Source organism: Schistocerca americana, chromosome 8, assembly GCF_021461395.2.
Source record: "Schistocerca americana isolate TAMUIC-IGC-003095 chromosome 8, iqSchAmer2.1, whole genome shotgun sequence".
NCBI lineage: Eukaryota > Metazoa > Arthropoda > Insecta > Orthoptera > Acrididae > Schistocerca > Schistocerca americana.
The window spans coordinates 295,019,621-296,093,308 of record NC_060126.1 but is presented as its reverse complement, the minus strand read 5'-3'; the positions used below and the strand labels follow the sequence as shown (position 1 = coordinate 296,093,308).

General features: G+C 42.7%; 1 protein-coding gene and 1 non-coding gene across 2 annotated transcripts; both read right to left on the bottom strand.

The window, feature by feature from the left end:
• Nucleotides 1-122,928: 122,928 nt before the first annotated feature.
• Nucleotides 122,929-795,318, bottom strand: LOC124545780 (cyclic nucleotide-gated cation channel alpha-3-like; the record flags this gene model as incomplete). The annotated part of the gene is made up of 18 exons (XM_047124727.1): nt 795,243-795,318; nt 786,293-786,591; nt 697,799-698,165; nt 665,886-666,049; nt 587,464-587,616; nt 568,440-568,570; nt 531,055-531,060; nt 470,055-470,135; nt 445,848-445,906; nt 370,624-370,774; nt 307,505-307,610; nt 276,029-276,183; nt 217,897-217,980; nt 204,189-204,314; nt 196,182-196,370; nt 145,279-145,445; nt 131,724-131,734; nt 122,929-123,144 (listed from the first exon to the last, which is right to left on the bottom strand). Coding segments are annotated over exons 1-18 (2,541 nt in total), but the record flags the coding sequence as incomplete, so codon positions are not given.
• On the bottom strand, nt 608,523-608,597 carry Trnas-cga. The gene has a single exon. It is a non-coding gene; the product is annotated as a tRNA-Ser (tRNA).
• Nucleotides 795,319-1,073,688: the final 278,370 nt, after the last annotated feature.

The following is a 1,073,688-nucleotide window of genomic DNA, read 5'->3' as shown; positions in this document are numbered from 1 at the left end:
GGTATAGCGAGCGAATTATTATAGCGGCGAAATACGGAATGTTGGTTCGCCAGCCATTTTACTGCGGAATCTGAGTTAGATGAAACTGTACAATGGTGCAAGACTCTGCATCAAAGAACTGTAGAATAACATCATCGAAGCATGGCAAAGAAAAAGGACGGAAAATATTTATACAGCGAATACCATTAATATCGGTTGGACTGTTCTTCAGTTTAAGGGGATTGCAATTTACAGTACAGTTGGCTTACAGTATGACCATGAACAAAGAGCAGGACCAAACATTTCGATATTGCAGCGTTAGCTCAAAGGAATTATGCTTTTCAAACGTCCATTTGTACGTCGTGTGCTCATGAGTTGGATCACAACAAAATTTGTTCATTTATAGTCCAAACAATAAATCTAAAATTATAGCGTATAGGCAAGTGTTGTGAAAAAATAAAAATATATAAATACAATTTTTTGTTAACTGTAGTAACTTTTAATTGTGTCCTGTGCTACTTACATAATTATATTTTATTGCCTCGTTGTTAACTAATTTGGTATACACTATATACATCGTACGTTCAATGGAATATACGTTTGCATATATCTGAAAGCGAGGCTGGTTCTCACACATTCAACCGTGCGAGATACTCTGACCCTGGCAACTCCAGGTATTGCAGTTAGTTATTGGAATAAAAATATTGAGGGGTAGTATACTTCAACCAACAGTAGAGGTGGGAGTGAAGGTAGGAAGACGTGTCAAGCAAAATTATTTGATAACAACCCATACTGGTACCAAATACGTAGTTTTAGGTGTCGCTAGACGTGTTGGTGACATTCGCGATTACGTTTCATCCCTAGAGTTGGGGGTAGGGAGCGGGGTCAAAAAGACAGTTACGTACCAGCATATATCTTTGTAACGTCTGAGTGGATTTCTAAGATAATTGGTTCAAGTATCACTTGCTACCTGGAAAAAATTTATAGTGACTGTAAGAGCTCCCTAGCACCTCCAGAGTTGGGGCTTGGGAGCAGAGTCGCAAAGGAGTTAATAGCAGCATATAACTCCGTAACGCCTGAAGGGTTTTCTATTATAACTGGTACAAGTGTCACTTGCTATCTGTAAATGCTTACCGTGATAGCAAAAGCCCCCTAGCACTACTGTGACTGAGGGTTATCGAATAAAAGGCATGACAAAATTGTGCGGTGGACCCAGGCTCACTGTTGAAAAACTGATGCTAGGCGTGGCCGGAGCGGCAGTTGAGAATGACAAGTCAGAAGGAGAAGATGAACTGATTCCACATATTACCATCATTCTCATCGACGTGCCATTTCGTTTCGCCGGCCTCTGTGACCGACCGGTTCTAGGCGCTTCAGTTCGGAACCGCGCTGCTGCTACGGTCGCAGGTTCGAATCCTCCTTCGGGCATGGATGTGTGTGATGTCCTTAGGTTAGTTAGGTTTAAATAGTTCTAAGTCTAGGGGACTGATGACCTCAGATGCTAAGTCCCATAGTGCTTGGAGCCATCTGAACCATAAGTATTACTAAGATAAGACAAATTGGGGCTAGTACGGAGAAATATAGATAGTCGTTTTTCCATCGCTCGAACATGAGTAGTCGAGGCGCAGGGTACCCTCCACCACGCACCACACCGTGGATAATGGAGTATGTACACAGAAGTAGATCTAGAGTTATATGTTTTATGGTAAAGAGTTTGTTTCTTTTTGCGGGAGACGGCAATTTTGTACAACCCGAAGCACTTGAATAAACTTTTCAAATTTAATTTAGTACCCAAAAATGCCTGTTTTTCATTTATTTTGTACATGAAAATGTGTATGCTCTGATACGTGTTTACTTTGAAAGAAAAAGAGGCATTGTAACACATATAGGGCACCGCTAGTTAAAAATAGGAAGACGTTAAAATATCATTCAATAATTATTAACGAAATCTGCCATTTGTTAGTAAATATTGAATTAAATAAAAGTAATAAAAAATTCCTACCAGTGAGATTTGAACCATGGAGTTTTCGACACTCTCAGCTGCGGCAGCTGTTAATAAGCTTGAAATGTTTTGTAGTTAACAGCGGTCGGATGTCTTCTAATTGTCAAAGACGATTTTTTGTTTTGTTTTTGAGAATTGGGTCGTAGTGCTAAAGAAAATTGATTTTCGGGCGTAAGGATCAATAGAACAGAAGATAGCCTATTCTTATGGTCCCCTTGTAAGACATTCCTTCGGCCAAAGAAAAGAATAGAGTAAGGTTAAAAATTTCGTCGACCTAGTGGTCGTTAGAGAGTGCGAACTCAGCTGATCAAGATTTGGAAGAAAATCGGGCGTGGTCTGTTCTCTTGTCTCCTTTTGATATTTATCTAAAACTGTTAAAGGAAACTGAGTGTGTATGACCATATTCCTTCTGAAGAAAAGAACAATGTTTTCTACTTCAAAAACCGATTCAAAAATATAGTGTGTTCTTGCAACTGTACTTTTCCGTCAGGTACATTGCAAAACACAAGAACGAATGTACCTTTAGCATGACATATCACTATCAATGCCATGCCTCTATGAAACTTGTACCATATATAGGAAGACCTGCTACGTTGTGATTCAGAAGGTAACTGAAAGAAATACGCAATAAGACGAACAGAAATGACACTCTTACTCGAAAACAACGGTCACACTGAAGTCACAGCAATTCGTGATGGTACCCCGGACATTACAAACGGCGAGTCAAGTTTCTTAATGGGGTATGCGGTCACCACGGGTGGCATGAAGTCTCTGCAACGTGCTTCCATGCTGGTCGCAAAGTTGGTAAGGAGCTTTCGTGTTAGGGCGCACCGTTCTCCCACCGGCGCGGTTGACGACTTGGTTCAAAGTCTCTAAGCACTATGGGACTTAACATCTTAGGATATCAGTCCCCTAGAACTTAGAACTACTTAAACCTAACCAACCTAAGGACATCACACATATCCATGCCCGAGGCAAGATTCGAACCTGCGACCGTAACAGCAGCGCGGTTCCAGACTGAAGCGCCTAGAACCGCTCTGCCACAGCGGCCGGCGGTTGACGACCTCTGCATGGTTGTGGACGCAGCACTATGCAACCTCCTGCACCTGTGCTGTTTCATGTGGTCACGTAATTGTCATCCGTAAACGTGAAGTCAGGGCAACCCGTCAAGACGCAGATGCGAAACGAGTGATTGTCATAGTAACGCTGACCGGTGAGTCCACCGCATTCAATGATTTGGAGATCAGTACACCCACGCAGCACTATGCCTCACCACACCACAACACTCGGACAATCTGAACGATCGTGTTCGAGTGTACTGGACATGTATTAAGTGTACTGGGTAAAATCGTCATCCTAAAATACTACACAAAATATACTGACTTACCAGATGGAAATCTCTCTTATACGCTACAGAACCAATATATGTTTCCATGTTAACATCCTTCCATTTTTGTTCTTGTTACGTGAATATTATCGTTATAAAACCTTCCGTTCATAAACGCATTCTGTCCATCTAATAGAAAAATAACGTGTTTTTAAATGACTGCCGATAGTTCACGCGTATAGTTTGCATTAGTTCTTAAGAGGACTTATTTCACAGTAAGTTTGGCAAGTGTTATGGTCTGCTTTGTTTTAAGGCTCTTCTGCTTACGTCAGGGTCGGCCACGGCACGCCAAACCACAGGCGAGCCAGATGTGCGGGTAACTCGACTTTGCTCGGGCCTTCTCAGAAGTGAGAAGTGATCGCTATAGCGCGACATTTCACCTAGTACTGCGGGGGAGGGGGGGGGGCCTCATTTTTCGATCGGCACGTCTCTCTTCACTTCGGAAGAATCGTGGCGACTGCGTTGTTTAGTCTTCGCTATTTGTCTGTGGTACCAAGACGTTCACAGCTACAGTGGCTCTTTGCATAGAAAGAGACAGTCTAGCGATCTATCGCCAGAAATCTTTAAAAATGGATGGGAATGATTGAAGAGACGGATGAGAATTCTCAATATGTATTACACATTGCATAATCAACAGGTACCGCAAATTTTCTGTGAAATAACATTACAATGCCATGCAGAAAGAATTTGAAGATTTACTTAGTTACTTACATGATGAATGAATGAAAGAGTAAAAAATTATAACGATCGACAGACGAGATTCATTGTTCTGCACATCAAGAAATACTTTGTGCTAAATTTGTAGGCATGTAACACGTGGAGAGCTTGCTGGTAACAATAATAAAATTTCTGAAGTCACTCACATTATTTCCCTGTCAATTGAAACAGTTCCTGATGGGACTGAACGAAAAGTGTGGAGTCTATATACAGGGTGAGTCACCTAACGTTACCGCTGGATATATTTCGTAAACCACATCAAATACTGACGAATCGATTCCACAGACCGAACGTGAGGAGAGGGGCTAGTGTAATTGGTTAATACAAACCATACAAAAATGCACGGAAGTATGTTTTTTAACACAAACCTACGTTTTTTTAAATGGAACCACGTTAGTTTTGTTAGCACATCTGAACATATAAACAAATACATAATCAGTGCCTTTGTTGCATTGTAAAATGTTAATTACATCCGGAGATATTGTAACCTAAAGTTGACGCTTGAAACCTCCGACCGTGGCCCGTGTTTGTTACAACACGCAACTGCATCGTCACCGCTTTCACTCGTTTCATGTGTCGCTACATCAGCAATTACATGGTGACAACTTTAATCATCGAGTGCAATTCTGTCAATGGGCATTAACAGAGAATACGTTGCAGTTCTACCTGTTTACCGAAGAAGCGGGTTTCATAAACCACGGGGCAGTGAATCTACGGAACATGCATTACTGGTCCGTGGACAATCCTCGCTGGCTCAGACAGGTAGAGCGATAGCGACCGTGGACTGTAAATGTATGGTGCGGAATCATTGGCGACCACCTCATTGGTCCTCACTTCATTGCAGGGGCCCAAACAGCTGCAACATACATTGCGTTTCTGCAGAATGATCTGCCAACGTTGCTCGAAAATGTCCCACTGGATACGTGTCGACGTATGTGGTATCAGCATGATGGTGCACCTGCACATTCCGCAATTAACACTAGGCTGACCCTTGACAGGATGTTCGACGGGCGTTTCATAGGACGTGGAGGACGCACAAATTGACCAGCCCGTTCTCCTGATCTTACACCTCTGGACTTCTTTCTGTTTGGTACGTTAAAGGAGAACGTGTACCGTGATGTGCCTACAACCCCAGAGGATATGAAACAACGTATTGTGGCAGCCTGCGGCGACATTACACCAGATGTACTGCGGCGTGTACGACATTCATTACGCCAGAGATTGCAATTGTGTGCAGCAAATGATGGCCACCACATTGAACATCTATTGGCCTGACATGTCGGGACACACTCTATTCCACTCCGTAATTGAAAACAGAAACCACGTGTGTACGTGTACCTCACCCCTCATGGTAATGTACATGTGCGTCAGTGAAAAAGACCAATAAAAAGGTGTTAGCATGTGGACGTAATGTGCTGTTCCAGTCTCTTCTGTACCTAAGGTCCATCACCGTTCCCTTTGGATCCCTACGTAATTCGGTGCTCTCCGATACACACGATCGAACAGCGGAGGAATGGTACTCAAGCGTCAACTTTAGGTTACAATATCTCCGGATGTAGTTAACATTTTACAATGCAACAAACGGCACTGATTATGTATTTGTTTATATGTTCAGAAGTGCTAACAAAACTAACAGGGTTCCATTTAAAAAAACGTAGGTTTGTGTTAAAAAACATACTTCCGTGCATTTTTGTATGGTTTGTATTAACCAATTACACTAGCCCCTCTCCTCAAGTTCGGTCTGTGGAATCGATTCGTCAGTATTTGATGTGGTTTAAGAAATATATCCAGCGGTAATGTTAGGTGACTCACCCTGTATATTACTGCGAAGTACGTTGGTGAAGGTGAGGGGCATGCAAGAAACGATTTTTCGACGTAACTCGATATTGTTGAATTTATGAAGGAGAAAGGCGTGCAGGAATGAAATTAGAACATTCAGAGTGTACGGCCCATCTCTCATTTTAAGTGGACCTGAATCCACATTGCCCACAGTAAGACTCCTGGTTTGATGCGGATGCATTTAAAAAGAAAATCGTATTGTAAAAACAACAAATTCTGACAAACAGTGTCCATTTCCGTAAACTGACTGGTGTTAAAGAAAACGCGTAGTTTTACGAATTCATTGTGGCCTTGAAACAATCTACCAATCTCAAGAACAGTTGTCTAAACGTTTCGAGTACACTCCCAGTCCTATAGACTACCTGTTTTCAAACTGATTTCGAGACCATTTGCAATTTCAGTTGAAAGTGCCCCTGTGCATGTGCAGATCTAATTGATTAATGTGCAGTCTAATTCCCATTTTAAAGAAACGTCCTTTTGTGTTCAGACTGTCCAGGATGTCTAAATTGGTTTCCTCAGGTAGAGTTTCCACGTCTCTATAATACTGTTGCAAAGTGTTACAATATTTAGATCAAAATGTGTTTGTGAAACACCTTCTTTCGATTATGAAATTAAGTAAGTCACTATTACGTGGCAACCTGAATGCAAAAATCTGTGGAATTGTCTGCGTCTGTACATATGCCGACTGTCTGTATCAGATCAAAACTATGTCTTCAGCATGCCAAATACAACTAAATTTGTTTCGTTTGTGATCTGTGTTGTTGAGAAATATGAAACCTAGTCGTATGCGATGCGACTGCATTGTCATTTAAGTTCAGCGCGTTTTTGTTCCGTTCTTTTTATCCCTCATCTCAAAGTCAGATGGCATGGCATGGTGGTGGGGGAAATTTGCAGCGAGGCAGAGCGCTATGGCGGGTCAACGGAGCACAGCTGACAAGTCGAATCCTTGTCCTCCCCTGACTAAAGCTTTTGTCCAGGACTTTAGTACTACATTCACATTCAAACGAATATTCACTACATTCAGTAAGTCCAATACCGGCACTAGTCTTGTAGATTTGAGCAAGTCTGTGTTAATTCCGTCTGATGTGTGGCTTTTCTATTTTTCATACGGATAATTTATAAAATATTTTTTCTATACATTTGAGAAACGATCAAAGTTGCAAATTTAGTTTTTCTTTTCTTGATGACTAGTTTCAGGTCAGGTCCCATATTCAAAATCATCCAGATAGCAAAAATGGTCAGCCAGTAGCTGAGTTACGTAACTCAATATTGTACACCTCAGTACAAAGAGCCAGGTCGATCTGTGACAGCGAGAGCTTGCCGCGTGAGTTTGCACATCTGCGGGGAACCTTCCGAAAGAACGGCTACGCAGAGACACAAATAAGACACGCCTTGCGTGCAGACAAGAGGCGGGAGGAGAAACCAGAAGAAGACGAAGCAAAACATGTGGCGTTTCTGCCTTTTGCTGGACCGCCAACAGCCAAGATCGCAAAAATATTAAAGAAACACGAAATAACGACCATCTTTCGTGCACCGAAAAAAGTGAAAGATATACTTGGCTCAACCAAAGGCCAGCTGGGGTTGCAGACGCCGGGCATTTACAGTATTGAGTGCGAATGTGGATGGAATATATCGGGCAGACACAACGATGTATCTCCCAGCGCTGTACTGAACACACCAGGAACGTACGACTAGGACAGACAAATAAGTCTGTGGCAGCAGAACATAGCATTACCGAGGGACACACCTTCAAATTCGCAAAAAGAAGAATCTGGGACTCGATCATCAAAGAGGCAGTGGAGATACGTCTATTTGAAGGCAGCGGCGTCCGCAGACAGATTGGATAGCCACCGGGTCTCGACGCCGGTCCCCGCCGCTGCAGCCTCCCCCCCCCCCTCCCCCGCCCACCACCATCACTACCGACGCCCGACGCCGTACCCCCTTCCGGAGGAACGAGATTGGCCGGCCTACAGTAGCGGACGAGAGCCAAGCAGCTATATAGATATGCAGAACACAGCATCCCGACAAGCCGTCTTCCTCAATGCTGAGGAGGACCCAGAGGACGAACCCAAACTTTTTGCCCCCGAGGACGTGGCAAGAGTAATCAGGTCCCTCCCTACAAAATAGGCGCCAGGGCACGACAGTGTCACAAACCAGTTGGTCAAAAAACTCCCACCCACAGCGATCACACACCTCGCGAACGTCCTCAACGAGATTACTCATTCCCGCGAGTTCCCAGCTTGCTGGAAACATGCGGAAGTGGTCGCGATACACAAACCAGGAAAAGACCCTCTATTCCCGCAGCACTACAGGCCGATTAGCCTCTTGCCAACACTCAGCAAGATCTATGAGCGCCTCCTGCTAAAACCCATACAAGAACATATTACCAGAGAGCAAATTCTGCCGGATTTCCAATTTGGATTCCGGCAGAACCACTCTGCCCCACAACAGGTCATGAGAATGGTTGAAGCAGCCACAGAGGGCTTCAACCACAGAGGCTACTGCGGGATAGCGCTACCAGTCGTAGCCAAAGCCTTTGATTCAGTATGGCATAGAGGGCTACTCTACAAGTTGTACTCACAAGGGTTTCCAGGGAGCATAGTTCAGCTAATCAGGAGCTACCTCACGAATAGGACTTTCTCCGTCAAAGTAGAAACTGCCACCTCCACCAGAAGGCGTATTCGTGCCGGGGTGCCTCAGGGATCGGTCCTGGGGCCCGTACTGTACAGCTTGTACACTGCGGACACTCCAACGGCCCCCCTGGTGCACACCGCGCAGTACACAGACGACACAGCCTTCTACACGAGAAATGCGAACAAGGACCTGGTCATTCGTAGGCTACAAAGGGTTTTAGACGACACAGAAACCTGGGCCCGTCGCTGGCGCATCACCATCAATTCGGAGAAGACGCAGGCAATGCTGATTACCCGCAGGCTCGGAAGGCGCGATCCTCCTCAACGTCCCCCCCTCCACCTCCACCTAAATGGAACCCAACTCCCCTGGCGCAGAACCGCCAAGTACCTTGGCGTAACCTTGGACTCTCGTCTTACGTGGAAACCCCACATAGACGAGGTCCACAGGAAGGTCTGCGCCAGAATGTCCATCCCATACCCTACCCTGAACACAACCAGCTCCCTTCCATGCCCAGTAGCAGTAAATGTATACCAGGCCCTGATCCGGCCAGTAATGGAGTATGTGTGCCCTGTCTGGGGATATGCGGCAAAGCAGCACCTGGACAAACTCCAGAGGCTGCAAAACCGCGCCCTCAGAAGGGCACTGCATCTATCTCTCGGATTCCCCACAGACGACCTGCACGCCGCAGCCGAAATCCCACTCCTGAGAGAGCGTTTCCAGGATCTGGCAAGGGCCTTCTATGAAGGTACTTCCAGATCCGGAAATGCACTCATCCACTCCCTAGGTCAGTATGACATGTTCCGCGATAAACACAAGCGCCCTATAACGATCTTCGATGATTAAGTCGAAGAGAAAATCCCAATACCCAATCCCTAATCCAGTTCCTTCCCATGTATCACCAATCATCTCGCCTACCTCAGGCAAGTACCAGACACACTCACAACAATTCATCACATATCACAGACACCAAAAATATATAGAAAAATCACACACACATGTACACAGGGGAGTAAAAGCCAAAAGGCTACAAACTCCCCCTCACACTTCCCCAAAGAGGGGAAAGTATTAGATGAAAGCAGCAGCAGCATCCCGACAAAGACGCAGGCAATGCTGATTACCTGCAGGCTCGGAAGGCGCGAACCTCCTCAACGTCCCCCCCCCCCCCCCTTCACCTTCACCTAAATGGAACCCAACTCCCCTGGCGTAGAACCGCCAAGTACCTTGGTGTAACCTTGGACTCTCGTCTTACGTGGAAACCCCACATAGACGAGGCCCACAGGAAGGTCTGCGCCAGAATGTCCATCCTATACCCTATCCTGAACTCAACCAGCTCCCTTCCCTGCCCAGTAGCAGTAAATGTATACCAGGCCCTGATCCGGGCAGTAATGGAGTATGCGTGCCCTGTCTGGGGATACGCGGCAAAGCAGCACCTGGACAAACTCCAGAGGCTGCAGAACCGCGCCCTTAGGAGGGCACTGCATTTACCCCTTGGATTCCCCACAGACGATCTGCACGCCGCAGTCGAAATCCCACTCCTGAGAGAGCGTTTCCAAGATCTGGCAAGGGCCTTCTATGAGGGTTCTTCCAGATCGGGAAACGCCCTCATCCACTCTCTAGGTCGGTATGATATGTCCCGCGACAAGCACAAGCACCCTATGACGATCTTCGACGATTAAGTCGAAGAGGAAATCCCAATACCAAATCTCAAATCCAGCTCCTTGCCCATATAACACCAAACATCTCGCCAACCCCAGGCAAATACCAGACACACACAGAACAGTCATCACATATCACAGAAACCAAAAAAGTACAGGAAAAATCATACACACACGTACACAGTGGACTAAAAGCCGAAAGGCTACAAACTCCCCCTCACACTTCCCCAAAGAGGGGAAAGTAAAAGATGAGAGCAGCAGCATCCCGACACACACAGAAGGCAAAGGGTGCGAAGACCGAACAAGACACAGCCGCCCCATCAAACCACACAGAGAGACAAAACAGGGCAACACACACAGACAAAACTTGGGTAAAACCAAGGTCTGACACACCAAGGGCAACATATGCAGAAGTGGTCTCTCCACCAAAGAGCCACGAAAACGTCGAGAAATCAGCGCAAGCCCTGTCACCACAACACGAGACACAAACGCAAGAACAAGACCGGGAAAAACTCAACAACGACCAGGTCCACCAAAACAGAGGAAGTTATAGGGAACCTCACACACACTCCACCCCCTCGGATCAATCGTTAGGTGTTATGGTCCAGACCATGAACCTCGTCATGGAAATGATGAAGGAATTCAGGGAGGCCCAAAGCAGAACACTCAGATCCTCGTTGCCCTTCAGGCAACAGTCCAGCAGTCACTCACCTCTGCGACTTCCTCAGTAGTCACAAAACCCCGTCATGCATAGACGACCAAATATCCAAGGCCTGTCAATGTGCGTCTTTAATGTAGACGGCATTGTTAATCAAGAGGTCGAGCTTAGAGAACTCATGAAGGAGTTCTCCATCGGTTCTAGGCGCTACAGTCTGGAACCGCGCGACCGCTACAGTCGCAGGTTCGAATCCTGCCTCGGGCATGGATGTGTGTGATGTCCTTAGGTTATTTAGGTTTAAGTAGTTCTAAGTTCTAGGGGACTGATGACCTGAGAAGTTAAGTCCCATAGTGCTCAGAGCCACTTCAACCATTTTATATTCTCCATCGACATACGCATGATGGGGGATACCCACCTAAAACCGGGAATAAAAGCGACAGTTCCCAACTATGTTAGCTACAGTAAAGACAGGCCAACCCAAGGCGGAGGAGTGGCCATGTACATAAAAAGAGGGATCCCCCACCACCAGGTATTCATACCAGCCACCAGTAAAATCGAAGCAGTGGCCGTGGAAGTAACCACTGCCACCGGACCCCTAACAATCGTTGCAATCTACCGACCCCCACAAGACGAGATAGACGAGGGAGACATAGCTGCTTTAGGGCAAATTGAAGGCAAGCTTATAATAGGGGGCGACGTCAATGCCAAGCGCCCCGATTGGAACTCTAGAGTAACCTCCAGAGCAGGCGCCAAACTGCAACGACTAGCGCGAGACCACCACTTCGAATCATGGGGGCCGGTCGAGCCCACACATTTTCCAGAAAATGGAGGTAGGCCCGACGTGTTAGACATAGCCCTCACTAGGAGGATCGAGTGGTTTGTGGCCGCAAAGACAATCAACAGAATGTCCTCCGATCACAACCCAGTGATTCTAGAGGTCGATGTGGAAGAATGAGTAGCACTCCCACGGTACCAGACGTCCTACAAACAGACTGACTGGGAGCTATACCGACAAACTGTCGCCTGTGATATCGCTCGCGCTCCGCCACCTACAGCCGAAACAGTAGAACAAGCGTTACAAAACTTGACAGGAACCATTTTGCAGGCAGCGGAAGATGTCACTCGCCCACAAAGGGATGGCCCGCCCCCGCAAGGACAACTCCCGGAATATCTACTAGCCCAAATCTGTCATAAGAACAGAGTGGCAAAAGAGTGGAAGATCACCAGAAATCAGGCCACCAGGAGGCTGCTTACCCGTCTACAGAGAGAGTTGAAGGTAGCGCTCAATGAGCACCGAAACCAGCAATGGCAAAACCGCCTCACAGCCCTCAAAGTAGACGATCACACACTATGGCAAGCAACCAAACAATTTACGAAAAGAAGCGCTAGGCTGCCGCCTCTGCACGGCGAGAGGGGTCTGGCCTAAGCCATGCTGGAAAGGCCAACGCCCTCGCCGACACCTTCGAGAAGCAGTTTCAAGCGGCAGAACCCCAGGATGACGAGCATGAAGAGGTAGTCCGTAGTCAACTGGCTGTCTTCCTCAACGCTGAGGAAGACCCAGTGGACGAACCCCCACTTTTCGCCCCCAAAGATATGGCAAAAGTAATTAGGTCCCTCCCTACAAAAAAGGCGCCAGGATACGACAGTGTCACCAACCAGCTAGTTAAAAACCTCCCGCCCTCGGCTATCGAACACCTCACGAACGTCTTCAAAGAGATTACTCGTACTTGCGATTTCCCAGCTTACTGGAAACACGCAGAAGTGGTCGCGATACACAAAGCAGGGAAAGACCATTTATTCCCGCAGCACTACAGGCCGATTAGCCTCTTACCAGCTCTCAGGAAGATTTATGAGCGCCTCCTGCTTATTCCCATACGAGACCACATCACCAGTGAGCGACTTTTGCTGGATTCCAATTCGGATTCCGACAGAAGCACTCGGCCCCACAACAGATCATGAGACTAGTGGAAGCAGTCACAGAAGGCTTCAACCACAGAGGCTACTGCGCGATAGTGCTATTTGATGTAGCCAAAGCCTTCGACTCAGTATGGCATAAAGGGCTACTATACAAGTTATACACACAAGGGTTCTCCGGGAGCATAGTCACGTTAATCCGAAGCTGTCTCACGAATAGAACCTTCTCTGTCAAGGTAGAAACAGTCACCTCCATCAAAAGGCGTATTCGTGCTGGTGTGCCATAGTACAGTCTAGGCTGTACACTGCGGACACTCCAACAGCCCCCCCCCCCCCCCCCCCCCCCCGCCTGGTGCACACGGCGCAGTACGATGACGACACCGCCTTTTACACTCGTAATGCGAATAAGGACTTGGTCATTCGTAGGCTACAAAGGTTTTCAGATAACACAGAAACCTGGGCCCGTCGCTGGCGCATCACCATCAATCCTGAAAAGACACAGGGTACGTTGATCACCCAGAGACTCGGGAGACGCAGACCCCCTCAACGCCCCCCCTCCCCCCCTCCCTTCACCTGCACCTATATGGATCCCAACTACCCTGGTGCAGATCCGTCAAGTATCTCGGCGTAACCTTGGACTCGAGACTAACATGGAAACCCCAGATGGACGGGATCCACAGGAAGGTCTGCGCCAGAATGTCCATCCTACACCCAATCCTCAACACAACCAGCTCCCTCCCCTGCTCTATAGGACTAAATGTCTATCAGGCCCTCATACGGCCAGTAATGGAGTATGCGTGCCCTGTCTGGGGATACGCAGCAAAGCAGCATCTGGACAAACTCCAGAGGCTGCAAAACTGCGCCCTCAGGAGGGCACTGCACCTGCCCCTTGGATTACCCACTGATGATCTGCACGCCGCTCCCGAAATCCCACTCCTCAAAGAAAGATTCCAAGATCTGGAAAGGGCTTTCTACGAGAGCTCTTCCAGATCTGGAAATAACCTCATTCACTCCTTAGGTCGGTATGACATGTCCCGCGACAAGCACAAACGCCCTATGACGATCTTCGACGACTAAGTCGAATAGAACATCCTTACATCCAAATCCTAATCCCCTTCCCACCCCCAAAATAACAATCATGTCGCCTACCTCAGGCAAGTACCAGACACATACAGAACATTCATCACATTTCACAGACATAAAAAAAATCACAGATAAATTCACACACACAAGTACACAGAGGAGTAAAAGCCGAAAGGCTACAAACTCCCCCACACGCTGCCCCAAAGAGTGGAAGGTATTAGATGAGAGCGAGCGAGCAGCATCCCGACACTTCGCCAGTAGATGATGGGTACGAAACTCATTGAAACGTTGCGACAAGACGACGCCACCACTCGGCTGATAACCCAAGAAGAATTCATCAAAGGAAGATATTGCTCGTATGGGGTGGTCTGATCGCTCTCCTGATTTGAATCTCCTAGAACATATCGAGGATGCCCTGAGGAGACGGGTTGCATGAAATAAGCATCCACAAACCATTCTGCAAGACTTGCGAGCAGCTCTGCAGGAAGAATGGGTGTTATTGCCTGAAAATGAGATTGATGAAATCGTGCACCGCACGCCCCGCCGTTGTTAGGTCTTTATTGGTGCCAGAGGGTGTCACACACACATTAACCAGTTGTCGTGATGTGTGTGCAAATTCGATAAATCGGATAAAACGAAGAACGTTTTTGCCTATCCTTATGAATATTGCACTTGTTTACGTTCCGTGTCCTTTACATTTTTTTCTGCTTTACTGTCACGTATTGGTACAGTTTTGTGGCAAAATAGAGGCAATCGTGCAGAATTTACATTTATTGCACAATTTTGGACACCAGTATAATTTGTACGACACGTTTGGGTACGTAATTCCATTGATAAGTGCGTTTTTCGTGTGATGCGCCACTTATTTGTGATGCTTCCGATGTGTAAGGTGCTATAATGTTCTGTCGTTTTCAGGTTTCCTCGTGGTCCACTGAAGACTGCAGAACAGTGAAGCACCTCACACAGCCCCTGCAGTGGCTGTATCTTCTAGAAGCAACGGGAGACTGCCTTCGTTGTAGGAAAATTCTGCCGATGCTTTCTCATCCTTCGGTAAAACTAGTGGTGTGCCTGGGTCTAGCAGCTCGCACCATCTTGGCTTGCTTTTAAGTTGCAGCTTTCTTTCACCGTTAGGGTCTGAAACTTTGCAATGCCCTCTGCAGAAGGTCTGCATTTGAACCCATTCCCGATTGCAGACTGACAATATGGAGCAGCACGCACCGAGCTTCATCAGGGGTACCCCCTTCCCCTGGATAGGTGGAGTACTAGTAAGAGCCCCCTACTTTGCCTCCGTGTCTTCTTTGGAATGGTGTGAGGTTGGTTTCTCTTTCTCTTCTTGTCCTCTGGATTCCCTTCTCACTTCTTTGTTTTCTTCTTAGCTGCCTGGGTGACAGACAACTGTGGAGGCCCAGCGCCTGTCGTGACTTCTATTAGGCTTCTTGCCTAGTTGATACGTAGGTTAAGCAGCCTACACTGCTGTTCCTACAGCATCCTATGTATTCTTCTTCCATCTCTTTCTTGAATTGTTGTCTGGTTGTCACTTCTTCTTCTTTTGCTGCTGATGAGTGGTCGCTACTCGCGCAGCAGGTCCGGCCAGCGTGTGGTCGGTCGCCAGTGGATTTGATGTCCAAGTCCCCTGACGAGTTGGTTGTCGGCTTCACTCGTTGCTGCGTAAAAACTTGCTGCTGCTTGCCGGAAGCGCTGTTTAAACGGCGGTATTCCGGCAAGTTCGTGCAATTGCCTAGTTGGGAAATCGCGTGGCAGGTGCAGTGCGAGCCTGAGGGCTTTGTTCTGCACGGTCTGGAGCATCTTCACTGAGGTGTCGGCTGCGTTTCCCCAGACAACGGCAGCGTACTCCAAAACTGGCCTGATTAGTGTTAGATAGAGTGTTCTGCCGCAGTCTGGAGGTAATGTCGACTCTGGGTTCAGCCGCGGGTACAGCAGGCGCTTCCTGGACAGCGCCTTTGCCCGCACCTCCCGAATATGCGCCTTCCCTGTCAGGCATCGAGGTATCGACCTGTACGTGACCATGGCATGGGGCCACCCATGATCTGCACTGGCCTGACGTCCGCTGGCACCTTCTTCCGCGTGAAAATCACCGCCTGGCTCTTGCCTGCGTTGAATTTGAGCCGCCATTTGGTGGCCCATGCTCCGAGCTCGTCGCAGGCGAGCTGGTGTGATGGTCAGTACTGCCTCAGCAACTCTCTGCAGCGTGTCGGCAAGGTGCGAGACCTTTTCGATTGCTGCAGAGAGTGTGGAGACGGCTGCAAATAACCGATATTCTTGCACAGCGGTTGCTGTGTTTCGGCCGGATGCAGCTGTGTTGCGGGCAGCGGCTGGGGTGTTTCCACTCCTGCCATTTCCAGACAAAGTGGCGTCTTCATTACGCGCCTTCCTCCTGGGGGGAGGGGGGGAGTGTCGGCGCGTGCGTCGTCAGGGGTGCCCTCTCGGACACGTTTGCTGGCAGGACCACGTGGTTGCCGGCCTCCTGACCGCCTGGGCGCGGACCGCCGTGGGAGCGGTCGCCAGCCTTCTTTGTTGTTTGCCCACGTTGGCGAGCAACTGCAGCTTTGATTACCTCGCAGCCGCGATAACTCGCCACGTGTGGGCTGCCAGTTAGCACACTTGGGAGTGTGCGACCTCGGAAGTGTGCAAACTCTGCTTGCATTGGCGCCAGCGCGCTTCACGCAGCCGGCCGCGGTGGCCGTGCGGTTCTAGGCGCTTCAGTCCGGAACCGCGGGACTGCTACGGTCGCAGGTTCGAATCCTGCCTCGGGCGTGGATGTGTGTGATGTCCTTAGGTTAGTGAGGTTTAAGTAGTTCTAAGTTCTAGGGGACTGATGACCTAAGATGTTAAGTCCCATAGTGCTCAGAGCCATTTGAACCATTTGAAACACTTCACGCATCTCTCGGGGAAGGAGCAGTGGCGAGTCATGCGTCCCATCCCCTGCAGCGGAAGCATTGCACCAGGCCCCTCTTCTGTTTCAGCTTCTCAACTGTGACCTTGGTGTTGGCCACTCGCTGCAGCTGGTAGAGCCGCCTGTTTTCTGGTCTGTAGGTGGCGATCACCAGCAGAGAAGGCGACTCCTTGTGTGTGACGTCAGACTTTACTCTCGTCACTTTGCGCACACTGAAGTCCAGTTGCGCCAGTTCTTCTTTTATGTGATGTGGCTCAGCCGCCTTGGTGAAACTCTTAATCTTCAGTTGTATGGAGCAGCGATAGCGCAAAGCCACACTTCTTTTGATCCCGCTGCCTGGCCACTGTTTCTCGTAGTATAGATGCTTGTACTGTGTTATAAAGAAGGGCGCATTCAGTGTTCTAAATAACCGTGAGATTGTTGCTGGCTTCGGACATTTGCGCTGCGTTTACGTCGCGTTTCAGATAATGAAGAATTAGATTACTTTACGCGATATATTTCACAGTCGTATTCGGAATGGGAACACTAGGTCTTTATTCAATTTTTCGACTTCTTTAGAACACGTATCCATTTACAGTTTAATCATCCAAGGTTTCAAGTAGCTTATCTCAATATTCTTCCACTCGTAAGACAATGCTTCAGAAATTGATATTGAGATTTGGTAATTTTTTTTGTCTGTCATAGCCGGTGAGAATGTAAAGCATACGATCTGCTGGGTTTATCCGTAAAGAATGATATTCTGAAGATGAAATTTGGTCATTATACTGCATACGAGTACAGTTGAGATTTTACGAACTTATTATCCTCCTTCGCGGTCTTCGTAGAATGAAGCTTTCCATGTGTTCCATACTTCCACACATCTTCACTCAAGAATGACGCTGTCGAAATGTACCCCACACTTTTTAATTGTAAATGAAACTGGTAGAAGCACCCTGAATTAAGTAATGCCCACATATTAGGTAAGAATGTTTAGCTATACAGGTAAGTCTACGTCGCTGGGGAACTTTGAGACAAGTGCAAGTGGAGATAGAGTCATTCACTTGCAATGTCGAAGTTATATTTATGGTACACAGTTTATTTACATACACATTTGGCAGACTTACGAAGTCTGCATTGAGGCTCCTAATTTCAGTTTTATCTTGGTTAACTATGGTGAACCCCGCTTTATTCCGTTGCATTTTGAGGAAGCGCTTCCTTCTCCGAAATTTCCGTCATCACAGTCAGATTGCGTTCACTTACACGTGGACCAGATTTAAAATAAAGGGGTAACATTTCAGGGAATAAAACCGGGGTCATAATCTCATATGAACTCCAGATTCTAATTAAATAAAGGAGAGTAGATTTTCAACTTTAGACGATGAATTGGCATGATTACCTTATTTAACATATCTGAAAGTAAAGGTTCAACAGGCCTTAGCACTTAAAGGTGGCTGATGTAAGTAAAAGTCATGGACGGCAGCTCGAGCCTATGTGTTACTGTCCTACAAAGGATCGTGTTGAGCAGCAACAGCTGGGCTGCATACTCACAAATTAGTTTTGAGCAAGGCAGCTCGATCTGAAGTTTATTTTTCGTCCCACGTAGAGGGACTTGGTGACTTGGATAAGATTGACTTGGATAAGATTCTAGATTTCCAAGAAAATTTACTACTACTAGCCTTAGCATTGTTAAACTTCCTAAGATATTTATCAAGGGTTTCTAGCAAACTGGCATGCCATAGAAAGGTGTGGCATGATTAATGATATAATAATGTTCTCTTTCTTTAGTTTTTTGTCCTGTTTTGTTAGGTTCTAAAAATGAAACCTTAAAATTTAGTGTGTAACTTAGAATTTTATTCAGTAGTCATCGACATTTATATAGTTATGCAAACAGAGAAACACACTGTGTGCAAATGACTGACAATGTATATACAAAAGTTACAAAGCTGGCAAAGTTACAATTACTCGCTACCATTTGCGACTACATTAATTGCTGTGAGGGAAAATACTATTCTAGCTATGGTGTGATCTAAGCATCTGATTTAATTAGGCACCAGCAAATTGTGTGTCTACGCCAAGCATGTACTATTAGCTGAACAGATTATTTAATGCTTGATTAGGAACAAATTCTATTTCAGCGCATCAGAAATCAGTATCCCAAAAGCGTTTGCGCAGCTGTAAAAACGTTTATAATCTTAGCAGCTGAAAGCTACAAAACTGCAGAGAAGCTGCATTTAAATGAAGCAGTTTAATGATTTAGAAATAAAGGTTCAGTACATTATCGTAAAACCACACTGAATTCTGCTTTCCCGACGTTGCTAAATATAGTTGCAATACTTTAAACAGATCCCAAGAGACACTGTCTATCAGGATGCTGTAGGTGTACTGGATCAATATGCACTTTCTATGTGCGATTATGGGCGCCTTTCATGTTATACTTCGCCGTATCGCAGAAAAACGTTATTTACTTTAATGAACACCAGTAAAAACTCTGAAGCGCTGATCAGATACGCCATAACGAAAATGGGCCTTAAGGGGTAATTTCGAAGTGGCGTACCAAGCGTTAGTTCTTTGGAATTCTCTGTCATGTCGGCAGACATCGCAAGATCTTTCTGTTATCGAAAGGTAACAGTTATGTCGGTCAGCGTTGGCACTGAAACAAAGAATTAGAGATAAATGATTATTCTTGGAAATTCCTAAACTACATACAAGTAAGATATTGAAGTTGTTAGGATGTTGTTTCAATACTTGTACAACTACTATTGTGATACCTCTGAGTAATAGATACGAAAGGAGTCTAACTAGGATCAGCTATGAAAAAATCAGATAAATTTCTGTAGCTGCAGGATGGACTGCACAAACCTTGTGCCACTGACACTTTCCCTCACCTGTTCCCACACTCATCGTTTAACCTTCACCAACTCATTCAAGTTACTGCTTTAGTACTACGAAACATTAATATTTCTCGTCAACACAAATACGCTTAGAAGCGCAATAGCCTAAAAAAGAGAAAAGTTTAATTGTGAGCTGTTCCAAACTACCTATCATACCAGTGTTCAACAATATAGTATGACACAGCAGATAGCGTTTTATTAAAGATTGTGAGGAAAATTGCTGAAATAACGAGTGGATTAAGAGAGATTTAAATTAATGGAAGCAATTAAGACACTGTTTTTAATGTTTTTGTATTCTAATGGGAAAACAGCTTTTCATGTAACTTTTTCCACAGTTTTCATCTAACATGTACACTGCTAAATGTAAAACTTAGAAACCATCTTATCAGTAAACAGTATTTCTATTGTGGCGTGTTTCACTTAGAAGGTTTCAAAAATATTTCATTTCAAATCTTCTATGCATAAAGCTTCCACATAACTTTTCTAATTTTTTAATGATAAAGTCTAACTTCAAGGAGAGGCTAAAGGGTGGAAAACAGATGGGTTTCTCATATTTTATAAACACATTTTATGGATGCACAGTTATCGTCGACAACTTGATGATGTGTGCTTCGATTTCATGTACTTGTTATGCTAAGTAAGTGTAGGAAGTGGGAATGAAATGCCAAGTCTAGCTCATTAACCGTCTTTCAGTATTCATTGGCGCCCACGATCACTAAACCGCTTGAATAAGTAGATTATCATAAATGTGAACTATTTGTAAACATTTTAATACGAGTGGATGGGCAACCTTAAACTGTTTTATGCATCTTCGTTATTACATTTCGCTCCTTCTACGTCACTCATGCTTATTTCACTTTCACTCACTTGGTAATATTCCTCATATTTATCCCAATAAGAGTTAACAGTTGGTATTAGACATACCGGACTGTGGCCTTTTTTATTTTGTTTCTGAATGCTTCATAATGCAGTCTTTTTTTGAGTTTTGATGTCGCTGGAGTCTTACATAAACTTATCAATATAAGTATGGGCTCTGAAAACCAAGAGAGTCGAAGAAGGTAGGGGGTGATGGCATTCGAACTCAGGTATAAAGAGCAGCTCGTAAACAATAGTAGTTCACAGCCTAGTTGGGGTCCAGGCAGCGTGTACATATAACAGGAAATCTCACAGCTCCTGAAGAATACGATTGACTCGGTCGTCGAAGTATTGTGCAAAAAATGGAAACAGTTAAACCGTGTAGCCGAAAGAAACACACTTAGTCAATTGTGTCGAGAAAATCTGAGAGATTACAGCATCATTCTCTTCTTCGTTGAACAAATCAGCGTCCATGCAATATTTCATAACACTTAAAAACGCTTTTCGTGATACATACAGTCTACGTTCTATACTCTCTCTACTATGGCCGTCATTTGCTGCCCAAATAGCAAAGCTCACTGACTACTTTTAATGTCTCATATCTTAGGCTTATTCCTTCAGCATCGCATGTTCCATTAGCCTTGCTTTACTTTCGTTGATGCTCGTATTGTATCTTCTTCTCAGGGCATGATCCAATGAATTCATCTGCTCTTCCAAGTCATTTGCTGTCTCTGACAGAATTTCAATGTCATAGGCAAATCCCAAAATGTTTATTTCTTGTCCCTGAACATTAGTGCCTTCTTCAGATTTGTCGTTGGTGTCTTTCATTGCTTGCTCAACATATACAATGAATAAAATTGAGGATAGCTTACAACCCTGTGTCGTTCCGTTCTCAACCATTGTTCCCATTTCATGTCCATCGACTCTTAAAAAGCGTCTTCTAACAAAAATTCTATGACGATCTGGTAGTTTCCTTGTTTAGACATTGTTACAGTCAGTGAAATAAAGTCTGTATACCGAAATAAGCAAATAATCCGTAATAACGGACGGACCTATCGAAACTTTTTACCTAACTGCAACGTGGTGGATGATGCAGACAACAGGGTTGAGTAGCGACGCCCCAGGGCGATTTAGACGCACTTGATTACTTGCGCTGTTGTAAGGCGACGTTCAGAGAATCAAGCTACGATAAAGAAGCTAGTTATCGTGCTATATAGTGTACCAATGTACTAATGGTATCGTTAAGTGAAATGTGTTAGTAAAATGATGGGAATCGATCTTCGCCTAGTTTTAGCAGTCATAGTAGAATTCTCCTCAAGTTATTTCCTCAGACTGTGGAAAACGGAAATGAGAAAGGCCTGATGAGGAACTGAAACCAGATTTTGTTGATACGACACGACGTTTGGTTTCTTTTGTTTATGAAGTAATTCAGACTGTACTGTAACGCTTGCCGTTGCGCTATTCAAGACAAATAGGTGACAAATAGCACAAGGGTAGGGTTAATTACACGATGAAACCAGCGTGAAACATCTATCAGACCGAAGGAAAAATATTTTTCAAAACTTATGACTGCTTTCTGTATGGTTCTTTTAAAATTCGTACGGCGCGGTGGTTAACCGATGCGTAAAAGATCCTTGAAACTGAAAATCAAAATTTCTGCATTTATAACTAGGTCTTTTGTTTTAGTATTATGTCGTTTGACAAAAAAATTAAACGCAAACTGAAGAAGGCTTATCATTTTACGATGCTAGTGACGGTGAGGTGCAAATAAACAGACGGATTCCTTTCACTAAGAGAATTTTGCTTTGTTTTTAGGATATTCCAAATTTTGGAGCTTCTTTAACACGTCAATAACGGCTGTACGACTCTGCATTAATTTTTTGCGTCTGACATTCGAAGGCGTGTTCTAATTTTTTATTGGTCCATTATAGGTATTTCCTAGCATTTATCTCCTTTTCGCTGGTTCGACAGCTGACATGGTCACCTAATGTGAATATTATAAGAAATAAATTTCCACCATGCAGTTCGGTTAAAGAAAGCACTTTATTCGTATCAATACCCATTCGTGAGGTTTAGCTCATTTTCAGCTCAACATACAACTAGCAACGCATCAAAATAAAACGGATTTAAAAAGTATAAAATGCAGGCGCACTGGTAACTAAACAGGTACATACCTAGAGATCGAATCTGGCCAGTAGTGCTAAATAAATTACGTGTTTTAGCCAAACAAATGGCGTCTTTCTTTGAATTTAGCAAAGCTGTCGTCCCCATACAAGAGAATTCAATCAATTAATTATATAGATTTGGTAAAAGTACATCTTGTTTTGCCGTTTGACAAGGGAATGAAAGCTGTCGCAAATTTACATACCACTTTTTTGGATAAAATTAATTTTATTGTAAATATGTAGAGCGGTGATTGCGTAACGCTTTTGATAGATTATCAATCGCGACATTTCCTAAGGAGTGGTAATATAATTTATGAGAGCAACTATATTGATAAAATGTACAGTTTGCACCGAGGATCAGACAATTCTTATCAAAGATGGGAAGCACCTACGTTAAACACCTTGTCTACACTAACATTCATCTTAAACTGCCGGAAAAGAATCGCAACACCAAAAAATAACTTATGCAGAGTAATGAAATTTCGGAAATACATTTGTGTAGGTAACAAATTTAAGTGATTAACATTGCAAGATCATTGGTTAATGTAAGCGTAAAATACGTCATTTCAAATATGAAATACTGGTAAAATAATAACTGGTATAGCTTCCAGAATGTTGAATGCAGGCATCCAAACGCGGCTGATATGTGTAGTACTGATACCGGATGTCAGTTGTAAGTAGGCTGTTTATGTTTTTATGTTGGTAACGCCTCGTAGCGCTCTGAATGAAAATCACTGTGTGCAGTCTGTGGCTGGTTGGAATTGTGATATTCGCTATTGTGGTGTTGGGCAGTTGGCTGTTAACAGCGCGTAGCGTTGCGCAGTTGGAGGTGAGCCGCCAGCAGTGGTGGATGTGGGGAGAGAGATGGCGGAGTTTTGAGAGAGGATGATCTGGACGTGTGTCGATCAGAGACAGTAAATTTGTAAGACTGGATGTCATGAACTGCTATATATATTATGACTTTTGAACACTATTAAGGTAAATACATTGTTTGTTCTCTATCAAAATCTTTCATTTGCTAACTATGCCCATCAGTAGTTAGTGCCTTCAGTAGTTTCAATCTTTTATTTAGCTGGCAGTAGTGGCGCTCGCTGTATTGCAGTAGCTCGAGTAACGCAGATTTTTGTGAGGTAAATGATTTGTGAAAGGTATAGTTTAATGTTAGTCAGGGCCATTCTTTTGTAGGGATTATTGAAAGTCAGATTGCGTTGCGCTAAAAATATTGTGTGTCAGTTTAGTGTTGATCAGAATAGGTAATGAGCGAAATGTCTGAGTACGTTCAGTTCTGCTCATCTGTTTGAAAATCAAATAATGTAAGAGGTTTATCAGCATAGAAATTCATTAATTTTTCTAAGGGGACGTTTCACAGTCTGCAGGATGGAGTTCCATGCCAGTCTGTCAATAGAGGAACTGTTAGTGCTGGAGGTGGATGACGCTGGAATTGTCGTCTGACAGTGTCCCATATGTGCTCGATTTGGGGCAGATCTGGGATCGAGCAGGCCAAGGCAACATGTCTGCACTCTGTAGGACATGTTGGGTTGCAACAGTAGTGTGTGGGCGAGCGCTGTTCTGTTGTAAAACAGCTCCTCGAATGTTGTTCATGAACGGCAGCGCCATAGATCACAGTACCACACTGACGTGCAAATTTGCAGTCAGGGTGCTTGGGATAACCACGAGAGTAGTCCCGCTTTCATACGAAATTGTACCTCATACCACACCTCTGTGTATATGTCCAGTTTGTCTAGAACGCAGACAGATGGGTTGCAGGCCATCAACTGGCCTCCTTCTAACAAACCGAGGTAAAAACAATTTTCAGCACAAAACAAAACAGACCTCCACCCTGCCCTCCAATGAGCTCTCGCTGGATATCACAGAAGTCTCAAATGGCAGTGGTTTGGGGTCAGTGGAATGCACGCTGCAGGTCGTCTGGCTCGGAGCTGTTTTTAAAGTCACTGATATGTAATAGTTCGTTGTGTCACTGTGGTGCTAACTGCTATTCAGATTCCTTCTGCAGATGCAGTACGAGGTGTCACAGCTATACGCCGAACACGACGGACTTTCCTATCGGCAGTGTGACGCGGCTGGTCGGAGCCCGGTCCTTTGATGGCCGTATATTGTCGTGACCACCGCTGCCAGCAATCTTATAGGTGTCGCCTCATCTTATTATCAAAATTTGCTGTTATGAAAATAAACGAGGGTGTAATGAGTTGTCCGAAACGTGTTATTATGTGTATTTTTGTAAAATGTTGTAGAGACTGTTGTCCGAAAATATCTGAGCAGCAGGATCCGGTAAAAGCCAGAGAGTTTACTACGAACGGACGACAGCAGAGTTGCGGCTTGCGGCAAAGATAACATCTACGGCACAGCTGGCCACCGTAAGACGCCAACGACAGCCGCAAAGACAAACCAGCTATTGTTAAAAGGGAGAATTAGCGTGCTATGTCTGCTTTCCGTAAATCGCTCTTGGTTTGTCCCATGACAAATTTAGTTAGTCGTTGTCGGTTGGAAATCAGACTAAGATCAGTTCGAATCGGGTTGACACTCGGGAGTGTGAGTCAACTGCTACAGTCGTTTTAGGAGAATTCCGTGAGATTGTCATCGGCTAATTTGAAATATATTCATGCTGATCTCTGATAAACTTGATTCCATCTAGTGAGTCGAAAAGCGTCAAGTGATAGATATCTGTGGAAACTTAATATTTTGTCTGAGGAAGCAGTTGTGGCTAGTATATATTGTAGGTTAGGGTTGGTTTCTCGTGTTTGGTGATTTTAAGCCAAAACAGTTACTGTACGAAGCGTATCTCGAAAGCCACTTGTTTGTAGGCGATCCGTATCTCGGTTGGACTGGACATTTTCCATTTTGTTGTGGGGGGTAAGTGACGTTATCACGTGGCGTCTTTATTTGAATTTGTAGGTGGAGAAAGCACGCACTAAGGAAATAGTACCTCTCCGTTCTTATATTAGGGGATTTGGAGGAAAGCAAGTACTTAGGAAATAGTGACTTTGCGATACTGTATAAGGGCTTATTTTGCGACTTTAGTGTGGACCTCGATGTATTTTAGTTACTGTTTGGAAATCTGTATGTAGATACATGAGTTGTATTACCTTTGTAATGAGGAGAACGGGTATCCTACTGTTCTATGTGATATTACGAGAACCAACCTAAGTTAGCAGGGGATTTGAACGCCCGGTCTCAAATTCAGTAGCTTTTGCTATAAAACTGTAAACGACAAAGCGAGAACCATTGTTATTGAGGGCACGTTAATTCTCTCCTATAGTACGAGTCCTGAGTTTTCAATAATTTGAATAGCACTGAGTTCGCGGAAAGTTAACGCTAAAAGGTGGGTTTGGTTTTGTGTTTATTTTGAAGTTCAAGCAGTTTTCTTTCTATTACTTTTCCACTGAATCAAAGCATACTTGTACGTGTACATGAAAGAAAACAGTCAATAGAGACACAAGTCTCTGTTGTGAAAATAAAAATAGTGTCCCAAGTGTCATTTGCCCCGTATGAAATATTCAAGGATATTTTAAAAGACAAGTTCAGTTTTATAGCAAACGAATAATTTGTAAATATCGTAAAGTGCAATGGTAAAGGAAAGTGTGGTGTCACCGCCAGACACCACGCTTGCTAGGTGGTAGCGCTTAAATCGGCCGCGGCGCGTTAGTATACGTCGGACCCGCGTGTCGCCACTGTCAGCGATTGCAGACCGAGCGCCGCCACTCGGCAGGTCTAGTCTAGAGAGACTCCCTAGCACTCGCCCCAGTTGTACAGCTGACTTTGCTAGCGATGGTTCATTGTCTTCATCCGTTCTCATTAGCCGAGACGACAGTTTAGCTTAGCCTTCAGCTACGTCATTTGCTACGACCTAGCAAGGCGCCATATTCAGTTATTATAATCTGAACAGATAATATTGTGAATCATGTACAGTCAAGAGCGACGTTCATCATTAATGGATTAAAGTTATGTATCAAACTAACTACGTCCGCTTTCTGAATTCTAATTCCTTGTCAAGTTCCAGACCTCACGTCAGTATAGTTCTTCCCTCCTCACGCCAGGCTGCGTGAGCTAAAACGCGTGCATTTCGGCCTCCTCTAGTAACACGATGTTGGTTCTTCTGCCAACACAACAGAAAGTAAACGATTTAACTGAGAAAAGTGGACAACGTTATAGTAAACAAAGATATTAATTCCCAAAGAAATAGGAATGTTAGTTCAGATTTGTTAAGTTGCAAACAGAGGAATTATTTCACATTTCTTAATTTAAAAAGAAGAGAGATTACCTCTACGATTTTATTTAAAGAAAAAGATGATTAATTTTTGAAAAAAAGCCAATTTAATGACTCCTCAGAGGGGGAGAATTTTAAAACAAATTAATATGTTGGTATTAAACTTATACAAAGATATTGTAGTGGCATGCCTGATACGTATAGAAGTTATCTCTGATTAATATCGTCAAGTAAACAAGACAGTAAATTACACGTCTGAAAGAGCGACGTAAAATAAATATTATTTAAAAGCGCAGACAACCACTCTGCAATTAGCTGATTCTGCGAATTTGATTATGGCTTTGAAATTGAAAGATATTTATACGTCGGTTCGTAAATATTTTTATAAACGAGTTGAACATTTCTGTAAAGCCATTGCTTAGCGAGGTGCGTTGTCACATAATAGAGTTACACGCTGGAAGATTTGATTTGTGGCTGTGATCGGTGAGGTTGAGTATCTGATTTTCTATCAACGTATAATATTGTGCATAGCATTTTCCATTGAAGCTGAGATCGTCTTTGGTGGTTGTTATTCGTACGAACATTGTAAATCTTTTGATAGATGCGATATTAATATCATTATTATCATATTACAGAAGCTTCCACTAGCCCGTCAAACCACAAAGAGTGTATGTGGCATTTCTGTAGTGCACAACATTATCGTAGTGGTACGTAGTGTGGGCAATATCGAGAGAATTTCAGCCTCCACGTAAAACTGTCTACGTTGAGATCTGGAATCGATATTCTCGATATAGAAGTTTACGCCCTCTGGTTATCTCAGGCATCTTCCTACCCGTGAGGTCGAGTGCAGTACTTCCACAATAGAACTATCATAGCAGATTCATGTGTCATGCTTGTTGAGTACAACTGAGCGAAAGTAAGGTCTTGATTTTTGCTGTGCGATGTTTCTCTCCCTTCGGTATCACTGTGCCTCTGTAATGTGTAATTGTGTCGTCGTGTCTACGAGGGAGGTCCTGTCCGCAGGTTGGCGAAGTATACGTTCATGACCGTTACAGCGTGTGTTTAAAGCAAACCTGATTTGCATCCTCATAATGACGCTACTAGGGCAACTCTTTGCAACTGGCGCGAAATTTGAATATACATCATGTTCCAAACGTAGGAACACGGCCACTAAGCTCAGTTTATGCCTCACAACATCTAGATGTAGCGATTTTTCTTCCGTCAGTGTGTTTAGAAAATATAATACGTAAATATCGCGACAGCTTTAATTTACTTTCAAAAGCGGAAAAATGTATTGCAATGAAACCAATTCGAAGTGACTCGTAAGTTAGCAGACTGTTATCTGCTTTCAGACCTTACAACAATTAGCCGCCTAGCTATGGTCACGTTGTCAGTTTGACAACATACCTAACTATTCCACTCGCCGTTGTGTGATAGAAGCCGCCTTTCTAACAGAGGCGCTAATTCAGCTCACCACGAGGTTGCGAAAGAATGAGCTCATACGGACGCGGCCCCGATGCTTAATGTATCAAGAAACTATCCAATTATACAGCTTGCGTATTTTAAAGACTTGATTGAAACCTAATGAAACAACAAGTTTACTGTTACCAGTCACCGTTTATTAATGTCCACAATGCTCTCAAAAGGTTTATATCTCCATCATTACGGGATATTTATATGTGATGATAAAGTGTGTATTGTGATACGATTTCTGGATAGTCTGTGACAGTGTCTAGTGGGAAAACAAAACACTTAGTTTTTGCGGAGGTCATTGAAAATGAAAACAGAAAGGCGTAAGTAAGCGCAAGGTGAAGATTAATATTCTTGGACATCTCGACTGAATTAATGAGAACAGGCTGACAAAACAAATCTTCCTGTATTTCTGTGTAACGGTATCGAAAATAGCAAGGATTACAATCTGAAAAGATATGGAAAGAAACGACATCAAAGAATCAGAAAAAAACAGAAAGAAGTCTTTTATAAAATACTAAATTTAGAAAACCTTTAAGCCAGAAGAAATAATGAAAAAACATCATTAACAGAAGAACGGAAAGACAGCACGAGGAAAAGATGAAAGAGTAATGCAAAACCAGGAAAAGCAAAGGAAGAATAGGAATTGGAGTTGTTACCTGATCCTATCTGACAAATACGGAAAAACAAAATAAAAAAAATAATCCTTCCAACATCGTAGACTAAACAAAAATAATGAAATATCAGGACAAATGAGGAAAAGGAAAGGTAAATGTACATTAAATGGAGGACAGGTTGTGATTTCTTCAGCGGTTCTCTTGATACTTAAAATGTACACATGAGTTACTTTAGTTACGATTGGGGGTCCGCCATTTATAATTGATCAACGTCTGTAATGGCGAAGTATGGCTGGGCACACGTGGAGTTTTTTTAGCCTAGCAGAGAAACTGCGTCTGGCCGGGGGCCAGGGAAGTCCTTACACATGGGCTGTAAGTTAAGGTGGACGCCGGGAGAAGTTTATGGCAGCAGGGAACGAAGCCTCGGCCAAGAATCAGGACCGCTCTCTGCTGCTACCAGCTAACGCCCAGCAGACCTTCGCACGGAGAATGCCGTAAGCAAAGCTCTCGTGCTTCATGTTACTGATCATTGCTCAGAGTATTTATAAATTACTGTACAATTTCATTAGGCTGTACTTTTACCGAAAATTTACGTAAATGCATTTTAATATAGAGTTACTATATTTCGATAGCCGTACAAACGCTGGAATGGAGACCGGAAACCTTCCTCGTAAGACGAAATATTAATTCCGCAAATAATGCGTGCACGAAATGAAAAAGGCAGAAGAAACTGGCGCCCACACTGTTTATGTGTACTTTGTAGGTGTTTTTCATGCTGTCCTCTAATGAACTAAATTCGAGTGTATAGAATATCTCACCAGTTTTGTGACTGTATTGAAGAGCTTCTGGGAAATGAAAAACAGCATGTCATTCATAACGGAAAGAAATATTCAGAAGTTAAACTATCTTCGGGTCTGCACAAAGGCAGTGTTATCGAGTTTTGCTGTTTAAAGTAAATGTAAATGACCAAATGGATAACGATTTAGGCTGACATGGGGCGCCGGCCGGGGTGGCCGAGCGGTTCTAGGCGATACAGGCTGGAACCGCGCGACCGCTACGGTCGCAGGTTCGAATCCTGCCTCGGGTATGAATGTGTGTGATGTCCTTAGTTTAGTTAGGTTTAAGTAGTTCTAAGTTCTGGGAGCTGATGACCTCAGCAGTTAAGTCCCATAGTGCTCAGAGCCATTTTTTTGACATGAGGATTTTCGCGGATGATGCTGGTCTATAAGCAGAAGTCGCAACGCTAGAAAATTGTTGCTACACCCACGAAGATCTGCAGAGGTTCGACGTTTGGTGCACTGAATGGTAATTGACCCTCAGCATAAACAAATGTAACATATTGCGCGAACAAAGGTATAAAAATCCTATATTGTATGATTACGTGGTTTCAGATCAGTAACTGGAAGTAGTTACGTCCGTGCAATATCTAGGTGTACACTAATAAGCCATAACATTATGACCACTTCCCATCGCGACGTTGGATGGCGCCTAGTGGCGTTGCGGGCACGTGACGCGGTTACAAAAGAATGTAAGCGGAGCAGGCACGGACGGGGGATCACACTAGGATAAATATGGCCTGAAAACGGGGAAGTCCATTGGGATAAGCGAGTTTGACAAAGGGAAGATTATTATTAGGCAGAGCCTGTGAGCGAGTATCTCGAAAATGCCGAAGCCGGTCGAATGTTCACGTGCTAGTGTCGTGAACATCTATGGGACGAGGTAGAAGGACAGTGAAACTATAACTATGCGCTAAATAGTTGGACTCTTCGCAGAACATGGGGTTCGGAGGCTTGTTTGCTCGGTAAAGTAGGATAGATGGTGATCTGTGGCATCTCTGCCGAAAGAGCACAATTGGCTGGTGCATGCACAAGTGTTTCGGAGCACACCATTCATCGTACATTGTCGAACGTGGACTTCTGCAGCAGACCACCTATAGTTGCTCATATGTTGGCCGAACGACATTGTCAGTTACGATTTCAGTGGGCATGGGACAATCGGAATCGACCGTCGATGAAACTAGTCGGCTCTTCGGGTAAACCGCATGTTTGCTACAATAGGTCGATGGCCGTCTTCATAAACGCCGTCATCGAGGTGAACGGCGGCTCGAAACGTGCCACGCCCCACGGACGCAGGCTAGTGGGAGCAGTATTAAGCTATGGGGGATATTCTCCTCCGTTAGTATGGGAACTGTGGCAATAATCGAAGACTCGCTGATAGCTGCGAACCACCTGCATTCCTTCATGCGTAATGTTTCCCCCGACGGCAATTTCATCTTTCAGCAGCGTAATTGTACATATCTCGGAGCCAGAACCATGTTTTAGTGGTTTGAAGAGCATTATAGGGAACTCACGTTGATGTCTCGGCGGCAAAATTATTCCGATTTATATTCTATGGAACCAATCTGGGTCGGTATCGATCGCCATCACAGCGCACGCAATCAGCGGCCCGTTATTTACGCGAATTACAAACCGGTTCCTAGACGTCTAATGCCACATACCTCCAAAAACCTACCAACTACATGTCGCATTCCTGATATGCAGAATCGGTGATGTATTTCGTTTCAAAGACTGACAAACAATCTATTATGCTGATGGTCATAATGTTTTGGCTCATCAATGTATGTGTACGAAGCGATTTAAAGCGAAACAACCAAGTAAAACCGATGGCAGCTAAGGCCAGACTGAAGTTCATTGTTGGTTTCCAGAATGAAATTTTCACTCTGCAGCGGAATGTGGGCTGATATGAATCTTCCTGGCAGATTAAAACTGTGTGCCGGATTGAGACTCGAACTCGGGACCTTTGCCTTTCGCGGGCAAGTGCTCTACCAACTGAGCTGCCCAAGCAGGACTCACGACCCGTCCTCACAGCTTTACTTCCGCCAGTACCTCGTCCCTTACGTTCCTAATTCTTGAAACATCCCCCAGGCTGTGGCTAAGCCATGTCTCCGCAAATATCCTTTCTTCCAGGAGTGCTAGTTCTGCTAGGTTCGTAGGAGCGCTTCTGTTACGTTTGGAACGTAGGAGACGAGGTACTGGCGGAAGTAAAGCTGTGAGGGTGGGGCGTGAGTCGTGCTTGGGTAGTTCAGTTGGTAGAGCACTTGCCCGCGAAAGGCAAAGGCTCCGAGTTCGAGTCTCGGTCGGGCACAGAGTTTTAATCTGCCAGGAAGTTTCATTGTTGGTGTCCCTGGGTGCATTACGTGTTCCCACCTCTCATCATACTAGGGTACGTCCTGCGTTGCTCAAAATGGTCAATTTCGTTGTCCACGTAGTGTGGAGAGGCATAATGTTGCTTGGGCGTAATGACCTCCAAATCCTTCATCACGGGACTCTCATCGGCCTATGTTATTGTAACACTGTACGCGTCCCCATGAGCGTTTATTCAACGGATCATTCGGTCCTGACTTAGTTATTATGGATCACAATGCGCCACTGCACCAAACTCCACAGGTGGAGGGGCTCTTGGAACGAGAGTATATTCGGCAGATAGACATGCTTGCCCGTATTCCCACTGAAATCCTTTCGAGCACTAGCGGGATGCATTGGGAAGCACGTGCACTTGCAGCAACGATCATCCATCAGTTGTAAACCTCGCTGGTGGAGGATTGAAACTTCCTACCACAAGCACTCCTTACATACCTTGCGTCCAGCATAGGTGTACGTTGCAGGGCACTGATTGTCGTCCATGGGGATCACACACCCTATTACGAACGATGTCTCACATTTTGTAATGTCCAGGGGACCATCATAAATAGCGACGACTTAACTGTAATTATTGTCTCTAAATAAAAGTGTGATTTATGTTCGTCTAATTGCATATTTCTTTCAGTTGCCATGTGCACTGGACTGGACTGCGCTACACTATAGTAGTTCTTTCTATGTATGGTCCATGTTTCACCGAACTACGTTACTTGACAGTGACAAATAATGTGAAGGTTACCTTCGTTTTACACACTAGTGTTATTTCGTAGTACAGCAGCGTTTGTGATTTACGGTTGCTGTAAATAATTGAAACAGCTTCGACATTAGTTTTCTCTTTTAACAAGAGTGTACATTATCTGTTTTTGCTAAGTAAAAGCTATTGTCGAATTTGTTAGTGACCATAACCTCAAAAATTTTATACGAAGTTTCTCTGTCATAAAAAAGAAGTCACACCGGCTCTTTATCGATTTAATTCTTAAAGGAACCCTGATGACACTTGTAATATAACAGATCAATAAATTAAATATTTACTGGTCTGTAAAATATTGCACCAGCCACAGTGGCATCAAAGATAGCGTCCAGTCATTCATGGACGAGACTGGAGCTGAAGTTGAGGGCAGCAAAGTAAAATCAGAAATGCTTAACTCTTTTTTAAATGTTGCTTTATAGAGAAAGACCCAGCAGCATTTGCCCAGTTTAATTCCCGCTCCACTCAAAAGATGAGCGTAATGGATATTAGTGTCGGTGACAATGAGAAATAGTTGAACTGAACAAAGCTCCAGGACCTGAGGCAATCTCTATCAGATGCTGTTTTTCGGCTGAGTTAGCACCTCATTTAATTACAACTGTGCCCAGTGGTGGCAAGAAAGACCGGGTGACACCCGTTTACAAGAAAGGAAGTCGACGCGGTCCACAAAACAATCGTTCAGTGTCCTTCACATCCATTTGTGGTAGAATCTTAGAACTTAGTCTGAGCACAAACGAAAAGAGCTACCTCGATCAGAAGGATCTTCTCCATGCCAACCAGCGTGGATTCGGAAAACATCGATCACATGGAAACCAACTCGCACTTTTTCGGATGACATCACAAAAGCCATGGATGAAGGCAGTGATGTGTATGAAGTGCTTCCTGACTTCCGAAAGTCTTTTGACTCAGTAACACACGTACGCTTATTACCGAAAGTACTATCATATGGGATATCAAGCGAAATTTTTCACTAGATTGAAGATTTGTTGGAGGGGTGGACACAGAATTTTATCTTCAATGGAGTGGCAGCAATAGATGTAGAGGTAATTTCACATGTGTTCGGGGAATTGTGTTGGGACAATGGTTGTTCGTGCTGTGTAATGATCACGTTTCAGACATCATCATTAACACCAGACATTTCGGAGGTGATGCAGTTATACACACCGAAGAGCAAAGAAACTGGTACACCTGCCTAATATTGTGTAGGACCACCGCGACGGCGCAGAAGTGCCGCGGCACGACGTGGTATAGACTCGACTAATGTCTAAAGTAGTGCTGGAGGGAACTGACACCATGAATCCTACAGAGCTGTCCAGAAATCCGAAAGAGTACGAGGGGGTGGAGATCTCTTCTGAACAGCACGTTGCAAGGCATCCCAGATATGCTCAATAATGTTCATGTCTGGGGAGTTTGGTGGCCAGCGAAAGTGTTTGAACGCAGAAGAGTGTTTCTAGAGCCACTTTGTAGCAATTCTGGACGTGTGGGGTGTCGCATTGTCCTGCTGGAATTGTCCAAGTTTGTCGGAATGCACAATGGACATCAATATATGCAGGTGATCAGACAGGATGTTTTCGTACGTGTCACGTATCAGAGTCGTATCTAGACGTATCAGGGATCCCAAATGACTCCAACCGCGCACGCCCCACACCATTACAGAGCTCCCGCCACCTGCTGACATACATCGTCCATGGATTCATGAGGCAGTCTCCATAATGGCAGACGTTCATCCGCTCGATACAATTTGCAACGAGACTCGTCCGATCAGGCAACATGTTTCTAATCATCAACTATCGATTGTCGGTAATGACGGGCTCAGACGAGGAGTACAACCTTTGTGTCATGCAGTCATCAAGGGTTCACGAGTGGGCCTTCGGCTCCGAGAGCCCATATCGATGATATTTCATTGAATGGTTCGTAAGCTGACACTTGTTGATGGCACAGCATTGAAATTTGCACCAGTTTGCGGAAGGGTGCACTTCTGTGATGTTGAGCGATTCTTTTCGTTCGTCGTTAGTCCCGTTCTTGCAGGATCTTCTTTCGGCCGCAGCAATGTCGGAGGTCTGATGTTTTACTGGATTTCTGATATTCACGGTACACTCGTGAAATAGTCGTACGGGAAAGTCCGCACTTCATGACTACCTCGGAGATGCTGTGTCCCATTGCTCGGGCGCCGGCTATAACACCACGTTCAAACTCACTTAAATCTTGGTAAACTGCCATTTTAGCAGCAGTAACCGGTCTAACAACTTTGCCATACACTTGTCTTATATAGGCGTTGCCGACAGCAGTGCCGTCTTCTGCCTGTTTACATATCTCTGTATTTGAATACGCATGCATATATCGGTGTCTTTGGCGCTTCAATGTATAATGAAATACTGACTGCTAGAAATCTGCACAAATATTCAGCCAGAGATTGATAAGATTTTGAACTTTCTTTGAGTGTTGCAAAATTTAAAATTATATCCTTAAAAAAACGAAAAAAACGTAGTATCCAAAATCTACAATATAAATGAGTCACAACTGAAATAGGTCAGCTCATATATCAGGGAATAACATATTGTAGGGATAGGAACTAGAACGACCATATAGGCCCACTCAAATGTAAAGCAAGTGGCAGGAGGTGGTTCACTGTTAGAATATTACGGAAATGCTGTCAACAAGGAGACTGCATACAAAACACTCTTGTGACCAGTCTGCCAATATTGCTCATGTGAGTGAGGTCTGTACTGAATAGGACTAACAGGGGTAATGGAAGTATACAAAGAAGGGCAGGATAAAATGTCACAGGTTTATTTGACCCACGGGGGAGCGTCACGGAAATGATGAAAAAACTTGCACTCTTGCAGATAGACGAAAACTGTCGTGTGAAAATGTATTTAGGAAGTTCCTAGAACCATTTTACGCGAATCTTGGAATACGAGGGGGGACCCAAAAAGAACCGGAATTTCTTTCTAGAAAGCATATACATTATTGTTTTCAAATACAACCTTAATCTCCTTCGAAGTACTCTCCATTAGCATTAATACACTTGTCCAAACGTTCATTCCAGTGTTCGAAGCACCTTTTAAATTCGTCCTCTTTGATACCTGCTAGCACTTTCATGACATTGCGTTTTACGTCTTCCACATCCGCAAAACGCTTCCCTCTCAAGTCTCTTTTCATCCTCGGGGTTAGGAAGGAGTCCGAGGGTGTTAAATCCGGCGAATAGGGCGCGTGGGTTAAGGTAGTCGTCTTCGTTGAGGCCAAAAACTGGCGAACGCTGAGAGCTGTGTGCGCGGGAGCGTTGTCGTGATACAGGAGCCACACGCCAAAATCCCACAAAACCGTACGTTTTCGCGACAAACTTCTGCGAAGCCGTTTCATAACCTCCAAATAGAATTGTTGGTTTACTGTCTGGTTTTCAGGGACAAATTCAGAATGTACGATCCCATTGATTAAAAAAAAATACAGAAAAAACAGATCAACATCGTTTTCACATTCGATTTCACTTGTCGAGCTTTTTCTGGTCGAGGTGAGCCAGATGACTTACATTGTGATGACTGTTGTTTACTTTCTGGATCGTACCCATAGCACCATGACTCATCACCTGTAATGATTTTGTTGAAAAAAATGTGGATCATATTTGAACGCGTCCTTCATTTCGAGACAGGCTTGAATGTGACGATCCCTTTGATCTCCTGTAAGAAGCTTCGGCACGAATTTTGCTGCCACTCTTTGGATCCCCAAATCGATGGTCAAGATGCGCTGAATTGAGCTCCAGGACAACCCAGACAAGTTCTCGAGTTGGTCGATTGTCCTGCGTCGATTTTCACTGATAAGATCACGGCTTTTGTTGATGTTGTCTTCGCTTCGAGTAGTTGAAGGTCGACCGGAACGGGGCTGATCTTCAACCACCATTTCTCCCCTTTTAAACCGAGAAAACCATTCGTACACTTGCGTTTTACTAAGAGCATGGTCTTTGCAGACTGTCTGAATTATCGTAACAGTTTCTGCTGCGTTCTTGCCGAGTAAGAAACAAAACTTCACTGCCACACGTTGTTCGTAAGAACTAGCCATTTCCTCGTGTCACGTCTGCACTGTACGCACACTCAAAGAACTGCCAAAGAAACCACACTTCTCACTATTGGATGATGCCGCGTGGCAGAATGACTCAGCAGAGCTCCTACTACAACCCTCTGGCGGCGCAACCTGCTACCACAAGTATACGATGTGCAGCATTACGATTCCGGTTACTTTTGGGTCCCCCCTCGTGTACTACCATCCTCTACTGATCAGTCCCATAAAAATCACGATTATGAGATTAGACTAATTACAGGTTGCATATAGACAATTAATCAATAATACTTCCGACACTCTGTATTTGGATGGAACGAGAAAATGCCGTAGTAACTGGTACTGCTCTTGACAGTCGTTTGCAGATTATACAGGGTATAAAAAAATAAAATTGTCCCAGAAAATAATTCTTGCACCTTAAGATAGGCAACCCAGCTAACATCCACCACCTTCGGTGCACTATGTAAGTTAAGCTGCCTATATTAAGGAGCATGAAATATTTCGCTTTTTTTAAGAGAGGCAACCCAACTGACATCCTCCACCCTGGGTACAAGCATGTACGTTGGGTGGCCTATCTTATGGTTCATGAAATAGTTCGTCCACCTTAGGATAGGCAACACAATTTATTTACGTGAACCAAGGGTGAGGGACGAAAGCTGGGTTGCCTATATTTAGGTGCGCTGTAAATGTACACTATTGGCCATTAAAAGTACTACACCACGAAGATGACGTGCTACAGACGCGAAATTTAAGCGACAGGAAGAAGATGCTGTGATACGCAAATCATCAGCTTTTCAGAGCATTCACACAAGGGTGGCGCCTGTGGCGACACCTACAACGTGCTGACATGAGGAAAGTTTCCAACCGATTTCTCATACACAAACAGTAGTTGACCGGCGTTACCTGGTGAAACGTTTTTGTGATGAGTCGTGTAAGGAGGAGAAATGCGTACCATCACGTTTCCGACTTTGATAAAGGTCGGATTGTAGCCTATCGCGATTGCGGTTTATCGTATCGCGACATTGCTGTTCGCGTTGGTCGAGATCCAATGACTGTTAGCAGAATATGGAATCGGTGGGTTCAGGAGGGTAATACGGAACGCCGTGCTTGATGCCAATAGCCTCGTATCACTAGCAGTCAAGATGACAGGCATCTTATCCGCATGGCTGTAACGGATCGTGCAGCCACGTCTCGATACCTGAGTCAACAGATGGGGACAGCAATCATCTGCACGAACAGTTCAAAAACGTTTTCAGCAGCATGGACTATCAGCTCGGAGACCATGGCTGCGGTTACCTTTGACGCTGCATCACAGACAGGAGCGCCTGCGATGGTGTACTCAACGGCGAACCTGGGTGCACGAATGGCAAAACGTCATTTTTTCGGATGAATCCAGGTTCTGTTTACAGCATCTTGATGGTCGTAAGCGTGTTTAGAGACATCGCGGTGAACGCACATTTGAAGCGTGTATTCGTCATCGCCGTACTGGCGTATCACTTGGCGTGATGGTATGGGGTGCCATTGGTTACCCGTCTCGGTCACCTCTTGTTCACATTGACGATACTTTGAACAGTGGACGTTACATTTCAGATGTGTTACGACCCGTGGCTCCAACCTTTATTCGATCCCTGCGAAACCCTACATTTCAGAAGGATAATGCACGACCGCATGTTGCAGGTCCTGTACGGGCCTTTCTGGATACAGAACATTCTCCAGATCTCCCACCAATTGAAAGCGTCTGGTCAATGGTGGCCGAGCAACTGGCTCGTCACAATACGCCAGGAACTACTCTTGATGAACTGTGGTATCATGTTGAAGCTGCATGGGCAGCTGTACCTGTGCACGCCATCCAAGCTCTGTTTGACTCAATGCCCAGGCGTATCAAGGCCGTTATTACGGCCAGAGGTGGTTGTTCTTGAACTGATTTCTCAGGATGTATGCACTCAAATTGTATGAAAATGTAATCACGTGTCAGTTCTAGTATAATATATTTGTCCAAAGAATAACCGTTTATCATCTGCATTTCTTCTTGGTGTAGCAATTTTAATGGCCAGTAGTGCATTTTAAGAGAGGTAACCAACTGACGTCCTCCACCCTGGGTGCAAGTATATACGTTGGGTTGCCTGTCTTATGGAGCATGAAATAGTTCGTCCACCTTAGGATAGGCAACACAATTTATTTTTTGGGTTGCCTATATTTAGGTGCACTGTAAATGTAGATGTTTCTTAGGGGTGACTAATGTTTTGGCCGGTTTGTTTATGCTCTCTTTTTGCTGGCGACGCTCAAGTGGTGGAGAGTAGCGCAGCTAGGACCCTGGCACTCACCTGGTGAGCCCGCCGTCGAGGCAGCCGGGGGGCGCGCCGCCCGAGTCGAGGCTGGAGCTGCGCAGGAAGCCGGCGGCGGCCACGGTGCGCTCCAGCTCGGCCAGCTTCTGGCGCTCGTTCAGGATCTTGAGCTTCTTGACGAAGGGCAGGCCCGAGTACTCGGGCGACAGGTCGTCTATCGACGTGTAGAACTTTGTCTCTCGCTGTTGGATTTGCAGCAGGGTCGGCTTCGCAGGGCGTCTGCTGGGACAGGGCGCACTGCTGTAGGCCCAGCCACCTCAAGACTCATCACGCGCTCTTTTAACTACGGGGAGCACTGCCGTCTACTACAGGTACCACCTCTCCCGAATGTACCCCTTATGGAACGGCGCAATAGGGCGGTAACTCACGAGGGGAACGCTGCAAGTGCCATATGCACATTTCCCAGAAACTTGGCTCAATGGAAGAAGGGTGCTAATAATCGAACTCTGTATCGGACATATCAACTGTTTCTGAGGAAATGACGTTCGATGTTTTCGACGTAGGTTAAACGTCTTTTAGCGTGCAACAAGTTCATCGAAAGTGCTGCCACAGTGGTTAGTGTTGCGTCATTACACTTCTGTTCGAAATCTACTTACTGTTTTATTTAATTTTATTTTATTTCATTCACTTATCTACTCATGTCCGTGAAGGGTAGCTGGGCGAATACTTCTTGTCAATTTACAGGACACAAGGGCTTTATAGTAATTATAAAACTGCAACTGTGTTTCACAATAACTGGCACACATTTATTATACGGGTGTAAATTTTAAGCTGACAAACTAGAATAACTCGAAAAATAAGCTTCATACGAAAAAAATGAGTAGAATCCATAGTCGATTATTTTCGAGGGGGACATCTGCTGGTGCTAAAATTAGCCCCCCACTCCCGCCTCCTGGGGGTGGGGCGGGAGGCAACCTTAAAATTTCAAATGGAAAGCTCAATTTTTTATTGCAGAATCAGATTCTACATAAGAAATTACGTACATTTTGTCTTAAACATTTAATTTGATTCTTGGTAGTTGGCGCTGTAATTCAAGAAAATCCACGTTCTCAATTTTGTGTGGAAAATGTTAATATATAAACTCGACAGAGGATAGAGTTTTACAAATGTTGACCCCACCCTATGGGGAGAGAGGGAGAGTTTTAATTTTAGCTAATCAAAATTCACGAAGTAAATAAGTATTTTTTATTTATGCGTAACCATTTTCCACCCAAAAATAAGAGCATGGTTTTTCTTGAATTACAGCGCCAACTAACAAGAGTCATAACAAATGTTTAAGACAAAATGTACGTAGTTGTTTATGTAGAATCTGATTGTTCAATTAAAGATGGGGGTTTCCATTTGAAATTTTAAAGTTGCCTCCCGCCCCACCCCCAGGGAGCTGGGGTGGTGGGCTAATTTTAGCATCAGCAGATGTTCCCCTCGAAAATAATCAACTTTGGAATGCACACATTTTTTCGTGTGAAGCTTATTTTTCGAGTTATTCTGGTTTGCAAATTTAAAATTTACACCCTGTATAATATATGCGGATGCGGGATTTTCAAGGGTTACAATCTCTTTGAACTCTCATAGTCTTATATTTCATTCTTGTATTATTTATTGTATTAATATCTTATATTTTATTCTTCAGGAAGATTTGCTGTGTTTCCTTGGACGATACCAACCGCTGAAACATTCGTAACATAGATATATCGAACACTACTCGTGGCAGGCCATGCGTAACAGATAATTTTTCTGATACCAGGCGCTTGTGTAGTAAGAAACACTATAGGAGTTTCAATGTAAAGAATTTAAAATAATTTTCCTTTTCATTTACGTTTTTGGTTTAGTTCAGTCACCAGACATACAATTAGTAGACAATATTATTTCAACATACACTGCAAAACATTCGTGTAGTAATCTAAAAAAAAGTAAAAAAAAAATTAAAACAATAATCGGGTTTCGGATACGGGCCGCAAAAAACGGGAAGCAAGATCGCTAGATACTGTGAGAGCGGTTCAGATGAACACACTAACTGCTAAAACGCACATAAAGTACCTCTAAAATTTTAACCACCCTTTTTTCAAAGATGATCGAGTAACTACGGATAAGCCAAAGTTTGTGGAAAATCGGCTTACGGGACTTGCCACGTTCTTCTCGTCAATAAATAAGGTAACAAGAGCGCACGTGCAATTAATTAACTTCACAGACGGTATGGAAGTGAACTCACTACTTCTCGGCTTCTTGACAAAGTCTTTCAGGGTAGCAGACTTAACTGTGGATTTTCTTCTTTGGACTTCCGCCAACATTTATTCAGTTAACATTGACACTGAGCTATAAACGTGATAAGTTATGCAAACTACCCTCCTCCGTAGCTGAGCTCACTAACGCACGCCTGTCAGATGGCGCTCGACTCGGAAGTATGCTGGTTCGAATCGTAGTGTTGGAAAATTTTCACTGGCAATATTTTGTCGGCGGTGGGAGGAGGTGTGGTGACGTTAAGTTCCTGATCAACAGTCTTTGCGTCAATGTCCTGGATTATATTCTAGACCTCTCCACAGTGTCTCATGATGTGAGTGCATGTGACGCTATTGACTGGGATCCGTTCGTCGGATGGAGACGTTAAGATCAGCGGCAACCATGGCGCTATTCGAGATGAGTAGGTTAGGTGTCTGCACCCGGTTTGGCCGCTTCCCTTCCCTTCCCATCAAACATAACAACACAAACCGTTCAACACATTCTATACTCACGACAGTCATCCATACGATCCAAACACGTCGCATGACCGTTCATAATAGGTCAGAAAAAGGCAATGGTGAGCTACATCTACTAGGTACTTGCGTAGAATGACGATGCAGGATTCTTCTCATTCCCAGAGTGCGAGACTACTTCGTCTGTTGACATGTTTGATTCCAAGGCGTACCAGGGAGCAGGTACAGATTCAGATAGTAAATTAACAATGGTAACGTCTGTCCTGAAGTTTAAGAGAATTCTCAGGAAGAATTGAGGTACAGTGAAGTCACTGAAGTATTGGGGGTTCGTAAAGTGAGTTCTGAGATCTCTAAATCTGAACATCCTGCGTTAGTAAATACCACTACACGTAGTTCGATTGAGAAAGAATCGACATTGCTAAAAACGGTGTTCAAAGAAGGCTGACAGTTGAAGAAACGTGTTTAAAAGAACAAGTACTTCAAGGATGAAAGAATGAAATGCGAACAAGAATTACATAACAGAGAGGAATGTTGCAGCATAGATAACCGACGAACGAAATCATTAGGAAGTGAAAGAACGCTCAAGTGAAATGGCTGCAAGGAAAAAGTGAGGAAATCGAAAAGGAAATGGCCGTCGGAAGGACAGTTTACTATACTGAAATCTCAAAACTTGTGGAGGATTTGAAAGGGAAGTTGGTAACATTATCCATGCGGAAGGAATTCCTGTGTTAAAATCGGAAGAGAAAGCAATTAGGTCAAAACTGTCTCTGGAAGCTATGTATGCCCATTCTATATATCTGCTATCTGATGACGGGTTATCCCGAAACAAATAATATTAAAGTCATTCATTCACCAGTAGATGATGTTCTATTAAGTGACCTTTTCAGCGTTTGTGCACTGGTGTTCCGAGGTCAAAGGAGCACACTGGAGCTTTCTTACGAGTGGAAGGAACTGCCTGCTGACATGATTAAAAAAAGAAGTGAGTGTCGATTTTAAACATATAATGGATACAGTACTGGAGTAAGATATGCGACTGAAGACATGTGATGAATAAAAGATTAGGGATACATAACATTCCTTCAGAATTTTTCAAGTCATTAGAGAAAGTGCAATTTAATTATTTTTCTAGTTAAGATGTTGAATCTATTAGAATGGAGATATACCATGTGACTTTTGGAAAAGCATTATCCAAACAAACCAGAAATAGCAAGGATGTTAAAACCGCTAAAACTATTGTACAATCGGTGTAACAGCTCATGAACAGAAATTACTGACTAGAACAGTATACAGAAGACAAGAAAAGGAAATTAAGGATTTGTTAGATGATGGTCAGTATGGTTTTGAGAAAGGTGAAGGCACCAGAGATGCAATAATGATGTTGCACTTAATAATGGAAATTAGACTAAACAAAAATGAAGGCACCTTCATTCGCTCTGCCGGTTAAGAAAAAGTGTTCGACAATCTAAAGTGATGCAAGAATTTCGAAATCCTCAGAAAAACAGGTATATGCTAAAACGAAAGACGAATGACATGCAATATGTCGCAGAACCAAGAGTGAAAAACACAAAAGGAAAATGAGGAGAAAGGAGCTCCAGTTAGGAAACGCTTTCAAACAACATATTCAGTAAGCAGTGAAGGTAAATAAAAGAGTTGCATAAGTGGGGTTAAAATTCATGGTGAATGGATATCAATAAGTTCACGAATGACATTGCTATCCTCTGTGAAAGTGAGAAAGAATTATAGGACCTGTTGAATAAAGTGAGCACAGAAAATGAACTGAGAGTAAACTGAAGAAGGACGAATGTATTCAGAAGTAGTAGAAATGATACTAGTTAAAAAGGTACTAAAATTGAGTGTCACATAACAGATGAAGTACAGGAATGCACCTCCCTTGGAATAAAATGATACACAACGGGGTAAGGAAGATGGATGTAAGAAGAAGACTAACACAGGTAAAGAGAGTAAACCCTATCATAAAAAATCTTCTAAAATCAAACATAGTAATCTGAAACATAGGCCTTGAGGTAGAAATTTTTAAGAATGTATGTCTGGAGCACATGGCTGTTTGCAAGTGAACCATTAACATGACTGTGTGAAAAACGGAAAGATGACAACGGAAACATTTGGGGTATGACGTTGCGGAAGTATGAAGAGAGTTAAGTGTTATGGAAAGGAATGAGGTGGTTCGCCGTGGAATCGGCAAGGAAAGGAATGTGTGGAAAACATTAATTAGAAAAAAAGGGACTGGATGATAGTGCGTGTATTAGAGTATTGGGGAAAAACTTGTATGCTACTAGAGGAAGATATAGAGAACAGAAAATGAAGGGAAAGATAATGATAGGAAAGTATACAACATCGAACAAGTGACAAGACTGATGAGATGCCCCCGAACTCTCTGCAAAAAATGCGTAATACGTATATTTGTATTTTTATCAATATAGTCTTTGTTTATCAGAGGCAATATGAAAAGGCATGGCTCCGAGTTATGAGGCACTGATGCCTCACGAAGAAGCCCAACAGTTGACACAGTGAATATTTCTGATGACGTGTCAACATCACCAACGATGACTGTAGTTGTTGTGACTACTTAAGGAGGGTATCACAGCAGTGGTGGAAAGTTTTATTCTTGTGTAAACCTCGAAATGTTGAGTATAGTATTACAATTGACGCGGTTAGTTCGAACTCTTTCAGACGTCAAGCCACAAATGGCCTCATACAAGGAATCTGTGGCAAGCCTCTGAAATCGTGTCACGACCGAATGCTGGACGTCAGTATCGGTTAGAGCCATCTACCGCTGTAGGTAGGACAGAAGAGCATACCGTATTTCTAAGCCGTAGCATCCCAACAATTCTCGTGGGACCGTTCTCACTACAGCCCACGTGAGTCTCCCAGCGATTTCCATCTCCATATCCCATTGAAGAAAGACAGAAAGGAAATTAAAATTTAAAGCGCTGTTGACGTCGAGGTGATTAGGGGCAGACCTCAGGCCTGAATTCGACTACTCTGGCTAAGAAAACCATCTGCGGACTTTTAAAAGTAACCATTCCAAACTGCTATACGGAGGTCGGGTCAACACTAAATCGGGGTATCAGTGACTAGTATCTAGCACCTTAACCACTGCTCCACATCGCTTGTTCATTAAAGAAGCTTTTAAATGATACTCAACCAGTCTGGACGTCCAGTGGGAAGATACGAGGTTGCTACAATGGGTCATTGGTAGTATAGCGTATCCTGGATTTCGTCTACACATCAAAAAAACACTCGGACATGTAGAGTGAGCAGCTTTTAAAACTAAAGATATTTCATTGGCATTCCATAGAGTGTCAGCACAACAGCATGTGGATTAAAATTTGTGACAACAGCTCTTGTTGCCTTACTTTCGAATCAGTCTCGTAATTGGCAAGTGCACTATTCCATTCAAATGTCTGAAAAATTCGTCTGTGTTCATGTTTAACATCGTCATGTTCCTACCATCTATTACACAAAATAGGGAACTGCTGGAAGGATTAGTGCTTAAGAATACCGTTTTTAAGGTGAAAAGAAAATTTTAGTGAAGCCATAGTGATTGTACGTGGTGACCAGAAAATTATTCTCTCTTACACAGACGGAAGTCAGTAATTTCGAGCAAAAAGTGACTAATTACCTATTTCAAGGAATGTAATTTTCTGGACTATAGAGGAACTTGAGCATATTTGCAAATCGTTTCATAACGTTTATTCCTCCTCTCACAATGAGGAAGAAATTCTACTCATTTCTGAATGTGAATCAATGACCTGATTTTCATTGGAAATTTGCATTTAATGTTTTACTTCACAAGACATTTAGGCAATTGTACCAGACGCTTAAATATGGTCGACGTTCTGCTATTAGGTAGCAAATTAACTGATGCCGAGAATGCTGAGTATTAGATGAGTAGATCGGATAGGCAATGACGAAGTTTTGAATCGACTCGGGAAGAAAAGAGCTTCGTGACAGAAGTTGACTTAAAGACGAGGTAGGTTTGGTAGGCTATATCCTGAGGCATCAAGGAATTGTTACTTGGAAGGGTGTCTAGAGGGTTAAAACTGTAGAGACCGAACAGCAGTCGACTACAGCAAACAGCATCAAAAGGATTTGGGATGGAATAACTGTGCACATACGTAGAGACTTGTAGAGAGTAGACTAGATTGGGAAACTGTATTAAGTCAGTTTTCGGAGCGGAGACCACAACAACAATTTACGAATCAGAGGCCACAACAACAACAAACCGGATAAGCGTTATACTGACGTTTTTAACACTTTGATGAAAACATTTTGATTGCACCACGAAATAATTCATAAAACATTTGAGAATGAGATCTGAAATCTTCGAACTGGCTGCGTAGTTGAAGAAGTATATCGTAATAGCATCTGTGGAAAGCCCAACCACTGTCATCCTGAAACGTTTCGTCTATGGACTCTCAAAAGCATCATTATGATGGACAAAACTTTGATCCACGTCTTCAGGCGTACAGTATATCTGACCGTTCATCAATGTATGACATTGATGTAACGCTAATCTTTCCCGTAGTACACTTGAGGACGCTAATGGGCCTACACATACACCATCTCTGGGGAAGATTAACCACCTTTTGCTGAAATGCATTAGTTCTCATTTTTCGTGGTTCTCTAATTATTAGTCTTTGCTTCTGAGGAGAACCTGCTTCGAAACGACGGCTTGTCAGTTGTCACGTTAAAATTTTAATACGCTTTCTGATGAGGAGTCGGAGTAGTTTAACACAGTTTAAAAAGTTGTCTAAATTGTATAAAAATTCGTATTTGAACAACGGATTTAAAAGCAAAAGACGATAGTCATAACTTGTTGCGATATCGGAGCTATTGATCTTTCCAGCAATTTATATGGGGATGTTTCTCCCGAAAAAATTACCAATGAGATGTATGGAATTCCATAAACTCACAATATGAAAACTGTTATTGTTTCAAGCTGCAACCGTCCTTGTGGCGGTAGTTTTCATGTCGATAGCTGTCTCTTCTGTAGCTGTAGAGCCATGAAGCAAATTATTACAGAAATGGAGCTACTTTATTTAAAATGTATGCTAACATGACATGTTTTTGGAGATATGAAAGTTGGAAAATAAATAAAAGGAATGCGTCGAAACGTTTAATACGGAACTGCGTAAAACAAGTTATTGTTGGCATAGGAGATATCTGCGAAACATACTTTATTTTACGCGCAGTGCGTGTCCTCTGTCGCGTCTCTATTTGCAACATTTTGCACCGTGTATACAACAGAACTCGTGATTGGAAGTCGAGTTGACATCACAGTGGACAAACAAAATCTCATTACGAAGGACTTCGCTGCTAATCCCAATCACAGACCCGAGGACTGGCAAACGTGCCGCTGGCTGTATTAGAAGCGCTTTCAGCTCGAGTTCACAGAAAGCACGCTCTACGCTTTTCACAGCGGACGGACCTTTGTAATGTGGCGATTTATTGCGGATTAAAACTTTATAGTTCGCTAAGCGCAGAGCACGTACACAAGAGGCCAGTAACAGATAGCTTAATCTATTGTCGCTATAGTCGTGTTACATACAGGAAGTGCAATGAATATGAATGTAGCTTTGCAAGCACGCTGCGTTATGGAGCTGGTGCCAAATCTAATTGCTCGATATGCTAGAAAGCTGGATGCAACTATTTTAGAAAGCATTTCAATATTCACACCATTCAGATTTCAGCATTGACATCATTTACATGTTATCTGAGGGCGTCTGTTTTAGACTGTTCATAAGTGCCAGTAAATTGATTAATAATACAACACCCATCTGGCATTCAGAGGATGTTTATAGTGAGAGTGATGAAAGATAACACCCAGGAGAACTCGCAGAAACGAGCTTGATTTGTGTTATATCGTAGTCTCTTAATGGATGTACGAACGATATAAATAATGATGAAACGTGGTGAATCGATTAAACTGAAATGTATCACTAAGTTCAAGTGTAAATAAATGCATGTTGAGGCATTTGCAGCTGTCTTGATCAAGAAGATGAAGCGAATGATACACAGAGTAGGAAACACCGGCTGCAAACAGAACAGTGTTTTCTCATAGAGAAACGCGAAAAACACTTATAAAAATGTCAATCTTTGCTTTACTTATAGGTAAACAATCACAATAATTCGAAATGCAACAGTAAATACCAGCGGGACGGTGCGATAGACGGTCATACTGCATAATAATGACTTACTACTATCTGCGAAATATGAGATGTATATCAGAAAAGTAATGGAAAGATTTTCAGTCTTCTATCTTTTAAGAAAAAAAAAATTTTTCTTATTCTTCAGAGTAAACTTCTATGCAACGTTTTGTGTAGTTTTCAGAAGAGCAACGTTATCATATGCATATGCATGGTTCAGAAAGGAAAAAATTCAACTTTCGCTAATGACCGTTATTCGCTTCTACACTAATGGCCATTAAAATTGCTACACCAAGAAGAAATGCAGATGATAAATGGGTATTCACTGGACAAATATATTATATTAGAACTGACATGTGATTACATTTTCACGCAATTTGGGTGCAAAGACCCTGAGAAATCAGTACCCAGAACAACCACCTCTGGCCGTAATAACAGCCTTGATACGCCTGGGCATTGAGTGAAACAGAGCTTGGATGGCGTGTACAGGTACAGCTGCCCATGCAGCTTCAACACGATACCAATCAAGAGTAGTGACTGGCGCATTGTGGCGAGCCAGTTGCTCGGCCACCATTGACCAGACGTTTCCAGTTGGTGAGAGATCTGGAGAATGTGCTGGCCAGGGCAGCAGTCGAACATTTTCTGTATCCAGAAAGGCCCGTACAGGACCTGCAACATGCGGTCGTGCATTATCCTGTTGAAATGTAGGGTTTCGCAGGGATCGAATGAAGGGTAGAGCCACGGGTCGTAACACATCTGAAATGTAACGTCCACTGTTCAAAGTACCGTCAATGTGAACAAGAGATGACCGAGACGTGTAACCAATGGCACCCCATACCATCACGCCAAGTGATACGCCAGTATGGCGATGACGAATACACGCTTCCAATGTGCGTTCACCGCGATGTCTCCAAACACGGATACGACCATCATGATGCTGTAAACAGAACCTGGATTCATCCGAAGCAATGACGTTTTGCCATTCGTGCACCCAGGTTCGTCATTGAGTACACCATCGCAGGCGCTTTGTCTGTGATGCAGCGTCAAGGGTAACCTCAGCTATGGTCTCCGAGCTGATAGTCCATGCTGCTGCAAACGTTTTTATTCTTCAGAGTAAACTTCTATGCAACGTTTTGTGTAGTTTTCAGAAGAGCAACGTTATCATATGCATATGCATGGTTCAGAAAGGAATTTTAAAAAGTTTTAATAGCTTTCACATAAAAAAATCGGAGGCATTACTTTTCAGCACGCCCTAGTATAATGGAAGTTCGAGTTTTAAATTCCTGTCATCTCGACTGCTAGTGAGACGATGCCGTTGGGATCCAGCACGGCGTTCCGTATTACCCTCCTGAACCCACCGATTCCATATTCTGCTAACAGTCATTGGATCTCGACCAACGCGAACAGCAATGTCGCGATACGATAAACCGCAATCGCGATAGGCTACAATCCGACCTTTATCAAAGTCGGAAACGTGATGGTACGCATTGCTCCTCCTTACACGAGGAACCGCAACAACGTTTCACCAGGCAACGCCGGTCAACTGCTATTTGTGTATGAGAAATCGGTTGGAAACTTTTCTCGTGTCAGCACGTTGTAGGTGTAGCCACCGGCTCCAACCTTGTGTGAATGCTCTGAATAGCTAATCATTTGCATATCACAGCATCTTCTTCGTGTCGGTTAAATTTCATGTCTGTAACACGTCACCTTCGTGGTTTAGCAATTGTAATGGCCAGTAGTGTAGTATTATTAGATTACAAGCGTCTACCTTTTGCAACTTCTTCAAAAAATAAAAATGAAAACGAATTCAGTTGACGACAAGGCGCGTTCATTTCTTAATCAATGAGCACCTTTAAGGTGTGATACAGTACTGTACTGAAGGAAAGAAGGGTAATACTGAAACGCACATTCCTTTTTTTCGTTCGAAGAGCGTTACAGCCTGAGTAATTGTAGGGACAGAATGCTCACTGAAATCCACTTAGGAACGATTAGCGGCGCACGTAACACTGTAGGATTTCAGCGTGTGGTACACTGATTTCCTATTTATATAGCAATGCATTTAGTAGCTGAAGAGAATCCAGCAGGTGCTCACTACAATTTCCGTATTCGGAACAGCAGGGAAAAGAGCAGAGAATTATGTGTATTACGATAGAGTCTTCAGTAAAGCCTCCGCATTTTTATGTGAACATTCTTACAGCTATTTAAATAAAATAAATGTTCTTAACATTCTTCGGCTTTAATCTTCATGTCTACATATTTGCAGCCCTCTGCCGCTAGACGGCTCCGATTTATAGTGTGTAATATGGCGGTGTGTAACGTCACTATGTCGGTACTTGAGAAACAATGTACTCTCATTGAGTTTCTAATTTGAGATCGATTCTCATCGACCATCCTTCATACAGTCTCGACTTGGCCCCATCCGATTTTCATCTGTTTCCAAAAGTCAAAGAACATCTTGGACGGCTTCACTTTGATAGTGATGAGGCTGTGCAAGCAGAGGTGAGTTTGTAGCTCCGTCAACAAACATTCTACAATAACGGTATCAGCAAACTGGTCTCTCGCTGGGAGAAATCTGTTCGTCACCACGGTGACTATGTTGAGAAATAGACACGAAGCCTAAAAGTGTAGAATGTTAATAACGATTGTTTATTTTAAAAAGTTTTAATAGCTTTCACATAAAAAAATCGGAGGCATTACTTTTCAGCACGCCCTAGTATAATGGAAGTTCGAGTTTTAAATTCTCTTTGTAGCCGATGCGATGCCACTATGTTTTGAGGACATCACAGCCACGATTATCGTTACTACGCACTGTGTGTCGTAAGAAGAAATGCACGAGAATAGATTGACGTTCTTGGTGCGGGAGAAATAAGGAAAGTCTGTTACAAGATATACTCATGGGTTATGAAGAGAGCGAATTACATATATGAACTACCACAGAATTTAAAATGATGAATCTCTGTAGAGTTGTCTAAATTGTCACAGAAAGAGTAGGAAAATGGTAGTGTGACAGTTATGGAAAGACGCGTTGGCATAACTGTTTAGAAAATACACTCCTGGAAATTGAAATAAGAACACCGTGAATTCATTGTCCCAGGAAGGGGAAACTTTATTGACACATTGCTGGGGTCAGATACATCACATGATCACACTGACAGAACCACAGGCACATACACACAGGCAACAGAGCATGCACAATGTCGGCCCTAGTACAGTGTATATCCACCTTTCGCAGCAATGCAGGCTGCTATTCTCCCATGGAGACGATCGTAGAGATGCTGGATGTAGTCCTGTGGAACGTCTTGCCATCCCATTTCCACCTGGCGCCTCAGTTGGACCAGCGTTCGTGCTGGACGTGCAGACCGCGTGACACGACGCTTCATCCAGTCCCAAACATGCTCAATGGAAGACAGATCCGGAGATCTTGCTGGCCAGGGTAGTTGACTTACACCTTCTAGAGCACGTTGGGTGGCACGGGATACATGCGGACGTGCATTGTCCTGTTGGAACAGCAAGTTCCCTTGCCGGTCTAGGAATGGTAGAACGATGGGTTCGATGACGGTTTGGATGTACCGTGCACTATTCAGTGTCCCCTCGACGATCACCAGTGGTGTACGGCCAGTGTAGGAGATCGCTCCCCACACCATGATGCCGGGTGTTGGCCCTGTGTGCCTCGGTCGTATGCAGTCCTGATTGTGGCGCTCACCTGCACGGCGCCAAACACGCATACGACCATCATTGGCACCAAGGCAGAAGCGACTCTCATCGCTGAAGACGACACGTCTCCATTCGTCCCTCCATTCACGCCTGTCGCGACACCACTGGAGGCGGGCTGCACGATGTTGGGGCGTGAGCGGAAGACGGCCTAACGGTGTGCGGGACCGTAGCCCAGCTTCATGGAGACGGTTGCGAATGGTCCTCGCCGATACCCCAGGAGCAACAGTGTCCCTAATTTGCTGGGAAGTGGCGGTGCGGTCCCCTACGGCACTGCGTAGGATCCTACGGTCTTGGCGTGCATCCGTGCGTCGCTGCGGTCCGGTCCCAGGTCGACGGGCACGTGCACCTTCCGCTGACCACTGGCGACAACATCGATGTACTGTGGAGACCTCACGCCCCACGTGTTGAGCAATTCGGCGGTACGTCCACCCGGCCTCCCGCACGCCCACTATACGCCCTCGCTCAAAGTCCGTCAACTGCACATACGGTTCACGTCCACACTGTCGCGTCATGCTACCAGTGTTAAAGACTGCGATGGAGCTCCGTTTGCCACGGCCAACTGGCTGACACTGACGGCGGCGGTGCACAAATGCTGCGCAGCTAGCGCCATTCGACGGCCAACACCGCGGTTCCTGGTGTGTCCGCTGTGCCGTGCGTGTGATCATTGCTTGTACAGCCCTCTCGCAGTGTCCGGAGCAAGTATGGTGGGTCTGACACACCGGTGTCAATGTGTTCTTTTTTCCATTTCCAGGAGTGTACTATGTATCTACCAGCCAGTTAGCGCTGTTGCTGTGTCTATAAAAGAATGTTCTTTCTTGTGGAACTTGCGGAGAAAATGCTATGCAGCCCGTGATAAATTCGCCTTCTGTCATGGAAACTTTATTAGAATTAAATTATTTTATTGTATTTTTCAGCCTCTGTTCGCACAATGGTGTCATAGCCGGATTCGACTATTCAGAAAGCCAGCATCAGATGATACTAATAGCGCCTAAATAAAGTGTGTCCAGCGGAGGAGACACTGAGGCACAGGTATCAGGCCAAGTCGTCTCTTCAGATGAGTCCCGGTTATGTATACAGGGAGGTGATACAAGACATCGGATAGCTATATGCATATATACAGATGACGGTAGCATCGCGTAACAGGATTAAAAGAGCAGTGCATTGGCGAAACTTTCATTTGTAGTCAGGTGATTCATGTGAAAAGGTTTCCGAAGTCATTACAACCTCACGACGGAAATTAACAGATTTTGAACGCGGAATGTACTTGGAGCTAGACGCATAAATCATTCCATTTCGGAATTCGTTATGGAATTCAATGTTCCAAGATCCACAGTGTCAACTGTCACGAATACCCAATTTCAGGCCCTACCTCTCACCACGGACAAGGCAGTGGCCTACGGCCTTCACCTAACCACCAATAGAAACGGCGTTTGCGTAGAGGTGTCAATGCTAACAGACAAGCAACTCTGCGTAAATAACCGCAGACATCATTGTGGGACGTGCGGCGAACGTATCTGTTAGGATAATGTGTCGAATTTTGGCGTTAATGGGCTATGGCAACAGACGGCCGACGCAAGTGCCTTTCCTAACAGTATATCGCCTGCAGCGCCTCTTCTGTGCGCGTGCCTATATAGATTGGATCCTAGACGACTGGAAAACTGTGGCCTGATCATATGAGTTCTGATTTCAGTTGTAAGAACTAATGGTAGTATTTGAGTGTGGTGCAAAACCCACGAAGCCATACATCCAATTTGTCGACAAGACGCCAAGCAGGCTGGTGGTGGCTCCATAATGGCGCGGATGGTGTGTACTGTGTTTACATTGAAGGAACTGGTTCTTCTGTTACTAGCCTGGACATGGCTATTTTCGGCTGTTTGGGGACCGTTTTGAGCCATTCATGGTCTTCATATTCCCAAACAGCGATGGAATTTTATGGATGACAATGCATCATGTCACCGGACCACAGCTGTTCGCGATTGGTTCGAAGAACATTCTGGACAGTTTGAGAGAATTACTTGGCCATCCAGACCGATTGACATCCAAGCGAATAGTACACATTATGCCATTTTGAAGTTTTCTGCATGCCGCCGTCATCGTATTGCTATTTTAATGAGTAGCAGTGTATTGTAAGATGGCCAGCGACCCTGAGAAGATGGTATGCGCACGTTGCTCTTTTTGGTCAATAATACAGACAAATTTTTAATGTTAATCTATGTAATAAATTTACGCAATCCATGGAAAGAAAATATTGATTACTGACTGATTGTCGAAGGAACTGTTTGTATAATGCCATAGCTTATAGATCATGTTACTATTGCGCAAATGCTAACAAATGAAGAATAGTCATTATCTGTAATCAGATTTCAATAGACTATCATTCTTGAAGTAAATGGTTGTAGCTCCGTCATCAGATGCTACTTATGACGGAGCTACGACCACTTCTTTGAATTATGAAACAAGTTGAGAACCTATTCTTCACCTGTAGCATGCTGCAAGTTCGTATACTTTTATACTATTAAAAGTCATCGAAAAGAAATATTATGAAATTAACTGTCTTATTTAACGTGAACCTGCCCACAGTTGTAACTACTTATGACTGTAGGGGAAGCAAACGTAAACCTCAGCATCCAGAGAGTACCATTTGAGTTGTTGTTGGTGTGAGCAGCTATTCTTTGCCTGCTGAATTGCAGAAGAGTCCAATAAAAATATTTGTCTCTCTGTAAAGTGTCCTACTTTCTGTACTGCTTTGTAAGAAAAAAAAATTTTAATTTTATTTTATTTATGCTCTGTCTTGGTGCTCTCCGTGAGTGTTATTCAATCAAGAATTTATTCATGAAGAAGACAGTCAGTCACAAATACTTTTAAGAAGCCTTACTGCAACAACCGATTTCGGGACATGATACCCATCTTTATATGGCTGCACTAGTAGCGTATCGAAATCGACTACTGTGTATCGTCTGTTCTGGAACTGCAGATGAATAATTTAGCAGTTACCGTCGCTTTATTTGCTGTGTGCATGACTTGTATAATATAGAGAAATATGTTTTCAACTTTTACACACTGTCTTATTTTTCTGTATTATACAATCAGCCGCACAGCGTATAAAGAGGAGTTAACTACTCAATCATTCTTGTGAAGTATCAGAGCAGACGGCATGCTTTTGACAATTATTATAATGTAATAAAGCAAGGGTTGCCATCTGAATATGCACATAGCGGACCGAAATAGGCCGTGGCTATTTCTTTAAACAAAGCTGAGTTCTCCGTCAAAAAGCTTTCAAAGAATTTTATTTTTACGAAACGTTTTTAAAGAATTTACTACAAAACAAATATTGTGTTGTAAGGTAACACTTTTTCGCGTAGGCTTTGTTGTGGTGAGGATTAGCGAGTTTCTGTTGCAATCTGCGTGTATATTTCCGTAACATAGACATATCTTCTCATCACAGAGAAGAATTTGAAATATCAGTTTATGTTTTATTTTATAAGCAATTAAAATATGAATTAAGGCCGTGGAAGTTAATTTTTGTTTTCAACGACGGTAAATAATTCCTGTTGTTCGCTGTTGAGAAAATTATCTGACAAAAGGACGGGAATGCCAACTCGCCGTCACCGATGAAAACTTGAAAGAGAGAGAAGAGAATTGGTGACAGTTTAATTAAACGGCATCCGTGATATTATAAAAATGTATAACGCTCTTTGATTTAGAGGTATAACAACGAATAGGACTTCTGTGATTGCAAAAAAGAGAGAGGTACATTAAAAATGGTTCGAGACGAGAGAGAGAGAGAGAGAGAGAGAGAGAGAGAGAAGCTGTTATTTTGTGGGAGACTATCATATAGTCTGTGTTGGTAACAGAAACACATTCGCTTATTTACCAGAGTGCACAAAATTTTGAAAAATTTCGTTACGTAGGAATGAGTACTAGACTTTGGATATGCTGAGAAAGTGGAGATAATTATTTCGAGCCGGAACACGACACTGTACTTACGTGGGACCAGTTTCGACTCTCCTTTTCAGATAGGAGCGTAGCGACGGCTTTTTTAAGTAATGAAAAAGCCACCTTAATAAGATTTCAGATTTGACTGGAAATCTAGGCAATTTTTTTGGCAATGGTGGTAAAATGTACGTATGCAGTTATAGTAAAGAGAGTACTAGTTTGGTGGTTTCTGTTAAAACAGACATCCGAAAGCTTTTCGGCTTTTTTGCAGAAGTGGTTGCCGGTCTGTGTGTGACGATGGGGGAGCAATCAGTTTCAGTCTTGAATTAATGTTGTTTTTGTTTACTATTTCTAGAGAACACATAATTTTTCTTTTCAGTTGTCCCATAGATACAACAAGACAGAGAGAGAGAGAGAGAGAGAGAGAAATGTCTCGTGACAAGGTTTCATGGTCACGATTCGTTTCAAGATGGAACACTACGTACTATAAAACTCGCTATGTTTACGATAGAGGATTATTACCCATTGATATCCCGGCGACCGATTTAAAACAGTATATCGCTGTTCACTTTCGAAGCCCGACTGGTGTGGTTGCTAGTGTGCAGTTTCTACGTTTCAGTGTTTCGTTTGCTCCATACCTACGAAGTCCGATGTTGTCACGATAATCAAACCTTCGGATACCAGCAAACGAAAATTCAGGTAAATGAGAAATTATAAACCGAACGCGAGGGAACACGTTAGAGTGAACGTGATAGGGCACTGACAGCAGACGCCTTCAGATAAGCGGCAGCGAGCACTGGCTACGGCAGACGTGGGGTCGGTCTTACTTGACAGGCACGGCTGGTGTAGTGTTGGAGGCGGCAGCGGCTGCGGCTGCGACGCACGTGGGCGGCGGTTGCGGGTCTGCTTCCGCCCCTGGGGGCGGCGGCCGCCCCACGGACGCTGGCGGGGGCGACGCCATCTCCACCGACGGCCTCCACGCGTCGTTTTCTTTGGCGATTCCTGGCACTGCTGGGACGGGCAGCTGGTCGTCGTCTACGTCCTGCGGGAACAGCGCGGCCACGCTACGTTTCAGTACAAACAAGTAAAATGGTACAAGGTGTTCGCAGTTCTCCGGAAAATAGGTGCAAGCTATAGGAAAAAGACTACAAGAGGGAAAATACAGGGTGGGCTCAAAAAATACGGTGAATGAATCTTTCTAGCTGCAACTGCAGAAGGGACAATCAATTGAAGTAATCTGTCCGATAGCTCGATCCGTTGAGACATGCAGCGTTAAGTCAGCTTCCAGAGATGCTATAGTAAGACCGTGTCTATCGCACATCATGGGTTTCGAACAACACGCGAAAATTCCTCTTCAAGTTGGGAAAAGTGTTTAAAAAAACTCACGAAATGTTGAGATTGGTGAATGGAGAAAAGGCTGTAACTCTGAAAGCTTTTTAAAAGTGACATGAGCGATTTAAAAGCGGAAATGAATCGGGACGTACATTAACTTGAAAAACAGAAGAAAATGTGCAAAAGTGACAAAAATCGTTCGATCAAAGACACAAATAACTACTCGACAGCTTACCGAAGAACTTAGCATCTCCTACGGGTCTGTGCAAAGCACTTTAACCGATAATTTGCAAATGAGACGAGATTGTACGAAAATTGTTCCCATGAGCAGAAGGAAAATCTTCTGTTAGTTTGCACGGAGTTGAAGGATCGTCTTCGTTCGTATCTAAAATTGTAACTGCGGTGAAACTTGGGTCAGCGGGGATGACTCTGAGACGAAAATTCAGAGTTCTCATTGGAAAACCACTGAATCTCTTCACCCTAAAATGGCACGTTATTTAAACTAGAGTATCACAGTCACGCTCATTGGTTTTTTACAATGTTGAGTGCGTAGTGCCATCAGAGTTAGTTCCAAGGGGAACAACTGAAATTGCCTAATCTTACGCGGTTGTACTGCAATATTTGCGAAAAGAAGAAGAAAGCGAGCAGAAAAATGGTCCAATGGCTTCCTTCTTCATCAAGGCAATGCACCCATCCACGCCTCTTTTGATCCGTGACTTTTTGCCTGGAAAAAGTGTTCCTGTCAACATCCTCCTTACCAGATTTAGCACCATGCGACTTATGGCTCTTCCCAACATTTAAAATCGTGCTTAAAGGAAAACGTTTTGATAATATTCCTTATATTGAGAGGCTCACCACAGAACAGCTGAACACCCTTCCAAAACAAGCTTTCCAGAAATGGTTCCAGTCATATATTCAACGTTGCGATAGGGGCACTGGTAGCCAAGGACAGTGGTTCGAAAAAGATTAAATCTAATACCATGTAAGCTTATAACTTTGTTTCCAATAAAACTATTCGCCGTTTTTTATCACACCTCGTAAGAATAGAATTTTGGAAATTTGTGGTGAGGTCTTAAGGGACCAAACTGCTGAGGTCATCGGTCCCTAAGCGTACTCACTACTTAATCTATCTTACGCTAACTTATGCTAAGGACAACACACACACACATGCCCGAGGGAGGACTCGAACCTCCGACGGGGGGAGCCGCACGGACCGTGAAAAGACGCCCTAGACCACGCGGCGTAAGAATAGAAGACCAAAGAGGAAGTAAGGGGAATAAGACAAGGGAGCAGCCTTTCGCCCCTTCTCTTCAATATGTACATCGAAGAAAACTGAAATAAAAGACAGGTTTAGTAGTGGGATTAGAATTCATGGCAAAAATTTATCAATAACATTAACTGATAACATTGGTATCCTGAGTATAAGTGACGTTTTGAATGGGATGAACGGTCCCTTGAGGACACACTTTTGACTAAGAGCAAACCATAAGACGACGAAGGTAATGAGAAATAGCAGAAACGAGGTTCGTGATAAATTTAACGTCAGAACTGTGGACCAAGAAGTGGACGAAGTAAAGGAATTCTGCTACCTCGGAAGCACAATTACACGTGAAGGATGAAACAAGGACATAGCAAATAAACTAGAACAGGAAAAAGGATATTTCTGGCCCAAAAAGTCTGCTGGTGTCAATAAACGACCTTCATTTGAGTAAGAAATTTATGGGATTGTATGTATGAGATACAGCATTGTATGGAACTGATTCATGGACTGAGTGAAAACTGGAAAAAGGAGTCGAAGTATTTGAGATGTGATGCTTTGGAAGGATTTTCAAAATTAGGTGGCCTGATAAGAAATGAAGGGTTCTCCTCAGAACTGGCGAGGAGAGGAACATGTGTGAAACAATGGCTGCAAGAAGGCACAGGATGACAGGACACGTGTTAAGAAATGAGATAATAACTTCCAATGATAAACGAGGACGTTCATTGTACGTGCTATTTGACTCAAATGGCTCAAATGGCTCTTGGTTGCTTGGTTGGTTGGTTTGGGGGAAGAGACCAAACAGCGAGGTCATCGGTCTCATCGGATTAGGGAAGGACGGAGAAGGAAGTCGGCCGTGCCCTTTCAAAGGAACCATCCCGGCATTTGCCTGGAGTGATTTAGGGAAATCACGGAAAACCTAAATCAGGATGGCCGGACGCGGGATTGAACCGTCGTCCTCCCGAATGCGAGTCCAGTGTGCTAGCCACTGCGCCACCTCGCTCGGTCAAATGGCTCTGAGCACTATGGGACTCAACATCTGAGGTCATCAGTCCCCTAGAACTTAGAACTACTTAAACCTAACTAACCTAAGGACATCACACACATACATACCCAAGGCAGGATTCGAACCTGCTATTTCAGATGAAGAGGTTGGTGTAGGAGAGGATTGCGCTGTGGGCCACATGAAACAAGTCAGAAGACGGATGAAATCGGAAAAAAGCAAGTGTAACACAACAATTAAACACACAAACTAAAACCTTTTTCTTGTCAATCGTCAAAATGGCGTAATGTTCAAAGTTTCTCAGCTTGACTGCGTATAATATTTCTCATAATTTCCGGTTTTCCTCCAGGGTAAAGTTTTTGATTTAATATTAATTAATTGGAACATACTTGATAAGCCAGAACATAAAGACCACTACCCACCGCCACGTCGGGTGCCGCCTGACGACATTGTGGGCACGTGACGCTGTAACAAAAGTATGTAAGCGGAGCAGACATGTACAGGGGATCACCCTAGTGAAGATACGGGATGCAGAAGGCGAAATACATTGGGATAAGCGACTTTGAAAAGGGTAGGTTATTATTATGCAGAGCCTGTGAACGACTATCTCGAAAACGGCTAAGCTGGTCCAATGTTAATGTGGTAGCGTCGTGAGCATCTACGGAAAGAGGTAGCACGACTGTGAACCTACCACTACGCGCTAAATGGTTGGACATCCACAACTCTCCACAGAACGTGGGGTACGGAGGCTTCTCTACTCGGTAAAGTAGGATAGGTGGTGATTTGTGCCATCTCTGCCGAAAGAGCACAAAGCTGGTGGGCGCACAACTGTTTCTTAGCACGCCCTTCACTGTACATTGTTGAATTCATCGTACATTGTTGAACATGGAGCTCCGCAGCATGCCACCCAACATGTTGACTAAACGACATCGTCAATTACGATTGCAGTGGACACGTGACCATCGGAATTCGACCATCAATGAATGGACAAGTCTCGGCTCTTCGCGTAAATCACATTTTTGCTACACTAGGGCGATTGTCACCCCCACACACGCTGTCATCGAAGTGATCGGCGGCTGGAAACATGGAGCGCGACACGAACGCAGGCTGGTGGAAGCAGTATTACGCTACGGGAGACATTCTTCTGCGCTTGCGTGGGACTTGTGGTAGTAATTGAGCACACAGTGACAGCTGCGAACCATCTACATCCCTTCATGTTTGATGTCATCTTTCAGCTGTATAACTGTTCGTGACTCAGAGCCAGAGCGATGCACGCAGAATCAGTGATGTATTTCGTTCCAAAGACGGACAAACAAGCTATTAAGAAGGTGGTCATAATGTTTTGGGTCATCAGTGTAAATGTTAATAATCTGACTTTTAATGAGAGTAGCCGGCCGGAGTGGCCGAGCGGTTATAGGCGCTACAGTCTGGAACCGCACGACCGCTACGGTCGCAGGCTCGAATCCTGCCTCGGGCATGGATGTGTGTGATGTCCTTAGGTTAGTTAGGTTTAAGTAGTTCTAAGTTCTAGGGGACTTCTGACCACAGCAGTTGAGTCCCATAGTGCTCAGAGCCATTTGAACCATTAATGAGAGTACAGTATACACAGGTCAGTCATAAAATAATACCTTCTGATTTAACCCGAACTCTAATAGGATAAAGAGAACATACACACTTCAGTCAATAAGTAATGCCTCCTAATTTTTTTTATTTTTGTCAATACGTTCCAGTACAACTATATTGGTCGAAAAACACGAGATTGACGACTAATTTATGACTTTTCAATATAATCTCTACCCATTTCCACAAGTTTGGTCCATCATTTAACAAGGACATGTAATCCAGCGTGGTATAACAGACGGTCCCGCCTCCTTGGTACCTAAGTTGCACAAGCCTTTGGGTATCCCAGCTGAATGATCGTCATCACATCACCTTTTCCGAGGACGGTAATGTGACGCAAATAATTTGCAGTCGCTCGGCTGTCACCAAGAACGACGTCGTCGACTCTGTGAATGTTGTATGGAGACACTGCAGTGCCGCGCGGAGTGGCCACGCGGTTTGAGGCGTCACGTCACGGACTGCGTGGCCACTCCCGGCACATAAGTGGCAAGGTTAAGCTGCATACAATCGAATATGCAGATATGGGGTACAGAAAAGCCTTCGTGTGTGGCTAACTGAACACATAAATAAAGTTTGTTAGTGAAAATTTTGGATTTGGCGGTATCCGCAAAGCTTCTTCTACAATCCATCGCAGTAGGAAGTTTCTGTGTCAATACATTCAGTGCTGCAGTCAACTGCAAAATGCACGACATCTATATTCGTATTAGACAGTGTTCCGTGATAGAATTCTTGAATACAGAAGGTGGAACGCCCATCTGCATTCAGGAGAGAGTGAAGAATGTCTATGCCGATGCAAAAGTGGATATCAGCACTATTAGACGATAGATTCGTCACTGTAATCAAGCTGAAGGACAAACACCGTTGGCTGACAAAAAGTGGTGACTGCAGTGCCTTAAAAATGTTTAAATGTGTGTGAATTCCTAAGGGACCACAATGCTTAAGTCATCAGTCCCTAGACTTACACACTACTTGTGTTTTGTAAATAATCTTCTTTATAAATTGATAGCATTTTCTCAGTAGCTTACCAATGAACTAAAGTCTGCTTGCCCTGCGATAGTTGTGTAGTATAGCGTATCGATACCACCTCACGAACATTGCTACGTTGGCAATGGAATAGCAAGTTTCCATGCGATACCATTAGTGGTAGCACGCGATCTGGTGGACCCAATGGTGCGCGCCTGCTGAACCATGCCTCCAGCGCTCTGAACTACAAGCGCCAAGATGTATGACGGCCGGCGGTAGCCACACCCCACCTGCACTTGGAGCCTCATCATAATGACACCATCGTTCATGATTAGTACAGCGACCCCCATCCCAGTAGCTATCGTATGAGCTGGACTGTAATTCTCGCTGCATTATTTGTAATGACTCTTTGTATGCTTGGAGAAATACAAGTTAAGTAAATCTTCTATTTGTTGTGCTAAGTTGTTTGCTAATTATTTCTTCTCCTGTCCAGTTTTCTTATGACGTCAGTTATCGCACCACTCTGTAGCCCACCTCTCCTTAGCACTGTGTATGAAGCCGTACACAACAGGTCCCATTTCATATTCCTACATATTGTATACCAGTGTATTTGTACGAGTTGCCTGACTTTAGTTGTGACTCGTTGGTATTGTACTCACAGGACACGTATTTTTGTCGTTTTATGAAGTGCAAAATTCGACATTCCCGAACAGTTAAAGCAAGTCGCAAATCTTTGCACCAGTTTGAATTATTATGAAGGTGTGTTCACCTTTCTCAGGAAGTACTTTATTACAGACAACTGTACCTTATGCAAAAAGTTAATCTTTCCAGAATGAAATTTTCACTCTGTCGGGGTATACGTGCTGATATGAAACTTCCTGGTAGATTAAAACTTTGTGCCGTACCGAGACTCGAAGTAGAGAGCTTTGTCTTTCGCGGGCAAGTACTTTAATGACTGGGCTACCCAAGCACTACTCAGCATCCATAATCACAGCTTTATTCCACCATTACCTCGTCTCCTACCTTCTTCAAACTTCACAGAAGTGAGTTGGTAGAGCATTTGCCAGCGAATGCCAAAAGTTCCGAATTCGAGTCTCGTTACGGCACACAGTTTTAATCTGCCAGGAAGTTTCAAAGCTAATGTTTTTTGTGATGTCATTAATATACAACATGATGAACTACGGCCCAGTACAGTTCCTTGGGGCAGGCCTGAAGTTACTCCTACGTCTGTAGATAATTACCCCATTTTTCCGTTCTTTATTAGTGTGTGTATGTTGATGGTCAGTAAACACTGAAGTGATTAGATACGTCCAGCTGGATATAAGGCAAATGTCAAAAGAAAATGCTCTTTACTACCCATGCGGAAGAAAAGATGTCGAACTTGTTTAAGAGATTTAGTGGATTACAGAAAGCTGTGCTTCGCGTTACATTGTTATTCAAATAAATAATGTCATTCATATAGTGTTGAAATCACGGAGTGTTGACAACCTGCTGACGAGGGAATTGTCTCTCTGAACGCGTAGTTGGATTAAGTTAATTTAAAGTGGCCGTTTGCTACCAAATATTACTGACAAAATGGAATAAACGCTACACTACGTCCGAAAAATGAGTAATTATTAAACGAGAAGACACATATGTCATTCGAACCATTACGGCTGTCTCTTTCTCCTTGATGTTACTGTGCAAGTTAATTAATGTCCGTTACGGCGAGGCGTAACAGTCAGACGCACGGTACTGCTTAGTCGCACATGATAAATGAAATGAGACACTTCAGCTACTACAAAGAATAAACGAGAAAATAAAAATTATAGTGCAGTACATTATATTCAGTACTGCATGTCTCCCACAAATGACTGAAGTAATTAAAGGACAACATCCACCTCTATCACGGAGTGCTCCGCACACAAATACGAAAAATAAAAGTCGAAGAAACACAACTGAGAACGACACATTCTGAGTTCCAAATCTGTTGCCAAATTTGTCGTCTCTGTCAGGAAATGTAACTGATCTAGATTCCGTTATGCCTAACATGCAATTACATGAAGAAAGAAATTTGTATTTTGAACGCTGAGTCTGGTGCTCTACACTGTACCTGTTTTAACACGCTGCACAAGCTCCGTTTCTACATGCATAGAACGACTCGTTTCGAGAATTTAGTCTCATTATGAAGTAAAAATATTTACATTGGTGTTTATGTAATATTTGTGTGTGCGTGTGTGTGTTGCTTTGTCTATCTTGCCTTGCAGTCACATTTTTATGGGTTTACTGCAATCGGAAATTTGTAAAAAATATATCTTTAATTTATTTACTTCTAAAATTAGGAAATAATGTTTTTGCCTGTTTGCTTACAGGTACATTGTCCACGTCCTTATGCAGAAATCCACACAATGCGAACCATCATTCACATTGTCTGTTTATGTGAAATCGAAGCGGAGTACAGGCAAAGTTGTAACACACAAAACACCGACATAAATATTTGCATTTGATAGTGAGAATACGAGTAAATTTTTGGAACGCATCGTGCTATGCGTGAAAAAACATAACTGATTCAGTGTTTTATCGATTAAAGCTCGATATTTGTAACTTGCAAAAGCACAGATATAAAGCACTTTTGGTGGTGCTGAACGTGTCACAGGATCCGGAAAGTCATCGGGAATTTATGCGTCTGTAGGTTATTTATACATTCATATAACTTCAAAATGGACTTAGAAGGGTCAGTACGTATTTTTGTGCTAATATTCGTTTAGTCCGCAGCTCGTGGTCGTGCGGTAACGTTCTCGCTTCCCACGCCCGGGTTCCCGGGTTCGATTCCCGGCGGGTCAAGGATTTTATCTGCCTCGTGATGACTGGCTGTTGTGTGATGTCTGTAGGTTAGTTAGGTTTAATTAATTCTAAGTTCTAGGGGACTGATGACCATATATATTTAGTCCCATAGTGCTCAGAGCCATTTGAACCAATTTGAATGTTCGTTTAAAGCTGTGCTATGAGCAGTGAAGTTTTCTACGTTTCTATCGCAAATTATGCGTTTAGCACAGATAAGACACAGTTTTATTAGACGATCGCGATTCACAGTAAGACATTTCAGCGACCCGAGACACTGTCTGAATGGTGCGAGACATATTGAAGCCCATCACGTCGTAAAAAGAAAAACAAGGTACTCACACAACGCCGTGCATTTCTACTTTTTTTATCATCATTTGATGGCTCTCTCATAAGATCCCAGCGTCGCCAAGTAAATTAAAATTACTGCTAATTTCATATTTCAATGTGTTCCTTTACTTAAGATGGCTGTTATCACTGTTTTGAATATCGTAGGAAATGCATGACACACTGCTGTATTGTAAATTCGTATTTATTCCGACGATTTCGGCCTTTGATCGTCATCCAGCAACCACACCACCGTGAAATAAAGAGAACAAACTTAAAAACTTACATAGTCTAAAGCACGTGTAATAAACCATTCGTAATTTGGTACTTACGAAAAAAACCATAAAGATTTCACCTGTCATACATCATGCAACATGAGGTTGTATTGTATTGTATTGTATGTTAACCGGGGGCCTAGAAACGACGGAAAGGCTCCGTCCCCGCCGCAGCTGCAGTGGTCCCCAACCCCACGACGACTACCGCAGTCCTCTTCACTCCTCCGCCACCCCACACCGAACCCAGGGTTATTGTGCGGTTCGGTCCCCGGTGGACCCCCCAGGGAACGTCTCACACCAGACGAGTGTAATCCCTATGTTTGCGTGTAGAATGATGATGGCCGGCCGATGTGGCCGAGCGGATCTAGGCGCTTCAGTCTGGAACCGCGCGACCGCTACGGTTGCAGGTTCGAATCCTGCCTCGGGCATGGATGTGTGTCATGTACTTAGGTTAGTTAGGTTCAAGTAGTTCTAAGTTCTAGGGGACTGATGACCTCAGATGTTAAGTCCCATAGCGCTCAGAGCCATTTGAACCATTTTTGAGTTATGATGGTATATGCTTACGTGGAGAACTTGTTTGCGCAGCAATGGCCGACTTAGTGTAGCTGAGTCAGAATAAGGGGAACTATATAGTTAAAGGCTACCCGGCCATTGACCTTCTTCTGTGCGAATGCGCACGCTTTGTCCGAACTCTTACGGGAGTCGTCAGCTTAGTCTGGCTCGAGTAATGAGTGAATGGGCAAATATCTATTAGGAACACGACGAATGTAGGTTGTGGATAGTTGGGAATGTGGGTCTCACGGGAAGTGTGCAAGGGATAAGTCCCTGCAGTCGCACTATCCTCTGTGTCCTCAGTGGCTCAGATGGATAGAACGTCTGCCATGTAAGCAGGAGATCGAGGGTTCAAGTCCCGGTCGGGGCACACATTTCCAGCTGTCCCCATTGATGCATATGAACAACACTAGTCTGCAGCGAAGGGTTTCGATTTAATTATCATTTCATTCTAGAGAAGCTGCACGCTCATTAATGCTATCTGTTCTTTCGGGAACAGATACCTTCATATTCAAGGTTGGAGGAGGTTTTTCAGAGGACTGGAGACTCTCGATCGAGGGTGCGATAAAAATCGGACCAAGTTAATTAAAAATCAATTTTGTCAGTATCGGAAGGAGACAAAAGCAGTATTTTCTAGACAGAGAACGCCATTATTTACGCGTAAACGCGAATCGAACGTGCAAAGCTCTACAAGGCGATTGCTACATTACTATTACTACTATTCGTTACACTGTAAGAGGAGAAACTAGTCGGTAAATGGACGCAGAAGAAGAAGCGCAAGAGTTGAACACAACCGGAGAAGAAAGAAGAGAGTCAAGGGGGGGGGGGGAGACTTTAGAAGATTCATGGCATAAAACGACGAAAGGAAGAAGATACCGAAGACAAGTATAAAGTTTTAGAACCGGCACCAGCCAGGTCACAACAGCGCTATCACATCATAGCTCATTCATGCATCAAAACGAACAATTCATGTGACCATTGTGGGCTGAAAGAGAGAGAGAGAGTGAATTTTATAGTACTAAGGCATTTCGAGTGGACGAGGACTGACTACGTTCTGCCCACCAAACTGTGAAATATTTTACTTCAAACTGTATTTTATTAGTGTGAGAGCCAATTTTCCACTCATTAATACTGAGAACAGTAATAAGCGGACTGCTTGCTAGTTAAATCGTCAAGCATTCCTTCATTGTTGAATGTGAAAATTCCGTGTTCGTAATATTAATCCAATATAACGCGTCCCGTAGGTCTCGAAACAGTCAGTTTCAATTTACAGTGTGTTTTGCTATGCAACAGCACGGCGTAGCTACAGTAATGTTTTATTTTCAGTTTTGGGGAATATTTTGGAAATCGACGAAACGGTCTTTGCCATTTTAGCAGCTGCTCTACGATTATCCTGGAGCAGAGCATCGACTCCAGACAGTAAGCTGCTGTCATCACCAGGTAGACAGTATCTGAGGTCACGTCTCTGAATTCAGATATCAACACCCGCCGCTGTTTGTGTTTGTGGGTCACACAAAAGCAAATCTATTTACCTAATATTCGACTAAAGAGTACTATACAGTAAAACAGTGTTCGTATTCCCTAAGGTAATTAGAAAAATTCCAGGGTTTAAAATACAGTAGTTGCGAAACGTAACATACTTTGCGCTCAATCTTCAGCTACTTCAGATTAAAATAACCTCCTGAGGTGGTTTATTTCTTCTTCTATAAAAGTACTGGTCAGTTTTACAAATCGTTTAATTCCTGTTGCAGTTTATATTGCTACATACTTCCATCCCAAACAGTAGTTAGCATTTATTATTACGACCGATCTCAATTCTTACGACAGAAATCTGTTAATGCACTTCAACAGTTGTATACTTTGTTCGTTTACTCTGGGGATAACATCTCGATAAAGCATACTGACATTACTTTGTCCCCACTTTTGGTTGCTAACATTACATATCAATAACCAACACTACAGCAGCACTTATGAAAGTTGTAAATTTATATCTATTTACATAATTCGTTGTATGTACTAGTTGTAAGTGTGACTGACGCAGGGCGAGTGTGTCGCATGCATCACTTCAGTCAAGTGTAAGGAGAAAAGCAAGTTGCCAAATACTTGCAGATGTACATTTGCTCAGGTTTGGAAGCTTTCTGCACATGACTGATTTTGACAGAATCAGAGCTCCACCTCAAGTAATATTTAGTCAGCCAGTTGCTGTGGAACATGTATCCTGTGCTGAGTTGTTACATGTTTGTGAGATGTATATGTCGTTGATTACAGTGGGAGCATATTGTAAAGCGCATCAACCATTTACAAGCTCCAGGAAATTTTATAAAATGGTCTTAATCCGACTCGTAGTAGTTAATCACTCAGCAACTTGAGAAGAGAGACAGAGAGAGAGAGGGCCGTTCTACTTTCAGTAGCAAAAAACAAACTAACGGTTATGATTTTGAGTGCAACCAAAGCAAATATTTATTGTACCACACCAAAGAAACTATATGGCAAATATATACCCATGGCAGTTATCACATCTATCGAATTAAAATCACAATAAAATTTACATAAAAACACTGGCCAACATGGAGATATTTAAGTATACATACGTAGGTATATATCTTTTGTGTGATGTAATTAAGTAGTTATAAACAGATATAAGACGCCTTATATGTCCAACACAATGTCCTTGGAAACCATAAAGTTCATCGTTTCTTTATTTTTCTTTCTTTACCTTTGCTTGCGCCGTTTTTGCCGCGGATACGCAGGGTCGGCATGGTTAATCGGATGTGGCAATGTTAGTTGAAGGGGTGGCCGGATGCCCTTCCTGCCGCCACCCCGTACCCCCCCCGCGAAGGAATTAGTGTACCCCAACTGTCTGTGACTAGTGTAATCCATGGAATAGTGCGAAAGTGTTCAGATGTGTGCGAGCCTGTAACTGAGGCGGGACGTGGGGACCAGCCCGGTATTCACCTAGGGGGATGTGGAAAACCGCATAAAAACCACACCCAGGCTGGCCAGCACACGGGCCCTCGTCGTTAATCCGCCCGACGGATTCGATCGGGGGCTGGCGCCCCTACCCGAGTCCACGAAGCAGCACGTTAGCGCGCTCGGCTAACCTGGCGGGTATAAAGTTCATCGTGTCTATTGTATGATAAATATTTTTTTACAATCATGGAAAAATATAGCCCATTAGGTAATCCATTAAGATACATCATTCGAGAAAACATGAAATATAATCTAAGTCAAGGTTGAATAAAGAGCATGTATCCCACATTACCTGGACCCAAGGTGTCTAGTGACACTCAACTCAAGATTTGTACAATTATTAAGAAATGGAATGTAGAATTGTGAAAATTTATGTTATGTGCATAGCATAATACCAGCAGGCTCAGTAAAAATATGTCAAGTCATACTACATTAAAATACGTCATTATCTATGCAGAAACAATACAATCAGCTACGTGGTCTAGGGGAGCCGGCACGGTAGCTCAGCGTGTTCGGTCAGAGGGTTACGTGCTTTCTGTAATAAAAAAACTGAATTACTCGATTAACAACGAACTTCAATGGATGTTTTACGACGTCCGCCCTGAGCAGATGCAACGATCAAAAGCGAACAAAATGAGATTAAAAAAAAAAGGGGTAGCGTCTTTGATTCATAATCGAGACGTCTTCGGTCCCGGGTTCGATCCCCGCCACTGCCTAAAATTTGATAAATAATCAGCATTGGCGGCCGAAGACTTCCGGCATAAGAAGTCAGCCTCATTCTGCCAACGGCCTTGTCATAGAGGGCGGAGGAGCGGATAGAGGTTCAGGGCACTCTCTTGTCCTAGGGGTGTGAAATTGCCCCTAAAGGCGGAAGAATCAACAATGATCAACGACATGAGGATGCAGAAGGCAATGGAAACCACTGCATTAAAGACACGTAACGTGTATCCACAGGACATGTGGCCTGTAATTGAAGAAGTGTCATGATGATCTCTCCATTGGCAAAAGATTCCGGAATAGTCCCCCATTCGGATCTCCGGGAGGGGACTGCCAAGGAGGAGGTTACCATGAGAAAAAGATTGAATAATCTACGAAAGGATAACGTTCTACGAGTCGGGGCGTGGAATGTCAGAAGCTTGTTCGTGGTAGGGAAACTAGAAAATCTGAAAAGGGAAATGCAAAGGCTCAATCTAGATATAGTAGGGGTCAGTGAAGTGAAGTGGAAGGAAGACAAGGATTTCTGGTCAGATAATATCAACAGCAGCAGAAAATGGTATAACAGGGGTAGGGTTCGTTATGAATAGGAAGGTAGGGCAGAGGGTATGTTACTGTGAACAGTTCAGTGACCGGGTTGTTCTAATCAGAATCGACAGCAGACCAACACCGACAACGATAGTTCAGGTATACATGCCGACGTCGCGAGCTGAAGATGAACAGATAGAGAAAGTGTATGAGGATATTGAAAGGGTAATGCAGTATGTAAAGGGGGACGAAAATCTAATAGTCATGGGCGACTGGAATGCAGTTGTAGGGGAAGGAGTAGAAGAAAAGGTTACAGGAGAATATGCGCTTGGGACAAGGAATGAAAGAGGAGAAAGATTAATTGAGTTCTGTTACAAGTTTCAGCTAGTAATAGCGAATACTCTGTTCAAGAATCACAAGAGGAGGAGGTATACTTGGAAAAGGCAGGGAGATACGGGAAGATTTAAATTAGATTACATCATGATCAGACAGAGATTCCGAAATCAGATACTGGATTGTAAGGCGTCCCCAGAAGCAGATATAGACTTAGTTCACAATATAGTGGTGATGAAGAGTAGGCTAAAGTTCAAGACATTAGTCAGGAAGAATCAATACGCAAAGAAGTGGGATACCGACGTACTAAGGAATGACGACATACGTTTGAAGTTCTCTAACGCTGTAGATACAGCAATAAGGAATAGCGCAGTAGGCAGTGCAGTTGAAGAGGAATGGACATCTCTAAAGAGGGCCATCACAGAAGTTGGGAAGGAAAACATAGGTACAAAGAAGGTAGCTGCGAAGAAACCATGGGCAACAGAAGAAACACTTCAGTTGATTGATGAAAGGAGGAAGTACAAACAAACATGTTCCGGGAAAATCAGGAATACAGAAATACAAGTCGTTGAGGAATGAAATAAATAGGAAATGCAGGGAAGCTAAGACGAAATGGCTGCAGGAAAAATGTGAAGACACCGAAAAAGATATGATTGTCGGAAGAACAGGCTCAGCATACAGGAAAGTCAAAACAACCTTTGGTGACATTAAAAGCAACGGTGGTAACATTAAGAGTGCAACGGGAATTCCACTGTTAAATGCAGAGGAGAGAGCAGATTGGTGGAAAGAATACATTGAAAGCCTCTATGAGGGTGAAGATTTGTCTGATGTGATAGAAGAAGAAACAGGAGACGATTTAGAAGAGATAGGGGATCCAGTATTAGAATCGGAATTTAAAAGAGCTTTGGAGGACTTACGGCCAAATAAGGCAGAAGGGGTAGATAACATTCCATCAGAATTTCTAAAATCATTGGGGGAAGTGGCAACAAAACGACTATTCACGTTGGTGTGTAGAATATATGAGTCTGGCGATATACCATCTGACTTTTGGAAAAGCATCATCCACACAATTCTGAAGACGGCAAGAGCTGACAAGTGCGAGAATTATCGCACAATCAGCTTAACAGCTCATGCATCGAAGCTGCTTACAAGAATAATATACAGAAGAATGGAAAAGAAAATTGAGAATGCGCTAGGTGACATCAGTTTGGCTTTAGGAAATGTAAAGGGACGAGAGCGGCAATTCTGACGTTACGGCTAATAATGGAAGCAAGACTAAAGAAAAATCAGGACACTTTCATAGGATTTGTCGACCTGGAAAAAGCGTTCGACAATATAAAGTGGTGCAAGCTGTTCGAGATTCTGAAAAAAGTAGGGGTAAGCTATAGGGAGAGACGGGTCATATATAATATGTACAACAACCAAGAGGGAATAATAAGAGTGGACGATCAAGAACGAAGTGCTCGTATTAAGAAGGGGGTAAGACAAGGCTGTAGCCTCTCGCCCCTACTCTTCAATCTGTACATCGAGGAAGCAATGATGGAAATAAAAGAAAGGTTCAGGAGTGGAATTAAAATACAAGGTGAAAGGATATCAATGATACGATTCGCTGATGACATTGCTATCCTGAGTGAAAGTGAAGAAGAATTAAATGATCTGCTGAACGGAATGAACATTCTAATGAGTACACAGTATGGTTTGAGAGTAAAGCGGAGAAAGACGAAGGTAATGAGAAGTAGTAGAAATGAGAACAGCGAGAAACTTAACATCAGGATTGATGGTCACGAAGTCAATGAAGTTAAGGAATTCTGCTACCTAGGCAGTAAAATAACCAATGACGGACGGAGCAAGGAGGACATCAAAAGCAGACTCGCTATGGCAAAAAAGGCATTTCTGGCCGAGAGAAGTCTACTAATATCAAATACCGGCCTTAATTTGAGGAAGAAATTTCTGAGGATGTACGTCTGGAGTACAGCATTGTATGGTAGTGAAACATGGACTGTGGGAAAACCGTAACAGAAGAGAATCGAAGCATTTGAGATGTGGTGCTATAGACGAATGTTGAAAATTAGGTGGACTGATAAGGTAGGGAATGAGGAGGTTCTACGCAGAATCGGAGAGGAAAGGAATATGTGGAAAACACTGATAAGGAGAAGGGACAGGATGATAGGACATCTGCTAAGACATGAGGGAATGACTTCCATGGTACTAGAGGGAGCTGTAGAGGGCAAAAACTGTAGAGGAAGACAGAGATTGGAATACGTCAAGCAAATAACTGAGGACATAGGTTGCAAGTTCTACTCTGAGATGAAGAGGTTAGCACAGGAAAGGAATTCATGGCGGGCCGCATCAAACCAGTCAGTAGAACTGATGACCACACACACACACACACACACACACACACACACACACACAAAAAAAACAAATAAAATAATGATAAAAAGAGCATAGGCTCGTTTCATTAATTAGAGCCACTATGTGCATAGATGCATTAGGAGAGATGAGGTTAGCCGGCCGGTGTGGCCGTGCGGTTCTAGGCGCTACAGTCTGGAACTGAGCGACCGCTACGGTCGCAGGTTCGAATCTTGCCTCGGGCATGGATCTGTGTGATGTTCTTAGGTTAGTTAGGTTTAATTCGTTCTACGTTCTAGGCGACTAATGACCTCAGAAGTTAAGTCGCATAGTGCTCAGAGCCTGAGATGAGGTTAATGAACAGTACGACGTACAGATTGAGAATGTCTCTACCAACGAATTTGAAGTGTACACTCTCATTCCTGAATGTTTATCCCTGTTGTTTCTGCACTAATCACTCATATAGTTGCGAGATTCATACTAACTGATCCCGTAATGGAAAGATAGTTATGTTTCATACTACATGACAAAATAAAACAATGTTCTACTTAAAAAAATTATAACTTGTTGTAGTAACTCTTCGAAAAAAATCTAAATGAATTACGTTCATAAGTCTGCGGAAAGCATAACGTTCCTTGCGTTTACCTATATAAATAAATATTCCTTTCACTTATTATTTTGTGAGTTACCATGAAAAACATTATATGAAACAGCCTTTGCAAAAACAGACTGTCTTATGGGATAACAGCAATCAGTGATTTTATAATGTTACTTAAAATCCGTCTTGATTGCAAATTTTTTAATTTTTTTTATTATTCATATGAATAATTAAAAAAATTTGCAATCAAGACGGATTTTAAGTAACATTATAAAATCACTGATTGCTGTTTTCCCATAAGACATTATGTCTGTTTGCAATATGAATAATAAAAAAAAATTGCAATCAAGACGGATTTTAAGTAACATTATAAAATCACTGATTGCTGTTATCCCATAAGACATTATGTCTGTTTTTGCAAATATGAATAATAAAAAAAAATTGCAATCAAGACGGATTTTAAGTAACATTATAAGAAACAGCCTTTAACTGAGTGCCAACTGGATGTGCTCTTCTGCGAGTCTTCCAGTTTCTACCTTCTTGCTATCTAGTGGTCAGCGCTTAGTCATATTTTCTGACTACCAATTGAAAAGAGTAGGACATAGACAACAGCCTTCTGTTCCTAAACGAGTCCCGGTGGTACTTTCTCCTTTTACCCTCAGTGCCTGTTTCTGATTTAAATATAACACGCACATAAGTCGTTCGTATTTCCCTCATTATAGTTGTAAGCGTGTTTCAACCCGTATTGTCTATTGCCTTTAAGGTATCTATACATGCTTGAATCTCTTTCCTTCTCAATAAACCTCTCTCCCAGAATTAGTAAGACTCGCAGTGTGCCTATGTTCTACGTAGAGGCTGATAATTAATGCTTTGTTAAGGTTGTATTCCGTACCAGGAACTGAGACTAGATCCCCGTGTTCCTAGTTTGCTATAGGGCCATGCGAGCAGATTCAGACTTTGTACTTACCAAAGCTCCCTCCCTTCCGTGTCGTGCCACCGCTTTACTTAGGTACCTAAATAAAGATAAATTATTTCGGCTGATAACTGTATAATATTAGGTCGCCAGCCTCTCGTTGCGGGCCTAGGATAATTCACTAAGTCTGACACATACGGTCCTGCTCACTGCTTATTCCCTGAAGAAGCAGGATCCGTTCAAAAGTTCGGCGAACTATAGAGATGTTAATGCCGTAAAAAGCACAACAACAAAGGTAATCAAAGAACATCTCTTCGTACACCCACATTTGGCACACACAAAAGTAACTGAACACGGTGGAATGCAGCGACAACAAAAAAGTCCTGAAAAATCTTTGAAGAAATAAAAGACTAACTGCTAATAATGACACGTCAATATAAATTGAAAGTTAACCTTTTTTATAAGATTTCAATTTAAAATTAGACTGTTGTTGTTGTTGTGGTCTTCAGTCCTGAGACTGATTTGATGCAGCTCTCCATGCTACTCTATCCTGTGCAAACTTTTTCATCTCACAGTACCTACTGCAACCTACATCCTTCTGCATCTGCTTGGTGTATTCATCTCTTGGTCTGCCTCTACGATTTTTACCCTCCACGCTGCCCTCCAATACTAAATTGGTGATCCCTTGATGCCTCAGAACATGTTCTACCAACCGATCCCTTCTTCTAGACAAGTTGTGCCACAACCTTCTCTTCTCCCCAGTCCTATTCAACACCTCCTCATTAGTTATGTGATCTACCCACCTAATCTTCAGCATTCTTCTGTAGCACCAAATTTCGAAAGCTTCTATTCTCTTCTTGTCTAAACTATTTATCGTACATGTTTCACTTCCATACATGGCTACACTCCATACAAATACTTTCAGAAACGACTTCCTAACACTTAAATCTATACTCGATGTTAACAAATTTCTCTTCTTCAGAAACGCTTTCCTTCCCATTGCCAGTCTACATTTTATATCCTGTATATTTTGCTCCCCAAATGGCAAAACTCCTATACTACTTTAAGTGTCTCATTTCCTAATCTAATTCCCTCAACATCACCCGACTTAATTCGAGTACATTCCATTATCCTCGTTTTGCTTTTGTTGATGTTCATCGCATATCCTTCCTTCAAGACACTATCCACTGCGTTCAACTGCTCTTCCAAGTCCTTTGCTGTCTCTGACAGAATTACAATGTCATCGGTGAACCTCAAAGTTTTTATTTCTTCTGTATGGATTTTAATACCTACTCCGAATTTTTCTTTTGTTTCCTTCACTGCTTGCTCAATACACAGATTGAATAACATTGGGGAGAGGCTACAACCCTGTCTCACTCCCTTCCAAACCACTGCTTCCCTTTCATGCCCCTCGATTCTTATAACTGCCATTTGGTTTCTATACAAATTGTAAATAGCCTTTCGCTCCCTATATTTTACCCCTGCCACCTTCAGAATTTGAAAGAGAGTATTCCAGTCAACATTATCAAAAGCTTTCTCTAAGTCTACAAATGCTAGAATCGTAGGTTTGCCTTTCCTTAATCTAGCTTCTAAGATAAGCCGTAGGGTCAGTATTGCCTCAAGTGTTCCAGTATTTCTACGGAATCCAAACTGATCTTCCCCGAGGTCCGCTTCTACCAGTTTTTCCATTCGTCTGTAAAGAATTCGCTTTAGTATTTTGCAGCCGTGACTTATTAAACTGATAGTTCGATAATTTTCACATCTATCAACACCTGTTTTCTTTGGGATTGGAATTATTATATTCTTCTTGAAGTCTGAGGGTATTTCGCCTGTCTCATACATCTTGCTCACCACATGGTAGAGTTTTGTCAGGACTGGCTCTCCCAAGGCCGTCAGTAGTTCTAATGGAATGTTGTCTACTTCCGGGGCCTTTGTTTCGACTCAGGTCTTTCAGTGCTCTGTCAAACTCTTCACACAGTATCATATCTCCCTTCTCATCGTCCTCTTCCATTTCCATAATATATACCTCAAGTACATCGCCCTTGTATAGACCCTCTATATACTCCTTACACCTTTTTACTTTCCCTTCTTTGCTTAGAACTGGGTTTCCATCTGAGCTCTTGATATTCATATAAGTGGTTCTCTTATCTCCAAAGGTCTCTTTAATTTTCCTGTAGGCAGTATCTATCTTACCCCTAGTGAGATAAGCCTCTACATCCTTACATTTGTCCTCTAGCTATCCCTGCTTAGCCATTTTGCACTTCCTTTCGATCTCATTTTTGAGAAGTTTGTATTCCTTTTTGCCTGCTTCATTTACTGCATTTTTATATTTTCTCCTTTCATCAATTAAATTCAATATTTCTTCTGTTACCCAAGGATTTCTACTAGCCCTCGTCTTTTTACCTACTTGATCCTCTGCTGACTTCACTACTTCATCCCTCAGAGCTACCCATTCTTCTTCTACTGTATTTCTTTCCCCCGTTCCTGCCATTTGTTTCCTTACTCTCTCCCTGAAACTCTGTACAACCTCTTGTTTAGTCAGTTTATCCAGGTCCCATCTCCTTAAATTCCCACCTTTTTGCAGTTTCTTCAGGTTTAATCTACTGTTCATAACCAATAGATTGTGGTCAGAGTCCACATCTGCCCCTGGAAATGTCTTACAATTTAAAACCTGGTTCCTAAATCTCTGTCTTACCATTATATAATCTATCTGATACCTTCTAGTATCTCCAGGATTCTTCCATGTATACAACCTTCTTTTATGATTCTTGAACCAAGTGTTAGCTATGATTAAGTTGTGCTCTGTGCAAAATTCTACCAGGCGGCTTCCTCTTTCATTTCTTAGCCCCAATCCATATTCACCTACTACGTTTCCTTCTCTCCCTTTTCCTACTACCGAATTCCAGTCACCCATGACTATTAAATTTTCGTCTCCCTTCACTATCTGGATAATTTCTTTTATTTCATCATACATTTCTTCAATTTTTTCGTCATCTGCAGAGCTAGTTGGCATATAAACTTGTACTACTGTAGTAGGCGTGGGCTTCTTGTCTGTCTTGGCCACAATAATGCGTTCACTATGCTGTTTGTAGTAGCTTTCCCGCATTCCTATTTTTTTATTCATTATTAAACCTACTCCTGCATTACCCCTATTTGACTTTGTATTTATAACCCTGTATTCGCCTGACCAAAAGTCTTGTTCCTTCTACTACCGAACTTCACTAATTCCCACTATATCTAACTTTAACCTATCCATTTCCCTTTTTAAATTTTCTAACCTACCTGCCCGATTAAGGGATCTGACATTCCACGCTCCGATCCGTAGAACGCCAGTTTTCTTTGTCGTGATAACGACGTCCTCTTGAGTAGTCCACGCCCGGAGATCCGAATGGGGGACTATTTTACCTCCGGAATAATTTTCCCAAGAGGATGTCATCATCATTTAAGCATACAGTAGAGCTGCATGCCCTCAGGAAAAATTACGGCTGTAGTTTTCCCTTGCTTTCAACCGTTCGCAGTACCAGCACAGCAAGGCCGTTTTGGTTAGTGTTACGAGGTCAGATCAGTCAATCATCCAGACTGTTGCCCCTGAAATTACTGAAAAGGCTGCTGCCGCTCTTCAGGAACCACGCGTTTGTCTGGCCTCTCAACAGATACCCCTCCGTTGTGGTTGCACCTACGGTACGGCTATCTGTATCGCTGAAGCACGCAAGCCTCCCCACCAACGGCAAGGTCCATGGTTCATGGGGGGATTAGACTATTAGCAATTCCTGGCTCCAAGTAGTTGCGAAGACGTTGATAAGTCTCAGTAACACTCTTAATAACTCGCAGCTCTCCTTGATGCCAGCCACAGAAAGTGAACACTACAGGTCCAACTCTGTTACCTACAACTCGTAAACCAACTACGAGTTCCCTTTCGCTCCTACCTTGAATTGCGCATACCGTGTCTCTACGCTTTCCACCATTCCACATAGATCCTTCACCCTCTTCCATCGTGCAGTGTCCCCACTGCTTCTTTCATATCTGTCGGCGGACTTCGCGCTCACCAGTCCACCCCTGGGTGGTCAACATCAACGTTACACCCACTGACGCCTCACCCTTCCCGCTCTCGTACTCCGATATCCATTTTTGATTTCTTTTCTATTTCATCTTATTTTAGTCATTAGTCTTCTGACGGGTTTGATGCTATCCGCCAATAATACCTCTCCTGTGGCATCCTTTTCACCTCAGAGTAGCACTTACAACCTATGCCTTCAATTATTTGTTGGATGTATTCTAATGTCTGTTTTCCTCTACACTTTTTACCTACTATAGCTCCCTCTAATATGATGGAACTTTTTCTGTTCTGTCTTAACAGCTGTTGTACCATTCTATCTTCTGTCCTTGTCAATGCTTTTCATATGTTCTTTTTCTCGCAGATTCTCCGGAGAATCTCTTCATTCCTTACCTTACGACTCCACCTGAATTTCAAGTCTTCTGTAGCACCAGATCTCAGATTCCACGACTCTCTTCTTTTCCGATTTCCCACAGTCCATATTTCACTACCGTCCGCAGCTTGTGGTCTTGCGGTAGCGTTCTCGCTTCCCGAGCTCGGGGTCGATTCCCGGCGGGGTCAGGGATTTTCTCTGCTTCGTGATGACTGGGTGTTGTGTGTTCTTCATCATCATTTCAGCATCATTGACTAGCAAGTCAAGGAAGTGGCGTCAACTAAAAAGGACTTGCAATACGGCGGCCGAACTTCCCCGCATGCGACCTCCCGGCCAACAATGCCATACGATCATTTCATTTTTTTCATTTCACTACCATACAACGCGGTGCTCCAAATATACATTCTCAGAAATTTCTTCTTCAAATTAGGGCATAGATTTGGTATCGGTAGACTTGTCTTGGCCAGGAATGCCCTTTTTCCAGTGACAGCATGCTTTTGATGTCCCTCTTGCTCCGTCAGCTATGGATTATACTTTGCTGCCTATGCAGCAGAATTCGTTAACTTTATCTACTTCGTGATCACCAAACCTAATGTTAAGTTTATTGATGTTATCATTTCTGTTACTTCTAATTACTTCCGTCTTTCTTCGATGTACTCTCAATCCATATCCTGTACTTGTTAGAGTGTACATTCTGTTCGGCAGATTCTGTCATTCTGCTTCATTTTCACTGAGGGTGGCCAATTCAGCAGCGAATCTTCACCCTAAACTTTAATACCACTCTTGAAACTTTCTTTTGTTTCCATCATTGCTTGTTCGATGTATAGACTGAGCGCTTGTCGTGAAAGGCTACATTCCTGTGTTACGCACTTTTTAATCCAACCGCTTCGTTCTTGGTCTTGCACTCTCATCGTTCTCCCTTGGCTCTTCTACATATTGTATATTATTCATCTTTGCCTATAGTTTATCCCTATTTTTCTCAGAATTTAGAACATCTTGCTCCACTTGACATTATCAAACGCTTTACCCAGGTCAAAAAATCTTACCAATGTTTCTCGATTTTTCTTTAGTCTTGCTTCCGTTGTCAACCGCAATGTCAGAATTGCTTCTCTGGAGCCTTTATCTTTCCTAAAGCCTAACTGATCTTCATGCAACAAATCCTCACTTTCCTTTCCATTCTTCTATATATTACTCTCGTCAGCAGCTCGGATGCATGAGCTACTATGTTGATTGTGCAATAATTGTCCCACTTGTCGACTCCTGAAGTTTGGAATTGTGTAGATGAGGCGGATGTCTGATGGTATATCGCCATACTCAAGCATTCCACACACCAAGGTGTACTGAAGTCGTTCTGCTGCCACTTCACCCAGTGATTTTAGGAATTCTCATGGAATGTAATCAATCCCTTCCGCCTTATTTCATCTTAAGTCTTCGAAATCTCTTTTAAATTCTGAGGTTAATGCAGGATCCCCTCTCTCTTCTATAACGACTGGTGTTTCTATCAAGTCGTCAGACAAGTCTTCTCTATCATGGAGGCCACCAACACATTCTTTCCACCTATCCGCTCTCTCCTCTGCGTTTAACAGTGGAATTCTCAATGCACTGTTAATGTTTCTACCCTTGATTTTAATTTCACTGAGGGCCTATTTGACCTTTTTATACTCTGAGGTAGTCCTTCAGACAATCATTTCCTTTTGCATTTCTTCACATTTTTCACACAGGCATTTCTCCTTATCTTCACTGCACTTCCTGTTTATTTCATTCCTAAGTGACTTGCATTTTTGTATTCCTGCATTTTCCTGAACATTTTTATACTGCCTTTTTTGGTCGGTCAGCTGAAGTATTTCATCAGTTACCCACGGTTTCTTCGCAGCTGCCTTCTTTGTACCTTTTTTTCATTAGGCGTCTCTTAAGCACTCACAGAAGATTGCTCACACTGGATAACCGGCTTCCCACTGTCCTTCTGCCTTGCTTGCTCCTCCCTTGTGAATTTTCTGCTGTAACTGTCATCCAGAAAACACAACTGTTGTCTTTAACAAGACAGTAACACTTTGCAGCTACCGACCTACATGCGTTTGGAGTTTCGAAATAGGCTTAGAGTACCCGCCTCGGTATTTAATGTGCAACGAACTGACTTCTCTAACGTCCTGGTGAACGCCAAGAAGCGACCCTGCTTGCGCATATGATACGTAGACCTATACCTCAACGCCGTGTACTCGATCGGAGTGCGCTCCAGCGGCAGTTGTCACCTGTTTCTATCTTAGTATGTTTACGAAAAGGATGGGCATAAAATTCTTATGTTAGATCTATGAAGACGCACATATGCTCTTTAAAACGCATATGCTAGGCGTGTTGTTGCATTTGTAGTATGCATAAATGAAATCCTCAATATTCCTGAACATGTTATAAGGCAAAAAGGAAAGTTTTGTGATCAGTATGTACGGACATAAGCATATAAAAGTCCCTGTTCATATAGTGCGATCCAAATTTTCAACAGTGTTCTATATAAGATAAAAATTATTTTATAATTCTTATTTTGCAATTAAAGACTAAGGCTTTTGACACTGGTTCTATCCAGTACGAGAGCCTTTAGGACATGTGAAATACAAGCGATTGGCTACGTAATACCGTGAGGAGAATTTAACAGAGCAGTGAAAGGCCCCGGGAGTAGACGACAAATGGTTCAAATGGCTCTGAGCACTATGGGACTTAACATCCATGGCCATCAGTCCCCTAGAACTTAGAACTACTTAAACCTAACTAACCTAAGGACATCACACACATCCATGTCCGAGGCAGGATTCGAACCTGCGACCGTAGCAGTCGCGCGGTTCCGGACTGAGCGCCTAGAACCGCGAGACCAAGTAGATGACATTCCGTTCGACATACTGATAGCCTTGGGAGAGCCAGAAGTGACAAAACTCTTCCATCTGCTGTGTAAGATATGTGAGACAGGCGAGATACCCACAGACTTCAAGAATAATGACATAATTTCAAAACCAAAGAAAGCAGATGCTGACAAGCGTGAATATTACCGAACTATCAGTTTAATAAGCCATGGTTGCAAAATACTAGCACGATTTCTTTACATAAGAATGGAAAGACTTGGTGCAACTGACCTCGGGTAAGATCGGTCTGGATTTCGCAGAAGTCTAGGAACACAATAGGGAATACTCACCCTAGACGTATCTTAGAAGATAGGTTAAGGAAAGGCAAACCTATGTATATAGCTTTTGTAGACTTAGAGAAAGCTTTTGACAAAGTTGCCTGGAGTACTCTCTTTGGAATTCTGAAGGTATCAGGGGTAAAATACAGGGAGCTAAAGGCTACTTACGACTTGTATAGAAACCAATTGCCAGTTATAAGAGTCGAGGGGCACGAAAGAAAAGCAGCGACTGAGAAGAGAGTGAGACAGGGTTGTACCTATCCCCGATGTCATTCAATCTGTACATTGAGCAAGCAGTAAAGGAAACCAAAGAAAAAATTGGAGTAGGAATTAGAGTTCAGGGAGAAGAAATAAATACTTTTAAGATTTTCCGATGACATTGTAATTCTGTCAGAGGCAACAAAGGACTGGGAAGAGCTGCTGGACGGAATGGGGAATGTCTTGAAGGGTGTATATAAGTTGGTCACCAACAAAAGCAAAACATGGATAATGGAATGTAGTCGAATTAAATCACGTGATGCTGAAGGAATAGGATGAAGAATCTAGACATTTCAAGTAGTAGATGAGTTCGGATATTTGGGCAGCAAAATAGCTTATGACGGCCGAAGTAGAGGGGATGTAAAATGCAGACTAGCAATGACAAAAAAGTGGTTCTGAATAAGAGAAATTTGATAATATCTAATATAGATTTAAATGTTATGAAGTCATTTCTGAAAGTACTTGTATGGAGTGTAGCCATGTATGGAAGTGAAACATCGACGATAAGCAGTTTAGACAAGAAGATAATGATAGTTTTTGAATTGTGATACTGCGTAAGAATGCTGAAGGTTGGATGGGGGGGATGATATAGCTAGTGAGGAGTTACTTAATAGAACTGAGGAGAAAGAAATTTGTGGCACAACTCACTGGAAGATAGGACACGTTCTTAGACATCAAGGGATCTCCAATTTAGCACTGAAGGGAAGTGTGGGGGTTAAAAATCGTAGAGGGAGACCAAGATATGAATGCAGTGAGCAGATTCAGAAGCATGTAAGTTGCAGAAGTGATTCGGAGATGAAGAAATTTGCAAGGCATAGAGTAGCATGGAGAGCTGCAGCAAACCAGTCTTCTGACTGAGGACCACTGCAACAAAAAACAAGAAGATGCAAAATATCTTACTACAAGTAATGCGAACTCTCTTAGAGAGAAAGCACTTATATTTACATAACATCGAATATAATAAAATATACTTCTATTAAATTAGAAATTAAATCTCAGAACCTGAAAGAAAATGAGAAGGTGAGTAAAAAAAGAAAACTTGGATTCAGTGAGACGCGAACCAAATACACATCAACCTTCACTGAGCAGCTGTGCATCGGGTATTCGTTACGCTTCGTTGAAGTTGCCTTGCTTATTATTACCTTCTGAACGTATTAATCGTTATTTATAACAAATCGTACCAAGAACAACGTGTTTTTGTAGGATCTTCAATTTGCCTTTGTTTTGAAACGGCGTACTTTTATAACACGCAATTCAAAATTCTAAAATTCTTTAGTACAACTTTTCCCGTTAATTTGCTTAAACAAATAGTTCCAATAAACGACGATTTTTCGAGAGATCAATTTTCTTGTGGTTTGAAATGATATATAGTCATACGACGTAGTTTATAACTTAAAACCCGCAAAGTACGGGCCTTGACTGAAAGCCAGTATGGGTTTCCCGACTCTATACGACGTTCATGTGACGTAGTTGGCGTTCATCCACCTGAATAGCCTATGTTCAAACAACGTTCACAGTGTCTGTGATGTTTGATATTGCTCTACACGTTCAGAAAGACTCCCCAATGTGCGTTTCCCATTCTGTGACGTCAGAATCTCAGCACGCCCAACGTTGACGTTCGAATGAGTGGTCGTGTAACGACGGCTTTAAGTAGGGTAACCTACAGTTCAAAAGACTTGGTGCTTTACATGACGCCATTTGGACCTCACACGCTATATCGAAAACGAAAGGAGCTGACCAGCGACTTTTATGATCGTTCAGTCCCAATACTTGAGGCGAACAGGACGGTCAGAATAATAGCACACACCTCAAGTAGAAAGAACAGGATATTACGATTTTTCTTTACTTTTACGTTAACCTCAAAGTTACGTTATTTACAAATATGGGAAGTTGTGTACTCATGTAGGCTGTGCTATAGATAAGGAAGAGATTAGGAAGTATTGATTTTTTAAAAAATTCTACTATTAAGCGATTGTAGTTGTTTTTCTATTCTGCGATCGGCCGTCACAATATCTGCCATTTCGACTTTCTCATGACGATTAAAACGATGGACTGTGTTACGATCTTCCGCGGTGAAACAATTTCGGAAGACCGAATTCAGTATTTCGGCCTTCTCTCTGTTAGCTTCCGCTTCGGTGTCAGTATAGTCAGTGAGCGAGTGAATAGATGATTTTGACCCACTTACTGATTTCACATACGACCAAAACCTCTTAGGGTCTTTCTCAGATCGGTTGCCAAAGTTTTACTTTCAAAGTCACTGAACGCTTCTCTCATTGCTCTTCTTACTCTCATTTTGACTTCGTTCAGTTTTTGTTAGCTAGGTTTTTACTTTTCTTTAATATGAGATGAAGTTCTCTTTGTTTACATAGCAGTTTTATAACACGGCTATTAAACCATGGTGGGTCCTTCGCATCCCTTGCGACCTTACTCGCAACATATTTGTCTAGGGCATATTGCTCGATTCCTTTGAATTTATTCCATTTGTGTTCTACATTTTCTTTCTCAACACCAAATATTTGATATTGATTTCTCAGATACTCTGAAATTTGTATACTGTCACTCTTGCTAAGCAAAAATATCTTATTATCTTTCTTAAGATTCTTTGTAAGAGCCGTTGTAATTTATGCTATCACAGCCTAATGATCACTAACACCTTCCTCCACTTAACTGCTTCGATAAATTTAGGTCCGTTTTCTGTCAGGTCTAAGATGTTACTCTCACGATTTGGTTCTCTAACTATCCGCTTAAAGTAATTTTGGGACGAGACGTCCAGAACAATGTCACACAAATCTCTGTCTCTGACACCAGTTTTGATAGATGACGCCCCCCTATTACAACGGCATGATCAGGAAAATTACTAACGATGTTCTGAAAGTTCTGTCTAAAGCGCCCTACTACTAGAAGTTCTGACCCAGGCGATCAATGGAAGCATCCGATTATCATTTTTGACCGATCTTTGATATTTAACTCCACCCAGAATTATTCACAATCGGAATCCGTGTTAACCTCGCTAGATTTTATTGAATTCTTTGCTGCAATAAACATGCCTCCATCATTGGCGACTAACCTTTCCTTACGATACATATTCCAACCTGAACTCAGGATTTCGTTGACATTAGCGTCTGGTTTCAAGAACCTTTAAGTTCCTAATAGTACCTGTGGATTATAACCTTCAGTAAGGAATACTAATTGTGCGACCTTTCCTTAGATACCCCTGCAGTTTACTAAAATCGTATTAACTTTTCCATCTCCGTCTCTGATCAGTGACGACGAAAGTTTTCTGAGGACATTGTGGCTAATTAGGCAAATCGTCTTTGATCCTGAGAGGGGCGTCTCTAACTTTAAAAAGCCGCGTGTACACCTCACACGTACTCCACTACCCTAGTAGCCGATTCCTGCATGTAGTGCACCCCCGACCTATTAAGGGGAACACTAAAATTCTAGTCCGCAGCTCGTGGTCGTGCGGTAGCGTTCTCGCTTCCCACGCCCGGGTTCCCGGGTTCGATTCCCGGCGGGGTCAGGGATTTTCTCTGCCTCGTGATGACTGGGTGTTGTGTGATGTCCTTAGGTTAGTTACGTTTAAGTAGTTCTAAGTTCTAGGGGACTGATGATCATAGATGTTAAGTCCCATAGTGCTCAGAGCCATTTGAACCAACCTAAAATTCTATATCCGATAGCGGACGTCGAGAAATTTGCATCCGATACCGTCGCAGAGTCGTCCGAGCCTCTAGTTTCGACTTTCCACTCTGCTCCAAACCAGAGTACCACGACCAACCCTTGGTACGATGCTACAACAGACAGCTTAGCCTGTACCTCGCGCGCGATGTTAGTTGCCTTCGCCAAATCGGCCATCCGCCCAAAGGAGGCTAGGATGCCCTCAGAACCCCAGTAGCAGACGTCATTCATGCCGACATGTGCCACTACATGCATCCAGTTGCACCCAGTGCGCTCTATAGGCGCCGGCAGCGCCGCTTCCACATCACGGATGAAACCCCGGCAAACATACCAGGTGCACACTGGCGTTCTTCCCTCCTTGCCTGCTACCTCCCTGAGGCGTTCCATCTCCCGCCTAATATTGGAGTTCCCAACGATAAGCGTACCCACCCTCCACAATTCTCCGGACTGGGCAGCAAAGTCGGCCTCTGGCCCGACAGGAGAGGCATCCCGTGCTGGCTCAGAGTATTGTCATCAACGCTGGGTAGCACCTCGTACCCGTTATTAAGGCGTAGGGAGCCAGCCGCGCGACCTGCTCGCTCTTTCGCCTGCCGTCCAGTGATAGGTGAACCCACCACGAGTGAGGGCAGACCGGTCACACGTTGCGTATCAGAAGATGCAGCGACACCTTGATCACCAGGGAATTCCAATGGGTCCAGAGATGTCGCAGGTCTCGTCCCCAGCGTCCCAGTGTCACCGCAGCTTTGAGCATTAGTCCATTAGCGAGAAGAATATCGTCTATAGCCAACGCTGATACCACCTGTTTAAGGACAGCAGACACTTCTCCTTGTGTCCGCTCACAAAAATAACAGTCCCTAGCCATATCGCAGTGAGTAAAAATAGATGTAATATCTCAAATGGCGCTACTGAGTTTGGAATGTGCGCAAAATATAACAAACAGAAACGCTGAAAACTACTCTGCAGATTTCTCACTATGCCTTGAGACGACAAGCTCTTAAGTAGAAATAATTTTCTCTTTTGAAGTGGATGTATTAATAGTTACCTGTTTCTAGAAACTCTGCTTACCCGAAAGCTACTGCACGAGATAAAAGTGCAAACTAGAATGCACTTATCCAAACTAAATGGTGTGTACCAGCACGAGATTTAAACTTAGTGGCGTGACATTAGGAAGCCACTTTACACACGGATGTGCCCCAAGATACACGTAAACACAAAAACTTACAGTAATTTGCTAACCACTACTCTACACAGAAAAATACACAAGTATAGTTCACTTCTTTGCAGATGCACATGAAAAAAGAACAGAAACCATTATAAATTACTGTATATCAGACAATTGCTGCTTTGCTACAGCTGCTGGTGCATCTGCTCTGCTCGGCGTCTGCAGGTACACATGCCGCTTCAAAACAACCGAGCAATGACTTCCTGCGATGCTCTTGGCAGGATAGTTTCTCTGTCGAAGTTACGCGCTTCGAGGCGTCCTGGTTGGCTAGCGCCCGCTAATTAGGACGGCCGCGGTTCGCGAAGCGAGACTCGGCCGGGTGCAGTGGCGGACATGCGGTCCGGGCAATGACGGAGACTCGATCGGCCGCAGTGTCAGAGTGAAGACAGCGCACGGAGCACCGCGAGTAGTCAGTCGGCGCTTGGTGTACTGCGGAGACGCACGTGTTGACATTCCGGAGCCTGGGTCTGGCGGCGAGCGGAAGTGGAGTGCGGAAGCACTCACTGGTCAACTTAGGCCCTGTTTAAGAGTCGTGTCTATCTCGAATCCTGAGGAGAGCGCGGGAGTTTACCCTGGCCCCCATGTTAACCGCGAGCTCCTGGACTAACTTAAAAGCCGGCCGGTGTGGCCAAGCGGTTAAAGGCGCTTCAGTCTGCAACCGCCCGACCGCTACGGTCGCAGGTTCGAATCCTGCCTCGGGCATGGATGTGTGTGATGTCCTTAGGTTAGTTAGGTTTAAGTAGTTCTAATTTCTAGGGGACTGATGACCTTAGATATTAAGTCCCTTAGTGCTCAGAGCCATTTGAACCATTTGAACCATTTGAACTAACTTTTTAAAAAAATGGTTCAAATGGCTCTGAGCACTATGGGACTTAACTTCTGAGGTCATCAGTCCCCTACAACTTAGAACTACTTAAACCTAACTAACCTAAGGACATCACACACATCCATGCCCGAGGCAGGATTCGAACCTGCGACCGTAGCGGTCGCACGGTTCCAGGCTGTAGCGTCTAGAACCGACTGGCCACCCCGGCCGGCTAACTTTAAATGATGAGCCATTTTGTGGTGGAACTTTCCGATGTGATTGGTCCGTGTAGCCACTTTGATTTTCGCTAGTCATTCCTTAAACCACTTGAACGTGGGTCTGAAATACTTGGTATTGCAAGTCCATGTAACTGCGCTGTGCCTTGGTTCCGTTGCATTTACCTTGAATTACAAGTGTGGCCGGTATTCGGATATTCCTTTTTTTTTATTATTATTGTTGGTGTGTTAAGTGGTCAATTTTATGAATCGAAGTTTATTCTCTGTATAAAACTACCGCCGCTAATTTAAATTGGAATTGCAAACTTGTTCCTTGTTGGCAAATATAGCCGGTCTCTGTGGCCGTGCGGTTCTAGGCAATTCAGTCCGGAACCGCGCTGCTGCTACCGTCTCAGGTTCGAGTCCTGCCTCGGGCATGGACGTGTGTGATGTCCTTAGGTTAGTTAGGTTTATGTAGTTCTAAATCTAGGGAACGGATGACCTCAGATGTTAAGTCCCATAATGCTTAGAGCCATTTGATCCACTTGGCAACTATAATAGTAAAAATTTTGCGCCGTCAAACGGTGCTTTGGTATTTAAGAATGTGTGCGGATTGTCTGGTCACTATCAGCATGAGCTAGTGCGCTTTATAAATTTGCAAAGTGGAAATTTCATATCATTGGAGATTGTTACTGAACTATTGCTTTAATAGTAACTGCGACTGTCACACTATAATGTTTAACAGCTCTTCCTGAATTTGGCGCTACCCAGTGGATGGCTGTTGGTTTTTGTGAACTGTGTATTAATACTGGGTTTGGCCGGCCGCGGTGGTCTCGCGGTTCTAGGCGCTCAGTCCGGAACCGCGTGACTGCTACGGTCGCAGGTTCGAATCCTGTCTCGGGCACGGATGTGTGTCATGTCCTTAGGTTAGTTAGGTTTAAGTAGTTCTAAGTTCTAGGGGACTGATGGCCACAGATGTTAAGTCCCATAGTACTCAGAGCCATGTGAACCATGTGAATACTGGGTTTGTGTGTTCTAGAAGCCGTTATTGGTGTGCGCAGGCCCTCCTGCCTGTTGTTGTCACTTGAGCTCTCGAGCACGGAATTCAGACGCGCGGCCGGTGTGAACGCCAAACGTTGAGAATGTTCTGACTGCTGTGTAGATCTTTCAGGCTAACATCACATTTCCGAATGTTTCCTATAATAGTTAATTCACGTATTTATGAGATCTTGCTATTTGAGTATTTCTGAAACCTCATAGCTTTTACAAATTGTTATTTTTCATAATCACGAGGCCTGATAATTGAATTATTTTAAGGTTATATTTGTGTAAAGTATTTTTTTATTAATTTATAGTTGGGGCCGTAAGGCTATTTTTTCTTTACAATTTTTTTGAATTATTCTCATTGCTTCTATACAAATAAATAATCGGCATAGGTCACCGCAATTTGTAAATACTAATTAATCATTGTGTTGTTACCAGTGCTCTCTTTTAATTAAAGTGATGAAAATAAATGGTTGTATCCTCAAATGGGGTCAGCATTCCACTCCAGCTGCCCATGTGTCCTGCTTACCAATCCTACACCTTACCAACAACAACATGTTGAGGATCCTTCGAAAACTGGTCGGTGTTGGTAAAAAGCAATAAAATGACGAAAAATGTAGTACTGGTGGTTGAAAATGGGCTTCAGTTAAAGACGTTTGTTTGCAAAAGGAGTGTTCTAGAAGCAGTAGTTCGTAAACTGTCTTGTATACCTTATATTCAGTTGAGACTAAGTTGCCTTTCAGTTCTTTTGCAAGTGTGTCAGTCTTTTCTCTACGTTTGCACCAAGTCTTGTGATTGGTAGTCTGTTTTACCAGATGATCAATGAGTTTCGCATATTTATTCGCATTTGCGTGTTTCATGCTTAATTTGTAAATTAACGACAATGACAGATAACTGCTGAGAGAGAGAGATAGAGAGAGAGAGAGAGAGAGAGAGAGAGAGAGAGATGGTTCAAATGGCTCTGAGCACTATGGTCATCAGTCCCCTAGAACTTAGAACTACTTAAACCTAACTAACCTAAGGACATCACACAACATCCAGTCATCACGAGGCAGAGAAAATCCCTGACCCCACCGGGAATCGAACCCGAGAGAGAGAGAGAGAGAGAGAGAGAGAGAGAGAGAGAGAGAGAGAGAAAGAGAGAGAGAGAGACATCTTATATGTACCTAACATCAAATATCACAGAACATACCTCTATTCAATTAATAAGAAAGTCCTAGAGCTTTATAGGAACACGAAGGTAAAAAAAAAGTTAGATCCAGCAGGATGCGAACCAGCTCCTTAGATACTTTTGCAAGTCTTAGCTCCATGCTTTGTAACCATTACGCCACAATGAAGTCCGCCCCCGGTAGCTAATCGGTCAGCGCGACATAATGTCAATCCTAAGGGCCCGGGTTCGATTCCAGGTTGGGTCGGAGATTTTCTCCGCTCAGGGACTGGGTGTTGTGTTGTCCTAATCATCCTCATTTCATCCCCATCGACGCGCAAGTCGCCGAAGTGGCGTCAACTCGAAAGACTTGCACCCGGCGAACGGTCTACCAGACGGGAGGCCCCAGCCACACAACCTTTACATTTTACCGCAATGAAGCAGTGGTTGCTCGCCCTGTATACGGTAACTTAGACCTCATTGAAGTCCTTAACCGTCTCTACATCATTTCGTGACGTTTAATTGTAATAAATCGTACCAAGAGCGATATGTTTTTGTTAATCGAATATAGTGTTTCCACATCTACATCCATACTCCGCAAGCCACCTGACGGTGCGTGGCGGAGGGTACTTTGAGTACCTCTATCGGTCCTCCCTTCTATTGCAGTCTGGTATTGTTCGTGGAAAGAAGGATTGTCGGTATGCCTCTGTGTGGGCTCTAATCTCTCTGATTTTATTCTCACGGTCTTTTCGCGAGATATACGTAGGAGGGAGCAATATACTGCTTGACTCCTCGGTGAAGGTGTGTTCTCGAAACTTCAACAAAAGCCCGTACCGAGCTACTGAGCATCTCTCTTGCATAGTCTTCCACTGGAGTTTATCTATCATCTCCGTCACGCTTTCGCGATTACTAAATGATCCTGTAAAGAAGCGCGCTGCTCTCCGTTGGATCTTCTCTATCTCTTCTATCAACCCTATCTGGTACAGATCCCACACCGGTGAGCAGTATTCAAGCAGTGGGCGAACAAGTGTACTGTAACCTACTTCCTTTGTTTTCGGATTGCATTTCCTTAGGGTTCTTCCAATGAATCTCAGTCTGGCATCTGATTTACCGACGATTAATTTTATATGGTCATTCCATTTTAAATCACTCCTAATGCATATTCCCAGAAAATTTATGGAATTAACTGCTTCCAGTTGCTGACCCGCTATAGTGTAGCTAAATGATAAAGGACCTTTCTTTCTATGTATTCGCAGCACATTACACTTGTCTACATTGAGATTCGATTGCCATTCCTGGCACCATGCTTCAATTCGTTGCAGATCCTCCTGCATTTCAGTACAATTTTGCATTGTTACAACCTCTCGATATACTACAGCATCATCCGCAAAAAGCCTCAGTGAACTTCCGATGTTATCCAAAAGGTCATTTATGTATATTGTGAACAGCAACGGTCCTACGACACTCCCCTGCGGCACACCTGAAATCACCCTTACTTCGGAAGACTTCTCTCCATTGAGAATGACATGCTGAGTTCTGTAATCTAGGAACTCTTCAACCCAATCACACAATTGGTCTGATAGTCTCCCGAGAGCACTGCATCGAACGCTAACTAAAGTGCAGTTCCTGCGGTCTTCGATAGCTGCATGTGCCGCTGAAAACGTCACGTTGGCACCAAGTCTTGTGAACTGTAGGTTGCCCATTTAGGTAAACCGGCATTCCGGCTTCCCAGGGATGCGGCGCAATGTTCACCGTCTCTTATCTTTCTCTGGAGACCATTATCTAGAGATATATTTTCCTAGCAACCAAGGTACCCGGTTTCCCACATTGCCCCTTCAACGTAAGAACGACCGGTATGGAGTTTAAAGCCTCACTAAATGAGCCGTCACAACTCCCTTCCTGCCTTGTGTCACTGGATGAGAGTTGGTGGCCAGTATAGCGAGGGCAGGAGGCTACCTACCTTGTGGCGCGCAGGCGAGGAGGGCGTGTCGGTAGGCGTGGCCCCCGGCACCAGGTCGGATTCGGCGGCGGCGTCTCCACCCTCGGCGGCGGTGCGGTCGAGCGCCGCGGGGGCGGACACGGCGCTCGCGTCGCTGCTCTCGTCCTCGCGGGACCCCGAGGACGAGACGATGGCCGCGCGCTTCAGGATCGTCCACGACGGCTGCTTCTTCACCAGCCCCGGCCGCGGGAGTTCGCCTGCTGCAAGGGACACTGCGTTATGGCCGGACAGTGTACGCTTACCGGACTAAGCGTGTCACCCCCTTAAAGAAACACACTGTTCGCTATGGAGCGCTGTAGATAATGTATGAAGTTGCCCTGCACAAACACCGACCAACCGACCGGCCGACCGACCAACCGACCGACAAATTGGACTTGTGTACGCGGTTTGGCAGACCGATAAGCTTGTCGGGCGGTGGTCGGGCGGGCAGGAACATCTTCTACCGACACCCCCCTCCCCACCCCTCACCCCCTCACCCACTGCACACACACTCCACTCTGCCAATAAATTGTGCCAACTGTAGCGCTGTCAGGACAACCGCCCGATAAAAGGTCGGCTTTTGTCACTATGCGAGGCATCATACACAGTTCTAATATATACATGACAAGGTGCGAGGCGGACGAAACTTTGACAGAGTTTCTGGAGAAATGCAGAGTTGCAGATGTTTGTTGGACACTCCATGCGAGGAGCTTAGCAATACAGATGCAAGAAATGAAGCACTTTTTCTTATTTTTTAACAAATCCATAATTTTTCGTCAGGCCCATACAGAGAAGTTTCTCTTTTTAGGTTTTATTTCCGATACTTGTTGGAAATGAAATCCAAAAACCGACTTATCGACAGTAAATGGACGTTAATCCATAAAACATACTTACTTCATCGTTATAAGTGTTAAAAAATTCTAGCAAATATCCAGGGCGTCTGCTATGAAGAGCAAAGTGTGGGGATATTTTTTTCACATGTGTAACAGTTGCTAAATGCTTCTTTTCCTCTGTATGTGTTGTACTATTTATTAGATCATGTGTGCCCACACCATGTGTAGTTGAAGTGAGATTCTTAAACTTATAGCTCCACCTTAATGCTATATAGAGAAATAAATTAATAACGTCTACACACACGTCTTTTGTTTTATTTATTTCACTTTACCATTATGTATTATCTCAGTCAACTATAAATCACACTGCAGGTTTCAGGAATGATTATTGTTAATATTTGTGGGGATACAGCAGCACTGAATTTGAGGTTCTCTTGACTTCTGCCACTGGATAGAAATCACAGTGTAGCTAGCAACGATCCCTCACAGCTTACAGCCTCTCTCATGAGCGTACTCTTTTTCGTTAAGAATGCTTTGGTGATATTCGGCAGCTCCTTAAGGCATGATTCATCCATTCTTGGATAATTACGGAAATCATCGGATCCCAGTAACAGAAGGTGGTGAATTTCTTTCCTTACATAAGCCACTTCTTTGTCCACAGCTATTTTTGTTTCGCCCTATTACCTCTAAAGCAGCCAAAGAAAAGTCCCGATTTTGTTTCTGTGTAAAACCAGGCAGGGTCTCTAGAACACAGACTCAATGAACTTCAGACAAACAAATAACAAGAAAAGGGTGGCGCCGTAATCGCTGAGTGCAGTCGGTCGGGACGTTAGCAAGATAACTTTGTGCCTGTGTAGGGGCCTTAACTGGTACCAGACTGTCACGTGATCGTCGATTGCTGACTAAGCTCGTGGTAGAAGTTTATATGTGATCGGCAGAGATAATCCTAACTTAATGACCATCTGTCATTCACGCCAAAAGCAAGATGTCATTAAAACTCTAGCTGCTACAGACTGAAGAATATTAACACCGGAACATACACAAGACGAACCAAAACATCTGAAGCAGTTTTTCAAGAAGAATTGCTATACAGAAAAGGAAGTAGAGCTCTGCGCTAAAATAACAGTACACCGAGGGACAAGGATAAGAAACAATAACGCAAGAACACAGTTTATCTCCCCCTTATTTAAACAAGTAATTTAACAGATCGGTAAGAATTTACTGTAGAAACGTGACTTCCGACTGGTTTTTAAACTAATAAAACTTATATGTCAGACCACCATACTTGTAAAGGATAAATGACCTCCTCTGTCGGCAAGCAGTGTACAAGTACGTATGTTAACGTCTATATTGGAACTCTAAAGAGAAGCGTGAAAATATATCCGAAGAAATATGAAAGTCTTTACCTAATAAAAAATAAAAAGCTCAGATGTAGCACCGTATTTAGTCCAGTCAGGAAATCATGAAGTTTCTCGACACCAAAATTTTATCTACAAAGACAACGTGTTATCCCCGGAATTATAGAGAAGTGATTGAAAAACATAGACGTGGGAACAGTATTTAGAGAAAAAAAGAAGATACAAAACTTAGAAACGTCTGGACAGCAGCTGTACTGAATTGTTAGGTAAGTTGCATCTTTGACACATGAAAGTTCGATCGTTAAGGCGACTTATGACAGCGATTATCTTTGCCGATCACGCGCGGACTTCTACCACGCCCCTTTCGTAGTTTTGCTGCCTCTCTCCTACGTCTCTCTCGTCAGCCGACAAGCCTCCAGGGAACCAGAAGCATGTCTGAAGATGTTCAACGCAGCTTCGGGAACGAAAACATTTCTTTGACCAAGACCGTTCAACCCGAAGGATTCACTAGTAACTGAGACAACCGGCTGTAAAAGTCTTCACATCTCATTTGGAACGTAAGATTCATAGCTATATTTACAAATCACATCCTGACATAATTTGCTATAAAACCTCAGCAAACAAGCGGCACAACCTGTTCGGATTGAACTCATTCTGCTCATTTAATAAATGTTGAAGCTTTTTCCTTTTCTGCAAATATTTAACTGCAGTGTGACTTACTTTTATGCTGTCGCTAATCTCTTTTACGGATTCGTTGGTCTCCATTAAATGTTCAGATAATGTTACACGGTTAGAAATTGGATAGCAATGTTCGATACACTGTAGATGGAACAATCTACCTGGCTGGACTATATACACTGCCTAACAAAATTAAATAAATAAATATATAATTAAAGCATCCTGAAGGGGAGGGACAGACGAAATGAAAGTACACAGATTGAGAGAGCATGTGATGTTATCACACTGACGAAAATCGAGTCAAATTTTCAATGAAGTGGGCAGTATGAACCCAATTACCAGCAAAACGTTGCAGCCCCCTCTGCCTTGGATGGATGCGCTCATTCAGTTGAGAACGATGTCATAAAGTCGCTGTATCCTCTCTCCTGAGACAAGCCGGTCCACAAGTGTTGTAACTGGTCCGTGATATCCTGGTTAACGGCACTGGGATGGAGTTGATATCCGATCTAGTCCCATATTGGAAACACATCTGGGAATGTAGTCGGACAAGGGAGCACATTAACAATATACAGACCACAGAGAAACGTACCATACGTGGACGAGCACGACACTACTGTATGAGAGATGACACGAGACGTCCGTGATATACTGCTGTGCCGTCAGTGTTCCATCAATCAGTACGAGCCTTGACCCGAAGTCATATACGATGATACCCACACCACGTCACCGCTATGCCCCTCCAAAATGGACTGTGCCACAGGGTCGCCACCACACACGTCGATGACGGTCTTCTGGGGTAGTGTACCACAGCGATTCTTCGCTGAACACAATGCGGCTCAATTCATCAACACTCCATTATTTCTGTTCACGGCTTCACTCTAAAAGCAGCATTTTGTGTTGAGCCTTCGCATGGAACGGTAATTCTCCGAGTAATGGTGTGGAATCACACAGAATGTTGCAGGAAGTCTATTACATGTTCTAGGATGACAGGCGCAGATATTTAGGGGCTACTATGCGCTTTCCCACAATACGGTGAGTCAGTCTTGTGGTGGTCACACGTTGTCGACCATACTCGCCTGGTAAAAGAAACACTAAGGCACTGTGGAGCCATTGAAAAGTGTGCGTCTAAATTTTCATACGAATTTTTCTTTTTTTGGATGTCTGGGGTGGCATTCGTAAGGTTTGCATTGCTTACACGTTTTAGACAAGCGGACGCAGCCTCGGAAGAGAAGCAGCGCTGCACAGAGATGAGTTACAGATGATACTTGCTTTGGGAAGATGTGCACGAAATTCATCTGTTGATCATGAATAAAGGAGGAGAGACAGACAGTTGAGCTTTGGTCTTAGATCTGAACAGTCAAGTTTTGGTTTCGTAGCAGCAGGCAGCAAACAAGGGAGGTTTTTGACAATTATATTACGAATCGTGGTCAGGCAGATAGTCCGAAATCAAATACTGGATTATAAGGCTTATCCAGGAGTAGATATAGACTCAAATCACAACGTAGTAGTGTGAAGGGTAGGCTGAAGTTTAAGAGATTGGTCAGGAAGAATCAATACGCAAAGAAGTGTGATACAGAATTACTAAGGCATGGTGAGATATGTTGGAAGTTCTCTAAGGCTGTAGATACAGCAATAAAGAATAGTCCAGTAGATAGTAGAGTTGAAGACAATCACAGAAGTAGGAAAGGAAAAAATATATGCAAAGAAGGTATTTGCGAAGAAACCGTGGGTAACAGAAGAAATATTTCAGCTGATCGATGAAAGAAGGCAGTACCAAAATGTTCATGGAAATTCAAGAATACAGAAATACAAGTTGCTGAGAAATGCAATAAACAGGAAGTGCAGGGAAGCTAAGACGAAATGGTTGCATGAAAAATGTGAAGAAATCGAAAAAGAAATGCTTCTCGGAAGGACTGACTCAGCATATAGGGAAGTCAAAACGATCGTCGGTGAAATTAAAAGTAAGGGTGGTAACATTAAAGGTATATCATGTATTCCACTGTTAAATTCAGAGGAGAGACTGGGTAGGTGGAAAGATCATGTGATAGAAGAAGAAACAGGAGTGGATCTACAAGAGATATGGGATCCAGTGTCGAATCAGAATTTAAGAGAGCTTTGGAGGACTTAAGATCAAATAAGACTAACATTCCATCAGGATTTCTAAAATAATTGGGAGAAGTGACAACAACACGACTACACTTTGGTTTAGAGAATGTATGAGTCAGGCGACATACCATCTGACTTTTGGAAAAATATCATCCACACAATTCGGAAGACTGCAGGAGCTGACAAGTGCGAGAATCATCGCACATTCAGTTTAACAGCTCAGTCATCTAAGTTTCTGAGAAGAATAACATAAAGAAGAATGGGAAAGAAAAATGAAGATGTGTTAGATGACGATCAGTTTGGCCTTAGGAAAGGTAAAGGCACCAGAGAGGCAATTGTGACGATGCGGTTGGTAATAGAGGCAAGAGTAAAGAAAAATCAAGACGCGTTCATAGGATTGGTCGATCTGGAAAAGGCGTTCAACGGTCTAAAACGGTGCAGGGTGTTCAAAATTCTGAGAAGAATAGGGGTAAGCTGTGGGGACAGACGGGTAGTACACGAAGGTTGCCCAGAAAGTAATGCACTGCATTTTCTTTCTCAGCGAAAACAATGCTACGAGTATTAAATGTTACGTATGTATTATCTGAAGTCTCCTTAGTGAGCGCGCCAAGTTTCCGTCACTTCCGACAGATGGCGCAGCAGTAGAACAGTTTTAAAATGGCATCTGTAGGTGCTGTACGTTTCAAGCAATGTACCGCCATCGAATTTCTCACTGGAGAGAAAGGAACTGTTGGGAATATTTACAAACGCTTATGCAAAGTCTACGGAGCATCTGCTGTCGACAGAAGTGCAGTTAGTTGCTGGGCACGGGAGGTGAGGTCATGAGAAGGCGGTTCGGTGTAGCTCCAGTATTTGCAGCGGTGTCGGTGAGAACATTCACGGCTGTCACACCAGACATGTTGCATCGAGCTGATGTTATTCGCAAGGATAGACGCATTACGACGCGGCAGTTGGCGCTACATCTGTCAATCAGCAAAGGAAGTGTTGATGCAATAATCCGCACTCTTGAATATTCAAAACTGTGTGCAAGATGGGTCCCACAGTGTCTAAAGGTGGGTCACAAATAGTGCAGAAAGAACATTTGTCTTCATTTGTTGCAACGTTTTGAAGCTGAGTGGGTGGATTTCTTGTCCCTGATTGTTACAGGTGATGAAGCCTTGGTTCACCGTTTTGAGTCTGAAACAAAACGACAGTCAATCGAATGACGCCATTCTCACTCCCCACAGAAGAAAAAAATCAAAGCAAGTGCTTCCGGCGGTGAGGTCATAATCACTGTGTCCTGAGACGGTGAGGGTGTGACTCTCATTTATGTGATGCCAAGAGACGGTGCCATTAATACAGAACCATATGCCAACACATTAGCAAAACACAAGATGCGGTTCTGGCGGCTTTGGCGCCACAGTAGCCGAGGAGATGTTTTGCTGCAACTCGATAATGCTCGGCCCCACACAAATCTGAGGACTGCTGAACACATCGAAAATAACAGGATTGGACAGTGTTTCCCCATCCACCCTACACCCCTGACCTAGCCCCCGTTGGACTTCCACCTGTTTGGGCCATTAAAGGATGCTATTCGTGAAAGAAATTTTGAGGACAATGAGGAGGTGATTCACACAGTGAAGCACTAGCTCCGCCACCAGAACAAGGATTGGTGCTGACAGGGCATACACTTACTTGTTTCGGGCTGGAGGAGGGCCATAGAATGGGATGATGATGATGATGTTTGGTTTGTGGGGCACTCAACTCTAAGATTATCAGCACTCGTACAAAGTCCCAATCTTTACACAATCCACGAATGATGATGAAATGATGAGGACAACACAAACACCCAGTCCCTGGGCAAGGAAAATCCTCAAACCGGTCGGGACTCGAACCCAGGATCCTGTGATCCAGAGACAGCAACGCTAGCCACTAGATCACGAGCTGCGGATCAAGGAACGGGATAGAGAGTACGTGAAAAAATAGGGTGTGGTAGATAAAACACGATATTTTCGTGTGTGTAATTGTCATTACGTTCAATAAAGAACTGTTGAAGAAAAAATTTGTGGTGCATTACTTTCTGGTCAACCCTCATACAATATGTACAAGAGCCAAGAGGGAATAATAAGGGTGGACGACCAAGAATGAAGAGCTCTCAATAAAAAGGGTGTAGGACAAAAAATTCAAATGGCTCTGAGCACTTTCGGACTTAACATCTGATGTCATCAGTCCCCTAGAACTTAGAACTACCTAAACCTAACTAACCTAAGGACATCACATACATCTATGCCCGAGGCAGGATTCGAACTTGCGACCATAGCAGTCGCGCGGTTCCGGATTGGAGCGCCCAGAACCGCTCGGTCACAGCGGCCGGCTGGACGAGGAAAAGGATGTAGTCTTTCCCCCCTACTCTTCAATCTGTACGTCGAAGAAGCAATGATGGAAATAAAAGAAAGGTCCAGGAGTGGAATAAAATTCAAGGCGAAAGGATATCAGTGATAAGATTCACTGATGACACCGTTATCCTGAGTGAAAGTGAAGAAGAATTACATGATCTGCTGAATGGGATGACCAATCTAATGAGTACAGAATATGGACTGACAGTAAATTGAAGAAGAAAGTAAAGAGAATGATGAGGATGGTGATGTTTGGTTTGTCGGGCGCCAAACTGCGCAGTTATCAGCGCCTGTTCAAATTTCGAACCTTTGCTCAGTCTAATCTCGACACTTTTGTGAATGATGATGAAATGATGAGGACAACACAAACACCCAGTCATCTCGAGGCAGATGAAAATCCCTGACCCTGCCGGAAAGCAAAAGGAAATAGCAGAAATGAGAACGGCGAGCCGGCCGGAGTGGCCGTGCGGTTCTAGGCGCTACAGTCTGGAGCCGAGCGACCGCTACGGTCGCAGGTTCGAATCCTGCCTCGGGCATGGATGTGTGTGATGTCCTTAGGTTAGTCAGGTTTAATTAGTTCTAAGTTCTAAGCGACTGATGACCTCAGAAGTTAAGTCGCATAGTGCTCAGAGCCAAGAACGGCGAGAAACTTAGCATCAGGCTGATTGCCACAAAGTAGTTGAAGTTGTCCCCTGTGGTGCATTGTGTCCACTGCAGTGGACGGCTGTTATTGGTAACTTTTACCTTCACTGTGACTGTATTTTGAAGTCTCCAATGCGTGCACTCCACTCCAGTGGATGCTGTCCACCTGGTGCTACCATCTTTAGGGTGGTAGCGGAACTATTAGAGCGTTTGTTTGCGTAAATACAACACAAGTGACAAGATGGCGTCTTCGAAGCGTGGCCGTGTACCAGCGTGTAGTATTTCAGCGAAAGACTTCTATGGGCATTCAAGATGCAGGGTAAGAAAATTCTTAATGAATCTAGACTGATACTGCTCCATTTCTAAATAATCAAAGATCGCCAAAACATATTTTTACGATCACTATGAAGGAAAAGGTATCTATCCACCGCACTGTGCATCATGCGATAATGGCATTGGTCGTGTGCTGTCCTACTACGTGACGTAGTAACTCAGCACAGTGGAACATTTATTTGGTTTCTTATTTTACAGTTTTTAGTATAGTTTCTTAGTTCAGCATAGATCTTATAATTTATGGTACATGAAGTACTATAATTAGTCCCGAAATTTCGAATTACAGGAAGTAATCGAAGAGTTGCTATGTCATTCAGAGTGCACACTAGCAGACGAAACTGACGATGAAGTCATCGAGAAACGTAATTGCAGAAACAAGTTCAAGTTCTGACGACAATGGTTTTGATTCTGCGGACAGTGAGAATGAAATTCCATGTGATGCTGCAAGTTCCTAATCAGTGAAAAGAATATGGCTCTCAAAATACAAATGGCAGCAGATGGACAGTAATTCTGTTCCACTACCAAACTTTACAGGTGTGGAAAAAATAAATATAATTGGAGAGAGTCCTATTGATTTGTTCACAGAAATAATTTGTGACGAAATTTTGGAACACACTTTGTTTCAAACTAATCTGTATGCTCTTCAGTATGGCAAATTGAATCTTGGACTGACTGTTGCTGAAGTGAAAACAGTTCTAGGTGTGAACATAGTGATGACATATATCAAATACCCTCAAACCCGATCATACTGGTCATCAGATGAAGGACTACGGATGAATTTAGTAGCCAACTCTTTAACAGTCAATTGATGTGATAACATACTGCGTTTTCTTCGTTCTGTGGATAATACAGCAGTGGATCAAACCAACACAGATCGTCTGTACAAAATCCGTCCATTTCTGGAGTGTCTGCCAAAAGAACTTTCTCCATGCTGCAGAGGCTGAATAGCATAAGTGTATTGATGAGCAGATCACACTTTTCAAGGGTCATAGCAATATGAAACAGTATGCTGCTAACAATACGAAGAAATGGGGACTGAAAGTCTTGGTGAGAACTGGTTCTTCTAGTTATGACTACCGTTTTGAAGTATACCAATGTGGATCTTTTGAATGCATTACGGGAACAGCAGTGATCAATGTCTTGTAAATAATTACTATTAAAAACAGTCTTGATCAGGATTTATTTAACAAGGTGACCGGTTTCGACCACCACTGTGGTCATCTTCAGACCATTGAGTAGGAACCCCTTTCTGTTGGAGAATCACAACACCTTGTTAAATAAATCGTGATCAAGACTGTTTTTAATAGTAATTATTTACAATGTGGATCTGGTGGGAGGGAGCCAGTCAGTGAGTTTGAAGTTTGTGCTGATGTGATTCTACGACTTTGTGATGGTATGAAGTACAAGAACCACAAAGGATTTTTCGACAACTTATTTGCAAGTCTCGCACTACTTCAGGAGCTAAAAAAAGTGTCATTTGGGGCACTGGGACACCCCGAGTAAACCGGCTTCGACGTTCTCCGTGAGTACTTCCTTCAGAGAAAGACATGAGAAAGGGCGCACGAGGGGACTATGCATTTGTCGTGTGTAAAGAGGGCATAACCATAATAAAATGGTTTTACAATAAATGTGTGCATATTGCTTCTACCTGTGCTTTTGCACAGCCCAAATCATAATTTCAGCTCTGGAGCAAGAAGGAGAACAAGATCATCAGAGTACCTCAACCATTCAGGGAGGTGTATATATCATGGGCGAGTGTCTAGGATTATATCCAAATCATCGACGAAACAGGCGGTGATACCTGCATGTCTGTTTTCATTTCACTTATGTGGCTATTGTGAACTCTTGGTTGCTGTATAGACAGGCAAGAACTGACATCTGCCCCCTTGATTTCAAGGCGTCGGTGGCACGATCCCAATAAACCTGGGAAAATACAGAGGAGAGAAAGACCTGTTTCTACTCCAAGGTCCCGGAAAAAGAGGCCAGTTTGTAGGGCAGCAGATAATTGAGGACGTAGGTTGCAAGTGCTGAGATGAAGAGGTTGGCACAGTAGAGGAATTCCTGGCGGGCCGCATCAAACCAGACAGAAGACAGATGACTCAAAAAAAATTACGGATTAATGGAAGATTTAAAGTGGAGAGAAAAATAACTGGTTTTTACATTGGTAAAATTATACTCTATGGGAAGAATGGATTAGAGGTAATGATTAAATTTATTTTATTTGCGATAGCGGTTTGATAATGCAGCATTCTGGGTTCGTCAGACATCCAGATGAGGAATATTTTTGGTTTTCATTTTTTGTTAGGGTTTATCGATCATTGTGAGAGAAATGGATTTAAGATTAGATTTTGGAATTTTGTTCAAGGGAAATTTAATTTTTGTAATTCTTGGATTATAGTTACGTGATTTCAGAGAAACCTGAACTGTTACTGAAGTTTCGTTATCTGAATGTTCTTAAGTAAAATGATATGTAACTGCTATTGTGTTCATTTATCCCAAAGTCAATGTCCACAACACAAGTCATTTAATTTTCGGTTTAGTTTAAAACATTTTCAAAAATTATGAACCAAGAATGACAGCAATATTTCTAGAGACCGCATTGCACCTTTGCCTACGTCAGTAGTTTGATTTTACAGTTCTGTTACTGAGACGGGCTGTAGCTACGAAAGCAATTTGCACGGCGTTATTCAGGGCGACCCACATAAGCGAAATAGTGTGGAAAACAGATTCTTTCTTTAACTAAATTTCACAGGGACCAACTTTAGTTTCAAAGCAATCAGTTTTTCATCGAAGATCATTGTCCGATTTTGTGAGAACAGTAAGTTTCAGATAGTTTACGATTTTTTTCCATTTCTCGCATTTAGATTCCTCTATCCATTCTCGCAGGTGAATTTTGTCACCGACAGTTACGGTTAAGCACCCTGTCAGCTTGCAGGTCTGGTATTGCACAATCCAAAACAAGAAGCCTAATCTTTAGCGTCTAACAGACAATTTAACATTAAAAACGCAGTCAACATTGCTGATCCATTTTAACTAAAATTTTAATAGATAAATTTCACTGTTCTACCTGTTACAGAGAATTACAAATTAATCATTTACACACTCCCCTTACGGGAGCTGTAGCGCTGGTTCAGCAGAGACTCACCGGGTGGTGCGGCCGCAACGGTGGCAGCGTGAACCACAGTCGGGGGCGGCGGCTGCGCTTGCGGGGGCGGTGGGGGCGTGTGCGGCGGCGTGTGCGCGGGCGCGTGCACCAGCGTCTTGAGCTTGTCGCGCAGCAGTAGTGAGCCGCCGCGCGACGGCGCCGAGCTGGTGGCGGAGGGGGGCGGCGACAGCGCCTCCGTGGGCGAGCACGGCCCGCACGGGACCGCCTCCGCGTCGCTGTGCCGGTCGCTCGACGCCGTCGACGACGCCGCGCTGGGCTGCGCATCCGGTAGCAACGGTGTACTCGTGCGTAGGCGTCTGCAGGGGTGTGCGTTTGTGCGGATACGCTTTGTGCGCTAAGTTTCAGTACCGGTCCGGATGGAAGGATAATGATAAACAAGGTCTGTGGTGACGCCTCTATCGGACAATATACGAATTAATTTCGAATAGTTGTAGATGTAGCGCCTCTAGCGGGAGATAATAGAAACTGAAATGGATAAAAGAAAGGTAGTACTATCGATTGTACGTGGTGTATCGCGGTTCATTTCCGAGCCTGTAGCGATTTTCCAAGCTGGTTGGGACGTAACAGCATGTCTTATATGGAAAGATTTTTTCTTGGCAAGCACCGAAAGCAACAAGAGCTACAACATCGAAAACATTATTATTAGCACGGCCTAAATCTCTATGCACGTGCTCCTCCGTATCGTGTCGCACATACTCTATTGATCAAAAGTACCTTGACGCTTATTACTGCACATCAGCATGGTCTGTCTCCACCTTTCGCCTTTATGACGGCTTGAGCTCTGCTGGGGAGACATCTGAATTACGTAAATTGAAAGCGGAGAGTGGAAAAAGGAAAGATATATGTCAATTGCATCGGGACGTTACCGGGATTCGAACCCAGGATCTCCTGCTTCCTTTTCCTGTTTTCTTTGGTTTTTTTCTTTTCTTTTTCTTTTTTACAGTGTTCTGCCACTTTTTTTAAATGTGGGATTCGAACTCACAGTTCCTTTCGAAAATCAGAGCTTAGACGTGGCGCCTTAGGCAGTTTCCTTCCTTTTCTCATTTTCTTTTTTATTCTTTCAATTTTTCGTTTTTTTTAAGTTTTTTCTGCAACAGAAGACTTGAAATAAGTAATAAATGATCACTTCTTGAAATAAAGGATAATGTCTTCCTTTAGTGATAAACTTAAACGCCTTCTTCTTCTGTAAAAAGTTTCAGCTATAATGATAAAGCAAATATTCTCAATGAATATATGAAATAGCTAAAACCATAGACTACTCTATGAAATGAAGGAACGTCTTCTCGATGTCTGTTCGCTCGGAGCTTACTTTAAATTCTTTTATTCTCAGTACTTAGTTCAAGATTTTGCTGTAATGGTGTCTCAAATATTCCCGTACTTCGAAGGGTAGTACAGGTCAGGTTTGATTTTTGTACTTTCAACATTGCAGCAAAGTCAGAAATCGTGATAATCAAATATATAAGAAACTATCAGCCTCCATTTCGGTAATGAAACCAACCTTTACGTAGGTTACAGCCCAAATAATTGAGTCTTTTTCAGAAGATATACCTGAATCTATAATTTGTCTAAGAGGACATGGTCTAGAAATTAGGCTGTTTTAGTTTTATTTCTAGACCATACCCTCTTAGACAAATTAAAGATTCAGTTATATCTTCTGAAGAAGGCTCAATTATTTGGGCTGAAACCTAGGTAAAGATTGGTTTCATTACTGCAATCGAAGCTGATAGTTTCTTATATATTTGATTTTAAAATGTTCATATTCAATACAATAGCAGTAGTCCACGAAACTCGCTGTCCGATTTTGAATGATGTAACCAATGGTGTGGCTTAGCATCCAGATCGCAGCGTTGTATTTTGTTCGGGAGTAGCGCAACCTCTGTGGCCACAGAAGTTCTGTCCTTCCAATGTGTCTTTCGATGGAGCGATCGGTGATTGCCAGTCTCCTGGATAAAGGATCAGTAATTTGTTTAGCAGTCCCACAGGTGAGTCGGCGAATCAAAGTGTCCACAAATCCACAGGTAGTACAGGTAGGAGATGTGGAGATTGTTATTAGTAGGTATTCTATCATTGGCCTCCATGTACCAGGTGCATCTGACAGCACTAGGCGGGATGTCAGTGAAGATATTCCTCCAGATAATGTTCCACTTGTAATGTTGCCATTTATGGTTCAAAAGGTTCCAATGGCTCTGAGCACTGTGAGACTTAACATCTGAGGTCATCAGTCCCCTAGAACTAAGAACTACTTAAACCTAACTAACCTAAAGACATCACACACACCCATGCCCGAGGCAGCATTCGAACCTGCGACTGAAGCGGTCGCGCGGTTACAGACTGAAGCGCCTAGAATCGCTCGGTCACACCAGCCGGCCTGCTATTTATGTTCCACCGGTTGCCTTCAAGCAATTTTTGTCAGAAGTCGCAAACTACCTTGTTCGCCAGACCGGTGGAACTTGAAAGGGAAGAACGGTCTTTATATGTGTAACTGAACTCTAAACAATACTCTCCACGTATGGAAACATTCGAGGAATTACAAAGGGAAGCGCAAGCCGATTTAGGCTCCATCAGTTTAATAAGATACTGGTTTTGTTTTTCTTTAGGGGTCTCAAGAGACTTCCTGAAGGAAACTTTCTAGGCATTTGCTTTAACCATTGCGCCGCCTGGACACAATTTTATCGCAACTGCTCGTACTATCTCTGCACGCCTGTCGGCCGACCCACATTCCCACCAAGAGCCAGCTATCCGCTGTCGCTATTCATGTACTCCGTGCTAACTACTTTGAGATTCCCGCAGGAGGTCGGATGTAACAGTGCTTTCCCACTGAAGGTAGTTTATTCGTTGCCCATCGAGGCGATGCAATTAAAAGAATGTGTAATGTTTGTTTTTTTCTTATACGTGCGAAAGAACAGAGACCACGCACTCATTCATATAAAGGTATCTGAATGTCTGGGGGGACTGACAACCTATTCTCCCTGAAGAGCCGAAACCAGAGAAGGTAGTGTTGTTGAACGCTGGAATCTGGAGTGAAACAGATGTTCTGACTCTTCCGGAAAGTAATCTATTGTGTTCTGGTCGGGACTCTGGACAAGTCAGTCGATTTCCGAAATACTATTGTCCTCAGAGGTTCTGCTTTATGGCAGGGTGCCCTGTCCTGCAGATGCAATTAACCATCGTCTTCGAACTGTTCCTTCATTCTATACAGTATACAATGCTATGAACTGTGTTGATATCCTTCCGCATTAAGCGTTTTGTTAAGCGGAATAAGGCAACAACACCCAAAACACGAAAACCAATCTCATACCGTAACACAAAATTTTCCGCACTTCACTTTTAGTGCTACACATGACCTCAGATGTCAAGTCCCATAGTGCTCAGAGCCATTTGAACCATTTGATGCCTCTTCCAGGGGAACCACCTTTGAACTTTCGACAAAAGATTTTGTTGCAGCATCTTTAAGGCACCACTCAGTACCTTCTCTTAGAATCAACAGTTTAATTTAACGATACGGCAAGAATAGAATAAGATAGAAAATTTTATAATGATAGTCAATAACATCCACTAATCGAATATACTGTGCTCGGAGAATGGTGCGCGCATTCGCCGTACTGAAATGGACTGCACGATGCAATCGGAAACCCGAATACTCTGTGCTGCGCTGTGCGGGTTTATATAACCTCAGGCAGTGAAGCGCAGATAGCAAAGCGACGAAGTCCTTCGAGGCAGTTAGAAGTGTTTGTGGATGAGAAAGGGATGGACAGAGCGTAGTGGAATGTTCGCTGTGCTTGTAGATGAGGCAGACAGAGAGAGAGAGAGAGAGAGAGAGAGAGAGAGGGAGAGAGAGACAGAGGAAGCATCAGCACGGTCGCTGCGAGCGTGTGTAGGGGCGAGTATGAGTCGCCACATACCTACTCGTACAAGCTAAATTCTTCTGTTTGATATAAAACCAACGCTGATGTGATATTTATAAGACTTGTTTTTCTCGGCGTGTTGCAAAACTTTATGTGCTTTGTTCTTTAGGTTGACATTATTTTCACGGAGCCCTTCTTGTGGAGCCACAGGACTCAGTGGACGCTTTCAGAACCGTTGCTCTACAAAAGCGATGTTGCTGTTGCAGGGGAAATAAAATGCAAATGTAATTCCGTGACAAACCAGGAAGATCACCATGTCAAGATCTGTAGCTCTTGTAGATATCATACATCTCCCGTCTCCATGGTGCATTCCAGCCAATATTGATAGCGTCACTGTGTCTCGAATAGGCAGTAATAATAACTTAAATAATAATACTATGGATTGCATGTACCCGCAAGGATAGCCCAGAGCGCAAACGCGCTGCTTCCTAGACTCGGGTAGGTGCGCCGGCCCCGGATCGAATCCGCCCGGCGGATTAACGACGGCGGCCGGTGTGCGGTTTCCCACATCCTACTAGATGAATACCGGGCTGGTCCCCACGTCCCGCCTGAGTTACACGACTCGCCGACATTTGAAACACATTCGCACTATTTCACGATTTACACTAGACGCAGACAGCGGGGGTACACTGATTCCGTCCCGGGGGATACGGGGTGGCGGCAGGAAGGGCATCCGGCCACCCCTTAACTTAACTATGCCAAATCGGTACTTAACCCTGTCGAACCTGCGCCCAATGCTGGATAAAGGCAGTAGCAAAAGAAGAAGATTATCGATTGAATGTAACGCAAAAGTAGACGATAATCATAATATTAACGCTTTCCCTTGACTTTTAAGCACACAATTATTGTTATTGCTGGCATACACGGATGCACCGTCGAATATTGGAATCAGTTCGGCTTTTATCGGCAGTCGTAAGACTTGAACGGATCTGATTAAAGGACATGGGCATGTATTACGTATCGACAGTATGCAATGAAAACTTCGTAACTCCATTTCTTTATAAATTTTGCAGTGAAGCAAAAACGGTTCTTAAAATATAATACAAAGCGATACAGACAGTTGCTACAAATGTAACTATGTAGTGTAAATATAGTTATTGACGGACAAGAGAAATCCATGAAACTTCCTGCCAGATTAAAACTGTGTGCCAGACCGAGACTCGAACTCGGGACCTTTACCATTCGCTGGAAGAGCAGTGCTATTTCTTCGGCATAAAAGGTGCCGTGTTCTCTCCTTTTGTTGGTTCCGGATACGAAGGTATATGGCGGTGCTCTTCAGTACGGACTTGTCGCACACGTTAAGAACAGGGTAAGTTTCGAATGTCTTCTATTTTTTGGCCGTTTGGCCGAGGACTGTGCCGTAAGGTCGGAGAGTAAGGGAGACGAAATCTGCTGGAAATGCAAATGCTAGCTCCAACACGCGCACATTTTGCATTCCCAGTTTAGTGCGTTCAAGCGTTACCACATCCACATTTCCGTCAGAGTGGCAGAATCTGTAACCTCCCGTCGAGCGTCTGAGAAGTTTGTCTCAGGCCTTATCGACAGTGGGCTTAAGATACATAACGCTGGAGACGATAGACAAGTGGATACCCAGCAGCTCTTCCGGACCAACACGTATCACGTCTCATTAATATCTCTGTACTTCATGGGCCTTGGGTCTAGAGTATGTTGCGTCAAACTGCAGATTGTTCCTGGCTTTCCAATAAGAAAGAGCCATCGGTTGTCAAGAACATTAGCAAGATACACAACACTAACGTGGCGTAGCGGTAAAGAAGAATAGACCCGGAAACGCGACTCGGAGCGGCCGGGACGTACGGCACCGTTCCACAGCCAAAGGCCGAATGTGTACCATTTGGTTATCGGTGCACGTCTCGCAACCCGACCCAAACTTCCATACGTCGTCAACCATGTGTCTTCTACAGCCTGTACTCGTACATCCATTATGTATATTCTGTACAGGGGAGACATTTTACTTGAAAGTGGATTGCCTGATGTCGCCAGATAAGTATGATATTGCAGTGCCTGTGCTATTCCGAATTACGATGCAAGTTCCTTCGGACATACATTCACGTTATACTATCTTCTCGCTAGATTAGTGACATTTCTAAAAATTCTTTTAAACTTTTTAATTCCCAGAGTGCTATTCTTCTTTATTTAGATGTGCCTGAAGATGCAACTCTAGCGTTGTATGACCTACAGTACTATTACAGGATCATACAAGAACTGTATGTGGTTTATTTTTCATGAATGCGTGCCTTCGGCTGCGGATGCCTTATTTGCACCGAGCGAGGTGGCGCAGTGGTTAGACACTGGACTCGCATTCGGGAGGACGACGGTTCAATCCCGCGTCCGACCATCCTGATTTAGGTTTTCCGTGATTTCCCTAAATCGCTCCAGGCAAATGCCGGGATGGTTCCTTTCAAAGGGCACGGCCGACTTCCTTCCCCGTCCTTCCCTAATCCGATGAGACCGATGACCTCGCTGTCTGGTCTCCTTCCCCAAACCAACCAACCAACCTTATTGGCAAAGTTTGTAAGTAGGCTGTTTAGGTTTTTATGTTGGTAACGCCACGTAGCGCTCTGTATGAAAATCACTGACTGTGCTCTATGCAGTCTGTGGCTGGTTTGCATTGTTGGTATTTTTGGCTATTGTAGCGTTGGGCAGTTGGATGTGAACAACGCGTAGCGTTGCGCAGTTGGAGCTGAACCGCCAGCAGTGGTGGATGTGGGGAGAGAGATGGCAGAATTTTGAGAGTGGACGATCTGGACGTGTATCCGTCAGAAAAACGCACGCTGTATTGCAGTAGTTCGAGTAACGAAGATTTTTGTGAGGTAAGTGATTCATGAAAGGTATAGGTTATTGTTAGTCAGGGCCATTCTTTTGTTGGAATTATTGAAAGTCAGGAAGCGTTGCGCTAAAAATGTTGTTTGTCAGTTTACTGTTGATCAGAATAGGTAAAGAGAGAAATGTCTGAGTAGGTTCAGTTTTGTTCAGCTGTTTGAAAATCAAATAACTTAAGAGGTTTACCAGCATTGTCACTCTTGATTTTTCAAAGAGACGTTTCAAGTTTGCTGTTACGTCAGTATTATTGTGGAACCGCTACTTCCTTTCATCTTCACCGACCACAATGGCATTTTCCTGGAGAATAAACGTCCCTACCGCAAGGCTAGAATCATGTGAGTGTGGTTTGACGAGCATGATAGTGCTCTGACGTTGTTGTTTCGGCCAACAAATTAGTCAGATTTGGAACACCTCTGGGAGACTATCGGGCGCCATTTCAGTTCACATCATCATTTTCATCATCATTGACTCGCAAGTCGCCGACGTGTGGTCACCTAAAAAGGACTTCCAATACGGCGGCCGAACTTCCCAAAATGGGGCCTCCCGGCCAACGATGCCATACGATCATTTTTTACATTTACGGTAAATGCGTCACCTGTGCGTTAACATCTTGTGCCACATAGCTGTAGGGACCTACCAAGGACTTGTCACATCCACGTCACTTTGAATCGCTGCTGTATTACAGTCCAAAGATCGACCAGCCCACTATTGAACAGATCATAATGTTTTGGCTCATCGACGAATGAGACATCTCCCACATTAGAAGATACCGAAGCACGTCAAGAGAAAGTAATGAAAGTCTTCGAAATCCATTGCAGATAACGTAAACAATAAAGGTAGCTGAGGAGAAAACTAATACGAAAATAGCCTATGTACTTTATTGTATCAGAGTGTAATTGGTTATTGACAGATGACTTCGGCAGACCACGAGGCAGACGGCGGTTGCGCAGCTTACCTGCCGACCAGCGTGCTTGAGCGAGGCGAGCCGTGTGAGGATGGAGCTGCCGGCGGCGACTCTGCGAGGAGCCGCAGAGTCCTCCTCAGAGGAGGGGCCAGAGTGCAGCCGCGAGTCGTCCGCCGTCGTCGGGGGCGACAGGCTGGACCTGCGGAAAGCCGAGCAGCTGCTCACACGGGCCGGCACACATCACGAGTACTGACCCCTGGAGGTATCGGCCAAGCTCACACGTACTTAACTATCGTAACAGGCATTACGGATTCATGCCGTAGTCTGATGTATAACTGACACCACTCGAAGTTACTGAATTGTCCGATACCAAATTTTGAGAACTCTTCGATACACGTTTTCCTGTGGTCTTTAACAATGCTTTTTTCTGAAATAAAAAAAGTAATATTGCATTCCAGAATATTAATTGCTAGGTGGCTGATGAATGATTCTTTTGGATCTTCAGTCTTCTGATAGTCTGCCGTGGCCAGTGACAAATGTCTCTCCACTGCCGCCTTTCTCATTTCAGAAGCCAGTTTTATCCGAAGTCATCAGTAATTTCTCGGATATATTCCAAATTGAGTTTTCTCCTACAATTTTGCCCGCTATGGTAGCCTCTCGGACCGCGCCAATAGCTCAACGCAGAAGATGCCATCGCTGATGTTACCAGAAAGAAATTCGTGTGGTACTTAACCATGTGACTGGTGAGGACGAAGGGAGTGCGGCCTCACCAAATGGGTCACCTGTGAACCTAGAGGTTGATGAACACCTCCAGAAGACGCCGAACCTGAGGGTCGCTGATTCGATTACGGGACGAAGCACTCCGCACCACGCCATAGCCACTTGTCAATAAAGCAACGAGCGAATTCACAAGGAGAAGATCGCGCCGCCGCCGCAGTGGTTCACGGGTAGGGTTTTGTATGGAAGAATATGTCGTCTGGCGCTCCGTTGCAACATGAGCGTCGCCGTTATCAGCAGTCATTGGAATCTGTACGCACAATCTCGCGCCGCACCGCTGCCGCGAGGAATTGATTGAGTGAAGACACACTGTATTAATCTGTTTGCTTAAAGGGTCTCATGTGTCAATAAATGACTGATAGTGGAACCACCAATGTTTCACTCACACAAGGAAGGAACCCAATCCACCGCCAACAATGTGTTGCATTTCCTCCCGCCCTAACTGACAAAATAATGACCTTTGCTCCCGCCTCTCACTGACGCTCAGTAACGACCGGCTACATTACCAAATGGTGACATATGTAGTAAAACTGATTATTACGTTGTGTACAAAAATATGGAACCACAAAAACACAACACATTACCAGACCAAATACGGTGTAGGAAAACCGTTGACATTTAAAACTGTTTCCAGTCTTCACAGAATGGATAAATACAGGTCCCGTATGGTTTTCGACGCAGTCTTATGCCAAACTTCCGGAAAATGGTGTTGAGTTCAGTCGTGCGACGTCTACTATGTTGTGTCCATGTACTACTCTGAGAACAGAATGTCTGTTGGCGAGACTAGAAGAACTATGGAACGAAGACGCAAGAAACGGAAATCTTACACGTATTACAGATAGGCAACTAATCAGCTGCCACCGGACATTACCTCACCTGTGACCATAAAACGATATACATGATACCAGCATGGTGGGGCAGGAACGAACGTATGGGACAGTGTAATAGAGAAGGCAGTACGTGTAACAGAGGCTGGTAATTTTATAAGTAGGGATAGAAAATAGTTCAAATGGCTCTAAGCACTATGGGACTTAACATCTGGGGTCATCAATCTCCTAGACTTAGAACTACTTAAACCTAACTAACCTAAGCACATCGCACACATCCATGCCCGAGGCAGGATTGAAGCGCCTAGAACCTCTCGGCCACAGCAGCCGGCTTAGTAGGGATAGAGGCTTTAGCTTCAGCATTCAACCCCAACCTCATTTTCCTTCAATCACGCTTGTCCCATGGATTCATGCTCATTACGAAGCTTTAGAGTGAAGAGTTTTATCTTACGTCATTTCCCCTACTTAAAGGTTTTTACCTTTTGGCAGAAAGTTTGTGTTCGGTACGCATTTCTGTTGTCTACTGTATTATTTGGCAGCGCCGGGAAATAACTATTATGGTGAAGCGCAGGTTGTAACGTTCAAAGGGTGGTTGGACTCCATATAGAGAACAACGAAATCTGCGATTGTCACCTGCCTTAGTTTACTTTCTGTAACTGAGCCTCATGTTAATGATTTTTTAGTTCTTTTGGTTTTTCTTAATGCTAAAATACTTATTTATAATGATTTTCTAGGTTCCTTCTTTGTTTATAAAATAATTCTTGACGAGTGGTTCGTTCTTTAGTGTTTCTGTCTAGTTTTATTTTTATGATTAGTGTTTATTCTTACATTGATTTCAGTTTAATTTTAATAACATTCTGAATGCGTGTTTTTAGTAATTACTGGGAGACGTTCAGTATATTTATCTTTCCTATGGTCAGTCATAACCTCATACTGCGTGTTGAGGACTGTGTGCACTGACTAAACGTTATGCCGATATTCCGTCTAGAGTGAACAAATCACCATCTGACGGTGACGCTTAATTCCGCTCTGTGAGGTTCCGTTTACCTCTAATGTCAATCAAACTACAAAACAAACAATGTGCACAACGGTGACGTTACTAAGACCAATTAAGAAAGCCAGAGAACCCAGTTTTATTCAAAGATACGTTATTTCAACGGAATATGGATCCATTCTTTGCAACTAACATGCTGGTGCACTTCAGATTATGATAAAAACTTTATTTCGGTTTTAGCAATGCTTAATATGCAAATTAACCCTTTTAAGAAGAATTGAAGGGAAAGGAGACAACGATAGTCAAATGTTTTGAGTACTGGAGAGCAGGATCCAAGAATCTGATCGGCGTTACGATCTACAGGAAAGGAGGTACTGTTTTCATGAAAATGGCGACGACCGTTAGAGTCCACTAAAAATTTGAACGGCTCCTTCTTCTTCAAAGAGGCGCCTTGGCATGGAAGACATCCGCCCTGAATCCTGTAGGCATCAAATCAGGTTTTATTCGCTTTCTATATCGGAGCAGACGGAATTTGATCACTGCCCATCTCAGCAGTTGGTAGGAAACACATCTTTTGACGTCGGAAGCTTAAGCCGGTATTCCACGACACACAAGTCAGATGTACACGGCCTGCCAACTAGCGGCAGAAAGGGTGAAGCTGCGATTTCAGCAGACTGTTTATACGTCGTGGAGAAATAGGAACCGTTCTATTTCGCCGAGAATCCGCTCGTGCACAGTAGAACTGTACGTCAGTATGTGCAGAGCGCAGCATTTCGAGCGGGCCTTCTGCTTGTTATTGTTTTCACGCGTGGTCAGTAGACGGGAAATAAGTCAGCTCTTAAGGACTCTTTTAGCTATTGCGAGAGATATTAAAAAAATGTCAATGAGTAAAATATGGTAATAAAACAAATGAAAATTCTTTTTTTGTATTGCTGTTGAGAAAAGTATGTCTAACCATAGCTTCTTTGTGTAGAAATGATATGAAACAAAGAAAGTACAAGCGTGCTTATTGAGGCATACAGCAAGGAAAAAGATCTGTACGGTGCTATAGATACGGTGTACCGTAATAAGGTACGTCTACAAATGTTTAATTCTAAAATTATATTTTAATTTAATGTGCATATAGTTTTAGTTTCTATATGTGTTCGTATCACTTTAACTGGGAAAAATAACGCGTGTGATTTATTTGATTGCATCATTTGTGTTATTTCAGTGTGCTAGAAAGAAGTTGAGAGGATAGAAACAAAACTTAGATCAGTTGTGCCAGCCGCGACCAGTCATGACTGTAAAAGCCAGTCTGTATCTTTGCTGTTGCACTATTGTGATATAGCTTCCCTCAATACTGTGTCATCAGTGCGGTTCCCGTTAGCTACGGCCGACAAGGAACACCCATTTTGCGCTGATAACCACGCACTTGAGCGCCCCACAAACCAAATTAACGTCCATTCTGACGAACTTCCTATATTCCTATGCATCTTCGGGCCTCAGCCCCTTGATTAACAGGGAGTATATGTCCCTGCCTTCGTCCCTTCTGCCCAGCCAGGGTCGAACCGACTTGCTAGTGCTATCGTTACTTCGTTTTCCCGCCCTTCTCCTAAAGACTAAGGCGGACACTGTCACGGCAATTGTTGCGTAGATAATTGCATCCTCAGTATCTAAAATTCTGTGAAAAATATAAACATAGATAATCATTTTCTTGCATCAGCATGACGTAAAACGAAAACTTTTGGCGATAATTCTGTATAATAATAACGTAACTTCATTATAGGTGCAGAATGTAAACAATAACTGCTTAAAAATACGAAACTATGTCCATCAGAAGTGTCGATACGAGTGGATACCAGCTACATAAAAGTGGCAACTTTCACACTCAGCGAGTTAACCGACGTAAAAAAACCTGTCCTTCCAAATATGTACCACTGATGTGCTAGGATGTTAGGTGTATCGCGTAACATAGCTAAAGAAAAAGTTTGCAGTTCCAGACTTGTGCGCTTGTGGCGCTGGTGCTGACTTGTATACGATGGGTGTGTCGTGTAATATTGGCTTCACCGAGGTGCACTCATTCCGATTTCCTAGGCCATGTCAACGACACTTACTCTTCGAAAATCAGCGGTCGTAGTTAGTGATGCGTTCGAAAGGTCCCAGCAAATGTCATATTCGGCTACTAAGCATCTACCGCATAGAGTCCAGTTACAGTTTTGCTGTTTATTATCCTGGCCAGAGACGCGCAATGGCACCGGCGGTGGATTGCGATCATATTAATGTGAGAAAACAACTGCTCTGTGCATTGTTTCAGCTTGCTGGATGCTGAAAGCAACCATCTGAATCGCCTTGAGGTAAGAAGACATTGCAACCACCTTTGCTTTGTCACCTCGACCGCCCTCTCATGGGTTCAGTGCTGTGTTTAATTTCAAATCATTACCCCGCAGATAGAATTTAGCCTCTGATATAACGGTTCGTCGTCAACCAGTTTGTTACTATCTCCTGTTTAGTAGTTTACAAGTAATATTTATCTTTCTTTAAGTACCTGTCAATATTTTTCGTGTCATTTTCTGAAGTGGTTTCTTTATTGTATTTGTACAGGATTAGTACAAAAGATTGAAGCGATTTCACAGCTCTACAATAACTTTATTATCTGAGATATTTTCACAATGCTTTGCACACACATACAAAAACTCAAAAAGGTTTTTAAGGCATTCACAAATGTTCGATATGTGCCCCTTTAGTGATTCGGCAGACATCAAGCCGATAATCAAGTTCCTCCCACACTCGGCGCAGCATGTCCCCATCAATCGTTGATGCGAGCTCGCAGTTCTGGCACGTTTCTTGGTAGAGGAGGTTTAAACACTGAATCTTTCACATAACCCCACAGAAAGAAATCGCATGGGGTTAAGTCGGGAGAGCGTGGAGGCCATGACATGAATTGTGATCATGATCTCCACCACGACCGATCCATCGGTTTTCCAATCTCATGTTTAAGAAATGCCGAACATCATGATGGAAGTGCGGTGGAGCACCATCCTGTTGAAAGATGAAGTCAGCACTGTCGGTCTCCAGTTGTGGCATGAGCCAATTTTCCAGCATGTCCAGATACACGTGTCCTGTAACGTTTTTTTCGCAGAAGAAAAAGGGGCCGTAAACTTTAAACCGTTAGATTGCACGAAACGCGTTAACTTTTGGTGAATTGCGAATTTGCTGCACGAATGCGTGAGGATTCTCTACCGCCCAGATTCGCACATTGTGTCTGTTCACTTCACCATTAAGAAAAAATATTGCTTCAGCACTGAAAACAAGTTTCGCACTGAACGCATCCTCTTCCATGAGCTGTTGCATCCGCGCCGAAAATTCAAAGCGTTTGACTTTGTCATCGGGTGTCAGGGCTTGTAGCAATTGTAAACGGTAAGGCTCCTACTTTAGCCTTTTCCGTAAGATTTTCCAAACCGTCGGCTGTGGTACGTTTAGCTCCCTGCTTGCTTTATTCGTCGACTTCCGCGGGCTACGCGTGTAACTTGCCCGCACGCGTTCAACCTTTTCTTCGCTCACTGGAGGCCGACCCGTTGATTTCCCCTTACAGAGGCATCCAGAAGCTTTAAACTGTGCATACCATCGCCGAATGGAGTTAGCAGTTGGTGGATCTTTGTTGAACTTCGTCCTGAAGTGTCGTTGCACTGTTATGACTGACTGATGTGAGTGCATTTCAAGCACGACATACGCTTTCTCGGCTCCTGTCGCCTGGCGGCAGAAACCTGAAGTGCGGCTTCAGCCGAACAAAACTTTATGAGTTTTCTACGTATCTGTAGTGTGTCGTGACCATATGTCAATGAATGGAGCTACAGTGAATTTATGAAATCGCTTCAATCGTTTGTAATAGCCCTGTACTTTGTAAGCACTCACTGTTCTTGCCAATGTGTGAATTCCTGATTTTAAATATATGAACGTGTGTTGCAGCCATTTCACACTGTTTCGTGATATATTATGAGAATACGACAACATATTTAGACGTTCTCATGGATATACCACACATGGAGCCTAATAAGAGCCCGCAATTGTTAAAGGGCTTTAAGTGAAAGAGAACATGCTCACGGTCTCTATGCGGATCTATCATGTACTTCAGATGGCCTTTGAAACGCATATTATGACGAACAGACATGCCATAGTGGCCAATTCCCTCCGTAAGTATCAGTACTTACAGTGGGACTCACTTTAATACAACAGGGACTTAAATACGCTAGCGTCTTACATACAGATAAAGTCGTTACACCGACAAATTTGCTATCAGCACTGCTGCTTTTAGAGAATCATGTGATCAACAGTATCAACACTTACTTGAAGTACCAGATGATGAACTGTATTGCAGAACTACACCGCCGTAACAAGAAAATCGCCACAGTGTAGGTAAAGGGGCATCATGTTACCAAGAGCAATGAAATTGCCGATCCTTTTTGTAAAACTGTCATCCACCATGAGGCAAAGAGGTACGGACAAACTCCTTACACAGACCTTGTGCAAGACGTGTGGCAGCAGGTGAGAGCCTCGTTGAAGAGTAAGGGGTGTTTATCCTGAAGTCTGGGGGAAGACATTATGCCGATATGATATCAAGCATCCCTGCACGACCGTGGTACTAGCTTGGTATGTACCACAGAAAGTCCCTGGTCACCAATTTGTGCCTCCGCTTGCACTACCGGTGTTTCCGAGTGAACTTCCACCGATTACAGCTGATCTCTAACCCCCACAACAATGTAAAGAGGAGGAGAACATCGAACACTTCATTTTCGGCCGCCCACTGCGATACCACGCGACAACTGTGATGCTTAGTGATTCGTGGACAACAATTTCCACTAGAATGGAGACGCTACGCACAATACAGGACGTGTCACTGTATAAACGTATATATAATTAAAACACAGACGTATTACAGACACTGGCTGCGAGAGGGCTTTGATTTAAATCAAAGGGGAATTGTAAACTTGTGCCGGACCGGGAGTCTCTTGCTTACTAGGTAGATACGCTGTTCTCTGCGCCATGTGGACACAGTGGTCATCGCACTTACACGAACTACTCTAGCACGCCTCTAGTCGGACCCGAAGTTTCAACTTATCCGCACCCTACTAACGTAGTGCCCCTAGCCCATTAACCTCATTAATCGCGGGTGTTTCGCCAATTTTTGTAAGCGATCGAGCCTGGTTCACATGCAAAAAGAGCAGATAATTGGCAGTCATCGCCTTAATTATATATATATATATATATATATATATATATATATATATATATATATATATATGTGTGGTGTCTGTTCTTTCGGAGGCCGGCCGGAGTGGCCGAGCGGTTCTAGGCGCTAGAGTCTGGAACCGCGCGATCGCTACGGTCGCAGGTTCGAATCCTGCCTCGGGCATGGATGTGTGTGATGTCCTTAGGTTAGTTAGGTTTAAGTAGTTCTAAGTTCTAGGGGACTGATGACCACAGCAGTTAAGTCCCATAGTGCTCAGAGCCATTTGAACCACATTTTTCTGTTCTTTCGGAGATGTCAGAAGGAACAATCATATATATATATATATATATATATATATATATATATATATATATATATATGTGTGTGTGTGTGCGCGTGTACGTTTTTGTTCTTAATTTGTAGCATGTCTCGAATCAAAGGCTGGCTTAGTGGAGGTTGCCACCTGCTGTGTCTTGTTGCTTGTCATATCACTCCTGAGAGAAGATAGATAGCTCTCGCACTGCATTATATTTATTTAATGTATCGCATCGCAAATCATATCGCGTGACTGAGAAGCATACCTGATACAGCACAAGGCGGAGCCTCTCCTGTTTCTTCTCTTAAACCATAGGTCATCCGCACCAGCAAGATTACAGTTTAGGCTTACCGTGCTGGGAAACTGACAACTACTCCACCCATGCTACAAATCGTTATGACAGGATCAAAAGAAATAACTTTGGTTTTTAACGAAATTATGAAATAACAAGATGGTGACTGAGTTTGACAAGGAAACATCATCAACCTGACCACGTATTTTAAGGGAAAAGAAAAGCATGCTTGCAGAGACATCAGCCTCAGCAATCGATCCCACTCGCAAATCTGGACCGTTATTCTGATAGCATACAATTATGACCTTCTGGACATACATTAAAACATGTGTAAACACCAGTTGTGACTTGCTCTGCCCCGCTGCAGCTGATTAACGAGTGACTGCGACGTAGTGCACAGTGGAGTGCATAAGACGTTTGAAAAAGGCTGTTGTAGCATTGGTAACATACTTCGCTTGTCGTGTCAAAGTGCGCGGTTTCTAACTTGTAGGTGGTGCCAGAGATCTTTCTTTGAACAATTTTATGTTGCAATTTACAAAAGGAGTGTAAATGAGTGAAACTTATGAGTATTTCATTAAAGAAGTTGTGTGGTGCTGTTTAATTAGCAACATCGCTACCGTGCGTTGTCTGCTTTCCATTTTGAAGCTGACTCTGTTGAAGTGACGTGCATTTGCAGGAGATGCGGTATTCCTCAGCGTAAATGACAAGATTAATTTGTATATCTAAAATCATTAACTAGATTTCATCATAATTCTTAATTTGCTAAGGTTTATACATTAAGGCAGCATAATATTAACGAGAATATTGGTAAAATAATATTGAACCAAGCAATGTGTCCCAAAAATGTTGCGGCAAACATTGGGAGGAAGGGGGGGGGGGGGTTGTAGAGGATGTTCTAAGGAACAAATCGATGGTAGGAACCTATGTCCAGAAAGTCATCCAATGACGCTACAGAGCGTCGAAGTTGTAGACGTGAGCGCCTGCCACCAGACCACACCTTCAGCAGCAAACATGACTTTGTACGCTGACGGATCGTAGTCGGAGCATGTCGCAATAATGTTTGTTATTGAGTGATCGTGACTGAGTGGCAAGATCGCCGTTGGAGAAGATAGAGCTAGCTGCTGCGTAGAAAGCATTGGAGATTTTAGAGGATTCCAAGAGAAAAGTAAATTGTGGATGGAACCCCTGTTTGAAGCCTTCATCCACTGAGGCAGCAGAGCACCACATTCATAGGAGACAACGCTTTTCTACGCGGCAGCTACCTTCGTCTTTTACACTGGTAATCTTGACAATCAGTCACTATCACGAAAAAGCAAACCACACTGCAAGACGCTCCGCCGACAATCTGTCAGCGTGCAGAATCACGTTTGCTGCAGAAAGGGTGGTCTATTGGCAGGCGCTGGCAGCTCTAAATTCGACGCTGTGTCGCGCCGTTGGATGTATCCGGAGACGGATTCCTATTCTGCGTCCATCTTTATAATCCCTCGAAGTTCGTCGCAACACTTCAGGGGCACCCTGTATATGTTTGAGGCTGAAATATTATGTACTCATATTATTGACCTATCTTTCACGTAAATTAACATGTGTTTTATAGCCAGATTTAAAAAAATTGTTTGACAGATATGTCCATCTCCTCTTTCCTCGTATTCAAAAACCACGAATAGGAGCGCTCTGGTTGTCAGTCCACTGTACAGTACTTCGCGGTCAGGAAGCAACCATCTCGTTGCTACAAATGAGCTCTTTGCGTTATGAGATTAAGTGGCTTACGTTATGGCTGTACTGCTCGCCAGATGCTGCTACCTGTGCTGAGAGTCGGCGTTCCAGCCCGTATGAAATATTAATCATTCGTTTTCAAGAAAACTATTGCAGGAAAAAAACTGATTTTTTCCTCATCGTTCAGTGTGATACGTTCGCTTCGTAGGGGACTGAATTTCTTTTCTTTATATGGCATACTTACTGTGCTGCGTAAAATTAACTAAAACATTGCGCGAAATTTCAAAGATTTTCCAGAGGTAAAAACGCATTGCGTAAATTTTGCGCGCAGTTGATTTTAGCTGATACATTGCAGTGGCCCCCTACGACTGGGGCTGGCGGTTCCTCTGTTTTCTCCTGATACCACGATCGTACACTGTTTAGGATCGTTATATCACGAGAAAGCCGAAGAACTGCCAGCACCAGCCACATGGGGCCAAAAATTCTGAACATGGCTTCTACATAATCCGAAACCGGTCAATAAACAGTCTCGACTGTTCATTTTAACTTAAATATATCATTTCGTTCTTGAATTATCCGGTTTTATATCCGACGGACGGTGGCCCACGACGCGGCCATTCATGTTCTTGAGCATCACAATCATGTGGTCATATCAATAATATCTCATAAGCGATTCAAGATACGGAAAAGAGGTTTTCTGCAACTGATAGCACGTCATGAAGCACATACGTTGTATGATAAATAGGCGAAAGGTTTTTTTCTTTGCAGAGATATGGAAGTAACTCGTTGTGAGCTGTGAGAAATCGATGAATTAGGACGCATTCAGAGGTCCATGGTACTGCAGGAAAATCCAAGCAGCGTCTGTATACAAGTCCACCTGGGGAGTGGCCTAGTGGGATGTATTCACAGGCCGACAGCAGCGAAAGGGTCAAGCGGTTTCAGTGGATCGGAGTGAGTGACACACGACAGGTGCGTAGTTTAAAAGTGATACATTCAAAAGCACATAACTGCGTGCTATCAGAATTATGGGTAAAATTTTCGAGCGGGATCGATTTATGGGACTGATAACTTGCATTTGTGCTTCTTTCTGTTTAAAATATGAGGCCACGTTGGTGACGTATCCTTGCGAGAGTAACATGACTCATTTGCCTTCAGCGGAGCAGTGAGCAACGGAAGCGACTACGCACCCGCGGCTGCAGGCGGAGGGCGCCGAAGCCGGCGCGGCGACCGCGGCTGCAGCGGCGGCGGCGGCGGCAGCGCCGGCCGTGGCGGTGGCGGCGGCGGCGGTGGCGGAGGCGGCGGCGGGGGCGGCGGTGGCGGCGCGCTCCTCCTTCTGCTTGAGCAGCTTGAGGCGCTGCAGCAGCGGTAGGCCGGCGCCCAGCACCTCGTGCTCGCGCTCGGGGGTGGCCGGCCGGTCCCGCTCGCCGGGGGCGGGCGCCGGCGGCGGCGACGGCGGCGACGCGGGCAGCAGCTTGCGCTCCTCGCGCTCCTGCTTCTCCTTGAGCATGCGCAGTCGCTGCAGCAGCGGCAGGCCCGCGCCCAGCTTCTCAGACGGCGACATGGGCTGCGCGCCCGGCAGCAGGCTGGCGCCCTGCAAGTACGCTTCACTCAGGGCGCCTGCTGGAGGTCTGAGTCCCCTCTCTGTGTGTGCTGCCCCACCGTCGGGGAATACCAACAAAACAATTAATTAGACTAAAGAACATGACACACTCGAGGCCACAAATTAATTCAGGAATTTTAATAACTAATGACTGGGATGTTGTTGTTGTTGTGGTCTTCGGTTCCGAGACTGGTTTGATGCAGCTCTCGATGCTACTCTATCCTATGCAAGCTGCTTCATCTCCCAGAACCTACTGCAACCTACATCCTTCTGAATATGCTTAGTGTATTCATTTCTTGGTCTCCCTTTACGAATTTTACCCTCAACGCCGCCCTCCAATACTAAATTGGTGATCCCTTGCTGCCTCAGAACATGTCCTACCAACCGATCCCTTCTTCTAGTCAAGTTGTGCCACAAACTCCGCCCCAATTCTGCTCAATACCTCCTCATTAGTCATGTGATCTACCCATCTAATCTTCACCGAGCGAGGTGGCGCAGTGGTTAGACACTGGACTCGCATTCGGGAGGACGACGGTTCAATCCCGCGTCCGGCCATCCTGATTTAGGTTTTCCGTGATTTCTCTAAATCGCTCCAGGCAAATGCTGGGATGGTTCCTTTCAAAGGGCACGGCCGACTTCCTTCCCCATCCTTCCCTAATCCGATGAGACCGATGACCTCGCTGTCTGGTCTCCTTCCCCAAATAGCCCAGCCCAGCCTATCTAATCTTCAGCATTCTTTTATAGCACCACATTTCGAAAGCTTCTATTCTCTTCTTGTCTAAACTATTTATCGTCCATGTTTCACTTCCATACGTGGCTACACTCCATACAAATACTTTCAGAAACGACTTCCTCCTACTTAAATCTATACTCGATGTTAACAAATTCCTCTTCTTCAGAAACGCTTTCTTTGCCATTGCCAGTCTACATTTTATATCCTCTCTAGTTCGACCATCATCAGTTATTTTGCTCCCCAAATAGCAAAACTCCTTCCCTAATCTAATATCCTGAGCATGACTGGGATAAATGACCAGTATTTATTCGCATAAGGGGCCAGTAAATCACTATTTTTTCATTTATTAACTGAGTATCCGGCGTTGCCCTGATATGTAATTATTTCCATTCTCTTAGTCCATCCCCTTCTTCCTCTTCTCTCTATTCTTCTCCTCAGCCCCTCTCTGTCCATCTCTTCCTCGTCCTTCTCTTTGTCCACGTCCTCCAATACCCACTCTCTCTGTCGATCTCCTCCTGCCACGCTCTCTGTCCACCTGTTACTCAAATGGTTCACATGGCTCTGAGCACTATGGGACTTAACATCTGTGGTCATCAGTCCCCTAGAATTTAGAACTACTTAAACCTAACTAACCTAAAGACATCACACACATCCATGCCCGAGGGAGGATTCGAACCTGCGACCATAGCGGTCACGCGGTTCCAAACTGAAGCTCCTAGAACCGCTGGGCCACCCCGGCCGGCCCACCTGCTACTCCCCCTATCCGTTCCTATCTCCTCGTCCCTCTTTATCTGTCCCTCTGCTCTTCTTCCCATTCTCTATCCATCTCCTCTCCCTCTCACTGTCTATCTATTCCTTCCCCTCATGTTTTCTGAGCTGCATGACGTACAGCGATATAATTTTATAGGAACGAGGGTTGCCCAGAAAGCAATCCACAGCTTTTTTCTTCAACAATTCTTTATTAAACGTAATGACAATTGCACACACGAAAGGATCTTGCTCTATCTACACACCCTATTTGTTCACGTGATATACATCCATTTCTATGGCCTTCCTCCTACGAGAAATAATGGTGTGTACCTCCTATCGGTACCAGTCCTTGACCTGGTGGCGAAGCCAGTGCTTCACTGCGTGACTCATCTCCTCATCGTCCTCAAAATGTCTTATACGAATGGCATTTTGTAATGGCTCAAAGAAGTGGAAGTCCGAGAGAGCTAGGTCGGTTATATCAGGTATGACAGTTGCTCCGACCGCTAGAAATCGTGGAGCCTCGCCGAACCACCTTCTGACGACCTGACACACCTCGTCCAGCGACTACTTCGGTCGACAGAAGACGCTCCATAGACTCTGAAAAAGCGTTCGTCAATATTTACTACAGTTTCTTTCTGTGCAGTGAGAAATTCAATGACGGCACGTTGCTTGTAACGTACATCACCTTCAGACGCAATCCTGAAACTGTCCTGCAGCTGCACTATGTGTCGGAAGTGACAGAAACTTGGTGCGCTCTCTCAGGTGACTTCAAATAATACATACGTAACGGTTCGCATTCGTAGCATTGTTTTCGGCTGAGAAAGAAATGAAATGCATTACTTTCTAGGCAACCCTCGTGCATTTAGAAGCATGTGAGAATAGTCTGCTAAATGTGTCGCGAATAGACTTAGTAGCAAAGAAACAATAAACGTAAACGTAATGATATAATGCCTGATTCGACAGTTTTACTAAGTGAACAGCGAAAATGCAGTAAGCAATAAACTTTTTTCCTTTCATCATTATGTAGGGATGTAGCGAGAAGTAATTTCGCAAAGGTTTGGAATTATGTGTAAAGTTTACTGCTAGTCACTAAGTGCTCTCGTTCCCATAAACTAGAGGATAAAGTCTGGATATTCACGCCTCGTGGCCGACACTTCTTTTTCAATCCCACTGCTATCTCTGGGATAGGTAGGTCGTTCTTACACCCACAGCAATTCTTTCCGGACAGTAAATGATATGTCTACTATGTTTGGTTGAAATCTGTTCAGTGGTTTCGGAGGAGATGTGGAACATACATATACAAATTTGTATCAGATATATGAGTATTTTGTTATTTTTCATGATCCGATATTGATGAAATACACGGCACGCCAAACTATGCTCAAGTTACTAGCGAAAACCTCATGAGAATTCGTTCAGTAATTTTGGAGATAGTGTGTTCGAACACAGATAAGCAAACAGATTTATTATTGGTATAGGTTTAGTTTTGTGTCACAGTTCTATATAATCTTTGATGGTGACTAGTTACGAACGCTTGCGCTCATTCTCAAAGCACTCGATATATCATAAGGTTCAAAATACATAAATTTTTTTCAGGCACTTCCTATGATCACAGTGGTGCAACAGATTGGTTGTGACATACCTGCATGTCTGATATTTGACTGTAACATAATTCCAACTGAACATTCGAAAGATTGGTTCATACATGATTTCAACGCAACAAATGTGATTAAAACTTTATGGGCGCCTTCAGTTGTTTGTTATATGTGCGCTGTCGTCATACCACAGTACTGCTACGTATCTGCTTACAGCATATCGTTCCTTACACATCTTATTTACATTGCCCAGTAAGTTTTACAACGCGCCTTTGTGTCACAGTTGTAGATAGTGTCGGAAGTTCCAAGCGTCTTTTCGCGGATGATGCTGTAGTATACAGAGAAGTTGCAGCATTATAAAATTTCAGAGAAATGCAGGAAGATCTGCAGTGGATAGGCACTTGGTGCAGGGAGTGGCAACTGACCCTTAACATAGACAAATGTAATGTATTGCGAACACGTAGAAAGAAGGATCCTTTATTGTATGATTATATGATAGCAGAACAAACACTGGTAGCAGTTACATCTGTAAAATATCTGGGAGTATGCATAGGGAACGATTTGAAGTGGAATGATCATATAAAATTAATTGTTGGTAAGGCGGGTGCCAGGTTGAGATTCATTGGGAGAGTCCTTAGAAAAAGTAGTCCATCAACAAAGGAGGTGGCTTACAAAACACTTGTTCGACCTATACTTGAGTATTGCTCATCAGTGTGGGAACCGTACCTGGTTGGTTTGACAGAGGAGCGGCGAGTTCGTCACAGGGTTATTTGCTAAGCGTGATAGCGTTACGGAGATGTTTAGCAAACTCAAGTGCCAGACTCTGCAAGAGAGGTGCTATGCATCGCTGTGTAGCTTGCTGTTCAGGTTTCGAGAGGGTGCGTTTCTGGATGAGGTATCGAATATATTGCTTCCCCCTACTTATACCTCCCGAGGAGATCACGAATGTAAAATTAGAGAGATTCGAGCGCGCACGGAGGCTTCCCGGCAGTCGTTGTTCCCGTGAACCATACGCGACTGGAACAGGAAATGGAAGTAAAGACAGTGGCACGTAAAGTGCCCTCCGCCACACACCGTTGGGTGGCTTGCGGAGTATAAATGTAGATGTGGATGTAGACGCGGGATAGGCATAGACAGGCTCAGCCCCACATGGTCCAACAGTTTATGTGCCACGTCAGAACAGTGTTCCCGAGTGTTGAAACCTCGAAAATTTAGGTGTTATTGCCGAGTCTGAACAAGCAAGCTGTTTAAGCACTTTATTGCTCCCTCCTTGCGACAACTTAATTAATAAATATTATATTGATAGTTTGAAAGTATAACCGTAGTCAAACATAGGAGTCATCCATGCTGCTGCTCAGGTAAGCTCAACAACGGCTGTAGAATCATTTCACAGAGGACCTCTCTCACTTGTCTTCGTTTTCTCGTGTATTTCAGCACTTAATGTCAAACATTTTCCTCTGTTGACCGAACAGCATTGATTACTAGAATAACCTCTCCAATTTTAACTATATTATGTCACTCAATGGTTTGAGTTGACTTCATATAAATGTTATTGTCGATTCACGCGTTTTAGATACACCACAATGCCAAACACATGAGACAACAGAAAAAGAGAAAAATAAGCCAAGAAGTGAGAGTGTAGCTGAGTCTTTTCGACTACAACCTGTAATGCTGTGATCACTGCCAGACAGCATGTCGCTCACATGCCAAAGCCACATGAGGAAATGGCCTGGCCACATCGCATCCGTCGGAGACAGACGACCAAAGGCTTAGGACCGCCATGGCATCCACGCAGCTGGTATTGTATGTCAGGAGAGAGTATTTTCTTGACGCCAAGCGTGCGGTGTTCTTGCTCTGATATGTATGGAAGCGGTCGCGGACTCAAACACACGTTGTCGGACCGGAAATAAGAAGACGTTAGCAGATGCAAGGGCGCTGTAGAGAAATACACGAATCCAGAGGGCACGGCACGCCAATTTTTAACTGACGACGTGTAGTTTGCCGGGAAAAGGAAAGTTGACACTCATCTGTTGTCTTCCTACAATGAGAACTGCCCTAGAGGGACATTTGTTATCGAGATGGGAAAGGAGACAATTCCTGATGAAACTCTAGAGAGCACCCATCACTTGGAGGTGCCACTACAGGAACATTTGTGATGGCTCTTGGTCATCACTGCTGTTAGTGCCGCATACCCAACTTGGGCCGTTGCAGAAAAACACTCATTTTGCAACGCCGACACCACACTGCCCCCGGGGGATACGGTTAACAGATCCCGGAGAACCATCAATTTCGCCTGGCCGTCGTCTGGTAAATGATTTGCAATACAGCACTCAGATCGAACTCTGCCTGACAGTTCCGTTTGTCACTTAGCAAACATTATCAAAACCTTGTTAACGATCCCGTGAATCTACAAACTGATTATGGACAAATTATTATTTTTCCTTTTAATAATGATATGTAAATGTTATTTGTATAGCGGAGGTCCTATAGATTTTTTTAGAGTATTAAATATCTGTGAGAAATCTCCTTACGTTGTTGTGACCGACGCTCCGAATTCTTTTAATTGCTAAGCAAATGCAGCGTTTATGTACAAAAAATGGTTCAAATGGCTCTGAGCACTATGGGACGTAACTTCTGAGGTCATCAGTCCCCTAGAACTTAGAACTACTTAAACCTAACTAACCTAAGGACGTCACACACATCCATGCTCGAGGCAGGATTCGAACCTGCGACCGTAGCGGTCGCGCGGTTCCAGACTGTAGCGCCTAGAACCGCTCGGCCACCCCGGCCGACGTTTATGTAAAGTTTAAGACAGTGTAATTACTGAAAGCCAAAAATCGACCCCTACTAACCTTTACCATCAAAGAAAGAATAACCTGTTGACTTCAGAACGTCAAAAGGTGAGTAATGATTGTCAAACACCAATGATGGCATTTCATTCAAATCCTTCCGGGTGTAAGACAAGTACGACAAATATGTATATCAATATTTTGGCTGCTATTGCAGCAGCCTTCATCAGGATGTCTATTGTGGCTTGTGGTTACTATTTTATTTTTCTTCTTCTTTTCCCTGCGCTTTCGTTCCTCATCAGCGCAGTGTCAGTATGGTTATGAATAGACATGGCATGTGTAATTTAAGGGATGACCGGATGTCCTTCCTGCTGCCACCCCCTTATCCCTGTACCGAAATATTTTTGCCTTAACTGTCTGTGTGTAGTGTTATTCATGTAGAAGTGTGTAAAAGTTTTCTAAATGCTTGCTAATCGGCAGAACTTGGGTACCAGCCTGGCATTCACCTAGTTGGATGTTAGAAACCGCCTAAAACTACATCCGGCTCGCCGGCACATCGAACCTCGTCGTTAATTCGCCAGGCGAATTCGATCCAGGGCCACGCAAATCACCATCATGGAACGGCGCTTTAGCACGCACGGCTGTCGGGGTGGGTCGGTTGATGCTTTACATTTTATTATTTGAAAATGACTGGATATTTTGGAATGCTATATTTTTATTGGATGACAGCTTCAAAGAGGGATATAAGACGCTATTGTTGGGGAATTTGATGTTAATTCTGATTCATTATTGTTTCCGAATCCGGTGGTAGCTGCCGTTGTGTCGTGGTGCTGGTTACGAAGTGGTGGCGCTGCCTGGGACATGTGAGTGGTTCCTAGAGTACTGGATCTGAGTGGCACGTAGCCAGCAGATTCCTCACGATCACGTGGGCGAGCACTTGCTGATTGCGTGGCCGTAGGAGAATGGTCCTGCCATGCAGATAATGAAACGTGGACTCTATACAGCTTCGTCATTTTGTAGCGGCACTAATGGGCCGGCGATTATTGGAGTGCACTTAGAAATAGAGTTCCTCTTTAGCTGTCGATTGTCTACGTTTCCTACGGAAATGCTGCATAGCTGAGATGCGCCGAGAATTAGCACAGCGACTGAGTGTGACTGTGTATAATCAAAATTTAAGTGATACCCGAATACTGGATGTTATTAAAGGTCAGTAAATATGAGCGAATGAATAGTTGACGAATAACGCTCGTATTCAGTCAGTAGCTAAAATCGCACTGACGAAAGTGATAACTGATTACAATGGTCAGCTTTGTTTATCACTGACAAAGCAACTTCAGTCCAGCTACGCGGAGGTCTCTCGTGAGTAAATCGAGCAAATGAACTAATAGGATTCATTATAGTTGCTAATGTTAACTGAGCTGACCGATGGAAGAAGGACTCGCGAAGCGTAGTGGTAAGTGAAGCGCAGTGCACATACGTGCACTAATTCGCAGCCTGCGTACAAGTAAGTGCGAGCGCATGATACCTGCGTGGCCTAGGACAGCACTCACTCATACGTGTCATTAGGCGAGGCAGCATCGGCCATTTTAGGCGACGTCCATAAAGCTTTGAGAAATTCATTCACGCTCGCTCTCTGGCACATCGCAGCCACTCTCATAGATCACGAACCCGCCTGGCTCTAATGTCGCCTGTTGCCTCTAGAGTGGTGTTTACATCGCGCGGTGTGGCAGCTACTCTAGCACGTTCGGCCTGTCGGTTTGCGGTTACTGGCAACCATGACTGCGTGAGCCTGCGGCCCTTCTCGCCGTTCATATTGAACGACTGTTTTGCTGCTCGAACTGTCCACGGGTATACTGCCGGTTCATTGTGTCCAACGGGCACAATATTTCGGCGATCAAAAGACGAGAATACCACCGAACTCTTTAGGCATGTCTTAACCTCAACGTATTTTCTGTTTAATGGGGAATACTAAGAGCAAACGGAGGGAGTTGCAATGGGCAGCCCACTCTCGCCAGTGGTCGTGAATTTGTACATGGAGCACTTCGAGGAGGAAGCCTTGGCGTCATCCAATTGAGAACCTACTTGTTTCTTCCGTTATGTCGATGACACGTTTTGTCATCTGGCCCCATAGTAGGGACAAGCTCCTGGATTTCCTTACACACCTAAACTCCATACATCCAAACACCAAATTCAAGACGGAGACCGAAGCAGAAGGAAGATTACCATTCCTGGACGTCATGGTCAAGAGAAGAGCTGATGGTACCAAAATGGTTCAAATGGCTCTGAACACTATGGGACTTAACTGCTGTGGTCATCAGTCGCCTACAACTTAGAACTAATTAAACCTAACTAACCTAAAGACATCACACACATCCATGCCCGAGGCAGGATTCGAACCTGCGACCGTAGCGGTAGCGCGGCTTCAGACTGTAGCGCCTAGAACCGCTCGGCCACTCCGGCCGGCGCTGATGGTACCAAATGGCTCTGAGCACTATGGGACTCAACATCTTAGGTCATAAGTCCCCTAGAACTTAGAACTACTTAAACCTAACTAACCTAAGGACATCGCACACACCCATTCCCGAGGCAGGATTCGAACCTGCGACCGTAGCAGTCCCGCGGTTCCAGACTGCAGCGCCAGAACCGCACGGCCACCGTGGCCGGCGCTGATGGTACCCTGAGCCGTGGTGTGTACAGGAAGAAAACGCACACTGATCTGTACCTGCATGCAGACAGCTGCCACCACCCTTCTTAGAGGAATGGAGTACTAAAAACACTAGTACACAGGGCGCGCAGCATCTCAGACGCAGAGAATCTGCCCCAGGAATTGGAACACCTCAAAACCGTGTTTCGAAAAAACGGGTACTCGGAATGGCAGATTATACACGCTCTCCGTGCCACCACCACAGCACAACCTGTGGAGACGGATGAAGTCACGGAAGAAGAGGTAGCCACTGCCTTTATTCCGTACAATGACGCACTATCGGGGATAATCGACCGTATATTAAAGAAACACCGAGTTAAAACCGTCTTTTGCCCGCCCAATAAAACACGGGTATTAATGGGAAGTGAAAGATGACCTCGGTTTGAGGAAGTCCGGCATGTACCAAATTCCCTGTGAGTGTGGGAAGAGTTATATCGGACAGACAGTACGCACCATCGAAGATCGTTACCGAGAACATCAAAGGCACACTCGACTGAAATATCCAAATAAGTCGGCGGTAGCAGAGCACTGTTTGTCCGAGAAACACGAGATGGATTATGAGCGTACCAAGCCCTGGTTCAGAGGTCTAAATATTGGGACAGCGTTATAAGGGAGGCTATCGAAATTCGCATCAGGGAAGATCTTATCAAACGAGATTGCGGCTAAAATCTCAGCAAGACTTGGGACCCGGCATTGAATGTAATTAAGAAGACTCTCAGCAAAGAAGTACGAACTGGCGACCAGGTCGGACGTAGCAAGTGCATCGACGCTACGACAGATTCCGACGCCCACGTCTTCGCGATCGCCGGCACGCGGGCGCGGACGGCGGAGAGAGCGGCCCGCGGGGGGAGGGGATATAAATCGGCCGCCCCCCCTCAGGAGCTCAGTTCGTCAGCGCACCTGACGATGGCGACATGTCAGATCGCTGAAATATTGTGCCTATTGGATACTATGAACCGGCAGTATACTCGTGGCCTGTTCGAGCAACAAATACGCCGGGACAAACAGAAGAATCACGACTGTTCTGCTGTCTCGACATCGTTCCTAATTTTATACGAATGAGTGAGTAGTTGCAGAGATAAAACGGACTGATTTAAATTTTATGGAAGCAGCGCACTTACCTGCATGTTCCACCATCGCCGATTCAGAATGCTGACCGAATCACACGTATCACTCAGGCTCCGAAATACAGGTGTTAATGGAGCGTACCTTCCGAGGATGACAAACCAGTCCACAATCGAAGCTAGGCTCGTGTGCTCTTGTTATATGAAGTTCATTCACGAAGTCTCTAGAGGAACCGTGGATGTTTCTTATTTTCTTATTGCATAAAAGATAGGATTGAATATCCTTCAGGATAAAATTTTGCCCAATCTGATACTGATCCTTGGTAGTATGGTAGTCAAGCTATTTACCATTGCGTTTCTTTCTGGGTGATCTTGACCTTGTTACTAGTTGCCATAGTTTTCTTTACGATATCCTAGCTATAGACTTTTCTGTTAAAAGTGGTCAATTTTGTGCTTCATCATAGTGGCTGTGTATGTCAGTGGTTCAGTGTGCTTTCCTTGTTAGTGTATGAATCGCGTATGATGTGGTCCCGCACCGAAGAGGAATTATTTGAAATGGGCTCCGGCCGCGAAACCCTAAGCTCTTATTTTACCTCTAATGACGGTTTATAAATAATGGGGAAACGTGTGTGCTGTGATAATATTTTGAACTGGAATGCGCCTACGAGAGGAAAAATAATAACAATTGACAACGTAAGAATTTCTTGATATGAACACCATTTTTGTGCCCAGAAGCAAATACGGACAAGGGCCAGTATACGTCACAACAAAAGGAACCTTCTGTCGCGGCCGTCATAGAGTTTCTGTGATGGTGGTTGTAGATTCTTTAAGTACGTTTGGATATTTAATCCTGTGACCGGAGTTTCAAGGAAATCTGTAGTGTGTGACCACGCTATTAGCCGCCCAACGCGTTGCTGCTGCGTTGTAGCGGGAACACGCTGGTGGGTGTGGCGGAAAGAGTACTGCCGCTGCTTAGAAGAATATCCGTGACAGGAATGCGGCAGCGAGTGTGGTGTGCGTTGTGACTTGCTGTGCAGCAGTGGAGAGACGCACCATTGTAACAACATTTTCTTGAATGTAATAACGCCAGTAGAGCAACTGTGACTGACTTTGTGAGGATCGGGCAATATAAATAAAATATACAGTCTTATATTTCAGTGCACTGATTCTTCTAGAGTAATATCAGTTAACTTCAACATTTTCCTGAACGGTAAGCCCGCATCTCGTGGTCGTGCGGTAGCGTTCTCGCTTCCCACGCCCGGGTTCCCGGGTTCGATTCCCGGCGGGTCAGGGATTTTCTCTGTCTCGTGATGGCTGGGTGTTGTGTGCTGTCCTTAGGTTAGTTAGGTTTAAGTAGTTCTAAGTTCTAGGGGACTGATGACCATAGATGTTAAGTCCCATAGTGCTCAGAGCCATTTTGAACCTGAACGGTAAGTGCTGTATCAGTCGTTTAATTGTATATGAAACTACTGAAATACGTTTTTGTCACGATAAACGTTTCATCTCGTTCAGTTAAAACATCAGGAAGGAGGGCGTTTCTCGTCTGTTCATTATCTGCAATGTGGATGTGAAGCACGTATCAGTAGAAATTTGTTCTTTTGCGTTCCTGGTACACACAAATAACGCCACACCATCATTTCATTACATTGACAAATGCACCGATCGGAGATGGTAGGTATATTTAAGGTAATATTTTTAGCCTCCATGAGTCATCATCTGAACGAAATCTAGCAAATTACTATTAAACTGGACGAGTGCCAGAAGGGGTTGCGCTCTGAATTTTCCGTAAAACCTTTATATATATAATTTCGTGTGGCCCAGCGGCCTGGTCGAAGTCTTTCTATTGGGAACGACTTCGGCGACTTCCGTGTATCCTTTATCCAAATGGGGGAAGGGGGCCTACAGTGTAAAGTGGAATTCGAACCACGTTTTGTTTCCGACGACACCTGATACCGCTGACAGGTGAAAGTTGGATTAATACGAAGACTGAAAAATGAGTGGTTCGACCGAGGTTCAATTCCACTACCTGTCAGTGTCCAATAACGCGCTTTACTTCTAGACCAGGGCCGGCCAAACGCTGCACAGTGTGCAGACGTGCGGAAGTGTTGCACATGTGCGCACGTGTGCGACAGCGAGCGACAGCGATATCTGTTATTAGACATGTGACCTAAATGAACGGCGGCGGCTTCACTTCCCTGTGGTACAAGCAAGAGCGCAACATATCCAGTCTCGTTTACCCCTGGTGACCGTAACCTTAACAGAGAAGTACTGAGAAATGGCAAGTACTGTGAAAAAGCTAAGGACGGCAGATCTATGTTCTCAGTCGTTTAAAAATGACTGGGAACTGCAATTCTTTTTCGTTGGTGAAAACTCACAGTGTTTGCTGTGCCGCCGAATAATAGGCTTCCAGCGTAAGTTTTCAATTGGAAGACATTACAATACATATCACAAAGACGAGTGTAGTGTACTCAACAGAGAAGAACGGCAAGCAAAATTAAATGTCCTTCAGAAAATGGATGAGACACATCAACTCGATTTTACTGTACGTCAAAGTAACTGATACTTCTTGAACTCTTAGTTTCTTGTGTTACATTTACGTCTGTTTTACTGTACGCTATACAATGTACTGTTTTCAATTTTCCAGAATGACAACCACACTAAATCTTCACTGCGAGCAAATTTTAAAATCGCATTAAGAATTGCACAATCTGGGAAACGCTTTTACGAAGGGGACTTTGTGAAAGGGTGTCTGATTGATGCTGCCGAACTTGAGTGTCCCACGAACGTTAGCAGGTTTCAAGAAATCAGTCTATCCAAACAAACAGTGACAAGACGTATCAGTGCTATGGCCGGCGATCTGCACAGGCAGCTAATAAATAAGGCTAAATACTTTGTTGTTTCTCTGTTGCGCTCGATGAAGCAACAGATCTTACAGATTCAGCCCAGGTTGTGATATACATATGAGGTGTCGATAACACACTTTGTGTAACAGAGGAGCGACATCTGTGTGTGTAGAAACATGCACTACATGAACGCTGACGGCTGCGGCGTGCACGCTGTGACCCGGAAGTTGCACACGTGCAGGAGCACCGCACGCGTGCAGAATTTCTGGCCGGCCCTGCTTTAGACCAACAGAACCGACTGTGTAATGATAGTTCATCTATATATATCGATGAGATAGTTTGCGAATGTCAAAATATTTGGCACTATATGGCTATATCATTTGATTGCGTTGACTTAGAAACTTAAAGTGCAAACGCATCGTGTAGCTCGGTATTTGACATGAATTTCAACTTGATACCTTTACCCGTCCCTGAGAAAGAGGGATGTTAACAGATGGACAGACAGATAGACGGACAGGCTGACGACAAATGTCAAAAAACCATTTTTATGTGGTATAATTACAAAGTAACAATTTTCGGATTTTGTCTCTTATATATACTGTGAAATCTTTCGTCTTGTCCAATTTTATGATTCTAGGTCAGCGGGAATTTCCATACGGCTTCATACGAATAAGTTTGTGAGAATCGGAATATGCAAGTATCCGTATCTTTTGATTGCACTGACTTACAAGTTTATAGTTTTTACAACGCAAGGGGCCGCAGACATTAGTTCCTAACATAAATATCAGCGTGGTACCTCTACCCGTCCCTGTGACAGACTGACCGACAGACAGGTAAGTGCTACTATAGGGCAAATGACTCTGTGTTTGTACAAGGGAAAATGTTTACATGCAGATGTTTTTTCTTGTTCAACTTTTTATTTATTGTCTATCCAACCTTTGGGCATCATGGTTTTACCTAAGAAGTTTGGGCCTTCTATTTACTTCACTATGTTGCTTATCACATTTTAACGTTTATATGCAGTTGTTTGTTGCTAAAACTAACATGGGAGACCATAAACGGTGAACAATGAAACCCAACTAGGCCGCCAATGAAATGCACTGATAATATATTAGGAAGTGTTGAAAAGTAATGCTTCAGAGTTTTTGATTTTGTTTTCAATAGCGTTTGAGGTGTTACATGTCATGAATATTAGTGAATCGATTTCTCCACTTCTCTGATGCAACGGCTCAGAATGTAGCGTGGAATACGTCAGTGTGTGAGAATTATCGAGCTGTAACCCAGCTTCGAAGAGTTAATGCCCGCGTGAAGCACACTCCTCTTCAGCATAACAATGTCAGATCATACGAGAGCGCTGAAACATCTCCAACAATCCCAGCCTAGGGGTCACTGGTATCGATCATCCTCCATTCAGTCCCTTCGAGGACTTCACTTTGATAGCCATTAAACGGTGCTAGCAGATGGAGTAGCCGCGCGGATTCGCCGCGCGGTCTCAGGCGCCTTGTCACGGTCCTTGAGGCTCCCTCCGTCGGAGATTCGAGTCCTCCCTCGGGCATGGGTGTATGTGTTGTCCAAAGCGCAAGTTAGTTTAAGTCAGATTAAGTAGTGTGTAAGGTTAAAGACCGGTGATCTAAGCAGTTTGGTCCCTTAAGATTTCACCAAAAATTTACAAATTTTACAGAGGGAGTTGTGGCTCTGTCAAGGAAGTCAAACATTCTAAAGCGACGGTATCAACAGACAGGTATCTACTTGGGAGACATGTGTTCGTCGCCAGGATGACTATGTTGAGAAATAAATACACTGGCGGAAAAAGTCGGTACACCAGGAAAGAGATGTGCGACATAAACGAAAGTTGGTAGGCGTGGTCTACACCTGAAAGATGACGTCCAATAAAATTTCTCGCCAGTAGAATAAGAGTGACGTTATTAGTTCCAGTGAGGGGATGGAAATCAGGTTTGATTTGAATACACGCTGTAACGGTTGTGGGCGTTTCCTATCTTTGAGATTAGACGTGGTGTGTTTATGTTAGTCGCGATTGCGTTTAAGGCGACAAAGACGCCAGTAGCAACACCTCACTGAGTTTGAACGAGGTAGTGCAACAGGGCTACGACAATCCGCATCGGTGATATCAGGAAGACTTGGCAGAAATGTAGCCACTGTACAGGATTTCTGGCAGCGCTGGTCACGAGAATGTTCGGTCAAAAGGAGACCGGGCACCGGACAACCATGTAGCACTACCGAGACGGAAGATAATTGTGTTCGGCGTATGGATCTGGTCCATTGTACTGCATCTGAAGCAGAAATTTGAGCAGCAGCTGGCACCACAATGACACAACGAATTGTTACAAATAGGTTACTTCAAGGACAGCTCCGAACCAGACGCTCCGTAGCGTCAATTCCACTAATTCCAAACCACCGCCATTTGCGACTAAGGTGATATCACGCGAGAACTCATTGGAGGGCAGGCTGAAGGCCTTTTGTGCTTTCTGATGAAAACTGGTTCTACCTCGGTACCAGTAATGGCCACATGTTGAATAAAAGGAGGCCAGTTGAGGGCCCGCAACCAGTCTGTCGTGTGCTAGACACACTGAACCAACAGTTGAAGTTATCATCTGGGGTGCGACTTCGTATGACAGTAGGCGCACTATCGTGGTTATCCCACACACCTTGACTGCAAATCTATACGTCATTCTGGTGATTCGTCCTGTTGTGCTGCCATTCGCGAACAGCTTTTCAAGGAGTGTTTTCCGACAGGATAACCCTCGCCCACACACCGTTGTTGTAACACAACGTGCTTTACAGAACGTCGACATGTTGCGTTGCCCTCCTCAATCACGAGATCTGTCTCAAGTGGAGCACATCTGAGGCATCATCGGACGACAACTCCAACATCATCCACAAACAGTATTAACCGCCCCCCATAATGACCGACCAAGTGGAACAGGTATTCAACTCTGTCGTACAAACTGACATCCGGCACGTGTACAACACAATGCACGCGAGTCTAAATGCTTACATTCAACATTCTGGAGGTTCTACCAGTTATCAGTGTAGCATCATTTCACATTTGCAATGGCTTATCTAGTACTTACATTAATCTTTGCTCCTGCAATATTAATCATTTAAACATGTTATTTAAACAAATGTAGTCCCGAAATTTCACTGCTCTAAAGTAATTATTTTTTTGGTGTTGTGATTTTTTTGCCTTGAGTTTATACAGGGTGGTCCATTGATTGTGACCGGGCCAAATATCTCACAAAATAAGCGTCAAACGAAAAAACTACAAAGAACGAAACTTGTCTAGCTTGAAGGGGGAAACCAGATGGCGGTATGGTTTGGCCCGCAAGATGGCGCTGCCATAGGTCAAACGGATATTAACTGCGTTTTTTAAAATAGGAACCCCCATCTTTATTACATATGCGTGTAGTGTTACTTTAAATCCGTCTTGATTGCAAAATTTTTTTTATTATTCATATGACCGGTTTCGGTTCATTCAGAACCATCTTCAGATCTGTAAAAATAATTATACTAATTTACCATTTCACGAAAGCAAATCTTTTTCATCCTATCTAATCAACATCAAATGTACCAGAACGTACCTGATATTTAAGTTACAGGAGTAACCCGTCCAATTCAGCAACTCTCACATGCTACGGCACATAAAATTGGTTGGCAGAGTGCACGTCATTTATATTAATTATAACACTATTACCGTCAGGTGGCGTCTGGTACATTTGTTACATTCCATTTGCACATACTGTATTCAGTAGATCTTTTTTATATTAAAAATATTTAATTAAAATATGTAGATGTCAAAGCCAAAATCTGTACTTGTCAGGATTAAAAAAACAGTAAAATTATCATTTTTATACGATCTAAAAGGCATAGGGCGATTTATATATCTATGGTGCTGGTGTGAACTTGTTTTCTTCTACGGTCTGCTTCCGTGGTTCCCGCCACTTTGGTGTTGTGCCGCGGTCCGCTCAGTCGTCTGCTGTCCATCCCCGCGGGCAAGAGGGCCTCACAGGAGGGCCCCGTCAACGACGCCAGGCGCTGCACGCGTCCTCCGGCCCCTCCTCCGCGCACCATCTCTCATCCCTCGGCCCGGACCTCCACACGCAACAGTTGTCATCTTAGTAGGTCGTCATAAATGCTAAAATAGGCGTTATGATTGAATTCGCTTTGTTCGTTGAGGATTAAATCCGGATCTTTATTTTTGTGGGTGTATATTTCGATCTCTTCTAGAATGTTAAGAAACCGTCCCTTGTGAGCTCTATGCAGGATGTCTAAGTTGTTTTCAATATTCGTGACTGAGTGCTTTGTCGCAGTCATATGCGCCCCAAAAGCAGACCGTAGAAGAAAACAAGTTCACACCAGCACCATAGATATATAAATCGCCCTATGCCTTTTAGATCGTATAAAAATGATAATTTTACTGTTTTTTTAATCCTGACAAGTACAGATTTTGGCTTTGACATCTACATATTTTAATTAAATATTTTTAATATAAAAAAGATCTACTGAATACAGTATGTGCAAATGGAATGTAACAAATGTACCAGACGCCACCTGACGGTAATAGTGTTATAATTAATATAAATGACGTGCACTCTGCCAACCAATTTTATGTGACGTAGCATGTGAGAGTTGCTGAATTGGACGGGCTACTCCTGTAACTTAAATATCAGGTACGTTCTGGTACATTTGATGTTGATTAGATAGGATGAAAAAGATTTGCTTTCGTGAAATAGTAAATTAGTATAATTATTTTTACAGATCTGAAGGTGGTTCTGAATGAACCGAAACCGGTCATATGAATAATAAAAAAAAATTTGCAATGAAGACGGATTTAAAGTAACATTATAAAATCACTGATTGCTGTTATCCCATAAGACATTATGTCTGTTTTTGCAAAATATTCGTGTAGTACATAAAGAAATATGAATGTTTAAAAAAAATGGTTCAAATGGCTCTGAGCACGATGGGACTTAACATCTACGGTCATCAGTCCCCTAGAACTTAGAACTATTTAAACCTAACTAACCTAAGGACAGCACACAACAACCAGCCATCACGAGGCAGAGAAAATCCCTGACCCCGCCGGGAATCGAACCCGGGAACCCGGGCGTGGGAAGCGAGAACGCTACCGCACGACCACGAGATGCGGGCTGAATGTTTTAGTTGGACGACTTTTTTTTCCCTTTGTGATAGATGGCGCTGTAATAGTCACAATCGTATAAGTACGTGATATCACGTAACTTTCCGCCAGTGCGGACGGTATTTGCCACGTGATACATTACCCGTGTTAAAATGGACCGTTTACCAACTGCGGAAAAGGTCGATATCGTGTTTATGTATGGCTATTGTGATCAAAATGCCCAACTGGCGTGTGGTATGCATGCTACTCGGTATCCTGGACGACATCATCCAAGTTTCCGGACCGTTCGCCGCATAGTTACGTTTTATAAGGGAACAGGAAGTGTTCAGCCACGTGTGAAACGTCAACCACGACCTGCAACAAATGATGCCCAATTAGGTGTTTTAGCTGCTGTCGCGGCTAATCCGCACATCAATAGCAGACAATTTGCGCGAGAATCGGGAATCTCAAAAAAGTCGGTGTTGGGAATGCTACATCAACATCGATTACATCCGTACCATATTTGTATGCACCAGGAATTGCATAGCGACGACTTTGAACGTCGTGTACAGTTCTGCCACTGGGCACAAGAGAAATTACGGGACGATGACAGATTTTTTGCACGCTTTCTATTTAGCGACGAAGCGTCATTCACCGACAGCGGTAACGTAAACCGGCATAATATGCAGTATTGGGCAACGGGAAATCCACGATGGCTGCTATAAGTGGAACATCAGCGACCTTGGCGGGTTAATGTATGGTGCGGCATTATGGGGGAAAGGATAATTGGCCCTCATTTTATCGATGGCAATCTAAATGGTGCAATGTATGCTGATTTCCTACGTAATGTTCTACCGATGTTACTACAAGATGTTTCACTGCATGACAGAATGGCGATGTACTTCCAACATGATGGATGTCCGGCACATAGGTCGCGTGCGGTTGAAGCGGTATTGAATAGCATATTTCATGATAGGTGGATTGGTCGTCGAAGCACCATACCACGGCCCGCACGTTCACCGGATCTGACGTCCCCGGATTTATTTCTGTGGGGAAAGGTGAAGGATATTTGCTATCGTGATCCACCGACAACGCCTGACAACATGCGTCGGCGCATTGTCAATGAATGTGCGAACAGTACTGAAGGCGAACTACTCGCTGTTGAGAGGACTGTCGCCAAATGCATTGAGGTTGACGGACATAATTTTCAGCATTTATTGCATTAATGTGGTATTCACAGGTAATCACGCTGTAAGAGCATGCGTTCTCAGAAATGATAAGTTCAACGAAGGTACATGTATAACATTGGAACAACCGAAATAAAATGTTCAAACGTATCTACGTTCTGTATTTTAATTTTAAAAAACCTACCTGTTACCAACTGTTCGTCTACAGTTGTGAGCCATATGTTTATTACAGCGCCATGTATGACAAAGCGAAAAAAGTAGTCCAACTAAAACATTCATATTTCTTTACGTACTACACGAATATGTAATAAAAATGGGGTTTTAAAAAATGCAGTTCATATCCTTTTCACCTCTGGTAGCGCCATCTAAAGGGCCAACCGTAGCGCCATCTGGTATCCCCCTTCAAGCTAGACATGTTATGTTCTTTGTAGTTTTTTCGTTTCACGCTTATTTCGTGAGATATTTGGCCCGGTCACGATCAATGGACCATCCTGTATAGACACGAGGGGTAAAGTTGTAGAATGTTAATGAAGTTTGTTTTATTTGTAAAGTTTTCACTTAAGGGGAGTACGCATGGCGGAATTGGTCAAAAAGTGACATTTTCGGATTATTATCTGTTATTAATATTTGATCTCTCCTGAGTAATTTGATGCATTATTTGTCGAAAAATTCCAATTCAAAGTGTAGTTTTTATCATTTCAAAGTTAATAGTGCTTGTGTAAAATAATCCGGTCGTTCTGTACTGACTTGCCTAAGTGTCTCTATCTCTTGAACTATTCAATCTAGAATGCTGTGGTTTTGAGCTATTTATTCCTTGAAATAATATTAATGTTCATGTTAAGAGGTTGGATGCACTGTGTAAACAGAAATGGCGGTATAGCACGTGCATTTATCAGATGGAAAGACTCCAAATGGTAAAGGATGCCTTACAGACAAAAACATTGATGAACTCCAGCATTATTATGGAATGGCAATAAGAAACAATACACATGACCTACAAGGGATGAAACGAGCAGTGTGGGCTACATTCTTCCACAAATCTTCCACTGATGATACACGTAGCTATACAAAGTCTTTGTCCACCTGGTGCTGATTCATGGTGCAAGTACCGCAAAGCTCAGGCAGCGGGTAGCGAGGAACATAAAAATGGTTCAAATGGCTCTGAGCACTATGGGACTCAACTGCTGAGGTCATTAGTCCCCTAGAACTTAGAACTAGTTAAACCTAACTAACCTAAGGACATCACAAACATCCATGCCCGAGGCAGGATTCGAACCTGCGACCGTAGCGGAACAATTTAGGCACAAAAATACCATACCATCTGCAGTGATGGAAGCTATTAAACCAATATATAGAGAATTAGCTCATCCTGACCTTCTTTCCAAATGTCTCCATGGTCGAACACAAAACCTGAATGAGTCTTTCAATAATATAATTTGGACCCGCATACCAAAAAATGTCTTTGTAGGAAGGAAAACTCTATGCTTGGGTGTTTGTGATGCTGTGCTAACGTTTAGTGGTGGTATAAAGCGAAGAATTGGGGTACTAGAGGAACTTGGTATCACTCCAGGTGCCAACACACTGCAAGCCTTTCAGCGAATGGATCAACTTAGGATCATGAAAGCCCAGCGTGCAGCAGAGGTAATGAGTAAAGAAGCAAGAGGCAGGAAAAGAAGGAAGCTTCTAGCTTTGCAGGATAGTCAAGAACAGGATCCAGATAATGCTGATTATGGGCCTGGCTGTTTCTAGAAGCTGGCATGCCTCCATGTGCAAGTTAATATCAAATAAAATGTTTGAACTTGATTTGCCGGCCGGCCGGAGTGGCCGAGCGGTTCTAGGCGCTACAGTCTGGGGCCGCGCGACCGCTACGGTCGCAGGTTCGAATACTGCCTCGGGCATGGATGTGTGTGATGTACTTAGGTTAGTTAGGTTTAAGTAGTTCTAAGTTCTAGGGGACTGATGACCTCGGCAGTTAAGTCCCATAGTGCTCAGAGCCATTTGAAGCTTTTTTTTTTTTTGATTTGCCGGAAATGACATTTTTAAAGTTAATTGACCCATTATCTCAGGAACTATTACAGATACATATCTCTACTTTTACACTATGTTACCATTTAGTATACTGCAGCTACTGAACCTCCCAAAACATCTCTACCTCTAACGGTTTTTAACTAACGGAAGAAAAAGTGGACTTTTAAATGAAAGTATTGAACAATATTTTTTAAATATCATAACTAGCTAATTATTTCTCTGTACATTTTCATTCTGGTTGAGCAATGAGAAAAAGAGTGATACTATACATCCCAAAAATTTCAGATCTCTATCTGTGACAGGTTCTGAGATAATGGGTCGTCAATATTGCAGATTTAACACCGTGGGTGTAGGACGTACGTACTCTGAAACGTCCCCTTAGAAAAATTAATGAATTACTGTGCTGGTAAACCCCTTACGTTATTTGATTTTCAAACAGCTGAGCAAAACTGAACGTACTCAGAAATTTCCCACTTTACTTATTCTAATCATCAATAAAATGACACACAATATTTTTAGCGCAACGCAATCTGACCTTAAAAAATCCCTACAGAAGAATGGCCATGACTGACAATAACCTATACCTTTCATGAATCACTTACCTCACAAAAATCTTCGGTACTCGAACTACTGCAATACAGCGAGCGCCTATACTGGCAGCTAAGTAAAAGATTCTAACTACTGAAGCCACTAACTACTGGTAGGCATAGTTAGCAAATGAAAGATTTTGATGGAGAACAAAAAATGTATTTACCTTAATAGTTTACCTTAATAGTGTTCAAAAATGACATCCGGTCTTACAAATTTCGTTTTTCTGACGAACACACGTCAAGATTGACCACTCTCAAAATTCTGCCATCTCTCTTCCCACATCCACCACTGCTGGCGGCTCACCTCCCAACTGCGCAACGCTACGTGCTGTTCACATCCAACTGCCCAACACTACAATAGAGAATATTTCAACAATGCCAACCAGCCACAGACTGCACACAGCACAGATAGTGATTTTCATATAGAGCGCTACGTGGTGTCACCAACATAAAAACCTAAACAGCCTACTTAACAACTCCCCTTAACAATTTAGTAGTGTTAATTTTCGGCACGCCCTCGTATTTCTGCGAGCCAGTAGTACAGAACATGCAAGGCCGCGAGGCAGGAGTGAGTGGGGGAGATGGTCTGCTGCCCAGCCGCCCAACTCCCCCCTCCCCCCCCCCAAACCCCCCCCCGGCTGACGCGGCGCGCCGCACTTGCCTGCGGGTGGTTGTCGGCAGCCGGCCGGCCGATGTCGTCGGCCTCGTCGCTGCGGACGCGCGACATGCGGCGCAGCACGCCCTTGCCGGAGCCGTGGCGCTCGCTGGGCGCCGGCCCCCCGTCCGGGTTCAGCGGCTGCAGCTCCAGCGACTCGTCGTTCGTCCTGCAGCGCACAGCGAACACGTCACCACCACACAGCGCCAGAGGGAGCACACGTTAGTCCGCCAGCAGTTGTACACTACTGGACGTTAAAATTGCTACACCAAGAAGAAATGCAGATGATAAACGGGTATTCATTGGACAAATATGTTATACTAGAACTGACATGTGATAACATTTTCAAGCAATTTGGGTGCATAGATCCTGAGAAATCAGTACCCAGAACAACCACATCTGGCTGTAATAACGGCCTTGATACGCCTGGGCATCGAGTCAAACAGAGCTTGGATGGCGTGTTCAGGTACAACTGCCCATGCAGCTTCAACACGACACCACTGTTCATCAGGAGTAGTGACTGGCGTATTGTGACGAGCCAGTTGCTCAGCCACCATTGACCAGACGTTTTCAATTGGTGAGAGATCTGGAGAATGTGCTGGCCAGGGCTGCAGTCGAACATTTTCTGTATCCAGAAAGGCCCGTACATGACCTGCAACATGCGGTCGTGAATTATCCTGCTGAAATGTAGGGTTTCGCAGGGATCGAATGAAGGGCAGAGCCTCGGGTCGTAACACATCTGAAATGTAACGTCCACTATTCAAAGTGCCGTCAATGCGAACAACAGGTGACAGAGACGTGTAACCAATGGCACCCCATACCATCACGCCGGGTGATACGCCAGCATGGCGATGACGATTACACGCTTCCAATGTCCATTCACCGCGATGTCGCCAAACATGGATGCGACCATCATGATGCTGTAAACAAAACCTGGATTCATACGAAAAAATGACGTTTTGCCATTCGTGCACCCAGGTTCGTCGTTGAGTACACCATCGCAGGCGCTCCTGTCTGTAATGCAGCGTCAGGGGTAACCGCAGCCATGGTCTCCGAGCTGACAGTCCATGCAGCTGCAAACGTCGTCGAACTGTTCCTGCAGATGGTTGTTGTCTTGCGAACGTCCCATCTGTTGACTCAGGGATCGAGACGTAGCTGCACTATCCGTTACAGCCATGCGGATAAGATGCCTGTCATCTCGACTGCTAGTGATACGAGGCCGTTGGGATCCAGCACGGTGTTCCGTGTTACCTTCCTGAACCCACCGATTCCATATTCTGCTAACAGTCATTGGATCTCGACCAACGCGAGTAGCAATGTCGCGATACGATAAACCGCAATCGCGATAGGCTACAATCCGACCTTTATCAAAGTCGGAAACGTGATGGTACGCATTTCTCCTCCTTACATGAGACATCAAAACAACGTTGCACCAGGAAACGTCGGTCAACTGCTGTTTGTGTATGAGAAATCGGTTGGAAACTTTCCTGATGTCAGCACGTTGTAGGTGTCGCCACCGGCGCCAACCTTGTGTGAATGCTCTGAAAAGATAATCATTTGCATATCACAGCATCTTCTTCCTTTCGGTTAAATTTCGTGTCTGTAACACGTCACCATCGTGGTGTAGCAATTTTAATGGCCAGTAGTGTAGTACAACCTAAGCTGTCTAAGAGATTTTTCTGTCTTTCGTCCACATGCAGTTAGTGTTATCTAGTTGCAATGCCTGTGCCGTAATGACATCTAAATACGAGGGTCGTCCACAAAGTATGTCCCATTTCTATTTCTATCCGCGGCAGTGCTACGATGGCAGTTTCGAGAATGCGCGGCAGTTATTCTGACTGAAGGAGAAGAATGGCTCTGAGCACTATCAGGCTCAACATCTGAGGTCACCAGTACCCTAGAACTTGGAACTACTTAAACCTAACTAACCTAAGGACATCACACACATCCATGCCCGAGGCAGGATTCGAACCTGCGACCGTAGCGGTCGCCCGGTTCCGGACTGAGGCGCCTAGAACCGCTCAGCCACCGCGGTCTGCCTCAAGGAGAAGACATGTACGCTATTTTCAGATCGCTGTTGCCGACTTGTGCTTTGTAGTGCTTCTCCATAATGTCGGCCGTAATTGAAAATGATGCCGCGTGTGAAATCAGATCTGTGATTCGTTTTCTAAACGCAAAGAAACTTAAATCAAAGGAAATTCATCGGCAAATCTTCGAGGTTTATTGACAAAATGCTATGAGTGATTCAATGGTTAGAAGATGGGTCAGACTGTTCAATGAACATGATCAAGTGCACGATGAAGAACGAAGTGGACCCCCGTCTGTGGTTACTGATGAACTGGTTGACACAATGAAGACAAGATTACGCACAACCGTAAGTTCACACTTAGTGCCCTTGCTATGGAAATTCCGCAAATCTCACGATCACTAATTCATGAAATTGTTACTGAAAAACTGAAATTTCGAAAACTTTGCTCAAGTTGGGTACCAAAAATTCTTACTGAACAACACAAAAAACAACGGATGGGCAGTGCACTTCAGTTTTTGACACACTACAATGAAGAAGACGATTGTTTTCTTTCTCGGATAGTCACGGGGGATGAAACTTGGGTATCGTACGGCAGTCCCGAAACAAAACGGCAGTCAATGGAATGGAGGCACACATCATCCCTAACGAAGGTTAAACCTAAGGAAATCTTAACGCCTTGAAAAGTCATGTTCACCGTTTTTTGGGACAGAAAAGGCATTTTGCTGATTGATTTCTTACCACGAGGCCAAACAATCAATGCACACGGTTACTACGAGACCATTAAGAAATTGCGCCGCGCAATACAGAACAAGCGCCGAGGATTACTGTCAAAAGGTGTTGCTTTTTTCCACGATAATTCCCGACCTCACACGGCGAATGTGACCAAACAACTCATACGGTAATTTCACTGGGACACGTTTGATCATCCTCCGTGCAGCCCGGACCTCGCTCCTTGCTACTTTCATTTCTCCTTACACCTAAAATCTGTCCTTGGTGGTCAACACTTCAACGATGATGACGAGCTGAAAGAACATGTTACCACATGGTTGAATACACAGGCAGTAACATTCTATGAAGAAGGCATACAAAAACTTGTGTCACGCTATGACAAGTGTCTGCAAAATTTCAGAAGCTATGTAGGAAAGTAGTTTAACAGTTTTAGATTTTTGTACAATGAATATTTTTCCTGTGTCTGTACATGTTTGTTTTATATACCGTAACCAAACGGAACTTACTTTGTGGACGTACCTCGTATCTTTGAGAAGTTCCCTTTATGCAACGCAACACGCTTAAACGATACAAAGGTGGAGTGTTTACGTTTTTAGCGCAGCTCATGCGGGAATAATAGCTTCAATCAAAACCAACAGGAAACCTGGAACGAATTTGAGTCACCGATGATGGGAGAAAAATTGTAGTCACTCGATTTTCTGATGGTCTACTTCATTAACGTGTTTCGGGTAAACTCATCGTCAAGGCTACCTGCAGAAAGGTTACAAAAGTCATGAAGAATGCAGCTTTTCTTGAAATAACTACCAAATAATAAAACTGACAAAAGTGTGGAAAAACATAATATAAATCAACAAACCAAGGGACGTAGGGGGGGGGGGGGAGGGTTCATAAACACCACAGTATGGCGTCATGTACAAATAACAAACTTCCGAATACAACTGAGTAACAAAATATGACGTTATGTATGAAGTAACAAACATAGCAATCAGATGGCGTGAATAGTAGCACAAGGTAGTGCTGAAAGTGTTCGACACGCCAAATACAGAGGAAAAAATACTTAAAAAAAAAGAATATTAAATAGGGCCCTAAAATACATCGTTACTACATATCAAAGACAAGAGTAATACAATAAACAAAATTTAAACATGGCTGAAGCAGCAACTGTTGAAAATCTTTACGGTAAATGATAACATCCCAACAGTTGCAGGATAAAGATTTATTGAAATCCTTGACCACGGTTTCGGTATATCTAAATATACCTTGATCAGAAGCAAAAATACACTAAAATCACATCCTGCAGTGGAGATGCATAAAACAACCGTGCCAAAGCGCGTCATCAGTAGTTAAAATTAAAATATCACCTCTATCTGTACAGCATAGTTATGAAGAGCTGGTCGATGTGAACACGGCATATTATCAGTACTTAGGCTAGACACCGACGACGCGCTTTAGCACGGTTATTTTATGCATATCCACTGCAGGATGTGATTTTAGTGTATTTTTGCTTCTGGTGAAGGTATATTTAAATATACCGAAACCGTGATCAAGGATTTCAATAAATGTTTATCCTGCAACTGTTTGGCTATTATTATTTACCGTGAAAAAAAATAGAATAAAACTAAAAACTAAATGCAAGCTGAGGACTAGGGTCGGGGTGGGGGTTGGGTGGGGTGGGGGGGGGGGGGTATGGGGGTAAGCAGATGAAAGCTAGGTGGTTCTCGATATGACAAGTACTTTAATGTACGATGCAGTTATGAGGAAAAATGTATCACAATTCTAGCATTAAGCTGTATTTAATAAATGTGCTGTTTTTATACGTTAAAGGAATGCAGTTTATGAAAAGTCCTCGTATTATTAATTATTAATAGCTACGGTGTCAAGATTTATTCAGCTGATTAAGTAACTTTGTTTTTTGCAATACTCTGAACCGCAAACGAGCTAATGTATCCAAGTGAAAGAACAACGGGCCGAACCTCTAATCAGAATGTTTCTACGTGGGTGCAAAGTGGCGGAGGAGACACGAGAGTATGCATCCTTGCAAGACGAAAGCTGCAGGTAACCAGTGTTAGTGGTTACGACACGAGGCTACTGAGGCAACAGCAGGGATACGACGCCGCCGGTGCACCTGAAGACTATCACCCACGCAGCATCGGCTTGAGGCCCAAGCAACACAAGCAGCCGCTGTGGGCGCCAAGCTGGGAGAGGCGTCCCTAGTGCAAAATATGTACACAGGGTGTATGATAATCAGTAACCAAAACAGTCCATTCCTGCGTTCACTAGACTTATTTTTAAAGATCTTACAATCGTCAGGCATTGTTGAACGATCCGATATGAGTTAGTCCAGCTCGCAACATCTGGAGCCACAATAGACTGGTGTTGGAGTCTGAGATAAAGCTATCTGTCATTACCTGTGTTGCGTAAAGAAACAGGTCAATTCCGGAAAACTACACATGTAGATGCCCGCCCGGTTGGCCGTGCGGTCTAGCGCACGGCTTTCCAGGCGGGAAGGAGCGCCTGGTCCCCGGCACGAATCCGCCCTGCGGATTTGTGGCGAGGTCCGGTGTACCGGCCAGTCTGTGGATGGTTTTTAGGCGGTTTTCCATCTGCCTCGGCGAATGCGGGCTGGTTCCCCTTATTCCGCCCCAGTTACACTATGTCGGCGATTGCTGCGGAAACAAGTTCTCCACGTACGCGTACACCACCATTACTCTACCACGCAAACATAGGGGTTACACTCGTCTGGTGTGAGACGTTCCCTGGGGGGTGGGGGGGGGGGGGGGGGTGTCCACCGGAGGCCGAACCGCACAATAACCCTGGGTTCGGTGTGGGGCGGCGGAGAGGTGAAGTGGACTGCGGTAGTCGTCGTGGGGTTGTGGACCACTGCGGCAGCGGCGGGGACGGAGCCTCTCCGTCGTTTCTAGGTCCCGCACAATAACCCTGGGTTCGGTGTGGGGCGGCGGAGAGGTGAAGTGGACTGCGGTAGTCGTCGTGGGGTTGTGGACCACTGCGGCAGCGGCGGGGATGGAGCCTCTCCGTCGTTTCTAGGTCCCGCACAATAACCCTGGGTTCGGTGTGGGGCGGCGGAGAGGTGAAGTGCACTGCGGTAGTCGTCGTGGGGTTGTGGACCACTGCGGCAGCGGCGGGGACGGAGCCTCTCCGTCGTTTCTAGGTCCCCGGTTAACATACGATACGCATGTAGATTCAAAGAATATCTGGAGCGCGTCAGTAACTGCTCAACGAAATCTAGAGTGTGTATTATATAGCTGTCTTCGCTTAAAATTTATTGGAACATTTATTTGCTAACATGTTCTCCATTGCCATTGCTATCTTCACAAATTCGACTCATTTACGAACCTACTTACCACTGACTTAGTGAGGAACAATTATAGCACAAGTATGGAGCCTGTTGGAGCCGGCTTACCGAAATCAGTATCACAAAGACTTCAAATAGTGAGTTTAAAACTTCGACAGTGAACTCTTACAGTGTCACGTTACAGCCGAATCTGAGGGCAAGAGGGCCGACCCATAGGAACCGAAAGCAATAGCGGTTGCAGTCCGACTTATTATATCCTCTTCGGAGGGCCGTCAAACGTCATATTGTTTCCAAGGTAGTAGTGTGGTATCAACATTCGATACCACCCTCGTTAGGGGTTGCAGATATCGACCGCGGTCCGTAGTAGACATCGTTGAACCTGCGAGTCGCGACTAGCGCCGCTAGCGCCCCTCCGCGGCTTGTGACAAGTATCTAGCGAGCTCTCGTCCAGTCTTGCTCGGGACGTCAACTAGGAATGTAGCATAGCCTTCAGCTGATAGGAAGCCACCTCTAACAAGGCGCTTAGTAACGTATGGCATAAGTAATGCCTCTCTAGATATGTTTGTAATTATATGTATGCAGCATATGTATGCAGCCTGTAACATAAGTTAAGTACAATATATTATTTTTTACCAACGACTACTAATTACTTCAGTCGTTGCAGATACAGACTATGCAGCCAGCTCCTTACCGACTTCACTGCCAAATCTGCAATATATGTTTCTATTTAGCATTGTCCACCTGTCATCATAACAACTGACGACGAGAACCATAACAAGTAGAATCTCTTCATTTCATCTACTTTGTGGTCCCCATTTTGGAAGTTCGGGCCTCAGCGCATCGGTAAACTCACCTCTAATACTCCTCATTACTTTTGTCATTACTTGTCTTTGGCTTACTCTCACTCCATAGTAATACCAAGCATACCTGCCTAATAAGAAGAAGATCAGGGTGAAGCCCCGGCCGTGGCACAAATTTTAATTCATATCTTCGGCTTCCATCATTATCAGACTCAAATTTATCGAGGAAAATTTAATTATATTAATCCATAGTGTTTGCTCATTAGAGGTTTTATTCAGTTATTCATCACATTCACTACGGATAGCAGTACTATCGGCGAATCTTATGACTGACGCCTTTCACCCTGTATTTTAATTTTACTTCTGAACCTCTCTTCATTTCTGGAGTGCCCTGTAAGATGATGATACATGACGTAGGTTAGAAGAATGTCACGATATTTGTGAAAGATGCAGTTTTCGACAGTGCTACAAATGAGCTTAATAAATATCGCAAATTCTAATTGGCTCGAGGGATATAATTTCTCAAAGGAGAGTATAATCGTGTTCTCAACCACCCCACTGCAAGATTTCACTTAGATTTCAGAAGAATTTGAGTTTTGTTGCTAATATGTCGAAGAAAATGTTTAAGGGTAGTCAACACGGTATATTGGTATAACAGATTGAAACACGTATGTTGTGTGGCGGCGATGGCGAGGCATTGCAGAGTCTCTGACCAGAGAGCTATTTATCGTGGCTAGTCTGCGCTTGACCGCGCGAGAGTTGCGAGCGGTAGTCTGTCGTTAGCAGTAGGCCAGTGCAGTCTGTGATGTAGTCTGTCGGTAGTAGCAGCCCAGTGCAGTTGTCTGTTGCACTCTGTCGGTAGCAGTAGCGCAGTTCAGTTGCGAATGGCAGTCTGTTAGCACTAGTAGTCGAGTACGGTCGCGAGCGGGACGCAGTCGCAGGCATCGACATGGGTCTCTCTGGTCAAGATGCTGAATGAGGTATATTGTTAATTAAGGTAACCAAGCTGCATTACGCACATCAGATAATGTAAAGTTTATTCATTGTAATTAATTTTCAACAAGTGCCCCAATAATAATTTTGATTTCAAAGCAAATTTTAATAAAAGAACCATTTAATTGAACGAACGATCTCGTTCCATTTCCTTTAAAGAAAAGTTTAAGTTAAATTTCAAAAATAAAAAAAAAATAATACTTGCAATGCATTTCCTCCAAGCCGTGGCCAACAATAAGAGCAGAACTTTGACATGCAGTTTCGAATGAGGTAAAATTAATTATGATTTTTTGCACAGGGCCAAAGACCGATATTTCGGTTTAATTGGGTTTACATTGTCACTGAAGTCTCATTAGCATTGAATTGTTTTTCATTATTTTCGTGAGAGCTTACACTTTGAGTCAGATTGCGATTCTCATTTTTATTGTCATTAAATTTAATTGCTAGGGAGGTTACACTTGGCTCTGCTCCCATTTATTATTTATTAAGTCTTACAAATTTCGGTGGGGAGGTTACACTTGGCGACACCCAGTCCAGGATCGTATTTCGTTGAGAATCTTTTGAAAAACAGTCAGATATCTGCTCTTACTTGCTTAGATATAATTAGGATTTGGCGCAACGCTTTTACTAATATTGTGACTTTCTTTCTACAGGTCAACGGCAATTCGTTGCTCTGTTGTATTTGTGTGTTGTTTTTGCATTGTGCTTATTTGTTTTGTGAATAATTGTGACTATTGCAAAAATGCCGCGAAAGATTGTGAATAGTGTATCGCGAGGTATTATGAATGAAATTACCGACTCAAACAACTTTACCGATAGGACTTGTGACACGCAGTGTAATGATGACAATCCTGCGTTCACTGACAATCAGTGCATTCCAACCAATAATGATGACTTTTACCTTAATAATGAACAAACGAACTCAATTGTCTCTTCTGTTAATTTGACGACAATTGATGACGCGGAGCGGTCTATTGTAATGAGCGCTGCCGAGCCTAACACAACCGGTTTGGAAAATTCAAGTAACATACAGACAATTTTTCGAATGAAAATGGTCAGTGTAGTGAAAGTACGACGGATTTATTTAATTCCGAAACAGGGACTGACAGTGTATATTTGACTGGCGAACCTTTTTGTAAATCTCAGAATAACCAAATGGTTACAGTAAGCGAGAGAATTCCAGATCCACCACTAAACAGCACAGAGAGTATAAACGCTAACTTTGGCTTTGAACAAATTATGGCAAGATTGCTACAACAACAAAGTGAGAATCTCAAACAACAACTTAGTGAACAGAACAAACAACAACTTAATGAAATTAATAAAAAACTAGACAACAATGATGAAAATTTCAAACAACTTAGTGAACAGAACAGACAGTTAAATGAAAAATTAGACAACAATTCCAGGCAGCTTAGTGAACAAATTAGAGCCGTTGCCGCGCAGTGTCATGACACTAAGGAACAGTTACGCGAAGAAATTGAGGCTTGTTCAAAGAAAAATAGCGAAGAAATTAGGTCTGTTGCGCAAGAATTAAGGGAAATGCAAACAGCCGCAACAGAAACACTTAGAGCGGAAATTAGTACAGTCGCTAAACAATGCTCTGAAAAAGCTACACAATTACGCGACGAGTTTAAAACAATGACAGCAGAACTTTCGCGCACAATGGATGAAAAGATAGACGCGAAATTCGAGCAACAGAACTCTCAAATTAACGAACGTCTTAGTCTTCACATACAAAACAGTGATACGCGTTTCCGCAAATTTATTCAGGATCAAAATAAAGTCAAACGTCAAGTCATGGAAACAATCACTGCACAGAGACAAGAAGACAAACGTAAAATGTTTGCAAAGGCAAAAACATATGTAGACAACAATATTGCTACAGTGTCGGACAAAATTAATACTATCGAACAGTCGAACACAGAATTACGTGACGAAATTTCTGATCTTAAATCAAAAACAGATACACACACAGTAGATTTTCAAACAGTGACCGACAGACTCGAACTATTAGAACTAACACAGGATTCCGATGTCGTCAAAGCTGACGTTAAAAAACTGAACGAAACTACACGTAAATTGCAAAAACAGATTAATGCCACTGACACTAAAACCGATGATCAGGTAAAAATACTGACTGAGAAATGTGATGAACTGGCCAGTCGTTTTGACGTCATTGAAAGTAATAATGACAGCAAATCAGACGATACTTCACCGGTTTCACTTAATCAAACACCTGAATTTCAAAATCTACAGCAGACAATTAATGAGATCGATTCATCTAATAACACCTTGCATAGAAAATTGTCAAGTTTACAGCAAGAGGTAGCAGAGATAGAAAGTATTTCAGTTAATAGCACATCACAGCAGACGCCACTTTGCGAACATCTGTCAGACTCGCGCAACGCGTATAATTTGGGTAATCTACAGAGAGTACGGGACTTAGATTCCGAACAACCACAGTTCAATAGATTCTCTTACAATCGTGAACCTGTTCTATCACACAGAGACGATAATTTTGATTACAAACATTTTCTGTCAGTGAGAAAGTTTAAAGTGTTTAAAAACGACAGAACACAGATTCACCCACTGGATTGGATACAACAGTTTAGCTTTGCTTTTCCACCGACTTGGCCCGTAACACACAAACTTGAATTTATTTGCAGCTTTTTGGAAGGCGAACCGGCAACTCGTATGAGACCGATCGCGAGGCAATGTTACTCGGTAGAAGAATTTCAGAATGCCTTTCTGTCAGCGTACTGGTCGAAGACGACACAGCGCGGAATTAAAGATCAATTAATTAGTTTACCAAATTATGAAAACACAAATTTTCCCAATGTGACGCAATTTTTTGAGCACATGGTCCAACAAAACCAGTACCTAAGTGAACCGTACAGTGAATCTGCACTTATACAATTATGCATTTCCAAATTACCACGGTCATTACGAGTGTCACTTCTAACGGGCCAGCAAAAAGAAAACATTTCAGCATTTAGAGATCTTTTACAGCTCTTGGAAGTACAACAATCTGATTATTCTTTTGTAAACAAAAACTTTTCATATAATAACCAAGGCCAACAAACTTACAGTAATTACGATCAGTCACGTAATTTCAATAGTAGGGGTAATAGACGTTTTAGGAATGACAACCACCAGAACTTTGATAGCAGACCCAATTTCTAATTATCAATATCGTCAAAATCATCAGCAACAGGAACCACATTTTGGTAACAATAGAAGTTTTCCACCGCAACAGCATGAAAGTCAACCGGTTAGCATACGTAACCAACAATGTAATGCACAAGGTCAACCAGGCTTTAATGTTCCGCCGCGTGCACGTATAGTCCCAGATCCAACAAATAGTAATGCACGGCAGCAAGGAAACAACTATGTACAGAGAAGACAGTATTTCAATTCCTATCGCAATGCACCGTATAGGAATGACTATCACGACAGACGTAGAAACGATGAGCACAATTATCAGCGTACATATAATAACAGTCGGTCTTACCAACAGCAAAATCATTCGCAAGAACATATTCTCATGAATGAACCCGACAGTAGGTACCATCCAGAACGTAATACGTCTGAAGAAGTAATAGTACTGTTCAAATAGTAGAAATGCCACAACATCCTCCTGATAATAATAACACGTCAGATAGAATCTGACTAGATACTGTACAAGCCGCATCTTCCAGTAATACAAGCACTAACTTTGACACGCAAAATGTTGTTCACGAAAATGTTATTACTTTTGACGACATCAGAGACACTCTCTTGCAGGAAAGACCATTTTTTCAGAAAACTATTTCACATCCTGCCATCGAAATTAAAATTGGTTCATCGAAATTTTCAGCAGTAATTGATTCCGGATCACCTATGTCAGTAATAAATGAAGAAACTTTTAACGAGTGTAACAAAGAGAATACCTATCCGACATTACCTTTAGGCAAAACAAAAGTGAAAGGAGCAGTATCGAGTAAAGGAGTAGACGTTAAATTACAGACGCATTTATCATTTTGTATTGCAGGTCATACTTTTCACTCAAATTTTTGGATGGTTCCTTTATTGACAACAGACGTTATTTTAGGTACGAATTTTCTGGTACAACACGACGCAGTTATCGATTTTCAGAATTCCTATTTAATGTTGAAGGATGAAAATATACAACTTGCTATAGAATTTCAACACTCACTATCTGCGGAAGAACAAACAATTAATTGCACAGAGGTCATTTCTGTATCACGTAACATAGACTGTAATTCCACATTGTTCACAGATACGTACGTGCATAACTATAATACTCCAGACGAAACTGACTACGACGTAATGCAGATGATTTCCGATAAGGTTAAACAAAGCAGTGCAAATACAGACGACGAACGCACGCAACTACGCAAAATTCTTTTACAGCAAGCTCCAGTTTTCGACAACATTCCTGGTACTATGTCCGGCTTTATGTATGAATTTCAAGTCAAACAGCACGACACATTTAAAGCTAAGCATTATCCTATTCCATATATTCATAGAGAACAAGTTAAAAAAGAATTGCAGGATATGCTTGACCAAGGAATTATAGAACCGGCAGTTAGTCCGTACATAAACCCGCTACATATTGTTAAGAAAAAAGATGGCTCACTTCGCCTTGTACTTGATTCACGTCACATTAGTGACATTATTATTAATGAATCAGATCGACCACAGACACTAGAGGAACTTCTACAGAAATTTCACGGTACTGCTATTTATTCTACACTTGATTTGAAATCGGGATTTTGGCAAATTCAACTTCATCCGAATTGCAGAAAGTACACAGCTTTTCTTTGTTTTGGCGACTGTTATCAATTTTGCAAATTACCATTCGGCTTAACTATTTCTTCAGCAGCTTTTATTCGCGGTTTGAACACAATACTTCCGACAGAAATAAAAGACAGACTTACGACGTACGTAGACGATATTTTTATTGCAGAAGCTAACTGGTCTGAACACAATGTGATTTTAGAACAACTGTTGCAAACTTTTCATGCACAAGGACTCACAGTTAACCTCAGTAAATCGCACTTTGGCAAAACTTCTATAAAATTTCTTGGACACGTAATTTCAGCAGAAGGCATTGCGCCTGATCCGGAAAAACTTCAAGCTCTACGTGACATTACTATTCCTACAACGAAGAAGCAATTACGCAGTTTTTTGGGCCTAATTAACTTTTTTCGTAAATTTATTCATCACTCCGCTTTAGACACGCCTAGATTATGCCAATTAACAGGTAAAAACAGTATTTGGTCTTGGGATAAGCAAGCACATTCTGAATTCGTGAACCTGAAACATGCTTTGTTGAATGCACCACTTTTATCGCACCCAGACCTTACCAGAAATTTTTCCATTGCCACCGACAGTTCCAACACCGCTTTAGGCGTACACATTTTCCAGGAAATTGAAGAAGATGGTTCAACAGTAATTAAAAACATCGCATTTGCAAGCCGCATTCTGTCACCTGCTGAGCGAAATTATTCTATTACAGAACTTGAAACATTATGTGTTGTTTGGGCTTTTACGAGATTTCGGCATTTTCTTTATGGCAGACATACCACCGTTTACACAGATCACAGAGCGATACAATTTTTACTTTCGGCTAAATTTACTCACGACAGACTAAACAGATGGAAACTTTATTTGCAGGAATTTAATTTTACGATTGTTCACATTCCCGGCACACAAAATGTTATAGCAGACGCACTATCGCGTTCTCTCAGCAACAATCAGCAAGACGTAGCAACCAACTTCTGCAAAGCAAATTTCAGCGTTATGTACATTCAGCAAGTTGCATTTGAAAATTTTATTTCATCGTCATTACAGGACATAGCACAAGAACAAAGTAAAGACAATGTGTGGAAAGAAATTAAACACCTTTGGCAAGATAAGAGTAATGTTACGATTAGAAACCATTACACTGTACGCAATGACATTCTGTTTCGCCGCTCTCATCCTGACAGCAACAACTGGTTATTATGCATTCCTGACGAACTGGTTAACAAATTAATCTGGTACACTCATTTAAGTTACGCACATTACGGAGCAAGAAAATGTTTTCTTATACTGAGTCAGAACTGTTATTTTACCAACATGGAGAAACTTATACGACGAGTTTTAGCGTCATGTAAAATTTGCCAGAAAGCTAAGTCAGACACCACTTCACATATTCCTCCTTTATATCCCATTGTACCTGTTAAATTAAGACATATGGCCGCAATAGACATTTTTGGTCCAATTCCGAGAACTAATAGAGGTTATTGCTACATCTTTGTCGCTGTTGAACTCACTTCAAAATTTGTTACTTTCACTCCGTTACGCAAAGCTACTGCTAAAACTGTTTCGAAAGCATTTGTAAAACATTTTCTATTTCATGTAGGGCATGTGATGAGAGTAATTTCAGATAATGGATCACAATTTCGTTCTGCTGTATGGACACGGATGTTACGAGCTAGAAACATTTCTCCGATCTATATATCCAAGTACCACGCTTCTTCGAACCCTTGTGAACGATTAATGAAAGAAATTGGTAAACTGTGTAGAATATATTGCCACAAAAGACATATTGATTGGGACACACACATATTCTCATTCCAAGATGTAATTAATTCCATTCCAAATGAATCCACTATGCTATCTCCGTCTGTTATATTGAAAAACGTTGAACCACCAAACAAAATTAAAGAATTAGTAAACTTCCCTACCTGTCGTCGACTAAGACACCACGAAATAATTGATATTGCGCTGAACAACATCAAACGTGCCGCAGAGCGCTGGAGAAGACAACAAAAACAGGTTTGTACGCGCCGAGACTTTCACATTGGACAGAAGATATTAGTACGAACACACTATTTATCCAGCAAATTAAAAGGTAAGTGCAGTAAATTTGAACTTCTATACGCAGGTCCATATCGGATTCGCAGCATCCCTCACCCCAATGTTGTACACGTCGAAACTATGAGAACCAGAAAATCGAAAGGCAATCACCATATCTCAAACATTAAACCGTTTATTGAATGAAACCACTTTATGATGTAACATGCTATGATGCCATTTACTAATCTTTATGACCACTTATGCAATTATATTCACATGACTAATTACTGATGATTATCGTATTTTTTCTTGGCAAGTGCCCGGCAAGGTAAGGTTAGCAGGTCGCTTTTCTTGTCGTCATATATCAGACTGTGCACATTTTTTTCCTGAGACACTTACGTATTTTATGACTAATTATGCAATGTTATCTAATGACATGTTAATTTCATTACATTTTTTCTCCATTAAAGGCTTTAATTGTCGCCTCTATTAACTACACTACATACAAGCTGAACACAACGAACATCACATTTTGTCTTTCTTAAGTATGTACGATTGTTTTCATGTTTTGTTTGTATGCACTGTGCAATAGTTAAGGTATAACACACACCAGTTGACTTTGACATTTTTTGCCCTATGATATCTCAACATCGTGACTGTTTTACATTTTTCTTTTTGCTGCTGCATTGTGATATTCTCTGTACATTTTTGCCTTTGAACACTGTCTATGCTTTTGACATATTACGTTTTCTGTCATGTTATGCTGTATGCTTAATTGTGCCACCATTAACCAGTCATTATTTAGTGGGTATATGATTTAAATGCAAGGCATTAATCTTTGTTCATCAATTTCAGAAAGACATGATGCGTAAAGGAAATAAATTAAACAGAAATGGGAATTTCAACTACGGAATAGACAAAAGAAGATACAAACACCTTATGAGGAAGAGTAAATGGATCAGAATTAACAAGCATTAACAAGAATATACTACACACATCGTAGAATAGCAGTCTTAATTAATTTTTTCTTTCAGAATACAGGGTGATTGATGCAGGCTCTCAGACAGAACTACACACCTTAGTTTTAGTGATGAAATATGCTAGAAATAAGGAATAGTTGTATAATGAGTAATGAAGTGATTTTTTTGCAGATGATAATGAATACTGATGAAGAGTAATGATGAAGAATATGCTGCTATGAATAATGAAGTTTTTCTTTGCAGGTGATGGTGATAATGGAGTTATGATGATATGGATAATGAAGTTTTCTTTGCAGATGAGGATAATGTTGAAGTTATGTTTATGCTATGTAGTTATTTAAGTATTTGTTGCAGTTCGTTTTGACAGCAGGTGTTATATTGCATAGTATAATGACTGGAGGTTTTGGAAAGGACAGCTATGGAACACATTTATTATACACATTTCACTACCTGTTAATTCGAAGTTCACTACTTTTCAGCATAGTATGCGTTTCTTCTTTCAGCTCAATAATCCATTTTGTATTTTTTTTCAGGAGAAGCTTTTCATGATACTTACTAAACTTGTTACTTATTATACCTGTTCTAGTACTTGCAATTTTATTTTTTACCCATTTGTGTCTATAATTTACAAATTTGATCACATATACTGCCTTGTGTCACAACCTTGCTACAGCTGACTCATGACGAATGACGTTACACATTTTTCATTTACAGGAACAACCTAGAAGCATTTTTTTTTCTTTTTTCTCTTCTTGCTTTCCCTTATAATTACCCAAAGCAATGCATTGCTAACTATCTAGCACAGAAACAAAAAAAAATGTATTACCAGTCCCAAATAATGTTACTAGTTTAGGAGAATTCTGAATAATACTGATCAGCTTTGAATAGTATGTCACTTCAGTAATGACTTCTTAATGATACAAAAAAAAATATAATAATGCTTTGTACCTGGCTAATAACTGCCACTGTTTATTGTAATGAGACTACTTATAATGCCCATGATTATTAATGCTATGATTGTAATTAACTGATTTTTAATAATGACTTCTTAATGATCTGAATAATACTGAATGATGAACAATGTTTTATACTATTCAATACTTTCTGGCCACTGAGTGCCAATAATTAATGTCACTAAATGAATTATGTTATTAATTATGCCATTAATTAGCTCCTGTTTTCAATTATGACTTTTCATGTTTTGGTAAATGGCCAATGAGTGCCAATAATTTGTATCACTCAATGTATTATGTTAATGCTAGGCCAATAATTGACTCTCCTTTTCAATGAAGACTTCTGATGAACATTATTCTGTCATACTAAATATGCTTTGTAACTGGCCAAGGACTGCCACTGTTTATTGTAATACGATTACCCATGATGCCAATAATTTAATTTTATGAACATTATTCTGTAATACTACATACTTGGTACAGAAATGTTCAATAACTGGGCTATGAATGCCGCAAACTACTACTGTAATTCTCAATGAAGCCTATTATGTGACTTAATGTCCTTCACCTTATGAGCTAACTACCCTGAATTACTGCAATATCCATTTGTCCTGTCCATCCTCATGATCATGGAGCACTATATTTGGTTTTTGCACTAATTCTACGTTGGTGTGCCTTGTAAGAGCATGGTATTGACACGACATGCTGTCCACCAACGTGAGCGATGAAGACGTTATTATGGTCCCACTGTTTGGTGTACCTGATGTACTGCCAAAATGATAACAGGAAATATTACTACGACATTTCAGTGTCTTGGATACACTGATAAATACTTCTGGGAAAAGAACTGCAAATTGTCTCACTTGGTGTTGTACTTCTGTGGAAAGATATGGACTTTTAGTGCAGCTTCGTGCAACCTAAGTGCTACAACCATGATGCAATCCTTCCTATTCCTTCCCTAATTCTTGTAAAATGAAAAAGTCATATACAGTACGTGTGTATTTTTGCCGTTTATTAATACGTTTTGTGATTTGCTGATGTATTCTCAACTTCACTTCATGTACACTTATGTCAGTTGTCAAAATGATTTTTTACCTTTGCGTTTATTTGTTATGAAAATGTTCAAAAGTTTTTCAGTGCACTTACATTATGTGTTAATATGTTTTCTACTGAACTTCAGTGCTTGTGCACTTTTCTCATTTTTCAATATGATTTGTACTCATTCTGTATGTTCAATACTTCAGTGCATATGCACTTATGTCATTTGTTACTCATTGTATATACATTTCGTCATTTGCTAATATGTTCTGAACTGCAGTGCATGAGCACTCATATCACTTGTCAACATGATTTTTTTTTTTTTGCCATTCTATTTATTTGTTCTGAAAATGCTAAAGAATTTTTTCAGTGCGTGTGCACGTTATTATCCATCAAATAATTTGTATATACATTTTCCTGATCTGCGAATATGTTTTGTACTCATATCTTGTCTTTGTCTGAAATGTTTTGTACTCGGTGCATGTACACAACATTTAATTCATGTACTACATCTAAATATTCTGTAAATTGTAGAAGCTGATTAATTAAAGAAAAAATTTTGCCGCGCTTGGCAAGTCCAAATGACTCACCATCGCTGCCAAATTTTTGCCCCCCCCCCCCAGTGGAGGGTTATGAAACACGTATGTTGTGTGGCGGCGATGGCGAGGCATTGCAGAGTCTCTGACCAGAGAGCTATTTATCGTGGCTAGTCTGCGCTTGACCGCGCGAGAGTTGCGAGCAGTAGTCTGTCGTTAGCAGTAGGCCAGTGCAGTCTGTGATGTAGTCTGTCGGTAGCAGTAGGCCAGTGCAGTCTGTGATGTAGTCTGTCGGTAGTAGCAGCCCAGTGCAGTTGTCTGTTGCACTCTGTCGGTAGCAGTAGCGCAGTTCAGTTGCGAATGGCAGTCTGTTAGCACTAGTAGTCGAGTACGGTCGCGAGCGGGACGCAGTCGCAGGCATCGACATGGGTCTCTCTGGTCAAGATGCTGAATGAGGTATATTGTTAATTAAGGTAACCAAGCTGCATTACGCACATCAGATAATGTAAAGTTTATTCATTGTAATTAATTTTCAACAAGTGCCCCAATAATAATTTTGATTTCAAAGCAAATTTTAATAAAAGAACCATTTAATTGAACGAACGATCTCGTTCCATTTCCTTTAAAGAAAAGTTTCAGTTAAATTTCAAAAATAAAAAAAAATAATACTTGCAATGCATTTCCTCCAAGCCGTGGCCAACAATAAGAGCAGAACTTTGACATGCAGTTTCGAATGAGGTAAGAAATTAATTATGATTTTTTGCACAGGGCTAAAGACCGATATTTCGGTTTAATTAAGTTTACATTGTCACTGAAGTCTCATTAGCATTGAATTGTTTTTCATTATTTTCGTGAGAGCTTACACCTTGAGTCAGATTGCGATTCTCATTTTTATTGTCATTAAATTTAATTGCTAGGGAGGTTACACTTGGCTCTGGCTCCCATTTATTATTTATTAAGTCTTACAAATTTCGGTGGGGAGGTTACAAGATATAAATTAACCCCTTGTAGTGGTGGATAAGCGCTCTCTGGTAGAGAGAAAAGGACCGTGAAGGTGGTGATGACGCTGTAATTATTCAAACCAGTGGATCCATTTGTCTGCAATCGGATCTACGTTCACTATGAGGAAAAGGGAAGATTAATGTTTAATGTTTCGTCGACAACGAGGGCATGCTCAGATTGTGTCAAGGATGGGGATGGAAATAGTCTGTTACCTTTGAAAGCGTTTGCTCTAGCGATTTGGGGGAATCACTGAAAACCTAAGTCTCGATTGTCGCAAGCAGATTTGAAACGCCGCTTTCCGGAATGCGAGTCCAGTGTGCTAACTATTGCACCACCGCGATCGGTAAATACTCTGTACTGCATATCCCGGCCGCTGTGTCCGAGCCGTTCCAGGCGCTTGAGTCCGAAACCGCGCTGCTGCTACGGTCGCAGGTCCGAATCCTGCCTCGGGCATGGATATGTGTGATGTCCTTAAGTTAGTTAGGTTTAAGTAGTTCCAAGGCAAGGGACTGATGACCTCAGATGGTAAGGCCCATACTACTCAGAGCCATTTGAACCGTTTTTTGGATATGACTGTCCACCAGGCCATCCCAGGGGGGGGGGGGGGGGGTGGACATATGGGGGTGGACATATCACTCATCACATGGAACCACATACGTATCCACCAGCGGAAATGCAGCATAAACGGCAGCTGGCACAGTACTCATAGGAAATACGTGCAGTGGCACTGGTGGTCCTAACATGACGCTGCCAAAACGCGAACACTGACACTGCTGTGTCGTTCCCTTTAGCACAATACTCTGACTTGTCCCAGGAACGCACTTAATGAACAGATATCGGCGATTACTCTCCAGGCAAAACAATGACCTCATTACTTTTGGGTCCATTCGAAGTGGGTACGAGATCTCATTCAGCGAATCTTTTGTGCAAGAGGAATTTGTCCAGCAGTCACAGAGCTTACTGAATAGTATTGACAGATCCAACACGCAGACGATCGGAACTTAGGAATAGGTGGTTCAAAAGTTGACAGGATAAGGATCTAAAGCATGGACGCAAAAGACAAAAATAAATAAAGTTGGTACACATGTACAACTGTTGTCGAAAGTGGTGTTCTGGTTATCAAAAGCAACAATTTCTGGACAGTAATGAACAGTTCCTGAAACGTTAACAAGGCATCAACTGGCGCGAGAAGAGAAATCGACGTCAGTCAATGGATGAGAAAGGGGAAGAAAGAAATAACGGAGTGGTGATAGTGTACATCACTGTAAGCCATGTGCCAGAGTGCATTCGAAACGAGCAGCTAAGGAATCAGCTAATGCGTCTCTTTAGTTAATCGGTTGATCACGACCACCTGGCTCATAGTATTCCCTCTTCCTTGATTAACTTCATCAACGCGTGTAGAAACTCATGTCGGAACTTTCACGTACTCGAACGTGTTTTAAGAATATACACATTGTACAGGCTGATCCCGTGATGATGTTACAAAGTTTCAGGGATGATTAAGGGTAAATGTACACATTTGTGGTAAGGGATCCTGGTCAGAAAACGACCGAGACGAAAATTATAAGCGAAATTCGTCTCTGAAGTGGATCTCTTCTATTGAAAGCTGTTTGCTTTCCACATTTTGAGAGGAGGCAGTATGAGGCAAAACAAGAAAAATGTTCAGTAGAAATTTTTTTTTTGTTTCGCTCCATACTACCTCCTTCCAAAATATTGAAGGCAAAGAGTTTTCATTAGCAGGAGTCCGCCGTCAGAGACGTCAAAACGATTTTCGCTTGTAACTTTTGCCTCGGTCGTTTCCGAACTATGGTCCCTTACCTAAACTGATCACTTACCCTTCTCCTTTGTCCCTGAATGTAAGTAACGTTACCATGTAGTCATCCTGTTTTTCCCATTGTTAGCAGTCAACAGAAGTTGGAACATTTGACATACCACGTTAGGCTTGATTTCATTTGATTTAAGCAAGGAGACAGAACAATAGCGATCTTAGCTTGCTGTTGCCACATCGAAATTGAGTTTATTGTACTGTTTCTCTCGCTGTCATTCTAGTAAAACCAGCCAATACTCTTAGTGAGTAGTAGGAAAAGCCTTACTAGTCCTTTATTAGACTCCAATTAATGACGCCAACATTTTGTGTCTCTTGGTCTACAAAGCCCCACAGCGGAAGGTTCGCGAATGGGTTCTCGGAACATCTTATGACGCCCCTATAAACTGGAGCACCTCGCGTTAATCGAGGCACCTGGCAGCATTCGTAAGAGCTAACATGGTCTGAGGGGAGGTATGTGATCCGGTGACTGGTGCGAAGCTTCTATACTGATAAGTTGTGTACAGGTTAAATACCACCAGATTTAAGTTGACTTTTTGTCGGTCTTCCCTTTCAAAAAATTATCGTGTGAAACTATTTCAGCATTGAGCAAATACAGGTTTTAGTTTCAGTGAGTTCATTTTTTCCGTCGAACAATAGGTAAGAGTTGAATGACAATACGCCGGCTACTTTTTATTCAACCGCCGATCGGTCTCTCAATGGAAATTCACAGTTATAATCAATAATGTTTTATTTGCAACATTTAACTACGCCTTCCAACTACTTCTCTACATAGTCGCCGCCCCGATTTACACATTTGTTGTATAATGATAGGCTACAAACTTCCCAGATTCTCGCTGCAGAAGACAGCCGCCTGTGATTTTCGCAATGTCCCTACGCTGCACTGCGAAAATACTAATGGGCAGCGGTTCATGTGAGCGGAGAGATGAAAATCAGAGGGAGCGAAGTCCGGACTGTATGGTCGGTGATTAAATACTTCCCGTAGAAAACGTAGCAGCTTCATCTTCGTTGTCGCTGCAATGTGTGGTGGAGAATTATCATGAAGAAGGAAACTTAAGACAGTTACGTTACGTGAACTGGATGAAATAACGCGATCCTTCACAGCAGGCACTTCACACTTGGAAGGAGACACAATTTTCTAGACATATTTACTAGCGCACTGTGTACTCAGAGCTGAAAGGTGCCACGTGGCGCGTTAGATAGCCATAGTAGAGACACTGCGCAACACATCTGCGCAAGGCTTCACCGGATTTTCACTTTGGTTTTAATTTCTCGACCGATCGGATGTTGCAAAAAATTACCCTCATGTATAATGTTCGGGATTATGATCACTACACTCGTGGAAGAGTATATACCTTAACAGTACACATTCACGTTCAGGTAGCTGTTCGTCGTTCAAATGGTTCAAATGGCTCTGAGCTCTATGGGACTCAACTGCTGAGGTCATTAGTCCCCTAGAACTTAGAACTAGTTAAACCTAACTAACCTAAGGACATCACAAACACCCATGCCCGAGGCAGGATTCGAACCTGCGACCGTAGCGGTCTTGCGGTTCCAGACTGCAGCGCCTTTAACCGAACGGCCACTTCGGCCGGCGCTGTTCGTCGTGTGCAGTACGTTCATCATATTGTGGTTCTGCTTGTCGCTGTAACTAATGGTGATTTCTCCTTAGTATGTTACTTACACTGAACCTTAACATTATATTTAAATGGGTTTGCCGATGTTTGTATTCTTTTATTGTAATTATACGTTAACTTCTTCTGTTAACACTGCTGTGATAAATACCTTTTAACGTTTGTCCGGTATGTTACTGTAGCTTAATTGTTTTCGAATGTGTTTCAGCTTATTGGTTGTGTCACGATGTAATTTGTGATGGACTTTTATAAACTGGTGGGTGTGGAGTGTGATTGTTGTTGTTGTCTACACGGGTTCGACACAGCTCTCCACCCTAGTCTATCCTGTGCCAGTCTCATCATCTCTGCGTAACTGCCACAACCTACGTCCATACGAGCTGCTTACTGTAATCAGGCCGTGCTTTTCATTGCGACCGCAAGGCACGTGGTCGACTTCACTGCAAGCTAGCGTTACCTCTGGCAACGCACACTGCACCGATTAGGCTAGTCGCCAGCTGGAGCGAGACCACTACCAATTCGAGCGGCCTACAACAATGGTCGCCACGATAACAGGAACTATGTTCCGGTTGGCTATAACCTGGAGCAAATAGCGCACAGTTTAGGATATAAACCGCGTTCCGCGTCTTAACCTGGAGTTCCAGCTGCATCCAGATGAGCATTTTTATAGCAACTCTAATGCCAACTAGCATCGACCACTTCGCAGCAGAAATCATTATGCACACCTATGACGAATCTGACGGAAAATAAGCTGCCCAACGACATGGCAAGAAATCGCTACGAATCGCCGTCTACACCGAGAAGAACACAGTTGTAGTGAACAATTCACACTTTGTGTCTGAATGAAGCAATGGCGCAGGCTACGTCGTACAACGACCACATGAGAGTTGAGTTTTTGTGTTACTGAATAAATCTGTGTTTTGGATACAGACAATCGTACTTATTTTAGTATTTTGCAAAAACAGACATAATCTCTGATGGGATACCGCAATCATTGGTTATACAATGTTGCTTATAATCCGTCTTGATTGCAAAAATGTTTATTCGCATGACCGGTTTCGGTTCCTCTAGAACCACCTTCACATCTGAAACGATAATGATACTAATTTCCTATTTCACAAATGCAAACCTCTTTCATCCTATTTGATTAACATCAACTGTACCAGAACGTACCTACAATTTCGGTTACAAGAATGACCCTTCTACTCACAGCAACCTTCACATGCTGCGTCACATAAAATTGGTTGGCAGAATGCACGTCATTTATACTAATTATAAAACTATTACCAAAAGGTGGCGTCTGATACATTTGTTACATTACATATACACATACTGTATTAAGTAGATTTTTGTACTTTACTTTTATCTCTAAAAATACTTAATTAAAATCAATGGACGTCAAGGTTACAATCTGTACTTGTCAAAATTAAAATACACAATGACAAGTACAGATTTTAACCTTGACGTCTATAGATTTTAATAAAGTATTTTTATAGATAAAAGTAAATTATAAAAATCTACTTAATACAGTATGTGCATATGTAATGTAACAAATGTTTCAGAAGGCACCTGTCGGTAATAGTTTTATAATTAATATAAATGACGTGCATTCTCCCAACTACACTCCTGGAAATTGAAATAAGAACACCGTGAATTCATTGTCCCAGGAAGGGGAAACTTTATTGACACACTCCTGGGGTCAGATACATCACATGATCACACTGACAGAACCACAGGCACATGGACACAGGCAACAGAGCATGCACAATGTCGGCACTAGTACAGTGTATATCCACCTTTCGCAGCAATGCAGGCTGCTATTCTCCCATGTTTACGATCGTAGAGATGCTGGATGTAGTCCTGTGGAACGGCTTGCCATGCCATTTCCACCTGGCGCCTCAGTTGGACCAGCGTTCGTGCTGGACGTGCAGACCGCGTGAGACGACGCTTCATCCAGTCCCAAACATGCTCAATGGGGGACAGATCCGGAGATCTTGCCGGCCAGGGTAGTTGACTTACACCTTCTAGAGCACGTTGGGTGGCACGGGATACATGCGGACGTGCATTGTCCTGTTGGAACAGCAAGTTCTCTTGCCGGTCTAGGAATGGTAGAACGATGGGTTCGATGACGGTTTGGATGTACCGTGCACTATTCAGTGTCCCCTCGACGATCACCAGTGGTGTACGGCCAGTGTAGGAGATCGCTCCCCACACCATGATGCCGGGTGTTGGCCCTGTGTGCCTCGGTCGTATGCAGTCCTGATTGTGGCGCTCACCTGCACGGCGCCAAACACGCATACGACCATCATTGGCACCAAGGCAGAAGCGACTCTCATCGCTGAAGACGACACGTCTCCATTCGTCCCTCCATTCACGCCTGTCGCGACACCACTGGAGGCGGGCTGCACGATGTTGGGGCGTGAGCGGAAGACGGCGTAACGGTGTGCGGGACCGTAGCCCAGCTTCATGGAGACGGTTGCGAATGGTCCTCGCCGATACCCCAGGAGCAACAGTGTCCCTAATTTGCTGGGAAGTGGCGGTGCGGTCCCCTACGGCACTGCGTAGGATCCTACGGTCTTGGCGTGCATCCGTGCGTCGCTGCGGTCCGGTCCCAGGTCGACGGGCACGTGCACCTTCCGCCGACCACTGGCGTCAACATCGATGTACTGTGGAGACCTCACGCCCCACGTGTTGAGCAATTCGGCGGTACGTCCACCCGGCCTACCGCATGCCCACTATACGCCCTCGCTCAAAGTCCGTCAACTGCACATACGGTTCACGTCCACGCTGTCGCGGCATGCTACCAGTGTTAAAGACTGCGATGGAGCTCCGTAAGCCACGGCAAAGTGGCTGACACTGACGGCGGCGGTGCACAAATGCTGCGCAGCTAGCGCCATTCGACGGCCAACACCGCGGTTCCTGGTGTGTCCGCTGTGCCGTGCGTGTGATCATTGCTTGTACAGCCCTCTCGCAGTGTCCGGAGCAAGTATGGTGGGTCTGACACACCGGTGTCAATGTGTTCTTTTTTCCATTTCCAGGAGTGTAATTTTATTTGACGCAGCATGTGACGGTTGCTGTGTGTGGACGGGTTACTCTTGTAACCGAAATTGCAGGTACGTTCTGGTACATTTGATGTTGATCGGATAGGATGAAAGAGGTTTACATTAGTGAAATAGTAAATTAGAATTATTATCGTTTCAGATGTGAAGATGGTTCTAGAGGAACCGAAACTAGTCATGTGAATAAACATTTTTGCGATCAAGACGGATTATAAGTAACATCTTATTTCAGTAATTGTAATATTTATGTGCATGAGTGCCTGCTACAGTTTGTTGGTGGTTGCGCACCTATTGGTATAGATATATCAGCAGCACCTCGTAGGTAATTGTCTGTCTACAGCATTGACATTAGTCACGTTCATTCGCGAAAAAGTTACAACAATCTCTCTCTAAAGTTTTTACCCTCAAAACTTCCTTCAGTTATCAAATTTACAATTCCTTGATGCCTCATGATGGGTCATATCAACCAATACCTTCCTTTAGTCAAGCTCTGCCGTAAACTACCTTTTTTGAAACTGGATTCAGTATCTCCTGAATAGTTATTCGATCTACCCTTCTAATTTAAAGAAGCCTTCTATATCACTGCATTTCAAAAACTTCTGTTCTCCTCGTCTCCTTACCGCTTATAGCTCACATTTCGCTTTCATACAAGGCTATACTACGGACAAATACTTTCAAAAAGACTTCCTAACAATTACACAGGGGTTGCACAGAAATACACGCATGAACATAAATGCAGATGCTAACCAAGCCTGCAGTTTGATCGTGAATGGTACCTGTGCAATGTCCTCAATATGTTGCAACTGAAAATCGTGTTCAGAACAGAGTTCTGTGTAGTTGTGAATGCGCTGTGTCGCAGCTTCGTGAACTGGAATGTGGGCGTATTGTTGGTGCTCGTATGGTCGGTGCTTCCGTGACCGAGTTAGTCGAAGTGTTTGCTATTTCAAGAGGTACTGAATCGAAGATTGATACCACATTCAGGTAAAGCGGAAAAATATCATCCGTTAAGACACATCGCGGACAAAAGTGTTTTGAATGATCGAGACAGGTGACTGAAGAGGTCTGTCACGGAAAACAAGAGAACAAGAACTGCAAAACTCATTACAGATCTGAATGTCGCACTCGCGAAGTCTGTTAGCACCAAAACAACGGAGAGAGAATCCCCTAAGAAGGAAATTTCAGAGCGTGCTGGAGCTCCATCAGTGATGCAAATGCCACTAGCGGCAAACGTGGTGGCGAAGCTATAAAACCTGTAGAGCAATGGAAGAATATCGTTTGGTCTCAAGAGTCTTGCTTCACACTGTTTCCTACTTCTGGCCAAGTTTACGTCCCAAAAGTGAAACATGACGAGCATTCGGTGATGATTTGAACTGCCATATCGTGGCATTCCATGTGCCCTATGGGTACTCTGCAAGATCGAATTTCGTATTACTGCCAAGTATTGTGTGATTATTTGGCGCATCGGATCCTTCACATGGTTTAGTGTTTGCTCCTCAATGGTTAATGATGTGTTCGAAGATGACAGAGATTTTCTTCAGTGCACGCATCATGGACGACAGGTTTCGTGAGTACGAGGATGAACTGTCGCATCTCTCCTGCGACCGCAGTCACCAGTTCTCAATATCGTTTAGCCTTTGTGGTTCACTGTGGAGAGAAGGGTGAATAATCGCTATCCATCTCCATCGTCGTTACCTGAACTTGACATTATTTTTCAGGAAGAATGTATAACATTCCCATAAAAACCACATAAGACCTGTATTGACGTCATTCTGAGCAGCGGTTCCTTTTTTTACAGTGTTTTGAAACGGGGTGTATCACTATACGAGGGTGAGTCAAATGTCTCTGAGCACTATGGGACTTAACTGCTGTGGTCAACTGTCCCCTAGAACATAGAACTACTTAAACCTAACTAACCTAAGGACATCACACACATCCATGCCCGAGGCAGGATTCGAACCTGCGATAGTAGCGGTCGCACTGCTCCAGACCGCCTAGAACCGCTCGGCCCTTCCGGCCGGTGAGGGTGAGTCAAACGAAAACCATAAATATTTTTTAAACATTATTTATTGCGCAGAAGTGGTACAAAGCTGTATCAATTTTCAACATAATCTCTGCCACGCTCAATGAAAATCCTCCAGCGCTTACAAAGTGCATAAAAACTTTTAGAAAAAATTCTTTTGGTAGTCCGCGCAACCACTCATGCACCGCGTGGCGTGCCCCTTCATCAGAACGGAACTTCTTTCCTCCCATCACGTCTTTGAGTGGTCCAAACACATGGAAATTACTGGGAACAAGGTCTGGTGAGTATGGTGGATGAGGAAGACAATCACAATGCAGGTCTGTGATTTTTGCAACTGTTACACGGGTAATGTGGGGCCTTGCATTGCCATGTTGCAAAAGGACACCTGCTGACAGCAACCCACACCGCTTTGATTTGATTGCAGGCCGCAGATGATTTTTTGGGAGATCTGTGTTTGATGCACTGGTGACAGTGATCCCTCTAGGCATGTAATGCTCCAAAATGACGCCTTTTTTGTCCCAGCTTAACTTTCCCTGCTGATGGTTCTGTTCGAAATTTCTTTGGTTTTGGTGATGAGGAATGGCGCCATTCCTTGCTCGCTCTCTTCGTTTCCGGTTGGTGGAAGTGAACCCAGGTTTCGTCCGCAGTAACGATTCTTGCAAGGAACCCATCACCTTCTCGTTCAAAGCTGCGAAGAACTTCTTTACAAGCATCAACACGTCGTTGTCTCATTTCAGGAGTCAGCTGCCGTGGCACCCATCTTGCAGACACTTTGTGAAACTGGAGCACATCATGCACAATGTGGTGTGCTGACCCATGTATAATCTGTAAACATGGTGCAGTCTCGTTCAGTGTCGCTCGGCGGTTTTCTTTCACTATGGCTTCAACTGCTGCAATGTTCTGTGGAGTCTCAACCCGTTGTGCCTGACCTGGACGAGGAACATCTTTAACTGAAGTCACACCATTTGCGAACTTCCTAATCCAATCGTAGACTTACTGCAGTGACAAACATGCATCACAGTACTGAACCTTCATTCGTTGATGAATTTCAATAGGCTTCACACCTTCACTACGCAAAAACCGAATAACAGAACGCTGTTCTTCCCTGGTGCAAGTCGCAAGTGGGACGGCCATCTTTCTTTATACTGATACTGCGACAGTATGTGTGCATCTGCACTATGCTGCCACCTACAGGCCATTCTGTACGCTGTTTGTAGCACGCTTACCAATTTCCAGGATAACGGCGCAAAATTTCAATTTGTTATTACAAATTTAAGGTTTTCATTTGACTCATCCTCGTAACTATCTTAATCCACTTTCATTTCATGACCCTTGTTTTACTTTTCTTGATGATCATGTTATAACCTCTTTTCAAGACACTACCCAGTCTCTTTTAGGTGCTTTGCCGTCTCCGATAGAATTACAATGTCCTCGATAAAATTAAAAGTTTCCATTTCTTCTCCGTGAACGTTAATTTCGTCTGCTAATTTTTCTTTGGTTTCCTTCACAGTTTGCTCATTGTACATGGGGGGCAGACTGCATCCCTAGGAAATGCCATCTGTAGCTAAACGATGCGGGCCTCCCCCCCGCGTTTTGCGAGGTATAGTTAGGTAGGACGAAGTTGGGGGCAGTGTCTGGGTAAGAGCAGCTCAGAGTTTAGCCTCCTCACGCTGGTGTTAATTAAGGTAATGGACGCGCAGCGGATAACCGGCATTACGTGGTAAACCGGGGCAGCACCGCCTAGTTAATCCGTAATGCCAAGGGCAGGCCTCCACCAGTTCGGGGGACGGGGGGCATAAATACTTATTCAGTTGTAGCTGTATCCAGGTAACTCTCCTCTGGCAAAGTTCCGTCCGCTTTCTCTCGGTCTTGTCTTTCTGAAATCACTTTTCAGTAATATATGTGAAAGAAACTTAGGATCTCTTAGATGCAAATTAGTGTTTAGGAAAGTAAAAGGCACCTGACAGTTCCTGACGTTGCACTTGATAACGGAAGCGAGACTTAGGAAAAATCGAGAAATCTTCATAGCAATTGTCAATCTAGATAAAGAATTCGATTATATAACATACTGGAAGCTGTTCCAAATTCTAAAGACAGCAGTTGTAAGCTTTAGGAAAGACCGCTAATACACAAAATGTATGAGAACCAATTAAGGAAACAATAAGAATTTAAGACCAAGAACGAAATGTATGCGGCAGCTATTCAGACTTTCTCCCCCACTATACGGTCTGTACATCGAAGAAGCAATCAAGAAAATAAAAGATAGGTTCAGGAGTAGGATTAACATTAAGAGTGAAAGAGTGTCAAAGATAAGATTCGCTGATGACATTGCTGTCCTCAGTGAAAGGCAGAAAGAATAACAGTGCATAATGAATGTAATAAACATGTTAGTGAACACAGAATATGTATTAACATTAAAATAAGGAAGATGAAAGTAATGAGGAGTAGCAGAAATGAGATCAGTAAGGTACTTAACATCAAAACTGAGGACAAAGAAGTCGTTGAATGAAGGAATCCTGCTGCCTTAGAAAGAAAACAACGTACGACGGACGTAGCAAGAAGAACATATAAAGCAGCCCAGAGAAGGTAAAGGGAGGGTTCTTGGGGAAAAGAAATCTTCTACAAATATTTTATTTAATGTCCGCCCCCGGTAGCTGAGTGGTCAGCGCGACAGAATGTCAATCCTAAGGGCCCGGGTTCGATTCCTGGCTGGGACGGAGATTTTCTCCACTCAGGGACTGGGTGTTGTGTTTTCCTGATATCATCATTTCATCCTCATCGACGCGCATGTCACCGAAGTGGCGTCAAATCGAAAAACTTGCACCAGGTGAACGGTCTACCCGACTGGAGGCCCTAGTCACACGACATTTTTTATTTTATTTAATTTGAAGAAGAAATTTTTAAGAATGTATGTTTGGAGCACATCATTGAATGGACTTGGGGAAACCGAAAACGAATAGTTTGAAAAAAGTAATTTTCAGTATCACAGTTGACTGGGACACACGGAGGGGCTGATCCAACCGTATACTTGAAAAGGTTTTTCTTATCATTCGCGGACACTGCCACATTTCCTTCGCAGAGTGTGAGATTCGTGCGTTAAGTGTATCCGATACGTATAAATGACTGTGCTGGGAGTGTGTGTAGTGTGGTGTCATGTTCGCGTTGTAGGATGATAAGACGAGATGGTGTCGGAACACAGTCGAGCCCTCTCAAAAGGCACGATGACCACCCCCGAGCTTAACTTCCCAGCCGACGGCGGAATCACCATCAACAGTGTGGCGGAAAGCCTGGTGGCAGGGAACTTAATGCCACGACCCTTCCTTCCCTTTGCCGGAAAGGTGAAGGGAATGCAGGCAACAGCACGCGGTGTCAGCAACCCTTAAGCCATCCAAGGACCGGTCACACGTTTCTTAACTTCGGTGATCTGAATGGAACCAATGTATTCAACGTGGAAAGGACGTTGGCGAAGGGTTTGAGATGTGGTGCTGTAGAGGCATGTTGAAAATTCAGAGGACTGATAGGATAAGAAATGAGGTTCTCCGCAGAATCGGCGAGGAAAGAAGTATACGAAAACACTGACAAGAAAGAGAGAGACAGGGTGGTACGCCACGTGTTAAGACACCAGGCAATAACTTTCATGGTACTAGAGACAGCTGCAGATCGTAACAACTGTAGGACAAGACAAAGATTGCAAAACATCCAACAAATAACTGAGGATGTTGCCTGTCGGTGCTAGTCTGAGGTGAAGAGGTGGGCGCAGGAAAGGAAGTCGTAGCGTGTCGCGTTTTCTACCAGTCTGAACACTTATGGAAAAAGGAGTAAATTCCTTTGTTATATCGACAGAACGAACCGTGGAGAATAGTTTCAGAACTAACGAAGTACTTTTTCCTGATGCCAATACCATAAAAGGGGATGGCAAGGATGGTCCGGATACAACCTGAAGCTACTACAAAAAATAACGAAATACCTACATCTGGAATTTTATTAATTTTGCACAATACACGTTGATTCTGCTGCCACTACCGATGTCATTTTATGCAACCCGCAATATTATATCTGACATTCAAAAACCATTATGGAGATATTCATTACAGGTTACTATTGCTACAGAAAAAATTAACAGAACCTTCCTGCAGTAAATTTAATATAGTTAAATTTTATACAGGGATACCTTTTTTATTTATTCAAGATAAACGTAGAAGAGTGACCTTAAAACGCACCCCCACTCTCATATTCAGCCCCCACTGGTCAAGATTTGTAGTACGTAGTTCTCGGGACTTCTTCCTGCCACTGTACAAAAATTTGGGACTGCATGAATTATTTCCCACATAAGACCTTTTTTGGTCTTCACAGACGGTCCTTATTACGCCAAGGGATTAGTCGAGCACTTATAAACTATGAAGCTGACGTTTTGTAAATTTTATCTAACAATATTGTGAATTTTAACAGCATTTTTGTATTCGTCAGGTCCTCTAACTATGAAACTACAGTGCTTGTAAGGATTAAGTCTGGCTCGAATTGCCAACGTAATTAGTTTTAGCGTAACATTTAGAAAGTCGTTTTTGTTTCATTACCTTTATGAGCACGTTTAAATGAATGATATAAGCGAAATAGCCGACAATGCTGGTGGCGTAACAGCCCAATCAGTAGAGGCCAAAAAAGATCGAATATTGGGGATAGGTCGTGTAGTCGCAAATTTTTGTACAGTGGTAAGAGGAAGTGCAACAAACAACATAGTAGAAGTCCTGAGTGGTGAGGGATGTATGTGAGGGGTGAAGGTGCGTATGAAGGTCAATTTTGTACGTTTTCATTGAATAAATCGGAAACCATGGCCTCCAGCGAAAACATATCCCGATATAAAATTTAGCTACATTAAATTTCCTACAAAAGGGTGCTGTTCGTTTTTTCTACACGGCTAATAGCATGCGCGTAGCGAATGAGAGAACATGAAAGTCGCGGGTGTAGTTTTGAAGACCAGATATAACACTGGGTGTTGCATAAAACGATATCAGTAGAGGCACTTGACTCACCCTGTATACTCTAGGCTATACGAAGGTAAGATTTTAAAAGTATATTTTGACTGGACTTTGGGTTCAAGCGCCTACCTTCAGTTGACAATATATTGATAAGTGTGCCGCACTCAGTCACCTCCATGACCAACTTATAACTTCAACTTAGCACTATCCCTTCTCCACATTAACTAAAAAGGAATAAGATGTGGTCAAATATAACTTCCAGTAGATCACGAAAACATTTAGAGATGACAAACAACAATAGATAGGACCACGTGGGACTTTAAATCTGGCTTTTTCAAAGTAACCACGCCGGTATTCCTCTGGGGTACATCAGGGAAACCACGGCAAACGTAAATCGTGACGTCTGGAAGGGGATTTGTGCTTTATCCTACTTAATGAGATTGCAGTGCCTTAAACCGCAGCACTATATCGCTCGACTAAGGAAATACGTTAACTGGATTTTTTTTCTACGTGTACTGGTGTCACAAGCAAACCCTTCTCTTAAATTGCCTACACTGCAAGGTTCAATAGAGCTCACTTCCTGGATAATGTGCGCATGGTGACTGTCAAGTTAGCAGTGCTCTCCCAGGGAGAACAAGAATGAAAGAAGATTAGAATTTAACGTCCCGTCGACAGCATGATCATTGCTATCGGAGGATAAGCTCGGATTAAGAAAGAAGATGAAAGAAACCAGCTGTCCCTCTTTCAAAGGAACCATCCTGGGATTTTCCCGGAACGATTTAGTTAAAGCACGGAAAGCCTACATCTAGATGGTCGCAACCATCGTCCTCCCGAATGCGAGTCTAGTGTGCTAATCACCGCACCAGCTAGCTCGGTCGTGCTCTTTGGGTTTGTGTCTCGTTGAACAAGAACAAAGGCCTCTGAGATTTTTCTACGAACTTATAATGTTTGTGCCAGACAGTTGCAAAGCAGTGTCGTCAGAGGACTGCACCCCAAAGACGTACATAGAAGCAGTACTTACCCCTGTTTAGGCTGTTTCAAAGCTATTTGCCTAATGTAAGCAGTTGTTTGACTTACACACACACGTATTTTGACGTAATAAACGGACTAAAGGAATCTTAACGGAAAAGATAATAAAAACATCCAGGAGACATCTTGTTAATACCGGTTAAACGGCCTCTAGACATTTATAATGGCCCGAATTCGGCGATGAACAGACTTCACCAGTTTCTTATCGTATGCTGTACCCAGCTTCAGCCACTCATTGGTGTGCAGTTTCTAAAAATGGTTCAAATGGCTCTGAGCACTATGGGACTCAACTGCTGAGGTCATTAGTCCCCTAGAACTTAGAACTAGTTAAACCTAACTAACCTAAGGACATCACACACATCCATGCCCGAGGCAGGATTCGAACCTGCGACCGTAGCGGTCTCGCGGTTCCAGACTGCAGCGCCAGAACCGCGCGGCCACTTCGGCCGGCTTGTGCAGTTTCAATCAGCGCATTTCTCCTGGCGGTACGCAACGGTAAGCAGTAGGTGCATCTTTTTTTCTTTAGAGCACAATGCAGCATAAACATCCCGGTAGATGGCACTGTCTTCGGAATGAAATTTTCAGTTTTATTCCTTATAAGTTGCCATCACACTTTCCTTGGTTCACATTCAGGTGTCGGGAACAGAAAGTTGCACCCTGCTCGGATGCAATTTCAGTGATTCTTGTTCTGTGGTGTTTTCACTGTCAGAAAAAGGTGTCTGGGAGCTGTTCAGTTTTCAGTCAATGGCAGGAGCGAACCGACTCAAGAGTTTTATGGACAAATTTTACATAACTTCACGTAAAAGTTCTAGGGATCCACAAACTTAACCAGTGACTCTAGAACTTCAGATTCTTAAAATTGTTAGAATTTTAAGTACTCGCCAGATTGAATCTAGCTTTCGCACCGTTTCAGCAGTGTAGCAAGACAACACTCATCCATGACTTTCATGAGGCAAACGAAGACAGTAGAATAAGTGAAACAGATCACTGACTCTGTGGGAGTCTTCTGAGCCAAATAATGTCATGTGAGTTTGTTCATGATTTGGGTCTTATGTGTGATGCTCTGCAATAACTTAGATCTACAACAGAGAAACATTGACTTGTACAATGCGCACAGGAGGATAATGAACGCAGTTCAATTTTCTGAAGGAAAAATTTAACATCCCGGACCATATTACTGTATATTGCTTCAAAGCATGGAGATTATGAAGTACAAAACGACTGAACACATAAATGGAAAACACAGTTCACCTGTTTTTTACAAACGTCTTAAAGAAGCTGCTGGAAAGCGTCTGCTTCAAGGAGATACCGTTGACTTGTCTAAATCGCGCGGGTTTTAGGTTCCAAATATTGATCAGAAAATACTGGGAAGCACCTGACATATGTTGAAATCGAATTTAGGAAGTTTAGTGCACAAATTTTGCTTAAATGAAAGAGAAGCAGTTTGTTGTGCGCGTGAATATCTTCGGGAAAATAAGTTCCCAGAGATACAATTTCCTCTGACGCGCGCATTGCGCATAATTGCAACATCGTCCAGCGAATGTGAAAGGGCTTGCTCTCAAATTAATTCTATAGCTACATGTAGGTCACACATGCTTGGACGGACAATTTCTGCATCGCTGTTTTTCAGGATGGTAGGATAGTCTCACTAAGTTCAAACCAAAAACATACGTAGATTCATGGCTTCTCCGAGGTCATCTTTCTGCAGTTGATAGCAAAAGGAAGAAGCGGTCTAGAAACGATGAGTGTACATGGAAGGATATGTTAAAATTGTGGAAGTCGCTGGAATAACTTCTTCTCTGTTAGTACCGGCACCATTTTTTTCCAGAGAAAAGCACCGGATCCCGAAGATCAACCAGTCTTCGAGAATGTTGATTCCAAATAGTTTCAGACACTTTCGATGAGATTAAGATCTGGTGATTTAGTGCTCGTGATTGTTCATCAGGCAGCAATGGTATGCGTGCAGCCGTATGAAAAGTGCTGTTACCATTGTGGTAAACTGGAATGTCCGCAGAACACTCGTCACGGAGCTGTAAAAGAAAGGGTAACACGTTGTCTGCCGAGAATGCCGGACTAAAAGTCCTAGTTAATGCTGTATTACTCTGAACGAGCAGGCGTAAGTCAGCCCACGGAACACGTAGGAGCACAAAACACGTACCCCGGTAGCTACAGTCCAGCATCTGTGTGGTTTGTCCCACTGAAAACATACAACCTTATTTGCCGTTGTAACAATGGCCTTTTGCGAGGTACCCGATTGGAAACGGCTATTGCAACCAATTCTGCTCGCAACGGTGGCTCGTGAACTGGTGGAGATAGACTTGCATGCAATGGCGCAGCAGTTGCTGTCGGGCTTGAAATCGATACTCATCTCCGATCCCTATGATCGAGAAATTTTTTAAAAACACTATTCTCATGCCTTGTTACTTTGTTGACAGTGGTACACCATCCCTTGTAGACACGCTCAACAGTTCGCATTGGTACATCAACAAATCGGAGACTTCTTTCACAGGGCAGTCTCAAACACGATAATTCCCTTCTGCCTTACTGTCACATCTCGACGTCGACTAGTGCGCGCGCGCACACACATACATACACCCACACGCACACACACACACACACACACACACACACACACACACAAAATGTTTCAAATGGCTCTGAGCACGATGGGAGTCTGAGGTCAGTAGTCCCCTAGAACTTAGAACTACACTCATCCATGCCCGAGGCAGGATTTGAACCTGCGACCGTAGCAGTCGCGCGGTTCCAGACTGAAGCGCCTAGAACCGCTCGGCCACCACACACACCCACACACATACACACAGACACACACACACACACACACACACACACAAATGTTTCAAATGGCTCTGAGCACTATGGGACTTAACAACTGAAGTCATCAGTCCCCTACACTTAGAACTACTTAAACCTAACTAACCTAAGGACATCATACACATCCATGCCCCTAGAACCGCTCTTCCGTTTGGTACAGCTCTCCACGGCAAACAGTGTCCTTCTTGGTGCCTAATGTTTTATCCGCCGAAACTTCGTTTCGAAGAACATACCACTCGTTTCTGTCCACATCTATATCTATATTCAGCAGTTTTCTAGAATTAACAGTATACAGCTGTCAAATACTTGAAATAAAGCATTGTAAACCACAAGCGGTACCAACAAAGATTTATTCCTCTACCGTTTTCGGTTCACAAAACCATTGTCATTGGAGGGCTGTAACTACACATTAAACACAATGTAGGATACAGACAAATGCAGAACCCCTCCCCTCCCCCCACCCTCCACCCGCTAGGGACGATGGTTTTGTGAATCAAAACCAGTAGAGGAATAAAGTTGTGTTGGTAAAGCTGGTGGTTCACAATGCATTATTTCAAGACTCCATAAGTGTGTGACTGTGGGTATTGCGTCAACACCTTTCATGCCTTTTTTTACCTCCTCCTTTCGGAAATTTTTCACCGAAAGAAAACTTCCGAATGAATTCGACTCTCTCTGATTTACAGTCGTGGCCATTTCCAAACGGGAAAAAATATGCTATCTCCTTTGAATATGCGTTCTCGTAGTTATAACGGCAGAGTTATGGACGATGCACATTTCCTACTTTGTAGCGTCTTTCAGAAAAATTTATGAGGAACTCTGTGATGATCTTAAGTTTGTTGAACGAACTCATGACGAACCGTACTGTTCTTCTCTATCCTGTCTGTTAAATGGACGAAGTATTGAGGTATATCGACTAGGAAGTCCAAAATCCTGTTAGAAAGCTGAGCCGATATCATCTCGTAGTCTCTTTGTTTGGGGGTGGTGCAGACTAACAGGGAATGCCAAGTTAAGGAGCGGTGCAATAACCTCGGCGCTGCTATCCGTTTCTTTCAGGATCTCATGAACGAAAACAACAGGCTGCGTTCCACAAGATCGTTGTTTGCTGTAACCGTATTGATTCCTACAGGTAAGGCTTCCCTCTCCAAAGAAGTTATGGCGAATATCATCCATTACATCTGTCTGAACACTCTCCTTAAAAACGAGAATGACCTGCGACTTTATCTAATCTTTAGGAATGCTTCATAGTTTCAGCCACCTACGAGAAACTGCTACTAGTAAACGGACAAGTACTTTCGCATGCATAATCTGCATTCCGAATTGCGGAATGCGTGTGAAAATCTGCTCTTAAGAATATTCCATCCGTTGACTAAATGGTTAGCACAGCCTTTTAGCTTAGACGTTTTGTTCCTAGGGCTGCTCTAGCCAACTGAAAAAATATTTTTTACTTACAGGAACCATATACACTGTTTTGGGGAGATAATTCAGCCCTGTAACAAGATCTAATATAAGAGTTTTTGTACTGGCCTCTGTTTTCATGTAGAAATGGTTTTTTTTTATGCTTGTGGCAGCCTATGTACAACGCTGATCTACAACAAGACTTCCAAAGGCAACGTGGAAAGAAATCTTCTATTCAGAAAGGAATCAAAGAAAATCAATAACATGGGAGTAACGAAACGTAAAGAATTATACCCAAGAAAACATTTCGTTTCCAATTTCCTGCTGTACTTTGCCTCGGGAACCTTCGTTCGTAGGAATCAGCAGTAGCCGGACAACATTGTGGTAACCCATTTGCCTTGAAAATGCTTCTTCAGTTTGCGACATGTCGTGTTGGAACCGTTCTCCATGTCTGTTGTTAACGGCGCCAAGTTTATCCGCGGAGAAATCTCAACGGTCATTCTCAAATGTACTTTAAGTTACATTCTACATCCCATACTGTGGTATGGTCTCAGTATCGGTTGGATAGCGAGAGTTCTCTGCACGATAGTTACCCAAAAAGTTTGTGCTGACAACTGTGAAAGACAGCAATGCTGTTTTTTCGACATCATTCAATACATCAAGGAAATTTATGGAATATTCCGTCGGTACTTCGAAGAATACAGACATATTAAAAACCAGTTTACTGTGGAACGTCTATGCTGTGTATTTCCATTTTTAACCAAGGAAATGTTAATCGGTCACTAATTCCCTAGTTTACGATGCTATAAATATTATTTTTTTTATTTTGGCTTCACTGATCCTTGGAAACCTTTTTCGCAAGTACATCAACTCATCAATCAGGAACAAAGGAAAGTTGTCCCACTGTGGAGAATTACTGCTTTCATATTAACGTCGTTGGACTCTATGAACCAGCGCAATCTTCACACAGATATTATGGCCAAGAGACTCCATAACGGTCTCGTCATCACAACAAAACACTACGTCATCTTCCACGGACAAATATTCAGAAAAAACAGCACTTCTATGACGATAAACAGTCACTTTCGTGATGGGAAGAAAAACTGTCATCGCTGAAATTCAAATGGCAAGAAACATAGTTTCATTCTGCGCAGAGTTATGAACCTAGGGTCATGAGTGCTAATTCGCTGGACGTATTTCAATTATTTTTCTACAGTAAAACATTTCATCTAAGCCACAGAATAACTGATAAGCACCGTTTCAATATTTTTTAGCAATTAAACATGTCAGCTAAGCCACAGAAAAACTGATAAACATCGTTTCAATTATTTTTCAACAGTTAAACTTTACAGCTAAGCCACAGAAGAACTGAGAAGCATCATTTACAAGAGTATCCATATGTAGGGGACAACGTAGAGGGCACACGAGAATGCGTTTCTGTCATCTATAAACCGTTCCAGTTTATTGTGTTGCACGTGCCGTTGCAAATCGATGCACGTGAATGCCGGTCGCGCGACAGACAGCCAAAAACAGATTCCATCTGCGAATTCAGCACATACGACTTCTCAAAGTCTCCATTCAAATCCTTCGTAACAAAAATGTTGTTGAGTAACGTTTTTAATTGTAAAGGTTCGGTGTTATGTTAATGTAGTTGCGAGACAATTATGATCATTCCTTGCAAAGTGTGTGTGTCGAGCAGAGATTTGCATTTTTTGTGAATCGAAGTGCTGGTTGAAGAGAACTGTCAGAGGAGAATGGACCAGAGAGACTGTCGTGTGAAATGCGTATCGAATGATCGGATGTTCTGGTAGTGGAGTACGGCGGAGCAGCCGAGGAACGTGCGGTCTGACTGTGTAGTTCGACACCTGGGGCCTGGCTGTGTTACGAGTGTCCGGTTGATGTTTGGACAGGAGAATCCTCTTTCTGTCGCGCGACCGCCATTCACGTGCATCGATTTGCAACGGCACGTGCAACACAATAAACAGGAACGGTTTATAGATGACAGAAACGCATTCTCTACGAACATAATAGCTCCAGTTTTAAAGTACGAACCATGAGCATACATGGGAGTTGATTTTAAATGGCCCCAATGAATGTTAAACGATGACTTAATGTGTTACTTTCGTAGGAAGATAATGGATATATTTTTATTTTTCTCTTGGGAGTCAAAAACTGTTTTACTTTGACGCCGGATAGGGCCAAAGCCTAGTAAGTTCCATAAATCGGGCGTTCACAGAATTAACTGCAATGGCTGCGACATTTACTATAATTCTCAAAATAAAACAGCTTTTGGTTCTCATATTACTGAAAGACATACGGTTCAGGACATTGTTCAAAGGATAGAAATATTGCATTATGCTCCAAAGGGAAGACAACTTGATTTGCTCGAAGGATTAGAGATTTATTGCAGTATGAAGAAGACCCCTGATAGGGTTTGGAACGAAAAGAAGAGTTCATGCAGAATTATTTTTTCAGTATCTAAGATGAAATGTTTGGTGTGCGTACTGTAAGACCTTCGGTGCACACACCATCAGATTATTTGACTTGTAGCTCTAGCGAAGTAGGCGAGTGTCAGCAATATGTCTCGTGGTCTTATCGTGGCGTGTTTATCTTCTGCCGTTAGGTCAGACGATAGAAATGCCACTTGCACGCTTAGAGTAGCAGATTGACGGTGACCAACTTTAAACAGAACTTGATTAATTTTCACGCACATTTATTAAAATAATAACAAGCATAAAAATAACGTAACTTTGTTCTGGATACTATTTACAATTGACAATCTGAAGTTCCTTTGGTCTTGGTACGTTAATCTTATTCTCACATATTTCTGATACTTGACAAAGTGTCTATTCATTTATCTTCATGGCTATGTACAGGAATATGATAACTTATTAGTCGCAGACTGAAACTTGACTACAGACGAATGCAGACTAATGCAGACAGGTGCAGATAAATGCAGACTAATGCAGACTGACTAATTGGAGGTCTGTACACTCGTTATAATGCCTTGCGCGTTCAGGTATCACTCCGCGAGTGTGATCAGCGAGGAGAAAAGGTTCTACGCTAGCAGCAATCTCATTGGCTGCGTTATATATTAATACGCGGATCGGCGGAAGCAGAATTTGGTCCGTCTCTATGACAGCGCCATCTCGTAGTGCGGAAACGGACGAGCGGTGCGCCTGCGCTGTTGTGCTTAGCGGGGCGCGCTCTAGTGTGAAAGTTGTGTACGCGCTGACTACGTGGAAGTATGTACACAACAAAATGTCATAGAGAATTTAGTAGCTGCTAATCCTGCGACCGCACATCTTCCGGCCTGGGCTGTGAAAACACCGCCGCCATTTGCACATTTTGTTGCCCTATCGAAATTCCTCCTGCACCAGGCGAGGTGGCGCTCCATCACCATCAGCTGTCGCTTCATCGCCACGAACATTGTCACCTTTCGTTGTAAACTCACGTAGTCTCTGCTGTTTGTAGCCTCATGACTATCTGAGTGTTCTATTTTTGTTTGTATCTACATTTCATTAATGACGATTTGGTCTCTAGTCGTTTATTGTAATCAATTCCTTGTGTTATTACGTTAGGTATAAGTGAAACATTACCTGCACGTGTAGTCGTCATTACACGTAAGATAAAATTTATTATTTACTGTCTCAGTCTTTGTAAATGCAAGCGCTCCCTCTCCAGCCGTCAGGCTGTTCGGCTAGCAGGATTTTCCTGTTATTTTACAACCTGTGCATATTTTATGAAGAAGAATATTTCATACGCCACGCAGGATCATTTATCTGTAAGCCAGAATACGGTATTTTTCTCTCGTTTCGTGATTATTGAACATTTAGCTTTATTTATAAAATTACTACGGACTTGATTTGCATGTTTACAGGTACGGAAAAGCTGACAATTTTTGGAACGTTTGTATTTGCTGTTCTCACTATAATACCAGCTATACAATTGGATATAATGAGCTTTTGATGTATTTTTCATTCATGCAACTGGGTATTTCCCTTCATTATTACTGACATCTTGCGAGATTACGGTATATTATTCGTATTTTTGGCACTACGCTGTACTTTGATGTTTTGTTTTTTTATCATTTGACTCTCACGTATGATCGATATTTTACACAGGATACGTTTCCAGTTAGCTATATAAGGCAGCTTCCCTGTCTTATAATTTTTAACTTCGTTCGCCTATTATTTTTGAAGTTTTAAAATTGTTTGGCTTTAGATATATTCTTCTAGGATTTTATTCTTCGATTATTTACAGTTACGTAGGATTTGCCTAGATGTTGCCAGTTGACGATGTAATACAGCATCCCTGCCTTGTAATTTGATCTTCATTCCATTGTTACTTTTATAATTTTGAAATTCGCTTTCTTGTAGATAAAAGCCATTTAAAATTTCTGATCTAAAATTATTTCGTCAGGTCTGCTGCTCAGCTTGCTCACGGTGATGTTTTTAAACTATGTACTGTCATGATCGTGGTATTTGCGAATGCATATCATTGCATAACTACAGCTAATGATGCTTTCCAATGCATATTCACTGCCTTTTTTATATATTTAACTATATTTTATATCGTTAGCATTAACATATTTTGGACCTGCCAAGTTTTCGCTTTTCCTATTGCAAGTGGCTATCCATTACATTTAATACAATGCTTTTATATTCTGCTTGACTGCACAAAATTTTCTTAGATCACTTTGCTATATTTGTTTAAAGATCTGAATATGGTTGTAAGAGAGCAACTGAAACTAGTTGTCATACTTTAATTGTAATACGAAAATTGTGATCCAGACGTTCAAAGATTTTACGCAAAATTTTATTTTTATTTTTATAACTCTTTATATTTTATAGTAGCTTTATATTTTTGTATTTCTAGATTTCTGCTGTGCTATAAGCGTGGTGTAATATTCAATAAAATGATTTTGAAAGTCCTAGTAGACTGCATCTGCTTGGTTGTTCTGAGCTACGGACTTCATTTTTATGGGCGATAATGTACTTCAGCATTGAACACGTGGAGGAGCTCTTAAAACGAGAGGTTATTCGACGAATGTTCATTCCCCTGACTTAAATCCCACCGGGCACTTGCGGGATGCCTTGTGGAGGCGTTTTGAAGCAGGCCCACCATTCGGCAGTTGCCAACAGCACTGGTGGAGGAATGGAAGTCGTTACCAGCCTTGTATCCAGCATGGGGGCACGTTGGAGAGCATACATTGCCATCTGTATTGATCACACAACCTGAGCTACGGCGCCTTTGAGTTAGTAGACTGTTCTGTCTGGCGCCACTGTCTCAGGTGCAGTATCGACTCACCCTCTTGCGGCCCCATTGGCAATACCTACGAGGAAGAGTTGGTATTTGTGGGTTGTATCCTTGCCGGCCGGTGTGGCCGTGCGGTTCTAAGCGCGTCAGTTTGGAACCGCGTGACCGCTACGGGCGCAGGTTCGAATCCTGCCTCGGGCATGGATGTGTGTGATGTCCTTAGGTTAGTTAGGTTTAAGTAGTTCTAAGTTCTAGGGGACTGATGACCTCTGCAGTTAAGTCCCATAGTGCTCAGAGCCATTTGAACCATTTTTTTGGTTGTATCCTTAGAAGGTGTTTGCTTGCCGATATATATATACGGGGTTTTCTGGCCCGAGAGAGGGAGGCACGAAGTTTGGGGATTGGCGCTAGCGTCGCGACAAGGGGTGGTCACGAGATCCGAGCGGCCGAAGCCACGAGCTGCGCAAGAAGGGCCTGCGTAGAGCGAGGATACAGGAGTGCTTCACCGGCGTCAGCGTCGACTACAAGCAGCAGGCCGACATCCCGTCAATTGGTCGGCAACATTCGTGTCGGACGACCGCAATGGAACTGCTTGCTGATAAAGGGAAGTAACATTCTGTAATCCTAATGGTGATTTGTGTCATTGCCTACCTGCCTCCTCATTATTTTCTGGTTTGTACCCGGCCCTCAGAGTTTTACTCAGTCGGCTCTTTGGTCGTAAATATAGGCAGTAGTATTGTACTAAGACACTAGTTGTCGTTTGAAAATTTGTCCCTCTATTATATGACCTTTCCTTTCTGGTTTGTATCCGATCGTTATTGTTCTAATTAATCAGCTCTTGGTCGTAAATACCGCCAGAACAACTGTACTAAGGCACAGGTTGCCGTTAATCAAAGAGGGACCTTGTGGTTAGATTTAGCTGTTAACTACTTCAATTCTTCGATTGTAATTGCATTTCTCAGTCATTAGTTATAATCTGAACAACCTGTTGTACTAAGCTGTTAGTTTCTGTGTTTGAAAGACCGGGTCATTATTGCTGTACTTTAACTGGATCTTGTGGTTCCGCCGAATGATTTCTCTTGCGATAAGTGTACACAATTAATGTTTTAAGACGTTTCTTCAGAGCGGTTTTAATAACTGACAATCAGTTTAACTTTGAAAATATTGACAGCCAACTGTCACCAGGGCCTTAGTCAAAACAAAATTGTCAGAAGCGACTGGTTGGGATCCAGTCGCACCTTGGTTGCCGATCGAAATTAAGAGGTTGATTGCTTTCAAGTAAGCATTATCATTGTCATATTGTTTGCTACTCTGTTTCACCTTTAAACACAGGTGCGCATCTTAACCCCAATCCATTCGACATACAGCTTTCAAATTAAAGGTTAACTCATCTGTTCTGAGTAATTGAATCAATCTTGTCATCAATGGTGCATATATAGTTTTCATGTGTTTCAGAAGGGCTTTTAATAAGATAGATTATGTCCAGCGCGATAGTAAACGCCGCTATTTCACCTGATATCGAGCGGGCTGCAGGTCCGACCGTCTTGTAATCACTGTCACGTTGTTTGCTGTTTTGAAATGCAGCATTTCAGAATTCTTTTGCGAAGATTAACGTCAAAAGATTTTTCCAAAATTGTTCATTTTTGTTAAAGAAAATTTTTATGGTTTAATGCTTCGATTATACACGTTGTGTGAAAAGGAAGTTATATTGGTGGGTCCTCCCATCCACGTTTTCCTTAGTTCCAGTAAGTACCACGTATCGCAACCTATTAAGAACCATGTCGTGCCTTCTCAAATATCCAGAAGACCATCTACCTTAGTGTAATTATTGCCTTTGAGTGAAAGTGACATTTCTGTTCGTCTCGTTGCGTATTTATGTCAGTTAACTTCCGTACTACACTGTAGCAGTTCTTTCTATGTATAGTGCAAGTTTCATAGAACAATGTTACTTGCTAGTGACACAACGTGTCAAAGTTAGTTACGGCCTTAAGTTTCGTGCTCCAGTGTACCATGCGTACCCTTTTACATGACAGTTTTAAGAGTTTGTGGTGGTACACTACTGGCCATTAAAATTGCCACACCACGAAGATGACGTGCTACAGACGCGAAATTTAAACGACAGGAAGCAGATTCTTTGATATGCAAATGATTAGCTTTTCATAGCATTCACACAAGGTTGGCGCCGGTGGTGACACCTACAACTTGCTGACATGAGGGAAGTTTCTAACCGATTTCTCATACACAAACAGCAGTTGACCGGCGTTGCCTGGCGAAACGTTGTTGTGATGCCTCGTGTAGGGAGGAGAAATGAATAACATCAAGTTTGCGACCTTCATAAAGGTCGGATTGTAGCCTGTCGCGATTACGGCATATCGTATCGCGACATTGCTGCTCGCGTTGGTCGAGATCCAATGACTGTTAGCAGCATATGGAATCGCTGGGTTCAGGAGGATAATACGGAACGCCGTGCTGGATCCCTACGGCTTCGTATCACTAGCAGTCGATATGACAGGCATTTTATCCGCATGGCTGTAACGGATCGTGCAGCCACGTCTTGATCCCTGAGTCAACAGATGGGGACAAACAATTCGACGACGTTTGCAGTAGCATGGACTATCAGCTCGGAGACCATGGCTGTGGATACCCTTGACGCTGCATCACAGACAGGAGCGCCTGCGATGGTGTACTCAACGACGAATCTGGGTGCACGAATGGCAAAACGCCATTTTTTCGGATGTATCCAGGTTCTGTTTACAGCATCATGATGGTCGCATCCGTGTTTGGCGACATCGCGGTGAACGCACATTGGAAGCGTGTATTCGTGATCGCCATACTGGCGTATCACTCGGCGTGATGATATGGGGTGCCATTGGTTACACGTCTCGGTCACCTCTTGTGCGCACTGATGGCATTCTGAACAGTGGACGTTACATTTCAGATGTGTTACGACCCGTGGCTCTACCCTTCATTCGATCCCTGCGAAATCCTACATTTCAGCAGGATAATGCACGACCGCATGTTGTAGGTCCTGTACGGGCCTTTCTGGATACAGAAAATGTTCGACTGCTGCCCTGGCCAGCACATTCTCCAGATCTCTCACCAACTGAAAACGTCTGGTCAATGGTGGCCGGACAACTGGCTCGTCACAATAAGCCAGTCACTACTCTTGATGAACTGTGGTATTGTGTTGAACCTGCATGGGCAGCTGTGCCTATAAAAGCCATCCAAGTTCTGTCTGACTAATGCCCAGGCGTATGAAAGCCGTTATTACGGCCAGAGGTGGTTGTTCTGGGTACTGATTTCTCAGGATCTGTGCAACCCAAATTGCCTGTAAATGTAATCACATGTCTGTTCTAGTATAATATACTTGTCCAATGAATAACCGTTTATCATCTGCATTTATTCTTGGTGTCGCAATTTCGATGGCCAGTAGTGTAGTTGGGAAGGGGGGGGGGGTATGTTTTGTTTAAGAAACTGTCAATCAATCTTATCAGTCCATTGAGCGGCAACCGTTACCATATGCGTTGTGTGCACCGCTTTTGTTTTAGTTGTGTGTTGACAAATCTTTTTTTCAAATGAGTGAAGGAACTAATCCTGCTCCATCACGTAGTTAGAGTATGAGGCGATCCCAATGACTATATGCCACTGCTTTTGCAAAATCACGGAACACGGGTGTAGGCTGGCAACACTCTGGTGGATTAACTTATAGTTAGTTTACTCCCGCGAGCGAATGCCACGGTAAGGTGTGAGCACTACAACCACTGCAGGGAGAGGATGAAGGTTTTGCTTGATTACAAAAAGTAGTTTCTAAGGAACTGTACTAAATACAAATGGTAGCTTAACTCGTAAAGCTTTTTAAGGATACACTTCTAAATGTGCTCTGGAAGTATCTGAGTTCTCTCTCTCTTTCTCTCTTTACAGGTAGCGTAATTTAGGACTGTCGCTGTCACAATGACGTCTATGCAGGAGAAAGCGCTATGTGTCGTGTGGTTTCAGGAAACACGGTCGCCTATTCGAGTGCAGTAACAGTTCTTTATTGCCTGTGGTCTACATTCGTATGATGTGAAGAGCATCAAAGCGTGGCGTGAAAAATTTAAAAATCCTGGCGACAAGGGAAGAAGCAGCAGACCTGGAGTGAGTGACGACATCACTGATTCCGTGCGTGCAGCATTTCAGCACAATCCGAGGAAATCGATGGGTCATATTTTTAGGGGAACAGGCATATCTCAGAGTACCGCGATGAAGATTTTCGACAAATGGCTACATTTCCATGCATACAAAGTGCAATATCTGCAAGTTTTGTAGGTAGATGATATGCTCAGAGGTGCTGAGTGTGTTAGGAACATCCTGAAAACGTCGCAGTCCAGGATTACAGTCATGAAGTCTGTTAGGGTATCGAACCTGAAACGGTAAAAACGGAATCTTCATAGAATCACTTTGTTGTCTGTCCATCTGTTAAGACCCCTTTTTATAACGCACGGAGAGGGGTATCCGAATTAAAATTGGGTCCAATACTAATATGTATGGTCCTTGGTGTAGTAACTAACTGAAGCTGCTAACTGAATGGTCGTATGTGTGAGAAATTTTGATACTCGCAAACTCACTCACCAAAAACTGAAGATCAGCTATCTATAAACAATTCAGGCAGTGTGGTATCGCAGTAAGGAGCGTGTCTAGAAACAGAGAGATCGCGGGATGGAATCTCGATTGGATCATGGATTTTTCAGCCTTCGTTTTAACCAAGGCTTCTTCTCTCAACGATGTGAGGGATCGACAGAAACAACCAGTGCTTCGGATTCCACATTAAGCAGTAGGTTCCCTTTCGCCAGGTTAGGGACACGCAAGTAGCCGAAGTAGCGTTCAGAAGAAAGACTTGGACCTGGCCACTGAGACACACGAAAATTTTCTATGTGCATAATTAGGCATGTACGGAACACCCAGACTGCAATTCCTACTCGCACTTGTCGGGTTCTTTTTCTTCTTTTCTCCAATAAAGTGACGTTTCACACTCTCGGAAACTAAACAAGCAATATGTAATTGCGGGGGTGAGGGGGGGGGGGGGGGGGGGCAGCAGTCGCGAATCCTCCCGAAACCAGGTAGGTAAGCAGGTAACAGGACCGAATCCTCCCAAACTAACACATTGTATGTTGTATTATAGACAATAATATGATTATCTCTGCCATGTTCCTTATCTCCTTCCCCTACCCCTCCCATGTTTTAAACAAAAAATATTGATTCACTTATGCACGCTTTGCACGTGACCTTGGACGAGACTTAGTAGCTGGCGCTGTGCCGGCTGGACTTTATCTCAGTAACATAAAAGATAAAACTTTTAAACATACAATACAAGTAAAAAAGTTTACATCTTCTATTGTAACTTCATATGCTTTGCTTTGCCTGTTTGGAGTATTCATATCGTTTAGAACTGCTATCTGCTTCAAGCGGGGGGATTCGGTCCCATAGTTTTTGAGACTCTTGCGGGCTTGGGAGGATTCGGTACCATTTTTCAGAAAGCAGGAAGATTCGGGGCTGCGCCCAATTGGGGCGGGGGGCAGAAAATGCACATATCATGGTACAGAAGGTAAGAGGCAACCAGAAAATGAATGTGTGCTGTGGCTTCATGCATCACAGTTGTAGAAATTTCAGCGATGGGAAGCGTTTGAGGAAGATGGCTCACCGCCGCAATGGGGTTACGTGTTCGCCAGTTATTGGATGAAACCTTTCCAGGTAGGTGGCCTAGTAGAGACGGTTCAACATCGTGGCTACGGTGTTTACCTGACATAACCTCTCTTGACCTTTTTGTGGTGTCATGTTAGAGTGTTCAGCTGATCGGCTCCTGGCCTGTAGGCTCTTAAGTCACGAATACGAGATGCTGACGCGACGGAATAGAGGAAAGTTTGGCAAAGACATGGGGAGAAATTGAGTCTCACCTAGACGTTCCACGGGCAATAAGTGAGCGAACGTTAAAAAAAAGCAAGCATTTGCAACAAAGGCACAGCTGTAGCTAGAGTGGTTCCTTAGAAACAATTTTTTGTGCCCAGGGAGAACTAAATGCTCAGGCTGTACAGTCGTGGACAAAACGAGCGAGACCCCTCGCCTTTTCGTTATGCTGAACCGCACAGGTTTAAAGTCTGCTACACAGTATAACAGGCAAGGCGACGAAGTGCTACCAACATACTATACACAGGCGTGAAATTGACGAACTATCCAAACTTTGTCAGACTGTTTTCAATCATATGTAAGACTTTATACGAGGGTTGGAACTTAAATAGTGGCAACTATTTATTCACAACCTATACAAAAGAGTTACATGTTTGCACCTGTTACTGTTCTTCAAAGTAGTTTCCAGCGTTGTGTAGAACCCGTTGCCGTTACTCGCTAATAACAGTATTTTGTTATTTCGATAAACATCCCGAATGATTGTCACATAAGCGGTGACATAAAGGTAGAAAATTCATATTTTAGAGTCTAGAAAGCACTATGCAACAGAAACTGCAGATCATTTTGCCATTTTCTTTGCGAAATCACCGGCTTATTCATGTCTGTGGTAATAATGGGGGCTATTTGCCTGGGTTGTCTGCTAGCGTAGTGAAAGGTGTTTGCTGCTGCAAGGGCGGTCTGGTTTGTTTTCGGTTTTAATCTCGATGGAGACAGATAGACTATCAGTAAAGCAATTTTAAAAAATTCTCGCGCCCCCAATACGTTTTATTGCTAAATTTATTCTGTACTGGTGCTCTGTGGATGTCCATATGAAACTCTTGTAGAATTTCTTACTTGTTACTGCCTTCCTTTTTCCGCTTCTCTCAACAATTGAATTGACTTACGTGTGGCACTGAATGATTTTTAACTGAATTTCGTTATGAATCTTCAGGCATTGCTAAATTTGCACACTTTCATGGTAGGTCAGCAACGGTAATCCACTATGACTGGTCTGAAAGTGCGCGTAATATTTTGCTAATTCGTAACGATCTGGGGTACTTTGTCTTACTAGAACAGTTGTGTTATCTCGATAAGCTGAAATTCATTTTTATTAGTACAGTTCATACTAATTAGTGTTCCTTCTTTCATTTATATCTTATATTTAAGTGTTGTGTTTAACACACTAATCAGCATTTACATAGTCTTACACATGATTGAAAACAGTCTGACGAAGTTCTGATACAAAATTGTTAAGGCTTTCGTGGCCACTTGTTGACAAACTGCCTATTGGCTTCTGTCTCGGGTTCTTCGGCCGACGCTCATCTAATGATTTTTCTGACGTTACGCCAGCAGGAGTGGCTTGTATTGTCAAAGCTTCACCCTCCATTGCCGGTGGTGAACTGGAGCCGAGCTCGCGGGCGCAGACTATATGTACCTGGCGCGCCAACGTCCGAGGGCTTCTCCGCGGTCATTTCTGATAGTTTGTCAATTTCACGCCTGTGCACAGTATGCTGGTAACACTTCGTCGCCTTGCCTGTTATGATGTGTAGGTGACTTGAAAGCTGTGCGGATCAGCATAACGAAAAGGCGAGGGGTCTTGCTCGTTTTGTCCTCGACTGTACATTGGTGGCTGGACTGAAGGGTCATAGCGTGCTGGCAACATTCTGTTTGCTGCGCCGTCTACTGGAGCGTGCAGTGCAGGCAGGGTGCGGCGCGGGACACGCGGCTACTGACTGACCTGTGGCCCCTGCGGCTCTTGCGCAGCGCGTTCTTGAGCCCCTTGACGTCGGAGCGCAGGCGGTCCACGATGCGCTTGCCGGCGCTGTCGTCGCCCGCCTCGCCGCCGCCGTGCTCGCCGTGCCGGCCGTGGCCGCTGCCGTGGCCAGCCGCAGTCTTGGGCTTGTTCATGTTGCGCGCCTCCATCAACCTGCCGACATCCGTCACACACCCGTAAAGCGCAGCCGCAGGCGGCGCGTCACATCTCCTTATCACCACGCAGCAGTCTTACACAGGAGTAGTTTCCACTAAACTAAGAAGAAGGGCGGAAATTAGGGACCCGCTGGTACTGAGGTCATTACAACTGGAGCAAAAGTCAGTGCTGTGGGAAAGAATCTGATACAGGCTCACCGAAGAAAACATCGCGGCACCCATCTAAAGCTGTTTAGTGGAACCTCCCAACCGGAAGACGCTATCAGATGCTCATACGACGAGCTACAGCTCGGAGGCGGAAAATACGGGGTGTTTCAAGTACGGTACAAGTGTTATCTGCGGAAATCAGAACCCCAGATGCAGACCCCGATCGCTACCCATCTCTCGGATCACATTAGCCGAGTGGTCTGGCGAATTTCTGCTGCTGCTTTCATTTGCTTTAGTAGGAGTCTGTGCGCATTTCTGAGAGATTAATCCACCAACACACGAGTCACAACGCCTAAATGAATTAACAATTTCCTGTGATTTCAATCCTACCAGCAACCACCCGACTGAAACTTCCTGGCAGATTAAAACTGTGTGCTGGACCGAGACTCGAACTCGGGACATTTGCCTTTCGCGGGAAAGTGCTGTACCAAACGAGCTACCCAAACACGACTCACGCCCCGTCCTGACAGCCTTACTTCTGCCAGTACCTCGCCTCCTACCATCCAAACTTTACAGAAGCTCTCCTGAGAACCTTGCAGAATTAGCACTCCTGAAAGAAAGGATATTGCAGAGACATGGCTTAGCCACAGCCTTGGGGATGTTTCCAGAATGAGATTTTCACTCTGCAGCGGAGTGTATGCTGATATGAAACATCCTGGCTGATTAAATCTGTGTGCCGGACCGAGACTCGAACTCGGGACAGTGGCCTTTCGCGGGTAAGTGATAGAGCACTCGCCCGCGAAAGGCAGTTTAGAAAAGGGACGGAAGTTATGTGTCAGGTTTGCTGGAAGTCGGTAAGTGCCCACATTCACAAACAAATATTGGATGAATAAATTGCGGATATCAGCTCATCGTCACTTACGCTAACTCAAGACATATACACAGTTTCTAACTGTAATACTTGTCTTATTGTGCTAAACTTTTAACATAAAGATATGCCGTCGCTATTATGGCAGCATGATAACATTTTAAATTTTTCAATTTGGCCAGTACGTACGCGAAATATTGAAAACTGCATCAGGAAGACGCTAGATAGACAACTTAAAACTGGAAGTGGGTTCAAGGCTCCAGGATTGTCGCTTTGTACTATAGCTACCGCTCAAACTTGTGTGGATTTACTCGGCTAAACCGATACGCCACCTCCTACACTGAACGCACAGTCTACTGTAGCATCGTGGCCTGTCTTCAGGGATATCGGTCCCCATGCGACGAGGAGGAGGAGGACAGCACTTGTGTCGTATATGAAACATCCTACTTTTCACCGCCAGCGTTAGTCGTGGACAGAGAAGAGAGGCAACTTTTTGACCACCAGTTTAACTTGCAGGAGGAGAGTGGATTGTTCTTCCCTCTTTTTGGTCACTAATAACAATAGTCCTCTTGTTGTGAAACTTTATTATTTACGCATTTTGGGGATAGCCCATCTGCAGAATATCAAATGAAAGAACTTAACAGAGAGTATAGTGTTATGAGAAACATCAGTGGGCGTTCTGTATTTTCTTTTATCTCGTATTCTGAAGGTGGGCTATGCCCGAAACACGTAAATAAATATTTTTTATAACAACTGAACTGTTGATACTGATGCCTAAAAAGAGGTGATGAAGATGGTCTCAATATTTACGATCATCAGAACTTATGATATTGTCCCATATTAAAATTCAGAACCTTTTGCGTTATCTCATAAGATGGCGTCTTGTGACACTGTTGCTAATTAGCGCTCCTTGTGACGGGAGCTTCAGAATTGGTATCCACTGGGTGCTATTCGAGGGATGCAGTCATACGTTGACAGTGGGTTTCATCCTCTGCTTTGCCTCACTCATTATCCATAACAACACAAAGCGGCACTTGAACTTCGCAGTCTCTCGTCAAACAGACATACACTGAAGACACAAGTCTCATACTTTGCAAATGAAAGGTGCCACTGAACGTGGAGCACTGAAGTTATTCTGAGGGAGCTCCCAGACAACAATGCCATAGACAGTGCCTTTGAGGGTATACCTAAATCACGATTAGCTGCACGAGTCTCCCAGCCAACAATGACATATACCGTTAACTTTGAGAAGATGCCTGTATCACGATTAGTTGGCTGGATCTCCAAACCAGTGCCATTTCACGTTAACTTTAAAGGGACACCAGCATCATGATTAGCTGCATGAGTCTCCCAGTCAACAATGCCACATGACGTTAACGTCGAGGAAATTCCTGACCGGCAAGTAGTTGGACGATTAGCCGAGACAACAATGCCACATGACGTTAAGTTTGACGGGATGTCAAAATCTCGGTTAGTTAATGGATCTCAAAGCCAGCAGTGCCATACGAGGTTAACTTCGAAGAAACAACTAAATCACTATTAGTTGGTTGGGTCTCCAAGCCAACAATGCCACACGTCATAAAAATTGAGAGAATGGCTAAATCATTATTAATTGGATGGTAATTTGACCTCCTCTCCTCCCTTACAATCACTGTCACACGCTCTGGTCACGTCGGCATGTCACTAGTGGAATGGAGCAACTGCTTTCGCTCTGATGATGACAGTAACTGATGGCAAGGGGCATACCAAAGAACTGAAACTACGATGGTCACTTCTTTTTGATGTTCTGTCGAGACTCAACTACAGCTCATCGAAGTGGGCTGAAAGAGGGTTTTCGGTTCGCATTGACATATTCCCATGTGCATTGAATAGGGTAGGGACAGGTAAACTCGTGGTCGGTCAAAAGCACTCAGCTCTGTTGATTTCATCAAGTCTCAGGATTGGTAACTTTGTATATTGTCTGGTTGTATGTACATCCGCATTCTCTAGGTGAAGGAACAGGAGGAAGGAAGGACGATTAGGATTGAATATTCCTTTCATGGCGAAGGCATTAGAGATGAAGTATAAGCTTGGATGGTGACTGACTGGGGGAGGAAATTGGCCTTGGTCTTTTCAATGTTGCCATCTTGATATTTACTCTAAGCGATTTAGGGAATCCATGGAAGAAATAAACGGGGTTAGTACCGCTATTCTCTGGAAAGTGAGTCCAGCGTCACTACTACTATTTGGAAGACAAAGAATTGAAAACGATCTGCATCAGCTTTGTACAGTTCCCCGGTATTTTAGTCTCAAAATACGAATGTAAAAGTAAGTATATACGGAACTTAATCTTTAGCTGAAACTAATGTCTTACAGAACGCATGTCGCATTTGGAAAGGAAACGTCTTCATTCACGCATACTCTTTAATGACCACACACGTAAACCTCCTTTTAAATCTACCTCCGGGCTTTAAGTGTGACAATGGTGGAATTCTGATATATCTGCTTGTCCAGAACCATGTTAATTTAAAATACAGTGTCCGACCCTTTTGACATGTGTTAAAGCACACTGTTTTGCAGGGTACCTCTTGGTAATGACTTTAAGCCTGAAACTGCAATAGTGAAAATAAATAGTTTATGAAATCAATGACGACTACGATGTCTTTTAATCGCTGTAGAAGTTATTTACTTGCACAACATTCAATAGAGGGCTCACCAAATAATTATTCAAATTTTATGCAAAGCTGTGTTACCATCAGCATAAATTACTCAGTTATGCAGCTAGCTGTGATGCATGAAATGAGATACACCTACATAGCTAGCATATACCTAAATAATTTTTTTTAAACAGGTTACAAAAGTGCTTTTACTCCATATTACCATACATCGGTTGGGTTTTAGCTTGGGAATAAAAATCGAATGCTGCACTCACTACGTGTCAAACTTACATGATTCCCTCTGGTTTGGTTTCAACCCCAGGAATTCTCGGCTCCAAGCTGATACTGGTGGCTGGTGCTCGCATTATGCTACTATTCCTATATGTACTTCTACTGCTGCTACTCTAGTTTGATTGCAACAGAATACGGCCCCCGGTTTTCAAGGAATACGTGGTATTTGGAAACACTATATGTATGGCATTACGCATGATCCGGGTTGATGCGTCCGAAGTGCCCCATGACAGTTGACCCACGGCCGCGGATGTTGCCGTTGCCTCCGGCTGAAGCGCTGAAAGTCACTCGAACATTGTTAGAACTAACACACAGTACAGTGAAACAACTGAACACACTTTCTTATCCGCCACAATCCTATTTATATAGTAAGTAAAGCTGTCAGCAACTGAAGGTTGTTTCGCACACCACTGCGCTTTACTATCTATGGACTTGTTGGTGTTGGGAGGCCATTGATTTTCTCCCCTGAAATGAGTAACCTGGGCATTTAAAATTAACATCGACTACGAATCATAGTGCGACTTGAGGTTTTTCGTGTACCGTTGTTATAGGTTAAAAGACTGAAAAGTGCGTGTAAATACCGTAGGACCGACCGACGATTAGACTCCCGATTTCCCCCCCTTGAACCACCTATCCACCTATCCACGCCCTATGCGTAAACATTAATTTTGTTTTATGTTTGATATTTTATTTTTATTGCGTTAATGCCGGACCATAATGTCAGGTCTGGACTGGTAAGCCTGGTAGATGAAAACAGCTAAGCTACAGGTAGGTTTGGCAATTGAGAGGAAAAAGATGTGTGACGAAATAGTTCACGGGTGAACGGCTGGGCGTCAGTGAACGATGGGGTCAATATTTCGACAAGTGAGCACGTTGCCATAATCAGGTGCGCTGAAGAATTAATTGCCTAGGAGCTGATGGGGGGCTTATATCTCCTCTCCCGTCACTGCCCCTGCAGCCTGGCATTCTGTACGCGGTCCACGTCCAGGCACACCTTTGTGTCCAGGATCTCTTAACCCCCTCCCACCTCCCCCCCTCCCCAAATATCTTGGGTCAGATACCGCATAGAATGCCAGGTTGGAGAGGATGGGGAGAGGGGGGGGGGTGGAGATATATAATTCCTGCAACAGTCCATCAGTTCCGCAGCACACGTGATGATGGTAAGACGGTCGCTTGTCGAAATATTGTGCCCAATGGACACTGACTCTGGCTGTTGCATGTGAACTATTTCGTCATCAGTTAGGCCTAGAGAAGATGGAGAATGACAACACAATAGGACCTATATGGTTCCACTCTGCGATCTTCATACATGTGCCTCGCTGTAGCGACTGAGTTTTCTGTACATGCGATAAACACCACAAAGCGTATGCCCCGAGTAAGGCTCGCATGGTCCATTTTTAACCGCTCTCCACATGTGTAAGAAGGAACTGTGCACATAATATAAGGCATCAGGCGTTAGCGTCCTTTGTCGTCCCTGGAAAAATCTGTATTCTTGCGCCACATCATATTCCATTTCAAACTTCTGGAATACTCGAAGTTACGCCCCCTCTGCTTGGACGCCACCTCTGCTTGGACTTCCTTCACGTATAGTGTTCAGCGATCGGTCACCCAAGGGTACCAGAAGTATCCTAAGGAACACTGCTGCAGAGGACTCGAAATATCGAGCGCTCTACAAATTTGAAGATGAATATCACACGGCGTAACAATTAAGAAAATTTAATGAGCAATGTACGCATGATGGTCTTTATCATAACTATTTCGATCCAGTCGCCAGGCATCCATCTGACAATGCATTAGCTGGTATTTATTGAGCATGTCATCGTCAGCAGCAGTGTGGATCATATCTAGATCTTCTCTAAGAAGCCAATAAGAATTCTCTATTTGTCGTTTTGCTCAATTATTGCAAAGGAATACTAGTAGCGGAATGACAGGGGTAGTCCTTAGGGCATCCGAAGGTGGTACGAAATTACACCTCTCCTCAGGCCACTGATAGAAGAGACGATCAGCACAAAAAACTTGTTGCAATGGTAATGGCGGAAAAGGAGATTCCACTACGGTACTTTTCACCAAACCAAGTGGCGTTTTATGTGCAACTGGACTTGCACGGTTTTATTCTCACTTGGTATCTAATTAATTCTAGCTAAATTAGTCAAGCTTGAATATTTATCTATTTCTTCTAGGCATTCGCGGACCCTACTACAATAGCTTGTGTGATACACCCACCCATATGACCCCAATATACACTCCTGGAAATGGAAAAAAGAACACATTGACACCGGTGTGTCAGACCCACCATACTTGCTCCGGACACTGCGAGAGGGCTGTACAAGCAATGATCACATGCACGGCACAGCGGACACACCAGGAACCGCGGTGTTGGCCGTCGAATGGCGCTAGCTGCGCAGCATTTGTGCACCGCCGCCGTCAGTGTCAGGCAGTTTGCCGTGGCATACGGAGCTCCATCGCAGTCTTTAACACTGGTAGCATGCCGCGACAGCGTGGACGTGAACCGTATGTGCAGTTGACGGACTTTGAGCGAGGGCGTATAGTGGGCATGCGGGAGGCCGGGTGGACGTACCGCCGAATTGCTCAATACGTGGGGTGTGAGGTCTCCACAGTACATCGATGTTGTCGCCAGTGGTCGGCGGAAGGTGCACGTACCCGTCGACCTGGGACCGGACCGCAGCGACGCACGGATGCACGCCAAGACCGTAGGATCCTACGCAGTGCCGTAGGGGACCGCACCCCCACTTCCCAGCAAATTAGGGACACTGTTGCTCCTGGGGTATCGGCGAGGACCATTCGCAACCGTCTCCATGAAGCTGGGCAACGGTCCCGCACACCGTTACGCCGTCTTCCGCTCACGCCCCAACATCGTGCAACCCGCCTCCAGTGGTGTCGCGACAGGCGTGAATGGAGGGACGAATGGAGACGTGTCGTCTTCAGCGATGAGAGTCGCTTCTGCCTTGGTGCCAATGATGGTCGTATGCGTGTTTGGCGCCATGCAGGTGAGCGCCACAATCAGGACTGCATACGACCGAGGCACACAGGGCCAACACCCGGCATCATGGTGTGGGGAGCGATCTCCTACACTGGCCGTACACCACTGGTGATCGTCGAGGGGACACTGAATAGTGCACAGTACATCCAAACCGTCATCGAACCCATCGTTCTACCATTCCTAGACCGGCAAGGGAACTTGCTGTTCCAACAGGACAATGCACGTCCGCATGTATCCCGTGCCACCCAACGTGCTCTAGAAGGTGTAAGTCAACTACCCTGGCCAGCAAGATCTCCGGATCTGTCCCCCATTGAGCATGTTTGGGACTGGATGAAGCGTCGTCTCACGCGGTCTGCACGTCCAGCACGAACGCTGGTCCAACTGAGGCGCCAGGTGGAAATGGCATGGCAAGCCGTTCCACAGGACTACATCCAGCATCTCTACGATCGTCTCCATGGGAGAATAGCAGCCTGCATTGCTGCGAAAGGTGGATATACACTGTACTAGTGCCGACATTGTGCATGCTCTGTTGCCTGTGCCTATGTGCCTGTGGTTCTGTCAGTGTGATCATGTGATGTATCTGACCCCAGGAATGTGTCAATAAAGTTTCCCCTTCCTGGGACAATGAATTCACGGTGTTCTTATTTCAATTTCCAGGAGTGTAGTTGGAAACACTAGACTTGAACCACTAAACAGTAATATTAAGAACTTCAACTATTTTTTTGCTTTTATCATTGTTGCTGAAGATAAGAATCTCTAGCGGACCTAAAACAAAGAAAGAGTGAAAATTGATACATAATGAAAATGGAATAAAGCGTCATCCAGTGACGGAGCAAAGAAAAGGACAGGCTAATGAGCTGTTAAGAGACTTACCTCTTCCTGCCGAGGTTCTGCAGGATCTCCTGCGCCTCCGGGTAGTCCTTCATGGCGGCCAGCACGTCCTCCCGCGACAGGCTGAACAACTCCGAGTAGCCCACCGAGCGCACGTCCGCCGTCCGCCTGCGACAGAAGAACCAGCTTCGTGACTACAGGCGCGTCAAATGGTTCAAATGGGTCTGAGCACTATCGGACTTAACATACGAGGTCATCAGTCCCCTAGAACTTAGAACTACTTAAACCTAACTAAACGAAGGACTTCACACACATCCACGCCCGAGGCAGGATTCGAACCTGTGACCGTAGCGGTCGTACGGTTACAGACTGTAACGCATAGAACCGCTCGGGCACTCCGGCCGGAACAGGCGCGTCGCCGCTGTAAACCTATCGTTAAGAAATACGGACAAATCTGCCGGTTGTCTAACGTGCAACTCTCTTCAATGCATAACTAGTTACGAGAGTTGGAACTTTAATAGTGGCAGCTGTTTATTTACAGCCCGTACAAAATAGATACGTAAGTTTTACTTACCTTCAAAGTAGCACCGCTGGGCAGCTAATTCCGTCAGACGCATAATGACTAGAACATTTCTTGTATAGCCACTCCAAATGGTCCTGGAGATTCTGATTTTTGCTGAAATTTGAGGTAGCACATATTCGACATCACTTACGAATACCCATTACCCCAGAGACAAACTGCTCAGTGGTTAAAATTCTGGGCTCTCAAACTGGAGGACATGGCTCAAATTTCCCATTTTAGCATCTACGTTTAAGTTTTTCGCTATGCACAGAAATCGCTCAAACCGACTATAAATCTTGTCTCTTTGAAAAGACGTAGGCTAGATTTACTTTTCTACCCTTCCCTTATCCGAGTTTGTGCGCTGTTCCTAATGACGTCGTCACCGTCAGAAAGTTAGGCCCCTATTTCACACCCTTCATCCCGAGGTGTTGTGATATTCACTCAGTGGCTCTGCATTAGTCTGTTGCTAATACTGCGAAGTTCACTAGGGTCATGGTGAAACGTAAGATTAATACTATCTAGGTGCTCGATGAAGTTCTTATGATTTAAAGTACAGGTGACTTCAAGTGAAGGATTAATTTCTGCATAGTAAAAACATTTGTCTTTCCTAAGTTCGGAACAATGAAAGGCGAAGAGTGCTGTGCAGAGATATAAGTGACAACTGTGCTTTCACTTGAACCACCATGGTTCGCATCAGTGATCGTTTTCCTTTTTTAGCTGTTATATACGTAGCTGGCAGGCTCATGAAATGAATGTGACAAAAGTGCTATCGTAAAAAGACTTGCAATCGATGGATTTAGTTGGCGTAATACGGCCGCTACGTCGTAATGCCAGGCAGTATCTTTTGATGGTCGTAAAGTTTCCGATGCCGAGCGCATAAAGGCGGCTCACATTAACATCGCTGGGACAGACTTCCACCGAAGACGCGCGCCCCGAGTTGTTAGTGTCCCTGCTGCTGTGACCTCGCCCCTCTCACTGGCTGACCTACTTCGTAAATAGGCCACTGCTGGCGAGCCAGGGTGCCTTTCGCTATCTCCTCGCATCAGCGAATGTAAGAAAACTTTCTTAAATACCCGAACACATTAACTCCCAGACTGATTCTGAAGAAATACTAGAATTAATGAGTATAAATGTTCTAGCGTTGGTACTACGTCGACGAATTGTGTAATCTTTATAAATACACGCCACCCAACTCTCTAGTTATGTACCATACGATTGGCAGCGAACTATTTAAGAGAACCCAGTGATGTTTCTGTCCCTTTCCACCTCCTCACACATTCAGGAGATTATGTTGCCCTGCAGCTGCCTACGTAATTCCTGTTCTCAGATATCTGTACAGGAGAAACATACAGTATCAGCTGGCGTCCAGTAATGCACGCCATCGACAGCTACACGATGGTCACCGGTTGAAACACGAAATAAGAGATGGAGGGACACGGTACAGCACACGTTCAGGCTGTCGGTGTCATGCGTAGCCAGACTGAACAATTTAACTTGAGACCGTTATTATACAATTTAATGTCGTACATGTCGCAAAAACTTATGATGAAGGGTGAACCAAAGAACTTGGAAGCCCTATACAGCCAAAGTTGCACAACAGAAACAAATACTTGATTTCAGTAGAGCAACTTGTCCACTGCACTACAGATCTGTTTGTGATCGTGTTTCCAAGTTACTGCTATATTAGCAACTATTTGTGAACAGTAACCAAGAGAGCCATGGAAATGAAACACCTCGGCGCATCACAACGAGACTGCCAAGCCAGAAGAACAAAGTGAGCGACGGTTACAAAACATTTTCGTGCAAACATCAGTCCAGCTTCCAAAGTGATATCGCCTCATATTAAGTTTTCTCTTCTTGCACAGGATGACCAGAGGATTTACGAAAAGACTATGTAACATCAGTATGACCTTACTGTAAAGTTGTTTTTGTATTGCCATTTAGCCTGAAGATGAGTTATACCCTCGAAACACATCACTAAAAAATAAATAAGTAATACAGTAGTTGACAAAGTTTGTGACTGGTAGCGGTAATTAAAAAAAACAACCTTTACATATTTCTTGAGACAGTCGCGGTCGAAAAATAGTCCAAATGGCTTCAAATTCTTGTTTATTTAGGTTTGTGAGAGACTGCGCCGGGGTCACACAATTATTGTTTACAGTCTGCTGTGGAATCTACTGGGTTTCAATCAGAACAAAAGTATGTTATTGTTATTATTTGTGAGGAGTCGGCTTCAAATAGGGTCTCCTATCGATTTAATATTACTTTCGTTTTCGTTTTTGGAAATAAAGTCACACTATTGTCACTACAGTCGGACGCTGGAGATTTCGATTGGGTTCAAACAGCACTCTGAACAGCCAAGTTCATTGCACAAATGTTATTGGCCAGAAACCTTTTCCTCGCAGATCCTACTTTCCGACAGGACACATTGTCGCGCTGATAAAATTATCATCTCCGAACTGTTCTCCTATTGTCTGCAGCAAACAATGCTGGAATGTTTGTTCATATCCTTCCGCATTTGGCATTTTCTTGAGCGCAATAAGGGAACTATACTCTGACCAAATACACACCCATACCTTATCACTATCATCTCCATACTTCATTGACGGAGACAACGTCCACTACCCAAAATCGGTTGTCTGCAGTCATCCTCTGTCCCGTGACGATGCTCGTCACAACATCTCAAGCTTCGCCTAGCTGTGATGACACAAATGGGTGAGTGGCTTGTGAGGAGCTGTTTCACCGTTGTACCACATTCTGTTCAACTCCCTACGCGTACTCATTGTGTTAGATGGACAGTTGGCGGCACTTTGGAATTCAGAAATGATTCGTCACCCTAATGGGTAGTCCAGATGCAAAAGCCGCTAACTGCATGATAAGCGAATCTGAAATAATTGCGAAAAACTCGTCTCAGACAAGCTATTAAAGTTAAGGAGTACATTTCTTTTGCAAAAACAAGCAAAATTGCTGGGTATAAATGGCTGAAATCTTCGATTATGTTATATGCGCTATAATCTTAAGTGAAATATTGACTTAGCGGTTTTTTCACCCGATTTATGGAGTTAGCAGGTTTTGAAAACGCATCGAACCAATTGCGAAACTAACATTCGGTTGCAAAATCAGATATTCGGTGATCATAGGAATAACAGGAGGATGGAATGTAGCTATAGCGAATGTAAACGAAATTATGTTTTATTTCAAGGAGAAGTCTGACATTGTGGTTCCGGCTGGTTTGAAGTCTGAAAATCCTACAAAATTGGCATACAAAACAAAAAAAAGGTGACATTATTTTATGAGGAAAAACTGACTCATTTCACATCAAAAAGAGAAAGGAAATGAATGTTCATCATTAGCGTACTTTTTATTTCTTTAAATAATCCATCGTGCTTCCGACATCAAATATATTGTAGAAAGCAAAATAAGCTCCAAATTGCATCTTACCAAAACATCGACAAAATTTTAGATTTTGCTTCTTAGTTACAACAGCGACAAGAAATCTAAAAAATGAAATTGACTGAAAACTGCTTTTAAATGACACTGACCTCACACTGTCCATCGGCTCAATATCGCTTCCGGCTTCTTCCTCGTCCTGAGGTTTGGCAGCAGCAAGAGCTAATCTAGGAGTGCCTTCCTGCATGTGTAACACCTCGGTGTGGAATTTGAGTTTGTCGTTGGTCACTGAGTTTTCACCAAAGTGGAGTTCCAAAAGGTTTTTGACGTCCCTGGGTTTGGATTTTGAAAGTTCAACACCTATTATGATTAGTTTCGGGCCGTTTCCTTTGCTGAAATTTTTTTCTCTATTTTGGATGCTCTTCCCCTCTCCAGCTTCAGTATTGAACACTGATGCTCACAAATTAAGGATAATTGTGACATTACACAAAACTGGCGCTAATAGCATAGGCACGTAGGGAACATACACGACACAGATCTGTAAGTCCACTGTATTGGTGATAAGTTGAGAAAACCGTCCCGAAACAAAAAAAAAAAAAAAAAAAAAAAAAAAGGGTTCAAATGGCTCTGAGCACTATGGGACTCAACTGCTGAGGTCATTAGTCCCCTAGAACTTAGAACTAGTTAAACCTAACTAACCCAAGGACATCACAAACATCCATGCCCGAGGCAGGATTCGAAACCTGCGACCGTAGCGGTCTTGCGGTTCCAGACTGCAGCGCCTTTAACCGCACGGCCACTTCGGCCGGCCCGTCCCGAAACACATGTGCTACAAAACGCCACTGCTTCCTGCGCATGGACCCTGACATCAATATGGGATATGATCACCATATACACGTACATAGGCCGCACAACGGGTTGGCATACTCTGGATCAGGTGGTCGAGCAGCTGCTTGGATATAGCCTCTCATTCTTGTACCAGTGATTGTCGGAGCTCCTGAAGTGTCGTAGGGGTTTGAAGACGTGCAGCGATACGTCGACCAAGAGCATACCAGTCGTGCTCGATGGGGTTTAGGTCTGGAGAACAGGTAGGCCACTCTATTGACCTGATATCTTCTGTTTCAAGGTACTCCTCCACGATGGCAGCTCGGTGGGGCCGTGCGTTATCATCCATCAGGAGGAAGGTGGGAACCACTGCACACACGAAAATGAGGACATACTGGTGCAAAATGACGTCCCGATACACCTGACCTGTTACAGTTCCTCTGTCAAACCACGAGCTTCATACAGGTCCCTTTCAAGGACATTAACGGGTTGGTATCTGGTTCTCGGTTCACGCCAGATGAAAACCCGGTGAGAATCACTTTTCAGACTATACATGGACTCGTCCATGAACGTAACCTGGGACCACTGTTCCAATGACCATGTACTGTGTTCTTGACTCCAGGCTTTACGGGCTCTCCTGTGACCAGGGATCAGTGGAATGGACCTTGCAGGTCTCCGGGCGAATAAACCATATCTGTTCAGTCGTCTGTGTGTCTGGAGACAACTGTTCCAGTGGCTGCGGTAAGGTCCCGAGCGAGGCTATCTGCAGTACTCCGTGGCCGTCTGCGGGCACTGACGATGAGCTATCGGACTTCTTGTGGTTTTGTACACTGTGGACGTCCCGTACTGTAGCGCCTGGACACGTTTCCTGTCTGCTAGAATCGTTGCCATAATCTTGAGATCACACTTTTTGGCACACGGAGAGCCCGCGCTACGGCGACCTGTTGTGTTTGACCAGCCTCCAGTCGTCCTAGTATTCTACCGCTCATAACGTCATCAATATGTGTTCTTTGAGCCATTTTCAACACACAGTCACCATTATCACGTCTGCAAACGTCTTCACACTTACTCGGTGCACCGTACTCTGACATGCAGCAACACACCTCTGAGTATGTGGACTGCTGCCAGCACCACCGTGCGACGACCGCAGGTCAAACGCACCGCATGGTCATGCCCCGAGATGATTTAAACCCGCAAACCGCCCACCAGAGCGTTGTTTCACCATGTATCAGCATTATCCTTAATTTATGAGCATGAGTGTAGAAGGGCTCTGTACGAACTAGACAAATCTCTTTGTTTTTGCTTCTCGTTAAATGACTTTTTTGCTTTCTGGAAATGCCAGTTACTAATCAATTTCACTATACCTTCCGTGTATGTCATAACAATTAATGGTAACTCAGTTTTCATTGCATAACATTGCATTAATAAAGCTTTTCATGTTCTTGTCTTTCTGTTTTAGGAATATTTATTTTGCACTGAGCAGGATGCCACTTCCTTATCTGGGAGGAACCGCCGCTCTCTGTCTCGTTCTGGTCATTTTAAACTATTACTACGGGTTCGACCTCTTGCAGAATACCTATTATTTCAATTACTACCACTTTGTTTGTACCATCTTCTACATTTAAACTGTCCACAAAATCACTCTGTGGCTTCAAAACACCCACGCAAATATGTTAACATACACCCTAGTGATCAGGTGAACTGTGCTTCCCGGCGTATGTTTCGACTATTCATGGGTAGCGAGAGCATCAGTGCTACGTGCGCCAACCTAACTCTGAATAAGAAAGATATCGCTTCCAGTCCCAACAAACTGAAATATAGCTTTGAATGTCTAGACTGGAAAGTCTGATGTCAGTTGGCGTGATTTGCATCCGGACATAGAACGGCGACTGACATGCCTGTTGGACTTGGTGGGTTTTGCAAACGTTGGACATTTAGCGGGCTTTGCACAAGAAGAGAACGTGCATTTAGCGGCTTTTGCAACTGAACAATATTTTCTACAGCCATTTTCAACGGTTTAGCATGGGTTTTGCACCCTGAAACCTATTACATCGTGTAGGCGCAGAAAAAATCTATACGGCGGTGTGTTCGTCTCAGAATCGACAAAAAATGCATTTAGCGGCTCTTGCATCTGAGCTATTCATTTCACGCGATGTTTAAAAACCACCTCTAAAATGCTCTATGGTCCACATCTGTCAGTACATGAAGTCTGTATGGCCTTTATGACGACCCATGGACTAGATCAGGGGAACTATAAGTTCTTAAATATTCTTCCACGATATTAAGCAATTATATTTGTCACACGTAAAAGAAACTCTACTGGAAGTCAAGGAATAATGCGATTATAAAGAAAAACTATTATCTGTAACTTAATTGTTAGTATTATCTTTGTTGTTTTTGGCATAGGCGTGAAACAAAAAGCGCCAGATTCTCTGTTGCTTTGTCTTGTTTGGATAGGATGCCATTGTGCGCAATCTACATAATAAAGTGTGTACATATTTTATTATTTGAGCAGTGAGCTCAAATATATGTCTAATGTATTGCTGTTGTTAATTTCACAGTAAACTGCACCACGTATTCCATTTGCTTGTACCGTCATTTTTAAAAGAATTTCAGAATCTGCGCCGGAAACAAGTTGAACATCGCTGGACGGCGGCAATTGGCCACCATTAAGTGGCAATTCCAAATTATCGTAATTATTGTCCCGTTCTTTCCACAGGCGACGCTGGAGATCGGCGATATTATTTCTTTCATTCATGATCTATAGGAAACTAAAATTTTCAAAGCACTTCACGATTTATTCAGACGATTTATGTTACTTGCAATAAGACACAGACTTGGCCGGCACTAAGACGTAATTACCAGGTGTTCCGGTATGAAATGAGCGCTTTTTGTGAAAATGAAACACTAATTTTGAATTGAAAAGTAAAAACATTTTATTCAAAGTACTGACCATTGCTTTCTATACATTTTGACCACCGTTCTGGCAATTTTTTGACACCACGCCAATAGAAATGTTCGTCTTTTGAAGCAGACCAATCAGACACCCAATTTTCGACTTCTTCGTAGGAATCGAAGTGTTCCTCAGCCAATGCGTGTCCCATTGATGAAAACAAATGATTGTCGGAAGGGGACAAGTCTGGTGAATAAGGTGGGTGCGGTAGCAGCTCCCAGCCAAGTGTTTTGATTGTATCCTGAACCAGTTTTATTTTGTGTGCAAGTGCATTGTCGTGTCAAAAAATTACTTTGCCATGTCTTCTCGCCCATTCTGGTCTTTTTTCGATCAATGCATAGTTCAAATTGATCATTTGTTGTCTGTAGCGATTAGTATTCACAATTTCACCGGGTTTTAGAAGCTCATGATACACCACACCTTTCCGATCCCACAAAACACAGAGCATTATCTTCTTGCCGAATCGATGTGGTTTTGTAGTCGATGTTGATGGTTGTCCGGATTAACCCACGATTTTTCCCGTTTAGGATTCCTAAAATAAATCCATTTTTCATCGCCAGTGACAATTGGATGCGAAGTTGATTTTCTTTCATGTCCTTGAAGCAAAATTTGACAAATGGTTTTTCGGTTTTCCATCTGTCTTTCATTCAATTCATGTGGCACCCATTTTCCACGCTTTAGGATATTTCCCATAGCTTTCAAAGGGTCAGAAATTGTTTGTTGTGCAACATTTAGCATTGTTGCCATTTTCTTCTGACTCAAAGTATCATCTTCATCCAATATTGCTTGCAATTCGGCGTCTTCGAACTCTTTTGGTGGTCTTCCACGTTCTTCATTGCTCACATCGAAATCATTATTTCTGAACCGTTGAAACCATCTTTTGCATGTTACTTCTGAAAGAGCATGGTCACCATATGCCTCGACAAGCATTCGATGCGACTCGGCAGCACTTTTTTTCAAATGAAAACGAAAAATTAATGCTTTCCGCAAATCATCACTTTCTGGTACAAAATTCGACATTGTTAACACGATGAAAACATATGATGTTGTTTGTTCCATGTCTTGATGTATACTAAATATCTTTGACAGATGTCATACCAAACAAACAAACAAAAAAAAAAGGGCTCGTTCACAACAAATGTTCCCTATCGACACATTTGTATCTTAACGCTCGTTTCATACCGGTACACCTGGTAAATCACAGGTAGGTCCTTACGTGTTGAAAACGGTGAAACACTTTTTTGTTTGTGCATATAGCCTACAATGATTAACTGTTTTGAGTACGGATTCGTCTGAGTAACTTCAATAATTATACGGAATCCGAAGATACATTTTTGTGTCTGTAAAATCTAAGAACGATCCGTGCCTTCTCATATCTTTACAGTGAAACCAAAACCAAGGTAAAAATAGAAACAACATATATATAAAATAAAATAAAGAAACTCCACATTCACATTCCATTCAATAACACACACATTAACAGGTTATATATACACACTACGCCTTGGTTCAGCTGTAGTTGGTCCTTCACGTTTCACCTCACCAACAATCGACTTGGTTTTAGAAGTGTTGAAATGTCCCTGATGGATTTGTTACTCAGATGACATCCGGTGACTAGTCCACGTTCAAAGTCACAGAACTCTCGTGACAGTCCCATCTTGCTGTTACTGCTTCTGTACTGACAGCAAAATACTCCCCGCCTCCTTTTTCACCGGCGAGTCCACCTCTTGTGACCTCTGGTTGTCATTTCCGCATCATATATGTTCATCTTATATATTGGTTAAAATGGCTCTGAGCACTATGGGACTTAATATCTGTGGTCATCAGTCCCCTAGAACTTAGAACTACTTAAACCTAACTAACCTAACGACATCACACACATCGATGACCGAGGCAGGATTCGAACCTGCGACCGTAGCGGTCACGCGGTTCCAGACTGAAGCGCCTAGAACCGCACGGCCACCACAGCCGGCCTAGGATTATTTAGGTTAAGTAGTATGTAAGCTTAGGGACTGATGACCTTAGCATTTAAGGCCGGCCATCTTATATATTCCTTTCAAGACCCTCTCCATTGCTTTCAACTACTCTTTCAAGTCCTTTGCTGTCTCTGACGGAATTATGATGTCGTCGCAAAGTTCAAAATTTTTTTTCTTCTCTTTGAACGTTAATTCTGTCTCCAAAGTTTTCTTTGATATCCTTTGCTGCTTGCTCAATGTCCAGACTGAATAGGAATGAACGTGATACAATTTCGTTGAAGGAAGGCTTTTCCCTTGCAGCGGACTGAAAAAGTAAGTGAAAGGACACGAACGAGAAGTTTTATTTCAAGACATTCAGAATTTCACTCCTGCGCCGCCTTACTAGCACCGTTCGGGAAGATGCATTACGTAAAAATATCATGCCCAAGACCTCTTCCACACTTTCTTCCGTCGTGTTTCAGAATGCACTGTGTACGTCATATCCACCACTGGTTAGCAAGTAACGTTAAAATGTTCTAGAAGATTCATTTCTCTTTTGTTGGGGAATAGAAGCTCTAAATGCAGATTGGTCTGACAGCCGCAGCAGCAGCAGCAGCACACTTCAGCTACCACACACCGTTTCCTTCAACATTCAATATTGGAACACGTAGCAATTGTAAAGGGGTGGGGACTAATGCGGCGGCCGCGCGAGATTAGCCGAGCGGTCTAGGGCGCTGCAGTCATGGACTGTGCGGCTGATCCCGGCGGAGGTTCGAGTCCTCCCTCGGGCATGGGTGTGTGTGTTTGTCCTTAGGATAATTTAGGTTAAGTAGTGTGTAAGATTAGGAACTGATGACCTCAGCAGTTAGCCGGCCGGAGTGGCCGAGTGGTTCTAGGCGCTGCAGTCTGGAACCGCGTGGCTGCTACGGTCGCAGGTTCGAATCCTGCCTGGCATGGATGTGTGTGATGTCCTTAGGTTAGTTAGGTTTAAGTAGTTCTAAGTTCTAGGGGACTGGTGGCCTCAGCAGTTAAGTCCCATAGTGCTCAGAGCCATTTGAACCATTTTTGAAACTTAGCAGTTAAGTCCCACAAGATTTCACTCACATTTGAACATTTTGAACTAATGCGGCTGGAGACAGTTTGTTTACATCTTCTTTGTACTTGCTACTGCTCCATGCTGTAAAGTAATGAGCGCTTTTACTGTACATGTAGTGTGTACCAAGCGAGGTGGTGCAGTGGTTAGTACACTGGACTCGCATTTGGGAGGATGACTGTTCAAACCCGCACCCGGCCATCCAGATACAGGTTTTCCTTGATTTCCCTAATTCACTTCAGGCAAACGCCGGGATGTTTCCTTTGAACGGGCACGGCCGATTTCCTTCCCTAATCCGATGGGACAGATGACCTCGCTGTTTGGCCCTCTCCCCAGACTCAACCAATCAATCAACCAGGCATACTGTATAGTTACAGTTGTCGGGAAAGTTTATCCACCAAAACCCGATGTTACTTCCCATAGTCCAGAGTTAAATTAGAAACATGAAAGAATAAGATACTCATGAAGTTTGCCAGAAGCACGTGAGGTTAGTATTGCCCAGCACCCACTTGTAAAACATACGCTAATGAGCTGAAACATTAGGATCACCGACAAGAGCAGAAGTGAATGGCGTCTGGTTGCGTTGCGGGTGGAGCCGACGAGATAAATGGGTCCTGTATCGTACGTCACAGCAACTGACGCTACAGGTTTCTGAGTTGTTGCGATGTCTCCAGTGGGAGCGAGGTTTACTATTTCACACCAGTTTAATCCTTTGTAGCTGACCGTTTAACTATATTCACACTCACGCTAACATACGAAACAATCAAGGACTGCATTGGGTACCTGGCGACGCGAGCAAAGCAACTAGTGTGACGTCACAAGTTCGATGCGGGGCCTGTGCTTCCTGTGGGTCCTGGTTGCCGACACGTGATGTAGTTGAGAAATTACGTAAGTGAAGCAAAGACGAGATGAATAGGGAATTATTCTAGAGACGGTACAGGGAAATCCACTGACTTAAGCAACTTTGAAAACGGGCACACTGTTATGGCGCAAAGCCTGGGAATGAGCTTCTTGGAACGGCAAAGCTGTTCGTCTGTTACCGTGCTGTTGTCCTACTATGGAACGTGGTTGAAAGACAGTGAAACCACAAGTAAGTCACAAGCTGTTGACGTCTGCATCTCATTACAGAAGGTAGAAGCCAGCAAGCAATGTAAAGCAGGGAAGGTGGTCATCTGTGACACATATTAACGACATAGGCAATAGCTCTCAAATGTGCCCCAAGTGGACCGAAAAAATGCTTACATAAAATGTTTCTAAGTAAAGCATATAATTTATAAATGAGCTGTTTGGTATCATTAAAAACTGTGGTGTAGGAAGAAGCACAGTATGCAATATCAGGCGGCACCTTAGACGTCGACAGTTCGACAACCCACTCCGGAGACGGCGTATAGCCCAGTGACTGCCGCTCCAAGAAGCTGCAACAGTGGCGCCGTCAGAGAAGTGATGCGCGCTGACGCCACAGCGGAGGGGGCGTTCCAAGTTAGCTCGACTACCGAGAAGACCGCCTTCTACTCGTGTACTTCGCGCCTCATCGTCTGCTTCTAACGAGTACATACCAACCCGACTTCAGTGAACCTTCAAGTGGGTCAGGAACTGTTCACTACGCAGTCTTAGCTTCTGGAATAGTAGTTGAACATCCGGATCTGCTGCCTGAGCTGATTTGTACAAAGTTGCGTATTCGCCACAAAGATGTGTGTTCTTGCCAATTATCGTTATCAGTGTTTTCAGAGTTCACCTCGTTCTACTCTCGTAGTGTTTCCGTCAGTGCACTACAAACATTTGAGGGTGGCGACTAGTAAAATCTCCTGTGACTGTATCAAAAGTGCGATAAAACAGATAGCGCCGAGGATGGGTTTCTTAGCAAAAGTTTTTTCTCAGCGGTTATATTACGAAGAATTTCGTTAAACAACTGTATTCAACTGTAGAATAGCAACCAGTCATATTTTTTAATGAGAAAAGGTTGAAAAATAAAGTGTGGGCAAAACTAGGTAGATTTTCTGTACAGTCCATCAATTTGTTGTTATACTTGAACCATGAGGAGAGGCTATTATGAGGTTTGTCATAAGTGCAATTGGATGAGGAAAAGTTTCTGATACTGCGCCCTTCATGAAAGCTGAAAGTCAATAATTTACTTAATTTTTCTATCGATAGTATCTTTGTGGGTTGTCTTTCCAATTTTTTGGAAGACTTTTGTGGCCTATGATGATTAGTTTCCGTCTTTCTGGATATGTAACAACAATATCAAACTCTGGTGGTCGACTCCTTAAAATAATATTACGTCTATTATTTATTTATATATTTGCTATCTGGCAATCAGACACATAACGACTGTAGATAACTCCACTACACAAGAGTAATCAACCTTTTAAGACACTCAGAAATAAAATACTCTCTACACGAAAAGTAATCAAATCAATCATAAAAATGGGTAAATATTCCGATTTTTGTACATTTAAGTGAGATACTGATTTTCTGTTTTGTTTTAGAAAACTTCACTAAATTTTCCAAGTCCAAGTGCAGGTTCGCATTTAGTAAATGGTCATGAGAACATGGAGTAAATGTGTTGTGGAAAACATTAAAAAAATCTCATACTTAGCGCATGTTGAACTTCATGACACCTTACCAAGTAGTGACGCGGGATACATGTCATAAATATAAGTGATTCGTTTACCTGCTTACGTGTGACGAATATCTGAGGGAAAACCATACATGGAATAAATGATTAGAATTACAAATGAATCAGAGAAGACAACACAGAAATGCAAGATCCAGAATTAATTTGGCACTAAGATGTAACCCTCTACAACAAACATTAAGTACTTTCGATGTGGATGTTTCGAACAAATTGATAATGCCTGTAGTCAGCAGCTGCAAGTAGTACAATGGGCTGGCAGTTTAAGCAAAGTAGTACTTCATCCACAGCCCTTAATGACGTCGTCACTTGTAATTTTGTTTGAAGAAAAAGTACTTACTTGTTGAGACCGTCGAGGTTCAGGATCCCAATCTCACCGAAGAAGTCCCCCGCTTTCATCGTGGTTAGCACCCTCCCGGTCTCGCTGTAAGGACAAAAAATGATTGCATGAAATATAATATCAGTTCTGTTTCCAGAATGACATATTTCTTTCTTGCAAATATTATTATTTTTTAAGACAACTTTCCGCTTCGTAATCAGTCCTATGCTAATACAAAGAAGCAGAATACGACTTCACAGCAGAACAACTAAGGCGAGAAGCTAAGAAGCTACTGATCTCTCCTTTAAACAGAGACAAGTGCTGTCCGCTGTGTCTTGGTGCACGAACAAAGCGGTAGGAGGAATGTTTACCAGACGTGTATATTGTAACATCAGGAACATGCAGTGGACAAATAGTGAAATCTAGCAAGGAAGGAAACAGTTTAACGTCCCGTCGACGTTGAGATGATGAAGAACAAACTGGTGTTGGACGAAGAGGCCTAAATAAGCTGACATGACCTTGCTGAAGAATGGTATTCGCCGGAAGTGAAGTGGGGGAACCAATACGGATAGTGTGTTGTGTTGCAAACCTCCAGGATTGTAGTGTTCCTATACTTATATTTATGGTCAGTCCTTATATTTATATTTGTATCTATATCATGATTAATAATCAGCACTGGTGGATGAAGACTTCTGGCATAAAAAGTCACCCTCATTCTGCCAACGGCCTATAGTCAAAGAGGGCAAAGGAGCGGACGGAGGTTCAGGGCACTCGCTTTTCCTTGGGAGGGTTCAAATGGCTCTGAGCACTACGAGACTTAACATCTGAGGTCATCAGTCCCCTAGAACTTAGAACTACTTAAACTTAACCAACCTAAGGACATCACACATATCCATGAGCGAGGCAGGATTCGAACTTGCGACCGTAGCAATCACGCGGTTCCGTACTGAAGCGCCTAGAACGGCACGGCCACCGGGGCAGTCACTTGGGTGGGAAACTGCTCCTAAAAGCAGAAGAATCAGCAATAATCAACGGCACGAGGATACAGAAGGCAATGTAAACCACGCCATTAAAGACAAATAATGCGTATCCAGAGGACATGTGGCCTGAAACTGAAAAAGGTTCATGATGATTTCTCCAGTGGAAAATTTTCCGGAATAGTTTCCCATTAGGACCTCTAGGAGGGGACTGCCAAGTGCGAGGTGACGACGAGAAAAAGACTGAACAACCAACGAAAGCATAACGTCCTAGGAATCAGGCGTGGAACGTCAGAAACGTGGAATGTCAGAAGCTTGTACGTGGTAGGGAAGAAGGAAAATCTGAAAATGGAAATGCAAAGGCTCTGTCTAGATACAGTAGCGCTCAGTGAAATGTTATTTTTCTTTCGGTTTATATCACCGTGCAAGTAGATGGATTTGCAAACAGTTTGGGAGATTTTGGAGTGTTTGTTGTAGAGAAAACTGCGTGTGGAACTATCGGGCTTTGTGAAGAACTCTGCGTGGCGTGTTCAGTATGCATGTACAGAACATTTTTTGGCGAGAATCTTCCTTTGAAGAATCCACTGAAAAGGACCGAGTGTGAAACTCATTTCGTAGCAGAGTATTGACTGTATTAATCTCGTAATATTTCGGTTTGGGCTTTGTACATTTCTCGCTGCCTTGCATGTGCTATAAACTGCATGAAATAGTAGTAGATGTGCTATCGACGTAAATGTGGGCTTGTTGACACCATTACTAAAAGACAATAAAAAAACATTAGTATCGGGAAGCGGACATTTTCAATGAAGGAAGGAAGCATCCACTTTTGCCCGTTATTACCAGAGATTTACAGGTTTATTTTCTTACCTGAGTTACTCGGACTATGCAATCGTAAGTATGGACGATGGTTTTCTTCAACGCTGCTTTTAACATCGTCTACATAGTACCTACGGATGCACAGCAACGAATTGCGGGTGAATGCTGTACTGAGGTAGGTGTACATTAATTAGCAGATTGCTTCACTCAGTGCTAGCGAATTTTTTAACACCGCTCCGCCGCAAACTCACTCAGTACTCCATTCTGAAATAATGATTGAATATACTCTGGGTAATATGTGTGCTATTAGTTCTGATGCCTCAAGAAATATACATAATAATTGCTAACTTTAATACTTACTATGTTAAACCTTTAATGTAAGGTATGTAGGTACCACTTAATGAGTAGATTAGGAGAGCATTTCGAAATTTTAAATTTGGTCGAAAATTGTATGAAATACTGAAAAATCACAGTTTTGTTGCCCCTGGAAGTGGAAGCTGTTAGGCAGACAACTGGTCACTGGGATCTTTCGCCTGCTCCGCGTTATAGGCGTAATAGTAATGTAGATTACCAGATGTTACCCGCAGATGCACTCACCTATAAGTAGCTTTCTTATGTTAGGTGAAGATGTGTAGTTAAGCTATTGAAGGTGCAGTAATGTCAGCTGATCTCGCGTATCTACATGTTTGACGTAAGCATAGCTTTTGATGTGCTCCCCTCTCTCCCCAGCCCTCAATCCCCCCCGCCCCCGCAACTATCCCAACACACGACGAGCCGTGCTTCCGTGCGTGCGATGGGGCGCGAGTAGGAGCGCGCGTGCGCGTCCATGTGCCGTTCTACTGAGGTTGCTATACATTATATGACGTGTACACAAAGAGACAGTTTAGACATAGAGGCGGTTGTTGCACGTTATTTAGCACTCCCTGCGGTGCCACGCTGTACTATTATGCGCCGTATTTTCGAAGTCACTGTTTACCAGTGACTAAAGTGAGGAAGTACCACGGCAAGCAGCTAATGTTTGCATTAAAGTACAATTCGATCACGTTACGTCCATCGCTCGCCGTGTGGTGCGATCTTTGTTTTGACCGCCACATTTACGTAAGAAGTGTTACTGATTCGATCGCAGCCAGATATATGTGACAAGCAATACTGCTGCAGCTTCATTTGCAGCAATTTAACCTGTGCTTTTATGTTCCTACCTAACCACACCCACGGGAATCGCGACATATTCGAAAGAAAATCGTCGAAGATTTGTGACTAGAAAGTATAGAAATGTGACTGCTGGTTGTTTCACTTGCAGCAATTTCATCTTTCGGTTTTTCATCAGACTGAAGTTACGAAACTGAAGAAACTCATTCCTAATATAGCATGCTGGCACACGTAAATAGCATCGAATAAAGCAGAATATACTTCTGTTACACGAAATAGAAAGTCTCAGATTGTGTTGCGTGAAGATGAAAAAAAAAAAAGAAAAAAGAAAATCAACGTACCAGGACGCGAACGTACTTTGTTCGACCTCATACCTCCACGTGTCCAGCCGCATAACCACAGCGATCGCATAAAATTTCGAACATTACTACCGTTCGTGTTAGAATCCTCTACAGATTTTGACACTCGCTGTGTTTGTAACTGTCGTTTTATTACAACAGATCGTACCTAGGCTGACGTGTATGTGACAAGTCTCCAATGCGCCTTTGCCTTGAAACGTCATATTGGTACAAAAAGAAAGTGTTAGGTCGATTTCATTTTTTTCCCTTCCTAAAGTAGACCATATTCTTTCTCAGGGTCGAAGCTTATTCCATACAAAATTCCTCCGAAATCGGTTTAGCGGTTTGGTCGTGAAAACGTAACAGACATACTTCTCCATTTAATAGTATAGGTACGGGAGTAAGGTTAAAACACGTAGGGCAGTGTATAAGCACTGTGTACATCACGTTGAATCGTATTACGTAGAAAATTCATAAATATTATAAATTTTAAAACTAAAAGAGCAAATTTTTGTCTCTGATCTGCGTAAATTTCTTCAGAAACACACATCAATAAATGTTTTGCATCACCTCAGTTCCGAGAGTTCCGGAAACTCTACAGAAAACTGGAATAGAGACCAACATAGACATCATTTCCGCCCTTTTTTATTGCTCATGAAAACCACACATTGCATGTTGTACCAGCATACAGCCAGAACCTCCGAGATGGTGGTCCAAATTGTTGTACACACCGGTACCTCTAATACCCACTAGCAAGTCCTCTTGCATTGATGCATGCTTGTATTCGTCGTGGCATACTATCCATAAGTTCATTATGGCACTGTTGGTCCCGATTGTCCCACTCCCCAACGGCGATTCAGCGTAGATCCCTCAGAGTGGTTGGTGCGTAACGTCGTCCATGAACAGCCCTTTTCAATCTGTCCTAGACATGTTCCACAGGGTTGGAGAACACGCTGGCCAATAGTCGAGCGATGTTATCCTGAAGGACGTCATTCACAAGATGTGCACAATGGGGACACGAATTGTCATCAATGAAGACGGAATGCCCCGCCAATTTGCTGCCGAGATGGTTGCACTATCGGTCAGGGGATGGCACGTATCGTACGGCCGTTACGGCGCCTTCCATGACCACCAACGGCGTACGTCGGACATACATAATGCCACCCCAAAACAGCAGGGAACCTCCAACTTGCTGCACTCGTAGGACAGTGTGTCTAAGGCGTTCAGCCTAACCAGGTTGCCTCCAAACACGTCTCCGACGATTGTCTGGTTGAAGGCATATGCGACACTCATCGGTGAAGAAAGTGTGATGCCAGTCCTAACCGGTATATTCGGCATGCTGTTGGGCCCATCTGTACCGCGCTGTACGGTGTCGCGGCTGCAAAGGTGGACCTCGCCAGGGACGTCGGGAGTGAATTTGAGCATCATGCAGCCTATTGTACACAGTTTGTGTCGAAACACGACGTCCTGTGGCTGCATGAAAAGCGCCATCATGGTGCCATTGCTGTCAGGGTTCCTCCAATCCGTAATCCGTAGCGGCTATCCTCTTCAGCAGTAGCGCTTGGGCGGCCTGAGCGAGGCATGTCATCGACAGTTCCTGTCTCTCTGTATCTCCTCTACGTCCGAACAACATCGCTTTGGTTCACTCCGAGACGCCTAGACACTTACCTTGTTGAGAGTCCTTCCTGGCACAAAGTAACAATGCGGTCGCGATCGAACTGACATGGTTCAACTACAGGCAACACGAGCCATGTACCTCCTTGCTGGTGGAATGACAGGAACTGATCGGCTGTCGGACCCCCTCCGTCTCAAAAAAAAAAAAAAAAAAAGTAGTTTCAAATGGCTCTGAGCACTATGGGACTTAACATCTGAGGTCATTAGCCCCTAGAACTTAGAACTACTTAAACCTAACTAACCTAAGGACATCACACACATCCATGCTCGAGCCAGGATTTGAGACCGCGACCATAGCGGTCACGCGGTTCCAGACTGACGCGCCTAGAACCGTTCGGCCATACCGGCAGGCTCCCCTCCGTCTAATAGACGTTGCTCATGCATGGTTGTGTACATCTTTGGGCGGGTTTAGTGACATCTGTGAACAGTCAAAGCGACTGTGTCTGTGATACAATATCCACAGTGAACTTCTGTCTTCAGGAGTTCTTTGAACAGGGGTGAAGCAAAACTTTTTTTGATGTTTGTAAATAAATGTACCAGTATTGTACTACACACTTTCCAAAGCAGCCTATATTCTTTCTCAGGGTTCAATGTATATCTATACGGAAACAACGTAATACGACGAATCCTCTCAAAAGTAAGAGCGAGGGGTGTCCCTTGACAGATTTCCGATTTCAGGCTAACGCCAACGATTAGCGACTGTGGCTTCCTTAATTTAGTTACTCAACAATATGTGGTTTGTTGAATATGAGGTAGTACACATGCGAACTTGTGTGATAACCAATTTCCGAATTTCTTTTAGAAGTAATGCCTAACGTTTGGGTAGAGTATAGATGCCCGCACAAAGATAATAAAACTAAAATTTTATTCTATCTTGTTTCAAGCGGGTACCCTTTAAAAATATTATCTGTAAGTGGTTCTCTAAAGTTGGCTTACACACCAGCACAAAAAGAACTTCCATGTATTTAAGTTGACGTGAATATTTGTATTTATTATTTTACCCTAGGTTTCGTAATTTCCTTACGGACTATCATGTCCCATGTCCCAATGGTTTGGTTTTCGAAAAACGTCGGAGAGTTGTTCTATTTGCGTAACTTTTGCTACAATGTTGACTCTCCATTGTATTCTACGAGCAAGTGCTGGAAAGTGATGCCTCTGCAGTTTTCATCTGAAAATTCTTACAGCTTTTGAAACAAGGCCAATGTTATTAACATTCTACAGCATTATTCAATATGTCTTCATATTTATTTCTGAATATTGTCACCCCGGAAAGTAACACATTTCTCCCGTCAAGAGACGAGTTTGTCGAACCGTTACTGTAGGATGTCTGAATTTTTTGACGGAGCCAAAACCTACCTCTACTTTCACCGCTTCATCACTCTCAGAGTAACGTTTTCGAAGGTCATCTTTTAGTTCCGAAACATATCAAAATCGGATGGTGCCACATCGGAGCTGTGTGGAGGCTGATCGATGACGGTGAAACCAAGGCGTCGGATTACTGAAGAAGTGTCAGCGCACGCGTGTGGTCTGACGTTGTCATGGCGAAGGAGAGGGTACTCTGTGCGCGGACGAACTCTTCGAATTCGAAACCCGATTGAGGCACGCTGTTTCTCACGCACCAACATCTTACACGCTAGGATTCGGAGCCACCTAGTCACGTAAAGATGAAGAATGAAGATGTAGAATGTTAATAACTTCTTTAATTTAGAATTATTTAAGAGTTTACATATAGAAATTCGGAGACATTACTTTTCTGTGCGTCCTCGTAGATCTTTGCTTGCACATTATGAAACAAAAAATTAATTATTGTTTAACATGGTTGGCTTAAAAAAAGATGTTCCATCGCATATTTCACCCTCTTAGGGACTGATTTTATTTAATTTTATATATTTTCTTCCTAAAGTAGCCTATGATCGTTCTCAGGGTTTAATTTACCTCCATCCCAATCTGATGGTTATGGGTTCAGCGATTTGGTCGTGAAAACGTAACGCAGACAGGGGTACATTAACTGAATTTCCCAACGGCGCTCTGCAGAACGTGATAATAATATTAATACGGAAAACAGTCCATAACGTTCTGCAAAATTATATTTATTTGCTCACGAACCAGCTTTCCGGCTTCTCAGGCCGTCTCCGGGTGACAACTGTATGTCGCAAACACAGAAATACATGATATGCGACTTACATAGATATTATTTGTACATGAGAAACGAAAGTGACAAAGTTTCTACACAGGAAAACACTGCAATAATTACATTAACGAATAACGGTAGTATAAACAAAGTTTTATGTGGAGATACATTTGACAAATAATGAGAAATATGACGAATTTACATTTTATATCTGGTATTTGTAAAGTAACTTAAATTAAGAAAAGGAGAAATGGAAACTGAGTCTGATCAAAAAATGGCTCTGAGCACTATGGGACTTAACATCTATGGTCATCAGTCCCCTAGATCTCAGAACTACTTAAACCTAACTAACCTAAGGACAGCACACAACACCCAGTCATCACGAGGCAGAGAAATGAGTCTGATCATTTAATACTAGACTGGCATTCCGTGCCATGTATTTGTTAAATTTCAGTATTTCCAGCAGGATCACCTTTCTGCTTTTCTTGACAGATTGTTGTACTTCACATTCTACGTCATATGGATGGTTTTCTGCTAAGAGATGGCAGCAAATGTCGAATCCTTCTCCCATGTTCTCGTAGCCTAACAGTCACAGCTGTGCCTAGTTGAGTAACATACTCTTTCTCATACAGCTTGCACTTGATTTTATATACACCACTCTGTCTCAGTGGTTGCAGTTTGCTTTAACTATTGAATAAAAATCTTGGTATGTTGCTGGTATCATAAAATGCACACCTGCAGTTGTGGGACTTAAACGTTTTTCCAAAATTGACTGAAATGTTGCCAAAGTTTGGAATTTTGAACCAGGCTTTGTAATTACTGAGCGACTATTGTTGACCATCGTACAAAAGTGAAGTAATTTTCTCCGTTTTCTTTTTTCGGTGAATATTATCACTCAGGACAGAGCTATAGCCACTACTGTAAGCGATTTGTTTGATAGCTTGTAGTTCTGCCTGAAAAGCTGATTCGGATAATGGAATAGATAAGAGACGATGTACCATTGAATGGAAAGCTGCATGTCCGTGGCTGTATGGACGCTGGGAGCTTGCAGGATTACGGTATGAGTAGCTCTGTTTTTTATGCAAATCCTAAATACGTATCTTCTTCAACTGATATCTATAAGGTCCAAGAAATTTACAGATGAGTCTCCCAGAGAGAATTACTCCTGAAATTTAAAATATTGACTTGGACGTAAGGATTAAGCAAGTCGAGGAATGTATAAGCACTGTGTTCACCACCTCGTATTACGTAGAACGTATCAACCAATAAAAGATTTTTTATATACTATTTTTTATTTTATAGGTCTGTCTTGATTACATGAACTTTCACATTTCACTATTACCAGTTTCTGCTACTGCCATCTTCAGATGGGTATAACCAAAAAAGTTCAATTTGCTGAAGTTAAATCTATAGAAGGCCTGGTGCTACGCAACAAAAATAAAAGGTATTTCTATGAGTAACAGCCATGCATACGAGCCATACGTACGATGAAATATTCTGATGTAGGTATCAACGTCACATTATACATGCAGGTGCGTGGTAAGTGCTCGTGATGATCTGGATGCGTGTAATATTTATATAAATAACTCAGGCCAGAAGAGGTTACTATAGCTGTCGCACATGTGTACTCAGTAAATTTAATGTTTAAAATGCAGTATGCATAGTCATTAATTAAAAGGACTTCACGTGGTAATATAAGCGTCAGACAATAAAACATGTACTGACATATAGTATATGAAATTAGATCCAGACTTAAAATCCATATAAAAAGCGCAAATAGTAATAATGGGAAACTCGTAGCCTGGCAAAGTAAGATACACAATTGTGTAAAAACCAATATTAAAAAAGTTTAAAAATAAAATCACATCTATAAATAGAAATTTTTCATCGTGTAAAACAATTAACCATAACCGTAATCGTAAGCGTTAGGTAATTAGCGCTCCCTACCGAGGAATCCCCAGTACAGTCACAAATTTCGTTTGATAACCGATTTGATCGCATTTTCGATAAAAAGCGTTCATGTGCTACCGAGTCGAAAGTTTTTCGTAAGTCACGAAATATTGCATCCCTCTGAGCGGCTCCATCCGTCGCTTTCCGGGTTTCAGGTGACAAGTTCGCGATTTTGGTTTTATTTGAATTTTTCGGAATTTCTGTTCCAGACAACTCATTACACTTAAGCTAAGAATATATTCTAAGATGTTCTACAAGAGATGGATGTCAGTGAAACGTTTTGTGTATCACGTCTGCTATCCTTCTGACAGAAGAGGATAACCTGGGCACCTACCAGTCACTAGGCCCAGTTGTTTATTCGAGGGATCTGCAGTCTGTTACAGTTGAAAAAGAAACTTAATTCAGCTGTGAATTCTATATGGAACTAGGTTGGCGCCCGCTGTTTCACTCGCTTTTCTTTTCTATGCCATTCTGACAAAGTCGATTTGTTGTTGTGGCTGTTAAATAGCTTACTTTGATTTAGTTGACGGAGTGCATCACCTAAATTTTCACGCTAATAAAGACCATAGAAGTATGAACTTTTCCGATGTACTTCTGAACAAAACGCGATTACGTCAGCTGGAGTCGGAGGTTTTTGTTAATCCTGTCTTTCGTGTTCTTGTGGTGATAATTCCCTTAACACATGTTTCTACATTTCTAACAGATAAGTCAGATCCCAGCTGTCATAGATTTAGCACTAAAATGTTTTAATATAACGAAATCCTTTCATAAAAGTTTTCATCCGTATTTCACCCCCTTAGGTGCTGTATCTCTAGAAACACTAAACCATGTGTTCTCTTATTTCTAACGAGAAGCCAAATACGAATATTCATAGATTTACCTTAAAAACGCTTTCATAATGAAACATTTCCCTAAAGGCTTTCATCCGCCATTTCACACCTTAGGTGTTGAATTTCGGAAAATCCCTTCTAAGTATAAGTTCAACACCCTGTAAAAATTTGAAGTTTCTGTCCTTAACAGTTTCGGCTGGGTGACGATGAGTCAGCGAGAAAGTCAGCATGATTACTCGTATTTTCGTACAAAGAGATTATGAATTCGAACGGATACAGAGGACATTTTCAATTTCATGGATTTCAGCTGTTTCTCAGCGCTACTTACACTACTGTCTATATCATCTACGCTGGTACGAGAATTAAACTGTTGCAGCACTTAGGGGTTATTCATTACAAAGAAACATTTGGAAACGAGTTCAGCATTTCTGGTACTGCTTTGCTACCTTCCATTTCGGTTCCTGTGTTATCCACGAGAGTCTGGACACGGTTGAGTTAGCGACGAATGTGAGATATACATATGAGTCGTGCCTTGGATATGAATCGACATTGCCGGCGTGCCAGAGCCAATATAGAGGACTGTTATTGGAAGAAATTCCGGCCGCGTTCGAGTAGAGGATATAACAGTCGGCTGGGACTTCCCACGAGAGCCAGTTCTCGGAGAAAATCAGATGTGCACTCTAGTGAGCAACTATGTGGAATCTAGAGGCTAGGGGTAATGAATTACTGACAGAGACGACGTTTATTCCCGTGTAATTACACTCATGTTCAGAAAATAACAGAACACCTTGAACGACTAGAGATAAGACTTTCAATATTCATTAGGCATGTACATTAGTATATTCTGCCGTTACGATAACATTTCAGTTCAACACGTGTCCTGTTGCATAGTAGTTTGTCATGAGCCCTAATAACTTGTAGCATGCTTGATGGCATCGATACCTACAAGGGGTGAATGGCGTCCTGAGGTAAAGCCATGCAATGCAGCATTCACCTGGTTGCAAAGTACGTCTGTGGTGGTAGGTATTGGGTCACAGCACTCCACCCGTCGTTCCATCATACCTCACCCATTTTCGATTGGTGACAGGTCTGGTCATCAGACAGACCAGACCAGAAGGCTGACATCCTGTGACACCAAGAAGGCACGCGCTCTTGCAGCGACACCTGGTCGGGCGTTATTTTGCTGAAAAATGGTATCTGGGGTGTCGCGCAGAAAGGATTGAGCTACGGGTCGTAGGATGTCATTCACGTAGGTCACACTGGTCGCAGTGCCCTGGCCACGCACCAGCTGTGATTTGTGGTTGTACCCAATAGCACCCACACACCATAAGGCCTTGAGATGGCACTGTATGTCTTGTGCGAATGCAACATCTGTGATGCTGGTCCCACTGTCTGTGGCGAACCAAAATGCGGCCATGATTTTCAAACAAAGAGAACCTGCATTCATCCGAAAACACTATCTGCTGCTATATCTGTCCAAGTGACGTCATTCCATACACCACTGCCGTCTAGCACGTTTCTAAACAGTCGTCAAATGTAGGCGGAGAAGTGGATGACGCGTACGTAACCGACGCCATAAGAAATAGCGACACACTGTCACCAAATGGTTCAAATGGCTCTGAGCTCTATGAGACTTAACATCTGAGGTCATCAGTCCCCTAGAACTTGGAACTGCTTAAACCTAACTAACCTGAGGACATCACACACATCCATGCCCGAGGCAGGATTTGAACCTGCGATCGTAGCGATCGCGCGGTTCCAGACTGAAGCTCGTAGAACCGCTCGGCCACAACGGCCAGCGGACTGTCACCCCTGATATTGTATGATGTGTTATACTGTTCCACCGTTGCGCCAGAGGCGAGAAGGAGGCAGATATGTCCTACAATGCCATTCGGATGAGGTGTCGATTTTCTCAGGGGGTGGTGTGGGTGGTGCGACCTGCCAATAATGACCCTTTTTCAAGCTCACTGATTTGATGGTACGCTTCGCGCACACGTCTGCTGGTCGTGCGGTAGCGTTCTCGCTTCCCACGCCCGGGTTCCCGGGTTCGATTCCCGGCGGGGTCAGGGATTTTCTCTGCCTCGTGATGGCTGGGTGTTGTGTGCTGTCCTTAGGTTAGTTAGGTTTAAGTAGTTCTAAGTTCTAGGGGACTGATGACCATAGATGTTAAGTCCCATAGTGCTCAGAGCCATTTGAACCACACGTCTGCAAGGCTTCCTGCGCGTCTGCTCAGGTCGCATTGATTCATTACCTTCTGTGTACAGCGACAACGAGAGCCTCAGGTACAGTTTACCGGTAGCCAGTCTTGAGCCGCGATATCGATGTTGATCTTGAACCCGCGCATTATACACGTCGATGCCATCACGCCTGGAACAAGTTAGCAGGCCCATGTCGGACTCTGTGCCTGACAGACACATGCAAAACTGAGGTGACAGAAACGCTAATCGTTTCTGCAGAACATACTGATGTACATGTCCTGCGACTATGAACGTCATGTCTCTAATTGTTCAAGATGTCCTGTTTTTTTCTGAACATGCGTGTGTTACAAATGTGGCGAGAAATATACTTGTCTGAAACGCTACACTTACGATCTTTAGTGTTCATCATGTTCCCGTGCGAAATACTGTTGTGAGTGAGACGAGGATAAGCCGACATCGAAATATCTGTATTAAGAGTAATGGGGAGATACCAAAAGACAGCACACGTTCAGCAATTTGTTTTTAAAATTACTTTTTAGCGTGTGTAATAGGACAGATACATAGGAAGAATAATCAAAATAGTAGTAGTAGAAGTCAATTTTGAAAAGAAATTACGCATCTCGTGCTATTACAGTTTAAAACAAAAAATTTTAAACCCGTACACAGCCAATGATGACAAAGATGGTAGTAGACGGTGACCGTGAAGATGAGTCATTTCGACGTTTTCTTGAATAAATATAGGGAAACCACGGAAAATCTAAATAGAAATGGCAGGACGAGTCTTAGATTCTCAATCCTCGCGGAAACAAGGGCAGTGGGTAAGAATTGCGCACTTTGTTCTGTTTATTCCTGGTGTCCACCATCATTTAGGCATTGTCTGCTAAGAAGCTGTTTTTAATGCATGATTCCGCCCAAACCTCAGCTGCGCCGACCAGCTCTTTCCACTGTTAACTTTGCTGAAGCAGGATTTCGGAACAAACGAAAGACCTCAACTGTGTTTATAGACCTAATAACAGATAATGAGATTGTGTGGAGGCAAGGGATAATATTCCAACTTTTAAGAGTCATGTGATGTTTTAAAATTGCAAAACCTCATCAACGATATGTTACACAACAAAAGTTTTCATGACCCAGTGGGAAATATGACGAGCCCTCTAACGAAGTTTAATAATGGTCTTCCACTCCGATCAGTGCTAGCCCTTGTTCTGCTTTCCCCCTGTATAGCAGACTTGTCCAAGACAACATCAAGGGAATTTGGCTATGCTGACAATTGGGCTCTTGATGCGAGTCACAAAGACAAAGGAGTTACTGCGTCTATCTTGACGGAAGACCTACAAATTGTTGACAGATAACTTCCATAACTGGAGGTTACAACCAAATGCTGCAAAAACAGAGAAAACTAGTTTCCACCCTAACAACAAGCTGGCAAACACGGAAATGAATGTATATTTTGAAGTGAAACAGCTGTGGTACAACAGAAGTCCACGTTATCTAGAGGTCACTCTTGACTGACGCTCAGCGTTAAACAGCACTTGCGGAGAACTGCAGCTGAGATGAAGAATCAACATCTTGCAGAAAAGTTGCGTACGACATGGGGTTTGTTAGGTCGAACACAAAGGAGACGCTAAGAACGTCTGCTCTAGGAAAGACTACCCTATGGCAGAATACTGCGCTGTAGTCTGTATCGACAGCCCATACACTAGACTAAACGTCATGCAGTCCAAGCAGACTGTGTGCAACAGCACAGGGAGAATCAGAAAGACAGACATTTTGGCTACCTGTGTTAAGCCATACACTTTTCTCATTTTTGCGAATAGAAACTGCTCTCAAGCGGGAGCTTGCAAAAAATTGCCCGGGAATCCTTATCTTCCCACACGTGAGGACATTCCTGCACTCAGTGAACACAGACTACCTCATCCACCTCTGCAAGGTGCAACGGAGTAACAATAACATACCGATAGCCAGAAATATGAGTGAAAAATCCTAACCCGGAGCAACTTAAAATCCCATCCATCTCGTCCAGACCACAAGGTTTTGAAGAGCACCGAAGCATCTGGTCTGCGCTCGACAAAATAACCACTATAGTGTGTCGATCTACGAGCAGGGATTAGAAACGTACCTAGCTATTATTTTGCTGCAGAATGACAAAATATTCAGCATATCGCAATTGCTTGCTTAAAACTATGATTTCTGGCGATCTGGAGGAGTTCCTGGTGGCAATAAAGACATCAGTTGAATATGTTCTGCAGTTCGATATTTGTCTGACATTCTCTGCTTTGTAAATACTGTAAAGTTAATTAATGTATAATAATGAACATTTTATGTATTTTAAATAGTAGTATATGTATCGTTAAAGAAAAAAGTTCCTTCGTGTGACGTGATAATAGCCATACGCCAAATACATAAATAAATAAATAAAAATGCAAAAAGATAATACTATACTTTACATCCACTATTCGCCATCATTCACTATACATAATACATGCCGGCCGGTGTGGCCGAGCGGTTCTAGGCGCTACAGGCTGGAACCGCGCGACCTCTACGATCGCAGGTTCGATTCCTGCCTCGGGCATGGATGTGTGTGATGTCCTTACGTTAGTTAGGTTTAAGTAGTTCTACGTTCTAGGGGACTGATGAGCTCAGACGTTAAGTCCCATAGTGCTCCGAGCCATTTGAACCATCTGAACATAATACACGCACTTTATCATCTGGACCATGACGATGGTGTCTGATTTTCATTTTCTGTGTCGCAACTTCCTATCTGCTTGTCCGAGAAAAGTAAAATGGGTTCCCCCTGTAGTTAATGAAATAACGTTCTCAGAAAGAGAATTATATGAGACTGTTAACAAGTGGATGGCATTTTTGTAGTTTTTCCTGGTGAAAAGAAACATTATGTTGCGAAAATTACGCAGGTGTTTTATTATTACGTACTTGTGTTCCTTCTTTACTAAACCCCTAAGCTGTGCTGTTTAAGGAGTGTATTGCCTAACAGTACTTTTTAATTATATTTTCCAGTAAATATGTTTTAGCAATCTGTGTAATAGCAGGCGGAAGGCGAATGCTACTACATTCTTACCTTCCTGAAATAAGGAAAGTCATCATGCCGCTCCAATCTTAGAATTTTTTAACGTCACCCGTCTTCTGAATGACTTGATGTGGCTCGCAACGAATTTCACTCCTGTCCTAACCTATGTACCTAGTTGTTTGCCGGACGTATTCCAGTCTCTGTCTTTCACTACAGTTTTTATCTTGTACAGCCCACTCTAGTACTTTGGAAGTCTTTCCCTGACATATTAATAGATGTCCTACGATACCAGCCTGCCCCTTCTTCTTGTAAATATTTTCCATACATTTCTTTCCTCGTCGATTCTGCGGAGCCGTTTACATAATTTTCAACATTCTCCTCTTGCACCACATCTCATATTCTTTGATTCACTTCTGGTTTTCCCATTCTTCATATTTTACTACCTTATAATGCAGTGTATTCAGACGTACATTCTCAGAAGTTTCTCCCTCAAATTAATGTCTATGTTCGATACTAGTAGACTCCTCTCGGCCAGATATTCACTTTGTGCCAGTGCTAGTCTGCGTTCTCCTTGTTCCGCCCATCACAGGTTACTTTGGTGCCTAGGTGGCAGAATTCCTTAACTTTACCTGCTTCGTCATCCCAATTCTAATGATAACTTTCTCGCTGTTCAGATTTCGGCTACTTATCATTACTTTCGTTCTTCTGGTTTGGCTGTTCATTTCATTCAACAGATCCTGTAATTGGTCTTCACTTTCTCTGAAGATAGCAATGTCATCGTTGAATCTTATCACTGATATCCTTTCTCCTTGAATTTTAATCCCGCTGTTGATCCTTTCTTTTCTCTTCGATATATGGGTTCAAAAGTAGGCGTGAAACACTTTTTTTAATCCGAGCACTTCGTTCTTGGTCTTCTAGCCTTATTGTTTGTTTTTGGTTATTGTACAATTTCGTATTGCCCCTCTTTCCCTATAGCTTATCCCTACCTTTCTCAGAATTTCGAAAATCTTGTACCATTTTATATTGTCGAGTATTTGTTGTGTTATCCAGGGGTATTTCGTAGTTACTTTACTAGTATCTGTGTTTTATTGCCAACTTCTGTGACTGCCCGTTTTAGAGAGGGCCATTCAACTTCAACTGAACTGGTTACTGGGCTACTGGTTATCATACACTCTATGGCGTCAGAGCCTCATAGCCTGGCTTCATTCCTTAGTACTTCCATCTACCGCTTCGCTGCTCACTGATTGTTCCCGACTAGTCTCTTAAACTTCAGCTTACTCTTCATCATCATTGCAGTGTGATCCCAGTCTATACCTGCTCTTGGGTACGTCTTACAAACTAATTTCAGATTTCGGAATCTTTCCCTGACCATGATATAGTCTAACTGGAGTCTTCCAGTTACCTGGCCTTTTTCCAAGTATTTGTCCTCCGCTTGTGATTTTTCAGCAGAGTATTCACTGTTACCAGCTGAAATTTATTTCAGACCTCAATTACTTTTTCTCCTCTCTCAATCTTGCTAACGAGCCCATACCGCTGAATAACTGTTTCTTCTACTCCTTCTCCTACAACCGCATTCCATGCCCCCATGACTATTACGTGTTCATCTCCCCTCACACATTGAATTACCTTTTCAGTATCCTCATGTACTTTCTCAACTTTTTCATCTTCTCCTATCACTGAACTGGCCACAGTTACTCAGTCTCTGACCTACCTTCCGATTCATAACGACTCCTGTTCCCATTGTACTATTTTCTGGATCTGTTGACATGACCTTACCAGAAATCCTTGTCTTCTCTCCACTTAACTTCACTGAACCTCACTGTATCTAGAATAAGTCTTTGCATTTCTCTTTTCAAATTTTCTGGCTCCCGTACCACATTCAAACATGTGACATTCCACGTCTCACTCTTAGAACGCTACAATTTCGTCCGTTATTCATTGTTTTTCTCGTGGTCACCTCATCCTTGGTAGCCCGCTACCGGAGATTCGGATGGGGAACTGATCTGCAACAACCGTTTGCTAATGGAGAGATCATTTCAGGCAACATGATCTGTGGATACACGTGTCTTCAATGCAGTGGGTTCCATTGCCTTCTTCATCCTATGCCGCTGATTATTGCTAATTCGTCCGCCTTTTAGGAACAGTTCCTACCCCAAGGGCAAGACAGTGCCGTGAACATCTGTCCGCTTCTCGATCCTCTTTGACAAGGTCTTTGGTAGAACGAGGGTGACTTACCATGCTGCAAGTCTTCTGTCGCCATTGTTGATGATTTTTGTTCAAATTGTAATCACTTGCAAGGTTTGAAGCCTGGACACACGACATGTTTATTACGAGAGAAAACGCAACCCCTAGACAACTGTGTCAGGAACGCATTAAATGTATGAGACTTGGAGTTTGTCATACTGATACCCATATAATTCATGATTCATGCACTCTTTTCACAGACTGAAACATTCTATTCAGAGTCCTCTGTATATGGAGCGTAGGAGTAACTCCAAAGCTCTCAATAACTACTATCTTGTACCCGGACACTCAACTTTTCTAAGGCCCCGGAGAAGACTATATAGCGAAAGTTTACTAAGAATCTTGGAATCATGGTATCTTTCCAGAATGAGATTTTCACTCTGCAGCGGAGTGTGCGCTGATATGAAACTTCCTGGCAGATTAAAACTGTGTGCCCGACCGAGACTCGAACTCGGGACCTTTGCAAAGGTCCCGAGTTCGAGTCTCGGTCGGGCACACAGTTTTAATCTGCCAGGAAGTTTCATGGTATCTTTGTTTGAAAAAATTCGGGGGTCAGAAATAGTGTTCTAATGAGACAGCTATTAATATATTGACTGACGACTCAATAAAACTTATGTCGGTGATATATCAACAGTGATGATTTTATATCACTTACCCAAGGCATTATATTTTATTTCTCATTACATCAAGACGCGACATGTTAGATACTTAACGTTTTAAGGGATCTGAGTATTTATAGTTCACTTGTTATTTCAGATGAAGCGAAGAAAATGTTATATAGGGTATGGATATAATATGAATGACACAGCTGACCAGTTGCACGCCAAAAGTTTGTTCAAACCTGTTTCCAGGTTGTTCTGATTTGAACCTGTCTTCTTCAGTAGAAATAATAACACATGTCACATACTGCGTGAAAAGAGAAACCAAGTCATAGGACTTAGTCAACTGTTGACTAAGTCGTATGGAATTGCCATAGCATTTAAATGTTGATTAAGTCTTAGGACTTCGCTTCTGTTTTCACGCAGTATGTGACACGTGCTATTACTTCTTCTGAAGAAGACAAGTTTATAGCTATCAAAACCTAGATGAAGGCTTGAATAAACTTTTGAAGTGAAAGTGGTTGCCTGTGTAATTCTCATTGTATTAATAATTCTACAGTTGCTAACTGCTGCCATGATCAAGATTTGGTACAAACTAATTCTAGCCTGCAGTGAACATCTGGGGGTTTGTACATAGTACTGATTATAGGTCAGTACTGTCCGCAGCTCGGGGTCTAGTGGCTACTATTTCTGCCTGTGGAACGCGGAGTCCCGGGTTCGATTCCCTCCCGGGTCGGGGATTTTCTCCACCCTGGCAATCGGTGTTTGTGTTGTTCTCATCATTTCATCATCATTCGGGAAAGCGGCGGGACTGGACTGTGCACAGATTCGGAATTTTCATGGGCGCTAATAACCCCACAGTTGACCCCCAACAAACCAAATATCATCAGAGGTCAGTACTGATAATATTACGCACAAGTTACCGAAAATATACGATTTATTTATTACAATACAACTCAGGACTACGTTATCCCATTATCAAATTTTGTAAAACAAGGAAACACAAATCATGGCTTCGTATTGTCACGCATATGTAAATCTGTCCAAATTATCTTCTCGTGTCACATACCTTGAAGTTAACATGTTTTTAGGCAACGTCAAAAGTAAAAAGCAAGCGGCAAACATGCGTTGTCAAACATATATAACTTCCTTGTACACCTCACGTTGGATCGCAACACTCTCACCAAGCTCGGCTTTTAGTTCTCAGTCTCCTGAATGGCTCGATGCTGCCCGCCACGAAATCCTCTCCTGTGCCAACCTCTTTATCTCACTTGCAACTTACGTCCGCAATTACACTGAATAGCCAAAGAAACTGGTACACCTGCCTAATATCGCGTAGGGCCTCAGCGAGCACGAAGAAATGCCGCAACACGACGTGGCATGGACTCGACTAATGTCCAAAGTAGTGCTGGAGGGAATTGACACCATGAATCCTGCAGAGCTGTCCAATCAACCGTATGAGTACGACGGGGTGGACATCTCTTCTGAACAGCACGCTGCAAGCCATCCCAGATATGCTCAATAATGTTCATGTCTGTGGTGTTTGGTGCCCAGCAGAAGTGTTTAAACTCCGAAGAGTGTTCCTGGAGCCACTCTGTAGCACTTCCGGACGTGCGGGATGGCTCATTGTCCTGCTGAAATTGCCCAAGTCCATTGAAATGCACAAAGGACGTGAATGGATGCAGTTGATCAGACAGGATACTTACGTACGTGTCACCTGTCAGAGTTGTATCCAGACCTATCAGGGATCCCATAACACTCCAACTGCACAGGCTTCACACCATTACAGAGCCTCCACCAGCTTGAACCGGCCACTGGTGACATGCAGGGTCCATAGATTCATGAGGTTGTCTCCATACCTGTACACGTCCATCCGCTCGATAAAATTTGAAACGAGACTCATCCGATCAGGCAACATGTTTCCAGCCATCAAGAGCCCAATGTCGATGTTAACGGGCCGAAGCGAGGCGTAAAGCTTTGTGTTGTGCAGTCATCAAGAGTACACGAGTAGGCCTTCGGCTCCGAAAGCCCATATCGATGATGTATCGTTGAATGGTTCGCACTGTGACACTTGTTTAATATAAATGTGTGACTAGGGCCGCCCGTCGGGTAGACCGTTCGCTGGGTGCAAGTCTTTCGATTTGACGCCACTTCGGCGACTTGCGATTCGATGGGGATGAAATGATGATGGTTATGACAACACAACACCCAGTCCCTGTGGGGAGAAAATCTCAGCTACCGGGAGCAGACTGTCACTTGTTAATGGCCCAGCATTGAAATCTTCAGAAATTTGCGGAAGGGTTGCTCTTCTGTCACGTTGAACGTTTCTCCTCAGTCGTCGTTGGTCCCGTTCTTGCGGTGTCTTTTTCCGGCCGCAGCGTTGTCGGAGATTTGATGTTTTACCGGACTCCTGATATTCACGGTAACCTCTTTAAATGGACGTACGGAAAAATCTCCACTTCATCGCTATCTCGGAGATGCTCTGTGTCATCGCTTGTGCGTTAACTGTAACACCACGCTCACACTCACTTAAATCTTGATAACCTGCCATTGCTGTAGCAGTAACCGATCTAACAACTGCGCCAGACACTTATTATCTTATACAGGCGTTGCCGACTGCAGCTCCGTATTCTGGCTGTTTACATATCTGTGTATTTGAATATGCATGCCTAAACCAGTTTCTTTGGCGCTTCAGTGTATTTGCTGGATGTATTGCAGTCTCTGTTTTCCTCTACAATTTTACCCATGGAAGTTATTCTGTGATGTCTTAACTAATGTCCTGCTATTCTGTCCTTTTACTCAGAGTTTTTCGTATATTCCTTTCCTTGTCGATTCTCCGGAGAATTTCCTCTTTTATTACCTTATTCGTCCATCTAATTTTCAACACTCTTCTGTAGCACCACCTGTCAAATGCTTCGATGCTCGTGTTTTCCCTCAGTCCATGTTTCACTATCGTACAATGGTATGCTCCAACCGTGCATTCTGAGAAATTTCTTTCTCAAATTAAGGCCTATGTTTGATAGTAGTAGACTTCTGTAATACTAGGTAAAGTCAACTGCTCTCACCTAATAAGGATTGCACTATCTTGTCAAGAATGTATCTTAATCCCATCTCCACCTCTCCCCCACGCCCTCTCCCAATGCAGCTGCTGTCTGCAGCAAAATACTGCGCTGCAGTGTTAGCATCCACTGACAATAACCGACAAGAAATATTAAACTTAAAGACCACTAAGAAGATTAAGTTGGTAACTGCTTCTCACGAGGACGTCGCTGAAGTGGGACCAGAAATGCTTCTTCGATACTTGTGTCTTTTCATTCAATACGTTGACACATTGACATCTGGTTCTCTAAATTGCGGCTCCTTTTGTGCTAAATAGGTGTCCTATTCCTTAGTACTGATCAATGAGGTTTCCCAGCAGATAACCTTATGAGAAATTAACAGTGATGAGAGAATCATATATCGAAACTACCGGTTTGTGCTACGAAGACAAAGGTATAACGACCTTTGTCTTCTAGGTGCAACAGTGCCTACTGTCTGTACCTCCGGAAGCCATTTTGTTCGTAATCAAAGAACTAGTGTGGCAATAGGGCAATAGTCATCAATATCAAGCGCCAAATGAAGCGTAGGTTTCCACGTGTCGTGTTGTTTATTCACTACATTTTCTTCTAGTGAAGATTCGCAGGCAGTTCTGCAACTACAACGGAGATTAGCAAAGGACACAAATACGACATTTGATAGGTGGACGAAAAATGACAATGACCTGAAAAACTGAGTTAATGTCTTTTTTACACCAGCCAGGCGAGTGAAACTGCACGTTGTTTCTCACGAAGGAAAGTGAGTCCTTTTTGGACATTAATTCCTCTTCACACAGATACGTTCTCTGTCCCTATTGAAAACCCTCAAGTTTAGCGATGGAAATTTAAGAGCTCCCTGTAACGTTTACCCTGTGTTTGTGAGTACGAAGCAAATGGGTGATCAAATAATAAGAGAGCATTTTCTGTAAACTTACGAGTGCTGAACAAGGAAAGGGATGCTGCTCACTACTAAATGTAATTGTAATTATGTGCATGCTAGCCACTATGAAATTTGGGTCACAGTCAGCTTGCACAATACTGAAAATAATGAGGTATATGTTGCTTGGTAACAGCGTCTAAGCTTATTAATCACGTGTCTTTCATTGACAGACTGCAAATCTTTCAACTGACCGCCTCTCTGTCGACTTGCGCGTCACTAATGTACCGGAGTTATCTGTCTGGGAAAAGGGACGTACAGTATAACGTGGAGTCGGAACTACATCTCGACCTGTCGACTCATCACATCATAGAGGAGTGAAGGCTCGGGTAAAGGAAGCACTGATCCCGGAAACATCGGTCCTGCGTACCTAAGGAATGTTGCCTAAAAAAAATAGCTCTGAACACTATGCGACTTAACATCTGTGGTCAACAGTCCCCTAGAACTTAGAACTACTTAAATCTAACTAACCTAAGGACATCACACACATCCATGCCCGAGGCAGGATTTCGAACCTGCGACTGTAGCGGTCTCGCGGTTCCAGACTGAAGCGCCTAGAACCACTCGGCCACTCCGACCGGCAATGTTGCCTCAGCTGTCCGACTGAATTTGTAAGTTTCTTCCAGAAAGGTCACAGGTCGGAGTCATCGAGTAAAACAGAAGTAATATCTGGCGTTCCTCAAAGAAGTGTTACAGGTCCACTGCTGCTCCTGATCAGCAGAAATGACTCAGAGCCTAATCTCCAGATGTCAGACACTCAGATCAGTACCAGACGGTGTATATCTATAGTGTGTCAACCACAACTTCGTTTTCGTTCGTACTATGTGCTGTAGTCCAGCAGAACGGGCGTAAACGTTAATTAAAAGTAACACCAGAACTACTGAGCACAGGAAAAATATAACTGTGAGTAAGTCACACGTATAGCTTCCGAGGCGAAGTTGTTAGAGCGTCAGATCGTCGTTCCAAGGGTTCTGTGTTCGTAACCGAATGAAGACAATTTTTTTTTTACTATATTATACGTGAAAGTGTTATATTGCACTATTAATATTTCCGCAAGTGTGATACAATTGTTTCTTTATTCATACTCCATAGGTTTGCTACTTTCAACTTACGAAGCGAAAACAGATTGCCAGAAGAACAATGCTACAAACTCCCAAAACTTCTTTTACATGTCAGGAAAATGTTTCCCATATAACAGTTTCACGCGTAAACAGTTAAAACAGATTGTCACCGGGGGGTTTGAATGGTCAGGAAAATGGTCTCCCATATAACAGTTTCACGCGTATAACAGTTAAATGAAATTGTCGCCAGCGGGGTTTGAAAGCGGGACCTTTGGTACGACGACCTCACCCTCAACCAGGTTTCTTTTGTCGTGGGCCTATCTCCTCATCTACGTAAGATTAATTCCTAAAAATAAAAGAAACAAAAATCGAATCTATCCTGCTGGGCACCGCCGTTTTAAATCTACCTCAAAAAAAAAAAAAAAAAAAAAAAGCTATCCCTCTTCAGGCGTTGACCCTAACTATTGTCAAAAATTATCTAAAGGGATGGGTTCCACGTGTCTACAATTTGTTGTTTATTTGTTTTTTTATTTTTATGTAATTACACGATTATGTTTAGTAAAAACAGGTATGTTGGAATGAAAATGTTATAAAACAATATGTTACAATAAAAATGTGATTCAAAGTATAAAGAAAAATAGCTTTGTATATTGCTTACTCTACTTCAGCGAAAAGAATATTTCTCCAAGAAATGTTGGAAGTGAAGTTTTTTTGCTTACTGCCTCTAGCATTTTCTGTTTCCGTCAGTACCGTCTACAATATCTACAACAAACTCATGCAGCATTGCTAATGTCTCAATGAGTGCAGCTTTCCTCGAACCAACTAAACGCTTTCCTCTGTCACTGCTTGCAATTCAGGTCATTCTGTGTTCAGTGAGATGCTAAGCCGTACATTACAACTAGTCTGGCACCATCTAGCTAGCGGGGGGGAGGGGAGTGGGAGGGTTGCGAAATGGAGAGGTCGCGACGCTTACCACTATGCCACCAAACTGGCTAACTCAACCACGCGAGATCTACAAAAATTATCGCTCAATGATGCGCCTTTCCTGTGATCCGCAGTTCTGATGTTACTTTTAATTACGGTTTACGCATGTTCTACTGGAGACAGCACATAGCACGAACTAAATCGGTCTTTTGGTTGATACTCTATCTGAGTGGCATCTGGAAGTTTCGGTGTTAGACTGTTTGCAGGCGATGCTGTAATTTACAGTCTTGTAAGTCATCAGATGATCAAAACTAATTACACAATAATTCACACAAGATACCTGTATGGTGCAAAAAGTGGCCATTGACTCTAAATAAGTCATCCATGTGAGCTCTAAAAAAAAAAAAATCAACTAAATTTGGATTACACGGTAAATCACACGAGTCTTAAGGCTGCAAATTCAACTAAATAGACAGCGATGATAATTACGAATAAGTGAAACTGGAACGATTGTAAGTAGGCTGTTTAGGTTCTTTTATTGGTAACGCCATCTCTGTATAAAAATCACTGGCTGTGCTGTGTGCAGTCTGTGTCTAGTTTGCATTGTTGTCTGCCATTGTAGTGCTGGGCAGCGGCAGCTGGATGTGAACTGCGCGTAGCGTTGCGCAGTTGGAGGTGAGCCGCCAGCAGTGGTGGATGTGGGGAGAGAGATGGCAGAGTTTTGTAATTTGTCATGAACTGCTAGATATATTATGACTATTAAGGTAAATACATTGTTTGTTCTCTATTAATATCTTTCATTTGCTAACTATCCCTATCAGTAGTTAGCCGGCCGAAGTGGCCGTGCGGTTAAAGGCGCTGCAGTCTGGAACCGCAAGACCGCTACGGTCGCAGGTTCGAATCCTGCCTCTGGCATGGATGTTTGTGATGTCCTTAGGTTAGTTAGGTTTAACTAGTTCTAAGTTCTAGGGGACTAATGACCTCAGCAGTTGAGTCCCATAGTGCTCAGAGCCATTTTTGAACCTATCAGTAGTTAGTGCCTTCCTTAGTTTGAATCTTTTATTTAGCTGGCAGTAGTGGCGCTCGCTGTATTGCAGTAGTTCGAGTAATGAAGATTTTTGTGAGGTAAGTGATTTCTGAAAGGTATAGTTTAATGTTACTCAGGGACATTCTTTTGCAGGGATCTTTGATAGTCAGATTGCGTTGCGCTAAAAATATTGTGTGTCAGGTTAAGCACAGTCCTGTATAATTTTTCTAAGGGGACGTTTCACGATTACATAGATGATGTTTTGAGGAAAGCAAACTAAACACTGTGACCTATTGGCAGAACACTTAAAAGAGTGATACCGGTCCAGTAAATGGGCTTCTTTCTCCACGCCCGTCCGCGCTCTTCTGGAGTACCGCTGTGCGGTGAGGGATCCGAATCAAATGGGATTGACGGAGGAAATCGGAAAAAGTTTAGAGAAGGGCAGCTCGTTTAGCGCTATCCCGTAATAGGGGAAAGAGTGACACGGACATGATGTGTCGTTTGGGATGATAATTATTAAAAGAAAGGCACTTCTAGTTGCGGCAGAATCTTCTCATGATATTTCAATCAGCAAATATCTCTTCCGATTCCGAAAATATGCTGTTTGCACCTACCTACATAGGGAGAAATGATCATCATTCTAAAACAATAGAAATAAGTGATGGCAAAGAAAAAAATTAAGTGTTTATTTTAGCTACGCGCTGTCCGAGAGTGGACGGTAAAAAAATAGCTTTAAGGTGTTTCGATTAAGCCTTTACCAGGTACTTAATTGTGAATTTCAGAGTAATAATGTAACAGTCTACATGCAGATGTAGAGTAAAAATTTCTGTGGTCCACTGGCATTCGATCACATGATCTCTCGGTTTCTGGCAGGCGCTTTACCGCCGGGGGAAGACTGCACTTACCGTATCTGCAGCATTGCCACTGCGTGCCGCCGCGTTGATAAAGGTTTGCATGATTAATGATGGGAAGTGAACACGACGAATCAAGACTCGGATGTGGATAGCCAGTAACGTTGCTCTTCCGTAGTTTCCTATAATTAGTTTTAAAAAAGGATAGCTGGAATTTGCTCCACTCTGCTCAGTTATTAGATACCACGCTAACCAGCACGTCGAAAGAGCGCCCGCTTATAAATGATAAATAGCGAAACGTATACGATCTAAAAGTGATTGTAAACCTCCATGGTACTGGTTTCACTCGCTGTATTGTTATTTAATTCACTCGCATTTATGCTGAGAAATTAGGTCCCAACTTAATCACGACCTCGTAAATCTTGAAATAATGTCCAACTGTCGATAACAACCAAGATTATAAATTTCACTGCTGCTCGTTTTAGTCTCTGCAATTTAATCTGTGCTGTAGGATCCCAACCTCACCACAGCCACGGAAGTCGTGACATATTCTGAGAAAACAGCCGAATATTTGTAATGACCAAAATCATAAGGCTGAGCGATTCCCATTGGCTACCATACCCTATCACCCGAATGGTTAAGACCAACGATAACGATTTGGTAAGAGCAGTGTAACGTCTCTTAGAAAAAGACATATTATGTAATAAAGAGAAAACATTGTGTGTCATGTTTTGTTCTTGTATAAAATTATGTACTGTTTTTTATTTATTTTAGATAATATCTGTGTCGGCGAGTACTGAAACCGCCACAGACGATACTTATTAAATATCAAACAAAGATGAGAATGGGTGACTAGTATAAATAGTTAAAAACGAACATTAATTTCTCTGTCGTCTTCTTGGAGTTACATGAGTAGGCGAGTACTGAAACCGCCACAGACGATACTTATTAAATATCAAACAAAGATGAGAATGGGTGACTAGTATAAATAGTTAAAAACGAACATTAATTTCTCTGTCGTCTTCTTGGAGTTACATGAGTAGGATACCTTGTGACGTTATATTGTACGCTAGCGTAGCATTCTTTTGTCAAGATTGTAAGAGGGACGCCATTAGACATAGCCTTGGAAAGGTGTGTAATTAATTAAATTGTTTAAATGTTTTGAATAGAGTTACTTAGTGAAACCTTGCATTATGATTTGTAATAAGCTTGCCTGGAATTTTATCCCATCCCTTTAAGACATTTTCAGTTATTTAAATATTATTCGTGGTGCAGAGCTGCGCTACGAACGAACGAGCCGCTGCCGCGGCGCATTCAAATTGCATTAAATGAAATCTATCATACCTCAAAGAAGCGTTCAGGTAATAGTGAAGTAAAATTATTTCTTTCAGCTTTCGGAATTGCAGAGCAGAGCAGCAGATTTTATGATGTGTTTTACAGGTTGACACGGGCTGCTGATAATATATTACTAACAGTGCAAAAAGATGGCTCAAATGGCTCTGAGCACTATGGGACTCAACTGCTGTGGTTATCAGTCCCCTAGAACTTAGAACTACTTAAACCTAACTAACCTAAGGACATCACACACATCCATGCCCGAGGCAGGATTCGAACCTGCTACCGTAGCAGTCGCACGGTTCCGGACTGCGCGCCTAGAACCGCGAGACCACCGCGGCCGGCTGCAAAAAGATTATTTACCTTCATAACATAAAAGAAATCTTGCTGTGCGTAGTTCTGGTCTGGCAACCTTATAGTAAAAACATCTTTTTTCTCTGATAATAGTCTCATGTTCTCGTGTTAGTCGTGGTACTTATTGGTGTTTTACTGTTAACAAAAATCCACTGCAAAATTTTGACGTTGAACAATCATTGCGTACTGTAACATCAGTATTGATAACGAAGTAATTTTCATTAACCTTTTCAATAACTATAAAAGTAAGGAAGATATGTTGAACTTTATAGTGAGTTACAGTAAGTAATAGAAAGCCAGATCCAGAAGAATAAGAACATAATATATTTTGTTTTGTTGAAAATTAATGATCCAAAGAAAGTCATAGCACAGCATCACTAAAAGGTATTTCGGGGCTCTTTTCGTACTGACATATTTTATTTCATATATTAGTTGTTACGCGAGTAATAGTAAAACAAAGCAAATAATAATAGAGTAAGCGAAAGCAGCATGAAAAGGAAAAATTGTGAACTCCGTAATTGCACTTTTGCTACACCAGGGCTGACATGTCACGTTAATAGTTACCAATTGGTTACACGGGGTTAAATGTCCAACTGTTTTTGCCTGCAATAATTGTTGACTCGTAACAGGTATCTGTATTCTCTTTCCACGTAGACGAATAATGGGCCAGTACACAAGAAACAAAAAACCACATACATTTGCATTTTCATTGCTCACGCAAATAAAATCACGGACTTTGTTTTTTACATGGAATTATGCTTGTCTCACACTAGAATGGATCTGTATGAAACAGTTCAATGATACCTCTTCTATAACTCTTACAAGTAATTACCGAGTAAAAATAGACTGAATATGGAGATTTTTGTTGCGGTTGTTGTGGCGATTTGTATAACGCGCCGATCGGACGGTTATGCCAGTTTTCACGGAAACTAGGGCTGCCGAGACAAGCGATACGTGATGTCTCTGTCACTCGCAATGCAAAATGGAATAAATGTCCACGCTACACACCGTTAAAACGGCAGCTTCGGCAGCACAAAAATACCGATATTTAATGGATCTTATCGCACCTGCAAATGAGTTATGTCGTCGAATTTGTTTCATATAGTCACAATACATTACTAAATTAGAAAAAATAAACCAATTACTATTTGGATCTAAGTGATTAACGAAACTGCGAGATCACGTTCGTATTTGTTTTACTAGTCACTGTGCACTATTCGCCTACGTGAAATCACAAATGTCTTCAACGAGTCAAACAATACCTCACTGTGTAACAGCAATGTTCACTGACAGCGCTACGAAAGCGAAGTTAGTGAACACGGTTTTCCGAATGTCCGTCACCATAGAAGACAGTGAGTATTCTGGAATTGGATTAGAGAACAGGTGCCATCATAATTAATTTAGAAGTAGGTACCTTCACTGTAGTGAAGAAGCTTAAACCAATAGTTTAAGAGAGCAATTTGCGTACCGCTCACACTCAGAAACGAGTCCCGGTACGATCAAGTAGTTATATGAGATGGTAGCCCTCTATCCCCCATTAATGAAGAAGGTTGCGGTTTTTACCTGAAGGACGTGCTTTTGATGATATAATGGCTGGAGAGTTTCCCCCTCTAGAAATTACTAGACAATTTCAGAACATTCGAGAGTATTCATTCGAGAAAATTCCAGAACTTTCGAGAGTATTCGAGAAAATTCCAGAACATTCCAGACTGTTCCGAAATGTTACACAATGATCCAGGACGTTTCAGAATCTTCGGAAATATTCTAGAACATTCAGGAAGATTTCAGAGTGTTGGGAAACATCACAGAACATCCTAGATCTTTTGGAACATTCTAGAACACCCTCGATTGTTTGGAATATTTTGGAACATTATGAACCATTCGAAGCCTTCTTGGTATGTTCTGGATTGGGGTATATGGAGCAAGCCCCTTCTTGGGTTCGAGGGTCAGTTTCTTATCAGTGACAAAGGGAGGAATCTAAAAAGTAGGCCGGCCGACGTGGCCGTGCGGTTAAAGGCGCTGCAGTCTGGAACCGCAAGACCGCTACGGTTGCAGGTTCGAATCCTGCCTCGGGCATGGATGTTTGTGATGTCCTTAGGTTAGTTAGGTTTAACTAGTTCTAAGTTCTAAGGGACTAATGACCTCAGCAGTTGAGTCCCATAGTGCTCAGAGCCATTTGAACCATTTTTCTAAAAAGTAGTGCAGTGAGTGAATAAAAACAAACTACGATGTCTGAGTAGTCAAAGTGATATAATGACTGAATATAAATCGAAAATAAAGTGTGTAAAGTGTACTTAGTGTATTTTTTTAAAATAAAAGTTGGTACGATATATTTTTAGACAATGCCCATACGTAAAGGAGGAGAATTGGCAGTTATGAAGCTGACGGTGAAAACAAAAGGAACAGCGAAAAGCAGAGAAACCGAACGAAGTGAATGGATGGAAGAATCAATACTGGCGACACAATCTTATAACAAAAGACTGCAAACTCACGCTAGTGATGAAAACATCACGGGCGAGGACAAGTAAACAGTACAACCTAACATATGAAGCATGCCACTACGACTCGACGAAAGAATATAACAAACACAAACACACCGTACTCGGAAAAATTGATAACATCTGCCAATTTTGCAACGCGAAAAAATTCAGTAGAGAAACACCACTACTCTGTTGCATGAATGTAAAAATTCGACTGCCATTAGTGACAGCATCTCCGCAGTAATTTTTGCATTAAATGACCAGGGAAACTCCAGAATCAAAACCATTTCTTCAGAATATGAAAGCGCACAACGCCTGCTTCCAAATCGCTTCTTTTTGGTGTCGCTTCGTTCAACACTGAGAAGAAATCGATTATATTTTTTCCATCTGAGGACAAATCAATCTTAACATGGGCTCTTTACTACCACCACCCAACGAATACGAAAAATTTCTGCAAGTATATTTCATTGGAAATGTAGAAGCACAAATTGATTGACGATGCATCAGTGGATTGAGACGAGAAGTAGGCCGAGATTTACAAACGATCGTATACGAATACAATCAACTGATTCACATACCCAAAATAGCACTAGACCAAATGATCTCTGTTGACTATATATATATGAAAAATGTTGTTTAAAAATGAGTATTGTAAATGGTTATGTTTTCAGTGAAAAATTTTTACCTCTTATATTTTAGCAAGTATTGCGAATAATTAGGATATGTTTTCAATAATTTTTTTTGCCCACTGTACTTTAGAGTTTATCCTTTTATTCCAACCACAGCACAAAGTCATATCACCTCCTTCAGCAAAGCCCGGTACCACGGTTACTAAAACTATACAACTGTCGCGTCCGTGTGTTCGAACACACAAATCTCTAAAACTACTAGACAAATTTTCGTGACTTTTCCGCAAGTAAATTGAGTGTTGCTTGGAGCTACGTACGTCTAGGCTCTTTATCATCAAAATCGGATCACGGGAAAGAAAATATCGCAACTTAAATTATTACTAGTCTGCTAAGTTTAGTAATTCGAATGTTCATCAATGACAGAGTAGTACACCTAAGAACCAATAGGTAGCGCTGTCAGTTTCGTTGTACACCAAAGTACCTACAGATGTCGTTGCCACCGTTTTTTTCCCCCCCCCCAAGGACAGTTTTCGGACAGAATTAAGCGCCACATTCTTATCTTTACGAATACAAACTAGCATCGAATTTATTTGGCTAGGATATATATATATATATATATATATATATATTTCTCTTTGTGTGTTAAAAAACTAATGAAATTACTTTTCTGCTTCCGATAGGTTTCGTATTTGACTTCTTGGCAAGAGAAAGCGAATTTACTGACGAAGTGATCCAATAAAGGCTCATTCATACCAGGCCAATAAAAAAGCCAAGGAACGATAGCCAACCGCTTCGTTGCTAGATATTTTCTCAGTGTGCACGGGCGGCAAATCGAAGCCCATTGAAGTTCGATTAGCTGGCGGTGACATCAAAGCGTTAGCGATTGGTTGGCGTTGGAACCCTTCTGCTATTGTGGACGCCGGTTCGGATGTTCATTGGTTCAGTAGCGATTTACTGTGTCTCTTTTCACAATAGTCACATGTCACGCTTAATTTACTGAAATACGACACCAGAAAGTCTGGGGTTTACAATTTAAAGAGCGAAAGCGCTCAATAAAACATACTGAGTGCGACTTGTGGCTGTCCTGAGAAACTTAATTTCAAGGGTGATGTTTCCCCTGCATGCAATTCCTGCTTTCACTAAGGGTGTGTTTATTGTGTTTACATATACTGAGTATGGAGTGAAATATGGAGAGTGCATTATAGCTGCTAGACCTTTATCGTGATGGGAATATATATGGGCACGTGCGAATTGCGATTATGAAACGAAATCGAAAAGATTAGATGCTTGGAAGTAAGTAAGTAATCAGTTAGAAGGAAATGTGGAAGATGTGGAAAAGGTCTTTACTGACATCTTTTTGCCACGAACGACAAAGAGAAACAAACAAAACTGGCAGTGACTATTAATCTTTCTGCTGCAGGTACAGCTCTCTTAAGAGAGGTGTTATCTTTGGAAATTTTAGGGCATATACAATTCAATAACAATTCCAAATCTGTAGCTTTCATTCGGAAAAGAAATATAAAATAGTTCATTTTCCAGTTTCAAGGTCAGACATTAATTTCGTCCCACCGCACTGCTCCCTACTTTTTAAAAGAGAGATCGTACACCAGTGTCGTTTTTTCTTCTTCTTCTTCTTCTTGCTCTTCTTCTAAAGCTCAGCTTTTTGCAGCAAAATAAATGCTGCAGATGCAGAGACTGCTAATTCCTCTTCTTCGCTTATAATATCGGCCGGTGAAACATTAATTAGAAGTTACTTTACAACAATAAAAAAGTGGAGTAGCGTCAAGTTATCAGAATCAACTGCGCCCCCCCCCCCCCCCCCGGGCGAATCCCATGAACCCCTGGCCCTTCGCTTTGTGAGGATGAAGAGCCAATGCGTTGGCGACAAACGTTCCGCAGAATCCAGTCTCCATTGTTCCTTGACCTACTGTCTACTGGCCATAATGGCGCCATTTGTACCGACTGAGGCACGGAATCGTAGAAAGCGATGATGATATGAGAAGACCCTTCTTAAAATTTCGTTGCGAAGCACTTGCATGTATCTCGTCACTTAATAAAGGTAAGTCTGCCGGTCCAGACTGAATACCATTTACGTTCCTTTCGGAGTATGCTGACGAAGTAGCTCCGTTTTAAGTGATCACATACTCATACAACCGCTCCCTCAACGAAAGATCTGTACCTAATGACTGAAAAGTTGCACAGGCCATACCAATGCACGAGAACGGAAATATAAGTAGTTCATTAAATTATGAACACATATTATTGACATCTGTATTTGGAACATACACTGCATACGAAAATTACGAGCTATCTCGAAACACCAGCACGAATTCAGAAAATGAAGTTATTGTGATACACAATTGGTTCTTTCTCTGTACGCCCATCTTTTCAGAGACGTTTGCGGGACTCGGCTGTTCGATACAGGATGGCAACCACCTTTCAGCAGTCTAGTTTGCAAACCTATTTTATTTGGCTATCAATTTCGGTGATTTACTACGCCATCTTCAGGCCCATGACCGACGTATAGGAAGATTCCACCTCGGTTCTGATCAAAATAGGGGCCGGCCAGCAATACTGGTATTAGTAGATTTCTGCTTGCTATAGCGATACTTTCAACCATCGTCTGCCGACTGGTTCTTTGTTTACACGAAATAATTAGTGCTATCGAGTGTCGATTTCAAGTTGATTCAATGTCTGCAGAATTTTAGAATTCTTTTGACACCATTCCTCAGAAAGCGGCTTCCAATAAAATCGCTTGCTTAATGGAGTATTGTCTCAGTTAAGCCATTGGATTCGCAATCAGGAAAGTCACGGTTCTTAGTAGTTGGCAGCAAGTCATAGAGTGAGTCAAAACTGATTCTAGAATTCCCCAAATAAGTATTATATGGCCTCTGTTCTTCTTAGTCTAGCTGACAATTCAATGTAGATGTTAGTCTGTGCCGCCCTCACAAAGTGTTTACAGAAGATGCTGTCGTTTATCATCTAGTAAATCATCAGAAATAAAAGCGAACTGCATAATGATGTAGACAAGATATCTTCATATATTTTGAAAATTGCCAACTGCCCCTAAACAAAGTCTGACTTTTTCGACAGGAGTACTAAACAAAGTCCAATATATTACGGTTACACGATAACCTGCACTAAATTAAAGGTTTTCGATTTAACAGAATACATAGGGATTACGAATACGAATACTTTGAATGGAACCATTTTACAGAAAATGTTGTGAAAAAGACGAACCAAACACTGTGTTTTATTGGCGGAACGCTTAGAAATGCAACAAATATACTAAAGAGACTGCCTATACTATGTTTATCTACACTCTTCTGGAGTACTGTTGAGCCATATGGGATCATTACCAACTACATCTACATCGGTACTCTGCAAATTACAGTTAAGTGCCTGGCAGAGGGTCCACCTTCACACTAATTCTGGCTTATTCCACTCTCGAACAGGGCGCGGGAAAAACGAACACGATGCGAACTATGATTTACGTAATTTTATTACGACGATTATTTCTCTCTTTGTAGGGAAGCGATACTGTCGCATTCGGGAGAGAAATTTGGTGACTGAAATGTAGTAAGAAGATAACACCACAAGGAGAAACGCCTTTGTGTTAATAATGTCGACCCCAAGCCCTGTATCATGTCCATGTCACTCCCTCCCCTATTTCTACAGCTTTAAACTTTCTCTACGTGGTTCGTGAACCCTGTCTGACAAGGATCCCACACCGCGCAGCACGCAGCAGTACTCCAAAAGAATACCGACAGACGCATTGTAGGCAGTTTCATTACTAGATCTGTTGCACCTTCTGAGTGTTTTGCCAATAAGACACATTCCTTGGTTCGCCTTCCCCACAATATATTCTATGCGCTTCTTCCCAATTTAAGTTTTTCGTGATTGCAATTTCTAGGTATTTAGTTGCGGCCTTTAGATTTTATTGGTTTATCGAGTAACTTAAATTTAACTGGTTCCCTTTACCAGTCAAGTGGATCGCCTAACACTTTTCATCATTTAGGGTCAACTGTCAATTTTCGCACCAAAGAGATCTTATCTAAATCGCTTTGCAATTGGTTTTGATCTTCTGTTGACATTACCAGAAAAACAGCAGCACTTGCAAACAACCGAAACGGCTACTCAAATTGTCTCCTACATCATTTATATGGATAAGAAGCAGCACAGGGCCTATAACACTACGTTGGGGAACACAAGAGAGACGTTTCCTAAATTCGTGTTGACTATGTATCAATACACTGTTCTTTTCGAGGACATTCATAATCTTCGAGCTCAAAATATTTTCCAAAATTTTGCTGCATGTCTATATTAATGATATGGGCCTGTGATTTAGTCGATTACTCCTATTGCCTTTCTTGGTGTGACCTATGCAACTTTCCAGTCTTTCGGTACGGATCTTCCGTAGAGCGAGCGGTTGTATATGATTGTTAAGTAAGGAGCTACTCCGTCAGTATACTATAAAAGGAACTAAGTGGTATACAGTCTGGAGCAGAAGACTTGCTTTTATTTATTTAAGTTGCTTCCCTACTCCGAGTGATTGAAAAATGTCAAAGAACGCCAGTTTTATGTTATTGTGTGACAGGGGAGATAGTGTCACGGGTAAGACACACGAGACAGGATGCCAATGATGAAAACAAAGAGCTTTTCTTTGCAGTGAAATCTTTCCATGAAACGTTAATCAGCAACATTTTCTTTCGAATACAAAAATACTTTTTGACTTCCAGCAACATAGGGAGGAATGACCATCGTAATAAAATAGAAATCAGAGCTTAAATTGGAGGATTTAGGTCTTGATTCTTCCCATATGCTGTTTCATATCAGAACGGCCGAGAAATAGTCTGAAAGATATTCTTTGAATCCTCTGCCAATTACTTCAGAGTGAATTACGAAGTGTACATCGGTGTCCGAAATTAAAGCAACAAACCGAAATTTTGCAGGGTCGCGTTTATTTTGTCACGGAACAGTATTGTCAGGTGATAGTAAAGTAGAAATAATATAAAACATACAGAACGTAAAGAAAGGCAGCATGCATAGTGACAGACAAAAACGTTCTTCTTTTTTTTTCAATTTAACAGATTTACACGCACATTCCGACAACTGGGCACCTCTGGCAGCGATAAAAGCCTGACATAAGGCGGGACATGCTGTCAATGACGTTATCAGTCTCATGTTGAGCCAATAATGCCCATTCTTCCTGCAGCACTGCTCGCTACTCTTGGAGAGTAGTTGGTGGATGCTGACGTGATGCAAATGGCTCTGAGCACTATGGGACTTAACATCAGTGGTCATCAGTCCCCTAGAACTTAGAACTACTTAAACCTAACTAACCTAAGGACATCACACACATCCATGCCCGAGGCAGGATTCGAACCTGCGACCGTAGCTCCGGACTGAGCGCCTAGAACCGCGACACCACCGCGGCCGGCAGACGTGATGCAACCCGTTGAAACGTCCCCTTTGAACAATTATACAAGACTGTCCTTAAACTGACACACAATATTTTGTTAGCGCAACGCAATCTGACTTTCAAAATTCCCTACAAAAGAATGGCCCTGACTAACATTAAACTATACCTTTCACAAATCACTTACCTCACAAAAATCTTCGCTGCTCAAGCTACTGCAATACAGCGAGCGCCACTACTGCCAGCTAAATAAAAAATTCAAACTATGGAAGGCACTAACTACTGATAGGGATAGTTAGCAAATGAAAGATATTAATAGAGAACAAACAATGTATTTACCTTGATATCATCATATATAAATATAGCAGTTCATGACAAATTTCAAAACTCCGCCATCTCTCTCCCTACATCCACCACTGCTGGCGGCTCACCTCCAACTGCGCAACGCTACGCGCTGTTCACAGCCAGCTGCCTAACACTACAATGGCGAGTATTACAACAATGCAAAGCAGCCACAGACTCCACACAGCACAGCCAGTGATTTTCATATTGAGCGCTACGTAACGTTGCCAATAAGAAAACATAAACAGCCTACTTACATAGAGAAAACATAAACAGCCTACTTACATAGTGCCAATAAGAAAACATAAACAGCCTACTTACATAGAGAAAACATAAACAGCCTACTTACATAGAGAAAACATAAACAGCCTACTTACACCGTGCCCCTAGTGCGTCCCTGACTTTGTGTATGGGACTCAAAACGGGGGAGCCAGCAGGTCACGTCATGCGTGCAATATCTTCTGCTGCCAAGAAAACATCAACCACGCGTGTACCACGAGTTCGAGCATCACTGTCCATCAGTACGAAGTCTGGGCCCACAGCATTCCTCAGCAACCGCGCTTGAGGTCCCAAGATCTCGTCACGGTACCTGACAGCAATTAAACCTTGCCTATTTAACAGTACAATTTCATGAAGAGGGGTCCGTGTGATCAAGAGGATCGCTGCCCGCACCATTAGGGTTCATCCTCGATATCAGTCTCTTTCCATAGTGGTTGGGTCCCGAAATAGTGTTCCACGTTCCCTACTCATGCGAATCCGTCGAGAATCATTCTCCAGACCAAATCGGCACTCATCTGTGAAAAGGACACTGGTTCACTGTTTGACCGTCCAGGTCACATGTTGACGGCCATTCTAGACGTTCCCTTCTGTGAAGACGTGTCAGAGGTTCATGTACATCAGGTGTCTGACAATAATGGCCATTCTGCCAAAGCCATATGTACACAGTTTGCCTCGCCACAACACGTCTACTGGATGCTACGAGGTCAGATGCCAGTTGCCGTACAGTACTAGGGCGATACCGTCTTGCACTTACAGCCAAATAACTCTTCACTCTTTCTGACGTGGTCGTGCCCGCAGTGGTCTTCGGGATACAGTTTCGATCTCTATAAACTGTCGCCACATCCAATAAACAATAGAACGATTCACACAAAGCTATCGGGCCACATCAGTTTGCGACTGTTCTGCTTCCATTCTTCCCATGCCCTCCACTGCAGAGAACCTGGTAGGCGTCTTCTCTGTGCCACACTGCACCGTCTGTAGATGTGGGACTACCCGACAAACGCTCTCCCGTTTGATAAGTGCCCTGACGTCACCGTTGGTGTTGTTGTCCGTTTACCAGAATGCCATATTCCGTGCAGCAGACGATCGTACGGACATCCGATGACAGTTTTTGTGATTATATCGTGAATTAGATACAGGACGCGGAAATAGTGTTTTGTTGATTTAGCTTTGGACTCCAGTATAGATATAGATGTATATGTAGGTGTAATTGTTTGAAGTGATACAGTAAAGCACTTGATGCTAAATATCTCGACGACAAGGATTACGTAGTATAAAATATAAAGAGTATGCACACAGCACATCAAAACATCTGACGAAAGCCAATGGAAATCAGAATTCAGTTCGTATGATGGACGATAACTAACACATGCGGAGCAACTCGCGGTAAACGAAAGAAACTTAATAAAATGTCGTAGAACGGTTTAATAACGACTGTTAAATTACTCGTACTTTGAGAAACTTGTTATAGAAATACTTTTGAACGTAAACTGACACTACCATACAGTAAGGTGGTTTAATTACTTACATGCGATCAGTGTCTTGATAAAATAGGAACGGTTTCACTTAGTCAAACGGTTTCACTTAGTCACAGCTTCGATTGAAAACGTTAAAACACAGTGAGAGATTCAATAAAATTTTGAAGTGACATGCACAGAGTTTTGTGTTGAATTCAGGCATCTGTAGCTTCGTTGGCTGTGCTGTACTATTTATGGGGTGCAGAGTGGGTCAACTTGGCTTCAACCTGACGCTATCTGTCTTCATAAATAGGCCGATTCCCGCTGGTAAACGGATAAAGAAACTCACGTGGGTGACAAGTTACGGTGTTCCGCGTGGGTAAAAATGAAAGATATCTAAAAAGGTAAACGAAAGTGCGTCTAATAGTACTTCATTGACTAGCTATTCCGGAGGGTAATAGGACGAATTTAGCAGTACATTGTTGAGAGGTATAGTTAGTACAAGTGGAATGTACTCAAAACGATCAGAAGACTGCAGAAGAATTTGCACTGCTATTCTGTCCATATGCGGCTTCGTATTGTAGAAGATTACCAAACCCTCAACTGTATGACCAAAGGTCCTATGTAGTGCTGAGTTCTTAGTTTATAATGTATTAATTCTAGAACTCGTGCTAATTCTCGAAATACATCAGCGATTTATGACGATATATGTTCCACAAAACCAGGAGAACACCTCCAGTCACACCTGCTTCCACCACTGAACCTCCAGGTACCTACAGCCGCATCAGCGTGCAAGGTTACTGTTACCATCATTACTGTAACCAACATTACTGTTCACGATATTAAAGTAATCAATATTATTTAATTTAACTGTACTACAAGAGTTTTGTTTCTGTAAAACTCTGGTCCGATGTAAGAGAGGATCTAAAGATAAATATCTTATTATGTACAACAAACAAATGAACAGTAAATACATAAAATAAAATAAAAAGTAAATATTGTATAAGAAACTAATTTATTACTCAACTAGTGATTTTATTAAAATAATAATAATGATGTATCTCTATTTCCTATAGTTACATACAAACGGTAGATATTAAAAGACCAGTAGACTAATTTTTGATCAAAGCTCGCTTCAAACACGATGATTCTGAACTGCGAACCGTCTTTTCCTACAGATTCAGCAACCCAGGAAACAGCTAGTATGAATGCGGCAACCTTACCTTGCAACTCAAATTTCAGAATAAATTTATAATGCAACAGTAAAAATTTTAATTTAAGATGCCTCTCATAGTTTCACAACGTCCTCCAACTGCAATTTTAATCAGAGACGTATGTGAACAATTCTTCGTTACGGCAGTTTACTATCTGTGTTTTCAATGAAATACAAGTTTCAAGAAATTTATGGTCTACCAAAAAGCTTACTAGTACTCCCCGCGAAATATGAAACGTATTTTTTAATTACTTATATATAAATTTACTTGCAGCTCTCCATGCTACTCTATCCTGTGCAAGCTTCTTCATCTCCCAGTACCTACTGCAACCTACATCCTTCTGAATCTGCTTAGTGTATTCATCTCTTGGTCTCCCTCTACGATTTTTACCCTCCACGCTGCCCTCCAATGCTAAATTTGTGATCCCTTGATGCCTCAAAACATGTCCTACCAACCGATCCCTTCTTCTAGTCAAGTTGTGCCACAAACTTCTCTTCTCCCCAATCCTATTCAATGCCTCCTCATTAGTTACATGATCTACCCACCTTATCTTCAGCATTCTTCTGTAGCACCACATTTCGAAAGCTTCTATTCTCTTCTTGTCCAAACTGGTTATCGTCCATGTTTCACTTCCATACATGGCTACACTCCATACAAATACTTTCAGAAACGACTTCCTGACACTTAAATCTATACTCGATGTAAACAAATTTCTCTTCTTCAGAAACGATTTCCTTGCCATTGCCAGTCTACATTTTATATCCTCTCTACTTTGACCATCATCAGTTATTTTGCTCCCCAAATAGCAAAACTCCTTTACTACTTTAAGTGTCTCGTTTCCTAATCTAATCCCCTCAGCATCAGTAATCTAATATAACCGTTATCTTCTTATTAAAAAATAAATAAAATTGTAGTTATTCACCTTGAAACAAGGAACTATATGATGAAGGAAACACGTGCTGTAAAATAATTTTTAAATTTTATTGTCTACTCATTTGTCGCGGATGTGTGTGGCGTAGTTTAGATTGTGTCGCTTTAATCAAGCGTTATACTTTTCCTTAGTTATCTGGAGAAACTATCTATTCTAAGGCGTTTACTTAGAACAATATGTTTAAGCCATTTCATGATGTCAATGCACATTCAGTATGATTTGCACAAACAGGGACCATCAAGGAAATGAGTTTACTTTTTTGCGAAAAAGATGATGAGTTGTCTCAAGAGCTGTAGTGGGAAAAATAGAAAACGTCGCTATGGTTATGGTATAAGAGGAGAAAGATAAACATTATAGAAAGCGGTGGGAAGTCCGTGGAGAGACAGTGAAATGGCTGAAAGCTCGGCGGTCAGGCAGAATTTAACTTTTTATGAATGGTGCTTTTAGTGGCTGTCGTTGGCGGCTTGTTTGCAATTTATGACGTTCCATAAAACCAATAAAAGTTCGGTCAACGAACGCATTCGGCGTCGGCACCGAGGCAAGGTAACAGCTCCGTATTTACGGAGGTCTCTCTGCCGTGTTTAGTGCTCCCCAAACACTGCTTCCGACAAACCTGTAGCGACGGTCCGAGTTTAATTAACTAGCTGTTGCGAAAATGATGAATTGCGGTTGATTACAGGACACAGCTGCACTGTCTGCGAGGCACAATGAACTGCTGATGGCGACGGCATTGTGTTCTTGCTCAGGCTCCTCTTATGAAAATTGTATGCCGCTGAATGAAGCCTTCTCCAGTGAATACAATTGTCAGCCACTGTAAGCGAAAACCGGATTCCGTACGCTACTGACAAAATACAAATACACCTCTCCCCCAGCCTGCGCCACTCCCATGCCGTTAAATTTGTAAATGAGTGAAGTATTAGCTCATCGAAGACGAGACTGTTTATCATATCTGACTTTTTTGTATCCACTGAAGATTATTAATATATTGACAGAAGGCAGGCTTTTAAAACATCGTCTTCTGGTTTACTACTCCTAACAGTTTGTTTCTTCCATCTAGAAATCATGTGTACTTAGGAAATAGCCGGAAGTTGAGCTCAAAATGGTTCAAATGGCTCTGAGCACTATGGGACTTAACATTTGTGGTCATCAGTCCCCTAGAACTTAGAACTACTTAAACCTAACTAACCTAAGGACATCACACACATCCATGCCCGAGGCAGGATTCGAACCTGCGACCGTAGCAGTCGAAGTTAAGCTGACTATGTCGCTACATCCACTTACTCTTACATCTTGTTCTAGTTATCCGAGGTTTCTGTGCACTACGACATAGTCAGTAAACGCTATAAAGCCCCCCCTTGCGTTCCAAGTACTTATAAGTTTATGAGTATATTTCGATCTAAAGAAACCATTAGTAGTTTTCATTTCGTATATGCTACGGACTGACTTTTTAAATGCCGACTGTTATTTATTACCTGATCTCCAAAGATTTCTATTGTTCCAGGTACTGGCAAACAGGTGCTTCAAGGTCTCCATCAATAATGAGATAACCTTTCTTGTTTCGGTCTAGTTTCTTATGAAGTTCTTCATAGAATACTTAAGTTTCTGCTTCCCTATTCTATTCAAGGGCACATACCTATATTATTATGAGTTAGCCTCTTTCTATTTTTAGCCTTACTGACACTATTCTTTCGTTTCTGTAGGTATAGCAGTTTGTTGTTAATTATTATTGCTTCGCTCTAGTTGTTCGACTCACTCCACAGTGGACCATTACGTAATCATCAAAATCTTTTTGTCCCTTTTGGTTTCTTTCTCGTTTCGGTTAGTACAGCCGTACGGAGGTTTCGGGTCGTTAACTCTTTGTTTTGTTGTTGCTCTTTTTATGCCAGTCCTAGAACATTTCAAGCTCCTGTTTTTATCCTGTCCAAGCTTGCATATGGTATGCCCTTGTATTGCTTTGATTGTTCCCTTTGAGATCCGTCCGGCTTTCTTTTGTGGAAATAGTGTTTGCGTTCCAGTTTCCCCTATAAAGCTTCAGCCAGTCAAGTAGTTGTTTGATGTGGGTAGCGGGCATTTCGTGTACGAGCTGGTCTGTGAACGCCGAGTTTGATTTCTTTCCCCTTTTATGGCCATACGGAAAGTTGTTTACAGTCGGCCGGTGTGGCAGAGCGGTTCTAGGCGCTTCAGTCTGGAACCACGCGACCGCTACGGTTGAATCCTGCCTCGGGCATGGATGTGTGTGATGTCCTTAGGTTAATTAGGTTTAAGTAGTTCTAAGTTCTAGGGTACTGATGACCTCAGATATTAAGTCCCATAGTGCTCAGAGCCATGTTTTTGGTTACAGGTCCAATTTTTGCCTCTAGATGGGCCTGATGGCGGGCCGAAACCTGTCGCACTTGAATTTGTCGCACTTGAATAAAGAGATTTAAACACACGTATACTGACCAACAGTTGTCTTACTCTCCATCTTAAATAGAAGATAGGTAAACGCACGTTCTTTGGAGAGAGATTGAAAGAAGGTAACGCCACGAGTAGGCAACAAACTGTTCTCCATGCCTCGCCACTGATCTTGAAGGCCGGAGGCTTGCGCGCTTTCTAAAACAGATAGATGGCGGTCTGTGGCAGATCTGACAACAGAGTACAGTGTTGAAGTAGGCACAAGTGTTTCAGAACACACCGTTCAGCGTACACTGTTGAACTTGGTGACTGGCAGCACTAACCCTACGTGCTTCCATGTTGACCCAATGACATCGTCAGTTACGACTGCAGTTGGCGTAGTATGGAGAAGCAAGCAGGAGGAGGAGGACGAGATTACTGTTTAACGTCCCGTCGACAACGAGGTGATTAGAGACGGAGCACAAGCTCAGATTAGGGAAGGAAATCGGCCATGCCCTTTCTAAGGAACCATCCCGGCATTTGCCTGAAGCGATTTAGGGAAATCACGGAAAACCTAAATCAGGATGGCCGGACGCGGGATTGAACCGTCGTTCTCCGGAATGCGAGTCCACTGTGCTAACCACTGCGCCACCTCGCTCGGTTAAGCAAGCAGGGACTGGTGTGTAGAGCAAAGTACTGATTTTCCCAGACCCGCGGACAAGGTCGAACAGAGATTAGAATGTCGTAAGCTGCTAACAAAGAGCTGCACAATTTAATTATTTAAAAATAAATGTTTGCATATTATTTTAAAACTTACTCCAATTATGTAAGTGTATGAAAAGGTTAAATACTGTGAGTCTCAACAACTTTCGCCTATTAGTTACTTTAAAAAGCAGAGTTTTGTAAAATTTTAATGGTGCGTAATACTAAAGTTAGATAGTTCTACTTTTGTAATTGGAAGCAGTTTATCGTAAGAACAAATGGTAGAAGTTTCCGAGAAACTACCTCTTTTACTTTTTGAATTATTCACCTTTGTCAAAATTTTAGAAGCACATAATATTAAAGCTGGAGAGCTCTACTTCAGAAATTAGGTTCGTTTTATCAGTTTATCACAAAAATATACAGACATAAAAAAAAGTTTTGCATCGACTTGGCTCCGAGAGTTCCGAAACCTGTACAGAAAATTGGAATAGAGATGAACATAAAAATCATTTCTGTCCTTTTTATTGCTCATGGAAACCACACCTAGCATGTTGTAACACCATACAGCGAGACCTTCAGAGGTGGTGGTCCAGATTGCTGTACACACCGGCACCTCTAATACCCAGTAGCACGTCCTCTTCTATTGATGCATGCCTGTATTCGTCGTGGCATACTATCCACAAGTTCATCAAGGCACTCCTCAACGGCGATTCGGTGTAGGTCCCTCAGAACGGTTGGCCGGGTCACATGGTCCATAAACAGCCCTTTTCAATCGATCCCAGGCATATTCGATAGGATTCATGTCTGGAGAACATGCTGGCCTCGCTAGTCGAGCGATATCATTATCCTGAAGGAAGTCATTCACAAGATGTGCACGGTGGGGGCGCGAATGTCGTCCATGAAGACGAATACGTTGCCAATATGCTGCCAATATGTTTGCACTATCGGTCAGAGGACAGCATTCACGTATCGTACAGCCGTTACGGCGCCTTCCGTGACCAACAGCGGCGTACGTCGGTTCCACATAACGCCACCCCAAAACAGCAGGGAACCTTAATCTTGCTGCACTCGCTGGACAGTGTGTCTAACCGGGTTGCCTCCAAACACGTCTCCGACGATTGTCTGGTTGAAGGCATATGCGAGACTCATCGGTGAAGAGAGCGTGATGCCAATTCTGAGCGATGCATTCGGCATGTTGTTGGGCCCATCTGTGCTTCGCTGTGCGGGGTCGTGGTTGCAAAGGTGGACCTCACCATGGACGTCGGGAGTGAAGTTGCGCATCATGCTTCGTATTGCGCACAATTTGTGTCCTAACTCGACGTCCTGCGGCTGCACGAAAAGTATTGTTCAACACGGTGGCGTTGCTGTCAGGGTTCCTCCGTGCCATAATCCGTAGGTAGCGGTCATCCACTGCAGTAGTGGCCCTTGGGCGGCGTGAGCGAGGGATGTCATCGAGAGGTCCTGTCTCTCTGTGTCTCCTCCTTGTCCTAACAACATCGCTTTGGTTCACTCCTAGACGTCTGGACGCTTCCCTTGTTGGGAGCCCTTCCTGGCATAAATTAACAATGCGGACGCGATTGAACTGCGGCATTGACCGTCTAGACATGGTTGAACTACAGACAACACGAGCCGTGTACCTCCTTCCTGGTGGAATGACTGGAAGTGATCCGCTGTTGGACCCCCTCCGTCTAATAGGCGCTGCTCATGCATGGTTGATCTATGGGCGAGTTTAGTGACATCTCTGAACAGTCAAATGGTCTGTGTCTGTGATACAATATACACAGGCAACGTCTATCTTCAGGAGCTCTGGGAACCGGGGTGATGCATAACTTGTTTAGATGTGTATATGGTAGAAATTTTCAAGGAACTACCTCATCTACTTTTTGGATTATTAAGAAATAAATCTATTTTTCATACCTAAATTTTGTAAATCGGTTTAGATTAACTAATATTTTTTTTATTAAGATACAAACCCCAAAAAGACAGCACTATGTTTTCTATACACGTAATAATGAAACTGTGCTAAATTTCGAGACAATATTGCAACTTTACAAAGGTACGGAAATGAAAACTCACAGCTCAGAGGTCACGATCTACCCTCGGTACCTATTGAGAAATTCTGGAATTCAAAATTAAAGAGTGACTTGACTAAGCTTTTTATAGAACATAAATAAAGTACAGATTTACTTTGGAGAAAATTGAGATCGTTATCAGCCTTCAATTGACAATAATGCAAATAATAACTACGCTCTGTTGCCGACACTGGACGCGTTTTACAGCAGGCGTTCTGTTTCGCGGTCAGCATCGAGCATATATAAAGATTGTTGTGTTTGTAGTAAAGATGGTTAATGGATCGTTCTCACTCATATGGAATGTGCTATGCTCAGCTACAGAATGTGCAGTGTTTTTATCCGCTACAGTGGCCGCTTAAGCCTCGGATGACTGACATTACTGTGTTTCAGACATATGATATATCGCGTATTTCTTGTGAAACTGTGTAAAGGTGAACTTGCATGGACGAATGATTTGCATGGAAGACCCGTGTTTCGCCTGAATGTTCTATTTTATGTGCAACCCGCTACATCATAGAAAACAACGTGGCAAGTGCCTGAGATTATTCCCCATTTTCAAGAACTTTTCGTAATTGGGAAAAAGACTAGAAATCTTCTCTGGACTGTGTCGAGCGCTGAGTATGTTAAGATAAGCTTTTAATGATTTTCAAAACTGGTAGCTGTGCTCGAGAAATTTAGACACAATATACTGATCAGTTAAACGACAGTAGACTTTTATTTACCATCGTGGTTCATAACTCCTCTGCATTGTATTTCGTCTGGGCGAGTTAAATTATGGACCTGTGGACTGAAGATTACTCAGCAGCCTATTCTCCATCACTTTCTGGCTGTTCGCACTAATAATTTTCAGGCCCTTATAAGACGTTGCGGTGTCCGAAAGTCGCCCAAGACTGCCAAACATTTCAAGTTGTAACTTAAAGAACAAACGACTGTAAATTTTACCGGCCCCTCCACAACAGGATCACTGAGACTTCACCATTGAGGAATGCAAACGTGCCACCTGCACGAATGAAACACTTTTCTTACTACGCCATGTCGGTGGTCCTGTGCGGGTACGCCGGTATCCAAGCGAACCACTGCTCGAAACATGCACTGTGGCGCCGGAAGCAGGCCGTTGGGACGCTATTGTACTACAAAGAATTTCGGGTGAGCTTCTAAGGAGCGTGTGATGATTACCGAAGAGAACATCATAGTTGAGCATTACATGTGTATTATTGCGGAACATCTCATCCCTTCGAACTTGATGTGTTCCCCATAGGCGATGGCATCTTCCAGCATGATAACTATCGTGTGGTTTGAGGATCATTACAGAGAAATTAAGACTGACCAGTGCCCGATGGATCACTTGTGGGAAACTGTCGGATTCTAGCTTCGCGACCAGGGACCACTGGCCTGTAATTTACGTGAACTGTGTGATCTCTGTGTTTACTTCTTCAGCCAACTACTTTCGAATCCTGCTAAGGACTTATCGAATCGACGCAAGGAGAATTCGCAGCCATACTGCGTTTCAAAACGGACCGACCACCATTCTATTAAGCGGGAATTCAATATGAACTGAATACCGAAGAAAAAAGTAAGCCTCCTATCCCTAGTGCACGAAGTATTGATTAAAATTATCCTGCACCGTTTAGAAAAAGAGTTAGTTTTGATCAGGCAAATGATGAAGAGGCGTTAGAAGTGAATATGCCACAATGCACCAGCCTCTAATCGTGTACGAACAAACAAATCGGAGCAATGAATATAAATTACCACTTAATCTGTGATTCAAAGATTTCGAGAAAGCCTTTGACCAAATTTCAACCAAATTTGTCCTGAAAGCCATTGAGAACAAGTCATCTCTGTGAGGAATGTATACATCAGTGAACAGATTCCTCGAGAGTTCATTGTGATAGTGAGGAATCAAAACTGAATGATGGGGCGAGCCAGGAACTCTGCTCAACCACCCTAGAAGTAGTTTTCATATCCTCAAACTGGGAAAACGAAGAAGGAATGGGTATTAATGGAACGTATCTAAACAAAATTTTTCTCTGATTATGACATTATCATGTTTGTTGCTTGTGAAGGTGAATTTCATCAGTCAGTGAAAGAACGTAATTGAGCGACAGGGTGCCTGAAAGTCAGTAAGAAGAAATTAATGTAAAGCCAGCAAATCGAAAAGAAAATAGTATGAATTAACAACTAATTCTTAGAACTGGTTGATGAGTTTTCATGTATAGGACAGTTAACAACAAGGACCGATTGAAGAACGAAATAAATAAAAATAAAAATAAAATTGATCTTGGAGTGGTTTTGGTAAATTAAATAGGATTTTGTTTATTACCAGTTTTGACTTACGGCAGTATGACACACAGTTTTAATGTGAAAACCTCTGGGAAAAGTACGGTAGCTTAAACTAAACAGGATTTAGTGTGCCATTAATTTCGACTTACGGCAATAAGAAACAGACTTTTAAGGCGTAAACCACTGAGAAACTTACGGTGTCCCAGCGAGTGAGAAATGCATGTCGGGAAATAACCAGGGGACTAGGAAAACAAACAAACTTGTGGAAGGCGTAACAATAAAATAGTTTTCGATGAGGAAGATCGCTACACTAATGGATGGTAGATAGACCAATGTAATTCTATGCTAGGTTTCATAGATGTAAGGTCATCCTCCACAGTTTTTACCCTCTACAGCTCCCTCTAGTATCAGCTCGTTATTCCCAGATGTCTTAACAGAGGTGCTTTCTTACTGTCCCTTCTTCTTGTGAGTGTTTGGCATGCACCACTTTCCTGGACGATTCTGCGGAGAAGCTCCTGATAACTTACGTTACCTGCCCACCCAGTTTTCAACATTATTGTGTAGCATCACACCTCAAACACTTGGATTCTCTTCTGTTCCGGTTTTCCCACAGTCCATGTTCCACAGTGCTGTTGCTTGTTTCTTGTATAGCAGTTCACAGTGAAGGGTTGCTAACAGGTTAAATGCTGCAATACTAACAAAGTTTTCAAAGATGATAGTTACGTGACTGGAGTCATTGCAACAATACTGTGCTCCAAACGTACGTTTTCAGACATTTACTCCACAATGTGAGGTATATGTTTGATACTAGCAACCCGTCGACTAGATAATAAATGCGCATCTATATGAAAACTTTTCGGTAACAATGTATTTGCCTTGCCATGGCTTCTGTTTGGAACGTAGCTCTTTTTCAGGATGGTAATAATTCTGTACATAAAGCAAACGCGGTTAGACAGTTCAGATACCTAGGGATCCAATAGTGAGTCATGTTTTCTAAAGAAACAAAGCAACTAATTTTCAGCACGCTCAATTTCGAACACGACCTTACGGACTGACCCACTTCGATTTTCTTGTATAGCATTTCACAGTAAAGGGTTGCTAACAGGTTAAATGCTCCAATACTAACAAAGTTTTCAAAGATGTTAGTTACATGACTGGAGTCATTGCAACAATGAACAACATGCCGCAATGTTTGGCGATTTAGTGTGCTTCATTGCGATGTCATTAGCCTCCTGAATCAGGCATAGGAACTAATAACTACACTGTCGGCTCAAAGAGCCCCGAGGCGTAGAGCGTAAGTACGGCGGCAGTATAGCTAACAACTGTATCTAGAACATTTTGGTTCAAACAGTCAGTTGGGAGCAGACAGTGTTAAGTGCCGTATGTGCGACTGTAGAGTATCAGCGTAGTAGTCTCACAAATTCCAATACAGCATTTCTAAGTCAAGTGTTAAAGACGTTCTATAGAATGTTTTGAAGAAGAGACAAGTGAGTGCAAAGTTTGTCGTGCCCATCATGACCCCCGAATAAAATAACGACGCGTGGACGACTGCTGCGACTTGACTAAAATGCAGACAGTTCTTTCCTAGAAAAAACCATCACGGGTGACGAGATTTGGTATTATCAGTATGAACCTACCATACAACGACAAAATACAGAAATTCATACGAAGGGTCAACGCTTTGACGACGTAACCGACATTCAAGCTAATGTAAGGTGCTAGTTGAACAGTATCCCAAAGAAGAGCTTTTCGGACAGTTTCGCATGGCTGTGTGAACGTTCTGTGTGTTGTACACTAGTGGGTAGACACTACGCAGAACACCAGAAGCGTTAGAACCAGCATATTAACTGTTCTTTACTTTTATTAATCCAGTATCGAAACTTATTCGACCGATGCGTACATTACTGGTCATTAAAATTGTAGCAGCACTATGAGGGTGACACGCAACAGAAGTCAAATGGGCGTGAGAGTACTACTAGCTTGTATATACAGATAATTAGCGTCTGAGCACAACCGCACAGAGTAGTTGGGCATAACGCTGTCTACACCCTGTGTACAGGACGAAGCAGCTAAGATAGGCCAGCCCAAATATATCCAGAATGATTAAATATATCGATGTGCGATTTGCGCCAAGTTATAGCAGACAATATGGCGAATTTCATGACGTTCGCAAGTAATTTTTATCGTATATAGTTGCCGAATTACGACACCGACTTTTTTCCTAATGGAACTATACACTTTTTTCTATGACATTTGAAAAAACTTCTAAGAGAACTTCAACGACATTATATCTACGGGACTTGATCAGCCAGTATGAAGATCACAGCTCTGAAAACCATTGTCCCGCTGGCAGGAGAAGAGGTTCCGCAAACGTCTACCCTGTTATACCAAATGTAAGCAAACTCATAACTCAGATATCTTTACTATGTTTACCTGCGAGCTTGGTGCCCATCAATCTGTGTTCTGCTGTTGTAGCAATCAGATAACTTGCCCGAAAAGCTGTTGAGACATTCACAATGTATATGATAGTCGAAAAACTGAACATCGCTAATGGCGAATGTCGACAAACTGTTAGAGCAGCAGTTTTGTTGTATGCTGAAGAGTATCCAAATCGCCCAACACTCATTATCTGTATTTGAAAACTATATAAAGAACTTCTAGGAACTGGAAATGTGGAGAATGACATCCGCCAAGGAAAAAGAAGGGCAACTGATGAAAGAAATGAAACTAACGTTTTGGCAGCAGTGAGACACAGTGACAATGCCACTAAGAGACATCCCGGAAGTACGAGAGGGATCAACGAAAAGAGTGTTCTGCGAACACTTCATTCCTTCGCCTTTCATTTTCTTCACATTCGCAGCACCTGCAGGTTCTTGGCAATGACTTCCAAAATTGGTTACAGTTCTCTGAATATTACTTACGAAAAGTGCAAAATCGTGTGGCATACCTCTGCAGAATTTTGTTAAGGAAGAGGCATCGTTTAAAAATCACGTGCAAATCACCCCTTGAAACATGCACTATTCTTCAGCAGAAAATCTACGCTGACACAAAGAAGAGGTAAACAGAAAGGTCTTGTGCAGTCAACGTTTGGTACATGTTTTCAACATGCTACATTGTTTCTCCAGAATCGCTCTGTAGCGTGTACCAATGGCCAAGGCCACCATTTTGAGCTATTAGTGTGAAAGCCGTGATAAACACAACCGTACTGAGTTACGTGCTTGCTCGCATTCGGTATAACAGAGCAGACGTTTCTAGAACCTGTTCTCCTGAGAGAGGGACAATGATTTGCGGCGCTGTTATCTTGATATAATTTGACCAAGCGAATACATGCTATGTCATGAAGTCCTCTTAGAAGTTTTTTCAAATGGCACAGAAAAAGTGTACAGCTCTATTAGAAAAAAAAGAAGATCGGTGTCGTAATTCGGTGACGACAAACGATGAAAATTACTTGCGAATGTCATGAAATCATGAAATTCGCCGTATTGTCCGTTGTAACATGACGAAAATCACACCGCAATATATTTATTCATGCTGAGCATATTTGGGTCTCAGCTACCTCATCCCGTACAAGGAAAGATTACGGCGGGAATTTCTCGTTCAGAAATTGCATTTAAAGGTTGTTTGGTCTGAGATGATAGTGTTATGCCTCGGATGAGAAAAAGTGTGTATCAGGACGTGTAGGAATTCGATGGTGGCAGCATCGTGGCGCAGGGAGACTGAAAATCCACGATATTCCATCTCACGTTGGCCGGGATCCCGTGACTATTATGCGAAAGTGAAATCGTTGTGTCGTACGCAATTCATCAGCTCCGTACGAATAGCACCCGAGAGAACATACGAGGGCAGTTCAATAAGTAATGCAACACATTTTTTTTCTGAAACAGGGGTTGTTTTATTTAGCACTGAAATACACCAGGTTATTCCCCAATCTTTTAGCTACACAACACTATTTTTCAACGTAATCTCCATTCAGTGCTACGGCCTTACGCCACCTTGAAATGAGGGCCTGTATGCCTGAACGGTACCATTCCACTGGTCGATGTCGGAGCCAACGTCGTATTGCATCAATACTTCTTCATCATCCGCGTAGTGCCTCCCACGGATTGCGTCCTTCATTGGGCCAAACATATAGAAATCCGACGGTGCGAAATCGGGGCTGTAGGGTGCATGAGGAAGAACAGTCCACTGAAGTTTTGTGAGCTCCTCTCGGGTGCGAAGACTTGTGTGAGGTCTTGCGTTGTCATGAAGAAGGAGACGTTCGTTCACATTTTTGTGCCTACGAACACGCTGAAGTCGTTTCTTCAATTTCTGAAGAGTAGCACAATACACTTCAGAGTTGATCGTTTGACCATGGGGAAGGACATCGAACAGAATAACCCCTTCAGCGTCCCAGAAGACTGTAACCATGACTTTACCGGCTGAGGGTATGGCTTTAAACTTTTTCTTGGTAGGGGAGTGGGTGTGGCGCCACTCCATTGATTGCCGTTTTGTTTCAGGTTCGAAGTGATGAACCCATGTTTCATCGCCTGTAACAATCTTTGACAAGAGATTGTTACCCTCAGCCACATGACGAGCAAGCAATTCCGCACAGATGGTTCTCCTTTGCTCTTTATGGTGTTCGGTTAGACAACGAGGGACCCAGCGGGAACAAACCTTTGAATATCCCAACTGGTGAACAATTGTGACAGCACTACCAACAGAGATGTCAAGTTGAGCACTGAGTTGTTTGATGGTGATCCGTCGATCATCTCGAACGAGTGTGTTCGCACGCTCCGCCATTGCAGGAGTCACAGCTGTGCACGGCCGGCCCGCACGCGGGAGATCAGACAGTCTTGCTTGACCTTGCGGCGATGATGACACACGCTTTGCCCAACGACTCACCGTGCTTTTGTCCACTGCCAGATCACCGTAGACATTCTGCAAGCGCCTATGAATATCTGAGATGCCCTGGTTCTCCGCCAAAAGAAACTCGATCACTGCCCGTCGTTTGCAACGCACATCCGTTACAGACGCCATTTTAACAGCTCCGTACAGCGCTGCCACCTGTCGGAAGTCAATGAAACTATACGAGACGAAGCGGGAATGTTTGAAAATATTCCACAAGAAATTTCCGGTTTTTTCAACCAAAATTGGCCGAGAAAAAAAATGTGTTGCATTACTTATTGAACTGCCCTCGTACATATTGTTCAGTCGATCTTGCAGGACAATAGAGTCACGTGTCGCAAATAGAGTGAGAAAATAGCCTATTTGCAGCAAGACAAGAATCCACATGGACAATGCGATGACATCCAGAGCACCACGGACTGCCTTCACGGTGGCCACTATTGTGCCCTTCTTCCACCGTTTGTTCTCTATGAACTGCAACTGGACTAGTTCGGCCGACAGATACAGTTTGAGTCAAAAGGAGGGAGTTTGTCGAGTCTGGTGCTGAAGTGACGACTTGAGGCACGTAGTCGCGTTAAAAGCGCCAGTGTGGGTGTAACACAGTTAGTGAACAAGGGAGAGATGAAGTTTATTTAATACAAATGGATTATTTATGATTTAATACAAGTGGAAGATCATCACTGGCAATTCTCTCATGTTATGAAAAGTAGAATCGTGATTCCAGTGTGTGTGTGTAAGAACTAGAAATCGTAGTGACTGATATTTGATGATAATCAGAAGTGTGATTAAACTACTCCTATTTACACTTTGCTCATGGAAGCAAATGAAATTTTGTTATTAACTACGCAGGAAATACAGAACTGCCAAATTCCTGTCGGAATATTTCATACACGATACTTTATAACGAAAATTAGGGAATTCACTACGAAGTGCCACGTAGGTATTGGTTCAACAAGAAACCACCACACTTAGCAGATTTCTACTTCGATGCTTTACCTTTGTGTCAATACGTCACTACTTCTAGTAATTTGAACTGCTTCTGCACGCCCTACTCTTACACTTTAGTGACGCTGGACATTAAGACGCACCTTCTATACATAAAAGACACAGTGTATGAGGAAATTTCAGCTGAGAATTTAGCAGTATGGACATCTTCAACACAGATTTACGCAGATTGGACTAAACAAAAAGACAGAGCAGGAAATGCATTTGTCGTGGACAAGACTAATCGAAGGGACAAATTCATACATGCCTAAGTGGTGATCATACTCACTGACGCACTTACAGCGTTTTTAGAAGTTAAAGTGGAAACAATCATTATTTCATCATTTACGCTCTGATTTGATTCTGTTAAAGTACTACGCTGTCAATAGAACCAAAACGTCGTGTGTACTGCATTATTGCCGGCCGCGGTGGTCTAGCGGTTCAGGCGCTCAGTCCGGAACCGCGCGACTACTACGGTCGCAGGTTCGAATCCTGCCTTGGGCATGGATGTGTGTGATGTCCTTAGGTTAGTTAGGTTTAAGTAGTTCTAAGTTCTAGGGGACTGATGACCTCAGAAGTTAAGTCCCATAGTGCTCAGAGCCATTTGAACCATTACTGCATTATTGAATGAGTTCAGGAGCGTTGCTGCCTCAAAAAGACTAGCTTTATATTTTGATTGAAAGTGCACGACAGTATGAACAGAAACTAAGAAGTAAACACTCTGCCCAATTAAGATATTGCATTATAGAACCAATTCAACTACACGTCCATATTATAGTGTGATGACGAACGTCATGGGATAGCGATATGCACATATACAGAAGACTGTACTATCTCGTACACGAGTTATGAATTCGCTGTGCATTGGGGAGGGTGTCATTTATATTCAAGTGATTCACGTGAAATGTTTTCCGTCATGATATGTCCGAACGACGGGAATTTAGGCTTTGAACGCGGAATGGTAGTTGGAGTTAGACTTCCATTTCGGAAATCGTTAGGGAATTCAATATTCCAAGCTCGATAGTGTCAAGAGTGTGACGAGGATATCAAATTTCAGGGATTACCGCTCACTACGGCCAATGCAATGGCCGACGGCCTTGACGTCAGAGAGCAGAGGCGTTTGCGTAGAGTAGTCAGTGCTAACAGACAAGCGACACTGCGTTAAATAAGCACAGAAATCAATCTTGGACGTAAGATGAACGCATCCATTAGGGGAGTGTGACGGAATCTAGTCTATGACAGTGCTTTGCTAACAGCGAAACATCTCTTGCAACACCTCTCCTGGGATCATGGCCATATCTGTTGGACACTAGACGGCTGGAGAACCGTGGTTTGGTCAGATGAGTCTCGATTTCAGGTGGTAAGAGATTATGGTAGAGTTCGAGTGAATCGCAGACCAGACGATGTCACTGGACCCAAGGTGTCAACAAGGCACTGTGCAAGCTGGCGGACTGGGTCCCCTGGTCCAACTGAACCGATCACTGGTTGGAAGTGGTTATGTTCGGCTTCATGTTCACAAAACACAACGGAATTTTTGTGAAATACAATGTGCTATGTCATAAGCCACAATTGTACGAGATTCGTTTGAAGGACTTTCTGGATAATTCGAGCGAATGATTTGGCTATCTGCGTCGTTGGACATCAATACCATCGATCATTTAATGGACAGAATCGAGAGGTCAGTTTGTGCACAGAATCCTGCCCTGGCAACACTTTCGCAACTATGGCGGCTACAGAGGCAGCTAGGCTCAATATTTTATCAGAGAACTTACAAAGACTTATCGAGTGCATGCCACGATAAACTGCTGTGCTACGCCGTGAAAAAGAAGGTCCGATACAACATTATTAGGTATCCCATGACTTTTGTCACGTTAGTGTACTGTTGTATAGAATGTAATAGACTTAACTGCAAAAAATACACTCCTGGAAATGGAAAAAAGAACACGTTGACACCGGTGTGTCAGACCCACCATACTTACTCCGGACACTGCGAGAGGGCTGTACAAGCAATGATCACACGCACGGCACAGCGGACGCACCAGGAACCGCGGTGTTGGCCGTCGAATGGCGCTAGCTGCGCACCATTTGTGCACCGCCGCCGTCAGTGTCAGCCAGTTTGCCGTGGCATACGGAGCTCCATCGCAGTCTTTAACACTGGTAGCATGCCGCGACAGCGTGGACGTGAACCGTATGTGCAGTTGACGGACTTTGAGCGAGGGCGTATAGTGGGCATGCGGGAGGCCGGGTGGACGTACCGCCGAATTGCTCAACACGTGGGGCGTGAGGTCTCCACAGTACATCGATGTTGTCGCCAGTGGTCGGCGGAAGGTGCACGTGCCCGTCGACCTGGGACCGGACCGCAGCGACGCACGGATGCACGCCAAGACCGTAGGATCCTACGCAGTGCCGTAGGGGACCGCACCGCCACTTCCCAGCAAATTAGGGACACTGTTGCTCCTGGGGTATCGGCGAGGACCATTCGCAACCGTCTCCATGAAGCTGGGCTACGGTCCCGCACACCGTTAGGCCGTCTTCCGCTCACGCCCCAACATCGTGCAGCCCGCCTCCAGTGGTGTCGCGACAGGCGTGAATGGAGGGACGAATGGAGACGTGTCGTCTTCAGCGATGAGAGTCGCTTCTGCCTTGGTGCCAATGATGGTCGTATGCGTGTTTGGCGCCGTGCAGGTGAGCGCCACAATCAGGACTGCATACGACCGAGGCACACAGGGCCAACACCCGGCATCATGGTGTGGGGAGCGATCTCCTACACTGGCCGTACACCACTGGTGATCGTCGAGGGGACACTGAATAGTGCACAGTACATCCAAACCGTCATCGAACCCATCGTTCTACCATTCCTAGACCGGCAAGGGAACTTGCTGTTCCAACAGGACAATGCACGTCCGCATGTATCCCGTGCCACCCAACGTGCTCTAGAAGGTGTAAGTCAACTACCCTGGCCAGCAAGATCTCCGGATCTGTCCCCCATTGAGCATGTTTGGGACTGGATGAAGCGTCGTCTCACGCGGTCTGCACGTGCAGCACGAACGCTGGTCCAACTGAGGCGCCAGGTGGAAATGGCATGGCAAGCCGTTCCACAGGACTACATCCAGCATCTCTACGATCGTCTCCATGGGAGAATAGCAGCCTGCATTGCTGCGAAAGGTGGATATACACTGTACTAGTGCCGACATTGTGCATGCTCTGTTGCCTGTGTCTATGTGCCTGTGGTTCTGTCAGTGTGATCATGTGATGTATCTGACCCCAGGAATGTGTCAATAAAGTTTCCCCTTCCTGGGACAATGAATTCACGGTGTTCTTATTTCAATTTCCAGGAGTGTATTTCCCTGAAATTACAAGGAACCTTATACTGTTTCAATGTAAGTTACGTAGAATTCTTTCAATCGATTTTTCTCAGGTATTGCATTTCCGAGCTGTGTTACTGTTCTTGTCGGGGTGCGATGTGTACACTGCTCTAGTGAAATACGATTAGGGTGCCACTTACATGCCATATGGGCTACAATCGGGACACAATGGAACGAAAACCTGCACTACTCTTAGGAAATTAAAGCGAGACATTATGTCGCAGTTACATCTAATCTACCGTCATTTCCCTGGCACCAAATTTGCAAATACAAAAGCAACTTTATAGTGACAAAGGCATGCCTTCGTTTTAGTCGCAATTGATTCCGGAAACGTCTCTATCGTCTCAAAATCATCCCATCTTCTTTACGTAAATCCAGCAGTGAGGGAATTGTTTACCACATTTTCTTCCACTACGACAGAAGATATAAATACACTACAAAACTAATGCAGCGTCACATGTCCTGTGGCAATATTTTACCGACAAACACTCAAACGTTTAGCCGGCCGAAGTGGCCGTGCGGTTAAAGGCGCTGCAGTCTGGAACTGCAAGACCGCTACGGTCGCAGGTTCGAATCCTGCCTCGGGCATGGATGTTTGTGATGTCCTTGGGTTAGTTAGGTTTAACTAGTTCTAAGTTCTAGGGGACTAATAACCTCAGCAGTTGAGTCCCATAGTGCTCAGAGCCATTTGAACCATTTGAACTCAAACGTTTACAGCAGCAGAAGGTCTAAATGTGATAAACTCCTATATGATTTTATAGGAGACTGACATACAGAATACGGTGAAGTAATTTTTTTACATTATAATATGGAACATCAGGGTAAATGACAGTTGTTGTTTTAATGGTACCTGTTTCGCATGTTTCTTTTTAACTGTCTCTTGGTGCTATAGATTTAAATGTTAAGAAACATTCTGACGCTGGCTCTACGGGTGATTTCCAAACATCATTAATAAATTAAAATAAACCTGACTTGAACTGTTACCACTCAGTAGTTTCCGAGTCAGTAAACTTCACTTGAACTGTTAAGATCGAGTAGTTTCTGAGTCAGTAATAGTACGTACTCGTAATAATGACTGTAACCGTTGTTAACATGACCAATGGATGTGAGCTCTACCACTAATTAAACAGTTCAACTGCTTAAATCGAAATAAAAGTTTACTAGTAGAGAGTTTGCAGATCCTCGTTGCTGCGTCAATTTTGAATCTTCCTTTGAGCACTAGAACATTGCCAAAATCTCTCCACTCACCTGATGACCTCGAGGATGCCGTCCGCGATAATAAACATCTCCCTGGCGACCTCGCCTTTGCGGCAGATGATGTCACCCGGTGTGAAGATGTACGCCTTCATCTTCAGCACGAGGTCATGCAGGAACTCAGGTTGGCACTCTTGGAAGATGGTCACCTGCAAAAGGAAAGGTGGGAACGTGTGGTGAGTAAGCGAAACCACTAACGCGATGTTTTGTTACAAAAGGGACGTTGTACTGATGCATCAACTACATGCTCCCCGAAGTGAATCACAAAATCTATGTCTGGACAGCAATAATAACCCTAAGGTTGTTTTGAGTCCGTCTTAATAGACCGATCTACTTTTGTCAGTCATTCTTTTTATATAATGACGATCGTCATTCACATTTCAATTACCAAAATAAATGGTACTGTGAGAAAATTTAGTGATTCTTCAATTATTCGTCATATTGAGTAACGGTCGGACAGCACTAGATCTCTGATTTTGCCAACATTTCAATCGGTTTTTATTTTTTGTGGGACTACGTTACAACGTTCTACCTTCTTAAGCGCGTTTAACGTTTTGAAAATCTAGTGCATTTAAAGCGGTACTGTCAGTTTTGTTTCATAAGGTTCGTCACTTGGAATTCCCGAGCGTGGTATTAACAGGCGAGTCACAATGAATCTCATTCTTTTACTCATGTGACGAGCGTCTGGAGCAGAAATGAGCAGGGAAATGTGTTTATCTGTTATGTAATGGTACCTTCTTAATTGGAACTCCTTCCTATATATATTTTCTGCGTGATTTTATGAATGAGTCAGTCTGTTTTGCAAGTTCCACGAGGGACCAGGGAGTTATCACCTGTATGTCTGGACTGTACCAACGTAGATGTATTCTAGTAATTAGGGATTAGAAGTAAAAAGCAGGGTTAATCTAGGACGTAGCGTTTTCCTTAAACGCCAATGAACAGTTATAGTGAGTGACTGATGGTTCGGTGGTTCCCACCACTGTACGGGAAAGGCGACCTGCCGGTAGTTTTTCGGTCTCTAGGCACAGAGGTGAGGTTGGTTGGATTTTGTACAGAGTCAGTCAGTCGCAGACGAGTCGCTGACCTGGTGTGTGGTGAGTGTGATGTGGAGTTTCCGTGCGGACATAGACGGTGATTTAGGATGAAAGTAGTTCAGACATCTTGGTTTAGGAACGTTCTATAATTCTAATGTCATATGTTCGAAGCATTATGGGGTCCTCACGAGTGATAATTTAGCTAGCATTTAACTAGATTCGGATGGAACCTAACTTGTTTCCCGTCCTGTGATGGTCCACTCCACGCATCATGATCCCGACTGTGTTTCGTTTTTCTTTCCTCTGCCGATCTCAAGCCATATATGACACCTCCACTTTTGCTAGGAAATGGTGAATATTATGTTGTACGTGAGTGTATGAGCGTCCATGTTGCGTCCCTGAACCAACCTATTCCTCGTTGAACAACGATCATTAATATAGTTTACATTAACGGAACCACGTTTAATGAAGTTCAGGAATACCCTTTACATTGTCAATAACTGCCCTTTAAGCATCAATTTAGTTGGTCAAACTTTGCTCCAATGTGCATACCAGTACGCCGTCCCTCCTGATATGATCACTAACCTGTAAGAGAAAGGTACTAGTAAACATTTAGTAAAGTTCGATCCCTGATTGGTCTATCTTTAGTCTGATAGTTAGATGTCTGTTACATGTTTTCCTTGGGATTGACAATAGGGCTAAATTTAATTAATATTTCTGGAACTTCATACGACTTGGCACTCAGGGGAAGATGATGATGTCAAGCGCTGCTTTGTTCAGCATGAACCTCGTGGCTCTGAAAAGTCCATGGTGTATAGAGAAAGAGTGTTCTGCCGAAGAAACAATGTTTAAACGTTTTAGGTCGTCAGTAAACATTGGGTGTCTTTTAACTTTGCTTCGGAAACATGTGCGTATATGACGGTAAATCTTCTGAGATTTCAAGTAATCTTGGAATTAGATAACAGTTGGATTCCTTTCTACATGTAGCGAGCTTCGGTGTGTTTCGAAGCGTAATTCAGTAGATTGATTTGCAATTATATTTCTTGGTTGTATTTATTCGGATTCTGCATTTAAGGCGCGGTTTAGAGTCAAAGCCTTTGCCCGTGGTCAAATATAACCAAGTGTGTCTACAGATCCACGAATTTAGCCTCTCATGAGTTGGTTCATTATTAAATTAAACATGTAGTTATTTCCGAAGATTTCTGTTGATGTTCGAGTAATTTTAACATCTTAAGCAGTAGCTTTGACCTTGATCTCTTGTCCGTGGTCGTGCCACGTAACAATAAAGTTAGTCTAAGTTGATTTGCAGCTGATTAAATGAAAAGACTGTCGCCTTCAACATAGGAATTTAATTATCTCGCGCGCCTCATCCTATGAATATTTTATGCTGGTTAACATGTTCCTTTTCAATGGTGAACGTAGTCGTAAAGACCAAACCATGCCACGTTTCCTTGTATCTAGAGAGTCACGTTGAGTCTATTATTCTAATACGTGAAATTAGAGGCTTAACGTTTGCACGATGCATGAAGAACTCCTTCTCATTTTACATACGTTGATTACATGCAATTGTTCGCCGTCTGCCTTCTCCAGTGATTTTTTACAATACTTCAGTATCGATAAAATACTAGCATGCATAATTCTGTCAGTTTAGTATATTATCCATCCTCAGCAAGTGTAGTTGTATACAACGAAATAATAAGCAACCAGTTTCACGAAAGAAATTTATTTTCTTTGCCACCTTCGGGCACTTAGTGCCCTTTTCCAGAAGGTTATATCTATTGCATTGTTTGTGAGTGTTGACAATAATATGCATACAGCAAAATGCCGTGGTAACTGTGAAGAAGATTGCGTAGCCTTCTGAAGAAGGACACCAAGTACCCCAAACCAATAATGAAATAAATTTCATTTATGAAACTGGTTGCTTATTATTTCTTTGTATTTCTGACATATTGTATGGATTTCACCATTTATCGTTGTTCCATATCATCCTCAATCTCTGCCGTGTACATGAGGCAAACAATGTCTGCTAGAGCACTCCCAAGTCCATGATCTTGTTTTATTAATTGGTTTAAGTATGCATCTAATTGAGATTGTATAATTATCGTTGTTAACGGTGTATCCTATGTAGAATACGTTTCCATCTACCCTTTGTAAATATTCATAGCAACGCCATGTCTTAAGAACAAATAAATTGCCATTCTCTCTAATTACTGATCCCCATCTTTGATTAATATCGCGTATAATTCCAACCTTCATCCCTTCCCCAAAGTTAATCCCTGTTTTAGAAAGGAAATGATGGACTGCTCCATGCATCCCCAAGTACCACTGATCTTCTGTGCTGATACTGTGGTTACCCGCTACGCGAAGACATAATATTAAAGACATTATTGGGGCGATTTAATTGAATAAAATCCCACATTTTGTAGACTCAGAGATCCCACGCAACTCCAGTAGCACTTAGACATACATTTATCATGTGATACGAATATAATTTTCTTCAAAATACCGTTCTGTTATCCGTCATCTCGAAATAGGCAACCTGACATAGGGAGTTCGGAAATTACCGTTATAAACTTCTAGGACTTTTAGGAGGAGATGAGTACATAATATCTTGAATAGGAACTCATCTCCAGAAACGTCTTTCAACGATGCTACAGAGCTTCAAAATTGCAGGTGGAGGCTCTTGTAAACGTTTGTATATAACAAGTAATTCCATGATATCTTAAGAGCTCTAAGCACTTTTTCAACATAGTAGATGTGTTCCACACTAGCGAAGATAAACAAGTGCTCTTAACCTCTCTGGTATGTGTTTTAGAGCCATTGCTGACTAGACATTTTATCTTGTTTTGATCCATACTACCACCTATGAAAGTTGCGTACCCCACATTCTTAGCGACAACGGTAATGGCACATGTATTCCACTGTCAGAGGTAACACAACGTTTTTCGCTTAAAGCTTTCGACTCTTTCGTTTCCGGTAGAGGAATCCCAAATTCAAATTGATACATTTACCGTTTCCATCATGCTTGAAAGCTTGTAACATCATCATAGTATCATCCTTCATCTACATACGTTTACAGACACCTGCGTCTATAACTTTGACGCTCTGTTCTCGTTGGATGACTTTTCTGGACAAAGATTCCTATTCAAAATATTATGTACTCACTCCCCTCTACAAATCCTAGAAGTTTGTAAGGGAAGTTTCCGAACACCATGTATAATTACGAACATTACTTCTTTTTAAAAAGCCCCTTTCATCTTGCAAAAAATACACTCTCAATACAGCAGCTTAAGTTTTGTAAATATTGCGCCAGAAATATTGTCGTGTCTAGAACAAAAGGTTATAGTGCACAGTTGGTTGAAATTGCTACAAGAAAACCATATAACTTTTACGAACGTGATCCAAAATACCAATTTTTTAAACCGAGTTAAAATGCGTATACGACATTTCCGAAGATGTCAATACTAGATGATGCGAATTATTTAATAATGCTTTGACTTTATTTCATAGATAACTCTGTACATCGTCCTTTGGAAAAAGTTCTGAATCTTGCTTGATCTGTGGAAATAAAACAAGCCAGGGAAGACATGGAAGGTGAGTATACCATGTGTAACAGCCAAATTACAATTCAAAGACCGTACTTGCAATGCCAAGGCAGTACCCCTAGAAGTATCGACATAATTTTTTCTGTTAAACTTCAGAAACTATCACTGTCAAGGATGTTTTCTCTTTTCCGTTCTAGCTCAAACTTTTTTGATTTTGCTACCCTCGATCACTAACTCATATTTCTAAGGTAGGCCAAGACGACGAAAAATCAGGGATTCAGAACTGTGGGAAAAGTTCGTTAAAGCAAAAAGCTGAAACAAGTACACAGTAGCTGTTACGATACTCCTGAAACTATTTAAATTCATTGGAGATCTATCAGTTAGAAAGTCTGTGCTACTTTTTAAAATCTGTGTTGATAATATGTTGAGACAAAGGCTTAAAGAAATAGAGTTCAAAACCCATAACCTTAAACAACCATTTATTCAAAGATAACACTTTTTTCTGATGATCAATTTTTCATAGGTCACAGCAAGGAAAACTTTCAAAAAGCCACTTATAAATTAAATGTCACTGCCAAGAGGATATAACCTAACAATCTCGACCAAAAAAACAAATGTAATGGTTTTTAATGGTCAACAGACCGTCACAATCAAAATTGCGTAGAAGGCCAGATACCAGAGAGAGTAAATGGATTGAACTCCTTGGGAAACACCACATCCTTCACAGACGAGAAACACATGCTGGTCGTGAGACTTGAACAATAACACCCGGAAATGAAACAATACAAGTTGCGAAATATTTTTAAGAAGAGCAGCTGGGTACAGAATATGTGATATGTTATGGAGCACAACAGTCAGAAAAGAACGAGATTAAAAAGTATAAATGAATAGATCAAGAAGAATAGAAATAAAGGTAGAAATCATATCACAAGAAGGAACGAAAATAGAATGCCTAAAATAGTAATGAATTATTAACCATTAGGGAGAAGATCAATAGGTAGACCAGCAAGGAGTTGGAGCGATCGAATAGTAAGTAATGACAGACAATAGAGACACTAAACATGAGGATGTAAGAGAAAAGTGCTTCACATTGGGAGACAGAGGAAAAAGGACATCTGTGTGAAAAAGCAGATATATTACTAGTTTTTACTGGTGGGGCTTTTACATGAGAAAGAGGACAATGAGACAGTTTTGTCATCAGATTCCTCCAAATTGCTGGGAAGAAAGAACTGAGGGATTTAAATAACTCACAGGACATCTGTCCCAATAGTTCAACTCGTGTGCTTTCTTATGGGAGACAGTATTAACAAAAGAAGCTGAGTGTCATCATTGTATTTATGAGCTACATAAAAGTTTGGAAGTAGTTAGCTGTCTTAAATGCAATACTGTTGTCTTCGTCAGCCGCACTCATCACCGTATAAAAATATGTAAGCATACCTGAAAATGCCCAGGATCTCCTCACAAAACCGTAGATAGATTTCATCCAAACCTGGCACAGAAACAACAGCTCTCATGAGTAGCAGCAGTGTGGGGCTTATAACTTTCTACCTTCAATAAGAAAAAATCGTGATTTTTTTCCCAGTCCCAGGCATATAGGCTGCCATGCATGACAGACACATTCGGTTGCCAAATCAGCCTGCTTCGTGTGCTAGCCTACAGGTCAGTGTCTCTAGGGCCCTGATAGGTAGTCTGCCTTGCATGACAGGAATGTTGTGTTGCAGCCTACTTTATCGACCTGCTCTGCATGGCAACCTGTACAACAGGGGCAAATAAATGATTTCCAAGCCCCTGCCACGCACCCTGGCTGCATGGCAGGCATCTTGTGGGAGTAATTGACCTGTACTGCAGGTGCTACGTGAGTTAATGAGTATGGCTCGAGTCATGTTGATATGGGTAGAAGAGGGGATGGACAGAGCTAAGGGGAGGGAGGAAATGGACAGACAGGGATGGAGGGGGAGATGCATGCGACAGGTGGAAGTTGTAGAAGTGTAGTGGGCATTTGGAAAATGAAAAGGGGGAGGTGTAGTTGAAAACAGAGAAGGTAGAAGGAGGATATAGTCAGAGGGAGGGGAGCAGGAAGATAGGTCACAGAGAGAGGGTGGATGAAATGGATAAAGGGAAGTGAAGGAGGTGAGGCAACAGAAAGAGTAGGGAGGAGGGGACCGACTGATAGAGGAGGGAGGATGAAGTGGTCAGACAGAGGGTGGATGAGATGGACACAGAGGAGGAGGAGGAGGAGGAGGAAGTGTGTTCAACATATATGTGTCCATTACGTACGTGGACGAAGCTGCAGGGGAAAAAACCTTCTGACAGTAATCAGCAAATGACTGAACACCGAACTCACAGCCAATGGTCCGCAGTACTAACGAACTGTCAGTGTGGAACAGTTTCACCTAAGAGTAACGAAGTTATGTATTTATTTTATTCATCCGTACACAATGAAGCTCGTCTAAATAAATATGCTAACGTGTTAATCACTTAATAGATGTTGCGGTATCATTGTCACCTCGTTCGCCTATAAGCACAACATACAGCAAAGAGACAGACGAACAATTTACAGTGTGTACTGAGGAAAAGAAAAAGAAAGGAAAGCTGTTACGCGTTGAAGCTGGTTGGCGAGCGCCTTTTAACTTGTTTATCGAAGATGCAATGGAAGCAATGAAACGAAACTTGAGAACATGAATACGAGTACTGAAAGTCAGATACATACATTTTGGTTCGCAGGACACACAGACCTCCAACTGAATTGAGGAAGGTATGTTTTCTTCCTAGTCTAGTGTACTCGCTTGATAAGGAGACTTTTGTTATTTATTATCCTTTCTGGTATTGCAGTTTTAATGGGCAGTCGGCGCAACAAATTGGTGTGGACCTTGGCTGAAATGAGTAAATTAGCACAATAAAATAAATAGTAGTGGACACTATGAAATCAGTGTGTTAACTGACGACAACCTAAACATGTTAAGCTTAGTACATGATGTATTCTTTTCGTTTAGTAGCAGGATCGATCTTGCCCCCATAAAATCGGGCAGTATGGGAAAATCGGCCATGCGACAACTGGCTATTGGCTTTCATTGAGGATAGCTAACTCCGTGCTGCTATTTTTCTGTACTGGAAGCTACACGAAGAGTTACGACAAAGCCGCTCATATACCATGTCACTTTATATGGTTCATTTTACCTAAAGAATCACCAGCGTCATTCCTCCCTAGTGGAAAACAATACAGGCAGAGGAATTATGGACGGTTGCAAGAACAACAGTTCCACGTATCAGGAATAAATAAAACATAGCACTCCTTGAATCTGCGTTGAATTTAAAGATCTGAAAAGAATGAAAACATTCTACAGTACGCCGTTGGAGAAGAATGCAGTACACAGCAAACATCTGCTATTTTGTACAATGAATAACTCATACAGCATTGGTTATTGTGCAGTAGTTAGTGTACGTCACGACGTCGCCTCCCGTACTGTGTCTTTTCTTTTGTGTTTTGGAGAAGGCACTTTCGTGAACTATCCGTCATCCAATTCTTTTGTTTCGGTTCTTCAAATGGTATATTTATTCCTTCTCACAAAAATTATCATCTTTTGTAGACGTAGCTGTGTAGTTTTTGAATTAGATGTTCATCTTTATTTGTTTTCCGTCTCCACTATTCTTACTAAAGAATCCCCGCTTTTAAATGTTATCCCTTCACCTTCAAATTTTACAATATTAGTTTTGGGATGTCAGATACAAGATAGCGATCTAAGCTCCCTAGTTACAAGTAGTTATGCTTTATAAAAGTACTTTTTTATCCTGTTTCGGTAGCGTCTTATTTCCTGGAGGCAGTAATGTTATTGAAAAAAGTGCCTCCTGTACCTGCCTGCTTAAAGGACTCTGTGTTGGAATTGCTCCTAATTTCTTAAACAGGACCATACGGACATATTGATGGACACTTTTGGAGAATTCACAAAAGATCAAAAGCAGGATGGTTTGTTCAGGATGTAAATTTTGGTCCATTCGAGTGTAGCTGTATTGTTTTATGACTGCTCGGTTGCTTTCGCGATTCACATTTTTGAGTAAATGTTCCGCTTGCTGTTGTAGCAGTCACTGTAGTTAGCCGTTCTTTTGTTTAGGGTAACTGTTGTAATTTCTGTATATACTCGTACACTCTTCAATGACCGTTTAGTAGACGGTACAAGGTGCTTCGTTCGGTACTAGTTTTTCTCCTTACTGTGTGCACCGGAAGATACGAGACTCAGTCACGCATAGAGGGGTGCCATACAACAATGCCAGCCTCCAGAATGGCGCAACATAGATACGGTCGACGTCACAGAGGGCGCACGCAACACGGAGCATGTTAGGCTTCCAACTCACATCACTCAAATAGTTCCCATCAGGGACTCACAGCTCCATTCAGAGCGTATCAAAAGTTAGTACGACAGTCTGGGCCTCAAGGCAGCATCTAGATTGTTTACATTTGGTACCTAGAAGAATCCAACTGGACATCCTTCTAGTTATGCTACTCACCGTCTACTGGATCAGGACGCTACGTATTCATGTGGCCATTGCACTACCTTTTCATGTGTAATGTTCCTTCTCAAGTTACGTAATGTATACTTAATCTTATTAAACTGCTGTGAATTGTTGTTAATCTGTGTTGTCATAACTTCTGCCGTAGGTTGCATAACCCTATTTGGGCACTGTGACGAGTCTGTACAGTTTCTGCGTGCATGAAAGCCGCCTCAGTGACAGCAGTTACCATCGATGTTATGGGGCTCTCTTCCTGGCACATTTATGCTGGACGCGACGAATAATTGGTGAATACAATGTACGAGTAAAAGTCCAGCTGCATTCATATCAAACGGAGCTTACAGCGACTGTCATAAGCTGTCTTAGGTTACTATCGAGTGTTTTGTGACGTATACGAGGGAGTTTGTAAGACGACCATACAACGTAATTGAATTGCCGAATACCTGAAGCCTCCAAAAATTTGGACAAAATGTTTATTTGCATTTTTAATTTTTACGCGAGCCTCTGAGTAGACAGACATCAGATTCGCTTGGGAGTACAAGCTTTGTCTCCAGTAGATGGAAAATGCACTGAAGTTTTTATAGGCATTTCAAAAATTTGTAAATAAATATTGATACTGAAATACACGAAATAATTTATTTACACTGTTTCCCTTTCTGTCAGTTTCATATTCGCAAATAAAGTACGAAAAGTAGTACTGAAAGACTGTGACTTCTGCGTTAAAGAACATAAGCTTGTGGTTCGACTTAGTGCCTGTAAGGGTTTCTCAAAGGTTTCTTCACCGTGTATATGACAGTTCCAAAATGCCGTTTTGGAAAGTTTGTTAAGTACATATCCAGATCTCCATTGGATTCAAAGATTTCTCCAGCCACAAATAATATTATTTTAGGTTGTCCAATTATAACTGAATGAATCGAATTATAGTAAGACTATTTGAATATGCCATTCAGATAACGAGGCGAAGCGAAACGTCAGTAACAGGAAAAATTCATTTCGCTCAGTTTTAGACGAACCTAAAGTGGCAGTTATTGAGATACTATTGCTCGCAACTACGGACGATAATACAATTAAAGTTAATGACGTTACTCACAAAGAAATTTAGTTGTGAGAGCAGGTGAAAGTTAGAAGATGTGAAATCGAATGGGCAAATAATATGGACGTTTCAACAATTTCGTACGTCAAAGCCGCCCCCCCCCCCCTCCCCGCTTCATCTTTACCAAAATAGCTTCGTGCGTAGCTATATGGCTCTAAAGGTGCATTTTTCCATCTCCAGTCCAGGTCTGTTTTCCCGGAATTTTTTTTCATCTCAGAGGTCTAGAAGACTTGTTCAATGCTCGTAGGTTATTGTTTCAACCATTTGCATGATAGACAACATAAAGACTCCGGTTTACATTCCAGAAAACAGTGGCCATAACCATTGCAACTAATGAAAGGCACTTTACCATCAGGATAGAGGGTTACTTGCTTCCGCCAGTTGTTGTCACTCTACTTCGTTTCTGGTGTATTGTGGCAATGTCTCACTAAATATATGGAATAGCCACATAATAGGAGTTGGACGCTGTAGAAAATGGTTCAACATTGATGAGAAATTCTCTTCCACCTATTTTCACTATCAATGTTTTGACGGAATGTCTCAGACCTGGTTTTCGCCAGCTTCCATCTTTCATCATCATACAACACAAACATGACAAAACGCTACATTTAAATGATACAAGGAACTCAAACGACAAAATTTCGGAAGTTGTTCAGCGATACTTTCTGAGTATTTTGGTATAAGTGGCCCGTGGTCTTCGGTGACTCGTTACGGGCTGATCGCATTTCGTGTGATGTGATACCCTCATCTGTCTTTGCATCTATATTTCAGTGAAAATATCTGCATAACAGTGGTAAACCACACTTTTCCCATCATTTTCAAGACTGCATTCAGTGGTGATCTGTTTTATCTTTTATTTTATTTTCTTTTTTTGCTGGCTGAGTTAATTTTCGTTAACAGTGATACACAGAAGTAAGGATAAGTGTGCTGATGTATGGGATCTGTGAAAGCAATGGAAGAGTGTTATAACGACGCTATGTTGGTTTCCCATCGACGGCAACCACATTACGCTGCTTTAGCTTCTGTTCGAGGGCTATTGCATTCCTGCATTGCTCTGTATTTTGCTTTAGATTTTTTCATTGTTCTGAAGCTATTTGCCCGTAATTAAAGGTAACTGTGGTGACGAACTGAATAAATCATGTAACGAAACACCGGAGACCTGTTATCAAAATGCTCAGAAAATGTCCCTGAACAACCTCCGACACTTTATTGTTGGAGTTCTGGCACCCATTTACTTGTAAAAAATTCTTATGCTTCAGCCTCAAGTTATGTAAATGGTATCATTACCGGCTTCGATCTCTCATCGGATTATGTTCGTCGGACCTTTGCTTCAGGAAATTTTGTTATCCTAAGGCACAATGACCTATCTGTCTAAGTTTTCTCCTAGTCAGGTCACCGTTCAAAAGATCCTGAAGCTTGTAACGCTTGTATTTTGAAGAGATGCAGTTTAAGTAAATGATCAGCTGTCGTGACTGTTACACTTTCCCCGATAACAAGTACAAGAATTCATCTCTGTCCACTGACCGGAGAGACCTGAACCTCTTTTTCTACTACAGGTACTTCCGCTGTAAGAATAAATGATATTAAAAAGGGACAGAGCGAAAGCTACAAAACAGACTCAAATTATATTGATTATGTAGAAATGGCTACACTGATGAACAGCATGAAACTATAAGGCACCATTTATGTGCAGATATGAGCGCATTTAACTTTATTTCCAGTTTTGCTATTTCACATATGTGATGTGAATATATCAGCGTTGCTATAAGCACAGAGTAAGGAGCGAGTGGTAGGTTCCCACACTGGCTAGCAGAGCCGTCGGCGCTTTCAGAGCCAGTGGGATGAGGTGCCGGTGCAGAATCGCTCGTGACGTCACCAAAGTGATACGCAGGGAAAGTATATTTCTTCTGGCGCGAATCGAATAACTGTTATTAATAAGTATTTGTTAACAAATGTTGCCTCTTGCCACTCAGACATTAGGAGGAGTCTACGGGTCATAAATAATAACTTTCAATAATTTTGCAATGCCAGGAAACATTTATATTAATAAATAATGGATGATTTTGGCATAACCGAAGGTGTAAGATCTTATACGGACTTTACCGATTCTATGTTTCAAGTTACAGACTGTGCGCTATGGTCGGCAGTCGTTGATTGGATGTCTTTCGATCTAGTCAGGCGGTAGACCATGTACTCGTACCGTTAATGGTTGGCTTGTTATCAGTGTGAATAAGTTTATTTTACGATGTTTCTTAAATAAACGCACCGTAATTGCATCCAGTGTAAACATTATTTGCACAAAAAGAACTGCTTCCAACTAGCATAATAGGAATGCACTTGCAGAATCCGACGCCACCGCTACAGCTCTGCAAGGGAACGTAAAAGTAGGAGAGTATCTTCACATAACAGACAGGAAGAGTTCCTATGCGGCAGCTCAATTAATTAGTTCAAGGACGGAGTGACTTAATTGTTACGAAACTCGGATGGGAAAGAGTGGCCAGTCATACTGTACGCCACTTGTACCACCATCTACGGACTCACTGGCTACACTGGGGCATTTATGGCGGTTTAGTACGAGTGTGGGGGTTCCTGACAATCCGTGAATCTGGATTACTCGCCGGTAAGCTATTGTTATGTTGGACAACAGAGCTTGATCGGCCCATCTCTAGAGAGGTATATTCAGTGAAACACGATGAACTATTTGGAGCACCTAACGAGAGAGGTCTTGCTGGATCTTGAGAAGTACAGGATATGGACTCGTAGACAGCACATTAGTGTGCCTACTCTGAGAGAATGTAGTCCCTATAGTTAACTTTACGCAGGGGGCCGGAGGAGGGAGGGGAGGGTGGTGAAAACGGTTCCAGAGCTTCTGGCATTAAGGGGGGAGGGAGTAGGTACAGTTATCGCACAGTGAAGTTGGGGTAAATTCTAATTTTTGTTCTTAAAAATACGTGAGAGATAATTCCCTGCAATTTATTGTATGAAGAAATAGGCATATGGGCAAGGAGAAAAAGAGACACTTGGATAGACAATAGTTCGCAAAGGTCTTTGTTAACAATTAAACTTCAATCTTGCAACAAAATTGGTTTCCATTGTTTCCTTGATAACAAATAATAAACATTTTACATTTATTCAAATTTGTTTTTATAGCTACAATTCATAGGTTGAATACTCACTAGGATTATCATGTAATTCCTTGTTGCAATTGATTTACAATAAATTAAGTTCCTTAACCAATTTTTGAACTATTTTCGCATTCATTAAAAATTTGTGTCTTAAAAAGGTATTGAATATTTAGGAAAAATTAGTGTATGTTGTTGACCATCGTAAGCAAAGTACGCTCCTAAAATTATGATTCACGAATGCGACAAAATATTACCGGGGAAACCATTTTGTAAATAAGTAAACTGAAAAGAAATGAGGTTTGAAGTTTGAAAAATGCTTTACTATGCGATAGGATGAGTTCTGTGATTTAAAACTGCCAAAATAAATCCTTGCTCTTCTTTCTTACTTACTTAATTTTGTAGTTTAAGTCGCTTTATTGCATTCCTTACCTCCTTGGTGCATCACTCTGCACTTACTTGTACGAATTTATTCTTCGCACGCCTTCATTCCTCAAATATTTCATCATATGTGCTTCCAAAGTATTTTTAGTTTCCAAACAACTTTTAATTTGCTCTCCACTCCACCGTTAAAAGTAATCACAGCATCACAAGTCCGAATTGGCACAATTTTTATTCCAAAAAGAAACATGCCTTGGAAATATTTTCCAAACTTCATCTGCGAACTGAGTGAATCCATCCATAAATTTTTTCCCCTGAAAGTCATATTCATGATACAAATCCCATTTCCTCAATTTGCTCGAGATTCCGTAGGACTAAAATAGGTTTCTCATTTTTTCATTGAAGAATCTGCTGTACGCCTATGTCTCTTCCATGAAAGCATGCTCCTTTCGTTTTATAAGATACTTTGAGCTTTCCCAATTGCAAATAAAATAGAATCGTCTTAGTGACCGCATTAAAACATCCACAGAGTCAATATCACAGCAATCGAAGGACTGGACTATGCCTAATAGATACGAAAAATTTACATTGCTGTTCTGTGACACAGAAGTAGGAGAAATCATGTAAAAAAAAAGTTAGAGCCAGAAAACTGTTAGAAAGTGACAGATGAAGTGAATGTAGAACATTCAAATGTCACACGCGCAGCAACATATATATTCCTCTGTAGCTCTACAACTAATAAAGATTTTGTATTGAAAGCCTTACAAATACAAAGCTAAAGGAAGGAAGAATTTGTGTGACAAATTTTAAAGCAGCATTTCTTGAGCCGAAATAACCGCATCTGCTAACTTTCCCTGCGCCAGGAGAACGACCGCAAGAGGATGGTGGCTAATCCACGAAGGCGCGTGTGCAACTTAAATTTGAACGCAACGATTACCGATCCTTTCTGACTCACGGCACCTTGCGACTTTCTTAGTTTATCTGGTCTGTGGATGTTAAAAATCATACCGATGGTCCAGATAGTTCAGTAAAACTGATATTAATGTAGAAATTTATGTTTATCGACTTTTCAGTTAATTATGCAATAAGCCTCTGATTACTGTAACTGGAATTATGATTAGGTAAACTCTATTAATCCATGATTAGAATTTTTACGTCATTAAACACTCTTTCTTTGTATGGGAGGGAACTGGTCCGCTGCTGACCCTTCCCCATGTGCGTATGTGACACATTCAGAAAAGTGACAGGCTTACAAGCTGAAACTGAGAGTGTGAAAGTAACTGGATGATGCTGTGCTAAGAACCTATATCGACCCATAATGATACTATCTGTGTGACCTGAAGCTGTAATACACTACAGGAAAAAAATGCAACACACTCAAGGATCATGCTGAGTGACACCAGAGTATAATATGAGAATGCTGAGGGGTTGCAGTGTTTATGATTCATCTGCCGCGGTCATCGGCCATAAGCAAGTCTGTACAGCTCTGTTTTGACTCGACAGGCAGTAACTGTGCTGAGTTTTGAAGTGAGCAGTGTTTGCCACATTCACGTACTCCTGCTGAACAGCTTCAGCCATTGGAGCAGAGTCGCACTGTGTGCCTGCAGAAACGCGGACGGGCGTATCGACGGATTGCTGCATATGTTGGGCACAATGTGTCGCTGTTGTGTCGTTCCTTTGAACTCCTTTGAACAGTGCTCTGTAGAACATTCCCACACCCGTAGACCACGTTCTGCACGTCCTTACAGTTCAGACGTACATCAAGATCGATGCACTGTGTGAGCAGTAGTGGCATTCCGAACATCATCCAGGAACGAAATCCAAGCACGTGTTGCCATTGAGGACCGTCCGCTTGAACTAGGACTAAGGTAAAGTGTGCGTCTGAAAAGGCTGTCACTGACCCCAGGACACCGACAAGCACGGCTACTCCAATGTCGGGAGAGTGGTAATGCCCTCCGTTTTCTTCAGTGATGAGAAGATGGAAGGACAAATGTGTGGCGTAGCCTTGGCGAGCAACCTAGTCCAGATTGCACTGCCCTGCGACACACAGTTGTCTTCCCAGGCATCATGGCGTGGGAGGCATCAGTTGCCACTCGCAGTCACCAGTCGCATTTGGTGTTTTTTCACAGAGTAAAGTAACCGGTATCTGTTAAATAGCACAGTCTGTTATCTTCGTGCTACCAACGTTTCAGCCACTGGAAGGTAGTGTGCATGTGCTTTTTCACCAGGACAAAGCACGTAAAATATTGGTGCTGTGAATCGACGTGCTCTTCATGGAGTACACCAACTGCGCTGGCCACCAAGATCCCTAGCTTTCTCGCCAATTGAACTCGTACGTGACATCATGAAGCGGGTATTTACTCGTTCCCCAGGGCGTGCAAAAATCATTTCCGAACTACAACAAAAGACGTAAGATGCTTGGGACAATCTACCGCACGATACCATTCGGCATCCTTACATATACATCTACTTCGTAACTGTATTTCACACTTAAGTGCTTGGCAGAGGGTTCATCGAACCATTTTCATACTACTTGTCTACCATTCCACTCTCGAATGGCCCGTGGGAAAAAGGAACACCTAAATCTTTCCGTTCGAGCTCTTATTTCTCTTATTTAATTATGATCATCATTTCTCCCTGCGTAGGTGGGTGTCAACAAATTATTCTCGCATTTGGAACAGAAAGTTGGTGATTGAAATTTCGTAAATATATCTCGCCGCAAAGAAAACCACCTTTGTTTCAGTGACTGCCACCCCAACTCGCGTATCATATCAGTGACACTCTCATCTCTACTGCGCAATAACACGAAACAAGCTGCCCTTCTTTGCAATTTTTCGATGTCCTCCGTCAATCCCACCTGGTAAGGGCCCCATACCGCGCAGCAATACTTTTACAGAGGACGAACAAGTGTATGTAGGCTGTCTCTTTAGTGGGTTTGTTGCATCTTCTATGCCGGCCGAAGTGGCCGTGCGGTTAAAGGCGCTGCAGTCTGGAACCGCAAGACCGCTACGGTCGCAGGTTCGAATCCTGCCTCGGGCATGGATGTTTGTGATGTCCTTAGGTTTAAGTAGTTCTAAGTTCTAGGGGACTAATGACCTCAGAAATTGAGTCCCATAGTGCTCAGAGCCATTTTGCATCTTCTAAGTGTTCTGCGAACAAAGCGCAGTGTTTGTTTCGCCTTCCCCACAATATTATCTATGTGGTCTTTCCAATAAAAGTTGCTAGTAATTGTAAATCCTAGGTATTTAGTTGAATTGGCAGCCCTTATATCTCTACTATTTATCGTATACCCAAAATTTATCGGATTTCTTTTTGTACCAATGTGAATGACCTTGCACTTTTCTATGTTTAGTGCCAATTTCCACTTTTCGCACCATACACAAATTCTTTCTAGGTCATTTTGTAATTGTAGCTGATCGTCTGATGATTTTACTTGACGGTAAATTACAGCGTCATCTGCAAACAATCTAAGGGGGCTGATTAGATTATCACCTAGATCATTTATGTAAATCAGGAACAGCAGAGGGCCTATGACACTACCTTGCGGAAGGCCAGATATCACTTCTGTTCTACTCGATGATTTACCGTCTATCACTACGAACTGAGACCTCTCTGAGAGGAAATCACGAACCCAGTCACACAACTGAGACGATACTCCATATGCACGCAATTTTATTAGTAGTCGCTTGTGAGGAACGGTATCAAAAGCCATCTGGAAATCTAGGAATATGGAATCCAACTGAGATACCTTGTTGACAACACTCATTACTTCATGGGAATAAAGAGCGTTTGGATGCGAGAATACATTTCTGCGCTGTGTACTGATGGGAATGTGTATTGATGCGACTGTTTCGGCGCCCTTTACTCTGACATGTGTGATTCTTTTGGTCAGAATTTTGTTATCATAGACTGCTACAATGATGAACTATCTGTCACGTCACTTGCAATAAAATGACCTTGTCTCTGAGGGTTTTGCATTTTTCCGGCCGTGTGTATAACAAAAACTTTCAGGAGACGGTCGCTGAGTTTCCCTGTCAGTGATACACTTAAGATACAGCTCACACTAATCACGTGAAAAGAAGATATTGTGCCCGGAAGAAGAATATTCTTTCCGAGGAGGTTGTTGAACATGTCATACGACTTTCTTTCTTTTGCTACGAAATGCCTAATACGATTTTCACAAGCCTGACTGATTTTTGGGTTAGGATTTCCCGTAGAAGACTTAATCGGCATTTTTTTTGAAACCGTTAACCGTTTCCTGCATCATCTACCCATATGGTTTCTTTCGTTCTGCTGTAAATCCGTGAACGAAAGGCACACTTTTCCCGCAAGTGTAGTGATGCTACGTAAAGCGATTCTGCGCTACTGCGTATACTAATACGATACGTGTCGTACGTGTATAAACAAGACATAAAGACGTATCCTTTGTAATTTGCGCTATGATATATCACGGGATTCGAGCGATCCGTGTGTGACTCTTTTTGCTTCCAGAGACCAGCCGTGAACAGCCGCCGATTTGTTAGACGCCCTCAGAGGATAAACCGTGAGCACGATTGTGAGCGGAACAAAATGGCGCCGTACCCGCGATCGCATTGGCTTTCGGCCAGAAGCGGATCTGACTTCATGCAGCATTTGAGCCCGCATACACAGGCCGTACACCGCAATGTATGGCGGCACATTGATCTTTGTTTGACCGCCTATTAGGGCAACAGCGAGTCGCTACTGCGGGGGCGGGCAGCGGCGACCGCCGGAACAAATCCCTTGGCGCTTTCCCAGCGACCCGCTCTCTGTCAGCTGAGCCAAGATTACTGCCAAACAGATTTTTTCTCGTTTATCCTTTCTTTTTGTTCTTGTCTTTTTTTGCGTCGACACGGGTCACTTGTCGAGAACAACGAGTTTACCATGGTATTAAGACATGGGTGATACCAAAGAAGAGTGAAGGCAGAGTAGGCACATTCGATTCCTAGATGTGTAATTTGCGACGACCATCGTGATGAAGTCACGGACCAAAGCAGACTGATGCCACCAGCAGGTTCGACGATAAAAATATAACGCAAGTAAGTTGCTAGTAATTGTAAATCCTAGATATTTAGTCGAATTGGCAGCCCTTATATCTGTACTATTTATCGTATACCCAAAAAAGATTGAATAATCAACGAAAGAATAATGTTCTACGAGTCGGGGCGTGGCATGTCAGAAGCTTGGACGTGGTAGGGAAACTAGAAAATCTGAAAAGGGAAATGCAAAGGCTCAATCTAGATTTAGTAGGGGTCAGTGAAGTGAAGTGGAAGGAAGACAAGGATTTCTGGTCAGATGAGTATCGGGTAATATCAACAGCAGCAGAAAATGGTATAACAGGTGTAGGATTCGTTATGAATAGGAAGGTAGGGCAGAGGGTGTGTTACTGTGAACAGTTCAGTGACCGGGTTGTTCTAATCACAATCGACAGCAGACCAACATCGACAACGATAGTTCAGGTATACATGCCGATGCCGCAAGCTGAAGATGAACAGATAGAGAAAGTGTATGAGGATATTGAAAGGGTAATGGAGTATGTAAAGGGGGACGAAAATCTAATGGTCATGGGCGACTGGAATGCAGTTGTAGGGGAAGGAGTAGAAGAAAAGGTCACAGGAGAATATGGGCGTGGGACAAGGAATGAAAGAGGTGAACGACTAATTGAGTTCTGTAACAAGTTTCAGCTAGTAATAGCGATTACCCTGTTCAAGAATCACAAGAGGAGGAGGTATACTTTGAAAAGGCCGGGAGATACGGGGAGATTTCAATTACATTACATTATGGTCAGACAGAGACTCCGAAATCAGATACTGGATTGTAAGCCGTACCCAGGAGCAGATACAGACTCAGATCACAATATAGTAGTGATGAAGAGTAGGCTGAAGTTCAAGACATTAGTCAGGAAGAATCAATACGCAAAGAAGTGGGATACGGAAGTACTAAGGAATGACGAGATACATTTGAAGTTCTCTAACGCTATAGATACGGCAATAAGGAATAGCGCAGTAGGCAGTACAGGTGAAGAGGAATGGACATCTCTAAAAAGGGCCATCACAGAAGTTGGGAAAGAAAACATAGGTACAAAGAAGGTAGCTGCGAAGAAACCATGAGTAACAGAAGAAATACTTCAGTTGATTGATGAAAGGAGGAAGTACAAATATGTTCTGGGAAAATCAGGAATACAGAAATACAAGTCGCTGAGGAATGAAATAAATAGGAAGTGCAGGGAAGCTAAGACGAAATGGCTGTAGGAAAAATGTGAAGACATCGAAAAAGATATGATTGTCGGAAGGACAGACTCAGCATACAGGAAAGTCAAAACAACCTTTGGTGACATTAAAAGCAACGGTGGTAACATTAAGAGTGCAACGGGAATTCCACTGTTAAATGCAGAGGAGAGAGCAGATAGGTGGAAAAAATGGCTCTGAGCACTGTGGGACTTAACTTCTGTGGTCATCAGTCCCCTAGAGAGTGCAACGGGAATTCCACTGTTAAATGCAGAGGAGAGAGCAGATAAGTGGAAAAAATGGCTCTGAGCACTATGGGACTTAACTTCTGTGGTCATCAGTCCCCTAGAACTTAGAACTAATTAAACCTAACTAACATTAGGACATCACACACAACCATACCCGAGGCAGGATTCGAACCTGCGACCGTAGCAGTCGCGCGGTTCCGGACTGAGCGCCTTAACCGCGAGACCACCGCGGCCGGCAGATAGGTGGAAAGAATACATTGAAAGCCTCTATGAGGGTGAAGATTTGTCTGATGTGATAGAAGAAGAAACAGGAGTCGATTTAGAAGAGATAGGGGATCCAGTATTAGAATCGGAATTTGAAAGATCATTGGAGGACTTATGGTCAAATAAGGCAGAAGGGATAGATAACACTCCATCAGAATTTCTAAAATCATTGGGGGAAGTGGCAACAAAACGACTATTCACGTTGGTGTGTAGAATATATGAGTCTGGCGACATACCATCTGACTTTCGCAAAAGCATCATCCACACAATTCCGAAGACGGCAAGAGCTGACAAGAGCGAGAATTATCGCACAATCCACTTAACAGCTCATGCATCGAAGCTGTTTACAAAAATAATATACAGAAGAATGGAAAAGAAAATTGAGAATGCGCTAGGTGACGATCAGTTTGGCTTTAGGAAAAGTAAAGGGACGAGAGATGCAATTCTGACGTTACGGCTAATAATGGAAGCAAGGCTGAAGAAAAATCAAGACACTTTCATAGGAATTGTCGACCTGGAAAAAGCGTTCGACAATATAAAATGGTACAAGCTGTTCGAGATTCTGAAAAAAGTAGGGGTAAGCTATAGGGAGAGACGGGTCATATACAATATGTACAACAACCAAGAGGGAATAATAAGAGTGGACGATCAAGAACGAAGTGCTCGTATTAAGAAGGGTGTAAGACAAGGCTGTAGCCTTTCGCCCCTACTCTTCAACCTGTACATCGTGGAAGCAATGATGGAAATAAAAGAAGGGTTCAGGAGTGGAATTAAAATACAAGGTGAAAGGATGTCAATGATACGATTCGCTGATGAAATTGCTATCCTGAGTGAAAGTGAAGAAGAATTAAATGATCTGCTGAACGGAATGAACAGTCTAATGAGTAGACAGTATGATCTGAGAGTAAATCGGAGAAAGACGAAGGTAATGAGAAGTAGTAGAAATGAGAACAGCCAGAAACTTAACATCAGGATTGATGGTCACGAATTCAATTAAGTTAAGGAATTCTGCTACCTAGGCAGTAAAATAACTAATGACGGACGGAGCAAGGAGGACATCAAAAGCAGACTCGCTATGGCTAAAAAGGCATTTATGGCCAAGAGAAGTCTACTAATATCAAATACCGGCCTTAATTTGAGGAAGAAATTTCTGTGGATGTACGTCTGGAGTACAGCATTGTATGGTAGTGAAACATGGACTGTGGGAAAACCGAAACAAAAGAGAATCGAAGCATTTGAGGTGTTGTGCTACAGACGAATGTTGAAAATTAGGTGGACTGATAAGGTAAGGAATGAGGAGGTTCTACGCAGAATCGGAGAGGAAAGGAATATGTGGAAAACACTGATAAGGAGCAGGGACAGGATGATAGGACATCTGCTAAGACATGAGGGAATGACTTCCATGGTACTAGAGGGAGCCGTAGAGGGCAAAAACTTTAGAGGAAGACAGAGATTGGAATACGTCAAGCAAATAATTGAGGACGTAGGTTGCAAGTGCTACTCTGAGATGAAGAGGTTAGCACGGGAAAGGAATTCGTGGCGGGCCGCATCAAACCAGTCAGTAGACTGATGACCAAAAAAAAAAGTTATAATAGTATAACGTAACTATCACTTCAGGCAACACTTCCGCGCTACAGTTTCTTTGTGTTCCTTTTCCGGAAAACATTACTCCAGGAGCTGCGCAATGAGTAATACTCACTAGTCTGAGCACAACATCTCGATCATTATGGAGGGATGTTGAGTTCAATTTCTAGACAAACAAATGGGAAGCTCTCTAGATAACACGGAAAACAAACGTAGTCACTATGGTCCAGATGTCAGCTGATAGCGTGTGTAGTGTTACATTACTAATTACTTTATGCATAGTTTGTGAAATACGTGCATGTGTTAAAGGTGACTGATATGATAAATAAATGTGCACAGTAACATCAGCATTTTACATTATCAAATAATTTTTTTGTTGAACACTATCGTACATTAGGGGTAACCCCGAATTAGGTTGTGTTGTCTTAAGGGGAGACGGTGGCAGAAATAATGAAAAATTTACAAATTATTTTTGTTTGCTTATTTGAGAGTAAATATGATTGAGATTATTATCCGAATTTTTTTCCTTGAAATTCGAACTACAAATGGCATAAAAAAATTAAAACCCTAATGCGCCAAGCCCGCTTTTCAATGTACCAAATGGAGGAAAATTTTTATTGCAGAATTTGGCCTGTGAACCTACAAAATATAGCTTTAGAAGGCTGTGATTTTTTGTATACATTACAGCAGTGTTGTAAAGAAGGCTGTGGAGCCATTTTCTGGTTCAATCAGTGTGGTGTAGAAGGCTCTGGAGTGTTGTAAACAAGTTTTGCGCTGTTCTAGGGAATTCGAGTGATGCTTGATTTATTGTACCATTATTTGTGCAAGGTTGAATCTGTTGATCCCTTTTTACAATGCCTAGGCCTGGTAAAGTATTTAACAATATAGTAAGTCCAATATTTCCAATATAAAGCGAAAACTAACATTGAGGTTAGGGTCTGGCCTGCACATGCAAACATTAGCTTGTCTCCGAGTGCATCTAAAATAAAACTTGGGGCAGGGATTCTGTCAGAAGAAACAAATCATGACAGAAATACAGGTTTCAGAATTGCGGATCTGGAAATGGTGGCAGAAGCACTTAGAAAAGCATGCAAGTGCTCTGTTTGTGGAGGAAATGCGGATTTGGTTGATGATGGAAAGAGAGAAAGTTTGGTTTGCACATTGCACATTTTGTATCAAAACTGTGATGCTGACAGACCATTCAAGACATCAAAGTCCAGTAATAGAAACTATGAAGCCAATATGAGATTTGCTTATGGACTAAGATGTATAGGGATTGGAAGAGATGGCGGAAACCTTTTATGTGGTATTATGAACATGCTTGTTCCTCCCCTAAAATATTCTGCAATGAATACTGCTCTCCTCAATGCAGTTGCAGAAGTAAGTGGAGAGAGCATGAAAATGGCAGTCCTGGGGGCAATTCAAGAAAATTGTGAAGCAACTAATAGCAACGATATGGCAGTATCCTGTGACAGTTCCTGGATGAAGAGGGGGCACACTTCACTGCATGGAGTTTCAACACTCGTTAGTGTCGACACTGGAAAAGTATTAGACTTAGAGGTGATGTCTAAATGTTGTTCTGCATGTTCCTTGCACAAGAAATATATTGATGCTGGTAAAGAAACAGAATGGCAAGAAGACCATAAAGCTGTTTGTAGCAGAAATTATGCAGGCTCCAGTGGTAGGATGGAAGCTGTAGGTATGAAATTTATTTTCCATAGATCTTTGCAAAAGTATGGAGTAAGATACGTACAGTATTTAGGAGATGGAGACTCTAGTGCTTTCAAGAATGTAGTTGAAAGTCAGCCCTATGGAAAAGATTGCACTATTGAGAAACTGGAGTGCTTAGGCCATATTCAGAAGAGGATGGGTAGACGACTCCAAAGACTTGTTGCAGACAATAAAGGCGAGCTACTAGAGGATCGGAAGCCACTGGGAGGTAAAAACAGACTAAGAAAGAAGAGAATTGACAGCCTATAAGTCTATTATGGCGCTGCAATTAGAAGTAACCTCACAAGCTTGGACAGTATGAGGAAAGCAGTATGGACCATTTGGTTTCATTACTTGTCAACAGACACTACACCTCAACATGGCCCCTGTTCTAATGAATGGTGTAAATTTTTGAAAAGTAAGGACAGTGGGAAGGCTATACCCATAAAAATAACCTTCCATATGAGGTTTCAGTGGCCATTAAACCAACTTTTAGAGCACTGGCTTCACCAGAACTGCTAGAAAAATGTCTGCATGGGATAACACAGAACCCAAACGAAAGTTTCAATGCTCTTATTTGGAAAAGATGTCCAAAGACTGTGTGTTTCCAACTTGGTGGTGAATATTTCTGCTTTGGAAGCTGGAGCAGTGTTTAATGATGAGAATGTGGCAAGACTTCACATCCTCAGCAAGTTGGGCTTTACACCTGGAGTCTTCACTGAGCAGATACTGCAGATCATCGATAAGCAAAGAATCGTGAGGTGGAGACTTCAGTCCAGAACATACAAAGAATTGCTAGGCAAAGGAGCATAGAAGCTAAAAGAGCTGTAGAGGATGATGAGGAAGAAATGGAATATGGATATGGGCAGTTTTAGCTAAGGTATGATAGATTTTTTCTTTTTTTTTTTTTTTTTTTTTTTTTTTTTACATTTCATCCAAACATTAAAATGATTTTTCTGCAACTTAAGGTTTTCTGCTTTCAGGAACACATATATCAGAAACTACTGGAAGGATTGCAATGATATTTGGCACACCTATTCTTTTACTTTGAGCAATATCTAAGTGGAACAAAATTTTAATCGAGATATTATACACAGTTTTGCTGTTAATAATATATTGAAAAGTCTGCTTGTAAAAGATGTTCGAATCCAAAATATCACAGAAAGTAGTAGCATTAATTTACCAAAAATTACAGAACTTAATTGTACACCTATTAGCGTTGATTATTTTACCATTAAAAAAATGTGCCAAATTTGCCTCGAAATTATGAAAAAGTGTACCTTAAAATAATAATGCAATAAAAAATTCAAAATTATCTCACTGAATTAGATTGTTATCAAAAATTGTGAATTTTTTTAAAACATCATATTAGATCTCAAAACATAAGTGTGCAAAATTTCAATGAGATTGAAAAAAAATGGCAAAGATATGGATTTATAAAAATATCAGTGCGAGACTGCCACTGTCTCCCCTTAAACACACTGGCATTGTACTCCGGAGAATGGAGCCTCTCCGTCTAGACGCTCTGATTTAGGTTTTCCGTGCCTTCCCTAAATCACTTCAGGCAAATGCTGGAATGGTTATTATTATAAGACCACCGCCCATGTGTCCCATCTTCGTCAACCTAGACTTTAAAGTCTGTAAATACCTTTATATATGAATTATGTTTTTTCTTGTTCTTAAACTGTAATGCAATAACGTGTCCAGAATCCTTGTAAAACTCTTCCACGTATCAATAAAACTAGTACGAGAATATTTCCACAATTTATATTTATCGTGTTTGATAAGCTAATACACCACACGCCTTTCTGAAAGTTTCAGACTTGTTGATCACAGGAGAGAAGTTGCGTATGTTCTCGATCAAACGTCGCAGGTTCGTATCCTGCCTCGGGCATGGATGTGTTTGATGTCCTTAGGTTAGTTAGGTTTAATTAGTTCTAAGTTCTAGGCGACTGATGACCTCAGAAGTTAAGTCGCATAGTGCTCGGAGCCATTTGAACCATTTTTTCGATCAAACGTTTCACAGAAAGAGGTTGGAATTGACCAATTTTACCAGAGCAGAATTCTGTCTGCTATGGCATGTAATGTACTTATTTGTTTTTTTTAAAAGTTATTTGCTGTCGAGTACTACTTCTGAGTTGGGCCCCGATACTGTAGTAGGCGCTGATAATGCTCGCATGTACAACGATGATATACTCCATGGATGCCAGTTCAAAACGAGCTAGTGGAAAAAATTTTCACCTCCAGAATTTTGGTGACCAAGGAGAGGAGAAATAGGGGAATAAAGTTTCTGATCATCGCAACCAACGACCTAGGTTAATTTCAAAACCTTCACGCAGTATGTTATGAAACGAAGGAACGTGTCACTGTTGACGCTAATTCATTCACTGGATAGGGATTTAAGATAGGTGGCTCGATGTGTGTTATTCTATATGATTTAGCTGTATAGCACCATAGGGCTTCAATCTCTCCCTTCTTATTCAGCAACAGCGTTAACTTAGTTAGATTCGTGACTTCACTCGGTACCTAGTCTAATAAGTCACGCTTAAGACACAGGAAGGATTAAATCCTTTTTTAGAATGTCTGCTGCAAAATAGTTTGTGATCATCGTACGACAAGATCCCATTTAAAGCCATGCAATTATTTTAGTATACTGGGAATCCCCACAGAATGCATTAGCAGGAATTTTTATCTAATGTGAGAGCCTGCCAAATGAAATCCGAAGACCTGCCATAACGGCACAATGGAATTGTTCCATTCAAGAGTAATCACCATACGCGTTAAAACATTTATAGCACTGGGAGACGGGATACTCAACCCCTACTTCGTACAATACAGTCGGCCGCTGACGGCTCCACAACCGTTCAACTCTTGCACTCCCTCGTTTCAGCTGAAACCGACGTCTACGTATTTATTTCTTTACGTAGACAAAGATGTGAAAATCACATATTGAAAGATCCAGGTTGTACAGAGTTTCCCAATCAAATCACTGAAGCGTGGGTTTCGTCTGATTGGCAGTATGGGGGCGGGCGTTATCGTGCAACGGATGATTCTGTCACGGTCCGAGGACAAACGACAAAGACGTGGAAACGTCCCACATATCCCCCGGCAAAGAAATCCGAAGCTGTTCACGCAGCTTCCAGTAAGGCCATGATGTGCTTCTTCCTCGACTATAGGGGACCTATGCTCGTAGAGATCCTCGAGCGTGGAACCAAACCATTGCGCTGCACTTGGTTGGATGGCTGGTTGGTTGATTCGGAGGAGGGGACCAAACAGCGAGATCATTGGTCCCATCGGATTAGGGAAAGATGGGGAAGGAAGTCGCAGTGTCCTTTCAAAGGAATCATTCCGGCATTAGCCTGAAGCGATTTAGAGAAATCACGGAAAACCTAAATCAGGATGGCCGGAAGCGGGTTTGAGCCGTCGTCCCACCGAATGCGAGTCCAGTGTGCTAACGACTGCGCCACCTCGCTCGGTATGCTCAGCAATATGAGGACACTTTGCACAAACTGCGTCACCCCATTAAGTCAAAACGCCCAGCAATGCTGTCGGACTAAATCATCCACTTGCACGATAACGCCCGCCCGCAAACTATCACCCGGAAGCTTTAGCGATGTGGTTGCGGAACACTGCAACATCCTCCTTACGGCCTGGATTTTTCACCATGTGATTTTCATATCTCTGGCGTAGACATCGGTTTCGGTCGGACTAGGAAATGCAGCGACCGACCGCATTCTACGAAACAGTAGTTGATCGTCTCGTCTCTTAGTGGGACAAATGTCTTGTTAGGAATTGATCGTAGAATTGCATATCCAAATAGGAAATATCATTCTGGTTGAACGTGAACTGGTGTCACGAATGGATTGGCGGGTACAAAATTCTTTTGAACCATTCCATTGTCCTGTTGTGGCGGGTGTTAAGTTTTAATTTGACTGTCCCTCATAAAAACAAGGATGTTACGTTTTCTTAGCCATTTTATAGATTGTAATGTGGTACTTTCCTCCGCGCCAGATAGCGACAAAACACGCAATTACCAGTAGTGATTCTTGTGTCTAAACTCTATCAGTGCGTACTCCTCACATTTAACTCAAATCATAGGTGTCATGCGAGATGATAATGAATTTCATAAATCGTGTTAATCTAAACTAGTTTGGTGCAGCTCTCTGTGGTAGTCTGTTCTGTACAGGTCTCTTCATAACTTATAACTATTGTAACTTACATACAGTGGTTGGACAAAAATAAGGAAACACCACGAGAAATTAATGCCTGAACACAAATACAGATGGTAACCATGCCTGCAGGTTGCGCTGTTGCATTTGAACCACGAATGGCAGTGTGCAATGTGTCCAATACTTTGCAAGTGTTAGTCATGGTCGGAACGGTGTTCCGTATAGTAGTGGGCGTGTTTTGTCGGAGTTAACTGAATTCGTATGGGTAAAGTGTTGGGGCTTCTGTCACAACTCGAGCCCCAGCAATTGAAGGTACTGCCGTAACCGAGGTAGCTGAAATGTTGGCACCCTATCGAACGTTAATACAGCATTCAGGGAAATCGGAAAAGCATCATTCGCTAAGGCACAACGCGGAAGAACTGAATGAGAAGAGGTCAGCGAAGAGGGCTGTGGCGAAAAGTAAGAGGAAGACAGCTGCAAAAGTCACTACAGAACAGAATATCCACTCACGAACACTGTCAGCACAAAAACAACAACAAGGAAGCCGTAGCGGTCGCGCGGTTCCAGACTGTAGCGCCTAGAACCGCTCGGCCACCACGGCCGGCAATAGTGTGATCATTGGCTTTCGAGCCAAGGGTGGAAGTATTTCTGAAACGGCTAAGTTTGTAAACTTTTCCCGTGCCATCACGGTTAAAGCAAAATGGCGCTTTGGAAAACACGCGCCGAGGCAATTGTGGTGCACCACGGGCCATAATGACTTCTGCGGAGATGTGTACTGGCAAAGAGACATGTAACAGTTTAGAAACTGACCGCCAGTGTGAACCAAGGGACCTATGGGCCTGTGCAGCAGCCTGGTTCATGCACCTATGCTGACTGCTCTTCAACGTGACAAAGGCTGGAATTTGCATTCAGTACCATAATTGGACGTCGGCTGAGTGACGACTGGTGTTTTAATCACACGAATCGCGTTTTATACTCTACCGGCCGCTGGAGGGTACAACGTGAAACCTCTGAAACATTTGCCGGAAGGGTCCAGACCAGAGGAGAGCTTTATTACTTGGGGAACGTTATCGTGTCATTTCCTGTATGTTCTCGCCATTCTGGAAGGCATAACGGATCAGCACAAACGTACCTCTATCCTTCGCGGCCGAACTAATTCCTACATTCAACTGTTTGTTTTCCTCAGCACGATCGCATTTGCCAACAGGATAATGCAATGTGTCAAATTCCACTCACCAACTTTCGTCTCCTTATGCGAAAATACTTTTTTGACGTTGAAATACATCGGAAGGGGAATCAGAGCTCTTACGGAAAGGTATACGTGTTTGTTCTTTCCGCGCGCTGTACGAGATTTAAATAATAGTGAATTCTGAAGATGGTTCTATGAACCCTCTGCCACGCACTTAAATATGATTTGCAGAGTATCCATGTAGATGTAGATGCTTTAACTTATCAGTGTCTGTCAAAGATAAAACTAAACTTTGAGTATTTGAGGTACTCAGCATCAGGGATGGATGTTCAATACTTAGAGACACTATTTCCAGATGCGTCAACCGCTGCACAGGACTACCACATGTACGTGACGAATGTAGTCTTGTCACCTTCCCGGAACAAAAAAGGCAGTGTATGGTGTACTGTGAGTCAGATGGCAATCGACTTGAATGTCGAAACCTATTTCTGTCAGGGCTTTGGGGAGTCAAAAGGCACCACACGGCTACATTCACACTGGCACCAATAACATCGGCCGTCAGTTTGGTAGCGGTGTGTCCGATGAGCTACGTCAGTTTATGGCAGAGCCAATAACGTTAGAATCTATTCTATCTATATTGTTCGAAATGTACGTGGCGAGTTCTGTATACTCTTACCCCGGTTACTGTAATAACCAGACAAGTTTTAAATAACCAGACAAGTTTTACGACTATTTGAGATGAAGAGAGAAACATTGCGGTGATCCTTAGTGAGGTAGGAAAGCAAGATGGCGAACACTATGCACACCTTCAAATAAATTCAGAAAAATAAACAGACCCTAGTTAATTTCATTGACTGTCCTTCAGCATGTGTGGAAGAGAACACAAATTTCAAAATAAGTTACTCTGAACACCAAAAATACTGAAAAGTGAAAAACGTACATCACATTTGCAAACCACGACCAACACAGTAACCACCGTACTTGCATCGAAACATTAGTGAGCAGTAATAATAATTCGTACACAGCTAATGAGTAATTACCTTAACCCACTACTACCACAGTAGCATTAAGCATTAACAACTAACATATGCCACCTTTCTCACTGGAACACAGGATTTTCGAATTCATTATATAGGTCTAAAATTTCCGATTTTAGTTACGTTGTAGGTTACATACTGCAATAAATATAGGACACTCCGTCTTCAGGCCACATGTGGCCCATCGACCATCCGACCGCCGTGTTATCCTCAGCTGAGGATGCGGTTAGGAGGACGTGTGGCCACCATACCGCTCTCCCGGTCGTTATGATGGTTAAACTTCCTGGCAGATTAAAACTGTGCGCCGGACCGAGACTCGACTAGTCGGTCGAGTAGCGCGTCAATTGGCATCACCAGGCTGAGCACATCCCAAAAAATGTCAACAGCGCATGGCGGCCGTGATGGTCACCCATACAAGTGACGGCCACGCCCAACAGCACTTAACTTCGGTGATCTGACGGAAACCGGTCTATCCACTGCAGCAAGGCCGTTGCCAGCAGTAAATATAGACATGCAGCAAAAATGGCGCGACAGCCACAGAACATGGTTCAAATGGTTCAAATCGCTACTGAGCACTATGGGACTTAACATCTGAGGTTATCAGTCCCCTAGACCTTAGAACTACTTAAACCTAACTGACCTAAGGACATCACACACATCCATGCCCGAGGCAGGATTCGAACCTGCGACTGTAGTGGTCACGCGGTTCCAGACTGAAGCGCCTAGAACCGCACGGCCACACCGGCCGGCACAGAACATGTATAATATTAGGTAACGTCTGATTGATTACTATTAAATTTTTAAGTTGTTGGAAACTTGTGGATTACAATGAAGCAGAGATTTCAGACCATAGATTCAGAGACATATCCCTGTTATAATACCGCTCGTCCTGAGGATACAGCAATCGCCTTCTATCTTACACTAAACTTAAAAAAATTTAAACAGTCCAATATTTGCATATATGAACGTCGGTCGATTCAATTGAAGAAAACAAACTCATTTGAATTAAGCCGACTGTCGGTCGTATTGTGAACGGTCGGGCGTTGGGATCAGTTTCAGCGAGACTGCGCACATACTGGAGTACTAACTTCAAAAGTTTGGCTGTCTTCGGCGGATGTCGATCGTCGGCGGAACACCCTACTGCCGGCAACGCTGTGACCATAGCCCAAATCGTGTCCCAGCACATTCCCATATCTTCTGGCGACTCAGTATCATATTATGATATGATGTTGAAGCCGAAGGTAGTTATCACATAACGTGACGGTTGTCAGGCAACGCTGAGTAATAACTGTGTGTTAGTGGGTGGTTGCCTGTGGAGTTGGGGTTGGTGGACAGGTACGAACCTTCTTGAGGACGCTGAGGTTGACGTGCAGCGCCAGCTCGGTCTTCAGCTTGTCCGGCAGCAGACCCAGGGCCGTGTTGATGTCGCCGCCGCCCTGAATTCGCCCCCTGCAACCACACAACAAACATATCTGTCAGATACGCGTTTTCCTTTTGTAAGAGATGGTCCTGTGTCGCAGAAGGGCAGAAGAGAAAGGCAGAAAATACGCTCTAAGGAAAAAAATAACAAAATAGTGAGGCGCCACGATGGAACTATTCGAATTCGACAGAAATCAGTAGATATGACGCACACGTATAGACAAACAAATTATTGCAATTACAGAAAAAATTGATGATTTAGTCTAGATAAAGAGCTTCACAAACTGCGCAAGTCAATAACGCGTTGGTGCATCTCTGTGTCTTATGCAAGCAGTTGTTCGGCTTGGCAATGATTGACAGAGTTGCTGGACGTATAGCGCCAAATGCTGTCCAATTGAAGCGTTGTATCATCAAAATCCGGAGCTGGTTTTAGGGACTTGCCAGCTCCGGGTTTTGACGCTGTAACGCGGCAGTTAGACAGCGTTTGACACGATACTTTATAGAGGACAACCAACAAGAACCAGAAGTGGACCAACCACTTTGTGTTTTCCTGTTTTATAAATCATCTAATTTTTCTGAAATTATAATAATTTGCTTGCCTGTACATGTAACTCACATCTACCGATTTCCGTTCCGTTCGGATAATTCCTTCTTGGTGCGTCTTTTTTTTGTCTTGGAATGTATATCCTAAAAGCCACAATTTCCATGTTGACGTCTGAGACGAACTAACTGGATTGTTAACATTCACAACAAAGAGATTTAGAACTTTTACAACAGTGTAAGAAAACCATACCACGTAGAGTCCAAAGTCAAATAGCAGTTGCAAGAGTAGGGCCTTCAGCAACACAAAATGTCCCACTGCAAACTTTTAACGGATTTTCAAGCACGAGGAGAAAGTTCTCAGATCTGTGAGTATCTTGAAGATTTTTTAAGCAAGAACCCAGAATGTTTTCCCAGACGACGAGTGTTCGTCAGAAACAAAGGCATATTTAGGAGCGCACCAAGAAGTATGATAGGACCGCTCTTTTTCTGTGTACACATCAACGTTCTGGAGGACATGCTGAGCAGCAACCTTCGATTGTTTTCTGAGGATGCTGCAGGGTGTGAAAAAATGTCGTCTTTGAGTGGATAGGATTTGTATTTCGTGTGGTGAATGATATCTTGCTGTAGATTTGGAAAAAAACGTAAGATAATGCAGTTGAGTGGGAAAAACAATCCTTTAACGTTCAAGCACGGTAGCCGTATTAATGGTTTGCTGCTTGACACAGTAAGGTCGGTTACATATCTGTGCGTTAAGCTGCAAAGAGAATGAAAATGGAATGTGGACGTAGGGTCATTTATAAGGAAGGCGAATGTTCGATTCCGGATTAATCGGAGAATTCTAGGAAAGTGTAGCTCACCTATGAAGGAGACCACATAGCGAGGACTTGCGGTATCAGTTCTTGAGGACTGTTCTCGTGTTTGAGACCCTCACGAAGTCGGATTAAAGGGAGGCACTGAAGTAATTCAGAGGCGTGCTACTGGATATCTTGCCAGGAAGTTTGATCAATATGCGAGCGATACGGAAATGCTCCGTGACTTCAAACGGAATTCTCTGATGGGGAAGAAGACTTTTTTTTTTCGAGAAATAAAATTCACGAAGTTTAAAGAACCGTTGTTTGCGACAGACCGCATAAAGCTCTTACTGCGAGGAACATACATCTCGCGTAATGACCACGAGACGAGAGAAGTCACGGCTCGTACGGAGGCATATAGATAGCCATTTAGTTCATCGCCACGTTTCCGTGTGGAGCAAGGAAGGAAATCTCTTGCAATCGAACAAGGAACCCTCCGCTTTCCACCGTGTGATAGCGTACGGAATATGCGGAGTGATCAGAAAGTCTGGAAAGCTTGAGTGCTGAGGCGTTGGTTGCGTTGAGAAATAACTGTTAAGAAAAAAATTCGATACGTTACACCTCTTCTGAGTTAATTAGCAGTGATGATAGCCAGTCATGCCGTTGCTCGAGCAAATTCGATCGGTCCCCCAGAGATGGTTTCTCAAAAAATATACTTCGTTTGGTTTCCTAAACCCGAACAAGAGAGCTATACAAAATTGGGGCATGGGACGGTAGTGAGTATCGAACCCGAATCAAAGACTAGCAGTCTCGTGTGCTAGAATCCACGGTATAACAACTGGCACTAATTGTCGTACGTGGCAGGCTGCTTGAATTTGGGAGCTCAATGGCCTGATTGGCTACCTTCACTGCTAATTAGCTCGCAAACTGCGCAACTTATCGAATTTCTTTCTTTACAATTATTTATCAGCGCAACGTAACCTGCAACACTCTTAAAAGTTCTCCAGATTGTTTCTGACCGTCCTGTAGATGTGGATGCGAACGTATTTACTGATCGTACATGAAAACACATACAGAGCTAAACGGTCTGACCCAGAAGACATACATACATAGAATGTTACAATAAATTACCATATCCCATTTTTTCTTCTGGAAATCATGAATATCAAACGCTACATCAGTTACATGTTAAGAATCGAACCGGTGACTCAGTCGTCACAGCCAGTAATTACAGCCCCTGCAACACGTGGACGGAGTGCGGCAAGTGGCATTGCTTTCTCTCCTTGCAAAATCTCGACAGCTGCTTAGGTGCATATGTTTGCGGTTTCTGGTATCTGACCAGGGGCCCTATTCTGTATCGTTCATACCGATCGGTGTAGTAGGTTTGTCTCGGTAGTTACGTCATTTTCGGTTCTTTACCGAAATATCCTATTCAGTAAGCTTCTGAGACCTGTTACCGAACGGTCCACCCACCGATTTTACGACAATTGTACCGAGAGGTTTTTGGATTTCGGTGTGGCCCTGTCGATCGGTGAGCTGTGGTTTATGTACACCTATAATTTGTTATTTCAAACATATTTAGCGGTTTTAGCTTTAGATTTAGTGATTGTGTAACTAAAGAATCACCAGAGGACGCATCCGGTTGGAAACTGAGTTCATAATAGACTCTTTTCCTTTGTTAGAAGTTTGGTTAGGTTAAGTTACTAGTGTGAATGATTACACCTAAAAAAACCGTTTTCGGTCAATATTCTCTCAAAATATATATTATTTTTGTGCAAATAAGAGTTTAAAGATCATTAAATATCAAGACATCAGCTGTGCTTACGTATATTATTTGAGTGTGAACTGACGTTACTAGTGACTTTGTGTACTTTTTCCAACAAATGGTTTGGTTAGTAATTGTCGAAACACGTTTATAACTTTCAAGTAAAAAAGTAAAGCAATCATGTGAAGCCTGATACTGAAAACCTTCCAAACTATCACGCATTTGTGACTTATGCAGCACCGTTTGGCAACGAAGCCAGCTTACGTTCCTCTACGCTATAGTACAAGAATTGAGCGGTATGTTTCTGTTGTTTGGCGTGGCCAATAAAAAAAGAAAAAAAAGTGGTTAGCGCGCGGGAATGCGAAATGTAAGGACGCGGGTTCGCGCATAAGTGGATAACAAATTGTTTTTCCTCTTCATATATGCAACACGTTCTGAGACATTGTTATTCGTGTAAGTTAAGATTTTTCTGCAATATTCGTTATTACATGTAAGAGCACACTTCCTCAGTAATAATTTCGTGATTTCTGTGTGTTTGAAACACGAAATATGAAATTGCTGTGAGTGAAACAACAGACCTTTATATATTTCCTTGTCAGGTATAATTCACCATTTTTTCCCAATATGTAGCGATTACCGAGTATGCGGTTAGACAGGAAAAGCACAACATAAATTACTGGGAATGTAACCAGCTTGTCACAAGTATTTATCTGCGATAGAATCAAAAATGGCTCTGAGCACTATGGGACTTAACATCTATGGTCATCAGTCCCCTAGAACTTAGAACTACTAAAACCTAACGATATCACACAATACCCAGTCATCACGAGGCAGAAAAAATCCCTGACCCCGCCGGGAATCGAACCCGGAACTCGGGCGCGGGAAGCGAGAACGCTACCGCACGACCACGAGCTGCGGACTGCGATAGAATCCTCAACAACAGTAGAGACAGATGAAAGATCTCCGTCATAATATTTTTAGACTGTAGCACCGTATACGAAATATTTTCACTCATGAGATGCATGTTATAAACTTCGACGAACTGCAGGAGCTCTCAAAAATGACTTTTTTCAATTTTGTTTTTAAGACCCAAATCGCTGACGTATCATATAGGGAAGTAAGCTACTTAATTATTTGGATCTTTTGGGAGCGAGTTATAACCACATTCTGTTTATCTTCTTATTCTTTGAAACTCTCAGAATCAATTTTTCGGGTGTTTTTATAGTTGTATTAGTACAATGTGGTACTACACACTATTCCTAACTCATTTTCAGAAACGTGAAGTACAAAACACGATGTCAGTGAATGAGAATAAGATGACATAATGAGGCATTTACGACAGTCTGCAGAATGCAGTCGTTATTATGCATGCCTGGGAACATGCGGTCAGGGAAACTTTAAAATTTCTGTGCATTTCAGCTGAGAATCAAGGAAATGGATATACTGCGCCTGATACAGTTAAGGAGGAGGCAAGAGTGATGAAGGCGAGCACGGCAGCTCGATGGAATGCTGCGTCATGCGCTATGGCAACGTAAATGCAGTTTTGGGTACTTCGAAGGATAGCGCGCCTTTGTCGTCTGCTAGCCGCTTTGTGTTCGTGGCGCTGTGCGCGCTGCAGTGTGCATGCGCACGTCTAAGGCCGCTTGCTTTTGATTGGCTTGCGCGACGCGAAACGACAACAGCGCTTCGGATCTCTAGACCCGAACGGTATCGCTTCCGAAATGCAAACTGAATACCGCAGGAGCTCTAATTCGAGTACGAGACCGTTCGGTGCTTTTGAGTACCGAAACGATCGGCACAATGGCAGAAAGATACAGAATAGGCACCCAGGAGGCTGACTGACTTGTCAGCACCTTGCAGCGTCCACCTTGCAAACACGGCTTACTCGCTGTCATGTCCTTTGACTTGAGAAATAAATCAGTATTTCAACTATATTGTTCAGAGTCCTTTTGGATGCAAGTAACTCAGCCTCATACGTCCCTGTATCTGATATTCAGGTTTTCTTTTGAAGAACAACAGAACACATTTTAAACTACAACAATTTAAAAACTGCTTACCGTATCACAGCCGCCTTACACGTATGAAAACAGTCCGTCGACCTACTCATGTTGGCCTGCAGAGGGGAATACTTCCTGAAGAAATTGTATAGTGCTTGACTGTTATCTGACGACTATTAATTACTGATCTCGCCCCACCACAGCGTCTGATACGTCTCGCAGCACGCTATATTACGCAAGTGCTCGAATGCCCATACAATTTGCTTCCACACAGCAATAATGTTACTTGGTCTTCCCAAACTTTCTTGAGAATCTTAACAAATATCGATGACTTTACCATCGATGTCCGTCCCAATAGCTGAGTGGTCATCATGGCGGTCTGTCATGCCAAGGGCCCCGGGTTTGATTCCCCCTGGGTCGGAGATTTTCTCCGCTCAGGGACTGGGTGTTACGTTGTCCTCATTATCATTTCATCATCATCAGTGGAAGGCAACGGGAACTCACCACTGGAATCACTTCCCTAGACGCCTATGCGGTGGACCTCTCTGACGAGGCTTCCCCCATGACAAGACCCACCATATGGCAGAACACAAAGTTTAGTTATCACTTATAGTGTCAAAGAACGCTCTACAGGGGATGCACTAATGGTAACACTATATGGTTGAAGATTGGCACTACGATGTAGGAGGAAGCTCTTTGCTTAGCCGGAGTGCGGGCGAAGTGTTGTCTCTGTCGGACAGAGGTTGTATGGCCAGTGGGAAAGGCAGTGGCTTCTGGACGGTCAGTCGGGCCAAGTGCTGGCTGGCGATGGTTGTGAAGTGGGACGTTGTACCCGTACAATGACCAGTAGAGTGAAAATTTTCGTGCTCGTCCCGTGCAGTGTCTGTTTGCGGTCTGTGAAAGTTACTGCCGGCCACACCAAAATCCGCACAGCTCTGTGGGGAATCCAGGGCACTAATTGCCTTCCAAGAATCCTCGTAACAGTCTACAGCACTGTTTAAGTGAATTCACACACGCGCTGATATTGTGGTAAGGCTGCACGTCTACCAAACTTGGCAACAGGAGAGGGAAGCTGCAGTGGGCCGGTTAAAATGCCTAGTTTCTTTAAATAATTATCGTCAATGTGTTAATGAAATGCAGAGTTTTGAAATAGGAGTTTGCTGTGTGCTGACAAAGCAATATCAGGATAAACTATATACCGAGATATTGCTCGAATTAAAAAAGGCTTTGACTGTCGGTTTTTCTGATCCAGCTAGAGGTGGATCCTGGATAAAGAGTAATTGTCAAATTCTTTACGGTTTTATCTTAAAACAAATGACAAAATTTCATATTGGAACATTTAAGTTTTAAAATATGTAAATATCTTCCTAATCCTAAGTGTTCTTATTTTTGTAGGAGTTGAATTGTTTTTAATTATAAAGGCGTATAAGGTTTTATCGGTTGAGATTTTGTTTGAGAAATTAAATTTAATTCCAAAAATAATTTATTCAGGCTTTAGTTATACCTTTTGTGTTCCTCCAATCAAACCACACCATCAAGGTCGTCCAGTAGAGGCAAAAGGACACAGAATTATTGTGATTGTTAAGACAGCTATGCTAAAACTGCCCCACCTCATATTCAAGATACGTAAGAGAGGCGGATACCCTAAGTCTACAAGAAGAAGGCAGTTATTCCAATTCCAAAGAAGGTGAGTGATGTCACTTGTATTACTGATCACTCAGGTTAATAGGTCATGGTTATAGAAGAGTGATACGGATTACTTACAGCAGAATGTGGAAACTAATAATAGCCGACCTCTCGGACGATCAGTTTGGATTCAGAGGAAGTGTGAGAATACGCTAGGTCTTACTACCCTTACTGCTTTCTCAGAACATATACTGGTGCCCAAAATCCTAAACTGAAGGACAAACGGAAACGTAGCATCGTCGTGCTTATTTTGCCACAAAACAGTATTATCAGGCGGTAGCGAAGTAGAAACAATGTAAAGAATACAGAACGTAAACAAATCCAACGTATATAGCGGTAGACGTTCCTCGTTTTTCCCGTATTAGCCGTGCGGGATAGCCGTGCAGTCTTTGGCGCTTTGCCACGATTCGCGCGGCTCCCTCCCGTCGGAGGTTTGAATCCTCCCTTGGGCATGGGTGTGTGTGTTGTCCATAGCGTAAGTTAGTTAAAGTTAGATTAAGTAGTTTGTAAGCCTAGGGACCGATGACATCAGCAGTTTGGTCCCATAGGAACTTACCACAAATTTCCAGTTCTCCCAAATTAAAAGATTTAGTCGCGCATTTCGAGAACTGATTAATGCGCTGAGTATGGTGTGTGGCTACTTTCTGGCCTCAGTACAGGCCTAACAACGATGGGGCATGCTGTAAATGATGTCATCAATGTCATGTTGAGGCAGTAACGCCCGATCTTCTTACAGAGCTGCTCGAAAGCCTTGGAGAGTGGTTGGTGGACGAGAACGTGATGCAACCCGTGTCCCTAGCGCATCGTAAACTTGCTCTATGGGATTCAGATCAGGGGGAGCGAGCAGGCCACGCCATGCGTGCAAATTCTTCCGTTTCCAAGAAAATATCAATCACCCGTACTCCATGAGATCGAACAATACCTTCCAGCAATACGTAGCCTGGGTCACAGCACCTTGCAACAGCTGCACATGGAATTCCAAAGTCTCCTCACGCTACCTGACAGCAATTCTTTGCCGATTAAACCGTACAAGTTCATGAAGAGGTGTTCGAGTGGTCATCATAGTTCCTACTCACACCAATAGGGACCCCCTCAATATCGGTCTCATATCATAATGTTTGGGTCCCGAAATCGCATACCACGTTCTCTCCAGATACGAATCCGTCGAGAATCACTTTCCAAAACAAATCGGGACTCATCTGTGAAAAGAACATTGGCCCACTATTCGACCGTCTTAATGGTTCCACTCTAGACGTTCCCTTCTTTGAAGGAGCGTCAGAGGTACACACACAACAGGTCTGCGACAGTAAAGGCCCCTATCCTAAGCCTTCTGTACACCGTTTGCCTCGATACAACATGTGTGGATGCTGCAAAGTTACCGTGCAGTACTAAGGCGGTACCGCCGTCCCCTTGCAGCTAAATAACGGTTCTCTCTTTTTGATGTTACACGTGGTCAGCTCCGCCCTGGTCTTAGGGATACAGTTTCGATCTCTATAAACTGTCGCCACATCCTAAAAACAACAGAACGGTTCACATTAAGCCATCGGGTCACATCAGTTTACGGCTGTCCTGCTTCCATTCTTCCCATGGCCCTCCAAGCCTGGTAGGCGTCTTCACTGTATCACAACGCACCGTCTGTGACTGTGTACGCTGCGATTGCAGGTGTGGGCTACCCGGAAAACACTACCTCGTTTGATAGGTGCCCTGACGTCATCGTTGGGATGGTTGTTCGTTGACCAGAATGCCATCTTCGGTGCAGAACACGATCGTAAGGACATCTGTTGACAGTCTGTATGATTATATCGTGAATTAGTCACAGGACGGGGAGATAGTGGTTTGTTGCTTTAATTTCGGACAAAAAAAAAAAAATGGTTCAAATGGCTCTGAGCACTATGGGACTTAACATCTGTGGTCATCAGTCCCCTAGAACTTAGAACTACTTAAACCTAACTAACCTAAGGACAGCACACAACACCCAGTCATCATGAGGCAGAGAAAATCCCTGACCCCGCCGGGAATCGAACCCGGGATCCCGGGCGTGGGAAGCGAGAACGCTACCGCACGACCACGAGCTGCGGACAATTTTGGACACCAGTGTAGGTTAAAGAAAGGTACTCCTACGTTAACTGGGATACTTGTACAGCTTGTACAGAAAATGGGACAAGCGTGAAGAGCCGCATGAAACTAGTCTTCGAACTGGAGACTGCAATAAGAACAGTGTCAGTTATTTGTATTGAAGATAATCGGCAGTGGGGGGTCACACATTTTCCGTCATGGAAAAAGATCTTGTCTTTTGCCTTTCTCGACAGCGGGTGACCGTAGCAAGCAATTGTTGCTAAAACGATAGTTCCCCAGGGGAAAATTATTTTAGAACCGAACCCTCGAGTGTTCATATTATTGGGGAATTTGAAAACAAGTCTGGGTAAACTGACGGTATAAACCTTAGGGGATTCGGCGAGAAGAAACATAAAGTTTATTTAATAAAGCTCATTTTTGGTAGGAAAAATAAGGATTCCTGCCAATGACAGCAGAACAGACTTTGGAACAGCTCTTTTCATTTGCGGCAGGCCGATCATAGATTGTTCGGCTAATTTTCCTGATTAGCTTATTATGCCGAGTATAAATCTTGTGCTGTTGAGTTTCTCAGTGAATTCATGTTGCGTGTTGAGGTCTGGTTGAACACTGAAGAAAGTTCACATCGGTACTACCCACCGCTCACTCCCACAATGGAAGAATAAGTGTTTCAGTCCTGCAGTAGAGTTTAAGGAGGAAGAATTTTGGTAGTGGTGCAAAATAGTGTTCATCATTCGCAAAAAACTGGAAGACACCTGTGTGAAACAAACCGATTGAGCTATACTGCAGGAAATTGTATTGTTGCATTCCATGCGATTTGCGCCATCGGTTGTGGGCGCAGTAGTAAATCTCTAATAAATGGGAAACAAGGAAGGTCCGGAATTGAACGTCCCGTCCACAATAGAGTCATTACAGACAGAGCAGTGACTAGAACGAGAGGATGTTGGAAGTCGGCAGCGCCCTTTCAAAGGAATCGTCCGGAGATTCGCTTTAAGCTATCTAGGTGAACTACAGGAAACCTCAGTTGGATGGGTGTACCGGGATTTGAACCGCAGTCCCGCACAGTGGGAGTCCATTGTTTGAGCATTGCGACACCTCCATTGATAGCTGAATTCTTAAGAGATGAAAACAGACGTAAGTTTAATATGTCCTGGAAGATTCAGGCGAAGTAGAAATACGAATAAGGTTTCTACAAAATTATCAATTGATTTTTCTCACACTTGAATAATTTCGCTAGGTCTCAATCTGGTGTCTTATTCTGGACAATACATTAACATTTAAGATTCATTTCTTAACATAGCAATGATATTCAAAGCAAAATATACATTACTGTTTTGTGCAGCGATTTATCATTTAAAATTTTATTTTATACTCCAATTTCTTGACATGACATACAGTGTCCATTGAGCGCGCTATCGCAAAGGGGAGTGAACGTACACATGATATAAGGAGGTCATATCCTGATCTCTCAGATGTCACCTAATACTTTTATTTACACATATTTTTATTAAATTTTAATATGTGGCTTACTATGTGAAGTTTCCCGTCGACTAAGTGCCGCTTTAATTTAATTTTCCGGTTATGAAAGTACTGTGAGAAAAGGAAATGCGCAGAAAGGTGTGGTACTCGTCAGAGTATTTCGTGAGTAACGTCCTTTTAGCTATTGTGAACTATGTGTGTTCACGTGAAAGGGAAGCGATATGCAGCTGGCCAAATCCCACAGAGGCCCGTGGTAGTCCGAGGGTCGCGATCACAAGCAGTCGGAAGCTAGCGGCGGGCACAGAGCGACCGAGAAGCATCATAAATGACGTGTGGTCACAGTCGGAAGTGCGTGCTCAGAATTGACAAAATTTAACAATTGTGAAAATCTTGTCGAAGACGTAAGAAAAACACAAGTACCACGAGTGACTAACAGACAGAGTATTTTGTCTATTTCGGTGATCGCTGGAGAAGCCAAGGTGATTGCTAGAGACTATATAGTCGATACCAGTTCTGAGCATTAATAAATCTAAGTCATTAAAAATAACTAGTAAATCAAAAAACGAATAGAATGGTGTTTCCCCTATTTAACATGAGTACCTTTTCACGAATACGGTGTAAAAGTTTCACAGTGGCGTCATTATCATTCGAGCAAACATACTCTACCAGGATTCGTTACCATAATACAGGCAAACGGAGCCCATTATTGGCAAGCTACAGAATCCATCGTTTCGGGTGCATCAGTATTTGCTAAAGTTATTGGAAAGGCTGTATATGTAAGGATAATTGACTATTTTACGTCACATAATTTGCTGTCAGGTGTACAGTTCGGCCTTAGAAGTTGTTTAACAACTGAAAATACTATATTGTCTTTTCTATGTGAGGTACTGCATGGATTAAACAAAAGGCTTCGAACACTAGCCACATTTTTTCATCTAACTAAGGCGTTTTATTGTGTTTATCACGAAATATTGCTCCAGAAGTTAGACTACTACGGGATACGGGGAGTAGATCATATTTGATTCACCTCTTACTTTAACAACAGACAGCAAAAGGTCATTATTCACAGTGTTCAGAACGGCTGTGATGTGGGGTGTGAGTGGGGTACGGTCACATGGGGCGTTCCCAAGGGATCAGTGTTGGAGCCACTCCTGTTCCTTATTTATATATAAATGATATGGCCTCTTGTATTACGGATAATTCTAACATATTTCTGTTTGCTGATGACAGTAGCTTGGTAGTAAGCGATGTTGCGTGCAACATTGACTCTGTTTCAAATAGTGCAGTTCGTGATATAAGTTCATGGCTTGCAGAAAATAAACTAACGCTAAATCACAGTAAGACTCAGTTTTTACAGTCTCTGACACACGATTCAACAAAACCAGACGTTGTAATTTCGCAGAATCGGCATATGATTGGTGAAACTGAAAAGTTCAAATTTCTACGTGTTCAGGTACATAACTGTCATGGAAAGCCCACGTTCAGGATCTTGTTCAAAGACTTTATGATGCCATTTTTACTATTCGAACGGTATCTGAAGTAATTGATCGTTCGAATGAAAATTAGTCTACTTTGCTTACTTTCATTCGCTTATGTCGTGTGGCATTGAATTTTGGGATAACTCTTCCCATTCCAAAAGATTATTTTTGTCTCAGAAACGTGCAGTTCGGGCAATAAGTGGTATAAGGTTCGCAAACCTCTTGTCGATCCCTGTTCACTAGTGTGGATATTTTGACATTGCCCTCTATATATATATATTCTTTATGTCGTTTCTTGTTAACAATATCAGCTGATTCCAAAGAATTCACAGCTTTCGCTCAATTAACACTCGCACTTCCTTAACCATTGTGCAGAAAGGTGTGCAGTATACTGCTGTATCCATTTTCAATACGCTATCACAATAGCTCAAAAACCTTAGCAATAATCCACGGGCTTTCAAATCGAAACTGAAGAGTTTCCTTGTGGGTGACTCCTTCTAATCTGTTGAGGAGTTCCTTGAAAAATTAAGCTGATTCTTATGTTATATTGTTGATTGCGTTTACTTAAACTTAAGGCTTGACTTTTTATGGGTTCATAAACATTTTATTTTATCTGTTATTACTTTTATGTTGTAATTTCATGTACTGACACGTTTCACGACTTTGGAAATTTGCCCCTCAACTTGGTCCTACGGAACTAGACGTGTAAATATATAAGGAAAAAAGCAAAACAAGACACACACTTAATATCAATACAACGAGATTCAAAGTTCGTAAGTGGACCCTGAATTGCATAGTATGTTTTATGAAAGTTACACAGTCAGACTACTACAAAATAATGTTGTCGTGCGATACAGGATTAAATGACAATTACATGGGTATAAAAAGAATAATATACCACAGTTTTACATTACAGACTAAATCTTGAACAGTACTGCAGTTATAGTTTGGCACCAGAAATAAATCAACTAGCTAATAAAAACAGTAGCACTATAATATCCTAAATAAAACTGTCTGACGGATTAAAACTGTGAGCCTCGCCGGGAAATACTTTCGTACTGAATTCCTTTTAATTCGCATAAGATCATATAGAACCTATACTTCTTACAATTCAAATAAAACTGACGATACAGTTTATGGTTTCTAGTGGACTCAACCTCAAAGAAAATCAGTATTTGAGTTCATTACCTATTCTGTGAGTTTCGGAGCATATCCCACCAGTCCAAAGCAGTTTAAAGAATGGATTAATAAAAAATAGAGAACAGTTAAGATGGTGGTCTTAATGCCTCAACTGTCAAACAAGTCCTTGTTTTGGGATATCGTTCAACTCTCGCATCACATTGGCTGGAATATCCGTTAAGTCGTCAAAGCACTTACCCTTCATGTGAATTACTGCTCTTTATCGTTTTGTAGTAGGTTCGCATTGATAATCCAAGTATCGTCATTCGTAACGATTATTTCCAGGAAGGAACTGTCCGGCTTTTGCATTTCACTCAACTTGTGAGAGGCGTCCACGCGTCGTTGTTTTCTTTCGAGGGTAAAGTTGTGAGGGACACACTTTGAACACACTTTTCTCTTCATCAAATCTACTATCTACTATCCTGAGCGGTTTGTTTACAGATGTTTCTCGATTCTGATTTGTGACATAACGACGGTGACACAATAAATTTTTCAGTGTACGTGACCACATTGACAATATATAAAATTCTCCAACGTTTCAACCACTGTTGAAAATAGTAATTTTATGCATTGGCAATGCAGTCATACACCCCGAAAAATTTTATTGACAGTGACAACGGCCGCCGAAGCATACTCTTACATGTAACGTTAACACACTATAGTCGCACACTCATTAGTTAAACCACCCTGCTCACAACTGACTGGTCGAAAGCATATTTGTTCTTTGCGTTTAGTTCAGCCTGCCAACGTAGTACTGCACTGACGTCCTTTACGCCCCTGGAATCAGTGATGCAGCTTTTTGAACGGACATTGTACACTGGTCGCCAGCATGGGGTTTTAGAAATCTACATTTCTCTACACATTGCTGTGTAGGTGGTTGTTCACTTAATCTATGTGATGGGCTGGAGTGGTGGTCTGTATGCTAAGCCGTGCCTCTTAAGACTTGGCTGTGAGCTCTGTTACGGCGACGGAGGAAATTAAATCACATATTTCTAACGTGGAAAGTAATTATCACTTAAATTCTGCTCCAAAAAGGAAAGAAATTAAGCTTCCTGGGATGCCACCACTGAAGCACGCACTAGTTTAAGTAAAATATTGAACGTGTTTAGTGATTCATGGATTCATGGAACGTGAAACACATCTAAGAGAGCAGGAGAAACAGTAACATAGATTTCTCATTGGCATGCGTGCCTAAGAAACCAAATGGGAATATTCAGCACGAGTAAATATCTATATTTGACTGAATGATGTTATAATGTCATAATACCCTTCATAAAACACAACGAGATTAAATGAACGTTCTACGTGTTAGGGTGGTGAAATGCCATTTCGGAATAGCCCACATAAAATTTCTTACAAGCTACTGGAATCCGATTGTCTACTTTATTCGCTGCTGAAATTAGGTGAAAATTGTCCTTGTCCTAAAACACAAACTTTAACGAATAGCTGCGAAAGCACATAACGCCCTCTGTGTGGTATAGATGGTAGTTATTAGGTCGTTTCATTTCGATGACTGGTTTGTTGCAGCACTCCACGTGGTCTATTCTGTGCAAGCCTCTTCATCTCTGCATAACGGCCGCAACCTACGTCCAACTGACCCCGCTTGTTGCATTCACGCCTTGGTCATTTTTGTGGCCGCGAGTCGCATAGTCGCAACTCCACTGCAAGCTAACATATCCTCTAGCTACGCCGATTGCGCGGGTCAGCCTACTCACCAGGCGGAGTGAGACAGCTAACAATTCGAGTGTCCTACGAGTCACCACCCTAAGTAGAAATAATTTGCACGTCAGTAATCACGTGGAACAAATGCTGCACGGTTTCATATCAGAGCGCAAACCAGGACATAAGCCATGTTCCGCAGTATAATGGATGGATCCACTTCCATGGAGCTTATAATTTCTGTTGCAGCTCTATGAACCTTCAAGTAGTTCGCTGAAGGAATCGCCAAACACGCCTAAGTTGAGTCCGACGGGAAATCAGCAGCCCAAAAACTTCGCAAAACTTTGCCATGGAGCAATGTCTAGGCCGATAAGAAAACAGTCATATTCAGTGATATGGTTTTAGTATCTGAACGGGACGCTGGCATTACACTCACACGAGAGTTGAGTGTAGTATTTCGGACATATTCATTTCTAGTTACTTCAGAAGTTGTAATATCTGAATGTATGCGTACCTGATACTGTTTGTTGAAAGTAGCATCACTGTCTACAAAGACATATCAGCGGCACGTCGTTCGGTAAGCTATTGTCAACGAACGGAATGGCATTGTTTCTGTAGCGATGAAGATATAATACAGGCTATTCCGCAAAGCTTGGCGTCTGTCTTCAGTCGTCTGCCAACTCAGGCTTTCTAGAATGAGTCAAACAAACCTCTGCTCCTCTTTGCATTAGTACACTAGACAGCGCGAAAATTTGCCGTGGCTGGAATTTGATTTACCCACCTTGTTACGCAGGCGCTACTCACGTCACTGGATGTACCGCGTTGCTCTCAAAAGTAAATAAAACTTGTAATTGTGTGTGAAGTAGAAGGATTACCTCCTTTCCGACAGTTAGCATCAGGACGCACCCACTAAAAGCACGTAAGAAAACGGTGCCGCGTCGTTCGTAGTACTGCAGATCTAGTAAAGGCACTACATTTCTCGATGTCAACACCGGTAGGAAGAATCTAAACATCGGCAGCTGCTGCATAAAGCATTCGTATCTCAGTGAGTGGACGACGTTCTAATTGACAAGTGCCTGGAGATACGATCTGCTTCATATGTGGTTTAGTGCAAATTTTTGCATAATTCCGTTAATTTGTTTAATCTGTAGAAATGAACTGTAAGAACAGTTCACGGTTCTTCTTAAGCTATTTACGGCCCTTAAAAGAGCACACTGTGTGGCCTGCTTACAACTTAATAACGTATCCAGAGGCCTTCAGCTTCAATTACTGTCTGCAGTCTGCGAGGAAAAAGAGTCTGTCGGGTGAGTAATAAGTACCTTATTTGAATGTACCTCCTATCACGCAGCTAGGCTATCATTCCAAGGATCGTCAAGTGTTCTTATCGCAGGGTCGGGCCAGTTTTATAGCACTATCGTTTCATCCCGGCACATACTTTTTCGATAGTGTTTATTTCTGGTGCAGAAGGAGCCCAATCGAGAAGAGAAATCTCATTCTACTTTGCAGATCACTTCAGTACCATCGCTGGCATGTGCTTATGAGAATGGTTCTCCTGCAAACAGATTACTACGTGAAATATATTTTTCGCACTGGCAAGATCATAATATTATATTATGTAATGAAATTTATAACTTTATAACGTGGTTACACTGGGCAGCATCAAGTCAACTATCTGTCCACAGGAACATATATACCCCCATACTGCCACATCGCATGCCCACTGCGAGATAACTTATGGATGTATTTGGGATTTAAATGGTCGCCTTGCGATACGTGTACTCGTACTGGACTAGCACTCGCTGAGGACGATAACTATTCGTTGAAAAATATTCCGTTCCGCCTGTCACGATTGACACTGTCTTCGGCAAACGCTAGTCGGTAGAGTCGCTGATCATCATGGAACTTTTCCTTAATGGTCGCGCCTTTCAAAAGTAGTCCGGACTTCGGAACCCGCCGCCGAGCTACAGCAACCGACCTTGATCGTTTCAACAGCACCTTGTTGAAAACATTATTTTGTCGTGAGATGTTGACAAGTTCATTATCCTCGACAAGCAGTGCTACACGCCAAAGTGCAGTTACCACACACTTAATGGATTCTGCAGTATCTCGATAACGTTATATCCGCCGTGGTGCAATGCGCTCAGGAACGGCATACCGGACCCCTTCCTCCGACTCTCTCAAATTCCCTTGCTGCACCAAGACCAATAACGAGCCCAAGAATGCCCTGCTGACAATAACGCTTGGCGCATGAATAATGTTGATTCGACTGGAAACGATGCGTTAGTTGGCATTGGCTAGCCTATTGCAGAACGAATGATACGCTTGCTAACCAGACTTTCCGCCACGGAATGTCGTTCTGTTACCGTGCAATATGAACTAAACTGTGTAATTCTCATGTATTACGTCAAATAGAGGTGAAAACAGTTTTCGATTCCATGAAGTTCATTCTTCAGTGACTCTCGTTGATTTATAGCCAAAATTCTGTCGCATCTTCAGTGCGAAATTAGCTGTACATAACTGAAACGTCTTTCATACAGTGAAGGGCGGAAAAAAACAGAATTTCCCATGAAATCGAACATGAGACACTTTACATATAAAGCCTGCACGTTGATTGTTCAGTTACAATGATCATTTACGACTCGCATCTATTCAGTTAATATTCTGTATCTCTAGAGATAACACCAGCATATTCTATTTGCAGACCAGATGCCTCTCATTTTTGAAGTAATACCGGATGCGGCATAATTTATTTTCCCACCGCGCATTTATCTCACGGTCAAATTTTAGCTAAATAATTAAGCAATATCCCGCTAAAGCTGTGCGGAGTGACATGTTTAGAGTGATGACAGAACTGGTTTGTTATTAACAAGTGACGATCTGAACCTGGTCGTCATTTGTCTTTTCATTTTAATTGCTATAAGCGTACATTATGAACAGAAAATTGTCTATAGAACAGCGTGAGTTGTTTCACAGAGTTTAGGAAATTTATGAAGTAAGATTATCTGTCTTTGAAAAATTTTCGCTTTGTGCAGTCTCCATGCAGGTAGTCTGTTTACGAACCAAATTGAAGATTCGAGGTAACAGGTTTTGCAGCTGACATACAACGCAGTGGCCACCGAAAATTAGTAACCACTAAAAACAAAAAATATGCAGCTCTTTGCACAGGTATTCGTTCAAACACCCGAGAAATCTGCAAGAAGATCTTTTAAGACTACAGTTTTCAGACAGAATTTTAAAGAGAATGTTAAAAAACTTCCATCTGAAGTATTGTATGCCTACACTACTACGTGCCCTAAGTGAGGATGATCTGGCTACAGACGTGAATTCTGTGAGTGGTATGCAGTCCACAGTGAAAACGACTCTAACTTATACCAAACTATCCTGTGGTCTAATGAAACAAGATTTAAGTTAAACGGAAGAGTTAAAAAACACAGTTCACGTATATATGATTACTCTGCAATTCACAATTAAGTGCGTGGCAGGTGGTTCATCGAACAACCTTCAAGATATTTCTCTACCGTTCCTCTTGAACGAACTCTGATTTCTCTTATTTTATAATGATGATCATTTCTCCCTGTGTAGGTGGGCACCAAAAAAATATTTTCGTGATCGGAGGAGAAAGCTGGTGATTGAAATTTCAAGAGACGATCTTACCGCAACAAAATATGCCTTTGTTCTAATGATTGCCACTCCAATTCAGGTATCATGTCCTTGACACTCTCTCCCCTAATTTGCGACAATACAAAACGAGCTGCCCTTCCTTGAGTTCCGTCAGTTACATCTGATTAAGATCCCACATCGCACAGCAATACTCCAGGATAGGGCGCACAGACGTGATGTAAGCAGTCTCTTTAGTAATCCAGTTGCACTTCGAAAGTGTTCTGCCAGTAAATCACAGACTCTGGTTCACATTACCCACAACATTATCTATGTGACTATTCCAATATTATTCTGGACTGTAATCCGTAAGCGTTTAGCTGAGCGTCAGTCTTTAGATTTGTGTGATTTATCATGTAACCGAAATTTAGCGGATATCTTTTAGTACTTAGTGCATTGGTCTTCTGAAAATTCGCGATATTTTATTGACAAGAAATTAAATGATTCTGGAGTTACTGTTTGATCTGGTACATGCAGCAAAGGAGTAATTGGCCTATAGTTTTTCGATGGGACGGTGAATGCGGAAGGGACCATGAAATGTTACGAGATGTTGTCACTGAATTGGACGATACCTCTGTATTAAGGGCTCTATGAAAAAACCTCATTTGGCAGCAAGACGGTGTTTCACCGCTCATCAGATTATTTATGAAATGTCGCACAAATGATTTGTGAAGTCTCCTTTGTAGACTAATCGCATTCTCCCAATATCCTACCAATAACCTGAGGTGTACTATTTGCTTTATCTACGACGAAGCCAAGGTGATCACTCAATTGCTTTTCGCCCCAAGATTGATATGTGGAACAGCTGACTGATTGATTCATGCATGTAAGTAGGATCGTTTAAGATACTTTTGCGGCTAGACGCAATGGACTTAACGTGCTACTGGAAGTGTAGGGCAGGTTAGGTACAGCAACTTTCTCTGTATCTTACACACAACGTTTGCTCGTTCCATCTTCTCAGAGCAATGCCTGAAATTAGTTGTTTCACAACGTTTTCGTGTTCCATGGTCCCTCTGAGATAATTCTTTAGGCCTGTCGGCTAGATGATCTTGTTTAGCAGTTTTCTTTACCCTCCACTCTAGCACTGATTGCCCCAAAAGTGGACGTTGCAAGTGCTCCGAACTTCTCCAGCACCTACAAATACAGCCCGTCTTATTTTGTTTGCAATCGATTTTGATGTTACACTGCACGATATTCACGGCCCCCTCTGTGATGCCAGGTGAGCATGTGAATGCCGGGTAATCCTAATTAAACATTTCACAGAGGTATCATGAGGACAGCGGGTAATCATAATCATACATCTCGTAAAGCGTACAACGATAATTATTCAATGTCGCATTATCATCTGGTACTGTAGAGAGGCATCAAGATGGTGTAATGAAACAATGAAATCGATTGTTGTTGAAATAAGATCTATAAATAAACCCGAACGTGTTGTACCTAGTTCGTAAACATACAGTAACAGCCTCCATCACGTGATATATGGGAAATCGGATGTACGGAGACAATAATTGCTCGCCCTAAATCATTCTGTTTGTTACGTATTGCACGAAAGGAAAAAAAAAACTAAAAAAACTGCTCTCGTAATTTAAGACATTTGTGTCGTGGTATATTAGTACACGACCGAATTTCGAACTAAACCGCTGTCCTTGGCCTGTGACATGTTTAATTAATATGTATCAACTAAGTTGCGATGGACATGCAGTTTACTACACATTTGCGTGTATTGTACCGGAGGGTAAAAACGGCATAGATCCATCGCAGTTTCGCGGAAAACGACGTATGGAAACATGAGTAGTGGAAGAAAGCAACACACACGAATAGCCAGAGAAACGGGCTATACGTTAAAAAGGGGAACCACTAGTTGAACACAGATAAGAAGTAAACTAGTAGCATAAGTCTAGTATGTTTCAGTCAGACCACCTACTGCGTATTTTCTAGCAGAATATCAGGGCTGTGATAAACTCCTCGTCCACTCCCACTGAGTTGACCAATCTTAATGGAACTTGTCAGAGCGTGAGGGCACAGTTTATGATTGACAACAGTTGTACATCAAAAAGTAAAGATTACTATTAATACGAGAGTGCTGCTTTTCTTCCGCAAGACCTTGCATAACTTCGGGAGCTTAGTGAGGTTCAAGAGTGAGATTAAATTTTAGAGTCGAAGGATATCAATAATAAGATTCACTGATGACACTTCTATTAAGTGCAAGTAAGGAAGAACTACTGGAAGCGTCGACTGGAACAAACAGTGAAATGAGTACGGAATATGAATGAGAGTAAACTGAAGAAAAACGAAAGTAATGAGATGTGACAGAACTGACATTATCGATAAACTTAAAATCGAAATCGGAGACCACGAAGTAGTTTAAGGAATTCTGCTACCCTGGAAGAAAAATAAAACATGATGGACGAAGCAGAGAGGACAAAAATAGCAGGATGGCACAGGAATGAGGATATTTCTGGCCAGCAGAAATCTACTAGTATCAAACATAGGCGTTAACCTGACGAAGAACCTTCTGAGAATAAAAATTTGAAGCAAAACGTTGTATGTCAGTGAATCACTCATTTTGCGAAAACTAGATTAGAATCGAAGTATTTGACACGTATAGCTATAGAAGGATGATGAAAAATAGAGTGACAAGAGTTAGAGAGGAAAAGAAAGTGTTTAATAGACTGTCAGGTAGAAGAGATATGAAGATAGATGACGTGTTTAGACCTCAAGGAATAACTACTACGGAACTAGAGGGAGCTGTAGAGGATAAATATTGCGGGGTAAAACAGATATCGGAATATAACCAATAAATACTTGAGAACACTGCGTGTAAATGCTTGTCTGAGATGAAGAGATTGGCTTAGGAGAGAAAGTCACGGCGAATCGCGTCAAACTTGTCTGAGGAGTGTTGATCAAAAAGAAGTATGAAACCATGAAGAGCTTATTCAGTTGGATACTCAGAAGCGTCTGACCACGAAAATGCTGTTCCTCTGTCTTCAGATAGGGAGATCGATAGTCTAAGATCATCATCGCTCCAGGACTCAACGACGGCCGCAAGACGACGGAACCGCTGACTTCGCACGGATAATATACAGGGTGATTCTAAAGTCACTATACACTTCAGTGATATAGTAAGTCACTACACATTTCAGTGATATAGCAACGGAATATTTGTTTCTTGCAGGTACTACGACAGAATGCTAACCAAAGAAGAACGAATAGCTGTTGTTTCTGCTCGTCTTCGTGGAATGACGTATGAACAGGTGCGGACAGACATTGCCTGTCGATTCCGGAAAACAGGCCCCACCAGGCTTGCTATCAAGACCCTCGTCAATAAATTCCAGCGTACTGGTAGTGTTGCAGATGAAGAACGTCCAGGGAGGCCGGTCATAACGCCAGACACCGTGCGAAGTGTGCAGGATGCGATCACACGTAGCCCTTCCGCATCTACCAAGGGACTTAGTAGGGAGCTTGGTATTCCTCAGATCACTGTATGGAGAGTTCTTCGTTACAAGCTGCACAAACGTGCGTACCATATCCAGATCGTACATACGCTTGAAGCGGAGGACTACGCAACCAGACAAGCTGTGTGTCGTGACCTGCTACAAGCTGTGGAAAACGATAATTTGATGCAAGATGTCTTGTTCAGTGATGAAGCTACATTTAATACCTGTGGACACGTGAACACACACAACTGCAGGATCTGGGCAGACGAACAACCACGTGTGCTGCAGGAGTGGCAACGGGACACAGCAGAAGTGAACGTGTGGTTAGGGATGACGAGGTCAACAGTGTACGGGCCCTTCTTCGCAGAACAAACCGTTACTCGAACCACATATGTTGGAACAGTTTATGGAGCCCCAGTTGATATCTGATGGGATTATGGATACTGTTGTTTTTCAGCAGGATGGTGCACCACCCCATTTTACCCTCGTTGTTCGGGATTATCTGAACAAGCATTTCCCGGCAGATGAATTGGTCGTGTCTCTCCACGGATGTGGGCACCCCGCTCTCCTGACTTGACACCCTTAGACTTTTTTTCTATCTGGGCCTCATAGAGGCCTTCAGTGCATTTCCATCCATCCGCTCTCTCCTTTGCTTTTAACAATGGAATTTCCATTGAACTCCTAATGTGACCACCATTGCTTTTAATTTCACGGTAGGCTGTTTCGACTTTTCAGTATGCTGAATAAGTCCTTTCGATAAACACTTGAATTTCGAATTCTTCACATTTTTCATGTAGCCATTTCGCCTTTGGTTCTCTGCACTTACCGTTTATTTCATTCCTAAGTGATTTCGTTTCTGTGTTACCGAATTTCCCTGCATATTTTTGTAATTCTTTCTTTCGTCGATCAACTGAAGTATTTCTTTGTTACCTACGATTTCTTCGCAGCTACCTTCCTTTTACTTATGGTTGTCTTTTCTACTGCTACGATTGCTCGTTTTAGAGATGTCCATTCATATTCAATGAACTGCCTGCAGAGCTATTCATTATTGCAGTATCCTTAGTCTCAGACACTTCAATCGTATCTCTTTATTCCTTAGCATTTCCGTATCCCACTTCTTCGCGCTTTGACTCTTCTTGACTTAAGCTTCAGACTGCTTTTCATAATTACAAAATTGTAGTATATATCTGCTCCTTAGTACGCATTACAATCCAATATCTGATTTTGAAATCTCTGTTGATGCCTACCCCTCTCTTCCGGCCTTTTCCAAGTATACTTCCTCCTCTTGTGATTCTTGAACATGATATTCACTATTTCTGGCTGGAATGTATTGCAGAACTGAATTAGTCTTTTTTCCATCTTATTCCTACTGCCAAGGCCATATTATCCGCAACACTTTCTTCTCCTTCGCCTACAACAGTATTATGAAGTCCCATAACTGTTAGATTTTCATCTCCCTTTACTTTTATATTACTCGTTCAAGATGTTCCTACACTATTTCTATATCTTCATCTTCTGCTTGTGACGTCGGCATATGTACCTGAACTATCGTTGTCTGTGTTGGTTTGCTGTTGATTCTTATGGGAACAAACGTATCACTGAAGTGTTTACAGTAACTCACTCCCTGCCGTACCTTCCTATTCGAAACGGATCCTACTCCTTTTATACCATTTTCTGGTGCTGTCTATATTATAGTAAACTCATCTGACCAGAAATCCTTGCCTTCTTTTCATTACAATGCACTGACTCCCACTATATCTATGTTGAGTCTTGACATTTTCATTTTCAGATTTTCTAGGTTCCCTACAGCTTTGAAAAGCTTCTGATATTCCAAGCCCCGACTCGGAGAATGTTAGCTTTTCATCAGTTATTCTTTCTTTTTCTCATGGTCATCTTGCTCTTGGCAGCCCACTCCGAGAGATTCGAATGGAGGACTAGTCTAGAATCTTTTGCCAATGGGTAGATAATTATGACACTTCTGCGAATCCGGGCCACATGTCCTGTGGATAGCCATTATTTGTCTTTAATGCAATGGTTTCCATAGCCTCCTGCATCCTCATTACGTTGGTCATTGCTGACTCGTCCACCCTTTACGGGAAGTTTCCTACGCCAAGGGAAAGAGAGAGCTCTGAAACTCTGTCCGCTCCTCCGCCCTCTTTGATAGGGCTGTTGGCAGAACGAGGGTAACTTGTTATGTCTGAAGTCTTCGGCAGCCATTGCTGATGGTTTTTATTCAATATTTAAGCAGTGGCTCGTGTAGAATCCGGGACCAAGGAATTTTTGTTTATTGGCTAACGACGCTACCCCAAATCACGGGTGCTGAACGTTATTGCATATCACATGCATCATTTCACGCCTGATGTCTTCCTCGACGGCGATGTCACCTTTCTGCAGGATACGACCAGAATTTTTGTACAAACATACACTTTTTAAATGGAACAATGCTTGTCGACAATAACCGACTAAAAGTATGGTAAATTAGAATGTCAGTGGTGTTTTCTGCAGGAAGCTAGAGCGAGTCGTTTACGAGGTATCGTATTTTGCAAAGTGCCTACACTGACACTTGTACGATACCTATGGTAGCACGAAGAACAAATGGATTCTGATCAGCAGCGAGAGAACTGCCAATCATAGGTTGTGTTCAAAATGACCACTGGCAGCTGCAGTACATGCTTCCAGTCTGGTATGGAACGACTGCTGCACACGTGTTAGCGTTTGAGCGGAGACGTGCGAGAAGGCTGCAGTAATACGCCATTGCATATCTTCGGTTGTAGTTGATATCTCCGTGTAGACAGCGTCTTTCAGCTTTCCTCACCAAAAAAAGTATGCAGGAGTCAAATCCGTGGAAATGGCCGGCCACATTTGGGAAAAATATTTGAAGACACGCTGTACTACTTCGTGCACTGTGGGCTGCCAGCCATCATGTTGGTAGCACAGTTTCCTCAAGGTATTCAGAGGAACGTCTTCTAGCATCCACGGAAGATGGTCCGTTACGAGGCTGCGTTTCTCGTGAGAACCGGTTCTATGGGCTGACGGTTCACTATCTCACACCACATGTTTCCACTCCATGCACACAGATGTTCCTCTGACGAAGCCAACGAGTATTGTTAACAGTCCATTAGCGCATGTTCCGGCGGTTTACCTGCCCATGACTGGTAAATGTGGCTCCATCACTAAACAAGACACGTGATACGTCTGGAGTACCCTCTCTTAATGCGCATGTACAGACGTTAGCACGATTCTCATAATCTTTCCCATGCAGATGTGATGGCATGGAACCTATCTGGACGGAGAACACGTCGGACACTTGCTGACTTATGCCACTTCCTTGTGCGATTGTGGGTAAGCTAATGTACGGATAAACTGTGACAGCAGCAAGAAAATTAATTTTCCCCTCTTCTGCCGTCATTTGTTTCCTTCTGGTACGGTTTCAAGGTGTTTCACCACCACTTTCATGTATTTGTTTGAAGAGGTTAATAAATATTTGCCGAAATGGTTAACGTCTATTGAGATATCTAGCGGCATACCTCGCTGAAGAAAGAACTGCATTCTTCTTGTACTCCCCATATACTACGAGCGTGTCGTTCCGTTTGGGTTGGTAAATCCCATTGTCCACTGACAACAAACTTTTTGGACTGTCACAAACTAACTGACTAGCAAGTCGCAATACACTCAAGGCACACAGCACCACACTGTAAGGAAACGTAGCATCTTACTCAGCAACCACGCAGGCCGAATGGCACAAACAAGTGTCGGTGTGGAAACTTTACAAAATAATATATCTCGTAAACCCGTGGTCTATACACAGTCCGCCTTTCGCCGCGGAGCAGCTCGGACTTGTTTACGTCCCGGCTGCGAACGTTCGCGGAAGAAGCGGTGTTTACACCATCGTCACTCGCGTGTGTTACTGTTTGAATCGAACGCAATGTCACACAATTTCCGAAAAACCACGATACAGTTCACGTTCTGTAACAAGTAAGCAAGACCGAAGGCTTTCGAAATCGAACGTTTCTTGAGGGACGAAGTGCATCTCAATTACACGGAGATTATTGGAATTCATTTATCAATCGTGAGCAGCACTCTTTACGTAAAGATGATTGACGACGCAGCATGTGAAAGGATCATTGAAGCCGCCAAACAAGGATTCCAGTTCCGACACTCCGATGGTCATATTGGCGAAGTTTTAGTCGCTCATTCGGGCCTGGGCGTGCGTACGATTCGAATCTTCGAGTTGCCTTTCGAGGTACCCGAATCATTGGTCACTGAATCACTCCAGCCATATGGCAGAGTTATTAGTCATACGGCCGAACGTTGGGCAAGTTTTAGCACGTATCCAGTGCTCAATGGTGTCCGGCAGGTGCGAATTGCCCTTACGAAACATGTGCCATCGTACATAAACATCGGCGGCTGTAGAGCTATTGTCATCTATGATGGACAGCCCCGGACATGCTCCGGGTGTGGTGGTGAAGAACATCTTCGATCAGCGTGTATGCAGAGGAGACTCGTGCAACTCCCTAGCGGAGACTTCCAGAATCCGACTACACCAACGTCACTGCCGATGACTTACGTGACGGCACTTCGCGGGGAGGTGACGCCGAGGTCGGAGCGCACCATCGAACCGACGCCGCAGTTGATTGAGGCGCCTTCGGACGCCACTGAAGAAGGAATGGCTCCGACCAACCTCCAATCTCAGACACTACAGGTGGCGCAGAAAGAGGATGAGAGCATCACAATAGGCATGGAAGCTGAAGTGGAACGGCCCGAGGGCTTGTAGCGGCGGCGGGAACGCAGGAGATGCAAGATTCGCCAACACCAGAGGCCGAGGTTAGGGCCCGCAAACAACGCTCGCCAAAGCGCCGCAAGAAGCGCCGACTAAACTCTGCAGAGACGCTCCCTTCTCTTCTAGGGAGCCCAGATGAGTCTAACACTATGGACCTGTCTGATATGGAACCACAAGCTTCGGATGTCGCAGATCATATGAATTCGGACAGTGAAATGATGTCATATCGTTCAGACGACGCATCCGCTCAAGGGCCTGCTACCCCTTCGGCGGTGGAGTCTGCAGCTGCGAAAGAACAACAGATGTCACACATCAATGCCGCACAGGAAAAATTTGGAGCACACCAATAGTATCAGCTGGTATGAGCAGGACGACGAAATCACCGAGGCGGACCATTCTATTGGTGGGGCCTTGCATCCGTCCACATCTCAAGAAACCTAATGCCGCAGAGACACGTTCCTCGGGCGACCATCGGCGGATGTGCAAAGGGACTATCGACACGGTGAAACTTTGTCATTTTAACATCATGTGGAGATGACCCCAGTCTCGACCCCAGGCATACGGAATAAGGACAGTGAATGCAAATACCATTAGATCGCCCGTGAAACAGGAGTTGTTTAGGGACATGATATACGCGTCGGATGTGGATACACTGATGGTGCAGGAAATTTACATTCCTGAGTTCCAGGAAGTACATGGATACATCTCCTACACCTCGCCGCACTCGAACAACGATAGTGGAACGGCGATATTGGTCCGGGACGGGATTCCGGTCCGAGACCTGGCTTATCTACCTTCGGCACGAGGACTGGCGATAACTGTTAATGGAATTCGCATTCTCAATGTTTATGCCCCTTCCGGCACAGACAACAGACGGGCGCGTGCGAGATATTATTCGGAAGAGATTGTGCCCTTATTTACCGGCAGATTCGATCATTGTGTTTTAGCCCAAAAAGACCAGACACCACATTACAATGCCTGTCGTGAATTGCATTTGCTATGCCGGGATCTGGAGTTAAGCGACACCTGGGACATGATTCATAGGAACCGTGAGGGATATACATTTTTTACCAGTCACTCGGCGAGCAGACTCGATCGAATATATGTTTCGGTTGGCCTACAGGATAAGGTGGTCGACGCGGAACGATGGCCTGCGGCATTTACTGATCATCTGGCTTACATTTGTACCATGTCACTCCCTAGGCAAAGTGTGTGGAGAAGCCGCGGGACATGGAAGCTCAATTCGTCACTTTTGGCGGACCCCGAATGTCGTCAGAGAGTCGAGGAGGTATGGGCCACATGTCAACGCCGTCTACCAACGTATACCTCCGTGCTTCAATGGTGGCTCGAGTGCACTAAGCCGGCAATAAGAAGAGCTCTAATACAGTATGGTCGGGATAAGACGAGATGGCAGAGAGACACTCTTGATTATTAGTACACCATGCTTCGTGAGCGGTCCTTCCAGGTGCCGTCTGCAGAACATCATGCGGAAGTTCATCGTGTCAAGGCACAAATCCTATCGATCACGCGACGACGACTGGGTGGCATCCCAATACGGGCAAGATGTCTTAACACCATCACTGGGGAACGTACCTCGATGCACCATGTGTCGCGGGAACATAAACGTTACCGCCGGGCATTGGTAACAGTGCTCCACGGTTTAGATGGCCGTCAACTGACAACACAACAGGACATTGCAAATGAATTTTTAGAGCATTTCCGCCATCTCTATGCCGGTACACCGACGGACAGTCAGGTAGGGGAAGAGATACTGCAACATCTGCAAACGACACTGACAGAGACGGATAAGGCAGCGCTTATGGAGCCACTCACAGAAGACGATATAAAGGTGGCACTCACGAAAGGAGCGGCCCATAAATCACCGGGGCCAGATGGGATTACGCTAGTGTTTTATCGAGAATTCGTGGACATGATGATGCCACAGTTGGTGTCGATGTACAATGAGGCGATGAGTCCGAACATGCGCCTACCGTCGGATTTTGTGACGGGCTTTCTTCTTCCCATCCCGAAGATGGCGGGGAGTCGCAGTGTTAATCAATATCGGCCTCTCACTATGCTAAACACCGATTATAAAATTTTTGCACGGCTACAAGCGTCTCGTCTCAAGCTGGCCATATCCAGGACAATATCCCCTGATCAGGCTTGCATAGGGGTGCGAAGCAATATCTCCTCGGCGTTAAATGAATACCGTGACGTTATCGCCCTTGCGGAAACGTGTAAAATGCGAGCAGCGTTGATATCTGTGGACTTCGATCGTGCGTTCGACAGGATAAACCATGACTTCTTGGCGTCAGTCATGAGCCGAATGGAGATTCCACCTGTTTTCATCTCCATCATTATGAGGCTAATACGAGGGGCTACATCGAAGGTGATTGTAAACGGTCGGGAAGCGGGCTCGGTTCCTATTAACAGCTCCGTCCGACAAGGGTGCCCACTCTCCATGATGCTGTTTGCGATAGCGCTTGAGCCGCTGATGTGTGTTATGAGGCGCTCACTTACTGGGATAGCGCTTAATAAGAACTCTTTCGTTTGTCGCGCATATGCGGACGATCTGATCCTTCTTTTCAGATCAGGTCATGAAGTGCGTTAGGCTGTTGAACATCTAGACTCTTACGGGACGGGAGCAGGTAGTGTCATTAACATGACGAAATCCAAAATTATGCACATTGGACGGGGTCTGGAAGACATACCGGGGCCGTTTCAGACGGTGGAATCGCTGCGATGTCTGGGGATCACATTTACCCGTTCACTACGGCGGTCAGCGGCGGCGAGTTCTCGGCGGCTTCTGCAAAATGTTCGTCTGGCGATACGAAACAACTCACTGAGAGCCTTTGACATGATCCAGCGTGTGGCATACACTAACGCTCACATAGCGTCACGTCTGCCCCATTTAGCGCAGATCCTACCAATACCGAAGGGAATTGCAGACCGCCTCATGGCTGCCTTTGGTTACTATGTTAGTTCTGGGATGTTATTTAAGATCACATATGACACGTTAACGCTACAATTCCGGAACGGTGGCCTCAACCTCACAAACGTGCGAAACAAAGCTCTGGCGCTTTACATGCGAGCGATGCTACGAAATTGGCAACAACGAAAGCACACCATAACGTCAGCTCTGATAGAAGTACTTGTTCCGCCTTCGTACGAACCCCCTATTGCGGTGGGCAATATTTCGCCTTCTCTTGCACACATTGCCTCATTTCTTGTTGATTACAGTTATGTTCGTCTGAAAGTACCTTCGACGAGAATACCCACGACTCGGGAGATCTACAGGTGCTTGATGGATCACCATGCCCGCAACGTAATGGAATTCAAATACCCGTCGAGAACGTGGAACCACATTTGGTGTGCAGTGCATACTCCATTACTGTCAACAGCAGCGAGATCGATGTGGTACATTCTTATAAACCGTAAACCTGTGACCAGGAGTCGATTACATAGAATTCATATGGTCGATTCTCCTCTTTGCACAAACTGTGGCCTGTTAGCGACGGAAGAACATGGTTTAGTGTGTGGCGCAGCGAGGGACGTCTGGATGCTGACACGTCGAATACTGGCCTTCCTTCGGCGCACTAACTACACAGAAATCACATCGGATGTACTTTTTCTACCAGACAAGACCTTTTTTCCCAAACAAAAGACGTATGCGGTCAATTGGATCGCTGGACATGCGACGAAATATTTGTATTCGTACGATATTAAGTCCGTGATGGATTATTGGATGTATTTACAAGAACAACACGAGCTCATACGGAGTCATACGAAATACAGGACTTACTTTTCCATTTTTTTAGGAAGTGTTTTTCACAATCCGCCCGACAGCTGGGGTGTCCCAGAACTGAGAAGACTACTGCAGCAGAACGACTAGAGACAATACTGCGCGGTTCAGTTATATGGCATATAGCACACTGAGAAGAACACTGGCCCCTACCTGGTCAACGCAGGAGAAATACATGCCGCCCACAAAGGCAGAAATGGTCAAGATTATATGGCTGTCTGCCAGATTTATGATGCGACACCGCGTGCTGCAGGGATTGTGATGCAGATGATAACTTCATTTTCACTCCCGCCCGTGACTAGGATTGTCATTTACTTTATTCATGTTACACAAAAAAAGGGCGGCCTTTACGTTGATTTTCTGGTTTCCAAATTGTTTTTGCTGTCTCGATCCTTTTCTTATCCCTAAGATAGTACAACTGTACGAATAACGATTGTTTGTTTACCCTGCCTTCCTGTTCCCTCCCCCCCCCCCAAAAAGGGGTAGCGTCTTTGATTCATAATCAAAACGTCTTCGGTCCCGGGTTCGATCCCCGCCACTCCATAAATTTTGATAAATAATCAGCATTGGCGGTCGAAGACTTCCGGCATAAGAAGTCAGCCTCATTCTGCCAACGGCCTTGTCAAAGAGGGCGGAGGAGCGGATAGAGGTTCAGGGCACTCTCTTGTCCTAGGGGTGGGAAATTGCCCCTAAAGGCGGAAGAATTAGCAATGATCAACGGCAAGAGGATGCAGAAGGCAATGGAAACCACTGCATTAAAGACACGTAACGTGTATCCACAGGACATGTGACCTGTAATTGAAGAAGTGTCATGATGATCTCTCCATTGGCAAAAGATTCCGGAATAGTACCCCATTCGGATCTCCGGGAGGGGACTGCCAAGGGGGAGGATACCATGAGAAAAAGATTGAATAATCAGCGAAAGGATAACGTTCTACGAGTCGGGGCGTGGAATGTCAGAAGCTTGAAAGTGGCAGGGAAACTAGAAAATCTGAAAAGGGAAATGCAAAGGCTCAATCTAGATATAGTAGGGGTCAGTGAAGTGAAGTGGAAGGAAGACAAGGATTTCTGGTCAAATGAGTATCAGGTAATATCAACAGCAGCAGAAAATGTTGTAACAGGTGTAGGATTCGTTATGAATAGGAAGGTAGGGCAGAGGGTGTGTTACTGTGAACAGTTCAGTGACCGGGTTGTTCTAATCAGAATCGACAGCAGACCAACACCGACAACGATAGTTCAAGTATACATGCCGACGTCGCAAGCTGAAGATGAACAGATAGAGAAAGTGTATGAGGATATTGAAAGGGTAATGCAGTATGTAAAGGGGGACGAAAATCTAATAGTCATGGGCGACTGGAATGCAGTTGTAGGGGAAGGAGTAGAAGAAAAGGTTACAGGAGAATATGGGCTTGGGACAAGGAATGAAAGAGGAGAACGACTAATTGAATTCTGTAACAAGTTTCAGCTAGTAATAGCGATTACCCTGTTCAAGAATCACAAGAGGAGGAGGTATACTTGGAAAAGGCCGGGAGATACGAGAAGATTTCAGTTAGATTACATCATGGTCAGACAGAGATTCCGAAATCAGATACTGGATTGTAAGGCGTACCCAAGAGCTGATATAGACTCAGATCACAATATAGTAGTGATGAAGAGTAGGCTGCAGTTCAAGACATTAGTCAGGAAGAATCACTACGCAAAGAAGTGGGATACGGAAGTACTAAGGAATGACGAGATACGTTTGAAGTTCTCTGACGCTATAGATACAGCAATAAGGAATAGCGCAGTAGGCAGTACAGTTGAAGAGGAATGGACATATCTAAAAAGGGCCATCACAGAAGAAGGTAGCTGCGAAGAAACCATGGGCAACAGAAGAAATACTTCAGTTGATTGATGAAAGGAGGAAGTAGAAACATGTTCCGGGAAAATCAGGAATACAGAAATACAAGTCGCTGAGGAATGAAATAAATAGGAAGTGCAGGGAAGCTAAGACGAAATGGCTGCAGGAAAAATGCGAAGACATCGAAAAATATATGATTGTCGGAAGGACAGACTCAGCATACAGGAAAGTCAAAACAACCTTTGTTGACCTTAAAAGCAACGGTGGTAACATTAAGAGTGCAACGGGAATTCCACTGTTAAATGCAGAGGAGGGAGCAGATAGGTGGAAAGAATACATTGAAAGCCTCTATGAGGGTGAAGATTTGTCTGATGTGATAGAAGAAGAAACAGGAGTCGATTTAGAAGAGATAGGGGATCCAGTATTAGAATCGGAATTTAAAAGAGCTTTGGAGGACTTACGGTCAAATAAGGCAGAAGGGATAGATAACATTCCATCAAAATTTCTAAAATCATTGGGGGAAGTGGCAACAAAACGACTATTCACGTTGGTGTGTAGAATATATGAGTCTGCCGATATACCATCTGACTTTCGGAAAAGCATCATCCACACAATTCCGAAGACGGCAAGACCTGACAAGTGCGAGAATTATCGCACAATCAGCTTAACAGCTCATGCATCGAAGCTGTTTACAAGAATAATATACAGAAGAATGGAAAAGAAAATTGAGAATGCGCTAGGTGACGATCAGTTTGGCTTTAGGAAAAGTAAAGGGACGAGAGATGCAATTCTGACGTTACGGCTAATAATGGAAGCAAAGCTGAAGAAAAATCAAGACACTTTCATAGGATTTGTCGACCTGGAAAAAGCGTTCGACAATATAAAATGGTGCAAGCTGTTCGAGATTCTGAAAAAAGTAGGGGTAAGCTATAGGGAGAGACGGGTCATATACAATATGTACAACAACCAAGAGGGAATAATAAGAGTGGACGATCAAGAATGAAGTGCTCGTATTAAGAAGGGTGTAAGACAAGGCTGTAGCCTTTCGCCCCTACTCTTCAATCTGTACATCGAGGAAGCAATGATGGAAATAAAAGAAAGGTTCAGGAGTGGAATTAAAATACAAGGTGAAAGGATATCAATGATACGATTCGCTGATGACATTGCTATCCTGAGTGAAAGTGAAGAAGAATTAAATGCTCTGCTGAATGGAATGAACAGTCTAATGAGTACACAGTATGGTTTGAGAGTAAATCGGAGAAAAACGAAGGTAATGAGAAGTAGTAGAAATGAGAACAGCCAGAAACTTAACATTAGGATTGATGGTCACGAATTCAATGAAGTTAAGGAATTCTGCTACCTAGGCAGTAAAATAACCAATGACGGACGGAGCAAGGAGAACATCAAAAGCAGACTCGCTATGGTTAAAAAGGCATTTCTGGCCAAGAGAAGTCTACTAATATCAAATACTGGCCTTAATTTGAGGAAGAAATTTCTGAGGATTTACGTCTGGAGTACAGCATTGTATGGTAGTGAAACATGGACTGTGGGAAAACCGAAACAGAAGAGAATCGAAGCATTTGAGGTGTTGTGTTACAGACGAATGTTGAAAATTAGGTGGACTGATAAGGTAAGGAATGAGGAGGTTCTGCGCAGAATCGGAGAGGAAAGGAATACGTGGAAAACACTGATAAGGAGAAGGGACAGGATGATAGGACATCTGCTAAGACATGAGGGAATGACTTCCATGGTACTAGAGGGAGCTGTAGAGGGCAAAAACTGTAGAGGAAGACAGAGATTGCAATACGTCAAGCAAATAATTGAGGACGTATGTTGCAAGTGCTACCCTGAGATGAAGAGGTTAGCACAGGAAAGGAATTCGTGGCGGGCCGCATCGAACCAGTCAGTAGACTGATGAAAAACAAAAAAAAAAAAAACAAAAAAAAAAAAAAACGATTCGCACCAGTGTCCTGCAGCAAACACCACTGATATTCTAATATATCCTGCTCTTTGGTTGTTAACGTCAACAGGCACTATTTCATTTAAAAGAGTATACGATTGCACAGAACATGCACTTTCTAAGTATTATTACAGTCTGTTTATTGTCTAACAATACGAGCCTCTGGCTACCAACCCATTGTGTGAAAACCGCACATCAATAGCACTTCCCATTTCCCAAATGTTTGCGGCACCAGTTTATGGTGATTCGCCCTGTATAAAGCGACCTAGAAGACTTAATTCGCAAAACTGCTTCATTCAATTGAATGTCAAAAGTAATGGAGAAGATCTTGAGCAATCTGTGATACATGGTGAAGATAAGTTCAGAAAATGCAGATCTCTTTGTAGGAACCGATTTAAAAAGGAAAATTTGACACAAATACCGTGTGACACGATTTCCAGTCGCTGAAAGCTAGATACCAGGTCATCGCTCAATGTAATGACGTAGGAGTTTCAGGTCACATCAGTATTCAGTAATTTATGCAACGGGAATGCGTGAGCGGAAGGCGACGAGAGGTCGAGGGAGGAGATTGTGCGAGAAACGGACCGAGGAGCTCGCAGATAAAAAAAAAGGATCTGAACCAGAGGCGCGAATGAATATTAATGTGGCAAACGCGCCGCGACTTGACTCTGAAAAAAGTCGAGGAACGATGCCTGCAGGAGGCCGTGACACCGTGATCTGTGTGTGTGTGTGTGTGTGTGTGTGTGTGTGTGTGTGTGTGTATGAGAGAGAGAGAGAGTGGGAGGAGGTCTGTCGCAGCCGTAACTAAGGCTGGGCGCGACTCACTAATGCACTGCTCGTTACTTGGTGCTAATGGCTGCAGTGTCTGAGGGAAGAGCTCGGCTCCGCGGCGAAACATCCTCTCCACCACATCTGCCTGCGACAAGCTACACTGAAGACAATACAGTGACTGGGATGAATGACACTGCAATACGCCACAGACAGATGTTGGCACACCGGCTCAGTTCGGAGATGGTACTGTGATCCTGTTATGGCACAAGCTTTCAATTTCTAATATTTTACTAATTATCAGAAATAGCATTAATCATGCTACAGCTTTCTATTACTGTAACGTGTTGTGATCTGCTACTTCAGTCGTCAGTGGGGGAGACCGAGAGGCGTAATCAGAAGGGTGAACTGATGCGGATGAAGAAACTGTAGAAACGCGAACGCACTTGTGGGTCCCACCGACTACAGTTCCATCCCAGGAACTGCCCGACTAACGCGCTTTTAAACGATGAACCTGTGTTGACCGCGTCGTGATTTCCAGTGACACAGTTACATTACGCCTGCAGTAAACACGAGGGTGCTAGCTTCCACGCTTGCAAACGCGTAATCCAGCAACTTTTTAGGGTAGGGTACGCTGAGCGAAGGCATTGAATTAGCGGGTCGCCATTGCGGAAAAGGAGAAGCAGCACAACACTCAGTACCGCCCAGGCTAAACGCCATACATGACAGATGTTAAGGTTATTTATTCCAAAAATGTGTCATACGAAGGGTGACCAGCCCAGTTCGGATATTTTCGTGATGCTCTAAAAAATTCTGTCGCTTGTGAATGGCCGATTGTCCCGAAGAGAGGTCCAAGCCATGGCTTCTTAAATACACTCCTGGAAATGGAAAAAAGAACACATTGACACCGGTGTGTCAGACCCACCATACTTGCTCCGGACACTGCGAGAGGGCTGTACAAGCAATGATCACACGCACGGCACAGCGGACACACCAGGAACCGCGGTGTTGGCCGTCGAATGGCGCTAGCTGCGCAGCATTTGTGCACCGCCGCCGTCAGTGTCAGCCAGTTTGCCGTGGCATACGGAGCTCCATCGCAGTCTTTAACACTGGTAGCATGCCGCGACAGCGTGAACGTGAACCGTATGTGCAGTTGACGGACTTTGAGCGAGGGCGTATAGTGGGCATGCGGGAGGCCGGGTGGACGTACCGCCGAATTGCTCAACACTTGGGGCGTGAGGTCTCCACAGTACATCGATGTTGTCGCCAGTGGTCGGCGGAAGGTGCACGTGCCCGTCGACCTGGGACCGGACCGCAGCGACGCACGGATGCACGCCAAGACCGTAGGATCCTACGCAGTGCCGTAGGGGACCGCACCGCCACTTCCCAGCAAATTAGGGACACTGTTGCTCCTGGGGTATCGGCGAGGACCATTCGCAACTGTCTCCATGAAGCTGGGCTACGGTCCCGCACACCGTTAGGCCGTCTTCCGCTCACGCCCCAACATCGTGCAGCCCGCCTCCAGTGGTGTCGCGACAGGCGTGAATGGAGGGACGAATGGAGACGTGTCGTCTTCAGCGATGAGAGTCGCTTCTGCCTTGGTGCCAATGATGGTCGTATGCGTGTTTGGCGCCGTGCAGGTGAGCGCCACAACCAGGACTGCATACGACCGAGGCACACAGGGCCAACACCCGGCATCATGGTGTGGGGAGCGATCTCCTACACTGGCCGTACACCACTGGTGATCGTCGAGGGGACACTGAATAGTGCACGGTACATCCAAACCGTCATCGAACCCATCGTTCTACCATTCCTAGACCGGCAAGGGAACTTGCTGTTCCAACAGGACAATGCACGTCCGCATGTATCCCGTGCCACCCAACGTGCTCTAGAAGGTGTAAGTCAACTACCCTGGCCAGCAAGATCTCCGGATCTGTCCCCCATTGAGCATGTTTGGGACTGGATGAAGCGTCGTCTCACGCGGTCTGCGCGTCCAGCACGAACGCTGGTCCAACTGAGGCGCCAGGTGGAAATGGCATGGCAAGCCGTTCCACAGGACTACATCCAGCATCTCTACGATCGTCTCCATGGGAGAATAGCAGCCTGCATTGCTGCGAAAGGTGGATATACACTGTACTAGTGCCGACATTGTGCATGCTCTGTTGCCTGTGTCTATGTGCCTGTGGTTCTGTCAGTGTGATCATGTGATGTATCTGACCCCAGGAATGTGTCAATAAAGTTTCCCCTTCCTGGGACAATGAATTCACGGTGTTCTTATTTCAATTTCCAGGAGTGTAGACAATTTGCTCAGCTTCAGTCACAGGTGCGCCGAATCTGTAGGTCACTTTCTAGTCAGTGATGCGGAACCTACATTTTGACTTCCGGTCGACAAGGACTTCATTAGAGATGGAAACCGACTTTGAAGCCATGTTGACATTTTGGTTGCAGAAGACTAGTGTGCTGCTATTTACACAGATTCTGACGATAAAGACGAATGATTAAGTCATAGTAGCCTAAAATATTATCAGAGACCAGAGAGAAAGTACTTTAACTAATTAGACATTAGGCTGCACCGGAGACATTAATTTGAGAGTTGCGCTCTTGATATAGAATAGATGATCTCTGGAGACCAAAGCAAGGGTAGAGAAACCGAGTCTCCATTACGCTAACATTACGAGATTCTGAAGTGTTTCCTTTTATTGTTATTGTTTTCTTCTTATCTAAGTCCATAGTACTCTATTTTAAAATATGGGCTAAGTGATTCTTAATAAATTTGATCAAATATGTCATTATGTAGAACTCCGTGAACACTTCCTTAATTGCAGTGAACGTTTACACTGTGAGTATCTTCCAGAACTGTATCATAAATGAAAGTAAAGTCACTGGGAAAAAAGACAGACCATTTGACTTACCTTCGCCCTTTCATTTTTTTCCCTTGATGGTAGCTTGTGCGGAACAATTGTAAATTGGGTTCACTGTAATTTTTCTGGCTTAATAATTATTTGTTTCACCATTACTACTCGAGTTCATTATTTCACAAGGACAACCATCTTGTCTCCATTTCATTTACTCGCTTGTACTGTATCTTTTAAACGAGTTTCAGTAAAAAATGTAGAAGATGCTAGTGATGGTTTTTTTGGAGATGGACGCCCGAAAACTGTCGATGTTCTCTCGTTAAGTGCTTTACAGCAGAAAGTGAAATCCAGTGAAAGGTATTTTATCTGGTCATTCTCTTGGTGTACGTATTATTTTTAGGATTACGTGGTTCTGATGAGTTACCGCCTTCGAATAATGACAGCGGCCAACCTTCTCACTGGCCCAATGATATACCAATAAAAAGAAGAGTTTTCTACGATGGACCATAACGTAATGTTTGAGTTCAAGTAAGACAAGTGTTAATGAGCTGCACTGCACGGTGGTATCTAAAGAAATTGTCCATCATCAATGCGCATTGCCTTCATGTAGCGACTCTTATGAAAAATCACGTCACCCCACTGAGGAAGCCTCCCAGCGAGTTTCACATTGAGAGACAGTAGATAATGCCACATTTCTTCTTAAATATTGGTCATTAACAATAATAGAAAAGTTTGTGCCCTTGATCCGTAGAAGGTAGGATGTGAAATATTTGAAATTTCTGCGGAGAGACCACAGACATTACGCACAGGAGCCGAAGTATTTGAGTAGTTTATTTACATTTTGCGGCGTGCGGTTGCAGCTGTAGCGGTTATAAAGCTAAGTACTGACAAAGTTGTACAGTTATTAAATGTAATAGTTTTCAGCGGTGTTTTGTGCTGTTTGTAGCGAAATAACGATTTAATAGACATACGTTCGCTCTCTGTGTTTTTTAGTTTCTTCTGTGCTTTGAAATCGTTCAGTAAATTTTGTGCTTTAGTTTTCAGCCGACGTTTCTTATTGTTTGTAGTGAAATATTTCAGTAAAATTTTCATTCAGTGTTTTAACTTCGTTTAGCGTTCCAATTGCCACTTGAACTTTTGGTTTTAGTTAGTAATTTTGTGAAGTATTTTTAGTATTAGTATTAGCTGTGATGTAGTATTATTAATACAAGTAGTTGCTTTCTTAGTAGACAGAGAACTTTGAGACCGCTTTGTTACTATAAATAGTTCTACTGCTGTAAGTGAACATAGGTAACGTAGACTTACAGTTTTTTCAGTAACTGTAAAATTTTACCATGAGTGAGAACTGTGGGCTCTGTCGTAGGTTTGTCCGTAGTGGGTTACTGTGTGGGATTTTTTCAAAGTATTTTCGTTGGGGGGAATGCAATTGGGAAGCTAGTGGGCATTCTAGCGAGATCCTCTCCTGGTAATGCAGAATATGTAGTAGAAATAAGTTGACAGAGGAGCAGGAGGATACAATCTGTGCCCTTCAGGTGCAGTTACAACGCGCAAAAGGAGGAACTAGATAGGTTGAGGAGGGTGAAGGGTGGTGGGGAATGGGAACTGGCAGTTGGCAAGAAGGCAACTAGAAAGAGGAGGTATTGAGACAGTCATACCTTGCGTATATACAATAGATTTGACCAACTGCCACAGTTGAGTGGAGAGGAGCCTCTCGTAGCTGTAGATGTAGGGAACATGCAGCAGTCCTCAGCAGTTAGGAGGCCTAGGTCAGTTGCAAAGTCTAACAGGAAGAAGAAGGTTCTGCTGCCAGGTAGTTCGCACTGTAGAAGTGTGGGCGAGCAGTTGCAGGAAGTGTTGGGGGAGTGAGTACCAGGTCACCAACAATATGAAGCCTAGTGCAGGGTTATCTCAGGTGACTTACAACATAGGAGGGTTATGTAGGAATTTTACAAAGGAGGATCAGGTAGTGATAGTGGGTGTAGCAGGGAACAGTCTTGATAGGGACGGGGAATATGATGTATGTGGTGACCTGGTAAAGATAGCTACTCAAACTGGTGGCACTAATGTGCATTTCGTGCAATTGTTTCAGCGTCATGATCGGCCTCGTGTTAATGCGGCTGTTAGGTGAGTTAACTTAGGGCTGGGGAGGGTGCTGATGGCAGAGGGCATGGGTCACATTTTAGTGGCGCAAGCTGGCTCTACCAGTAGATCGGGTTCCACTACACATGGCCTGCACCTCAATAGGTGTAAAAGAGGAGGGTGGCAAAGCTTATAAGTGACAGTGTAGTGGGTGGTGGTGGGATCACTCATGGAAAAATTCCTGTAGTAGCTGGTGTTAGAGCTGCACCTTTATTAGATTGAAGTCAACTGATAGGTATACCTGCTTCAAGGAAGTCCCTCTAACTAAGGGTTCGCCTTCAGAGGACGTCATGTTTCCAAGTAGAGAAGGAATTAGCATATTTCATCAAAATGTAAGAGGTATTAGAGATAAAAGTTAGTGAACTGCATATAGATGTTGACTCTGAAATTATTTTTATGTCGGAGCACCACTTAAATAATTTGACACTCAGAGGCTTCCTTTATCAGGATACAGATTAGCTGGCTGTTTTTCAAGGAGTTCCTTTCAGTATGGGGGAATGGTTATGTATGTAAAAAATAGTATTCGATTTGAGTCCATAGACGTATCATGGCACTGCACTGAACACAAACTCGAATGTTGTGCAGGGGCAATTGAATTTAGTGAAACTAAAGTTCTCATTTTTGTTGTTTATAGGTCTCCTAACTCTGACTTCAGAGCATTTCTGCTCAAGTTAGAGAAGGTACTTGATTCACTTTATGGGAAGTACCATAAATTAGTTATATGTGCTGACTTCAATATAAATTTTGTGTATGATGGTGTAAGAAAAAGGATGCTTGTAGATCTCCTAAATTCATTTGATCTGATGAAGAGTGTGTTTTTTTCCAACTAGGGTGCAGGGAACAGTAGCACAGCATTAGACAATATTTTTATTCATTCTTCATTATTAGATGGTCATTCCATTAGTAAAAGGGTGAGTGGCCTTTTGGACCATGATGCACAAATTTTAACACTGAAAAGCTTTCGTACTCAAGCAAATGTCACATGTAGTTACAAACTATGTAGGAAAGTTAATCCAACAGCAACAGAAAAGTTTTTAAACCTTGTCAGGGAACAAGAGTGGCAGGATGTATATAGTGTCAATAACATAGATGATAAATATAATGCTTTCCTTAACACATTTGTCATGCTCTTTGAGAGTTGCTATCCAATAGAGCGTTCTTAACAGGGTATTAGCAGTAATAGACAGCCAGATGGCTGACTAGTGGGTTAAGGATATAATGTGGAACAAACTGGGAATTATATCAACATATTAGAAGTAGTCATAATCAAGCTACAGTAGCCCATTACAAACAGTATTGTATGGTGCTTAAAAATGTTATTGGGAAGGCAAAGAGTATGTGGTATGCAAATAGAACAGCTAATTCACAAGACAGAATTAAAACCATAGGGTCAGTTGTGAAGGAAGTGTCTGGTCAACAGCACAAGGTCGAATGTATAAAGTCAGTTCGCAGTAAAAATATTTCTGTTACTGATAAATCAGGTATATGTACAGTATTTAACAATAATTTTCTGAACATTGCTGGGGAATTAAATAAACATTTAGTTTCTACAGGGAACCATAACTTTCTTGGCAAATGCCTTTGCAACACTGTCGTCTGAAATACACCTCTGTGATACAGACATGGGGGATATTGAGTTAATAATTAAATCGCTGAAGACTAAGGACCTTAATCGTGATGATGGAGAGCCTAGCAGAATATGGAAGAACTGTGCTGCACATTTGAGCCCTGTATTTAGCCATATTTTTAATTTTTCCTGTAGGAAAGGTCTGTTTCCAGAACGATTAAAGTAATCAGTAGTAAAGTCGCTTTATAAAGTCAGAGAAAGGAGTAAAATAGATAATTCCAGGCCTATCTCTATTCCATCAGTGTTTGCTAAAGTTACTGAAAAGGCTGTGCATGTAAACATAAATGATCATTTTATGTCACACGATTTGCTATTAAATGTACAGTTCGGCTTCAGAAGTCGTTTAACAAGTGAAAATCCTATATTCTCTTTTCTCTTTGAGGTAATGCCTGGGGTAAACAAAATGTTTCGAACGCTAGGCATATTTTTTGATTTAACAAAGTAACTAAGGCGTTTTACTTTGTTGATCACGAAATATTGCTCCAGAAGTAGTCTCAGTACGGAATACGGAATACTAGTTCACCTCTTACGTTAGCAACAGACAGAAAAAGGTCATTATTCACAATTTTGAGAATGGGTGCGATGTGGCGTCTGAGAGGGGTACAGTCAAGTGGGGGGGTGCCCCCGGGGATCAGTGTTGTGACCACTCCTGTTCCTAATTTTTATAAATGATATGCCTCTAGTATTATGGGTAATTCTAAAATGCTTCTGTTTGCTGATGACACTAGCTTGGTAGTAAAGGATGTTGGCTCGATTTCAAATAGTGCAGTTCATGACCTAAGTTCATGGCTTGTAGAAAATAAACTAGCGCTAAATCACAGTAAGACTCAGTTTTTACAGTTTCTAACACACAATTCAACAAAACCTGACGTTTTAATTTCACAGAATGGGCATATGATTAGCGAAACTGAACAGTTGAAAATTATAGGTGTTCAGATAGACGGTAAACTGTCATGGAAAACCTGCGTTCAGGATCTTGTTCAAAGACTTAACGCTGCCATTTTAATATTCGAACGGTATCTGAAGTGAGTGATGGTTCGACTCGAAAATTAGTCTAATTTTCTTTTTTTATTCGCTTATGTCGTGTGGTATTATATTTTGGGGTTGCTTTCCCCATTCTAAAATGATATTTTTGCCTCAGAAACGAGCGGTTCGGACAATAAGTTGAGTAAGTTCACGAATATCTTGTCGACCCCTGTTCACGAGTATGGGTTTTTTGACATTGGTCTCTCAATATATATACATTCCTTACTGCCATTTCTTGTTAACAACATTAGCTTATTTCCAAGAATAAGCAGCTTTTACTTAGTTAATACTCGGCATAAATCAAACCTACATTTGGATCGGACTTTCTTATCTCTTGCGCGGAAAGGTGTTCAGTATACTGCTGCATCCATTTTCAATAAGCTACCACTCGAGTTCAAAAATCTTAGCAGTAATTCACGCGCCTTTAAATCGAAACCGAAGAGTTTCCTCATGGGTCACTCTTATTCTGTCGAGGAGTTCCTTGAAAAATTAAGCTGGTTCTTGTTGTGTTGTTGATTGCGTTTACTTTAAGTTATGGGTTGACTTTTTTCGTGTTCATAAATGTTTTATTTTTATCTGTTATTACTTTTATGTTGTAATGTCATGTACTGACACGTTCCATGACCTTGGAGATTTGCTCGTCAATTTGGTCCTACGGAACTTGATGCGTAAATAAAAAAACCCAAGAGTTATAGTCTTACTACGATCCATCGAAGATGCCACGGCTGGATACAAATATTGTGGAATGATACTATCAGCATCTGCTTACGAACGAGTTATTTTATGTACATCACTAATGTGACCAAACCTAAAACGGACGCCTATCGTATCCTGTGAAATAGAGACGCAGTGTCGATACCGCCGCAATAGGAACAGGAACCAGCTTTTATCTTTGCGGAAGAACCATCCGGGCGTTGGCCTTCACGAAACTGCTACTAAATACTCGGCAAATTGTGTACCACATCAAACTTTTACCATAGTTAAACGCCTGAAACGATATTAACAAGCTCACCACACAAAACATTATACTTATGTGGATATGGTGTCTGTTCTTTCGGAAATGTCAGAAGAAACAGACACCACTGATGATCTACAGCCGTCTAGAATGAAATTAGAATTATATTAATACCTTCAGCTGCTGACGGGCTTTGATGTACATCAACGGGGACAGGTGAAAATTTGTGCCCCGACTGGGACTCGATCCCAGGATCTCCTCTTAAATGGCAGACTATCTATCCATCTGAGCCACCGAGGGTACAGAGGATAGTGCGACTGCAGGGACTATCTCACGCACGCCTCCCGCGAGACCCACATTCTCACCTTGTATGTCCACTCACTACATTCGTAATGTCCCACGCCAACACAGTCATTACTGCTGGAAGACAGTCTTACCAAGTCCCGTAAGAGTTCGGGGAATATGTGTGCATCCGCACGGAAGAAGAAGGTCATGGCCAGTACTGCCAGAACTATATACTTATATGGATATGGTGTCTGTTCTGTGTTTCACAGAAATCATTAGTTACTCCTTGGAGGCATCACGCTAATATCGTATAACACTGCACGTCGTCTTGACAGACGCCTCGACGAGGAGGAGAGTCTACAAGTTTCCTCGGGCATGCCGCATGGGACTGAAAGCATTCATTAGCGATTAGGTCCCATAGAGTTACCTAATTTCTGGTATTTTATTGCTACATTCCACTCGTTATTCCACTATTAGTTCCACAAATTTTCTGTATTTGTGACACAGATCTACGTTTTTGCTCAACTATATTTTAACAATTTTTGGTGTATTTTTTTCGAGTCTTAGGTACCAGCGGAAAAATGCTCCTACCGGAGCACAAAAAAGGCACATATGCTCCCGTTTAAAAGACCCTTGCTGAAAAATGACTTACCACCTGCTTCATTGTACATTCCGAAGCACTTTTATAAATCTTCCAAAAAATTTTCGCAAGCGAACATACTCGTGCTGTTTTTAACATGCGACTCACCTCTCACGTCCGCAAGCTCTCCCAACCGTGACTAGCCCACACTCTTCAGTCCCTTGCTGTAAGCTGCTCATACCCGCCACTCCCACTTGCCCTTCCTCAATCATTAGGTCTCACCCCACTGCCGTAATCTCCTTTTTTCTCTAACTGTCCAAGTTGCTGACAAGAACAACACACAAAAGAATGGAAAAGAAACTGAAAATGTGTTAGATGACGATCAGTTTAGGTTTGGGGAAGGTAAAGACATCAGAGAGGACGTTCTGACTTTGAGTTTGATAACGGGAGCATGACTACAGAAAATATCAAGAGACATTCATACGATTTGCCGACCTAGAGAAAGCATTCCACAATGTCAAATGGTACAAGATGTTGGAAATTGTGAGGAATATATACGGGTACTCTACGGAGATACAAGGGTGATATAAACTTATACGAAAACCAAAAGTGAATAGTAAGAGTGGAAGTTCAAGAACGAAGTGCTCGAATTGAAAAGGGTGTAAGACAGCCATCCAGCCTTTCGCCCTACTGTTCAAACTACATGTCGAAGAAGCAGTGACGTAAACAAAAGAGAGGTTCAAGGGTGGGATTAAAATTCAGGTGAAAGGTTTTCAATGATAAGGTTCGCTGATGACAATGACATCTTCAGTTAATTTGAAGAAGAATTACAGGATCAGCTGAATGGAATGAACAGTTTAATGACTACAGAATGTAGATTGTTAGTAAATCGAAGAAAGACGAAAGTAATGAGAAGTAACAGAAATGAGAAGTAACAGAAATGAGAACTGCGAGAAATTTAACATCAGGACTGATGGTCTCTAAGTAGCAAAACAGCCGATGACGGACGGAGCAAAGACGAAATGAAAAGCAGGCTAGCACTGGCAAAAAGGACGTACCTGGCGAAGAGAAGTGAACAGGTATAAAACACTGTCCTAATATGAGCAAGTAATTTCTGAGAAAGTCCGTTTGGAACACAGCATCGTGTGGTAGTGAGACATGGACTGTGGTAAAACCGGAACAGAAGAGACTCGAAGCATTTGAGGAATGGTGCTACAGAGAGATATTGTAAATCAGTTGAATGGGAAAGGTAAGGAATGAGGAGGTTCTGCGCAGAATCGGAGAGGAAAGGAATATGTGGAAAACAGTGACATAAAGGACATGATGATAGGAGATCCGTTAAAGCATCATGGAATAACTTTCATGGTACTAGAAGGAGCTGTAGAAGGTAAAAACTGTAAAGGAAGACTGACATTGGAATACATCCAGCAAATAATTGAGGATTTAGGTTGCAAGTGCTACTCTGAGATGAAGAGGTTGGCAGAGAAGGAGAAGAGGAATTCATGCCTCATCCAAGTAGAAGATTAGCACTGTCTGCTGTCTCACAACCATAGTCCCCTTGTGTTCTATCCTAATGCTACTATCTGTTCTCATAGTCATTGTGATGCTAACACTCCAGGTTTACGGCACCAATCAATACCACATGTGATAACCCAGATTCCAATTAACAGTACAATTATAATGTACATACACTGTAATCTCCACCTTATCAATAATATCAAATATTAATGATCTTGAAACAGCAGTGCACCAAACGTATAGAACTCGGTTAATTGGTAGGAAAATCTGAAATTATCGTATTCTATCCTACTTACTGAATAATGAAATTGTCTAATGGAGCGCTATTTAATTGTCATCTGTTTTTTTTTTAAATACCTGATATAACACTGAACTGTTCCTGTCAATCTGTAAATAAATATACGTTACGCAAATTTTTAATTCTTATAGTAATTATAATAATTTTCGTAATAATACAGCCTGAAATGTGTCAAAATTACGAAAAACAACTTGTATGTAAAAGAATACATTTACTGTATATGATAATAAAATAATCTAATCGCATGAAGTCAAAAATATGCTAGAAAATTTCAATCTACTTTCGTCTTCATATAATTAAGAAAACACTTAAATATTTTATGAAAATTACCTTAATAACCTAGTAATTTGTCTGAATTTTATGACTAAAAACTTATCACTGTACTCGGAAGTATAATTTAAGCCAGTCCATTTAATCTGATGCAATTATTTTTAATTGAAATAGGGAGAATCAGTAATAGCAATAATGTAAATATTGTGTGAAATCATATACTGTAAGCAAGAAAACCAGCTCGCTGGCGATCATTGTTGGTGGGAGGTTTTGTGATACATCATCTACGTCACTGTGTGCAATAAATCTACAGTGAGAAGTATTAAGGCGCACCTGTTTCATATTTCACATCACACACACATTATACTTAAAATGTGGCTTTAGTTCACGATAAGAACTCCAGGACAGCTAGTATATCGCAGGATAAGTATTCTTAGTTATAACACCCGTACAGACTGTTTTTATTTCATCGATCTTCTGACTGAAATAACTTTACGTTAATTCAGTTCATTTAAAAAAGAAGTGATGTGGAATACTTAAGTGTTACCCGAAATAAACATAAACGTAACAACTGTCTCCCCTCTGCCCCTTTTACTTCTACTATCCCGTTCATTCCTTCCCACCGCACTTGTCTCTTGCCACTAAATCTCTCTTCTTCGTTGTCATTCTCATAGTGCCTGTCTCTCATTATCACGAGCTGTCACCCACTTCCTCTTTCTCCTTCCTCTTATTCCTCTGCCGCTGGCACTACTACCTTCACTCTTTTCTTAGCACTGTTCTGTCACAGTCAACTACGTTCCACTGTCACTCTGTCCCTCTCTTCATCTCGTACTGCCATAGTCCCCTTCGCTCTTTCTATACCACAATCACAATCTTGTGTCTTGCAGTATTTATTACTTTTCCTTCTCTTTATCGCTGCCGCTGCCTCCTCCTCTCTCAGCATAAAACAGCGTGAGTATGTGCGTACGCCAAAAGTTTTGGGAAAATTTTTAAATGTGCTGAGGAGATTACGACTTGTCAGTCAGAATCATTCAAACAGGAGCAAATTCGCCATTTTTGTGTTCCGATAGGAGAAATTTCCCGCTGGTTCCCTTGTTTTCCCTGCTGCAGCAGGGCATGTCACCCGCGTGAAAAAAACTTTCTGAGTCAGCAAATATGTAGGTGAAATTGAAATATCGTAAAACTAATTTTACACCTCATACCGGATTTTAGTAGAAAAAAAATTTCGCTCGTGGCTCCAGTATTACAATATGGGGTTCGCAGAATCATTCTATGATAACCGAGACTTTGTACAGCATATTTCTCCATGCTAGATCACTTTATAAACTACATTTTCGCCTCACACCGGATTTTACGTGCCAATTTTAAGTGTACAAGTAGGATAACTCTGAAAATCTGTATTTAGGAATAGGATAAAGATATTAAGAAAATTTTTAACGATCTTCCAGACCGGTATCATACAGATATATCGTACATTACGGCCATTTCGTGCTGATAGCCGTCCTGGAATCCGGGATCCGGATTTGATATCCAAAAACAGTGTTTTTGGGGCGTTTCTCAATAACTAATAAAGATTTTTGAAAAATTAAAACATTTCGCTTGCAGATGAAAGCCTAGAGAATATAGCGTTAAAATTTGAGCAATATGTTGCGGTTAGTTATTAAGATATCCGCTGCTGCCTGCGAAAAATTGGTGAAAAATGTTTTTTTGATGTTTTCTCAGGAACAGCCCATCAATTAAATGGTGGTTCACAATCCGCTTAAGGCGCATCGATGACCACAACCTATACCGATTTGCTCCATTTGACTAAACTCGAGGAAGTGTATAATGTTCCAACTTTGACCCAATACTGTAGGATGGTTACAATAAGATGATTCTGCTATTGCTTTTAAAAATGTTTCCTAATTCAAGGACTATCCAGAATAGCTGACTCTATCTTTCTATAACCAATGGAACTCGAGGAACAGACGTAAATCATTCTGTGCGATCTTTTGTATGGCTTATTGTCGTGCAACAAGCAGCCTCAAATATGTGCAGGATTTAGTTTTGCCACTTGATTAATTTTGTTAAAGTTTGCTGTCCTAAAGATAGAAATAGCTTAACTTACTTGTCGCTAAACGAAACTGATATCGCTTTCTGTATGTTAATATTGATTTGATGGTCTCTGCCTCATTACTTGGTGAAAGGAAGGAAGGAAGAGGAGCATTTGGACGTGCGTGGACCACAAGCTCAGTGGAGACGGAGAAAAGCAGCCTGGTGGAAGTGTTTCTAGTGGACACCACTTGGCTGACTTAGGTTTCTCTAACCTGCCCGAATAATCCTACTGCGGAAAGAGCGTCTGCCGTTTAAAGAGAAATCGGAACAACGTGTCGTTCTGAGATTAAGGCTAAGCTAAAAGCAGCCTGAAATGTTATGTGGTCCGATGAGGTTTCTTTCCCGCCACCTCTCAAAACTAAGATATGAGCTTTACCAGTAGAGAACCTCTTTGTCCTTTTGAGACACTAGATTAAAACATAGGATGAAAAATCAGTGGTCAGACAGGAAGTTGATCTCTCGACCTCGGTTTTCAAGCACGTAGTTTACCGCTTTTTCCATTTTTATCTTACTGGAGTTGCTTCGTCGCTACTCTACGCTCCTCTGATTGGAAAATTTTTTAAGCTTTGCTACCAAAAATTGTGTACGTGTGTTGTTTATTTTTGTTTAATTAATAAGGAAATGGAAGTTCCTTCTGCCACAGAAAACGTCACTCATAAAAACTGTTTCCATTAATGTGTTAAAAATTTACAGATTGAGAAAAAGAAACTAAACATCTTTCATCTTTTAAGAAATGTAAAATTTTTGTGGTGATTTAAATTTTAAAATTGGTCCTTTTAAAAGAATGTTATGTTTTCCCATAACGAAGCTTATTGGCTGCTGAATTTAGTATCCTTCTAAGGTGTCTTATTCTGCTGGGGGGCTTTATACTTCATCTTCATGTAACATTGAAACCTTTTGTATAAAACTACTCTCTTCTGAAAGTTGAAGTTGCTTTCTTTTATCAACAAAAAATTGAAGGAAAAGGACCCTGAATTCTTGTATCTCTTCGGTACAACACAGAAGTACAAGCCAACGTTTCTTCCTTAGAAACATACCTTCGAATGCATTTAAAATTTCCTTCAAGCGATTGGATTAATAATTATATTTGGTGAAATCTTAAATATCTTTCTTTCCAGTTGTCCTCAGTTGTTTCTCATTGTAAAAATGAGCATGATATGTAGTTTTTGATCCATATAAGATTATGGTATTGCTTTATAAGGTACTACCTATAAGAAGGGTAACACTACCAGTTCTAGATGACCTTGACCTCGATTACAGGTTACGATTCCAGTATCAGCTGAGGCAAACTTTCCTGCTATCTTCAAGGTCAGCCACCTCCTCTCCTCTTCTGCTTGAAGAACGTGGCTCTTGAAATGAGGTGAAATGGAAGTCCTGTCCAAAGATATTGCTGAGTGATTTTGTTACATGAGTAAATTTAGGTACAGTGTTGTGTTTGTGGTACCTTGTATTGCTTTGGTGGAGTCCCTTAATGATGTTCCAGTTCCGACGATATTTTAAAATGCCAGTTTTGGTCAGCAGGGTTGATTAAGTAGTTAAAATCAGCTGCAAATTTGGATTGTCCACTGTGCTCCAAGCAGTGGTACAACCTGGTGCTTGATAAACTTAGGTCTTCTTTGCCTGTTACTAATTCCTGCATAAACATTAATAATTCTGTTTTTATTAATTGCACTGGCTATCCCCCTGCTCTTTGTTAATTTTTCAATGAGGTGGACGAGGTTGCCTTCTTTTTTGAGTGTTGCACTTCTCAATTCAGTTTCAATATACGCGTCTTTTGCAGCATTATATCTGACTATTCGCACCGGTTCGGTCAGCAACCCTTTGCAACAATATGATATCAATATCTGCTGCATACAATGGATGTTCAAGTCTGATTAACACAGGTCAGCGTCCTTCGATCGCGACTACTCCGATCCGTAACTGTTGAAACTGTCTCCTCGCTTTGTTTCGTTAGTTTCAGATATCATCTCCCTTTAACAGATATCCGCGTATCGATGGAGGAGCACGCCGAAATGGATAAGCGGCCCTCGCTTATAATTGAAGCAATGGTGTTCGAAAGATGTCCGTCTTCTTTACTGCTACACACAGTGACTGCACCACTCGGTACCGCAACAACACGATTTATCTGAAGCAATAATCCAAATATCCTTCGCGTGTTCGCGACGGGCTTATAAGCTTACGTGAAACTTCATATCAGTAGTGTTTCGCCCGATTTGAAAATGAATGTTCAAACGTAGATAATATGATATCTCGAATTATAAGTTCCACCATTCAAGCCGATGTCACATTATAATCATGCAAGGATGTTGAATTGTGAAGTATTAAAGCGTCGTTAATGCGTCGCTACGGTGCTAATTCAACAACCTCTACGTCGTAAATCCAGAGATAATGTATTCTCTAAGTAACGTACAGAAAGCGTCGTAATACAATGTCCAATTACTGTTCCCTGTTAACAATGACACTCAATCACCTTTAGCTTCGGCCTTCTATCAAGAAAATAATTATTCACAGCTACACAATAAAGTTCAGTTAAATGATGTCCGACAACACGGCGTACCTGGGAATTCTTCATGACTGCGTGTATATATTTCCTACTCAAGTCTATTTGTAGAGTTTATGTCGGCGTCTGGTACATTGCTGTGTCCTTCAATGTTCATGACAATCACAGATCACGGCGACCAAGTCCCAGAATTGATTAAGTATCACACGAGTTATTTTTCCCTCGCGTATAGTATCTGTTCCGTTGTCTGGCTAAACGGTAAATGTTGTATCACCTTTTTTCAAAACTTTGACTAACACGTCAAGACGATACTTGAAAAAACTTAAAATTCCAGATCGGTCTGAAACAATAAGCGTGCTTCTATCGTGACAAGAGAGCGAATTAACATCTCCACTGAAGTTTTTCATTGTAGTAGCAGCGAAATTACAGCTCGATGCGGCTACAGCTCTTTTCTTGGATAAATGTTATCTCTGATCACTTTATCTCGTCTGGGTCTTAACCTTCGTAAAGCATATATTTTGAATTCTTTATTTAGAGTTTCATGCTTCGTAGATTAAGTGATCATCTGATAGTCTTTCATTTGGTTCTTTCCGTGGAATAGATGTTGTTGGTTCCCTACTGTTTATGTTGGTCGAACTTTCAACAGTGTTAATATTTTGTTGCCAGTAGCTACCGTCAAGGTCAGGACAACTATTTTTTTTTATCTTTTGTTGTCAAGAGGGATGCCATTAGAGGCTCTATATTTGGGGTGTTATAATACAGAAACTCTTGCAAAATGTTTAGCTTTAGTAGGTTCTGGGTGTTATTGATGTTAAGATGGTTCATGAAATATCTCATTAGTACTTTTTTCATGTTTTTCCTAATAATATTCATCATTTGAAAAGCAATCTGGCGTTTCTCCTCTATTAATTACCAAATCTAGCGGAATGTGGCCCTTTTCTTTGTGAACTTACGACGTCTCTGTTATGCAGTATGATAGCTCCACCATATCTTTGACTGCCATAATACCATCCATGTCATTTATACAGTCTTTCGGTTGCATAGAGACTAGTGTGACGTTCAGAGTTTCATCGGAAGGGTTTTTGCCCAGTTATTCACTCTTCCTTTTGAAAACCTTCCCTCGAGACTCCTAGTTAGAGGTAGCTTTGATGGTCAGGTTCATTTCGGTGTGCATGTGCTGTGAATCATGCTTCCGCAAGTCGCGATTTTTGAGACTTTGCATTTAGCTTACTACTAATTTACTTCGCTTTACGGGTCCTAGATGTACAGCACCGATATGTTGTAGCCTCCGTTTCTTCTCCTTGTTGCTTAGTGAAGTGCGCCCTGCGTAGTTATTCCTTAGTGTGCAGGATCAGGTTTAATCTTGTACAGGATTTCCGTCACTTGTAGATAGTGTTACAAGCTTTGCACCATTTGTCAGTACTACTTCCGTTCTGGCTGTGGAGATCCCATCAGTTTCATGAGGATATGATCGAATCACTTTTGTAGGGACGTTCGTTTCCCTTGCACTCGTGATATGAATGGCAACGTCATTTGGTGTGGTCTCCTGGTTCCAAATTCATTGTTTGTGTGCCAGACTGCAACAGATACGTACGACGTACGACAAAGGCTGCCGCGAGGGGTGGGGGGGTGGGGGGGGGGGGAGGCACAGGCTCACCAGGTGGTATTTGTGTCACACTACGCTGCATGCAGTGAACACGGACGTGGCCGGGAGAGCTACATGGCGACGCACGCCCGTGGGCACGCTCGGAAATGACACTACCGCGGCAATCACGTTTGTTACATAGCAGGGAGCGTGTGCGTTTCCAGAGATCTACCTCCATGTAATACCGGATATTTATGGATGCTAGAGCACTTATCAACAAAATTATTGATAACTTCTCCATATGGAAATACCATTAAATTAATTGGGTCGAAAGAAAGATAAAAAATTCCAACTGTTCTTGTGCTAAGTCAATCGTGAGCAACCTCCTCATCACGAACATTACCATCACAATATTTAAAATTTTATTTATGCATTCTTCCGTTACTTGTTGTAAGAACAATATCATATTTAAGGTTGAATAACAAGTTCACTGATTTTGTTGTGATGTTTTTTGTTTTTGTTTTTAACTAGTTTACGGCTTATTGAGCCATATTCAGGAAAAAGTTGACTGGCGTCCGAAAGGGACTAGTTGTTATGCAACCAAACATTATAACCAAAGATACAGGCCACTTGCACAGAATAATGTGCACCATACTTGTTTTTTGTTGACATTACGCTTTACGCAACGGCTTATACTAAGCGCAATAAATAATAAAAGTACACATTATTACAGTATTATGTGGTTATAATGCTGAAGTTTAGCGTTACGGCCATACTTCCCATTTCCGAAAGTGCAACTGCAACGTTAAAAAAACAATTTTGGTGCACAACATCATGTACATGTGGTTTGTATATTTCCTTATAATGCTTGGTTACCTAAGAGCTAGCGTCCCTAGCAGACGGCGGGAAGTTGTTTCCTGAAGATGGCCAAATAACCCAAAAACTAGTTCGAAACAAACAAAAAAACTTAGAACAAAACTAGCGGACGTGATTTTCAACCGTAAATATAGCACCGCCCCACCCTATTTGAGACGACAAGAAGCAGCGGCCCGCGAATGGGAAAAGATTAATAACGTAAAACGTTTCCAAAGGCTACGCGCTTAGTAAATACTGCTTAATCCTGCAAGCGTCTCAAATCAAGAAAACCATTCTGGACAGCTGGAGAACCCGAACAATTCAAGATTGCAGATGTGTCGAAGGAGAAATGGAAAAACGACACCATCATACTTCACCGTGGCCTCGAAGACCCTAAAGGCATAACAGGCTTCCAATTACCTGCAAGAACCTGGTGTGTGCTCAACAGAATCCAATGTGGACATGGAAGAACTATGTCCTTCACGTACAAATTGGGACACTCAGACTCCCCGTTGCGCGACTGTGGAGCAGCAGAACAGTCTGTCGAACACATTGTAGAGGAATGTTCCAATAGATGGTTTTAGTGGAAGCTGGAACGACATAATCAACGCCTCGCCAACAGCACTGGATTGGGTATACTCTCTGGATATCAGTTTGTGATACAATTAGTGACCGTAACTCCTGTACATTCCTTTTGTTATGTATGAACATTTCTTTTGTATTGTGTAAATATCGCTGTAAACTGCATTTGTATTTCCGTAAGATAAATAAATAATAATAAACTACCTTAAATATTTCATCTTTATGATACCACCACAACATTTTATAATTTTGACACACGATTCTACATTTTTCAATTTCAGGTAATCAGAGCGATGTCACCACAGTGAAGTGGACGTCTGTGATGTCACGAGGTTCAGTTTTCACGACTTCGTCTATCCGTGACTGAACTCCGAACGAATTCGACTTCACGAGGTTTTGATCGGAGATAAACATTTGAGTATCTTCACCATTAAGTTACATCTGCACTGCATTTCATATAATTGACTCGAAACGAAATGTGAAGTCTAGCTCAACGCCTCAGAAGGGTACAGACATACCACAACGTCAACATCCACGGCTGTGGTGCGCATCATAAGCCACCGATCCGCTCACCACAGATGACTGTCCAAGCAGGCTACCATCTTCTTATTTACCTTAGGTGCTTGAGGAGACGGGGGAGAAAAAGCAAATATCCAGACGACTCGGTGAGATTCAGCACTTTATTCCTTTGAAATGTGAGTCCAGTGCTTTAATCACAGTATCATCTCTCATCGATAAACCTGAACTGTATTCCATGCCTCAAAGACTAACTTGTTTCACAACACGATAATAATGAGGTACCACTTGGCAATGGCTGATGGGTACTAGGATGAAAGATTTTTAGTGGAATTTGAACTACCTGTTGTAGCTGTCGGCCAGAAAAGGCTGTAAAACATGTTATTGCGTCGTAACACTCTGAGAATATAGCGCACTTTGACATTGAATTAAGACCCTGAGACAGGGCAAACACTGCGTTAGAGAATCCGTTTATAATGGAGAATAAAAGATGCTCTGATTTGGTGTATCTGATGTCCTGCGATATCTTTCCCTGCCGTTCTGCGATATCTTTCCCACTTGCAGTAATGGATTCTCTGAAAATTCAATTCAACTTGTGTTTCAAGAACTAATGAAGATACACGTTAATAACTTATCCAGACGATACTCTGGGAATTAGATTCGGAAGTGACAGACTACAACTAGTTCATGAAGTTCGCTTACATGGCAGTAAAATAACTTATGACGGTCGAAGTAGTCAGGATGCGAAATGAAGGCGGGCAATATCAAGCAATGCATTTCTGAATTTCTTATCATAAAAGTATATTTACGTGCTAGGAAACCTTTTCTGACTGCATTTGTCTTGAAGGTAGCCTTTAACGGAAGTGATGCGCGGTCAATAAACACATCAGAGAGCAATAGAAACTTTTTAAATATTGTGCTACAGAAGCATGCTGAAAATTGGTCGGGTACGTCGAATGCCTAATCATGGGGTGCTGAATCGAATTTGGGTGAAAATAAATTTATGGCACCATCTTCTTAGATGGATGGATCAGTTATTAGTTGATGACACCCATTTTGTGACGCCGAGGATTCATCAGTTTGGAAATGGAGGTAAATGTGTACGTCAGGGGGGGGGTTAGTTGTAGAGGGAGAAAACCTTAAATACAGTAAGCTGGTTGAAGTGGATGTAGCTTGCAGTGGTTATAAAACCGGTCTTTGGAATGAAGACCACAACTAAAAATTATATTAAATGGGTTCAAAGTCATTCAGAATCTAGAAAACAAAACACGACACATGAAATCGTCATTCGCAGCACAGGCTGCATGTAGTCCCAGTATTCAGGCGACATACACGGCACGTCTCAAACTGGGACAACCCTTCCTATGACCTCCGGGTCCTCCTACATGTGGTACCCCTACAGCTGTCTCCGCATCTCGCATGTTTTAGTGCCGTGCTTCCCAGTCTCCTTTTATTTCTCTTTTTTCCCTGGCCTTCTTCACGCCATCTAAACCTTCGGTTTTCGCTTTTTCTCCCTGAGGATGTCAAATCAAGATATTCTTTGACCATCTGTCATCTGTCATTCGCATTAGCTGTCCGTACCAGGCCTGCTCCCGTTCTTGTATACTATCTGCGGTGTTTTCTTGATTCTGGATCAGTTCTTTACTAGAGGTATATCTTACGCGGTCTTGTCGAGATATTCTACATCTGAGGCAGCCCATTTCTACAGCTCTCAATTTGTGTTTATTTTTTCCAGTAAACTCCCAGCACTCGAATCTGTACGTTGTTATTGACTCTAAAACACCTCTACAAATGGTCTTCTCTACTTTATAACTTATCTTAGAAGGCAACAACAGAAGATTTAGTTTCTGTATTCCTGTTTTTCCATGGGCTACTAGTTGCTGTATTTCCCAATTATGCTTTCCATTTTCCAGTAGGGTGCTTTGTTGACCAAAGATTTACTTCGTGACTGTTATCTGTCTTTGGTGAAGGACCACAAAGAACGAAGTTCTAATATTTTGAATCTTTGAGGATTTATTGCTCTTACTACCGTTGGTAGTGATGGACTTGGGGCGGTATGACTGGTTTGATGTAGCTCTCGATGCTAGTCTATCCTTCTCAAGCTTCTTCGTCTCCGCGTAACTATCACAGTATACATCTACTTCAACTTGTGTACTATATTCTGGCCTTGGTGTCCTTCTGAACTCTTTAGCCTCATAACCTCACACACCCTCCGTTCACCGAAGTGAAGTATCTGTGATGAATCAGCATTTTTTCTATAAAACTATCCCTTCTTTCAGCCAACTCCTAGCATAAATTTATTTTCTCCCCATTTAGATGTAGCACCTCTTCATACGTTATTCTATCTACTCATCTAATTTGCGTCATCCTTCCGTAGCAGCATACTTCAAAAGCTTCTATTCTCTTCTTGTGTTCCTTGCTTTTCGTTGACGTTTTACTTCCGTAAAAAGCTACGTGCTAAACAAATAACCTCGGCAACTAACTCACAACAAATTTATATATGAAACTTCCTGGCAGATTAAAACTGTGTGCCTGACCGAGACTCAAACTCGGGACCTTTGCCTGTCGCGGGCAAGTGCTCTACCAACTGAGCTACCGAAGCACGACTCATGCCCGGTACTCACAGCTTTACTTCTGCCAGTATCTCGTCTCCTGCCTTCCAAACTTTACAAAAGCTCTCCTGCGAACCTTGCAGAACTAGCACTCCTGAAAGAAAGGATATTGCGGAGACATGGCTTAGCCACTCCGCTGCAGAGTGAAAATCTCATTCTGGAAATTTATATATGTTAAAGAGGTTCTCTCTTTAAGGATCATTTCTCTAGCTTTTGCTGATCTTTGGCCATTCTACCTTATTTTCCTGCACAAACTACAAATATCATCTGCTACTTTTAGTAACTCATTCTCTAATAAACTTCCCCAAGCATCGCCTGATTTAATTTGGTTACTGTTGCTCACATGCTTTGTTATTCATCTTATACTCTTTTCAAGATAGTAACCATTCCGTTCAACTGTCATTCCACGCCTTTTGTCGTCTCTAAATGTTACAAAGTGATTGCCAGCCTGAAATTATTTCTTTATTCACGTAGAACTGTAATTTGCATTTCAAATATCTTGCTCATTATCTTTATGTCTTGTTCATTGTATAGAATGAATAGCAACAAGGAAGGCTACATTCCTGTCTCACTCCGTTCTCAACCAGTGCTTCCCTCTCACGTCCTTCGACTCTTGTAATTGCAGTCTGGATTCTGTACAAGTTGTATTTTACCCCCAATACCACCACAAACTGAAAACGGGAATATAATGGAAGAATTATAGAGAGAATGAACACAGATAATGAGGCGATATTACTATTCGGTATGGACACTCATTTCGTTTTAAGCAAATTTTAAATATCGATCAGATTGCTCAAAGGCACACTAATACGAATATAAAGCAATACTTCCAAATATTAATTACGTTTTCGCTTGGAGGTCTCGACGAATGCGAAGCGAACCAATTAACAGCAATATTTATGCAGAGATAACTTCGCAGTTCCATATCCGCCACTTTATCACCATTTTTTTCAATTGCTACGTGGGCCGTGCAGGAGACTGAATGTGTTTCGTAAATGTCTATCATTCCGTAAAATAATGAATTCCAGCTGTTAAATGTTTTGTTTGGAAAATTTCACAGTTTTGCAAATTTTTATGGGTCTCCTTACATTACAGTTCTAAAAACGCACGTTAAAAAAAGCTTCATTGCTGACATCGATGCTGAAGAAGTAAATACTACGTGATAGAATCTTGATGTTGGGTATGCTGTTTTCATTAATTCAGAAAAACGTCTCACTGAATATGATTTATTTTTGCAAGTAGAATATCCGTCGAGGTAATACGTAGTTCAAAGATATAATAAAACTGCAACATTTATAACGCGGTTTAATTAATGGAAGTCGAATCTGGCAATGAGACGGTTGTTTATAATGACGCACAGTTTGAAATTTCTTCAGATTTTTCTCCTTTACACTGCAGTGTTAATTGAAGGAAAATGTAGGAGCGCTATACAGAAAGTAGATAAAGTTTCCACCTGCAGTAGCAATGGTCGGCGCCAGTGTGGTCATGTCGTTGGCTGAGCTTTTGTTCTTTCATTCGGCATCCAGCCGCGCCTGCATGAGGTACGTGTTGTTTCCCCGTTAATTCAGAAAGAAAGTTTTAAATGTGTGCCGCCACTGAAAATTCCGCGAATTGTGAAATGCGGTTAGTGAAAAGGTTTTTGTTAATAAAAGTCGTAAACCGATTTAATTTATCCCCAAATGTGGGAAATGTATGGATGCAACTGAGAGTGGAGACCGCCAATGGTGTATTAAGTTTAAAAGTGGCCGAAGTAATGTTTACGACGATGAGCGAAATGGACGATCAAACATTGTCATTGATGAACTCGTCGCAGAAGCCTACGTGATGATCCAAGAAAATCACCGATTCACAGTGATGTAGCTCTCGTTTACTTTTCCACTAATTTCACAAAATTTTTTGCATAAAATCGTTGCACAAAATCAGGCTACCACAAATTGTGCAAGATGCCGACCAAAAATCTTATCAGAAGCCCACAAAAGCCAGCTTACGCTTCTTGCGAAAAAGATGGTGACTCATTACTTGATCGAATCGTAACTGGAGACTTAGCTGGCTTAAACATCTGAACTGAGAGACAAAGTTGCGATCTATGGAGTGGGGACGCACGAGTTCCACCGAAGGACAAAAGGAAATGCTTGTAACCGTTGTCTGCAAGAGAGATTATAGCGACTGTTATTTGGTACAAGGAAGAGCGTGCTTCTTGTCGATTTGCTTGAATGTGGCATTACAATAAACTCTGGGAGCTATTGTCAAACTTTGGAAATCTTAAGAATAGTAATTCAGAGAAGCGTAGAGGTCGGTTGAGCCCGAAAGTTTTGTTCATGCACGTCAACACTCGACAACACATGGGAAATCGCACTCGAGAAGTACTCGATGCTTTCAAATGGGAGGCGTTTCCTCATCCGCCCTACAGTCCAGATTTTGCACCCAGTGCCTATCGATTGTTTCCAGCGATGAAAACCTGGCTCGCAACGCAGCTCTTTGACGCTGACTTAGAACTGTGGGAGGGTCCTATTCGTTAACAAACAATAGTTGGGACCATACGCATATGTAATCACTATATTTGCTGCTGTTTTGGACGGACATTTTACTTATCAAACATTGGTTGATCTGAGAATGGTCATAACCCAAAACCGGTCACCGACTAAATAAACATTCATTTTAATTGCAACTCTGGCTGCCTCTTTTTGCATCACTTCTTACATGTTTCGAATTTGCAACCTAAACTGCTGTCATAGCTCCAGTTTCAGTTTGTATTCTTTAATCCTGCCTCAGCGAGCTGCATAAATAAGTGCTATAGCCTCCATGCAGTCCTTCTTCCATAGTGTTAGTCACATAGTTTTTGTTAATCTAAATCGAGATTGATTTGATTTTTCTTCACTGCTAACTTGATGTAAGACTAAAAGATATTCTACTGAAGGAAGTTAACTTGTGATTAATTTCTGTCTGATTTAAAAGTAAAACTGAAGTTATGTTAAAGCCAGTTTATGTTTGATGAAACTTTGCTTCATTTAAGAAAAATGAAATTCTGTGAAAAGCGAATAACATTTTGTTCAACTTTGGAGTAAAGAAAACATTTGTTTTAAAAAATAGCAGAATACAAAATCCTCAACATGCTCTATACTCTATAGCTTTCCTCATTAGCTCTCAGCTGAACAAGAGCATAGAGAGAGTGGAAGGCCGCTTGATTACGTGGGTTATTCTTAACATCTCTTATTTGAAATCAATAAAACGAAGAGTCATTCTGAGACGCAGTGCCTTACAATTGATACTTACCAGAAAAAAATTACATATTGAATTTAATAAGAAAACAAGGGACTCTAAAACAGGAAGCAATTCGAATCAATGTTAGGCCCAAAGTCTACTTCGTAAAAAAAAAAAAAAAAAATTTTGTGGGGCATCGTGAAATATTCTGGCTTCAGCCCCTGTAGTTCCATGACTTCCAATAGGTTGTAACGGAGGTGCGTTCCTAGCAGAGAGCTGTCACTGAGTTTTCTTTGACGGAAAACCAGAGCATCACAGATATTCATCGCAGCTTGCTGAATGCTACAGATACTTGGCAACGAACAGAAGCACGGTGAGTTCGTTGGGAGATGCGTCTGTCATGATCGCAACAAAGTCGCATAAACCTTTTCGATCTCCCGTGTGCCAGCCGACCGCACACATCTGTGAGTGCTGCAGTGTTGGAACGTGCGGACACTCTCCCTCGAAGTGACCGATGGATCAGACTCAACGACCCCACAGCTCGACTAGACGTCTCCGTTGGTAGATCTTACACCCTCGTGCACCAGTTGGGGAACTCAAAGATGTATGCTTGCTGGGTGTCTCGCTACTTAACAGAAGGCCATAAAGAGCAACGAAGGACCATATGTGCGGAATTGCTTATTCGTTGCGATGCTGATCGTGACATGTTTTTTTCGAACAACGTCAGAGGAAACAAAATGACAATCCATGGAGCGACTCCATACCACCTCTCCTCCAAATAAAATATTCTGAAGGGGTTGTTTTGTACAGCGACCAATTCTGAAGTTATTGTGCTAGCCTTAGGAAATTTGAAAAACGACTTCAGCGTATTCGTTGACACAAAAGTGTAAGCAAATTTCTCATTCTCCGTGAGGACGCAAGGCCTCACTCAAATCTGTGTACCCGAGAGGAGCGCACAGAAATTCATTGTACTGTTTTTCAAAAATGGCTCTGAGCACTGTGGGACTTACTTCTGAGGTCATCAGTCCCCTAGAACTTAGAACTACTTAAACCTAACCAACCTAAGGACGTCACACACATCCATGCCCGAGGCAGGATTCGAACCTGCGACCGTAGCGGTCGCGCGGTTCCAGACTGTAGCGCCTAGAACTGCTCGGCCGCCCCGGCCGGCTACACTGCTTTCCTTCATCCACCCTACGGTACGTATTTCGCACTTTCCTACTTACATCTGTTTCGGTATATGAAGGATGAACTGCAAAGGATGCAGTACTTGGTTGATGAGGAGGTTATTAATGCAGCAAGATCTTGACTCCAATGTCGACCAGTGGAGTGTTACCTTCCAGGCATAAAGGCCCTGACGGTAAGGTGACGTAAGGCCGTCGCACTGAACGGAGATTGTGTTGAAAAAATAGGGTTTTGTAGCTAAAAGAATGGTGGATAGTAAAAAACGTGTTGCGTAGCATATTGAACGCCCATCTTGCGATTGAAGAGTGTTTTCTTGAGCACCTGTTACAAAAATGGAAATGTAGCCTTCGTCAAGTTCTTCTTGGGTTAATGACTGTTGCCTGAGCAGCCCTGTTGAGTGCTGCATAGAAAGACCCCGCCACACTCGATAAGAGTCCAAAGACTTCGAAAACTTCCCAGAGCCAGCAGCGATCACGATCGGCCGCCTACGCAGTGTTCTTCACATCAGCTCGGCGCCAGAAGTCACTCTATCCGCGACTGCCTCACTGCTTCGCAGACCGCAAATCGCGCACCCTCTCACGTCGAGTCCACAGTCGTCGTTACCGCCGCGAATTTCGAATTTGCATAACTAGTAGCAGTGGAAAGATAGCGTGTTCGCTACGGGACAGCATGTAATGACTAGTGAGCCATGCGTGGCTCGTGTTGGTGCCATATCTCATCTGACATCCTGTTTTCACTGCACGACCACATCGTTATGTTAATTTCAAATACTGGTGTCACTGAGTTGCCACCTTGCCTGCCCGTGAGCGGCAGCAGCGGCGCTTATCGATATAAGCCCTGGCGTCTTATCTTTACTGACTGCTATTACTTCCCGGTTGTGGTGTGTTCGGGAAGTTCGTATCTGGCAGTGAGTTGGAACGCTCCAGCAAGTTAGTTCAGATGTGCCAGTGAGTTGGGAGGTGCTAGCAGTGCAGTTAGGATCTGGCAGTGTTTCACTTAGGACACATGGCTTAGCGACAGCCTGGGGTATGTTTCCAGAATGATATTTTCACTCTGCAGCGGAGTGTGCGCTGATATGAAACTTCTCTCCACAGTATCCTTTCTTTCAGGAGTGCTAGTTCTGCAAGGTCTGCAGGAGAGCTTGTGTTAAGTTTGGAAGGTAGGAGACGAGGTACTGGAAGAAGTAATGCTGCGAGGACGGGGCGTGAGTCGTGCTTGGGTAGCTCGGTTGGTAGAGCACTTGCCCACGAAAGGCAAAGGTCCCGAGTCCGAGTTTTGGTCCGGCACACAGTTTTAACTTGCCAGGAAGTATCATGTACCCTGTCAACCTGTGATGAGAATAGTCTACTCCTTGTAACAGATCCAGTTTTCACTATACGAATGCAACCCGCACAACGCACAGAGGGCTTGCAGGATAGTCTACATGTAGGCGCCGACTGCCAGCCGCGAGCCGCCGTAGTTACCTGGACCAGCTGTAGTCGTACCAGCGCAGCACCCGCCGCTTCATGCCGCCCGGCACCTTGTGGTGGCGCATGTACGTCTTGGCGCCATCCAGAAGCCGCTCGAACTCCAACCGGTTTGCGTTCCGGTTGGTTATCACGTTGCCCACCTGGCCTGCAAAAACCACATTCGTCACTGGCAGCATTGTGAAAGTTCACTTTAATACTCACCTTGTGGGCTCTGCATCTCATAGGCGAAATAATTTTATATACAGGGTGGTCCATTGATCGTGACCGGGCCAAATATCTCACGAAATACGCCTCAAACGAAAAAACTACAAAGAACTAAACTTGCCTGGCATAAAGCGGGAAACCAGATGGCGCTATGGTTGGCCGGCAGGATGGCGCTGCCATAGGTCAAACGTATATCAACTGCGTTTTTTTTAAATAGGAACCCCCATTTTTATTACATATTCGTGTAGTACGTAAAGAAATATGAAAGTTTTAATTCGACCATTTTTCTTCGCTTTCTGATAGATGGCGCTGTAATAGTCAGAAACATATGGCTCACAATTTTAGTCGAACAGTTGGTAACAGTTAGGTTTTTAATTTAAAAACAAGAACTTAGGTACGTTTGAACATTTTATTTCGGTTGTTCCAGTGTGATACATGTACCTTTGGGAACTTATCATTTCTGAGAACGCATGATGTTACCGCGTGATTACCTGCAAATACCACATTAATGTAATAAATGCTCAAAATGATGCCGGTCAACCTCAATTCATTTGGCAATAGATGTAACGGCATTCCTCTCACAGCGAGTAGTTCGTCTTCTGTAATGTTCGCACATGCATTGACAATGCGCTGACGCGTGTTGTCAGGCGTTGTCGGTGGATCACGATAGCAAATATCCTTCAACTTTCGCCACAGAAAGAAATCCGGGGACGTCAGATGTGGTGAACGTGCGGGCCATAGTATGGTGCTTCGACGACCAATCCACCTGGTATGAAATATGTTATTCAATACCGCTTCAACCACACGAAGGCTATGTGCCGGACATCTATCATGTTGGAAGTACATCGCCATTCTGTCATGCAGTGAAACATCTTGTAGTAATATCGGCAGAACATTACGTAGGAAATCAGCATACATTGCAACAGTTAGATTGCCGCCGATGAAAATGCCGCACTATACATTAACCCGCCAAGGTCGCTGATGTTCCACCTGTCGCGGCCATCGTGGATTTCCACTGCCCAATAGCGCATATTATGCCGGTTTACGTTACCGCTGTTGGCGAATGACGCTTCGTCGCTAAATAAAACGCGTGCAAAAAATCTGACATCCTCCCGTTATTTCTCTTGTGCCCAGTGGCAGAACTGTACACGACGTTCAAAGTCTTCGCCATGCAATTCCTGGTGCATAGAAATATGGTACGGGTGCAATCGATGTAGATGTAGCATTCTCAACACGGACGTTTTTGAGATTCCCGATTCTCGTGCAATTTCTCTGCTACTGATGTGCGGATTAGCCGCGACAGCAGCTAAGACACTTACATCTACATCTTCATTTATACTCCGCAAGCCACCCAACGGTGTGTGGCGGAGGGCACTTTACGTGCCACTATCATTACCTTCCTTTTCTGTTCCAGTCGTGTATGGTTCCCAGGAGGAACGACTGTCGGAAAGCCTCCGTTCGCGCTCTCCTCGGGAGCTATAAGTAGGGGGAAACAATATATTCGATACCTCATCCAGAAACGCACCCTCTCGAAACCTGGCGAGCAAGCTACACCCCGATGCAGAGCGCCTCTCTTGCAGAGTCTGCCACTTGAGTTTGCTAAACATCTCCGTAACGCTATCACGGTTACCAAATAACCCTGTGACGAAATGCGCCGCTCTTCTTTGGATCTTCTCTATCCCCTCCGTCAACTCCATCTGGTACGGATCCCACACGATGAGCATTACTCAAGTATAGGTCGAAGGAGTGTTTTGTAAGCCACCTACATTGTTGATGGACTACATTTTCTAAGGACTCTCCCAATGAATCTCAACCTGGTACCCGCCTTACCAACAATTAATTTTATATGATCATTCCAATTCAAATCGTTCCGTACGCATACTCCCAGATATTTTACAGAAGTAACTGCTACCATAGTTTGTTCCGCTATCATATAATCATACAATAAAGGATCCTTCTTTCTATGTATTCGCAATACATTACATTTGTGTACATTAAGGGTCAGTTGCCACTCCCTGCACCAAGTGCCTATCTGCTGCAGATCTTCCTGCACTTAGCTACAATTTTCTAATGCTGCAACTTCTCTGTATACTACAGCATCATCCGCGAAAAGCCGCTTGGAAGTTCCGACACCATCTACTAGGTCAGTTATATATATTGTGAAAAGCAATGGTCCCATAACACTTCCCTGTGGCACGCCAGAGGTTACTTTAACGTCTGTAGACATCTCTCTATTGATAACAACATGCTGTGTTCTGTTTGCTAAAAACTCTTCAATCCAGCCACACATCTGGTCTGATATTCCGTAGCCTCTTACTTTGTTTATCAGGCGAAAGTGCGGAACTGTTCGAACGCCTTCCGGAAGTCAAGGAAAATAGCGTCTACCTGGGAGCCTGTATAATATTTTCTGGGTCTCACGAACAAATAAAGCGAGTTGGGTCTCACACGATCGCTGTTTCCGGAATCCATGTTGATTCCTACAGAGTAGATTCTGGGTTTCCAAAAACGACATGATAAGCGAGAAAAAAACATGTTCTAAAATTCTACAACAGATCGACGTCAGAGATATAGGTCTATACTTTTGCGCATCTGCTCGACGACCCTTCTTGAAGACTGGGACTACCTGTGCCCTTTTCCAATCATTTGGAACCTTCCGTTCCTCTAGGGACTTGCGGTACACGGCTGTTAGAAGTGGGGCCAGTTCTTTCGCGTACTCTGTGTAGAATCGAATTGGTATCCCGTCAGGTCCAGTGGACTTTCCTCTGTTGAGTGATTACAGTTGCTTTTCTATGGGAATGGATGGTTGACAGTTGCCATAGTAAAAGGTGTTGGCGGAGTTCCAAGTGTAGCTTGACTAGAAAGTTATTAATGATAGAGATGTAATTTCGTTTCTCACTTATCATATGTTTGAAATTGTTAATAAAGATTTTGGTAAATGTGCTTATGACTCTACGTCTCCACTTGTGTTATATACACGTAGTAAAAGAAAACTCAATCCTAATGAATCTGTATTTATTTGGATAAAGGGTAAAGGTGTATGTGAATATGTAAAATTTGTTGTTAATTGTACTGTATATTTCCACAAACAAAGATCTGTAGCGTCAGCCACTAACCGGTCAATGGTACATCTAGAACCGGAGGTTCAAGGATGCAACAGTGTTCTTATGTAAACACTCTTATCGCTTGGCGTTGGCGCTACAAATTTTGCATATTCACATACACCTTTACCTTTAAGCCATAAAAATACAGACTCATTTTGATTAATTTTTCTTTTACTACGAGTATACAAGACAAGAGGAGAGGTTGAGTCATAAGCTGATTTACCAAAATCTTTACTACCAATTTCAAACATATGATAGGTACTATAGGCGATTACATCTCTATCATTAAAACTTTCAAGTCCAGGTACACTTGAAACTCCGCTACCACCTCTTACTACGGCAACGGCGAACCATTCTTTTCCATGTGAGAAACTGTCGTTTATATCCAGGCTGAAATTAAGAGAGCATCCAAGAAATACACAGTAGCGTCAGCCAACATGCGCTACAGGAGGTATCGTCGTACCCGCACAACAGTCTACAAAACGACAGAAAATATCGAACTTGCAACGACATCTGGAGACAAGAAGAATCGCATTCCAGTGAAGAGTGTTGCAGCCCACGCCCTCGTCGATGGACCCTGTGTATTTCTTGGATGCTCTCTTTATTTCAGCCTGGATATAAACGACACTTTCTCACATGGAAATGGATGGTTCACCGTTGCCATAGTAAGAGGTGGTAGCGGAGTTTCATCATCATCATCATTTGTTGCAGGTCGTGGTTGGCGTTTCACATGCGGCTGAACTCTTCCTGTTTCCTTAAATAACGTAACTATCCGGCGAACGGTCCAGACACTTGGATGATGTCGTCCAGGATACCGAGCAACATACATAGCACACGCCCGTTGGGCATTTTGATCACAATAGCCATACATCAACACGATATCGACCTTTTCCGCAATTGGTAAACGGTCCATTTTAACATTGGTAACGTATCACGAAGCAAATAGCGTCGGCCCTGGCGGAATGTTATGTGATACCACGTACTTATACGTTTGTGACTATTACAGCTCCATCTATCACAAAGCGGAAAAAGTTGCCCAACTGAAACATTCATATTTCTTTACGTAGTACACGAATATGTAATAAAAATGAGGGTTCCCATTTAAAGAAACGTAGTTTATATCCGTTTCACCTATGGCAGCACCATCTAGCGGGCCAACCATAGCGCCATCTGGTTTCCCCCTTCAAGTTGGCGGAGTTTCGTTCTTTGTAGTTCTTTCGTTTGATGCTTATTTCGTGAGATATTTGGCCTGGTCACTATCAATGGACCACCCTGTAAAAGTATTTATGTTTCAAAGTATTGTTTTTTAAAGTTTTAATTCATAACAAACAGTTCTTTCACATCTTATACACAAATACATAAATACTTCTTTCATTATAGAAACTTCCTGTTCATGTGAAATGCATTTGACATTAAAGTCTCTTACGGGTGTTGTATAGGTCGTATTCATATTTTAGTCAAGTTTAGGTGTACTCCACATGGACTACATGGTTCAATATGAAAGGTTAATATAATTAGTATGCAATTATACTAATTTTATTACAAAAATGTAGCAGTGTATATTTGTAATTTAATGTATGTCTTTTTATAGGTGGAAGGGAAAAATAAAATAATAATAAAATATAACTAAAATTTTAAGGCCACTTCCTCCAAACTAGCGCCATCTATTGGCTAGAACTTACATCTGCGTGTAATTATTAGGCCAGTTTTTACCTGACACCCCGATTAAGTTTCGATTTTTATATTGACAGTAAACCTTATTTCGAAAGTACAAAGTTGTTTTGTGATTGAAGGCTTTGAAATATTTTCGTTTGACTTTTTAAATTGTTGGAGACAAAGCTAATCATTCTTTACGTTCCTTTGGGCTTAACTGCAGATACCTGATGATGGAAGATGCCGAAACGCAATAAAAAATTGTATTTATCGATCTAGACTGCTTCGTTCATAAAATATTATTGAGGATAAATTTAGTTTAATAATACCGGTCGGATTGCTCTAGTGTGGTTATTGATTGTTCAATCATTACGAACTGATAGACTTCAAAAACTTTTAAAACACATTACGCTATGTTCAGGTTGGGAACTTAAATTTATGTAGTATACTTTGTTATGTGTACCTAGACTATCAACGTGATGATATATTTAGAATGGTTTCTCACTTAGGAGCAAGTAAGTTATGTTAATTATATTTATAATATTCTTAACAGAACACTAGAGTGTGGCATTTTCAATCAGCAGTAGCAAATAAAATAACTAGATGTGTCACCAGCAGGAATGTTACTAAAATTGTTTTCACTTGCCCAAAACTGTTTTATAGTTGATTTAATGGTAGGTTTATAAAGTTACTTAAAGACGTATTGTGAAACAATCATCTTTCCTTCAGAGGCAAAGAAAACAATTATGAGCTCGTTTTGTCTAGAGGTAAACACAAATATTTTTTGTCTGGGTCGCACTTCATTTGCTAACATCCGTGCAATAACAGTGGTGGAATATGATTTTAATCTTGCGTAACTTATGTTCATTGCGAGCGTAACATGTAGTTCATTAATTTGACCTTCTTGAAGCTCCTCACAATTTTCATTTTTGCCTAGCAAAAGGACATTACCTCCTTTAAAACATGACTAGGCACAAGCTTGATAATGGAAAACAAGAAGTTTTTATGAAAATTTCTTTTGCCTAGGTCGCGCTTTATTTTTTAAAAGGTGATGTGTGACCGAGATCGAAAAAAACTGTCTATAAGTGCGTAATCAAAAATGTATTTGCCTTAGTCTATAGTCCAATTTTTATTTTGCCTATTGGTTACAAGTTACGGTATCAGGCACCATGAACGGGGCATAAACCATTACGGAATATTTACAAAATATTTTTTGTCTGTAACAGCAAACAATGTGCCATCCATCCTTAAAACATAGGTCAGCCTGGGTTCATTTGCTACTTTGCTGCAACCAGAAAACCGACTGCCAAAACCCTGTAGTTATTAGCAGGTGGTGTGTGTTTGACATGCTGTCGTCGAATAGCTGCCTGAAAAGTATAGCAGCAATAGTAAGTGCTGGACGTTGCTTATGTGTGGAGGAAGCGTACCAGAACTGGGCCATATGTTTGGCAACTATATCTGAGCGATTGCCACAGATTATACTAAAAATATGAGTCCTGAGCAATCTTCCAGTAGTCAATGCAGAGCTTCACATGAGAACTTGGCGTAAAGTGTTCGCGGCACGGTATCAGATTCCGCATCACCTAATCTTTGGATCAGGACTGATAACAACGTGTCCTACAGCAGGAATACAAAACCATCTCCTCTTGCTCCTGATAAAGCTCTTATATTTAGTTAATCATCTTGTTTTCTTCGCCTATTCAGTTGAACTATTTCTTTGCTGCATTCGTTGCTCTTGAGTAATGGCCTCTATTCCTATGCTAAACAACTCTCACTTGTGAATAACAACCCTTCTAAAAGCATTGTAGAGTAATTCGTTGCTTGCCAATATCTCAGCCAGAATCTATCAGCTCAGAGTTCCATTGAGATGCAAAACTACTTCTCCTCACGGTGGTCCATTTTGCACTAACAGCGCATGCTTCACGCCCAAACAATCCTTCACACAACTAGAACTGCGCTCCAGACGAAGCTCGCCTGGAGCTCTATTTTCCAGCGTGGCGCTTTCTTTCCTGTGTCTCTGCCCCTCCTCTCACAGAGATAAGCTGGAATGCAATAAGACTGTTTACGTACGCCTGCCACATGAAAATGCCAAACTGCTATTTACCAACGAAGGTATAACAGGTGGAAAGGTGGAATTACGAGTCTGTTTAAAAGCTTCTCAAACTAATTTCCATTATATTTATATGTTTATATATTTTCGAAGGTCGTTCAATAAGTAATTCCCATTTGTTTTTCTCAGAACGTACTTACTGTTAAGAGTCAGAATTTAGTAACAATATACATCAACATGTCTTGTTTAGGCCCTATCTTCTAAGTAGTCTCTTTCACGGTCTATGGCCGTACCCCAACGTTGTGGAAGAGCATGTATTCCCAGCTGGCAAAAGCTGTTGTCCTGTAGGCGTATCCATGTTTTCACTGCATGAGGGACACTCTCGTTATCTTCAAAGTGAGTTCCCGGTAGAGAATTTTTAAGCGGTCCAAAGAGATGGAAGTCCGAGGGTGCTGGATTGTAGGGTGGATGAGACAATGATGTCCAATTTGGCAATGTGTTCTCTGGTTCTCAGACTTGAGTGTGGGCTTGCATTATCGTGTTCGAGCAAGATTTGTACTGGATTCTTGTCCGATGGAACACGTCGGAAACGGTTCTTGAGTTTATTCAGAGTCTTCACGTATGCCTTTGAATTGATGGTTGGCGCTCTTGGCATCACATCCACGAGAACAACGCCATCACAATCCCAGAAGACTATCACCATGACTTTTCCGGCAGAGGAGGTTGTCTTGAATTTCTTCTTTTGTGGTAAATGAGGATGATACCACTCCATGGACTGTCTTTTTGTTTCCGGCGCAAAGTAGTGCACCCAGCTTTCGTGCCCAATAACGATCCGTGACAGAAAGTCCTCTCCGTTGGTCTCAAAACGCTCCAATAACCCAGATGAAATAGCCTTTGAATCTCGCGGTCGGCTGTGAGCATTCGTAGAACCCAAATTGAGCACCTCTTTGAATATCCGAGAGTCTCGATCATTGCAGGCGCACTTCCAATGCTGACTGACAACTGTAGAGCCAATTGCCGAGTTGTGTTGCGCCGGTCGGCACGAATAAGGGCATACGCATGATTCGCATATCAGGAGCAGTGGCTGTGACAGGACGTCCCGAGCGTGGCTGACTATGGAGCTCTGTTTCTGCATTTCCTGAGGCTGTAACTTTATTTACCCTTCGCCCAAGACGCACGCGCGCAAACAAACATTGCCGAAGCGCCAGCAGAAACGACAGTTAGCGCCGTCGGACACCTGCTTAATGCATTATATGAGAGACAGAGTTGCGTGTAACGACGATCCTCAACGGGAGGGCGCTACAGAACGACGCGAATCACACGAGACAGGGGCTGAATGCAGACCCACTGGACGGAGAGCCCTCCATCCACGGCAGCAACGCCTTCGCCTTCGATCAACCCGGCGGGAGAAACATGACGAGAGATAAACCTCCAGCGCAGGAACTGGGCCGCAGATCGACGACACAGCAGCAATAGCTGATGCGGCGTCCACCGGATGTTAACCACGCAGACGATGCAGACTGCGCACAGACAGCATGTCGTCGAGCAACAGCACACATACTGACATAAGCATTCACGTGCACTTTACGAACTAGGGAAAAGTGGCAGGCGTTTTGAACAACCTCTATTAACATTAACACAATTAAAACGCCTCTCAAATTGTAGTTATTACGAGACATGCTGCATGCGGCCGGCCGAAGTGGCCGTGCGGTTAAAGGCGCTGCAGTCTGGAACCGCAAGGCCGCTACGGTCGCAGGTTCGAATCCTGCCTCGGGCATGGGTGTTTGTGTTGTCCTTAGGTTAGTTAGGTTTAACTAGTTCTAGGGGACTAATGACCTCAGCAGTTGAGTCCCATAGTGCTCAGAGCCATTTGAACCATTTTTTTGCTGCATGCGTCCTTCTGCAGGAAGTATGTGTCCAGAGCTTCCCTGATCTGTATGAGTAGGATACATACATTACAGCCGCTACAGACGGCGGCAGCAGAACACCGATACTTCTACGTGACGACACAGCAACCGAGGTCGTGGAGTACCTGCCGTCAGCGCGAGTACTGGCGTTCACAGTGCTAGGAGTACGGATTGTTAATATCTACGCGCCATCGGGGTTCGGCAGAAGGCGCTATCGATCCCGATTTTACGCAGAGGAGATTGCGCCACTATTCTTACGCTGGTATGAACACGTCTTATTTGGAGGCGACTTCAACTGCGTGGTCGCACTAAAGGATCCGTACCCACGCGTAATTAATGCCAGGAGCTGCGGGAACATACAAGACGTGAATCTAATCGATACATGGGAGACGATACATGGCGACAGATGCAGATATACCTATGTCACAAGTCACTCTGCAAGTCGCCCCGATCGAATTTACGTAACACGGCGTCCCGAATCTGCGATCGTTGATGAAGAATTGTGGTCTATCGCCTTTTCGGATCACACATCATACATATGCACGGTCTCCCTAACTCGTCAAGACGTGTGGAAGAGTCGCGGTGTTTGGAAACTGAATACAGCTCACCTCAGGGAACCTCAGTGCAGACGCTTAATCGAAGACACTTGGCACATATGTGAACGACCCCTCCCGACATATCCGACGACGTTGCAATGTTGGCTGGAATGCGTTGAGCCTGCATTCCGCCGAGTGTTAATTGCTTATGGAAGGGAGCTGATGATGTGGAGGTGCTACACGATGGAATTTTATTCCACGATGCTCCGCGAACTTTCTGTACAAGCGCCTTTACAGCATCAGAGTGCTGATATAAAACGAGCGCAGGCCCAAATAATTTCCATATCGCGACGCCGTCTGGAGGGTGTCGCTGTCTGCGCAAGGGCCTTTGAACGAGTCCATGGAGAATCACCATCGATGTATCACGTTATCAGAGAAAAGCAACGTAGCCGCAGAACCTTAATACAGACGGCAGTATTGCCGGATGGTTGCTGTATGACAACGGAAAAAGACATTGCCAACGCCTTTGTGTAATAATACAGTCATCTATATGCAGAAGGGGAATACGATCAGGTGGCCTTCCATGATGTACCACGAACGCTGTCCGCATGCCTCGATGCGACGGCCAACCCAGAGTTAACGAGGGAAGTCACACACGACGACGTAATAGAAGGGCTCGATAAGGGAGCGTCGATCAAGTCGCCGGGGCCCGACGAGATTCCCTTAGAGTTTTATCGAACATTTAAATATCTCATGACTCTGCGATGGATTGCTATGTACTGCGAATTGATGTCTCCCAGCGTGCCTCTTTCACCCGCCTTCGTGGAAGGAATGTTCATCCCTATCCACAACCCATCCGACGGCGCAGACTACGGCCTACCGGCCACTGACCCTTCATACTTGCGACTACAAGATCTACACCAGGATACTTGCAGCACGCTTTAAACGCGTGCGCCAAGTGATATCACTCGACCAATTAAGAGGGGATAGCATTATACAAACGGCACTCAGTGACTATCGCACTAGCAACGACATGTCGTCTCCGGGGTACGTGGTTCTCGATAGATTTCGATCGCTCCTTTGACAAGGTGAGCCAAGCCTATCTCGTGGATGTGATGACGCAAATGAAGTTTCCAGAGAGCTTTGTCACCGTCATTATGCGACTACTCCACGGCGCCTCATCCAGAGTGCTCATCAATGGACGCACGGTGGGGACCATCACCATCTTACGATCTTTCTGAAAAGGGTGCCCGCTGTCGCCGATACTGTACGCCTTCGCTGTCACGCCGCTGCTCTGTGGGCTCCGGAAACGACTCCAAGGAATGAAGATACGGCACAGGAAGTTTATATGCAGAGCATAGCTAGTGTTTTTAGCACGGTCGGGCGACGAGGCAACAGCGGCGTTGTATTGAATCAATTTGTATGGTATTGCTACGGGAAGTCGTATGAACATGGCAAAGTCGGGAGCGACGAACATTGGGAGAGTCTGGCACCATTACAGCCAATAAACAAGACGAAATGCTTGGTAATTATGTTCACTACAGACGTTCGACGCACGTCGGCACTGAGTTAAAGACATACTCTGCCAACAGCTCGTGCGAGTGTTCTAAGTCACAGCTTAAGGGCTCTGGTCTTGATACAACGGGTCACCTTTGCCAATACCTATCCAGCTTCTCGCATCCCCCACGTGGCCCAAGTTCTTCCTACGCCGGTAGTGTTGGTTCGCAGGATACTGGCGGCGTTAGGATATATTGCGGGCACAGGGTTGCTATTTAAGGTCTGATACGAAACCCTAACCCTTCCAAGTAGTTCTCTGAGCACTGTGGGACTTAAGAACTACTTAGACCTAACTAACCTAAGGACACCACACACATCCATGCCGGAGGCAGGATTCGAACCTGCGACCGTAGCGGTCGCGTGATTCCAGACTGAAGCGCCTAGAACTGCTCGGCCACACAGGCTGGCTTCCAAGTAGTCGTGGAGGACTTTGACTAGTCCACGTCCACGACCGAGCAGTGGCTATTAAAGTAAGCATGATGATAAAGACGTGGACACTACACTAGACAAGTCTGATAGGCACCTTGATAGACGAACGGCTCCACCTTCTCGTCTGACACCAGCAGCGGTAGCTCACATCTCACCATCGCTTGCCCACTTACGAATCTTTCTTGTGGACCACAGTTACGTACTTATGGAACTACCGACTACCAGGACGGCAACGGCACTTGATTATATCGCATCTTGATTCGACGACGGCCAAATAATGCCGTAGAGAGGCGACAACCAACAGTGACATTGTCAGCGGTATTGCATACAGTGCCCCACGTTCATATTGAGACGGGGACGCGCTCACTGTAGTATCAGGTATTAAATGGGAAATCCGTGACTCGGTCCACGTTATATACAATTCATATGGCGGATACGCCACTGTGTCCACAGTGCAATGTTATAGACACAGAGGAACATCGTCTGATATCCGGGCCTTCGGCGGAAGTGTGGTGTTTGGTTCATAAAATGATTGCCTTCCTCCTTCGGCTGGTGTCGCAAGCAATAGAACCAATTATACTACTTCTCTCAGATATCAATTGTCCCCGAACGAAGGCGAACGCAGTGACTTGGATTCGAGGTTTGACTGTACTTTACCTTTTCCGAGAGGGCAGTAAGAATGTACTATACTTTTGGGCTTTACTACAAGAACATCATTCACTGATAATGAAAAATCCGGTATATCGAATACATTAAGCAAATTTATTTAGGGAGTGCCTTGCTTGATCGCCCAGCCAGTTAGGGTGTACCGGGTAGGAGAATGTAATTCTTGCATATAAATATACAGAACAAGAAAGGACCAGGACAGTGGAGAGGATCCACCACCATACGAGAAGACGTACCCGGCACCAAAGCGAGGTACAACGCGATTACCGAGGAACGCACCCAAGAAGAGGGATCGGTCCATTATTGTTTTGTACTGAAAGAAGCGGTTCAGGTTTGTTATTGTTACACCATTTATGTAAAAAAAAGGAAGTTCAAAAATGGCTCTGAGCACTATGGGACTCAACTGCTGAGGTCATTAGTCCCCTAGAACTTAGAACTAGTTAAACCTAACTAACCTAAGGACATCACACACATCCATGCCCGAGGCAGGATTCGAACCTGCGACCGTAGCGGTCTCACGGTTCCAGACTGCAGCGCCAGAACCGCGCGGCCACTTCGGCTGGCAAAAAGGAAGTCCACTTATTTACTTTTCCAATAATTTTTTATTTAAAAAAAAGAAAAAAAGGCAGTTAAGGCAACAATTCTAGAAAAGCAGATCATCGGGTTTGCAGGTCTAGTCCAGCACAAACGTGCAACCGTCACCACTGATTTATTTTTATGCCTGTAGGTGGCTGAAATCCTGATATAACATTACACTCACGTTACCAGTTAGATGTTCGAAATGAGTCGTCAGACTTTTTATTTTGTTGGATATTTACGCTCATGATAAAATCTCTTTACTTTCAGCATAGTTGTGTGCTTGTAATATATGAAAACAAGGCAAGTTCATGTAGGAAAGTTCAGAAAAATGCATCATTCATAATTACAGTCTCTTCATTTTCTGGAAACTTTGTCGTTTTCGGGATGCGTTCATTGTTGGCATGATATGGATTTTGCAGTTATTTATCTTCTGTTTCCATATGCAGTTTCGTCATATTTTCATATATCCTACGACAAGTGTCAGAAAGAGTCATTCGGGCGATACTTGCTGGAAGTTCGCTAAACTCATGTACACCAGCATTTATAAGCTGGGTATCCGAGACACTGATGTCACTGTGTAGCCTATCTACTCTCTAGTGAGATGTATCGTTGACAATATTAACTTGTTTAAAATGGCCACCGACACACATTCAGTACCTACAAGACATTGTGAGGTCAGCGATGACTGGTATTCAAACTTGCGTGCAATACTATGGAACATGTATCATCAATAGATTTGCACGAGAGTTCAGAGTTGTCTCTGACACAATGCACATTTACAAATAAAAGAGTTGAAAGTTTTCCTTCCGACGAAGTCCTTCTTGTCCTTGCAGAAATGGTTAGTTCCATTTAAGAGCGATACAGGAATCTAATGCACTGTAATGAATTACTGTTAACATGTGAGTAGTTTAGACTATAATTATTGTACACACATCAAAAAAGTTTTGCATCACCCCGGCTCCCAGAACTCCTGAAGATAGACGTTGGCTGTGAATCACAGACACAGTCAGTTTGACTGTTCAGAGATGTCACTAAACCGGGCCAAAGATGTAAACTATCACGCATGAGCAGTGCCTATTAGACAGAGGGAGTCCGATAGCCGATCAGTTCTAGCCATTCCACCAGATAGGAGGTACACGGCTCGTGTTGTCTGTTGTTTAACCATGCCTAGACGGTCAATAACGCGGTTCGGTCACGTCCGCATTGTTACTTCGTGCCAGGAAGGGCTCTCAGCAAGGGAATTGGCTCAAAATGGTTCAAATGGCTGTGAGCACTATGGGACTCAACTGCTGAGGTCATTAGTCCCCTAGAACTTAGAACTAGTTAAACCTAACTAACCTAAGGACATCACAAACATCCATGCCCGAGGCAGGATTCGAACCTGCGACCGTAGCGGTCTTGCGATTCCAGACTGTAGCGCCTTTAACCGCTCGGACGTCGTGTTGCGTTTCAAACTGTGCGCAATAGGCAGCATGACGCGCACCTTTACTCTCTATGTTCATGGCGAGGTCCATTATTGCAACCACGACACCATGCAGCGCGGTACAGATGGGCCCAACAACATGCCGAATGGACCGCTCAGGATTGGCATCACGTTCTCTTCACCAATTAGTGCCGCTTATGACTTCAACCAGACAATCGTCGGAGACGTGTTTGGAGGCAACCCAGTCAGGCTGAACGCCTTAGACACACTGTCCAGCGAGTGAAACAAGGTGGAAGTTCTCTGCTGTTTTGGGGTGGCATCATGTGGGGCTGACGTTCGCTGCTGGTGGTCATGGAAGGCGGCTGTGTTATAGGTGAATGCCTTCCTCCGACCGACAGTGCAAACATATCGGCAGCATATTGGCGAGGCATTCGTCTTCATCGACGACAATTCGCGCCCCCATTGTGCAAATCTTGTGAATGACTTCCTTCTTGATAATGACATGAAGCCAGCATGTTCTTCAGACGTGAAACGTGTCGAACATGCTTGGGATGTATTGGAAACGGCTGTTTATGGAAGACGTGACCCACCAACCACTCTGACGGATATACTCCGAATCGCCGTTGAGGAATGGGACAATCTAGACCAACAGCTCCTTGATGAACTAGTGGATAGAATGCCACGACGAATACAGGCATGCATCAATGCAAGAGGACGTGGTACTGGGTATTAGAGGCACCGGTGTGTACAGCAATCTGAACCACCACCTCTGAAGATCACGGTGCATGGTGGTGCAACATGCAGTGTGTGGTTTTCATGAGCAATAAAAAGGGCGTAAATGATGTTTATGTTGATCTCTATTCCAATTTTCTGTACAGGTGCCGGAACTCTCGGAACTCAGGTGACGCAAAACTTTTCTTGATGTGTGTGTAATTGACACTATCAGTCACTGAAAAGTATCAGAAAGTAAGATAGCTGTTTATGTATTGAGGATGCAGGTATGCTTACTTCAGTCAGCCATACTGCTTCGGGTTAGCTAAGTTTTCTCAGTAATTTGTAGTGAATGTCGGGATAATTACTAATAACGGTTCTAATCAGACAACATGCATTTCCATTCTGACTGCACAAAATTGTTAATCGAAGCAAATTCTTATACTATAGTTTTCTTATTATTTCTGTTTTTGTTTATCTTATTGTTTAACGAAGTCAGCACTAGTTGCAGTGCGACCAGGTAGCTAAGATAATGGAGTTGTAAGCATAGATCCTTGTTTGTGGGTGCTTAAATTCAACGAGTTTCTCTTTGAGTGGAAATTGCACCTAAACCTTCTTTTTCAAACGATGGAGGGTTTACAGTCATTAAGGAGACTTTTTTAAAATGTGTAGGGCACTGTTCCCTTCTTAGTGAAAAATGTTGACGGTTTTGTGTTTTGTGTATGAAAGGTATTCTAATTTTAATGATTACATATGAAGTGTTTTATTATTGTTGTGGTGAATACATAGGTTGAAAGTAATTATTGAAATATTACGCATTCAGTTTTTGAAAAGTGCCAGTGGGTTACTGTGTGGACCACGGTTTTAGGATTGACGTCTAATAATGTTCCAAAAAAATCGTTATTTCTAACTACCTCCACTTTTTCGCACCCTAGAAAATATATGAAGTTTCTAGAGCCTTCGCTTATTTTATTTTAGAGGGAGAAAGATTGAATAAATCTCGTAGGGGGTAGGCCTTATAAGCGAAAGTGGGTAGCGTAAAGTATTGCTAGAACGAAGATCAGGCTCACGGTATCGGAGCTTCTACTCAGGGGAGCAGGGAGGCAGGTCCAGTATGAGTAGGGGTTCGTAAGACAACAAATAACCTGTGAAGACATTAGACGTGAAGAGCATATAAGAGAATATTAGCAAAAATGGAAAAGGCCTCTAGCCTGGCTAAGGTTTCTGATTGAGTGGGGCATAATTGGTAATTTTGAAAAGTTAAATTATTTTATTCACTTTTCAGTGATAATAGATATCAATAAATTAGACATGTACGAAAATATCAGAGTCCTGCCGAAGATAAGCTATGGATGGATGGTAAGGTAGAGCATGCTGTCATAATACAGTGACATAGAATAGGAAACGCCACATCTTCGTTGCAGATTTTTTTTATGAAACCATATTTAAATCAGTCGTGCTATAGTTGGTAGATGTTTGTATAGAACCGCAGGTAACGTGAAGACTGTACGTTTTCTCTCCTTCAAATTAGTATCGGCGTTATTTCCATAACGCAAGGAAGAGTATTACAATAGAGGTAAACGGCTTCCAGATATTGAATGAATCCACGCCGTACTACCGTGAAAATTGTTGGAAAGAACGCAGAATCCGCAAGATTTGCCGAGTTTTGCAGAAGTTCGAAATGTGGCGCATGATTCAATGCGAGTTTTTTTTAATAATTTCCACAACGAAGATGTGTCTCTGAATCTGCAGAAATCCCAAAGAGATTCTGGTCATACATAAAGCACACCAGTGGCAGAACGCAATCAATACCTTCACAGCGCGATAACAACGGTTAAGTCACTGACGACAGTGCCACTAAAGCAGAGTTATTAAACACTGTTTTCCAAAACACCTTCACCAAAGAAGACGAAGTAAATATTCCTGAATTCCAATCAAAAACAGCTGCCTAAATGAAAAACGTAGAAATTGATATCCTCGGTGTATCAACGCAGCTTAAAACACTTAATGAAGGCAAGGCCTCCGATCCAGATTGTATACCAGTCAGGTACCTTTCAGAGTATGCTGATACAATAGCTCCATATTTAGCAATTATATACAATGATATGTACCTAAAGACTGGAAAATTGTTGAAGTCACACTAATAACCAGCAAGGGAATTAGAAGTAATCTGTTAATTTACAGGCCCATATCACTAACGTCGATTTGCAGTAGGGTTCTGGAACACATACCGTGGTCGAACATTTTGAATTACGTGGAAGTGTGGTCGTGCGGTAGCGTTCTAGCTTCCCACGCCCGGGTTCCCGGGTTCGATTCCCGGCGGGGTCAGGGATTTTCTCTGCCTCGTGATGGCTGGGTGTTGTGTGATGTCCTTAGGTTAGTTAGGTTTAAGTAGTTCTAAGTTCTAGGGGACAGATGACCATAGATGTTAAGTCCCATAGTGCTGAGAGACATTTGAACCATTTTTGAACGTGGAAGAATACGATATGTTGACACATAGTCGGAACGGATTCAGAAAATATCGTTCTTGTGGAACACAACTAGATCCTTACATTGATGAAGTAATGAGTGCTATCGACAGCGGATGTCAAATTGATTAAACATTTTTAGATTTCCAGAAGACTTTCGACACCGTTCCCTCACAAGCGTCTTCTAACCAGACTGCGTGCCTATGGAGTATCGCCTCAGCTTTGCGACTGGATTCGTGATTTCCTGTCTGAAAGGTCACAGTTCGTAGTAATAGGCGAAAAGTCATCAAGTAAAATAGAAGTAATATCCGGCTTTCCCCAAGGAAGTGTTATAGGCCCTCTGTTATTCCTGATCTATATTAACGTCATAGAAGACCATCTGTGTGGCCCTCTTAGATTGTTTGCAGATGATGCTGTCATTTACCGTCTTGTTAAGTCATCAGATGACCAAAACAAATTGCAAAATAATTTAGATAAGGTAATTGTATCGTGAGAGGAGTGGCAATTGACCCTGAATAAAGAAAAGTGTGAAGTTATTCACACGAATACTAAAAGAAATCCGCTAAATTTCGATTACACGGTATGTCACGCAAATCTGAAGACTAAAAAATAAACTAAATACTTAGGGATTACAATTACAAATAACGTAAATTAGAATGATCACGTAGATAATGTTGTGGGTAGCGCAAAAGAAAGACTGCGATTCATTGGCAGAACACTAAGAGGGTGCAACTGGTCAACTAAAGAGACTGCTTACATCACTACTGTCCTCTTGATCCTGGAGTATTGCTGTGCGGTGTGAGATCCGCATGAGGTGGGACTGACGGATGAAATCGAAAAGGTTCAAAGAAGGGCAGCTAGTTTTATATTATCGCGAAATTGGGGAGATAGTTCCACAGACATGATACTTGAATTGGAGTGGCAATCATTAAAACAAAGGCGTTTTTCTTTGCGACGGGATATTCTCATGAAATTTCAATCACCAGTTTTCTCCTCCGATTGCGAAAACATTCTGTTGGCACCAACCTACATAGGGAGAAATAATCATCGTGATAAAATAAGAGAAATCAGGGCTCACACAGAAAAATTGAAGTGCTCGTTTTTCCTGCACGTCGTTCGAGATTGGAGCGGTAGAGGGACAGCTTGAAGGCGGTTCATTGATCTTAAAGGTGCCGCTGTAGATTACTACCGGAAGACCATTTAACAACAGCAGTTAACCGGCGACACGGCTCTGCCGTTTTTAAACAGAGCCTCCAAGCTTGCTGTACGCCGCGGCCCTATTGGAGAACTAAACGCAATACAGCAAGCGGAAAGCTGCCGACGTGGCCGCTGTTTGCTCGTTAAAACAGGCCGTATGCGGCGTACTGCAGTCGCATCGGTTGCCGGCGAATAAACACGTTCATCAGTTTGGCGATTCAGTAAAGGCTGATCCCCATAATTTTTGGTTTGGCTGAATTTGTAGCTATTTCTGAACAAAAAAAATTTTTTTATTGTACCATATCCGCTGAATGATGTCATGCATCGAGTCAAAAACGTACATGGTTACTATAAGTGCGTGTTACGGGACGTATTTATGTAAGCGGCTTGGTTACAGCTTTCTACCGCAACTATGACGGAGGCAGTGTGAAGGGGAATAGTCTGGTAGCAACGACAGAAGTTTCTAATCCCCCTCACTGTTCCCTTCATGTACAAAACATCATAATGTCGTAAAGAATTCTGTAATATCTCAGCCATTTGGTATTCATTTCTGTACAATGGCATCCTCCATGCAGCTCCATATATTACATTCTTCAACTACGCGCAATCTTGTTGCCCTAGTACAAGAACGTACCCGAGATCAAAGGTAGGAAGAGGGGTACTGAGCGACGGGTTCAGGAAACGAAGCACAGTTTCTTGCATAACCATATTAAATAAAGATATCTTGATTTTTCACTATCAAGCGCTTCAGAACTGCCTGTCTGGCGCCTTTACCTTTACTAAAGCCAAAGTGATCATCATCTAGAAGATACTCGAATTTATTTTCCATTCTTCTGAGCATTATTCGCTTTATTTCAGTCAAAATGAGATCTCGACTAGTACCTTAGGTGGATCACTTCCTCAGTATATCGTAATTATTCAAAAGGAACCACGTAGCGGCTCTCAGACGTATATTCTGTTTACAGCTGCAAAAGTTTTCTATTTACATACCAGTAACACCCTGCTCCGTCCAAGTGCTTTCAAACATCGGATGAGTGTAATCTGCGTAATGTGCGCTTCGTCTTAAGAGATGTTGCTTTTCCACGGACATTAACGTTTACTACGTCTTATATCCTGACCTATGGGTCGTACAATGATATAATTTATAATTTTGCAGGTACTTCGAGTGCTATATGTGGGTAGTGTCTTTGAAATGTGTTGCGAAGAAAGTTAACAGTAAAGAAGCAGTAAATTAAAACGTTATGTTTGATGCTTAAGCTTCACTGCATTTAACAGCGAAAATGTGATAATCTTTTTTTTCTGTCGTTACACTATGTGAGGTATCAGCGACAAACTGTTTTCAATAAATTTGAAATTATAAGGGAAGTTCGTTGGAAGTTACAAATTGCTCTCATTTCGAAATACTGGGTAAATTTAGTCTCAGTAATCTGTGAGCCGTCAGCTACGCTGGCTAGCGAAATATAGTCAGTACGTGACTTTAATTGGTTCAAATGGCTTAAACCTAACTAACCTAAGGACAACACACACATCCATGCCCGAGGCAGGATTCGAACCTGGGACCGCAGCGGTCACGCGGTTCCAGACTGCAGCGCCTAGAACCGCTCGGCCACTCCGGCCGGCCGTAACTTTAATACTTGACTTATTGTGTTAAACCTTTAATTTAAGATTACACTTGTTAATGAGTAGATTCTGACGGAATTTAAAATTTTTTATTCTGTCAACGACTATACAGAGCGGTTCATATAAAAATGAACTGCTTAAATGGATCTCTATTGCCCTTCGAAAGCTTGTAGAATCGGGAAAGTTGTTTTAACGACCTCAGTAGCTCTGGGAGAATCAGAAGCACCACCAGTTGTTGCCATGTTGATTGTTGTCTCTGACCATGAGGTCCGTAGTTCGGTATAATGCCCCACTTGCTCGGCTCATGTTAGTTTGTTAGTAGCCTCGTCGGCCGCGGTTATTGAAGCCTTTGAGTGTGTAGCTCGGGCCGCGTGACAATAACGAGTAAATTAATGATTCGTTCGCAGTCTATAGCTGGCAGAGACATGCATTACACATCTCGAAAGTGGGTTTTTATTGTGAAAGCACATTGTATGACAGACTAATTGATTACAACACGACGGACATTCCGGAGAGAATGGAATGTGCGCGATGTTCCAACCAAAGTAACCATTTTATCGATTGGAGGAAAGCTGGTGACAACTGGTGCACTAAATAGTGACAGTGGAGAACGTAGACCATTACTGTGTGCAGAGGTTATTGATAATGTTCGAAGAAGCTAGGAAAATTCTCCAAGGAAATCGCTGTGTCGGTTGAGCCAGGAGACAGGCGTCTCACATGCTACAAGTGAGCTGCAAAGATATCGGTATTGCGACTATACAGAGCGCACATGATGCAAGCATTGTAAGAAAGATACCATGAGAAAGGAATGTGTTACGGTCGATGGTTTCAGGGGTTTCTTAGTCAACGTCCAGACACTCTCTCTGTAACTTGGTTTACAGATGAGGTTCAAATGACTCTGAGCACTGTGGGACTTAGCTTCTAAGGTCATCAGTCCCCTAGTACTTAGGACTACTTACACCTAACTAACCTAAGGGCATCACACACATCCATGCCCGAGGCAGGATTCGAACCTGCGACCGCAGCGGTCGCGCGGTTCCAGACTATAGCGCCTAGAACCGTTCGGCCACCTCAGCCGGCCTACAGATGAGGCTAGAGGTCGTTAGCCAGGCAGCCTGCAAATAGGCCCGAGTGAGCCCATCAGTAATATAGAAAAGACTCAAAGCAAGAAGCTGTATTCATTAATCACTTTGCATACTAATGCTAGCACTTTGTAAATGGCATCAATTTTGATGATGAGACAAAACATCGTTGATTAAAGATATAGCGTTTCTGGAATCTTTCAGAATACAATCTTTTACCAGTCTCCGCTTCAAAGAGAATAACGGCGAAGGGCGAAACGAGTATTAGATTTTACGGTATGTGGTAGTGAGTATATTTCCTAAGAGTCAATTTTCATTACAGGTTCTGGATTTCTTCAAACTGATGTGAGTCCGTTTTTATCAAGATCAGAGTATTTTCTTTTCATTTGCAGGTAGGGTAGGTAATATAGCTGTTTTTCCCTACGTTTCGGATGCTTCAGAAGGTTTTCTACTGCAGTCTTCCCACCTATCACTAGGCTGCAAGTCCTTCCTCAGAATCCAGGAAAGACCTTGTATCCAGCACATCGCCGCATCCTCCGCCCCAAGCACCACACAGAGGTGACAATCATGGGATCCTCCTAGTATCGTGGCGGACCTCCTTTTTACCGGCGTAGAGCACCAACTCACCGTGACATGGACTCAACAAGTCGTTGGTAGTGCCCTGCAGAAATACTGAGCCATGCTGGCTCTATAGCAGTCCATAGTATCGTTGATGCAGGAGTTTGCGCATCGACTGACCTCACGACAATGTCGCATAACTGTTCGATGTTTGGCCGGTCGGGGGTTAGTCAGACTATTCGATCGAATTGTCCACAATGTTTTTCAAACCAGTTTCGAACGATTTCGATCCTGTGGCGTGCGGCATGGTCATCGATAAAAAATCAGTCGTCGTGTGGGAACATGATGTCCATGAATGGCTGTAAATTGTCTTCAGGTTACCAGAATTTCTGAGCATCCAGTCCATTCCATGTTAAATCAGCCCACACCATTATGGAGACACCACCAGCTAGTATGGTGCCTCGTTGACAACTTGCGTTCATGGCTTCGTGGGTTCTGCACCACACTCAAACCCTATCATTAGCTCTTACCAACTGAAATCGGGACTCAGCTGACCAGATGTGATATTCCTGGTCGTGGCCGCCAGTATTTTATCTTGCTAGAAGCTCGCCTTGATGCAGCTTGATGCACGTGAAGTAGCATATGGTACAAAAGTGGAGTGAGGTACAAGCAGCAGATGGTACAGTATGTACTATTCCTGTGGGAGAGTCCGCCAATTGTACTGAAATTGCTTCTGATTGGTCGGCACATTCGGGTATTAGGCGCCAAAACGCCTAACTTCTTTTGTTAATTATTTAAATACTTTTCATTGTACTTAAACCAGTTTTCAGTATGACAGGTCGGTGGAAAGAACGGTTAGGGACTCTTATTCAATGTCTACAGATCTCTCCAGCTTCCGGATCTGACTTCCAACACGACAACGTATAATTTATACATAGCACGGTTTTCCAGTCGTCTATGGTCCAACCGATATGGTCACAAGCCCAGGAGAGACGCTGCAGGAGATGTCGTGCTGTTAGGAAAGGAATTCGGGTCGGTCGTCTGCTATCAAGGCCCATTTACGCCAGATCTCGCCACACTGTCCTAACGCGTTAGTTCATCGTACGTCCTACATCGATTTCTGCAGTTACTTTTCGCAATGTTGCTTGTCTGTTAGCACTGACTACTCTATACAAACACCACTGCTCTCGGTCGGTAATTGAAGGCCGTCCGTGGCAAGAGGTACTGCCCGAAATGTGGTATTCTCGCCACGCTCTTGACTCTGTGAATCTTGGAATATTGAGCTTTCTAACCATTTCCGAAACGGAATGAGCTATACGTCCACCTCCAACTATTATTCCGGGTTCAAACTCTGTTAACTTCCATCGTACGCCCGTACTGACGTCGGAAATCTTTTCACACGAATCACCTGAGTACAGTCCGCCCTCGGTAGCTGAGTGGTCACCGGCACGGTAGCTTAGCGTGTTCGGTCAGATGGTTAGCTACCCTCCGTAATAAAAAACTGAGTTAGTGGATCAACCACGAACTTAAACGGATGTCTTATGACGTCCGCCCCGAGAAGATGCAACGAACGAAAACTGACAAAATGAGGTTTAAAAAAAAGTGGTCAGCGCGACATAATGTCAATCCTAAGGGCCTAGGATCAATCCCCGACTGGGTCGGAGTATTTTTCCGCCCAGGGAGTCCTAGTAATCATCATTTCATCCCCATCGACGCGCAAGTCGCCGAAGTGGGGTCCAATCGAAAGAATTGCACCCGGCGAACGGTCTACCCGACGGGAGACCCTAGTCACATTTTTTACCATATGTATAGTAGCGTGTTGGTCCATCTTTCTAGCGCAACGCAGCAGTCATTCTGCGTGGCATGGATCTGACAGGTCCTTGGTATTTTTCCAGATATACAGGTCACACAATTCCCATAAAGTACTCGCCAGTGGCATGTGGGTGCAGAGCTGATGCCTGGTAGCGTCCAAGGTGTGTTCTGTTGGGTTCAGATCAGGTGTACCTGGTGGCTAAGACATCAACGTGCAATTTCTGTCATGTTACTCAAACCATCTTGCTGGACGATTCCAGCTGGGCCGGCCGGAGTGGCCGTGCGGTTCTAGGCGCTACAGTCTGGAACAGAGTGACCGCTACGGTCGCAGGTTCGAATTCTGCTTCGGACATGGATGCGTGTGACGTCCTTAGGTTAGTTAGGTTTAATTAGTTCTCAGCTCTAGGCGATTGATGACCTCAGAAATTAAGTTCGCATAGCGCTCAGAGCCATTTGAACCATTTGATTCCAGCTGCTGGAAGATGCCATCGCTATCAGGAAAGACATCAAGCATGATGGAATTCAGGTGGCCTGCATTAATGTTCTCAAGTGTCATGGTGCCTTCGTGATAGGACCGGTCCCATGGAAGCCCAGGTGAATATCCCCCATAACATAATACTACCATGGACATCCATTGTGGAACAGTACATGTTTCGAATAGCCGTTTTCCTGGATGATTGCATATCCAGTCACAGCCATCTGTCTGCTGTAAAAGAAACGTGATTCATGCTGCCAGGTAACACATTCCCATTGCTCCACGATCCAGTCTCGATGATGCTGTGCCTTTTGCAGTCGTAGTTGCCGATGTCGTTTAGTCAACATGGGAACATGTAAGGTCAGCTTCTGCAGAGCCCCATGGTCAACGATTTACAAAGAACGGTGTCCTCCGAAACACTTGTGCTTGCCCCAGCACTGTAATCTGTCGTCAGATCTGCCACAGATTGGCGCCTATTCTCTTTCATAGATCGGTCAAACCTCAGACCTCCACGATCTGTGATGGGGCATGGATGACTAAAACTAGTCGCGTACTCGTGTTTTCACGGTCCTTAATGAACTTACCATAGGTTCTTAGAGTGGTAGAACGCGAGAAGCCGATCAGGTTCGCCAGTTCTGGGATCCTTTTTCATACTTCAAGGGACACAAAAATCAGCTCTTTTTCGGAATAGCTTATGTAAATGGATTTCCCGATTTTCGGCCCATATTATTGCTAGAATGAGGACCCATCAGTCTATGCTCCATTCATGTGCTCAAGTTACCAAGCCAGCAGGCGGTGTTCTGTCTTCTGGTGGGCACTTCTCATAATCCTTCAGTAAATCAGTGCATACTTGTACACACCAGTGTATATTCGAATACATGTACGACGTTGCATTGATTCAGCCCTATGTTTGCAAAGTGAATATTTTAGAATTAACGGGCTGTCTATTATTCAGTAACAACTGTGATATTTAGAGACGATGTGTGTGGTTATCACAGTAGAAAGAACTTGATCATGTTCACGAGAAAGTGACCGACAAACACTCGTAGTTGAGCTGTAAAAATGCTTCTAATATATGTATGAGAATACCAAGTGAACAGTGTAGCCTTATAAAGGAACAACTTTCATACTATATTATATACAAATATAGCTTGTCAAACGTATTCGGACAGAAAGTACGCCAGAGCGGAAGTCAGTTACAAAAGGCAGGCAAGAGTGTTATGCACTGTGAAGCAAAACACTGCTGACAGCCGTTACAAAGCAGAGCCAGCTGGGCGCGGTATAGCAACTGCAGATGCTGCAATACTCTGGTCGAAGGACGGAAGCCTTTCCTCACTTGCCTCTATGGAAGTGTTTAGAATACAAGTCTTAAGCCCTAAAGAAACAGTCTGGAGCGTATAAGTACTCAGCCATTTGTATACTAAAGTATTCTCATTTCACTATCACAGCCTACACCACAAGTCTGTGGTGGCAAGACACTACAGGGTGTAAGTGAAACTCTATTTTTAGAGGAACAGAATGGTTTCAATAAGGGAAAGTCGTGGCCAGACAAAAGAGTTAATAGGCAAAAGACACAAATTTAATACAGTAACGTGTATAGTTCTTACAAATTAGGTAAAAGGCATAGACAGTGTAAAATGCTGTCGAATATACTAGACAAAAGAGGTTGTCGCAACATATAATAAAGGTCCTGAAAGGTATGTACAAAGACGCTAAAGTAATTATTAAAACAGGTGTAACGTTTGCATCAGGGCGCCAGGAAGAGTGCATTCAATTTATCACCGATATTATTTAATACACATATTAACATCGTGAAGATGGAAACAATAAATAAATTCTGGAATTCTGGGTTACAGATGTCACAGTAATGAACCCTAAATACCTATATTTTCGCAGACGAACAGTTTATTGTATTTGACGATTAAAATGTGCCATACATAAACTACAAAAAATAGTATAAAATAGAAGTCTCAAATAATAAATAGGAAATAACAAAAATGAAAGGAGTTGAATCACGTCCAAATTTTTTATAAATAATAGAGTAATCGAACAAGTTAATGATATGATTACTTGGGATCTAAGTAAGTTGCCAGCATAATAAACTTCCAGAGAACAAGCCTCTTCATATAATGTGTGTGTGTGTGTGTGTGTGTGTGTGTGTGTGTATTAGTTGAAAACAGTCTTGGCTGCAATTTTAGTTTTTTTTTTATTTATCGACTACGCTTTTCGTCTTATTTGGGCATCTTCAGCCTGATCTTAATTTGGTGTTTCATTAGTACGATCCTCTAGACTGTGTAGCTAAAGGGCATCGTCGAGTACATCAGGCCAACATCGGCTTCGTTAACCTCAGTACATACTTTCTAGATGGACACGAGTGACTCCAAGATCTGCGTAACGCGTTCACGTTCACAGGATATTACTAAAGTCTGGTTTGCAGATTCATGCCACAGATGGATTGGAATTGTGTGTGTGTGTGTGTGTGCGTGTGCGTGCGGGGTGGGGGTGGGGGTGGGAGAGGCACTATTAATAGTATCTTAAGGAACTAAGTAGAAAAGAAAACGAAAAATGAAGTTTTATAAAACTATGACTGTGACGTGTCTGCTGTACGGGAGTGAAACTTGCGTTATTATAAAGTGAAGTACGAGAAAAACAGATCAGCTGAAATGAGACTTCTAACAATGAATGGTAGCACACACCAAGATCGAATTAGGAATAAACAAATTAGAGAAGAACTGAATATTATGAGGATGAACAATATAATATAGAAATATGTGAAACGTTCACGTGAGCAGAATCGCAGAAGAAAGACTGACGAATCAACTCTTGAGATACAGTCCGAGAGGATTTCCAAAACGAGATAGGCTCGGCTACAGCCCTTGAAGACATAACAGACAGGTAGCTTTACCACTGGATGTGAATATGACGTTGATGATGGTCTATTAAGCTGTTCCATTCGTTGTTGCAGTCCGTCTGCACTGCCAGAAAAGTTCAGTTTGCAGTGTTGACTGTAGGAACAGAGACACATATAGAATTTATTGTTCTCACATGGACTGCAAGGAGATCTATTAAACAGAGATGTCGTATGTTTACCTCCCTTAGTGACATGATGCAAAATCGATAACCTAATATATATGCGAAATAAAAGTGTCACAGTCGTCCAATAAAAGGTGACGCCGGCGTCAAACAATTTCCATGTAAAGTCCATTACGCGCGCCATCCGTTTAGTAGAGGCGGCTGTGCTGCACAGAGCTCACGGCGAAAGATAAATTCTGCCCAAAATTTCGATGCGCCATGGTGCGCTCTCTCACCGTAATAATACTATTAATTCTACTAATACTAGCAGGCTGCCAGATCTGTGGAGTGCAGTTTGCGGAAGAGGTACCATATTTCGAAAGACATCCATTCACCTCCCTGTAAGTAGGTGTAGGAGTCATAGGAGTCATGTAAAAACGCAACCCTAAATGTTGAATTAACGTATGCACTGGTATGGATTTCCAAAAGAGAGAATCGATCTACAACTCCAGTAAAATAATTTGGGCAAACACAATTCGTTTTATCTGGCAGAAAGTATACGTAGGACAGAAAAGGCCTTTCGGTTTTTGATGTTTTAAGGTAGTAGTCACGGCACGTGTGCAATGACAAATTAAAAGCGTTAAGGTATCGGACGGCACATTTCTTTAAAGAGAAAGAGCAAATACTGTACAAATCTGTACCTTTATGTGCCCGTCAGGTGACCCGATATCTCGCCTCCATGCTGCAGCCTTGTTTTGGCAGAACTGACTGTTACATTAAAAACTCTGTGCATTTTATTGAAAAGCTAAAGGAGATTAACGTCAGCCCAAGCCATATTGTTGTCAGTTTTGATTTAGAGTTATTGTTTATTATGGTTCCTGTAAAAAAATCTGTTTCATACTTAACTGGATATTTTATACAGCTGACATTGTGGCTTTGCCACAACTTATTTCCAGTAAAGCAATGACTTTTACGAACAGGTCAACGGGGTGGCTTTGGGCAGCGTTCTTATTCCATTTGTTCCCCGACTTATTTATGGAGTTCTTCGAACAGCGGGCGCTGCAGACGGCAGGAAAAGACCAGTTAAGTGTTTCCGCAATGTAAATGATATATTTGTTGTATGGACTCACGGTGAAGAGGAGCTGGATATCTTCTTGGTGCATCTTAAATGGCTCTGAGCACTTAACTTCTGAGGTCATCAGTCCCCTAGGACTTAGAACTACTTAAACCTAACTAACCTAAGGACATCACACACATCCGTGCCCGAGGCAGGATTCGAAACTGCAACCGTAGCGGTTACGCGGTTCCAGACTGTAGCGCCTAGAACCGCTCGGCCACCCCGGCTGGCTCTTGGTGCATCTCATTGATATTAATCCAAAGATACAGTTTACGACAGAGAGAGAGCAATGGTGAACTTAATTTTCTGGCGTATCTGTAATTATACGGCTAGACGGGACTCTGGACCACAAGGTATTCAGTAAGAACACACACACTGGCTGATACCTCCACAAGGAATCAAATCGTCATCCTAGGCAAGAAGGAGGAGTCATTGAAATCTCGATAAACAGAGACAACAAATCTGAGATACGATTTACTTTCAAGGTTAATTAAATCACTTACAGTCGACCTTAAAGAACAATTGGTGTGCTAGTAAAGTAGATTGATAGAGCACTACATCAGAGAAGAGAAGAAGCCAGAAATACTCAGCAACAAGGGCCACCATTTGGTAAAGGTTTTGTACCTTTCGTTCATAAAATTGCGGAAGGCATCGGGAAAGTTTTTGCTAAGAGTGGGGTGCAAACGATCTTTAGTCCCACCAAGAAGATTAATGAAAATATAAGAACGCAAAAGATGCAAGGCACCCCACAGGAACACATGGGCTATATAAAATTCCGAGCAGTGTCGGACAAGTGTGTATTGTAAAGATGAAAATAAGCGTGAAAACCCGCATAGCAGAACACAAAAAGAACCGACGTCTGGAAAAATACTGGAAAATCGGCCATAGTAGATGTTTTTCGAGATGGGAACTATGAAATAAAATTCAGTGCGACGAGCGTCTTAGCAGTGTCATCGCATAATGATTCACGCATCTACAGGGTGAAAAGTATTTAAACCGACAAATTCTGGATGGTTGTAGGGGACATCAAAACAAATATTTTTCCATAATGTCATTTTTTCCTATGAGGAGTATTTAAACTGGTAGAGGAAGATTTTTCTGGCGGCAAATTAATTAAACCAACAAACATTTTTCCAATTTTTTACGACCAAGAGACAACACATTAACACAACCCAAATTAAATTACAGTAGATTTTCAAAAAGCCTCTATTGACACGTAAACAAAGGTTACACGGTCGGATCATGTTCTGTCTCACACGGGCAAAAACCCCAGGAGTATCCTGAATTGTTCCTGCTGCTGCTACTATCCGGGCAACCAGATACTCTTCTGATGCAACAGGGGTTGCGTAAACAAGGTTGCGCATCTCTCCCCACGCTAAAAAGTCCAGAGGGCACATATCTGGGAATCTAGCAGGCCATGGTACAGGACCACCTCTGTCAATCCACGTTTGTCGGAACTGTTGGTCTAGGAGTCGACGCACACGACGACTGAAATGTGCCGGCGCCCCGTCATGTTGGAACCACATCCGTTGTCTTGTAGGGAGCTGGACGTCTTCCAGCAATTCTGGCAATGCTCTGGCGAGAAAATTGTAGTAGTGCCTGCCATTTAATGGCCTAGGCAGCAGATACGGCCCAATTAAACAGTCCCCAACAACATCGACTTGATGAGCGCTAGTAACTGTGGCATGCGGGTTATCCTCACTCCAAACATGCGATTTGTGCATGTTAAAGACTCCATCACGCCCGAACGTTACTTCATCGGTAAACAACACAGAGGATGGAAATGTAGGCTGCATTTCACATTGTTCCAGGTACCATTGCGAAAACTGTTCTCTGGGTGGATAATCAACTGGTTCCAGGTTGTGGACACGCTGTAAGTGAAATGGACGTAACAACTGCTCTCGAAGGAATGTTCTCACATTCGTCTGATTCGTCCCCATGTTACGTGGAATTGCACGAGTGCTGATTGAAGGATCCCGCTCCACATGCTGCAAAACAGATTCCTCAAATTGCAGCGTTCTTACCGTGCGACGGTGTCCCTGTCCAGGTAATCTGCTAAATGACCCGGTCTCACGCAGACGTTGGTACACAGCAGCAAAGGTCGTATGTTGCGGGATACGGCGATTAGGATATTGTTGTTGATCAATCCGCGGTGCAGCTCGTCCGTTGTACTACGTAGCGCACCAACCATGTCAGTGTACTCATTCCAGGTATATCGCTCCATTAGTAAAAAGAGACAATGGACTACTACACTGGTGGACAGCAGTTGCCTACAACTGAAGAGCGTAATACGCCCTCTAACAACTGAAGATCATAATACGGTCTCTAACAACTGAAGAGCGTAATAGGGCCTCCACTGTTTTAAATAATCCTCATAGGAAAAAATCACATTAGGGAAAAATATTTGTTTTGATGTCCCCTACAACCTCCCAGAGTTTGTCGGTTTAAATACTTTTCACCCTGTACAGAAAAGCAACACAGACTGAGAAAAACCATAATATTTTTAATAGAAAAGAAAAAGGTTTGAAGCTGGATAAAATAGCGATGTCGACTTTGCTCCAACACAATGACAATATGATCATTCTTAATCGAGAATGATGACAAATGGTTCAAATGGCTCTGAGCACTATGGGACTTAACTTCTGATGGCTATAGTCCCCTAGAACTTAGAACTGCTTAAACCGAACTAACCTAAGGACATCACACACATCCATGCCCGAGGCAGGATTCGAATCTGCGACCGTAGCGGTCGCGCGGTTCCAGACTGAAGCGCCTAGAACCGCGTGGCCCCGCTGGCCGGCGAGAATGATGACACCATCCAGAGATAATATCACACTCGGCATCATGTGACGTATGATGGTGCACTCTATGCGCTCTATAATTGTGAGAGCCCTTCAAGTTGTAGTGGCAGTAGCCGTTTTATTTCGGAAGATGTCTCCTTCGGGAAGCAGTTTTATACATCGACCAGGGCCTCCCAGCCCGGAAGTTTTAACTGGAGAAGTTATAGTCCACTCAGATTTAAGTTTTAATTGAAGAAAATTTCTTGCTATTACGGTGATAATAAGATGGTGTCAATTAATATTCTCACCATCCCACCAAACCTGCTACCTTCCAAGTAGAACAGAATGCCTGAGACTGTCGTCGCACTGAAACCTGATGCACGAGGACTATTCTGGTGGTTCCCGAGCTGCGTCGCAAAGTCGGGGCAGCCGGCACGCAATCAGGCGTCGGCTCGCATCTGACCTCTGCTTGTCAGCTGGCGTTGCCTCGCTTCGGTGAGCCCTCAGGGCAGCGCGGGGCAGTTGCAGCCTCGCTTCTGGGAGGCGAGCTCTGCGGCAGCTGGCACCGGGCAAACCGACGGCCGCGGGCGAAGCGGAAGGCTGGAAGGGCCACGGCCGAGGTTGGTGGGCGGCGCGTGGGCGGCGGGCGGCGTCCGGCTTGTTATTGAGTTATAGCCCCTGCGGGACCGCTCTCGCAAGATCCCCGGTCACCAGTGCGCGCCACGACGGTAAATGGCGCATCCCCAGTCTACACCGCGCTACCGTCCCACTAGTCAGAGAAAATCGATCTTTGACGGTTTCAGGCCGTCCTCCAACGTTCTCACCTTGTGCTAATCTTCTTACCTCTACTTGTTTGCGCCCGATATCTACGTTATCATGATCTTGATCATCATCATTATCATTATTGTTATCATCAGTGACGAAATAGTTAGACACGTGCCCCACTGCAGAGTGTTAACGAAGGCACGTGTATCTGGAATAGGTTCCCAGAAATGTGGGTAGCTTGAAGCCTTCTTAAATAATAGAACCAAGTATGTTGTCCTTGACGACGAGTGTTCGTCAGAGACAAGGGTATCATCTGGAATGCCCCAAGAAGTGTGATAGGACCACTGTAATTTCCTATATTTAAAAATGGTCCGGGGACGGGGCACGAAGCAATCTGCCTTGTTTGTTGATGATGCTGTGACGTATGGGAAGGTGTCGAAAATCACTGACTGTAGGAAAATATAAAGTGATTTATGCAAAATTTATAGTTGGTGTGATGAAAAACAGCTCGCTCCAAACGGAGAAAAATATAAGTTAATACAGATGACACTTCCTAAAAGATTAAAACTGTGTGCCGGACCAAGACTCGAACTCAGGACCTTTGCTTTCCGCAGGCAAGTGCTCTACCAACTTTTTTTTCCTTTTTTTTAAAATCTCATTTTGTTCGCTTTTGTTCGATGCATCTGCTCGGGGCGGACGTTGTAAGACATCCGTTTAAGTTCGTTGTTGATCGATTAGCTCAGTTTTTTTCTTACAGAGGGCTGCTAACCCTCTGACCGAACACGCTGAGCTACCGTGCCGGCATCAACTGAGCTACCCAAGCACGACTCAAGACCCGTCCTCACAGCTTCAATTGTACCTCGTCTCCTACCTTCCAAACTTCACAGAAGCTATTCTGCGAACCTGAGAGTTGGAGAAACAAACCCGTAATATTCGGATACAGCATTAGTAGGGTCCTGGTTGACAAACTTACGTTGCTTAAATATCTGGACGTAACGTTGCAATGCGAAATGAAATGGAACGATTATGTGAGTATCGTGGTAGAGAAGGGGAATGGTCGACTACGGTTTATTGGGAGAATTTTAGGAAAGTGTGGTTCATCGATAAGGGTGACTGCGTATACTATACGAGCGTTTGGAATCCGCAGAAGGCGGGATTAAAGGAAGGCATGTGAGAAATTCAGAGGCATGCTGCTAGATTTGTTACCAGTAGGCTCTAGCAACATGCAAGTGTTACGGAGATGCTTTGGAAACTGACATGGGAAACCGTGAAGAAGAGGCGACCTACTTTTCGAGGCACACTATTGAGAAAATTTAGAGAACCAGCATTTGAAGTTGACTGCAGAACGATCCAACTGCCGTCAACATACATTCCGCGAGAGGACCACGAGGAAAAGATACGTGAAATTCGGCTCATACGGAGGCATGTAGACAGTCGTCTTTATCTCGCTCAAAACGCGAATGGAACAGGAAAGGAAACGACTAGCGGCAGTGCTGAGTACACTCCGCCACGCACCATACAGTGGCTTGCAGAGTAGCAGAGTATGTATGGAGACGTACGTGTAAATATAGTGGCACGACAGTCCTTTGTGAGCGTTAGCCTTCCGCAGAAAATTACTCTGTTATTTCCAGTGTAGTACCGAACACCTCTAGTTCTGAACTCTTTGGCACCATTGTCCTTCATGAACTGTGGTTTTCCAGTCATGTGATGACTGCTTTCTTAAACATTCTATCATTGGCTGTCAGTATTTATCCTATCCATTCTGGTCTTTTAATTTTAAATCAACTGACAATCTGTTTCTTCGTATACTATGTCCTATAAGGTGTAGTCAGTATTCAGGGATACGACAGAAACGATAATTCGAAACAAAAACCCGAGTAAACAGGAGCTCTGAAAGTCTGACCTTAATGACTATGTGTGTTTGTCCAGTAGAGGAGATGTGTTTCGCAATAGCGGAGATGAATATGTGCTCATAGCTGTTACGGTAGGCTCGTTAGAGCCCAGTTAATTGTCATTTTTCTTTGATTTGGTCCATACCACCACCTCGCAAAATATGGAAAACAAAAAGATTCTAATGGAAGAGATTTGTTTCACAGTATCGAAAATGAAGAATTGCTCATATGTCTTAAGATGTACAGATTACAGCCCAGTGTACTAGTCTTCTTTGCTTCAAATGACCGTTGATGTCTTATCCTCGAACACTGACTATTCCTCCTGGGGTGTTTGCTTAAAGGAGACAAACTGTGGAAATCGAGCACAGAGGAAATGCGTTCCAAGGGCTAAGGCAGGTACATCCACTTGAAGGCGGAGATGAAAGATCTTTGGCAGTGTAGGTTTCATTGAGTGAAATCGCACACGAGAACACTCCATATAAGTGGAAATCTTCCGTCTGTTTTAGCTCCCTACTCAAGAGGCGGCCAGCAATATTTCCTGCCCATACAATGAAAAAAAAGGAAGGTTAGCGTTCAAGGTCCCGCCGACATCGGGGTCATCAGAGACGGAGCACAAACTGGGATTGTTACAAGAATGGAGAAGGAAATCGGCCGTGCACTTTTAAAGGCACCATCCCGGGCTTTCCGTGGAGCGATTTAAGGAAATAACAGAAAACACAAATCGTGATGGTCAGGTGTGGGTCTTAACCGTCGGCCTCCAGAATATGAATCCATTGTGCTAACCGCCGCACCATTTCGCTCGGTGATCGCCAAATATTAAGGCTGAAACGCGCTGATAGTTCGCTATCACCATGGAACGGGCATTCTCCGTAGCCCGCAGGTGTTTGTTCGGAAAGTTGACGATACTACGCCGCATGAATATAGTTTCATCGGTGAACAAGATGGTTGATAGAAATTCCGACTCTGTGGCGGCCTGTGAAACGAACCAGAGACAATGCCATCGCCATGGAGTCAGGTCCGTAGATAATAAGGTCTGTACGCAATATGATACAGATAGTGGCAGATGCCATGGAGACTGCCCCATACTATCGTCTGGCTTACCCCACGCTGGCGAGCCACCTGTGTGATGCTGGTACCAGTGTCGTGTTCAACAGCTTTCGTCTCCACCCTCCAGTGGGTGTACCTCCCTTTGAACGCATTTCCGGCCATATGTCCTTTTCCTCTCAGCGTCTTTCATTTAGCAAAACCACCCTGTATACATTATATGATTCATAAATAAACTGCTCCTTCAGACACCGTTTTTTCTCACTGTCCCAGAGGGCTATACAAGATCTCTCTTTGAAGTATCACTCATCACAACTGAAACATCCCATATCTCAACAGCTATTCGTACACAGGCATATTATTGTAGGAGCTTTTCTTGTAGCTATGACCATTACTATGTCCTGTACGACATTGTGACACTTTTTTATTAACACCATGTACGTAGGTTCGCCTTTATATTAGCTCTTTGATGACTTGTAATGGCTTCTTTTATTGATTTTGACTTTCTTGCAGTTATGTCACTATCAGCTGCAGATAACCTTGGCTGTGATATGTATTCTAATCTTTTTGTGCGCCTACAATCCTTTCCTTCTGCTAAGTTAACTATCGTAATTTACCTATGCCAACAGCACTTGAGCTCAATGAGGGATTCAATTACTTGAAGTAATATAGCAACCAGCTATCTTTCAGGGTATAGCCGTGTTTTAATGTAAGGATTCGTCTTGGGTTTTAACCCATCTTCAACTTGCAAATACATATCCATATAATTTTTGACTCCTTTTTTCATCGTTTATACGCACATCACAAATTCTGTTAGGCTGCGCAGCATTCGACATTTGGTCCACTAATAAATTATTTGAATGAAATCTGCAGCAGATCTCTCGAAAAGAACAAGCAGGCCATGCAGCGAAGCAAGGAACATTCCATGATACAGTTTGCGATTCCGCTGCGGGCAGTCATTGCGCTGTTGAGTCAGAGAGTCAGTTGTGGAACGTGGACTTTCTGGCCGTGGGAGACAATCAACTGTGGCTGGTGAAGCCAACCCTCTGGCCGTGGTGTAACTCATACTGGTCACCGCAGCGAGATGAAGTAACGCTGAGCCCCGTCGTAGTAGGGAACTGGCCTCAAACTCGTGGTTTCATACCTGCAATGAGAGGACTCAAGGCCCCCACACCCTTCCGACTCTACACCACATTTTAGCCCAGTGCACTTCATAGCTCGATGAGAGGGCAAAAGCAAAGTGAAGCGATGATCTGTCCCTTAGCTAACGACAAGACTATTGTGGTAAAACTTCCAAATTTGTTAAGTACCTGGACTCCATAGTAAGCTCTTAGCCTCGACATTTTATTACACAGTTGCATGCTCATCCTTTTTATTCCACCGAACAGCCATGCTGTACTATTTTATTTAGTTTCTGTGTACTTTTCTTTTCAGTACACACGTGGCCGGCCGCTGGGGTTGAGCGGTTCTAGGCGCTTCAGTCCGGAACCACGCGGCTGCTACGGTCGCAGGTTCGAATCCTGCCTCGGGCATGGATGTGTGTGATGCCTTAGGATAGTTAGATTTAACTAGTTCTAAGTTCTAGGGGACTAATGACTTCAGAAGTTGAGTCCCACGGTTCTCAGAGCCATTTGAACCATTTTTTTTCTTCATCATTTCTCGTCGATAACTTTTGACGACTGCGGTCCAATTACATTTGTTCTGTGCTCAGTCGTTATTTCTCCCTTTCCTTCAAGTATACCTTCACTCTCTCACTGTATTGCTTCTTACTCTCCCAGATCTACTTCCAATGTTTTTATTGTTTCCCCATGTGTTTGGAATCTTTCCAGATGTGGTACTTGTAATTTAAAATTGTCTCTGTTGTTCTTCTTCTCTTATTTACACTCCCTTTAAAATTTTCTTAACCCTCTTGAAGTCAGCTTGTTGTTCACTTGTTTCATCAGAGGTGCCTGATGACATGTTAAGTTAATATGTGGTCCGTTCCCTGTTTTGGCGCCAGATCGAAGGAGCGATATAACATCTTTATCCGTAGCTAAGCAACAGCCTCTTTCGCGTCCCGTTACGGGGCAGACAATCTCTCGGTCGGGCGGATTTAACGCCATCTCGGATGATTTCTCTCTTAGTCGTTGACCAGCGGGAGCTGGAGGACGGCCATCCAACAACAAGTGCTGGCAGTTACGTGGAACGAGGAGGCTATAAGAAATTTCCGGAACTGAATATTACTTTGAGCGAGAGAGTGTTGCTAATCTGTCAGTTAACGTACTTGAGAAGCATTTCAATCGGATTTGATGGAAGACGACCTTGGTATTTTGTCGGCTGTTTGGTATCTGACAGCCGTTTTGGCTTGTTTGGTGAGCACCTTAATGTATAAATTGTACAAACTACTATTTGGAGCAAGTCGTAGTGCTATAGGGTTCTTTATATTGTGTGTCTTAGGATGAACTTAACTCTGGTTAACTAACTTACATTCCAAAAGTTGTTACACGTCACTGTTACTTGTGTCTGTTTGGTTTGAGCCCTTGTAACGCCGGAAATGCATATCCTCTCATTTCCATCTATTGTACGATAATTTGTTTTCCTTATTTTTGCTACCGGAATATATGATATTTCTGTGTCTTTACATATTGTAATTGTTTTACTATTTGTATATATCTATATTTATGCATTTATGTCGATGTATAATTGGTTTCTTGTGTAAAGATTATTTGTATTTTTACGCTGGGTCTTGCCTAGGGAAAACTGCTATCGAACGATTACATCGATAGGTCGTGTGAAGAATCAAAGTGTGTAGGATCCTTGGTAGTGTTAACTCTGCCGCGTGGAGCGCGGGCAGAGCAAGGGGGGGTCTGGCTGGAGTAGCGAGTGGAGCAGGTGTGTGGTGTGAAGCTCCCGCGAGTTGCCGCGCTTTCGGGGTTTGGCAGCATGTAATTGCGCTCGACTTGGGATGATAGTTTCGGACATGGTGTCGCGGACGGGAAGCATTAGCTGGCGCACATCAAGAGCCCGTTTCGTCTGGTGACCGTGTCGAGAAGAAGGCGCGCCAACATCCAGCTCCTGCAACAGCGACGGCCGACAATGAGTGACTGTCGCCACCTCCTCGATCGACGACTTCAAACCTTCAATCAACCAACAAGGAAGACTAAAAGCACGTAAAGTTTCAGAACTGTATGGCAGACCTCAGCTTTTCCAACTGTTCCATTTGCCTCGCAAAATTACAGCAACTTAGCATGAACTTTTGTTGCTCATTGTCCCAATTGCATTACCAAGCAGGGCCCCTTCCTTCTCCGAAATGAACCCGAGTGTCGTTGAAATTCAGACGCCAGCATTAAAGTACAATCATTCCATTTCACTGCTTTAATTTCAAAGTTCAGTTTAAGTATTCATAGCTGGCTACAATATTTAGATTACGCAAGCACAAATTAAGAGTGCGAGTTTTGTTACCGTATTTTAGCTTACCTGTGACTGCAGCTCAGCTTGGTACGTACTAAATCTTACTATTGTTAATTGTTCAGAATCATTTAATTCAAGTTCAAAGCCAAATCTCTTATTTCTAAATTGCGTAGATTCAAGTAGCTTTTGAAATGATTGTTCAGGTAGTCCAAGACTAACCGTATTTTACTGAATTTCGATGTGCTTAAGAAAGAAAGCTTCTTATTAATTTCAGTCACTAAATTAACTTTCAGTTTTCCGGTTTTATTAATTCTTTTGCTAAATTAAGTCAGAGTGCAGCGAAAGTTATTACTTCTGACAAACTTTCAGTTTTCACACTACACGTGTCAACCTTCAGTTGCCACGCTTCTAGTGCTAATTATATGTGTAATTACCTATCTTTTTCAGTTACTATAGTAATTGTCCTTAGGACTGGCGACCGTAATTTCCCCCAAATCTCAAATATCTAATTACCGCTAGTTAATTGTTAACGTAACGGCCGCACATTTACTTTCTTCGTTAACTTTACCCCTTTTCAAAAATAATTTCCACCAGTTTCATTTGCATTTTTCCTTTCATTTAGATGTAACCCTTTCCTCCCTCTTTACCGACCGATTAACTTCGGTGACGATTGCTTTTCCCAAATTTCCATTAGGTACACGCGGTTTAATTTTTCACTGTCATTAAGGTCGATAAGTGAGGGGGAGGTTACACGTGGCGACCGTGACAGGACAATCTTCAGTTTTGAGGTTGTTCTGGACACGAATTTTGTATGGTGCAAATCTCGTAACAAAGTATTGGTTACGTACAGGCCGTTATGTCAGCGAGAATAAGTAGTGGGAGTAATCCTAATTATATTTGAGATTTGGCATTTATATTGAAAATTATTAAAATGAGTGAAGGCAACAATTGCCAAAATTTGGTAGACTTGGATACGGAACAATCGGTCGAACAGTGGGAAACGCGCACCGCGGTACCCATTGTTCAGGGGCAGGTGGCTAGCATGAAAGACGCGACCGCCGAAACGCAACAAAGAGCAGAAATGGAATGCCAAACTTTAGAAAATGTTTCGGAATCGGAAGTGAAAATCAAATCTGAATCCCTTGATGACGAATATGGGGGGACAATTAAAGAGGAAGCCGCTACGGAAGTAAAACCGGTAGTTTCCGGGAATTTAACTGATTTATTGAATGTTTTGATTAACGAAATCAAGAGTCAATCGGCCAAGCAAGAAGATCAGGCTGCCAAGCAAGAAGCTCAGGCTGCCAAGCAAGAAGCTCAGGCTGAAAAAATTGAACGGAAGCTAGACAATCAGAACAAAGCTATTAATGTTGTTAACAACAATGTTGGAGTTGCTAACACAAAAGTTGATAAAATCAAAGAAGATATTATTGTAATTAATACCGAAATCGGTAATCTTAAACAGGAAATGATAGGCGTTCAGGCGGAAATTGCGAGCATAAATACTCGTTTTAATTCCGAAATTAGCAGAATCGAGAAAAGTGTAGGAGAATCAGTTGCTCCGCTCATCGAGAATAAGGTGACGGAACAAATTCAATTAGTGAAAAAAGAGGATCAAAAGAAGGTGGAAACTTTAAAGGCTTTAGTATCCGAAGTAGATACCAAAGTGACGAAGCAGGCTAATACCTGCGAAGAGAAAAAAAGGGAAGTAGAAACGCTTGCGACATCCACTTGCCAAGTAATTACGAGAGTGTCGGAATTAGAACAGAAACTTGACGAAAAACAGAGCTATGTGCCAATCTATGCACATAGTTCGGAATTGTTGACGAAAGAGGAGCGGTTCGACCCCTTGAAAAAAGGCGGTATACACGCGACGGATTTCATTAAGAATTGTGAAAGGGTTTTATCCAGATCATGGACTAATGAGAGAAAAATTAATGCGATTATTGATGTGTTGGCTGGTGATGCCAAGCGTTGGGGCTTAAACCTCAACGTTACGAACCTGACTTTTGACGAATTTAAAAATTTGTTTCTGGCTGAATACTGGTCAGAGCAAAAACAGCGAAGTGTCTGGCGCGAATTTTTCGTATCGAGGCCTTTCGATGCGAATTCGCGCGGTTCGATGAAGGAGTTTTGTGAGGGCTGGATCCGCAAGTTGGAATATTTGCGCGATCGCCGCACGGAATCCGAAATAGTCTGGGAACTCTACAAAAAGCTTCCAGATGATACAAAACGCTACGTAGGAAGCAATTACAGGACAATAAATGATTTCCTGGAAAGAGTGGAGGACGAGGACAATTGGCGCAATAATCGCGACAGTGGTAGAGGCCGTGGTAACAACAACGGGTACCACAGCAACCACAACAACGATAACCATGGGAATAATGCATACCGCAACCATGGCAGCAATAACAATCGGTACAATGCAAATAATAACAGGAATGACGGAAACCAGTATCATACTGACGTGATACGGGCTTCACAGAATAGTAATAACGCCAGAGGGTGTGATCAGCCGCCTCAGCAGCATCCGGGGAGCGTATCTGCTGGGACGAGACAGGGAAACCATTAGCCGCGCCGGTGAGGGGCCGACCGGGCGTGGAGAAATTTTGGCGGCCCAATAACAGGAGAAAACCCAGGTGTCGTCGTTATGAAAATTCCGTGTGGAATAATCAACGGCGGGAGAGTGTGCCAGTGTTAGGAGAAAGGAGTGCGCCCTCAAGTAGTAGATCAGCTGTGTACACGGCAGTAGAAAATACATTCACTGTCAGTGAGAACAATTTAAGTAGTGTTCCGGAAATCGATTATAAAGGGGCAGCTGTAATACCCACAGCGGAACTGGAGATTGAGTTTAAGAATGATTCGAAATTGTTGAGAGAAGATCAGATGTCGGATAACACGTCCGTCATTGAGCGAGGGGATGCAGAGAGGGATGAGGTCTGGTTAAGGCAGTTCGGTCGCTTATACGACGAACTAAGAGATTATAGGGGCCTGTACGGGAGAAGCATTTATGGAGAGCGCGGGCAGAATTTGCCGCGTCTCGTCCCACAGGAAGATAGTGTTTGTGAAGTGATGGAAAGTTCTGGCCCTACCCGGCAGACTTTACCAGAAGTAGTTGATGTTAATGGGGAGCACGAGCAAGATTCTTCGTGTTTCGTCCCGCAGGAGTTAGATGTTGAAGTAGTAACGGAAAGTTCTGGCCCTAACCGGCAGACTTTACCGAAAGTTGTAGTGGTAGAAGTAGCCGACCCATCGGACGCGAACATCCAGTTTAAACATTGCGACAGTATTAAGGAGAAAGATTACGAAAATTTTACTGATAGCCGGACACGATTGGTAGAAAAGCACGTAGATTACAGCGTGTATGAGGTTAGAGCTGACGTTATGCGGTCAGACGGTAGCAGTGTGGGTTGCGCAGATCCAGAGGAAGTAATTTCAGATGCGACTGGGCACATTCCTCCAGGTAGATTGGCAGATGAGATCAGTCTGGCCAAAGAGGAATCAACAAAGGTGACAATTAATGAATTGATAGCAAAGCAACACTCACTAGTTGACAAGTTACAGGAAAAGGTTTCGGTATTGGAGGCGAAGCTACAGACTAAGCCTCAGGACAAACGTGTTGAAATTAAAACTGTATGTGAACAGAGGCTGAAAAAGCCGCCAGATAAGCCGAATTTAGGATCAAAGCCGGATGGTTTTTTCTGGTATGACCTGGATATAGACGAGGATTTACTGTGGGAAAATAATGAAACAGTCGAGGACAAGTGTAGACAGATAGTAGTGTCTGTTAATATGCACGACCTACAACTAAACGTGTTGATTGACACCGGTGCAGAATTGAGTGCTGTATCTGGGAAAATATTTGAGTTACTGAAAGACAGACCCGGCATCGTAGTTATGCCAGTAACAGGAGTGAAAATTATCGGTGCTACTGGGAAGGCCAGTAAACCGGTCACAAAACAGATTTTTGTCAACTTCGAGATATGTGGGGCACGATTTGAGCAAGAGTTTGTCGTCGTGCCAGACTTAACTACGGAAGTAATTATCGGGTTAGATTGGCTATTAAAGTGCCGTGCAGTGATTAATTGCGAAAGCAAAACTTTGACATGTACGTCCCAAGATAAAACAATAGTAGTTAGTTTTGACGAGGCAGGAGACGGTGTGCATAGGCAATACCAGCCTATACACATTGTTAACTGGCCGAATGGTATTGACGTAGGTATGAATTTGAACTACTGTAATGTGAGGAATCTCGGCATTGACTATAGTGTAGAAAGTGAATTGGAAAGTATTGTAGACGGTGTGTCAAACGTAACACACGAACAAAGACGAGGCCTGTATGAAGTGATAATGAGGAATAAGAGTGTGTTTTCAGACAAACCGGGACTTGTGGAAGGATATAAATGCAAGTTGCATGTAATTCCGCACGAACCATTCTTCGTGAGACCGTATGCTATACCGCTGTGCAAAAAGGAAGCAGTGCAACGGGAGATAGATAAGATGATCGAGTGGGGAGTGATTGAAAGAAGTACGAGCCCATACAATAACGGTTTGGTCATTGTAGCAAAACGGGATGGTAGTGTGCGTATTGTGATTGACGCACGCACGTTGAATAGGGTCGTTCAACGTGGAACAGACAGACCAGAGAGTATGGAGGAGATTTTGCAACGTTTTCATGACGTTAAGTTCATGACTAGCCTCGATCTGACGGCTAGTTACAGGCAAATAGAACTCGAAGAAGAATCTAGGCCATACACCGCCTTCTTGTTTGCGGGCAGGTGTTATCAGTACAGAGTACTGCCGTTTGGACTTAATATATCTGTGTCTGTATTCATCAGGGCCCTAGATAAAGTGCTAGGACCGGCTTTGAGTTCAAGGTTAACTGTATATGTTGACGACCTATTGTTGGCGAATGCCACTTGGCATGACCATTGTGACCTGTTAGATGAAGTTTTTAGAGCATTGTGCCGTGGCAGAATGACTCTAAAGCTAAAGAAATGCGAATTTGTGAAGCAGGACTGAAATTTTTAGGGCATGTAATTACCACTGCTGGTATTACGAAGGACCCAGAGAAGCTAGAGGCAATAAGGAATTGTCCTCCACCCAAGTCTAGGAAACAGTTAAAAAGTTTTCTAGGGCTCACAGGATTTTACCGTAAATTTGTAAAAGGACAAGTGTTTAATGATGAAAATTTGAATAGCCTCTTACGCAAAAATTTTCCGTTTGTGTGGACTGACGGGTGTCAGACCGCTTTCGAGAGATTAAAAGACGAGTTGTTAAGATCTAACATACTATTTCATCCTGATTTATCGGTACCCTTCCATCTGGGAACGGATTCGTCGAATTACGGGGTGGGGGTAGAACTGTTCCAAGAAGTTGGTAAAGGAGAGAATAAGGAACACCGGACGATAGCGTTCGCGAGTCGAACTTTATCAAAAAGTGAGCGAAACTACACGATTTCTGAGAAAGAGTGTCTCGCTATCGTGTGGGGATTCAAGAAGTTCAAGGGTTACCTATGGGACCGTAAGGTGATTGTTCATACGGACCATAAGGCGCTCACTTATCTGAAGGATTGTAAACTACTTCACGAAAGACTGACTAGGTGGTCGTTGTATTTACAGCAATTTAACTATGACATCTGTTACGTAAAAGGGACCGACAATTGCGTAGCGGATGCGCTGTCGCGGTTGCCCGAGTCTAATCAAGGTCTATTGAAAGATGAGGCAGATGGAGTGGTCAAATTGTACTATTTTAAAGAAGTTGAGGGACGTAAATTAATAATGAACATCTGTAAGAATCTACGTCGTCATCAGAACGAGGATGGTTGTTTAAATATGGTGAAAACCCGATATGATGAAAAGAGTCCAGAAGGAGAGAAATTAAGGAAGTTCAAAAATGGTTCAAATGGCTCTGAGCCCTATGGGACTCAACTGCTGTGGTCATAAGTCCCCTAGAACTACTTAAACCTAACTAACCTACGGACAGCACACAACACCCAGCCATCACGAGGTAGAGAAAATCCCTGACCCCGCCGGGAATCGAACCCGGGAACCCGGGCGTGGGAAGCGAGAACGCTACCGCACGACCACGAGATGCGGGCAATTAAGGAAGTTTTACAAGATATACGATCATATCTTGTACATACGTAAGGGTGAAGATAGTAATATTTGGCGGATATGCTGGCCCACCAAATACGTCACGGAAATAATAGACTACTACCATTTGGCGTATGGTCACTGTGGACCAAAGAAATGTACGGAAAAGCTGAGTGAAGTAGTGCATTTTAACAACATGTTAAAACGAGTTACTGACAGAGTGAAAACTTGCGATTTATGTCAGAAGGTGAAGGTTACCAACTGTACGAGTCGTGGTCCTATGCAAAGTATAAGGCCTAACGACGCCTTTGAGTTACTGTGCGTGGACTTGTACGGACCTTTGCCCAAGTCATCAGGAAACTTTGCCTACATTTTAGTAGTGCTAGAAGCTTTTTCCAAGTTCATCAAACTATACCCGATTAGGAAAGCTACAGCCAAAGCGGTCTATAGCAAGCTTGTGAACGATTATTTTGTTCATATTGGTAAGCCCAAGGCGATTCTATCAGACAATGGGGCACAATTTACCTCTAAGTTGTGGAATGAAGGCATGGAAAGTAATGGGGTCGAGGTGATCCATATTTCAGCTTATTGTCCGGCTGGGAATCCCGCTGAGAGGTATATGCGCGAGCTAGGCCGACTGTGCCGTACCTATTGCCATCACAACCATAGGGCATGGGGCAAATATGTAGCAGTATTTCAGAGAATTATCAACACCTTGAGACATGAACCGACGGGATTTTCTCCAGAGGAAATCCTGTTGGATGACAGAAGTAAAAGTTTAGTGGAAGAGATAATCAAATTCCCTCCACGGATTGACATTAGTATTGGTGTGAAAAAAGATCGTTTGCGAGAAGTAATGAAGCTTAAAGCCGATGCTCGCATACGTCGTCATGACGCTAAAGCGCGTTTTGCTAAGTTTGCGATCGGAGACTTAGTAATTGTAAAAGCTCATGAGAAATCGAGCGAGATAGACAATGAAATCTCTAAATTTAAGTTTGTTTATAATGGACCATATAAAGTCATTGGTATACCTCACACAAATGCTTATTGCTTAGAGTATCCAAGCTCTGGAAAACTATTAGGTATACGGAACATTGTAGACTTGAAATTGTACCGACCTAGGATCGATTAATACCACACAATGGGTAATTTATACAGTATGTAAAATAGAGTGTAAGATTTAACGACTTGCTAGATTGCCATGCTTTTGAATGACCAAGGTCATTAAAGAAGTTGTAATTAATAAGTAATTAATTTTGATTAATCAATTTAATTTTAATCAATTTAATCATGATCTAATCAACTGAAAAATCCAAGCTGCTAGTTTAAGTTTTCAGCTGAGTCACAGTAGATTAAGGAATGTAAATATGATTTTGTAAATAGCTGTAAGATTTCATAAATATGTGATTTACTAGTCACTGCCGATGTACTTAGACGCTGTTTTAAGTGTCAGGCTAGTACATGCGTGTGATGATGGACAGTGTTGAGTTATCCACTGTGATAGTGTTTATGGACTCCTTGAGATTACTCGGGAGTGAGTTTTTCCGAAAGAATTCAGTGAAACAGACGTTCTGGAAACGCCGTTACACAGGGGAGTGAGATCAAGCGTGCCGCAGAGGCGGGCGCAACAATACTGACGAGGCGGAGCCGCTGTCGGCTCTTGTGCCGCTGTTGGCTCTTGTGCCGCTGTCGGCATTCTTTGTACTTGCGAGTACGAAAGGCGGAATAGTTTTTCTTCAAGGACAGCTGATGTGAAAGAATTCTGCTCTCAATATTTATGTTTTTGTCGATCTGCTGAATATTATTTTCTTGTTTAGCTTTAATTGGACTCTCATGACGAGAATATTAATTATGAAAAGGTTATATAAATATGTGTGTAATATGCAATTAATAATTAATTTGCGTGTTTTGATCAACCTGTTTTTATGGCCATGTACTCTGATTAATTTTGTGAATAATATTCTGTTTCTTGATAGTGTTACGAATTTTGATGATTTTGGAATAGTTAAACCATTTTCTATATTTTCTATGAATTTTAATATGTTGTCAACCTGTTTTATTTTGTGCAAGATGACAGAGTGGAATAAGATTAGGAGTGTCTCCACTCAATTATTATGGTCTAAAAATTGATTTATGGTTAATTAGACGAATGCTAAATTTTTTTTATGTTTTGAGCATATGCATTTCCGCTGTTTCTTTTTTGGGACATTTTCTGAGTCTGTTTACGTTACACGAACATCCTCAGACAATGTGGGGCACGTGTAACGCCGGAAATGCATATCCTCTCATTTCCATCTATTGTACGATAATTTGTTTTCCTTATTTTTGCTACCTGAATATATGATATTTCTGTGTCTTTACATATTGTAATTGTTTTACTATTTGTATATATCTATATTTATGCATTTATGTCGATGTATAATTGGTTTCTTGTGTAAAGATTATTTGTATTTTTACGCTGGGTCTTGCCTAGGGAAAACTGCTATCGAACGATTACATCGATAGGTCGTGTGAAGAATCAAAGTGTGTAGGATCCTAGGTAGTGTTAACTCTGCCGCGTGGAGCGCGGGCAGAGCAAGGGGGAGTCTGGCTGGAGTAGCGAGTGGAGCAGGTGTGTGGTGTGAAGCTCCCGCGAGTTGCCGCGCTTTCGGGGTTTGGCAGCATGTAATTGCGCTCGACTTGGGATGATAGTTTCGGACATGGTGTCGCGGACGGGAAGCATTAGCTGGCGCACATCAAGAGCCCGTTTCGTCTGGTGACCGTGTCGAGAAGAAGGCGCGCCAACATCCAGCTCCTGCAACAGCGACGGCCGACAATGAGTGACTGTCGCCACCTCCTCGATCGACGACTTCAAACCTTCAATCAACCAACAAGGAAGACTAAAAGCACGTAAAGTTTCAGAACTGTATGGCAGACCTCAGCTTTTCAAACTGTTCCATTTGCCTCGCAAAATTACAGCAACTTAGCATGAACTTTTGTTGCTCATTGTCCCAATTGCATTACCAAGCAGGGTCCCTACCTTCTCCGAAATGAACCCGAGTGTCGTTGAAATTCAGACGCCAGCATTAAAGTACAATCATTCCATTTCACTGCTTTAATTTCAAAGTTCAGTTTAAGTATTCATAGCTGGCTACAATATTTAGATTACGCAAGCACAAATTAAGAGTGCGAGTTTTGTTACCGTATTTTAGCTTACCTGTGACTGCAGCTCAGCTTGGTACGTACTAAATCTTACTATTGTTAATTGTTCAGAATCATTTAATTCAAGTTCAAAGCCAAATCTCTTATTTCTAAATTGCGTAGATTCAAGTAGCTTTTGAAATGATTGTTCAGGTAGTCCAAGACTAACCGTATTTTAATGAATTTCGATGTGCTTAAGAAAGAAAGCTTCTTATTAATTTCAGTCACTAAATTAACTTTCAGTTTTCCGGTTTTATTAATTCTTTTGCTAAATTAAGTCAGAGTGCAGCGAAAGTTATTACTTCTGACAAACTTTCAGTTTTCACACTACACGTGTCAACCTTCAGTTGCCACGCTTCTAGTGCTAATTATATGTGTAATTACCTATCTTTTTCAGTTACTATAGTAATTGTCCTTAGGACTAGCGACCGTAATTTCTCCCAAATCTCAAATATCTAATTACCGCTAGTTAATTGTTAACGTAACGGCCGCACATTTACTTTCTTCATTAACTTTACCCCTTTTCAAAAATAATTTCCACCAGTTTCATTTGCATTTTTCCTTTCATTTAGATGTAACCCTTTCCTCCCTCTTTACCGACAGATTAACTTCGGTGACGATTGCTTTTCCCAAATTTCCATTAGGTACACACGGTTTAATTTTTCACTGTCATTAAGGTCGATAAGTGAGGGGGAGGTTACACCCTGTTGTATTAGTTGCTTCTGTAATCTATTGTGTGCTGAGCACAAACAAAAGATCAGTTTTCCTGTCTTAGTTGAAGCCATTGGAGCGTTCTCGTTCAAATGTTATTTATCCACTTTTTTATGAAACTATTCTCAGTAATATCAATTTAAAATCAGACTATGTACATCTATAAATATTTGTCTGTTCATGTTACGGGCATTCCTTTGTATCGGGATTGAACCTGGTTTGTAATTTATCAGTATTATTTGTGCTGGCTTTGGCACTCATGGTTAATTTTATTACTTTTTGATGAAGACAACTGGGCGCTGTTCTTCAAATTTTATTTGTACATCTTTCATCGTTGTTCATTCATTTCACAGTGACTTTTTCTTTTTAGTGGGTCATTGCCTGTTCTGATCTGATAACTAAACGTTTATTCCTGTTAGATTTATTATTGTAGAACAGTTGTTAAGTGAAGGCTTTTTTCTCTAGTTTAGTTCATGCTGCGCTTAATTTGATCTAGATTGAAACAGAACCACAGGAGTAGGGTGAAATTAAATTGTGTTTTATCTGAAGTTAAACTGTTCAGTTTAGGATTCTAAAATTATATTGTCCATTTCCTTGAATTCAGTAGAGTTCCTCAGACTTTACGGGCTAAAGAAATACATAACACGTATTTGGAGTACCCTTTTGAAAATGAAAAATGACTATTGTGGTTCGAATGTTGTGTTTTGGGACTTGACACTTTATCACTCCCAGATTCTCGCTTCCTACAGCATTTCAATCTGGTATTACCAGTGCTGTAGGTACGATCAAGGAATATTTGGCGCTACATTCTTTCCGTTCATTTTAAATTTTATACGAGATGATGTAAGTCAACGGTAGTTTCCTTATAATTATCTTTTTCGACATTTTTAATTTTTCTAACTTATAATTCAGTACCAAAGATTCACGTGGTGTGTATTTTAGTGGTTTGTTTTAAGGTGTTACGATAAAGATGTTTGTTATAAAGAATCCTGCTTTATATTTTTCATGACTGCAGCCAGCTTTATAGCACCTGGTACTTCTTAATTTATTGTATTTTTGAAGGATCACGGTTCAGATTTTCGAAGATTGTTCCTTGCAGTTATTAATATTCGCTTCTTTAACTTTCACACAAAACTGCGACCGTGTGCGAAGCACTCTAAAAAAAATCATTCTCAGTTTCGAGTCAGTACTTCACAATCAATGTAGACTTCTGCTGGGAAAAAAAGGAAGCAAGAGGACGACCTATCTTCGCCGGCACCGATCACACTTCACTGTTCGAGTCTCAGTTTAGATGCTAATCAACATAAGAGACGAAGCGATCGGATTTTAAACAGTGTTGCCCTAATAGAGGAACGCCAAGACGATCTCACAAGACCTTTATGTGTTCAAAATTCGTAGGTGAACCTTATGAAAGTGATCTTTGTACTTAATCATTTATCTATGTTAAACACCTTGTATTTATCTATGTTTAACACCATGTAATTCCTCCCATGAACCGTGGACCTTGCCGTTGGTAGGCAGGCTTGCGTGCCTCAGCGATACCGATAGCTGTACCTTAGGTGCAACCACGACGGAGAGGTATCTGTTAAGAGGCTAGACGGACGCGTGGTTCCTGAAGAGGGGCAGCAGCCTTTTCAGTAGTTGCAGGGGCAACAGTGTGGATGATTGGCTGATCTGGACATGTAACATTAGCAAAGACGGCCTTACTGTGCTTGTACTGCGAACGGCTGAAGGCAAGGGGAAACTACAGCCGTAATTTATCCCGAGGGCATGCAACTTTCGTGATGGTAAAATGATGATGGCCTCCTCTTGGGCACAATATTCCGGAGGTAAAATAGTCCCCTAATCGGATCTTCGGGTGGGGACTACTCAGGAGGATGTCGTCATCAGGAGAAAGAAAACTGGCATTCTACGGATCGGAGCGTGGAATGTTAGATCCCTTAATTGGGCAGGTAGGTTAGGAAATTTAAAAAGGGAAATGGATAGCTTAAAGCTAGATATCGTGGGAACTAGTGAAGTTCGTTGGCACGAGGATCAAGACTTCTGGTCCGGTGAATACAGGTTTATAAATACAAAATCAAACAGAGGTAATGCAGAAGTAGGTTTAATAATGAATAAAAAAAATAGGAGCCTGGGTAAGGTACTACGAACAGTCACAAACGTCGCAGAACGTTTCAGGGAAAGTCTTGAGTACACAGAAAACAATTATCCAAATTATCCATTAGTTATAGGTGGAGGTGGCGTCCATTGACTGGGAAAATCACACGTTTATCACAGGGGGCAGAAGCAAAGACTCATGTGAAGTTATTCTAGGATCGCTCTCAATATACAACCTTGAGCGATGGTTATGAAACCAACTCGAGATGGGAACATAATAGATATCTTGGCGACAAACAGACCTGATCTTTTTGAGGAAGTTAATCTAGAGGAAGGTATTAGTGACTATAATGTCGTTGTGGCTTCTATGTCATTGGAAGTAGCAAAAAACCAAAGAAGCGGAGTAGAGTTTTCTTGTTTGGGAAAGCAAATAAAAGTGTCATTAATGAATATCTTCATAGTCATTTCCAAGCCTTCACCGCGGGACACAAAGGTACTGAGAATCTTTGGTCGGAATTTATAATTATTGTCCACCACGTGCTAGAGAAATAAGTGCCTAGCAAAAATATAGGGGAGGGAAAGGATCCACCTTGGTTCAGCAAACATATTAGGAAGTTGTTGAGAAAGCAGAGAATATTGTACAGTCGTCTTAAACGTACTCACTGTCCCGCTGAGAAACAGAAATTATGCGAGACGAAAGCAGCTGTCCAAAGGTCAATGAGAGATTCTTTTAACGAGTTTGAAAGCAATATTTTATCTGCAGATTCTAAAGATAACCCCAAAAAATTTTGGACGTATGTAAAATCTATGAACACTACAAATTATTCAATACCTTCTCTTGCTGATAGTACGGGTAATGTAAAGGATGATGACAAACAGAACGCTGATGATGTGGTTGTCTATAAGAAAGTAACAACGCCAGAAGACAGTCTCGATTTTCAGAATGTGCTGCATAGGACCGATGAATGGGGCAGGCTCTAGACGTTGACCGTGATCGTAAATTGAAGTAACATATTGTGCATACACAGGGAAATAAATCCACTACAAATGAGGCGTTGATGACAAACTGCTGGAAACAATACCTACCGTGCAACATATAGGAGTATCTAGCCAGAGTGACAAGTTGAATGACCACACGAAGCAAAACAGTCATCAGATGATAAAAACGACTTGAAAAATGATTTAGATAAGATATCTGTATGGTGTGAAAAGTGGCAATTGACCCTGAAGAAAGAAAAATGCGAAGTTACGCACATGAGTACTAAAAGAAATCAACTTAATTTCGATCACGCGATAAGTCACACAAATCTGAGGGCCGTAAATTCAACTGAATACTTAGGGATTACAATTACAAATAATCTAAATTGGAACGATCACATAGATAATATTGTGGGTAGAGCCAACCAACGACTGCTATTCATTGGCACAACACTTAAAAGGTGCAACAGGTCTACCGAAGAGACTGCTTACACTACGCTTGTCCGCCCTATTCTGGAGTACTGCTGTGAGGAGTGGGATCAGCATCAGGTGGGACTGACGGATGACATCGAAAAAGTACAAAGAAGGGCAGCTCGTTTTGTATTATCGCGAAATAGGGGAGATAGTGTCACAGACGTGATACGTGAATTGGAGTGGCAATCATTAAAACAAAGGCGTTTTTCGTTGCGACGGGACCTTCTCATAAAATTTCAATCATCAGTTTTCTACTCCGATTGCGAAAACATTCTGTTGGCACCCACCTACATAGTGATAAATGATCATCACGATAAAATAAGAGAAATCAGGGCTCGCACCCTACTGCAAATCGACGTCAGTGATATAGGCCTGTAATTCAGCGGATTACTCCTACTTCCCTTTTTGGGCATTGGCGTGACTTGAGCAATTTTCCAGTCCTTAGGTACGGATCTTTCTGTGAGCGAGGGGTTCTATATAATTGCTAAATATGGAGCTACTTTATCAGCATACTCTGAGAGGAACCTGATTGGTGTACAATCTGGACCGGAGGCCTTGCCTTTATTAAGTGATTTAAGCTGCTTCGTTACGCTAAGGATATCTACTTCTATGTTTCTCATCTTGGTAGTTGTTCTTGATTGGAATTCTGGAATATTTACTTCGTATTCTTTGCTGAAGGAGTTTCGGAAAACCGTGTTTAATAACTCTGCTTTAGTGGCACTGTCATCAGTGACTTCACCGTTGTTATCGCGCACTGAAGGTGTTGATTGCGTCTTGCCACTGGTGTGCTTTATGTATGTCCAGAGTCACTTTGGGTTTATGGCCAGATTTGGAGACAGAATTTCGATGTGGAAAATATTTATTCAAATGAAGTGTTGAGTGCTATGGACAAGGGATTTCAGATCGATTCCGTATTTCTGGATTTCCGGAAGGCTTTTGACACGGTACCACACAAGCGGCTCGTAGCGAAATTGCGTGCTTATGGAATATCGTCTCAGTTATGTGACTGGATATGTGATTTCCTGTCAGAGAGGTCACAGTTCGTAGTAACTGACGGAAAGTCATCGAATAAAACAGAAGCGATTTCTGGCATTCCCCAATGTAGTGTTATAGGCCATTTGCTGTTCCTGATCTATATAAACGATTTGGGAGACAATCTGAGCAGCCGTCTTCGGTTGTTTGCAGTTGACGCTGTCGTTTATCGACTAATAAAGTCATCAGAAGATCAAAACAAATTGAAAAACGGTTTAGAAAAGATAACTGAAGGGTGCGAAAAGTGGCAGTTGACCCTAAATAACGAAAAGTGTGATGTCATTCACATGAGTGCTAAAAGGAACTCGTTAAACTTCGGTTACATGATTAATCAGTCATATACAAAAGCCGTAAATTCAACTAAATACCTAGATATTACAATTACGAACAACTTAAATTGGAAGGAACACACAGAAAATATTGTGGGGAAGGCCAACTAAAGACTGCGTTTTACTGACAGGACACTTAGAAAATGTAACAGACCTACTGAGGAGACTGCCTACACTACGCTTGTCCGTCCGCTTTTAGAATACTGCTGCGCGGTGTTGAATCCTTGCCAGATAGGACTGACGGAGTACATCGAAAAAGTTCAAAGAAAGGCAGCACGTTTACCGCGAAATATGGGAGAAAGTGTCACAGAAATGATACAGGATTTGGGCTGGACGGAATCTTCTCACGAAATTCCAATCACCAACTTTCTCCCCCGAATGCGAAAATATTTTGTTGACACCGACCTACTTAGGGAGGAGAGATCACCAGATAAAATAAGGGAAATCAGAGCTCTTACGGAAAGGTATAGGTGTTCATTCTTTCCACCCGTTATACGAGACTGGAATAATAGATAATTTTGAAGCCCTTTGCCAGGCGCTTAAATGTGATTTGCAGATTATCCATGTAGATGTAGATGTAGATGTTTATAAAAAACACACAAAATAAAGCACTAATACAAGAACTTAAAACCAGAATGAGTGTATGTTAGCGAATGTCTGATATTATATAATAAGGCTGATAAATTACAAATATTGGGAAGGAAAATTATACGGGAAATATTAGGTCTTCAGGATAATTTAGAATTTCGGAATTTAAGAAGACGTATCGGAGGCAATAAAGAAGTGGCGATTACTACATTTTGGACAATAGATTCACAAGCAGATCTGCAAAAATATCTTATGGAATAGAAATCAACAACCACTTGGATTCAAGCGATTAAGAAAGTCCGATATTGCAGTTCCTCTGCTATTCTGATTACGATGCAAAGTTTCTTTGGAAATGGATGTATGTCCAAAGTAACAGGCACTGCGGGGACTAGAGCCGTTACGAAATACATTAAATGAAATCCAATAGGTAAGGAGAACCATCAGCTGTAGAATGATGGCTGTCCTTATTCGCAATTGCGCATTCATGTAATGTCTGGAAAGGACTAACATAAGAGAACATGTACTTTTAGAAAGAGGGAATTTTAGAGATAAAGTTTTAAAACTGTATGGGTTCTAAGGCAGGAGGGAAAAGGAAACAGGCACAAATTCGTCTGAAGACAGAAAATTAGTGATACATGAACACTGGAAAAAAAGGAAAGAACAAGAAAGGATTTGGAAACAATAATGTTGCCCATAGAAGGACTTGGCGCAAGAAGAAAAAGAGTGAGGTCTAGTCTTTAAGTCAAACGTGGATTCCTTTTGTATCTTACATTAAAAAACTACATTCTTTGACTGGGCCGGCAGTGGCACATAATCCGTAGATACTGATCTTCTGTCTGCATTCACCATTATGGCACTGAAGCATCGTTTTGCGTTGGTGAGCAGAAGTCACAGTTTCGCTCGCAGGACCTCAGGTACTTCGTGGTAGGTAAATTGGGAAGTGCTCTACCAACTTCTCTGCTAAAGGCAAACGTTCGAAGTTCAAGTCCCGTTCTGGCACATAGCCTTAATCTGTCAGGAAGTTTCAATTATGTGAGTTCATTATAATAAAGCAGTTCATACTGCGGCCCTGGGGTCCGACTTAAACTACATTAAGAGAACTAACGCAATGGCTTCGGTCTACTAATCAGACGCAGTTCGCACAATCCACTCGTAGGAGCTCAGATCTATGATCTCCTAGGTCCTGGTGAGTGGAGCGAACTGGGTATCAGTGGAGTATAAATTCGTTCGTACGTTCAACTCCCAATAGATAGCGGAAGCGAGGAGTAAAAGAACTACAGTTCACTGATAGAAAGACCACTGTTAAGAGACCACTGTGAACAGCTCTTTTCGCAGAATAGTTCATAGGAAATAGTGCGTTCATGAGCTACACATGCCTACACGAAACACCTAATCCTTTTCTCCAGCTTTGCTACTACAGCGCCGCCAAGTGGGTGGCATGTATGAGAAGCGATTGGGTAGACATAGTGTAGAAGCAGATTCGAAACGCAAATGAGCTCGTATTTCGGTTTGTAGGAGCTTCAGTTGAATCTGGCATACGCAAAGGATTGTTAATGTTTATCAGGGGCTTAAAATTAGCACCATACGATTAATTAGGAATAGGATTTAAACTTTGTGTTACATGTAATGGAACACATAATAGATGTAGTTTAAATATGTTCATAAATAATAACTGTGCATAACAAGTGGATGGAGGATTAACTGTTACAGCCAGGAAAGAAAATCTTTACTCAAATGGCTCTGAGCACTATGGGACTTAACATCTATGGTCATCAGTCCCCTAGAACTTAGAACTATTTAAACCTAACTAACCTAAGGACATCACACAACACCCAGTCATCACGAGGCAGAGAAAATCCCTGACCCCGCCGGGAATCGAACCCGGGAACCCGTGCGTGGGAAGCGAGAACGCTACCGCACGACCACGAGGTGCGGACGAAAATCTTTACTGTGCAGGGCGATTCCGTGATGAGGTTAAAAACTTACTGGAGTGATGGAGAAGCGTAAATGTATCAATATGAAATAAGGAACACTAGTACAGAAAAGACCGAATCTAAAGTTATAAGTGAAAATCCTTCTGATACCTGTGAAGTGGACCTCATATACTACTTTTCGTATTTTGGTAGGAGTTAGTACAGAACAAAAGAAGGAAATGTTGTCTAGAGAACATCGGCTCTAAAATACTATGAGCTCTAAGCTATTAGCACTCCTTCAGTAGAAGAGATGGGTTTCACACTAATAGTGATGAACAAGTGCTCACAGCTATTAAGGTATGAAATTTAGGGCCAAAGTTTAGAGGACATCTTTCTCCTGTTTTTGTCCTTGCTATCTCCTCCCAAAACATACAAAGCAAACCTATTTATCACTACAGCCTACTACTACGCGGTCTAGTCACATTAATGTGACCACCTGTCAAAAGATTCAACAATCACATTTCGCAGCGCAGACGGACAGGAACACAGCCAGTAAGATTCTGGAAGGTATCAACAGGGTTGTGGAGCTATTCTGACTCCGATACTGTGGCCAGCTGTGCTAGGCTCCTCGGTTGATGATCCATGGAACAAAAGCCCGAGCGAAGTGGTTCCACAGATTGTCGATTGGAATTAAATATCGTAGTGTGGCGGTCATGGCAGTACGCTAAACTTATCCCGCTGCTATTCGAACAATGCTGGTCCACAGCGAGCTGTATGTCAACTTGCGTTGTCCTACTCGTAGATGCCATCATACCGAGGCAAACAAACTGCATTTGGCGATGTACATGGACCCCAAGGATAAAAGCATACTTGTGTTGATCCGCTGTGACTTCCAGAATGATGAGATAACCCAGAGAGTGCCACGAAAACATTTCACAGACCATAACGCTCTCTCCTCCAGTCTGGCACCTTCTGACGTTTGTTGCAGGACCATACACGCCAAAGGCCATCTGTACGACAGAGTACTATACGTAGCAACTCAGTAGACGTCCAGTTGATGTATTTGCGTGCAAATTCCAGCCTTCGTCGTCGATTAACAGCAGTCAACGTAGGTGAATGACCCTGGCTACTGTTGAAGAGGCCCCATGCCGCAACGTTCGCTGAACGGTCCTTGAGGACACACTATCGGTAGCCCCTGGATTCTTCTTGGTGGTTGGTTGCTCAAGAGTTGCTGCTTATTCGCCAGTACACATCTCTGCAGCCATCATTATCCCCTGTCATCTATGGCCCAACGTGCAAAATAGCTGACTCGGTGCCGGTTTTGGGTAGCATTGTTTCGCCACGCACGATATACTTTAAGCATGGCGGCATCGGAACAACTTACAAACACAGATGTTTCGGAAAGGTTTTCAGAAACAGGCATAATGTGTGATGGGATACCGCAATCACTTGTTATAGAATGTTACTTATAACCCGCCTTTATTGCAAAATTGTTTATTCACATGACCGTCTTCAGATCTGCAATTTCGGTTACAGGAGTAACCCGTCCACACACAGTAACCTTCACATACTACGTGACGCAGTCTTACAGTCTAGACCTTACTCCTTGTGACTTCGTACAGTTTCGGCGAGTGAAAATGAAGCTGAAAGGAGAGCAGTTTTCAAGTGATGAGGACCTCCTCAGGGCTCGGGACAACAAGTGTGTCTTACTCCCTACAGAAACTTGGGGAAAGTGGTTTAGGGATTGGCTTCGGAGGATGGAGAGGTTTATTCAGTGTTGTAGAAAGTACTTCGAAACAATTAAATAAATAAATATAGCAAAACTTTCCTAGAACCGTTTGTACATCACTTTACAAACTACGTTTTCGCCTCACACTGGATTTTACGTGCGTATTTTACGTTCACAAGTAGGATAACCGATGTATCTCGGACACGGATTAAGATATGCAGAAAATTTTTGAAGGTTTTTTCGAAGTAATGATTTTAGGAGTACATCGCAAAAATTACAGCTATTTAACGTGCATAGCCGCCTCGAAATCCACAGCTAGCTTTTGTACCCAAAAATCAGGTTTTTGGAGTATTTTTCGATAAGGACTAAAGATATTTGAAAACGGAGTGATGGGTCTTCTTGATAAATACCTAGAACAATTTGATGCGGTTGTTTATTATTTAGATTTCGCTTCATACATGATTTTACGTGTAGAAGTAGGGTAACTTTGAACCTATGTATCTTGGAAACGGTTCAAGATATCAAGGAAATCGTTCGACATCGACATCTTAGGAATATGTTATAAAAATTTCAGTCAATCGCTGTGCGTAGCCATTTTGGAATCCTCTGCTGCTGTTTGGTCAGCTGGTGACGGCGAAAATACAGTAAAGAACCCTCTTCTTGGGGTTTTCCCAGGAACTGTCAATGAACTGATGATGCCTCAGTAAGACGTACAGAGACCACATAAAATGCAAAAAGAATTACAGATTCTCGATTGGGTTTTAATTTAGGGAGTTTGTTAGCCAGGGGTGTACGGTAATCTCTTCGAACAACTCAGGAACACTGAGAGCTGTGAAGCACGTTGCAGTATTCTGCTGATAGCTGCCATTTTGGTGAGGAAAAAACAGACTGCGTGTAGAGGTGAAAATAGCCCCAGGGACAGATGCATAGGTGTACCGACCCACTACGGCTTCCACAATGACGAGATCACCAAATGAATGCCACGAAAACATTCCCCTGATCGTAATGCTTTCTCCTCCCATCTGGATCCTTCCAGCGACTGTTGCAGGATCGTACACTCCAATGGCCCTCCGTATGATGGAGCATAAAACGTCATTCATGTGAAGAGGCTACCTGTCGTCTCTCAGTGGACGTCCAGTTGAGGTATTGGAGTGCAAATACCAGCCTCCGTTTTCGATAAACAGCAGCTGGCCTGGGAGCATGAACCGGCCGCCCGCTGCGGCGGTCCATACGCAGCAATGTTTACTGAATGGCCGTTGAGGAGACATTGTTGGCAGATTCCTGATCCGTCTGGGCCGTCAGTTGTTCTACAGCTCCACGTCTGTTCGCCCATACACTTCTCAGAAGCCGTCATTAACCCCTGTCATCTGTTGGCCTTTGTGTACCACAGCTGCCTTGTTGCTAGTTTTGCGTAGCGCCACTTTCCTATGCACAGTATACTTTAACCACGGCTACGTGGGAACAGTTCACCAACTTAAAACATATATTGTTGCATTTACATATGTAATTACTGAGTGCTTGAGAAAGTGAAAATTTACACTAGCTATGCCCTATTAGAGTAAAATTTTTATTTTAACCCATGTACTAAGTTACACGGTCATTTACGGTTACTTTAGATCAGTCTTTAAAAACATCGTATTATTTCTATATCTAATACTGTGGGTAAATTTATGTCGTGCCAGAAGGAATCCAGGCATTTTCCGTGGTCCCAGCTTACACTGAAGTATCAAGTTGTTCCTACAGACCCGACAGTGTTCAACTTAAATCACTGTCCCCATTCCCTCTCTTCACAGCCAATTAAATTAAATTATGATCAGAGGCCAAAGAGCTTGTAGGAAGGTGGAAAGACAACTAAAGTACTAATCAGAAATGACTAAGGTAGTAAAACTGTTAATTTTATAAAAAAAACTAATGCAAGTAGTGCGGAGCAGCATACATTTGAGACAGAAGAGTGATACAAAGATACCGTGACCAGTATGAAGTTACCTTGATTAATTGTATGGACAACTAACACAGGTGTCGGCATCAACTAGCAAGTCCGTTGTATGAAAGTAGTATGTGTTCCCGAAAGAACAGATACCATTGATGACCGTTCAGTTGCTCTAGAATGAAATGGTAATTAAATCGATACCCTAGTTGCAAACAGGCGTTGATACACATCATTGGGGACATGTTGAAAATGTGTGGCCCGACCGGGACTCGAACCCGAGATCTGCTTACATGGCAGACACTCTATCCATCTTTTTTTTTTTTTTAATGGCTCTGAGCACTGTGGTCATCAGTCCCCTAGAACATAGAACTACTTAAACCTAACCAACCTGAGGACATCACACGCATCCATGCCCGAGGCAGGATTCGAACCTGCGACCGTAGTGGTCACGCAGTTCCCGACTGAAGCGCCTAAAACCGCACGGCCACACAGTCTTTCCTTTTTTTTCCTTTTGTTCGGTATTGTTGGTTGCGTTTGGTGTAGGGGGAGGTCACAAGACATCCGTTGAAGTTGATGGTTGATTCCTTTACTCGTTTTTTGTTATTAAAAAGTGCGAGCAGCCATCTGACTGAACACGCTACCGTGCCGAGGGCACAGAGGATAGTGCACCTGCAGGCACTTATCCCTTGCACGCTCCCCGTGAGACCCATATTCCCAACATGTCCACACCACTACATTCGTAGTGCGCCTTGCAGATGTTTTCCCTGCCATGTAAGCAGAATGTCTCGGGTTCGAGTCCCGGTTGGAACACACATTTTCAACATTTCCCCAATGATGTATATCAACTCCTGTTTGTAGCTACGGTGTCGATTTAATTATCATTTCAGCAAGTCCCTTGCTTGTAAGAATATCTTCCAACCGGCCCTGGGTACATATGAGGACAAGGGTCAAAGCGTGTTTATAACAAGAAGTTGCAGGTAATCCCCCAAGAACGTAAAAACCGTGCATTGTTTTCAATGATTCTCAATTCCGCAAAGAAACTCGTGAATGAACCACAATCGGCGCAACGCATAAGAAAGTATGTGTCAAGCCCAATTATATACGCGTAATCAGTGCTTTTAGAACACTTTGCAACTGAGTTCTGGTCTTAAAGGATTTTCGATGACAAAATTACAGCACTTCTACTGTGAGCCGTATATATTACCGTAGATTATACTGAGTTTGTGTTACATGTTGACACTCTGCTGTCACTGCATCCTGCCCGCTCGGAGCGCGAGCATCGCTTCAGCTGTCATAAGCTTGACTTGCTTTATTGCCCTAAAGAGTTCCGCGATTGTTTGTCGTAGACTGTGGAATAAAGTTAACGAACGGGAGTGGCAGATGTGCAGGTTTCCTTGAGTGCGTGTTTCTTCCTTGTATTCCCATACACCGGCGCGGCGGGGCAGTAGGAAGCTCGCTAGCAGCGCTAAGGGTTTTCCGTGGCGTCTCACGAGCGACGGCAGACTCCTGGCGCTGACATGCAGCAGCTGTCGGAGTGGCAAAGGGCACGAAGGCCCGCTGTTTGCTGCCTTGTTTCGCGGCTCGCCTCCCGGCGTTCAGGCTAAGGCACCGGCAGACGCGCCGGCCCGCTTTGAAATACGGACCTCGTCGGTTCGAGCTGTGTGTACGTAGGCGCTCCCGCACTTCGCAGTTAACGTCTCGCCGCCTGCCACAGACAAGATGTGTGCAACGCGCGACCGGCTCGCAGAGGAACCGGACGCACGCGTATGATACTGCAGCCGGAGCATTCTTTGTGCCTTCAGAATGGTTCTTGCAGCGGCGTGTAAGCTGTAACCAGACTTTCTGGTGGATTAAAATTCTTGTGGCGTGCTGGGATTTGAACCCGGACCATTGTCTTGCACGGACAATGTTCTTACCAACAAAGCTTTCTGCCAACGTATCTCTGCTACACTCAGAGTTTCTTACTGTCTTTACCCTCCTATTTTCTAGACACCGCGGACCTTGTCCTCCGTTGCTGCACCACAACGCGTACGTGAAGAATCTTAATGTATGCCCTAAGAAAGTTTCTATGGACCCTTGCTAATCATGTTATGTATCAATGACCTGACAGACAGCAGTAATCTCGTGCCTTTTAAAAGATGATCTGTAATGACGTATTGCATGATAAGAGTGGTGGAAAAGGTCATAATCCATACATACTATAAAAACGTATCCTTATATGTGTGTAAGTTCCACAATTCTTCCTAAACCACGGAGCCAATTTTAACCAAACGTAATACACAAATCGTTACTTCGGGCAGCAGTCACTGTGGGGTTAAGAACCACCTACCTACCGTAGTTCAGGACAGGAGGAGGATTGGGTTTAACGTCCCAACGACATCTACGTCATTAGAGACGGAACACAGACTCATATTGGCTGGCTCTGAGCACTATGGGACTTAACATCTATGGTCATCAGTCCCCAAGAACTTAGAACTACTTAAACCTAACTAACCTAAGGACAGCACACAACACCCAGCCATCACGAGGCAGAGAAAATCCCTGACCCCGCCGGGAATCGAACCCGGGAACCCGGGCGTGGGAGACTCATATTGAGTCAAGGATAAGGAAGGGAATCGGTCACGTCCTTTCCAAGGAACCATACTGGCATCTGATTTACGCGGAAAACCTAAATCTAGATGGCCGGACGCGGTTTTAAACCGTTGTCCTCCCGAATGCGAGTCCACAGTTCAGGAGATCCGTCAAAAACAATAAGATGTGTGAAAAACTGCCGCACTGACCATGATGTTAACGTTTATTACTACTTTGCTACTAAGTCTATTCGCAGCAGCATTTGCAGACAGAATCCACGTACCAGGTGTGGAAGTACGAGACCGGAATTTGGTTGCAATAATTTCATGTCTGTTGTTTGAAACCGATAAAGAATATTTTATTCAAAATAATCTCCATCGTTATTTATACATTTCTCCCTCATATCCGGCAGGCTATAAATGCCACGCCAGAAAAACAGTTCTTCTTTTGAAGCGAACCAGTCAGCAAGCCATTTTCGTACATTTTCAAACGAATTGAAGCGTTGTTCAGCGAGAACGTGTCCCAGTGATGCAAATAGATGATAATCGGACGGAGCCAAGTCTGGAGAATAAGACGCATGCCCTAGTATTTACCAACTGAACGCCTCGATCGTTTGCCTGACCCGTTTTGCTGTGTGTGATGGGTGTTGCCTTTTTCTATATTCAGGTCGTTTTTCATGTAATGCTCGATTTAAATCGATCATCTTCTGTTGGTAGCGATCAATGATAACGGTTTCACCAGGTTTTAGCAGCTCATAACAGACGACACCCTTCTGGTTTCACCAAACACAGACCGTTGTCTTATTTACAAAGCGATTTCGTCTTACAGTGGATGTAGATTGTTCGCCTGGATTCACCCATGATTTACGAATCTTAGGATTCTCAAAATATCTCCATTTTTCGTGACCTGTCTCTATTCGATGGAGAAACGACTTTCTTTTGTATATGCTGAGCAGCATTTCACAAGTGGTCATTCGAATTGCTCTCTGTCTTGCATTCATTTCATGCGAAACCCATTTTCTCACTTTCTACGCCTTTGCCATAGCTTTCAACCGATGACAAACGACTTCCTGCGTCACATTTAATTGTTCCGCGAGTTTCTGTTGAGTCTGAGTATAATCTTCATGCAATTAGCCCCGCAATCCGTTGTCTTCGAACATTTTCGGTAGTTTCCCGTGCTCGTCGTTTCTCACTTCAAAATCATCACTTTAGAATTTTTTGAGCTACTCGAAACACTGTGTTTTCTCAAGAGAATGTTCGGCGAAAGCTTCAACAAGCATTAGATGCGATTCTGCAGCTGTTTTCGAATGATACCAGAAAACCAATGCTGACCGCAAATCGTAGTTCGTAGGCACAAAACTCGACATACTTACAGGTTCGAAACAGATACCGATCCATTCAACTTAGGTTACTGTTTGTTGACATTCGTCGTCAGCCTTTACAGGAAGCAGATGGCGCTGAAAGCGCACCATCTACAGGCAAATCCCGGTTTCATACTTCTATACCTGGTATGCCACTAAATGTACCTACATAAATATATCATTGTACGACACGTAGTTCAATAGATATGACGTCATAAATACTGAGATGGATGGAAAAAAACCCACATCATGCATGAAGGTTTAATACATTTATTCTTAAATTGTTAAACTCCTACAAGCCAGTTAACTTAAAGAAATCTCTGACACCTGGGCGCGTTTGACAGCTTTCTAGGCGCATCAGTCTGAACCGCGCAACCGATACGGTCACGGGTTCGAATCCTGCCTCGGGCATGGATGTGTGCAGTGTCCTTAGGTTAGTTAGGTTTAAGTAGTTCTAAGTTCTAGGAGACTGATGACCTCAGATGTTAAGTCCCATCGTGCTTAGAGCCATTTGAACAGACAGGGAGTGCAGCAATCTGCGTCTGTTTGCTTATGAAGCTGTGGTGTACGGGGATGTGTCGTCGTTGATTGACTGTAGGAGGATTAAACTGGTTTACACAGAATTTGTAGTTTGTATGACGCATGGCAGCTTGCTCTAAACGTAGAAAAATATAAGTTAAAGCGAATGAGTAGGAAAAACAAACCCTGAATGTTAGAGTACTGCTTTAGTTTCATACAGTCACGTCGATTAAATATCTAGGCCCAAAGTTGCAAGGCAATATGAAATGGAACGAACACGTCACGTTGGTACTAGGGAAGGTGAATAATTAGCCGAGCGGTCTATGGCGCTGCAGTCATGGACTGTGCGGCTGGTCACGGCGGAGGTTCGAGTCCTCCTTCGGGCATGGGTGTGTGTGTTTGTCCTTATGATCTTTTAGGTTAAGTAATGTGTAAGCTTAGGGACTGATGACCTTAGCAGTTAAGTCCCATAAGATTTAATACACATTTGAACTTTTTTTTTTCAAGGTGAATAGTCAATTTCGTTTCATTTGGAGAATTTTGGGAAAATGTAGCTCCTCTATAAAGGAGATGGCGTATAGAACTCTAGTGCGAACAATTCTTGAGTACTGCTCGATTGTTTGGAATCCCCAGCAGGTCAGATTCAAGCAATACATCGGAGAAATTCGGAGGCATGTTTCTATTGTTACTTATAGGTTCGACCAGCACGCAAGAATTATCAAAATGCTGCGCATGTGGAATAGAAAGAGATAGTGGATAGTGAGTTTTTTTCCTGGTTTAAAATGTTTAATTTTTTCAACTCTTGATTATTGTGCGACGTAGAAAGGCTTCTCTACAGAATTTTGCCTCGGTGTGGACCGGCGTAGCATCGGGTATGACTGGATATCGCCACATACCTATGCTCAGTTCACGTGAACAGGTTCTCAGATTAGTACTGCTGGTGGGATACCACCTTCAGAGATGGTCGCCTAGGCAGGCGCGCTCGTCTAAAGCACGTATGGTAATCTATCAGATTGACAAAACTGGTCACGTTGGAGTACACTGGGGACACTGGTGAGCGGGCTGCAGCTCCGACCGCTCGCTCTCTTCTCAGCCATTCGTCGTCCGACCTAGTCACAGCGCTCTGCTCCTCTTCAGGGCAGCACGCCCTCTGCTTATCTGTCGGTAGCCTCCAGGTGCCGTAAATTCAGGCTTGTGTGCCATTAGTGGTAGAATTATGGGGAAAAAAAGCCACGTTATTCTGTCTGAACTTAGGTGTATCGTCTTCTTATTCGCCTCACCATCGCCCACACCGGGACGCCCACGTCTTGCCCACCACATCCGCTCGTAAGTCCTGAACTCAAATGGGAATATCTGGGGGGAAGACGACTCTCTTTTCGAAGAACGCTATTGAGAAAATTTAGAGACATGACATTTAAAGGTGACTGCAGAAAGATTCTACCACCGCCAACATAAATTTCTCGCCAGGACCACGAAGAAATAAGGGCTCGCTCGTAGGCTTACACGCAGTCGATTTTTCTTTGCGCTATTTGCGAGTGGAATAAGGAAAGGAAATGAGTAGTAGTGCTTCGTGTTGCCTTCCGCCATGCGCTGTACGGTGCCTTGCGGAGTATTTACGTCGATGTAAAATGATTGCATACAAAGAAGGGCAGCGCAAACGGTCACAGATATGTTTGACCAATGTGTCATCACCACGGAGAGGCTGAAAAAACCGCTCTGTGAGACGGTTCTAGCCTCCTTTCAGAGTTTCTACAATCAACTGTAAGTGATGAATATTGAGATATTGTAAAACACATCGCTCCCGTAGGGCTCGCGAAGACAAGATAAGAATGATTAGAGCGCACAGAGGAGATTAAGAAATCATTCTTTGCACGTTCCACATATGACTGGGACGGGACCAAGTCCTAATAACTGGTAGATTGTGAAGTATCCTCAGCAATGCATTACACAGCGGTTTGCAGAACATGGATGTATATGGAAATGTAGATCGAAGGAATAAAATGAAGAAAATCGCTTATCAAAACATTGAGGATTGTCTCCACATGTGATGTTGGATTCATAATACTCATCAACGCAGGTTTAGCTTGTATGCTTTTTTTGTATGCGATCGAGGTCGCCTTGTGGACCTATTCTAAACCTTGGTGTCTTTGTAATTCATTCCTGCTGTAGAATATACACTATGTGGACAAAAGTATCCGCACACCCTAAAAACATACGTTTTTCATATTAGGTGCATTGGGCTGCCACCTACTACCAGGTACTCCATATCAGTGACCTCAATACTCATTAGACATCGTGGGAGAGCAGAATAAGGCGCTCCGCGAAACTCAAGGACTTGGAACGTGGTCGGGTGATTGGGTGTCACTTGTGTCATATATCTGTACGCGAGATTTCCACACTCCTAAACATTCTTAGGTCCACTGTTTCCCATGTGATAGTAAAGTGGAAACGTGAAGGTACACGTACAACACCAAAGCGTTCAGGCCGACCCAGACCGCCGACAGTTGAAGAGGGTCGTAATGTGTAATAGGCAGACATCTATTCAGACCATCACACAGGAATTCCAAACTGCATCAGGATCCACTGCAAGTACTATGGCAGTTAGGCGGGAGGAGAGAAAACTTTGATTTCATGGTCGAGCGGTTGCTCATAAGCCACACATCACGCCGGTGAATGCCAAACGACGCCTCGCTTGGTGTAAGGAGCGTAAACATTGGAAGATTGAACAGTGGAAAAACGTCGTGTGGAATGACGAAACATGGTACACAATGTGCCCATCCGATGGCAGGGTGTGGGTATGGCGAATTCCCGGTGATCATCCTCTGCCAGCGTGAGTAGCGCCAACAGTAAAATTCGGAGCGATGGTGTTATGGTTTGTTCGTGTTTTTCATGGAGGGAGCTAACACCACTTGTTGTTTTGCAAGGCACTGTCACAGCTCATGCCTACATTGATGTTTTAAGCACCTTCTTGCTTTCCACTGTTGAAGAGCAATTCGGGGATGGCGATTACATCTTTAGACACGATTGAGTAGCTATTCAAAATCCATGGCCTATGGCGGAATGGTTACACGACAATAACATCACAGAGTCCTTACCCGAATCCTATAGGGGGCTGACTGAATCGTAATGCCTCCACTGTGGTAATCCTTCAACAGTTGACAGCATTGGATGTGGCGGGTACTGGCTTGTTCTATACCTTCTTCTCTACAGCTCCAGTTGGCGGGAAGCTTAGCATTGAACGGTAGTGTTGCTACAGTGTAAAGTACGGAAACCTGTGCAGACGGTGAGTCTATGCGATTTAAACAACTTGCAGTCATTGAATTCTTGACAGCAGAAGGTGTCACCCCAAAGGAGATTCATCAGAGAATGAAAGCAGTTTATGGCGATTGTGTTGATGTCAGCACTGTGCGTCGTCATTCTCGTAACGCGAGAGAAGTTCCGGGCAAATTTCAAGTCTGTGCGCTTTCGTTTCAGGAGTCAGCATACGGAGTACCCATCGTGCACAGATCTTCTGATAGCCAAGCAAAGCAATAATGTGTCCCACACGTTCTTGTGAAATGCCGATTGTGCTTGCAGTTTCTCCCTGAGTGATACGACGATCGTCCTGAATCTACCCGTCAACATTTTGCTTGTGAAACTCGGTGGTTGCTGTCACAGGACGTCCAACTCTTTGTTTGCCACGCGGGTGAGACGTTCCCGCGTCAACGTCTTTAAACTCACTCTCCCAATGACGCACAGTACCCACATCAACACAATCACCAAAAATGCTTTCATTCTCTGATGAATCTCCTTTGGGATGACACCTTTTGCTGTCAAGAATTCACTGAATGCAACTTCCTTAAATCGCATTGACCGACCGTCATAGCAGAGTTCCATACATTACACTGTAACAGCACAACCGTTCAATGCTAAGGCTTCCCGCCAACTGTAGCTGTAGAGAAGAGGCTACGGAACATGCCAATACCTGCCGAATACCAATGCTGCCAACTGTTGAAGAGTTACGAAGGTGGAGGCATTACTTTTCAGTCAACCCCCGAATATCATGTTTATTATTGGTCTGCGTCGTTATTATCTTCGGTGTGATTTTGTACTCAATGTAACCAGTGTCTCAACCACTAAGCAAAACGGCGATTACTTTGTAACCGTTGCCTTTCTCTAAACTTTGTCCTGCACTCTCCGACGAAAAATACCGATTCTTCTATGTTTCACCCTGAGCCACTACGTTCTTCGTTCAGTATTTCATCAAAGACCTCAATTATTAAAAAGGAAATCTTCATCTTCGTTATTCGTAACTGGTTTTTGAAGCTCTAGAAGTAGACCCGTTTGGAGACAAAATTATGGGGATGCAGATAGGTCTATTATGCAAATGACTGTCGTTTATAAGTGACCGCATTTGTTTTTCCACCTTTGTCCCATCATGAGTGAATACTTTCAATCACTTCTGCAAAATGTAAATATGTTGCAAATAATACACAAGTGGCCATTGACATTAATACACCAAGAAGAAATGCAGATGATAAACGGGTATTCATTGGACAAATAAATTATACTAGAACTGACATGTGATTACATTTTCACGCAGTTTGGGTGCATAGATCCTGAGAAATCAGTACCCAGAACAACCACCTCTGGCCGTAATAACGGCCTTGATACGCCTGGGCATTGAGTCGAACATAGCTTGGATGGCGTGTACAGGTACAGCTGTCCATGCAGCTTAAACACGATATCACAGTTCACCAAGAGTAGTGACTGGCGTATTGTGACGAGCCAGTTGCTCGGCCACCATTGACCAGACGTTTTCAATTGGTGAGAGATGTGGAGAATGTGCTGGCCAGGGTAGCAGTCGAACATTTTCTGTATCCAGAAAGGCCCGTATAGGACCTGCAACATGCGGTCGTGCGTTATCCTACTGAAATGTAGGGTTTCGCTGGGATCGAACGAAGGGTAGAGGCACGGGTCGTAACACAACTGAAATGTAACGTCCGCTGTTCAAAGTGCCATCAATGCGAACAAGAGGTGGCCGAGAGGTGTAACCAATGACACCCCATACCATCACGCCGGGTGATACGCCAGTAAGGCGATGACGAATGTTGTTGTTGTTGTCTTCAGTCCTGAGACTGGTTTGATGCAGCTCTCCATGCTACTCTATCCTGTGCAAGCTTCTTGATCTCCCAGTACTTACTGCAACCTACATCCTTCTGAATCTGCTTAGTGTATTCATCTCTTGGTCTCCCTCTACAATTTTTACCCTCCACGCTGCCCTCCAATGCTAAATTTGTGATCCCTTGACGCCTCAGAACATGTCCTACCAACCGGTCCCTTCTTCTTGTCAAGTTGTGCCACAAACTCCTCTTCTCCCCAATTCTATTCAATACCTCCTCATTAGTTATGTGGTCTACCCATCTAATCTTCAGCATTATTCTGTAGCTCCACATTTCGAAAGCTTCTATTCTCTTCTTGTCCAAACTATTTATCGTCCATGTTTCACTTCTATACATGGCTACACTCCATACAAATACTTTCAGAAACGACTTCCTGACACTTAAATCTATACTCGATTTAACAAATTTCTCTTCTTCAGAAACGCTTTCCTTGCCATTGCCAGTCTACATTTTATATCCTCTCTACTTCGACCATCATCAGTTATTTTTCTCCCCAAATAGCAAAACTCCTTTACTACTTTAAGTGTCTCATTTCCTAATCTAATTCCCTCAGCATCACCCGACTTAATTCGACTACATTCCATTATCCTCGTTTTGCTTTTGTTGATGTTCGTCTTATATCCTCCTTTCAAGACACTGTCCATTCCGTTCAACTGCTCTTCCAAGTCCTTTGCTGTCTCTGACAGAATTACAATGTCATCGGCGAAACTCAAAGTTTTTATTTCTTCTCCATGGACTGTAATACCTACTCTGCTCAATATACAGATTGAATAACATCGGGGATAGGCTACAACCCTGTCTCACTCCCTTCCCAACAGCTGCTTCCCTTTCATGCCCCTCGTCTCTTATAACTGCCATCTGGTTTCTGTGCAAATTGTAAATAGCTTTTCGCTCCCTGTATTTTACCCCTGCCATCTTTAGAATTTGAAAGAGAGTATTCCATTCAACATTGTCAAAAGCTTTCTGTAAGTCTACAAATACCAGAAATGTAGGTTTCCCTTCCCTTAATCTAGCTTCTAAGATAAGTCGTAGGGTCAGTATTGCCTCACGTGTTCCAACATTTCTACGGAATCCAAACTGATCTTCGCCGAGGTCGGCTTCTACCAGTTTTTCCATTCGTCTGTAAATATTTCGCGTTAGTATTTTGCAGTTGTGACTTGTTAAACTGATAGCTCGGTAATTTTCACATCTGTCAACACCTGCTTTCTTTGGGATTGGAATTCGCTTCCAATGTGCGTTCACCGTGATGTCGCCAAACACGGATGGGACCATGATGATGCTGTAAGCAGAACCTGGATTCATCCGAAAAAATGACGTTTTGCCATTCGTGCACCGAGTTTCATCGTTGAGTACACCATCGCAGGTGCTCCTGTCTGTGATGCAGCGTCAAGGGTAACCGTAGCCATGGTCTCCGAGCTGATAGTCCATGCTGCTGCTAACGTCGTCGAACAGTTCGTGCAGATGGTTGATGTCTTGCAAACGTCCCCATTTGTTGACTCAGGGATCGAGACGTGGCTGCACAATCCGTTACAGCCATGCGGATAAGATGCCTGACATCTCGACTGCTAGTGATACGAGGCCGTTGGGATACAGCACGGCGTTCCGTATTACCCTCATGAACCCACCGATTCCATATTCTGCTAACAGTCATCGGATCTCGACCAACGCGGACAGCAACGTCACGATACGATAATCCGCAATCGCGATAGGCTACAATCCGACCTTTATCAAAGTCGGAAACGCGATGGTACGCATTTCTCCTCCTTACACGAGGCATCACAACAACGTTTCACCAGGCAACGCCGGTCAACTGCTGTTTGTGTATGAGAAATCGGTTGGAAACTTTCCTCATGTCAGCACGTTGTAGGTGTCGCCACCGGCGCCAACGTTGTGTGAATGCTCTGAAAAGCTAATCATTTGCATAACGCAGCATCTTGTTCCTGCCGGTTAAATTTCGCGTCTGTAGCACGTCATCTTCATGGTGTAGCAATTTTAATGGCCAGTAGTGTAATTACCCTAAGTAACTTGGGCCTAAAACACTTTGTCTGTTGTAGTTATTTGTGTGTGATTTTTCATGGAAGATGAGCATACAGATCACAACAGATATTTCGAAACTAACTATAAGTAATCGCAAAATAAAGATGCTAAACTTTTCGCCCAACGTAATTAGGTTTATACGTTAAGTGACCTATTTACTCGCCAACCAGAGCCATAATGACATTATTTAGTTGCTGATGATAAGCTACCAATATACAATAATGTAAAGAAGTTCCTACAAAACTTAACAATGTAGAAAACTTAGGTAATAACAACAACACATATGAATTGTCTTAGGCCTAATCTCATTATAATTATTACTACTTAAAACATATTCACATTTTACACAACTGAGTAAATGTATTCATTGAAGATGGTAGAAATGTGCTGAAATATGCATGCTCACTTATAAACAACAGTTGTTTGGATAACTTGCGCGGACCGAGCGAACTGGCGCAGCGGCTGGTACACTGGACTCGCATTCGGGAGGACTACGGTTCAATCCGGGGTCCGGCAATCCTGGATTAGGTTTTCCGTAATTTCCCTACATCACTTCGGGCAAATGCTGGGATGGTTCCTTTGAAAGGACACGGTCGACTTTCTTCTCTATCCTTCCCTAACCCGATGGGACCGATGACCTCGCTGTTTGGTCCCCTTCACCAAAACCAACGAACCATCCAACCAACCATAACATGCGCACTTGAATTTCCAGAATCTTCTTCTTTATGTTGTCACATCATGTCTTCTCCAATCCGCATAAATGTTTCCATTGTGTTGCATAGTTGTTGCCACTCTCTTATCGTAGACATTTCATTACCACGCATTGGAGGACTCCGTATATGGTAAGTCAACTAAGAGTTTCAAATTTCAGTTAAAAAAAAAAAAAAGGCATTAGGCCTTATTTTGTTTTGCCTGCTAAGGTACCATCCCTCCCTCCGTCTTACTTGTCTTCTTCTCTGGCTTAAATCTTCTACTCTTCACTCATTCTTTTGTAATGTTCACTCCAGTTTATCTTATTTTCTTGTATTTTATTGATGGTGTTAAATACATTCAGTTCTTCTTCAGTTTCCGAACTTCGAAATCTGTCGCCTCTTGTGCACTACTTCGCTGCTCTTAGAAACCTTTGTATGCGACTTCCTTGAAGTTTACTTGTACCCCACAAATCAGTTTCGTAGACAAGAACACTAGAGCTGCCATTGTCTTATAAAATCTCGGTTATTCTTCTACATATATACACAGACTTCTCTAATTCTGCTCTACGTCTTCGTCATACTCATATGTAGCGTCACAATCTAAATACAGATCGAATCTGTTCTATTCTACATCACAATTATAGTCCGTACATGATATTTCTCTTCGAAAGCCATTGATTTGGTCTTCTTTTCTGAAATAGTCAAACGGCATTCTTCATGAACCTTACCAAATAACTCTTTTTCTCTTTGTAGGTCACCTTCATTATCCAGCAGCAGTGTGGCGTCGTCTACATATTTAACAAAAAGTATTTCTTTGAATAATTCATCTAAAAGTAGGAAGTAAAATAGATTAGAGAAAGATTTGACGGCATTTGAATGATCTTCAGGCCATACAAGAGCTGGAGACCGCACAATCTACGTAATACATCTAACAGATGTCTTCTACCACTCTTTAAAATTCAATATTCTAACTTAAACACTGAACTTCAAATTCTCAATCTGCATCTCTTTTGCTCTAAACAATTTGGAGCGTCTTTCAAAGGTGCGTCAAATGTTGCACTAATGTATTTTGTTTCTTACTTTTAGGCCAGTCATTTCACAAAATATTTGTTGGCTTTTTAAAAAAAAAAAAAAAAAAAAAAAAACAGTGCTGTAAATACATCAGCTGTTAGCTGTCTACTGACCCACAGTTTCAAGAGCCCGATGTTACAGCTGCAAAATACTTACGTGCAGAAACTGCGCAAATGCTGTGTCTGTTATGCGCTACGAAATGTAATATCGTCTATAGAATTTTCCGTCTGCATTTCCCAGTACGCTTTGTCGTGGTGCTGTTGCTTATCAAGCGTGCCCAATAAGGAAGTTATTTAAATGTGTTAGAGCTTGAGGAAAATAAGTTTTTATTTTATGCAAATTAATAAAAAAAATTTACATGAGTGTAGGAGAAGAGAAGTGGTAATGAATATCAAAAGGTACGTTTTTTCAGACAATACGGTGACACTGCTTTCTTCGGGTACTGATTTATACCGTCGTTCCTGAAAAAGGATTCATGTTTTTAGGTGTACGTCACATTTTACATCTTGTGCCCACAATCGTTTTATCCTGAAACTCTTTCATAGGCCCTTGTTTGCATAAAAACAACAACATAGGATTGTGCGGTCTGCCCCAATGCAAAGCACTTTTGTTTTTATTTTGATATTTTTTTTGGAACCTGGTTTCAGAGAAAATATCGCCATCATCAGTGGATTTTTTTCTTTATTCTAAAACATCCAAAAATAGCATCGCTATAAGCATTACAAAACATTATTACATGTGTGCTGCTTGATTCCTTTTTTTGCCGTTATTTCCGGCATATCCTCTGTGTTTTGTTGCCTTTTCTTCGGAATACAGCATGTCATCTGTAACTGTGTGAGTACCTGTTGTTAACAAATATGAGAAAGTCATCACATATAAGTCAACGCTAGGCTGTTGGGAACTGCGGTAGTGTGCTGAATACAGTCTTGGTGTTCAATAGGGTGTTACGTAATTGGTCTTGTACTCACGTTCGCTGTTCGGCTTGCAGTTGCTTTTGAACACAGGAAAAAACTTTTGCACCTTGGTCGTAATTCAAAACATTACGCCATTTTACTGTGCGCTTGTGTCACGAAAATATTTCGCATATTGCAACAAAAGCAAAAACCATCCTGTGGCTTAAAGTAAATATGGTGCGAGGGTGGTTTGAAAAGTTCTCGGAATCACCACGAGAGATCAGCGCTAGCGCAACGGGTTGTCCACATGTTATTCACTGGACTGTTGCCTGTAAACGTGCCTCGTCAGCGCTCTTGGAAGAGAGCTGTGGCGATGACGTGGCTCAGTTTTTGTTCCCGTGTAGTGATTACGAAGATGGAGAAAAACGAGATTCGAGCAGTGATTAAGTACTTCGTAAAGAAAGGACATTCATGCCGATTTCCAGAATACACTGGGGGACTCTGCTCCTTCATATTCAACAGTTGCCAAGTGGAGAAATGAATTTAAATTTGTTCGGAAGAGCTTAGAAGATGATCCGCGCAGTGGTCGGCCGAGATGTGTCATTACTCCGAAAAACATTGCTACAGTGCACAAAATGGTCACGGGGCATCACCGATTGAAACTGCGTGAAATTGCTCTCCTTGCCAGATGTCATCTGAAAGGGTATGTCACATTTTAACTGAAAAACTAGAAACGAAAATTTTATCTACCAAATGGGTGACACGGCTCTTGATGCTGGACCAAAAACATGTTCCGTCGCCGTGGCGAAATTACACGAACTAAGGTATGAATTGTTGCCACAACCGCCTTATCCACCTGATATGATGGCTCCGTCAGACTTCCCTCTCTTACCAAAACGGAAAGTGTTTCTTGGTGGACGAAGATTCACTTCAAACGATGAATCGATAGCCGGAGTTTGCAACTATTTTGCTGGCTGGAGGAAACTCCTTTTCGAGATGGGATCAAGGCACAGGAACACCGTTGGACCAAGTGCATTAATCTAAAAGGACATTACAGTGAAAAATAAAAAAACGTTTCAGTGATGTAAGTACTCTTTGTCTATTCCGTTGCGAGAAATTTCCAAACCACCCTCCTATTGTGAAACTATTCGTAGAATAAATAAATGGAACCAAACAGTACACAAGTGGTTCAAATGGCTCTAAGCACTATGGGACTTAACATCTGAGGTCATAAGTCCCCTAGACTTACAACTACTTAAACCTAACTAACCTAAGGACATCACACACATCCATGCCCGAGGCAGGATTCGAACCTGCGACTGGAGCAGCAGCGCGGTTCCGGACTGAAGCGCCTAGAACCGCTCGGTCATTACGGCCGTCAGTACATATGTAATACGTTTTTTAATGTTTATAATGATGATATTTTTTCATGTTTTAGAGCAAATAAAAACCCAGTGATGATGGCGATATTGTGCTCAAACTACTTTGAGAAATAAAATAAAATAAATAAAAACAGAAGTGTTTTATATCTAGGCGGATCCATATTCCCATATTGTTGTAGCTTGGGGTGTTTTTAAGAATGAAGTGTAATAAGATTTATTTATTTGTGTGTATTCAAAACGAATACTTTAAACAAATTTTTAGAGTTAAGAGCAGTAAAAATGTTATCAAATAAATAGTTAAGACATCTACAAAAGAAAGTTAATTCACCTACCGATATGATAGCCGGAATCCGAGGAACGGATTTTCGGAGAGGTAATGGTGTCTGTGTAATAGAGGCAGCAGCAATGAGGAAACTACGCTAAACGTGAGTGTGCTGCTGGACTTACCCACTATGGTGGCAAATATGAAGACGCCGATGAGATAGCTGACGATGGTGAAGATGTATCTGGAATGATAAGCAGACAGTGTCTAGAGCACGCTTATGGCAGAGTCTCGCCTAGGAACAAGAGCTTCATATAATCATAAGCCAGAACTGTACTTAATTGGTTTTTGCTTTGTAGACATACCTTGCATTTGCATTTGCTGCCTGAATATTGCATACTTACAAAAATGCATAATTTGTAAAAGAAAGTATAAAAACTAAACAAAAAGCAACATAATTAGCTGAACACTTATCAGTTCCTGTTATAGTTATCGTCTAATAGTCTCATAAATTACAGTCATAAACTATAAACTATTATTAACCAGTACAAAATAAAAAAAAAGATACTGCTACTTAACTGTCGCAAAACTGAAGTAGTATACATAATTTAAAGCTAAACACAAAGTTTTCGAACAGTAAATTAGTTCAGGATAAGAGGCTGTTCGAAAACTTTGGATTTTCTTTAATGGCTTTAAATTGTAAGCCAGTATTTTCCCGAATGAAATTTTGTAATAAACGTTTGACCAAATGATTTGTATCGAATCCTGAATAACCGACGAACAGCCTCCAAAATCCTGCTCCATTTTTTTTAATTTTTTGAAAAATAATGAATAGTTTAGGTTGTATCTCAAAATGGAAAAGTGGTGAGTAGGATACAAAGTTTGTCTCATAATTATGAATTCACAGCGACGGAGAAATCTTTCGCGCTCCTCCGTACGTGGTAGAGGATGTTTTATGAAAAATCTACCTGCAAACAGCTTCAATGAAAACACTAAGGAAATCGACACTCTCATAGATGTCGAATCACTGCAGGAGTCGGCGAAGTAAATAAAACTCCAAGGGTAGGTGTTTCTTTTAATAACAGCGCAATATGTACGCAGCAAATAATGGCAAAAGATCTCTCATACCTGTTTTTCTGAACTCAGTACTTGTCTGCAAAGGTCAAGGTTTCCTCCGCACACAAAGGCTATAGCGTGTTTCCGTTATGTTGACAGATAACCATATATTTCTGCCTGTTACTGCGTAATTGCTGTAATGCTTTATTCATGTTAGCTGTTACGTTAATTACTACGGAAACTTTCTGTCGATGTGCAGTTTAACGAGGAATAGCGTTAAGATACAATGTTTTTCGTAACACTTCTCCTTTGCGTGAAATATACGCTGCCTGGTAAAAAGTTTGAACACCATGGAGGGAGTCAGGGCAGCAGAAGATGAGGGATTAGGCTTTGGTATTGGCTTTTTGTAACGTCTATTCACGCAATGATTAATTGCTTTACGTCAAGGCATCAAGACACAGCGGTGGTTAACGGCTTTGTGTTAATAGCTACCATCCTTTCTTCTAATCAACAAATCACAGGTATTGGGTTCTGGAGTACAGCGATGGACCTATCAGTAAATTTATGGGAGTAGCCAGACCTAAGCTGCAGTCCTTTGAATGAGGAGCCCACATTTCAGGCACTGTGTTGCTGATCATTATCTTGCTGTTAAGCGAGCCTCATGAGAGCGCTGAACTAAGTGGACGATTTTCTCCTCTGATTTTTCTAGAGGTATCTCTTCGAATTACTGTGAGACAGTGCTACCAAAGATCCAGAACAGTTATCCAAAATGTATATAGGGTCATCGTGGCCTCATATTGCTACAACCGTCATCACTCGAATCCAAGTTAAGCATGTCTTTTCAAAATTAGGTGAATTACCACCAACCCCTCCAAATTATGATGGTTGGAGCCCAAGGTGATGAAGGTTCAGAACAATTTCCAGGTAAGGGTGTAGGGGGGAAAAGTCACGTGTTCCGCTATTCGATGCAGTTTGATACTGTCGGCACCAGGAGCTCAATTACATATCCTTTCTGCAGCTATATGTTTTTAATCAATTGCATCAGAACAACAAAAAAATTGCGCTAGGGTCAGAGCGTCCAAGTGTCGAACACAAAGCCGCAGGAAAAACATTGCACTACTCAACCACGATGTTATTGCATTGGCAGATATCGGAAACAGGCGGTAACGTTATAGTAAACAATTACGATGTTGAGTAAGTAGCATGCATCGCATTGTCAATACTTGCAGGTCAACAGCGCATGCACCATCAATCCCGATTACGCCCAGACTCACAATAAGCCGACCGAAACGCCCTCCCTCCCAGATGAAGGATTATTGTGGCCGACCAATAACTGACCGGCCTGCTCTTTATGCTGACTGCATGTGAGATATGAGTTCCTTTAAGAGTATGGAAGATTGATATCGGACTTGGTCCAAAACCCTCTCACAGACAGTATCTCAGAAGCTCACTGATGGAAATAGCAAGCGCTATACCATGAAGGAAAAGTTCGGTATTTATCAAGTTTTGTGAAGACTTCCATCGCAACACAGGTTATGATGAAATAAGGGCTCTAAGCGGCGAGGTCATCAGCGTCCTTGGTTGAAACAAAAACGATCGAGGATGGACAATCAGGTTTAAAACCAAGTTGTATCCACACACATCTATTGAAAGAAACCCTGACATTGTCAAGTTTGCCCGGGTTCCCGGGTTCGATTCCCGGCGGGGTCAGGGATTTTCTCTGCCTCGTAATGACTGGGTGTTGTGTGATGTCCTTAGGTTAGTTAGGTTTAAGTAGTTCTAAGTTCTAGGGGACTGATGACCATAGATGTTAAGTCCCATAGTGCTCAGAGCCATTGTGAAGTTTATAGAAAACCAACAATACAAATCAGACAAAACACAGAACAATTACTACGTAAAATCAACGATAAAATACCAGCATAGACACCGTTAAAAATGGACTCTGTGGCTGGATGACAACTTAGATGTAATAGATGACCCAGGCACTCTGTTAAAATAGTACACCCAGTGTTTTGGGAAGAAGTCTAGACATCACACAGAATCTTAGATCACGAATCACACGCGCCTCATTATCATTTAAAACTGACGGCAAGTCCTGTGCGGAACCCAGATCTGTTCTTAGGTTGTCATACGAAATATATTCAGTTAAAATATGTCGTATTGACAGCTGTGTTTCACGCCTCTGACGCACTGAGGGCTCATCGCAACGTAAGGGAAATCCTTGAGTGGCAACGGGCAATGTCCCGTGCCTTGTATGGCCTGCTTCTTCAACTCATCACGGTCACGCTGAAGGTTTCACAGAACACCTCCTATTATTCCTCAAGTGCAACCACCGACACATGGTCTTCTGGATGAAAAAAAAAAAACGACTATTCGTTTAAAAGCGATGTCCATAATCAACTTTTATATGGGGTGTGATCACAGGGGCACAAATACATTCTTGTATTGGTCGTCACATGGTAGCAAACCGTCTGAATATCATCTTGAGAAATTTACTGCCACGCCCAAAACACATGCTATGCCCCTGAAGATTACTGCCTGGAGACTACTGTAAAAGCACGTGTCACCATCACATCCCAGACGTGCTATGGAAGTGGAAAATTAAGCAACCGGGCAGTCCACCAAGGGATCTGTAAGTTCCACAAGTAATTTGTAGTGTGATGACTTGAAACATCCTGCTGGAGCACGCAGTTGATACCATGTTGAAAAGTACAACGACAGGATGTTCTGGGTGGTTATAATTAAACTTACCCTATTTCACACGGTACAACACGGAAACTAATTACCATCCAGAGTATGGGGTGCATGATTTTCAAGCGTCACAGCGCCATCGTCCATTTCCAACTATGGCCACCAGGTGCCATGACCAGTCATCGTGATTCAATCGCAGTGCACTTGTTGACATGTCACATGAGCTTGCACAAAAGGAGGGGGGTCATTACTGGTGAAGCTCTATTATTAAAAAGACAGGGGTTTTGCAGTTGCACTTCGAGGATATCATCGCCTAGAAGGACTACGGAGGGGTCCTCTTTCTCCACCGGCTGAGCGGAGCATGATGTAGAAGTTCGAATCAACTGGAGAATTCGGTATCGCTCCGGGAAGAGGCCAACGACGGATTGCACCACAGGTGGTTGACGAAATCACTGTTGCTATGGCAGACAACGCTGCACTCAATTCCCGTATTTCAGGCAGTGCACGTGATGTGACAACGCAGTTGAACATCCCATGGTCTACTGTACGGTATGTGCTTCGAACCATTCTCAAATGGTATCTGTACAACATCCCACCCTTTGTGATTTCTGGTTATCGGGCTACGCGAAGGACAGGGCTTACCAGTGGAACACTCACACATGCGCTGATCTGAAGTTCGGCATATCAAGAGACATAGCCAGCACACCTACGGACATGTTTCGTTATGCCCTGGAGAATACAATCCTGCGCTTTCAGACTTTTCTGGGCATTGATGGGCACCATATTGAGCCCTAGCATTAATGGTGCCGTTACGTAATGGTATGATGTACCGTAGCAGCACATTAGAAGTGTTGCAGTTGAATTGATTCTGCGTTATTACTCTACCCCATATCCTTGACATTAATGCTACCAAGTCTGGTACTCGTACGGTAGTTATTTCCGTGTCATAACGTGTTAAAAAGGGAATATTCAATTATAACCACCCGGTACAACGCAATATACTGGTGAGTACTCAACCTTCGTTCAGCAGTCACCGAATCGAAGCTGTTGACCTGTTTATCAGCTAAAAAAATAATAGTTTTAGCAACTGCATGATTTGGGTTTCGAGAGTCACTGCTTCCGTGGCCTCTAACCAGGTCGTTTGTAGACGCGTTAGCGTCAGATTGGCCGCTATAAACGGAAGCGAAACGCAACGCTGAACACAAAATGCCGTTCAGTGTACCAGTTGATTGGCGGAACACCATATACAGCTTTGTTGCCTATGGTACGGTGTCAGCGTTAAAGGACACGTGGCAACTCGGATCTGAACTGAGCTCTAGGTAACCTGTTCCACACGGTTTGTGGTGTCACTCAGCCTGTAAGCTCTGCCCCGATCTCAGTTCTCGTCATCCGTCTATTCGAGAGTGAATCGAAGAATCCCACGATCTAGTGTGATGCAATCATTTGAGAGATGAGTGCCTCTATAACTGCCAAGCACTTGTCCTGAGACACCACTCGTTCGATTCTCATGGAGCAATATCATACCGTACGTTCCATTCACATTAAAGTAACGACCTGTCAAGAGCACGAATAACCTGCTTTCGCAGCGCGGACGTACAGGAAGATCCTCGAGGGTACCGACATGGGTGTGGAGCCGCGCTGTCTCCAGCGCCGTGACAAGCTGCGCTGTGTTTCACGGTTTAGAATCCATGGCGTCGTGAGATTCCACAGATTCTCGTGGGTTTACATCCAGGGGGGTTGTGGCCAGGTTGAGACGGTAAACTCATCCTATACCTCTTCGAAGTAGGCACTTACACCACTAGCCGTGTGACACGTGTATTCCCCTACTGGTAAATGCCATCTTGCTGAGGAAAAACAAACCGCATGTAGAGGTATTCATGCTTCTCAAGGACAGATGCGTACTTTTGTTGATCTGTTGTGGCTGCCAGAATGTCGAGGCCACCTATTCCCCAAACCATAACATTCCCCAAACCATAACGCTCCATCCTCCGGCCTGAACCCTTACGCATTCATAATTACTTGATATATTTACTTAAATGTGTTTATGCAAGTGTGCCTCATCCAACTGAATAGTCACTAATCTTACTCCTTGTGTGCACTGTTGGTATTTGAATTGACCAAGCGCTAGGAGATTGAAGATTTGTTAATTTCATGAAGGCTTTCACTGATTATTTCTAGCATTCGGGACGCAGTATTTAACATCAGTTTCGTCTGGATATATCTCTTGTGCGTCTTATGCAACTTCGTTATTCGGCAGTATAGTAATTTTCTTGTATGGTTCTTATTTGTGGAGTATACTTCTATTTTGGATTGTAATGTTAAAGTGTCTTTTGAGAAAGAATTTTTAGCTCTTATGTTACACTGCTAAATTTTTTATTATTGCATTTAATCTGTTTGCTTTTAATCAATGTGGTATTGTTTTATGATTGGAAAATATTCTGTTTCTTAGTAGTCAGAACTAATGGAGGTGTTTTCCCAGTAGATGTTTAAGAAATCTAACTTAGTGTGTTCTGTTGACATAAACAAAGGTTTCATAACACGAATGTGTTCCTACTGCAAACAGCCTGACGCAGCTATTGAGTTCCATTCTGGTAGCAGAGTGTGGGTGTTTTTGGGTGAAGGTTAGGAACTAATTGAGCATCATTGGTGTTACTACATTTAGTTATAGTTTAATATTCTGTTTTGTATCTTTTCTGTTCAGATACATTTTCTGATGTTTTTGAAATTTGCGTTCCAGGTTCGTTCCTTTTTACATGTAATTATAAACTTCAGATGGGGACTTCGAGTGATGGTGGAGTCAGTTTGACCCTTGAATTCTGTGCCGCTTTTATCTGAGCATCAACAAATCCTTCAGTTCCTAAAAACCACTGAACCATCCTGTGCCCACGTGTACTGAATGCAGCCGCAAACTTCGCAATGGTTGAGGGTTCAAAAACAGTGATCACCGATCTGCAGCTCAAACCTGAGATTGGCTGGCTTTGTATCAGGACGGTCAATCTGCAGATTGTTTGAACGCTTTACGGTTGGGTAGCGGTCAGTGGGTTAATGAGCCCAAGAAAACCGAAGTTAGCGAGCGTCAGGAATTCTCCCCGGCATCTCCACTTGATGATCTAGAGAAACTCCCGCCAGATTTGCTAAGTCGACCATCATTTTCTGCGTGTGTCGCATGGCATACCACGCCTTGCGCCTTGCTGTTATAGATAGAATGTGGTCCTTAAAAGAATTATGTGCACAGGTTCCGAGGGAGAGTTTGTTCATGAAGGTAAAGAGCGTCCTATTCAATTATTGTTTTCTGGGTTCAGGATCTAGTTCATTACACTTGTGAAGTACAGGGTGACCATTATTGAACTACGTGAAAAACGTAAATTAGTTACAAACTACGGCGTGTACACACTTTATTCAACATGTAAACGTCACTACAGATATTCAGATTTAGGTTATGACATGTTCGATATGCCTGCCATCATTGGCGACGGTGTGGCACAGACGAATAGCGAAATTCCGCAAAGACTCGCTAAAGTGTCGGAATATCGATGGTGTCGTTGAGCTCCTGAATGGCTGTTTTCAGGTCTGCAATGGTTTTGGGGTTGTTGCTGTACATCTTGTCGTTCATACAGCTCCACGAAAAGGAGTTGCAAGTGTTCAGATCCGGAAAATACTGTAGCCAATCGAGGCCCATGGCAGTGAATTCTGTGTACCCCAGAGCCTGAATGCGGTCCCCAGAGTTGCTAGACAATGGTATGGTCTGTGTGTACATGGAATGGACTGGGTCCTGTGGTCCAACTGAATCGATTATTGACTGTTAATGGTTTTGTTGGGCTACTTATAAACAATTTGCAGCCATTCAAGAACGTCAGGTACCCAACCAACGATGTCATGTCACCGGTCCAAAGAGAATGGTCTGAAGAACATTCTCGACAGTCTGAGTGAATGATATAGCTACCATGATCGCCCGACATGAATCCCATCAAACATTAATGGGACATAATCGAGAGGTCAATTTTTTGCACAAAAGCTTGCACCAGCAATACTTTCACAGTTACTGGCGGTTATAAGGGCAGAATGGCTCAATATTTCTACAGGGGAGTTTCGATGACGTGTTGAGTCCGTGCCACGTTGAGCTGGTGCACTACGCCAGGCACAAGGAGGTCCGATACGATATTAGGAGGTGTTACATGACTTTTGTCACCTCGGTGCATGCCTGCAATGTCTTGTAACAAGTAATACGCCATCTCAGTCTTAAACAATGACAGATTCCATTGTGAACACACGACAGGGCCTTACATGCTGAATGTCAACGTATCACCATCAGTGTCGATGCACCAGACACTTATTTGTCATGAACCATAAGGAGTTTAGAAAATATGCGTCACACACATTGGTCATAAAAACATTTTATATAGTTTCAGATACTGATTGCTGACGCTCGCTTCCTCATCTCTGACACTCACTTGTTGAATCTCTTTTGGTTGGGTGATTTTGACCTTAAGGGTTGCGGAATGCTGTACGTCACGCAATCACGTTATAGAGTGCCCAGCAAGATCGCCAGATCTGTACTATATAGAACATGTGAGGGACCAGGACCATCTCGTTGGTCAATTCCGTACCATTCGCGGTATACAGGATACAAGTGTCAGGTTTAACTGCTGTGCGTCAGTCTCCATTAGGAGAGAAACACAACGGCCTTATGACGCCCTTCACAACCAAATCAGTGCGTGGACGCTTGACAGAGTTGGTGCAACTTCACACTGATAAGTGGGCTCAGATTGCTAAGTTCTATGTAAATTTGAATCGATGTTCTTATCACTGAAATAGCATCACATACCCTCTCAAACCATGAATTTTGATTTCGTTTTCTTCTTCCCTTCTGGGTGCTGTACTTTTTTGGCTGACAAAGCACACCAGTAAGCCCTCGTTACTTCGCCCATTATTTGCACACATCGAAGAACAGTAGAAGCTGACGGGGAAGTAACTGATTGGGTGTTAGACGTCTGTTTCATTGTGCAACAGGCAACAGGCTTGTCTGAGAGAGAGTAGCAAAATTTAATGTGGCGTTCTCATGAAATTGTTGACACTCGAGGACGTCACTGAATACTTGGCTTGAGCTTAGGTTGTCACTTTGACTCGTAAAGAGTTTGAATGAATGAACAACTGATTGAGTATGTCCTGTCTGTACTTATTTTAAGTAAAACCGCCTTTTCCTGCTGCAACTTATTTTATTTATCCCAGACGCGTTTCGCCTTTTTCTTGTTCTAAGGCATCATCAGTGGGATCTATAAATATACCGTTTTGTTATTTTTAGATTATTAAACAGTTCACTTCGCGATTATTTATGTGAAAAAGTAATTACTTACGATTTGGTGATCTGCGTTTCCTCTCATCTGGCCTGGAGATCGCACTACCGCTTTATTACTGACATACAAGCGCAACTTTGTGTTCTGACCTTCTTCACACTGTTCACCATGTTTTTCCTTCTTTTTTGTGGTGTGCTATTGTTTTTTGCCACTCGATGCTGCCGTTAACATCAAAAGTATCCGGACACCCTCAAAAACATACATTTTTCATATTTGGTGTATTGTGCTCTATATCAGTGACCTCAGTAGTCATTAGGCATCGTGAGAGAGCAGAAAGGGGCGCTCCGCACGACTCACGGACTTCGATCGTGGTCAGGTGATTGGGTGTCATTTGTGTTATACGTTTGTACGCGAGATTTCCACGCTCCTAAACATCCCTAAGTCCACTGTTTCCGATGTGACAGAGAAATGTAAACGTGAAGGGACACGTACAGCACAAAAGCGTAAAGGCCGACCTCTTCGGTAGACTGACAGGGTCCGCCGATAGTTTAAAAGGGTCGTAATGTGTAATAGGCAGACATCTATCCAGACCATCACACAGGAATTACAAACTGTGTCAGGATCCACTGCAAGAACTGTGACGGTTAGGCGGGAGGTGAGAAAACTATGATTTCGTGGTCTAGCGGCTGATCATAAGCCACACCTCACGCCAGTAAATGCAAATTGACGTCTCGCTTGATGTAAGGAGCTTAAACATTGGACGATGAACAGTGGAAAAGTTTTGTGTGGAGTGACGAATTGCGGTACACAATGTGGCGATCCGATGGCAGGGTGTGGGTATGGCCAATGCCCAGTAAACATCTGCCAGCGTGTGTAGTGCCAACAGTAAAATTCGACGGCGGTGGTGTTATGATGCGGTCGTGTTTTCCATGGAGCGGGCTTGCACCCCTTGTTGTTTTGCGTGGCACTACCACAGCACAGGCATATACTGATGTTTTATGAACGTTCTTCCTTCCTGCTGTTGAACAGCATTTCTGTGATGGCGACTGCATCTTTCGAGACGATCGAGCTCCTGTTCATAACGCACGGCCTGTGGCGGAGTAGTTACATGACAATAACATTCCTGTAATGGACTGGCCTGCAAAGAGTCTTAACCTGATTCCTATAGAACACATCTGGGATATTTTGGAACGCCGACTTCGTGCCAGGCCTCACCGACCGACATCAATACCTCTCCTGGGTGCAGTACTCCGTGAAGAACGGGCTGCCATTGCCCACGAAACCTTCCAGCACCTGATTGAATGTACGCCTGCGAGAGTGGAAGCGGTCATCAAGGCTCAGGGTGGGCCAACACCATATTGAATTCCAGAATTAGCAACGGAGATTGCCACGAACTCGTAAGTTATTTTCAGTTGGGTGTCCGGATACCGTGTGTGGCAGTATTGCCCAGGTTGACACTATCAGGCCTAAGTTAGAAAGTAGCTATACTTCCTGATCCCTTGTGGTATGCTCACTGTACTTGGCAGTGGAGACATGGAAGTTGTCAATGAGTTGGTGCATGGAGCCACGAGGAAAGGCGGCTGTTCGCTCGTTCTGGAGGAGTGTTACCGCAGTTTGCGAGTGCCGCTTGTCTATCGGCCCAGCCGCACACACTGAGCAATGGTGAGCCTGTTATTCTGTGGTTTGTGGAGAGGGTGCAGCCTCATCTTACGGGAACGAATAACTATTTCGGACCAGTTATGCACAACCAAGTGGGAATCACGGAGTGAATCGTGACCGTGATGCATGTATGCTTCACATAAAAACACGGACTGTGTTTTGGTGTAGCTACATCTCCACTTTCTAGTTACTAGTCAAAGAGTGTGCGCCAATTGTCTATTTAAGCTGTGTTCACGGATTTGGCCATATATTGTGTTCGTATGTACACTCTAGGACATAATCGACGCACCAAAAAGGGGACGGAAATCGGTTGATATGATGTACGTGCACAGACAAAAACAAATGATTACTATTTCATAAAAATTGGATGATATATTCAGGAGCAAGAGCCTCACAAATTGAGCACGTTAATCACGAGTTGATCCACTTCAGCCCCTTATAAAATAGTTATTCGGCTTGGCATTGATTTTTAGAATTGTGGGATGCCTTCTGGAGGGACGTCGTGCCTAATTTTGTCAAATTGGGTGAATTATTTCGTCAAATTCCCAAAATTGTTGGAGGGCGCTTACCATAATGCTCCGACCGTTCCAAATTGGGAGCGCGCTAACAACCTTGCTGGTCAAGGTAGAGTTTGGAAAGCACCAAAAGAAGCAGTAAAAACTCTCGTCCTGTGCGGGAGGCAATTATGTTGCTGAACTGCCAGCCTAGGATGGCTTGCCGTGAAGGGAAACAAAACGGGGCGTAGAATATCGTCGTCATGTCGCCGTGCTGTAAGGGTGCCATGGATGACAACTAAAGGCGTCCTGCTATGAAATGAGATACCATCGCAGTCCACGTCTGGTTGTCGGGCAGTTTAACGTGGGACAATCAAGTTGGTATCCCACCGCTGTCTGGACATTGGAGCTCAGTTTGAAGCGAGCCTCATCACTGGCGCCATTTCTACTTCGATCAATGAGATTCCAGACTGAATATTTTGGGCACCACAGTAAACGGACTTGTTGGTGTACAGAGAATAATGGTAGTTGGTGCAAGGGGCGCAGTGAGCTCGTCCGCCATTCTGTGTACCGCCTTTCAATCGTCTTTGTGGTCACTGAAGCACCAGTTACATAATGATGAATGCGGGGCTCTGATTGCCTGTTTGACGAATGCTTGGTCCTCGTTATTTCATCTCTCACTGTCGACCGCTTCCTTCTTGACGCTGTGATCGGTCATGGCTCATCCATTGGTACCAACATCGTCGATAGTGGCATGAGTCCTTTTCACATGAGCGATACGTCGATTGCCGGCCGAAGTGGCCGTGCGGTTAAAGGCGCTGCAGTCTGGAGCCGCAAGACCGCTACGGTCGCAGGTTCGAATCCTGCCTCGGGCATGGATGTTTGTGATGTCCTTAGGTTAGTTAGGTTTAACTAGTTCTAAGTTCTAGGGGACTAATGACCGCAGCAGTTGAGTCCCATAGTGCTCAGAGCCATTTGAACCATTTGATACGTCGATTACTGCAACCGACTTCTTTGGGCCCAACTACACGACCTGTCTCAAATGCTGATATATGCGTATCTTGTTTATGCGCCTGTCTCCGAGGCATAGTTACTTCCCAACTGAGTAACCGGAATGAAATTTGAGGAGACTTTGTGCCTGGTAGTGACATGCCACTTGATTACTAGGCTAGCCCCCTGTGCAATGAAATTGCGCAACAGCGTAACACGTTCATCCATCGGCTGCCAAAGTACACAATTTTGCGTTTTCCGTAGATACCAACATGAATATCAATCGGTGACCAATTTGCGTAACTGCTTCGTGATGCATCGTTTCTTTTGTAGACAGTATATGGTCACTGGTAAAGACGGTCGCAGAGTTCTTCCCAAACTGGATATTTTTTTTTTTTTTTTTTTTTTTTTTTTTTTTTTTTTTTTTTTTTTTTTTTTTGGTATGTGCAGCGTGATTCAAAAGTAACTGTACACAGTTCGTGGATATAACGTGTGCTAACATGAGTGCTACAAAATTGCTGTCGGTAAACGAAATGCCACTAGTTAAAAAAAAAAGCAATGTATTTGACCTGTCATCGGATAGTCATGATGATCCAGGTGTTAGACGCATAAAGACTTATTGTAACTGGTGGAGCTGTCAGGCTCCGTGCAGCTCATTCTGCACATGTGCACTGATATTTTTAGTTCGCTGCTGTAGTTGTGCTGCGTTATCATTTGCAACATGATACACGAGCTCCCTGAAACGGCCCTAAAGATAAAAGTCCAGGGGTTTAAGATCCAGGGGTCTGGCGCGCTAATGGTTCAAATGGCTCTGAGCACTAAGGGACTTAACATCTGAGGTCACTCGTCCCCTAGCCTTAGAACTAGTTAAACCTAACTAACCTAAGGAGATCACACACATTCATGTCCGAGGCAGGATTCGAACCTGCGACCGTAGCAGCAGCGCGGTTCCGGACTGAAGCGCCTAGAACCGCTCGGCCACCGCGGCCGGCCTGGCGAGCTAAGCAACTGGTCCTGCATGACATGTCCACTTATCAGGATCAGCAACTTTGAGAATATTTCTTGCCTCCTACCTGAAATATGCAGGGACACCGTCGACAAAGGAACATCAGGCGATATGCAGGCGGACGCGACACGCCAAAAGCCTGTACGGTCCCAAGATGTAATGCCTACCACAATTCACATTATGCAACGCAACTTGAAAATAAAGCAGTTTCAGACCAAATTTTATTTAATATTTTACTCTTATTTCGATTCATACGTTACATCCACGAAGTGTGCACAGTTACTTTAGATTCACCGTTTACCCACCAGTGAATGAAAATAAACTAGTCTTAGTCACCAATATCAGGATTATTAACAAGTCATTACTACGCATTTCGGGATACCCCAATCATCAGTTTTGTCAAATCCGTGTAGAGTCCTATACCGCCTCCTACTACATTCTGGCAGGCCACAAGTACCCAGACCCTTATGCTGACGATAGCAGAAAATACTTACAGAATCTTCCTCTAGTACGAGGTGATTTATCTGGCAGAGCTTCACCAGACCTAATTCGTTTCTCTTCCGAGGATTACCTTTTAAATTTTCTGAGCATCTCTGATATAGTATTTGTGTGCTATCTGATGTGTTGATGGATATGGCGACTGCTCATTTCGATTGTGTATTCTGTAAATTATTATTCTTGTATGATTTATCAAAGTATCAAGAGTTCATTTACATCTACATCTGCAAGTGATAATTCAGTTTTTGGTAGATATTTCACAGAATCACTTTCTGACTATGTCTCGACGGCTCCACTCTCGACAGCACGTGGGAGAAATGAACAATCAAACCTGATCGATCTTTGCTGTCAAACCTTCAAATGGACTACGAAGATCTGTTAGGGAAAAAAAAAGCACTTCGTCTTCAGGCCACGAGTGGCTACCGGAACCATCCGACCGCCGGATCATCCTCAGTGGAGGATGCGGATAGGAGGGGCGTGGGGTCAGCACACCGCTCTCCGGTCGTTATGATGGTATTCTTGACCAAAGCCGCTACCATTCGGTCGAGTAGCTCCTCAAATGGCATCACGAGGCTGAGTGCACCCCAAAAAATGGCAACAGCGCATGCCGGCCTGGATGGTCACCCATCCTAGTGCTGGCAACGCCCGACAGCGCTTAACAGCGGTGATCTCACGGTACCGGTGTATCCACTGCGGCAAGGCCGTTGCCACTGTTAGGAAAAATTCAGCTCATTTCTGCAATTTGTTCGATGTTTGCTGTCTTGTTTCTTAGTAACGACCCCAAATGCTTGGAACAGTTATAACAAGTCGCAGAAGAATCTTGTATTGAATTGCCTTTATGGACGCTCTGCACTCTCCAAAAACCCTTCGAACAAGTATTCTATTCGCCTTGCCTAATACTGATGTTGGGGTAACGGCCTTGCCGCAGTGGATACACCAGTTCCCGTGAGGTCAACGCAGGTAAGCGCTGTCGGGCGTGGTCGGCACTTGGATGTGTGGCCATCCAGACCACCATACGCTGTTGCCATTTTTCGAGGAGCACTCAGCCTCGTGATGCCGATTGAGGAGCTACTCGACCGAGTAGTAGCGGTTTCGATCATTACAACCGGGAGAGCGGTGTGCTGACCCCACGCCCCTCCTATCCGCATCCTCTTCTGTGGATGACATGGCTGTCGGATGGTCCCGATGGGCCACTTGTGGCCTGTAGACGGAGTGGTTAATAATGATATTACATGTTCGTCCCATTTCATATCGATTGTCAGCATGATCACACGGAGGTTATAGTTATATTTCCATCTATTAACAGGATACCTTTCATACATCTGGTTTGAATCCGTGTAAACATGTCATCTGAGAGTGTGACGAAGAGTTACAGAAATTATGAGAAAACTTTGAGGTTCAGAGGAGTTTCTCAGGCAGAGAGTGACTTCGAGTGGGAATGCAGACGGGGAGTCGGGAGCGAGAACGGGAATGAGGGAGGGGCTGCTTGACGGCTTACTGTTCGAAAACTCGCGGCAGTGTCCGAGACGACGCTGGTCCGGAGGCAGTGGGAGGCGGCGGGCAGCTTTGCAGGGCTGTACAGGGCGCGCCTGTCACGGCGGGCGCGCGCTCGCGCGGAAGGGACGCGTCGCAGGGCGGCACGCTAGCGCGCCCGGCACCTCCCTGTGTCCGTGGCTGCGTGTCTGTCTGTCTGCCTGCCTGCCTCTGTGTGTGTGTGTGTGTGTGCCCGGCGCACGCAGAGCTGCTGCCGTGTCACTGGCATTACCGTGGCCGCTGGCTCATGCCCGCATTACACTAGACGTCCGGTCGTACGCTATTCATGACATTTATAGAACAACTTTCCGTCAACGACACAGCCTAGGCCAGTGGTTCAGAACTCCCCGTGATACGTTTACCTGGTTAGCCTTCAATATAACAAGTGGGGTTTTCTGGGAACCCGAGAAACGGTTTTTGGTGATACTGCTGCTACTGTGCGAACTAATTTATTCTTTATTTTTATGTGTGTCTTGCACTGTTATACTGCGTTTGTTAAAAAAAATAGAGAATAAAAGCACGCTTGGCGTCTTGGCAGGACACTGCTTCATATGCAACGTTACATATTTTCATAGATTTATATTTTCTCTTTTTCATAATGAGTGTACGAAATGTGCAAGTCGTAAATTTTCAAAAAATGGCCCGCAAGCAAATCTCAGATGTTGACATTCTTCAGATGCTACTTTCCCCATGTCCATCCTTGTTAAGCAGGAGTGAAAGACAGCCAACAGGAATATTACAATTTTCAACACAACCGTTAGCTCAAATTTCAATATTAGTTTAGCACCAACCGGTTTCGACGAGACACTTAGTCATCATCTGGCCGTAAAAGTAATACAAAAGCATCTACGTCAACAACAGCATGACATCAAAAGCCAAACTGTGCCTAGAATTAAAAACGCTTAATATATAGTGCGTCAATCTGTACCCTATATCTACATTATTCCATGATTTATTCAGTTTTCAAATTTATACTGACTTTTTGATCACCCGGTATATATACAATATGTTACAGTACACTTATCAAGGTTGTATAAAGATCGTTTTTGAAAAATAGAGTAGTTATGTATTAATGATTTTAATTTTGGCTACAATTTTCTTTATCTTATATATATATAGGGTGGAGCTATATACATACAGGGTGGTCCATCGATAGTGAGTGGACCAAATATCTCACGAAATAAGCATCAAACAAAAAACTACAAAGAACGAAACTCGTCTAGCTTGAAGGGGGAAACCAGATGGCGCTATCGTTAGCCCGCTAGATGGCGCTGCCATAGGTCAAGCGGATATCAACTGCGTTTTTTTTTAAATAGGAACCCCCATTTCTTAATTACATATTCGTGTAGTACGTAAAGAAATATGAATGTTTTAGTTGGACCACTTTTTTCGCTTTGTGATGGATGGCGCTGTAATAGTCACAAACGTATAAGTACGTGGTATCACGTAACATTCCGCCAGTGCGGACGGTATTTGCTTCGTGATACATTACCCGAGTTAAAATGGACCGTTTACCAATTGCGGAAAAGGTCTATATCGTGTTGATGTATACTTCATGCCAGGTGGACTGGTCGTCGAAGCACCACACCATGGCACGCACGTTCACCGGATCTGACGTCCCCGGATTTCTTTCTGTGGGGAAAGTTGAAGGATATTTGGTGTCGTGATCCACCGACAACGCCTGATAACAGACCACAGCACATTGTCAATGAATGTGCGAACATTACGGAAGGCGAAATACTCGTTGTTGATCGGAATGTCGTTACACGTATTGCCAAATGCATTGAGGTTGACGGACATCATTTTGAACATTCATTACATTAATGTGGTATTTACAGGTAATCACGTTGTAACAGCATGCGTTCTTAGAAATGGTAAGTTCACAAAGGTACATGTATCACATTGGAACAACCGAAATAAAATGTTCAAACGTACCTACGTTCTGTATTTTAATTTAAAAAAACCTACCTGTTACCAACTGTTCGTCTAAAATTTTGAGCCATATGTTTGTGACTATTACAGCGCCATCTATCCCAAAGCGAGAAAAGTGGTCCAACTAAAACGTTAATTTTTCTTTACGTACTACACGAATATGTAATAGAAAATGGGGGTTCCTATTTAAAAAAAAACGCAGTTGATATCCGTTTGACTTATGGCAGCGCCATCTAGCGGGCCAACCATAGCGCCATCTGGTTTCCCCCTTCAAGCTAGACGAGTTTCTTTCTTTGTAGTTTTTTCGTTTGACGCTTATTTCGTGAGATATTTGGCCCGGTCACGATCAATGGACCACCCTGTATATATATTCGCAGCGCGACTACGCAGAGTCAAGCTCACAAAATTTCGTCTTGCCCTTATTTCCGGCAGTAAATGGATGTTAAAGATTGGCAATCTGCAACACTATAATCACATGTACAGTAAGTACCTCCCTCAGTATTTGGGGGTTTCTCTGAGCTGTTGATACAATGGAGAGCGTTTTGGGTTAACATGCAAAAGGCCGGAGGTTCGATTCTGGGTCGAGTCGTATTTGTTTATATTTGCTAAATGTAGTCTACGTGGCACGATATCTAGCGTCTTAGTCGTCTCACAGCGACTGCAGTGGATCTTTAATAAAAAAAATCGGTTAACACTGTAATTCGGAGACGAACATTCCACAAGTAGCATTTCCAGGGAAATGGCTCGAACGGCGAGGGCCAATTGTAAGCCCTCCTCGTTCACCTGACCTAAATCCCCTGGATTTCTTCCTGTGGGGACACTTGAAGGAGCACATGTATTCTATTCCGCCTACACATGTGGAAGAACTGATAGCTAGTGTTCATACTGCTGTTGTATGTGTGTATGCAGCCATGTTGCGAAGAGTTCAGAGCTGCATGATTCAGCGGGTCACGCAGTGTGTGGATGTGCAGGGAAATGTCTAACGACGATTTTGTTACTTTTGTCCACCGTTGCAAAAAAAAATCGTACTATGTAAATGTCAGTTACTTGTAGCTTAAGAAACTGTGCATACTGCAGTATTATATGGTTGAATGAAATTGGCAAATAAAAACAAATATGCATCTACCCAGGATCAAACCGCCGACCTTCTGCGTTCTAATCGAAAACACTATCTACTGCGCCAACTGCACAGCACTGTACCGATGAGGTGAGAGAGGTAGTTACCGTGCAAGTCATTACAGTGTTGCTAGATTACCAATATTTATCGTCCATTTACTGGTGGAAATATGTGCAGGACGAAATTTTGTGAGACACATTTTTGCATTGCTAGTATGTGAGGAATCGCGCTGAGAAGTTCGAATGCGTGACTTCTTCTTCACCAAATAGTGTAATCATCACGTAGTAACTCTGTTTCAGCACTGCTATGTACATGTTCACCTATAGTAAATCTCAGTTACTTCTTGGGTAATCCTTGGATTCGTTTGTCCACTGTTTTCATAATATATGTCTGCCACTACATGTCCATTTTGTACGATAAATGTTTTAAATGCTTAACACGTCAAACCAGTATTGATATGTCCTTCTTCCTTGGTATATTTGTAATGAGTTTTACGACGCTGGTTCCCTTGGTGATACACAGCCATCCCGCTTTTTAGTTTTACCTGATCAGGTCCCATTCCATTTCGTGACTTGTATATTTCCAATACTCATTCGTGTTTTTTATTCTTTCACCTGATCAAACCCCTTCCAATTTTATGACTTGCACATTTCGTATATTAATATGTGTTATCATTAATGTATATTAATGTGGACTTTCACATTGAAGAGTTCATACGTTACTCTGTTCCAATAGTGTTGATACTGTAGTTATAAGGTCATGCCCACATGAGCCACTTGTAGCTCATTAGCCAACACAGTGAGTTCGTTATTTGGTCTTCTTCTCGATATAGTCTTAAGATTAGTTTTGTCCTATATATTTGCTTGGATTTTTACGATTTTTATTTTAACTTCTGTACTGTATACGGACATACATTTTCGTCTTTATTGCTGGTTGAACATAAATCATTTTTACAGGTGTAAGTATCTCAAACCACAAGATAATGTTTGTAACTATGATGTATGCATGATCCTGCCCAAGATTAGTGGATATTTATTTACGTGATGTCATTAACCTCACATTTTAAATTAAGCCTTTCATTGTGATATATATTTGTTTCCATTATTTTAACGTTGCAAGCACATACGTGAACGGTTCTGTAATGGGTCTTAATTGTATATAGGTACTCATTTCTATTTTCACGTTACATTGGTGTGATTGAGTTTTACTATAGGCGAGAGATCGTAGCAGTACTGACACAAAGTACAACAATTTGATCCCTATAAACATGCAGTAAACTTATCTGGTTGTATATAGATCGCTCGTTTTGAAATTATAGAATAGCTATTTGGCTAAATGGTTCAAATGGCTCTGAGCACTATGGGACTCAACTGCTGAGGTCATTAGTCCCCTAGAACTTAGAACTAGTTAAACCTAACTAACCTAAGGACATCACAAACATCCATGCCCGAGGCAGGATTCGAACCTGCGACCTTAGCAGTCTTGCGGTTCCAGACTGCAGCGCCTTTAACCGCACGGCCACTTCGGCCGGCTAGAATAGCTATTTATTACGTTCTTTAATTCTAGGTACAGTTTTGTTTTTTATGTCATTCCGTTGCTAATGTAACTGCTTTTAGAGCATTGATCATGACGAAGTGTACCATCTAGACCGGTTGCTAATAAATTGATATTCTGATACAGTTGACGGTAGTGTTGAATTTTGTACAATGCTTCGGGTGCTGGATGAATTTGATCTCAGTGACCCAGAAGATGTCTTGAGCGAACCTGACAAAGACTTTACTCCAGAACAAGATGAATCAGAATCAGAAGATAACCATTAATCCAAATGAAAGTGGTGTCGTTAGTGAGCATTCTTATGGGGATTCCGATTAAGGATAAGAGATTATTGCAAAGCCAGGGCGAAAACGGACAAGTTCAGTGTCCTCGTGACTGGCTGTCGTGAATATAACACTGACAAAGGATCTCCCAAGCTAACGAATGCAAGTGATAATGGAAGTGATCTTGCACCCAAAGTGTCTGAAGTTTTCAACATGTGTTCTGATTACTTAATTGCAAATACTGAATGCAACTTCACTAATGATGAAGCGTCGACTATTGCCTAGTATTACAATGCAAATGGGACTCTGAGTAGAATGAGAATTAGGATGAACGTAGATTTTGCCAAATTGACAGTGTTTTGTGGAGCGCTAGTGACTGCGAGGGCTCTTCGTTGCCGAAAGAAATCAGTTTCTGGAAAGAGGACAACAGACAAAAATATTCGTAGAGCATGGCGCGGAATCGATATGCGCTTAGTTTTCAGTTTCTCAGGTTTGACGATAAAGCAACACATCAACAACGCTTATTTAATTTAAATACGCTTTTACACGTCCATAGACCCTAATCTGAGTAGCCTTCTACACTACTGTGCTGAGAAATTAAGAAGAAAACAAGGGTCCCCAAAAGATCCCAGGTTGGTAAACAACATTGACAACTTATGCTTGGTATGTTAAGAATAAAGAGATGAAATTCCAACCAATACACTTCGGCACCTAACTAAGCACAGAGTCATATGAGGGAAGGAAAAACTGAGGTTTTTTATTTTATTTTATTATTTTTTTTATATTTTGTTTTGTTTTGTTCTATTTTATTTTATTTTTTTGCCAACCCGCTACGAATTCATTTCCTTCTCCAACCTTCTCATTTCAGGGTAGCACTTATAGCACCCTACCCTACACAGGTTATTCTCTGGATGTATTCCAATCTCTGTCTCCCTCTACAGTTTTTACCCTCCAGTTCCCTCGAGCTCCAAGGAGATTATTCCCGGATGCTGTAAGACATGTATTATCATCCTCTCCCCTCCTCTTATCAGTTTTTACCATATGTTCCTGCCTTCACTGATGCTGCGGAGAACCTCCTCATGCTTTATCTTATCAGTCCACTCAATTTTCAACATTCTTGAGAGTGGCACATCTCAAACTCACGACTGTCTTCTGTTTCGATTTTACCATTGTCCATGACTACCATACTACGATGCGATCCAAAAGTGCATTCTCAGAAATTTAATTACCAAATTAGCAGCAGAGTTCCCTTGGCCAGGAATATCCAATTTTTTCAAGCCAGTCTGCTTCTTAAGTTCTCTTTCCTTCCTCCATCATGTGCTATTTTGCCCCCAAGGTTGCAGAATTCCTTAACGTCGTCTACTTCTTGATCACTAGTTTTAATGTTAATTTTGTAGCTAATCTCAATTGTGCTACTGCTCATCACTATCGTTTTTCTTCGGTTCACTCTCATTCATATTTGGCATTCATCGGACTGTTAATTTTATTCTGAAACTCCTGAAATTCTTTTTCACAACGAGGAAGTCAATATCATCAATGAGTCTTATTGCTGTCATTTTATTCATAATTTCTAGCTGTATTATCTATATTCCCTTGGTATATCTCAACGGGTATAATAAAAAATGGCATATTTTCATTCCTTCCTTAGCTTGTATTTTCAGTGCTAGCACAGTCGATATTATCTTTTAACACTTGCAAGTTATGGCGATTAGAACTGGTATCCTCATATCTTTTCCGACATCGGTAATAATAACATACCTGCCATCAAATTTTGTTACAATTTATGATTTATCGTAATTGTTTTCAGACGTATTCTTAGAGGAATCCTAGACATCATACACTGGCTCCACTTTCTCTATTTGAAAATATTTCTTCAGTAACGGATAATGGTCTTAAAGGGCTAGGCATTTTCCAAATCGGAAACATAACTGCTAGTAGAATTTATGACTAAAGACAAGTGCTTACTGCTACGACTGGCGGAAGACAACATATATAAACGGAGAAAGCCGAATGACCTACCTATAAGCGTATGGAATTGAAGATTCAAAATCAGTGTTTTTTTTTACTATCTCTGACTTACGACAATGAGACATGTACTGTTAATGCGAAAACATTTCTAAACGTCACGCTTGCTCGGCGAACAACGTGGAGGATTTAGTAGCAGAGGCAAGAAGACAAACAAATGAACCCGGAAACCGATTGGAGACGTAGTTATGACTGCGATGACAATGAAATTTAACTGGAAAGCACATGTAGTCAGGGACAGGGATAGTAGTTTCGCCAGGGAAGTCTTATTGTACTCTATGAAAATGCCGATAAGAAAACTTAACGAAAGATGTAAACATGATATCACAAACCAGTCATGATGCTCTTAGCTAAGAATTTGAATGTATGTGACAATATATTGAGGGCCATAAAACTATTAAAATGTTGACGTAGAGATTTTTGAAGGATAATTTAATACTGTGATTAAAACACAATTCGAGTCTTTTGTTAATCCAGCAGAAAAATTTAATTTAACTTCTCAGGGGGAATATTCCTGGTCTGAAACCACTAGTGTAGGCCTTTCATCAAAGTATTCGGGAACATTCGCTCCATCGAATCACTACTGAGTGTTGATGTGCTGCTATTAGGACACTGAACGCCCACTTGAGAAGCTCAAGTTAAATCCCTCTCCAATCATAACGTTTGTTTTCCATGTCTCTAAATCACGTTAGATGAATGATGGGATGCTTCTATTAAGAAACTGAAGTTATTTCGCTCTCTAATCATTTCCCGACAAACTATTGTTTCGTCTCTGATGGCTTGATCTTGAATCTGTGTAGTAGGATGTCTGTACAACTCTCTAGTTAGCTCACGCTTTTATATATTTAAGCTTTCCAAGTTAGTGTTCAGCGGTTGTACACAATGAAGTTGTGATTCCTAGATCACATGCTACAATATCTGAGGAATGGACCACATTGTGCTCTAATTTTAGCAAAATAAGATAATAATTTTTTTTGCAGTTGCAATGGAGTGGAAAAATAAAACTAATAGCTCGAATAAATGCATTGTTTATAAGACTAACTTTGTGGAACAAAGTTCACTTTATGACACAAGATCTTTTTTGTTACTCAAACCTTTCGTTGGATTTGTAGTAACTGCTCAGTGCTATTTGGCATCTCCTTTTAGATGTCTACAATGTCGACAACACTTCGTCAACTGCGAACAATTTTTGCAACAAAACGTTTTCCTTAATCATAAAACTAATTATTTTTCTGAAAAAGGAATCTGTTATAAACTAAAAAAACGTCCAGATCGTCCCATAGCAAATTCTGGGGAATTTTCTAAGTCAACCTCAAATCGTAGGAAAATGTATTTCTCGATGAACGTAATATGTGTGAAATCTGGCAACGGATTTTAGGTCTTCCCCACATCACACGTCATGGAGGTTTTTGGATCTTAACAAAAGACTGATGGAGGTGCGTATTCTTTCCACAAAATCGACCAATACCCATACTGTAACCATTCCAAATGTGGGTACTGTGTCACTATTCCTCTTGTATCGCTCCCTTCCGCTTTTAATGGTGTTACGCTTTCGCTTTGCCTTGGTTTTCAAGCTTGTTAAAACAAGGAGGAACTGTAATGTTATTGAAAATACAGAGGCTCCCGTGTAAACATAATGGAGCAATAAATAATTTTATATTGCTTCGAAGCATTATGTTTTCCGGTCATTATGTAAAAAGTTATTGTTGGCAAGGACTATGACTCTTCTCAGGGTGAAATTTTCGCCTAAGTATATAGCTTCAGTAGCAGCAGTATTTCAGTATGGTCGATTGAAGGCTGGCATCACTACTCATATATTTCGCAAACTCATTGTATAAAGACTGTGTCATGACAACTTCATTTCCCTACATATTTCATCAGTGATATTTTAAAACAGTTTATGTCCGTAAGTGAATTATTTTTAGAAAACTGTGTAGCAGTTGTCCCCACAAAATAATAGCAGACATTTTCTGAAACAGAATTACTAATATCGATACAACCACAATGTTTCTGTTAGGGTTCCACTCAAAGATGAACTCTGTTAGCCTGATAAGATTTACTGGTGTCAACGCTGTGTCGCTGTTCGCGTGTCAAGTGCACGCGTTCTAATGTTACTATATTAATATTATTCACGAAAACGCTTTCCCTCGAGATTCCCACAAATTCGCGTGGCTTCCAGAGCAGCTTATCCTTCGTCCTAGATCGGAGAGTATCCCAGCTTCGCCTCATCGCTTGAGCTGCCACTGCCTCCGGACACAGTACTCTGTTGAGTATACTGACCCGCGGTTGGATTTGAACTGGAGTATTCGGGATTTGAGACCGCGCCTGGGCAGGTGTTTGGGGCCGTTCGGCGATCCATCGCTGCAACAGGAGCACACAACACAATTCAGTGAAGCGCCACAGAATGAACCATTTGTCGAAGGACCGCTAAGGCTATTGTGCTTACTGGAAACTACAGTGAGTACGCACACTACAGCATAAGCCGTGCTGGGCTGCATAACATTTCCAGTACTTAGCTTCTCGGTGGTGCAACACTACTTAACAAGTTCAGAGATAACATAGTCAAAGTGGTTAACATGCAATACTACGTGCCTTAACAATACTAAGCATGCTTTCACGTAAAGTTAGCAAGATAGTAATTATGGATCTGAAATTCAGTCTGCTACTTTATATAAATGTTCCATTGCTGGTGTAACTTACTGGGCAAAATGTGCTTAGTATATCAGGGACTTTATTAGATTATTTGCATGGCTCCCTATTCATCTATTTTTTCCGACCAACTGCACGGTTCACGGCGGTAAAGATCCCCATTAGAACAAAGCAGAAATGTAATAGTTCTTCCCCGTGACGTCTCATAAGATTAGCGACCATCTAAGTTACACCGACACTCTGTATCTCAAGAAAGTTATTAATTATGATGTTCTTACCGCTAGGACATTTGGTACAAAATCCCAGAAAATAAAGGATCTCAGTAAAAAATTCTTTAAGTTAGTTTATAAAATAATATGTACATGATTCAGAGATGGGAGACATATGATGACTACATATGTGTAGGTTTGAACATAAGCGAAGTTTTTGACACACTTACGAAACATCATGTAAATATGAGTAATTCTAATGAAAATCGTCAGTAACGTACTTACGAAAGCAGATAAAGAGAGAACGTTTCAAATTGCAGAGAGTCTAGTGCTACGTACAGTACGTACTGTAGTAAAAATTTTCATACAACGATGAAATTTTATTTTGATCCAATGAAATAATTTACGTTGTACATACTTCCTTCTTACGTCATTATCTGCATGAGTTCTTACTTCGTTGCGTGATTGCCATTGGATTTAACGACGTGCAAAGGGACGAAGAATAGACGATGAAGGCATTAGAGATGGAGCACAAATTCTGACTGAGTAGAGAACCTGCCATGCCGTTTCAGAGGAACCACTCATGCATATCCTTAGCTTCTGTCCCAGATCAGCACTGTTTTAGAAAGCATCGGTCATGCGAAACTCAACTTGCCCTTCTTTCACATGATGTCCAGTGAACCATGGATGATGGGCAACAGGCAGGTTCCATATTCGTCATTTCCGAAAAGCGTTTGACACCGTGGCCCACTGCAGCCTGTTACCGAAGGTAGGGGCATGCGAAATAGGTTCCCAGATATGTGAGTGGCTCGAAGACTCCCTAAGCAGAACAATCCAGTACGTTGTCCACGATGGTGAGCGTTCAGCAGGGACAAGCGTATCGTCAGGAATGCCAAGGGGAAGTGTGATAAAACTTCAATTATTCTCTATAATTATACATAAACGATCTGACGAAGAGGGTGAGCATGAATGTGCGGCTGTTTGCTGATGGTACTGGGATGTACCCGAAAGTGGTGTTGTTGAGTAACTAGGATGACGCAAAAAGCCTTCGACCAAATTTCTAGTTGATATGGTGAATAACATGCATCTCTAAATGAAGAAGAATGTGATGTAATGTTGCAACTACAGGATATAGTGGATATTACTGAAGCTAAAGGAAAGATTCATGGAATGAAAATCATTGAAAAAAAACAAAAGTAATGACACGAGAAGGAAATAAAAAAGGTAAAGTTAATGCTGAGTAGAGAAGTAATGGAACATGAGTAAAGCTTTAAATATCTAGGAAGCTTAATAGAAACGGATTACAAGAGCATCACAGATGTTAAAACCAGAATATCTGTGACGAAAGATGCATTTTATAAGAAAACGAGAATTCTCTGCCGCAAAGAAGTGTGGAAAAGGCTAATGAAATATTTTGTATTCTGTGTCCTTATATATGGTGATAAAACGTGGAGACTAAGGAAGAAAGATAGAGCAAGGCTGGTGGTTTTTGTTATGTGGACGTGTTGGAGGCTGGAAAGAATAAGCTGGATGGAGAGAGTGAAAAATGAAGAGATACTGAGAGTAGTGGGAAGGCAAGGCCAGTTACTAGAAGAAGAAATTGAAACTGCATTGGAAATATGTCAAGAAACAAGGAGGGGCTCACAAAAACTGTCTTACAAGGTTACGTGGAAGGAAAGAGGAGGTGAAGGAGAAAGAGATTTTAGATCCCGGGTGATGTGATTGACGGCAGCACGTACAGCAAATGGCAGAAAACTCATCATGATGAATGTTCCAAACACAGCATCAGTAGTGCTTTCCTGCGTCAGTCAAATATCTAGGTGTAACATTATATAGCGATATGAAATGGAACGCGCTTGTAAGGATTGTAGTAGGAAATGCAACTTCGTTTTATTGAGAGAATCTTAGGAAAGTGTGGTTCATCTGTAAAGAAGACCGCGACAAATTCTTGAGTACTACTCGAGTGCTTGGGATCGCCACCAGTTCAGATTCGTAGAAGACATCGAAGTATTTCAGAGACGCGCTGCCAGATCAGTTAATCGTAGGCTCGATCAACATGCAAACACTGCGGAGATGGTTCGTGAACTCAAATGGGAATCCCTGGAGAGAATTCGGTCGGTGAACCGGCATACGAAGCTGACTGCAGAACGATTCTGCTACCTACATTTAGCGTAAGGACTAGGAACGTAAGGTAAGTCAGAACTCGTTCGGAGGCATATAGACATTCATTTTCCCCTCGCTCTATTTGGGAGAGGAACAGGACAGGAAATAACTAGTAGTTGTTCAAGGTACCCTTCGCCACGCACCATACAGTGGCTTGCGGCGTATGTGTGTAAATGCAGATGATGTGGAAGTGATTTAGGAAAATCGAGCAAAACGTAAGTGTACATAGTGTGAGGAAGATTTAAACCGCCGTCTTCGCGAACACTGGTGTCATTAGAGGTAACATACTGATTTTGAGTAGCCAGTTGATTACCCAGATTCAATTCTTCTATGATTGCCCTAAATCGCTTCAGGCGTTGGATCCTTCGAAAACTATTTTTTGACCATCACTGTCCAGTTTGAGCTGGCAGGTTGTCCCTTCGTGTGACTAGGACTTCCCGTCCAGTAGACCGTTCGCCGGATGCAAGTCTTTCTATTTGACGCCACTTCGGCGACTTGCCCGTCGGTGCGGATGAAATGATGGTGATGATTAGGACAACACAACATCCAGTACCAGAGCGGAGAAAATCGCTGACCCAGCAGGGAATCGAACCTGGGCCCTTAGGATTTACATTCTGTCGCGCTGACCACTCAGCTACCGGAGGCGGACAAGTTGTCCCTAATAACCCCATAGTCTAGGTAATGTTCTGTTCCTTGCATCTTCGATAGAGATCTACCATGACCTGGGATTGGACGGGTCTGGGGCAGCAAGACGCTTGTGGCCGCTTTGAAGGAATCACCAAAGCATGCCGTCCAAAGTGGATAAGGGAAATAAGCGTAAATCTGAATGATCAGATTTATAACAGGTTTTCGTATAAATATCTGACAAAGATTAGCAAAGACATCAGATAAACGCTAGAGCACTTAACAGCTGATACATCCATGTTTCTGGCAAGAATAATATACAGAAGAATGGAACAGGAAATTAGAGATCTGTCAGATGGTACTAGAGATATTCGTAGACGGTAGAAGCTGTACAGGAAAACAGTCTGCCATTTTAGGGTGAAGAAGTTGGAGGAGGAGAGAAGTCACAGCAAAGCGAATCAGATCAGTCAGCTAAGGCTCAGGTTTTATATATATGTGGCAAGTTTTCATATTTTCTTGGTAAAGTTTTCATGAAAAAGATTTCCAGAAGGGCAGTTAGTAGAAGCGGCTGCCTCAAACAACTGTAAATAAAAGAGAAGGAAGAAACGTTCGGGTCATCTGGGATACAGGATATGCTGATAAGCGAGCGTCACATCTCACAGACGTTGAAGTTCCGTGAACACTGTCGTCTACAGGTTAGCATGAGTCCTGCAGTCTGATAAGAAGTGCTAATGGCTATTAATATGGGGTGTGCCCAGCCGTCACAGTTGTAAAAGCTTGAACTCTGCTGGGCATGCTTTCAGTGAGGTGTCGGAATATCTGAGGAGGAATGGCAACGCCTTCTTCGTCAAAACGAAATCAGTGAAGGTAGTCGTATCGTACCAGGGGGGGGGGGGGGCGGGGGGGAGGGGAGGAAGGGGGGGGGGTCAGGAGCGAAGTCGACGTAACTCATCCCAAAGGAAGGGGTTCCATTGGGTTCAGGTTGGGACTCCGGATAGGCCAGTCATTTCACGAAAGATTTGTCCACAGACCATTGCCTCACAGACACTGCTTTATGGCCGAGTATATTGTCATGATCATACAAATAACCATTGTCTCCTAACTGTTCTTCTACTGCAAGCAGTTCGCAAAGCTGTGGAATGTGTACATATTCTTCGGATTTTGTGTTTTTTTAAGTGCAATAATGTGATCACACCACGAAAAATAACCCACTTCTTAACACCATCTCCTCCGTACTTCACTATTGGAACTACATATGATGGCAGATAACGTTATCGAGGCATTCGGCAAACCCAAACGCTATCATCGGAGTGTCACAGCGTAATTCATCACCCCACATCACTTGTTTCAATGCAAAGCCGTCGCTCTTTACGCCATTTCAATCGTCGCTTAGTGCTGACTGCAGGAATGTGAGTCTTATCAGGAGCCGCTCGACGACTAACCCACATTCTTTTTAACATCCTTATGCAGAGCCGTAGTGGTGGCTGGATACTGGCAGCATTTTGGCACTTAGAAGCGACCCCTTCGTCCGATCTGGTACGAATCTTAACAATCACCTTCCGCGATACTCGACGGTCGTTGTCCGACAGAACATAAGGTCTGTCTGATCTTGGTACAGTCGTGATTGCTCCCCCACCTTTCCACGCCACAGGCAAATAACAAGCAAACGAAATGGGTCACTTTAGAAGGAATACAATGTGATGGATTTTTCCGAAGTCACTGAGTTTACTTGTCCGAACCTTTCTGCTGTTTACACTACTCGAGTTATAAAACAAGACTCTCTGTCTTCTTTTATACCGGCAGATCCGCCTCTCGTGACATCTAGCGGTCAATTCGGCATTACGTATTTTTATTTGGTACTGTAGCTTCCACTGTTTGTAATACGATACACGTGAAACAGGCACAGGCGCGCGCAACTGCCAAATGGTATATACGATGCCATGTTTCTCAGTTAAAACAATAATTGATCTACACTATTAGCGATCGGATCTGTGATAAAGCTTCGGCCAGCCATTGTGCAATAAGAACGCTGAAGTACCAGTGCAAAAAATTAATCAACACCTTACGCTAACACTGTAGCAAATTACAATTACAGCAAATTACAGGTAGCAAATTACAGTCATCCGGAAATGTAGTATTGGTGGTGTACTGTTTGACACAGTCACGTCATTTGATTATGTAGGCACAGTGTTGCCTGAAACAGGACGAGCTTGTTAAGTTGGTTGTAGGAAATGAGAATGATCGACTTTGGTTTATTGGGAGAATTCTAGGAAAGTGTGGTTCATCTAAGTAGCATTATTGTATTCTGTAAGGGTGTTGCGGAGCCCAGACGGGTCAGAGAAAACGAAGACAGTAAAACAATACAGAGGCGTGCTGCGAGATTTATTACCGACAGTTCCGATCAAAACACCAGTACGACAGAAATGATTTGTGTGACCTTGAGAAAAGAAGACGTTATGTTCTCGAAACGCTGTTGAGAAACGCCGAAACAGTTCAGTGGTGAATGGCTGAATGTCGGCGTCGCTGGATACAAAATTTCGGCAGTCATACACTTTGTCATCATCAGGTGCACTGATGAACTGTCTGTCTTTGTATTTCCCTGTTTTTCTCTTGTCAGACAAGGTGGGCGAACTACTGAGAGATCTTCTCTATTTGGAATTTGATGTACATTTTTATTTTAATTTCCACTTTTTCTTCTAACATTGTTTCTTATCTTCTAGATTATCTATGACCTCAGTCACTAAACTTAATGTTAATCACGTTTTAATTGCTACGTTTTGCTTTTGTTTTGTTGTATAATTACCAACTAAATTAAGTTAAAACACACCATTTCCGCATATTTCAGGAAGTTGTTGCAATACATTACACATGAGCTATAATTTTTGGGGATGTCTGGGCTACTACTCACAATATTAGAAGCTACTTTACAGTGAAATGCAGATAAATAAGTTGTTTTAAAAGTTAGGTTGTTTGTTAAGCTAGGTTGTAGCATTTTATATTTAATATACATTAAAGGGGGCCTTTAATGTTGCTAGATCAGAGTAAGAGAAATTCTGGGAGCGAAGTAGGTAGTATTGGGTGCGGGGAGTTGGGGGAAGAGGGAGGGGGAGGGAAGAGATACGCATGGGCACGAATCATGGAAGGAAAGGAGCGCACCTGATGATATCGTGATCGCTTCCCGAAACATTTCGCCCTTGGGACACTGGCACCCATACATTCACACATGAACTATTTCGTAATGAATTACCCTGGGGAAAGTTGAAGAATCACACTATAGAGGAAGTTTAGAGAACCAGCATTTACGAAGCCGTCGATTTTGATCTGGTGTCGGAATGTACCACCTGTGGGATAGTAGATGTAATGATAATAGTTTCTTCGTCTTCCGCCGGCAGACAGCGTAGTGTCATAGCTACCAGAGCGCCATCTGTGTATACCCTTTAACAGGGAGTGCTAACAGTGTGGTAAAAATGTGTGCTTCAAGGATGCAGTCATACCACGGAGATGCACTCTGTTCGTATAGCCAACTGAGCGAGTTTGAAAGGGGTCACCCTGTAGCCTTCCGAGTGGCGGGCTGGTCCTTTCGGAGAATTGCCACACAAGTTGGACATTCTGCATCAGTCACTTGTGCAATGATGTTTGTGTCAGTGGTCACGTGAACATTTTCACACCCATAGGAGAGATTCTGGACGTCTATACAGCAGAGACGCCCTCCATGAAAGTTGTGCTGTAAGGGCAGCAACTGTAGATCGTACAGCTGCCACAGCACAGATAAGAGGGCATGTAAGCCCATATGTGTCAACACGCACTGTTGGGAGCTATTATTTACTGTGGAACAATGGGCACGCACACCTCTAGCCTGTCTTTCACTGACGCCACAGCATCGATGAGCACAACTCGATTAATGATGTCACAGGATCCCTTGGAAAATGGAATGGCACGACGTGATCTTCAGCAATGAAATCAGATCCTGCCTGCACGCAAGTTATTGTCGTAGACCTGGTGACTGCTGTCTCGTAGAGTGCACTTGTTAAAGACACACTGGCTCCACAGCAGGCCTTACGGTCTTGGGTGCAATAAGCTACGACTCTTCTTCACCTTTGTTGTTTCTGGAGGGGACGCTAATCAGCGCTCAGTACGTGCAGCATGTTGTTAGATGTGTTCTTTGGTGGTGGTTGCAACACGAAGGTGATGTGTTGTTCCAACAGGATAATGCTCACACTCGTTCTGCCCGTGAAAGTCAACGAGCTCTGCGAGACGTGCAGCAATTTCCCAGGCCAGCCCGTTCTTCGAATTAAAAATGATAATTATCTCAAGACCCTACGCTGCCGACAGGCGTTGATGTACAACAACGGGGACAGTTGAAAATGCGTGCCCCGAGCGGGACTCGAACCTGGCATCTCCTGCGTACATGGCAGATGCTCTATCCATCTGAACCACCGAGGGCACTGAACATAGTGCGACTGCAGGGATTTATCCCTTGCACGCTCCCCGTGAGACCCACATTCCCTACTTAATGTCCACACACTCGGTAAGATTATCTGCCGCGAGTAATGAGTATAATGGGCAGGGGCACTAGGAATGTAGTGTGTGGACATTAAGATGGGTATTAGGGTCTCACGGGGAGCGTGCAAGGGATAAATCCCTGCAGTCGCACTATCCTCTGTGCCCTAGGTGGCTCAGATGGATAGAGCGTCTGCCATGTAAGCAGGAGATGTCGGTTTCGAGTCTCGGTCGGGGCACATATTTTCCACTGTCCCCATCGATGTATATCAACTCCTGTCGGCAGCTTAGGGTCTTGATTTAATCATCATTTCATTCTAGAGAGTTGCAAGGTCACCGATGGTATCTGTCCTTTCGGACATTCTTCGGATTTGTCTCCAGTCGAGCATGTGCGGATACGAAGAGACGAGAAGTGACTCGTTCAACATGTCAGTTAATATCTCTTACAGAACTACGTAAACAGGTCTAACAGGCGTGGCATAATGTGTCCCAGGACAGTATTCGCCATCTGTACGATCAATTGTATGTCAGATTCAGCGACCGCATTGCCTCCCGTGGAGGCTACACCACTTACTATGTAGTATGGGTGTTACAGCATCGGTCGATAGATGGTACCCAAGAACCGCTTGTGCTGTTAATCTGTAAACGTCATCATTTCATGTACAAAATGTCCAGACACCCTGTGACCAAAATGTTACTGAAAAAGAGGATGACAGACTAAAGGCGGAAATACTAAATGTCTTTTTCCAAAGCTGTTTCACAGAGGAAGACTGCACTGTAGTTCCTTCTCTAGATTGTCGCACAGATGACAAAATGGTAGATATCGAAATAGACGACAGAGGGATAGAGAAACAATTAAAATCGCTCAAAAGAGGAAAGGCCGCTGGACCTGATGGGGTACCAGTTCGATTTTACACAGAGTACGCGAAGGAGCTTGCCCCCCTTCTTGCAGCGGTGTACCGTAGGTCTCTAGAAGAGCGTAGCGTTCCAAAGGATTGGAAAAGGGCACAGGTCATCCCCGTTTTCAAGAAGGGACGTCGAACAGATGTGCAGAACTATAGACCTATATCTCTAACGTCGATTAGTTGTAGAATTTTGGAACACGTATTATGTTCGAGTATAATGACTTTTCTGGAGACTAGAAATCTACTCTGTAGGAATCATCATGGGTTTCGAAAAAGACGGTCGTTTGAAACCCAGCTCGCACTATTCGTCCACGAGACTCAGAGGGCCATAGACGCGGGGTCACAGGTAGATTCCGTGTATCCTGACTTCCGCAAGGCTTTCGATACAGTTCCCCACAGTCGTTTAATGAGTAAAGTAAGAGCATATGGGCTGTCAGACCAATTGTGTGATTGGATTGAAGAGATCCTAGATAACAGAACGCAGCACGTCTGTTATGTGCTGCGAATACACAGAAAGATAGATTCCTTATCATTTAGCTACAATATAGCAGATCAGCAACTGGAAGCAGTTAATTCCATAAATTATCTGGGAGTACGCATTAGGAGTGATTTAAAATGGAATGATCATATAAAGTTGATCGTTGGTAAAGCAGATGCCAGACTGAGATTCATTGGAAGAATCCTAAGGAAATACAATCCGAAAACAAAGGAAGTAGGTTACAGTACGCTTGTTCGCCCACTGCTTGAATACTGCTCAGCAGTGTGGGATCCGTACCAGATAGGGTTGACAGAAGAGATAGAGATGATCCAACGGAGAGCAGCGCGCTTCGTTACAGGATCATTTAGTAATGGCGAAAGCGTTACGGAGATGATAGATAAACTCCAGTGGAAGACTCTGCAGGAGAGACGCTCAGTAGCTCGGTACGGGCTTTTGTTGAAGTTTCGAGAACATACCTTCACCGAGGAGTCAAGCAGTATATTGCTCCCTCCTAAGTATATCTCGCGAACAGACCATGAGGATAAAATCAGAGAGATTAGAGCCCACACAGAAGCATACCGACAATCCTTCTTTCCACGAACAATACGAGACTGGAATAGAAGGGAGAACCGATAGAGGTACTCAAGGCACCCTCCGCGACACACCGTCAGGTGGCTTGCGGAGTGTGGATGTAGATGTAGATGTAGATGTACTCGTTGTGAACCGATGCAGCAATAAATGTTAAGTGAATTGGAAACCTTTAAGACCGTCTGCTATTTTTTATTTTGGGTACGTATTTATGTTTTTGTGTGAGCTGAGTAAACTTTGATAAATATCGAAGCTCCTAGGGAGGATCAGTGTATGTTCGTTTACAGAAGATTGTTCTACTTTAAAAAATGCATTTGTATAATTTGAAAGCCTGAAAACTACAACTGTTGTTTCAAAACTAACTGAAACCTGGCGATGGGGCGCGTTTGTGCAGTTCTGTTGGGGCATGCTTACCCACTATTTTGCATTGCCATCCTAACTGATACCTAGATCAAGGAAAGTGTAGGATGAAAGCAGTTGGAAAAGCCGTTTAAAAAGCAACAGGAAAATAAAAGGTAGAAATTGCTAAAAAAATATTTGACGCTCTAGCAGAAAAAGTTAATTCTATGAAAACAAGGACTGATATGGACAAGAAATTGATAAAAGTAAGAACAAGGTGAAATCTGGATAGGCCTACTTCTGATAGCCTTAGAGTTCTGCTGAAAGACAGATTATTCGCATGCTAACTCTCCATGCTCTCATGTCTTCTGCCACGCTCTTCAGGTCGGCGTAATTTCGCTTTTATGTCAAATGGTTCAAATGGCTCTGAGCACTATGGGACTTAACTACTGTGGTCATCAGTCCCCTAGAACTTAGAACTACTTAAACCTAACTAACCTAAGGACATCACACACATCCATGCCCGAGGCAGGATTCGAACCTGCGACCGTAGCAGTCGCGCGGTTCCGGACTGCGCGCCTAGAACCGCTAGACCACCGCGGCCGGCGCTTTTATGTCGTCTACCATCTTGTATCTGCTCCTTCGGCTCAATCTGCTATCACAGAATAGTCCGTACAAAGCGTCTCCCGTCTCAACGATTCTTGCATCGTGTTCATCCTTTCTCGTATAACCTGCAGCAGCCTGATGAAGAAGATGAAAATGCCTGTGTTTTACTGCTTGAAACGATACAGTCAACGACAAAGAAGCCGAGAATGGTTCCAGTGCCGTAGATTTAAAATGTTGGCTCACGACGATTGTGCCAGAGGAAACACATTATGCTTTGTCTGCATAAATTGCAACTCTGCCAATGATGATGAACAGCCCTTTAATTAACATTCAAAGGTCTATGTAGGCCTTATTATGCTTACGGGTGAAAGTTCCCCAAAATGTCAATTAGTGAAATAAGCCTGTAATGTTCCTTACTTGAAATAATATGTATATATATATATATATATATATATATATGTTTAAAAAAATTGTAGGCAGTTTTCTTTAGTCATTATTATGTTCCAAGCAGAAAGCTGCCCCCATAACTGCGTAAACCTGACCCCTACCTGGGACACATTTACACTCTCGACTTGATCCAGGATGAGCCAATGTAAAACTCTTTTACGTCCTTAAATATTGTGTTACGTTAGAGGTGTATGTACCGAGCTGTATTTTAATAACCATTTTATACAACTAAATTGTTTTAAACGCGGTAAACCTAATCAAAGAATTATAAAAAATTCCTAAAAGAAATTGACTACTCTCCTTCGCGCACCGTATAGTGGATTAGGGAATATGTGAGTAGATGTAGATGTATCGCGAATTAGAAGCGTCGTGTGACAGTAATCTACAGCGTCACGTTTAAGGTTTCAACACCACTTTGAAGAGCAGCTCCTATTAGAGTGAACTGGTATTGGTGGCAGTGATACGCCCGACCTTCTGTCGTGTGTGGTTTGTGCGACACAGAAGGAGCAAGTAGCGGCTGCCTTCGCCTCCACAGTACTTCTCTGTGGGCGGCGTTAATTAAATTTCTGAAAAAGAGCTTAGCTTTCAGCGGGAGGAACAACGGCCACTTCCCTGACGGAGAGTATACAGCCGGATTAGTAGCAGCAACGTGGTTTCCAGAGTTTAATTAACTACCGGCACTGTTGTCACAGCAACGTAGAGTTTGTGTGAGGTTCTGAGAGGATCAAGTGCGTGCACGGACTGCTTCGGCCTCCAAAGTCCCCGATTGCCAAGACGGAAGTGAGATTCGTCTGCTACGCTCCATTGCCTTGCGCTTAAATGGTTCACCTCTGTCCTAGTTTTTACGTTTACATCCACATTTGCAGGCCAATCACCATATGGCGCATAGCGGAGGGTACCTTGTACATTTCCTAGTCGGTCTCTTTTCTGTCCCACTAGCGAGTGGAGCGATGAAAAAACTATTATCTATATAAGTGGTCTTCAAAAGTTTTTACTTAAGAGCCAATACTGACAATGTGGTGCGGCACCTTGGGCCGCAAGTTTTCCCTTCTTACTGTTAACTGGTAAGCTTCGCAGATTAGTGTGTTATGAACCTCAAGGGCGCGATAAGTTGACCGCCAGCCCCCAATCAATGACCGTTAAAAGTCTGTCCCGTTCAGAACATTGCGCGTCGACTCTTCTATTTCTGATTGCTGCCAACCTCATAGATCTAACAGCTGTGACACTGTAGTTGCGTGGTAAAATCCTGTTGGTTTTACTATTATAACGAATTGCCTTTTATCCTTTAATGAATATGCAGAGAGGTATGTATAAGCTTGAGCTCGATGTGCTAGAGTCGATTGATTAATTTCGTTAGTCTTTTGTATGAAACAAAGGAAGTTCTTTAGAGTCGTGCCTACTTCAGAGTCTTTCTTCTGTCTGGGTCAAGGGTGGGTAAATGCGTTACTGCGGACGCGGTCGCCGTCGCCCGTACTGCCCACACTGCTTGTCTGCGGCCGCTGTCGACTCCGACCACCTGTCTGCTGAGATCGCTAATTTGTTACCGACGCTAGCGCGCCGAGAATGGCCTCTTTGATCCGTGTTGCTATTTTTGTCGGTGTCGAAGTCTCTTTGGAATTCGTGGTAGAACAAAATACGAGAGAGGAAAATGACTGACTGGGAGTTAAGACCCTCAAAACAAAACTTGACCCGGGAAGAAGAGTACATTTTACTGAACCACAAAGTGGCCCTCAGATCTGTTTTGCAATGACATTTTACAGACGTGGAAGAAGTACCATGTGAAAGTGGCTTCTTCATCTCCTTCGTGAGAAATTCTTGATCACTTTGGATACTGAGGAAAGGAAGGCCAAATTTCTAGAGATAAAACAGTAAACAGAAAAAGAGGAATGTTCATCTACATACATGTCGTTGCTTGAAAATGTTACTATTTGTTTAGAGCGAGAATCATATAAAACCTGGACCGAAAATATTCTGGAAATGGAAAGTACTATTTATATGCGATTTTCACAGAATAGATTGGTTCAAATAGCTCTAAGCACTATGGGACTTAACATTTGAGGTCATCAGTCCCCTAGACTTAGAAATACTTAATCCTAACCAACCTAAGGACATCACACACATCCATGCCCGAGGTAGGACTCGAACCTGCGACCGTAGCAGCAGCGTGGTTCCGCACTGAAGCTCCTAGAACCGCTCGGCCACAGCGGCCGGCAATGGATTGGTAGTCAGCGGCTCTTATTTTTAGCCAATCAACAGATTGTAATAATACTTCGAAAGGGCATTTTTGGACAAACATACTATATTTATATGGAACAAGGCCTGTTGACATTGACAAACAAAAGCAGAGTATTTTGAAAATACCTGTCGTAGCACTCGCTAAAGAACAATGCAAGTGAGTACACCAGTTATGTGGATTCTGACCACTAACGACACAGCTGAGTATCACAGGTTGTGTTCAAAATTACCATCGGCAGCGAAAACACACGCTTCAGTCTGGTACGGAACAACTAATGCACAAATGTCAGCATTTTTGCGGAGATGTCAGAGTAAGGTTTCAGTAACACGTCGTTCCAAGTCATCCGGTGTGGGTACCTATCCCTACAGGAAAAAGTCTACAGGCGTCACACGCGGGGAACGGGCTTCCCAAGGTGCAGGTCCTCTGCGTCCAGCCCTACGATTTGGAAACAATTCGTGAAGACATGCTGTAGTACTTCGTGCACTGTGGGCTGGACAGCCATCGTGTTGGTACTGCAGGTTCCTCCTAGTCTATAGAGGAATGTCTTGCAGCTTCCGTGGAAGGTAATCTGTTAAGAGGCTGCGATACGTGTGCGCGTTCAGCTTTCCGTCTATGAAAAATGGGCCAATGAGCTGATGGTTCACTATCCCACACCACACGTTTACACGCCACGGACGCTGACGTTCCATCTGGCGAAGCCAACAGGGATTGTCAGCACACAGTGGAGCGTGTTTTAGCAGTATACCTGGCTAAGATTGGTACATGTGGCTTTATACTAAACAAGCAATATGATTCATCTGGAGTATTATGTCGTAATGCCCATGTGAAGAAATTAACACGATTCTCGTAATTTTTTGCGTGCAGCTCTTGATGGAAATAGATGTGGTAGGAATCGAACCTGTGTTGATGGAGAACGTGTAGGACACTTGCCTGACTAATGCCATTTCCTGGTGCTATTCCATGGGAGCGAACGTGCGGATCAACTGCAACAGCAAGGTGAACATTAATTTTCCCCTTTCCTTTCGTCATTTGTTTGCTTCGGTTACGTTGCCTAGGTGTTACACCATCGCTTTCAATAATTGGTTGAAGAGGTTGACAAATAATTGCCGAAATGGTTGACTTCTATTGGGATATCCTGCAGTGTACCTCGCTGGAGAACGAACTGCATCTATCCTGTTTTCCCCATAGACTATGAGCATGTCGGTTGCTTCTGGATTGGTAAATCCCATTGTTGACTGACGACTTACTGCTTGGACTGTCACACACCAACTGACTAGCAAGTCCCTGTTCCCTCAAGAAACAAACAAGCACACTGTAATCACACGTAACAACATCATACCTAGCAATTACGCAGGTTGAATGCCATGAACTAAGTGTTGGTGCGGAAACTTTTCTAATACTAAATCTCGTAAACGGCCCGCGCTAGAAACCTTGAACAAACGCTACTGACACTCTACATTACTTTTCGTTTTTTAATGTGAATAGCCATCTTCTATTTAAAACAGTGTATGTCTGCACAAAAAATACACTTTCTAAGTATTATTACAGTCCGTTTGTTGGCTAACAATACGTGCTCTTGGGGAAGGAAATCGGCCGTGCCCTTTTCAAGGACTCATCTCGGCATTTTCCTGAAGTGATTTAGGGAAATCACGGAAGACCTAAATCACGATGGCCAGACGCGGGTTTGAACCGTCGTCCGCCAGAATGCGAGTCAGGTGTGCTAACCACTGCGCCACCTTGCTCGCGCGAAATAGGGGTTGAAATGAAATATATCATCCTGAAAGAATTTTTAAAGCTAGATGGCTATTCGGTTAGAAACAAAAAAAAGTTTTTCACTGTTTTACATATTCAACCCCCTTAGGAGGAAGATTTTTTGAAAATATTTTGCTATCGAATCATTTTTCAAGCTGACTCTGTGAAAATTTGTACTCGGCTTCTCTGCTAGAAATAAAAAAACACGCATTTTACGGTTTTTGGAAAATTCAACCCTTAAAGGGAGGGGAGGGGGGGGAATGTTCTATACAAATCATTCCTTGTGAAAACAATTTTAAGGTTAAATCTCTGAAAATTGTTGTTTTGCTCCTCGATTGGAAATAAAATAATACGTGTTCCACTCTTTTTGGAAATTCGACCCCTAAGTGGGTGAAATAGAGCTCTAGTGATACACCAACTCATCATCGCCCAGCCCAAACAGCTGAGGAGAAGATGGAGAAGGTGTTGATCTTATTCTGCAGGCATTGTTTAAGAAGGGGCTGTTCGAAATCCCACTTCTAAGGGGATCCAACAGTGGATGAAAGACTTTTGGAAAAATGTCGCTATTAATGCAATTTTGAAGCTAGAATTACGGAAATTGGCTTTTCATTTCTCAGTCAGAAATAAAAAATTACGTGTTTCAGAATTTTTGGAAATTCAGTCACTAAGGGGTAAAATGGCTGGTGAAAGTGATTTTGAAGATAAATCATTATTAAAAGACTATTACAGAATTTTTAAAGCTACGTCTATGAAAACTGATATTTGATGCCTCAGTTATAAATAATAAAATATGAGGTTCAGTGTTTTTGAAAATTTCGTCCCCATAAGACAGTGAAGTATGGGATGAAAAGCTTTATGAAATTATTTCGTTATGAAAGCAATGTTACAACTTGATCTATGAAAATTTATGTTTGGCTTCTCTGCCAAAAACAAAAATATTTATTATACGTGTTTCACTGTCTTTGGAAATTCAGCTCCAAAGGGGGTGAAGCAGGTTATGAAAAATTATTATAAAATATTTCGTCATACAAAAAAATTAACATAGAATCTATGGAAACTGGTATTTCCCTTCTTCGTTGAATAAAAAGAAATGTATTTTTCGGGATGAAAGTTTCTATGTAAATATCACCATAAGAACGTAAAAGGCACGATTAACAAAAATTTGGACTCCAGCTATTAGAAGCGCTTTTTGGTCATTAGTAGGTTCGGAAGAGGCCGTACTTTTACGGCCATAATTATAGTGAAAATTTAAATGGTGTCGCAATTTGTGAACAACACAAAAATTCAATTAAGGAAAAAAGAAAATTAAATTTTTGTGCAGCCCATATAGTCTACGCGAGCGAAGCAGTGGGCGCTAAGCCAGTTATTTATTGAGCTTTAAGTAATATTTCCCTCTCTATTTTCCCTGTCCCTTTTAATTTATTTGCAGAAAGAGAAACACGTCATCCACAATGGCGGTGCATTTGATGTGAGCTGTCACATGTCTGTTAGAATAACCAAACCAGCGGACCCCTTCAGCGATGGAGAATTTGTTAAAGAGAGTTTTGTTGTTGCCCCAACTATCTACTGTGCAGCGACCTTTCCCATTTTCGAAACCGTTCCTCTTTCACGGAGAACATTTTGCAGACGTACCGAAGAAATGGCGATCGAAGTAGAAACGAAACTGAAAGAAAAGACTAAAGACGTCTTTTTCTCTTTGGTTCTGGATGAAAACACGGATGTTGCTCAGCTTGCGATATTAGTGAGAGGGGTAGACGCTGAGTTCGACTTCATGAAGGAACCCCATGATTTAGTGCCAATGCACAATGCAACTGCAGACGACGACATATTTTCTTTCTTAGAAAACATTATTGACCCTTTTTTGGAAAACGTACGTTGATTGCGGCTGGTGGAGCTCCTCCAATGACTGGTCAAAAGTATGGTGCGGTTGCTCTGATAAGGAGCAAATGAAAGAAGTAAGCATCCAGCAGGATATACCAGCAACACACTGTGTCCTACATCGCGCTAACCTGCGAGCAAAATTAACGAAAATAACTGGCGCCAAGGGCTAATACAAAAATGGTTCAAATGGCTCTGAGCACTATGGGACTTAACATCTGTGGTCATCAGTCCCCTAGAACTTAGAACTACTTAAACCTAACTAACCTAAGGACGTCACATACATCCATGCCCGAGGCAGGATTCGAACCTGCGACCGTACCAGGCGCGTGGTTCCGGACTGAAGCGCCTAGAAAGCACTCGGCCACCACGGCCGGCTTCAATCCTTCCTGGTACCGCAGGAGTGTGGTTATGTCGATGTGCCATATTTTTGTGAGCACGCTGGTCGTGTCGAGGTGTTGTTTTAGAATGTTTTTTCCTCTTGCGTAAATACATGCAAAGTCTCATGGGACGAGGAGGCACATAAAATAATGCGCCCTTGCGCAAATTCATTTGCTTTTCTTAACGTCAGAATTGTTATAAAGTAACTATGATTACTTTTTAATTTGATGGTACTTTTTTGTAACAGAAGAATGGTCATTAAGGTAATACTTCAGAAAATGCTGTGCACATCTTATATCGTGTCGTAATATTCATTGAATTGTGGTACAGTGATAAATATTACCAACGTGACTGCATACTCGAGCGTTGGCTGTAAATTGTATATTATCGGGAGTCTTCGGTCCTGTTAGCGAGAAAGAGATCAGAGCTGCCCGGGGTCTAGATGGACGTAAGATCGCCATGCTTGTAGCTTTCGTTATAAATAATGACCTTGCCATCTATTTAAAATGGCTTACGATTTATTGATTACATACCGTAAATGTCACCAATTGTCTGTACAACTTTATTACATGTTTCAGTAGATCAGTTCCGCTGGGAAGTGTAAGTTAGGTGTTGTAAAGATTACGCGCTATGCTATGGTATTCATATTTGCATTTTTTCTTTTAGAATCTGCAGTCTGCATTGTTTGTTATACTAGGTTTGATTGCTCTTGCTGTGCACTGCGACATCGCATTTGTTGCATTTTAACATGGTGAACCATCACGATACTTATCACACTCCTGCAGCGATCTCAGCATCTGATTTAACTGTAACGGGAAAAATAAGAATAGCAATGAGAAAAATCAGCTTCAGGGCAAGTTTTGTTTAAATTTTATCTTAATTGCAAACTAAACATGATAATTTTTCACTCGTACTTACACATTTGTGATTTATTCCATCCCAGAACAATGTGTATTCTGAGGCACAATACAATCTAGCATTCCATCTTTATTTTGAAATGATTTACGGGATAGAAATCACACAACGCATGCGAATGTGTTTGTATTTATATTTTAATGCATTACTGAGATAAGACCATCACGTAAGTTTGATAAATGATATTAACGTCTGTTTGCTTCTACTCATTGTGTTGTGTTATGGCAGCCTTAATTAATATGATGCGCCGTGTCACAAATAAGTGATTGTCTCTGTAATCTGCATTCATGGATCCAAGGTATTTCGGTTGAAAAATTTATGCCGTGGCAGCTGATGGCACGAGTCAGCCACGCGCGAGATGAGTAAACAGTGCTGGGAGGCTGAGAGACAAACAATAAAATACTCCCCCTCTGCCAGCCTACAAAACCGCAGTCCTTTTGCCTCTGCTTTTGAGATAGGCGGCAAACTTCACTGAGCTTACGGCCGAATACACCAACGTAATTAAAATTAAGCGCATCTTAAAATATTACTGACTCCACAAATATTTATGTTTGTTAGAGAGAAGGAAAACTAGGCTTCAAAGAAGCTCTCGGCGTTAATTGACGTCCTCTGCACTCGGTTGCTAGTTGCATATTATTATGAAATACGACTGAGAACCACAGACCCCGTGCATATTTGATTCCGGCTTCAACGAGCTCTGATCTATATCTTACCGTATGAACTTCGGTTTCTCTTATCTTTGTTGTGCTAACGCGAGATGAATGTTGATAGCAGTAAGATAGATCTGCAGTCTGGCGCAAATGCTGCTTCTCTAAACTATTTCTACAGTTTCTGCACGGAGCGAGGTGGCCCAGTCGTTAGCAGACTGGAGTCGCATTAGGGAGGATGACGTTGAAAGTCACGTCCGGCCTCCTGATTTACATTTTCTGTGATTTCCACTCCAAGCAAATGCTGGGATGGTTCCTTTGAAAGAGCACTACCGATTTCCTTTCCACCCTTCCCTAATTCGATGGAACCGATGACAACTGTGCTTAGTCCCCTCTCCCCAAATCAACCAACCAACGAACAAATTTTCTGTGAAATGAACATCTGCTCTCCAAGCATTCCCATTTGAGTTCACAAAGCACTTCCGTGAAACTCGCGTGTTGTTCGGAGCTACTGGTAACGAATCCAGCAGTACGCCTCCAAGTTGCTTCGACATCTTCCTTTAATCCGACCCGACTGGTATCCCAAAAACTCCAGCATTAGTCAAGGGTTTGTTGCACAAGGATTTTGCACGCGTTCTGCTTCTTACACGAGCTACACTTCCGTAGTAATCTCCCAGTAAACCGAAACTGACTATTCATCTTCCCCGCTGTTAACATTTCGTGTCCGTTCCATTTCTTACCTCTTTGCATCGTTACTTCTAGATTATTAATCGACTTAATTGTGTCAAGCAGCAGACCACTAATACTGTAATCCATCGTTATAGGATTATTTTCCCGATTCACCTGCATTAACTTACATTTTTCCACTTTTATAGCATGCTACCATTCATCACATCACGCAGAAATTTTATACAAGTTATACCATATCTAGCTGCAGCCAACCAACGACGATACATTTTCATATACTAAAGAGTCATCATCAGAAGTTGCAGATTGATGCACCCTCTACACGTCACATCCTTTATGTATGCCGTGGAGAAAGGCGGTTCTGCCACATTTCTCTGGAGCACTGCTGTCTATACTTCTATGTGCGATTGGCAAGCTGCGGACAGGGCAACGTACTGGAGCCTAATACGAGGGTAATCCCAAAAGTAAGGTCTCCTATTTTTTTATAAGCACACAACTCTGTGTGGCAGTTGGTCACACTGTTATGAAGAGTGCTTCACGCGCTTTGTGTAAACATCCGCACGCCGCGCTGAGGCAGCCGTTGAGATTGGAGCTCCCATTGGAGGTTACCGCCAAGTGCGAATTGCACGCAGTTATTCGGTTTTTGACCGCAACGGGCACTGTGCCGATTGAAATCCATCGACAATTGAAGGAAGTGTATGGTGAGTTGTGCATGGATGTCAAAAAATTCGTAAGTGGTGTACAGAGCTTGCAACTGATCGGACCGAAATTCACCACGAACAAAGGAGCGGGAGACCGTCAATTTCTGAGGAGACAGTGTTGAAGGTTGAGCAAAGAATGCGTGAAGATTGGCGGATCTCCCTGGATGATCTTTGCACGTTTGTTCCTGAGATTTCCCGAAGCACCACTCACAGAATTTTAACGGAAACATTGAACTACCGGAAGGTGTGCGCAAGATGGGTGCCACGCATGCTGACTGAGGACCACATGTGGCTAGGATTTGATGCTTCCGGCACATTTCTTCACTGCCTTGCAGCCGAACAGGACAACTTTTTGGACACAGTTGTCACGGGGACGAAGCCTGAGATTCAGCTCCGACGACGAGGTGAAAGGAGAGGTTCGTAACTTTCTGAACAGCATGGCGGCGAGCTGGTATGACATGGGCATACAAAAAATGCCACAGCATCTTCAAAAATGCATCGACAAAAATGGTGATTATGTCGAAAAATAGCTAAATGTTCAAGCTCTAAACTGATGTAAACCATTATAGAAATAAACATGTCTACGTACTTATAAAAAAATAGGAAACCTTACTTTTGGGATTACACTTGTACTTAAAAAGTCCTCGACCCATCCGTCTATCTGAGAACGTTTTCCGAATGCTCGAACCAAAGTTAACATTCTACAGTGTGGCACTCTGTCAAACTCTTTCCGGAAATCTATAAAAGTGAAATTTGTCTGCGGCCCTCCATCTACAGTTCGCAGTACATCGTGGGGGAGAATGGCAAGTTAAATTTAGCACAAGCGATGCTTTCTAAAGCATGTTCATTTGTGGAGAGAATCTTTTATATGTTAATGAAATTTATTATTTAGAATAAGCTCGCAAATTCTGCAGCACACCGACGTTAAGGATATTCGTCTATAGCTCTGCGGGTCCGTTCTTTTACATCTCCTGTACGCGTGAGTCATCTGCGCTTTTTTGCAGTTTCTTGGGGATTCCATTGTGTTTTATCTTTTTACAGTACAACTGCACATACTGATTGTACAAGAAATACTGGTACGAACGCTGTAAGTGATGTCATCAAACCGGCACAACGAAAGAATGTCTGTTAATCATATGTCCTCGAGTAGCCCACAGTCTTGCATTTCCTGTGATTCTATTGACGCTAGCCAAACATATTCTTTAAGTTAAATGATCTTGCATCAAGTGGCTAGAAAATAATGGAGCGTTGCGCAATGCTCGCTCGATTGTGCAGGTAAAGGTTAGCGTGGATGAAAAATTTGTTGGAAGGAAAAAATGAATTTAAAGTCATCTCCGATGGCAAACTCTCAATATCGCTGCAGCATTAGCTATCAGTACGAAACATGCCACAAAGTTTTTGTCCTGAAATGAAAAATAGTTAATCTTCCAATCTGAAATAATGACACGAACGCTGTAATAAAGAGTAAAGTTGCACAAAAAGCCAGTGTAGACATTTATTTGTGTCTTCGATTATAACCAAGAAACCACGATGTGTCTTGAATAATAATTATGACAACTTTTTTGTTCAATTTTACACTCATATAATTTCTATCATGGCCAATACAGAGGCTCAGTATTTACCTTTCTTGTAAGAGAATCGAACTAAAGACTGACAGCAGCGAACACGATTCACACTGGGCGCAAAAGATCACTACTACACAGACAATTAGAGTTCTGGTGAACAGAAAGGCTTGTCTCGTAATACAAAACGATACGTTGTGGCTTTTTGTGACTCCGATGGAATAGGTCTACATCTGCTGTTTATGAATATTTGTGTCTTGTTCACGTACTTTTATAACTGCGCTATTTGGGCAGCAAACTAATAGACCGCCGGCCGGAGTGGCCGAGCGGTTCTAGGCGCTATAGTCTGGAACCGCACGATCGCTACGGTCGCAGGTTCTAATCCTGTCTCGGTCATGGATTTGTGTGATGTCCTTAGGTTAGTTAGGTTTAAGTAGTACCAAGTTCTAGGGGACTGATGACCTCAGAAGTTAAGTCCCATAGTGCTCAGAGCCATTTGAACCAATTGAACTAATAGACCATGGCATTAGTAGAGAAAATTTAAAATTAAAACTAGCACCATCAAGAAAAGCGCTCCGAGTAGGAGACAAATGTAAACATGAAATATTCATTTAAGAGTCAGGAAGTATTTCCTGATGTCTGTATTGTGGTACTATAAAGAAGTGAAACGGGGAAGATTAGGTTGGTGGATCTGATTATTAATGACATCGAAAAAGTTCAAAGAAGTGCAGCTCGTTTTGTATTATCGCGAAATAGGGGAGATAGTGCCACAGACATGGTACGTGAATTAGAGTGGCTATCACTAAAACAAAGCCGTTTTTCGTTGCGGCGATCTTCTCATGAAATTTCAATCTCCGATTGTGAAAGCATTCTGTTGGCAGTCACCTACATGGGGAAAAATGAGCATCACGGTAAAATAAGAGAAATCAGGGCTCGCCCAGAAAAATTTAATTGCTCGTTTTTCCCGCGCGGCGATCGAGAATTGAACGGTAGAGAGGCAGCTTGAAGGTGGTTCATTGAATCCTCTGCCAGGGACTTTATTGTGAATAGCATAGTAATAACGTAGATGTCAGTGTAGAGACAGTAAATCGAACTGTCGAGAGAAGAATCTTTTGTAATAAGAAAGATTAGTTGCCAGAATACATTCCGAGGAATCAAGGTATCCGCAGATTGATAACAGGAGAGGGATGCAATTTTGGAAGGGAGGCGAGGGGTGTTGAGGCGGTAGAACGATATCACGGCTTGGCTACGGTTAGGAGATTCAAATCGAGGCAGATAGCTTTATGTATGCAGAGATGAAGAGGCCCGCGAAAGACAGAATTCGTATCGAGAGCCATATGAAACCAGTCTTCGGACTGCAGAGCAGAATAACAGGTTTTAGTACCACATGGAGAGAGATTAACCTGTACATACGATGTCTGTATAATTTTCAAGACGTTTAGGAACCTTCATCTGGTCACAGTCCATCACTGGAGAATTGCTCCAGCCGTGTATTACTCAGACTATAAATTCTCAAATGCAATATTTGTAAGAGAAGTTGTCCCATATTTTCACTACCCGTAGCAACAGACTCAGGCAGATCACCCGGTGCAAGAGAGGCTAGACATTAGTTTCAAATTAAAGTGATTGTTTGGCGCGATTGTTGATTGTTAAGTGTTCCCACAATACAGCTAATAGGTCGGGGAGAGAGCTGTATGTAGAGAACAGTTAACTTAGGAACACAGGATGCTTTTCATCTTGCACTAGAGACCGCCATCAGCAGTTTCTATCATTTTCCACAGTTTTTATTGATGTTTGAGGTGAGGCTGGGTTTTGTGCAACTTTTGCGAATATCTCTTCCACATGTAACCAAGATCGTGTGATCCCCACATGACAAATACCGAGTCAAACTTCAAGGCTATAGAAGGGCCTCGGATGCTACTATTGTTAGCTTTCTGATGAGGAAAATCGTCAGAGTTGCTTAATAACGATACCAAAGTACCATGGCAATGGAAGTATGCCTCACCACTCATCAACAACACAGAGCCGTTAAAAGCAGCCGCTCAGGAAAGAGTTTATGATGCAGAATATCACTTTCGAGTAGCTTTCGGACAATGATGAATTTGTACATGGGCATAGACGTCTAGACAGAGCTGCAGCGTGCGAGGAGTACGTCCATGGTGCTGCGTGGTTGCCGAGGACTCAGACGATACGTCATTCGCACTCTGTCAACACGTTATAGAGCTCTGACCGTGTAGTTGACTTTTTCTTCATCAGTATTTTCTTTATGTCGAATGGTTGCACCCGCTGGGGAGGGGGTTGTTATTTTATGATATGATCTGCCCCGGTATACGCAACTTTGGACCGTCGATGGAAAATGATCTATGCGGTAACAGTGGCTTTGTTATCGCTGAAAATCTGACTGGCAACAAAAACCGGTGTCCCATATCCGAATGTTCAAGGCGAGGCGACTAAATAGTACATTATAAGCCTCAGCGATCCTTAGCGCCGTCCGAACATACGAAAATTTCGTGATGTTCATGATCGTACATTACTATACAAAACTTAAAGACGAAGTAACTTTCGCATTATGTGTCACTGTCAAGCAACACAGCTCGATGAAAGTTGAGCTTTACATAGAAAGAATTGCTACAATATAGTACAGAAGATAACAGAAAGAAATATGCAATGGGACGACCAGAAATGGCAATTTTGTTCAAAGATAGTAATTAGCCTGACATCACCGCGACTTATGGTGGTTACTGGATGTTACAAAAGGCAGGACATGGTTCTTAATAGGATGTGTGACCATCACGGATGGAAATGCACACTATGCAGCGTGCTCTCGTGCTGCCCACGGAGATAGTGAGTTCTCGTGCTAGGGTGTCTCACTCCTTCACCACAGCCGTTGACAACCGTTGGATGGTCGTTGATGCATGTGTACGTCCTGCAGGGCGTCATGTTTGACAACGCTGGGCGTACCCTCACGTGGCGATAGGTGAGTACGCGTAATTGACTCAGGAACATTGTCCAACATGATCGTTTTAGTGGTCCAGGTGTTATGTTGTTGGTGGTCGTAATGTTGCATGGGATTACCGTATAAACTTCTGCGCGCTCGCCACTGATTCACTGCCAGTCTAAGTCCGTCTTCTTCTCGTTTAGATACTGCTTATCTGGCTGTCACTGCATCGGATCAGATCCAGAAAACGGAATTTTTGTTGCCACCACAAACTGTCGGAAAAATATGCAACACCCTCAAGGACTGTGTTCAGTGGCACTTGGTTACAATACAGGGTGACAATTCTTGTACTATGTGAAGAAATCGTAAATTAGTTACAAACTGCGGCGAGCACACATGTTATTCAACACGTAAACATCACTACAGTTATTCCGAATAGGTTATGACTTGAACGTTATGCCTGCCATTATTGGCGACGATGTCGCGCAGACGAACAGCGAAATTCTGCGTGACTCGCTGAACTGTCGGAACATCGATGATGTCGATGGTCTCCTGAATGGCTGTTTTCAGCTCAGCAATGGTTTTGGGGTTACTGGTGTAGACATTGTCTTTAATATAACCCCACGGAAAGGAGTCGCAAGTGTTCAGATCCGGAGAATACGCCGGCCAATCAAGGACCATGTCAGTGGCCTCTGGGTACCCCAGAGCCAGAATGTGGTCCCCAAAGCGCTCCTCCAGGACGTCAAATACTCTCCTGCTTCGATGGGGTCGAGGTCCGTCTTGCATGAAACAGATATTGTCGAAATAAAGATCACTTTGAATAGTGTGGATGAAATCATCTTCCATAACCTTCACGTACCGATCGGTAGTCACCGTGCCATCAAGGAATATCGCACCGATTATTCCGTGACTGGACATCGCACGCCATACAGTCACCCGTTCAGGGTGAAGAGAATTCTTGATCGCGAAATGCGGATTCTTAGTCTCCCAAATGCTCTAATTTTGCTTATTGACCACCCATCCAAATAAAAGTGGGCTTAATCGCTAAAGAAAACCACACATGCGTATACTAATCTCCATCATGTCCCGCGGCAAAGCGTGGAGTTTGAACGACCTAAAGCAACAGTTTAGAAGTTACTACGATTTCATTCCACATTGTTCAATAATTGTCAGCCTGTATGTGCTTACAGAGGTGCTGTAGTATTAATGATTCGTTTGTCATGGTCATCGGTGACAAGATGGTGCCCAGGAGGCCTGTCTGTAATACCCCCCCTTCCCCCCTCCATTTTGACTTTGCAGGCAGCAACTGTTGTGAATTTAGAGGTGAGCAGTGTTTGCAACAGTCATTCTAGGATACAACGATTTCTTAACGACGAGTACGTGCCGATGTTGAACAGCTTCAGTCATCTGAATGCCGGCCGGAGTGGCCGAGCGGTTCTAGGCGCTACAGTCTGGAACCGCGCGACCGCTACTGTCGCAGGTTCGAATCCTGCCTCGGGTATGGATGTGTGTGATGTCCTTAGGTTAGTTTAAGTAGTTCTAAGTTCTAGGGGACTGATGACCACAGCAGTTAAGTCCCATAGTGCTCAGAGCCATTTTGAACCATCTGAACGGGATCAAATTATAGGTTGCAGCAATCTGGATGGACTATCGACGAATTGTTGTACATGCTGCACACATTGTACCAGTGGTTTGTCGCTGCTTTCGGCGGTGGTCTCTGGAACATTTCCCACCTGTAGATCAGGTTTGCACATCTGCGTATACATCGCATTGTGCGACAGCGGTGGCTGATCGAACATCATCCAGGGACGAAATCCGGACACATGTCGCACTAGCTGTGTCACCAAGGACCATTGGAAGCCGTCTGCTTGCAGCAGATCAAGTGTGCTTCTAGCCGGGCTACCAATGACACCACGACACCGCCAAGTATGGCTGCTGTGATATCCTGAAAGAGACGACTGGAGAGTGAAATGGCGCTCTGTTGTCGTCAGTGATAACAATAGGGTCTATCTGCTTGTGAGTGATGCACATGCGTTGATGAGTCGTAGATTTGGTGAGCTGCCTAGTCCGGAGTGCATTGCCCCATGACCCATAGCTCCCATCGGAGGCTTCATTGTATGGTTGGGAGGGGGGAGGGGGGGAGGGAGTGGGGGGTGATGAAACAAAAGTTACGGTGACGTTTAGTGTTTCTGCAGAGTAACGCAACCAGTGCCCGCCAGATTGCACAGACTATTATCTCCATGATGCTCCCATTTCTTCCACAGGAAGGTGATGTACTTTTATAGCAGCAAACTGCGCGAACGCATATGACTGTTACGACGCAGAGTTCTCTCCGTGATATAACACAACTGCCCTGGCCAAAAAGATCACCAGATCTCTTACCAGTTTAGCACGTATGGGACATGATGAAGCTGGAACTTACCCGTTCTCGAGAGCCTGCAAGAATCACAGCTTAATTGTAACAGAAGGTGCAAGATACCGGGCACCAACAATCGCAGGATGCCATTCGGCACGTGATTATTTGCCTATGGGAATACATGCCTGCGTTCCCGTCAGAGGTAGTAAGTACACTGTGTACTGATGCGACTGGTAAGATGTCCTTTACTGTGACGTGTATTTCATTTGGTCTGAATTCGTGGCTGCGCACCCCGACTGTGAGCAACTATCCGTCACACCATTTGTCATTGAAATGGCCTTGTTCTTGAGGCTGTTGCATTTTTTTTCCGCAGTGTGCATTGACAAAAAGCTGGCGTGAGTATGGTAAGGCGTGATATATGTCGGAAGGCTGTCTGTGGATATTGTCATTACGTTACTAGTACCTGCTGACTGAATTCAAAACTGGAGTGAATTTTGTACATGCATATCTGCAATTTCATCCATACTCCACAGCTCACTTTACGTTCGGTAGCGAATGGTAACTTTTGTCTTCTCTAGTATTCTGTTTTCTGTTGCACAAGCAAATGAAGCGAGGGAAAAACCACTGTCTATATTCTTCGGCACGAGCCTGGTTCTCTTTTATCTTGTCGTCGCGATCCTTAGGCGAGATGTCTATTGGTGGCCGTGGGATCATTCTGCAGTCTGTCGCAGATGCCGATTCTCTAAACTTTCTTAACTGTATTTCGCGAAAAGAACGCCTCTTCCCATTCCGGGGATTCCCAGAGAGCCACATTTCTGTAACATTTAACCAACCGGCGACAAATCCAGCTCAACGTCTCTGAACTGCTTACACGTATTCCTTTAAATCAGCCTTGTAGGGATCCCAAACTCGGGCAGTACTCAATAAATATTCGTACAAGGCTTCTGTACACGGTCCTCTTTATACATTATGTGATCAAAAAGTTCCGGACACACCCAAAAACATATGTTTTTCGTATTAGGTGCTTTGTTCTGCCAGCTACTCCGTATCAGCGACCTAAGTAGTCATGAGACATCGTGAGAGAGGATAATGGGGCGCTCCGAGGAACTCACGGTCTTCGAACGTGGTGAGGTGGTAGGGTGTCACTTGTGTCACACGTCTGTAGGCGAGATTTCCATACTCCTAAACATCCCTAGGGCCACTGTTTCCGATGTGATAGTGAAGTGGAAACTTGTAGGGACACGTAAAGCGCAAAAGCGTACAGGCCGACCTCGTTTGTTGACTGACAGAGGCCACCGACACTTGAAGAGGGTCGTAATGTGTCATAGGCAGACATCTATCCAGACCATCACAAAGGAATTCCAAAATGCATCCACTGCAAGTACTATGACAGTTAGGCGGGAGGAGAGAAAACTTCGATACAACGGTCGAGTGGCTGCTCATAAGCCACACATCAAGCCGGTAAATGCCATACGACGCCTGACTTGGTGTAAGGAGCGTAAACATTGGACGACTGAACAGTGGAAAAACATTGTGTGGAGTGACGAATCACGTACACGATGTGGCGATCCGATGGCAGGGTGTGGGTATGGGGAATGCCCGATGAACGTCGTCTGCCAGCGTGTGTAGCCCCAACACTAAAATTCGGAGGCGGTGGTGCTATTGTGTGGTTCCGTTTTTCATGGAGTGGGGCTTGCACTCATTATTGTTTCGCGTGCACTATCACAGCACCGGCCTACATCGGTGTTTTAAGCACCTTCCTGGTTCCCACTGTTGAAGAGCGATTCGGGGATGGCGACTGCATCTTTGAATACAATGTACCACGTGTACATAATGCACGGCCTGTGGTGGAGTGGTTACACGACAATAACATTCCTGTAATGGATTGCCCTGCACAGAGTCCTTACCTGAATCCTACAGAACACCTTTGCGATATTTTGGAACCCCGACTTCGTGCCAGGCCTCACCGATCGACACCGATACTTCTCCTCAGTGCAGCACTCAGTGAAGAATGGGCTTCCATTCCCCAAGAAACCTTCCAGCACCTGACTGAACGTATGCCTGTGAGAGTAGAAGCTGTCATCAAGGCTAAGGGTGGGCCAACACCATATTAAACTGTTGATTGGCGACTCCATGAAGTGTTGTGTGTTCCCGAGCAAATAGTGGATAGAATTGGAAGGAAAATCGGCATTGGCCGTATTTTGTTATTGTCAGCAAAATCGATTTTCAGTCAGTTAGTGACCATTCTCAGTGCGGTAATATACAACTAAAATTGGTAGGCACTGGTGTCAAGATATAACCACAAGCTTAGAGTGATCACATAAACACAAGACTGGCGGCCTGAGTGGAATAGTAAGATTTCCGATGTGAAGAAATAGCACACCTTATGTGTTCAAAAAAATTTGTAGTGCAACTAGTGTGCTATTTCTTCACATGGGTAACCTTCAAAAACAGTTGTTGAAAATTATGAACGAAAATCTAAATGACAAGACTGGCCTGGGGGGGGGGGGGGGGGGGGGGGGTGGAGGTCTGAGGGGAAATGCCGACGTAATCGGCGCTGGGCGCTACCAACAGAACATGCAACATTTAACCTCACCACGCAATTTTGGCACAAGTGCTACTTCATTGGCGTTTGCTGAAATGAAAATACAGGGAAGTCAACATGATGTGATCTGGAAAAATCGGATATGTGACTAAACCGAACCACGTTGATACGTGTCGAGACCGTACGACGGACCCATTGAAAACCTTTTATTGCGCTACTTACATGCAGTAACCATTGTTAGCAAAGTGATTTCGCCAAGCGTGAACGTGCATCGTTTTCATTTCATTTCCTGCTCTAAGGGTGGTAAGCAGGTTGATACGCAGAATATCTAATAATAAATTCGTACTTAAATATACAGCTCCAAAACACGCAGTGTATTTACAATTTTCAACCGGTATTGTCGTAGGCCAGTACGTTGATATTTTTTCCGTCGATATAACGATACATTTTTTAGATATACTGAGGGCCGATAGTGATATTTTTCTAAATATCGATGGATCGGATACCCGATATTCTTAAAAATATCAGCAGTCCTAGATATAAGACAATGGAGAATGAAACTTGTAGCAGCGCTCGGTCCGTTGGGCCAGACCGCGTGAAAGTAAAGAAAATGATACACTGTGCCAAATATTAATTAACTCATAAAGCGCTCTTACTACGATGACAGCTATCATTACTCCTTTGTTTTGCTTAGTTGTGAAACATAGCTTACCCTTTGACGGAATTCGATTTGCATCCACAGCGGCAACAATTCAACACCACTGCTGTTACTAAGAAATAAGTCTGCGTAAACATTGCACATACATGCAAAATTAAAATTTCGGTCACCGTGCAACATGTGAACAACAGTTCATACCAGCGTCAGATGGTTTTTTCGATATGGTGTTGGCACTATGCTCACTAGGCAGTGTCATGCGTGGGCGAAAAATTACTGTCGTCACCCAAAAATTAGATTAATTTAACATTAGCAACTCCGTTGAGGGCAGTAATGATGTAACTATATGAATTAATTAACCTTAATTTTAATGTGATTCGTGGTATAATGTGTGCTGCGACAGGGGACGCGACATACCAAATAGCTATTAGTAGTGCCCCGCTATAAAGGTATTGTCGATACTTTTTGCTAGTCGCAATTGTTATTGATTCAGACAATAGTAGTTGTCCCCAAAATAGCACTTTCCGTTGTAAAAGAGCCCGATGAACGGTCCTTCGCTCTTGAATGCACCGGAGAAGCGCTAGAGAACTCGTTTTGGCCATTCGAAAAAGCTGGTGTCTGGTCTATCCAAAACTATGCAGATGAGGGCATACTGGATATGAAAAGCAGAGCCCTCTGCACAGTCGGCTGTGCTAAACCCTGAGGCTTCAAATTACTCCCGCAGCAAGAGCTCACCAGGCCCCGAATTCTTGTGCTATCAATGCATGTTTCGGTGGTTGCTAAAGTCAGCCTGAAGTCCACTTCGTCCCACTAGTGAAGCACCATAATGGAATAACTTTCTTTTTTGGTTGATCGACCGTTATATTCCTATACGGTGATAACTGTTTCGCATCCTGGCATCTTTACAACCGATTTCAATGTCTTTTCATTTGCGAGAGGTTCATTATTAATGCATCAATCGGTCGTTTATTAAAATACTATAGTTTCATTCAGTGTGTAATCGACTGCGTGAATGAAAGATCAATCACGCCAGTAGGAGGAGATGAATTGGAATCTCTGGGCACTATCAAGGCGGGGAGTAGGGTAATCGGTGCTCGGTTAGAAGCCACACGGCTGTTCGTCTACGAGACCCAGAAAGCAGCAGACACAGGCTCCCAGGCAGTGTAGATGCCATGTTCCTTGACTTCCTCAAGGTATTCGATACAGTACTGCACTGCCGCCTAACGAACACAACACGAGCGCATGGAATATCAGACCAGCTGTGTGCCGGCCGGTGTGGCCGTGCGGTTCTAGGCGCTTCAGTCTGGAACCGCGTGATCGCTACGGTCGCAGGTTCGGATCCTGCCTCGGGCATGGATGTGTGTGATGTCCTTAGGTTAGTTAGGTTTAAGTAGTTCTAAGTTCTAGGGGACTGATGACCATAGATGTTAAGTCCCATAGTGCTCAGAGCCATTTGTAGACCAGCTGTGTGACTGGATCGAAGAGTTCCTAGCAAACACAACACAGCATTTCATTCTGAACTGAGAGAACTCTTCAGTCGTAAAAGTAGCTTAGGGATTGCCCCTGACGCAGTGTTATAGGGCCATTACTTTTCAATCTGCTAATAAAACACTAGTGAACGATGTCGATAGTTCGATGAAGCTTTTCGCTGATGATGCTGTTCTGTACAGTGAAGTCGCGGCGCTAGAAAATTGCAGCGGAATGCAGGAATAGGATGGACGCTTGCGGCAGGGAATGACAACTCACCCTCATCGTAAACAAATGTAACGTTTTGCAAGTACATAGAGAGCTCCTTTATTGTGTGATAACAATCATGGGAAGTAGTTACTAGCGATCTGAAGTGGAACCACCACATTAAATTAATCGCAATTTTGACATTAGCCACACTGTGACTAATTAGAACAATCCTCAAGAAGTGTAGTCTATCAACAAAGGACTTAGCTTACAAAACACTCGATCGACCAATACTTGAAACTGCTTGTCAGTATAGGACTGACAGGAAAAATTCAGAAGATCCAAGGACAAGCAGCACGTTTGCTTCATTTAGGATGCGTGAGAGCGTCACGGAGACGCTCTGAAACTCCAGTTTCAGACGCTGCAAGAGAGGCGTTCTACTGTTAAAGATCAACGAGCTTACGTTCCTAGAAGAGTGAACCACTAAATTCATTAGTCCTATATATATATATCTCGCGAAAAGATCATGAAGATAAAATTAGACATCCGTCCCCACACGGAAGCTCACATACAAGCGTTCTTCACACGACCCATACGGACTGGAGCACGAAAAGGGGAAAGTGAGACTTGCTCACAAAGTGCCCTCCACCACTTCCCATAAGCTGGCTTGTGAAGTGTTGATGTAGATGACGAACGTGGTTTCACCTTTCCAGAATATATATTTCTACTTCAGGCGTCGACGGGACGCACAATAAGCTCCTCCGTTTTGGCAGTTCAGTAAGACATTGTTTCCCATTCCGGAATCGTGTCAATGCTATTGAGAAATGTGATTGCAAGTCTAAGCTATATACATTTTCTACGTCAATTCACGCACCCCTATACTTCCTTGAGGGATTGGGAGGCGGTGATGCAGACAGTTAAAACACCTGGTACCAGGAGCAGACATCTGTTGTAGAATTGTGGAACACATTTTATGCTCAATAATTATGACATTTTTGAAGAACGAAAATATCCTCTATAAATATCAACATGGATTCTGCTAAGAAACGTCTTCAGAAACTCAGATCGATCTGTTTCTCCATGATGCACTGCGTGTGTATGTTACCAAACTCTATCTTTCATAAAATAAATACATCCTCGATCGTTTGCGTAAAAGGAACTGAAATGTCCGACGGGTATAGAAACAGATTGGAAACAATCGTTCATCCCGTCGCTGTGGATCCTTTTATGGACTTTGTGAACTTCAATAGCATGTATGTCCTCCGTGAGCGTTACTCATTGCCTGGCATGTGGTATGCTCCATATAAGGCCTCCCTGTAATATCCGTTCCCATTCTTCAGTGAGAGCCTAGTTCTTGGAGAGACTGGGGGAACAGGACGACCATGAACTCGCCTGTCAAGCATGTCCCACATATGAAAGATGGGTTTTAGGTTGGTCATTCCATTGCTTCAATGTCCAAGCTTCGCAAAACATCCCTGCTGGCGACCGCCACACGATCCATGGCTTTAGAAGGAATTCAGGGCCACCACCTTATGCAACAGCTGTTGCATCATCCATCATAATCTGTTAGACGTACTGTCTGGCGGCACGGCGACCATCGACAGTGACAAGTTTCATATGGCTGACAGAACCGATGCCTCTGCACAACATCACAGAAACTTTCTGGCAAATTAAAACGGTGTGCTGGACCGAGACTCACACTCGGGACCTTTCCCTTCCGCGGGCAAGAACTCTACCATCTGAGCTACCCAAGCACGACTCACGACCCGTCCTCACAGCTTCAGTTCTGGCATTACCTGGTCTCCTACTTTCCAAACTTCACAGAAGCACTTTTGCGAACCTTGTAGAACTAGCACTTCTGGAAGAAAGGTTATTGCGTTGAGTTCGAGTCTCGGTCCGGCACACAGTTTCAATCTGCCAGAAAGTTTCATATCAGCGCACATTCCGCTGCAGAGTGAAAATCTGATTCTGGAAACATCACAGAAGCTTGTATACCTGTCGATTTCCTGGGAAACATTTAGCAGGTACCGCTCACCATGGGTCCCTGCACACGAACACAGCCACCACATTGCGTCAGAGGATGCCTAGACTTGTGTGTAAATAACACGTTTCGTGAGATGTTGTCGTCTGATGCGGGACTCTCGAGTAAGGAATCTGGGTCGTACGGTCTTTTCTCACACCGTGTTCAAAATAGCGGCTCCTGTGGCCGTTCTGAGATCGTCTTGCAATGCTCTGGCGGTATCCTTACGACGCCGTAATAGAGAGATAGCCATACATCGGTCTTCACATGAAATTGTAGTGCGTCGGCGACTTTGTCCAACTCGTCTTGGGTCCTCCTGTCTCCCTGTAGCGTGTCTATGACCTATGGATGATACATGAAGAGGTATTGGTATCAGTAGCAACACGACACGAAAGCCAATCCTGTTTGGATAAAACAGACTGCTATTATAACTGGCCGTGCTTTAAGATCACTCTGCCGGCCGAAGTGTCCGAGCTGTTTTAGGCGCTACAGTCTGGAGCCGCACGACCGCTGCGGTCGCAGGCTCGAATCCTGCCTCGGGCATGGATGTGTGTGATGTCCTTAGGTTAGTTAGGTTCAAGTAGTTCTAAGTTATAGGGGACTGATGACCTCAGAAGTTAAGTCCCATAGTGCTCAGATACATTAGAACCATTTAAGATCGCTCTGCATGTGCTTGGTTGAATACAAAACCCACAAATGACACCTGCCATCCGTGTACCAGGCTGGTAAACACTGAGACACCGCTACTCACTTCCTTCTGAGGGGTCACGTGACTCTCTAAAGGTTAACAGAACCAAGAGGTTCTCATTGACACCCACATTGAAATTTAAGATCTCAGGCCATACAATTAGAAGACAGGTATAGTCTGTATAACAATAGTTTTATCATATCGGAAGTTGATTCTTTTGAACATTGCAATAAACAGTTTACTAACTTTGTTTCCATCTCTCTCGTTTCCATTTGACTGCCCCTTATAGTAGTCAGACTGGTAATTATTCGGGCGTGTTCAGCGCCTGGGGGTATATTTCATGGCAGAAATCGGGTTCATAATCATGTGCGAGTACACTGGCTGAGTTTCGAAAGGAGAGGCGGGCTTTCACAGTGGACCCACAGTTGTCAGCGGTGCAGTCGCAGCCAGCCCGCCCCGGCGCGTCGCAGTGGGAGGCGATATGGATCTGGCGTCGCGCCGTTGTCATGGCGACGGCCGCGGGAACTGGGTCGGCCTGCCTGTCTGCTGGCTGCACGAGGCATCTTGCCGAGCCGTGGTCCCGTCTCCAGGAGACGGCGCAGGCCACAGCCGCCGCCGCTGTATAACGCAATATACCTCCCTACCCCTGCTGTATCTGCTGCTGCAGGCCGAATCACGAGCATAGCCGCTCTGCTGCAACTCTGGTTTCTAGCCACGCAGCTGAATACACGAGAAAGATTTGTAAGAAAATCGAAGAAAGTCCTGGTCATAAGTAAAATCAATCGGCTGATGCAAACTTTAATTTTAATCTAACGTCGATCCGTCCGATGTCGAACCTCAAGTCGATAGGCAGAAAGCAGGTATTTCAAAATTCGGTATCTGAAAATGTGTTCATGCAAGAGAATACTATAGTAACAATTTTCGACTGCCACATAAACTCAGAAAAGAACGATATCGATTTTAACATCCACAGTATTAAAGAAAAGATTTAAGACTGGTTAAATGAAAACGGGCACTGGGCCCTGACAGGATGTCAGTTATATTGTATACTGAATAATATTCGTAATTAGCTGCACTTCTACTTCACATTCGTGGTGAATCGCTTGTGTAGCGAATAGTTCAGTGTGACTGGAAAAGAGCAGTGTCACAACTGTTTACAACCAAACAAGGGGTGGGGTAATGAATCGCATGGATGCATGCAGGATGACTAGGAGGACACCAGATGACTAGCAGCGCACAGAATGACTTTAGAACAGAATTTTTGGTAGGTGTCATTAATGGAAGCTTGCTCCAAATGTATAAAAAATGTGAGTTAATGCGGATGAGCAGGAAGAACAATCCTGTAACATTCGAATGTAACATCACTAGTGTGCTACTTGGTACAGTTAAATTGATTAAATTGGGAAATGGGGAAGACGGATGGTCGACTTCGTTTTACTGCAAGAATTTGGGAAAGAGTAGTTCGTGTATAAATGAGATTGTGTATAGAACACGAGTGGAACCCATGCTTGAGTTCTGCTCGAGTGTTTGGGATCCCCACCAGGTCGTCTTAACGGAAGACTTCGAAGTAATTCAGTTACGTACCGCTAGATTTGTTACCAACAGGTTCGGTGAAAATGTAACTATTATGGGGGCCATGCTTGAATTCGATTGGGAATACCTGGAGAGAAGACGACTTTTTTTCGAGAGGTACCGTTAAGAAAACTTAGAGATCCGACGTTTGAAGTCGACTGTAGAACGATTCTACTTCGGCCAACATACATTTCGCGTAAGAGCCTCGAAGACATGATGATAGCGATTAGGGCTCTTACAGAGGGTTGTAGACAGACGTTTTTCGCTCGCTCCATTTGCGAGTGCAGCAGGAAAGGAAATGATAAGCGTTAAAATTTTGCACCCTTGATCATTCACAATTTGGTGGCTTTCGGATTATGCATGTAGTTTAGGTAAATGTAGATGCAGAAAGTTGTAGATCTATATCGTTGACCTCCTGTTGTTGCAGGATCCAACAGCACATTCTGTGCTGAAAACATTACGACGTTGCCAGGGGGAAACAAGCTTATTTAAAAACGTCAGCTCAAATTCGGAAAAAAGAAAACTACTCGTACACGATATCTTTTAAACAATAGATGGAGTCTAACAGGTGGATTTCATCTTCCTAGGTCCCCTAAGGTGCTCGACACAATACTACACTGTAGACTACTAATGATGATACGATTGTAAGGAGTATCTTCGCAGATACGTTGTTGTGCCGATGAATATTGGACTATCACAACCGAGTTCCACTGAAACGTAAGTAACATCAGGTTACTCTAAGGAAGCTAACATTTCAGTTTAACACAAACTGTTTTCTTAATGGTGGAAAATAGCTGGAAAACATATTCAAAGACCTATGAGAGGACGTGATCCAGTACACAAGATGAAGCAAATGTCTTTGCATTAGCCACCAACAGGACGGTTCGGGAACGGTTTGCCTTTTCTCGGATAAGTGCAGGGTTTCACCGTCTGACTCAGTTGTAGGCTGCTATCTCTGATAATTAGACAATCTTGAATACTAATACCAAAGGTCTGTTTCGTCACGCAATCTGAAAGATAGGAAAACTCTCTGAGTATCTTGGCATTGACGTAACATCCTTTACTGAACCTAACAGTGTAGAGATCTTAAAGCGTGCGCGAAATACACATCTGACATTTTGTCGATCCAAGACTCTGCTGACTTCTCTGGAATTATTGCGATACGCGTTAGTGGTTTGTGCTGCACTTTTCTCTTCCTGCTGTTGTCTGGATACAACATGTGTAGACGTAATGTCGTCTCCATGTATTTCTGCTCAGTTGGACGGCTGTCTTAGTCGCAGATGGATCGCGCCCTGTGAGCAATTGTGCACAAAACACCTTCACTCTGGAAGTTGTGGGGACAGTTGATGGCGTGTAAAAGGAGGTAAGCGTGTCTAGTCCTTCTATGCACACTGTGCCCCAGCTCTGCCATTTGGTTCCACCAGAATCTCAAGAAACGGGAGGAAGCCATCAGTTTCCACCTCCATTGTAAACGTTAAGTTTGGATGAATCAAGTCCATGTGACGGAGAAATCAGCTAACATATCCGACGAATGAGGCCAAACCACGAACGTGTTATTCACATAACGTCATAAACAGTTTGGTTTTAGTTGGAATTGCTCTAGAGCATTCTCCTAGAAATCTTCCATGAACAAATTCACGAAAACCGGCGACAGAGAAGATTCAAGGCAGCCACGTCAGTCTATTCATAATACGAGTAATTTCCATCAAACAGGAAGTAAGAGGGGTGAGGTCAAACACGAATAGTCTCCTCAGGTCGGTCTCTCATTTTTTATCAGGTCCATGGAGTCCTTTAGTGGTATCCTGGCTGAAGAGGAACACTACGCCGAAATTTGCCAACAGGTACTATCATTCGAAGTTCCTGTAGATGTACAAAATGGATGGTATTACAGATGTGATGTTGGTGTTTCTCCACAGATGAATTCAGGAGAGCAATCAGACGTGTGATCGATCAGTTCATTGCTGCCGCTACACATATGCTCATAAATTAAGGATAATGCTGATACATGGTGAAACAACGCTATTGTAGGCGGTTTGCAGGTTTGACCATGCGGTACATTTGACCTGCAGTCGTCGCACGGTAGCAAGGCAGCAGTCCACGTACGCAGAGGTGTGTTGGTGCATGTCAGAGTAAGGTGCAGCGAGTAAGTGTGCAGACGTTTTCAGACGTGCTAATGGTGACTGTGTATTGAAAATGGCTCAAAGAACACATATTGGTGACGTTATGAGGGGTAGAGTATTAGGGCGACTGGAGGCTGGTCAAACACAGAAGGTCGTAGCACGGGAACTTCGTGCGCCACAAAGTGTGATCTCAAGATTATGGAAACGATTCCAGCAGACAAGAAACGTGTCCAGGGGCTACAGTACGGGACGTCCACAGTGTACAACACCACAAGAAGACCGATATCTCACCATCAGTGCCCGCAGACGGCCATAGAGTACTGCAGATAGCCTTGCTTGGGACCTTACCGCAGCCACGGGAACAGTTGTCTCCAGACGCACAGTCTACAGACGACTGAACAGACGTGGTTTATTCGCCCGGAGACCTGCAAGGTGCATTTTACTGACCCCTGGTCACAGGAGAACCCGTAAAACCTGGTATCAAGAACTCAGTACATAGTTATTGGACCACTGGTCCCAGCTCATGTTCACGGACGAGTCCAGGTATAGTCTGAACAGTGATTCTCGCCGGGTTTTCACCTGGCGTGAACCAGGAACCAGAAACCAACCCTTTAATGTCCTTGAAAGGGACCTGTCTGGAGGTCGTGGTTTGATGGTGTGGGATGGGATCATGATTGGTGCACGTAGACCCCTGCATGTCTTTGACAGAGGAACTGTAATAGGTCAACTGCATCGGGACGTCATTTTGCGCCAGTATATCCACCTTTTCAGGGGTCCAGGGGGTCCCACCTTCCTCCTGATGGTAACGCACGGCTCCACCGAGCTGCCATCGTGAAGGAGTACCTTGAAACAGTAGATATCACGCGATTGGAGTCGCCTGCATGTCCTCCAGACCTAAACGCCATCGAGCACGTCTTGGATGCTCTCGTTCGACGTATCGCTGCACGTCTTCAAACCGCTTGGACACTTTAGGAGCTCTGATAGTCACTGGTGCAAGAATGGGAGGCTATACTCCAACAGCAGCTGCTCGACCACATGATTCAGAGTATGCCAACCCGTTGTGCGGCCTGTGTACGTGGGCATGGTGGTCTTATCCAGATTGATGTCTGTTTACATGCGCAGGAAACAGTGGCGTTTTGTGGCATGTGTGTTTCGGAACGGTTTTCTCAACTTAGAGATCTATGTCATGTGTGTTCCATACTTGCCTATGATAATAGCACCAGTTTTGTGTAGTGCCACGTTGTGTGGCACCACATTCTGCAATTACGTTTAATTTATGAGCATGAGTGTGGATTGATGTCCATGGGCCGTATTAGGATGGCAGCTCTTTTCGACTTTGAAATGTTGCTCTTCTGTAGCGTCGTCCTGGTGAGCGCGCGGTGATGGAGTCGAAGCGAAATTGAGCATTTTCCTGAAATCTGACATAGCTGCATCGCTGATGGTTGTCTGTAGTCTTGTGCATATTATCCCTTCTGATGATATTTAACTATCACACTGCGGTGTGTAAAAGTTAAGGATGATAGTAATTTTTGACTGGTGTTTGACTGTCAAGGGACGTAAGTCTATGAAATTTGGGCCACACATAAAAAGAAGTGGTACATTGCAGTACAGAAGGTAACTGAATGATAGACGTAATGGGACGAACAGAGAGAACAATGATCTTCAAACACAATAACTTCGCAATTTATGATGGTTTCGTGGACATTATAAAAGGCAGGACATGATTGTGAATACGGTGTGTGATCACCACAGATGACAATGAGAGCTCCGCAAGATGTTCCCATGCTGGCCGCAAGACAGATAAGGAGTTCTTGTGGTTGGGCATTCCAGTCCTCCACCTACGCGTTTTACAACTGCTGGATGGTGACTGGTGCCTGTGGAAATTCCACAGTACGTCTCTCCATCCCATTTCACACTATTCGATTGCATTCATGTCGGGAAACGGGCAGGCTAGCATAATCCCGCGAATATCAATTTGTTCGAAGAGCTTCTCCATCTGCGGTGTACGATGCGGTCGCTCCTCTTCTTAGACAAAAATGAAGTCAGAGCCGAATGTAATGCTGAAAAGACGAACATGAGGAAGAGTAGCGTGTTACAGTAACGTTGACTGGTTAGTTGCGGTGACATGTGGGTACTCGTGATGCACCCACAACATTCTTGAACATGATCGTTTTGGTGGACCATGTGTTGTTGTGTGGGAACGTATAGGGTACCATTGGCATTATTACCACCTAATCTTTGAACACGGTAGACTCATCAGGCAAAGTTATTGTGTCGCTGTACTCCTTCACTTGGTACGTACTGATCAAAAGTATCCGGACACCCCCAAAAACATACGTTTTTCATATTAGGTGCACTATGCTGCCACCTACTGCCAGGTACTCCATATCAGCGACCTCAGTACTCATTGGACATCGTGAGAGAGCAGAATTGGGCGCTCCGCTAACTCACGCACTTGGAACGTGGTCGGGTGATTGGGTGTCACTTGTGTCATACATTTGTACGCGAGATTTCCACACTCCTAAACATCCCTTGGTCCACTGTTTCTGATGTGATAGTGAAGTGGAAACGTGAAGGAACACGTACAGCACAAAAGCATACAGGGCGACCTCGTCTGTTGACTGACGGAGACCGCCGACAGTTGAAGAGGATTCCAATGTGTAACAAGCAGACATCTACCCAGACCATCACACAGGAATTCCGAACTGCATCAGAATCCACTGCAAGTGCTATGAAAGTTAGGCGGGAGGTGAGGAAACTATGATTTCATGGTCGAGCGGCTGCTCATAAGCCGGTAAATGCCAAACGACGCCTCGCATGGTATAAGGAGCATAAACATTGAACGACTGAACAGTGATAAAACGTTGTGTGGAGTGACGAATCGCGGTTTACAATGTGTCGATCCGATACAGGGTGTGGGTATGGTGTAGTGGTGTTATGGTGTAGTAGTGTTTTTCGTGGAGGGGGCTTGTACCCCATGTTGTTTTGCGTGGCACTAACACAGCACAGGACTACATTGATGTTTTAAGCACCTATGTGCTTCCCAATGTTGAAGAGCAATTCGGAGATGGCGATTGCGTCTTTCAACACGATCGAGCACCTGTTCATATTGCACGCCCTGTGTCGGAGTGGTTACACGACAATAACATCCCTGTAATGGACTGGCCTGCACAGAGTCCTGACCTCAATCCAGCAGAACACCTTTGGGATATTTTGGAACGCCGACATCGTGCCAGGCCTCACCGATCGACATCGATACCTCTCCTCAATTCAGCAGTCCGTGGAGAATGTGCTGCCATTCCCCAAGAAACCTTCCAGCACCTGATTGAACGTATGCATGCGAGAGACGAAGCTGTGATCAAGGCTAAGGGTGGGCCAACACCATACTGAATTCCAGCATTACCGATGGAGGGCGCAACGAACTTGTATGTCATTTTCAGCCAGGTGTCCGGATACTTTTGATCACAGGGTGTATTCTCAGGGAAGCATTCGGCCATGGCTTCAGTTTTATGAATGACATTTCACGACTGCGTAGACAGTTGAGGTGGAGGAGATCTGCACGAATGCAATGGCCTGCCCGTTGGTCAGATCCCACCGAGCACATTTAGTATGCGTTTTGGAGATGTACTGCTGCTCATTCACATGCTCCATCGACCACGCTGGAGCTGTCAATCGCCCTCGGGGAGGGGGTGTGGGGATGGGGAACTGAATGCCCTACCACCATAATTCTTTACCAACAATGTGGTCTTCATGGGAGCACACTGCAGAGTATTCCTTATCGTCAGTGGCGATCACACGTCCAATAAATAACAATGCCGCGCCTTTTGTAATGTCGCGGGCACCTTCATAAATCCCTGTGCCTTGAGCATTATTATTGTGTATGAATAAAAATGTCATTTCTGTTCGTCTGATTGCGTATGTCTTTCACTAAGCTTATGTAGTATACTGTTTCAGCCGCTTCTATGTGCGCCCCCCCCCCCTTTAATCGCGGTATGTTAGTTGGCTGTGACGCATAATGCAAAAATTAATTCATCGTTAAGTTTTGCTCTGCAGTACATCTCTTCCTCAGATGAACTATCTTGTGTTCCTGACCTGATTTTTTCAGCACTGCTGCCACACCATTCTGTAAACACAGCATTACGTATATTGAACAGAGGCGCTGTGTTAGGACAAATATACTTGTTACATTGTTAGAAGGACTGGTACTGTTGCAGGAATTACGTTTACCGCTACAACATCTCTTCATTCACCTGCTACCTCTTTCTTTCTTTTCCTCTGCTCCACACTTAATTAGGTCTTTCACGTTGTTGTTTTCTTCTTTACAAGTCCTTTTAATGTTTCCCTTCAGATCTACAGAATTTTGCATCTCTTAAGTGATGCCAGTAATTCGATTACTTTTCGAGTACTTTTGTGCTCTCTCATTTTCTTTCTGGTTTCTTTGATCCACGAGTTAGTCATTTACAATTTTGCAATATAAGTACATAATTTCCTTGTGAGTCTGTTAGGGTCCATTATTTCTAAAAATAACCATAACAGGCAAATATCCTCTTCTTGATAATATCTGTAATTCTACAATATGTGCATGAAGTTCAGTCTCATGACGTCTTTTCTATATTTCTTCACCGAGCGAGGTGGCGCAGTGGTTACACACTGGACTCGCATTCGGAAGGACGACGGTTCAATCCCGCGTCCGGCCATCCTGATTTAGGTTTTCCGTGATTTCCCTAAATCACTCCAGGCAAATGCCAGGATGATTCCTTTGAAAGGGCACGGCTGACTTCCTTCCCCATCCTTCCCTAATCCGATGAGACCGATGACCACGCTGTCTGATCTACTTCCCCAAACCAACCAACCAACCTATATTTCTTCAAATTATATTAAGACTAATATTATTCTTCTATCTGTCAGTGTTTTCCAAGTCCTCCATCATCATTTTCTTATTCCACAACAGACATAACTGGTTTCATTGTTATTATTATAACTTTTTGTAACTTATTTTCTATGAATAACCAGTGTTAACTGTAAACAGATTATTTAAGAATGCCTGGTTAGATGCAGCCATTCCAAGTAAACGTAATGCATAGATAACTAAAAATAAGTGAAAAACTTATTCATTTATTGCCGACATCAGGCAACAGATAAATTAGCTCGACCGCATAAGATGTGAGCAGTGCACGCATTCTAATTACATGAATTATATCATGAATGCAGCTGAGGTATTTTGTATGCAAACACGAATCCACGTTTCCAGCGGTTCATGCAGGCGGGAATCAAAGTTTCTAATAACAGCGTTAATTAACAATGATTAATTCAGTTTCGGTCTGTGCCTGCAAACAGCCGCATATTTCCTGTTTTTGGAGATTAATTTAGCAGCGTTGAACACACCAGCCAGATGTTATTGTAGGTCACGTCCGGTGTTATCTCTTACAGATCTCTTTCTTTCGCTTGTACAGTCAGAGTATTACATTTGCAGACTTGATTTTGTAAGTCTTCTGAATCCGTTATAGAGGTATTGCGTGCTAACATTTGTTCTTTATGAAATAATCGTCGCTTGTGTGTGCTCTTCCTACTTGCGTGTGGTTGTGAGGGAAAAACAGGAATGAAGGTTAGAGTTCAACATAAAGTCGATGTCGATGTCAATAGAGACGGGGCGAAGCCACAGATGAGCCTGAAAAGTAGTTCGGTACTAAGCATCCGCGTTTTGCTTATGGAACCATCCTGGAGTCAAAGAAAAAAGAAGTCAAGATAATCTGAACGCCGTTCGTCGGTTACGAGTGAGTCCAATGTGGTAATATCTGCTCGATATCGTCTTTTGTGTGGAGTTAATAACTGGTTATCTCCAGACAAGACCTTAGAAAACCAAGACATCTTCATAGGATTTGTCGACATACAAATAGCATTCGCCAACTTGAAATTCTTGGAGGACTGGGTATAAGCTGTAGGGAAAGACGGGTGATATACAATACGTACAAAAACCAGGAGGGAAGAGTAAGTTGAAGACCAAGAGAGAAATGCTCAGATTGGAAAGGCAGTATGGCAGGGATGTAGTCGTAACTTCCTGGCAAATTTGTGTACCGGACCGAGACTCGAACCTGCGGCTTTCGCCTTCAGCAGAAAAATTTACCACCGACTGTGTTATCTAAGTACCACTCACGATCCACGCTCACAACTTCCGTCAGTACCCCATTTCCTACCGCCCAAACCTGATTCTGGAGGGACATAGTCGTTCACTCTATATACATTGGAGAAGCAGTATGGAAGTAAAATAAAGTTTCAGGGTGGAGTTAAAATTCAGGGTGAAATAATGTCAATAATAAGTGAAGGTAATGGAATTGCTGTCCTCAGTGGAAGCGACGGAGAAGTCGTGATCTGTAGAATGCAAGAAACAGTCTAATTAGCATTAAATACCAACTGAGAATAAACAAAGACAACCGAAAATAATGAGGGGAGAGCAGAAATGAGATAAGCGATAAACTTAACATGAAACTGGAAAACACTTAGTAGACGAATCGAAGCGAAAGAGCACTTGAAAAGCAAAGCGAAGAGGATATTAAGAAGCAGACAATCAGAAGTAAAAAAGGAATTCTTCGCTTAAGTAAGTTTATCGCAACGCCAGGAAATTGTGGCGACATGCCGGAAAACTTACGGATAATAGACATGTGGTGTAGGGACTGGCAGTTGACACGCAGCATAAACAATTGTAGCACACTGGGCATAAACAATCGGAAATACTCATCTCTGCATGACTACAGGATTGTACAACATATATTAAGTGAGTGGCAGTATGTGTAGGGAGCGGTTTAGCGTAGGAAGATTACGTAAAATTAATCTGTGGTAAGGAGTTTGCCAGACTAAGATTCATTGGAAGAATCCTCGGGAAGTGTAGTCGACCTGTGTAGGACATACTTTAAATACTGCTCGTCTGTCTTAGGTCTGCACCAGATAGGACTGACAGAAGAGATGTGGGTTTTGTCACAGTTTCATTAGTGTCCGCGGAAACGTTACGGAAATATTCTTCTAACTCCAGTGGCAAAATCAAAACGAGAGGTGTTGTGCATATCAGTGCAGTCTACTGCTAACATTCGGTTAGCGTACGCGCCTATAAGAGTTTAGCGATACAGTATCTGATCAAAAGTGTCCGGACACTTATTAGTGAGGGGACTGATGACCGCAGATGTTAAGTCCCATAGTGCTCAGAGCCATTTGAACTATTTGAACTTCTTAGTGCGCATTAATGTACCCACCCTTCGCCTATATGAGGCCCTCGACGCTGCTAGAGACCTTTTCAGTGATTTGTCTGAACGTCTGTGGAGGAATGGCAGCAAGTGTTTCTCCAATAGTCGAAACCAGAGAAGGTACTGATGTTGGACACTTGGATCTGTATCGGACGTTCTCTTTCCAAAGTTGTTCCACTGGGTTCAGATCGTGACCCATGGGAGGCCAGTCCATTTCAGGAATCTTACTATCTACAAATCGTAGCCTTACAGATACCCCTTTATGAGAGGGTGCATTGTCCTGCTGATACAATCATCGTCACTGAAATATCCCTCTACTGTGCACAGTACACAATGCTCTAACATGGCTTCATATTCTCCCCCATTTATCGTTTTCTTAAACGCAATAAAAGGACAATAATCTGACAACAAAAAATACTCTTATAACATAACACCATTTCCTCCATAATTTACTGTTGGCGCTACGTATGATGGCAGGTAACGTTGTCCAAGATTCGCCAATGCCAAACCTATCCATAGAATTGCCACAGGGTACGGTGCGATTCATCACTCCAAATCATTGGTTTCCAGTCATTAACCTTACAGTGACGTCGCCCTCTACACTACCTGATACGTCGCTTAGCACTGGCTACAGACATTTGTGGCTTACGAGGGGCTATTCCACCATTATAGCCAATTCTTCTTAACTCCTTAGATATGATCATTGTAATATCGTCGCGACAGTAACGCCTTCTACCGGAAGGAAGTAAGGGAGAGGATATTGTTATGGGTGGCTAGTATCCTCTTTCTACAACACAACTGAACACATGGATTAACAAGATTCTATATTAACTTGAATAGAGTCCATGTGTTGTGGTACAAGCTCCTCAGTAATAGTTCTCTTGCAGACAATATTGGAAATCTTGCTTTTACAAACTTTAGCGTCGCTATACTCGGACGCTTTGTACTGTCGTAGCCCATGATGCACTCCACGAGTGTAGTGACAGACAGCGTTCTCGCTTCCCGCGTCCGGGCTCCCGGGTTCGATTCCCGGCGGGGTCAGGGATTTTCTCTGCCTCGTGATGACTAGGTGTTGTGTGATGTCCTTAGGTTACTTAGGTTTAAGTAGTTCTAAGTTCTAGGGGACTGATGACCATAGATGTTAAGTCCCATAGTGCTCAGAGCCATTTGTAGTGACAGACGCCAACTGGAAGAGTGTGCCAGTGAGATCCTCTGGTCAGCGGCGGCGGCGTAACTACTTGCTGTTGAGAGGACATTGGCGGCCTCTAGCTTGTCGGTGTGCCTCTGGCCTCTCTGGTGATAGGGGTGCTTGATCCAGCGTCTTTTATCGATCTTCGTGCAACATCTTTGCCGACCGGTAAGCTGGCCACAATCATTGTGCTCCCTGGACAGCTGTAGCACTTTGAAACTCAGGGTTGATTCGTTCAGCTAATTGCATGCTATGTTTTGGAACCAGCCTTCGCATTGCTGACGGTCCTGCCCACAAGTACGTGAGGTGATCTGGTCTTCGTTTAACTGTGGTTGTTCCTTTCCATTTCCACTTTACAATCACACCACCAATCGACAATCCACTAGGGCAACTTCAAAAAAGGCTTAAACGTCCATCATAGATGAGTTATTGATGTCAATTGGCTAGTCCCTTCTAGAGCACTGAGCTCTCCTTGCCGACCAATTCTGCTGTTAGTTATAGGCGACCGAAAGCGTGGGGGGTGGAGGTGGGGAAGTGGCTGGAACCAGCTCCGCACCTCAGCATGTGATAGACGTTTTATTAATCTCAAAATTCTCACTCATTTGTAGAAATGGTTTTCTCTGATCCTACTGAACCGCATGCGAGGGTTGAGACGGAGACTAGGAAATACTCCAATGTTTGGTTGGGTGCCAGGTTTCTCACAGGATATTATACTGTTCTCTTGTTAGGGCGCCGGTTTCGGCGTTGCTTTGCAATACTGACGCAGGGGGGAGGGAGAGGGGAGGAAGCAGGGGGGGGAGTTGGGGGGAGGCTTTTCAGAACTTTGCCAAAACACACGAATTGGACAAATACATTTTAACACCACGATAAATTCGTGCTTGAACATAAATGCAAATGCTAGATAAGCGTGATGATTGCTCCGTTACATTGGATCACGAGCAGCACTTGTAGAATGGTCTTAATAGGTTGCGAGCGTCAGTCATCGGCAGGACGGCGTTCTGTATAGCCGTGATTCACTACGTCGGAGCTTAGTATACTCTAGCATGGGCAAATTGTTGCTGTAAATATGGTGATATGCTTTCTTAACCAAGGTAGCCGAAGTGTTTGGTTTTTCAAGAGGCATCGCATTGACGATCCATATCGCATATAGGAAAAGAAGCAAAACGTCATCCGCTAAATTACAACTCGGGCCAAAATGTGTGTTGGTTACTAAAGATGATGGTGACTATAACTAAGACGACAGATGCAAAAGTCACTATTGAACAGAATGTCGCACTCGTGAACACTTCAGCATCAAAATAAGGCAAAGGGGGCTCCAGAAGCTGAGAATTTCAGGGAGAGCTGGAATTTCAGAATCAGTCATCAGTGATGCAAATGCACTTAAAAGGAAGATGTGGTTCCGAAGCCATAAAAACTGGTTTGTAGTACAATGGAGGAAAGTCGTTTGGCTGGGGAGTCTTGTTTACCATTATTTCTAACATCTGAGCGAGCTTACGTCGCAAGAGTGAAATATAGCTGGGATTCACTGATGATTTGGGCAGCCACATCGTGGTTTTCCATGGGTGTCATGGTTACTCAGAGAGGTCGCATTACTGCTGAAAATTACGTTACCATTTTGACTGATAAGGTGCTTCCCATGCTACAGTGTTTGATACCATATTCCTATGCCGTGCACAAAGGTGACAGGACACCTGCTCACGCAGCTTGCATCGTCCAGGGCGGCTTACGTGAGCGGGAAGATGGACCAGATGTCAGATGTCTTTGTGGTCTATATGTGAAAATAATTGTGCGTGATTACTACCCACTTCCATCGTCGTTACCACTATTTTGCTGGAAGAATGGTATAAGATTCCTATGAAAATAGTATAAGACCTTTATGCATCCATTCGGAGGTAAATGGAAGATGTTTTGAACGGCAACGCTTTTCTTGCACCGTACTAGGCATTAAAATATTTGTATTTTTTGGTAATTATACATCTTTGTCCACCATTTGTAGGTTATCTCTACTTTGTTTCTCTCTCTTCATTCTACAGCCTATAATGAACTACAGAAACGGGCAGGGTGAAAGCCCAGCACTGTATGGCAGCATTATAGCTTATCTTCATGCATCTCCCACGAGAACAGTCCCTTCACTTGCAGACATCTTGATCTCATAGCAAGTTTCCATTTGAACCGTCAAGGTGACTTCATTCAGTTTGACACAGTAGACTGACTGTAGTACGGTATGAGGAACTCAGTCTGTAGTCCAGTGGCTGTATCTACACAACGTGCCAAACGAGAAAGACGAAGACCTAGGTTGTGTACCAGGTTGTTCCCAAATGGTTGTACCGACTAATTTGACGGTTGTACAGTATTAGTATTTGCAAGTAACTGAGTACCCGGCGTTGCTTGGGTATGTATTTACTCCAGTCGTTTATTAGTCCATCAGCTCTGTCACTACATATCCTCCGTCTCCTCCACACCTCTCTGCTCACTTCCTCCACCGCCCTTCCGTCTGTCGCCTCCTGGACGTCTATGTTCATCTACTCCTCTGTCCTCTGCTCCATCACCTTCTTTCCATCTCCTCGTCCCCCCCCCCCCCCCCCCGATTCCATCCCATTCTCTCCTCTCTTTGTCCATCTCGTCCTCCTCCTCCTCTCAGTCCATTTTCTACTTTCTCCGTTCACTTTACACGTTACCACGGTCACTCCCATATTCGACTGGTGGTTCTTTCCTCCACAGAATTTCTTTATAGATCGTATATAAATATGTACTAAATTTACTTGAAATCGTTCTAGATGTTTAGGATGAGCTTTTTACCCGTGACTAGGCCGCATACGCACATGCCAAGTATATTCGAAATATAATTAAGATATGTCATACATAATAAACTGCCGGAAAGTTTTATATCATTTTTGCTTGTAGCCATATTTCACGTGTATCTCTAGCGAATTTCGCTCTGTAGTTTTGCTTTCACGCAGCGCAGTGCTTATGACGTAAGTCCTTAACTATGTGCAGTACACTGATATAATTTTGCAGGTACATTTGCTGGTATATGTGGCTACTGTCTGCAAAATGCCTTGTGAATAAAGTTAATAGTAAAAAAATAAATAATTAAAACGTCAAACATAAAGAAGGAGTTTTTCACGCATCTCAGTATTTGAAGTCGTATCTCTTGAACTATGTGTCGTTCGATGATATATTTTTGTAGATACATTCAGCGGCATATGTGGATACTATCTGCGAAAGTATTGCTAATAGAGTAAGTAGCAACAAAGTAATAAATTTAAATGTCTTGCTAGATGCTGCTGTTTTTCGTGCATGTCATGCTTATGACGTTATATCTCCTGAAATACACACACCAAAAAAAGTTTTTCATCACTCCGATTCCCAGAACTGCTAAAGATAGACGCTGACTGTGGATATTGTATCATAGACAGAGCCCCTTGGACTGTTTAGAGATGTCACTAAACCCGCTCAAAAATTAAACAACCACGCATGAGCAGCTCCTATTAGACGGAGGGGGTCCGACAGCCGATCAGTACCAGTCATTGTACCAGGAAGGAGCTATACGACTCTTGTTGTCTGTAATTCAAGCATGCCTGGACGGTCAATACCGCAGTTCGATCGCGTTCGCATTGTTACTTTGTGCCAGGAAGGGCTCTCAACAAGGGAAGTGTCCAGGCGTCTCGGAGTGAACCAAAGACGTTCTTCGGACATGGAGGAGATTCAGAGAGACAGTAACTGTCGATGACATGCCTCGCCCAGGCCGCCCAACGGCTACTAATGCAGTGGATGACCGCTACCTGCGGATTATGGCTCGGAGGAACCCTGACAACGCCACCTTGTGGAATAAGGCTTTTGGTGCAGCCACAGGACATCGTGTTAGGATTGAAACTGTGTGCAATAGGCTGCATGATGCGCAACTTCACTCCATACGTCCATGGCGAGGTCCATTATTGCAACCACTGCACCATGCAACGCAGTACAGATGGGCCAAGCAACATGCCGAATGGACCGCTCAGGACTGGCATCACGTTCTCTTCACTGATGAGTGTCGCATATGACTTCAACCAGACAATCGTCGGTGACGTGTCTGGAGACAACCCGTTCAGGCTGTACGTCTTAGACACACTGTCCAGCGAGTGCAGCAAGGTGGATGTTCCCCTGCTGTATTTGGGTGGCATTATGTGGGGACGACGTACGCTGCTGGTGGGCATGGATGGTGCCGTAACGGTTGTACGATACGTGAATGACATCCTCTGGTCGTCAGTGCAACCATACCGGCTGCGTATTGGCGAGGTATTCGTCTTCATGGACGACATTCGCGCCCCCACTTGCATATCTTGTGAATGACTTCGTTCAGGATAACGACATACCTCGATTAGAGTGGCCAGCATGTTCTCCAGACATGAATACTGTCGAACATGCCTGGGATAGACTGAAAAGGGCTGTTTATGGACGACGTGACCCACCTACCACTCTGAGGGATCTACGCCGAATCGCGTTTGAGGAGTGGGACACAGTCTGGACCAACAGTGCCTTGATGAATTTGTGGACAGTATTCCGAGACGAATACAGGCATGCATCAATGTTAGAGGACGTGGTACTGCGTATTAGAGGTACCGGTGTGTACAGCAGTGTGGACCTCCACCTGTGAAGGTCTCGCTGAATGGTGGTACAACAAGCAATGTATGGTTTTCATGAGCAATAAAAAGCGCGGAAATTATGTTTATGTTGATCTCTATTCCAATTTTCTGTACAGGTTCCTGAGTTCTTGGAAGCGAGGTAATGCAAAACATTTTTTTGATGTGTGTATGTATCGAACAATGAATTAGTTTGCCGGTATAGTCAGTGGTATTTGTCAATACTCTATGAAAAATATGTCGCGAATGTAGTTTCTAGCAAAGGATTATTAAAATATCATGCTTCATGCGTCAGGTTTACTGCATGAACAGCGAAAATATGATAAGCGATATACTATTTTACTTTCGGATTACTTTCTTCTGTGCGAACTCGCACTACAGCGGGCTGTTCGGATACTTTTTATCAGGTAGGGTATATGGATAAAACGAGCATATATGCCACGAAAAGGGCAGGAACGTAAGATTAGAGAGAATCGAGCTGACACGGGTGGTTACTGACAGTGTTTATTCCTGTGCAGCATCCACGGCCGGAAGAGGAAAGGTGGAATGTGACACACTATAAGATGGCTTTTGGCGCATACATGTAGATGCAGATTTGTGTGTGTGTGTGTGTGTGTGTGTGTGTGTGTGTGTGTGTGCGGTAGGTTAGTTTGGAGAAGCGAATGAAGTTAACGGGTGGTTAGCCGCAGGGCTGTGCTCTGCCAAGGACGGCGGCCGCATAAAAGAGGGAAGCGCGCTGCGACTTCGGCTCCGGCGCCGCATGCTCTCTTCGCCTTTGGGGGGCGGAAGGCGCTCACGCACCATTACTTGCGCACAACGGCGGCGGACCGGGCGCCCCGGGGCAACATCCCGCACGCGTGGCGGGCCCTCCACGCGCCAGTGGCTGGTCGCAGAGGAATCACTCGCGCTCCGCTGACTATATCCCCACCACGCACTTCCTCTCGTTCCGTAATCGGATCGAGGCACCGTCTCTCACGGAGGCTAGTTGCATCTCTCTCATAACAAGATACCGCGCCCGAAACGTGTAACGGTGCTCAGCCTCCGTACCGTGTCTTGCTGAAGTACAAAGTCAGAACACGTCCCTTAAAGCCCAAACACACACAGCTGTGATACAGTTGACACTCGCCTTCATACTGAAGTGTGTGTAAGCAAGAAATTGGCATTCCGCTGAGGGTTAGTATCAGTGCGAGTTGGCATCAACGACGTCTGCCACCTAGGTTTTGAGGCCATCGTCAGTTCATACAGGCGGCTGACGGACGTGGTAAAGGATTTTGGCCTCGCACACAGGGTGCATGCGGATCTCGGAATTAGGAACATTGGTCTCAGAGTTGATCTGTATCCTCTGGTTTGGAGTCATGCGAAAGGTCTCTGCTGACGTCTTCGCAGACTCTGTGACCGTCTTGGCTGCAGATTTCTGGAATTGTGTGGGGAATTGTGGGACTCCCCTCGATAGATCACGGGTGCACTAACCAAAGCAAGGAGCTACATAGGCAGCTGAGTACTAATGGAGTGCACGCGGTTTTTTTCAGGCTAGTCGGGGATTTGAGGTCCTCTGATGAATACTCGCCAAACCACTCGCAGATAGATAAGTCCGACCGCGTTCAGAGAAAAGACATTTCGACTGCCAAAATTTTATCAGTGAATTGTCGAAGTATTCTTAACAAAGTTCCCGAATTTACTACTCTTCAGGAAGCTTCTCGAGCTCATATTATTCTTGGAACCTAGAGCTGGTTGAAACTCGAAATAGAAAGTGTAAGTAGGCTGTTTAGGTTTTTTTTTTTTTTTTCGTCGATGGCAGTATAAAGGTCATCTTCAAATCTACGAATTAAAAATGAAAATTTGCTGTATGATACAAACAACGAATATAGTGGGAAACAAAGTAAATAGAATAGACCGTAAATGTGTATCTGGTTAGCGAAAAACTAGTCGCAACAACTGTGCTGGTTGGCAACTGAACTTTTAGCGGTATCTGACTGATTCCATAAATGTGATGATTCCGAAAGTTGGCGTTCGTGTCGTGGCGAAGATATGTGGGTATTTAAATGTACTTCTTTGGTACAAGTACATTCATGACAAAATGGAAAATAAGGCAAGTGAGATCTAAAATGTAAAAAGTTTGTGTACAGGCATTACCTGTTACAATTCTTACATTTGGGATGCTATGTTATATCGACTACGATGTAAAAATTGTTAAAAGCTTAATTGTATGAAAGAATGCAAAGACATATATTAAAATAAAGCAAAAAGAAAAAAGAAGAAAATGTAAAAAGAGAATATCTATATCAGTAAATAGTTAAAACAGTCAACAGTCCCTCGATAATCCACATCCAGTTACAGGTTACCTATCTAACATTATAGTGGCAACAAAAGTTTGATTCTGAGTATTTCATATATCTATTGTCCCAATTAAAACTTTAAAATGCTGTTGTAAACTACACATTAAGGGATGTAATCTTACATGAAAGGTTTGACACAACAAGTCAAGTGTTAAATTTAGAATCTGTTCACACGTCTTGAGCTACCGCGCAAATTACCAAGACCTTATCATGTAGTATTTGAGAATGAGACCATTTACCGACTTCCACAAAACTTGTTAAGTAATATCAAACGATCTCTTGCTGACACCTCTTACAGAATAATGAAAGGAAAAAGAAATTATCCGTTACAAAATTCTCGCTGTTCATGACGTAACCCTTAAGCGTCGGGCACGATGTACAACTTATTTTTGCCATAACACAGCCTCCACTATACCATATTTGCTAAAAAGGTCTTAAATGAACACATAAAGTAATTGTCACTTTTTTAATTTAGCGGTTTTTATTTCGGCTTTTTCAGTAGTCTACGACTGAATAACCAATATAATTAAGGTGTTCAATCATAAAGCTTTTCCATTTTTGGGGTAAAAAATTTATTGCATTGTCTCTTTTCTAAAGTAATCAAACGTTTTTAGCTGTTTTGTGTGTGGAATTTTGATTCTTTAAATCATTCGTGGTCTTGTGTTACCCGTAGGCATACTGCGGCAGAAAATAACATATTTGTCATAGTAACAGCTGCGTGATTGCAGTTTGATGACGTCATAGAAATGAATGCTTCTCCCAGTGATGTTGTTTATTTAGGTGGACACTAGCAGGGGTTGACAAAGTCTTGGTTCTGCCGGCAGCCTCACCTTGCAGCAGAAGCATGCTTATATAAACATTCAGGTACCGCTAATAGTGCAGTTGACGACGTGCAACAGCTACTGCGACGAGTTTTTGGGTAACCAGACACAGATGCAGCACACGCAGACCCTGCGCACAGGCCCAAGACCAGCGACCTAGCTCGGTCGAGTTCAGGCATAAAGTTGGATTACTGACTATCCTCTGACACAATGAGCCAGAGCCGCGCGGTCCTAGGCTCCTTGTCACGGTCCAAAAATGTGTATGTGAAATCTTATGGGACTTAACTGCTATGGTCATCAGTCCCTAAGCTTACACACTACTTAACCTAAATTATCCTAAGGACAAACACACACACCCATGCCCGAGGGAGGACTCGAACCTCCGCCGGGATCAGCCGCACAGTCCACGACTGCAGCGCCTCAGACCGTGTCACGGTCCGCGCGGCTGCCCCGTCAGAGGTTCGAGTCCTCGCTCGGGCATGTGTGTGTGTGTGTGTGTCATTAGCGTAAGTTAAAGTTAGATTATGTAGTGTGTGGAAGCTTAGGGACCGAATGACCTCAGCATTTTGATCCCATAGGAAGTTACCACAAATTACCACAATGAACCAGACGCATCACAAATTCGATAGCATTTATCACGCATACCAAGCTACGTAACGCACTCATCTACCGTCTACCAAGTTCAAGAAAATCTGAGAGCACTGGGCATTTTGATTAATTTATATAATTACGTCTCATTCAAATTTTCAGCATAACTCCATGGAAACACCTAATAAAATTCAAGGTGGGAGGAAGGACAGCGTCTCAGCGTCTTCATGCAATTACATCAGTTGTAGCCAATTCATGATGAGTCATTGTAAATAACATCACATGTGGTAATATATATATATATATATATATATATATATATATATATATATATAAATATGGCGCAGCGAAAAAATATAATAGGTTCGATGGGTAGAAGGAATAACTAATGAGGGTGTACTGAACGAAACTGAGGAAAGAAGAAATTTATGACACAACGTGATTAAAAGAAGTGGTTGAATGAGAGGACATATATATAAATTGTTTATTATCTATAATAGGAATGCGGTACCATGAGCGATTTTATTTACGATTACGGTGAGTCATCGTGAATTGGATATAACTGATGTAACTGCACGGAAGATAGCTACACAGTAGCTGAAATCTATCTGCTACAGCAGTCAAAATATACAAATACACACCTGATAGCAAACGAGCGACGTGGCGCAGTGTTTAGCACACTGGACTCACATTCCGGAGGACGACGGTTCAAACCCGTGTCTGCCCATGCTGATTTAGTTTTCCCTAAATTGCTTCAGGCAAATGCCGGGATGGTTCGTTTGAAAGGGCACGGCTGACTTCCTCTCCAGTTTTTCCCTAATCCGATGCGTCCGATGACCTCGCTGTTTCGTCCACTGCCCTCACATCAAACAACAAACCTGTTTTCAAAGTCTGTAGGGATGTGAACGGATCACGGAGGATCAGTCGTAGGTAAGGCAGCTGGATACTTAGGTCCACTGGCAAAATAACACGAAAACGCAATCAGTGTATAAAGAAGACTGCTTTCGAATCGTTTGCCCATACCATCTCAGAATATTGCTCAGGTGAGTGAGACCTATATCAAATAGGACTTGGCATACTGAAGACGTATTAAGAAGTGTAGCGCGAATGGTCACAGATTTGTCTGAATCACAAAAGAGCGCCACTAAAATGATGAAAAATATCTATTGGTGGGCTCTTGAGCTTATCCACAAATTCTCCAGCGAAAGCCTACTTACAAAATTTCGAGAACCATTAACGCGTTGATCGAGTGATATTATTTAGCCTCCGAATAGTCGCTCCCATGTGGATTGGGGGGTGCACACGGAGACATTAAAGTACTCATTCTCCCCGTATTTCATTTGCGTACATCGTACCATGCAGTCACAGTAGTTAGTAGATTACGTACGTAGAAGCAAGAAAAGCATCTACCTATAAACCTGAGCATACAGTCCGACCCCTCCCTCCGAAGGTTCGAGTCCTCCCTCCGGCATGGGTGTGTGCGTTGTCCCTAGCATAAGTTAATTTATGTAGTGTGGAAGTCTAGGGTCGGCTAACTCCAGCAGTTTGGTTCCTTAGGAATTCACACGCATTTGAACATTTGAACACTGTCCGAATACGAACATTTGCCATTTCACTTCCAATACACATTTCTTCCGCACATCACCCGCAAGGCAGTATGAGCAAAACTAGTATGTCGCACATGGAGGGCAATTTCGTTTCTCTTCTCGTGTTTTCAATTTTGTGGCGTTGTCCAGATGGTGTGAAATTTCGACAAGCAGACATCTTGACATCGTAACGCGGTCTTGATTATTGTTTCTCTTCCGCTGATCACTGATCGCTTTCTTTGTACCATTTCAATTACGCTCGTGATCACTGGTTAAGGCCAGACTGTAGTACCGATAAGAATACATCCTTGTACAGAAGTGAAACGTGGATGATGAAGGGCTGAGACAAAGAGAGAATAGAAGCTTCTGAATTGTGGCGCAGTGAAAAAATATTGAATGTTGGAAGGGTAGAAGGAATAAGTAATGAGGATGTACTGAACGAAACTGAGGAAATAAATTTATGACGCAACGTGATTAAAAGAAGTTGTTGATTCAGAGGATATATCGTGAGGCATAAAGAAATCGTCAATTTAATAATGAACGGTGATGTCGTAGAGGGAGACCAAGGCATCAGTACACTAAGTAGGTACTAGTGGATGTAGTCAGCAGTTGTAATGCAAAGATGAGAGGGCTTTCACACGATAGATTAACATGGAGAACGGCATCAAACCAGTCTTCGCACTGATGACTACCACCACCACAATCATCACCGCCGCGCGGGATTAGTCGAGCGGTCTAAGGCGCTGCAGTCATGGATTGTGCGGCTGGTCCCGGCGGAGGTTCGAGTCCTCCCTAGGACATGGGTTATGTGTGTGTTTGTCCTTAGGATAATTTAGGTTAGGTAGTGTGTAAGCTTAGGGACTGATGACCTTAGCAGTTAAGTCCCATAAGATTTCACACATATTTGAACAATCATCACCACCACTACCTCTATCTCCTCCTCCCCCTCCTCCTCCGCCACCACCACCACAACCACCACAACAACGACAACAACAACAACAACGACGTCTTCGACCTAGAATGTCATTGACTGGAACAGAATTACCTCCAAGGAAGAGACCCGCTTCGAACTGAGCTCCAACGTCCAGTGAACACATGCCTGTAGACGCTTAAGACAGTGATGGGGTAACAACCAGACTATCTGCCACCATACGTGTCGAAAACCGAGAGTAATGGGCAAGGGTTCCATTTCTTTTCATAGCAGCACCCCTTTGGTTGTCATCCGCGGTACGCTTACGATATTCTAGGCCCAGCTTTGTTTTCCCTTATGGAAAACCATCCTGGACATACATTTCAACTTACTTTTACAGCAAGATAACGCCCGATCATGCACGGTGAGAGTTTATACTGCATGCCTTCGTGTTTGCCAAATTCTTCCTTGGCCAGAGAATGCATCTCTCCCGAATTGAGAACGTTTGAAACAGCATAGGCAGCCCTCCTATACAGCTCGGGGTTTTGACGATCTAACGCGCCAGAAATATATATATATATATCCATCGGGAGGTGATCCAACAACTCTATCAATCAACGCTAAGCCAAATAACTGTCTGCATGAGGACCAGAGGTGGGCCAACTCGCTACTGCCTTGCCCGATTTGTGAAGCTCTTCGTCTTGAATAAGTCAACCAGTTTTTCTGAAATTGTCAAATCAACATCTGACGTCACATCTACTGATTTCTGTTCCGTCTTTGCTTGTACTGTACAAAGAGGCAAACTGAAAGTGTTACATCATGAACAATTTGAACTGAAGCTATTAACCAGATAATCCAGTATTTCCGTGCCTTTCTGATACTTTGTTTAAAATTATATCATTACGAGAGCTTACTGACACTAGTTTCAGTGTACAAAACAGCCATTCCTAAGAAAGAAGGAATAATATTGTGAGTACACAATGAGAACTAAGTGCTCTATCGTTTCTGGAACGTCACAGTTGGCGACCACAGCAGAGTAATCCCAACGGACGGCAGCTGCGTCTTACTGGCATCCTTAAGACTGTGAGGAAGGTGGCTTCTTTTTACATACTGTCAATTATTCGCCCTGCATTGAAGTCTAAGCTGGAGAGGTATGAATGTCACGAATTAATTATATCTGTGATCTATCCCTAGCCTGAGAGGGTTCACAGACATCACCTTACGAGTTTTCTTGTCTGTTCCGAGTCCCTTAATGCACTGCAAGCGCTTCACCAAATGTATCCGGTAGACCCGCTGATTCAGCTGATCCATGACTGCTTACAGCGGCTCTAACGCCATGGCAAGGAGGTGATCTTTTGCTGGATACCTGGCCACGTTGGGATACAGGGTATCGAAATGGCTGATAAAGCTGCCAAGGAAGCATGTCGGTATGGTGCTGTCCATCACTGTCCCATCCCGTATCCCGTTGCATGCCATTATTTTCTGACAGATGCATCAAGCGTCAGTGGGAGACTCATTGGTTGCAGGTGTCGGACAACAAACTGCGGTCACTCAAACCGACCACAAAAGCTTGGCGGACTTCGTGTAAGCCTCGCTGCTGGAAGGAGGTTTCGCTTGCTAGACTGCGCCTCGGGCATAGCCCTTTCACACATGGCTTCCTCCTCCGGGGTGAGAATCCACCTTTCTGTGAAGTTTGTGGCGTGCCACTTTCAGTTCAGCATATTGTGGCTACGTGTGTCCTCTATACTGATAATAGGGCAGCCATTGGTCTCGCTGGAGATCTGCCCACCGTCCTCGCAGATACCGATACCAGCGTTAACAGAGTGGTGAAATTTTGTGAACTATCAGGCCTCATCCCTAAACAGGTGGGGAAGGGCATGTGAGGACAGCCTTTGTCCCCACCCATGAGATTTCATGTTGACTTCTCGTCAGGGCGCTGATGACCACGATGTTGAGCGCCCCCTCAACCCAACTCATCATCATCTATCCCTAGCTCGTCTAGTCGATCTGAAAGCCACTCACAGAAATCACAGAATCCCACTCACTGTCGTAATTTTTCTTGACTTTACGCCATGTAATTGTCTATGGTAAGGTGTCAACGGTAAACTACGCATGGAAAATCGGCGTCTAAATCCAGCTCCAGTCATCCATTCCCGGCGGTTAGTGGTGACATTCTGCCTGTAACCTCTGCCCGGATTTCAGCAATTGTTACCCGCCTTATTCGTCAGAGCCAGCCGGACAATCCTACAATCGTCTGGAGAGACGCGTGCCTACTCTTCCTGTCGCACTGTCCGCCACAGCGTCACGACTCTTCCTGCAGTAACTACGCTACAACCAACCATCCGTGCGATCTCTCCGTGTAATGTTCCCGTGTCTCTAAGTACAAATTTGGATGTAGATGGAGGCTCATAATACACGTAGCCGCCTTATCCAAATAACTGGTGGTCATAATTGAAGTGCAGCCACTCACGGTGGTCCAGTATGGGCTGTAATTATCACATGGCAGCAAAACTTATTAGATGTGCTAACGGATTAATCCAGAACAGATTTACGGTGCAAAAACACCCGCCAGGTTAGCCGAGAGCGCTAATCCGCTTCTTCCTGGACTCGGGTAGGCGCGCCGGCCCTGAAACGAATCCGCCCACCGGATTAACGACGAGGGTCGGTGTGCTGGCCAGCCTGGATGTGGATTTTAGGCGGTTTTCCACATCCCTCTAGGTGAATACCGGACTGGTCCCCACGTCCCGCCTCAGTTACACGACTCACAGACATTTGACACACATCCGCACTTTTCCATGATTTACACTAGACGCAGACAGCGGGGGTACTCTGATTCCGTCCTGGGGGGGACCGGGGTGGCAGCAGGAAGGGCATCCGGCTACCCCTTCACATTAACATGCCAAATCCGATTTAACCACGCCAACACCGCGCACAATGCGGGACCAAGGCGGAAGCGATAGATAGAATTTACGCTGTAAAAAATTAGTTCCAATTTTGGCCGCCAGGTGCTGATCAGCTCTCATAAGCGACCCCAGTGGTCATATTGAACAAATTGTGAAAGCAGCGATTACTAATGAAATCATTATTTCTCACTTGATTAACGTTTCTGACCACGTGCGGTATCTAATCCATTACACATGGAAACATTTTTATACGTCTTTCTTGCAATCACTCCACCAGACTTGCATGTTGTGTCCAAGACTCCAACAAATTTTTTTTCAGCGTAAATCGACTCCGCAATAACGCATTAGAGTGTCTGCCAAGTTTCGCTGCCATAAGATAAATACCGACCATACTGGACTTTCATGGGTAGCTGGAGATTATAACGTGGTTCGTCTGTGTGGAACTGTTAAGGTAATGTGATAAATAAGTTGACTGTCAATACCTTGAATTACCGTTGCTTTGTTGTTTTTCCCAATTGATGGAAGCGAGAATAATTCGCAGGCTGTTGAAGTACTCGCTCGAAAGCTTTCTTCTGACTCCTTAGTTCACCAGCAATCAAAGAGTCATATCAAAAGATCTTCTACAGGGAAAAGAAACCTGTAGTGAGACTGGGAACAAAGAAGTTTGTTATTTTGTAAATACGACAACAGTCTTTGATCACTAATATTTTTACTATTCAGTTACCGATTTCAATCATTATGATCATCTTGAGACTGATCTAGAAAGGGAAACTGTGCATATTTCTGAGAATGGGCGTAATAATAGAGTTTCAGCTATTACAGGCAATATCGTAAAATACATATGTACTATTAGGAAACTTACCTATCCTCATGAAGATAACAAATATGCAAATAAAATATACAGCCAAAATGATACTATTTGCTTTGCACCTGTGCCCGTGACTTTTTAAGCCTTTGACGTGCTACTGTCAATTAATTTTATTGTACTGCATGTTTCACATATTTATTTGCAGCCAGCTTTTGTAATTAAACTAATACCTCTCTCTGCACCCATATTAAAACTCTCACTCCCTCTTGAATTCCATTTTGACGTATCCAATCAACTTTTATGCAGACTGTCTAAGGCCAAACATTTCTGACTTCGTATCACACCTTTGCTAACTGTCTTCGGCCAGTGACATCTAGCGACCACGCCCCCTCAGCTGTGTGAACGGTAGTTGTGAGCACAACACGCCAGCTACAACCCGACATTGCGGGTCAGGAATGTTTACCACTTTATCATGATTTTACTGTCTGGCTATATATTTTATTTGCTTACTCTGTTAACTTCATGAAGACAGGTATGTTTTCTAACCTTCTAGACTATGTATATTATGATACTACTTGCAATATTTGACAGCCTACTATTGCAAACGTTTTTCAGAGATATGTATATTTTCTCTTTTTAGATCAACATGAAGATGATCATAATGATTGAAACTGAATAGACAGATAAGACAGATATTTGAGATCAGAGACTGTTGTGTTATTTACGGAGTTTAGTAACACTGAATGGCTGTCACCTACATAGTGACGGTCATCCCTCGTCACATATGTACCATGTTGATATAATTAAAGTGCACAGAGATCCTGTGTGGGTGGCAATTATCGTATGGCAGTGAACCTTGGTAGATGTTCTAAACCGCAAAAGCAATTTACGCTGGAAAAGAAAATTACTTCCAATTTTGCCCACCAGGAGCAAATCTGGCGCTGTGAATGCAAGAAAGACGTATATTTCGGAAACATTTCGGAAATATGTAACGGATTAGGAATGGGATGTGGGCAGAAACGACAAATAACAGGATGATTTTATTATTAATCAGCACTTACACAATATCAGCATTGGAGACATCGTCGAAATATTGTACAGCGCCAGATTTGCACCTAGTGGCCAAAATTGGAACAAATTTTTTCCAGCGTAAATCGGTTCCGCATTAACGCATTAGCATATCTACCAAGATTCGGTAATAGTGCACGTTAGACTACTGTGGGTAGATGCATTTTAATTATAACCACTTGGAACGTCGTCAGAACTGAGCTATTAAATGTACTACGTGCATAGTACTACTTTAACAGTTTTTCAGATTATACGGAGCGAAGTTCTTTCTGAGTCAGCATAAACTTGACTGCAAAGAACTTGTTTCGTTGCTTTTTAGTCCTCTGGAAACTAAACTGGTGAGAACCTACGCCCAGCTTAATTTCTGCGAACTGCAGTTGCCGGCGTGAGTTACGGCGTCTCGGAGCGACTGTTTTGCTGCCTCCGCTGCCCAGTGTGCTGGACGGCTTTAACGCGTCTGGACGGAAGCCAGGAGGCCCGCGAGGAGCACGCAATATCGGCAGCGGCCGCGATTTCCTGGAGAATTCTAGCCAGAAACGGGGCGCTGGGAGACACATAAAACGTCTCGTGGCCAAGCCGCTGCTCGTCAAGTCTTTCACGGTGATACTGGGTGTCCTTTCGTGTACAGTGTGCTAACATATCGCTCGTAGGTTGTGAACGGTGCAGAGCTGTTGAAGGAGCATTGAACTCAGTACGTCTTTGATATGTAAAGTAGTATGTTCGTCTGTTGACAAAGACCTTAATGCTGATGCCGCTGTTGTTTCTGTGGCCTTTATAGGTTATTCATTTGGCGACAGACCATAGTCTCGAGTGGAATTCAATGAACTGAGTGAGCTACATTCTCAAATTCTTATAGCACATACAACGTGTAGTTCGGTGCCGAAGCCAAATTTTATCATCAAATACAGTTTAATGCTTTAAAATGATGCTCCCAATTATCCAAACGAAAGAATCGAAAAAAACCAGATCTCGCACAATTTTCATCTGTTTGCAATTGAGTTTTATTTTAATTTTCACTAGAAGGGGAAATGAATCGTACTGTTGGGATGAAGAAGTTCGTCAAAAGTCTTGTTCTTCATTTAAAGCTCTTACCTACACTATTACGTACACCGACGAGCCAAAACATTATGACCGCTTGTTTAATAGGGTAAGTGTCGACTTTTCAAACGCCGTTCAGCAGCGATTCTGCTTGGAATGGACCCCGCAGGTTATGGATAGGTTTCCAGAGGTATGTGGCACCAGGTCACAAAATTCTCGCAGATTTCGGGACGGTGTTTCCTGGGCACACAGCTAGGTAGAGATCACGGGCATTTGCTGGCTAAGACATCAATGTAAGTTCACTACTTTGCTCCTCAAAGCACTGCAACATGGTTGTGGGCTTGTGTCGTGGAAGACGTCCTGGAAGACGTCATCGCCATCAGAAAAGACTTGAACCACGAAAGGATGCAGGTGGTCCACAATAATATTCATATAATTACAGAATGTATGTATAGCCATTTCGGTTGAATAATATTGTTATCAAATAGACCATGGATTGGACAGCACTAAGTCTGTCTTCGTCAGAATAAAAATTACATAGGATGGCCTAGAAAGTGTAATGATATGTGTCAAAATTACGATGTACTTAATAGGATTACTTCCATAAAATGTACAAACAGTGTGCTTACACTTAATAACACTATAGGTGAAAAACATCTGACCAAAAATGCTCTCGTCAAACAGAAATTGCCACAAGAACAAAAATTAAACTGTAAAAATGTACCATGTTTGTCAACTGGAATAAAATATTCCCTCAAAATACAGTGGCAGTCGGGTGGCCGCTTAGGGCTAAAAACTGCATCAAATAGCAGCTACCGTCATACTAGACGGCTATCAGGCCAATGAAGCCACGAGTTGGACACGAAAACAGGTTCGCGCCATCTAACAAGTTAAGTGATGGAATTACAGACAACAGAAAATGAGGCACTGCACAGACAATTTTAAACATTACAGGCAACACCAGGAACCAATGCATGAAAGTTACAATATACCTAAACGGTTTTATTTTACAAAAGATATACAGTTCAAATGATGTACATAGAATATATGAAAATGGAAAGGCTGGTTCAAATGGCTCTGAGCACTATGGGACTTAACTTCTGAGGTCATCAGTCCCCTAGAACTTAGAACTACTTAAACCTAACTAACCTAAGGACATCACATACATTCATGCCCGAGGCAGGATTCGAATCTGCGACCGTCGCGGTCGCGCGGTTTCAGACTGTAGCGCCTAGAACCGCTCGGCCACTTTGGCCGGCCATGGAAAGGAAAACGATGTTTAAGAGTCCACATTGAGGAGAGTATCGCCATTCAGGCCATTTTTAATTAGCGGCGCTATACCATGTAAACAGTTTTAGTTGCGTAATTGCAACTGTTTGTTAAGAATGAGACCGTCCTCCGATGATAGCTGTTTAAAAATCTCTAGCTCTTCTAAGATGTCAAGCCTAAAGCCTTTTTCCTCCGAGTGCAAGATCTCGACATCTTTAGGATTATGAAGGAAACGATGTATCCTGTAAGAAATTGGACCCAGAAATGGTATAGAGAAAATTTTTTTTCTTTTCATTAGGTTCATTATTAGCAAGGCCTAGAGTGGTGATTCTTGTTGGTTTTCCTACTAGAAGGATCATAGCCATTATTGACAGCAACAGTTTTAATGAGATTAATTTCAAAATTGAGATTTTCAGAAGAAAGGGGTGTGGAGGTGGCTCTATGAATAGCTGAATGAAACCAGGCCATCTTATGAGAATGCGGGTGTACTGAAGAGAATGGTAGAATTTTGTCAGAAATGGTTTTTTTACCGGAGGTATTGAAGCTAATATTGTCGTCTACTATCGTAAGAGTGAGATCCTAAAAGTTTAATTGCTGGAACTCATTTTCTCGTTCACAGGTGAAAGAAATATTTTCATGAATCTCGTTGAACATATTAAAATGTCTATCAATGCCGTCATTAGGCCCTTTGAGAATGATCAAAATGTCGTCGACGTATCTAGCTGTGAAAGAATGCATACAGCTGACGCTGAAAATTTATTGAAAAATTTTACTTCTAAGGAATTAATGAACACATCTACAAGGATTAATGCTATGGTGTTCCCAATTGCAAGGCCATCTAGTTGCTGATATAGTATCCCATTAAATTCAAAATAATTGTATTTTACTGCAATAAGAAGTAAATTCATAAAGTCGGAGATTTGCTCATTAGATAAATCTTTTTTGAAAGAACGTAAATTATTTCTACTATGGTTCAAATGGCTCTGAGCGCTACGGGACTTAACTTCTGAGGTCATCAGTCCCCTAGAACTTAGAACTACTTAAACCCAACTAACCTAAGGACATCACACACATCCATGCCCGAGGCAGGATTCGAACCTGCGACCGTAGCGGTCGCGCGGTTCCAGACTGTAGCGCCCAGAACCGCTCGGCCACCCCGACCGGCTTTTCTACTATGTCTAAGGCTTCAAGTACCGGCACATTTGTGTAAAGATTGTTTATGTCAAAGGAAATTTTATATACTAAATCTTGACTATTGGAAACAGAATAATTGCTACGGAAAGCTAACAAGTTTTTCAATATATCTTGCAATGTTCACAATTCAACTTTCGCTGGCCATTTGCTAATCACGGGACATACTCATAAAGATGTAAAAGACGGCCAGATCTTGCACTCGGAGAAAGAAGGCTTTAATATTAACATCTTAGAAGAGCTAGAGATATTTAAACACCTATCATCGAAGGACGGTCTCATTCTTAACAAACAGTTGCAGTTACGCAACTAAAACTTTTTACATGGTATAGAGCCGCTTATTAAAATGGCCTGAATGGCGATACTCTCCTCAATGTAGACTCTTAAACATCGTTTTCTTTCCATTTTCATATATTCTATGTACATTATTTGAACTGTATTACTTTTGTAAAATAAAACGTTTAAGGTATATTGTAACTTTCATGCATTGGTTCCTGGTGTTGCCTGTAATGTTTAAAATTGTCTGTGCAGTGCCTCATTTTCTGTTGTGTGTAATTCGATCACATCTTGTTAGATGGCGCGAACCTGTTTTCGTGTCCAACTCGTGGCTGCATTGGCCTGTTAGCCGTCTAGTATGACGGTAGCTGCTGTTTGATGCAGTTCTTGGCGCTAAGCGGCCTCGCGACTGCCATTGTATTTCGATGGAACGTTTTATTCCAGTTGACAAACATGTTACATTTTTACAGTTTAATTTATTTTCTTATGACAATTTATATTTGACTATAGCATTTTTGCTCAGATGTTTTTCACCCATGTTTGTACCTTTTATGGAAGTAATGCTGTTAAGTATATTGTATTTTGGAGCCATGTCTTTATATTTTCTAGGTAATCCTACGTAATTTTTCCAATTAAGACCGCCTTACTGCTGTCAAAACCATTGCCAATTTGACAACAATTTTATGCAATCGAGGTGGCTATATTCTGGGTGAGTTACCTGACGTTACCGCTGGATATATTTCGTAAACCACATCAGATACTGACGAACCGATTCCACAGACCGAACGTGAGAAGAGGGGCTAGTGTAATTGTTTAATACTAACCATACAAAAATGCACGGAAGAATGTTTTTTAACACAAACCTACGTTTTTTTAAATGGAACCCCGTTAGTTTTGTTAGCACATCTGAACATATAAACAAATACGTAATCAGTGCCGTTTGTTGCATTGTAAAATTTTAATTACATCCGGAGATATTGTAACCTAAATTTGACGCTTGAGTACCACTCCTCCGCTGTTCAATCGTGTGTATCGGAGAGCACCGAATTACGTAGGGATCCAAAGGGAACGGTGATGGACCTTAGGTACAGAAGAGACTGGAACAGCACATTACGTCCACATGCTAACACCTTTTTATTGGGCTTTTTCACTGACGCACATGTACATTACCATGAGGGATGAGGTACACGTACACAAGTGGTTTCCGTTTTCAATTACGGAGTGGAATAGAGTGTGTCCCGACATGTCAGGCCAATAGATGTTCAATGTGGTGGCCATCATTTGCTGCATACAATTGCAATCTCTGGCGTAATGAATGTCGTACACGCCGCAGTACATCTGGTGTAATGTCGCTGCAGGCTGCCACAATACGTTGTTTCATATCCTCTGGGGTTGTAGGCACATCACGGTACACATTCTCCTTTAACGTACCCCACAGAAAGAAGTCCAGAGGTGTATGATCACGAGAACGGGCTGGCCAATTTATGCGTCCTCCAGGTCCTATCAAAAGCCCGTCGAACATCCTGTCAAGGGTCAGCCTAGTGTTAATTGCGGAATGTGCAGGTGCACCATCATGCTGATACCACATGCGACGACGCGTTTCCAGTGGGACATTTTCGAGCAACGTTGGCAGATCATTCTGTAGAAACGCGATGTCTGTTGCAGTGCTCTCCGATACACACAATCGAGCAGCGGAGGAGTGGTACTCACACGTCAACTTTAGGTTACAATATCTCCGGATGTAATTAAAATTTTACAATGCAACAAACGGCACTGATTACGTATTTGTTTACATGTTCAGATGTGCTAACAAAACTAACGGGGTTCCATTTAAAAAAAACGTAGGTTTGTGTTAAAAAACATACTTCCGTGCATTTTTGTGTGGTTAGTATTAAACAATTACACTAGCCCCTCTCCTCACGTTCGGTCTGTGGAAACGGTTCGTCAGTATTTGATGTGGTTTACGAAATATATCCAGCGGTAACGTTAGGTGACTCACCCCGTATACATTCTGTATGTAAGTTAACGTACGGATGATGGTACTCAGCCCATAAAAATGTTTAAAATTTCGATGTTCTCATAGTCCACAGCTGTCGTGGTGTCTTCGAGTACAACATAGATCCCATATTATCCGATTATACAGGCTCTTGTGCAAAGATATTTCAGTTCGAAATTATAGCGTCTACTTTGGAAACGAAACAATAATACGAACAATGAACCTACCTCGATAACGTGAAGTATATGTGCTATATCAATTATCAGGTCTATCAATACCACCTGTGATCTGAAAACCTGAGAGCATTTAGGTTCAAAATGGTTCAAATGGCTCTGAGCACTATGGGACTCAACTGCTGAGGTCATTAGTCCCCTAGAACTTAGAACTAGTTAAACCTAACTAACCTAAGGACATCACAAACATCCATGCCCGAGGCAGGATTCGAACCTGCGACCGTAGCGGTCTCGCGGTTCCAGACTGCAGCGCCTTTAACCGCACGGCCACTTCGGCCGGCTGAGAGCATTTAGGAAACAGCAGATAACACATAGTTCTTGAACGATAAATAGTGAAAATGACTCGATAAGCCATTCACTTTCTGATAAACGTTTCTAATGCAGGTCAGCAGTGTTGTAAATTTTCCGTGTCCTGCCTTTGTCTGTGGATCTGAAGTAAAAGCACGCGATGTGGTGCACAGCTGTTGCAGAATGATACAGATTATTGTATATTCCTGACGGGAACTATCACGTTTAAAATACGAGATCACTTACTGAAGGAAGCCTGAGCTGCACTACGGCGTTCCACTAGTAAATGACGTATAAGTTATCGTTTTTCATATCGTTTCGGTGAAATAAGTGGCAGGCTAAGGTTCACTGGATACTGAAAAAGGCAGTCTGTCGGCAAAGGAGGTTGCTTATTAAAAAAAATGGTTCAAATGGCTCTGAGCACATGGGACTCAACTGCTGAGGTCATTAGTCCCCTAGAACTTAGAACTAGTTAAACCTAACTAACCTAAGGACATCACAAACATCCATGCCCGAGGCAGGATTCGAACCTGTGACCGTAGCGGTCTTGCGGTTCCAGACTGCAGCGCCTTTAACTGCACGGCCACTTCGGCCGGCTGTTGCTTATAAAACTCTTGTACGATCAGTCATAGAAAATTGACGAAGTGTTTGGAAGGCATAACAAATTCTACTAGAAAGTCAGATTTCAGTTCGTCAGCTTGATTCTGGACATAAATGAATGTTTGAGAATGGGACTGTGACACAAAAACTACTCCAATAAAAACAAAGCCTACATGTTAGAATTCTACTTCCAAAAACAAATGTCTGTGGATACTGAACGTACACGGAGGAGGACCGCACAGAAATAACGAAAAGCCTCAACTGGCAGACCAATATTAAGTAAGGAAGGGAAGAAAGTACAATAACTGTCCGCATATCGCTATCGTAGGGACCCCTGTGATAAGATTAAGACAGTGGTTTTTTATGTTCTAACTCATGACGAAGTAGATCATGGGTGATCGATCGGATATCAGTGTCCAACGGGCACAGCATTTCGGTAAGCGACCACGTTGCCATTATGTGCACTAACGAAGTAAATTGCAAAAACGAATTGTAAAAAAATATTGTAAAATATTTTTGATTGGCGTTTAATTGCAAATAATCAGATGTCCAAAAAGGAAACAGATGTTTCAGAAACTTCGGATGTTTTCAAAACTTATTTTGCAGTGTTCTGTTTCTGTGTGTACTCGTGGGAGAAGGAAATGGAAATTATAATGCGACGCTGAGTAGGACAGCAGCAGAGACACTTGCCGTTGTGTTTGTTCTTCTCTGAGGCGGTGGAGAAGCGAGTGATCTGCTCGAGTGGTCTGTCAACACAGCAACAGCTGAGCGGGGGTAGGAGAGGGTCGCCGTTAGACTGTGCCCCGGCCTTGCCTGAGTTGTCAGCTTCCCGGCTGGCTGATATGCCTGCCTGGTTGCCGCCTTGCAGGCGCAGAGCAGCCGCCGCTTCCAACATCTGTCCTTGGGCACAGTCAGTACACGGACAACAACCGACACAGAAAAAGGGTCAGGTTTGTCAGATAACGCAAGTGCGGCAGGAGCGCTTTGTTAAGCTTTAAGGCGAAAAACCACTGAAAACTCCTGTATCTTTGAGTCAACCGTCAATTGTCTGTAGTGCTTCTAAACGGATACAGACAGGCCATTGTTTATGTATCTACATACAGGCTGGCTCACAGGAATCAGTACATCTCAGTTTAGCTTATTATACGATTTCACGCATACTTACACTAATATAACGTATAGATAACTGTTCTACACTCCTGGAAATTGAAATAAGAACACCGTGAATTCATTGTCCCAGGAAGGGGAAACTTTATTGACACATTCCTGGGGTCAGATACATCACATGATCACACTGACAGAACCACAGGCACATAGACACAGGCAACAGAGCATGCACAATGTCGGCACTAGTACAGTGTATATCCACCTTTCCCAGCAATGCAGGCTGCTATTCTCCCATGGAGACGATCGTAGAGATGCTGGATGTAGTCCTGTGGAACGGCTTGCCATGCCATTTCCACCTGGCGCCTCAGTTGGACCAGCGTTCGTGCTGGACGTGCAGACCGCGTGAGACGACGCTTCATCCAGTCCCAAACATGCTCAATGGGGGACAGATCCGGAGATCTTGCTGGCCAGGGTAGTTGACTTACGCCTTCTAGAGAACGTTGGGTGGCACGGGATACATGCGGACGTGCATTGTCCTGTTGGAACAGCAAGTTCCCTTGCCGGTCTAGGAATGGTAGAACGATGGGTTCGATGACGGTTTGGATGTACCGTGCACTATTCAGTGTCCCCTCGACGATCACCAGTGGTGTACGGCCAGTGTAGGAGATCGCTCCCCACACCATGATGCCGGGTGTTGGCCCTGTGTGCCTCGGTCGTATGCCGTCCTGATTGTGGCGCTCACCTGCACGGCGCCAAACACGCATACGACCATCATTGGCACCAAGGCAGAAGCGACTCTCATCGCTGAAGACGACACGTCTCCATTCGTCCCTCCATTCACGCCTGTCGCGACGCCACTGGAGGCGGGCTGCACGATGTTGGGGCGTGAGCGGAAGACGGCCTAACGGTGTGCGGGACCGTAGCCCAGCTTCATGGAGACGGTTGCGAATGGTCCTCGCCGATACCCCAGGAGCAACAGTGTCCCTAATTTGCTGGGAAGTGGCGGTGCGGTCCCCTACGGCACTGCGTAGGATCCTACGGTCTTGGCGTGCATCCGTGCGTCGCTGCGGTCCGGTCCCAGGTCGACGGGCACGTGCACCTTCCGCCGACCACTGGCGACAACACCGATGTACTGTGGAGACCTCACGCCCCACGTGTTGAGCAATTCGGCGGTACGTCCACCCGGCCTCCCGCATGCCCACTATACGCCCTCGCTCAAAGTCCGTCAACTGCACATACGGTTCACGTCCACGCTGTCGCGGCATGCTACCAGTGTTAAAGACTGCGATGGAGCTCCGTATGCCACGGCAAACTGGCTGACACTGACGGCGGCGGTGCACAAATGCTGCGCAGCTAGCGCCATTCGACGGCCAACACCGCGGTTCCTGGTGTGTCCGCTGTGCCGTGCGTGTGATCATTGCTTGTACAGCCCTCTCGCAGTGTCCGGAGCAAGTATGGTGGGTCTGACACACCGGTGTCAATGTGTTCTTTTTTCCATTTCCAGGAGTGTATACACATTGCTACTACTGAAAACCCAAGCGCAAGACCATTTCTTAAAAAGTATTTGACAAAATGACTTCCGTCATTGGCTACACATTGGTGAAGACGTCCTCAGAAGCATATCATTATGCTCTAAATTATTTATTGAGGAATGACTATTCGAGATTGCAGCATTCATCGGTATTGTGGAGACATCGTGGGGAAAAAGTGATCAAGGTCTCGAAGATGAGGTGACGTCACTAGCTATGGGATGTCACTGAATCATGAGAGCAATCGATGTGGCAAGTGGCGCACTTCAGTGTAGTCACTGAATTACGAGCCGTATGGGGTGTAGTCTAGCCGTCTTGAAATCATTTCGCATTTACACACTAATGTACCTGCAGCTATGGAATAAGGAAATTGCTAATCATGGCTTCATACCGTTCGGAACTGCAGTCACTGCCTGAGCATTTTTGTCTTAAAAGAAAAGGCCCAGAGATTCCAATAGGCTATCCAGTAACACATCAGACAACGACCTTTAGGCTGCCCCCGGCATTTTCATGAAACAACTCCGCGTTTTCTTCCGATTAATATAGGAAATACTTTGCTATAACAGACCCATTCAGATGGAAGTTTTCCTCACTAGACCTCACAAGATTTGTTATAAATGCATTACCCTAGTCAAGTATGTTCAGTAACGTTGTGCAGAAATTGAGCCTGTTCAAATGGTTCCAATGGCTCTGAGCACTATGGGACTTAACTGCTGAGGTCATCAGTCCCCTAGAACTTAGAACTACTTAAACCTAACTAATCTAAGGACAGCACACACTTCCATGCCCGAGGCAGGATTCGAACCTGCGACCGTAGCGGTCGCACGGTTCCAGACTGTAGCGCCTAGAACCGCTCGGCCACACCGGCCGGCCTGAGCCTGTTCACCTTATCTTCCAACCGCAACTGTTGAGCCACTTGCAATTTATAAGAGCAAAACGTTAAATCCCGTTTCTCAATCCTCTGAAAAGACGTATGAGGGATTTGTAATGTTCTGGAAACGCTGTCAGCTTCGTTGAATAGTTGCGCAATCTCGTCGGATATTTTCCTGAGCTCGAACTGTCATTTCAGGCCCTTTATGCTTCACATAGGCTATATAACCAGTTTCATGACACTGTTTTCTCCACCTACAGTTTGTCCCTCCTCCTGAAAGGCGAATGCCTCTCTTCTATAGCGCATTTCGGACTGGTCGGCCGGAACGCTCTGCACACGACAGGACTATTTTCACGGCCTCAATGCACACCTGTGTTGGCTAACGTTTCCTACTGAACTGAATGGCATACTATGTGAATCACATTAGATGCACTGGATGGCGCGAGCGCATCTACAAAATATCAGGGTGACGAATTGAAAACGTATTATTTCATTGCGCCACTTTGGCATCCACTCCGCAAGCCCTGATAATAGATACCATTATCAGAGTTTTGCTGGACTATCAGACTGCATAATTGGTAAGGGAAGAATGACTATATGTCTTCGAGGCACCATTATCTCTCTCATCTTATACTTAATATCCCTACGCGAAACGTACGAGGGGAGTTCAACAAGTATTGCAAGACAGTGTTTTCCTTTTTGAAAACAGTACGGTTTTAATTAGGATGCCAATACACCATTTTATTCCCCACTCCTTTGGCTATATAACCCTATTTTTCAACATAATCTCCGTTCAATGCAACGGTCCTACGCCACCTTACTGGAAAGGTATTTACGCCCGCATGACACCACTACGCTGGTCAACGTCGGACCAACGCCTTTCTGCATCAGCAACCTCCCCTTCATCCACGTACTACACCCTTCACTCGGCCAAATAGATGGAAGTCAGATGTCGTTAGATCCGGGATGCACGGTGGATGAAGAAGAACGGTCCAGTGAAGGTTTGTGAGGTTTTCTCGGATGCTCATATTTGTGTCCCTGCGTTGTCATGGAGAAGAAGTTCGTTTGCATTTTTGTGGTTTCCTGAGGTTAGCACAAAACACATCACTGCACAGTGGGGAGGACATAAAACAGTCTAACCCATTCGGAAACCTAGGGAACCGACGCCGTGACACTTTACCGGCGGAGTTTTTATTTATTTATTTTTTAAAGTAGAGATGATGTGGCGCCATTCCATGGATTGCCATTTTGCTTCTGATTCGAAGTGCTGTACCCTTGTTTCATCGCCTATCAAGATGCTTGACGAAAAAATTGTCACGATCAGCTCCGTAACGCTGTCCGCCGCTCGTGGTCTCGCGGTAGCGTTCTCGCTTCCCGAGCACGGAGTCCCGGAGATTTTCACCTGCCCCGAGATGACTGGTTGTTGTTGAGTCGTCTTCATCATCATTCATCCCCATTACGGTCGGAGGAAAGCAAACCACCTCCGTTAGGACCTTGCCTACTATGGCGGTGCGGGTCTCCCGTATCGTTACCCTACGCTCTGTTAAGCAGCTTGGCACTTCATTTCCATTTTCGTAAAGCGCACGACATTCCGCTCGGGTGATCCTTCGTTTCTCTTTGTTGTCTTCTGTTAGGCGGCGAGGAATCCAGTAGGCTGACAGCTTTCGGTAACCCAAATGATGGAAGAGTGTGTCGGCTCTACCAACAAACTCTTCTAGTTGTATAGCGAGGTGTTTGATTGTGATCCGTCGATCCGAATGAACGTGCTTTTGTTTATTGCCAGTCTCTGAAAATATTCTGCAAGCGCCTGCGAATATCTGCGATTCTCTTGTTTTCCGCAAAAAAAACCCTCAGTGACAGCTTTCTGCTTGGAACGCATCTCCATTACAGACAACATTTTGAAAGCTACGTATAACACTGCCACCTATAGAAACTTCATTAAATTACAGGGCCTGGAGCGGAGATATTCCACTATGTCCCACAACGAAGTCCCCATTTTTAAAACCGGAACTGACGGAGGAAAGAAGTATTGTATTACTTATTAAACGTCCCTTGAACGACGACGGCACCAGAATAGTCACACAGTCTTCCTCAAATACAGGTCCTCTAAATATTCCCATCATAGTTTCTTGAGGACTACGTTGCCAATTTTCCAATGTTTCCCATTTTTCCCATTTCTATTACAATGTCATGCGGGCTATATCGACCTTTTACGAATCTACCCGCACATCTCTCAAATTGTTTGATATCTGTTGTCATGCCCACTCGATGAGGCCAGCAGTCACTGGATCAGCAGATCTAGTGTCCTCTATACAATCTCCTTCACAACTGCGCTGCATTTTCCTAGAATCCTGCCAACAAATCTAACTCTTCCACTCGTTTTACCTAATACTAACTTTGCTTTTTCTCATTTCAAATCGAATCTTAGTGTTGCTCAACATGTTCCCCTCTAATGTTTAGCGATTATCTACTATAGGTTTCTTTTTGGTACAGTCATTAACAGCACTTTAGCTACATTTAAAGAGAACTGCTGTTCATTACACTACTGCTAATTAATTTGCTGTGAGGTAAAACTTGCTGCGTTCTTTTAGATAGATATTAACGGAACCAATCACTTATTTCCAAAACAGTGTAATCATATTTTGATTTGAAGTGGAAGATGTAATTGTCAAACTCCTGTCTCAAATCTAGGAACACAGAGAGGAACTGTTCATTAAATAAAATATCATGTATGAATAAAGCATGCTATGTTAAGCACAAGCGATTTTTCCTGAGTGCACGCTGATTCTTTCAGAGTAGTTTCTTTACCTTCGGAAACTTCATAATGTCTCAGCTTAGGATATACTGTAGGATCCTACACTAGAAAGAATCAGTGCAGCCTATGTTTCACAAATTTTTTTTTCAAACAGGAATTACAGTGCCGGGACACGTACAATGGAATGGTACAATAGGACACGATGATGGCCGAGCTGTTCTAGGCGCTTTAGTCTGGAACCGAGCGACCGCTACGGTCGCAGGTTCGAATCCTGCCTCGGGCATGGATATGTGTGATGTCCTTAGGTTAGCTAGGTTTTAGTAGTTCTAAGTTCTAGGGGACTGATGACCTCAGATGTTAAGTCCCATAGTGCTCAGAGCCATTTGAGGACACGATGATAGCTACCTTGGAATATTTGACACAGAAAGAATACATTGAAAGAAATTCACCGTAGAAATTTTCTCAGTTAGGGTACACTGCAACTATTTTTTAAAAAAAAATAAAATGTTAGTTGGTAATTTCTGCCTCACGAAGAAACACTTATAACAGCGGCTTATTCAGCCCTTCCAGCGTAGCGAATGAATCGGCGAACAATGAAACAATTCCCTGTTTATGCCCTGTAGATGCCAAAAAAAGAAAAATGCGAAGTGTCTATTGTATGTTGAAAACGAACATTTATCTCACACCAGGCACGACCGTCAGAAGCAAAGTTAATGCATTCAGGCAGTTCACAGTAATTACTAGTTTTCTTCAGACAGAATTAGGACAATGTAAGAAATAGTAGCGTACGTTCTTTGCGTATTTTGCTGTGTACCACGCACACTTAGTCCAATTCGTACATGGTGATGCAAACTGACAATGCAACATTGACTGAGTTTTAGCAGTACTGTTCAGCTGATGAGAAAGAGCTGTCGGAAATTATATTTTCCGAGAATTTCCAGGAAAATGCTTTCACTGTCGAAAAATTTATTTTATCGTGAGGCCGAATCACATTATTAATTCCGGGTGGAATCCGAACTATATTAACAGTCTTATTGTCTTCCTAAAAACAGAAGTGTTGTTACGCACAGCGAAAGAGTCCAACGAAAGCAATGAACTATTTTCCGCAGTTGGTAAGAAGACACTTCGGATGTTATGCTGATATTATTCTCCCAAATATTTGCAGATTTTTCTACGTAGGTTACAAGATTTGGATTAGTAAACACTCCTTTTCCTTTATTTTTGGCCCCAATTTCCCTTGAGGATCTTGAAGACAGATATACAGCTACGGAAACAGTAATCCGCTCATCCTTGTCACCGGCATTATTGTATTTCTATGTGTCACAGCATTCATCGACTGTACGCGCGACTCTATCTTTTTTTCATAATTCTTGCACGAGGTCTGATTGACTGGCAGTTCGGTAGATAACAAGAATCGTGATGTTCCCGACGGCTGTGGATTCCTCTATAGTATTAATTATTAATGAAATCTCCTGTACACGTTTATTTCGAGTTTGCTTTGGGCCTATTTCGATGCTAGCTGACTTCTCTTGGCCTTCTCATTACTTTCAACTGTCTTTGATTTACAGCCAGTCCATATTATGTACTCAATACACTCTTCATTCTATTCACCAGTCCCTGTAATTCTTCTTCACTTTCACTGAGGAAAGCAATGTCGTCGAATCTTTTCATTGATATCCTATCACCTTCACTTTCAATCTCACTCTTGAATCTTCATTTTACTTCCTCATTGCTTCTTCGATGTATAGATTGAATAGTAGGGGCGAAAGGCTACATGCCTGTCTTACACTCTTCTTAATCCGATCACTTCGTTATTGGTTTTCCACTTTTATTTTTCCTTCTTGGCTCTCGTACGGGCTGTATATTATCCGTTTTTTACTTACTACTTACCCCCTACTTTTTTCAGAATTTCGAACACTTTGCGACATTATACATTGTTGAATGCTTTTTGCAGGTCGACAAATTCTATGTACATGTCTTGCTTTTCTTTACTCTTGCTTCCATTGCGAACCGCCACGTCAGATCTGCCTCTTTAATTCCTTTACCTTTCATAAAGCCAAACTGATCGCCCTCTAACATATCCTCAATTTTCTTTTCCATTATGGTGTATATTATTCTTGTACGCAAGTTGGATGCATGAACTATTAGGGGGCATGCTCGTAAAAATGAAGAAAAATTTGAAAAATAAAATTTTCTTGGACTGTAGAAAAGCATATTTCATGCTGATTTCAAAAATGTATAGCTTATAGGTATTATCATTTTCCGTTAGTTCTAAAATTGAGGTTGAACATGATGTTGCACAGTGTCCACGCCCATCTGTCAGTTTGAGGTGTGCCAGAATACGTGATGTATTATTTTGTTCTCCCGTTATGTCAACCGTTAGTTACGGATCGTTAACACAGGTGTATTATAGAAGGCACTGACTCCCGGAACCAAAGTACAGGCATGTCTAGAAGGCTATGGTTCGAATTTAAACAAAGATCTGAGAGGGATGCGCGGGATTAGCCGAGCGGTCTCGGCACTGCAGTCATGGACTGTGTGGCTGGTCCCGGCGGAGGTTGGAGTCCTCCCTCGGGCATGGGTGTGTGTGTTTGTATTTAAGGTAATTTAGGTTAAGTAGTGTGTAAGCTTAGGGACTGATGACCTTAGCATTTAAGTCCCATAAGATTTCACACACATTTTTTTTAAAGATCTGGGAATATATGATTTCGGAATTACATACGCGTATGGTTTTGTAGTTATTGTGTGTTCTTTTGTTTCTGTGTGTGTGTTTCCTGTGCTACAAACGCCGAGAGTAAGGAAATTTAGCCCCAAACGAAAGTTTCGCTGCAACCAGTTTCAAACACAACCGAATAATACACGTCAGTTGCTTCAAAAGTCGACCGCGGAAACTGTGTCTACAGGCGGTGCTTCTATACGTAAATTTTCGCTTTCTGACTGTAATAAGAACAGACCTAGTAATGAGCAGCAGTAACGACAGAAATGTTATTGTGAACCTAAATGTGCTGTCAAGACTTGAAGAGTGCTCTGAAACGTAAGTACTGCAATTGTGAAGATAGTATTGATGTTTCTGTGGACATATCAGCAAGGAAGGGTCTTTCAAGTCGTTTAGTGACTACCTGTAACTTGTGTAAGATGCACAGTGATAATATGACATGGCCAATAACTGGTAGTCGACATTACAGTGCAAATATTCAGCTTGCTTATGCAATGCGATGTGTTGGAAGGTGAAGGAGAGCTGCCAAAACTTTTTTTGCAGTGATGGATTTTCCTCCACCTCCACTGAGGTTTGATAGATACAATAAATTAATACATCGTACTTTATGTGGTGCAAGTGAACATTCAATGAAAGAAGCAGCAGAAGAAGCAGTAGCCTTGCCTGAGAATACAGACATTGTAGCAGCATTTGATGGATCTTGGAAGAAGAGGGGTCACACTTTTCTGGATGGGGTTGTAACTGCCACATTTATTGAAACAGGTAACATGCTAGATTATGAATGTCCAACAAAGCACTCCCAGGGTTTTGAAGTAAATTCATTGGCACCCATGTTTGTGTAAAGAACTTTCATGACCCAAGTGAGAACACGGAAATGAAAAGAATTCTAAACATATTTAGAAGATCAGGGGTCAGTCGTGGTTTGAGGTAGGTAGGCTACCTTGGGAATGGAGACTGTAAAGAACGCACTACTGTTGTTAATGACAAATCATATGGGGACACACTCATAGAAAAGCTTGAATTTTTTGGGCACGTAAAAGAAAGAATTGGAGCTCGGCTGAGAAAATTATGTAAAGACTTCAGTGGATAAAGACTGTCACACGGAAAACACATAGGAGGTCCCGGTCGTCTTATAAAAAGTAAAATTTATTCTTTGATTCAATATTATGGACTAGCAATAAGGAGAAATGTGGGAGATTTGAAGAACATGAGACGAGCTGTTTGAGCAACATGGTTTCACAGAGAGTAAAAAGACGAAACCGCACAGCACAGTTTGAGTTCAAAAGGGGAAGATTCGTGGTGCAAGTACTGGTTGAGCAATGCTACAGGCATACAATGTACCCACAAGTATTTCTTACCACTTGCTGTAATGGAGACAATTAGGCCTGTAAATCGGGATCTGGCAAATGAAAATCTACTTAGGAAATGTTTGCATGGTCTCTCTCATAATGCAAATGAAAGCTTCAACAGCAGTATATGGGAGAGGGATACCCAAAACTGTAATTGTTGGGCTAACAGTGATGAAGATTGGTGTAATGCATGCAGTAATAACATTCAATGATTGTGCCATTTCAAGGATCAATGTTATGAAGAAATTGAACATCCAGACAGGAAGGAATATGGCTTCAGCTCTAACTGGCGGGTAACCGAAGGGGAGAAAGCTGCAGAAGCTGCTACCAAAGAGTCAAGGATAAAGAAAAAAATGAAGAGAAAGAGTATGGAGGGCAAGGAAACAGGAGGACAATTTGAGTATGCAGCTGGAATTTTCTAAACGAGTATAGTGCTAAGTTAATAAATCTGTAAATCTTCTTTTGGGATTAACCGAAAACTTGAATTTTCATCTTTCAGGTATACTTTTCTCCTAAGTGACTGAAGTTAAACTCACAAACATTGCTCATATATTTAGGATGACCTCCTCTATTCCCCTTGCCTATTATTTCCTGAAAAATTTATAACATGATGATGATGTCGGTGATATTTGAGCTACATATTTCAATGTTTTTGTTGTATTAAAATAAATTACTTGTCTTTTTCACAGATCAGCATCAGGGAAGGAAACTGAAGGCATAAAACACTAACGCGAATGTTGTCTGTTCTCTGAATCTTTTTCCCAGTTGTGCAGTCAGTGGTTCCTAAGAAAATGGTACCGCAGTGAAATGGCGTTCCGGTTCTTACACTATTATAAATGTTGTTGTCAGTACCAAAATATAGTAAATATCTCAATGACTTTTTGGGAAATGCTTTGGCTAATGACCCGAATTGTGTGTAAGAATTTTGAGCTATCTCTCATTTATAGATCAGTTGCACTATGAGGGTGAAGATAATACTAAAAATGCAGCACGTTCAGGGTCGCGTCCCCTTAAGCTGATTTCGCAATAATCCTGCACTTGTCTGCTCTTGCAGTTTTCGGAATGGTGTGAACTAGTAGTGTCTGCAAAAACATTCAGTGTTACGGGTTATATTATACAGACCTACTCTTATATCTTTCACATGAATAATCACTTTACACCTCAAATGATAAATTATAACCACATTAAAATATCTGAAATTATTTTGTGCGTTCAAATTACAATGTTCGCACCATTAAAAGTTTCTTTTCAAGGTATAATTAAATGTTAGACAGAGCTCCTCCGGTGAAAAGCACTCGCGTATTCAAGCTCGCTAAAAGGCTTTCGTTAAAAGACTTCTCCAGTTTCACTTGTGAAAATATGGAGGACGAGGAAGTTGTAATGCAATTTTGACGAACATTCCTCTACCAGATGAAGATATTACACTCTTCGTCTGTGAATATTTTCATTGCTAGGGAACATATATGTGAGTGAAAAACTGATTTACTCAAATAAAATAAAAATCTCAAGAATAATGGCAAGTAGCAAAGCACTGTCTCGAATGCGAGGAGACTTCTGTTGTGAAGTCAATGATGCACGAATGACATGCAGTCACTTGTAATGGTAGGTGTGTCTACATCTACATCTATATCTACATCTACATCTACACGACTACTCTGCAATTCACATTTAAGTGCTTGGCAGAGGGTTCATCGAACCACAATCATAGTATCTCTCTACCATTTCACTCCCGAACAGCGCGCGGGAAAAACCAACACCTGAACCTTTCTGTTCGAGCTCTGATTTCTCTTATTTTATTTTGATGATCATTCCTTCCTATGTAGGTTGGGCTCAACAAAATATTTTCGCATTCGGAAAAGAAAGTTGGTGACTGGAATTTCGTAAATAGATCTCGCCGCGATGAAAAACGTCTTTTCTTTAATGACTTCCATCCCAACTCGCGTATCATATCTGCCACACTCTCTCCCCTATTACGTGATAATACAAAACGAGGTGCCCTTTTTTGCACCTTTTCGATGTCCTCCGTCAATCCCACCTGGTAAGGATCCCACACCGCGTAGCAATGTTCTAACAGAGGACGAACGAGTGTAGTGTAAGCTGTCTCTTCAGTGGACTTGTTGCATCTTCTAAGTGTCCTGCCAATGAAACGCAACCTTTGGCTCGCCTTCCCCACAATATTACCTATGTGGTCTTTCCAACTGAAGTTGTTCGTAATTTTTACACCCAGGTACTTGTTGAATTGACAGCCTTGAGAATTGTACTATTTATCGAGTAATCGAATTCCAACGGATTTCTTTTGGAACTCATGTGGATCACCTCACACTTTTCGTTATTTAGCGTCAACTGCCACCTGCCACACCATACAGCAATCTTTTCTAAATCGCTTTGCAACTGATACTGGTCTTCGGATGACCTTACTAGACGGTAAATTACAGCATCATCTGCGAACAACCTAAGAGGACTGCTCAGATTGTCACCCAGGTCATTTATATAGATCAGGAACAGCAGAGGTCCCAGGACGCTTCCCTGGGGAACACCTGATATCACTTCAGTTTTACTTGATGATTTGCCGTCTATTACTACGAACTGCGACCTTCCTGACAGGAAATCACGAATCCAGTCGCACAACTGAGACGATACCCCATAGGTCCGCAGCTTGATTAGAAGTCGCTTGTGAGGAACGGCGTCAAAAGCTTTCCGGAAATCCAGAAATACGGAATCAACTTGAGATCCCCTGTCGATAGCGGCCATTAATTTGTGCGAATAGGAGCTAGCTGCGTTGCACAAGAACGATGTTTTCTGAAACCATTCTGATTACGTATCAATAGATCGTTCCCTTCGAGGTGATTCATAATGTTTGAATACAGTATATGCTCCAAAACCCTACTGCAAAACGACGTCAATGATATAGGTCTGTAGTTCGATGGATTACTCCTACTACCCTTCTTAAACACTGGTGCGACCTGCGCAATTTTCCAATCTGTAGATACAGATCTATCGGTGAGCGAGCGGTTGTATATGATTGCTAAGTAGGGAGCTATTGTATCAGCGTAATCTGAAAGGAACCTAATCGGTATACAATCTGGACCTGAAGACTTGCCCGTATCAAGCGATTTGAGTTGCTTCGCAACACCTAAGGTATCTACTTCTAAGAAACTCATGCTAGCAGCTGTTCGTGTTTAAATTCTGGAATATTCCATTCGTCTTCCCTGCTGAAGGAATTTCGGAAAACTGCGTTCAATAATTCCGCTTTAGCGGCACAGTCGTCGGTAACAATACCATCGGCACTGCGCAGTGAAGGTATTGAGTGCGTCTTGCCGCTTGAGTACTTTACATACGACCAGAATTTCTTCGGATTTTCTACCAAATGTCGAGACAATGTTTCGTTGTGGAACCTATTAAAGGCATCTCGCATTGAAGTCCGTGCCAAATTTCACGCGTCTGTAAATTTTAGCCAATATTCGGGATTTCGCGTTCCTCTGAATTTCGCATGCTTTTTCCACTGCCTCCGCAACAGCTTTCGGACTTGTTTTGTGTATCATGGGGGATCAGTTCCATCGCTTGCCAACTTATGAGGTATGAATTTCTCAATAGCTGTTGCTAATATATCTTTGAATTTGAGCCACATCTCGTCTACGTTTGCTTAGTCAGTTCGGAAGGAATGGAGATTGTCTCTTAGGAAAGCTTCTAGTGACACTTTATCCGCTTTTTTAAATAAAATCATTTTGCGTTTGTTTCTGGTGGATTTGGAAGAAACGGTACTGATCCCAGCTACAACGACCTGTATCAGTCATGATGCTCTCTATTAGCTCTGGATTGTTTGCTGAAAACTCACTCCCGTGGAGAACAGTTGGTGGTACATAAGCGCCTCGTCACCTCAAATACAATAACTGAGGGAAAAAAATCGCCTTGGAGAGAAAGGAGTGAAAACTTCTCTCATTCGGGTTATCTGTTTTTATTTGTGAATGTAAAATGGTATAAAAACAATTTAGAAATCTGCAACTAGTTATGGAGCAAAGAGATCGTAATAAATAAAGCCTAAGTATAAAAGTGGCACCTTTATTTAATAAAAGGTCTGTGAGGACGACTACGAAGATATTTTATAATATTTTACCAGTTATTACGTACTTTTTATGTGCCGATATTGTTTTTTAATCATCAGATGTACTAAGTATGAAATAAGATACTGGGCACATGCCACTTACAGCAACTCCATATAAATGAGATGTGTGACCTTATTTAATGTATATGTGTCTCATCTAACTGGCCTTAAATCAGCTAGAGCGAAAATTTTACTCCGTCGTCTTCTTGAGCCACTGCTGAATGATGGCATCTTCTATATTCTATTCATTTTACTTGTTTCTGTGCCGTCACATACCACCATTCTAGCTGTTATCTACATACAATCTATTAGCATCTTTTGAGGCCATCCTCTTTTTCACTTAGGTCTTCAAATAGCACTTTACTATACCGTCTATCGCAGTCTTATCTCTTACGAGGCAAGATCACAGTCATTTGAACTTGGTAGCTCCCCCGAAGATTCTAATTCAGCAACCGTGAGGTTTCCAGAATGAGATTTTCACTCTTCAGCGGAGTGTGCGCTGATATGAAACTTCCTGGCAGATTAAAACTGTGTGCCGGACGGAGACTCGAACTCGGGACCTTTGACTTTCGCGGGTAAGTGCTCTAACAAGTGAGCTAACGAAGAACGACTCAGGACCCGCCCTCACAGCTTTCAATTCCGGTAGTATCTCGTCTCCTACCTTCCAAACTTCACAGAAGCTTTTCTGCTAACCGTGAGGTTGTCGCAGGCTGAACGGCTGTTATGCTGCAGTAATCACTGTGCCGTAACAAAAATAAAACAAAAATAACGCCTTTTGCTAATAAGATGAAAAGTAGTAGGTTTTTAACCGATATTATAAGCACAATGCTGCATTTCTCTTCGTAGAAATACGAAGTTGCGGAGATATCGACGGCACAGTTTCACCTGCGGTTGCGACCAGGGTGACACAGTTTCATTTTCTATAGTATTATGACAGGTTAGTCTAGGTTCTAGCGTATGGCGAACCAAGACACATCCATGCAAACCCTTGAGGTCAGCTATTGTCATACTGAAATACCGTACTGTTCAATCATACTCATCATGAAAATGTAGAAGACAGGATGCAAAATCACCTCTATCTATTAAACCACTAGCAAAGTTTCTTAATTTAGCCGTAATTTTGTAAAAGGTGGTATAGGTGATGTACGGTATTAATGGTCAGGCCTTTTCACCAGAGGATTTGCTAGTTAAGCTAACCTTGGCATCGATTACCTTAATGACTGGGCTAGGATTTCTACGCACCTGATTTCTGTGAATCTATCGTAGAATTTGTCCGACGAAACGGTTCTTATGGCTCACTGGATTCTTCATAAGACGCAGACAGTGTGTCTGCGATTATAAATGAACGTGCCGGTAGCTAATTTACTTGAAATAAATCCCGGGATGTCAGTACGATGGGTTTATTAACAAATAGCGTAAAACAATAACGGTTTAATATTGTGAAGCGATTCGTCTCAGAAAGTTAATAAAATTCGAGGGCATGGTAATACCTACTATCACATAAGAACAGACACCGAATAACTACATCCTATGGATTACTGGCGAGATTGATGCACGGCCTAAATTTCTTGCTCGTATCGTAGAACTTCGTAGCTCTTAAAACATTTTCGATAATTTAACAACGAGTATTCTATTGAAGTTTACGCCACGTTAAAAGTAGGCTTTAATTACTAGCATATAACAAAGAAAGTTCTGAATTTGGCGCCAGAACGCTTATAGATCCCCTACGAATTGACTGCCAAGCAAGATTCGCTCTCAAAGCTGGCGTACTTCCCCCAATTTCGATGATTCACTAGCATACCACATAGTCCACTCACAGCCATCGTATTTTGCAGCGCTGCACAAGGCGGCAGCTTACTTCTGCTATCTGCATAGTTCTAGTAAATGTAAAATTTAGAAAATAAAATAAATTAAAATCAGAACGAACCTCACAAGGATAAGACTTGCTCTCTGAAAACGTAGAAACAAGCATTCTGTCTTATGAGCATGGCAACCTGAATGTCTGGGCCCAACTTAACGTACTAAAAATACCCAAAAAATATCGCAGAACCACCCCTAGTCTGAATAACACTCTCCATACATTGTAGTTTAAACGTCTCCCAGGAGACTTAGGTTCGATTCCCAGGCTTGGTACAAATATTCATTCGTCGCTTCAGTCTCCATATGTACATCATTGATGTTTGAGAGATGAAAGGTTCTGCAACAGTACAGTTTTATTTGTATAAACCATCTGAACCTGGGTTTCAAGCAGGGTCTCTTCTTTCATTCGATGCTATTCCAACATAGGTGGAGAGCTTCTGCAACGCTGTTTGCGTTTAGGGGGAATACTGAGTGGGATGAGATGTGAATGTGAGTTAAGACTGATGAAGGAGGCGTGCTATGGTAGCCTCTGTTGCTGTGCGAAGCCACTATGACAGAGAGGCGTAGTGGTTAGAGACCTGGGTTCGAATCCTGGCCTGAGAACAAATTTTCATTCGTCGCTTCAGTCTGCATATAGACATTATTTTGAGACCTGAAAAGGTCTCTAAACAATATAGTTCCATTTCATACAACAAATTATATGTGGCTGCATTTACTTAGTGTTCCAGTCATTAGTTCATAACAGACAGACAGGCAAAAACTAATCTAAATTTTTCATTCAATAATTCGGGTTTGGGACGTGTCATTGTAAAACACTAAATCGACTCGGTATAAACGTCAGCAGTTTAGTTGTTTTAGTGTTTTACAACAACTTGGCCTAATACCCAAAATTATTTTAGGCAAGATGATACTGGCTGTCTAAGTCTACAAGCTAATGTAATTTGTTCGCATCTAAATGTAAAGTACATAAATTGTTCTACTCTGTCAGTAACAATGTGTTTTGTCCGAGGAACTACTCCATCAAAATTCTTCTCACCTTGTTACGTCATAAGAGCTAAGAGATGGCCGGGCAGTTGCCACTGTCTTATTTAGAGGAATTAGAGATTATGAGGCGTAATAGGAAATTGACGACACTGCATGCGTACAAACGATAATGATACAGAAGATTCCTGAACGGATTTACGCGTGTACTGCGAGGGTATGGAGCTACTTGATTAGCGGTGAGAGACATATTCGGACAGACACAAAGTTTTGTATTCACTTGAGAGTAGTGCATAAAAATGCACCGAAACGTCCACTTGTGCTACTCCGCAGAGAATATCTGGACGCTGAGGCACAATACTCTTTACAATGACAGAAATTTCAGAATGAGACAAAGGCAGTTAATGGATTATGTTTTAGATTTTATGGAGTTACAACAGGAGGAGGTATTTAATTATATAGTTTCTTGTACAAAACCTGAAGATGAGAGCTGCCACACACTGAAAGTGTTGTTGGAAATGAAGAAAAATTTATATCGTTGAATTCCGTAATTGATGTATATGAGCCGAAAAAGGCTTAGTATCTTGCTTCTGGCAATGGGTGGAAACAGTAAAAATTAGTTACGTTTACTGTATATTTAAGAGGAATAATAGCAGTTGTTTGAGAGAAAGGATGTGATCACGAAAATGACAGTGGAAGAAATCATTCTTTGAATCTGTGACACTAGTAAGAAAGAGATCCTGGGAGAATTTGGGAATGAGGTTCATTACTGAAGGTGAAGCATTGCAAAGATTCCTTATTTAGAACTACAAGAGGAAAAATATGCCCTTCAAAGAAAGACAAAAGAAATGAGAGGAAGATGCATACGTGGACTTTAAAGGTAAAGAAAGGGGAAAATTTTTAGAAACAACAGAGTTGATTTTGTGGTACACTAGAATTTCTTCGTATCTTAACATCATCCTAAATTTTTACTTGTAAGGCTCTTTTCAAATTTCGTACGATACAAGATGAATAGGAAAAACTGATAGTCAAACGGTATGATTGAGGCACGTGTGAAATGCACCGAGTAAACTTGCTTGAAGGAATAATGTAAGGTGGTCACTGATAAGAAGAAGCAATCTCACTAAAAGATAAGGGACTCAGAGATAAAATCAAGGATAGAAATGTTTGGTGTGTATGTTTGTAATAAAAGGAAAGCGCACTGCCGGACACGACCGTCCATTGTCCGCTCTGTGACGCAGATACTTGACAATCAGTGCGATTTACTGCCTCAATTGGAACTTTGTCCGGTTCCCGCGGTCAGTGTTGCCTGTTGGGTGTGTGGGGGAAGGATGGTGGGAGGAAGGTAGGGAGAGAAGGGAGGGGGTGAAGATAGCGTGGTAGTTGGGGAAATGTTGCCGAGGCGAGCGTGAACTTCCACCGGGCTGGACAAATGCGTCTCCGAAAAGGAAAGATAGGAGCACAGCGACCATCTCCGCTGAGAGGCAGCGTAAAGTCAGGCGGGAGGAAGACAAAAAGCCAGAGGGTCACGACAAGGAGAAAAACCGATTTGCCGAACTGGAAACAGAAGTAACTAAACTCGATTTTGTGGGTCAAGATGTCTCACGTGAGGAGATAGAGCTACTACTACTGTTTAGAAAAAATACATACAGCCACATCGGTCAAAAATCGTAATGCCGAGTGACACCATTTCTAATACAAACAGATCAAATTTTCGGAAGTAATTATGGAACAATCCTTCGTAATTAGAAAGGTAAGAGAAACAAACTCAGAATAAACCGGTTTTTTAGTGACAATACTTGCACCCTGTACTTCGCCCTGTATGGCAGTGTTCTTAAAATTTTTTTTACCCAGATATGATCGGCAGAATGACTCAGTGATTCAGTCCGCTCGATTACCTACTCATGTTTCAAGCGAGGAAGTAAATATTTTATTTCGGTATTACGAGAGCACGGTGAAAGCTAATGGCTCCGAATTTTTTGGGTAAAACTTCTTAAATCTTTTTACATAAAAAAACGTTACTAACTGTCTGCAACGTTATCCTTCATATCTTCTCAGCCTTCTGCTGCTAGAGTGTAACATTTCGGTGTGTGACATAAGTATGTCGGTGCGTGAGAAACAACGTGCTGCGTTAAAGCCTAATCTTCCTCTTTAGAAACTATAATCGAAATTCGAATTCGAAAGGTTCGTCCACACACGGAACACTCTTTCCTTCAGCATGAAAACACCAGAACACACACGAGCACTGCGACATTTGGAACAATACAGCGCCTTGGGTTCACTATCAGCAATCATTCTCCATACAGTCCCGACTTGGCCCCATCCGATTTTCATCTGTTTCCAAAACGTAAAGAACACTTTCGTGGAATTCACTTCGATGGTGATGAAGCGGTGAAACCAGAAGTCAGGTTGTGGTTCCATTAACAACCTAAGACATTCTACAGTGACGGTATCAACAAACTGGTCTCTTCTTGAGATAAATGTCACTACGTTGAGACATAAATAAGTAGGCATGAAAAATAAAGATTTAGAATGTTAATAACTTTTGTTGTATCTGAAAAGCTTTCACAGTTTTCACTTTAAAAATTTGGAGACATTATATTTTTGCACGCCCTCATAACCCTGATGCTGATACAGGCCACAATATGATGATGGCTACCTACATCACCAAACGTAGAGCATTGCAGGAAGGAATCCGTGGCAAAGTGTGTTGTCATCAGGGCCTTACAATTTACGTAACTGAATAAGAGTCTCTAAAATGAAATCAGCAGCTGATATGATGAAATCGTTGGATATGTAAATACATGAAATGACGTCACTGAAAACTTATCACAGATTCTGAACATGAATTGTAAGAACATAAAGTGGCTAACGAAATCAAGTCTCGATCCCAGATTTGCTGTGTTCGGTGAGCAGTCGACTTAGTCATTTACAATATTTTTTTCTCTTTTCTTCCTTTTAATTGATTATTTACAATGGGGTCACCTTGAACCCCTTCAGCCCCACTACATGCTCCTCTTTATATCGCATTCTTAAACTCAGGCCATTAACTCATTTTGAGCTTCATCGGCGTTGTTCGAAAGGATGTCATTCGGAAGGCATCAAAAGTTGTTTTAATAAAAGATTAAAAATATATGTCCTCGTCTATGTATTCGCTCTTCTTTCAAAGTCGAAATACTTTTCCTCTACCGAGCGAGGTGGCGCAGTGGTTAGCACACTAGACTCGCATTCGGGAGGACGACGGTTCAGTCCCGCGTCCGGCCATCCTGATTTAGGTTTTCTGTGATTTCCCTAAATCGCTACAGGCAAATGCTGATATGGTTCCTTCGAAAAGGCACGGCCGACTTCCTTCCTTCATCCGACGAGACCGATGACCCAGCAGTTTGGTCTCCTCCGCCAAATCCACCCAACCCAAATTTTCCTCTAAAGGACTGAGAAAGCGTCAACTGCTACTAGTTGTTCTTCCTACGACAAGTATCGGTTTGCAGCAAGATTAAAAATTTATCTTGCAAAAAACGTTAAAATTGTTCTATCTAAATGGAACAACAATCGTTCAAGCGACTAAAAAGATTACCTCACGGAAACAACACAATGAAATTAGGAAATTAAAATTCCTCGCATTTTCCAATGCCCCGTAATTGAAGATGAAATCATACAGTATTTAATAATCTCGTAACCATGATGACTTGCTCTATTTGAAATTCGTACTCATCAAAATAAATATTGAGGAATTGTTGAACTTCAATAAAAGTAAATAGTGTTACTCACTATAATTTGTAACATGTCATGAATCGGAATCTGACTGAGTGTATCAAGTCCAAAAGCCACAAATAATTAAAAGAAAACTTAGATGAAATGTCGGTTGCATTGTGATTCCCTCTGCTCATCACCCTACATTCTTAATGTCTTCCGTCTAATTTCTGTGTGTTGGGTACTGATCTAAGATAGAGCTGCAAATGGACACAGCTTTAGGATCTCTGTATACGTATTAAAACGTTATGCGGATTCATTGTCATAATGCTTGAAATTCCGGATTTCGAAATCGTGATGACATAATCTACAAAGTGAGATAAAATTCACGTGCTGCTTCTGTATCTTTCCAAGGGAATAAATTTCAATCTTGAGCTGCTGTATTTTGCACAAAATATTTGGTGTACAGGTATTCACCATAGGAGAGTTCCTTTTTGGATCCAATTTCAGGTACTGCAAGCTGGTTGATGTGCCACACTGTCTCTTTCCTAACGTCCAGCTCATTAAGGACCTGCACCACACGGTTGTTAAAACACCTTCACGTCGTGGGAACCTTAGTCTCTACCTCCAGTTCTGGGATCTATAGCCGTAATATTGTTGTTTAGCCCTGCAAGTGCGATCGAACCGACATTTGTTCCAGAGCATTTCTGTGAACATTATTTCAATTAAACTGAGGAATCATCGAGTAACAGTAGTCTGATGACTGCTTTTTCTTCGTCTGTTTCAACGAACCATTCAGACAGATTTGGTCGAAACAACCAATTATCCATTAACTATTTAATCTCAGCCTGTGGATAGCGGGGAAAGGCTTAGGGGACGGAGGGAAGAAGGGAGGATGAGGGTAGTTACGACGATATAGTCTTACAGCTCTTGACATACACAGTATCCAAGAGAGGGTGGGACTTATATAAACGCCTGACCATACTATGGATTTAGGCATTCTGAGATTTCGCGAAGTGACTTTAGATAGCTGCCGGGACACAACAAAAGATAATAAAACTTGGTGATGGCTGATTTCCTGCCGCATCCTTGTGCAACCCCACTTTTATGCAATGCTTCTAAGGACGTTGGCAGTGACGTCGCACTAAACCCTAAACTCTCCTCCATCCTTTGAAAAATGCTGTCACGTTGTCAGATAACTCGAGGAAGACTCCCTAGTTTAGCAACTGCCCCCTATAAAAGTAAAGAGATAAAATTGAATACAGCAAAAGAGGAATAGCCTGCACTGAATGTCTCGACACATGCTTTGAGACACCCAAGAAAAGTGATCTGGTAGGTAAAACGTAATTCTTCCGAAAATAATATCGATTTTTATTAAGTGAATTTTTCAGTTTGAGCAAAGTGAAAAAAATCAATCACTTAAAAATTGTTTGAGAAAAGATATTCAATAATTCATTTACTTAATGTCACCGAGACGTGATATGGGCCGCTTGTAGTACCCTCATCTAAGAAACCCCACGACTGACATAATGAAGAGGTAAGGGTTTTCGTATCTCCGATGGCATTGCAGGTATCATATTACACCTAATGGAGAGGTAACTGTTTATAACGTATGAGCTGTCAAGAAAGTAGACATATTGCACAAAATGATCATGGTTTATAGTAGAAAACTTATGCATATTCTTTGTGCGCAATCCTTCACCCCAGTGCGCGGAGAAGAATATTTGGTAGAAATTATTGTGAGATTCATGTACTCTTAAGACAAATAAAAGAAAATTAGGACTTATCCCCACATATCAAGAATGTTTTTAAGAAAATATATCAACAGCATCACGCATGTAAATGGCTCTGAGCACTATGGGACTCAACTGCAGAGGTCATTAGTCCCCTAGAACTTAGAACTACTTAAACCTAACTAACCTAAGGACATCACACACATCCATGCCCGAGGCAGGATTCGAACTTGCGACCGTAGCGGTCTCGCGGCTCCAGACTGTAGCGCCTAGAACCGCACGGCCACTCCGGCCGGCTCACGCATGTAAGAAAAATAAATGACAACGAACAAATCCATTGCAGCGTATTTGAAACAGTTTGTAACTGGAAACAAAATCGCTTATTGCTAATGTAGCTTTTGCGGTGCTGCTTAATCGGAAAAAACTCATTAGAATCATGGTGGTTGCATAAATATTTGGAGTACATTTGGCTGATAACAAGAGGAAAGTTCCTAATCCAAAGATGTTATTCTCCAAACTCTGCGTCAACGCACTTGGTTTAATCTCAAAACTTTCCAGAATTTCGTTTCGTACGCTATGTGATCAAAAGTATCCGGGGACCTGGCTGAAAATGACTCACACGTTCGTGGCGCCCTCCATCACTAATGCTGGAATTCAATATGGTGTTGACCTACCCTTCGCCTTGATGACAGCTTTCACTCTCGCAGGCATACGTTCAATCAGGTGCCTGGAAGGTTTGTTGGGGAATGGCAGCGCATTCTTCACGAACTGTGTACTAAGGAGAGGTATCGATGTCGGTCGGTGAGGCCTGGCACGAAGTCGGCCATCCAAAACATCCCAAAGGCGTTCTATAGGATTCAAGTCAGGACTCTGTGTAGGTCAGTCCACTGCAGGGATGTTATTATCGTGTAACCACTCCACCACAGGCCGTGCTTTATGAACAGGTGCTCGATCGTGTTGAAAGATACAATCCCCATCTCCGAATTGCTCTTCATTAGTGGGAAGCAAGAAGGTGCTTAAAAAATCAATGTAGGCCTGTGCTGTGGTAGTACCACGCAAAACAACAAGTGGCGCCAGCAAAAAAAAATGTACAAATGTGTGTGAAATCTTATGGGACTTAACTGCTAAGGTCAACAGTCCCTACGCTTACACACTACTTATCCTAAATTATCCTGAGGACAAACACACACACCCATGCCCGAGGGAGGACTCGAACGTCCGCCGGGACCAGCCGCACAGTCAATGACTGCAGCGCGTCAGACCGCTCGGCTAATCCCGCGCGCCACAAGTGGCGCCAGCCGCTTCCATGAAAAACACGACCACACCATAACACCACTGCCTCTGAATTTTAGTGTTGGCACTACACACACTGGCAGATGATGTTCATCAGGCATTCACCATACCCACACCCTGCCAGCAAATTTCCATCTTGTGTACCGTGATTCGTCACTCCACACAGCGTTTTTCCACTGTTCAGTCGTCCAATGTTTACGATCCTTACACTAAGCGAAGCGTCGTTTGGCAGTTACCGGGGTGCTTTGTGGCTTATGAGCAGCTGCTCGACCACGAAACCCCAGGTTTCTCTCCTAGCACCTAACTGTCAGAGTACTTGCAGTGGTTCCTGGTGCAGTTTGGAATTCCTGTGTGATGGTCTGGATACATGTCTGCCTATTACACATTACGATCCTCCTCACCCGTCGGCGGTATCTGTCAACATACGAGCTCGGCCTCTACGCTTTTGTGCAGTACGTGTCCCTTCACGTTTCCACTTCACTATCGCATCGGAAACAGTGGACCTAGGGATGTTTAGGAGTACCCAAAATCTCGCGTACAGACGTATGGCGCAAGTGACAACCAATCACCTGATCACGTTGGACGTCCGTGAGTTCCGCGCCGGCCGGAGTGGCCGAGCGGTTCTGGGCGCTACAGTCTGGAACCGCGTGACCGCTACGGTCGCAGGTTCGAATCCCGCCTCGGGCATGGATGTGTGTGATGTCCTTAGGTTAGGTAGGTTTAATTAGTTCTAAGTTCTAGGCGACTGATGACCTCAGAAGTTAAGTCGCATAGTGCTCAGAGCCATTTGAACCTTTTGAGTTCCGCGGAGTACCCCATTCTGCTCTCTCACGATATCCATTGACTACTGAGGTCGTTGGTATGGAGTACCTGGCAGTAGGGGCAGCACATTGCATCTAATATGAAAAACATATTTTTGTGGGGGGTCTTGATAGTTTTGATCACATAGTGTACTCGTCTATAACAAAACAAACACTACAGTACACTACTTCTTTTCACGTTAGAGCGACCGAGCCCACACTTAGTACGAATGTGAAACACATTTGCATTCGGAAAATTCCCAGGTTTGCAGTCTTTGTCTCCTGTAATGTCAGTAGCTCTAATTGTCTGGATATGGGACGGACATTTGAAACCATGTGACTGCTAATGAACTTTCGGAAAAGAGCTAGTGCAACTAATATGAAGATATTACAATATAATAAACTTCTGTAATTTTTTCAAGTATTTATATCCAAATTATTTTCGTAACACTGGAATGATGGGTAAGTCATACTTTCCAGCTTACCACATCTCATCCGAGTAAGTAGTGATGGAACAGAATAGTATGTTAATGACACATATGACGAGACACAATCACTTAGAGTCGTAAGTTCAGATGGGACTGCTGGGCTTTCATGCATGTCATACCATGACGGTAGAGGTGGAGGCTACACCGCCTGGGGCAGATGACCGCTAGGGAGCGAGGGACCGCCACCGGGGTCCTTCCCTTGGGACACATGCAGTGATGTCATTTCATAAGCTGAGCGGCGTACGCACAGCAGAGAGATAAGAGGAGTACGGGCTCTGTGCCGGTGGACGGACAGTTATTAAGCCAGCATCGGTACCACAGACTACCCATCTCTAGAACAATGACAGGATGGAGTTGCGGTATTAAATATGCAGTCCTCACTGTTTTCCCTAGTCCAGTCTGTGTACCAGAAAGCATGCCCTCGGGTGGACGAAAAAACTTGTCAGTGGTGCGAGGGATTTCAGAGCAGCACTATCTGAAGCTCGCAAAAGCGTACGCCCCAGCCGCAAATAATATCTTTAGAAAATGCTCAGAAAATTCCACCGACTGGGTCTTTGTTACGTGGTTGCTGGCCCTCAAAGCCGAGAGAGTAAAACGTTTCTTTCTCCTTTTTGTTTTTTCGCAGTGGCGAAATCTCGCTGGCAGGAACAGCACGCTCTATCGTTCGTAGGTGGACTGTGACGTTAGTCATCAGTTGCAATTAAATGATGGAAAAGGGCAGTAGAGAATTGATTGGGAGAGTACTTTTTATAGGTTTGATGAAGGAAGGATTGAAGACATTACAAAATTATGCCACCGGCCAAAAATGACAGAAAATAAGTGCATGGCTAGGGAATTTCAGGTGCAAGCAAAGTTGCTACTGAGCGCGGAGGAGTGCTCTTTATAGAAATTCAAATCTTCTTTTTGAGAAGGACTGTCAGAGAGAGGAGTCGAAGAGAATGTGGGATCAGAGTTTGGAGATGAGGAGATGTTTGGATTTGGAGGGGCATACTCCCAACTGTTATACATAGAGGGCCCCCTCATGTCACACCACTGTGCTTTGACGCCGACCACTGAAGTTTATGGTTAGATTACATTGCAGTAACACCATGATAGGGATGGATAGGCACAATAACATGCTAATTTGGATAGAAGCGGTTACCTTCCCAATGGTCAATATGACCCAGTGAGATATTTGTCTTCATTCTCTATCAACCTCATTCCTTGCAGTCGCTGCATACCTACCATGCTACTCCATGATTTAATAACAATGATAGTGAATCGTCAGAACCAAATCGCCATCCCCATCCATCTCTGAACCGTGTCGAAAACTAGTTACAGTTATGTAATGTAACTATCCACACAGTATTGAAATTAAATTGTTAGTAACAAATGGTCAATCCTTGTAAGGTTTAATGAGTTGTTTGTGAAATTCTGAAGCTATTTCCCGCTATGATTTTACTTTCTTAGTCAGTGAACCGCATGTCCACGGACAGGAGTAATAGAAAGTCCACTGAGATGCACCCAGGATACAGTGCTTAGGATCCCCTGTAACAGATTGCGTTTTTATTAAACTGCATTGAGTAATTTTATTAATCAACACTGGGTCCTGAGGAGGGATCAGTTGCCTAATTATACCGGTCAGACCAGCCAGGTGGAAAGCCCGGAAAGGAAGGGAGGTAGTCTTGCAATATAATGAATGCAAATGGGGAGGGGGTGTCTTATGTTTTCATTTGTAAAACGCTTGACCGATTTCGATGAAATTTGGAATGGAGTTACCTTTAACCCTGAGAAAAACATAGGTTACTTTAGAAAGTAAAAATAAAAAGTCAGTCGCTAATTTGGTGAAGTGGGGGAGGGCACATGTTTCTTTACATCAATGAACATATGCCACGTTGAAAAAGTACTTCATTTTGTTGCATAATGTACATGTCGTATAATGTATTGGTACTTGAACAGCGCGGTGCGTAGATACGTGATCATGCCTGCATCCGCCTGCACGCACCACTCGGCGCGTGCACATAACGAGCTGTTGGTGCCGGAACAGACAGGCAAGTAAAGGACCTGATAGTCGTAATATTGCACTTACATATTCACCATCGTTCATCATAACAAAGCCACTATTATGTGAATACAGAGACGGATAACAGCCAGTACTTAAGACAATTCTAGCGGCCAGCAGCCAATCAGAGAAGTTGGAATGAATGTTTCTTCTGCAAGGGATTGAGAGCTTTCTGACTCATTACAACCGTCTACCGGAACGAGATCCCGACATGGAACCCTGCCTTTCACGGAAATTATTTTGCCGATTGCGCTACATAGGCACGGTGTTCAAGACCCGCTCTCACGCTTTCACTTTTGGCAGTAGCTCTCATCTGCGTTACTAACTACGCAGAGTCTCTTCCACATAACTTGATGGTTAACACTTCTGGAATAAACATGTGATCTTTTTAATGTCCAAATATGTTTCGGCACCTTTGTGCAGTGAGCTGTCGGTAATTTCATCCAAAACCAAATGATGATTAATGGAATTCTGAATTTAGCGTGAACATGAATCAACTTTTTGTTCTCTGTCTCTCTTTTTCTTAATTTTATTTGTTCATAGCGATTTCAAGAAATAGTGTTGAAGCCAGAGTGACCTCAAGCCTTGTCATTTTTTAACCTCCTCAACTCACTGAACCTCAAGATGTATAAAAAAATAAAATTTTTACAAAGCAATAACACAATCGAAGTGATGCGTTAATTCACAAATCTCTCTAATATATTGTTTTTGCAGGTTATTTATCACATATTTTGACACTCAAATACACTCTCATCAATACCTATAGGGAACTTCCCGCTAACGTAGAACCATGAAATATGGGAAGAGGAAAGGTTTTACAATACACGTAAAGGAAAAAATTCCAGTTCAAGCACAAAATTAAAATATTCTCGGAAGTCTTGAAATTCCCAAGACCGATATCTTGCCAGAATAAATGTCGGTAACACATAAGAATCTTCTAAATTCTCGATTTCCGGGCCGGATGAGTCATCTATGTACATAATTAAGTTTGTACGGGACACTCGGTGGTTAAGTCCTTCTCGCTTGTATCTGGAACTTAAAAAAAAATGGTTCAAATGGCTCTGAGCACTATGGGACTTAACACCTGTGGTCATCAGTCCCCTAGAACTTAGAACTACTTAAACCTAACTAACCTAAGGACATCACACACATCCATGCCCGAGGCAGGATTCGAACCTGCGACCGTAGTAGTCGCGCGGTTCCGGACTGAGCGCCTGAACCGCTAGACCACCGCGGCCGGCTGGAATTTTTAAAAAATATAGTTGTTCATAGCTCCTGGACGCCAGACTGTAAATGCAGTTCTGACCACTGTAGCCCATCCCTATCCCTACCTCACGGCTTCTCGAAGAAAACACTCTAATTGCTCACATCTTACGTTGCAGTATTCACTTCACAGAAGTCGGTAAGTGGCTGAGCATGCAATACACTGCAAAAGACTGTAGCTACAAATGAATGCGCTGAGCGAAGTCTAGGGCATGCAAAGAGAGAGCTGGGTGTCAGCTACGAGCGGGTTGCGAGGCAAGCGTGGTGCAGGTGGCGCGCGGCGATTACTCACTCCAGGTTGCTCTCCGGCGTGGGCAGGTCGCCGATGGTGGTGAGGGTCAGCGTCGACCAGTACAGCGAGCCCAGGTACTTGCGCGTCAGCGTCGCGTACTCTCCCGGCCGGTACGGGTACACCCAGTCGCCCTGCGCAGTTCAAAAGGAGCGCGACTTCCGTTAGATACCAACTGCTTCCTCCACTGTGCTAAACTGTCACGGATGCAACTTCGTAACTCGCTTATACTATAAAAATAATGCCATAAAGCTGTCAATCACGCAATAACGTGACAGTGTAGTTTAACTCACATGCTAAAATTTGGTGCTAGATGGGAACTAGATCAAGGGTACCACAGATTCAACAATTCACAACAAGGGTACTGATACGACGCTCGGCTGGCGCCAGTACCCTTTTCTTGTAGTGTCATCTTTGGCCGGCAGCGAGTCGGTTGTTCACCGCGGCTATTTAAGCTCATTGCGATCCCCAAGCGGTTCAAAGACCCTTCAGTCCCCACCAACAACAGGTCCATCAGCCTCTTAAACACCATGGCGAAGGTCCTTTAATCGGTGCTCCTCCGCCGATTTTCCCAACTTCTAGCGGCGGCTGGGACGATCCGACCTGAACAGTTCGGTTTTACTTCGCACCTCTCTTCCGAACGTCACGTCCTCCGAATCACAGAACACGTCAGAAAAGGATTCAACGCCGCTAGGTCGACAGCTGCCGTTTTTCTGGACTTGCAGAACGTCTACGATAAGTCCTGGACCGACAACCTCGCCCACAAGATGCTGACACAGACCCCTATACTGGGTATCTATGTGAAGATTGTGGATGACTTCCTCCACGGTAGGACTTTCCTCGTGGCTCACCGGGGAATGCGTTCTGGCATTAGGTCACTGACAGCAGGCACTCCACGGGGATCCGTGCTGTCTCCCATTCTTTTTAACATCTACGTGAATGATTTGCCGGTCATCCCCGAGTACCACCTGGCACTCTATACCACTGAACGTATGACTGACGCCGTCATCGCCCGCCTCCAACGACAGGTGGACGCCACCATCACCTGTTGCCGGACAAACAAAATCGTTCTTAATGCCGCGAAAGCTGCGGCAGTCTATTTCACGAAACGGCGCCCAGTCCTCCACCGCAATATTTATATTGCAGCCGTGCAGGTGCCCTGGTTCCCGACGACCACCTATCTCGGAGTCCGGATGGACCACAAGCTGCTGTTCCACTGTCATGCAGAGTATGTCGCCAACAAGGGGCAAAAGCTGACCAGGGCCCTGTGCCCCCTCTTCCGCAGTAAGGAACTTCACCTGCCTACCAAGCTCCGTATCTACCGGGCAGTTATCCTACCTGCCCTCACGTATGGCTCCACTGCATGGGCTACGATTAGTGTCACCAGGATGCGGACGTTGCAACGCCTGCACAACAAGGTCCTCTGGTGGAGCCTACACGCGCGGACACTCAGGAGGATTTTGACTCTCCATGAGGAAGCAAATATCGTCCCCCTCAAGGAGACCATACCCAACAACTCGCGGCGGCTCTATGAGAAAGTGGCTGCCACTGTCCATGGGCTACGCCACGTTAGGACTACACATCCACGGCGCTGGCATCGCCAACCGGTTCCATTGACCATGCTATAGGAATCGGCTTCCGAAAAGGACTAGCGCTGGGCCTGACACGCACACCACGGCTGCCTCCTTTGGCAGGATTAGCGCTCCATTCCTCGTCCACTACTTTCCAATCCTACCTGCCCATGTCGGACTAAGCTTTTATGCCGGACAGAATAGTACTGTCACCGTTTCAGGGTGGCATGGGACTCCAAGTCCCACCGCCTCACCTCCAAAGAGTATTGCAGTGACGCAGTGTCACTGCCCTATGGTTTATATTTACTGGCTCACCAACACAGTTAGACCGCGGAAGGCTGGTGATGCTGTGGTGTACCGTATAAAAATAAAAAATTAAAATAACCAGCAGCGTTCAATGTGGTGTCTGTCGGTTGCGGCGGTTACAACACGGTCGGGAGATTGGCCCTTACTTCGTGCGGATGCTCATAGCATGTGGTATTACTGGAGTGCTACGGCCGGAGACGGCGAAAAGGTTTTGGGTTACGGCACGAGGCGTAGTGTTTGGCTTTTCTCGCCACGCACTGCATGTTGAGAAGAAGAGCTTGCCGGAGCGTCACCTAGCATTAGCCGTTCGCCTGCGCATATGGTGTGCGTTCCATTTAAACAGGTGCAATTGTGTGCTTATGTATATTTGTTAATGGTTAATTACTGTTGTTTTCAGTGACGAGTTTAACACGTGAAACGTGTTTCACACGTGACATGACAACGGGGTTGGGCTTTCCATCTTGGTTTCCTACCACTTGAAGACGGATCTGCAGCTATTCGCAAGGAAACCGGGTGAACTCCTCATTACTGAGTGATGGTATATCTAAAGTTGTTGTAACCTTGGTGATTCAGTACCAAAATTTGCATCTTAATTAACGAATAACGAAATACTATCTGTGAAACTACATCAGATTCCATCAAGGTGTAGTTCTGGTGGGCTCTTTCTGGGTTAAGGTAATGATCAACTGTTGCTATTACGTTTCAAGGAACAATCTTATTTACGAGTGAATTGTAATGTTTGAATCAATTTTTAAGGATTCAGATTAAAAGAGAAAACTATTTGACGAGCCTTTCTGTTTCCATGTTATGTTTCATTCTTTTATGTAATATGAGTGTGCAATTGAAAATGTGCTGTTGTAGTTGATTTATGTTTCAGTTGGACGGAGCGCAGTGTATTTCCTCCGGTAGGGTGGGGCGTGGCACCGGGGCTTGACGACTTAGCCGCTGCCAGTGGAACTGTGCTTCGTTAGACTGGGCTCCATGTTCCTGGCCTTCTGGCTCGATGTCATTGTTGAGTATTGCTGTTCTCTTTGTTCCTGGCTCTGTCGGGTCGTTAAGCCCCGTAGCTCGTTCCTCCGCCACCTCGGCGGATACACCTTTCGCTCGAAGTATGAATTTAAACTTGCAAAACTGGGTCACTCTGTAATCAGTGCCGGATCAGATTGCTGGAGGCTCCGCCTTATTAATTCTGTATTCTCTTATCAGCTATTTTATCGTATTTACACTTTGTATGCTGATTGTGAAGTTAAATTCTTATAAAGGAGAGTTTCATGTGCGCATGTTCTTAGGGGATATTTAGATGCCAAGGCTCTGTTTTTTATTAATTGTTTGTCATTTAATTAACGTCTACCTGTACTAGCAAAAACAGGATTATTCCTTAGTCAGAAGTTCGTGTGCTCGGTGTCTTCATCGCCGAGAGTTCAAGTTTTAGAAGATGCCTTATTGTTAATTGTGTGCAGTATGTTATGCCTTAATGTTACAAATGGCTCTGAGCACTATGCGACATAACTTCTGAGGTCATCAGTCGCCTAGAACTTGAATTAATTAAACCTAACTAGCCTAAGGACATCACACACATCCATGCCCGAGGCAGGATTCGAGCGTAGTGGTCGCTCGGCTCCAGACTGCAGCGCCTTAATGTTACAGCTTGCTATGAATTAATATTGCAAAAGACAAGTCATTGTGTAGGATAGCCTTGCGGTTTCAGAGTTTGGCCAGTTTTGAGTGTATTAAATATTTACATCAACAGAAATTTTCTTAATATTTTATGCATTTGCTATGCAGATTTCTACAGGGATTTAAGAAAAATTTTTATTGTGCTTGTTAAATTGATCGATTTCATTGTATTTAAATTTGGAAGCTAATAAACACTGTTTAACACAAGCAGTGTGTGTCTGGGAATAATGGCCCTGCTGCTGCCTGTCGTATTTTTGGACTCAAATAGCATGTTTCACGTACTACAAGAACACAACTCACCGACCGAATCAGTCATGAATAGCGCCGCGAGAAATGCAAGCTACATAAATGCACATGCTAGCGAAACCTGCAGATTCCACTGTTGTATTACAACACGAACGGAGACTGTGCAACGTCCGCAGTCCGTTGCAACTGTCACTCGTGGTCTCAACAGTGATCTGTGGATTGAGTGCATTTTTTCAGCGTTTCGTGAATTCGAAAGTGGTCAGACTGTTGGTTCTCGGGTGATGGGTGCTTCTGGAACCAAGACAGGCAATGTGTTTGATGACTGAGGAGGCTCCACACCGAAGATTTATTCCGCTTACAAGGAAAGCGGGAAAACATCATCCAATAAGTCACAACGTGCATGGAAGTGTATGTTGACTGATAGTGACAGACGGTCATTGAATAGGACTGAGGCGGAAAATAAGAGGACGATAGTTATAAATCTCACTGCAGAACTGAATGTCGCACTCACAAAACCTGTCGGCAACGAAACTGCACGAAGTTGATTCCAGCTCCATAAGTAGGCATTTAAAGGGCGTGGTGGAATTCCAAAACCGCTCATTGCCGTTGGAAATGAGCTTTTGAGGAAAACGTAGTTCCAGCCATAAAGCCTGGAATATGGGAAAAAGGAAGAAATTCATGTCGTCGGATGTGCCTTTTTGCGCAGTATTTTCAACTTCGAGTTTATGTCGAAGGGGTGAGACATGGTGGGTGTTCGATGATGATTTGGGCAGCCATATTGCTGTAATACCATGGGCCACGTGGTTATTTTGCAAGGTTGCGTTACTAACAAGGAAGACGTCATCATTTTGGCTGATAAGGCCCAATCAGTGACACTACGTTTGTTCCCAAATAGTGATGTTGTGTTGTAAGACGACAGGTCCTCTCTTCACACAGCCTGAAGGACTGGTTTTGTGAGCACGAGGAGAAATTGTGGCATCTCCCCTGGCCGTCACAGCCGCCAGATCATTTGAGGTCTATTTTGGAGAGAAGCGTGTGTGGTCGCTATCCATCGCCGTAATAGTTAACTGATGAGGAATGTTTTAAGATTCTGTTGAAAACAGTGCATGATCTGCATTTATCCATTCGGAGATGACTGGATGTAGCTTCGAATGCCATCGTTTTTCGTACACCGTATTAGCATGATAATGTTTTGGGTTTTTGGTGTCACCGTATTTTTATCCACCCCCTTCAATCACAAAGTTTCAATCGTCACCTCGAAAACATATAGTTGTGCTATTTATTCTTTCTCGCAAGGTAAATGTCTGCAGATGTGGTAGGCACTGGTATCACCGCTAAAGGAGAAGAAACGAAATGGTTCAGACCGTTGACAAAGCCGAATATCGTGTGCTAAATCTTTTTCTGTCTTGAGATGGGAAACAACGCTGCAGCAGTCCATGTAGAGTTGGTGGAAGTTCACGGCAACAATCAGCCATGGCGGTGACGCTAATGTTGTGGTCAAATAGGCCTGAGTGGCGATGTATGAAGTGGCAGACCATCCCTGTGAGAAGATCCGGCAACACCAGTGTTGATCAAGGTGCCAGAAGGCCATCATATCCCAATCGAGAGTATAGTAGAAGAAATGAAAACCAACTGCATTCTTGGTATGGTTGACAACTTCAGACCAGACCTGCGATTTAACATTTGCAATGGCTTCTCTTGTTAGCATTTCAGCCTCGTTGAGCGTAAATTTCTTGTTGTTTCTTGCCACTTTACTTTTCAGCAACGTCATATATTCTCAGTCGGTTTTAGATGAGCGTGATGCGGAGGAATCCTATTTAAACTATGCTCTTTAACGTTAGCCATTTCGACGACCTGATAGCGTGGAGTTCTTAGCTTGTAAAGTACTACAAGTTCCATTAACTTCGCCTTACATAAGCTAGGTTGAAGTTTATCCAAACGAACATTTCTTTGTGCCTAGAGTAAAATAACTGTCTTCCTCCACTGCATTACTGGAGCTTCATCCATCACAGCTGAGTGGTACTGCTCACTGTCCATTACTATTGTCGAATTCAGAGGAATGTTTTGCAACAGAACATTATCTTCACAGACGGTGAATGTGTTCTTGGACGCCCTCTTATATGGCGAATCTCGTGTTCAGACATGCTGCACTGTTATTATTAATGCAGCGCCAAAACGAATACTTGACGACTGTATAACACTTCAACGCCAGAAAATATCACTTCACAACGTGAGCTAATGAACGTAGATGCCTCTAATGAGCGACACCAAGTGGGCCGGCCGAAGTGGCCGTGCGGTTAAAGGCGCTGCAGTCTGGAACCGCAAGACCGCTACGGTCGCAGGTTCGAATCCTGCCTCGGGCATGGATGTTTGTGATGTCCTTAGGTTAGTTAGGTTTAACTAGTTCTAAGTTCTAGGGGACTAATGACCTCAGCAGTTGAGTCCCATAGTGCTCAGAGCCATTTGAACCATTTGAACACCAAGTGGTACTGTCTATTCACGGCTTGGCAACAGGGACGCTTTACCAACCGAACTGTTTTCGTCGTGGTAGGAAAAGCTGGCTCGCCATTGGTGTTACCTGAGCAACGGCGTCAAGTCACCTTCGGTGAACCAAACGTCAAAAGTCGCAACTAATTTTAAACGCACTATAATTTTTAACCTTATTCTGTAGCACCACATCTCAAATTATTCGATTCTCTTCTGTTCCGGTTTTCCCATAGTCCATGTTTCACTACTATACGACGCCGTGCTCCAAATACCCGTTCCCAGGAACTTCTTTCTCAAATTAAAGCTTATTTCTGATACTGACAGATTCGTCTTGCCCCAGAATGCCCTTTCTGTAGTGATTGCCCGCTTTTTATGTCCTTGTTCCTTCCATCATGGGTTATTTTGCTCCTAGGTAATAGAATTACTTGTCTTCGTCTACTTTGTGATACCCATTTCTGGTTTTTGCTATTTCTCATTATTTTCGTCTTTCTTCGATTTTCTCTGAATCCACGACATATACTTATTACACCATTCATTCCATTCAACAGGCCCTATAGTTCTTCTTCACTTTCACCGAGGATAGCATGTCATCAGTGAATTTTATCAGTGATATCCTTTCACCTTGAATTTTAATCCCACTCTTATAACTTTCTTTTATTTCCGCGACTGCTTGTTCGAATATAGATTGAACTGTAGGGTCGAAAGACTACAGGCCCTTCTTATATCCTTTTCAATTCGACAGCCTCGTCCTTGGTCTTCCACTCTTATTTTTCCTCTTGGTTCTTGTAAATATAGTATATTACCCGTCCTTCCCCATAGCTTACTCCTATTTTTCTCAGAGTTTCGAACATCTTGCACCATTTTACGTTGTCGAAGGATTGTTCAGGTCGACAAATCTTATGAACGTGTCTTGATTCTTCTTGAGTCTTGCTTCCATTATGAACCGCAACGTTCCTCTCTGGTGCCTTCACCTTTCCTAAAACCAAACAGATCGTCATCTAACAGGTCCTCAATTTTCTTTTGAATTCTTCTGTGTATTGTTGTCAGCACCTTGGATGCATGAGCTGCTAAGATAATTGTGCAATAATTCTCGGTCCCGTTGGCTCTTGATGTTTTGCCTAAAGTTTGATGGTATATCGCTAGTCTCATACGTTCTACACACCAACGTGAATGTCGTTTTGTTGTCACTGCTTAAATGATTTTAAAAATTCAGGTGGAATGTTGTCTATCGCTTCTGACCTCTGCCTTATTTGATCACAAGTCGTCCAAAGCCCTAAATTCTGACTATAGTACTGGCTCCCCTATCTCTTCCCTGGCGACTCCAGTTTGTTCTTTTATCACCTCATCAGAAAAGTCCTCCTCCTAATAGAGATCTTCAATTTCCCGTTTCCACTCTCTCCTCTGCATTTAACAGTGGAATTCCCATTTTAGTATTTATGTTACCGCCCTTGCTTGACTTACCTGTACGCTCAGTCAGTCCTTCCGACAATCATTCCTTTTTGGATTTCTTCACATTTTTCGTGGAGCCATTTCACATTAATTTCCCTGTTCTTCCTATTTATTTCATTCCTGAGCGACTTGTTTTCATATATTCCCTTTGCTCTTTCTTCTTACGTTGATGCACAGAAGTATTTCTTTTGTTACTCCCGAGAAACACAATGCCAAAAATTTAACATTAAATAAGTGTACTATTACGCTGGATCACTATGGTTGTTTGAAATATTATTCGAAGTTATTGTCCTGTGACTGACACGCAGATTTATGCCAAAAGTTGACACTGAAAAAGTTAACTTTCACAGTGGCAAATTGGTAGTTCCTGTCTTTCGCCTTCATTCTACCCGGCCAAGTAGGTTAAATTCACCTCATTTGAAAGGCTGTAGTATGACACAACGCGAATTCTAGGTGGTGAAACAGGAACGATAGACAGGTCGATGTAATCCCTGACCATTGGTAAAAAAGCATGGATTGTGATGGCGACTAGATGAGGCGTGTTTTCTGTTGCTCAGAACTAAGAGGTACGTATCTGTTGCATTACCGTTACTTGAATTTTTAAAATCTTTCAACAGCTTGAGAATTTGTTCACAAGACCATTGTAGAATTGGCTTCCTTATTCCTTTTTTAACATTTCGCAATAATGCAAGGTTAAAATGAACGTTCAGGAACTAAGTTACATGAATTTATAGAGACTGCCTTTCGATAAATTTAGGTAACTTGCTTCCTGAATGTCTATTTTAATATCCCGTGATTTGGAAATGTTAAAATGTTGTAAGTTGGCTATATGGACGAATTACAACAGGTATTAAACATTTTTTAAGCAGCTGTGTAACACGTAAAGTGTTTAGCATACAATTTTTACAAAGAATAGTGAATAAAAGAGACCGTAAATGCCTTGTGTAGTCTGTCTCACCGAGTACTGTAAACTGATAATTCTCTTTTTTACTGTATAGGTTCTTTTCAGCCCAGTCTACCTTAAACACAAGGTATAAGGCTATTACAACTACGGGAACAAATTCAAACCTCCCTCTAAGGGCGTTAAAACGCTGATGACAATAAAGAATTGTTATTAGTTCAATAACTTTAGTTTCCTATAGCCGCGCACACAGTTTTAATCTGATGTCAAGTTTGAAATCGGCACACACTGCATTATGAGGATTTCACTGGTTATTGGAACTGTCTCATTTTACCTAACGGATATTAGCGTTGGTATAATATGATATTATCTACTACCCTACCGCGATATTATTGCACCTGACCTTCTATGGCTGTTATTGGAAACAAGGAGTGACGTTACACTAAAAAAATTCAGTGTCACAAAGGAAACCGCACCACACTATGAATGCTTTCAGGACAATTGTGCATATAATTCAGTGTGTCCTAGTGTAACATCACGATAAAAGGTCACGGTAAGCCGATCAAAGCGCCTTCAGTCCCTGCTTCAATAATCTTGTGGTGGACGTACACCGTCTGCCAAAATAGCCTCAGAAGAGTGATAATATTTAAACATTTATCTTCCAATATTTCGATTGTCCATTTTGTGACTGATTATAAAATTTATACTTTAAATGCAAAACTGATAAACGTATTTAGTCATTGTACGTGGGGACATATTAGTACAGCGTTAGAGAATGTGGGTTTATATATGGCTGCCAGATACGCGGAATTGTCGTCGGATTATTTCATTATTTCATTCCTTTTGTGTCGTTATTTGTTACAATGACATGCACGTGTTATTTCTATTCATGGGCGTGTAATTACTTTTGAGACCTCACACAAATTAATTTTCCCTCTCGTACAATGCATTACGTGGAACAGTGGGCTTTGCATCGAAGCCAATAGCTTTGTCAACGACTGATGGTGTGAAACACTGGCCACTTTGAAAGTGGATTTCAGACTGGTTTCCACACCCATCTGGACAAATGTCAGGCTGGTTGTCCAACTAAGCTCATCAAAATTTAGGCCCCACACTATCATACACGTGAAAATACTCAGGACAGAATGTACAAGCATTACTGGCAGGCCGTGCACCGCTTTTCTAGCTCACATCTAATTATAAATGAGGTTTAATGATGGTTACTCCTGGGTGAGCTGTTGACCATGATGTGAAGGTCTTGGGAAGAAGAGTGGGAACAGCGTAGAAGAGAGAGACACGTAGACTTTTAATTCTCTCTGTATCCTATGATTCCGTTTTCGTGATCCAAACATCTTGAACTTAGCCCACATAGCGTTTGATAATTATTGTATACTCCTGTCGAGGTGCCACAATGGTTGTCACATTGCTATATGCGCAAAATGAATCCGAACGCCAGTTACATAATTTCAGAATTATTCAGGGATATTTTCTTAGTATTTTGATGTACGAAATCTGCACTCACCGGTGGCTTGTACCACAGTAACGGACTGAGGCAAGAAATCGGATAGCGATATGGACATACAGGATGTTTGAGAAGTGATGGTCAATATTCACATATACGACAGGTGTGATCATTCGGAACCAAAAGTCAAATAAAAATTTTCTCTGAAACGCATACCTGAAGAGCTAAGATACTGTGAAACAAATTTCTACTACTGTAAGCTCTTTGCTTTCCATAGTTCGGGAAGTGGTACTATGGACCAAAACAAGAAAAAGTGGTCTAAAATGCATCCCTTAAGAACTATGAGCCCTTTTTCTTCTTCACTACTTTGAAACACAACTCTACTAATGAACAAGTGCTCATAGCTTTTACGGTAAGCATTTTAGGGCACATGTTTACTGGACGTTTTTTCTTGTTTTGGCCCACTCCCCAAAATATGGAAAGCAAAGAGCTTGCAATAGAAGAGATTTGTTTCGCAGCATCGAAGATAAAGATTTGTTCTTAAGGTATGAGTTTTACATCCCAGGTTTACCTCACTTCTTTGTTTCGAATGCAATTCTGTCCTATCCCTGAATATTCACCATCACTTCTGAAACAAGCTTTATAAAGATGGCTGTAGTATCGCGTACGTAAGGTATAAGAGGGCAGTGCATTGTAGGAGCTGTCATTCGTACTCAGGTGATTCATATGAAAAGGTTACCGCCGTGATTATGGCAGCACAACAGGAATTTACAGAGTGCGAAAGCGGAATGTTTGTATGTTGTATGATGTATGTTGACCGGGGACCTAGAAACGATGGAGAGGCTCCGTCCCCGCCGGAGCCGCAGTGGTCCACAACCCCACGACGACTACCGCAGTCCAAAGCACTCCTCCGCCGCCCCACACCGAACCCAGGGTTATAGTGCGGTTCGGCCCCCGGTTGACCCCCCAGGGAACGTCTCACACCAAACGAGAGTAACCCCTATGTTTGTATGCTAGAGTAATGGTGGTGTACGCGTACGTGGAGAACTTGTTTGCGCAGCATTCGCTGACATCGTGTAACTGAGGCGGAATAAGGGGAACCACCCCGCATTCGCCGGGGCAGATGGAAAACCGCCTAAAAACCATCCACAGACTGTCCGGTTCACCGGACCTCGACACAAATCCGCCGGGTGTATTCGTGCCAGGGACGGGGACTAGGAGCTCATTCCCGCCCGGAAAGCCGTGCGTTAGACCGCACGGCCAACCCGGCGGGCCAGGCGGAATGGTAGTTGGTGCTAGATGCATGGAACATTACATTTCGGAAATCGTTAGGGAATTCAATACTGCGGGATCTACTGTGTCAATGGTGTGACGAGAATACCAAATTTCGGGCATTACCTCTTACAGCGGACAAACCAGGGGACAAAGGCCTTCACTTAACGAACGAGGACAACAGCTTTTGCGTAGAGTTGTCAGTGCTAAGAGAGAATTAACACTGCGTGAAATAGCCACAGAAATGAGTCTGGGATGTGTGACGAACGTCTCCATTAGGACTGTGCGCAGAAATTCGGTGTTAACAGGCTATCGCACAGATGACCTGCGCTGGCGCCTTATTAACAGCACGAGGTCGCCTCTCCTGGACTCTTGTCCATATCGGTTGGATCCTAGACGATTGGCAGTCAGTATATCGAAGCATCAATGACGAAAATAAATGAAAGGCTTAGAAGTGGAATCAAAATTGAAGATGAAAAGTTATCGATGGTATGATACACTAATGACATTGATATCCTCAATGAAAGGAAAGAAGAATTATATGATCTGCTGAATGGAGTGAATGGGCTAATGAGTACATAATATGGATTGTGAGTAATAAGAAGTAATAAGAAGTAGCAAAAATGACAAAGGATGAGAAACTTAACACCAGGACTGATGGTCATGAAGTGTATAAAGATAAATAATTGTGCTACCTAAGCAGCAAAATACCCAATGTCGGACGGAGTGCCGGCCGGGGTGGCCGAGCGGTTCTAGACGCTACAGTCTGGAGCCGCGCGACCGCTACGGTCGCACGTTCGAATCCGGCCTCGGGCATGGATGTGTGTGGTGTCCTTAGGTTAGTTAGGTTTAAGTAGTTTTAAGTCCTACAGGACTGATGACCTCAGCAGTTAGGTCCCATAGTGCTCAGAGCCATTTGAACCATTTTTTTTTTCGGACGGAGTATGGAGGACATCAAAAGCAGACTAGCACTCGCATAACGGGCATTCCTGCCCTGGAGAAATCTACTAGTATCAAACATTGGCCCTAATTTCAGGAAGAATTTTTGAGAATGTACGTTTGTATGGTAGTGAAACATGAATTGTGGGGAAAATCGCAACAGAAGAGAACCGAGGCATTTAAGATGTGGTGCTACAGACGAATGTTGAAAACTATGTCTATTGATAAGCTAAGGAACGAGGAGGGTCTGCAAAGAATCTAAGAGGAGAGGAATATGTGTAAAACACTGACAAGAAGAAGAGACAGGATGATAGGGCATCTGTTAAGACATCAGGTAATAATTTCCATGGTACTAGAGGGAGCTGCAGAGGGCAAGAATTGTAGATGACAGAGACTGGAATATATCCAGCAAGTAATTGAGGGCGTAGGCTACAAGTGCTTCTCTGGGATGAAGAGGTGGTGGGTCACATTAAACCAGCAGAAGACAGATGACTCAAAATTGGAGTCAGGGTAATATTAGCAAGATATTTACATAAGGTGCATAGATATTAACTTCTCATCAGTGGACTTAACGATACCATTACATATCAATGTCAGTTTTTTTGTAGGTTCATTCCACGTCCACTGAATACACACAAACACACACACTCACTCACTCGCACACACACACACACACACACACACACACACACACACACACACACACACATGCACACACACAAACATACACACTCACACTGCACAGAAACACACCCCTCTTACACAATGTTTAAATGAGGCAGTCCAAGGACTTACTACACGCTAAGTATAGACTCCTGTATGTACAGAAAACGTCGATTCGTTTTCTTCATTCCTTTTTGTTTAAAGTTATTTTAAGCGCAACTTTATATGTTCATTTCTGACAATGGTCCCAACTTAGTACAGTGTGATATTCTGTTTTACGATGTCTGTTAACAGATATGTGGCGAAATCACACAGAACGGTGCTTGTGATGGTGCATGTTAGATAAGGATTTCATGATCAGAAACACTGTTTGCCGACAGAATATGTTCTTGAGAATGTATCGTTGAATCGATATCACAGTTGACTAGTTTGAGGACGCCCTACAGAACGGGCACGAAACTATACTTTACGAAAACGTTTTGTTTATAACGAAAAATAACAGAATATTCCTGTGACCCAGGAGAACGATGCAACACGGGATGAGAAACATTTTGCTGGGGTTGACTGAGTCTATATACTCCAAAAACGAAGTAGCAAATGTCCAACCTAACGCCATAGGCGTCTCTTAGACACACGGTACATATGAAAGTGCGGATGTGTGTGTGTATGTGTGTGTGTGTGTGTGTGTGTGTGTGTGTGTGTTGTAGTATGACTCTGTACTGCCTAGAGCAATTTCAACCAGTTTTGATACACATATCACGTACTACCGGCAAAAACTTCATGTGAGGCTAGAATACCATCACAGATCCTAGGAATTGAAGTGGATGGCGAGGAATGTTTGGTGGCGTAAGAATATAAAAATCACGAATAATGGTGTCGAATCCATAGTATTGGTGGTTGGAAGGTTAAATGTGACAACTGACCCACAGGTATACTGTAGGTGTGGAAGGAAGAAGTGGTGTGGCGTGCGAAGCATAAGTCAGGATTTGTGGAGCAAGATTGAATTGATTTAATAACTAATTTATTCTTTCATCTGAATGCGAAGTACAAATGTTGTATAATCCGTCTTTGGGTTACATTAATATTACAATCAAGCTACAAAAGAAATTACTTCATAACGTGTATACTTTACATATACTTTAAAAAATATATACTTAAGTTTTTTCTCCACGAGAGACATTTCTTTTCCATTCGTATCAGAGATACGAAAAATTAATAAACTAGAATCACAGGATACACAACTAGTCTCTCTTAAACTGACGTGATCGAAAATGTCCTGGGATCTTGCAAATGTCAGATATTCCTGCAAAACTCGAAGCAAAAATCTACAATTGAATCTCCAGAAAGCAATACCTTTTGAGATATGGGACGTTTTACTTGTGGCAAGTAATGTGAGATAGGCAAATTACCCCAATACACACGTGTGGGTAGATGCAAATCATCGATCAGTCATGGAGGTGAGGCATCAGGACAGCTTCGTATAAGTGTACGGGTAGAAAACGTCGGTGACAGACTCGTACGGATATACGCTTTGCCAGCAGGTCAACAGATACTGTGTATCATCGATTTCTGAGCACTGAATTATCAGCGCTACAAGAGAAACTTATACTTGCAGAGACAGGACGGCTATGTCTTATGCACGATGGGGCACCACTCCATTTTCTACAGGAAGTGCGACATTAGCTCACCGCAACGTTTCACGGTTGATGGATTGGCCTCCTCATTAACTGGACCAGAATCCTTTTCATTTCAGGCTATGGGGACATTTAAATGGGAATGTCCAACCCACCGGCAACTTGGAGACGTTACAGGGGAGTCTCATCGATGCGTGTCGTGCAGTCCGTGGACAGCCATTTGCATTTGAAAGGGTGTGTGATTCACTGGGAAGGAGGGCTGAAGGATGCGTGGTAATCAGATAGCTGCGGTTATAGTGTCTGCTTTTGCGTGACGGACAGATGGGAATGAGAGAACAGATTGGTCTATATCTCAATAGTTATTGGTTTCTAGACACATCAGTATATTAACTTTTCTTTTAGTTTTGACCAATCTACGTCGACACCATATTTCGCAAGCCGTCTAACGGTGTATGGCGGAGGGTACTTTTGGTACCACTTACTGATCACCCTTCCCTGTTACACTCGTGGAAGGCGTGTAGGAAAAATAAGTGTCTCTAAGCCTCAATATTAGTTTTAATTTCTCAAATTTTCTCGTGGTAGTCATTTCGCGAAGAGTATGTAGGAGGACGAAGTACGTCGTCCGGCTGTTCCTGAAAAGTCCTCTCTCGAAATTTCAGTAGTAAACTTTTCCACAGTGCACAGTGCCTTTATATGACTTCTGCCGCTGGAGTTCGTTGAACATTTCTGTAACGCCCTTGAGCTGACTGAACGATCCTATGTCGAAACGCGCCGCTCTTTGTTGGATCTTCTCTATCTCTTCCATCAGTCGTACCTGGGAAGGATCATGGACAGTAATCAAGAATCGATCGAACAGGCTTCTTGTACTCCACTTCTTCCGTGAATGAGTTAATTATCCTTAAGAGTATTCCCATGAATGTGTCTGGCATCTGCTTTTCCTGCTGTTGGTCTTACGTAGTCCTTCCAGTTAAGATCGCTCTGGATAGTTACTCCTAGATATGCGTAGATACTGTTCGCAACAATTTGTCGTAATTAGTGTAGTTGTTTGGTGGTTAATATGTTTTTCTATGTCTGCGCTTTATGTCACAGTTATTTACGTTCAGTGTCAAGTGCTAGAACCTCCACCACTCATAAACCACTGTAGATCATTCTGCAAATAAATACTGTCTTCTGGCGCTGTACTTTCTTATAGCTACCGCATCAGGTGCCAACAGTCCTAAAGAGCTTCCTACGCTTTCTACTAGATCATTTATATACAATGCAAACAGTAAAGAACCTATCATATTACCTTGAGGTGCTCACCAAAGTACCTTTACGTAAATCTGTCGATTTTATTCACTTCAGATAGATGCGCTGAATTCTGTCCCTGTAAACTCGCAGTTTGTCAATAAACGTCAATGCTGGACGGTGTCAGATGCCTTGCTGAAGCTAGGGAATACGGAATCATCCTGAGCGTCGTCATCTGAGCGCCATGGATCTCAAGGAATAACAGCGCGAACTGCGTTTCGTAGGATCTCTGTTTATAGTATACGTGTTGATTTTTATGGAGTTTCCGTTCCAAAAACGTCACAGTTCTTGAGAATAAAACACGTTCCACAATTCTAAAACAGATTGAGGTTAACCACATCGGTCTATAATTACACTGAAGCGCCAAATAAACCGGTATATGCGTGCGTAATCAAATACGGAAATATGTAAACAGGCAGAACACAGCGCTGCGTTCGGCAGCGCCTACATAAGACAACTATCGGGCGCAGTTCTTAGATCGGTTACTGCTGCTACAATGGCAGATTATCAAGATTTAAGTGATCTCCACCCTCTAGTATTCTTACGGATTTAGGACGGCCCTGCAGCACTACTTCAGACATTAGTCGAATCCATGCCGCCGGTCGCGGTGGCCGTGCGGTTCTAGGCGCTCCAGTCCGGAGCCGCGCTGCTGCTACGGTCGCAGGTTCGAATCCTGCCTCGGGCATGGGTGTGTGGAATGTCCTTAGGTTAGTTAGGTTTAAGTAGTTCTAAGTTCTAGGGGACTGATGACCACCGCAGTTGAGTCCCATAGTGCTCAGAGCCATTTGAACCATTTTTGAATCCATGCCACGTCGTGTTGCAGCACTTCTGCTCGCGGGGCCCTACACCATATTAGGCCGGTGTACCAGTTTCTTCGGATCTTCAATGTATGTACAGCTATTCTACGACCCTTCTTGGAGACTGGAATAACCTACGTTTTTTTTCCAGTCGGTAGGTACTCTTCGTTGTTGCAGCGATCTGTGGTAAACTGCCGTTAGTAGAGGAGCAAGTTCATCAGCATAAAGCTATCTCATCAGGTCTTGATGGTTTTCCACTACTAGGCGTCTGTATTTGCTTTTGCCGGCCGATGTGGCCGAGCGGTTCTAGGCGCTTCAGTGTGAAACCGAGCGACCGCTACGCTCGCAGGTTCGAATCCTGCCTCTGTCATAGATGTTTGTGATGTCCTTAGGTTAGTTAGGTGTAAGTAGTTCTACGTTCTTGGGGACTGATGACCTCAGAAGTTAAGTCCCATAGTGCTCAGAGCCATTTGAACCATTTTGTAGTTGTTTTTATGTTCCACTATCGATTATCTCAATTTCTGCCAGTCCGGCAATCGTGCGATGACTGAAAGGAAGGACCATGTTGCAATCTTCCAGGGGGAAACAATTTCGGAAGGCCAAATTCAGTATTTCGGCATTCTTTTTGTTATCTTCCTTTTCGGCGCCAAGATGTTTACTGAGTGACTCAATACTACTTCCTGTAGTAGTAAGTGATACGTAATTTTAAAACACCTTGTATAGGCCATTAAATTGCAATTTGTGTGAAGTTTGTTTATTGTACATTGGCCTTTTAACATCACTGTGACGTGATTGAAATGAGTTGGTTGATCAGCATATCCCAGGATGGATGTGAAAAATCGCCTAGAACTCACATCCTGACTGAACGGTGTACCGACGGTCGTTAATTCCACGAACTATTTGGATCATATCTCTGTCTTCATACACCTTATGTGACACGAACAGACGTCTCTCGTATACATTGCAGACGTAAACCGGCGTTACGACTCACATCCATGAGCTAATGAATTACGTTTTTGTCCCTCTCAACAGTTGCTCCAAATTATGACCACCATGGCGTACAGAAAACTGAAACTGAAGATTAAACTGCGACATCGTGTGTTTCGATTCTCGCCACAGGCGGTTACAGCAACAGCGTGCAGTACCAATATCTTTACATTGGTCATTAATAAGTGACAATACACACCGAGCGATATGGCCCACTGCTTAAGACAGCATTCTTGAGGGTGATGTTTCAAATCTTCGTCCGGCCATCGGGCTGTAAGTTTACAATGGTTCCTCCAGATCGATTAACGCAAATAGCTGGATGGCTACATTCAACTGGAGATGACTGTATTCCTTCACAATCTGTCGCTAATGACATAGCCGTCGCTGGGCGTTACACACTAATCTTCCTGTCTTGATTTTAGACGTTTAGACTGTTCAGAAATAATTGTGAGACTTCAGTGCATGTGCTTCGTTTGGACTATGACTACGGGATTTTTTACAATCCAAAGGTAGGCTGAAAAGAAGCGTCAGCAGAACAGAATGAAATAATTGAAAAACTACGATTACAAATTCGCAATATTGAGAACATGGTTAAGTCCATATCTGCAAAACGTTCCGTAGTTTCCTGCCACAAAATTTATAGCAAAGCATTTCTCCTTCTGTGTTTGACTTGTTATCTGTTTTACACAAGAAGAGGGTGTGCTAAGAAGTAATGCCTTCGAAATTTTTATGTTGAACTTTTTAATTAAAGCAAATGTTATTAATATTCTTCATCTTTATTCCTCATGTCTAAATGTTTATTTCTCAACGTCATCACCCTAGTGACGAACAAATTTCTCCTAACGAGAGACCAGTTTGTTGATGCCGTCACTAGGGAGCCACAACCGCCCACCCGCTTGCAACGCTTCAGCACAACGCTTCAGCACTATTAAATTGAAATCCTCGAAGGTGTTCCTTAAGTTCTGCAAACAGATGAAAATCGGATGGGGTCAAGTCGGGAATGTATTGGGAATGGGCGATTACAGTGAACTCAAGCGCTCTTGGGTGGCCCGGCAGTACCATGCGGAAGGTTATGGTGCTCAGTTTGATTTCGATCTCTTCCGGTTCTCTCAAATACACCACCATCATACATGTTACAATTCGAAGCCCTCTAGCAGCATAAATCTGTAAATATGTAACCATTGCGAATAAGGATGTAGAATGCTAATAACGTTTGTTTTATCTGAAAATCTTCGATAGTTAAATTCGGAGGCATTAATTTTTAGCACGTCTCGCATTTGTGTAGTATTCTCGCATTGGTAAATGATACTTTAGTGTTGGAAACTACTGAAACAAAACTTGTTGCGTACCTGGAACTCCTCGGCCTCACTCAGCAAGTAGTAGAAGCAGCCGAACCAGTGCGCCAGGATCATGAGGATGTGGATGAGGTTGACGACGCGCCACAGGTTGGGGTAGACGGTGCGCGACTCCACCATGTAGTAGTAGTCGTAGACGCGGTACACCTGTAACACACAACGGCTCTCCTAGCTGACGTCATAGGTACAGGCTGCATGCTTTCATACGCAATGAGTCACCATCACTGGTAAAGAAAGAGACACGAAAGATGTGACAAAGCATGCGTGTTATATACAACATCACAACTTCTTTTCATCCAACGCTCTCACTCCTGTCTCTCTCTATCTTTCTGTATTCTTGCTCCAGTCTCTGTCTTCCTTTCTGCCGCTTTGCCTCCCTCCTTCTCTTACCCCTCTTTCTTCTTCGTTTGTTTGTGTGTGTGTGTGTGTGTGTGTGTGTGTGTGTGTGTTTGTGTATGTGTGTGTTCCTGTTTGAGTAAGAAAGAGGGAGGGAGGGAGGAACCAAGCACTAGCCTCATCACATAGCACTTTATAATTAAAGTGCAGCGATTCTCAGTGGTCCATTGTGGCCTGCCCGGGTATTGCCCGGGTACATATTTTTTCCAATTCTACTTGCTCGTCTCCTTCTTCCACTTTCCTCTGCCCATCTCTTCCCCCCTCTCTCTGTCCTCCCCCTCTTCCTGCCTATCTCCTCCTCCCCTCTCTAATCTTCTCCTCCCCCTTCTTTCAGTCCATCTTCTGCTCCCGTTCTCTCTTATGATCTCTTTATCTTTGGTTTCTCCGTCCATCTCCTTCTCACCCTCTTTCCATCCATCTCCTCCTCTTTCCTTTCTGTGTCTATTTCCTACTCCCCTTACCTTCTACTCTCTTCCCTTCTCCTCCTTTCTTTTGACACACATCTGTTTTCATCCTCTCCATCCGCCACTCTATCAACCTCTTCCTCCCCCCTTTTCTCTCCACTTTATCTCTCCCCTCCCATAGGCAGTCGTTGATTCTTACCCACACTGCATTTCTTTCTAGATAGCAAGTAATAATTGTACCTATTTCGGAACATATCCTGGCATTTAGGAGGAGATTTCAGCCCACAGCTTTGGCAGCATAGGTAAATGTTACCTATGTTTCACATATATATTTAACATATTTGTGCAGATATATCATCTGTATCTCTAGCGAATTTAGCCCTGCAGTTTCGTTTTCACGCAGCCGAATGCTTATGGCGACATATCGCCTGAACTGTGTGTCGTACAATATAATTCTGCAGGTATGTCCAGTCGTATACGTGTACGCTGTCTCCGAAATTTGCTGTGAATAGAGTAAGTAACAAAGAAGTAATAAATTAAAGTTTATGGTATGATGCGTAAGTTTGTCATGCAACTCAGTATTTATAACAACATACCTGCTGAACTATGCGTCGTACAATGATATATTTTTGTAGGTGCATGCAGTTCTGAGGTGTTACAGTTACAGGGAGAAACTGCATCCTATTTGGTGAGCGACCTGTGTAATAGCACTCGGAGCACCTCTCTGGTCTGAGGAAGGTGGTGGCAGCTAGCTGGGTGCAGTTAGCGTTTCCGTCTGGTATACACTGTCATACAGGGGGCCATCCGCTCGTTTCTTGACCATGACGTCCAGGATTGGCAGTCTTTTCTCTGTCCTCATAATTTTTGTCTTCCATGGAGCCAAATTACGAGCATGTCCTCCACATAGCGAAAAATGCAAGTAGATTTCCATCTTGATGACTGCAAGGCTTTCTCCGCGAAGTGTTCGATGTAGAGATTGGCAGGCACAGGTGAGAGAGGGCTACCTATTGCAGCTCCCTTCGTCTGTTCGAAATATTCTCCATTGAAGAGAATATGTTGAAGAATCACAAATTTTAAGTGTGTTAGATGGTTAACTTACTAACAACTCAGAAATTCGATGTAAACAGTTTGAACGAGTAGTAAGTTTGGCAGTTACAAGAATGTTTTATTACCGAACGAACTAGATCGCCATTCAGTAAATCTGAGTTACCAGTTCACCAGTTAAAAGACGATGCACTGCAAAGTCAATCCTTTTAGAATTAAAATTAGGGAAATACTACTCCTTAGATTCATTTTCATTGCTGAAAGCGGCAAGTATCTGTCACATGGTAAAACATATCTGTAAAATAAAGCATAAATTCTAAGAACTGCTTTATTCTTTTTTGACTTTTGTCAACACTGTGCATATTGCACTTACAAAATCGCAACACGAATAGCTGTAGGCAGCACAAAGCGATAGAGTTTTTTTGCAGAACTTCGTTACGAAACCACTTTGCTGGGAGTATGTGCTTAGCTTTCCGTTTCTACATGTTCACTCTGTGAAGCGAAGTTCGTAGCAGTAGGTATTTTACATTCATCACTTTTATGCACTACATTTAATAACACACATTATTTTATTATGTGACCGAGTGAGGTGGCACAGTGTTTAGCACACTGGACTCGAATTCTGGAGTACGATGGTTCATACCCGCGTTGGGCCATACAGATTCAGGTTTTCCGTGAATTCTCCTAAGCAACCCCAGGCAAATGCCGGCATGATTCCTTTGAAAGGGCGCGGCCGATTTCCTTTCCCGTCCTTGACACAAAATGAGCGTATGCACCGTCTCTATGACTCGCGATGTGGAAGGAACGTTAAAGCCAATCTTCCTTCCTTCTTTCTTCTGTTATGTGAGCTGCAGCTTAGCACCTGCGGATTATCTCTCGGTTACTCAATGAGCACAGTTTCTAACATTTTACTGATATTAATTGTTTCAAATATCTACCGTCTTAATATTTTATCAGTTTAAATCTCTCAGCATTTTTATTATACTATGACGATGTGTTAACATCATCTCTATCCATCTCCTCCTCTCTATCTCCTCTCCTCCCGTCACTCTTTGTCCATCTCCTCTTATCCCCACCCCCCTCTAATCTTGAGCCTTATTTATTTTTACTGCAACAAATCCTCGATTTGGAACTGCAGTCACATAAAATGAGTGGATAAATCCGTTGGGATCATTGGTATACGGGATATGAAAGACATCTACCAGTTGCTGGACCTGTTGGGATAGTAGTTTCAGTGACTCTATTTCGCACGGTTTTAATCTGAGAAAGCGGAAGGATTACAAAGTTTTGGACAATTCAGATTCTGTGGTAGTATTCTAATCATAAGAAGATGAGTCGTAAATACAAATTTCCTGTTCTGTGTCAAAACTGACTACAGAGGAATAAAACAAAACCGCACATACTTGTTTGTACAATGATCGTTTAGTACTGCGTATGAGGACAAATGATACGTAGGGGCGGAATAGTTTATATAACAGTTTAAATTCTCTGCTGTCCTTGTTAAAACTGACTGCCGGAAGTAAAACTTAACCACGCATTTTCACTGTCCAGAAAAGCAAAGAATTTCCATTTTCAAAGTCGGTTTTAACAGAAGACCTATACAGCGTTGTTTAAAAATACGTAGCCAATGTCCGTCTGAATCGTTATTAGAGTATCGAGTATAAATTTTTTAGTCTCGTCTTTTATTGTACTATTGGAAGTATATCACTCAAAAATTTGTCGAGATTTTTTGTAACAGCTTTAAACAACATTCGCTCACTGTATAGTAGTATAGATGAAATAAATAGTAAACATGCTATTTTATCAAAATCAGTGACGTTGTGCTTGATTCTCCTTTGGTTCCACATTACAGTCACAACAAGCCTTTAAAATAAAACTTTCATGTATGAACATGGTTTGGGCCTACCAGAGCAGTATGTCAGCGACCCTTATCATAGTATGTTAAATCGTTTGAATCGTGTAACGTCGCTGTAATCCCTGTATTTAATTTGCGCTCAGTCCTTATGATGAGACGATTGTTTAGTAATTTTTCGACGGCAACATCTCATTAAGACGTATTTGATATTTACTGAGTTTTTTTTCAGTATTGCCTTTGAAAACAAGTGTACATGCGGAAATCGAGTAAATGAAACAAATGAATAATAAAAGCTAATAAATTACGGCAACGATTTCATTCAAAAAGTTTGGATGTTGTTTAGAATTATGATTGAAAAATATCTTGAGGAAACAGTTATCTTTCTGCCGATCGACAGAGAACAATTTCAGCTGAGTCGGTGATTGAATGAGCTACAATTGAGTCAGCATTCACAGTGAATTCGGATCCTGCATGCGGCCCTTTCTGAAGATTTTGTTTAGCTGGCTTGGTTACAGTGCGCATTACAACACGCATATCCACAGTATTCTATTCTAGTAACTTGAAAGTGTTGTAAATCATTGAGTTTATCAAGATTGCTGTGCCAGTTATACTTTCAAATGGCGTCATGAATTTCTTATTTCATTTGTCAATGACACTTGAACCACGATAATAAATCACCTATTCCAGCCAAGATAAATTTACGGTAACGTTGTCCAGGATGTCTATATTGTTTTCCTCAGATAAAATCTATTATCTCCTTAATGAGGCAGCAAAAGTGCTAAAAATATTTCGCTCAACATTCGTGTATGAAAGATCTTTATTCGAGTATCAAACGAAATAAGTCACAATTACAAGACAAGCTCAGTGCGAAAATCTGTGAAACTCTCTCTCCGTATGCTGACAGGTTGTGCCAGATGCCAATTATACCATGTCTTCATCACTCAAAAAACCATTGAATAATAATCAAAATTTGTTGTATTTGTGATCTGGGCTGTTGAGAAATGTTAAATATAAATGCAAGTCATATGTAACGACTACATTGTCATTTAAATTGTGGCATGTTCACAGTTTCCCCCTCCTCACGCACAGACACCATGTCGTGTTGGAGGGGGAACCCTGCAGCTAGGGTGAGCGCTATGGTACTCGTGGTAGGGAATGGCTCTTGAGCCGATTTCTTGAGCAAAATATGTACTTCCATTTGCAGGGATAAAGAGAAAAGGTGATAAGTATGGCGCTGAACATGACATGTCCAGCACCAGCTCTCACAGATGTATCACCCATAAGTCTGCCAGATAGATGCTGTGGTTTATAAAAGCTGACTGCAGGTTTATATAGCTGTTTCGTACTGTGAAATGTAATGGAAATGATTAATGGGGGCTCCACCTGAACATTTAACTTTTCTTATACTTTCCTAATTTCAACTGAATTTTAAAAACATATTAATCAAGTAAAGATGTAACAATATCGAAGCTATGAAGTCAGAGCTTCATTGGTTTTTGAGTTCTGAATTTTTAATATGTCAATGGTATTTTTGAAAGCAATTTTTGGTAATCAGATTTGAGTTTTCACGTTCCAGAATTTTAGGTACATTTGCAAGAAATTGTTGAACAGTTCCACGCAATCATTTTATGAGAAACACTATAAACTTCTTTCTATTTTTTCAAGTTCCAGACTTAAATTTTCTTCATTACCGATACATAAATGTGGTAATAAAATAGACTAATGACGTTTTCGATAGTATTTATGCGTTAAAGTATGCAAATACCTCAAAATTACTTCCTGAAAAATTTTAATTAAGATTGGTTACTGTTCCAGATAAAAAAAGGTAGCATCTAACTTAGAAAAACAAACTTATGGTAAAATGGATTTTAAAATTTAGTTAAAAAATGAATGCTGGTACAAGACACAGATCCAGTAGCATCACACATTCCCCCTTCCTGCTCCTTTAAGCCTTTTTCTTCTACATCTACATATACATCTACATCTTCTTGTAATTTAAAGACAGGAGCAGCCTTTTTCTTGGATTTTTCCTTTTCATAGCAGCTTCTTGTGGACTACTTGACCTGTCGTTCGTCTCTAGATAAGCAGATCATCCTCTGTGTGGGTGATAAAGTAGTGCTGGGACTTTCCTTCAGAATTCAAACTTCTCGTACAGAACTGGGAAACAACTCCTTCGAGACCCCCCCAAAAAGTATTTTTTTTTCTTCTTTGGGACGCTTGAACCAAATGACACTGTGCAAACTTTTATTTGCATTTTCAGTCTCGCCATCAGCGCATTTTGCCACTAATGCCTGAGAAGCAAGTCTCTGATAGACAGGTACTGTCCTGACCACGTGGCAGGTGTCAGCGTGCCACGTCCCCTCGCGCGGTTCATACTTGTAGTGCTTCTTCGACAGACTTGTAATATAAATACAGCCAAATACTTTTTCTATCTACAAGTAAGCACTCAAAGATGTAAAGTAGCCATTAAAGTGTATTTTTTTTAAGTGTCAGGTAGGAGTCTCCCCTTCAGCAAATCAGGTTTCAATGAAATTAAAATATAGAATGTTGCCTAAAAACAAGAAAGTTCAGTGCTTAAAATTTCTGAAGTGGAACACTTGTAGAATAGAGATTATACTGTGTCAAGGTGATCAAATAATTAGGCGAATTGAAAATTTTGAACTGTCAAGACTGAAGATGCGTGAAAGGATTTTTGGAAGCACTAAATTCAGGGTGTTCTGAGGAATTAACTGCTGTTATCTATAAGAACAATCTCAACTGCCTCCACGTCCTCTAGTTTACTTTGGACATTTTTTGCATCCAATGGAAATATATATTGAGGGGCCTCTGTGGATTCACAATCAATATTCTTAGTTGAGAACAGGGTACTGAGGATGATCTTTATCAAAGCTGTTCCCAAAAGAATCTCAGACTGCTAGCAGTGTCTAAATGCTGTATTCAAACAGTAAACATTAGAAAAAAGCAACATTTGCGCTTGAAATACACTTTGGTAAACACTATGTAGACAGAAGTGCAGTTTTCTAAACATTTTCATTTCAATAGTGATCCAGGTGAACTAATGCTTTTGAGGGGTCAACCACACATTTTTAATTCCAAGTTGAAAGACTTCCTTGTGGTACAATCCAGTTATCCTTTACTGGAAATCACACATTAGTTCAGATGACTGCACCATACAGTATTTTCAGTTAAGTATGTTATTAATCTTTCTGTATTAGTTAAATTTTTATACTATTCTATTTTGTCCTTTACTTTTTCAGGTCTGAAGAATGGAAGTACATGTACTGAAAAATATAAATATATTAATAAGAAATGCTGCATGGTGCAGTTTCTTATACGCATATATCGTTAGAATGTACTACGTCAGATTGCAATGATCTGTGACGGCTGGGATGGCTACCAAGGCGCTTTAGTGTCGTCATAACGTCATTACGTGATCCTGCTGTTAGCTGTGACAGGCTGTATAATGGCCTTGTAGTGTGCCAGATGGTTAGTAAGCTTTTCGAAGGGCTGTAGTGATGACCACATGATAGCATTAGACGCTCTAGCCCTTGACGGAGTCTGTCGATACCAGGAAAGAACTGGCCTATTGTGCTCCAAACATGTCATAGGCCCTTTACATCTGGACCTTCCATTTGGTCACAAGTGGTGGATTCACTCCAGCACCTCGTTTCATCCTCCGCCATGGGCTGGAGACTAATAGAAACAAGGCCACTTAGTCGCCATGCAATGAGTAGACTTTTGTCAACACTACGAAAGATGAGGCTGGCTGCCTGTGGAGTGGTAGCTGCGTGACAGTGTGGTACTGTACTCGGTTGGTTAATTAGATCCCTTGATCTGTCACCACAGAATTTTTTTGGGACCAGATTGGACCTTAACCCATTGGCAGTTTTCAGGGTATGGAGGGTCAGTTACAATTTACCTCATAGAAAGTTTGAAGTGGGACACACTTGCAGATAGACGACGCGCTAAACGGCAAGGGCTGCTCACTAAATTCCAAAATCCGATCTTCGCCGAGGTTTTATAGCATTTATAATTACCGCCATCTTTCAAATCGCGCAATGATCACCATTCAAAGATAAGGGAAATTAGAGCTCATACTGAGGTTTTCAGAGAGTTGTTTTTCCCTCATCCGATAAGCGAGGGGATCAGGAGGGCGGGGGGGGGGGGGGGGGAGAGAATATGACTTTGGCGCGAATATTGCCCTCCACCACACACCGCTTGGTGGCTAGGGGAGTACATATGTAGATGTAGAAGAGATGATGCAGTGGTAGTACGTCACCATTCTCAACCATACCAGTCAGTACGACCAGGCAAGGGCCTAGCGATGGCTTTTGCTGCCAGTTTCATTGTTCCGTTAGAAGGATTTTGTGATCACTGAAATAGAATCGTATAAACCTTCTACCACATTGGTGCTCATGGACCTTGCAGCCGTGGGATGCCCTGCTCGCCTCAACGATACTGGTAGCCATACTGCAAATTCGATAACATCGGAGGAGATCTCTGTAACAGGCTACACAAACATATGGCTACTGCTATGTACCGTTGTCTTTTCGATAGCTGCAGGAGCTATACTCGCGATGACTGACTAATCTAGCCTTGCAACCTTCGCCAACATCGACTTGCTATGTTGGTTCTGTGAAAGATTGAAAGCTAGGGGAACTGCAACTGTTACATAATCCTAGGACATGCAGCTCTACTGTATTGTTACATTACAATAGCATTCTCTGTGTTAAAAAAAGATTCAGCAGGTTTCTGCTTGATTACTGTTCTGGATATATCGTCACAAGGAAAATAAATCTAGTTTTATACGAGTCAGAACTTGTAATGTAAGCTCAGTTAGTAATAACGTTGGTACAGAACGTGTGGAAAGAGAAATTTATAGTTTGATGTTTGACGTAGTGGGAATTAGTCTAGTGCTATGGCAGGAAGTTCAGGATATATGGTTTAGTGAGATTAGTGTAACAACACAGAATTAACTTGATGTGTACGAACGTAATAGTGGACGCGTTGTCTTACCCAAGATAGCCGCGAAGCCAAGACCCACTACAATAGTGGCCTGCTAGCTTTGCAGAAGAAGAAATTGAAAAACTACTGCGTAAGAGGTAAGAAAAATTGTTATAGGAAATTATCATTCAGTTGTGATGACCAACTAGAAGAAGATGATTAAGAAAAGAAGAGAAAAAATGGCTCTGAGTACTATGGGACTCAACTGCTGAGGTCATTAGTCCCCTAGAACTTAGAACTAGTTAAACCTAACTAACCTAAGGACATCACAAACATCCATGCCCGAGGCAGGATTCGAACCTGCGACCGTAGCGGTCTTGCGGTTCCAGACTGCAGCGCCTTTAACCGCACGGCCACTTCGGCCGGCGAAAAGAAGAGAGGCAGAAATCGTTGGACAAACTGTAATGGGGAAAGGGAATGAAAGGAGAACCCACCTGAGCAGAATTTAATCATTACTAACACATACATTAAGTATCACGTAGGAGGTTGTGTACATATAAAGTTCTGAAGAGTTTACAAGATTTCATACAGATTATGTAATGATAATGACAATTCAGGATCCATATTTTAAGCTGCGAAACATTCCCAAGAGCAGATACTTACGCTGGCATCCGTTTATTAGCAGTGAATTGCAGGTTAAAACTAAAAAATTTACGAAAAGGAAAGAAGCTGAAGTAATGAATTAAAACTGGCGCCAAGGCTGGGACTTCAGCCCAGGTCTCCTATTTATAAGAAATCTGCCAGATTTCGAGACAGAGTTTCGTTGTGAAAATTACTAAAAGCATCTCGCATTGAAGTACGCGCTATATTTAGAACTTCTGCAAATCTTTGGCAGTCTTGGGGATTTTGCGTTCTTTTAAGTTTGGCATGAATTTCGCTGATTCTGCAACAGCGATCTGACCCGTTTTTTGTACCCATCACTTATTAATTTATTTGGTATGTATCTCTCAATTGCTGTCGATACTATCTCTGTGAAATCATTTCAAAACTTTTCTACCCTTATATGATCATATCGCAAGGAGTGAAGGCTGTCTCTTAAAATGGCGTTAAGAACATTTTTATCAGCTTTTTAAATATATATACTTTGCATTTCTTTTTGATAGTTGAAGGTTTTACGGTATTCAGCCTAGCAGCAACTGCCTTGTGGTCGCTGATCCCTGTATTCGTCACGATACTCACTATTTGTTCATGATTATTTATTGCTAAGAGGTCAAGTATAATTTCGCTATCATTTACGCTTCGAATGGGCTCATGAACTAATTGTTCAAAATAATTATCTGAGAAATCATTCAGTACAATTTTGGATGACGTTTTATGCCTGCTGCCGGCGTTAAGGGTATAGTTTTTCCAGCATATCGAGGGCACATTGAAGTCACCATCGGCTATAATTGTATGAGCTGGGTACCCATTTGAAATGAGACTCAAGTCTTCTTTGAACTGTTCAGAAACTGTATCGTCTGAAACGGGGTTGGTAAAACGATCCACTTAATACTTTAGTCCGATTGTCAAGTATAACCTCTACCCATACTATTTCACTATAAGGCAAACTACTTCTGACAGCAATAAATACTCCACCACCAGCTGTACTTAATCTATTCTTTCTGAACCCTGTTAGATCGTCTAAAAAACTTTCGGCTGAACTTATTTCCGCCTTTAGCCAGCTTTCTGTACCTATAACTATTTGAGCTTCAGTGCTTTCTATTAGGGATTGGAGCTCTGGTTCTTTCCCAACACAGCTACGACAATTTACAACTACAATACCAATCGTTTCTACAACTATCTTACTGTGTTTTACCAGCCCCCTTTTAGACGGACACCCTTTCTATGGTTCCCTGAGACTCTCTATCCTAAAAAAACGCCCAGTCCCTTCCACACAGCCCCCTCTACCTGTGTAGCTGCTTCCTGCGTGTAGTGGACTCCTAACCTATTAAGTGGAACCCGGAAACCCACCACCCGATGACCCATGTCAAGAAATCTGCAGCCTACACGGTCACAGAACCGGCAGCGCCTTTGATTCAGACCCTCCACTCGGCTCTGGTCCAAAGGACCACAGTTGGTTCTATCGATGATGCTGCAGATGGTGATAAAGCACACCAGTGGCTAGACGCAATCAGTATCTTCACTGCGCGATATCAACGGTGAAGTCACTGTGACAAAGCCACAAAAGCAGAGTTATTAAACACTGTTTTCCGAAACTCCTTCACCAAAGAAGACGAAGTAAATATTCCTGAATTCCAATCAAGAACAACTGTGAAAATGAGAAACATAGAAGTAGATATCCTCGGTGTCACAAAGCAGCTTAAATATCTCAATGAAGGCAACGCTTCCGGTCCAGATTGTATACCAGTCAGGTTCCTCTCAGAGTATGCTGATACAATAGCTCCATATTTAGCAATTGTATACAACCTCTCGCTCACAGAAAGATCCGTACCTAAAGACTGGAAAATTGCTCAAGTCACACCAAGACCCAAAAAGGGAAGTACGAGTAATCCCGTGAATTACAGGCCCATATCACTAACGTCGATTTCTAGTAGGGTTTTTGAACATATACTGTATTGGAACATTATGAACTACTTCGAAGGAAACGATTTGTTGACACATAGCCTCTACATTAACGACATAGGAGACAATCTCATTAGCATCTTAAATTGTTTGCAGATGATGCTGTCCTTTACCGTCCTGTAAAGTTATCAGATGACCAAAACGAATTGCAAAATCATTTAGACAAGCTGTCTGTACGGTGCGAAATGTGGCAATTGACGCTGAATAAAGAAAAGTGTGAAGTTATTCACATGAGTACTAAAAGAAATCCACTAAATTTCGATTACGCGATAAGTCACAGAAATCTGAAAGCTGTAAATGCAAATAAATACTTAGGGATTACAATTACAAATAACATAAACTGTAACTATCACACAGATAATGTTGTGAGTAGAGAAAACCAAAGACTGCGATTCATTGACACAACACTTAGACGGTGCAATAGGTCTACTAAAGAGGCTTCTTACACTACGCTTTCCGACCTGTTCTGGAGTATTGCTGTGTGGTGTGGGATTCGCATCAGGTGAGACTGACAGATACATCGAAAAAGTAAAAAGAAGGGCAGCTTGTTCTGTGTTATTGGTAAACAGGGAAATAGTGCCACAGACATGATACGTGAATTGGAATGACAATCATTAAAACAAAGGCGTTTTTCGTTGCTACGGGATCTTCTCATGAAATTTCAAACACTAGTTTTCTCCTCCGAGTGTGAAAACATTCTGTTGCCACCCACCTACATAGGAAGAAATCATCAAAACGATAAAATAAGAGATATCAGAGAGTGGAGAGAAGCTTGAAGGTGGTTCATTGAACCCTCTGCCAGGCATTTTATTGTGAATAACAGAGTAATCACGTAGATATAGATGTAGATGTAGATGCAGGTTTGCTAAGCGCTATATCACCGTGGCATTGTGGCTCACACAAGTGAATGGACTATTCTTGCCCAGTGCCCTCCCTAATATAAACCTCAGTTGACGCCTTCAGCCCATTTTTCCCCTTCTTAAATAGTCAGTATTTCCCAGGATGTCTGATACTGGAATAACACACCAGGCTTTCTACGTTTTCGGAAGCTCCTGTCTGTACCTAGGTGATCTATTGATGTAGTGGAATTACACTTTCCTGGAGACATATGAGTCTCAAATTTATTTTAGTTAAGGACAGAAGCTTGGGTTTCTGTTCCAATATTGGAGAGCCTTGGCAATACTGTTGAATTAAGAAGGGGAAAAATGGGCTAAGGGCGTGAACTGAAGTTTGTCTTATTAAGGGCATTGGGTAGTCAGTGTAGGTGTGTGTGTCACAATGCCAGGGTGGCGTGGTGGTTAGCAAATCTGCCTACTAACCACGAGACGTGCTTTGAAGTCGCGGCCATGGCACAAATTTTAATCATTACTTCCGCGTCTACTGCTATCGAAGATGAAGTTGAGACTCACATGTCTGCTGAAATGTAGCTCAATCAAATTACAGAAAGTTAGGTAATTAAGTATATGAGGCCTTTATAAGTTGAAAAATCTCAAGGTTGTAGAGATTTTCAAAGGGAGCAATAGGAAACTGGTGAGAGCAATGGGGAAAGGACTATGATAAAAGATGAAGATGAGAAGCGAAAAAGTAAAAGCTGGAGAGGATGAAATTGGGAAAATTGAAGACCAAATTGAAGTTTTGAATAACACATCAGGTAGTGAGTTGAAATAACGAAAAGTGGAATATAACAGATGAAGGGAACAAATGGGAATGCAGACTTTAAAAACAGAAATTTACAGAAAGTGCAAAATGGTAAAGCGTGTACAGCTAGAAGAAAAACGAGGACTGTTGGAAAGGTGCTACCTACTTATAGACATCCATCTCACGACTGTTTTGATGAGGTCCACTGCGGTTTGTTTTCTTATGCCAACCTCTTCATCTCAGAATAGCCCTTGCAACCTTCGTTCTCAATTGTCTGTTGAATGTGATCCAATCTCTGTCTCACCTGCAGTTTTTGATCACTACAGCTTCCTCTAATACCATGCAAGCTATTCCCTGATATCTTAACACATGGCCTATCATACTCTCCCTTCTTCTTCTCAGGATTTTCCGTATGTTCATTTCTTCATGCAATCTTTAGAGAACCTCGACATTCCTTGTTGTATGCTATAAAGACATTATAGAAGAGACATTAGAGAAAAGAGAAACACCTGTATGAATATTAAGCGCTCAGATTGCAAGCCAGTATTAAGCAAGGTGGTGGAAGCTTAAAGATGAAAGGAAATACAGAAGGGCTTTACAAAGCAAAGAAGCATGTAACAATATTATGGAAAGGGAACAAGAAGCAGAAGGAGATGAGGTACTGGATGTGCTCCTTGGAAAAGAATTTAACAACGCACTAACACCTAAGCCTAAACAAGTATCCTGTGTGTAGACAAAATTCCCGTAACATTGTTGAGATGATTGGGAGAAACAGCCACGGCAAAGCTGTTCTAACTGGTATGGTTGATATGTAAAGCAGCCAAAAATATCCCCAGAACTTACGATGAATGTAATAATTAGAGTTACAAAAAGGTGAAAAAGGTGAAATATCTTAACATTACCGAGCTATCAGTTTAATAATTCGTGGTTACAAATTACTGACAAGAATTATTTACAGAAGAATGGTAAAACTGATATATAGTCTCCGAAATTCTCAAGATAGTACGAACACAATACAGTGAGCGGAAGATTGTATAAAGCTTCTAAAGATAGGCAGGCAATTATAAGAATGACTATAGCCCAAGAACTTTAAAGGAAAGCAGTAGTTGAGGTGGGAATAATATATGGCTTTAATCTATCGTCGATGTTATTAGATCTGTACACTGAACAAGGAATGAAGTAAACCGAGGAGAAATTTGGAAAAGGAATTATAGCTGAGTGAGAAGAAAAAAATTTTTGCGGTTTACTGACGACACTGTAATTCTGTTAGAGATGGAAAAATCTTCTAAGATTAATTGATTCGTACAGGTAGTGTCTTAGAAAAAAGTTATAGGGGGAACATCAACAAAAGTAAAATAAGAATGATGGGGTGTAGTGAAATTCAATCAGATTATGTATAGGAAATTTAGTGAGGAACGTTTTGCTAGTTGGAGAGAAAAATAACTGACGATGGCAAAAGCAAGAAAGTTATTAAATACGGCCTTGTAATACGAAGGAAGTATTTTCTGAAAGAAAGGTATGTAGTGTCTAATATAAGTGGAAGCGTTAAGAACTGTTTTCATACAATATTTGGCTAGAGTAGACGGTGCCCTTGTAGGAATGTAGAAAATGGACGATGAACAGGAGTGACAAGAAGAGAGTAAAAGTTATGGAACAAAGAAATAGAAGACTCTGGGTGAATGTTATAGCTGTCAGTTAATTTTCACATGATTGGTTTCTAAATGAAGGTACCCCATCGTAGGCCAACATGAAATGTGAGCAAAATAAAACTGACCCAGAAAATATTTTATGCAAATTTATATCACCTGCATCAGGACTGGACGATGAGAGTTGGGTTGCCTATCTTAAGGTGCATAAAATATTTTCTGGGCCAGTTTTATTTTTCGACATTCTATGATGGGGCACGTGTATAGATGTTCGAACATAATAATTTAACCATATTTAGGTTGTATCTGTTTGTGTTTTATCTGGCCAAGAAAGAGAAGATAGAAATGTGTAACGAATGTTTTTATGTTTTTCACGTTATCATTACACGTTTCTGATGTAAGTACAATGTACTGTACTTTGTATTTGTTCTTGGGTCAATATGTTTCTGTTCTTATCACCATATTCTTTTTGGAATATAGTATATACAATATAGAATATTTAGTAAGCCATGGGGGTCCAACGTGCTACAGCGAAACCAGAGAAAGGGCTCTGACAGGTTGAAAGTTAAATATAACATGCTATGTGTCATTCTCTTCCTCTCTGCATCTGTCTCTCTCTCTCTCCCTCCCTCCCTCTCTCTGTCTCTCACTTTATCTCTCTTCTTTTCTGTAGTTATGTTGTCCGTGTCATTATCAGAAATATGCAGTTTGGTTGGTCTGCCACCGTTAATGTTGCTCTTCTTCTCATAGAAAGTAGTAAAAGTAACGTAAATCAATTTTCTATGTTTGCAAAATGTAATAAGTTGAACGCAAACTGACGTCGTTTTTCATGTAGGCGAATTTTGTGAGCCCAGTATTACGATATAAACAATGTTCGCGGTCGTCCTGTAAATGAAACTAATTAAAATACGACTGAAAATTTAAAAAATAAACCTTTCAATTAACCCACTGACAATAGATAAATTAGCAGTGTATTATTTGATAGGCCGACCATTTGGCTTCTATTACACGTGGGATTTCATTACCTTAATTTAGCGATGAAAATCAATTATGAACTCATAAACTGCACGTTTCGTTCACAAGCCTTCGCTGTGATTAAGCTGTTACAGGTGCCTTGTGGTTGTTTTAGTTTCACATTACTGAAATCTGTAGTCTGAAAACCACGAAGTGACTTGTATTTTGCAGTGTCTTCTGCCAATAATTCACAAAAGAAGTGTTTTCTATGAGAAACTCTATTATTTTCTTTAAAAAAATCACCTATGAAAACTTCGATATCGAGTTTAGCATTTAACCAGCAGTGTCTGCACTGATAAAGATATATGCAAGTGTGTTTCACTTGTGTCCACTTTCCTGTTGATTTATCTTTAAAGTAGTTTGATGATAATTCTTTCCTTTGTCATAATTTCCACGATGAGAGAGTTCGCACATGGTGTATATATCCACTGCCTGCCTTTTTGACAGCAATGAGACCGTGCTGCTTGGAATACGGGTCTAGCTACTGTCACTGATTATATGAATGAATAAATTATGCAATTTGGAGACTTAGTTATGCTACTTACAACGGTGTTCTAGTGATTTCTTTCATCAAAGATAAAGTTGCAGGCTCACTTCACCTCCGGTATGCTGTAGATCTGCAAATTATGATGACAAATGTTTCCTGCAGCTGGGCCCCATGACGGATGACACCTACTCAGAAGGCCCGCCCAAACGAGGGTCCAATGGAAATGTTGAAGCTGGATCAAGAAAATCCAGATGGCGTCTTGAGCTGCCTAATTACCATGGACGAGTGCTGCGTATGTTAGAACGACCCTTAGTCAAATGGCAATAAAGGGAACGCATGGATCCACTAGCGCAGAAAAAGGCGAAGACACAGTCATCATCTGGCATAGTGGTGCTGAGTACGCCATGAGCTGTTACCAAGTGGTGCTACATGATTACTTTCGTAAGAGGCAAATCGTCAGAGAGTGTAGAATAGAAACCTCCTGATGGGGTTATGGGGCTGTGAAGGCGAAGCTTCACGGAAAGCTGCCCAAGGGGGTGTTTCTGCACCATGATGACACCCCAATTCATTTGGCACAGGACACTCACCAGTGCTACCCTTTTGGCTCTCGGATTTTGCTTCGACGCTCCTCTTCTCCTCTCTAACCTCCTAACATTGCACACAGTGACTAGCACCAGTTTCCTCGGAAAAAGGAAGAATTTCGTGACAGTCATTTTTGAAAGACGACGAGGTGATTTTCAAGATGGAACGTTTCCTTCACAGCCATAAGGGCTGTTGGCCTCCGCCAAGTTGTATGTAGTTGTGAAACTGTGTCGCGTTGGAGACAGAAAGTGTAAGGAAGGACGAAAGTCAGATTTCTTGCTCAGGCGTCGTATTCAGGTGCTGTACAGTGGTTCCACTCATACCCTGCATCTCGCAAACACTGTATTATGATTGGAACAAAAAGGTCGTAAACGAGATATGTGGCATCAGGGGTCCTAGAGGGTACACTATTATGCCCACCACTCTTCTCATTAAATGTTATTGATATGTCAATTATTCCCTCGCATTGCAAATATCACTTATACAGTGACGACAGTCTATTACAAGCATGTAAATACCGATTTAATTGCCGTATCAGTGTGGATACTGAACATAGGCTTGAAACTTAACCCATCAATAACTTTAGACGCTCACAAAAGACATATTACCCTTCAGTTCAGAGACTCTCTTCCACAAATAATCCTAAGTGGCATAGATATAGCCTGTTCTTCTTCTGCAGAGAAATTCGGAATAACTGTTGAACGTCATTAAACTGAACGCACAACTGCAGTCTGTAAGAAGGTGTACTCGCAACAGTAATATAAAAATAACGTCCTTTCAAGCTTAAAAAGAAGTTCATAAAGACATTAATACTCCCCATAATCTACTATGGTGAAGCTAATCACCAAGGACTTTCGTATGAAAGCTCATGCAAGCTGTCACTGATAATGAATGCTTTTGTACTATACATTTGTGACGTACGCTTTTTCGATCACATAACACCAGTGTACGAGCAATTATCGTGGCTACCTGTCGATAAACATAGAGACAGTAGTAATGGGGTCTGTATGGACCACTTTTTCCCAGAGATATGTTTAGACCAAATTGCCCAACGAACCACAACCAAATAACAAATGTACATTAACAATAAAGATAGTGAAATGAAGCTGAGTAAATGATCAAGCAATAATATTACATGATGACAAAGAAAAATTATAATAAAAAAACCGCTGGATCACTTATGAGCAATCGCTCTACACATCTAATTAAAGGAGGAAACCAGGAAATAAATCAAAAATATGAAAATTTTGATAAAATTTCAAAAATTCATAGGGTACCCCTTAGACCCTCAAAAATGGCCGAAAATGATTAATTTATTTTTGGTGAAGATAAAAATTGAAAGAGCAAAAATATGTTTTTATATAATAAATATTATGTCGAATAATAATCAACAAATTAATGAGAGTGTGAGAGAAAATGAGCGTGTGATTAAAAAATTTGCCTCCCAATATAAACTCAAACAACTAAGAGAGTTTGGTATTACTACAAATTTAACAAACAAGAACTATCTGAACAAATTTTTAATGAATGAAAGTCGTTATGAGCAGCAAGACATAAAAGATCGAACAATTGACGAGCGAAGAAAAATGGCAAAGGAACAAAACATAAATGCTATTTCTAGGTTCAACACACCCAAATTAATAGAAACAACAGCAGATTACAGAAGCAAACTACTAGGAGGACCAGCATCAAAGTTTCTTCGACATACTGGAAGACAAGAACGTAATAATCAGTTGTATAACAACGTTCCCTTTGACAGTTCGTTATTTGAAACGAAGAAGAAGAACTTTAAAGTAGTTGAATTAAGTGAACCACTTTTCAGTCACAAATTTAAGACTTATACAACAGAGTATCAAATAAAATTAGCAAATATAAAAGGAGAAACAATAACACAAACCATGAACCGTTTACATAGTACTTTAGACGACATGATTGATCAAGCTAAACACACCTCCGAGTTTCAAGCAGGTGATAAACTTAGAGTAATGGCACTTAACAATGGATTCTGGACAAAAGCAATATCCACACCAGTAACAACTGAACTTAATGCAGGAAACGTTTTGGATCATATACAAAGAATTTTAACTTCAGACGAATCAGTCGACATAGAAGAAACAACTTTAATCATACAAGTGATCAAAATCCCAAGAGGAAGTAAAAGTAACAAAAAACTACTAAATATCACTGAAGACAAAAGAATCAAGAAGTGTATAACATTTATTTACAATAAAGATAACCTCTGTTGTCCACGTGCAATAATTACAGCTTTAATCTACATAACAAACATCATATTTGACAAAGAGCTAACAAAACAGAACATTAAAGACATAAGAAGAGGTCGAAAGATACAAACAACGTTAACCAAGGAACTTTGTAATCGTTTAAGTGAATATAATGAAGAAGGATTTACACTTGAAGACATTAAACGATGTGAAGAACTATTGAAAGTACAAATAACAATCGTGTGTGCTGAAAACTTTAATTCTGTCATTTACACCGGAAAAAATCGTGAAACACAAATATATCTGTACAAGAATGGGAACCACTTTGATGTAATCAATAGTATGCAAGCCTTTATTGGTTCTAATTATTATTGCTACAAGTGTGACAAGGCTTATAACACCAAAGAGAGACACATAGAATGTAAACCAACAATATTAGCTTGTTACATGTGCAAGAAAACAAAACATGAAGAACAAGAAATAAATAAGATTTACTGCAATGACTGCAATCGCTACTGCTACAACGAAACCTGTAAAAATAATCATAAAGAAGTATGCGAGAAAATTATAAGTGTAAAGGTTGTAATAAAATTCTCGATCGATCAAAGAAACACAAGTGTGGTTATTACTACTGTCATAATTGTAACGAAACGGCTAAAGAAGGATCTCACCAATGTTTTATGCAAAAACGACGACAAAAAGGTTCCAGATGTGATGACGAAATTGCATGTGTATGTAATATGACTGAAGAACCATCGATTACCAACCTGTTTCTATTGTTATTTAAATGTTGTAACAAATCAAGTCTTGGTAAACAAATTGTTGAAAGCAGTAAGAAGTACGAACGCATGTTGAACTGGAAAGAGCTTAAATCTTTATAGACAAAAAAAAAAAAAAAAATCAGGTAACATAACACAAGACGAATTTGAAAGACGAGTTAAAGAGGTTCTTGTTGATCGAATAAAATTAATAAACTGGTGTAAACACACTGAAAAGTACATATTCTTTGACTACGAAGCACAACAACAAACAGGAATACACATAGCTAATTATGTAGTTGCACACGACTTTGAAGGTAACAAATACTACTTTGAGAACAACAATTAATTTTCGCAAATAGTTAATTTCCGAAGAACATAAGAATTACACATGTATAGCACAAAACTCCAAAGCTTATGATTCACATTTTGTCCTTCAGTACTGTATAAAAATTGGTTTGAAACCTTACACAATTTACCAAGGATCAAAACTCATGTTGCTTCAAATAGAGAAAATAAACTTAAAAGTTATCGACAGCATTACTTTCGTTCCACAACCACTTGCTTCGTTTCCTAAAACATTTGGTTTTGAAGAACTAAAGAAAGGTTACTTTCCACACCTGTTTAACACAACTGAAAATGAAGATTATTTCGGGCCAATACCTGCTGCTAAATACTATGGACCAAGAACAATGAAGAAAGAACAAAGAGTAAAATTCTTCCAATGGTACAAAGAAAAGAAACAAGAAAATTACATACTTGATTTTAAGAAAGAACTTAAAGAATACTGTGATTCAGTTGTAGACATCTTACGTAGAGGTTGTATTGAACTAAGAAACCAGTTCCTTGAAATTGCTAACATTGATCCTTTCCAATATCTAACAATAGCTAGTGTCTACATGGGTATTTACCGATCAAAATATATTCAAGAGAAAACCATAGGTGCGATGAAAGAAAACAAAAAAGAAACATTTTCCAAACAATCGAACGCTTGGCTTAACTCTTTCGAAAACCCCAACATTCAACACGCGTTAAATAACGGTGAAGTAACAATTTGTGGTTCAAAAGTCTATGGTTATGATTCTACAACCAGAACTGTTTATCAATATCATGGATGAAACTTCCTGGCAGATTAAAACTGTGTGCTGGACCGAGACTCGAACTCGGGACCTTTGCCTTTCACTGGCAAGTGCTCTACCAACTGAGCTCCAAGCACGACTCACGCCCCATCCTCACAGCTTTACTTCTGCCAGTACCTTGTCTCCTACCTTCCAAACTTTACAGAAGCTCTCCTGCGAACCTTGCAGAACTAGCACTCCTGAAAGAAAGGATATTGCGGAGACATGGATTAGCCACAGCCTGGGGGATGTTTCTAGAATGAAATTTTCACTCTACAGCAGAGTGTGCGCTGATATGAAACTTCCTGGCAGATTAAAACTGTGTGCTGGACCGAGACTCGAACTCGGGACCTTTGCCTTTCGCGGGCAAGTGCTCTACCAACTGAGCTATCCAAGCACGACTCACGCCCCGTTCTCACAGCTTTACTTCTGCCAGTATCTCGTCTCCTACCTTCCAAACTTTACAGAAGCTCTCCTGCGAACCTTGCAGAACTAGCACTCCTGAAAGAAAGGATACTGCGGAGACATGGCTTAGCCACGGCCTGGGGGTTGTTTCTAGAATGAAATTTTCACTCTACGGCGGAGTGTGCGCTGATATGAAACGGGACGTGAGTCGTGCTTGGATAGCTCAGTTGGCAGAGCACTTGCCCGCGAAAGGCAAAGGTCCCGAGCTCGAGTCTCGGTCCGGCACACAGTTTTAATCTGCCAGGAAGTTTCATATCAGCGCACACTCCGCTGTAGAATGAAAATTTCATTCTAGAATTATCATGGATGTTTTTGGCATGGATGTAAAGAATGTTACAAAGAAGATAGAAGCAACAACGTTAGCCACAAAACCACAGAAGCTTTGCATTATAAAACAACTTTAAGAACACAACAACTCGAAAACGCTGGTTACAAAGTTATTGACACCTGGGAATGTAAGTGGACTAAAGATAAACAAAACAAAATAATGATGAACAAAACTAATGTTATAGAAAACCTTAAGTTTAGAGACGCATTCTTTGGTGGTATAACAAACGCTTCCAAATTAAAAGTTGTCGACAAGGAAATGAAATACATCGATGTTTGTAGTTTGCATCCAACGGTTCTCTACTATGATCAATTTCTGATTCGTCACTCAAAAACAATAACAAACTTAAGCCCTAAAACCTATCCTTTTAAAGACTTCTTTGGTTATGTGAAATGTAAAGTCCTACCACCAAGAAAACTATATCACCCTGTTTTACCTGTTAAAGATAACGACATAAACAAACTAATGTTATGTCTCTGTAACCAATGCATGATTGACCAAACAAAAAGCTGTACACACTCTGATGAAGAAAGAATGATAACTGGTTCTTGGACAACACTTTAACTAGACAAAGCATTTGAGAAAGGTTACAAATTAATTGAATCGTATGAGGCACAACATTTCCACCAAAAAAGTAACGACCTCTTTACAGGTTACATAAGAGACTTTATAAAAATAAAACATGAAACGTCACCATGGCAAAACGATTACAAAACAAAACAGGATTACATAAATGATATTAAGCAAACACTTAACATCGATTTAGAACCACATAAAATGGAACCTAACCCTGTAAGAGAGCTGTAACCAAGTTGTGCTTAAACTCACTTTGGGGTAAGTTCGGACAAAGACAAAACCTAGCTCAAACTGAATATGTTATAGATGTAAAACGCTGGTATGAACTGCTCTTGGACGATAAAATTGAAATATCAGAATGTTTGTTTATAATGGATGATATGGTTCAAGTGAACTATAAGTACAAAGCCCACTACATTGAGAATTATAACTCTACAAACATCCACATAGCAACTTTTACCACAGCACATGCACGATTAAGACTTTAAGACATGTTTGATAAATTGTGTAAAAACGTGGTATACTATGACACTGACTCAATTGTTTATATAGTCAACAACAACAACGAAGTCAAAACTGGTTGTAAACTTGGCGAATGGACAGATGAATTAGGTAAAGGAAACTACATCACTGAATGGTACTCACCAGTCCTAAATGTTATTACTACAAAACCAACAACAACAAAACAGTTATGAAAATCAAAGGCTTCACGCTAAACTACGAAAACTCTACAGTCCTCAATGAAGAATGTATGAAAAATATTGTCAACAAAGAACAAGAGAAAGTAACACTTCACTATAACCAAATAAACAGAAACAAGAAAACAAAGGAACTAGTTAACGAACCAACAGAAAAAGAATTCAAAATGGATTACAACAAACAAGTCATATTACCAGAAATGAATAACATAATTGACACAAAACCATATGGATATTAATCAACTCAAAGAAATCAAACCACATAACTAAAATGAAATTGAAAATCGCTATTGCTTTTATAAGGAACTAGTGTTTCTCTATAATAAATGGGTTAGTGTTGTATGGTCGATTCATGTATTGATAAAATTTTTGTATTGTTGATGTATATTTTATCACTAGTATTCATTACAATTATATTTCATGTCATCAACGAAATCCTTTATAAAGAAATAAAACTAGTAAATGAAAGTCGCATATTGTTAACAAAATTAAATGAATTCAAATCACAAGCTAGTATGTGTGTGTTTTAGTATTAGTACTTTTATAGGTGGTGCATATAAAAGAACATGTGTGTATGTATGTACTATCAAATTAAAATAATTTGAAATGTCATACGGTACTCACTTAGACCCTAAAATGTTCGAAAATGATTAATTTATTTTGTGTGAAGATAAAAATCGAAAGACTATAAATAAGTTTTCTTATATAATAAACGATATATAATGGAAAATAAAACTATAACTGAGCTTAAACAATACTGCAGAGAAAATGGAATCCGTGGTTATGCAAACCTTAGAAAAACAAATCTAAATGCCTTAATCAAAAGACACAATGTAACGAACCAACAACAACAACCACAAGATCAATGTAAGACAGACAACCTAAACGCTTTAGTAAAGAATCAACAAAGCATTACTAATAAGCTTCTAATGACTCAACCTGTCGACAAACTAGTGAAGTTCTATGATGATGAAGAATTAAGACAAGATGTAGTGAAAACACTTAGAACTAAAAACATTAAATGGAGAAATGCATCAGAATATCCTAATCTCTCAGAAGACTTTATGAGAGAATTTAAAAACGAATTAGATTGGTCCAAGATGTCATATAGTCAAAAGTTTACAGAAGCCTTTATAAGAGAGTTCAGTGACAAAGTCGATTGGCATGGTATTGGATGTTCATGAAAACTAAGCGAAGATTTAATCAGAGAGTTTCAAGATAAAGAATGCAATTAGTTACATTTCATTGTATATCAAAAAGTGTCAGAAGATTTCATTAGAGAGTTTGTTGAAAATATATATATATAAATCCCCAAGCAGTTGGTCAATGATTCTAACGCTCAGAAAAGACTTTTCGAACAGTTTTTAAGAGATTTCAGTAACAACTATGACAACAATACGCGGTATACAGTTTGTCGATATCAAAAGTTAAGTGAACAATTCCTTCGAGACTTTAAAGACCAAGTTGACTGGAATGTTATTTGCTCTAACCAAGAACTTTCAGATGAATTCGTTATAGAGTTTGCAAATAAAGTTAATTGGTGCACTTTAATAACTAAGAACAAGGTGTCTAATGCTTTAATTGAAAGAATCAATCGTTGAATGTATAAAAGTGTTGGGAAAAACTAAAAACTTTGCAGAATATGTTTGTTCGAAAATCGTCATTCTAATAAAGTAGAAACAGAATGAGATTTTCACTCTGCAGCGGAGTGTGCGCTGATATGAAACTTCCTGGAAGATTAAAACTGTGTGCCGGATCAGACTCGAACTTGGGACCTTTGCCTTTCACGGGCAAGTGCTCTACCAACTGAGCTACCCAAGCACCAAGGTCCCGAATTCGAGTCTCGGTCCGGCACACAGTTTTAATCTGCCAGGAAGTTTCATATCAGTGCACACTCCGCTGCAGAGTGAAAATCTCATTCTGGAAACATCTGCTTTCTTTCAGGAGGGCTAGTCTAGCATGGTTTCCAGGAGATCTTCTGTAAAGTTTGGAAGGTAGGAGACGAGGTACTTGTGGAAGTAAAGCTGTGAGGATGGGGCGTGAATCGTGCTTCGGTAGCTCAGTGGTAGAGCACTTGCCTGCGAAAGGCAAAGGTCCCGAGTTCGAGTCTCTGTCCGCCACACAGTTTTAATCTGCCAAGAAGTTTCAAAGTAGAAACAGTTTGTAATCATTTATTCTGTGAATCATGTTTAGAAACCTGGTTACACAATAACAACACCTGTCCAATATGTAGACATTTTCTAAGATGTGCACCACTAGAAATGAATAACAATGATGAGCATGATTTTAATAATCCACTTATTTCTGAATGTGAATGGGACACTGATGAAGAAGGTGAAATACGTGTTAGAACTCGATATGAATCTGATTCTGACTAGATTACCACATGAACGAAAATGATTCTAAAAAATATTTTTAATTACATAATAAATAGGATCATGCAATCCATTATTAATAAACTCAATGAAATAGGTAAACCAAATATTCCATCAAGAACCTAAATGAACTTTCACTAAACAAAGCACTATTGATCAAAAAGACTGAACTACTCAAATCTAAAGTTGGTACTAAGGTGGTTGTTTATATAGATGACTACAAGGTAATTTCACCTGATCATTACATTGAAGCATTTGATAAAAAAAAAACAGAAAAGTAATTAACGATGGTAAAGAACAATTATATCTTGTCTATGAAGGTAAAATCAATTTGAGTGACAGTAGAAGTTTTCACAAGTTTGAATTTACAGGAAAATCAAACAAAAAACAATCAGAACCAGAAATGAGCAGCAGTGAAGATGATTAAATATTTTTAGTTTTAAGTTTGTTCTTTTATGCTATTTTTAACCATAAAAGCTAAGTAGTTATTTTATATGTTGAAGTAGATCTATCTTGTGTTTAAGCTGTAATGTTTCTACTTCTCTCTTATGTTTCAGTTTTTCCGTCTCGAGATCTTTCTTAAGTTTCATTATTTCCTTTTCCATCTCTGCTTTGTTCTTAGCTGCTGTTAAAGTTTGCAGTTTTAGTTATGTTTTGAATCTTTCTTGTTCATTTAATAGTTCTTGTATGTCTGAGTTGTACATCTTGTTTAATTCTTAATAGTGTTTTTTTGTATTGTTTTTTATTAAGTACTTCTATTATATTTGATCTTTACATACGTGATTCAAAGTATTTAGAGACTGAGCTTTCAGCATTGGGTATGTACCGAAGGTCGATATAAGAAAAGCATCTAAGAGTTAAGTTGAAACCTTTTATATTGGAAAATGTTTTTGTGTGATGTTTTGTTCTTTCTTACAGATTTTTTGTCTTACCGTACTTGTAAACACCACAACTATCTCCTATGTCTTCTTTTGGTTGGTTGTTTTGGGGAAGGACACCAGACAGCTTGGTCATCGGTCTCATCGGATTAGGGAAGGATGGGGAAGGAAGTCGGCCGTGCCCTTTCAGAGGAACCATCCCGGCATTTGCCTGGAGTGATTTAGGGAAATCACGGAAAACCTAAATCAGGATGGCCGGACGCGGGATTGAACCGTCGTCCATCCGAATGCGAGTCCAGTGTCTAACCACTGCGCCACCTCGCTCGGTGTCTTCTTTTATGTTTAGTTCTTCTCTACATTCTTCTGCAGTACCCAATGAAAACAAATAAATACTGATACAGGAAGAGATGAAGCTTTTAAATCAGTTGTAACAACATTAAGTATTGCTTCTTTTGATCTTAGTTAGTTGTTTAATGCTTTGTTTTCTTCTTCTAGTTGTTTCATTCTGCTTGTTAGTTGTTATTGTCCTGTTCTTCTGACTGGTGGTAATACTTCGCTTGTGACCCATCTTTTAAACTCTTTAGCTTTTTGTTGTTTTGATGAAATGATTAAAGAGTATAAGCCCGATTCATTAATAAATATCATTCGTTTTTCATAATGGGTTAGACACTGTGTTTCTCTTGGTCTCAATAGTGCTTGTGTTTGTTAATCTTCTTCGTCAATATGTAATCTTATTGCTTCATCTGTGTTTTTATATTCGAGTATTTTCGCTATGTCTTTACCTTTAAACCATATCTTAACGCCGTTATTCTCAACAACAGTAATGTAGTATACATTTTTCGATTATTGAAGGTAAAACCTCACTCATTACCCATCGTTTAAACTGTTTAGCTGATGGTAGTTTAGGTTGAAAGCAGGCAAATATAGACCTGATTCATTTATAAATACATTATGTCGTTGCATGTTTGAGAGGGAGCCCTGTTTCAGGGCCCCTTGTTCGTCATATTTAGAAGAGGTGCCCCATTTCAGGGCCTCTTGTTCGTCATATTTAGAAGATGCACCCTGTTTTTCTGTTATAAGATCTTCATATCTAATTTTATCTTCATCGTTTACATGTCTCTCGATTGGATGTTTCGAGTTCTCATATCCAAGTATTGTTGCAACATCCTTACCTTTAAACCATATCTTAAGAAGGGAGGGGTGATTTATTCCTCATTTTTGATTGTATATTAGAAGAGAAGGGCAAATTGTTGTTCATATGTTTTATAATAAATATGTTACGATTTTTGTTCATGATTTTCTTTCTTACAGTCTGTGATGCAAACCAGATCTTACGTGTTATCAATAAACTCCACGCCTATGGTTATCTAAAAGATAATTCCACAAATTTAAATGAGGTTCATGCAGCTACATTATGCCACTCTTTATCGATTTTTCAAGAATTCTATAATTTAAATATAAACGGACAAATGGATTCTGACACACTAAAACTACTTCATTCGCCAAGATGTGGTATTGAAGATCAGCTTGAATTTAGTGTACATCACGAAAAATGATTAAAGAACACGCTGAAATGGCATTACTATTTAGCAAGTGGAGAAGTATTAAAATTGACTCAAGAAGCATTTGATTTATGGGCGCAATATACGAATCTTGTCTTCTACCATGATAAAAACAATCCAGACATTCTAATATCTAACAAGCAAGGTCAACATATGTTTTGGAAGAAGAGAGAATACTGCAACACCATATTTAATGGAAGAGGCTGTTCACTCCCACACGCTTAATTTCCTAATTCTCAAAACAGCCATATTGAAATTCATATGGATGCTAATGAATTATGGGACTTGAAAAACGATGGTAACAAATCAAATGGTCAAATTAGCTTATTTAAGGTGTTAGTTCACGAAATTGGTCGTGTACTTGGAATTCAACATTCAAATAACCCTCAAGCTGCAATGTATGCCTTTTATAATGATAGAAGTAGCGGGTTGGATCTTGATGATATATTAGCAATTCAAAATCTATATCGAACTAAAAATAAATTACCTCAACCAAACCCAGTACCAAGCCCACCACCTGAACATCCACAACTACCTAAACCACCTGTCCAACAACCAAACTTACGTGATTTAAAGAATGTTAACGTTTTTTTCCCCTCATGAACCATGGACCTTGCCTCAGCGATACAGATAGCCGTACCATAGGTGCAACCCAAACGGAGGGGTATCTGCTGAGAGGCCAGACAAATGCGTGGTTCGTGAAGAGGGGCAGCAGCCTTTTCAGTAGTTGCAGGGGCAACAGTCTGGATGATTGACTGATCTGGCCTTGTAACACTAACCAAAACAGCCTTGCTGTGCTGGTACTATGAACGGTTGAAAGCAAGGGGAAACTACAGCCGTAATTTTTCCCAAGGGCATGCAGCTTTACTGTATGGTTAATGATGATGGCGTCCTCTTGGGTAAAATATTCCAGAGGTAAAATAGTCCCGCATTCGGATCTCCGGGCGGGGACTACTCAAGAGGACGTCGTTATCAGGAGAAAGAAAACTGGCGTTCTATGGATCGGAGCATGGAATGTCAGATCCCTTAATCGGGCAAGTAGGTTAGAAAATTTAAAAAGGGAAATGGATAGGTTAAAGTTAGATATAGTGGGAATTAGTGAAGTTTGGTGGCAGGAGGACAAGACTTTTGGTCAGACGAATACAGGGTTATAAATACTCAGTCAAATAGGGGTAATGCAGGAGTAGGTTTAATAATGAATAAGAAATAGGAATGCGGATAAGCTACTACAAACAGCATAGCGGACGCATTATTGTGGCCAAGATAGACACGAAGCCCACGCCTACTAGAGTAGTACAAGTTTATATGCCAACTAGCTTTGTAGATAACGTAGAAATTGAACAAATGTATGATGAAATAAAAGAAATTATTCAGATAGTGAAGGGAGACGAAAATTTAATAGTCATGGGTGACAGGAATTCGGTAGTAGGAAAAGGGAGAGAAGGAAACGTAGTAGGTGAATATGGATTGGGGGTAAGAAATGAAAGAGGAAGCCGCCTGGTAGAATTTTGCACAGAGCACAACTTAATCATAGCTAACACTTGGTTCAAGAATCATAAAATAACGTTGTATACATAGAAGAAGCCTGGAGATACTATAATGGTAAGACAGAGATTCAGGAACCAGGTTTTAAACTGTAAGACATTTCCAGGGGCAGATGTGGACTCTGACCACAGTCTATAGGTTGTGAACTGTACATTAAAACTGAAGAAACTGCAAAAAGGTGGGAATTTAAGGAGATGGGACCTGGATAAACTGACTAAACCAGTGGCAGTACGGAGTTTCAGGGAGAGCATAAGGGAGCAAATGGCAGGAATGGGGGAAAGATATACAGTAGAAGAAGAATGGGTAGCTTTGAGGGATGAAGTAGTGAAGGCAGCAGAGGATCAAGTAGGTAAAAAGACAAGGGCTAGTAGAAATCCTTGGGTGACAAAGAAATACTGAATTCAATTGATGAAAGGAGAAAATATAAAAATGCAGTAAATGAAGCAGGCAAAAGGGAATACAAACGTCCCAAAAATGAGATCGACAGGAAGTGCAAAATGGCTAAGCAGGCGTGGCTAGAGGACAAATGTAAGGACGTAGAGGCTTATCTCATGAGGGGTGAAATAGATACTGTCAACAGGAAAATTAAAGGGACCTTTGGAGAAAAGAGAAACACTTGTATGAATATCAAGAGCTCAAATGGAGACCCAGTTCTAAGCAAAGAAGGGAAAGCAGAAAGGTGGAAGGAGTATATAGAGGGTCTATACAAGGGCGATGTACTTGAGGACAATATTATGGAAATGGAAGAGGATGTAGATGAAAATGAAATGGGAGATATGATACTGAGTGAAGAGTTTGACAGAGAACTGAAAGACCTGAGTCGAAACAAGGCCCCGGGAGTAGACAACATTCCATTAGAACTACTGAAGGCCTTGGGAGGGCCAGTCCTAACAAAACTCTACCATCTGGTGAGCAAGATGTATGAGGCAGGCAAAATACCCTCAGACTTCAAGAAGACTATAATAATTCCAATCCCAAAAAAAGCAGGTATTGACAGATGTGAAAATTACCGAACTATCAGTTTAATAAGTCATGGCTGCAAAATACTAACGCGAATTCTTTACAGACGAATGGAAAAACTAGTAGAAGCCGACCTTGGGGAAGATCAGTTTGGATTCCGTAGAAATATTGGAACACGTGAGGCAATACTGGCCCTATGGCTTATCTTAGAAGCTAGATTAAGGACAGGCAAACCTACGTTTCTAGCATTTGTAGACTTAGAGAAAGCTTTTGACAATGTTGACTGGAATACTCCCTTTCAAATTTTATAGGTGGCAGGGTTAAAATATAGGGACCGAAAGGCTATTTACAATTTTTATAGAAACCAAATGGCAGTTATAAGAGTTGAGGGGCATGAAAGGGAAGCAGTGGTTGGGAAGGGAGTGAGACAGGGTTGTAGCCTCTGCCCGATGTTATTCAATCTATATATTGAGCAAGCCATGAAGGAAACAAAAGAAAAATTTGGAGTAGGTATTAAAATCCATGGAGAAGAAATAAACACTTTGAGGTTCGCCGATGACATTGTAATTCTGTCAGAGACAGCAAAGGACTTGTAAGAGCAGTTGAACGGAATGGATAGTGTCTTGAAGGGAGGATATAAGATGAAAAACAACAAAAGCAAAACGAGGATAGTGGAATGTAGTCGAATTAAGTCGGGTGATGTTGAGGGTATTAGATTAGGAAATGAGACGCTTAAAGTAGTAAAGGAGTTTTGCTATTTGGGGAGCAAAATAACTGATGGTCGAAGTAGAGAGGATATAAAATGTAGTCTGGGAATGGGAAGGAATGCGTTTCTGAAGAAGAGTAATTTGTTAACATCGAGTATAGATTTAAGTGTCAGGAAGCCGTTTCTGAAATTATTTGTATGGAGTGTAGCCATGTATGGAAGTGAAACATAGACGATAAATAGTTTGGACAAGAAGAGAATAGCAGCTTTCGAAATGTGGTGCTACAGAAGAATGCTGAAGATTAGATGGGTAGATCACATAACTAATGAGGAGGTGTTGAATAGGATTGGGGAGAAGTGAAGTTTGTGGCACAACCTGACTAGAAGAAGGGATCGGTTGCTAGGACATGTTCTGAGGCGTCAAGGGATCACCAATTTAGTATTGGAGGGCAGCGTGGAGGGTAATAATCGTAGAGGGAGACCAAGAGATGAATACACCAAGAAGATTCAGAAGGATGTAGGTTGCAGTAGGTACTGGGAGATGAAGGAGCTTGTACAGGATAGAGTAGCATGGAGAACTGCGTCAAACCAGTATCAGGACTGAAGACCACAACAACAACAACACTTTTTTATTTGTTAAAGAGATGATGTATGTATTTCATAAAGAGTGCGTTTGGATAAAACAAATTAGCGAATCAAGCTTCAATAATCCTCAAAATATTCGCAAATAGTCATCATTTTTACCTGGTAACTTTGAAAAGATTACCGCTATTTATCAACGTTCATCTGGCGAAGTTGTTCTTTTTATAAAAAACATGGTGTACATGATAACGTTTCCAGACTTACGTCTTGTTAGTCGTTATCCAAAAACCTTGCCTGATATGGTAATTCAAACGAATACAAAAATAAATGGGATTGTAAATACGAACGCAGGAAGAACGTTTGTTTTCTATGATGATGTTTACTACCTTGAACTGAATGAATGTAGCTATACGGTTAAACGATATGGGTTTCTTAGAGACTTCCCAGGCATACCTGCAAATATTGAGTCTGTATTAAGGTAGGATGATTGGCTATTGTATTTCCTTAAAGATGGCAAAGTATTCCTTTTTAATGAGTTTACAAACACATTGGTTAAAGTTGATAAATATAATTTCTCAACATTTGGCATAGAATGCAAAAAAACAACCTGAAACATTAGCACAAGTAGTTAGTAATTTTAAAACTGTTCTCTCTCAGCTTGAATCTTTAGTCTAATGCTTCTTTTCTTGGTATATGTTAGACCAATTGAAAGATGAGTGGTTTATGGTTATACAGGGTGTTACAAAAAGGTATGGCCAAACTTTCAGGAAACATTCATCACACACAAAGAAAGAAAATATATTATGTGGACATGTGTCTGGAAACGCTTACTTTCCATGTTATAGCTCATTTGATTACTTCTCTTTAAATCACATTAATCATGGAATTGAAACACACAGCAACAGGGTGTACCAGCGTGACTTCACTTTGTTGCAGGAAATGTTCAAAATGTCCTCCGTTAGCGAGGATACATGCATCCACCTTCCGTCGCACGGAATCCCTGATGCGCTGATGCAGCCCTGGAGAATGGCGTATTGTATCACAGCCGTCCACAATACGAGCACGAAGAGTCTCTACATTTGGTACCGGGGTTGCGTAGACAACAGCTTCCAAATGCCCCCATAAATGAAAGTCAAGAGGGTTGAGGTCAGGAGAGCGTGGAGGCCATGGAATTGGTCCGCCTCTACCAATCCATCGGTCACCGAATCTGTTGTTGAGAAGCGTACGAACACTTCGACTGAAATGTGCGGGAGATCCATCGTGCATGAACCACACGTTGTGTCGTACTTGTAAAGGCACATGTTCTAGCAGCACAGGTAGAGTATCCCATATGAAATCATGGCGGTGAATCGAGGAAGTACAGTACATACTGACGACATTAAAATGAGCTCTAACAAGGAAACTAAGCGATTCTGGGCATATGTCCAGGTAACATCTTTTCTTTATTTGTGTGTGAGGAACGTTTCCTGAAAGTTTCGCCGTACCTTTTTGTAACACCCTGTATAACCATCAAGCTTGCAAGAACCTGGTTTACACTAATTAATTATGGAACAAGAAACGATAATCAGAAAAGTTTCAAGATTGTGTTACGTTTACGTTGTGTTTACGTTTTTTCATATTGCGTTTATGTTACGTTTACGTTGTGGTTACGTTTTTCACGTTGTGATTACGTTACATTTACGTTGTGTTTAGGTTTTATTACTTTGTATAATAAATGGTTAGTAAAATGAAAAATCCTTCTGATGTAAATAAAGGACGAGAAGCAATTAAAATGAGAGTATATTTAAGGGATAGGTTTAGAGGATTTGCAAACAAAAGAGTTGATGAATATGACAAATACAAAAAACAGGAACAACCTATGATTGATGCAATTGGTAACCTTGGTGAAAGACTTGAAAGCAAACTAGATAAAGCTCTTGAAAATAAAAGTAAAGACCTTATTCCATTTAGATTTAATACATGTGAAGATTCGGGAGACAACAGAACATTAAACGAATCGGAAGTAGATAATGTGCTTCGTGATTATGGTGAAGAAACTACGAAAAGAGAAATGAAATACATAGCAAGTCAAATGACCTATGATTATCAACAAGACGACGAGTCACAAGGACTAGCAACTCCAAAACCAAAACCAAAACCAACTTTTATAGGAATACGTTTACTGCGATACCTGAACAAATGCAATGACGGAGTTTTCGGTTTAAAATCATTTGGTGCCGAAAAATATGTTGGTGATGAGCCTGTAAAATTTGACACGTTAATTATTGGAGGAAGACACTACGATTATTTAACTGTACGAAGAAAAGAATATCAAGCCACTGACGGGTTAATGAATCTTCTTACCCAAAAGTATATTACTTTGGATGATCTTGATGATAAATTTGATGAAGATGATTTACAAATTTATGCAGCAATCTTACTTGAATCAAACGCAATTTTTTGTAACGGGAAGCCTAGATCGAGTAGAGGAGCAAAATACAAATCAATAATTAAACACATTCTTGGAAAGCACTGTAGAAACGATAGGAGCTCAGAATCAAGTTCTGAAGCTAGTACACCAAGATCAAAAAGAGGTGAAGGTTTTGTAAAATAACATAATGAGCTACCAACTGAATACGTTTAGATGAACGATGTTAGAGACTTAATTGATCGTCTGGCTGTTATTAATGGCGAAGAGAAAGCAGGAAACAATAATTTTCGAAATGAGAAAGTTGCAATAATGAAAATGTTAGCGTCGAAGTTAAACTATTTTGTGATTAATAGCCCTAAAGGTACGTCATACGTAATAAAATTCTTAAACGTTACCATCATTCTGGGAAAATAAGAAATATGGCAAGGGAATAGTAAATTGGGCTTTGAATAATCTTAAAATGTCTGATCTTCACATTCCTGGTTATAACTACTGTGGTCCGTTTACAAAGCTGGAAGAACGATTAAACACAGGAGATGAAGGAATTAATAGGTTATATGAAGCTTGTAAAGAACACGATATAGCTTATGACGAGAATAAAGATTTAAGTAAGAGACATGAGGCAGATAAAGTCCTACAAGATAAAGCATTGGCTAATGTTTTTAGTAAAGATTCTGATTGGGATGAAAAGTTAGCATCGGCTGGGATCGCTGGTATTATGCACTCGGAAAGGAAAATGAGTTGGGGTTTGTAAATAATTGTTTGTTAAGTTTAGTTTGCGATGTTTTTATGGCTGAATCCATAGAAGCTGGTTTTAATTAGAGGTGCTACAATGTTTTGATGCGTAATCGGTAGGAGGAAACGATAGCTGTAGGCCTTGGCGTGTTTCTGCCGCTGTGTATGATGCAACCAACTAGTGACCTCGTTAGCCTCGCTATCTCTCACAGCTGCGGGGCGCTGATTCATACTCAGAGACATGCACCTGCTTTAAGCTTCTGTCAACAGATGTCTCTGATCTATGTTCCGTTTGAGGTAATAGGAAAACATTTTTTCACTTTAAACAATAATTAATTATTTTTAAAGCTGTTTTCAGTATTCATACTAACATTTGCACACAGTTTGCATTTCGTCTCTTCAAATGATATACAATAATGCGAAGAATATCACATATATACGTCCATAATTTGTTGATGAAAGTAGTGCTTGTAGAATGTACTTTATCAATAGAATACCAACTATATATACAAACTACAAAGGACTGCTTGTGCTTCCGGTTGCCCCAGGCTGGGAGTTGGGTGTGGTCAGCCCAAGTAATGGGGATCATCGTTCATCAAACCGCTGCTGCTGAAGAAGCTCTGCCCTCTCAATTATAGACGACGGGCGACATACGTGGAAGGGCAGCTACCATCAAGTCGCTGGAAGACAACCTGGCAATGGAACTTGGACTACGAGAAGACTTCGAAAAAACCCCAGAGGGTAAAGATGAGATAAAGAGAAGTTGGAATAATTCCCTCTGGGGTTTCCTTCAGATGGCGCCGAAGGTTTTGCGCTTTTTGATAATGATTTTTTGTTTTTGTATTCAGATTTCGTTAGCGATATTGATAAATATTTTTTTCGTTATATGTTAGAATCGTCATTTTACCAGGTCTTAAATTTTAACCCAGTCGTTTTGACGGGTCTGAATTGTTCTTTGTCATCATGTAATATTATTGCTTGTTCGTGGTAGTTATATTTACTCACCTTCATTTTATCAGTTTCATTGATAAATATAGTATGTGGATGTTGGTTTGAAGAAGGGGGGCCTGTTTCGGAGCCCCCTATATCTTAGCATCATCGTTCTCAACAACAGTAACAAAGTTAACGTTTTAATTCATTCATTGGTCTAAAATTATAGAATATAAATATGGTTCTTATATCGTTGTATGTCAGACCGACCAAATCAGTCGGCCTTAATTGTGTGTGTATGTCGGTGCAGTTTAATTCATTCATTGGTTTAAAATTAGAGAATATAAGCCAGACTCATTGATAAAGATAACGCGAGGTTGAATATTAGAAGAGAGTCTACAATACAGACTCTTTAGTTGTGTATATGTTCTTTGATATTCATCGATGTGTTGAATTTACTTACGATTTGATTGATTTATTTCGATTTAGTTTTTTTATGTGCTTATACTTTTTAACTATGTGCTTTGAGGGGTGCGACGCTCGACAATTTGGCTTTGCTCACTTAATTTTGCTTAAATTTTTGGCTGTCCTATTTTGTCCTAAACAGACCCCATTACTACTTGAGACTATTATACTTAATGTTTACTCTATCATCTTCTGAATCATTACTCTAACTCTGATTTGTCTTCAATTGTTACTATGCTATCTGAACAGCACAGCAGAAATAATAGTTCTCAACATAATAAAATTTTCTCACTGTCACGGAGTAGCATTCACATGCTTTCTAAATCATTTTCTGAATCAGGAACACGGATTTGAAACAATCTCCCTCAAAATATCGGAGAAATTAAATTCATTCCGAATTTCGAACGACAGCTAATGGTTCATCTTCTATCAGAGTAACCATATCTCCCAGAATCTGTGCAGCTCATTCTCATCAGTCCCCCTTCCCCACAACGTTTCCTGCCCCTTGCCGGCAGAGTCCTTTATTCATATTCTGTTCTTTTCTAGTAGTCACTGTAAGTTCAATTGTCTCCTCTTCCGTTATTAATTCCGCTTCGGATAATACTAAACATGGCTACAAATGTGCTAAGCTAATTTGCATCAGTCTAAATGCTCTATACCGTTATTATTATTATTATTATTATTATTATTGTTATTATCATCATCATCATCATCATCATTATTGTTGTTATTGTTTGGAGGCTTTTGTAATACCTTCGGTATGTGTTGCTCCTGGTCAGATGCAAGAGACGGTTTTGAGGTCTGTAACTTCCCCGCTAAATTTAAAAAAAAAGTCACATAATTGAATAAAAATGCAAATAGTGCCAAATGTTAGCTTCCCACAGTAATAAAACTCAATGATAATAAAAATGTGCGAAATGTTAAGTCCCTACAAAATTAACGTTAAGATGAACCTGATAAATTTTATAAGGGCAGCTGCGCTGACCTTCGGCCCTGTGCAATAATTAAACCTGAACACAAACCAGTAAAACTGCATCAATATCTGCTCTTATTTTACGGAACAGCTCCGTGCAATGCTGGCCCTTATTTAATTTTGATTCTTTGAGGGAATGCATGGGAAATATTATTTAACTTGAAATGAATCTTTTTGTTTAAAACAGTTACTTTAAAAGAAAATTATTATTGGGGCAATTCTTGAACAAATTAATTACAATTAACATCTGTTATTAGCTGAGCGCAATGCTGCTTCATTACCTTATATAACAATATACCTCGTCCTGAATCGTGACCAGAGATGGAAGGAGAGCACGCCGCCGACCCATGTCGATGCCCGCTCAGTACAACCGTCCACTCGCTACTTGTGCTACCGACTCCTCACAGACAACTACTGTTCCTGGTGACTCGCTACACGCAACTGAATTCTCACGCGGTCAAGCGCAGACTAGCAACGATAAATAACTCTCTGGTCAGAGATTCTGTCATGCCTCGCCATCGCTGTACTGAATACACACGCGACGTACGCGTTTCAGGCCCTAATATGCTACGGCTAGAAAAGCAATAAAAAACACCATCACCAAGTTTAATAATCACAGCGTGATTTTTTCGAGGTGATAATCGAAACTTTGTGACTATCGTCGTACGAGGTAACTTCGAACAGCAAGTTACACACTGTTATAACAGACCAGGTAACTTTTATTGAATACTGCACTACACTTAAAAGTGTCAAGATACGTCAGAATCTTTTTCAGCAAATCTCCGTAAACAACGGTCGGAACATTATACAAATCTCTCAGTTCTTCGCCGATAGAGATCCGCTCCTCAGTCACCAACCCGTTCGAGAACCGCTACGTAAACGCCCTTATCGTTAGAAAATCGTTTCCTCACAGACGTCCTTTCAGTTTGGTGGAAAGGTGGAAGTCGCTTGATGGGAGATCTGGACTGCATGGCGGAGTATCATCATCATCATCATCATCATCATCATCAACAACAACAACATCATTGCGGCCTTGATCATATTGTTGGCCCCATTTCGTTACGGTTGGACGCGACTTTCATTTGATCCACATACCGCCAGAATTTCTCGATGAATCTGTGTGCAAGTTAGACATTTTGTTCACAGGGACTGTCTCGCGCATTTCAATTTTGGGGTAGGCCTAAGACTCCAGCTGCCTTGCCACTTTCCTCGCATACTACAACGGAGCTGTTAGCCATACCGTAGCAGGACTGTATTTGCCTGAAACCAGGCACGTCTACTCTCTGCTGAGAAGATGTGGCATTCTTGTTGAGTAATGATATTAAGGTGAGAGGCCAAGTATAGCTCCATTCTGAAACCCCTACGTACATCAAATTGCTCCAACGCAGGAGAGGAATATATAAATGATGCTTGAATGCGAAAGAATTGTTAACGGAAACCAGTAAAATCATAAAAAAGTTGTTGAGCTTTATTATAAACTATTAACTTCTTTGGAGACGTTGTTAGTTTTCAGGGACGCCATTGGTTAGAGAGCATGTAACTGACATTGTAGTTGAAGTATAATATTTGGGATTATATGACAACTCCGCGGTCGGCCAGGGTGGCCGAGCGGTTCCAGGCGCTACAGTCAGGAACCGCGCGACCGCTACGACCGCTACCGTCGCAGGTTCGAATCCTGCCTCGGGCATGGCTGTGTGTGATGTCCTTAGGTTAGTTAGGTTTGAGTAGTTCTAAGTTCTAGGGGACTGATGACGTTAAAATTTAAGTCCCATATTGCTCAGAGCCATTTGAACCATTGTTTTGAAAACTCCGCGAGAAATATATGCTTAAACAATAATGCAAATGCTAACAAAGTCAGCAAGTTGCGCTGTTGTATTAGACCACGAAAGGCTCTGTGCAATGTCCTCGATAAGTTGCAAGTGTCAGTCGTGGTCAAAACAGTGTTTTGTGTCGTATGTGCTTTATGTCAGAGCTGACTGACATCCAAGATTGACAAATATACACAACAGCAAAGATCTCAAGTTTACAAAGAGCCGCGCGGTCTGGGGCGCCTTGACATGGTTAGCGTGGCTCCCCCCGTCGGAAGTTTGAGTCCTCCCCCAGGCATGGATGTGTGTGTTGTCGTTAGCGTAAGTTAGTTTAAGCCAGATTAAATAGTGTGTAAGCCCAGGGACCGATGACCTCAGCAGTTTGGTCCCATAGGAGCTAAAAAAAGGCAAAGCGGTATTTATGCCTTTTATCCATTCTTTTTTGTGCCTTCCTGTAGGTTTGTCACGGAGGGGTGCAATACTGACACGTGCATGAACAAAACGGCAGTGGGTCCATCTAAGAAACCCGAGTTTGACGACACACCATAGCAACCACACACACGCCATAGTTGAGCATGTTACAACTGTATTTATCAGAGACTTGGGCATCCATTCAGCTGAGTGGTGCCTGACAGCAGGCGACATCACCTAAAAAATGTCGAAGGAGTTGCCTGCCTTTAGGCGGATACCAGCGGCAAGGTACTACTCAGCTGAAAGGATGTCGGAGTCTCTGACAAGTACGTTTTTAATCTGGAATCGAGGGCGCATCTGTTCTGGGTGATCGTAGAGCGACCTTTTGCTATTTTTTTCACGAACATTTCCAGGATCGCAGCACAGGAAGGATGGAAAAGAATAAACAATCGGATTAAGTCAAATGTCGTCGAATGCTTTTGTATGATCTCTAGAGCTTCCTCCATGAATAGAAGAGAAAAAACTGATGTCGCACTTCGCTCCAAAGGGATTAGATCCGCGTCAGTGGGGGGGGGGGGGGGGGGAGCGGAGGCGGGTCAGTAGTGTCGAACGTTGTGAAGAACATGGTACTGTTGCTCACCGCATCGCTAACTGTCGTTATCGAGCGCGAAAGGTGTGGGTTTCAACGCCGCAAGGGAAGGGGTGGCTCCACTGACGTTCTCTGTGCCGCGTCCTGAGGGATTTTGGTTTCGATTCTGAGTGGCGATATGTCTGATATGTTTTCCTCGGCCACACGTAAAAAGATAACCTGATTCCAACGCTGGCGTTGGGCGGATTCGTGGTGAAATTTGGTGGCAATGTGACATCATTAATCCACCTTACAGCTCACATGAACATTTCTTTTTTTTTTTTTTGTATGTGTCGACACCTAGCTCTTTGTAGCGTCGCCTAGGGCGAGGGACCGAGGGGAGAGGGCGTCGTAGCAGAGCCGCAAGCTTTTGCACCATTACAGACGAATGTTGTAGGCACCTCTGAGCGAAATTTCAACCTTATCCTTCTCAATGACAGACAAAAGGGAAATGCGAAAGAGCACTATCCGCTAAATCACAACACGAATGGCAGTTTGAGGCGAGTGGCTGTGACGGTTGTCATAGAGCCTCATTGTGACGAGAAATAAGAGAAAGATAGCTGCACAAGTCATTGCAGACGTGAATGTCGCCGAAACAACACCAAAGGAGCTTCATCAGCTGGTAATAGCACGGCGAGTTGGAAAACCAACAATACTGTTCAGTGATGAAAATGCCCGCAACATGAAAACGTGGTGCTTAAGCCATCAAACATTGACTGTGGGATCCTGGAAGAGAGCGTTTACTCGAATGGGCCTTGATTCACACTGTTTCCAACTTCTGGCCCAGTTTACGTCCCAAGAGCGAAGCATGGCGGGGGTTCGGTCATGGTTTGCTGTCACTTTGCAAAGTCACGTTACTGCGAAGGAGAATGTGACCGTTTTGCCTCATCCGGTCCATTCCATGATACAGTTTTGTTAGCTAATAGTAATGCTGTATTCCACGAAGATAAAACCCCTGTTCACACAGATCGCATCATCCAGGACTGGTTTTTGGTGCTCGAGTATTAAATGTCGAACCTCCTCTGATCATCTCTGTCACAAGGTCTCAATATGATTCAGCCTTTGTGACCTAATTTGGAGAGAAGGGTGCTTGATCGCTACTCACCTTCTTCGTTACCTCTACGTGCCACTATTCCACGGAATGAATGGTATAAGATCTTTAAACCAACCATAGAGGACCTATATTTATTCATTCCGAGATTATTGGAAGCTGTTCTGTACGCGAACGATTTTCCTACGTCATGTGAAGCTCTGTGATGTGTTGTGTTTTTGTTCTTCTCATATTTTTTATATTTTGTGTACCCTTGGAATGTCCTGAAAGTTATTGTAAGTCATGTGACTGAAACTAATAGCAGAATAATGCAGACACAAAGTACTGTACAGTTGAAATTGCTGACCCGCAAGCGGGGGCGTGTATGTGTGTGTGTTTGTTTGTTTGTTGTTGTGTCTATTAATAATGTTTCCAAACTGTTTGAATGGGTTACGGTCTTGGTGTTTGATTCTTAATGTATAAACACGCAATAAGTGAGTGTCAGTTTGAGGTGGGTAATAGTGGAAAGCATTGGAAGAATTGTTAATGTTGATGCCAGTTATGTTTTAATTGCACACTCTTGTTTGTATCCTTCCATGATGAATATACTGCGTACATAACGATCGACTCCCTAAACAGGAGTGTGTCACTACACCGACAACAAAGAGAGCACGATTTTAACTTGTGCATACCTCTACTTTGAGATTATTGATTAATGGTAGTCCATGGTTCTGTGAACATCTTCCGACTTTCCATTACTTTGGCGGCGTCCATGTCACCAGTCACAAGTGTAAATGATACGTGTAGGTGTCCACAATCACTGCGTGAAGAGCGTGTGGTATTGATGAGGGTGAAGAATGTATCCCAGTACCACCATGTAAGGTACAATGCACCTCTTGAACAGCAGCAAAGGGTCTACCTAACTTACTGCCTTATCATATGGAAGTGTCACCATCAAAGGGATCATATATTCTCACTTTTACTGAATTCGTTATTATAATATTATTGCAATAACATATATAATGATGGCCCAAACATTATGTCCACCTGCTTTATAGCTTTTTGGGCAACCTTTGGTATGCAATACACCAACGATTTTGCGTAGCAATGGAGTCAGCAAATCGGTAGTAAGATGTAAGCGCACAGGTAAAGCAATATCCATATCTTACGGGCTGGTAAGTTGAGGGAGTGGAGCTGATGCCCGATAGCATCCCTGATGTGTTTAGTCGGGTTCTGATCAGGCGAATATGGCAACCAATACATTAATATGAGTCCATTATCATTATCCTGAAACAACTGTAACACTGTTCTGGTCTTGTGATACGGACAGTTATCATGCTGGAAGATGACACCACCATCGGGAAAACATTAAGCTTGAAGAGATGCTGTTGATCCGCAGTAAAGTTCACGTGGCTTACAGCTGTCATGTTGCAGTAGATTAGAACAGCAGGAGACTCAGGTGAATCTTGTTTATACCATAAGAAAGCCCCCACTGGCCTACGGACCTTCTGTGGTGCATGTTCCGAACAGCCATTCTCCTCTGTGACACAACCTTTGATCTGTTGTAACAAGATGCCAGTCTATACGTTTCCACTGATTCAGGGCTCAATCTCGGCGATACCGCCGAATTAAAATCAAAACTGACCACGTCGTTCCCTGAACGGTGTGCTCCAAACTACTTGTATCTGCATCAGTGTTGTACCCTATGATAAGCAACAGTTTTACAGAGCAGGCAACCTTCCGATCTTCACATTCTTTGACGATGCTTGGGCGTTCTTGTCGCCTAGTCTTGTTTTCACCATCTTTCAACCCCTTTATACAGGATAAGGCAAATAAAAGTGGTCCATAGAAGAAAGTTACAGAGCACAAAGACACGACAGGAAACGAAATACAGTACTAATCTGGCTATAGCAGATTTTGAAAGTGACCTCCATTGATCTCTTGGCACTTCTGCGCCTTGGTCAGCAAGCTGTTGAAAGTGGGTGAAAGCTGGGCTGCTAGAATCTCATCCCAAATGTTCTGCCGCAATTCTTGAAAACTATGAGGGCTGTTAGGATACAACTTAGACCTGACTGTTCCCCACAACAAAGTAATCGCTCATTGACCGATCAGCTGACTTGACTGGACAGCTAGACAGCGATCAAACCGACCTCTGCTAACAACTCTGTCTGGCGTGAGGGCTATATAAATGTGCTCCACGGTTCCGCTGGCTATATGGGCTGTTGCTCCATCCTCTTGGAAGTATCTGCAGCTCTTTTACCCGTCCGTTAACGCTGCCACATATTCACGTCCAACTGTATCCGCTCGTCCGGGCCACTTTTATTTGCCCCACCCTGTAAATATCTCGTCAGGAACCCACCATTCTCGGCGTTTCCGATATGTTTGGCAACAGTTCACCGGTCCATAACAGGCTCTCCTATTTTTAATGTAGATTTACGTTAGTGGACTCCTCATTTGCGGAAAACGAAAGTGCTAATGAGGAAGAAAGAAGTTCAAAAATTGAAGGTTTCTTAGGAAAAGCAGAACCTTTGTTGTGTGGTCTCCGAGACTGGCTCAGTGGGATACAGTTTGGTGGCTCCATCTATATCACTATACCAAATACGCTTCTGGTAGCCAAATCAGTGTTGACAAGTCCGTCACTCGGAGCATCGGGATTGGGCTACCGCAGGAACACATTGCCTCCTTACGCTTCAGTGATACTGTCCGGGTGCTTGGGCTTAGATTTCATGAACGACATGCGCCGCACGACGGCGATCAATTATCGACGCCTTCTAAACGTAATTCGGGCCGGAATTCAACATCAGTGCTTGTGGTCCATCAACATCGTTCAGCGGACGCATTATGGCGATCTATACCTTGCGTCCCGCCTACAGCATGTCGCCCAAACGCTGCCCTTGGCGCGTAGCATTAAGGAAGCACTGGGATACTTCGTCAGCGCTGGTATGTTACTGAAGATCAGATACGTGTCTCTTACCCTCCCCAAGGAAAAAGGTAGTCTCGGCCTAGTTAACGTACATGACAGGGCCATTGCCCTCTATGTTAGCTCCGATTTATACCTGCTGCAGCCTCACGAGTCTGCCTCTGATGGCGCTGCGATCTGCTTCACTAAGAGCGCTGGTGCCGCTACACGACATCCCAGCGCCCCTCTTTTATATAGGAAGTTTCTATTTAGCACAAAGTTATTCCAGTGTAGCGCTTTCGACACTACGAATGCCACAACTCGATGCCTATATCACGACATGCTGCAACGCCGACTCCTAGATGCGGTCGAACTAAAATACCCTGATGTGTGGTGTGGAAGACCGTACACGATGCCATGCTTTATTCCGATGTTGGTTCCCAATGGTACGTAGTCGTTATTGGGAAACTGGTGACGCAAGAACGTCTCTACAATATCCACATGGCAGAATCTCCCAATTGTGTGGGTTTTAATACAGTAGATTCTGACGAGCACCACCTCAGATGTGGAGAGGCGGAGCCGGATTGGCACCTAGTGCGGCAGATGTTGGCTTATCTCTTGTGAATTACGCTGGAGCATATATCTGCACGCACGTTATTGTTTTCGGTTGAGACATTTTACCCCAAGATTTGGACCAACTCCGTAACCTGGATAAGTGGACATGCGGTCCATTACCTCTGACATGACGGACATAAGAATTTACTTGATTTCTGGCTCTATTTGCAAGAAAGACCGCGCTTCGCAAACTACCTATGGAGTGCCTTTCACAGCCCACCGTGTAGTTGGAATGTTCCAAGCAATGGTAGATGAACTCAGAACGAAAGGCAAAGGATCATACATTGAACTATCTTTATCAATGTGGCGCAGTCGCTGGGAAGCCTGACTACGAAGTGGTGGCTTTATATTCATGTTATTTGTGTTTACTATCTTCGATGGTGTCTTCATTCTGTTTTAGTTTTCCAGGCTTGACTATCTATGACTGTTCGCACATTGATATTTATACAAAAAAAAAAAAAAAAAAAAAAAAAACCTTCCGCACCCTACAAGAACTACCCTTCCCCCTTCCTTTCATTGTGTTTTTGTGGGTTGCCGCACACACGTTAGTCCCGTATAGTATAATTTCTTCAAATTTTTGATGGGGGGTGGTTCCTTATAGTAAGGTAGGCAATGCCTGAAGAGGTAAGCGTTCATTTTTGTTTGGCAGGGACACAAGTGGCGGTGCCCCGTAGGGACGGCTAAGATTTTGTTTTATTTCTTTTTCTTAGGTACCCCACAAAAAGGAGTAGAGATCTTGCAAAAAATAAATAAATAAAAATGTGGTCAGCGCTACAGAATGTCAATCCTAAGGGCCCGTATTCGATTCCCCGCTGGACCGGAGATTTTCTCCGGTCAGGGATTGGGTGTTGTTTTGTCCTAATCATCATCATTTCATCCTTATCGACGCGCAAGTCGCCGAAGTGGCGTCAAATCGAGAGACTTGCACCCGGCGAACGGTCTACCCGACGGGAAGCCCTAGTCACACGACATTTACATTTTATTTTAGTGAAAGAGAAGAAGAATTACTTTGTACAGGATATGCTGAATAGAATGTACACTGCAATTAGTAAAATATATGACTTGATAAGACAGACTAAAGTAATGACGAGTAGCAGAAATGAGAAGAGTGAGAACCTAAACTTCAGGATTGGTGATCACGAAGTAGATGACGTTAAGGAATTCAGCTAATTAGGCAAGAAGGACATTAAAAGCAGACTAACACTGGCGGAATGGGCATTCCAGACCAAGAGAAGCCTGATAGTATCAAAAATAGACCTATATTTGAGGACGAAATGTCTGAGAATGTGTTTTTGGAGTACAGCATTATATGGTAGTGTAGCAGGGACTGTGGAAAAACTGGAAAGAAGAGACGCGAATCATTTGAGATTTTTTGCTGCAAAAGAATGCTAAAAATTAGGTGAACCGATAAGGTAAGGAATGAGTAGCTCTACGTGGAATCTGCGAGGAAATGAACATATGGAAAACAGTGACAAGAAGAAGGGACAGGATGGTCTGGCAACAGTTAAGACTTCTGGGAATAATTTCCATGGTACTACATAGAGTTGTAGAGAGTAAAAGTTGTAGAGCAAGATGGAGAATGGACTATATCTAGTAATTAATTGAGAACATAGGTTGTAAGCGGTACTCCTCGATGAAGAGGTTTGCCCAGGTGAGCAATTCGTGGCGGCCCTCATCAAACTAGTCAGAAGACTGATGACTAAAAAAAAAAAAAAAAGTCGTTGTAGGGCAGAAACGAAGCAGATTATCTAACGTTCAAAAGGATATGATCACTGACTTTAGGACCAAGGGTGGAAGCACTTGCGAAACAGCTAAGCTTGTAAATTGTTCGCATTCTGCCGTGGTTGAAGTATACCATGCATGGCAAAATGGCAAAACTGGAGAGGAAGAAGCTGTGGTGCACTACGGGCCACAGATCACAGGGTGAACGATGGCTTCGGAGGTGTGTACAGGCAAATAGATGTGTAGCTGTTGAGCAACTGATAGTCCATATGAACCAACGGGCAAACAACAGTGTCTCCTCAACTACCATTCAGCGAATGTTTCCGCATAGGTCTCCGCAGCAGGCGGCTGGGTAACGCACCCATGATGACTACAGTTCATCGGCCATGAAGGCCGGAATTTCCACGTGAATACCTGCACAGGACATTCAGTGAGTAGCGATATGGTGGCCTTTTCGTATGAATCACGTTTCATGCTCCATCGGACGTATGGCCTTGGCGTGTACGGACTTACGACAATAGTCGGAAGGGTACAGACTGGAGGAGGGAGAGTTATGGACTGGAAAATGTTTTTGTGGCATTCTCTGGGTGGTCTCGTCTTGAATCAACAAAAGTAGCTATTATCTTTGGAGACCATGTCGGCCCCAACTTGCAGCTTGTTTTTCCTCTGCATGATGGCATCTACCTGCAGGAGAATGCAACATGTCACACAGCTCTCAGTATACGTGTATGGTTCGAGAGCACCATACTGAGTGTACCTTACGCCCCTGGCCACCAGCTGTTCCCCCACCTTGAGGATTTAAAAGCCAGTTGAGAATCCGTGAGACCACCTCGAGCGGGCTGTTTCCATCATGGATCCACAACCGTGGAAGCTAGTGCAGCTGGCCGCGAGACAGAGGCCGGCATGGCTCTTCAATCCTGTCCATACCATTTACTACCTCATTAATTCTCTTCCTGTACCTCCGTGCTGCAAAATGTGGTTATTCAGACTTTCGACATGTGGTGAAATTAATGTGACTGGACCATGTATAATGGAATGATTCGCTTTTCGCCTGTCTTTCTGCGATATTCCATAGCGACCGAATCAGACACGACTAACAACCCGCATTCACAGCTACTACAATACTTACCAAAAGTCACAGAGCTCTCCTCCATATCTCGCTGTTCTACACACTTACAAGAAAGAATATTTTGAAAAAGATGCCTTAGTTATAGCGTAGGTGATTCTGTCGAGGATGAACGGCAACCCTCTGGATATGACTCGCAGTTTTAGTCTGCCAAGAATTTTGAAAACAGTGCACACTCTGCTGTAGAGTGAAATATATATTTTGGAATGTCAGAGCAAATATTGGTGTCTTTAGTATATCCTTAAGGAATTATGAGACATTATCAAAATAAATATTGCTACTTTTTTAGAATAAGTTTTCAGCGGTAGCTTTGATCAGAGGCCGGCAAGCAAACACTGTTTCAAACTGGAAAGTACGAAAAAGTAGCTTTCCTAAGAAGAATGCAGTACATACGGAAAAATACACAAAAAACAGTATTCTGGAGCACCACTGATATATGTGCAGGAAGTGACAATACGGGCTCTATAAGTAATAATGGAAATATAAAAAACAGCAAGGAACTTAGAGGAATGGTGGTTGGGCAGTGTCTTTCATTATTTTATAGATTTTTTTAACAACGCAAAATTCGTGCTAAGATGTCATGGATTATGCAGCTTTGGAATTACGAAAACAACCGGTCAGTAAGCGAGCACGGAATGATATTAACGTTCCTAGAACAAGCAGTACATCAGATTTGTCATATACTGGGTGTCCCATTTATCTTGACCACCCTAAATAACTGTTTGTCCAGATGCAAATTACAAAATGTTTCAAGTCAATGTTCTTTACCTTCGTTGTACCTTTGTTTTTTTATAAATATATGAACAGCGGTATGACATTTTAAAATGACACCCTATATTTTTCATTCGGTAATTCATTTCCTTTCCTAAAGATCTATTGCAAAATGTATCACAGTGTACCTTTTACTGAAACACGACGTTATTAACTATATAACACAACATTGACGTGGACGCTCCCAGCGCTTAGTGCAGGTACTCGGGGTAATGGAACACATCCACGTGCTGACGTTGACAGAAGACAAATGTAAACATAAGTAGAATGCACACCCATCATTCCGTCAACAATCGTCAGTTGAAGAGTTGTGTGAGTGGAATGTACACCAACGAAGGTCCATCTTTACTATGTACACCTACATCAAGAATTGCATGGGAATGATTCCCAGAATCGTGCACAGTTCTGTCAGTGGGCACAGCAGAAAATCCTCGCCAACCCGAACTTCTTCTCCAATGTTCTGTTTACCGACGAATGTCCCTTCTCAAACAAGGAACATGGATTATTGGTCCAGCAACAACCCACGATGGCTTAGACAGGTGCAACATCACCGTCAATGGAGAGTTAACGTCTGGTGTGGGATGCTTGGTACTACAATTATTGGCCCTTGTTTCATCAATGATAGCCTAAACGGTTCAGAGTATCCCACCTTCCTCAGACGAATTCTTCCTCCTCTTCTGGATGAAGTGCCGCTAAGAACCAGAATGCTTATGTGGTATCAACACGATAGATGGCCAGCACTTAATGCCTCGCGCCCACGTCGTGTTCTGATCGGAAGGTATCCTGCCAGGAGGAACTGTTACTTGGCCTGCTAGGTCTCCTGATTTAAATCCTCTGGACTTTTTTCTTTGGAGATGCATTAAAGACATTGTCTATCGCGAAATTCCACAACTCCAGAGGACATGCAGGAACTTATCGTGATTGCTTGTAATTGTCTTCAGCAGGCAACACTGGAAGCTGTACATAATTGTTCATTAAATGAGTGCACCAGTGTATCGGTGTCCAGGGTCACCACTTTGAGCACCTTTGAATGTTCTACTCGTGGACAATGGTACAGGTGAGTCAAAGTCAATTTTGTATTATGATTTTACTTAGTTTTCATTTGTTTTCTGACAACTCCAGCAAGTGGACGAGTTTGTGATCCTGGGCTCAAAGTCAGTGTAGTGTTATGTAATTAATAACGTCGTGTTTCAGTGAATGGTACACTGTGATAAATTTTTGAGTAGGTCTTTAGGAGAGGATATGAATTACTGAATAAAAAATACAGGGTGCCATTTAAAAAAGTCATACCGCTGTTCATATCACAGTAAAATGCAAAGTTACAACGAAGGAAATAATGCTGATTGATGTCCCCTTGACGGCTAAAAACTTTTGCTTGAAACATTTTGTAATTTGTATTTGGACAAATAGTTATTTAGAGTGGTCAAGATAAATGGGACACCCTTTATAGTACCTCATATCCAGTATTTAAATTTGTTTTTCACCCAATAAGTTTTGCTGCCTGTTTGACATACAGGATACTTCAGAAGTCGTTAGATTTATTGCAGGCGGTTGAAGCTGATGCTTATGAATACAGACGGAAAAGTTTCAAAGAAGTCGAACATGCTATCGGAGTCAAAGATTTATAAAAGGACACGTTTCTACGAAACTCTGCGTCTGAAATAGAACGTAAAAAAAGAGAAGGTCGCGGAACTTTGTTGTCTATGGGAGAAGATGCAAGTTTACGAACATAACTGGAGTACAGAGTCTCACACAAGCTAGAGAGAACTTTCACGTGGTTTCAGCACAAGGGATTCTTTTCTTCTTTTCACGAGATGAGGCGCAGTAGCTCGCTCTCCCTTTCGACGTCCTGCTCTACCCGCCCCATACCCTCTCTCTTTCTTATGCCTCCTTCCACCGCCGTCCATCCTCAGTTCCTGTCTTCCTCAGTACCACACGTTCCCTTGATTCTCTCTCTCTCTCTCTCTCTCTCTCTCTCTCTCTCTCTGTGTGTGTGTGTGTGTGTGTGTGTGTGTGCGTGTGTGTGTGTGTGTGTGTATGTGTGTGTGTGAATTCCTAAGGACCAAATTGCTGAGGTCACCGGTCCCTAGACTTACACACTACTTAAACTAACTTAAACTACTGATGCTAAGAACAGCACACACACCCATGCCTGAGGGAGGACTCGAACCTCCGGCGGTAGGTGTGTGCGTGTGTGTGTGTGTGTGTGTGTGTGTGTGTGTGAGTGTGTGTGTGACACTAAATGGTGAAGGGTAGTAGTCCTTCTAGAGAGCAACAGCAGCTTGGTTGCACTCAGTAACCCTACACAGGACTAAGAACCAAGTAACGGAGTACATGAACCGTACACAAAAGCCATTGCAGAAGGAAAGGAAATAATTACTTTCTGAAATCGTAACATCTGAAAAATCTCACACCTGGCGAAACCACAATGGAAAATAAGAGTGCAACGTGGCACTAATTCAACAGGAATTATCATTTTATATGTAGGACGAAGAGCTCTATTTTATTTTGCGTGTGAAATATGTAAACATGGTTGACAAGAGGAGAGTGTCGTCTTGAATGGAACTATTATGCAGTGCTACTCTTCATAAGGAGCTGTTACCTGAGAATGGGGTAACATGCCGAAACTAAGATTCTGGGTAAAAACATTTAATCACAGTACATGAGGAATATGTAACTAGTTTTCTCTCTCTCTCTTCCACATAAACACACACACACACACACACACACACACACACACACACACACACAGGCAACCTTGCTGTCAAAAAAAAGTTCGAAATTCCAACCCAGAATACATAAATCAAGGTGGTGGAGCCGTTGAACATTTTGTAAACAGTGATATACTGCGTGTTTACGAGCGAAATTTCAAGATAATCATGACAACATGGGAACCACAAAAAAAGTAAATACAAGTTTTACAGGTCCTCAAACATTCTTTAATTGACAACGTCCATCATCATTAACATTTCCTTACAGCAATAAGTGGACACATTTTCGAAAACATCAAGACACAGTACACTGGCAAACAAAAGTTAAAAAGTCGACAGCAGAATATAACGGATAAATGCACTGAGGAGCCGTCGAAACTGGTACGCCTGCTTAATATCGTGTAGGGGCCCCACGAGAACACAGAAGTGCCGCAACACGACATGGCATGGACTCGACTAATGTCTGAAGTAGTGCTGGAGGGAACTGACACGATTAATCCTGCAGGGCTCCATAAATCCGTACGAGTACAAGGAGGTGGAGATCGCTTCTGCACAGCACGTTGCAAGGCATCCCAGATATGCTCAATAATGTTCATGTCTGGGGAGTTTGTAGGCCAGTGGAAGTGTTTAAACTTTGTTCCTGGAGCTACTCTGAAGGACATTCTCTGCAGGTGGGGTGTCGCATTGTCCTGCTGGAATTGCCGAAGTCCGTCGGAATGTACAATAGACATGAATGGATTCAGGTGATCAAAAAGAATGATTACGTACGTGTCACCTGCCAGAGTCGTATCTAGACGTATCAGGGATCCCATATCACTCCAACTGCACACGCCCAACACCATTACAGAGTCTCCTCCAGCTTGAACGCTCCCCCGCTGACAGGCAGGGTCCTTGAATTCATGTGATTTTCTCCATACCCGTACACATACATTCGATCGACACAATTTGAAACGAGACTGGTCGGATCAGTCAACATGTGCCGTATCGAATCCTCCCGGCGGATTAACGACAAGGGCCGGGTCGCCTGCCAGCCTGGGTGTGGATTTTACGCCGTTTCTCAGTTCCAGCCAGGTGAGTACTGGGCTGATACACACGTAGACCCTCATTTACACGTTTCACCAACATTTACAAAACATTCGCGGACTTTCACAATGGGCAGTGGTTGTACACTGATTCAGTTAGTCCCTGGGAGGGGAGGAGCGGGTTTGGAAACAGGCCACCCTATAAAAGAAACATAGCAAAATGCAGTAGTTAACATACTGATTCCGTGAAGGTACGGGATAAATGCCAGGAAGGAGAAGAAAGGGTCACATAGTAACAGAAAAGTCAGTCTCTCTTAAAGTGGTGACATTATGTTATAATTCACTGATATACTTTAGACGACTCTACGATGTTTAAAGTGGATAACTGGAACTATGAACATAACGAGAACACGAAGATGGCGTGACAAGTGGCGTGAGTTCTTTGCTTGTTGTTTATTGGTCTCACGTCTGACTGTGTAACAGGAGACCGATGAGATTGATTTATAGCGAGGCTGACATTTTCTTGTTCTTAGTTCCTGTGCTATCGTCTTGCACGGCTTCCGATAAATCACTTCTGGAAGAGAGACTGAATTCCGTGAAAGCGGGGCGAATGCGGCTTTTTGCGAGAGAAGTCTGCCGTTCTGCAGCGTGGCATGAAACTTGGCCAAAACTGTTTGCCTTTTCTGAGAACGACCCTGATTTCTGTTACAGCTGAGTCATCCACGCCGACACTGCGAAAGGCATCAGTCCCCTAGTGTCCCCCCTCTCCAGCAGCATTCACGAAAGTTCATCTGCTCTGTAATGAAGTGTAGCTGTGACCAAGTCATTTTATGTATCCATCTTGTATTGCAGTATATTCTGCTTTAAGTGATAGGTTACATATCCAATAACTGTTTGGGTTCCAAAGGGAGCATTCGACTGAATCAGTTCTTTATATAAGAAGCGATCAAAAATCGTCCGTTTGAGGGTGGAGATGCAAAGTTGCGCTATCTGATGCTAGTATATAAGCACCGACACGTCGGCAAGGAATTAGTGTCCCATTCTTGTCTTTGGAACGTCCGTGCGATATATGCGGAAACGTGACTATAGCGACGTTAATACCAAATTCGTCCAAACAAGACCAAGGTGATGTTATTCTATTCTTGGCTGCTGACGAACAAACACCGGCAGGCATCCATCAAATGGTTCAAATGGCTCTGAGCGCTATGGGACTTAACATCTCAGGTCATCCCCTAGAACTTAGAACTACTTAAACCTAACTAACCTAAGGACATCACACACATACATGCCCGAGGCAGGATTCGAACCTGCGACCGTAGCTGTCGCGCGGTTCCAGACTGAAGCGCCTAGAACCGCTCGGCCACCAACGGCCGGCAGACATCCATCGGTGGATTAAGAATGTATATTGGGCATTATGTCCGTCAAAAACCATCGTTGTGGAATGGTGCGCCCACTTCATTGCTGATCGCGGTTGGAAACAAGGAACCGGTCGATCTTTGAAGCCAGCCTCAGCCATTGTACGGACAAGTGGCAGTCGCCCGAAAACCCGCCCTATAGTCCCGATCTCTCCCATGCAGAAAACAGGCCTCCGGTCACTTATAAAGACCTTGAACGAACGACGATTCCTGTCTGGTGAGGATGTGCAACAGACTGTTACAGACTTCTTCACGGCGCAGGACACAGTGTTATACCAGACGGATATGTTCAAATTGGTGAGTCGATGGGATGATTGCCTCAATGCTCACGGTTGTTTAGCTTGATTGGTATACCGATGCTGTACTACACGTCTTCGAACGGAAATATTTTGATCACTTCTTATACATTTACTGAGTACACACTAAAACCTTTAAACGATAGAATATCGTTTTATATCCAGTAATACAAAGAGAGATGCCACTTCACCTGCATGGGACGAAATTACAATAAGAATCCAACAACGATGCGTCATTGCCCCACTGCTGCTCTTACTTTAACATCTGCCATTTTATTTGAATCAGGAGAAAAGTTTATTCCTATATACAGATGATACGAGAGTTGGAACTTTAATAGTGGCAACTATTTATTTACAGCTCGTACAAAATAGTTACACATTTAAAAGTTTTGCTGACCTTCAAAGAAGTCACCAGCATTGTGTATTACCCATTGCCAGCGATGTGGAAGTCGTAGGATACTCTTAGCAGTGCCTGTTGTGTTGACAGTTCGAGTGGCCCAGTCTATTGTCTGACTAACTTGTAGCAATTCTGAAGCGAATGCCCTGAAGTGTTTCCTTCAGTTTAGAAATCGAGTTGAACTTATGAGGGCTTAAGTCAGGGAGTGCAGTAGGTGGTATAGCATTTAGCAGACTCATCAGTCAAACAAATCAGTAACAGCTTGTACTGCATGTGCTTGAGCATTGTCCTGCAAAATGATGGTCAGGTCTTGCAGAAAGTGTCATCACTTCTGTCTCTATGCTGTTGACTTTTGGAACACATCCTACGACCAGCTTAGAGACAGAAGTGATGACACTTCCTGCAGGACCTGACCATCATTTTGCAGGACAAGTCTCAAGTACATACAGTGCAAGCCGTTACCGATTTGTTTGACTGATCGGTCTGCTATGTACTATACCACCTACTGCACTGCCTTGACTTAAGTCCTCGTAGGTTCAACTCGATTTCTAAACTGAAGGAAACACTTCACAACATTTGCTTCAGAACTGCTACAAATTCGTCAGACAACAGACCGCGCCGCTCGAACTGTCAACACAACTGGCACTATAAAGAGTATCCTAGGACTTCTACATCGCTGGCAGCGGATTATACACAATGCTGGTGACGACTGTGAAGTCAGTGAAACTTTGAAACACGTATCTATTTTGTACGAGCTGTAAATAAATAGTTGCCACTATTAAAGTTTCCAACCGTCGTATAAGCATTTTTGCGAAGCTGAGCGAAGGAGCATCATCAGAGAAAATTGTGAACTCGATTTTTGTGGCAGTTACTAATGAGCTTTACACAAATCTTCTTTGAAAAAATACAGATTATTCAATTTTTTTATTTACAAAAATATCTTAATTCCTGTTAACCGAGTATACGAACAAGAAATATAAACAGGTTGATAAATTATTAATAGGAGCGCATACTGAAAAGTTAAAGTGCAGAAACTCTATAGCAGACCTACTTAAACTTTATTATTCGCGCACTTTTGCGCTAACACTAACTGGCAACTTTATTGATATAGACCTTAATGCAGTCTGTTGCATACTAATATTCTGATGTCTTATAGGACAATGAAATGAAATGAGCGTTTGGCTTCATTGTTCGGGAGGCCCCATGTGATGCAGGTCCGGCTGCCTTGGTGCAGGACGTATTACATTCGACGCCACATTGGGCGATCTGCTCGCCGGATGTGGATGAAGTGCTGATGAAGACAGCACAACACCCAGTCCCTGAGCGGAGAAAATCCCATACCCAGCCGGGAATCGAACCCGTAGGACGGCAATCCATCACGCTGACGACTCAGCTGTCGGGGCGGACATGGGATAATAACCAGCGGCAAATAGCAGAAGAATTCATTGCACAAAAGAAAGAAATTAGAATTATGTGAGGGATTCATATAGTTACACCTTGCAGTCATCAGTGGCTAATATTAAGCACAGTCTCACAATATATTATTGACTCATAAAATTTGTTAGCAACCATCTTTCTTAGTTTAAGATTAACGGAGACACATTACAAATGTTTCTCCTTGACAAATCATTCTTACCATAAAATAATTATTGAACATAAATAACCAATTTTTTTTAAAAGAAGACTTCGATGTCATTGGAAACGGAGCACTAGCTCGGATTGTTTCAAGGATGGGACGGACGTCTGACATGCTCTGCCAAAGGACCCGTCCAGGCGTTTGCCTCGAGCGATCTGGATGGCCAGAATCAAATTTTTTACAGAAAAAACCTATAAATGGCCAATAAACAACGACAGCAAGAAAATCACAGTAAAGGGAAGGAGCTGAGTGAAATGAACTAATGTTCGTAGGTGTGTTTCTACATTTGAAAGATGATGTCTACTAAAGGTTCACGCCAGTCGCATAAGAGTGGTGCTAATAGCGCCACTGTGAGAATGCAGATCAGGCTGTAGCGATCAGGAGCGTCAGTTACCTCTGAAATGGGACTTGGTGAGCTGATATTAGTTACGAATGCCCCTTGCCCGAAAAAGACGCTATTGTCAGCACCTCACTAACAAGGGAACCTCCCCATCGCACCCCCCTCAGATTTAGTTATAAGTTGGCACAGTGGATAGGCCTTGAAAAAACTGAACACAGATCAATCGAGGAAACAGGAAGAAGTTGTATGGAACTTTGAAAAAAATAACAAAATGTACAAACTGAGTAGTCCATGCGTAAGATAGGCAACATCAATGAGAATGTGAGCTCAGGAGTGCCGTGGTCTCGTGGTTTGCGTGAGCAACTGTGGAACTAGAGGTCCTTGGTTCAAGTCTTCCATAGAGTGAAAATTTTAATTTTTTATTTTCAGACGATTATTATCTGACAAACTCTTATGTTTTCATCGCTTTTTTGGGAGTGATTATCACATCCACAAGAAAACCTAAATCGGGCATGGTAGAAGAATCTTTTTATCCATTCGCCAAGTGTGCAAGTTAGGTGGGTCGATAACATATTCCTGTCATGTGACGAACATGCCGTCACCAGTGTCGTATAGAATATATCAGACGTGTTTTCCTGTGAAGGAATCGGTTGACCCATGACCTTGCGATCAAATGTTTTCGGTTCCCATTGGAAAGGCACGTCCTTTCGTCTACTAATCGCACGGTTTTGCGGTGCGGTCGCAAAACAGAGACACTAAATTTATTACAGTGAACAGAGACGTCAATGAACGAACGGACAGATCATAACTTTGCGAAAATAAAAAAAGTAAACTTTTCACACGAGGGAAGACTTCAACCAAGGACCTCTCATTCCGCAGCTGCTCACGCTAACCACGGCGCTCCTGAGCCCACACTCCCTTTGATGTTGATGATCTTGCGCATGGACTACTCAGTTTGTATATTTTCTTATTTTTTTCATAGTTTCACACAACGTCTTCCTGTTTTCTCGATTGATCTGTGTTCAGTTTTTCAAGGCCTATCCACTGCGCCAACTTACAACTAAATCTGAGGGGGGTGCGATGGGGGGGTTCCCTTGTGAATATGAAAGAGGTCGTGTAACTGGGTTCCGAGGTGCTGGATTTTTCTTCTGCGATATTGAAAAAAGGTTTTGCAAGAATGTAGCCACTGTACGTGAATGCTAGCATCGGTGGTCACGAGAATGTACTCTCGCAAGAAGACCGGGCTCCGGACTGCCACATGGTGCTACCGAGAGGAAAGACCATCGTATTCAGCGTATGGCTGTGATACTTCCTACTGCATCTGATGCAGTTGGCACCACAGTGACACAAAGAATTATTACAAATCGATTACTTGAAGGACAGCTCCGAGCCAGTAGCGTACATTCTACTGACCCCAAACCACCGCGGTCTGCGACTTCAGTGGTGTCAAGCGAGAGCTCATTGGAGGGTAGGGTGTCCGTTGTGTTTTCTGATGAAAGCTGGTTCTGCCTCGGTGTCAGTGTTGGCCGTGTGTTGATTAGATGGAGGCCAGTTGAGGAGGTCATGCAACCAACCTGTCTGCGTGGTAGACACGCTGGACTTGCAGTTGGACTTACGGTAGAAGGTGCGATTTCGTACGACAAGGGAGCACTCTCACGGTTTTCCCGCGCACCCAAACCGCACATTTGTACGTCAGTCTCGTGAACGTAGCTGTTACGTTCCCATTCATGACAGCATTGCAGGAGGTGTTTTCCAACGGATAGCGCCCGCCCAGATACCACTCGTGCTACCCATCATTCTCTGCACAGTGTCGACATGTGTGTTTGCCTGCTAGATCATCAAATCCGTCTCCAATCGATCTCATATAGGAGATGATCGGACGACAACTCCCGCGCCATTCACAAACAGCATCATCCCTGTATTGACCGACCAAATACAACAAACATGGAATTCAATCCCGCAAACTAACATCCGACAGCTGTACAAAACAATGCACGTACGTTTGCCTGTTTGCATTCAACATTCTGTTGGTTTCATCGGTTAGTAATGTACCAACAGTTCACGCTTGCGATGGCTTATTTCGCGCTTACAATAACGTGTGATCTTACACTGTTAATGACGAAAATATGTTACTCCGACAAATGAATTCCTGAAATTTCTGTGCTCTAGAATGAATATATTTGTATATAAAGGTGAATCAGGCATAAAGGTACATGCTTTGAGGAGTGATAACGTTGATGATTCTGAATAAAACGTTTCATATGGGCATGTAGACGGTTTCTGAGAATCAATACACACACACACACACACACACACACACACATATATATATATATATATATATATATATATATATATATATATATATATATATATATATATATATATGTATATATATGTGTGTGTGTGTGTGTGTGTGTGTGTGTGTGTGTGTATTCTATGTTTGTTCTGTTAACTCTTTAGACGAAACAAGTAACTAATTATTTTGCCCTGGAACTAACGAGTGTGTGTGTGTTTGAGGTTTACGGGCGCTAAACAGCGGGGTCATCAGCGCCCAAACGCATAAAAACAGGAACACATGCAGTGAAGGGACTAAGACGAACAACGAACAAGGGGAACAGCTAAAAGACACAGACCTGACGCAGTTCCAAGGAACTAACGATACTGTCTGCAGTATTCTACCTAGACTTTATCGTCTTGTGCCTGAGTCACTGTCTCGCCTCATCCTTCATTCCATGCTCCCGCATGAGGTGAAAAGTATAGTCCTAGACCCACTGTCGCAAATTCTTCACAATTTCGACTTGTCCAGCAAACGTTTAGGAGATACAGCCAGCTCACCGAACGCTACTACAGAAGTTACACTAATTGTGAATTTATGTGTGGTGTGTGGGCATTTAAGCTTTCAATGGTTTCTGATGAAGCTCCAAAAGCAGCTCTTGGCCGAGCCGTAACATGGTGACTCACCAACTCCAACGGAACTGTGTAAGCTTCTTCGTCCTGCCCACCCTACCCCTGCCCTTAAACACCCTGACCCTTGTAAAACTACTTTTTTACAATTCGTTTCTTTTCTACGCAGATTCAGAAAATTTCATAATTAACTGGTGTTAATAAAAATGGAGCACAGTCAAAGTGGCTAGTCAACGAGATCTTTTACAGAAAGTACCAAATAAATTGAAGACTTTCGTTGCTCTAGCATGTGTGTGTTTCATAAGCGCTAGAATAGCAACAAAACACCTATATACAAAAGACCGCTGTGGTTTAGTAACATAATTCTGTAGCTGCTGTAGAAGTTGTAGCTGCCGGCCGGGTAGGCCGAGCGGTTCTAGGAGCTATAGTCTGAAACCGCGCGACCGCTACTGTCGCAGGTTCGAATCCTGCCTCGGGTATGGATGTGTGTGATGTCCTTCGGTTAGTTAGTTTTAAGTAGTTGTACGTTCTATGGTCTAGGGGTAGCGTCTTTGATTCATAATCAAAACAACTTCGGTCCCGGGTTCGATCCCCGCCACTGCCTAAATCTTGATAAATAATCAGCATTGGCGGCCGAAGACTTCCGGCATAAGAAGTCAGCCTCATTCCGCCAACGACCTTGTCAAAGAGGGCGGAGGAGTGGATAAAGGTTCAGGGCACTCTCTTGTCCTAGGGGTGGGAAATTGCCCCTAAAGGCGGAAGAATCAGCAATGATCAACGACATGAGGATGCAGAAGGCAATGGAAACCACTGCATTAAAGACACGTAACGTGTATCCACAGGACATGTGGCCTGTATTTGAAGAAGTGTCATGATGATTTCTCCATTGGCAAAAGATTCCGGGATAGTCCCCCATTCGGATCTCCGGGAGGGGACTGCCAAGGAGGAGGTTACCATGAGAAAAAGATTGAATAATCTACGAAAGGATGACGTGGTAGGGAAACTAGAAAATCTGAAAAGGGAAACGCAAAGGCTCAATCTAGATATAGCAGGGGTCAGTGAAGTGAAGTGGAAGGAAGACAAGGTTTTCTGGTCAGATGAGTATCGGGTAATATCAACAGCAGCAGAAAATGGTATAACAGGTGTAGGATTCGTTATGAATAGGAAAGTAGGGCAGAGGGTGTGTTACTGTGAACAGTTCAGTGACCGGGTTGTTCTAATCAGAATCGACAGCAGACCAACATCGACAACGATAGTTCAGGTATACATGCCGACGTCGCAAGCTGAAGATGAACAGATAGAGAAAGTGTATGAGGATATTGAAAGGATGATGCAGTATGTAAAGGGGGACGAAAATCTAATAGTCATGGGCGACTGGAATGCGGTTGTGGGGGAAGGAGTAGAAGAAAAGGTTACAGGAGAATATGGGCTTGGGACAAGGAATGAAAGAGGAGAAAGGCTAATTGAGTTCTGTAACAGGTTTCAGCTAGTAATAGCGAATACCCTGTTCAAGAATCACAAGAGGAGGAGGTATACTTGGAAAAGGCCGGGAGATACGGGAAGATTTCAATTAGATTACATCATGGCCAGACAGAGATTCCGAAATCAGATACTGGATTGTAAGGCGTACCCAGCAGCAGATATAGACTCAGACCACAATATAGTAGTGATGAAGAAAAGGTTGAAGTTCAAGACATTAGTCAGGAAGAATCAATACGCAAAGAAGTGGGATACGGAAGTACTAAGGAATGACGAGATACGTTTGAAGTTCTCTAACGCTATAGATACAGCAATAAAGAATAGCGCAGTAGGCAGTACAGTTGAAGAGGAATGGACATCTCTAAAAAGGGCCATCACAGAAGTTGGGAAGGAAAACATAGGTACAAAGAAGGTGGCTACGAAGAAACCATGGGTAACAGAAGAAATACTTCAGTTGATTGATGAAAGGAGGAAGTACAAACATGTTCCGGGAAAATCAGGAATACAGAAATACAAGTCGCTGAGGAATGAACTAAATAGGAAGTGCAGGGAAGCTAAGACGAAATGGCTGCAGAAGAAATGTGAAGACATCGAAAAAGAAATGATTGTCGGAAGGACAGACTCAGCATACAGGAAAGTCAAAACAACCTTTGGTGACATTAAAAGCAACGGTGGTAACATTAAGAGTGCAACGGGAATTCCACTGTTAAATGCAGAGGAGAGAGCAGATAGGTGGAAAGAATACATTGAAAGCCTCTACGAGGGTGAAGATTTGTCTGATGTGATAGAAGAAGAAACAGGAGTCGATTTAGAAGAGATAGGAGATCCAGTATTAGAATCGGAATTTAAAAGAGCTTTGGAGGACTTACGGTCAAATAAGGCAGAAGGGATAGACAACATTCCATCTGAATTTCTAAAATCATTGGGGGAAGTGGCAACAAAACGACTACACGTTGGTGTGTAGAATATATGAGTCTGGCGATATACCATCTGACTTTCGGAAAAGCATCATCCACACAATTCCGAAGACGGCAAGAGCTGGCAAGTGCGAGAATTATCGCACAATCAGCTTAACAGCTCATGCATCGAAGCTGCTTACAAGAATAATATACAGAAGAATGGAAAAGAAAATTGAGAATGCGCTAGGTGACGATCAGTTTGGCTTTAGGAAAAGTAAAGGGACGAGAGAGGAAATTCTGACGTTACGGCTAATAATGGAAGCAAGGCTAAAGAAAAATCAAGACACTTTCATAGGATTTGTCGACCTGGAAAAAGCGTTCGACAATATAAAATGGTGCAAGCTGTTCGAGATTCTGAAAAAAGTAGGGGTAAGCTACAGGGAGAGACGGGTCATATACAATATGTACAACAACCAAGAGGGAATAATAAGAGTGGACGATCAAGAACGAAGTGCTCGTATTAAGAAGGGTGTAAGACAAGGCTGTAGCCTTTCGCTCCCACTCTTCAATCTGTACATCGAGGAAGCAATGATGGAAATAAAAGAAAGGTTCAGAAGTGGAATTAAAATACAAGGTGAAAGGATATCAATGATACGATTCGCTGATGACATTGCTATCCTGAGTGAAAGTGAAGAAGAATTAAATGATCTGCTGAACGGAATGAACAGTCTAATGAGTACACAGTATGGTTTGAGAGTAAATCGGAGAACGACGAAGGTAATGAGAAGTAGTAGAAATGAGAACAGCGAGAAACTTAACATCAGGATTGATGGTCACGAAGTCAATGAAGTTAAGGAATTCTGCTAGCTAGGCAGTAAAATAACCAATGACGGACGGAGCAAGGAGGACATCAAAAGCAGACTCGCAATGGCAAAAAAGGCATTTCTGGCCAAGAGAAGTCTACTAATATCAAATACCGGCCTTAATTTGAGGAAGAAATTTCTGAGGATGTACGTCTTGAGTACAGCATTGTTGGTAGTGAAACATGGACTGTGGAAAAACGGGAACAGTAGAGAATCGAAGCATTTGAGATGTGGTGCTATAGACGAATGTTGAAAATTAGGTGGACTGATAAGGTAAGGAACGAGGAGGTTCTGCGCAGAATCGGAGAGGAAAGGAATATGTGGAAAACACTGATAAGGAGAAGGGACAGGATGATAGGACATCTGCTAGGACATGAGGGAATGACTTCCATGGTACTAGAGGGAGCTGTAGAGGGCAAAAACTGCAGAAGAAGACAGAGATTGGAATATGTCAAGCAAATAATTGAGGATGTAGGTTGCAAGTGCTACTCTGAGATGAAGAGGTTAGCACAGTAAAGGAATTCGTGGCGGGCCGCATCAAACCAGTCAGTAGACTGATTACCAAAAAAAAAAAAAAAAAAGTTCTGTGGGACTGATGACCTCAGAAGTTAAGTCCATAGTTCTCAGAGCCTTTTGAAGCTGTAGCTGTTGCACTAACGGTTCAAAAAGGAACGCCCAAATGACGACAGTCCAAAGTTAGTAGAAATTCCTGCATATATAAAGAGAAAGATGCTTGAAGTATTCACCGCCATACCTTAGTCAAAAATATCACTCGAGTAGAAGACTGGTTCAGCAACAGTAATTGATTATCGCAAAAAGAAATAAGCTGTGCTGGAAAATAATTTATTGCTAATGACGCTTTTTGTCCGGTTCGCTCATCTTCAGATTATCTTCACGTAATAACAAAAAAAAAAAAAAAAAAGTTTTCGTTACATGAAAATATGTGAACCTCTCTGGCAGCGTCAGTCACCGTGATTAAGCTAATGATGATGCATAGAAATTATTGTACTCATCTTAAAACAGCGAAAGCCGCATTATTCAGATAATGGGAAGCCTCCGTAACATAGGGTTAAAGCGGAAAACGCAGTCGGCGGAAGACGTAGAATGACGAAGTGAGTAAAATTATGCTTCAAAAGGCAAAAATTTTATTGAGCCCGTCCACATAGGTAGGCGTTTGCTCATGCAACAAAAACTTTTTTTGTTGTTTGCAGGTCACACTAACCATCAGTGAAAATTTAACTGAGATGAAATATATGTTTGTTAATTGGTAACGAAAACGCCAATGGAAAACTCAAGTTCGCTCTAGTTTCGAAGTTAAAGGGGGGGGGGGGTATCATTGTAATTACATTTAATTAGTATTCATTGTTAATACCCTCCCATACAAGATTTTCATGTTTCCGGCTGTCGCAAGTCATTGATCTTTACTGAGCTGGGACAAAAACAAATGAGCGTCCTGCACGAGTAGTGAATAAGACCCTTGACTCTCTGTTTAGTATTATCTGTGGCTGTCTTGCTAGTCATTCAGTTGTGGATCTGCGGCATTCCTACTTGAGGCAGAGTAGCGAGCAGTTGAGTTTTTCAGAGAATGAGATCTGTTTCTTGTGAATCTGGGAGAAGCTATCTGGATTACTTTATTGTGGAGATAAAATCTCTTTTATAATAGTCTGCATTGTCGTTCTTTATATTGATGGGGAAGATTTTGGAGTAATTTTAAAGCAACGGAATCATGCGTAAAAATGAAATGTTGTCAGAACAATTAATTGTAGGAAATCTTTGTTCCTTGGATAACTAAGAACATTCACGATTAGTGTTAATTTGATCTTCTTTTTCATTACGTCACTCACAACTCAGTTTGTTGAATTCCTTGTAGTTTTTTTGTAATGAGAGAATTTTGTAACTGTTAGAGTCTTCTTATGTTGTGCAGTCCCTTTGTTAATAATCAGAGCTTGATTTCTCATTTGTGTAGAGTAAAACCCACCTCCATGATTCATAGTAAAGTTGTGAAGATTTTGTGGAGTGCTCATAGCACCTTAAGCCACACGAAGTCGCAGATTGTTCCTGACAAGCAAAAAGAAAGAAATTAGTTGTGAGTAGTGAATTTCCCCTTAGCTGCAACTGCTGCTCTGTATTCGCTTTCGGGAACGTCAGCACATCAGATACAAAATGGCATGCTGAGCAAGTGGTGTCACTCTTATTTCTGGACGGATATCGCCTTGCATTCTTGAGCAAACGATCTGTAGCCGGGATTGTCAGGTGTCTTGCTAGCGAGCAGATTCGTTTTCAGTGAACAGTATTCGTGATTTCAAACAACTATTTTTTTCCTAGTAGAGTAGTAATTTATTTTTGTGGATGTTCAAAGTCAGACATCCTTACTTCATGTTACGCGGCCTTCATAATGTTCTTCGATACTGAGTTTTCGTTATGTAGTTTAAATTTAACACAAATTAGTTTGATTATTTTGTTTTGGCAATTAATTGGACAGATTTTCTACATTTCAGATTTAGAATTTCACGAAGTTTAAAGTTTTATTTCACAAGACTGTCCACATCCGCAACATAGGGCCAAAAAATAGTTTTGCTAAGTAGTTAAACACGATGTTTAGAGCACACGTTACATGAAAAGAAAGTTTTTAAATCAATACATTCAGTTACCTCACATACAAACAATTTTTTATAGAAACCTTACAATAAGCTTCGAAATTCCGCTGGTGGTAGATAGAGTGATGAAGTTTTAGGCAACAATATATGTGTGTATTTTGTCGCTAATTATTTCCCGGTCTCGTAGCAACATGAGGAAGGGGAAGAGAGAGGGAGAACGGACCGTGTTTCATTTAAGCGTAATTTCAGACTTCAAGCTGTGTTCTGTTCGTGTACTGGAGGAACGTGTTACTGAAGTGCAGTTAGTGTGTGTGGTTAGTGTAATTCCTGCGATTCAATATGGCTACTAAATGCTTCAACAGTGCTGACAATTTTCTCTACATTTGCGGACAGGCTAAATTGTAATCGCAAAGGAGGCTAGTAACGCCACATATTCGTAAGGCGTACCGATTGTACTTCAACTTTGAATCGGGGATCAGGAAGAGCTCTGGGTTCGTCATGTGTGCTGGGCATGTTGGGACTCGGGAGTCTTCATTCGCAGAGAAATCTTAAAAGACCTTCCGTGGGCTTTGCTAAACCCATGGTATGGATAGAAACATCAAATCATGTAGAATATTGCGTTTGTATGATAATTCCATTAACACATAGTACTTCCAAGACGAGAAACTCTTCCTTAACATACCCTAACATACCGTCCCCCATGCGACCAGTGCCTAACGGAGGCGGACTGCCTGTTCCTGTCCCGCCTGATCGTGGTAGTGAAACTATCGCTGCAACATCACGTTAAACACCCAGTACTTCGGAAGATCCTGATTTTGTGTGTTACGATGACTGTACAGAGGTTCACAAAGTAACACAGTGTGAACTTAATTAACTAGTGTGAGATCTGGAATTACCGCAAAGTCTAGATGAGATGGTAAATGTGACTGCGTTCCGTAATCGCCGTATTCCATTACTTCAATCTTTGGAAAGAGAAAAGAACTTGGTATTTTGTAGCAATGTGCAGGGATTAATGGCAGCTATGGGCATTGACTGTTAAAACGATCAGTGGTGGTTGTTCATCGACTCCTCCAAAGGTAAGTCTAAAATGTGTGCTGCTGCATAATGACAACGCGTTACTATCGATTCAAATCGGGTATGAACCTTTTATGAAAGAAATTAGTGGTAAAATGAAACAGTTTTTATTGCGAATGAACGATGCAAGTTTGAATGGCAGATTTCCGGGGATTTGAAAGTCATAGGGATATCACTTGGTCTACAACACGGCTACACGTAACTGTGTTGCTTGCAGTGCCTTTGGGAATGACGCGTAAAAAAAACACTTCGTTATAAAAAGCTTCAATCACCTGCACCAGGATCTCGCAATGTTATGCGTGAAGCACTTGTCGCATCGAAGAACATAATTCTCCATGCTCTTCATATAAAATTAGACCCAATGGAAAATTTTGTGAATAGGCGGACAAAACCGGGGAAGCATTTTTCTATTTTCGCGAGAAACTCCCACGTCTTTGTGAGGCAAATGTAAAAAGTGGATCCCCAGATACGCAGACTGTACAGGCATGAGCATTTCACCGCCAACCTGACAGATTATGAAAAATTAGCTTGGGATGTCATTGTTCACGTGCCAACAAATGGTTCAAATGACTCTAACCACTATGGGACTTAACATCTGACGCCGTCAGTCCACTAGACTTAGAACTACTTAAACCTAGCTAACCTAAGGACACCACACACATCCATGCACGAGGCAGGATTCGAACCTGCGACCGTAGCAGCAGCATGGCTGCGGACTGAATCACCTAGAACCACTCGACGACAGTGGTTGGCTCACGTGCCAACAAACTTTCCAGGAAATAAGAGGGAAGAAACCAACAAGAATATTGTGGAAAATCTTCTTCAGTGTTACAGTAGACTGGGGTGAAACACATACTTGAATTTACATTTCCTACATTCCCACCTGCATTTCTTTCCCAACAACTGTGGTGCAATAACCGAGAACACTTCCACCAGCAAATTTCTGGCATGGAAGTGAAATACCAGGGACAGTGGAGTGCATCAACGTTAGCCGATTGTTGGTGTACACTAATCAGAGAATTACCAGCGGAAATCTACAAATGCCAGGCAAAGTGGCTGCGCCGTCACTGACCTTCCTCCGAGGGATAACACCAAGATAAATACATGCATAAGCTTATATAGGCAATAACGTAGTCGTACTTTAGAAAAAATGGAGATACTCCCGCATTTTCATTAAGACTTTCGTTATCAGCACACCCGAAAACGTGGATATTAACTGTTTTCTTGCCAGCTATAGAATAAAATTTTGTTGGCTAATGTTATCTGAAGCTGCGTCAACTACTGGCAATGTTTCATTAGTAAAGAAGCCTTCTGCAATGGAGATTTGTTTTTTCTTTTTGAAATTACTAAGAAATCTAGCCGAAGTGGCGTCAAATAAAGGATTTGCATTAGGAGGCCAAACTCGCCAGGAGATTTCTCCAGGTCAATATTGCTGTACACACGTTCCGTGTTTCATGTTCAGTGTCTCGTTACATTGCGCTCTATTCATTGAACAACAATTGAACTTAGTGCATGCAAATTAAGATAAAAAGAAACCTGACCTCAGATCCCAGACAAGGTAGAAGCTCATCTGGAATAATACACGAATCCGGAAAGACAATTGCTAACAATGAGTGCTGAATACATTGTTGGATCAGTTGGACGCTTACAGCGACAGACGTGGCAAACAATGTGGATAGCACCAGGATTAGGAGCCACCACCAACTTCCACAGTGCATTGTTGACTACTTGGATCTATGGCTTCGTGGGGTCTTTGCCACAGTCGAACCCTATCATTAACTCTTATAAACTGAAATTGAAACTCATCAAACCAGGCCACGGTTTTCCAGTCGTCTAAGGTCCAAACTATACGGTGACTAGCTGTAAAGGTACTCGCGTCGTCTACTGCCATAGTCCATTAACGCCAAATCTGGGCTCACTATTCCAACGAATAAGTTCGTCGTACGTTCCACATTGATTTCTGCTGTTAGTTTCAGCAGTGTTGCTTGTCTGTTGGCACTGACAATTCTTCGCAAACGCCGCTGCTCTCGGTCGTTAAGTGAAGGCTGTCGACCACTGCGTTCTCCGTGGTGAAAAGTAATGCCTGAAATATATTCTCGACACACTGTTGGCACTGTGGATCTCGGAATACTGTATTCCCTAACGGTTTAGAAGATGGAATGTCCTCTGCGTCTAGCTCCAGCTACCATTACGTGTTCAGAGTCCGTTAATTCCGTCATGTTCCCATAATCACGTCGTAAATTTGAATACAAATGATGGCTGCATCAATTCATTGTCCTTTTATACCTTTTGTACTCATTAATGCCCACAGCTTGTGGTCTTGCGGTAGTGTTCTCGTTTCCGACGCACGGGGTCCCGGGTTCGATTCCCGGCGGGGTCAGGGATTTTTCCTGCTTTGAGATGACTGGGTGATGATGTGTCGTCTTCATCATCATCATTCATCCCCATTACGGTCGGAGGAATGCAATGGCAAACCACCTCCTCTAGGACCTTGCCTAGGGCAGCGGTGCGGGTCTCCCACATCGTCCCCTACACTCCTCGGAGTATGGGACCTCATCATTCATCATACTCAGTACTACCACCGTCTGTATATGTGCACGTCACTATCTTGTGACTTTCGTTACCTCAGTGTAAATCTAAGGTTTTGGCGATAGACTGTAAATAAGAGTCTCACATTCTTCTAAATTCTTCGCGGTAACAGCATAGGTGCCAAGCCTCTGTTTTTACTACAGTAGTTTCTCATTTACTACAGAGAATACGAGGAAATCGAAAAGACGGACGTTACTTGGCAGCGGAATTTCGCCACGAGCTGTTCCGACGGAAAGGAAACTTCGTAAAAGGTGCTTGCTGTAACGTCGCCAAAGTATCACGGGAACTGGCCATTCTGCCAGCAGTGCTGGCACCGAGGGACAGGAATTCTTGTGATCGCTGTCATTGTCCAGAGAGAGGGCAGCCATTACGTAGAGTGGGCGACTCGCTCAGATACACACACACCAGAGACGCGGCTACAGACCTTCGTCTTTCTCTCAGGGGATTAGCACCGGCTGGTTGGCAAACTTCCACCGTTACGGCGCGGGCGGCCCCTGCTGTGGAACCACGCGTGTGCGATGCGGAGGCAAAGCACCACACTGGAAGAGTCACTAATTCCTGGAAGTCACATACTTGTGCAAGGCTCTCCATACCATAGTCTGTAATAAGAGAAAGGAAATTGCGGCTACCAAACCTGTGCCCAACACTGTGGATGTTACAGGCTGGCTTTAGAAGGCATTAAACATTTTGACCTCAACCCACCGCTAGACTGAATGCTGCCTGATGAAGTTCCGGAATGTGACGTGGTAAAGTAAACACACACTGCTCTGAAAAACTTAAAAATGAGACAGATAACGTAAGGCAACATGATGACAACTGGACAGAAATGAATGAAAGTGCGAGAGCGTCGTTCCAGATGTGTCAGAGTCGTTCACAAAAAGCTCTATGTCTGAGATCAGCTTGACTGTAAGTCCAAATGGGGCTGGCCCCCTTACACGAGGTATTGAAGAACGAGAAAAGACAGTGTGTCTCGATCAAGGAGCAGTTACGGTCCAGTGGCGGTGATATTACAACATGGTCCGGAGACAACTTTTGGATGGCTTCACACGAAGAAGAATCTTCGAGAAACTGGAAGAAGGGCGAAGTGTTAGGACTGTATGCCAGGAGTGTTGTATCGCTCACAGCATTGTTTCACGCGCCTGGGGAGCGTTCCGAAACAGAGGCAAAGTTGCCCGTAGGAGAAGAGGTGATCCGCCATGGTCAACTACAGTAGTAAGTGACCGCCACATTGCGCAGCAGGCAAGAGGGGACCCACATAATCTCATACTCCACAGTGTCACGGCAATTGCGTGGGGATGGTCTGTTTTTCGACGACCAGCATATCGTGTTCCGTTGATAGACCCGCATCGGCGGCACATTAAAAAAATATCAAAAACTGTCATTGTCAAGCAAACCAACGTCCCTGAATTAACATAGTTTTGGATGTATTAGTATCTTGTGGACATGTCATGTCCACGAGAATGAGTACATTAATGATCTGAGGCTTATTGAAATCGTAATGTGCAATTATATTATTGATGGTACGAAGTAAATCCAGCAAAAGAACTGTGTAAGCTTAGGGAGCGATGACCTCAACAGATTTGTCCCATGAGACTTAACCCCAACTTTCCAAATTTTCGGTTCTTTCTAACATCTCTTTATTTTCTCGTCTTCAACTGTCCAGTTTTATTTTTCACATATCACTATTCTGCACATAAGTCCGAAATATATGAAGCCAGAAACTCTTCTCTGAATTCCAAATAAATATTTGGTACGAGCAGAACTTTATTCTTAAAAAACGTTTTATCCTCCTGGACCATTATTTTTGTGTGTTCCTCCATTCATTTAATTGTTGGATTGTTGCGTCATCGTCTTCTTCAAGTTTATTGGCAGCCTATTGTTCTCGATTCCTCTGCTCTCAACGTCGTTGTGACAGTGCTAATCGACATTTCACACCATAATAAAATATAATCTCTCAATTTTTTGTTATTTTTTGTTGAATATATATTGATACAGTCGATCACGCACCTATTGCACCAAGCTCCGTTGTCATTTGCCATATTAGTGAACGGCCACTTATCACTGAATAGTCAGATGTATCATTTGCATGTGCTTACTTGTCTTTCTATCATCTCGTTTCCCACAAGCGCTTGTTATGTTACAACTTTATCACGCCTTAAAACTGCGCTTAATTTTCCAATACGTATTGGCAGTTCTTTTCAGAGTAAAACTGTTAACTAATAATAACCGTAGAATTCTCTTCCTTTTATTTGATTATCGTACTAACGTCCTAACTTTACACCATTCCCTTTCGTTTTTTTTTCTTCTTTGAAGATCAACTTTCACTAAAGGGAGAATATCGAAATAGCAGTGGTGCTTCAGAAATCTTAACGCCCGTGTGTTTACTAGTTGATATGGTCAGTGGCCTAACTGTTCATTACATAAGCTAAGATTAAACCGCGCCGTTCTTATTTACGGAAATCATCACACACATAAAGTATATAAACTGAATGAAGTATTTTTCGGAGCGTTAAACGGAGACTTTCACCGCCAAGCTCTCAGGTAATGTTCAACTGAAACAAAGACGGAGGTAAGTCTACTCACACATCGAAATCACGACTCTTCATTATTTCTTACTATTTTCGACCTAGTCAGGCCTGCCTCTGATGTCCTTAGCGTTTCTCAGTAGAGCACCGAATAGCGTCTGAAGGGCGCTTGAGACGAAACGGGCCACTAATAAAAAGCATATTGTTTTAATACAAGATTTTATAATTAAATCGATGTATGCTCCAATAAAACTTGGTTCAAACTGGATAAGTTAAACACTGTTTCCGCAAAGTATTATTGTGGTCTACCCAAAATAGACACATTATACATTTGTCAAAACAATGATTAGTTAAAAGCTGAATGGTGTGTTTGTCAATTACAACGTTTCAGCCCCACAACAGCTATTGCACTGGACGTAACACACCACAATGCTAAACTAGCTCTTCAAGTTTTTTATTTGTAGTCGTGCAAAATCGGCAGTGATTTAAGCAATGCAGTCATATGCGATAAATTATTACGAAATAGCAAAGCACTGAACACACTGTCACTGAACTCCGTAACCAACACACTTTTTATAATTTAGGTCAGTTCGGCTATAATCTCCCGTATAGGTTAGCCAGGAGACATTTGTGGAATGGACTGTTTCCATTTCAACACGTGTCTAATAAAACACAACTAAGGTCGAGTTACGTTCTGTGCCACAGCAATTCTAGCTCATACAAAGCATCGAATCAAACATTGCTCTCAGTCTTTTTCTTTCTTGGCTCTACAGCTCATGGTCAACCTTGGCCTCTTCTACAATTTCCTTCCATTTCTTTCGGTCCATTTCCAATATTCTCCAGTTTCTATTGCCCTTCTTCCTAAGTTATCGATTACTCCATCTTCTCATCTGGCTCTGGGTCGACCACGTCCTCTCTGCCCTCCTTGCTTTCCTTGTAATTTTTTTTTTTTTTTGGTACTTCTGTATCATTCATGCGAGCCACATGTCCCGCCCACCTCATTCTGGATGATTGCACTGTCCTTTTGACGGGTCGGTCTTTGTATATGATATACAACACATGGTTGTATCTCCTCTTCCATCTTTCTCTTTCACAGATTGGGCCGATAATTCATCTTAATACCTTTCTTTAAAATTCATCCAGTATTTGAGTTTCTTTAGTTGTTAATGTCCAGGTTTCAGAGGCATATGTAAGCACTGGTCGTATAAGTGATTTATAGATAGATAATTTAGTGGTACGAGTCAGGAGCCTTGAGGATAGAAGTCTTGTTAGGGCAAAATAGGCTCTGTTGGCTAGTATTAATCTCCCAGTTTCATAGGAGGTATCATTTAGATGAGTAGCTGTTGAGCCCAGGTACTTGAAATTTTGAACCCTCTCAAACGTCTAATTGCCCATTGTTGTTGCATTTAGCATATTTCCTCTATGTGCTTTTCGAGCTGCCACATATTTTGTTTTTTGTTGTTTAATAATTAACCCCATGCTCCTACTAGCCTGTTCGCGGGTCGTAAATGTCTCTTCCATTGCATTTGGGGTTCTTGCTACTGTGTCATCCGTTTAGGCTAGCATCTGCACTGCTTCATGGAAAATCGTTCCCCCTACATCGTTGCATTTCTCATCACCCTCTCCCGGGCGGCATTAAAAAGAAGACATACCAGTGTATCCCCTCGTCGCACTCCGTTTTTAATACTCAATGTGTTGGACATCATTGATCCTTTTCTTACACTCCTTGTGTTTCGCTCACTGTCATTCTCACCAGCTTTACCAACTTTCTCGAGTTTCCCAGTTCATCTAGAGCTTGATGTAGCTGCTCTCTATTTATGCTATCATAAGCTGCTTTGAAAGCTATAAAGAGATTATGCGTGCGAAATTCTTTTCTTTTTTCCGGGATTATTCTTAAGGTGAATATTTGTTCTATAGTTGACTTTCCGGGGAGAAATCCGCATTGGTACGGCCCCGTCTCCCTCTGTATGATTGGAAGGATTCTGTCGAATAGTGTATTCTTGATTTCAGAGTTTATGCTTGAGCGTGGCGCCACGGTTACTCACCAAAATATTGTGGCAGTCATTCCGAAAGTATGACGGATCTGTGCTGTATCACCGACTAACAACCAAAATAAATTCACAGAAAGTATCTTCACAGATAAACGATTCAACGATGAAGTTTTGAATAATAGAAACTAATTCGTTATGTTAGACTGTGAATGTTCCCAAGGAAGCTTAATAGGACATCTGTTGTTGGCAGTAACCAGGACTACTACATTGTTTGCTGATGATGCTGTTCTCTACAGAAGTATCTCCATTGCTGTCTGAAATGTCGATAAGATATCTTTCGATCTAATGAGTGGAAATCTCTTTAAATTTGGATTAGTGCAGGAAATGATATAGATAGTATCCGTCGAGAATATTAGTGGCTAACATCTGGGAAATATCACATCCTTTATTATTTTGGGGTAATACTAAGAAGCGATGTGAAATGAGGAGAACACGTCAAATCAATAGAAGATACAGCAAATTGAAAACTTATATTTGCTGGAAGGTTCAAATGGCTCTGAGCACTATGGGACTTAACATCTGAGGCCATCAGTCTCCTAGAACTTAGAACTACGTAAACCTAACTAACCAAAGGACATCACACACATCCATGCCCGAGGCAGGATTCGAACCTGCGACCGTAGCGGTCGCGATGTTCCTGACTGAAGCAACTAGAACCACTCGGCCTTGCTGGAAGGCTTCTGTGAAAGTGCAGTGCATCTTTTGTTGTATAAAAGACGTCATATAAAAGACGTCATGTGAAAGACGTCATAGGCGAAACGTTGCTGTCAATAATTGTAGAGGCGATGGTAGAGTGTTCGTGTTGTCTGCTACGCACACACCATTGCTACAGGATGGCCTGTGTGTGTGTGTGTGTGTGTGTGTGTGTGTGTGTGTGTGTTTGTGCGTGGGCGGGGGGGGGGGGGGGGGGCTAAATGGATCTACCAGTGCATTGGCGAGAGCGGAGTCACGAATGTTGGCTCATTAAAATGTTTTTTTTATTAAACGACATTTCTCATACAGTAGGTCGACGGCTTCGACCCACGTGCTGACGCTGGCTACCGGCTGTCAGTGAGTCTGCTGGCGCAGTGGGGTGCTGAAAAGCATACCAGCGACTGGGGTGCCGACTGCCTCGCTAACAAAAGAGGGTCGTCTTCTCCATTGCGCGCAACGTTTTCAGCTAGTCAGGCGTACTCTTCTCGTGGCCCAAGGTGGTTGGTATACACTGCGACCGGAGCCCACGACTCTCGAAGATTCGCTGGAGCTCAGGCGGTGGCATCTATTGAGAGATCTGTCTCGGTGGTACCAGTTAGAAGCCTGGAACCACCATGGCCAGCTGATGCCTTTCACCTACATGTTTTTGGTTGCGAATGAAGCTGAAGAGACTCGGGTGTACGTCTAACTGGTAACACAAACTTTTCCTGATGAATGCACGAGGAAGGTGGAATGAACCGACCAGCTGAAGTGGAAGCCTACATATTGGGCTGTTGCATAAGATTGTAGCGTTTATCCTCAAGTTTAATAAACCACAATATACACGTAACAGAGACTTATGTCATCAATAATGTATTCTACTTTACGGTTTACAACAGTCTGCCAACATTGGGGTAAGTTTTCTATTCCGCTACTGTAGAAATCACGTGGTTTTGAGGTGGAGTACTCGTCCAGCCATGTTCGGAGTGCATTTTCATCCGTAATGGAAATAACCTGAAGACTACTCGAAAAGAGAGCAGAAAAGGTGAAATTCTGGGATCGCAAGAAGCTATGAGTAAGATGAGTGCGGAATGATTCTCCAACCCCTCTCCTGAATTGCGCTTTTTGGCAGTATAGTAGAACGAGGGCGGGCGTTATCGTGGCGTAGTATCATATCAAGCTGTCTTCCTGATCGTTGCTCTTAGACTGCCTCTGGAAGGCGTCTCAGTTGTTGACAATAAACGTCAGTAGTCGTTAGACCGCGGGGAAACAATTTATAACACACCACACCGTTGTTGTTCCACCAGATGCGTGACACTACCTTTGGAGAAAGTGCGCAAGTCTTTGTACTGGGAGTTGCTGCTTTGCTTGGGCTCAAACATTCCTTTCATTTCCTCATTTTAGCTTAAACACACCATATCTTATCACCAATAACGATACAGCATAAGAATGGATGGATGGTCGGTGTTGTCCACGAGAAAATTTATGATGAGCAAGCAGAGATACACTTACAGCCAGCCGCTGATTTTTGTGATTTTGGCTTATAGCATGCAGTACACATAATTTTTGAAACTTCCTTATTGCATGCAAATGATGCACGATGATGTACTGATCACAGTTAATCACATCTGGCTGTTCTCCAGTACACTGACGTGGACCATTTTGCATTAGTACGTTTGAACGATCCTCATCCAAACCTGAAGGCCTTTCTCAAAGTGGAGACTGACTAATGTCAAAACGATTCTCTTTAAAACGAAAAAACCATTTTTACCGTTTTCTGTGCAATTGTATCATCCCCATACATGGCACAAATGTTTCTGGTTGCCTCCGCTCCAGCCATCCCTCTACTGAACTCAGACACAAGAACATAACGGAAATGTTCCGAGTGTTCCACTTTGCACTCCACTTTCTAGCGTCCACACTCCATATGTAGAGTCAAACAGCAACAGTTAACTACAAATAAAAAATGGCAATCGATAGATTAATTCATAGCAACCGGAATACTAACATGCAAAACAAAACTGCTACGAACTTAAGGGACCATCTAAATACATGCTCTGTGGCAGGCTGTGAAACAGTACTTTATGCTACAGCACGTAGGAATCTCGTCCACTGCTCCAATGGAACGGTGCGGTGCTATGCCAGCATTATTAAAGCATCAAGAAGCTAAATCACACAGGTGGTTGGCCCGCATGCACTTTGACTGACTGCTGTTGTGGCATGCCAGCGTCCGATGCCGAAAACAAAGTTCTGCTCCAGTGTTTGGTTCCCTTGTCACGTAGGCGTGACAGTGGATGTCGAACTTATTCAGAGATAAGCGACCAGGATCTTAACATGTTGATCTAGACCATAAGAAAGTGTACGAGGTGCATTCAAGTTCTAAGGCCTCCGATTTTTTTTCTCCGGACTGGAAAGAGATAGAAACATGCGCATTGTTTTAAAATGAGGCCGCGTTCATTATCAATACGTCCCAGAGATGGCAGCACCGTACGGCAGATGGAATTTTACCGCCAGCGGCGAGAATGAGAACTGTTTTAAATACTTAAAATGGCGACGTTTTCCTTACTTGAACAGCGTGCAATCATTCGTTTTCTGAATTTGCGTGGTGTGAAACCAATTGAAATTCATCGACAGTTGAAGGAGACGTGTGGTGATGGAGTTATGGATGTGTCGAAAGTGCGTTCGTGGGTGCGACAGTTTAATGAAGGGAGAACATCGTGTGACAACAAACCGAAGCAACCTCGGGCTCGCACAAGCCGGTCTGACGACATGATCGAGAAAGTGGAGAGAATTGTTTTGGGGGATCGCCGAATGACTGTTGAACAGATCGCCTCCAGAGTTGGCATTTCTGTGGGTTGTGTGCACACAATCCTGCATGACGACCTGAAAATGCGAAAAGTGTCAAACACGTCGGTGCCACGAATGCTGACAGATGACTACATGGCTGCCCGTGTGGCATATTGCCAAGCAATGTTGACGCGCAACGACAGCATGAATGGGACTTTCTTTTCGTCGGTTGTCACAATGGATGAGACGTGGATGCCATTTTTCAATCCAGAAACAAAGCGCCAGTCAGCTCAATGGAAGCACACAGATTCACCGCCACCAAAAAAATTTCGGGTAACCGCCAGTGCTGAAAAAATGATGGTGTCCATGTTCTGGGACAGCGAGGGCGTAATCCTTACCCATTGCATTCCAAAGGACACTACGGTAACAGGTGCATCCTACGAAAATGTTTTGAAGAACAAATTCCTTCCTGCACTGCAACAAAAACGTCCGGGAAGGGCTGCACATGTGCTGTTTCACCAAGACAACGCACCCGCACATCGAGCTAACGTTACGCAACAGTTTCTTCGTAATAACAACTTTGAAGTGATTCCTCATGCTCCCTACTCATCTGACCTGGCTCCTAGTGACTTTTGGCTTTTTCCAACAATGAAAGACACTCTCCGTGGCCGCACATTCACCAGCCATGCTGCTATTGCCTCAGTGATTTTCCAGTGGTCAAAACAGACTCCTAAAGAAGCCTTCGCCGCTGCCATGGAATCATAGCGTCAGCGTTGTGAAAAATGTGAACGTCTGCAGGGCGATTACGTCGAGAATTAACGCCAGTTTCATCGATTTCGGGTGAGTAGTTAATTTGAAAAAAAAAAAAAAATCGGAGGCCTTAGAACTTGAATGCACCTCGTAAAAGAGACAAAGATGGAATCTGAATGGGCATCTCTGGAAAAAAAAAATACGTTTTTTGTAAATAACCCTGTTGAGTAATTGGAAGATCAGCATTGGGGAAGGCTGTTCGACGGTTACCCTGTCACCATCGTACATCTGATGTCGGGCTCAAAAGAATGAGATAGGAGACATCGGATGACCTACAGAGGCACACAGGCAGTAATTTTTTCCTCTCTCTATATGCGACTGCAATAGGATAGAAAATTGCTAATGTAAGTAGGAAGTACCTCGCCCGCTGAGTGTACAGTGATTTTCTGCTTATCACGTGAATGTAAATTTTAACAGACATAAGATAATTGCGAGACAACTCTTAGCATATTCTGCTGCAACTTTGCAGTTGTGTTCTTGTAGTAAGGTGAAACGTTATCTATTATATGAATGACACCATGCGAAATCCGCAGGTGTGATAAATGTTATGTAAATTGAGGGTGGATTGGGGAGAAAGGAAAGGAAAGGGAAGAAGCTATTGATATCAGCTGCATCGAGACTTTATGCGGAATCAGCGGCGACGAGTTAAATCGCGTGCGGATGCAGATTTTGTTCGAACTCCAGCGGGAATCTAAAATTGGCTAGTATAGAGGACATGGACGAGGTCGGTGGAAAAGTGTTACTATGTGGGAATGTGGGTTGGCCGAGGGCCGTATCGAAGTAGTCCGCTTATTTGCAATAAACTGTATCCAAGTGGCGCTGTAGTTAACGCAACTGCATCGTAAGCAGGAGATCTCAGGTTTGAGTCCCGGTCAGGAGAGAATTTTGACTCGTCCCCGCTGATTCCACACAAAGTCCCGATGAAGCTGAATCAATATTTCCTTCCCTTTCCGTTCTCCCCTGTCCACCCTCAATTTACATAAGAAATATTCTTTCTTAATGTTCATATTTACAGAAAGGCACTACGACTACCATTCGACACTGTGATAACATTGAGAGGCAAACAATGCTGAAGGTTTCCCGAATGTAGGCAGCGACACACTGTTAGATAAAGTATTCTGCTCCCTCTGAACTAAATACCTTGTTGTTAAGTAGGTGACACACAAGTAGGTTGCTTTGATACTTCAGCTGTTACATCCCTTTTCCAGGTAACCCATTGGTATGCCGTTATTCGTCTAACAAAAGTTGGGCCATTCTAAATTGTTCCTCTACTAGTTGAAGCCATAACCTGGAGACGAAGAGTAAGTACGCTGACCAGTTAGTTAGAGACTTCTAATTGGGCCATCCTAGCAGGTGCTCGAAAGCCTCTGTAGTATTATATGACACTTAGTAAAGTCATAGTTACCCTGGCGTCTTACCTTGAGAAACCTTGGGAACCTGAGGATGGGGTTGGTGCCCAGGTTGATCTGGAGCAGGTCTAGCGGGAGCAACGCGCTCAGGTCGAGCAGGAAGGCCCTCGAACGCAGGTAGTGGCCCGCCAGCTTCTTGGAGTCGTATACCATCAGGCCCTGCTCCAGGTAACCTGCACAAACAAAGAACACAGACACTGTCAGGTAGGCGCATTCCCCCAAAACCATGGCGGTTAATCATAAAGTTTCTATTATCAACTCAAAAACGTTACGTCAGTTAATTGTTATTTATTTGCAGAGACATTGTTACAGTTCTCGTATACTTTGAAATACCTGCCTTGTAGTTCCCTAGCATGCCATTACAACAACCACCGACAAATTGGTGCTGCCTATTGATAAAGTAGAGAATCGGATTGTGATTAGTTTTCCGCATTTGAAGGAGAACAACTTTGCAACTGTCTGTGCTGAGTTGGTGAAAAGGCACTTTACAAATACACCATCATATGTAGTTTGGTGACACCTCCAGTGTGGTCAAACGAGTCAGAATGACGATGAGCGAGTAGTTGCCAATCTACTACTCGAAGACGTGAGTATCGCAATGGAGGTGATATTGGACAGCACGAAAATCGGTCATAGATTAGTTTTCAACATCTTGCACGGGATTTTGAACATTACAGAAATCGCCATCCGCTAGTTACTTGACTGTTCATACCTATTTCAAAAGGCCTGCCTAACTGAGACAGCAGTGGAAATTTTGAAGCTAAGCAATGGTATTTCAGATAACTTCACCATGCTCGAGTGGCGGGAGTATTACTAGGACCACGACACAAAGGAGATAAACGTAACGTGGTCATTTTTCTGAAACTGCCGCTAACATATTTCAGAGGATGATATGCAAATTCCCTGGACCAAGTAGTCGTGCTGCGACTGCCGATTTTTGTTTGGCATACCCAGTGGCTATTTTCATTTCAGTGTTTCTTCTCTAGTATACTGGCTGCATCACATACGAATTCTTTTAAGAGGTGTTAGCCAGGATTAAAATATTGAGCCTTAACTAGAGTTGCTGCGCCGCGTCGAATGGCCGCGTGGTTAGAGGCGCCATGTCACGGACTGCGCGGCCTCTTCCGCCGAAGGTTCGAGTCCTCCCTCGGACATGCGTGTGTGTGTTGTTCTTAGCATAAGCTGGTTTTAGTTAGTTTAAGTATTGTGTAACTGTAGGGACCGATGACCTCAGCAGTTTGGTCCCTTAGGAATTTACACACAAACAAACACACACACACACACACACACACACACACACACACACACGTTTAGAGTTGTTGCTTCAGGTAGCCAACCATTTGCTTAAATTCTCCTCGCCCAGATCACTCTCCGTACAGGACATGGAACACATCTTTTTCTGTTGATAGGAACATGGAATTCTTCGCAGAAGGCTTTTAGCAAGATAAGAGATCTCTAGACAGATGTGGCTTCCCAGAGGCAATGTGAATTTTCGTTTACATGCCTTGGAATAACGTCCGGTTGAAACTTCCTGAATGTAGCCTTCTCATCGGGTCATACCGTTGTTTTCTACAGAGACCACGGTGTTTTACTACGTATACATGCATCGGACAGGTCCTTTCCAGAACTGTGCCATGCGGGGAGGGAGATATTTTGCTTTCCTCCACATCGAAGGGCACATTGATTTGACACAGATTCACTTGAATTTCACTCGTCGGCGCTCACAAGCTTTGTCACCATTGGTCAGCGTGTTCCTGCTCCCAGGAGAAAGTAGAGTTTCAGACCATCCAGAAAGAAAATACGTCCATCTAGGCTTTTGCAGAGTGAACACTTCAGTTTACGAAAGGAAAGATGAATGAAGAGACGCGCCTTGGCTATCACTAGAACGATGTCCGCACGTAAGTATCATGTACAAAGAGATGGCTGAATCTGAAATTTTAGTCGCTTCTGCAGCCGTCCAATTTATTCGCGTTCGGCGCCCGTGGTAACATCAGCGTCCGTTGCACGCACTGTCGCCGTTTAGACAGAAAGTTAACCCATTTCGTTCAGGACACAAATACGCAGTTTTAGGTCTCGTTTACAGCTTGTTGCTCTCAACGCACATTTTGGCAACAATCTTATTGTGTTCGCTCCTATCTTTCTGTGTGCTTTTTATAGTCAATTCACACCTTACGCAAACACTGGCTGTGTTAGTGAATTATTAAGGTAACTTCGTTCGTCCTCTGCACCCAGCTGTGCTAATGTTAAACTTTAGAGTTGTAATCCAATGACCATTTTTTCAGTGGTTCCCTTTAATATGACAGTGAGTAGTTTTGATGTTTAAAGACAGTAAACCAGTAATAGTCACTATTTGTATCCGTTCTTAGCTAGAAGATCCCTACTCCCATTAGTACATCTTGTGAGTATTGTGGTAGCCATTTGTTCCATGGTTGATTGGACCATCCTTATTAATATTTCTTCAAATAAGGCGTTTCTGTTGCGTGGCAGTATTCGGTTTTTAGATTAATTAGCGTGATCATTTGTGGTGGTTTCTTGCTCTGTTGGTCACTAGAGTTTGTCCCTGTGCATCACAAGCGACATCAACAAAATCAAGTAGAGGAAACTTACTGATTCATCACTGACGAAAATGGTAACGATCCAGTTATCACCGGACGAGGTGGTGACTGTTTTGTCAGACTGCTATGGTGTGGCTCTAACAGATCATGCTCGTAAGGGTAAAGTTCACAGTTGCCTACTACAGAAATTTCCTGACGAGTTTATACGTTTCTATAGTGACAAAGCGACACAGCAGCAGTTTAAGAGGGAATATTGCTCCACAGCAACGCCCCGGGTGATTTTCCAAAGGACGCTGTCACATGTACTGCTTCCTGTTATAGAGAAAAGAGGTGCTTTTGACTCAACTGTTTTGATATACGATGAAGCTCCAACTCACACTGCTCGTGAAATCACTCAGTTACTGCGTAACACGTCTGGAGAAAACCGAATTGTTGCTCAATCGTCCTCAACTGTGTGGCCACCTAGATCACAATATTTGAAGTGGTGTGCAATGGGAGCTGCTGTGTAAGAGCGCAAGGGTACGTGAACACCTTAGCTTTCTACACATTGCAGATTTATAGGTTATTTTCCTTTGAATGCTGTTAAACGTGAGATAGATACCGCAATCTGAAAGACACAGCACTTAAAAATCTACCAAGCTACTGCTCTGCTAGACTCCGTGAAATTTGGCAAGAGGGTCGTGAGCGCACCTTCAACTGTGCACGTTTAAGAAGCTTTGGCGCATGCACGGCGTAATCGCCTTACGTGTCAAATGCATTCGGATTTAATCAACAACGTGCACGGTTCACGATATGCACAGGTAGCCCTTGCCACTCAACTAGAAGTTTGCGTCAGTGCCACCAGATGGTAGCACACTGCCACAGATTTTTATCCCCGTTCGCTAGGCGTAAATCCTGCTAGATGATAGCACATTCCTCCGGTATGCTAATTCACTGTATACTGTAGTAAAATTAGGTCGGACAATAGTATACGTTAAAGTTGTACTGACAGTAAACCTATTTCGCGGGTTTCTGAATGTGTTACAGTATATTAAGTCTATATTTTATCACACAGTAATTGAAGAAGTGTCATGATGATCTCTCCATTGGCAAAAGATTCCGGAATAGTCCCCCATTCGGATCTCCGGGAGGGGACTGCCATGGGGGATGTTACCATGAGAAAAAGGTTGAATAATCAACAAAAGGATAACGTTCTACGAGTCGGGGCATGGAATGTCAGAAGCTTGAACGTGGTAGGGAAACTAGAAAATCTGAAAAGGGAAATGCAAAGGCTCAATCAAGATATAGTAGGGGTCAGTGAAGTGAAGTGGAAGGAAGACAAGGATTTCTGGTCAGATGAGTATCGGGTAATATCAGCAGCAGCAGAAAATGGTATAACAGGTGTAGGATTCGTTATAAATAGGAAGGTAGGGCAGAGGATGTGTTACTGTGAACAGTTCAGTGACCGGGTTGTTCTAATCAGAATCGTCAGCAGACCAACACCGACAACGATAGTTCAGGTATACATGCCAACGTCGCAAGCTGAAGATGAACAGATAGAGAAAGTTTATGAGGATATTGAAAGGATGATGCAGTATGTAAAGGGGGACGAAAATCTAATAGTCATGGGCGACTGGAATGCAGTTGTAGGGGAAGGAGTAGAAGAAAAGGTTACAGGAGAATATGGGCTTGGGACAAGGAATGAAAGAGGAGAAAGGCTAATTGAGTTCTGTAGCAGGTTTCAGCTAGTAATAGCGAATACCCTGTTCAAGAATTACAAGAGGGGGAGGTATACTTGGAAAAGGCCGGGATATGCGGGAAGATTTCAATTAGATTACATCATGGTCAGACAGAAATTCCGAAATCAGATACTGGATTGTAAGGCGTACCCAGGAGCAGATATAGACTCAGACCACAATATAGTAGTGATGAAGAGTAGGCTGGAGTTGAAGACATTAGTCAGGAAGAATCAATACGCAAAGAAGTGGGATACGGAAGTACTAAGGAATGACGAGATACGTTTGAAGTTCTCTAACGCTATAGATACAGCAATAAGGAATAGCGCAGTAGGCAGTACAGTTGAAGAGGAATGGACATCTCTAAAAAGGGCCATCACAGAAGTTGGGAAGGAAAACATAGGTACAAAGAAGGTAGCTGCGAAGAATCCATGGGTAACAGAAGAAATACTTCAGTTGATTGATGAAAGGAGGAAGTACAAACATGTTCCGGGAAAATCAGGAATACAGAAATAGAAGTCGCTGAGGAATGAAATAAACAGGAAGTGCAGGGAAGCTAAGACGAAATGGCTGCAGGAAAAATGTGAAGACATCGAAAAAGAAATGATTGTCGGAAGGACAGACCCAGCATACAGGAAAGTCAAAACAACCTTCGGTGACATTAAAAGCAACGGTGGTAACATTAAGAGTGCAACGGGAATTCCACTGTTAATTGCAGAGGAGAGAGCAGATAGGTGGAAATACTACAATGAAAGTCTCTATGAGGGTGAAGATTTGTCTGATGTGGTAGAAGAAGAAACAGGAGTCGATTTAGAAGAGATAGGAGATCCAGTACCAGAATCTGAATTTAAAAGAGCTTTGGAGGACTTACGGTAAAATAAGGCAGAAGGGATAGATAACATTCCATCAGAATTTCTAAAATCATTGGGGGAAGTGGCAACAAAACGACTATTCAAGTTGGTTTGTAGAATATATGAGTCTGGCGATATACCATCTGACTTTCGGAAAAGCATCATCCACACAATTCCGAAGACGGCAAGAGCTGACAAGTGCGAGAATTATCGCACAATCAGCTTAACAGCTCATGCATCGAAGCTGCTTACAAGAATAATATACAGAAGAATGGAAAAGAAAAATGAGAATGGGCTAGGTGACGATCAGTTTGGCTTTAGGAAAAGTAAAGGGACGAGAGATGAAATTCTGACGTTGCGGCTAATAATGGAAGCAAGGCTAAAGAAAAATCAAGACACTTTCATAGGATTTGTCGACCTGGAAAAAGCGTTCGACAATATAAAATGGTGCAAGCTGTTCGAGATTCTGAAAAAAGTAGGGGTAAGATATAGGGAGAGACGGGTCATATACAATATGTACAACAACCAAAAGGGAATAATAAGAGTGGACGATCAAGAACGAAGTGCTCGTATTAAGAAGGGTGTAAGACAAGGCTGTAGCCTTTCGCCCCTACTCTTCAATCTGTACATCGAGGAAGCAATGATGGAAATATAAGAAAGGTTCAGGAGTGGAATTAAAATACAAGGTGAAAGGATATCAGTGATACGATTCGCTGATGACATTGCTATCCTGAGTGAAAGTGAAGAAGAATTAAATGATCTGCTGAACGGAATGAACAGTTTAATGAGTACACAGTATGGTTTGAGAGTAAATCGGAGAAAGACGAAGGTAATGAGAAGTAGTAGAAATGAGAACAGCGAGAAACTTAACATCAGGATTGATGGTTACGAAGTCAATGAAGTTAAGGAATTCTGCTACCTAGGCAGTAAAATAACCAATGACGGACGGAGCAAGGAAGACATCAAAAGCAGACTCGCTATGGCAAAAAAGGCATTTCTGGCCAAGAGAAGTCTACTAATATCAAATACCGGCCTTAATTTGAGGAAGAAATTTCTGAGGATGTACGTCTGGAGTACAGCATTGTATGGTAGTGAAACATGGACTGCAGGAAAACCGGAACAGTAGAGAATCGAAGCATTTGAGATGTGGTGCTATAGACGAATGTTGAAAATTAGGTGGACTGATAAGGTAAGGAATGAGGAGGTTCTACGCAGAATCGGAGAGGAAATGAATATGTGGAAAACACTGATAAGGAGAAGGGACAGGATGATAGGACATCTGCTAAGACATGAGGGAATGACTTCCATGGTACTACAGGGAGCTGTAGAGGGCAAAAACTGTAGAGGAAGACAGAGATTGGAATACGTCAAGCAAATAATTGAGGACGTAGGTTGCTACTGCTACTCTGAGATGAAGAGGTTAGCACAGGAAAGGAATTCGTGGCGGGCCACATCAAACCAGTCAGTAGACTGATGACAAAAAAATATCCACTTGAGGCGCTGACGTGGGAAACTCACATGGAAGCCGCATCCCCCTCAGATTTAGCGGTAATAGGGTACAGTGAACAGCCCGTCAAAACTGAACACAGATCAAGCACGAAAACAGAAAGAAGGTGTACTGGACTGTGAAAAAAATGAAAATAGAAACAGTGAACGGTCGAAAAAATGCAGTGTAGAGGAACTTAGCCAACCAGTGGTTTCAGGGTTAAGTGGTTACGATGTTGGGCAAGCAGTGTTCGAGACTACGTTAGGCAATTTTTTTTCTTTCTCTTCCATGGTGTTCGAATTGGTGTCTGTGTCGTTCTGTAACGTCCGTTTGCAACTGCAAGCTACTCTCTTAGCAACTGAAATTATGAGGCTTTCAAATGGGACCAGCAAACGTTTGATGTCAAGGGACAAGTCAACCGAATCCTCCTGGAAAACACGTTTGGCGTGTCATACACGGCATTAGTGACAGTAAGTTTGTCATGTGATAGGAATCTTTTACAGACACACCTAATTTGCAGCCTGGTAAGTGAGTGGGATATGCCTCCTCTCCCGATTTAGATGTTCATATGAAGGTGAACGTGGTCATTACCAAGGAAATGAAGAAAATATTATAGTTTGTCACATAAGCCGCAACAAATGAACACAGTAGTTTCACAATCACACAATTTCTCTGCACTCTGACGAAACATTTTGGAGTTTTGACTTTCGAATTCCTTTGTTGTAACATAGTTCACACCCGTTTGTTTGTTGTTTTCATTTCTATGAAACATCAATGTTGTATCTCGCCTGCTCGCACAATTCATAACGCTTACTTGCAACGGTAACGTGTTCTTACCACGTGACTCGTATTCTATAACTAATGCATACTATGACAGCTGCCAAGATTGCAGAAAGAAAACAAATCTGGACGCACAGTTCACAATGTTGTAATAAAAAAAAAAAAAAAAAAGGAAAAGAAGAGGAAAATGAGGAAGTTTTGAACACGGCTTGCCTTCATAACAGTCTATCACCGTGGCCAATTACCCATGATGCCGCGGCTGCTCATTTCCCCGCTATACTGCATTTCTTAATCTTAGACTTTTTATGGTTCCTAGTTTGCTTTATCTTTCACAGTTCAGTACAATTTCTTCCTGTTTTCATGCTTGATCTGTGTTCAGTTTTTGATGGGCCATCCACTGGGCCATCTTACGACTAATTCTGGTGGAGAGGGGGGGGGGGGGGGTTGCGATGGGGCGTTTCCCTTGCGAGAATCATGAGGGCCTAAAGCACATCACAGACGGTTGTGAGATTTTAGCATTCATTGATGCTTCTGAACTCTCTTGGTCTTGTGGAGAGTCAGGTTTGCATGTGCTGTGGGTCACATTGGATAAATGAAAATTCACGAAAAGCTGTATCACTGGTTTCTCTGATATTCACTTAAATGTGGGATCGACAGATGTGTGCCTTAGGTCCTTATGGATCTCAGCGCCTCATCCGTGTTCTAGTCAAGTGACCATGTTGGTAGACATTACTCCTTGAATTTAATAATTTCCACAAACGACACTTTTTGTTTGGAGTTGGTTGTTTACTGTGCGAGAATCGGCTTTACGTATGCGGTGTAAACATAAACTACGTTGAACCTATTTTAAATGCTAATAGAAAAGTATAGCTATGAGGAAAATTCGTGAGTCGTGCTTGGGTAGCTCAGTCGGTAGAGAACTTGCCCACGAAATGTAGAGATCCCGAGTTCGATTCTCGGTCCCGCACACAGTTTTAATCTGCCAAGAAGTTTCATATCAGCACACTTTCCGCTGCAGAGTGAAAATTTCATTCTGGGCACAGAAAAGTAAATTACCAGGAAAAGTAAGCCACAAAAGAACTAGGGCCTCCGAAAACAATTCCTTCCACTGAGAGAGTGACGAAATCAAACAAGAGTGACTACAAGCGAACATTTAACAAGAAAAGTGTACACTTAGCGTAAGTTGCCTTATGGGTGCTGCGTAAGAATATCTAATTTTCAGCCTGGAAGTAAGTTAGTGGAATAATGCATCTCTTAGAAATCTTGTACATATGTCAGGAAAAAATCAAGAGTCTAATATCTCTGGCAGACGCACGTCCACGAAGCTCTCGCTAAATTAAGTGATTAATATTGAAATAAGAGCTAATTTAGTTAATATTGCATTCTAGAGTAGTGCATTTACTTCTTCGATAGGCTATAAATTGAAGGGTTCGCTTTTCTGAGCGAATTTAGATCGAAAAGAAAGTATTTCGTAAAGCCCAATTAGTTTTATTTACATTTTAAGCGTAAATTTCGGGCGCGTGTAGATCTTTATTTATTTATTTTTTGACTAGACTTAGCTATTGAAAGTTAAATTAATTCGTGTCTGTCATACAAAGTTTAGGTAGTTAATTAGAACTTTCGAAAGTAAGTTTAAAAGTTTGTTTACATTAACGTTTACGTATTAGTACATGCTAAGAAATTTGAGTGACCTTGTGCCAAATTATTCATTTGCTTTTGTACAAAATTTGTTTAAATTTTGCTATTAAACCGTGTGTGACAAACCTGATAGTTGCCGTAGAAATCTGAAAGAGGGAGTGTTCTATGAAGATTGAAGGTTATGGTTTCATTGGGGTGAATGTAGCAGCGAGGAAATAGGGTTAGATAATGAGGCCCTTCCATGGCAATGTAAGTTATGAAGAGAGGACAGAAAAATTGCTGAACAGGAGGCAAACATTTATGCCCTTAAGGGTGAATTAAAAAACGCGAATTTGGAATTACGTAGGCTAAGAGAGGAAAAAGACATGGGGTGCTGGGAAAAGGTAGGAAGCAAAGGGCAAAAAAGGCAAACTGTAGAAAAAAAACTTTAGAAATTCCGTTAGCAAGTCAGTTCGGCTTGCTATCTGAAGTAGTGGAGGAAGGGCTTCATCCAGACGTAGCTGAATATAGGTTGAAGCAGAATATTAGCTTGAAGATAAAAAGACAGGTTGGGATCAAATCAGAATAGGAAAAGATGGATTCTGCTCCTAGGCGGCAGTCATGGAAGGGGTGTAGGCCAGCAGCTTCAGGAGAAATTGGGTGAGTGGTATCAGGTCACAAGCTTTGTGAAACTAAGTGCTAGCCTCAGCCAGGTGACAGAAAACTTAGGTCGGCTCTGTAGGGACTTTGAGAAGAAAGATCAGGTAACTATAGTTCGGGAAGCAGCAAAAAGCCTGGCTGTGAATTTAAGATATAGTATTAGGAGTGACCCGGACAAAATAGGAGCAGAAACTAGGAACACGAATGTGGGGTTTGTGGAGGTATTTTAGTGCCATGATCGGCCCTGGGTAAACACTGCTGTAAGGAATATTAACACTGAGCTGAAAAGAATGCTCCAGACACCAGCAAAATCTCACATGAGTGTTATTCCAGTTGATGCTATTGACAGGTGGGGATCCTACTTTACAGACACAGAAATCCTCTGAGTACCAGGTTCTATGATGCAGCGTGTACCTCCAACACACTGTCCACACTGTCTCCTACTTATGGTATCAAATTCCTTCAACCATTTTCCACAGTCTGTCACGACAGTAGCAGACGAACATCTCCGTTGCTTCCGATATGCTCGTTTCAAGGCATGCAGCCATAATAATCCTTCTTTGTAAGACGATTTTCTCACTTGCTGCCCGTATCATCCATTGATGTTCGCGAGAAGGGCAGGCGTACAGCTAACTAGCTATACGGATGGCAGCGCTCATATTGTTTTGAATTATCATCGTATATACACTACAAGTCAAGTTACAGTCCGTAGCTGTAGGTCCGTTGTACCACTGTTAGGCATTCCATTTTCTATTCCACTTGCAAATGGGGCCCAAACGCCCGGCCTGAGCCCTAATCTCTCTCTTCTGTGTTCCTTATTTTGCACTCTGTCACAAATGCTGATACAAAAATTGTAGTGAAAGCGTGAAGCATCGCACCAAACAGAAATTCTGCAAAAGTCCTCCTAAATTCCCACACATTCAGCTAACGACGAAGGGGCTTCCGTGCATGACAGTGTCATGAGCTAGCCGAGATATCGCTTATGCAAATGAATAACAGGAAATTCCCTTCACACTTCCCTGACGCACTCCTCATATTACTTTGGGGTCTGACAAAGAGAAGCATTGCAGGAAAACGAATTTTGTTCTGTTATCCAATAATATTCGAGCGAATCATAAGTCTGCGAACCTATTCCATACACCAGCACCTGTGTTAAGAGTCTACAGAAATTTCTTTGTTGGTGGGTAGTAGGGGAGTATACCCTCTCGTTGCAGAGGCTAATAACCTGCACGTTTCCAAAATAGAATGTAAACAGTAGAATTACTAACCGAATAGTTCTTTCCAAGACCCAGTGCAGTAACATCACCGATTACGAAATATGGACGACTCCGCTGGCTGGGAACCGCTTATCAAAGGAATCTAAAGAAATAACAGCGTGATGTCAGGCTGAGAAGGATTGCATATGAAAAGTAACGCTTATTTGATTTAAAAGAATCATCATCGTATGCAATGAAGAGCTTTGACATAAGTTCCAATATCTGAGAGACGCTATGTTTTCACAGTCTTGAATGGTGCTTCTTCTATGATGTGTTTGCACGACAGAATGTGGTAGTTATGGTGATCCTTAGGACATTCACCTGGATTCAACTAATGAAACGTATCGATAAGACGTTGCTGAACTGACTCCAGCCGTAACATCGAACAAAGTTCCATTGAGGACAAAACATTGAGACTCCTATTCCGCCGGATTGGGATTGAAATCCCCGTCCACTGTCCGAATTTAAACACTTCCTGACAAAAAATGTGAAGAAGGCAGAAGATATGATCGGATGTCAATGTCACTTTATACATGTACACATAGTCGGCGGGTATATGTTTCAACTTTCTCTGACTGGTATTGCCATCCCAATGTATTAGTGTTGTTAGTGTTTAGTGCTGCTATCAGCCATGGTAGGGTGTCTAAAGGGCATGAGCAGAGTCAGTTGAGAGATCGCTGTGAAGGACACTGACTCGCTGCATTTTCGTGTGAGACAGAGTTGGCAGCACCTAACTGAGTTCGAAAGTGTCCTCACGGTGCATCTCCATTAGACGGCTGGTCGAAATGTCCAGTATCATGGTTTGAGGAGCATGAGGATGTGACAGTGACCCGATTTTGAACGGAATGGGAACGGGGAACGTAAGGGCAGACATACACTTCGTGTCCTACCACAAAAAGGGGGAATCGCTGTGTTCTGCGCCAGTCCTACCATATTTTCTACACAGCTTAGTCTGCAATATGAAGATAAGTGATCGATTCCCTGAAACATTCTGTGTCATCGCACATGATTGGTCAGAGACTAGCAGCTACCAGACGAGGGATTTACCGTCGCATACTTAGGCTGTCGTTAACACCACAACACCAACTATCGCGTTTGGAGTGATGTCACGACTATCAAACGGGGACTGTTACTGTTGATGAACAGCGACGCACTGTGTTCAGTAATGAATCGCATTTCTGGACTACCCAGGATGGCCGTAGTCGGCGAATATGGCGGCGACCATGGAAGAGATCCCATTGTTCCAATGTTTTGGAGAGACACAGCGTTGCTACTCCTGGGGTCGTGATGTAGGGAGTCAAATGGTATGACTTAGGGTCACGGAGGCATTGATTGGGAGACCCCTGAAGGTATTTCAAGGACGTACTACGTCTCCATGAGTTGACTAGCGTGAGACAGTTGTGATTTATCTACAGGACAATGCACTCCTCACACTGTACATGTCTTTATAACTGATGTTGAGATACTACCGTGACCAGCAAGGTCCCAAATGCAACACGTGTGTGTGACCATTTCGGACGTCAACTTCATTTCAGCGACGATATCCAGGATATTAAGGACTTGCTACTACTGTTGTGGGTCACCTTGCCTCCGAAGAGAACAAAAAAGTTTTATGATGCCCTTCCCAGAAGAACGAGTGCATGCATTCAAGTCATAGGGTGTGCAAAGTCATACTGGTAAGTGGGCTCGTACTGACAAGTTCTTTGTAAATTTGGCAAGATTTCTTCATCAGTGGTAAAACATCACATACCCTCGCAGCCCGACAAATTTCATTTCATTCCCACTTCTCCATGACACTTCACTTATTTTTGTCTGAAATGGTTCTTCTCCAACTAGTGTAAGGTAAACGCTCGTATCGTTCCATGGAGAAAAGGGAAAACTGATTCCCATTGCATCCCTGTGTAATCCGTACTTGGTCTCCAGCTGTTATGAGTTAGCCGACACTGGAACGCATAATTCTAATCTTCCGTCTTCCTAAAAATGATTGAAACTGTAGGCACATCCACAGACATATTCAAAGAAGCTGTGATAACGGCTGGTGGTGGTTACTGAAAAGTGCGTATGCCGTTCATAACGTAGCTACCACACGAAGAACAGTGTGAATGAACAGGGATACAAAAATTTCGAAGCAGGTGTGTTGCAAACATTTTGAGCGGCGGCATTCGATTTGACCGCAATTTCTGCCTTAAAAATGTTCAGAATAATCCCTGATTACAGAAGTATATCATAATGGATTAAGCAGGAACTGCACGGAAGTCAAAGCGAAACTGCTGTAAGACGTGAAGAAATTGAAAATGAAATGGTCGTCGAAAGGACCGACTCAAAACAGTCCTCGGAGAAATTGGAAACAAGGGCTGTAACATTATGATGGAATAATAAGTCCACAGTTAAGCTCATTGAAGAAAGGGGTGAGTGAAAAGCCTGCACTGAAGGCATTTACGTGACAGGGGACTTTCAAGATGACGTGACTGAGAAACACGTTCGAGTCAATGTGGAAGTCATAGGGACTTCAGCATTACGATCAGAGTTTGACAGAACTTTGGAAGACTTTCAGTCAAATAAGGCGAAAGGGATGGACAAAGTTCCTTCGGAATTTCTGAAATCATCTGAGGAAGTAGTAACCAAGTGATTCTTCTAGTTGCTGTTTAGATTTTGGCGACAAAATATCATCCACACATTTCGAAAATAACATCGAAAATAAATACAAACACTATCGTACAATCAGCTTAATGGGTCATGCGCTAAAGTTTCTGACAATAAGATACAGAAAAATGGAAGCATAAGGGCACCAGAGAGACAATGCTGACGTTGTGACTGATAATGAAAGCAAAATATAAGAAGAATGAAGACACGGTTTATCGACCTGGAATAAGTGTTCTACTCTGTAAAATGGTGCGAGATGTTCTAAATTCTGAGAGACATAGGAGCAAACGCTAAGGAAAAAACCAAGAGGATGTACTCAGGATAACAATTGTGTACCAAAGGGATGTTGTCTTTCGACTCTACAGTGCAATCCATAAACTGAAGAAGATATGATGGAAAGGTTCAAGAGAGGGATTAAAATTCATAGTAGAAGGATGTCAGTGATACGCTGATGACACAGCTATCCTCAGTGGAAGCGAAGAAGCAGCACAGAACGTGTTTAGTGATGTAATGAACAGTCGAATGAGTACAGAATATGTGTTGAGAAAACCAAAGAAAAAGGAAATTAAGGAAGAATAGTAGAAACGAAGTTAGTGATGAAATTATCAAAACTGGGAACCACAAATTAGACTAGGTTAAGAACATTTACTACCTTGGAAGCAAAATAACACGTGACGGTCGAATCAAGGATAACATAACAAGCAGGTTAGTACATGCAAAAGGACGTTATTGGCCAAGAGAAGTATGTTAATTTCAGATGTTGGCCTTAGAGTGGCAAACTAGTGAGAAGGTACGTTTTGAGTACAGCATTGTATGTGAGTGAATCATGAATATGAGAAAAGACGATTATCGAAGCGTCTGAGATGTGTTGCTATACAAGGATGATGGCACGGTTCTCCGCAGAATCGGTGAAGGAAGGAATGTATGGAAAACTCTGGTAACCATAAGGGTCAGGATAGTAGGATATATGTTAAGACACCAGGGAATAACTTCCGCGGTATTAGAGGAAACTGAAAGCGGTAAACTGTAGGGGACGATAGAGACTGGAAGAAATCTAACAAATGATTCAGTGCATAGGTACGAGTACTAGTTTCTCACATAAAACATATGTTACATATGTAATGTGACTTCTGTCAATAACACTTTATTCTTTAATTTACGAAATGAAATGTTGTAGCTTTATTGTTCTGTTAAAGACGTGTGTTGTGCTGTCACGGCACACATACAACGGAAGGCTTCTAGCAGGGGTGGTGACCTGCAGCAAGAGGGATAAAGAACGCGCCGGGGATACATCGAGGGGAGCAGATAGCGGCGCAGCGCTGCTACCTATGGATCACGTGAAATACCCAAGGTGCGCTCATGATGTACGTGAATAACTTTTACGCATCAGTAGATGGCACAAAAAGTCCTACTGGCTGAAATAAACTTGGAAGGAGTAAAAAGGGCCGATATTGGGACACAGTTTAAAGATAGTCCCTTTGCGATAGGCAGAGGTAGTTCCACAAGATGAACAGAACGCTCCCATTGGTCTGAAAAAGCCATGACGTGAAGCAAGGAGGGACCCAGGTTGGGGACAGTTGGCTACGAAAGACGCAAGACTGAAAACTTCAGAGACTTTCCTCTGAACCAGCGTCAAGTGTAGAACAGGGCGCATCACGCTCTGTACGACGGCAAAAGAAGAATTTGGTTTGAACACTGCTTTCAGTTTGGCTGACATTCAGCTAGAAATTAGCTGAAGAGTCTTTGAGCCCCAATAGCGGAGAAACGGAACAGCCACATAGTTAATTGTTCATGCGAGAACCGTGAGGGAGTTTAAGCATACACGCTGCTCCACCTATGCACGTGTATGTCGTCATATTTTCCCGATTAGAGATGAGTGCATGCTTTGTCGCCTAACGAGAAACACAGGACAGTTTCAGCTGCTAAAATGAGAAAAGATTTTGATTAGCTTTTTATAGGATTTTCAGAGGGTGAGAGCAGCTGTGCAGCCGACAGCACGTCGTGGCTAAAGGTAAACGCCACTGCCAGAGGCGTAAACTTGTTGGTTCCAAGATGGCCGCCGAGTAAGTGACGCCAGAAACTGTTTCCAGAAAGTTAAGTGATTTAAACAGGAATATAATTTAGTTTAACACCGACAACAAATTAAATCCGTGCATTAGTGTATCGTTTAGTCTTGCCGTTAAAGGTTTCACTTTTCTTTGCGTATTTTTTCAGAAAACACGAAAAGATCCTAACTTCGCGTAGTCGCGTTTAGGCTTAAATTTTGTAAACGTGTTTGTTTCTTGTTTCACGGTAATTTGACTAGTTTCTCGGTAACAAATAAGTAAACTAACGTAAATAGCGTATAACTTCGTTGTTTTAATACAGATTTCCGAAAAACAGCGTAACTTTATACCAGAAACTTGCTTATATACATTTGTTTATAGGCCTAATTCTCGTGACGTTTTTGGAGAATCAAACTTAAAGTATCTCGTTTAATTGTCCTTTTTTCATTCCATCGAGTGAAATATATAATAAATAGCGTATACCTTCATTGTTTTAATACAGATCTCAGAAAAACAGCGGAATTTTAAATCAGAAACTTGCTTATATACATTTGTGAATAGGCTTAATTCTTGTAACGTCTTTTTTGATTTTCGGTAATTTAATTGATTTATTCTAGCTAAAGTATTAATTTTGCCATGAGTGAGAAGTGCCTGACTTGCCGTAGAATTGTTAGTTCCAGGGTTTGGTGTGATGGATGTAGTAGTTTTTTTTTCATTGGGGGGACTGCAGTTGCGTGGGTGTCGGGAAAGTGGATCAGGTTCATCAGTGGTTATGTAGGATTTGCAGCAGAGATAGGAAGATAGTGGAACAGGAGGGGAAAACTGCTGCCCTTCAGGCTGAACTAGATCAGGCTAGGGAAGATCTGGACAGGTTAAGGAGGGAGAAGGTCAAAGAGAGGTGGGAAGTGGCTACAGGTAACAGAAGGACCTGGCCTCGAACTAAGTCTGACAGCTTTGTGGTGAATGTCAAAATAAGTTTGACCTATTGCTTCAGTTAGAAACTGATGAGCCTCTAGCAGAGGTACGTGTAGACAGGACACAACAAACTTTCAATACGAAATTGAAAAAGAGTGTAGGAAAGTCATCGAAAAGGAAGAAAGTTTTGTTGTTAGGCAGTTCTCATGCCAGAGGTGTAGGGCAACTTCTGCAGGAGGAATTAGGACCAGAATACGAGGTCACAAATTTTTTCAAACCAAGTGCTAGTCTGGATCAGGTGACAGAGGATTTAGGTTCACTCTGTAAAAGATTTACCAGGGAAGACACCGTGGTTATTGTGGGAGGGCCAGGGAACAGTATCGACAGAGATCCTGGGTACAGTGTAGAGTGTGACCTGGTAAAGATTGCGTCGGCGTCGAGACACACCAATGTTGAATTTGTATCTGTTCTGAGACGTCATGGCCGGCCTCATTTGAACTCTTCTGTTAGGAGAGTTAATTTGGAGTTGGAACGGCTGCTTGGGTCGGGTGCGGGGGCTCATATTGGTGTGGTTCCTGTTGATTATCTCAGTAGGTGGGACTATACCAGGCACGGCCTACATCTCAACAGGAAAGGGAAGGGTAAAGTGGCTGGGGTAATAGCAGGAAATTTAAGGGGGGAGGCAGTGCCATGAATGGTAAAATACCAGTGGTTACAGGTGTTGGAGCAGCACCTTTTTTAGGATAGGTAAGACAGAAAGATGTCAAGTTCTACGAGAGGTCAGAATTGAAACAAATCTTCAGTTTAGGAAAGAAATTAAACAGCACAATTCTAGCGCATTGGATCACCAATCACAGCTGTCAATTATAAATTTTCACCAATCACCAGAAATTTTATCTCCACCAAGTTGTATCTCAGTCCTAGGTAATTGCATTGATGAATTAAAGTCACCCAACCCAGATGACAGAATCTGGCTCTCTGAACACAATGTGACCACTGGTATAGGAACTAGGCCTAAGCACAATGAGAAACTCAGACAGGAGAATACTACAAATGTTAGAATAAGGAAAGGTTCTCATAAAAGTATAATTAAAAATAATGTAAGTATATTTCATCAAAATATTGGGAGTTTAAATAATAAAATAGAGGAGATTCTGGTTTGTTTAGAAGATTTAGAAGCTGAGAATGAAATAGGTATACTATGCCTGTCTGAGCACCACATTGTTACTGATATGGATAAGGTAAATGTAAGTGGATATAAGCTCTCTGCACATGTAATTAGAGAAAATATGGAGAAAGGAGGAGTTACGATATATGCCAAAGTTATCATTGTGCAAAGAGTATAGAAAACAAAAAAGTTTTGTGTAGAAAAACATATAGAAGCATGTGCCTGTGAGCTTAAATTAAATAAAGGCACATTTATAATTGTAACCGTACATAGGTCCCCATCGGGAAATTTTCATCTATTTCTGAAAAATTTGGACTCCTTGTTGTGCTGTCTATCAGACAGGGGGAAGCAAATTATTATTTGTGGGGACTTCAATGTAGATTCTCTGAAAGAGGGTAATAGGAAAAATGACCTTGAAGTATTACTCAGTTCTTTCAATTTGACACCCATTATTGATTTTCCTACTCGGGTGGTAAAGGATAGCATCTCACTGATAGATAACTTCTTTATAGACCAAGATAAGTTTAACCAGATAAATGCTCAGCCTGATGAGAATGGTCTTTCTGATCATGGTGCTAGTTACAATATATGACATAGCTCCATTCAGCAGTACTAAACATTCCTCCAAAGTAGTACGTTCAGTCAACGATTTAACAATTGCAAATTTCAGGGAAAGCCTACAGCAGTTAGACTGGGATGAGGTGTACAGTGAACCTGATGCCAATTTAAAATATACTTTATTTCATGACACGTTTCTAAATGCATTTGAAAACTGCTTCCCAAGAAAACAGTTAAATATACTCCTAAGAAACCATGTAACAAACCATGGCTTACTAAGGGTATAAAAATATCTTGTAACTGGAAAAGGGAAATGTATCTGACAGCAAGAAAGAGTGGTGACCCAGAAATTATCAAACATTATACAAACAACTGTGCTATATTAAGAAAAGTTATTAAAAAATCCAGAAGTATGTGTATCATGTCTGAAATCAGCAACTCTGATAATAAAATTAAAACAATTTGGAATATTATTAAAAGAGAAACAGGTCAACCAAGAGCACAGGAAGACAGTATTACCATCAAATTGAATGAAAACTTTACGGACAAAAAATGAGAAGTTGAAAATATTTTTAATAATGATTTTCTAAATGTTGTGGATATAGTAGGATCAAGGTGTTCCTAAGAAGATGCTAGGCTGTTAATGGAAGAGGCGATACCTATGCAATTTGATACAATTGAAATCTCACCCACTTCCCCCTCTGAAATTAGGAAAATAATAAACTTGCTTGAAAGCAAAAACTCATGTAGAATTGATGGCATTTCCAGCAAAATACTAAAAGCTTGTTCTCAACAGATAAGTAAGATTCTCAGCCATCTGTGTAATAGCTCTCTGGAACAGGGCATTTTCCCTGATAGACTGAAATTTGCTATTGTTATGCCTTTGCATAAAAGGGGGGATAGATCTGATGTCAACAATTACCATCCAATCTCTCTTCTAACAACTTTATCCAAAATTTTTGACAAAGTAATGCATTCAAGGGTAGCTTCACATATCCGTAAAAATGAAGTACTAACAAAATGTCAGTTTGGTTTCCAGAAAGGTTTTTCAACAGAAAATGCCATATATGCTTTCACCAATCAAATTTTGAATGATCTGAATAACCGAACACCACCCATTGAGATTTTTTGTGATCTCTCAAAGGCTTTTGATTGTGCAAATCATGAAATTCTGCTAGACGAGCTCAAGTATTGTGGCATGAGTGGGACAGTGCACAAAAGGTTTAATTCATACCTAACTGGAAGAGTGTAGAAAGTTGAAATAAGCAGTTCTCATAATATGCAAAGATCAGCACATTCCTCAAACTGGGGAACCATCAAGAATGGGGTTCCACAAGGGTTGGTCTTGGGTCCTTTGTTGTTCTAAATATATATTAATGACTTGCCATTCTATATTCATGAAGAGGAAAAGTTAGTTCTCTTTGCTGATGATACAAGTATAGTAATCACACCTGAAAAACAAGAATTAACTGATGAAATTGTCAATAATGTCTTTCAGAAAATTACTAAGTGGTTCCTTGTAAATGGACTCTCACTGAATTTTGATGAGACACAGTACATACAGTTCTGTACGGTAAATGGTATCACGCCATTCATAAATATAGACCTTAATCAGAAGCATATAGCGAAGGTAGAATATTCAAAATTTTTAGGTGTGTCCATTGATGAGAGATTAAATTGGAAGAAACACATTGATGATCAGCTGAAACGTTTGAGTTCAGCTACTTATGGAATAAGGGTCATTGCAAATTTTGGTGATAAACATCTTAGTAAATTAGCTTACTACGCCTATTTTCACTCATTGCTTGCATATGGCATCATATTTTGGGGTAATTCATCACTGAGGAATAAAGTATTTATTGCACAAAAGCGTGTAATCAGAATAATAGCTGGAGTCCACCCAAGATCATCCTACAGACATTTATTTAAGGATCTAGGGATATTCACAGTAGCTTCTGAGTATATATACTCTTATGAAATTTGTTATTAACATCCAAACCCAACTCAAAAGTAATAGCAGTCTGCATAACTACAATACTAGGAGAAAGGATGATCTTCACTATTCAAGATTAAATCTAACTTTGGCACAGAAAGGGGTGAATTATACTGCCACTAAAGTCTTTGGTCACTTACAAAATAGTATCAAAAGTGTGACAAATAACCAACAAGTATTTAAGAAGAAATTAAAAGAATTTGTGAATGACAACTCATTCTACTCCATAGCGGAAATTAAGAAAAAGAAAAGAAAAAAAACAAAAACAAAAAAAATAAAAAAGTTGTTATATTAACTTAATTATGTTGTTAAATTAACTTAATTATGTAATGTATTGGAAAATTTGACTCGTTCCACATCATTACGAAATATCGTATTCATGATCCATGGAACTAGTATTAATCTAATCTAATCTAACCACCCTGCATCCACTCGAACAACGTTAAGTAATCTTTCGCTCATCTTGTCACAAAAACTAACCATCCTCTGTAGATTTGATTGTCATCCTAAATGGTAGCGAATTTACAACCGGAATCAGACGATTTGTCGTAATGTTGGCCAACTTCGCTGTGTATAACTAAGAAAAAACTTGCAGAGAACCTTCTATTTAAATTTGATGTTGTTGTGTTCAGTGTTGTTTCTGCTAAACAGGATCTAATACGTTATACTGGCGTCTGTCCTGAAATTGTCATGTCACAATCTACGTAAACTCGTGTGCTTCTTTAACAACAAAATAGGAATAAACCAATTTTACAGCTAAACACCAATGTACTCTGTCGTAGAATAAGGGTCCACTCCTAACCCCAATCACACATTGTAGCCACGCTAGCACATTCACAGGGTGTTTTAGCTGATGTCTGACAAACATGAAAAGGAGTGGAGTGTCAGAAATTTACTCAACACTGTTTTGTAAGAAAACTGTCGTGTTTCTTCCAAAGAGGCCCATTCGAGTTTCATCATTGTCTCTTTTGCATTTTCTTATAGCCCAGAACAATATGTTAAGATCCTGATGGCGTATCTCTAAACTGGTCGATGTCCGTTATCAAGCCTGCGTGATAAAGAAAACAAACACTGGAGCAGTACTCTGTGTTGCGGCATCGGTCTCAGGGATGCCACAGCCGTCGGTCCATGTGTATGAGGGCGTGAAACTTGTATAATTTAGCTTCCTAGTGCTCCAATACTGCTGGTATAGAAACGCAGCGTTCTGCTGGAACAGAGGACGAGATTGCTACATGCTGTAGCGGCTGCTTGGCGGGACTGTGCTACTGCCACAGAGCTAGTATTACGTTGGTGCCTAAGTTCATTACGTTTCTGTTTTGCTTGTTAGTATTCCGGTTGTTATGGATGTGTCTCTCTATTGTCATTTTTTATTTGTAGTTAACTATTTGCTGTTTGAGTCTACATATTGGCGAAGCAGATAACAATAATGTGTGCTATTCACTCTACATATCTTTGGGGGTGCGAATTCCTCCTACGTTGCCGTACGGATACCGTCGCCGTACCGGTACCGTTGCCTAACGACAAGTCATGACACTAACGCTTTAGCTCCACAGCGCACAGTCTGAACATCAGTCCTGCAATGTTGGCAAGTAGTTTTCCGTCTACGCCGGGTCAAGCTTTTGAAGATGACTGTTCAGGCCTTTGAAACTGGCAAAATGGATCTAATAAAAATTTTATGCAGCGGACGACTGATTTTTAATCTAGTGAAAAATTACATAAACTTATTTAAAATATCCCAAGTAGCAAAGTTCTTACTTTGGTGTCACACAAAATATATAAATTTTACGCCAGGGTAAAAATTCTTTAAAACACGCCTTCTTAAAAGCACTTACGAGCTGTGGGGCGCTACCTGCACAGATTGTAAGACTAATGTTACCAGCCTTAGAAATATGTCATTCTTTCGGTGATCAGATTTTAGGGTAAAATAGCAGATAAAAGCTTAATAATTTTGATGATGAGAGAAACCAAACCCCCATCCGTCTGACCTGTGTTTAGGCCATTATACCAACCAATTTAGATGAGTGTTTTACTATTCGACTCAATGCGCCACAAATGCAACAACGACGACCTAGCTACAGGGAAATATGAACCTGTCACATTTCACAGGAAAGATAACACGTAATTAATACCGCAATTATTGATGACTCGATAAAGCATTACCCTGTCATATACCTAATTAAGTGACAATCCGAGCTGAAATAAACAAATTCGGCGCTAACTTCGTATAGAGAGAATTAAAGACAGGAAAATTTCTTCTGGACATACACGAGCAAAATCATTATGTACGCCTCTGTGGTTGAAATGTACATTTTTTGATCTGTTGTAGAGAACATGACTGTAGGAAACCTCTGCGAGGAGTTCTTCCGTGTTGTCACATTACTACAGAAGGAAAAGAGAGATCTCGTGAACCTACATCTGAGACTGACAGTAATTACGTAATCTGTTTGGTCGACATCTGGTGTAATAAACAGGTACAGTTCCAGTGACTTGTGGAGTCTAAGCTTTGAGAGCTTAGAGTCTTTATCCTTGAGAGAGGTGAAGCAAACACCATTATCAGTGTCGACTACGTATCGTCTACCATTAACAGGTCTTTTGTAATGTTCTGGTAGGCATGCTTTCGGATTGTTGTCTTCTTGATACAATATGTCGATAATATAGATAATTGTCAGCACCAGGTGCCTCATGGCGTACTTAACCGGCCGAGAAAATACTCTTCTTTTATTCCTGCCGAATACCACCTCTCTTCACCTTTGTATCATTATCGTTCCGGTCTTCCGTATCTCGCCCGCACCCGAGCGCTCGTAACTCGTTCGAAGCGTTTCGCAATTGGTCCCACCGGCAATAACTGGCGTCGAAGTGGCGGATAAGTAGGTAATTTTTCCGTTTATGGCTTGGACTAAGCTTTCTGGCGCTCTTAGATCGATTTTAACGCGGGATCCCATGTCCTGCTCAGATTGCAGCTAGCGACCGTCTCTATAGGATTTTCATCCAAATTGATCTGCATTACCTCATTAATAACCCTGTGCCAGAACCTTGGCATCTGAGCCAGGGCTTTTGTAGAACCATAATCCATGAGGTGATTAAGTTATACATAGTTTTCTGCTACAGGTGGCTTGCTTGGTTGTACCCGATGTAAGTGTGGAGTCCGTACTCTTACCTCCACTGTTCCAGATGTTTGCTGGTTTACGACATACCACACTGATGAGGAATGATCGAAACTCCCCACTTTCGGACGCCGAAGACATCTTTAGGTAGTCAGAAAGCTCAACGTACAGATGGGGATATCAGCCACTGGCACAGCACTTGGACGCCAATCACCTCCAGTGCTAGCGACCGTCAGACAGGGGGAGAAGCGCTCGAGTGCTGACGGAATACGGAACACCAAACCCAGGATTGCAGATTGACGGAAGGGGACAATAATCGGCATGTATAAATGGGAGAGCAACCTCCTCATTTTTCAGTGCGTCACCGAACACCTGTTGGTGACAACGAGCTACGTTGTCGGAATACTGTGATGCAGCTGACAAAAAAAAAAGTGATAGCAGAGCCACGAGTTATTACGTCTCATCAGTGCCTAATAACACCATATCTTACATTAACAAGTCTTGATGATCACATGTTATCTTAAAAAGTTACCTCCATTATCGTCGAACCTGAACCGCCCTTTTCCTACATTCGTAAGAACAGTATTCAGTTGCCGAGATCACTCCAGAAACGTGATCGCTATGGACCTTACATATCCCCGAATCTACATCACATGACCCGGAAAATGGACTTGATTATCTATCACATATTCCATGAACCATAGATGTTGTTGTGTGGTGGCTTGTGTTCTTTGACGATACAGATAGCCGCACTGTAGTGGAACTATATCGGAGGGTTGTGCGTTGAGAGGACGAACAAACACATGATTACTGTAGAGGGGAGCAGCCTTTTAAGTAACTGCAGAGACAAGAGTCTGGATCGCTGACTGATATGATTTTACGATACCCATTCTAAGGAAGATTGAAACCAAGGGGAAGCAAAATGCTTCATATTTCTCTCGGACTTTTAGGTCTACTGCCAGGCTCAATAAAGACGGAATCCTATTGAGTAAAAGATTACGGATGTAAAATGGTCTCCCATTCCAACCTTCGGGTTGGAACTAACCAGGAGGCCGTTGTTATCAGATAAAACAAAACAGGAATACTAGGGGTCAGAGCGTGGAATGTTAGAGCCCTTAAGTTAAAGAAACTGAAAAGAGAAAGGGATAGTTGAATATAATGCATATTATTGAACAGAGTGCCTGAACGAAGAGCAGTTCTGACCAGGTGGTTACAGCATTACCAATACGAAATCATATATGGTTTCTACACTATTAGATCTAGATATAAACAAGAATATAAGAATGCAGATAAGCTACTTGGACCACCGTAGTAAATCCGTTCAGTAGCGAAGCTAGATGGGAAGCACAAACTTACCTCATTGATATCTCTGATGATGATGATGATGATGATGAGATTCAGAGAATGTATGATGAGATAAAATGAGCTAATTATGGCAGACGAAAAGTTGATAGTGATGGGTGACTGGAGTTGAAGTAGGGAAGCGATAAGGAGGTCTAAGAGGGAAGTTGTCTGCTAGAATTTTACACAGAGCAGAATATAGTAATTGCTAACAGGTAATTTAAGAAATTTGGAAGAAGGTTGTATTTATGCAGATGTGGGAAAGTTTCAGATGGATAAGATAGATAGATGGAAATGGAAATGAGCGTTTGGCGTCATTGGCCGGGAGGCCTCTTACGGGGCAGGTCTGGCCGCTTTGGTGCAGGTCTTATTACATTCGACGCCACATTGGGCGACCTGCGCGCCGGATGGGGATGAAATGATGATGAAGACAACACAACACCCAGTCCCTGAGCGGAGAAAATCCCCGACCCATCCGGGAATCGAATCCGGACCCGTAGGACGGCAATCCGTCACGCTGACCACTCAGCTATCGGGGCGGATTGATAGATTGATAAAACAGAGATATCGGAACCAAATTTTACAATGCAAAACATTATGCAGATTAGGTTTCTGATGATAAGGTATTGGTTAAGAACTGCTGGTTAAATCTTACGAAACAGAAAAGGATACAAAGCTAAGAAGATGAAACGTGGATAAGGTAAAAGAAACACAGATTGTTGAATCAGAGGGAGCTTTGGACAATAATTGACTAAAACAGAGGAATACAATACAAGACAAATGATTAACTTTCAAAAATGTAATAATGAAGGTAAAAGAGAATGAAATGGGTATAAACATAAAGTGGAGTTGCAGCCCTTGAAAAAACAGGAGGTGCTGATTTTAACTGTCGAAACGAACGAGGGCAACAATGTGTTTATCAGAAGGTGCAGTAGGTCGCGACATTAAATGTATGCACACCGTCTTCCGGCCACAAGTGGCCCATCGGAACCATCCGACAGCCATGTCATCCTCAGTTGAGGATTCGGGTAGGAGGGGCGTGTGGTCGGCACACCGCTCTCCTGGTCGTTATGATGATTTTCTTTTCCCAGAGCCACTGCTATTCGCTCGACTAGCTCCTCAATTGGCATCACGAGGCTTAGTCCACCCCGCAAAATGGCAACAGCGCATAGCGGCCTGGGTGGTCACCTATGTAACTGCCGGTCACGTCCGACAGCACTTCGGTGATCTGGCGGGATCCGGCGCATCCACTGCAGCAAGGCCGTTGCCTCGCGACATTAAAACCACAGTGAAACTCCGATTAAGCTCTGCGCAGATGTATCGAGCAGTGTCTCTAGTATACCAATCTATGGCTCACGCTGTACTATTCAGTTCCGAAAGCGCAGGGAGAATGATGTCTCGTGCCAAGTATGAAGTGCGTGCTGTCATTCGATTTCTTCATTCTGAGACGTGTAATGCAGCGGGTATTTATCGACGAATGAGTAACGTATATAGTGAAACTTTTATGAATGACAGAGAAGTAAGGCATTGGTGCAGGAACTTTGAAGCAGGATGTACAGATGTTCATGATACAAGCGGTCAGGGAAAGTGTCAACCAATGATATTGTTCCACCAGTAGATCAGTGTTTCTGTGTTGGTCTTCGCAAATTTAATTTCCCTCTCCATACCATCGTGAGTGAGAGACATTATCGCAAACTCTATGCGAGATGTGTTCCTAAGATGCTGTCCGACCGTCACAAAACGAACATTAAAGTTCCTCCAGCGCTACCATGATGCAGGAGATGATCATTTGACCAGAATTGTCACAGGGAACGAGACATGTGTTCATATCGAAAACGAAGAAACGAAACAGCAGTCAAAACAGTGGATGTGTTCTTATTCTCGAGTACACTAAACAACAGCAAGCGATTCGGGAGGACGACGGTTCAATCCCGTCTCCAGCCACCCTGATTTAGGTTTTCCGTGATTTCCCTAAATCGCTTGAGGCAAATGCCCGGATGGTTCCTTTGAAAGGGCACGGCCGATTTCCTTCCCCATCCTCCCCTAACCCGAGCTTGCGCTCCGTCTCTAATGACTTCGTTGTCGACGGGACGTTAAACACTAACCACCACCACCACCAACAGCAAGCGAAACTACTACAGCAAAAAACGCATGGCTACCGTGTTCTGGACAGAAAAGGAGTTAAGTTCGTGGAATTCATGGAACGTGAAAAGACCGTCACTGAAGCCTCATGCAGCGTAATTCTCCAGTGTCAGCGGAGGGCAATTCTGAACAAGAGAAGAGGAATGTTGTCATCAGGTATTGTCCTTGTCCATGACAATGCTCGACCGTAGACTGCAGCTGCAAAGAAAGACGCTCCCGCAGCGTTTTAGATGAGAAGCGCCTGATTACCCAGCACACAGCCCGGATATGGCTCCGTCTGATTTTCGTCTATTTACTCAAATGACACGCTGTGTAGGAGGATATCATTTTGGAACAGATAAGGAGTTGCAGGCTAGCGTAGAGAACTGGCTGGACACACACGCCCCTTCCTTGTATAACGAGGGTATTGGAAAGGTGTATCACGCTACGACAAATGTTAAAGTAGGAGGGGGGACTATGTTGAGAAGTAACTGAAAGTATAACTAAATGTTGCAAAGAAAAAAATTTTTGTCTTCACCGTGGTTTCAAATTCGCGGCCGAGGAATAATACAGCACTCGTAGAAAAGCAGGAAATAAGCGATACACCGTCTAAAAATGATCGACATAATGTACAAAGTGATAAGGCAAAAATAGTTAAAAGACAAAGCAAGGCTTAAAGCATGCATGACTATAAGAAAGATAAAAGTCACATTTACTCAAATTTGGAGAAAATATATATTGATACACAGTCCAGTCACATTGATGTAACCATCACATATGTTCCACGTCTACGTGCAATAAACTCTCACGGACAGCACGTGGCAGCACCAACCGTGGAAGGTAAACGTAGCGTGTCTAGGGGACGCCTACAACAGTGTCGTTGTTCTATGCGGAAGTGGAGCGATTTATCTGACATCAGAAACAACGTTATCATTGTCCTTCGGGCAGTGGGTGGAAGCATTTCACACACAGTTAAGATCTTAAAGAGTTCGGGTGCCGCCGAGGGAAAAGTGTACCGTGGATGGCAAAACGACGCTACCAAAGTCGGAGCCAAGGCATAACGGGCTGCATAACGGGCCTGATATGACAGAGGTGAACGACGGCTGCAGAGATGTGTACAAGCGAACTGTTGACTAACTGACCGATCAGATGAGCCAAGGGGCTACCAGCAGTATCACCTCTATGACCGTCCAACAAATAGGCTTTTGCGGCAGGAGCCTGATTCATGCAACCACGCTGACTGCCGTTCATCGGCGACGAAGTCTGGCATTTCCACGCCAGTCCCACAGATGTCCACTGAATTTCGACATGTGGCCTTGTTACATGACTCACACTTGATGCTCCATCGGACAGATGGTCGTTATAGTGTAAAGCTTGAAACGTCCAGGCCCGAGGAGGGAGCGTAATGGTCTGGGTAATATGGTCGTGATATTTCTTGAATGACCTCGGTTGGATGAGGGAAGGAATATATAATTCGTCTGTGTAAGAGAAAAGGTCTAAAGGCAATATTGTAGAAGGAAAAGAGAAAACTTATTATGATGGGATGGGTGATCTGACATTGCGAGAATAATTTGAAAGAGCAGGACAGACTAAGTCGAAACAATTTTCCTGGGGTAGACGATATTCCATCAGAATTTTTATTCTTGGCGTTCCACCTGGTATTCCAGATCTATGAGACAATCGAAACACCCTCAGACATCATTAATCGCGTAATAATCCCAGTTCCTAAGACGGTAGTCGTAGATAGATATTAACAAGCCGTTGTTGTAAGACATTGTCAGGAATTATAAAAAAGTGGAAGGATTGACTGAATCCGATCTCGCGGAAGATCAGTTTGGGTCCCTGAGAGAAGAAGGAACTCGTGAGGCAATGCTGCCCTTACGTAATGTTTTCAAACATAAACTGAAGAAAAGTAACATTTGTACCTTTTGTAGCTATAGAGAAAACTTTTTGAAGTACTGACTGGAATACACTCTTTGAAATTTTAAAAGTGGGATGGATTAAACTGAGCGAATGAAAAGTTATCTACAATTTGTACAGGAATCAGACTGTACTCATAAGAGTCGAAGTAGTTGGGAAGACAGAGAGAGAGAGAGAGAGAGAGAGAGAGAGAGAGAGAGAGAGAAAGAGAGAGAGAGAGAGAGAGAGACTGGAATGTAGCTTATATCTGACGTTATTCAGTCTGTACATCGTACAAACTGCGAAGAAACCAAGGATTACTTTCGAAAGGAAACTAAAGTTGACGGAGAATTAATTAAAACCTTTAGATTCGCCGATGACACTGTACTTTAGTCACAGGCGTCAAAGAACATGGAAGAAGTGTTCAGCGGGTTGATGGTGCCTTGAAAAGAGTAGAGAATAAAATCGATGAAATGAACAAGGGTAAGCCGGCCAGAGTGGCCGAGCGGTTCTAGGCACTACAGTCTGGATCCGCGCGACCGCTACAATCGCAGCTTCGAATCCTGCCTCGGGCATGGATGTGTGTGATGTCCTTATGTTAGTTAGGTTTAAGTAGTTTAAGTTCTAGGGGACTGATGGCCTCAGAAGTTAAGTCCCATAGTGCTCAGAGCCATTTTTTTTTAACAAGGGTAATGCAGACAGTTGTATTACGTCAGGTGATACTGAGTCAATCATTAGGAAACGAGACACTAAAGGCAGGGGACGCGTTCCATCATTTGGACAGTAAAGTAATTGGGTGACATAGCAAGGTAAGAATATTTGTTAACTTTAAATACGAAAGTAAGTGCTAGAAAGTATTTGCCTGGAATGCAGTGCTGTAGCGAAATGAAAGATGGAAGATCAACAGTTCACACAAAAAGAGAATATCTTTTGAAATGTGGTGCTATAGGAGAACGCTGAACATTAGATAAGCAGATAGGATAACTAGTGAGAAGGTTCTGATTCGAAATGGGAAGAAAAACATTTATGGCACAAGTTGAGGCATCAAGGAACAGTCATTTTAGCAACTGGGGAAAGTGCGAAGTGGTCAAAAGTTTAGAGGCAGACCACGTCTTGACTATAGTAATCAGGTTCAAATGTTAGTAGGTTGGAGTAGTTATGCAGAGATGAAGATACTAGCACAGGATAGACGGGAGGTGCAGCGAACCAATCTTTGTACTGTATACCACAACGATGAAATCGGTGGTAAAACATTGCATCTAATTTCAGATTATGAGTACTTTGGGTGCCACGTAACGTATGTGGAGGGTAAGATAATAATCCACCTGAATGAGCACCTATCAAAAAATTGTGGGAAAACTATTTGAACCATAAGAGAGAAGAAATTTTAGAAATTAAGGGCAGGTCCCTCTATTATAAAATAAGCTTTTGTCTCTAGGAAAAAGATACGCATCTGGAAACATCACATAGATAACGGTTTAGACCTGTCAAAAGGTTTAATCATGAAAGATAAAAATTAGGGATATCTAAGTGAGAGCACAATTAGGTGTGAAATCTATAACAGGGAAAACTGCACAAAACATAAAAGAATGCAAGAAATACGTTATGCCTATATCGAAGGTCAGGATACCTAAGCAATCTACATATCGTATGCCTTTACGGAAAATATGTGTGGCGAAATCAAGGACAGGATGATGAAAATTGGAAATACGTAAGCAGATGATGAAGAAAAAGAAGCTACCAACTGAAAATGTTCAAGCATTTGCTACAGGATTTAACTTATCAGAATACATTTAGAATATCTTGCACACGGAATTCAATAATGACAGTCAACGGTTTTCACGATATTTAATAGAGAGCGAAGTTTATGAAACAGGTAGTAATATATCTTAGTAGTGTATCTTGGTTCAAATGGTTCAAATGGCTCTGAGCACTATGGGACTCAACTGCTGTGGTCATAAGTCCCCTAGAACTTAGAACTACTTAAACCTAACTAACCTAAGGACAGCACACAACACCCAGCCATCACGAGGCAGAGAAAATCCCTGACCCCGCCGGGAATCGAACCCGGGAACCCGGGCGTGGGAAGCGAGAACGCTACCGCACGACCACGAGATGCGGGCAGTGTATCTTGGGACGCCCATTAGACTCATATGGCTGAGGTGAAGGAGCGTGGCCTCAACGGAGTGCAGCTGTTTATGGGCTTCCAGGAGACTCAAAAAGCAGAGCTGAAAGTAGTTGTACCAACTTACACGTGATTTTCACATTCCGCTGCATACAAAAAAGGGAAATGAACAAAGTGACTGGACAAACTGCCTATTGGCTTCTGTCTCGGGTTCTTCGGCCGACGTTCATCTAATGATTTTACTGACGTTTCGCCAGCACGATTGGCTCGCATTGTCAAAGCTTCAACCTCCATTGGCGGTGGTGAACTGGAGCCGAGATCGCGGCCGCAGACTCTATGTACCTGGCGCGCCAAAGTCCGAGGGCTTCTCCGCGGAGATTTCCGGTGCGATTCTCCTCTTGCTACCTGCGACGATCGTTCGCTGCAGTACGGGAAGCCAGGATCCGTTTACCTTAAGGCTTTCCTCTTTCTTGTGGAAACTGTTCGCGTCTTTTTGTAATTCTACAGCTTCTCCGAACAAGTGCGTGTGATAGTGCTTCTCTACAGCCAGAACTTCCGTGTCGGCGAATTTTATTAGGTGGTCGGTCTCACTCAGTGCGTGCTCTGCCACGGCCGATTTCTCCGCCTGCCCCAACCTGCAATGTCGCTTATGCTCTTCGATCCTGGTGTTAATGGATAGTCCAGTCATTCCGACATAAACGTTTCCGCATGTGCATGGTATACATTATATTCCCGACATTGCAAGTGGGTCCCTTTTCTCCGTCGCCGATCTAAGACACTCTTTGATCTCCCATGTCGGTTTGAAAATAGTCTTTACACATGTTTGCGAAATATACGGACAGAACCGGCCGTGGGACATAATCTAGAGATCATTCGTGCAAAAAAGTCCTGCACTGGCAACGCTTTCGAATTTATGGACGGCTATGGAAGTAGCAGGCTCAACATTCTGCAGGGGACTTCCAGCGCCATGCTGAGTCTATGTCAAGTCGATTTGCTGCACTACGCCGGACAAAAGAAAAGTCCGACACGATATTAGAAGGCTTTTGTCACTTCAGTGTAAAACAAATGTGGTTTATGCGACGTGTCTGACCTGTGCGGAACTGGACGGCGACGTCGAGCAGGAAGACGGCGTCGCTAATGGAGTCGCAGGAGAGCCAGAAGGCGGGCGCGCGCTGCTGCAGCTCGGGGAAGCTCTGGCGCACTATGAGCGTCCACAGGTTGTAGAGCACGCAGACGGTGAGCAGCATCAGCCAGTAGAAGTAGAAGTTCTCGTCCGGGTTGACGACGGAGCGCGGCAGCCGCTGCGGGCCGCGCCGCCGCCGCCGCCGGCGCGTCGGCGTCGCGTTGCCCGTCGGGCTGGAGCCGCCGTCGCCGTCGTCGCCCGTGTCCACCGTCTCCTGCGGCAGAGGAGTGGGGGAGGCGCGCGAACCACCGGCCAGCCGGCGGCGCCGACTGCGCTACGCAATGCACTGCAGCGGGCGTTCAAATGAAAAGCTACGAAGCGTCGTAATAACCAAACGGGTCGGAATTCGCATGTGCCGCTTTGCGATAAAGTAGTGAGACATCCAGGAACGCGAAAGTAGTGTTACCATCTCCCACTTAAAAATATATGAAGCTGTGCCCTCAGCAGACAAGGTGACTCTAATTCTTTTTCAACGTCAGAGATTCGAGTCTCATCGAATTCGTCGCTTCCGGAAAAACAATTAGAACTGAAGTGTACTGTGAGACAATCTGTAGACTACATAACTCCATGAAGAGCAAACGTCCTGGGCTTCTCGTGAAGGAAATGATTCTGCTCCACAATAACACGCGTGAACACGCCTCCAAGGTCACATGAAGTATAATGGCCACCTTCAATTGGGAGCAGCTTGAGCATCTGCCATACAGCCAAGACATGTCGCCCCGCGACTCTCAACCAGAGGAAATATGGGAAAAGGGATTTTTCGGTTTGTGAAAAAGTGGGCTAGTGGCGGTTAGGCTTCTGAATATTACTTCTGAATAAAGATTTCAATTTCACCCTACAGTGTTGTTTCGTACCTGTTCTTTTGAACATACCTACTATATGGGGTGGTCCATATTCTTACAGGAGGTGGCACTGGTCAAATCTAGGAAAAGGACCCTACAGGCATACGCCAGGATGCGGGCAATTTCACATCATTAAAAGACATAATATTCACCATCGACTGTAGGGGAGAGTGTTGTACCCTGAGGATAGTGAAACTAGGAACAGATAATACGTCCCGTTCGGTGTTGTGATCTTGTGACCCTTTTTACACGCAAGAGAGTGCCGTAAGCAGTTTCTGCCATCTTCTACAGTTTTTCGTGTCGTGAGACGTGAGGCAGTAAATTCTGTCAACAGAATTAAAGGATCACTTTTTCGAACCCCCGTAATTATCTCCGAGTGCGACGCAGAAGTTGCAAATTTGGCTCAAACGTGAATACAATCTTCCCCTGTAAAAATGCAAAAGCGGAGCGCACTGCGACGTCAAACCTAGCGCTCTACGACAGTTCAAATAGTAATTTGTAGAAGCATGCGAAAAGAAGGATTGAGCTCACTAGTTCACAGTTGACGTCCAAACTGCGTTAAAGATGACACGTTGGTCCCCAATTTCAACACGATTCTGCCACGTGCCACCGTGGGCTCAGCGGCAACTTTAGCATGCCACACGGTAGGAGGGTTATCGCCGCCCCTCACAGCCTTATTTCAGCTCTTCTGGTGACGCATTTCGGATGAAACCCAGAACCGTGGCTCCCAGCGTTAAAATCACGGTGACCTCTTGTGGGTGGCCGAGGAAATCATTTCTGACACGCGACCCTACACGAAAGTGCATCAGGCTGTGGCATAAAGGGCGTCAATGAAACCATCGCTTTCCTTATGGAGTTGATTCCCAAACATTTCAGGGTCGCAAATGACGTTTCGTAGCGCGATAAGCGACAGGTCGATGTTGTTGAGAATCTTTGACGCTGCTCACACTCGAGACGTTCCAGCTCTTCTCTAAGGACACTGTGGGACTGTAACTGCATTCAGCGTTATCGCACCGCTTTTGGATTGCGGAACCTAGAACTGCTCGGCCACAGTGGCCGGCCGGTGGCACTCGTAAGTAGGGCGACGAACATCATTTGGGGAATATCCATAGAAGACTGATGCCATTTGTAACAAGTATTTTCTTAAAGAGCCCTCTTGCGTAGGAGAAAATACCTGCCTCGGCGTTGTATAACCCATGGATTAATTACTACCGCCGGTCGCTGTGGTGGAGCGGTTCTAGACGCTTCAGTCCGGAGCCGCGCTGCTTCTACGGTCGCAGGTTCAAATCCTGCCTCGGGCATGGATGTGTGTGACGCCCTTTGGATAGTTAGGTTTAACTACTTCTAAGTCTAGGGGACTAATGACCTCAGATGTGAAGTCTCATAGTGCTTAGAACCATTTGAACTATTTTTGAATTAGCACCTTCAATTAATTTCTTCAAATTTCTGGTCATAGCATTCGTTTGATACCGAATTCTTTGTCGGTGGCATTCACACTTTTTCCCTCAAACAAAATAAACATAAGCTACAAAAGTCCACGAAAGCGCAGTCAAGGCACGATTGAAGAGCGTGCTGAGGCTCCATACCCTATGGGACTTAAATTCTGAGGTCATCAGCCCCCTAGAACTTAGAACTACTTAAACCTAACTAACCTAATGACATGACACACATCTATGCCCGAGGCAGGATTCGAACCTGCGACCGCAGTGGTCGCGCGGTTCCAGACTGTATAACCTCAACACAAAAATTTGAAACAAAAGTGTGGTTATGAAGCAACAGAATTATAATCAGAACTTTTGTACATATCAAAAATGTACTACATTTATGTAAATTTGACACTTGAAAACTGATAACATTTGACTAGTACAGAAGAAATATTCCGGTTTAAGATTATTTTACTTTTCAATCACAAAATAAAGAATGCACGCGTGTACTTCACTAGATCGACAAGTTGCTTCTGGCGGTCGCGCGATAGGTTCCCCTCCCATGACCGCTTCTTTCCGCAATTTGATGCATTAGCTTGCGGGGAGTACTTTCCGAGATATTTCGATTGGCAAAATTAACCTTATGCTCAACTACCCCCGCCCTACCCTATGCCTTTGGCGGCGGTCGTCTGTGGACATCATCTGTGCACCGCGGTCGTCGCGCTCGCTCATGGTAAGTCTGAGCGCTGACTGCAACGTTATGCAGTAGTGTTTGTGTGAATCTTAGAAGTTACAAATATAAGTCTACCTAATAATACAGGCAACTTGTTGTTTACATCGATTGTAACTTTGTTAAGTCGAACTCCTATTAATTCAAATCTTTTGTTGAAAAAGTTGTGAACATACGTTGTGATGATATAGTTGGTACCGAATGACGATCGTGAGCAGCGTTGGTATATCGGACTGTTAAGTGCCGACCTATGTGATTGAAGTGTCTAATTTAGTGGAGGAACGAGTAAATTTAAATATTCTGAAGGAAACACTGGTGAAGTTAGTGTTACCCATACCGGATTTGGTATAAAATAGAAATGCTCCTTTAACTACTATTTGACATTGCAGAAGAACAAATAAGTGCCTTAGTATCTTGTTACACGATAGTGATCGGTAATATTCCACAATAGTGAGCGAAACCATGTACGTTTGCTACACTGAATGGTAGCAAACAATTTTAAGTCAAATGATATTAACATATTCCGTCGTGTATGGACATCTGTGGCTACCGAGCTGTTGTCATGTAAGGAGGGCAGCCCTGCATTAAGTGCAGGGTGTGCCTCAGCGTATTACGTGCTTGCACTTCGTGGTGGACCAGCTGCCGGCCGGTGAAGTTGCGAGGGTTGTCCAGAAAGTAAGTTCCGACTGGTGGCGGAATGGAAACCACAGTGAAAACCAGAAATGTATTATTTGCAACAGTTAGGTACACCTCCCACCTACTTCTCTACATAGTCGCCGCTCCAACTTCGAGTTTTGTTGTAGTGTTGTATCAACTTTCCAATATTCTCGTCATAGAAAGCAGCCACCTGTGCTTTTCGCCTGTTCTCTGCACTGGTCTGAAGCACGTTGTCTATGAAAAAAGAATTGTCTTCATAGCCAGCGGTTCTTGGGAGCAGAGATGAGATTCAGGGGGAGTTTGTTACGGACTGTATTGTGGGTGATCAAACACTTCTCATCGGAAAGGCTACAGGAGCGTCTTCATTGCCTCTGCAGTGTGCGGCCGAGAATTGGCATGAAGAAGGAACAGCTAAACAGTTGTGTTATGAGGGCTGCATGACACAGGCGAAATCTCTAACCAGGCCCTAATACTTGGCGGGAGACGCTATTTACTTACATATTTTTACGTGCACACTGTTCACTCAGAACCGAAAAGAGCGACGCGACACGGTCGACGGGCATACTAGAGACACAGCCCAGCCCATCTGTGCAAAGCTTTACCGGTTTTTCCCAGTAGTTCCCATTTCACATCCGATCAAAACTTACTTTCTGGACAACCCTGGTATTAGACCCGCGACTACATCCACCATGCCGATTACGAAGTGGTGGTTGTTTGGCTGTTGCTCGACTTCCCTTCCCAGCCACTGTTCTCTTCACTCATCAAGAAATACCAGTGGTAACACTATTCCAATAGACATTCCAAGGCAGCTCTAAGTCGAGCAAGTTCAGGTAAGTATTCCCAAATCGGATGGACCGTCTGCTGACGAGGACATCACTCATCCTCAACATGACACTGCAACAGAAAAATCTGAAACCTCATCGAAAAGGTGCTCCCCCAGGAAAAACAAGAAACGAAGAATCGCATATCCAACTACCGAGCAAATTGTTCCACTAATACAAGAAAAGCTCGAGCAAATAGCCAATAATTTAAATGTATGTCCAGACGAATTTCACGGCCTCATGGAGCTTGCACTCGCTCAAAGCTGAGTCGACGATAGTGTACTCACCCCTACGCAAGATAATATGACACAAGTGTAACTCCGCACAAAGTTGTCGCAGAACTCCAAGCAACCACCAAAGGCATGTTCACATCTAAGTTTCAAAAGAAATGGACGAATGAGACGACGTAGGACAAGAAAATGAGATAAAAGCCTTTAAATTTTCGCTGAGGCATTACCTGTCTCCTCCAAAACTAGGTATGAGCGGGTAAACATCTGAACACATTAAACGCAGAACATTGAGGACCCATCTCAAGCCTACAGAACTGCATATACGAACATAAACAGCGTCTGCAGATTACTGAAATTAGGCAGCTTGCAATACTCATACTATGTGGCAGGTATTGATATTTACTTCAAGAAGAAGCAGAGATTGCACTATACGAAATACGTGAGTACAATGCTGCAATTAATGCGGGAACCGGAAGCAAACTGAAGACAGCAATTATGTTAAAGGAGGGTATAATAGTGAAGCACGTATAAAAGCTCATAAATAATAGAGGGATCGCCTGAACCGCACGCAACACCCAGATCGTCAATGCATGTGCCCCATCTGATAGCAGCAAACGTAACAACAGAACAGGGTTCTTTTAAATATGAGTTTGTCCACCTCTTTGAAGTCTACCATGCTAATATTACTTTATTGCGTGATTTTTAACTGTTTCTTCATTCCCAGAGGCCAGGTCCCTAATTTTAACCCACCTTCTTAATGAGAATACTTAGTTAATGACGTCATTTTAATTGACGCTTGGGAGTACAAAATCGGCAACTGCCTTGTTTCTAATAATTCTAACAACAAAGTCTTGCAAACGGACGTTTTGGCCATCAGATTTACTAACCATACTACATTTAAATGCACAATATGTTGTGTTGGCAGAAGAGCCAACACCGTGTTACTAGCGGAGGCCGAAATGTACGCGTTTTAGCTCACGTAGGCTGGCGTGAAGAGGGAAGAGCTATACTGAAGTGAGGTCTGGAACATGACAAGGAATGAGAATTCAGAAAGCGGACGTAATTAGTTTGATACTTAACTTTAATCCATTAATCATGAACGTCGCTCTTGACGGTACAAGATTCACAATATTATCTGTAAGTAACTGAATATGGCGCCTTGCTAGGTCGTAGCAAATGACGTAGCTGAAGGCTATGCTAAACTGTCGTCTCGGCAAATGGGAGCGTATGTAGACAGTGACCCATCGCTAGCAAAGTCGGCTGTAAAACTGGGCGAGTGCTAGGGAGTCTATCTAGAATAGACCTGCCGTGTGGCGGCGCTCAGTCTGCAATCACTGATAGTGGCGACACGCGGGTCCGACGTATAGTAACGGACCGCTGCCGATTTAAAGGCTACCACCTAGCAAGTGTGGTGTCTGGCCGTGACACCCCACAATTAACATGGAGAAACAGGGAACCTACGGAGCTGGAAGTTAATGGATGCTAAATGTGGTATCACCGCCAGACACCACACTTGCTAGGTGGAAGCTTTTAAATCGGCCGCGGTCCGTTAGTATACGTCGGACCCGCGTGTCGCCACTGTCAGTGATTGCAGACCGAGCGCCGCCACACGGCAGGTCTAGAGAGACTTCCTAGCACTCGCCTCAGTTGTACAACCGACTTTGCTAGCGATGGTTCACTGACAAAATACGCTCTCATTTGCCGAGACGACAGTTAGCATAGACTTCAGCTACGTCATTTGCTACGACCTAGCAAGGCGCTATTACCAGTTACTATTGATACTGTGAATAATGTACCGTCCAGAGCGACGTTCACCATTAATGGATTAAAGTTAAGTATTCCACCAGCTACGTCCGTTTTTTCTAAATTCTAATTTCCTTGTCCTGTTCCAGACCTCACGCCAGCCTGCGTGAGCTAAAACGCGTGCCTTTCGGCTTCCTCTAGTAACACGATGTTGGCTCTCCTGCCAACCACAACACTAAACGTCTCACACTTGCAAGATGTCGAATGCTGCGAACGTTTCAACTAAATGTGCCAGGACTGTGACGGTAAGCTCCCGTTCTATAATTCCGCTTTGACCTGCTGGCTTAAATGTGTGAAACCGAAATCAAGGAAAAAGTTAAGTGAGTATAAGCAGCAAGAATTATTGGTACAGACAAACAGCCGTTTACTACTTCCAGTGCCTCTGGGACCTCTACAAATTTATGCATCTGGTAGTGAAAGTTTCGTAGCTCTGAAGCGAAACCGAACCTTTTCAAGTCTGTGCAAGAACGCAGAATGTCGTTTTCCAAGAATGAACTTCGATATTTCATATTATACGTGACTGGAAGAGAGGACACAGAAAAATCTTCACAAAACTAAAAGAAGTGACAGTACTGTTCTCACAACATGGAGACTGACGTCGATGATCTTATAACTGAAATCGTTCAGAGTCCTAAAACTAAATCTCCGGGGCCTGATGGCCTTTCAGTAGTGAACTATATTCTCGCACATTCTAGAAGGAATTTTGTTGTTAATTTCGAAACACCGACACAGTTTGTCAATTAGAAAACCAAAGACCAATTGCTGTACTCAACATTGTTCACAAAACTATAATGAGCATACTTGCTTGAAGACTAAAAATGATGACGCAAGAGGTAACTGGTCCATATGAAACTAGTGTGAATAATGAAAGATCTATTATTGAAACTCTGAATGTAGGCGTATCATAATGACAGAATACGTTTTAGTACTTCTGTGCGGTGTTATGACGTCTAATTTGGAGAAGGTTTTCGATAATGTGAGCCACCAGTACCTCCTAACACAATGTTTACAGTAGGTTTTCCTCAATAATTTGTCAACGTCATTAAAAAAAAGCAAATAAAACTGTGCATTCAAAATCGTGACTAACTAGGCAATTTGTATTCACGAGTTTAGTGAGTCAGGTTATCCAGTGTTGACTGCTTTGTTTAACACTGCCATTGAACGGCTGATAACCACTTGGAGAATCAGCTGTGAGGGTTGTTCATACACAGACGTAACATAATTTTTAAGGCCTACGCAGATGATGTGAGTCTTGTGAAAGTGAAACGGAGAAGACTCCCGTCATCAACAAAGACGAACTGGCACCAGATGTGAAGTTAAAAATAATGAAACATAACATCATGAACATAGTGCATGGAGTAAGTTTGGAAAACACGAAACAGCTAAATGCTGTCACCCATACACAAATTCAGGTTATCGACTACAGAACGATTTCTCACTATAGTGTTCCGCTCTACACAAAAAAGCAGGGAGAAACTAGCAATAATTGTTTACTGACAATTACGAAAAATCCTTTCAGTACCTATTATCGTTCTGCCAGAATGTGAAAAAAATACTGAAACTGCCAAATCGTAACAGGGCGTGAATTTTGCAAACATACTATTCTGGAAACATCCCCTAGGCTGTGGCTAAGCCATGTCTCCGCAATATCCTTTCTTTCAGGAGTGCTAGTTCTGCAAGGTTCGCAGGAGAGCTTCTGTAAGTTTGGAAGGTAGGAGACGAGGTACTGGCAGAAGTAAGACTGTGAGGACGGGGCGTGAGTCGTGCGTGGGTAGCTCAATTGGTAGAGCACTTGCCCGTGAAAGGCAAGGGTTCCGAGTTCGAGTCTCGGCCCGGCACACAATTTTAATCTGCCAGGAAGTTTCATATCAGCGCACACTCCGCTGCAGAGTGGAATTCTCATTCTGGAAAGATCCCCTAGGCTGTGGCTAAGCCATATCTCCGCAATATCCTTTCTTTCAGGAGTGCTAGTTCTGCAAGGAGAGCTTCTGTAAGTTTGGAAGGTAGGAGACGTGGTACTGGCAGAAGTAATGCTGTGAGGACGGGGCGTGAGTCGTGCTTGGGTAGCTCGTCGGTAGAGCACTTGCTCTCGAAAGGCAAGGGTCCCGAGTTCGAGTCTCGGCCCGGCACCCAGTTTTAATCTGCCAGGAAGTTTCATACTATTAAGAAACTGAAATGGTTGACGTCTCCTTTACATATCCATGCGTTAAAAGGTACATTTTAGTCAAGTGCTGTGGAGTGTGTTATGCTAAGATTATGTAGCTACGTAGTAGGACTGTATTTGTTTAAATAATGCACTATGGTAATTGTCAAACATTAAACCACGGGTTGGCAGTGCGCCTGCGCGTTACGAGGATTCTTCTCCATAATAACGTAAGGCATTGCCCAAGACTTCTCATCTAAGAGGAGCTCACAAAACTTCATTAGACCTCTTTCATCCAACCTACAGCCCTGATATCGCACCAACTGATTTCCATCTGCTTGACCCTTTGAAGGATGCACTCTTCGGGAAGCAGTGCTTCGATAATGAGGAGTTTTTATGATGCAGCAAGTCGTTGGCTTCCATATCGACCAGTGGGGTTGTGACATGCGGGCATACACGCCCTCTCAGCGAGCTGAGTGAAGGCCGCCGCAAAGAACGGAAATTATGTTGATAAATACGATTTTGTAGCCAAAAGGGTGGATAATGATATGTAGTATTCAAATCATGAATAAAAACAAACTGATTTCTGGAAAAAAGAGTGTGTTTCATTACCTATTGAACACAATTGATAAATTACGACTCCAAAAACGTAACTGATTTATGCGATCATTAACACCAAAACTACATTTCTATTTTTATACTGTTAAATTAATTGAGTCACATCTATAAGAAAACTAACTTTGAAATACACTTTTGCTCAGAAAGTGTCAAAAGCACTTTCTAGTCATATTACCTGTACTAATCTACAGAAATATTTCCACCATTAATAGCACTGTAAAAAGACATAGTTTATTCATAAGAATCATGAACACCTAATCCATTTTATCGCTAATACTGTTTTGTGATCAACATCTTGTAAGAAGATCACATTGCAGTAGACATAATGATATCGGGAATAGTGTCGTGACCTGGGGCATTTCTGAGGCAACAGTGACTAGTAATGTAGACGTCTTGATGAAGTGATGTATTTGTACAGTGCCCTGTATCCTTAACTACTGTGTTAGACACTGGACTCGCATTCGGAAGGACGACGGTTCAATCCCGCGTCCGGCCATCCTGATTTAGGTTTTCCGTGATTTCCCTAAATCACTCCAGGCAAATGCCGGGATGGTTCCTCTGAAAGGGCACGGCCGACTTCCTTCCCCATCCTTCCCTAATCCGATGAGACCGATGACCACGCTGTCTGGTCTCCTTCCCCAAACCAACCAACCAACCAACCTTAACTACTGTGCAACACTTCTGAAGACTGTGCGAAATAATAGACTGGGTAGAGATTAGTCTGTCATTGGATAATGATCGTTAACACCAAAACTGTATTTCTATTTTTACATAGTATGTTTACTGCTTGCGGTTTTTTTGAGAGACGACGGAGGATATTAAAAAAAAACTACACGTCACATTATAGAACCTGGGAAACGCACAATGCATCTTCAGTTTGGAGGAGATGGGTACAACCAAAGGATACGTAAAAAAATTTCAGTTTGCCCAATTCAACTAACCTTGTAGCAATGTAATTTTTAATGATAATCTCACTTGCAGTTTCTAGACAGGGCAGCTGAATCTACATCTACGTCTACATGGATACTCTGCAAATCGTTCCTGGGAGTGGGTTCATCGAACCACCTTCACAAGTCTCTATTATTCTAATCTCGTATAGCGCGCGGAAAGAATGACCACCTATATCTTTCCTTACTAGCTCTGATTTCCCTTACTTTATCGTGGTGATCGTTTCTTCCTTTGTAGATCGGTGTCAACTAAATATTTACACATTCGGACGATAAAGAGATTCACTTTCTAGCATTGGGAAGGCGCAGTTGAAATCTCGATTTGCTATGCATCATATACTACCGACACCACACCACAAAAAGACTAACACGATATAGAGCAATGATTAACTTGGATACTGAAAGACACAGTGTTCTTTTTAGCAATGAGACACGCTTCTATTTGTGGCAGTGACATCGTCGTCAATGTGCCCATCGACGACCTGGTGAAACGGCACAGTAAACATCAATTTTCAAGCCCGTACCTTTACATCTCCTGAATCTGGTGAGGGTAGCTATCGGACGTGACAACAGAACTTATTTTGTGATTAATGGAAGAAGAGTGAGTACTCGTCAATATGTGGAAGAAATGGTAATCACGGTAGTCGCACACTTCATGATAAGTGCACCAAATGACACATTCCAGAAGGATGATGCCAGGTGACACAGTGCGTCTCACACCACAGACACCGAGAGGAACGTATGGGTCTTTGACTGACCTGCCCGGTCTCCTTTTCTTTTCACGCGTGTAGCATGTCTGGGATTCGATGCGAAGACACATAGAGGGTACTTGTCTTAACTTGAGACAGTTAAACGTCTGGGAACTGACGCATCGCACGAAAAAAAATTCTACATGGAGATTTAGTATTACTGAAAGGGGCATCTGACTGCGCTATAACTTGCCACCTCCTACACCACCCCCTGCGTGGAAGGGGCGAACTTTGAATTTTCAAACGGGAACCCTCCATTTTTATTGCATGTCCGTATGCTACGCCAAAAAATTATGGGTTATTCAAAAAAAATTTCCCAGTTGTGGTAGATGGCGCTGTAATCGACAAATATCAAGCGTGCCTGTTTTTGTAATTAAGACACAACACGTCTGACCTTACATTTCATTTAGGATGTAAATGTTTTAATTTAAATCTTGCTAATTTCATTGTACAGTACACTACGGTTACCTGTTTTAATATCTGGTTAAAAACTATGTTTAGCGTGATCCTGTAACAACGACTTGGGTATAACAGTTTCCTTCTACAGTCAGGATGCATGATATCGGTGCGTCCCCTTCCCTCCCTCCATTGTTGCTTTCCCTGAGTATCCATGCGGGTATTCCTGTCACTATCAAGTCATGGACAATTTACTTTATTACAATGGCTGAGGTTTGCTTTCAGCCGGCAGCTGTGCAGCGGCCTGCGTAAAAGTTATGGCGGTTGGATGGAAACACACACTGAAGTCAGTCAATCTGGTCTCGCAGTAGCGTTCTCCTTTCCCAAGCACAGGGTCCCAGATTCGATTCTTGGCGGTGCCAGAGATTTTCACCTGCTTCGAGATGACTGGGTGTTGTTGTGTCGCCTTCATCATCATCATCATCATCATCATCATCATCATTCATCCCCATTACGGTTGGAGGAAGGCAATGGCAAACCACTTCCACTAGGACCTTGCCTAGCACAGCGGTGGCAGTCTCCCGCATCGTCCCCTACGCTCTGTCGAGGAGAATGGGACTTCAGCATGATAGCGGGGTTCGAGGACAGTTACCGGCATAAAGCGTTCTGACGGTTCGGGACTCACCACAGTGAAGTCTGTAGGGAACAGAAAACTACGTCACCATGCAAGTAGCTTACTTGCGAGAAATGTAAATGTCAGCTGTATTACTCACACTGTACAATCACAGGTAACGTTTGAATATCAATATCAACCGTTAGAACAGAAAGGTTTACAGTTACATCGTAAACGAAATGTCGCACTGATATACGGCGACTGCAACGCTATCTACAACGGCCCGTGAACAACGGTTGGATTAAGCCGTACATACTTTTTGGCGTAGAATACGAATGTGCAATGAAATGGGGCTTACCATTTGAAAATACATGCTGACTCCGACCGCGGAGGAAGGGAGGTAGGAGGTGGCCAGTAAAGCCCTGTATTTTCGTAACAGTCGATAGCTGATAATATTTATGATACGAAACAACATGTGTTTCAGTCAAGGCCAAAAATTCCTGAAGCTGATGTTAGGAACCCATTTGCTTTCATTCCACTCTGAATACAAGATAGCTGCACGGACCTGTGACAGTGAACACCATAATGGTGTTGACAATTTACGTTGGAAGCCGGCCGCTGTGACCGAGCGGTTCTAGGCACTTCAGTCCGGAACCGCGCTGCTGCTACGGTCGCAGGTCCGAATCCTGCCTCGGGCATGGATGTGTGTGATGTCCTTAGGTTAATTATGTTTAAGTAGTTCTAGGTATAGGGGACTGATGACCTCCGATGTTAAGTCCCATAGTCCTTAGAGCCATTTGAGCCATTTGATTTACGTTTCTTTCCCGAATGGAGTGGATAATAGATTCAGACCCGTGACGTGATTAACGTCTCCAAGAAATTTGATAAATATTGGACTGTTGCTTCATGGTGTAGCACTTCTCATTTCTGTTGCTGTAATTAATTTATGCGTCACAGTTAAGTCGCATTTAGCATGGTGCTTCATCACTAAAGACGGGATACGAAAAGCCAAATCGATGGCGCATCCAACAGCCATATTGGGGCGGCGAAGTAATCCCTTTTGGATGTCGAATACCCTGCAACTGAGGGCAGAGGCCGGCCGCTGTGGCCGAGCGGTTCTAGGCACTTCAGTCCGGAACTTCGCTAATTAAGCGCACGTTGCTGCGTCGCGATGCGTGTTCTCGGGGTAGGGGCACCTAAAACTAAGCATGAGCACGCACAGGCTCCCTCCCACGCAGGTAGGATAAGCTGTGTGTTCCCTAGCGGCTCTGTTTATTCCCTCGCGCTGCGTACGGGGAAACATGAGGACAATTATGTTTCAGTCGGCGAGTGAACGCTTTAGCACGCGATAGCAGCTAGTGTAACAGTGTTGCGCGGGATAGTAGTAATTAAAACGTGACAATGAAAACAAGTTCGGAGAATACCTACATACAAAAAGCAACAAAGACGAACGTTATCGCTGCTAGATGGAACAAAAACAGTAGATTTTTTGTGATGCTATTTAATTGCACTTCTCCTCATACTTTGATGTATTTCTGCTCTGAGCTCGCAAATTTAACACAGCTTTGCAGGGGTAGATGTGATTCCGACACGCCTGCGAGGCTGTACTTGTGACATATGAAGTTCACCGAATCCTGTGCTGGATTTTGTTTTGTTTAAGATCTAGAAAGGGAAAGAGTGGGAAAGGTAATTGACCTTGTCCTTTCCTAAGGAACCACGCCGACAAGTTTTCTTTGTTTTTTTGTATGTCCATCCTTCTGAAACGAGGTTTGAGGGATTTCGGCCATTTACTTACCTCATAAAGTTGAACACCTACAGCCGTCATTACGATGTTATTTGTTATAAAACTACCAGTTTGGGTGCTTCAGTGCTCTATCTTCAGGTCTTAACTGAAGCTGAGGGAGTTAACTCCAATCGTAAACATAATTCATCAGTGGCCAACATCTATGAACTACATGAGAAAAAGTACCACCACAGCTGTATCTTGAAATGTCTTTGTTCTGTACCACGACTAATTTCGGCGGCGAATTAGTACCATCCTCGGGAGCCACCTCTGTCGAAAGAGTATTTGATTTCCTTGGCGCATTTACTGTGGGATCCTTGTTACTAGCTTATCTCCAGTGCATTGAAGACAACACGGTGTCGAATGTAGACTGCTGATGATTCTAGCCTACGTGTCCTAGTAACAAGGATACCACAATAAATACGCGAAGGAAATCAAATTGTCTTACGGCAGTGGTGAGGCCTAAGGATGGCGGTAATGTGCCGCCGAAACTAGTCGTGTAATGGAATAAACGCATTCTGAAGATACAGCTGTGTTGGTAGTTTTTCTCGTATATCTGAAGCCCTTATCCCTGCAGTAAGATGGATATCCATAAATCTATGAACAGGTATTCGCAGATGACTTGCAAGAACTTAATGGTTGGAGACACAACATCGTCAGATACTCTACCATCTTTTTTTAAAGGAACCTTCCAGGCGCCCGTTGGGAGGGATGGGGCAAAGCGGTCAGGGGTCGCAATCCGAGACCTGGACATCATGTCCCGTTGCGACCGTCCAGGAACCAAAGAAAGCGTAGGGATCGTGGAGTAAAGGTGCAATGAACATCGTTTATTTATTTATTTACCTTTTCTTTCTACTTTTTGTTTGCATTTAGTTTGTTTAACGTTAATACCATCGAGAATAGCAGGAAAGCGGCGTCATGAGGAGGAGGGCGCAGCAAAACGTCAGACTCATGGAGGCTATCAACGTATAGTTTCTCCGAGAAGAACATTCCAATGACCAGAGAATATATTGGTTTTAAGAGTGGAAGAGACGGGGATCAAATCGTTCATGACAGTAACTGCCCAATCTGTGTTGGGTTAAGGAAGACACTGTAAAGAAAACTGGAGAAAAATTGTTTATAGTTTGGATTGCGGTCAAGTACACAATGGCGCTCATTAAGAAACCGCCAAAAATCAGGGATACTTTTCTCGCCATCAGCAAACAAGTAGTGAGCTACATATGCACAAATCGACAGAGTTCGTCATCAGTTGCGGCAAGCATCCCGCGTCCGGAAAGGGGAGCAGTTGAACAGGTATCTGATGAGGAGACGTGCAGATGGTTAGGGACAACATCTATCGCACCAAGAACCAGACGCCTCTTACCGATCCACATACCAGGCGGTGCTGGTCTGTGTTCAAAACAACACAGGTGATACATAACGTGGTATCTGCGGGGTGAATCCTGTGAAGGAGTGACCGGCATACTTGCTTCCCATTGACAGTAAGGTAGTATGCAGATTGGAAGTAAGTGTCAAGATAAGGAGCGCACACCGATCGCCAAAAGGCACGCCAGTCGACGTGACGATGCTTCCGTTAAACCGCATTCGGTGACCTGTGGGGCTGAAGGAAACCTTAGACGGCGTACGCGGATGTTAATTGCGCTGGCAGTGTCACAGTATCAAGGAATATGTGGCGGAAGCAAAAGACGTTCGGCGGGACTTCTGAAAGCTGGATAGGTTATGAGAGAGAGTGCGGTGCAGGGGCCTTCAGCAATAGGCTAGTAAGACACGTAGGACTGTGAGCGTTTTGTGAGAGCCAATGAAAAGGGCTACCGTTCTCTCAGGCACATGAGACAGACCGAAGCCTCCCTACACCGTGGGAGGGTGAGGGTCTCGTAAGTTATCTTGAGCAGCAAGCCATGGCAAACAAATGAACCCAATGCCGCGAGTATGCGGCGGGACAGGGAAGGCGGAAGGGGAAGTGTCTGTGCCACGTTGGGGATACGTGACGCCAAATAAACATTTACGTATTGTATCCGTTGCAGAATGTCGAGTGCTCGAAGATCCGAGAACATCTTTCGGCGAGAGAGGTATTTCATCCCGTATAAAACCTACTTCAGACGCCTTCGTTCGTGGTCCATTGAAAAAGTTAATTTAACTGTAGCTTGAAGTAAGAAAACGCCATGATGTTCGATGAAGACGGACTCTGAGACAAGCCGTTACGCGGAAGTAAACAAACACCATCTGAGCTGCCCAACCACGACTCACGATCCGTCCTCACAACTTTAATTCCACCAGTACCTTGCCTCCTACCTTCCTAACTTCACAAAAGCTCTCCTGCCGACCTTGCAGAACTAACACTCCTGGAAGAAGGGATATTGCCGGTTGCTGTGGCCGAGTGGTTCTAGGCACTACAGTCTGGGGCCGCGCGACCGCTACGGTCGCAGGTTCGAATCCTGCCTCGGGCATGGATGTGTATGACGTCCTTAGGTTAGTTAGGCCTAAGTAGTTCTAAGCCTAGGGGACTGATGACCTCAGATGTTAAGTCCTATAGTGCTTAGATCCATTTGAACCACGAGAGGATATTGCGGAGATTTTAGTCACAGCCTGGACGATGTTTTCTTGAATGAAATTTTCGCTCTGCAGAGGAGCGAAAATTGCATTTTGGAACCAGTTCATAGATGATGATCACAGATGGATCGAACATACAGGGTGCGTCAAAAAAATGTATACACACTTTGAACTGTCATATACAATTTATTTCCAGTTCTACAAGGTTAAATATCTGTGATAAAAGTAATGTTATGTTTCTTCAACAGGTGGTAGCAGTGGCAAGGAAGTAACTGCAACATGGCGGACGTGCGTTTGACCATTGAAGCGCGGAAGCAGATAATTAAGTGGTGCTGGAAGTTTGAGAATGTAGCTGCGGTTCGAAGACAGTGGAAAGATGAGTATGGTACAGAACCACCTTCAATGTTAACAATTACACGTCTACGAGACAAATTCGAAATTCATGGAACAGTGTATGATGTGCATAAAGGTCAATCAGGGCGACCTCGTACAGGTACAAGTGATGATTCCACAACTGCGGTCTTCGAACTGTTTCAGCGTTTGCCTCAAAAATCTTCAAGGCAAGCGGCACGTGAGAGTAATGTAAGTGCTAGTAGTGTGCTATGCATTCTGAAGAAAGGCAAGTTCCGTGTGTACATTCCAAGGCTAGTGCAACAGTTAAGTGACAACGATCCAGATCGAAGGTTACAATTTTGTGAATGGGTTCAGGAGATGGTGAGACGTGAACCGGGATTTATGGGTAGCATAATTTGGTCGGATGAAGCCCAATTTAAGCTCAATGGAACTGTCAATAGGCACAATTGTGTGTACTGAGCTGAAGATAATCCTCACATTACAGTTGAAAAGGCTGTGAATTTGCCTGGTGTAAGTGTGTGGTGTGGTTTGTCTGCAAGGGGACTCATTTGGCCTTTCCGCTTACTGTTAGTGGAGAAACGTACCTAACAGTGCTTGCTGACTCCATATTCCCTGCCATTCGTGCATTATACGGTAATGATGAGTTTTATTTCCAAGATGGCGCCCTGTCGCACTGTCATAGGGACGTACTAGCATACCTGGATCACAATGTGTCAGGCCAGTGGATAGGACGCAGGGGACCAATCGAGTTTCCTGCACGCTCTCCAGACCTCACGCCGCTGGATTTCCTCTTACGGGGCACGGTAAAAGATGAGGTGTACAAACGTAAACCACGTAACCTGGACACACTCTGGAATGAGATTCAGGCGATGTGCGCAGAAATCTCATTGGACACTTTGGTACGATGTACGAATTCAGTGGTGACTCGTACTCAGAAATGTATTGATGCTGAAGGCCACCAGTTTGAACATTAATCACATTTGCAAAGTACATTTATTTTACCAATTGGTTTTAAGCTTTCCATTTACAGAAATTTAACATTGTAGAACGGGAAATAAATTTTCTATGACGCTTCAAAGTGTGTACACATTTTATTGACGCACCCTGTATATGATTGCAGCTAACCCCCAGCGTGTGTTGAGGTCTGAATGTGGGCCTGAAGATGGATCACTGAAGCACCATACAATGAATAACATCGTAATACGGCTACAGGTATTCCATTTTACAACATTTGCCTTACGTGATATAGGGAAATAAGGAAAGATTAAATTTGCGTGGCCGGGCGTGGGAACTGAACTGCCAGCATCCTGGGTACGAAGTCTGTGCCTTGCCACTGCGCCACCCTGCTGAGTTCGTAAATAGTCAACATGTATCCCTAAATACTAACGCGAATTCTTTACAGACGAATGGAAAGACTGGTACAAGCCGACCCCGGGGAAGATCAGTTTGGATTGCGTCGAAATGTTGGAACACGTGAGGCAATACTGACCCTACGACTTACCTTAGAAGAAAGATTAAGGAAAGGCAAACTTACGTTTTGAGCATTTGTAGACTTAGAGAAAGCTTTTGACAACGTTAACTGGAATACTCTCTTTCAAATTTCGAAGGTGGCCGGGGTAAAATACAGGGAGCGAAAGGCTATTTACAATTTGTACAGAAACCAAATGGCAGTATAAGAGTCGAGGGGTACGGAAGGGAAGCAGTGGTTGGGAAAGGAGTGAGACAGGGTTGTAGCCTGTCCCCGATGTTATTCAATCTATATATTGAGCAAGCAGTAAAGGAAACAAAAGAAAAATTAGAAGTAGGAATTAAAATCCATGGAGAAGAAATAAAAACTTTGAGGTTCGCCGATGACATTGTAATTCTGTCAGAGACAGAAAAAGACTTTCAAGAGCAGTTGAGTGGAATGGAAGGGAGAATGTAAGATGAACATCAACAAAGCAAGACGACGATAGTGGAATGTAGTCGAATTAAGTCTGGTGATGCTGAGGGAATTGGATTAGGAAATGAGACACTTGAAGTAGTAAAGGAGTTTTGCTATTTGCGGAACAAAATAACTGATGATGGTCGAAGTAGAGAGGATATGAAATGTAGACTGGCAATGGCAAGGAAAGCGTTTCTGAAGGAGAGAAATTTGTTAACATCAAGTATAGATTTAAGTGTCAGGGAGTCGTTTCTGAAAGTATTTGTATGCAGTGTAGCCATATATGGAAAATGAAACATGGACGATAAATAGGTTGGACAAGAAGAGAAAAGAAGCATGCGAAATGTGGTGCTACAGAAGAATGCTGAAGATTAGATGGGTAAATCGCATAAGTAATGAGGAGGTATTGAATAGAATTGGGGAGAAGAGAAGTTTGTGCCACAACTTGACAAGAAGAAGTGACCGGTTGGTAGGACATATTCTGAGGCATTAGGGGATCACAAATTTAGCATTGGAGGGCAGCGTGGAGGGTAAAAATCGTAGATTGAGACCAAGAGATGAATACACTAAGCAGATTCAGAAGGATGTAGGCTGCAGTAAGTACTGGGAGATGAAGAAGCTTGCACAGGATAGAGTAGCATGGAGAGCTGCACCAAGCCAGTCTCAGGACTGAAGACCACAACAACAACAACATCCCTAAATAATTCCGACTGAAGCACGATACCATAAGAAGCATACTTCGTTATATCATTTCGTCTTACTTGCAGATAAGCGGTAGCATGGAGAGCTGCATCAAACCCATCTCAGGACTAAATACCACAACGCTGTTGCAGAGGCAACGGAAAAAGCATGCAAAGTTCAGAAGAACGCGAAATCCCGAAGATTGGCTAAAATTTACAGACGCGCGAAATTTGGCACGGACTTCATTGCGAGATGCCTTTAATAGGTTCCACAACGAAACATTGTCTCGAAATTTGGTAGAAAATCCGAAGAAATTCTGTTGTTGTTGTTGTGGTCTTCAGTCCTGAGACTGGTTTGATGCAGCTCTCCATGCTACTCTATCCTGTGCAAGCTTTTTCATCTCCCAGTACCTACTGCAACCTACATCCTTCTGAATCTGCTTAGTGTATTCATCTCTTGGTCTCCCTCTACGATTTTTACCCTCCACGCTGCCCTCCAATACTAAATTGGTGATCCCTTGATGCCTCAGAACATGTCCTACCAACCGATCCCTTCTTCTGGTCAAGTTGTGCCACAAACTTCTCTTCTCCCCAATCCTATTCAATACTTCCTCATTAGTTACGTGATCTACCCATCTAATCTTCAGCATTCTTCTGTAGCACCACATTTCGAAAGCTTCTATTCTCTTCTTGTCCAAACTATTTATCGTCCATGTTTCACTTCCATACATGGCTACACTCCATACGAATACTTTCAGAAATGACTTCCTGACACTTAAATCAATACTGGATGTTAACAAATTTCTCTTCTTCAGAAACGCTTTCCTTGCCATTGCCAGCCTACATTTTATATCCTCTCTACTTCGACCATCATCAGTTATTTTGTTCCCCAAATAGCAAAACTCCTTTACTACTTTAAGTGCCTCATTTCCTAATCTAATTCCCTCCGCATTACCCGACTTAATTATACTACATTCTGGTCGTATGTAAAGTACACAAGAGGCAAAACGCAGTCAATACCTTCGCTGCGCAGTGCCGATGGTACTGTTACCGACGACTGTGCCGCTAAAGCGGAGTTATTATTGCTGTTTTCCGAAATTCCTTCACCATGGAAGACGAATGGAATATTCCAGAATTTGAAACACGAACAGCTGCTAGCATGAGTTTCTTAGAAGTAGATACCTTAGGGGTTGCGAAGCAACTCAAATCGCTTGATACGGGCAAGTCTTCAGGTCCAGATTGTATACCGATTAGGTTCCTTTCAGATTACGCTGATACAATAGCTCCCTACTTAGCAATCATATACAACCGCTCGCTCACCGATAGATCTGTCCCTAGAGATTGGAAAATTGTGCAGGTCGCACCAGTATTTAAGAAGGGTAGTAGGAGTAATCCATCGAACTACAGACCTATATCATTGACGTCGGTTTGCAGTAGGGTTTTGGAGCATATACTGTATTCAAAAATTATGAATCACCTCGAATGGAACGATCTATTGATACGTAATCAGCATGGTTTCAGAAAACATCGTTCTTGTGCAACGCAGCTAGCTCTTTATTCGCACGAAGTAATGGCCGCTATCGACAGGGGATCTCAAGTTGATTCCGTATTTCTAGATTTCCGGAAAGCTTTTGACACCGTTCCTCACAAGCGACTTGTAATCAAGCTGTGGGTCTATGGGGTATCGTACCAGTTGTGCCACTGGATTCGTGATTTCCTGTCAGGAAGGTCGCAGTTCGTAGTAATAGACGGCAAATCATCGAGTAAAACTGAAGTGATATCAGGTGTTTCCCAGGGAAGCGTCCTGGGACCTCTGATGTTCCTGATCTATATAAATGACCTGGGTGACAATCTGAGCAGTTCTCTTAGGTTGTTCGCAGGTGATGCTGTAATTTACCGTCTAGTAAGGTCATCCGAAGACCAGTATCAGTTGCAAAGCGATTTAGAAAAGATTTTTGTATGGTGTGTTAGGTGGCAGTTGACGCGAAATAACGAAAAGTGTGAATCGATCCACATGAGTTGCAAAAGAAATCTGTTGGAATTCGATTACTCAATAAATAGTACAATTCTCAAGGCTCCCATATCAACTAAGTACCTGGGTGTTAAAATTACGAACAACTTCAGTTGGAAACACCACATAGCTAATATTGTGGGGAAGGCGAGCCAAAGGTTGCGTTTCATTGGCAGGACACTTAGAAGATGCAACAAGTCCACTAAAGAGACAGCTTACACTACACTCGTTCGTTCTCTGTTAGAATATTGCTGCACGGTGTGGGATCCTTACCAGGTGGGATTGACGGAGGACATCGAAAGAGTGCATAAAAGGGTAGCTCGTTTTGTATTATCACGTAATAGGGGAGAGAGTGTGGCTGATATGATACGCGAGTTGGGGTGGAAGTCATTAAAGCAAAGAAGTTTTTCGTCGCGGCGAGATCTATTTACCCAAATTCAGTCACAAACTTTCTCTTCTGAATGCGAAAATATTTTGTTGAGCCCAACCTATACAGGTAGGATTGATCATCAAAATAAAATAAGAGAAATCAGAGATCGAACAGAAAGGTTTAGGTGTTCGTTTTTCCCGCGCACTGTTCGGGAGTGGAATGGTAGAGAGATAGTATGATTGTGGTTCGATGAACCCTCTGCCAAGCTCTTAAATGTGAATTGCAGAGTAGTCATGTAGATGTAGATGTAGAACAACAACTTCCCTGAATAATTCCGACCGAAGCACGATACCATAAGAAGCATACTTCGTTATATGATTTCGTCTTACTTGCAGATGAGCATATCAGTCTCCGCACATTTATGTTCTGTTAGTAACTGTGACCACAGATGTCAGTATCTAATATCTTAATCACCCCCATCCAACCAGCGTTTGAGTTGGTAAGATGAGGGTCGTAGGACAGATGCATGTAATAATATGCCTGTGTTTTTGACGTCAGTCTGTTGTAGATTTATAGAACGTTTTTCGTGCTTAAGCATTATGACGGGTTTGGGGAACGAAAATCTCCTTTATAATAACGAACATGTATTCGTCAAACAGAGATCTTGCGAAACTCAGCTCGCTGTATTCCTTCATGAGATCCATAACGCTGCAGGCAATGGCGCTCAGGCTGATGCCGTGTTTCGTGACTTCAGGAATGCATACCACACCGTCCCGCACTGTCATTTAGTGAAAAAAAAAAAAAACGCGAACTTATCGAGAATAGGAACAGATTTGCGAATGATTCAAGATTTCCTTACAGATAGAATCAACACGTCGCCGTTAACGGAACGAAATCGGCAAATGTAAAGATAATTTCCGGAGTACGGCTAGAGATGTAGCAGGATGGTTACTGTTTAGCCCATGCAGACGTTATTAAGTACTCTCCGCCAAATTCCGATCACTTTATATCTTATCACTCAACGAAATTAAATTGTACTTCGGTTAAAAGAACTTTGTGATTAGCGGATGTCTGTGGACCCGCCCGTACAGGAGCACGCGCTGATGCTCCACTTTCGGTATCCAGGAAGGCTAGTCTTAGATGGATCGAATCCGCGGATGCGAATTTTCGGTGGTTTCCCACATCTAGTACCGGGCACATACCTAGGTGTTGCTTCAGTTACACGCTACGCAAACATTTGGAAAAATGTTCTCAAATTTCAACGTGAGAATTACTCTAGAAGCATACAGATGTGTTACACAAGATTCTGTCCTAGGTGAAGTGGTGGCATCAGAAAAGGCTTCCGACAACACAGTATCTCTAACAATGCGACAAACCATAAAGCAATCCGACACCAAAGAGAAACGGGAAAAAGCAGGGAACAATTTTGACAGATGTGTTTGGTAGGAGCGGAGTGTAAGTGTTACTAGTGAAGCTGGACATCGAAGTACGAATTTGAGGCAGCAAGGAAGTAACGAAACTCAAATTTTAACTTCCAGTTGACTTCGAGAGCATTACGTACTGATGGCAAGTTTGCAGCGCACAAGAACTAGAACGAAATTACGCTTATTCTTTTCGGAAGAACCATTTCTCTATGCGTTTCGATAAATTGTTCCAGAAATAAGCTTTCGCGTAGTTACAAAATATGCGATACACTACGGAGCACGACAACGAATCCGGTTAGGGCTGCCCAGTCGATAAGTGTAAAAGCCGGACTCGGCGTTATATTTACCCCGACAGTTTTCCCTAATATCAGGACTAATATTTAGAGCAGGAAAAGAGTCAGCTGAGTATTTTCAACCGTTTATCAATGACTAATTACTGCCGGTTTTTTGCGAGCTCGACCTTAAACGTACCAACGAAAGTTAGTAAACAGTCTTATCATTTGGCAGCCGGCCGCGGTGGTCGTGCGGTTCTAGGTGCTGAAGTCCGGACCCGCGCGACTGCTACGGTCACAGGTTCGAATCCTGCCTCGGGCATGGATGTGTGTGATGTCCTTAGGTTAGTTAGGTTTAAGTAGTTCTAAGTTCTAGGGGACTGATGACCTAAGATGTTAAGTCCCATAGTGCTCAGAGCCATTTGAACCATTTTCTTGTCATTTGGCATTTACGATAGCAACTAAATGCTCAATATTTTTCCTAGCACAAACTTACATCAAAGTAAAGTGAAGTTTCTTTCTTCTCGAACAGAAAACAAAAAGAAATTCAACAACTCGTGACATTTAAATAGATTTATAAATAAACAAAAATAATCTCTAGTTAAGTAAGAATAATTTCTCATTTGTACATACCTTATTAAGGATGCTGTCTTTCTTGGAAATCATTTTCTGGAACCCTTGAGAGGATAATTTTAAATTACTCAACAATATCCACATCATCTTTGTAATTGTATCCATTTGGAATTTATTGTGTCTACTGGGCGTTTATAAAAATAAAACGCTTTCGACGTTCGCATTATGGCCTGGAATAAACTGCTAATTTTAATAATTCTGAATAAAATTCTTCATCATGATGGGATTTGAAACAAACTGTCCACCTTTTACTAACCAAAAAAGCCAAAGTCGTCTTTTATTTCTGAATATCGTGAAATTTTATCACTGATCAAGAAATTTACTGTCAACCAACTACACGTGTTTTCTAGAGTAGAACTGGTCGGTTTTCAGTAGTGGAAATGAGTATAAAGGCACAGTTTCTACGAAAGTAATACTACGGTATGTGCAGCATACGTGTATTGAATTTATCATGAAAGTATTGGGTACATATAAGACATTTACAATCATGACGGAATTACACAGGTTCTTTCATGAAAGGGATATCAAAATAAGGCGTTTGCCTTTTCATGGATGGAAATTGGTATAATGACACTTACTGTCCTGTTGTGTTATTACGTTGTGAGGCCGGCCGGATTGCCCGCCGGTTCTAGGCGCTGCAGTCTGGAACCGAGCGACCGCTACGGTCGCAGGTTCGAATCCTGCCTCCGGCATGGATGTGTGTGATGTCCTTAGGTTAGTTAGGTTTAAGTAGTTCTAAGTTCTAGGCGACTGATGACCTCTGACGTTAAGTCGCATAGTGCTCAGAGCCATCTGAACCATTTTGCGCTGTGAGTACTTTCTGCAACTCATTTATTTCTAATTACCTTTAAAATCTTCATCGGCATCGACAGTGTTACGGTTTATAGTTTTACCAATGAAATTGTCACCCAAGCTACTCGTATCGCTCTTTTCAGCTCATATACAGCCTCAAATCGCCTAACATTGCGATAAACACGCCTTGAAAGTATTCGTCAAAGGTTTTCCGCGGGGTTCAAATGCAGGCTAAGTGCAAGCCAGGGCAAGGCACTGATATCTTTATCTACTTTCGGAGTGCAGCAGAAACCTTCACAGATGCTTTATATTGTTGAAACAGCTAACTGAAGTGCGATTTACCTTAATCACAGAAGGCTGCCCAAATCTTAACGCTTCCACCACCGAAATTTCTACTCATTTTTACCTGCTGCTCTGTTCTCAGATCAGGTCAATAATATTGAAATCCTTCCAACACCCAAATTTAACTTCTTTTCACCAGTAATCATCAATTTACACCATTCTTAAGTTCATGACAGACGTTCTTCAGCAAACTCCAATGTAGCCTGTTTATGTTTTGGTGTTAGAGCAGGTTTTCTGTTTGCGAAGTATTTGTCGTTCACGTATGGCGGTTACTGGCAACTGTAAATCAGCAACAACTTGAGAAGAATAAAGGTTTGTGGCCCGTGCATTGCGCAGAAGCAACCGTTTCAGTGCCTCAGATAATCTTCTGATTTGCCGATGTATTCCGTTCTGTCCATATCATGCGCCCACTCTAACAAAATTATCAATCGCTGTACCTTAACAGTTCAACATCTTGACGTTTTCACGATTAGACAGTACCATTTCCTTGTACGCACCGATATTTGCTTTTTCGTCATGTGAGAACTGTTTTCCGCGTGGCATTTTCACAATTGTCGCTCATGTACACAACACGCACTGGCTCTAATGGTGCCTGTTCCCTGTCTTCAGCAAAGTCACATACGAACACACAGAGCCGACTGCCTTCATACCGAGTTCCATCCTCTTCCAACTGAATCCTTGATACCTTTTTGTATACTGTACTACCGACATCAAATGCGACGCCAATTGACAGTATTCGTCGGTATACTGGATCTCATACTACTGGATATGCACTGTGCGCAACTCTTCTCACCGGTAAGTCTAATTTTCCTAAAACAGTGATTTGCACTATTGTTTGTATAAACCCTTATGGTGTATCTACCGAACTCCTTTTTCACGTATTGTTGTGTACTAACAAAATACAGGGTGTTACAAAAAGATACGGCCAAACTTTCAGGAAACATTCCTCATACACAAAGAAAGAAAATATGTTACGTGGACATGTGTCCGGAAACGCTTACTTTCCATGTTAGAGCTCATTTTATTACTTCTCTTCAAATCACATTAATCATGGAATGGAAACACACAGAAACAAAACGTACCAGCGTGATTTCAAACACTTTGTTACAGGAAATGTTCAAAATGTCCTCCGTTAGCGAGGATACATGCATCCACCCTCTGTCGCATTGAATCCCTGATGCGCTGATGCGGCCCTGGAGAATGGCGTATTGTATCACAGCCGTCCACAATACGAGCACGAAGAGTCTCTGCATTTGGTACCGGGGTTGCGTAGACAAGAGCTTTCAAATGCTCCCATAAATGAAAGTCAAGAGGGTTGAGGTCAGGACGGTGTGGAGGCCATGGAATTGGTCCGCCTCTACCAACCCATCGGCCACCGAATCTGTTGTTGAGAAGCGTACGAACACTTCGACTGAAATGTGCAGGAGCTCCATCGTGCATGAGCCACATGTTGTGTCGTACTTGTAAAGGCACATATTATAGCAACACAGGTAGAGTATCCCGTATGAAGTCATGATGACGTGCTTCATTGTGCGTAGGTGGAAGAACATGGGGCCCAATCAAGACATCACCAACAATGCCTGCCCAAACGTCCACAGAAAATCTGTGTTGATGACGTGATTACACAATAGCGTGCGAATTCTCGTCAGCCCACACATGTTGATTGTGAAAATTTACAATTTGATCACGTTGGAATGAAGCCTCATCCGTAAAGAGAACATTTGCACTGAAATGAGGATTGACACATTGTTGGATGAATCATTCGCAGAAGTGTACCCGTGGAGGCCAGTCAGCTGCTGATAGTGCCTGCACACGCTGTACATGGTACGGAAACAACTAGTTCTCCCGTAGCACTCTCCATACAGTGACGTGGTCAACGTTACCTTGTACAGCAGCAACTTCTCTGACGCTGACACTAGTGTTATCGTCAACTGCACGAAGAATTGCCTCGTCTATTGCAGGTGTCTTCGTCGTTCTAGGTCTTCCCCAGTCGTGAGTCATAGGCTGGAATTTTCCGTGCTCCCTAAGACACCGATCAATTGCTTCGAACGTCTTCCTGTCGGGACACCTTAGTTCTGGAAATCTGTCTCGATACAAACGTACAGCGTCACGGCTATTGCCCCGTGCTAATCCATACATCAAATGGGCATCTGCCAACTCCGCATTTGTAAACATTGCACTGACTGCAAAACCACGTTCGTGATGAACACTAACCTGTTGATGCTACGTACTGATGTGCTTGATGCTAGTACTGTAGAGCAATGAGTCGCATGTCAACACTAGCACCGAAGTCAACATTACCTTCCTTCAATTGGGCCAACTGGGGGTGAATCGAGGAAGTACAGTACATACTGACGAAACTAAAATGAGCTCTAACATGGAAATTAAGCGTTTCCGGACACATGTCCACATAACACCTTTTCTTTATTTGAGTGTGAGGAATGTTTCTTGAAAGTTTGGCCGTGCCTTTTTGTAACACCCTGTATAGAGGAAGAGAGGGGGTTACAGCCAGTCTACGACTTTCAAGCGGTTATGAGAAAGGGCAGGGAGACGAACTTCCCATGAAGGCAGATTGATTGCACGGATCAGTGCCAAACACTGTTACATGGTACCTACATGAGATGCATAATTTAGTATTCGAGAGGATGCTTGCAGCAGGATACTCAGGGGTTTCCAGGGTTCTGATTACCAGTATTTATTGCGATCAGATTAACTACTACACTGAACGCTCATTCCAAACATTAGGAAAAGCAAATTGGTTACACAATAGAGGTCAGTACCTGAGTCCGTGGGCTGTGAGCTAACAGAAATAGCAGCCACTAGCCAGTAAAGCACAAACTTTGAGTGGAGCACTCCAAATGAGAAAAACAGACTTGCCAGAGCTTATCCGAGGCTGACAATGAGCGACAGAGAGGTGGCGCGACCGAACGAGGTAGCGCAGTGGTCACATATTTAAAAAAAAACCATGTTCAAATGTGTGTGATCTTATGGGACTTAACTGCTAAGGTCATCAGTCCCTAAGCTGACACACTGCTTAACCTAAATTATCCTAAGGACAAACACACACAGCCATGTCCGAGGGAGGACTCGAACCTCCGCCGGGACCAGCCGCACAGTACATGACTGCAACGCCTAAAACTGCTCGGCTAATCCCGCGCGGCGCAGTGGTTATCACACTGGACTCGTATTCGGGAGGACGACGGTTCAAACCCGCGTCCAGCTATCCTGACTTAGGTTTCCCGTGATTTCCCGAAATCGGTTCAGACAAATGCCGGGATGGTTCCTTTGATAGGGCACGGTCAACTTCCTTCCCTAATCCGAGGGGGCCGATGACTTCGCTGTTTGGATTTTTAAAGAACTGAGGCGGCGCACTATTTCTGTCTTTCTACAGTCGGCTCATCAATCCACGGGCACTTTACAAGCTTCGACCAATCTGACGAGGGACTCTGCACCTCCATCTCGCTTCTGGCCAACCACAATCATATTCATTCCCTTCTCCTACTGGGTAGGTAGGCGTGTTTCTGACCTTATATTTGATAACCACTTTGATAGCAACAGCGATCAGCTGCAGGATAAAGGTCACTGCTCTTTCTTTTACAGCTACCAACAACAGTGTTTTAATTCACTTGGTCAGATCCTGAGACCTCTCGTGGGTGTGGACTATTGTTGCAACACTCCAACCTGTGTAAACCCACTGACGTAGCGGTTCTCAGGGGAAAGTATCAAGTTTCTGCCTCTGCTAGGAGATGCCTTGTCGTTATCATCCTCTACTGTGACGCCTTGAAACAGCGTCTAGGCAGTGGATGGAGTTGTAGAAAATTCTCTGAAGTGAAACTTTTCCTGTGGAACAGCTGCTCAGAGCATCTGGATTTCGCAGACCTCTATCATTGCTGTTCACCTCCGGTAACGTAAACGCTAACACATTTGCTTGCTCTCTGCACCCCGTCACTGATTTCCTATCTTGGAGTGCGTTAGCTGGCTTCCAACAGCCTTAAGCTTAGCGATGTACAAGCAAACTCGTCGTCAATATACGACATTATACCTCATGCTTATGTCATTAGTTTGGAAAGGGCCTTAGATGTCTGCTGTCTACTTCATCGCTAAAAAGCATAACAAAGGCCAGAGACGACCGTAAAAAGCCGGGCACGTCTGGCTAAAGGCAGACGCCTGGTAACCTTAAATCCGGTACTTTCTGTTTCCTCCATAAATACCGTCGGGTTCGGGTCCAAGGGTGTCGGATAATATTCAAATACCAGTTGAACGAGGGTTTTGCGAGTTACATTTTGCTTGGACACGAGTACTTCCTGAGGATTCTTCCAAAGATCTGTCTACACTCCGTACTCATGATCCCAGTCATTTAATTGATGTGACTGCTTTCAGGGATTGTTCCGCAGTCCTGTAGTCATACAGTAGGGCTTTTCCGCCGGTCTATGCGTAGTACGTTGCATTTGTTTGTGGTGAGGGTCAATTGTCAATCGCTGTACGTAGCTCCGATCCTCAACATTTCTAATAACATATTTTTACAATTTTCTAGCGTTGAGATCTCCGTGAGCAGCGGAAACAAAAGCGGAAAGCTTCACGAAACGTACATTATCCAATGGGCCATTTTGTATATAATGTCAACGGTATGGTCTTACAACGCTCCCTTGCGTTCTGTGATTGGATTGAAGAGTTCCTAGATAACAGAACGCAGCATGTCATTCTCAATGGAGAGAAGTCTTCCTAAGTAAGAGTGATTTCAGGTGTGCCGCAGGGGAGTGTCGTAGGACCGTTGCTAGTCACAATATACATAAATGACCTTGTGGATGACATCGGAAATACACTGAGGCCTTTTGTGGATGATGCTGTGGTATATCGAGAGGTTGTAACAATGGAAAATTGTACTGAAATGCAGGAGGATCTGCACCGAATTGACGCATGGTGCAGGGAATGGCAATTGAATCTCAATGTAGACAAGTGTAATGTGCTGCGAATACATAGAAAGAAAGATCCCTTATCATTTAGCTACAATATATCAGGTCAGCAACTGGAAGCCGTTAATTCCATATATTTCCTGGGAGTACGCATTAGGACTGATTTGAAATGGAATGATCATATAAAGTTGATCGTCGGTAAAGCAGATGCCAGACTGAGATTCATTGGAAGAATCCTAAGGAAATGCAATCCGAAAACAAAGAAAGTAGGTTACAGTACGCTTGTTCGCCCACTGCTTGAATACTGCTCAGCAGTGTGGGATCCGTACCAGATAGGGTTGATAGAAGAGATAGAGAAGATCCAACGGAGAGCAGCGCGCTTCGTTTCAGGATCATTTAGTAATCGCGAAAGCGTTACGGAGATGATAGGTAAACTCCAGTGGAAGACTCTGCAGGAGAGACGCTCAGTAGCTCGGTACAGGCTTTTGTTGAAGTTTCGAGAACACACCTTCACCGAAGAGTCAAGCAGCATATCGCTCCCTCGTACGTCTACCTCGCGAAGAAACCATGAGGATAAAATCAGAGAGATTAGAGCCCACACAGAGATATACCGACAATCCTTCTTTCCACGAACAATACGAGACTGGAATAGAAGGGAGAACCGATAGAGGTACTCAAGGTACCCTCCACCACACACCGTCAGGTGTCTTGCGGAGTATGGATGTAGATGTAGATGCGGTGTGCTGCGGTTACTTCCCAATTTAAAGATATTACAAATGTATTTTATGTGTTCAATTTGCTAGGAACTCTTCAGTCAAAAAGCTGGCGTAGTATTCCTTACGCTGGTATTCTGTTTATTAGACGACAATGCGGAACGGTATCGAAATGGAATCAGTTCAACAAACCTTCTTAAAATCCGGAGTCATTTAGACATTCGTGGGACTATTGAAAAGGGGAACCACAGTACGTTCTACTTCAGTAATATAATTCTGGAAAAAGCAATTACGTATTTCGGGGTTCTCTCTGTCATCCTCCGTTTAGATGTCATTATCGTCACTGACATTTGACGTTTATCCGTTTAACAGTTTAACGTAAGGCCAAAAATTTGTAAGTTTTCGTGTGAGACAGATAGATATAATTATATTTTCGAATTCGTTGAACACTTCACACGCTACTTTGCTTACGCTAATAGTTTCGCTTTGTTCATTTTCTGTTTGTCTGTTGGTTTTAGTTACGTCTAAATGATCTTTGTTGCTCTCTTTGCCTTCGTATTCAAATGGCTCTGTACTCCGTCTGTACAGCAGAACAGATGCTGCACAGTCAATGAATGGAGGATTTCAGCGGAAATCCTTCTAGCAGAACTAATCTGGTGCCTACTGTGTAGGTCCTGAGTGCCTTCGGGACTATAGTATAATCGCAATAAATGGACTTACCTACACCGTATATCACTAGTAAATACGCTCCTGCCTCCCAACAGTTTCATTTGTTAAAATAGCGCATATTTTTAGAGAGTATTGTAACTTGTTTGTACTCCTTTACTCTATTTTTGACAGTATGTGGTTATTCGCTGTGTACATGAATAGTTATCAAATAGTGCTGCGAAAGCAGACTTACTAAACACAGCCTTCCTTAATTCCTTCACCAAAGAAGACGAAGTAAGTATTCCAGAATTCGAATCAAGAATAGCTGCCAACATGAGTAACTTAGAAGCACATATCCTCGGAGTAGTGGAACAACTTAAATCACTTAATAAAATCCAGTCTTCGGTCCACACTGTGCACCAATTAGGTTCCTTTCAGAGTATGCTGGCATAATAGCTCCATACAATCATGAACAACCTTTCGCTCGGCGAAAGATCAGTACCCAAAGACTGGTTCAAATGGTTCAAATGGCTCTAAGCACTATGGGACACCAGTCCCCTAGACTTAGAATTGCTTAAGCATAACTAACCTAAGGACATCACACCCATCCATGCCCGAGGCAGGATTCGGACCTGGACCGTAGCAGTAGCGCGGTTATAAACTGAAGCGCCTAGAACCGCTCGTCCAAAGTGGCCGGCTGCCAAAGACTGGAAAGTTGCACAGGTCACACCTATATTCAGGAAAGGTAGTAGAAGTATTCGACTAAATTCTAGGCCCATATAATTAACATCGATTAGCAGCAGGTTTCTGGAACATACATTGTGCTCGAGCATTATGCATTACTTCGAAGAGAGCTACTATTGACCCAGTCAACATGGATTTAGAAAACATCGTTCTAGTGAAACACAACTAGCTCTTTACTCACACAAAGTGTTGAGTGCTGTTGAGAAGCGATTTGAAATTGATTCCGCCTTTATAGATTTACAGAAGGCTTTTCACACTGTACCACATAAGCGGCTTGTAGTGAAATTCCGTGCTTATGGAATATCGTCTCTGTTATGTGACTGGATTCGTGATTTCCTATCAGAGAGGTTACAGTTGTAGTAACTGACGGAAAGTCATCGAGTAAAACCGATGTGATTTCTGGCGTTCCCCAAAGCAGTGTTGTAGGCCCTCTTCTGTTCCTTATCCATGTAAACAATTTAGGAGACAATCTGAGCAGCCGTCTTAGGTTTTTAGCAGATGATGCTGTCGTTTATCGTCTAGTAAAACCATAGAGAAGATCAAAACAAATAGCAAAACGATTTAGAAAAGATATCCACATGTGCAACAATTGGCAATTGACCCTAAGTAAGGAAATGTGTGGGGTCATCCATACGGGTGCTAAAATGAATCTGTTTCACTTCGGTTACACGATAAATCAAACAAATATAAAGATCGTAAAGTCAACTAAATACCCAGGTATTACAAATACGAACAACTGAAACTAGAAAGAACACAGAGAAATTGATGTGGGAAAGGCAAACGAAAGACTGTGTTTCCTTGGCAGGACGCTTAGAAAATGTAAGAGATCTACTAAAGAGACTGCCTACACTACGCTTGTCTGTCCTCTTTTAGAGTACTGCAGCGCGTTATGGGATCCTTACCAGATAGGATTAAAGGAGTACACCGAGAAAGTTAATAGAAATGCAGCACGTTTCGTATTATCACGAAATAGGGGAGAGAGTGTTAGTGAGATGAAACAGGATTTGGGGTGGGCGTCATTGAACTTTCTCCTCCAAATGTGAAAATATTTTATTGACCCCGACGTACACAGGGAGAAATGATCATCATAATAAAATAAGGGAAATCAAAGCTCGTACGGAAAGGTATAGTTGTTGGTTTTTTTAGTGCGCTGTTAGAGAGAGGAATAACAGAGAATTATTGTGATGGTGGTTCGATAAAACCTCTGTGAGGCACTTCAGCATAATTTGCAGAGTATCCATGCGCATGTAAATGTAGAAAATAATAACGATTTCGTCGATGGTAGCTATAATGTGTTCAGTGACGTGTTGTATTTAAGAAACATCAATATAGAGTTCATTAAAGAGTGCTCGCTTTTAGGCGGTTTTAGAAGGTCTGGGAATGAAGTAAGCTCCAGGTTTGTTAGGAGCGGTGTCCGCCTTCGGATGAAGTGATTAAGAGGGCCTCTGAAAGTTTCAGATTAAAAGCCCAAAGAGAAAATCGATCGCTAGTCTTCTAAAATGCAAGAGCAACATTTTAGCACCGTCGCCTCAAATATCTTTCAGTGAATTTCTGCTACAAAGACGTAGCCATTTTCTTCTTCTATTTTCGAATTTAGTTAATTATTATTCTAGCATCAGTGGGTGAGTGATAGAAGAATAAAACGTGGGTCACAGAGGAAGCTGTGACGAGTCTTTAAAGCAGTGAGAATGGTTCGGGGAAAGGGTGTGTTTTCCTGTGAAATGGTAACTTCCCGAGGTACAGAAGTGCAGACATTTACGTTGTTTGCAAAAGCAGCTCCTTCTGAGGAATGTAATCTGCATTTCGAACACACTGTTAGTCGACAGATTCTTCAGATTACATTCAGTTGTATGAAACGGTATATTTTTTGACAAAAATACAAACATCGACAGTAACTAGCAAATGTAGATCAAATAAATATGTAATGCACCAACTTCAGTTCAACCTCACCGTTATATTCAGCTCAGATTATCGGCGTAAGACTACCATGTGTACAATTGGTTCCTTGTTCTGCCCAGGCGTCAATACACTTTTCATTGATAGTTTTAATATTCAGAATTGTTCATCCACCTACTGCCGCCTTTGAAACATTTTCTTGTGTTTTGAATATGTATTCATATTTTCTGTAACTTAAGGTATCTAAGACAGTTTCTGACTGTACTGCTGCCAGACCACCAGTCTTATGATTGTCATCCTGGTTTGTGTTTCGGTTATTAAATACCTGTTAATTGTTCTTCAAGTTATCTTTTAAGTTATGAATATATCATCAGCCTCATTTGAGTGCTATTACTATACGTAATTCAGAGAATAGTTAATATGTTTATCATGAGCAACTATTTTTTAGTTTCGGGTGTTTTCAGCTGAACGTAAATTTGTTTTCTAGCATAATTTTGAGTTACGTTGCTTGATAATTTGGCTGAAAAGTTGTAAGTATTTTTTCCTAGAGTGTCATTACATTGTGTGCGCATTGGTAACATAAAGGACAACTTAGCACAGCGATTATGTCAATGTATATCATATATTCGGGTTTCCATTTCCGAATATTATTGATGGTACATATACTAATAAGAAAGATCTACAAGTTAATTAAATAATTTGTACATGTTTATTGACTTTTTAACGAGATACTTTGAAAGTCAGTGTTATCTTCCGGTGCCCACTATCATGCTCTGTAACAATAACCCAAGCAGCTTTTTGTCGATGCTACAGAGACTAGCAGTGGCTTAGAATGGTTACTTGCAAAGTTTCTTTGCCCACTATTATCTGCTACAGTGCTCTCTGGTTCCTGATCAAGTGCCCTAACACGAAATCAGCCCACTGTGAATGAATCACCGCGTTTTCATGTCCTACTAGTTGCATCCCGCAGTTTTACCCGTGGTTGAACAGTAATGCAAAAAATGTTAATTCCCGAAACTCGCTGACCACGAGTATGCGCTATCTGAAACATACCAAAGGTGTTCTACAGGATTCAGGTCAGAACTCTGTGCAGGCCAGTCCATTACAGGGATATTATTGTCGTGTAACACCTCCGCCACAGGTCGTGCATTATGAACAGGTCCTCGATCGTGTTGAAAGATGCAATCGCTATTACCGAATTTCTCTTCAACAGTGGGGAAAAAGAATGTTCTTAAAACATCAATGTAGACATTTGCCGTGACAGGGCCACGCAAAACAACAAGGGGTGTAGGCCACCTCCATGGAAAACGTGACCATACCGTAACACCACTAACTTCGAATTTTGCTGCTGGCACAGCACACGATGGCAGATGACGTCCACCGCGTATTCGACATACCCACAACGTGCCATCGGGTCGCCATATTGTGTACCGTGATTCGTCACTTCACACAGCGTTTTTACGCTCTTCAATCGTCCAATGTTTACGCTCCTTACACCAAGCGAGGAGTGATGCGTGGCTTATTAGCAGCCGCTCGACCATGAAATCGAAGTTTTCTCACCTCCCGCCTTACTGTCATAGTACTTACAGTGTATCCTGATGCAGTTTGGAATTCCTATGTCATGGTCTGGATAGATGTGTGCCTATTACACATTACCACCCTCTTCAAATGTCGGCGGTCTCTGTCAGTCAACAGACGAGGTAGGGCTGTACGCGTTGGTGCTGTACATGTCCCTTCACGTTTCCACTTCACTATCACATCGGGAACAGTGGGCCTAGGGATGTTTAGGAGTGCGGAAATCTCGCGTACAGATGTATGACACATGTGACACCCAATAACCTGACCACGTTCGAAGACCGTGAGTTCCGCGGACCGTCCTATTCGCGTCTCTCACGTTGTCTAATGACTACTCAGGTCGCTGATATGGAGTACCTGTACATATAGCTTCTGTGCTATGTCGGGACATAAGCTACCTCTGTTCTCTGTTCCAAATTTGATCGAAAACTGTTCAGCTGTTTCAGCGTGGAGAAGCAACAAACATACTGACACACAAGCTTTCTCATGTATTGCGACAGGAAAAGGAGAGATGAACGATCGGTCATTATCACACGAGTAGGAAGGAAGTGGTCTTTCTTGTGTGAGCATGTGTGATAGTACGGGTTAGCTCTCAGGCTGCAGAATTATACAACGAAGGCAATGAAAAAATCTGTTGTCTGTAAGATATATGCCCTAACGTAGGTGGTAGATATGTAGAAAAATAGCTGAAAGTTGCAACTTGAAGTTGCAGGTAATAAAATATCTCTTATTGTATTGACGCTTTTGTAATAAATTAATGAAGGTTTACTTGCGAATTGCCCTCACAATTACATCATGTTGTTTCAAGAATTTAAATAAAGATTTTTGCGTGAAAAATAGTACAACTGTACGTTCCTTTTTTTTTTTATAGATGTTCCTAACGTTGCCCCTTACTGATTTTAATTGTTTTCGTTTTTGCTAGTATCATTATTCATTAAATGAAAATGTGTATGGCAAAATTTTATAGAAGTAAATAATATGTCTGCTCTCACATATATATTTAATTGTGAAAATGCATTTTTGAGTGTTAATTGCCACAAAATTTCCACTGGCAGTATCTTGCACCGCAGGTTCGGGTCAAAGGTTTACATATGCTAAATACGGCTCCTGAAAGTGCATTCTGATAGGCAATGGATCTCGTGTGAGCATGTAGCTACAAAATTTATTGTTCCATCAGCCCAAATGAGATACTAAACATTCTGTTAGAACTTCGCCAGTCCGAGTTCGTCGTGCATTGGTAGGATAAATGATGTAGAGCGCGTTTTCAGAACCCCTCGCGTCCCGGTTGGAATTTCCTGTTGACGGAAACGATGCCAGTCGATGAATAGTAATGCAGAGCAGTCGCTGCTCAGGTTGATATTCGCAGCCCGTCACCAGGACCAATCAGGCGCCTTACGATGTCTTGTCGTAATGAGTTTTTGATGAATTGCCTCCGAGCCTTTCCTCAGAAGTCCGTGTTACATGTCCTCCCCTTTCCGCCCCTCCTAGTCCACTCTCTCCCCAACCTTCTCAGATAATTCCGGAGTGAAATGAGATCTGGAAAACCGCCATCTCTATCTCTCTTTCTCTGGCAAACTTTGCTTCTTATTTGTGTGACGTCCTCAAGCGGCAGAAACTCACAGGGACGTGGAGGACACGGAAAAGTTCAAATTAAAGTATGTTTTCCAGATACAGACTAAAAACTATCTTGATCTCCGAAACGATTTGATCGAAGCACTCACGACAGTCTTTCATTTAACTTTAAATAAGAACAGATGTTGAAGCCATTTCGTGCCTATCTGGGGATCGAACCCGGAACTTGGCTTACAGCTGGAACATCCATTCTAAAGGCAATAGTTTTTCACGTAACGTATGACTATTTTTCTTGCGACCATTACGACCTCCCATATCGTCACGACGTGGCGGTGCCATATACTGACTGTTCATCCCAACAAAAAGTCAGAGGCAGCTTCTGTTTGAGTTAATGTACGATATATGGAGTAGTCAGATCGATAGGAAGGTACTGGGGAATTTAGTCCACGCCGTTACTACTTTTTTCCTTCTGCAACAGTTCTTTTTTTTGTAGGTCGGTGTGTAGGCAACATTCCAACTTATTCAAAGATATTTTTAAGGTTTAAAATCAAATTAACTGCGTTTTCATAGACTAATACTTATTATTAAGTATCAGCTGGCATTGTTTTAAAAAAAACAACTTATTGTTTTAAACCAAACAAATTATTCTACAATGCAAGCATTATATGTGCCTTGCTTCTTCTCCCTACATTTCTCAGTCTTAGAATTAGTGCTCTATTCACTGGAAGGAGAAGCGATTAATTTTGAGTATACACAAAAGTCAGAGTACTGAACTGCTTATTAAGGGTAGCAACAAAGAACAAAAATCAGAAGGGCAGTAAGACTGGGGTGTCCTTTAACAGTTTGCTTATTTAATATGTTCGTAGAGGAGGCGGAAACAGGAGTGAAAGGAAACATGACTGAAATAAAAATGAACAGTATTGGTATTCACTACATCATATTTGCCGATGATATCGCAATAGCGGCAGACGCAGAAAAGGAACTATATAAAATGCTTGAGTTCTTAAGAGACAGGAAAACTAAAATTAAATATTAAGAAGATAAAAGTAATGACTATAGTCAAGAAAAGAAGTGAGAGAAAAAAATAAAAGCAGGCAGTGAGAAATTCGATCACGAAACCGAATTTCACTATCTCGATAGCAATGGAGGAAACAATGGCTCAAAATGGCTCTGAGCACTACGGGACTTAACATCTAAGGTCATCAGTCCCCTAGAACTTAGAAGTACTTAAACTTAACTAACCTAAGGACATCACACACATCCATGCCCGAGGCAGGATTCGAACCTGCGACCGTAGCGGTCGCGCGGTTCCAGACTGGAGCGCCTAGAACCGCTCGGAAACAATGGCTGTCTCAAGAAAATCACGAGAAGAATAGTACCGGCCAACATTGCCTTCCACAATATGAAGTATCTGTATTGAACAAGCAAATGGGATTCGACACTAATAAAAGAGCTCAAAAGACCTTTGTGTGGAGTGTTCTGATATCCGGAATTGAAATTTGGATGTTAGCAAAGCAGGAGAAAGCTGGTCTCGAAGTTGTGGGATCGCGGTTCTGGGGGGAGAATTACAAGAACTATTTGGACTACCAGAAAAAACGAATGAGAATGTTAAAGGTGGATCAGACGTGGTCATCGGATGCTTTCATAGACCTTCCCTCTCAGCGTCAGTTATGGTGGAACGTCTAAGGCGGAAATCTGGAGAATATTTCAAAGTCTTCTGGTTATAGTTCCAGGTAGCGATTTCAACTTACCAGTTGTCCACCGGGAGTCTCAAGTGGACGGGTATCAGAAACAGAGACTCGTGTTAAAGTGCCTTATTCGAAAATCAGTGGTCCGACTCTAGAAGATAGGATTTTAGACCTGCTGATGACGACCAGACCCTAACTCTTCGGCTCAGGGTAAAGCAGGGAAAGAGCGATCATATGTCCGTTGCAGCATCATTGAATTACGCCGGCAGGAGTGGCCGAGCGGTTCTAGGCGCTTCAGCCTGGAACCGCGCGACCGCTGCGATCGCAGGTTCGAATCCTGCCTCTGGCATGGGTGTGTGTGATGTCCTTAGGTTAGTTAGGTTTAAGTAGTTCTAAGTTCTAGGGGACTGATGACCTCAGATGTTAAGTCCCATAGTGCTCAGAGCCATTTGAACCATTTTTGAATCACGGCTGTAAGAACGAATAAAAAGAGTGGTAGGAAGAGCCTTGGGTTGAGCGAGAGCGACAAGTGGCAGATTTCGGATTACTTGACAGGTCACCAAGAAAATTTCATTTCCAGCACATGGAATGTTGATTCTACGATCCACTTTAGACAGGTATGCGCCTAGCAAATGTAGCAGGAATGGAAAAGAGCCACATGGTTCGACAATCGTGTAATAAATTTACTGTGAAATCAAGGAGAGCTTCACTGCAGATTCAAACGTAGCCGAAGTCCCACGGACAAACAAAAACTAAACTGTGGTACCGATAGCTCCGATGCCACAACGTGAGTGCGCCCTGCTAGGTTGTGACTACGACACCGACACCGACGACAGCGCCCTCTAGCCGGCACTGTGCAGCTCTACGAGCGTCGCTCCAGATTCTGCTCATTTGATGCCGAGCAGACGACCATGCAGCATTGTTTCTATTTCATAGTGGGGAGCCACTACTATAAACTTTGTAACTTGTGGTACAACTTCCCCCCTACGTGCTTATCTCAGCCAAAGTTAAGTACATAGTAAAACCACTTTCAATTGTAGTGACAAGTGTTCTACCTCACCAGCTCCTCCTAGTTTCCTACATTCGGCCTACCCTTCAAGTTTCAGGAGCAGACCCACGCGCCACCTATCCAGGCGGGATACAAAATAAACGAAGCCAAAAGTAGCGAGGGAAAGGCTATGCGTAAATCCTCCAACGAATTCGAAAGTAAAATTCTATTTACCGACTTGTCGGAAAATCATGAGAAATTTTGGCCTTATGTTAAATCACTAAATAAATAGAACCCATCTGTCCAGACCCACTGTAATCACACTGGTACTAAAAGGGAACAGAATACATAGTAGGGTTGGTTCGGATGGCTCTGACCACTATGGGTCTTAACATCTGAGGTCATCAGTCCCATAGAACTTAAAACTACTTAAACCTAACTAACCTAAGGACATCACACACATCCATGCCCGAGGCAGGATTTGAACCTGCGACCGTAGAGGTCGCGCGGTTGCAGGCTGAAGCGCCTAGAACCACTTGGCCTCATCGGCCGGCACAGAGTAGGGAAAAATACCAAATGACTTTTTTCAAAACGGTTTCACAGAGAAGACTGCAGAACAGTTCCTCTTTTAAACCGTCGCACCAACGAAAAACTGACAGATATCGAAATAAATGAAGAAGGGATAGATAAACAACTCAGATTGCTCAACAGAGGAAAGACCACAGGACCTAACAAGATACCAAGCCTTGTCTACACAGAATGTGTAAAGAACTTTCTCCTCTTCTTACCTAGTGTAGCATACGTTTCTTGAGGAGCGAAGCGTTCCTAATAACTGGAAAACACCATAGTTCATTCCCGTTTCGAAGAAGGGTAGAAGAGACGCAAGAAACTATAGGTCTATATCTCTGACATCAGTCTGTTGGAAAATTTTGGACTATATTTTATGATCGTGTAATAGTAAATTTCTGGGGACTGAAATTCTCCTCTATAGGAACCAAAATGGGTCCGAAAATAGCGATAACGGGAAATCCAACTAGTTCCAGTCGTCCACGAGACCCAAAACGTGGTAGGTGCAAGTCGGTAGATGGGTGCCACGTTGGGTGCCATGTTGCTTGACATTCGGAAGGCGTTCAAAAAAGTTCCTCATTGGCTCCTAATGCACAAAATACGAGCGTACCGGCTATCAGATCAACTGTGCAACTGGAATGAAGAGTTCCTAGCAAACAGTCATTCTGAACAGAGAAAAGTCTTCAGACGTAGAACAAACATCGGATGTGCCCGAAGAACAATGTTATAGGATCATCACGATCCACAGTAAATATAAATAAGTTAGTAGCTCATGTCGGAAATTCCATGAGGCTTTTCGCGGATGGTGCTGTTGTATACAGAGAAAATGCAAAGCTTAAAAATTGTAGAGAAATGCAAGAAATGCAGAAGACGGTCGTTTGGTGGAGGGAGTGGCAATTGATCCTCAACATTAACATTGCAAACACATAGCCAAAAATGTCTTTTATTGTATGACTACACAGTTTCAGAGTAATCACTGGAAGCTGTTACTTCCAAAAAATACGAGGGGCGTTCAGTATGGAATCCTACACATTTCTTTTTCCGAAAGCAGGTGGGTTTGTTCAGGATTCCAATACACCACATTATTTCTCACTCTTCTGGCTGCTAAACTCTATTTTTCATGACAATCTCCGTTCAATGTGATGTCCTTCCGCTACTTTACTCGGAGGGCGTGTATGCTTGCATGATACCACTCTACTGGTTGACGTTGGTGCCAACGTCCTGGTGTATTAGCAATCTCCCCGCCATCCACGCACTTCTTCCCGTGGACTTCATCCTTCATTGGGCTAAACAGATGAAAGTCGGAACGTATGGGATCTGGTCTGCAGGATTAAGAGAAAGATCAGTCCAACTGTAGTTTCGTAAACTCCCCTCGGGTTCACAGACTTGTGAGAGGCCTTGAGTTATCATGGACAAAGAACACGCTGAATTAGTTTCTCCAATTTCCTGAGGATAGCACAGTACAATTCAGAGTTGACCGTCGCATCATGAAGGACGACATGAAACAGGTCAACCGCTTCAGAAGAACGTCGCCATGACGTTGCTGACTGAGAGTGCGGCTTTGAATTTCTTCGGAGAAGATGTGGTGTGACGCCACTCCATGGATTGCGTTATGTTTCCGGTTCGAAGCTATGAACCTATGTATCATAGCCTGTGACGGTGTTCGACAAAAAAATTCTCATGCTCAGATTCGTAAGATGCAGACAGTTCCGCATAGATCCTTCGTTGCGAGCACGCACCAACTGGTGGACAAGCATGTCGGCACTACCAAGGGAAACGTCCAGATGTGCAGCGGGGTGTCTGGTGGTGATCCGTGGATCGCGTCGGTTAAGAGTGCCAGCAGATACCAACACTGCAGGGGTCGCAGCTGTTTGTGGCTGGCCACCAAACGAGAGATCAGACAAGTCTGAGAAACCTTATAGCAAAGAAGAACGTCGCCTCGCCCACGACTAATAGTGCTTTTGTTCACTGGCAGGTCTTTGTAGACATTCTACAAGCGCTTATGAATATCTGCAATGCTCTGGTTTTACGCCTAAAGAAACTAAATGAGAGCTCTCTGCTTGGAGCGTACCGTTGTTACAGATCCCATTTTGAAGGCTACGTGTAGCGTCATCACCTAATAGAACTTCATGAAACTACTACGACTGAGCGGGAATATTCCATCATGTCTCACGACAAACTCCACATTTTTTCAACCGATATTGGCGGATAGGAAAAATGTTTTGCGTTACTTATTGAACGCCCCTCGTTTATATGAGTATGCGTACAGAGCGACTTTAAGTGGAACGATCTCATAAAAACAATCATGAGTAAGGCAGTTGCCGAACAGGGAGTTGTTGGAAAAATGTTCAGCAAATGTAGTCAGTCAAGAAAAGAAGTGACTTACAAAACGCTAATTAAAATTACTTGAATATTTATTGTCAATACTGGGTCCGTACCGTGTAGGACTGATAGAGGAATAAGAGCAGATCCAAAGAGAAGCAACACGCTTCGTTGTACGCGCACTTAGTAAGTACGAAACTGTGACGGAGATGGTCCTCCAACTCCAGTGACCGGTGCTGTAAGAGAGAAATCCTATATCACGGTATGGTCTACTCTTAGCCCGCTCGGTTAGCCATCTGGTCTAACGCACGGGAAAGCGTCCTGGCCCCCGGCACGAATCCGCCCGGCGGATTGGTGTCGAGGTCCGGTGGGTCGGCCAGTCTGTGGATGGTTTTGAAGGCGGTTTCCCATCTGCCTTGGTGAATGCGGGCTGGTTCCCCTTATCCCGCCTCAGTTACACTATGTCGGCGGTTGCTGCACAAACACTTTCTCCAAGTACGCGAACACCATAATTACTCTCCCGCGCAAACATAGGGGTCACACTCGTCTGGTGTGAGACGTTCCTGGGGTGGGGGGTCCACTGTGGGCCGAACCGCTCAATAGCCCGGGGTTCGGTGCGAGGCGGCGGTGGGATGAGTGGATTGCTGTAGCCTGTTGTGGGATTGTGAACCACTGAGAACTAGGTGGGACGAAGCCTCTCCGTCATTTCTAGATCCCCAGCTCCATACAATACAATGCAATGGTCTACTGTTAACGTTCCGAGAGCGTCCTTTCATAAGAGAGTCAACCAACACATACCTTACTACTACGTATATCTCGCGAAATCATAGTAGAGATACAATCAGGGAAATGCAAGCCCACCGAAGGTTTGCCGGAAATCGTTCATCCCGCGAACTATGAGGAACTGGAACAGGAAAGGAGTGAAGAGATAATGGCGCTTGAAGTACCCTCCACCGTGCCCTCCCGGCTAACAGCGCTGTCTAAAGTGCTGCTTCCCGAGCTGGAAGGCGTGCCGGTCCCCACTGGGGATCGAACTGCACAATAACCCTGGGTTCGGCGTGGGGCGGCGCTGGGGTGGGTGGACTGCTGTGACCTGTTGGAGGGTTGTGAACCACTGAGGGCTGCGGTGGGACGAAGACACTCCATCGTTTCTAGGGCCCCAGTTCAGTACATACATCATACATACCCTCTACTGAACACGAAAATGTGGCTTGCGCAGTATGAATGTAGCTCTACAGATCGTTCTGCAAGAAAGAGAAGAAATAACTATTTAAAGCTATATTACAACGCAAAGCAAAACTCACTGGACCCGTAGTTGGACTTTTGTATGAAACATTTTGGAAGACAAAGTGCCAGAGAATTCTTAAAACGACTGGACTACCGAGGACTTCCAGTTTAAGAAATATGACCAGTGGAAAGGGTAGAAATGATGAGAAAGTTATGGCTGCCGAGATAATGCTTAGCCTTTAGAAAGAAGAAGAAGGCCCCTCTTATTGGAATGCTGAAACTAGCTTCGCTTTAATTACTATTACCCCAATGTGCCTCCTTATTGTAAAAAATATCTCTGTCGACGTGCATGTAACACTAGTAAGTAGAATGCAAGAATATGTGTGTGTTTGCGGATTGACTATCGTGGAGCGGCAAATATTTACAATACAATTTCTCCACCCTTAACTTCTTTGTTATACAGTTGTACCACACTAAGACAGGTCTTTAGGCTTCTGTTCAACATGACTGAAGGGCATCCGATTTGACATTTCGTACGTAATTCCATGGCGAAAGATTCCGTCTATTGACTGTATCTTTAGTTTGAAAGAATCGGTTTATTGCACATTGGGGTATCTTGTGAAAGCTAGTCATTTGTCAGCGAGCCGCCGTGGCCGAGCGGATATAGGCGTTTGAGTTCGGAACCACGCGGCTCCTACGGTCGCAGGTTCGAATCCTGCCTCGGGCATGGATGTGTGTGCTGTACTTCGGTTAGTTAGGTTCAGGGGACTGATGACCTCAGCTGTTAAGTCCCATAGTGCTTAGAGCCATTTGAACCATTTTTGAGTCAAAAAATTGAAGACCGGTTCGTATGAAGCAAATATTACTGTAAAAAGGCAATTAGTTTTCAACATTAAAATGGAACTGCACTACCAAAAAAATTACGGAAAATATACTTTTTTTTCGTTATTTACCGTCAAATGTTCTTTCAAACCTCCACTGTGTTCCCTTTTACTCTACTTGGAAAACTATGGAGGGTGGTCCAAAGATATGGAAACTCCCTCCTAAAACGAAAACTGGTAAATAAAAAAATCTTAAACGTCAACATTTATGGGATGGGAGAAAGGAAAGACATGTAAAGCTATGTTAGCAATATAAATACCATTGAGGAAGCATGTCTCAGATGCTACTTGTGATTTTCACGGGGTCATGTGACGTGTGAATAAGATAGATATTCAATAGAGAATAGATTTATTCGTAGCTTTCCTCTTTCCGAAACAGTGCCTTCGCGTCCTCTCAAAGGAACCGCTGCCGTGACGTCGGACTACCAAGTGGTAATAGCGCCAAGGTGTTGTTAGCTGTTCGTCGCACGTTAGTTGTGGTCAAACTGACGATTTTGTAACGCTGTTCGCTTTACTCAGAACTGCGAACCCATCAATTGCGCAGAACCTGGTTTGGAACTAGTACGATCTCTTAGAGACGAATTCTCGCTTACGACTTACTGACTATTTGACTGCGAGCAGACGGCACTGTTTTCCAGTTGCGCGGCCTGCTTGACAAACGTATTCGTATGCAGCGCCTGGTGGCTAAGTCTTCAACGCTAAGTATGAGCCTGGGCCGACACAGAACTTAACTCCCTCTTCCAACTCAGCAGATGTTCGACCTATGAAGGTCAGACAGCGGTCGGAACGCAACATTCTTCCTTTCTCACTGCAATTCTGTATTTAAGAGCACTTCTCTTCCTTACCAGAAACCAACACATTTTTCTTAATCTCTAGCCATCGTTAAACCCTCCATTTAAAATAAGCATGTTTTGCAGTTCTTTCGGTAGCCGTCATTTCAGACAAAATTACTGGATATCAGGTGCACGTGTTAAGTAAAAAACCATTTATATATTAGCAAACACCTTAAGGAAATCTTCAATAGTTGTCCCTTATTCAGTTCAGTAAGATGTGAAAACTTTTAAGTAATCATTATTCTAATGAAATCAGTAAAAAAAGTATTTGTTTGTTGTTATTTTTACCTTAATTTTCCTACATTATTGTATTATGTAGGACTGTCTGTACATTATTTCTATATTGGTAGGTTTGCATCTGCAATTAAATATGTGTGTGAAATCTTGTGGGACTGCTAAGGTCATCAGTCCCTAAGCTCACACACTACTTAACCTAAATTATCCTAAGGACAAACACACACACCCATGCCCGAGTGAGGACTCGAACCTCCTCCGGGACCAGCCGGACATTCAATGGCTGCAGCGCCCTAGACCGCTCGGCTAATCTCGCGTGGCTGCAATTAAATAATTTTACTGTGCGTTTCATTAGCGAGTTAACAAATTTATCTATCTGTAAATGTAATTTTGTCGTGCTAAAATATTTTTCGACAGTATTTAGTGCTAGCGATTAGTTAACTGTTAGTTTCAAACTGCTGAAAGTACACAAAAACACCGAACGTATTTTATGGATCTCCACTCGCATCTACGTCTACATCGCACTCTGCAACCCACATGACGGTTTGTGATGATGGGTACTTGTGGTATGTTTTAAATGGTCCCTCCTTCCCTGTTTCACTCGCGAATGCCATGAGAAAAAAGTTATTATCGGTAAACTGTAATTTCTCGAATTGTTTCGTCGCTGTCATTTCGTGAGACGTATGTGGGAGGAAATATCTTGTCTGACTCTTCACGGTAAGCGCTCTCTCGAAATTTGTATAGTAAACCACTACGTGATATCCAATGCCTCTATTGCAACATCTGCCACTGGAGTTTGTTGAGCATTTCGATAATACTCTCGCGCCAACTAAACGATCCAGAGACGAAACGCGCTGCTCCTGATTGGATCTTATCTATCTCTTCCATCACTCCTACCCGGTATCGGTCCCAGTTCACGAACAATACTCAAGAATCGGTTTAACAAGCGCCTTGGAAGCCAGTTCCTTCGTGGATGAGTTACATTTCCTTAAGGTTGTTCCTACGAATCTCATTCTGGACTCTGCTTTCCCTGCTACGTGTTTCATGTGGTCATTCTTCTGCCAACAATCTAAATATCTATTGATTTTGTCCCGTAAAGGCAACGTGATGATCTCTGTCGCCAAAAAGTCTTGAATCCAGTCTAAAATCTGGTCCGTTACCTCACAACCTCGTATTTTTTCACTAATCGGCAAGGTGGGACGGTGTCAAATCCCTTCCTGAAACGAAGCAACACGGGATCAGCACGAGCGCATTTGTCTACAGCCCTATGGCCCTCGTGGAGGAAAAGGGCGAGCGAAGTTTCGCAACCCACGTTGATTATTTTTAGATGGGACTTTGGTTCTCCGAAAATGTCATAATTCTTGAGTGGAAAACATATTCCATTTTACCATGATATTGAACTGTAGTTATGTGTATCTGTCCTACCGTCCTTCTAGAAAACGGAAATGACCTGTAGCTTTTTCCACTTGCTAAGTATCCTTCCATAGACCGGTTCCCACGAGAACACCGAATTTAAGTGCTGTTGGGTGTGGCCGGCACTTGGATGGGTTACCATCCTGCCGCCATGCACTGTTGCCATTTTTCGGGGTACACTCAACCTCGTGATGCCAATTGAGGAACTTTTTTGGTCATCAGTATACTGACTGGTTAGATGCGGCCCACCACGAATTCCTTTCCTGTGCTAACCTCTTCATCTCAGAGTAGCACTTGCAACCTACGACTTCAATTATTTGCTTGACGTATTCCAATCTCTGTCTTCCTCTACAGTTTTTGCCCTCTACAGCTCCCTCTAGTACCATGGAAGTCATTCCCTCATGTCTTAGCAGAAGTCCTATCATCCTGTCCCTTCTCCTTATCAGTGTTTTCCACATATTCCTTTCCTCTCCGATTCTGCGTAGAACCTCCTCATTCCTTACCTTATCGTCTACCTAATTCTCAACATTCGTCTATAGCACCACATCTCAAGTGCTTCGATTCTCTTCTGTTCCGGTTTTTCCACAGTCCATGTTTCACTACCATACAATGCTGTACTCCAGACGTACATCCTCAGAAATTTCTTCCTCAAATTAAGGCCGGTATTTGATATTAGTAGACTTCTCTTGGCCAGAATTGCCTTTTTTGCCATAGCGAGTCTGCTTTTGATGTCCTCCTTGCTCCGTCCGTCATTGGTTATTTTACTGCCTAGGTAGCAGAATTCCTTAACTTCATTGACTTCGTGACCATCAATCCTGATGTTAAGTTTCTCGCTGTTCTCATTTCTACTACTTCTCATTATCTTCGTCTTTCTCCGATTTACTCTCAAACCATACTGTGTACTCATTAGACTGTTCATTCCGTTCAGCAGATCATTTAATTCTTCTTCAGTTTCACTCAGGATAGCAATGTCATCAGCGAATCGTATCATTGATATCCTTTCACCTTGTGTTTTAATTCCACTTCTGAACCTTTCTTTTATTTCCATCATTGCTTCCTCGATGTACAGATTGAAGAGTAGGGGCGAGAGGCTACATCCTTGTCTTACACCCTTCTTAATACGAGCACTTCGTTCTTGATCGTCCACTCTTATTATTCCCTCTTGGTTGTTGTACATATTGTATATGACCCGTCTCTCCATATAGCTTACCCCTACTTATTTCAGGATCTCGAACAGCTTGCACAATTTTATATTGTCGAACGCTTTTTCCAGGTCGACAAATCCTATGAAAGTGTCTTGATTTTTCTTTAGCCTTGCTTCCATTATTAGCCGTAACGTCAGAATTGCCTCTCTTGTCCCTTTACTTTTCCTAAAGCCAAACTGATCGTCACCTAGCGCATTCTCAATTTTCTTTTCCATTCTTCTGTATATTCGCCCGGGTTCCCGGGTTCGATTCCCGGCGGGGTCAGGGATTTTCTTTGCCTCGTGATGGCTGGGTGTTGTGTGCTGTCCTTAGGTTAGTTAGGTTTAAGTAGTTCTAAGTTCTAGGGGACTGATGACCATAGATGTTAAGTCCCATAGTGCTCAGAGCCATTTGAACCATTTTTCTGTATATTATTCTTGTAAGCAGCTTTGATGCATGAGCTGTTGATAAATCTCGCACATGTCAGCTCTTTCCGTCTTCGAAATTGTGTGGATGATGCTTTTCCGAAAGTCAGATGGTATATCGCCAGACTCATATATTCTGCACACCAACGTGAATAGTCGTTTTGTTGCCACTTCCCCCAATGATTTTAGAAATTCAGATGGAATGTTATCTATCCCTTCTGCCTTATTTGACCGTAAGTCCTCCAAAGCTCTTTTAAATTTCGATTCTAATACTGGATCCCCTATCTCTTCTAAATCGACTTCTGTTTCTTCTTCTATCACATCAGACAAATCTTCGCCCTCATAGAGGCTTTCAAAGTGTTCTTTCCACCTATCTGCTCTCTCCTACGCATTTAACAGTGGAATTCCCGTTGCACTATTAATGTTACCACCGTTGCTTTCAATGTCATCAAAGGTTGTTTTAACTTTCCTGTACGCTGAGTCTGTCCTTCCGACAATCATATCTTTTTCGATGTGTTCACATTTTTCCTGCAGCCATTTCGTCTTAGCTTCCCTGCGCCGGCCGCAGTGGTCTAGCGGTTCTGGCGCTGCAGTCCGGAACCGCGGGACTGCTACGGTCGCAGGTTCGAATCCTGCCTCGGGCATGGGTGTGTGTGATGTCCTTAGGTTAGTTAGGTTTAAGTAGTTGTAAGTTCTAGGGGACTTATGACCTAAGATGTTGAGTCCCATAGTGCTCAGAACCATTTTTCTTAGCTTCCCTGCACTTCCTATTTATTTCATTCCTCAGCGACTTGTATTTCTGTATTCCTGATTTTCCCAGAACATGTTTGTACTTCCTCCTTTCATCAATCAACTGAAGTATTTCTTCTGTTACCCATGGTTTCTTCGCAGCTACCTTCTTTGTACCTATGTTTTCCTTCCCAACTTCTGTGATGGCCCTTTTTAGAGATGTACATTCCTCCTCAACTGTACTGCCTACTGCGCTGTTTCTTATTGCTGTATATATAGCGTTAGAGAACTTCAAACGTATCTCGTCATTCCTTAGTACTTCCGTATCCCACTTCTTTGCGTATTGATTCTTCCTGACTAATGTCTTGAACTTCAGCCTACTCTTCATCACTACTATATTGTGATCTGAGTCTATATCTGCTCCTGGGTACGCCTTACAATCCAGTATCTGATTTCGGAATCTCTGTCTGACCATGATGTAATCTAATTGAAATCTTCCCGTATCTCCCGGCCTTTTCCAAGTGTACCTCCTCCTCTTGTGATTCTTGAACAGGGTATTCGCTATTACTAGCTGAAACTTGTTACAGAACGCAATTAGTCTTTCCCCCCTTTCATTCCTTGTCCCAAGCCCATATTCTCTTGTAACCATTTCTTCTACTCCTTCCCCTACAACTGCATTCCAGTCGCCCATGACTATTAGATTTTCGTCCCCCTTTACGTACTGCATTACCCTTTCAATATCTCCATACACTTTCTATATCTGTTCATCTTCAGCTTGCGACGTCGGCATGTATACCTGAACTATCGTTGTCGGTGTTGGTCTGCTGTCGATTCTGATTAGAACAACCCGGTCACTGAACTGTTCACAGTAACACACCCTCTGCCCTACCTTCCTATTCATAACGAATCCTACACCTGTTATACCATTTTCTGCTGCTGTTGATATTACCCGATACTCATCTGACCAGAAATCCTTGTCTTCCTTCCACTTCACTTCACTGACCCCTACTATATCTAGATTGAGCCTTTGCATTTCCCTTTTCAGATTTCTAGTTTCCCTACCACGTTCAAGCTTCTGACATTCCACGCCCCGACTCATAGAACGTTATCCTTTCGTAGATTATTCAATCTTTTTCTCATGGTAACCTCCCCCTTGACAGTCCCCTCCCAGAGATCCGAATGGGGGACTATTCCGGAATCTTTTGCCAATGGAGAGATCATCATGACACTTCTTTAATTACAGGCCACATGTCCTGTGGATACAAGTTACGTGTCTTTAATGCAGTGGTTTCCATTGCCTTCTGCATCCTCATGTCGTTGATCATTGCTGATTCTTCCGCCTTTAGGGGCAATTTCCCACCCCTAGGACAAGAGAGTGCCCCGAACCTCTATCCGCTCCTCCGCCCTCTTTGACAAGGCCGTTGGCAGAATGAGGCTGACTTCTTATGCCGGAAGTCTTCGGCCGCCAATGCTGATTATATATCAAAATTTAGGCAGTGGCGGGGATCGAACCCGGGACCGAAGACGTTTTGATTATGAATCAAAGACGCTACTCGAGCGAATAGTAGCGGTCAAGCATACCATCATAACGACCGGGAGAGCGGTGTGCTGACCCCGCGCCCCTCCTACCCGCATCCTCCTCTGAGGATGACACGGCCGTCGGATGGTCCCGGTAGGCCACTCGTGGCCTGAAGACGGAGTGCTAAGTATCCTTCCAGCATGTGGTGTGGTGTCTGTCTCACAGAACAGACACGACACATATATACGTAGTACATCTACAGGCGCTACTCTCTCGATAACATCAGTGCCAACGCACCACTGAGTCCGAGGTTTTTGTGGAAATACAGGACTAGCTGTGTTGTGTCATGTCCTTAGGTTAGTTAGGTTTAAGTAGTTCTAAGTTCTAGGGGACTGATGACCGTAGATGTTAAGTCCCATAGTGCTCAGAGCCATTTGAACCATTTTTGGACAGGACTAGCTGCGAGCAAGTGGGTGAACGGACGGTGGACGCTACTAGCGTATGACAAGTTGACAATTTGGGTCGGACGGGAAGCGTATCCGGATGGCCGTGACAGTTAAGGCAGTCGCTCGCATTTTGTACGAGGTTAACCATAGAATTATTTTTCGATGCCCGACTTTCGTTCGAAATTTGATATTTACGGCCGCTGTATCAATCAAGAATGGACATGTGTGTTGGACATGACCGACAGAATATACGCGCACACACACAAACACACACACACACACACACACACACACACACACACACACACACACACACACAGACTGGCCGGTGTGGCCGAGCTGTTCTAGGCGCTTCAGTCTGGAACCGCGCGACCGCTACGTCGCAGGTTCGAATCCTGCCTCGGACATGGATGTGTGTGATGTCCTTAGTTGGGTTTCAGTAGTTCTATGTTCTAGGGGACTTATGACGTCAGATGTTAAGTCCCATAGTTCTCAGAGCTATTTGAACACACACACACACACACACACACGCACACACACACACACACACACACACACACACACACATGGAACTGACTCCATGAATCCTGCAGGGCTATCCATAAATCCGTAAGCGTACGAGGGGGTGTAGATCCCTCCTGAACAGCACTTTGCAAGGCATCCCAGATATGCTCAATTATGTTCATACCTGGGGAGTTTGGTGACGAGCGAAACTGTTTAAATTCAGTACAGTGATCCTAGAATCACTCTGTAGCAGTTATGGATTTATGGGGTGTCGCATTGTCCTGCTGGATTTGCTGAATTTCTTTGGAATGCCCAATGGACATGAATTGATGCAGGTGATCGGGAAGAATGCTTACGTGCGTGTCACCTAGCGGAGTCGTATCTAAACATGTCAGAGACCCCATATCACTCTAGCTGCACACGCCCCACACTATTACAGAGCCTCCACCAGCTTGAACAGTCACCTACTGACATACAGGGTCCATGGGTTCATGAGGTTGTCTCAATACCTGTACACGTCCATCCGCTCGATGCAATTTGAAACGAGACTCGTCCGATCAGGTAACATATTCTCAGTCATCGACAGTCCAATGATGGTGTTGACGGGTCCAGGCGAGGAGTAAAGCTTTGTGCAGTGCAGCGATCAAGAGTAAACAGGTGGGATTTCTGGTCCGAAAGCTCATATCGATGACGTTTCATTATATGGTTCGCACACTGAGACTTGTTGATGGATCAGCACTGACATCCGCAGCAATTTGCTGAAGGGTTGCACTTCTGTCATATTGAACGATTCTCTTCAGTCGTCGTTGGTCCCGTTCTTGCACGATCTTTTTCCGGCCTCAACCATGTCGCAGATTCGATCTTTTACCGGATTCCTGATATTCACAGTACACTCGTGAAATTGTCGCACGGGGATATATCCACTTCATCGCTACCTCGGAGAGGCTGTGTCCCATCGCTCAAACGCCGAGTATAGCACCACGTTCAAATTTACTTAAATCTTGACAACCTGCTGATCTAACAACTACGCCAGACACTTGTTGTCTTATATATTCTTTGCAGTGCCGTATTGTGCCTGTTTAAATATCTCTGTATTTGAATACGCATGCCTATACCAGTTTCTTCGGCGCTTCAGTGTAAAAGGCGAAAAGTTAATTGGCACAAACTGCGAAGTGTCATGTAAGCACGATCGAAGAGGCAGAGCTGATTAACAGGCAACAAACTATACATAATTAAAGAGGGGATTTGTGGAATACTTGAGACAACTTCCGAAAACTAATTAGTGTACCCTACATTCCGCACTGCAGCCACCCGTCACGCTGTTCTGTCTTGGGAGTTTAAGTTATAGGCCCACAATCCGCACACCATGAATAATTTGTGGTCGAACCCTTGGTTATTACAGGTCGCGTGCAACTGTCGGCATACACCTTAACATGTTGCAATACTGTTTTGTCATGTGCTGTCCTGATACTGGCGTACAGGTAAAAATCACACGTTTGTATCAATAATCATGTTATTCTACGTGAAGGTACCCTAATATTTCTCGTTACCAACGGCATATCAGCTCGGAGTATTCTTGTCTTACACATATTTGCACTTGCGTCACTATCGATTGATATTCTGCCATGATTCCGAACTTGTAACAGAAATGGAACGCCGTCTCTATCTCCGGCACGATTCAAGTAAAACAGGTCATTGGTGGCTCATGAAGGTATGACACGCTAACCAGTCGTTTTTAGAATTTGAGAAGATTTTTTGCAGCATGTGCTACTTTTTGAACCACTGCAGGCTTTTCACCAAATCGACAATACGTGCACTGTGCCAATGTTCAAACACACCAGCAGCTTGCAATGTCCATTATCTACGCTTGTAAGTATTTTATTCTGTAATTTAACGTACCTTTTGTCGAATATGGCAGAGAGTAACGTCGACCACCTCCATACTATGTGTAATTATGTTATGTGTTTTGTTTACTGCAAAACCAAGTGCACCTATTCATTATGGAATGAATTTATCATTGATACCTAGATGCAATGCAATATAACCATCTATTCGTTTCGTACACTGTTCTTTGATTTGCGCCTTAATTTCCGTTATTTTCGCCAATGCCACGAGCATAGCGTCCAACTGGATAAGGTCTAGAAAATAATATTACTTCAATGGCTCGAAAATTCGTTAACAATATAATGAATAGTACAAAATCTTAAAAGTAAATGGTTACATATCATATCAACATAAACCGCCAATTTAAATCACAGTTTCAGATTGTCAGCCACAAGTGTCACAATGAAAATATGGTATATTGTTTATAGGTATATTCTATTTGCACTGGGCGGTGTACTTCTGATGACAAGTACGTATATTGATAGTAAGAATAGAAAAGACAGTGGAATCTGATAATCGAAACAATGAAGAAATATTGCGGTTTAACGTCTCGTCTGACGTCAATGTCGAGATTATTAGAGATGCAATAGAACTTATGAATGAAAAGGAGAGGGACTGGAAATCGACCTTAGACTTTTCGAAGAAATCAATCCTGTAGTCCCTTGAAGTGATTTAGGAGTACAGCGGAAAACCTGAAACACACTGTATGAAACGTTGTAATTCATTGGAATTATTTCAGCGCAATGATAGTCATAAAACACTGAAGAGGATATGGCACGAAATGACATCAGTGCAAGTTGTAGATGGATTCTGCGATATAATAAATCCAATGAAAACTGAAAATTTTGTGTCTGACCGAAAGTCGAAACCAAATTTCTTGCTTATAGATAGCAGTCACCTCAAGTTTTATTTTTTAACTAGAATTTTCCCCAGGGCTTCGCCCGCATCTTTATTAGACACATATATTGATCATAGCTCCTCCTCCCCCTCTCTATGACCACCTCTTCTTCCTTCTGTTTGTGCCCTCATCTTCCCACCTCTACACTGATGATTCAAAATATTACGGCCGCCTGCCTAATAGCTTCTTCGTCCGCCTTTGCAACGAAATACATTCAGCGTAACGGGGATCCGACAGATTGTTGGTAGGTTTGTGGAGGTATGCCGCCTCAGTTGTCTACGTACAGGTCACCTAATTCGAGTAAACAACAGGCCGCTGACGTGCGTATTCGGTGATGGCGCAACATATGGGTTCCATAGCATTTATATCATGTGAATCTGGTGGCCGAAACATCAACGTAAATTCGCTATAATGCTCCTCAGACCACTGTAGCCCGCTTCTGGGTTCGAGACGCGGACAATTATACAGGTGAAAGATGACATCTCCATAGGGGAAGACATTAAACTTGAAGTGATGCAGGTCGTTCGCAGCTGTCAGCGTGTCTTCCATTACTACGACATGTCCCACGCAAGTGCAGGAGAATTTCTCCCACAATACTGCTCCCAACAGTCTGTGTCCATGGCGCTCTGGCTCTGCACGTTCCGAGCCGTCGTTCACCTCAATGACGGCGTTTGTGGAGACCTACAGTAGCAAAAACGTGATTCACCCAAAGAGCCGACACTTTTCCATTGATCGACGGTCAAATCCCGATGGCCCTGTGTCCACTGCAATCATAACTGACGATGTCGTTCGTTCAACATGTGAACAAGTAGGGGTGGTCTGCTGCCGAGCTCCATGACCAACAATGTACGATAAATTGTGTGCCCCAAAACACTTGTGCCGGCCGCGGTGGTCTAGCGGTTCAGGCGCTCAGTCCGGAACCGCACGACTGCTACGGTCGCAGGTTCGAATCCTGCCTCGGACATGAATGTGTGTGATGTCCTTAGGTTAGTTAGGTTTAAGTAGTTCTAAGTTCTAGGGGACTTATGACCTCAGATGTTAAGTCCCATAGTGCTCAGAGCCATTTGAACAACTTTTGAACCTCCGTTCTGTGAAGAGTCGGGCACGTCCAGCCATTTAGCGCCTAGTGGTAGATTCACTGTCTTTCTACCTCCTTCCATAGATGCCCTCTGGAGTAGCACACAGACATTCGACCAGTTTCGCCGTTTTAGAGATACTCTCTCACAAACTCTGTGTAATATTAATCTGCCCTTTGTCAAAATCGCAACGGCTGGGAGAGGGATGTCCTGGCCACATGCAGACCTCTGTATTCGCACTCTTTATTCGCATCCGGTGCCACCTAAGGGCTGAGGATGACTCGGCGGCCGGTCAGTACCACTGGACCTTCTTTTTTTGTCAAAGTCGCTTGTCTCAGTGAGTTCCCCATTAGCACCCAATATCTTCGTTAGAGTGATCCACCGTCTGTGTCTCCACCTTTACAAACTTCTGTTACCGTGTCACGTGCCCGCTATACCATCAGGCGGAATCCAACGACGCAGTGAGCAATGGTCTTAATGTTTTGGCTCATCAGTCTATTTCTTTGTTTCCTCCACCTCACTCTCTACACCTCTTTATCTCCTACTTTCCCTGCCTTTGTCCATGTTCTCCACCACCTATTTTCCTCCTACTCTGTCATTCCATCTCCATGTCCCCCTCTTTCCATCCCCCTTTTTACATGTTCCCCCGTCTCATGCATATCCCCATATTTCCATCTCTGTGTCCATTTCTTCCTTCTGCCTGGCTCTATCCGTTTGGCTCCCTTATCAATCTCAAACTCTCCCCAGTCGTGTTCATTGGCGTGTCAAGTCTCTAAAATAAAGATCAATAAAGCAGGCCAATACTTTTCCGCTGACACATCTGTCATGAAGGGCAGCCTATGTATCAGGTGCTCGAAAAACACATTTTTGCCCATATCTCCGCTCCTATTAGAACTAGGAGGTTATAAACCTTGCGCTACTGGCAGTTATGAGGCTGTTTCTGTGCCAAATGTGGTTGAACTTAATGAAGATGTCTTGGAGAAGATCCTGGACATGGAATCATAGTTTGCTTAATACATACAAGAGACTTATTTTGTCTACTTGGTGCCGAACAGCATGTACTTATTTAAAAGTCATATTTCAGAACTGTCAAGAAAAAATACTGAAATAAATCTTTAATAGCTATCGATTTCATTCATTTGAACATCGTCATGTAATACGAAATTATTTATAACAGCTTGTGTGGCCTAATTCTTACTCTGGAATCAATGGAAATAAAAACCATCCTGCAGCACTGCTGTCAATACAAAAATATATTAAATAATCAGTAGTATAAACACTAGTATAGTTCATTAATAAAATTCCTTGTTCATACGTGAAGTGCACTCAAAATTCAGATTTTTTTAACAGATTGATATCATCCACATTGGCATAACACACAGACAGGTCAGCCTGGACATACAGGCAGCTTAAGTGGCTCTGGAGCTGTCAAGTCTCCATTATTTTAAACCAGGACTGTGTGGGCATTGGATATTTCTGTATTAGTCGTAAAAACTGGTGTCCACTACTGCTAGAACACTGTCAGAAACCAATGTCACTTTGTATCATACACGTGTTTTGTCTTTTGGTTAAAATTCTTGTGGCTACCATTGGTAGGTCCTCGCCATAGGCGAATATCCCCGTGATGATGCAGAAGAACGTATGACTGTGACTATGTTGTATAGGTGTCGCGGATCTACATCTACACCTACATCTACATAGGAGCGAATGGTCAACCGACGCCTTGTCTGGATGTTACAATCCTGGCAACCCCTTAGTCGCTTTCAGTGTGGGTTGAGGAGGTTTCGTTCCACCTTCGATAACCTTTCCCTCCTGGAGGCGACTATACAACAAGCTTTCCTACGCCGTCATCACCTTATAGGTATATTTTTTGACATCGAGAAGGCCTACGATACCACTTGGTGGCGTCTCATCCTGGAGCAGCTTTACGGATGGGGTTTTCGTGGTTGTCTTGCTCTTTTTATTCAGTCTTTCCTCTCGCCACGATATTTTAGATACCGAATTGGTGACGCCGCTTTGAGCAGGAGAACGGTGTCCCTCAGGGTAGCGTTTTAAGTATGACTGCCTTTGCCATCGCTATTAATAGCATTACCTCGATAGTGAAGAGTCCTGTCCAGTGTTCCTTATTTGTGGATGATTTCTCTTTGTTTTGCTCTTCCTCAAACCTTACAACGACAACGCGTCAGTTGCAATTTACTCTTAGACGGTTGGATGACTGGGCGCAGAAGAGTGGTTTTAAGTTTTCCACCGAGAAGTCCGTATGTGTTCTTTTTCACTATTCTCGTTCGGTTTTAACCTTTCCTGAGTTGAGGATGAGGGCCACTATCCTTACTTTTGAAGACACGGTGAGACTTCTGGGACTCATTTTTGACTCGAAGCTTACGTGGTTACCGCATCTTAAAGACATGAAACGACGGTCACTTAAGGCTTTAGGTATTTTAAAATGTCTTAGCCACTGTACACGTGGAGCCGACAGGACTTGTCTGCTCCAGTTTTACAGGGCGTTTGTGCGATCTCGGTTCGATTATGGGTGCACGGTGTATGGGTCTGCGAGGCCTTCTTACTTAAAGGTGTTGGACGTTGTGCCCCATAAAGGGCTTCGGTTGGCCACTGGGGCATTCAGAACTCGCCGCATACCAAGCCTCAGTGTAGAGGCGGGTGAACCGCAGCTTCATATGCGGCGATGGCTACTTACGGTGCGCCAGGCGTATAAAACTTTATCCACACCATACACACCTGCGTACCATACCGTTGCTCAGCTTCCTCTGGCACGGCTATATCATAACGGGCAAAGAGCGACGCGGCCATATGGGATTCGCGCGCAGGACTGCCTCTCTGCGATGTATATGGCTGGTCTTCATGTTTTCCGTCGCGGTTGGAGCAGATTTCCACCTTGGCACCTCCGGAGACCCAGACTTATTTTAGATTTGACTAATTTTAAGAACGGTAGTACACCAGATTTTACATTCCAATCTCAGTTTTTTAACATTTTAGATGTGCATCACGGTTTAACCGTCGTTTACACTGATGGCTCCAAACAAGAGAATTTTCTTGGCTATCCTGTAGTGTTGCCTGATCATGTTACCCGGATTCGCCTCCCTGATGGATATGCCGTTTTCGCAGCAGAGCTCTACGCGATCATGATGGCACTAGAGCAGATGTATTGTGTTCGGGGCAATCGATTTCTCCTCTTCTCCGATTCTGTTAGTGCCTTACAGAATCTGTACCCATCTGAGGAGATGGTCCAGCTGATATATGACCAACTGTACTTGCTCCAACGGCGGGGTAAGGAGGGGTCCTTCTGCTGGGTGCCTGGTCATGTAGTAGTATGGGGAATGAACAGGCCGATCGAGTGGTCAAGGAGGCCTGCAGAGAGCAGGATGTGGTCCAGTGTCCTATTCCCTTCCAATGTGTCGTTTCTGCACTCCACAACAAGTGCATGGAGTTGTGGGAGGAAGAATGGCTTGCGGTGACGGCCAATAAATTGCGATTGGTGAAGTCAACAACTCGGCCATGGCGTTCCTCGTGCCGGTTGCTCAGGCGGGAGGAAGTGACCCTCACGCGTCTTCGGACTGGGCACTGTCCTCTCTCCATAGCTTTCTATTACGGAGGGAGGCTCCCCCGTTTTGCGATGCTTGTGGTGTGCACATCTCTGTCCGCCACATTTTAACAGATTGCATTTTATACCGTGATGCAAGGGCAGAAGCACAAGTTGATGGGAATCTGCCCTGTGTTTTAGCTAATGATGAGACGTGTGTGTGTAGTGTTTTAAAGTTTTCTGATGTGTCTGGACTCTTGCCTAAACTTTTAGGCTGGCGGTTTTAGTGTATTGAAAAGTGGCTATCTCATCCTTTTTTTCCTTACGGTCAGCCAGCCACGTCCATCTGCTATATTGTTTTAGTCCCTCTACCACTTTCTTCTTTTGTTGTCCATGTTTTACTGCTGACAGCATGCTTCGTCCCGCGCTTCAATGTGGGTAGGCACATATTTTTCCAACCTTGTTACCTGTGTTTTACGTTCTGTTTTATCTTACTGTTCTGAATATATTCTTGACACCTGTCTAAATCTGTAACTGAGCGGGTGCTGAAGACCTTGCCGTCGTGCGCACATAAAACCCTCTCCACCACCACCACTCTACATAGGTACTCAGCAGGCCATGGTGCGTGGCTGGTGGTACCATGTACCACTTCTTGTCATTTTCTTTCCTGTTCCACTCGCAAATAGCGAGAGATGAAAACGACTGTCTATATGCCTCCGTATGAGGCCTGATTTCTCGTATCTTATCTTCGTAGTGCTTACGCGAAATGCCTGTTGGCAGCGGTAGAATCGTTTGGCAGTAGGCTTCAAACGCCGGTTCTCTAAATTTTCTCAATAGTGTTTCTCGAAAAGAAGTCGCCTTCCCTGCATGGATTCCCATATTCCCCTCAGACATCGAGTTTCTGTTGCTAGCCTCCGTGTTTCCCAAACCGCAAATATGCCGGTGAGCTCTCCAGATCTCGTCCCAATCCTCAACGTTTTGAGTATTATGGGAAGGGCCCTCCTACCATCTCGAGTAATGTACGATCCAACCCAGCAACCCAGCGACTGCCCAGAATATGGCACGATATCCCTCATGTGGTCATTCAACAACTCTATCGATCAATACCAAGATGAATAACTGCTCGCATATGGGCCAGAGAAGGACCATTATGCTATTGACTTGCTCAGTTTGTGGATCTCTATCTGGTGAATAAATCAAGCAAGTTTTCTGAGAAAGTACCCATTTGTTTGTATGTACATGTACGTCATATACCTACATCTACATCTACATGGTTACTCTGCAATTCACATCTAAGTGCCTGGCAGAGGGTTCATCGAACCATTTTCATACTACTTCTCTACCATTCCACTCTCGAATGGCCCGTGGGGAAAAGGAACACATAAATCTTTCCGTTCGAGCTCTGATTTTTCTTATTTTATTATGATGATCATTTCTGCCTGCGTAGTCAACAAAATATTTTCGCATTCGGAAGAGAAGGTTCGTGATTGAAATTTCGTAAATAGATCTTCAAATTCAAATGGCTCTGAGCACCATGGGACTTAACTGCTGAGGTCATCAGTCCCCTAGAACTTAGAACTACTTAAACCTAACTAACCTAAGGACATCAACACATCCATGCCCACTGCAGGATTCGAACCTGCGACCGTAGCGGTGACGCGGTACCAGACTGTAGCGCCTAGAACCGCTCGGCCACTTCTGCCGGCCGTAAATAGATCTCGCCGCAAAGAAAACCCCCTTTGTTTCAGTGACTGCCACCCCAACTCACGTATCATATCAGTGACACTCTCACACCTATTGCGCGATAAGACGAAGCGACGGCGCTTCTTTGCACTTTCTCGATGTCCTCCATCAATCCCACCTGGTAAGGATCCCACACCGCGCAGCAATATTCCAGCAGAGGATGGACAAGTGTAATGTAGGCTGTCTCTTTAGTGGGTTATATACTGATTTCCATTCCATTCAGGTACTTCTGTCGTGGTGCATCGTTCTTTCTTATCTTAGATAGTACTTCGTTTGTCTAAGGAATCTAGAATTCGCTCATATTACAGATACTTCCTGTGAGTTAGTATGGGCACAGGCCATTGTTGGCAACCGGAATAAAATGATAAATGGATCCTTTTACCGACCTATCAATTCATATGACACAGTTGCTGAAAGGTTCAAAGAAAACTTGAGTTTGATTTGAAACACGTACCCGAATAATGCGATAATGGATGGTGGTGACTTTCATTTACCCTCGATATGTTGGCAAAAATACATGTTTAATTCCGGAGGTATGCAGAAAATATCATCCGAAACGCTTTCTCTGAAAATTATCTCGAGCAATTAGTTCATGAGCCCACGCGAATAGTAAACGGTTGTGAAAACACACTTGACCTCTTAGCAACAAATAATCCTGAGTTAATATCCAGCGTGAAAACCTATTCAGGGATCAGTGAAGACGGGGCTGTCGTAGCAAGAATGAATATTGTAATCCCCAAATCCTCGAAAAATAAGCGAAAAATACACTTATTCAAAAAAGCATATAAAAATTCACTTGACGCCTTCCTGAGAGACAATCTCCACTCATTCCAAATTAATATTATAAGTGTAGATCATATGTAAATTAAATTCAAAGAAATAGTATCAGTAGCAATTGAGAGATTTATACCAAATAACAAACGACGCAGCTGATCCTCCTTGGTACAGAAAACTGGTTAGAACACTGTTGCAGCCGGCCGTGGTGGCCGAGCGGTTCTAGGCGCTACAGGCTGGAACCGCTAAACCGCTGCTGTCGCATGTTCGAATCCTGCCTCGGGCATGGATGTGTGTGATGTCCTTAGGTTAGTTAGGTTTAAGTAGTTCTAAGTTCTAGGGGACTGATGACCTCAGAAGTTAGGTCCCTTAGTGCTCAGAGCCATTTGAACAATTTTTTTGAACACTGTTGCAGAAACAACGAAACAAACATGCTAAATTTAAACAGACGCAAAATCCCCAAGATTGGCGATCTTTTACAGAAGCTCGAAATTTAGCGCGGACTTCAATGCGAGATGCTTATAACAGTTTCCACAACGAAACTTTGTGTTGAAACGTGGCAGAAAATCCAAAGCGATTCTGGTCGTATGTGAAGTATGTTAGCGGCTAGAAACAATCAATGACTTCTCTGCACGATAGCAATGAAGATACCATCGAAGACAGTGCTGCCAAAGCAGAGTTACTAAACACAGCCTTCCGAAATGCCTTCAAAAAAGAAGACGAATCGAGAACAGCTGCCAACATGAGTAACGTAGAAGTAAATATCCTCGGAGTAGTGAAGCAACTCAAATTACTTAATAAAAGCAAGTCTTCTGGTGCAGACTGTATACCAATTAGGTTCCTTTCGGAGTATGCTGATGCATTAGCTCCATACTTAACAATCATATACAACCGTTCGCTCGACGATAGATCCGTACCCAAAGACTGAAAAGTTGCACAGGTCACAGGAATATTCGAATATTCAAGAAATGTAGTAAGAGTAATCCACTAAATTGCAGGCCCACATCGTTAACGTCGATATCAGCAGGATTTTAGAAAGTATATTGTGTTCGAACATAACCTCGAAGACGACGGTCTATTGACACACAGTCAACATAGGTTTAGAAAACATCGTTCTTGTGAAACACAACTATCTCTTTATTCACATGAAGTGCTGAGTGCTATTGACAAGGGATTTCAGATCGATTCCGTATTTTTGAATTTCCGGTGGGCTTTTGACGCTATACCACACAAGCGGCTCGTAGTGAAATTGCGTGCTTATGGAATATCGTCTCAGTTATGTGACTGGATCTGTGATTTCCTGTCAGAGGGGTCACATTTCGTTGTAATTGACGGAAAGTCGAGTAAAACAGAAGGGATTTCTGGTGTTCCCCAAGGTAGTGTTATAGGTCTTTTGCTATTCCTGATCTACATAAAAGATTTGGGAGACGATCTGAGCAGCCGTCTTCGGTTGGTTGCAGATGAAGCTGTCATTTATCGACAAATAAAGTAATCATAAGATCAAAACAAACTGCAAAACGATTTAGAAGAAATATCGGAATGGTGCGAAAAGTGGCAGTTGACCTTAAATAACGAAATTCCAAACACCAACTTTCTCCTCCGAATGCGAAAATATTCTGTTGACGCCGACTTACATAGGGAGGAACGATCACCAAGATAAAATAAGGGTAATCAGAGCTCATACGGAAAGATATAGGTGTTCATTCTTGCGCGCGCTATACGGGATTGGAATAATAGAGAATTGTGAAGGTGGTTCGATGAACCCTCTGCCAGCCACTTATATGTGATTTGCAAAGTATCCATGTAGATGTAGATGTTGATATAGATATAACTGCGTGGCATCACTGTATGGAGTCGCAGTAAGACCCAGGAGACAACATTTTCCAATAATAACAATAACAAAACGTCTCTGCAGCAGTACACTACTCAGCGCAGTGCTCCCACAGGGAAACAACTTTAAATTATCGCCAAACCTTCCACTTTGAAGTAGTTCCGCGATGTTACCACCAAGTGTACCCTACATTAAGACGTAATAAGTTCATCTATTTGCAAGATGGATATACCTCATTTTTACAAAGCTTACAGCAGTGTATCATCACTTTATACCGTTATTAAGGTTAAATAGTTTTACAGAAAGGCTACAGGATGTTATTCGAGATTTTTTTCTTCTTAATTTGAAGCGGACGGTCGTTTCCGTGGCTAGTCTCGTTTGTGAATTTTTACGTTATGATACTCCGCGATGACAAAAAAAAGTATGCGCTACGTGGTTGTGGCCTCATTACTTCGTGTTTGCCCTTCCGTAATGGAGTAACTTACGCCAAAGAGCGTCGTAAGAAAACACGGCCGAGCTGACAAAGGGGCGCTGAGGACGGTGGAACGAGAGACGACGTTCAAAGCGAGCAGGCAACGAAAATGGCCGCTGAACAGCTTCCCTACCTTCCTTGCGTTTCTGCTTGGCAGCACGCAGTGGATACGACGCACAGTACATAACACACAAAAAAATTCTTCTTTCCGAATCAGATCCCAAATTTAACGGTAGAAACTGAGCAAGAGTATCAAAAATTGCCAATTGCGTATCGAGGGAACATGCAGGAGGATAGTAAACCACCTAGCCCCATGTTAGAGTATATGGCCACATTACAGAACAGAACCAGTAATTAGTAACCAGTCAGAGAGTAGAAATGTAGAAACCTCTTCACATTTCAAAGAAATAACCATGTATGAAGACTGCGCAGTGCAATGAAACTGCAATGAACTTCTGCGGTAGAGATCTCTGAAGTTATCAGCTGTTTGTGTGACGTTCAATGTGAAGACTTTTGAAGCTATCCATGCTAGTCCATTCTGTGCAAATTACTTCACCTTTGCATAGCAGCTCCAACTCATGTCCATTTAAACCTGTGTATTGTATTCTACTTAGGTCTTCCTCTGTGATTTATGCTCCCCACACTTACCTTCATTACCAAACTGACAATACCTTGATGCCTGAAGATGTGTTCTGTCAACCTATGTGTTCTTTCAGGCAAGCTGTGCAATAAATTTCTTTCCTCCCCTGTATGATTCAGTACCTACTCATTACACAGTACAAAAGTCATAGAACAGAGATATGCACATATTCAAACTGCTTCAGTATCGCGTACAAAAGATATAAAAGGACACTGCATTGGAGAAACAGTTATTTCTACTCAAACGATTAATGTCAAAAGGATTACAGCCAAATGACGAGAATTAACAGGCTTTGAACGCGGAATGGAAGATGGAGCTAGACGTTTGGGACATTCCGTTTCGGAAATAGCTAGGGATTGTTTTTATCTCGTTTTGTTCGTCATTGTTCGTTCTGTTTGTTCGGGGAAGACGTCCCATGAAGCTTGTTCAAGTTCATCACTGATCCATTAACTCAGTTTCTTTTTTGGTATTGCAGAGGGCAGCTAATCCTCTGACCGGACATTCTGAGCTACTATGCCGGTGGGAATTTAGTATTCCGGAATCAACAGTGTCAAGAGTGTGTCGAGAATATCAAATTTCGGGCATTATCTCTCACCTATGACAACGCAGTAGCCGAAGGCCTTCACCCAACGACCGAGAGCGGTCGTGTATGCATATAGTGGTTAGTGCTAACATTGGGTGAAATAGCTGCAGAAATCAATGTGGGACGTAAGAAGAACGTATCCGTTAGGGCAATTTGGCGAAATCTGGGGTTAATGGGTAATGACAGCAAAAGACCGACACTAGTGCCTTTACTAACAGCATGCCAGCACCTACGGGGCCCCGACCATATCGATTGGACCATAGACGATTGGGAAACGGTGGCCTAGTGAGGATCGTACCGAATTGAGCTGGTAGGAGCTGATGGTATGGCTTGAGTGGGACGGAGAGCCCACGAAGCCATGTATCTATGTTTGCAACAAGGCACTCTACAAGCTGGTGGTGGGTCCATTATATTATCAGCTGCGTTTACATTGAGTGCATTGCGTCTTGTAATCCAACTGAACGGATTATTGACTGGAAGTGGCTATGTTCGACTACCTGGAGACCATTTTCAGCCATTCATGGACGTCACGTTTCCAAACAACGTTGGAATTTTCATGGATGACAATGTGCCGTCACTCGGCCACAGTTGTTCGCGACTAGTTTGAAGAACATTATGGAAAATCCGAGGGACCGATTTGGCCTCTCAGGTGGCCAGACATGAATTCCATATAAAAAAAGAATTATGAGGCACAATTGATACGTCAGTTCGTGAACAAAATCTTGCACCGGCAGCAGTATCACAATTACGGACGGCTGTAGAGACATCACGGATCAGGATTTCTCAGTGGACTTCCAACGGCTTGAGCCAAAGCCACGTGGAGTTGCTGCAGTACGCCTGGCAGAAGGAGGTCCAATTGAGATTAGGACGTATCCCATCACTTTTTTCACCTCAGTTTATTTAATTGGTCTATCATTATCCATATAATTTTCAAATCCTTTCGTAACACCACGTTTCACACGTTCCTGTTACCTTGTTGTTTGAGCTGTCGATAGTCCACGTTTGACATCCGTATGAGGCCACACACCATACCTTCAAAAAGGCCACCCTAACTGTTAAACTTTTATTCGATGTTAACGAATATCTATTTATTGTAAAGGATTTTCCCACTATTTCTAGTTTACATTTTATACCATCTGCACTTCAGTCAAAATCACTTATTTTGTTGCCCAAATGGCCAAACTAATCGACTACTTTTACTGTCTCAATTTCTAATCTAATTCTACCCTCAAGATCTGATTTAATCCGATTACATTCCATTCCCTTCGCTCCAATTTTATTGATGTTGTTGTGGTCTTCAGTCCTGCGACTGGTTTGATGCAGCTCTCCATGCTACTCTGTCCTGTGCAAGCCCTCCAATACTAAATTGGTGATCCCTTGATGCCTCAGAACATGTCCTACCAACCGATCCCTTCTTCTAGTCAAGTTGTGCCACAAACTCCTCTTCTCCCCAATTCTATTCAGTACCTCCTCATTAGTTATGTGACCTACCCATCTAATCTTTGGCATTCTTCTGCAGCACCACATTTCGAAAGCTTCTATTCTCGTCTTGTCCAAACTATTTATCGTCAATGTTTCTCTTCCAAACATGGCTACACTCCATACAAATACTTTCAGAAACGACTTCCTTACACTTAAATCTATACTCGATGTTAACAAATTTCTCTTCTTCAGAAATGCTTTCCTTCCCATTGCCAGTCTACATTTTATATCCTTTCTACTTCGACCATCATCAGATATTTTGCTCCCCAAATAGCAAAATTCCTTTACTACTTTAAGCTTCTCATTTCCTAATCTAATACCCTCAGCATCATCCGATTTAATTCGACTACATTCCACTATACTCGTTTTGCTTTTGTTGATGTTCATCTTATATCCTCCTTTCAAGACACTGCTCATTCCGTTCAACTGCTCATTTTATTGACATTGATATTGATTTTATTGATATTCATTTTATAATTTGTTTTCAAGATATTATCCGTTCCGTTCAACTGCTGATGGAAGTTCTTAGCCGTTTATGACCGAATTACAGTGTGATAGCAGAAAGTCAGAATTTTAATTTCTTCTCGCTGAAGTGCAGTTCTAATTCTAGATGTCTCCTTGGTTTCTGTCACTTCTTGCTCAGTTTACAGAGCTGACACACCTATCTCAACGCTTCTCAAACACTTCCACCCTTATAGGGTGTAGAAAAATATCCGCTACCAGTCACAATAATAGATTGTTTATTTGTCACACGACCAGTTTCGGGCTTGCGCCCATCCTCAGGTATTTATACATTCATGTACATGTTCCTACTGTTGGAGATCACTGTATAAGTACAAAACATTATTTTCTGGTGACTACACAGATACAAGTGGTAAGGCAGCATTTGACGAAAATATATCTGTACTTAAGGTCCGCCAGTGCACTGTCGTTTTGTACCTTGTGTACGCGATGCAACCGCCATATTGTATATCCTTAACGCTATCACATGGCTTTTATCACTTCAATGTATGTGTATTAACAGCAGCATTCGTAGTTAGGTAATTGATAGTTGCTTTTATTATAGCTTTTTAATATCAGCGTTTTTTATAGTATTAGCACTTTTTCACATTAAGTAACAGGAATAAATAATTAATAAATACTTTTATTATTATCCCTGGATATAAAAATTGAATGGCGTCGTTATCTTCACAGATAATGGACTAAATTATGAAGTATGAATGAATAGACTAAGTAGATATTAATAGGTGTTATTTATTTTTTCTTGAAAGATCTCTTTCAGTTTTCTATTCTAAATTATCAAACGGTAAACTTTACATTAAGTAAAAACAGGAGGATAGTGGACTGTCTTCTGTTGCACAGCATAGAGAGATAATGTTTACGGGAAGCGGAGCTATACTGACGGATGTAGAAGGTTTTCGTTTGTCTAGTATAAAAAACAAGCTCTGCATACTAATCGATACTCATTGCAGATTCACCTTTTAAAGTAGCATTCACTGACGCGGTGGCCGAGCGGTTCTAGGCGCTTCACCCGGGAACCGCGTGACAGCTACGGTCGCAGGTTCAAATCCTGCCTCGGGCGTGGATGTGTGTGATGTCCTTAGGTTAGTTAGATTTAAGTAATTCTGAGTCGTAGGGATCAGATGACCTCAGAGTTCCATAGTGCCCAGAGCCAGTTTTGCAAGGCGAACTAAGACAGCGTAACTCCGTCACATCAGTGCCAGCACAGTATACAGACGTCGCAGAAAGTGCCACATGGAAGGCCTGAAAGCAACAGCTGGAACACTGTAGAGAACTGGTAAGCTTTGAAACACGGGTAAATTTGCTCATTCGCACAGCGCGGTAACGTCATAGAAACGAGTTATCCAGTATAAATACTCGGAATTATTCTGAAGCAGAGGAACAGTCGTTATGACCGTCTTGTTCGTTACAGTGGATGCATCGAAACTGTGACGTACCGCTAGTCATCCATCTGATGACTTCAACTACAAGGCACGAAACAGCCAGCCCAATGCACTCCACCGCCACGGACAGCCGTTTCTGCAATCCTTGCCGCCACTCATGTGAGGACTTGAGCATTTTCGGCCAACGATTCACTGACGATGAATCGAAGATGACAAGCAAGCTGTTGACCTCACACCTTCTGAGACAAGCGCATTCATGCTGCCACTGGCTGTACCTGTTAGCAGCTACGGCTTTCTTGGCCTATGAAATACTTCTACTTGACTACCATCATTCCTTGCAGAGCGGATTGGTACCGCTCAGGGTGCAAACTACGATGAACACGAGAGTGTCTTGGTGGAATAATTCTTCAAGCTGTTAGCGTCCCGTCTGGATGGATCTCCGGACTGCCATCCCGTATGACGACACCTCCACTGATAACGCCAAGCAACGTGAACCGGACGAGCCAGCAACTCCCAGCCAAGCGCGCCGCTCCGCCCGCCGCCAATCAGCGACACGGAGAAGCTACTTTGCATTCTGTAAATCCTGAAAATTAATGTATTCACAGCCTGCACTGTCTTACTGACCCTCTCGGGTGGTGCCGTTGGGCCACACTCCCGCACTCCGAGCTTCTCATGCTGCACGTGTAGCGACCACGGTTCGCTAGGTCTCTTCATATTGTTCACGTCTGTGCCTGCAGTTACTTGCACAATTTTATCTAGGCGATCTTTACAAAATAGATGAGTAAGAGTCTGAAGAAAAACTATACCTGCCCTGAAAGACAGTCCTGTCCAGTCAAATTAATGTAACCACCGGTCAAAAGCCTGAACAACCACCTTCTGCAACGTAGACCGCCGTGAGACGTGCAGGAGGAGAGTCTGAGGGGCTCTGGAAGCCACTGACAGAGATGTGGGGCGAGGATGGCTCTAAAGTTGCGGCCAGCTGCGATAGCTTTGCCGGTGGTGCAAACAGCCTTTTTATATTGTTCCCACATATTATTGATTGGGTTTAAAACCTGGAGGTTGGTGGTTGGTGGACTACGGTAAACTCATCCTGCTGCTCTTCGAACCACACACACGCACTGGGAGCTGTGTCACATGTTGCGTTATCCTGGTGGTAGATGCCAATTTGCTGAGGAAAACCAAACTGCATGAAAGGGTGGACTTCCCCCCTCAAGGACAGATGCATTGCTTTCATACATCGTGGCCTCAACAATGATCATATCATCCAGGGAATGACACGAAAACATTCCTTGCCCCATAACGGATGACGGGTGTTTTCTTTCCGACTTTTCACACCGTACATGTCAATGGCCATCTGCCAGATGGAGCACAAAACGCGATTCATCTGACCACTTGCCGCCACACAGTTTAGGTATTGGCATGAAATTTCCAGCCTTCGTCGCCTTGAGCAGGAGTCAGCATGTGTGCATGAACCAGGCATCTGCTGCAGAGGCCCATACGCAGCGTCATTCACTGAATGGTCGTTGAGGAGACACTGTTCGTAGACCTTTGGTTCATCAGGGCGGTCAGTTGCTGAAGAGTTGCACGTCTATTCGCCCGTACATCTCTCTGAAACCGTCGTCATCTATGGTGCTCCCTGAACGACAGTTGTCTCGGCGCCGCTTTAGAATAACACCTTGTTACCATACACTACTTACGTTAGCCATGGCGGCACGTGAACGATTTGCGAAGCTAACCGTTTTGGAAATGTTTCCCCACCGTTGGTGCGAGAGTCAGTGATCATGCCCTTCTGGATGTCACTCGGTTTCGACATTTTGACAACCGCAGGTGACATTCTTGTTAGCTTCGATGTGACATCGTTCTAATGGTTCAAATGGGTCTGAGCACTATGGGACTCAACTGCTGTGGTCATCAGTCCCCTAGAGCTTAGAACTACTTAAACCTTACTAACCTAAGGACACCACACACACCCATGCCCGAGACAGGATTCGAACCTGCGACCGTAGCAGCAGCGCGGCTCCGGACTGGAGCGCCTAGAACCTCACGGCCACCGCGGCCGGCCTGTGACATCGTTATTTACTAACGTCCCACTATAGGATACAATGGAGATCATAAGGGATAATGTTGCTCCAGATGTTTGCGACTTAACTGGATTATGTCTTAGTTCGAGCTATTTTAAATACAATCGTGAATTCTATCAATAGGCTGAAGGCCTTGCTATGGGCTCACCCATTTTGCCCGTTTATGGAACATTTTGAGCAAGAGGCATTAAGTAGTGTTCCTTTGAAGCCATCTTGCTGGCTCCGCTATGTGGACGATACATTTGTTATACGGCCACACAGCGAAGATGAACTCCATGCGTTCCACAATTTCTTAAATGTAATTCACCCCAAAATCAAATTTACCTTGGAAGTTGAGAGTAAGGTCGGTCTCCCGTTCCTAGATGTGGTGGTACACAGATAATCTGATAACACTCTAAGTCACAGAGTGTACAGAAAGCCGACTAACACAAACAAGTATTTAGATGCCACTTCGCACCACCACCCAGCCCAGGAGCAAGAAGTACTCAACGCTCTGGCTTCACGTGCCTTCCGTATAAGCGATGGCAACAACTTGGAGTCGGAGTTCAATTTTTTAAAGAGGACATTGAAGGCAAATGGGCATGATAGTTATTCAATCGAAGGGCTTTAAGGACGAATATTTATAACGCTAATAAGAATGACGAGGAACCGCCTTCTCACTCCATTAGGTTACCGTCACTGACTCCGTTATGGGTCACTAATCGCATAAGCAGAATTCTAAGGAAAAATTGGTATTCAGGCTTTTTCTTTAGTCAAAACAAAATAAAAGATTTTTTCCACACTGCAGGCGTCTATCAAGTGGCATGTGGTTGCGGCAAAGTGTATATAGGCGAAACGGGAATAACTGTTATGGAATGCATTAAGGAACACGAACGGCACATACGGCTAAATCAAAGCACAAAGTCGGCGGTAGCGGAACATCATGAGAACTGTGTCTCTGACATCGATTTTAATAATGTACGTGTAGTGGCTCAGGAAACAAACATTTATAGAAGGAAAGTCCGAGAAGCATTTGAAATTTCCAAGAATGCACGTAATTTCAATTTAGAGGACGGCTATAGGCTACCAGCATCGTGGTTTCCCGTCATCAAGGAAGTGAATACGCGGCCGCGGTGTGTGAGCGGCATAAACAACACTCTGCAAGTCACCTCGGCGGACAATATTATTTTGGGTAAACATTACCCCTCTCTTGCTCTGTCCGTTTCGAATCTAGCTAGTGATGACAACCAACCAATAGCAGTAGCAGGAATTTCAACTAATACCCTTTCTCCAGTGTAAGCGTGGAACAGTGTCCTTATATCCTATAACGAAGGGCCGCCAATGGTCTGCACAGGAGATTAGCCAACAACGCCCCTTCTTCTGCATCAGAGCGGGAATATTAGCCTGTTACTATGCCTCACCAATGGTAGCCATATGAATTTTAACCAATACTATTACTTCTCCAGCACGAACGCGAAAACACTCCCCTTTATAAGAGGACGTGACACTCGTCTCTGACATTGTTCTAGCGGCAGTGGACACCAGAAGATCCTAAGGAAGATCGCAGCAGAGGGGTCGAAACGTCGATCATTTTAGTAGAAATATGACGACTCCTAATAACACAGAAGATTTTAACTACAACGACTACACTGTTTTCGCGTTCCACCCCGCTTTATATACCCTCCACTGCTAGTGTTGCCATCTGCGGTCTGTGAGCGTTTATTGCTCGTTGACGTCGAACATAGGCGGTGGTCACATTAATGTGAGTGGGTGAGTGGACTGTGTATTCGGGGGGGGGGGGGGGGGGGGTTCTAACAAGAAGTAGGGCTTCTATGAATGTCTGATAATTAAACTTCTTCAAGACCGCTTTTGCATTCAATAAACCCGTAAGTATTCGTGTTGTCTCTCGTTGTATGTATGCAACTGCTGAGTTGGCGGGCTCTAGTTCCCGCATTCTTGCACTTAACTGATGAGTGTATAACAGTAAAGGTCTAACTGCCTTTCTCTTATATCTGCTCAAATAATAGAACACATAACAGGATATTTATACTAATAAATGATGTGAAGCACAATGTGTTCCGCTCACTGTGTAGCTTGCAGGGCTGGCACACTCATTCACTCACTGTTATGTCTCAAACCTACCCGTTCGTGTGGCACTCTGTGCAGCGCTTGCCTGATGGAGACGTAACATACGAATAATGCATTTGCGAACATTCTTCGTCGAGTCCAGAAATTCCGCCTGAATGTACAGAAAGCGGCTCCCTTTCCCTCATACTGCTGATGACGCATGCATACTGCTATAAAGATGAGGAAATGTTACATATCCTGTAACAGAACAGTTTTTATTCAAACATATCGTTAAATCCCGAATCTACACTTTCGACATAAACAAACGTACAAACGTATTAGTCGACCTCATAGCGAATGTTGATCTGCACCAGCAATTCTATGAACCTAAGCGTGTTTGTACTATGCATAAAAAAGACCGAAGACAGAACCGTAAGTACTGAACATATGTTATGCTGGCGAACTTATAAGTATATTACTTCAACTGAAGATGAGTGTCTAGGCGCGCAGTCCGGAACCGCGCGACTGCTACGGTCGCAGGTTCGAATCCTGCCTCGGGCATGGATGTGTGTGATGTCCTTAGTTTAGTTAGGTTTAAGTAGTTCTAAGTTCTAGGGGACTGATGACCACAGCTGTTAAGTCCCATAGTGCTCAGAGCCATTTGAACCATCTTTTTGAAGATGAATTACAACCCGAAACGCGCCCTGGCATAGAATATTAAGAGATATGTGCGTCATGTTTGGCTGAAAAGGTATTATATATGACATGAGGAAAGTTTCCAACCGATTTCTCATACACGAACAGCAGTTGTCCGGCGTTGCCTGGTGAAACGTTGTTGTGATGCCTCGTGTAAGGAGGAGAAATGCGTACCATCAAGTTTCCGAATTTGATAAAGGTCGGATTGTAGCCTATCGCGATTGCGTTTTATCGTATCGCGACATTGCTGCTCGCTTTGGCCGAGATCCAACGACTGTTAGCAGAATATGGAATCGGTGGGTTCAGGAGGGTAACACGGAACGCCGTGCTGGATTCCAACGGCCTCGTATCACTAGCAGTCGAGATGCCTGGCATCTTAACCGCATGACTGTAACTGATCGAGCAGCCTCGTCTCGATCCCTGACAAGGGGAGGCAACCAATTGTGAAATTCAGATTCGATTCATACTGCGCATAATAAAAGCTCATGGCCAGAGGTGTAATGTGGCAAAGCACCAAGATGCACTTCTCAGCCGTTTTCGAGAAAATCGACAGTGAAAAGAAGCCGTTGCCGTGAAATACTCTCTACGATTAATAATTTTCTACAGCGTCGTGGCGCAGCGGTAAGCGCTCGGGTTCGTAATCCGAAGGTCGCCGGATCGAAACTCGCGCCATGCAACTTTTTGTTATTATTTGCTATTTGCAATTCAAATGTATATACACACACACAAACACGCACACACACACACACACACACACACACACACACACACACATATATATATATATATATATATATACACTCCTGGAAATGGAAAAAAGAACACATTGACACCGGTGTGTCAGACCCACCATACTTGCTCCGGACACTGCGAGAGGGCTGTACAAGCAATGATCACATGCACGGCACAGCGGACACACCAGGAACCGCGGTGTTGGCCGTCGAATGGCGCTAACTGCGCAGCATTTGTGCACCGCCGCCGTCAGTGTCAGCCAGTTTGCCGTGGCATACGGAGCTCCATCGCAGTCTTTAACACTGGTAGCATGCCGCGACAGCGTGGACGTGAACCGTATGTGCAGTTGACGGACTTTGAGCGAGGGCGTATAGTGGGCATGCGGGAGGCGGGGTGGACGTACCGCCGAATTGCTCAACACGTGGGGCGTGAGGTCTCCACAGTACATCGATGTTGTCGCCAGTGGTCGGCGGAAGGTGCACGTGCCCGTCGACCTGGGACCGGACCGCAGCGACGCACGGATGCACGCCAAGACCGTAGGATCCCACGCAGTGCCGTAGGGGACCGCGCCGCCACTTCCCAGCAAATTAGGGACACTGTTGCTCCTGGGGTATCGGCGAGGACCATTCGCAACCGTCTCCATGAAGCTGGGCTACGGTCCCGCACACCGTTAGGCCGTCTTCCGCTCACGCCCCAACATCGTGCAGCCCACCTCCAGTGGTGTCGCGACAGGCGTGAATGGAGGGACGAATGGAGACGTGTCGTCTTCAGCGATGAGAGTCGCTTCTGCCTTGGTGCCAATGATGGTCGTATGCGTGTTTGGCGCCGTGCAGGTGAGCGCCACAATCAGGACTGCATACGACCGAGGCACACAGGGCCAACACCCGGCATCATGGTGTGGGGAGCGATCTCCTATACTGGCCGTACACCACTGGTGATCGTCGAGGGGACACTGAATAGTGCACGGTACATCCAAACCGTCATCGAACCCATCGTTCTACCATTCCTAGACCGGCAAGGGAACTTGCTGTTCCAACAGGACAATGCACGTCCGCATGTATCCCGTGCCACCCAACGTGCTCTAGAAGGTGTAAGTCAACTACCCTGGCCAGCAAGATCTCCGGATCTGTCCCCCCATTGAGCATGTTTGGGACTGGATGAAGCGTCGTCTCACGCGGTCTGCACGTCCAGCACGAACTCTGGTCCAACTGAGGCGCCAGGTGGAAATGGCATGGCAAGCCGTTCCACAGGACTACATCCAGCATCTCTACGATCGTCTCCATGGGAGAATAGCAGCCTGCATTGCTGCGAAAGGTGGATATACACTGTACTAGTGCCGACATTGTGTATGCTCTGTTGCCTGTGTCTATGTGCCTGTGGTTCTGTCAGTGTGATCATGTGATGTATCTGACCCCAGGAATGTGTCAATAAGGTTTCCCCTTCCTGGGACAATGAATTCACGGTGTTCTTATTTCAATTTCCAGGAGTGTATATTGTATCCACTTGGTGTTTTATTTCAAATATTATTTTTCCACGACAAACGACTTTCAACAACTTATTATATGCATAATTGTTGCAACTGATTGAGGGAATTTATATATATACATTTGAATTACAAAAAAGAAATAATAAAAAAAAGTTGCATGGCGCGAGATTCGATCCGGGGACCTTCGTATTACGAACCCGAGCACTTACCGCTGCGCCACGACGCTATAGAAAATTATTAATCGTAGAGAGTATTTCACGGCAACGGTTTCTTTTAACTGTCGATTTTCTCGACAAAGGTTGAGAAGTGCATCTTGGTGCTTTGCCACATTACACCTCTGGCCATGAGCTTTTATTATGCGCAGTGTGAATCGAATCTGAATTTCACAATTGGCGGCCTCCCCTTGTGAGTCAACAAATGGGGATGTTTGCAAGACAACAACCATCTGCATGAACAGTTCGATGGCGTTTGCAGCAGCATGGACTATCAGCTCGGAGACCATGGCTGCGGTTACCCTCGACGCTGCATCAAAGACAGCAGCGCCTGCGATGGTGTACTCAACAACGAACCTGGCTATACGAATGGCGATACGTCATTTTTTCGGACGAATCCAGGTTCTGTTTACAGCATCAGGATGGTCGCACCCGTGTTTGGCGGCATCGCGGTGAACGCAGATTGGAAGCGTGTACTCGTCACCGCCATACTGGCGTATCATCCGGCGTGTTGGTATGGGGTGCCATTGGTTACACGTCACGGTCTCCTCTTGTTGCATTGACGGCACTTTGAACATTGGACGTTGCATGTTACGACCCATGGCTCTACTCTTCATTCGATCCCTGCGAAACCCTGTATTTCAGCAGGATAATGCAAGACCGCATGTTGCAGGTCCTGTACGGGCCTTTCTGGATACAGAAAATGTTCGACTGCTGCCCTGGCCAGCACATTCTCCAGATCTCTCATCAATTGAAGACGTCTGGTCAATGGTGGCCGAGCAACTGGCTCGTCACAATACGCCAGTCACTACTCTTGATCAACTGTGGTATCGTGTTGAAACTGCATGGGGAGCTGTACCTGTACAAGCCATCCAAGCTCTGTGTGACTCAATGCGCAGGCGTATCTAGGCCGTTATTGCGGCCAGAGGTGGTTGTTCTTGGTACTGATTTCTCAGGACCTATGCACCCACATTGCGTGAAAATGTAATCACATGTCAGTACTAGTATAATATATTTGTCCAAATGAATACCCGTTTATCATCTACATTTTTTCCTGGTGTAGCAATTTTAATGGCCAGTAGTGTATAAGGCCTTTTCAGCCAAACATGACGCACATATCTCTTGCTAGTTGGCAAGAATAGCTCTCGGGATAGGAACCATCTGTCTACCATAGTTCAGAAGACATGGCGTCATAAACAGTGACATATGTGGAAAACTGAGCATGTGTGTGTTATGAGCGAAAAACTGCCACATTGTGCATGACATTTAAATTTATTACTTCTTTGCTACTATGTTCGCAACACATTTTACAGCCAGTATCCACACATAATGCTGAATGTACCTACCCAAATATATAATATTGTACGTCACATATTTCAACAGATGTGACACCATAAACACTGAGATGCGTGGAAAAAATGTCGCATCCTGCATGAAGTTTTGATTCATTTACTCTTTACAACAAAACCGAGTCAACTTAAGAAAACCCCTGACACCTGCCAGCGTTTTTAACAGCTATCCACTGCGTAATGCAAAAAACTGTCACCGCAAACAGTCACCATGTTTAGAGCTATAAACAAACGTTGCCATAGAGTTTACAAAACTATGTTGTAGACACGAGACGCAGCGGCGCCCAGCATACAGGAGCTGTCCGGGATGTTAGACTACAAACACAGTTCATTTTTTGGTTTCGTTTCTGATTAAAATATGTTTGTTTCTGATTAAAAAATGTCAAAATGAACACCTGGGTAACACCGTGTTTGTCGGCAAGGGAGAGAACAAAAGCAAGCTTTGGAACTTCATGGAAAAACGAAAATATAGAAGACTACAACTAACAAAGAATTACTGCTGGCACACACTGCTGAGAAGGCAGGACCAATAAGCATCAGCAGAGAAGTGTGACAAGGATGTAGCCTTTCAACCTCAATGAGTATGTTCAATATTTAGTTACACGACATTGTTAGACAGTCGAAGCGGAAGTGACACAACGTGGCCGGCCAATACCAGGACAGACACACAAATACTTTGTTCCTTAGAGAGGACCGAATGGCTCTGGGCACTATGGGACTTAACGTCTGAGGTAATCAGTCCCTTAGAACTTACTTAAACCTAACTAACCTAAGGACATCACACACGTCAATGCCCGAGGCAGCATCGGAGCGGTCGCGCGGTTCCAGACTGAAGCGCATAGAACCGCTCGGCCACACCGGCCGGCAATGACCAACTAATCATTCAGAATACAGAATACGACCTCCAGCCTCCAGTTTGCGATACATCACCAAACTCAAATATGTAGGAACTAATACCTAAAAAAAAAAGGTTGAAAAACACCAAACTAATGGCCTTCAAAGAGAAGTTTCCAGTAGGCTGTAAAATAGTGCTAGCTGAGCAATCAATAGGGCAAGTGTCACATTTTCAGCTTCTATGCTGTGATGTTACCTATGAATATGAAAATGGCGTCCTACTAAATTCAAGCGGCAAATAAATACCGAGTGATCAAGAAGTCAGTATAAATTTGAAAACTGAGTAAATCACGGAATAATGTAGATAGAGAGGTGCAAATTGACACACATGCTTGGAATGACATGGGGTTTTATTAGAACCAAAAAAATACAAAAGTTGAAAAATTGTCCGACAGATGGCGCTTTATCTGATCAGAATAGCAAATATTAGCATAACAAAGAAAGACAAAGCAAAGATGATGTTCCTTACAGGAAATGCTCAATATGTCCACCATCATCCCTCAACAATAGCTGTAGTCGAGGAATAATGTTGTGAACAGCACTGTAAAGCATATGAGGAGTTATGGTGAGGCATTGGCGTCGGATGTTGTCTTTCAGTATCCCTAGAGTTGTCGGTCTATCACGATACACTTGCGACTTCAGGTAACCCCAAAGCCAATAATCGCACGGACTGAGGTCTGGGGACCTGGGAGGCCAAGCATGACGAAAGTGGCGGCTGAGCACACGATCATCACAAGACGCATGCAAGAGATTTTTCACGTGTCTAGCAGTATTGGGTGGAGTGCCATCGTACGTTCCAACAGGTGTTTATCAGCCAGGCTGTGGTTGATGCGATTCTGTAACATATCGGCGTACCTCTCACCCGTCACGGTAGCAGTTACAAAACCAGAATCACGCATTGAAGAAAAAAAGCCCGATAACGGTTTTGGTTCTTATAAAAGCCCATGTCATTCCAAGCGTTTGTGTCAATTTTTCCCTCTCTATCTACGTTATTCCGTGCTTTATTAAGATTTCAAATTTATACTGACTTTTTGATCACCCGGTAGAACACTGAGTAAAATGACAAGAAATTATATGAAGTTAAAAATATTACACAGGGAAGCGAATCTTCGATACTAACAAAAATACAGCTAACTGAAATGAAACTGTTAAATAAAGTTAAAGTATGTACCCTCAGAGATCAAAACTAAAACAGGAGGGAAAACTATATCCTGTATAAATAAGAAAAAATGGAGCAAAGATATACAGGGTGAGCCACCTAACATTACCGCTGGATATATTTCGTAAACCACATCAAATACTGACGAACCGATTCCACAGACCGAACGTGAGGAGAGGGGCTAGTGTAATTCTTTAATACAAACCATAAAAAAAATGCACGGAAGTATGTTTTTTAACACAAACCTACGTTTTATTAAATGGAACCCCGTTAGTTTTGTTAGCACATCTGAACATATAAACAAATACGTAATCAGTGCCGTTTGTTGCATCGTAAAATGTTAATTACACCCGGAGATATTGTAACCTAAACTTGACGCTTGAGTACCACTTCTCCGCTGTTCGATCGTGTGTATCGGAGAGCACCGAATTACGTAGGGATCCAAAGGAAACGGTGATGGACCTTAGGTACAGAAGAGACTGGAACAGCACATTACGTCCACATGCTAACACCTTTTTATTGGTCATTTTCACTGACGCACATGTACATCACCATGAGGGTGAGGTACACGTACACACGTGGTTTCCGTTTTCAATTACGGAGCGGAATAGAGTGCGTCCCGACATGTTAGGCCAATAGATGCTCAATGTGATGGCCATCATTTGCTGCACACAATTGCAATCTCTGGCGTAATGAATGTCGTACACGCTGCAGTACATCTGGTGTAATGTCACAGCAGGCTGCCACAATACGTTGTTTCATATCCTCTGGGGTTGTAGGCACATCAAGGTACACATTCTCCTTTAACGTGCCCCACAGAAAGAAGTCCAGAGGTGTAAGATCAGGAGAACGGGCTGGCCAATCTATGCGTCCTCCACGTCGTATGAAACGCCCGTCGAACATCCTGTCAAGGGTCAGCCTAGTGTTAATTGCGGAATGTGCAGGTGCACCATCATGCTGATACCACATACGTCGACGCGTTTCCAGTGGGACATTTTCGAGCAACGTTGGCAGATCATTCTGTAGAAATGTGATGTATGTTGCAGCTGTTTGGGCCCCTGTAATGAAGTGAGGACCAATGAGGTGGTCGCCAATGATTCCGCACCATACATTTACAGTCCACGGTCGCTGTCGCTCTACCTGTCTGAGCCAGCGAGGATTGTCCACGGACTAGTAATGCATGCTCCGTAGATTCACTGCCCCGTGGTTTGTGAAACCCGCTTCATCGGTAAACAGGTAGACCTGCAACGCATTCTCTGCTGATGCCCATTGACAGAATTGCACCCGATGATATAAGTCATCACCACGTAATTGCTGATGTAGCGACACATGAAACCGGTGAAAGCGGTGACGATGCAGCATGCGCATGACACTGCTTTCACTCAGTCCACCGGCTCTCGCAGTGTCCCGTGTACTCATGTGTGGATTCATGGCAACAGCAGTTAACACACCAACTGCACCCGCTTCTCCCGTGACGTGCCTGTTACGGACCCGTTTGCGTGCTACGACCATACCTGTTGCATACAGTTGGCGGTAGATGTTTTGCAATGTGCGGCACGTTGGATGCTCTATGTCCGGGTACCGTTCTGCTTACAACCTGCAGGCTTCAGCTGGATTTTGTCGACACTCGCCATAGATGAGTATCATCTCCACCTTTTCAGAGTTCGAATACACCATGGTCACAGTTCCTACAACACTACACTATCACAGGCGTCTGGTAACACGGTGTACTACAGTTGGTCTGCGTGCGGAGACGAATGCAGAATAACAACAGCAGCAAGCGCTACATGCGGACACTGCGACAGCTAGACCAAACCACAACAGTGCACTACAGCCACACTCGTAAACACGGTCGTCATCGTAAACATGTCCCTGCAGATGCTGCTCGCCGACCGTGGCCCGTGTTTGTTACAACACGCAACTGAACGTCGGAGGTTTCAAGCGTCAACTTTAGGTTACAATATCTCCGGATGTAATTAACATTTTACAATGCAACAAACGGCACTGATTACGTATTTGTTTGTATGTTCAGATGTGCTAACAAAACTAACGTGGTTCCATTTAATAAAACGTAGGTTTGTGTTAAAAAACATACTTCCGTGCATTTTTGTATGGTTTGTATTAAACAATTACACTAGCCCCTCTCCTCACGTTCGGTCTGTGGAATCGGTTCGTCAGTATTTGATGTGGTTTACGAAATATATGCAGCGGTAACGTTAGGTGACTCACCCTGTTCAAATGGTTCAAATGGCTCTGAGCACTATGGGACTCAACTGCTGAGGTCATTAGTCCCCTAGAACTTAGAACCAGTTAAACCCAACTAACCTAAGGACATCACAAACATCCATGCCTGAGGCAGGATTCGAACCCGCAACCGTAGCGGTCTTGCGGTTCCAGACTGCAGCGCCTTTAACCGCACGGCCACTTCGGCCGGCACCCTGTATAAAATGAAAATAACATATCAACAGAACGGGGAGACAGGGTAGTTAAGCTACTAATCAACTGAAGTGTCACCATGCTAAGGAGGTGATGCGTCATTTGTGCATAAGTTGTTTTCTCCTTCGTTTCAAAAAAAAAAAAAAAAAAAAAAAAAATGTCTCTGAGCACTATGGGCCTTAACTTCTAAGGTCATCAGTCCTCTAGAACTGAGAACGACTTAAACCAAACTAACATAAGGACATCACACACAACCATGCCCGAGGCAGGATTCGAACCTGCGACCGTAGCGGTCACGCGGTTCCAGACTGAGGCGCCTAGATCAGCTTGGCCACCCCGGCCTGCTCTTCTTCGTTTCGTTAAGTGGTATGTGAACAGGGCTTTTACGTACTAAAAACGATATCTTCAGTGGTGGGTAATGAAGACCAATAGAGGGCATGGGAGGTAACTCCTACAACGTGCACTTGCTAGGTGGGGTAAGTGCAGAATGTATTACACGCGTTGTAAATATCGGACATAGAGATTGTACAATTCCGCGCGCTCCTGCCGTTTTTTTGTCCGCTTCTTGCATGTATTCATTGACAATACAATGAGTAATGTAAATAATGTGAATAATTCAGCAGTGGGAAGTAGAAGAAAAAGTTTTAATTCGAAAATTAAACAGGAACAAAGGCTAAGAAACGTGTTTTTCCTGATGGTGTAATGAACACTGTAACAACAGCTTGCTATAAATATCCATTTAAAGTTGTTCAGATGAAAGGGAGCTCTTTCTTAATACTTTCAAAACGGAGCTGATATTGACATTAATACAAATAAATTTCATATAAGTTCTGCATTATGGACTGAAACCAGCAAGCTTGGGATAATTCAGATAAGAAAGACATTTGGTGAAGGATAGGGATGGGGAGTGAAAAGGGCGTTGGAAAAATGGTGGAATGATGAATGTCTAAAAAACGATCAGATTCAGTGAGGTTAGTGCCGCAAAAATGTGCTTTCAGAGAGCAATACATACCCGAGATAACATACACTTCTATAGTGATTTGCGCCAAGACGGAGCAGCAAAATAATAATGTGATAACTAGAGGCAGAAATATTACAACACTTATATGGTGGACTTAGCCAATTTTTGCGGTCTAGAATAAATATTTACGTTCTAGTTATTTTAATGAAGTTATTTCTAAATAACCTATAAAATACATTTTGTTGCTTAACTTATTTTTCATGATAACCTTTGAAATATAAGTCAATGGGAAAGAGATTTGTAGGACGACCGCCAAAGAGATGGCTTCAGTGAGGAAGGAACAAGCTTTAAGGATACTCCATGAAGTGACGAAGAAGATTAAAAGGTACCTGCTTTATGTATTTCCTCAAATAATTTAAAGTCTATTTTCCTTAAAAGCTCCCTGTCAATTCTCTGATGGAATAAAGTAGATACTAACTTGTAAATTGACAGCTTGTAGCTACAGAAAGATATTTTTAAGAAGTATAAACGAACTGTTTTCCGTTGACAGTTCAAAATAACTACGTTAGTCGTAAATGTGCTCTAAGAGACGTATAACTATAAATAATGAGTACTCCATTAAGCAGTACAAGCTAATTTAAAGTGCGTGTTCATTTCCTAATGATCAAATCTGGCTTAAATGCAACTTGTTCTCCACCCGTGAGTTTTAAATATGATACTTATTCCGAGGTTGTGTCCATTGACGACAGTGCCATGTGTACCTGGGCATGGCATGTGATTTTTGTCTTTTACTGACGAGAATGACTCGAGAGTCATTGTATAAGTACAGAACGCTTTGATCTGACGAGTAACGTAATTTTCCCTGAAATCCCCGCCACTATAGACCTTCGCAATCGTTGCCTTAATATGACGCTAAATGCGAATACTAACAGTCGGCTCCTGTTTAAATATGCGGTTTTAAAATGTGTGACGAAATTAAAGGCACCTCCAAATGTGAAGCTCGTACTGTAATACGGCTTCTGGAACTCAAAAACTCCAAACTATCGCAATTTGGAGACAGATAAGTGAAGTGTATTAAAATGTTCTTCGTGTTTAATGGTGCACTAACGAATATTCAAAGTCTTGAAAGCTAAAGGCTGACCTTCAGTTCCGACTGGCGAACTCAAGTCACGGACTGAGGATAATCTTTAGCAGGATAGACGTTTCAGTTTTTATGAACGGAGCTTGTGTTTTCTTGAAATTTCAGATGTTTGATGTGTCGTTCACACCGACATGCGAAAAACAGTGTTCAAAAATTTTAAGGAAACAAACGTCTGCTTTCACGATACTAACAAAGTCGCAATTACAGCGTCTCACAGGCATGAAGACTTGACTGTACCACTGATTCGTCGCTCTTCAGCCAAGAGATTGTATAAAATATCACATGAGAAAGGTATATGCATAAAATATGGGGATAAAAGAAGAAGTTCACATACGAGAGGGGGGAAATAATTGGAGTTAAAATATACATTAAAAAGGGGGCAGTTTGACGAGACACTTTGTCATGAAATGTACATATAGTTAAAATGGAACTCGACGAACAGCACAAAAATGGCGTTCACAGTGACCTGCGCAGTTCTGGCGCCGACGTTTACAAAGGTCGGCGGCGGAATATTCGCGGCACTATTTTCTGGTCACGTGTGTGGCGGACGCGAATAGGACCCTTGGAAGTAGCGGCTTCTGCTAGCGCTGGTACCGCCACCTGGTGTCCGTCAGTTACTGCGACTGAGTGAGTTCTTGACGCTGCAAGTTCAGTGGCCAGTTAGGCTGCACGCATGCCCGAGGTGCCTGAAGGATGGTCGATCGCTTTTGCGGAGGTAACAAGTACATTGAACTGATGCCTAAGGTGTTATATTTTATTTTGTATTATGATAATTCAATATAATATGAGTCATGAGTTACATTTGTACACAGTTTTGACTTCTACGTTTCTTTTGCTACTCTGGCCTGCATTTTATGTCGGTTGCTAGATTTTAAAAAGCTTTTTATCCTTCGGTACTGTCTGTGTACTTTTTAAAAAAATGTTATTGAATGCTGTATTCATCCCTTATTTTTCTTCAATAGTCTGTATTAGGGCATGTTTTTACCTGACGTACGTTATGGAATAATTTCTACATGGGGCTTTCTAACTTTACCAATTGGTTCTATACATTCTTTAAAATGATGTGACGTGTTACTGCGTGTTCGCTAGTGTGAGATATGTACATATGTTTTTGAGAGAATCTTGGTGGCATTCTCAGGTGTCTAGTAAGGTATAGCAGGAAATGAGTGTTGATAACATTCGCAGTCTTCCACTTCTGGTGCCTACTTTCACTAGTTACCCATTTTTGTGAAATATAGGCGGATATGCAGACAAATGTTTATGTTCATCAATTGTCCTCTTTCAAAGGATTCTGCTCGCTCGTTAGTGATAACATAATTTTGAAATATCATGAAATTTGTGCTTTTATGGATTACTCTTCCATATAAAATGTCAGTAGGTTGGTTCCTGGGTGTCTACCTGTAACCTTCAGGCACTGATGAACTCTGATATAATGTATTCGTTAAATCTGGCATACCAACAAGTAACTGATTGGTCAGCTTTAAATATTTTGTGATATTTGTTTTTGCTTCTTATACTACTTCTGACTTACTCCATGAAATATTTTATTACATCCGTTTGTAGGCTCTTAAATGGGCTTTAGTCGCTGATTACCTGATGTACAATACACCATCTATGTCTGGCACACCAGAAATACATGTAAGTTGTCTTTTACATTGGCTGCCGATAGTTGTGCAATGTTTGGATGCATGTGTATTATGACACCTCAACAGAAGCTATTAGTTGTGCAACTTCAGTGCTAACAATACAATTACTAATATGTGACGTGAGACTGTTACGTTCTTGATGTCGGTTTATTCCCAATGTGACTACGCAATATGATGTCCGGTTTTATATGTGCAGAGTAAAAGAATCTCATAACTGCAATATACGAAATGTAACGTCAAGCATGTAAGTAGAAATATTGCACGGTAATGCAGTATGTTATTGTGAGTTGTTGAATGTTTTATTTAAACATGACGATGTGTGGAGATGTATGCAGACACTGTGATGCTCTTCCATGTTGATTTCTCAGATGCTCTAAAATGCCTAATGGTCGAAATTACCTCATCGGAAGAACGTTTCGTTACAGCCTATGGGCTATGTATTGTTTTATAAACTTTATCAAAATCGTTAGTGGTGATTTGAACTATAGAAAAGTGTATGCCAATCGGGTTTCTTTACTTTTGACACATGAACACAAAAAACAATTATGGAACCACACTGGTACTGAAGACGAGATCTGGATTTCAGGATCCGAACAAAATAAAAAATGTCATTGACTGTTAACAGTAAATTAATTGTCCCATTTAATATCAATAAGTCACGGTAAAGCCTAACCTAAAATGTTAGCATTTAAACTAAAGAAAGGCAAACAAATTCTGAGCGCCGAAAAGGTGTACTGTTTTGTGATGGAATGAGCGTCCTACTCATCTTATTTATGCCTAACTGGGTGACCTTAAACGCAGCAGTCTACTGTCCAATCTGCATCGACTATGCCACTCCCTTAAAAAAAAATGGTGCAGAATGTTTCCCAGCTGCACGGCGCTTCTTCACGATGAACCTCGCCCGCATTCTGCCGCACCGACGAAGGAATTACCTCGGAAGATTACGTGGGAAGTTTCTGAACTTCCGCCTAATAGCTTGGACTTGGCAAAGAGTGATTATCATTTTTATATGACACTGAAGCTTTTTCCAGGCGGAAAATAGTAGTAAAATGACTACGAACTGAAAAGAGCGTTAGTTTTTGGTTCAACAACTTCGCGAAAAGTGCGTGTGCTGATGACACAGGGTAGCTTGTGCAGTGCTACGATAAACGGGTTAATTTAAACGGCAAATGCGAGGACATGCTGAAGAGAAATACCTCAGAGTTTTGTCTGCGAAAACTCGTAAAGCTTTTCTAAGCAAGTCGAACGTTACTAACTTTCTACGTCTTTCTTCTGCATATTTACATATTTATTTTTCAACTTAGTCATCCTGGTGACGAACACATTTCTCCCAACGGGAGACCAGTCTATTGATACCGTCACTATAGAATGTTTGGTTTTGTTGATGGAGCCGAAACGTCACCTCTACTTGCACCGCTCATCACCGTCAAAGTGAAGTCCTCGAAGGTGTTCTTTAAGTTTTGGAAACAGATGACAATGTGATGGGCTTTATGGAGGAAGATCGATGACAGTAAACTCGAGCCGTTCCAGATATCGTAGCGCTCGTTTGCGGTCTCGCAATGTGCGGACGATCGTTAGAAACAGTACTACAGCACGCTATTTTTTTCGCAGTGTCGTGGTTACATTACACACCGCAATATTACACGCTACAATTAAGAGCCCTCTAGCGGCAGAGGGCTGCAAATATGTAGATATAAAGAATAAAGATGTAGAATGTTAATGACGTTGGTTTAGTCAAACCAATTTTAAGAGTATAAAAAATTCTGATGCATTACTTCTCAGCACGCCCTCGTACATAGAAAAATAGCGACGATATCAAATAGCGACGATATCAAGATATGTTGTGAGATATCATTTTTCTACTTAGATCTTCAACTACCATGTTGGTTAGGTTAGCAGCAGCTCGCAGTGCTTTTTTCCATTCGCTGTTCCTCTTTAGAGATGTGCAGGTATTGCACCTGTTATCCTCCATGATCAGGTTGACGTACTGTAGTGTCTGTCTGTGTGTACACAACAAAAGATGCCTATCGAATTTTGAGTGAATCAATACAATTATAACACAGTCAAGTAATATTTCTTATATTGATCTGTTGAAAAAGCTGAAGAAATATATGTCTAGCACGTGCTTTAGTTCTTCATATAATTCCTACTTTCCCTATGAGTTCATCTATTGCTGTCAAATTTATGCTTTGAACAAGAAAGAGAAGAATGAGCAGATTGTATCCAGCCTGCTTTTGTGGAGGAACCCGATGACCGTGTAATGTGGCATTGAAACCGGTAGCGTGATAAGAGTTTAAAATTAACGGCAGAATCTACAGTGCTGTTTACTTCAAAGTGATCAGCCGACGTCCCAGCCACGGACTTCTACAAAGGGTTTGTGTGAATGATTTGACTCTTTGAATTTATCGAGGCTGTTATGCCCACCAAGGTGACGCCAACGTACGTAAACTAAACTCTCAATGATTTACGGTGGAGAGTGCGAACCTTGAAATGTTGTAACGTGCAAGACTTCGACGTTTCCCAGTGGGCTGAAGGCGACACCGTAAGGTGGGGCGCGTGTGTGGAAGTAGCTCGTGCAGAGCATATGCAGCTACAGTGTGTGTATTACGGCTGGGCGTGCCTGCAGTGCCGAGGAAGAGGGGTAATCAATTACGCGCGGCGGCCGTTCGGCACGAGGTGCGGGCGGCAGCCGGAGGATGGAGGCCGTAAAAAGGCGCGCCTGATGGATGCCGGGCGCTCCCCACTCGTCCATCAGCGCCGCGCGACACCGGCAGGCGGGCCGACGCGAGGCAGCGCGTCTGCTGCCGAACCGGCGCCGGCGCGCCGCCAGTGTGCCCCGAGCTGCAAAACCCACGTGCCTAGCAACGGAGTGGGTCGAGGAATGGCGGAACGATGTGATGGTTTCCCCTGAAATTTGGCATCTCACCTCACTTACAGGGTGCCCGTTTATCTGCACCCCGTCAAACAACTTTTCTCTTTTATCGCTCCGTAAGCATTCTCCTCGGTACACATATCAACAAAAGTTTTGCATCTCCCAGATACGTAGTGCAGTTGTCTTCCCGTCGAAACAGCTGCGATAGCATGCGCTACCTAATGTGTCTCAAAACGCTGCACGAAAAGAAAAAAAGCGGGATTTTTTTCGGGGCTCCTATCCCGGGCTCTACTGGTGAAAGAAAATTAGAGGCAAGTGTTTTGGATAGCTTTTGGACTATTTGTACACCAAACAAAAGGATCATCTTACTGTAACTGTACTACAGTTCAAAATTTGAATATTATACGCTTCCTACATCTTAGGCAAACAGACCAAATCCGTTGAATATTTTTGGTCATGGTGCGCCTTAAGGCACTTATGGAGGCACCATTTAGGCCATGGGCAGTTCCTGAGCAAACACGAAAAAATTGGATTTTGGGTACCGAAATCGCGCTGCGGGTTTCGAGGCGGCTTTCAAAAGCAAATGACTGAAAATCCTACGATATATCCGTAAGATGACGATCTCGAATAGACTTAATTTTCTTCATATCTGTACAGAGATTCGAAGTTACCCTACACAAGTAAAATAGCACGTAATATCCATTGTGAGGCGAAATATAAATAATTAATAAATAACTGCAGCAAGTTCCTCGAATTGTATCGTATATTCTTCTGTTGAGGCACCTATCTCCAAGGGCCATCTTACCTTTCCAAAAATATTTATCTTTTATATATAAACACCGCAAAACTTGCGTTTTCGGGTCCAGATCCGAGCAACGGATTCCACGACAGCTGTACATAGCAAATCGCTGGAATTTTTACGATATATAACTACGATGCCGATCTCGAACAAATATGAAAATTTTCTTAATTTTATAATCTGTTTTCAAGATGTTCAAAATTACCTTACTTGTACGAGTAGAATATACATGTAATATCTGGTGTAAAGCGTAACAGCCGGGCAGAGTGGCCGAGCGGTTCTAGGTGCTACAGTCTGGAACCGCCCGACCGCAATGGTCGCAGGTTCGAATCCTGCCACGGACATGGATGTGTGTGATGTCCTTAGGTTAGTTAGGTTTAAGTAGTTCTATGTTCTAGGGGATTGATGACCTCAGCAGTTAAGTTTCATAGTGCTCAGAGTCATTTGAACCATAAAGCTCTTTTCATATGAGTGACGTACCATGGAAAAGGAGGGAACCAGCAGAAACATGCTCTTCTCGGAATAAAAAAGAGGCAGATATGCTACTGTTTAGTACCAAAAAAAAATGGCTCTGAGTACTATGGGACTTAACATCTGAGGTCATCAGTCCCCTAGAACTTAGAACTACTTAAACCTAACTAACCTAAGGACATCAGACACATCCATGCCCGAGGTAGGATTCGAACCTGCGACCGTAGCAGTCGCGCGGTTCCAGACTGAAGCGCGTAGCACCGCTCGGCCACCGCGGCCGGCTGTTTAGTACAGTCTGACCGAAAAATGGAATACCAGTTACCTCATACTACCTTCCTCAGCACCTTTAAAAATTAACCCAAAAATTTCTGCATGAGAACATATTCGCGCTTCGTTATGCTGAGAGAGAGCGAGACTGTGGCAGTGGGAAAGAGATGGAAAAGTGAAATATACTCACTCGAAGACAGTAGACAGTGGTTGTGGCATAGAAAAAGTAAAAGAGACAATGGCGGTGTGAAAGAAAGGGAGTAGAAGATAGTTGGCAGTGGTAGAACAGTGCTAGGAAGAGAGTGAAGGAGACAGTACTAGTAGGAGAGGACTCGAACCTCCGACGGGGGGAGCCGCGCGACCCGCGGCATACACCGCACGGCAGGAACCATGATGTCAGTGTTCCAGAACCAAATTCGGCGTTCGAAGAGGTTGCAGAATGTCATATATCGCTTCTGGTTGTTATGGGACGATTTCACGATTCAAATCTCTAGTCCCGACGACCATGTTGAGCCCCATGTCATACACTGCGATACCATGGACTCCATTACACACGCCGCAAGTTTCGCATCCGGTTTTGTTTAGGGACGAAACTCCGATCTTTTAGTTCCATAATAGTCGCAGACAGTATGATCCGGTAATACGGAACTCCTCCTACGCTCTGTCCCACCTGTGCCACAAGGTGATGTGGAAGTGATATCCTGTGGTGGCATTACACAGGGCCTCCATGCATGTATCGTGGTTGTCGAGGGCAATCTCTCTGCTCACCTTTTGCTGAAAATTTCATCTTGATCGAAGATAAGTCGCGCGCTCACCGTGCTGATATTGAAAACACGTTTCTTCAGCATGGTTTGCCTACTAACCGCATAAGAATGTAATCAAATATGTGTGCGATCTATTGAAAAAATCCATTTTTGGACGTCGACGACGACCGTTTACTCTGAGAAACTTGCGTATAATTACCAATGAAATGTGTGAAAATTTGGACGAGGAATGGCTTGATGATCTCATCGATGGTGTGCTACGACGGATGCAAGGCCGCATCCGAGCAAGAGGACGTTCCACCAAGTACTGAAGGTGGCTATGCTGTGAAAAACCCTCCATGGGAAACAGACTGTTTTGTCGTTTCACAAATGCTTGTTTTTTGATTTGGTGGTTCAAATGGCTCTGAGCACTATGGGACTTAACATTTGAGGTCATCAGTCCCCTAGAACTTAGAACTACTTAAACCTAACTAACCTAAGGACATCACACACATCCATGCCCGAGGCAGGATTCGAACCTGCGCTCGTAGCGGTCACGCGGTTCCAAACTGAAGCGCTTAGAACCGCACGGCCACACCGGCCGTCTTAAAACTGTGTGCCCGACCGAGACACGAACTATTGATTTGGTGATGTGGACACATTGAAAATGAATCTATACGCATGTCTGAGTACCAAATTTTGTTTTCTGTGGTACTTGCATGGACACATTGCAAATGAATCTATAATCATGTCCCATGTTTTCTGTGCCACGTATTTAAAATAAGGGAGCAATGCAAAAAATTTCTCCCGTATTACATGGATGTGATTCTACCAGTGATCGCTTTGTAATCTTGTAATCATACACTAACACTTTTTTCTCTCTATTTATGTGCGAAGTGTAACCTTCGTCTATATTGAGAAACACCTGCCAGGTCCTGTACAAATTACCGATACATTGCAGTATTCCTCCATTTTTCTACATAATTCTATCGTTGCGACTTCTGTATACACAACAGTACCAGCCGCAAAGACCTATATGAAACCACCGAAGTTATCCACTAGCTCATATAAAGGGTGTCCCCATTTATTCTGATCCCTCGTCCGGAAGCAAAGTAAAAGAAGTGTAACAAGCAAATCTTGTTTAGCTATCAGGTGGATATTAATCATCGTTTTTGCCTGTCTCGTATCTCTGTTCGTTAGGAAGATACGAACAGCAATAAGCCTTCTTTAAATAGCTTAACTGGTTAATGTGTTCACGTCATGTTGGGGCGATAACGCCCGTTATTGCCGCTGAGCTGCTCGCAAGTCTTCGAGAGTGATTGGTGGATGTTGCCGTGATGCAGCCCGTCTCCATAGTACATCCCAGACATGCTCTATGTGATTCAAATCGGGAGAACGAGGAGGTCACGCCACGCCATGCTTGCAGTATCTTCCGTTTCCAAAAAACTTCCGTTTCCAAGGAAACATCAGCCACTCGTTCTGTATGAGGTCGAACACTGTCGTCTTTCAGTACGATGTCTAGACGCAAAGCACGTCGCAACAACCTTACATGATTTCCAAAGACCTCGTCAAGATACCTGACAGCAGTTCAGGCTTTCAGGTTCACCTGTACAATTACATGAACAGGTGTTAGGATGGTCAACATTATTCTTGGCCACTACATTAGTGTTCCTTCTCGATATCGGTCTGTTTCCACGATGTTCTACCGTCTAGGTGTTATGTTGACTATTCTACTTTAGAAGTTCCCTTCTGTGAAAGCGTGCCAGAGCCACCCATGCAGGAGGTCTCCGACAATAAACGCCATTACGTCGAAACGTTCTCTGCACCCCGTTTGCCTTGATACAACACGTCCAGTGGATGCTGCGAAGTCCAATGTCAGTTTCCTGCGCAGTATTTAGGAGATACCGTCATGTCCTTACAGACAAATTACGGCCCTCACTTTCTGATGTCACACGTGGTCGGCCCTGCTCTGGTCTGCAGGAGACAGTTTCGGTTTCTATAAACTGTCACCACATCCGAGAAATAGCAGAACGACCAACGTTAAGCCATCGGGCCACAAGAGTTTTCGACGGACCTACTTCTATTCTTCGTATGGCCCTCCACCGCAGTGAGTTAGGCAGGCGTCTTCTCTGTGCTGTACTGCACCGTCTGTAACTGTGTAAACAGCGATTGTGGATGTGGGACTAACCGACAAACACTACTCCGTTTGATAGGTGCCCTGACGTCATCATTGGTGTGGTTTCCCGTTGACCGAAGTGCCATCTTCCGTGCAGAACACTGCCGTACGGACATGAGTATGTATAATTATATTGCCAATTACACGCAGGACAGATAAACAGCAGTTTGTCGCTCTGATGAAAAATTTCTTGGAACATTTTTAAAGATGCTGAGAAAGGTGGAATGAGGCACCTGGTTCCCCAGTTTTCGGTCAGAGTATTTTGGAACATGAGCATATTAGCGGTTTCTCTGCTCCGATGAGAGTATTTTTCCGCTGGTTCCTTCTTTTCCCCCGTACAACAGGGCATGCAACTCTATGAGAAGAACTTTGTGAGACAGTAAAATTTTGGTAGTTCACTTACGTGAAAATGGAATAACGCAATACATATTAACACCTGAGACCGCATTTTACCGTACTCAAAAGGTTTTCTTGTGCTTCAGTGCTACAACATAGTATTCCCAGAGTCCTTCTGATGATAATGGAGACACTTCACAGCATATTTATCCCTGGTACGTTACCTTATAAATTACGTTTACGTCTCATATTGGATATCACGTGAGTATTTTTGCCTAAAAATACGGTGATTTTGGAACTCTAAATCTCGGAGCGGGTAAAAATATCAATAAGTTTTTCAAGATTGTTAGAGATCGGGATCTTAGGAATCTATTGTAAAACTTTCAGCCATTTTCTGGGCATAGCTACCTTGGTATGTTTTTCGGGTTTTCTCAAGGACCGCATGTGAACTAAATGTTTCCTCCATAAGTTAGTAGAGGCACATCTGAGACCACATACACTGAAGCGCCGAAGAAACTGGTATAGGCGTGCATATTCAAGTACAGAGATATATAAACAGGTAGAATACGGCACTGCAGCCTATATAAGACAACAAGAGTCTCGTGTAGTTGTTAGATCATTTAATGCTGAGACAATGGCAGGTTATCGATATAATGTGTTTGAACGTGGTGTTATAGTCGGCACCCGAGCAATGGGACAAGGATCTCCGAGGTAGCGATGAATTAACGATTTTCCCGCACGATCATTTCACGAGTGCATCGTGCATATCAGGAATCCCGTAAAACATCAAATCTCCGACATCTCTGCGGCCAGAAATATATCCGGCAAGAACGTGACCAATGACGACTGAAGAGAATCGTTCATCGTGACAACAATGTGCTGCAGATTTCAATGCTGGGCCATCAACAAGTGTTAGCGTGTGAACCATTTAACGAAACATTATCGATATTGGCTTTCGGAGTCGAAGGCCCACTCGCGTACCCTTGATGGCTGCACGACACGTCTTGCCTGGGCGCGTCAACGCTGACATTGGAATGTTAATCACTGGAAACATATTGCCTGGTCGGACGAGTCTCGTTTCAAATTGGATCGAGCGGATGGGTATTGGAGACAACCTCACGAATCCTTGTGCCTTGCATGTCAGCAAGGGACTGCTGAAAGTGGTGGAGAGAGTGCATGGGACATGTGCAGTTGGAGAGATATGGCATCCCTGGTACGTGTAGATATGACTCTGACAGGTGACGCATACGTCTGATCACCTGCATACATTCATGTGCATTGTGCGTTCCGACGGACTTGAGCAATTCCAGCAGGAACCCACACGTTCTGCTGCTACGGTCGCAGGTTCGAATCCTGCCTTGGGCATGGATGTGTGTGATGTCCTTAGGTTAGTTACGTTTAAGTAGTTCTGCGTCTAGGGGACTAATGACTTCAGATGTTAAGTCCCATAGTGCTTAGAGCCATTTGAACCCAAACGTTCAGAATTTTTACAGACTGGCTCCAAGAACACTTCCGCTGGTCGCCAAATTCCAGAGACATGAACATTATTGAGCATATCTGGGATGCCTCGCAACGTGCTGTTCAGAAGAGATCTCCACCTCTCGTACTGTTACGAATTTATGGACAGCCCTGCTGCATTCATGGTGTCAGATCCCTCCAGCACTACTTCAGACACTGGTCGAGTCCATGCTACGTCTTGTTGCGCCATTTCTGCGTGCTCGCGGGAGCCCCACACGATATTAGGCAGGTGTATCAGTTTGTTTGGCTCTTCAGTGTATAACGAAGAAGAACTAATTAATTTGCTCCATTTACAAAAGCTATAAGAAGTGCGTAATATTCAGACGGGGACCCAGTACTACATGTTAGTTAAAGTTGCGTGAGAAAGTGGTCCCTAGCCCTAGGTGTATCCGAAACACTGAAGCCTACATCTTTATCACCAATCGGACGAGAAGCATGAACCCTAGAACTATCCCATTTCCATTCGCAGCGTTTTGGAACATATTAGGTAGCGCATACTGTCGCTTGCGAACCGATTTATTAATTCTGGTAAGCGTCTCGTGTAAGCGACCATATTCAGATCAGTGGCTCTTTGACGACGTATACAGACAGTTCATATAGCTGCTGTATACGCCAAGAAGTAGCAGTCCCCAATACCGTTCTAGTCACGTGTGTTCAGAAGTAGCGGACTACAGGCAGTTGGGGTCTCGTAGCACGTACTACGTGAGCTGCGTGGGTCAACTGCCCCTTGCCCCTGTCTTCCCCCATCCTCGTCCGGCAGACGCTGCGTGTAATGGCCTCGACAACGACGAGCCGTTAGCTTGTAACGCTCCACTTTCTCGCCGTTGCTCAGTTTCCCGGCCTGACTCGAACGGAGGGAAAACGCCTGTGAGGACGCGCGAGAAGACGTATGCCCCGCAATCAGGGTGAGGCGCGGGGCCGGTCGGAGGTCGATGGCGCCCGCTGCCCGCGTCACCCCTTTAGTTATGCTCCGCTGCACTCGCCACGCTGCCCCACTGGCCTGCAAGAAAGATGCCGAGGACCAGGCACTGACGTTCCGGAAGCGCCCATCATGAAAACTCTGACAGGGTGACTCCTGGCGTAAATCTCGTTTTCTTATCCTTGGTGGTGGTGGGGGGGGGGGGGGGGGGGGCAGGGGGACGAGATACGATTTTCTTCACATCTGCGGTTTGATGGGGCCCGCCATGAAATCCTCTCCTGTGCCAACCGCTTTATCACAAAGCAGCACTTGCAGCCGACGTCCTGAATTACTTCTTAGATATATTCCAACTTCTGCATTCCCTTGCACATTTTACCCTCTACAGCTACCTCAAGTACTATGGGAATGATGAATGATTGTTAGATGTCGTAGACACTCCCCTATCACCTAGTTCTTTCTCCTTATTTGTGATGCTCAGATGTTCCTCTCCTCGCCGATTCTTCGGAACAGCCTCATTCCTTATTTTATCCGTCCACCCGATTTTCAGCATTCTTCTGCATTCCCTCATCTTTTCCAGTTTTCCTTTAGTCTATGATTCACATGAATGCAATGCTGTACTCCTGATGTATGTTTTCTCAAATTTCTTCATCGGACTAAGGCCGATGTTTGATACTATCAGCCGATTCCTTAAATTAAAAATGCAAATCCCTTAATAGGTGCGCCAATCCTACGCTTACGAGAGACGAAGACACAAGAAAAATAGATCAATCTCATTTTTGCTAATACTCAGTAGTGACTCTCCAGTTTACTCTAAATCCACAATGCGTGCTCGTTGTACTGTTCTCCCTGTTCATCGGAGCCTGGAATTCTTCTTGACTTTCACTGAGAATTGTACTGTCTTTGGCGAGTCCTATCATTGATATCCTGTCACGCCGAGTTTTAATCCAACTCCTGTACCTTCATTTTAGTGATTTCTTCTTCGATATACAGATTAAACAGTAGAAAATTAGCAAAATGTATGTTTCCCCCATTCGGATCTCCGGGAGGGGACTGCCAAGGGGGAGGTTACCATGAGAAAAAGATTGAATAATCAACGAAAGGATAACGTTCTACGAGTCGGGGCGTGGAATGTCAGAAGCTTGAACGTGGTCGGGAAACTAGAAAATCTGAAAAGGGAAATGCAAAGGCTCAATCTAGATATAGTAGGGGTCAGTGAAGTGAAGTGGAAGGAAGACAAGGATTTCTGGTCAGATGAGTATCGGGTAATATCAACAGCACCATTCTAATCCAAGAAGTTTCTTCTTGGTTTCCCATTTTAATTTTTTCTTCTTTGATCTTGTACATATATTGTATATTTGTCGCCTTCCTCTACACCTATTTTCCTGACATTTTGAACATCTTACAATGTGTTGCATTATCGCACGTCTTTCTTAGATCGTCAGATCCAATGAACTTACCATATACCTTGTCTATTATCAAAATATTTATGCTCTCCTGCTGTATAATATGCTCACGATACAAACTGCGAGTCATACCCTTAAAAGTGGACGCTGTACCTGGTGCTGAAATGGTAAGATGAGTTTTCGTAAACTTCCGCAGCTGACATAAGTCATGGCACTAAACTGGTGTATACACTACGTGATCAAAAGTATCCGGACACCCCCAAAAACATACGTTTTTCATATTAGGTGCATTGGGCTGCCACCTACTACCACGTACTCCGTATCAGCGACCTCAGTAGTCATTAGACATCGTGAGAGAGCCGAATGGGGCGCTCCGCGGAACTCACGAACTTCGAACGTGGTCAGGCGACTGGATGTCACTTGTGACATACGTCTGTACGCGAGATTTCCACACTCCTAAACATCTCTAGGTGCATTGTTTCCGATGCGATAGTGAAGTGGAAACGTGAAGGAACACGTACAGCACAAAATCGTACAGGCCGATCTCGTCTGTTGACTGACAGAGACTGTCGACAGTTGAAGAGGGTCATAATGTGTAATAGGCAGATATCTATCCAGAGCAACACACAGGAATTCCAAACTGCATCAGGATCCACTGCAAGTACTGTGACAGTTACGCAGGAGGTATGAAAACTTGGAATTCATGGCTGCTCATAAGCCACACATCACGCTGGTAAATGCCAAAAGACGCCTCGCTTGCTGTAAGGAGCGTAAACATTGGACGACTGAACGGTGGAAAGACGTTTTGTGGAGTGACGAACCACGGTACACAATGTAACGATCGGATGGCAGGGTGCGGCTATGGCGAATGCCCGTTGAACTTTATCTGCCATCGTGTGTAGTGCCAACAGTAAAATTCGGAGGCAGTGGTGTTATGGTGTGGTCGTGTTTTTCATGGAAGGGGCTTGCACCCCTTGTTGTTTTGCGTGGCACTATCACAGCACAGGAATACATTGATGTTTTAAGCACCATCTTGCTTCTCGCTGTTGAAAAGCAATTCGGGGATGGCGATTGCATCTGTCAACACGTTCGAGCACCTGTTCATGGTGCACGGCCTGTGGCTGAGTGGTTACACGACAATAACATCCCTTTAATGGACCGGCCTGCACAGACCCAGACCTGAATCCTATAGAACACCTTTGGGATGTTATGGAATGCGGCTTTGTGCCAGGCCTCACCGACCGACATCGATACGTCTTCTCAGTACAGCGTTCCGTGAAGAAAGGGCTGCCATTCCCCAAGAACCTTCCAGCACCTGATTGAACGTATGCCTGCGATTGCGGAAGCTGTCAATAAGGCTAAGGGTGGGCCAACACCATATTGAATTCAAGCATTACTGATGGAAGGCTTGTAAGTAATTTTAAGCCAGGGGTCCGGATACTTTTGATCACATAGTGTACGTGCCAGACAGGGGTGTGGAATTAGCGCAGTAACATGGGACGACTTGGAGAGGCGACCGAATGGCAGAAAGAAGTTGTCGTTCCCATGACCAAACCACCAACGGATCTACAAGAATCGGTGTATTATTCGGAGTCGGCGACAGAACTTATGTCTATATTCTACGTGACCAAGTGTTACCCAGGAAAACACTTTCCAGCCTTGTTGATGATCTGATGTATATGCAGACATTATACCGCATCTCGACTGTCCCGCTGAATCTCAGCATAACCCCAGTGGATGGCGGACTGTTTGACACTTCGGGTGAAAGTACGGAGGTCATGATGCAGCAGGAGTTGTCCAAATGTTAGATTTTATTTTCTATGTGAAACACAACGTTTGTTGCAAAATAAACTCCCTTTATAAAGACCTGATGGGAGTAAGATAGGGATAATGTCACGAATTGCAATGCGTCGGGAGTACAGACTCTTTTAAAAATTAGTAATAATAATAATAATTACTAATAATAATAATACTGCAAAAAACACACTAGTGTGAGAAATTTGCTCAGTTATTTACATTCTTCGTATGGAGGCAGAGGAGCATCGTCAGCGAATGGGAGCGAGGTGTAGATCGGTATCACGTAAAACAGAGATTTTCACATGTGTGTCGTTTTGTGGGGCTAGTGAGCCGGCAGGACGAATACATAGCTCCGTCAACATTGTATATCACTGCTGAAGATTAATGATTTTTCACGAATTTTTAAGTAGGGAGCTGAATTTCTGTTTTTGTGACAGTCTAAGATCCCAAACTGGACACCAGTATCGCCTAGGTATAAGATAACTTCTGACAGAAAATCATTTTTGCCAGTCATGTTCTGCAGTACAAGGATGATCTTAACTCCAAGAGATCTTAACAATTTATAGATATGAAATTGTTAAACGAGAAGAGTATTGTTATTCGGGCTATGTCAGAATGAACACCTAGCACACTTGGATCAATGTATCTGCAAAATACGTTTAGATGATTTGATATCGAACACTGCCTTGACAGGTAGCCATATTTGTTACATAAAGAATCACAATTACTTCGAATAGTAGCTAAAAGCGCAGTTTGATGATATTCCGGTCAGGGAAGTGGAAAATTAATATTGTTCACCTAGTGATCTCACTAACATCTTACATTTCTCAATTCATATGTGAAATGATTATTTATGTAAAGAAATGCTACGGGTTTGTTCGTCACTAGGGTTGACAAAGGAAGCGAAGGAGGGACAGAAACACCGAAAATCTGTGGATGTTCATACGTTACTATACAGCGTGATAACAAGGTGTAACCGCCTATAATATCCCCATCAGGTGAATAGGTTATCAGCTAAACTGTATTACGGCCGTGGCCTGTAATACACCCCGGACAAGTATGTGAGATGAAGCTCCGTAAGCTGGCGTCCAATGTGGTAATTTGTAATATGTAGTTCAAAATTTCTACCACACTCTCCAGTAGCTGATGAATATGCTGCGCTTTAATTCGAATGAGAGGTTCTGACTCTAAAAGAATTCTCATAGTTACATATTTGTAAGTATTCTGGGGTAATTGATAAAATGTTACTAATTGTAATTCACGCTAATTGTGAGGCACCAGTTATTTTCTGCTTCTGGTACTTTATTCTTTCGCGTGGCTGCCCGTCGATCCCGAAGCTATCGATAGCACTCAGAAACTGCTGGTTAAACTGTGTGCAGCATCGGAAGTAATCTCTGATCAACGACGACGATGTTTCGCAATTTCTAGTGGTTGTTCGTGTAGTACGCGTAAGGGGAGCATTTTCGAATCACACAGTTCGTCAGCCGCGCTCGTCAAATGGAGACGCTTTGAGCTGTTGTTTCGGGACATGGGGAAAAAATTACAGCCCTTTCGACATTATATTCAGTTTTATCTGTTACTGTCTTTAGCGTTCAGCGGAACTTTCATAATTCTTAAAGAGTGGTTTGAATCTGTAGCGAATAAACTTACGGTTTGAATGTTTTAAGGGGTCGAGAAATTGTTACAAAATGCTTAAATTCAAAAGAATCATGAAGCGGAATGGAAACTGGGTTTTGAGCAAATAAAAAAATTCACACCAAGAAATACATCTGTCGGTAACTATGTTTTCGAAATTAAATCTGTGAAAACCACGCTCAGAAGTTACATATTCACACGAGGAAAAGTTGAAATTAAAATAGAAAAGAAATCTCGAATATAATCTATGAGGAGAATTGTAAAAATTAAGCACAGAATGAAAAGTTATTGGGGATAATATACAACAAAGAAGTCTGCGAAAAGTCTTTGCCACCGAAAAGGAAAAGTGGAGGTAGGAAATTCAGCACCAACCAATTTTCAAACTGTAATGGGCTATGCAGTACTAAAACCGCAGTAAATTTCATCATAGGCTCTGGTGGACCCATCGGTATGGACCGACCGCCATGTTATTCCCCGTCGATGGAAGGGATTTGGTGGACGGGTGGGGGAGTGTCAGCAAGCCGCTCTCGCGTCCGTTGTCATTTCCCGTGACCTGGAGCCGTTACCACTTGCTCAATTACCTCCTCAATTGGCACCACGAGGCTGAGTGCACCCACTTCCTCTCACCAAGGAAAAATTCCATGCAGCATAGGGAATCGAACCACTGTCCTCCATATTGTAACCAGGCACGCTGACCTCTTTCCTTTCAATTTTCTTTATTCTCTCTCTCTCTCTCTCTCTCTCTCTCTCTCTCTGTTTCTCTTCGTCGTCTTTCTTCTTCTGTGAGATCGGTTCTGTGCAGAACTCGCATTAAGCCTTCCCAAAGACTACAGAGGAAAACCTGGGCCCATGGGAAATAAGTGCCCGTAACGAATTTGTGACTCTCACAAGTTGGCTTCTTCGATATACATCGCGAACAATCGGCTACGTCAGGGGCCAGGCGTGAAATCAGTATGTCAACAAAACGGCACCCACTAAGTTCCTTGACTTTGTCATATGTTATCGAGAGTGAGTGTCCTTTTTAAATGAGCAGCATTTCTTAAGTGATGGGGACTGTGGCTGCAGCTCGTAAGACCTGTGATGTCATGTGCTGTGAAGCAGACGCTGCAGCCTGTCTTTCACGTTGATCTCAATGAAAACCTTAGTCAGTTTTTTATTAGTGAGATCAGGAAGTCGCCTGTCCAAACGCGTTGAGATAGCGCACCGTCAGTCACTCAGCTATGGAGGTGGAGCCAACGGAATAATACAGAAGAAATATGCCGGGAGCAACATCTACATATATATCTATGCATACACACTCCGAAAGACACACGCATGGCGAAGGATACACAGCACCAGTAATATTGATTTCCTGTTCTATTCCATTCACGCCTACAGCTACGGATACACATCTATCTATCTGGAAACGCGTCCTAATGTCTCTTATTTTATTTCCATGACCATACTCAAGATAAATGATTTTTGACAGTATAATGACCTCACTTTTCCTGAAATATGTTTAACTAAAAGGACTTTCGAACAAATAAATTGCCTTTCTTTCAAGGCTTTCCAATTAAGTGCCCCGAGTATCTCTATAATAGCTATACCCATCTGTTACAATCCGAGCAGCGGCTATTCCTATTCGTTTAAAATCTGTTGGTATGGCTGTTTAATGGATCAAAACAATTGAAGAATGCTCTAGATTTGGTAGCACTGATATCTTGTATTAGATTTTTTTACATATGCGTTGTACTGTAATTTCCCAAATTTCTCCAAATCAAAGTCTTGAATTCCCCTTCCGTAATACTGATTTCACGTAATCGCCCTATTACATACTGCTTTTAGTAATACTCCGAAATACTTGTACGATGTAACTTGCTTAACATGTTGATCACTTATCTTGTAAACGGTTATTTCCTTTTCGTTGTAGGCATTATGTAACGTACACCCACATTTCAAGAAAGCTTCATTTCATGAAACCAAGTGGAAGTTTTGTCCAAGTCTTTCAACATACTCCTCCTATCGGCGTACGACAATACTTCCCTGTAGATAACAGTCTCTTCAACGAAGAATCTTGTATTGCTGCTAATCTGATGTAATAATTCGTTAATAATATTGACGACATTTAAGCTTCTACTAAGCTTCCTAGGGGGCCGCGCAATGTTACTTTAACTTCTGTGGAATATTTACTGTCCAGAGTAACGTATTCAGTCATATTAATCAAATATTCTTGAGGCACTTATGCCTTTGTTAGTACTCGATGACGCAGTACAGTGTCGAACACCTACGGGAAATATAGGAAGACAGATGTTACCTGTTACATCTGTTCTTTGCCCCATGTCGTTTAGGAAAAAAGCAAGCTGTATTTCATATGAATGTTTTCCAGAACATGTAGCTGCTTGTTTCCCTCCAGCAACTTCACAATACTTGAGCTTAGGATACGCCCTAGATCTAGGGTGCTGCAACAGAAGAAGGTCGGCGATACTGGTATGTGATTCTGCCCATCCTATGTTTTACCCTTTATGAAAACGGAAGGGACATGCGCTCTTTTGCAGTGACAGGGAGCTATTCGCTGCGGAAGATATGTGATTAACGAAAGAAGCTAATTGCGCATAGTATTCAATTTAAAGTCTAACTGGCCTTCCGTGAGCGTCTTGTGCCTTGTTTGCTTTAAGTGATCTTGTTTCACATTACTGGGAATGCTAATGTCGACAGTTATCGTTTGCGAGTTTGTGTGGAGCTTAAAAACCAAGCGAGATGGTAGTAAGCACAGCGTACTTTCTTTCGGGAGGACAACGGCTCAACCATCCTAATCTACGTTTTCCCTGTTTTCCCTGAACCCCTTCAAGCACATACCGAGAGGGCTCTTTTGAATGGGCGTGGCTGATTTCCCTCCCCATCCTCTAAACATTCGAACCTGTGCTCCGTTTAGTGACCTCGTTGCCGACGGGACGTTAAACTCCAACCTGCCTTCCTTCTGCCAGCTGAGTTCAATCATTTGTATGATAATATATTCATGCCTGAATACATTTTTAATGCAGAATTTAATATTTCTGTTTTCTGTCTGCTGTTTTTAGCGTCAGCATCAAAATGTTGAAATGTGTGTGAATTATTATGGGACCCTCAAATAACTTCCGGGAATTCAGCCAGGTAACACCCCGCCATTTTCAAGGCAGTTTGCCTTGAAAATGGCGGGGTGTTCTCCCGCCGAAATATCGGCGGTCGCTGAAAGTGTTATCTGGCTGAATTCCCGGAAGTTATTTGAAAGTTGTATACGCCAGGAGAAATTCAGGTCTCATATTATGGGACTCAACTGCTAAGGTTATCAGACCCTAAGCTTACACACTACTTTACCTAAGTTATCCTAAGGACAAACAAACACACCCAAGCCCGAGGGAGGACTCGAACCTCCGCCGTCAGCATCAGATAGGCCAACAAGAGACTGTATCCATTTACTGACTTTGTGTATGACTTCAACATAAGGCACTTCTCACGAATGAACAAGTTGTTATCAACTTTTCTTTGTTCCTCTGCAGTGACTCTTGTAGCGAAAATGTAGTGGTTCTTGTTTTCGCAACGTTCCTTGGAAGATCTCGTAAACCAGGGTGGGTATGCACCTTCTTTTATTACTTTTCTTGGTACGTTTTATCTACTGTACGTCTCTGTATGTACGAGGTCTGCATTAAGGGTGATTGCTCTATGTTTCCCGGACGTTAAATAAACATCCACAGTTTTTCCTTTAAATAGTGACAAACTAACAATTCACAGAAACTAAAATACTCTCCTAGCTTTCTTTATGATCTCTTTGCCTTTGGTATCCATCAACTCTCCAACAGCATCATGATCGCTAATCCCACTCTAAATTGTGACACTCTCGAAAAGACTGGGCCTCTTCGTAGCTAAGCAGATATATAGAATATTACTTTCTTGTGTAGGCTGTCGGAATAGATGTTCGAAGCAGTTGTTAGACAGTCTTTAGTAGTACTTTTCAAGACTGTTTGCCCTTACAACCGATAACTTACGCAATTGGGTCTCGTTTGGCCGTCACTAAATCTAATGCTTCTGCTTGCCATTATAAACACTCTTCATCTTGGGGACTCTAAAGTGTCTTTCCGATATACGCTCGATGAACTGCCCAAAATTTCCACATCCTCTCCTACGGGTTTCAACAATCACTCAGTTCATAGTGGAATGGGGGCCAGTAACTTCTTAGAGGGACGTGAGCTCTGATATTTTGAGATTCGCACTCTCTGGTTCTACCAGGCCTTCGACAATAATTGGACTAAGCAGCCGCAATTCGTCGCTCGTAACTCGCAGTGCGGAAAAGGGGGAGCTGTAGCAAACAGAAGTCCATACGTCATTACTGTGGTAATTCTTAGGCTTTGTTTGTTTTTTCACAGTTCATAGAGTTAAAATTTTTGAGATCTTCCACTTAGCACATGTACTAAAAATTTTTGCTTTATGAATTTCGAGGTTCTGACATCATTTGGGAACAATCGAGTTGTGCGTTGCCTTGCTTAACGTACAGTTCGCTGGCAGGGTATTGTAAGTGCTCAGACGGATGTGTGTGATTGAGGAGATAGCTTCTATACAATCCAGGGAGGGGTGGAGCGGGGGAGGAGGAGATACTGCCAGAACCCCATTTCATCATATTGTGTACTTCTCGCATATCCACCATCTGTCTTAAACTGAGTCATTAGCCTTGAATGTGCAGTGACGTCCGTGGTACGTTATCAGACTGATAATGTAACATCAGCTCAAGAACTTTCGAAAAGCAACTGGAACTCATATGGACACTGCCTCATTAAATACAAATTGAGCAGTTTCAAACGCATATTGATATGGATTTTGGTCCCGGCGGAGGTTCGAGTCCTCCCTCGGTCATGGGTGTGTCTGTTTGTCCTTAGGATAATTTAGGTTAAGTAGTGTGTAAGCTTAGGGACTGATGACCTTAGCAGTTAAGTCCCATAAGATTTCACACACATCTGAACATTTTTTGATATGGATTTCAACTTTTTTGTTTACATAACGAAACTGATTGTTAAGTACTATTCAGTACAGTCTGAAAATGATGTAAGAAATAGAGAACCAAAAGAAATAATTGCCATCGGCGCACGACGCCTGACACATGAGACAAAATAAAGGAGTCATGTTCTTTTTCAATCTTAATGTTATTTGTCACGCAGAAATTCTGAATAGAACACGACGAAAATTTTTCTGTACTGTCATAACTACTATATGTTACTGATTAGTTGTTCTTATCTTCTAAACACGTGGTAGGTGAATTTACGGAGATCTGTTGCCTTGAAAACAAAATAATAAATGTCGGGTGAATAGCGCAGGAAAAGAGGGGAATTCAAGCGAAAAGACGTCTACTATTATCAAATACTGGTTATAGTGTGAGAAGGAAATTTCCATGAATTTACCAATGCAGGATACTATAGTGTGAAAGGGAATGGTGAATGCGAGAAAACCGAAAAAAAGGGAGTCGAAGAGCTGAGGTGTGGTGCCTTAGATGGAAACTTGAAAGTAGGTGGACTGATAACATAAGAAATTAGGAGGTTTTTCGAAGTAAAGGCGAGGACAGAAGCACGTGGAAAGAAACTATAAATTAGTAAGGAGAGGGTACAGAACATGAGTTAAGTAGCTGATTAATATGCTGCGCTTTAATTCGAATGAGAGGTTCTGACTCTAAAAGAATTCTCATAGTTACATATTTGTAAGTATTCTGGGGTAATTGATAAAATGTTACTAGTTGTAATTCACGCTAATTGTGAGGCACCTATTCCCTCACGAGTCGCAGTTATTTTCTGCTTCTGGTACTTTAGTCTTTCGCGTGGCTGCCTGTCGAGCCCGAAGCTATCGATAGCACTCAGAAACTGCTGGTTAAACTGTGTGCAGCATCGGAAGTAATCTCTGATCAACGACGACGATGTTTCGCAATTTCTAGTGGTTGTTCGTGTAGTACGCGTAAGGGGAGCATTTTCGAATCACACAGTTCGTCAGCTGCGCTCGTCAAATGGAGACGCTTTGAGCTGTTGTTTCGGGACATGGGGAAAAAAATTACAGCCCTTTCGACATTATATTCGGTTTTATCTGTTACTGTCTTTAGCGTTCAGCGGAACTTTCATAATTCTTAAAGAGTGGTTTGAATCTGTCGCGAATAAACTTACGGTTTGAATGTTTTAAGGGGTCGAGAAATTGTTACAAAAAGCTTAAATTCAAAAGAATCATGAAGCGGAATGGAAACTGCGTTTTGAGCAAATAAAAAAATTCACACCAAGAAATACATCTGTCGGTAACTATGTTTTCGAAATTAAATCTGTGAAAACCACGCTCAGAAGTTACATATTCACACGACGAAAAGTTGAAATTAAAATAGAAAAAAAATCTCGAATATGATCTATGAGGAGAATTGTAAAAATTAAGCACAGAATGAAAAGTTATTTGGGGATAATATACAACAAAGAAGTCTGCGAAAGGTCTTTGCCACCGAAAAGGAAGAGTGGAGGTAGGAAATTCAGCACCAACCAATTTTCAAACTGTAATGGGCAATAGAGTACTAAAACCGTAGTAAATTTCATCATAGGCTCTGGTGGACCCATCGGTATGGACCGACCGCCATGTTATTCCCCGTCGATGGAAGGGATTTGGTGGACGGGTGGGGGAGTGTCAGCAAGCCGCTCTCGCGTCCGTTGTCATTTCCCGTGACCTGGAGCCGTTACCACTTGCTCAATTACCTCCTCAATTGGCACCACGAGGCTGAGTGCACCCACTTCCTCTCACCAAGGAAAAATTCCATGCAGCATAGGGAATCGAACCACTGTCCTCCATATTGTAACCAGGCACGCTGACCTCTTTCAATTTTCTTTATTCTCTCTCTCTCTCCCTCTCTCTGTTTCTCTTCGTCGTCTTTCTTCTTCTGTGAGATCGGTTCTGTGCAGAACTCGCATTAAGCCTTCCCAAAGACTACAGAGGAAAACCTGGGCCCATGGGAAATAAGTGCCCGTAACGAATTTGTGACTCTCACAAGTTGGCTTCTTCGATATACATCGCGAACAATCGGCTACGTCAGGGGCCAGGCGTGAAATCAGTATGTCAACAAAACGGCACCCACTAAGTTCCTTGACTTTGTCATATGTTATCGAGAGTGAGTGTCCTTTTTAAATGAGCAGCATTTCTTAAGTGATGGGGACTGTGGCTGCAGCTCGTAAGACCTGTGATGTCATGTGCTGTGAAGCAGACGCTGCAGCCTGTCTTTCACGTTGATCTCAATGAAAACCTTAGTCAGTTTTTTATTAGTGAGATCAGGAAGTCGCCTGTCCAAACGCGTTGAGATAGCGCACCGTCAGTCACTCAGCTATGGAGGTGGAGCCAACGGAATAATACAGAAGAAATATGCCGGGAGCAACATCTACATATATATCTATGCATACACACTCCGAAAGACACACGCATGGCGAAGGATACACAGCACCAGTAATATTGATTTCCTGTTCTATTCCATTCACGCCTACAGCTACGGATACACATCTATCTATCTGGAAACGCGTCCTAATGTCTCTTATTTTATTTCCATGACCATACTCAAGATAAATGATTTTTGACAGTATAATGACCTCACTTTTCCTGAAATATGTTTAACTAAAAGGACTTCCGAACAAATAAATTGCCTTTCTTTCAAGGCTTTCCAATTAAGTGCCCCGAGTATCTCTATAATAGCTATACCCATCTGTTACAATCCGAGCAGCGGCTATTCCTATTCGTTTAAAATCTGTTGGTATGGCTGTTTAATGGATCAAAACAATTGAAGAATGCTCTAGATTTGGTAGCACTGATATCTTGTATTAGATTTTTTTACATATGCGTTGTACTGTAATTTCCCAAATTTCTCCAAATCAAAGTCTTGAATTCCCCTTCCGTAATACTGATTTCACGTAATCGCCCTATTACATACTGCTTTTAGTAATACTCCGAAATACTTGTACGATGTAACTTGCTTAACATGTTGATCACTTATCTTGTAAACGGTTATTTCCTTTTCGTTGTAGGCATTATGTAACGTACACCCACATTTCAAGAAAGCTTCATTTCATGAAACCAAGTGGAAGTTTTGTCCAAGTCTTTCAACATACTCCTCCTATCGGCGTACGACAATACTTCCCTGTAGATAACAGTCTCTTCAACGAAGAATCTTGTATTGCTGCTAATCTGATGTAATAATTCGTTAATAATATTGACGACATTTAAGCTTCTACTAAGCTTCCTAGGGGGCCGCGCAATGTTACTTTAACTTCTGTGGAATATTTACTGTCCAGAGTAACGTATTCAGTCATATTAATCAAATATTCTTGAGGCACTTATGCCTTTGTTAGTACTCGATGACGCAGTACAGTGTCGAACACCTACGGGAAATATAGGAAGACAGATGTTACCTGTTACATCTGTTCTTTGCCCCATGTCGTTTAGGAAAAAAGCAAGCTGTATTTCATATGAATGTTTTCCAGAACATGTAGCTGCTTGTTTCCCTCCAGCAACTTCACAATACTTGAGCTTAGGATACGCCCTAGATCTAGGGTGCTGCAACAGAAGAAGGTCGGCGATACTGGTATGTGATTCTGCCCATCCTATGTTTTACCCTTTATGAAAAGGGAAGGGACATGCGCTCTTTTGCAGTGACAGGGAGCTATTCGCTGCGGAAGATATGTGATTAACGAAAGAAGCTAATTGCGCATAGTATTCAATTTAAAGTCTAACTGGCCTTCCGTGAGCGTCTTGTGCCTTGTTTGCTTTAAGTGATCTTGTTTCGCATTACTGGGAATGCTAATGTCGACAGTTGTCGTTTGCGAGTTTGTGTGGAGCTTAAAAACCAAGCGAGATGGTAGTAAGCACAGCGTACTTTCTTTCGGGAGGACAACGGCTCAACCATCCTAATCTACGTTTTCCCTGTTTTCCCTGAACCCCTTCAAGCACATACCGAGAGGGCTCTTTTGAATGGGCGTGGCTGATTTCCCTCCCCATCCTCTAAACATTCGAACCTGTGCTCCGTTTAGTGACCTCGTTGCCGACGGGACGTTAAACTCCAACCTGCCTTCCTTCTGCCAGCTGAGTTCAATCATTTGTATGATAATATATTCATGCCTGAATACATTTTTAATGCAGAATTTAATATTTCTGTTTTCTGTCTGCTGTTTTTAGCGTCAGCATCAAAATGTTGAAATGTGTGTGAATTATTATGGGACCCTCAAATAACTTCCGGGAATTCAGCCAGGTAACACCCCGCCATTTTCAAGGCAGTTTGCCTTGAAAATGGCGGGGTGTTCTCCCGCCGAAATATCGGCGGTCGCTGAAAGTGTTATCTGGCTGAATTCCCGGAAGTTATTTGAAAGTTGTATACGCCAGGAGAAATTCAGGTCTCATATTATGGGACTCAACTGCTAAGGTTATCAGACCCTAAGCTTACACACTACTTTACCTAAGTTATCCTAAGGACAAACAAACACACCCAAGCCCGAGGGAGGACTCGAACCTCCGCCGTCAGCATCAGATAGGCCAACAAGAGACTGTATCCATTTACTGACTTTGTGTATGACTTCAACATAAGGCACTTCTCACGAATGAACAAGTTGTTATCAACTTTTCTTTGTTCCTCTGCAGTGACTCTTGTAGCGAAAATGTAGTGGTTCTTGTTTTCGCAACGTTCCTTGGAAGATCTCGTAAACCAGGGTGGGTATGCACCTTCTTTTATTACTTTTCTTGGTACGTTTTATCTACTGTACGTCTCTGTATGTACGAGGTCTGCATTAAGGGTGATTGCTCTATGTTTCCCGGACGTTAAATAAACATCCACAGTTTTTCCTTTAAATAGTGACAAACTAACAATTCACAGAAACTAAAATACTCTCCTAGCTTTCTTTATGATCTCTTTGCCTTTGGTATCCATCAACTCTCCAACAGCATCATGATCGCTAATCCCACTCTAAATTGTGACACTCTCGAAAAGACTGGGCCTCTTCGTAGCTAAGCAGATATATAGAATATTACTTTCTTGTGTAGGCTGTCGGAATAGATGTTCGAAGCAGTTGTTAGACAGTCTTTAGTAGTACTTTTCAAGACTGTTTGCCCTTACAACCGATAACTTACGCAATTGGGTCTCGTTTGGCCGTCACTAAATCTAATGCTTCTGCTTGCCATTATAAACACTCTTCATCTTGGGGACTCTAAAGTGTCTTTCCGATATACGCTCGATGGACTGCCCAAAATTTCCACATCCTCTCCTACGGGTTTCAACAATCACTCAGTTCATAGTGGAATGGGGGCCAGTAACTTCTTAGAGGGACGTGAGCTCTGATATTTTGAGATTCGCACTCTCTGGTTCTACCAGGCCTTCGACAATAATTGGACTAAGCAGCCGCAATTCGTCGCTCGTAACTCGCAGTGCGGAAAAGGGGGAGCTGTAGCAAACAGAAGTCCATACGTCATTACTGTGGTAATTCTTAGGCTTTGTTTGTTTTTTCACAGTTCATAGAGTTAAAATTTTTGAGATCTTCCACTTAGCACATGTACTAAAAATTTTTGCTTTATGAATTTCGAGGTTCTGACATCATTTGGGAACAATCGAGTTGTGCGTTGCCTTGCTTAACGTACAGTTCGCTGGCAGGGTATTGTAAGTGCTCAGACGGATGTGTGTGATTGAGGAGATAGCTTCTATACAATCCAGGGAGGGGTGGAGCGGGGGAGGAGGAGATACTGCCAGAACCCCATTTCATCATATTGTGTACTTCTCGCATATCCACCATCTGTCTTAAACTGAGTCATTAGCCTTAAATGTGCAGTGACGTCCGTGGTACGTTATCAGACTGATAATGTAACATCAGCTCAAGAACTTTCGAAAAGCAACTGGAACTCATATGGACACTGCCTCATTAAATACAAATTGAGCAGTTTCAAACGCATATTGATATGGATTTTGGTCCCGGCGGAGGTTCGAGTCCTCCCTCGGTCATGGGTGTGTCTGTTTGTCCTTAGGATAATTTAGGTTAAGTAGTGTGTAAGCTTAGGGACTGATGACCTTAGCAGTTAAGTCCCATAAGATTTCACACACATCTGAACATTTTTTGATATGGATTTCAACTTTTTTGTTTACATAACGAAACTGATTGTTAAGTACTATTCAGTACAGTCTGAAAATGATGTAAGAAATAGAGAACCAAAAGAAATAATTGCCATCGGCGCACGACGCCTGACACATGAGACAAAATAAAGGAGTCATGTTCTTTTTCAATCTTAATGTTATTTGTCACGCAGAAATTCTGAATAGAACACGACGAAAATTTTTCTGTACTGTCATAACTACTATATGTTACTGATTAGTTGTTCTTATCTTCTAAACACGTGGTAGGTGAATTTACGGAGATCTGTTGCCTTGAAAACAAAATAATAAATGTCGGGTGAATAGCGCAGGAAAAGAGGGGAATTCAAGCGAAAAGACGTCTACTATTATCAAATACTGGTTATAGTGTGAGAAGGAAATTTCCATGAATTTACCAATGCAGGATACTATAGTGTGAAAGGGAATGGTGAATGCGAGAAAACCGAAAAAAAGGGAGTCGAAGAGCTGAGGTGTGGTGCCTTAGATGGAAACTTGAAAGTAGGTGGACTGATAACATAAGAAATTAGGAGGTTTTTCGAAGTAAAGGCGAGGACAGAAGCACGTGGAAAGAAACTATAAATTAGTAAGGAGAGGGTACAGAACATGAGTTAAGTAGCTGATTAATATGCTGCGCTTTAATTCGAATGAGAGGTTCTGACTCTAAAAGAATTCTCATAGTTACATATTTGTAAGTATTCTGGGGTAATTGATAAAATGTTACTAGTTGTAATTCACGCTAATTGTGAGGCACCTATTCCCTCACGAGTCGCAGTTATTTTCTGCTTCTGGTACTTTAGTCTTTCGCGTGGCTGCCTGTCGAGCCCGAAGCTATCGATAGCACTCAGAAACTGCTGGTTAAACTGTGTGCAGCATCGGAAGTAATCTCTGATCAACGACGACGATGTTTCGCAATTTCTAGTGGTTGTTCGTGTAGTACGCGTAAGGGGAGCATTTTCGAATCACACAGTTCGTCAGCTGCGCTCGTCAAATGGAGACGCTTTGAGCTGTTGTTTCGGGACATGGGGAAAAAAATTACAGCCCTTTCGACATTATATTCGGTTTTATCTGTTACTGTCTTTAGCGTTCAGCGGAACTTTCATAATTCTTAAAGAGTGGTTTGAATCTGTCGCGAATAAACTTACGGTTTGAATGTTTTAAGGGGTCGAGAAATTGTTACAAAAAGCTTAAATTCAAAAGAATCATGAAGCGGAATGGAAACTGCGTTTTGAGCAAATAAAAAAATTCACACCAAGAAATACATCTGTCGGTAACTATGTTTTCGAAATTAAATCTGTGAAAACCACGCTCAGAAGTTACATATTCACACGACGAAAAGTTGAAATTAAAATAGAAAAAAAATCTCGAATATAATCTATGAGGAGAATTGTAAAAATTAAGCACAGAATGAAAAGTTATTTGGGGATAATATACAACAAAGAAGTCTGCGAAAGGTCTTTGCCACCGAAAAGGAAGAGTGGAGGTAGGAAATTCAGCACCAACCAATTTTCAAACTGTAATGGGCAATAGAGTACTAAAACCGTAGTAAATTTCATCATAGGCTCTGGTGGACCCATCGGTATGGACCGACCGCCATGTTATTCCCCGTCGATGGAAGGGATTTGGTGGACGGGTGGGGGAGTGTCAGCAAGCCGCTCTCGCGTCCGTTGTCATTTCCCGTGACCTGGAGCCGTTACCACTTGCTCAATTACCTCCTCAATTGGCACCACGAGGCTGAGTGCACCCACTTCCTCTCACCAAGGAAAAATTCCATGCAGCATAGGGAATCGAACCACTGTCCTCCATATTGTAACCAGGCACGCTGACCTCTTTCAATTTTCTTTATTCTCTCTCTCTCTCTCCCTCTCTCTGTTTCTCTTCGTCGTCTTTCTTCTTCTGTGAGATCGGTTCTGTGCAGAACTCGCATTAAGCCTTCCCAAAGACTACAGAGGAAAACCTGGGCCCATGGGAAATAAGTGCCCGTAACGAATTTGTGACTCTCACAAGTTGGCTTCTTCGATATACATCGCGAACAATCGGCTACGTCAGGGGCCAGGCGTGAAATCAGTATGTCAACAAAACGGCACCCACTAAGTTCCTTGACTTTGTCATATGTTATCGAGAGTGAGTGTCCTTTTTAAATGAGCAGCATTTCTTAAGTGATGGGGACTGTGGCTGCAGCTCGTAAGACCTGTGATGTCATGTGCTGTGAAGCAGACGCTGCAGCCTGTCTTTCACGTTGATCTCAATGAAAACCTTAGTCAGTTTTTTATTAGTGAGATCAGGAAGTCGCCTGTCCAAACGCGTTGAGATAGCGCACCGTCAGTCACTCAGCTATGGAGGTGGAGCCAACGGAATAATACAGAAGAAATATGCCGGGAGCAACATCTACATATATATCTATGCATACACACTCCGAAAGACACACGCATGGCGAAGGATACACAGCACCAGTAATATTGATTTCCTGTTCTATTCCATTCACGCCTACAGCTACGGATACACATCTATCTATCTGGAAACGCGTCCTAATGTCTCTTATTTTATTTCCATGACCATACTCAAGATAAATGATTTTTGACAGTATAATGACCTCACTTTTCCTGAAATATGTTTAACTAAAAGGACTTTCGAACAAATAAATTGCCTTTCTTTCAAGGCTTTCCAATTAAGTGCCCCGAGTATCTCTATAATAGCTATACCCATCTGTTACAATCCGAGCAGCGGCTATTCCTATTCGTTTAAAATCTGTTGGTATGGCTGTTTAATGGATCAAAACAATTGAAGAATGCTCTAGATTTGGTAGCACTGATATCTTGTATTAGATTTTTTTACATATGCGTTGTACTGTAATTTCCCAAATTTCTCCAAATCAAAGTCTTGAATTCCCCTTCCGTAATACTGATTTCACGTAATCGCCCTATTACATACTGCTTTTAGTAATACTCCGAAATACTTGTACGATGTAACTTGCTTAACATGTTGATCACTTATCTTGTAAACGGTTATTTCCTTTTCGTTGTAGGCATTATGTAACGTACACCCACATTTCAAGAAAGCTTCATTTCATGAAACCAAGTGGAAGTTTTGTCCAAGTCTTTCAACATACTCCTCCTATCGGCGTACGACAATACTTCCCTGTAGATAACAGTCTCTTCAACGAAGAATCTTGTATTGCTGCTAATCTGATGTAATAATTCGTTAATAATATTGACGACATTTAAGCTTCTACTAAGCTTCCTAGGGGGCCGCGCAATGTTACTTTAACTTCTGTGGAATATTTACTGTCCAGAGTAACGTATTCAGTCATATTAATCAAATATTCTTGAGGCACTTATGCCTTTGTTAGTACTCGATGACGCAGTACAGTGTCGAACACCTACGGGAAATATAGGAAGACAGATGTTACCTGTTACATCTGTTCTTTGCCCCATGTCGTTTAGGAAAAAAGCAAGCTGTATTTCATATGAATGTTTTCCAGAACATGTAGCTGCTTGTTTCCCTCCAGCAACTTCACAATACTTGAGCTTAGGATACGCCCTAGATCTAGGGTGCTGCAACAGAAGAAGGTCGGCGATACTGGTATGTGATTCTGCCCATCCTATGTTTTACCCTTTATGAAAACGGAAGGGACATGCGCTCTTTTGCAGTGACAGGGAGCTATTCGCTGCGGAAGATATGTGATTAACGAAAGAAGCTAATTGCGCATAGTATTCAATTTAAAGTCTAACTGGCCTTCCGTGAGCGTCTTGTGCCTTGTTTGCTTTAAGTGATCTTGTTTCGCATTACTGGGAATGCTAATGTCGACAGTTATCGTTTGCGAGTTTGTGTGGAGCTTAAAAACCAAGCGAGATGGTAGTAAGCACAGCGTACTTTCTTTCGGGAGGACAACGGCTCAACCATCCTAATCTACGTTTTCCCTGTTTTCCCTGAACCCCTTCAAGCACATACCGAGAGGGCTCTTTTGAATGGGCGTGGCTGATTTCCCTCCCCATCCTCTAAACATTCGAACCTGTGCTCCGTTTAGTGACCTCGTTGCCGACGGGACGTTAAACTCCAACCTGCCTTCCTTCTGCCAGCTGAGTTCAATCATTTGTATGATAATATATTCATGCCTGAATACATTTTTAATGCAGAATTTAATATTTCTGTTTTCTGTCTGCTGTTTTTAGCGTCAGCATCAAAATGTTGAAATGTGTGTGAATTATTATGGGACCCTCAAATAACTTCCGGGAATTCAGCCAGGTAACACCCCGCCATTTTCAAGGCAGTTTGCCTTGAAAATGGCGGGGTGTTCTCCCGCCGAAATATCGGCGGTCGCTGAAAGTGTTATCTGGCTGAATTCCCGGAAGTTATTTGAAAGTTGTATACGCCAGGAGAAATTCAGGTCTCATATTATGGGACTCAACTGCTAAGGTTATCAGACCCTAAGCTTACACACTACTTTACCTAAGTTATCCTAAGGACAAACAAACACACCCAAGCCCGAGGGAGGACTCGAACCTCCGCCGTCAGCATCAGATAGGCCAACAAGAGACTGTATCCATTTACTGACTTTGTGTATGACTTCAACATAAGGCACTTCTCACGAATGAACAAGTTGTTATCAACTTTTCTTTGTTCCTCTGCAGTGACTCTTGTAGCGAAAATGTAGTGGTTCTTGTTTTCGCAACGTTCCTTGGAAGATCTCGTAAACCAGGGTGGGTATGCACCTTCTTTTATTACTTTTCTTGGTACGTTTTATCTACTGTACGTCTCTGTATGTACGAGGTCTGCATTAAGGGTGATTGCTCTATGTTTCCCGGACGTTAAATAAACATCCACAGTTTTTCCTTTAAATAGTGACAAACTAACAATTCACAGAAACTAAAATACTCTCCTAGCTTTCTTTATGATCTCTTTGCCTTTGGTATCCATCAACTCTCCAACAGCATCATGATCGCTAATCCCACTCTAAATTGTGACACTCTCGAAAAGACTGGGCCTCTTCGTAGCTAAGCAGATATATAGAATATTACTTTCTTGTGTAGGCTGTCGGAATAGATGTTCGAAGCAGTTGTTAGACAGTCTTTAGTAGTACTTTTCAAGACTGTTTGCCCTTACAACCGATAACTTACGCAATTGGGTCTCGTTTGGCCGTCACTAAATCTAATGCTTCTGCTTGCCATTATAAACACTCTTCATCTTGGGACTCTAAAGTGTCTTTCCGATATACGCTCGATGGACTGCCCAAAATTTCCACATCCTCTCCTACGGGTTTCAACAATCACTCAGTTCATAGTGGAATGGGGGCCAGTAACTTCTTAGAGGGACGTGAGCTCTGATATTTTGAGATTCGCACTCTCTGGTTCTACCAGGCCTTCGACAATAATTGGACTAAGCAGCCGCAATTCGTCGCTCGTAACTCGCAGTGCGGAAAAGGGGGAGCTGTAGCAAACAGAAGTCCATACGTCATTACTGTGGTAATTCTTAGGCTTTGTTTGTTTTTTCACAGTTCATAGAGTTAAAATTTTTGAGATCTTCCACTTAGCACATGTACTAAAAATTTTTGCTTTATGAATTTCGAGGTTCTGACATCATTTGGGAACAATCGAGTTGTGCGTTGCCTTGCTTAACGTACAGTTCGCTGGCAGGGTATTGTAAGTGCTCAGACGGATGTGTGTGATTGAGGAGATAGCTTCTATACAATCCAGGGAGGGGTGGAGCGGGGGAGGAGGAGATACTGCCAGAACCCCATTTCATCATATTGCGTACTTCTCGCATATCCACCATCTGTCTTAAACTGAGTCATTAGCCTTAAATGTGCAGTGACGTCCGTGGTACGTTATCAGACTGATAATGTAACATCAGCTCAAGAACTTTCGAAAAGCAACTGGAACTCATATGGACACTGCCTCATTAAATACAAATTGAGCAGTTTCAAACGCATATTGATATGGATTTTGGTCCCGGCGGAGGTTCGAGTCCTCCCTCGGTCATGGGTGTGTCTGTTTGTCCTTAGGATAATTTAGGTTAGTAGTGTGTAAGCTTAGGGACTGATGACCTTAGCAGTTAAGTCCCATAAGATTTCACACACATCTGAACATTTTTTGATATGGATTTCAACTTTTTTGTTTACATAACGAAACTGATTGTTAAGTACTATTCAGTACAGTCTGAAAATGATGTAAGAAATAGAGAACCAAAAGAAATAATTGCCATCGGCGCACGACGCCTGACACATGAGACAAAATAAAGGAGTCATGTTCTTTTTCAATCTTAATGTTATTTGTCACGCAGAAATTCTGAATAGAACACGACGAAAATTTTTCTGTACTGTCATAACTACTATATGTTACTGATTAGTTGTTCTTATCTTCTAAACACGTGGTAGGTGAATTTACGGAGATCTGTTGCCTTGAAAACAAAATAATAAATGTCGGGTGAATAGCGCAGGAAAAGAGGGGAATTCAAGCGAAAAGACGTCTACTATTATCAAATACTGGTTATAGTGTGAGAAGGAAATTTCCATGAATTTACCAATGCAGGATACTATAGTGTGAAAGGGAATGGTGAATGCGAGAAAACCGAAAAAAAGGGAGTCGAAGAGCTGAGGTGTGGTGCCTTAGATGGAAACTTGAAAGTAGGTGGACTGATAACATAAGAAATTAGGAGGTTTTTCGAAGTAAAGGCGAGGACAGAAGCACGTGGAAAGAAACTATAAATTAGTAAGGAGAGGGTACAGAACATGAGTTAAGTAGCTGATTAATATGCTGCGCTTTAATTCGAATGAGAGGTTCTGACTCTAAAAGAATTCTCATAGTTACATATTTGTAAGTATTCTGGGGTAATTGATAAAATGTTACTAGTTGTAATTCACGCTAATTGTGAGGCACCTATTCCCTCACGAGTCGCAGTTATTTTCTGCTTCTGGTACTTTAGTCTTTCGCGTGGCTGCCTGTCGAGCCCGAAGCTATCGATAGCACTCAGAAACTGCTGGTTAAACTGTGTGCAGCATCGGAAGTAATCTCTGATCAACGACGACGATGTTTCGCAATTTCTAGTGGTTGTTCGTGTAGTACGCGTAAGGGGAGCATTTTCGAATCACACAGTTCGTCAGCTGCGCTCGTCAAATGGAGACGCTTTGAGCTGTTGTTTCGGGACATGGGGAAAAAAATTACAGCCCTTTCGACATTATATTCGGTTTTATCTGTTACTGTCTTTAGCGTTCAGCGGAACTTTCATAATTCTTAAAGAGTGGTTTGAATCTGTCGCGAATAAACTTACGGTTTGAATGTTTTAAGGGGTCGAGAAATTGTTACAAAAAGCTTAAATTCAAAAGAATCATGAAGCGGAATGGAAACTGCGTTTTGAGCAAATAAAAAAATTCACACCAAGAAATACATCTGTCGGTAACTATGTTTTCGAAATTAAATCTGTGAAAACCACGCTCAGAAGTTACATATTCACACGACGAAAAGTTGAAATTAAAATAGAAAAAAAATCTCGAATATAATCTATGAGGAGAATTGTAAAAATTAAGCACAGAATGAAAAGTTATTTGGGGATAATATACAACAAAGAAGTCTGCGAAAGGTCTTTGCCACCGAAAAGGAAGAGTGGAGGTAGGAAATTCAGCACCAACCAATTTTCAAACTGTAATGGGCAATAGAGTACTAAAACCGTAGTAAATTTCATCATAGGCTCTGGTGGACCCATCGGTATGGACCGACCGCCATGTTATTCCCCGTCGATGGAAGGGATTTGGTGGACGGGTGGGGGAGTGTCAGCAAGCCGCTCTCGCGTCCGTTGTCATTTCCCGTGACCTGGAGCCGTTACCACTTGCTCAATTACCTCCTCAATTGGCACCACGAGGCTGAGTGCACCCACTTCCTCTCACCAAGGAAAAATTCCATGCAGCATAGGGAATCGAACCACTGTCCTCCATATTGTAACCAGGCACGCTGACCTCTTTCAATTTTCTTTATTCTCTCTCTCTCTCTCTCTCTCTGTTTCTCTTCGTCGTCTTTCTTCTTCTGTGAGATCGGTTCTGTGCAGAACTCGCATTAAGCCTTCCCAAAGACTACAGAGGAAAACCTGGGCCCATGGGAAATAAGTGCCCGTAACGAATTTGTGACTCTCACAAGTTGGCTTCTTCGATATACATCGCGAACAATCGGCTACGTCAGGGGCCAGGCGTGAAATCAGTATGTCAACAAAACGGCACCCACTAAGTTCCTTGACTTTGTCATATGTTATCGAGAGTGAGTGTCCTTTTTAAATGAGCAGCATTTCTTAAGTGATGGGGACTGTGGCTGCAGCTCGTAAGACCTGTGATGTCATGTGCTGTGAAGCAGACGCTGCAGCCTGTCTTTCACGTTGATCTCAATGAAAACCTTAGTCAGTTTTTTATTAGTGAGATCAGGAAGTCGCCTGTCCAAACGCGTTGAGATAGCGCACCGTCAGTCACTCAGCTATGGAGGTGGAGCCAACGGAATAATACAGAAGAAATATGCCGGGAGCAACATCTACATATATATCTATGCATACACACTCCGAAAGACACACGCATGGCGAAGGATACACAGCACCAGTAATATTGATTTCCTGTTCTATTCCATTCACGCCTACAGCTACGGATACACATCTATCTATCTGGAAACGCGTCCTAATGTCTCTTATTTTATTTCCATGACCATACTCAAGATAAATGATTTTTGACAGTATAATGACCTCACTTTTCCTGAAATATGTTTAACTAAAAGGACTTTCGAACAAATAAATTGCCTTTCTTTCAAGGCTTTCCAATTAAGTGCCCCGAGTATCTCTATAATAGCTATACCCATCTGTTACAATCCGAGCAGCGGCTATTCCTATTCGTTTAAAATCTGTTGGTATGGCTGTTTAATGGATCAAAACAATTGAAGAATGCTCTAGATTTGGTAGCACTGATATCTTGTATTAGATTTTTTTACATATGCGTTGTACTGTAATTTCCCAAATTTCTCCAAATCAAAGTCTTGAATTCCCCTTCCGTAATACTGATTTCACGTAATCGCCCTATTACATACTGCTTTTAGTAATACTCCGAAATACTTGTACGATGTAACTTGCTTAACATGTTGATCACTTATCTTGTAAACGGTTATTTCCTTTTCGTTGTAGGCATTATGTAACGTACACCCACATTTCAAGAAAGCTTCATTTCATGAAACCAAGTGGAAGTTTTGTCCAAGTCTTTCAACATACTCCTCCTATCGGCGTACGACAATACTTCCCTGTAGATAACAGTCTCTTCAACGAAGAATCTTGTATTGCTGCTAATCTGATGTAATAATTCGTTAATAATATTGACGACATTTAAGCTTCTACTAAGCTTCCTAGGGGGCCGCGCAATGTTACTTTAACTTCTGTGGAATATTTACTGTCCAGAGTAACGTATTCAGTCATATTAATCAAATATTCTTGAGGCACTTATGCCTTTGTTAGTACTCGATGACGCAGTACAGTGTCGAACACCTACGGGAAATATAGGAAGACAGATGTTACCTGTTACATCTGTTCTTTGCCCCATGTCGTTTAGGAAAAAAGCAAGCTGTATTTCATATGAATGTTTTCCAGAACATGTAGCTGCTTGTTTCCCTCCAGCAACTTCACAATACTTGAGCTTAGGATACGCCCTAGATCTAGGGTGCTGCAACAGAAGAAGGTCGGCGATACTGGTATGTGATTCTGCCCATCCTATGTTTTACCCTTTATGAAAAGGGAAGGGACATGCGCTCTTTTGCAGTGACAGGGAGCTATTCGCTGCGGAAGATATGTGATTAACGAAAGAAGCTAATTGCGCATAGTATTCAATTTAAAGTCTAACTGGCCTTCCGTGAGCGTCTTGTGCCTTGTTTGCTTTAAGTGATCTTGTTTCGCATTACTGGGAATGCTAATGTCGACAGTTATCGTTTGCGAGTTTGTGTGGAGCTTAAAAACCAAGCGAGATGGTAGTAAGCACAGCGTACTTTCTTTCGGGAGGACAACGGCTCAACCATCCTAATCTACGTTTTCCCTGTTTTCCCTGAACCCCTTCAAGCACATACCGAGAGGGCTCTTTTGAATGGGCGTGGCTGATTTCCCTCCCCATCCTCTAAACATTCGAACCTGTGCTCCGTTTAGTGACCTCGTTGCCGACGGGACGTTAAACTCCAACCTGCCTTCCTTCTGCCAGCTGAGTTCAATCATTTGTATGATAATATATTCATGCCTGAATACATTTTTAATGCAGAATTTAATATTTCTGTTTTCTGTCTGCTGTTTTTAGCGTCAGCATCAAAATGTTGAAATGTGTGTGAATTATTATGGGACCCTCAAATAACTTCCGGGAATTCAGCCAGGTAACACCCCGCCATTTTCAAGGCAGTTTGCCTTGAAAATGGCGGGGTGTTCTCCCGCCGAAATATCGGCGGTCGCTGAAAGTGTTATCTGGCTGAATTCCCGGAAGTTATTTGAAAGTTGTATACGCCAGGAGAAATTCAGGTCTCATATTATGGGACTCAACTGCTAAGGTTATCAGACCCTAAGCTTACACACTACTTTACCTAAGTTATCCTAAGGACAAACAAACACACCCAAGCCCGAGGGAGGACTCGAACCTCCGCCGTCAGCATCAGATAGGCCAACAAGAGACTGTATCCATTTACTGACTTTGTGTATGACTTCAACATAAGGCACTTCTCACGAATGAACAAGTTGTTATCAACTTTTCTTTGTTCCTCTGCAGTGACTCTTGTAGCGAAAATGTAGTGGTTCTTGTTTTCGCAACGTTCCTTGGAAGATCTCGTAAACCAGGGTGGGTATGCACCTTCTTTTATTACTTTTCTTGGTACGTTTTATCTACTGTACGTCTCTGTATGTACGAGGTCTGCATTAAGGGTGATTGCTCTATGTTTCCCGGACGTTAAATAAACATCCACAGTTTTTCCTTTAAATAGTGACAAACTAACAATTCACAGAAACTAAAATACTCTCCTAGCTTTCTTTATGATCTCTTTGCCTTTGGTATCCATCAACTCTCCAACAGCATCATGATCGCTAATCCCACTCTAAATTGTGACACTCTCGAAAAGACTGGGCCTCTTCGTAGCTAAGCAGATATATAGAATATTACTTTCTTGTGTAGGCTGTCGGAATAGATGTTCGAAGCAGTTGTTAGACAGTCTTTAGTAGTACTTTTCAAGACTGTTTGCCCTTACAACCGATAACTTACGCAATTGGGTCTCGTTTGGCCGTCACTAAATCTAATGCTTCTGCTTGCCATTATAAACACTCTTCATCTTGGGGACTCTAAAGTGTCTTTCCGATATACGCTCGATGGACTGCCCAAAATTTCCACATCCTCTCCTACGGGTTTCAACAATCACTCAGTTCATAGTGGAATGGGGGCCAGTAACTTCTTAGAGGGACGTGAGCTCTGATATTTTGAGATTCGCACTCTCTGGTTCTACCAGGCCTTCGACAATAATTGGACTAAGCAGCCGCAATTCGTCGCTCGTAACTCGCAGTGCGGAAAAGGGGGAGCTGTAGCAAACAGAAGTCCATACGTCATTACTGTGGTAATTCTTAGGCTTTGTTTGTTTTTTCACAGTTCATAGAGTTAAAATTTTTGAGATCTTCCACTTAGCACATGTACTAAAAATTTTTGCTTTATGAATTTCGAGGTTCTGACATCATTTGGGAACAATCGAGTTGTGCGTTGCCTTGCTTAACGTACAGTTCGCTGGCAGGGTATTGTAAGTGCTCAGACGGATGTGTGTGATTGAGGAGATAGCTTCTATACAATCCAGGGAGGGGTGGAGCGGGGGAGGAGGAGATACTGCCAGAACCCCATTTCATCATATTGTGTACTTCTCGCATATCCACCATCTGTCTTAAACTGAGTCATTAGCCTTAAATGTGCAGTGACGTCCGTGGTACGTTATCAGACTGATAATGTAACATCAGCTCAAGAACTTTCGAAAAGCAACTGGAACTCATATGGACACTGCCTCATTAAATACAAATTGAGCAGTTTCAAACGCATATTGATATGGATTTTGGTCCCGGCGGAGGTTCGAGTCCTCCCTCGGTCATGGGTGTGTCTGTTTGTCCTTAGGATAATTTAGGTTAAGTAGTGTGTAAGCTTAGGGACTGATGACCTTAGCAGTTAAGTCCCATAAGATTTCACACACATCTGAACATTTTTTGATATGGATTTCAACTTTTTTGTTTACATAACGAAACTGATTGTTAAGTACTATTCAGTACAGTCTGAAAATGATGTAAGAAATAGAGAACCAAAAGAAATAATTGCCATCGGCGCACGACGCCTGACACATGAGACAAAATAAAGGAGTCATGTTCTTTTTCAATCTTAATGTTATTTGTCACGCAGAAATTCTGAATAGAACACGACGAAAATTTTTCTGTACTGTCATAACTACTATATGTTACTGATTAGTTGTTCTTATCTTCTAAACACGTGGTAGGTGAATTTACGGAGATCTGTTGCCTTGAAAACAAAATAATAAATGTCGGGTGAATAGCGCAGGAAAAGAGGGGAATTCAAGCGAAAAGACGTCTACTATTATCAAATACTGGTTATAGTGTGAGAAGGAAATTTCCATGAATTTACCAATGCAGGATACTATAGTGTGAAAGGGAATGGTGAATGCGAGAAAACCGAAAAAAAGGGAGTCGAAGAGCTGAGGTGTGGTGCCTTAGATGGAAACTTGAAAGTAGGTGGACTGATAACATAAGAAATTAGGAGGTTTTTCGAAGTAAAGGCGAGGACAGAAGCACGTGGAAAGAAACTATAAATTAGTAAGGAGAGGGTACAGAACATGAGTTAAGTAGCTGATTAATATGCTGCGCTTTAATTCGAATGAGAGGTTCTGACTCTAAAAGAATTCTCATAGTTACATATTTGTAAGTATTCTGGGGTAATTGATAAAATGTTACTAGTTGTAATTCACGCTAATTGTGAGGCACCTATTCCCTCACGAGTCGCAGTTATTTTCTGCTTCTGGTACTTTAGTCTTTCGCGTGGCTGCCTGTCGAGCCCGAAGCTATCGATAGCACTCAGAAACTGCTGGTTAAACTGTGTGCAGCATCGGAAGTAATCTCTGATCAACGACGACGATGTTTCGCAATTTCTAGTGGTTGTTCGTGTAGTACGCGTAAGGGGAGCATTTTCGAATCACACAGTTCGTCAGCTGCGCTCGTCAAATGGAGACGCTTTGAGCTGTTGTTTCGGGACATGGGGAGAAAAATTACAGCCCTTTCGACATTATATTCGGTTTTATCTGTTACTGTCTTTAGCGTTCAGCGGAACTTTCATAATTCTTAAAGAGTGGTTTGAATCTGTCGCGAATAAACTTACGGTTTGAATGTTTTAAGGGGTCGAGAAATTGTTACAAAAAGCTTAAATTCAAAAGAATCATGAAGCGGAATGGAAACTGCGTTTTGAGCAAATAAAAAAATTCACACCAAGAAATACATCTGTCGGTAACTATGTTTTCGAAATTAAATCTGTGAAAACCACGCTCAGAAGTTACATATTCACACGACGAAAAGTTGAAATTAAAATAGAAAAAAAATCTCGAATATAATCTATGAGGAGAATTGTAAAAATTAAGCACAGAATGAAAAGTTATTTGGGGATAATATACAACAAAGAAGTCTGCGAAAGGTCTTTGCCACCGAAAAGGAAGAGTGGAGGTAGGAAATTCAGCACCAACCAATTTTCAAACTGTAATGGGCAATAGAGTACTAAAACCGTAGTAAATTTCATCATAGGCTCTGGTGGACCCATCGGTATGGACCGACCGCCATGTTATTCCCCGTCGATGGAAGGGATTTGGTGGACGGGTGGGGGAGTGTCAGCAAGCCGCTCTCGCGTCCGTTGTCATTTCCCGTGACCTGGAGCCGTTACCACTTGCTCAATTACCTATTCAATTGGCACCACAAGGCTGAGTGCACCCACTTCCTCTCACCAAGGAAAAATTCCCTGCAGCATCGGGAATCGAACCACTGTCCTCCACATTGTAACCAGCCACGCTGACCTCTTTCCTTTCAATTTTCTTTATTCTCTCTCCCTCTCTCTGTTTCTCTTCGTCGTCTTTCTTCTTCTATGAGATCGGTTCTGTGCAGAACTCGCATTATGCCTTCTCAAAGACTACAGAGGAAAACCTGGGCCCATGGGAAATAAGTGCCCGTAACGAATTTGTGACTCTCACAAGTTGGCTTCTTCGATATACATCGCGAACAATCGGCTACGTCAGGGGCCAGGCGTGAAATCAGTATGTCAACAAAACGGCACCCACTAAGTTCCTTGACTTTGTCATATGTTATCGAGAGTGAGTGTCCTTTTTAAATGAGCAGCATTTCTTAAGTGATGGGGACTGTGGCTGCAGCTCGTAAGACCTGTAATGTCATGTGCTGTGAAGCAGACGCTGCAGCCTGTCTTTCACGTTGATCTCAATGAAAACCTTAGTCAGTTTTTTATTAGTGAGATCAGGAAGTCGCCTGTCCAAACGCGTTGAGATAGCGCACCGTCAGTCACTCAGCTATGGAGGTGGAGCCAACGGAATAATACAGAAGAAATATGCCGGGAGCAACATCTACATATATATCTATGCATACACACTCCGAAAGACACACGCATGGCGAAGGATACACAGCACCAGTAATATTGATTTCCTGTTCTATTCCATTCACGCCTACAGCTACGGATACACATCTATCTATCTGGAAACGCGTCCTAATGTCTCTTATTTTATTTCCATGACCATACTCAAGATAAATGATTTTTGACAGTATAATGACCTCACTTTTCCTGAAATATGTTTAACTAAAAGGACTTTCGAACAAATAAATTGCCTTTCTTTCAAGGCTTTCCAATTAAGTGCCCCGAGTATCTCTATAATAGCTATACCCATCTGTTACAATCCGAGCAGCGGCTATTCCTATTCGTTTAAAATCTGTTGGTATGGCTGTTTAATGGATCAAAACAATTGAAGAATGCTCTAGATTTGGTAGCACTGATATCTTGTATTAGATTTTTTTACATATGCGTTGTACTGTAATTTCCCAAATTTCTCCAAATCAAAGTCTTGAATTCCCCTTCCGTAATACTGATTTCACGTAATCGCCCTATTACATACTGCTTTTAGTAATACTCCGAAATACTTGTACGATGTAACTTGCTTAACATGTTGATCACTTATCTTGTAAACGGTTATTTCCTTTTCGTTGTAGGCATTATGTAACGTACACCCACATTTCAAGAAAGCTTCATTTCATGAAACCAAGTGGAAGTTTTGTCCAAGTCTTTCAACATACTCCTCCTATCGGCGTACGACAATACTTCCCTGTAGATAACAGTCTCTTCAACGAAGAATCTTGTATTGCTGCTAATCTGATGTAATAATTCGTTAATAATATTGACGACATTTAAGCTTCTACTAAGCTTCCTAGGGGGCCGCGCAATGTTACTTTAACTTCTGTGGAATATTTACTGTCCAGAGTAACGTATTCAGTCATATTAATCAAATATTCTTGAGGCACTTATGCCTTTGTTAGTACTCGATGACGCAGTACAGTGTCGAACACCTACGGGAAATATAGGAAGACAGATGTTACCTGTTACATCTGTTCTTTGCCCCATGTCGTTTAGGAAAAAAGCAAGCTGTATTTCATATGAGTGTTTTCCAGAACATTTAGCTGCTTGTTTCCCTCCAGCAACTTCACAATACTTGAGCTTAGGATACGCCCTAGATCTAGGGTGCTGCAACAGAAGAAGGTCGGCGATACTGGTATGTGATTCTGCCCATCCTATGTTTTACCCTTTATGAAAAGGGAAGGGACATGCGCTCTTTTGCAGTGACAGGGAGCTATTCGCTGCGGAAGATATGTGATTAACGAAAGAAGCTAATTGCGCATAGTATTCAATTTAAAGTCTAACTGGCCTTCCGTGAGCGTCTTGTGCCTTGTTTGCTTTAAGTGATCTTGTTTCGCATTACTGGGAATGCTAATGTCGACAGTTATCGTTTGCGAGTTTGTGTGGAGCTTAAAAACCAAGCGAGATGGTAGTAAGCACAGCGTACTTTCTTTCGGGAGGACAACGGCTCAACCATCCTAATCTACGTTTTCCCTGTTTTCCCTGAACCCCTTCAAGCACATACCGAGAGGGCTCTTTTGAATGGGCGTGGCTGATTTCCCTCCCCATCCTCTAAACATTCGAACCTGTGCTCCGTTTAGTGACCTCGTTGCCGACGGGACGTTAAACTCCAACCTGCCTTCCTTCTGCCAGCTGAGTTCAATCATTTGTATGATAATATATTCATGCCTGAATACATTTTTAATGCAGAATTTAATATTTCTGTTTTCTGTCTGCTGTTTTTAGCGTCAGCATCAAAATGTTGAAATGTGTGTGAATTATTATGGGACCCTCAAATAACTTCCGGGAATTCAGCCAGGTAACACCCCGCCATTTTCAAGGCAGTTTGCCTTGAAAATGGCGGGGTGTTCTCCCGCCGAAATATCGGCGGTCGCTGAAAGTGTTATCTGGCTGAATTCCCGGAAGTTATTTGAAAGTTGTATACGCCAGGAGAAATTCAGGTCTCATATTATGGGACTCAACTGCTAAGGTTATCAGACCCTAAGCTTACACACTACTTTACCTAAGTTATCCTAAGGACAAACAAACACACCCAAGCCCGAGGGAGGACTCGAACCTCCGCCGTCAGCATCAGATAGGCCAACAAGAGACTGTATCCATTTACTGACTTTGTGTATGACTTCAACATAAGGCACTTCTCACGAATGAACAAGTTGTTATCAACTTTTCTTTGTTCCTCTGCAGTGACTCTTGTAGCGAAAATGTAGTGGTTCTTGTTTTCGCAACGTTCCTTGGAAGATCTCGTAAACCAGGGTGGGTATGCACCTTCTTTTATTACTTTTCTTGGTACGTTTTATCTACTGTACGTCTCTGTATGTACGAGGTCTGCATTAAGGGTGATTGCTCTATGTTTCCCGGACGTTAAATAAACATCCACAGTTTTTCCTTTAAATAGTGACAAACTAACAATTCACAGAAACTAAAATACTCTCCTAGCTTTCTTTATGATCTCTTTGCCTTTGGTATCCATCAACTCTCCAACAGCATCATGATCGCTAATCCCACTCTAAATTGTGACACTCTCGAAAAGACTGGGCCTCTTCGTAGCTAAGCAGATATATAGAATATTACTTTCTTGTGTAGGCTGTCGGAATAGATGTTCGAAGCAGTTGTTAGACAGTCTTTAGTAGTACTTTTCAAGACTGTTTGCCCTTACAACCGATAACTTACGCAATTGGGTCTCGTTTGGCCGTCACTAAATCTAATGCTTCTGCTTGCCATTATAAACACTCTTCATCTTGGGGACTCTAAAGTGTCTTTCCGATATACGCTCGATGGACTGCCCAAAATTTCCACATCCTCTCCTACGGGTTTCAACAATCACTCAGTTCATAGTGGAATGGGGGCCAGTAACTTCTTAGAGGGACGTGAGCTCTGATATTTTGAGATTCGCACTCTCTGGTTCTACCAGGCCTTCGACAATAATTGGACTAAGCAGCCGCAATTCGTCGCTCGTAACTCGCAGTGCGGAAAAGGGGGAGCTGTAGCAAACAGAAGTCCATACGTCATTACTGTGGTAATTCTTAGGCTTTGTTTGTTTTTTCACAGTTCATAGAGTTAAAATTTTTGAGATCTTCCACTTAGCACATGTACTAAAAATTTTTGCTTTATGAATTTCGAGGTTCTGACATCATTTGGGAACAATCGAGTTGTGCGTTGCCTTGCTTAACGTACAGTTCGCTGGCAGGGTATTGTAAGTGCTCAGACGGATGTGTGTGATTGAGGAGATAGCTTCTATACAATCCAGGGAGGGGTGGAGCGGGGGAGGAGGAGATACTGCCAGAACCCCATTTCATCATATTGTGTACTTCTCGCATATCCACCATCTGTCTTAAACTGAGTCATTAGCCTTAAATGTGCAGTGACGTCCGTGGTACGTTATCAGACTGATAATGTAACATCAGCTCAAGAACTTTCGAAAAGCAACTGGAACTCATATGGACACTGCCTCATTAAATACAAATTGAGCAGTTTCAAACGCATATTGATATGGATTTTGGTCCCGGCGGAGGTTCGAGTCCTCCCTCGGTCATGGGTGTGTCTGTTTGTCCTTAGGATAATTTAGGTTAAGTAGTGTGTAAGCTTAGGGACTGATGACCTTAGCAGTTAAGTCCCATAAGATTTCACACACATCTGAACATTTTTTGATATGGATTTCAACTTTTTTGTTTACATAACGAAACTGATTGTTAAGTACTATTCAGTACAGTCTGAAAATGATGTAAGAAATAGAGAACCAAAAGAAATAATTGCCATCGGCGCACGACGCCTGACACATGAGACAAAATAAAGGAGTCATGTTCTTTTTCAATCTTAATGTTATTTGTCACGCAGAAATTCTGAATAGAACACGACGAAAATTTTTCTGTACTGTCATAACTACTATATGTTACTGATTAGTTGTTCTTATCTTCTAAACACGTGGTAGGTGAATTTACGGAGATCTGTTGCCTTGAAAACAAAATAATAAATGTCGGGTGAATAGCGCAGGAAAAGAGGGGAATTCAAGCGAAAAGACGTCTACTATTATCAAATACTGGTTATAGTGTGAGAAGGAAATTTCCATGAATTTACCAATGCAGGATACTATAGTGTGAAAGGGAATGGTGAATGCGAGAAAACCGAAAAAAAGGGAGTCGAAGAGCTGAGGTGTGGTGCCTTAGATGGAAACTTGAAAGTAGGTGGACTGATAACATAAGAAATTAGGAGGTTTTTCGAAGTAAAGGCGAGGACAGAAGCACGTGGAAAGAAACTATAAATTAGTAAGGAGAGGGTACAGAACATGAGTTAAGTAGCTGATTAATATGCTGCGCTTTAATTCGAATGAGAGGTTCTGACTCTAAAAGAATTCTCATAGTTACATATTTGTAAGTATTCTGGGGTAATTGATAAAATGTTACTAGTTGTAATTCACGCTAATTGTGAGGCACCTATTCCCTCACGAGTCGCAGTTATTTTCTGCTTCTGGTACTTTAGTCTTTCGCGTGGCTGCCTGTCGAGCCCGAAGCTATCGATAGCACTCAGAAACTGCTGGTTAAACTGTGTGCAGCATCGGAAGTAATCTCTGATCAACGACGACGATGTTTCGCAATTTCTAGTGGTTGTTCGTGTAGTACGCGTAAGGGGAGCATTTTCGAATCACACAGTTCGTCAGCTGCGCTCGTCAAATGGAGACGCTTTGAGCTGTTGTTTCGGGACATGGGGAAAAAAATTACAGCCCTTTCGACATTATATTCGGTTTTATCTGTTACTGTCTTTAGCGTTCAGCGGAACTTTCATAATTCTTAAAGAGTGGTTTGAATCTGTCGCGAATAAACTTACGGTTTGAATGTTTTAAGGGGTCGAGAAATTGTTACAAAAAGCTTAAATTCAAAAGAATCATGAAGCGGAATGGAAACTGCGTTTTGAGCAAATAAAAAAATTCACACCAAGAAATACATCTGTCGGTAACTATGTTTTCGAAATTAAATCTGTGAAAACCACGCTCAGAAGTTACATATTCACACGACGAAAAGTTGAAATTAAAATAGAAAAAAAATCTCGAATATAATCTATGAGGAGAATTGTAAAAATTAAGCACAGAATGAAAAGTTATTTGGGGATAATATACAACAAAGAAGTCTGCGAAAGGTCTTTGCCACCGAAAAGGAAGAGTGGAGGTAGGAAATTCAGCACCAACCAATTTTCAAACTGTAATGGGCAATAGAGTACTAAAACCGTAGTAAATTTCATCATAGGCTCTGGTGGACCCATCGGTATGGACCGACCGCCATGTTATTCCCCGTCGATGGAAGGGATTTGGTGGACGGGTGGGGGAGTGTCAGCAAGCCGCTCTCGCGTCCGTTGTCATTTCCCGTGACCTGGAGCCGTTACCACTTGCTCAATTACCTCCTCAATTGGCACCACGAGGCTGAGTGCACCCACTTCCTCTCACCAAGGAAAAATTCCATGCAGCATAGGGAATCGAACCACTGTCCTCCATATTGTAACCAGGCACGCTGACCTCTTTCCTTTCAATTTTCTTTATTCTCTCTCTCTCTCTCTCTCTCTGTTTCTCTTCGTCGTCTTTCTTCTTCTGTGAGATCGGTTCTGTGCAGAACTCGCATTAAGCCTTCCCAAAGACTACAGAGGAAAACCTGGGCCCATGGGAAATAAGTGCCCGTAACGAATTTGTGACTCTCACAAGTTGGCTTCTTCGATATACATCGCGAACAATCGGCTACGTCAGGGGCCAGGCGTGAAATCAGTATGTCAACAAAACGGCACCCACTAAGTTCCTTGACTTTGTCATATGTTATCGAGAGTGAGTGTCCTTTTTAAATGAGCAGCATTTCTTAAGTGATGGGGACTGTGGCTGCAGCTCGTAAGACCTGTGATGTCATGTGCTGTGAAGCAGACGCTGCAGCCTGTCTTTCACGTTGATCTCAATGAAAACCTTAGTCAGTTTTTTATTAGTGAGATCAGGAAGTCGCCTGTCCAAACGCGTTGAGATAGCGCACCGTCAGTCACTCAGCTATGGAGGTGGAGCCAACGGAATAATACAGAAGAAATATGCCGGGAGCAACATCTACATATATATCTATGCATACACACTCCGAAAGACACACGCATGGCGAAGGATACACAGCACCAGTAATATTGATTTCCTGTTCTATTCCATTCACGCCTACAGCTACGGATACACATCTATCTATCTGGAAACGCGTCCTAATGTCTCTTATTTTATTTCCATGACCATACTCAAGATAAATGATTTTTGACAGTATAATGACCTCACTTTTCCTGAAATATGTTTAACTAAAAGGACTTTCGAACAAATAAATTGCCTTTCTTTCAAGGCTTTCCAATTAAGTGCCCCGAGTATCTCTATAATAGCTATACCCATCTGTTACAATCCGAGCAGCGGCTATTCCTATTCGTTTAAAATCTGTTGGTATGGCTGTTTAATGGATCAAAACAATTGAAGAATGCTCTAGATTTGGTAGCACTGATATCTTGTATTAGATTTTTTTACATATGCGTTGTACTGTAATTTCCCAAATTTCTCCAAATCAAAGTCTTGAATTCCCCTTCCGTAATACTGATTTCACGTAATCGCCCTATTACATACTGCTTTTAGTAATACTCCGAAATACTTGTACGATGTAACTTGCTTAACATGTTGATCACTTATCTTGTAAACGGTTATTTCCTTTTTGTTGTAGGCATTATGTAACGTACACCCACATTTCAAGAAAGCTTCATTTCATGAAACCAAGTGGAAGTTTTGTCCAAGTCTTTCAACATACTCCTCTTATCGGCGTACGACAATACTTCCCTGTAGATAACAGTCTCTTCAACGAAGAATCTTGTATTGCTGCTAATCTGATGTAATAATTCGTTAATAATATTGACGACATTTAAGCTTCTACTAAGCTTCCTAGGGGGCCGCGCAATGTTACTTTAACTTCTGTGGAATATTTACTGTCCAGAGTAACGTATTCAGTCATATTAATCAAATATTCTTGAGGCACTTATGCCTTTGTTAGTACTCGATGACGCAGTACAGTGTCGAACACCTACGGGAAATATAGGAAGACAGATGTTACCTGTTACATCTGTTCTTTGCCCCATGTCGTTTAGGAAAAAAGCAAGCTGTATTTCATATGAGTGTTTTCCAGAACATTTAGCTGCTTGTTTCCCTCCAGCAACTTCACAATACTTGAGCTTAGGATACGCCCTAGATCTAGGGTGCTGCAACAGAAGAAGGTCGGCGATACTGGTATGTGATTCTGCCCATCCTATGTTTTACCCTTTATGAAAACGGAAGGGACATGCGCTCTTTTGCAGTGACAGGGAGCTATTCGCTGCGGAAGATATGTGATTAACGAAAGAAGCTAATTGCGCATAGTATTCAATTTAAAGTCTAACTGGCCTTCCGTGAGCGTCTTGTGCCTTGTTTGCTTTAAGTGATCTTGTTTCGCATTACTGGGAATGTTAATGTCGACAGTTATCGTTTGCGAGTTTGTGTGGAGCTTAAAAACCAAGCGAGATGGTAGTAAGCACAGCGTACTTTCTTTCGGGAGGACAACGGCTCAACCATCCTAATCTACGTTTTCCCTGTTTTCCCTGAACCCCTTCAAGCACATACCGAGAGGGCTCTTTTGAATGGGCGTGGCTGATTTCCCTCCCCATCCTCTAAACATTCGAACCTGTGCTCCGTTTAGTGACCTCGTTGCCGACGGGACGTTAAACTCCAACCTGCCTTCCTTCTGCCAGCTGAGTTCAATCATTTGTATGATAATATATTCATGCCTGAATACATTTTTAATGCAGAATTTAATATTTCTGTTTTCTGTCTGCTGTTTTTAGCGTCAGCATCAAAATGTTGAAATGTGTGTGAATTATTATGGGACCCTCAAATAACTTCCGGGAATTCAGCCAGGTAACACCCCGCCATTTTCAAGGCAGTTTGCCTTGAAAATGGCGGGGTGTTCTCCCGCCGAAATACCGGCGGTCGCTGAAAGTGTTATCTGGCTGAATTCCCGGAAGTTATTTGAAAGTTGTATACGCCAGGAGAAATTCAGGTCTCATATTATGGGACTCAACTGCTAAGGTTATCAGACCCTAAGCTTACACACTACTTTACCTAAGTTATCCTAAGGACAAACAAACACACCCAAGCCCGAGGGAGGACTCGAACCTCCGCCGTCAGCATCAGATAGGCCAACAAGAGACTGTATCCATTTACTGACTTTGTGTATGACTTCAACATAAGGCACTTCTCACGAATGAACAAGTTGTTATCAACTTTTCTTTGTTCCTCTGCAGTGACTCTTGTAGCGAAAATGTAGTGGTTCTTGTTTTCGCAACGTTCCTTGGAAGATCTCGTAAACCAGGGTGGGTATGCACCTTCTTTTATTACTTTTCTTGGTACGTTTTATCTACTGTACGTCTCTGTATGTACGAGGTCTGCATTAAGGGTGATTGCTCTATGTTTCCCGGACGTTAAATAAACATCCACAGTTTTTCCTTTAAATAGTGACAAACTAACAATTCACAGAAACTAAAATACTCTCCTAGCTTTCTTTATGATCTCTTTGCCTTTGGTATCCATCAACTCTCCAACAGCATCATGATCGCTAATCCCACTCTAAATTGTGACACTCTCGAAAAGACTGGGCCTCTTCGTAGCTAAGCAGATATATAGAATATTAGAATATTACTTTCTTGTGTAGGCTGTCGGAATAGATGTTCGAAGCAGTCGTTAGACAGTCTTTAGTAGTACTTTTCAAGACTGTTTGCCCTTACAACCGATAACTTACGCAATTGGGTCTCGTTTGGCCGTCACTAAATCTAATGCTTCTGCTTGCCATTATAAACACTCTTCATCTTGGGGACTCTAAAGTGTCTTTCCGATATACGCTCGATGCACTGCCCAAAATTTCCACATCCTCTCCTACGGGTTTCAACAATCACTCAGTTCATAGTGGAATGGGGGCCAGTAACTTCTTAGAGGGACGTGAGCTCTGATATTTTGAGATTCGCACTCTCTGGTTCTACCAGGCCTTCGACAATAATTGGACTAAGCAGCCGCAATTCGTCGCTCGTAACTCGCAGCGCGGAAAAGGGGGAGCTGTAGCAAACAGAAGTCCATACGTCATTACTGTGGTAATCCTTAGGCTTTGTTTGTTTTTTCACAGTTCATCGAGTTAAAATTTTTGAGATCTTCCACTTAGCACATGTACTAAAAATTTTTGCTTTATGAATTTCGAGGTTCTGACATCATTTGGGAACAATCGAGTTGTGCGTTGCCTTGCTTAACGTACAGTTCGCTGGCAGGGTATTGTAAGTGCTCAGACGGATGTGTGTGATTCAGGAGATAGCTTCTATACAATCCAGGGAGGGGTGGAGCGGGGGAGGAGGAGATACTGCCAGAACCCCATTTCATCATATTGTGTACTTCTCGCATATCCACCATCTGTCTTAAACTGAGTCATTAGCCTTAAATGTGCAGTGACGTCTGCCAGTAAGCTGAGAAATTTCAGTACCTGATAGTGAGAAGATTGTTGAACACTGTAATCGCTTGCCGAATTTTTCTAGATCGGAGGAAACACTGCCTGTCGACACCTAAATTTATTTTGGAAAATCTACGGATATTAGAAATAGGTATGGCCATTTAACAGTTGAATATTTTAAAATACCAGTTGGCGATCAGTGTATTTTATTACTTAAAACTCGTCGTATTTGGTGAGTGAACGTATAACTAGCATTCTCAGTCGAGCAACCCTATTGGAATCAAAACTTTGAAATGCTAATTAAATTGTATCCACTTCAGTGTGAGGCTGCTGTTGAGTGCATTACTTTTGCCAGTATTTTGGAATAAAGTGTCAGTGAGGAAACTAAACGATAGTGATTTAAGTCATTCTTGTCATCGTTCATATAACTACGTTTAACAAGTGTATATTTTAATCTGTATGTAAAATTTTCATGAGCTATTGATGCATCACATATGTCACTAAGGAAATAATTTATTAAGTTAGAAAGCTTTTCCGAATTCTGTTTTAAATTCCATCAGTACCAAGTCAGCTTTTGTTTCTTAGAATGTTTAGAATTCTTTTGATTTCGGTGAAGAATGTTGGTGCTACTTCAAGTTGCTTAAAGTTTTGTGGACTTCTTTAATGTACTCTCTTGTTTGCAGCTGAACCATTTGATGTTAGTTTTGCTGCTGTATTTGGAAAGTGATTGTCAAATGTAGTCGCAACTTATGAATTATCAGTAACATCGCTTAGTTAATATAACTGATATGGTATGATGCACACTGAATGGCTGACATGTCTGCCATTGAATAATATCCCATACTGTTTTGCTTTATTACTTACATTACTAACGGCTGAGAAGACATAAATACTTCTTGATTTTTAAAGCTATCCTTAAAATATTACAGATTTTTTTGTAGCCTGCAAGTTATGACGAATTTTGACTTATTGTAACCTTTATGTAAATTTACCTCTTCATTTTACATGAAATTTTAGTTCCGTTAGTTATACATGGCATACTTTCTTTTTTAACGGATCCTCTGGATAACTCTGTAGCACAGCAGCTTTCAGATATGGACACAAATCTACACTGGAATAAAATGAACATGAAATCAGCATGTCTTTCAATGTATATCTTATCTGATACCCCCTCTTTTAATTAACTTTTGAAATATTGTATTCCGTTTGCATTAATAAACGGCTCTGCTTTGTATGTGTTTGCCTCAGGGCTTCAATGTGCTATATTGTTTGTTTTCTTTAATTGTGCAGCACGATCAGGCAGTTCATTAACAGATCGGTACATATTAATAATTTCAGCTGGAGCACTTGCAGTAAAATGCTATACATCAGGGACCTACTGTTTTATTGTATAGGAGTTTGAAAACTGACCGTTGAAATTATTACAGATTGAAACACCCAAATAATGATTCTACTTCATTTTCCCTGTTCATATCTTTTAATGAAACTTCTTTGAAATCTCCCGAAACTATTAATTGTTTCTTCTTGCTAACATGTAGCTCGCAGTGCATTTCTCATAACTAGCCGTAAGTTTCACAGAGGAGATCTGTAGACTCTAAAAATAACTTAGAAAAGTATTCTGCAGTAAGAACTCACAAGCACATGCTTCTAGGTTCTTATCTGAACAAAACTTGTTTATTCCGATATTTTTTACTTTTTGTTAACTTTTACATAAGTTGCAGTTCCTCCTTTTCCCACGTTAACTCTACACAAAAAATGATGCTAGTCTATAATCCTTGATATTAGTTCGTCACTCAAATATAAGTACATGCCGAGAGTGAAATTTGCATAACATTACGGAGGTAGGTACTCCTAGCGTGGGGACCCCATATAAGGTGCTGCAACATCTGCTGAGGAGTTGCTCGTGACTTTGGCTATCGGCGCAACTTACGACTATCAGAGTCGTTGATGCCAATCCTAGAAGTCCACTCCACATAAGGTTGGAGCCCCAGGAACGCAAACGCTGATGCTTGTTGTCAACTGTAGGAAGTCGCTTGCTGACAGCAATATGTCGACTCACTATGATGATAATGGCAGATAATAACGTACTCTTGTCATGGTTGACTTAGTATTGTTTTGATTGTCTCAGATTAATGTTATCCACGAAAGTGGCCTTGATATAATTTTTACTACAATGGGAATGACATCGTTTCCTTTTAAATTTTAGCTTGTGTTGGAAAGATGTTATTTCATAAAACATTGTGCTACATGTAACTGTAATCAGTCTAGCATGACCCAAATAAGATCTATTTGTAGAAATAAAATCAACTTCATTATGCTTAAATTTCTGCCCTGTATTTACCATAGCTATTCTTTTACTTGATATTCACTACAAATGTTGCAATGAAGTGCAATTTTGTGTCCCGGGAGTCTTTCGCGGGCGCGTGACTGGAGAAAACCATATCGCCTTCCAAGCTGCGCCAGTGTCAATGTTCGAAGTGATGCTGCTTGGAAACCGAGAAGATTTTATCCAAGTGTAATTTTGTAGTTACTATACGTCATTGACTTAAATAAGTTTATTAAGCTCAATAGTTTAACCAAATACAGTTTTACTCAGTACATTAAACATCTTGCCATCATGCGGAAAACCAGATATTCGTTCACTACATTAATGGCAGGCAGCATGAGGAACTAACTAATTTCATCACTCTAAGGGTGTTCTCCGGCACACATACGTTGTAATTTGTTGCAGCAGTATCGTGAAGAGAGTCCGCCCCTCAGTGGGGCGTCCGTGGTACGTTATCAGACTGATAATGTAACATCAGCTCAAGAACTTTCGAAAAGCAACTGGAACTCATATGGACACTGCCTCATTAAATACAAATTGAGCAGTTTCAAACGCATATTGATATGGATTTTGGTCCCGGCGGAGGTTCGAGTCCTCCCTCGGTCATGGGTGTGTCTGTTTGTCCTTAGGATAATTTAGGTTAAGTAGTGTGTAAGCTTAGGGACTGATGACCTTAGCAGTTAAGCCCCATAAGATTTCACACACATCTGAACATTTTTTGATATGGATTTCAACTTTTTTGTTTACATAACGAAACTGATTGTTAAGTACTATTCAGTACAGTCTGAAAATGATGTAAGAAATAGAGAACCAAAAGAAATAATTGCCATCGGCGCACGACGCCTGACACATGAGACAAAATAAAGGAGTCATGTTCTTTTTCAATCTTAATGTTATTTGTCACGCAGAAATTCTGAATAGAACACGACGAAAATTTTTCTGTACTGTCATAACTACTATATGTTACTGATTAGTTGTTCTTATCTTCTAAACACGTGGTAGGTGAATTTACGGAGATCTGTTGCCTTGAAAACAAAATAATAAATGTCGGGTGAATAGCGCAGGAAAAGAGGGGAATTCAAGCGAAAAGACGTCTACTATTATCAAATACTGGTTATAGTGTGAGGAGGAAATTTCCATGAATTTACCAATGCAGGATACTATAGTGTGAAAGGGAATGGTGAATGCGAGAAAACCGAAAAAAAGGGAGTCGAAGAGCTGAGGTGTGGTGCCTTAGACGGAAACTTGAAAGTAGGTGGACTGATAACATAAGAAATTAGGAGGTTTTTCGAAGTAAAGGCGAGGACAGAAGCACGTGGAAAGAAACTATAAATTAGTAAGGAGAGGGTACAGAACATGAGTTAAGACTTCAGCGTGTAATTTGCGTACTAGGTCTTGGTGCAGGACAAGGCTTCCGTGGCGGGCTGCATCAAGCCAGTCAGAAGATTAATGACGAAAAGTTGTAGCACGCTGGCGGGAATTTCGTCCACAAAAAATCGTTCTCGGTGTGTGTGCGCGCTTGTGTGTGGGGTGTGTGTGTGTGTGTGTATATGTGTGCGTGTGCGTGTGTGTGTGTGTGTGTGTGTGTGTGTGTGTGTGTGTGTTTGGGGGTGCCGTCACTGGAGAGAGTGAAGCGGTCCGCTCTTTTCCTATTTCCCAAGATTTCTTGGTATGGACGAGATAAGTTTTAGCATCTGTCAGCCAGGCCAAACCCTCAAGCTGTATGGTCCTCGGAAACGGGCAGCTATTCGCGCCGGAATGTAGCGTCAGATAGCGGACGCTGAGCCGGACACGACGCCCCACGGGCCAGCCGCCACGTCAGTGGAACCGCGGCACGCTGTGTTGGCTGCGCACTCCACCCAGAACACTCGCAAAATAAAGCCTGGTTTTCCTAGAAGTATGAATTTTGCGCCGCATGATATGTAATGCAACCGCCGTAGTCGGTCTTCCTGTCGACGGTGACAAAACAGTGAAGGTATACACAATAAGAGCGCACTGCTTAGTACGCCAGCGCTTTATCGCCAGATGTTGCTGGCGAACTGGTTCTGGACGAGTCTGATGTGTTGTACGCTGATTTGTAGTGAAGCAGTTGTTGCATGTCAGGTAGAGTTCGTGTGCAAAATGAATACAAATTGCGCTAAAAGTTACGAAGGTGTTTTAGTGCCGAAGGAGATCAACTGTTAATTGCCACACTATGAGATTTTCACTCTCCAGCGGAGTGTGCGCTGATATGAAACTTCCTGACAAATTAAAACTGTGTGCCGGATCGAGACTCGAACTGGGGACCTTTGCCTTTCGCGGGTAAGTGCTCTACGATCTTTTTCTTTATTTTTTTATAAAGTCAAACGTGAGACTGGTTTGATGCAGCTCTCCATGCTAATCTATCCTGTGCAAGCTCCTTCATCTCCCAGTATCTACTGCAACCTACATCCTTCTGAATCTGCTTAGTGTATTCATCTCTTGATCTCCCTCTACGATTTTTACCCTCCACGCTGCCCTCCAATGCTAAATTTGTGATCCCTTGATGCCTCAGGACATGTCCCACAACCGATCGCTTCTTCTAGTCAAGTTGTGCCACAAACTCCTCTTCTCCCCAATCCTATTCAATACCTCCTCATTAGTTACGTGATCTACCCACCTAATCTTCAACATTCTTCTGTAGCACCACATTTCGAAAGCTTCTATTCTCTTCTTGTCCAAACTATTTACTGTCCATGTTTCACTTCCATACATGGCTACACTCCATACAAATACTTTCAGAAACAACTTCCTGACCCTTCAATCTATACTCTATGTTAACAAATTTCTCTTCTTCAGAAACGCTTTCCTTGCCATTGCCAGTCTACATTTTATATTCTCCCTACTTCGGCCATCATCAGTTATTTTGCGCCCCAAATAGCAAAACTCCTTTACTACTTTAAGTGTCTCATTTGCTAATCTAATTCCCTCAGCGTCAGCCGACTTAATTCGACTACATTCCATTATCCTTGTTTTGCTTTTATTGATGTTTATCTTATATCCTCCTTTCAAGACACTGTCCATTCCATTCAATTGCTCTTCGAAGTCCTTAGCTGTCTCTAACACAATTACAATGTCATCGGCGAACCTCAAAGTTTTTATTTCTTCTCCCTGGATTTTAATACCTACTCCAAATTTTTCCTTTGTTTCCTTTATTGCTTGCTCAATATACAGATTGAATAACATCGGGGAGAAGCTACAACCCTGTCTCACTCCCTTTCCAATCACTGCTTCCCTTTCATGCCCCTCGAATCTTATAACTGCCATCTAGTTTCTGTACAGATTGTAAATAGCCATTCGCTCCCTGTATTTTACCCCTGCCATCTTTAGAATTTGAAAGAGAGTATTCCAGTCAACATTGTCAAAAGCTTTCTCTAAGTCTACAAATGCTAGAAACGTAGGTTTGCCTTTCCTTAATCTAGCTTCTAAAATAAGTCGTAAGGTCAGTACTGCCTCACCTGTTCCAACATTTCTACGGAATCCACACTGATCTTCCCCGAGGTCGGCTGCTACCAGTTTTTCCATTCGTCTGTAAATAATTCCTGTTAGTATTTTGCAGCTGTGACTTATTAAACTGATAGATCGGTAATTTTCACATCTGTCAACACCTGCTTTCTTTGGGATTGGAAGTATTATATTCTTCTTGAAGTCTGAGGGTATTTCACCTGTCTCGTACATCTTGCTCGCCAGATGGTAGAGTTTTGTCAGGACTGGCTCTCCCAAGGCCGTCAGTAGTTCTAATGGAATGTTGTCTACTCCCGGGGCCTTGTTTTGACTCAGGTCTTTCAGTGCTCTGTCAAACTCTTCACGCAGTATCGTATCTCCCATTTCATCTTCATCTACATCCTCTTTCATTTCCATAATATTGTCCTCAAGTACACCGCCCTTGTATAGACCCTCTATATACTCCTTCCACCTTTCTGCTTTCCCCTCTTTGCTTAGAACTGGGTTTCCATCTGAGCTCTTGATATTCATATAAGTGGGTCTCTTTTCTCCAAAGGTCTCTTTAATTTTCCTGTAGGCTGTGTCTATCTTACCCCTAGTGAGATAAGCCTCCACATCCTTACATTTGTCCTCTAGCCATGCCTGCTTAGACAATTTGCACTTCCTGTCGATCTCATTTTTGAGACGTTTGTGTCCTTTTTGCCTGCTTCATTTACTGCATTTTTATATTTTCTCCTTTCATCAATTAAATTCAATATTTCTTCTGCTACCCAAGGATTTCTACTAGCCCTCGTCTTTTTACCTTCTTGATCCTCTGCTGCCTTCACTACCTCATCCCTCAGAGCTACCCATTCGTCTTCTACTGTATTTCTTTCCCCCATTCCTGTCAATTGTTCCCTTATGCCCTCCCTGAAATGCCCTCCCTGAAACTCTGAACAACCTCTGGTTTAATCAGTTTATCAAGGTCCCATCTCCTTAAATTCCCACCTTTTTGCAATTTCTTCAGTTTTAATCTACAGTTCATAACCAATAGATTGTGGTCAGAGTCCACATCTGCCCCTGGAAATGTCCTACAATTTAAAACCTGGTTCCTAAATCTCTGTCTTACCATTATATAATCTATCTGATACCTTTTAGTATCTCCAGGATTCTTCCATGTATACAACCCTCTTTTAAGGTTCTTGAAGCAAGTGTTAGCTATGATTAAGTTATGCCCTGTGCAAAATTCTACCAGACGGCTTCCTCTTTCATTTCTTAGCCGCAATCCATATTCACCTACTATGTTTCCTTCTCTCCCTTTTCCTATTGTCGAATTCCAGTCATCCATGACTATTAAATTTTCGTCTCCGCTTCACTACCTGAATAATTTCTTCTATCTCATCATACATCTCTTCAATTTCTTCGTCATCTGCAGAGCTAGTTGGCATGTAAACTTGTACTAATGTAGTAGCCATGGGCTTCGTGTCTATCTTGGGCACTATAATACGTTCACTATGCTGTTTGTAGTAGCTTACCCGCACTCCTATTTTTTAATTCATTATTAAACCTACTCCTGCATTACCCCTATCTGATTTTGTATTTATAACACTGTATTCACCTGACCAAAAGTCTTGTTCCTGCTGCCACCGAACTTCACTAATTCCCACTATATCTAACTTTAACCTATCCATTTCCCTTTTTAAATTTTCTAACCTACCTGCCCGATTAAGGGATCTGACATTCCACGCTCCGATCCGTAGAATGCCGATTTTCTTTCTCCTGATAACGACGTCCTCTTGAGTAGTCCCCGCCCGGAGATTCGAATGGGGGACTTAACCATACAGTAAAGCTACATGCCCTCGGGAAAAATTATGGCTGTAGTTTCGCCTTGCTTTCAGCCGTTCGCAGTACCACAAGAGCAAGGCTGTTTTGGTTAATGTTACAAGGCCAGATCAGTCAATCATCCAGACTGTTGCCCCTGCAACTACTGAAAAGGCTGCTGCCCCTCTTCAGGAACCACACGTTTGTCTGGCCTCTCAAGAGATACCCCTCCGTTGTGGTTGCACCTACGGTATGGCTATCTGTATCGTTGAGGCACTCAAGCCTCCTCACCAACGGCAAGGTCGACGGTTCATGGGGGGAATTAATAAAATGGAACTAAAAAAAACCCTAAGTGCCACCCCCACTTTTCATCCTATAACAAAAAAAACCTGGTCCACTTCAGGCGTTGGCTCCTGACTAAACTTACTCCAGAGAGCTACTAATATACCAGGGGAAATATGGGAAATCAGGGTTAGGGCTATCCTTACAAACAAAACAAAATCTTCCCTTTTCTGAATTTTATATTTATTTTTATTGTTTTTATGTTTATTTTTTTGTTTTATTTATGTTTTTACATTTTTTTGTTTAGTTTTGTTGTGTAATTGATCAGAGTCACGTCTTCTCGAAATTGATGTGTTCCGTTCAATTGTTCAGAAATGTTCATTGGTTCAAACAGGAAACCATCTTCTCTCTTGGCTTAACACATTCCAGCTACGAGGCGGGTCGTGGAAAGCACTCCCAAGGAAGTTCGAGAAAAATTGTCTGTATTTGGGGTGACGGACAATGACATAATGACGGTAATTGAGGTATGTCCAAAATCGAGTACAGAGTCTACAGTTTGTCCAAATAGGTAGTGAATGGCATGTCCGCGAATCCAATTCACAGCATTGGTCTTTGTCCGAGGAAAATAGTCACGTTCCGGAAATAATAATGAAAGGGGAGTAATCCGATCCGGAATGTCCCGCGTTAGAAAAGCCACAATACGACGAACCAAGTGCCAAACCTCCGCCGCCGGTCCGCAAACAAACCGATGTTCATCTTGTCTGGCACTCCACACGTGGAACATAGAGGTGATTGGGAGAGGTGGATACGATGAAAGCGAAAGTGGTTGTTTTGCTTACCCTTGAAAGTTAGGTAACAGACAGATAGAAGATTCGTGTCAAGGTAACAGGCGGACACTGCGCGCCATAAATTACGCCAGTCAACCTGGGGGAACTTTTTTTCAATCGGATTAGGTGGACGACCTAATTGGAGGACATTGTATACTGCCTTTGTCTTGAGTAAAGGATGTCTTGGTAAGGTGAGGCGTAGATAACTGAGTTCATGAAAGAAGTATTGTATATAATGGAACTGGGCCGGAACAGCCGAGATCATCACTGGGGCTGACAGTGAGACCGGCGTATATGCCGACAGGAGGAGACCAGTGAGGCTCGTTGGGCAACGTGTCCATACCGTCATCTGGGAGCTGACAAATAGGGCGGAATCTCTATCCGGCACGTGAAACAGACCTATTCCACCTCGTTCACGGGGAAGAGTAAGGGTTGCATAGTTAACTTTGAACAACAGCCCAGAGCTGACGAAGGATGCCATCGCTGCCAACATGCGACGTGACACAGTAAGCGGGAAAGGTAGAACTTGTGCTACAAGGGGAACTCGGGATGCGATATAGATATTGACATATCGAGCTCGTTGGAGAATATCTAGGGATCGAAGGCGATGGTCCATAAGACCTGCTCTGATCATTAAAAGGAGGCGTCGGCAGTTGATGGTGGCTGAACGCCGGTGATCAGATGAAAAATCTATTTCCAAACAACAAGTGGTATCAACGGTGGTGAGAGGTGTAACGCACTCCACGGCAAGTCCCGTGCCAATGAACATAACTTGTGACTTACGTACGTTTAAAGAGCTACCCGGTGCCTCACCGTTAGTCACTACCCACGTCAAAACAGCTCTAACCTCGTCGGCATTACGTTAACAGATGACTACATCGTCAGCTTAGGCCGTGCAACAGAATCGGTAGCGATCTATGGACAACCATACCGAACGTTGTCTTAGTGCACATAGCAAGGATTCCAAGGAAAAGGCGTACAAAATCGCTGATAGAAGGCAACCTTGACGTACGGATCGACTTATTTTTATCGGAGGAGTGAGTCTGCCATTGTACATAATGCTGGATGAGGAACCCCGCAGAAGGCGCATCACTACCGTGATAACGGCGACTGGGAAACCCATATGGTGGAGAACGGCCGTGAGGAACGAATGGTCAACCCTATCAAAAGCTTGACTAAATTCCAAAGACGCAAGTGCCCCAGAGAGGCGTTGTGCCTGGGCAACTGCGATCATATCCCTGTAGCGGCATAAAGCCGTGCGGATATTATTATCTCCTCCCAAAGATGCTTGGTATGGCGACACAACATATCGGCCAACGTTTTTGGTCGTGCCACCAAAAGGCGAGTGAAGATTTTCATATCACTGTTAAGGAGGGTGATGGGCCGATAATCACTGATACTGTTGCCACCATGCGGTCTATGTACAGGAATAATAATTCCTTCCATGAAAGCGTCCGGCACAGGTACGTTCGGAGACATCAGTTCCGACAGATGGAAGTGAAGGAGGACTCTAACAAATCACAGAAGGTGCGATAAAATTCGAGGGGAAGACCGTCGTGTCCTGGGGAGCGATTGATGATTCCTGCCCGGATCGCATCGCGGACTTCATTATCAGTCACCTCTGACATCAAGTCAATCGCCGTATCTCCTGGGATACCACCGAAGTTGAGCTGTGAGACTTCCTCGATCAACTCTGGGGAATGTGGAATTGCGGCGTAGAGCTGCTTGTAGTGGGCGTGAAGCACATTCCCTATTGCTGATTGGGTTACGTAGCGACGCTCTTCTTGGTCTGTTAGGACGTGAATCAATTTTCGGTGTCGATTTTGGCGTTCTTGGATGATATGGTACATCGACGGATGTTCATGAGGCATGCGATCAGCAGAACGAGATCATACTATCGCTCCTTCCAAATGCCTCCTCATGAGATTGGAGATTTGTGCCTTAGCATGGTTCATCCTTGTATGGCGCTCAGGGGAGGCTGCCATCGTGGAGCATTCTCGTAGGATCCTGTAGTAAAAGTCCATAGTGCTCTTCCTCCATGCTACAACATCTTTGCCATACCGGATCAAAGTTTTTCGAAGAGCAGGTTTTGCACACTGAATCCTCCAGGATATGGTAGACAGATACGTGGGACGGCGTCTATTACATGTGATCCAAGTGTCTTCTATTAGAAGTCGACAGTCATATGAATTAAGAAGTGCCGTGTTCAGTTTCCATAAACCACGTCCGTGTCATACTGCCTGTCTTGTGAGAACAACATCACAGAAGTAAGCCTCTTGATCTGAGAAAGCAACAGGCCAGATTTCAGCCCGTCGAGTGTGTTGAATTAGGGATCGCGAGATGTAGATGCGATACAGTCGGCTAGAGGAATGCGCAGTGTAGTACGTAAAGCCCATAAGATCACCATGAACATGTCACCACGTGTCGACAAATTGTAGCCGCGTGAGGACTGTTTCCAGAGGTGCGCAACCATCTGAGCTACCCAAGCACGACTCACCCCCCGTTCTCACAGCTTTACTTCTGCCAGTACCTCGTCTCCTACCTTCCAAACTTTACAGAAGCTCTCCTGCGAAAGGCAAAAGGTCCCCAGTTCGAGTCTCGGTGCGGCACACAGTTTTAATTTTCCAGGGAGTTTCAATTGCCACACTGTGAAAGAATAGTGCTGATGCTTTTTCTGAGCCCACAGTCTGGAGCAAGTAATGCTCTTCCACACCGTCCATCATACGTTTAGTTATCATCAAACTCAGGAGCTTACTTCTATTTTCACCTGTGCAAGCCGTCTGTGCTGTACAGTACACATGCTGATTCAGCTGCCCCTACCATTTGATTTTAAGCAACCTGAAACGCCTTCAAATACCCTGTACAAGATTTTCAAGTTCTCTCGCTCGCTACACGCAAACTACTGGTTCTGCGGAAAGAAAATGAGCAGGACCATTTTGTAGACATTTTAATGTAGTTCGATTTTGTACTGAGATGCGTTTTCGCTAAAAGGCCATAGTTTTGGAAGTATTAAAGAAAAATGTAGCAAAATAACCTTCAAATGGATTTTTCCTAATTAACTCGAAAACCATGGCCTCTAGTGAAAACATATTCCAGTGAAAAATTTAACTACATGAAATCTCCTACAAAAAGGCCCGATTCATTTTTTCTTGCACATAGCGAGCGAGAGAATACGAAAATCTTGCACACTTGCACATGGTCTTTGAAGTTCTTGCAGGCTACATAAAACCCACTGGTAGGGGCAGCTGAATCACCCCATATTAGCGCGTTGGTTAATGTAACAATCCGTTTTGTGAAATACATACGCAATTGTGGAATCTTTCTGGCAATAGTTACATTAAGTATGAAAATATTACCTGCTGGTGGCACATAAAAATGTGTGGGAGACCAGGACTTCCAAGTGTCACAAATAGGTGACTTCCTAATATCTAATGCAGCTAATGGCAGACAAGTTCTGCAGTTGCGAATAAATTTCATAAATTTAGTACAGCTGTAAGATCGTCACGACTGTATATTTCTTCAGAAATCGTTAAGAATAAGTAACAATGCGTAGATTGGACGCTCTTCCCAGACAGCACGTGTGGAGTGCGAAGTGAATACGCTTGCGGTTTTATTTTCTTAGAAAACACAAATGCACAACGTGTTTAAGTTTCGTGTCCCAGCAGACGCAAAACGCCCTGTCCTGCGCGCGTTACGCAGAATTCCTGCATCTAGGGCAACTCGGCTTAAGGGCAGCGGTGGCGCAGGAGCTGTTTTTCACTGCTAGCGTGCGATCCAGCAGACACATGGCGAGTATGTGGCCTCGTCTTTATAGAGGTCAATTTCAGTGAGCTGGGTTTTCCTTATTCACCTTGTTCAATGGTTCATCGGAAATTGTATCTAGAGCCTGTCATCTGAGCGTTCAGAATCACTGCATCACTGCATGACGCATGCTAGCATGGGGCAAATGGCCGGCAACAGACATCAGGAACAACGAGACCGCTAGTGAGACTCGTGATACTAGTTGACACTACTAGTTTCGAACATGGTTTTTGTCTTCAGCTCGCCCAATTGAACTTAATGATCACCTATTGAATATTTACAGTGTTGCTTATTACTTCCTATTTGTGAATGTTGAATTTGGTGTCAGCGAATGCACACGATAAGTTTTGCTCCAACTTCATTCGCTTTTGCTTCCATGCCTACCATAGTGGAAAACCAACATTTATACTTTTGCTCAAATGGTTCAAATGGCTCTGAGCACTATGGGACTTAACATCTATGGCCATCAGTCCCCTAGAACTTAGAACTACTTAAACCTAACTAACCTAAGGACATCACACAACACCCAGTCATCACGAGGCAGAGAAAATCCCTGGCCCCGCCGGGAATCGAACCCGGGAAATTTATACTTTCACACCAGCAAACTGCAGCGAATAGAATAGTCATTCTTCAGATCTTTTCTCATAATACTGAATACCTGGCACCAATCATTCGACAAAATGTTACCAGCCATTGAGTTGTCCTCACAAAGTGCAAGAAACTGTACTTGCGCTTAGAATTCAAGCAAGCAATATCAGTTTTCAAAATCGAAAAAGTTATTACTGATAGAACTGTTTAGTGAAAACGACTGTGCAGCCTACCACAACTGGAAGGGCAGCGAAGGAAATCTATAGAAGAGCGTAAACAGGCAGAACTGGGTCTGGTACTCAAAATAAATTTTTCGTTACATAGCTTCTAGTGCGTCTCAAACACGAAGTTTCTGACAGTGTGTGTTACCAGTTTTTTTACACTGCAGTGAAACGTAGACTTTTCATGAGGAAACCTTTAATACAAAACGAATGGATCGTGGACAGAAGGGAATGTATGACGTAATTATGGCTGTACTAGCTTCGTCCCGTGGTTTTACCTGTGGTGAACAGTTATTAATTTTTAAAAAAGTCATGTATTTATTCCCGTCTTCTATTAGTTCATCTCTTTCTTCCCCCTCTCTGTCCATCTCCTCCGTCCTCTCTCTCTGTACACCTCCTCCAACCGAGACGTGATGTAGATTTCCCTCCCCCCCTTTCTCTGCAGATCTCCACGTCCTCCCTTCTCTCTATCTCCTCTGCCACCTCTGTCTATATCCCCTTCCCCCTCAGGCTGCCCACCTCCTCCTCTTCCCTCTCTCTGTGCGCTTCCTTCTCACCCTATCTCTGTCCATTTCGCCCCCCCTCCCTGCGCATTCCCCTCTCTCTGTCAATCTCGTATTTCACCCCCCCCCCCCCCCGCCGTTTCTCGCTCTTTCCGTCTCCTACTTCCCCCTATCTGTGTCCATGTCCTCCTTCCTGTTTCTCTCCAAGTTATCATCCCCACGCCAATAGGTGTTTGGTGTTAATGTTTCGAAATTATTAAGCCGGAAAGCATCGCATTTTATAGACCCCAGCTCTCTCATATTTATCACTTTCCTGCTGTAAATTATTTCTTAGTTTAAACCGCAGCGTATTATTGGTCTGAAAAGCGGTACTTTTGCGAAATATCACCGAAGTATGGTATTGTGACTCTCCTAATATTATTTGCGGTATTCTTCCTTGCATTCGCGCGCTGTTTCTGTCGTATTAATTTATTGACAACGTTTTGGTGATATCCATTTGCGCTGGCTAGTTGTTTGACGATGTAGGCCAAACTGGTTGGTCCTTTAAAGTACGTTACAAAGAACATAGCGATGCTTTCCGGCTTAATAAATTCGAAAAATCAGCTGTAGCCACGCATATTTGGGAAACGGGACACCCCATGTTGGGAATAGATCAGGATCTCGTTATTTTACATAGACAGGACAAAGGCAGAAAGCTGGATCTACTAGAATATCTGGAAATTACGATACATAGCGTGAATAATCAGAATACACTGAATGAACAGCTAACTGGTGATACAAATAACTTTTTCAAACATTTCACTGGTTTATTTTAATAACTATATTTTTAGCAATTGGCAGGATACCATCATTTCATGAGGTCCTTGGAACATGTATACGTTATCTGCTTGTATGGACATCTCTGTGACTTCCTTGTTTACTTGCGCTTGAGCTCACTGGCGTTTCAGTGTCGTGTTTGGCTACGTGGTGTGTGGTATGAACGAAGACGCACGGGCGGTTTGCGACGATAGAGGAGAGAGCCATGTGGTTAGATGTTGAACACCATAGGCGACACCATTTTAGAGTTATTTACATTTTGACGACTATGTGGAGATGCACCTTGGAAGACACGCCTGCAACAAGGGAAGTAGCCAAGATGTTTTATTATCAATTTTATTGTACCTGGTGCATGTTCCATTTTAGCGAGTTTTAACAGGTTCTTTTACTTTTTATTATTCTGATGATGGAAGCTTGACTTCCGAAACGCGGCAATCTTAGTGTTTTACACTATAAACAAGTTGTTGAGCCGATATATTTTTTAACATTGACATTCACAACCACGACCTCTCATCCAGTATGGATAAAATCAGAGTTTGGTGTTTCTTCTCTCCAGGTCTTATCTAAACCGTGTACCAAATTTGGTTGAAATCGTTCCTGTTGCAGGAAAGGGATTATGACTAACTGATGCTTTTGATCAATAGCCACTAATTTTTGACTATTTTCGAAAGTTCATATGAATGAGTGTTGGCCGGCTGCGGTAGCCTAGCGGTTCTAGGCACGTCAGTCCGGAACCACGTGGCTTCTACGGTCGCAGGTTCGAATCCTGCCTCGGGCAAGAATGTGTGTCATGTCCTTAGGTTAGTTAGGTTTAAGTGGTTCTAAGTTTAGGAGACTGATGACCTCAGCTGTTAAGTGCCATAGTGCTTAGAGCCATTTTTAATGAGTGTTGTTGTTTTTATTATTTCGTCTGGCACAAACAATGCAAAATAATCAATCAACAAGGAAGTGCTGTTAAGTAGTGGCTTCACATGAGCCATTTCCTGAAAAGGAGCACAGTAGGTGGAATGTCTGCTGTATGCCATCAGACTTTGTCATCTGTTGTCTAGAGTCACTTTGACAATAACAGTTTTGAATCTGACGGTTCGAGAGTTTTCCTCGCTTACAAACAAATTCTGATGCGTTTTATTACCACATTTGCCTTACGAATGTTTCTTCAAATGATACAATATTTCAAATATTTCACTTCATTATTTTCTTTTGTTTATTTCTTACCTGAGCTTCCCGGCATACAGAAATCTCAAACAGAAACATCGATTTCTTCTCCCATTCCGTTCAAATCACCATAAATGAAATTCGCTGTGTCAAAACTGCGTAGAATGCTAGCAGTGAGCAACGAAGATACAGGAGCAGACAAAAGCAGTATGAAACTCACCACAGAATGGCAACTTGGAAACCTTTGCGGCGAAGTAGAGAGAGTTCATAATTCGAAACTATAGGGCAGCACAATGCCAGTCCAAAATGTTCAAATGTGTGTGAAATCGTATGTGACTTAACTGCTAGTGTCATCAGTCCCTAAGCTTACACACTACTTACCCTAAATTATCCTAAGGACAAACACACACATCCATGCCCGAGGGAGGACTCGAACCTCCGCCGGGACCAGCCGCACAGTTCATGGCTACAGCGCCCAAGACCGCTCGGGTAAACCCGCGCGGCAATGCCAGTCCACATGTTTGCCAACAGAAGACAGAAATCGCAATGGTAGGTACGAGTTTTTACGCACAACATGAGCACGACTCATTTGCTATTTATCTGACTATCGCTGCCCGAGTTCTACTCACGTTAGGTCCACAGGCGTTAAATGGAAAGTTACCTATCACCAAACGCCATTTGTGACAGGAAACAACTGTCCTCTGTTCTCCTGCGGATGATAAAATTAGAAAACTCTACATAGCAAACCTTATCATTTATGTGGAGGTCCTACAGTAGTTGTCCTATAAGAATTGGTACGTAGACGTCAGACATCACCACAATAATCAACAGAAGGAGAGATCATCAGTACTTTACTTGAAGTTAACTTTATCAAATGCACTGTACATCATCGAAATAACAAAAATAGCCTGTCAAATTTCCTTTCCACAGACATTACGACTGAACTGTTTGCTATCACTGAATACTGTGTGGTACAAGGCTCACACAGTTCAATCTGCAATAGAGAAAAAAGAATTTCCTGTCGCCTTCTTGAGAAACTGATGCAAGGCTGGAAACGGAGAGGGAGGCTGGAGTAGTAAAAGCAAGCCGCCGTAATCTGCTGCCAATTGCGCGAAACTCACCAAATTATTACCCCTAATAATATTTTGTTCTACAGTTACTTTAAATCACTCCAAAACAGGTTTTTTCCTTTTAAGACAGTCTGAATTGTCCATTTACAAATATCAATGAAAACGAACAGTCTTCCAGAGTAACTGAAATTTGTACAACAACTCGAATGAGCTAACCAGCTAGTGGTGTGTGTTCCAGTCCTGCTGTCATAAAATTTGAAAATACCATCTGTTGAAGTCTAAGGGTAATTTTACGCTGACTCGCAGACTAGGTGAAAAGTGCATTTTTTCTTGCACTGTATGATGCGACGTTGTATGAATTTAGATTTTTATACTAGCTGTGTATTTCGAATTGGGAAGAGTATATCAGGAACTGATATTTACTTTCTTGGCTAAAGACACAGTATGGTGATTCAGACACTAAGAGCGAAGCCTACGCTATCGAGCAACTCATGGAAATTACAAAATATGCAAATCACTTGAACAAGGCTTGGATCCGAAATAATTGCAACCGATTACGAACCTTGTTGCCCACCGCTGTGCCTTCGTGATTCTAAGAGTACGCTAAGTTGATTTCTCTAATATACCTTGTTACAGCAAAGAAGAAATTCTGTATGGATTTAACGTGGAAGTGAATACGCTTACTACACGTTTGGGTACAGCGTGGAGCTGGCAGCACGCAGTTTTGTCAGCTGGGAGAGGATAGTGCCGTGACAGGAACAGTTGGCTTGCGGAGAAGATGTAGCTGTACAGTACTAATATATTCAATAGAAAGATCATTTGACACTCTTAAGGGTTTATCTTTGGTAGAAGAAAGTATAACACACTCCTAAAATTCTCAGTAACTGCACAACCTCTCTGCAATGCTGCCGTGAAATGCGAAATAGGAGTGTGTCATAATACACAGCATCATCCGCGTATGTAAAATTATCATTCTGCGCCTAAATGAATGATTCATCGAAGTATTTACAAACAACAGAAATTAAATCATCTGCTCCCAGAAACGCCACTGTAAAGAACACCGAAAAGCTGAGATGGATTACATGAAGGTTACAAAAATTTTTGAGTTACCAGTTTTAACATTGATTTGTTGCTATCTTGACGAAAATCTGATTAAACAGTTTTAGATGTTGCTGAGCAAAAGTTATACAATAATTTCTAAATTAACACACCGCCATTCGTCTGTATTGTTGTTTATTTAACTACGACCCAGGATTCGGCCTTCTGTGTCATCATTTGAAAATGGCATAAAAGGCCGAATCGTGGGTTGTAATCAAATAAACAACAACACAGACAAGTGGAGGTGTTTTCATTTAAAAATCTGATTAAATTTTCTTTTGTCCGTCTCAACTGCATGAGTATACAGTTTATTGCTGCAGTGGTTATCTGTTTCGATCTGACTCACCTGTTCACAAATCAAGCACCTAAAGTTGCAAAGTACGTATCATATAGAAGATATTTACTTACAGTACGCATGTCCATATTACAAGTACTTGTCTGATTATACACATACTTTCTTACTAACCGTAAAAGGCTACAGAACATGGTCAGAAAAGACACGAAGTGCTTCATACGAGACAAAGTGTGAGCAACTAATACGCTCATCGATATCACAGCCTATGTGTCTACAGTTCCACCGTGGACATTGTATCACATACATAGTCCCTTTGACTGTGCAGAGATGTCACTAAACACGGCCAAAGTTGTAAACAACCGTGCATGAGCAGCGCCTATTAGATGGAGGGGTTCCGACAGCCGAACAGCTCTAGTCATTCCACCAGGAAGAAAGTACACGGTCTTGTTGTGTGCAGTTCAACCATGCCTAGACGGTCAATACCACGGTTCGATCTCGTACGCATTGCTACTTTGTGCCAGGAAGGGCTCTCAAGAAAGGAAGTGCCCAGGCGTCTCGGGGTGAACCAAAGCGATGTTATTCGGACATGTAGGAGATACAGAGAGAGAAGTACTGTCGATGACGTGCCTTGCTCAGGCCACCCAAGAGCTACTACTGCAATGGACCGCTATCTACGGATTATGGTTCGGATGAACCCTGATAGCAACGTCACCATGTAGAATAATGCTTTTCGTCCAACCCCAGGCGCCGTGTTCCAACTCAAACTGTGTGAAATAGGCTGCATAATGCGCAACTTCACTCCCGACGTCTATGGCGAGGTCCATCTTTGCAACCATGACACCATGCAACGCGGTACAAATGGGGCCAATAACATGACGATCTATCGCTCAGGATCGACATCAAATTCTCTTTACCGACGAGTGTCGCATATGCCTCGGACCAGACAGTCATCGTAGACGTGTTTGGAGGCAACCCGGTCAGGCTGAACGCCTTAGGCACACTGTCCAGTGAGTGCAGCAAGGTGGAGGTTCCCTGCTGTTTTGGGGTGGCATTATGTGGGACCAATGTACGCTGCCGGCGGTCATGGAAGGTGCCGCAACGGCTGTACGATACGTGAATGCCATACTCCGACCGATATTGCAACCATATTGGCAGCATACTGGTGAGGCATTCGTCTCCATTCGCGCACCCATTCTGCATTTTTTGTGAACCTTATCGAACATGCCTGGGGTAGATGGAAAAGCGCTGTTTATGGACGACGTGACCCACCAACCACTCTGAGGGATCTACGCCGAATTGCTGTTGAGGAGTGGGAAAACTGGACCAACTGTGCCTCGATGAACTTTTAGATACTATGCCACTACGAATATAGGTATGCATCAATGCAAGAGGACGCGAAACTGGGTATTAGATCTAATGGATAAAATGGCTCCAAACACTTTTCTTTTTTTTCACTACTTGGTTATATTTTATGACCCACCGTCTAATTTCTTATGGTGGGTCGTATGTTGCCGCTTAGCCGCTGTGACTGGGTCCGGGGTCCAGTGTGACATAAAGTAACACCACCCAGGCTACCGTCCCCACTCACACCGTTGCCCGTGTCCCGCCACGTGGAGGCGGGCTCTATTTGTTTACATCCGTTTGATATCTTTTTGTGCAGGATTAGAAAAACTTATAACTAATACAAAATCAAGCGAGATATTAATAAACAGAACGGAATCAAATATTTAGAAAGAAGGAAGGAGGAGAATTGAATAGAGAAGAGGTAGGTATAATATTGCCCGTCACCTGGTTGTGGGCGGCGGCCCGGGTCTTGGAATGACCCTCAAGACGCTGGCCGTCGCTCACCTTGCCTTTAACATCTACCATCCTAAAAACTAACTTAACTAGAAGAGATTAGCATACGTTAAAGCTAGAAACTAAGACCTCCATGTCCAGCCTGCTCAACTATTTACGATATACAATACAGAGGTAACTGATTTTGTGCTTGGCTCAAAGTTGCTAATGAAAGGGCACTTGTGGTAAAAGTAATAAAGGTAATGACACTAACGGTTTGTGCTGAGCCTACAAGGCTCCTAGTAGAGAACATCAGGCGCAAGCACCTCCCGGCCCTGCCGACAACACGACCTGAACGGTGGGTTTCCCCGATCTACCATAGGTATCCGTCGGGTTGGGCTCAAAAGAGAGGAATCACAATTAAGAACCTTCCATCCAGGCCGTGGGCCACCTCTTACCAGGGGGCGTAGGTCCCTTGAAGAGGTGCCTAACTTTAAGCTTCAGATCAGAAGTTATTAGTGTAGTGGAGGTTGAGGTATAGGCTGTGTAGGTTGGTTGTACAAACAATTCACGCTGAGCCAGGGAGACTTACAATGATATGTGGTGTGGCAGTTAGCACCTTCCGGCCCCGCCAGCAACACAGCCTGAACGGTGGTTTTCCCCGATCTACCATAGGTATCTGTCGCGTTGGGCTCAAAAGAGAGGGACCACAATTAAGATCCTTTCATCCAGACTGTGCGCTGCCTCTTAACGGAGGGCGTAGGTTCCTTGAAGAGGTACCTAGCTTTAAGCTCTTAGTAGACATGGAGGTGCTGCTAACTATTTACATATAAAGTGCAATCTGTTTTTAAGATTGTGTGTGACTTGTGCACCTGTTGTCGGTTGTTCCGGACTGTACTTTGAAGTTTACTTGGTTGGCACTATGGAACATCCGCTCTGGACGCTTCAATATCTATGTTGGTACCCTGGTCTGTATCTGTTTCCTCCTCAGCACTCGTGGTGCTAGTCATATCTGTGTCCTCCTGGGCATCGTGATGTCTGTTTGGACCGACTTGCCTTCGGTAGGGTCTGTTGCGCAAGTATTCTATTTGTTGGATCTTCCAGATTTCGTCAGTTAGTTTGTTGAGTTCAGTCCACCTTTCCGGGTTGCGTATTATGGCATGTGGTTCGTTCTGTGTGTTCAGGCGATTTATGTGTACTGTGTATCTTGTGTTCGTGCGCTGTCCGCAGAAGAAGACAGTATGTTTAGGGGAACCTTCTTCCCCGCATGTGCATCTATTAGTCTGCTGCAGACTCACGCGGTACAGGTGCGTGGGATATGGGCAATGTCCTGTGATGAAATGTACCATACCGCGGCTGGGATCGATATGTTTTAGTTTTAGCTTTTCCCGAATGTCGGGGAAGAAGTTGTATACAAAGCGGCCCTTATCGCTGTTGGCCCACTCGCTCTGCCAGGTATCCACTCGCCATGCTCTGAGTTGGCGTGTTGTCTCAATCGGTACACCAGTGATCTGCCGAACCTGGTCAATTCTCCCCATCTTAAGCCAGTACATTGCTGCGCGGTACCTGATGGTGATATCTATGCGGAAGATTCCCATGACGACACATAGTGCGTCATTTGATGTTGTGTTGAATGGCCCTGTTAGTCGAAGTAGAACACTTCTTTGGCCTCGACGTACAATGGTTCTGTTGGTTGAGAGATTTAATCTGTGGGCCCACGTACTGGCAGCAAAGCATAGTACTGACTCGAAGAGAGCGCAATGGTATGTTCGTGTGACTGACAGGGGTAGTCTTGTTCCGAATTTAGCCTAGCCAGTTTGTGTAGCATCTTTTTCTGCTTTGTGTGTGCATATTCGCATGTGTTCGTGGAAGTTCAATCGTTCATCAATGTATACTCATAGATAGCGTGTGACTGCTAGTCTTTTTATGTTTGTGTCCCCGATTTTGACTGTTGGGTTCCTGCGCAGGATACTCTTTAGCAATGTATAAGTTGTTTTGTTTCCTGCTATCTTTAATTTATTATCTGTGCACCATTGGGTTATTGTCCGAAGTGTTCCATTGGCTCTTTCTTCTAGCTGTGCACGGTTGTTTTGCTAAAACATCTGTCAAGATGCGCTCCTCTAGTAACTGTAGGAGCGGTTCTATAACTATGTCCCACAAGATGGGGCCGCAGATCGACCCTTGTGGACAGCCTTTTGTAATTCATTTAATCACTTTCTGATTGTCCATTTGCCAAACGACCGTTCTGTCTCTGCAATAGTCCATGAAACTATTATACAGAGACTCCGGTACCTGCAGGTGTCTGAGCCTCTTGAACAAGGCTGGCCACCAGAGGTTGTCGAAGGCACCTGAGATATCTATCATAATTGCAAGCACTATGGGACTTAACATCTGAGGTCATCAGTCCCCTTGACTTAGAACTGCTTAAACCTAACTAACCTAAGGACATCACACACATCCATGCCGGAGGCAGGATTCGAACCTGCGACCGTAGCAGCAGCACGGTTCCGGACTGAAGCGCATAGAACCGCTCGGCCACAGCTACCGGCCTGGGTATTAGAGGTAGCGGTGTGTACAGCAATCTGGACTAACACCTCTGACGGTCTCGCTGTATGATGGTACAACATGCAATGTGTGGTTTTCATGAGCGATAAAAAGGGCGGAAATGATGTTTATGTTGATCTCTATTCCAATTTTCTGTACTGGCTCTTGAACCCTCGTAACTGAGGTGATGAAAAACTTTTTTTGGTGTGTACAATACTTATCGGTCCGCAGGTGCCGCCATCATACTTATGCTCATGCGCATACGGTTCCTATTTGTTTGCAATGATGCTGTCGCACCGACTGTCATTAATTGATAACAGTTTTATAACACACGAAATACCGGTTCTACCTGCCTGGCACCTAAATTAAACATACAGAGCCAGGAGGCACCAATTAGCAAGCCCTCTGTTATACAACTCTGTACTGTAATTGCAAGGTAAAATATTATCGACCTGCCTCTTCAAATAATGATACAACACCAAATATAGTTACGTTTCATACAGGAAGTCAATGCTATTTCCATTTCTATTCTATGTTATTCACGTACCGTCAAATGAAATAACATAAGGTGAAAGACGTAAGAAGTAGCAGCTTTTTTATTTACATTATTTATACAAATAGCATTGATTTCTGTGCGGGATGTAACAATCATTGGTAATGTATTACTGTTTCAAGAGATAGGTCGACGATATTTTAGCTTGCAATTACAATACAAGGTTGTACATTGGTAGGCACCAAGCGAAGCGGCGCAGTGGTTAGCACACTGGAGTTTCATTCGCGAGGACGACGGTTCAAACCCGCGTCCGACCATCCTGATTTAGGTTTTATGTGAGCTCCGTAAATCCCCTCAGGCAAATGCCGAGATGGTTCCTTTGACAGGGCACGACAGATTTCCTTCCCCATTCTTCCCTAATCCGAGCTTGTGCTCCGTCTCTAATGGCTTCGTTGTCGGTGGAACATTAAACATCAATCTTCTCCACGGGAGAGAGAACTAGAAGTCGCCTCTGAGCTTCTTATGTTTAATTTAGATGACAGGTTATTTTTTACAGTTAAAGCTGTTAACATCTATTGTAATTTAGACATGACATTTTCTATATTATAACAATGTTACCATACAGACATACCATAGCAAACTAATGGGCAGCCACATGCGGAAGTCCATATATGTTTGAGGGCGTGTCTTCTTGACCACTTCATTTTATATTTATCAGTTTGATTGCGCCGTTCAGATGAAACAGTTAAATGTAGGTTGTCATATCAATGAGCGTATTTGTTGCTCACAGTTTGACGTTTCTGTATGAATCAGCTCGATCCTTTTGCATATTATATGTAAATACACTCCTGGAAATGGAAAAAAGAACACATTGACACCGGTGTGTCAGACCCACCATACTTGCTCCGGACACTGCAAGAGGGCTGTACAAGCAATGATCACACGCACGGCACAGCGGACACACCAGGAACCGCGGTGTTGGCCGTCGAATGGCGCTAGCTGCGCAGCATTTGTGCACCGCCGCCGTCAGTGTCAGCCAGTTTGCCGTGGCATACGGAGCTCCATCGCAGTCTTTAACACTGGTAGCATGCCGCGACAGCGTGGACGTGAACCGTATGTGCAGTTGACGGACTTTGAGCGAGGGCGTATAGTGGGCATGCGGGAGGCCGGGTGGACGTACCGCCGAATTGCTCAACACGTGGGGCGTGAGGTCTCCACAGTACATCGATGTTGTCGCCAGTGGTCGGCGGAAGGTGCACGTGCCCGTCGACCTGGGACCGGACCGCAGCGACGCACGGATGCACGCCAAGACCGTAGGATTCTACGCAGTGCCGTAGGGGACCGCACCGCCACTTCCCAGCAAATTAGGGACGCTGTTGCTCCTGGGGTATCGGCGAGGACCATTCGCAACCGTCTCCATGAAGCTGGGCTACGGTCCCGCACACCGTTAGGCCGTCTTCCGCTCACGCCCCAACATCGTGCAGCCCGCCTCCAGTGGTGTCGCGACAGGCGTGAATGGAGGGACGAATGGAGACGTGTCGTCTTCAGCGATGAGAGTCGCTTCTGCCTTGGTGCCAATGATGGTCGTATGCGTGTTTGGCGCCGTGCAGGTGAGCGCCACAATCAGGACTGCATAAGACCGAGGCACACAGGGCCAACACCCGGCATCATGGTGTGGGGAGCGATCTCCTACACTGGCCGTACACCACTGGTGATCGTCGAGGGGACACTGAATAGTGCACGGTACATCCAAACCGTCATCGAACCCATCGTTCTACCACTCCTAGACCGGCAAGGGAACTTGCTGTTCCAACAGGACAATGCACGTCCGCATGTATCCCGTGCCACCCAACGTGCTCTAGAAGGTGTAAGTCAACTACCCTGGCCAGCAAGATCTCCGGATCTGTCCCCCATTGAGCATGTTTGGGACTGGATGAAGCGTCGTCTCAAGCGGTCTGCACGTCCAGCACGAACGCTGGTCCAACTGAGGCGCCAGGTGGAAATGGCATGGCAAGCCGTTCCACAGGACTACATCCAGCATCTCTACGATCGTCTCCATGGGAGAATAGCAGCCTGCATTGCTGCGAAAGGTGGCTATACACTGTACTAGTGCCGACATTGTGCATGCTCTGTTGCCTGTGTCTATGTGCCTGTGGTTCTGTCAGTGTGATCATGTGATGTATCTGACCCCAGGAATGTGTCAATAAAGTTTTCCCTTCCTGGGACAATGAATTCACGGTGTTCTTATTTCAATTTCCAGGAGTGTATCTCCTCTATCATATGTACTTTGTAACTGCAGGTGCTTGTTTTGTAAATGGGCGATTCAGCCCCAAACAGGTAACCACTGCACCAGTAAATTGTATATTCATCCAACTGAGACGAACAAAATAAAAATTTACAAAATTTCCTCCGTATTATACGGATGTGGGCCTACCATTCGAAAACATAATGAGTCTAATCAGCAAGATCGATGCTACCTTCGTATTCGTCATATCACAAGCTTATTGTAGTTGTAGTCATCAATCCAGAGATTTGTTTGCTGCAGCTTTCCAGCTTGCTTACGGAAGTCTTGCGATCTCTGACTTAATTACAAATTACAAAGATCTTGGAAAACCTCAAATTTTTCATTTATGTTCACCCTCCACTGTAATTTCATTCCAAAATTTATCATTTGTTCCTTTCCTGTTGTTCAGTGTGCGAACTGAATGACTTATAGGATAGCCTGCAACCTTGTCTCCCTCCCTTCTCAATTATAAAAAAATGGTTCAAATGGTTCTGAGCACTATGGGACTTAGCATCTGAGGTCATCAGTCCTCTAGAACTTAGAACTACATAAACCTAACTAACCTAAGGACAACACATACATCCATGCCCAAGGCAGGATTCGTGGCAAATTCAATTAACTTTTCCAGATCGTCGAAGCACATATTCTAATTACGTTTTTCTTCTGACGGCAATTATACATATACTCCTTTCCTAGCCTGGTCTGCTATTCAGAATGCGATACTGCGCTTTCAACTCTTCTCGACACTCATGGTCGCCATATTGAGCCCTTTTGTAGCAGGACATTAAAAGTGTTTCAGTTGTTTTGATTCTGCAAAAATGGTTCAAATGGCTCTGAGCACTATGGGACTTAACATCTATGGTCATCAGTCCCCTATAACTTTGAACTACTTAAACCTAACTAACCTAAGGACATCACACAACACCCAGTCATCACGAGGCAGAGAAAATCCCTGACCCCGCCGGGAATCGAACGCGGGAACCCGGGCGCGGGAAACGAGAACGCTACCGCACGACCACGAGCTTGATTCTGCACTATTTCTCTTCCACGTGTCCTTGGCATTAATTGTAACAAGTTTAGTACTCATACGGCAGTTGATTTCCATGTTATAAGGTGTTAAATAAGAAAAGTTTAATTATTGCCGCCCGGTACACAAACATGTCAATAGCTTCAACAAGAAAGAAGAAAGCCTCAAGGTGTACGGATCATGGAATCCCGTGCTGCAGCGAACAACGATTGTAAGAAGCGAGGGGAGTACCGCACGGAAAATGATCACGGAGAAACCTAAACGTTGGCATGCCAGGTACATATAATCTGGTGACGCGAGCTCAACTCCAGTGGACCACCAACAATGGAGTGTGAAGCTTTGACAATGCCAGCCATTTGTCCTGGCGAAACGACAGGAAAATCATCAAACAAACGTCGACCGAAGAACCCGAGGCAGAAGCCATCAGACAATTTGTCGACAAGTGGCCACGAAAGCTTAATCAGTCTTACTTGCCTCAAAATTCTGAACCTGAAAAATCTGTATAAATAACAACCGAGTGCAGCATGTGTGAAAGACCACCACCTGAGAACGGCGTGGCCGATTTGATGGATTTTCTTTCTGTCGTATTCGTTACTGTTAGGACAAGGTTTGTATGAAAGCAATTCTTTTGGAAAATCCACCAGAATTGTCGGAAACTAATATCAATTGCTACATGTATGAGGTATCATAATTAAGAACGGTTCTACAGATTTGTTTGATTTTTGGTTTCGTTGTTTTCATAAATGTCAGGACAAGGGTTGTATGAAAGAAATTTTTTTGAAAATCCACCTTAAAAGTCGGAAATTGAAACCAGTTGAGAGCGGCTCTACCGATTCGATTCACTTTTTTGTTATGTTCGTAATTATGAATGGTAAATACATGTGTAATATGTAAAGGGGAAACGTTGATAGCGAAAATATCGAGAAGATCTCGGCAGACTTACTTCAAATTTTTACACGATACTCTACTCAACATCAGACGGAAACAGACAGAGAGGGGGCAGGGGGGGGGGGGGGGGGGAGAAGAGATTGACAGAGAGAGGTTGGAGGAGCAGATGGACAGAGAGAGTGGGCGGGAGGTTATGTACAGAATATTATGGGGGGGGGGGGGAAGGGGGGAAGGAGAAGATGTACGGAGAGGGAGGGGGAGTGAGAAGGTGGGCAGAGAAAGGGGTCAAGGAATATAGGATGTGTATGCAATTCACATACATATTTAGCAAGTTTGTAGCATTACTGGGTTCGCTAGTTAACAATATATTCCAAGTAGTTTTAATATTTTATGCAGCACTTAAATGCGTAGAAACATTTTACAAGTGCTACACAAAACACAACCTCGTTTCTAGCAACAACAAAAACTGCTGAAAATGGCGCAAACTGCCTATGGTGGTTTTTAGTGCGCATTCCTTCATGTGACACTAAAATTAGTCACTTTAACGCACTAACGCCAAAAAAATGTCACATACTAGTGAGCACCTAAGGAGTAAATGTCCAGTAAGAGGAAGAAGTGCATGTTCTACGTCAGACGATAGCTGATAGTGTCAATGAATCGATTCTGTCTGTTTTGTTAACTGAGGGGTTTTTATTTTGTTTCAACGCTGCTTATCACGTAATTCTTCAGGCTCTCCCGGCGAGGCATTGTCTTGTTGAACAATAGGGTTTCTGACGGTTATTTGCACAATATTTCATCTGCATAACTCACCGTCTTCTTCAGGTCCTGTCGGGTACTGACAGAGAGCACACGAAGACAGCGAGTCACGCAGTTGATGTATGGTGCAGCAAAGATGCGAATAGCCGTCATAAACCCGATAATTCAACATGACAACGTTGATTATCAAGTTAGCGAACGTACAGTAACGGATAATTTGCTCTTGTGGTGTGAAAAACGTAGAAACGTTAGCAAACGGAGGTATTGCCTGCAAGGGACACAGCGACCATGGTAATTAATGCACAAATAAAACCGCCAGAGGTAGCATTGCATTCCATTTATTTGACTAGTTCCGCTCGCCAGACTTGAGCCTGCTCAGATATTCATTGCCCTGGCGGCACATGTTAGAGGTTTAAAGCAGCGTAAACACCATCGTGAGCACGAAGTGGTTTGAGTTGGATCCGGCGAGCGGTGCTTTAAACCGCTACCATATTAAACAGCAGCATGGGACAGTGCGTCCGTCTTGATGCAAAACACTTCTTTTATTTATTTATTTATTCCCAAACTAGTTTCAGCGAAAAATATCGCCATCAGCAGTCGGTTCTTTATTCTAAATCATGGATAAATAGCATAGTCGTAAATCATTGTAAAACGTCGTTAGAATTCTGTGTTGCTTGGTTCCAAATAGTTTTCTGTCAATAATTTCATAATATCTTATTTACAATACGGCACAGCATGGTTTTACGATTGTTGTCACTGTTCCCGACACATTTTCTGCGACTTTCGTTGCCGTTTTTCTCTGCTTGCATCATGTCGTCTGCATCTGTATGAGTGGCTGTTATTAAACACAGAAACGTATATGGCGGCAGTACCTCGTACATAAGGTGTATATATATATATATATATATATATATATATATATATATATATATATATATGTATGGCGGCAGTACCGCGTACATAAGGTATAAATGATAGTGCACTGACGGAGATGTCATTTGTACTCGGGTGATATACGCGAAAATATTTTCGACGTGATTACAGTCACACGACTGGAATTAAAATAATTCCAATATATATATATATATATATATATATATATATATATATATATATATATATATATATATATATAAGGTGGTCCATTGATCGTGACTGGGCCAAATATCTCACGGAATAAGCGTCAAACGAGAAAAGTACAAAGAACGAAACTCGTCTAGCTTGAAGGGGGAAACAAGATGGCGCTGCCATAGGTCTAACGGATTAGCCACGACAGCAGCTAAGACACCTACTTCGGCATCATCATTTGTTGCATATCGTGGTTGACGTTTCACATGTGGCTGAACACTTCCTGTTTCCTTAAATAACGTAAGTATCCGGCGAACGGTGCGGGCACTTGGATGATGTCGTCCAGGATACAGAGCAGCATACATAGCACACGCCCACTAGGCGTTTAGATCACAATAGCCATACATCAACACGATATCGACCCTTTCCGCAATTGGTAAACGGTCTATTTTAGCACGGGTAATGTATCACGAAGCAAATACCGTCCGCACTGGTGGAATGTTACGTGATACCACGCACTTATACGTTTATGACTATTACAGCGCCATCTATCACAAAGCGAAAAGAGTGGTCGAACTAAAACATTCATATTTCTTAACGTACTACACGAATATGTAATATAAAATGGGGGTTCCTATTTAAAAAAAACGCAGTTGACATCCGTTTGACCTATGGCAGCGCCATCTAGCGGGCCAACCATAGCGCGATCTGGTTTCCCCCTTCAAGCTTGACGAGTTTCGTTCTTTGCAGTTTTTTCGTTTGATGCTTATTTCGTGACATATTTGGCTCGGTCACTATCAATGGATCACCCTGTGTATATATATGAAGTACCAAGTGAAGGCTAGTAGCGGGAGCAGATAAACAGTACGGGAAGAAAGTATTAGTTTGTGCCGTTCCATGAGAATCGATAGCTTGCGGTATGTTCTTTGCATCCATAACATCGCCGTCATTCTGCTGCTCTGAGGTCCGGGGTTCGCCATTAGCAGGGGCGAGCAGGCTGGTTAGGCACGACGAGAGGACGTGGCAGCGTCGGGCAGCAAGGGGCCGACGGAACAGATTCAGCCGCCCTACCGAGCAGCCGATCGCGAGGTTGTTATTTTGTCAGCTGACACACTCAACAACAAAAATGGTTCAAATGGCTCTGAGCACTATGGGACTTAACATCTGTGGTCATCAGTCCCCTAGACCTTAGAACTACTTAAACCTAACCAACCTAAGGACATCACATACATCCATGCCCGAGGCAGGATTCGAACCTGCCACCGTAGCGTGCGCGAGGTTCCAGACTGAAGCTCCTAGAACCGCACGGCCACACCGGCCGGCACACACTCAACAGGTTCTTCGGAAATTCTCCTTACAAACTTCTTTGGCTTGTGTAGGGGAGTGAGTACATACATTTTGAACAGGTACCCATGTGCGTAAACTTGCCTGTTTGAAAATATGTTTGCTAGGTAGGTATGCAACTAAGTAGTCATTGTTGGAATGGTTACGTCCCATCGGCTGATGTCATTTGACATCTAACTGCTTCTCTGATCTGTTTAGAACCTCATCACATATTGTTGTTTGGGAACATGGAGTTCATGAATGGCGACAGATTGTCTCAGATGGCTCACTTAGACCAGAGGACTCAGTCCATTCGATGTAAACACAGCCCACACAATTATGGAGCTACCACCAGCTTGCTCAGAGCCTTCTTAGCAACATAAGTCCATTCTCTGTTGATCTATTGTGCACATGGGACAGCGGGTGGATCGATTTTTAACGAAGGAATTCGCCAAACAGCCGTGCAATTGAGAAGTTACTTTATTTTCGCTACCATTTTCGTAAAAAGTGCCTCCTTCGAAGGCAAGACTGCAACTGTAGTCAAGTCTTTGAAAGAAGCACTTCACATTTCACGACATCCAGAAACATATGGCCCCAGCATGCCAGTAGCGATTATTTCTGATAGGTGCTTATGGGGCCTGAAGAGGGCATAATGAATTGCCGAAACAGGTTGCGAAAATAAAATGAAATAAGAAGTTATTTCAAAATGAAATAACTTCTGAATTACACGGCTGTTTGGCTAATATGTTTGTTAAACACTTGGGTTGAGGGTTTCGTGGAATTTGCGCTACGCTCGAACCGTACCATCACCTCCTACCAACGGAAATCGAGGCTCATCTGACAAAGTCGTCTAAGGTTCAACTGCCATAGCCCCTAAACGGCAAATTTCGCCACACTGTCCTAATGAATACGTCCGTCGTACACTCCACACTTAATTCTGCGGTTATTTCATGCATTGTTGCTTGTATGTTTGCACCGATAACTCTACGCAAACACAGCTAATCTCGGTCGTCGTCTGAAAGCCGTCGGCCACTGCATTATCCGTGGTGGGATGGAGTGCCTGAAATTCCGAAATTTAACGTTCCTTGCTTGTAGCTCCAACTTCCATTCCCCGTTCAAAATTTATTAATTCCCGTCGAGCAGCCACGTCAGAAACATTTTGACATTAATTACCTGAGTACAGATGCTCTGCCCTTTTATACATTGTGTAGGCTACACTACTGACGTCTGTTTATGTGGATATCGCTTTCCCATGATTGGTGTCCTCTGTGTACTCGTAATGAATCTTTCCTTGTGCGTAAACTGTTTGGGTCTCTTCATTTCTAAAGGAATTTAGCTTGTGCTTGAGGCGATTACTAATTGACTGGTACGACCTTTGTCTGTCAGTTTCTTTTTAAAATTTGAGAGCTGTTCCTTAAGACACCTCCGTATATACTTCAGAATCATCTGGTGTTGGCGTTAAGTGATCAGCACGTACTGTATCGCGCCCAGAGTTTGAGTACTTTCCTCAGAGGCGCTATCGATCATCAGCGCAGGGATGCTAGCGTGATCATTTTGTATCTGCTGCTGTACTACAGAACATTTTTTTTGGTTAATGCCACACGTGAGAACAATAAATTGTGTTTTCATGGTTAATGATGTTCAGTTTCCCTGGTGCAGTCCTCCCCTCCCCAGATAACCACCACAGGCCGGCTACGTTTTATGGGTTCCAAGAAATTTTCTGTGCTAAGCAATGAAGAGTACTTTTGCTATTAGAACTGTGGCGAGAGACAGAGGAGTATGGGAGCCAAGTGAAACCAATCGACAGACAGATGACGACAAAACCGTTAAAGAGTAGGGTCCTCATAACATCAAATTATCGAAATGTATCATATGAAAATGCTTAAGTTGTCTTGTGCTACAGGTGGCAGACGGATAATAATTTGTTATTTAGTTTGCCAGTTTACACCAAACAAAATAAACCTAAATAATGTGTATCACTCTCTCCACCTTAGCATAGGGTGAATAACAGCTTCACACTCTTTCTGGGATAATGTGATTACTGAGGCTCAGTTTATCGATCCAGTTAGCTACACCGTGATATTCTGGAATCGCCAAGTGCTGCTGAAAGCCAAGTAAATAACCGGGTTGCCCGTGAGATCTGCATTATTGGCAGCGATCTGTTTGCGCGCGCGACAGCTAACAGAACACGTGCTGTCCACACAAAAACAGTCAATAAACTGGACGACAGACTACCCTCTAATTCATTATTCCCATATCGCGACTCTGTTTGGAATTGTTAATGGAATAGATCATGCATGAACCGATAAAAGTCCTATTAGAAGTATCTATCTTCGGTCTGTGCCAGGTCCAGCTCACACTGTTTAATCCTTAGTGTGATGTCGTCTAGAATACGTGAGATCGTAGAAACATTTTAGCATCAAAAGCAGTTAGTTCTTCGTACAGATAATGCAGTAGAATAAATGAAACATATTAAAAATAACATAATATGTTCATTACCAATCAGTATCTGTCTGATTCTAATTTCGAACGAAAAGAGTGACAAACTGAAACATTTGAGATTACACGCACATTTCCTTTGGTATTATACGCATCCGAAGCGTACTGTAGGATACAGAGGAGAAAAGCTTTGGTCTACTTCAGTTAAATACTACATGGAAACCAGCATATGGGATAGAAAGACAATTTCGTTTTACAACTGGTTCACATCTAACGAAAGTGCGATAGCAATAGGTACCAAAAGCGAATGCTCTGAAGGAATCATTAGCGTTTACAGTGGTATCACAAACACCGCCAAACGTTAGGGGCCGGTTCCTTAAACTTTAGAGACAGAGTTCTTGTACAGAGATAAGCAAAAAATTTATAGTAAATATGAGCTCTGAAATGCATGTCGAAGACTTCCGGCATAAGAAGTCACCCCATTCTGCCAACGGCCTTGTCAAAGAGGGCAGAGGAGTGGACACAGGTTCAGGGCTCTCTCTTGTCCTTGCAGAGAGGAACTCCTCCTAGAGGCGGAACAATCAGCTATAATCACGGCATGGGGATCCAGATGGCAATGGAAATCACTGAATTGAAGACACATATCGAGCAGCCGCAAGACTTGTGGCCTGTAACTGAAAATGCGTCATAATGATCTGTCCATTGTAAAAGAATCCGGAATAGTACCACATTCGGATCTCCGGGAGGGGACTGGCAAGAGCGAGATGAACATGAGAAAAACATTGAATAACCAACGAAAGGATAACGTTCTATGAGGCTGGGCGTGGAGTGCCAGAAGCTTGAACGACGTAGGGAAGCTAGAAAATCTGAAAAGGGAAATGAGGAGGCTCAGTCTCGATATAGTAGGTGCTGTGAAGTGAAATGGAAAGAAGACGAGGATTTCTGATCTGTAGGGTAATATCAAAAGCAGCTGAAAATGGTAAAACGGGAGTAAGATTCGTTATGGAGGAGGAGGAGATTAGTGTTTAACGTCCTGTCGACAACGAGGTCATTAGAGACGGAGCGCAAGCTCGGGTGAGGGAAGGATGGGGAAGAGAAATCGGCCGTGCCCTTTCAAAGGAACCATCCCGGCATTTGCCTGAAGAGATTTAGGGAAATCACGGAAAACCTAAATCAGGATGGCCGGAGACGGGATTGAACCGTCGTCCTCCCGAATGCGAGATTCGTTATGAATAGGAAGGTAGGGTAGAGGGTGTGTTGCTGTGAACGGTTTAGTGATAGGGTTACTCTTATCAGAAGCGACAGCAAACCAACACCGACAACGGTACTTCAGGTATACGTGCCAACGTCGTCAGCTGAAGATGGAGAGATGAGAAAGCATGTAAGGATACTGAAAGGGTAAAACAGTACTTAAAGATAGAAGAAAATCTAATCGTCGTGGGGAATGCAGTTGTAGCGGAGGGATTAGAAGAAACAGTTAGAGGAGAATATGGGTTTGGGACAAGGAATTAGAGAGGAGAAAAGCTAGTCCTCTAATAAATCTCAGTAATAGTGAATAACCTGTTCAAAAATCACAGGTGGAGGAGATATACTTGGAAAAGACCAGGTGATAAGGGGAGATTTCAGTTACATTACATCATCGTCAAACATAAATGACAAAATCACATACTGGATTCTAAGGCTTATCCAGAACCAGATATAGACTCAGATCACAATGTAGTTGTGATGAGGAGTACGACGAATTTTAAGAAATTGCTCAGGAGAGAAGTGAGACACAAATGAATTAAGTAATGACGGGATACATTTGATGTTCTCTAAGGCTATAAATACAGCAATAAGAAATAGACTAGTAGCCAATACACTTGAAGAGGACTGGAAATCTCTAAAAACCGGCAATCACAGAAGTTAGACACAAAAACATGGGTACACAGAAGGTAACTTCGAAGAAACCATGGGTAATCGAAGATATCATTCAGTTAATCGACGAAAGGAGAAGGTACAAAAATATTCAGTGAGTTTCAGGAATACAGAAGTACACCTCGCTGAGGAATAAAATAAACAGAAAGTGCACGGAAGCTGAGACGAAATGACTGTGTGAAAAATGTGAAGAAATTGAAAAAGAAATGATTGTCGGAAGGACTGACTAAGCATATAGGAAAGTCAAACAACGTTTGGTGACATTAAAAGCAAGGTTAGTAACAATGAGAGCGTAACGTGAATTCCATTTTTAAATGCAGAGGAGAGAGCGGATAGAATAAATCGAAATCCTCTTTGAGGGGGAAACTTTATGTGATAGAAGAAGATACAGGAGTCGATTTAGAAGAGATGAGGGATCCAGCATTTGAGATCTTTCTAAGACTTAAGATCGAATAAGGCAGAAGGGATGGATAAGATCAGAATTTCTAATATCATTGGGAGATATGGCAACAAAATGACTATTCACGTTGGTGTGCAGAATGTATGAGCCTGGCGGCATACCATCCGACTTTTGGAAGAATATTATCCACACAATTCCGAAGATTGCAAGAACATACAAGAGCCAGAGTTATTGCACAATCGGCATTACAGTTCATGCATATAAGCTGCTTACAGGAATAATGTATAGAAGAATGGGAAAGAAAATTTAGGACGGGTTGATTACGATCAGTTTGACTTTGGAAAGATAAAAGCACCAGAGAGGCAGTTCTGACGTTGTAGCTGATAGTGGAAAGAAGACTGCAGAAAATCAAGATATTTTCATAGGATATGTCGACCTGAAAAAAGCGTTCGACAATGTAAAATGGTGCAAGATGTTCGAAATTTTGAGAAAAATAGAGGTAAGCTATGGCGAGAGACGCGTAAAGCACAATTTGTATAAGAGGCAAGGGGGAATAATGAGAGTTAAAGACCAAGAACGAAGTGATCGGATTATAAAGGGTATAAGAAAGGGGTATAGTCTTTCACTCGTACTGTTCAATGTGTACATCGAAGAAGCAACGATGGAAATAAAAGAAAGGTTAAGAAGTAGTATTAAAATTCAAGCTGAAAGGATATCAGTGATACTATTTCCTGATGACATTGCTATCCTGTGTGCAAGTGAAGAAGAATTACATAATATGTTGAATGGAATGAACAGTCTAATGAGTACAGAATATGTACTGAGAGCAAATCGAAGAAAGACGAAGGTAACGAGAAGTAGTAGAAATGAGAAAAGCGAGAAACTTAACATCAGGATTGATGGTCACGAAGTTGATGATGTTAAAGAATTCTACTACGTAGACAGCAAAATAACCACTGACGGATAGAGCAAGGAGGAAATTAAAGGCAGACTAGCACTGGCAAAGAAGGTCATTTATGGCGAAGGGAAGTCTGTTGTTATTCAAAAATAGGCCTTAGTTCAAACGAAAAGAAATTCTGAGAATGTACGTTTGGAGCAAAAATAGGCCTTAGTTCAAACGAAAAGAAATTCTGAGAATGTACGTTTGGAGGACAACTTTGTATGGTCGTGAAAGATGGACTGTGGGAAAACCGGAGCGGAAGAGAATCGAAGAATTGGAGATGTGGAGCTACAGACGAATGTTGATAAATAGGTGGACTGATAGGGTCAGGAATGAGGAGATTCTGCACAGAATCGGAGAGGAAAGGAATATGTGGAAAACACTGACAAGGAGAAGGGACAGGATGATAGGGACAGCTATTAAGACACCAGGAAGGGAAGTCCGTGGTCATAGATTGTAAAAACTAGAGAAACACTCAGACTGGAATACATCCAGCATTTAAGGATGTAGGTTGCCAATGCTACTCTGAGATGAAGAGGTTGGCACAAGAGAGGAATTCGTGGCCGGTCACATCAAACCAGTCAGAAGAGTGATATAAAAAAAAAGGATCACGTGGCTGTCCGGAGCCCGGTCTTCAGGCTACCACCGCTTCCATCGATCATATACAGCGGCTGTATTGCAGCCACTTCTTTCTGCAATATCGCAGAAGGAACATCCAACTTTCCATAGCCATATTACGAGACCTCGTTCAAACTCAATGAGGTGTTGAGAATGGCGTCTTTGTTACCTCAAAGGCATTCTTGACTAATATCAACTTACCACGTCCATTCTCGAAGGTTATTAACGCTGACGACCGTTACAGCGCGTATGTCAAGTAAAACTGATTGTCATCCCCATAGTGGCTCTACTAGCGCCAAAATAGTCAGAAATACCCATTATTCATTACTGAATGATTAGACGATTGCAGAACAATCACTAGTAGAATCATATCAATATAATATAAAATTGGATATCTACACTGGAACGATCACATAAAACTTATGGCAGGTAATGCTGGTGCTAGACTGACATTCATTGGAGGACGCCTCGGGATGTGTAGTCCATCCAAAGAGGAAACGGCTTGCAAAACCCTTGTTCTACCGACATTTTAATGTTGTTCGTCATTCTCGGTTGGGTACCAGATAGGACTCAAAGAGGACATAGAGAAAATCCGAAGAATAGCAGCGCGTTTCTTTACAGGTGTACTTGGCAAGCGCGGATACATGACGGTGAGGTTCAGCAATTGCAGTATCAGACGCTGCAAGAGAGGCTTTACGTATCAAGGTCTGGTTTGCCGCTAAAATGCCGAGAGCGTATGTTCCTAGAAGAATCGTGTACCTCGGGAAGAGGCCATGAACGTTACGTTAGAGAGATTCGAGCAAACACGGTGGTTTACCAGGAATCCTCGTTCCCGCGAACAATTCGCATCTGGATCAAGAAAGGAGAGAAAGGACAGTGGTTCACAAAGTACCCCCAGCCACGCATCCTAAGGAGGCTTGAGTGGTATATATGTAGAATTAGAGTGAAAACTGCAGGTTACACGCGTATCTTTAAAGGAGCGCAACACTTTTGCTGAAACACGGCATAGAAAGGTATGATACAAAGTGCTTAGCGTGCCTTGGAAAGTGTATCGGTAAGACATATTATACGCTGTAGAGGGGGATGTTCATTGTAGTTGACAAAAATATTATCTCTAATCAGATCGATTTTGAGTGTTACTGTCAAGTTATCTGGATGAGTGTAGCAAGGTGAAATCAAGTAAATTGTTGGATTTCTTACTGACCACCCGATTGTACCGTGACCGTTTTAGAGTCATTCAAAGAAAATTCAAAATGAGTAGCATGGAAGTGCCCAAATTAAGCAACGTTTGTTTGAGGAGGTTACTTTACCCTCCAGAGTTTAGACAGGGACGGCTATGGATCCATTGCAGGGGCACGGACAGGCAGCTTGCGAATTAACTTTTAATTCGTTTTCTAGAAACTGCTTGAGCATCTAGTACTGCAGCCGATACTGCATGGAAATACTTTAGTTTTTCAAACTGCAAAAGGGCGAGACCTTACGAGTGTCAGTATAGCGACAGGTATTACTGATCATGAAGTCATCATAGCAACGATGCTTGCTAGAATTAACAAATCAGTCAAGAAGCCTACGAGAGGTTTTGGTAGAAAGAGCAGAGAATCTGTTGGTCCCACTTAGACAATGAATAACGATCACTCAGTTCGACAATGATTCAAGTAGTGGAATTATCTGGAAAGTTTGAATAGATTGTAAATTGCGCTCTGGAGAAGTATGTGATGAGTAAATGGATTAAGTTCTATAAGGACCCACAGAGGGTAAATAACAAAACTCGGTAGCTGCTGAGGAAGTAAAGAGTGTTGCACTCTGGTTTCAAAGGTGAACGTTCAAATGACGACAGGTAAAATTCAGTACAGATTCGTGCGTCCGTCAAAAGATCCATGCTCGAAGCACACAACTACCAGCGTTATACCTAAGCAAAGGATATAGCCGAGAGCCCGAGAATATTCTGGTCCTTCGTTAAATCGCTAAGCGAGTCGAAGGCTTCTTTTCAGTAACTTGTTGACCAGCTTGGTGTGGCAATGGAAGATAGCAAAAGGACGAATGAAGTTTTAAATTTCGCTTTTAAGAAATCGTTGACGGAAGATCGTGCAGACATACCGTCGTTTCACCGCCATACAGACTTGTGTATGAAGGACATAGTAATAGATATCCGTAGTGTAGGCAGCAAATGAAGGAGTTGAAAATATATGGCACCAGGCCTAGATGAAATACTAATTCGATTTTACAAAGAGTACGATATTTGCCCCTTCATTTAGCCTGAAATTCTCTTGCCCAGGGCAAAAGTCCCAGACGACTGCAAAAAGCGCCCGTGACTTACGTGTGTAAGGAAGGTACAAAAACTGACCTGCAAAATTACAGACCAATAATTTTCACATCGTTTTGCTGCAGAATACTTGAACATATTCGCAGCTGGAATGTAATAAGTTCATTGAGACGGAAAAGCTCCTGTCCACAAATCAGGATCACTCTTTGCTGACATCATATCCTGAGAATTATGAACGAAGGGCAACACGCAGATTCCAGATTCTTAGATCTCCGAGAAGCGTTTCACAAGGTGCCCCACTGCAGGATGTTAACGAAGATAAGAGTATAAGCAATAGGTCCCTAGATATGTAAATGACATGAAGACATCTTCAGTGACACGACCTAGTACGTTGTCTTCGAAGACGCGGGTTCATCATAGACATCTATATCTACATCTACCTGATTACTCTACTATTCACAATAAAGTGCCTGGCAGAGGCTTCAATGAACCACCTTCATGCTGTCTCTCTAACTTTCCACTCTCGAACGGCTCTCGGGAAAAACGAGCACTTAAATTTTTACGTGCGAGCCCTGATTTCTCTTATTTTATCATGATGATCTTTTCTCCTTATGTAGATGGGCGCCAACATAATGTTTTCGCAATCGGAGGAGAAAACTGGTGATTGAAATTTCATAAGAAGATCCCGTCGCAACGAAAACGCCTTTGTTTTAATGATTGCCGCTCCAATTAACGTATGATATCTGTGACACTTTCGCCCCTATTTCGCGATAATATACGACAAGTTGCCCTTCTTTGTACTTTTTCGATGTCATCCGTCAGTCGCACCTGATGCGGATCCCACACCGCACAGCAGTACTCCACAACAGACCATTACTCCTGGTTGGCGGGCTGTATGGCGGGCGACAGTCAGCTTGGTACCCCAGTGCTGCCCAGAGCGTCTCCAGACACGTCATCGTTCGTCATCGGGGATCAGTCCGAAGCGGGACTCTCACTGAAAACAGTTCCATTCAAGGCCATGAGATTCCAGGGTATGGCAAAAGACGACCGACCCAAGTGCCTTTGCTAACAGCACGACATCGCCTCAGTTAGTCTCCAGTGCTCGTTACCATGTCAGTTGGACTATAGACGACTGGAAAACTGTGGCCTGATCAGATGAGGCCCGATTTCAGCTGATGACTGAGTTCAAGTATGGCGAAGACCCCAGGAATCCATGCACGCAAGATGTAAAACGGCACTGTTCAAGCTGGTGGAGGCTCCACAATAATGTGGAATGTGTTTACATGGAATGGAATAGCTGCTCTGGTCCAACTTAACCGATCACTGACTGGAAATGGTTATGTTCGGCTACATGGAGATCATTTGTAGCCATTCATGGACTTCATGTTCCCAGACAACGATGGAAATTTTGTGGATGACACTGTGCAATATCACTGGGCCACAGTTGTTGGCGATTGGTTAGAAGAACAATCTCAACAATTTGAGCGAATGATTTGTCCACCCAGACTCCCATCGAATATTTAAGGGACATAATCGGGAAGTCACTTCGTGCACAGCACCTGCAACACGTTCGCAATTATGGACGACTATACATGGCTCAATATTTCTACAGGGCCTTCCAACGACTTGTTGAGTCCATGGAACGTCGAGCTGCTGCACTACATCGGGAAAAAGGAGGTCTGATAAGATGTTAGGAGGTATCTCGTGATTTTTGTCACCTCGGTGTACGAAATTTAAGTAGAGAAAATTTCCGTCCGGAACCGTGCGACTGCTACGGTCGCAGGTTCTAATCCTGCCTCGGGCATGGCTGTGTGTGATGTTCTTAGGTTAGTTAGGTTTAAGTAGTTCTAAGTTCTAGGGGACTGATGACCACAGATGTTAAGTCCCATAGTGCTCAGAGCCATTTGAACCATTTTTTTTAACAGAAAATTTCCTACAAAATCCAATAGTGAGGTTTTATTTTCTAACGAATGGTATTGGCGCTAGAGCGCACTGAAGAGCATTAATTTTTTGGCCCTTCTGCCCTTCCCACTCCGTGTAACTCGAAATATTTACATGTTGTCAACAAAAAACCCTCACCACGTGAAAGTACATTACATTTCCTACAACGAAAATCTGCAACATTCGATTTTCTCGTAAGGAGAAGGAGCAAAGCGAAAATTGAGAAAGATGCCTTCTGCATTTTTCGCAACCTTCTTTGTAGATGGTTTTGTTGGGGGATGCAGAAGGCATTTTTTGCAAAATTTCCGGTGTATTATGTTGAAAAGAGGTTGTCTTGTATGAGGTGATGCGTCAGCATGTCGGCTGAAAACATAAATAAATTATCTTTACAACATTTTGAGTACATGACACTGAGTAGAAGGATGAGTATGAAATCTGTACGTAATGAAATGAATGAATGCCGAACCCAGGACTGGGTCATCACTTCTAGTAGGTTCTCTATCTGAAAAAGAAAGAACGCTTTTAGTGGTAGAATATGGGTGCACAGATAAGGTGTGTCGTGAACTTTCCCGGCGGGGTCAGGGATTTTCTCTGCCTCGTGATGACTGGTTGTTGTGTGATGTCCTTAGGTTAGTTAGGTTTAAGTAGTTCTAAGTTCTAGGGGACTGATGACCATAGATGGTAAGTCCCATAGTGCTCAGAGCCATTTGAACCATTTTTGTCGTGAACTGCCGATCTATGAAAAAATACCTGTACTTATGTACGTGACAGTTTTTTTAATTGTCTCCGCTTGGCTGTTGGTAGCCCAGGTAATATTTCTAGGGCGCTAGAGGGTCCAGGTGAAGGATCCTGGGCTTTTGAGGGTCCAGGCAAGGTGCGAGATACTTTGGAGTGTCCAGACTCAATAGCAATTTGTTGCTGTTCTCAAAAAGTTTCCTTGGCCGATTTGCTTTAAATCTTTACACAATGGTCTAATAAACGTTAGGACGGACACAAGCCACTTATATAATGTGAAAAGTTGATAGGAAAAATCTCGAAAAGTTCTTTACCGATTTACTTCAGATTTTTCATGGTGCTCTAATAAACATTTGGATTGACATAGACTATATACACACATCAAAAAACGATTTGCATCACCTCGGTTTCGAGAGTTCAGGAACCTGCACAGAAAATTGGAATAGAAATCAACATAAACATCATTTCTGCCCTTTTTATTGCTCATGAAAACCACGCATTGCAAATTGTACCACCATGCGGCGAGACCTTCAGAGGTGGCGGTCCAGACTGCTGTACGCACCGGTACCTCTAATACCAAGTAGCACGTCCTCTTGCATTGATGCAGGCCTGTATTCGTCGTGGCATACTATCGACAAGTTCATCAAGACCCTGTTGGTCCACATTGTCCCACTCCTCAACGGCGATTTGGCGTAGATGCCTCACAGTGGTTGGTGGGTAACCTCGTCCATAAACAGCCCTTCTCAATCTATCCCAGACATGTTCGATAGGATTCATGTCTGGAGAACATGCTGGCCACTCTCGTCGAGCGATGTCGTTATCCTGAAGGAAGTCATTCGTAAGATGTGCACGATGGGGGCGAGAATTGTTGTCCATGACACCAATATGCTGCCGATGTGATTGCACTATCGGTTGGAGGACAAGCGCAGTGTGAGCAGTCTCTTTGGTAGACCTGTTTCACCTTCTAAGTGTTCTGCCAATGAATCGCAGTCTTTGGTTTGCTCTACCCACAATATTATCTATGTGATTGTTCAAATTTAGGTTATTTGTAATTGTAATCCCTAAGATTTCAGTTGAATTTGTAGCCCTCAGATTTGTGCGACTTATCGCGTAATCGAAATTTCTTTATTCATGGTCAATTGCCACTTTTAGCACCATACAGATATCTTATCAAAATCATTTTGCAACTCGTTTTGATCATCTGATGACTTTAAAAGACGGTAAATGACAGCATAATCTGCAATTAATCTAAGACGGCTACTCAGATTGTCTCCTATGTCGTTAATATAGATCAGGAACAATAGAGGGGCTATAACACTTCCTTGGGGAACGCCGGATATTACTTCTGTTTTACTCGATCACTTTCTGTCTATTACTACGAACTGTGACCTTTGTGACAGGAAATCACGAATCCAGTCGCACAATTGAGGCGATACTCCGTAGGCACGCAGTTTGATTAGAAGACGCTTGTGAGGAACGGTGTCGAAAGCCTTCTGGAAATCTAAAAATATGGAATCAATTTGACAGCCTCCTGTCGATAGAACTTATTACTTCATGAGCGTAAAGAGCTAGTCGTGTTTCACAAGATCGATATTTTCTGAATCCGTGCTGACTATATGTCAATAAATCGTTTTCTTCGAGGTACTTCACAATGTTCGAATACAGTATATGTTCTAAAACCCTGCTGCAAATCGACGTTAGTGATATAGGCTTGTAATTCAGAGGGATTACTCCTACTTCCCTTTTTGGGTACTGATGTGACTTGAGCAATTTTCTAGTCTTTAGGTACGTATTTTTCTGTGAGCGAGTGGTTCTATATAATTGCTAAATATGGAGCAATTTTATCAGCATACTCTGAGAGGAACCTGACTGGTATACATTCTGGACCGGAGGCCTTGCCTTTATTAAGTGATTTAAGCTGCTTTGTTACACCGAGGATATCTACTTCTATGTTTCTCATCTTGGTAGTTTTTCTTGATTAGAATTCAGGAATATTTACTTCGTCTTCTATGGCGAAGGAGTTTCGTAAACAAGGGTATCGTTGGGAGTACCTCAACGAAGCGTGATAGGACCTCTCATAGTATACATACATACATACGTACACATACACACACACACACACACACACACACACATATATATACATATATATATATATATATATATATATATATATATATATATATATATATATATATATATGATGGACAGGATGTTCAGCAATCTGCGTCTCTTTGCTGATGATGTTGTGGTCTACAGGATAACTGTACCAGGATACAAGATGAATTAGATAAAATTTGTAATTCGTCTGATGAATGGCAGTTAGTTAGCTCTAATTACGGAAAAACCTAAGTTAACGCGGCTGAGTAGGAAAACCAATGCGATAATTTTGAACACAGCATCAACAGTGTGCTACTTGACGCTGACACGTCGATTAAATCTCTAGGCGTAACTTTGCAAAGCGATATGAAAAGGAACGAGCATGTGAGGATTTAAGTGGGGGCAGGTGAATTTCGACTTAAGTTTATTGGGGTTGTTTTAGGAAAGCGTGATTCATTTGTAAAGGAGAGCGCACGCAGAACACTGGTGCGTCCCATTCTTAATTACTTCTTCTGTACTTGAGTATTTGCGATTCTCATTAGGTCGGATTGAAGGAAGATATCGCGGCAATTCAGAGGCGGGCTGTAAATCTGCTACTGTTAGGTTCTATCAACATGCTAGGTGCTTCGGAAACTCAAGTGGGAATCCCTGGAGGGAAGGCAACGTTCTTTTCGAGGAACGGTATTGAGAAAATTTAGAGAACCGGCATGTGCAGCTGACTGTAGAACGATCCTACTGTTAACGATGTAAATTTCCCCAAGGACCAGGAACTTGGGTGAAAAGAAATTAGGGCTGGCACGAAGGCAAATAGATAGCCGCTTTTCCCTTTCCGTGTTAGCGAGTGGAACAGGAACAGAAAGGACAAGTAGTGTTACAACGTACCCTCCGCCACTCACCCTATCGTCGTTTGCGAAGTATGTATGTAGATGTAGATCCTTAAACAGGCTTCCAAACTCAGAATTTATTTAAATGTATATCTTCATCTGAATACAGTACATTGGAGCAATAACGACAGTTCCAGTCTGTTGTTATGTTTGAAAAGAAAGGATATTAAGGTTACCTTCCAGACTGAAGAGATACTCAAAAAAAGGAAGAGTAGTTTGAATCCAGATGTCCTGGCACAATATAAGGCCTTACTGCAAGATCGCGCTTCTGAATTAATATGAACAAACGACGTGGGTATAACAAAATGACTTGCATGTCTGTGGAGCGAAAGGAAACAATAGAACCAATGTGTTAAGATGTAAGTTGGTGATATTAGTAGGATCTAAATGTACATGGTAACAATTATTGAACTATACGAAAAAAAGTAAATTAGTAACAAACTACTTCATACAACCAATAAACGTCACTCCATGGATTCGGATTTTGGTTATAACATGTTCGATATGCCTGCCATCATTGGTGATGATGTGGCGCAGACAGGTAGCGAAATTCTGCGTGACCCGCTAAAGTGTCGGAACATCGATGCTGTAGATGACCTCCTGAATGGCTTCTTTTCAGCTCAGCAATAGTTTTGGGGTTATTTCTGTGCACCTTGTCTTTTATATAGCCCCACAGAAAGGAGTCACATTATGTTCAAATCCGGAGGAAATGGTGGCCAATCGATGCCGATGCCAGTGGCCTCTGGGCACCTCAGCGCTAGAATGTGGTCCCCAAAGTGCTCCTTCAGGACATCAAACACTATTCTGCTTCGATGGTGTCAAGCTCCGTCTTGCATGAACCACATCTCGTTGAACTCAGGATCACTTTGCATAATAGGGATGAAATCATCTTCCAAAACCCTCACGTACCGTTCCGCAGTCACCATGCCATCAAGGAATACCGCACCGATTATTCCGCGACTGGACATTGCATACCACACAGTCACCAGTTGAGGGTGAAGAGTCTTCTCTATTGCGAAATGTGGATTCTCAGTCCCCCAAATGCACAAATTTTGCTTATTGACGAACCCATCCTAATGAAAGTGGGCTTCGTCGCTAAACGAAACCATGCACGTGCATATTAATTCCCATCATGTCCCTCATATTGCCCCATTAGTAGTTGAATTTCCAGAAATGCTGAAACACGTAATTTTTGTTTTCTGACTGAAAAACCAAATACCCCTTTTTTTAGTTCTAGCTTCAAAATTTCGTTAATAGCGACATACTTCAAAAAGTCTTTCATCCCGTGTTTCATCCTCTTAGGAGTGGAATTTCGGACAATCTCTTCTTAAACGATACCTACAGTATAAGGCTCACACCCTCTCCAAACTTCAAGTATGTATCCTTAAGGGGTTTGGGCTGGGCGATGACGAGTTAGTCATGATATTGCCTTTAAAGCATGGAGAACACTGTGGAAAAGAATCGTACTCTGTAGCAGCGTGAGAGATACAAAATAATGTTTAAATATTACTTAATAATCATCTTATCATGATCGAGAATTGATATTCGTAAGATAAGGAGTGTAAATGTCAGACGCTCTGTGTGATAAATCTCACATTTATCAGTACAATAAAACAACTAAGTGTCGCTGTTTGTCCGTAACTTTTTCGTATCAAAAAAATGGAGGAGAAATTCGGATACCACAGATGTGTGCATCTCGCTTCAGCACTGCAAAAAAGGCGAGAAAAGTTAGAAAGTAAAAAATTTACTAAGAAATTTCTCTGTGACGTACTAGAGCTCTGATTGCTTTTAAGTACCAACACGAAAGTTTTTGTTTGAAGTGCCATAAATACTGGGGAAATATGTTTTATTTGTGATAATACAAGAACACAAATAGAGCAGCAAGATTTGATTGGTAGAACTGTAACCATCAAAAACCACATTTTAAATTTTTTGCAGGAGGAAAACCAAAGTAAAATTCACGGAAAATTCTTTGACTACTGACTTCTGTTTATTGTACATCACATTCATGGGACCAGATGGTACGGAGTTTACTGTAGAACTCACTGTGCTGTTCAAGGGGGAACGGCTCTTCACAACGTTTTCCAGACACAGTTCTCTGGTTCTACTTTTGAAACAAAATTTTTTCCATTAGAAAGATTATTTATTGATACAAACAAAAGCTTACATGCAGCCTCCTTACCACAGAAATTTGGCATCAACCAAATGGAAGAAAGCATGACCCATGCCACTAGGAATTCTAAAGAAAAGCACTGCTTGGTACAAAGACCATGGACCGTATAGTTACGAATATCTGAAATATTTTCTACATGGTTTGGCACATGGAACAAGTCCAAGAACATGCAACAGGATATAAAGAACACAGCAACACTGGAAACGTGTTTTCTAGAAAAATTACACTTGGGTAGTTTAATATTTCCTCTCTTCAAATATAAACAAAAATTTGAAATGTAAATCAAGGAACACATAAGACGAAATACTATTTTCTATTTTCTGGAAAAGGTAAAACCTTTAAAATCTAATCTTAAAAGGTATTGTAATTGTGAAAAAATTAAATACAGTAGATCACTTTTTTTTTTAAAAAAAAAAAAGAAGTGATTAATCAGGAAATCCATAATCTTTCTCTCTAAACGTTCTATTTACTCACTGTTGTTATTTCTTTAAAAGATCGATTCAGAATTAAATTAATGAAGAAAGAATCGTCACACTTATGAGAGATGAAATTTAGACATTCCATTTTACGAAGGAAGATCCAAATTTTAAATTTTAACGAAGACGTTTTATTTCAGAAGTAAAGGATTTTACTAACGAAACAGTATACTTTGATTTCACTAAACAAAACAAAAAGTCAATGACGGAGAAAGCAGATCCAGAAGAAAACTGTCGAGAGAAAGGCAGGAAAGATGCCGACACACCATTTACGTTTGTTCAAACTTGCTCAATGTACCGTTCTTTTGCAACTGTTACATCAGGAAAATCTCTATTTTGCTTTCTTTTACTATTCAGCTCTATCAGCTTCGAAGTTTTTAATGAAAGGAAGACGGAAGATTTGGGTACATCGACCAATCATTACGTTATTACAGGCATAGAAGAAACCCGAATGTTTCAAGTAGGAGGAAGGAACTCAACGTTGCTCTTTTCAAAGGAAACCTCTGGACATGCGACTTATGCGATTTATGGAATCCACGAAAAAATTAATTAGCATGACAGAAAACTTACTTGAAACCTGTACTTCCACGACACGAATCTATCTTCTTAACTACTGACTGCCTCAGTTGGTACTTCGTTTATTCCTAGCCTCTATTTCGTGCTATGTATAGTATTGATTGCATTAAACGGTCTTCTAAGTTAAAGTACTCCCTCCTGTCTGAAAGCAAAATCCCTGCTGCAGTCTACATATATGCATGATTTGTTTCAAAAAATGGTTCAAATGGCTCTGAGCACTATGGGACTCAACTGCTGTGGTCATAAGTCCCCTAGAACTTAGAACTACTTAAACCTAATGAACCTAAGGACATCACACACATCCATGCCCGAGGCAGGATTCCAACCTGCGACCGTAGCAGTCGCACGGTTCCGGACTGCGCGCCTAGAACCGAGAGACCACCGCGGCCGGCATGATTTGTTTGTGACGGGACTAATCTAGACAGCGTATTCGTAATTTCCTTTATTAAAATGATGATTCCTCAACACATTTGTGATGTGCTTGAATATTACGCAAACATCAAAGTGTGTGGAGGGGAAAATATAATAGTATAACGACTCGTCGACAGTGTAGTCACAAGAGCAGTAGGTCAGATAAAGCATATGGACGAGAGAAATTTTATATGCTTAAAATCCGAATGAACTGTTCATGTATAATGAGGCAAGTAAAGTTCAAAAACTCGTGAGACGTACGATATGATTCACGGTCCTTAAAGGACTATATTTCTTTGTAAACAGATATTTCACAAAATTTGTTTATCATAAATTGACTTAATTTTAAGGGGAACTTCCAGCGTTCTTAAGAGACCAGCTGTTTGAATTTTCAATGAGTCGAAACAAAATGAGTTGGATACACACCATCAAGTTACGTATGATGAAAGTTAAAAGTTTGTTTCTTTTAAAGTAAAAGAACCTTAACTTACTTCGGCTCTACTTAACAACTTTCATATAAAATTAAGTTTGTGAGCTCAGAAAATCGTACATGAAAACTTCTGTAGATTGAATTTCGCTACCACATCTAGCTAGCGTTCTTACTACGTTTCGGACACTACAAGTATGAGGGCACTTCTTCGATCTAGCCTGAAACTTGATGGGTTTAATAATTCTAACATACATTTTGTGCGTCCTCCAACTTCTCTCTAAGCTTCCAAATCTTTGGCTGATGAGCCAATGATCTGACTGCACTTGTAGCACTTAGAATTCCAAGTAATTGCATACCCAATCAGAACTGAAGCGCCTCTAAGAAGAAGAGGTGACGATTACGACACAGAAACTCACATCACTGATACATTAATACTCAAAAATGGTCCGAAATGGCCAAATTATAAAGACTAATGATTGACAAAATTCTATTCACACCATACGACAAACTTCTCATAATTTTGTGCGTTTCTTACTGGGATATGTGCAGCTAGTAAAACGAAAACTGGCTGTGTAAAGAGAGCTAAGAGGGCAGACGATTTCCACGGCGCGGCGGAGACTCTGTTGTTCTTGCAGCTTAGGAGAACTGTCCCAAGTTTCACCTCCGCAAGAGTAACCTCGCTTCGGAAAACAAACAGAGAGCTTTCGCTGCGGATATCCGAGTAGACGACTTGGCGGAGAAGGTGCCGGAAGTCGAAAGGATTTCGTGTTCAGCGTCACAAATGGCAAGTGGGGGAAGTTGTTGTGTGCCTATCGCTGAACGTTAGTGTAATGTGCACACGGTGCTCCTGAAACGTTAACAGTACTGCAGTGCCGAATACTTGTGTGTTGCCCGTCTGGCACATCTTTACTGGTGGCGAGTGTAGGGAATAAATGCGGCACGTGTCCAAATGATGCCGAAGTGGAGGCATTCGGAAAACCTGCAACCAGTGGGGATAGTACAGCACAGATAATCACAACCCATTGCAAAAACACTTATTGCTGTATGTACAGCCTCAAAGAACTTCAAGCGTATCCCGTCATTCCTCAGTACTTCCGTACCCGACTTCTTTGTATACTGATCCGTCGTGACACATTCCCACAAATGCTTATGTAAATTTGATTGTACGTGCTCTGTCAGTCTATGAGAAACAATACATCAATTTAGTTCTTGTTTCCTAAATAACTGTTGACCTGTTCGTGATTTCTATCATTGCCACTTCTTATAACTGTAAAATGCAAAATATTCATGATGTTTTATTACACATATTTTATTAAACTGACTGAGGAACATGTAGCTTGCACCTCTGCTCATAACGTTACAGATTCATTTTAGTTTACGGCATTACACTTTTATTTTACGACACATCATTATTTTGACGCACATTTTTAGCTGTTATTGCCACTTCTTATAATTATATTATGTCAAATACTCATGTATGCTTCATTACATGTATTTTATTAAATTGACAGAGGAGTATATAATCTGCACTTCTGCTTATCATGTTAATGATTATATTTTAGCTTACGCAAGTTCACTCTCATTTTAGGAAGTATCAGGTAGTTTAATGCACATCTTAAGCTTAACTTTGTTATTAGTAACGGAGTACGATCGTATATCTCTATTTTAGCTTGCGTCAGGCTATCCCTGATTCCATACCATCACTCATCGGTACCAGTTCGCACCGATTCACGTTTCGTCTCTTAAATAACCAAATGACGTCCTGTTAGCCGTCTTTGGACTACGTGTAGCTATTGCAACCTCCTACAGACGGCAGGCCACGTTGAAATACGGTATGCTACTGGACGTACCTTCCTTTTGACTCTATATCGTGTTTAAAATTTCTTTTCGTTGCGTAATTCATATACCGTCTCATTTGTGTGTTTTTTTCTGTTATACCTATAACAACTACAATGCATTGCAATCTAATGACGAAAATATGTCAAATTCTGTAATTGTTTACTGTAAATTGCGTTATCCGGGAGACGGTGGTAGGAGCCTTTGCTGCTTAATTACAATAGGCCATGCTTTAGCCGGCGGTGTTCACCGGCGTTACATAGCGGGCGGTTCCTCTCCACATTCTCTCCAGCCGTCATCATGGCTGGTTATAGAACCGTACTTTACTTACAAAAAAAAAGTTTGTCAAATCTTATGGGACTTAACTGCAAAGGTCATCAGTCCCTAAGCTTACACACTACTTAACCTAAATTATCCTAAGGACAAACACACACACCCATGCCCGAGGGAGGACTCGAACTTCCGCCGGGACCAGCGGCACAGTCCAGGACTGCAGCGCCCTAGACCGCTCGGCTAATCCCGCGCGGCTAAATTACTTACATTACTTAAATTAGTTTACACCCAGGTCTTGTTCTCTGAAACGATTAGTGGTCTGAAGATGATGGTACGACGATCGAAACCGGTCACCTGATAAATAAATTTTAATTTTTAACAACTTTAATCCCATCTTAGAGCGTTAATATCTAAAAAGGTTTGAACTTTTATCATCGTAGTAGCTTCCCTCTCACCATATATCAGCTGATTTCTTCGACCAACAGGAAACTAGTATCTGCGTCACACTGTATACTAGCTATGCTTCTAGCATCAGTTTCTGCTTCTGTTTTCTTTTTCCCACCTCATCTACTAATCTGACTCAATTTTTCTTGGTCTTCCACTGACCAGTCAACTTCATCTCCCCTTCTGTTGTCATTCAATTCTGTCAGATAATACTACTCACTTTTGGGAAGAACGTAATTACTTAATGTTAATAAAACCGACATTTCTTAAATTCCAAGTAATCATTTTTGTAGATAATAGCATTATTATAATAACTGTATTTACAATAAGATATTGTTCATTTACTATACAATAATATATTGCTCATTTACTATACAAAATGTAATGCTTACTCCCTGCTTAGGTGTAAGAGGGGCCATAATCTAGGCAGGTAAAATCAGTAAGTCAATAAATAAATAAAAGTAGTAGTCATAGCGCAATACCTTTCCAGCAGCAGCGAGGGATTTGGTTTCCCTAAAACACTCACAGAAAATGCGAGGGTAGTTTCCTTGAAAGGGATAAAGCCCATTCCCTTTGCCATTTTTTCCTCGGTGTTTCGATGACATCAACGTCGACTGGGACGATAAAACTGAAGTTTCCTTTCTATTTCGTTATTTGCGACTATTATTTGCTTTGGAATTACAACGATGGAACACTGTTGCGGAAACATACCAAATGAGTAATTTCTTATTGCCTCGTTAACATACTTAGCCTCACGTGTATATGACATCAAAGAGAGAAATCCGCTAAGATAAGCGAATTTGACAAAGGGCCGCATTATTATTACTCTGCGCTTCAGGTCGAGCATCTCGGAAGCGACGAAGCGGCGGTTGTTCGTGTACAATTATCGTGAGCATCTGTGGAAAATGCTTGAAGGTCTGAGTAACCACGAGTAGTCGACAAGGAGTTGAACGTACACGCTTCATCACAGAATGCTGAGTTCGGACGCTTGCTCGTTCTTGAAAGCAGGATAGACGGCGATTTGTGGCAGGTCCGATGTGTCAGTCCGCATCATAAGGCCATAATCATGCTACAGTGGTCTTGGCCATCAATTTCGCCTAATCTGGACTCGATGGAACATATCGTGTATTGGACAAAAGGAAATGCGAAAGGTGATGCGTGTGTCTTCGTTCAGTCAGCTGAACAGTCTCCAATGAAATCCATTTATGAATGTGCAATTGAATTACAGAAAAACGTATGAAGACTCCAAAAAAGTTATGAAGATAGAGACCAATGTTTGCGAATCTGTTACCTCACGATGACATGGAGCAGTTGGCTGTAGCCTGCGTGCTGTGTGGGCACTATTTTCCAATCCCGTTTTTTACGTGTGTTTTTTGCTGATGAATGTACGACAAATCACATATCGCACAAGAGGAATGTGGTTCCGTGATGTAAGGAAAACCCTCATGCAACAGTTGGAACGTATCTCCCCTCATGTTATGGTACGGACCGGGATGTCATCATGATGCCTGTTCGGACCACATTGCGTAAGACTATGTGAATGGAAACTGTCATTTGGACATGCTGTATATTTGATTTATGTTTGATTCATGTCTCAGCTCACAGACAAGATACTGCTTAAATTTCGACGTCAGTGCGACACCAATGAATATCTGCGCCAAAATTTCGAGGAATCTTGGATATCGCATATTTATTGTTGTGACGTTCCTGGGAGGCTTAACAGATGAGAAGAACCATAGAGACCGATTACAGGTCGGTAGGTTTACGCCATGGAAATGAGTCTTATGGGTGGACACAGCAAGGTACTAGATAAATGAGACCTTGTATTTCGATTACAATGTGGTGACAGACACTGAATCTCTGATGCAGTATCGAAAGAGGGCCCGTGATAAGAAGAATGGCAGGATTAAGCAAGAATAGTGCCATCAGAACCTCCGTTAGATCTAATTAATCATTCTAAATGTTTAACATTACCAGGTTTCATTCCATAGGGAAACAGTTGTGGCCAGTGACGTAATTCATTTCAAGTAGTACGGGGGTACAGCAATCAGTCGCAGTGATGTTTATTGCATATCTAGATTTCGGTCACTGCGTGGCCATCTTTAGGACATTAAATGTAAGTTAACACATTAAAAACACTTTAAATGCATGTAGTCCCAATTGCACTATTCATGTAGGATGTTGAGTTCACACTGAACTGAAATCTAGATATGCAATAAACATCATTGCGACTGATTGCTGTAACCTTTACTACTTGTTTAGCATTAATGCCATTTCTATAAGCATGTTACAAGTTCATCTAATATGCATTGTGGCAGAATATTTAATAACTAGAACAGACACAGAAAACAAAATAAACAGTTCGTTCATGAGAACGAGAACAGAGACAAGTTACGGGTAAGTAGTTCTACACTATGGAGGCCAGCTGTAATGGAGAAGAGTGGATGGGTAGAGGAGGAAGAGAAATAGGGACGTGATAAAACGCAGTATTATGAACAAAAAGTGGCGTGACTAGTTGGGAAATGAGAAGAGCAAGAAGCGTAAATGGAAAAAAGGTGGGAGCATTTACATTACAGTTTGAGAAAGGGAAAATCTGGCCATATGAAATTTTTGAGAACCTTTATGAGGGTGACGGAAGGAAGTGTTTCAGCATTTTGAAAGCAACAGGTCATTTAATTCTGGGCATAATGGAGTGTACTTTACTCAAGGGGCAACGGCAGCAGCAGAGAAGGCGTTAGCGAATGGCTTTGTTCTATGGATGGTCACAGCTGCGGGCACTAGACAAGTAAAACTGCTTCGATTATAATGAGGTGTACTGAATCTCTGGTGCAAGTTACTGGCATGTATCTCTACGGAGTAGCCGATTGAGGAAAAGTTGCGTATGGCAGTCATGTGACTTGTGTGGTCGGTGATAAAGTAAGTCGCTGTCTCGAATTCTACTGGTTGGGGATCACCGTCCACGTTGACTTTTTCTGATCTAACGATGCTGCAACGTATTGCAACCACCAACAGTGAAATGTCCTTTTTTTTGGATCCGCTGTTCTTGTTCAACTGTGTTGCAAATGAGATTTATTTCATCATTTGTTTAGGGTTCCATATCTCAGTCGGTAAAAAATGGAACCCTTACAGACGCATGTGTTTGTCCGTCTCTCTATTCTACTCTTATGTTCCCCTTTTCTCATGAACTGATGGACGTTGTCTCTAAGTGAATGCAAGAAAAGACTCGGCTGTTTATGTCACAAATACGTATTTAGACGTCGCAGACTTACTCTTCGAAACCTATTAGGTACTTCACGTTGACCTACAATCATGAAATTGCGCAAGCAGCAAGGTTTCGTAGTAAAAGTGTGAGAAAAGTCCGACAGTTGTTACTTTTAATTATATTATGGGAAGAGAGAATTATTTTGTCATTTGATATCCGATTGTGTGTCTGTCCGTCTTAAGGGGGGTAGGACGTCAAACGGGCCGACTTGGAGCAGGAGAGGCACCACAGGACATTTTATTTTCTACTGTCTATACTTTTACAAATAAATTCATAAAACTTTGTCAGCATGACCAGGAAGGATTCTGGATTCACACTCATAGCAGTGGAAGTGCAAAAACATAGCAAAATAATTTTTTTTAGATATTAAATTTCATCATTTTTTCACTTACTGTTGGTGGTGGTGGTGGTGGTGGTGGTGGTGGTTAGTGTTTAACGTCCCGTCGACAACGAGGTCATTAGAGACGGAGCGCAAGCTCGGGTTAGGGAAGGATTGGGAAGGAAATCGGCCGTGCCCTTTCAAAGGAACCATCCCGGCATTTGCCTGAAACGATTAAGGGAAATCACGGAAAACCTAAATCAGGATGGCCGGAGACGGGATTGAACCGTCGTCCTCCCGAATGCGAGTCCAGTGTGCTACCACTGCGCCACCTCGCTCGGTACTTACTGTTGGCTGCATTTGTTGCTATAGGTACATTTTTCTTCACAAGTAAGAGTGATGAATTTTGCACAGCATACAAACCATACTTACAGGTGTATGAAACTCTAGAATTTTCCAAATCTATTAAAAACTGTGGTAAAAATTGAGATAATTTGATTTTTTTCTAAACGTAAAGTTTAAAACGTAACAGCTCATTCATTTTTTCATAAATTAAGTAGAGTCTAGAGTATCAGACACCAGTAACTATGGTTTGTATGCTGTGCAAAATCCATCGAACAGTCTCTGTTACTTATGACGAAAAGTGTACTTATAGCAACAAATGCTGCCAACAGTAAGTGACGAAATGATGAAATTTTACAAGTAAAAAAATAATTTTGTTATGTTTTTGAACTTCCGCTGCTACGAGTGTGAATCCTGAATCCTTCCTGGTCATGCTGCCAAAGTTTTATGAATTTACTTGTAAAAATGTCCTGTGGTGCCTCTCCTGCTCCAAGTCGGCCTATTTGACGTCCTACCTACCTCAAGACCCCTTTGTTTCAGGAATGGGCAAACGTATCACTTTAAAATTTATGTCATACACTAAAGTCTATGGTCCTTTAATGGTGTAAAACAACTAAGTTTCTAAGTCAACGCAGTCTAAAGATACGGCCACATATGTCACATATTTTGAAACTCGAAAACTTACTCATCAAAACCTATGGGATTCTTCCCGGTAACCTACAATCCCGAAATTTGGCCAGAAGCAAGTAAAGGGAAATATCCGATAATTGTTAATTTAAAATTGTATCTCGCGAAGTAGTAGTCTTGGACATTTGTTATCCGACTTAGAACTGAAAAATGAAAATTCTCGAGAGCCTTCGAATTCCCGGGACTGATATCTTGCCAACATTGATATCGATAACAGGCACAAACTGTCAAGTTTCTTTATTTCCGGAAATGTCGTGTGGCTAGGGCCTCCTGTCGCGTAGACCGTTCGCCGGGTGCAAGTCTTTCGATTTGACCCCACTTCGGCGACTTGCGCGTCGATGGGGATTAAATGATTATGATGAGAAAAATACAACACCCAGTCCCTCAGAGAAGAAAAATCTCCTACCCAGCCGGGAATCAATCCCGGGCACTTATGATTGACATTCTGTCGCACTGACCCTCTGCTACCGGGGGCGGACATTTCCGGAAATAATGAATATCTATACACATAATTAAGTTTGAACTGATACCTCAGGCCGCAATTTCTAATCGCATTTGGCCAATATCTTTATATTATGGCACGTATCAAGCATTTGGGACTTCACAGTATCCAGAGCGCATTGCGTCCTGGCATTGGAGGTTGTACGGGAGAAACGTGACACAGAGTTTCTGCCTATGTCCCCAAACACCGTCAGGGAGCGGAAGGCAAGAGTCAAGGGGCCACATCACCTGTAGGAGTGACCGGTGGCGGAAGCGAAATCCAATAAGGGAGCGGAGCGGGGCGCGCGGTGTCAATTTCCCGGCCGCCTCCGGGGGCTTCCGGCCGGAGGCGGAAGCGGACCAGCATCGGCAGGCCACAAAGCGACGGGCGCAGCCGCTGTGCAGATGACCGCGGCCCAGCCGCTCAACGCTTCTGTACAAGACCCTTCGAGAAAATCGTGTTTAAGGTATAAAAACTATAGCTCGTATCTCACTACACAGAAATAACCGAAGAAGAGAAATGAGTCGACAAAAACTTCATGCGCTCATATGGCTTAACTGAAACATCAATTCCAACTTTAAGACAAGTGACTGGGTTTTAAGTTGTAATGAAACAACTCAATGATACACTCTCATTGATAAAATACGATACGCTGATTTAATAAATAACACGATCCAATAACTTCTTGTGCAATAAAATTTCTACAAGTACCGTATTATTTGCATGACAGATATATATTAATATAATAACGCACGTAAAAACTGTTTGTCCTCGATGGCGAGTGCCCCAGGGAAGTGTGGTAGGTCCGCTGTTGTTTTCTATCTACATAAATGATCTTTTGGATAGGGTGGATAGCAATGTGCGGCTGTCTGCTGATGATGCTGTGGTTTACGGGAAGGTGTCGTCGTTGGTGTCTGTAGGAGGATAAAAGATGACTTGGACACGATTTGTGATTGGTGTAAGGATGGCAGCTAGCTCTAAATATAGATAAATGTAAATTAATGCAGATGAATAGTAAAAAGAATCCCGTAATGTTTGAATACTCGATTAGTAGTGTAGCGCTTGACACAGTCACGTCGATTAAATATTTGGGTGTAACATTGCAGAGCCATATGAAGTGGGACAAGCATGTAATGGCAGTTGTGGGGTAGGCGAATAGTCGTGTTTGATTCATTGGTAGTATTTTGGGAAGATGTGGTCCATCTGTAAAGGAGACCGCTTATAAAACACTAATACGGCCTATTCTTGAGTACTGCTCGAGCGTTTGGGATCCCTATCAGGCCGGATTGAGGGAGGACATGGAAGCATTTCAGAGGCGGGCTGCTAGATTTGTTATTGGTAGGTTTGATCATCACGCGAGTGTTACGGAAATGCTTCGGGAACTCGGGTGGGAGTCTCTGGAGGAAAGGAGGCGTTCTTTTCGTGAATCGCTACTGTGGGAATTTAGAGAACCAGCACTTGAGGCTGACTGCAGTACAATTTTATTGCCGCCAACTTATATTTCGCGGAAAACACAAAGAAAAAATAAGAGAGATTAGGGCTCGTACAGAGGAATATAGGCAGTCATTTTTCCCTCGTTCTGTTTGGGAGTGGAACAGGAAGAGAAGATGCTAGTTGTGTTACGAGGTACCCTCCGCCACGCACCGTATGGTGGATTGCGGAGTATGTATGTAGATGTAGATGTTTTCATTGAAGTGATATTTGGAAACTTCCGTGCATCATTTTGTGTCTCTTCCTGTATCTGATTACTTTAAAGTTATTGTTACCACAGTTATTAGTAACTATACTGAATACTATAACATTTGGAAAAACTAAATTAAAATTATGTAGTCGGATAACTTACTTTCTATTTAAATGTTAACTTAGAAACCACTGGAATAACATTGAAGTACTGTGTTTAATGTAATGTTTCCTGTGCCGCTAGTATCATGTACGTCTTGTATGTTTGACCTCGTGTCGATATGATGATTTTTTCTGCACAAAGTGATATTTAAAGTGGTGTGATCTCCCTGATTTTTTGGCGCGATTGATTAATAGCGTGCTTCCGGCTGTTCACCCTTTTTTGTTTCCGTTTTCTGCATAATATTTCCACGGACGACCCATCCGTCTTCTTCAGCTACTGCTAGTTTTTGCTGTTACGTGTAGTCCCCGTGTGGACTCGCAACGGGGCCGAGCTCGGCCTGATTTGAGATGCCGCATAGACTTCTCACAGAAATGAAAACAACAAATAAACAAATGTGAACTATGCTACAACAAAGAATTCAGCAATCATAATTTCCAAAACAAAACGCTACAGCGATAACAAGTGGTACTTGAATAGAAACAATCGGAAGTATGTATATCTTGAGGTTATTTCCCTACACGTCACTGTTGCAAATGGACGTTACACCACGACACACATACAAATTTGAATACAGCGAACGCACACGTCAATGATCGGACGGAGAGTTCGCAGTTGTCTACATGTACATTTACATGGATACTCAGTAAATCACACTTAAGTGCCTGGCAGACGGTTCATTGAACCACCTTCACAATAATTCTATATTATTACTGTCTCTAACAGCGCGAGGAACAAACGAACAACTATATCTTCCCGTGTGAGCTCTGATTTCTCTTGTTTTATTACGGTGATCGTTTCTGCCTATGTAGGTCGGCGTCAACAAAATATTTCCGCTTTCGGAGGAGGAAGTTGGCGACTGAAATATCGTATGAACATTCCCCAACGAAAAACGGCTCTATTTTAATTGTGACTATCCCAAATCCTGTATCACGTTCGTGACACTGTCTCCCATATTTAGCGATAAAACGAAACGTGATGCTCTTCGTTTAACTTTCTCGATTTACTCCGTTAATCTTACCTGGAAAGGATCCTAGACCGCGTAGGAGTCCTCGAAAAGCTGACGCAGAAGCATAGTGTTGACAGTCTCTTTAATAGATCTGTTACAGTTTCTGAGTTTTCTGCCGATAAAACGCAGTTTTTGGTTTGCCTTCCCCTCAACATGTTCTATGTGTTCTTTATAATTTAAATTGTTCGTAACTGTAGCTCCTTGGCATGTAGCTGAATTTACGGCCTGTAGATTAGACTGATTTATCGTGCAACCGAAGTTTAACGGATTCCTTTTAGCACTCATGTGGATGACCTCACATTTTTCATTATTTAGCGTCAATTTCTAATGTTGGCGCCATTCAGGTACCTCTAAAAAAATGAAAAGAAAAAATTAGAGCACGAGGAGTATTTGAACACGGTTCTCCCCCTTCGCATTTCAGATCTTCACCACCCAACCACGACACATAGGCAATTCAAATTCGCTCGAAGCTGCACTTCTTTATTCACTGTTTCTGTTTCGCTTATTTTTTTCATAGCGCAGTACACCTTATTCCTGCTTTCATGCTTGATCTGTGTTCAGATCATGACGTGTTTTCCACTCGACTATCTTATCACTAAATCTGAATGGTGTACGGTGGGGTCTCTCCCTTGTGAGTACCAAATCCTTCTAAAGCTACCCAAGTCGAACGTTGCGGATGTGATCGTAAACCGAAAGCGAGAAGGAACAACCACGGCTAAAAACAAGACCCGGCAGACCTCATGAAGTGACGGACGGGAATTGTCGAGTACTGCGGAGATTGGTTGTAAAAGAATGACATAAAATCAACAGAAGGAATTAAAGCGCCAAAGTGCTGCCGCGCTCCAAGTGGCACAACAGCTGTGACTAGGAATTAAAAATAACGGGGTACAGTAGTAGCGCAATTCCTCATAAGCCACATATGTCTGTAGTTACTGCTAGTGACGTTTGAGGTGAAGTAGAGAACAACAACACTGGACAGTGATGACTGTAAACGAGTCTGTCTGGTAGGAACGGTTAGGTTTGGCGAATGCCTGGGAACATTAGCTGCCAGCATGTGTAATGCTTAGAGTAAAGTACTGAGGGGGAAAGTGACGGTATGAGGGTGTGTTTCGTGGTTATGGTGTGCTCTCCTTACGGCACTTAATAAAATGCTAACTGTGGAATATATAAATAAATTTCACAGCATTGTGCTCTGTGTATAATAGAGGAACAGTTCGGAGTAGATGTTTGTATCAGCGTGACAACACACTCTATAACAAACGAACATCTTTGCGGCAGTGGATTGTAGACAATAAATTCCTGGAATTAACTGGCCAAGCCGTGGCCCCGACTTGAACCCTATGGAACACCTTTGGGATTAGTTAGAACGTCGATTTATATCGAGAACAGAGCGCCTCACAACAGCACATTCTCTGAGCTCGGCTCTTGAGGAAGAACCGCCCACCATTCTTCCTCATACGCTCAGCAACCTCACTGAAAGTGTTCCCAGCACAGTTCAGGCAGTCATAAATGCCAAGGGTCAACACAATCCATAGTAATGTCGACTAAAATGTGTCAGATAATGCATGTCTGAACGACACCTATGTCGTCAGGCTGGAGAGAAACTAGATGTTTGCAGGTTTAAAGGCACTTTTCGATGGGGGAAATGATGAATCGACACGTCCACACAAGGTATAGGACGTCAACAACAGACGAGGAGCGACTAGTCAAGCGTGGCAAGGCTTTCTCGAATAACGTCCTTTATGGTCGTCTGCGGTTACACGCAGGCAGAGATCTGACCTCATGACGGCAATGAAGCCACTCCCTGGTGAGATTCAGTTATCTACATCTACATCTACATTTATACTCCGCAAGCCACCCAGCGGTGTGTGGCGGACGGCACTTTACGTGCCATTGTCATTACCTCCCTTTCCTGTTCCAGTCGCGTATGGTTCGCGGGGAGAACGACTGTCTGAAAGCCTCCGTGCGCGCTCTAATCTCTCTAATTTTACATTCGTGATCTCCTCGGGAGGCATAAGTAGGGGGAAGCAATATATTCGATACCTGATCCAGAAACGCACCCTCTCGAAACCTGGCGAACAAGCTACACCGCGATGCAGAGCGCCTCTCTTGCAGAGTCTGCCACTAGAATTTGTTAAACATCTCCGTAACACTATCACGATTACCAAATAACCCTGTTACAAAACGCGCCGCTCTTCTTTGGATCTCCTCTATCTCCTCCGTCAACCCGATCTGGTACGGATCCCACACTGATGAGCAATACTCAAGTATAGGTCGAACAAGTGTTTTGTAAGCCACCTCCTTTGTTGATGGACTGCATGTTCTAAGGACTCTCCCAATGAATCTCAACCTGGTACCCGCCTTAACAACAATTAATTTTATATGATCATTCCACTTCAAATCGTTCCGCACGCATACTCCCAGATATTTTACAGAAGTAACTGCTACCAGTGTTTGTTCCGCTATCATATAATCATACAATAAAGGATCCTTCTTTCTATGTATTCGCAATACATTACATTTGTCTATGTTAAGGGTCAGTTGCCACTCCCTGCACCAAGTGCCTATCCGCTGCAGAATTTCCTGCATTTCGCTACAATTTTCTAATGCTGCAACTTCTCTGTATACTACAGCATCATCCGCGAAAAGCCGCATGGAACTTCCGACACTATCTGCTAGGTCATTTATATACATTATGAAAAGCAATGGTCCCGTAACACTTCCCTGTGGCACGCCAGAGGTTACTTTAACGTCTGTAGACGTCTCTCCATTGATAACAACATGCTGTGTTCTGTTTGCTAAAAACTCTTCAATCCAGCCACACAGCTGGTCTGATATTCCGTAGGCTCTTACTTTGTTTATCAGGCGACAGTGCGGAACTGTATCGAACGCCTTCCGGAAGTCAAGAAAAGTAGTATCTACCTGGGAGCCTGTATCTAATATTTTCTGGATCTCATGAACAAATAAAGCGAGTTGGGTCTCAAACGATCGCTGTTTCCGGAAACCATGTTGATTCCTACATAGTAGATTCTGGGTTTTCAAAAACGACATGAAACTCGAGGAAAAAACATGTTCTAAAATTCTACAAGAGATCGACGTCAGAGATATAGGTCTATAGTTTTGCGCATCTGCTCGACGACCCTTCTTGAAGACTGGGACTACCTGTGCTCTTTTCCAATCATTTGGAACCTTCCGTTCCTCTAGAGACTTGCGGTACACGGCTGTTAGAAGGGGGGCAAGTTCTTTCGCGCACTCTGTGTAGAATCGAATTGGTATCCCGTCAGGTCCAGTGGACTTTCCTCTGTTGAGTGATTCCAGTTGCTTTTCTATTCCTTGGACACTTATTTCGATGTCAGCCATTTTTTCGTTTGTGCGAGGATTTAGAGAAGGAACTGCAGTGCGGTCTTCCTCTGTGAAACAGCTTTGGAAAAAGGTGTTTAGTATTTCAGCTTTACGCGTGTCATCCTCTGTTTCAATGCCTTCATCATCCCGGAGTGTCTGGATATGCTGTTTCGAGCCACTTACTGATTTAACGTAAGACCAGAACTTCCTAGGATTTTCTGTCAAGTCGGTACATAGAATTTTACTTTCGAATTCACTGAACGCTTCACGCATAGCCCTCCTTACGCTAACTTTGACATCGTTTAGCTTCTGTTTGTCTGAGAGGTTTTGGCTGCGTTTAAACTTGGAGTGAAGCTCTCTTTGCTTTCGCAGTAGTTTCCTAACTTTGTTGTTGTACCACGGTGGGTTTTTCCCGTCCCTCACAGTTTTACTCGGCACGTACCTGTCTAAAACGCATTTTACGATTGCCTTAAACTTTTTCCATAAACACTCAACATTGTCAGTGTCGGAACAGAAATTTTCGTTTTGATCTGTTAGGTAGTCTAAAATCTGCCTTCTATTACTCTTGCTAAACAGATAAACTTTCCTCCCTTTTTTTATATTCCTATTAACTTCCATATTCAGGAATGCTGCAACGGCCTTATGATCACTGATTCCCTGTTCTGCACATACAGAGTCGAAAAGTTCGGGTCTGTTTGTTATCAGTAGTCCAAGATGTTATCTCCACGAGTCAGTTCTCTGTTTAATTGTTCGAGGTAATTTTCGGATAGTGCACTCGGTATAATGTCACTCGATGCTCTGTCCCTACCACCCGTTCTAAACATCTGACTGTCCCAGTCTATATCTGGTAAATTGAAATCTCCACCTAAGACTATAACATGCTGAGAAAATTTATGTGAAATGTATTCCAAATTTTTTCTCAGTTGTTCTGCCACTACTGCTGCTGAGTCGGGAGGTCGGTAAAAGGAGCCAATTATTAACCTAGCTCGGTTGCTGAGTGTAACCTCCACCCATAATAATTCACAGGAACTATCCACTTCTACTTCACTACAGGATAAACTACTACTAACAGCGACGAACACTCCACCACTGGTTGCTTGCAATCTATCCTTTCTAAACACCGGCTGTACCTTCGTAAAAATTTCGGTAGAATTTATCCCTGGCTTCAGCCAGCTTTCTGTACCTATAACGATTTCAGCTTCGGTGCTTTCTATCAGCGCTTGAAGTTCCGGTACTTTACCAACGCAGCTTCGACAGTTAACAATACCAATACCGATTGCTGCTTGGTCCACGCATGTCCTGTTGAGGCTGTTGCCCTTTCTGTACTTGCCCAAGGCTATCTAACCTACAAAACCGCCCAGCCCACGCCACACAACCCCTGCTACCCGTGTAGCCGCTTGTTGCGTGTAGTGGACTCCTGACCTATCCAGCGGAACCCGAAACCCCACCACCCAATGGCGCAAGTCGAGGAATCTGCAGCCCACACGGTCGCAGAACCGTCTCAGCCTCTGATTCAGACCCTCCACTCGGCTCTGTACCAAAGGTCCGCAGTCAGTCCTGTCGACGATGCTGAGATGGCGAGCTCTGCTTTCATCCCGCTAGCGAGACTGGCAGTCTTCACCAAATCAGATAGCCGCCGGAAGCCAGAGAGGATTTCCTCCGATCCATAGCGACACACATAATTGGTGCCGACATGAGCGACCACCTGCAGATGGGTGCACCCTGTACCCTTCATGGCATCCGGAAAGACCCTTTCCACATGTGGAATGACTCTCCCCGGTATGCACATGGAGTGCACATTGGTTTTCTTCCCCTTTCTTGCTGCCATATCCCTAAGGGGCCCCATTATGCGCCTGACGTTGGAGCTCCCAACTACCAGTATGCCCACCCTCTGCGACCGCCCGGATCTTGCAGACTGAGGGGCAACCTGTGGAACAGGACAAGCAGCCATGTCAGGCTTGTAACATTCAAGTAGGGATACTGATAACGGCTTTGATAAGACTCGACTTCTGAGCAACACTGTCAACTGCCCATAGACACTTTCCGCTGGCCTCCTCCTTGCAGTGTACCGGGAGCTGCCCGCCGGGCAAATGACTCGCTCTGCAACACTCCCTTCACAGTCCGCCTGCTAGTTCTGTCTGTCTCTCAGTATACACTATTAAGACCCTGGTCTAAGATGCTTTTATTATTTACAATGCGCCACAGTATGATTTTATTGTATTAGTCTCAATGAGGAGGCTTCAAGTAATGCACCTACTTACGGAGGTCTGGTCTGTGTCCTAATTAGCATATGGCAGCGAAACTTTGTAGATATGCTAATACGTTAATGCTGAAGAGATTTAAACTGAAACAAAATATTATTTCCAATTATGGGCACCAGGTGCAAATCTGGCATTGTGCACTGGTTGTATGACGGTATGACATCCAAACTGTCTTTTGACCAACCATAACGGGCGTGAACTGTATGGCTATCGAGAAGAGAGACTGTGCACTGGTAGCGAACTGTATTACGTTTGTTGCATTGAAATAGTGAAAGGTCTGAGGAGAGGCGCGATGTCATTAAATGGCTTAAAGCAGAAGATAACAGAATTATAAGACACAGGTGAACTCTATGTGGCATCTGGATGGGAAAGACGTCCCATAGCGGTTGTAGGTATTGACTATGCAGCACGTGTCCCGAATAGTGCTAGTGTTAGTGCAGCTCACGAAAATCGTGCTTTCCATGGTCAACAGTACGGAAAGTTTGACGGTCAGAGCTACACAGGTACCCGTACAAGGTCCAGACGGTGCAGAAACTGGCACTTCAGGATATGCAGCAACAATCTGAATTTGTTCTTCGGTTTCTGGCACAGATCAAAGTTGATGAACATGTGCATGTGGCCGGCCAATGGAGTGACGATGCACTTTTTACACTAAAGGCTGCAGTGAATACACTGAACTGCCGAACTCGAGGCACTGTTAAACCGCGTGTTGTGCTCGAAGAGCCATTGCACTCGCCCTATGTGGTTGTGTGGTGCGGATTCACAACTACCTTTATTTTCGGTCCGCTCTTCTTTGACAGGAATACATCCAGAGGGCCTTCCAGCTGAACCATATTGTCTGCATGTTTTTGAGGCACCCTTATACAGCATGTGATTGCTGCTTTGGAAGACCACAGCTCTATGGAGATCTCTGTTTTCATGCAGGAAGAGGGAACTCTTCATGTCGCTCGCCCAGTGAAAGATCTACTTCTTGCAACCTTCCATGAACATGCTACTTCCAGAGGTTTTCCAGGTGCATGGACTGCAGAGTCATGTGATTTGAATGCATCTCACTTTTTGCTCTGGGTATATCTAAAAAAATGCGTTTACCAGGGAAACGTTCGTTCTCTTAATTCATCTGAAGAAAGTACGTAGGAATACATCACCCAGATTACATTGGAACTGCTACGAGCAACTTTAACGGATGAAGCATCTCACGGACGTCTTCGGTGTTCATATTGAACAAACTGAATAAGCGGCAGTTAGTAATAAAATCAACATTATACTTTTCTCACTTGTTTGACTTTTCTGCCCACGGCCCGTTCCTAATCCATTACATATGGAAACATTTCTATACGTCTTTCTTGTATTCACAGCGCCAGATCTCCACCTGACGGCCAAATATGGAACTATTTTTTTGCAACGTAAATCGGTTCCACCTTAACGTGTTAGCGTATCTACCAAGTTTCACTTCCATGCGACAGTTGCAGCCCACACTGGTTCTCTGTGAAAGGATGCACTTTAGTCCTAATTACCCAGTATTTCGCAATACAATTTCGTTGTTTGTAGCCTTAGTCGAAAATATTTGACTTTGAAATTGTATATCTGCGGCATCCTCTTGTTACGATTAATCAACACACTGGCTTGCATCAACACATTCAATTATGACATTACTTGAGCAAGGTAAGTTGTGTATCTAACGAAATATTGACAAACTGCCTATTGGCTTCTGTCTCGGGTTCTTCGGCCGACGTTCATCTAATGATTTTTCTGACGTTTCGCCAGCACGAGTGGCTGGCATTGTCAAAGCTTCACCCTCCATTGCCGGTAGTGAACTGGAGCCGAGCTCGCGGGCGCAGACTATATGTACCTGGCGCGCCAACGTCCGAGAGCTTCTCCGCGGTCATTCGCGGTGCGGTTCTGCTCTTGCTACCTCCGACGGTCGTTCGCTGCAGTACGGGAAGCCAGGATCCGTTTACCTTAAGGCTTTCCTCTTTCTTGTTCAAACTGTTCGCGTGTTTTTGTATTTCTACAGCTTCTCTGAACAAGCGCGTGTGATAGTGGTTCTCTACAGCCAGAACTTCCGTGTCGGCGAATTTTATTACGTGGTCGGTCTCATTCAGTGCGTGCTCTGCCACGGCCGATTTCTCCACCTGCCCCAACCTGCAATGTCGCTTATGCTCTTTGATCCTGGTGTTAATGGATCGTCCAGTCACTCCGACATAAACTTTTCCGCATGTGCATGGTATGCGGTATATTCCCGACATTGCAAGTGGGTCTCTTTTCTCCTTCGCCGATCTAAGACACTCTTTAATCTTCCTTGTCGGTCTGAAAATCGTCTTTACGCCATGTTTGCGCAATATACGGCCGATTCTGTCCGTCACTCTGGGAATGTATGGCAGAAAGGTCGTACCCGACATTTCTTTTTCTGGTTCCTTACTTCGCCGAGTGTTTGGCTCTGTTACACTTCTAATATAATTGGTGGAGTATCCATTGCTCCTCAGGACAGTTTCCAGGTGTTGCATTTCTCGTTTGAGGTGTTGCGGCTCACATATTCGTCCTGCTCTCGTTACGAGCGTACTAATCATGCCTCTTTTCTGGCTCGGATGGTGGTCTGACAGGTTGTGCAGGTATCGGTCGGTGTGAGTCGGTTTTCGATACACGCTGTGTCCCAGGTTTTCGCAGTCCCTTGTGACCAGCACATCTAGAAATGGCAGTTTCTTGTCCTTTTCTACTTCCATGGTAAATGTTATGTTGGCATGGAGGCTGTTCAAGTGTCTTAGGAAGTCACCGAGCTGTTCTTCACCATGCCTCCACACCACGAAAGTATCATCGACGTACCTGTACCACACCTTAGGTTTGCAAGTCGCCGAGTCCAGTGCCTGTGCTTCGAATTGTTCCATGAAGAAGTTGGCCACCATTGGACTGAGAGGACTACCCATGGCGACGACTTCCAGCTGTTCGTAGAAATCGCCATTCCACGTGAAATAGCTCGTGGTGAGACATGCATGGAAGAGCTTTCTGATGTCTAGCGGGAAAATGGAGCCGATGTGCTCCAGAGCATCACTGAGTGGCACTTTCGTAAATAACGAAACAACATCAAAGCCAACCAGGATGTCGTTTGGTGCAAGTTTCAGTTTCTTCAGCTTCTCAATGAAATGTCTTGAGTGCTTAATGTATGTGTCGGTCTTCCCCACGTGTGGCTGGAGCAGAGAGGCCAAGTGGTTTGCCAGTTTATACACTCCTGGAAATTGAAATAAGAACACCATGAATTCATTGTCCCAGGAAGGGGAAACTTTATTGACACATTCCTGGGGTCAGATACATCACATGATCACACTGACAGAACCACAGACACATAGACACAGGCAACAGAGCATGCACAATGTCGGCACTAGTATAGTGTATATCCACCTTTCGCAGCAATGCAGGCTGCTATTCTCCCATGGAGACGATCGTAGAGATGCTGGATGTAGTCCTGTGGAACGGCTTGCCATGCCATTTCCACCTGGCGCCTCAGTTGGACCAGCGTTCGTGCTGGACGTGCAGAGCGCGTGAGACGACGCTTCATCCAGTCCCAAACATGCTCAATGGGGGACAGATCCGGAGATCTTGCTGGCCAGGGTAGTTGACTTACACCTTCTAGAGCACGTTGGGTGGCACGGGATACATGCGGACGTGCATTGTCCTGTTGGAACAGCAAGTTCCCTTGCCGGTCTAGGAATGGTAGAACGATGGGTTCGATGGCGGTTTGGATGTACCGTGCACTATTCAGTGTCCCCTCGATGATCACCAGTGGTGTACAGCCAGTGTAGGATATCGCTCCCCACACCATGATGCTGGGTGTTGGCCCTGTGTGCCTCGGTCGTATGCAGTCCTGATTGTGGCGCTCACCTGCACGGCGCCAAACACGCATACGACCATCATTGGCACCAAGGCAGAAGCGACTCTCATCGCTGAAGACGACGCGTCTCCATTCGTCCCTCCATTCACGCCTGTCGCGACACCACTGGAGGCGGGCTGCACGATGTTGGGGCGTGAGCGGAAGACGGCCTAACGGTGTGTGGGACCATAGCCCAGCTTCATGGAGACGGTTGCGAATGGTCCTCGCCGATACCCCAGGAGCAACAGTGTCCCTAATTTGCTGGGAAGTGGCGGTGCGGTCCCCTACGGCACTGCGTAGGATCCTACGGTCTTGGCATGCATCTGTGCATCGCTGCGGTCCGGTCCCAGGTCGACGGGCACGTGCACCTTCCGCCTACCACTGGCGACAACATCGATGTACTGTGGAGACCTCACGCCCCACGGGTTGAGCAATTCGGCGGTACGTCCACCCGGCCTCCCGCATGCCCACTATACGCCCTCGCTCAAAGTCCGTCAACTGCACATACGGTTCACGTCCATGCTGTCGCGGCATGCTACCAGTGTTAAAGACTGCGATGGAGCTCCGTATGCCACGGCAAACTGGCTGACACTGACGGCGGCGGTGCACAAATGCTGCGCAGCTAGCGCCATTCGACGGCCAACACCGCGGTTCCTGGTGTGTCCGCTGTGCCGTGCGTGTGATCATTGCTTGTACAGCCCTCTCGCAGTGTCCGGAGCAAGTATGGTGGGTGTGACACACCGGTGTCAATGTGTTCTTTTTTCCATTTCCAGGAGTGTATGTCGGTGATCCAGGAGCGCTATCGATCGGTCTCAGTGGAACGTTGTTCTTATGGTTCTTGGGTAATCCATACAGCCGAGGTGGTAGGGCTTCTGTGTTACGCAGGTTTCTCTGTATGTCCGCCGGCAGAGAGGACGCCTTGATTAATCGATTCGTATTCCGTGTGATACGTTGCGTCGGATCTGCGCTTAGTTTTCGGTACATCGTCGGATCTAATAGGTCTCGGATCTCTTGCTCACAATCTTCGGTCTTCATTACGACGGTCGCATTCCCCTTATCGGGAGGCAGTACCAATATACTCTTGTCGGCGTTGAGATTCTTAATGGCTTGTATCTCTTCTTTCTTCAGGTTGCAAGCTGGTGGTTTGGCTCGGCGCAGTATCCTGGCTGTTTCCGTACGTATTTCCTCTGCCCTTTCACAAGGAAGGGTACGAATGGCTGCTTCGGTGTTGGAAATGATGTCTTCCATAGGTATAGTTCTCTGGATGATAGCGAAATTCCCTCCTTTTTGAAGAACAGACACTTCCTCTTCGGTCAATTGTCGTTCAGTGAGGTTGACCACTGTATGTGACATGTCGGGAGTCGCCTTGTCGGTCTGCTTCCGGCATCTTTCAAACTTTTTCATATGTCGCTCGGTGCAGCGCTCGAGTTCGTTCTGCATGCTCCTGTGAGTGATGCTGTCGATCTTGTCGCAGTCGTCTCGATGCATTCAGCTACTTAGTTGATAGAAAATGTCCAGAAGTTCCTGACCGTTCTTGCCAACTCTCTCCGTGTTGTATGTATTCGCTAACGAAGAAAAGCTCGTTCCATTCTGTCGTAGATACGATGTGCTTGGGCGGTGGTGAATAGGCGCTTACATCTCAAGAACTTCGGTGTAGCACATTCATCTCGGCAACGTGACAGAAAGGTGAGAGAAGACATCAGTCGCGCTTTCTTCTTCCGACGTAAGTAATGCCACACAATATGTGATTCGTGTCTATTTCGTATTACATATTTCATGATTCAGGTGAATTTCAGTGTTTGTTTGTAATGTCTGTTTTTTTCAGATTTTTCTAGGTCACCATTTTGCTCTTTTGACAAGGCATGTCTTTTCCTCTAAGTAGCGACATTATCTCTTTTTCATTTTAGAATCTTTTCTCTGAGTAATTACTTATCTCATCTTTTTAAAAAAAAAAAAAAAACTTCAGGATCCCCTTCCACTATCTTGTAACTCACAGTTTTGATTATTGCAGTTTACACTAGATGATAGAGCTTTAACTGCTCCGAAAACGGTAGTGTCCACAATCAACGATTGTTGATTCAGCAACTGTTGTGAAGTTTATTCATTTTACAAAATTGTCCGCCCCCGGTAGCGCAATGATCGGCATGACGGATTGTCAATCCTCTGGGCCGGGGTTAGATTCCCGGTGGGTCGGGGAATTTTCTCCTCCCAGCGACTGGGTGTTGTGCTGTCCTCATCATCATCCTATCATCCTGATCGACTGCAGGTCGCCGAAGTGGCGTCAAATTGAAAGACAGGCAACCAGCGAACGGCCTGCTCTACGGGGGGGCCCAGCCATACGATCAAATAAATAAATTTTACAAAATTGTTTTTTACAGTTGTGGCTGCCCCACATGGAGGACTCTTTGCACAATTAAGTTTGTACGGAACGCCCGGTGCGCGACTCCTCTATGTACTTGTCAGGGTTCTTCATGGATGACAAAGGGCATCGAACAGCGCTAGTGGAAAAGCTATTGGATCGAGAGGACATGGACTGGCCTGTGCATTCCCCCGACTGTGATCGCATCGAACACGTATGGCTTGCGATGTGGAGAGGAACTGCAGCACGTCCACATGCGCCAATGACTGTGCAGTAGTTGTCGACCGCTCTGATGGAGGAATGGAACGCACGACCACAAGAACACTTTGCCACTTCTCTTGCCAACATGGGAGCACGTTCAAGAATTCGCATTGTAACCCTTAGTAGTCCGATACTCTGTTCAGAACCGTGTTCCGCCCTTTTTAATGGCCAGGGAGCCATCACAAAGCGCCGTGAGTTCAATGTTATTGTCTTTTAACAAAACTGTCATTTCCGTTCATCACATTGCGTATGTACTACACTGTAGCACTACTTTCTATGTGTGGTAGAAGTTACATCGAGTGACACACCATGCGAAATTTACTTTCGTCTCCAAGGATTGTTCAGCAATGTAGTAAAACTTGTCGCAAAGGAGTACGTCCCTCACTAATTCATTCGATTCATGTGGCACAAGCATGAATATCAGTAGGAAGACAAGTGATGGCTTATTCTTAATATTGTATACAAATCGATAGCTAATGTATCCCATGACCGTTCCACAGCCCTAAAAGTTTTCTTTCTTGAAGAGAACTACAGAACACGATGCTGACTGACTGACTCACTGAATAAATGAACGAGTTGATTCCTAAGACCCTAAGGTGAGCGGCGCTGTCTTGTGCCGGGCGCAGCCTGGACCGTGCAGCCCGCTGCGGCCACACCGCCACCCACCCTCCCGCGTCACCGCCTTGGCCGGCTCGGAGTGTGCCACGGTTTAGCGCATCTGGGCCGGCCGTCGCCTGAGATGAAATTCCGCGATCATCTTTTATGTAGGTCCGGCTGCCAGGCTATTCCGCAACCCCGCCACCACGTCCCAGCCAAACGGCCGCCCGTCACCCGCATCAAGACGACCGCTCGCGAGGCGGTTCCTCCAACTACAGAGCGGAATTTAGCCTTCAGGAGAAACGCTGCAGCACAGTCTGTTTGAGATTTTCCGCTGTGTTTCTCCTGCTTGCAGCGAGGCACCTCAGTACCCACCACGTGCGATATACTGGCGATGGCGACGAAAATCACACACGAGTTTTTGGTTTTGCTTTTTTAAGATCCGGCCTAGGCTCGTCGCTATAAGTCGTATTTATTAGACAATTTCTATCTTGTAGCATAGTTTTCAGGTCTATAAAAAGGGTAGAAAATCGGACGCACGTAATTACCGGCCAATTTCACTGACATCGATTTCTTGTAGAACCGTGGGACATATTTTGTGTTCATAACGACCTTTCTAGACTCTGAGAAGCTCATCTGCAGAAACCAGCACGGTTTTAGGAAACTGCGGTCATGTGAGACACAGCTGACCCCCTTTGTGCATGATATACAACAGGCTCTAGATACCGGCTCCCAGGTTGGTGCCATATTCTTCGACTTTCGAAAGGAGTTCGGCTCAGTTCCGCACTGTCGCTTTCTCCAAAAAGTGCGTGTTTACGATCTATTCTATGACATATGCCGTTGACTAGAAAGCTTTCCAACAGACGGAGAGCAGTATGTCGTCCTGAATGGGGAGACTTCAACAGAAACAAGAGTAACATCAGGTATGCCCCAGGGCAGTGTAATAGGTCCGCTGCTTTTTACGATTTGCATAAACGATCTGGTTGATGGTATTGTCAGCGGCATTTGACTTTTTGCCGATGATGCTGTAGTCTACAGGAAAGTAGTAACGCAGGGAAGTTGTGAACAAATCAATGAGGATTTGCATAAAATAAATCTGCGGTGTAATAACTGGTAGTGTAACCTACTGCGTATAACAAAGCGAAAATCCCCATTGATGTACGAGTATAAAATAAATGCCCAGTCATTGGAAGCGGTAACATCCGTCAAGTATCTGGGTGTGACTATTGGAAATGATCTCAAATGGAACGATCAGAATACACAAGTAGCGGGTAAGGCGAACTCTATATTGCGGTTTATTGGTAGAATACTGAAGCAATGCAGTCCTTCAACAAAGGAAATTGCTTACCATACTTTAGTTTGTCCAGTCTTAATGTTTGTCTGCATGAGACCCTTACCAGTTGGGTCTGATTAAAGATATTGAGAAGGTCCAGAGAAGAGCGGCAAGATTCGTGATTTGTAAATGAGAAGCACCCAGAAGATAAGGGGCAAACGAAATGAAACTTCGTGAGTCGAGAAGGTAAGTGATGATATTTCAGTGACTGCAATGTCGAAAAAGAATTTGGCGATATGAAACCACTTATCAGTATGACGTTGCAACCCATCTGGCGTGTATGCTTGTATTGATCCGATTGGTAAGGATGTCACGTGACAGTTATACTCTCCCCCGAGGCAGACTGGCGCACAACTGCTGTATTTTGCTCTCGATACCATAGATATTGCCATTATGATAGAAATGACGTTCTAGCTGGTCCCAGAAATTTGCTATTGATGGCATGTATGGGGATCTTGCTGGCCACCGGAGTACCTTAACGTGCAATGCGTGGACCAGAATTACCTTGTTGAAACATGTCACTACGGTAGTGTTGCATAGGGGATGTCAAGACGCAGGATGTCCGAGACTGCGGCTGTTCCACTAGGATTCCCTCAGTTACTGCCAAACTCGGTCTGAAGTCATACCCGATGGTTCCGCACATCTCGACGCCAGGAGCAGCACCGCCGTATTATCTCCAAAACATTGGAAAAATGGGATCGCTCGTCAGGTTGGAACCGCGCTCGCCGACGACGCTCATGCAGGGTAAAGCAGAATCGAGAACAGCTTTCCATCGCAGAAAACAATGCGCCACCAGTCATCAACAATTCACGCTTTTCGGTCACGACACCGCTCTAAACGCAGCATTGTGTGTTGCGGTATTAACGGCAGCCTACACATGGAACGCTAATTCCCTAGCACACGCTCACATGTGTTCACATGCAGACCAACAGCGGACCTCTCTCACTTCTGAATGTCTCTGGATATTAAAAACCTGGATATTATACGATTCGACCATCCGGCCCAATGGAGACCTACAATGAGACGCCTTTCAGTCTCTGTCACGTCCTGATAACGCTGTATCACACGAGAACGTGAAATTTCCATGTCCTTTACGGTGATCACTTAACGCTGTTGAAGCCCTTTATAAATCCTGAAAATAACACTGAACACCAGCAATAGTAATGAACTTGGGCGAGCGTTCTACCTGTCACAGAGAATTGCAGCTCTAATAATTCTCGTAAACGCCGGCGGTGTAGAATGTACGAAGCTGCATTGATATCCGACTACGTCTTATTCTATTTCACTTCTTCGTTGAGGTACTTTATTTCATACAGAATAACTAGCGTCAAGGAGTGAATTAGGTCTTTGACAGGCGTGTGTCCAATATGGGGAATTTTCATAATGGCAGTTACCTTACCCCTCTCTAAAACATTTAACAAAACATGTCAATTTCCGAATTTATTACCTTCTTCTCGAGAAGAAAGTAGAATCCAAACGAGATTCCCATAAGTGGCTAGCATTCTAGAAAATAACAAACTATGTCTAACAGAGGATATTTCCGCTTGCTTCCCTGATATACAGTCCACGTGGATGCGCTTATGACGTGGCCGGATGCCGAAAACATTTCATCAAGAAAAAGGCGCTCATTTACTGGCAATAACAGCTTCGACAAGGTTCCTGAGTCTATACGGCGTGCAAGTGGCAAAACCATAAAGGAACGGAATCGAACCTCTTTAGATATGATACTTCTAGAGGATGGTGAAAATTAGCTGTTCTTGCAATAAAAGATAAAGTTATGAAGCTTCCTGGCAGATTAAAACTGTGTGGCGGACCGAGCCTCGAACTCGGGACCTTTGCCTTTAGCGGTCAAGTGCTTTACAGATTGGAAACATAACCCAGGCTGTGGCAAAGCCATGCCCCCGCTATATCCTTTCATCTAGGAGTACTATTTCTGCAAGTTTCGAAGAAGATTTCTGTGAAGTTTGGAAGTTAGGAGGCGAGGTACGGCGGAATTATAACTGTGAGGACGAGCCGTGAGTCATGTTTTGGTAGCTCAGTCAATAGTCAGCCTTCAGTGGCGCAGCGGTTCGGACGGTGTTTACGTCCCTACCGCACGTGTACACGAGAGGTGGTTACGTGAAGTGTGTAGCGGTGTGTCGCGGTTATATATAGAACGAATCATCGCTTTGTCGCTCCACAAACCAACACTGAAATTTAGTTTTGTTAACGAATATGCTCGAGGGAAGGCTTACGAGATAGAACGTTATTTACGGGACGAGATAAAAATCTAACCTGACGTTCTAGTTGGAATACACTTATCAATAGTCAGCACCGTGATCTACGTCAAGTTCATCAAAGAAGCGGCATGTGACGAACTACTACTCCGGCGCCGAAAGGACTTCGTTTCTGTCATTCCGAAGGGAGTGTTGGAGCGGTTACATTTGAACACGCCAGCATGGGACCACGAACGATCCGCGTCTTTGAGCTTCCATTCGAAGTGCCAGAAGAAGAATTGGTGACAGACGTCCTGTGTCCATACAGAATCGTCCTATCCCATGTGACTGAAAAATTGGGCTAATTTAAAAACCTATCCTGTCCTCAATGGCGTCAGACAAATACGGATCTAACTCCGAAAACATGTTGCGTCAACTTGTACATCGCTGGTTGTAGGGCGATTGTCTACGACGGAAACCAAGGACGTTTCTGGGTGTGGGAAGGAGGGACACGAACGTTCTGAGTGTACTCAACGAAGGTTGTTACAGCTGCCACGGATGATCCACAACCACACCGCATCCAACTACGCTCCCCATGACCTATGTCTCCACATTACGCGATGATGTAGGTCGCGCGACAGAAAGGTACTGGAACGTTCAGACAGAGGCAGCTCGTGGCGAGCCAAAGAAGGACGACGTTGCGCTGCACAGCCTGCAGCAGTCACAGGGCGCCCCCTCTTCGGTGCTGCTTGAGGCTCCTTCAGATAAGGCACTTGCAGACGTTGATAATTCGACGGCGCACGATTCCGACGTCCACCACGAGCATCCATGCTGACCTCTGATTCCGAGGCTCGGCAACGAAAACAGCTATCACCAAAACGTCGGAAGAAGTGGCGCCTCAAGGTGGGGAACGACCAACCACATCCAGCAGGCAATGCTGAGGCCTTATGGGGTAAGAGCAGACGACCATGGATACAGAACGACTGCCTAGCGTGGATGCAAGGGTGGCCAGCGGTACGGCGCCACGACCTTCCGATGACGATGTTCCAGAAACAGCGGAAGAGTTCGAACGACTGCAACAGGCTACTGAGGAGGCTAGGGAGCCTACAACGCACGACAACGGTGGGGCGCTAGGGGACTGATCGGAAGACCCACCCCCGTGGGGAACAGATGATGCTGGAAGAACGTTTCCCACACACTCTCCAGGTGTAAGACCGGAAGAGTGCACGGAATAACGACAGACCATATGAGGGGACGGCGGGGGACGTTGGAAAGAAAGCAGATTGTGTACGGAAGAATTAGATACCGTAAGGTGTCTATCCACGTTGACAGCCGTGCAACAAGCTTATCGGATAGGGTATGTTAATATAAGTAGCATTGGAAAGCCGGTAAAAATCAAGATGCTCAGTGACTTCATAAAGGCTGCAGATTTAGAAATAGCGCTGTTACGGGAAGTCCGGGTGCTTCCCCCCTCGGACTTTTACGGTTATAGTATTTGCTGTTCCCCGTGTTCATTTTTTACGAGCCTCTCTGCGAGCCGTTTGGATCGGATCTACGTTTCAAGGACGTCGACGGTGGACGCGGAAATCTGGACGACCGCGTTTACAGACCATGAGGCATATATTTGTACAGGTTTGGAGACGGAGTGGTAATTGGAAGATGAACGTCTCCCACCTACGTGATGCAGAATGCCGACGCATGGTGCAGTACGCGTGGCATGGCTCCCACCGTCGACGAAATTCTTACGGTTCTGTCCTACAGTGGTGGATCGAGTACGCGAAGCTAACTTTACGAAGGACGTTGATAGGTTATGGGAAGGAGGTTTCTCGATGGCAGCGTACGGCCACTGACTTTTACTTTACGGCTCTCCGGGAACTGTTCGCTCAACCACCTACACCAGCACGCCAGACGGCCGTCTATCGAGTTAAGACGAAGCTGGTACAACTTTCTACGCTAAGGATGGCGGGTACGATGATAAACGTGAGGTCGCAGGATTGCCTGGCGAACGAAGTTCCCTCGATGCATTATGTGATAAAGGAAAGAAGAAGAAGACGAAGGATGTTAATTCATAGATAGATCTCGGCGGTGGCTGTTGTTTTTTTAACACAAAGGGGCATAGCACAGGCGTTCACCGATCATTTTATCAGATTCCATGCGAGCGACGGGGAGGGCCAGAGAGATCTGGGGAACGTCCTAGAATAGATCCCAGACGCGACGCGTGTGAACGGGGAAGCGGATGTGTTACCTGAAATTAAGTGTGAGGAGCTGGAGGAAGCGATTACACGAGGTGCCTCCAACATGCCCCAGGTCCAGACGGATTACCGTTGGATTTTTACCGTACCTTTGTGACCATCATGACACCGATATGGTCATGCATGTTTAATGAGCTTCTGCAGCAGGAAGTACAGGTTCCCACAACATTCACGGAAGGGGTCACGATCCCGATTACAAAGCCACGTGGCGGCAGACGACCTTGTGATTATATCCACACAGCCTTGGGAGACTACCGTGAAGTCGTCACCCTCGCTGCTGCGTGCCTCCTTCGGTGAGGCACTGGTTGCTGCAGATTTCGATCATGCTTTTGATCGCGTGGATCATGTGTACCTCGCGGCGGTGATGAATAGGATGAGTGTCTAGCCATTCTTGACCACTGCAGTGATGCGGCTGCTGCTCGCCAGATCATCGGAGGGAGAACAATTTTTAAGACTTAGAAGCGTGCCTCGCAGGCCTTCGCACCGTCTTACGGGATCTCAATGCGGCGTCTATCATTCAAATGTTGAGCATACGTGTATGACATTGTGTTCCTTGTCCAGAATGAGGGGGAGACTCGATAAACACTGGATGTGCTTCAGACATACGGGATGGCAGCTCGCACAGGGGTCAACTTCCGAAAATAACAATTAATGCATGTGGGGCGTGGACTAGAACCAGAAACGGAAAGACCCATACTTGTGGTGCAAACTCTCCGGTGTTTCGGTATCACCTTTCATAAGGGGACGGCGGGAACGGCTGCGGGCAACTACCGACGGCTGTTGGTCAGTCCGAAAGTCAGTAGGACTAAACTCCCTATGGTCGATGGATATGCTGCAGCGAGTGTCACTCGTCAAGCCTTATCCCGCTCCCACAGTGTGCCACCTGACACACCGTCTCCCCTTGACGCGCACGATGGCTATGAGGATTCAGGCGGCTTTCCGGTACTATATAAGCCTGTAACAGCTTTTTAAGATACATCACAACACGCTTACCCTCCCAGCGCGAGAAGGGGGCGTTGGTTTATTGAACGTGCACGAGCCATATTTATTAGTACTATGCTAAAACGGTGGCACAGTGGGAATCACTCTCTTACGGAGACGATCATCGAAGAACTAGTACCAAAATCGCATCTTCTTCCGGTCAGTGTCGGCCATATATCACTCCCGTTAACGTATGTGCGCACGTTCATCGTTGAACACCGTTACGTTCGAGAGCGTTTAGCGATGTACCGACAGGCGTCATCGGAGGATGTGTGCCCTCTGCTTCCTCGAATGATCGCTCGGAACAGGGTGGAACGGAAACATTCAGCCGTTAATTGGCACGTGGTGTGGCGCACGGTACACCACCCCCACCTACCTACAACAGTCAGGTCAACCGGGAATACCCAACGAATGACAAAAAATGTACGCAATACATTTGACGGGTTCGCCCATGTGTCAGTAATGCGGCGTACTGGATAGGGTCCACCACCGGCTGGTCTGCGGCGGGGCGTTGCCTGTCTGGACTGTAGAAAGGAAGATAATGGTGCTCATGCGGCTCACTATATATACAGCAATATCTTCCGACACAAAATTTTTTCCAGTGGAAACGTATTTTCCGTGTCATAAGACGAACGCTGTGGCGTGGATCACACGTATGACGGTCCATTACATATATAGAGACCCACGTCTGAACGTACTCGATTACTGGCAATACTTGCAAGATGGCGACACAAAACTGTTACGGCTACGAAAGTACATGGACTGGTATGCAAATTTCCTAGGAACGGTTTTTACGGACCCGCCATATACTTGGGGTGTGCCGGGTGCTCGAAGATGAGCGGCGGGGCTGCCGTTGTGCAAACCGACCAAGTAAAGTGCTTAGCTAAGGAAAACTACGAGAGTATGCGACCCACTTGGACAGTTAGCAATGGAATATTTCTTTCCATTTTGTTTTAATGTCTATAAATACTTTAATGGTGCAGAAGGCGGCTCCACGTTTTTGTTATTTCATGCTGCATGGTAGGACGGCACGGATGTTCCTTCAAGGAAAATTACAATTTATAACGACGTACTATGGTTTTGTGAGTAATAAAGGTTTCAGTTTCTCCTACCTTCCTTAAAAAAAAAATTTAAAAAAAAAATTGAAAAAGAATGGTAATGCGACTGCTCGCAAAAAAGTCGGTAGAGCACTTGTCCTCGAGTCTTGGTCCGGCCAGGAAATTTCATATAAGCGCACACTCCGCTGCAGAGTGAAAATTTCATTCTGGAAAGATAAAGTCTCTCCAGATTCGGCAAGGTGAGGAGGTATCGTAAATACTAGAATGAAGGGATAGCTTGATAGGACATATCTTAAGACTTCAAGGAAAATCTCTCAAGGTACTTCAGGGAGCTGTACAACTATATATGAACTCCGCAAGACATACTATGGTGTGTGGAGGTGTGTACTTTGCCACCCCTGTCGCTTGCCCGAATTGTCCGCGTTTGTCGGTAGCTCGAATCACTTTTCTCTCGACGGTCTTTTCACTACATAATCTTAGGAGGAAGCAATATATTGTTATGTTCTTCTAGTGACTCACACGCTCAGAATTTTAATAGTAGACCACACCGTGATGCAGAACACCCGTCTTGTACGTTCGTATAGACAAACGACAGCCAACAGCGGACTGGGCACCACGTTTAAGAGACTAAATAAAGAGACTGATATTATACTTCAATAAACCTCTATAAAGTGCTAGGGAACGTCCTTATGATTTATTACCGGTTCCTGGAAAGTCAAGAAGAGTATGCTGAGAACAGCGTCGACACCAGAAGAGGCAGTATAGCATATCTTTCAGTGTTTCTGTGAAGCAGCCTCAGCCTTACGGATACCCGAGAATTATCACAAATCTCTACGTTGCCGAGTAGATCGCCACTGATCCTCGAGGTGATATCAACTTGGAATTAGTTCCTGCAGAACTAAATTCAGGTACAAACCATCTCTTTCACTTCACATCCAGCCAGATATCTCTCAGCTTCCTTCCCCTCTCCTCCTCGTCAGTTACCTCAACGCCGGCCATATTTTCCATCATTAGTTGTTTCTAGTTGCTTCAGGATCTCTCATAGCTCATGAAAAGGATGTTATTTTGCTTCGTCTAGTTAAGGGTGTCACGTGAAATCTAATCAATTTCCCACTCGAATAAAGACCTTATAGTCATGTGAAGAACATGTAAGAGAATAGGTAAACTTAGGGTGCTAGAGAAAATTTTGGAAAATCAGTGTTTGTTGTACCGAAATTAGTTCTTGCTGTGTCTCATTGTGCGGTGCAAGCATACAGCACGTCTCTTATATTTTGCCGATTTCGGAAATTTCGTTAGATTATGACAAGGTATTTTCTATGACCACTCATCAATGGCGGCTTCTCGGAAAGGTGTGATTTGTTTCTTTAATTTCATATCTTCGCGCGAGTGTTTCATGAATACTACGTTGATTAGTAGGCCTAATTGAGAACGTAATGACCAACATGCCACGCTGGTTAGAGATTTTAAAGATAGGAGCGGCTCAGATTACCACCGCACAAGCAAATTTAATATTTCCAAAAATAATTGCGTTGAGTACCGGGATGACTCCTCAGACAAAACCATACTTCATTTTTCACCCACTCTTTCGAATAACCGTGCAGTTTGATCCGAAAGTAGCGTATTTAACTAGTAATCAAAAACGTTCTCGGATTTGGGTTCTAGCAATGACACTGCTTAAATCATCAGCAATGGTGTCCAGAGACTTACGGTATAATGAGTTGCCCTAGTTCTACCTGTGGACATGCCAAAGATGGCGGATAGAAGTGCGTGGCACCCATTTGCCACTGGGATGGAAAATAGTCCCTAAAAGAATGAAGTACCAACAATCATCTAAGACGTGGGAATTCAAAAGCCAATGAAAACCACTGCATTAGAGACACACAATTTGTGGCCTGTAACTGAATAACTCTCTTGACGGTCTCTCTATGGTTAAAATAATCCTGGCTAGTCCCCCATTCAGGCCTCGGGGAGGAGAATAACGAAGGAAAGGGAAACATACCACAAGTCGGAGCATGAAATGTCAGAAGTTTGAACGTGATAGGGAAGGTATAAAATCAGCAAAGTGAAATTGCAGAGGCTTAATATTGATACAGTGTGGTTCAGTCAAGTGAGATGAATAGAAGATTGATTTCGGATCAGACGACTGTATGTTAACATCAACAGCAACAAAAAATGTATAGGGTGTATGATTCGTCAAGAATAATGAGGTAGGACAGACGGTGAGAGGCTGTGAACAGTTCGGAGACCTGATTATTCTCCTCAGAATCGACAGCCAAGCAACGCCAGCAGGAATTGTTCAGGTATATGTGCCGACGTCACAAACAAAAGAGGCAAAAATAGAACAAGGGAACTAGTATATTAAATGTGTAATTCAATGACCTTCTGTATGGTGCTGAGACCTGAGCATCATACGTCAAACATGAACGTAAACTTAACACCTTTCATCTGCGGTGTTTACGAAATGTTCTAGACATAACGTAGAGGGAGAATGTGACAAATAAGGTGGTCCAGAATACTGTGGAGCTACCGGGTATCATCACCACTCTTAAGGAACGTCGCCTGCGGTGACTGGGACACTTACATCGTGTGGATCACGTTATACTTCCCTGACGGACACTATACAGGGTGGTCCATTGATAGTGACCGGGCCAAATATTTCACGAAATAAGCACCAAACGAATAAACTACAAGGAAGGAAACTCGTCTAGCTTGAAGGAGAAAACCAGATGGCGCTATGGTTGGCCCGCTAGATGGCGCTGCCATAGGTCAAACGGATATCAACTGCGTTTTTTAAAATAGGAACCCCCATTTTTTATTACATATTGTAGTGAGTAAATAAATATGTACGTTTTAGTGGGACCACTTTTTTCGCTTTGTGACAGATGGCGCTATAATAGTAACAAACGTATAAGTACGTGGCATCACGTAACATTTCGCGAGTGCGGACGGTATTTGCTTCGTGATACATTACCGGTATTAAAATGGATCGTTTACCAATTGCGAAAAAGGTCGATATCGTGTTGGTGTATGGCTATTGTCATCAAAATGCCCAACGGGCGTGTGTTATATCTGCTGCTCAGTATCCTGGACGACATCATCCAAGTGTCCGGACCATTCGCCGGATAGTTACGTTATTTAAGGAAACAGGAAGTGTTCAGCCACATGTAAAACGTCATCCACGACCTGCAAGAAATGATGATGCCCAAGTAGGTAGTTTAGCTGCTGTCGCGACTGATCCGCACATCAGTAGCAGACAAATTGCGCGAGAATCTGGAATCTCAAAAACTTCGGTGTTGAGAATGCTACATCAACATCGACTCCACCCGTACCATATTTCTATGCACCAGGAATTGCATGGCGATGACTTTGAACGTCGTGTACAGTTCTGCCACTGGGCACAAGAGAAATTGCGGGACGACGACAGATTTTTTGCACGCGTTGTATTTAGCGACGAAGTTTCATTCACCAACAACGGTAACGTAAACTGGCATAATATGCACTATTGGGCAACGGAAAATCCACGATGGCTGCGATAAGTGGAACATCAGCGACCTTGGCGGGTTAATGTATGGTGCGGCATTATGGGAGGAAGGATAATTGTCCCCCATTTTATCAATGACAATCTAAATGGTGCAATGTGTGCTGATTTCCTACGTAACGTTCTACCGATGTTACTACAAGATGTTTCACTGCATGACAGAATGGCGATGTAATTCCAACATGATGGATGTCCGGCACATAGTTCGCGTGCGGTTGAAGCTGTATTGAATAGCATATTTCGTTACAGGTGGATTGGTCGTCGAAGCACCATACCATGGCCCTCACGTTCGCGGGATCTGACGTCCCCGGATTTCTTTCTGGGGGGAATGTTGAAGGATAGTGCGGTTCTGGGCGCTACAGTCTGGAACCGAGCGACCGCTACGGTCGCTGGTTCCAATCCTGCCTCGGGCATGGATTTGAGTGGTGTCCTTAGGTTAGTTAGGTTTAATTAGTTCTAAGTTCTAGGCGACCGATGACCTCAGAAGTTAAGTCGCATAGTGCTGAGAGCCATTTGAACCATTTGTTGAAGGATATTTGCCATCGTGATCCACCGACAACGCCTGAGAACATGCGTCAGCGCATTGTCAATGCATGTGCGAACATTACGGAAGGTGAACAACTCGCTGTTGAGAGGAATGTCGTTACACGTATCATCAAATGCATTGAGGTTGATGGATATCATTTTGAGCATTTATTGCATTAATGTGGTATTTACAGGTAATCACAGGTACAGCTGAGGATGACACAGCAGTCGGATGGTCCCGATGGGTCATTTGTGGCCTGAAGACGAAGTGCTTTTTTTTTACATCATAAAAGAAGGAAGATTTAGGAAAGCTCAACATTCCTTCATAGAACCTATCACCCTAGAAGAACTGTTCGATAATGTAAGCTGGAATCTATTCGAAATTTTCATTAAAATAAGGATAAGTAGTAGGGAAAGAAGAATAAATTACATTAAGTAAATGAAAGGCCAGGGAGCAATAAGAATGGGAGACCCAGAACTTCATTTACAGTATATATTTTATTTTCAAACGAAGCTGTTAACAATACCTAGTTCAGCTCTAGTGACAAGGATTTCCATGTATCCCGCCGAACACTGAAGAATAAAGGACACGATGCCTGACCACGTTATCTCTAATAACTATTGGCTCGTTAATGATGTTGGGAACCTCTTTTAAACCTAGATGAATAGCTACGAGTGACTCGTGAAATGAAATCCAATGTGTTTTCGAAATCCCATTAATCACTGATTTACCGGTGTCTACATTGTTATTTTTTAATTTAATTATGGATTTTTTGCGTCATCATAGTAGAACGCTGTGAGCAAAATTCAGTGTTATCACATTTTTGGCTCTGACGAGAAATTATGGAATAAAAACACATTGAAGGCGGGGATTCCTGTGGAGTTTTTGCGGTCATTTCAGTGGTGCGCTGCCTGGACATTTTACGCCTCTCTCCATGGAAACTAACACCACTCTCTATGCAAACTAGCTGTCGAGGCAAGCGACACGTCATGATTACGGCTCTGTCCTGGGAATCCGGCGTCGCCGAGGTAAGAGAAAGTTCATACAGCTGTGCTGCTCTTGAAATGTGTCGACGGTATTCTCCGTAAATTAAGAAAATATAGATAAATTAATAATATGAATGGCCTTATTCTCCAGAAAATCATGCGTGTATTAGTAACGATTAGGCCATTAGTGTATTTAAGAACACATTTTATATACATTGGAAAATTACATCTAAAAGCCAGAGCTACGTAGATTGTGATTCCTTTGAAAGCAAGTCAACTCGTGCAACGGTCAAAACCATTTATGAAGTATCTCTTGTCTCGAAAGACGCTTGTTTCGTTGGCCTTTGTCTCAAGTGCCCTTGATTCTTCTTCGTCTTGGTTGAAAGGGATTAAAAATAGCTCTAAGGAGTCAAATATTGGAATGGTATGCCAAATGTAATAACGAAAGTAACTTCAGCATCATGTGTCACTGCCAAACAACGTACGCTATGTGATCAAAAGCATCCGGACACCTGGCTGAAAATAACTTATAAGTTCGTGGCGCCCTCCAACGGTAAAGCTTGAATTCAATATGATGCTGGCCCACTATCGACGTCGATCGGTGAGGCCTGACACGAAATCGGTGTTCCAAAACATCCCATAGGTGTTCTACGGGATTCAGGTCAGGCCTCGGTGCAGGCCAGTCCATTACAGGGATGTTATTGTCGTGTGACCACTCCGCCACAGGCTGTGAATTATGGATAGGTGATGGATCGTGTTGAAAGACGCAATCGCCAACCCCGAATTGCTTTTCAACAGTGGGAAGCAAGAAAGTGCTTACAACATCAATGTAGGCCTGTGCTGTGATAGTGCCACGCAAAACAACATGGGGTGCAAGCCCCCTCCATGAAAAACACGGCCACACCATAACACCACCGCGTCCGAGTTTTACTGTTGGCACTACACACGCTCTCAGATGATATTCGCCTGGCATTCGTCATACCCACACCCTGCCATCGGATCGCCACGTTGTGTACCATGATTCGTCACTTCACACAACGTTTTTCCACTGTTCAATCGGCCAATGTTTACGCTCCTTACACAAAGCAAAGCGTCGTTTAGCATTTACCGGGTTGATGTGTGGCTTATGAGCAGCCGCTCGACCATGAAATCCAAGTTTTCTCACCTCCCGCCCAACTGTCATAGTACTTGCAGTGTACCATGATGCAGTTTGGAATTCATGTATGATGATCAGGATCGATGTCTGCCTATTACACATTGCGACCCTCTTCAACTGTCGGCGGTATCTGTCAGTTAATAGACGAGGTTGCCCTGTACGCTTTTGTGCTGTACTTGTCCCTTCACGTTTCCACTTCATTATCACATCGGAAACAGTGAACACAGGTACGTTTAGGAGTGTGGAAATCTCGCGTACAGACGTATGACACAAGTGACACCCAGTAGCCAATCACGTTCGAAATCCGTGAGTTCCGCGGAACGCCCCATTCTGCTCTCTCACGATATCTAATGACTAATTATGCCGCTAATATGGAGTACCTGGCGGTAGGAGGCAGCAAAATGCACCTAATATGCAAAACGTATGTTTTTGGGGTTGTCCGGATACTTTTGGTAACATAGTGTAGCTCGATGAAACTTGGACCACAGATGATCTGTTACAGTATATGAATGTAATTTAAATACGAGTAAATACACAATGAGTCCAACACAAATGTCATTTTTATTCAGAAACAATTATTTTAATGTAGCCACCGCGATTCATAACAATCCTAAATATTAAATAAGGCAGAAAGAGGTTTCTAAAATGATGTACGAAAAAACACGGCCAGTAAAGCGTGCTCTGCAGCGTGCACGTATGCTGGTCACAAGGTTGGCAAAGAGTTCTTGTGATATGATGTTCCATTCCTCTGACAACTACTGGATGGTCACTAGCTGCCATTCGTCTGCCTAAAATCATCCCTTAAGCCCTCACGTGATCGACGATATTTAACGGGCAGGCCGGTAAATTCGCCGCATATCCTGCTGCTCCAAGGGACCTTCCACCTACGCCGTTTGATGCGATTGCACATTGTCATCCACAAAAATTAAGTCAGGGCCGAATACGCCCCTGAAAAAAAAAAAAAGCACGTGGGAAAGGTATTACTGATACAGTAACCCTGACCAGTGTGTGTGAACTGTGTTCAATGATTTGTAGGTCAGTATGTCCATTGAACATTATGTCTCCCCGCATGACAACATCTAGACCATTAGAACGAATCAGTACACCAGGGCTCCTGTGTGCATCACGTGTTCCAACCTCTCGCCGTATACGGGCACGTAAAAACTGCATCAAGAACTCACTCACCTTGTGGCCAACATGGGAGCAGTTCGCAGAGCACGCATTGCCAGCTGTGTTGATCACACACACTAATAAAAACTATACCTCGCATTTTGTAATGTCGAAGAGACAATCAAAAATCGCGGGGACTTTGGTATAATTGTCGTCTCTGAATAAAGGTGTTATTTCTGTTCGTGTTATTTCATATTTCTTTAGGTTACCTTCTGTGAAACTCTGTAGCAGTTCTATTTATGCGTGGTCGAAGGTTCAAGAAGCTATGATACTTTGCAGTGACACATCGTGTGAAAGTTACTTTCGTCCTCACGGTTTGCACACCAGCGTATTTAAGATGGGAAAGTGCTATATTCCAGGGGGCACACATGCGCCATGCGGTACAACAGTGCGAGCTGGGTTGCCTGGCCGTAGGCGTTAAGCGGCGAGACGATGTGCGAATGACGCTCTTCTTGTTGACTAGAGAGAAAGAAAACTTTGCGCACTGCTTTGCATCGCCTATCACGCAGGCGGACACAGAACGTTGCTCGGCGTTTTCTGCCAGCTGGATATTTATGTGGATTGTAATGGTCGGACAATAACAGTCGACAGGAGAGTCAATCGGCGGGTCTTCTACCGGAACCTTCGCCTAGAATTCTGGTTAACGACAAAAGCCAGCTGGCAACAATGCGCAACTCATTTTCGGCTGCCGCAACTAGTCAACTAGGTCATCGCGCCGTGATTGGACTTAGAAGAACTGAAAGTGTCTACCACATGGACTGGGATCAGATATATCAGGATATTTGTCAGATATTATACCTGGCGTCGTACCTTCTAGAAATGAGAACTGAGTATATGTACACTGCTGTCCAAAATTAAAGCAATAAACGGAAATTTGGCAAAATTGCGCTTACTTTGCTACAAAACAGAATAATCAAGTGATAATAAAGTAGAAACAAAAAAAAAAAATGGCTCTGAGCACTATGGGACTCAACTGCTGTGGTCATAAGTCCCCTAGAACTTAGAACTACTTAAACCTAACTAACCTATGGACAGCACACAACACCCAGCCATCACGAGGCAGAGAAAATCCCTGACCCCGCCGGGAATCGAACCCGGGAACCCGGGCGTGGGAAAAGTATAAACAACAACATATATAATGGTAGACAAAAAAGTTCTTACTTTTTTTTCTCAACTTGACGTATTTGCACACGTTATGACAACTGGTTAGTGTGCTCAGTATGGCGCGCCCATTCTTTCTCAGGAGCTGCTCGCAAGTCTTGAAGAGTGGTTGGTAGATGCTGACGTGATGCAACCCGTCTTCCTAGTCCTTAACAGACATGCACTATGGGATTCCAATCGGGAGAGCAAGCAGGCCACGCCAAGCGTGCAATATCTTCCGTTTCCGCCCGCATCTCGTGGTCGTGCGGTAGCGTTCTCGCTTCCCACGCCCGGGATCCCGGGTTCGATTCCCGGCGGGGTCAGGGATTTTCTCTGCTTCGTGATGGCTGGGTGTTGTGTGCTGTCCTCAGGTTAGTTAGGTTTAAGTAGTTCTAAGTTCTAGGGGACTGATGACCATAGATGTTACGTCCCATAGTGCTCAGAGCCATTTTCTTCCGTTTCCAAACAAACATCGACCACCTGTGCTCTAAGATATCGAACATTATTGTCCAGCAATATAAAGTGTGGGCCCACAGACCTCTCAATAACTGCGCATGAGATTCCAAGATCTCCCCAAGGTACCTGACAGCAGTTAAATATTGATGATTCACCCGTACAATTTCATGAATGGGTGTTCAAGTGGCCAACATAATCCACTCCGACACCATCAGGGATCCTCCTCGATATCGGTCTCTTTCCAGAATGTCTGGGTTTCAAAATTCAAAATCGTGTACCATGTGCCCTCCAGATGCGAATCCGTCGAGAATCACTCTCCAGGCCAAATCGGGACTCATCTGTGAAAAGGGAATGGGCCTACCGTTAGACCATCGAGTGGCATGTTGAGGGTTCCAGTCTAGACATTCCGTTCAGTGAAGGCACGCCAGAGGTAGACAACAGGTCTCCAACAAGAAAGACCACTTTGCTGAAGCCTTCTGTACACCGTTTGCTTCGATGCAACACGTCCATGGAATGCTGCGAGGTCAGATGCCAGTTGCAGTGTATTACTAAGGCGGTACCGTCGTGCCCTTAGAGCAAAACAACGGTCCAATTTTTCTGATGTCACGCGTGGTCGACTCTGTCCTGGTCTGCGCGATACAGTTTCGGTCTCTATAAAGTCGGATGAGCCGAGAAACAACAGAACGATTCACATTAAGCCGACGGGCCGCATTAATTTGCGACTCTGCTGCTTCCGTTCTTCCTATGGCCCTCCACAGCACAAACTCAGCAGGCGTCTTCTGTGTGCCATACTGCACCGTCTGTGACTGAGTACACAGCGACTGTGGATGTTTGACCACCCGGCAAACACTATCCCGCTTGATTAGCGCGCTGACGTCATTGTTGGCGTGGTTGTCTCGTGATTAGAATGCTATCTTCCGTGCAGACCACAATCGTAACGACATCTGCTGACAGTTTGTATGATTATATCGTGAATTAGACACAGGACGGAGAAATAGCAGTTTGTTGCTTTAATTTTTAAAATCAGTGTAGATATCTGATTTAAAAATATATCGTGGGGGGGGGGGGGGGGGGGGAAGGAGGGAGGGTATTCTGATTAGTCCGTTAGTAGTCTTTGCCACGTTGGTAGAAGTGCGTATTAAGTACTCTGAGGCCTACCAAATTCGTTGCTACAATATATCCTAGAACTGAACACATTGCATCAAAATGTTAAATGCCTGAATCCACATTGCATGTTGTTACCAGAGAATGATGAGATTCTTTTGTATCTCGAGACATTTGATTACTTTCAGTCTACATTAAACGTTCTCTGAAAAGCAGGCAGTAAACAGTGACCCATAAATAGGAACATATGTGTGATTTGGTGTGCCAATGAGCACAGGGAATACCTTTTTAAAGCTGCGTTTACGCTGTTTTAAAGGTAAATTTCTTCTAGTGAGTTGATTGTCATCTGATATCAGAGGCGGCAAGTTTGAGAATTAGTTTTATTTTATCTAACGACTTAATTACTAATTATGTGTAATATAATGGGTATAAATAGGGCGGGGAGAACTATTACGTAGTGATTGACCTGGAAGCGCTGACAATTCGTAGAAGTCGCTGTTGAAGTGATTTAAAGTGGAGACAGTATGTAAGAAAAGACTTAGAAATGTGTCCTGTGGGACTACAATTCAATCATATAAGATGTGGTTTAAAAAATTACGTTGGACTAATTCAGGAGTATCACTGATAACTATGGGATCCCTACCTACTGAGATTTATAGAGGACATTTAGAATGTACAAAGAAGAGCTGCACACATCGGTTCGTTACGGAAATGCTTACCACAGGCCAACGGCAGACGGAACCCACTGAGAAATTTAATGGGAACATTGGGAGAGCACAGGCTGCTGCAAACTGCTTCTGATGGGGCCGCAAAGAGAGATTAGGGCCGTCATCGTGGCTTGAAGACAGATGTTCTTTCAACGCAACATTCGCCAATAGAACACATACGTCTTGGGATAATTTTAGGCTCGTCTGTGATTTTGTTGCTGGATTCAAGATATCCAGGCACCGATGGCTCATGTATGCCAATATAGATACATCTGAGTGTATACACGAAGTGCAAATACAGCCTAAATATGACTTGATCGAATGCAGAAACTGGTAGTCAAAACAAAATAAAATAACTTTCCAAATAGATACATCTGTTTGCCGATCTTCTTTGATAAATATTTGAGCAGCCGCTGTCCGGGGAGCGCAATGGATCAGCAGAGACATATTGCTTGGGCGGGGTCTACAATACTGATATCACAGCTCTGCTATCAATTAGGGGGTGTTTCGTACAGTGTCCACAAATAAAGTTCCAGTTTCAGGATGTTGTAGAAAGAGAAGAAACGCCCAGATGTGACGTCAAATTTAAACAGTACATTATTGACACAGGAGGATACGTCATAGAAAGAAAAGCAGTATTACGAAAATTTTACCAGTAGACGGTGCAATCTTAATGTAAAGGAAGCCGGCTATACATGACAGATGAATCACAATACGATCGCTATGAGTTGAGTTGCACATTACACCGTAATTTCTGTTCTTTTTGCGTGACTTCACAAGTCACAGTCAACATTCGTGGTAATTTTCGCACCAAATCGGATGGGAAAAACCGGCTTTTAATTGTCCTGAGGCCAAAATCACTATCAAAAGAAAATGCCATCATTTTTTATTGTCCCGAGACGACAAACAGCATATTCAATACGCTGTTCCTGCCACAATTTGAAATCGAGAAACATGTCCCGCAACAGATCGGAGTGGCTCTGGGGTAACGCTCAGAATGCGCTGCGCAATGCATGCCTTCAATTCAGCTACGTTCGTAATTGCACCACTGAACACATTATCTTTTTGACAGCCTCGCAGCCAGGAATCACATGGATTACGAACACGTGGTCAGGATGGCCAGGCCGTAGAGATAATTGTAGCATTTCCGAAATGCCTCTGCAGCAGCCGCTTCACAGGCTGTGCAATGTGCGTAGGAGTGCCATCTTTGATAAAAATTATTCTACCCACACATCCACGCTGTTGAAGGATTGGAATCAAGTTGGTTCGCAAAAGTCCCTCATAGCGTTTACCCGTGACGGTACAGGGAACGACCCGCAGGATTAATTTTCTCGAAATGATACGGCCCTAAGACAAACGATTCCGTCAAGCTGCACCACACAGACCCTTTTGCAGAATAATGTTAATGTACGTGCGGAATTGACGTTGCCCATATTCTGCATATTACTTGGAGATGGAAATGGGCTTTTTCTGTACAGACTGTGTCTTCGGATTTTATGCACCGTGCTCGCAGGGATATCCAGCGTTTGGGCAATCCACAGCGACCCCTCTTGCAATGCTGTGGCCACATCTGCAACAGTCGGTCATCAACTGCTTTGCTCCTTCTGCCACACTGTATTTCACAAGAATAAGTCTTTTTGAATTCTGTAATCATTTTCTACAGATCCTAATAAGACATCGGAACAGTGCCTTTTTTATATCCCTGAGTATCCGCAGCTTCTGCAGGACTACTGGTGCACAGTGATCTCTCACGGGGACAGTCATGTTGGGCGCCTTGGACGCAAACTGAGGAACAGCCGTATGCCGCCCGAATGTTGGTATGCATATTCTGACGCTTACGGTGCCATCTACTAGACATATTTCTATTTTCAAGCTTTTATTTATTTATTTCCATTTCATTATGTTTCTCCCTGCGTGAATTACCTACAAATGAAGTAAATTCTGATGTAAAGTTGTTCAGTACACTGACCTCAACCATCAATAAAAATATTTGCCCTTGTATGCCAAACACCACAAACATTTGTAGGAATAGTATGCATTTCTAGTAAAGTAGTTCAGAAATTATTTGTGTAACTGTGATAGGTTTAGCCGTAGTACTCTCGGTAGCCAAAGACAGACTAACAATCCGTTTCTCTCAGCTGTTCCTCTCGCTACCGATGCCGCCAACTCTTTCACGGCCATACTGAACAACGGCACGATAGCACGGTCATCAAATCGAGACTTTAGGAGTGATCTCCACTGTAAAAGCAAACTGCTAGTCGTGAGTCGGATTGCTATCGGTGGAATGGTAGCGCGGTTGGATCGTACTAACCAACGATAAGATCTCGAATGTCCGATCCTCTCAAAGCTGCTTTTCTTCTTTTTGTTCCAGCGTTATCCTGCTTGCATTGCCGAATCTCTACTTTCCGTTCACTTGACACTTGTTTCTCTGGCTGCTTCGCCTTTCTGATGCCAAACCGCAGCCTATGCTGAATGGGACAGGTATTTAACGCCACTTATACGTAATTCAGGTAAATTCTCTTTATTTTGTATTTAAGATTTAGCTGCTTGTTTATCGAGTCTGTAAAACGAAGATGAAATAGTTGAAAAATACCTAAACTGGCATCAGAAACCCAACAAAAATTAGACCAGTGTTCGTTGGTATACCAAATGGAGCGATGTTACCCATGTGAATTATATCTACGTCTGTCTTTCCCCATTATATCTCAAGGAAGGAAAACAAGGGCCTAACAACCCGTCAGCTACGAGATCATTTTTAGATAATGCACTTTAATTATCATATTTTATTTGAGCTATATACCGGTTTCAGTCAACGACCATCAAAACTCTATATAAGGTAAAACAGACCAGTGAAATACATATCCCATCGATAACCATCACAGAGTGTTCACGCATTAACTTTTGTTGCTTCTCGTACAATAATGTACTTGTGACTTTATAAGATTTCTAATGTAAGCTAGTACACTTTACTTTACTACAGCATCGCTTAACTTTCTTTATTTCTCAGCGTTCCCCTCCTTCCCCCCCCCCCCCCCCCCCCTTCCCACCATATGTATTTCCACATTTGCTGTTTAAGCCACAAGCGTCGTTCGATCTTGGCGAAGGTGCCTTTCCTATCATTCGGCGTGCGGCTCATAACATCATGTGTCGTTTTATTTGATTGGCTGCATTTCTGGTATTTAATTATTCTTACTTTACAACCCCTGATAATAGGGGTCAATATATTTAGTAATATATACTACGACTTGCGCTGACAGCAAATTTTAATTGAACAGATGTCAGATAGCTTCATTAATTTGTGTTTTTTCAATGTGAAATTTTAATAACTACTAGTTTCCATTCTTTTGGTTACGTTTTACGATACAAGTGATATCCCAAACGCTTTGTGGGGATCTAGTCTCTGTATGACGCGTAATTTTGACATATATGTTTACGAGTTTTTAGTTATTGTGTTTACTTTGTATTCAGATTATATGTGCTTCTGAAGGAGACTGGTCTGCATCCGTCGAAGCGATGGTGAAAGGTTGAGTGTAATCACCGTTTGCTGCAGCTACTTGACTAGTTTGGTTCATTTGCAAATCTCTGACGACTGCTGAAGTGCAGCGATGTCCAAAGAGCCACTTACACACACAAACACAAACACACACACACAAACACACACACACAATTAGACTAACTCTTTTCGTTTCTCTTTCCAGGTGATTTAGGTTTCCTACTACGTTCAGACTTCAGGAGGTAATTGTAGACTGGGTACTACTTAAAAAACCATTGAGACATTTGCCTTAAACGGTTTTGGAATACCAATGAAAATCTTAATCTAGATGGCCGTGAGGACTTTTTAGTTACCATCTTCCGAAATGCTGGTCCTGTGTCTTACGACTACATCACCTCACTCTACACCCTGTATCATAACCTAGTATTATACGTGTAACGCTGTACTTCCAAAGTCATTCTAATAATCCAAACGAACACTATATCATATGCATGTATTCAGTACTTGTTTTCTTTCATTAGTTGTAAGCCATAATATTATAGTAATACTTAAACTCAATTCTAACGATTAATAGAGTTCATCCTTCGAGTCAGTCAACTGGTCGAACTAATCACATTGCCAAAAAGCATACTGTACTAAACAGGGTGAAATTCCGACCGCTTGGTTTTGGTTAGACCTTTGAGGTTTGCCTTTAGTACGTAAAGACTAGCCATTTATTATGTCCATTTCAACGAATTTAAGCACCAGTGATTTATGGGTAGCGGCTTTCATTAGTAATGAAAACGTCCTAGTTCTCGGGTTCTAACCCCGCCACTGCTTTATTACGGAATAAAAATCATCGGCAATAGCAAGCGAAGACTTTCGGCATAAGGAGTCACTCTCGTTCTGCTAACGGCCTTGTCAAAGAGGGCGGAAGAGAAGGCAGAACTTCAGGGCACACTCTTGCCCTTGGGGTGGGAAACTGACATCAAAGGACGGAAGAATCAGCAATGGAAACCACTGAATTCAAAACGCATAATGTGTATCCACAGGACATGTGGCATGTAGTTGAAAGAAATGTCATGAAAATGTCTGCATTAGAAAATGTTTTCGGACTAGTCCGCCACTCAGACCTCCGGAAATGGTTTCCAAGAGATAGAATGAGAATGAGAAAATGTCGGGTGTCAGAAGAAACGTGTCAGGGAAGCTAGAAAATCTGAAAAGAAAAATATTAAAACTCAATGTAGGTATAGTGAAGTTAAATGGAAAGAAGACAAGGGTTTCTGGTCAGATGAGTATAGAATATTATCAACAGCAGCAGACAACGCTATAACGAGAGTAGTATTCTTTATGGGTAGGGAGGTATGGGAAAAATTGAGTTACTGTGAACCGTTCAGTAACAGCGCTGTTCTCATCAGAATCGTCAACAAACCAACACCGACAATAATTATTCAGAGATACATACCACCGCCGTAATCCGAACATGAAGAGAAAGAGAGACTATATGAGGATGCTGAAAGTAATTCATTAACTAAAAGGAGACGAAAATCTAATAGTCACAGAGGACTGAAATGCGGTTCCAGAGGAAGGCATAGCAGTAATGAGAGACAAAAAACATTATTGGAGTTCTGCAATAAATATCAGCTAGTAACAGCGAATACTCTGTCCAAGACTCACTACAGGAAAAGGTGTACTTGGAGAAGGCCGGGTAATATGGAAAGATTTCAGTTGGATTAGATCATGGTCAGGCAGAGATACAAAAATCAAATAGTGGATTGTAAGGGATACCCAGGTGCAGATACACACACAGATCACTATTTAGTAATGAAGAACAGCAGGCTGAAGTTTAAGAGACTCGTCAGGAATGATCGCGGTGCAAAGACGTGGAAAACGGAAAATAAGAATGAAGAGATAGGCTTGGTGCTGTCTGAGATTATAGATACTGCAAAAATTAATAGCTCAGCTGGCAGTTCAGCTGAAGAGGAATAGACATCTCTAAAAATGGCAGTCACTGAGAGAGGGAAGAAAAACGTAATTACAAGGGAGATAACTGCGAAGAAAACACGGGCAACAGAAGAAGTGCTTCAGTTGATCGACAACAGCAGGGAGTAAAGAGCTTATACGGGAAATTCAGAAAAAAATCATTCACTTAGGAGTCAATAAATAGGAAGTGCAGTGAGGCAGAGGTGAAATGGATGCATGAAAAATGTGAAGAAATCGAAAGATAAGTGAATATCGGAAGGGCAGCATATGGAAATGTTAGAACAACCTTTGGTGATATTAAAAGGAAGGGCAATGGGAATTCCACTGTTAAATGTGGAGGAGAAAGCGGATAGATAGAAATAGTACACTGAAGGCCTCCAGGAAGGAGGGACAGAAAAAAAACATGGGTCGATAGGGCAGAGATGGGAATACGGTAGTAGTTCTAGAATCGGAATTTAAGTGCTTAGGACGACCTAAAATCAGCGTCCAGGCGAAGCGTAAGGATTTGTGTCATGCAGTCATCAAGGGTGAAAGAAATAGGAAGAAAAATTTCTCAAGCCATGGGGGGGGGGGGGGGGGGGGGGGGAGTAGCTACAAAAGGTCTATATTCACTTTGATAAGTGGAACTATGAGAATGGCGATATAACATTAGATTTTCGGGGGAAAACGCCTCATCCACGCAATTGCGAAGATTACTAGAGACGATATTTCTTAGAATTACCGCGTAATCAGCTTAACAACTCACGTATCCGAGGTTCTTACAAAAGTAATATACAAAAGTATAGGAAAGAAAATTGTGGATCGGTTAGAGAACTATGAGTCTGGTTATATAGAAGGTAAAGACACTAAAGAAGCAGTTCTGACCCGGCGATTGATAAGGGAAGTAAAATTGAAGAAAAATCGAGACATGTTCATTGGATTTCTAGACCGAAAGAAAGCATTTGACAGTGCAAAATGGTGTAAAATGTTCGGATTTCTCAGAAAAATTTTGTTTAGCTGTTGTGAAAGACGGGTGCTACATAGTATAAACAATAACTAAGAGGGAACAATAGGAGTGGAAGACAAAGAAAGAAGTGCTCGTGTTAAAAATGAAGTCAGACAGGCATGCAGTATTTCGCCCCTACTGTTCAGTCCACACTGAAGCGCCAAAGAAACTGGTACACCTGCCTAATATCGTGTAGGGCCCGGGAGAGCAACACGATGTGGCGTGGACTCGACTAATGTCTGAAGTAATGCAGTAGGGTCCTGACGCCATGAATCCAGCAGGGTTGTCCATAAATCCGTAAGTGTGCGAGGGGCTCGAGATCTCTTCTGAACATCACGTTGCAGGGCATCCCAGATATGCTCAACAATGTTCATATCTGGAGAGTTTGAGGGTAGCGGAAGTGTTTAAATTCAGAAGAGTGTTCCTGGAGCCACTATGTAGCAATTCCGGAAGAGTGGGGTGTTGCATTCTCCTGCTGGAATTACGTAAGTCCGTCGGAATGCCCAATGGACATGAATTTATGCAGGTGATCAGACAGGATTCTTACGAAAGTGTCATCTGTCAGAGTCGTATCTAGACCTATCAGAGGTCCCACATCACCCCAGCTGCACACGCCCCATACAATTACAGAGCCTCCACCAGCTTGAACTGTCCCCTGCTGACACGCAGGGTCTATGGATTCATGAAGTTGTCTCCATACCCGTATACGTCCATCCGCTCAATACAATTTGAAACGGGTCTCGTCCGACCAGGCAACATGTTTCCAGTCATCAACAGTCCAGTGCCGGTGTTGAAGCGTCCAGGCGAAGCGTAAGGCTTTGTGTCGTGCAGTCATCAAGGGTACACGAGTGGGCCGTCGGCTCCGAAAGCCCATATCGCTGATGTTTCGTTGAATATTTCGCACAGGATGAAATTACTGTGCCACAAGACAAGTAAGTTGTCTTGCGAGGTATGCATAGTTATTAATGCAGAACTAAATTTATTTTGAAGAGAGCAGGTATACGCAGTAACACATACGAGTATTGAATTTGGACGATGTGCGACTTGTCGATTGAAGTAAGGCTGCAGATGATTTACAAAAAAAAGTAACTCAACTTCGAAATATAAACGTGAGCCTGTATTTTACCGGTTTAAATTTCCTTAAATATGGACAACATTATCCAACTGAAGACAATGTACGTCGTCTAACTGTTAACGCTTGACCCTGATGTTCGATACAGTTGCTCCAGCATATTTCAAAAGATACGCAACCTGACATGTAAATAAAATTCGAGCTATTAAAATACCATTTAATAATTAGCAGATTTGGTTTTATTTCGGGTATGATTTTTAACATAAATTTTTCTCCTTTTTTTTTTTAACAAGGGGAAGACTATCATAAGCACGTCTTCATTCATTTCACATTTTCTGAAGATGCAACACCTTGTATTTCATTTTTCGATCCACGAACATCATCAGAGAGACGCAGTGCATGAGAAAATCAAAGTTGGAAAGACAGCTTGGTTCTCACAAGAAAGCGAAACACTCAGAGAAACTTTTTCAAAGAAATTTCCACCATTTGACGGTTAATTGTTCATTTATTTTAGACAATCATGATTTCGGCCTTATAGCCACTGTCAAGTGCATATTGAAAGTGAAAATATGTCTGAAGTGTCGGTGACAATTCACTGTTGAAAAAACATATTTTTCGTCTTGTAGACGAGTTGTCGCATTGGAAAATACCAGTATATATGGTGGATATATAATACGGCTGATATTGTGCACAGACAAAAACCACTTATACACAGTATGGCGTATTTAACATTTAAGGCTTCCTGTGATCTTCATTCGTCTTTTCTGAGCTGTGTGGCTGCAGGACTCCGATAGCGCGGGCAGTTTGGAAGAACGAACTCCGACCAGTCCCCCACACAGATGTCGCAATTAGCCACTGGCTACCAAATGAATTGAGACTAGAATGAAATGGATATTATATCACACCTATTTCAGTTTGGAGCCCAGACTACCACATTACTATAGAAAGAGAACACCACTGTCACACTCATTTCACTTTCGAACGAGATCAGCCGTTTTATTATGGAAAACGACCCACCAGTCACACGTACTTTAGTGACGAACAAGATGTACAGGGCTAGAGCTTCGTTGGCTGCCACTAGCAGGTGACTGCTATTGCATACACATGTGTTCAAATACAAACTACTCTTGACCAGACCTGATCAAATTTGGATATTATTTACTCGTGACAAATATTTTGTAGGTTTTGTCGTGTATACAAAGCCGTGCGTTCTAAAGTTGTAATTGACGATGATGGCTCAATATCGGAACTCGTTGGAGTCGTCCGCTGTGAAGTCACATTTTCAACACTTTTGTCTGCTCTAGCACTGCACTCCATCGCGAGGTGTGACACATATTGCCCACTATTCCGCACTACATAACTGGCAAGCGTCTGACCTCTATGCTCTATGTGCCGGTGCGGGCGTCCCACACCCAGTGGGTCTCCAGTGGTTGCACCGTCCTTCAAACTCTTTCCACAGCTGCTGATGGCCGTACCGCACAAACAGCCGATCAGCTTTCCGGGACGCCCCTTTCCAGACGCAAGACCATAGTAGTCAGCACATTGCCGAAATCGTTTCTGTCGATCGATTTCCCCATTTGCAGCCCGTATCGTCGCTAGAATTATTTGCCATTCGTCTCTGCTCTGCTTACATACTTTCTTACTGCGCCACTTGCCCGCAGTGCCACCAGGTGGCAGGGAATCCCGATTTGGGCCGGGGTCATAATGTTTCGGGTAAACTAACGTAATGTGAACTTCCTGTGCTAAAACTGTTAATTGTATTACAATTGAAACAAGAGATATTAGTTATTGAAACATTTAGAGAAAATGCTACATTCAGTAATTTAATGTCAGTTAGTGAAAGGTGGTACGGCATTAACTCGCAGCTTGTGTTTATTGTATCAGATCTACATTTCGCTCACTGAGTGACCATATTCTGTACTAGAAGTAATTTGGGAACTAATTAGGATACCATATATGTTAACAACATAATACAATCTTCTTAAATTTCACATTTAAGTGGGCAGTACAAACCAGCAGATAAAGCTACGGTAACACCTTTAAGCCGTTATTTTGTATAGTTCCTCTTGGATTATATATATGTCAAAAGTTCAATATTCACTGAGGCCGCTGTTCACAGTAATCTTATAGTCGGCTTGAGTGTACGTCATTCACGAATATGGTGTCATATATACAAATGTCATATTATAATAATGCACTGTATACGGCTCGCCTCCGTAGCATCCCGCTCGAGGCACACATTTGCCGCGCGGGATTAGCCAACCGGTCTCAGGCGCTGCAGTCATGGACTGTGCGTCTGGTCCCGGCGGAGGTTCGAGTCCTCCCGCGGGCATGGGTGTGTGTGCCTGTCCTTAGGATAATTTAGGTTAAGTAGTGTGTAAGCTTAGGGACTGATGACCTTAGCAGTTAAGTCACATAAGATTTCACATACATTTCAACATTTTGTTTACTATCTTCGATGGTGTCCTCATTCTGTTTTAGTTTTCCGGGCTTGATTAACTATGACTGTTCGCACACTGATATCTATATAAATAAACATAAAATAAATAAAATAAAATTAAAAAAAACAAAAATAAAAAAGTGAGCAGGAGACCTGCGTTCGAATCCAAATAAATACACAAGAACAAAATAAGAACAAAATGAGTAGCAAATAAAATACAATAAAGTATTATACCCTTGCCTTTCTCCTTTTATTTTTTAATAAAATGTTCGGAGGCATATTTAATTCTTGTTCGTGGGCGGAACCTGAAGTGGTGGCGAACTTCCGTCCCAGTTAGCTTTAGGATGAAAGTGGCGGAGGCACTAGCTTTGTTTTTGTTTTTAGGCTAGATAGGTTTTTGGGGGTAGTATGGGTGATAGGGGCCAACGCCTGTAAAAAAAAATTAAAAAAATAGCATAGCGGTAGCGTTTCCGCTTACCACGCAGGGGACCCGGGTTCGATTCCCGGCAGGGGACTGAGTGTTGTGTGTCTTTCATCATTATTGACCCGCAAGTCGCCGAAGTGACATCAACTAAAAAGGAACTGCAATACGGCGGCCGAACTCCTCCGCATGGGGCTTCCCGGCAAACAATACCATCCGTTCACTTTTTCCAATGTATATGGTACTAGTAATTGGTTGTTTATATTATGAGAAGAATGGCCGTTTTAAGAAAATAAATTTTTTGTCGATATACAATAGAAGCGACTACGTCGGTGAGTGATGCAAAAGCAATAAAGGTCCTTTACAAGCAATGTGGTAGTAATTTAAACTACTTCGTGTATATCGCTATTGATATGTACATAACTGCTATTAACAGTTTGTGGGAGACGTACATCGTGTGTAAATGAATCATTAAATATTACACATCCACTGGTTTCAATAAAATTTAACAAAGGACAGCATGCGTACTCCAACACGAGTACGCATTCTTCGCGGGCTTCTATAATTGAATTTAAACTCGTTAAAGCGCTTTATCTGATAGTTTACTTTCACGTCAATGCACCCTTCTATTGATTCGGATGTGAAGACGTTTTAACCCATATTAAGCTCCTTAATTGCGCTGTAACTAATTCTCCTGCACTCCCTGGTCGGTTTCTGATGAATTGTGTCCCATTGTTTATTAAACTGTATATAACATACTTTAAAACAAGATCTGTTTGTGTTTTATTTTTGTTTTAGTACTCTTAGCGATGCATAATCACGGAAATCACAATACCTAAGTAGGTGACTGGTTCAGATAAGCATGTACGCATAATGGTGCAGTTAAAATTGAGGTTACAATATAATTCTCTTTTTACTGTCGTTGCTAACTTTTATAGAAACTAATGGAAGTTCAACGTTACCAGATACATTGATACACAATGTGCTTCTTTGATATGATATGAATGGCCATTACGTACATATTAACAACCACTTACACGATGTAGTTCAGATTACTACCATTTTGATTGTAAACAATTTTTTCTGCTTTTACATCACTCACCGATGTGAAACTTCCTGGCAGATTAAAACTGTGTGCCCGACCGAGACTCGAACTCGCGAGTTCGAGTCTCGGTCGGGCATACAGTTTTAATCTGCCAGGAAGTTTCATATCAGCGCACACTCCGCTGCAGAGTGAAAATCTCATTCTGGACTCACCGATGTGTTCCCTTCTACTGTATATCGATAAAAATGTATTTACTTTACTTATTTTTTTATTTTTTCTCTTCAGTCTACATCAGTCTTCTGACTGGTTTGATCCGGCCCGCTACGAATTCCTCTCCCGTGCTGATCTCTTCATCTCAGAGTAGCACTTGCAACCTACGTCCTCAGTTATTTGCTGGATGTATTCCAATCTGTCTTCCTCTACTTTTTTTGCCCTCTTCAGTACCATGAAAGTCATTCCCTCACGCCTTAACAGGTGTCATTTTGTCTGCCCCTTCTCCTCTTCATTGTCTTCACACGTTCGTTTCCTCTCCTTTTCTGTACAGAACCTCCTCATTCCTTACCTTATCTGTCCAACTAATTTTCAACGTTCGTCTGTAGCATCACATCTCAAATGCTTTGATTATCTTCCGTTCCGGTTTTCCCATAGTCCATGTTTCACTACCACAGACGTATATTCTCAGAAATTCTTTCCTTAAATTATGGCCGATATTTGATACTAGCAGACTTCTCTCGGCCAGGAATGCTCTCTTTGCCATTGCTAGTTTGCTTCTGATGCCCTCCTTGCTCCGTAATTTTACTGCCTAGGTAGCAGAATGCCTTAACTCGATATACACCGTGACCATTAATCCCGATATTAGGTTTCTCGCTGTTCTCGTTTCTATTACCTCTCATTACCTTCTTATTTCTTCAGTTTACTCACAGTCCACTCTCTGTACTCGTTACACTGTTCATTCCGCTCAGCAGATCGTTTACTTCTTCTTCACTTTCACTCAGAATAGCGATGTCATCAGTGAATCGTATCACTGATATTGTTTCACCTTGAATTTTAATTCCACTCCTGAACCTTTCCTTCATTTCCATCATTGCTTCCTCGATGTACAGGTTGAATAGTAAGGACGAATGAATACATCATTGTCTTACACCCTTTATAATACGAGCACTTCGTTCTTCGTCGTCAACGCTTATTATTCCCTCTTGGATGCTGTACATATTGTATATGACTCATCTCTCCCTACAGCTTACCCCTATTTTTCTCAAAATTTCGAACATCTTGGACCATTTTACATTGTTGAGCGCTTTTTCCAGGTCAATAAATCCTATGAACATGTCTTGATTTTTCTTTAGTGTTGCTTCAATCATTAATCGTAAAGTCAGAATTGCCTATCTCGTGCCTTTACCTTTCTTAAAGCCAAACTGGTCGTCTTCTAGCGCATCCTGAATTTTCATATCCATTCTTTTGTATATTATTCTCGTAAGCATCTTGGATGCATAAGCCGTTAAACTGATTGTGCGATAATTCTCGTACCTGCCAGATCTTGCCGACTTCGGAATTGTGTGGATGATGTTTTTCCGAACTACACACCAACGTGAATAGTCGTTTTGTGCCACTTGCCTCAACGATTTTAGAAATTCTGATGGAATGTTATCTATCCCTTCTGCCTTATTTAATCTTAAGTCGTCCAAAGCTCTTTTAAATTCTGATTGTAGTACTGGATCCCCTATCGCTTCTGGATATAGTCGTGTTTCTTCTCTATGACATCAGACAAATCTTCCCCCTCATAGAGTCTTTCAATGCATACATTCCACCTATTCGCTCTCTCTTCTGCATTTAACAGCGGAATTCCCTTTGCACTCTTCATGTTGCCACCCTCGCTTTTAATGTCACCGAAGATGGTTTTGACTTTCCTGTATGCTGAGTCTGTCCTTCTGAGAATCATTTCTTTTGCGATGTCGTCACATTTTTCCCACAGCCATATCGGCTTAGCTTCCCTGCACTTCCTACTTATTTCATTCCTCAGCGACTTGTAATTCTGTATTCCACAGTTTCCTGGAACATTTTGGTACTTCCTCTTTTCATCGATCAATTGAAGTAGTTACTATCTTTGTACCTATATTTTCCTTCGCATTTTCTGTGATGGCCCTTTTTAGAGATGTCCATTGCTCTTCAACAGTACTGCCTACTGAGCTATTCCTTGTTGCTGTATCTATAGCCTTAGAGAATTGTAACTGTGTCCAACTTCTTTGCGTATTGATTCTTCCTGACTAATGTCTTAACCTACAGCCTACTCTTCATCACTACTATATTGTGATCTGAGTCTATATCTGCTCCTGAGCATGCCTTACAATCCAGTATCTGATTTCGGAATCTATGTCTGACCATGATGTTATCTAACTGAAATCTTCCCGTATCACCCGGCCTTTTCCAACTATACCTTCTCCTCTTGTGATTCTTGAACAGAGTATTCTCTATTACTAGCTGAAAACTGTTACAGAACTTAATAAGTCTTTCTCCTCCAATTCCTTGTCCCAAGCCCATACCCTCCTGTACCATTTTCTTCAGTTACTTCCCTTGCAGCTGCATTCCAGTACTCCATGACTGTTAGATTTTCACCCTCCTTTACGTATTGTATTACCCTTTCAATGTCCTCATACACTTTCCCTATCTCTTCAGCTTCAGCTTGCGACGTTTGCATGTATACCTGAAATATCGTTGTCGGTGTTGGTTTGCTTACGATTCTGATTAGAACAACCCTGTCACTGAATTGTTCACAGTAACACACTCCCTGCCCTACCTTCCCATTCATAACGAATCCTACTCCCATTCTACTATTGTCTGCTGATGTTGATATTACCATGTACTCATCTGACCAGAAATCCTTGTCTTCTGTGCACTTCACTTCACTGACCCCTACTATATCTAGATTGAGCCTTTGCATTTCCCTTTTCAGATTATCTAGTTTCCCTAACACGTTCAATCTTCTGACATTCCACGCTCCATTTCGTAGAACGTTATCCATTCATTGTTTATTCAGTTTTTTACTCATGGTATCGTCCCTCCTTCAGATCCGAATGGGGGACTACTACGAAATTATTTGCCAATGGAGAGATCATTATGACACTTCTTCAATTACAGGCCACATACCCTGTGGATTCTCGTTACGTATCTTTAATGCACTGGTTTCCATTGCCTTCCACATCCTCATGCCGTTGATCATTGGTGATTCTTAAACCTTTAGGGGCAGTTTCCCATCCCTAGGACAAGAGAGTGCTCTGAACCTCTGTTCGCTCTTCCGCCTTCTTTGACAACTCCGTTGGCAGAATGACGGTAACTTCTTATGCGGGAAGTCTACTGCCGTCCATGTTGACTGTTAATCAAAATTTAAGTAGCCGTGGGATTCGAACCCGGGATCGAAGACGTTTTGATTGTGAATCAAAGACTCTAATTTTTTTTATCGCATTTTCTTCAGTATTGTTCGTTGTATTCGTTCCGGGCGGACATACCTTGACGCTCGTCCAACTTCATCTTTGATCCATTAACTCAGTTTTTTTTATTACATAGAGCAGGTAACCCTCTGACCGAACACGCTGAGCTACCATGTCGGCGCTCCTAGACCACAGGTTACCTTATACGGTTTATTTCCTTAAAAGCGGTATTCTTGTAATGATATAGTTAAGCAATTAAACATGATGTATGTATAGAGGGTGTCATAGTCATGTATAATGTAGGTCTACGTTGAAACCAGTTGCGAGATAACTGTAAACGATGTCCTCAATACAGATTGAGCTCTAGAAGTGTATAGTCCAAGAGGAACTATACAAAATAACAACTTATGGTATGTACTATCCACTTATATGTGAAATTAATATAATTGCACTTTTGTGATAATGTATATGGTGCTAACATTTTTGCGATTGTATTCTGATAGGTTCTTGTATCAAATCTAGCACTGAAGGTGGTCTCTCAGTGACCCAAATCTATATCTGTTAAAGTGAACACAAGTTGCGACCGATTGCTGTTCCTTCTTTCATCAACTAACCAGTTTACACATGGAGTAAGATTTCAGAAAAAAAATTTCATGTAATTAAAACTCCATTTCTTTTCATAAAATTCTTTGTATTGGTACCACTAAAGTCAACGATATTCTAAACTTATAGCACACTTGTTACTAGTATGTAGAAGTTCAAATCGTAACTATAATTCGTTACACTAATAAGCTAGTTTATGTTGGTGATTATTCAGCGTTTCTTGGTGTGATTCATTAAGAACTATTTCACATATGAACAGTAGGCTGTCGGTGTCGAACGGGCACAATATTTTGGCAAACAGCAACTGCAAATATCTTTAATTACAGTCCACGTATGGTGTTTTACCACAACGAAACGAAACGCGTCTGGTGAAAAAACACGGATTTTCTTGTAGTTGACGACGGAACGAAAATACCCTCAGGAACAGACAACGTCTCCATCAGGTACCTCATGATGGCAACGTCGACGCCTTTCATATTTTGTACCCGTGAACCATTTCGTCCTAGTTGATGTTTAATAAAAATATGCCTAGAAAATAATGCTGACATGAGTCATTCAACGAATCATGAGTACACACGTCGTCGTCTTTACTTATAGGCCTCCTTTTTATGGGCAGTCGCAGATGTACAAATAATAATGGTTATGTGCCTTCTATTGCGACTGTAATAAAAGTCATGTTTAGAACATAGGCGTTTTTCTTTACTTCAAAACATCTTCACTGGTCATTGTAACAATACGATTTCCTTACAAATCAGTTTCTCAGTACAGTAAACAGTTATGAACGTGAGTGCCTGAATAATTTGGTAAAATAATTGTTACACTGTGAGAAATCAAACGTAAAGGTTGTCGATTCAACTAAATACCTAGGGATTACGATTATGTAGAACACACTGTGATTGACATGATAAGCGAGTTGTGGTTGCACTCATGAAAACAAACGCGTGTTCCGTTGCGGCGAAATATTTTCATGAAATATCGGTGACCAGCTTTATCCCCTCAACATGAAAATATTTTACTACCACTTATATAATGACTTCCGTTGTAAAAATTGGGAAACCAGAGCTCGCACCGAAAGATTTAGACGTTCATTCTTGCCACGTACTATTCGCGGATGGAACGGTCGAGACATAGTCTGAATGTGATTCTATGAACTCTTTTCCAAAGACTTAATTGTGAAGTGCAGAATAGTCATGTAGGGGGCCAAATATCTCACGAAATAAGAATCAAACGAAAAAACTACAAAGAACGAAACTCGTCTAGCTTGAAGGGGGAAACCAAATGGCGCTATGGTTGGCCTGCTAGATGGCGCTGCCATAGATCAATCGGATATCAACTGCGTTTCTTTAAATTAGGGACCTCCATTTTTATTAATTACTCGTGTAGTACGTAAAGAAATATTAATGTTTTAATTCGACCACTTTTTTCGCTTAGTGATAGAGGGCGCTGTAACAGTCACAAACTGTACACGACGTTCAGAGTCGTCGCCATGCAATTCCTGGTGCATAGAAATATGGTACGGGTGCAATCGATGTTGATGTAGCATTCTCAACACCAACGTTTTTGAGATTCCCCGTTCTCGCGCAGTTTGTCTGCTACTGATGTGCGGATCAGCCGCGACAGCAGCTAAACTACCTACTTGGGCATCATCATTTGTTGCAGGTCATGGTTGACGTTTCACATGTGGCAGAACACTTTCCGTTTCCTTAAATAACGTAACTATCCGGCGAACGGTCCGGACACTTGGATGTCGTCGTCCAGGATACCGAGCAGCATACATAGCACACGCCCGTTGGGCATTTTTATCACAATTGCCATACATCAACACGATATCGACCTTTTCCGCAATTGGTAAACGGTCCATTTTAACACGGGTAATGTAACACGAAGCAAATACCATCCGCACTGGCGGAATGTTACGTGATACCAACGTTCTATCAACGTTATTACAAAATGTTTCACTGCATGACAGAATGGCGATGTACTTCCAACGTGATGGATTTCCGGCACATAGCTCGCGTGCGGTTGAAGCGGTATTGAATAGCATATTTCATGACAGATGGATTGGTCGTCGAAGCACCATACCATGGCCCGCACGTTCGCCAGATCTGAATTCCCCGGATATCTTTCTGTGGGGTAAGTTGAAGGATAATTGCTATCGTGATCCACCGACAATGCCTGACAACATGCGTCAGCGCATTGTCAATGCATGTGCGAACATTACGGAAGGCGAACTACTCGCTGTTGAGAGGAATGCCGTTACCCGTATTGCCAAATGCATTGAGGTTGACGGACATTATTTTGAGCATTTATTGCATTAATGTGATATTTACAGGTAATAACGCTGTAAGAGCATGCTTTCTCAGAAATGATAAGTTCACAAAGGTACATGTACCACATTGGAACAACCGAAATAAAATGTTCAAACGTACCTACGTTCTGTATTTTAATTTAAGAAACCTACCTGTTACCAACTGTTCGTCTAAAGTTGTGAGCCATATGTTTGTGACTATTACAGCGCCATCTATCGCAAAGCGAAAAAAGTGGTCCAACTAAAACATTCATATTTCTTTACGTACTACAAGAATATGTAATAAAAGATGGGAGTTCCTATTTTAAAAAATGCAGTTGACATATGGCAGCGCCATCTAGCGGGCGAACCATAGCGCCATCTGGTTTTCCTCTTCAAGCTAGACGAGTTTCGTTCTTTGTAGTTTTTTTGTTTGACGCTTATTTCGTGAAATATTTGGCCCGGTCACGATCAATGGACCACCCTGTATATGTAGAAGTAGGAGGTATAACATAATAACCGGCAACACTCCTCATCAACAGTGAACACGAGAATTGCTGCATACGTCATTAAGGACGTGATAACAGCAAGACGAAGTCAGTAGGGACGTGATTCCACTAAGAGGCGGAATCGCAACGCTTGACGCTGGGAGCCGATCATCCCCGAATGTGCGACCGACAAATTAACACGGGCTGGCTGCTCGGCAGACGGTCACGTGGGGCGCACGTGTTATTGTGGGCGCTCGAGGCAATTGCAGCCGCCGCTGTGTCAACAAGCAACCGACCGACTCCGCCGTATCGACCTGCCGAGTGGCGCGGCTGCCGGCGCTCCTGATTGAATCTGCGAATCGTCTCTCATCAGCCCCGCAGCCTCTGCTAACCCCTCCCCTGCTATTCGAGGCTATTTCCCTGGCAGATGAGCTGCACGGCCAGTCCACGACGTTCCTAACGCGTGCTTTTCAACGGCTCGAGTCATATGCAGCAGCTGATGGAGCTATTCCGTACTAGTGCTGTCTGCAACAGCTAATTTCATTCCCATACATGACACACATGATGGGTAGCCATAAAATTTTAATTACTACCTTGAAACAATCCAGCTTCAACCATCAAACTTTATGGTGCTGTTAGTGCTCCTCTACATATAACACATTTTCGCGGTGATGGATGACTCATCGAAAACCATGGTTGTAGAATTAATTTTGGCTGTTAAGGAAACATTCCACCTGGAATACAACCTTGTCGTCATTTGGAAATTCCTGACATACAATGGTTTCTTCTTCAAAGTGAAGAGAAAGAAGTCGCTGGGTGTCATGACTGTAGCCATGTCAAGAGAATACCGCAGAGTGAGGCAAAATTCGCTATGCCAAAGAAACAGCCTATGTCACTGTGTCCTGTGTAGATTCGGTTACGGTGTTGTGCAACAAATGTAGTCCCTCAGACAACTTAGCCTTGTGTATCTTTAGGCTGCTCCCCCCCCCCCCCCCCCCCCAAACACCGTCTTGAGAGCCTCCTTGTACACACGGACGCCTTGCCATGACATCACGTCTTGACAGCCTTCTGTGACCATTCATCTTGACAGCTTCCTATATCCTCTGACAGCTTCTCATAACATTTCATTTTCACAGCTTGCTGCACCCTCGGATAGCTTCTCACGACCACCTTGACAGCCCCCCTGTACCTCTGGATACCTTCCCTCAACACTATCTTGACAGCCTTGTGTATAATCTGATAGCTTCTTGAGACACTTCATCTTTTGAGCCTATTGTACCCTCGTTTAGCTTCACGCAACAATTCATCACGATAGTCTCCTGTACTCTCGTCAGAAGATTTTGGGAGTATGCTCCTGTAATGGTTATGCCTGTTACAAGCGTTATCTTTTATCAAATATGGCTCTGAACACTTTGGGATTTAACATCTGAGGTCATCAGTCTCCTAGACGTAGAACTACGTAAACCTAACTAACCTAAGGACATCACACACATCCATGCCCGAGGCAGGATTCGAACCTGCGACCGTAGCTGCCGCGTGGTTCCGGACTGAGCCGCCTAGAACCGCTCGGCCATAGGGGGTGGCTATTTGTTATCACTTCACAATTTTTTTGCGAGTAGTTTACAGTTAATGAGGCTGTTCCTCGCCGTATCATATCCTTGTACGAATCTTCTTTCAAATTTCTTCATTACATATCAGATACACTTGATTTTTATATTATGCACAGGGTCTTCATATTTTTCTCTTCTTCGAAGTTTGCCAAATATATCCTATTTATCCCATAATGTCATCACATCGCCATACAATTTTGAACGCCGTTCTTCCACGTCTACAGTGATGTACGCCAGTGTTTTCAGTCGCTTCGTGTCTGTTGTGTTTGGAATCTTCTCTCCATTTGAACGGGTCCTATCCTTCTTTTTATCTTGTATTGTCGTTTCTTAGGATTTAGCTCCTTATAAACAAATTCATTCCATTATTCATGTGGATAGCCGGTATTTGTTTTTTTTCTCAATTTTATCTCACCAAAGGTCTACATGTGGTATTCTGTACCTTATTTCTTGTTTACTTGAATCTTGATTTAAGCTTATACCTCACAAATCTTTAACCTTTTGACAGTCCTCAACAGTATTTCCATATATGCTAATGTCATGTTGCTCAATTCTTATAGAGAGATTTTTTGTTTTGTTTCAGAAGCGTTAATTGTTAGTTCGGCATTACTGTATGTTTCCCCATCATGGCAGTCTCAGAAAATATTGACAGTCACCTTGCCTGATGATTTTGGGTTATCAACTTCTTTCACGGTTTAGAAACCACATGTTACCATGGCTTGTGTTAATCCTTTGTCTCAAGACCGTAGTGATACGCCCTGCAGACGTCGGTGGTGATGAGATGGCTAGACCATCTAGATTGGCCTAAAGCATCTGAAAAATTTCCCCTGCTTTCTCGATTGGTAGGGATTTCTAAATAGGAGCGAGCTGGGGCGGGACGCAGCGTCATGTTCAAACTGCGCTGAAAAGTGGTTCGTAACTAACTTCCACTCTTTTCACTATCGCCTACTTCGTGATAGCACCAGAACACTCAGTTCTCTTGAGATTCCTTATTCTCCACAGAGACATAACCTTCCGATTCGTTCTTCGTCCTTCAACCGCGTTCGACAACACTGGAAGCGCTTGCGACTACAGTGCCACGAAAAGGCCGATTTAGATGGTCCCTCAGATTATCGATTGGGTTTAAATGAGTAATATATGATGGCCAGTGGTGAAAGGTAAACTCATCCCGGTACTTTTGGAACCACACACGTATCGAGCTGTGGTGACAAGTTGCATTGTTCTGGTGGTAGATACAATCGTGCTGAAAAAAATTAAACTGTCAACGGCCAACCGCCCGATAGAGCATAAAACGTGATTCATCTGAAAAGGCAACCTGACGCTACTTAGTGGACCGCCAGTTGTGGTGCCAACGTGTAACTATCAGCCTTTGTCGCCAATGCACAGGAGTAAGCACGGGTGCATGAACAAAGCGCCTGCTGCTGATGCCCATACGCTGCAGCGTTAGCTGAATGATCGTTGAGGAGACACTGTTGGTAGTCCCTTGGTTCGTCTGATCGGTCAGCTGCTCAATAGTTGCACGTGTGTTCGCCCGTACACATCTCCGCAGCCGTTGTTCACCCCTGTCATATATAACCTGTGGTGCACAGTAGTTGCCCCAGGGCCGGTATGTGATAGAGCGGGTTTGCCATGCATAGTATATTTTAACCACTGCGGCACGCGGTTTACAAAGTTAGCCGTTCCGGAAACGCTTCCCAAATTCTTCCGTCTTTGGCCCGAAACCCTACGATCATCTGAACGTCAGATATATCGCTCTGTTCCAAATTACGACAACTACTGCACTATGGTCCATATACCCCCCTGATAGTTTTCAGATTTCCTCCACGGCTAGTGCTCCCACTTACCGGCTGTGAGTGGTTCTTGCACGTTGACGTCGAACATAGGGGATGTTATGTTATGTTAACCAGGGACCTAGAATCGATGGAGAGGAACCGTCCCCACCGCAGCCGCAGTGGTCCGCAACCCTACGACGACTACCGCAGTGCACTTCACCCCTCCGCCACCCCACACCAAACCCAGGGTTATTGTGTGGTTCGGCCCCCGGTAGACCCCCCAGGGAACGTCTCACACCATACAAGTGTAACCCCTACGCTTGCGTGGTAGAGTAATGGTGGTGTACTCGTACGTGGAGAACATGTTTGCGCAGCAATCGGCGACATACTATAACTGAGGCGGAATAAGGGGAATCAGCCCGCCCGCATTTGCCGAGTAAGATGGAAAACCGCCTAAAAACCATCCACAGACTGGGCGGCTCACCAGACCTCGACACAAATCCACCGGGCGGATGCGTGCCGGGGACCAGGCGCTCCTTCCCACCCTGAAAGCCGTGCGTTAGACCGCGCGGCCAACCGGGCGGGCAACATAGGGGATGGTCACATTACTCGTAATGTGAATGTACAATTTAAACAACATAGAGCACTGCTGGGCATCATCTCATACGAAGGGCCCGCATCTCGTGGTCGTGCGGTAGCGTTCTCGCTTCCCACACCCGGGTTCCCGGGTTCGATTCCCGGCGGGGTCAGGGATTTTCTCTGCCTCGTGATGGCTGGGTGTTGTGTGCTGTCCTTAGGTTAGTTAGGTTTAAGTAGTTCTAAGTTCTAGGGGACTGATGACCATCGATGTTAAGTCCCATAGTGCTCAGAGCCATTTTGAACCATACGAAGGTTTACATATTTACTTTATCCAAGCAGTGAATTGATTTTGTTTTGTATCAGTTTAGACAAGTTTTACATGGGTTAAATTTTTTTACAAGTGATACTGTAAAAAGTTTCGTTTCTCCCCGTTGGAACTGAGAAGAAAAACGTATTTTCGACGATCAGTCTCAAAGTACCACGCGTTGCTGATGGCATCGTCGGCCAGATGGCATCGTTTGGATTCGGTATAAATGGATATGGGGCAATCACACAACCTTCCGGTCACTGTCAGCTTTCCTGACCTTGTAGCCTACCGAGACTGAGCGCAATCCGTTCCTATCCACTCACCGAGGAAAAATCCCCAGAAGTATAGAGAACTGAATACAGGTTCTCCATATACCAGTCAGAGGCGCAGACCACTCAGCTACAGTGGCGGATGGTTAGAATACGCAATTCAGTCGACTTCCGTGTGCATTTCGTTGGCTGTTTACTCAAGCAGCTGCTGACATCAGCTGACGTTACTGGCTGTAGATTTTCTAAGTTAGTACAGTCTATCCTCTCGAAAGTGCGTTGCTATTACATCAGATGTGGATAACCCAATCCCACAACAAATGTACAGCTCTATTGTAGAAGCTTCCTGCAAAGCATGCTTATACAGGATATCCATGACATGGCTTAGAACAATGAAAATGAAGACTAGAGAACCTAACATTGACAGTACCACATCATTACATTAGGTGACTGCCGATGGTAAGCCTGAGGCTGCACTGCGGGACCAATGTGCAGAGATGACCTCTTCTCTCTACACAGTGAGCTTCGTCATCGGTAGTGATGCGATGCAAGAGACGGGCAAGTTTCTGCAATATTGAAATAATGCATGAGAATGCAGCTCTGTGACGTCTTTGAAGACCTTCAAAATGACACATCGGCGGATGTCGAAGACGCCACCTGACTCCATTCCTGTAAATTGTCTGAATATTTTATACGCCGGGAGATACTCGTTTCTTTTTGCGTTGCTGCCTGCTGGTTGAACCTTGCAAGCCAGAAGATCGTATTGAATACGTTTGCCGTCACAATCATTTAGTTTCGAAATAACTTGTTCATCAGAAATACTTAATAAATGTCCACCTGAAGTAAACTGAAGAAGTCTGGCATCTCCCGGTTGCGAGCTCATCCCTGGCAAGAGCAAATATCATCGTAAGTACAGACAATAAATATTAGGTACGCCAGGCAGCTTACCGACATGGAACCGTAAAACGTCGCCGCCTCCGCCATCGCGTCACACAGTGGCCAGTATATTTCCGGGATGCAGTTCAGATTTTCTCCACACGCAGAACTAGCCATCGGAGCAAGACTCGTTGAACTGCGCGCCCTAAAATACCACTCGGCTCCGCCACACCGGATACTACTCAGCGCTGGCGCCCTGCGGAATCCTTTCATCTGGTTAGCCTCGGTCACGAAGGGCTTCTCCCGGGGCACGCAATCAAGCAACTTAACCCATCGTAGCCCCTTCCTAATAGTAACAGTGCGAACACACACTGTCGCCACAGCCATTACGGCACATACAAGAATACGAATGAAAAACTCAGGACGATTGTATAATATTCTACACTAGTTATTATATAACTAGCTAGTTTTCAGATACCATGCCATCATCATATTAATATGTGTGGCTCTTAATATTGTGAGATCAGAGATCTTAAACTAAGTGGCTCCAAATTGTGCCTATCAAAATTAGCCAATTATCAACGTTTGTTGTAGGACCTAAACGTGTGAGTTAAAAACTAATTAGCTTATGTAAAATGTTCACTGCTGTGAAAAACTTAAGGACAGAACTATATTTCGCATGGTGTGTCACTCCCAAATAACATAGCTCAATGACAGTGGGATCTTATGTGGACATAATTGCTACAGTGCAGTAAAGAAGGTAACTGACAGAAATACGCAATGGGACGAACATAAATGCCACTTTCAGTCAATGAAAATAGTTATATTGAAGTTAACACAAATCACGCTGGTCCCTTGGAGAAAGCCGAGACATAGTTATTAATAGGATGTGTGATCTCAACAAGGGTGACAATCCCTGTTGTGCGGCGTGCTCTCACACTAGCCACAAGATCTGTAAGGACGTTTCATTCCGCCGCCAGCGCGTGTGACAAGTGTTGGATGATCGTTGGTGCATGAGGACGTGTTTCAGTACTTCTCCGTAATATATCCCACATGTAAATCTGCATGCCGTTGTCAATGAAGTTAAAATCTTCTGGGTTATTAGGCCGCCTTATATTTCCTCTAAAATAATCGACGTTTCGACCCTTCTGCCGGGATCTTCCTCAGGATGTTCCGGTGTCCACTACAGCTGGAACACTGTCAGACACGAGTGCCGCGTTCTCTTATAAAGGGGAGTTATCCCGCGTTAGTGCAGGAGAAGCGGTAGTATTGGCTAAAATTCTTATGGCTACCATTGGTGGGCCATCGTCATAGGTTGAGAGTGAGGTCGGTCTCCCTTTCCTAGATGTGTTGGTATACAGAAGATCTGATAACACTCTAGGTCACAGAGCGTATAGAAAGCCGACTAACGAAAACCGGTACTTAGATGCCTCTTCGCACCAACACCCAGAAGCAAGCAGTTAAATGTTCACGTTTAAAGTGTAATCTATAGTATAAAAATTAATCGCAAAATGTGTTGGTAAGCGCATAACTCAACAACGCCTCGACCAATTTGGCCAAATCTTTTTTTAAAATGTTCGTTGAAGTTCAAGGATGGTTTTTACGGCGAGAAAAATTAGAATTATTGCTGGAAAAACCCTAAAAATAGCCCTTTTCTTTTTCCTATACAAATGATTTGTAACTAAAACGTAGTCAATTTGAGCTTTATTGCTATGGTATAAAGTTCATATTAAATTACAAGCACTCACTGTTGTCTAAGCAATGTAGGTGTGTTCCTAACGTCAAAGATCATATCTATCAAAACAATGTGCGTGTGTGCGTTGGAGCACAGAATACATAGTTGGAGAAGTTTAATGTCGCGTTCCGAAACTCGCGTTTCTTTTGTATTAGTTTCGGCACGCGAGATAAAATGCATCAGTTTCCACGTCATTACATCAGTCAAACAAAAATCGCGTTACAATTCGTACGGCTTAAAAGGATTTGACTTCAAGTCATATAAAATTAAAAAAAAAAAAAAGTTGTCTGTGACCTAATCTACTGAGTTTGCTTTTGTCAACTGATACACGAAACAAATTCGTGTTTTGTGCAGAGTGTTTACTTAGTGTTTGTTTAGTTCGTGATTAGTGAAAAACTAATTTATATTTGAGATGCCTCCTATAAGACGAAGCAATTTAGGTAGAAGAACCAGAAATGCTACAAACCAAGCTAATTACCGATCTAATCGTACGGCACAAGAACGTGACGACGGAAATGAACGTGAAAGAATTCGGATATCACAAACGCGTGAAGCGCGAGCGCGACATTCAACTAATAATCGCGCAAGTTTGAATCGAGCTGCTTTCAGTTACGATGTGTCAATTGACTACAGTAACTACCAATGTGTTGTTATTGGTTCTATGAACTCGGTTTGCTCACACTGTAAGGCATTAAAATACAAAAACGAAGCCAATGGATTGTGTTGCGCAAATGGTAAAGTGAAATTGATACCATTGGACCCACCACCAGAACCATTGTACTCATTGGTTTCAGGAATAGGAACAGATTCTATACACTTTTTGACACATATCCAACAATATAACAATTGCTTTCAAATGACTTCATTTGGGGCAACAAATGTAGTTCGGGAAAATTTTATGCCAACTTTCAAGGTATGTATTATAGCAGTTACTCATAATTATTTTAGCGAACAAAATTTTCTGTCACAAAAGTTAAGATGTGTCACTAATCTTCAATTTCTTAATCACTTATATATCACTTAGTCATCATATTATATGGTGATTCAGTTTCAGTGACACTTTTATTATATTTTATATTTGATAGATATTAGTTCAAACTAAATATATACTTTTTAAGATCAAATATTATTTAAGTTTGATCACTGACAATCCATTAATTTATACCACACCATAATATTTTATTTTATTTACAGATACAAGGGCAAATATATCACAGAGCAGGTTCACTGTTACCAGTGTCAGATAGCGACAACAAATTCCTGCAAATTTATTTTATGGGCAATTCACCACAAGAAATTGATCTGCGTTGTGCACATAACAATTTAGTAAAGAGGTCTATTGTAGAACAATTACAAACTTTATTTCATCAACACAATCAATTGATTATATTGTTTAAAACTACCCTGGATCTGATGCCATCCGATAATCACAAAATTGTAATCAGAGCTGATAAAACACCTGCAGGTCAACATACAAGACGTTTTAATGCACCAACTATTGATGAAGTTGCTATCGTTGTAGTTGGAGAAAACTTGGAATCCCGTGATATTGTTTTACATCGTCGGAATGATCAATTACAACGTATAAAGGAGACACACCGCTCATATGATGCACTGCAATATCCCATTATATTTTGGCAAGGTGAAGATGGCTACGATTTCTCAATAAAAATGATAAATCCCATTACAGGTAACTAAAATATTAATTTAGCTATGGCGATAATATCTCAGTCATTATATTATGTATTTTAATTTTATATTTGAATGTTATTAAAAGAAAATCTATTTACAGGTTCTGAAACCAACAAAAAAGCCAGTTCAATGAACTATTATTCATACCGCCTAATGATTCGGGAAAATGAAGAAAATCACATATTGAAATGTCGGCGATTATATCACAAATATGTTGTTGACATGTATGTAAAAATTGAAACGGAGAGATTAACATTCATCAGGTTGAATCAAACCAAACTCCGATCTGAAGAGTATATTCACCTTCGAGATGCGATTAATACTGATGGAAATGCACAGAATGTCGGTCGGATGACTATTCTTCCAGCAACATACATCGGAAGCCCTCGGCATATGCACGAATATGCTCAAGATGCCATGTCGTATGTTCGTCATTATGGTACAGCAGATTTGTTCATCACATTTACATGCAATCCGCAATGGATAGAAATCAAGCAGGAGTTATTCCCTGGGCAATCACCCATTGATCGTCATGATATTACAGCCAGAGTCTTTAGACAAAAGTTGAAATCTTTAATGGATTTCATCGTAAAACATAATGTGTTTGGTGAGACACGCTGCTGGATGTATTCTGTGGAGTGGCAGAAACGAGGATTGCCACATGCACACATTTTGATTTGGTTGGTTGAAAAGATAAGGCCAAATGAAGTTGATGCAGTGATATCAGCTGAAATCCCTAATGTACAAGTAGATCCTGGATTGCATGAGGTAGTTATCAAAAACATGATACATGGTCCCTGTGGAACTCTTAATCAAAATTCACCGTGTATGATGGATGGTAAATGTTCAAAACGATATCCACAGACATTAATATCGGAAACAATTACTGGTAATGACGGTTATCCATTGTATCGTCGCAGATCGACAGCAGACAATGGAAAATCAACAATTGTCAAATTAAATCAACAAGATATTGAAATAGATAATCGTTGGATTGTTCCATATTCACCCATTTTATCAAAGACATTCAAAGCACACATCAACGTTGAATCTTGCCATTCAGTGAAATCTATTAAATACATTTGCAAATATGTAACCAAAGGGAGTGATATGGCTGTGATTGGAATTGGTGCAGAGAATTCCAATGATGAAGTTACCCAATATCAAATGGGCCGCTATGTCAGTAGTAATGAAGCAGTTTGGCGAATATTTTCTTTTCCTATTCATGAGAGACACCCTTCTGTTGTTCACTTAGCTGTGCATTTAGAAAATGGACAAAGAGTGTATTTTACAGCACAGAACGCAGTACAAAGAGCTGCTCAGCCACCATCTACTACATTAACCAGTTTTTTTGAGACATGCCAAAACGATCATTTCGCACAAACATTGCTATATTCTGAAATGCCAAAATATTATACCTGGAATCAATCCTCAAGGAGATTTATACGACGGAAACAAGGAAAACCAATTCCAGGATATACAGATGTATATTCCACCGATGCGATTGGCCGGATTTATTCAGTACATCCAAGCAATGATGAATGTTTTTATTTACGACTGCTATTAGTCAATGTACGTGGCCCAACATCATTCCAACATTTACGAACTGTTCATGGTGAATTGTGTGGATCCTACAGAGAAGCCTGTCAACGTTTGCAATTGCTTGAAAATGACGCTCATTGGGAGCAAACTCTCAATGATGCTGTAATATCATCACACGCTCATCAAATACGAACATTGTTTTCTATAATCATTGATTTGTGGATCAAGTACAAAGATTATATGTGTGATGATATTTTGTATCAAATACGGAATAGAATGGGAAATCCAAATATACAAATCAGTGAAGAAATTTACAATGAAGCATTGATTTCAATTGAGGACATGTGCTTGATAATGTCAAACAAACTATTAATTCAATTAGGCCTGACCGCGCCCAATCGTCCAATGCATGACGCTTTTAACCAAGAGTTGCATCGAGAAAAACTGTATGATCTCAACGCTTTGAAAGAATTAATTCAAACAAATCTTCCACTGTTAACTGAACAACAGAAGTATGTATTTGAAACTCTTATGAAAGTAACAAATGATGAAACTGGAGGGATTTACTTCTTAGATGCACCTGGTGGTACAGGAAAAACTTTTTTGATTTCATTAATATTAGCAACAATTCGCTCACAAAATAAAATTGCACTTGCACTCGCTTCGTCGGGAATCGCAGCAACTTTGCTTGAAGGTGGTCGAACAGCCCATTCAGCACTAAAATTGCCATTAAATATGCAAAGCAATGAAACTCCAACCTGCAACGTTTCGAAGAATTCTGCAATGGCAAAGGTTTTGCAGCAATGTAAATTGATTGTTTGGGATGAATGCACGATGGCACATAAAAAAACTTTGGAGGCTTTAGACAGAACCTTAAAAGATCTACGGAGCAATAATAACCGATTTGGTGGTGCAATGATTTTATTAGCAGGAGATTTTCGTCAAACATTGCCAGTGATTCCACGATCAACGCCAGCTGATGAACTCAATGCATGTCTAAAGTCCTCCAATTTGTGGAAACATGTCAAAGTACTTCATTTAAGCAAGAATATGCGTGTCGAGTTGCGAAATGACCAATCTGGAAACACATTCTCTAAACAACTCATTGACATTGGTAATGGCAAATTTCCTATAGACATGTCGACTGGCTGCATTAACTTTCCTCAAAGTTTTTGTCAGTTAACTCGATCAAAAGATGAACTTATCCAGAAGGTGTTTCCAGATGTTTCTCAAAATTACAGAAACCATGATTGGTTGAGCGAACGAGCTATACTGGCTGCAAAAAACATAGATGTAAATGAATTAAATTTCAAAATTCAAGAACAAATTACAGGCGAATTGAGGATATGTAAATCAGTTGATTCGGCTACTAATCAAGATGATGTAGTCAACTATCCACCGGAATTTTTAAACTCGCTGGATTTGCCAGGATTGCCACCTCACAATCTTCAATTAAAGGTTGGATCGGTGGTTATAATGTTGCGAAATATCAACCAACCGCGTCTTTGCAACGGTCCACGGTTAGCGATAAAAAAATTACTAAACAATGTGATAGAAGCAACTATACTCAAAGGAAAGTATAAAGGAGAAGATGTTCTCATACCGCGCATCCCAATGATTCCGACTGATGTGCCATTTGAGTTTAAACGACTACAGTTTCCAGTGCGGCTTGCTTTTGCTATGACTATAAACAAGTCCCAGGGGCAATCATTAAGTGTTTGTGGTATTAATCTAGAAAACCCATGTTTCTCACATGGTCAATTGTATGTTGCCTGTTCCCGTGTTGGAAAACCATCAGATTTGTTTATCTATGCGCCAGGTAATCAAACAAAAAACATCGTATACCACAAAGCACTACAATGATAATAATAATAATTATGATTCACATGATTAACAATAAAGCGATTACTTACTTTTAAATCCTTATATATGTTTTATTTAATTATTTTTTATTCACAACGCCCTATCACCAGGGTGACGGTTCTTTCAGGAGAATTTTTTTAAATACGTAGGCAAAAAAACTGCCATATTACAAATCTTTTTGACAGGACGAAGTCTGTCGGGTCAGCTAGTAATCACTATAACTTTACGAAATGGAGAACCGTTTGTTTGATTGATTTTGGGTATTTAAAGCGTATTGTGCTAGTATCCAAGAACAGTAAAGGTACTGAAGAGAAATTATTTGTTTCAAAAATCAGAACCACAGGTATGAAATACATTATAATTAATGTAGGCCTTAGAAACAACACACAAGATTCCTGGTGAGTAGTACGTAACTACATATTGATTTTCCCTCACACAGGTATGTCGATTACAGTATGCTCTAACCATTACAATTTCAATTATAATGTGGCTTCATAACGCCGAAGTAGGTAAAACTAGCTACGAGCCAAATTATGAAATAAAGTTCTTGGTACTTTTAGTTTTATGGGCCTATCTCTGTAAGCAACGTATTGCTCCACAAAGCTGTGTCGATTATAGTATGCTGTAAGCATTACAATTTCATTTGTAATGGGGCTTGATAACAAAGGAGGAGGTAAAACTAGTTAAGTGCAACATATAACTAAATAACGTTCTTCATGCTTTTAGTTTTATGGTCATATTTCTGTGAGTAACGTTTACTCCTATCACTGGAGACATCATCGGAGGCTAGGAATTACGAATTTAAAGAAGCTCGTAAAATCAAATTGTTTATGCGTAACCACTCAACGATTAGTTAGTGACACCGTCAAAGGGCTGCATAACATTGGGGATTCACGCCAACAGGTTACGAACCTTGTAGTTTCCTTTAGTTAGCACTAAGGGCACAATATGTCTAATTTCAATTCTTTCTTCCTGTTAAAGTTGTTTTTGTGCTTTCGAATCTGTGTGGCCTCTCTATACATTCTAGCATTGTAACGACTGGAACCTGAGGAGACCAGCTTACAGAAGAAAGGAATTTTGTGGTTCCCTGATTTGCTGGTGCCGATTTATTCATGTTACCCAGACAACTGCTATTGCGTTCTTCAAGTCTGATCTTCATGCTCGTCTTTGTAGTTCCAAAGTACAAAGCGTCGAATACTTTCTGGAAGCTCCCAATGCAACAGCGTGGGTCAAAAAACATCATATGGAGACCACAAAAATAGTCGTCTGTCAGGCACGCATGCTGAGTGTTCTCTTGTGTGGTGTTGCGACACAGAGATTGTGCGCTAAACAAGAACGTAAACTCAACACGTTTAAACTGCGGTGCTTACTAAATTTTCTAGGTATAACGTGAAGGCATCAAATGATAAATGAGAGAATTCTGAATACTGCGAAGCTACTGAGTGTCACTGCCACTCTCAAGGAACGTCGTTGCGCTAGTTGGGACACTTACATCGTATGGGCCAGTGCCGTCTTCCACGACGCACAGTACTTAGTGAGAGAGCACCTGCTAAGAGGCCGCCTGGAAGACCTGCATTGCTTTTTACAGACTGCGCCCACCGCGATATGAACTCATTTAATATTGACAGCGACAATGGGAGGAGCTCGCCGAAGACCACAGTAGAGAGAGGAAACTCATCAAGGACGGCAACAAGTTCCACGGCGGAGCCTGGATCAAAAACTCAGCTGTGAAACGAGTGTGCAGACGACTGCCTCCTACGGGATGGTACACACTTTCCCCACCTGTGGGAACCAAGTAGACTCTCCCATTAGATTTCTGAATCACTAACGGAAGCTCCTGCGGGACGCTATTAGGATCTTCCGTTAGGAAGTGTAGCCCATTGGTGATGTGTACACTTTACTGCATGTGCAAGGAATTTTATATACTCCTGCTGAGGCAAGAGGCATGCCTAGTTTCTTAGCTGTGTCGAAGCATTCGGGCAGCTTTCTCGTTGGTTTAAATAGTTTGTCAATACAAGCGTAGGCTCCCACTGTTGTTGTCACAATCAATAAAATTCTTCTGGGCATGTGACCGTTCTCTCAATGTGTAAAATTCTCCGACTTTTCGGCCACCATTAAAAATAGCCTTCCTCGAGATGTTTTTGCTAACAATTGGAATGACATTTGCTACAGGGACCGAAACGTTGGAGAATTTCACACAATGGCAATGCATTCAAATACCCAGAATAATTTGATTGATTTGCTGAATAGCCTGTCATCATAGAACCCTGCTAAGGAGATCTGCGATTGTCTTTATCAATGATAAGAGATTTTTCAGTTTAGATAGCTCTTTTTCACTAGATGCTCAAGATCATCTGAAACAAGGGCCCGTAAAACACAATTCACTGAGTAATCAAAAATTTGCCGTGAAAGTCTGCACGAATAATGAAGGAAAGTAATACGGTTTTTCTTAAAAATTCTAATGTTTGTGAGTTCTTAAGGGACCAGAGGTCATCGATCCCTACACTTACACACCACTTAAACTAACTTAAACTAACCTATGCTAAGAACAACACACACAACCATTCCCGAGGGATGACTCGAGCCTCCGGCGCGGCGGGAGGGGCCGCGCAGTCAGTGACATGGAGCCTCTAACTACGAAGCCACTCCGCGCGGCTATGGTTTTTGCATGGCCAGCCTGAACAACAGCTATTATAAATTTTAATGGTTTTTCCGTCTTAAGCTAATTTCAGTTAGAGAGTATTTTTCGCAAGAGACGATTCGATTTCATTAATAAAGCATCGTATATGGTGAGTTTGTAAATATACATAACATTCCTCTGCATTTTGGTATCGAAACGATAAAAACAGCATATTTTGATAACATCGACCTTCGACTTACGTACGGTGTTTTTACGTCTTCTTACATATTCTGAAATCCAGTACCTTTTGCTTCTTTGTTAGCGGAATATAAGGTTAACAACTTCGTTGCCTTTCAGTATTCGCAATTTTCCGTCTTTTTTGAATCTACTTTCTTTTAGAAAAAACACAAATGTAGCGTAAAAAAAACCGGGTAAAAATACGAAAAATTGCGTTAAATGAATATGTGATAAGGTTTTGGATCTCATCTCCCGTTACAACAAAGATAAAGGTAGTGAACTTCAGAATATATAAACAAGTGGCTTAAACAGCGTAAATCAATTGCTCGCCATTGCTATAAAGAAATACTGTTGTTAACCAATAAATACCAAAATGTGGAGACATATTATGCGTATCGAATTTCAAAAAATACCACAAAAGATACTTCATAAATTAAAGTCCAACGTATCTAGTGAAAAGCGCTTTTAGGTTTCCGTACCTCAACCGTAAAAGCGGTACCCTCGTACGATCACTTTGCTCTCCGCCCGTCTGTTCTGGTTTTGAATCGTATCAAGCTGAAACTTATGTCACATTCTGAGGTCTACAGCCCCTTGCCTGCGTAAAACATTGACGCTTCTAAGTCAATGTAGTCAAAAGGTACGGCTATTTATCACTCATATTTTGATACTCTCAGGCTGACTCGTCGTAGTCTTTAGGGCACTTTCTGTTGGCCTAGAATCAAGAAATTTGGCAATAAGAAGGATTTCGCAGTACAAATAAAGAAAAAGTCTAAAACTTCTTAATTTGTAGTTATATCCGACGAAGAAAAAAATTGTCACTTGTGTTCTGACAGTCTGTCTGTCCGTCTGCCTGTTAAAACCCCTTTTTCTCAGGAAAGTGTAGCTGTATCAGGTTGACATTTATATCCCACAGGAAGGTCTGTAGTCCCTTGCCGGTGTAATAAACATAAGCTTCTAAGTCAATGCAGTCTTAAGATATAGCTATTTGTGTCACATATTTTGAAACTTTGATCCTCACTCATCGAAACCTACAGGGTATTTCCCGTTGCCTTAGAGACATAAAATTTGGCAAGAAAACAGGATTAGAAGTACAAGCAATGGAAAAATCCTAAATTATTAAATTATATTTTTATTACACTTCTTTTTATGTCTGACTCCGTGTCCACACGCCTATTAGGACGACTTTTTCTCAGGAACGCGTATACATATCAAGTTGAAATTTATGTCACAAGCTAAGGTCTATGGTCTCTTCGCTGTGCAATCAAAGTAAATTTCTAAGTCAATGAATTCAAAAGACACAGCTATTTGCGCCACAAAAATGGTTCAAATGGCTCTGAGCACTATGGGACTTATCAGCTGTGGTCATCAGTCCCCTAGAACTTAGAACTACTTAAACCTAACTAACCTAAGGACATCACACACATCCATGCCCGAGGCAGGATTCGAACCTGCGACCGTAGCAGTCGCAGGGTTCCGGACTGCGCGCCTAGAACCGCGAGACCACCGCGGCCGGCATTTGCGTCACATATTTGGATACTAGCAGAGTATAGGGTTTTTCTCGTTGGCCAAGAATCATGGAATTTGTTAAGAAGCAAGGTTTCCCAGTACAAGTAAAGGAAAAATATGAAAGCTGTTGATCTGTTATTAGCTCACACGAAAAAAAAAATTGTCACGTATTAACCGATTGTGTGATCGTTCGTTGGTAGGACACCTGTTTTTTCAAGAAGGGGAAGATGTTTACAGTGATGTCACATATTAATGTTCATGGTCTAAGGTCTATGTGGAAAAGTTCGGCCAGTGTGGCCACGCGGTTAAAGGCGCTTCAGTCTGGAACCGCGCGACCGCTACGGTCGCAGGGTCGAATCCTGCCTCGGGCATGGAAGTGTGTGATGTCCTTAGGTTAGTTAGGTTTAAGTAGTTCTAAGTTCTCGGGGTCTGATGACCTCAGATGTTAAGTCCCATAGTGCTCAGAGCCATTTGAACCATTTTTTTTGGAAAAGTTCAGGTTCAAAGTCAATGCAATCAAACGACGCGGCCATCTATATCACATATATCAATTACCCTCAAACACATTCATCAACAGCTAGATGGTAGTTTTCTTCTTCCTAGAATTATGAAATTTTGAAGAAGCAAATCTTACCCATAAGAATGAAGGAAAAAAATCAGAAAATTGTTAATTTATAATTATATCACACGAAAAAGTATTTGTTTTTCTCATTTGTTATCCGACGAAACAGAAAATTAAAACACTATCGAAAGTTTCGGAAATCGTGGAACCTATTTCTTGTCAGCATCAATGTCAATAACACGCAAAAATCATTGCGGTTGTGACGGGACAGCCTTCTCTAGCATTACATTTCCACAACAGTAGTTGTCGACACCATTAATATTTTTCGAATTTTGGACAGGTCAGTATTATCTCAGTTGCTTTTCTGAAAACTTTCATACAGTTTTATACACGGTACGTTATATTTCACTCTAAAATTTATGAAAACGAATTACTTTATAGAATGTTTTAGTCTCGATGTTATAATCGATAAGTGCTAGTTCCGAATGTACAGTTGAAATTATTTCTTTAGATATATTTGAAATTACGAACTACTGGCACACTTAAAATTTCTATGATTAATTACGCAATACTGTGATGGTTCTACGTTTATTTTCTTGATTCATTTATGAAATAATAATCGAAAGTAATAATGTAACAGAAACTAGTAGACATTAATTTGTTACGAAAAATTGAAAACCCTTTGGAACATGGTTATTTCCGCAGAGTGAGAGAGTCGTACACATGTCTCAGATGTGATCGGACATATTTTTGTATTTTGTACGAACAATGTGATTTAGGCTTTGTTAGTTTGAAAAATCAGAAGACTGTATGACATACTAAAATGTGAAAAAATAGATTTACGTAAAAATAAAAATTCTGCAAACAACAATCCTCAAATTTATGGAGATCAATCAAGCAGCGACAACATAAGATATGACATTTAAAGCTTCAAGGACGAGGCCCCTAGACAAGACGAGTTGGGCCAACTCAACATGCAAGCTAAGTAAACCAGAAAGATTATTGTAATACTCGCTCCTCTCAAGTTTTCACAAAAGACTTTGCTTATTGTGGACAATAATTTCAAGTAGGAAGGAGGCGGGGTAGATTGTAAGCTTCTCGATTCCCAGGAGGAACGAACCGGCAGTATACATAATTACACTACTGGCCATTAAACTTGATACAGCACGACGATGACGTGCTACAGACGCGAAATTTAACCGACAGGAAGAAGATACTGTGATATGTAAATGATCAGCTTTTCAGAGTGTGGCGACACCTACAACGTGCTGGGATGAGGAAAGTTTCCAACCGATTTCTCATACACAAACAGCAGTTGACCGGCGTTGCCTGGTGAAACGTTGTTGTGATGCCTCGTGCAAGGAGGAGAAACGCGTACCATCACGTTTCCGACTTTGATAAAGGTCGGATTGTAGCCTATCGCGATTGCGGTTTATCGTATCGCGACATTGCTGCTCGCGTTGGTCGAGATCCAATGACTGTTAGCAGAATATGGAATCGGTGGGTTCAGGAGGGGCCGTGCTGGATCCCAACGGCCTCGTATCACTAGCAGTCGAGATGACAGGCATCTTATCCGCATGGCTGTAAGGGATCGTGCAGCCACGTTTCGATCCCTGTGTCCGCAGATGGGGACGTTTGCAAGACAACAACCATCTGCATGAACAGTTCGTCGAAGTTTGCAGCAGCATGGACTATCAGCTCGGAGACCATTGCTGCGGTTACCCTTGACGCTGCATCACAGACAGGAGCGCCTGCGATGGTGTACTCAACGACGAACCTGGGTGCACGAATGGCAAAATGTCATTTTTTCGGATGAATTCAGGTTCTGTTTACAGCATCGTGATGGTCGCATTCGTTTTTGGCGACATCGTGGGAACGCACACTGGACACGCGTCTTCGTCATCGCCATACTGGCGTATCACTTGGCGTGATGGTAATGGGTGCCATTGGTTACACGTCTCGGTCACCTCTTGTTCGCATTGACGGCATTTTGAACAGCGGACTTTACATTTCAGATGTGTTACGACCCGTGGCTCTACCCTTCATTCGATCCCTGCGAAACCCTTCATTTCAGCAGGATAATGCACGACCGCATGTTGCAGGTCCAGTACGGGCCTTTCTGGATACAGAAAATGTTCGACTGCTGCCCTGTCCAGTACATTCTCCAGATCTCTCACCAATTGAAAATGTCTGGTCAATGGTGGCCGAGCAACTGGCTCGTCGCAATACGCCAGTCACTACTCTTGATGAACTGTGGTATCGTGTTGAAGCTGCATGGGCAGCTGTACACGCCATCCAAGCTTTGTTTGACTCAATGCCCAGACGTATCAAGGCCGTTATTACGGCCAGAGGTGGTTGTTCTTGGTACTGATTTCTCAGGATGTATGCACCCAAATTACGTGAAAATGTAATCACATGTCAGGTCTAGTATAATATATTTGTCCAATGAATACCCGTTTATCATCTGCATTTCTTCTCGGTTTGGTGATTTTAACGGCCAGTAGTGTATGTTTGTGCGCAACGCTAAGAGCGCGAGTTATACTCGCAGCTGGCGGAAAAACCAACAATAATTAACGTAATCAATTAAGGTATTGGTTGTAGAACAAAAGAACAGCTCACTCAAGACAACGACTTTACATGAAGAGATCGAAACCTGTTCCAAGGCGAGCGAGCCGAGGACTGTGCGGCGCTGGCAGCGGGCGAGGCGTACTCACCTGTGTCTCTGGGATCTGGCGGGTGGAGAAGCGCTTCAGGAAGGAGTCCTCGCGCTTGAGCGGCGGCTTCTTCTGCGCGGAGGTGGAGATGGCGCTCGACAGCTGCACCGTGGTGCGCAGCTTGAGCCAGCGCTGGTTGCTCTTGGTCCTGCAACAGCGAGTCTCGTCACATTCTGCACCCAACGTGCCCAGATCCACCGGAACTACCCCACCGCAGGCCGAACTAGCGTCTCCACTTGTATCGCCATAGGGAAGTATACACCGATTTGGCTCGTCCTTACCGCGGTTGTAGTATCTAATCAGATGTAGCCTCTACTACTCTAACACGATAATCTTTTCTAGCCTTTACAGAAGGTTCAGAGACTTACGGGCATATTCAACAACATTCAAAGAGCACCAGCCATCGAGAAAAGCGTTAGCGCAGTGGGCTGATGTGTCGTATCACAAGTTTGCACATGATGCGCTAGACTCTTGTCTTTTTTCGTAATGTTTCACCAAACAGTACTTGTTTAGCTACTAATAATAAATACTCATGCATGGTCTTACAGCGATAGAAACAGATAAAGTCTTCTCAAGCCTCCACTTGCGTCAAGTCGTTAAAAACCCTCGAATTTTCGACTGGACGCTCATCAGCCAGCATCGAGAGGTGACTGTCATGTGGTTAATGTTGTCATTCTCATGCAGGGTGTTTCAGTCTCTCTGCGTCAAGGTTCCAGTGGTGCTCAATCACGTCATGGGGAACAAAGTTTGTTAGAGACCAAATGTTAGCTGATGCTTCCCTGTGACGCTTGTTTTTTATTACTGTTATGCCCCCGCGAGACACCGAACTATCAGAGTCTACTAACCCGGAGTTGCATCTGCGAACTGCCTACCACAGAACATTGACAGACTGATTTTCAACAAGAACACATTAAGAATGAATGCCTCCAGGCTGAGAAAGATATTTTAGAAGGGAATTACAAACTTCAAGTTTCCTCTGTCTATCGCCTTCCTCGGAAAGCAGATGACTGGATTGCACGCAACATATATTCCAAAAGCTTCCTGCAGAGTGCCTACCCTCTCCAGTCTCTCACGGGTACAACCAATATTAAAAAGACGTCTAGCGTTATCGGAAGACGTTAGCGAACATTTTGTGACGAAAAACAGTTGTTCCCCTTGACGTGACCTATCAGACCTAGAGGCTTTATGCAAAGACTCTGAAACACCCTATGTAGTCACGCTACCTCCTATGACCTTACTAGAAACCAGTCCATTGCCATGCTTCTTTATTCTTTCGATAGCTGGATTCCAAGCTGTTTTTAACGCTAGACCGCAGTCTTTCTTGAGGATGTCGTCAGAAAACTTTATCTCAATCGATTCTTTTATAAAAACTTCTCACGACACTCTCGGTAAAGACGGCGGTTACAGTCCGATAAAATTTCTAACATTTATATAGTTTAAATAAAGCATTACATGTTCACTGTAAAAATAATATACTACCGAAGCACAGCTTGGGACTTGTCTATCGGAAGGCTAAAGTAAGCGCGGCCGATTGAGCACCAGTGACGTCAAAGCCTGCAGCATGGCTATATAATGACGGCAGTAACAACCACAAGGCTGGCACTACTTGACAATGACTGAGGAGCAATAGGACGAGAGTTCATTGGACGCAGCTGGAACCTCGAGAAAAGTTTTATCAATAATAGTAACAACACAAATTTCAGTGTTAGATTTGTGGAGAGGTTTTATAAGGAATCGTGATAAAAAGAGACATTTATGTATCGATACATCCATGTATCGTGATTGCGTCACTTTAGGCTATATTTGCCTTCTGCTGTATACATTTATCGTCATATGAAAAATTTTTGAAGCCTATGCAGAATGCGTCTACGTTGTTACAGGGACTAAGATAATTTCAAGAGATTACATTACGCTTCACTTTCTGGTGCTGTAACCATTTGACAACTCCCGTATTCGTATGTATGTTTAAACGCGTATGGCTTGCGTCAGAACCTATTTCTGAACGATCATTCTTTTAAGATGATAATGAGGTGTGTTTTCTGGTATTACTAATAAAAATTAAATCAGCTTTTCTCTAACTGGCATTCAGAAAACATGCCTGGTCCAAGTCTGCATCATGTGTTCTATATTTTTATGTTGTATATACCACCTCAAACGTGATCAGGCTACCAATGAAGAAGTGTAAGTGTTACGATTTCACTGAGATAAATTTTCAGTACCGGTACGCATTAATCATTTCATCACCTTTTCTTATCATATCTCGATTAGGCTATGATTGTATCACCACAGTTACCACAACTATTATTGTTCTTTTTCGAAGCAACTTTAGTGCTTTTAGCGATACAAGACTTTGGAGGAAGATCGGTAAAGAATGCGACGAGACTCGAAGTACGGGAAAACTTATAATGTGGCACTGCAGACGGTTGCGCTAAAGCTACTCTTTAAAGGCTGACGCTCTCATATTCAGTAGGATCGTGAATTTTGTTACGCGAGTTCTCAAAACGTTCGGAGTATCACATCGTACTGTAGCAGCATAATCGTGCAAAACAGGTAACACATTGGGTATATGCTTCTCTTCCTACTGAACGTGAGGTGGCCTTTACGAATATTCCCAGAAATTATTACACATTCCACATTGAACTACCAGTAGACGGACGTCTTTCACTTCGTTACCTTAAATGAGCCACTTTTCTTGGTGAACCTTAACAAAGGAAGAAAATTGTTATTGTCGTACGTGGATGTCACAGGAGAATAACATCTACAACCTTTTTAACCACTCAGCGTGCAGTCTGCACCAGTCCATCATGTAACAGCTATTATTCTTCAACTTCATACTAAATGTAATAACATGCAACATCTAAATCGTGGTCTTGGTGTCTAAGACACTGTGGCGAACTCTGTACAGTACTGTTGTGTCTGTTCCTAAACTATTATTTACGACACCAATGATCACTTAAGTAGTTAGTTCTATAGTGAAAAGGCCTAGTGTTGTAAAATCCCCCTCACTAAGTGTAAACTATTGTTCTTTATATCTAGTTTGGAAATAAGTGTTAATGCAAGCATCTAGCAAATTTAATCCCATATTATGCACGTAACTCTCTCCAAAACCATTTATTTATCCAATTACAAAAGTAAGATCGACAAACTGAGCAAAATTTATACAGACTTACCTCTAACCGGCTTATCGCCATAAAAAAGTCATGCAGGCATCAAACTATTCTATCTGAGGTAACACTAATGCAACGATAATGCATCTAACTTTTGTAAGTCAGGTAGAAAAATTAATCCCGGCTGAAAATTTTAACGACATCAAAACCAATAGAATGGATCTCCTGTGTGGATTCCAGGAGACAATCTGTAAAGAGACTTAAGACGTAAGTATGTCGTCAGCGACTAAGGCTGCACCAAGTCTTACTACAGGGCAGCCGAAAAGGCCTTACACATTTCTGTGAAAGTTACATCCCCCCGTTAGTGTACGAATTATCAGTCACTAACGGGAAATTCATTTACTGTACCCAGACGACCGCGACTGTGAATCTGAAATAAAGGACAAGTTCATAGTAAATAACAGAAACGTAACAGTAGATTAATGAAATTGGATTCTTTGTTCACATTTTGAGTAAAGTTTTTTCTTAAGTAATTTTCTGCTGTAGTGAGGCATGAAATATAGATTACCTATGAATTGTAGGCCGTAAGTCATTCAATGAGACTACATTAACGTATTGTTTCATGCAATACTGGTCTAACTAATTATATGTGGGGAAACTGGGAGTGATTGGAATATGGGTCAATCTGTCTCCTTATTCCCGTCTGTCTATTACGTAGAAGTAGACCCTATTTTCAAGGCTGCGTGTGGCTACAACGCATTCTTCGGCTGCTGGAGGAAGTTACTCCTGCAGAAAGACAGCGACTGCAGATTATGCGGGATGGGATACCAGCCATTTTCTGTGTATAGTGCACACAACCTCACCGCATCGTTACATGGGAAATGGTTTGGTCGAAGAGCTTCGGTAGCATGGGCTCCCCGTTCACTGTTCCTGAAGCCGCTGGACTGCTGACTATAGAGATATTGAAAATAATTGGCGTACGCCCAAACCGTCGGCAATGTGCAGACTTGACAGGGAAGAACGTACGTGAGGCAAACCGAATGGAGTCAGGTCTGTTTGAAAGCACTGCGAAGAACAGCTGAATGACGTTTTAATATGTTTGGTAACAAGTGCCTGTAGTGTCTACTTACGCATAACATACGTGGAGATGAGAGAACCAATTGACCTATGCATGTCACATCAAACACCATTCAGCCGTCTAATTTCCAAACAGTCTAGACGGCTGAAAGGTGTTTGATTTGACATCCTGTATCGAACAGCCGAGTCCCGCGATCATCTGCGAAAAGATGGACATACAGAAACTGACCCATATGTCAATAGGCATTGGTTTCAGACATATCATTACAGGAGTTTTTCTTATAGTTTCGACCAATACTACCTCTTTCAGAAATATATGACACATCCTGTATTTGAAGAACTGTTTCACGAAACAGTCGAAATCTGATGTCATATTGGTTTACTGACAACGAGTTTCGGTCAAGTGACGGATACCGTTACGTCAGATAAAAGGAAGGTCCCCTGGCAAGAAATAGATAACTTATATAACATGATGCATCTGATAATAATTACGCACATGGCGCCAAGGAATCTTCTTTTACCCTGACCTGGTATCCGTCAATTAAAGATGGTCAATTGACCAACACTCCTTGTCGATGACTAAATGTCCACTCAACATATTTTGCAGATTTCGTAGCCCCTTTCTTGAAATACGTTAGTCATGTTAATCGGGCCAGAGCTTACGACAGTAGGAGATGTGAAAGGAGCCTCTACATGATACCTGAGGCGCTGTACATACATTTCTGGTGTATTCCCGTAAGACTTTATGGGAAGAGTGATGCGATTTCATTTTTTTGAGAGACTTTACTCGATGACAATATTGCGTTCTTTTATTTTCTGGTACTCATCATTGACTAAGTAGCCAATTATTCTACGATAAATGATCTGACAACTGTACAAGATAATATGTGACTTAAACCGAAAATAAATATATTGTTAATATTTGCAACAATTTTTTCTCAGTTGCTACTTCCATTATGTATTCCACGTAGATAATGTATTGTAACAAACGTTTTTTTCTTTTCTGCTTTTCCTAATCAGACATGCTTCAACTATTCGCACTAGCAATCATTGGTGCTTTTCAATTTTGTATTCTTTTCTTATACACATCAATTCTTTTGAAAGCACTAGATACTCGCAGGTTTCGAACTGATGGTGGGTTGGATTTTCACATTTCTCTACATATAAGCAGTGGGCAATGTGAAATGTTAAATGTGACCTGTCGTCAATTAGAAAACTATGCAGTATGTAGCTAGTGTCAGCTGATGAGTGAATGAATACATGAAAAGAATATATAGTTGGAAATCACTGATAAAACCTCGTATTAAAGGGCGAAACAGGTTTTGTTAGAATAAAGTAAACAATGAGTTACAAAAAACGTAACTTTTCTAATCGACAAGATAGACGTAATTGGAAATAAATATTTGATTTTATCACCCATTTTAAAACGCCTTGGCATTAGAAACTAATTAGATATAGGATTTTGTGAAAATGGTGCAAGATGTTTTTTTTGAGACATTTATGCGTTACTAGCTTTTGGTAGTGGCTTGTGACTGAAGCCGCGCAATGATTTACGGTTGCTTGGGTACCACTTTGCTACGGCATTCCTACCTCGAATTGGTAGGAACAATGTCTCGACAGGAAAAGTATCTGGATCAGGGTATCAACGAGCACAGGCGCCTGTTACAAGGGTACTGCTTCCAAGAGTCAAGCAGAAGCCGCACAAAGTAGTACAGCATGGCAGGTGACATTGTGGAAGATTCCTCATAAATTATTCCTACACCTCCGAACTGCTACTTTTTACGGCGTTTTTCTAATGTAGAACAAGTCAACTGACAGGCTCTGCGCTACGCTGCCGTACATTTTATAGCAAACCCAAATGTTTGGCAGGGCTGTTATTCCTCGTGCGCGGGCGCGAGGGCGTGAAAATGGAATCTTTGGTAAACGTAACATAACTGTTTATTGTGTACCAGTAATACTTCGCGAAGTCCTTTTTATCTCGGAGAATATTGGGAGATAAAATCAAACGGTTTTCTGTATAGAGCCCGTGTCTCGTTACCGTTGCTTTGATTGAAGAATTCTCACCTCCATAGTGTTGAATCAAACCAGATGAGTGGTATAAAAGAGCAGGATCAGAAAAAGAAGTTGTACGACTGTCATGTTTGAAAGTCTAAGAAGTACTTCATTGTACGATGGTGGTGGCGTAAGTTTTCAAATACATACGCCTACACACACACTCACACACACACACACACACACACACACACACACGACACATGATTGAAGACAGTAAACCGAAGAGCGATTTTTTTCTCGAGTCATCAGTCTTCTGGCCGGTTTGATGCTGCCCGCCATGATTTCTTCTCCTGTACCAACCTCTTCATCTAAGCGGAGCACTTGCAACCTACGTCCTCAACTATCTGCTGGATGTATTCCAGTCTCTGCCTTCCTCTACAGTTTTTGCCCTCTACAGCTCCCTCTAGTACCATGGAAGTCATTCCCTCATGTCTTAACAGAAGTCCTATCATCCTGTCCCTTCTCCTTATCGGTGTTTACCACATACGCTTTTCCTCTCCGATTCTGCTCGAAACTTCCTCATTCCTTATCTTATCAGTTCAAATGGTTCAAATGGCTCTGAGCACTATGGGACTCAACATCTTAGGTCATAAGTCCCCTAGAACTTAGAACTACTTAAACCTAACTAACCTAAGGACATTACACACACCCATGCCCGAGGCAGGATTCGAACCTGCGACCGTAGCAGTCCCGCGGTTCCGGACTGCAGCGCCAGAACCTCTAGACCACCACGGCCGGCTTATCTTATCAGTCCACCTAATTTTTAGCATTCATTCCTAGCACCACGTCTCAGATGCTTCGATTCTGTACTGTTCTGATTTTTTCACAATGTTTCACAACAAAAAAATGCTGATCACCAAACGTACATTCTCATAAATTTCTTCCTCAAATTAAGCCTGATGTTTGATACTAGTAGACTTCTCTAGGCCAGGCATGCCCTTTCCGCCAGTGGTAGTCTGCTACTGAGGTCTTCCTGGCTCCGTCCATCTTGATTATTTTGCTGCCTAGGTAGTATAATTCCTAATTTCGTCTTCTCTTGAACATTTCTTTTATTTCCATCATTACTTCTTCGCTGTACAGACTGAACAGTTGGGACAAAGACTACCTCTGTCTCACACTCTTTTTAATCAGAGCACTTCGTTCTTGGTCCTCCAGTCTTTACTCTCGGTTCTTGTGCGTATTGTATATTACCTGTCTCTCCCTATAGCTTACCCTCATATTTCTCAGAATTTCGAACATCATGCACCATTTCACATTGTCTAACGCTTTTTCTAGGGTGACGAGTCCTATGAATGTGTCTTGAGTTTTCTTTAGTCTTGCTTCTATTATCAACTGCTACGTCAGAATTGCCTCTCCCGTGCCATTAACTTTTCTAAAGCCAACTGATCGTCATCTAACACATCTTCAAATTTCTCTCCATTCTTCTGTGTGTCATTTTTGCCAGCAACTTGGATGCATTAGCTGTTAAGGCGATTGTGAGGTAATAATCACCCTTGTCAGATCCTGCAGCCGGTGTACCACGAAACTAATAGAATCTACAACGTCAATAGTCGTTAAGTTACGACTGCTCTCGATGATTTTAGAAATTCTAATGGGATGTTTTCAATCCATCTGTCTTATTTGATCTTGAGACTTCCAATGAACTTTTAAATTTTGATTCTAATACCGTATCTCTTAACTCTTAACATTTCCGCTTATAGACGCCGTCAGTTTAAGCTTTCTACCTATCCGCTCCCTGCTCTGAAACTGAATGTGGATTTCCCGTTGCACTCTTACTGTTGCCACCCTTGCTTTTGATTCCATCGAATGATGCTTTGACTTTTTTATATGCTGACTCAATCTTTCCGACAATCATTTCTTTTACAATTTCTTCACATTTTTACGCGGACATTTCGTCTTAGCTTCTCTGCAGTTTCTACTTATTTCGTTCCTTCGTTACTTCTACATACTTCGTTCCTCAGCGACTTGTATAAGGGGCGTTCAAAAAGAAACGAGCCGGAGGCATACTCACAGAAACCGGTACCTGTACGTTAGAAGTATTGATTCAAATGGCTCAAATGGCTCTGAGCACTATGGGACTTAACATCTAAGGTCAACAGTCTCCTAGAACTTGGAACTACTTAAACCTAACTAACCTAAGGACATCACACACATCCATGGTCGAGGCAATTCGAACCTGCGACCGTAGCGGCCGCGCTGTTCCAGACGGAAGCGCCTAGAACCGCTCGGCCATTCCGGCGGGCTAGAAGTATTGACCCTGGCTGTTGAGACACTTGTCCCACTGTGACACAAGGTGGTGAATGGCCGTCCCATAAAATTCCCGGGGCTGCGATGTTAACCAGTTCCGCGCGTACAGCTGGACGTCGTCTTCCGAGGTGAATAGTTTTCCACTCAGATTTTTTTTAAGGGGACCAAAAATGACGTAATCATAGGGAGGGAGGTCCGGACGATATGGACAGTGACCGAGAACCTCTCATTTTAATTTATGCAGGAGTGCCGTGACTGTGTTGGCCGTATGAGGCTTTGCATTGTCGTGGAGCAGATTGTCCCCACGAGTGAGACTGCCTGGTCGTTTTGATATGATAGCTTGGCGAAGGGTGGTCATGTTTTGCGAGTTAAGCTGAGCATTCACTGATGTCCCGTTCTGCAGGAAGTGAATCAGAAGGGGGGGAGGGCACCTTGATCAAAGAAGAACGACAACATAACCTTTCCTGCGCTCGTGTGGACGACGAATTCCAGCTGTATGTGCGGAACTGGTTAACATCGCAGGCCCGGGAATTTTATGAGACAGTCATTCATCGCCTTGTGTCACAGGGCGACAGGAGTCTCATAAGCCAGGGTCAATACTTCTAACATACAGGTACTTGCTTCTATTATTATACCTGAGGTTCGTTTCTTTTTGAGCGTCCCTTATATTTCTGTAATCCTAAATACTTCCTTCATTCACCGATCAAGTGAAGTATTTCTTCTGTTACCCGTGGTTTCTTCGCTGTTACTTTTTTTGTATCTATGTGTTTTTCTTTTCAACTTCTGTGATTGCCCCATTTTAGTGTTGCCCACTGCTTACTGAGGAGCTATTCTGTGTCCAGTATATATAGCCTCGGAGAACTTTAGGCTTATTTCTTCATTCCTTAGTGCTTCCATATCGCATTTCCCTCATTTATTCTTCCTAATTACTCTATCATGGTTAAGCCTTCTGTTCATGACTACTAGATTGCGGTCCAGGTGTATATGCTCCTGGATACGCCTTACAATCCAGTTTCTGAATTGGGAATCTCTGTTTGGCCATGATGTAATGTGACTGGAATATTCATGTATCTTTGGAGCGGCCGAGCGGTTCTAGGCGCTACAGTCTGGAACCGCGCGACAGCTACCATCGCAGGTTCGAATCCTGCCTCGGGCATGGATGTGTGTGATGTCCTTAGGTTAGTTAGGTTTAAGTAGTTCTAAGTTCTAGGGGACTGATGACGTCAGATGTTAAGTCCCATAGTGCTCAGAGCCATTTATTCATGTATCTCCCGGCCCTTTCCAAGTATACCTCCTCCTCTTGTGATTCTTGAATGGAATATTCAGATTTATCAGCGGAAATTTATTGCATAACCCAGTTAGTGTTTCTCCTCTGTCATTCATAGTAGCAAGCCCATATTCTCCGGTAAAATTTTCTTCTAATCCTTCCCGTACAACTGCATTCCGGTACCCCAAGGGTATTAGATTTTCATCTCCCATTACGTACAGAGTTAGCCTTTCTGTATCTTCATATAATTTCTCTATCTCTTCATCTTCAGCCTGCGACATCGGTACGGATACCTGAACTTTCGTTGATGGTATTGTTTTGCAGTCAGTTCAGATGAGAACAATCCTATCACTTAACTGTTCACAGTAACACACTCTCTGCCCTACCTTCTTATTCATAACGAATCGTACTACCATTATGGCACTTTCTCCTGCCGTTGATATTAGCCTATTCTCATGTGACAAAAAACTCTTGTTTTCTTTCCATTTCATTTTGGTGACCCGTACTGCATCTAGACTGAGTCTTTGCATTTCCATTTTCAGACTCTTTAGCTTCCCTAACACATTCAAACTTCCAATAGTCCACGCCCCGAGTCGCGGACCGTAGCCGTTTCGTTAGTTATTCAGACTTTTCATCATGGTTACCTCGGCACCTGGCAGTCGCCCCCCCCCCCCCCCCAGAGATTCGAATGGAAGCTATTCCGGAATCTTTTGCCAATGGAGCGATCTTCATAACACTTTCCCCATGCCATGCTACATGTCCTGCTGATACACGTTATGTGTCTTTAATGCGGTGATTTTAATTGCTTTCTGCATCCTCATCAATTATTCACTGCCGATTCCTTCACCTTTAGGCGCTTATTCCCACCCCAAGGGCAAGTGAAAGCCCTGAACTTCTGTGTACTCCTCTGCCCTCTTTGAGAAGGCTGTTGGCAGAATGAAGGCGACTTCCTGTGCCGAAAGACGTCGGCCACCAGTGGTGATGATTTTTATTCAATAGTTAAGGCGTGACCTGGTTCGAAGAACGTTTAGATTACTAAAATAAAGACGCTACCCCTAGACCAGGTGTGTCAGCGAGTACCCGATAGTGCAGCTACGCCTCCAAAGCAACAGAAATTTTCAGTGTGATATTCCACGTTGTGTGTTCCATGTTTTCGGCCGCCGGATCTGAACGAGAAAGCCGGAAATTAAAACCACTGTATCTTGTTACAGCAGGTAGAGAGTGTACTGAATAATCTCCATTATTTTTACAGTATTTTACTGTCCTTGTTTCAATCAAGAGATCGTAATGATTTATGGATTCTGCCCACGCAACTAATCACTTACGTCAATTAAAATTACTACAACCGGAATTGTTGGATTATGTTTTCTCTTCATATCGGATCCACTTAAAGAAGTAAGTTATTCTGTCGTTTAGTGTGTTGTTGCTTTATGACAGGTCATAGTTGAGTTTTCGTAAGGTACTTTTTAAACCTGAAATCGCTCAATGTACTCACCTGCTGTCGAAACCTAAACCGTAACAAGACCATCAGGAGTACTTCCTTCTGTTATTCTAGCTGTTTGTTTACGAAATATGATTTATCTCTTGGATACTTTTCATAACAGATTCCCAGTTTGTAGCCGGATAACTAACTGCAGTGTTATGTGGAGAATCGTAATCACATTACTTGCTATCGATGCAGTTTCGTATCACTGAAACAAGAGCTACAAGCTCTTGCGTTCAATAAATGACTTGTCATTTTTAGAACATCTTATCGCCAAACAAGGGTCAGTTGCAATAAAGGAAACGGATCATAATAGTCGAGGCAGAGGTAACAGAAGAATATATTAACCGTAATATCCTCTTTGTTCTTTGAATCCCGTAAACCCTAATCGTTGTAAGTCGTTCTCCACAACTTTTCTGTATCTTATACGTGGTACATTATACTCGTATAGCTGTGATGTACGTGGTTAGCTTGATGATATACAGGAGTCGATATAGAAGAGATAAGGTATCCGGTATTAGAATCAAAATTTAGAAGTGCTTTGAAAGAGTCAAGATCAAATAGGGCAGAAGGGATGGATAACATTCCATCATAATTACAAGGTAACACACATATGCTCGTTTAATGTTTTATTTATGGCCATAAAACAAGGTACTAGAAACAGAAAGTTACCGAACAATTACATGGAACATCTTTAGCAGAATAGAAGACAGATTAGTGGAATTACCGCCCGAACAGGACAAGTTAAAATCGTAGTAGAAGTAGTATAGAAAGAAGAAATGATAGATTCAAGTGCCGTGTACATCGAAACCCTCTAACTCGCATAGGAGAAGGATATCGTCTAGTTTACGGAACCATCTGTGCATTCTTCTGGATCCGGAAGGTAAGTACGGATTTTACGCCCTCCTCTCCCAATTAAATTACGCATATCCGCCTCTAAGAACAGTTGTGTGGAGCAATTTTTGCCTAGGAATGATGTAATTAATGCAGATTGTCAGGATGTTGGATGCAGAAAATGTACCAAGTGCGTTATTAGACTTTTATTTGGATTTAAGTCTGAAATGTGCATGCCATGTGGTTGTTAAGAGATGAGTATTCACATACCACTATCTCATTAGTTAATTTTATTATAGCAATAACTGGCCAATAAAATTGCAACAAACGCCAAAATCGCAAGATACGCACTTAATCACAACATGCTTCGATGTGTAAATTATTAATATTTCAGTGCAATTCCACCAACCAATTAGGAGTAGCTCAATGTGCATTCTGTATACATATATACTCTTAGTTGAAAATAATAAAGCGACACACCACGAAGGAATTATCCAATTGAGAAAGAAATCGATAGATGTAAAGGACATACAAAGTCAAACAAATGATTACAATTTCAGAAAAATTTTATGATTAATTCTGGAGAAAGAGCTGAGCAAATCACTAACGCATTGGTTCACCTCTGCCCCTTATGCAAGCAGTTATTCGGTTTCGCTTTGATCGACAGTATTGTTGGCTCCTGAGAGATATTGTACCAAATTCTGTCCAATTTTTATGGCAGATCATCAAAATCTCGAGCTGGTTTGGGGCACTGTCCATACTGCTGCAAACGTTGTCAACTGGGCAGAAGTCAGACGACCTTACTGTCCAAAATAGACTTTGATTTTGGTTAAAAAAATGGTTCAAATGGCTCTGAGCACTATGGGACTTAACATCTGTGGTCATCAGTCCCCTAGAACCTAGAACTACTTAAACCTAACTAACCTAAGGGCATCACACACATCCATGCCCGAGGCAGGATTAGAACCTGCGAACGTAGCGGTCACGTGGTTCCAGACTGAAGCGCCTAGAACCGCAAGGCCACACCGGCGGGCTTTGATTTTGGTAAGCATGAAGACAAGCAGGAGAAACTCTCGTCGTGTGCGTGAGGGCACTATCTAACTGAAATGTAGCCCCATGGTTGTTTGCTACGAAGGGCAACAAGGAGAGTACAATATCGTCGCTGTACCGCTGGGGCGTTTCCAGGCACTTCGACCTGGAATCTCATTGAATGGAGAAGAGTTGTCTTCAGTGAGGGGTTCCGCTTCGAATTTAGCCCCGACAGCCAGCAAAGACGTCTCTGGAGACGCCCTGGACAGCAATGGAATAGCAACCAGACTGTCGCCTACCTTGTGGAAGAAATAGAATACAGACCAGTACGTATCTGGATTCGGCTGTAGCAGGACCGTGCTCTACTGAGACTGCGGCTTATTGTTTCTCTATTTTGCACGTCACCTTGGTTGCGATACTAAGAATTTCATAAGAATACGAAATCAATGAGTTTCGTACGGCCGTATTCAGTGTCATATGGGATATCAAATGCTCTACGCGAATAGCGCCCGACGTTAGATACATACTGCTCCCTCGGTCCGCTACGTAACGAACCTTGAGTCTGGAAGGGGCAGTAAGAAGAGGATCCACATAGTCAGTATGAAGACATCTGGGGCACCACAAACCATCGGCACTGCGACCATTTCTGGAGTTTCCCGTAACGCAGCAGCAGAGATTTGCTCTAATCGTGGTGTAGCCCCAAGAACACTCAACACAGGTGTGGCACGAAGTCCTCTCCGTGTACAGCATCCCTGTGGATGTAGCTAGGCGTGGACGTTCTGCAGAGAACAACCGTGACCAGGAAGTATTCGTCATCGTCTCACAAGGCTAGCTCCTAGGCTGAAAGGTTTGAGATGCTGAGGGCCTCTATCTTGCAGGTATCCGTGACATCACCTTGAAAGAAGGTAACTCAAGATCGCATGTGGCCAGTGCTGTCCTAACCTGCCTGATTACAGTGAGTCTTCAACTGTTACCTTGGCCAGCACGTCCTACAGATCTTCCTTGGATTGAAAACACATGGTGGTGAATTTACAAGAGATTGGCACGCATCTACCCACCAGCCAAGACGACTGCTTCACACTGGCATAGAGTAGGAGAGGCATGGCAAGACAAGCTGTATCTGTCACCAAAGTCCAGTTGATACCCACTCTCACTAGAGCCATTGTTGCTGCCCAAGGTGGAAGTTCTGTGTTCTTAATGTCGCACTTTGTGTGCATCCAAATCGCCTACACATTTAATCATAAACGTATTTTCCCTGCTATACTTATACGTACAGTATGTAACATTTTGCTATGCATGGCGTGTGATGAAAGTAATGAGAAACTTCCTGGCAGATTAAAACTGTGTGGCGGACCGAGACTCGAACTCGAGACCATTGCTCTCCTGGAAAGTAATGAGGCTGACAACATTGTGAGTGATCTGGCAATGCTGTGTTGCTCTACTTCTCTAGACCGATGTGCTCGTCCATTCCAGATTCTCGGAGTTTTACCTTCGTTACAGCCATCTTGTGATTTTTGCGAGCGTCATCAGTAAAGTCGTGTTTTTGACTTGTCTTACGAAACTCGAACAGCAGAATTTTAAGCAACGTTGTGCTATCAAATTTTGTGCTACACTTGGGGGATCCGTGAGTGTGATCTCTGGAAAGTTCCTACAGACGTTTGGGGAACATTCCTGATTCAGAGCACAAGTCAAATCATTTTTGGAAGGCCCAGAACGCTTCCAAGATGAATCTCGCTCTAGGAGAGATCAAAACAATGCTGATTTGCTTATTTAACGGAAGGGGTATCGTGCGTAAGGAATTTGTTCCTCCAGAACAAAGTCAACCAAATGTGTTATAATAGTATGTCCTTGAAAGGCAAAGAAAAATGGGTGAACTGAGTGAGACCGGACATTACAGGTAAGTGGATGCTACAGTATGAGAATGCCCCGAGTCACAAGCCTGCTTCCGTTACGGAATTTTTGACTCAAGGACATTATTTTTGTTTCACAGCCCCTCTGTTCACCTGATCTGCGCCCTTGCGACCTTTTTCTTTCCCTGATATTGAAAAATGTCTTAAAAGGACAGTCATCCTAAGACTGTTGAGAACACGGGAAAGAATGTGACCGTTGAAGCCTGTCAGCGCTGCTACCAAGAAAGGGAACAATGAGTCCGCCGGTGTATAGCTGCCGAAGGGAACTTCCTTAAAGCGGACGATAACATTGTTTAAAAAAAGTAAAAACTCGGGTCATTATTGTGTCATTACTGTGTCATTACTCATCTCATACACTTTGTATGCTATTCTTCATGGTGTCGCAGTTATAATGACAAACATGATAAACTGTGCAAAACTGTTAGTTTATTGAATCTCAGTAATTGTATATCACTGCGACGCAGAAGTTTGGCTCAAATGTGTTAACAACACTCGTATCTAATAGTGCAAAAGCGTGGCGCCTTGCGACGTCACTCCCGGACACGGTGACGCTTCAAGCAGCAAGATATCGATACATGCGAAAAGAACGCTAGAACTCAGAAGTTCATGTGAGGTGTGAAGTGGTTAATGACGTCACACTGGTACCAGATCTCACCAAAACTCTCCCGCCGCAGTAGTGGAAGTGTCACACGATTAGAAGGTCGTGACAACCCCTTTTACCCACATGGAAGTCAGAACCGCGACTTTCAGCGTTGAAATCACGCTGTTTTCTTACTGGTGGCCGAGGGAAACATTTCAGACACAGTGCCGTACAGTATCGACACTGGAAGGCCTTAGGGGGAGACATAAATGGCGTCAATGGAACGACTCCTGCCCTTGGGGCGTTGATCACCAGGTATTTCTCGCCCGAAAACGACAGTTCGCAGTGTGTTGAGCTACCTTTAACGCTGCTGTCACCTCCCGACGTTCCAACCCTTCTCTAAGGATAATATGTAGTTCAACGTGGTTTCAGATTTCGCTCTCGTATTCAGGTGGAATAATTAGGAAGCAATCAAAATAAACTCGACGAAATTTGAAAGTAATTCGAGGCAGCAAAGGACACCTATACATCTTAAGCCCTCCAGTGTCGCGCCCTTTTGTGGTGTAACATCCGGGGGTCTTGGGGGGGGGGGAGGGGGGGGGGGCGCTTGCTACATTAACATATACGTGAGTAATGTGACGAATTCGATGGCACCAATCTTTATTGAGAATTTTAAAAATGTGCCTTTGCATAGACGACCTGCGTAGTAATCCTCAGCGCCTGCATCAGGCAAGCATGAGGAAATCTGAGGGATATCAAGGGGTTCCTAAAAAGCATTTGTCATTTACATTAGCATAAATTCGTGGTGTAATGACTGGCAGTTTCTCTCAATATTAGTAAGTGTGACCTACTGGGTATAACAAGGCGAAACATCCAAATTAATGTACGAGTACAAAATAAATGCCCAGTCATTGGAATCGGTAACATCCGTCGTATCTGGATGTGACTATTCGAAATTATCTCAAATGAAATGATCAGATTACAGAAGTAACGGACAAGGGGAACCCTTGATTGCGGTTTATTGGTAGAATCCTGAAGCGATGCAGTCCTTCACCAAAGAAAGTTGCTCACAATACGTTAGTTCGTCCAGTCTTATTGTTCGTCTGTATGGGACCCTTACCAGTTGGGTCTGATTCAAGAGGTTGAGAATGTTCAAAAAAGAGCGTCAAGATTCGTGACTGGTACATTTAGTCATCATGAGAGCGTTACAAATCTCATTAAAGTTTGAAGTGGGACACACTTCCACATAGACGACGCGCTAAAGGGAAGGAGCTGCTCACTAAATTCCGAAATCTGATCTTCGCCGAGATTGTAGAGCATATATTATTACCACTAACTTTGAAGTCGCGCAATGATCACCATTCACAGATAAGGAGCAGAGAGATGGGGGAAATACGTCTTTGGCGCGAATTAAGCCCTCCGCCACACACCGCTTTGTGGCTAGCGGAGCATATATGTAGATGTAGATGTAGACATCATCAGCCATTGGACCGCGTGTTAGCTTGGACTATGGGAATTATGTGTAGATAGTAATATATATTTTGTATATGTATATGACGTGTACTTGCATATGCGTGGCTGCAGGTTTCGTCCCTGTCGGTTGCTACGAATAAGTCATAAGCTAATTCGGAGTGGTCGGGAATCACCTGTGGAAAGGCTAGGCAGCAGACGAAATGAACACCGGAACATACTGGCATCTCGATAGTACAGTCAGCTTCCTTCGCCGAGGAGACCAGACTCACCGAAAATCGTATTGTGTGCTTCCACGGTGGCCCTCCACTATCTTCTAACATGACGATGTAAGAGGACACCGCAATTTCCTCCGTGCAGCTTCCAAAATATATTTGATCTCGTAAAAATTTCTGGGTAACAAATATGATGTTCCCGGAGATTCACGGATACAAAGCTATGTAGTTCATGGTCTCCTCTGTCCAGTGCTACCAACTACAAACGGCTAGTACTCCATAATTCAAGAGTTTTCTTGCTTTTCACTGTGTCACCTTGCAAAAGACATTTTGTACATATTCTTTCCTTATTTGGATATCTTGCACATACGGTTGTACACGTTTCCGGTCTGCACATAGGCTGGGGTATCCTTGTAAGTTGTATGCCAAACCCGGTGTGACCAGCAGCAAAGTAGACTGCTGTCTCTGACCTCGTTGCAGACCGTGCAGACGCACCGCTGGTTACAAATTGCTGCATGGTTGCAATTAACGCCTGAGGCGAAATCCGCGCGCGCCTCTAAAGCCACGCTCGGTAGACTCGAATGAATAACACGCCCTGTTTCACGAACAAACAACGTAGTTGCGCCATGGGCGCCGATGCGGACGCAGTGTCAAAGGAGCCTGATAGACACTGCTGCTAGTTAAAGAGAGAACTCTGCACGCGGTGTAACAAACGGTCTGCACGTGGTGCTTTGCCTTGCATACAGGAGCACACAAGGCTCCTATTTGGCAAAGTATTTTTAGTTTTGAATAGTGCGCTCCTTTTGTGGTGTGCCTCACGACAGATCAGTGAGGTACTGCGGAAATGAAGCCATTGAGAGCGTTAGTGGGTCATAGTGGTCCCTGGACGACTAATTCAGTAAGACGATTGATCGTGACAAGAGAAGGTCCGGAGATCGAGTTTCGATCTAATATACCTTTTTAATCTCCCAGCTTGTTTCAAAACAGCAAATACTCCACGGTTGAGAGAGGCAAACAATTTGGATAATGTCTAACCTTTGACCAAGCCGTTCCCCCGCAGTATTCTTTCTTCAAGTGTTAATAATTCTGCTTGGTGCGCAGGAGAATTTCCTAGAAGTTTAGAAGGAAGGAAAGAGGTACTGGCAAATATCAGGCTGTGGGGGTGCGTCAAAATCTAAGCCTAGATACCTCAGTCGATTTCACATTAAAATCTTGGTTCTGGGTTCGTGTTCTGGTGTGGGACACAGTTTTAACCTACCAAGAAGTTTCTAAACGCTGCACATAACACTGCAGCGCGAAAATTCCTATTGGAAGCGTTCATCAATATTCATAGAGATATTGTGCACGCTCAGTCTTGATCACGTATGAGTAAGCAGCATTCAGTTATGAGACCAGTTTAGCAAGTAAAATATATCACCATAAGACAGTAATAATGGTCTAAGATTGTATCTTCACCTTGTATACTACGTTAATTGTCCCCTTTTATTTTACTGTCCGGCTGCTCCCCGCAGTGTAACATAAATTTAGTTGGGAACGATGGAGCTGTATCTTACAATTTAATGTCATACTGAATGATAATCGAATATTCGACCGTGGCAGTTCCAAAAATATGAAATGTTTCAAATTCTTGTCGGATCAAACTGTCATCTGCGCACAATGTTTCCGCGGTACATCTGGCCGCTATCAGCAGATGAGAAAAGCAAAGCTGCTGTCATCAATAACTGATTCAAACCGGGAACGACGGAACCTTTATATGCAGCGGAAATACAAAAGGATATGCGCTAAGGTAATCCGCAAGCGCTTAAACGTTGCTTGCGCATTACCGTTTCGCATGCGCTTTTGGTTTCGCGCTACACATAAAGGTTCCGTCGTTCCCCGTTTGAATCAGTTATCGGTGAGAGCAGCTTTGCTTTTCTCATCTGATGATGGCGGCGAGGTGGACTGCGCAAATATTGTGTTCAGATTACAGTTTTGATACGGCTGAAGACCCGACAAGAATTTGATCTGTTAATACGCTGGGAAAGTCACATATGAAAAGGTTCCCAGAGATCGCTAAGAGTCCCAAAACCAGTTGATTAATTCAATTATTTAATGAAGCAACGTGTTTCGAGGTATAAAACTCATCTTCAAGTTATACTGACAATACTAAAACATTTAACAAAAGTACAACAAATGTTAAAGGTATGAAACTTCCTGGCAGATTAAAACTGTGTGCCCGACCTAGACTCGAACTCGGGACCTTTGCCTTTCGCGGGGAAGTGCTCTACGAACTGAGCTACCGAAGCACGACTCACGCCCGGTGCCCACAGCTTTACTTCTGCCAGTACCTCGTCTCCTACCTTCCAAACTTTACAGAAGCTCTCCTGCGAACCTTGCAGAACCAGCACTCCTGAAAGAAAGGAGTGCTAGTTCTTCAAGGTTCGCAGGAGAGCTTCTGTAAAGTTTGGAAGGTAGGAGACGAGGTACTGGCAGAAGTAAAGCTGTGGGCACCGGGCGTGAGTCGTGCTTCGGTAGCTCAGTTGATAGAGCACTTGCCCGCGAAAGGCAAAGGTCCCTAATTCGAGTCTCGGTCGGGCACGCAGTTTTAATCTGCCAGGAAGTTTCATATCAGCGCACACTCCGCTGCAGAGTGAAAATCTCATTCTGGAATGTTAAAGATGTTCTGTACAGTCATGGCATGTGCTGTGGTCATAGTGTGTAGAAAGAGAATGATAACCTACTGTGAGGGAATATTACTTCGTTTGTTGGTTTGCCGTTCTCACAAGTTTTCTTTTTAATTTGTTCTAAGAAGTAATTATTCACTTCGTTCATATGATATGGCATTTTTCTTGTGGTGTGTTCAGGTACCTACATTGATATGTCCCCTTGGATGTTGTTAATCACTGTTCATAAACTTGAAACAATTCATAACCTACTGTGCACTAGAAACAATATGGCAATCAAAACAAAGCTTGTATAGATTTGGCTATTGATATGTGGATACTGTTTTTGTCAGCTCTTGTAATCTCTTCCGCACATCTTGCTGTCAAATCTCAAATCTCTTACGCTGATCGACGAAATACGTGACAATAACAGAAACTGCGATGGTTAGATGTTGAAAATGAGAATTTTAAATTATTTCAAGTAATTACAAAGTATTGCTGCAACAAGGAACCATTTTTTTTAATTTTTACCTATTTACTATTTTAATAGTAAGTAATTGAAGATGGCGAAGGGATTTGAGTTCTTGAAGTCTGTAATATCATTTAGGATTCGTTTTTCCAATTTTGGGCATGGATAGCTTTCCATTTCCTCCAAGATGTTCATTTTCAAACTCTCCTCTAAATCGCACAGCACTTTAATATCATTGCAACACTGTGTTTTGTTTCGTCTGTATTTTTCGCTGTAGCTGATTTGTCACTTCTATCAATTCTGAAATACTCAATGTATTGTTTAAAATGGGTTCTAAAATTTCTTCCCGTTCGACCAACGTAGCGTTTGTGGTAATGACTACAAGTTAATTGATATAGTCCTGATTTGCTCTGTTCCTCAGCTGGTTGTGAGATGCAACGGTTTCTTCCTTAAGTTGTTGGTGGTGGCAAAATTTAACTGATATCTGTGTTATTATATAGCTTGGCTATTTTGTCTAAAATAATTCCTAAATTTTGTTTAGTTAAATACGGTTCGTAAGGTTTTGTATGTTGTGTGTGGTGGCCGCATCGTTTTGTTTGCTTTTCTGTTTGTTATACATTGTGAAAGTACATCTATTTCATGTTAGTGACAGCCATTGTTATGTGCAATGCAGCTAACTGTGTTCATCTTTGTCTCGTAGACAGTAGCCGTAAGTGGGAATTTCTGTGCTCTGTTTAATGTCTATGTTTGTTGGTTTTCGTGTGCATTGATGTTCAGGGTCTGGTCTGAACTAATTATTAGACATGACCTCAAATCATGTTGCTTCGTTAAATAATTTAAATAGTCAAAACCTTTTGTGGTTGGTAGTGTCTCTGAAAAATGATTTCATAGATTTATATTTTTCACTTCTTGACTTTTCGAACACAGTGTTAATCAGTAACACCTTTTCAGATATCTTTACTACTAATACCAGTGTGAGAGGAGATTGAATTTTCTCTCCACTATTGTTCAGTGCACACAATGAGGATATTACGAAGAAAGTTCTTGAAGAGTCGTATGACGGAACAGTTGTAGGCGCAGAAAAACTAATAACCTCATGAATACATATGACATTGTAGCAGTGATTGCAACAGACGAACATCAGCGGGAAACTTTTATGGGAAAATCGGCCGAAACCAGCAGGGAATAGAGATTTCGGGCCTAAGATCCGTAGGCGCTTTTCGATTGCGAAAAATTCTACAGCAAAACTTGATCGGGTCTGGAAGGGTACCTCGGTAATTGTCAAGACAAATTTCACCATCGTCCGAACTCTAATCTTAGCTACCGTGACCTATGCGGCAGAATCTTGGACGGAAACGCCGGCGGATCGTCACAGAATTGATGTGCTGGAAATGGATGCTGTAGAGGATTACTTCGAATACGACGGAAAGCAACTCGAATTAAAGAACAGGTCCTGAGGCAGCTCCGCATCAGAACGAGACCGTTGGCTTTTTTCAAACAAAACCAGTTGAAATATTTTGGCCACGTTGCCAGAAGACAAGTGGCAACGGGAAGAGGGAAAAATTGATGGTCGAAGACATAGAGCACACGCACAATTGCGGTGGACAGACCAGACTAAGATCATGACCGTAATTGACTTGCAGCAAGCAAGTCACCACCTCTTGGACAGAGCTTCGTGGGCACAGGCCTTCAGGGGATTACCACTTGATGATACTACACACTTGAGTAGGGTTAGACCAGATGGAGAGGGAGAGAGATTTATGTTTCACCTTTTAAATTCAGAATCTAAGACTGAATCACCTATCTCTTTTAAATTGACTCCTACTTCTTCGTCTGCCACATGAGACAAATCTACTCCCTCATAGAGGCTTTAAATGGGTTCTTTCCACGTATTTGCTCTCTTTTCCTCATTTAGCAGTGGAATTCCCGTTGCACTCTTAATGTTACCACCGTTGCTTTTAATGTTACCGTAAGCTGAGGCTGTCCTTCCGACAATCATTTATTTTTCGATTTCTTCACAATATTCATGGAGCCATTTCGTCTTAGCGTCCCTGCACTTTCTATTTACTTCATTCCACAGCAACTTGTATTTTTGTATTGCTGGGTTTTCCGCAACATTTTTGTACTTCTCGTTTCATGGATCAGCTGAAGTATTTCTTCTGTTACACACGATTTTCCTCGCAGTGACCTTCTTTGTACCTACGCTTTTCTTCCCAACTTCTGTGATGACCCCTTTTAGAGACGTCCATTCCTCTTCAACTGTACTACCTACTGAGCAATTTCTTATCTATGCCCTCAGAGAACTTCAAGCGTATCTCGACATTCCTTAGTACTTCCGTATCCCACTTCTTTGCATATTGATTCTTCCCGATTAATGTCTTCAACTTCAGCCTACTCTTTATTACTACTACATTGTGATCTGAGACTAATCTGATCCTGGGTATGCCTTACAATTCAGTATCTTACTTCGGAACCTCTGTCTGATCATGGTGTAATTTAACTGAAATCTTTCCGTATCACCCGGCCTTTTCCAAGTATACCTCCTCCGCTTGTGATTCTTGAAGAAAGTAATCTTAATTACTAGCAGAAACTTATTACAGAACTCAATTAGTTTGTCTCCTCTCTCATTCATTGTTCCAATCCCGTTTTCTCCTGTAACATTATCTTCAACTATTTCCAGTCCACCATCTCCCTTAACGTACTATCTTACCCTCTGCGGATCCTCATATACTTTCTCTCTTTCTTCATCTTGAGCTTGCGACGTCGGCATTTATATCTTAAGTACCGTTGTCGTTGTTTGTGTGCTGTCGATTCTGATAAGAACAACCATATCACTGAACTGTTTACAGTAACACGCTCTGTATCCTACCATCATGTTCGAAACGAATCCTACTCCCTTTACACCATTTCCTGCTGCTGTTGATATTACCCCATACTCATCTGACTAGAAATTCTTGTATTCTTTCCATTTTTCTTCACTGACTACTACTATATCCAGATTGAGCCTTTGCATTCACCTTTTCAGGTTTACTAGTTTCCCCACCACGTTCAGGCTTCTGACATTCCACGTCTCGATTCGTAGAACGTTATCCTTCCGTTGATTATTCAATCTTTTTCTCACGGTAACTTCCCCCTTGGCAGTCCCCTCTCGGAGATCCGAATGGAGGACTATTCCGGAATATTTTGCCAACGGAAAGATCATTATGAAACGTTTTCAATTACAGGCCAAATGTGTGTGTTAATTCCTAAGGGACCAAACTGCTGAGGTCATCGGTCTCTGTTCTTACACACTACTTAAACTAACTTAAACTAACTAAGGATAAGAGCAACACACACACACACACACCCATACCCGAGGGAGGACTCGAACCTCCGGAGAGACTGACATCACTGTCCGTGGCATGGCGCCTCAAACCGAGGGGCCACTCCGCGCGGCAGTTACAGGCAACATGTCTGTTGATACACGTTACGTGTCTTTAATGCGGTGGTTTCCATTGCCTTCTGCATCCTCATGGCGTTGATCATTGCTGTTTTCTTCGCCTTTATGGACAGTTTTACACCCCTAGAACAAGAGAGTGCCCTGAACCTCTGTCCGTTGTTCCGCCCTCATGAGAAGGCCATTGGCAGAATAAGGGTGACTTCTTATGCTGGAAGTCCTCGGTCGCCAGTACTGATTATTAATCAAATCTTAAGCAGTGGCGGGATCCGAATCAGAGACGCTACGCCCCTATTTTGCCCGTTGTACTTGGTCGCAGCGAACGGAACGTCACATGACATCCGTTCAAGTTCGTTGTTAATCCCCTTACTGAGTTTTTTTTATTATTTTTATTACGGAGACCAGCCAGCTCTCTGACCGAACACGCTGAGCTACTGCGCCAGCTTTCTTGGACAGGGGTGCTCTTACGGTACAGAGTAATAATCACTGACAAATCGGCTTTGACGTGACCAGTCATGCCAAAAATGCAAATCTCTGTGGTCTGGTCTATCCGGACCAATTGGGAATATCGGTGCGCCGTGTCATCCTCTGCAAGTGGTGTCGCTGGATGCGGTGTGAAGGGACAAGGGGTTACCCCCACCGCTCTCCCGGTGGTTGAGGGCTTTCTTGATTATGGAGCCGTTACTTCTCACTCAAGTAGCACCTCAGTTGGCATCAATAGGCTGTGTGCACACCATTCCAGTCCTCCAAACAAGGAAAAATTCCTGGAAGTATCGAGAACAGAACCTGTGTCCTCCATAGCAACCAGACACGCTGATCACTTAGCTGCGGAAGCGGAAAACCAGCAACAGAGAGGAATTTAAAGTTTCCCCAGCTCAGACAGTTAATCTGAGACGGTTATCTTCAGCTGATTTAATTACTAAATGCGCTATTTGCTAATAGCTGGGGCAAGTTTTCTTAGAGGTACATGCTCCCGAGCGCTTGTCGTTAATTTTTTGTCGTCTTATGGACGTGGTGGCTCCACTAGAAAGCATTTATAAGCTACGGTTATTTAAAAAATTCAACTCTCTTTTAAATCACCCTCTCCGTATCTTATCATTAGGTTGGCGCATCAGTTCGTAGCGTTTTTCCATTAGTTTAATAAACACTGCAGATACATATGAGACTTCAGTTACCAATAATACATTCTCATTCACTATTTACAACAGTCAACACCGGAGTAACTTTTTGATTCCCCGACTCTAGAAATCACATTGTTTTGAGCCTAAGAACTCGTCGAGCCATGTTCAGAGCGCATATTCATCCGGAAAAGTAATTTTAAAAAAATGGTTCAAATGGCTGTAAGCACTATGGGAATTAACATCTGAGGTCGTCAGTCCCCTAGACTTAAAACTTCGTAAACCTAACTAACCTAAGGACCTCACACACATCCATGCCCGAGGCAGGATTGGAACCTGTGACCGTAGCAGTAGCACGGTTCCGGACTGAATCGCCTAGAACCGCTCGGCCACAGCGGTCGGCGGAGAAAAGTTCCTTGAAGGTTATTCGATAGGGAAAAAGTGAAAATTTGAGGGCACGCGATGAGCTGAATAAAATGGGTGCGGGAAGACGTCCCAAACAAACTCTTGTGTAGTGCTTTTTGTCTGTCTAACAGTACATGGATGGGCGTTATTATGGAGTAGCAACACTTCAACTGTCTTCCTGACAGTTTCGCTTGAACTGCGGTTGCAAGACGTCTCAGTTGTTGACAATAAATGTCAGCAGTGACGGTTACACCTTGGGAAACCAATAGGTAATACAACACACCATCGTCGTTCCATCAGTCGCATAACATTATCTTGTGTGGATGCGCGCAGGTCTTTCTACGGGAGTTGCTGCTTTGTTTAGACTCAACCTTATCTTTCTTTTTCTTATGTTAGCATAAAGATATCATTTCTCGTTACTTATAATGATACACCGTAGGAATGGTAGGTGCTGTTCACAAGCCAACTGATTATGAGGAAGTAGAGTAGCGCATATGGCTACTCCATACATACGATTTTTGAACCATCCTCGTTGCATGAAAGTAGCACACAATGGTGGAATCCATCACATTTGGCAGTTCTCGAGTACACTGACGTAGACAATCGTGGATTAACGCGTTTAAACGATCTTCATAAGATCCCGAAGGTCTTACTGGGCGTGGTTATTTAGTTACCTACATGTTCCATGGGGTATTTTGCACGAGAGGTCGTAATGATGCGGAATGAGTTATTTCACATTCACATTACAAATTAATCTGTACGTTTGGTTACATTTGTTTTACTCATTAAAGTAATAGAAATTCTTCTACAGAACAGAAGGGCTTGTCAAGGAGAAACTTTCTAAAACTGTTTTTCAAATTTTACTTTGCTGTCTATCAAACATTCTGTATCACTGGATAAGTAGCAAACCTTTTTGTCCCAAAAGCAACCTTAACGTCGGACAATGAAGGTTATTTTTCCTTCTGGTGTTGTAATTATATACTTCATTGTTCCTTATGAACTGTAGTAGATTATTTATAACAAACTTCATGAGGCAGTAAATATACGCCATATTATGGATTTGTCTCTTCCCAAGAGTTACAATGATTCTAAGTGCAAATGTGACTAAACTAAGTTGGTTTAGGAGTTCCCAAATGTGCTTTTTACAATTTAAATTCTTATCGATATGGGCATTTAAGAATTTTGAAGTTCACGCCGTATTTATTATTTCCTCGCCATATGTGACTTTTATCATTGGTGTAGTACACCTAGATGTGCAAAACCGAATATATTGTGCCTTTTTAAGTTCGAGTGTGAGACCCTTCGCCGAAACCAAGTCAGTATACTTTTAAGAACAATGTTTACCATTTCTTATGCTCTGTAAGAATTCTTGGATTGAATACAATGCTGATGTCATCTGCAAAAGGGACTAATTATGCTTGTCGTATATTAGAAGAAACATCGTTACATATATGAGGAACATTAGTGGACCTAAAATTGAGCCTTGGAGAACCTCATACGTGATTTCTGCTTAGTCAGAGTTATGTTCCTGAACTATATTGCTCGAATTACTAAGTACAAATTTCTGCCACTAAGGTCTAAACCATCCTCTTTAAAACGAGAAAACCATCTTCTCCCTGTGCTCTGTACAATGGCGTTATCCCCATACCTGGTGTAAATGCTTATAGCTGCTTCCGTATAGAATTCAAACGAAAGGATATGTCTATGTCGAAAATGTTCCGATTTCTCCATTTGGCACTCCATTTTCTAGCGTTCACAGTTCTACTATTTACCTACATATGACTAAATGACTCTATGTAGTCTCAAATAGCAAGAGTGAATTACAAATAAATATTACAGTCGATAAATCGACCAGTAGCAGCGGGAATGCCAAAATGCAAAACAAAAACGGTATGAACTTACGCACCAGCCTACTAGCTGGCCGTTTATCTCCGCTCGGTTTATGGATTTTCCTTAGTCCGACGTAGTAATGATTCAGATCACACTTTTAGCTCTATGACCGTGCTATAATCATTCTAGTATTCGCATTTAGTTGTTTGCTGCGTTAACCAGGGGAAACCAAAATCATGGTAGCCGGACAGTGACTGGAGTCAGCACTTCCCAATGGCGAATCCACTATCTTAAGGAATGTACCAAGACAAGCATAAACAGAACAATATAAATTCCGTAATTCTGTTTTGTGTTGCTACATTCAGTGTTTACTCCCCGAGACGGCAGTCATCTACGAAAAGCAACAAAGAAAAGAAAATGTTGGAAAGTGGGAGTAACCATATGATAAAAGATAGCATTTTCGGCAATATAGGTAATATTTAAAGTGAAAGGAAGAACGATATGTTCGGAAATGACTGATGTTATTTTACGTGTTGAAAAAATAATCGTTAGACACATGTTTCACGGCATTTCGCGGCAATACTCTTTTCAGCACCCTGCTTATTGTTTTGGCACACTTCTGTGCTACTTTCTCTATACATTTGGCATTGGATGCGTTTCCAAACTGGGAGAGTTTTTTGTGCAGTAAGTTATCTTTCTAGAAGATATGTATGTTTCGCGCTACCGTCGTTTTGTATGTACAAGTTATCCCCAAGTTGGAGGGACTTCACACTCCTTTCACAAGTCACGGCGAAACATTATCAAGTGTTGTGTGGACTGTAGACTTGGAATTTTTAATTCGTTGATGGCGCTACAGGTCAGTTTACTTACTTGGATTTGAAAAAAAAAATGGACTGTTACTTACGTGTTCAGGTCAACAAGGTCAAACTAACATGTGAAAGGAGTGTGAAGTCTCTCCAGCTAGGGGATAACTTGTACATACAAAACGACGGTAGCGCGAAACATATATATCTTCTAGAAAGATAACTTACTGCACAAAAAACTCTCCCAGTTTGGAAACGCATCAAATGCAAAATGTATAGAGAAAGTTGCACAGAAGTGTACCAAAACAATATGCAGGTTGCTGAAAAGAGTATTGCACGTTTTGAGAAGTGGTAGAACAGGTCACAAGAAGACAAAAGCGTAGAATAAACGTGGACTCGAAAACGTACCGTATACTTGATCCTCTTCGCTACTGTGAAACACAATACCTTTGCTATTACGAACAACAGAACGCAGTAAACAAAAGAGGACACATTCCTCTCTTTTGTTCGTGGCTACAGCATTTGTTAGTATCGTTAGTGCAAACCGTATTCACATTTCATGGTAAGTGCAGCGTGTAGATTAGTTCTAATGGAACCTCGTTGTGTTTTAATAAGTCTGTGTAACGCTTTTACTTTGTAGCATTATCTTCGCAGTTACCAGCATAATGGAAACCAATTATTCCATACGGTAAACATCTGGCACGATCTTCAGGGACGGCTCACAAATGCAGGTCGTATGTGACAGCAAGCAGATGACATTAGAAGCTCTACCATTTTACAGTAACAGAGTACTACGTTCTCATTTGTGTACATCATTCGGTAACAGCAAAGAGCTTGCTGCAGAAAAGTTGTGTTTCAGAGTCTTGAAGATAAAGATGTGTTTTAGCTCTTAAAATATACATTTTCAGACCCATGTTTACTAGACTTCTTTGTCTTGTTTTGGTCCATACTATCACGCATGTGCATGCTACTGACACTATATAAATTTTCCCTGTAATATTTTTTTTTTCATTTTCTTCGATCCTTCTGGTTTAACTTAAACAACTTTAGTCGTAAGATGAAAACTTGCATTGTAACATTCGCACCAAGAAGTACGTCTTCAGCTCACGTTACTACCTGCAAAATAGTGTCGTACTCTCACTCCACTGCATCCTACACAAATCACTGTTTTATTATTTCATTGCATAAAATGAGGTACTGCCTTTAATTTTTATGCAGTAACTATCAAATTGCAACTATCAAATTGCAAAAGCGTTGCTCATATCTAATTCAGTATACCATCTATTTCTGTATTTCCCATACAGGGAACATCTCTTACTCCCCAATGATAGTTCACAAACCTTGAATCTATTTCATTTCAATAATCCCTAATCAACATCCAGATAATTAGAAATGTTCAAGTGAAAAAGGGTGGGACATTTTGTCGCCCAAGATTTTTTAAATGTAATAGTGTCGCATTAGTCTGAAATTGTTTAGCGAAACCAAGGAAAATCTGAATGGTAACAGGCATCAGAACTCCAGAAAGTAATCCAGTGTTTTAAAAATCGCTCCATTCAGGGATATAGGTGTTTTGTGATAGAAATTGCTGTAAAAGAAAGTGTTCAAGAGGAATTTTTTTATGGGGATAGGTTTTTCTGTCGTTAAGGACACATTTCTGTTGTCTCCAAAACTCCGAGATCATCGCAAACTGATCCTTCGGCATTCAGAGGCAAATTATCATGTGAAGGGTACGAGGTTTCCATTCATTTTTTCATGAACATGTCGTGCAACAACTCTCAGATAGTGTAACTTATTAATTGTGGGACACTCTGAAGAGCGGGATTGATGTAAATAGGTACTAGTGGATTAATAGTCTAGTATTCAAAGTTTCTTCGCACTTCTATTTAATACTAATGTTTAGTAATGAATTCATCACGAGACTTCGCTGGTATTGAGAATGGCGGAAATCATTCCACGCGTTATGTTAATTATTTATTGCTGGATGTAACTAAGATTTATAATGTTTGGTTAATACCCATTTTCTGAGGAACACCTGCATGCAATTGTCAGTTTTAAAATTCCGATTTCTGTGCAAATCTATTCATTACTGTCATTCCGTAACGATAAGTGTGAAAAAAAAAAAATTACATTCAGTTGAGAAATCAACTGATGCTGGCGAGCTGAACGAAACGCTACTTAAAATCGCATCATATTGAGTCGCGGCCAGATCTTCAATAATTAAGCTGAAAATTAATGTAGCCGTCGTGAGGACAATGTGGGGAGTTGAGACGGCTGATAAGAGAGCTAATTTAACTCCAGCAGCCTCATGAAAAAATCCGATAAGCTGGAATAGTATCTAGGATACAATTTTGTTTCTTAATCTGCTCTATTTTTTCAGTTAATTTTAATGGCAAAATAATGACATTCAGAGTACTATATATTTCAGTCCACCCTCAGTGGCCATTGTCTGTAAGAGACATGTAAACGGTTGCGAGCGACGCAAAAGTAGCCATTTCGATTCCTACGGTCGGATGTCGTTACCATTGACCAATGAGTGGAGGAGAGATAACAACACTAATCAGATGGCGCTCTATCGTTTTTTGTTAAATTACAAACTCCTCCATAGTGGTGTGCGAAGTGAGAGAAAATTAATTAGTAAATATTCAGGGTGTTTCATAGTCTTTGAATCAAACGTCTGGCGGTAATGAATCACAAGAGGGGAATAACTTTTGGCAGACAAAATGTTCGATTACGCTTCCCGGTGACTGTAGGTGTATTTTTATTCAATTCATCGGTCCTGAGACGACAAGATTTCACTGAACTAACAGGGTCTACTAACCAGGTTTGCTGCATCTACACGCTATCTACCCCAGTACATTAACAATTTTCAACAACAAAACCTTAGAAATCAGTACGCGGAGAAATGTATTTTAGAATCGAATCATGTATTCGTTCTACCACTTTCGCGCAGGGGAGATGACTGAATTCATAGGCAACACACAACCCACACTCATACTGCTACACATTTTTTACCTTTCCAGTCACCTGTTTTCTGCCTGGTTTTATGCGGTCCGTCACCAATTCCTCTGTTCTGCCTAACATTTCATCCCAGATAAGAATTTTCAACCTACTTTCTCATTTATTTCCTGGGTGTATTCCACTCGCTTTCTTCCTTTACAGTTTTTGCCCTCTACAGCTTCCTCTAGTACCAAGCATGCTAATCCCTTATTTGTTCACAAATGTACTACCTTTCCGTCCCTTCTTCTCGTCTCTGTTTTCCATATATTCATTTCCTCCAGATTCTGCGGAGAACCTCGTCATTTCTTACCTTATCAGTCCACTTTTTTTCACCATTCGTCTGTAGCACCATATTTCAAATGCTTCACTACCAAACGTACATTCTTAGAAATTTCTCCCTCAAATGAAGATCTTTGTTTGATACTAGTATACTTCTCTTGAACAGGAATGCACTTTTAACAGAACTAGTCTGCTTTTTATGTCGTTCTTACTCCTTTCATCGCAGGTTACTTTGCTTGTCTATGTAGCAGAATTCCTCAACTTCGTCTACTTCTAATCCCCAATTCTGATGTTAAGTTTTTGCTGTTCTCATTTCTGCTAATTCTCATTACTTTCGCCATTCTTCGATTTCCTCTCAATCCATATTCTGCATTCATTACACTTTTCATTCCATTTAAAACATCCTTCAATTTTCTTCTCTTTCACTGAGGATAGCAATGTCGTCAGTGAATCATTACCATTGATATCCTTTCTCCATAAATTTTAATTCCAGTCTTTAACCTTCCTTTTATTTCCGTCATTGCTTCTTCGATGTATTGATTGAGCTGTAGAGGCGTAAGACCACATTCCTGTCTTACACTCTTTATCATCCGAGCACTTCGTTCTTGGGTTTCCTGTCTTATTGTTCCCTCTTGGTTCTTGTATATATTGTATGTTACCGGTATTTTCTATAGCTGACCCCTATTTTCCTCTGAACTTCGTACATCTTGCATCATTTTACATTGTCGAACGCTTTTTTCAAGTCAACAAATCCTGTGAATGTGTTTTGGTTTTTGTTCGATCTTGCTTTCTGTAGTGTTGGCAGAAGAGCCAACACTGTTTTTCTAGAGAAGGCCGCAATGCACGCGTTTAATTACACGCTGACTGGCGTGAGGTCTGGAACAGGACAATATCTTGAGAATTGCAAATAAAGTACGTAGTTGATACAATACTTAACTTTAATCCACAATTGTAGAACATCGCTCTTGATGATACATGCTTCACATAATAAATATCAATTGAATACGGCGCCTTGCTAGGTCGTAGCAAATGTAGCTGAAGGCTATGCTAACTATCGTCTCGGCAAATGAAAGCGTATTTGTCAGTGAACCATTGCTATGAACGTCGGCTGTACAACTGGGGCGAGTACCAGTACGTCTCTCTAGACCCGCCGTGTGGTGGCGCTCGGTCTGCTATCACTGACAGTGGCGACACGCGGGTCCGGCGTATACTAATGGACCGCGGCCGATTTAAAGGCTACCACCTAGCAAGTGTGGTGTCTGGCGGTGACACCACACTTTCTTTATCAACCGCATCGCCAGAAATACCTCCGTGGTGCCTTTATCTCTCCTAAAGTAACACTGATAATCATTTAGCACATCCTCAGTTTCCTTTTCCATTATCCTGTACATTGTTTTTGTCAGCAACTTAGATGTATGAGCTGTTAAGCTGATTGTCCGTCAATTCTCGCACTTGTCGACTCTTGCGGTCCTTAGAACTGTGTGGATCGTGTTGTTCCGAAAGCCTGATAGTATTACGACAGTCTCACATAATGTACACACCAGCGTTAATAGTCATTTTGTTGCCACCTGTCGTAAATCGTCCAAAGATCTTTTAAATTCTACGTGTCATACTGGATCCCCTATCTCTTCCCTGTCAACTCCCGCTTCTTCTTCTTCTTCTGTCACGTCATCAGGCAAGTCCTCTAATAGAGAGCTTCAAAATAATCTGTCCACCTTTCCGCTCTCTCCTCTACATTTAACAGTGGAATTCCCATTGCCCTCTCAGTGTAACCATCTTCCCTTTTAATTTCACCAAAGGATGTTATAACTTTTCTGCATGCTGAGTCAGTCCTTCTTCATTTCTTATTCGATTTCTTCACTTTTTCGTATAGCTATTTCGCCTTAGGATTTTCTATTTATTTGACTCCTAAGCGCCTTGAGCCGGCTGGGGTGACCGAGCGGTTCTAAGAAGTTGAGTCCCATAGAGCTCAGAGCCATATAAGCGACTTGTATTTCAATTATTCCAATTTCCCTCAACATTTTTTGTACTATCAAGTGACGTATTTCTCCTGTTACCCATGATTCCTTTGCTATTACGTACCTTGTACCTATGTGTTTCTTACTAACTAGCATTAAAAGACTCGTAGTGTTTCCTAGAACTATCAATGAACATTTTATCTCTACCTAAATTTATTTCAAATGACGTGACCTATCACTACCAGGTATCTGACGCAAAGACTTTGAGACCAACGTCCTGTATATTTGTTCGTCTGACGAGAGTTTTTAACATTACTTCTCTTGCTCAAACCCCTCCCATTTCCTCCGCTAATCCTTCCCACAGGATTCCAGAAGCGTGCCAACATCCTGTTTTACTCTCTTCCTTTAGTTATTCCATACTTACACCTCGAACACAACACTACATTGCGTCGAGTATATATTTTGCAATGTCTGAGCAGCACCCTATGTTTTCTTACCATTATGTGACATGATGAAGGGACTACTGAGTTGGGGATGGGAGACCCCCCAGCCATTTAATAAAAAATTATGACTTTCAAAACCGCATTCACATCATGACCCACGATACAGACCTAAGAATTCAGTGTCAGAGGAGACCCACAACTAATACTGAATATTCTAATAGAAGATGTATCGAGAGCTGTTTTGTGGCTATTCCCCTGACAACAAAATGTGACAGATGGTTTAAAGCTCTCAAAGTTTTCAGAAGTGTTGATTTTCACTGTTTTTCTGTGGTGTTATCAGCCAAAGAAAAAAACTACCAAGAATGTTAATATGAAAACTGTTTTCAAATATGTAAACGCTACAAGTCTGACAGCAATAAAATTTGTGCGAGTCGTAACTAATATTCCACAAAAAGATCTCCCCTTTCATGAGACTAAAATCTGGGCCATCCCTCCCACCCCCTACTCCACGCAGATCTTTGGTACTGACTTGAATGGTTGATTGGGTTGCAAGTATGCCCATTTGACCGGTATTAATATACCTTTATGTTTACAGTGGCAACAAAGCGAAAGAGTTAATCGTCCAACAGTTTCTTTGTCGACTGTTACGATCAAACAGCTATTCTTCCAGTAATGAATGAATCTGTAGCATTTGGACTGAGATTGGAAAGAAGTGTATATTACATGCCTGCAAATCTCTGTTCCACAAGTCTTACGTTCTAACGAGTGCATGATCATCACAAACAAAGCGCTAGTCCAGTTCAGAAGGAACTGGAGAAAAACCTGTGTTGCTAGAACACCAGAATGCGCACAGACAAGTGCATGAAGTGCCATACGGAAACTGTGTGATACCTTAACCACGACCTCAGCACAACTTAACCAACCACACATCTTAAGTAAATGAGGTGATTATTGTTTTATGAGGTAAATGGCTCTACTTCAAGCTAGCAAAAAAGCATCAATAGTCCGAAACGAACTCGACCAGAAATGGCTGAAACATGAGATCCTCTTTATGGTGATCGAAAGAAGGAGGTTTAAGATAGTTGCCGAACAACAATAAAAGAAGTAGATCTATCGATCAGATTTAAGATAATTCCGGCTAAGGAAAACTATATGAAAAGTAAATCTGAGGGAGTGGAAGGGCTCGATAAAGTATATACTTTTGATGTCCACAAAAAGATTAAAGAAGTTACAGGAATGGCAAGTAGGAAATACCAACGTTTAATCAAATATATGAAACGCAACATAATTCTGGATACCTCCAAGAAACTTAGAAAAGGAGAAGAATACGTAAAGGGACTTTTTGAAGACCATAGAGACGTGCTGAAAGAGGAAGTAGCAGTACAGTCCACAAATTACAATATGTGATATGAAAAACGCACTGAAATGTGCAAAAACTAGGATATCCCCTGGTTTGGACGACGTAGCAGCGGAACTCCTAAGGCTCATAGAAAATGATCAATTGCAGACACTAGCTGCCTTACATCCTGTCGCCGGAGTTCACTAATTACGAAAACGCTTTTGACAAAATGAGGTATGATAAATGGGTGAGTGCGCTGGACGAAACTGAAATCGGCCTGCTGGATATTAGGATACTTAAAAACTTATAGTGGCATCAGAACACAGTTATCGGCTGCGACAGATAAACATCAGAAGATATTAAGATAATGCGAAGAATAAGACAATGTAGTTTTATGTCAGAACGCCAAGTTAACTGTTATATGGAGGCAATCTTCAGACAAGCTCTATCAGAAATAGATATGAAAGTCTATAGAGAATTGATTAATAAGAGACGGTATGTTCACGACACACTAATATTGCCAGAAAACATTTTGAAGAAATTAATCGAGTCAGCAACGATTTTCATCTCAAAATGAAATTTAGCAAAACAAGATACATGATTATCCATAGCCACTGAAATGGAATCAAAATATAAATATCTCGGCATATGGATCAATGGTGAACTCGATCAAACGCAGGAAATCAATATCAGAACTGAAGAACCCACAGCTGCCATTTTTAACAGAGGATTCTCGTTTACGAACTGTAAATTATACTTGAAACTAAGCCTCCGAATGATTAAATGTTACGTAATCACGGTACTCTCGTATGTAACGGAAGAATGGACAATTAATAAGGCAACAATGAAGGATACGGATGCTTTCAACGATAGTGATTTGGGGAAACAATCAAAACCATACATTTAACATATTTAGACGATACCGTGAGAGGAGGAAGAAGTATAATATTTTAAGACTGATGATGGAAGGGAAGGTTGTAGGTAAAAGATGAGTAGCAAGAGGGCGAACATTGCGGCCACAGAACTTGGGAGAGTGGTTTGGATACATTTCCATACAACATTTTGGATCCAAAAAGCCAACAACTATGTTAGGCATAATGATAGCCTACCTCCAGAGGGTGACCGATACTGAAGAGGAAAATAGGTGGTGATCTTGTTTCATGGAATTGTATAAAAAGATTTCTTCGGCAGGATTTATTTCGTACACATACTTAGGAGAACAATGTTCCCATATTCGATGGTTAAAGCATAACTGCTGTTTAAATACTTCAGAGTAGTAGAAGAGACTGACATGATTCTCCATTTAGTTTGTAGGTATAGCGTACTAAATATTTTCGACTACACGAAGCACGTCCAGTAATACAGTAGAATAATCTGTTTCCGGATGTCCACCCCGATAGCTGAGTAGCTTGCAAGGACAACTGATACACAAGCTAACGACTGATCTTCGCGTGAAACTCTCCTTCACCGCATTTAATCTTCACCTGGCGACGGTCAACGCAAGGAGAAGCCCGAAGCCTTTACGTACCATGAGACGATTATGATTATCCATAGAGACAAACTGAGTAATATATGAATGATTGATATTAGTACTGTAATTAGTTATATTTTGGTCACGACACAATTTATATGTAGGTTTTGCACTACTGAAAGTTTTCTAATACGTGGTATTATCTTGTAGTCAGTGCGATGGAATGCTATGCTAAGGGTCCCAGGTTCGATTCCCGGCTGGGTCGAAGATTTTTCGCTTCTCAGGGACTGGGCGTATTACTGTCTTGATCATCATCTCATCCCCATCGACACGCAAGTCGCCGAAGTGGCGTCAACTAGAAAGAATTGCACCAGCCGACCGGTCTACCCGACGGGAGGTCCTAGGCACAGGACATTTCATTTTCTTCAATTTCCGGATTTTTTCTTTTCTTTGGGGGAGGGGGAGGAGGACCAAGGAGGCGCCTATTTTGTTTTATCTTCCAGTAGACGAAATTCTTCTTTTGTTTCTTAGAGTTCACATAAACGAGTTACTGTGGATCTGGACGTCAACTGATGGATTCAGTGCAGTGTGTTACACTGTTGGGAATATTCCATGATTATGGATTTTTCCAGAGAGCAACCAGTAACAGCATCTTCCTAGTTATCGGTACTTCTGGTGAGGTATATGTCATTAGGTTTCTGACATGGATGATTTCAATGGCCGCTACCAAGACCATAAATTAAAAAAGAGGGCTTGTGGTCGTAAAAGGCGTCACTGTACACTGCTCGCCCAATAAGAACTGAGACTGATTTTTAACTCTGGTGTATCCGTAGTCACTACAGACATTCTTAAGAATGTTTTGTGGAAGAGAAAGGTGTGTGCGAAGTTTGTCCCCACCCTTTAAGTTCCGAACAAAAGTAACGACGTGCAGTGTACGCCACAGTCTTGAATGAAAAGGAAAACACGTACAATCCATTTCTATAAAAATCAAAAAGGCTCACAAGACTTGATGTTATCACTATACACCTACTACAGAACGACAACGCGCAAAAATTCACGTAAAGGGTCAGCGTTTTTTCGACAGAACAGATGTTCAAGGCAACGTGACGCGATAATTGATCAATACCCCAAAGCAGGACTTTTCTGACTGTTTCACGTTGTTGTGTGAAGGTTCTGTGCGTTGTACTGAATTGGAGGGAGACTACACCTGAAACCGAGCGAGGTGGCGCAGTGGTTAGCACACTGGACTCGCATTCGGGAGGACGACGGTTCAATCCCGTCTCCAGCCATCCTGATTTAGGTTTTCCGTGATTTCCCTAAATCGTTTCAGGCAAATGCCGGGATGGTTCCTTTGAAAGGGCACGGCCGATTTCCTTCCCAATCCTTCCCTAACCCAAGCTTGCGCTCCGTCTCTAATGACCTCGTTGTCGACGGGACGTTAAACACTAACCACCACCACCACCACCACTACACCTGAAGCATTAAAACCATCCTCTTAATTTTTCTGTATTTTTTATTGATTGTTTGGGCTTTCTGTTGTAACACCCTTTCATATCAGTCGCATTGCTTTGATGATACTACAGTGATTAAGTTTTATTAATTATGTTGATTGAGTCACTGGGCCAAGTAAGCATTATCAGAAATACATACACTGACATAAGGCATCACATGAGTTTTAAAACTGAAAATATATCCCATGTATAATAATGGTCTAGCTATACAACAATAGTTCTTTCAGTTACAAATATTTTGAAATATAATTAGAGAAGTGGTAAGTAAGATGCAGTTGTTAGAAAAGTTCCTCAATATGGAAAGATAATTATCACGTAAATACACATGACCTTCTTTTGATGTATCATTTAGCATTTTAATATATTGATTCGTAAATAGTGACACTGAACTAACATCGTAAATCACAAACTCCAATTGATCCTTTTAAAAGTAGCAAAATTATATGACAAGTATGATAAAGTTTATCATAGCTATATTACAAATAGATTAACTATACTTCTTTTATACTACAATAATAACAGGCTGTAACACAAATAACACTTAATAAAACAAAACAGGCATGAGTTCTGAACAAGCAATTATGAAACACATAATCACCAGAAACACAATTAAGAATACCCATATACGAGTATGTACCTAGAATAAACCAGAAAGATTATAAGACACCACAAGAGAATAAAACGTTCCAAAAAGAGATGAAAAACAGACAGCGAGAAAACGGTATCTAACAGGGACCAATTCAACGAAGGACGACCAAAGCAGCTATATACCCGTAACATCAAACAGTCCATAACAGTCCTGATGGAGAGAAACAAATACATAACACGAGAGAAAGGAAGGTAGATATATACGAAATGAGATTGAATAGAGTGTTTACGTGTATATACACATATGCTAGACAGGCGGAAGTGGTACTCACGAATCTGTACAGTTAAAAGGGCTTTCTTCATTCAAACATGCCTCAGAAATCATTCAGATTTCAACGACAATTAAGTGGCGTTTCGCTTATATCATATTAAGCAGTCGCATTAGTAAAGTACCTTTTCACTAAGTAGACATGTTAGTTTATCTAAAAATACAAGAAATTCTTTCATATTATATTAATGAACAACTTGCAAGAAAATGATTGCACTGTGAGTCTATAAGTGCGGGGCGAACATTGCAGAAAGTTCAGGAAACGAACCTGACGTATTGTGGATTTGTACTGTATCACAACCACGTACGTAAGAATTCCGCCTCTCCTATCATCATGGTGCTTGTAACCATGAGCAGGACGCATAAGCTCAACAAGACAATATTGACTCTAATAGGCGCTACAGTACTTCTGCAGAACGGTGATGCAGCTACATACCGAGTCAAATAAGCTGCACTACCAAAATGGTTTAAAGGCAGTGTTTCATTGCGTACTTAGTGAGCCATTCCGCAACAGGAAAGAACACAATGCTAAATAGTAACTCCCGGCTCGTGTTAGTCTTGAATTTCTTCCTATTGTATCTGGGATATAAATGGAGACAGCATACAAATATTTGTCATAGTTTGAAGTCAATTATTTGTTCATGGATCTTCCTGTGCTTTAAGCATGTTCATATTTTCAATTACAGAGATGCTATTTTATTCTTACGTAACTGCTTCGTAAAAGAGCCTGCAGTAGCTCATCTAAATAACTATGTAAGGTGTAAGGACGTTATATACGAGCAGTGTACCGAAAATAAACCACTTGAATAATGTACTTGTTAATTTTATTGTCAGTGATTGTTTTTGTTCTTTCCTTAGTAAAAACCTCTCAACCGTAATAGTGAATTACGCTTGCCTTGACAGAAATCATTAATAAGTGAACTGATAAGATTCGTCCCCTTGAATTTCACAAACATATTCCAATCTTGATATACATATATACAGCTTCCAGGGATCATAGAATGGTATTTAACAAGTGAACTGATAAGATTCGTCTCGTTGAATTTCACAAACATATTCCAATCCTCATATACGTATATACATCTTACAGGGATCATAGAATGGCCAGCTGGAAACTTGTGATCATCGGACTTGTCTGCTGTTGAGATGCATGACAGCTACAGTCGTGTAGTCTTTCGTTATGGCAGACCATGTTAACGGCAGCCCAAACTTGATGCTATAGTGACCATGATATAGCGAGATTAGGCCGCTAGACTACTGTGAAACTTTAAGCATCTAATCTACAGGAGTTCTCTAACAAACGATAAACAGCTAGTGTGTCGTGGACTTATATTACATAACAGGTTGTAATCTATTGTGTTACGGAAATGTACAAGAAACTCTTGATGAACCATACACAAATCAGACACAAATACAGTTGAGTAATTGCAGACTTCCAGAAGTGTAATTCCATAAACTGGCACACCGTATCGTATCCTGCTGGAATGAAACACTAGGGGAAGACTCAGCAACGACGATGAAACAAGATTTGACAGACATAATTGCTTGATGCATAAACTGAGTAAAGATACATTTTGATGCTCTCGATCTCAAAGGTCTATAATATTGAAGTGGTTATTGCCTTTTACAGAGCATTGTGAAGAAAACAGTAATAAATGCAGCCACTGCTAGTCTCAACTCTGATGCCAGGGTCCTAACCAAACCAATACCAGAAGCAAAAAAACAGTAATAGATGAAACGTAGCGATAGTAACAGTGTAGTATTAATAGATTAATTATCAGTAGCATTTAATGTAGCATTGGAATCAAGTAAGTGGTCGTATAAAAAAGAATAGTCGCTAACAGCAGTAATGGTAGCAGTGATGGTGTTGGCGGTAGTAATTGCAGTAGTAGTAGTAGTTGTTATTGTTTTTTATGTTACCATGTTTCACAGAAATAGTATAATAGTGACCTATCTAGTACAAGGTACAATCATTGAACTGTACGAAATACAATTGTCAAACTTCTGAATGATTTGCGTTAGGACCTTCAAACTGCACAGTTCGCCGAGGAGCATGATGGGAATTAGTATGTGCTGTATGGTTCGGTTTAGCGACGATGCACATTTTCATTTGGATGGGTTCGTCAATATGGAAAACTGGCGCATTTGCGGGACTGAGATTCCTCATTTCGTGATCTAGAGGTCTCTTGAACCTCAACGGGTGTCTGTGTGGTGTGCAGTGTGCGTCACGGTGTAATCGGTGCGATATTCCTTGATGGAACGGTGACTACATCAAGGTTTTGGAAGCTGATTTCTTGTCCATTATTCAAAGAGACCCTGATTTCGATAAGATATGGTTCATGCAAGGCGGAGCTCGACCTGATAGAACCAGACGAGTGTTTAATGTCATGGAGAAGTACTTTGGGGACCACATTCTGTCTCTGGGGTACCCAGAGGCCCCTGACATGGGCCTCGATTGGCCGCCGTATTCTGCGGATCTGAAGGCATGCGAATCCTTTATGTGGAGCTATATTAAAGACAAGGTGCACAGCAGTAGCCCCAGAATCACTGCTCAGTTGGAAACAGCCATTCAGGAGGTCATCGACAGCATCGACGCTCCGACAGTTCAGCGGGTCATGCAGAATTTCGCTATACATTAGCGCCATATCATCGACAATGTTGGCAGGCGTATCAAAAGTGTCATAACCTAAATCTCAATATCTGTAGTAACGTTTACATGTTGAATAAAGTATGTGCATGCCGAAGTTTGGAACTAATTTACGTTTAATTTCGAATAGTTCAATAATTGTCACTCTGTGTATCTGAGTAGTGTTCGCAGCTCGCGTTCTCGGGGCAGCGTTCTCAATTCCCGAGCGTGGGGTCTCGGGTTCGATTCCCGGTGGGGTCAGGAATTTTCACATGTTCGGAGATGACTGAGTGTTGTGTCGTCTTCATCATCATAATTTATCCCCATTGCGGTCGGAGGCAGGCAATGGCAAACCACCTCCAGTAGGACCGTGCCTAGTACGGCGGTGCCTGTCTCCCGCAAAATTCCACTATGCTCTGTCAAGAAGCATGTGACTTTATTTCCATTTTCCATATCTAAGTAGTAAAATAGCAGTAGTAGTATAGAATTATTAGTCAAAGTTGATGTAATAGATAGTTAAATAGACAGAGAGTAGTGGCAATAGTAGCTGTAGCAGTAGAAGTAGTGGTCCGTCAACTAGTGGTACTCGTAGTCCAAGTAGCCTATTTACTACTAGAGGTTGTAGGAATAGTTTCAGTTGATGACGTGTTGTCACTTTATAAGCGTCTGCAGACATTATTGTTGAATTAGCATCATGATTTGCAGTCGAAAACAATATGGGTCGTTCGTTTACTGTTATGTCTGTCAAATCAAGACCTCAATATAAATACATACTAGTAAACGATTCAGGACAGACAGTTGTGCAGACTGATATTGGACTTATAGCAGTAAAGGCCCGTCTTATTCGTCATTTTATATTTGCGCAGGTCGTTGGTGTTTCCTTGTAGAACTCTTGTATTAACTATCCACACAGATAAAAGTCCAGTTCATGATTTCCAAGCGATAGATCTAACAATCTCAAAATTTTCTGTCCAGAAAGCCAATAGTTGTTTATGTGAAATGAAAATGATACCTATCATACTGATTCTACGTGGACTCCCTTATTTACATTGGAATCTCTTTAAGAAACTGCGGCAGCCTATCTGTTAGAAACCAAGGGTACCAGTGGCTATTTAGAGTTCTATCTACAAAACAGTGACCAACTACACAACTCCTGAAAATATCCAATAGTTGTTGTTATACCAAGGATCACTTTGTGGTTTTGTAGACTCCATTCAGGAAACTCTGACTGATTTTTGAAGTTGTAGTCATGAAACTGTTGGCACAAAGAAATTTGGAAAGGATGAATTGTATTGGAACGTTGTAATCGAGGGACACTTCTTTGGCTGATTCAGCCGACACATTTGAGCTTGCACTTTCACAGAGGTTAATGTTCTCTTCCGTTGGCTTCCTTTGTTTTTCAGACTTTCGGCATCCTGATCTCTTATTACTGCATCGTGGGCATATGTCTACTCTGCCGGCAACTCACATTATATTCAAGTTATGTGGGCAGCCTGCTTCCTTACAGATGACATTTGAGGTCTGACACGTAACACGCAGCCACCATATAGTGAATGAATCGCCAGCTGAGATCGTTGGTAAAACGGACTTCTTTCCTACGGATACGTGAGAGGAAGCAAGACTATGTCCTGGAGGCGAGGGCTGGCACGTGGGTCGTGAGTGAGCTTCCTGGACCAGGTGCCTAATGCTAATGCATTCCACCATTTGCGATACGCCGGACTTGACTGTGTTTTTGTTGTACTGAGACTTTAAACATGGGACTGTCCTGTCAAGACTAGAGCACTTTTTGGTCTAGCGCTTTGAGTAATTACCAGTAAGTAACTTTTTTCAACAGCGTTTCTTTCCGTTCTAGAGATCTTCTGCCATTGGATTATATTTATGGGAGCTCTATCCTGTCACCTGCTTCATGGACTTGTCATGTTTCTACGTTTGTCATTAATTTGGTGGTGATGGACTTTTTCTCATTGTGAACTCTGACGCTAACTGGTCCTTTCCAGGCCTTGTTCCTTCAGTAAGTGCAGCAAGAACGTTTAATTCAGAAATTTATGTACTCCATTACTAGACCTTCTGTCTGAAATGCTGCAGTCTTCAGGCCACAAGAGTTTATTTGATTCATGAGTGTTTCAAGACTAGTATCCAAGAAGAAAGTAGTCTTCCCTCGATTCAAAGAAACGCTGTTTTCATTGTTCAGTGCAGTGTTCAGCCCACAAGAGTTTATTTGATTCATGAGTGTTTCAAGACTAGTATCCAAGAAGAAAGTAGTCTTCCCTCGATTCAAAGAAACGCTGTTTTCATTGTATAACTGGGCCTCTACATTTTGAACCGTCTATGACGAAGATTTAGAGTTTCATAGTATAGGCAATGTTCGCCTTAAATGAATAAGATAACAATTTTTTCGTATATGTCCTGAGAGGCTGAATAGCTTCACAAGCATGGAGCTTGTTCGGTACAGCATAAGAGCACACACCGATGGACTTCAAGTGCAAAGGCAAACTCTCGAACCTTACTTCAGTTACGTGTTTGCTTACACAGAGTGGTGGACATTTGCGGGATGTCAGCCATATAGCGGCTTGCGACACTGTTATGTTGTTATTTTTTGATTACGTGCCAGCCATGTTTTACCCAACCACTATATAAATGGCCTGTGCCTCCCATGACTGTTATCCGAAACACTTGCTGACGTTACTGTAAACAAGTACAGAGATGACCGCTGACAACGCATAGCACGGTCAATACTTCCGGATCAGTTGTGTTTGTATTTTAAAGGGATCCAACCCGCCCTCGACAACAGCACTGCAGTGCGGTATTATCCATAATCAAGAATACCCCTGTAAGTGGAAAACGGATGAGAATATTGTGGAAGCGGACACATTCAGGTGAAAACGAGCTTATATTCAAAGCTGTACAATTTTGCAAGGAACGGAGAAAACCACAAAAAAGTATGTCTACAGAAAGCAATCTCGAGTGTGGCAAAATAATAGGTATGTCAGAAAGAACAGTAAAAAAATTCTGAAAGATTTTAAGAAACAGCAAACAACCGGCGGAAAATACAAAACTCTAAAAAAAAAAAAAGAAGTTCCAGAAAAGTACTTTCTGTAGATGACTTTCATAAATCACCTACCCGAAGAAAATATTTGGTTTTAATGGGCACAATAAGGAGATCCAAGGTTGAGAAGCTACTTCTATTCTAAAAACAAAGATAAAATCTCAGAGGGAACGGAAAAATTTCTGAAAACCTTGAAAGAGATGCGATTTTGTTTCAGGAATGTAAAAATAAGAGAACCGTCCTAACAGAATGATCCGTTATCGTTGCAAAGCGTGCACAATACTTCACAGCAATCAGAAATAATCAAAAGAGGCTAAATAAAACAGTGGTATCCAAAGCCGAAATGTGGGTGCATACCAATTACAGCTACAATGAAAAAGTGCTGTCAGTGTGAAGAAGTTCCGCGTGTGATGACTAATGGGAGTACAGGCGATAGAAGTATTGTTGTCTACGTTGCAGGAGCAATGGGCTTCATAGAGGTAGCCTAATTTTTACGATACGAAATAGAAATCCCTAGATTATCATGGTGATACGAATGGGTAGAATTATCTCAGCTGGTTAGAAGAAAAACTGATTCCTAACATCCTACCTGGTAATATGCTGTCCTTCATAACGCACCGTATTGCACTATTCAGACAAATAAAGCCCCCACTACTGCAGCTCGTAAAAGAGACACAACTGAGTGGCTCATTCAGAACAAAATAGGTTTTGAACCGAGTTCAACAAGAAATGAGCTTTTACAACTTGCGCGTTATACTAAGCTAAGGCCTGTTACTAAAGCAGATGCCGTTTTAAAGCATAAGAAATATATTACTCTGAGATTCCTATATTTTCACTGTAATTTGAAACCCATAGAGCTAATCCGACATATAATGAAAGAAAGAATTAAGGGAAAAACATGTCTTCCGTTAATTTGACTACTCTAAAAGAAATAACAAATGAGTCTTTGGCTAAGATTGTCCAAGATGATGGTTGAATGCTTGTGAATTTGTAAAAGGAACTGAAAATGAAAACTGGCGCAGAGATAGGTTAGTGGAAGAACCAGTAGAGAATATAATAATCAATGTTTGCTTAGAGAGTGAAAATGAATCTGCAGCACAAGACGACGACAGGATATGGAAACGAATCGGACGGATTCCAGTGAAACGGGTAGAGCACATCAGTTTCTGATGTACTTAGTGGCCATAGGTCTAGTACATTCCTCTTGTTATGTATAAATATTTCTTTTATATTGTGTAAATATTGCTGTAAATTGCATGCGTATTTCCATGCGATAAATAAATAAAAATAAGCACATGAGAAACTTGGCGCCTATCCATTGTGTGGTGGACTGTTCACTTCATAACTCTTAGCGAAGTATCCTTTGCGTAACTGTATCTGTACTAAACTTCCTTTCTTCCAGAATTCCCATTAAACGTTGACTCGCCATAATCCGACCGAAGCGCTGTAAATTCCAGTTGCAATAATATTGTGGTCAACTAATAGTGTCACTGAAGTCCTCTTCGAACGCCCTTTCCAGTACCACAGGTTAAGGATTATTGTTCCACGAAAGATACAGTAGTAGTAGCATAATAATTCGGTAGCTGTGCAGAATGTTCCATAAGTGCATGCAAAAATTTTACAGGGCATAGGGGCTGCTTCATTGAACAATTTGAGCTATGGAAGCTGGGGTCGGAGAAACCAGCTTAACGAGTTAATAGGAATAAAATAACATTACTATGTACTTTTTATTTACATTAGTTACACTGAACTGCAAATACCAAAACTGACACAATGAACGTACCACTTGTACTTTTCCTTACAAAATGCGCTGAAACTGACGGCCATCGACCTCAAAACAAGCATGACATCGGCGAACAAGATTCTGACGCAACCTGACAAATATCCCTGGTGTATTTACAATAACATCACAGTCAGCTACATTTCTGGCAACTAATGCCATCTCTGTATATAAGGCATCTCATACACAATTGATTTTAGGTATCCCCATAGGAAACAATCAATAGGATTCAGGCCAGGTGACCTCGCAGGCCATAGAATAGGACCTCCCCTTCTACTCCAGGGACGAGGAAATACAGTGTTGAGATGGTTGCGGGCACCCACACTGAAGTGAGCCTGTTCACCGTCTTGTTGTATCCACATCCTCTCGCGGACACCCAAGGGCGCGTTCTCCAACAACTCAGGTAGAACTCTTTTCACGAACCTCAAGCACAGGTGGAAATTGAGACGACCAGATAGTAGATACTGCCCAATGAGGTTTTCACCTACAATGTCGGCCCAGATATTCACAGCAAAACGTACTTGATTTTGTGACTCTACTACAGCGTGAAAGTTTTCCTCATCCCACACATGGATCTTCCCGCTGTTCGATAAACCATTACATTAAATGAGGCCTCGTGAGTAAGCAGCATGATCTGGAGGAAATCTGGCCGATAAATCCACCGTTGGAGCAACCACTGACACAATGAAACCCTTAGTGCAAAGCCCGTCACAAACAGTGCATGAACTCATCATGGGTGATAAGGGTGTAATTGTTGTTCGTAGAGTACTCGCCACACATATGTATGAGCAGCGCCAACTTCACGTCCAATACGACGAGTACTTGTAGTGGGGTCCTTTGCAACATGTTCCAGCACCTTGTCTTTAAAATCAGGTGTGCGAGTGGTCCTCATGTTTCCAGGTCTCTCGTTTCTTGTTTCCAGTGAACCAGTCTCATGCATTCGTCGATCGAGAGAAATAAATAATCGTCGTGGCGGATGATGCCTGTTACGGAATCGTTCCCTCTACAGCCTTTCCATAGAGAGAACGTTGCAAAGCACTTCCCCATACACAAGGTGTACTGGTACTGCTCCATCGTATTGTATTGCACATCTTTCAATGGCACTGAGTAACGAATGAGTATGCCGTTGCTTTATAGCACGTTCTACAATGGGATAATGCAAATACGATGAAACACAGCAAATTTATGAACAAGTAAACAAAACCTGCATCATGACTTCCCAGAACTCAGGCTCGTCCTCCTTGCTTCATTGCAGGAAATAAAGAATGTATATGTAAATAAACAGCACACTACGTGTAAGCTTGTACGGTTGCTAGTTGTAAATAATGTGGAAAACAGTAATGCTAGACAAAATGATAGACACGTTTAATTCCATACCTCTTTAAGCTGGTTTCTTCGACCCCAGATTCCCTACCACAAGTTGTTCAGTGGAGCATTCTCTATGCGTTGTTTCATTTTTGCACGTTCTTACGAAAACAATCTGCAGGCCTCATAAAATATTGGCGTGTTCCAGAATATTTTAAACGTTGTCAGCTATGACTTATCGAAGATCACTATTCAAAGTAATTATTCGCCATGGACAGACACGAAAGGTCGTAAATATTCACAAGAGGTAGTAAATATTTTAGGTGGTGGTAGTTTGGACTAACATTAATAAAACATTCCAAATCACATGTGACCATTTTTACTGGTTGCGAAGATACAGCTAATAGCTGTATGTCACTCAAATAAGTACACACAGAATGTGTTAAACAAAGGCAAATTGTTGAATGCACTTTCGAATTCTCTTCACAACACCACGTTCCGCTCGTTAGGGGTCATTGTAGAGTTATTTTATGAGAGCAGCAGTATCCATCATACGATCTATCAATCCGTCTTTTCTGTTTGCATTTTATTTACAAACTTCTCCTTTCAGGCCTCCTCTCAGGCAGTAATCTAAAGCGGTGAGGTTCATGAACCCAATAAATGTGGCCACTTATGCCCATTCATTCTTTCGGGAACAGTAAGTCACCTGATGACCTGATGACTAGAATCTACACCGACCACATCGTGATGGAAGAAGATACTCTTGCAGGTAGTGGAAGAAACCTCTTTTATTATACTGGAGGCTCGTTTTAAGGACCGTCTAGTAAACTGGCCCTGAAAAACGATGTGGTAGAGCGTAAGACCCAAGCGCTGTTGAAAATTTCTATTAAGTAAGCACAACTTCGAAACATGAACTTAAGGCTACAGGGTACTTATAAATGGTGAAAAATACAATTTTTTCTATAGTCTTTCCTGATTACATTGATATATATATGCATTATGGGGCTTCAAATGAAAAATGACCTACGTATAACAAATTTTAAAGTTACATTGACGTATTCTGCCGCGCCCCCTTTATTTCTGTTACAGAAGCAAGTATTATTTCGGAAAGAATTGCGAACTTTCTGTTTCCAGCGATTATACGTATGATACATTGTATGTGTCGGTAACAATGCAGGTTTCTAGTGTCTGTAAATGATTATCTTTGCTAGTATTTACTTTTGTTTCGCTGAAGCAGTTTGTTCACGTGTTACTGAATGTTTGTTGCGCAAGTGATAGATATATTTGTGGAAGTACATATCCTTTAGTGTGCAATGAATACGAACTATGCCACACATCAAGAAATTCCACAAACGTAAATTCCGTGGTAACCAGTTCACAAACAAAGCAAGCCACACTATTGAAAGTAACGTATGTATCAGCTCTTCAGGGAAGAAACTCCTACACGGCGCGCTTCCTGGTGATTCAAATTTTTGTGTTAACAAGGACGCTGTTTGTAGTTGATTTGTTGTTGTTGATGTGGGCATCTTATCTTCTTTGATAAGGGAAGTGGCGAAATGTAAACAATGTGATGGTGTAGGCTGTCTGGAAATATCTGAACAGCAAAGTAGCAGGAAGGGTTTAGCGTCAAAATTAGTTGTTCTGTGTAGATCCTGAAATAAATCTACCTCAAAAATGACTTCGAACTTTGTGCATAATTCATATGATGTGAATTTGAAGTTAGTGTATGCAATGCGCGCAGTAGGAAAAGGAAACAAGGCTGCTTAAACGGTTTTTGGTTTGGGGGACCTTCCTCCTCCTCCCAGTAGGTTCAGAAAGTACATTACTTTTAGGTACCTAGACAGTTGTGTCTAAAGCATCTACGAAACGTGTAGTAGAAGGAACTGTAAATATTGGTGGAACTATGGACGTTGCTGTTGCACTTGTTGGGACATGGCAACGTCGAGGACATCGTTCATTGAATGGTGTTGTAAGTGCTGTTTCTCTGGAGAATGGAAAAGTTGTTGATGTTGAATGCTTGTCTAAGTACTGCCACACCAGCCTTGGTAACACTGAAGGACAAATTGTTCTAAGAATTATGATGGCTACAGTGGAGATATGAACTGTTATGGAGCTCTATAAATATTTCAGAGGTCAGTGTCCGTTTATAACGTTAGATATACGAAATAACTAGGCTTTCAACAAAATGAGTTCAATGTTTATGATGATACCTTAGTAATAAACCTGGAGCGCTTTGGACATGTGCAAAAGAGGATGGGTGCTAGATCGAGGAAGCTAAGAATAGAAATGAAAGGAAAGTTACTATCCGACGGAAAAACTCTGTCTGGGCGAGGCAGATTGACAGAAACTGAAACAGACCTTCTTCAGAGTTATTATGGACTGTCCATTAGACAAACTGCACCTCTGAATGATGTTATAGCAATGAGAATCGCTGTATGAGCCACCTACTTTCGTAAGTTTTCCACACATGACCACCCTGTTCACAGACTTTGCCCTAAACGAGCAGATTGTTGGTGTGGTTACCAAAATGCAAAAGCAAGTGGTCAATTATACCACCATCAGCATTCTCTTCCTGAGGTTGTTATGAATAAGATAAAATCAATTTTTAGAGATGTGAGTGACCCTGTTTTGCTTAGTAAATGTCTTCATGGGACACTCAGAATACAAATGAAAGTTTCAACCATTGCATATGGGAAAGATTACCCGAGAATGTTTTTGTAAGACTAAATACATTAAAAGTGGGTGTACTAGATGCAGTGATATGATTCAATGATGGGTTGATAGGAAGGTTGGAAGTCCTGAGAAATTTAGGCATAAAATGTGTCTCTAATATGGAAGATCAATTGCTTGTGTGTGACAGACAACGGGTGCATGAAGCTGAAAGATTCACTCTTCAAGTTACCAAAGAAGCAGGAAGTACTAAAAGGAATGCCAAGAGGAAGCTTCAAGATGAAGAAATGCTGCAGGATGAAGACTAAGCTTCAGGAATGTCCTGAGGCACAGTTTAATTGGACTCATATCTTCATTCGCAATTTCCAACAAGCTGTATTTTTCAGAATTCAGGTACAAAAAATTCCTAAAGTTTATAAAGCATTGCTCTAATTTTTTCTGTAACTTGCAATAGTCAATAATTATGTAGTAGATGTAAGCTTTATTACAAGATTAACTGAATTATAGAAAAATTAACGTTTTTATTAGGAAGAAATTTATAAAAATTAAAATCTAAGATGAGATATTTTTGTATCCTTGTAATAAACATAATAGGTGGAATTAAATAGGTCTAGTACCCCAGCCATCATGTCATGCATGTCTGGTAAAAATTTGGTCTCCTTTGAATGTATAACATTGGATTAACAGGTACTTCAGTTTGAGGAAGCATTTTAGAAAAAAAGAAAAATTACATCAATTTCTTTGTAAATTTTTTTAATAACCCTAAGCAGGTTCAGAAATATTCAGAATACTTCTACTTGTTTGGAAAGTGTGCTGCATTACCTGTTATCAACAAAAAATCTGTAAAACATATACATTATAAACAGTTCCTGATAGAGATAGATGTTGATTTTTACGTAACATTGAGCCGGAAAAGTACCCTGTATCCTTAAAAATGACAATTGATATATGAACCCACAGTATATGGAATACCCCCATGTGAAATAAAACTTACTTTTTTAACCAACTATTCCTCTGTAACTAATAATAATTTCAGCCACATTATATGAAATGTTTCATTCGAATTAATCTATACTGCCACCTCGTAAGGTAATACTTATTCCTCCTGTACCATCCTGTATTTGAATTGGTCTGTCCTAGCTGCCTTATCGTGTGCTCACTACTGTGGACCAACACAGTACGGATATGGTGATGATGCTCTAGCTGACCACAGTAAGTTAGCAAATACCTCACAATTGCTTTGCAGATCACAAGATAGCCCTGTTGTGAGTACTGGAACAGAAGTAAGGAATTACGAACTGTAACATGAAAAAGGACAGCATTCTGCGGGTGAATTGTTACTATATTTATTTAGTCGCCACAATCGTTATTTCGGCTTATTATGCGATTTTCCAGTGATAGCTGGAAATAAAATGGTTTAGCACATCGTTCCTTTTAAGAAAACATGTACTTGTGTCATCCGTCTATAAGTAGTCCATGTGTGTAAAGATCAAGAATCTTCGTCTGATAAAAGAAAAGTGAAACACCAAGATATCAGACATCAATTTAACATCGCAGTCGTACATATTAGTGGCGGGTATGTAAAAGATTAAGGTAATAATTTGCTGTGGGATACAGAACAGTCATCAGAGTGCATTACAGTTGTTCGTGTTTAGCATGGTTACCAAACCTTTTAGGGAACGTCAGATGTTGAGTGAACACCATGAAGGACACTGACATGCCCCGTACTTGTTTGAGGCAACGTTATCAGCATCTAACGGAGTTTGACAGGTACCTCATTGTGTGTTTCCATTTGGCCTTATAGTAGTATCATGTAATATTCAGATTTTTGGCGCATTCTTGTGTGATAGTGGCCCGATGTTGGAAGGGATGTGAAAGTGAGGGCAAGCACTCGTGCCGTCAATGATCTGGTGAACCACGTCTGACCAAAGAGGGTCACCTTACTACGCGTGAAACACGACGTAATCCCTTCATATCTGCGAGAACAGATAATGGACTCCCGATAAAACTCTGTTCCAACCCTCACCATTGTTCAAAGACCAGCAACAGACGAACTAAGGAATGCCGTCTCATGCGTAGGATATCATTAACACCACAACAGAAACGGCTGTGTCTGGAATGATGCAGTGACTGGGAAGCAAAGACTTCTGATGAATGGAGCGTCATTGTGTTCAGCGATGTATTGCGGTTCTGAATTATTGTGGACGACTATTACAGACGAGTATACCGCCGACCTGGGGCAAGATCCCGTTCTTCAAAGGCTTTGGGAAGGCAGAGCGTCATTGTGTGGAAAGCCATCAGGTATGACTTCTCTTCACGGCTGGCAGTGATTGACAGCTGTGGCGTGTCTGTGAACTGTCTGAGTGATGTTGAGGCACTCTGTGGCCAACAAGATCCCTTGACTGTCCCTACAAAACACGTGTGAGACAAGATCAAACGTCAGCTCCGTTTCATTGACAGGATACCAAGGTGCAGAACAGCTATGGGCTGGCTAGCCTGAGGAGAGGATGTTCTTCTTCGGTCTTCCCCATCAGGTTGGTTAGCAGCTGTTCGCACCCATTTCTGTCTTCAACCCCCCTCTCGAAAGCGGTCTTGGTGGTGCATCTGGTATTTTACATGATATAGATGAAGTATTTTAATCTGAGTCTGCCTGTTACCTTCTTCGTCTCTACAGTTCTGGGGACACTATCATGTCTCAGCAGAAGGACGACTCCTTCTGTGTTTGATGAGTTTCTGGGGACAAGGCGTCTCTTCCTCCACTCTGTGGAGCACCTCTTCGTTTAACATCTTGAGCATTCTGCGGTAGATCCAAATCTAGAAGGCTGTTACCTTGCTTCTCCAAGTGTCCGTGTTTCACTTCTGTACAGCAGCAAATTTCAAACAACCATCTCTCTCAGGACTTTACAGCTGTGTTTCTCTATGTTTCTGGATGTTAAAAATTTTCTCATCTCATTAAAAGCAGCTTTTTCTTGGTGGATTCGCTTGCAATATCCTTCCTTGATCTTCCGTCTGATGTAACTTTACTCCCTAGGTAGGCAAAGGATTCGACAGTTTCCAGTCGTCCACTGTTAAGTGACCACTGCGCGATGGTGTTTTGTCTACTCACTGCTGAGGTTTTTGTTTCGCCTTTATTAACTTTCATATTAAAGGAACAGCTGAGGACTGATCCCAGCTGATCCAGCATCGCTTCTAATCGTTCTGTATCTTGACTTAGCTGGGCGATATCATCAGCAAATCTCAGCATGTCTGTTTTCTTACCGTGTATTTTCATTCTTGCTATAGCTCCTAGTTTCTCCATAGCTTCATCTATTGTCGTCCGAATGTATCCATTGAACAAAATAGGAGAGGCGAGACAGCTCTGCCGTGCGCCCTGCTAGAGGAGGATGGGACGGCTTTATGACACCCTTCCCAACCGAATCAGTCCGCATATGTGGGCTAAAGGTGCACGGCAGTTTTAGCGTTAAGAGGGCTCAAACTCTCAAGTTCTTTGTAATTTTGAGTCGCGATTAGAATTACAGGCCCTCTCAACCCGCGAACTTTCATTTTGTTTGCTCCCCGTCTTTTTGGTGCTCCACTTTTTTATCAATCGGAGTACATAATAAGACGATATTACTTGACATGCTACGTTGTTTTATGCAGAGTATTTCCGAAAGAGCGTGCAAAAGTTTAACATGACATAGAGGATGCTCCACTGAATAATTTAAGACAGGGAATCTGGGGTCGGAGAAATCAGCTGAAGAAGGTAATGGAATAAAATCACATTATTGTGTACTTTTTTACTTACGTCAGTTACAGTTACCTGTAAATACCATCTCTGAAACAATAAACGTACGACTTGTACTGCATCTTACACAACATGCTGAAATTGACGGCCATTACCCTCAATGTAAGCATGACATCGGCGATCAATATCCTGGCGCACCCTGACAAATGTCCCTGGTGTGTTTCGAATCACATCGCAGGCAACTACATTTCTGACAACTAACTCCATCTCCGTATCCACTGGGGTCTCATATACAAGTGGCTTTAGCTATCCTAATAGGAGATAACCAAGGGGATTCACGTCAGCTGACTTCGCAGGCCAGGGAATAGGACATCCCCTTCCAATCCAGCGACCAGGAAATACAGCATTGAGATAGGTTTGGAGATCCACACTGAAGTGAGGCGGTGTACCGTCATACTGTGTCACGATTCCATCACGAAGAGCCAAGAATACGTTCTCTAGTTACTCAGGTAGAACTCTCTGAACCAACCTCAAGTACACGTGGCCATTCAGTATGTCAGGTATTAGATATGGGCAAATGAGATTGTCGCCTACAATCCCAGCCATGATATTCACAGCAAAACGTACATGGTGGTGTGACACTATAGCACCGATGAGGTTTTCCTCATCCCTTCATGACTGTTCCTGCCATCGAGATGCCATCATGATCAAACGAGGCCTCGTTAGTGAACACCACGATTTGGAGGAAATCTGGTTGGCCAATACATTGTTGGAGCAACCACAGACACAATGCGACCCTTGATGCAAAATGAGTCACAAACATTGCATGGACTCGTTGTGGGTGATATGACTGTAATTGTTGTTCGTGGAGTAGTCGCCATTCGCTACTATGTTCAGCGCTCATTTCACGTGCAATAACACGAGCACTTGTAGTGGGGTCCGCTGTAACATATTCCAGCATCTCATCTTCAAAATTGGGTGTGAGAATGGTCCTCATGTTACTCGTTTCTTCTTTCCTAAGAACAAGTCTCCCGTATTCGTCGATCGTGAGAAATAAATACTCCTCGTGACGGATGATGCCTGTTAGGGAACTGTTCCCCATAGAGCCTTTCAGCAGTGAGAGCATTGCCCCATACACAAGGTGAAAGTCAGTTAGTTCTCCGAAACTGTACTGTTAATGCTTCATTGTATTGTACTGTACATCTCTGAATAGCACTGAATAATGAATGGGTGTGTCGTTGATTCATAGCACGTTCTGTCATAGGAGAAGTTTCTGAATAGCTCTGAGTAATGAATGGATCTGTCGTTAATTCATAGCACTTCCTGTCATGGAAAATGTAAATATGGTACAACAGGGCTATTTTACGGACATGTAAAGTAAACGAAACCTGCATCATGATTTATTTGTAATCAGGCGCGTTCTCCATGTTTCCTTGGAGGAAATGAAGAGTGTGCACATAAACAATACAATATTTTGAAACAAATGAGCCCTCTGTCACAATTTTTTTAGCCTTATTGAACAGGTTTCAACACATCTAAGAGTGCCTTCATCAGGATGTATACATTTAAAGTGGTCTAAAACATAATTACAAATTTATGGGAAGAAAAAATTTATTTATGTAAGAAAGTGTGCGTACTGACTAACAATACAAGATAGAGACAGTACTTACATGTCACGCATAAAATACATAACAGGCCAGACGGGCTTTAGTCACAAAATATTTAAAAGGAATGTGTGAAGGCGAGCCTCTAAGGGCTGCTCATACCTGTATAGCCACAGGATGCAACGGACTGAGGCGCCCGCGTTAACAAGTGCGGCAATGAACATGACATTCCAGCGAGAACGTCATCTAGTAGCCGCAGGTACAACTTGGCTACTTAACATTCAAATGTATACAGGCGAAAACTATAATGAATATTATTCAGTACATAATGTAAAAGGCAATATTTTGTTTAACGGTGACAGATAAAGTAACATTTTGTCTACATCAGATCTTAGAAGTACGGTTTGAAGCACAAAAACGTCATTATAAAAAATGTAGAAAGGGCTGTAGGAAACGATATAACATGAAATACAGCCAATAAACCTCTTAATAAATGAAAAATTATGAGATGACTTAGATGGAAAAAAAAAACATTTTGGTGAACTCCATGAGGAGACCCGAAATTACACGTCAAGTAACGGCTTTATACCGTGGAAGATAATTTTGTTACACAACTACAGCTGCTCATTGAGAGTGAGGCTATCATTTCAAGAAATATGTTTAAAAATATCAAATTCTTGAAGAATATCTGATGTACCCCCTTTCTCCTCGGTGTCCAAGATGTTGATATCGGAAATAGCTTTAGGTGCGTGACCTGTAATCAGAAGATGGTCGGCAAAAGACGCATTTTGGGGAATAGTGCCACTTTTTCCCAAGAGGTGTTGTTTATATCTGATTGTAAAGGCACGTCCTGTTTGTCCTATGTAATAAGAAGAGCAGGTATCGGAGAAAATCTTATAGACGCCAGAACTTTCTAAAGGGGAACGAATCGATTTTAAGTTATGAATGACTTATTTTTTGAAGTTGTTATTGGTAGAAAAAGCAATGTTGCAGTTGTACTTATTACGCAGAAGACGTTGGATCTGATAGGAGATTTGCTCCAAGAAAGGAATAGAAAAATATTTTTTTGGGTTAGATTCAATGTAGAGATGCCGAGGGTAGTAATTCTTTTAACAGTTTTCTTTCTGAGCATGCTGGCTACTATGCCAGGTTTATAATCGTTATGAACTGCTATCGTTTTGAGTAAACTGATTTCGTCGTTGAACTTTTCTTTCGAAATTGGAATTGAAGTAGCTCGGTGAATAGCAGAGTGAAGGAAGGAATTTTTATGAAACTGTGGATGCATGGAAGACGCAGGAATTATCTGATCAGTATATGTTTCTTTACGAAAAGTATTGAATGAGATTTTATTTTCTTCTGTTGTAAGCTTCAAGCCAAGAAAGTTTAATTGGCGGGCCTCGTTTTCAAGAGTTCGATGGTAAAAGATACGAGGTGCGGCTAGAAAAAAACCGGACTGATGCTGGAAAAAACATTTATTTACAATTATTTACAATTTCATGTTATCTCCTTCAATGTACTCTCCTCCTCGGTCTCTACACCACTCCATACGAATTTTCCACTGTTCATAGCAATGCTGCAGATCATTTTCGGTAAGTCCATACATTACTTCCGTCGCTTTTTCTTTTACTGCTTCAACAGTCTCAAATCTAGTTCCTTTCAAAGCTGACTTGACTTTAGGGAAAAGAAAAAAGTCACAGGGGGCCAAATCAGGTGAGTAGGGTGGATGATCTAAGATGGGAATGTTGTGTTTTGCCAAAAACGTCTTCATTGACAACGCACTGTGAGCTGGGGCATTGTCTTGGTGAAGGATCCATGACATTTTTCTCCACAAATCGTTCCGTTTTCTCGGTACTCGCTCACGTAGGGTAGCCAGGACGCTAATGTAGTAATGCTGATTCACTGTTTGTCCCTCTGGTACCCAATCAATGTGCACAATCCCTTTGATGTAAAAAAAAAAACAATCATCATTGCCTTGAATTTCGATTTTGACATTCGTGCTTTTTTTTGTCGTGGAGAACCAGGAGTTTTCCAATGCATCGATTGGCGTTTAGTTTCGGGATCGTAAGTAAAAAACCACGATTCATCGCAAGTAATAACATTTTGTAAGAAGGTGGGATCACTTTCAATGTTTTCCAGGATGTCAGAACAAATCATTCTTCGGCGTTCCTTCTGTTCAATTGTGAGACACTTTGGAACCATTTTTGAACACACTTTGTTCATGTTGAAACTTTCATGAAGAATCTGCCTAACACTTTCCTTGTCAACTCCTGTTAACTCAGGCACTTCTCTGATTGTTAAACGGCGATCTTGTCGAACAAGTTTAGCGATTTTTTCAATGATTGCATCAGTTTTTGCTGACAATGGTCTGCCAGTGCGAGTGTCATCACTGGTGTCTTCGCGGCCATCTTTAAATCGTTTAAACCACTCAAACACTTGTGTTCGCGATAAACAATCATCGCCGTACACTTGTTGTAACATTACAAACGTTTCACTTGCAGATTTTCCTAGTTTGAAACAAAATTTGATGTTAACACGCTGTTCTTTCTGTACAGTCAACATTTTCCGACGCACAGACAAAACGTCAACTACTTAAAACAGACGCCACGGGCAGACTGAGTGCAGGAGGCAGATGAAACTCGAGCAGTAGGCGGAGCGAGAGTCACGTGACAGGCCACGCGACTTTCAGCCTTATTTCATTCGTTTTATTGATTCACCAGTACTAGTCCGGTTATTTTCTAGCCACATCTAGTATTTTCTCATGATGTTCCCTCTTGAAAAGATTATAAATAAGGTCAGTGCCATCAGCAGGTCCTTTGTAGATGACTAAAATATCATCAACGTATCTGAGATAGGAGAGAATGCCTAGTGATGTGGTTGAAAAACAGTTAAAACATTTTCTTGTAGAGAGTTGATGAAAATATCGCCAAGAATACCAGCTAAGTGATTTCCCATAGCAGGACCGTCGGATTTCTGGTACAATTGTTCATTAAATTCAAAATAGTTGTACCTGATTACGACTGTGATGAGATTCATGAAGTCAATGATTTGCTCGTCTGACAAATCGTTTTTGAAATGACGTAAATGTTTTTGTCCGATTGTAAGCGTTTCCTGTACAGGGACGTCAGTATAAAGACTTTTGATGTCTAATGAAAACAACTTAGTGTCTGAACTGTATTCTAAATCTTTTATTTTATGGAGTATGGCGTGACTAATGGGACTGGAATAATTGTTCTCGAAAACAAATAATTTTTTCAGAGTTTCATGTAGAAATTTGGCCAAATCACGATACGCGCTATTCATACTATTAGATATTACCCGTAACGGATGGTTAGGTTTATGAATTTTAAATTGAGACCAAAGTTTCGGGGGCTGAGGGTTCATGTTAATAAGCATTTTCTTCTGAAAAGGTTTGATTAGAAATGTTGCCTTATTGATACCCGACCTGACTTCTTTTTGTAATTCAGGAGTCGGATCCTCATGAAGTTCTGAAATATTATTGTCACTAAAAATCTAAGGTTTAGGAAATACATTCAGAATTGTGAGCAATAACTAAAGAGCAACCTTTGTCAGACTTAGTTATGAGAGCATCTACTTCCTTAACTTTATTATTAATGGAAGTAACCAATTTTCTATGGTTATGCGTAACACTATGAAGAGAGGCTGCATTTTTGCGTAGTGTGTTAGCAGGCTTGTTATTTATTTATACGTGACATATAAGTACTGTCTCTGTCTTGTATTGTTAGTCAGTACTTACACTTTTTTACGTAAAAAAAGTTTTTCTTCCCATAAATTTGTGATTTTATTATAGACCAATTTAAATGTCTAAATTCTGATGTAGGCACTCTTAGAAGTGTTGAAACCTGGTTAATAAAACCAAAAAATTATGACCGAGGGCTCATTTGTTTCAATTTAATTTTATAAACGCTCACTGAACAAAGCAGCCATGTTCAAAACTTTGCAATACAAAGTAAACTTGTACGCATATTAGTTCTACATATTGTGGAAAACAATGATGCTAGACAAAGCGGTAGACAAGTTCACTTCCATATCCTCTTCTGCTCCAGGTTCCCTGCCTAAGTTGTTTAGCGCCGCTTTATCTATGTCCTGTAACATTTTTGTCCGCTCTTATTGGAAAAACCTTAAATAATGAGGGCTCCTGTCTTGTTATACGGGTGCAATAATTCGACAATTGTGGCATACGAACAATGTCTTCTAAGTACTCGGACACGCTTCATAATTAGCTATCATTTGAAAATGAAATCATATGCCGAAATCACAATCACGGTGAAAAAACAAATTTATTAGCAATGCAGGCAGTAAATGTTGAACTTTCTAAAGTATTGGGTGGAGTTGGACTCAGGTAAACAGAATATAAGTACTGAAATTTTTTTGGCTTTTGGGATACGTTCTTGTACTCGCTGTTTCACGGGAACGGCGAAACGCCACTTGATTGTTCGTGGAAATGACTATACTGGGGTGAGAGAACACACCGAATGGCAGGCAGTGAGAGGCAGGCAGTTGAGCAACAAACTGAGACAGGAGACAACACACTCCAGGCAGAGAGAGAGGGAGAGAACACAGAGGGAGAGAGAGAGAGAGAGAGAGAGTGAGAGAAAGAGAGAGAGAGGAGAGAGGAGAGAGAGAGTGCAGGCCGAGACCCGGGTACCTCTTGATCTTGCGCAGCCGCGTGTAGAGCGCCATGACGGCGCGCACGTTCCGCCACTTCTGCTCGCCGACGCTCCTAGACCTATCTCGGCTGGGGAGCGACGGCGGCCGCCCGTGGCCCGAGCCGGAGGCGCGGTCCGCGTCGAAGCTGCAAAAACAACAACAGCGGCGGCGCGCCGCGTCAGCGCACCCTCCGTCGCCATGGCAACCGCTCGGGACGAAGGCCAGCTACCTACCGTCCGCAGGGGCGCTCCTCCCGACTGGCAGCGGAGAACGCCCTTCGGCTTGACAAGCAATATTCAACGCAGATTCTCGCACCCTGGAGAGCAACGTAGACCTACGTATGAAAAGCACGTGGGAGACGCACTTGTGCATGGAATCGTCAGACTGTCATTTCAGATTCGGATTTGGAAGTGACAGTAGGACTTTTTAAATCTTAAGTTGCAACTGTTGAAATTTCAGAAAAAGGAGCTTTAAATTATAACGGGCGATCAAAAGGTTTCCGTTTGAAAACGTTACGGAAATGAAAATGCAACTTAGTGTGACTCAGGTGCGTGTATACAGGGTGGTCCACTGATCGTGACCGGGCCAAGTATCACACGAAATGAGCGTCAAGCGAAAAAACTACAAAGAACGAAACTTGTCCAGTTTGAAGGGGGAAACCAGATGATGCTATGGTTGGCCCGCTAGATGGCGCTGCCATAGGTCAAACGGATACCAACTGCTTTATTTAAAATAATAACCCCCATTTTTTATTACGTATTCGTGTAGTAAGTAAAGAAATATGAATGTTTTAGTTGGACCACTTTTTTCGCTTTGTGACTGATGGCGCTGTAATAGTCTAAAACATATGGCTCACAATTTTATACGAACAGTCGGTAACAGGTAGGTTTTTTAAATTAAAATACAGAACGTAGGTACGTTTGAACATTTATTTCGGTTGTTCCAATGTGATACATATACCTTTGTGAACTTATCATTTCTGAGAACGCATGCTCTTACAGCGTGATTACCTGTAAATACCACATTAATGCAATAAATGCTCAAAAGATGTCCGTCAACTTCAATGCATTTGGCAATACGTGTAACAATATTCTTCTCAACAGCGAGTAGATCGCCTTCCGTAATGTTCGCACATGCTTTGACAATGCGCTGACGCATGTTGTCAGGCGTTGTCGGTGGATCACGATAGCCAATACCTTTAACTTTCTCCACAGAAAGAAATCCGGGGACGTCAGGTCCGGTAAACGTGCAGCAGGTGCTTCGACGACCAATCCACCTGTCATGAAATATGCTATTCAATACCGCTTCAACCACACGCCAGCTATGCGCCGGACATCCATCAAGTTGGAAGTACAGCGCCATTCTGTCATGCAGTGAAACATCTTGTAGTAACATCGGTAGAACATTACGTAGGACATCAGCATACATTGCACCATTTAGATTGCCATCGATTAAATAGGAGCCAATTATCCTTCATCCCATAATGCCGCACAATACATTAACCCGCCAAGGTCGCTGATGTTCCACTTGTGGCAGCAATCGTGGATTTTCCGTTGCCTAATAGTGCATATTATGCCGGTTTACGTTACCGCTGTTGGTGAATGACGCTTCGTCGCTAAATAGAACGCGTGCAAAAAATCTGTCACCGTTCCCTAATTTCTCTTGTGCCCAGTGGCAGAACTGTACACGACGTTCAAAGTCGTCACCATGCAATTCCTAGTACATAGAAATATTGTACGGGTGCAATCGATGTTGATGTAGCATTCTCAACACCGATGTTTTTGAGATTCCAGATTCTCGCGCAATTTGTCTGCTACTGATGTGCGGATTAGGCGTGACAGCAGCTAAAACACCTACTTGGACATCATCATATCTTGCAGGTCGTGGTTAACGTTTCACATGTGGCTGAACACTTCCTGTTTCCTTAAATAACGTAACTATCCGGCGAACGGTCCGGGCACTTGGATGATGTCGTCCCGGATACCGAGCAGCATACATAGCACACGCCCTTTCGGAATTTTGATCACAACACCCATACATCAACACGATATCGAACTTTTCCGCATTTGGTAAACGGTACATTTTAACACGGGTAATGTATCACGAAGCAAATACCTTCCACACTGGCGGAATGTTACGTGATACCACGTACTTATATGTTTGTGACTATTGGTTCAAATGGCTCTGAGCACTATGGGTCTCAACTTCTGAGGTCATTAGTCCCCTAGAACTTAGAACTAGTTAAACCTAACTAACCTAAGGACATCACCCACATCCATGCCAGAGGCAGGTTTCGAACCTGCGACCGTAGCCGTCTCGCTGTTCCAGACTGCAGCGCCTGGAACCGCACGGCCACTACGGCCGGCTGTGACTATTACAGCGCTATTCATCACAGAGCGACAAAAGTGGTCCAACCGAAACAATCATATTTCTTTACATACTACACGAATATGTAATAAAAAATTAGTGTACCTATTTTAAAAAAACGCAGTTGATGTCCGTTTGACCTATGGCAGCGCCACCTAGCGGGCCAACGTTAGCGCCATCTGGTTTCCCGCTTAAAGCTAGACGAAATGCGTTCTTTGTAGTTTTTTCGTTTGATGCTTATTTCATGTGATATTTGGCCCGGTCACAATCAATGGACCACCCCGTATCGGCACAGACATGTAGGCAACAGATTAGTATTGCATTCGTGTCTTTCCCACATGACGAAACGTGAAGTAAGGCGACCAGACAGGAGCAACGTACTGCTGCTCTTTTCTAGGCTGCCGAAGGATGTACTCCAGAAGACATCCATTGGAGAATGTAGAATGTGGATGTGGCAGCATGTCTGTCGAAAACACCGTTGTGGAATGGTGCACCAAATGGTGCTGCTGTTTCCTGGTAACGCATGTCGCAAGATTTCTAATGTCGTGACGCAGAAGGTACGCCAACTCAAGTGGGAGACAGTCGAGCACTCACTCTGTGTAAGTTCTGGTCTCCCGCCATGGAATTACCCCTCCTTCGGTCCCTTAAAAAACGCTTTAAATGGTCAACGATTCCTGCCTGACGAGGATGTGCATTAGATCATTACCGACTTCTTCACGCAGCAGGACACGATGTTCTACCAAAAGGGTATCTTCAGCCATGTGCGTTGGTGTGATGATTGCCACAATGCTTATGGCAATTTTGCTTCACTGTCATACAGATTCTGGACTTTAAGGCCTTCGAACTGAAATTTTTTGATCGCCCCCTATGCAACATAAATAAGGATTGCTGTATTCATAGAATTTTAATCCAGGTAAATTAAAATTTTGTAAGTAATATTTAGCTTATGATTATCGCGTGGATAAGAAAAATTCCGTATGTTGTAACTGCATGTTTATTTTGTATTTAACCAAACATGATTCGCTTGTGTTGCTTGAGGCTTTCCCGACGGACATGTTGCATGTATGGTTCTCGGGCGAGACGTCGGATGTCATAGTGAAAACTCCACAATATTTCGTCGGCGCAACTGGCCGACATCTTCAGGTGCGACGAACACACTGCTAGGGCAGCACCAGGGCCCCTTATTTATGCCAGTTTTAGGCAGGAAGTGCGCATGCGTGGAGGCGCCAATGGCGCTCATTCACACTAGGCGTCATCACTTCCCTGTGTTGTGAAAACAATTATGATTCATATTTTGTTAGGTGACCCGAAGTGTTTCTTGGCAGCATGAACAAACAATTAACAAATATACATTTGTGATGTATCACTGCTTTTCATTTTACATTTGAAATGGTAATTAACGGACACCCTAGCTGCAAAGAGGCGTTGATATACTTCCTTGCGGACATGTTGAAAATGTGTCCCCCGACCGGGACTCGAACTCGTGATCTCCTGCTTACATGGCAGACGCTCCATCCACCTGAGCCACCGAGGGCACAGATGATAGTGCGCCTGCAGGGACTTGTGCCTTCCACGCTCGCCGTGAGACCCACATTCCCAACAAGTCCACACCACTACATTCGTAGTGTGCCTAATAGATGTTTGCCCATCATTACTCGTGGCAGATTAATCTACCAAGTCCCGTACGAGTTTAGGCATAGCGCGTGCGTTCGCACAAGAAGGTCAATGGTCGGGAAGCCATATTTTAACTACAGGGTTATTACAAATGATTGAAGCGATTTCACAGCTCTACAATAACTTTATTATTTGAGATATTTTCACAATGCTTTGCACACACATACAAAAACTAAAAAAGGTTTTTTAGGCATTCACAAATGTTCGATATGTGCCCCTTTAGTGATTCGGCAGACACCAAGCCGATAATCAAGTTCTTCCCACACTCGGCGCAGCATGTCCCCATCAATGAGTTCGAAAGCATCGTTGATGCGAGCTCGCAGTTCTGGCAGGTTTCTTGGTAGAGGAGGTTTAAACACTGAATCGTTCACATAACCCCACAGAAAGAAATCGCATGGGGTTAAGTCGGGAGAGCGTGGAGGCCATGACATGAATTGCTGATCATGATCTCCACCACGACCGATCCATCGGTTTTCCAATCTCCTGTTTAAGAAATGCCGAACATCATGATGGAAGTGCGTTGGAGCACCATCCTGTTGAAAGATGAAGTCGGCGCTGTCGGTCTCCAGTTGTGGCATGAGCCAATTTTCCGCGGGCTACGCGTGAAACATGCCCGCACGCGTTCAACCGTTTCTTCGTTCACTGCAGGCCGTCCCGTTGATTTCCCCTTACAGAGGGATTCAGAAGCTTTAAACTGCGCATACCATCGCCGAATGGAGTTAGCAGTTGGTGGATCTTTGTTGAACTTCGTCCTGAAGTGTGGTTGCACTGTTATGACTGACTGATGTGAGTGCATTTCAAGCACGACATACGCTTTCTCGGCTCCTGTCGCCATTTTGTCTCACTGCGCTCTCGAGCGCTCTGACGGCAGAAAGCTGAAGTGCGGCTTCAGCCGAACAAAACTTTACGAGTTTTTCTACGTATCTGTAGTGTGTCGTGACCACATGTCAATGAATGTAGCTACAGTGAATTTATGAAATCGCTTCAATCATTTGTAATAGCCCTGTATATATGATGGTAGTATCTGTTCCCGAAAGAACAGTTACCGCTGATGACCATGCAGCTTTGTTAGAAATGAAACAAAGCTGCATGGTCATCAATGGTAACTGTTCTTTCGGGAACAGATACCACCGTCATATATACATTTTACATTTCTTTCCATGCGTCCATCTGTTCTTTTGTAGGCAACAGTGGCACACAATATAGATTTCCAAGTAGTACTAGGGTACATTCATTACTGACCTTTACAGTGTGCATCTAATACCTATAGAAGAACCAAAGATTACATGAAAAGAGCAAAAAACTAAAAATAGTTAACACATCACAGCCATATGTTTCTAAATATTTCCAAAATCCAAATGTACCGCCAGGAAGTACAGTGGACTCATTCAAGTGGGCACATGTACTCTTTGCATCTTTTGCCTGCAGAAGAACTGATGAGTACATGAAAGTAACAACAAAATGAAAGTAAACGATAAATCACAACAATGTATTTGTAAGAAATTAGACAACTGAAATGTGCTGCTAGGAAGTACAAAACACACTATCAATTAGACACCTGTAATGTACGCTTATAGAGTCTACAGAAGAACCGATGTGTACCTGAAAAGAACAGCAAAATGAAAACGTGATCAATCACAATCATATATTTGTAAATAGTTTGATAATTTATCTGTGCTGTCAGTGGGCACCAACACTGATCTTCTAACAAAATATGCATAATTAGATAATTTCCTTTATATTATGGACTACTTGTAATGGTTAGTATGGTTGGGTGAAATAAGTCTGGTTCATTAAAAAATAAATACTCACTTTACTCGGAATTTGTCTTTACTGTATGACAAACTTAACTGAAGAAACAACTGAAGGAGACTGTTTGCAAATATTAAAAATTAAGGGTACGTGTCTGCAGCGTTAGTACACACATATGTTAATCCCAACACCACAGCACAGTATCACGCCGCTACAAGAGCTCACACTCCACTGTTCAGTGTGTTGCATCGTTCCTCTTTCGTTGCTCCAACCGCCCGCTGCAGTATAGTGGTGCCGGTATTTGTACTGATTGTTCGAAAATTCCAGTTACAAGCTGGTAGGACTTGTAGTGTTTCCACAAACACCTATCACTACAGGTGCATTCACTGTCTGCAAACATAATGTGGTAGTTCAACATGAGGCATTTATGCATATCCTAGTGGCGTCTTTTGACTTGACGTGAGTGTGTGAGAAAACGTGACCCTCCCGCATTGTTCTTTAGTACGACACTTTCTGAGCACTCATAGGAACCGATGAAGTTTGTGTACGCGTTCACTGATTACTCACTGGCAACAGTTAAATTTGTTTCATCCGTAGGAGAAAACACCGGAAGTAATGTATAGTGGAACTAACACGTAAATGTACCTGCTGGGAAGCCACATATAAGTGTGACACTTATACAAATGTGTAGTTAAAAGTGTTTGACTGGCGAATGAAGTCGCTTACAGAATTCTCGTTAAATCCTGTGTCCACCGATACGGGACGTTTATCAGCTTATCTGAACTGAAGATGTAGGGAAGATTCGAAGGAGAGAGAGATTCCACAGTATTTGCTTGACAGTCTAAGATTGTCACAGACGTGGGTCGCTGACTCTATGTACTTATTTCATTTATTTAGTTTTTTGTTTATTTAAAATGATCTGGTTGGGGCCATTACATCCTGTCTTCATATATTACTTCATATATTACTCCAAAGTACGTCGGTTAAGTGTACAGGTATGCCTGGAAATATTTTGTCATTTAAGACTTGCTGTTGTCGAATTGAATTTATAAAGGAAAAAGGAGTGCAGGAACGAAAATTAGAACGTACAGAATGGAGTGCAGACTTCGCATTTTTAGTGGACTTCACTGCACCCGCCCCACAGTAGGGCTTGCAGGTAACTTCTTTCTGATTTAATGAGGATGCATTTAAAAAAGAAGTCGCATTGTAGGAGGGACATATTCTGACAAAGACAACCCACTTACCTAAGATTACTGGCGTTAAATAAAACGTGAGGTTTGAAAAATTAATTGTGGCCTTGAACGAATTACGAGGAGAGATTTATAAAGATTTTGGGGACAATCTGCTCACGTGCAGATGTAACTGATTGACCTGAAAGGGAATTCCTGTTTTAAAGAGAAATCTATTTACGTTGAAACTGTACGGAACTTCAACATGGCTTTCTTCAGGCAGAGTCAAAAACTGTCCATAATGAGGTTGCCAAAGTGCAATAATATTTCTATCGACATATTTTTCTGAAAGGCTTTTTTCGATAACAAACCTAAATAAGTCGCGATTACGTGACAACGTGAGTGCGATACTTTGTGAAATTGTCTGCATCTGTCCTTATATCGACAGTTTGTACCAGTTAAAAATTGTATTATGTCTTCAGCGCGTCAAAACTAATTAAATAATACTGAACCGTTTTTCCTTTGTGAGCTACGTTGTTGAGGAATGTGAAATATATTACCAAGTAGTATGTAGTCCGACTGCCTTGTCTTATAAATACTGCGCGTTCACAATTTTCCTTCCTTCCCTCTCCTCGTACTCAGACAGCGAAGACAAGGCCTTGGCCGCCCTGCTGTAAAGCATAACAACCATCACCTCAGGACCGTAATGGATAACATTAAACCTCCACAGTTGAAACAGGCTTTACGAATACAAAGTGTACTAAGCTCTCAACAGGTCTCTGTGCTGTATATTACAATGAAATATCTGAACTCTGCAGTCAACATCATTTGACCCCACCGCTTGCACCTGATTTTTTGGTATGGGTCCATATACTACTCGACTATTTAATCTGCTAATTAGGCACGTAACAGCGAAACTGCAGAGAGTTCCTTGAACAATCTTCTTCAAAATGATAGAACGCCATGTCCTCAAATTCTGCTGTTAGAACAATACTTACAAGGGAACCTCCCCATCGCACCCCACTCAGATTTAGTTATAAGTTGGCACAGTGGATAGGCCTTGATAAACTGAACACAGATCAATTGAGAAAATAGGAAGAAGTTGTGTGGAACTGTGAAAAAATAAGCAAAATATACAAACTGAGTAGGCCATGTGTAAGATAGGCAACATCAAGGAGAACGTGAGCTTAGGAGCGCCGTGGTCCCGTGGTAGCGTGAGCAGCTGCAAAACGAGAGGTCCTTGGTTCAAGTCTTCCCTCGAGTGAAAATTTTACTTTCTTTATTTTTGCATAGTTATTATCTGTCCGTTCGTTCATTGACGTCTCTGTTCACTGTAATAAGTTTAGTGTCTGTGTTTTGCGACCGCATCGCAAAACCGTGCGATTAGTAGACGAAAGGACGTGCCTCTCCAATGGGAACCGAAAACATTTGATCGCAAGGTCATAGGTCAACCGATTCCTCCACAGGAAAACACATCTGATATATTCTATACGACACTGGTGACGGCATGTGCTTCACATGACAGGAATATGTTGTCGACCCACCTAACTTGTACACTTGGCGAATGGGTAAAAAGATTCTTCTACCTTGCCCGATTTAGGTTTTCTTGTGGATGTGATAATCACTCCCAAAAAAAGTGATGAAAACATAAGAGTTTGTCACATAAACTGAAAATAAAAAATTAAACTTTTCACTCGATGGAACATTTGAACGAAGGACCTTTCGTTTCGCAGTTGCTCACGTTACCACGAGACCACGGCGCTCCTACGTTCTTAGTGTCCTTGATGTTGCCTATCTTCCCATGAACTACTCAGTCTGTATATTTTGCTTATTTTTTCACAGTTACACACAACTTCTTCCTGTTTTCTCAATTGATCTGTGTTCAGTTTTTCAAGGCCTATCCACTGTGACAACTTATAACTAAATCTGAGGGGGGTATGATGGGGAGGTTCCCATGTTAGTCAAAAGCCTCGGTCACCTCTTTCTCCTACGATATTGCAGAGCCTTTGTTATCTGAGTTACGATGCTAAGTTCCTTTGGCATTTCCCCAGCCAGTAGAGAGATAGTAGACTATCATAACAGAATGTGCTGTCGGGAGTACAAATCCTCCCAGCGCGGATGACAGCGTTATGCCTTCAGCATCGTGCATTAATCCAGTGTGTCCACTCTCCAAAGATCGGTAGAATGTACGGCTATGTTTCTTTAACTAGGTGAAGCCACTGATCTATGAGCCATCAGATAGCCCTGATTGTTCTAGGATTTGAACTGGTTTCGTCACAGCGAATCTACTCAATTGGTGCCATCGCCTGACACTTCATCGAGTCTCCAAGGGTTGTGGTTTCGAAGCGAGGCCTGTACTGGTACAGCGTTACAGGCCACCGCAATATTCGGCCGCCACCTGGCTAGGCCTTGGTACACCAGCCTGACGCGGTGACTTGCACCAGCAAGACCACATCCCCACTGCCTGTCACTACTGTCTCAGCACAGCACACAGCTGAGGTACGGCACTCAATGCCTATTACCCACGACTGGTACCCGCCCTGCTACTGCCACTGTGTTGTATGAATGCCACCAGTAATAAAAAATGATCCTACTAAGTAAGCATTCTCATCTGCACACTCGCCACCGTACCGGAAGCCCGTCCCACAGTTTCCCACATACGCAATTTCGCAAAGAAAAAATAGAGGAGAAAGTGTAAGAAGGGGTACTATTGTAAATATGGCCTTCTCTGACCAAGCGTGTATTGGGGGGGGGGGGGGGGGGGGGGGGAGGGGGGGCGCTGCTGCTGATTGGCCAGGAATACAAACGGTGTAGCTTGTTGCAGATAGCAGAGAGCAGTTTGAACCTTTCTTTCAAACAGCGTGGATGCTGCGTCGATCCCTGTAGGGCCCGGCTTTTGTTCTTGGCAGTAAACCTTTGTCAAATATGTGAAATAATTTTCTTTTCATGTCCATATGAGTAGTTTAAAGTACGTTCAGAGTGTTATCCGGAAAGCAGATCCTACGTTACTTCTAGAAACATTTCTTTAGTCACCCATGTCTTTAGATAACAGGGTACATCTTCCTTAGATTAGGTCAGTGTAAATAGGCCACGCATTTAGATACCGCATTGTTTCTTAGGGACTTAAAATGCAGTTTCTCTGTTCGACGTACGTTCTGTCCCCAACATTAAGAAGGGAACCATCACTCGAAATCCCTTAGCAGCAAATGTTGCACAGCCTCATTACTGCAACGCCATACGAAAATCAGCAGTTGACCAAACAACTTGATGAAAGTGCTGTCGAGAAGGGACTGTTAGTGAGCAGGTGTGAGAAGACCAACGCTTTCATAAAAAGAAAATTCATGATTTGAAACAGCGATAACTGCTCGGATATCAGCGATAGGGATATACCAGACGTCAGTGATGTAACCTGCGTGTTTTGTAATGATAGTTCTGGAAAGATCCATGCGGAGAATTGTGGGTTGAATGTGTCCTTGCCAAACGTCGAAGCAGGGGCTTAAGCACTAATTTGAGCTTGCGATTTCTGGAAATAAATTTCGATTCATCGTCCATTTGAAATGCTTATGTACAAAAAGCTGCTCTCTGTAGACTAAACTACTGTTCTGTATTATTTTATCTCGTTTTATTAAAACATTTGAAAATATTTTTGTGAGCTATTTTGAGGATTCATACTTGCACGGCTACTTTTAGTGCTATTTTACAAACTTTTACAGACTCTTGATTTTGGGATATAAATAACTGACAGTTGTTATAGTTTCGCCTCCCGTCATTATTTAACTTGTTATTAATGTTAATGAAAAAAATAGATGTTTCTCAAAAGAAAGTAGTTTAAAGTCAGAAACAAAATAAGATACACATATTTACATCTTTTCTTCTGATCAGGGTCATCTACTGTCTGTATAATGTTGACCCCAAGGTTTTTTGACATTTTGTATCAAAAACAATGAAAACGTGGTTCATTAGATTTGTGAACGAAGGCAAACAAATACGAATTTGAATCTAGGACGCTGATTCATTTTTTATTCGCAATTTAAATGTAGGTCACACGCATCTCTGTTCCAATTCCATGTTTCAGGCATCAGCCATCATCATATGAGAGGATAACATTGTCTTGACTTACAGTTACGTTTCACGCATCGTTTCCAACGTATATCTTCTGATCCCAAATATCGTATTCTAACCGAAGTATAGCGAAATGCTCTTGAAGAAGGAAAAAATATAGGAAAACTGCATACTTCGACCTAAGCAATAAAATTACTTAAGCGAACATACAAAACAATCCTAAACCAGCAGCGTAGTTCTAATGATAACGTTACAGGCTTAGGTCCGCGTTTTCTAAGAACTCTTATTTGTACGTTTTCATAGTCGAAGCTTGTTGATGTATAGTTCGTGTATTTAAGTGTGCGATTATTAATTAATAAAATTTAAATACCTACGGCATACTCTTATGACTCTCTACTGTTCTTCTGCATTTCATTTCTAAACTTTCTTTGGTGGATGACTCTTTTAGAAAACTTATAGGAATTGTGTACACTAATAAATTTGTGTATGATCGTAACAGGTATTATCCACAGCTAAGAAGAACGGGTGTTGCAATTATGCGTCTTTGAGTCGGTTGTGCAGTGTGATGTTCTATAGACTAGTATGAACCATTCTAAAAGCATTTTCGGTATTGTAATCATATCATCATTGTAATTATAACTGACTTAAAGGGGTTAAATCGTCTCACCTCTTCAGTGTACTGATATTTAAAAAATAAAATTGGTTAAATTATCTTTGCTTCTGTAAATGTCGTGTCAGTGTTTTTACTGCTACTCTGTATGGAACAACTCAGATCCGTATTTCGCCACCTTAAACGCTTCCTTATATTCAGTTAAATCAGCACCAATGGAAGTCTCCTCTTGTTCGTTTCTTGCTGATGCGAGCTTCGCTGGAACTTGCTCCTTTGTCACTGATGCTGAACACAAAAAATATTATCAGCTGGGACACCGAAACAGAGAAGAATGAAACACAGCAGGGTCGACAATGACCTCTACTGGTAAGGCAATATTTTTCCGACAGCCAATAATACAGACCGTGGTCAGCGGCAGGGGGCGGGGGTGGGGGGGGGGCTAAGAGAGAGGGGTTTGCGAATGTTTCCCCACTCCTCACAGGCAATCCTTCCAGCTGCCTCCTGTGCCGGTTTTCAGTCTGTTACATTTTCTGTTGCTCAAGGATTCATGTATTCATTGTCTGTCACCATGGGGTACCGTTGACAGGGTAACGTAATCTGCTAGCCTTTCAATTTTCAGTCATCTTCATGGGCTAGTTCTGGGGTTGTGGAGTATTTTTAATATTGTGGAGGACGAATAGCGACTTGTAAGAAGCCATTAAAAAAATGTGCATTTCCGACCCTCTGGGATACCTGTGAAATGCCGATATTTAAATCATTTTTTTGAAAGAGAAACACCTAACTACACAGGCTTTTTCATTTCCCTTACAGCTAGGAGTGCGGGGGGGGGGGGGGGTGCGGTAGCGAGGGTGAGGGCTGACGCCCCTTTGCCCCCGGTATGGGCGCCCGTGCAAGCGTGTTTTATATCAGCTACCCTAACTCTCGGTTATGAAGCAGCTTGTGGCTGTTACAGGCGATTCCGTATAATACTGGCATTCTAAAGGCGTTTTTCATTTCTATAAACTTCTCTCACTTTACGGTTGACATGATCGCATGTATCCTGTGTCATTTATCATGACTAGAGGTACATGTACGACACAATATGGCCACCTATTTGCATACAAATGCCTACTCAGTATGGAAATCACTTGTATTGACTAGTGTGAAGACAACACTGCACGAAGTAAGGAAGGACTTAATATGTCAAGGCAAATTTCATGTTATATTTCAATAAGCGTTTTACGTTAATCAAAATTACATAGTAATGGATCTACATGTAGTTTACAGAAAGTATTGAGTTACACTACATTGTCATTGTGCAAGTCTACAAATTATGTAGACTGTTGTCCGTCTTTTTTCCTCACAATATGTATCAAACTGGTTATACCCATTTATCTCAGAAGTTTATTCAGCAACTGTACCTCTAAAATAGCAAAACAATCCCATCGAAACCTTTTTTACAATTAGTATAATAAAACTATCGACTGCGAGACCTTACTTTGGCTTGAATTGGTTATGGGTGCAAGACCCGTGAATAAACAGATATTAACGAAATCCGTCGAAACTGTTTCCAAGATATTTATTTAAAAGTTTACTATCCCGCTAAATGAAAGAAGACCACATACCTAACACAGTATGCAACTAACTGCCGTCCTTGGAAATTAGTCATGCCATCCTTGATGTCGTTTATATGGCAGTTTTTATCTATGCTTGTATAATACTGCGCGCTCGCAAATGTGTGTGTGTGTGTGTGTGTGTGTGTGTGTGTGTGTGTGTGTGTGCGAGCGCGGGTGTGCACATATAGGTGTGTGTCTTTCTTTACTTAAAACTGAAATGCAAAGAGCGTCAATCGGTGTTCGCTAAATATTTGTGATAAACAACAACAATTTCAAACCAACGAGAGTAATCATGAAACAAAATATAGAATTCCGGGAATAATATAAGTTATTTCAGTGAGGGTAATAGCTACGAAAAAAGGTGTTAACGGAATCACTAATCTGATAACCCGGATTGAAAGCGGTTGTCGTGGAGTAAATCACAAAACAATATATAGAATTCCGGGAATAATGTAAGTTATTTCAGTGAGGGTAATAGCTACGAAAAAGGCGTTAACGGAATCAATAATCTGATAACCTGGACCAAAAGCGGTTGTCATGGAATAAAAGCAAAGACGCAAAACACTAATCGCATCCTTGCCAAACACACAAATCAAGACAGGGAAGTCTTCGAGAGAAGAAGATCCTTATCGCTTCTGAAATCATGGAACTCTGGCGGTAAAAATCGCACACGATGTAATACATAATTAATTAATTCATTCATACATCATGCTTTAAACGTCCCACTATGTTGGAGAAACTTGAGTGATATGGTATGACTCAAGATATAAGTTATGAAATAGACATAGCCATTTGTAATTAATTCTGTGTACTAACAATCATCTGTCACTACAGGCCTATCATCCCGCGATTAGCAATTGTGCTTGAAAGCACATCTGATAAAGAATGGATGGCAGCATATTTATCTGCCTTTGTTCACCACGTCCTTGGTGATCAAAAGGAGGGGTCCAGTCCTGCACACAGTTTTATATCTACTGCGTATCGTGCTTCTCAACTCGTACAACATAGCTTTCCCAGTTTTTTGAGTATTTTCGACCCCATTGAGCAACTTTCCTGATCGAGTACTTATGAGTCCAATGAACGAAGTGGCGAGATGCTTACAATAGAATAGAGGATCCATTCGTCACGAGAATGAATTAACTTCTATCGCTTCACGAAGTGGGCATCCTCAGTATCTTTAAAGCGACCCTGAAATACTTCGCACGGTGGACAGTAAGGATGCAATAAAGATGACTGATAACAGAGTAAAGCCGTTCGTTTCGAGAGAGGCACCATCGACCGGGGCGTGATAAATACCGCAGCAGTTTCGGGATCGGGAGTAACTACATAATTCACTCTGGGTGCTTTACACGTCATCGTGTTATCGCGACAATTATTTGGAATGGATCAATATGGAATAAATGTAAAGAATATGTCCGTTGCATTGATCATTGAACGGAAATAATGGCTAGTTGCTATTTGTGGCTTTAAAAAGTGCTTTGATTTTGTTGGAGATTCTACCAAGGTCTTTCGAAGTAAGAGTGATTTCAGGTGTGCCGCAGGGGAGTGTCGCACGACCGTTGCTATTCACAATATACATAAATGAGATTCGACCAAGTTCTTCCGAAGTAAGAGTGATTTCAGGTGTGCCGCAAGGGAGTGTCGTAGGACCGTTGCTATTCACAATATACATAAATGACCTTGTGAATGACATCAGAAGTTCACTGAAGCTTTTTGCGGATGATGCTGTGGTATATCGAGAGGTGGTAACAATGGAAAATTATACTGAAATGCAGGAGGATCTGCAGCGAATTGACGCATGGTGCAGGAATGGCAATTGAATCTCAATGTAGACAAGTGTAATGTACTGCGAATACATAGAAAGATAGATCCCTTATCATTTAGCTACAAAATAGCAGGTCAGCAACTGGAACCAGTTAATTCCATAAATTATCTGGAAGTACGCATTAGGAGTGATTTAAAATGGAATGATCATATAAAGTTGATCGTTGGTAAAGCAGATGCCAGACTGAGATTCATTGGAAGACTCCTAAGGAAATGCAATCCGAAAACAAAGGAAGTAGGTTACAGTATGCTTGTTCGCCCACTGCTTGAATACTGCTCAGCAGTGTGGGATCCATACTAGATAGGGTTGATAAAAGAGATAGAGAATATCCAACGGAGAGCAGCGCGCTTCCTTACAGGATCATTTAGTAATCACGAAAGCGTTACGGAGATGATAGATAAACTCCAGTGGAAGACTCTGCAGGAGAGACGCACAGTAGCTCTGTACGGGCTTTTGTTGAAGTTTAGAGAACATACCTTCACCGAAGAGTCAAGCAGTATATAGCTCCCTCCTACGTATATTTCGCGAAGAAACCATGCGGATAAAATCAGAGATTAGAGCCCACACAGAAACATACCGACAATCCTTCTTTCCACCAGCAATACGAGACTGGAATAGAAGGGAGAACCGATAGAGGTACTCAAGGTACCCTCCGCCACACACCGTCAGGTGGCTTGCGGAGTATGGATGTAGATGTAGATGTGAGTATAAGGTAGAGTACTGGTATATTATTATCTGTGCCGACGATATTTCTCGAGTCAGACATCTCTCGATATTTATTCTGTTCTGCTTTGGTGCCTTACATTTGTAGCATAATTTTGTGATTATGTTGGGGCCAAAATCATTTCTATAGGCTTTATAACGAAGTACACTAAGTTCTTTTTGAATTTTTGGCTTTTATAATGGTAGGTTATTTACTCTATTAGTCATTGAATGGAAAAATGCTAGTTTATGAGCCACTGGATGACCGGAATTGGCCACACATTTGATAACTATAGAAAAATACCAATGCTGTCAGTGTTATAAATGCCAATTCCTGTCATCTAATGGCACTGAACTAACATTTTTCCATTCAGTGATTGATAGATTAATTAACCTATCATTAGAAAAGCCAGAAAATCAAAAAGAACTTAGCATACTTCGTTATATAGCCTATACAAATGTTTTTGACCCCAACATAATCACAAAATTATACTACAAATGTAAAACACCAAAGCAGTACACAAAACATAGCGAGATATGCCTAACTCGAGATGTATCACCGACACAGAAAATAAGACACGTACCAGCAGTCTACCTTGGTAGGATCTCCAAAAAAATTTTGCACTTTTTAAAGCCATAACTATTCAACTAGCCTTCCGAACCAATAACAAACTTTCTATAAAATTACGTTCCGCCACCACTAGAACATGAATCCTTTCTGTCAATGAACAAACGCTACGCAATAGGGAGAAGTAGAGAGAGTTCAGTTTTTTGCATCATTAGAAAACTACTGCTATGGCTTTAAAATGTCCACAACATGCTTCAGGGAATGACTGTTGTCGCTCAAAAGACGAATATAATTTAACGCACCTAAATAGGGAGCAAGATAGCTATTGACAAAAACGTTGCTAAGTAATCGTAACCGTTAAATAAATTTAGAGCAATTTGCAGTAGAATGACCACGTAAGCATTTTTTTTTTAAACGAGGACAGAAAATTTTATTGGGCGAATGCTGAGAAAGTTTAATTCTTACAGAAGAGCTGTTATTTTCACAATTCTCGACCGACCGGCTCTTCATTACTCTTTATCACTCTTGGCCTTTACAAAATTGGATGACCGGAGCAGTTTTTAATTACCTGCTAGAGTAATTATGGATTTGTTTGATCCGCTTCTGTCATAGAAATGCTTAACTGTTTCTGGTGAAAGATGGGACAGAAAAGACACCGTCAGGTACACAAAGATTATTTTTAAAATTTAGATATCATACAAATAAATGTTCATGCCATGAGTACCACAGTTGCTGGTTCTGCTATCGAAAAGGATAGCCTGAGTGTGGTTTGCAGGCAGTTTTATACCTTACTCTCACAAAATTTTACCGATCCACAAATTCATGTTTTTTAATGTTTCATGTCTTTCACTCGAAAAGGGACAGGGCATTAGTTCTCTCGCAGAACCAAGATTCAAACCACCGCTCGGTCATCCTTATTTACGATTTCGGTAGTTTACCTAAACGAGTCAAGGCAGATGCCATGCCAGTTTCCCCGAAAAAAAAAAAAAATCCACGGACGTTTCCCTTACTTATATCTCAGCTGGCACTATGTCTCTTCCTCTTTTCAGAATTATTTTAGAAGAAAATTAGTGTTACTGTTAGAGGAAACTGATAGTTAATTGCTTACTGTATCTTCCGAAATTCACGATCTTATTTCATGAAATTAGCTTAAAATCCGCAACTTGTTGTTTCATTCCTCATGCCACTTTAGGCACATCATTTCGCTCTACGTACTGTAGTCTTTGTGTCGCAAGTGTAACGGCAACATATCAATATTTTGGTGGCGCTGAATGCCACGACTGCTTTACTTCTATTCAGCTGAAGAAGGAATTCAGAAGTTATACGTATAAATGCTCTACTTCCTATGAAGGTGAATAACATTCAGGTCTCGACAGCTACGTATGAGTGAACAACGCAGAAGTATTTGTAATGAGTGTAACTTCGGTATTAAGCAATTGAATAATGTGTATTGAAAAGTGCGCAGTTTGCAGACTGACATTACAGTGGATTAGTCCGTCAGTTGGTGTGCATTTTATAGAATTCTAAAAACAATTTTATTTTTGTATACACGTAAGTCATTGACCAGACGTTTTAAAAGTAAAGAGGCATTTGTGGTGACTAATCTCCATTTGAAAATAAAGCATAAATAATAGCACTGACGATGCTGCATATCATTTAATACTTTCTAGTGGCACGCCGCCTGTCAATGTGTTTTTCGTACACAGTAAAAGCCTGATACAAGTACGGTAAATGTCTGCCGTAAGGGTGAAAGCAAAAATAGTTCAACTGAAGTGTGTTTATTTATAAAGGATTATACGAAAGATGTACTATAAGAATGTACTCAACTTCGTCTATTCTCAGACAACTGCTCAGTTCAGAAAAAGATTCACGTTCTCAGCAGACTGACTGATTATGGGAGATTTAAAAAAAATCAACGTTAGTTTCCTGTGAGAGGACACTATTTTTTTATCCTCTCATAGGTATTTTGGCATTGTAAGAAAGGGTACTATGTTAGAAGGACAGATTGTTTAACATGCATGACGTCACAGAGGTAACTCTTAGAAGTTCGAAATCAGAGAAATTTCTTATTAGGGGGCTAGCTGCTATTGGAATACTATCCTTGAAGTTATGGTGGCAGGCGTTCTAGAGGAAGACAAGAATTTCTGAAGAAACTCTAAGTGTTGGAAGATAAGGGATGGTGACGCTCTCTTAGCAGCATTTTTCCACCTTTTGCTTCTGATAGCACAAGAAATCGTTCCAATGACTTGGAAAAACGCCAGTGTTATCTGCCACACCTACCCCTACTTCCCTATGAAGAAATTTTGAAGTGCCTGCAAAGAACAATACCCAAGCCGACGATTGAAGGTCTGTCAGATACTCATTATTGTTAGAGCATGGTGCATTAGCGTTGTGAAATGTAGAATTGTAAGTATTGTATTGTATACAATCAAGATAATGTTAAAGTGAATAAAAAGGTATTTTATATGTACTTTTTAAAAGACATCAGTTTACACCATTTAATAATTAATTACGATAGCAAAATATAACATTACAGATTCAGTGTCTTGTCTGGCAATCACTTTGCATCATATAACATAGCAATACCAATAATGATGCCCATACAATGTTATTATACAGTTTAAACAGTTTTTCTCAATTTCGCACAAATGTGTGTCTGTTGGATTAAGCTGCATTGAAAATATACGATTACCAGTATTTCGGGTGTCGCTGATATGGTACGGTTATTTTACTTCTGTACAGCTGAAGAAGAATGTGGATTTTTATTAGTAAATGGTGTTATTTCATTCATATATTCACAGTGGGAGCGAACAATGTAGTCGTATTTGAAATGGTTGTAACAACAGCGTTATCATTTGTTGGTGAAAGGGTATCCACACTATAGACAATGGACACGAATTACTATTTCCAAGTGAGGAACATAAAGAGCACAATCTCATTCAATTTCACTTATTTCACTTTCGTCCAGTTCCCTAAATTACAATGCTATCGAAGTTAGTAATTCGGTACTTGATTCCAAATTGTAATTTGGAAGTAATTGACCGTTCCCGCGTCGTGTACTTTTCGCACTGCAAATCCTCGCTAGTGGCAGAGCGCTTGAATGAAACGTGCAAAGGAGAACAAAATATGAAAACAACTATTAACTCTACTGCCTAGACAAGCGTAGTAATAAATTCTTAAGTTCGTCCTACTAACGTCATCTGCTATACGCTGGCATCCCGATTAGCGATCAATGGAAGCCGTTGGGTAATCAGCTGTTGTGTTTGACATCTGATGTCAAGACTGTTGTACCCTCAAACAATCGGTAGCAGAAGGCAATAAAACTCCTGAATAAGTAACCCACAGAAACATCAAAACGATGATCTAAAATCCTTAGGTGCCCACTGATACACTGATGGTCACGTATGTATGTACATGTTTCGTTTCATAATAAGGGAGCTGACGAAGTAATATGACGAAAGTCGTAATGATAAAAAAGATAAGGAGAGATTATGTTACCAAATAATGAGACGAAGCTGCAGTTTTGGGGATAACAACCCATTTCGACCTTCAAAAGTAGAGACTCTAAAATGTTACCTCTGCAGAAGTATTTGTCAAAGGACTCTGAAATATTTATATCATCAGTGGCGTTATATTCTTGTAGTAATGAGCGACCTACACTTACTTCATGGTGTTATAAAATTCACTAAACGTCACTATTTGTTTATTTTTCATTGTGTGCCTCAGAGGGTAAGGTGGGTTGAATGCGATACACTACTGAACAGGAAATGAGGTAGAGGTGCCTCCTAATGAGAATATTTTCGTGGGGTTTCTCAGTTCCGGCATTTTCCATACTCCCAAAAGAAACTTCTCGAATACCTTGACACAGAACCCACTAACCACGAAGCACTAAATACACAGAAAACAACGGCAGATTAATACCCATATTAATGAGAGGGTTTACTAATCAAAGGCATGAACCTCGACGAGCGGGAACTGGAAACGTTCTAAATGCCATTTAAAAAAAAAAAAAAAACAGTTTTCAATGCTATTATGTTCTCGGCGGATACTCTGTTACATGTCGTTAGACTTAACTCAAGTCACAGAATGGAGAAAATGATTCAAACGTTCGTTACTAGAAGGCGCTAGATCTTCGTGCCAAGCAGTGCCTCATTCAGGAATTCCAAATGTCACATTCCGGAGTCTTTGTTGATTTAGGCACGATTGTAGACTCAGCTAATGCTGTCAACCAACTTATATTATTCCAATGGGTATTACTGATTGCTTTAATTCTAAGGCTGCCCCTGGAACATTGTAATCAATACAGGCTTGTAAGATCTCGAAATTCAGTGTGATCAAAGTGTCTCAAACTCATCTATTTCATACATCCATTAGCAGTTGTTACTCTGAATCAGAAGAAAAGAAAAATGTCGATGTACTCAAAAGAAGAATGACAATTACAGATCTGAAAGACCAGTTGTGTTTGTCAGTTGCAAAATAGAAATAGCTGTTCATGATGATACATTTTTTCCTCAAAAGCGCAGGGACTTTTCCAATAAACTTTGTAATCCCTCTTGTGAAGAAAGGAGTTGTGTAAGAAACAGATGTTTTTTGTCATGAATTTAATTTTGTTATTCTCTTTTTAAAAATACTAAGAAAATGAGAAATACGTTTTTGTTGGCTAAATGAAACGTGTTATTGTCTCTTGCCGTGAAAATCGTCTTTTTGCTATTTAAAGCCACCAACTTGATGATGCGGTAAATATAACCGCCTTAATAGGTTATTAATTTTTTAATGTGCCTTATTACTTTTGCAGTTAAGAGGTGGACAGCACAATTCTGTCGTATCAGTATACCTACTCAATATTTCAGGTACACGTATGTTATATGCAAAAGGGATACATGTTTCATGCTTCTCTTGTCAAATGGGAGATTGGTACTTAAAACGTTTCCCACTTCCACTCTTCAGTATTCCGTTTCGGGTCACATCATTTCCACATCATGTCCAATGCTCGGAAGTTGATTAGAAACTTGCTAAACGGTCCAAGTATAGGATGTCCATGAAGTTCCACATCATTTCTAAAGATCTTAACGGGGGAAACTGTTATAGATAGAGAATTATGGTTTGTTGTGAAACGTTTATCAGCTCTTGAAGCTCTTTCCTTTGTTCTTTATTACAAATGTTACTTTAAATGCAACAAAATGCCGACAGACCAGTAGACGGAGCAATGTGTTGCCTGATAGGCAGAAACCAATTTTACGACAACTGTACAACAGAATTGTCCATGCTGTGTGAGAGAGCCTCCACCGAAGAACAACCATAATTTTGCGGTTCAAAATCTTTGAAGGAATTCGTAGTGTCAAAGAATTTCCTCGAAGAGGACGTTCCTCTGTATCTCAAGCAGGCACTGAGAGCATGCAAACTGCAGTTCAACGCAGCAGCTTGAAGTCATTTGTCAGGAGGATCAACTATAACGTATTAGGTAAGCGTTTAGGCAATTTTGCGTACAAAATGCAAATGATCCAGGCACTGCTACGAAACGATCTTGGGCATTTTCGTGTTCTGTGCTACCCTGCATAGATGCTGATAACGACTATTTTTAGAAGTGCCTTTTTTCACACAAAGCAACGTTCCACATTTCTAGACATGTTAATAGCCTCATTGTGATTTGGGGCTCCGAAAACCCACACAATTGAAAACGAGTGTGTTAATCCGAAATTTAGTGTTTGGTGTGGCCTAATGTATAATAGGATCACTGGACCATTTTTCTTCGCAGAGAAAATCTTAAAGGGAAATATTTAACTGGACACGCTCGGACAGCTTCTTCTACCACAGATCTAAGTGCTGCCGCAGTCCATAACCTTCGAGAATGATAGTACGGCGCCTTATGGTGTTTTGGACGAGAGAGACGTGCTGTGTGACACATTTCCTGGGAGCCGTATAGTTCGTGATGGTCCCATCACACATTTCTCAGCTATCCCGATGTCATGCGCTCTTAGACTTTTTCCTGTGGGGTTACGTCAACGATTGTATGTACACAACACCAGTGTATGACATTGTTACCTTCGCACATGTGTCAATGAAGGCAAGCAGAAGTGTTGATGCTGCAATGTTGACCCGTATGTGGGAAGAACTCGAACATCACCTTGATGTTTAATGAGCGCTGAATAGGTCACACATTGAAATTATGGCATAAAAAAAAGGAGAAACAAACTTCGAGCCCTGATAAACGTGTTACGAAATACTACGATGATCTACCCTTCATAGTTTCCTAGTTATTTTGTTTAAGAGATAAAGGGACCGTATAGACACTCTGTATTAGGATTAAGCTTCGTAAGTTTCTGACGGGCACCGGTGCTGGTTCAATGTCTCGGAAACTTCAGAAGAGCTACATAAGAATGTATAAGTTAATGGAAACTTTTATTCGTGCTATACATTTCAACTGCAAATGCAGGTACATCCACAGAGGACGAAATACTGATGTTGATCCTCATGGAGCGCGATAGACAGCACAAGCAGAACGCAAATGCATCACTACAGATAATACTCTTGTATTAGAACTTAGGTGCATATCCTTAGAGGGCAGGGTGGCCTGTTTGAGTTCCGGACCGTTATGGAACACTGTGTTCTTCAGTCAAATCACAGCGAACTGAAATGACGGGAATGAAGTCTGCAATAGGGACATTTTGGGATGGTATTTCCAGTTCAGGAACTTTCTTTACAACCCGCTGAATCTACTGAAAACCTTGGTTGTAACCGGGCATTGGTTCTATTTAAAAAATTCTTTCAAGCATAGTTTGCTTCAGACAAAAGTATGAAGACTTAGTGTGTGTATGTCAAAGTGTGTAATAGTGTGTCCTCGATGTGTGAAGGCTACATGTGTGACCTGTCACATACGTATTAGTTACAATTTTATCCCGACATGCAGTTTTCCAACCTAGAGCACATTTATTTTATTTATTTATTTATTTAAATAAATAAATAAATAAAAACCTAGAGCACATCACGACTAGATCCCACAGTTGTCTTCATACCCTAACTGTACATTATATGCCGAAAATGTCTGTAAAACGAATTCCTCACGCTGGCCATTGTGGCCGAGCGGTTCTAGGCGCTTCATTCCGGAACCATGCGGCTGCTGCGGTCGCAGGTTCGAATCCTGCCTCAGGCGTGGATGTGGGTGATGTGTTTAGCTTAGTTAGGTTTAAGTAGTTCTAAGAATAGGGGACTGATGACCTCAGATGTTAAGTCCCATAGTGCTTAGAACCATTTTTTGATTTCCTCACTTATTGCACAAAGATCTGTCTCGCAAACGAAGTGAAAGAACACCTACAGCTAGTATCTAAAGAAATGTTACAAGTCGTGGTGGTTGGTAGATTGGTGCCACGAAAGCACATTATGGTCATAAACTCATATTCGAGAACGCTTCCTTTGCGTGCTAGTGTAAGTGAAATGACGAGGAGGATATAGGAAATTTGTATCGCACAAACTAGGCAAGGAGCAAAGGAGTCAATGTACATTACTGTCAGTAAATACCAGGTTAATTTACTTACAGAAGGTGCTCAATATGACAGCCATCAACATCTATACATTTTTATTATCGCCTGATGATGTCTTGCTGAACTCTGGAAAGATTATCGACATGTCACAAATGACTGCAACTGCTACTTGAATTCACGCCACAAGATCTTGTCGTGATTCCACGAGTGTCTCATACACAAAGTTTTTCGTGTGCCTCAGTAATAAAAAACTGTTGGCGCCAGTTACGGTAAGCGAGGGGGCCATGGGTTCGGCAAGACATCTTCAAGCGATACACAAGATGTACCGACGCTGGTGGTCACATTGAGCACCTCCTGTGAATCAATTAAGTTGGATTTTCCTGAGGTCATGCACGTTATCTCCTTCATTTTAACCCAATTTGATGAGGTTCAAACTGCCGACGTTCTCTTCCACTTTTCAGAGGCGTTAGCATGGAAAATAAGCGTTTTAGAACATACGTTCATTAGCAAAATATTTTCACGTGGTACCCAACCACCGCACTTTTCCACATACCTTATGGTACACCACCCTGCATGCTTTAAGTTAGAAAAATTCTCGGGTAATAACCATTTCGCATATTTCAAACAAAAGCCATGTCAGTCCCCTAATTTGATGACCGTCTCTGACCTTGAACTAGGCACCTGTTTTTCCACAACGAAAGAAAAAGAAGAAACATTTTTACGCTCCTTCAGCAAGATGGTCATTGGCAACTGACGAAAATTACAAGTTGGGCCAGAATGTAGAAATAAATCGACAATATCCACTTCTAAGAACGAATTTCGTTTTGTTCCTTGTGTTAGGGCACAGAAAGAATATGGAAGGAAAAACATTTGTATACCAAGTCTGACGAGGCGAAACCGGCAGCCCAGTTAGTGCTTAGAACAGCTGTCGCTTCTGTACTTCTTGTTCCCTAGTGGTAGATCACACATTCGTGCAACAACCTAAGGCGTTTAAAACGAAAATCTTTATTATGACTGTCAGAGGGAATTTTCATAACAAGAGTCTGTCTTAACGTTCGTCTTTTGACAAAAATGTACACTTTTCATGAATTTCAACTAAATGTCATCACAATGTTACGACACGACGCGCGATGTGCGAAACTAATGCCTACTTAAAGGGAGTTACAACAGAAATTTTTTTTTGCACATTTTGGAATTTTTATCTCATTATAAAATCTGCATTTTTCCGAATATGAGAAGAAATTTTTTTAAGTATAATGTACACAGGTTGAAAATGTTAACATTTTTGCGTGCATTACTCAAAGTCTAATAAAATAAGTAATTTTTTATATAGAAGGCTGTGGAGTGGTGTGTTATAAAGGTTAAATTACGTGTTTGTGTTGGTAGCACTGTGAAAAACAGTATCTTATCGTTTCATAGTATAAACACGCATTGTATGTCGAAGTGCTAACATTTTTTTCTCGGAAAAATGTAAAGCAATTAGAAATAATACTGAGGATTTATTGAAAATGAAGCAGGCAGTATGGGACACCTTCTTCCACAGACTGTCAACTGGTGAAAAACCAATACACAACCTTTGGCCTCCTGGACCTGATTCATGGTGCAATTACCACAACTCCCAGTACTCAAACCGTTCATACAGCCATAAACATTTCAACCCAGCAGCAGTCATAGATATCATACAACCTATTTACAGAGACCTGGAAAATCCTGAATTACTGAAGAAGTGTCTGCATGGTCAGAATCAAAATCCCAATGAGTCGTTCAACAATCTTATATGGACTCGCTTACCGAAAAATGTTTTTGTAGGAATGAAAGCACTAAAGTGGGGGATCAGTGATGCTGTTATTGCTTTTAATGATGGAAACATTGGTAGGGTCAAAGTGCTACATGATATGGGAATTAACCCTGGAGCAAACTGCATCAGAGTACTTGAACGGATGGACAAGTTTCGCATTGATAAAGCATTATATGCAGCACAGTTGGCCACTAAGAGTCCAGAAAGAAGAAAAGAAGAAAAAACTTGGAAGACGATCAAATGGATGATATACCGTATGCTGCAGGGTGCTTCTGAGTGACAAAAATAAAAACTTAAGCGTATATTAAGTGAGTTACAGTCTTCTGAAACTTTGGTAGCCGTTCCTGAAAATTTACATTTTCTCTTGTATTTTTCCCTAAATCTCAGAAACCACTTCTGTTAGAGTATTCAAATTTTCAGGGGGTTATAACAAACATATCCTGAGTCTACTGAACTAAAAGAAGAACATAAAGTTATGTATGATTAAAATTATTTAGGATAATGTACAGGAAATGTACACAAAATTTTAACCGTGTAATTAAAAAATTTGATTTCCGAAAGTAGTGGCTGATATGCAATTATTGTAGTTAAGCAGACTCAGAACATACAGTTTAATGTCCTGTAAAAGTTTCATGTCAATGGCTAGAGTGGTTCTTGAAATACAGGGAAGCTAAGTCACTAAATTTGACATTGTCAGGGTAGGGCGTTATTACTTCCCTACTACGTGACTGGCAGCACGACGGTAAGGAATTAACCGTAGTGACACATTTGTGAAAAACCATTTTCTACATTTTACAGTGTTTTATTCTGTGACGAATTTCGTCAGCACTTACAGCGCTGGAGTACCTATTTACTACAGGTACCTTCTACGGCTTCGCCGGAAGGTACATCTGTCCGAGATCCTGTAGAAACGTTTCAAGTAGTGTAAGGCGAGGTTAAAAACGTGTGCGGACGTAAATGGGTCCTCCATGAAGGTGACCACCATTAATGGAACGTATTACCTGATGACAATAAAACGTCTGTTTTAAAATGCTGGTCCGTTGTCACAGAACTCGTCAATCTCGATAAAAGTTGTCGCTGTATAAGACACAGTTCAAGAAGGTAAAATAATTTTCTACTCTCTGTTCTCTCTCTGTCACTCTCTCTCTCTCTCTCTCTCTCTCTCTCTCTCTCTCTCACACACGCACACACGCACACACACACACACACACACACAAACACAAACACACACACACACACACACACACACACACACACACACAAGAACACACGTCCACACAAGAAACTTGTTTATTTTGGGACAATGTACAACACTGTCCCAGAAATAAACTGAAAACTGTTCCAATGCCCCGCTTTTAACCAAGGTTTTATTGAGATTTCCCTTGGATGTAAGGCAAATACCGTAACGGGAAATCACTTCTAATTTGTTTCCAAAAAGACATGTCTTTGTTTCACCACTAGCAGTTCGCCTGGTTGTTGCCCGAAAGAACTGAATCTGTGTCATGGGTCGGATCTAAAAGGAGCCTCCTTGGGACAGAGAATAAAAAAGGAAGTAGCGACATATAGTTACTAGTCAAAGCAGGAAATGCCGCCATCGTAATATCAACGTAGTATAACCGAAGTTGAGGTGTAAGATATCTTTATTCCTTTTTTTTGATATTGTGGTGCACTCCTTGAATCAAAGGCCCACAGGCAGCATGTAGGAGTATGTTCCTCATGTTTAGGCAAATGAATTGTGAAAGATTACTGAACATTTAGAGAATTACCTGTAACGTCTTCGTCAGGCGTCCAATACTTAACAGTGAGCCATCCCCCCATGTTTATAGGATATATATAAGCACATAAAGTAAAAACTTCAGTTTTTTTGTCACGAAATGAGCAGACAATCACTGGTTGGTAAGGACTGGAGGGGCTAAAGTCACTTTCGCCCTCTTTAGAATCTTTATTCAGTAGTAGTAAGTTTAGTTAATGTTCATCCGAAATGGTTTAGTTTGTGTTGAAGTTCCACGTCGACACAAAAGGTAAGAGTTAAATTTGAGGTTGTATGCCTATCACAAATCCAATGTCCCTGATTCAAGCTTCTACAACCGTGTAAATGAGTACTTATTTCAACTTAATATATTATATGATGTTCTTGGTTATACTTAATAACTAACACTAAGCTCTTGTAATTAATGTCACTGTTTTTAAGCCAACAAGTTCAACCTAACAAAATTCCAATCCCATCCCACTCTCGTCATTTTAACAAAAGTAGTTTTACTTTGCTGAATGTCATTCTGGAATATTTCTCCCGAAAATATCTGAATTTTAAACTGAACACAGTGACAGGTAATTAACATTTCTCGCCACGCTAGCGCGACTGATAAAAAACCTGAGGCTCTTGAACTCGACGAAAAGTTCCTCTTAACTTGTTATTGCATTAACTAAGCGTGAATTCATTACCCTAATGAAAATACTTATTTCATCGCATTTTCACTTCTTATCTCCCTTTCACATTTTCCCCACGTCAAAAATCTCAGTATTCGATAGAACTTAGTTTCACTCAAAATTCTCTCTACGTCCAGCGATGACACGGTTATATAGTCGACACTCTGGCGCTATCAACTCGCGGCTCCTCGCTGCAGTGTACATAGTCTACTGTGTACGTGAAAATTTGTTTCATGACGGAATCTGTCCTTTGTTAAGAATTTGTAACTTCACACAAGGGTTCAGCTTAAAGTAATGTATGCCCTCAGTTGTGTGTGGAAAGAAACTAATATAATATTTCCAATATTGAGATGAATCTATGGGCACGTTTAGAAATCCAATAAATAACTAAAAGTTAAAAAAAAAAAACAAAGAAGCTAGCTGCTCGTATTGACTATTGAAAACGCCAAGCGCTTCGATCTAATACCTAAATTATCAACAGGGCAATGCCCAAGAACTGATCGTCTCCCAGAGAACTAGGTATCCTGTGGTAGCTTTACACGCCATCTGATGCACATTAAAAGCTGTGGGAGACCATGATTCTTGGGTGCTTTACTAAAGAGTGTTCTTCCATCTAATAAAAATAGTAGTAATGCAGGAAAATCCAGTTTACGTGACCTGAATCTAATTGTAAGTGGTGGGTACCCATGACTCATCTTTGCAGTTTCAGACTTTAATAAATTTAAACTAAAGCACAAAAAATTGGTCTTCTGTGCGTGACGGACTTTTCTTTTAGTTTTACATGTGCAGCAGGTATGGTAAATATTCTAGACGCCACGACAGAAAGCTTAGTGTGCATCCTACCCAAATAAAACGAAATTTTCGGACATAGTATGGGAAGGAACCATCGTCCCGACCAACTACTTTGGTTTGACATAATTAATTTATCAAAAAATTTAGTATCTGCTACGGCTAACTGACGCCTGTGTTGCAGGAGGGCTTTTTCTGACTCCACAGTAGTTCGTATGGGAAGCTATGAGATGGACTTAGCAGCACCGTGGCGAGTACGAAGTCAAGAATGCTTGCTCAACAAAAATATTTTTTATTACGCGACGGTACCCTGTAGCAGATATAGATTCAGATCACAGATCACATTGTAGTAATGATGAAGAGTACGCTGAACTTCAAGAGATTGGCAGGAAGAATCAATACACAAAGAAGTGGGACACGGAAATACTAAGAAATGACGAGATACGCTTGAATATCTCTGAAGCAGTAGATACAACAATAAGGAACAGCTTGGTATGCAGTATAGTTGAAGAGGAATGCAAAAATCCGAAAGGGCAGTCACAGGAGTTGTAAAGAAAGGCATAGGTACAAAGAAGAGAAATGCGAAGAAACTACGGGTAACAGAGGAAATAGATCAGTCGATGGTGGAAAGAAGAAAGCACAAAAATGTTCAGGGATATTCAAGAACACGGAAATACCGCCGCTGAGGAATGAAATGAATAGGAAGTGCAGGGAAGCTAAAACGAAATGTGGCATAAAAATGTGAAGAAATAGAAAAAGAAATGAACGTCGGAAGGACTGACTCAGCACAGAGGAAAGAGAAAACAATCTCCGGTAAAATTAAAAGCAAGGGTTTTAACATTACGAGTGCAACGGGAATTCCACCGTTAAATGCGAAAGGGAGAGCGGATACGTGCAAAGAGTACACTGAAAGCCTTTATGAGGGTGGGAGGGAGGGGGGGGGGAAGATTTGCCTGATGTGACAGAAGAAACGGGAGTCGATTTAGAAGAGATGGGGATCCACTTTTAGAATTTAAGAGAGCTTTAGATGACGTAAGATCAAATAAGGCAGAAGGGATGGATAACATTCCATTAGAATTTCTAAAAACATTTGGGGAATTGGCAACAAAACGACTATTCACGTTGGTGTGTAGAATGCGAGTCTGACTTTCGGAAAAGTATCATCCACACAATATCAAAGACTGCAAGAGTTGACAAGTGCGAGAATTATCGTACAATCAGCTTAACAGCGGATGCATCCAAGTTGCTGACAAGAATAATATACAGAAGAATGGAAAAAAAGGGGACGTGCTAGATGACGATCAGGTTGACTTTTGTAAAGGAAAAGCTGCCAGTAAGGCAATTCTGATGTTGCGGTTGATAATGAAAGCAGGACTAAACAAAAATCAAGATAAGCCCATAAGAAAAGCGTTCGACAAAGTGAAATGGAAAGTAGGGGGATGTTATACGGAGAGAAGGGTAATATACACCATGTACAAGATTAAAGAGGAAGTAAGCTACCCTGAGTGAAAGTGAAGAAGGCTTATAGGATCTACTGAGTGGAATGACCAGCCTAATGAGTACAGAATCTGGACTGAGAGTAAATCGAAGAACGATGAAAGTATTGAGAAGTAGCAGAAATGAGAATAGCGACAGACTTAACATCAGGATCGATGTACACGAAGCAAAGGAAGTTATGGAATTCTGCTACCTAGGCAGCAGAATACCCAATGACAGACGGAGCAAGGTGGACATCAAAAGCAGACTAACACTGGAACAAATAGCGTTACTAAGAGAAAACTACTAATATCAAACGCAGGCCTTGATTTGAGGAAGAAATTTCTGAGAATATACTTTTGGAGTACAGCATTGTTTGGATGTGAAACATTGACTGTGGAAAAACCAAAGCACAAGAGAATCGAAGTATTTGAGATGTAATGCTACAGACGAATGTTGAAAATGAGGTGGACTGTAAGGAACGAGGAGGTTCTGCGCAGAATCGGAGAGGAAAAGAATATGTGGAAAACACTGACAAGGAAAAGGGGCTGGATGATAGGACATCTGTTAAGGTACCAGGGATTGACTCCCATGGTAATAGAGGGAGCTGTAGAGGGCAAAAACTTTAGAAGAAGACAGAGACTGGAATACATCCAGTAAATAATTGAGGACATTGGTTTGCAAGTGCTAATCCGAGATGAAGAGGTTGGCACAGGAGAGGAATTCGTGGCGGACCACGCCAAACCAATCAGAACTCTGATGCCTCAATAAAAAAAAAAGAATTCAAATTATTCGACGCTACGCATACAGAACGTCCACAGCTGTGACCAAACTGGGAGCATCGTTTGCCACCTTACGCGTCTGGCAAGAACGTGTAGATTCTCCAAGTTGAGCGCACGCCATGGTCTCGCCTCGATGAATTAAATTCGAAGCCCGAATATATCAGGATTAGCTCGTACAGGAACAGCTATCCCTAGCAGGTGGAGCTGCACGACGACTGGCGCAGACTCCACCGGTCGAGTGCGCGGCACCGAGTAAGTGGTTGTACCAGCTTTCTTGAAGCATTTACACTCGCTGGGTGTGTCATGCCAGGCAATAGGCTCCCATCACGTATTTGGCTGAAGAAGTGCTGGATTCTGCTACAGCTATCTATTTATCGCCAACGGTAGAACGCCGCGTCTCATGATGCTGAACGAGCACTGTTGCAACGTCCAGTTCCAGAAATACATCGATGGCTGTTTCGTACATCGCTTGTCTTGTTCTAAAGGCCTTTCTCCTACAAAAAAGCGGTAGGTGTTCTATGTATTTCAGATGATAAGATACATAAGGTACGGCAGGTGTTGGCAAGGACTCTGAGAAGCTGAATGCGCACATTGGCCAGACAGTTGTAAATACTGTGATAAGCATTGCACAAAGTCTTGCATCAGAGGTTATGGTTTATGCCTGCAAGGTACAGCGGTTTCGGCTAACAAAGCCGACAGACAAACCTCATTCTCGACGGTTTTCAGTCGGTATGCTAGCAAAGATTGACGCAAACAAAGACCTTTCGGAACATATTTTTTCTCCTTGGTCTTCCACTCTTATTATTCCCACTTGGCTCTTGCGCATGTTGCGTATTACCTATCTTTCCATATGTCTTACTCCTAATTTCTCAGGATTTCAGACATCTTACACCACTTTACACTATCGAACGCTTTTTCCAGATCGAAAAATCCTATGACTTGTTTGATTTTCCTTTAGCTTTCACTATCAATCGCATCGTCCGAACTGCCTCCTTGGTGCTTTTACCTTAATTAAACCTAAACTGGTCGTGATCTAACACATCCTCAGTATTCTTTTCCATTCTTCTGTATATTATTCTTGTCAGCAACTTGAATGCGTGAGCTGCTGTTGATAAAGGAAGGAAGACCAAAGAAAAAGAAGACAAGATCATAGGATATCCATAATGAGATTTTCACTCTGCAGCGGAGTGTGCGCTGATATGAAACTTCCTGGCAGATTAAAACTGTGTGCCTGACCGAGACTCGAACTCGGGACCTTTGCCTTTCGCGGGCAAGTGCTCTACCATCTGAGCTACCGAAGTACGACTCACGCCCGATACTCACAGCTTTACTTCTGCCAGTATCTCTCGCAGGAGAGCTTCTGTAAAGTTTGGAAGGTAGGAGACTAGATACCGGCAGAAGTAAAGCTGTGTGTACCGGGCGTGAGTCGTACTTCGGTGGCTCAGGTGGTAGAGCACTTGCCCGCGAAAGGCAAAGGTCCCGAGTTCGAGTCTCGGTCGGGCACACAGTTTTAATCTGCCAGGAAGTTTCATCACAGGATTTGTCGACGTGGAAAAAACGTTCTACAATGTAAAATAGTGTAAGACGTTCGAAATCCTGAGAAACATAGGGGTAAGATGTATGGAACGACGGATAATGTACAATATGTACAGGAGCCAAGAGAAAACAATAAGAGCGGAAGGCCCAGGAACGGAGTGCACGGATTAAAAAGTGTGTAACGCGAAGATCTAGTTTGTTATCCCTGCTGTTCAGTCTATATATCGAACCAGCTATGATGGAAATAAAAGAAGGGCTCAAGAGTGAAATCAAAACGCAAGGTGAAACTATATCGCCGATATGATTCGCTGATGACATTGCTATGCTCAGCGAAATTGCAGAAGAATTACGGGACCTGTTGAACGGAATGAATAGTCTCATCCGCCTTGAGAGTAAATCGAGAAAAGGCGAAAGTAGTGAGAAGTAGCAGAAGAGAGAACAGCGAGAGACTTAACATCGGGATTGATGGTCGTGAAGTACATGAAGTTAAGGAATTCTGATACCTACACAGCAAAATAACACATGACTAAAGGGGTAAGGAGGACATCAAAACCAGACTAGCACTGGGAAAAAGAGAATTCCTGGCCAAGAGAAGTCTATTGGAATAAAAAAAAATCTTAATTTGAGGTGGAAATTTCTGAGGATGTACGTTTGGAGCACAGCATTGCATGGTAGTGAAACATGGACTATCCGAAAAGCGAAACACAATAGAAGGATTTGAGTTGTGGCCATACAGAAGTGTGTTGAAAATTAGGTTGACTAGTAAGGGAAGGAATGAGGAGCTTTTCCCCAGAATTGGCGAGGAAAGGGATGTGATGATAGGACAGCTGTTACGTCACCAAGTAATATCTTCCATGGTACCAGAGGGAGCCGTAGAGAGTAAAAAATGTAGAGGAAGACAGCGGTTGGAATATGTCCATCGAATAATTAAGAACATAGGTTGCAAGTGCTACTCTGATAAGAAAAGATTGCTACAAGAGAAGAATTTGTGATGGGTAGCATCATACCAGCCACAAGCCTGATGACTAAGAGAAGAAAAAGAAAATAAATACATGTTCGTTGTTGCGGCGTTTTGATGTCGGCGGTCCAAATCTTTAGTGGTCGTGTTGTGTACCATCGCATTTATCACTGAGCAGTCTCACAATGGCGTGGCTGTGTTTCCCCAGACCTTTTCTAGGTAAGTTAACCTTACACACAGAAAAATGTGAGAAAAATATGGTAGTACTGAAGCGTGTGTGTAGGCATCAACTACCTATTGAATCAGAACGATATCCACTAAGTTAACAGATGGACAGTCACTTGTTTTATACCAGGATGTCTTAAATGTATTGGTGGTTGTCTTCGATTTTTAACGTGTCGTCTGTGTCTTTAATATGTGTTGCTACTACTGATGTGTCAAAACAACTTGTACCAGACCATATATCCTGCAGAGCGTCTACACCTGGCCACCTTGGCCACGCTGAGCCATTTAATATTATGTAGTGCAGTTTTAAAGTTATTGAAGTGAAAAGTTTAAAAATAACACATGTCTTCATGACATCAGATGATTCAAAATAACTACCCGTTCATCACTAACTTTTCCTGGTGACTTTAAAACTTTTCTTAGTTTTATTCTGTGATAAGCAGTTTCCTCCTAACAGAATAAAGCTTAATTAATTTTTTGATATTTTAATTTTCTTAGGACAGCAATTTAGTCACACGAAAATGCCCTGCTTTTCATGTGAGTGGCGAATCTGGGCAAAGCTATAGCTTTGTAATGTACGGTTTTGGTCAAATCACATGGGATTAAAAATATTCCTCATGAACCGCATGCAGAAAATATTGCTTCCACTACCTCATGTCTAATTGTACTCGATGAAGCTCCTTGTAAAGGCTTTCCATGTAATGGATGCTGCTCTAGGGATATTTCCATGAAAGATCACTTTATCAGCTAAGAAAATTTGAAATCTGGAATTTTTGTTGGTCCTCAGATTCCAAAATTTATGAAAGACCATCAGTTTGAGCATGCATTGAATACTAGAGGAAAAGGCGCATGGATTCCTGTCAGATGTGTTACTTAAAACTTTCTGGAAAATGAAACAATAAAAATTACAATAACATTGTCAAAATCATTTTGGAAAAATTCAAGAAGTTCAGTTGTGAGATACACTCACATATTTACCACTTCCCTGAAGAGCTGGGCATTAAGGTGAAGAGCAAAGAACACGATTTCACCTAAACGTTAAGAGGATGGAGAGAAGGTACCAGGAAACATGGAATGAAAGCATGGTAGCCGACAATCGATCGATGCTGAAAACTAACAGTACATATGAAATTTCAAGGAAGAAAGGAAAACAATGGGAAAGTTTGAGACATAAATGTTTTAAAGTCAAGTGCTTGTAGCATTTTTAGCATATGCCTAAAGAGGAAATCCATGAGTATGAAAATGTAGATCTTGATTAATATTTCATTTTAACGTTCGCGCTCTAGTTACTTAAGCTTTAAAACATGAGGTGTTATTTTGTGAAAAATCCTGAAGTTACAGAACAAAAATAAAGTAAATTTCAGAATCTGCTTTATAAATTTATTGTAGAATGGAAATGTTGAAATAAATTCGAAAACTTTCTTTAGTGCTTTGTGTGATTCAGCTGCTTATAAAATGACCTGTAACGCCTGTCTAGATTGTTACATAAGACAGACCGGAAGAACCATCAGTACTGATTAGGAATAAAGGGCGTTAATATGCATAATTCGCCCTTTACGCGTCATTTTCTTGTTACAGGCTACAAACCACAGAGAATCGATCAAGTTTCTGTCTACCAAAAAGAAAAGAATGATTATACTCTTGACATTCTTGAGTAACTGAAGTTTTAAGCGTATATCTCTCAATGATGGGCGCCATTCTCTACGAACAACTACAATTAAGAAATGGAAATTTCCTTGATGCCTTTAGAATGCTGTTCGCAAATATTTGGCACACTGTCCTTCCTTAGCTGAAGGTCTTTACACACACTTCTCAAACTTCGTTTTCCTCCTCTTTTAAATGTTTTTATTTTAGTCCATAGCTGTCATTCCCACTATGTTAATTCTACTGATTTGAAGCGTGTTAATTCTATCTACAATAGGCAGATGGCACGTACAACTGATGTTTCATCTTTCATACATTACCTATCTTTATACTAATCTTACTAAGCTTATCTCTTTATGTAACTTTTTTCATTTATAACGTAAGTTTTCTTAATTCGTGTCTCTCTAAGCTGTTCGTGACACACATTTTGTGCGCAGTGCGACGTTTCCACGTTGCGGCGAAATCAGTGGACAAGCCTTTCAGTCTGACACCAGTCCTAGTGGTTTGCTATACTCGTGGTTTTACTGTTGGCTTTGTAAGACAACTTTTACTTATCTGACTTTAGCATTTTAGCTCATATATTTTTACTACTTCTCCACGCAATGTGGATCTACGAAACCTTTTCTGTATTTATACTTTTACTGCCATTTAAGGCTTTAGATGCGGGTGTGATTCTCCTATGTTAATTAAGGAATTTGTGCAAGTAACTGTAAGTTATTCTGATGAATATACGCTTAAGTGACATCGAAACCGGGAAAGTGCAATAACTTTTGTGCAATCTATTGGCATTTTCATCCTTAATTAAAAATTAAATACGGTTCTAGAACGTCAGCCATGTTCAAGACTGTACGATAGTAGAATATCTATTTTTTAGACTTAACTTGACAAAAGTCATTCAAATTGCAACTCAGTGTAATTTACGAACACGTTGTATGTCGAAGTATACAGGGAGTTACTCATAAGAGCCTTCAGGGTTCTGAAGACGAACGTGCAATAACTTCAGCCTTTAAAATTTTTTTCCTGTTGGTGACTTCAATAAAGTAATGAAAGGAAACAAGTTTATTATTTACTAAATTTTCCCCATTGATACAGAGATTAGGGACAGCATCAATTTCATGCTTGCCGTTCACTGAACTGCCGAATCCATACGTGTTATGAAAATGGATATAGAGCAGGTGTGAATGTATGAATGTAATAATATGTTTCACATCTCCTACTAAACCAATGGGCCGATTTCAACCAAATTTCGTCCACATATCACTTACTGTCTCGAAATCATCGGTGTGGGGGTGACCTATGAAAGGGGTTGGAGGCGAAAAAGCAGAATAGCTGACGATGTGCGGATTCTCATACCTCTGTCATCGGGTATTTGAGAATGAGAGCACTTACAGACTTACACCAAACTTTACGCATTATTTCAGCCTTTAAAATTTTTTTCCTGTTGGTGACTTCAATAAAGTAATGAAAGGAAACAAGTTTATTGCTTACTAAATTTTCCCCATTGATACAGCATAACTGAGGATTAAAGCATAATGTTTTAATTTATGACTTCTTTACTATCAACTGTGATAGCGATGCATTTAGCAGACGGTATTCAGCTATACCGCTGAATGTAACAAAAAGAATTATATTTTTGAACGACACATATTTCAGGGGACATAACATCATAAACACCGAGACGCGTGGAAAATTGCCGCATCGTGAATGAGGTCTTAATTTATTACTTCCTTACTTCCAACTATTCACAAGAAATTTCGCAGGAAGTAGCCATATATACCACTGGATGTACCTGCAGACTTACTATACAGCACGTAGTTCAGGAGATACGGTGCCATAAACGACAAGTTGCGTGAAAATGAAAATGCAGTGAAAAATTCGCTAGAAATACGGATGAAATATGTGCGTAAATACGTGTAAGATATATTGCATATATGGGAAATACATTTGAAAGTTGTGTATACGAGCAAAGCCACAGGTAAGAAGCTCACCCTAAATACCTGAAACGGTTACAATAAAATTTGGTACATATACTAGTTACAAACAGCAAAGAAATGCTGTGGTTATAAGAATCATCAGCCTCCTATTGGGGCGAGAGTGGAAATGAGCGTTTGGCGTCATTGACCGAGAGGTCCCTTACTGGGCAGATCGGGCCGCCTTGTTGCAGCTCTTATTACATTAGACGCCACATTGGGCGACCTGCGCGCCGGATGGGGATGAAATGACGATAAAGACAACACTACACCCAGTCCCTAAACGGAAAAAAATCCCCGACGCAGCCGGAAATCGAACCAGGGCCCCTTAGGACGCCAGTCGCCAGTCCGTATGCAAACCTTTTTTTTTTTTTTTTTTTTTTTTTTTTTTTTTTTTTTTTTTTTTTTTTTTTTTTTTTTGTAATCTCATTTTGCTCGTTTTCATTCGCTGCATCTGCTCGGGGCGCATGTCACAAGACACCCGTTTCAGCTCGTCGTTGATCCATTAACTCAGTTTTTCTTTTATTACAGAGGGCAGCTAACCCTCTGACCGAACACGCTGAACTACCGTGCCGGCGCCTTACCATTCAGCTATCGGGGTGGATGGGGTGAGAGTGATAACATGGGTGGGAAGAGGGGAGGCGGAGAGACAGCAAGAAGGCAGGGAGAGATGGACACACTAAGGGGGGGGGGGTGATATTGACAGGCAGTGGGAGAAATGGAGTGGACAGAGGAGGATGTGGACAGGGAAAGGAAAGAGGAGAAGATGGACGAGAAAGGAAAAAGGAGGAGATTGACAGAGATTGAAGAAGAGATATGGAGAGGATGCAGTGAGAAAGAGATGAACAGACGCAAGGGAAGGTGGGAAAGGACAGCCATTGGGAAGAGAAGGATATGGACAGAGAAAGGAAGGAGAAGGAGATGAGCAGGATGCGTGTAAAGGATGAGATATAAACAGATAGGTGGAGGAGGTGATGGAAAGAGGGGGAAGCAAGGAGGAGAGGGACTAAGAATGGAATAAATCCATAACCGGGCCATTCCGGGTCATAAGCTAGTTACCTACACGGACTGCACAGCACCCCTTTTAGGCTATCAGTTCGCTGTGCACAAATAATTGGATACCCCTAGTTCAACTATTTCACAACATGTATAAGGAATCGAAACTTGGAAGGATGTTCTTGGGTTGTTTGGGGAAGGAGACCAGACAGTGAGGGCATCGGTCTCATCGGATTAGGGAAGGATGGGGAAGGAAGTCGGCCGTGCCCTTTGAAAGAAACCATCCCGGCACTTGCCTGGAGCGATTTGGGGAAATCACGGAAAACCTAAATCAGGGTGGCCGGACGCGGGATTGAGGAAGTATGTTCTATCCACTGATATGTGTCATTTTTTCTGTATATCTAGTAGTTTTAAAGTAGTCGTCTTCTGATACGCTGGAGGTACTTACGAGTAACTCTGCGTAAAATGTTGTAAAATATGTAACGAATAAGATACAGTCTGAAGCTAACACTGTCAAGCCAAGAACGTCGCAGTGAAGATCGAGCAGGAGAAACGTGCCCAGCTGTGTGAGTGAGGCAGTCACACCGTCCTATCGCGTGGCCATCACAGGACTAGAGCTACCACTAGCACTACCACCGGCCTGGTCGCCAGTCCCAGCGAGTCGCGACGGCAGCTCGGTGACTACCGGGGGGCAGGGAGGGGGCGGGGCTGGCCAGCCTGGACTTACGGAGTGCCTTCGCCGTCGTAGCTGCCGGTGGTCTGGCGGGTGGGCGCCGAGGAGGCGGAGGGCGTGACGGCGGCGCCGTTCTTCTCGGGCAGGCTGCTCGTGGACAGGCTGTGCGGCCTGTCGGGCCGCGCCAGCGGCAGCGGCTGCAGACTATTGAACCTTAGGAAGCTGCAACATCCCGGCCGCTCTGCACGCGCCGCTCTCCACCCTGCTCTGGCTCGCCACTAGCGTTACCGGGGCCGCTGCTGCAGCTGCTGCGGGGGCGGGGGCGGTCTACAGGCGCTGCGGCTAGCTCTCTCTTCTACGCCAGCGACTGTCTACGTCTCGTCGTCGACAAAGCAATTGAACTGGTAAATCTCCAACTACGTGTCAGCAAAAGGATTATGGTGGAGACCAGAAAAGGCTCGAACGCTTTACAGAAAGTGTGGTACAGTGGTATCGAAGTGATCCTCTTCAACCAAAGTCGGTGCGTCGTGCACGCTGGGTAAACTCACTCTTCCATGGCTCTTAGGATAACGGTGCCACGCACACACACCACCAGATGACGTGGAGCTGACGTAATCGCGCTGCTTGCGACTCTAACTGGCCGACGCGTCTTTCTAGGCAGCCACTATTTAGAGCATCACCCACATGCAATACAGGAACAGACTTATCTACGTTAGCACAGAAGACCAAAGTGAGACCATTACACTGACGTAGCATGATTCTGCTGAAACATTAGTACGATTCAGAGGCTATCACAGTGAATCAACATTTAATTCTATCCATTTCTGTCAAGAACACCATAGAAATTTATTTATCTTTGAGTCATCCGTCTTGTAACTGCTAAAACCATAGTAAGATTCAGAGACTACCAGACTGAATCAGCATTCAAAACTATTCATTTCTGTCAAGAACAACACAGAAGTTTTTCTTTGAGTCATCAGTCTTGTAACTGTATTGATGTGGTCCGCTACGAATTCCTCCCCTGAACCAATTATTCTGAAATATCTGTTGGGTGTATTCTAGTCTCTGTATTGCCACACACTTTTTGCCCTCTAGTATTAGGAAGCTCCCTAATGTTTAACACATATCCCATCATTTTGTTGTTCCTTCTAGTCACTGTTCTTAATATGTTCATTTCTTCACCGGCTCTGCGAAGGCCTTTTTCATTCCTTACAATAACAAACCATCTGATTTTCAACATTCCTCTGTAGCATCACATCTCAAAAGCGTTCATTCTTTTTTTTTTTACGGCTTTCCCACTGCCCATACAATGATGTGCTCCAGACGCACATTCAGAGAAATTTCTACCTCCAATTAAGGCGTATATTTGATACCAGTAGAATTCCCTTGCCCAAAAATGCCTCCTTCGCCTCTACTAGTCTGCTTTATATATCCTCTTTGGTTCGTATGTCACGGATTATTTTGCTTCGAAGGCAACAGATTTTCTTTCTGCTTTATATATCCTCTTTGGTTCGTATGTCACGGATTACTTTGCTTCGAAGGCAACAGCTTTTCTTAACTTCGCCTACTTCATGATAACCAATTTTAATACTAAATTGCTCGCTTCTCTCTTTTCCGTTGCTTCAGCTATTCAAAACTTAGGAGAGCATAGTACAAGTTTCATCTTTTTCTAGATGTATCATTGTGTGTATTTGCCACCTCCAGTACCCAAACTTCATGAAGTAAATACACGGAAGGCTCAAAACATTACGAACACTGGTTGAACAGCGGATTTATCTACCAATGAAACGCAATATAGCAGTGAGTCCGCATAATATGGATCCGAAAACCCATTTCTAGGATTCCACAGGAGTGTGTCACGTCTATTCACAGGTCACTTAATTCCCGTAAATTATTGGCCGTTGGTTTGTGGGCGAGACGCTGGCGCGAGACAGTGTTCCCGTTGTGTTTCCTCCCGTTTACGTCTGGTACATTTGGTGGTCTAGACATGTTGTGTTTCCTCTGGTTTACGTCAGGTACATTAGGTGGTCTAGACATGAATTTGAGTTCGCAATAATGCTCCTCAAAGTACGGTAGCACGAGCCTGGTCTTAGGACAAGGAACTTACCCTGCTGGAAGACGCCCGTTCCGTAAGGGAATACCTCAAACGCGGTCCACAGTTATGTACACGAAATCTGCAGCTGTTCATGGTGTCTTCTACCACCTCAGGTCCAAAGGTAACCCACTGGAATATTCCTAATAGCATAATATTGCGCACCCAGCCTGCATCCGTGACGCGGTGCACATATCGAGCAGCGGTTCGTCTGAATAACAGCGTATCTGGTCTCCACCATCAATATGCCGTAATAAGGAACGTGTTTCATCCGACCAAGTGACACGTTTAAATTAATCAGTAGCCCAGTCTCGAAGACCGCGTGCTTACTCCAATCGTACTGGAGAAAGTCTTTGAATCAATGTAGGTAGATGAAGGTGTCGTCTTCCTTAGTGCCCCAAGTTCAACAATGTACGCTTAACAATGTGCTGCGAAACACTTGTGCCTGCAACAGCATTGTACTCTTTCGTCAGAAGCAGCATGCACACAGCTGACCACGTCCGCTGTTTCCACGATGCGCGTTCTCTGGCACCAGGTCATAACACTCTGCCCCTACTACTTCCTCAATTGTGGTGTGTACTGGAGTTATAATGATCCCCAAACCCGTCTCAGTTCCGCTTACGTACTCTTCTTACCGCGTCAGGTGTCATTCGATCTCTCGGTTTGAAGTGATCATCAGCGAGTGCATTTTGGGGTGGCAGTATCAAACAATGGCCTTAATTTGAGGTAGAAATTTATGAGAATGTACGTCTGGAGTATAGCATTGTATGGATGTAGACATGGACTGTAGGAAAACCGGAACAGAAGAGAATCGAATCATTCGAGATGTGGTGCTACAGACGAATGTTGAAAATTAGCTGAAGTGATACGGTAAGGAATCAGGCGGTTCAGCGGAGAATCGGAGAGGAAAGGAATATGTGGAAAACAGTGCTAAGGAGAAGGGACATGACGATAGGACATCTGTTAAGACATCAGCGAATGACTTCCATGGTACTAGAGGGAGCTATAGAGGGCAAAGCTGTAGAGGAAGACAGAGACTGGACTACATCCAGCAAATAATTGAGTGGTACTCTGAGATGAAGAGGAATTCGTGGTGGGCCGCATCAAACCAGTCAGAAGACTAATGACCAAACAAAAAAACAAAAAAAAAACAAAAATTAGTACTGGACGTGGTTTCCGTTTCTGATGCAAGTCTTCCGACTCTGACAACGATGCTGCTTTTGCAGTTCTTACTTCCACTGCCAGTGAGTCATTCTGGTAGGCAGCCTCATTCTTTTCAACGCTGATTCCATTGGTCCTGCAATTTGCAAGTCCGCTCCACGCATGATTTCACTCCATTCCATCGTATGCTTATTTCAATTTCCTTCTTGCCCCGCTTCTGATTCAGAAATGCCATTCTGTCTGTCATCTGAAGCTCCATCTTTATGTCAGAGTGTGGATTCAATGACTACCTGGGCGCCCGGAACGCCTAACACAGGTACCTGAAATGTGAGGAAGCCCAGCCAAGTAGCGTCGGCTGAGGGATAAGTGTCTTAAACCGTTTTACTCGCAGAAAAAGATGGATGCGTTGAACTGGTAACATCTTCTAATCATTACGCCACGCACCGAAAGCCCACACAGGTTCAACCGGGACCGTATGCCGTATTGAGAAAGAATAGTTAGTCTCTGTAGCCAAATGGTTTACTATTTATTTAATTTGTGACGCGTTTCACTCTCAGAGAGCCATCGTCAGTCAACTGGGGAGAAAACAAGTAGCTTCAGTACAAATTTATGAGCCAGGATTCAGCTACAATGCTACATTCTCAGTTAAATAAAGCAACTGGGATACCACGACCTGAGTTGTGAAAATAACGTAACCAAAGTCTCGCCGGTTAAAAACACTAGAGTACTACTGGCAAGAGAACGATCTGTAATCACCAAAAATGGCACGTCGTTCAGTATAACATAAAGGACACATCCACCTACGGATATAAATAAGAATACGTTTCAAGGCGAAGGGCGGTAACCGGAGCAAACATAAGAAACCAGGTAAGTAAGGTTGGAGATAAAGGAACAAGTACTGAGAGCTAAGAGATCTTGGCTCACAGAGCGTATGAGTAATGTAAAGAATTAAATCTTACAAGAGTCAAATTTTACCTGTATTGCGCGTATTCGCTCTTAACACAACGCAGGTCATGTTTACAACACAGACCAGATGTGCAAAGCGTCCTTATGGCACCCAGTTGAGATGTCATGTAAATTTTGCTGTCGTGCCATTTTTGGTGATTGCAGAACTTTCTTTACACTTCCTAGTGCTCCTACAGTGTTTTTACCTGGTGAGTCTTTGGTTGCGCTCTTTTCACAACTCAGATCGTGGTTTCCCAGTTCCTTAATTTAACTTTATAGCTGAATCCTGGCTCATAAATTTGTGCTGAGGAAACCTGTTTTTTCTGCAGATATCTGACGATGCTCCTGTGAGAGTGGAGCGCGACACAAATTAAATAAATAGATCTCAAGAGGCTGCTGCAACAAGAGCCGAAAGATGGAGTGGTGTGATTTTCAAAAACTGTAATTTAATTGTTCCAGCAAAACTGAGCAAAATAACTAAAGGGTTACTTTCTTAAAACCATGTGATTTTTTCCCATTGTGACGCAATAGTTTGATATTTGGTTCCAAGGTGCCTACATACTTCCTCTGTAATGGTCTAAAAGTCACCCCTGGACTCGGCAACGCTTCAAGCAGCAAAGTGTCGATGCATGCGAATTAACGTTAGAATTCAGTAGTACGCGTGAGTTGTAAAATATGTTGGTGTCACATTGGCACCAAATTTCACCACTATTCGGCCCGATGCCACCTTAGATGTGTTACAGGGGAAGGTGTCACTTGCACACCCCTTCTTAGCCACAACTTATGTCTCTATGTTGAGGGTCAGAACCGCGACCCCTAGCACTGAAGTCAATTGGTTTTCTTATCGGAGGACGAGGAAAAGGTTCCACACACACAGTCTGACCCATGGCGAGGTTGTTTGCGGCGCCTTTCGAATTCCTGGTGCCACTAGCTCGATCTGTCGTGTGATGTCCCTCTGCGTTAAGGCCACGATGATATTTTTTCGAGGTTGTCGATAGGGATTGGGTGTGTGTTGGCATGGATAATTGGGGATTGATAACGGGGCGAAGAGGACGGGGTGAGAGGTCCGCCCGACGAGTAACGCGGGCACATGCGCAGTCGTCTTGCTCACGTAGTCCGGCGAATGGCTGCTGAGCATATTTGTGGGCCGATTTGAATCCGTGGCTGACCTCGAGTGCCGTCTTCGTGTGTAGCCTGGCCAACCAGCTGTGGCGGGTTTCACACCGGTGAGAAAGTTTGAAGCCAGTTTTGCTTTGCTGAATTCTGGAACCAGCGAGCTTCAACTTCGATTCGTGAACTTTGGTAAAGTTTTGGTTTTTGAGGTCTTAACTGTATTTTTTTTTATTGGCATCTATATATCTGTTGCGATCACTGTGATTTCTTACATGATCTATTTTACCACCAGTTGGTTCGTTGAATTGTGGCTGTTGTTTGTTTTCCCTGAGTCGATACTGGCCTCGGTTGTTTGTTAACAGGATATCTAAAACTGTGTGAGCCGAATGTGTTTCCTGGGCCGGAGCGAAAACATGTTTCTTCTATGCTGTGGCCGGACAACTCCCCTTCCCCTTCCGTCATAACGCAGTACCTAGATAAGTACCATTCTCTTGTAATACGGCAGGGTGCCGGTTTCGAGTTACATTCAGGCATTGCATACGTCATCGCTCTGGGTCTCAAAATACGCAATTGTAAGGCAATGTAATTAGGTTTGGTAGCCTAACTTCCTTTCGGAGATTTCGCCGTCCTTGTTGAGGCGGTATCTTGCAGTGATGCAGGTGTTTCTTTCACGTAATTAACCTTGCTGCGTTAGTATTTTTTTTTTCTGGGCCTTAATCTTTCGCCTTACGTCCCTTTATCCATAACTTATCCATAGTAGCTCTGAATCGATACGAAAAGTTCTCAGAGGCTGCATAAAGGGTGTGAATCACACAAATCTTTTCGTCGTCCTCACCCATTTCGCGTACGAAAACGACAGTTTGCAGTGCGATGTGCAACACAACGAACAACCGACAGTGCTGCAAGAACCCCTTCCAAGACGACTGAATCTTCCTCTATGTACATTATTTGTCTGCTACCTTATCGAACATGACCTGACCCCCATGAGCATAGCGTGAACAGAATTTTTACTTTGGTACACCAGAACCAGTAAGGTCCGTTGAAAACGGTTCGACGAAATTTGAACCTCATCCTAAGCATAAAACGGTTTATGAGCTTTTTCTGGCCTCATGTGCCCATTGCCAAGGGCGACACCGACATGTGCGTGAATACTAAGTACCCCACGTTTCGGCACCAACTGCGAACCTTTAATGAGCAGGAAAAATACTTGACATATTCCTGGGCACCTGGGGACTGATAATCTCTTCGACGACCTCCAGATTCCGCAAGCCCACAAGCAGGCGCTAGAGCTACAGCATAGCGAAACTAAAATGCAACCTAAGAATCGGTCAAGCGTTGCCTCTGCACAGATATATTTTTAAAGTGCTCAACAAAAATGCTCTGGTGGCCACGAGGGTATTGACGAACTGGGAGGTACTATAGGTCTTGGGTGTTTTATTTATGTATATTTCAATGTCGCCCCCACACGCGTGAACACGGCACAGAAGCATGAACATATTATACTACTTCTGACCAAGTTACAATTTCGACGAATGGTCCCAACGATCCATACTGAATCTTACATACCAGGGCTCATATTTGTTCCAGTGTACCAGAGTAAAAACTACGGTCTCATTATGCTCCAAATTGGTCACATAATGTTCAATTTGGTGGCAACTCCACGACGTCTATAGAGAAGGGTTCAGCGATCGAGGATGGTGGGGTTCAAATGGCTCTGAGCACTATGGGACTTAACATCTGAGGTCATCAGTCCCCTAGAACTTAGAACTACTGAAACCTAACTAACCTAAGGACACCACACACATCCATGCCCGAAGCAGGATTCGAACCTGCGACCGTAGCGGTCGCACGGTTCCAGACTGAAGCGCCTAGAACCGCTCGGCCACACCGGCCGGCCGAGGATGGTGGGGACTGCCAGCATTGTCAGAAGCTGTTAAGAATGTCTTTCTGTTGCACATCGCACTTCAAACTGTCGTTTTCGACCTAGAAATGTGTGAGAATGATTGACGCCCTACACACCACGTCCTGAGGCAGGTTCCTGTCGATTCTGAGAGACGGCGTGACCGAAAAGTTTTCCTCGTCCACATGTAATAAAATCACGTGAATGGTGGAGGTAGCCGTTCTAACGTCCATCACAGAACTGTCAAGAGAATGGGGAATCTGTGGGTAAGAAAGAGGGTGTGTGATACGACCTTCTCATAGTGTCAGACGTCCACGATGGCGTTGGGAAAAATAGTGATGAAAAGTGGTAATGTCATTAAGCCACTTTACACCTCACATGAACTTCTGAACTCGGGCCTCATTTTCCCATGTGGCGACGCTTTGCGTCCGAAGCGTCAACCAGCCGAAGAGTGAGGTCGCAGGACCCCATGCTCTCGCGCCATTACAGAGGACAGCTGTAGCATCTTAGAACTAAGTTTCAAACTTCTGCGTTGCAATGGGGGTAAATGACGTGATTTCAAAAAAGTGAGCTTTAAAATCTTTTGCTCAGTGGAAAGAACGATGTATCAAATGTAGTCAGTTACACTGGAGCCGAACGTCGCTAGAAGTGTTAATAACCATCCGTGGGTCCTTAATTGCCGACAACTAACTCTCTTTGGTTGAGGTAGGTTGTAAAGCGTATACATGCTTCTTCGCTCTGTGAAACCATTCTACAACCGCCCAAAATAAGATCCGTCACCAGGAGTGTATGTGAATAAACCAAATTGGTTCATAGCGTCCCAAAATAGTGGTAGGCTGGTTGCAGGAGTGTCCATTTGATTTCAATGGGACCATGTATTACCATTTTGAACAGACGTATGCTTTGTAAGGTAGTGCATGGGAAAAGTTTCTTATTAATTGCCAATAGCACACTGCGCGATACGCTTGCAATGACAGGTAGCTACTGATTATACACTGGGGACCATCTACTCGTTTTTGCAAGTCTCCACACATTAATGATCGCCACGTTCGGCCATGACGGCATCAATTTCAAGTGAATGAATGTTATCATCGTATGCCATTGTCGCAAAACTTCGTGATACACCCAGAATGTAAACGATTTTGAGGGATGAAGACGTGAACAAATGTGACGCCTTCCGCATTTTGCTCATTTTATATGCCCTACATGGAGTCAAATAGCCCCTGAAAGGCGTGACGACATCAGTGACATATACGAGGACAGCATATGACTGCTGTGAGAAGATAGAAACAGTATTTTTCCATCGTGACAGCCATTGTTAATTCAGTCTCTCATCAGTCTGCCATACTGCTGAGTAGCAATTTGCATCGTCAAAATACTCAAAATTGGAATACTGCCTACCCTAATTATCTCACGCAAAATGGTATGCGAGACCGCAGGACGAGATGTACCTCTCTAATGCAACAAATGATACAATAACAGAGTAATAGATAGTTAGAACAACGAGTATAAAACTGAATTTGAAGTTTAATTATAGGGACAGAATGTCTGGCTGTCCATTGTCTGTCAAAGAATTTCAGCGTGGAAGAAGGAATAATTGTGATAATCTCCTCAAGTGACTCAGAGATAGACGTCCTATGCTTCCAATGTAAATTTTTCTCTGTCCGCTAGGCTTACATCAGTGTACAAAGCGTATACTGTCTCTAACTTTCCATAATTGAATTCTGCTAAGTAACTTGTGGACTTGATACTCTCATATGTTGTCCACAATCGTTTGAGACGCTTCTTCACTGTGGCCGTGGCACAGACACATACAAGCTAGTGCATTACAACTCTCCCCCTCGTCATCACACAATACGGACAAAGGATATATCAGCAAACAATAATATTAAGGTGAATGTGTGACTGACAATAGTTTTTCGTTCATCGAGCATAAAATAAAAAAATAAAAATCTTTCACAAGACGTGAAATTTAAGCCTTTACGTCGTTAATTTTAGTATGATTTCGTTTTATCTTTTTCGCATTCAGTTTGATGTTAGAAATGATTCAGTTAGTGGTGTTAATTTTACAGAATGAAAGTTAGTTCATATTATAAATTTTGTTTTGTTAGCTAATGGTGCTAAGGTACTTTGTAGGATCGTAAAATCTGGAAATCTCTGCTCTCTTTAAATGTGTGCAAAAACTTATGGGGCACATTTTATGATAACTCTTGGATACAACTAATGATCAGACATCGACATTTCCAAGTTCTCAGTTTTACTGAAACGAATGACGTGACTAAAGAAATATTCCTCTAAATATAAAATGAAATCAGTTATCCACCTTTTGCTTCACACACTTAACATGTTGTTTAAGAAAAACATTTTACTAGTGATGAATTCACTTACTACTGCTGTAGGTACACGTCCTTACCACTGACCTCATCATGCCAGCGTAACAAGGTGTCTTAGGTGTGATATACGGTGTTCACTATTTTTTTGTACTTTTGATATCCTTCATAACGTCAGGATAAAACATGGATACAGTAACTATATACAGACTAATAATCAAGCTGCGTAACAAAGGAAAAAGCGATTTAAGGCGCTACTTTGACGTAATACTGTGCAATAAAGCCACTTCCAAGCCGTAGTGGAGGCAAAATTCGTGTTAAGTTACAGAATCACAACTACGGGAAACAATTAATTACTGCGTGTCTGACACTAAGGACAGGGAAAGAAGATAAATAAACGAACAGAGACAGAAAAGAAGAAGAACAGCAACAGAAGATCGTTGCACATGACTTACGTCGTTCTAAGGCATTTGCTGAGCATGGAAATGGTCGTACAACGTCACATATCTGCCAGAAGATGTATAGTTGTACCCCTGTCAGCCGTCTATAGAAAGTATGGTTCTTAATACAAAAATACATTTTAAATATTTGAGACGTGACACATTGTGACCTTCTTCCCATTATGATGGAATACATACGGATGTCACTTTACTCGCCACAGCAATGTTAACAATGTATGGACAGTACCTTCTCTCATAGTAGCTTCTGTATGGTAACAATCATGTTTCGTTGTCATAAACAATTTTTAAGCTGTTTGCTACTAGACGAATTGCAGAAACAAATAAAAGTGTAAATTTGGAAGTAAGCTGGAAAGCATGAGTATGTAACAGAAATTGATCTAAAAGAAGTAAATAAAGACAGAGGAAAGAAGGAAAAAGAATGAAAGAAACAGCGCATAGAAGTTTAAAGTGAAAATATCTAACAAATTTCATTCAGAATACTACTAAACATATTTGCATACAAGAAAATTTAAAATAAATCAATAAATGACATTTAATTGTAATTCAAAGCCATGCCAATAAAAGAAAAATTAATGAATGTTCTGCATTATTCCGTCAAGAGGTAATAATAACAAAGAAGTTATTTAATCAGCAAGAACAGGCTAATTTACAGTATAATAGACGTTATTAAGACTTAGTTATAATAACATATTGCTTATAAGAATGATATATTTCTTATCTTTGTAAGAATGATATGTTACTTACACAAATGTGTTGGATGATTAAATAATATGACATTTATTCAGTTTTGTAAGTAGGACATGGGAAGGAATATCAGGAAAAAATAAAATAAAAAGAAAAAAATGCTTATTACACAGGGAAGCCCAGGGAACAAAGTCCTATTTACATGACGAAATGAAATGAATTTTTTTGTGCTGGTCAGGTGTCTATGTGAACCTTACTTAGACGAATACTGAGATCAGTAAAGTAGAAAAGCTGGGAGGGAAGAAAGAGAGTATATATATATATATATATATATATATATATATATATATATATATCGTCTACTGCCACGTGACATTTTTAAAAATTTTAGCCCACCTAAACTCACAGCCATTACGATGTATGTATTTTTAATTTTTGACTGAACTCTGCTGAGAAACTACAACTATGTAGGACACAATGGTTCGGGAAATGGTATTTACCTAACGAACTTTCTTAAGTTGCACATTGTTTAGCAGCCTTGACAGCTCTTCCGATAGGTTTTACTTATTTAATTTTAGATTTCTGCAGCGATTTGAAAGAGGCCCATTTAGTGCCTAATGCCCTGTCGCTGATTGGAAATTCGTTGTAGAAAATTGCCTGCCAACGTTTTAGCAAATAGGACTGAAACTGCCATCTGAAAAGAGATGCTTTTAAGTCTGAAACAGATCATATTGTTCCATTGCTTAAAGATGATTAAAAAATTTAGTGCTTCAGATGGTACACCACAACAGCACCAGCCACACAACGTTACTGGTAGTTGGTGGTCGGATATCCTCTCTGTCTCAACCCCGTGCCCTTATTCCCCAACCCCATCACCACCACCAGAATGTTATCTGTATACCCCATGTGTATGTATCTAGACTTATCTCAAAGAAAAGTGTGAAAACGTTTTCGAAAGTGTGTGATTCGTTTAACTGATGGACTTGGGAAACCATCCAAAACCATTTCCGGGATAGCTGGAGCACCGACCCTCTTCGTTAATCTGCAGGGGGAATTCAGTGTACAGGCCCCACTACTCCTCGAATCTCGGGAGCGGTGC